The sequence below is a fragment of the Manis javanica genome, chromosome 6 (genome assembly GCF_040802235.1).
Source record: "Manis javanica isolate MJ-LG chromosome 6, MJ_LKY, whole genome shotgun sequence".
Taxonomy (NCBI): Eukaryota; Metazoa; Chordata; class Mammalia; order Pholidota; family Manidae; genus Manis; species Manis javanica.
The window spans coordinates 59311455-60464887 of NC_133161.1; the positions used below are offsets into that span (position 1 = coordinate 59311455).

The window sequence follows — 1153433 nt, forward strand, 5'->3', positions numbered from 1 at the left end:
GTTATTAGACTCCTGATGACCTCATTCTCCATGTCCAGTTTTGGTGTGGTAAATCTGTTGACCTGTCTGCACACTGTGTCATTAGTAAAGGAAGGATAATAATGCACAATACTTCTTCATTGGCTCAGGGCTCTGGAAAGTGATTTCCCATTTTGAGTGTTACTTGAAAATTTTTATAATACTCAGGTGCTAATGGCTGTCCCTGGCAAAGGAAACTAAGGCATACTTTCCTATAATGATTTGAAGAGGATTTTACATGATTAATTACATTAATATTTTACATAAATTGTGTATGATCTTTATGTCATAAAATTTAGGGTTGTTAGCATTAAGTAAAAATTAAAATGTATATATTAGGGATGTTAGTATTGGAGGGACATGATAACGTGGAATTTTAAAGAGAGGATCTGATTTTAGGTAACATGCCTGGTAAAAGACAATTTTGTAAATATTTTTGGATATAATCTAGCATCTAATTGGAAACAATAGTGTCTGGATATGGCAGGGTTTATTATAAGCCTTTGGGATAAATTTTATGGGATAAATGTGTATAACAGGGTGGGTGGGGAAAACTCTTTGTCAAGAAACTGTCAGTTTAATTTGGTTTATAAGCACTGCACTAGTAAGATATTAATTCACATTTGTTCATTAAAAAATCATATAATAGTGATTCTTGTAACGAATAAGACAACACAGAGTTTGAAAAAATATGGGTGAAAAGTCTTCCTGTTAAGATAAAGTTAGTTTCCTAATTGATATCTCTACCGCAGAGCAGTTGCCCATCCCTGTCAGTGTCAACCTGCATAGAGAGAAGAATTCAGACTAGGGCAGAAACTACTTTTCTTTTTAAGTTAGATAAGGTAGACCTGAAGGCTAATTCTCATTTTTTCTTGTTAGCAGGACCACAGTTTCTGCTCAGACATTGGATAACCATACACTGAAGAGAAGATCATATATATTTTTTATTTTATTTATTTTTATTAATGGATAGCGTAGTAAGATGCTGTAAAATCACTACTTGTGAGAAGATCATATATTTTAAAATGTACTTACCAGTGGATAATTTTGCTTAGCGAAACCTATAATCGCAATTCAGTTTTCATGCCAATGGCTAGTATACATATAAACATGTAAATCAATTCTGGTCCAGCAGACGTGAAGGAAAATCTGCAAGAGGGATTCTGAAAAATTCTCACTGATAAGAAGGAAAAGTACAGGCGAAATAAAAGTCTTTTATTTGTTGAATTCCTTTGTGACACCTGAGAATTTGGCAGTTATTTTGGGTTCATTAATAGAGCCAGCATACAAGAACAAGTCAACAAACATGTAGGCAGAGAAACAGTCATAGAAAGAATGAGTCAGTATGATATAATTTAGTCACTAACTTAACCATTCTGCTGATGAACTTCTTTTTATATGAAAAATTTAATTTATTGCTAAGTTATTTTTGTTTGGTACTTTTTAAATCATAGTTGATGCTTGGTATTCAATTCATTGAAGCATCTAATGTGTATAAGAGATTTTTTTTATATCTGAGTAGATTTGAGAGCATAGAAAGTCTATACCAATGGCATGTATATATAAATTGATATTGCATTTATATAAATTTGTTGGACCATGTTTAACTAATATTATTCAAATTCAGTGCCAAAGAGGGCCTTTGATAACTTTTCCAACATTTACTTTTCACCTCACCATTTTACAAATAACACAGTGAACTTCAGAAATATTCATTGGCTTACCAAAGGTAGCCTAACTACTTTCCATTATACTTTTCCTAGAAGCATAAAAAGTAAATCAAATATCTATTTTATTATTACCTCAATGCCTTGTTATGTAGTTGACCCTTCTTTATAAAATCTGTGGTATATATTAATTTTCCACGTTAACCAAAAGACTGGGCTTAATCATTGGTGTTGGTGAGCCACCCTCCATGGTGCTATAGCATTGGAAAGAAGAAAATATATTTCTAATTATCATTTGACCCTTACTTTTTGATAGTAGACAGGCATAGTATCATGGTATCATTTAACTAAATTTATATGCTAATTATTTCCCCCTTAAAACATAACTTATTTCACTGCATTTGACTCGAGATGAGGATTCTGAAATTTTCCTTATTTCATTATTATTCTGATAATTGTTTAAATGAGTATCTTCTTAATACATTAGACTCTGCGTGGACTGTAATAGAATAGTTTGAAAATGTAACAGGATAATGTAGTAATTACATAATTTGTTTTTAAGTTCCCAGAACTGGTTTAAAACTCATGGCTTAATGTTTTCTTTAGTATTTTTCATGTATATATTGGCACTTTATAGTGCCATAACTCATCATTATCCAGATTATGTTATAATGAAGAGAGACATTTTCCTTACCAACAGTGTCCTTACCAAGGCCTAAGAGGCACCACACGGTTTGGTGACCCCAACCTCTTTCATGTTCTTTTAAGCTCCTCCTCTTTTACTTGTTCTAGTAACAATTACCTTCTTGCCGTTTGTTGAATACTCCCAGCACACTCCAATTTACACTCTTAGTTCTGACTGTTACCCCAGATATGCAAGGACCCAGTCACCTCCGTATGCTATTGGTTAAAATATCACTTCTTCTGAATGAATGGCAGAAAAACCCAGACAAATGAAATTGGTTAAAAATGTTGACAACATGATAGTAAGTCATAGGATAAGAGACCCTATTAACCATATTTATAAACCTCCCCAAATGTTTTCATATCATGGATAAGAGATGCACCAAAAGCCTATTTGACCCTAATAGCACCAGTCAGTTTCTTTGTAGTTATTAATTTAGCTCATGCACTGTGCTAAGAACTTTATACAGTTTTTCATTTATACAACTTGATATAAATACTAATCTTTTCCCCACTCTAGAGACAAAGAAAAAGACGAGGTAATTTTCCCAAGGTAGTTGTGACTGATAAAACTGGAAGGATCTATGGTTTTAAATAACACTTTTATATATTTTTCAAATATCTAAAAAGCATAATCTTCATTTATAATACTTCTAACAAGTAATATTTGAACTTTCCCCTTCTCTTCAACATATTTTATACTTTTTTTCCCCAGTAAGAACTTCCTATAGCTTTTCAAAGACAGGTTAAAAGTTACATTATTTTACTTCAAAATATTTTCTTTTTTTCCCTTAAATTATTTTCAAGGCCGAGTAATCAATGTCTAGTCATATGCAAAATTTAATAAATCATAACTTTCCATAAAAATGTAGAATTTTATATAATCCAAATCTACAAAAAGCTGTAGAATGTCAACTAGAATTATTGAGTGCCACAGACATTACAGAGCATCTCTGTATATCATAAACAAAGTGGTATCAGCTCAGCCAACTTAGAAACTTCAAATATATGGAATTAACTGACTTCATTAAACTGTGACAGGTTTATACTGTGATAATTCAGCTTTTTAGTTAAAATAAATTACATTAATCCATGGCTAAGTACTCTATTTGCTCACAAAGACACAGTTATTTGAAGCATTGTTATTTACTAATCTTGAAATGAACATTTAAAAAATGAAAATAAGGAAGAGTACATGAAAAGCAACTATTAGACAATCTTAGAGACTATCTGTTATCATGATACTGAGGCAAGCAGGAGAATAAAAGGGGAGTTGGTGAGGATTTCAATAGGAAAGAATTACTAAGGAGCATAAGCATAGATCAAAACAAGTATCATTTTCCTAAATTCTATCATCATTTTCTCTGGGAGACAGTTAACAGCAGTTTTCCACATACCTACCTACTTTTTACATTGCCTATTGAATAAGTGGTTATGCAATAAATAAATAGTTTTCTGACTGTGAACCTAATGGCTTGGGTGTAGTTAGTTGCTCTGCCACAATTTGTTTTTACATGTCATTCTACACTTTCATTTTTCTGCTGCCTCTGAACCTTCCTGAGTTAATTTGCAACAGTGGTTGATATCTAAATATCTAAGATGTCCAGTCCTGAGGGCAGAATTCTGAAATGAACATTTTAAAACAGAAGACCTGAAATGAAATCAAGTGTAAGGAGCATGATGCTATGAAGTACAACAGACTTCTAATATGTGAACTGCCTCAGTCTAGATGTAATGAAGGTAGCAGCTCTTTTTTTTTTTTTTTTTAATTTAAAACCTGCATTAAACTGGCCAAAAAAGGAAAGCAGGTTAATTATTCTGGTAAGATACTGGACAGAAAATGTTGCCCAGGACATGGTCTGTTTGCACTGATGGCAAATGACCTTCTCTGATCTAAGAAAGCATGTGCCTCAACTTGATAATTCAGTTATTTCTTATCTACTAACACTGAATGGTGTTCCTAGAATCTCCAAGAGCAAGAAACTATAGATGTAGGCTAGATTCCATTTCAAGTTTTATTTAAAAAAAAAAAAAAGCTTCTGAGCAAGTTTTCAAGATCTTACTCATCCACTCCCACTCTCTCCCCTGCTTTCCATCAATATAATATGACCCATTATGTAATGGACACCTAGAATCTTTAAACTGGAAGATAGAAAAATGTTTTTTATGTTTACCTTTAAGGTCTTATTTTTTTTCTTCTTCTTCTTTGATCTTGTCTACACATTCTGCTCTCTCCGGTCAGCCCAGATTTCTGGACTCTCAAAAAATCTAAATACACATGTGACTGCCAACCATTCAGACCCCTTCTTTGACAACTCCTCTTCCTGTTGGCCAAGACATTGGAAATACTTGAGTGATGTGTTGTAGACAGGCAGTTATCTCTGGCAGGTTTCTATGTGTTCCACTCTGTTTCGAGTTTCACTCTCCCCTCATTTCCTCACACTGGGCTTCTGTGTTCTGTTCCCCAAAGTAGAGAAATGAGTACCACCTCTATGTTCTGTATTTCCCAAAATGAAGAAATGAGTACCCCTTCCTTCTGGGCATGACTCCCATAAAGCTTAGTGACTTTCTGCAACAGCTGACACACTTGAGCACTCCCTCTTTGTGGAACACTGACTTCTCCAATTTATAGGACATCACACTTTCCTGTTTTGATTCTTATTTCTCTGACTCTCCCTCTGAGTTTCTTTGCTGGTTCCAATTCCTCATTTTACCTTCTAATCTAAATATGAGATGTATTTGGCTATGTTTTGGATCTTTCTCTTCTCTGTATACATAATAATGTGTATATGATATTATATTTTCTCCCTCTATGTAATTGTCCTTTCTATATATATTTTCCATATGCATATTTTCTCTGTATGATAATGTATCAGTCATTAAAGTACTCTTAAAAATGAATATTTAATTGCATCTAAACACATTCATGATATTAATTTTTAAAAACTTGGAAAATAGTTGTGATCAATTAGCATATTATAAAATGGAGAAAATGGTCTGTAATATTAAGTTTTTTTATATTTGAGAGGTGGGATAAATATTTTTTAATATTTTGTACTATTTATTTCATTTCCTATATATGCATATAATACATAGTATATATGTATATACCATAATTCATATATATACAGTAGAATAACCAGCATTTTTCTTAAAAATGTAACAGATCAATGCATTAAATAATTAAAAATTTTACATATCATTTATTCCACTAACATTTATTTAACCTGTTTTTAGATACAGATTTTAGTAGACTCATTGGCTATAACTATAGTACTTGGGATAGTAAGAGATTAAAATTTTTACCATTATGTATCATGCATTAATCATATTTCATAGTTCCAATGTCCAAAATTACTAACTTTATAGTATTTTTTATCTCTCAGTAAATATGCTCATTTTTCTATCTAGCTGTATTTTTCATATAACTGTCCTTTACTACTTTGGACTTTTCTAAAGAATTGTAATTGGAACCATTTATTGGAATCAAACCTAAATCATTTATTGCTTAAAATAGTATATCAACTTTCTTTTGACATAGTAATGCTATGTAAAAAAAAAACACCTGAAAACTCAATGGCTTATGGCTTAAAACAATAAGCATTTATAAGCCCACAAGCCTGAAGTTTAGTGATTTAGGCTTGGCTTGGCTAGACAGTTCTGCTCATTTTGGCTGGGCTTTATCAAGGGCCTGGGAACTGACCAGCTGGTGTAGGTTGACTGAGGGACAATAGGGGAGATGTCTCTGCTCTATGTATCTTTAATTGTCTAGACAGACATATTCTCATAGTGATGGCAGAAATGCAAGAGCACAAATTAAAGCTTACAATAACTTTTCAAGCCTCTATAAAACACTCGCTAACATTCCATTGACCAAAGCAAGTCACATGCCAAACAGAGTAAGAGAGGGAGAGTACTATTTTGGGAGAGTACTGTTTGGATTTAGGTCATAGATCGTCTGCACTGGGTGGACAGTAGAAAAAGGATCCATGGTGAAATTGATCTGCCACATTGGTATGAACACATTAAATGCTACTCTGAGGGGCCATAATCATCTGTGAAGGATACTAACCTCCATATACATAGCCTCTCTCCCTTAAAAATTTCATTCAAGTTGTAAATGTGTTGAAATATCCATACAGGTGTTTGAAATATAACTTAATGAGAATCACTAGCCTAATAAAATTTATGCCAAAAGATAGGCATGACAATTCGATTGTCGTAAGTAGAACATGCTTATATTTTAGGAATTGCCAACATAGTTTACCAGGTTCAAGTCATCCATAAAAATTTTAGAAGCAAGCCATGAATGCAAAGGCAACTTTCTTCCTTAGATCTTGTGATTTATCCCCTTGCACTTACTTCTTACAATATAGAAGTTAAGAACAGTGATATAGCTAACTTCAAAAAATATTCCTCCTAGATTCCTTGTTTCATGTTTTCACTTGATTTTACTACCTACTTCATTATATAATTCATTATTTCCCCTTTATCCAGACTTCCCATAGGATCTATCTTCATTGGTGCTTGCTCTGACTTAGTGGGTCTTCTAATCATAATTTAATTGTGAATTGTGCCACAAAATTATTTTGCCTTTTCTTCTTTTAGTGTCATATGAATGAATAAAATGAGAATGATATTTTTCAGTTCCATCACAAAATGTAAATGTCTTGGTATGCCACAAATCAGGTTAAAATATAGAAATAAGAAAAATACATATGAAAATTGACCAACTCATGAAGTGACACAAATACATACCAAGATCCTACTAAGTTTTAATGTAGGCAAAAAAAAAAAAATCAACCTTTTTATTTCCTTTTATCCATTTTTTAAATGTACTTCATTCGCTAACTTTAAATAATTTCTCTTCAAGATAGTTTGAGTCTTGTGAAAAAGTAATGTTATTTTTGGTGACCAAGGATATTATTGGCATAGTCCTATTTGTCTGTTACTACTTTTCTTCACTGCTTTTGGTATTATATCTATGAAATCATTGCTAAGACCAATATCATGAATTATTTTCCCCTATGTTTTCACTCAGAAGCTTTACAGATTTGGAGATATAAGTTTTTAATCAATTTTGAGTTGATTTCTGTGTATGGTGTGAGATCAGGGTCCAATTTTATTTGTATGCATGGAGATATGCATTTCCCCTTCAGCATTTCTTGAAGAGACTGTCCTGTGTCCATTTAGTGTTCTTAGCACCCTTGTTGAGGATCACTGCATAATTTGTGGTTTTATTTCTGGTTTCTCGGTGTTCTATTCTATTGGTCTAAATGTCTGTATTTATGCCAGTATGACACTGTTTTAATTACATGGCTTTGAAACATATTTTGAAATCAGGAAGTATGATGCCTTGAGCTTTGTCCTTCTGTTTCAAGATGGTTTTGGCTACTTAGCAATTCTGAGAAGGAAGAATAAAGCAGGGGGAATTACACTCCCTGACTTCAAGCTCTACTACAAAGCCACAGTAATCGAGACAATTTTGGGTACAAGAACAGACCCATAGACCAATGGAACAGACTAGAGAGCCCAGATATAAACCCAAGCACATATGGTCAATTAATAAATGATAAAGGAGCCATGGATATACAATGGGCAACTGACAGCCTCTTCAACAGCTGGTGTTGGGATAACTGGGCAGCTACATGCAAGAGAATGAAACTGGGTAATTGTCTAACCCCATACACAAAAGTAAACTCAAAATGGATCAAAGACGTGAATGTAAGTCATGAAATCATAAAACTGTTAGAAGAAAACATAGGCAAAAATCTCTTGAACATAAACATGAGCAACTTTTTCCTGAATGCATCCCCTCAGGCAAGAGAAAAAAAAGCAAAAATGAACAAATGGGACTATATCATGCTAAAAAGCTTCTGTACAACAAAAGACACTATCATCAAAACAAAAATGCATCCTACAGTATGGGAGAATATATTTGTAAATGACATATCTGACAAGGGGTTAACATCCAAAATATATAAAGAATTCATATGTCTCAACACACAAAAATGGGTGGAGGATATGAACAGACACTTCTTCAAAGAAGAAATTCAGATGGCCACAACAGGCACATGAAAAGATGCTCCACATCCCTAATTATCAGACAAATGCAAATTAAAACCACAATGAGATATCACCTCACACCAGTTAGGATGGCCAACATAGAAAAGACTAGGAACAACAAATGCTGGTGAGGATGCAGAGAAAGGGGAACCCTCTTACACTGCTGGTAGGAATGTAAACTGGTTCAACCATTGTGGAAAGCACTATAGAGGTTCCTCAAAAAACTAAAAATAGAAATACCATTTGATCTGGGAGTTCCACTCCTAGGAATTTACCCTAAGAATGCAGTTTCAAAAAGACATCTGCACCCCTATGTTTATCGCAGCACTATTTACAATAGCCAAGAAATGGAAGCAACCTAAGTGTCCATCAGTAGATGAATGGATAAAGAAGATGTGGCACATATACACAATGGAATATTATTAGCCACAAGAAGAAAACAAATCCTACCATTTGCAACAACATGGATGGAGCTAGAGGGCATTATGCTCAGTGAAATAAGCCAGGCGGAGAAAGAGAAGTACCAAATGATTTATTTTACTTATTTATGGAGTCTAAGAACAAAGAAAAACTGAAGGAACAAAACAGCAGCAGACTCACAACAAATGTTAACCCAAGAATGGATTAACAGTTGCCAAAGGGAAGGGGACTGGGGAGGGTGAGTGGGAAGGGAGGGAGAACGGGAATAAGGGGCATTACGTTTAACACACATAGTGTAGTGGGGGGCGTGGGGAAGGCAATATAGCACAGAAAAGACAAATAGTGACTCTGTAGCATCTTATTATGCTGATGGACAGTGACTGTAATAGGGTATGTGGTGGGGACTTGATAATAGGGGGAATCTAATAACCACATAATTGCTCATGTGATTGTATATTAATGATACCAAAATAAAAAATAAAACAAAAAACAAAAAACAAAAAAAGATTGTTTTGGCTACTTGTGGTCCTTTGTGGTTTCATATAAATTTTAGAATTGTTTTTTCTACTTCTGTGAAAAAAATGCATTGAGACTTTGACGGGGATTATACTGAACCTGTAGATCACTTAGGGTATTTGGGCACAGACGTTTAAACAGTGTCAAGTATTCCAAACTAAAGAGCTTCTACACTGCAAAGGAAACATCAGGACAGTGACAAGGCAACCTACAGAATGGGAGAAAGCATTTGCAATCTGTATCATAAAATATTAATTAGCACAATGTACATCAGAAATACTAATTTCCAGATTACATAAGAAACTCCTGTACCTCAATAAAAAAAACCTAACAGCCTCATTAAAAAATGGGCTAAGGACTGGAATAGACATTTCTTCAAAGAAGATATGCATATGGCCAACACATTTATGAAAAGGCATGTAACATCACTAATAATCCAGGAAATAAAAACTAAAAGTACAATAAAGTGAAAATACAGATGGGTATTATTTTTTTTTCAAAAAGACTAGTGTTGTTGAGTATGTGGACAAATTGGAACCCTTTTGTATTGTTGGTGGGAATGCAAAAAATGGTGAAGCCACTATGGAAAACAGCATGATGGATCCTTAAAAATTAGAAATAAAACTACCATATGATCCAGCAATCCTACTACTGTATATTTATCCAAAATAATTGAAATTAGGATCTAAAGAGACATTACCACTCCTGTATATATTGCAGCACTATTTGCAATAGCCAGATGTGGAAACAATCTAAATATCCACCATTAGACAAATGGATAGAGAAAATGTGGCATATACATACAATGGAATATTAGCCTTAAAAAAGAAGGATATTCTGCAATATGTGAAAACATCGATGAACATTAAGGACAATATGCTGAGTGAAATAAGCCATTCACAGAAGGACAAATACTGCATGATTCCACTTGCGAGATATCTAAAGTAGTCAAACTCTGAGAAATGGATAATAGAAAGGTACTTGCCAAGGGCAGGAAGGAAGGGAAAATGGGGAGCTACCAATTCATGGGTTAAAAAGTTCCAGGAATGCAAGATGATTAAGTTCCAGAGATCTGCTATACAATATTGTGCCTGCTGTATTATACACTTAAAAAGATCTTGCATTAAATCTTACACAATAAAATAAAAATTGAAAAGAATATTATAGGAAAAATCAGAATTAAAAAAACACATTTGAGGAAGCTGTTTAAATGCATGATCTACCTGTGCAAGGCTTGGTTTCTGAAAGTTGGGCCAGATAACTCTCTGAAATGCTTGAGGCATGTTTCCTGGCACTGTCTTGCATCACCTTTTCTGACTCTGAATTCAGCCAAGACTCAGTTTAAAGAGTGGGATATTGATTCTCAATGTGTTACTAATAAAAAGGTAAGCCCTCAGATTTCTAAACCAGACATATTTGCAAAACCATTGCAGTCTCTTATATTTCTTCCTGTATCAGCCATTCATCTCACACTCCTGAAAAGCAATGCATGACTTCATTCATTATGATCTATGCTTCAGTTTGAACAATTCAGGAATATTTGTCAAAATCTGCCATTAATCAGTTAAAGATGTTCATAAACAAAGCTGATAAATAATTTATATGAAATTGAGTACATGTGCTCTAATGATGAATAATCATGAACTGATCTGGAATTGTTAATGACTTATGAATATGTATCTCTAGATGGAACTCCTGTGCCATTCACAATTCCATGAAAACTTTCCTTTTAGATTTTGTGCACCTTTGCTGAAGATGCCTTTGGGACTAGTAAGTATCTTTCCTGGAGTATAATAATATAATAAAAATTCTGAGTGCAACATCATCTGCAGACCTTACTAAACACAGAAAAAATCTAATTTATTTCCATAGTCTCAATCTAGCAGATTTTTCCCAGATATTATTGTCTTTCACTATAAGGTCTTATATATGACAGGAGGATTGTTATGTGAAGCTCACTTAATCAATCAGATGTGAAAACGTGAAACAATAAACCAAACTGAAAACCGAAGTCTGAGTAACATTTTCCTGAAGCAGGCTCAGATCTTACGCCAGGTGCAGAATGTGCTGCTCCTCAGTGAGTGTCTTAGTGTGCCCTCTGGCTGCTTGCAAACTGGAGATTTCACAATTTTGGATTGAGTATTTATATGATGTGAGACACTTCAGCCTAGAATTGTCATCAGTTAGCCCTTCTCAGGATGAGGAGAATTAGCAAGCAACATTTTTGGAACTCTTCAAGTGTCCCTAGTGCTTGGCAATCATTTACCAGTTAATCCTTCCTTGGGGGAGGTCAGCCCTCTGTGTGAATTTTAACATGAAGTATGTCACACAGATGTGAACTAATCTCTAAAAGGCCACAGTGCAGTAAATCCAAAATTTAAAAAAATTTTAAAAATAAGATACAGCACTGGGAAAAACTGAGGGGCAACTAACTTCTCTCTTTGGTTGCTCACCTGGATGCTATTTATAAATGCTCCTTCTAAGAAAAACAGCTGTTGCTCAAACATATCGTAACTATTCTAAACACATGTAGGTGTTCATTTAATCTTCATTGTAATCCTAAGCAGTGGGTACTGTCATTGTCTCTGGTGAAGACACACAGCGAGTAAATCAGTTGGCCAGCACGCAGCTGGCAAGTGACAGAGCTGGGGTTCCCTTGCGTTCGGCAGGACTCCAGCTGGACTTGTGACGAGTGATACTCTGCCTCTACCGACCTGTGGTACCTCAGCCACATTTTTGTTCTACTGAGTATGATCCTCTCACCTTAGTTTGTCCCCCATGGCAATTACCTACAATATACATTTTAACCAAGTGTCCCCTGAGTTTTTCATGCCCACCGAGTATCTTTTTTCCTCTGGTAAGGAACTACTAAATTATCCCTACAGTGTACCTCTGTTTGATCACTGAAGTGCTCTGTGAGAGAAACCTCTGGAAATAAAAATATTGTGTAACTAGAGACATACTGGGTCCCTTTTCAAGGACCGCCTGTGCAGAAAAATGTGTTGAAATTTTATATCACTGTTTTCCCCAGAATATTAAAAAGTGTATCACATCCCGTGGAAAAGTGGGAAACTTTCACAGTGAAGCCAGGGTTCATAACTAACGAGTGTGCACACAGGAATAAGGAGGGTGAGATTGAACCAAGAACACAGACCGCATGTTCTTCCAAGCTTTATTTCACTGTGCCAGGACATTTTCATAAGGGCAAATAGTTTTTGGTGGGCGGGGTTGTTCAGGCAAATTATTATGTGATGGTAAATTCCAATGATGTCACACACATTGGGTGGTTAAATTCCTCAATTTATAAGGAAAGTTAGTGGTTGCTATGAAGTCAATCTCTATTCATAATGATTATTCTATTTAGGGGATGAGGGAAATGTCTATGAACTATTTTGTTTTCCTTGGAGTGTAGGACTATTTCATACTCTTTTAAGTGTTCATCTCTGGACCAAACTTTCAGGTATATATATATATATTTAAATTTCATGTATATATATATTTAAATATATATATATATATATATATAATATATATATATATATATTTAAATCACTTCTCCATAGATCCCCTACCATTTTCCTCAAAAGGGTATTAGCATTCAAATAATCAATAATTATTCTAAGAATTAATAGTACCATGGGAATCATATCTGATAACTTCCTAAGGGCTATAAATAGACAATGGTAAGTATCATGATACAGCAGAGAAAGAAATTTTGAAGTTTTTTAAGAGGATAAATAAGAAAAAAATAGGTTCTTAGAAACATTTCTAAAATTACTCAAAATTCTGTTGGTCTCAGCAGTCTTTCTTTTATATATAAGTTTAACATTTTCTTCCTAAGGGAGAATCAAAGAGCCAGTGGCTTTCTAAATGTCAATAAAATTTAATGAAAATAATTTTATTTCTCTTTATAGATACTTTGTATGCATTTATTTCAAAATGAAATAGTTCTGATTCATCAGCATGAAAACATATCTTTCATTATTAGAATGAATAGCAATTTTAAATGCACTGATTTTGCATCCAGGACTTTTTCAAAATTTTTCAACTTGCCAACACTTTGTATAAGTCTTATACATTATTAAGACAGATAGTTCCTTTGTAAATTTATTGTTGTGAAGAGACCCTTTTGTCATTTGTATTTCATATTATTTTTAAAAATAATAATTACTATTTTTAAGTAATATATGTATTTAAAATAAATGCCTTACCTATATTATTAGTTTACTAGCCCTCTTTTATGCCTCTTTTAAGTAGTTCTATTGCACCTATTTTAAGAAGGAAAAAAATTGGAAACACATAGAGGTGTATTTAGTTACTTAGGGTTACAGATAGGAAGTGGCCAAGTTCAGGTTACACATTCAACTTTTAAATATAGAGCTTCCATTTTTAAGTAACATAATATTTTGCTCTTATTTTACTTTATTTTGCTTTTTTTACTCTAGCTTTATTGAGGTATAATTGACCAATTCCTTTTTGTTTTTAAATGTCTAATAGTACTACAAAGCTGATAATAAAAATACTGCTTTTTGTCGTCACTTCTCATATAACCTTCATCTTCCTCTTTTATAAAGAAATTTTCCCTGTATTTCTAACTGTATATACAGTGTATAGAGCTATGTTGTTATTTTTCACTGTTAGACATTACTTACTGACTTACATTAAAGAAGAGGAGGATTTAGCTCATAGAGTTCTTCTTCCCTTTGGCACTCCACTTCTATAGCCATTCTTCTAAAATACTAATATTCAACTTCCTAGGTAAGTCAAATGTTTACATATTTATGGTTTTTCAAATATTGCTCCCAGTTGAGCCATTGTCAGAAATCTCAGGCTTCATTTCCATACTAACAACACAAACACTTCATTTCTTGTATGAGTTTTTCTTTATCCTGAAGTTACCTCATTCTCTTTAATCGCTTTTTTTCTATGTATTTATCACCAACTCATCACAGAAATGTTCTAATGGAAATATAATTCTCAATATGGTAAATACTTTATATACACCTATAAATTTAATTATATTCCCTTGGCATATCCTTCCAGATCTTTCTGTCCCCCTGCTCCTATCGACCTGTTTATCCACAAAGCCTACTGTACAAATTGGCTTTGGAAGATTACCATTCTTTCATCATCTTGGGGATTTTCTTCTCCTCTCTTCTCTGTTGGATCCTCTTTATCTCGATCTCATTTCTTCCTTTTTGGTATTTATTCTCTAATTTTGATGGGCCATGTTCTCTAAGAGATAAAGAGTAAAACATTTAAAGATCTTTTATATCTAAAACATGATTTGATTTTACATTGAATATGTAAAATTGTAGTCTGGAATGATTTCTTCAGCTTTTAGAGAAATATGACTAAAATTCTGTGTGTAACTTTTTCCTTTTCTGGAAATTTTTAGGATCTGGATTAGATCTGAAGTCACTAATTATGTCTGGCTTGCTGCGGTGTTTTTCTTCTTGCATTATGCAAAGTGCTCAGTAAGCCCTTATAATCTGAAAACCTGTATTTTTCAGTTTGAGAAATTTTCCTCCCCATATTTTTCTTTGTTACCATTTTTCTGGAACTCTTAATTGTTGGCTAAAATTTTTGGATTATTAAATGCTTATCTTTATTAAGGGTCAGCAAACATTTGTGTAAAGGACCAGCTACTAAATATTTTAGGCTTTGGCAGGCCATAGAGCCCCTGGCATAACTTCTCAACTCTGTCCACAGCAGCTATCATAGGTAATACCTAAAGGATTTGGCATGCCTGTGTTCCAGTAAAACTTTATTTACAAATATAGTCAGTGGACTGATTTGGTCTGCAAGCAGTAGTTTGCCAACCCTAATCTTGATCCACATCCACTTTACCAACATCAGTCATTAATTTTTAAAATATTCCAAATCATTGCTTAGTATTCTCTAGGCAAAATAAATCAGATGTATCATTTGCAAAAACAAAATAAAAACCTAGATTATTCCTTTTCATTGGTGTAACACTTCCTAATTTATTGTTTGATCGATGTTCCAAATGAAGAACTTTATAAATAATACCATTGACAGTCACCTTCCAGTTTTAATGTGAATGATTCTAGTATCATATTAGTTCTTAAGGTAAATTTCCTTTTAATTTTCCAAGTAATTTTACTTATGAATAGGTCATCAAATTCCCTAGAGACATCTCTTAAGGTAATTATAAATGTTTTTTCCCAGTTGTTTTGGATGTAATGTAGTGGTTCTGTAATATTAAATCATTATTTAATTGATAGGCTAAATCTAGCTCATCAAGGTGTTTGATTTCAATTGCCTAGAATTTATTTAGGATTTTAACATCTATATCTTATTGTTCCTATACAATTATCTTAAAATTTTGATATGTATATAAATATATGTATGTAAAACTTTTGATGTATATATATATAGTTATATATATACATATATAACTTCATTTTTATTATTGATTGGTTGAATCTATGCTCTGTGCCTATGAGGCCTGTATGAAAAAGTATTACTTCTATTCAACTAGGTAACCAACAATGGATCTTAACCAAATTAATTATAGATATGTTTTTTGTTTTTTGTTACTTCTCCCTATGAGGCATTTGAATTAATGGTTACAAAGGACAAGAAGTCAATAGCACAAAAGTAGATTAAAAATCAGAAGTGGTTACATAAATAACAGGTGCAAGGTTAGGTAACAATGAACATTTTCCATGGATAGGATCAGGCATATTGGCCAATAGAGCTGAGTTTTTTGCTGAGTACTCTACCAATTCTTATTGTTTTGTGAGATTTGATTGTTCAACTATTTTGATTTTTTTTAGCTTACATATATGTAAATAAATTCCCATCACCTGAATTAGGTTTTAGATGTTCTAACTACCCCAAAAGTACTTTAAAATGCATGCACAGATTACATAATGTGCAATGAACTGTCTTCGAAAGCTTGAAAGGACTCACTCGTAAGTTAAATTATGCCAGAGCTTTCTTTGGATGTAATGTTTAAATTTTTTCAATATTTTCTGCAGTTACTGATTTATTCATGTTTTCTCTTAAATCAATTTTGTCTTTATGTACGTTTAGAAATATCAGTAACTTTTTGAGATTTCCCATTAATTAGCCAGTATTGGGCATAGTACTTCCTTGAAATATTCTGAATCTCCTTTACATAAGTTAGAAATATTTAACCTTGTAAACTCTTCAAAGGTAAAGAATTGTCATAGAGGTGAGATCAAGAATGACGAATGTTTATATTTTCTCTGAAAGTTAAAATGTTCAGTTACCTTGAAACACTGAAAAACCCTTTTGAAGGTTTCCTGCTCAGATTACCTCAGACTTGAAGGTGTTTGCTCATTTGTTTCTTTGAAGATGTAAACAGCACTTTTGACACAAACCTAGATAGATGTTATTTAATTGGCACAACTATAAAAGCAATTGTAACATAAATTCATCTAGAAGATTATTAGAGAGTTTTTATGTTCCTCCACACAGTTTAAATATGTTTGGCAACATCAAAGACAACCCTTGATTTTTTTTTTGTTGTTCCCACATATATTGGTGAGTGAATTTTCAATACATATGGCCTTACGAATAAAAATCAAACTGGTTAAATATAAACAATTACATGTACGTTGTCATTTAAGAAACTCTTCCACATTTACAAGAACTTATTTAAACTTCATTTTAGCATATTCATTTTGAAAATCACTTTTGAGCATAATTATAATTTATTTTGCTTTGCTGTATAGTTTGTATTTATTTCCCTTTTGACTGAAAAGGAAATAAATTTTTGATAAAAAAGGAAGTTTAGGAGAAATATTAACTTGAACTCTTTTTTTTATTTGTTTGTTTGTTTTAATTAAGGTGTCATTGATATACATGTTTATGAAAGTTTCACAAGAAAAATAATGTGGCTATTACATTCACCCTTATTATCGAGTCCTGCACCATACCCCATAGCAGGCACTGTCCATAAGAGTAGTAAGATGCCACAGAGTCCGTATTTGTCTTCTCTGAGCTACACTGTCTGCCCTGTGACCCCACACACACCATGTGGACCCCTCAATCCCCTTCTCCCTCCCTCCCCCCCCCCTCTCCCCCACCCCCCCCCCTCTGGTAACTACTAGTCCCTTCTTGGAGTCTGTGAGTCTGCTGCTATTTTGTTCCTTCAGTTGTGCTTCATTGTTATACTCCACAAATGAGGGAAATCATTTGGTATTTGTCTTTCTCTGCCTGACTTATTTCACTGAGCATAATAACCTCTAGCTCCATCCATGTTGTTGCAAATGGTAGGATTTGTTTCTTTCTTATGGCTGAATAGTATTCCATTGTGTATATGTACCACATCTTCTTTATCCATTCTTCCACTAATGGCCACTTAGCTTCCTTCCATATCTTGGCTATTGTAAATAGTGCTGCGATAAACATAGGGGTGCATATGTCTTTTTGAATCTGAAAAGTTGTTTTCTTTGGGTAAATTCCTAGAAGTAGAATTCCTGGGTCAAATGGTATTTCTATTTTTAGTTTTTTGAGGAATCTCCATACTACTTTCCACAATGGTTGAACTAGTTTACATTCCCAGCAGCAATGTAGGAGGGAACCCTTTTTTCTGCATCCTTACCAGCATTTGTTGTTCCTAGACTTTTGGATGTTGGCCATCCTAACTGGTGTGAGGTGATATCTCATTAAGGTTTTAATTTGCATTTCCCTGATAATTAGGGATGTGGAGCATCTTTTTATGTGCCTGTTGTGGCCATCTGAATTTCTTCTTTGAAGAAGTGTCTGTTCATATCCTCCACCCATTTTTTAATAGGGTTATTTGCTTTTTTTGGGTGTTGAGGTGTGTGAATTCTTTATACATCTTACATGACAACACTTGTCAGATATGTCATTTACAAATATATTCTCCCATAATGTTTAATGCCTTTTTCTTCTGCTGATGGTGTCCTTTGCTGTACAGTAGTGTTTTAGCATGATGTAATCCCATTTGTTCATTTTTAATTTTGTTTCCTTTCCCAAGAAGATGTGTTCAGGAAAAAAGTTCCTCATGTTTATATTGAAGAAATTTTTGCCTGTGCTTTCTTCTAAGAGTTTTATGGTTTCATGACTTACATTCAGGTCTTTGATCCATTTTGAGTTTACTTTTTTGTATGCAGTTAGACAATAATCCAGTTTCATTCTCTTGCATGTAGCTGCCCAGTTTTGCCAATACCAGTAGTTGAAGAGGCTGTCATTTCCCCCATTGTGTATCCACAGCTCCTTTATCGTATATTAATTGACCATATATGCTTGGATTTATATATGGGCTCTCTAGTCTGTTCCATTGATCTATGGGTTTGTTCTTGTGCCAGTACCAAATTCTCTTGAGTATTGTGGCTTTGTAGTAGAGGTTAAAGTCAGGTAGCATAATCCCCCCTGCTTTATTCTTCCTCCTTAGTATTGCTTTGGCTATTCGGGGTGTTTTGTGGTTCCATATAGATTTTAGAACTATTTTCTCTAGTTCATTGACGAATGCTGTTAGTATTTTTTGATAGGGATTTCATTGAGTCTGTAGATTGCTTTAGACAGGATGGCCATTTTGACAATATTAATTCTTTCTACCCAAGAGCATGGGATGTGTTTCCATTTATTGGTATCTTCTTAAATTTTTCTCATGACTGTCTTGTACTTTTCAGAGGATATGTCTTTCACTTTCTTGGTTAGGTTTAGTCCTAGGTATTTTATTCTTTTTGATGCAATTGTGAATAGAATTGTTTTCCTGATTTCTCTCTCTGCTAGCTCATCATTAGTGTTTAGGAATGCAACAGATTTATGTGTATTAATTATGTATCCTGCAACTTTGCTGAATTCAGATATTCTAGTAGTTTTGGAGTGCATTCTTTAGGGTTTTTTATGTACAATATCATGTCATCTGCAAACAGGGACAGCTTTACTTCTTCCTTGCCACATGTCATCTGCAAACAGGGACAGCTTTACTTCTTCCTTGCCAATCTGGATACCTTTAATTACTTTGGATACCTTTAATTTCTGATTGCCATGGCTAGGACCTCCAGTACTATGTTGAATAAAAGTGGGGAGAATGGGCATCCTTGTCTTGTTCCCAATCTTAAAGGAAAGCCTTCAGCTTCTCGCTGTTAAGTATGATGTTGGCTGTGGGTTTGTCATATATGGCCTTTATTATGTTGAGGTACTTGCCCTCTATACCCATTTTGGTGAGACTTTTTATTATGAATGGATGTTGAATTTTGTCAAATGCTTTTTCAGCATCTTTGGAGATGATCATGTGTTTTTTGTCTTTCTTTTTTGTTGATGTGGTGGATGATGTTGATGGATTTTCAAATGTTGTACCATCCTTGCATCCCTAGAATAAATCCCACTTGATTATGATGCATGATCTTTTGATTTATTTTTGAATTCAGTTTGATAATACTTTGTTGAGTATTTTTCCATCTATGTTCATCAAGGATATTGCTCTGTAACTTTCTTTTTTTGTGGTGTCTGCCTGATTTTGGTATTAGAGTGGTGCTGGCCTCATAGAATGAGTTTGGAAATATTCCCTCCTCTTCTACTTGTTGGAAAACTTTAAGGAGGATGGGTATTAGGTCTTCACTAAGTGTTTGATAAAATTCAGCAGTGTAACTATCTGGTCCAGGTATTTGCTCTTAGGTAGTTTTTGATTACCAATTCAATTTTGTTGCTGGTAATAAGTCTGTTTAGATTTTCTGCTCCTTCCTGGGTCAGCCTTGAAAGGTTGTATTTTTCTAGGAAGTTGTCCATTTCTTCTAGGTTCTCCAATTTGTTAGCCTATAATTTTTCACAGTATTCTCTCATAATTCTTTGTATTTTTGTGGTGTCTGTTGTGATTTTTCCTTTCTTATTTCTGATTAAGTATGTAGACTCTCTTTTTTTCTCGATAAGTCTGGCTACAGGTTTATCTATTTTGTTTATTTTCTCGAAGAACCAGCTTCTGCTTTTATTGATTCTTTCTATTGTTTTATTCTTCTCAATTTAACTTGTTTCTTCTCTAATCCGAATTATGCCCCTCCTGCTACTAACTTTGGGCCTCCTTTGTTCTTCTTTGTCTAGTTTTGTTAATTGTGAGTTTAGACTGTTCATATGGGATTTTTCTTCTTTCCTGAGGAAGGCCTGTATTGCAATATACTTCCCTCTTTGTACGGCCTTTGTTGCATCCCACAGATTTTTGCGGTGCTTAATCATTGTTGTCATTTTGTCTCCATATATTACTTGATCTCTGTTTTTATTTGCTCATTGATCCATTGATTATTTAGGAATATGTTATTAAGCATCCATGTGTTTGTGGGATTTTTCATTTTGTTTGCGTAATTTATTTCTAGTTTCATACCTTTGTGGTCTGAGAAACTGGTTGGTACAATTTCAATCTTTTTTAATTTACTGAGGCTCTTTTTTGTGGCCTAGTATATGATCTTCTTGAAAATGTTCCATGTGCACTTGAGAAGAATGTGTTTCCAGTTACTTTTGAATGGACTGTTTCTGTAGATGTCTGTTAGGTACATCTGTTCTAATATGTTGTTCAGTGCCCCTGTCTTCTTACTTATTTTCTGTCTGGTTGATCTGTCCTTTGGAGTGAGTTGTGTGTTGAAGTCTCCTAGAATGATTGCATTACATTCTATTTCCCCATTTAATTCTGTAAGTATTTGTTTCATATATGTAGGTGCTCCTGTGTTGGGTGCATAGATATTTATAATGGTTATATCTTCTTGTTGGATTAACCCCTTTATCATTATGGTGTCCTTTTTTGTCTCATTACTTTCTTTGTTTTGAAGTCTATTTTTTCTGATACAAGTACTGCAACTCCTGCTTTTCTCTACCTATTAGTTGCAGGAAATATCTTTTTCCATCCCTTTAGTTTCAGTCTGTGTATGTCTTTGGGTTTGAAGTTAGTTTCTTGTAGGCAGCATATAGACAGATCTTGTTTTTGTTTTTTATCCATTTAGTGAACTCTATGTCTTTTGACTGGTGCATTCAGACCATTTACATTTAGTGTTATTATTGATAGATACGTACTTATTGCCATTGCAGGCTTTAGATTCATGGTTCCCGAAGGTTCAACGGCAATTCCCTTACTATCTAACAGTCTAATTTAACTCACTTAACTCACCTAGTATGCTATTGCAAACTCAACCTAAAGGCTCTTTTTTTTCCCTCCTTTTTCTTCCTCCTCCATTCTTTATATATTTTGTATCATATTCTGTACTCTTTGTCTATACCTTGATTGACTTTTGGGGTAGTTGATTTGATTTTGCATCTGCTTAGTAATTAACTGTTCTACTTTCTTTGCTGTGGTTTTATTTCTCATGCAACAGCTATTTAGCCTTAGGAATAGCTGCTTAGCCCTCCAAAATGCACTGTGGAGGTCATTTCTGGGAGATAAATTCTCTCGGCTTTTGCTTATCTGAAACTGTTTAATCCATCCTTCAATTTTAAATGATATGTTGGCAAATAAAATATTCTTGGTTCAAGACCCTTCTGCTTCATTGCATTAAATATATCATGCCACTCCCTTCTGGCCTGTAAGGTTTCTGCTGAGAAGTCTGATGATGATAGCCTGATGGGCTTTCTTTTGTATGTGATCTTTTTTCTCTCTCTGGCTTCTTTTAATAATCTGTCCTTATCCTTGATCTTTGCCGTTTTAATTATTATGTGTCTTGTGTTTTCCTCCGTGAGTCCCTTGTGTTTGGAGATCTGTGCACCTCCATGGCATGAGAGACTATCTCCTTCCCCAGATCAGGGAATTTTTCAGCAATTACCTTCTCAATGACACTTTCTATTCCTTCTTCTCTCTCTTCTTCTTCTGGTACCTGTATAATATGAATATTGTTCTGTTTGGATTGGTCACACAGTTCTCTCAGTATTCTTTCATTCCTAGAGATCCTTTTTTCTCTCTGTGCCTCAGCTTCTTTGTATTCCTCTTCTCTAATTTCTATTCCATTTACCATCTCTTCTTCTACCTTGAATCTGCTTTTAAATCCCTCCATTGTGCATTTTATTTCAGATATGGAATTTCTTAATGATTGGATCTCCATCCTAAATTCATCACTGAGTTCTTGAATATTTTTCTGTACCTCCATGCACATGTTTATGATTTTTATTTTGAACTCTTTTGCAGGAAGATTGGTAAGTTCAGTTTCAGTTGGCCTTTTTTCTGGTGTTTGTGAGATTTTTGTTTGAACCAGTTGACTTTGACATTTCATATTTGTATGTAGTGCCCTCTATTGCCCAGGAGGTCTAGTCTCTGGAGCTACTTAGCCACTGGATTGATGTCAGGGGTTGCAGGGGAGTAGCACTGGTGCCTGGGGAAGGAAAGTGCTATTCCCTGCTTCTCGGCTGCAGTGCCTGTCTCCATTGTCAGAACCAGTGTGCCAAGCACACAGGTGTAAGCCTCTGTTCTTTGGGTCTGTAGCTGTTATAGTTGAACGCTCCCTCTGGCTGGCCTGATGCCAGAGCTGGGACTGCTGGTTTGCGAACCAGTGCTGGCAGGCCAAGAGGAAGGTGCAGCAGGGGCCTTGGAGCTTAGTAGCCAGCTGGTGGGATGCAGCACCCAAAGCTCCTGAAAGATCCCAAACTTCTGGGCAGAGCATGCCCAGACAACCCTGTCCACCTATCCCTTCCCCCATGCAGCAAGCTCTGTGCAAACCCCACCCCTTCAGCAGCCCTCTTGCTGCTAGGAAACCTCTCAGACCATTCACCTTTCCTTTGTCCCAGGGCATCCAGATGTGGATCCCTGTCCTCAACAGACAGCTAGAATCTTAGTCTCTCCAAGTATTCTTCCTGTCTTAGCTTTCCAACCCCACTAATCTCCAGAGCAACATGCAATGTAGGTTTACACTCCCAAAGCCAATCTCCAGGTCTGGGTGTTCAGCAGTCCTAGGCTTCCACCCCCTCCCCGATCCATTTCTCTTCCTCCCACCTGTGAGCTGGGGTGAGAGAAGGGCTTGGGTCCCACTAGATCAAGGCTTTGGTACATTACCCTGTTTCATGAGGTCTTCTCTGTTCTCCAGGTCTGTGCAGTCTGGTGCAGCCTTCTTTTCTGTTGCTCTTTTAGGATTAGTTGTATTAACTATATTTTTGTGTTATATGTGGTTTTGGAATAAGTTCTCTGTCTCACCTCTTGCACTGCCATCTTGAAACTCCTTTCTCTTTGTATTTTATACATAAACAATAACTCAATTTCTGGGGAATAAAATATATTGGAATGAAAAATTTTGTGACTTTGAGGATTATGTGGCCAGAGAAGAACACTAATTATTCCATTTCCAAAGGAGAGTGACACATCGAAAGCTTTAGAGTTACTGATATAACTCTGTGAGACTTTGATAATATCCACATTGCTTTAATATTTTAGCTCTTATTTTGTTTGCTAACATATATTAGCTAACACTGTCAGGTAAATAAAAATTCTACCAGTAGTCATTGCCTTGTTATTTCAATTACTAGAAGTGTGTCTGTTTTTCACCATTTAGCATGATTTTATCATCTAATTTAAACTATGTTTTGTAATATTCTAGTGATATTTTAATAAAAGTTTTGTTTTGTAATCAGGAATGGATGATGATTTCTGTTATAAAAGCTGACATTTCTTTAATTCATGATTTTTTTCTCCTTTGAACTATGTAAAGAGTGAATCACATTCATAGATTTCCCAGTAGATGTTCTTGAATTTGTAAGATGAGGAAATACAAATATAATCATAAGGCAACCACAAACATTTTTTCATTCTTAATAGATATATGGTATATGCAAAGGATTAGTTTTCATACCATTTTATAACATTCATAGTACAAATCAAATCAACCACTAGCTAAATTGATCAATAAAAAATAGGAGAAAGCATAAATGTTCAAAATAAGAAATAAAAAGGGGAAAAAACATTGAAACATAAGATATTTGAAGAGATTACTTTGTAGACCTCTATGCAAATAGATTTGGAAATGTAGATGAAGTGGATAATTTTCTAGGGAAATACAGATTGCCAAAATTAACCAAACAGAGTTATATAGCTTCAACAGACCAATTTCCCAATTAGATAATTAAGGAACTACCCTGGAAACACCAGGCTCAAATGGATTCATAGGCTCAAATGGATTCAAAGATGATTTCTACCAAACTCTCAAAAACCAGACAGTCTCACTGCTCTATAAATCATTCCAAAGAGATGAAAATGAGGAGACACTCAAATTCCTTTTAGAAAACAAATAGTACACCAATATCTTAGATTCTTTTTGTCTTCCCACAGTTTTTCATTTACCTTTGTTGCTATAAGCCTGTTGATGGGGTGGTAGTGACTTGATAGTATGAGAGATCACATGCTGTAATTTGGTGGATTATTTTTCTTCTTTACCCAAAGTTATTTTAACATCTCAGAATTCTCTGTCATCAAATTTTAATAAAGGTATAATTTATGTAGAATGTAATTTTCCATTCTCATTTTGTTGCTAGTTGATGATTGCCAGATATAATTGCATAGACTGAATTGGGCTCATTTTGATTAGATATGTCCATGCTTTTGCTCCATTGTTGACACATTTTTAGCCTTTATGTCTTTGTAATATGCATACATGCTTACATTCTAGTGAGTGTTCTTCTCCCATTTTCTGCTTTTTGCTTTGAATGCTATTTAGTCTGATATTTATAATTTATCTTCATTTTCATGATTTTCTTATACAGTTTTTCTCCTTTTTTTTAAATTTATCTTTTAAATTGAATGATAGTTGATGTATAATATTATATTGGTTCCAAGTATAAAGCACAGTAATTCAGTTACATATTATAGTCCCAGGGGAAGGGTATTCCTGGCCTAGGGTGAATTTCCCCCTATGAAAGTGGTGAAACCGAAATAAATCATGGGAATGTTAGGTTGTGAGAAAGGCTTTTATTCCTTACAGTCTCTACCCAGGCCTGGCTTGGTCAGACTCCTCCAGCCGTAGCTCATGCGCTGCGGGCTTGGTGCTGTTTCCCCTGCCTGCCCCTTCTGGGAGGAACCCGTGGCAGGTCCTTGGTGACTGGCAGGCTCCAGACCAATTATGTACCAGGAGCAGAGGGGAGGAGAGAATGGCCATTTTCTCTCTACCCCTTGCCCCAGGAGGCTGCAGCAGACTCACTTTCTTGTATGTAAATGGACTAAGGCTAGATGAAAGATTCTGGAAATTCTGCCATTTACCTCACACATATGTATTACTTAGATGTTCACCATGATAAATGTGAATATTCTCCTTTTACTTTAAAATTTTCTAGGTCATAGTACCTATCTCATAAAGTTGGGTGGGGGTGAAATGGTTTAATATGTGTTGATCACATTAAAAGTAACTGACATTTAATAAGTGCTTGATGTTACTCTTTTGTTTCCAGTTTACAAAATATAATGAGATTTAAAAAATCTGGTGTGAAACTGCTGATTTTTGCTATAAATATAACTGGACATAGCTCTTGCTTGATGAATGCCAGATTCCTTCAACCATACTTACCTCCTGGTCTTTTAGCTGCTTGCTTCACCAGGTGGTGTCATGGCAACTAATTCCATGTAGTCATTCTATTCTGCCCATCTGAGGCTGGTTTCAAGTCTCATGGTCCTCCCACCACTTCCAAATAAAATACACACTTCATGGCAAAAAATTGACTTCCCCAGTGACTCTCAAAGCATCAGATAATACAGTCTGAAAGTAAGGAACAGTTAACATCCCATGTTGTGAAATTTGACAAGTGGCAGGTGGGGGTATGGGGAGGATACAGAAATAAGCTACCCATCCCACACTTCCCAACTCACAGTATACTTTTCTGAAAGAGCATTTGCACAGCTTACTTAGAACTGTCCTTTTTGGCTGAATTAATAGAGAAATATCTCTATGCACAGTAGCTGTTCATGTAATTTACTTATGCTTTTTGAACCTTCTTGCATTCTGTCCTTATTGTATGATTTCCTTTGCAGGATGAATTTCTGAAACACCCATGACCTCATGATGTAGTAACTCAATAACATGCAGCTCTTAGATGGCAGTATAGACTCATTCTTACTAGTAGTCCCATAGTCTGATTGTTTGCTTCCAGAAAAGCCCAGTAACATACTGAGTAATGTATTTTCAGAGTAGAATCTTTTTTCTATCATAGCAGTTTTGCTTCAGATTCCTTAGAATCCACATTGCAGCTCACCTGCTGAAGCTTATCAGAGACTCCATTCAGCATCCCTGTTTACTAGGGGAAACTCCAGCCCTGTCAAAAGTGCTAGATAATACAGTGCAGTTGGCAGGGAAACATAACACAGTTTGGACTTTCTTCAGAGACCTGTTTTCCACTGTGATCTGCTCACAACTAGCAACCTTCCACAATTTGTGCTAAATGAGGCAAAACATGGTTCTCAAGCATATTATATGCTACTTCAAAAATCTCCAAACGATTCAAACTGATGTGCTTATTTTGTGTGTGTAGGTAGGTACTTTTTAAGAAATTTTTTAATTGAAGCAATCATTAATATACAATCTTATATTGGTTTCAAATATACAACATAGTGGTTCAACAGCTATTTATATTATTAAATCCTCATCCCCCACTAGTGTGGTTACTATCTGTCGACTTAGAAAGTTATTACGGAATCATAGACTATATTCTCCATGCTTTACTAACATTCCTGTGATCAACTTTTATTATAACTGAGAATTTTTGTGCCCTCTTATCTCCATCACCTCCGGCCTACCCAACCCAACCCCTCACATATGATAAGCAAGAGTAACTTTTCAGTGTCTACTGATATTTTGCTCATTTTTTTTGAAATTCCACAAATAAGTGAAATCATATGGTATTTTTCTTTCTCCACCTGGCTTATTCCACTGAACATAATACCCTCTAGATCCATCTAGGTTGTGGCAAATGACAGAATTTCTCTTGTTTTGTGTCTGAATAATATTACAGTGTGTATATGTACCACCAATTCTTTATCCATTCATCTATTGATGGACACTTAGTTTTCTTCCATATCTTGGCTATTGTAAATAATGTGGTGATAAACATAGGGGTGCATATCTCTCCTCAAATCAGGGATTTGGTTTTCTTCAGATGAATTTCTAAGGTGGAATTACTGGGTTGTATGATATTTCCATTTTTTAGTTTTTTGAGGAACCTTCATCCTGCTTTCCACAGTGACTGCACCAATTTACATTCCCACCAACAGTGTAGGAAGGTCCCCTTTTCTCCACATCCTTGCCAACACTTGTTATTTCTTGTCTTTCAGATGGTGGCCATTCTAACTGGTGTTAGGTGATAAATCATTGTGGTTTTGATATGCATTTATCTGATGATTAGCAATGCGAAGCATCTTTTCATGTGCCTATTGGCCATCTGTATTTCTTCTTTGGAGAAATGTCTTTTCAGGTTCTTGGCCCATTTTTTAATCAAATTATTTGTCTTTTTGGTGTTGAGGCATATGGGCTCTTTATATATTTTGGATGTTAATTGTTTCTGAATATATTCTCCCATATTTTAGGTTGCCTTTTTGTTCTTTTGATGTTGTCCTTTGGTGTTCAGAAGCTTTTTTCTTCAGTGTAATCCCACTTGTTCATTTTTATTTTGTTTCCCTTGTCTGCAGAGATGAGTCCAGAAAAAAAATACTCATGTTTATGTCCCAGAGATTTTTTTCCCTCTAGTTTTCCTCTAAGAGTTTTATGATCTCATATCTTACATTTAGGTCTTTAATCCATTTTCAGTATGCTTTTGTTTATGGAGTTAAACATTAATCCAGTTTCATTTTCTTGTATGTAACTGTCCAGTTTTACCAACATGGGTTATTGAAGAGACTGTCTTTCCCCATTGTATATTCATGACTCCTTTATCATAAATTAATTTGACCATATATGTTTAGGTTTATTTCTGGGCTCTCTACTATACCATTTTGATTATTTAAGCTTTGTATTATAGCTTGAAGTCAGGAATAATAATCTCCCCAGCGTTTTTCTTCTTTCTCAGGATTTCTTTGGCTATTTGGGATCTTTGTGATTCCATATGAATTTCAAGATTATTATGAAAAATACCATTGATATTTTAATAGGGATTGCATTGAATCTGTAAATTGCTTTGCGCAGGTTTTCCATTTTGACAATATTAATTCTTCCTGTCCATGACCACAGGTTAGATTTCCATTTATTGGTGTCTCTTTAATTTATTTCATGAGTGTTTTACAGTTTTCAAAGTACAGGTCTTTCATCTCCTTGATTAGGTTTATTCCTAGGTATTTTAATTTTTTGGATGCAGTTGTCAAGGGAGTTGTTTTCCTGATTCCTCTTTCTGCTAGTTCATTGTTAGTATAGATGAACACAACAAATTTCTGTGCATTATTTTTGTATACTGCAACTTGCTGAATCCATTTATTAGTTCTAATAGTTTTTTAGTGGCATCTTTAGGGTTTTCTGTGTATAATATCATGTCTTCTGCAAATAGTGACAATTTAACTTTCTCCTTACCAATCTGAATGCATTTTATCTCTTTTTCTTGTCTGATTGCTCTGGCTAGGACCTCCAGGACTATGTTAAATAAAAGTGGTAAGTGTGAACATCCTGTTCTTACAGGAAAAGCTTTCAGATTTTCACTCTTAAGTATGATGCTGGCTGTGAGTTTGTCATATATGGTCTTTATTATGTTGAGATATTTACCCTCTATACATTTTGTTAGGAGTTTTTATCATGAATAGATGTTGAATTTCAAAAATGCTTTTTCAACATCTATTGAGATGATCCTGTGGTTTTTATCCTTTTTTGTTAATATAGTATATGACATTGATTGATTAATGAATATTATACCATTTTTGCATCCCTGGAATAACTCCCAGTTGATTATGATAGATGATCATTTTGATATATTTTTTAATTAAATTTGCTAGTATTTTGTTGAGGATTTTTACACCTATGTTTATGAGGAATACTGGTCTATAATTTTCTTTTTTCCTGTTGTGCTTATTTTGGGTGGCGGGAAGTATGAGGTACAAAACTTGCTCTTTACCTTAGGATATTCCAGAACATCCCAAACTTTTGTCATTCAGACCCCCAAATTTTCCCAATGCAATAAACCCCCCAATATCTATAGAGTTTCTCAAGTGGTGTGCTGATAAATGTTAACAACTCTCGAGGGAAAAAGTACTGGTTTTATATTTGTCAGTTTCCTTCTTGGAAATATTACCCATCATGGCTGATGTCAAACTATCAAAGGGGCATCCCTAAATGTGTACTTGGGGAGAGATGTGCATAGTTGATTCTCAAAAGCTGTTGCAAGCCAACTCCACAAATACTGACCATAAGTTTCCAGGATATTCAGGATACTTGCAGCCTTCTGCTCATCATTATCAATATGGTGTTATTGATAGTAGATTGTCTGTGATAATCAGTAGAGCATGTATAGTACATCATGTAAGGAAAATCAAAGTCTGCATGGATATATTATGACAGGAGAAGAGAATTAACCTGAGTTCTACATTGAATTTGTACTGCTGGCCTTAATATATAAAGGCAAACTGCTTTTGGCCTTCCCATCATGGAGCTCAAAAGAACATTTTTGCCAATTCAACTCCTGCATGCTAAGTGTGAGAGACTGTATTTATTTGAGCTATTTTATGTCAGGCCAGCAGTTTCAACTGAGGTTGCCATTCTGATACATTTACAGTAGACATTCATCATCTATCATGATCTGTAAGGTTTTAAGCAGAGGCCAAATAAGTGAACTGAAGGGAATTTAATGGGGCCTGCCACCTCAAACTGTCAAAATTTTTGTGGGTATATTATAATTATCATATTATATATTGATATATTTTATAAGTAAAACAAAATCCAGGCACAGTAAAACTGATTTTTATTTTAATTAAGAGTGACAGTTATTTGGAAAGAACCCTATGGTTTGAAGATGTTTGTCATACAGATATCTCTGAAATAACTATAAACTATAAACAAATTATTTTATGTTTTTTCTATAAATATAATTCTTCCAGAAGTATTTCATCTTTCTTCATTCTCTTGGAAATATTCAGAAGAAAAGTTTTCATTTTTTAAACCTTTGCCAAGGATAATCTATTATTAGTAAAGAAGGTATCTTCAGTGTCAAACTCAATGAATATTCACAAAGTTTAACATAATAATGTGACTGAGAGCCAGGTCAAGAGACAGGGTATTATCAGAATATCAGAAACATCCCTTGGATACCCTATTATACCTGGAACTACCTCCATAAGGGTAACTTCTAACCTGACTTCTAAGATCACAGATTAGTTTTGCCCTCTTTTGTTATTAATATAAATTGAATCATACATTATGTACACTTTTATATCTGCCTCTTTGTCTCAACAAATTACTTCTGAAATTTACCCATGCTGCTGCATATAGTTGCAGATTATTCATTCCTATTACACTCTAGTATCCCATTGTGAGAATATGCCATTTTAGTCACTTCTGAGATTTATAAGTGACAATAATAGAATTGAATACCGTTTCAAATATTTATTGGCTTTTTAAATAGCTAGGACCTTTTGTGAAATGTCTGTTCAAGTTTTTAGCACATTCTGTTGGATTTTCTCTCTTCTTCTTACAATAAACTTATTTTGGATATCATTTCTTTGTTAGATGTGTATATTGCCAGTAGTATCTCCACTCTGCAGGTTGCATTTGTACTCTGTTATTAGTATAATCTTTTGGCAGTTATTACCATGGTAATAAACATTTGATTAAAAAGCCCTAAAAATGTGTATTTATATGTATTCCATCCTGCCCTATTTAATTTCTTAAAGATTTGATTTTATCCCTTGATGTATTCAAGAATGAACATATTCTTTTCCAGTTTCTTAAAAAAAAAAGCTTTTCAACATTGACTTTCCATTGTCTGATTATCAGACTGCTTTTCACAAAGACGGCCATTGGTATACTGTTTTTTACCAAATGGTTAAAAGTTCAGATGTATCCACTTTTGGTAAACTAGCTTACTGTTGATATTGTAATTAGTAATGGTATCAACAAATTTGTAAATGTCAACACTTTTAAGCAAATTATTTCCTATATTACATTTGGTTTCCCAAAGGGATAAGCAAGTTTATATAATTTTTCTCTCACCCATTTTTCAGTAGATAAGTTGACAATTCTCTGTTTATGGATAACTGCATGCATATGTGTGTGTATCATGAATATAACACATATGAATACTAATTTAAAATAGTGATTTGCTACAGAAATAGACAGTATTTCTGACCTCAAGAGTATTTAGTTGCAGGTATGAGTTTGACAGCATTTATTACTGTGATTACAGTGTTGTGATTTGTGAAAGTAATGTATGATTAATATATGAGGATGTTAAATTTCTACTAAGCAAAAGTATTCATCTTAAGATTATTAACTTCTACACATACACGTGTAACTATTTTCCCTTTGACAAGGCAGGTTGGAAAAATGTGGGAAGGACCAAGTGAAGTTATTTGTTAGTATTTTAAAGCCCTAAATTTTTAAAGTATGCCTTAAGAATAATTATTATTAAAATAAATCATTTTCCTATAAATAGGAGTGATAATAAAACAGAATAGGGAAATAAATAGTAATACCAATATTATGATTTTGCAATTTTAAAATTATTTCACAATAGCCTAAGATTTCCTGCAGATTAAGGTGAAGTAATTGTACATGATTTTTTCTTCCTTTTATGACTTAGTTATTTAAGAACAAAAATAAATGTTTCTTTGAACTAATTTTCAGTTTCAATCCAAAACACAAGAGATCCTCTTCTCCTCTATTGCTTGAATTGTTTTTAATCTAAACCAAATATGTTCTCTGATGCCTTAGAAACATAATTTTCCCTTGTGTTCTTGAATTTGCCTAGCTGGATGAGATAAAATCATAGAAGAATGGAGACAGGATATTTTCTAGCATTTTCTAACATGCAGTTCCTTCTCTAAATTGATGATATAGTCCTTCCAAATAAAACTTTTTACATATACACACATACACATAACCCTGAATAAAAATCAGCAAAATAAGTCATATGAGACACATATTTTTTCTTGGAGTTTTATTTCAGAAAATAGAAAATATGGCTGGAGGCAAGTGAATTGCAGAATATAAATTACTTATTGTGAAATTTATTTAAGTCAAATGGGTAAATGTGGCCAACTGTCATCAACAGGAAGGGAGAGCAGCGAAGGAACAGAAGTATCTAAAGCTTATTATGTAACCAATGGGAAATGTGACTGAGGAGAAGTGAAGGAGCCCTGAACAGGGCTCCCTCTGGAGGTGGGGTAGGGCACCTGTTATTCCTCTGTTTTATAGGAGAACGCAACTGGGCTCCCAATCAACTCATTTGTGCTTGATTATTTTGATGGTGGGACTTTACTGATTTCTGCAACATAAAAATGTCTGTAATAGTATCCTGCCAAGAGCAAAGGTATAAATGTACAAATGACTATGCCAATTTTGATATTTTCACACATAAAATATTTTTTGGATATTTTATTCTGGTATTCTTTTAGGATGAGTACAGGCAGTTTTAATTGTTCAGCTAATGGATCAGCATATTTAAAGAAATCTTTTAGTTTTATAGCTTCCTTCTCAAAAGTTCCAAACAAGAACTTTTACATCTAAGGATACATTTCAGAAACTTGTAGTGCTTTAGAAGCAGGCTAAGCATCTCAGTGACACCAACATCTTTGAAATACAGAACAAATTGACAGTTCAAAAACAGCATCAACATATTTTGATCTCATTTTTCAACACAGCCTACTTTTCCCTCCAAGGCTATCCTTTGAAGATAGAATGTACAATTATATTGCATTTTCCCTCAAACGTTTAAATGCCACAAAAAGACCCTTTCATAAAAGACTACCAGACCTAAAACAACTTTTTAAAAATAAATCCTTAACATTTTTCTGATGTTTGATTCAATTTGTACAAATTGCAAATATTAGCAAGAAGAAAAGAATCACTAGAAAGAGCTAGAAACCCCTCAAAAACAAATATGAGGGTACTGTTATGATATTTACTAGGACAAGAGTATGTAGTGTTTTCCTTCAAAGGAATTTTTCAGGTTGTGAGTAGAAAAAGGTGGAAAAATTGTGCTGAGTTTCCTTTTTCATATGGTTTAGGTATTTCTCTGTCTGTTTTTCTCCATCACTCACCTGCGGACTGCCACTATCTGCCAGACCAAGTCCACATATCTTAATCAGAGGATATGACCAATAGTGTTAGTGGGGGCAGCGGGCAAAAATACTTCTGATCAATGCAAGAGAGCTGTAGTACTCTTGAGCATGTATCTCACAGATCTCTGGATATTACTGTATCTTGGTTCTATATGGCATATATTTAAGATACATTTTAGGTGAAATTGGTACTTATTACCAAATGCTATGGTTATTTTTGGATATAAAAGAAAATTGAATTTCCTTGTCTTAAAATATTACAATAGATAATTTAATGTATTCCCCCAAAATATCTTTGCTCTATCAGACAGAAAATATCAATTTCAATTCTCTGTAACTTTTTTTTGATAACAAAGTAATATAAAATCAATGTATACATTTAAACAAAGTACAGAAATTGAAATGTCAAATTCATCTCAAAATTTTTTTCAAAAATACAAAACCTTGATTCGTGCATATATAGAATGAACATTTCAGACTTTTTTTATCATTAATGAAGGATCCTGAAGAATGGTTGCCAGTGCAACTGGGTAATAATACGCATTTTTTCAAAGGGAATGTTAGAGTAACATTTATAGTTCAGAATTAAAACTTGTTAATGTCTTACAGGGCAATAAAATCAAATTGAGCTTGTCTTTTCTCCCAGACAGGTAACTGCAAGTTACTTTGTTACTTCATAGTTTCTTGAACTTTAATCAAATAGTAAATCTCAATGCCAATCACAGGTATATTCTTCTAAAGAATTAAATAACTATTGATTGAACCTATGAAATCAGTGTTCACAGTATGACAACAAAAGGATATCATGTACTTTATTTTGCCCTTTTGCCAAATTTGGATACTTTCTCTTAACAGTCCCCCCATTTGATAAATTACCTCCAAAGAATATTCTTGATCACAAAGGTTGAGCACATTATTATTGGATTATTTATATAGTTACAGTAAGAAGTGTTGAATAACAATATGCGTTCTTGAACAACTACTGAGCATCTGACAGAGAATCAACTCTGTCTAGAAATTTTCATAAAGAACAGTCAGTTTGAATTTTTATAAGCTTTTGTTTTTCTTTTATAGCAAGGCTAGGAAACCAAGACCAAGTGTCTCCTATAAATTTAGGGGAATTCTGCTTTCTCTAAGGTGTGTAAAATCTGTTAAGGTCCTGGTCTTTCAGGAAGCACCTTCCTGACTTACGAGGCTAGAAATGTGATACAGGTAGGTGTGCCAGTTCATCTGAGAGGCCTCTGTTAGCACAGGTGCCACATGGAAATGTGTTCCTTAAGTGTGGGTTTGGCATATTCTGATTAGATGAGCTGCCTTCTCAATAAAGCACTCTTAGTATCTGATCTTGGATTCACCATTGATATCTCCAATTATATCTTAGTAAAAGGGAAACATTTTTATTTAACCTCTGGAGATATCTGTATCTTCATGAAAAGTGCAGAAGCAGTGAAATTATTTGTTTATGATGTATGTGGGGCAAAAGAGACTAGTAAATTGAGGTTAGGCATAGATTAAAAGGAAAAAGAGTTTACATATTTACCTATCAGAAAACAGAACAGTGAAATTAAGTCAACAGAACTGCAAACAACCGCAATTTAATTTCCCTCATTCATTCAGTCCAATAAGATTAATCCTTTTACCGAGTCTTAGGTCAGCTGTTTGTCCTTATGAAGTTTTCTACTTCTGGATTTAAAACAAACACCAACACCTAGATGTTCTGAGTCTCCTGGTAGTCTAACAGTTGTCAAAATGATATCAACTATAAGCTCCTAAGCGTCTCTCTATCCCTTGAAGTATCAATATTTAAAAGTACCTGTGTATTGCTTTCCATGAGACTGGGCCTACCTTTTCTTGCTGAAGAAAAAAATTTACTCTGTATTCTACTACAAAGACTTTAGGCAAGCATGAGATAAAAACAGAAAATGATCTGTTGATGAGACCTGAATGGCTGTGCTTAATTTACAGAACCAATGTTATCACTATGGAGAAGACTAAAGTTCTTTACTGGGGTACAGTGAGTAACTCTTTGACAGGAATTTTATCAGTATTGCCTTGAGAACATATTAAGGACAGTGAGGGCATTGACAAATCCTCAGGGCTTTTATATCCACTTTGCAAATTGTAGAATCTCTGAAATATTTATATTATTCACAATTTACTCATACAAAATCATCTTGTGGCTTGAAATCTCTTTCCATGAATCTTTTATAATACTGTTAAGCTAGTCAAGAAATGTGGAGCATAGCAAATGAATCTAATATTTTCTCATATTTCTCTTTTGAAAAGGTGAAAGAACAACCTTTGATTTACAAAAACCCTGAGATCTCCAAACTTCAGTTTTAGATGTAAAAGACATGCACTAAATTTTGGGTGTAACTTAGAGGAAGGAAAAATTAAACAGATTAGCAAGGAATATTTGATTGCTTGATTAAAGTAGGGTCCTGGGTGCCTAGGAAAAATTAGTCAATGTGGCAATATAATATTTTAAATAAATATGAGAAGTAAATAAACTCAGCTTCTTCAGATATGAGCAATATCCTTTCATTGTTTAAAAATGAAGGAAATGGTAAAATCAAAGCACAGAAAATCATTCAGTTATTCCGATGAGGCATGAAAACTCAGCTGTTTGGGCAATTTTAATAATACCTCTTGTTAAGAAATGACTAAATACTTCAGCTGACATCTTGATGGATAATGAAACTCAGTTTTGCATTAATATAATATGTCAATGAAAAATTCATAAGCTCATTTTTAACTATATTATTGATAAGACTGTCAATACTTACATTATGCCAAATTTTAACATGTTTATTTGCATCTTTTCAGATTTATTACTTGTAAGCAGATTATTTCCAAGGTAAATAAAGTTCATTTCTATTAAACCTTCTAAAACTTACTGTACACAGTCAAGTGTTTCCCTTTACTTGGCTTTTGTGTATTCTGAAATGACCTGACAAATACACTTTTAGGACAAAACTACTCTTTTTTCTCTTAAAATCAAGAACTTACACATGCAGAGTTGTTTTTCCATGTCATTATCATTTATAGTATAATCTCAAATATTAATATTAATTATATTTTTTAGCCAGTGTAAGTTCTATTGCAAAGAGAAACCTGGAAGGTAGTGTGATTGATAACTGTCAGTACCAAACATATTGACAGACAGCAAAGCCTCAAAGAACAATGACCACCACCTACTCATACCCACATCCCTTTTATTCATTTTCAAATTGACTAAATGGACATGTACATTAACTTGACCAAAGTATGGCCATTCTGTAACATACTTAAATAACAAGTAAAGGAATATATACATAAGTTTAGTATTCAACCTTACTTAATACTTACAATCTTAATACTTCAGGTATTTAAATATTATTTATTAATTATTTTGATCCCAGTCTTTAAGTAAGGATTTTGGAAATTATTGAAGCTCACATACCCAAATGGTACAGAAAACTTACTAATTTTTAGTAATTAATACTCCTTAAAATCATAGCATATTTAAAATTTTTGATGTTGTCTTTGTTCCCCTAGGTTCCCAAATTTTTGAGTTCTCCAATATTTGATTCGTTTCCCTCATTAGTCTCTATAAACTAATTAAACAGAGCTCCTTCAGGTTGAGATTTTATAATTCAATGTATTGGTATGGTATAGGAAGGATTTCAAATGCAGAAGGAGAGGCATTATAATTGGAAATGTTTTCCAATTATAAACACACAGATACATACCGAGCTTGCAGGTTGGGTTTTGCCTCCTCCGTCATGAGTTACAAATGAACACAGAACAACAGCACCAAAAAAATCACTGCTACAAATCACAAAAGGCTGTTCTCCTTTTCCATGGGTGGGACTTTTTTCCATTGAGTTAAGCTCACAAATAGAAAAGCACACACACAAAATGAAGAACCACTTAGCACATTTCTGTCATCTCTCACCTGACTGAAAAATTGATCCTTGTCATGAACAGAGATCATCAAATGTTCAGTTGCCACCCAGTGAGGTAAAGGCCATTGGCCATACACACACCAAAACCGGGACCAAACTTGACCAAGAACGTGAAACCAAACCAAAGCAGAATGGGGAGGGAAGGGTATGAGAGGGGGAGAGAGAGACAGGTAGGCAGAAAGGGTAAAGTACCATTGGCACTTGGAAGTAACCCTAAGTCTACTCTGCTCCCCAATAAAATCATTGGCCATTCATAAGGAAATCGCTAAAATGGTAAATCTGATTCCAAGAGCAACTGAGATACTGGGCATTTATTAAGTATAGAGGAAAGAGAAGGAGAGGCAGAAGGAACAGTAGGAAAAGAATGGTATAAGGGAAGATTATTAATTAGGTACAATCCTGGTTAATGTCCTACATGTCAATAAATCTTTGGGCTAGTCTTGTCTATGAGATGGTAATCTACAAGTTAATATGTAACAACACACGAGTTACAAATGATAGAACAACAGCACCAAAAAAAAATCACTGCTGCAAATCACAAAAGGCTGTTCTCCTTTTCAGTGGGTGGGACTGTTTGCTCCATTGAGTTAAGCTCACAAATAGTGAGGACTACAATTAAATAATTAATAGGAAAGTGAAAATAGATACATTCTCTTAGGATGCAGAAAAATGAAGTGATCCTTATGAGAAAAGGTACATGATGACATTAAAGGGCATGCTGTATTCTGTTTGACTTATTTTTTTCATTTGCAAGTTTATATACTATTCCTTAATATCTTATAGTTTCAATTGCCAGAGATAACTGTCTGATGTATAAATTTTTTTCCTATGTATGTTATACTTGGAACCTTACATGGGTCTTATAATATGCAGCTTACTAGCTTTACATTTTTTCATGGTGGGGTACACACTGCCTCTTTCACTTTAGGTGTAATTCATTAAAATGGCAAAAGGACTTTACATACTTTCTATTTTATCCTAATACATCTCTCCATTCATTATATTAAATTATAATATCAAACATACACAGTAAACATTTAAATTTTTAATACTTTTAATCTTAAAGAGAAACAATTTTAGAACATAAATATTTCTAAATTTTTATTAGTGAAGTGTATTTTGTGTAGCATGCTCAATGTATTTTGTGATATTTTTAGTTTAGACATCTACCTCAGTGGTCAATGAGTAAATAATTTGTTAACACATGAGCCTTTGAACCATGTTCATTCTGTTTACTATTTTGTTTGAAAATGAAAAACATTTATGTTGAACTTGTTTCTTGGTAGTTTTGTATATTGCCTTACTTTTTCTTTAGATTGCTTCCTCAACCAAGCAAGAGAAACTATGTCTAGTGAGTTTATGTTAGTCTCTACAAAGATTCTGAGCATTCTAGCTAGTTTTCCATAGAGAAATCCCGAAGGCTAGCAGTAACATTAAAATTTAGCTAGAAATTCTTGAGATAAAAAAGAATATTTTGAATGTTAGGAAAGGATGTGGGATAGAGGAGTGGAAGGAGAATGGAAAGGGGAAAAACAAACATACTTCATACTGTAAAACCTCAGGAAGAAGTATCTATATATTTTATAATTCTTACCCCAATAAATTCATTATAGGTTTATTACAGTATTGCTTTGTGATCTCTACAAGTAATTTTAATACATAGGAAAAATTTATACTGAAAATAATAATCTTCTGTTCTGTCCCTTTAATCTACAAAAGAAAATATTTTTTACAAGTAAAATCATATTTTCAAATATCGTTCAAAGTTTTAAATTGCCACTCTTACTTTAAATTTACACTTTAGTTTATCATGTAATGTTCTTAAAATTTGTGAGCTACTGAATCACTGATTTTTATAACCTCTCCTCCTAAAATATGCCCTTTTTTTCATGTTATGGAGTTTAATATGACAGTTCCTTCAACTCAAATGAATTATACTTTTTTCCAGACATTTTTATACCCACTTAGTCGCTGGATTGCACTGATGCTGGTTCTTAATGGCACCATTCCTGTCTAAAACTTATATCCTGATTCTAAGTTGGACTTTCTATGCCAGACATTTTCCATTTTCCCTCATACACCTCACTGGTTTCCTACAATGTAGTTTCCGTTTGTTCCTGCAAATCTATCAAATATATCTGTATATGTCCTAATGTCAATTGTGGATTTGATTAAAAATAATTTTCCTCAAGGTACTCCCCAGAGGTCTCCATATAGATCAGTATGCACTACTCAGTATTTATAAGTTCATCTCTAGTGTATTCCCTGTCCATTTTCACGTGAAATGGGCACATTGCTCTATGCAACTATAACACATAGTATATAATTCAAGATTTTTTTTTAAATTTTGTACTTTTAAATTTATGTGATATATTCTGGGATATTATTACTTAGTATTTTGTTATCAAAAGTAGAAAAGAATGAAAGCTTCCATATTTTTTTATTGAAATAAAAAACCAACTTCCTCACCAAGTATTGCATAGAGGGTAACATATTTACCACGTGACACATTTCATGATAAGAGACCCAAATCGTTGGTATCTGGGAGCTTAGAAGAAATTACTAAATATTTGATGAATGTCAATATGCTCATTAACTCCAGAAGCAAAGTAACTGAACAATTTAACACTGAAAAATACTCTAAAATAAAAAACTTTATTTATTAATTTGAGCAATACATTTTGAACTACAACTTCATATTACTTTTCCAAACTCTATTAACACTACTTCCTAATTCCCATGTTCACTATTAAGTCTATTTATATATAGTTATTTTGTTTTTATGTATTTAAGTTTTAAAGATAACCTTAAATATTTTATTAAAGTATTATTGATATATAATCTTATGTTTTTTCAAATATGCAACACAGTGATTCAACAGTTACCCATATTATTAAATCCTCACACCTTCTAGTGCAGTCACTATCTATCAACATAGTAAGATGTTACAGAATCATTAACTGTATTCTCTGTGCTATACTACTGTCCGTGTAACCAACTTATATTGTGATTGTGAATTAGAGTGTCCCTTTATCTCCTCCCCCCCTAAATCCCAACCCCTGTCTCTTGGTAACTACTAGTCACTTCTCAGTATCTATGAGTCTTCTGTTATTTTGTTCCTTCTGTTTTGCTTTCTTTTTATATTCCACAAATATGTGAAATCGTTTGGTATTTGTCTTTCTCCACCTGGCTTATTTCACTGAGCATAATACCCTCTAGATCCATCCATGTAAATGGAGGATTTATTTTCTTTTTATGGCTGAATAATATTCCATTGTATATATGTACTGAAGATAACCTTATTTTTAAAAGGCAAAAACATAACTGTTAAAATATGGATACTTTAGGTTTTGGATGGTATTATGATATGCACAGATAAATACAAAAGACAACTTTTAATATAAATGCACAACTAATAATCATGCATATAGTTATTTCTTTTGGGAGTCTAAAATGAGCTTTCCATATTTTACTTTCCTTCTTCATGCTACATGATTTGTTTCATTTTTTCACTAAAGGAGGATTCTATAAAACAAATCTAAAATAATGTTCAACTTTATCTATGAGTGTATTATTAGTATATGCTATACAATATAGCCAAAATATTTTTGTGAGCCTGCTATATCCAAGTTACTGTAAGAGGCTTTCAGGGAGATTAAGAAAGAAAATAAAACACTCTTCAAAATATGTTACATATTAAATGAATATAATCAATATAATCTAAATTTATACATATTTTAAACATTGGAGATTCAGGTAAATTTCTAGACCTGATTCCTAGGTCCACATCTGCCAAATCGGCGATATCCAACTTCAGGAATGCTTAATATCATTAACAATGATATAACTTTTTAGCATTCCATGTATTTAAAGGAGCTTTGAAATACAGTATCTTACTTTACTCTTAACTTATGAAGGGAAGTAGACAGAAATAAAACAGATTCAGGGTTGGAAAGTGACCTGTTTTGGGCAGGAAATAAAGTAATAAGTGCATGTGAAAGTACTTTTGACTTTTGGCTGCAAGTTCAGGTCTCTTCTCATAACTTTAGTTCTTTTTTCAGCAATATGTTATCAATGCTGAAAATGAAACTGTTGGTGGATGCCTGGGGCCAGTTATCTTTACCATCACTGGCGTCTTTGTTCCTCATTAGAAAGGAGGTTGGCCTACTTGAAGGACCCTTCATGGGGTACAGTGTACATGGGAGTCCAAACTTCAGATTTGATATTTTCTCACATTAATACTGAGAAATTAGACAAGTGTCAATTTTTTGGTCCCAGTGTGCTGTGGAACGAAGAATTGTTCAACTCAATCTTGTTTCAAGCCCATTTCAGCTAGATTATTGTGTTCTACAAACTGGTTATTACTCTATTACAAAAAAGTTGAACTTGACCGCAAAATGATGGGTCCCATTTGTCAACAAGGAGTTTCCTAGGTATGGTCCCTTACAGCTATTTCTGTTGTTTCACTATACACATAACTATCTATGGTGTACTTACTAAAATGATGAATCCTCAGTTTAGATGGGAGGCCTCAATGGGAGAGAATATATTTGTATAATCATAGCACTAAAATATGCTGGAAAATATCTTGAAACACATGTAACTAGTATAAAAATCAGTATTGACCCTCTCTAAAAATATTATCTTTAAACAATAAGTAGGGTAAAATATTCACTTATGAATAATATACCAAAATTACTGACTTTTATCATTTATGTTTCAAATTAGAGATAAAAACTCCCCTAAATCCTGCAAAGTTTATATTTTCAGTATCTTGAATTGCTAGACTTTTTTTTTATTAAGGTATCATTGATATATATTCCTATGAAGGTTTCACAAGAAAAACATTGTGGTTGCCACATTTACCCATATTATTGAGTTGTCCCCCTATACCCAATTGCAGTCACTGTCCATCAGTGTAGTAGGATTTGAATTGTCAGGCTTTTGAAATAGAATGTTTCTTTTCAAATTCTCAGGCTGACACACTGTTACTCTGATATGTCAAATTGAGTTACATCATATAATAAAACATACTTAGAAAGGTACACCATTTTAAGGTAGCACTCTGCCAAACCTTAGAAAAAAGCATGTCTTATAAAAGATGTAGACATATGTTAAATTTCTCCACCTTCATTTTTTTTCACTAAAGAGAGAAAAATCTCTATATCATAATTATATAAGAAAATTTCTCATGTATAAATTGAGGCATCATATTAGCATATTTTTATTAGACTTTTAAACATACTGAGAAATCTGTATAAAATATTTTTCTTGGAAAATACAAGATTTGGATGAGAAACATTTGGAAAATTGAGTGTTTAGAAGAAAACATCATCAGCTTCATTTACAACAAGTATAAGTTGTCAACAAGGATTAGTCCTCATTTCCATTTGGCAGCAAGTTAATCCTATCTGACTCTTCAGTGCAGAGCAGGGCCATATGAAGCCAATGAAGAAATGTACAGACTTGCATTCACAAAGGATTTAGACATGATAACAATTTATTTGCTCAGATTGCTAATTTCTGTCAGTAAAAAACTTTATCCCAGATTAGATTTCTATATTTTGTTTTGTTTTTTAAGTGAGTCCAGTATGTAGAAAAAAATATATCCCCATTCTTTGGGTTTAAAATTGCTGTTGTTTGGATGTGTATTTGCAATGGATTTGATATGGCCAGGTCTTAGGTCTGGAGATTCTTATTTGTACTTAACAGTTAAGAATGTTAAGTGTGGAAATTTTGACAACTATTTCTAGAAATTAAAATAAGAAAAATTAAAATATGCTTGGACACACAGTAATCAAGACAATTTGGTACTGGCACAAGAACAGACCCATAGACCAATGAAACAGACTAGAGAGCCCAGACATAAACCCAAGCATATGTGGTCAATTAATATATGATAAAGGAGCCATGGATACACAATGGGGAAATGACAGCCTCTTCAACAACTGGTGTTAGCAAAACCAGAGAGCAAAAATCTCTTGAATATAAACATAAGCAACTTTTTCCTGAATGCTTCTCCTCAGGCAAGGGAAACAAAAGCAAAAATGAACTCATAGGACTACATCAAATAAAAAGCTTCTGTACAGAAAAGGACACCATCAACAGAACAAACAGGCATCCTATAGTTTGGGAGAATATATTTATAAATGAGATATCTGGCAAGGGGTTAACATCCAAAATATATTAAGAATTCACACATTTCCACACACAAAGAGCAAATAACCCTATTGAAAAATGGGCAGAGGATACGAATAGACACTTCTCCAAAGAAGAAATTCAGATGGCCAACAGGCACATGAAAAGATGCTCCACATAGCTGATTATCAGGGAAATACAAATTAAAGCCACAATGAGATATCACCTTACACCAGTTAGGATGGCCAACATAGAAAATACTAGGAACAATAAATGCTGGCAAGGATGCAGAGAAAGGGGAACCCTCCTACACTTCTGGTGGGAATGTAAACTAGTTCAACCATTGTGGAAAGCAATATGGAGGTTCCTCAAAAAACTAAAAATAGAAATTTTTTTGACCTGGGAATTCCACTAGTAGGAATTTACCCAAAGAAAACAACTTCTCAGATTCAAAAAGACATATGCACCCCTATGTTTATTGCAGCACTATTTACAATAGCCAAGATATGGAAGCAATCTAATTGGCCATCAGTAGAATGGATATAGAAGGTGTGATATATATACATAATGGAATACTATTCAGCCATAAGAAAGAAACAAATCCTACCATTTGCAACAACATGGATGGAGCTAGAGGTTATTATGCTCAGTGAAATAAGTCAGGCAGAGAAAGACAAATACCAAATTATTTCCCTCATTTGTGGAGTATAACAATGAAGAAAAAGTGAAGGAACAAAATAGCAGCAGACTCACAGACTCCAAGAAGGGACTAGTGGTTACCAAAGGGAACCAAAGGGAAGGGGTGTGGGAGGGCGGGTCAGGAGCGAGGGAGAAGGGGATTGTTGGTTATCATGATTGGTGCACATGGTGTGTGTGGGGTCACGGGGAAGGCAGTGTAGCTCAGAGAAGACAAACAGGGACTCTGGCATCTTACTACACTGATGGACAGTGACTGCAATTGGTTATGGAGAAGGACTCAGTAATAAGTGTGAATGTAATAACCACATTGTTTTTCTTGTGAAACCTTCATAAGAGTGTATATCAATGATACCTTAATAAATAAAATAAAAATATATTTGGACTTTGGAAGATATGTTATAGAATAAAGCAAATAAGTAGTCTTGTTAATATATTTAATTTTTTAAAATTAATATAAGGGAGGAAGTTGAAAGTTCTTCTTACCACTTCACTATTTCCTCTACAGAATGTTGCCGCCTCAAGTTCTGTAACTTGGAGACTCTCTTCAAAGATAGGTTTTATTTCTCTTTTTTTCAGCTTTGCTAATTGTTCTTGACAATATAATTGGTCTGATATTAGCTTGCCCCCCCCATAGAGATGCACATGCCTCTCTTTTTGAAATTTAAAGATAAAACCTTAATTATGATTTGAAGATTCCAAATATGTCAATAAACATGTACAATTAAAGCTTCTGGAATAGTAATAGGAAAAATTGAGTACTTCATTTCAAATGACTCAATTATATTTCTAATGCACATATGAAAAAATACATATATTCTTGTTACTTAAAGTCACACTATATTTTCTGCTTAAAGCATTTTTATGAAGATCACAAGAGGAACACTTCATAAAAATAAAATGAAATTCAAAACAATTTTAGATATATATACACATAGAAAAAAAGCCTCAAAGTATATATTTTCAAATATTGAGTCAAACTTTAATACTTGGAATAAATCCCACTTGATCACTGTGTATAATTTCTTTTGTACGTTGTTGGATTTTATTTACTAATGCTTTCTTGAGGATTTTTGTACCTATGTTCATGAGATGTTTTGATCTGTAGTTTTTCTTTCTTATAATGTATTTTCCTTGTCTGGGTATTAGGATAATGTTGACTTCATAGAATAAGTTAAGAGTCTGGCTGCTTCTATTTTCTGGAACATATTATAGAGACATGGTATCATTTCTTATTTGAATATTTGATAGAAATCATCAGTAATCTCATCTTGCCATGAAACTTCATGTTTTCAAAAGCTATTAATTATTGATTAAATTAATTTAATCCATCCATATAAGCCTATTGAAATTATCTATTTCTTGTGTGAATTTTGGTAAATTATATCTTTCAACAAATGGGTTATGTTCTTCTAAGTTAACAAATTTGAGCACAGTGCTGTTCATAATATACCTTTATTATCTTTTTTTAATGTACATGGAATCAGTAATGATGGCTACTTTTTCATTTTTGTATTAGTAATTTGTGTCTTCTTTGTTTTCTTTTTTTTTTGTGCTTAGCTACTGTTTAACCAATTGTATTAATCTTTCCAAAGAACTAGATTTTGGTTCATTTTCTCCATAATTTTTCTGTTTTCAATGTCATTGACTTATCTTCTAATTTTTATTATGTCTTGTTTTCTGCTTATTTTGGGTTTAATTTGCTTTTCTTTTTCTTGTTTCTTAAGGTGGAAACTTAGATTATTGATTTTAGATCTTTCTTCTTGCCTAATATATATAAATATATAGTTGATACTATAAATTTCCATCTTGAACTGCTTTTGCTGCATAACTCATATTTTGATAAGTCAAATTTTTATTTAAGTTGAAATAATTTTTAAATTTCTCTTAACACTTCTAAAGATGAGTACACTCAAGATCCAGAAGAGGTAATGTTTCAGTGTGAGTCCAAAGGCAGGAAAAAAAACCTAACCTTTCAGCTCAAAGGCAGAGAGGAATTCACCCTTACTGGGGGAGGGTCAGCTTTTTTGTTTATTCAGGCCTTCAACTGATTAGATGAAGCCCACCCACATTAGGGAGGACAGTCTGCTTTACTCAGTCAATCAATATTTTTTCATTCCACCAATTTAAATGTTAAACTCATCCAAAACACCCTCAGAGAAACACCCAGAATAATATTTGACCAAATATCTGGGCATCCCATGACCCAGTCAAAATGATACACAAAGTTAACCATCACAAGGTGAATGGTACCCTTTTTGTAATTGTCCTGTAGTTCTTGGATAGACTCTTCTGTATTTCTCATTATCTTTCTCTTTGTATTTGACACATTTTTCTATTGACATATTTTTCAAGCTCAATCAATCTTTCCTCATGTGTGTCCAGTCTACTGATGAACCCATCAAATTCTTCGTTTCTCAATAGAAATGTTTTTTATATCTAGAATTTACTTTTAATTCTTTATTAGACTTCTCATCTCTTTTCCTGTACATTGTCTACTTTTTTCATTAAACCTCTTGGCATATTAATCATAGATATTTTAAATTCCTAGTCTGATAATTCAAACATCTCTGCCATAAGTAGGTCTGGCTCTGATGATAGCTTTGTCTCTTCAGACTGTGTTTTTTTTTTACTTTTGGCATGTTTTGTAATTTTTAATCAAAAGCCAGAAATGCTGTATCAGGTAAAACAAACTTTTCAGATAGGTAGTTGGTGTGTGGCTTTACGTTTAGCTAGTTAGGATTTAGGCTGTGTTTACCCTTTGCTGTAGCTGTGGTATGAGAGGCTGCAGTTTCCTCTAATGTCCTTTTTTTTTATCTCCCATATTGTCTCTGGATATTACTAAAACATCTATAAATAGGGTCTGAGGCTTATAGTTTTTTTAGTTTTAATCCGTTGTTAAACAGGAGCCCTGTGATATGGTAGTGATATATGGGAAAGGGGGAAGCATTCTATAATGCTATGATTAGGTCTCAGTGTTTTAGTGAGCCTAAGTTGGGTATTTCTCTTTCCCTATATCAAAGGCTAAAGAAGACAGAATTTACAATTTCCATTCTAGGTAGTTTGGGCTTTGATAAAAATCCTAGTCAGGCTCTAGTATAATAAATTCCCTTGAAGTCAGGCCCTGGTAGAATAAATTCCCTTGGTTGGGTATTTCTCTTTCCCTATATCAAAGGCTAAAGAAGACAGAATTTACAATTTCCATTCTAGGTAGTTTGGGCTTTGATAAAACCCCAGTCAGGCTCTAGTATAATAAATTCCCTTGAAGTCAGGCCCTGGTAGAATAGATTCCCTTGAAGTCAGGCCTTGTTAAAGAACACAAAAAGCTCTGGATAGATTTTAAAACATACATTTTCCATTTTTCAGCTTCTTTTCTAGTATGAGGATGAGCATGATGACTTCCAAGCTCCTACTGTGTTGAACTATAAGCTAGAAGTCCTTGCTAAATTTTCAATACATTCCCCTATTACAATGTGCTCAGATGATATCCCATCACTTCAGTTGTTGGTCTCAATGCTTCAGTTGTCAAACTACTTGTAGTTTTGAAAACCACAGTTTTGTGTGTGTGTGTCTGTCTGTCTCCTTACATGTGTTATTTCCTTTACCTTGAAATCTCTGTCCTCTGACCATAGCGCTGGAACAACTATCTTCAACTTTTCTTTCAAAATTCATTTCATTAGGCAGTATATACAGAGAAGACAAGTAATGATTCTATAGCATCTTACTATGCTGATGGACAATGACTGTAATGGGGTATGTGGGGGGGAGTTGATAATAGGGGGAGTCTAGTAACCATAATGTTCAAGTAATTGTACATTAATGATATCTATATCTATATATATATATTATGTATTAAAAAATTCACTTCATTCCAATTCTCCATGGTACTGAGCTTTGATCAATCTTTCTACTTGTACTGTGACGTGAGCTAAGTTAAAGGGTAGTAGTTTATAAAGTTGCCCACTCCTTCACCCCACAGCACCACTGATGGCCTCTCCTGATAGCAGAGACTTGTTTTGTTTTAAGGTAGAATTCTCACAGGGTTCTAGGCAGGAGGATGTAGCCCATGTAGCCCATGGTTCAGAAGCAGAGCTACAGTGACCACTGGAGCTGCAGAGGCCCTGCCTGGCTGCTGAGCACAAAAATGTCTTCCCATCTAGTCCTGTGGCAGAGGTCTAGTCCTCTAATGGCAATGTCTGCATTATAGTCACAAGGTTCAAATCTGCTTGACTTCTCCCTTAGAAAGTTTGGTATGTGCTGCTTTGATTTATTTTATTATAAAGAGACAGGGTACTTTGAGGGAAAATGATCTAACCGAGAGTCTTGCTGCCTAAATTGAAGAGTCATGTAAGGTCAGTGAGAAGACTGGATTTATTAAAGAAGCTTTTGAAGCCCTCCAGACAGCTGTAGTGAAGGCCAGTGTTCTGAAGTCACAAACTCTGTGTTTGGCAGCACTTAATAAGTATGCAAACAGGTCTACCTCTCCAATGAGGAATATAGTAGATTTTTTCAACCTAAAACAGAAAAATGAGTCCCTTAAAATATCGTTCTATGACATGATGATGGCTATTCTTGAAGGATAGACACAGTCACTAAAAAGAGGCAAAAACAGTCCTAAGTGACAGAGGGCCAAAAATATGTTTGAATTATTTCTGAATACGTGGAACAAAGGTGTAGGGAAAGAGTTAATAGCTTTGATGAAAATATTCAGCTTCAGCAAAGTGAATAGCCTTTTGTCCAAGCATATGCTGAAAGGGAACGGGTGCAGGAGTTGGAGGAATAGAAAGAAAAAATGACAGAAAATGTCGACACACAAAGGGAACAGGAGACCATTTATAAAGAGAACAAGTTAAAACCTCTGATTGAATCTTTGCTGAAAACGATACATTTACCTGCTCTATTCAGAGAAGATTACACAGAGGATGATGAGTTGGCATTAGATAAGAGGGATGTCAGAAAATGGAAACCAAGGTTATTATCCAGAGGTCAATTTGAAGAAGCTCATTGATGCTGTTAACTTAAATGTTTCCTAAAAAAGAAAAACAAAGAGTATTTAAAATGTCTCCAAACAGTGGGCATTTTTCTGTGCAGTGAGAAAATGCAGTTTAGAAGTGAGATTCAAAAGCTTTCCCTGAGTCTCCAGACACTGCCTGAGCTAAATCAAGAACATGAAATGCAATTCTGCAGAAAATCAGTGGAGGATGGAATTTACTGCTTCAAAATGAAGGAGAAACTTCACAAATCATATGAAAACATTAGCCTTATGCATCAAATCCTTGACTTCTACAGAAAGATGGCCAAAGTCCCAGAGAAACAATTGGATATTCTATTTCCTTCAGCTGAGGCTGATAGCAGCCAAATCCCAAATATCTACATGCTAAGCAGGGTATCTGATTGTTTTCTCACATTAAATTAGTTACAATGGATGCCTTTATGGTTTAACTTGTTACTGATGCTGCCTTTGCTCTTTTAAAGTTTTATGCAACTCTAAGGTATTGTTTCCAGAGTATAGATAGTTTTACTAAAAGGTTTAAGAATATATAATTTTATTTCATTGGAACCCTTGAGAATTACAGCATGTGATTATTGTATTTTAGTCCCCTGAGTTGGTGCAATAATAGTTAAACTATAACTGAAATTGGACTTGACCAGGTGGACGTTTGAAACATTAAAAATCTTTTTGATGTGTTATGATGACAACAAATCTGTAAAAATAACCTAATGTTTAACTCATTAAGTGTTGTTTGGTCTTAAAACAGTACAAGGAAACAAACAAACCACATGCCCAGCTAAATTATTAGAATTTTTGTTAGTTTAGGCCTAATTCCACAGATTAATTTGGGGAGGTTAACATTTGGCAGCCCTTTGTTTCTTATTTATTCTTTGTGACTTTGTTATGTTGCTTATATCGTTTACTGTGTAAACATTTCTAAATTTTATGCCGTCGCAATAAAGTGTGCCCCTTCTGGCTTCTGTGTTTTGTTTTCATCTAGAAAACAGTCTGCTCAATCAACAGGTTCCCAGGCAGCCTTCACTGCCTTACAGAACAAGTTAGTGAGCCAGGAGCACTTAGTTAAAGCTGACCAGGTGTCCTTGGTTGTGGTTGGGCCATGCTGTTTACTCTGCCAACTGTTTTCTTTGCCTCCTATTGCCCCCATTGGTGAGGGAGAGGTTCTACCCTAGGGTTAAGGGGATGGCCAGACACCTGACACTGGCGGATGAGATAGACAGCAGTTTATTAGTCACATATACTCACAGCCTGTGGGAGGAGGACCCTGCATGTCATGCAGGACCTCACAGGGTTTACACTTGGGAACTGAAGGAACAAGTAGGAGCCTGTGAGAGGCAGGCTTCATAGGATCATGACCTCTTGTTCTGATGGATCATGTGATTAATTGTTGGAATGACCTGGCGGGGAACTTCAGTTGCTAACAACTGAAGAATGGATTAATGAAATGTGGTCTATTCATACAATTTAATGTTCTCTCTCAGTACAAAGAAATGATGTACTGATGCATGGTACAGCATTCATGAACTTCAAAACGATTACACTAAGTGTAAGAAGCCAGTGATAAAAGACCACATATTTTATGATTTATTATTCAAAGATAGGCAGGAACTGTGCCTTGGCCTCCTTGGATAGGGACTTATATATGGGGCAGAGTCAGTAGGGGAACTTGTAATTGGGCCCTTTTAAACCCACTTGATTAAAATGCACATAATATTGGGCTTTATTTTTAGGCTTTATAACATATGTATGTTTTCAATAATGTTCGGTGTATTAACATTTAGTTCTATTGCCTCTTTTTGGGGCATGCATCCCTTTACCATAACATTTGTAAATCATGTGTTTGATAGGGGGTCTTGTACCCAGAATATATAAAGAACCCTTCCTTACAACTCAAGAAGAAAGACAGATAACCAAATTTAAAAATGAACAAAGGGTTTGAATAGACATTAGTCCAAAAAAGTGGCCAGTAAGCACACAAAACGATGTTTAACATCATTGTTCATTAGGCAAATACAAATCAAAACCACAATTAGATATCAATTCATACTCCAAGATGACTATAATCAAAAGACGTTAAAAGAAAAGTGTAGATGTGGAGAAGTTAGAAGCCTCACACATTGTGAGAATTTAAAATGGTGCAGCAGCTTAGGAAACAGTTTTTCAGTTATTCAAAAGATTAAGCATCACACCATATGACTCAGTAAGTCCACTCCTAGATATGTAGTCAAGATAATTAGAAACATATGTCCAAACAAAAACCTGTACATGATTGTTAGTAGCAGCATTATTTGTATTAAGCAAAAAATGGAGACAACTCAAATGTCTATGTACTGAAAAAAATTGGCTAAATAAAATGTGGTATATCTATATAATGTAATGTTATCTGTCAATGAAAAGAAATTACACACTGATGCATGCTACAATATTCATGAACCTTGAAAACATTACCCTAAGTATAAGAAGCCAGTCATAAAAAACCACATATTTTATGATTTCATTTATATGAAAAGTCTATAGAGTAGAAAATTTATACAGTTGTAAAGTAGATTAGTGGTTACTCAGGGTTAGAAATAAATGGGTAGTGACTGCTAATGGATATGGGGTTTCTTTTTAAGGTGATACCTATGTTGTAAAATTGATTATAGTGATGATTGTATCGCTGTGTGAATATATTTAAAATGTTGAATTGTATACTTTAAATGGGTTAATTGTGGCATATGAGTTATGCTCCAATAAAGCTGTTTTTTCCCCAAAATTTTTAATACAAGGACAACAGGAAACTGGAGGACTTCATTAGTGAATTCAAGAAATAATTACTGCCAAATTTACACAACATAGAAAAAAAAGTAGTGCTTCCCCATTTATTTTAATATGATCCTGATTTCAAAACCTGACAAAAACCTTAAGAGAAAGGAAATTTGCATAAATTGCTAAAATCCAAATAAACAAACAAATTCAATAATATATAAAAGGCATAATACATCAAAACCAAGTTGGATTTATTTCAGGAATATAAGGTATGTTTAACACTTGAAAATTATGTAGTTTACATTTTAACTGGATAAAAAAATTAATTGTGTTTCTATTAATAGAAGTGGTAAAAGTGCTTGAAAAAATTCAACAGTGAAACATGATTTAAAACAAAAGTCTCCTTAAGCAAAACAGGAAAAAAAAAACCTTTCTCAGTCTAATACAGCATATCCATACATTCCTACAACCTATATTATGCATACTAGTGAAATTTTGAAAACTTTTCCCTTTAGATCTAAAAGGATACAAAAATGCTCACTCTCATCCTTTCTGTCAAACATTTTTGTAGAGGTCTTAATTTGTTCAACAAAGCCAGAAAATAAAATATGTACAGATAGGAAATAAAAGGGGGAAAAATTATGTATTTTTGAAATGCATGTATTTAGAAAATCTAAAACTATGTACAGATGATATAATTAATTGTTAATTTACCAAAATTGCTAGACAAATGATTAGCATGTGAAATCTGATAGCATTTCCAAACAGCAGCAAGTAATAGAAAATATTTTTTAGAGAATAGTATTTAAAATTAAATAAAAAATGGGCAATAGTTGGTAATAAATTTTAAAAATTAAAAATATGTGCAACAGTTTTATAGTGCCACTCTACACACATAGCAGAGGAAAACCAAAGAAAACCTAAACAGATGGTAGAGCATACCATATTCATAGTTGGAAGGCTTATAATGTGATTCCTGCACTCACTTGTCCCTATATTTAATACAACGCATATAAAAATCCTAGCAGGTTATGTTTGTGGGAATCAACATAATCTTTTTTAATGGATGTGGAATTGTAATGGTAGACTATTAGGATCATGACCATGTGAGTTTTCTTTTCATAGTCTGTTCTCATGCTTGGTTACCCTTTTTCTCATGGCACTACCCTACTTCTACAACCCCACTGCCTTTTTTTAGAGTGTGCCACATCAGAACATCCACATTTCTTCTCGAGAGCTATACTCCACTCCAGAAGCCATGACAGACACCGGCACCATCCATGCCTAGAAATAGAAAATAAAAGTAATTGTTTTGTCACCCTTTGACATACCGCTAAGGTACTTGTCCTCAGTCCCTTTCTGATGTTGATTCCCGGATTGTTACAGACTCCCCTTTGAAGTGGCTTCCTATTTTTGAGTAGCTGCAATTACCAGATCTTCAGTTTGTCTTAAATTTCACACTTATACTAGAGCCATTTAGTTCATAGTCAGTTATATTAACACCTCAGTCCTCTTGTTTGTTAAGGCTTTACAGTCTTGTGAGTTCACTAGCCCAGTTATTATTTTATTAGTTATTTATTTTTGTCATTTCAACACGTTTTTCAAAAGGAGAGAAAAAGCTGAATGTTTTATTCACCCGTTTTGTTTGACCTAGATACTTTCATTACTGTGTAGGTGTTTTATTTTTAATAATTATTTTCTTTTTAATTGAAGTATTATTGGTATATACAATTTTAAATTGGTTTCAAGTTTATAACACAGTGGTTCAACAGTTATCTATATTATTAAATCCTCACCCCCACTAGTGCAGTTATCATCTGTCACCATAGGAAGATGTTACAGAATCACAGGCTATATTACTGTACTACCATTCCCATGACCAACTTATATTATGACTGAGAATTTTTGTGCTCCTTTATCCCCCTCATACTCCTCACCCACCCACCCCAACCCCTCCCCCATGGTAACCAACAGTCACTTCACAATATATCTGAGTCTGTGTGCAGGTGTTTTTTACCAGTGTTTGAACTACTGCTGAAATTTATGTTAGAATAATTCCTGACACCCAACTGTTGACCAAAAGTCAGTGAAGTACAAAAGACACAGAAAAGCAATGTATGTGTTTTGAAAACTTTCCTAATGTTTTCTGATTACTGAGGGCTTTTATGAGCTTCACACTGAAAACCTTTTTCATGTTTGATGAAATTAAGCATCTCACACTTACAAAAAAGATTATATAAAACAAAGCCCTCAATAAAGTACCTAAAATTTGTGTACCTACAGATTTAATGTCTGAAATTGATTTTTAATACAGCCAAATATGAAAGAGCATATCCTGAACATTATGAAATGCATTTTTGCATTTTTGTGAATTGGTTTCTTTCTTTGTGGTTTACAAAACCTCCATAAAATTGAATGCCTGAAGGATTTTCATAGCAAATCATTGACTTCCATTCATTTACTACTACTCATTTCTATTTTCTTGGGACTTTTGATTACCATTCCTTCTCAATTCTGTTTTCTTGGCACTAAATAATCTTAGCCATAACAGTGTATATTGGGTAGCTTTGACATAAATGAAAGACTGGCATATTGTTTGCAAAAAGGGAGCATTAGCCAGTTATAATAAAAATATTGGACTATCTTACCAAAGGTTAAATATAAATCATTATATGTCCTCATTTAAATGCATTTTAATATTCTTGGTCCTCTGTCTCTACTGGTGCTACCTTAGTTTAGCTCAATTATCTCCTTGCTAGATTCTCATAAGGCCTCCCATCTGTTCTACCTGTTTTACCTGGTTCTTATCTAATCATTTTCCACATAGGAGCTAGAGAGTGTCTAAAGTGCAAAACAAATAGTGTCATTTTCCTGTTTGAAATTCTTCAATATTTGCTCATTTCTTTAGAGAAAAGGCAAAGTTCAGTATTTGTTCATTTCTCTCATGAGATAAGTCAAAATGCCTTAATGTGGAAGATAAAAACTTGTGGAATCAGTTCTCTTCCATGTTTCTACCCTCTTCACTCTCCCTGCTCCACTCATTGTAGTTTTCTTTTAAATAGCTCTTTCATTGACAAGAGTCTAATATATTCAGAGTCTTTCCGTAAGTTGTTACATATGGTTAGAAAATACTTGGTCTTTTGTTTTATAGCCAGCTTAGGCTCATATTTATATTTTTATCCTTTTCTGCCTCAAGAAACTTCTATTTACTACCTACAATATACTATGATAATATTGCAGATATACTGATGTGCAACATCAGGCACAGACATTGACCCCAAGGATAGTAGGAATAGGCAAATAGACAAATACTTGCACAAATAACCTGGCAATTAAGAAAGTGCTCTGAAAGAAAATCATTCAGCATTATGAGAACATATAATATGAGTACAACAAAGAATTTTCATCTACTCTTGGAGGTCAGAGGAAGTTTCTGTGAAGAAATAATGATTAATGGAGCTGTGAATGAGTAACAGTTAACTGGGTGAAGTGGAGCAGCATAAAGACCCTAATGGGCAGAGATCAAGCAAGAGTGAAATTTTGCTTCCTGATTGTTATGGAATATATAGCTCCCTCAGTGCATAAGTGTTGAAGCTGTAGACCCCCAGTATGATTATATTTGGACATAGGGCCTCTTTTAGGAGGTAATTAAGGTAGAATGAGGCTGTAAGAGTGGGATTCTAATTTGATAGGATTGGTAGCTTCGTAAGAAGAGGAAGAGGAAGACCAGGAGAGGACACAGCAAGAAGGTGGCCGTCTGCAAGCCAGAAAGCAGGCTGTACTCAAAAGCCACATCTGCCCATACCTTGTTCTTGGCGCTTCCCACCTTCCAGAAGTGTGAGAAATAAATTTCTTTTTTTTAGGCCACCCTGTCTATAATATGTTATGGCAGCCCAGACTAATCAACTGATGAAAGGTCTCCTTGACACTTAGAGTAGATAATGTGCCCCTATAAACTAGTTTCATTGAGACCTGCCCTTCTCTTGAACTTCTTTATTTCTCAGTTCAGTTTTCCTTTTTGTGTTGCTTCTTTCCACTGACCAATGTTACCCTGTGACTTGGGGAAATGGCTGCTCCACATTTACTCTGTGCAAATGAATACCCAGAGCAAGAATAAACTCGCCCTTCCTCCCTCAACACTCATATTAAATTCCAGAGAAGGGTGTTGATCGGCCCTGTTGGGCATTATCTGGAGTATGCTGGGTACAGGGCTCCCACTGTCCCAGGGTCAGGGCCCCTTAGGAGAACAGCACAGGAGAAACCGTGCTGGGCAGTCAGACACAATCACCATGACAGTCCAGTGCCACGCTCCAGTGTTAACAACCCTCCACCACTTTTCGACTCTATTCTTCACTCCTATTTTTTTTCATGTTTTTGTTAATTTCATTCTCTCAGTTTATGACCACCCCACCCCACCCCACCACACACACTGTCCCTGTCTACAGCAACAGCAATATTTGACAGATTCTTCTTCTTTTTTTAATCATTGATATACAATTTTATATTGGTTTCTAATATACAACACAGTGGTTCAACAGTTACCCATGTTACTAAGTCCTCACCCCCTCCAGTGCTGTTACAATCCATCCACATAAAATGTTACAGATGCATTGGCTATATTCTCCCTGTGGCACTTCCATCCCTGTGACTAACTTACATCATGACCAAGAATTTTTGTGCCTCCTTATCGTCCTCCCCCTCCCCACTCTTAACACCTCCCTCATGGTATCCACTAGTCCCTTAGTGTCTATAAGTCTCCTACTGCTTTGTTCCTTCTGTTTTGCTTCTTTGTTATTCTCCACAAATAAGTGAAATCATATGGTACTTGTCTTTCTCTGTCTGGCTTATTTCACTGAGCATAATACCCTCTAGTTCCATCCATGTTGTTGCAAATGGCACAACTGCATTTTTTATGGCTGAATAATATTCTACTTGTCTTTACTCACTTCTCTGAGAGTACTTCACTTTGAAAGATGGCTCAGTGTTTAAATATCACACTTGAACATCACACTTAAAGGAAAACATCATACTTAAACTCTTTAAGAATACATTTACAGTGTGACTAGTGTAAACATTTTTTACTTAATTTCAAGTATAGTACAGTGAATACCTGAAATCATATTGCATGTTAGAATTTGAAAGCATTTTGTAACTGCAAGAAAAACAGAAAATTTTAAGCCAGCTTTTCATGCTTTTATAAGAGTCAAACCTTTTTCTGCACTCACTTGTAAGACAAGAATTGATTATACTAACTTTTTTCACTTATATTGAAAATTATAATTTCACCCATGAAGTCTCCCTACACCTGGTAAATTCCTCCCTAGAGAAAATACTATATCAAATATTGGAAATACTTCACCATTTGCAACAAAATCTAATATGGATGAAAGTACAAATGAAGAAAATGAACAGTTTATAGTAAACTAGTTAATTTTAGACAAGTTGTCATATTCACTGTGTTATTTTAAGAGCTGCCAATCTATGTTGCTTATCATAATAAATTCTAGAGTATAGAGAGTAGTGTTTTTGCTTTATGCTTCAGATCCCTAGGAAGAATTCAAGGGGGCAAAGAAAATCCATAATTCCAAGTTATCTATGGTAATATGTCTATCTAAAATTTATACTAAAAGTATATATAGCAACAACAATCATTAAATAAGAATGAGTTATTAATAACACTTTTATTGAGGGCTTAATCTATGCTTGGCACTGTTCTAGGGACTTCATCTCAGTGAATAAAACAAAGCTGCTTGTCCCCTCAGAGAGTCTAAGTTGTGTAAGATGCTAATATTTATGTTCATAGTTATGTGAAAATTTCAAAAAGATGTTTCAGAATGAATAAAGGACCTGGGATGGTGTTCCCATCAGACAGGCTCCTACAAACTGGCCCATATCTTGGAGAAATTATTTCATTACATTGGCTAGCCTTCAACCACATAGCAACAGAAACTTGACATTGACTCTCCAAGTGGTGATACATCTCTCACAGGTGGAGTTCACAGACACCAGTGTCTATAGCAAAAATACTGATTTACTCTTTTACATTAAAAACTACAGGGTCTGCTTCTCTACAGGGACTAAGCTCCTGGACGCATTCTTTCTCTGTGTACAAAATCTAGGAAAGCCAAACTAATCAGAAGATCACTTGTAGAGCTTAAAATTATAGTAGAGCTTAAAATTTCTTGATAACTGAAATATACTAAAATATTTGCAGTGTCAAATTTTAAAAATCTGCTAATATCAGCCTTCTATGAAGTGCCTAGCTCCATATTTTTGTGTAAATCATTTTGCCTTCTCTATTATCATCTTAAAACATATACACAAACCTCCTTACTTCTCCGTGTCTGATTCTAAAAAGAGCTTTCTCATTGTCTAATTAGGAACAGTGTATGTCAGTCTTCCCATCACCCCTCCCTCAGATCCACTTGCCTGGGAAAAGGAAAGGAGAAGGGTGTAGAAACTGTGCCTGTCTCCTCTTTAGGTAATTGTATGATCTTCATTACTTTCCAGTTGAACTGCCTTAGCAAATGTTTAACACAGGATTTCAATCTGGATCTCCCTCTTATTTCTCTAACTATCCAATTAATATCCTCTAATATCTAATTGATGTTTTGTTCTAAATGGTGAGCTCCCAATCTGTGACACTTTCTGTATCTCTGGGTTCACTTTCTGAAAGTGGATTTTGTACAGTATTAATGAGAGTCCTCACTCTTATCCATCTACCTCAAGTTTATTATTTCACAAAACTCTCAACAGTCTGCTCACTATCAACTCTAAAACTGTTCTTACATGTTTCTGATGCATCCTCTGTAGATGAGTTTATTATCTTCTTTACTAAGCTGCCAGTTACTCTGTCCTGTGCCTGTGAGGAGTTGAAGTGAATCTAGTTTATACACATTTATAATATAATAAATGTTCCCCACAAAAGACAATGGCATTTGTGGAAAACATGGTGCTTTCAATAAACTGCAACATTGGGAAAAGTATTTGTCCTGCTGAATTATATACGGATAGTTCATGTACAACAAAATCAATGGTATGTTTTTACTTGATGGGTAACTCTGAAAATAGCCTCTGATTCACATTACAAATTAAGCTTCTCAAATTAATGTTAGGAGATCCATTACTCATTACAGCCTAAACACTCTATCACATTACCTGGAAGACAAATGTGAATTGACCTTTGGTTATCGGTATGCCATGGACTTACCCAGGATAAGGTCCTTTATAGTGAAATCAGTGTTCCTATTAGAATTTATGTTTTATTTATTTATTTATTTATCATTTGTTTATTCAGCTAGTTGTTTATTTAGCTACTTATGGCAGACATAGAAATGCAAGAGTAAGATCTTCCTTCAAGCAAGGATTCACTTCTTAACTGCAAAGACTGTGGACAGTTTTACAGCTTTAACTCTGTCAAGTCCATCTAAGCTTCTGAGCTGAGGACAGGCTTTCTCCAGAATGGCCCCAGCCAGTAACTGAGCAAAACTGTAGTGCTACGGCGTAGTTATTTCTGCTCAGTGTGGGACTTCTCCAATAGACATTCTTTTCAGGTTTTGTGCAGGTCAGAGCTACTGTGGTTTGATGATGGTCCCTGCCCAGTCCTGTTTCCTCCCAGTTCCTTTCTGAAGTGTGTCTCCCCAATATAACTTCTGTATTCCTAACTCCATATCAATATCTGCTTCTCAGGGGACTCAGTGATACCAGAATGTAGTTTTAGAACTGAGTCACTTACTGCCCTGCTAGAAACAATAATTACACATCCAGTGGATATGAATACTCTCCCTAGCGCAGTCACTAAAACTTCACCATGTCACTGGTGCAAAAACTGAGAAAACAATGGCTACAAGATCAATAGAATCTTTTGATTGAAATTAAATTTCTTGATAACTGAAATATACTAAAAGCCCAAAAACTTTCAACATATAATTGAAAACTCAGGGCAAAAGTCAGAAGGCTTCATCTCCTATAAAAAGAGAGATAAAAAAGATAAACTCGGCATATAATAGAGTTGCCAAATTTCAATGATATTTTAATATTCTGCTGAAGCAGGTCTATTGTGGCAGGGTCATTACACTGGTTGGTTGGGAGAACTTGGGGCTCTGACACAGGGCATCTTGGTGAACAAACCCCAACATTTCAACTTCCCCGATTTCTCTGAACACTCAGAGCCTACAAAGGTGGTCCAGTCCTCCCTATTAAGTACTTGTGATCTCCCTGTGTAGGAAGACACTGCAGAAAATTTTCTATATGTTCTATGTATATTACTTCTTTTTGCAGCGTACATTTATTAGTGCTTTAATAACACTTAAGTTATTACATTTGCTAACATTTATCTTTCTCATAATGGAATTAACTTGTGATTTCCTTTACCATATGCTTAGCTCTCTATTCCCTCCTATGAATTGTAGTTGGTTTATTTTTCCAATCAATTTTAGATGGTACCTAGTGCTCTATTTCTAAAACTGCTTGCGGAAATACCAGAAGTATGTCTATCTTTTGAACAATGACTCATCAGTAAAGGCTGAGATAGGTTAAAAGAAAAACTTTTAAATTAATTTGAAATCAGTGATATTTTCTAAAAGGCAGTCAGAATCATTTACTGAGTTGCTAATTGTAGACAAACTTGTGAATGTTTTTAAAATTTCCTCTATTTAACTGTCTCCTAATGTACTGATATTTTTGCACTTATTTTTTGTTGATTTTTCCTTAGCTTGTTGAATTTTCTCTAAGGAATTTATATATAGTTTAGAATATAATAGCTAAATTTCAAATTCAATCATACATAGAAGAAAAATGATGGATCAGTCTTCTGAGTGGATAGCAAGTAAGACAACAGTGTTATTGTTTATTGGTTATATTGGTTGGAAGAAAGAGAAACCTCAGTACCTCAGCTGGTAGAGTTTCAGATACTGATGAAATTTAAAGATATAGAAATTTTGTTTAAATTTAGGTATAGAAGATATATAAATAGATATAGAAAATCTGTAAAATATGCAGATCAAAAAGGGATGATATAAAGGGGGGAAGTTTAAAAATGTACATTATTTGGTCTTAATTCTCTTACATAAAGTCAAAATTGAGAAGGGAAAATGAGGTCTGTAGTGATCCCTGCAGATATTTATCTATTGATTTTAGCTGCCAGTTTTAAAATACTCCAATATCCTTCCATTTTATATTTTCAAACTATCCCTACATCCTTGTATCAAGCTCAGTTTCTTTTTTAATTTTCTCTTGTTCTCTATTTGTCCTAACATTCCTCCCACATTTTGTGTTTTGGCTGTATATTTGACACTCCCATTTCCATTTATAAAAATTGCTACTGGTTTCCCACCAAAACTTCATTTCGTTCCCTCACTACCACCTGTAAAACAATCTACTAAATTAGCAAAGAATTACTGAAATATGTGGACATGTAAATCTTATCTCTCAACTGTGGATATACTACTTTTCTTTAGCGTATATTGTTGAATACCACATAATATTCTGTAAGATCTAAATTCTTTGGCCATAATGCATGTGTTTGTTGTCACATTTCCTTTCCTTTGTCAGTCTAGGTGAGAATATTCACAGGATTCACTCCTTCCTGTTACATAGAAAATAAGTTTCTGTTACCCACTACAATTTTTTATTGTGAGTATGTTTTCCTGGATGACATATACATATTATAACTGTGTCTTTCAATGATAATTATATTCCAACTTTATTTTAGAATGTTCAATAAATGAAATAAGAATGGACAGTAAACAAGACATTTCCAAACCCATTGTTCAATAATTCATTTCAAAATACATTGCTTTAGGAATATGATACCTATTGAAAAGACTTTTCATAGAAACTAAAAATGTAGACTATGTGTTTTAAAAAACAGGGTTAGAGAGATGTTTGAAAGTATCTCGAAATTCCATCTCTTTTTTTCTTTATTCTCCTAGAGCCATTTGACAATGGGAGATTTAATCTAGACCTCAAAACTGTGATAAATATTGCTATATTGGCTAATATATTCCAATGTGTAAATGCATCAAAGTGAGACACTGTACATCTTAAACTTACTGAATGTTACATGTCAAATTTAATCAGTGATTTTAAAAATATATTTATAAACATTCTAAGGCCATTATTCATGAAAGAAACAAAAGAAATATAATTATCTCCATGTAAACATTGAAAATAAAAGTGAGGAAATATTTTGCAAGTTAATAGTTAAGCTTTCAGGAAATTGTGACTATTCATATCATTTATGATTATTTTCTTAAGTAGATGGTTATATGGGTACTTCATTTAAAAGTTAAAAAAAAGAAAACAAAGATTTGACTTTGCATGTATGAAGAGACTGAATCAGTTTCCCAAGCATATAGTTTTGAGAATTACAATTATCTTTTTCAAGCTTTCATGTACTTTAATGCACAATATGTAGTTACTGCAGCATTATTCATTTCTTCCAAATATGTTGGTACTAAAAGCAAATTTAATAATAATGTTATGAGTATGACATTTTTCTCTTCCATGTTGTTCTGTATCATTTCACCCAGCCAGCCACTTTTGTTAACAGCTACCACAGTGTCTCCCCTGTGCTCTTCCATCTAAGTCCCTCTTTTTCTTCTCCCTTATTTCCTCTTGTTCTACACACACTACCATCCTCTACTGAAGCTTAGATTCCCTGCCCATTAGAAAAATGATCTAGAATTTTAGACTGACAATCACATTCTGCTAGTTAACCTATCACAGTGCCTTATTTTTACTTCGAGTCTTCTATAGCTATGAACGTTTTCCTGACATTTTAACCTTTGTACTCTTCAATGTGGGATCTCAAGCACACTAAAAGTTTTGGGTGGGATAGGGAAGGAAACTCATGATCCTATGCATATGAATAGCTCCACATTAGGAATGCCTCCCAGGGCCACTTGTTAACATTTTCCAGTTCACCACTGCGCCGGGCTCACATTACCCTGCAGATGTAGCCAAACATCTTCCAAATGGTGCCTCATGTGTGCCCTCAATGAATTGATCCATCAGCGAGAGAGCCTCACTGAGTCTGTCATGAAGAAATAGTTCTAGTAATTTCTGGTCTTCTGTCTGAGAGAAGCAGAGCCTAAGTGGGGCATACATCATTACCATGTTCATCTACCCTCCCTACCCAACAACCTGTACAAACTGGGTAGTAGAGCAATAGGCACACAGAGGGTTTCCTCTCAGTGCTAGCAGAAATTGAGCGACAGTTAAACTAGACATAGATTTCAGTTTAGTGCTTTTCCCACTGGACTTACAACTCTTACAAGAAAGCAAACTAGGGAACATGATGCCCCACAGTGAACAGAGGTCTGGCTCATGTTAGCCTTGCAAAATGGTTTTTGGTGTTAACAAAAAAATTAAATGAACAAGTACATAGACAACCTTTTATATTTTGGACTTTGAACAAGGACAAACATATCTTTTTGAAAAGTAAGCCCAAGTTTTCCATCTGGAAATTAGATTTTTTGTAAGTATAAACACTTCCAAAGAATAAGTCAAAGACATATAGTTAATTTTTAGGAAGCGCTTTCATTTGTATATAAGATATACAAATCTATATGTTGTTTTCATTCAACAAAGAGAAAAAATGAGCATGATTTATGTAAGAGATGAGAGAAGAAAAATACAGATGGTTTTGGTAAAAGTCGTAATTTTTCCTTTTTCAGATTAGCTAGCTAACAGCCCAGTCAGGGTGTTCTGCCCTTAACAGCCTGATGGGTCATTAAGGAAACAATTTTAATTGTTTATGGACTCTCATCACAATCTTTAGTGCACATCTAACAGGATGTCTCTATGTAATATCCTTCAGAGTCCTTTGTTAACACTGCCAGGTGTGCATATGCTTCTCTTACCACAATTTGCCAAGCTAAAGCTGAGAATCTGATGATGTGGCTCAAACTCCCTAACAAAAAACTATACCACCTTTAGAAATCATTTAAACCCTCATTTATTCATTCTTTGGCTCTATTTTAAAAGATCAGGATGAGCTTACCACTTCTTTCAGTACACAGGTGTGGTGTAACTGTGAAGAAAAAGGTATTTCAGACACCTAAGTACAAAACCAAACTCTAAATGAAATCACCTTGTCTGTTCTCTCAGTCTCTTCTATGTATAGTCTATTTTTTTTATTAAGTTATTCCTGAAAAGAAACTTCAAGGAATGTTAAATTTCTAGCCTGATGGGCAGGCAGAGTAACTTCCTTGCTGAGTTTATTGTCCAGCAAGGAGGAAAATGTGGCTGGGCCTTATCTTAGTAGAGCAGCATACATAGCTGCAGACGACAGCCTGTAGAGGCCCTGCTCATGTTGGATTTTTAGGTCATTATAAAGATTCTTGCTTTTATTTGGGTGGGTTTCATGTGGCTTGCCTTTTGACAGGCTCTTTCTGAATGGTATTGGGTTAGAATGCAGAGTAGAAAGGGTGGATTAAGTGCAATCTATTCGTAGGATTTGTTGTAATAATCCAGCCAAGGGTTGATTATTGGCTTTAAGTGTAGCTTTGGAGGTGGTGAGAAGAGTTTGGATGCTGGATAAAGGAAGGATCTGTTGGTGGAAAGGAATGTGAAGTATGACAGAAAGAGGGAAATCAAGATCGACACTAGTATTGTCATTCCACATGCCTTGAACACCCTTGAAGCAGCTTTAATAGGATTTGTGTGTCTGAAACTGTTGTGGAAATATCCTAAAGAATTAGATCAACTGCATTCAGCTAACTGAATATGGAGCAGCTAGTGGCCTAAAATAGTGAAAGGATGCCTAATCTCACTCATAGTTAAATGCAATTAAAGCAATAAATAAATTTTTTTGTCCTATTACTCTGGCAAAAGCATGAAGTACACAGTGATCTGGAGTCAGGTAGGCAGGAATTTTTGTACATTGTATGAATGTGAGAGAGAAACTCGGTAGGACCATGAAGGAGGTGATAGGGCGGTGTCCATGAACATTAGAAATTCATGTCTAGCTTTTAACTAGAAATTATACTTTCCACATTTTAGTTCACAAGTGGACTTTCAGATATGTCCCATGGATATATATATATTGCAACTTTTTTTTTTTCAATAACAGAACACTGATGGTTATTTAACTGCTTATCGGTCGTTAGTTTAATAAACCATTCATCCAGTCTATTTACACCCATTTAATACATTATTATGCAATGACTTTTAAAAAGCATATAATTTATTTCTAATATACATTCCTAAGAAAAAAGTGAAAGGTAAAAAGTGTTTATAATATAGTATTTCAGTGTAAAAGAGATTATATGTGTTTGTATGTACTAATATATGATATCTGTGTATGTATGCTTTTATATACATAGAAAATTTCCTGAAGAGTACACAGATGGTTAACAGAGTCTTTGTGGGAATCTGTCACCTCAGAAGAGATTTTATGTTTGACCAGTGCTGAAATCTTTTTTTATGTTCATGTATCACATATTTAGTTAATTTAGTTAAAATTTGACCATCACAGAGAAGTGAAATGACCTAGTATAGACCAGTTAATGACACGACCACAGTAATCCTATATATCTATCTGTTGACTTCTGAATTGTTTTAACTTTAATTAATTATTTTAATTTAATGTCTCATGTATGCACTCAAAATTACCTAAGTACTTATTGCATTAAATATATCAAGTTCTATTTCGTGCTCAAAATGAGCATTGTGTCTTCTCGTCTATTTCATGAAGGCTAGAGCCTTGAAACACCAGTGACCACCACCTCCCCTCCCCACCAATTACTGAACCTAATGTTTGCTTTCCAAACTTTATTCTATTTGATCTCCTTTAAGCATTGCATTGGCTACCACTTATATTAGGTACTGTATTCTCCCTTGACTTTAAGATGCCTACTTTTGAATCTTTCCTTCCTGACATTTTTTCTTAAGCTCTTCAGTTGGCAGCCTCTTCTCCTATGGATCAGTTCTCCTTAAAGAATAAATTTCCTTAATTATTAGTTCTCCCCTGGGTTTTTTTCACTTCAGATCAGTGCATCTTAACTTGAGGTTCCCAGACCTCAAAGTTGTTCTTAGGATTCAGGATGATCTATGAACTTGTATAAGATAAGGAATTATAATTATATTTTCATTTACCATTAACATAAGTTTTGAATGTAGGCAAGAAGCCACAATAGTAATGACAGTACCTCTGTGACCAAAAGAAATTGAATATTTTTATATGACATGACAATTATTGTAGATAACTCAATATATCATCTTTGAAATACAGGCTTGAAATTACAGTAGCTAGCAGTTATTTCATATTTGAAACTTGCTAAGAGAGTAGGTCTTTAAAGTCTTCATTACAGGAAAAAAAATGTAAACATATGTGGTGACAGATGTTAACTAGAATTGTTGTGATAATCATTTTGTGAGATGCACAAATATGAAATCATTGTGCTCTAAACCTGAAACTAATATGTTATGTTAATTATACTTCCATAAAAAAATTAACTCTAAAAAATAAATTACAGTAGCTACTAGATTTTCCACTATAGTGCTTATTACTGATTTGTTAGTAAATAAGCAAATGTGTGACCCTCATACACATATGTTTTTTAAATATTTTGATAATTAAATTTTAATAAATGGTTTTCTTTGTGACCACATATATTTAATTCTACACTTAAGTGATTTACCAAGAAGGCTTTCATAGACTTTACCAGCTTATCAAAGGGATGAATAACACAGAAAAGTTAAAAAAGTAAAGTCTTTCCTTGGATGAAGGCTTTCATAGACTTTACCAGTTTATCAAAGGGATGAATAACAGAAAAGTTAAAAAAGTAAAGTCTTTCCTTGGATGAATGCATCACATCTGAAATGTCAGTAATCATCAAGATGCAAATGATCCTTGAGTCTATATCTTCAGTAAAGACTGGTGCCCTGAAGTAGACCATCCAGATGTGTCACAGGCTTGTTTGATTTAACTAATTCCAGTCTGGACTCCCTCCTCTTCCTCATCTCTATCCTCAGACCTGAGTCTTCCTGCATCCCTTAGATTTAGTCATATTGTCCATATTCATCTAGTTTTGCAAACCAAATCATGTAGTCATTTTTATTCCTCTGCCTGTTAAAAAACAGAAAAAACATTCCATCTGGCAGTTTTTGTGCCAGGAGCTATTGGAATTTGTATGTCAATTTTATTTCATCTTTACAACAGTCTTACAAAGAAGAAAGTAACTGGATTCCTGGTACGCTGGAAAATACCAGCATAAAGAAACTAGATATTATCAAATGATAACTTTTATTTTTTTGCCATAACAGAATGCTGAAAAATCAAGATTCAAGTCTAGCTTTATCTGATTCACAATGCCATGTTCTATCACAAAGGAGGCCTTCAGATTTTCTCATCCTACCAGAATCTCAAGGAAGTGGGAGCCATGTTTCTCTTCATTCATTCATTTATTTATTCTTCCAACACTTATGGATCCCCTACTATGCTTTAGAGAGCCTCAGTTCTTTATCAGGAGAAAACATAAAGTTGAATGAGACATGATACCTACTCTCAAGTCCTTTATAGCTTAATATTTCTGCAATTTAAATATCTTCAGGCAGAGTGATTTGCAAAAATTGGAGAAACATTGCTTTAACAATTGAATGAGGTAATGACAATAATACTAGTTGTTCATGCCAACTGGAACATTTTTTTAAATGGTTAAAATGTAATAAAAAAATAAATATAGCTGGGAGGTGGAGCCAAGATGGCAGTGTGAGTAGGACAGTAGGAATCTCCTCCCAAAAACATATATATTTTTGAAAATACAACAAATACAACTAATCCTAAAAGAGAGACCAGAAGACACAGGACAACAGCCAGACTATATCCACACCTGCGAGAACCCAGTGACTGGTGAAAGGGGTAAGATACAAGCCCCGGCCCAGCGGGACCCGAGCGCCCCTCACACCAGCTCCCAGCAAGAGGAGAGGAGTCAGAGTGGGGAGGGGGAGGGAGCCCAGGACTGCTAAACACCCAGCCCTAGCCATACGCACCAGAGCGCAGACACAGTGCATGCGTGGAGGGCTAGAATCTAGGGAAACAGGGCAGCAAGACCTCTGACCAGGTCCCAAAGCTGATGTCCCTGTGACAAAGAAAAGCAAGTGCTTTTTGAAAGTCTTAAAGGGACAGGGATGCAACAGCTGGATGGAAACAACCCAGGTCACAGTCCAGCAGCTGGAAATTCCAAGGAACCCTGGGCACACTAACCCCCTGGGCAACAGCTCTGAGACCCCTCACAGAGGTAAACAGCCAAACAGCCCCCTGTCCATTACCCCTCCAGGGCATGGCCATAGCAGAGAAGCAGCCTAAGGCTGGTCACACCCTCAGCAAGGGAGCTTCCTCCATACCAGCTGGGCAAGACACAAAGACCCAGTCTACACACAATTGCCCACAAAAGCAGTCATCCCAGTAAAGAAAGGCCAGTAGCAAATGGAAAGTTTGGCTCTCCCAGCTGACAGTCAACAGCACATATCAACATGAAAAGGCAAAAAAATTTGATCCAGACAAGACTAACCCAGACAGCTTCGGCATCTGCCTCATCTTCCCCTGAGAAGGAACCTGGAGTGATAGATTTAACCAGTCTGTCTGAAAAACAATTCAAAACAAAAGTCATAACCATGCTGATGGACTTGCAGAGAAATATGCAAGAACTAAGGAAGGAGAATACAAAAATAGAACAAGCTCTGGACGGACTTCAAAACAGAATGGACGAGATGAAAAAGACCATTAATGGACTAGAAAACAGAGAACAGGAATGCAGAGAAGCTAATGCAGAGAGAGATAAAAGGATCTCCAGGAATGAAAGAATTCTAAGAGAGCTGAGTGACCAATCGAAACGGAACAATATCCGCATTATAGGGGTACCAGAAGAAGAAGAGAGAGAAAAAGGGATAGAAAGTGTCTTTGAAGAAATAATTGCTGAAAACTTCCCCAAACTAGGGGAGGAAATGGCCTCCCAGACCACAGAGGTATACAGAACTGCCATGACAAGGGATCCAAGGAGGGCAACACCGAGACACATAATAACTAAAATGGCAAAGATCAAAGACAAGGACAAAGTATTAAAGGCAGCCAGAGAGAAAAAAAAGGTCACCTACAAAGGAAAACCCATCAGGCTATCATCAGACTTCTCAACAGAAACCCTACAGGCCAGAAGAGAATGGCATGATATACTTAATGCAATGAAACAGAAGTGCCTCGAACCAAGACTACTGTATCCAGGACGATTATCATTTAAATATGAAGGAGGGATGAAACAATTCCCAGACAAGCAAAAGTTGAGGGAATTTGCCTCCCACAAACCACCTCTACAGGGCATCTTACAGGGACTGCTCTAGATGGGAGCACTCCTAAAAACAGCACAGAACAGAACACCCAACATATGAAGAATGGAGGAGGAATAAGAAGGGAGAGAAATAAAAAATCATCAGAATGTGTTTATAATAGCTCAACAAGTGAGTTAAGTTAGACAGTAAGATAGTAAAGAAGCTAACCCTGGATCTTTGGTAATCACAAACTTAAAGCCTGCAATGGCAATAAGTACATACCTTTCAATAATCACCCTAAATGTAAATGGACTGAATGCACCAATCAAAAGACAAAAAGTAATAGAATGGATGAAAAAGCAAGATCCATCCTTATGCTGCTTACAAGAGACTCACCTCAAACACAAAGACATGCACAGACTTAAAGTCAAGGGATGGAAAAGATATTTCATGCAAACAACAGAGAGAAAAAAGCAGGTGTCGCAATACTAGTATCAGAAAAAACAGATTTCAAAATAAAGAAAGTAACAAAAGATAAAGAAAGACATTACATAATGGTAAAGGGCTCAGTCCAACGAGAGGATATAACCATTATAAATATATATGCACCAATACAGGAGCACCAACATATGTGAAACAAATACTAACAGAAGTAAAGGAGGAAATAGAATGCAATGCATTCATTCTGGGAGACAATTCCATTCACCACTGCATCAAAAAGAATAAAATACCTCGGAATAAACCTAACCAAAGAAGTGAAAGACATATACCCTGAAAACTACAAGTCACTCTTAAGAGAAATTAAAGGGGACACTAACAAGTGGAAACTCATCCCATGCTCGTGGCTAGGAAGAATTAATGTCGTCAAAATGTCCATCCTACCCAAAGCAATATACAGATTTGATGCAATCCCTATCAAATTGCCAGCAACATTTTTCAATGAACTGGAACAAATAGTTCAAAAATTCATATGGAAACACCAAAGACCCCAAAAAGCCAAAGCAATCCTGAGAAAGAGGAATAAAGTAGGGGGGATCTCACTCCCCAACTTCAAGCTCTACTACAAAGCCATAGTAATCAAGACAATTTGGTACTGGCACAAGAACAGAGCCACAGACCAGTGGAACAGATTAGAGACTCCAGACATTAACCCAAACATATATGGTCAATTAATATTTGATAAAGGAGCCATGGGCATACAGTGGTGAAATGACAGTCTCTTCAACAGATGGTGCTGGCAAAACTGGACAGCTACATATAGGAGAATGAAACTGGACCATTGTCTAACCCCATATACAAAAGTAAACTCAAAATGGATCAAAGACCTGAATGTAAGTCATGAAACCATTAAACTCTTGGAAAAAAACATAGGCAAAAACCTCTTAGACATAAGCATGAGTGACCTCTTCTTGAACATATCTCCCCGGGCAAGGTAAACAACAGCAAAAATGAACAAGTGGGACTATATTAAGGTGAAAAGCTTCTGTACAGCAAAAGACACCATCAATAGAACAAAAAGGAACCCTACAGTATGGGAGAATATATTTGTAAATGACAGATCCGATAAAGGCTTGACATCCAAAATATATAAAGAGGTCACATGCCTCAACAAACAAAAAACAAATAATCCAATTAAAAAATGGGCAGAGGAACTGAAAAGACAGTTCTCCAAAAAAGAAATACAGATGGCCAACAGACACATGAAAAGATGCTCCACGTCGCTAATTATCAGAGAAATGCAAATTAAAACTACAATGAGGTATCACCTCACACCAGTAAGGATGGCTGCCATCCAAAAGACAAACAACAACAAATGTTGGCGAGGCTGTGGAGAAAGGGGAACCCTCCTACACTGCTGGTGGGAATGTAAATTAGTTCAACCATTGTGGAAAGCAGTATGGAGGTTCCTCAAAATGCTCAAAACAGACTTACCATGTGACCCAGGAATTCCACACCTAGGAATTTACCCTAAGAATGCAGCAATCAAGTTTGACAAAGACAGATGCACCCCTATGTTTATCGCAGCACTATTTACAATAGCCAAGAATTGGAAGCAACCTAAGTGTCCATCAGTAGGTGAATGGATAAAGAAGATGTGGTACATATACACAATGGAATATTACTCAGCCATAAGAAGAGGGCAAATCCTACCATTTGCAGCAACATGGATGGAGCTGGAGGGTATTATGCTCAGTGAAATAAGCCAAGCGGTGAAAGAGAAATACCAAATGATTTCACTCATCTGTGGAGTATAAGAGCAAAGGAAACACTGAAGGAACAAAACAGCAGTGGCATCATAGAACCCAAGAATGGACTAACAGGTACCAAAGGGAAAGGGACTGGGGAGGATGGGTGGGTAGGGGGGGATAAGGTGGGGGGAGAGGAAGGGGGGTATTAAGATTAGCATGCATAATGGGGGGAGGAGAAAGGGGAGGGCTGTACAGCACAGAGAGGTCAAGTGGTGTTTCTGCGGCATTTTGATATGCTGATGGATGGTGACTGTAGGGGGTTTGGGGGGGGGACCTGGTATAGGGGAGAGCCTAGTAGACATAGTGTTCTTCATGTAAGTATAGATTAATGATAACAAAAAAAAAAGAAAGAAAGAAAGAAAGAAAAGGGGGATTACTCCCTGATAGGATTAAACTAACTATAAATCACCGATTAATGCATGCTTTAAATATCCTTAATTTTGATCACTTAAAGGGTGTCAGATGATTGGTTATGGAGGTACATTTTTCTGATAATATTCCTTTCTCTTAAAAAAAAAAAAAAAGCAGTTCCTGTGTGATGACCTCGAATGAGTTCTGCACAATGGTATAAAGGGCATATCAAAGTGTGGACAAAGGGTCTGTTTGTGTTTATACAGAGGATCAAAACCTAATTTGTCTACCCAGAAAATGAACTAAGATACAATATGAAGAAGAACTTCCAACATCAGTACTCTCTGGAAGAGTCATACCAGAAGATGATCATCAAAAAACCTCAACAAAGATCCAGGCGCTGCTACAGTTTAGCTGCATTCATCCCACTGGTTCCTGGACTTGCCATGGGGATGAAGAAGGAGATGTCTAAACTGGCCTGTGCATACAGTAAAACAACGAATTTGACTGGATCTATACTGTTGGAACTCAACCAAGAATTAGGAGAAGTGCAAGTTTTAGTGCTCCAAAATCTTAAAACTACAGACTATCTACTGTTAAAAGAACATTTGGGATGTGAGCAGTTCCCAGGAATGGGTTGTTTTAATTTGTCTGATTCCTCTCAGACTGTTCAAGTTCAGTTGGACAATATCCATCATATCATAGAGAAATTTTCACAAATGCCTAGGGTGCCTAACTGGTTTTCTTGGTTTCACTGGAAATGGCTGGCAATTATAGGTCTGCTTTGGTTATGTAACTGTATTCCTATTATGTTAATGTGTGTGCGCAATTTAATTAGTAGTTTAAAACCTATACATGCTTAAGTTACTCTACAAGAAGATATGTCAAAGAAATAATCAATCTTCCCATGTTTTCTTCCATCTGCTACTTCTATAGCTTTTCCTCTTCCTTCTTAATTACAACCCTTAAATAGAATTCGTTCCTCATATCGAATTTACTGAGTATCATAGTTCTTCCAAGTGGTAAAGATACCTCAAGACAAATGCTGGGCATAGAAGCCACAGGGCATAAATCTGCAAAGAAGTAAAAAGCTAACCTTTTCAAACAATATTGCTTCTCTCTCACTTACCAACTTTACATTTCCCTGTATGGCCCCGGAAGATGACTGGTTAGCCAGAGATGGGTAAAATTCCTCAAGGGAGGAACAACCTAAGACAGGCACAGTCGCAGGGGGGCCATCAGGTGAGAAATTGGGGATCAACAGAGGTGAGGCTTAGAACCCCACCCCCCCTGTTTTGAGAGAAATCTTCTGCATCCGTGGATGTATTATTGCCCTTGTCTAGCTTGGATTAACACTTAGTCTACAGGCACACACCTGATCATCTACATTTGCTTTCTTACAGCACTAAACTATGTTTTCTACCTTTATCTTGCATCTACCTACCACTTCAGCATTTTATTTAAAAATAATATTAATAATAATAATAATAATAATAATAATAAAGGGAGAAATGTGGGATTCACATGTAAATCAAGTATAAAAATCAAACAAATATTCATATTTGACCTGATTGTTTATAGTTCGTAATGCGTGATCAAAACCGAAAGTTTCTGTGATGACTGCCCTTGTACTGTTCAACATGTAAGAACTTACTCACTATGTAAGAATTTGTTCACCATATAAGAACTTTTTCGCTATGCTTCAGAAGATTGGAGACTGACAAGAATTAGGCTTGGGGTGGATTAATGATTGTGCATTGAGTCCCCTATACAGAATTTTATTGTTGTTAACAACCATTTGATCAATAAATATGAGAGATGCCCTCTCAAAAAAAAATAAGTATAGCTTCAAAGCAGACGTTTCAGAATTTGTTACCCAAATATGCCATTTCTGAATGTATTCCAGTTTCTAGCATTGTCACAGGTAACAAACTTATTTACAAATATGTAGACTATCATGACTGAGACCATATATTTTTGTCAATGATGAAAATCTCAATTTCTCACTGTGATACAGCAAACAAAACTATCACCCAGTTGAAGGTCCTTAAGAATTTCCACTATCTATATTTAAATATTTGAAGTGCTTTCAAAATGAATGTATAATTTTTTAAAAACAATACATGTTTCTTTTTAAAAATACATCAAATCCCCCCAAAAAGTAAAAGATAACCCAATATTTAAACACAAGTAAATGCTGATAAAAAACAGATCAGCAGCATTCCAGGCATCCCTAACGTATGTATTAATTGAAAACTGCATGGATAGCTAGCTAGAGAGTATATAGATGGAAAAATTTTAATAAAAATTGGATTATACATGCCATTTAGTGCAAAGTATATAGAAATAGTTTTTAAAATAAGAAATGTACTTTTCCTCTCAGTGAAAAGCTTATTCAAAAGAGAAAATCTAGTTCAGAGTCTAAAAATATGTTTAATTTCCCTATTGAGTGAAGAAAACTTGTTGCAATTATTTGACAGTATTAGATGTTGTTTATAAGCCAGCCAGTAACACTAAACAAGAAAATGTTAGCAGAGGATTGACCTGCAATAGTTGGGAGAAAGAAAATCTTGTCCTTAGAAACAACTTTCCATTTCAGTAACTATCTTCATGTCCTCCACAGAACCACCCTTGCTGTTAGCCTGCCCATGGTGGTGGATCTTTCTCATTCTGTCTATTACTGTGTTTACCCCTGGATAAGAGAGGCCTTATCACCATTCTTCAATGTATTTTCTCTCTGTGAGGCCAGATGCTATCACTTGAGAAGTGTCTATCACCGCCCTTAACTTCCTCTTCCATTCACAGCCATAATTACCTTGTGGTTAAGACTGTGCATCTGTCCAGACACTAAGAATTCACACATGAAGGAATTAATGTATCTGTATGTCTGTATAAGTTAGTGTCACAAACTGTATGTCCACACTTTACCAAACAGAGGCAGTTGCTGAACATAATATAGTTTTGTAAATTTTTAAAGTGCTTTTTGTTCTTTATTTCACCAGAGTTTACTAGTCTTAAAGAAGTCTGAAACAGGAGATAAGGTGTATCGCTCCCTTTTAAAAGAGGGAGAAATGTAAAGGGTGGCGGTTTAAGGATTTACCAGCAGTCATACAGTGGATTGTCCCACAAGAACTAGGAGCTACGTGTTCTGGTTTCTAAGGCAGGACATTCTTCACGAAGTATCAAGACACACACTTTGATCACTAGTCCCAAGTGATAGGAGAATATTGCTTATTGCCTTTTAGTGTATGTGAACTATTCATTCTCTCTCAAATTTTTGTTAAACTCCAACAGATTATGGTTAATTTGATTCAGGAAAGATATTTTACTTGATCTTTTTTCATTAGTTACATTCATTTCCTTTGAGAAATCTCATTAACTAAACCAAAAATAGAAGACTAAGTTGTTCCATGCCATTTAGAACATTTGTAACTAGGTGCAAAAAATTTTTTACACAGTTAATTCTTAATGGAACCAAATATTATTATGCCTGCTGGAAAAAGAATATTAGATAGGTTAATTAAGTATCTTTAGTTTGACTGACTACTTTTTTATATAAGGTAATTTTTTTTCTGGAGCTAAGATACTAATTTTAGAGACTTATTAGGTCAAAAGCTGAACTCTTTTAGAATCCACAACCTGGCAAATCATAGATCCTTAGTCCTAACTCCCAGTCATTAATGATTTTGTCATTCCAGGACATAAAAATAGGCTTAGAAAAATTGTTAATGAAGGGAAATCATTTTAATGGAAACCCAGTCTTCCTTTTCTTGGTTCCCTTGCACAGCTCTTTATTTATGCCAAGACCTCTACATTTTTGGCCTGGCTATCCTTCAAAATCCATTAAGGCCAAGTTATTATCCTCCAATGCTATGATGATTTGTCTGAAAATAGGATCTATTGATTGACAGAATTCATTTTCCTCTTGAGTTCTATTCATTTTTGATGATTTGATAGTGATTGCTGTGTGGAACCAAAATATGAGGTCAGGGTTGTTTCTCGTGGCTGCTTAACTTTGACACCTCCCTACCTGGCTTGAAACAGACTGCCAGCTAAAATCTAGACTTAGGTTTTATGGCTTAATTGGCTTAAAAGGATTTTCTTTACACCACAGTTTTGTTTCAGCTTTATAATCCTTAGAAACCTACAGACCATGCAACTATAGCAGCTGAGGGACAAATCACTGGGTTTTACATACTGGATGTAGAGGGGCCTGGGATGTCGAAATGTGTGGCCTTGGCAACTATTGGACTTTTAACAATGGAAAAGGAATGCTTCAGGAGATCTATCCCTGGTCATCTAGGAAGCTTTTTCACTCTACTGAAGCTCAGCTCTCACCACAGAGTTTCTGGATTTAACTGTTTGAGGGTATTGGTAAATGTTAATTAATCTTTAGGTGGACTATTATTATTGCAGATGGACTCTCCTTTCCAGCCAAGGTTAATGCCCAGTGATAGAGTCTCAGTGATCATAGATGCTCATCAGCTGAGTAGGGGACAGGATACCAGGTGATGCTCTAAGTCAGAATCCACTTGCTTTCTCTTTCAAACAAGACCAGAATAAAGCTCACACAGGTTAAGATAAATCTTCAAACCATTATATCTACAAATGGTAGAGAAAATAATTGGCACTTATTTGACTTATAATTACTTCACTTCTGTTTTACTTAACCTCTGAAAGAATGTGTATTCACTCCATTTACAACCAGGATTTAGCTTGTTTTCCTATAGATAAAAAATTGATTTAATGGGCTTTGGTCTCTAGGACTCCACTATACCAAAGACAGGAACAGGAGTACAAATGCAATAATTTCAACTCTTCCTGTCCTCATTTGTTTTAAGGATAGCATTGCTACCAAGCACTCTGTGAGCTTGGGCACTTTGGCCATAAGAAACTTAGTTTTCCTACTCCCATATTATTTGAATTTCAAATGACTGGTAAGCAAATTTCTCAAGAAGTTTTAGAAGCCAACTGAATTCTGCCTTTAATATATATATATAGTGTGTTCGTGTGTGTGTGTGTGTGTGTGTGTATCTATGCATGAAAACAAAAAACATGCCTCCACATAGGTTGTTAAAAAAATAGCATATGTACTTTCAAGTTGGAGTTCTAGGGAATGAGTTCTAGGGAATGGGCTCACAAATTGAGCAAATAAATCTGGGGATTTGAGATTTAAAGAATATTAGCAACTGAGAGAATGGAAAAGAAGCCAGAGAGAGGATAGGAAACCAGTTGGAAAGCCATTGTGTGGCCAGGTATCTCAGTTCCCATTTGAAATATGCATGTGTGTGGGTTAGAAGGAAGGGAGGGGTAGATAAAGAAAGCTTTCCCAGAGAGGGAAATATTTTATAAAAAGGTAATATATTTTTTCAAGTATTGTGTGAAATATAATAATTTAGAGGGCAGCATATGAGTTGCATCAGTCCAATTTAATGCAGTGATGTTTAAAATACATAATTTTATATAGTTAAATACAATGATCAAGTTACTATAACTTGTGTATCCTTAGAACAAAGCATTACAGTCTTTTCAAACTGAGATTGTTTTTAGAGGGTATACTAATGGTACGCCTCTTCTCCCCCCATCTCCTTTTCCTAATCGCAGGTACTTCATGCCCTGCAAAGGTGAAGTTTCCTTTTGGTGCTCAAAAGGAATATCTACTGCTTTCAGTCACATAAACATGCTTTAAAAAAAGACAAAACACCTGGGATGATTTGTAGTATCTGTCCTTTCTTGAAATGTAATTTTAGGAAAGTTTGGCTACCAATGTACAGTTTTATGCATGAACTAGAAAGTTTCATATATATTTCATAAATTTGTATGTATATTTCTGCATGATTCTCTCTTACCAGACCTCCCCCCACCCCCACTCTACTACCCCCACCCCAGGAACAAGAGCAAGTTCACTGATAAAAAGTATGGTTTATACCAGTTTGATGCTGTCACGTTGCATCTGGGGGGAACAGAGTGAAACCAGAGGGGAGTTCTAAAGTGGTTTCCTTTATTCAGTAATGGCAGTATCACACCAGTCATGACTACAGTAAATCTAGCCAATGTCACTGATGAGTATAGATTTGAGTATTTTGGGGTGAAGGGCCTAGTGGGGGACTGCCTTTGCCTACTCCCATATTATTTGAATTTCAATGACTGGTAAACACATTTCTCAAGAAGTTTTAGAAGCCAACTGAATTCTGTCTTTAATAAATACACTGTGAGAAAAAGTATAATTTGTTCTTCTAAAACTTCAGTGAATAGGCTATGTGTATAATTTAGGCTTCATTAGTCCTAAGTGGAAACTTGACTTGGTTTAAATAATTTTTCTCATGCCACAAAGTGCTTTACTCCAAAGAAGAAATTGTCTTTGATTTGCCCTCTATTTATTATGGAAATAAATGCCAGTTCAGGAGCTTTACAGATTAATCACAGGGACATTCCTTAGAAATCTTTTCCTTACAATGTAAAATCAGATACTGTGCAAAAGGAAAGAGACATGATTAGCTGTTTTTCTCCTAGTGTGGAAAATCCCATGGCCTAATCAATGTCAGAGGAGAAAATTATTTTTTTTCTAGAGGACAGCTGTGGCTGGGCATCTGGTTTAGAATCAGAAGACCAGGTGTTATTTCTGACACCACTGTGTGGTATCTTGGGCCCATCATTTATCTTCTCTGACTCCTAAATACTCATTTATCAAGTAAAGGTGATAATTTTGCCTTATGGAGAAAATTTAAAGGTTATATTCTTAAATTCTTTGTGAGCTGTAATGGACTACACAATTAATCATTTGCTACTATTTTTATTACAATTTATCAAGGGTGTTTGAAGTATCAAATAGGTAGCCCTTCACATATCTTAACTTTGCTTTCTTTTCCAAACAGTCCTACTGGATAGCATCCTCTTTATCGATTACTACCTAGCAAACCATCCCAAATCAGTGGCTAAAATATTTACACAAAATGTTGTCGATCATAGATTTGGCAGGTTTTGGCTGGGGTGTGTGTATCTCTGATCCACTGTGGTATTGGCTGGAGCAGCTTGGACCAGAGATCTGAGCTGCTTCTACTCACAGGTCTGGGGTCTTGGTACCCGTTAGCTTCTCTCTGCCCACCTCGTGTTGTCGCGTGCCCTGTCCTCGCCGGCAAGAACAGCATGCAACAACAGCAGGATTCTTCTGCAGAAAGCTTTATTCTTCAGCTCTTTGTGAAACAAATGAGTTGGGCAGGACCCAGAGGGGAAGGAGAGGCTTGCTTATATAGTTCTCATGCTCTGACCTGGTTGGTGCGGCTCCATATGCCTTATTAGCATAACCATTTGGTGGGTCTCATTGGTCCTTATGCCAAGGCGCAATTAGCATGTAGTTTAGTGGTGTGGGATGATTTGTCATTAGGAAGTTCGGGGCCTTCCGGCTGCCCTGCATGGGGCGCTATTTTCTGAGCGCGGCTGCCAACATCTCCCCCTTTTTTGTCTAACAGAAGCTCAAGGCGGAACTTGCCAGCAGAGGCGGAGACAGAGGCCTGACCTCCATCATACTTCCTGATGCCCCCTTTTTGGAGAGGGGTTCTGGGCATCTACCCCTATGCAGTCAGGCATGCCTCTCAGAGGGGTCCAAGACCTCTTGCAGTGCTTTGCCTCGCATCCTCTGGCTGGCGTTGGGACCGCTTGGTACAAAGGGTTTGGACCCTTTTTCTCAACTCTCTTGCACCATGAGCTTCTTAAAGAAAGCTGTGATTAAGCATTGAGGTACTCGGGCCTGGTGCAGTGCCACATGGGCTCAGGGTGCAAGAGCTACCTCAAGCTAAAGCCGAGCTTCCTTCTTAAGCATGTTGAGCCACACTTGGGGAGAGGCGCCAACGTCTATCGCCATTAGGGCTTGAGCAAGGATCACCTTGTCCTGCTTATGTTGGTTGCGGAGTCTGCATAACAACCAGAGTAAGAGCATGAGACCTCCAAGCAGGAACACGCCCATCCCAGCCATGCCCGCCCACTCCTTGACGTGGGAGAGAGCTCTGAGGAACCAGGAAGAGAGTCCTTCCGCTACGGAGATATCTAGACGGGTGGAGTTGATGTGGATAATTTCTCGCCGCAGCTCTTCTAGTGTCCCATCGAAGTCTTGGGACCAGTTTCCTGAAAGATACTGGGACAGGTCTCGTGACAGATTAGCTGCCCGTGTAAAATTTTTATATTGAATGCTAGTGATGCAGAGGGCACGATATTTCCGCTCACATCCCAATTGGGCCATTTGCCAGAGCACCTCCATTTGTTCCTCCACGAGATCTATGCGTTGATTGAGGATCATTATTCCTCCTTTCAGTTTGCCATCAAGTGTGGACTGTTGGTCCAGGGCAGAAGCTACTGAGGCTGCAAGGTTATTGAGCTCTGTAGCCGATTTGATGGAGGTGTCTAAAGCTATACCAGCGGTGGTGGCTGCGACCGCGGTCGCGGAGATCAGGAGCACTATGGCGGCTGTAACACCGAAATCGCGCCTTTCTCGAAACAGAGTCATGGTGTTAGGGGCGTCTACGGGAACAGGGACCCAACGGGGGATGCGGACTACCAAAGCATTGGTAAAGTTACGCGCATCCCAACACTGAGACAGAAAGCAGGTTTCATTGGAGCAGGAGTCAAAGCTACTATTGGATAAGATAAACAGAAATGGGGGGTATACGCATACTGGAGAAGGTGGAAAAAGGGAATTAGGTGACTCTGGACCTGATTTTGCTGAACACGTGTAGTTCTCGTTGTTATGGGTCATGATCATGTTCCAGTGTGCGCGCATGTGGTTATTCTCGCACCAAAAGGTGATATTTTTTACACCGATTCCCCCACCCTGGAGGGCGGAAAAGGGGGAGAGGTCGGTACACGAGCCATTGACTCCACACAGCATCCATTTATGGAAGGGGTTCATGCTCAGCTGCTGACGAAACTCGCCTTCGAGCACTTTTACTGGCCACCAAGCCTCATTGGCTGGCCGTCCCTCCATATCTGGGGAGATGGTAAACTCCTGCCTCTCAGTTGCCCACGTTACTACAGTTGACTGACAGTCAGTCCAGGGCCACAGCTCTCCCTCATAGTCGCCCACACAATGGGAGGCATATTTGGGTTGACGAGGCCTGTCGGTGGAATTGTTCCTGGGAGAGTGTACAAATGTGCCATTGATCCAGAGAACCATCTGGTGGATAGTCATGTTCTTATAGGACGGGCTCCCTTCCTTATTAGGCCCTTCAAATTTAGCTGACATAACGGGGAGGCTACTGGCCTCTAGAATTATGTCACTGAACCATCTGTATTTCCTCCGTTTCAGGGAGATACAGCCAGCTAGATTCTGAGTGGTGAAGCATAATGACCCATTAGTTACGAAGGATCGGTTTTCTCCCAGGGGAGCTACTAGGGTGTCTTTAACTAAGTAGGGCAAGTTCATACTAGTATTGGTAGTGAAAAAGCGCGGAAAAACGGCTGCATTGAAACGGACAGGCATAGGCTTAGGAAAGGCAGACAGGATTCCCCATCTCAATACTCCCTGAGTCGGGGTCTCCAGTGTCAGGAGCAGGGTCAGGAGGTACAGCGAAGTCATCTCCTTTGTTTAGGACTTTCCTCGTTAGGCGCTCCGGGATCCAGAAGGGATTTTCTTCACCCTGGGGGAAAACACACACAGCTCCCCTGGATCTGATTATGATTGGATCCGGGCCCTTCCATTGGTTAGATAACACGTCCTTCCATTTTACTAGTTCTTGTGGGTCTTTTGGCCACTGATTATGGCGATCCGCTGCTGTATGGCTTTGAGCATCCAGATTCAAAAAATTTATAGTGAAAAGTGCTAGGGCTATGGCAGTTTTTGGTGTGGGGGGTATATCTTCAATTCCCCCTTTTTGTTTAAGTAAATAGGATTTGAGCGTGCGGTTCGCGCATTCCACAATCCCTTGACCCTGTGGGTTGTAGGGAAGGCCAGTGATATGTTTTATCCCCATGTGATGACAAAATTGAGCAAATTTTGTAGAGGTATAGGCTGGGCCATTGTCTGTTTTCAGAATCTGTGGTAACTCCCATGCGCTCCAAGCTTCAAGGCAGTGCTGGATGACATGGGAAGCTTTCTCTCCTGACAATGGGGAGGCAAAGATGACTCCTGAACAAGTATCCACGGATACATGTACATATTTCAGTTTCCCAAAAGACGAAATATGCGTCACATCCATTTGCCAAACTTGTAAAGGCCTAATACCTCTGGGGTTGATCCCAACATGAGGTGTGGGAAGGAAGCTGCAGCAATGTTGGCAGCTAAGGACAATGTTCCTAGCTTCGGCCCTGGTTATGCTAAACCGCTTGCGCAGTGTTTCGGCAGTGACATGAAATTGTGTATGGAATTTTGAAGCTGTGGTGATAGGGTCTAGCAGGGGAAAGGCTATGCTTCTGGTTGCGAGGTCTGCCAGGTGGTTGCCTTGGGTCATAGGCCCGGGAAGGCCTGAATGTGCTCTGATATGAGTTATATACAAAGGAGATTGCCTATGAAGTAGTGCTGATTGTATCTGTTTGAACAAAGTGGCTACTGGGCTGGACGCTTTGATTAGCCCGGCCACTTCTAGAGATTTGACTGCATTAACTACATAACAGGAGTCAGCCACAATATTTAAAGGTTCAGGAAAGATTTGTAGGACCTCTAAGACTATGCGACATTCCACTATTTGTGGAGTGTCAGGCGTGTAGCCTTTTGTCACAACTTTGCCATCATGGACATAGGCACCTGTGCCTGTCTTAGACCCGTCCGTGTAAACTGTTTTTCCATGAGGCAGCGGGGTTAGGCTAGTGACCCGAGGGAATACTAGGAGATGATTTTTGGCGAAGTTGATGAGGGGATGTTTAGGGAAATGATTATCAAAGGTTCCTGAGAAACTGTAAGCAAGTATGGCCCAATCATCATTCATAGCACATAATACTTGTATCTGTTCTACGCTGTAAGGGGTTATAATTTTAGCTGGAGCCTCTCCGAAATGTGTCATGGAGGTTTTTACTCCTCTCAAAGCAAGTTTGGCCACGGCTGCCGGATAGTACTCTATTGTCCTAGCCTGAGAGGCTTGGGGATGGATCCAGATCAGTGGGCCGTGCTGCCATAAAACTGCTGTTGGCAGCTCCGGGGTGGGAAGCACACACAACTCAAAGGGTTCATTCGATTGCACTCTATTTAATTGTGCTGTCATCAAAGCCTGTTCTACTTTGCGAATGGCTTGTAATGCCTCAGGTGTGAGGGAGCGCGGTGACGTTAGTTGTGGGTCTCCTTCTAGGGTTTTAAATAGTGGAGTCAATTCAGTGGTGGGTATCTTTAAGTATGGGCGCAACCAATTAATATCCCCTAGGAGTTTTTGGAAGTCATTCAAATTTCGCAATTGATTATGTCTTATCTCAAGCTTTTGGGGGCAAATTACATCTGTGTAAATGGTTGCTCCTAGGAATTTGCTAACACTAGATTTTTGGACCTTCTCGCTTGCTATATTCAGTCTCCAATTTTCTAGGGATCTAGTGAGATCTATATATGCTTCTTCTATTTCCGCTGGTTGTGGGGAGCAAAGAAGGATGTCATCCATGTAATGGATGATCTTTAGCGTGGGATAGGTCTTACGAATTGGGTCTAGCGCTCGCTGAACGTACAGTTGACATATGGTGGGGCTATTTGCCATTCCTTGAGGGAGGACCTTCCACTGAAATCTGGCATTGGGTTGTTCATGGTTAATAGCTGGCAAAGTAAAAGCAAATCTTTCCCTGTCCTTGGAGCTTAGAGGTATAGAAAAGAAACAATCTTTAATATCTATTATGAGCACTTTCTATTCTTTGGGTAAGGCAGAGAGGAGTGGCAGTCCCCGTTGTACGGGTCCAAGCATTCTCATTTGAGCATTTACTGCTCTCAGATCATGAAGCAACCTCTATGATCCTGACTTTTTCCTGATTACAAATATGGGTGTGTTCCATGGGGACACAGAGGGTTCTAGGTGTCCCACTTGGAGCTGCTCTTGCACTAAGCAATGAGCTGCTTCTAATTTTTCAGAGGATAGGGGCCACTGAGGAACCCATACGGCCTCCTCTGTGAACCAAGGTATGGGCATGGCATCTTCAATGGCCCCTATGAAAAACCCAGGCCGTGACGGTCATTCTTTACTTTGGGCAGGATGGGCTCTATGTGTCCCTGTTGGTGTTTCCCCAGCCCCTTGCCAGGGATGTATCCCATGTCCATCATCATGCCTTGGGCGGGGGTGGAGTATTCATTAATGAGTTTGAGGCCTAAGTCTCTCATGACATCCCTCCCCCATAAATTGACCGGTAGAGGGAGTACATAAGGGGTGACTGTACCCTCTTGTCCTTCAGGGGCTCGCCATTTCAATGGTTTGGCACTAATTGAAGGGCTTGACTCATATCCTAAACCTTGTAATGAATGTGAGGATTGGGTCACAGGCCACTTGGAGGGCCACCAGGTTGCAGAGATAATACTTTTATCTGCTCCAGTGTCTAGGATTCCCTCAAAGCTCTTTCCCTCTATTTGAAGAGTTAATTTTGGTCTGTCTGCTAAATCTAATACTATGAAGGCTGAATCCCAGTCAGAGGAGCCGAAGCCCCTTTCTCCCCTCTCCGTGTTGGTAGCAGGATAATTGGCGTGGAGACTAGGTAAAACTAAGAGCTGGGCTATGCGGTCTCCCGGGGATATAGGATAGATTCCTCTGGGAGCCGAACACATGATTTTTACCTGTCCTTCATAATCTTGATCTATGACTCCGGGATGAACTACCAGGCCTTTCAATGCAGCAGAAGAGCGCCCTAGGAGCAACCCAATGGTATTTGGTGGTAGGGGGCCTTTAAAGTCTGAAGGGATAGGCTGAACTCCCATCTGTGGAGTCAACACTATTCTGGTGGTGGCACGGATGTCCAATCCCGCGGAACCTGAAGTGGCTCTCCTTGGGGGGCCTGGTTGTTCCCGAATGACACTTGCGTGCTGGTTGCCCCATATATTTGCGGGCCCTGGTGACGGGGGCCCCTCTGGGCGTTTTTTGGCAACTCTAAGGGTTTCCCTTCTATATCTTTAATAGACCGGCACTCATTAGCCCAATGCCTGCCTTTCTTACACTTAGGGCACAACTCAGGGGTCTTTTGGGTTGTTTGTTCTGAAGCTGGGCTCCTACACTCTCTCTTTATATGTCCTAATTTCCCGCATTGAAAGCATTTGATACTTCTGTTAGTGATCCTGGCTTGTTTGTGGCTCTGTAATATGGCCGCGGCTAGGCCCGCATTGGTGAGTGGCCCTCCTATTTCTCTACAGGCTTTCAACCAGGCATGTATCCCTTTTTGTTTCCAGGGTGTTATCGCCTGTCTGCATTCCTTGGTACATTGTTCAAACACTAATTGCTCCACTAGGGGCATTGCTTGTTCCTGATCTCCAAATATTCTGCCTGCGGCCTCTATCATACGAGCGACAAAGTCAGAAAATGGCTCGCTCAGCCCCTGAATAATTTTTGTCAAATTGCCTGATACTTCTCCTTTGTTGGTGAGGGCTTTCCATGCCTTGGCGGCGCACGTGTTTATTTGTGCATATACCTGTAAGGGGAAGGCGGTCTGGTCGGCTACCCACTGTCCTTGGCCCGTCAGCATATCATATGACCATGCAGGCTGTCCTTCGGCCGCGTTTGCGCGTGCCTGGGTCATGCTGATATCATGCCACAATGCCTTCCATTCTATGTATTGCCCCATACTAGAAAGGCATGCCTTAGTTACATATTGCCAGTCTGCGGGTGTCATGGCTGTCTCTGTTAATCTCTCAACTTGTGCTATGGTATAGTTAGCACTGACTCCATAAGCCCGAACGGATTCTGCTAACTCCTTAACTTGTTTATGGCTCAGGGGCTGGTGAGAGCGTACACCGTTATCCTCAAATACAGGAAACATTTGTCTAATTGCCTGAAGAGTATCTGGGTGGCAAAAGGAGAGTGCGCCACTCACGTAAGGTGGCGGGGCAAAGGGCGTCGGGGGACACCCTGCTTTCATTTTTTCCTTGGTCCGCTTTTCAACTTTGCTGGTTCCCTTACTTCTACACTCTGCGGTTTTATTTTCTTCCCCTTCCTCTGCGGACGTTAATTCCTCCTCAGATTCCCTATTGGAGAGTTGGAGGTCCCTCAACTCTTTCCAGGGGTATTTACTATTTTCTCCGAGGCGATTGTCACTCGCTTCTCGGGGCTCTTTCGCTTTTGCCCTAGGCGGGCTTTCTCCCTCACTCTGAGGTTTCTTTACCTTCGTTTTTGTGGCCTTTTTTCGGCCGCGCGCGCTCTCTGTTTCCCGTTCCGTTTCTGACATGCTCTCTTGAATATCTGTCAATGCTCTCTGACCTTCTTTTATTACCTTTTCACATCTCTCATCTTGCAGACAAGCTCTAATCAGTTTCCAGAGGGGCTTGGTGCCTCCCCTCAGGCTACCCTCCTCCTCCTCTCTATCAAGATCTTTCCCCAGTTTGTCCCAGCTCGGGATTGAGAGGGACCCTGAACAAATGAACCAGGGGGCCACACGGTCTATCTCCTTCACAAAAGATCCTAAGACTTTGCTGGAGACCTTCAAGTTTCGCTCTTTGAGAGCTGTCTGCAGCGCCGTGACTAATGACAGTGCATTCCCCATGGTGCCTCCTTATTTACAGAGAACCATCAACCATCATCCTAAAAAGCAGGGGCCTCTTGGAACTTACCCCTCCGGGCTTTCTTCTGACCTGCAGTTCTGAATCCTCTCCAGATGTCTGAAGGGTCCTCCCTGTGCCGGTGATGTTCTGGTTCCCGGGTTTCGGCACCACTTGTCGCGTGCCCTGTCCTCGCCGGCAAGAACAGCATGCAACAACAGCAGGATTCTTCTGCAGAAAGCTTTATTCTTCAGCTCTTTGTGAAACAAATGAGTTGGGCAGGACCCAGAGGGGAAGGAGAGGCTTGCTTATATAGTTCTCATGCTCTGACCTGGTTGGTGCGGCTCCATATGCCTTATTAGCATAACCATTTGGTGGGTCTCATTGGTCCTTATGCCAAGGCGCAATTAGCATGTAGTTTAGTGGTGTGGGATGATTTGTCATTAGGAAGTTCGGGGCCTTCCGGCTGCCCTGCATGGGGCGCTATTTTCTGAGCGCGGCTGCCAACATCGTGTCACACCCTCTAAGGCCTCTCCATATGGCTGTGACTGCTCTCTGTTGGTGATCTCAGGGACGTCCCTCTTCTTGTGTGGTGGCTGGTTTCCAAAGAGAGGAACCGTGAAGCCTAGTTGAGGGCTGTGCCCAGAACTGGCAGAGCATCACTCCGCGGTATTCCACTGGTCAGAGCCATCATAAGGACAGCACACGTGTGCAGGGGAGAAAAAACAGAGCCTATCTGTTGATGAAATAATGGCCAAGTTAGCAGATTTTTGAATAATTTCTGACCCATTATTTTCTACTACTTGTGTTTATACTTAATAAATGAACTATTAGAGCTTCTTACATCATATGCCAATACATATATACACACAAAGCATTACATGAGGCAGCTATTACCTGCTATTTTAGTGTCTAGAAATACCCATTCACTTGACATTTGAAGTGGCTTTTGTTTCATTGACAACTGAGAGTTGTATATTGACCCTCATGTCTGAAAGTGTGTGGAATGCCAAAGTAGAACATCTACACTTTATTTTGGCTAGGTTAACTCTAAGTCTAAGGAATAACAGAAGTCTGATGCCCAAGGCAGCCTGGTGATGACAATATTTTAAGACATGGGTACTATGGAGGCAGCTAGCTACCTCCTCTGCGTAAGACTAGTCATTCTTTCCAAAAGTTTGAAGTATGATATATATGATATATCAATATGATATGGCCACTTTCCTCTTTAGAATAATTGACTAACCAGAACACCACATTCCTTCATTATGTCAGAAAAGAGAGGATTTCTTTTTCTAAAATAGTCATAATTTTTCTTAATGTTCACAGCCACAATGGCATGAGCTCCACAATGAGCTTAGCAACCATGACAAAATCACACTGTGGCCATCCTTCAGTTTTCTTAAGTAGACATTTATGAACTATTTGCTTTGTGTGTATGTTTTACCTCATCGTTTTCCAGCCGTTCTGGGGAAATGCCAATATCAATTTTCCTCTGCTGTCCTTTGTTTTGCTTTCTTGATGTCTGTTTCTCTAGCTTCCTATTCTCATCCTCTGTTTGCTCCCTTCCTGATAGGATCTGACCATTCAGCACAATTAATTATACTCCAGGAAGATTCACATCATGTGAAGGCATCAAGATCTTGAGCTCTGTTATGGGGTGGGATTTTTTTTTCCTCTTTCTACTTCCCAGTCTCTTCTGTGCTTGGAAATCTGATTTATGTGAGGGGGTCACAACTTCAAATCCTGGTGATTGCCTCACAGGAAACACAGATGAATAAAATGAGCAATGCTGCTGGATACACATAAAACAGGGCCTTCAGGATTATCTGTTCTCCCCCTGCCCCATTTAGTTGACACATGAGTAATTAGAAATATCTTTCTGCTGTAAGAAAAAATTTCATCAATGGCAACTGACACCCAGACTCATTTTGGAAGATACAATAGGGAGTGGTACAGAGTATGGCAAATGGGAGGACAAAAGCCCGATAGAAAAGGCACAGGCATTACTCAGCTCCAGGTCACTGGACTCAGGTGAGAATGTAGAGCTGCTGTTATCAGATCCCATTTTATAAAATTCTTCTGATTTATAAATGATGATGACTACTTAAAAACAAGATAAAATTCTATATAGATCAATGAAACATATCTATGGGCCAAATTTTGCCCATGGATCACTGATTTATAAATCTGTCCTTGATTCTTGACTCTTATCTTCCTCCTGAGCTCTAGATTCAAACCCAGCTGCTCCTATGACACCTGTATCACACATCTAAAATTATTCGTGCTTAACATGCCCAAATCAAAGCTCTTACTATTTTCCCTTAAATTTTCCTATTTCAGGAAATGGTGCCATTATCAGCTTAGCCATCTACCTTGATAATTTTTCTCTTCTTCCCCATAACCCAATTAAGTAACAGGTTATATCATTTCTAATCTCCAAAATATAACTAGAATACATTTACTTCTCCCCATGTTCACTACCACTCCTAATTTGGCTGTTTTGGCTGTTTCACTCTGCTGGACCAGTACAATGATCTTTAGATTGGTCTCTCTGCTTCTATTCTGTCCCCTTTTTAATCCATCCTCTGTCAGAACTGGGCAAATATTAGATGGCAACAAAAATGAAAACAGCATTTTTCTTCCACTAGAGTCTTCAAGGGCTTCCCATTGCAATTGGAATAAAAAACCACAACCTTTTCATTATTCTTCCACTAGAATCTTTCAAGGGCTTCTCAATGCAATTGGGATAAAAACCACAATCTTTTCCATGGCCTACCAGCCCCTCAGTGACTATTCAGGCCACATTAATCTTCCTTTCTCATTGAAGAGGACAATCTGTTGTTCAACTTAGGGTCATGCTGTTTACTTTTCTCCTTGTGCTTTGAATAGGTGGCTCCTTCTTGATTTCATGTCTCAACTCATATGTCTCAAGGGACGTTTCCTGACCATCCTATCTAAAGTAACCCCATCCACTCAATTTCTGTCACATCACCTGATTAATTTTCTTCATTAAAACACTACTGTTACTTTTAGTTTGATGTATACCTTTACTAGCTGTAAGTTTCCCAGTGGAATGTAAACTCTATGAAGGCAGAGATCTCATCTGTCTTGCTTGTTGTTATAGCCATAGTATCTAGTCCGGTACATGGAACTTTCCATTTATTTGAGGGAATAAATGGATTGAATACCTATAGATACATTAAGCATGAAAACATCATCATTTTACAGAAAGCCTCCCATTCTTAAGATGTCTTGTGTTATCTAGACCTGCCTACATTGATACTGCCATCAGGATCGACTTTCCTCACTCTCTGAGATGCAGTAGCATAATTCCCACACTTAGCACAGTCACAGATGTCATCTTCCCAGAACATTCTTTAAATTAGCACCTCCTTCAGCTAACTAACTCTGGTTCGTTCTTCTTTCAGATATTGAACGAATGTTGTCTCTCAGTGACAATTGCCCTCCCTGCCTCCTACCCCACCACCTGAGACTTACATGGGTTCCCCCCAAAAGGTGCTTTTGTACGCATTTTATTTATATCTCTTATCCCAATTGTAATTAACCAGTTTTCTTGTTATTTATTTACCATCTATAAGGACCAAGTTCATCTCATTTACTGCAATATCACCAGCTTCTTACAAACTTCCTGGAGCAGAGCTGAGACAAAATAAATATTCATTGACAAACATTTGTAGATTAGTGGAAATTCAAAATACAGAATTCACTTCCAGCCATCCTGTTCCCCCAGAGCGCAAATTAATTAACATTAGCAGAAATTAATTAACATATCACCCTCAATTACTAGTAAAGCGCTTTCATTCCCTAAAAAAGTCCTCCTCCATTATTTTCGGAATATCTTGAGGGATCCGCTTGTGTGTTTATGCGTCACTTCCATCAGCCATTATGAAGTCTGCTATTTCTTCTCTTTTCTGACCCACTACTCTGTTCATTACGGCCACCAGAGGAGCTGTGCAGAGACATGCTGCTGCCGTCCAGCAAGCTCTCAACAAGGTAGACTTCCATTTGTTTTGGAACCACTGCCAATCTCTGCACCATATGTGACAGTGCTGCTCCAGAGGTGTTGAGTGTTTTGAAAAACTCTGTGTGGATCCAATATGTTGAGTTACATATAGAAAGAGAAAAGGCTCCTTACTTTCTCCTGAATTGTACCTTGAAATGATGATGACATCTTGTATTCGAGTGCTTTGCAGATTTTGAAGGGTGTATTTGATTTATTTACTTCCTTATACTTTTTAAATGCATGACCACCTCTCTTAGGATTCAGGCACTGATCTGTGAAGCACTGATGAAATACAAATTCAGTGACTATTCTATGGTTTTGTTACCAGAGACAGGTTCTTGGTCTTGTTTTGATAAAAAAAATTCAAGAACAAACACAAAAAACACTGTTGAGCATTCAGAGTTTATTTGGCGATACAGAGTTCAGAAAAAGATAAGAGTATACACCCAAGAGTTGGGATGCAGGCAGGCCCAGAATGGGTTTCCCCAAGGGAGCAATAGGAAACCCTTTTTATGTGAAGGGAGATGAATATTCACAAAGTGGGGTTAGGTTTCAAAGGGAACAGGTGGAGATTTTTAGGAGTTCAGGTTTGCTCCACCCTCACATGGGGTGGACGAATTTTTGACTGTATTTGGTCCCCTTCAGAACTGTCTTGGTTGTTGAGAGGTGTAACTTTTACCATACTAAAGACAGAGAAGTGTGGTTTTTCTAAGGTAATGGATTTGGGGATGAAGTTTGGGTCTATTGATCCTCCACGTTGGACCTAGCCAGTTTCAGCCAGTCTGTTATCTATACTCTCACTCCACATAATGTGAGAAGCTTACACAGGATGTGTAGAATATAAGCAAGCATCTGGCCGAATGTAAAAACTGGCCAAAGTCCTGCTCTCCCTTCTCTGCTCATGTCGGACTCACTACCTACTGTAACACTTACATCAGAAACACTTCACCCTTATGATAATTGAGACTTTGATGTGGTTTCAACATCTCTTTCCCAGGAAGGTCTTTAACACACAAATCCCTGGAGAATATGTTTCATCTATTTTCTAGATGCAGTTCTGGGGGCTTTAGCAGGAGGGTGGAGGGGAAAGTGTTCTTGTCCCAGGGTGAAATAAACCTGTGTGACCAAAATCAGTCTAAGGAAAGGCTAGATTGGGAGAAGTCCTTTTATTGCTCACAGTGAGGCCTGGCTCCATTCGTGCTCACTGACTGCTCTCACTGTCCGTGTCTGCAGCCACTGCACCGCTCGCCTCTCTACCCTACCTGACCACCTCCTGGGAGAAACTCCACAGGTGAATCCCCAGCGCCTGACAGGTGCAAGACCAACCACAAAATGGAGGGGAAGAGAAAACAGCCTCTCCCCCACTCCACCCCCCACACCCCCTTGCTCCAGAGATTGCGAGAAGCTGTAGTGATGTATGTAAGTGGGCTAAGGCCAGGGGAGAGAGTCTATAAATGCTGCAATTTACCCCACACTAGACTTGGAATACAACTGAGGATCCTTACACACACCCCTCCAAATTTGTTCCAGTAAAACAAAAAAAATCTGGCAGCTAGGCACATTGGGACCTGTGTTAAGGGGAGGGAAATAATTTTCCCTCTACCCTTCTAGGTTATTGGCTGGACCCTCTTATAAAAAATGGATAGCAGGACAAAAGCAGATGTTTATAACATGTCTACTTCCTGTATTCATAGGAGAAACTCAGGAAAACTGAGTAACTCCCCAAAAAGGCATGAGCCACCACTTTAAATAATACCTCTAACTAAAGGCAAAAAATGAAGGGGGTTGGGGCAGTTGTGGGGGCTGACAGGAAAAGCACAGTTTAGAAGGAGTATTTGTCATGCAGAGTTTTAAGTCATTGCCTTCTCCATTGCTAAGAGTTTCTAGAGATTTAGAGTCATCCTCTCTTCCTGGTACAGAGAAGGAAACATCCTCACAAATGAAGATTTCCCTGATAAATGTAAATCTCTCTAATGAAAGGGTAACATGGATTTCCTGTCTGTTGAATCTTAAAAGTAATCAGCCTAAAGTAATCCTTTTATCTATCAAAGAGGAATATTTGGGGGTGACAAATTCACAATTCCAGACTGATGAACTGCCCTGTATTGTGATACTATACAAAGGCAAAATAATTAATATGGTTTCAGGATCACAAAGCCTAGACTGGGCCTAGATTTCATATATATTTATTGCAAATCCACCATAATAGTCAGGGATCCTTGCCAAAGCCTCCTTTTTCTTCTCGTTCCCTATACCATCACTGATGATTGCAAGGAATTTCACATGCTTATAAAAAAGAAAAACACTGGTGGGAGACCAAAAAGTAGGAATGGTGTGGAGTCTGCTCTTTTCCAGGAAATGTTTTTTCAATGTGTACAGTGACTAAACTTTTCCATAGAAAAAATTTTCCACTCAGATAAATCTGCCATGCTTTATGACCAAATGTAAAACAGGATGATAGACACTGAGCAGCCTAAAGATGTCTTGACCTGCCTTTTGCTGCCTTCCAGGAGCCAGTTTGAGCTCTAAGCAGTGAAATTTGTCAGTGCTTGAGAAATAGAGAAATTCCAGGTGAAAATTCAGAAGAGGTCTGTAGTTAAAATGCAAGAGCTGGAACAAAAGAGAAATCTTGCTCTTAGAAAATTAGTAGTGACACAACAACCTGAGAGAACAAATCTTTAAATCAAGGAGAATAAAAATAAATAAGGGAAACAAAAATAGACTGAGGAAATACTTTGTCATTTCTTAGGTCCTGCTTGTAAAGAGAAATCAAAGAGGTGAATATGACTAGACTTAAAAGCATGACTGTGAGCAGCTTTAGCATGGATCTCATTTATGTGACTTTTGAACTATTTAGTACCGCATGACTTATGAATGTGTCCACACAGCAATTGAAACTGCATGCTTTGTAATGTCTTTGTTGATTCCCACCGAATGGAAGACTGATGGAAGCTGATACCTCCTGTCAGTGATGAGGGACTAGAAGAGACCATCGCTCACAGTAGGTGTCCACGTACTCCTGGGAGCAGCCACTGATTCTTGTTGTAATTAAATCAGCCTCCCACCAGGGGGAGCAAGGGAACAACTCTCAAAGCCCTAAGCCCAGGCACCTTTCCAGCAGAAGGTACATTTAGATTCCACAGGGAGCCTCTCACTATTTTTTCCTCCTGGTGAATCATTCGCAGCCTTCATTTCACTGTGGCAAGTTCCTTTCAGATTTATTTTCTTGGGTTTTTCAGTTGCCTTTTTTAATTGTAAATCCATGCTATGGTTGAGCAGCAAAGCAATATTTAATTTTTATCCAGCAAACTCCAGCAAGGAAATATTTTCCTACAGGACATCTAAAACCTTGCATAGTCACTTACAACAGAGCCTTCCCCAGTGCCTTGCCAAAGGTAGCACTCTGGTAACTGAGCCGGGGTTGTGGGAGAGGGGATAAAATTCAATGGGAGAGGACGCACTGCTTAGAAAGACCCTGGGAACAGCTTAATGACTCAGAATGATGAACTGGGAAAGCAGGCAGGTCAGCACAATAGATGCAATTAGCAAATGCAATTATCATCAGCATATAAATCCCTCCCCTTGACTTTCTCCAGTGCATTGCCAAGGCAACCCAGCAGCCTCCTCCTTTACACCTCCTCCATTCTGACAACGCTTTGGCTCCCTCCCCTTCTCACTGTCTCTGCCCTTGGAGTTGATTTTAAACAAATTGCACCTGGATTAACATGTGTCTGGGGGTGGAGAAAGGGAAAAATGAGTGGGGAGAATGAGGACCGAGGCTCTGCAGTGGAGATTTTTTTGGTGTTGGCTCACCCCCTTTTCAGGTACAGCCTGTGCCAGTTCGGGGAATATTTTATTCCTGCTGTGACCTTTCGCTGGCAGGAAAAACTCCTTTCTTTTCACCTCCACACAGACGTCTGCAGGTGGAGAGATGTTCACCCAGGTGCTTTACCCTGCGCTCTAAGTGTGCCTTATATACATTTAAATCTGTCAGTGGAGCTAGTTTATTTCAAGATGAGCAATATTTCAAATTCATTTTCATGGTCCGTCCCCAAAATTATGAAGAGTGAAGTACCAGTTCAGGAAAAGAAACAGAGATGACCAAAAAAATCAGTTTAAATAAAAGGCAATAACATCTGAGAAATAGTATTGAAGGAGTAAGATGGACACTTTAATATCTTATTTAAACAGTTTTCCTTGTTTTTATATTAAGCAAATACGTAATATTTAAAGAAATGCAAAACTAACTAAATTTAAAATAAGATTCATTTTAAAATACAGGCATTCTGATAGGTTGAGAAAAGATTAAGATATTGAATCTAAATGAACCAAGTAACTCCAGTAATAGCATATCTTTATTGAACACTTACTGCATGCCAGGCATTATTCTAACTATTCACGACAACCCTACAATAGAAGCATTTTTATCTCTTTTTTTTCATATGGGGGAACTGAGGGACAGAGACAGTTTGTTCAAGATTACCTAACACTACAAGCTACCCATGCTGTACTGCTTTCATTTTCAGAATTATGTATTATTTGTTTGCGATGTATTTGTTGATTATTCCTTAAAGAGAGAAAGAGTGGAGACAGCTTGATGTTAAACATAATTAATCCTCTGACAATTTGACTTTGGCTTAGGAAATAATCTTATATATTTTTGGAGTCAGTTACAAGTGCCTGTCTACACTTCACCATTCAGCAGCCTGGCAGGCTGGCATCTCAGCCTCAGTATCCACATGTGGATCTAATACTAGCTACTTTTCTTAGAAATTGCCTACTTCCCTTTAGGTTCTCAGCCCACCCACCCAGCACCCTACCTCTAGATTTTGGATACTTTCTGCCTTCTTGATAGTAAAGAAAGGACTTGATAAATTCCTTAAGAAAACATTTTAGTTGCACAATGCCTATCCTAGGTGTGTTGACACTTCATAGAAGGACCCAATTAGAAATGCGAATGCATATACCAAGTTTAGTTATGAAATACTAGTTTAGTATTGAGATACTAAATTTTACTAAAATGTAGTTTTGCCTGAATACTTAGTATTTAGGTAATATTAATTTGTCGGGATTAATATTCCCCAGGATAGGTGGTGGTTTCTTGGAATAGGGAGGGAATTTCAGGGAAACAGGGCCATGTCCTCTTTTTGTCCTGATATGGTCATCCACAGAGCTGTCATGGCGCCAAGGAGTGTGATGTTTAGTATTTAGGCCTACCTAAATATTTAGGTAAATAATAGGCACGATTTAATCATGAAATACTGTGGGGATGGATCCTTACGGCAACGACAGCCTGATTTGTGCTGTTTTTGTCATTTGCATTTTCTACCTAAGCCTTACTTCTAGTTTTCTCTACATTATTCATAGATACAGTACATACTGGGTGGATAAATGGTGAGAGAGTTTGTAGCATACTTCACATACCTGCATGACCTCCCCATGAGTACGCTAACTATTGGCTAACATGGATTATACAGCCCCAAATCAGGCCTCTCAAAATTTTCAACTGGTTTTCCCTCCAGAGTCTGTTTTATGGGAAAAAATAGAGACTCCCCATTTAATTATTTATAAACTTTGTTGAGATATAATTGTTATAATTACATTGTATACATTTAAGGTATATGACCTGTTGATTTGATGCACTGATATATTGCAAAATGGTTACCGCAATAGTGTTAGCTAAAACTCGCATCACATACCTAATTACCATTTCATTTTCACGATGAGAAATTTTAAGATCTATTCTCTCAGCAACTTCCAAATATATAATACAGTATTATTAATTATAACCAACATGTAGTATATTAGCTTCCCAGAACTTATCCATCTTATAACTGGCAGTGTGTACCCTTTGACTAACATCTCCCCTTTTCCCCCCTTGCCTTCTACCACAGGTAAATACCATTTGAGTCTCTGTTTCTATGAGTTCAGCATTTATAGAGTGTACATATAACTGATATCATACAGTATTTTTCCTTCTGTAACTTATTTTACTTAGCATAATGTCCATTCATGTCAACACTAATGGCAGGATGTCATTTCTCAAGGCTGAATAGTATTCCATTGTGTCTGTATGTAAATATGACATCTTCTGTACCATCCATCTGTTTACAGGCACTTAGGTTGTTTCTGTATTTGAATATTGTGAGCATGCTGCAATGCATATGGAAGTGCAGATATTTCTTCAATATGTTTATATTTCCTTCACATATATACCCAGAAGGCAGCTGCTGGATCATATGATAATTTTGTCTTTAAGTTTTGAGGAACCTGCATAGGACTGCACCAATTTTCACTCCCACTCACAGTGCATGGGGGGTTCCTTTTCTCCACATCCTCTCCAACACTTGTTATTTCTTATCTTTTCAATATTAGCCATTCTAACAGGTGTGAGGTGATATCTCATTGTGGTTTTGATTTGTATTTCCCTGATAATTAGTGATATGAAGTATTTTTTCATGTAGTTGGCTATCTGTGTGTTTTCTTTAGAAAAATGTCTACTCAGTTCTTCTGCCCAGTTTTAAGCAAATTTAGTTTTTTTGTTTTTTGTTTGTTTGCTATTGAGTTGTATGAATTCTTTATATATCTTGGGTATTAACCCTTTGTCAGATATTTGATTTGCAAATATTTTCTCCCATTTCATAGGTTGCCTTTTATCCATTTAATTTTAGATAACATCCTTAAATGCAATGTTTAAATGGTTTATCTCACAGAAAACATGTAGCCCTCATTGCAGACTCTGAACTTGAGAGATAAACATATACTAGTTCAGGATAGACCCATATCTGTTCACTGGCTCACATCATGTCTGCTGCCAGCCTGGAAGGATCTGAAACTTTCCTTGATCTATATTCAGGCTATCACTTGTTAACCTCTAGAAAGAAAATATACTAGGTTGTGTTTCCTGTGTACAAAGTAAATTTGGTTATATGTGTCAGCTGCTCAGTTGGGGCCATAGGGCTTGACGACTCCCTGAGAACCGTAAGATCTGAAGATTATACAATTTGAACTTGGAAGAGAGCCTCCCAACACAATCACACACACACACACACACACACACACACGCACACATGCTTTGTTTCTCTTGGGCTTGAATTTTCAATGCCTAAGGGACGAATATCTCTGCTATTAGGAAACAGCAGCAAAAGGAGGAGGGATTAGAGCACCCTAAAGGCTTCCCTGTCAATGGGAATGATTTTGGCTTAGCCTAAAAGAAATGCTTGACTTAAAATATCTCAAATAATTAACAAAATTTTTTATTTCACCTTTGAGGATCCAATCCTGGGATAAACCAATCCCAGGGTGGGCTGAATCAAAGGATTAGCAATGTAATCAAAGACAATTTCTCACTGTCATCACTGTCAGTCCCTTCTGCCATCCTCAGAGTGTTGTCTTTTCCCTTTATGAATGCAATATGGTCCTCTACTTCCAAGAAACACATCTTCAAATGACAACACCCAGTGTCCCAAAGCAGGGGCAAGGAGTGGTGTGTTGGGAAGGGCATGCAACCTCTTTGTATGCTTTTTGTTCAGGGCAATCTTCCTGAAGCCTGCCTCAGTTAACTCGTGTCTCACCTTTTGTCAACCAGTATCATATTCCTGTTTCTGAATCAACCGCTGACAAGGAGAACATCAGTATCTTGATTAAAATAGGCCTCTCCCCCGCCTGTTTGTTGTGAGACAACAGTCATCAAAAGGATGCCATTTGCAGGGAAGAAGGGGAGTGACAGCTGATGTCTGGACAGGGCCCAGTGAGCAAATTCAAGGATAACCTAGGAAGCTAATTATAAATTATCTTCTTCCCTGTATCTCCCATCTGTTACCTCTGGACCTTGAATGATGTCTTGACAACCTGGTTTCATTTTGCTGTGAGCCTTATAGGCAAGGTCAGTGGTCACCTCTGAGCCAGGGTGGTTGGGGGAAGAAAAGCATTACCTGGAGCTAGCAGTGTCCTGGCAGCCATACTTATAAGATCCACAAGGGAAAGAAGAACCTGGAGTTGGGGCTGTGAGATACATCTGCCTTTCCCCAAGTGATGTGTCTGCTCTAATATTCTCCTAGGAGGGATCATTTGTTCCCTCACCAAGTTTTACAAGAGCCTCAAACGTGTGGTCAGGCAATGCTCTAGGTACTGAGGGTTCATCAGTGAACAAACTAGACAAAAAATTCATGCCCATGGTGTTTACACTGTAGTTGAGTTGGTGGGGAAAGAAACACTAAAAATTACAATAAAAAAGTAAATCATTTGACACATAAAAGGTCATAACTCCATGGAAAAATAAAGCAAGGGAGAAAGTTACAGGCAATGGAGTTGGGGGATAGCTAGGAAGTTAACAACCTCACCTTAACCAGGGTGGTCAGGAAAATCCTCACTGAGAAATAACATCTGAGAAAAGGTTTAAGAGATGAAAGAGTGATTCATGCAAATGTATTTGTGGGAAGACCATTCCAAGAGAAGGAGCCTGCGGTGTGATGAAGCTGCATTCCGGTGACAGGAAGGACATCGGCGAGGCCAGGGTGCAGTCAGCGAGCAGGCAAGGGAAAGAGTCAGAGAGAATGGGGTGGTGGTGGGTGGGGGCTTGGAATGCAGAGATTTAGAGTCAGAGAGAAAAGAGGAATTAATGCAAGTGTTCAGCATACTAGAAACCTTTTTTGACTTATGTTGTTTTAGAGAACAGATATAGGGAGGCAGGATTAGGAGCAGAGAGACCAGCCGGAGGAGGGCTACTGCAATGACCAGGTGGATGATGCAGTTTGAATCAAGGTGGTAGAAAAGAGGGTGATTGAGAATGGATTCGGGATTGGCATATGTATATAGCCCCAAAGGAGCCAGTGACACAGTGAAGTGGTACCTGAAGGAAAGGGGAGTGAGAGATCACTGCAGAATATAAAGTATTCCTTTAAGAGAGAAAACAAGGTTTCATGCTTTCTTGATTATGATCGAATGGCACTTAGCAGCATAGTGTCATACCTATAAAGTGTCAAAAATGGGTTACATATAGTGAAAAGGTATTCCATGATCTTTTTAAGGGTTGTATTTCTATAATAATTGAGTCTTCTTCTGCTAAACAGGGTGGGGTTATGCCTTCTAATCCTGGCTCTGTTAGTACCTAAATTTGTTACCTTGAGCAAGTCATATGATCTTTCTGGATCTTATGTCCATTCATTTGTAAATGTAAAGTGGCTTTACCAGATCATCTGACTGAGGTCCATTTCAGACTCAACATTCTACAATTCTCTGTGTCTACTCTCTGATGAGGGAAATAGCTAACTCTTTTTATGTAATTGAGAGTAATTGTAAAAATGTCATATAAAACATTGTCAAATGGCTTTCTGTCAAAATGACTTTGGAAACCATTCTAGTTCAGAAACAAAAGCAGTGTTAATTTAAAGCATTACAACTCCATTAATTGTAGACATTTCTAAAGATCTAAATATTGAGCCACAGAAATATGTTTACAAGTAAGATAATATCATAACATTTTTTTAAGATTGAATGAATTGCTATCTTTGCTTTCTGCAAGAAAAGATCTTTCTGTTGATCTTTTTACCCGAATTATAAACTATCAAGAAGAAATATCAGTTAAAATCAAAGGCATTAGTTTTTTCTCAGTATATCTCAGTAAGAGTTAAGTAAGACATCACACCAAATAAGTAGATCATTGGCAGAGTCCCCAGTTTGTATCATCTATTAACTCTGTTTTGTAATATTCATTTTTTTAAATCAATAAAATATTTAAATTTTTCTGAGCACAAAGAATGTATTCTGTGGTTAAAATCAGTTCTAAATGCGTAATTCTAAGACTTTTTTTTTTTTTATCTAATTACATATTTCCCAAGGAACTGTTTTTCATACATTTTTCTTACAAGTTGGCTGTTTAAATACTATTAATTCTTTCATTAACTCAATATGCATCTAATGGGCCTACTAGGTCCCAGGCATTATTTTACCTGCTGGAAATAGAACTACAAACAGGTAGACCCTTAGTCCTATGGCACTTCGTTTATTGTCTATTTCATGTCTCCATCTAGGTGTCAAATAGACTACCTTAGGAGAAACTAGGGTATGGTACTGTCTAAGGGTGTTTAGAAATCTAATACTGAAACAAATCTTGCTGCCTCATGTTTAAATACAATTACTAAGTATTACTTGTCATTTTTCATTAACGTGAGTAGCCTTGCCTAGCATTGCTAAGTAGGCAGGAATTTTAGTTTTTCACAGACAAAGGATTTTTCAGCTCATCTGAAGGACTTTATTTGTACATTTCAATAAACAGAGGTACCATGGTTCGGAGTAAATAAATTTAATTGGAAATCAAAAGCTTAAGTTGTGGCCTATCATGTACTGTGGACTCAAGCAAGTTGCTTTAACTTGTCCAAGCTGAGGCTTCATATGTAACATGGAGCCTGTGAACGGATACCTCTCAAGGGTTTCTCAAGCCTCTAGTAAAATGGTTGTATCCTTTTAGTTTGAACTCTAAGAGGGTATCTTATCATGCTACAACATCTCAAACTCTAATTCTTAATATTTAAAATAGCAACCAAATTTGTTTTAAACAATTTATACACATTTAAGAGAATAACAAGATAACAGCTTTAAAGTAACTTGAAAATTTTAATCATTATTTCATTTCATTCACCAAATATATTAGGCGAGAGAAATCCTAAAAATATATCAACTCATTTCTATTTTCTTTCACTTGGTACCAGCAAGTTCAAACAGACCGTGACAGAGAAGAAAATGTGTTTACCTCTGTTTATCTCAGAAAGGATAAGCAAGGATAATTCATTTCAAAGTGAGAGTTTTATGCATCCCAAATAGCACAAATGACTTATGAACTGTTTCTAGCATTATATCACTCCTCAGGGATTTAATAAAGGTGACAAAGGTGTTCTCCAGATATATTGATTAGCTCATTAATAGTTGTTAGGCTCAGTGAGATGATAAAATAAGTTACCTACAGAGAGATTTTAGACTCTCAGTAGAATATGGAAAATGAACAGCACTAAGCAAAAGTCTGTCTGCACAAATAAGTTAAAATGGTCTTTTAACCCTCCACAATCAATTTAAAGACTCCAGTGGGCAGGATGTTAATAATGACCATGCCCCAATGTGGGATGAAGCATAGGTTAGATGTTAAGTGCATATCACTCATTTCAAGTAGAACAAGCCATAATTTTTAACTGAATGGTAGCCTCATATTTTACTCTCCATGTCTCCAAGAATATCCTAGTTCTAGTGCCTTTTTAAGGACAAGCAGGCAAGGGAATATTTATTTGAAAATATACACTTTAAGTATTTTCAGGGAAGCACTTTATCTTTACCCATTTAGCATTCTTTATAAATGGTGCAAGACTTGAAGCTATCACAGAAACTGATGCCTGAAAGAAGAAAAAATATATATAAACATGATGGAGCACATTATTAACTCACATTTAGGTCATATTCAGATACTGAGTGAAGGAAAAACAAAAACAGATACATATATCATAAGTGGTTGCTTTACATTATATTATAGCATTATTTAAATACATTAATCAAGTGGTAGCAGTCTCACATATAAACCAGATGCATGTGGGGAAGTTTCAGCTTATCAATTGGTATGTGATACATGTTTCATATAAATACCTCCAAAGCTGATCCTTTCTTTCCTGCAATAGCAACTGAATATTCAATAGAAATAATTTAATAGCTATGCTGCATTTGTACACTTGTCTCATGCAGCTTCCCACCAATTTTGAGTAAGAAAAAGAACAAAACTAGAACTGAACTGTTATGCCATTGACAAAATAATAAGTAGGAACTCAAAAAATATATATGGAGAAAGAACAAAGTCATGAGCAACCCAGCACTGAAGACATTCATCTCTACCACACCTAACCCTAGTGTAATATTTCAAAGCATAAATACAGACAAGAGAAGTGAGGTGAAAATAGTTGTCAAACTGAAGCTCAGCCCTCTACATGCACAAAGGCAGGGAGGTAATGAGTTTAAGAGAGTCTTACTATTGAATTTCATAATAGTCATTAAAGCTTCTTTCCTAAATAATCTTAAAATAATATTTATTTTATTTATTTCCTCAAAGGTTAAGTAGAGGATAATAAGATCATATGTCCTAACAGAGAAGTAGGAGAACTGTAAATATATTGCAGTGTATGCTGAACCACACTGCAAAGATCCCCCTTCAAGAGCAAATCACTGGTCCCCTCGGAGGCCGGGAGTGTTGCCTGGCTCACAGCAGAGACCCTCCACCCTACCCCCACCCTCCAGGAACTGCTTTTCCGCCAAGGGAGCTGTCTCCCAATGGACTGGTCCAGGAGATGAAAGAGTTTGGGGAAGTCTGAAGGGGAATGCCAGCTGCAGAGCTCCCGAGGACCAGCTGCCCTGTGTAGACTCTGTTGCCCTTGCCTTCTCCCTCTGCCCAGCCCTGCTTCTGCAGCTCTCTCTCAGGTGTTCTGAAAAGCTCTAAGCAATAAATCAAATGTTTCTATGCATGCAGATGTTGGAGCCTTAGAGTCTGCCTTTCAGGGAACCTGTCCTTGACATGACATTGGCCTCCTCCCTAATTAATTATCTTTTGAAATGGCACACAATGTAACAGAAAATTAGAAACACTTTTCATTTTATCATTACTTTGACATCATTTAATTAAAATGATTTGCTTATTTGTCTCAAAAATTCTTCTAAAGCCTCTCTCTTATTCCCCTCCCACATTTTCGATCAAATTCTGATCACATTAAGAATACAGAATATTGACTTTTTCTTTTCTAGATGCATGATTTAATAAGGAAAGAAAAATTTGAAAGGTCACTGAATCCAGTTTTAGTTATAGTTACAGTTTCAAAAGCTAATAGACTATGAACATTCTATTCAGTCTTCCAAATTAACATTAGTCATCCCTATTTGACACATTCTTGTCTGACAGTTCATTCAGATTTATATTCCCAGAGATTGGCTTCTATGAAAATTAAGCTGAGATGGAATAAAACAGGAGTTGTATCAGGATCACAACCAAGTTTATATTGGGTGCAATGTACATTTTTGAAAAAAACAACTTAAGTATACTAATAAAATAATTACCCACTATTTACTGATGCTTACTGTCTTCTAAGTATCACACTAGGTACTTTTCATACATTGTTCCTAAACTTCACAATATATTGCAAGGCAAGTACTGTCAGTATTACACAAGGAAAGAAAATGAGGTTCATGACTATGAAGTAACTAAGCCAAGACTGTATTTTTAAGTAGTAGTGGTAGTTTTGAAGCCCATTTGTTGAAGACTGCCAGGAACATGCCTGTAGTCATAAAGTGCCAAGTTTATTTAGCTTGGTGTAGTAAGGGAAAATCCTCCACAGGCAAGCCTTAGGAGTTCCTCAATTTGAGGAAGTTATAACAGGCTTGTATAGGGTATTGGGGCTTAGTGTGAGTGGTTTTAAGGTGGGTCATGCAAAACAGAGCACTAGTTTAGATTGGTAGATTGAGAGAAGCAGGGAATATATACTGATTGGGTATGGGCTCTTAGTAGAGATATTTTAAGCAAGGGAAAATGTTTCTTGTCATTTTCCTTGGTCTGTAAGTCTATTATTGTGATTAATCAGTTAATATCCTTAAGAGGGCGCACCAGTTTCTCAGTTGATTAAACATCATTGTCATAATCTGAAAGCCTCCAAGTATAGGGAGGCTTTTTTACCTATTCAACCATTTTACCTTTTCAACTCCATCATGTTACTTTCAACCTAGGCAAAAATTATAGAACATGGATGGGTTGAAATGTTTTCTTTTACATTTAAAACTTCATTTAGAATAATTTATAATGTCTGCTGGTATGAGCCTCACTATCAGCTTTTTCTTTAACCGGATGAGAATGTACTTTTTCCCCCATTTCTTTTCCCCTTTCAGGATTGGAAATTATTGAACGCAATGAGTTGTACTGACTGGTATTTTTTTTTTTTAGTGTATTTAGGGGTAGACAACAAGAAATGCTACAGTATTACAGAAGGACTTAAAAACAAGGGTGAGGGGTTGATGTTTCATATCATATATGATTTGGAATCATTCAAATTTTTTAAGATGGAAAATAATATCATGAAAATATTAATGGAATGAATTTGGGTAACTACGCAAGAAGCAATGAAGGCCTCAAATCAGTAAATGGGAGTAAGGTAAAAATATTGCAATAGATTATTAAAAATTTTAGATGTTACAGAGATTTTAATAAAATATAATTTTATTTGAGCAATCGTTGAAAATTGTTCTAATGTCTTGAATCTAACTGACTGAGCAGTTAGTTCTTTCTTAAAGAGGAAAATCAAGTTGATCTGTTTCAGACCACCTGATTTTGAAGTGTGTGCACACTGACAGACCTGCCCCTCTCAGTTCTTTCTAGACCTTGTAAAGCAGAATGTGAATGGTTTTGTATGCTCATTATAACATTACATAGATTCTATTTACTGTGCAAGTACAGACATTAATCTCCATAATTCATAACTATGGCCGCTGCAGGAAGATGGCAAAGGTAATGTAAAGATACTCCATCCAGTTCTGGAGTTGAATCTGTTGACATGGCTTAACAAGTACTGTTTTCAAACAAAATAATTATGCCAAAGTCTCAGGGTGACTTATTTAGGAGTTTCCTGGTTGCCGATTGCTGCCTAACAAACTCCCCTCCCCTACAAATCAGTGGCTTAAAACAATAGCTACTTTAATATGTCTTGTGACTGGGAGGTCAGATATTCAGGTAGATCTTAGCTGAGCAATCATCTTCCTCTAGAAATGATTTGGATCATTAGGTCTTACTCAGCTGGGGGCGGAGCTGTGCTGGAGGGTCCAGGACTGCTTCCCTCACATATGCCGTGCCTTGGTGGGGATAGCTGGAAGGCTGGGCTTAGCTGGCTTTCTCTTCCGTTCTTTTTTTCATGTAGTTTCAGATCACCTTATGATCTCTCTTGCAAGGTAGTTGGACTAGTCATGTGGAAGGTCAGGACTCCTAGAGACCTCAATGGAAGCTGCCCATACTCTTAAAACCCCAGCCCAAAGCTAGAATAGTTTCCCTCGTGCTGAACTCTACTGGTCAATGTTGTCATAAGCTTGCACAAATTAAAGGGGAGAGCCAAGAGACCCCCAGCTCTTGATGGGAAAAGTGCCAAAGAACTTGTGGTCATATTTAATTTGTCCTGGAAGTGAGAACTTTGCTACTGCCTCCAACCACTGCTTCTCACATTCTAGCAGGACTTCACTCTATACAAGCAGAATCTGCTCACCACCTTCTGAGCACAGCAGCCCAAAAGGAACTAGTGATACTTGAAAAACTATACCCCTTGAGCATCACCCATCTTGATGCCCTCTAGCATCTTTAGCTGAATATATATATATATATTTTCACCTTATGGAAGAATGTAGCTTGTAACAATTTGGGGTGCTCATGTTCACAATTCTCAAAAAAATTGAGCTGTAATGTAGACAGTTGGAAGTAGTGGAAATGTCTGGGATAGGGTGACGTATTTAAATAGTAACTAAACTCTGCTTTTAATTTTTGTAGACAAGATAACCAATATATATTTAGGAAAACTATTTGAATTTTATTTAGGTAGCTTATACCAATTTCAATTTTGAAAGTGGATGAGGTTTTTTAAAAAGAAGCAGTATTTTTTATGCTGAATTTTATTTACATAAATATAATATTTGTTTAATATTTTTAAAAGATACTTACTCAAAGATATTTCTAAATCCAGAATCCCATTATTGACAGGTATGCAAATTTAAACAAAATAATATATATATATAATGTAACTGATTAAGCTAGCAGGTAAACACCATGCGTTCTTATTTTCAATCAATTTATTAACAAGGACATCAATTTAAATGAACATTTTGGAAACCATAAATTGAGTTACTGGCTTGTAAACATGTCACCAAGTTAAATTGTCAATTATAACCTGTGTAATTGAAGCTGAATTGCACCTAGAATACTTTTTTATTAAAAGGCTGTCATTAGCTTTCATTTTAATAAGCATATTTAAAAAAATAAATTATCTGTATTACCTGGACATAAAAATGCCACAGACTAAAATATTCAGACTAACTAGAAATACTTTCCGATTTTTATAATTGTTATATGTATGCTTCCTACCATATCTGTGGTAAAATACTCCATATGCACATTGTATAGTTACTCAATTTTCACAAAAATAATTAATTATGTATGCAGATTATTTCTCACATTTTATGGTTCAGAGTAATTTAATTTGTCCTCTGGCATAGATGTTATAAAAAAAGTATAAATGTTTGATAGTCATATAAGTTCACTTCTGAGTTTTACTGCAATCTTTGAGTAGAATGATAATGTCCTCAAATGCTTATCTGTATGTACCTCTAACCAGTTAGATATGATAATAGCTGTGTATCTACCACTGTTTCTTAAAAGAAATCTCTAGAATTTTATTAGTGCTTGATGAGATTTATGGAGCCCCTTAGTTCACTAGGTGAACATTAGTTGAGCTCCTACTCTTGTCAGACTTTCACAGTCCTAACAAGACAGACCCACCTTCCATTGTCCTGAAGCTAACATCATATTAGAGGGAGCAGACAATACAATAGCATATAAAACAAATAAATATAATAGATAGTAACTAGTGCCGTAAACATTTAAGTCAAGGAAAAGAGAGCATGATGGTTAGAGTTGGCAGGGACACTTTTAGATCATGTCGTCAAGCAAGTTCTTTCTCTATAGGTGACATCTAACAGGTGCCAAATTAACAGAGAGTGGACCATGCGTGATTTGCCCCCCTCCATGTGCATACAGAGGGAGAGTTATATCTAGTTTTACAGATGAGGCGGCAGTGTCCCACAGCTAGTGATCAGCTGTCTGAACCAAAATCATCCAACCTACTAAATAGGATATGGAGGTAGAAAGGAAAAATGACCATGTGCTGAGTGTTAATACGTGCCAGAGATTTTGGTAGGTTCTTTACATATATTACCTAATTTAATCCTTAACACAACTGTAGTGGCTGAATGTTAGCCCTCAAAATATCCACATCTTTATCCCTGGAACTTATAATGCAGGTGGCCTCTAGAAGCTAGAAAAGGCACAGAAATGGATAATCCCCTGGAGCCTCCAGAAGGAGCCAGCCTTGTCAGCACTTTGACTTTAGCCCAGTGAAACTGGTTTTACATTGAGGGCTGCCAGAACAGTAAGGATGAATTTTTGTTGTTTTAAGCCAACTTTGTGCTAATTTGTTGTAACATCTGTAAGAAATTAATACAGCTGCCCAGCTGGGGAATATAGGTAAAGGTTAGGTAACTTGTTCAAGATCATAGCACTTCTGTAACAGAAAGCTGAATGTTCTTTCCTTATACTCTCAGCCAGTGCTCCAAAGCTTATAATGATAGGCAGAAAATGCTCCCATATTTTAAATAGAGTGTCAGGTAGGTACAAGTAACTCTTGTGATACTTAATAAAAGATGGCATGGCAAGTTTTTGTATTGTTTTGTTTTTTGATGAAGAATATTTACTCATTACAGGTTTTTACAAAGTCATAATCGAATATAGTTCTTCCATGTCAGAGACTACCTGGTCCAGTGTCCCAGCACCCTTTACTAATAAGACATCCAACAGCATTCTTCAATTCTGAAATGTTGTGTTTCCCTCTGTGGCAGACAGATCTAACACTTCCAACAAGGTAATCCTGCCATGATTATGCAACAGTAACACTTATTGGGACAGATGATCGACCCAGAGCCTAGTGCTTTAGGTCTGGCATGACCAAGTGTCAACATTAATGGGGTGAAATATCTGAAAAGACCATGACAATAACCACTAGGGGGAGGCTTACTGTTCTCACAGTGAAGATGTCCCTTCCCACACAGGATGACCCACCAGAGTCATTAGCCTCCCAGGTCATAGGTCATGAGCCTCACCTGCTTAGCAATACCTTGATTTGGCTGCTATGCAAGGAGTAGCCACGCTGAGCCTCTCTAGGGCATGACAGGCTTACTGCCCAGAGCTGACTGGTTCTCCATCTCCATCCCAACACTCTGTTGCCCAGCAGTCTCTGTTGGGAGCCCAGTCTGCAAGAAGAAAAACCCTCCCAATATGAGGAAACAATCAAGAGGACACACACCCAGTCTTCCCTTCCACAGGTAAGTGAGGCCAGTGACCATGGTCCAGGCTGCTTATATTTGGTGTGTCATCCTCAAATCAAACCCCTTGTTTAAGGTGGACTTGCCTCTCCTCTCAGCCACCTTTGTTGCTTTGATACAATTGGAGGAGCTGTACCATATGTTTCCTTGTATTCACAAATCTTTTGACTCTCATACTCATACCCCCTTCGGCCTAGAAAGCATCTAGAGGAGTTTATGGAAATAAGGAATTCATCTGGGCTGTTGAGTGGTGAGCTCAGAAGAGAGTACTGGGACATGGAGGCTCTTCCTATCTCCTGGCAAGGTGAGCTGAGAAAAGCATACAGAGATTGGCAGTGCCTTTAAGAGAAGTAGACTGCATCTCACAACATTGGTTCAGTGCTTATGAGCCACAAAACCTCAGTCTCATCCTGTGGCTTCCCTTGGAGCAGAACACAGAACACTGCTCAACTGCATCCCTGCAGTGTAGAGGCGGTCATGCACATGAAGGCTTAGGTTTGTCTACTGCCGGGAGTCTTTTATGGATGGGAGGGCGTATGGCTAGAACAGTCCATTACTGCTGAGAGGACTAAGAGAGTGACCTAGTCGCATGCCCACCATTGCTAATGGCAAGGATTCATGGGCCAGTAGATACAGAATAGAGATGCCCAGCTTAAGTCTTCCTGAAGTGCCCATGAAAGGCGGAAGCCTGCCAAGAAGTTCCCAGAGCCTAACATCCACATTACAGTGCTATGCATTGTGGAAATCTCCTCCAGCCCTCTGAAAAATTTCACGTATATGCCCTAAGAGAGCAACCATCTATGAATGATATCATGCAAAGAAAACAGAGGGCAGATGACAAAAATAAGAGGGGATAAAAGCCTTGGCACCTCTTCCACAATTCCCCCTTTCTCTCCTCAGTCCAAAAGGAAATAGGAAAAGGAGGAGGAGAAGGATGAGGGAAAGTGACAGAAGAGTCAAAATGTCCTTTCGCACAGGAAGCCTCTGAGCCATGGGTCAGTCTTGAGTTGTGGAGAGGAAAGAAGCTTTGAATGGAAATAGAGATTGAAGCTCTGATTTAGACTAGATTGAACCTTTGAATAACTGAGAGTGAGTCATAATGATTGAAAAGGAAATAGAAGTCACATTGGAAGTTACGAGATTTGCATAATGTGCGGTTGGGGCAGAGAAGGTTGCTCTAAAAGGAGTGTTTAAGAGGAATAGCTGATGAAAAATAAGGGGCTTCCGGAACACAGTTCCATTAAATTTAGTTCACTCAATGAACCAGTTAACCTCATAATGTAGCATGGAGCAGCTGGGGCGAGAGACCAAACCTCCCACATTAGTGTCAGATTATCTACATATTACAGCATATTGGGTCCCTGATATCCTTAGAAACTACACTAGCATTAGAATTTAGTTTCTCGTAAATATGCTTTTATTATACATTTATAATTTATTTCCAGTAAATGTGCTTTTATAATACATTATACAATTCACTGATTTTAGTGGGCCATCTATCAGAGAATTGAGACAAATTCTCTACAAAATATGCCTTCCTTACAAAATCAAGTTAACTTTAGACTTTCTTGGTGGGTGTTTCTCAATTTATTCTTTTCATTTCAGATTTGCCTAACTTGTCACACTTTGTTCTTGCTTGGAAAATTTTCCATTTTTTCATGTCATGGCAAGTGGGAGAGAAACATGAGATGATAGGAAGTTATAAGGTACACTTTCAGGAGCAAATTTAGGGTATCTTTGAAAACCTAGGAACAATACTTGTGTGGACTTTAGGGTTTATGATTCAAATCATAGAAGAGGAGGAAAGCTGGAGACCATTCCTTTGCCTAAATGGTTTCTTGAAAAATCCAAGGTGTCATGACTGTTAAGCAATAAAGACTGTCAATTTAAATAACTCAAATCTGCTGATAGGAAATAGATGAAGAATAATAATGGGAAAGGTAAAAACTATGTTCAGTCATTAAACGGCCTAAGAACATTTAGAAGATAATTAAATAAAAGCATCTCCTTAACTCGAAATAAATTGAAACACTACATATTAGTAAAGCTGTTATACAAAATTGTCTTTGAAGAGTGAAAGCTCTCTTCTTGGTCCTGTACTACTTGGGAATTGCTAAGAAACAGTTTTCTCAATTTTCTATTTCTTGCCTTAAATCTTACCTACCACGCCACCACCTCCCCCTCTCTCCCTCCAAAAATTCAAGGTATTTAAACTGAAATATGTCAAGATTAAGGCTGGGATTATCTCTCTATTCTAGTTAAACATCATACAATGTATATATGTTCAGCAAAAATGTTGGGTCTACTATACTTGTGTCATTATAGGACAGTAAAGATCTGCTCTTTGCCTTGTAAAATGAGCAGCTCAGTAATGGTCACAAATAGTCACCTTTGGTTGGGCTCATGGTTGAACTCAGTTGTCCAAGGTTGGTCATCTAATCAGTTTCAGAATTTGAATCAGTGATCATTTCTGAGGCCCTTATCTAGTGCCCCCATTCTCTCTGAACAGCATTTTTATTGTGGCTCCAAATAGCGCACACATTCCTTCTTTCCTACCCACCCTGCCAAACAAAAAATTACAAGGTGAGTTTTGGAATGAATTTTATCTTTATATTTCTTGTTTTCAAAATCTAAAATCATGCTGATTTGTTGAAGTACCTTTTCCTCCATTTTTGGTTTCCTTATTTCTTCTGCTCTAAGCCTTAATTCCTTAATTTTTCATGCATTTGAGCATTTTTGGACAGAATACTGTGGCCTAGGAGCTGCTGGTCATTTTGGGGAGAAATAGGACAACATGTAGGAATAAGATCAGATAACTTAGACAGTTTGAACCATTTCCTAATCACTCAATGTGTTTACCAAATTTCGTGTATTCTGGGTCAAATTAGGTCCTCATATCAGAATGAAAATGAAATGATTCTAATCAAGTTTCCATAATTGTTTCTAAAGTGCTTTAACAATAGATTAAAAAGTGTATGGCTGAAAAAAAATTGTTTCTTTCTACACAATAGTTTAGTGTATCACTTCCCAAAGTATGAGAGCTGTTAGAAAAGAAGATTCTGGTGCCCCACTCTAGATCCACTGAATCAAAAACTCTAGTACGTAAGTCTAGAAATCTGTGTTCAAACAAACCTTGCATGTGTTTCAGATGCACACTAAAATTTGAAGTCTGTAGGGCACTGTTCCAACCCAGGGAGATGTACATGGATACTGGTGGGCAGCAGGTGCCTCTGCTCCACTTGGTCATTCAGGGTCCTAAGTTAATTATATCTCTGCCATCCTCAACATGCCTACATGAAAGGGGTAAGAGCACAGAGCAGGATTTGGCAAGTTTTATAGGGCAATTATAGTGCTTCTTATGAGTCTTCAAGGGAATTTCAGCACATGTTTGTGGCCAACTGAAAGGGAAGCTGAAAAATGTAATATTGCTGTATCATAGTATTCCCAGTTATTACAGAAGGAGGGGAAGGGATTTCGATAGATAGCAACAACTACATCATTATCTTTGGACAATGTGGTTTACTGGTGATGCTTTTTTATGTCCTTCATCTTACATTCCTATTGCTGTTGCTTTCAATCACCTACTTTCATTCCGGCATTTTACATGAGTCTTAAATCATAGAGCTAAAGTAAGAAGGTAATTCTAAACAGATATGTCAGATATTGCTGAGAAACCAGTGAGATGAGCACCAAAAATAACCCTGAGATTTGTCAATGTGGAGGCCATTAATGACCTTAGGAAGGATTTTTCCAGAAAATAATGCTACATAATCTCTCTTGGCATGGAGTATATTAGTAAATGCATATGAGGTGAGAAAATGATGACAACAAAATATAAATTATTTTTTACTAAGAAGTATCCAGATAAACAAGGCTGTAAGTTAAGGATGATATGAAATAGAGGCTTAGGAATGATTTCATATTCATGGAAAAGATCCAGTTGATAAAGTGTGGTTGAATATTCAGGAAAGGGAAACTTAATAATATTCCTGAGAAAGTACATTGGGGTTCAAACACACAGATGGGAGGAGTGACCTTAGGTAGGAAAAGAAACTGCACCTAATGTAACAGGAAAAGAGACTTAAAAGGAAAGGGGGAAATTGAAGTAGTCATTGGGGAAATCAAGAGAGGAAGTTTTTAGGGCAACATGGATGGCTGAACTGTATTAAAGTACTGAGTATTAGAGAACTATTTGATGTCACTTTGCACACATCTACATAGAATCATTGTAATAGCAAGTTAATGTTCATTTGGGTTGCTATATTACTTTGGGTGCTAATAAGCCCTAAATTACATTTATTAGAGGTTTGCTGTTATTATTTTTCTTTCTAAAAACTAACCAAGAGTAAGAAAAACAAGATACTTTATTTTTGCCTAACCTTGCTTAATTAGTCTGTTTTAGGAATTCCCTAGTCAGTAGATTTATTACAAATATAGCACTGTGTGAAATTCAGTAACTCTCTTAAGGCTTCAAAATGAACACGCATATGGGAGGTTTTAAAAAGTTGACATCATTCCTCTGTATTTTATTGGAATTTTGGAAAATTCTGAAAAGAAACGTGTCAAATGAACCAGTGCTGCATATTTATAAAAAATAATTAGAAAGTTGAGTGCCTAATTTAGCATTCAGTTTATGTGCCAAGGAATGAAAAAAAAAGAGGCATTTCACAATCATTAAATATACTTTTTAAATAAAATCTCTAGATGCCTATAAATTGTGAAGTGACCTGGATATTTATCCAAAGCAAGCTTTACCCTAGTAGTCTGGCTGCTTTAGGCTTCTGAGGGTAGCATGCACATTGCTAAGGTCCACCCTGCTGTTCTGAAGTTAATATCCCTTATCCAGGCTCTCGCTCTCTGGGCCATTTTGCATCACCCTAAGCCCCCAAGTACCAGACAACTAGGGATAACTCCTATGCTAATTATTAAAAATTAGCCAATCTTCAGGGAGCCTGCAAAACCCAATTAACTCTACCCTGCTTGCTGGAGCCACACTGCATAACATAACTGTTCCCTACAGCTCTAGTTTGCTATCATTCTTCCCTGTGTGCGATTCCCTGTTTGGCCCTGCCTAGCAGCCATCTCTCCCTAGTAGCTGCAAGTAACAAAAATTTCAACCTGTCATCTACATGAGCATCAGGGTGTGATATACGACCATCAGAACAATTCTTAAAATCTAAAACAATTGGCACTGTGGCCATAATCACTGTCTCTTGGATCGTTTCTCCAGAGACTGCTCTTGGCTTCCTAATTGGTTCCAGACCACAGAGAGAGCTGTTTGAGATGGAATTTGAGTTTGTGCTTTGGTCTTGTAGCCTTTTGCTGTGTCTGCCAGTGGTTGCCATGTCCCTCAGAATATTCAAAAGGAGCAGTGGTAATTGACTTACCTTTGGGGGCAAGCTACTAGCCCAGGTGGAGACCCCCCTTATGCAGATAGGAGTGGTAGGCCCCTTGAGCCGCTCTGCCCAGTGTCAGGAGTCTGGTGTGCTTCCAGCCACACTTTGTGTTTGGCAGAGATATAGTCCAGAGACCTGTCACTTCTTTGATGTTGGTGTTTTGTCATTACTATTTGGGGATAGAACTCTTCTTTGTCCAGGTGTTTCAGGCAACTACTGTGCAGGAAAATGTTGGCTGGGCTCCCCCATGGTGGAGAAATGGCACCTGGGTCTCATTGTCAGTGTTGTCTGGTTGGGGATATCAGCAGGCTATCTTCTTTGCATACCATGTTGCTGTCACCAGGGAACTCTCTGCTCCCTAGACCAGCAACCCCAAGTGTAATGCAAAGGTGGACTGTGAGGCAAGGAAACCAATATCTCATACCATAACCCTCTTTAGAACATCTTATAGTTTCAATTATTTGAATAATACAAGACCCCTACCCAGTGTGCTTGAGCCTTAGTAAGTTCCCAACAGAACATGCAAAGGGACTGATACTTCTAACAACAGGGTTTGCTGCACTGTCCCAAGAAGAGGCTGCTATAGCTTTCAGTGCAAACCCCAGTCCTTTAGAGGGGGACTGGGAAGGTTTGCAATGAACTGGCTGCCTATGAGGTAGGCCACTGGGCCCCTTCCCCTTCCTTTCCTATAACCACCTGGAAGATTCACACTATGACTTTTCAGATAGAAACAGAAACTAAAACCACAGCCTTAGGTGGCTGGAAGCCCAGGACAGGGGTAAAATATGAAAGACCCATAATTTCACCCAGTTGTAAATCCAACATTTACTAAAAGAATTTTTATAGCAAAAAGATAAAAAGGACACTGACTGCATTTTGTGCCTCTGCAGCACAGACTCTAACTGAACTTTAAACTGCAAAAATGTACCAACTGACAACCTTCAAGGACTCAATCATAGTGGGTCTAAATGTATAGTTTTACAAGAAGATCTCACTAAGTTTAAACATAGTACCCCCTATGCCCTTAGGAGAGTAACTAAAGACAAATAGAGTAAAAAAATAGGTATAACTTATTTTATTACCTTCCCTAAATTTTCCATAGTTATAATATCCAATGCCCTGAGATATTCCATATTGGAGGTAGACACTATGAAATGATGAATAACAGACTGAAATTAAATTAAGTCCTTGGCATTTACAAACTGGCTTGACAAAAGGGAACTCTGCTGACCTCCCAGTTAAAATAATTAAGATGGCACAATGTAAGTTAACACAGGGCCTTCAAGAGTCCAAATTTATTATATAAGACCTAGTTAATGAAAGGGTGATTTTCTCCACTTAGTAGTCAGATTTTGCCTGTTCTTAAACTTTCAAAATTTAAAGAAAAAACAAAAAACAATTGAGCCTCATAGTGGATTACTGCAACTTTAATGCTGTGGTTGATTCTGCCACTGAGGTACATATGGGAAGAGAGTCTTTGTGACAGTGAAGAATCTGGAAGAGCCTTCAGCAGGAACTACTATATGAGTCACCATATTCTGATCCACACTGGAGAAAAGCTGTTTGTACAGCTAGTGGCTGTGGTATAAATTCAACACCAAACTAAACTTGAAGAAACAGTTTGAATGCAAACATGAAAATCAGAGAAAACAACATGTATGCAATTTTGAAGGTTGTAAGAAGACCTTTAATAAACATCAGCAGTTGAAAATCCATCAGTGTCATCAGAAAAATGAAACACTCTTCAAGTGAAACCATGAAAGATGTGGATGTGGAAAACATGTTGCTTTGCTCCCCAACTGTAAGGACACAGGGAGATCCATGAAGGCTACGTTTGTCAAGGGGATGTTCCATTGCAGCAATAACATCATAGAAATTCATAGAAAAGGAAATAACACATGAAGTATACCAGAAAACACTGAAATGAAAGTTGAAGGTAAGTAACACACAGAAACTCATGCCCCAGAAAAGGATGTGTATCAGTCCAAGATTAAACTTTGGTAGAAGTTGTAACAAACATGCTTTGTCTTGATAGCTATACTTTCTCCTTTTGTGGGGGAAAGCACCTGTTTATGTATGAACGTGCTGGTTGTTGCAAAAAGGTTTGCAGTGAAACACAGTCTTACAAGGCATGCTCTTGGGTATGATCCTGATGGGGAGAAAATGAAGATCAGAGTAAAAACATCTCAAGAAAAATCAATTTTGCCCTCTTATCTCAGTGGTATATCCCTTTTAAGCAGAAAGTCACTGAATGGTATTGGTCTCAACAGTGGCAATACTTCCTCTCAGCTAAACATTAGATTGTACTGTGTAGCTCTGAGGGGAAGGGTGTTCCCAGCCCTGGGTGAGTCCCCACTGAAACTGGTGAAACCTAAATGAGTCAAGGGAAAGAGTAGGTTGGGAGAAAGGCTGTTACTCTTTACAATCACTGGCCAGGCTCGGCACCGTCTGTCTCCTTTGGCTGCAGCTCACACTCTGCAGCCTCAGAGTGCCCTCTCCTTCCCGCCTGCCCCTTCTGGGAGGAATTCAATGGGTGGTTCCTTGGTGACTGGCAGACACCAGGCCAATTGCATACCTGGACCAGAGGGAAGGAGAGAATGGCCATTTTCTCTCCGCCTGGGAGGCTGCAGCAGTAAATACCTATTGATAAGGAAATGGACTAAGGTCAGGTGGGGGATTCTGGAAATTCTGCCATTTTTCCCATATACTGTTTAAAGTACTACAGAATGACAAATTCAGTTATTTTCTCTCAGAAGCACATTTCTTTTTATTAAAATCACTGATTTAGGGCAGAAAAGTGACAGAAACTCCCATTAGTGCCCTCAGAGACTCTTTCATAACAGAGGCTTAAACAGCCTCTTCTCATTCCTCTAGGAGTTTCTGGACATCTATGATGAACATAAGTTGCCCTTGGACTTCTGATTTTAGAAACTGACCTTAGTTCTTCTATACACCATTAGAGTAAAAATTACTGGCCACATACTGGCCTTTCCTAGAAATAGCCACTCCACAGATTCTTGAGCCTGTGACCCTCCATACCCAGCTGCCTATTATACCTTGGGTCATAAATCAGCATTCTTCAAGGTTAGCACCTCCACTGAGCCCTTCTTGATATAGGATGGGGCCAAAGTGAGGCCTTTTGGCATATCCCACCTGGAGGAGGGGTTGTTTCTCCTGCCCTCAGGCCCTTGTCAGATGCCACGATGCTGGATAAAGTCCCCTTTCTCTCAGAGTTGCTAAAACCCACTTCCTTTAAATCCAAAGTCTTTGCTGGCTTGTCTATTACCAACCCAACTAACAACTGAGACAAAGGGCAAGTTGTAATTGGCTTAATTGGAGGACATACCTACAGGCTAATGCTGAGCTTCAAGCTTAGACACAGAAATTTTAATTGACAAACCTGACATTCTATTAACAGTATGTACCCAAATCTGGCCATGTTATTTAAAACCTATCTGTAGTAGAATCCTCCTCATCATGGATATAGACAGAACCTTGGACTGTTGGGAGCTTTTACATTTGACCATCCTTAATTAGGGATTAAATTGCACCAGTTGGGTTCTGGCATTTTGGACTAATTATGGCATTATCATTGATGCTAGTATCATGTTTGTTAGCTGTGACCCCAAAAAGCCTTGACTTAAAATACATTTGTATGTCAAGCTCTTAGGCCCAGCATAACCTACAGATTTTAAAAGAGGCTCAGCCTTGCTATAATACCATAGAGCTACAAAAACAAGACTCACATCAACTCAGGTGGTTATATTGGCTTAAAAAGAATACCCACCTCCCCATCCCCCACCACATATCACGTATACACCTCACATCTCAGACACAGGGTGGGAGATTATGGTAACAAGCTGGAGGGAAGGCAGAGGTAGGAAAAGGCTCTGGGGAATGCAAGGTCCAGTCAAAAGATGGACCAATATGAGGCAGTTACTTACTTGGCCTAGGAACTTGCCTTTGTAAGGTGAGAAGGTGAGAAGACATCACCTTGGACGACATTGCCTGGGCCCAAGACCTTGCCATCAGAAATGACTTTACAACTTCTCCCTGGACCCTGAGAATGCCACACCAGCACCATCCAAGGGCTGCCTCTCTTAAGACTTGACAGATTGAATAAGAAACATCTGTTACTCTTTTTCCTTTTGATCTTAGAGATTCTATTATGTTTCTCAAGCTTGTTTGTTTAGTCCATGTATGTTCCTTGTTTTCTCTATATACCATCATGCTGAAATCTTGTAGAGGTATTACTACTATATGTGAAGAATTATAAAATTTAATGAGGAATATTGCTTCCTCCAGTAAGTAACTGCCTCATATTGGTCCATCTTCGATTAGCTAACCCCACCCCTCCTATGCCCTGTAGCTACAGTTTGCTGTTAGCCCCTGGTGTGGGGGAGATGGCCTGACAGCCATCTCTCCTGGGGAGCTCTAAATAACACAGTTCTGCCTTTCATCTATCCAAGTGTCAGTGTGTTATGTCTCACCATCAAAAAATATCTTTAAGTTTTATAAAACATCTAGTTTATTTTCTTTAACTGTAAAGTAATTACAGGAATATTCCACCCAAGTCTGAAGTTTTCTAAATTCTTAGCCCCAAAGCAAAAAACAAAACAAAATCACATCAAGTTAAAAAGAAAGTTTTAGATAGTCAGTTTTCACCTTCAGTAAGGCTGTGGGGTAAATGGAAGTTTCCACCCAGAATTTCCACCTGGCTTCCATAGTGGTGTGCAGATAAGGGTCCAATTACATACCAATGGATTTTTACCACGGCAAAGTCTCCAGGTGATCTAGGGCAAGGGGTGTAAAGAAAACAGCGATTTTCTCTTCCCTGCCATTCCTGGTACCTAATTGGTCTGGTGCCCACCAGTCACCAGGGACTGCCTATGGAGTTCCTGCTAGAAGGGGCAGGCAGGAAGGGAGAGCATATGCGTGGCTGCAGGGGACATATTGGGGGCTGGCTAGCGAACCTGTGCAAGCTGTGAGCAATAAAATCCCTTTCTTCCAGCCTGCCCATCCCCTTGTCCTCCTTCATTTTTACTGGATTTATAGAATATTTGCCCTGGACAGGAAACCTCATTCCCCTTGAAATTACAAAGGCCTTGTAACCTAAATGTCAAAAGAAGATTAAATTCTTAAGGCATTGATTCATCATAAGCTTTTTTCTTTTTTCTTAGTATTTCTTATGACCTTCTGTTCAAGTCAGTTTTATCTGTTTAAATCTCAATTTCTTTGAATCATTGGCATTTTAAAGTAAACTTTTCAATTTAGTAGTGCTAGTCAAAGTCAAATAAGTGAGATATTTAACATTTAATTAACTTAAAAATAATTTTAAATTAAATAAAATTGGAAAATTCATTTCCTAAGTCACACTAGTCACATTTCAAGGTCTCAAGAGTCACATGTAATTAAATGTGACTGTGTTGGTCAATGCAGGAGAGCATTTCCTTCATGGCAGAGGTAGTAGTAGTTTTATGGAGTACATCAGATATTTTAGGTAAATATTTATAAACTCAAGAATAAGATAGGGCATTCTGGGAGAAAAAATGATGAGAAGTAAGAAACAAAACAAGCAGGAAATTTTTTTTAAAGTTAAAGAAGACAGTTATAATAAAATATTCCATGCAGTCTTAATACTTCCATTTCTTTTGAATTAGTCTTTTTTTTTTTTTTTTACCCAGAGATATTATGTTATCTTGAATTTGATCTCTACTCTTCTCGGTGGTAAATGTTTTCCTTAACACATGTTTAGTAATACAAAACAAAAACAATGCAAACATATGTTCTTCCGCAACATCAAGAAAACTTTCCTGGATGAGCCTGAAAATATATTTCTGACAATATAGTTAGCTCTCCAGAGAACAGTGCACAATGACAGACAGAAAACAGAGACCATGCACAATGTAAACAGGCTATTAGACATCTTTTAGGACTGTACTAGTAAGGTCTTGCTGAATGGGAGCATAGTGACTTTCCCTATATATGTGTATTGCAGTGAGACATACTCATTTCAATTCAGCAAACCACATGCTTATTTACAGCCTAAAAGAAACTGTTCAATACCATTACTGGTTTTGAGGTAGCCTAAGCATGTGTCTGAAAATTGGAGTAGTGTGCCACATACCATTCTTAAGATTGAGCCTTGATAAACTAATGTCTTTATAAGTTGTATATCATTTGATCTGCTCTTCTATTATTTGAGCAACAGAATGTGGCCATGATTATCAGTGGGTTTTCTATGTCCTGTGTTTGTGTGCGTGCGTGTGTGTGTGTGTGTGTGTAGCAGTGTTTCTAAACCTTGGCATTATTGACATATGAGGCATTCGAGACCACATGAGTCTTCATTATGAGGGGGCTCTCCTGTGCATGGCAGAATGTTCAGCAGCATCCATGGCCTCTACCCACTTGATGCCAGTAGCCCCCCACCAATATCCAGTTACAACAAACAAAAATGTCTCCAGATATTGGCAAATGTTCTCCTAGGGTCAGAATAGCCTACATTTGGGAAGTCCTGGTCTATGATAATTTCTCAATTGGGATTGCAAAGGGACTGATAATAAATAAATAAGCCTAAAAGATGCAAAAAAAACTGTATTTTATTAAGAGTATGAATATATCATGTATATGTTTCTGTAGATGTAAATATGTAAACATCTGACTAACAGCATACATTCAGTACTGCTTTTGGCCTCCAATCTCTCCACATCAAACCAGTTTGAGATACTATGGCATAAAATAAATATTCAAAACTTCAAATGTCAAATATGTGACTTGTAAAAATTACCTAAATGGAACTAAAATCCTTTTATCAACTCTGAAAGCTATTTTTGGAAAGGAAACAATTTTCTTTCTGCCCTTCTAGGTTCTTTGACTGGTCTAATCAATTAACATAAGACAAATTAACAGGAGAAAAACAGATTTGATTCTGTACATAGGGGTGCCCCATTAGAATATAAGACCTGAGGAGAAGCCTGACAGTTGAGACTTATGTGCCAACTCAAGCTAAGAAGTTTGAGAGGGGCCTTGGGCATCAAAGGGGAGGAAGGTGATTCACAGGATGATAAAAAAAGCAAATGTTTGGTAATTAGATCTTTGTCCTGCCATACAGATAGGCCATTTGGATGAAAAAGTTAACTCTTGGTAATAGCTCTCTTTCTGGGCCAGGCCCCCTATCTAAATTTTTTAAAGATAATTTAAAGGAGAGGGAAAGGGTATTTTTAATCTTGACTGTCTAGCTTGAAACAGTGGCACATTTTTGGGAGACTTGTTCTGAACCCCTTCAGTATCTTTATTAGTATAGCCCTGAGTAAACATATCCTTTTTAAATCAACTCAAAGATAATCCATTCAGTGCAGATAATTATGTTTGACCTGCAGTGCAGATAATTTGATTCTGTACATAGGGGTGCCCATTAGAATATAAGACCTGAGGAGAAGCCTGACAGTTGAGACTTAGTCACTGTTTTGAAGTATTATTACAAGGTGACAAACGGTTATTACTTTCCAGAATCAAACCAGAGAATGAAATGAAGAAATTAGCTAACTGAAATAATTCAGTTATTTCAGTTATTTAGTTGTTGTTTTCGTAGTTTAACCTTCACAGATAGATTTTACACACATCAGAAAATGTAATATAACAAAAGAACTTTTAGGAGTCTGGAATTTGTATGGTAAGTTCCACTTTGCCCAAAGAGCCTCTGATATTCCTGTACTTTAATTAGAACTAGTTACTCTTAGATAAGTAACTGATGACTGGGCAAATTCACACACTAATAAGAGCATTGAGGTCTTCTCAAAATGAGGCTACACAGTCAGTCACAGAGCCATGTTTCCTGAATTAGAGAAGAGTTTTTCTCCCAAATTTTAGCATGGGATCTCTAATTAGTCAACATCCATTGTTCATTATGAATTATTATTTTTAAAATGAATTCTGTAATTTTACATGAAAGCCTCAATTATGTCATAATTTAATGTTAAATAATTCATTTATTGAGATAAGACATTTTAAATATTTAAATATACAAATATACAAATATATATATATTCATTTTTTAATGTGCTGGTAACCCAAAAGGGGGTTCTTTCTCCATCTCTGAGAGGCTCTGCCAATGTTGTTCTCATTGCTTATTGCAATGTCAATCTGCAGAACATTGGAGTACGAGGTAATTGAACAAGTAGATATAACATCCGAAGTTTCAATAACAACACTTTGGCATGAAAGGTGATTACTGGAAGTGTTTTGCCAGGACTGTGAGGGATAGAATCCAGAATTCAGGACTGTCACCACCATATCACTCTTGGAGTCCAAAAAATTAAAAAGGATTTAACAAAATAATTAAACTGAGCTCAGGACTTGAGGAGCTTTTGTATTTGGCAAAAGCACTTGAGAGCAGAATCTTCCTTAGCAACCAGTTAATTGTGATCTCTTGGCGATGTTCACTGATATGCCCATCAGCCATTCAGAGGCTTGTGTTTTTATCTACATTTTCCAAATACATACATCCGTCAATTAGTCTACAATTAGTTTGAGTTACTTAACTTAAATAAAGTCCATTTAGTTGTAATACATTAAGTCGTATATTTTATAGTATTTTGAAATGTAAAATGCATGAGGAATTCAGCACTGATATTTTTCTCAGATAAATTGCTGTACTGATTACCATGAAGTACATTGATGTCACTGTCACTATGACAACATTATGACAAGAACTAGTCACTCTAAGCTACCTAGTAAAAGAACTGTCATCTATATTTCTGAAAAAGATGTAACACATATTAGGACCTGTGCTTTCTTACATACATTAGTACCCTCATAGTTAGGGAATGTTGAATCATAATGGATGAAGAAAGAATTCATGTTAATGTATCTCTAAAAGGTAAGATTTGAATATTTGAAGAATGTATACTTTAACTTTTCAGTCAATTAGAAAGGAGGCAACTATTTTATCATTATATAAGGAACTGTTTGATGCAACAGATGGCGTTCTCTTTACCTGCTTCTTTATATTTTTGCATTTTAGAGAGCACAAAGCAGTGATATAAACAAATTTTCTAACTCAATCGGTGAGCTTTGGGATCTATTTGAAGTCTTTTATGTGAAGCAATACTGAATCAGTCTTTATACTTTTAGGATATTGCATAATTGTTAATTTTCAGCTTCTTATGATAGAAGTGAGTCACCCTCTTGTACTATTCCATTTTTAATTAAGCAAGGATTCAAAATAATTTTTTCTTTGTTAACTTTAAGAAATAACTGACTCTGGTGTGTTCTCATGCCCTGTCCCCCAAGGATTGTCCTGTAGAAAATAAATGAAAGCATGCTAGAAACTTAGGAAGAAAATGTTAGTCATCACAAATGCCATTCATCTAGAAATGCACTGCTGCCAATATTTTTGGATCATTTATTCTCAATTTTGTGCTTGTTTTAGTTTGTACAGTAGAGTGTCAGCATTCTGACATTTGCTGTTTAGAGAACTGTATCACCACATGATGTGACATGGAACAGTTGACAAACGGCAGTTTTCCCAGGAATGTTTGCCTTTTTATTTGATCTGAGCCAAATCTGAAACTCTTTAAAGGAATTCTTTCCTTTCAAGACTTGGTAGATTTATAAAAAAGAATAAAAATGGTATAACCTGTCCTGATTTTAAAAGTCTGCTTTTCATTTCTGAATATGACTCTTAGACATCATATATATGAATATGGGCTGCAATCATTGAGATGGATACTGTGTTGTCTTATAACCTCTTAACTACAAGGCTCTTAATGAATATGATTGAAAGGCTATTTCTTTTTTTGTAATGCTTCATTTGGTGGTAGAGACACTGAAAGAAAAGCAAAATGATTCTTGGTGAATGGTATTCCAAGTATATTTTCTGATGCAAAAAGTCAGGTATTTATTTTTGTGTTAATCAAGTATGTATTTAGAAAAATTGAGAAAAATAAACAAGTCTAAAAAATTGAACATGGATAATATTTATCTGTAAGCAGCCTGAGGTTTTTCTGAGAAATGATATGATTAAGTTGCTATTTAATCCACATTTTGTTGTATCAGTTTCTGTACTAGAGCTCAGAGGTACATATTCTGATTATACTATTTCTAAATAACTTTTGTTTTCTAAATTATACTGACTACAGCTGTATTATGTACCATCTAAACATAGAAGAAAATAGATTTCATTTCAATAGAAAACATTTTGAAATTGCCTCAAAGAATTTTAAACAAAAATAAACATCCACATACATATAAAAGAATAAGTATCAAAAGTTTTTTTGAATATGTAGAAACTTCGAGGGGAGAGGCTTTCAGACTTGTATTTTTAATGAAAAGCTTCAAAATTGATTGTTTAAGATATTTGTTTTCATGAGGCTTAATTCCCTTGCAAATTGTAGTTTCTATGTTAAAATAAGCCTTTAGTAGAGCATATTGTATATTACTAAAAGAACCTGCTCAACACCATCCATATAGTGTATTTTTATTATACAATGCATTAGATTTCCAATATCCTATATAAAGTTAACCTACTTTCTAGAACCTACTCCCTTAAACACACACACAAACACAAACATGCACTCATATGCTTTCGTATTTATTCTTTGTAATCATCCAAATGATGTTTTACCATAATTTAATTTTTTAGGTCCCTCCTTTAAAATTCTTACAGATGTAAATTTAAAAGACATTTCCCATATTTTATTTGAAGATTTAGGCAACAGAAGGTTTTTTTGTCATATTTGAGAGAACTAGAACATCAAAATCATATTCTTACCAGTGGAGTTCAAATCATAAGAAATATAGTTCTGATCTAATAGAATATTAGTCATGTGTTAAATTAATCACTTTAATGTGATGATTACTCCCTCATCCAATGTTTTAAATTTATCTAAGTTCAGTGATTCTGTAGCAAGTGAGCAATAGAAGGCAGTGAGGCAATCTTTTCTTTTTCTTTCTTTTGGATTTAAAAAGCAAATGTTTTAGTGAATTGCTCTGGAAATAAGTAAAAATTGCTGCTTATAAATTTAGGACAAAAGAACAGCAAAATCTCTGTTATACAGGGGCGTAATTTATTCCAGTTTGCTAGCTTAAGTCACATCAAATAGCTTTGATGGTACATAAGGAATCCTAACATTTTGGAAGATATTAAATCTAAAATGGAAATTTTTTTCTAGTACATATGTTAAAATAAGAGCATATATCAAGCCTTAGTTTATTTTTAGTGCCTGGTAAAAGTGGTATTTGTGATTAGAATGAATAATAGGGATTTCCAGACACTGACTTTTGTCACACCCAGATCCTGAGGCAAAGTAGCCTGTCATTATTTGACTAAAGCAGTATCATCTTGATTTGCCTTAAAATTGCATCCAGCATATTTTTTAAGCAAGTTTAGGTATGGTTGTGACTTTAAGAAAAATAAAGGCTTTCATCAATCTAGGAATTTTTCCTCAAACAGTATTACATTTGATAAGGTTAATGCTAATGCACCTATTATTTTTCCTTTCTTTTTTCCAATAAACCTAATTGGTTTCTCAAATGTTTGTTTTAAATTCAGTTTGTTCTATCTTGCAGTGAGGATATGGAAAATAGGCTAGATATTTTTACTTACCTACAAATGTTAAACCAAATGACCATCTAAAAAGTATTATATTTAGTGTCCACAGATACCTTGCAGCCAGTTTTCTGCCAAGAATACACCACAAGCCTTTTGTTCTTATGCAGAAGTGAGAAAACAGATAGGGAGGTAGGTAATTATTTTCTGCAATATAAATGAGATTTTTTCCCCTCTATTACCTCAGAGCTCAGTACTACCATAGGGTCACCTTGAAATATATGTATTTTGATTTCTTTTCCATGAGCTCTGGCGTTCTCTGGCCTCTGAAGTACACAGGCCTTATTTGCTCACTCTCACCATCTATCAGAAAATGTTTTGAGTTGAACAGAAGCAGCAAAACAATAATCCCACCTGCAGATGCTATTCAACTGAGAAGTAATCCCAACAATTGAAATCATTTAGGGACAGCGGGTTTATTTTTCTTTTCAATGCGATACAGTCGATTACGTTATGTGACATCTTGGGATAAGGAAAGAAAGTGCTAATAATTTTTCATTCAGATGTACATTGAAACTTAACTTTAAGGCTTTATGCAAAAACGATTCAAGATCCCTGTGTCATCTCCACCCTCTGTCCTATATCCTGTGCCACCCTAATACATACCGTTGATCTGTACTCCAGGCTGAGATCTGTAAAGTTTTCCAAGGCAGGCAGAGTTCAGTGCTACCTTTTGAGAGAGAGAGTCTAAAGAGTACTACATGGTCTGTTGTCAACAAGATTTGTATCCCTGTTAAAACAAGATAAAATCTAAGGAGAGCCTTTCAGGGGTGGGGGAAATTTTAAATAGGTAATCGCACAGCTTTGGAGAGTGGGCAGAAAATTCTGAAAGGCAATTTTATCTGCTTTCTTTTGTGATTGATGAAATAGTGGGCATTTCTGAGGATGATTTCTATCCTACTTGTCTATTTCTCCCCCAAATCATTCATTCATTTATTTCCCTTTTACCTGTGTTGTTCATTTTTCTTTCATTCATTCAGCTAACATTTATTGAGCACTTTGCAATATGATATGAGCCACTTCATTTTTACTTTTTTGCCAAACTTGTTCCTATCTCAAGACTGTACGTTTTTCTGTCACCTTGTTTTATTTCTTCACAGCATTTGTCACTACTTGAAACCATAATATTTGTTTTCCTATTGTCAGTTTCCCTTTCAGTAAGTGTAAGCTTGGTGAGAAAAAGAAATTCTATGCATTGTTCAATGTTGAATTCCCCAGATCGAGGGTATTACCTGGTATTACTATTAGTAGTAATGCTGTTGAGAATAAATAATACTAATAATAATTAATAAAAGCTAAATTTTGCTAAAATTTTTAAATGTTCAAGAAATGGAAGATTGAAGTCATGCTATAGGATTCACTGAGATTAGTTCAGACTTTGTTATGTCACTGCCCTTGATGATCTATTGGCCTCATAAATTTTCACTTCCAAATCCCCAAAGTGGCCTAGAGTCAGAGGCTCTGCAATCACTCTTTATTATCCCTAGGCACATTTGTGTTGACGGGAGAGAATTACCTTTTTTGTGAGATAGTAAAGTATTAAATGGATATTTGCTTGAGACCTGGGCCTCTCATTGTTCTTACATTTGCTTATATTATAAGAATCCTTAAGGAGAACTAACGGTAACACTATGATTCTACTGGGTTTGTCTCTGACATCATTGCTGCTGGCCCAGTTGTTACTGGTGTTCTGTTAACTCTTTTGTACAAATGGCATAACACTGCACAGGATAGTGAAAAGTTTAGGTGAACAATGAATAATCAAAATAATTTTGACAGATGGAAAACAGCTGTAATTTTATAAATATTAATGAACCTCTTATGTTTAGGTTTAAAAAGTAGTTGATAAATCATAGTAAGAAAATGCCCAGGATAGGAGTTTCAGTGTAAAAATAAAAAACATCACATTTTTTGAATGATGTGTTGAATATACTGAAATAGCATATGTTTATGTGCTTTGATAAACATATGCTCAGGTAAAGGATACCATGTACTACATTTTAAGATGGATACTAAAATTTTACTTCCATTTTAGCAGGATCAATTTAACTTTTCCATGCTTTTCCGGCACAATGGGGACTGAACTTTGCCACAGGAAATGTGGGGGTAAAAAATGAGTAATTATCTCTTAGTCAGGTTGTAGGGAGAATCCATAAAATGGATGGTAGAAAAGGGTAGATAATACTCAAGCTCCTTCCAAATCTGAGATTTGACTGTTGGGTAAATTACATAAAGAAAAAAAAAAAAAGGAAAAAGAAAGAAACCCAGGACAGTAAATGGGAAAAGATGACACACAAAGACAAAGACACAGGTATTAAATTGCCAGCTATCAAAAGTAGAGCATACTAATTTTTTCTTTTTCCAAAAGAGCTCTCTTGGGAATGTATGACTTTAAATTCACACACTATATTAAAAAAGAGCTATAAAATGGCTGTTTTATTATCATATTTTACTTTTCACTATAAAAACAGCAATATTACATTTAGCTTGACTCAGTTAACCATACATGCGAATGCAATAAATCAAAGATCTTTAAAATTATTCTAAAGCCTCCAGTTAACTCATTTTTTTAATTGTTTACACTCTGGTGGTTATTTACCAACTAAGAGCAGGCTTGTTTACTGTGGTGTTTCTTGACTAGTATGAGAGTAAGTCAATGGAAAATCACTTTTGTTACCTGAATACTTTGATGTTTAGTAGGAAAAAAAGGTGGGGGAGAATAAAAGATCAAACTTGTATAAGATAAAAAATATATAAGGAGGATAATATAAATATTTATGGCTTCTCTGCTGCCAGTAGCATTAAGAAGAAAATTGCCAAAGGTATTTCAGGTGTGAGTTTCTCTAATACATGAAATTTGACTAAATGAGCTACCACACTCTTCACTCCTGCCTTTGTTAGAAAGGAATACTCTCACTGACCCCCCGCGATTACTAGGCTTGATTATTGCTTTGGGCTAAACTTAAATCTCTTTCTCTCCCTTTGTCTTAGTTTCCCTAATACTTTTTACTCTAATAATTTTCCTGGCTAAAATTCTCCAATAGAATTCATTAGTCTTATATACTGTACTGTCTTTTAACATTTTAAACAAGATTGTTCACTAACAAGGAAAATTCAAGACTTTTATTCTCTACAATTACATTTAGACCCAAAACCAAGTCTGAAATTATGTTAACACAAATTTTTAAAAATTTGCTAATTATGAAAGATATTCTCCTTAAGAGTCAACCACATGCATCTAAAGTTAGAAAACACTTGTTTAGGGTACATCCACTATAGATGAAACAGTTTTTTTTACATTATGTAGTTTTAACAATCCTCTTAGGTTTTCCCAAGCACATGTGGGTTGATTTTTTCATTGGAAATTGTTTCCATCTTTCATTAAAAAAATTCTTAGCTAACCAGCTGAAGCTTCAGTCTAAAAATTAGTATTATTTCAGTAGTTTAAGTGAACCAGTAACTGCCATCAGTCATATCACCAAGTTGGTTCATTTTAAATAACTGGCTCATTGCAAAGGGTTGAATTATACATAGAATGAACAAAACATGTCAGACTCTATTGTAAAATGTACAATTTATGCATATTATCCCCTTATGGTGAAATTTAAAAGGTTTTAGATATTAAGACATCTGTCATTTTATTTTTATCTAACTTTCTTTAATGTAGATTTCATATGGTATATTTTAACAGAAATTTTTAGTAATCAAGTGGAAGTACCCTCTTCTCTAATTCTCAGTTACTCATCTTTACACTACGTCTGTATCTGAGCTGACCAAAAAATGAAAGTTAACAATTAATTAGACTACAAGAGGTTACTGTGAAATGGAGCCAAGGGAAAAAAATCCAGCTAGATCTCTCATCTGGTCAGTCTGTTCAAACAGAAGCCACACAAGTTCAGGGAGTACACAACACTCATTGAATAGCCCCTTAAAAACCTCTGCCATTCCTATCTAATCAGGGTTTTCTTTGAATAAGGAAAATGATTTTCATCCATTTGGGTATTACCAGCATGAATCAATAAAACATTATTTAGCAAACTTTCACTATGTCTTTAGTGCTGTATTTGAGATATAAAAAAGCCTTTTAAAACTTAGTTCTTCCATCCAGACACTATTTGTCTAATGAGGGAGACAAATTTAAAAGCTAAGTTGAATCTTATTTATTCATAGGATAGAAGAGAAGAAAATGATCAACATGGGCTGCTACAGTAATTCAGCACACAGGAAAAATACTTCAGTCAGACCCTAATAATTTGGGAAGATGTAGTTTTTTTGAAAGGAATGAAATAAATATCATGATGGAAGAAAATATAATTCAGACTATGGAGTGAGGAAGAAAATAGATCATTAAAGAGAGAGAAGGGAATGGCCATTTGGAGCGTGCCTGTTACCTGTAAATGGGAATGGTTTTCAGTATGTAGGGGTGCTGCCCGATAATGGAGAGCACTGAAAAGTCAAATGTAAGTCAAATACCTGATTTTAGAACCGATAAGGATGTTTTCTCATAATGTTTTATACTCTTTTTATGGTAGATAAATGTAACTTTAACAGGACATGGATAGTAGTGTTAATACATTATTATCACTCAGTTCTATTTCATTGTTCTATGTGTTAAACCGAATTCTAAATTAATTAATGAATACCTATGTAAGTTTAGTAATCTTGAATTAGTAACTCGTATGTATTTATGATGAAAACAAACCACGACTAATTCCCAATTAAGATACAAGTGTTTTTGTTTTATTTGCTTTATTTAATGTCAGTTCTAAAATTTGGAACATTTTTTTCTTAGAAATCATGTTGCAAATAATGTTCAGTTTCCTATCATCAGTCTTCAATCTTGAGTGTCACTGATTTGGTTCAAAAAATTAAACCTCTTGCCTCTCATCTCATTCGGTATTCAACAGTCAGTTCCTCATCCATTCTTCCTCCACACCATGTAAGTGCCAGTGTAATGTGTCTAAAGTAAAAATTTGACCTTGTCACCTCTCACTAATTCACCCAAATTCTGTTCAAAAACTTTCAATTATCTTAGAATAAATTCCAATACCATTTGCCTAACCTGCAGTATCTTTCCTTTTCTGGCTTTGACTATATATCTAATTCTATGAAACTTATTAATATGCTTGTTCTCCACTTAGTTGAAACATTTGCAATTCTTCAAAGTACCATGTTACTCTGTCACTCTATGGTGTAAACTTTATATTTGTATTCACAATTCAGCTGTTAAACACATGAATTCTTTCAAAGGTTTATCAGGCATCATCTCCAATGTAAAATCTTTTCCTACTCCCAAATTTCTAGCCTTTTCTGCAAAGATAATTTTTATTAATGTAAAGTTTTATGTATAACTTTATTAATAGTAAAGTCATATATGTGTACATATTCATGAGATTTATTTTTATTTTTTTGTCTTCCTCTTTGGACTGTGTGCTACTACAAGGTAAGGTTTATACTATATTTATCCACCTATTACTATTGCTTATAATAGTGCTAGCAACATAGTAGATTTTTATCAATATTGGTCATATTAGAATAAATCTCCCATCTACTGGAAAGAAGACCAAAAAATAAAAAATAAGAAAGAAAAAACCCAGTAAATGTTAGTTGTAGAATGGGAATATACTGTATTTTTAAAACCAGGAACCCTAGAGCAAACATATCTGGCAACCAAGTTCTGCCCCATCACTCCTTAGTATATTAAACAGTTGTCAAACAATTATCTTTGAATTTTAGTAAGGTGATTGATTCTTAAGATGCAGACATATTACCACCAGCAGATTCACTGAAACGTGAATTCAGGAAACAAGCAAACAGGCCATGGAATGCTAATATGAGAGAGATTGAGGGCATGAGTGTGCACAAGTGGTTCACAAGTTCTTGATTCCGGTTGCTCTAAGACCTACAGTTTGATTAATGAGCCACATATTCGATAAGGTCCATATCTTGCCCAGGCTCATTTCACTTGCATTTCTATCACTTGCAACCAATAGAATCCTAATAATATAATAGCTTATAAAACTTATTAGCTATGAGATGTTATATGTTAAATGGAAATAATAAAATGGCAGATTAAAAATTAATATCACTTGAAGTAATTGTAGAAACATTTATTAGCCTTGCTAATGCTATCTTGTTTTGCATGTGTACACATGCACACATACACACACACATGCACACCCCATAAATTTACAGAGTTGCATAAACATTAATGTGTTCTGAGGAAGCGCAGGAAGATGTTTCATTATATTTTGAAGGAGTGAAAAAAAAAATCTTGAGTTGCCGGGATCATGATGAAAGGCTTGTGTTTTTAAAAGTAAATGTGTGCTCTGCACCCCAAAATAAGTCATCCTACTCAAAACGTGAAATGTTACTGTGATTTTGATCTTTGAAAAAGACAACACAGAGCTTTTGTTGTCGATGCTGTTATTTAAGAATACATTGATCAATCAGGGATTGCTTATAGTTTTAGTATCTAAATGTAAGAAGGGCTAAAAGTATGACATCCTCTAAAATTCTGGGTCTTAAAGAATATCAGTGAAGACAGCTATTATTAAATTGAAAAGTGCTTTTTTCAATTCTGAAATTGGAGAAATAAGAGAACTTAGAGTATGGATGTATAATTTCTTAAGTTTGGGGGTCTGGAAGTGCCTCATAAAAATATGTGTATTGTGATTATTGAAGATTATAGATTTGTAGTGTATACCATTCATACTGATAAATATATTTTCATAGTTCTAGACAAATGGTTATATAGTTGGTGAGACTGTGATTACAAAGGACTCATAAATATATCACCTCACATGATATCAAAGCTAAGAGGATAAGCGATTTTACCCAGTGGATAGATACCATAATTAGTCTGTAATAATTGGTCTAGTGTATTGTAATTTCTTGTATTATATGAAATTTGGATCCTTGGAGAAGCAGATGCTGAGATTGAGTTTCTAGGGGGCTACAAAGGTTTATTGTGGAGTAATATCTGTAAAAAAATAAAACCAAAAAAGGGAAGCAGAAGGGCAGAAGTGGGATTGTGCAGGAAGATCTTTCAGACCATGTTTTGGATTTGATAAAATGTGCCAGCCCAACAGTGAAGTCTGAAAGAAAGACTTCCTCTCAGAGGAGTCTCTGTGAAGCAGAAATGGCCCCACAGTTAGTCATTTAGCTTCTGAATTCATAGAGTGACCTTGCCTCAAACGCTGTGATGAACGAGAAAGAGCTAACACCTGGAAGCTGTCATCCCAGCTGTACTCTTCAAAGTTGGACAGGGCGCTGCATCTTGCAGCATCTCCATGCATGTCTATGACTGCCACATTGGCAATACAGAAAGCTAATAAAAATATGTACTTTGATCAACTTAGTAAATACAATTCTTTGAGAGACAGGACCATTGACTACATTCTGAACAGTGTGTTTTTAAATTAGAAAAGGTTTTCTTATTAAAGAATCCTGGGGTAACCACCACAGAGTGTTTGAATGGAAAATGGAGGGAGAGACAAGAAAATTTAGTTAATGTTCTGTTCAGTAAAACTTAAAAAAGAAAAAAATAGCTAACCAGCATGGAAACAAATCTCCAGAAGAAAGCAAACCGAACACAAGGTCATTTTTAAAATACAGTGAAACTTAGGAATAAAAGGAAAAAGAAAAGGAATGCAACTGGACACATGTCAAAGAGTGGAATAAAGAAAGGCCCCAGGAAAAAATAATTTCTAAGCTATGGCCCATTAAGAGGAGCTGTACAATCTTGGAGACCTCCATTCTGCATTGTTCCTGGAATGTGGCTATACCGAGTCAAGACTTTACAATAACTGTCCCCTCCAAGAATGAGATTGCCAGAAAGTGCAAGTGAGTTTGTGGAATTATAAGATGTAACAAATCCTTAAATTGAGATGCCATCTTCTCTGGTGTTTGTCCTCAGACCTTTTGCCTAAGATCCTGGGTAATGAAAAATTTGGTAATGGCTTAAATTGGACTTGATTTGACAGCAAAACAAGTAGTTGTTGATATAATTTGTAAAATCTGGGAGGGGAAAATAAACGGATTCACAGTACTAAGTATAGAGTATTCACATCAGTTTTAGGAGGGGTAACATGATCTGTTATGCGACATTGACAGTAATATCGTACTGGTCAGTATCAATTTAGGTTTTGGGGGAAGTCACAATTGTCATTATCATTGTCACCCTTTGCTTGGGTTTGCTCTGACCTCCATGTACAAATATTTGTAGAGTACATTTTCTCAAATTATAATATAAACAAGTTTATTTTCACATTCTTTCAACTTCTGTTTACCTGTACCACAATGTTTCTTTACTGATAATACTTTTGAAATACGTTTTAATTAAAAATAATACAGTTCTTAGGTCAGTCTTGTAGAACACAAGAATACATTGATCAATCAGGGATTGCTTATAGTTTTAGTATCTAGATGTAACAACTGCTAATATTTTTGTTTCATTTAAAATTTTTTGAAGACACTGGTAATCAAGGAATACATAAAAATTTGGGTCCTTTTTTTCTTTTACTGTTTTTTTCCCCCAATGTTTCAAGCTGTTATATATTCCTTTAAGCTCTATTTCGAGTGGTGGCAACATAATATTTCATCCAGGAAACCACTCACCAGACCTCAGTATGTGAGTCTAAATTTTCACAAATTGATCTTCAGAGTCTGTAACAGTAACAGATCAAAGTGAAGAGGCTAATCTTTTTTATGACATATTTAAAATTTGCACGGTAAATTAGTCTCTAAAGACACACTGTGGTTGATTTTTAACTTGCAATTTATGTCTGAAGTCACAAATCGCTGATGAAGTTTGTCTTCATTTTGAAAATACAGGAAAACACAACCACTTTGTGAAGAAGCCTGTAAGGAAAATGTTAGGCTTTCACTCAAGGTTAGATATCAAAATAATTTGCTTAAAGAAAAAGGATATTTCTTAGGCATATAGTAAGTATATATAAGTATATATATATATATATATATATATTTAAATATAACTGTAAATAAAGTTATTTTGACTGAAGTGAGATAAAATCTTTGGGTGAATTGATTTAAAGTAAAGGAAAACTACTAGAGAAAACTACTGTTTTTCTTTTTTGCTGTCAGTGATAAAATCTAATGTTACAGAGCTTTCCATTTTTCCTTACAGCAATGATTGCGGAGGAGTTATATTCACTCCAGACCTAAAATGTTTAAATTATGGAGATTTCCAGTGACCTCTTTCAGTTTGACACATTGAAACAATTACTTAGTCAGCTAACATGACAATATGCAATTTAGTGACAAATATGGTTACTAGGTTACAAATGAGTTCTGCTGTCCTTAGTGAACTGTAGAGCTGTGGATATCCAAATTACTTTCCTCCCCCAAATTTAAAAATACTAAATTCAAGAAACTGGATCATGATGGCAGATTGAATAAATAAAAGCATATAACTCCTCTCCCACCTAAAATACCCTAAAAGGCAGATGAGACAGTCCTGAGCCAGGTATGAAATTATTTTGTCAAAACCAGGAACTTTTGTATAAACCAGCTATAACCAATTAGAAAAATGTAACTGCAAAAAAAGCCATAAATACATAGAAATAAACCCATCAATAAATGTGATTCAGTGAAGACATTTATAATATATTACTGAAGAATATAAAATATCTGAGCAAGTAGAAACATACTCAATATTCCTAAATGTGAAGACACATGTGTAAAGATGTCAGGTTTCATCCAACTCCCCTTCCTATTGATCTGTATAACTTAATGCAATCCTAAATGAAATACCAAATCAGCATTGTGAATTTTTCAACCACATGACAGAGATGAACTCCAGAAACAGCATCTAGCATGAAACTTCAGAGAGATGCAGATGAATTTTTTTAGCTTCTGACAAAAGAATCTAGATTTATTTATTTACGGATAAACTGGGATATTTCCTTATGCTGGGATATTTCCTTATGCCTAGAATTTTAACTCACCTAAAAGATCCATCTCAAGAAAAGCTCCTGTGGAGGAAGGAAAGACCACAACATGGCTTGTGGCCACAACATCAAGCTGTGTGCCCAGCAGGTGGCAGGAATCTTATGAAAACTCTCCCTTGCACTGTGATTAACATCTTTTCTCATATCAAGAATAGGCAGGTGCAAGTAGTGGGCTCACAAATGTCACCTTGACTGGTTTTTCTAAATTATTTTGTACATTTTTCAGCAGCAAAACCATTAGGTGTCCAGCCTCATCCCATTTCTTGCAAGGGAGTAGCCTTTATACAATAAGACACATCTTGGGTTTTCCTCATTGATAATTTTAACTCTCTTTTGTGTTCTTCCTACAATAATTTGTAAACATTCATTTTTAGCTGCCTTTTTTTTTTTTTTTACTTTTCAGATTGATATTTTTATACTGCACTTATTTGTCAAAATAAAGATTTTCACATAAAAAAATAAAATAAAAATATGGCCAAGGATATGTATACTGCTCTTGGGGATGTTATAGAGAGAGGCTGGAGTTGAAAACCTTGGTAAGTAATAGAAATATAGGTTACTTTACGAAAAGGGAAATGATGACTTTGGGACATTTGGTCATAAAGGGATAGAGAGAGTGTGTGTGTTGTGTGTGTAGAAGTTTTGGTGGAGAGGGGTGTTAAACTAAGCAAGGAAGACCATTAGACTGAGGTGACTCTCATGCCTTGGTAGCCTAAGCAAACCAAAACCTAAGCCAGGGTCAGTGCATTTGAATCTGAGAAAATAAAAACACCCAAGCACAAACATCCAAGTAGGCTTTTCCAAGTAAGGCAATTACTTAAGCTACAACCAATCAAATGATTTCCTGGTTTTGCTTCTGTATCTTCTTTATAAAAACCTTTCCCCTAGTGCCTGGAGATGGAACATTCCTACCCATCTTTGGTTTGGCGCTGCCCAATTCAAATCAATGTATGCTCAAATAGATTCTTGAAAATTTTAATGTGCCTCATCTTATCTTTGCATGGGGAGAGGGTCCTTAAAATTTTATGAAACCACCTAATTCAGTTTTACTTGTTCACCATCTGCCATCTACTCAAGTTGTTTTAAACTATACTACCGTATCTCAAATATGCTTTTCTCAAGTGAAGAGCCCATTCTCATGAGACCACAAGCACCTTGAGGCCTTCTGAGAACTTTGCAGGTGGAAGGGAAACTAATGCCTTTCACCACATGTGGGGATGCTGATTTACATGGTAATGTAGGTGCTAGGGTGCACTGGATGATGAACTAACTCCCATGAACTGCCGCCAAAATTATTTGAATAATATAAGCAGAGTTTAGATTTTGTATAAGGTTGTCAAATTAATGCATTTAAATTATATACGGACATTGTAACAGATGTCACCATATATCAGATTCGACACAAACACAAATATTTATCAAATAATTATTTACTATCAAAGATATATTTCTGATAAAAATATTTAAAGGGATACTTATAAAGATTTTGCTTCTAGAGTTCTAGAGATATGAACTAAATTTTGATTTTACTATATGTTAGTATCCACTCATATCATTGATTTATAACTCTAAAAGTGAGAATATTTGCTTTACTGTTTAGTTATATATTTCAGGCATTTTATATATAATATTTTGGAACAGATATTAAAACCTATAATATATATAAATAGGCATGGTAACAAATTGTGACATTCTTATGTTTAAAGAAAAGCTTACAATGTACAATATATGTCAGTACACAATATAAGGAAAAAGTTTCAAGACCATTGGTAAATGGACAAAAGCTAGTCTTATAGTCTTATGAAATATTCATAATCCCTTCAGATCCTTTTAGATACTTTACTATAGAGTCTTTAGTCTTCTTTAGTTGGAATTAATCTCTCCATTTATTTCTGCTTATGCTGTTTTGCTTCCCAGTGATCACTTTGAAGCATATTCTATTTTCCATTATGGTGGTTGTAAAAGAAACTATTTCCTGAGCACCCAAATATGCACAACAAATACTAACAGAATTAAAGGGGGAAAAAGAATGCAATGCATTCATTCTAGGAGACTTCAACATATCACTCACTCCAAAGGACAGATCAATCAGACAGAAAATAAGTGAGGGCACAGAGGCACAGAATAACACATTAGAACAGACAGACCTAACAGACATCTACAGAACACTACCCCCAAAAGCAACAGGATACACATTCTTCTAAAGTACACATGGAACATTTTACAGAATAGATTACATACAAGGCCACAAAAAGAGCTTTAGCAAATTCAAAAAGATTGAAATTGTACCAACCAACTTCTCAGATCACAAAGGTATGAAACTAGATATAAATTGTAAAAACAAACCAAAAGGCTCACAAACACATGGAGGCTTAACTACATGCTCCAAATAATCAATGGATCAATGACCAAATTAAAACAGAGATCAAGCAATATATGGAGACAATTGAAAACAACAGCTCAATACCCCAACTTCTGTGGGATGCAGCAAAGGCAGTTCTAAGAGGAAAGTATATAGTAGTTCAGGCCTATTTAAAGAAAGATGAACAATTCCAAATGAACACTCTAAATTCACAATTAATAAACTGGAAAAAGAAAACCAAATGAGGCCCAAAGTCAGTAGAAGGAGGAACATAATAAAGATCATAGAAGAAATAAATAACATTGAGAAGAATAAAACAATAGAATAAATGAAAGCAGGAGCTGGTTCTTCAAGAAAATAAACAAAATAGATAAACCCCTAGCCAGACTTATCAAGAAAAAAAGAGAGTCTAGACACATAAACAGAATCAGAAATGAGAAAGGAAAAATCCGTATGGATGCCACCAAAATACAAAGAATTATTAGAGAATATTACTATGAAAATTATATACTAACAAATTGGATAACCTAGAAGAAATGGACAACTTTCTAGAAAAAGGCAATCTTCCAAGACTGACCCAGAAGAAACAGAAAATCTAAACAGACTGATTACCAGCAATGGAATTGAATTGATTATCAAAAACTACACAAGAACAAAATTCCCACACCAGATGGCTTCACTGCTGAATTTTATCAGACATTTAGAGAAGACCTAATCCCTATCCTCCTTAAAGTTTCCCAAAAATGTAGAAGAGGAGAGAACAATTCCAAACTCATTCTATGTGGCCAGCATCACTCTAATACCAAAACCAGGCAAAGACACCACAAAAAATAAAATTACAGACCAATATCCCTGATGAGCATAAATGCCAAAACATTCAACTAAATATTAGCAAACAAAATTCAAAAATACATCAAAAAGATCATACATCATGATCAAGTGGGATTCATTCTAGGAATGTGAAGATGGTACTACATTGGAAAATCCATTAACATCATCCACCACATCAATAAACAGACAAAAATCACATGATGATCTCCATAGATGCTGAAAAAGCATTTGACAAAATTCAACACCCATTCATGATAAAAACTCTCAACAAAATGAGTACAGAGGGCAAGTATCTCTACATAATAAAGGCCACATATGACAAACCCATGGCCAACATCATACTTAAAAGTGAAAAGCTGAAAGCTTCTCCTCTAAGATCAGGAACAAGACAAGGATGCCCACTCTCCCCACTTTTATTCAACATAGTATTGGAGGTCCTAGCCACAGCAATCAGACAACACAAAGAAATAAAAGGCATCCAGATTAGTTGAAGAAGAAGTTAAACTGTCACTGTTTGCAGGTGACATGATATTGTACATAAAAAACCCTAAAGAATCCACTCCAAAACTACTAGAACTAAAATCTGAATTCAACAAAGTTGCAGGATACAAATTCATACACATAAATCTGTTGCATTCCTATATACTAATGATGAACTAGCAGAAAGAGAAATTGGAAAACAATTCTAATCACAATTACATCAAAAAGAATAAAATACCTAGGAATAAATCTAACCATGGAAGTGAAAGACCTATACCCTGAAAACTACAAGACACTCGAGAGAAATTAAAGAAGACACTAATAAATAGAAATTCATCCCATGCTCTTGGGTTGGAAAAATTATTACTGTCATAATGGCCATCCTGCCTAAAGTAATCTACAGATTCAATGCAATCCCTATCAAAATACCAACAGCATTCTTCAATGAACTAAAACATATAGTTCTAAAATTCATATGGAAACACAAAAGACCCTGAATAGCCAAAGCAATCCTGAGAAGGAAGTATAAAGCAGGGGAGTTATGCTCCCTGACTTCAAGCTGTACTACAAAGCCACAGTGATCAAGACAATTTGGTACTGGCTCAAGAACACAGCCATAGATCAATGGAATAGACTAGAGAGCCTAGGTATAAACCCACATATATATTACCAATTAATATATGATAAAGAAGCCATGGACATACAATGGGGAAATGACAGCCTCTTCAAGGCAAAACTGAACAGCTACATGTAAGAGAATGAAACTGGATTATTGTATAACTCCATATACAGACTTGAAATGGATCAAAGACCTGAATATAAGTCATGAAACCAGAAAACTCAGAAGAAAAGATAGGCAAAACTTTCTTGAATAGAAACATAAGCAACTTTTTCATGAACATATCTCCTCAGGCAAGGGAAACAAAAGCAAAAGTGAACAAATGAGACTACATCAAACTAAAAAGCTTCTTCACAGCAAAGGACACCATCAGCAAAAGAAAAACACATCCTACAGTATGGGATAATATATTTATAAATGACATATGCAATAAGGGGTTGACATCCAAAATATATAAAGAGCTCACATGCTTCAACACCCAAAAAGCAAATAACACAATAAAAAAATGGGCATAGGATCTGAAGAGACACTTCTCCAAAGAAGAAATTCAGATAGCCAACAGGCACATGAAAAGATGCTCCACATTGCTAATTATCAGAGAAATGCAAATTAAAACCACAATGAAATATCATCTCCCACCAGTTAGGATGGCTGGCATTGAAAAGACTAGGAAAAACAAATGCTGGCACGGATGTGGAAAAAGGGGAACCCCCCTACACTGCTGGTAGGGCTGTAAATTAGTTCAAACAGTGTGTAAAGCAGTATAGAGGTTCCTCAAAAACTAAAAATAGAAATACCATTTGACCCAGGAATTCCACTTCTAGAAATTTACCCTCAGAAAACAGGATCACAGATTCAAAAAGACATGTGGACCCCTGTGTTTATCACTGCACTATTTACAATAGCCAAGACATGGAAGCAACCTAAGTGTCCATCAGTAGATGAGTGGGTAAAGAAGAGTTGGTACATACACACAGTGGAATATTATTCAGCCACAAGAAGAAAACAAATCTTACCATTTGCAACAACATGGATGGAGCTAGAAGGTATTATGCTATGTGAAATAAGCCAGGCAGAGAAAGACAAGTACTAAATGATTTCCCTCATCTGTGGAGTATAACAATAAAGCCAAAACTGAAGGAATAAAACTGCAGCAGACTCACAGAAACCTAGAATGGACTAACAGTTGCCAAATGGAAAGGGACTGAGGGTACATGGGAAGGGAAGGAGAAGGGGATTAAGGGGTATTATGATTAGAGCACATAATATAGGGAGGGGCACAGGGAAGGCAGTATAGCACAGAGAAGGCTAGTAGTGACTCTGTAGCATCTTACTATGCTGATGGACAGTGACTGAAATGAGGTATGTGTTGGGAACCTGATAATAGGAGTGAATGTAGTAACCACAATGTTGCTCATGTGAAACCTGAACATAATATTGTATATCAATAATATCTTAATAAAATAAAAAAGAAACCATTTCCCATACTAGAAAACATTATCTTATCCCATTCATTGTAGAACAAAATCAATAATTATCTAAGTGGCCCAAAACAATATTCCAAACTTTATGACTTGGAAAATTTCTCAAAAGCTCCAGAAATAATATACTAAGAAAGGAAAAAAAACAGGAGTGTTAGGAATTTTCAAATTCTGCCTGATGACTAATTTTTGAAGGCATTGAAGCAGACTAAGAATTTTTAAATATTTGTGCCTCTTTGTTTAAAATAAATGAGAAAAACTTTTTAATAAGATGGTAAAGTTAGAAATATAAAATTTCAGTGACAGAACTGGAAAACTAAAAAGGCTCACAATTCAGAATTTTTGCCTTTGATTTTTGCCACTGAAAAATATAGCATGTGACTAACAGGTTTTAGGTTAGAGATTTCCTTACTTTATAATAGAATTGTGATGGCTGGATTAGAGGCTGGTAGTCAGGACGAGGGAGACAAGAAGGAAAGCTATAAGAATATTTAGCTTTGTGGAGAATATAGTCAGTGATTCTGTAACGTCTTTCTACGTTAATAGATACTAAGTGCACTAGAGGAAGTGAGGATTTAATAACGTGGGTAACTGTTGAACCACTGTTGTGTCCATTTGAAACCAACATAAGATTGTATATAAATGATACTTCAATAAAATAAATGAATAAATAAAGAATTCAATTAAAAAGAATATTTAGCTTCAAATTAGCTGCTCATATACCTTTTTGTACATTTTTTCATGAAATATCTTTTCTTGCTTTTTTTTTTTACCTAAGAGGTCTCATATTTCAGACTGAACCCAAAAATTCTCCTTAATGCTGATACATCTTCAGTTTCTGTATCTGCTATATTGCACTCATGAGTAGATTTATCTTTTTTTCTCTTAGACCTTTATATTTTTATGCAACTACATTTGTCTGTCATGTTACAATACTATTTCTTGTATAGACACTGGAAGTTGCCAGAAGCTGAAAGCTTCTTAAAAAGATTGAGATGCTGTCTTATTCATGTAGCCTCTTTGGTATATATAGCATGTGTATTGAGTTTTGGTTTAATGGAATCAATAAGCAACTCACACATCCCCTAAAAATGTGGGCCCCTGCAATGTATTATTACTTTGAATCAGATTATGAATTTTAATAAAGGCTTCTGAAAATCTTTACCAAATATTGAACAAAACGTTAACTGACTATATCATTGTACATAGGTGTGCTGGTAATCAACTTTGCTGACTAAGAGTACTTAGTTTTTCAGTAAATTCAGGGAGTCCTTTACTATGTGGACATCATAGTTGTTGTGGGAGGCAGGGCTCATTCTGGTTTGGGGAAGATTTTGCTCCATAAAGTACTATATTTGAAATTTGAATTCTTTGTCAAGTGTCCTACACATGAATGTTACACAATCATTGGCTATATTCTCCATGCTGTACTACCATCCCTGTGACCAACCCACATAATGATTGAGAAACTTTGTGCCCCTTTACCCCCCTACCCTCCCCTTCCACGCACCCAAACCCATCCCCGTGGTAACCACTAGTCACTTCTCAGTGTCAATGAATCTACTGCTGCTTTTCATTCTGTTTTCCTTGTTTTTATTTTCTACAAATAAGTGAAATCATATCATATTTGTATTTTTCCATCTGGCTTATTTCACTTAGAATAATACCTTCTAGATTCATCCATGTTGTTACGAATGGCAGGATTTCCTTTCTTTTTATGGCTGAAAATACGTATGTACCACTGCTCCTTTATACACTCGTCTATTAATGGACATTTAGGTTGCTTCCATGTCTTGGCTATTGTAAATAATGTGGCTATAAACAAAGGGGTGCATATTACTTTTCTAATCAGAAATATTGCTTTATTTCGGTGAATTCCTAGGAGTGGAATTACCAGGTCAAGTGTTATTTCTATTTTTAATTTTTTGAGGAACCTCTGTATTGCTTCCCACAATGGTTGAACTAATTTACATTCCCTCCAACAGTGTAGGAGGGTACCAAATTATTTTGATTACTGTGGCTTTGTAGTAGAGCTAGATTTGGGGAGTGTAATCCTCCCATCTTTATTCTTCCTTCTCAGAATTGCTTTGGCTATTCAAGGTCTTTTGTGGTTCCATATGAATTTTAGAACTATTTGTTCTAGTCACTGGAAAATAAATACTGTTGGTATTTTGATAGGGATTGCATTGACACTCTAAATTGCTTTGGGCAGGATGCCCCTTTGAAAATATTAATTCTTCCTATCCATGAGCATGGGAAGTATTTCCACTTATTTGTGTCTTCTTTAATTTCTCTCAAGAGTGTCTTAATAGTTTTCAGAGTACAGATCTTTTGCCTCCTTGGTTAGGGTTATTCTTAGGTATTTTATTCTTTTTGATGCAATTGTAAATGTAATTGTTTTCCTGATTTCTCTTTCTACTAGTTCATCCTTAGTATATAGTAATGCAACAGATTTATTTGTAAATCTTTTCCTGGACTTTTGTTTGTTGGGAGTTTTTTGATTATCAGATCAATTTTGTTACTGATAAGTGGTCTGTTCAGATTTTGTGCTTCTTCCTGGGTCAGTCTTGGAAGGTTGTACATATCTAGAAAATTTTCCTTTGTAATAATTCTTTGTATTTCTGTGGTACCAGTTATAACTATTGCTTTTCATGTTTTTTTCCTCTTTTTTTCTTGGTAAATCTGGCTAAGACTTTATCTACTTTGTTTAACTTCTCAAAGAATCAGCTCTAGTTTTTCTTGATTTTTTTCTATTGTTTTATTCTTCTCTACTTTATTTATTTCTGCTCTGATCTTTAATATGTCCCTCATTCTACTAACTTAGGGTTTCACTTGTTCTTCTTTTTTCTAGGTTCTTTAATTTTCATGTGAGACTGTTTATTTGGAATTGTTCTTATTTCTTGAGGTAGACCTGTGTTGCTGTGTACTTTCCCATTAGAACCACTTTTGTGTTGTCCCACAAATTTTCAACTGTTGTGTGTTTGTTTTCATTTGTCTCCATTTTTGCTTGATTTCTGTTTCAATTTGTTCACTGATCCATTGGTGACTTAGAAGCATGTTGTTTAGCCTTCATGTGTTTGTGGGCATTTTGCCTTCTTTGTGTAGTTTATTTATTGTTTCATACCATTTTGATTTTAGAAGTTGCTTGATACAGTTTCAATCTTTTTGAATTTATTGAGGCTCTTTTTGTAGCCTAGTGTCTTCTGTTCTGGAGAATGTTCTATATACACTTGAGAAAATATGTGTCTTGCTGCTTTTGGGTGCAATGTTTGTAGTGATTCTTTAAAATGCAAACCTAATCATAACTCTATACTGCTTCAATCTATTAATGACTTCCTTTAACTTCGGATGAAATTAAAAACCTTGATATCTTTTACAAGTCTTTACATGTTTTTTAGCCTCATTTCATAACTGTCTACCTGACATTTAACATGTTTCTCCGAACGCTTTATCCTCTGTGCTCATCTGCCTGAAGGGCTCTCCACCCACTCTAACAGATTGTTGTCATGGTCAGCACCGTGGATATTGCTTGCCAGCTAGTTAGAAATGCAGAATATCAGCACATACGAACAATTCAGCTTGGAGGTGTAGGCGACAGAGATGACTCCCAGTTTCCTGACTTGAGCAAGCTGACCCTTAGCTGTCTACACCTATTTAAAATTTGGGTCCTAAAACAGATAAAGCTTCTTCAGAAAGCCTTCTGTGATCCCCTAACAAATTAGAACAGCATCAAAATCATCTGAACGGCTTAGTAATTCATAAGTTTCTGGGCCCCACCCATAGAGAGTCTGTTTAACTAGTGCTGGTGTGGAGGCCTGGAATTTATATTTCTAACAAGTTCCCAAGTTTTGTGATGCTGCAGGTCTAGGGACCACACCACATCCTTAACTAATTAAATCTAAATTTCTGTGACCTCTCTACCAGTTCTTTAATGTGTGAGTCCTCACTTCAGCTTCTTCAGATTCTTCAGGGACCTGTAGTTAGTATACTGATCTCTTACTGCTGATATCTTAAGATAAAACATTTTATTTTACAATTTCCTTATCTCTTATCTCTGTTAAAATTTAAACTCCATATTGGTGGTGTTATTTTACAATTTGGAAATTTCTTTTACATTCTAGTGAAACAAGTAGTGCATTAAACTTTTCCAAAATTGTAATTAATACAGAGACTTAGTATATTTTAGCAGGGGGAGGGCAACACTAGAGCTTTGTTCTTATAAACCGGGACTTTAAATGCCATACCGCCAAGTTTGAAATTTTACAAGAAAATTTCAGTAATAACATAAGAGGAAATAGTTCAGAATTTTCATAATAAATAAATTTAAAGTTAATAGTCCTTTAGTCCAGATTAAAAAAGGAAAGAGTGAAGGCAGAAGGGGTTAAGATTAGAGTTTTTGTAATATCAGTCCTGTTATTCTATTTCAGATGATCTGGTACTTTCTTGCTCCTGAATCTCATTTTCTTAGTCCCATAAAAATTTTCTTCTTTCTGTTCACAAGTTCCTCTTTAGGTAAGGAAAATACAGTTGCCAGTATATTGTACTCAGAGTTGTGAGTCTCCTGTTTAAAGAGTATTGCTTCAGGTATGTTAGTTAAGCAGATGGCTTTTCATCTTTATTCTCTTGACCTGAATTGGAAGGGTGTTTTATTTTTCCCTCTGAATTCTCATAATATATGGGTTTTGTTTGGAATCCAAAGAATGGAGAAGAGAAAGAATTAATATGAGAAGAAATCCTGCAAAGAAATCAGATTAATGACAATGGGCTGAGTGGGATTACTGAACCCATTTATATGGGGAAAAAAATAACAGATTCTTAGGCAAAAATGATGCTGGGGAACTGAATACAGACTGTCATATTCAGTATATCTTTTTCAACATTTACTTTTTCTCAATTTATCTTTGAACATGTATGACAATATATGTATGATATAAATTAGGATAACACACATTTCCAGTTTGTTTATTTTCAAAGCTCCTCACACATATAAACCTAGAAGAGTGTTTTTCTTCCTTGGGTATTATTCAGTGCACTGTTGCATGATCATATAGTCATATTAACTTGACACTGGTGTGCTTGGTATAATCTCATTACTTTAACAAGAATTTCAGCTAAATAATAATTTCTGTATATATTTCAAAGAGTTAATGAGGCAAGAATAAATCTTACTAAGTAAAAATTACATTTGAGCAATAATTCATCCAGAAAGAAGTGGAATGCCAGAAACATAAATTAAAAGATTCATAACAGAACAGTTTTGTTTTCCCATTTCTATATAAAGGAGTTTGTTTTAAAAGCAAAGTAACAAATGGCTTAAAACAATCTTCTTGTTGCTAGGCTCTTAGGTACCTAAACAGACCTTATACTTTTTAGGTTTAAACATAACAAACTGAAATATTATAAAGATGCTTAGTAAAATAAGAAGGTGACTCATTACAAAAATTAGAATTTGTGTTTCCTCCTAAAGTGCTTAACATTGTGTAATACAGATAATACTTTCTTTTTTAGATTGTCTCCCTTTCTTGTTAACTCATGTCTTAACAATAGCCTGGCTATTGAATTAATCTTTTTAAAAATACAGTACCCCTTAAATAATTTTTTAGATCATAACTTGTTATTTCTGACTGTTACAAACAAGGTATTTTATTTTGAAATATTTTCAATTATTTCTCTCTGATAATAAATATGAGATGGATGGTTTTGATGAATGTACAATCATGTATAATAAAAATAAACTCTAAGAGATTTGATTCAAATGTTAGAAGAAACTTGCCATGCAATATAGCTACAGTGGCAAACAATATTGAGAAAGGAGCTTGGCAGGGTACTTTCAGAAGACTGAATGATACTCTTTTTTTGATTACCCAATGGCTACGTATTGTGGGTGAGTCATGATTCCTTCTGAGAATGCTCAGTTTTCCAACTTACCTAATTATGAGGATTCCTTTGGGTGCAAGATGTTCAGAAACATGAAGGCTTGATTTTTGTGTGTATGTGTATAGTTCTGAAGTGGAGATAGGAATGCTGTTATTTGCTATATCATGTAAAAAATATTCAGGATTTAATACCAACCTATGGAATATAGATTTCATTTATATGCAGTATATATGTGTGTAGAAAGAGGAGTGAGAGATCAGTTTGAATCAAAGATTACCATGATCAGGATGGAGAGAAAATTGTTAAGACGTCAGTGTCAAAGCAAGTGGGAGTTTGGCCTAAATAAAGTGGTGGTTAAGGAAATGGAGGATTTGTCGATTTTGTCTACAAAAATTGGTCCATGAATTTTCTTTTCCTTAAAAGTCTGTCAAAAATCAAGCTTAACTCCTACCAGAGGTGTTGAGCACATCATGAAAACCCAAAAGCACAAATGCTGTAGAACCTTTGTGGAATTAAGCTACAAAATCAAAATTGGGTAAAAGCATGGAAGATTTAGCAAGAAAATTAGTAGTACTAAATAATGGATACATTCTCAACAAATCAAAATTAGAAGAATAAGAATATCATATAGTAATGATATTTTACCTATTAATACCACATAGCTGCTTAATACATCTTCATGCTGATAGAGATAAAAGAAAAATATCTAATTCCACAGTATCACAATAATACTAATATTATTTTCCTCTTGAAATTCAAGATTTTTCCTTTTAATAGTTACAGATGTGGAAAACTGCAAGAAAAAGTTATAATTAGGCTACTATAATTTGCTCATTTAGCTGATATAGCTATATGATGCATTATATTGATAAGTCATGAACTAAGAATTTTGTTAATTCTTAATGATGTTATTTTCATTTGAGGATTAGTGCAAAGTATTCAGAGTTAATTTCTTTAGGGATGTTGTCAGTTCACAATCTCTTTGGGAGCTTTCTAGGTGTAATCTGAAACTATCCCAGTATGCAAAAGGCAGGGGAAGACCCAGGAAAGAGGCAGGCCACTCCAGACTGGTAGATTGTAGGTTAAATAAGCAAGGGAACTACATATGTGGCCTTCTCAGGCAGCCCAAGACAAGTATATCATACCTACCTCCCAAATCTTAGAAGTTTATATTGAGGCCTTGAATGGGTTCTGCCACACATCTGGATCCTGCAGATTTCGGCACCACATCACTGACTTAAGGCTGTGTCCTTGGGGCGGCTTCTGGGAAGAGGGAAGCCAAGCAGAATGAACATTCCAAGGGTAAGGCAAGAGGTGAGGGGCCTCCAGTTGACTGCCGAATGCTGTAGTCTACCGTCGGTCAGCCAGCGGTCATGCCCTCTTGATGACCTCCCCTGCAGACGTACTTGCTAGTGTTTCTGTGAGTGCATAAGAGAGGGCAACCACTATAATTAGTAGCAATCATAGGTATGTTTATTTGTAACCAGATCATCTTTTTTACTTTTGTGACTGCTTAATTGATAACATGCAAGGAAAACAGGCAAATCATAAGTACATAGGTAAAAATATTGTTTCAAATTGAACATATATGTTATCAGAACTGAGTTCAAGAGCTAGGATTTTACCAATATTTCAGAAATTATTCATATGTTCCCATTCACTTATTATCCCTCTCCAAAGATAAGCACACTCCTGACTTCCAACACTACAGAAGAATTTCACCTGTTTTCAAATTTTATATAAATGGAATTATGTATACAGACATTATTGTATCATTTTCAACATTATATTTCTGGGATTTATCCCTGTTGTTTCATATACTTACACTTCATTTTTATATTAATATATATAGTATATGGGCAATAGCATATTTATATAGAGAGCTTTTTCCATTATGTATGTACCCCAATACTGAAGTGTTCTTACATTTTTTCTAAATAGTCGCCATATCACTCTTAAAAACAGATTATTCTTATTCTTCCTGAAGTTTATATTTCCAGAGTTACCTTCTAATAAATTCATTGTCTCTACAAAAAAAAGAGACAGAATTAATTCATATTTTTACAATTTTAGCTTTATTGACATTTATGGTTGGGAAGTTTGTAGGTTTTTGGGGTCTTTCCTATGCATTAGGATATTTAGCAGTATCCTTTGCCTCTACGTGTGAGATGCCAGTAGTAACCCTCAAAGTCCTGATGAAAACTGTCTCCAGATGTTGCTGAGTTTCCCAGGGAAGGGAAAGGGAAGAATCACTGGGATGGAATTTCTAGAAAAATTAATAATGTTGGTTATGTATGCTACAGAAAAGATACTCAGCAATTTGCTCCTCAATAAAAGAATTTCATAAACAAAACCTTTTAAAATTTCATTCTAATTATAAATTTGAATATGCATCTCCTACTTTCAAAAATAATCTGAAAAGAATGTTAGACTATGTATCCTAGAATTTAAAATCTTATCATCAGCAGTTATTGCCTATATCTTTTTTTTTTTTTTAGGAGAGCAAGGTACAGGCTTTTATTTAGAAATAAAGTGAGAGAATAGAGCTCCTGGCTCATGCCAGGAGGGGACAAGAGAGCCCCTATTGCCTGTATCTTTTTGCAGTTATCACAAATTCCATTTTTTATTAGCTAATTGCAGCACCCCAAAATTCCAATGCATCCTATTATAGTTACGTGGAACCAAATAAACCTGGGCTCCTGGATCTACCATTCACTAATTTTATGACAGTTGATGAACTAGTTAATTTCCATATTTCTCAGTCCTGCTATCTGCAGAATGTTGTTGCCATTAGCAGGTAGAATTATTATGAAGCATTATGTATTATAATACAAGGAGATATAATTAGTATACTATTGACAATGAGCTTGAATTTATTTATCAACCCTCAGTAAAACCTGTGGCAATAATAAGGTGGTTTTGACTGATACATTTGTTTGGGGGGAAAGAGGGACAGGCTTATAGGGTCATGGGTTAAGAGCCACCCACTGCTAAAGAGAAATCAGATGACACTGTCAAAGAAAAGAGAATTGTGAGGGCCAGAAGACAGCAAATTTTACTTAATAATAAGATGTAGTACAACAAGAGGTTACAAATTTCAAGTATTACCCTCTTCATTTTTAATGTAACTTAATTATAAATTAATTCAATTTTAATGGAAGCTGTGGTTAACAACTAGATCACACGATTCTTGAAAATTCAACAATTGGCTTTCCTAGGTTGGCACAAACTGCCTTCACCAAATCAGTAACAAAAACTGCATAATACTTATAAATGTGCTTTTTTATCTCAAAGTCAGGCATTACTAATCAAAGTTCTACTCAACAAATGTCTGACCAAACATGTCTCTATATCATCAGAATACCTACAAACCTGAGTCTGCGACTGATTTTCATCACTTCATAATAAAAACAACGTGGATCATTTCTTCTAGGTTATGTGCTCAAGCATTCCATGAACATAAAATGTCTGTATAAAATAAACATCTATAAGTAATTATTTTTATCTAGTGTAGGCTACACGATGTGATTTATTGTGTTTGTCTGAGTTTAATTGTTGGAGGGGTTTTTTTTTTTTTCCGTCTGACACAATTTTATAGTATTAGAATTCAGGAAAAAAACTGATTGATATACAGAAAACATGATTTTTTCTATTATAAAATTGAAGCTTCATTAACTTTAATAATATCTAACATTTTCTTGCTTCCAAGAACAATATTATGTTATAACAGAAGACCTTTCATCATATATCAAGTGAAGGGATGTGATCATAGTATTTGAAATATACTTTTCTTTATTAGACATAAAAATTTTTTTAAATGTGTACATTTACCTGTAGCCAATCAGTCATCAGGCAATATTTAGTGAACAATTAAAATGTGCTCCTTAAATTGTTTATTCCAGGTATGAGTAAAAAAGCCTATTTCCCTATACTCATAAAGTTTTCACTCTAGGAATTTTCTTTCATTTCTCTTCATTAACATTTGTTCAATGAAAAGACATTGAACAGATGACAACAAATCACATGTAATCCTAGATAAGGCTTTGAAACGAATTAATCAATTTCTGTAAAAATAAAATTTTCACGGTAAGAGAATCACAAATGAAATTGAGAAGGTATTTTAGATAAAGTGATTAGAGAAGGACTTTTGCAAAAGTGATATTTGAATTGAAGTCTAAAATAAGGAGCCAAGGCAAGCAAATATCTAGAGAAAGAGAATTCCAGGCAGAGAAAATGGCTGAGAGGCAGAATCAGGTTTGGACAATTCAAAGAACAGAAGGAGGTAAAGCTGGAGCAAGACCTTTAGAGTGGTATATGGAAGAGAGAGTCAAGGACAGATTCATAGACTGAAGCTGTACTTGTCTAAGTCCTGTTAGGATATATCCCAATATTAAATGAAAAATAGAAACTACCAGCCCTTCATAAAAAATGTAAACATGAAACAACTTTAAAATAAGAATACATTATTGTTAGTAATATAAATATGGTATAATGATACAAATGAACAGAAATGGAAATAATGTTATTTCTATTCAATTATATCTCAACATTCTATTCATTTTTATTACAGCAAACTTTCTTTGGGGAAGTTTACTCCATTAACTCATTTATTTACTTTATAATTATATGCACTACTTTTTGTGCCAGGCTCTTTTATAGCAGTAAGAAATAAAATGTATATAAATAAGAGTATTTTCTGTTTCAATGTTTTTGTAACATTATACTTTCAATTTTATATTTCAAATTAATATAGACATTTTAATATTCACTTGATATTTTGACCCTCTAACACATTTTAAAATTCATTATCTAACATGCAATTCTTTTTCAGTACTGTATCTTAATTTTTAGAACTTGTGTGCTTATAATAGATGCTTCAACATCTATGGTTGACATAATAATAATAGATGATTTAAATATTGCTTATTGGTGTTTGAAACATTATTATGGCTAATAAGACTTGGAGCTGGTTTTGTGTTTCCATATAAGACAGCCTGAAGATTATATGCCATGGAACTCATCTGAGATGCTTTTAGCTGTAAGAATGGGAACCTCTCCATAAAGCATTTTAAGTAATAGGATTATTATTTGTTTGTTTGTTTTCAGAACAGAAGCCTGGAATTAGGTGGTTATAGGATGAGTTTAAAAGTTCAGCATCAGTACAGCACTGTTATTACACATTTTTCAATTCTTCCTTCTAATGGCCCACGGATTGTTTTGCTACTGTAGCTGCTGTGGGTATCATGTCTTTGACCAGTCCTAAGAGAAGTAATTTTCAATGCATGCCTCACTTCCTAACCCTCTTCCTTTTTTGAATCAGGATAAAGACTTCTATTTAGGTCCCAAGAGAAATTAGTCACTGGCAAAGAAGGACAGAAATACCCATTCTAGGCTTCCCTGTTTCAAGATCTGGTTTGGGGAAAGAATCCCACCTAACCTAAACAAATTGTTCTGTGTAATCTAAAAAAATTAAATAAAATAAATCTGTGGTTCTGTTAACAAGGAAGTAGAGGCTGGACAAAATAACTGTGAAGTGGACAAACTGTAATAACTATCACTTTATCTTCCTCAATTCATCTGAACTGGTAAGTCTTTCATTCAGTTGCAAATATGTCTCTTGAACTAAATTTGCACAAATGAGTACAGCTCCAAAGAAACCATTACAAAATTAGATTCTAAAATCGACTATTTATAAACTTGAGTTAGAAGTAATAATTTAATAACTAGGAAACTTATATCTTATTATGTCTATACTGCTTCAAAGCATCTTTTATTAATCTGGACCTAAACTATATAGTATAATCTTTCAATATCTTTCCACTTTACCCAATCTGAAATATAATGTAATTAAAAAAATTTTGTTATCTTTTTGATAAATTATTAGAAAATGACCCTTTTGCTAGTCACTTACAGTAGGTTTCTCAGAACCTAAGTTTGTACTTTATGTTATTCACCATTATTAAGTCATTATTATTGTTTGAGTACAACTTCAAGAATCTTACAAAAATTGTGAACCATCTTCAAAGATAAATATACATATTTAAAAATTATGTGTAAAATTCCTAGAGTGAACACTTGCCATGAAATCCATTTAAGTAATCCATAAGTCTGTGGACCTTAGGTTAATATTTAAATTAAATGTTATCCATTTTTTTTTATTTGTTTCATAGAATAGCATTGTAATATTTTTTAACATGTTTCTTTTTCTTGGATTTTTTAATTGTAATAAAATTGGTATACAATATTATATTGGTTTCAGATGTATAAAATAGTGACTTGATAATTATATGCATTATTACATGTTTACCACAGTAAGCTTAGTTACCCCATCATCACACCAATATATTACAACATTATTGGTTATGTTCTATATGTGTGGTTCCATACCTATGTCTAACTTAGTTTACAATTTGCAGTTTGTACCTCTTTATCCCCTTTACCTATTTCAAGCATCCTCCATCCCTTTCCCAGTATGGTAATCAAGAGGCTGTTATCTGTATTTATAGGTCTGTTTCTTTTTGTTTGTTTCTTTGCTCTGTTGTTTAGAATCCACATATAAGTGAAATCATATGGTATTTGCCTTTCTCTGCCTGGCTTATTTCCCTTAGTATGACACTCTCTAGGTCCATCCATGTCATATTGGCAAGATTGCCTTCATTTTTATAGCACAGTAATATTCCACTCTTCAGTATCCATTCATCTATTGATGGGCACCTGAGTTGCCTCCGTATTTTGGCTATTGTAAATAATGCTGCAATAAGCATAGGTGTGTATATATGTTTTTGAATTAGTGATTTTGTTTTCTTTGGGTGAATTCCCAGAAATAAAAATTCTGGATTGTATGGCATTTCTATTTATAGTTTTTTGAGGAACCTCCATACTGCTTTCCACAGTGGCTACGCTAATTTAAATTTTCACCAATAGTGTAGGAGGATTCTTTTTTGCACATCCTTGTCAACACTTCTTATTTCTTGTCTTTTGGATAGTGACCATTCTGATTGGTGTGAGGTGATACCTCACTGTGGTTTTGATTTGCATTTCCCTGATGATTAGTGATGTGGAACATCTTTTCATGTGCCTGTTGACTACCTGTTTGTCTTCGGAAAAATGTCTGATCAGGTCCTCTGTCCATTTTTTAATTGGATTATTAGTGGGGTTCATTTTGGTGTTCAGTTGTATGAGTTCTTTATACATTTTGGGTATTAGCACATGATCAGATACATCATTTACAAATACATTCTCCCATACAGTAAGTTGCCATTTATTTATTTATTATTTTTTGTTTTGGTATCATTAATCTGCAATTACATGAAGAACATTATGTTTACTAGGCTCCCCTCTTCACCAAGTCCCCCCCGCATACCTCTTCACAGTCACTATCCATCAGCGTAGCAAGATGCTGTAAAATCACTACTTGTCTTCTCTGTGTTGCATAGCCCTCCCCATGCCTCCCCTACACTATACATGCTAATTGTAATGCCCCCTTTCTTTTTCCCCACCCTTGCCTTTTTGTTTTATTTATAGTTTCCTTTACTGGGGAGAAGCTTTTTCATTTGATGTAGTCTTATTGTTCATTTTTTAATTTTACTTCCCTTGCCTGGGGAGACATATCTAGAAAGAAATTTCTCATGCTAATGTTCATGAGATTCTTGCCTATGTTTTAGTCTAAGAGTTCTATGGTTTCATGTCTTACATTTAGGTCTTTAATCCATTTTGAGTTTATTTTTGTGTGTGGTGTAAGGCAGTGATATAGGTTCATTCTCTCACATGTAGGGGTCCAGTTTTCCCAACACCATTTATTGAAGAAACTGTCTTTCCCTCATTGTATATTCATTGCTCCTTTATTATAGATTAATTGACCATGTATGTGTGGGTTTATTTCTGGGCTCTCTTTTCTTTTCTATTGATCTATGGGTCTGTTCTTGTGCCAGTAACATACTGTTTTAGTCACTTTAACTTTGTGGTATAGCTTGAAACCAGGGACCATGATACTCCAAATGTTGTTCTTCTTTCTCAGGATTGCTTTAACTACTTGAGTCTTTTATGATTCCATACATATTTTAGGATTATTTGTTTAGCTCATTGAAAAATGCCATTTGTATTTTGATAGAGATTGTATAGAATCTCTAAATTGCTTTAGGCAGGATGACCATTTTGACAATATTAATTCTTCCTATCCATGACCTGGGATAGATTTCCATTTATTTGTATCTTCTTAATTAATTTCATCAGTGTCTTATAGTTTTCAGAGTCAAGAAATTTTACTGCCTTGGTTTATTCCTAGATATATTTTTCTTTTTGATGCAATTGTAAATGGAATTGTTTCCTTCATTTCTCTTTCTGATAGTTTATTGTTGGCATACAGGGATGCAACAGATTTCTGTATATTGGTTTTGTATCCTGCAACTTTGCTGAATCCAGTTATTAGTTCTAATACTTTTATGATGTTACCCTTAGAGTTTTCCATATATAATATCATGTCATCTGCAATTACGGACAGTTTGACTTCTTCCTTACCCATTTGGATGCCTTTTATCTCTTTTTCTTTTATCTGATTGCTGTGGCTAGGGCTTCCATTACTATACTGAATAAGAATGGTAAGAGTGGGCATCCTTGTCCTCTTCCTGATCTCAGAGGAAAGACCTTCAGCTTTTTGCCCTTGAGTATGACATTGGCTGTGGGTTTCTATTATATGTCCTTTATTATGTTGAGGTATATTTTTTTCTATACACACTTTGTTGAGAGTTTTTATCAGGAATGGATGTTGAATTTTATGAAATGCTTTTCAGCATCTGTTAATATAATTTCTATTCTTTTTGTTAATATAGTGTATCACATTGATTGATTTACAAATATTGTACCATCCTTGCATCCATGGAATAAATCCCACTTGGTCATGATGCATGATCCTTTTGAAGTATTTTAAAATTTGGTTTGCTAATATTTTGCTAAGGATTTTTGCATCCATGCTGCAACCATAAGGATATCTGGTGTGTAATTTTCTTTACCTGTTACTGTGTTTGTTTGTTTATGGTATTATGCTAATACCTTGTAGCATTTGGAAGTATTCCCTCCTCTTCTGTTTTTTGGAATACTTTATGATGGATAAATAGTAACTTATGTTTAAATGTTTGGTATAATTCACCTGTAAAACCATCTGGTCCTGGATTTTGTTTCTTGAGAGATTTTTGGTTACCAGTTCAAATTTTTTACTAGTAATTGGCCTGTTCAGAGTTTGTTTCTTTTTGGGTCAGTCTTGGGAGATTGTATGTTACGTTTCAAGGAATTTGTCCATTTCTTTGAGGTTGTCCAATTTATTGGTATATAATTTTTCATAGAATTCTCATAAATTTTTGAATTTCTATGGTGTCAGTTGTAACTTTTCCTTTTTCCTTTTTGATTTTTAAAAAAATATTTCTACCCTCTCTCTTTTTTTCTTGAAAAGTTTGGCTTGAGGTTTGTCTGTTTATCTTCTCAAAGAACCAACTCTTGGTTTTATTGATATTTTTTCTATTGTTTTCTTAGTCTTATTTTATTTCTACTCTGATATTTATTATGTCCCTCTTTTCACTAGCTTCAGGCTTTCTTTGTTCTACTTTACTAATTCCTTTAGTTGTAGAGTTAGGTTGTTTATTTGAGATTGTTCTTGTTTTTTGGAATAGGCCTCTATTACTGTTAACTTCCCTCTTAGAACTGCTTTTGGTCGATCCCACACATTTTGAACCATTACTTTCTATTTTCACTTGTCTCCATATATTGTTTGATTTCCTTTTTGATCTATTCCTTGATCTATTGATTATTAGAAGCATGTTATTTACCCTCCATGTTTGTGGGGGTTTTTTTCTAGATATTTTCTGTCATTGATTTCCAGTCTCATACCATTGTGGTCTGAAAAGATGCTTGATACAATTTCAGTCTCCTTAAATTTGTTGAGAATTGTTTTGTGTCCTAATATGTGATGTATTCTTGCCTTCCATGTGCACTTTAGAAAAATGTGTATTCTGTTACTTTTGGGTAAAATATTCTGTAAATATCTCTTAATTATATCTGGTGTAATGTGTCATTCAATGTTTCTGTTTCCTTTTTTGTTTTCTTTCTGGATGATCTATCCATTGATGTAACGAGTTGTAGTAAAGGTCCCCACTGTTACCATGTTGCTGGTAATGTCACCCTTTAGATCTCAGTGTTTGGCTTATATACGTAGGTGCTCCTCTGTTGGATTCATAAATATTTATGATTATTATATCTTCTTGTTGGACTGATTCCTTTATCATCCTGTAATGTCCTTCTTTGTCTCTTGTTATTTTCTTTGTTTTGACTTCTGTTTTGTCTGACATAAGTATTGCAATTCCAGCTTTTTTTCATCCCTATTTGCATGGTGTATCTTTTCCCATCCCTTCAGTTTCTGTCCATGTGTCTTTAAGTCTGAAGTGAGTCTTTTGTAGGCAGCAAATAGATGAGTCTTACTTTTTCATCCATTCAGTTACCCTATGTCTTGATTGGAACATTTAATCCATTTAGATTTTAGGTAATTATTGGTATTATGTACTTACTACCATTTTGTTTAGTGTTTCCTGGTTGTTTTTGTTGTTTTCTGATCCTTCTGTTTTTTATGGCTTTCTTTAATATTATGGTTAGGTTGCCATGTCTTTCTTTTTTGTGTATCTTATATTTTGGTTTGTGGTTCCCATGGGATTCTTATATGACTTCCTGTGATAATGGCAAACTATAATAAGACAATGGTCACTTAAGTTCAAATGCATTCTAACAGTACTACATTTCTTACTCCCTGTCCTCCCCATTTTATGTATATACTACCTTCACTGATATACAATCTTATGCTCAGGTTTTACATGAGCAACATTGTAGTTACTACATTTCCCCCTGTTTTCAAGTCCCCACCACAAACCCCATTACAGTCACTGTCCATCAGTATATAAAGATGCTATAGAGTCACTACTTGTCTTCTCTGTTCTATACTTCCTTCCTTGTACCCCCCCATATTATGTGCACTAATCATAATATCCCTTAGTCCCCTTATCCCTCCCTTCCCACCCATCCCCCCAAACCCCTGTCCCTTTGGTGACTGCTAGTCCACTTGGGTTCTGTAAGTCCACTGCTGTTTTGTTTCTTCAGTTTTTGCCTTGTTGTTATACTCAACAGATGAATGAAATCATTTTGTACTTGTCTTTCTCCGCCAGGCTTATTTCACTGAGCATAATACCCTCTAGCTTCATCCATGTAGTTGCAAATGGTAGGATTTGTTTTCTTCTTATGACTGCATAATATCCCACTGTGTACATGTACTAAATCTTTATCCATTCATTTATTGATGGACATTTAGGTTGATTCCATTTCTAAGCTATTGTAAATAGTGCCACAATAAACATAGGGGTGCATATGTCTTTTTGAATCTGTGGTCATGTTTTCTCTGGATAAATTCCTAGAAGTGGAATTCATGGGTCAAATGGTATTTCTATTTTCAGTTTTTTGAGGAACCTCCATATTGCTTTCCGCAATTGTGGAACTAATTAACATTCCCACCAGCAGTGTAGGAGGGTTCCCCTTTCTCCACATTCTCGTCAGCATTTGTTGTTCCTAGTCTTTTTGATGTTGGCCATCCTAACTGGTGTAAGGTGATATCTCATTGTAGTTTTAATTTGCATTTCACTGATAATTAGTGATGTGGAGCATCTTCTCATGTGCCCGTTGGCCATCTGAATTTCTTTTTTGTGAATTGTCTGTTCAGATCCTATGCCCATTTTTTAATAGGGTTACTTGTTTTAGGTGTTGGGCATGTGAGCTCTTTATATATTTTGGATGTTAATGCCTAAATACCTAGGAATAAACCTAACCAAGGATGTAGAAGATCTATACCCTGAAACTACAAGGGATTTGTGAATATATTTCATATATTTATGAATATATTTCCCCATCCTGTAGGATGCATTTTTGTTCTACTGATAATGTCCTTTGCTGTACAGAAACTTTTTAGCTTGATTTAGTCCCACTTGTTCATTTTTGCTTTTGTTTCCCTTACCCAAGGAGATATGTTCACAAAAAGTTGCTCATGTCTATATTCAAGAGAGTTTTGCCTATGTTGTCTTCTAAGAGTTTTATGGTTTCATGACTTATATTCAGGTCTTTGATCCATTTCAAGTTTACTTTATGTATGGAGTTAGAGAGTAATCCAGTTTCATTCTCTTACATGTAGCCATCCAGTTTTGCCAACACCAGTTGTTGAAGAGGCTGTCATTTCCCCATTGTATGTCCATGGCTCCTTTATCATGTATTAATTGGCCATCTATGTGTGGGTTTATATCTGGGATCTCTGTTCTATTCCATTGATCAATGGCTCTGTTCTTTTGCAAGTGCCAAATTATCTTGATTAGTGTTGTTTTGTAGTAGAGCTTGATGTTGGGGAGTATACTCCCCTGCCACCCCCTGCTTTTTTCTTCCTTCTAAAGAATGTTTTGGCTATTCAGGGGTCTTTTTAGTTCCATATGAATTTTAGAACTATTTCTTCTATGTTATTGAAAAATGCTCTTGGTATTTTGATAGGGATAGAATTGAATCTGTAGATTGTTTAGGCAGGTTGGCCAGTTTGCCAATATTAATGCTTCCTATCCATGAGCATGGGATGTATTTCTATTTATTAGTGTCTTGTTTGATTTCTCTTAAAAGTGCCTTGTAGTTTTCAGGGTATAGATCTTTTACTTCCTTGGTAAGGTTTATTCCTAGGTTTTTTTTTTTATTCAGTTGTGAATGGATTTGTTTTCCTGATTTCTCTTTATGCTAGCTCATCATTAGTACATAGGAATGCAACAGATTTCTGTGTATTAATTTTGTATCCTACAACTTTACTGAATTCAGATATTAGATCTAGTAGTTTTGGAGTGGATTCTTTAGGATTTTTTTATGTACAATATCATGTCATCTGCAAACAGTGACACTTTAACTTGTTCCTTACCAATCTGGATGCCTTTTATTTCTTTGTGTCATCTGATTGCCTTCTTTTACATTTTTTAATTAAGTGATTCCCTTAACTAATTTTTACATGTAATTGCTTTTGCTACATTTGTGTTTTTGACCTTTGCACTAGCTTTTAAGTAATTGATTCACTACCTCTGCTCTATGTTTGCTTTGCCAGTGGTAAATTTTCCTTTTCTTAAATTTCTTGCTTCTTCTTAGGGTCTTTTCTTTCCTTCTGAAAGAAGACCCTTTAACATTTCTTGTAAGGCTGATTTGATAGTGTTGAGCTTTTTTAACTTATTTTTATCTGTGAAGCTCTTTATTCTCCCCTTAATTCTGAATGATAACCTTGCTAGATAGACTATTCTTGGTTGGAGGGGTTTTTTTGTACCTCACTTTTCACATGTGCTATTTCCTTCTGGCCTGTAGAGTTTCAGCAGAAAAATCAGCTGATAACATTATGGGGTTTCCCTTGTACTTAATTCATTGCTTCTCTCTTGCCACTTTTAAGATTCTCTCTTTGTCTTTGATCTTTGACCTTTTAATTACAGTGTGTTTTGGTGTGGATATCCTTGGGTTCATGTTGTTTGGTGCTTTCTGTGTTTCCTCAAACTGGTAGACTGTTCCCTTCCCCAGGTTAGGAAAGTTTTCAGATATCTCTTCAAATAAACTTTCTACCTCTTTCTCTTTATCTTTTCCTTCTGGGACTACTAAAGTGTGGCTGTTAAGGATATTTGACATTGCCCAGATATTTCTTACCCTATTCTCATTTCTTTTAATTCTTTATTCCTTCTGATGTTCAGTTTGCGTGCTTTCCATTACTGGGTCTTCCAAGTCACTTACCCATTCTTCTGTATCCTCTAATCTGCTGTTAATTCTTGTAATCTGTTTTTTATTTAATCTATTGAATTCTTCATCTATAATTGGTTCTTATTTAGCTTTCTATCTCTGTTGAGGTCCACCTTGAGGTCTATCATTGTTTTCTGAATTCCAGTTCATATCTGTATACCATTGCTTTAAACTGTTTTTCAGGTAGATTGGTTAATTCTGTTTCATTTATTTGTTTTGTTTTGTGTTTTCTTTGGTGGGGGGTAGGGTTCTTTTTCTGTCATTTGGAGCATATTCCTCTGTCTCCTCATTTTGTATGACTTTCTGTTCTTGATTCCATGAATTAGTTAAAAGGCTTGCTTTCCTGGTTTTGGAGGATTGGCCTTCTATAGGAGAGCCCTTTTGTAGACTGTGTGTGCCTCATGGTTTTGGCAAGCTGGTAGCCAAGTAAGTATGAGATGGGGTTTTCCTGGTGCTGGGGCTCCCAGGATGTGTTTCTGGGGCACAGCCTTGCAGGCCCTTTGAAGGGTCTCCTGGGTGGACACCAATGGGTTCTGTGCTGTCAGGGGAAGGATGGTAGGCCAGCAGTAGATCAAGAGAGTGCTCTAGTTTAAACTCCTGAACTGACAATAGCTAAGTCCCCTGTGCTTTCTAACCTATTTGCCCGAGCATTCACTGGGCTGCTTGTGACCAGTCTGGTGAATTCCCATGTGATCTGCCTGCCGGGTCCCACTGGTGGCAAAGAGTCAGGCTCTATGCCTGTTCCTCCTTGGCCCCTGTACCTTATGAGGTCCACTGGTTAATTTCCTCATAAGTAGCTGCTGACTGGGATCAATCACCCTGTGTGCTAACATTCCCCTGTGGCCCCTGTATGCTCTGACCTGCTTTTGGGAATCCCTGTGTCATTATATACCAGGTCCCACTTCTGACCTGGGGGTCAGGCCTGGCAAAGGTGTTCCCCAACGTGTTCTAGGGAGTTGGCTTAGGGCACCAAGTCTACAGATTCATTCACCCTCCCTGTGAACTTTCCAGTCCTGCTAATGGGGGTTGGGCCAGTGGATAACAGCAGGCAGTAAGGTGGGACTGTGGAATCATGCCCAGATCCTGCTCTCAGCTGCACTAAGATGTGCAAAAAGAGGCAAAAAATTGTGCTGGGTATCTCCTGGAAATCTGGATTGCCTTTAATGGTTTCTTTGCCAAGCAGCAGATGTTTAGTTCTGAAACTTAGGTTCTTTCACTTCTGGTCTAGTTGGATTTTAAACCACAGAGCTTTTATTCTGCGACTTTGGGCAGGGAGTCCATACCTGGCTTTCTCTGTTCTCTGGTTACTGAAGAAAGTTCCCCTTCCCCTGTTCTCTGCCTGTGGCTGTGCAGGATGTGCGGTTCCTGCAGTTACCTTGTCTGTCTCTCCTACCGTTCCTTTCTTTTTTTCCCTTCTTTTTTTAAAAATATTTCCATCATTGTATAGAATGTTTCAGTTCAGGCTCCATCCTTCTTCAGGGTAAAATACTCTGTGTGTAGGTATAGATTCAATGTGTATGTGGGAGAAAGTGAATTCAGGCTCTTTGTACTCTGCCATCTTCCCAGAATCCCCTGAAGTTATCTATTTTTTATTGAATTCATTCAGCTAATTTTAAGTAGCTAGAGCTCTTAATGATATAATTGTATCTAAAATCACAAACTGAATAATTTTGTGGGTAAAGCAGTTTCTTCCTAGGACCTGTCCTATGCAGTCTCGTATTCTTTTCACATTGTATAGACTACTTGTATTTCAATAATAATGTCATTTTTTTGCAAAAGCTTGAAAAGATGTAATTTTTATGACATATCAGTTGTATTTGCTTTCATGCCTACTGTCCATGCCTTACAGAAGTCTGTTGACCTTTGCTTTGAGAATGAATAAGTAATTCATCTCATAAATTTTCATTAAAAAATATAACTGTCTTCCTCACATTTATATTTAAATCATAGTCCTTACAAGAACTATAATCTTTAGAATTTGAGAATTCAATAAGTTTATATTCTCCCCTATCAAAATCTTACTTCAAACATATTAGTGAAATAAAGTCTAAAGAATTATTCAAAATCAATTAGTATCATGCCACCAGAAAATAAAATAGGTTGAATCTCACCTTACTGTCCAAAGATAAGTACCTAAACTGAAATAATATTTATTAATGTCCTTTAGACATAAAATGTTTAAGAGTAATAACATAGGAAATGTTAGATTTTAAATAGTGATTTTTGTTCTTGGCAAAATGTGGTCCTTGACAAGTGTGCCTTGCATAGAAATATCTATTAATTTCAGAAAAATATTTATCTTTGTCTCTACAGATTTGTGTATATATTTTATTTTATAACAATAAAAACAATGTAACTTAAATTTTCATTTATTCCTTTTAGCTATGGGGAAAACTTCAGTCTAATTATGTGCTCACCTATTATAATCAACCCAAATCAAATGCATGATAATATCCTCTCTAGGGGGTCTTGTTACTTGCTCTATATTTTGTTTTATCTCTTAAATATCATCTTTAAAATTACATTTGAAATAGCCTTTTGGAAATGGGTGACATATGCATATTTTCTGAGCAATTTGCAATTTTGTATCTTCTGAACAATTAGAAACAAGAGCCAGAATGTCAATAGTTTTCTAGATTACTCTTTGCATATGTGTACACAAACATATATGCCTGCTTGAGTACTTCTGTATTTTAATGTGTGTGTTTATATATTAGAGCTGGGAAAAAAGGGCCACAAAAACCATAAAAGAAAGAAAAGATAAGAAATAAATATCTTCTGTATTACTCAGTAGGTGTCAGGTTCTATCCAGTCATCTTATATACATTATTTCACTTAAAATTTGCAACAGTACAACAAGGTGAGTGTCTTTCCATAGGAGAGCCTTACAAAGTTTATATTCATTTGGGATTTGGGTGTACTTATAAAAGTGAATTACATTTGCAAACATGAAGATTACTTTGATTTTTTCATCTTAATTCTGTTAGTAATATATAATTTTTTTTGCATTTCCTATATAGTAATAGTTTTATTTGACATTGAGAAACCTAGGAGTTTTTTAAGAACATATCCAGAGTGAATCCCCTTAACCATAAAATAGATTTGTGTGATTTGAGAAGACAAATCTCAAATATATATTTGATATATATGATAATTTTTCAATTATAAAAAAGATAGTTGAAATATTTTTAAAATGTAAAAACCAATCCAGACAACATAACTATATAATCTTGCTGTAAAAGTAAGTATATCAAATTCTGCCCCAAATATTTATACAATATACTAAACTTAGTTGTTTAGTTCATTTTTCATTGCCAACTAGCTTTTCCATTTTCTGTTCTCTTCATTCCATTTTCCTGTTTAAGATGTTGATATAACTCAGTTTTATTATAAACAGAGTTCAAACATCCAGTACTAATGATATGTACACTGTAAAAGCTGTGGAAATTTGCAGTATGATATTATAAATATGTTAAAACCTTTAGAATAATTATAAATCAGATCTATAGCTATAATCATGTTATTGCCATGACACTCAGTAATACAAGGAAAAAGTCAGGTCAAGGTGGTTTGGGAAGAAAAACAATGAATCAGATGAAAAGTTGTTCTTGTAACACATGCAGAAAGTCATTATAAAGGGATATTTGACCATCTCTAGGGTGAATTTATAGAAAAGTAAAATATCATTTTATCAAATAATCTCATAAAACTAACTGAAAGATAAAATTGAGCATAGGCTCATTCACTTTTGCAAACTAATCTATGCCCATTATTCTACTTGCTTTCACTAGTAAACATTGTCCCCAATTTAGAAAATAATAAACCATGTATATTATCTTTCTTCAGTAACAATATACTTCTTGCTAGTAGTATTTCTGAGATATCAGGAATATTAATTGTGTATATTTTCTTGAAAATTCTGAATGTAACAGCTTTGCCACTATTTCAGGGATCTCTGTTGTGTGAGATTTGTCCCACAATTTGAGCATTGCATGCAGAAGATTTTGAATAAAAAAAATTTCTTATTATCACATTAAGAATAAAACCCACTATGGTATCTTTGGATATTTCACAAACCATTAAATATTTAAATGTTATAAAAAATAAGTGAAAGTTATGGTTTTAATATTGAGACAGATTCTTTACAATGTACAGAAAAAAGGTCTGATCTATTACTATCTCTTTCACACTGTGGAAAAATATATGTTTATTGTGTTATAACTTGGTGATTAGTATAGCATTAAGTGTATAAAATAGACATATAATTAAGACATAGTCCAGCTTTGCAGAGTTTAAAATTTAGTTGGGGAAGTGAAGATATAAACTTAAGATGATATGAGATATGCACATAAAATGTTAGAAGAGCATGCAACGGGAACATTTAACTGTGTCTTCAGGCTTGAATTTATCTTCCCAGAAAGAATGAGTAAAAGTAAATATCTCTATATTAAAAGCCTCTTTTATTGTTGCTTGCAAAAAAACTGTCAAACGGTAAGTAGAATTGTTACCGCTGATATTTTATACTACATTAATTGAAGTTTGTTATTGGAAAACCAATTTTGTCCGAATAATGTTAAAAAATAGAAGAAAATTAGAATCAAGTCAAAGTTGAACATTTACACACCATGTGAGGGGAAAAAATGGCAGCATTCCATCCCTCCTATTTTAGCTTTTAGAAACCTCCAAAGACTGTCTTTGCCCTCATATTCCTTTACATTTTCCTTTTGAAATAACGGTTCCTCTTCATTCGAGTGCAATACTTCCACTTGTGATTTTAATTTAATTTAGCCACTTATCACAGGGACTGTTGTATATCAACTTTCTTCATTCTTGTTTGTGCAGTCTTTCCCTGTACAGTAACCTTACCTGCCTCTGATAATAACACATTCAAGCTTACCTTTGGAAATAAAGCAAATCTTTCCTTCAACCTCGTTACCCTCTAATCAGAGTTTCTTTTTCTTCTTGCTTTTATTTTTTTAAAAATTGCTCTATACCTGCTATGTTCATTTACTCTCCCGTATTTCTTACCTACACTTCAATGTCTCTTCCTGAAAATGTTATAAATTGCTTTAAAAAAAGATGTATTAACTAACAAATGAAGTCATTGTATGTATTTCTTTGTTCCTTGTACTCTTGAGTTCTTTGCATTTCCTTACACCACCTAACTTGAAATTTCCTTCACTCTCACTTTTCACGCACTTAATATCTGGTTATCCTCCAACATCTGATAGCTCCCTATCTGTATCTTCTATGATATCTTTCATTACCTACCTTCAAAATGTGTGTATTATCTAAGCTCTGTTCTTCAGCCATTTCCATTTCATGCCACTCTTTAGACACTATATGCATAGGTGTAAGTCTGATTTCTCTTTTCCACTGTAAACTTCAGTTCTAACTATTGGTTAGGGATCTTCAACTACTGTCATGCTAGTGTATCAATCATGCCAAAATGGAACTTGTTTTCTGGTCAAATCTGTTGAAAATACTGACACCTCTATTTATGCTAATAAATCACCTTTTCTTCTTATCAACCATGTTAAATACCTGGAAATGCTCTTTATCATTCAAACTAAGGGCTCTGAAAAGTCACCTTCTCATTCTTAGAGTCATCATTCCCGATTAGCTGCCCATTATCTTTTTCCTAGGTTAGAATTTCTCAAAATCAGTTCTGTAGTCTTGTCTCTCAATTGGTTGACAGACCAGCAGTGTAGGCATCACGAGGGAATGTTTTAGAATGGAAGAATCTTTGGACACTGTTGAGTTAGAATTTGCATCTTAACCAGATCTTTTGTTTTGAAGTGACTTGTTATGAGAAACACTTTTCTATTGAGTGTTAGTTCCATGAGATTTTTTGGGAGGAGAGAGAGACAGATAGAAATGGAGAAGGAGGTAAAGAGGAAGGAAGGTAGAGAGGAATAAAGAAAAAAAAAGACAGGAGGGCAAAGAGAGGGAACATTTTTTCTCTTCTTGGATAGTCACAGTACAATTAGCCTTTTTAAAGCCTTACATTAAAGAAATAGTATTCTATATGTAATATGCATTAGAAGTCTTATAAAGAGCATTATACAGAGCAGCTGTTCTATATTCACAGATTTCCTCATTTTCTATTTTTATATGGAATTACTGCTGTTATTCATAGTAAACATAACCTTAACAGACATTCTGGTGATTGAGGTTTTATGGAGTCTTGGTCAGACTTTTGTTATCCATTGAAAACATAGTGCTAATCCTGCTTTTGCTGTTAGAGGAATTTTCTTTTCCTCCTTGATAAAAAAAAAATCAGTGTGACACACCCACCTTTCAAACATTTTCACAACAAACACTGTCTTCCTTTTTGAAGATTTCCTATGAAAACATTGAGAATTCTCAGATCAATATGTTAGCCAATTGGGATCCCATTTGCAGGCTCATTAAACCCACAAAGAGACAGACCCTGGACACTGCTGATCTGTCAGCTGATATGCTCAGAATGAAGTAGGCACTTGAATCCTTTCTTGTCTACTAATACTCAAACTGGCTCTAAGGCTGGTCTCAGCATAATGGGCTTTTAGTACCACAAGACTCCAAATGTAACAGGCTGTAGGTAAAATTATGACTGCAAAGAAATTCAGTTATGTGGGTTTTGTTTGCTGCAGCCACTGACAAACGTCATTGAATTGAAAAAGTTGGGCAGATGTAAAGTACAGATCAATAAACCACATGGGGTTTTAAATTAAATTATGGGGACTGATTGAAACAGACATTCCTTATTGTAACTATTTGACTTTGTCTGTTTTTCGTCTGCTTAAGTGAGTATTCATTCTGAAATTACCCATTTTTGCATATTATTTTTACATGATAAAATATATTGTTAGGCAGAATATATTTTAGAGATATAAGCAGGAATAAATTATGTTGTACCATATATGAAAAGATTAATTTTTGATTATTCTTAAAATTAGCATTTAATGATTTCTTGTGTACTATTCTCTGCTTTGGGGTCCTCAATCACCACATTTAAAAAGCAGTGGCTTAAACTCATAACAGTTGCTGGAAAATGAATAAATGAAAATGAATTTTTTAATTCAACAAGATTATAGATTGATGATTTATAGCATGCCAAGTACTCCTACATTAAAATAATTGATAATCCAGCAGATTATCAGATATTTCCTTGATTTTATATATAGCATACTTTTTATTATTACAAATGCTTATTTACAATATTAGCATACATATAAATAAGGCTTGTCACTGAAATTAGCAAGTCATTTTTTGTCTCCTGTGAATGATCTATTAAAGTAGTAATTCTAGATGTTAGCGATGTCAAAACAGAAAAACAATTGAAATTATTTTTCTGCTGATCAAATGGTAGGCCTTGTTTATTGAATTTAGAGCTGACAGGTCATTCAAATGCTCACATTTTCCTGAGGACATTGATCATCTGTAGATATAAAATAATGAAAGGGTATTCAGAATGAGTATCATTTTTTGCTATTCCATGAAGAAAAATCACTACTGACAGTACTTCCTTTTTCTACAGAGTCAAGGGTTGGATTCCAGAGAGGAACATACTGAGATGTCACATAGGTAGACAGCCTTTTACAGTTCTTGACTTATGTGCCAAAATTAATAAAGGAAAAAAATAATAAAATAATGCCTTGTAATTTTCAAACATCAACCAACTTCTGGGGCTGCTAAAAATTAGTTGTTTTATCTCATATATTAAACATTATTAAAAAGCAGCAAAGCAGAAAGAAACAAACTAAAGAAATTTTTGTTCTGAGGAAGGTAGTTAAACTTTTGCCCTCTTAAAATTAAAGTTCATAAAATATTCATAAGATCTCAATTGCTTTTCTATCTTTGTATACATCAGTTTGGAAATTTTGTCAATTGATGAGCCCTTAACATCTGTTAACTGCAAATGTGAGTAAGACAACATTTCTGTACTAAAGGAACTTGTGAAGTAATATAATTATCACAACAATATTTAAAGAAAAAGATAGAATTTAGTAACCTTGAAGAGATACCAATGTAGATGGAAAATGCACTTTATGCATGCAATGCACAATGTTCCCATAGTGCCAAATACTATGCTAAGAATAAAAATTTAACTCTGGGGAATGAGGAAAGTCTTTATAAGGAAATCAAGTTTAAAAGAGGAACTGAAGGATTGGTAGGTATAATTTCCAGTGATGGACAAGGAAGAGAGAGAAAGTGTGCCCCAGGTATACAATATTGTCATGATACAATGTGCATACTAGCAAGTTTACGTGTGTTCAGGTGATAGAGAATCAGAGAAGAAGCAGTGATATATTTTTTAAATTTTTTATTAAGGTATGATTGATATACACTCTTATGAAGGTTTCACATGAAAAAACAATGTGGTTACTACATTTACCCATATTATCAAGTCCCCACCCATACCCCAATGCAGTCACTGTTCATCAGTGCAGCAAGATGTCACAGATTCACTGTGTGCCTTCTCTGTGCTACACTGTTCTCCCAGTGATCCCCCACACCATGTGTACTAAACATGATACCCCTCAATCCCCTTCTCCCTCCCTCCCCACCCACCCTCCCACACCCCTACACTTTGGTAACCTCTAGTTGCTCTTGGAGTCTGTGAGTCTGCTGCTATTTTGTTCCTTCACTTTTGCTTCATTGTTATACTCCACAAATGAGGGAAATCATTTGGCACCTGTCTTTCTCCGCCTGGCTTATTTCACTGAGCATAATGTCTTCCAGCTCCATCCAGGTTGTTGCAAATGGTAGGATTTGTTTGTTTCTTTCTTATGGCTGAATAGTATTCCATTGTGTATATGTAACATACACGTGAATTCATCTACTGATGAATTTATAGATTCATCTACTGATGGACACTTAGGTTGCTTCCATATCTTGGCTATTGTAAAAAGGGCAGCAATAAACATAGGGGTGCATATGTCTTTTTGAGTCTGAGAAGTTGTATTCTTTGGGTAAATTCCAAGGAGTGGGATTCTGAGGTCAAATGGTATTTCTATTTTTATTTTGTTTTATTTTTTATTTTGGTGTCATTAATCTACAATTACATGAAGAACATTATGTTTAATAGGCTCCCCCCTTCACCAAGTCTCCCCCACAAACCCCATTACAGTCACTGTCTGTCAGCGTAGTAAGATGTTGTAGAATCACTACTTGTCTTCTCTGTGTTGCACAGCCCTCCCCTTTCCCCCATCCCCCACATTATACATGCTAATCATAATATTCCCTTTCTTCTTCCCCACCCTTATCCCTCCCTTCCCACCCATTCTTCCTAGCTCCTTTCCCTTTGGTAACTGTTAGTCCATTCTTGGGTTCTGTGATTCTGCTCCTGTTTTGTTCCTTCAGTTTTTCTGATACTCCTCGCTTATTTCACTGAGCATAACACCCTCTAACCCCATCCATGTTGTTGCAAATGGTAGGATTTGTTTTCTTCTTATGGCTGAGTAATATTCCATTGTGTATTTGTTTTCTTCTTATGGCTGAGTAATATTCCATTGTGTATATGTACCACATCTCCTTTATGCATTCATCTACTGATGGACACTTAGGTTGCTTCCATTTCTTGGCTATTGTAAATAGTGCTGCAATAAACATAGGGGTGCATCTGTCTTTTTCAAAATGGAGTGCTGCATTCTTAGGGTAAATTCCTAGGAGTGGAATTCCTGGGTCAAATGGTATGTCTATTTTGAGCATTTTGAAGAACCTCCATACTGCTTTCCACAATGGTTGAACTAATTTACATTCCCACCAACAGTGTAGGAGGGTTCCCCTTTCTCTGCAACCTTGTCAACATTTGTTGTTTGTCTTTTGGATGGTGGCAATCCTTACTGGTGTGAGGTGATATCTCATTGTGGTTTGAATTTGCATTTCTCTGATGATTAGCGACGTGGAGCATCTTTTCATGTGTCCGTTGGCCATCTGAATTTCTTCTTTACTGAACTGTCTATTCAGTTCCTATGCCCATATTTTAATTGGATAATTTGCTTTTCGTTGAGGTGCATGAGCTCTTTATATATTTTGGATGTCAACCCTTTATGAGAACTGTCATTTATGAATATATTCTCCCATACTGTAGGATGCCTTTTTGTTCTATTGATGGTGCCCTTTGCTGTACAGAAGCTTTTCAGCTTGATATTGTCCCACTTGTTCGTTTTTGCTTTTGTTTCCCTTGCCCAGGGAGTTATGTTCATGAAGAAGTCACTCATGTTTATGTCCAAGAGATTTTTGCCTATGTTTTTTTCTAAGAGTTTTATGGTTTCATGACTTACATTCAGGTCTTTGATCCATTTAAAATTTACTTTTGTGTATGGGATTAGACAGTGATCCAGTTTCATTCTCTTACATGTAGCTGTCCAGTTTTGCCAGCACCATCTGTTGAAGAGACTGTCATTTCCCCATTGTATGTCCATGGCTCCTTTATCGTAGATTAATTGACCAAATATGTTTGGGTTAATGCCTGGAGTCTCTATTCTGTTCCACTGGTCTGTGGCTCTGTTCTTGTGCCAGTACCAAATTGTTTTGATTACTGTGGCTTTGTAGTAGAGCTTGAAGTTGGGGAGTGAGATTTCCCCACTTTCTTCTTCCTTCTTAGGATTGCTTTGGCTATTCGGGGTCTTTGGTGTTTCCATATGAATTTTTGAACTATTTGTTTCCGTTCATTGAAGAATGCTGTTGGTAATTTGATAGGGATTGCATCAAATCTGTATATTGCTTTGGGCAGGATGGCCATTTTGATGATATTAATTCTTCCTAGCCAATAGCATGGGATGAGTTTCCATTTGTTGGTGTCCTCTTTAATTTCTCTTAAGAGCATCTTATAGTTTTCAGGGTATAGTTCTTTTACTTCCTTGGTTAGGTTTATTCCTAGGTATTTTATTCTTTTTGATGCAATTGTGAATGGAATTGTTTTCCTGGTTTCTCTTTCTGCTAGTTCCTCTTTAGTGTATAAGAATGCCACAGATTTCTGTGTATTACTTTTGTATCCTGCAACTTTGCTGAATTCAGATATTAGATCTAGCAGTTTTGGAGTGGATTCTTTAGGGTTTTTTATGTACAAAATCATGTCATCTGCAAACAGGGACAGTTTGACTTCTTCCTTACCAATCTGGATGCCTTTTATTTCTTTGTGTTTTCTGACTGCCATAGCTAGGGCCTCCAGATCTATGTTGAATTGAAGTGGGGAGAATGGGTATCCTTGTCTTGTTCCCGATCTTAAAGGAAAAGCTTTCAGCTTCTTGCTGTTAAGTATGATATTGGCTGTGGGTTTGTCATATATGGCCTTTATTTTGTTGAGATACTTGCCCTCTATACCCATTTTGTTGAGAATTTTTATCATGAATGGATGTTGAATTTTGTCAAATGGTTTTTCAGCACCTATGCAGATGGTCATGTGGTTTTTGTCCTTCTTTTTGTTGATGTGGTGGATGATGTCGATGGACTTTTGAATGTTGCACCATCCTTGCATCCCTGGGATGAATCTCACTTGGTCATGGTGTATGATCCTCTTGATGTATTTTTGAATTTGGTTTGCTAATATTTTGTTGAGTATTTTTGCATCTAAGTTCATCAGGCATATTGGTCTTTAGTTTTCTTTTTTGGTGGGGTCTTTGCCTGGTTTTGATATTAGGGTGATTTTGGCTTCATAGAATGAGTTTGGGAGTATTCTCTCCTCTTCTATTTCTTGAAAACTTTAAGGAGAATGGGTATTATGTCTGATAAAATTCCGAGGTAAATCCATCTGGCCTGGGGGTTTTGTTCTTGGGTCGTTTTTTGATTACCGCTTCAATTTCGTTGCTGGTAATTGGTCTGTTTAGATTTTGTGTTTCTTCCTTGGTCAGTCTTGGAAGGTTGTATTTTTCTAGGAAGTTGTCCATTTCTTCTAGGTTTTCCAGCTTCTTAGCATATAGGTTTTCATAGTAGTCTCTAATAATTTTTTGTATTTCTGTGGGGTCTGTCGTGATTTTTCCTCTCTCGTTTCTGATTCTGTTGATGTGTGTTGACTCTCTTTTTCTCTTAATATGTCTGGCTAGAGGCTTATCTATTTTGTTTATTTTCTCGAAGAACCAGCTCATGGTTTCATTGATTTTTGCTATTGGTTTATTCTTCTCAATTTTATTTATTTCTTCTCTGATCTTTATTATGTCCCTCCTTCTACTGACTTTGGGCCCCATTTGTTCTTCTTTTTCCAGTTTCGATAATTGTGAATTTACACTATTCAATTCGGATTGTTCTTCTTTCTTTAAATAGGCCTGGATTGCTATATACTTTCCTCTTAAGACTGCTTTCGCTGTGTCCCATAGCAGTTGGGGCTTTGTGTTGTTGTTGTCATTTGTTTCCATATATTGCTTGATCTCTATTTTAATTTGGTCATTGATCCATTGATTATTTAGGAACATGTTGTTACACCTCCATGTGTTTGTGAGCCTTTTTGCTTTCTTTGTACAATTTATTTCTAGTTTTATACCTTCGTTATCTCAAAAGTTGGTTTGTAGGATTTCAGTCTTTTGTAATTTGCTGAGGCTCTTTTTATTGCCTCGTATGTGGTCTGTTCTGGAGAATGTTCCATGTGCACTTGAGAAGAACTTGTATCCTGTTGCTTTTGGATGTAAAGTTCTATAGATGTCTATTAGGTCCATCTGTTCTAGTGTGTTGTTCATACCTCTGTGTCCTTACTTATTTTCTGTCTGGTGGATCTAGCCATTGGAGTGAGTGGTGTGTTCAAGTCTCCAAAATGAATGCATTGCATTCTATTTCCTCCTTTAGTTCTGTTAGTGTTTGTTTCACATATGCTGGTGCTCCTGTATTGGGTGCATATAGATTTATAATGGTTATATCCTCTTGTTGGACTAACCCCTTTATTGTTATATGATGTCCTTCTTCATCTCTTGTTACTTTCTTTGTTTTGAAGTCTATTTTGTCTGATACTAGTACTGCAACACCTGCTTCTTTCTCCTTGTTGTTTGCATGAAATATCTTTTTCCATCCCTTGACTTTTAGTCTGTGCATGTCTTTGGGTTTGAGGTGAGTCTCTTGTAAGCAGCATATAGATGGGTCTTGCTTTTTTATCCACTCTATTACTCCATGTCTTTTGATTGGTGCATTCAGTCCATTTACATTTTGGGTGATTATTGAAAGATATGTACTTATTGCCATTGCAGGCTTTAGGTTTGTGGTTACCATAGGTTTAAGTTTAGCTTCTTTACTATCTTAGTGTCTAATTTAACTTGCTTGTTGAGCTATTATAAACAGTTTGACGATTCTTTATTTCTCTCCCTTCTTATTCCTCCTCCTCCTTTCTTCATATGTTGGGTGTTTTGTTCTGTGCTCTTTTGTGTTTCCTTTGACTGATTTTGTGGGTAGTTGATTTTATTTTTTGCCTTTGGTTAGTATTTGGTTGGTCTGCTTTCTTTGCTGTGATTTTATTTTCCCTGGTGACATCTATTTAGCCTTAGGAGTGCTCCCGTCTAGAGCAGTCCCTCTAAAATACCCTGTACAGGTGTTTTTTGGGAGGCATATTCCCTCAACTTTTGCTTGTCTGGGAACTTTTTAATCCCGCCATCATATTTAAATGATAATCATGCTGGATACAGTTTTCTTGGTTCAAGGCCCTTCTGTTTAATTGCACTAAATATATTATGCAATTCTCTTCTGGCCTATAAGATTTCTGTTGAGGAGTCTGATGATAGCCTGATGGGTTTTCCTTTGTAGGTGACCTTTATTCTTTCCCTGGCTGCCTTTGATACTCTGTCCTTGTCCTTGATCTTTGCCATTTTAATTATTATGTGTCTTGGTGTTGTCCACTTTGGGTCCCTTGTGTTGGGAGTTCTTTGTGCTTCTGTGGTCTGAGTGATTATTTCCACCCCCAGTTTGGGGAAGTTTTCAGCAATTATTTCTCAAAGACAATTTCTATCCCTTTTTCTCTCTCTTCTTCTTCTGGTACCCCTGTAATGCGGATATTGTTCCATTTGGATTGGTCACACAGTTCTCTTATTATTCTTTCATTCCTGGAGATCCTTTTATCTCTCTCTATGTCAGCTTCTCTGCATTCCTGTTCTTTGATTTCTATTCCATTAACGGCCTCTTGCACCTCATCCAGTCTCCTGTTAAGTCCTTCCAGAGATTGTTTTATATTTGTTTTCTCCCACTGTACTTGCTCCTTTAGCTCTTGCATATTTCTCTGCAGATCCATCAGCATGGTTACGACCCTTATTTTAAATTCTTTTTTGGGGATTTTGGTTAGGTCTATCTTCCCTGGCCCTCTCTCAGGGGTTGTCTGGACTATTTTGGACTGGACTAAATTCTTCTGCCTTTCCATGGTGATAGAGGTAGCAGTAGGCAGGCAGCGCATGTGTCAGCTGGGAGAACAAAGTCCTTTCCTGCTTGCTGGTCGCGTTGGCCTTCTCTGCTGCCTGTGTCTGTCACCTGCACTCCCGGAGCAGCTTTCGGGTTAATCCCCTAAGCTGCTGTGGTCAGGGTCTCTGTCAGAGTAGTGCATAGCCCTGTAGGGAATGGCAGGCATGCTGGGTGTGCTCTCCTGTGAAAGCAGCACCCCTGGTGGGCAGCTGTGTGCCAGCAGTGGCCTTTGGGTCTGGCCCAGGCAGCTGTGCACCAGGCTGAGATTCTGAGCAGCTGCTGGGGGCATGGCTGCTCCTAGGCTGCTCCTCCACTGCTGCCACTGACTCTCACAGGCTGCTCCTGGGCCCCTCTGCTGCCGCCACCACTGGCGCACATGGGCTGCACTCAGACCCTTCTGGTGGTGCCACCACAGGTGTGCGCAAGTTGCTCCAGGGATGCTTGGTCGCCTCTGCCGCCAGCTCATGCAGGCTGCTCCCGGTTCCCTGTGGCGCCACCACCACAGGCTCGTGTGGGGTGCTCTTTCACCACTGCCCCCCGGCACTCACTGCCTCTCTGCACTACTAGGCTGTTGTTTCGGGGTCCGCGCCAGTTGGGAGAATGACTGGTAGGCTGCTTATTACCGTGAGGGACTTCAGAGCTGTGCTGCCACCCAGGGGGTTAGGTCACCTAGAGTTTCCCTGGATTCCCAACCTGCTGGGCTCAATGTGGCAAGACAACTTCATCCAGTTGTGGGGTCCTTGTCCCTTTAACACTCACTTTTCTTTTGTTTCAGGGGTGCTGGTTGCGGGCATCTGCTTGCAGGTTTTGCTTTTCTGTTTCTCTAATATCCAGCACCCTGTGCACCTTGTGTCTGCATTCCGGGTGCGGATTTCTAGAGCTCGTTCTTTAGCAGTCCTGGGCTTTCACTCCCTCCCCCCTCTGACTCCTTTCTTCCCACCAGGGTCTGGGGTAGGGGAGCATTCGGGTCCTGCTGGGCCACGGCTTGTATCTTACCCCCTTCATGTGATGCTGAGTTCTCGCAGATGTAGATGTAGCTTGGCTGTTTTACTGTATCCACTGGTGTCTCTTTTAGGAATAGTTGTATTTGTTGTATTTTCAAATATATATATGTTTTTGGGAGGAGATTTCTACTGAACTACCCATGCCACCATCTTGGCTCCCCTTCTATTTTTACTTTTATGAGGAACCTCCATATTGCTTTCCACAATGGTTGAACTAGTTTTCATTCCCACCAGCAGTGTAGGAGGGTTCCTCTTTCTCCACATTCTTGCCAGTATTTGTTGTTTCTAGTCTTTTCAATGCTGGCCATCCTTACTGGTGTGAGGTGATATCTCATTGTGGTTTTAATTTGCATTTCCCTGATGATTAGTGATGTGGAGCATCTTTTCATGTGTCTGTTGGCAGAAGAAGTGATATTTTAGTCATAGATTAATCTAGAAGCAAAGGTTTATCACAACTGAAACACATTGTGGTGGTTTTGTCTGTCAGTAACAGGCTACCAATTTTACAATAGACTCTATAATATTGGGAATGAGAGAGTGTAAACTCCATTTCTGTGATTCCTTTCCTATCTGGGAAGCAATGGTGTGTGATTTAAAGGTCAGAGGACAGAAGAGCAGACTCTCTATTTGATTCCAGGTTCTGTAAGCATTCTTTTACCATCAGCAGACATAGAAGCTCCAGTGCCATTTGACCATTTCCAAGGTAGCCCAAGATTTACTGATGAAGTTCCTACAATATTCCTCCACCTCTTTCTCCTTCCCCTAAGCTTCCAGCCATATGCTGACATGCCATGTGGCAGCCCCTTGGTAGTCATCACAGTAGCTTTGTTGAACTTGTAGCTTCTGAAGACACTTCTGATCCTTTGTTTCTTTCTCAAGTGTCTCTGGCCATAACTGCTTCTTGTAGATTCCATTTTTGCTTTAGCCTATTACTATCTGAGTAAACAATTACCTGTGTTAATGATCTGTGTTTGCAGTGCTTAAGTTGGTTTCTATTTTTTTAATGTACCTTACTTAACTGATATGGAAAGCATTAAGAGATTATGCCCATGGTGGTAGCATTACCAGTCATATGTTTTGAAATGTGTAATTTTATAGTTTGCAAGATTAATAGAACATATGCTAATCTAGAAGCATTGTATTTGTTGGGGAAGACAGTAATTCAGGTAAAGAGAAAAAAGTATGACTTGGTTTTGACTAAAGACAGGTCACTGGAGATATTGTTAAGAGCAGTTTCAATGACATGCTAAATTATTATTGAAAGAGGTGTGTTTTTCTTTGTAAAAAGCAAGAAGTGATATATTTTTTCAAAATAAGTATGAATCTATTGCTATATGAACCTTTATATTAATATTTCTTGACCATGACTTCTGTGTTTAATACTTCAAGATTTCTATAAATAATTGCAGGAGTTTGCTTTGAATATTTTTATGCTCTTAAAACTTCACATTTACAGAGGTTGTATAGAAAAAAGCATCCTCCTAGGTCAACATAGATAATTTTAAAAAGGTTGGAACTGTGTATGGTGAAACAGATCTCCTGTCAAAATCACCTGAAAACAACAACAGAAATGTTAGAAAAATGTATAAAATTTTGTTTAAAGACATCTGTGACCTGGAAATAAAATTAATGGTTAGAGGTCCAAACTATGAAAAAATGGGAACCAAATAAACAAGCAGAAGAACACTGAAATCAGTTTTCTTTGTTTAAGCAGCATTTGCCAAAACAGATGAACATGATTTGCAGTTTCACAGGGATGCAGGGGAGAAAAGGAAAAGGCCCAGGGGACACTAAATTTGGAGAAAAACACTTTATTAGGAGACTACTGTCCTTCCAATCTCTGCAGAACTCACAAAAGTCTAAATCATTGAAACAGGTAAAAAAAATATTCACCTCCTGATCCAACAAGAGAGAACTCTAAGAAAAAATGCCTCTCTTGTAACTTGCTATTTGGTGTAGAAAGAAAAAAAGAATCATTCCAGTGACTACAATGATAAACAGGCTCTTTCACGAGTCTGCAGCCCAAATTTTCACTAACTGGGTGGTCTAAAGCCTGAAGTTTAGAATGTATATTCAAGTGGTCCTAGGTTGGAAGGATTGCCAGTATCAAACAGATGGAAACAAATGCAAGTATTCTGTGGAGAACCACATTCAGCAAGGTGTTAGAGAATTCCCGTGGCAGATTTTAAGGGACAAGGAGCAGGTTTCTAAAACATAAATGCAAAAAGCAGGCATGACCAGCAAGAACCAGAAGAAATCATAGATACCACATTCAGATGCAGAGACATTATATAGTGGCTATACCAACATAAAATACAATATACTTACACTAAATACGTTTAAAGAAATAAAATTAAGGATTCAAATCTAACATAGAAGAACAAAGCATCAAAATGATCAACTAAATTTGTCAGAGCAAAATAATTTATCCTACTAAAAAGAAAGAAAATCACAAATTCAATGAGAAAAGAAAGTCAAATATTCCAATAACAAATTAATCAGACTGTTTAGTTATCTGACAAAGATTTCAGAACAGCCATAATAAAAATGCTTCAGAAAACAATTAATAAATTATCCTGAAGAAACAGAGAACATTTAATCTCAGCAAAGAAACAAATTAAAACAAAAATCCAGTGTTAATTTTAGAACTGACAAAATGAACAAAAACAGAACAGCATTCTACATGGGCTTAGTAGTAGACTGGACATGACAGAAGATGGAATCCATGAACTTAATGCCGGATGGAATGGAATTTACCCAGTGTGAAAAAGAGAGAGAAATTAGTTCGAATAACAACAACAAAAACAAATTAGCACAGCCTCCAGAGTCTCTGAGCCAATAACAAAAGAGTTATACTTTGCACCCTTTCATGAGATGGTTAGACAGTTGTGGCCACATCAGGGAACACAAGAAACAAAGTTTATTAGTTCACAAGTCTTAGGGAGAGGTTCACTATTGCCATGAGGAGGTCAGCCAAGGCCACAGGCTCAACTAAGCAGTGGCACACTGAGAGAGAGCAGGGACATGTGGGGAAGGGCCTTTACTGGGACCAAGGTGGAGAACACAAGCAAAGGCTTGAGAAGAATTTACCAGACATTTGAATTTCACTAGATCATAGGGGAGAGAATGAAGGGATATTTAGCAGAGGCAAGCTTTATCCCACGGTGCTTGTTGTTTGGATGGCGTGTTCTCAGCCTGTTTATGGGGATATTGAGGCAGCCAGAAAATATGAAATTTTAAAATTTGTGAGATAGTAGTCCTATTAACTGACTCCCAGAAGTAGAGAAGAGAGAGGTGGGACTAGAAAAGTATTTAAAGAAATAATAGCTGAACTCTTCCCAAATTTGCTTAAAGACATAAACCAAAAGAGTAAAGAAGTTGAATGAACTCTATGGAGGATAAACCCAAAGGAATCCATGCCACAACATATTATAATTTAACTTAAGAAAATTAAAGACATAGAAAAATAACTCAAAAGTGATCATAGAGAAGCAACCCATATTTCTTACCTGAAATGTATAGGGACCAGAAGGAAGTACATGGCATTTTTCAAGTATTAAAAGAAGAATGTAACCACAAATTCTTTATTAGTGAGCATTTATCAGGAATGAAGAGAAAATAAATATATCCTCAGACAAAGGAAAACTAAGAAAATTTGTTGCCAGTAAACCTACACTTAAGTAAGATTCTACTTTAAAAGTGAGGAAGATAAAGTGTTCAAAAGAGAAATAAGATTTCTAACTTCACTTGAAGCGGTAAAATATCAATATCAGTAAACTGTAATAAGTTATATGTCTATATTATATCTAGAAAATCTACTAAGAAATATATATAAAGCAATATAGTCAAAATACTGTGAATAAATCAATGTAGAATCCTAAAAATAATTCAAGCCACGTACAATAAAATAAGGAAAAAGGAAGAAACAAATAAATTACACAAAATGCCATACTTAAGCTTTAATGTATCAGCAGTTACTAAAATGTAAATAGGAAAATACACCATTTAGAAGACAGAGATTGGCAGAGTGAATTAGAAAAAAAACCCCAGATTCTAGCAATTTGTATCTATAAGAAATTCACTTTAAAAACAATATACAAAGGGTGAAAATAAAAAGAATGGAAAAGAATAGACCATGTTAATGTTAGTAATAGATCAATAAGCAGGAAAGACTATTAATGTCAAATAAAGTAGACTTTGAAACAAAAAGCAATACTAGAGACAAAAAGGGCCATTATGTATTTAAAAAAGGATCCATATACCAAAAAAGCTTAGAGATCATAACTATATATAGAATTGTATAATATAACTATATATGCAGTTGTATAACCTTTATCCTCAAAATACATGAAGCAAAAACTGATAGATGTGAAAAGATTTTAGGTGTAGAGAATCTAACTGATTTGTATACAACACTCCATTCAACACCACATAATACACATTTTTTTCAAGCATAGACCACTATCTTATCCCATGAAAGAGAACTCATCACATCTAAAATAATTTAAATACAGAGTATATTCTCAGATCACAATTGAATCAGATTAAAAATCAGTAACAAAAAAGAGCAAATATGCCAAAGCAAACAGAAAGAGTGACAAAAGATAATATCAGATATCAATGAAATTAAAATAAGCAAACATGAATCGATGCCACCAAAAGCTGGTTTGGTTTGTAAAAACTAGCAGTGTATTAATTAAACCTCTAGCAGGACTGTCAAAAGAAAGAGACAAAAGAATAAACAGATCACTGATATCAGGAATAAAATGAGATATTATTTCAGTTATCACAACCATTAAAAAGTACTAGGAGAAACATATGAACAAATTTATGCATGCATATTTGACTACATAAAGAAAGACCATTTCCTTGAACACTACAAATTACTGCAACTCAAGATGAAATAAATAATCTAAATAGTCTGTTAATGATGTTGAATGTATAATTTAAAAAATAATTTAAATATGCCAAATAAGAAATCTCCAGGCCAAGATAATTTCCCCACAGAATCAAACTAAACAGTTAAAGAAGACTTAATATGAACTTTATATAATTTATTCCAGAAAATAGAAGAGGGAACATGTCCCATTCTTTTTCATGAAGTCAGCAATATTTCATTACCAAAGCTAGATAAAGACATTACAAGAAATGAAAACTACAGATTGATAGCTGTCATAAGCACAGATAAAAAAATACTTAACAAAATATTAGTAAACAAATCCAACAATGTATTAGAAAAATTATATACAACAACCAAGTGGTATACAAAATTCATTCAATGTTTGAATATCAGTAAATATATTCTACCTTTTTAACAAGCTAAAGAAAAAGTATGTAATAGCTGATGCAGAAAAGGAATTTGATGAAATTCATTACCAGTTCATAACATAAACTCTTGGAAAAGAAAATAATAGAGGGGAACTTTCTGAATGTGATCAAAAACATCTCCAAAAACCTACACTTAATATCATATTTATGGCCAAAGACCGAATGTTCAGGAATAGTCAATGATGTTTACTCTCTCCCCTCTAGTCAACAAAAATACCAGAACTTCTAGACACTGTGATAACACAAGAAAAAGAAATAAAAGAACATGTACTGTAAAAGAAAACTAAAATTTCCCTATTTACAGTTGACATGACTGTCTACTTAGAAAATTCCGAAGTATCTATAAGAAAAAAACAAAAACAAAAACAAAAACAACCAGTCTTCTAGAAAAATAACTGAGTTTTCCAGGGTTGTAGTTTACAAGATCAAAACACAAAATAAATTGCACTTCTATATATACTAACAAAGAACATATGAAACTAAAAACATATCATTTACAATTCAAAGAAAATTGAAATACATAGATATAAGTCTAACAAAACATGTGAGACAACAAATGCTGAAATTTAAAAAATGTTGATGAAATAAATCAAAGAAGCCCTAAATAAATATAGATCTGTACCATGTTTATGAATATGACAGTTCAATTTAGTAAATGTACTAAATACACAAATTCTCACAAATTAGTATATAAGTTGGCTGTGACCTCCAATCTTTGATGGATCCAAGAAAAGTCTTTGATTTGCAGTTTCTTCAGTTTTTTGTTGATGGGAGACTCGGAGTGGTGACTTCCAACTTCTTTATATGTCATAGCTAAGAGTGCAAGTCAAAATCCTTTGCCATTTTTTCAACTCTAAGTCAAGATACTTTACCATTTCTCCAACCAGCAAGTCATCCTTGAAAATTCTCCTCAAATGTCAGCTATATCATGAAGAACTTCATTTTTCTTCCCATTTTAATTTTATTTAGTTCACACTTTTTAAAAAAAGCTTCCTAGCCCTACTTTTGTTAATGCTGTCACCTTTACCTGTGGTCTTTGAATTGCTTAGAGGGCTCCACTTAGTTTAAAGTCCTAGATGTTGAGGAAATATGTGTCATTCATCTTTGTATTTTTACTGCCCAGCACCATATCCAACATGTAAGACATAGTTTTCTTGGGCAAGAATAATCGATGTTATGGTGAATGTAATGCCCATCCTGAACACATTACATATTTTAGTGAGAGGAACAGGAAAAGTAATAGGAATTTTAATTCAATCTCAAAAAAAAAAGCAGATGCAGAGTGCACTGGTGCTGTGAGAGTCAACAAGAAGAGAAACTGCATATTTTCCTGAGGAGAGGAGCCTGAACTGAATGTGAAAGAGTCATTTTAAGCCAAGCAAAGCAAGGAAAGGTATATAAGGGTTTCAGTCTTATAGGATACAGAAGACATCTTGAGTAAGAATGTGAAAGTGAATGATGGTGTGGTGGGATGATGACTCACTGATCCCTGTGTTGGAACACAGTATGTAAAGTTAGCTGAGGCTGAGCAGAATGCTTGACAACAACACATTTCTCAATGAAGTGGAAAATAAAGTCATTTGCTATGAGTAAGAATGTTGAACAGTCACAAACACATGGAGGCTTAAAAACATGCTCCTATATAATCAATGAATCAATGACCAAATTAAAATAGAGATCAGGCAATGTATGGAGACAAATGAAAACAACAGCACAATGACCCAACTACTGTGGGATGCAGCAAAGGCAGTTCTAAGAGGAAAGTATATAGCAATCCAGGCCTATTTAAAGAAAGAAGAACAATCCGAATTGAATAGTGTAAATTCACAATTATCGAAACTGGAAAAAGAAGAACAAATGGGGCCCAAAGTCAGTAGAAGGAGGGACATAATAAAGATCAGAGAAGAAATAAATAAAATTGAGAAGAATAAACCAATAGCAAAAATCAATGAAACCATGAGCTGGTTCTTCGAGAAAATAAACAAAATAGATAAGCCTCTAGCCAGACATATTAAGAGAAAAAGAGAGTCAACACACATCAACAGAATCAGAAACGAGAGAGGAAAAATCACGACAGACCCCACAGAAATACAAAAAATTATTAGAGACTACTATGAAAACCTATATGCTAAGAAGCTGGAAAACCTAGAAGAAATGGACAACTTCCTAGAAAAATACAACCTTCCAAGACTGACCAAGGAAGAAACACAAAATCTAAACAGACCAATTACCAGCAACGAAATTGAAGCGGTAATCAAAAAACGACCCAAGAACAAAACCCCCAGGCCAGATGGATTTACCTCGGAATTTTATCAGACATAATACCCATTCTCCTTAAAGTTTTCAAGAAATAGAAGAGGAGAGAATACTCCCAAACTCATTCTATGAAGCCAAAATCACCCTAATATCAAAACCAGGCAAAGACCCCACCAAAAAAGAAAACTAAAGACCAATATGCCTGATGAACTTAGATGCAAAAATACTCAACAAAATATTAGCAAACCAAATTCAAAAATACATCAAGAGGATCATACACCATGACCAAGTGAGATTCATCCCAGGGATGCAAGGATGGTGCAACATTCAAAAGTCCATCGACATCATCCACCACATCAACAAAAAGAAGGACAAAAACCACATGACCATCTGCATAGGTGCTGAAAAACCATTTGACAAAATTCAACATCCATTCATGATAAAAATTCTCAACAAAATGGGTATAGAGGGCAAGTATCTCAACAAAATAAAGGCCATATATGACAAACCCACAGCCAATATCATACTTAACAGCAAGAAGCTGAAAGCTTTTCCTTTAAGATCGGGAACAAGACAAGGATACCCATTCTCCCCACTTCAATTCAACATAGATCTGGAGGCCCTAGCTATGGCAGTCAGAAAACACAAAGAAATAAAAGGCATCCAGATTGGTAAGGAAGAAGTCAAACTGTCCCTGTTTGCAGATGACATGATTTTGTACATAAAAAACCCTAAAGAATCCACTCCAAAACTGCTAGATCTAATATCTGAATTCAGCAAAGTTGCAGGATACAAAAGTAATACACAGAAATCTGTGGCATTCTTATACACTAAAGAGGAACTAGCAGAAAGAGAAACCAGGAAAACAATTCCATTCACAATTGCATCAAAAAGAATAAAATACCTAGGAATAAACCTAACCAAGGAAGTAAAAGAACTATACCCTGAAAACTATAAGATGCTCTTAAGAGAAATTAAAGAGGACACCAACAAATGGAAACTCATCCCATGCTATTGGCTAGGAAGAATTAATATCATCAAAATGGCCATCCTGCCCAAAGCAATATACAGATTTGATGCAATCCCTATCAAATTACCAACAGCATTCTTCAATGAACGGAAACAAATAGTTCAAAAATTCATATGGAAACACCAAAGACCCCGAATAGCCAAAGCAATCCTAAGAAGGAAGAAGAAAGTGGGGAAATCTCACTCCCCAACTTCAAGCTCTACTACAAAGCCACAGTAATCAAAACAATTTGGTACTGGCACAAGAACAGAGCCACAGACCAGTGGAACAGAATAGAGACTCCAGGCATTAACCCAAACATATTTGGTCAATTAATCTACGATAAAGGAGCCATGGACATACAATGGGGAAATGACAGTCTCTTCAACAGATGGTGCTGGCAAAACTGGACAGCTACATGTAAGAGAATGAAACTGGATCACTGTCTAATCCCATACACAAAAGTAAATTTTAAATGGATCAAAGACCTGAATGTAAGTCATGAAACCATAAAACTCTTAGAAAAAACATAGGCAAAAATCTCTTGGACATAAACATGAGTGACTTCTTCATGAACATAACTCCCTGGGCAAGGGAAACAAAAGCAAAAACGAACAAGTGGGACAATATCAAGCTGAAAAGCTTCTGTACAGCAAAGGACACCATCAGTAAAACAAAAAGGCATCCTACAGTGTGGGAGAATATATTCATAAATGACATATCCAATAAGGGTATTTATGTATATTCTTAGGTCTTTATATATATATATATATATATATATATATCCAAAAGAGCTCATGCACCTCAACAAAGAAAAAACAAATAATCCAATTAAAAAATGAGCAGAGGATCTGAACAGATCCTTCTCCAAGGAAGAAATTCAGATGCCCAGCAGGCACATGAAAAGATGCTCCACATCTCTAATCATCAGAGAAATGCAAATTCAAACCACAATGAGATATCACCTCACACCAGTTAGGATGGCCAACATCCAAAAGCAAATAACAACAAATGTTGTCATGGGTGTGGAGAAAGGGGAACCCTCTTACACTGCTGGTGGGAATGTAAATTAGTTCAACCATTGTGGAAAGTAGTATGGAGGTTCCTCAAAAAATGAAAAATAGAAATACCATTTGACCCAGGAATTCCACTCCTAGGAATTTACCCTAAGAATGCAGCACTCCATTTTGAAAAAGACAGATGCACCCCTATGTTTATTGCAGCACTATTTACAATAGCCAAGAAATGGAAGCAACCTAAGTGTCCATCAGTAGATGATTGCATAAAGAAGATGTGGTACATATACACAATGGAATATTATTCAGCCATAAGAAGAAAACAAATCCTATCATTTGCAACAACATGGATGGAGCTAGAGGATATTATGCTCAGTGAAATAAACCAGGTGGAGAAAGACAAGTACCAAATGATTTCACTCATCTGTGGAGCATAAGAACAAAGCAAAAACTGAAGGAACAGAACAGCAAACTCACAGAACCCAAGAATGGACTAACAGTTACCAAAGGGAAAGGGACTGGGGAGAGTGAGTGGGAAGGGAGGGAGAAGGGGAATAAGGGGCCTTATGATTATCACACATAATGTACGGGGGGCACAGGGAAGGCAGTATTCCACAGAGAAGACAAGTAGTGACTCTATAGCCTCTTACTATGCTGATGAACTGTGACTGTAATGGGGTATGTGGTAGGGAGTTGATAATGGGGGGAATCTAGTAACCACAGTGTTGCTCATGTGATTGTATATTAAAGATAACAAAAAAGATAATGTTGAACAAAGTGGGACTCTGAAAGAGAACTATGAAGGCTGAAATAGTGTATTAGATAAATTAGGGGTTAAATAAGGGTTATTGGTTTAAAACAAGGGGGGGGGGTTTACATGAAGGGAATAGAGAAGAATTTCTTGTATATGGTGATATAGGAGATTATGTGTGGTAGGGAAAAGGTAGCTATGTGTGGGGCAATTATATATGTGGGATACTCAGCACCCTACAAGAGAAGTAGAGCCTGGAGCCACCATTGAAATCGTGAAAATGACTACAATGCTGTGATAGACATCTCATAAATTTACATTATAAACTTACCTGTGGCTTTGGCATCTTCTTATTCCAACCCAGTTGTAGCTAAGGAAAGAAACAATCATGAATTTTGTGGTTGATTCTATAAAACACTATATACTTTTATTTTAACACTATTAAAACCATTCTGGGTTCTCAGGTACACTTTTCAACAGCCTCCTGTATGATCCTCCTGATGTTTATATGTTTAATTCTAATACAGTTGACCCTTGAATAACATGGTTTTGAACTGCAAGGGTCCATTTAGATGTGGCTTTTTTTCAATAAATATATTGGAAAATATTGGGGATGTTTGTGGCAATTTAAAAAAATGTATTGTTGAATTGTGTTGCACAGAAATATCAGAAAATGAAGAAAAGTTAGGTATATCATAAATGCATAAAATATAGAGGCACTAGTATATTTTGTTATTTACCATCATAAAATGTGTGCATATATATTGTAAAAAGTTAGCATTTATCTCAACTTATACACTAACAGACCATATATTATGCCCTTTGCAGTTGAGAGAAATATAAACAAACAATATAACATACAGTTATGTTATCATTAAGGCTTCTGGTCAACAGTGGCTATTAGTAAAGCTTTTGGGGAATCAAAGGTTACACATGGATTCTCTACTGCCAGGGTACCTGTGCTTCAGGCAACCTTGTTACCTGTACATTGTAGTGATTACCACCAGATGAATCACTTAACTACTTCCCTAACAAATTCATCTCTCTGAAGCAATCTCTGAATGTTTCGTCATTGATGATCCAGCTGCTGAGGTTCTTGTGCAGGCAAATTTAGTAGATACTGGCTACTTGATACAAGTTACTATCATTCAACTAATATAAACTAATTCATAGTTCAAAGTAAACCATAAGAGGACCAAACTTTGAAAAGTTAGGTAACAGGCCAATTTCATGATCTAGATAGAAAAAATTGAGGGTGTTTCTACTGGAATCTGACAACTCCAAAACTTCACACTGCTTAGGAACCTCAAATTTCTAGGGAGAGAGTCTAGTTGGCCTGACTTAAGTCCCCTTGGCCTTTGGGAACAGGGTGACTGCATTACATTCCAATAAAATTGATCTCAAGAAAAAATCAGTTTGTTAACAGAAGATGGGGAACTGATGTTGAGGAGGAGTTAAACAGAAACTAACGTGTCCAAAGCAATCAAAATTTGGGTATGTTTTGAGCATAGTTCACAGCATCTTAGCCTCATTGTTAACCTATTTTTTCCTGCTTCTATCTGCTGTTTTTAGTATCATACAATATTCTAATATATTATTGTATAAACAAGTCAGAAAATGCATAATGGAGAATGCCCATTAATTCATTAATTGCCCTCATTTTTATTTTGACATTGTTGGTCTCCTTCCTCAGGTCAAGTGAAACACAGTTGTTGCAATTTGGCCTCTCATGGTACCCAGAGGCTTACCCTGTATCTTAAGGCACTCATGAGAGTCTCAAGTGAACACACTTAGCCTTCCCAGATGATTTAGACTTAGAAAAGCTGGTATATTTTTTGAAGGGAAACAAAGAAAAGGAAAAAAATTACCAAATCTTCCTAAATTTATTAATTTTACTTAGATATTGATTAACTAGGTGAGTGACTTGAGCGAGTGTGTATCAGACATTGAGCTAAGTGTTGGAGCTATAGTGATGAAAAACTTTTAGAATTGTGCCCCTTGTAGAGCTTCCAAGTTAAGCAAATAAACAGCAAATATGTTGTATAATTAATAATTACCCCAAACCCTATAAAAGGAAAATATGTTTATTCTTCAACACCAGACTATAAGTTTTTTGTAATGCAGGATCAACTTTAAGTATTTTCAGCATTTGGACAGATCCCATATATTCATATTTATTGATGCTGTTAATATTGTCAATGTTTCTTGTTCCAAACATTTTTCAAAGAACTAAAACTACAAAATAATATAAAGTATAGTTTTTCCCTCATTGAATTTATGATATAATAAGGGAGCATCACAGAAAAAAAACTAATAATATAATGTTTCATGATATGTATACATTGTAAAGTTAACATTGTGAAATAATTAAATGACTCTATTAATTATACTTTACGTTGGTACAAACTGTAAGTTGCAGTAAATATGCATATTCCTGAAAAGATTATAACATGAAAAATGTAGGGAATTTTTAATTTGTAGTTTAATGAGGATATTAATTATTCTACCTCCATGAGAGTTATTGATATTTCAAGTGTTAGTTACACCCTGTACTGATTAAACTTAGATTACACATGGATTCTGTGCCCCAGCTTATGTTGTTCAGGGGTGAACTGTACATTCTATGTTTTATCATCTTCTACATGTTGTATTACCATCAGCATTTCTAATTTCAGATATTCAGTGATATTTATCTGTTAGAAGTAGAGAGGCAATATAGCAGAACTGTTAAGAATATGAGGTCTGGTGCCAGATTATGATCCAGTGCTTTTGCCTCTCATCAGAGGTTTTTGTCCTCAGATAAATTATTTAAATTCTCTGTACTTTTGTTTCTTTATATGAAAACTGGAAGTAACATCTGTATCTGCCTCCTAAGTTACTTGTGATAGTTAAATGAGGTGCTATTTTATATCACATCTCTCCTGAGTGCCTAGTGTGAAAGTATTCATCTTACCAAAAATGAACATATTTTAGTGGACAAAAAAGGAAACAGAAGTTAACATCAAGTTGTATTCACTTCCAAGCTTAAAAAAAATTTCCTCTGAATGAATCTTTCTAAGAAAAATATTATTAATTATTGTGTTAGTTTTTCTGCTTTTAAAATAATAACATATATGTTGTTTGTAAGTTATCATGATATAACAGCTTCCAAGGATTCTCATAATGGATGATAATTTTTACCAAATAGTTTTGACATAAATTCCTATTGTTTTAAATATGCTTATGTGCCAGTGTTTCATGGAACTGTTCAACCTCGGAAGCCATTTTTAGATAAATCATCCAGGGCAAATATGGTCTCTGAATTCAGGTCATGCCAACTGAGGAAAAAGTGACTGATTTTTTAAAAAGATATTTAGCTATTTTCTGTTTTAATTATGTAATTTATTTTTAATTTGCAAGCTGGTGTATAATGAAACCCACTTGCAAATTTTATTTCTCATTCTGGCCAAGAAACCTTGATTTTTAACAATAAGCTCAATCTATTTATAATTATTTAGAAAATCTCCAATGAAAGGTATTTTTCTTTCTGTTTCTACAAATTGCTGAAGTTCCTCTCCATAAACACTCTGGGTTACAAACCTGAATTCCAATAATGTAATGTATACATGATATTGGTATAGAGAAGAAAAATGATGAGGCTATAAAAAGCAAATAAGAATGATTAAAAAAAGACACATTGCACAAAACAATCCTCTTTCAGGAGATCTTTCTTTATGCTGAACTCTTTGAGAATGTGACATTTAAAAATATAATTACAATATGAAGACAAGAAATTACGAACTGGCTTTAATAAACATAGCTGTTTGGGCTCTGTATAAATCATATACATGATCAAACTTTTCCTGTTTCAACCTCTTCAAGCTGTATGCAGGGAAATCATACAATAGAAAGCCTTCACAACAAACACAAGAGTTTAGTTTTTAAGAAACATTTGATTGAGACTTAGAATTAGCTTCTCTATTTTGAAAATGCGCTTTATTATTTTAATAGGTATATTTATTTCTCAGTGATGTAGAATGAGAAGTTTAATTGAAGAAATGCATCTTTAGTTCTCAAACTAACTTCAAGGACAAATACTACATAGATGGCTGATCTCACAATGGTGAAGATAAAGATAATGAATCTTGTTATATAATTGCCATAATCATATAGCATCTGTCTTTTCAACAAAATACTTGTTAAATTCATCCAGAGTCAATCTATATGTATATGCATTTTTGTTGCATAGTGCAGCTGGGTATAATTACTATTAAAAATTTTAATACAGAATTTTTTGCTTTCAGGTTACCTATGATTCTGAAGTTATAGAAAGTTTCAATTTATTAAAAATTTACTTAAAGTTTAAATTGCATATAGCATACAATAGAAAACTATCCAAGCCATCTATCCCCCATCCCCCACCCCCCAAAAACACCATGCATTTCATCTTAAGGTAGTCTTTTCTAAACTGTGGACAATATAAACTGTATTTAACCAGTTAAATAGCTTAAAGCTAAGTATCTGTTTGCTTGGATTTTATAGCACAGTGTTTTAAATATTTAGCTATTAAATGAAAGCTATCTGTTCCCTTTCAAAAAACAGCATTTAAAATGATTAGTTGTTGTACCTCCATATCAGAGAAATTGGAAATGTTTGAGTGACTTCTGTTTGTAGGGCTCTATGTATATATAAATATAATTTGACCTTTAAGTCCAGTGAAGAGACAAACAAATAAATGGTCTACTGAGTGTAAGGGAGAATGATGCTATGTCATTCTAGTATTAAAGAAAAGAGAAAAAACAAGGAGAAGTCAGTCACAACAGAATATGTATGGTTTATCTTTTTTTAGAAACCATTGGTCCAAATAATAAAGTGAGGTCATGCAAAAATAAAATATGGCCATTATCAGGAGTTTGCCCTATAATTCACTATGTAGATGACCACTGCTAAATCAATTACACTCTAATCCACATCCATCATGGAGACAGCCAAATAAATGGCTAGGCTGTATTAGAGTCTGCTAATTTCCCACATAAAACTTCATTTCAAAACTGTAAGTTTTCTGTCATATGCTTTCTGTTTTGTGCTTTAAACCATGTTTTCCTGCATTTTCTTTGGTTCCTGAAGTATGTGTGTTGCTTAGGACTTCACATATCATGAGTGCTGAAGATTTTGATTGAATGACTTCATAGGTAACTCATGTTATTTATCACTTCAGTCAAACCTCTTTAGAACACCAATTACCTTCTTTGTAGAAGAGGGGAAGGTCTCCCTGATTTTTAAATTGTCTTAGATCAGCAATATGCTTGCTGCCCCTAAGTGAATCATGCAGATTCTGCCATTGTCATTCAGATTAAAAAATTAAATAAATGGAAAGTCATGTACTTAAACATTAAGCTCAGAAATTATGACTCCAATGAAGAGGAGAGGCAACAGTCATAAAAACTGATAGTCCTTGTGTGTAAGTGTGAATATGCATATGCATAGGCATGCCACACGCATCTACACATGGAAGTCTGCCAGTCTGTGTGCTGTGCACTTCCCACGCACCAGATTCTTTGATCTCTAAACTGCCCTTTGGAGTAGGTGGTATTATAGTCCTCAATTTGAGAGGAACCAAGACAGCAGCATAAGAGTCTCTTGAGCTTCCCTACTCCCATGGATGCACTCAGTGTACAGCTGCATACAGAGGGGGAAGAAATCCAGAAACTAGCTGAGAGATGCTCATCAGCTGAATGGAAAAATACCATATGTACACAGGTAGGAAAGGCTGAAATATACTTTCCCCTTAGACCACACCCTGGGTACTGTTTTGTACAATTGGGAGGAAAGGCCTAACTCCCAACTTCTCCCTGTGGAGTGAAGGGTTTGAGACATACCCTTCACGCATCTAATGACCCAACCTTTAAGGCCCACTCAAGGTATGTGTTCCCCAAACATCTAGCTCTGAAAGCCTAGCTCTGATAGCCGAACGGACAGGCACCCACAGACCCACAGGACTATAGAACGTAAAGGAGCAGTTCTCACTGGGCATGGGAGCTCTAGCTAGGACTCTCTTACTAACCTCTCTCTACGTACTTCACCCATAGCCAAGAGAACCATTATTCTACTCTGTTTATATGAGTGAGGCCATGCAGTCATGGGCGTTCTCTGTCTGGCTTGTTTCACTTAGTGTAATGCCCTCCAGCTTCATCCATGTTGTTGCAAATGACAGAATTTCCTTCTCTCTCATGGCTGAATAGTCCATTCTATCTTTCTATTTCTGTATATGTAGACATAAATACAGATATTGCACCTCATACTGTCAGGTTATTTCCACATCTTGACTATTGTGCATAATGTTGCAAAGAACACAAGGGTGCAGATTATCGCTTCATGATCCTGATACCACTTCCTTTGGATATATATGTAGAAGTGGGAATGTTGGAACATGTGGTAGTTCTATTTTTAATTTATTGAGAAGCTTCCATATCATTTTCCATAATGGCTGTACCAGTTTACATTCAGACCAATAGTATATAAGGGTTACCTTTTCTCCACATCCTTACCAGCATTTGTCTCTTGTGTTTTTTTGGTAATGAACATTCTAACAGGTATGAGGCAATATCACTGATTTTCACTTGTATTTCCCCGATGATAAGTGATTTTTGAACACCTTTTACTGTACCTGTTGGCCATCTGTATGTCTTATTTGGAAAAATGTCTGTTCCCACCCTTTGCCCATATTTTAATTGGGTTATTTGTTTCTGTTTTTGTTTTGAATAGTATGAATTTCATGTGTATTGTGGGTATTTATCACTGTGTGTGTATATATATATACACACACACACATACATACACACACACACACATAGTGGAATATTATTCAGCCTAAGGAAGAAGGTAATTCTGCCATTTTCAATAATACAGATGAAACTGGAGGGCATTATGCTAAGTGAAATAAGCCAGACAGAGAAAAACAAGTACTGCATGGTTTTACTTATACATGGAATTGAACAACAACAACAAAAAGCTGAACTCTCCTAATGGAGAGTAGAATGTTTATTGCATGGCATGGAGGCGGAAGAAATAGGGAGAGGCTGGCAAAAGGATACAAACTTTCCCCTGTAAGATGAATAAGTCTTTAGGAACTAATGAGTAACATTGTGCTAGTTGATAATACTGTATTGTATAATTGATATTTGAATAGAGTAAAATTTAAGTATTCTAGCAAAAAAACAAATTAAGTCAAATATGTGAGGTGATAGATGTGCTAATTAACTTGATGTGGGAAACTTTCCACATGGTATACATAAATCGTGTTATACATTTTATATATATTCCAGTTTTGTCAGATATGCCTCAGTAAAGCTGGAAAAAAATATCCTCACTTTATGGATGAGAAAGCTGAGGTATAGAAAGACAGTTTTTCCAGTGTCATAGAGCTAGTCATTGACATATCCAGGAATCAAAGCACACCTTTTTTTTGTGCCAAAGCTTGCATGTTTAACATTGTGCTACACCTAGCCATAGAGTCTCCTACCAGCATAAGCCACGGTAACCTACTGTGTATCTCCAATCCTGTAAAACTGAGAATTTGACTACATGAGGTCTAACAGTATATCCAAATAAAATATTTTGTGATTATTATTGTTTTTAAGGTAAGACCTTTTCTGAATCTTTCCTAACTTTCCAGCCTGCCTCCCACTGGTTTGTGGGTTAGAAACAAGTGGAAAAGTTCCTCTGCGACACTCAGCTTCATTTAGAAGAAGCTCTCCTCTCACCTCTTAAATCAGAGTTGATGAAGATTTTAATCATGGCTGATATAAATGTGAGCTATTTGATTTTTCTAAAATAAAACATACTTAAAAAATTAAAATCATAAAGTAAGAATTTATTTATGGGACCACATCTCCTTTAAAAGCAGATGATATGACTGTTTCCCTTTCCAATGCCTTGCACATAATAGATGCTCAATGAAGTTTTGTTGAAAACAATTAGCATGACAAAGTATTTAATTAATTTTATTGAAGTATCATTGATATACAATCTTATATTGCTTTTAAGTGTACAACACAATGGTGCAACAGTTACCCATATTATCAAATCCTCATCCCCACTAGTGCCGTTACTGTCAGTCAACACAGGAAGATGTTACAGAACCATTGGCTGTATGCTCCATGCTGTACTACTATCCCTGTGGCCAACTTAAATTATAATCATGACAAGCTATTTTTAACCACCAGTTGACATAAAAGGCTGTGACTAAATGTAGACTTATGTTTAAGTAATCTATGATATTTCACTATTTGAGCTTTACTTCTCATAATTTTGTTGTTGTTAAAGAATTGCCTTACTTAGATACTGGAGATTTCTTGTTTGTAATCATTGATACAGGAACACCATTTTAGGAACACACACAAACGAATGTGTAGCAACCTATTTTCTTTAAGCATCTAGTATAGTACTCATTAAACTAGGTGCAGATTTGGAAGTCAAAAGTGGGGGAAACCATGCATTTCTTAGGGATTAATAATCTCTGTGATGTTACTAGATTGTAAGATGCTCAGGAAATGACATTCTAGGGAAGCATAATGATAGAATTCACATCAGTAGAAAAACCGTTTTGAAGGAGTATTGAGATCAGATATTTATTACACAGTTTTGTGGCACCTGTGAAGGAAAGACCTGAAAGGACACTTTGCAACCACAGAAGTGAGTCACTTTTCTAAAGTGCCACATTTATGTAGCAGCAGAGCAAAGACAGGAAGAATTTAAATGTTCTTATTCCCAGTTCATTTATATTCCTGATTCCCTGCATTCAGAGACTAATTTATTTATTAATTCACTCATTTATTAAAAATGCACATACCTCATTCTGAGTACTTTGATGGATGCTAGAGACACATGAGTGAACTAAACAAATACGGTTTCTGTCATTGCAGAGTTTACAATGTTTTGGCTTTTCTCCAGTGAACAAGTTTCAATTAAATAACAGAATTTAGTTTGGGGATATATGTTTTGATGATAAAAGAGATTTAGTTTGAAATTAAGATATTATTTCTATATCCCCATAAATTGTTGATTTTGTTGATTAATGGAAAGTTGTAGAGCAAGTTTCTTTTTTTCCTACCACTAGTTTCTTGGATTGATACATTATACAAAATTCCCCAATGAAGTCCAGTGATGTGGGCAGAGAGACTGTCTTAGAGAATTGCATACAGGGTTATAAAGCAGTGATTTGTAGGTTTTCTCACAAAGTGGAAAATCTTGAGTTTAAAGAATCAGGGATTAAGTGTCAGCCATCAACTCCCAACTGAAGATTTTCTATCTGCATTACTCGACTTTTGGGGATTGTGTGGTAGTTTTGTTAAGAAAGCTGTCTCTTCTTTAAATCTCAGTAATTCTGTGAGCAGTTTTTAGAAACCCAACCCAACTGGCATTAAATACTTATTACCAATTATTTCCACACTACCTTGTTCATCCATCACTACTGAGATATTGGATGTTTAGCCTCCTGCTTGTCTGTAATAAAGATAACAAGTATATTATCTCTCAAGAATATTTAAATTACAAATTCTTCCTAAATATATTCAAGTTTCAAAATAAGAGTAAAGGTAAATCCAAAAAACTCCCCCCAAGCCAAAAATGCTAAACTATGTGATTTCAAATTCTGGTAGTTTTAGTAAAGGGTGAGTTTTAGGGACAATATAAGCTTCACATCACATCATCTTTGGATAAAGTTGACTTCTGTATCAGATGTATTTCCAAGTGGTGTAGATTAATTTTGCCTACTTCTTTACATTGCATTGTATAAAGTATGAAATTATGAAGTTACTTTTCAGATTTTTAATATTAATAGTGTATTATACAGTAGTTATTTAACATAAAAAATGAAGAGGCAAAAATATGTGGCTATTTTATTTTTCATCATGCCTTATTAAGATTTTGACATTTAAAAAATTCTGGATATTCTTTGAATGTAATATATTGTGATATTTTAAGACAAAATATTAATCTGCTGTTAGAATCATAGTTGGGTTGGTTTTGGTAAATTGATATTTATTGGATAATTGACACATGCTTTTCATGTTAACTGGCCTTTGTTTAGCTAAAGGCAGTGATTTTCTAATATAAACAGGAGAAGATATTATTTAATCCTTCTGAGTTCCTTTCCTCCTTCTGGGTTTTCTGTTATAGTTCTACAGGCTTCGTTCTTCCTGCAGTAACATCTATCCAATTTATCACTGATTACACAAGCCCTAACAACTGGGAAAGTATATGGCAAATATGAAAATTGTTCAGAGTGGGCAGAAATAATTAAAGGTGTGTATTACAAATAATATCAAAAGGAATTAAGCTTATTTTAGCTCAGACAGCTGAATTCTGAGAGTGGATTAATAGTACTATTCATTTAAGTGGCATATGTGTGTGTGTGTGAGTGTGTATGTGTGTGTGTATTTAGGAGGTGTTGATCTATTACAGAACAAGACCATAAAGACAAACCTGGGTTAGGCAGGTGGTTAATGAACAGTGACCCATCATTAGTATTCTAATTTGGGGGGTTTTTGAGAACTTCTTTCTTCAACTTCTATGTTCAGCTGAGACTGTGCTGGAGATAAATCAGGACAGAATGAACAACCAATAAGGAGAGAAAGGGAGAGTCCATTGGCAGCAGTAACCAGTAGGTTTCACCAGAATTTGTAGCTGATAAAGATACTAATGCATTGAAATCACAGTGGATATTATGTGGGGAAGCTGAGAGCTACCAAGGGACATGTATATCAAAATACCCTGCACTTAAGCTGGCAAACACCCTTAATAACTATCTGGTTTTGCGCATTCTATAAAATACACATGACTGTTTACTGGCATACACTTCCAGTACCTCACTGCATTATTTTATGCACATGGCCCAAGATTATCATTTTTATTTGTGTGGTGATTGGTTACACATGCATACAATTTCTTTTTTAATATTCACCTGCTTTCCCCCTTCCCTTCCTACTTCTTCCTCATTCATCCTCCAGTCCCCTGCTCCCAGAGTACCAACTTCGATTGTAGAAATAGAGTGTGCGGCTGTTACAGTTTCTAGAAGAGGGTTAGGCAGGTGGTTAATGAACAGTGACCCATCAAGGACTCTAGTCACTAAAGGGGAGAGGAGACACAGTTGAAGGGGAACTGTCCTGAATGGTAGTAATTGCAGTGAATCAAGCTTACTGTCTTAACACAGTCACTCATACCTGCACAGTCTCCTCCCTTGTCTTACAACTGGTCCAGCAGTTAAATAGCTGTAAAATACTGTCTCCCGGTCTCATTTTTTCCTGAACTCCAACAGCAATAGTAGCAACTGCAGCTGTAGAAGCGGCAGCCAGAGACACAGGCAGGGCTGTCGCTCTCCGCCGCGCAGATTGTCTCCTCCTCCTCCACACACACACACACACACACACACACACACACACACACACACACACACACACACACACACACACACGGCACAGATTTCCAATATCAACGCATCTTGATGTAAAACAAGGACTCAAAGAGATGAGAGAAGAACATTAGTCATGGACAACAGGTATTTCATCTCTGACAAATTCAGTTTCTTTCTGATGCTTATTGGTGTGGATAATAAAATAATCATTTGTGATACCTAGCTTGAGTGGGAGCCTGGAGGTGGCCGTGTAGGGGACGGGAAGGAGGGGAGCAGTGAGAGGTGGGGAAGAGGGTTGCTAAAGATGACTTTCAGGCTCCGGAAACCTACATCTTTAAGGCTCCGCTGTTTTTGAGTTGCAAATTGTCAGGCACTGCTGGACTGCAGGCAGCCTGTGTTGTTGACTGGAAGTCAATTTTCATTCTTTAGGCACTAGTTAGAATGGGCCGTGCGTTCTGGAAGGGGGTGGAAGTAGAGAGGAGGAGATGCTGGGAGCGGAGTTCTTGAAGCTGCACTGCTCTGGGGAAGCCGAGCTGAGAGGGAGCCTTCTGGCTGGGCGGAGAGCGTGTGAATTGGAAAGGAGCCTGGTAGCTGGCTGGTCCCAGTTCCTCTCCGGAAAAGCAGTTGCTCTTGCTCAGAGATGCGCCCAGCCTTCTCCTGCATCACACTGCAGTAAGTTAAACTCGACACGGTTGGCAGTTTTACTGGCTTCTGGTTATGTGGTGCGGGGGAAGGGAAGCTGAGAAGAAATGGCGAGGAAAGTTAGAAAAGCATAGCTTTGAATTCTCTATGAGATGTTAATTTGGTTTGTCTCCCTGACTCCTGTCCTAGTTACGCGCGTTAGCCGGGTTACTCTCAGTTACATGCAGAGAGATACCGCTTGTTGGTTAGGTATGCAAAACCCCCTGTGCATTGTGATTTTAGGCAACAAAACTGGTAAATGCATTCTAGATTTAAATATAAGAGTGGTGTCCTGAAAGTTACTAATGGATGGTAGCTTACCTTTTCAAAAGAAAATTCATGGAGAGGCTCATTTAGACTTTCCAATAAATTGTTACAAGTCTCATTCCAGATTTATTCCTACTCTGTAAAACAAAGAAGCAAACAAACAAAATGAAACAAAAGTCTTTGGTTTACTTTATTAAATTAAAGTAAAACGTGAAGTAGGTCTCTTGGTAACTGCTAGGCAACAGCCTAGAAGACACTGATGATATGATAAACAGTCAAATGCTCTTTCGTGGGTGGAACATAGAGGATTCCCCCAGTTTCTTACTACTGCAACAATCTCCACTTGCTAATCCGTTCCTGCGTTGTGATATCAAAGTGATATTTTTTGCATAGGTGGCTTTATATTTAGAACCAACCAGCACTGTGCTCACTAGCAAAAAATGAAGGCTTAAAAAAGTTTTTAAAAACGACTTCAACTGTTTGCTCAAATTTCAGACAACCAAGTCTTTTTAAAGGAGGTAAAAGGAGGTCAGCAAGGCCAGCCCATTGTAAAGCAAATTACCAAGTGAATGTGATGCAGGCAGAATACCAAAGCTCTCTTTAGAAGGGAAACCAGATATAACCTAAAAATTTTGGTGTGTTTCTAACCAGGTCCTCTTTTACACTGACCAGACTTTTGTAATGAAGAAAAATGTGAATGAATCTCTCAAGCAGAAAGGGTATGTTGCACAAAAATATTGGACTTAGTTGCAAGATCAATGGAGAAATTACTGTAATATCATAGTTTTTCTCCAAGAAAGATTAATGAAGAAACAGTTTACCTAACACAGAATCCAGGATTTTAAGTTGGATGTCCTTCCATAAATTACTTATGAGCTAAGTAATATGAAATGCAAAGCAATTCTGAAATTCTCATCATTAGAAGAGGGAACTAAGGATCACTTTTATCCATTTATTTCAGTTTTCAATTGTATTGCTCTTCCTCTAATTTTCATTATTTTATTAAGAAAAATAATATATATCCTGTTTTTGATCCTAATTAGCTTGCCTACTCATCTCCATGATCTCCAGATACAGTGTTTTTGTCATTATTGAAATACCCAGTTTGTTAGAGGTAACCCATCCTGCAAACACGTAATTTATCAGTGCAAAAACTCTACATCTGACTTTAGAAGTCATTGAATAAAATATAATCCAGGGAATATATTTGTTATGATACTGTGTGCCTGAGAGTGGTTCAATTTTTTGTAGAGCAGTAAGAAAAGGAAACATCTATACAAAGACTAAAAGAATACGGTTGGAGCGAGTTTGCAAGTACTTTTCTGATACTCTAGAATAGATTATTACCTGAACCTCAAGCACTTCATATTTAGCTGAGAGCCTGAATGGAATTGATAGGCATTTGGATTGGATAGGCATTTGTCAGAATTTCTTTAAAAGGTAGAGACTTAAGCAAGTTGAGTTTGGGGAACACTTTTGCTTCATATTTTGGTTGTCCTAATGGTAAACAAATCTCATGTTATGCCTGAGAAGATTTTTAAAACCATTTTCAAAACCAATTCAAAACAATTAAGGTTTAAACCATTGGTGAGTTTTGCTAGGACAGGGTCTGGACTAGATAAGTATCTTATGGCTCATGTTTTTCCTTGCACACTATTGAAAGAAGTAAGAGTTGTATCTAGACAAGCCATCCAAAGATAGCTGCTGGTCATTCAGTCCAATTTCTGCCAACTAATCATGATTCTGATGCTGACATACAGGCTTAAAATGACTTTTTAAGAATATTCTTTCCTGGATGCTTCTCCTGGCTGGCCTCAGGAACAAAACTGTACTTATTGCATGCATGATACTGTTACAATATTCTCTTGAGAGTAATACCTCTAAGCATAGAACACCTGCCTGGAGGAAGCTCTAGGCAAAATTTTTAAGTGTCTTCCTATTGCTTCTCATCCATCTATGGCATTTTCTCTCTCTTGTAAAACACCAGCACATAATCTGATCTCAAGTAAGAATCATATGCACTTGCTCACCCTTAGGTATTGATTATGAAGTAGATTCAACTCTTTGGCAGCTCTTTGGGTTATATGCAAGTATGATCTACTCACCATATAATGCATGAGTTGTTCCTGGTTATAGCTAGTACACTAATGGCAAGTACTAGGTTAAGCACCTTGAATGTTTCTTCTCATTTATGGGATAACAACTATAGAAAGGAGATAGATGGTAGCATTCTCTCCCATTTATAAGAAACTCAATCCCAGAAGGAATAGAGGGAAAAAAAGTTACCTAGAGCAATATGTAGTAAACAGTAAGCTAGGATAAGTCCCCATGTACTACTACCTCTAACTCTTAATCACTTTGACACTTTGTTATATTAAAATGGTACTCTGTCATGGATCAGGTGGAGTGAGCTTATTGTTTTGTGCATAGAGTGGGTTGAGAATGCTTGAGAGATCATACCAGTCAGGAGAAAGCTCCCTGCTGTACTGAGACCCAATATCGAATCTGTCTAAATTGGAACCTGAATTGACCACAAATCCAAACTTGGCATATTCAGCCATTCTAATTTCCAACTGTTCAACTATTCTGCTCTGGCTTCATGAGCCATGGAAATGGAGCTGGGGACATCTTTGCCAGGAAGGAAGGTGATGGAGTTAATATGAGAGGAGACAAGTTGGAAGATTCAGTAGTCAAAAGGGATGAAAGGAAAATAAGGTAATCACATAGTGGGAGGCTGATAGTGTCCAGATTCTGTGTCCTTAGGGACTCTAAAAAGCAAACTCTTTGATTTGCTTGTGGGTGGAGATCCTTAGAGTCACAGATAGGGCACAGACTTAAAGCATCTCTTTAAGTTGTAAATTCTCATTATAAAAATTAGATTAGGCTTGTCTTCAGAATATATCTCTCTCTATATATTTTAAGAGTAAAAAAATGATGATTCAAAGGAAAGTGGGGGAGAAAGGCCAGATGATGACTGAAGAGCTAAAACAGTGCTGGAAATATCACTGGTTCTTGCATAATCTCTCCCTGAAAATTTGCCAGGGAATGAAAGGCCATCTTTAACTGGTAAGGATAAAAACAAAATGGTTCAGTTAGGTAAAATTCGAAGTGTTAGGAGAATAACATGATTCCTGTCACTTGTCTTCTTATCACAGAAGACAAACACTAACAAGGAATAAAATGAAAATGTTATAGGCATAAAGCCAAACAATATTTTAAGATTGGTCTTTCTCAGCATGCTAAATTTAAACAGCTGAAATTCTTTTTTAAGTATTTATCTGAGTCAACAATTTGAAATGAAGGATTTGCTTTTTAACAGAGATTCTGCATTGCACTGTAAGTTTGAAATACATTATCCTTCACATAGTTATTGTTTATTGACAATATGCCAATCGCTACAGATCAAGGAGCACAAAAACTGTCTCAAATTCAGAGAATAAATGTATGTGTTTCATAAGGAAAGTTGATGCTACTGAGATATGTCATGTACACAGTGATGAAACTTGGCGAACACATTCATGTTGTCAGCCCTGATTCTTTTGTCTCTTGTCATTTGAGACCATGTGGGTGGGGGTTAGGAATAGAGCGATTTTCAAGAGTATATTTTTTAATGTGGTTCTTTGGCTCTCTTCCCTTGTAGTTTAAAAATAATGACAGAAGCTCTTGTTGAGTGCTTACTACATGCCATTTGCTTGTATAAGCATCATGAACATTTAATCTTGACAATACCCTTATGGGATAATCCCATTATTTTCCTCATTCCTATTTTGTAAGAGCAAACTGAGGCACAAGAGGGTTAAATTTAGAAATTGGTAGGAATAGAGCTGGGTTACAAACCAGACAGTGTGGCTCTAGAGCCCATGCTTTTAACCAAAAGGCTCCCATTTGCTTTTAACAATCGCTGGTTTATTAGAACCCTCTACAGTTTATGCAATTTGTTCACCTCTTTTGTCTCTGCTTATAACTGTCTCTTCCTGTAATTTCTTTCTTCAGATTCCTCTCCCCTCACTCTGTTAGTATTTCATCTGATGCTGCATCTTTATTCCTTAAGCTAGTCTAAAGTCTAGACTTTCCAGGATTCCATTTGGATTCTACTATTAGTCCTTTTCCATGGTTCCACTGTAACTTGTGCTTGCCTTTATATTGAATATGCCACAGAGGGTTGAAATAATCTGTTTTCTACATTGAGGAAGGAAACTAAGCCTTATTTATCTTAGGAACTTTAGTGATGAGGGTAGTATCTAATACAATATTGGAGCTCAATACACACTTCTTTTATAAATGGAATTCAAAGCTCTAATTCAATTCTTAGAAGGAAAGATAGTTCTACTTCCACAGTCTTTATGCCAAAAAAAGACTAGAGAATGCTCTTTCAAATGCAAGTTACAAGATCTGAGCCAGAGAGTATATTTTAATAAGTTGAACCCATAATTAGTATAAAATTACTCAAAAGACATTTACCACCCTCTGTGGTATTGCATATTTAGAATATGAGGATGATATTTTAAAATAAGGCAAATGGCATATTTATTTCCAGATAACAATAATTAACATTTTTAATAATACCTGGTGCTAAAGTATTTTTAGAGGGGGGAAACAATGAAATCAAAGGTGTTTTGTTCTTGTGGAACAATAGAGTGAAGTTGTGAAATGGTGGTTTTAAAAATTTGTTTCTTGAACTCTTATTTCCTTTGAGGACAAATTTGAGGAGATTTTAATTCAGTCATAGCTTGCAAATATTGAGTTATATCTGCAGACATTAGAAACTTGACTGCTGCCAGAGAAAAATGAAGAAATGGGTAATGATGAGAAAACCACTCCCCTCTCCCCCTCACCCAAAGAAGCATTTTCAGTTTATGGGATAATTTGGATTTTACTTTCTAATGATTTTATAAATTTCTTTCATTAAGTATTTAAATGTCATAACAGGGTGAATTGGGTGGACATGACATATGGGTTTCCAAGTACAATATTTTTATTCAAAGTATTATCTTAGGTCAAATAATTCTATTTTATTCTCTCTCTAATCCACGTGAATCAGTTATCAAATATACTGTTATAACCAGGGGATGGACAGATGGGATAAGAAGTGTGGTTGCTATTTAAACAGTCTTTGGAGTTCTGTCAGCAGAGTAATCTCAGGGTGAGTTTACCACAGTGAAGGAGCTGGGCCTTCCTTTTATTTTCTTTTAAAGAATCTCAGCTTATCATGTTTTGATTATTAATGATGATGGAATTGTGAGTAAAGGTGTGGACGAATTAACTCCATGTATAATTTCTCAATTTACAAAGGTACTCATTTCATTTCATCATTCCCTTCTTAGGTATTGTGATATAGGGGTTAAAACTTGTTCTTTGCATTCAAGTTGCCTGGCCTCAAATTACTACTTGGATGACCATGAACAAGTAACTTAAATTCTCTACTTTAGATTTCTCTTTGTAACAAACACAGTCAATGAAAATGATATCCACTTTCTAGCATTGTGTGATTTAATCATGTGTGTAAGCTGAGAACAGAAGACACATAATAAATACTGAAATATTAGCAATTTATTATTTCCTATTGGGATTTTATCTCAGATAAAGAATAAAGTATTAATAGCAAAGAAAATTAAATCTAAAGGCATTTTTTGTTTTAGTTTTATATTAAAAATATTTTTTATTTAAATTTTTTTATATATAAAATTTTTTATATTAAAAATATTTATGAGACTCATAAATATATTAAATGTTATGATAAACATCCTTTTATAGGGACTTATTGAATTACCAAAACAAAAGGTAACTGAACAGAGTTATATTAGACAACACGTGTAAACACCCGTAGGATAGTGGTTGACACACAGTCAACACTCGGAAATGTTAATTCCCTTCCCCTTATCTAAAACAGTAATGAGACATCTTTAATTTTTCACTCCTAACATTTGTAAAACATGTCACAGCTATCATCCATTTAATATACAAAATAAGATTTTGTTTTCATCTATTGACTGCTCTGCTCTTTATACCTAAGCAGACTGAGGAACTGTGACCTCTTCTGTGAGGAAATCTATTACTATCTAGATCAACTACTTTGAATTATACGAACTGGAAAGGAGAAAAATAGAGGTGCTGTGGAAAAGCATTCCAGGATCCTTGACCTGAAAACAGAACTTCAAGCACAAAAGATGAGTTTGTAGTTTATTCAGCAACTTGTTTTGCTGAGACAGAGAATGAAGGGAATGTTTCTTCCTGGGCTTTTGACCAAGGAATCCTTTTGCTAGTTCTTTAATGAAAAGAAATAAAGGCTGGGAAATTCTCACTTGCCTGCTTTTCCTAGAGTATATTTTAGAGTTTGTAGGTAACACTCAGCTACCCGTGGGAAATTTAAAGCTCAAATAAATAGACATAGTTATTTAAACTATCACCTTAAGAAACAGAACTACTGACGCCATGATGTTGTCTTTTATTCCATCCTTCGGTCATTCAACATTGACACCCTGCTTTGTGTCAGGCACTGTGCCAGGCTCAGGAAGGGAAGAGTGAAATAAAAGACTAGTTCCCAAAGTACTGAAGATACCTTAGTGAGAGAAAGAAGCAAACACAGCTCAACAAGGAAGGAAACATGCGATATATTGGTGTAGTTGTTACAATAAGTTTATGAAAGAAACAGAGAGCTGAAATAGAGGACAGAGATCCTGTTTACAGGGGTGCAAACTGGTTTCAATCTCCTAAGACCCCTCTCCCTGCCATCGGCTTTTTTCATTCTAGAAGAGGTTTCTGGCATTGACAATGAGTAGCAAATAATTATATACCTGAAGGATTCCTTAAAACCAAGACGGATGAACTCATGGCAAATCAGAATTTTAGAATTATTGAACAGGAAAATTTCATTCAGTCAAAACCATGATTCCCATATTGCTTTTCCCTTTCCCTTCTTACTACGGATTATTCAGCTTGTAGCAGCTTTTTAAAGATTAGAAAAATGCAAGTACTTCATGTTGCTTAGTAACTTCTCTTGCCTGTCATTTTGGGCTGCACATAAACAACTTGTAACTTCCCCACACTTGTCCCAAATTACTAGAATTGAAAAAGAGCGCACAAGCTGATGAGTCACTTCGCTATCCTGTTGTTCTTAATAAGAGTGCTGGTTACCAGGATGGGTGCTTTATTGTTACATAATGCTATTTGCTACACCATATGTCAGAACTTTCTATTTGGCAAACAGAGGTTCTTTCCTTGTCACACACTGAACAAAACATAGCATAAAAGCCATTCGGGGAACACTTTTGTTTTGGGTCCCTGATTTTGAATATACTCTAAATTCTACTAGACAACATACTGTGAAGGTGGAGTGGTAAGGTTTTTGAGCTTCAAGTGGAAACTTTGTTTTGGAGCTATTAATGCTTCTGTTATTCAAGCAACCTGCAAAACTGCTTGGTGGCACATTTGGTGCGTAGGTAACTGTGTTATCTTTACAAGAGAACTTTCAAAAAAACAAAACAAAACAATGGTTTCAATGTGGCTATAATAATACTGCTGTGCTTTATGGTTAGGCAATATTCTTGAATTCTTGAAATTAATAAATTTGTAAAAAAAAATAAAACAATAAGAATGCCTTAGATTTGGTGTGTATATCAATAGGATGGCAGTACTACATTGATCAAAATGTTTTCTTCACTAAGAAGTGGTATGGCTATATTGAAGAAATTAGCACCTGTACCATTGGGAAGCATCCCGGTAAAGAGAACGTGCATACCCTCTGTTTCTTTAACATCTGTTTTGCTGCTGATCCTAATGGGTTACGATCCAAACTATGTTAAAATGTAAGGAAAAACTGAGGAATGCCAATATGCATATTAAAAGAAGGAAAAGGAAAGAAAGCTTTCCTTATCTAAACATTAAACAGTTACATAGTTTTCTATTTTAAGGACTCCTTACAGTTCTTAAGGTATGTGTTGGGAACTCTTGAGAGTGGGATTTAGTAAAAACTAATCTTATTTAATCATGAATCGCTCCTTCTGAGGGCATCTATTACTATTTCTTTGAAAACACCAGAGCACAATTTACTGGTCCATAGGCAATTACTCATTTGCAGTTTTGGGGACTGTACTATGCATCAGAATAGTAAGTACTGGGAGGAAAATTATGAAGAGAACTTGGCCTGACATTAAGTAGTTCCTGATTGAGAGCTGGAGGAAGACACATAGATATAGAAATTATTAGACGATGGTTTGTGTGCAGTGGTAATTTTAGGTACATAGTAGGTTGCTAATAGGAGATAGGAAGAGTGAGAGACTAAGAAATCAGTTACAGGTTTTAATTTAACTGACTTTAGAATTTGAGTTGAATCTTGAGGGAAAGTAGGAATTTACCAAAAAGGACAATAAAAACACAACAATGTAGCTAGAGATCATCATTCTTTAGTCTCATATGAAAACCAGTACTCCTTTCATTCATGCAGGCATAACTCTTGAATGAATAGTTGGTTGCATAAGCAAAAGGATAGGAGCAGCAAATTGGGAAAGAGATCTGTAAATTTGGTGGTACAGATAGAAATTGACTCCTCTGGAGAAGGGAAGGATCCCTGGAAAAAGTATGTAGAGTGAGAAGGGAGATAATTTTAGGAACAAATATTGATGCATTCTAATATTTTTTGACTATATTGGAGTAGATGGGACTGTAAAGATTGAAATGAATTGTCTCAGGGGAAGAAAACAAGAACAGAAATGTGTGGTTTTGCAAAGACCAGGGAAAAAACACTGTAAGAAAGACAAAATCATCACTGCCAGGTGTTGCTGAGAAGATAATCGAGATGAGAATGAAAAATATCCATTGGATTTGAATACAAGGAGATCATTGGTGATTTTAGCTGAAGATGCATTGCTGTACTGACTGGGGAGGAACCTTTATGAAAATGTGTTAAGGAGTGGGTAGGAGCTCAGAAAATGGAGGTAGAGTGACTCATTCAAAAAATTTGTCTGGAGGCTTGAAAGAAGATAGATCTATTTCTGGACAATAATAGAAGTTTGAAGGAGATTTTACTTTTCTAAGATGGGAGTTTTTTGAGCATGTTTAAATATCTATAAGAAGTTGAAGTGATTAAAAATATAGAAGAGAAAAGGGATGTTTGATGGATATCTCAGAATATGGAACTGAAATAGATTCAAAGACATATGGAGTGTGTGTTGACTTTGACCATGAGTAACATCCTCTATAAAGAAAGAGGGCAGGAAAGAGAGAAAGGAGCAATCTGAATCGGTCTATAGGTATTGTAATGCTAAATTGAGGATATTTCTGGTATTTAAATTTTCTTTGTAGAATTTGAGCAAAGTGGGGAAGGAAAATTTGAAGTTTTTGGACAAGGTTGGAGAATTTACTAGACCAGAAACATCTAGTAGGTGGGGTGTTGGTCATTTGAGTAGATGGTCATGAATTTACAGTGATAACAATTTATCTCAATGTATGACTCCTTTCCACTGTTCAGGATATGGCATAAAAAACAGAGTTCATCTAAGATGTATTGTTTTATTTTGCTTCACCTTTTATATTATCATCACTTAACCCCTTAGTATCATCTGTCATATTCTTTATTGCTCCTTCAGATTTAAAAATTTGGATAACAAGTTTCCTTTATCTATATCTCCTATGTCATCATTATGATTGATTCAGGTATAAATGTGGACAAGTTAATTAATACCCTACAGAAATTTCCTAAGCACCTTGCCTTCATTGACATTTCACTCATTCCATATTAACCATTGACCAATGACTCCATTCTGGATCTTGATATTATCTAGAACTTCTCATCTTTGAAATTATTAATTATAAAACAATAATCACCTTGTTTCCACTACCTCCCAGCAGTCTTCAGTACTGACATGCCTTGTTTTCTTCCAGTGACCCTTTTGTCATTCACGTCACTGTGTAGCAAGACCTCATATACAAAAAAAAGGACTCTTGCCAAAATCCTTAGTTTTTTGTACTTTCTTCTTTCTTTTTATACCTGGCGAAGTCCTTATTCTTTCTCAGCTGAGCAATCTGGCTTTAATTTTTCACTTGGGGTTGAATGCTATTGAAAACCATGAAAACTGGTGTCATAATAATTTTGTGATCTCTCCTCTCATTCTGACCCAGTAATACTTAGAAGTAAGTGTCCATGTTGTATTTTCTTTTCCATTCTCCGCAGCAGCTTCACATAAAGCTCTGCCATACATACTTCATATTTCCTTAAGAAAACAAAGACTGGAGTATTTTTAACCTCTTCCTCTTTGTGTTTTTTATTTTTATTTTTGGTGTTGGTATGCAAACCTAATTAAATTTGGAATTGGATTTAAAAATATTAATAGTGACAATGATATTAACCCTACTTCCCACCGCCCCCCACCTTGTCTGAATCATTGCTTCCAAAGTTTCATAACATGGCCCCTCTTTATCTCTTCAAGAATGTTGCCACTCTCTACTCTTCTAATTCAATGTTCCTTTGACATTAAGTTGCTTAAAATACCCTTTCTGTCACAACTCCTTCCTCACTTTACATGCTTTCCCATTGTGTCTCTGGTTCTGTATTTTCTCAGTTTTTAGAACAGTACCTGGTACAAAAAGAGTTCCTAAAAAAAAAACTTCTGAATAAAAACTGAACTTTGAAAAGGGTTCTTTTTTGATTGGGGGTAATGAATTGTCTCATAAAGCATCTCCCTGTGTCAATGTCTTAATCCTTCAGTCTATTAGAGTCTATAACAGTCTCTGAAATATCCTGAAATATTCTTACCTTTTTTCTGTCCACTTTTCAGTATGGTTTGGGCTGAATCCAATCAAGTACCTGTCTTTCAGCATTTATTTTCCCGGTGGCACCTAATAATAATAAATATATTTTCTCCTCTTGGAGAGAATATTAAATCATGTTATTCTCTTTTGAGAGAATGAGATTATTCTCATTTTGACCAAGTATAGTAATTGGTGCTTTGTTCTCTAATATTAGCAGCTTAAGTTTGATATAAGCATTTGTTTTATTTGTGACCCATTCTGTGCATTGATTGTTGGCATCAATTGTGGACCTGGATATAAAAAGTAGAAGCATCAGGGTTATTTTCAGTATTTGACAAGAACAAACATGGAAACTTTGAGGGATGTTGGGAAGTAAACAGAAGGCCAGGAGGTCACACATGTGGAGAAAATAGAAAATAACCTTGTCTATTTTCCCTGGTGCTATGTCAGTTTCTCAGAGACTTATTTAAATGATGTGCCAATGACAACAGCAAGAAATAGTTTTCTCAGCCACATCAAATGCTTTTTATAAGAAATGTGGAAAAAGGCACATAGAAGTTTATCATGATTTCCAGGTGTGATTCCTGAGTGAGTGGTCACAGGTTCTTGCTTTTCCCTAGCCCTATCCTTCATCCATTCTTTCCACAGAAGTGGATATCAGCTAATGAGATAAATGAAAATATGTTTAGGGAGAAAATATGAATTACCTCAAACTTTAGCTTCAAGTGGTACATCCATAGCAGTGTGCCACTCTACTTTGCAAGGGTGTATGTTTTGCTTATGTACAGCTTCAGAAATCACAGAATGAGGTTGTCCCTGGAATAACATTTGAATTTCTAACTTTTCTTTTCTATGTCATTTTACCTAAGCAATATAAGTAAGGTTAGCTGTGACCTAAAAATATGTTTTACTTAGAACACAATATAGAATGTGCTCTCATTAATTTTTGTTGTTGTTGTTATTTTTTTAAAGTATAACTTTTTTTTATAATGAGGAAATGAGAACTGTGGAAGGAGAAGAACTCTGGGCTGGAAAAGTCTTAAATATTATGATTGGGTAAATTTTGATAAGCTGATATATTTTTAATGCATTTAAGTGTCATTTTTCCTTTTTTTTTTGTTTCAGACATCCCTAAAATAGGTTAATGTATTTTTGTGTATTTATTCAAGACCAACCAGGAAGAAAAAATAGAAAAATTAATTTTCAGTTTCAAGAAATGACTTCCTTGATAGGTCTGAGTTAAAGGAGGTCAAGTTTCCCCTCTCACCTATACGTTGTCCAGATTCCACTCATTCCACAGTTTTTGTTTTGCAGGTTGGGTGTGGGATTTTATGTTCTTATTTTAGAACTCTCTTTCTTTCACTTTCTAGTTTAGATTGCCAAGACATAAATACAAACTATTAGTTGATTCTTAAGAAGACTTGCTTTTCTTACACAATGAGCAGGCTGACACTGGCTTAGGAATGATCACTCTCTGTTAGCTTATAGGAAATTCTGTTTCTTAGAGTGAGTACTGATTGGTAAGATGGGCTTCCTCTGCCATCTGTCTGGGGGTGGGAGCCATTTTCCAGGTGGGATTTGTGGTAGATCATATCCAGATGAGCTACACTGGCTGTTTGATTGTGCTGATGAAGCACAGAAGTATGTAAACATCTGGGATGCAGTAAGGATGTCACTAAAACAAAGAGGACTGGACCTTTAGTGCTGACGTGGCCCCCACACCGAGGTTATAGCAAAATACCATATCCTGCACTGGGCTAATTGGAGGATTCCTCCTTCTGCATGGTTTCTGGTAGAATTGAATTTTGGCTAAGCTTTGTGTGGAATACAGCAAAGCCTCAAGGAGCATCTGCTCACCTGCATTCTTAATCCTGTATTTATTCTTTATAAGGAGTATTTGCTAGTGTAATTGTATATCAAAGTGAAAGCCAAATGTAGCTGTGTCATGGTCCTAGTTCTTGCCAGTTCTAGACTCTGAACCAGCTTAGAGTCAATGATGATAAAAAAGATATTTACTGGACTGGTTCATAGATTTATTACCACTTCCTGAATAGCATCAACACTTCCTGGCTCCTGCAATTCCTCAATGTTCCTCTTTGGCCATATCATACCCACCAGGGTGCAAGCTATATAGACTTGTTAAATGTTTTAAAAATCATTAAGCTTAGAGAAATTCTGACAGGTCATAAGCATTACAGTTACCCGCCCTTATTTACTTATACTTACCAACTTCAATATTTAAGTAGGAGGGCTCAAACACTACCTTACGTGGCCAACTTTGACACCTAATTTCATAGCAATATTCTGTATTCCAAGAATGACCTATCCTCATAATCAGATGTACAGCTTTTTATTCACAAAAAGATGAAATTTAAGAGGGGAAAAGGATTCTTTAAGTGCAAGGCAGAGAGATTTTGGAGTCGTAGTTGTTATAATGGTGCAGGGAATTTCAACACTGGCGTATGGAGTGAAGGGAACCCAGGTATTAGGAGTAATATCTACCTGATCATGTTTACCATTGGACCCTCTGCCCATGTGCCTCCCACTAGATCCTTAAGCCAATTACAATTTGCCATCAATATGTACCTCTGTGTAAATTGGCCTTAAAATTTATTAGTAGTTTCCTAATTATCAAATGTATTTACCTTTTATTATTTCTTGCAGTTTTCAGCCTCTTTGCATCATTTGCATTTTTAGTCGCTTCATTTATTGTTGCAACTCTATCCTTCTTTGTCATTGGTAAGACTGCACTACTGTAACATTATTTCTATTTCTTCATGCAGTCAAAAAGCATTTAATGACTACCATTTGCCAAGTGTTCAGAAAATAATTATAATCAAACACATAAATAGTTTCTGTCCCCCCTGACTTTGCAATTCAGTGAGAATGATCAATATTAATGATATTATTTCATTTCATAAATATGTTTAGAGCACCTACTTGGTGCCAGGTTCTGTTCTAGGCATCAGAAATGCAGTGTGAAAATAGTCTACTCAAAAGCTTACATTTTTGTTTGAAGAGGTAGAAAGCAACAATTAAATATATATTACAATTTATATATGAGTGCCATGAAGAAAGTGAGGGCACAAGAAAAGAAAGTGATAGAGATTGGGTATTCGTCTAAATAATATACCATTTTAGATTTATTTTTTAAATATGTCCCATTCCTCTGTGGACATACTATATTTGAAATGTCTTTAAGATATCTATGAGGCTTAATATATAAGAGGAGTATCTAAATATTCATAGGCAGTCAGATACATGAGGCTGCAATTAAGGGAAGTTGTTGGAGACAAAACTGTGAGAGTTGTGTGTAGATCTGGAATGAGGAGAGAACACCTAAGGTATTGAGTGTAGACGGAAACCAAGGTCTAATGCTGAGTCTAGGGGTAAACCAATGTTTCATGGAGTAGGTGGAGGAGTCCGCAAGGAGCCCCAGGAGAAAGCCAGGAGAGTGTTGTTCTCTGAATGCCAAGGACAAACTGGTTCAGTTAAAAAGGGCTGTTGAAATAATTACTGCTGAGACCATGACCACGGTGACTTCAGACTGATAACATGATTGGGAAGGATAGGTCTTTGTTGACCTTGAAGAGGGCATTTTCAGTGAAGTGGTGGGACAAAGATCACACTGAAGCAGATTACAGTCTGAATGTTGGTATTGTAGTGGAAAGAAAACAAGTGACTATACAAATAAGTTGGAAATCAAACCTGAAATGAGTGGTCCAAATGTAACAGTATTATTTGACCTAGTAAAGAGGGTTTGAAAGGCTTTATGGAGAAGTTATAAACCGAGGTCTGAAGGATAAGTTGGTATTCACTCAGTAATAAAGCATAAGTAGAAAAGCATGTAGAAATACTTTACAAGGCAAACTTGAGGACTAAAAGAAGTCCATACGTGGTGGAGTATGTTGAGTTTAAAGAGGAGTCAGATGGTACAAGTCTGCTTTGTGTTTAACCTTAGAACATTGGACATGGTTGTTTTAATGGAGGCAGGAATATGTGGACAACATTGTCTATGTTTTGATGTACATACTGTAGTGAGTATAGGATGAATTGTAGGTCAGCCAGATGGTAGTTGCGTGGATTATCAAGCCACTAAAGTAATAGAAGTGAGTGATTATTTTAGCTTGGATTGCAGCAATAAAGATGTAAAAGGAGAGAAAGATAACTCTGAGTCACATGTATGAAGTGAAGTTGATAGCTCTTATGACAGTCTGGCTATGAGTATATGAGGAAATGAGGTAGAGAAGTCAAGCATGACCTCTAAGCTTTTGGCATTTGCAATAGGCAGTGCCTTGGCACCAACTGAGAGAATTAGAGCAGGATTCCATTGGCTTGCTGTTATTTCTGTGGGCCTTTATGAAGTCAGTTTAAACATTTTGAATTTGAGAGACTTTTGAGTCATTGTCATCTGCCTACTGTCTATATATCTCACTGATTCCTCAAGAATATTATTAAAACTGAGCTTATCTTCATCCTTCTGAACTTTCTCTTTCCCATAATTCCAGACCCAATCATCTTGAAATATCCCCTCTTCCCAGTACCCCCTCAGCTTCTATATTAGCTGACTCAAATTCTGTCTCTTGATCTTTGCTATCTTTCTTCTCTCTCACATTTGTCTTTTTTCCATTTTACCCATATCAGGCAATTTCAAATGCTGAAATTTCATTCACCTGTACTCTTAACTTGCTGTGTGTTTTCTTCATTTTCAATCTATTCCTTGCTTGATGCTTTTTTTTTAACCATCAGTGTCAATTTTCAAATATAAGATCCTGATTTTTTCATGTCCTTGATATAAATAATAAAAAATTAATGTCTCCCCTTTTCCTTCCACATAAGTTATAGATACACCTTGGTCTGGCATTCAGGCTAAAAAAAAAAAACTGTAGATTTTCTTTAACTTCTCATGCTGTACAACACAGTGATTAAGACCTGCCTGGTTTAAATACTGACTTTAGCATTTACTACTTGTGTGATTTGTATTATTTAATCACAATTTATTATTTTTCAAATAGGATTAATAATAGCAACTTATTTACGTGGTTGTTTGTTTTAAAATCTAAATCTGAGCAATTCTCTTAGTACAGCCCCTGGCACAATGCAGCTTCTATACTATTCTGTTCACCTTCCACTGTGCCCCCTCAGTGGACACAGGCACATTTAACCATTTCATTAGCACACCTTTTATTTCTCTTCTGTGCCATTTTTATGCTTCTTCAATTCTGCCTAAATAGCTCCTCCCTTTCTTGGCAAATTCTCCCCACAACACGATTTCTTCCTGGCTAAGCTCTCATCTCCTCAAGGACCAGCTCCATTTTCACTCTCTCTAGTGAACATTCCTTTCTTCCCAAGTCCATCCCCTCTGCCACTGCCTCCTCAATCTGTTACCCCATATTTTTATGTATTTTGACATACATTTTATCAGCAACTTTTATATACAATTTTGTAGGTAGCTGTTTTACGTCTACTAAATGTTTGTGCTTGCGTATAGGGAATTTGTGTAGCATACATAGTTCTTGGTGAACAAGTGTTTGCAAAGAGGGCAATTCCTTGAGCCACCCATAGATATTCTCTCTTTTCCTTTCCACACTGACTGGTTTGGCTCTACTCCCTGTCAAGAAACACCAAGTTACCTGTCCCAGATGTTTTTGCTTAAGGACAGGAGCTTTTAAGTCAGCAATCTGCTAAACCACTTAGGGCTAATGTTTTCCTGTGTTCTCAGGAACTCTAAGTGCATTTAACTAAGCCCTTCTGGCAACAATGAACCTGCCTGTATGTTCCAGCTCATTGGGTCTTTTTTTTCCTCCAGTTATACATAATTTGAAGGAAGCAGTGTCAGGAGAGGTAGCCAGACACCACCTTAATAATGTTCCACTCAGAGATCTCCAATAATTGGCTTCTTTTTTTTAAAGGAAAAACTGTGGCATAAAAAAGAATATTTAATATCTTTTATGTTTCCTGTCTAATTTCCTGTGATCTGAGTTCTGTTGAGTAGTGGCCTTTGGAGCATGAGCTGCTGTTTTGTAGGATGTTCCAAAGGCATGACTCAGGATTGATACTTATTTTATTCATGGCTATACTTGGTAGTAATTTACACAGCCTGGGATGAGGGCTTTTTTTTCCCCTCTGAAGGTTTTCAGGGATCTTTTTGTCTGGTTTAGGAAAATGTGCTCTAGGAGCAGTGATGGACTGAGTGCTCCCTCAGAAAGAGTCAGACTGTCAGGGAACATATTTATCTCCATGTTTGGGAAGCAGAGTAGAATCAGTACGGACCTTTCAAAAACCTGTGTGAAAACTTTCTAAGGTAAAAGAGAAGGTCAGTCTGACCTGGCTTTATATCCATTTTATTTATAATTCATGGGCTGCCTAGGCATGAAGACTAATCTGAAAGCCATTATCATTCAAAGATGAATATTTAGTTTTCTTTCTTTTCCTGTAGTGATGTAGTACTGAATAAAACTTGAATTGAATGGTTCTGTTTCATTCTGTTTTAAGAATAGGTGTCATGATGTTAAGATTAAAAAAGTGTACTTAAAACAGAATATTCTCCTAGGTTTGCCTAAAGTGGAGGTCGGCCTGTTTTTGTAAATGTTGGAACATGGTAGGATGCATTTGTTTACACATTGTTTGCTCCAGAGACTTTTGGCCCACAAAGCCTAAAATAATTACTATCTGATCCTTCAAGAAATTTGTTGTCCCCTGGCCTAGAGAGAAATTTTTTCTGAAAAGGAAGTTTATTCTCTTCTGTAATGACATTAATAAGAAATGTACTCTAATTGTGATAGATGACAGCAGTGGGATGGGAGCATCTACTTATAAACCAGGAGCCTTAATTCTACTAATCCATTTATTATTGAGATCTATCTTGGTTTAGGATAAGGCTAAAAGTGAAGACAATAAGCTTATATCTGCTTCATCCAACTGAAGCATTTATTAGGGGTGTAATTACACATCACAGAGTTAGGGAATGTTTGCAGAGCTAGTGAGTCTACTTACGTGAGCAGAAATGAAAAAGAGGTTTCCAAAAAGTGACTATCCAATTTGTTCAACACTGGTTAATTAAGACCACATGGCTTTGGAGTGTAGACTTCTAGCAAAAACCTTGCAGATTATCTCTGTTTCTGTCAACTCTGTCTCTGCATGTGTGTGTGTGTGTGTGTGTGTGTGTGTGTGTGTGCGCGTGTGTGGGTGTGTGTGTTTTCCATGTCAGTAATTATTTAAAGAAACTAGAAAATTTAAGTTTATTAACTGTTTTATGTATCTACTCATTTTGTGTTCTAGTTATGCCTTTGTTGTTCACTAGCACTCGTTAATATTCATCTAATCAAATATTAGCACTGTACTAGGTGCTAACAGGGAGAAAAAAGGCATGGTGCCTAATTTCATCAAGCCTTTATAGTTGGGGATGAGAGTGTAACTCCGGGGGGATAAAAGCCTGGGGCAAAATACCTTTGAAACTGAAATCAGTCAAAGGGAGAGATAAAGTGGGAAAAAAACGTTTATTTCTTTCAAGCAGACCACTTCGACTATCCCATGTCTCTTGCGACCTGGCTGCAGAAGAAACCCACCTCTCTGGTCCATATATGCCCTTGATCGCCCTTGTAATTACCTATTGATATGGAGATCGGACTACTCCTCCTTTCCACCCCTTGGAAACACCTATTGTTACGGAGATGCACTAAAGCCAGGGAGAGAGATTCTGGAAATTCTGCAATTTTACCCAAAATAGATATTTGATTCACTGCAGACAGTTTATATATGTATTTGTCTGTTTATCTTTTTAATCTGAGAAGACAAACATAAATCATAAGTGTATGGTTCGATGAAATGTTCACAAACTACATACACCTATATGTAACCAACCCACCCTGATCAGACACAGAATGTTCCCAGCAATCCCTCTTAGGTCCCCTCCTGGTCATCCCCACCCTCCAAGGAAAGCCATGGCCTGACTTCTAACTTCAGAGATTCCAACCTGAAGTTTCTAAAACATCGAGTTTCTAATATTTATAATTCAGGAAGTCTGCATTTCTGCTATCCTTTGAGTAATCAGGTCTGGCAATCCTGGATGTGTGCACTCCCTAGAGGCAGCATCCATTTAAAGCAGAAGCACCTGTCCCTTAGGAAGGCCATGGCCTCTCCAGGCTCAGCTAGCTCACCTGTTTTGTCACCTGCCTGGCCTGCTGGTATAAGAGCTTATAGCACTTGCCTTTTTCCATCTCTTGATCCCAATTTCAGTGTGTTTGTACTTTTGACCACCCAGAGCCTTTTGTACAACAAGGTAGTATTAGGCAAACAAATAAGTACATCAAAGAGAAAAAAAATATATATGTATAAACATATAAATAATTACAACTTTAATATGTGTCATATACTGCAGGTAATATACAAAGCTTATTAGCAGGGGCTATGATTTGGATAAGAAAAGTCACAGAAGCTTTCCCTAATAATTATTTACCTAAGAAAAAACTTAGAAGTTAACAAAGACAAGAGGAGAGGGGAAAATATATCCCAGGAAAGTATACTTCTACATTCATGATTGCACTAAGTACTTCGCTTTAACTATCTTATCAACTTTTTTTCTGAAAATCTTGTCTTTATACACTCAACAATGACACTTAACTTTTCCATTCTTCTTAAAACTTCAGCCTTTACATTTCATTCAATCTCAACTGCTATAGCCCATATTTCATTATAAACAGGAATTAAAACATAAAACTAAGAAACTCAACAATGCCTATGAATCTATAAAACTAACCTCCCCCTTCTTTCTGCTTTTTTGGGAGAGGAAGATTTCATCCTCACTGGAATTTAAGAGCTTAACGTATACTCTGACTGTCAAACACTCTATCCTTGAGGACTACCTCCATCAGTTATTCTTTCTCATTTTTCTCATCCTCTCTCATCTTTGATTCTTCTTTTTCCCCCATACTTCCAAATATATTCATATTTAGTTTATGTCTTTTACCCAAAAAATTCACTCCTCTCTATTTTCATCTCTCTCTGAGACCACCAAAATCTCTTGCATAGGAAATATGTTAAAGTTAAAAATATGACTTTCATAGAAATATAGAAGGAACACATTTCAAAGATTTTATTCAACTTGTTAATTAATGAAGGAGCTAGTAAAATGTCAAGGAAGATTCAAAAGAAAATTAAAGATGTGAGATTGGAGTTGGTCAGTTAAAAGAATGAAAAAATGAATCTACCAAAATATGTAAATGTGGTTCAAGTCAGACAAGGCAATAAATAATATTTGGGTTGTGGTGTGGAAGTCATTTAGATCACAATTGGACAGAAATCATTTAAAATTTGCTCAGAGGATCCTGGGTATTTCAATCAGTTCTACAAGTTCTCTTTACTCTTAGATAGGTGCACCATATCCTGATCAAGAAAAGCTGTGAAGTTGAGCAAAGGTGCACAACCCTAGATAATCAGAAAGCTCTAGTTAGGGTGTATTTGGTATTCCACACTCAGCCATTATACTGAAATTGATACCTCATAATCCTTTTGTCTATTCCCAAATGCTTATGACTTAACTCTTCTGCATACACTCTTTTAATTCCTAATATGGTCTCTAGAAAACTGAAAAAAATGTTCTTTTGGGTAGTTTCATTATATGGATATTTAAAACACCTTTATGGAAAAATATCTTAATTAAAATTAAAAGTGAGTGATTTGTTGGGAGAAAATACCTTTTATTCATGTAACAGGCAAAAGGTTAATTTCTATAATGTTCAAGGATGTACAAAAACCAATTTATAAAAGATGAGACAGCTATAGAAATAATTCAACAGGATAAGAACAGTCAATTTATAGAAGTGATTCTAATGACGAAGCCTGTGAGAAAATGACCAATCTCAATTGCTGTAATAGAAATGAACTAATGAGCCCAACACCACCACCACCAATAGCAATATTATCCCATGTTCACCTATCAGATTGGCAAAATTTAAAAACATTAAGTAGCATCCAGTACTAACAAGGGTGTAAAGAAATTGCTCTTACAAACTGTCAACAATTACGTAAATGTTGTGGAATATTTGGAAAGTGTTTTGTCATAACTTATTAAAATTCAAATTCCCCATCCTTTTTGACCTAACAGCATTATTATTAATTTTTTCAATTTTGATACTAGAATATAAAGGTAAATGGCAAAGATTTTTTATTGCATTATTCATTATAGCATAAGACAGAATATAAAAGAATAAACATCAGTAGAGACATGGTTGAGTAAATTGTATTTTCATACTGTGTAATGCTCTGTGGCTATCATAAAGAATGAGTTATAATTGCATGTATGTCCATTCTATTTTTTTTTGTTTGTATTGTATCTTCTTTTGTTGAAGTATCATTGATACACAGTCTACATTGGTTTCAAATGTACAACTCAGAGTCCATTCCATTTTTAAAGTAAAAATGGTTAAGTTACCTATTGTATAGCATACAATCTTACCTTTAAAAATAAATTAAACAACTATCGATGAAGCAATATTTATTATATATGATTTAAGTTTAAAAGGAAAAGTTACACACGAAGCTTTACCTGTGGTTAGATTAAGGTTATGAGGTTGGTGTGAGGCTCCTAAAGACATCCTTAATTTTGATATTTCAACATTTTGTTAAAAAGAACATTAGTGTTATTGTTGCTGGAGATGGGTCCTTGGTCTTATTGCTGTTCTTGGACTTTTCTGCATTTGAAAAGTCATTGGGCATTAAGAGTGTATTTGGAAAAAAGGAAAAGGCAAGAGTAGGAGAGTTGGGGCTCAGCAGACCCAGAGGGGGTCACACCAAACAAAACAACAGGGAGCCCTTTTTATATGGAGGGAGATGAATATTCACTAGTGAATGGAGAAGGGAGATGAATATCAAAGGGAACAGGTGGAGTCTCTTTGGAGTTCAGGCTGCTCCACCTTCTTGCCTAGTGGAGGGGTTTTTGACTATATTTGGTCCCCATCAGAACTATCATGGTATGGGGAGGTATGATTTTTACTATGTTAATGACAGAGGGGCAAGATTTTTACCATGTTGATTTTTGGGGGTAAGTTCGGTTCGATTTCTCCTCCATGTTGGAACTAGCCTGTTTTGGCCAGTCTGCTATCTATATTCTCTCCCCACATCTCTCGGGAACAGCTTGCACAGAATGTGGAGAATGTAAGCAGGCATCCGACCAAGCTCTCCCTCCCTGTCCCTGCTTATGTCTAGTTGTCTACCTGTTCTAACATTATTATTATTATTATACATATAACTTTAAATTATTATATCTAATTATTATCCTATCCCATGCTCAAAGTCTCTTAAGGAGTTTCTTATGGCATTAGAATACAGTACAAACCTCTTACTACCATCTGTAAGTCCTTGTGATTCAGGTCTGCTTTTTGCTCCAGCTTTGAGCAACTCTAGCACTCCTTAGTTTGATCTAGAAGCACCATATACCCTTTACTTTATTTTGAAAAAGGGCAGTTCTTTCTTACCTTAATGCCTTTCTGCTCACTACCATACCCTCTGGCTAGATCTACCTTTCCCATACTCAGGCTGATTAAGTTTAAACTTCACTTCCCTAAAATTTATACTTTTATCTTTCAATAGAGATTATGTCCCCTACTTATGAACTCTCATAAGGATTCTGAGGGATACAGTTTTTTAATAAAAAACAAATTGACATCTTATGAATCTCAGAATTGATAATATGAAGATTTTGAGTATGATGTGCAAGGTGAACTAGATAAACATTCATTAAATATAATTTTTTAAAACCAGAATCCTATTATGGGAAAACAAGGATCAGACATACAATGTCATTTATTACATGGACAGCTTCTGGATTATTTCACTTAATAAGCATTTCAAGTTGTCATGCAAAAGTCTTATGTGGCAGGATTGTTTCAACAGAGGGTTAGTTTACCATGGAGAAGAATGAATGCCTTGCTTGATTTTTCTTTCCAGTTATAGGGGTTGTTAACAAGCATTTTTTACTGCACAAAAGAAAAGAACTTTTATGTCTGTTTACTAACATAAATATTTAATATCATAGGCATATCCTTTGGACTTTATAGTCCTAGGTCACTCCAGGTAATAAAAGAATGTTCTGGCTCCTTGGCTTAGAACCTTCTGAAGACATAAATATTTAGATAGAATGCAAGTATTAATTTAAGAGGTTCTGACAAGATAAAGTATGCAATATCCAAATAACTTGGAAGAAGAGTTAAGTGTTTTATATTGAGGGAACAAACTCCCATCTGAATTGATAGCAACAGTCTATCTCTTTTCATTGACATATCAACCACCTTCATTTACTAAATGCAAAGAGTGGAAGTTGACCATATTACACATTTTCATAATTAGACTTGGCTTATTCTAATTAGCCAAGTCTAACAGACAACAGGATAATTAGCTAACACAAAAATCAGGCATCTGAATAGGATGTCCTTTATTCCAGGTCATGAATATTGTGAAATATAGCAATATAGATCATTTTTATTTGTCATTATTTGGGAAGAATAAAATTACCTTGAGCTGTGACTCCTGGTTGATACTCATTACTTCTTTAATAAAACAATATATCAGGAATCTGTATTACATTTTTTTCTGTCTGGTAGCATGAAGTTGTTGAGTATATAATCTATTAGTATCAAAAAGCATGGAATTTTGAGCACTAAGATATAATGGTTTATAGAGCTGTAGCTTTTATTTCAGTGGTGGTGTTTAAATAGATGTTGTTGACTCTTGTTACATAATTGAAAGGCCTGGGGGATATTAGGACCTATAACCCATAAGCTAAAACATATGAAAGATACATAATGAATTCAATAGGAGGAAAGCAAAATTAGTTGTAAGATATCTTAATAGGTCACAAGGTATATAAATAATAAATACCTATCTCTGAAATTGTTATACCCAATAAAACTGTAGTTTATAAAGACTTCTCTCCAACTTACAAATTATGTACTAAATTGTGTAGTCCTATAATTATTCTAGTTGCTGACAATCTTTTAAAGCTTTCATGTAGGAACATTAGGGCAGTTACAAAAGAGAAAGAAAAAGCAATTGGTAAAAGCTTTACTGTCCATTACCACTTATGAATGCAGATGAAAAGAGATAGGTGGCAATGTGAATTGACATAAATTTTTTTCTGGGTATCTTGACTGATATATTCATATGTGTATTACATCAGACATAAAGAATTCTGTTTTATTTGTAAGTGTGCATATATTGCTGATAAAATATTGTCTTTATTCCCTCTTATTGGGCAATCCCAAAGTTACCATGAATTAGATGGAATGAAAAATCTGTATTTGCCCTTTTGTAAGATTTGTCACAAATATGAATTCCCTTTTGAATACATACCTGTATGAAGTTGGTACTCGAGGTACAAAAAGTCATAAAACAATAACCAGTCTCTCAAAGCTAAGTAAGGGTTTGATTCAATTCTCCTGTATATAATTTTCCCCCATAACAAATCATATTATCAAAAGCTTTAAGGGCTTGTTTTTGTAGAACTCCCCACTATGAGAGAGAGATTTAATTATCACCTGGGAAATGTTTAAAATTTGAAATTACCATGGTAAATAAACATTCATTAAGCATCTATCACAAGCTTGACTTTATTGTGAATGTTCCAAAACAAAAAAAAGTTAAACATTAGTTATAAAGCAGTGACATACGCAAACCAGCACAAGCTGTACAATCTGTACCAGAGTGATTGCCCAAAACAGAGTTCCTTAAAGGAATATTTGAGTAGGAATGAGACCAAAAATTTGACCAAGTTCCAGCAATAATATTGTAGAAGGTAAATCACACATGTGAATTCTCAGAGACAGCAGTGACAATATGGGATATGTGATAATAAAACTTCCCTTAGCATCCTAGCTTTGTTACCTGTGGAAAAAAGTCTTAATTAACTGTGGTCATGTAAGTCCTTTTCTTTTTTTCCCATGCAAGTCTAAAAATATTAATGTCTTTATAATTATTTTCTGAGCCCTAAGCACAGTTCTTAGCACACAAAATGCAGGGGGATGGTGAAATCACAGACATTGACTAATTTTTCTTCTCTAATAGATTCAATGGATGTTATCAAGCTTAGTTTAACAACATATAGTATATAAGAAAAGTAGTTTGAAATGTAGGTCAAATTTTTATTTATGACCTCATTCAACTGATTACAAATATTTACACTGAATGTATTACAATAGTGCTAGGCACAGTGAACTTAAAGTACAAAATATGTAGTCTGAGTAGTTGAGGAGACATGTCTACATCATTGAATGCCAATACAGAACATCATATGATTCAGTTCATATATTAGTTGCACAGAAAAAACCAAGTCAAGAAAGGCACCTAAGTTACACTGAGTTGAATCTGTTACAATGTATGATAAAAAGAATGGTATATGGTAGCACCGATTCTAAATAAACATGGAAACCTAAGAAATATAAGAGAGACAAGTTAGGAAAGTTGGCTAAGTTCTAGCTTGACTCTTAGTAGTCAGACAAAGATATAGACTTAATAGCTATAAAGATTATTTCCTTGAATGATGCTTCGCATCTTAAGATAATTTATTTTGATCCTAATGCTGGTCATTCTGAGATAAGAATATTATGCACACACACACACGTACATGCACACCAACACATTTAAACAGCATGTATGCATGTATTCACATAAATTACAGAATGATATTTATTGACAGTTATTGATCAGGATTGACAGTGGTCTTGATAATTCTGCATTATTTATTTTTATGAATAAATAAGTGTGAGAATACAAGACATTGTATCAACTCATAGCAAAAACGTTTTATTTTACAGAGGGTGCAAATTTCAAACATATTTCAAATATATAGTGTTATTTGTGTGGCTTAATAAGAAAAAGCATGATGACTTCTAAAAAATGAATGGTCTTAGGAAATATTCCTTGATTTTAAGCAGCAAGTAGATACAGAAAGCAGAATTTCCCTTCCTAACTAAAATAAAGAACATATGACATTCAATGAGGATGTTTGAAAGGAATAAAAGGTTCTAGATGGCAGATAGCTTTAGACAAATGAGATTTATTTTGTCCATGGCTTGTAGAGACAGCTTCATTTCTTTATAATCACTTATCTAATATAATTGATCAAACTGTTAAACTATTTTATTATTTGTACACTGTCCATCACTTTCCTGGACATTCATCTTAACTCCATCCCATCTACTTAACTTCTTAATTACACCAAACTCCTGTCTAAAAATTGGACATTATTTTCTAACACAGAAGAAAAATCTGTTTTTCCTTAAGCTGGCAAGAGGAGAAAAGAGTTTGGGAAGAGAAGGCATTGCAAAGCTATTTTTTCCTCCTACTTATTTTGGAGAAACAACTTGAAAATTTGCATGCAGGGGACTGTGCAATCTAAGACTTTTTATTGTATCTAATAATAAATCTATGTGGGGGGATTGATTTTGAATAATGCCTTGGAACTTAGGGTATAATACATTTTCTTGCAATTACATTTTTCAGTAACAGCTGAAATAATGACTTCAGTCTTTTGTAGCAATATTCCTCCACTTTTTAATCATATATGTAATCATATATATATATGTATATAGTAGTATATATTGATGTTTATATTATATACTAACATATATACTCATACATATAATAGTGTATGATTTCATGTCCTGTAAAATAGTATATTTTTTCTCATGATCTCATGGTGAGATTTTGTATATTAAAATAGGGGTTTTTTTTAGACATTAAGGACATCTGATGATATAGATGAATGAAAACAATATGTTTATATTATTTACCTCAATGGATTTATTTTGAAATGTGGAAAATATGCTTCCAGTGCTAAGCTATATCAACTAACTTGCCTCCTCAAAAAATTGCGTTATAGTGAATACATGCCTACCGAAGTGATCCATGAATTCAACTGTGATTAATAAAGCATGATTAAAGAGAAGCCAGTGAGGCAACTGGAGAGTCTGAGATAAAGCAGAGAAACCCTGGTCCTGACTGAGCATTTTCCGAACAGGTTTCTTGATGATAGGTAACCTCTGATACATTGTTATACTAGTGGAATTTTATTCAAAGAAAGAATGCTGTTACTAAAAATGTTTGAAAATCACTGGTACATATTTTTGTTTCATTCTTAGCAACTCAGCATTCTATTTTTTCCATATTCTGATCAATTAATAAAATTATTCCGTATTTTTGTACTACCTACTTATGTAATATTTTACAAATAAGTTACTAACAATTCATAAATAGTACCATTCCTGAATTCTGCCAGTTATATTTCTTTAAAGAAACTGAATGACTTTTAAATAATTTTCACTCACTTCAGAGATCTTTGGTAATAATGAATCTGTAATTTTGGACTGTAAGGGTAACTTTGCCTCGAAAAAATAGAGCTCAAATAGTGGAGCTCAAAATTAGTTATGAGTTGTTTTGCATATTTACATGTCATTGAAAAGCATGTGCATGTATATGTATGTTTAGCGAATATAAGCAAGCTAACTGATGTACCCTAAATCAGAAGCTTTCCTAGGCATTTGGAGTATAATACATAATATACATTTTGTTGAGCTACCTTCTATAAATGATTTTAGGGCAGATGAGAAATAGGTTTCATTACATATGACTACATTAACCAACTGGTAGTATTTGTCTCTGGTGCTGTGTAGAGAGTGATTCTGACCCTGCCTCTGGGCTGAATAGTAAATTATTTAAATCATTGATTTATTACTTATGACTGTGGCTATTTGAATGTTGGGAGGGGAGTGCTTGGTGGTAGCAGGTATAAATTTGTCATATATATCATAAATTTGCTATCCTTATTCTACCCTTTTCTTATTGAGAATTTGCATTTCATTGGAAAAATAGGTACACTTTATAGGTAGTGTACTTATAAATGAACAATATCAGCAGATTAATATATGATAGGTTCTTGCATTAAACTGCAGAAATGACATGATTTTTCACCTTTTACAAACTCAAATTTATTTTTAGATTTAATGAATCTCCATTTTCTCCTTTGCTTCACAAAGGACTTAGAAAGGTTAATGTTCTTGAGAATCCCAGTCTTGCCTCCATCATAGTTTATTTGGACAAAGCTCCATATCGATGACACGTTTCAGCAGAAAGCCTTGTAGAATGCTTAGCATTTCAGACTTCTAAAGGTTGAAGATAAAAGAGCAAAAACTAAATGGGCAAACATTCAAATTCATTTTGATAATTATCAGCTAATGTCTACACCATGTCATCCATCTTTATATCTCTCCCTACATCGCCGTTAACATAAAAAATATGTAATATTTTTACAAAATCCAAACTGCTGAATGAGCACTTAGTAAAGGCTCTCTAAATGTTTGCTTATGATTTGGTAGATGAATGATCTGTGTTTTCCAAGAATTTTTTTTTCCAGCACTGTACTTATAAGAAGTACATGTGCATGTTTTATAAGCAAGAGGCCTAGTCCTTCTCAGTCCAAATTCTAGGTAATATTAGCATACCAAACATCTAGGCATTTTAACATTACCGAAAGCAGAGAACAATATGCATTTTACAAGTAAGTGGTAAACTATGTGAGACTTACCTTCAGGATAGTAAATCAGGGAAGGGTGAATCGTGGTAGCTAGAAATGAATTTTCTCAAGAAGGTCAGACTTAAGTTAGTCTTGTCAAGATTTCCATAATAAAGACAATGGGAAAAGATTTTTGTAAAGACAGTAGGGAAACTGTCCTGAGTAGAAGATCAACTTATTTCCTAAAGAAATAACTCATTAATTTATGTACTTATTCATTTCATTTTATCCATTTTTTCAATGCCAAATAATTGCTGTGCATCCTCAATGCAGGATAGAGGCAGCTGTAAGTTAGGCTGATCAGGAGAGTAAAGAGAGAGCTTTGTTTAAGGTATCTGTAGCATAGATGAAGATCCCTAGTTAGTATAGGACTTTCTGGGCCTGGATGTCAAGTGAGAATTATGGGCTGCGGTAAGGTTAGAGGCCTTTTCCTATGGGGAACAGTGGAATCCAAAGATGTTAGGGAGATCACTTGGGGAAAAGCATGTAGAGCCAAGACTTCCAAGATAAAATTCTGGGTCAAAGCATTGGATAAAGGAAATTAGAAAATGGAGAAGAAAGATAGTCAAGGGGGTATAATTAAAAAGAAAGTGTTGGATTACAAAATATTATTTAATATTATATAATAAAGCATAAACTAGATGTTTAGGTATAGCATGAACATTAGTGGGTAATCTTTTATTTGCTTATTGCTGTGTCATGATCCATTGATACTGACTAGGTATATGTAAATTAATAAGTGCAAAACAGAATTAATTTAAAAATATGAATACATATTGTATAGAAAATGTTTTAAAAGATAAGTTAGGTATAGAACAGAGAAATGTCCATACACAGTAAATGCTTGTAATACATTCTTCCCTAGTAATGAACTACTTTTATGTAACTCAATATAGATAATAAACATTCAGAAAATCTTTCATTGAGATAAGATTGATCACATTTCTTTTCAGAAGTGCTTAATTGTTATGAATGAATTAACGAATTAATCAAAGAATGGGCCTTAGTAACAATACTATGATACAGTATGGCAGCTTAAACATTTTCCTAAAAATGAAAAGACTATTCCATTTTTGGAGGAATGTGTGCTCAATTACAAAGTTGTATAAAATGTGTTAGTAAAAAAAACAAGAAAAACCAAATAAACCTTTAAACTTTAAAATGCACAGGCAATTGTGGACCCAATTAAACCTTAAGTGTTTAATCCTTTTCAAACATGATAGAGTCTCAAGGTGTCTGAGGTGGACCCCAATTTGAAGTAAAATCCAGTGCCAATCCTTAATTAAATTTCCTTTTCCAAGAATTGCATAGGTTGATTTTAGTTTTTCATTCCTCATTTTGATAAGGAATCTTTTTTTCTTTGTATATCATATTCCCTTCAGCACGCTGCCATTGCTCATGTCTGTGGGCTTGGCTATTTTAGTGATTGCCATCCCAAGGTAGAGTTTATAACATCGAGTTATGAAGAATCCTGACACTGTTTTGATTATAGTATCTAGAAGGACTGTCCTTGCAGTTTGAAACAAAGGTTCTGTCTTTACCTCTAAAACAAACAATGGTGAGGATTTCTTTTTTTCAGATGTCTTCTTGGAACTGTTTTATGTCTACATCTTCCCTGAGGAATTTGGGATTTGCATTTATACAAGGAAGCAAGGGACTAACAATTTGCTAACATTGATAGACTGCTTAAATATGCGACAGAGACAGCTGGATTCCTAGGCCTTTAATTTCACAATAGCCCTTTGAGGATAGGTGCTATTTGCTCATATTTCAGGGAGAAAATTCACCCCTTTTCCACTTCTTAGGGAGACTGGAAAATGGGAAGTTAAAGGAAAAATGGAGAAAAGAGTAATTTTCATTAATGGTAAAATAAGGGAGAGTTGAAGGGAAGAAGGAGAGAAGGCGTGAGATGGGGAGCAAAGCACGGAAGATCTCTGCAGTGAGAATCTGTGGAATAGGGAAAAGAGGCAGGCATGTGGGGCAGCTGCAGAAGAGAACAGGGACCAAAGGGATGTTTAGCTTTGGAAAATACGTGCAATAGCTCCTTCTTCTGAATGTTACCGCAAAACCTTTCAGATACTCCACATTTTTGTCTATAAACATATGACTCCAGTGGGGTTCTTCCATCAGATCAGAGCTGGAATGAGGTCCAGCTATGTGGAGATTACACATTGGTAATGAAATGGAGAGACAGAGATGTTAATTTGGACTAAGAATGGAATTCAATCCAGATCTGTCTGACTACAGATCTTATTCTGTTACTGTATCACTTTGCATACAATTAAAAATCAACTATAAGTCCAAGGGGGAACTCCTTAGAACACTGGAGTATCCCTTGCTGACCATACCTTAGTTAGTATTCTATAAACAATGTCTGACTGGACAGCTGGTTTGATTGTTTCCGCAGATACCTGTTAGTTAAGACATCAGTCAAAGAATCAATGCTAGTTGTTCTTGCATATCCTAAAGAACTGCTTTTTCTCTGCTTGGTTAGTATTATTTATAAAGATGATTCTCAAAGGAGTAAACAGCAGTCTAAATTAGTTTTACATTCTATTAAAATAAAGGAGAAAATATGATTCATTTGTGGTATTTATATAGGCTAATTACATTTGCTTTTAATAATTTATAAATATTTAGAGCTTTATTATTGTTTTTCACAAACACGGTTAAGGAAGTGAGTTGAAAAATTAGTGCTCCAATTTCAGAAAACACAGTCAGTTTTTAAATTTAAAGGGTAATTTAACAAGTGGCATCACTAAAAAGAAAACATTTCAAGAATTTAATATTATAAAAATGTGTAAACAAATAAAAATGTTGACGTTAATACAGTATAGCACAAGTAGTGACTCTATAGCATCTTACTGTGCTGATGGACAGTGACTGTAATGGAGTGTGGGGGGACTTGATAATACGGATGAATGTAGCAACCACAATGTTCCTCATGTGAAACCTTCACGTGAGGATTGTATATCAATGATAACTTAATAAAAGAAAATGTTGGCCTTAATATATTTTACATGTTTCATGAAGAAACAAGTTCTTAAATCATTTGAAACAAAAAAATGGATGACATTTCAGGAAAGCAGTTTAATTAGAAAATTAGCATTTTCTGAAACACTACTTACTAAGTATATGTGACTGTATTAAGAAACAGAACTACTATTTTCAGATAATTAAATGACCTATGAAGTAGTCACCAGCATCATAAAAGTATAATCCACCTAAGTTTATGCATATCAGCATCTGAGAAGTGCAGGTTACATTGCAATGCTCTGTAACAGGATTTCTCAATCTTGGACTAGCCAATCTACTTACTGTGTATACAGTTTAGAAGAATTAAATGCAGGGTGGAATCCTGTGCAGAGTTCTAGGTTGTGAGTCATTGAGGCTTGTCATATGTTAATGCTTTGGGGCTTGTCATAGGAATTGCTGGGTTTATAGCAACACCCCTGGCACCTAACCCCAGAGGCCAATATCTTCCCCCACCAGTTGTGACAGTTCAAACTCTAGACATCGCCAAATGTCTTCTGAGGGGCAAACTTGTCTCAAATTAAGAAGCACTGCTCTATACAAATCATCATTGAACTCCATTTGAGCTGCCTTTATACATTGTTTTGAGATTTGATGTTTACTTAATGTTATTCATAATTATTACAAATAATTTAGACATTCTATTTCTGCTTACTTTCTAGAAGCTTTGTATAACAACATAGCTTAAAAAAATTGTACTAGTACATGACACTCTCCATTTCTGTCATCCAAAAAGGATTATTTACTACTACTAAGTGAATGAATGAGTAAAAGTTGTTTTATTTAAGGAAATTCTTCAGAAGATTTAAAATGATGAGAAGTTGAGACATCTTTGGCTGAAAACACATAAATTGCCACTAATTACCATCCCTTTGGTAGATTCCATACAGGGACCACACTTTAAAGGGTAGTGGAAAGAGAATAAAGTCATCTTTGAGATTAATTAAAATCTGAGTATGTTCAGTGTGGAGCTTTGCTGGTTGTATTTGTAGAACATTCTGCCTGTGGATGGATTTATTTTGTTGATGACTGTCAAATTCACTGACAACTACTCTCATTTTACTTACTATATTATAATTGAAGTTATTATAGCCAAGAGAGAGCCCAGTAAAAAAACATGACTGGAAAATTAGGTGCCATCTGTATTCCAAACTTAGAAACTATTTCAAGAATATAAAACCAGATTAATTTATCTGACTCTTGTGGGGGCTAGTTTCTGTATGGAAATTAAGATCTTGATAACAGAATATAAAAAGCTAATATGCTAAATATTGATCCAAATAAAACACTATTTGTTTTTTTAAGTCAATGCCTCTCTGAATCAGGACTTCTCTGTCTGGAAAATCACCTTTCTCCATCACCACCTCCCAGTCCCATCCCTCATTGTCTGTATTTTTGTATTCATCTCTGTGCTTTTGCTTATACAATTTACGTCACTAGGAATGTCTTACTTTTCTACCTTATCTCATGAAAGCCATAGTTATTTCCAGTGTTGTCTTTAAATTTCACTTTCATTTCAAGGTATTCTGAGCTATACAGCGCCTTCTCCCCACCTTTCCCCACTCATTCCCGTTTAGCTCAGTCCTTGACCCTCTTTTCATCTAGCACACTCTCTTCAAGCAGTTATTAACCACACATACATGATGACTCCAAAATCTTTAAATTCAACCTAGAACTCTGTTCCAGATTTCATTGTATGTTTATTCCTTCAAACTGTACTCAGTATGTTGAATATTCCATGGAGTATTGACCAGAGTTCAGCCAAGAGACAGGAACTATTTCAGGCATTTGGTAACAAAGACATGGAAGAAAGAGAAGCTGAGCAGAGACTAGCAACCACAGGAAGCCACTGCTATCTTGGGGCAGAAGTAACTCAGTAAAGGGAATGTTTAACAAGGATGTCCCAAATCCAGGCTGTCCTGGAGACCTCTGGCCATAGCAAAATGGGCAGGAAGGTGAGAAGCTGAAATCAGTGGTGGCAGGCACAGCCAGAAAATGAGTCTTCCACATCCAGGCAGTCCAAAAGAAGAATACCTTGGGATTAAAGATGGCGGAGTGAAAGGAGAGACAGAGGCTTCTTCCTAAAACTGGATACAATTAGAAAAGTTAATTGGCACAGCTAATCCTGAGAAAGCAACGGGAAAGAGGATGGCTTCAGACTGCACGCACCTGGAGAAAAGAGCAGACCACAGCGAATGGGGTAATGTACCAGAGCTGTGGCTCTGCAGGACCTGAGCTCCTCCCCCACCCCAGTTCACCGGCGGGAGGAAGAGAAACGGAACATGGAGGGAGTGGAAGGCTTGGAACTGCTGAATACCTAGCTCCGGAGATCTGCTCTGGGAGTACAAACCTACATTTCATGGTGCTTTCATGAGACTCGCATGGCTACTGAGTTGGAAAGTTAATACAGGCAGAGTTCCTGGGGATACTGGGATTCTGGCTGCTTGTGGAAAGCAGGGATCCATATCCGGCTGCTCTGGGACAAAAAATACCTGTGTGACTGGCCCACTGGCTCAGGCAGTGGAGACAGGCACAGAAGCCAGGAGGTGGGGAACAGCTCTTTCCTCCCTGCAAGCACCAGTACCACTCCCCTGTGACCCCCAACACTGCTTCAGGGGCTGAGCAGCTCCAGAGTAGAGCTTCTGGACACTAGAGGGCACCATATACAAACATGAAACGCCAAAGGAACCTTTTCCAGAGTAAAATTGTTAATACAACTCCCGAGAAAGATTTAAGTGATATGGACCTAGTGACTCTTCCTGAAAGGGAGTTCAAAATAAAAATCATCAACATTCTAATGGAGGTATGGAAAGACATCCAAGAACTCAGGAATGAATTCAGGTCAGAGATCCAATTGTTGAAGAAGACAATGGAGGGTATTAAAAACAGGTTGGATATGGAAGAGGAGACAAATGAAATAGAAACTAGAGAAGAGGAATACAAAGAAGCTGAGGCACAGAGAGAAAAAAGGATCTCTAAAAATGAAAGAATATTGAGAGAACTGTGTGACCAATCCAAGCGGAACAATATTCGCATTATAGGGATACCAGAAGAAGAAGAGAGAGAGAAAGGAATAGAAAGTCTCTTTGAGGAGGTAGTTGCTGAAAACTTCCCCAATCTGGGGAAGGAGATAGTCTCTCAGGCCATGGAGATCCACAGATCTCCCAACACAAGGGACCCAAGGGAGACAACACCAAGATACATAGTAATTAAAATGGGAAAGATGAAGGATAAGGACAGACTGTTAAAAGCAGTCAGAGGCAGAAATAAGATCACATACAAAGGAAAGCCCATCAGGCTAACATCAGACTTCTCAGCAGAAACCTTACAGGCCAGAAGGGAGTGGCATGATGTATTTAATGCCATGAGGCAGAAGGGCCTGGAACCAAGATTACTTTATCCCGCAAGATTATCATTTAAATTTGAAGGAGGGATTAAACAATTTCCAGATAAGCAAAAGCTGAGAGAGTTTACCTCCCACAAACCATCTCTGCAGTCTATTTTGGAGGGACTGCTATAGATAGAAGTGTTCCTATGGTTGGATAGCTGTCAACAGAGGCAGTAAAACCACAGTAGGGAGGGCAGAGCAGCTGATTGTGAGGCGAATGCAAAATTAAATTGACTATCCCCAAACTCAATCAAAGGATAGACAGAAAGTAGAGAATTTGATACCTAATATATAAAGAATGAAGGAGGAAGAAAAAGGAGAAATAGAAAAGAACCTTTAGATTGTGTTTGTAACAGCATACAAAGTGAGTTAAGTTAGACTCTTAGATAGTAAGGAAAGTAACCTGGAACCTTTGGTAAACACAAATCTAAAGCCTGAAATGGCAATAAGTAGATACCTATCGATAATCATCCTAAATGTAAATGGACTGAATGCACCAAGCAAAAGACATAGAGTCACTGAATGGATAAAAAAACAAGACCCATCTATATGCTGCTTACAAGAGACTCACCTCAAACCCAAAGACATGCACAGACTAAAAGTTAAGGGATGGAAAAAGATATTTCATGCAAACAATAGGGAGAAAAAAGCAGGTGTTGCAGTACTAGTATCAGACAAAACAGACTTCAAAATAAAGAAAGTAACAAAAGATAAAGAAGGACATTACATAATGATAAAGTGCTCAGTCCAACAAGAGGATATAACCATTCTAAATATATATGCACCCAACACAGGGTCACCAGCATATGTGAAACAAATACTAACAGAACTAAAGAGGGAAATAGACTGCAATGCATTCATTTTAGGAGACTTCAACACACCACTCACCCCAAAGGATAGATCCACCGGGCAGAAAATAAGTAAGGACACAGAGGCACTGAACAACACACTAGAACAGAAGGACCTAATAAACATCTATAGAACTCTATACCCAAAAGAAACAGGATACACATTCTTCTCAAGTACACATGGAACATTCTCCAGAATAGACCACATACTAGCCCACAAAAAAAGCCTCAGTAAATTCCAAAACATTGAAATTCTACCAACCAATTTTTCAGACCACAAAGGTATAAAACTAGAAATAAATTCTACAAAGAAAACAAAAAGGCTCACAAACACATGGAGGCTTAACAACATGCTTCTAAATAATCAATGGATCAATGAACAAATCAAAATAGAGATCAAGGAATATATAGAAACAAATGACAACAACAACACAAAGCCCCAACTTCTGTGGGATTCAGCAAAAGCAGTCTTAAGAGAAAAGTATATAGCAATCCAGGCATATTTAAAGAAGGAAGAACAAACCCAAATGAATAGTCTAATGTCACAATTATCAAAATTGGAAAAAGAAGAACAAATGACGCTAAAGTCAGCAGAAGGAGGGACATAATAAAGATCAGAGATGAAATAAACAAAATTGAGAAGAATAAAACAATAGAAAAAATCAATGAAACCAAAAGCTGGTTCTTTGAGAAAATAAACAAAATAGATAAGCCTCTAGCCAGACTTATTAAGAGAAAAAGAGAATCAACACACATCAACAGAATCAGAAATGAGAAAGGAAACATCACGACGGACCCAAAAGAAATGCAAAGAATTATTAGAGACTACTATGAAGTTGTCCATTCCTAGAAAAATACAGTCTTCCAAGACTGACCAAGGAAGAAACACAAAATCTGAACAAACCAATTACCAGCAAAGAAATTGAAGCGGTAATCAAAAAACTACCCAAGGAAAAAAACCCTGGGCCAGATGGATTTACCTCGGAATTTTATCAGACATACAGAGAAGATATAATTCCCATTCTCCTTAAAGTTTTCCAAAAATAGAAGAGGAGGGAAATCTCCCAAACTCATTCTATGAGGCCAACATCACCCTAATAAGAAAACCAGGCAATGACCCCACCAAAAAAGAAAACTACAGACCAATATCCCTGATGAGTGTAGATGCAAAAATCCTCAAAAATATATTAGCAAACCAAATTCAAAAATATATCAAAAGGATCATACACCACGACCAAGTGGGATTCATCCCAGGGATGCAAGGATGGTACAACATTTGAAAATCCATCAACATCATCCACCACATCAACAAAAAGAAAGACAAAAACCACATGATCATCTCCATAGATGCTGAAAAAGCATTCAACAAAATTCAACATCCATTCATGATAAAAATTCTTAGCAAAATGGGTATAGAGGGCAAGAACCTCAACATAGTAAAGGCCATATATGGTAAACCCACAGCCAACATCATACTTAGCAGCCAGAAGCTGAAAGCTTTTCCTCTGAGATTGGGAACAAGACAGGGATGCCCACTCTCCCCACTGATATTCAACATAGTACTGGAGGTCCTAACCATGGCAATTAGACAAAAAAAAGAAATACAAGGAATCCAAGTTGGTAAAGAGGAAGTTAAACTGTCCCTGTATGTAGATGACATGATTTTGTACATAAAATACCCTTAAGACTCCACTCCAAAACTGCTAGAACTGATATCGGAATACAGCAAAGTTGCAGGATACAAAATTAAAACTCAGAAATCTGTCACTTTCCTGTACACTAACAATGAACCAATAGAAAGAGAAATCAGGAAAACAATTCCATTCACAATTGCATCAAAAAGAATAAAATACCTAGGAATAAACCTAACCAAATAAGTGAAAGACCCATACCCTGAAAACTATAAGACAAAGACACTCTTAAGGGAAATTGAAGAGGACACTAACAAATGGAAACTCATCCCATGCTCTTAGCTAGGAAGAATTAATATCATCAAAATGGCCATCCTGCCCAAAGCAATATACAGATTCAATGCAATCCCTATCAAATTACCAACAACATTCTTCAACCAACTGGAACAAATAGTTCAAAAATTCATATGGAAACACCAAAGACCACGAATAGCCAAAGCAATCCTGAGAAAGAAGAAAAAAGTCGGGCGTGGGGCGTGGGGAGAGTCTCACTTCCCAACTTAAAGCTCTACTATAAAGCCACAGTAATCAAGACAATTTGGTACTGGCACAAGAACAGAGCCACAGACCAAGGAACAGATTAGAGACTCCAGACATTAACCCAAACATACATGGTCAATTAATATTTGATAAAGGAGCCATGGACATACAATGGGGAAATGACAGTCTCTTCAACAGATGGTGCTGGCAAAACTGGATAGCTACATGTAAGAGAATGAAACTGGATTACTGTCTGACCCCATACACAAGAGTAAATTTCAAATGGATCAAAGACCTGAGTGTAAGTCATGAAACCATAAAACTCTTAGAAAAAAAACACAGGCAAAAATCTCTTGGACATAAACATGAGTGACTTCTTCATGAACATATCTCCCCAGGGAAGGAAAACAAAAGCAAAAATGAACAAGTGGGACTATATTAAGCTGAATAGCTTCTGTACAGCAAAGGACACCATCAATAGAACAAAAAGGAACCCTACAATATGCGAGAATATATTCATAAATGACAGATCCGATAAAGGCTTGACATCCAAAATATATAAAGAGCTCATGCACCTCAACAAACAAAAAGCGCATAATCCAATTAAAAAATGGTCAGAGGAGCTGAACAGACACTTCTCCAAGGAAGAAATTCAGATGGCCAACAGACACATGAAAAGATGCTCCACGTTGCTAGTTATCAGAGAAATACAAATTAAAACCACAATGGGATATCACCTCACACCAGTAAGGATGGCTACCATCCAAAAGATAAACGACAACAAATGTTGGTGAGGTTGTGGAGAAAGGGGAACCCTCCTACACTGCTGGTGGGAATGCAAATTAGTTCAACCATTGTGGAAAGCAGTATGGAGGTTCCTCAAAATGCTCAAAATAGACTTACCATTTGACCCAGGAATTCCACTTCTAGGAATTTACCCTAAGGATGCAGCACTCCAGTTTGAAAAAGACAGATGCACCCCTATGTTTATTGCAGCACTATTTACAATAGCCAAGAAATGGAAGCAACCTAAGTGTCCATCAGTAGATGAATGGCTAAAGAAGATGTGGTACATATACACAATGGAATATTATTCAGCCATAAGAAGAAAACAAATCCTACAATTTGCAACAACATGGATGGAGCTAGATGGTATTATTCTCAGTGAAATAAGCCAAGCAGAGAAAGACAAATACCAAATGATTTCACTCATCTGTGGAGTATAAGAACAAAAGAAAAACTGAAGGATAAAAACAGCAGCAGAATCACAGAACCCAAGAATGGACTAACAGTTACCAAAGGGAAAGAGACTGGGGAGAATGGGTGGGTAGGGAGGGATAAGGGTGGGGAATAATAAAGGGAGTATTATGATTGGCATGTATAATGTGGAGGGTGGGGAAAGGCGAGGGCTGTGCAACGCAGAGAAGACAAGTAATGATTCTCCAACATCTTACTATGCTGATGGACAGTGACTGTAATGGGGTTGTAATGGGGTTTGTCGGGGGGACTTGGAGTAGGGGAGAGCCTAGTAAACATAATGTTCTTCATGTAATTGTAGATTAGTGATAACAAAAAAAAAATACCTTGGCTTCTCCCCTCTTACACCCTCCTCCATTCTTATGTTACGGCTTGCTAAAGCCAGTTAGCAAGGGAGCCAAGGTAATAATGTATGAGGATAACAGGGAATGGATCTGAGTGTAAATAAGCAAGGACTGAAACTCATGGGTATCAGAAATGCAACATCATTTGATTAAGGTAATTTTCCTTAACCCTAACATAAATCTATTGCTCTTCCGGGATTCTGTAGGATTCTGCTTAAATATCCAATTTTCTGTGAAAACTTTTCTTTGAAACCTTTGACCCAGACTCAGTTATTTCCCATTATATAACTCTGTTTGATTTATCTCCTTGCAGTTTAGAATTTATGTATGTATATTATGTATGTATGTATGTATGTGTTTGTGTGTGTGTTTGTGTATCCTTGCAGTTTAAAAAGATAAACACAATTGTGTGTATATAGCCAATTTTCAACCAGTTTTTCTACTTCTTAAGGGCAAATATTGTGTTTTATTTACCTTTGTGTCACTGGAATATGGAAACATGCTAGGCCTGCTGCAGATGCTGTATTAAGTGCTTGTTGATTGGAGGATGGTACATTTCTAGTGCTCTTATGGTCCATTAAAACAGTTTTATTCTGTATTTGTACATTTGTGCATATGTGTGTGTGTTTGCTTTTTTCTTTTTGGTAATATCTGACATATAGACCTGCCATTCAAATGATTTAAGAACAAATGGGAAAGCTGCAGAAAGGTATCCACACAAAATTATTGTATAAAATAAAAACGATTATAATTATAAAATAACTGTAGAGGCAAATTAAATTGGGACAAAATCCTTAGATAACTTGAAATTTGCTGTGTCCCACTTTTAATTTAGTACCTATTTAATTTTTACATAAATGACCCAAATTTTAAAATTATATTTTAATTCATATTATAACATTCTTATTTGTTTATACAACTATAAATGTCTAGTAAATGCACATTCCTCTTGGGTTTGAAGTGACTTCCCAATTTCTTGTATAAAGTAACATGTTATGAAATTGTAGTTTTATATTTAATTGTAAAAGAAGTAATTTTAACATATATATTATTCATTTTTAAAATCATAATTATAAACTATGCCGTGTCTTTTGAAGTTTAAATGAGAGAAAATATTTATGATATGTAAGACCTGAATGATTAATAAATAGTACAAAATATTATCTTAAGAAAAAATGTTTAAAAACTGTCTCAAAATGTATAATGTTATTTGAACAAGCAATTCATGCACACATAAAAATTACATATATTTAATAAATGTTTCACTTCACTAAAATTGAAAGAATTGCAAGTTAAAATGTTTTGCCACTTTACACCATCAAATAAAAATACATTTAAAAATAACATTATGAAAAATAATTCAAACATTTCCTTAAGGCTCACTGCCATGACCAATTCTACATTTCCTGACTCTCTGACCTAGTGTTCTTATCATTACCTTTTTCAGTATCTAATGTAAAATGAGTTCTATTGAATTCTATTTTGAAAAATCTTTCCTGAGGGAAAGCTTAGAAAAAAACCAAAAGCAAATTTGATGATTGTTATCACTGTATAATGCACTTACTGCAACAGACCTAAAGTAGTTGAAATAAGTAAAATATATAACATACAAAATACACAAAACGTAGAATATACAAAAAAAGGTGAATAACGGAGTAGACTTGCATTGTATGGTAAGAGAAAATGAGAAAGATAAAGAATTTGTAAAGAGAAGTGAGAAGGCCCATCTGTCTATGCTTTTGCCCCTTTTCCCATTGAATCTCAGATTTTTTTACTATAAACATAAAATATTTTATCCACGTAAGGATAGCAACAGAATATAGTGGTTAAAATTGGTTAAGAGTAGAATTTCCTCCATTGAACCCATTAATTTGAATTCTGGCTCCATCATTTACTGTGTCATTTGAGGCAAATAATTCACATTGTTTACCTGTTTTCTTATCTGTTATATGGAAAGAATATTATAAGCTCACCCAGAAAGTTGTCAAAGCCACTTACTAAATATAAGGAGTTAAAAATGTACCTAAGTTATAGACAACATTTAATAACTGTTAGTAATCTTTATGTTTTTATATTTATTGATAACAATTCATTGTTTTATTTTTTAAACTGTATCACAAAGTTCTTAAATAGAGATTATGCTGAAAGTCAAACAATTTAAAACATTTTTATAAAATGTACTCAATATATGTATTTCCCTTTTGAAAGTATCACTGAACAGAAATAACTTTGTATATTTAATTGGCTGCTTCAGAATATGAGAAATGTAAAATATAAAAAGTATGCATAGTGAAAAACCCAATACACTTGTGTAATTCATATATTAAATATGGTTAGAGAATTTCAATGGTCTAGATTTACTGTACACATATGCTACCTTGAAAGAGCTGAATTTGTGTGAAAATCATCCTGAGTTTGACTCACCCCTATAGTGATGCCTTATATCATCACTAAAAATCATTATCTTACCAGGCGATAGGTAATTTAGGAATATAATGTGTAATTTGCTATTTGCAAATGAAGTACATGGCATCATTTTAAGTTCCCAGAAAAATATGTGCTCTCAATACTTAGAATCATAGAACCTTTAAAAAAAGTCACAAAAATCCATGAAATTTTTCTCCTATGTGTACACACATATTCACACAATTTTTCAATTAACAGGGTGTTCAAATATCTTCTGACAATGGTACATATTCTGTCATTGAAATCCTCATCACTTAGGATTTACCTATCATCCAATTTTACAATGTGATAAAAAGAGAATGGAATATCTATCTTTGGAAAATGACACCAAAATACTATTTTAAAATCATTTCCTCTTTCTTCCTTACTTATCTTAGTTTTTGTATGCCCTCCACAAAGTAATTTCCTGAGAACCACCTTACTACACATATAAAAGAAATAACGGAAGACAAATATAGATGTATGTGATTGTAATCATAGTTCAAATTTTGTCCAAGAAGGACTTAATGTTACAAGAAAGGCAATAATTTATCAAGAATGAATGACACTTGCCTTTTATCAGAAAATGTTTATTCCTTTATAGGTTGGAAGTGTAAAGCACTTTTAAATATGTGCTTTCTGTTATGAAATTTCACAATTAAAAAAATGACAGAAATGACAGATCATATTGGAAATATGTATTATGCTCTCCTTTTTAATCAAAGAAGGTATTTAACAAAGTGAATAATTGACACGTTGTCAGGATGTATCAGTTAAGTATGAAAATATCTAATTGTTTTTTCATCATTTATATAGTTAACAAAATTGTTTCTTGCTGTCATCTTGTTTGTGACAGTGAAAATAAGTAAGTGTCATCCAAGTGTTTCTTATTTTTTGGTATAATTTTTTGGTCATATGGCTGTTCATCACCTAAATTTTCGCTACTTGGAACATTTTACAGTTGTGGCAATCTGCTGTGTCTAATCTGCATATATTGTAAGTGACATTGTAACACACAGATGGGATCCGTGGATCTAACACAGCTATTGTGAAGTGTGCATTTATGCATTCCAGGTGTTTACAGTTAGGAATGGAAGTGAGGGGTGAAAGTAACATATTTGATAAATAACATAATTAAAGTTCCACAGCAAATATTGCTTCAAGAGAATACAGCAGTGGTTTGGTAGGAGGAGATGGAGAAGGAATTTGTAAGCTGTTAAAACAATTTAAATAAAATTTTCCTACAATTCTACCTTACTTGTTACTTCTTCCTCCACTCTGGCACATTCTGAAAATGAAAAGAAGTGGGCTCCTGTATGTCAACTCTCAGGTCAATTTTGAAGTCAAGTTCTTTCTTTTTCTTTCTTCCTTTCTTTCTTCCTTTCTTCCTTCCTTCCTTCCTTCCTTCCTTCCTTCCTTCCTTCCTTCCTTCCTTCCTTCCTTCCTTCCTTCCTTCCTTCCCTCCTTCCTTCCTTCCACATTCGCTCCTTCCCTCCTTCCTTCCTTCCTTCCTTCCTTCCTTCCTTCCTTCCTTCCTTCCTTCCTTCCTTCCTTCCTTCCTTCCTTCCTTCCTTCCTTCCTTCCTTCCTTCCTTCCTTCCTTCCTTCCTTCCTTTCTTTCTTTCTTTCTTTCTTTCTTTCTTTCTTTCTTCCTTTCTTTCTTTCTTTCTTCCTTCCTTCTTTCCTTCCTTCCTTCCTTCCTTCCTTCCTTCCTTCCTTCCTTCCTTTCTTCTTTTCCTTTCTTTCTTTCTTCCTTCCTTCTTTCTTTCCTTCCTTCTTTCTTTCTTTCTTTCTTTCTTTCTTTTCTTTCTTTCCTTTCTTTCTCTCTCTTTCTCTCTCTCTCTCCCTCTTCTCCCTCCCTCCCTCCCTCCCTCTCTCCCTCCCTCCCTCCCTCCCTCCCTCCCTTCCTCCCTTCCTTCCTTCCTTCCTTCCTTCCTTCCTTCCTTCCTTCCTTCCTTCCTTCCTTCTTCCATTAAGGTATCATTGATACACACTCTTATTAGGGTTTCACATGAAAAAACAATGTGGTTACTACATGTCCCCCCATACCCCATTGCAGTCACTGTCCATCAGTGTAGTAAGATGCCACAGAGTCACTGTTTGCCTTCTCTGTGCTACACTGTCTTCCCCATGATCCCCTCACTCTGCAACACCATGTGTACTAATCATAATACCCCTCTTCCCCTTCTCCCTCTCTCCCCACCCACCTACTCCCACCACTCCCATTTGGCGACCACTAGTCCCTTCTTGGAGTCAGTTGTATGTTGCTGTTTTGTTCCTTCAGTTTTGCTTCATTATTATACTCCACAAATGATGGATAACATTTGGTACTTGTCTTTCTCCACCTGGCTTATTTCACTGAGTATAATATCATCCAGCTCCATCCACGTTGTTGCACATGGTAGGATTTGTTTCTTTCTTTTGGCTGAATAGTATTCCATTGTGTATAGGTATCACATCTTCTTTATCCATTTATCTACTGATGGACACCTAGGTTGCTTCCGTATCTTGGCTATTGTAAATAGTGCTGCAATAAACATAGGGGTGCATATGTCTTTTTGAGTCTGAGAAGTTGTACTCTTTGGGTAAATGCCTAAGAGAGGAATTCACGTGTCAAATGGTAATTCTATTTTTAGTCTGTTGAGGAACTTCTATATTGCTTTCCACAATAGTTCAAATAGCTTACATTCCCACCAGCAGTGTAGGAGGGTTCCCCTTTCTCCACATCCTCGCTAGCATTTGTTGTTCTTAGTCTTTTCAATATTGGCCATCCTACTGGTGTGAGATGATGTCACTGTGGTTTTAATTTGCATTTCTCTGCTGATTAGTGATGTGGAGCCTCTTTTCATGTGCCTGTTGGCCATATGAGTTTCTTCTTTGGGAAGTGTCTGTTAATATCCTCCACCCATTTTTAATTGGGTTATTTGCATTTTGGGTGTTGAGGCATGTGAGTTCTTTATATATTTTGGATGTTAACCCCTTGTCGGATATGTCATTTACAAATATATTCTCTCATACTGTAGGATGCCTTTTTGTTCTGTTGATGGTGTCCTTTGCTGTACAGAAGCTTTTTAATTTGATGTAATCCCATGTGTTCATTTTTTATTTTGTTTCCCTTGCTCAAGGAGATGTGTTCAGGAAAAAGTTGCTCATGTTTATATTAAGGAGATTTTTTGCATATGTTGTCTTCTAAGAGTTTATGGTCTCATGACTTATATTCAGGTCTTTGATCCATTTCAAGTTTACTTTTGTGTATGGGGTTAGACAATAATCTAGTTTCATTCTCTTGCATGTAGCTGTCCAGTTTTGCCAACACCAGTTGTTGAAGAGGCTATTACTTCCCCATTGTATATCCATGGCTCCTTTATCATATATTAATTGACCATATATGTCTGGGTTAATGTCTGGAGTCTCTGTTATGTTCCACTGGTCTGTGGGTCTGTTCAGGTACCAGTACCACATCGTCTTGATTAATTTGGCTTTGTAGTAGATCTTGAAGTCAGGGAGCATAATCCCCCCAGCTTTATTCTTCCTTCCCAGGATTGTTTTTGCTATTTGGGGTCTTTTGTGGTTCCATAGGAATTTTAGAAATGTTTTCTCTAGTTCATTGGAGAATGTTGTTGGTATTTTGATAGGAATTGCATTGAATCTGTAGATTGCTTTAGGCAGGATGGCCATTTTGGCAATATTAATTCTTCCTATCCTTGGGCATGGGATGTATTCCCATTTATTGGTATCTTCTTTAATGTCTCTCATGAGTGTCTTGTAGTTTTCAGAGTATTGGTCTTTCACTTCCTTTGTTTGGTTTATTCCTAGGTATTTTCTTCTTTTTGATGCAATTGTGAATGAAATTGTTTTCCTGAAGTCAGGTTTTCTTATCTTTTTCCCAGTTCATTTATATAGTTTGTTTCTGACTCTGAACAAATATATATTTAATGAAGGAATAACAATATATTATATTTTCATATATGACCAAGAAAGCAAAACTCATTATGAAGACTAACAAACAGACTTGACTTTGACTCTACTTACCTTTCTCTTCCCTTGATATTCAGATCATTTGTTCAGGGACCAACCTCTTTTTGCCCAAACTTTGGTTTCTGTTCCTGACATCTATCCTCTACCCAAATTTGCTGCCTGGATTATTCCTTGATTGCTGATCTCAATGCTTCTGCTGCCTGGAATGCCCTGTCTCAAGTTCTCTCTCTCCTGGTGAACATATAGTTCAAAGTCAAACTTGGATTGTGTGCCTCCTCTTTGTAGCTTTCCCTGGTCTTCCCAGTCAGAATCACACTTGCACCTCTGTGCTTCCCAGGCACTTTTGTTATTCACCAGGCTGCCTCATATAAAGATGCAAATGTTTAAATCTCCCTTTCCAAATAGACTGTGATATCATTGAGATCTAGACAACTACTGAATCATGTTTATTTCTCCCGGAAACTATGATGGTGCATACACTTGTTATCTGATGACTGTTTGAATTACTGTATCTTAACTATTTGTCTAGTTTTTATCAACTGCCTTGCTGATCTACTTTGCCTCTTTCTTTTCTTCAATGACAAAGATTCCATTCCTATCTCTTGGCTTTCTGCTATTCTAGTGGTGCTTTCTCTTTCCCCTTACTCCTTGATCTGTTGCTATCTGACACCATGACAACTTAACATCCCACATGGTGCTCAGCTATCTAAAGATAATACACATTTTGCAGGCCAAGTAATTATCTTCCCTTTGAAGCTGCCTCCCTACTAAACAAATCTTGTTCATTTGTGTTCTACAGGACCATAAACTAATGTAGAGTTTATTATCCCCTTTTTTGTCTTCCATTGCTTTCACATATATTCATATCTTTTTACATATTTTCTATTTGTATTGTTCTCAGAAGAAATGTACTAATATCCTAAAATGAATATGAGAAGAGTATAGTCATGCTCATTCTTTAATGTACATTACTGTTCATTTTCAAAGTCCTTTTAACTGTAGTCATTTCTGAATATAGAGATCTGATGTGGATAATCTGGTGGTGGTACTTAGACCCGAGAACATATACATACTGAAATACTGGCTATTTCTAGTGAAGCAGCATCTTACTGAAGACAGCTGAAACAAAAGATAAAACCTACAGCTTGGTTCCTGGTATGATTTTGAAGTGTTGTAGGCCAGTATTAGAAAACAGTTTTACCTTTGTCTACTCATTCTTCACTGCAATCTTGAATATTTGTTTGCATTACATTGAAAAATGTTATAAGTGACTGGAGTATGAACCTTAATTACAGCTGAGAACTAGTATCCTTTGAGTATTAATTCAAAAAGGTCTTCACAGGTTCAAGTAAGAAATAATCCTTGAAGTTGTATAGCATGGAGAATATAGCCAATGATTCTGTAACATCTTCCTATGTTGATAGATAGTAGCTGCCCTAGTGGGGTTGAGGATTTAATAATATGGGTAACTGTTGAGCTACTGTGTTGTGTACTTGAAACTAATAAAAGACTGTATATAAATGATAATTCATTAAAAACAAAGAGAAATTATCCATATAGCAGAAGATTCATTCACTTTGGACATTTACATTTTCTAGACTTTCTCCTCCTAAGCTAGTTAGAATTTCATGTAGTATTGAAAAATGTGTAATAAATTATAAAATAAACATTGGTATTTTTAAATAAAGTTAAATTTAAAAGCCTGACAACAAAGTTATCATCAACAACTGAAAGATTCTTAAAGCAATAAATTTATATATGAAAACTCCTATATATGAAAAATAAAAAAGATTCACTAGAAACATGGGAAAAGGGTATATATAGGCAATGTATTGAAAGGATATTTGAGTAGCCAAGAGACTATTCAAATATGAAAAGGTGTTCAGTGTCCTAGAACCTGAAATATGCAATGTGCTTGGTCTTACAAGGCTGAAGTCAAGGTGTCTAGAGGGATGGGATGCATTCTCATCTGGAGGTTTGACTAGGGAAGGATCTACTATTGACCTTCCTCAGGTTCTTGACAGAATTTATTTAGTTGAGGCTGTAGAACTTATGGAAGTTTGCTTCTTCAAATCCAGGAACGGAGAGTGAGAGAGTGAGCGAGAGACAAGGAGAGAGAGAGAGAGTCTCTGATGCTTTAAGTGTCTGACTTCTAGATGCTCTTTTAAAGGGCTTGCTCACCTGACTAGATCCAGTCCAACCAGGAGGATCTTCCTTTGATGAACTTAAAGTCAACTGATTAGTGACTTTCATTATCTGCAAGATCCCTTTACCTTGCCCTATAATGTGATCTACAAGGAAGTGAGTATTGCCATATCCTATTGGTTAAAGGCAAGTCACAGGTCCCACCCACATTCAAGATAACTTAAAGGTGTGACTCATTGAGGTACACCCTAGAAGAATTTCTCCCACATTCATCTTATGGGAAAAAAACTAAGAAATTGACTAAAATAAGACCATTACGAAGAGGAATTTGGTAGCAAACAGTAAACAATACTCTAAAATCCAGCAATTTCAGGTATAGCTATGTGCCTAACAGATGTAGTCAGCAATGTCAATTGTATTATTATTTTTAATAATGAAAAATTAGACACAAAACCTAAATGCCATGAATGGAAGACAAGATGAGTAACTGTTGTATATTCATACAATGAATTCTTTTACTTCACAGCAGTGGCAATGAATGAATCAGAAACTATTAAGGTGAACATCTGAAGAAGTCTAATGAAAAATGCAAGTTGCAGAAAAAGATAAGCAGTGTATTACAAATTATGTAAAGTTTCAAAACACATAAATGCTGCTATACATTGTTCCTATTATATAAATATGTATATAAAGGAAGCATAGAATTTAAAAATAGCTGTGTTAACATCTGGACTTTGAAAGTGTGAGCGAGTTTATGTTAGTGAAAAGAAAAGGTATTCTTACCAATTGGAAAAAGATCAATTGTAACAGTATATATACCTTTATGTTTGCCTATCAATGAAAATATTTTTTAAAGGATAGCTTGGGATCTTTGTGTCATGTTCCACTGAGACAGTTTTCACATTTTAATCTGGAATATTTTAGCTCTTAAAAGTAAGCCTCAAGAGGTTAATAAGGATAAATTAATAAATTTAAAGTTGTTCACTTTTGAGTTTCCTTATAAAAAGTATCTTGAATGCTATTAGATTTTATATTTGATTAAGACATTATTTCTATTGTTAAAATTGAAAGAAATATGGTTCAGAGATTCAAATGCACTATAGGTTTAGGGAAATGTTAATAACTAGTATTCATATATATTGACACTATATATAATAAGTATTCTATAAAATATATTTTTATATATTATTTTCTTGTGTTTCACATTAAATTTATATTTTTATTATTTATGCCTTATTCTCAGTATTAAAAATATTTTTTAAGGTAGACATCAGTTTTAAAGTACATTCTTCAAAAGAATAGAAAGTTACATAAAAAGTTACATCTAATCAACATCAAATAGGGTATTATTTTTTAGAAATGAAAATGAGGACAACTTAAGTACGGCAAGAATCTGAGCTTTCCCAAAACATTGTACAAAAATAAAATAAAAATCTTTTGGTAAGTATCTGAGACTTAAATAGCTTAATCACTTATAACCTAGGAGGGCAAAATGCTCAATCTATGACAAAATTTGTACATGTATATTTTTGTGTGGACATGTGTGTGTATGTGTGTGTGCATGTGTTTATGTTTATTTGTGTTGGGAGTCAGCTATGTCTGTTGATCAACAGAAATATAGATTTACATGATCAGATTTTCATTTTACTATCCTTTTACAGTATGTCATAGACAACATATTTGAAACAAGTATCTTAAGATTAGAACTATATACCTAAGTGGAATGGATATATATTCTCTCTCTGAAAGACCCTTGAAGAAGGAATCTGTTACTTCAGAGCAGATGTCACAGGGTGATTTAGGCTCTCCCTGGATATCCAAGTGCTGCTAAATTTAGGCCATTTCTAGCCAGGAGAGGCTGAGGCGTACTGTTTTTCTGCTTATCTCCAAACAACTGCCACTGCTCACCAATCTCTTTTGGCATAAACCTGATTTAAAATATTACCTAATTTCATATCTTGAATTCTTCTCAAAAAAGTAATTTAATTTCAGTATCTTTTTTTAGAAAACCTACATTAAAACCTTTGTAATATGGTTCAGTTTGTCAGCATTTCTGGTTTGGTAAGGATGTCCTGCAGGCTCTCTTGAATGCACTACACCCCATCATGCTGCCACCCAGCAATTATTCCAGTTCAGAATTTCCAGATTCGTTTTTCAAATCCTTCTTTGGTTATAAAACATTTTAAATGGTTTTTTGTTTGTTTGTTTTCCCCCTGTAGATCAAGTACCATACACACTAAACTAATTACATTAGTCAATTTGTTCTTCTATAATTTTGAAGATAAACGTGTACCAGTTACATATAAAAACCTAACTGATAAAAACATACATCCTGCTTTCAGTTTGGCCATCCACTAAAATAAACGTGGTGCTTTACATAACAGATGTAGTCCTTCTGAGATCATTTGTACTGTCATTTTGCCCAAGATGTGAATAGGAAATAAGTTAAATATTGTTCAAAGTAACAATAGTATCTTAACTAAATGGTGTACTCTTAACTATTTAGCTTCAATGTTACCTTAACTAAATGGTGTACTCTTAACTATTTAGAGGGTAGGGTTGAATTTCGTATGTTTAACTCTGAAAATTGGTATTATCCCATAGGTAAAGAAGGTCATTAAAGGATTTCAGATGTAGGAGTCACATTTGCAGATGGACTTTTAGAAAGAGTGCTTTACTTGCAGTGCCAATAATGGAATAAAGAGTACTTTACAATAATGGAGTACAAAGTGCCTTACTCTTAGTGAGTTGAGAGCAGATGTGGTAAAGGTGTCTAGTAATACAATGACCTGGGGGATGGAGACAATGTATATTTTGCTTACAGACTGTCATGTGAAATTTAAACTAATCACCATTTTTAGATAAGTTTTGGAGGGAAATGATTATATCCCAAACATTTCTCAAGTTTACTTCTAAAAGTTCCTGGAGTTCAGGGTTAAAGCATCACTAATCCCAAAGCCTTGCTAATTAAAAAAATGTTTAATATTTTATCAAGCAGGAAAAGGCAACATTTTATATTTCAATACTAGCAACAAAAAATGAATCAAATAGGAAATCACACTGTTTTTCTGTGGTGTTTTTGGTGAGCTATGACATACATGGAAAATTTAAAGTAATCTGCTTAGAAGAAAACAAAACTATATATGGCCAAAATGTGTATTTCTCTATGGCTGATATCTATCTCTGAACCTGTAAATTGAATACAGTTCTCTGTTTTTATACTGTGGATTTACTAGAAGCATTACTTGTTTCTCAGAGCAGACATCTAATTTCAGTTGGTAAAGAGGTCCCCAGAGTTCTGCAGTGATTTTCCTTAGGCAGTTGTGTACTCTAACTTGAATAACACTATTAGTGTTGATTATTTTCTAGGGATTAAAGGTTTCAAAGATATTAGCTCCTTACCAATAGTCATAATTTCCAGGAAGTATCTGAGACTGAATTTATTATCTTTTAATTAATAGAAAAAATTATAAACACATGCACTCTTAATTCAGTACAAAGTCTAAATGTATTATATCAAAGGCTATTTGGGAGTTCATAGAAAAATTATTTTAATGACTTTCACTTTCTTAAACTGGGCATGGAAAACAGGAAAGATACATTTATTAACTTGAAATAATCAACATTCTAGGTTAACCTGTTTCTGTTGAAAAAGTCCCAGGTCAGTTGAACTGAAAAATCTCCATTCAATGGCATTTTCATCAGTATTCCGTCCTGAGGCTGAAAGGAAGGGGATCACCCTGTATGCGTTTCCATTTCCTCCTTTCTATTTAGTCTTATATTTGTATTTGAAAGATCTTTATAAAAGACACAGACAGGCCTTGTCCCCTGACAAAACATAACAACAAAAATGGCCTACAAAATGGGTCCTTTCTTGGTCCGGCTTAAGGATATTTGCCCTTTTATAATGTATTCTACTAGGTTCTTAGGTTTTATTCCATGACTCTCAACCTTTCAGCAATCCATGCATGTAAAGTCCAAAGTTAGAAGAAACCCTAGGTTAAATATGTATACTCAACTCCCAAAGACTTTATTCCTCACTTCAGAGGAAGACAGGAAATTCATAGCAATATAACCTTGACAATATAACATTAGAATAGTAAATTAAGAGTTAAATGCACACACACACACACATACACTATTCATTCAGTATATGTGGAAATATAGTAATAAAATAATGTTTTGGTACTTTTTATATGTGTCAAATATTGCCTAAATTACTTGTTTGTTTTTTGTGTTTTTTTACTATTTCTTAATGAACCACAAAATACTTAGTGGTGTGCAACAACCCTTGTGCTCATGGATTCAGTGAGTCAGGCTTTAGAGTGGGTGACTATTTGGTGCCTCATCTGGGAAGACTTCCAGCTTAGAGAACACAGTTACCTAACAGCTCAGGATGTAATCATCTGAAAGCATCTTCACTCACATATTTGGGGTTGATGCTGATTGTTGACTGGGCCTTAAGCTGGGCTGTTGACTGGTACACCTGTGCATGGTGTCTCCAAGTGGTCTTTTCACATGGGCTAATTTAGGTTTTCTTTAAAGATGTTGGTTAGCTTCCTAGAGCAATTATTCCAAGAAAGAAATATTGAAGTGTGTATTATTTTTGTGATCTAACCAGTGAAGTCATGCAGAATCACTTTTGCTATGTAACCTATTGGCTAACTGGTACTCACTAGTATAAGAAGAATAAACATAGACATCACCAGTTAAGGCAGGGCTCTAGAAGTGCATATGGGGTGAAAGATATTGTTGTGGTCGTCCTTGGAAAGTAGTATCTACCAGAGCTCTTCACATTCAGTATTTCCTGTTGAGAAAGGTTCTACCCCTGTATAGAATCACCATTTTCACCTAACCCTCCAATCTCTATTCTAAAAGTTATTCTCTTTAAGCCATGTGTGAGAAAGAGACTGAAAATTGGCTTAATTTTCTTAAAAATAATAAAATAATAATCCAAGTTCAAAACCATGACTACAAAATACAGACAATAAAAGCTTGATATATTTCCCTGTTTTGCATTACCAATTATTTCTCTTGAAATTTTTTTTTGTGTGTGTGTGTGTCAAGGACCGAAAATAACACAATTATGAATGTTATATTAAGCTACCCACATAATCCTCTGAAAGGTTTGTACACTTCTGGTCTATTTCCCCTGGATGCATACAGTATATATGTTCAATACTACAAATATATCTTAAATCCTGACTTACAAAAGAAAGGAGAAAATGACCTTTACTGAGAATCCTTTATTTGATATATATTATGCTCATGCTATTTCATTAAATGCTAATTCTTCTGGGAGGTGGGTGGTATCATCCACTTTTCATGAGACAGGAATTGAAACAAAGATAGGTTAAGTGATTCACATAGGGAAGACAGCTCAGAACTTAAATGAGAATACAGATCTGATTCAAACGCAGGAGGTTAAGAATATGATTCATTGTCCTTCAGATGTCTTAGTCTATAGATTAATGATTTAAAATCAGACTGTTACAGTACTAAATTACTGAATAGCAATGTCCCGTTGGTTTTTAACTCTGCCATTCTTACTACATGCTTTTAGTGAGCTCACTTTACCTCATTTGTGTATATAACTTGTTCATAATCTACCCACTGTCATTTCCTGCTTCTCCCATCATTGCCTGACTAAACTCTCAGTTAATAACTGAGATTTATATATAACTGAAAAAGCAGAAGTCATTAACCAGAGATTGTCCATTTTCTTAGCTCCAAATCTACAAAATTACTTGCATCTGTACTTGCTGTTAAGATTAATTTTGGCCCTCACATATTTTCTGGAACTTACCTCCTTCTGTTCTTAAGGACTTTTTAAAGTCCTTTTTTAAGGGCGTTGAAATACTGATCAGTTCCACTGTGTCCTGAAGCTTGAACTAGTCTCCCTGTAAACACTTCTCTTCAATTAAAAAATTTGTTCCAGTGATTCCTAAAAACAAAATTCCTTGATTCCACATTCTTCTCTTGATAGCTATTTTTGACTCTCCACTCCTCACAACCACACTTCTCAGAGTTGATGACATCCATAGTCTTCCCAAACTCTGTTCTGTTCTGCAATCCACTCCAACTGGACTTGCTCAGCCTCAGAGAAATGGTTTTGCTAAGGTCACCAGTATCCAGCATGTTGCCATTGCATGCAGTTCTCATCATATTTAACTGCTCAGCAACTTTTGAGAAAAGTACTTTTACCCTCTTCTTGAATGCTTCTTTTCTTCCTATTCTATTGCCTATCTGACATCATATTCTAGGTTTTGTGGTTTGTTTGTTTCCCAATGTTTTTCCACTTCTAATCTCTAATATGTCAAGTTCTTAGAGTTTTGTCCTGGGCCCTCTTCTCACATTACACACTTTACCAGATGTGCTCTGTGTGCTTGGTATTTCATATTTAACCTGTTGGGTTCCCCCTTTATCCTCTTCCCATTTTGCTCTGGGCCCCCTGAGGCTATTTTATATAGACTACAACCACTGCCTTATGATTGAGTTTATTTAATGTGATGCACTGGAGGAGATTGAAGAGTTAGAGGAGGACAAGGGCAGGGAGGTTATTCCCCCCTTCCTGCTGGCATAGTCCTTTGGAGAGAGATGGGTCCTGCTGCCCTGCTACCAAGGACTGTGGCTCCTTTCAGATGCACAGCTACCCTGAGCTTTCTTAGCTGCAGCATCCTTAGGCCCGTCAGGCTTCGAGGCAGTAAGTTCCCAAATTTTTGCTGGACTGGGACACTGCATCAGCCTTTGTTAGCTTCCCTAACCCCTGTCCACACTTCCTTTATGCTCCTTTTATTACATTCCTACCTACCCATTTAGTTGTACCACCTGTTTCCTATTGAAATCCTGACACATGGGGTCCTGCACCAGAAAACATACACTGAGATACACAGGCTTATCAGGAAATTATTCCAGTGAAAGATAAAAAAGGAGGAAAAGCAAGATTGGGCAGAGACCCTTCAAACCATCATGCAGATCTGACACCTGAGAACAGGAAGGAGGTAAGGGATGCAGGGTTGGTCATGAATAGCTTCAGATCACAATGCAGATATGTCAAAGTCTCAAGACAGTCCAGCAGAGAGATCCGGAACAAATATGGATCATTAAAGGAGTCCTTCATTGGACAAAAATGCCAGGGCCCTGGTACATTCATCATCTTTAGATTTTGACCCCAGCCTGCGAAGAGTGTGACCTTGGTTCAAAAACTGATTGGATTCTGAAGGCAGTAAGAGCTAGAAGCGGTCAACCAACTGTAACATTTGCAGCTGCATTTAAGTTCTTTCTTGCAGGCAGAGTTTAGCAGCACAGCTTCATGACTGCTACATCAGGCAAACTTTTACATTCCCATAACTTTAAGTATCATCTGTACCAGGTAACTCATGGTATCATAACTCTATTTTTCTTTTATTAGCCCTAGACTTCTCTCGCTTGCTACTCATCCTCTCAATTTAGATGTATCTTCTCTAATTTAACACAGTAAAATATTTATTTTTCTCTTCTCCCAATGCTTGTTACTATTCCAGTATTTAGGAGTGCTTTAAATTCCACCTTTCTGTACCCTGTGCTCAAGTCAAAACTACAGAAGTCATTCTTGATCCCCTCATCCTGCACACAACATATCCTAGTCATTATGAAATCCTGCTTCAGAAATTTATCTTTGAGTTTGGCCTTTTACCTTCATCTTTATTACACCTCCCTAGTTAAAGCTAGTTTTTCTGCCAGTTCCCATCCAGTACTGGAACAAGCTCCTAATTGTCCTTCTCACTTCTGTTTTTGTTACCTTCCAATCCATCAATCAGAACGGACTTCTTAAAATATAAGTGGATCATGATTATCTTCTGCCCAGAATATGTCAATGTCTTCATAATTTACTTAAGACGCATTCTCAATATGGCCTCTAAGAATCTCCGTGATGTTCCCCTTATCCATTTTCCAGTATAATTTGTGCCCCTTTCCCTCTGCTCACCAGGCTCCCATCATACTTGTCTTCTTTGGATATCTAATATTTCTAGTTTAATTTTTCTTCACATCCAGGTTTCTGCCCAGAATATCTTTCTTCTCACACAAGTTTACAGCTGTTACTCAAGTTGTATAATTTAATTTAAATAAAACTTCCTCTATGGATTGCTCTTTGAATCTTTTACTCTAAATCAGGGCTCCTGTTGTCTCTCTCATAGAATTTCATTGCCCCCACCTCCTTTTTTTTTCATATGACTTATCACAGTTTGTAATGGTTGATTTATGTAGTTGGCTTCTTTAATGTAGGCCTTTCCCCAAAAAAGTTGTATAATTTAATTTAAATAAAACTTCCTCTATGGATTGCTCTTTGAATCTTTTACTCTAAATCAGGGCTCCTGTTGTCTCTCTCATAGAATTTCATTGCCCCCACCTCCTTTTTTTTTCATATGACTTATCACAGTTTGTAATGGTTGATTTATGTAGTTGGCTTCTTTAATGTAGGCCTTTCCCCAAAACACGATCCAGGAACTCAGATACCATATCTGCTTTGCTTTTAACTGCCCAGCATCTGGCATAGGGCCTAAGCATGTTGTTGGATTGCAATTTAGAACTCTGTTCATGGACAAATGAATAATAATTATAAATCAAATGATAGCATTAATATTCCATATAATGTCATCCTACTTTTCTTTCAGAAACTCCATGGTGGATATTTTGGCTCTTATCCTTTTTTACTCCTGTGCTGTATCTATTGGTTACCGTATAATTTGAGATTTATAACCTTTGAGACCCAGTAAATATTTTCAGCCATAGTAATACCTTAAATACATATGTTCTTCAGTGTGCCTAAATGTGTATTAACTTTAATGATTAGAATCATGACATCCTTTTAATAATTATGTAGAAATATACACTTAAAGTGACTAACAAATAATGCACCCAACCCATTAGGCACATTTATCTAGACATTGCCTGTGGCTCCTTCATGAGGAGATTGATTTCCTTCGCTAGTTATGGAGAATGTGCTTTAGCCCAGGGAAAATAGGTCAAAGAGTCTTTTCCAAGTCCTCTAACATAATTATTCCTTTCACCAGCTAAGCAAAATGGCACATCCACTGATTAGACAAGAATGCCAGAATTAGGCTGCTTTCCAACAGCCAGCAAAGCCATCCTTCCCGGCTTTCATTTTATGTGCCTAACGAAACCCTTGCAGGGGAGCTGGTAGTCAGTGAAGGCACCATAGGGAATCACAACCAAAATTTTGTCCTTCATTTTCTTGCTACACATTTATAAAGAGGCAAAGACTCTAAGAAAGTCCTGTCATCATTGCCATCTCCTGAGGCATGAAGAATAGCTGTGCCCCTTGCTTTAATATTATACCTGCAACATTTCTCTTTATACAGATTTGTGACATTAGTTCAACTAGTTTAAAAGATTTGGTGAGGAAAAGAGTTTCCATTTGTACCTCACCCTTATTTTTGTGTTTGTTTGGCTATATTTTACTCATGATCAGAGTTGGAACTGCCAGAATTATGAGAAACTGAAGGCTTCCACTAGGCAGAGGATTAGTCCATGCAGAGTCAAGGCATAGTGCTGTTAGAATCAACCAAGTCCAAGAACCAAAGATCATTTACTTTGAGCCCTTCATGGGTACCATTTTCTCTAAATATCTCTTGTTCAAATACAGATTGGATTAGACCAATTCAGAGAAACTGTTCTTGATATAAAAAATGAAGACCGAGTTGACAAGATCCTGCTAAATAAAGGAAAGCTGAGTGATGTTTGTTAGATATCAAAAAAAGCAACCTTTATGATCCCCAAAACTGATTTGCATGATTGCTAACATATGTGCTACTACTGAGGACCATCCCAAACCATTATTGGAAACCCGGCACACTAGCTGATTGTATTTGTGGGGAACTATAGAGGTTATTTAGCTTCTCTTAATACTTTGGGTCTAGATTTTTCACATTGCCTTTGTTTAGATTTTAGAGAGTTGATAAATTCAGATTGATAAAAATGACACCCTTGCCTGTTGTTGGAATGTGCAGTTTATAAAACCAAACAACAACAGAAAAGAAATCTACTTGTATGAAACTAGACTTTATACAACTTCCTTCATAGTTTATATTTTCATCATATTTATTTCTATGATTTGGCATTAGAAAATCTATATAAAACTGACATTGAAGAGGAATGAACAATTAAAGATTACTATGCAAATAGAGTAACTGTGAAATACATTATTTAGGAATTAAAGTCTTTAACATTCCATAATTGTCCTTTTTGCACAATAATGCTAATCTTTTGATCTTTATGTTTTTTTTCTGCAGTGCTTTAACACATTGTTGAAAACTACAAACTCACATCCACAGTGGTTTCATGTTGACAGATTGAATATTTTGAAAGCTTGAGGTATTTTATAATGAAACATGCCATGTGGAAACACTGAAGCTTAAAATTCTGCCAAACAGCTGAATAAAGAATTCCTCATCGGGTATGTAAGAGAACTCCCCACCACCACCATGACAAATCAGGAAAAGTGGGCCCACCTGAGCCCCTCAGAATTTTCCCAACTTCAGAAATATGCGGAATGTAAGTATTCTAATCATTAATATGATTTTATTTGGCATTTGCGCTAAACAAGCTATCATTTATCTTAATGAACGGATTACAGATTCTGTTTAGCATTGAGACAGATGTAGGCGTGTCTTTGGTGTTTGCAAGTAGGTCAACTCAAGACTATCTTTTTGGCATGAGAGAAAGGAAAAGGTAAACTTAAATATCAAAATCTCAAAGAAAAGGATCTAGGATGTTAGATGCAAAACAACCTGGAAAGTAATAGGAGTAAAACAAAGGATGAGATAGTTCGGAAGAATGGAGACTGGAGATACTGTAGCCAAGAAGAAGGGCAAACTTGGGGGAAATTGAGGTTTTTTTTTTCCTGTTAGCATAACATTTCAAAAAGGATTGGAAGTGGGAGGCATAGATACATTATGGAGTTGCAATTAGAGGTTGTAAAAGAAAGAGAAGGTGTTAGGACCTTAAGCCAACTTCTCTAGTGTGTGTATTTATACAAAAGATAGGCCATGGTAATTTGCTTTATAGGAAGTTATTTTTGCAAAAAAAAAAATATGTTTTTACCATAGATTCTCAGGAACGTGTCTATTTCATGAGATGAATTTCTATTATAAATATAAATAGCAGCCAGGTCAAGGTATTGAAAAGATAAAAGGAAGCAACTAATAAACAGAAGGCACAAAAAGTTGGCAATATGATGAGTATAGGAAAAATAGCACACAGAGAATATAGTAAGAATGGTGAGTGAGGGGATAACATGGTAACTGGGAGCATGAATTGTGAGAAGGGGAAAGAGAAGAACCAGGACCACATAATAATGAAAGAGGTAAAAACTGAAACAGGTGGTGATGTTTCTACAGCAAGGAGGTGTGGTGGTAGAATATAAGCCTCAGAAATAAGTTGAATAATATTATGAAGGAAGCCAGAGAAAGGGATTAAATATGAAAGGGGATTTGAAATAAAAAGATACAAACAGTGAGTAACATTCACATTTACCGGGTACATATTATAAGTCAGGAACATTAGTAAGCACTTAATATGTATTATCTGAAATGGCCAATTTCGTAAGTTTTCTAGAGTCTTCCTAACTTGAGGGCTGAAGTGTTCTGGGTAAGATTGTGAGGGTGCTGCTGGAAATTTACAAGGAAGATGTGAATCCATAAGAGCACATGCATTTTCTCTGTCAATAATAATAATATAACAACTATCACATGGAGGGGTACCAACTTTTTTACATTGAAGCGTGGTCCTCAAACTCAAAAGTTATTTTGAGTTGCTTAAAGCACAATTAATCCACTTCCCATGTGAAGAAAATTTAGCCCAGGGTGGCTGAATTGTTTGTCTGGGTTTTTGTTCTTAATAATTTCTAAGTTGACTAAAAATAACTTATCTATATTTTCCAATTTCTGTATGCTCTTTGCTATTGTGTTATAGCCAATAAATAAGTACGTATTTCTGAGAATATTCTCTGGTGGAGACTATTCTGCTTGGCACTGGAGGAAATGCAAATATAGAGAGATATAGACCCTCCCTTCAAGAAATATGTAGTTTAATGAAGGCTAGAAAGTAATGGATAAATTGCTTATATCTAGGCAGAATATTTTTAAGTCCTACAAGCAAAGTTCAGGGACCTGTTGGACTTTAATATGCGGTTGCAGATGGGGAAAGGGAAGTCTTCGTGGAAGAAGTTGAATTTGAAGTGAATCTTTACAAAAGTTTAAGGTAAATGAAGAAGAACACGATACAGATAAAAAGAAAAATTCAGCATATGTCTGAGGAAGGGAGGTGAGCCATATTTAGCCAGACCGCAGATGAAGGGAGAAGTGGAGTTAAGGTGATAAAAATGAGATGGTATTAAAATATACAAGCTGAACCTGAATTAGGCAGAGAGGACTAACTGTAGGGCTTTAAGGGTAGAGTGCTGCCATGAACAGTGCTCCAGCTCAAGAAGTATAATTTGGCAAAAATGAAAATGGTATATAGTAGTGGAAAGAGACTAGCATCAGGCCAACAGGTTACTGGACTAGACTAAATACTGTGTGTGATGAAAGATGACCAGAAAAGCAGAGATTCAGATGTTGCAGCATTAAAACTAACAGAGGAGAGCTTGAGAAAATAATAAAATATGAGAATTGAGAGAAAGAGACGCAGAGATCGGAACCTTAGTGCCGAAGATTTGTCTTGGATGAGGGATAAATTTGCTAACATAATATCCTAAGTAAAGAAAATACTAAGTTTTGTTTAGGTTATGTCGAACTTAGCTAGATTATTAAAATATATTTTCCAGTGTTTGGGTATGCACAGGAAAAATCCCTTTGGAAGCATAAAAATAGGCAAATTATTTTCATGATAGCTAAATTATCATTTATAAAGACTTCTGCTCAGAAAGTCAAACTCCATTTGAATTGTTAAAGAGATTTTAATGCTAAAGTATTAAATACATTAAAGGCTGCTACATTTGTCTTATGGCTAAGGAATATGGGGGTATATTTAATTATATCATAAGAATGCTTGATTTAATGATCAGTTTGTGGAATACCTCAAACAGATGGTAGTAATTATTGTTGTAAATGTTAAAGCTGTAACATATTGAGACACAGATTAATAACCATTCAATATATTGGTAGTAAGAAGTGACATTGTTTATATAAGAACATTATTAAAATGGATTTTTGAGAGAATATAAATTAACCAATTAACTATGAATGAAAAAGATAGTGCTGATTCTATGATCATTAGACTTGCCACTCTTTTTTACATAACCAAAACAACATAAAAAGTGCTAGACTTAATTCTGTGAGAGGTTTCCTGTAACATCAGGAAAGGAAGAATATTATGATTAGAATGTATCTTTGTGTTGTAATTGATATGTTTACAATTATTATTATAATAGAGACGGAGGAAGTGTGTTATATTCATGGTTTGAACATACTGTTGATGATAAGCAGAAAAGTGCCACATTTTGGAGCATTAAGAGGCAGTGTCTTTTTCCTGCTACAAGATAGATTCTTCCCATAAGGTAGAAGCTTGTGCTATTGGCAGCCTCGGTTCTGTGTTGTCCCCACAAATGATGAAGGCAGCTCTGTGAAGCCGGCCGTGGCTGCCTGCAGCATGCTGAGGCTGTTCTCCTGTTTAGGGTTTGAAGCTGAGTCACTCCACGGGAAACATTTCCATTGATATGTGGAAGAGGGGTATAATTTTATTTTCCACTCTTTATATAAAGTCATCCGAGCTGTTGTTACAAGATAGAGAGCTCTCACTCCTGCCGTGTAGAGAATGGAGCTTGTCACACTGTTTGTCACTGCTTCCTGCTGTGGTTTCAGGGCACACCAAAGGGTTAAGAGACTCCAAGTGTTTTCATGGATAACATTATTTTCTGTGCAAAACCTGCATGATATTTCTAAGTGATTCATTATCTGCCCACATATTGTCACTTAGGATTAGCTTTTTATTTGCTATATATAAAATGTATTATATAGCACATAAATTATTTTTGAAAAACACTGTGTTATTATGGTGGGAATACTTCCATACTTTCATAAATCTCATAGTGTTTATAGAAGCTTGCGTTATAGAGAGTGGCAAAATTATGATGAATTATTCTTTTCAATAAGGACCAGTGTGCCTGACATTTGGATCTAGTGTACAATTTCTTCCATTGGAGAGAGGCATGCAGCATGACTTAGTGGGAAGAGTACAGGCTTTGCACACAAACTAATATTTGATGGTGTTGAACCCCAGCCCCATCTAGTTATGAGCAGGGTGACCTTTAGAATGTTAGCACAAACTACCTGTGCCTCACCTTCCTCACCTGGAAAATTAGAATTCCACTTCAAAGTGTTGTTGCAGGTTTTAATGAGACAAAAATCACCATCCTAATAAACTAGATTTTAGTGCCCTGCTTTAAACAGTGTGCAAGTGTTAAACTCATTTAATACAACAAGCCTCAGAGAGAGGCAAATTATCTCTTTCAGACAGGTTACCTAGCACACAGCCCTGGCACAGTAAGTGATAACAAAGATCAAAACAGTAATCATTCATTTATGTTTCTTATGAACATCGGTATGTTAATAAATGGTTGTTAGTCATGTTTCCAAAATGGGGAAATTTGGAATCTGGGATTGTAGTCTTTGTATCTTCAGCCATGCTTCCTCTCAAAGGGTTTTTGCAAACAGAACAAAGCAGAGAGGTAAAACTGCTAATAAGGTTTTGGCCATGAACATTATTTCTAGTCTTTTATCTTGGTAGATTGGACTGCGTTGTGTGTGAATCTCAGAGATGCTTTGCCTAAAAGTAGAGGCAGATTTCAGCACTCTACGCAACTCATTCTTTCTGTCCCTGGAAACTCCCTCTTTCTTGCTTTACAAAAAACTTGGGAGGGGAAGAGAAATTGAAGATAATCATGGAGTAATTGTAATAAAAATATGGTGAAGTCTGTTTCCATTTTAAGTAGCCTTACTCTCCTGAGAAACTCCATTCTCTAGCATGATGATCTACTTGTGTCTTTGAGGAATACTTTGTGCTCCATCCATGCAAGGTGTGGCACAAGGAGAGTGGAGGGGGAGATAGCTGACTTCCCATGTGTGTACTCAATTTATCGTTCAGCAAGTTTAGATCACCTGCTAGCTTGCTTTCTAATTTGTCATCCTGGGATTAGCTTTTACTTTTGGACTAACTATACCCTTTTTTAGATTGGCTCTATTTTTGGAGGCCAAGCCACTTATTGATAATTACTCTCTTTATATAAGACAGAAGACTAAATGACATAGGGTTATTTAGCTAGTGGCTGACAGCACATTATTTGATTTCATATAAAATGGGGTAAGTTGTAGTGCTGTGATATACATCTGAGTTTCCTTACCTATGTTTCAGAACTACAATGGTGATTGAATGTGAAAAATTCATGTAAAGTGCTCAGGACTCAATATATTATTATGATGAGGATCATGATGGTAGTGACTCGGGTAGGTAAATATCAAATGAGAACTTTTTCTTTGGTTCAGGCCTACTAACTTAGGCTATTTTTGTGAAATATCTTGACTTTGCCTTGACACTTGGTCTGAAATTGAAATCTGCAACTCTATTTTAAGATAATACATGTCTCTCATTTCCGACCATGTTTCTTCTGATTTGCATTGATTAACTCACAAACCCTGGCTCTGCCCCAGATTTTATTTCTGGAATGTATGTTGGCTGCATAATCTCTTTTGCCTCATCTCTGGCTCTGGTTCCTATTTGTTGTACTGATGTAGACCAGATTTCCTGTTGGTAACTTCTCTGGGTATATATGTCTTAGATCTTTCAATACCTAAATTTTGCAATAGTGAACAAAAGTAATGACTATGAATGTCTACATTTTCATTATTTTGGTATCCTAAAGATAAATAATATTTAGTGATTTTTAAATATCTAATTTTTTTAACTTCTCAAACTTGCCAAAACTATTAAGCTGTATGGTCAAACAAACTTTAATATTAAAGTTAGGATGTCCATAAAGTATTGGTCAGGGTGGGACAAATTATGTGAGAACTGAAAAATTCAGAGTATTAGCAGCTTAACAAACTAGAAGTTTATTTCTTGTTCATATTACGTTTACAAATCTGAGTCAGTAAGTGGTTTAATTTCACATTGTCTTCGATTAAGCCCTAGTCAGCTGGAGGAGTCATCAGTTTTAAGCATTGGAATGTGGTGTGCAGAGAGATAGTGAGCTTGAAAATTGGATGCTGGCTTTTAAGGCTTCTCCCTGGTAATGATCTGCTTGCATGTCCTTTGTCCTAAGCTATCCGTAGGTCCACATCTAACTTCAAGGGAGTAGAGAAATGTATTCCTTTCCTCTGCCCAGTGTCAGTGGAGACCTGAAATATTTGGTGACAACTAATACTGTGGCTAGTATCACACATATAAAATATGACCTACCATTTGCTTTAGAATGTTAGTCAAGTCATCACAATGTCTTTAAACTTTTGTTTCTTTGCCTATAAAATGAAGATAATGTTCCCTCCCTATAAGCAGCAACTCTTGTTTTAATCACTAATGTTAGTATGACAAATTTGTAACAAAAGCTATCACTGATATTCCTATATATTGGTCATACAGTTCATCCTTAAGTCGGCTATAGATTAAAGGTTATTATTCACTAGAAGTTCCTTTGCAGCCATCTTCATTATAGCAGGAAGTGACACACACATATCACATATTTGAGTATGTGGGCCAGATGAACTTAATTTTACTCACTGGTCATTATTCAGCCATCAAAATACATACTACCTTTTACTTGTAGGCATTATGCTTGGCTCTGGGTCATACAGAAATGAATTATCGTGGTGCTTTCAGTCGAAGAGCTTAGTTTGTTCATAGAGACAAAAATGTTGTTAGATGATAAAGTGATGAAATACATTCTCTGAATGTTACATATTGCAAGACTTTATTTTAAAAAGATAAATGACATGTAATATTGTATTACTTTTAGGTGTACAGTGTCATGATTTGATATGTACTGTGAAATGATCATTATAGGAAGTTTAGTTAAAATTCATCACCACACAGTTACAAATTATGTATTTTTTTGGTAGTGAGAATTTGTAAAATTTACTCTCTTTGCAACTTTCAAATATACAATATAGTATCTTTAACACTAGTCACCATTCTGTGCATTATATCCCCAGAACTTATTTACCTTGTAACTGGAACTCTGTACCTTTCGACCACTTTCATCCAGTTCACCTACTACCCCTTAGTGCCCACCCCCACCTGCTTCAGGTAACCACCAGTCAGTTCTATGTATCTTTAAGTATTTTTTTTTTTTTTAGATTTCACATATAAGGGAGATCATATAGTATTTGTTTTCACTGTTTTATTTCACTTAGTGTAATGCCCCCATGGTCCCTGTATATTATCACAAATGACAGAATGTCCTCTCTTAGCATTGCTTTCCATGTAATGTTTATCCAATTCATTCATCTAAGGACACTTGTAACCATGTCTTGGCTATTATAAGTAATGCTGCAGTGAACATGAAAGTGCATCTATCTTTTCCAGATAGTGATTTTGTTCCCTTCAGAAAAATACCTAAAAGTGGGATTCCTGGGTGAAACAGTATTTCTATTTTTTATTTTTTGAGGAACCTCCATGCTATTTTCCATACATGCTGAACCAACTTACAATCCCACCACCATACACAAGGTTCACCTTTTTGCACATCCATGCCAGCATTTGTTATCTCCTATCTTTTTGACTGTGCCATTCTAACATTCTAACAATTCTCCTTCTGGTTTTATTTTGCATTCCTCTAATGACTAGTGATGCTGAGAACTTTTTATGTATCTGCTGGCCTTTCAGATATTTTCTTTAGAGAAATGTCTATTCAGGACCTTTGCCAATTTTTAATGGGGTTATTTGGTTTTTTTTTTGCTTTTGAGTTATATGAATTCTCTCTCTATTTTGGATATTAGCCCCTTAGCAGATATATTGTTTGCAAATACTTTTTTCCCATTCTGTAGATTCTCTTTTCACTTTTTTGATGGTTGGTTTCTTTTGCTTTGTACAAGTTTTATAATTTGATACAGTCCCATTTATTTTTTATTTTGTTGCTTGTGTTTTAGTTGTTATATCTAGAAAATGATGAAGACCCATGTCAAGAGGCTTTATTCCTGTTTCTTCTAGAAGTTTCATTGTTTCAAGTCTTACATTTTAGTCTTTAATCCATTTTGAGTTAATTTTTGTGAATGGTGTAAGATACGGATCCAGTTTCATTTTTTTATATATGAATATTCAATTATCCCAGCATCATTTATTTTAAAAACTGTCTTTTCTACACTGAGTATTCTTGGCCTCCTTGTCAAATATCGTTGATTGTATATGCTCGGGTTTATGTTGAGGCTTTTGATTCTGTTCCATTGGTCTATTTTTATGCCAGTATCATACTGTTTTGATTACTTTAGCTTTATATTATAGCTTGAAAGCAGGAAGTAGGATGCCTCCTGCTTTGTTCTGCCTCAGGATTTCTTTGGCTATCTGTTGTCTTTTGTGGGCCACATAAATTATAGGAGTATTTTTTTTTAATTTCTATAAAATATACCACTGGAATCTCAATAGGAATTATATTGAATCTATAGATAGCTTTTGATAGTATTAACATTTTAACATTAATTCTTCCAATCCAGGAAGACAGAATACCTTTGCATTTATTTTCATCTTCTATTTCTTTCATCAATGTCTTGTAGTTTTCTGATAGAGTGCTTTCCTTAGTTAAAATTATTCCTAAGTATTTTATTGTTTTTGATGCTCTTGTAAATGAAATCAATTTCTTTTTCTTTTCAGAAAATTCATTGTTAGTAGGCCATAACTTGTAAGATAAGCAAAATGCCTTTTTCATGGAAAGACTTTTGTCTGCTACCTCTGTGCTGGACCTGAGGGCTTAGACAGAGTGTATCCCTGCAAGCCTGTTAAGAACAGTTTTTCAGTTCCCCAGCCTTGTGGCTCTTCTGGACACAAGCCCTGTTGGATTTCAAAGCTACATATTTTGGGGGGTCTATCTCTAATGTGGAACTCTTAAAAGTTGGGGCTCCAGATAAGGGGTCTAATCCCTTTGCTCCTCAGGGGAAACTGGGCATTGTGAGTTTACATTTGGTTGCGTGTCACTGTGGTGGGGGTGGTGATTGTGTCTCATTCTCTCCTACTTGCTTTGATATGGCTTTTTTCTCATCTGTCTGACATCTAAGACTAATTCTAGATTATGAATTTTTTTTTTTCCATGGGGAATTGTTTCATATGTAGGTATAGATTCAAACTGTCTATAGAGGGAGGTAAGTTCAGGAGCCTCTTAAAACGTCACCATCTTGAACCAGAACCAATGAAAGACTCTTGGAGAGCTCTTACCTCAGCTTCTTTGTGGATAGGAAGTGAGAGGGGAGTGGGGTTTTTATTTTTAATTAGAAGCATTGATTAGGATTAAGAGAAGCAGGGAAACTCCAGCAGTTATCAGAGCACATGAGGAGGCATGAAAGAATGTGGCACATTAGGGAAGAACTGTAAGTGTGTGTTGGTATATGTACATATTTGTGCACAAGCATGTATGTGTGCACATGGGCATGTGTATAATCATTGAGCACAAGACTGAAGAATTCAGCAACAGTCATAAATAATGGGTCCATGAATGCCATTAGTAAAATATTTACTATCAACACAAAGCCATGGTGAGCCATTAAAGGCATTAGTTGGAGGGATAGTGAAATTATAAGATTTGAATTCTAGAAAAAAGTAAATATCAAATAACTTTGATGAAAGAAGACTAAAAAATAATTAGAAGAATATTCTACTAGTACAGCTTGTTGAATATGCAGGGTTAAATGAAGGTTAAGGCATTGTTAGCAGAGAGGCAAACACACATTATAGAGAGAGTATCTATAGGCAGAATAAACCAGATACAATGACTAGTAGGTTATGAGGATTAAGTAAGGGATGGGTTTCTTCACCTTGGGAAACTAAGTCAGTATGTTTCACCCAACCCAGGAAATGAATACAAAAAAGAACAAGTTTAGAGAGAGACTGAAGTGGTTTGATTTTGGACATATTAAGCCATAGGTTCCTACAGGGTAGCAGATTGAGATATAAATCACATTCTTTGCATACAAGTTCAGAGCTCAAAAAAAGAAATCGAAACTGGAGATTTAGAAATCAGGACTGGAGATTTAGAATGGGTGTGCTTTTGCACGATGGGTAGTAATCAACTAATGGGCATAGAGTAGATAATCCACTGGAAGCAGATTGAGTAAGGAGAGAAGGATGGCTCCGGTAACACCAGAGAACATTGTATATGTAAGGTAGTTAGAAGACGAGATAGCTATGGAAACAACTGGAAAATATTACCCAGAAAGGAAGGAGGAAATAAGTGAATGACTAATATTCCACAGTGTTAAGAGAGTGTTCTCAGGAGGTGAGATCTAACTTAAGATAATAGCCAAAATGTACCCAGAGATTTCATTATTTGAAATTTTACTGGTGAATTTAGTAAGGTTTTTTTCTTACAATAGCATGTGCAGTGTGATGAGTGAAAAGAAGAGAGGCAGAGAGTACATATAAGCTATTATTATAGAATCTTACCATGAAAAGAAAGAGGAAAGATTATAGCTACAGTGAATAGGGTAGAAAGAGGGAATTTGTTCCCTCATGGGAAAGACAAGTTTACAGGGGGGCAAAAGGGACTTCATGTAAAGGTAATAACTTATGGTGAAAGATTTTAAGCCTATGGCCAAATCTCAGTGTTTGTTTTTGTTCTATTAAAATTTCTTAAGTCCATCTCTACTGTTTATTTTCTTAATGTATTAGTTTTGGCCTTTAGCAAGTTACATAATCTTCCTAAACCTTAATTTTCTCAACTGTATAATTAAGAAAATAATAAAGTCTATCTTCAAAGATTGTTGTTGAGACTCAAATAGAATGTGTGGAAATGCTTTGTAAACTGCAAACCACCATATGTAACTTAATTATCACTTCCATTGTTACTATCATTAGAGTGTTCTGAGTTATCATTTTACTATTCTATTCTTTTTCTTTAGTCCAATATCTCCTATTTCCCCAAATACACATTTATCATTTCATTGTTTATTGAATTTTATAGTTTGCTTGTATGAAACTCTGTGAGAAATACCCTTCTGCTCCTGGTGGACCAATTTTTCACTTTTACCTCCTAGGTCACAGTTTATCTTCAGCTCCTATGGCCTCTTTCAAGCCTTCTCTAGGCATCTTCAGGTGCAAGGATTATTTTCCTATACCCAAAAATGTATTTTATAAGGAAGAAGAACATTGACAAAGCTGTGGCAGATCTAAGATTTTATCCTATTTACAATGCAATAAGTTAGCTTGCTTACAGATTCATCATGATAGAAAGACACCAGAGTCCTGGTTCAGGAAAAAAGACCGTATTAAGCATGTAACAGCATACAGCATGTACCTCATGTTTTCATTGGCTCCCCTACTTCAGCTCCCATAGGGAAACATGGACAGAGCCAAGTGGCCTCTACAAAGCAGTGAGTTGAGTTTTAGGAAAGGAAACCCCAAGTTTAGGGAGCCTGAATCTTTAATAATGGAGAATAAACAAACCTGCCTTTTGCTCAAGAGGAGGTTAGCAATGTGTGTCTTCCAAGGTTTTTCACTAGAAAAGCATCCTTAAAACAATCATCTGAAAAAACAGTAGTGTGTGCCTCTGCTTGTAAGATTTGCAGAAACATGAATAAAACATTGAGAATTGTCTCTCAATATGCACAAGCTCATTATAGTTATTATCACTATAACCAATAGTTCAGAGGTTGAGGAGAACGTATTTTCCCAACAGGTTACCCTTCAATCCATATAAAGGTAACTTCAGATTTGTGCCCAAGTCTCTTTGTCTTGGTCTCTGGCCCCTTTAGTTTCTTTTTACTTTACCACTAGGTTTTCAGATCCATCCTATTGTGCCCTACATTTTTAAGGTACAAAGACTTTCACCCAAGGAAAAATGAAGGGGAACCTTTTAGTTGCTGGTATTTTAGAGCCTACCCATGAAAAATAGTCTTAATTCTTCCATTTTTTTTTCTAAGGCATTAAGTCTCTCACAACACTGACATTCACATATACACACACACACATGCCTTTTCCTTGCATGTATCAATCACCATTAACTTATTTTTCAGTGTTTTATTATAGAATGACCACAGAAAGGAAGAATTTGGAAGATGGGGATTAATGGCCCCAATTAGTTTCCTCTTTGGCAGAATGCTTTAAGAACTTCTTGCAACTGAACGAATTTTAAGGATGCTGTTGACTTCTTGCTCAATATCATAAGTGCCTTTGGAGCAGAATGTATTACTCTTTGAGCTGCTACAGCTGCCAAATGATAAGTGACTTTTAGAACATTCTTCAGTTTAGCTTCTTTCTAGATTATGGTAATCTGCTGTCTCTTGAAACCTACTCCCAAACTGAAATCAGTGGGAAGAAAAGGTCTCACATGAAAAAATCAAGAAAAGAGTAAATGCTGGTAGCTGTAGCTTTGACTTGGATAAGTGGGCACCCATATATTTAAAAAATTCTGCCAAATGTTTATGGTTTATAGGTTCTCTCTGCATATCAGTAATTAGTCATGGTACTTCTTTATTTCTGCCAAATGAAAGTGTTTCTCTAGAAATTGACTCTTAAAAGTTCTGCCTTGGTGAGAAGTTATTCAAGGGTATAGTTTGTAATGAAAGGTACCCATAGCATTCATGGAAGAACAGAGGATGTATTCTGATTATTGATGGAATGTCAGTGATGTGACTACTGAAGCAGTCTATTCCCATTATCAGGTTAGCTGGTTCTGGTGGGGAAAAAACAAGTCAATGCATACAATTTTTTAAAAACTTTTGAGCCAGAATCACTGCAAATAAACCTTTTTGGAAGGGTACATTTTCTCTTCCACCTCTCTCATACTCATTTCCCAGGTATCAGAACAACAACAAAGAAATAACATCTTAAACATTTTAAGCTCTTTTGGGTCAGAAAAGCTGCACCATAATCTCCAGTCTCTTTTCTTGTCTGAGTTGTCAAAATCATCAGGCATTGCTCTCAGCATTTCTGGGATGTATTTCTGAAGCAGGAATAACTGCTTCCACAGGCATTTAAAAGGCACTGAATGATAACTTCTGCCATTTCCAAAGTTGCATTCTGGTGAAGGCATTGTGCAGAACACTTCTTCTACTGTTGGCTGCCAAAATCATTATATTGAGTTCTGTGCCAATTTCTTTTTGTTGCCTTATCTCTCAGTATGATCAAAAGACCACACAGAAGTAAAAAAAAAGTACCATTAATTTGAGTTCCTTAATATAATCCATCAGAGAATCCATCTTGGAGGAACAGATGTTCTTAAGCTGATACTGGTAAAATTCCAGGGGGGTCCTCTCATTACATGTCTCTTACTGTTCCCAAGTCCACATTCCACGTACACTGAGAGAACTCTTTCTCCTCCCTAGTAGTTTCCCTTTCATGCACCCTTTCAGGTCCTTGGGTATCTGAAAACTTCCAGTGTGAAGGAAGTTTACACTTTGTGTGACTCCTTTTTGCTGTGGCCTACAGACCAAGACATATGAAATGTTCCCATGACACCTCTGACTCTGTCTGACCATACGTGTTGGCACAGTCCCTAAGGAGAGCATGACGAGATGCCAATCCATCTCTCCTCTAGAAGGTAAAGAATAGCTCAATACATAAAAGAAATTGGAATAGACTGCCATTCGTGACATTAGTTTTGTTGTAAGCACTGGATCCACACACACCGTTTCTCTGAAATCCTCATTATCCTCTGACAGTGAAGGTGAGGGGGCCCCTCAGTGTAGCCAGCAGCCAGCCTGGGTAACTTGGTACTTTCAGATCATGGGAGTTATGCCAATAATCTCTCTAGGGAAATGTACATGGTGATGCCCAGAGACAGACTCAATAATGATTCTTCCTGAGACTCTGTCCAAAATTCTGCTTTCTGTTACTTCAGACACATGGGTCTGTGTACACTTTTCTCAAGGTATTGCAAGACAGGAGCTCCAGTTGGAATTCATTGTAGGTAGCTTCCCCAATAGCATGATGTCTTCTCCAACTCTAGGAAATAGGCAGTTGGAAACATAATTTACCAACTTGGGCTGAACATTCTCCCAGACTGCACCAGCAGCAAATGGGGAGGGATCCCAGAGCTTACCCATGACAACACCTCTACTCACAAAAGTAAGATTGGAAGCTCTCATTCCAACCATCCAAAGTGTCTAATCCCTTAACTTTCAAGTAGACAAATCTCCTGAGTTGATATGTGTTCCCGGTCTCTTCAATGATTTCTGTTTTCTTCCTGCTTCTCCATACCCTCTGATTTCTCTAGATCCCCCTTGAGTCATTCAAAACCACAGTTATACTCAGACATCTTAGGGAGAATTATGGCTGGCAGAGCTTGGCACTGGGCCATATATTACTCCTACCAGGTTTTATATGAGTCACCACTGGCTGTCTTTTCCTAAGCCCTCTTCTCTAGCATCCCGTGTCAAATCTTTGCATTGTATCACAGATTGCATGTATTTAATCTTCAGATAGTTAAGAACTTAGTGTATATATATATCTTGCATTCCCTTACCTAATGAAGCTTTGCTTTCTAAACTACTACTAGCACAGAGCTTAGCACACAGAGATTTGGCCACTTTCTCCAGGTTTCTGAATATCCTCCTCCATAAATCACCACAAAGATGGCATTATAATCTCCTCACATTTCACTCATATATTAGGGTTTATGTTTCTGTTTTATAACTATGACTTCTTTAAGAAATAATTCAAATTCTCCTTCCCTGGAACTTTCTTAACAGTCTCTCAAATTTTTGAGGTTTAGTGTCTAGTGGCATCTAGTGATAACTAGAAGAAACTGTATAACTCATCTGTTACTGTCTACACAGGGCCCCATGTGAATGGCTCAGGTGTCACGTAGACTCTGCCGGCTACACCGTAGCTCTTGGAGCTCTATTTTCCATAGAGAACCCCCAATTTTCTTTGTAAATATTGTATAATAAATAGGGGACAGGTCATTCTGTGGCAGGCTCCCTCACTCAATATTTTCTACGGGAAATTTCTTTGAGGGATCATCTTGATAAACACATGTAATAAGCTTGGTCTTGATTTTGGAGTAGAAACAGCATCCTCAAAGTTTCTCATCCTTCAGCAGGTCCACTATGAAGTGCAAAATATCTCCATGTTGTCAATGTCTCTCTCAAAATGCTGTACACCTCTCTACTATCACTTTAAATGGCACAGTGGAAGCTTCTAGAACTTATTGTGATATGCTTGGATTTAGGTGTAGCCAATCCACAGGTCCAAAACCTGGGCAGGATGGTCTCCAATGGTTCCTGTGCTATTACTCCATACAGTGTTTTAAAGGGTGTCCAAGTACAAGTAAAAATGTAATACTGTGAGTAACTAATGTAATATATCCTACAGTACACAGGATGGGGCAAACCACTTTTTTTTTTTTGTCTTATCTCTTTGTTCTCCTGTTTCTCTTACTCTTTTTTTTGTAGCCCTTTTTGCTGTCTTGGCACTACCCTGACTGAGTCCCACAAGGTCAAGCTCACATGACCATTATTTTGGTGTCCTGTCTAGGAGAAAAATATTTAGTATTTAAAGCTTCAGACCTTGAGAACCAAAAATGGCTCATTGCAGACCTTGGGTCTATTTTAGAGTGTTTTCAGAGTATACTTACCTGTAAAGAATACCAAATGTTTGCATGCTTTTATTTATTATCACCCATAATACATCTTGGATGGAAAATATATCTAACACTTTTAAAGAGCTTATCATGAGTTAAGTATAGGTCACATTTTTCTAAGTGCCTATGTTTAACTGTGCTGACATACTTAATCCTCATAGCAACTGTGTGAGGCCAGCAATTATTATTATTTCCATTTTACAGATGAGAAAATTGAAGCTCAGAGAATTTAAATAACTTGCTTAAGGGTCATAGAGATATTAAATTATAGAGTTGTGGTTCACAACAGGTGGACTCTGTCTAGAATCCATACACTTAATCACTCTGCTATTGGGACTCTTTATGTGGTATCTCTTGGTGATCATGAGCTTAAAAACAAAGCACAAACAAGCAAGACTGCTCCCCAACAGGAATGAGAATTAGAAGGAAGAAAATGAATAATGAGACCAGAAAACTCAATTCTACCATAATTTCAAACTATTCATAAAGGATACAAATGTCTGTTATGACTAAGAAGACAAAACAAAAAGTCTGATATTTCCTTGAAGTTTCTGGGCTGAGAAATGGAAATATTCCGGGTGTTTTCAGTACACCCCTCAAGACAGCCTTGAGATAGCTCTGATGGGCAGGGAATTTGGAGTCACTTTGAAAGCAGTAAAAGACTCATGAAAAACTCAGGATTATGGGCAGAAGCTTCAATGTAAAGGTACATTTCTCCCAGGCAGAATCCATTTCCAGGCTTTAGTAGGAAGAAGTATGTGAGATCAGCCAAGAAGTTTGAGTAAGCATTTAAAGGCTTGTCTCATTTTTACTGTTGGTTTAACACTGCTGCTCTGTGCAAGCCCCTGAGCAATGTAGGCCAAAGCAAATAGGCTGCCTCAGGCAGCAGCAGCAGCAGCAGGAAAAAGAAATGCTGAAGGTGTTAAGCCCAGTAAATGGGCCAATGGAGGGTCACAACTGGAGAGTTAATGCAACTGACAAAAATGAAGTGAGTTAGTCAGAAAGCCCAGGGTACCTCTATATTTGTATTCCTCGGTCTCCCACCTCACAGTATACCCTTTGTCATTGTAATGTAGAGGTACAACTGCAGTTGTTTTATTTTCAATAGGTAAGAATTCAGTTGTACTTTGTTTTGAATAGAGAATTAATTTTAAGGAAATGGGAAAAATTGCCTGGATCATTTGTTTAAATTGTGAACCTTTTAAAATGTATTTTTGGAGTTTGGTGGCATTGCCTTGTCAGGCAGTAGCTGGATCAACAATCTGATTTCACCCACAACACGGTCCTGTTCCGGGGAGGCATCCCTGGGTTCAGGATTCTTGGTGCCATGCATTTCGCACGGCTCAGAAAGAACATGCAGAACAACAGCTAAATGAATGCCCTGTAATATCTTTGCTTATCTGGAATATATTTTCTTAGTTTGTCCAACTTATAGGTCTATTAAACAAGCTGTTTCTGTTCGGACTAGTCATTATGGAACAGATATTCTGAGAATCAAGTCTAAAATTACATGATTTTATAATCAATAAAAAGAGCACCCTAAACAGTGTTTTATGTAGCTTCATAATATGTTCTTGAATGACAAGAGTAGGTCAATTTAGTAATTTTTTTAAAGCGTAACTGTAAACTTGGTATCTTTCATAATCTCTGCTGCAATTCACCTGTGTGACATAGCAAACCACATAAAAATTTCTCAAAATCCAGGTTAATGAATAAAATTTTAAGGATCTTAATTTACTGGCTATGTAATATAATGAGGCTCTCTGAATTCTGATCAGTAATAAAGATATTTTGCTACTAATTTCCTTCTCCAAAATAAATAAATGTGATCTGTCTCCTACTTTTTTCTCAATTTGTGTTTTCTCTTCATTTTATTTCTCCTGTTTTCATACCTCAAACCCTTTATTTCATTTTTTTTATCATAATCCTAAGAGAAAAAAATCATTGTCCTAATTGGCAAAAACAAAATTATTATATTCTCCAACATGGAAATGTATCACTTGCTCTTTATGTGGGAGAAAAAAAAATGAGGAGAAAAAGATTCTGCATATAAAAGTCAATGGTGATACAGGTTATGCTAATATAGACTGATGAGTAAGGGCAATGCAAGAAATTAAATTTAATTTTAAAAGTCATATATATTCATTTAGATAATTTGTAAAATATGGAGAAGTAGGAAAAATGTAATAGCCTTAGTTTCACTTTCTTCTTCCTTCTTAATCATAGTTTTATTGTGTTACTTAAAAAAGTTCAACTGAGTAAATTTAAAGATCAAGAAGACTTTATTCAATATTCATTTGTTGGGCAACATCACGTCTAGTAAATAGGAAGTCCTTCTGCTGAACTGCAAGCAAGAAAGGTTTTTGAAGGTGGAAAGGAGGTTGAGAAAGGAAATTATTAGTAGAGGATGCATTGTTTTAGGAAAAGTCACCCTCTTAAGGAAAATGGAAGGGCCTATGGAGCAGATTACCTCACATTATCTCTCAGGTAACTCCATATTGACTGGTTAAAGGTTACATTCTTGGGGAGTTGAAACTGCAGTTACATGTTAGGCATTAAGTCTTGGTTTGCTAATATGGGGTTTAGCACAAGTGACTCCATTTGCAGCCTGTTTTCTCCTTTTTGACAATTTCCCCCTTTTGATCAGACTCTTAACTGAGAGATGTGATGACAATTTAAGGCATCAGCATCATCCTCAGCCACCACACTAGCTTTTACAGCCTTTGTCAGTTTTCTGCGTGATAGTCACAGGTGGTCGTGTTTTTTCTTAATCTCTGTAATATTCACAGGTCCCATCTTCAGGCTCACAATCCTTATGTCATCATCTTTATGTGGCCTGATTATTTACATAAGGGTAGTAAGACTAGTGATGGACCACAGAAGTACTTTATGAGATTCCTTTGCTGGAACTGTGTAAGCAAAGTACCAGGCTGGTTCTTCTAAGGGCATTACAAGGCCTGTAAAGGCAACCATAGTTCCTTAAAATGGTCTGGTCATATCTGAGTCTATGCATATCTTTCAAATATGACATTCTAGTCAAAGTCTTGGTGATCTCACCAATATTTCCAATTGTGTCCTGTTACAGAGAGAACAGATAATCATTGAATTCAGGCAAATAACTAACTATATTGCCATAAAAAGAACGGTCATAAATTTCCAAATTCTCTAGGAATCAGGTAGTGAGAAGAAGTAAATGTTTCATGTTTGTTTACAAAGGTATAGTTTACCAATTTGTTATAGGCTATAATAAGAGAAAAGAGAAAAATGTTTCCTTAAATCTGAAAAAAACATTAAAGAACCAGTAATGTCATAAAAACTTATAATTATCCTCCTCAGTTTATGAAGTCCCATGTAATTAATAATTGTTCTCCTTGAATCCAGTTTTTCCATTAGTTCTGGAAATTCTTATCCAGTTCAGTTTTATGATCTTAAAATTATCAGAAACCTGTACCCTAGAGCACTTCCCATGGATCATTTTGATAAAAAAATATACATTACTTTTTATTATACTTTGACACTTTTGCAAATTCATTAAACAATAACTATCTGTAAATGACAAAAAAAATAAAAAATGGCCATGATTGAAGATCTGATGGAATTCATTACAAGGCAGTGTACAAGGAAATTTGCTTATTTCTATGTCATATAACATTTTAAGATAATAACTAGAATTGTAACAGCTAACATTAGACCAGAACATACAAAATGTCTAGAAATTTCATGCAATTTGTAGAACACTTATATACTTACACAGTACAATATGAAGAATAGTTAGTATTACTTTTAATTTGACAAGCTTCCCATGTAATTTATGGTATCAAACAAACCTAATTCGTTCAACATCTCCCTTTTCAAAAGACTTTATTTAGAATTTTATTTTTAGGAAGTTTGTCAAAAATATCAGAGGTTTTAAAATATTTGGTCAAATAGAACTGTTGGTCACTGTGAAACAATGCTTATTCATTTAGTCATAATGAAAATTAAATGTGAAGACACATACAGAAAGTTAAATAGTCATAAAAAATAAAACCTTAACTCTTTTAATAGAGAAGACTGAGCTTAAAGTAATCAAAGACTAGACAAGAAAACAGGAAATTATTTTGATAAGACACAAAATCCTTCTTTTCTAAGTAAATTAATTTAAAAAGTATAGGAAACCTTTTATAATTTCTTATCAAGAACAGACCAATTGTCCAAGAAAATTTTGTCTTTTCAATAGTGAGAAAAACCAAATTCTAATTTTCTATCAGTGTATATAGCAAAATTTTGATATTTATATTCATTTAACTTAATTAAATTCATTCTAATCTTAAGCAGCTTGACCACACATTAGAATTCCTTTCTTAAGGTTCTATTTTCACAAACCTTCTACAACTTTCTTTTTTAAAATCTGATTTTGTGCTGTTTCTCCTCTTTTCAATTTTGAAATAATTAGCCTCTCTTTAGAACAAAACTATTTATTTTCCCTCAACAAAAATGAATTTCCATTCGTTATACTCAAAACACACTCCCTCTGTTACTGAAAACACACATTCTATTTTCCTTGCACTCAGAGATGTTTTCCTTATTATTTCTAATGAGTTTAATTACATATATTGGAATTTTTAACTCTTAAAAGCTTATTTTTAGTGAAAATGAAGAAGTAAACAATTATGAATTGTCTTTTATATTAGCATTCTGTGTCTTGACAGATTAATTTCTACAAACATATTTTATCATAATAATTTTTTTCAGTGTGGCACAATTCATATTTACTAATAGACCCACATATCTTTAGTTCCTCTATGAAAGGAAGCTCATGTTTAGTAATTGATATTTAATATTTTGTTTTGGAAGTTATCTAGATATTTAATAACAACCCATCATTTCATTAAACCTAGCAAAAATTTCAGGTTTTAAGTTATTGAAAGATTTGGGAAATTGTTTAAAAAGTTCACTTAAAAACTTTTATTTCATAATTATGTTTAGACCTTCCACAAACACATAGTAAAACAATAAAGTTAGCCATTATCCCAAGCTATTTTTCTTTCTGACAAATTTTGTGAATGATAATATGAACTTGTTGGAACTAGTAAACCCAGGTAGAATAGAAGTTATATGTCTGTACTATATTTAATTTGGTAACTCTGCAGACATGCCTATTTTCTTTAATCCAAACTTAAGCTAGCTTTTATTTGCCAAAAATTATCATAGATCATATAAACCTGAAAAACGCTTAGTTTCATTTCTGTTATATTTTTGAGAATTTTTATAAATACCTAATTCATAAGAATTTTATTATGTGCTTGATTTTAAGCCAATTAAATAGAGCTCTTCTACAAATTAATTTTGTCAATACCATCTGAAGGTAGAAAATATCACATTATCTTCAGCACATATATAGACACATAAACTTACAGATGCAGAGACCTTCTAGCTTCTATAAACAGGATTTCCCACTAGCCCAAGTTCCAGATGATCTTTCCTCCTCTTTTCATTCCCTGAGAATTACCTCCCTGAAGTTGGTACTTTAATATTTACATAGCAAAGGCACATGGAAGAATGCAAATTATAATCATTTTAGGATAAGTAGTTGGGGTTTGAGGATTGGTAAAAAGGAACAGGTGTACTTTGAATTGCCTCTAGAGGAACATCTCTATTTTTTCAAACATTTGTAAGATAAGGACAGTTGTTCTCAATTCCTTGAAGAACTGGGTTGCAATTTAAATGACATCAGAAGTTGATCTACCCACCTAACTATATTGTGTTGTTTAGTAAATACTTTCACAAAGGCTTCAGATGTTTTTTCTTTCCCTCTGGATACATAGCTTCATTTTAACTTGGGAACAAGGCTAAAATTTCTATTTGTATATTATTTCTATTTTTTTTCTATCAGGTTATGCAATTTGGCCAAGTTCTAATCACAAAATTACTTTGTAGAAATTACCAGAACAAACAATAAATACTTCTGGTGGCATTGAACAACCCCTTTAACTCAAGAGGTGTCCTAAGAGAGGATGCAAAAGATATTTTGTTTTTCTCTTTCTACTGGATATTACAGAGATTTGGGAGAGATGAATCTGGTAATTTTTGCCAGTTTTTCCAGGATCCCATCTGTAGTTCTGGTATTTGCCACAATTTGACCATTTTTCATTATTTTTAATTTTTGTTTTCCCTTGGCTATTTAGGAGAATAACAGCAGTTTACCAGAAAAATCCTCAGAGTCCTGTTAAATTTGGGAGGGGCCTATTTGAGGGTCCTCCTTTGAAAGTAGCTGTCGGGGTGCCTGTAAGGCCATTAAGTTGGTGGAGTTTTGTTTATGCACGTGTAGTATGTGCCGAGCAGAAAAACAATTCAGAGAATTAACAGAATAAGTACTCAAGTAAAGGAGGAAGGAGGGGAGCAGTAGAAGGTATGTCAGTCTGATAGTCTTTGATTTTAAGTACCTCTGTATCTTCGATATTTCACTAGCTTTTTGCAACAAATCCTTTAATGGAGGCCTTTAGGAATTTTGAAGCCTTCTGGAGGCCAGTTAAAATAAGTATCCCATTCTGTTTGTTTAATTTGATAACTCTTTTAAGTGTACTTCTTAAATGTTCTTATCTAATTGGATAAGATTTCCTCATAATAGCCACTGTCATTCCTCTCGAGGGAGCAACAGTTTGGTAGTACCCTAACCACAAATGGAATTCAACCCACATTTCAGGTCAGCCATATCTAGCTGCAAGTGGGGTACAATCACATTTCTGTCCAGCCATATTTTGAGGTCCCCAACCTGATGGCTAGCAAGCCAAATTCTCAGGACAAAAATAACCTTGGTAAGATTTTTGTCATTTTTGTAGATATTTATAGCTTCCAAGACCATAGTTCATAGACATAAAGTAAGACAGTATGCTGAAGAGTGGTATGATTGACTCTTAAGAGTTTAAGGGACACATTATAAGCCTTCGGGTTTCAAGGAGCTGGACCAAATACCAAAAGGGATGTGCCACTGATCTGGAGATTGCGTGGTGTGTTGCAGTGCACCTTGTTGCACAGACATATTCTTGAGGTTGGTTGGTGACTTAGTATCAGTCTAACTCATTCCGTGGCTTATTTATCCTATCACAGGAGTATTTTTGAGATGGTGAGTGCTCAACAGCCTTTAAATGGTCACCAATATTTGTGGCTTCTTTTTTTTTTTTTGGCTTCCAAGATTCTTGTTCACAACTAGCCTTGAAACAAAATTTTATTCACCCAAGTCCTCATGCTAGGCCCGGTCCAGCTTAAATTGGATCCAGTCTCATCCCAAAACCAGTGTGATTTTTCAGCTGGACTAATTCAACTCTAGGCCCAGTCCAGTAACCACCAGCAGTTACCAACATGAAATCTGGGGGAGTAGGGAGAGAATCGGGGAGGGATTCCAGTCAAATGAGGAACTGTGGAAAAGCAGTTAGATCAGGAGGTCAGTGAAAAGACAGTGGAGCTCAAAGCTATGAGAAACTTACCCATGGCCCTTGGAAAAGGTGAGAAAGACTGTGAACTCACAGAGGGCTAGTGGGTATCAAACCTGTGTTTCTCATTGTCTGCAAATACTCTCAGAATTTCTCTTAGCATCTGTCACTAACACTAAATCTATTAAATTACAGAAATTCAATTGAGTAAATTTTAAAGATCAAATTGGTTTTATTCAATAATTTATGAATTAGCTAACATCCCATTTAGCAACAAGAAAGGAGCTCTTCTGAGCTAAAGAAAATAAAGGTTTTTAAAGGCAGGAAGTGGGTGGATAAAGAAAATTATTAGCAAGGGATAAATTGTTTCAAGCAAAGTCACCCTTCTAAGGGGAATAGAAGGGCCTTTTGGACAGGTGTCACTAGTGTTACCAGGTAATTCCAGGTTGACTGGTTAAATGTTCCTTTCCTGCGGAGTTAGAACTGCAGTTAGGTTAGGTGTTAAGCCTTGGTTTGCTAATGTTGGGTTTAGCTCAAGGGACTCCATTTAGGCTTGCTGTCTCCTTTTTAACAATTGTCTTTGTTATTCTAGTTATTATGATAATAGAGTTGTTTGGGGATAATAGAATAAAAAAGTAATCTTCTATCAATTTACAAATGTACTATAGAATTGCCTACTTTGTAACAACTTGATTAAACATCTCTCTACATACTGTTCCATTTATCTGCCTGGCTTCTGCTCTCAATTCAGGAAACCTTAAAGCTAAGGTTTCTTAGTCAGTATTCATTGTTTATTTTACCTGAACTCTTCAAATTAACTGACTTGGATAACCAATCATTCCTTCCTAAAACACTCTTATTTCTTGTTCCAGATCCATAAATTTCTCTTTCTTAGCTCATCTCTGGACTATTCTTCTCAATCGCCTTTGTAGATTCTTTTTCTAAATCTGACTTCTAAATGTTGGCTGGTTCCTGGATTATGTTCCCTTGTAAAACTCAATTTTCATTTCCTTTGTGATCATCTGTTCTGAGGCTTTAAATACCATGTGTGTGACAATGACTTTCAAATGTATATTTCTAACTCAATCCTCTCCTCTCCAGTTCAGCTCTAAATATGAAGATGTCTGGCTGACATCTTCAATTGGGTGCCTCATTGACATTTCATGTTAAACAGATCCAAAAATTGAATTATTGCATCCCTCTGCTCTATCAAAATAAAACAGAAAATAAAACACAATTTTGTTCCTCCTTTAGGTTATTGCATATTGAATTTGTGCTATAACTTTGGAACAAAAGTTAATACTCAGATTGATGCTCATTCTTTCCTAACTCTCAACATATAAACTGTCAACAAGTTAACCTTCTAAAATGATTTCTCTATTTCTCTTAATTTATGCTGCTCCCACTGTAAACCTAGTCACTAATTTTTCTCTCCTTCTTTATCACAGTACCCTTCTTCCTGGTCTTCCTGCATACCACCATGCCCTTCTCTAAAATATACTCCATGGAGAAGTCAGGAAATCCTTGGAAATTATAAATCCAACTATAATTTATTCCTTACCATTCTCTCTAAGAGCTGTATGGGCAGCCTCTGATCCACTATATTAAATCATTGGACACCACTCTATTGTCCACACTAGTATTATCATATTCAGTTTCCTTTTTCTGGATATACCTGAATTTTCATTTTTCTCAGTCTGTTTCTTTCATCTTTAAGTTGTAAGTCTAAATGCCAACCCCTCTATGAGACATCATCTGGTCACTTGAAGTTCTTCCTCCCTGGTAGTACCTACCTCTATATGCTTTTCATCTCCTGTTAAGGAGATTTGGATTTATGTATTTGTTATTTTAATTATTTATTTTTATTATCTGTAGTCCCTGTAGGTAGTTTACTTTTCACAAATATATATGCAATTCATAAACATAGCATTTACACACAATGGACATTCAAAAATATGAATCTAATGAGTCAATGAAACTTAAGTTAACAGAGAAAATGGCTCTTGTGTGTGAATATAGAAGGGACATGGTGGGTGTTCAAAGAGACTTGGATACAAAAATAAACTTTTCTGACTTCAAGATTCTGCTTTTCCTAATCAGGAGTATGTTATTCATTTAGATGTAAATAGGCCTTTTTTCTTTTCTTTTCTTTTATATTTAATCTCTAAGTAATTAAGTGATACAAGGGCAGAGGCATAGAACTTTCTGGAATTTGGTTGAACATGTTCACAGAGAGGACAGACAGCTTAGCATATTATTGTAAATACCTGAGATGTTTCTAAAAAGCCTGGTCTGAGATTATAACTGTGGAATTTGGGTCAAGAAATATTCACTGGACCCACTGCATCTGAGATTATAACTGTGGAAATTGGGTCAAGAATTATTCACTGGACCCGCTACACTTTTCCAGGTCTAGCTTGATTTAATTACAGAACCACCCTTTGCTCCAGACTTTTCAAGTTCTAGCTGTGAGATAAATCTCTGTGATTGTTTTGAGTTAACTTGTTTAGAGTTTCTTGCCTTAAACCCAATAGAAAAGCCATGTCAAGAAAGGAAAAATGTCCTTCATAGCATTCATTCACAACCCACTCACATTAAACATTATCCCATTAAATTAAATAAACATTAAGTGCCTTAAAATTCCCAACCAAGGGAATTTTTCAAGTGTTATAGTATCAGGCATTGCAAAACATGGATGCCAATTTTTTTTTTTAGAATTTTAGCACTTACTGAACTAGATTATAGAGATAGTCAACTCTCTGTTGAAATAAAGTGTGGTATAAGCAACATAGAAAATAATGAAACACTACTTTCCCCCAGTGTTATATAATACAAGATTGCCTACATATTACTGTAACAAGGAATAGGGTTTTCTATATGGTGTTTAGGAAAAAAAACACACACACACAAATTTGAATTGGGCTTAGAAGGTATTTTGTTGATCTAGAATTTAAATTGTTGATATTAAAGGTACCAAGCATGCTTTAAAGCCTAGAGGATCAATAGCTGATTGACGATTGAATATTACTAGATGATTCCTACAGTGAGTTAGCATCAGGCAATCTATTGAAAGAGTGAAACATTTTTGGTGACTTCTACCTTTTTTCTTTCTCACTTCTCTTTCTTTTTCACAAGATCCAAAAACAATATATGGGGTGAGGGGGATGGTGAAATTCAAAGATTTCTCTGAATATTTCAACCTATCCTAATTTATTTCTTTTCAGGATTCATTATATTTATTGGTTATACCATTCATTTGACTTTTCATTTAGTTTTATGACTTAATCTGTTTGTTTCATAAACTTTTTAAACTCTTAAGACATATGGTATAGTGGTTAACAATAAGAGCTTAGAATTAAACTGCTTTGTATTTGAATTTTGACTCTACAAAATGCAACTCTGGGCAAATTCATCTCTGTGCCTCATTTCCTCTTCAGTAAAATTTGGATAATTATAGTAAATATGTCATAGTGCTAGAAGTTGTTATTATTACTGGTCAGTGAAAGAATTGACTTACCTAAATAGAATACATATGACTTGAAGGCAGAGTCACTGTGTCCATTTATCCCCCAGTATTACACACGTTAGGTACTCTGTATATTAGAAAAGTGGAATATACTGGGAAAAAGAAATCAACCTTGGAAAGAAAATGAATCCTTGGCACTGGAACAGATGGTGCTTAGACTAAGGGAAACCAAGAGAGAGAGAAAAGTGGGCAGAGGAGTAGCATAAAAGGAAAAAGCCAATAGCCTAAAGATTAGATGCAATCGGTTCTTTTAATGAATAAGTAATTATTACTTCGACTTTATATTCATGTTTGCATTGTATAAGAATGATGCCTATTTTTGTAGTAGACACTTTGTCTGACTTTTTATCTCTGTACTTCCTTAAAATAGCATCACCTCTAGTTGTTTTATCTTTCCCTCTAATATTATTGTCCCTAAGATATAGATTTTGAGCATACGGTAGTAGTCCAAATATAAAATGTTCAACATAAGTAACATCTTACTGTCTTTATCATCATTCTCTTCTCTTCACTTGCAAAGTGGAAACTCCCACATGACAGTTTAAAGTTGGATTAAGATTCCTGACTGATGAAATAGTTGGCTGAAGGCAATTGTACTCTTTAGTTATTTTTGCTTTAAACAGCCATTGCCTTAGCTTCTATTTTCCTTATGTTGCAGGTATTTTATAGGTCCTTTCTCCATGTTCTCTACTCAGAGTCTTCTGACACTGACAAGATGGCAGGTGGCAGAAGTAAAGGGGTACCTGTGGGTGTCTAATGGGCTAAGTTTCTCCATGCTGCTGGGGAGCATAGCAGACTTCCTTGCCTGGCTATTTATTGATTTCCTTTTATGTATGCAGTTTGGCATTCCCAGCTTAGCCTGCTGGTACAAGATTCAAGAAATGAATGCATTACAGGGGGCAGAGTTAAGAGATTGAATTAATAAAGAACAAAAATCAGACCATCCCTGATTGAGCCCTTTTACTTATATTTCTGAAAAATACCTTTAAACTATTTTCATTAGTCCCTTGTAGGAGGATTGTGGCAATGGCCCAATTTCCCTTGATATTTTTGAAACAAATGTGCTTAGTTGTTAAGGACTCCCTCCACCCCCTCTTCAATGAGCCTATGGTGATTTAAGGCTCTTAAGAATTCTTGTTCTAATCTTCTGGAACATTGGTATTATCACAGTTTCCAGCAGAAGTCACGATTTGTATACCCAAGAGAAAATCTGGAGTCTTTCCCAGTTGGTATCTGGGTTGCTCTCTCTTATATTAGCACAGAGTAGAGAAATTCAGAATTACACTTGGCAGATACATGAGACGCCTACTGATTTTTTTTGTTGTTGTTACCAGAATTGATTCTTGCTATCAGCATCATACCATAATTTGTATGCCTCTGTGTGCACATGTACATTTGTATTATTATATTTCACTGGGAAATGATTCAAATAGACTTGACTTTGTACTATGTCATTATTGTCAGTATCTGTAGCAGAGATATGAGAATAGATACTAAGTGACAGTTGGTTGACAGTACAACCTAAACATTGTGTAATTTGTGCTTATTTTAGAAGAAAACATGCACCTCCCTGGTAAGAAAAATTGATGTTAATTAAAATATTCAGCTCTGATTCAAATTCTAAAAATGAGTAAGTTGCTGCAGAAGCATAGTTATTAGAAACCTCAAAAAAGAGAAAACTTTCTTAAAACTTTGCAAATCAAAATCCAGTGTTTACTCAGTTTTATTTTACTTACTCTTCTTTAGTCTCTCATTTATCATTTTCATCATAGCTAAACCCTTGAAGCTTTTGTGTTTTATTTCTATTTGGTTGTTTGACTTTTAATAAACTTAATAATGTCTGACTAATTTCATCCTTTTCAAATGAAAGCCAAATTTTGTATTTGGGCTTTTTGTAATTTAATCCTCTTTCTGGTGTGCCTAGACGTGTATTATGGTTGACAAATTAAAATCTGCAGCATTTACTAGACAATGAGATTCACTCTCAGTGTGGAGCAAATGATTTAAAATATCCCAGTAACATTTAGTTACATGTGTTCATGTGGCAGGTACATGTAGCCATAAATCAATATTATCAGAAATGAAGGCCAAGGTCCTTGAGATAAATTATTATCAAATTAATATAAGTTGGATATTATTGATATCTTAGCCCTTAGTTATTTATTGATACAGTTATATTAATGATACTCTTAGCCCTTAGTTATTTCCTGAAATCTCAGAAACGAACTGGGTCTGAACTTTAGCAGGGATTTGAAATGAGGACAACAAAACAACAAGTATTGATGAATATTATGAAAAGGAGCATGTTATAGACAGAAAACTATGTCAGTAGTTTGTGAGCTTTTATAAGGTAAGTGTGTCCCATTCACAGCATGGAACATAAAGTCACACTTTTCACCAGGAGCTTATCCCTGAACGACATTTGCACAAATACGTTGCTTACCCAGAGGAAGTTACTGTAATTATCAGCATACTTTGGTTCAGAGGTTTTGGTTTGTTTTTGTTATTACAATAAGAGAATTGACTGAGAATGTAGGCATAATCCTATAATGATAATAGAGATATGTTATCTCTATGTAAAGCATTGTGCTATTTTCTTTGCTTTCATTATCTCACTTAAACTTTACAACAACCTTGATAGTATTATTCATACTATATTTTAGACCAAGAAAATTAAGGTTTGGCAAGGTGGCCCAGCTGTAACATGCAGTCAGAAATGGAACTTGGGCTTGTGTGACTCCATAGTCCATGCTTTTTATTCACTTGCTATTTTGACCAATGGCCGTAGTTCCTTTTTCCTAACAACTGGAGACTGAAACGATGATCGATGATTGGCTTAATAACTTCCACCTTCAACATGGAAAGAGCTCGGAAAAACTTGGGGTAAATTGCCAATCTGATGGCGAATGAAAAGCAACAGAAGGATAATTCCTAATAAGCAGAGGGACTTTGTAGCTATTTTCTACAGATATGTAAGTATATTTTAACACCCTGCAATGTGAGCCTTTTATATTTACAACCTGGATCTTCCTCTTTCAGTTTACCCTGAAATTATATTTTATCCATCCCCTGGGGCCCAACAAGTCTGGTCCAGGGAATTGTCCCTCACAACAGACTCCCAACAGCTTCCTCTCCTTTCATGATTGTACATAGTCTGTGACCTTGTGACCCCTCTTTGTGCTGTTGTTGATGTAAGGAAGTAACTAAGCAGGGGAAGAAGGAATGCCGAACCTTCCTGGTGAGTAGTTCTGTGATTTGAAGCCCTCCGCTTCCCAACACTAATGCCCGCAGATCGAGTCTCCTCTTACAGATCAGGATGGCTGCAAGGGGAGAACAAGACGTGTGCCTCTCTGTTAGGGTCTTGTCCGCGCAGTAGGCTTGGTAACGTGCCACATATCTACCTAAGCAAGAGAAAAACAATCATGTGAAATGAATGGCTGGAAAAAGAGGGGCAGTCATAGGGCAAACGACCGCTTATCTTTTGGCATGGCTGGATGAGTGATTTTTCCATGGGTTGAAACGGGTTCAGTGAAAGCCGGCCCAGCTTGAGCTTTTCTCCCAGAGGGATGCCTGAGGGGAAGGGGACCTTGGAGAAAGATCTCCATGAGCTTAGGGTGTGGAAGAGAGGAGGAGTGGGAGGCACAGTTCCCGTGTCAGAGGAATGTGCAGTGGGAGGCCGTGAATGCAGATTTCACAGCTGCACGTGAGACTGCTGGCGATGGAGGCCAGTCCCAGGTGACTAATGACAACCGGCTGTCGTAGTCACGCAGGCACCCGCCGTCCAGGGGGAAGCAGGATAATGGCGAAGAAGCAAACGGACAAAACAAGCCAAGCATTTTGATCCCCCTTTTTCCTAATCCCTCCACTTTCTGCTTATAACCTTCTGGATTCGTATGCAGTGCATAGTATTTCATTTTTAATTTATAATGTTTATAGTGCAGAACAACGGGAAACTAATTTTGAGAGAAAAGGTAGGAAATACAAAGATTAGAGAAAAATACTGTAATCAAATGCTAGAATAAGAGAAGGAATCAACCATAAACATTAATTAATTATATATTAGAATAAGCCTTTCTGAGCTAAAGAAAAGCTTAATTCTGCTGATCAAAAAGGGTTAATTATAAAAAAGACCTAGAATATTCTAATATTTCTAAATTAGAAAGGCAAAACATTTACAAACACTTAAGTAGGCAATCTCTAAAGAAAGAAAATTTGGTCTGCTTTCAGAATTTACCTCTTTAGCACCAATTTTCAGAGGAAATTGAAATTATGTTAGTTAAATGCTGTGTGAAAAAATGACACCAAAATTCCAAACCCAGTCACATTTCCATTTATAAATGAGTATATCAGAGGCAATACCCAATCATTAACATAAGATTTTATGATTTTGAAAATCAATTAGGCCTTTATTAATCAAAAAAGTATTACCTGAAGAAATTCTAGTATTTTCGGCCACACTAATAGAAATCCTGACTCAAAGTGGCTACAATGTATGTATGTCTCTTTTCTTTTTTTCCATTCCTCTCTCTCCCATTGCTATTCATTTATGTGGTAGTTGATGTTTCCGAGAGCAATTCTGGCTGGGGAGAGTTGGAAAAATATGCCTGATAAGTATATTAAGTATGAGAGTAGTTACTCTGCTGCAGTTGAAGCGAAAAGTTAAATGTTACATTATTTACAACTGCTCATCTACATTTCTCTTCCTTACCTACTAAGACTTGCTAAAGGAATTAGCTAGAAGTAAGGAACAGTGAATGTGTTAGAAATTCAGACAGTGATGTTCCTTGGAATAGTTCTGGTTATCATAAATTTATCATGTACTTCTCTCAAGTCTCTGAATGCTCTAAATGGGGCATTGAAGAAGTTAGAAAGTCTTCTTTTGCTGTAACCATCAGTTCTCAAGATTTCGTGAGCTTTGTTTTTTTATTTTTAGATCATACTGATGCATCAGTGTTTATTTGTCTCCTTGATTTGGATCATGTGACCTCAAAGCCATATTTACTAGAGAGCAAGAAATTACAATTGAATGTCAGTTGTGGATCAGGGATAAAAAAGGACCTGGAGATAGAAGAAATTACTGATGCTGCAGAATTGCTGAGATGCAGTTTCAGAAAGCTAAATTTAACCTAAGTAAGCACACATGGCATTTTACTTGTCGAAATTGTATTGCTTTAGAAATGACTTTTTGATATCAAGAATAGTTCACAAGTGGGAGCTGAGTGAAGAACTAATAGAGTGAAGAGAGTTGAAAGATCGAAGCCTGGAGTACGTGACAAGATGAATTCCAACAAAAATGTGAAACTTGAATAATTTACCTGGGGAGCTGTGGCTTAGAATATTCTACAGATAGTTTTAATTTTCAGAATTCAGCATGCTAATACCTCTACATGTAAGATGATTTAATGTGAAAGAATGATGACCTTAGAAGAACATGGTGGAATACAAACTAGGAAATACAGGGCAGAAAAAGTGTTTGGGGGAGTAAATGTATCTATCAGGAAGAAGGACTTAACAGCACAAAAGAAAGATTTTATTTTATTCTAAAGTGAAAGAAAAATCTTGGTCCATTTTAATGAAAGAATAATAAAAAATATGATGGTCCACAACTCAGGATAGATAATAAAAATGAAAGCCCATGACTCAAAGAGATATTTGTCCACCCATGTTCACAGCAGCATTATTCACAATAGTCAGAAGATGCAACAGTTACAAGGTACTGTGGGGAAGCATGGGAGGGACAGTATCTACTGTCAGAGGTGTACGTGTGAACAGAGGTGATGTGTGAACTAAGAACGTGAGTACAGTATCATGCTTGAAAGTCTTCAGTTTACAAGCTAGAGCAATGTAGATGCCATTCACATGTTTGTATATAAAGCAGAGAATAGTGATCAATTGCCCATTTATGCTTACTATTATCTTTATGTGAAATTAGAATTGTAAATAGCTGGTAATGAAGAACTATGTATTGGTTATGATCATAACTACATTTTGATTTAGACATGTACAAGACCCAGATTGTCTTCAGGGACTTTAGTGTAGGATCTATAGTCATACAATCAGTGTATATAGTGCAGTGCTAGGCAATAACCTTATATATACATATTGTATTATATATTTAATGTATGTAAGTATCTATTTTTAAGTTTAAATATATATGTATAATTGGATAATTTTAACTGATATTCTTTCATATAAATGATATATACATATGTATTCATATGTATCAGTTCTTTGCTATGTACATGAAAGAACATCAGTTATGATAAATTGAATATAAGTTGGATGAAGAATAGTTTTTAATATTTGGCTTTTTGAATCTAACAATATTATACTTTGAGTTAAAGTTAGTTCTTCCAGGAAGATTGGAAATTAAGCTAGAGTTATGAGAAGAATGGAACCTAGAAGTTGCTATGCAAACATAGGATGGGTCAGATAGACTACCATACCATTTTGTAATACAAATTTGTAAACAAACATCATTTCAACTATTTTGTGGGTAAGATATAAGGAAATATTAATCTTAATATCCTACTGTATATAAAAATAATATTGAAATTATTATACAAAAAATTTTGAAAGATGAATCTTGAATAGGCTGAAATGATTTGAATTGGTATATTTTCTGAAAAATTCAAATATAGAATCTATTTTAATTAAAAGTATATAAATATATTTTAGATTCAAATTCAATGAATTGTTAATACAATTACTTTAGAAGGAAAAGTTATAGGTTAAAAAATTTAAGAACCAAAAAGAGCCATAGATTGTTTCCTTGGAATTCTTACTGAGATGGAATTGTAAATTCAAATCTTGTTACAAACACCTATTGTTGATAAATTAGGTATTTTTAAAATTGAAAATTAAATCATAATTTATGCAATAAATATGATTTACATCTACATGAACTAAAAACTGGAGCAACACATAAAATAGAGGGGTTAACATCCAAAATATATAAAAAACTCATATGCCTCAACACCCAAAAGCAAATAACCCTATTAAAAAATGGGCAGAGGATATGAACAGACAGTTCTCCAAAGAAATTTGGATGGCCAACAGGCACATGAGAAGATGCTCCACATAGCTAATTATCAGGGAAATGCAAATTAAAACCACAATGACATATCACCTCACAACAGTTAGGACGGCCGACATAGAAAAGACTAGGAATGACAAATGCTGGCAAGGATGTGAAGAAAGGGGAACCCTCTTACACTGCTGGTGGGAATGTAAACTAGCTCAACCATTGTGGAAGGCAATACAGAGTTCCTATAGTTTTATAGTTCCTATAAAAACTAAAAATAGAAATACCATTTGACCCAGGAATTCCACTCCTAGGAATTTACCCTAAGAACGCAGGAGCACAGTTTGAAAAAGACATATGCACCCCTATGTTTATTGCAGCACTATTTACAATAGCCAAGAAATGGAAGCAAGCTAAGTGTCCATCAGTAGATGAATGGATAAAGAAGAGGTGGTACATATACACAATGGAATGTTATTCAGCCATGGGAAGAAGATAAATCCTACCATTTGCAACAACATGGATCGAGCTAGAAGGTATTTTGCTCAGTGAAATAAGCCAGGCAGAGAAAGACAAGTACCAAATGATTTCACTCATCTCTGGAGTATAAGACAAAGTAAAAACTGAAGAAACAAAACAGCAGCAGACTCACAGAACCCAAGAATGGACTAACATTGCCAATGGGACAGGGACTGGGAAGGGAGGGTGTGAAGGGAGGGAGAAAGGGAATAAAGGGCATTACAACTAGCACACATAATGTAGGTGGGGGCACGGGGAAGGCACTATAGCACAGAGAAGACAAGTAGTGACTCTATAGCCTCTTCCTACACTGATGGACAGTGACTGTAATGGGCTATGTGATGGGGACTTGATAATGGGGGGAATCTAGTAGTCACCATTTGCCCATGCCAAAATATAAATAAATGAATGAATGAATAAATAAATAAATAGTACATGTAACTAAACATGCAGGAATGCTGGACTTTACTTTTAGACCCAAATATAAGGGGCTGAGGCTTCAGTTCTTGTGTATCAATGGGAACTAAAATAACCCTACAAAAAATAAGCTTCAGAAAGTGTGTTCAAGGTTAGAAACCAAGTGCTATTGTGAATGTAACCAATTATTTTAAAGAAGCTTGAAAATGATGTATTTCTGGCCAGGATCAGCATACACAGGGAAGGAGAACAAAGTAGCTAGAATTTTACAATGATTCCCCCCACTAGCTTATGACTTATTCTCTGATATTCCCATTTTCATTTTGGATGGTGTTCCACAAGGCAGCAGCCTTGTGTGTAGATGGTGTAGTACACAATTCTCAGGGGTATCATTCACAATGTAGTCTAAATAAGTGGGTCTATTGAAACCGTGCAGTGATAGCTCTCTGCTGCAGTCCTGGGAATAACAATTCACCAACTTAAATATTGTTTTTAGGCAATAGGCTTTAGGACTGAATAGAGGCAACTATAAAGCTTATATAAAGGAAGAGGTGAGAATAAAGTAAGGGAGAAAGTGTTCCACTTAAAATCTGCCTAAAAAATCAATGATAACCAATTAGGAAAAACAATCAAGAGGAAATGAGCCAATAGAGATCATCTCTAAGAGAAAAATTATAATAATTTTATAATAACTGAATATTTTGTCAGTGAGTTAAAGAAGGAAAAAGAATTTATAAATACATACCAGCAATAAGACATAATAAATTTAAATAAATATAAATGAAACAATAATCCATGTACCTGAAAAGAGCCAAAGACATCTCTGAGAAAAAAGTACAGTCACTGAGGTAGTATGAACTCAGTAGATGGAAACACAGCTATATTGGAAGCAGTCAAAAAGATAAGCAAACTGAAAGATAATAGAGGATTATTTCTCACTTGTAGCACAAATGAAGTTGAAATAAAGGAACATTTCAGAGACACCAAAGTTAGATTGAGAATGTGTAACATATGACCATTAGGAGTACTAGAAAAGAGAATGGAGGCCGAGAGGTGATAATGTGAAAAATAATTTGCATACGTTATCTAGAATTGAAGGAAGACACAGGTCTCTTAATTGAAATAAAACAGCTAGTGCTAAAGAAAAATAGACATACAGAGAGATAAATGGATGGATGGATGGATGAATGAATGGAATAAGGGATGTATAGATAGAAATAGCGAGGTGAAATACCTACATGTACACATACATATATATGCATGAAAAGAGATAAAAAATATAAATATAGAAGATGTATGTTTGGACTCAAAAATTGAAATTGCAGAATATATAAGGAGAAAAATCATACACACAATTGGAGAAAAAAGTCAAATTACCTAAACTTATTTTTAAAAAGATTAGGGGCAGACATCTGATACAATAAGAGATCACAGAAGGCAAAGAAAATATTATCCAAAGTGCCCATTATACTATAAAAGTATAATTCTATAAGTTGATGATAATTGATCCAAGAGTAGAGGCAAAAATATTATGCAGTCTCAAAGTTTAGCACAAAAAGGCCCTGAATGAAAGAACTACCAATAAAAACACACAAAAGTTAAAAAGTGAACTCAATGGAAAGGAACAATACAAAAAACATGGTAAATGTAATGTATTAGGGAGTGGAATAAATAACTTTTTTTTTGTTTCAGAAGAAAGCACTACAATTCTGATAATTGTTATAAGGAAAATGGGGGAGATGTTCACTTATGACTAAAATAGTATTAAGATTCCTTTGGGAAAATGACAGACATGGAAATATTTTAAATATTATTAGAAAAAAAATTTATGTTAAACACCTAAGAGTACTCAATTAAAAAATGGAATATATCATTTTCAAAGCTCACAGTAAATGATACAAAAAAAACAAAAAACAAGAAACAAAGACAACTATACTTTTAGAAGCCAGAAAGAAAAACTAAGTGAGAAAAGAAAAATCATGGTGGACAAAACACACACACACACACACACACACACACACACACACACACACACACACACACATATATAGAACAGATGATAGAAATAAATTCAATTAAAAAACAACAATCATAATAAATTCAAACAGATTAACTCAGTCATGCAGGGATGGTGTCCAACAAATTTATAGAAGAAGAAAGACATTTGATACTTTAAAATTGACCAAAACAAAGAAATGAGAAACAAACAAGGTGAAAATAAAATAATGACAGCAGATATTTAAGTAAATTATAATTACTCCTTGCACATACATACCCACACTTACAGTTTGCTAGTATAGCAATGTTAGATATAAGGATTAAAAGTCAAAGCATTCATGAGGATAAATAGGGCTTTATCCTTATACTGAGAGATCCAAACCAATGTGATAATAGATGAAAATAAATCACTCTTTTTCTTAAAATACTTGCCTGAATGACACCTTCTCCAAGAGGCCTATGTTTGTCTTTGTATTTAAATTGCAAACTACCCTCAGCCTCACACATTCCAAGTCAGGCAGATAACGGGACACTATCGCTTCTAAGATCTTTTTTCATTATGTTGACAGTTTTTTTTTAATTTTATGAATGAAGAAAAATTGCTCAAAACTCTTATGAAAATGAAAACTTTTAAGCGGATATTAGAAAAATATCCTCTCTAATAGTTTCTGGGTAAATAAATATGTAATAAGAGTAGAAAAATCAGGATGGTGATCTGCTTCAGTTTTAAGATTGTGTTTACATCCAGGTTGGATTCAGAGGAATGTGTATGAAGATTTTAGTGGATAATTTTTGTGTATTTATAAATGAAAAGAAAAATGGGACCTTACAACATTGGTTAAATCTAGGTGGTGGGTACACAAATGTTTCATTATTTCATTTGAAACATTTCTGCTAGAAGGATAATTTCATCCATCTTAATCCTGTAAAAACTTCAACATTGTTTTATAATTGAATATATTAAGAATGTTAGCATGTAAAGAGTTTTTAAATATTCAGAGAAATTCTGAGGAATTAAAAATAATATTTTGGAAAATCTCACAAAATAGGCTAAGAGAAGCCAAATAATAATATTGACTTTATTAATACTAATCTGACTAGATTTTTAATGGGTCTACCAGCTTAAATGTTATAGCCCCTAGTTCCTACTAATTGCAATAGACATTTGCAGAAAAATAATTGCATTTGTAAAATTGATAACAAAGACAAAAATGAGAAAGGTGAAATAATTTTATAAATGATTGCTCCTTTAAAATTAGATTGTAGATATAGTGGCAGCAGTAATTTGTAATTTGGAAGTTAAATCAAGAATTGAAATGATTAAAATCATCATAATAGTCCTTAATTTGTAATAAAATAGCAAACTTGATGTAAAATGACCATAAATTAGGGGTAAAATCACAGACTTTGACAGTAACTGTAAATTAGATGTAATACAGGAATTTCTCATGGAGGTAGTTAATCTTATAATTTTTTCATTTAAAGTCAACTTACACACTTATTGTAAAAACTGAGTTTACTATACATCCCTCTTCCTTTGGCAAGCAATATTAATCACCTTCATAAAATTCTTAAGCACTAATTACACAAATATTTGAGTCATACTTTAAAAAGCATATAATCTTGCATGATTTCTGAAAGCTGAATATCCTGATGTTCAGAAACACAGGCCTTGAAGGCAAAACAGTTTTAATACATTGAGGAAATGGAAAGAGGAAGTGCCATTTGGGTATCATAAGTGAGAGGTGTAGGGAGGAAAGATGAGAAGAGGAATCCTATTCCAATAATTCTTTTCAGTATCTAAGAAATTTCATGCAACATTTCTTATAGAATGCATTTCTAATAGCTTTTGCCAGAATGACTGCCATTATTTTCCTTAAAATTCACAATAATATTATGGAGAATAGCCAGTGAACCTCTTTCCTCTAAGAACTCCAGAAGCTTCTAGAACTGTCATCTTCTATATTTTCACCTTCCTTTTTGCTATCAAATGTGTTTTATGGGCAAGAATGGTTGTTATGTACATTGTTTCTTCAAGAATATCAATTGCTGATTTTGTCTCATATGACATTTTTTTGGCTGTGTGTGTGTGTGTGTGTGTGTGTGTGTGTATCCCATTGCAGTCACTGTCCATCAGCATAGTAAAATGTTATAGAGTTACTACTTGTCTTCTCTGTGTTATACTGCTTTCCTAGTGCCCCCCATATTATGTGCACTAATCAAAATACCCCTTAATCCCCTTATCCCTCCCTTCCCCCCAACCCTACCCAACGCCTTTCCCTTTGGTAACCACTAATCCATTCTTGGGTTCTGTGAGTCTGCTGCTGTTTTGCTCCTTCAGTTTTTGCTTTGTTGTGATACTTCACAGCTGAGTGAAATCATTTGGTACTTGTCTTTCTCTGCCTGGCTTATTTAACTGAGCATTATACCCTCTAGCTCCATTCATGTTGCTGCAAATAGTAGGATTTGTTCTTATGGCTGAATAATTTTCCATTGTGTATCTGTACCACATCTTCTTTATCCTTTCATCTACTGATGGACACTTAGGTTTCTTCTGTATCTTGGCTATTGTAAATAATGCAACAATAGATACAGGGGTACATACATCTTTTCAAATCAGGGATTTTGTTTTCTTCAGGTAAATCCTTAAAAGTATTACTGGGTGATTTCAATTTTTAGATTTTTGAGGAACCTTCAAAGTGCTTTCCACAGTGGCTTCACCAATTTACATTCCCACCAACAGTGTAGGGGGACTCCCTTTTCTCTATATCCTCACCAACACTTATTATTTCTTGTGTTTTGGATAGTGGCCATTCTAACTACAGTGTGAGGTGATACCTAATTGTGATTTTGCTTTGCATTTCCCTAATGATTAGCAACATGGAGCATCTTTTTATGTGCCTTTTGGCCATCTATATTTCCTCTTTGCAAAAATGTCTCTTCAGGTCCTCTTCTTTCAATTGGTTTTATTTGTTTTTTTGGTGTTGAGGTATGTGAGTTCTTTATATACCTTAGATGTTAACCTTTTATTGAATTAATCATTTACAAATATATTCTACCATACTGTAGGATGGCTTTTTGTTCTCCTGATGGTGTTCTTTGCTGTGCAGAAGCTTTTTAGTTTGATATAGTCTCACTTGTTCATTTTTTATTTTGTTTCCCTTGCCCAAAGAGATGTGTCCAGGAAAAAAAGTTGGTCGTGCTTATGTTCAAGAGATTTTTGACTTTGTTTTCTTCTAAGAATTCTATGGTTTCATGTCTTACAGTTAGATCTTTAATCCATGTCAAGTTTAATTTTGTGTATGAAGTTAGATGAAAATCCAGTTTCATTCTCTTGCATGTAGCTGACCAGTTTTCCCAATACCAGTTACTGAAGAGACTGTCTTTTCCCCACTATATATTCATCCCCTTTATCATATATTAATTGACCCCTTTATCATATATTAATTGATAAAATATGTGTAAGTTTATATCTGGGCTGTCTATTTTGTTCCACTGATCTATGGGTCTTTTCTTATCCTAGTACCATACTGTTTTGATTACCATAGCTTGGTAGTATAGCTTGAAGTCAGGGAGTGCAATCCCTTCAGCTTTGTTCTTCTTCCTCAGGGTTGCTTTGGCCATTCAGTGTCTTTTGTGTTTCCATATGAATTTTAGAACTATTTGTTCCAGTTCATTGAAGAATGCTGTTGGTATTTTGATAGGAATTGTATTGAATCTGCAGATTGCTTTGGGCAGGATCAACTTTTGATAACATTCATTCTTCTTATTCATGAACATGGGATAGTTTCCATTTACTTGTGTCATCTTCAATTTCTCTCATGAATGTCCTATAGTTTTCTGAGTACAGGTCTTTCATTTCCTTGGTTAGATTTATTCCTAGCTATTTTATTCCTTTTGATACAATTATAAATTGGACTGTTTTCCTGATTTCTCTTTCTGGTAGTTTGTTGTTAGTGTATTTTTTAGTTTCTTATTCATTTTTCCAGTGTTTCTTTTCACTAATGTACATAAAGTATAATATATTTTATTCTCTTTCTTACACAAAGCTTCCCTAAGGTATATAGATTTTCTTGTACTCTTCTTTTTTACTTAAACCCTGGAACTATTTCCATGACTGTATTCGGAGACCTTTCTCATTATTCCTTTGTAGGCATATTGTATCCTTTATTACCTACTTTATTACCTACTGCAGAAAGCTCTATCAGAGCTTTCTGCTATTTGTGAGCAAATCTATTTCTAAACTTCTAACAAAGTTCTGTCCACAATCCTGAAAGCAATATATATTTGTTTTATTAATTGGGACAATATTTTTCTTTCAATCCTGGTTGTTAACCAATTTATTTCATATTTATACATAATTATAGAGATAAAGTCATTTAAAATACTTATGTAACAGGATGATTGAAAGTATAGGTATTTAGAAGCTAGGAATTTATTGCTAAATTAAAAAGTAGAATTATATAATGTAGGCTTGAGAGAGACACACATGCCAGAAAACCCAAAATATAGGTCAGCCATTAGAACCAGTGGGACATCTAGTCTGCTACTTACTGGATCCATGAACATAGATAAGTAGTTTAGCATCTCTGATCTTCATTTACCCCCTTTGTAAAATAGTGAAAATATTATATACCTCAAAATATCATTATGAGGATGAGTGAGATAACTAATATAAATCTGAAGAGTGTGTGACCTATAGTAGCCACAACAATTATGTATTCTTTCTTCTATGTAGTGTTGTGTTCAAGTTAATATTGTCAGCAGATGGTAAGGATGAAAATGTCTTTCTTGGCATATATCAACATGGTTTTCTATTGGACTATTATGTAGCCTCCTTCCTTCTTTTGGGTCTAATTCTCTTTTTCTGCTAGGCTTCTGATGATTTTATAAGATGCATATTAAGATCAAGGTGATCCACTGCTTTAATCAGAGTCACAGAGCTGCATGTAGCTGAACAGCATTAGATGAGTAGCTACAAGATAAGGCTGACTGCAAATTGGGTTTGGGGAGTAGAGTGGCATGAATAAATTGTGGCACTTCTTCATTCTCATATTTGGTCACTGTTATATCATTTTGCTTTAGGAAGGTAGATCATTTTGCTTTAGGAAGGTCTGAATCAAGGTAAATGGCTGTTGAACTATCAATGAGAATTCTATCAGAGCTTTCTGCTATTTGTGAGCAAATCTATTTCTAAAACCATAATAACAACCCCATCCATCTAGTTGGCTATTTTAAATAATATAATACTGAAAACTGTCAGTATATTCTTTGAACAGTTTTAACTGGCAAGATGCCCTTTGATCTATGATTTATCTTATTGCCCATTTTTTATCACTTTGGCGTATTTGGAAAGTAGTATCCAATAAGAAGGCAGATGTGCTCATATTTAATTTGTAATGGAAACTCTTAAATGCTTTATGTTAAAGCTGACAAAAATCTGTGTTAACCTTTTAGAAAGGCAGATTAAAGATAATTTTTAAACTACAACAAACAGTTTTTGGGTTTATTTTAAATATATCTATGGATATTAGCAAAACAAAGCTCATCATTCTGCCTTGACTGTGCTTCTTTTTTCTCTCTTTTAAGTGGTTTGTACCTTGGGCCCTCTTGGTGTTATTCTCATTTATTTGCTCCCATAACCAGCCCTGTGAAGGTCATCCTTAAAACACACTGTTAGCTTTTTTGACTTACATGTAATCACTACTCTACTTGAGAGATAAAGTTTTAAAAATTAATTACTAACATATTACAGCATACTCACATAAAGAGTATAGTTAATGATAAGTAGAAAACCTGTAGATTAGTCAGACCAATTGTTATTACTGACTCTTTCCCATACGACTTTGGAAATGTATGGGTTCTCACTGATCCTCAGTCTCCCTCCATCAATGTACCACAATTTATCTGTTCAATTCACCTGTTGAATTGTCAGCAATTATGAATGTTGCTAGTTTGAAAGTTTAAGTCTCTTTCCATAAATATTTTCCTTTTTCTCAGCACATAACTAAATATATGTAGAAAAAATATTTAAAACAATTATATTATTAATGGGATGGTAAAAGGACTGTAGAAGAAAGGAAGTTTGCTATATTTCATTTAGCTGTTAAAATGTTGACACCTGTAGATTATGGTAATTTGTATGTATGTTATCTAATAACTAGATACCCATTAAAGAGATATACTCAAAAAAGCACTCATGATAAATCAAAATGGAATTCTAAAAAATATTCAAGTAACCTATGAGAAGGCGATTAAGAGAGAAAAACAAAATCAGAAAGAAAGAAACAGAAATAAAACAAAATGGCACATTAAAGCCCTGTTTCCATTTACTTGTCATCTTCAATTTCTCTCATGAATGTCCTATAGTTTTCTATAAGTAGTTGCATTAAATATAAATAGCCTAAGTAACCCAATTAAAAGATGCATTGTGTCAGAGTAGATTAAAAGTCATAAATAAGTATATACTGTCTGCAAGAAACTCAGTTCCATAGAAGGGTATGTAGACTGAAAGTAATACAATGGAAAAATTTTATCATGCAAATATTAATCAAAATAAGATAGGAGTGGAAAAACTATTATCAGATTATATCAATTTCAGAGCAAAGACTATTTCTAAAAATAGAGGATATCCTATAACAATAAAAGCATTAGTCTACTAAAAAGACAGAGCAATCCTAATGTATTCACACCAAAGAATAGAGCTTCAAAATATGTAAAGCAAAAACTGAAAGGACTGAATGTAGAAATACTCAAAAACGTGATTAGAATTGGAAATTAAATACCCCTTTCTCAATGATTGATAGGACAACTATATATTTTAAAAAAACAAGGATATCAGACAACTTAACAATGGAATCTAACTAGAGATCTTTAATAAGAAGATAAGATGAAATCTCAAAACACTTGGAAATTAAACCACACACTTCTAAGTAAACAATGGGTCAATGAGGAACTCTCATGGGAAATAAAAAATTGGATTGAACTTAATGAAAATGCAAATATAACATGTCAATATTTGTGGGATACAACTAATGAAGATCAGGACGGAAATTTATAGCACCAAATACATATTTAGAAAGACAGAAAAATCTGAATCAGTTCTCTAATCTCCTACCCCAAGAACCTAGAAAAACAAGAGAAACCTAAATCCAAAGCAAGAAGTGATGGTGAAATAATAAAGATAGCAAAAAATCAATGAAATTGAAAACAGAAAATAATAGATAGAATAAATGAAACAAAGAGCTGGTTCTTTGAAAAAATATCAGTGAAAGTCATAAGCCTCTGGGAAGAGTGACAAAGAAAAAAAAGAACACAAATTACCAGTATCAGATGAAGCAGGTGATACCACTAAGGATCCTATACATATCAAAGTGATGCCATAAACATCTCTACACTCACAAGTTTTATAACAGACCAATTCTTCAAAAAACAGGAACTCTCATAACTTAAGCAATATGAAACTGATTACTTGGAATAGCCCTGTAAGAAAATTAAATTCATTATTTAAAAACTTCCCCATAGAAATCTCTAGTCATGGTTGCACTGTAGAATTCTATCAAACATTTAAAGACATAATGCCAATTCTACACATTCTTTTCCAGTAAATAGAAGGGAATACTCACCAGTATATTTTATAAAGTAAGTATTATACTGATAACCACATAAAGACAGTACAAAAAACAAAACTGCAGGCCAACACCACTCATAAATATGACATAAAAATTCTTAACAAAATATCAACAAATAGACTATATGAAATAATGATATATACCATAATCAAGTTTGGTTTATTCTAGATATATGATTGGTTCAGTGTTAGAAAATGAAACAATGCAATCTGCGATGTTAACAGGCTAAAGAATAAAGATTTCACAATTCTCTCAAGTAATACAGAAAAGCCATTTGACAGAATTAAATATGTGTCATAAAGAAAAAATTTCAGAAAAACAGCAATAGAGGGGAACATCCTTAACTTGATAAAGGGTATCTATAAAAAATCTTTATAACTAATATTCTACTTAGTGATGAAAACAGGTGGTTTTCTCCCAAGATTGGGAACAAGGACAGGCTGTCCACTCTCCCCATTCTAATTCAACATTATGTTTGAATTTCTAACCAGTGCATAAGGGAAGAAAAGGAACTAAAAAGCCTATCCATCTGAAAGGAAGAAATAAAGCTATCACTATTTGTAGATGACATGTTTATCTATGTTGAAAATCCCCAGACACCTACAAAAACAAAAACCTTGAATTTTTAAGGGAGTTTATAATTATGTATTTATTAATGAAGTTTTCTGTATATAACATAAACATCGAATGCCAATTGTATTTCTATAAATTTGCAGTGAACATATGGATACTGAAATTTGAACCAATATCATTTATAATTATTCAAAAACAAACTCAGATATAAATCTAACAAAATGTATAAAAGACCTGTGTACTGAAAACTAAAAAATTCTGATAAAAAAATGGACAAATATGTACATAGTTTGGAAGTCACAACATAACAAAGATGGAAATTCTCCTTAAAATCATATACAGATTTAATGCAATTACTGTCAAAACCCCAGCAAGATCTATTTATTAGATACAGACAATAATATAATAAAATAAATATAAAAAAAGCAAAAGAATTAGAATAGCCAAAACAATTTAGAAAAATAAGAGTAAAGGGAAGGAATTAATCTACTCAATTTCAAAATTTTATTCTGTAGACATAGTAACCAAAACTCTGGTACTTTTAGGAGACATATATCAATGGAGACATAGAGAAACCCAAAATAAACCCTCAAAAATATGTGCATCTACTTTTTGACAAAGGTACAAATGCTTGATGGAGGAAGGACAGCCATTCAAACAAAAATGGAGCTTGAGCAAGTGGATATCCATTATATAATCAACCAAAGAATGACCTAAATCTTAAACTTTATTAAAAAATTAACTCAAATTGCATCACAGTCTTATATTATAAATATAAAACTTTTAGGGAAAAAAGCTCCATAGAAGAAAATCTTTGGAATCTCATGCTAGGCAAAGATTTCTTAGACTTGATGCCAAGCATGGTACATAAAAAGAAAAGTAGATAAAATGGACATCATCAAAATAAAAAATTTGTTGTGTGCAATATACCCTGTTAAGGGTAAAAAAAGAACATTGGGAAAACATGTTTGCAAAACACATCCAACAAAGGACTAGTATCTAAAATATATAATGAACTCTCAGAACTCAACAAATATAAAACAAAACCAACATTCCAATTATAATATAGGCAAAAGACATGAACAGACAGTTCCCTGAAGAGAAAATACAGATAGTGAGTAAGTACAGAGTGTGAGCCTGTAGAAGGAGGTGGTTGGGACATATGGTTGGCTCGATTAGTGTGTATATGAAGGGCATAATCACAGGCAAAATTTTTGCTATTTCTAGAAATTAGCTAACCTGTGAATGAGGCAATCCCTCTAGGTTCAGCAAGGACTCAATACATCAAAGCATCAGATTACAGAAAATAAAGGCATGGTTAAGATACATGGCTTTTTTTGGGATGGAGATTGCAGTGTTTCATGTCACCTGCTGTGACCTAAGACTTAGAAAGTTCACTATATCTGAACCTTAGGGGTGAGTTTATTCTCAGTGTGCCTGAACTTCCTCCAGAGGCAACAGACTTCTGCTTTGCATCAGAGCAATGCTCTGGATAACAGAGCGTTTGGTCCTGCTTCTCCAAGAGCAGCAAGCTTTTGCCTGGAATCAGAGCACCAGAGGGCTCTCTGTCCTTTTCCCAGCAGTGTCCTGATGTGGCTTGTTACTCAGCATAATGCTCCTAAGGATCCAGGGCATGTTTCTGTTCTAGCTTCAGTCTTAGAAAGAAAAATGTTGTATTTTCCAACAATGTTCAGATAAATTTGAGTTATCCTAAATTTTGAAATGTGAAATGAATGTTTAACTTATTCTGATGTTTCAGAAATAATCTTGTTCATGATTTTTGGATGTACAGTAGCTTTATATTATGAGGTAATGATTCAAGACTTGATTTTCTGTTTCAGAATTTCAGTTTGGAAGAGCAGGGTTAAGTTTCTTTGTGTCACAGTCTTCCTGTCATGTGCTCTCCCCCAAAGGTTTTTGAGGCAAGTGGCCTTGGACTTCCAGATCAGTTCCAAGGAGACCTTTGTCCTCTTCATTCTGCTGATGAAAGTATAGCAGTGAATAGTCTTAATGTGATTTGTGAATCACAGTAGAGTTTATGCCATATATTCATAATCACGTGCACACATGCAGACACACACCACACGGTTTTAATGAACTAGATGAAAGGAGTCATTATTTAAAGCCAAAACATTTTATTGAACACTAAGTGGAATTGAGTATATGTACCACCTCTTTTTTTATCCATTCATCTCTTGATGGACACTTAGGTTGCTTCCATATCTTGGCTATGATAAAATAAGTGTTAAATGCCAAGGGAGAATGGACAATATAGGTAAAATAAGTAATAATATTTAGCTGACTCTTTCTTACTGTATTTCATGAAAAGTACATTTTTACCTCCACCTTACAGTTCATAGGGATCTGAAACATGTTAGTGTGATACAACTAGAACCTTAGTTAATGAAAACTCTGCTCTAGGAAAAGAATGAGGGACTTTCCTATCAGCAGTGTGGCAGACTAGCTGTGTAGAAAAGTTTCAACAACAAACATACATTAAAATATATTGTTGTTGAACTTACAAGAAATATGGAAAATTCCCAAAAGCTGAAAAAGAAAAGAAAAACTGATACAAGGACAAATAAGATAACAAATAAGCCAGAGGAAAAGGATAACACAGAAAATGAAACCAATCTGAGTGTATAAATAAGTGTAATAATCTCTTGCAATGACTAAAGAAAATTATTATCTAAACTCTGAATCAAGATAGCACATCATTGGGAAGGGAGGTAAATATGGTTAAAATTTTCAATGCCCCTTTTATTGTTCAGATTTCATTAGAATTAGACTCCTCTGTTGTAAGTTTGTATAGTCCCATCTCTAGTGTACTCACTCAAAAACCAGATTATAGGATACAACATATGAAACAGTAGAGTACAGAAAACAACATGGGCAGAGCGACAAATCAATAGATAGTGATAATTGGGAAAAAAACAGTATATTCCTATCTCATTACCTTTACTCCAGGAATGAAAGAGTTTTTAACACTTAAAACACAAGTGATATAATTCGTATTAACAGATTCATGTTGAAAAGGAAACATTAAAAGCATTCAGTGAAACAACCTATATTCATGATGAAAATCTACTTATCAGCTAGGAAAACAAGATAATGTGCTCAACTAGACTGAAAGTATTTATCAGAAGAGTATAGAAAATATCATTTTGGTGAGTTGAGGGGGCAGGAGAAATAGGTATAGGGGATTAAGAGGTACAAACTTCCAGTTATAAAATAAATAAGTCATAGAGATATAAAGTACAGAATATTTAATATAGTCAATAATATTGTAATTACTTTGTATGGTGACAGATGATAGCTAGGTTTATCATGGTGATCATTTCATAATGTATATAAATGTCAAATTACGTGTTTTATATACATGAAGCTATCATAATGTTTTTATGTTAGCTATACTTAAAATACAAATATATATCATCTCCGATGGCAAAACAATACAAGCATTTCCTCTAATATTAGCAACTCAACAAGGATGCCCATTGTCACTACTTTAATGAACATTGTAATAAAGATTCTTGTCATTAAAGTAATAAAAGAAGCAAAATATATAAGGATTTGAATAAAAAGAGCAAATTAACATAGTCCATGGATAGTATGGTTATGTATTTTAATTTCAAAGATTTTATGGACACATTTTAAGAGTTAATAATTGAAGTAACCAGTTGCTGGATGTAAGATCAATCCAGAAAAAAAGTTATATATTCCAAAAATAACAACCAGAAAATGTAATTAATAAGAAAATCTATGTTATTCAAAATAACACCAAAATATGTTATACCTAAAAATACTAAAAATAAATCTAACAAAATATTTATAACTTAATGGAGAGAGTTTATGCAAATTTGCTAATGCCAACATAAATAAACGGAACAATATTTGATGTGATGACTAGGGAGATCCAGTACTGAAAATGATTATCAATTCTCCACAAAGTAAGCCATAGGTTGAATTATATTATAATAAAAAAGTATTTTAAAGTCTTATTGTTAGTAAGATTTAAGAGAATGTTCATTCATAAAACAAGAAGTCTATGATGAAATAAGAAAGATTATCAAGATTGTCTCTGAAATTAAATTATGATGCTAACATAAAAAAAAGTTAAGTAATACCATAAGTATTTGAAGAAAACCTTAATGATCTATGAAAAATGGATCCATTCTGAAATTAGGGCAGAATAGCAGAGACATAAATGCCTAGTATTCTTTTAATAAACATCTGAGAAAGATTTAAGAAAGGTGCTTATATATTTTTAAGACAAAATCTACATAAGAATACCATATACTTAATTAAGTACTATGCAGAGTAAATTAGGGCATGGTTTGAACTGTTGGTTAAATATAAGAAAATTGAATCTCCTTGATGTGTGGAACACCCTTTTTCAAATGACACAGGATTTCAAATGGCATTAGCTTTACAGTTCCTTCCCAAAGGGACCAGTCATGCTATTTAATGAAATAAATTATACTATTATGTGCTTATTTTTATAAATGCTACTAAGTGGTTTTGAAAATTTAGACCAACAAATAGGCAAAACACTGAAGTGTGTTTGCTAAGGCAGGCTAAGATGGTAAAACAGACAGACCAAAATTTCTGAGATTTAATGAACAAGGAAATTTATATCCTTCCTACACAGAATAGTCAGCTGGGGAATATACCCCCTCTATGGGTGGCTATACATTACAGGGTCATTTATAGATTCAAGTAATGAATGTTTATCTTGTGACCCTGCTGTTTCCTACACACTCTAGGCTGAATGTACATCCTGTTCTTTTTCCAACTGACTAAAATGGGGAAGAGAAAGCAGAAGACATATCCCCATTTAATTAGCTAGCTTAGAATTAGCCCATATCATTTCTTGTATTCCATGCTCCATTTTTACATCTAAACTGACCATATGACTAGCCACAACATTAACTGTAGAAGATGAATCTCTATCACATAATAAAAATGAAAAAATAAAGATGTAATTAAGAGAATTTGGAAGAAAAGGGGAAGTGAAATAATGAGAGCTTAGCTCAAATTTCCCAGACTCCATAGAGAATAAACAATAGGTACCCTGAAGTTAAAGGATCAAGAAACAGAATTTTTAGTGAAATATTTACACTTCTAAATTGCCTATCAGGAGAAATAAAACTAGGAACATAACCATTAAAATTTTGAATATTTCTGAATGTATTGGGAGCAGCTGTGTATACAATACATTTCTTTTAAATCAGGTGGTAAATAGGTATTGTGACAAAAAACAAGTAACTAACCAGAACAGGAAAGGCTGAAATAGTTAATTCTGGAGTTTGTGGGAGATTTTACTTTTCATCTTATACCTTTTGGTACTGATTTGGCTTTAGCCATATTACATTTAAATGATGATTATGATCATAGTACTTTTATAATTAAAAATAGAACGTTAAAACAGGACATCTATGCCTCTTAAATATAACAAATCTCTCAAAAATCCCGTGTCAATTTAAGCAATTGGCATACAAAATAAGAATGAATGTTCTCTTCCCTCTACTAAGTATTTTATAATATAGTTAAAAGCTAAAAAAATGAAGTAATACAACATTTAAAATGCAGAGCTCTCTGTATCAGAGTGGAAGTTAAAAGTCAACTCCTCCAACTCTCTTTTAGCTGAAGATAAGAGATATAACACCAATGCTTTCTTAGTTGACTGAATATTTCATACTAGTAAACTTTGCATGAGACCTCATTTAACCTTTTTCTCTTTATAAAAAATAAAATCAAGCAACTAGAAGAACGGTTCCATCTACAAAGGTTAGAGAGTAATTGATACTGAAAAATAATTCTTATTTTCATGCAAACCTATAAAATGAGGCTTGATTAATAAGCAGCCTAGCAGACTCATCTAAAAATAGATTTTAATGTGTTTCTTTTAGTACATAAAAATATCTTTTACGCAAAGTACCTTATGTGCTAGGTGCTATGGAAAAAAATGAAGAAAATACATTATGGTCATTAGCTTAATGGAGCTTGCAATATAGCATATAGAGAGCATATTACAAATGGAAAAGGCCTAGAAATTGCTCATTCTATCCTCTCTATTTACAGATAAAAAGTATTAGGTCCAAGGAATACATTCACCCTAGTAGGACTGGTCTCCAAACTTTTAATCCTATCCTCTTTCCATTTTAAAGCATTTCTCCAGTTTCTTTATCCTGATGATCTTTAAAAGCATGATGCTTAGTAACCATTCTACCACAATGCAAGATAAATGAAGAATTTGCTACTAATGCCTGTGCCTATTTAATTTATTCACAGCCCTATGAAATCTGAAATAATGTGTATTTTTGAATATATGACATGCAAGTAGGTTTGAATCGTCTTGAATTATGTCCAGATTCTTTACATAATAACAAACACTTCCCTCTTATACACTGTTATGACAAATTAAATTGGTTCAAACTTGGTGAACAACAAATTGGCATGACGTAAAAAAACCTTAAAATGTATGAAACTTTTTTTTTCGGTATCATTGATGTACAATCACATAAGCAACACTGTGGTTACTAGATTCTCCCATTACCAAGTCCCCACCAAATACCCCATTACAATCACTGTCCATCAGTGTAGTAAGATGCTACAGAGTCACTGCTTGTCTTCTCTGTGCTAGACTGCCTTCCCCGTGCCCCCCAATCCCAACATTATGTGTGCTAATCCTAATGCCTCTTATTCCCCTTATCCCTCCCTTCCCACCCATCCAACCCAGTCTCTTTCCCTTTGGCAACTGTTAGTCCATTCTTGGGCTCTGTGAGTCTGCTGCTGTTTTGTTCCTCCAGTTTTTGCTTTGTTCTTATGCTCCACAGATGAATGAAATCATTGGTACTTGTCTTTCTCTGCCTGATTTATTTCACTGAGCATAATACCCTCTAGCTCCATCCATGTTGTTGCAAATGGTAGTATTTGTTTTCTTCTTATGGCTGAATAATATTCCATTGTGTATATGTACCACATCTTATTTACCCATTCATCTACTGATGGACACTTAGCTTGCTTCCAATTCTTGGCTATTGTACAAAGTGCTGCAATAAACATAGGGGTGCATATGTCTTTTTCAAACTGCACTCCTGCGTTCTTAGGGTAAATTCCTAGGAGTGGAATTCCTGGGTCAAATGGTATTTCTATATTTAGTTTTTTGAGGAACCTCCATACTGCTTTCCACAATGGTTGAACTAATTTACATTCCCACCAGCAGTGTAGTAGGGTTTCCCTTTCTCCACATCCTCACCAGCCTTTGTTGTTCCTAGTCTTTTCAATTTTGGCCATCCTAACTGGTGGGAGGTAATATGTCATTGTGGTTTTAATTTGCATTTCCCTGATAATTAGAGATGTGGAGCATCTTTTCATGTGCCTGGTGTGGCCATCTGAAATTCTTCTTTGGAGAAGTGTCTGTTCATATATTGTGCCCATTTTTTAGTAGGCCTATTTGCTATTTGGGTGTTGAGATATGTGAGTTCTTTATATATTTTGGATGTTAACCCCTTGTGGAATATGTCATTTTCAAATACATTCTCCCATACTGTTGGATGCCTTTTTGTTCTACTGATGGTGTCCTTTGCTGTACAGAAGCTTTTTACTTCGATGTAGTCCCATGTGTTCATTTTTGCTTTTGTTTCCCTTGCTTGAGGAGATGCATTCAGAAAAAAGTTGCTCATGTTTATATTCAGAAGATTTTGCCTGTATAGTCTTCTAAGAGTTTTATGGTTTCATGACTTACATTGAGGTCTTTAATCCATTTGAGTTTACTTTTGTGTATGGAGTTAGACAGTAATGCAGTTTCATTATCTTGCATGTAGCTGCCCAGTTTTGCCAACACCAATTGTTAAAGAGGCTGTCATTTCCCCATTGTTTATCCATAGCTCCTTTCTCCTTTATCATATATTAATTGACCATACATGCTTAGCTTTATATTTGGGCTCTGTAGTCTGTTCCATTGGTCTATCAGTCTGTTCTTGTGCCAGTACCAAATTGTCTTGATTACTGCGGCTTTGTAGTAGAGCTTGAAGTCAGAGAGCTAAATTCCCCCCCTCCCCACCGCTTTATTCTTCCTTCTCAGGATTGCTTTGGCTATTCGGGATCTTTTGTGTTTCCATATGAATTTTAGAACTATTTGCTCTAGTTCACTGAAGAAAGCTATTGGTATTTTTATAGAAATTTTACTGAATATGTAGATTGCTTTAGGCAGGATGGCCATTGTGACAATATTAATTCTTCCTATCCATGAGCACGGCATGTGTTTCCATTTACTGATATCTTCTTTACTTTCTCTCATGAATGTCTTATAGTTTTTATAGTATAGGTCTTTCACTTCTTTGGTTAGGTTTATTCCTGGTATTTTATTTTCTTTGATACAATTGTGAATGGAATTGTTTTTCAGATTTCTCTTTCTGCTAGTTCATTGTTAGTGTACAGGAATGCAACAGATTTCTGTGTATTAATGCTGTATCCTGCAACTTTGCTGAATTCAGATATTAGATCTAGTAGTTTTGGAGTGGACTCTATAGGGTTTTTTTAAATGTACAATATCATGTCATCTGCAAAAAGTGACAGTTTAATTTTTCCTTGCCAATCTGGATGCCTTTTGTTTCTTTGTTTTGTCTGATTGCCATGGCTAGGACCTCCAGAACTATGTTGAATAAAAGTGGGCAGAGTGGGCTTGTTTGTCTTGTTCCCGATCTTAAAGGAAAAGCTTTCATCTTCTCACTGTTCAGTGTCATGTTGGCTGTGGGTTAGCCATATATGGCCTTTATTATGTTGAGGTACTTGTCCTCCACACCCATTTTGTTGATAGTTTTTATAATGAATAGATGTTGAATTTTGTTGAATGCTTTTTCAGATCTATGGAGATAATCATGTGGGTTTTTTTCCTTCTTTTTGTTGATGTGGTGGATGATGTTGATGGATTTTTTAATGTACCATCCTTGCATCGCTGGGATAAATCCCATTTGATCATGATGGATGATCTTTTTGATGTATTTTTGAATTTGGTTTGCTAATATTTTGTTGAGTGTTTTTGCATCTGTGTTCATCAGGGATATTGGTGTATAAGTTTCTTTTTTTGTGGTGTCTTTGCTTGGTTTTGGTATTAGGGTGATGTTAGCTTCATAGAATGAGTTTGGGAGTATTCCCTCCTCTTCTACTTTTGGGAAACTTTAAGGAGGATGGGTATTATGTCTTCACTAAATGTTTGATAAAATTCAGCAGTGAACTCATCTTGTCCGTGGGTTTTGTTCTTGGGTAGTTTTTTGATTACCAATTCAATTTCATTGCTGGTAATGGTCTGTTCAGATTTTCTGTTTCTTCCTGGGAAGGTTGTGTTTTTCTAGAAAGTTGTCCATTTCTTCTAGGTTATTCAATTTGTTAGCATGTAATTTTTCATAATATTCTCTAATAATTCTTTGTATTTTTGTGGTGTCTGTAGTGATTTTTTCGTTCTCATTTCTGATTCTGTTTATGTGTGTAGACTCTTTTTTTCTTGATAAGTCTCACTAGGGGTTTATGTATTTTGTTTATTTTCTTGAAGAACCAGCTTCTGCTTTCATTGATTCCATTGTTTTATTTTTTTTGATATTATTTATTTCTGCCCTAATCTTTATTATGCCCCTCCTTCTACTGATGTTGGGCCTTATTTGTTCCTCTTTCTCTAATTTCATTAATTGTTAGTTTAGACTGTTCATTTGGGATTGTTCTTCTTTCCTGAGGTAGGCCTGTATTGCAATATACTTCCCTCTTAGCACAACCTTTGCTGCATCCCACAGATTTTGCAGTGTTGACTTATTGTTATCATTTTTCTCCATATATTGCTTGATCTCTGTTTTTATTTGGTGATTGAACCATTGATTATTTAGGAGCATGTTATTAAGACTTCATGTGTTTGTGGACTTTTTTCATTTCCTTTGTGTAATTTATTTCTAGTTTCATATCTTTGTGATCTGAGAAGCTGGTTGCTACAATTTCAATATTTTTGAATTTACTGAGGCTTTTTTTGTGACCTAGTATATGATGTATTCTTGAAAATGTTCCATGTGCATTTGCGAAGAATGTGTATACTGTTTCTTTTGGATGAAGTGTTCTGTAGATGTCTGTTAGGTCCATCTGTTCTACTACATTGTTCAGTGCCTCTGTCTCCTTACTTATTTTCTGCCTGGTTGATCTGTCCTTTGGAGTGAGTGGTTTGTTGAAGTCTCCTAAAATGAATTCATTGCATTCTATTTCCCCCTTTATTTCTTTCAGTATTTGTTTCACTTATGTAGGTGATCCTCTGTTGGATATGCAGTTATTTATAATAGTTATATCCTCTTGTTGGACTGACCCCTTTATCATTATGTAATGTCCTTCTTTGTCTCTTGTGACTTTCTTTGTTTTAAAGTTTGTTTTGTCTGATACAAGTACTTTAACTCATGCTTTTTTTCTCTATTAGTTGCATGAAATATCTTTTTCCATCCCTTTACTTTCATTCTGTATATGTCTTTGGGTTTGAAGTGAGTCTCTTGTAGGCAGTATATAGGTGGATCTTGTTTTTTTATCCATTCAGTGACTCTATGTCTTTTGATTGGTACATCCAGACCATTTACATTTAAGGTGATTATTAATAGGTATGTACTTTTTGCCGTTGCAGTCTTTAGATTTGTGGTTACCAAAGGTACAAGAGTAATTCCTATACTCTCTAACAGTCTAATTTTATGCAGTTAGTATGCTATTACAAATACAATGTTAAAGTTCTTTTTTCTTTTCTCCTTTTTCTTCCTCCTGCATTCTTTATATATTAGGCATCATATTCTGTACTCTTTGTCTATCCCTTGATTGACTTTGTGAGTAGTTGATTTGATTTTGTATCTGCTTAGCAATTAATTGTTTTACTTTGCTGTGGTTTTATTTCCCCTGGTGACAGCTATTTAGCCTTAGGAATACTTCCATCTATAGCAGTCCCTCCAAAATGCACTGTAGAAGTGGTTTGTGTTAGGTAAATTCTCTCAGCTTTTGCTTATCTGAAAATTGTTTATTCCCTCCTTCATTTTAAATAATAATCTTGCCAGCTAGAGTATTTTTGGTTCAAGGCCATTCTGCTTCTTCCCATTAAATATATCATGCCCCTCCCTTCTGGCATGTAAATTTTTATTGAGAAATCTGATGATAGCCTGATGGGTTTTCCTTTGTATGTGATCATTTAGCTCTCTCTCTAGCTGCTTTTAAAAGTCTGTCTTTATCCTTGATCTTCACCATTTTTTAAATTATATGTCTTGGTGTTGTCTTCTTTGGGTCCTTTGTGTTGGGTGACCTGTGCATGTCCATGTCCTGAGAGAATATCTCCTGACTCAGACTGGGGAAGTTCTCAGCAATTACCTCCTCAATGACACTTTCTATCCCTTTTCCTCTCTCTTCTTCTTGTGGTACCCCTATAATGCAAATACTCTTCTGTTTGGATTGGTCACACAGTTCTCTCAATATTCCGAGAGTTCCTTTTTTCTGTCTGTGCCTCAGCTTCTTTGTATTACTCTTCTCTAATTTCTACTCCATTTCCCATCTTTTCTACTACACCTAATCTGCTTTTAAATCCCTCCATTGTATGTTTCATTTCAGATATGAAATTTCTTAATGATTGAATCTCCATCCTAAATTCATCCCTAAGTTCTTGAATATTTTCCTGTACCTTCATCAGAATGTTTATGATTTTTATTTTGAACTCTCTTTCAAAATATTGGTGAGTTCAGTTTCATTTGGCCCCTTTTTGGTGTTTCTGTGGTTTTTGTTTGAACCAGGTTCTTTTGATGTTTCATATTTGTAGGTGGTGCCCTCTAGTGCTGATAAGCTCTAGTCTCTGGAGCTGCTCTTCCCCTGGACTGATGTCATGGGTTGCAGGGGAGTGGTGCTGGTGCCTGAGGGGAGGAAAGATCTCTTTCCTGCTTCCTGGCTGCAGTGACAGTCTCCACTTCCAGATCCAGTGTGCCAGCACACAGGGGTAAGCCTCTGTGCTTTGTGTCTGTAGCTGCCATAGGTGAGGTCTCCCTCTGACTAGGCTGATGCCAGGGCAGGGACTACTGGCTTGTGAGCTGGTGCCAGCAGGCCAGGAGGAAGGTGCAGCAGGCTGCATATCACAGTGGGGGGCCTGGAAGCTGAGTAGTCAGCCAGGGGGATGGAGCACCTGAAGCTCCTGAATGTTCCCAACCTGCTGGGAAGAGTGCACCCAGACAACCTTGTCCCCCTATCCCTTCTCCCATGCAGCAAGCTCTATGCAAACCCTACCCCTTCAGCATCCCTCTCCCTGCTAGGGAGCCTCTCACACTCCCCACCTTTCTATTGTCCCAGAGCAGATCCTTGTCCTCCACAAATGGCTTGAATCTCAGTCTCTTCAAGTATTCCACCTGTCTTAGCTTTCCAATGCCACTAATCTTCAGAGCCCCATGCAATGTAGGTTTGTGCTTGCAAAGCAAATTTCCAGGGCTTGGTGTTCAGCAGTCCTACGTCCACTCCCTCTCCTATCCATTTCTCTTCCTCCTGCTGGTGAGCTGAGGTGGGAGAAGGGTTTGGATCCCACCAGATTAAGGCTTTGTTACATTATCCTGTTTCTTGATGTCTCCTCTGTTCTCCAGATGTGTGCAGTCTGGTGCAGCCTTCTTTCCTGTTGCTCTTTTAGGATTAGTTGTATTAACTATATTTTCGTGTTATATGTGGTTTTGGGAGGAGTTCTCCATCTCACCTCTCATGCTGCCATCTTGAATCATGAAATGTATGAAACCTTTCACCCATACATGTTGCTTTTAGGAATTTATCCTATGAATAAAATAAAAAAATGATATTTATATATCACATTTATTAAACTTTTAATATTAATAAACATTTAATGATCATTAAAATGCTCAAATATAAAAGACTAATAAGTGAAATTGTGGTACAGCCACACAAGGACACACTGTTGAACCAATACTGATGATAGTATGGATATGTTTATTAACATGAAAAAATATTTAAAATACATGAAGTGTAAAGGCACTTTGAAAATACTATACAATCTCTATTCCTGTTTTTCACATTTTCTGATTCCAGTTTATAAATATGTGTTTATTTACACATATTGCCATATTTTAGAAGGATATCAGTACAGTGATCATTATCATTTTCTATTAGTTAAATTATAGATTTTTTTATATTTAAGTGACGTCTGTTTTTATAATTCTAATTCTAATTTAAGGCATTATTATATGACCACCAAAAATATAGTGATCTTGCCATTAAACATGAAAATCACTTCCATTTAAGAGCAAAGAGTCACATGCCACTTCATATGCTGTCATTCTGGACATGAGAGTCAGACATGTAAAGCAATCCATGATGGAAATAAGTAGGAAAGGGGAGAAAATTCAAAGACAGTAACAAATTATTTTTATATTTTTAAATCTCAAATTTAGATAAATTTGCTGCCAATTTCACTTGGTTGGCCATCTGTCTTTATTAATTCAGACTTTCTTAGAAAATTGAATAATTTAGATAAGACTGTTGTATGTGACTACACAGAGTCTTCGGTTGAAAAAAATATGATTGATATCCAGTAGGATTTAAATAAAATTTGCCAAGGGCATTGTTAAGAAGTCATTAGTCAGCCTAATTCAGAGCAACTTTCATTCAAAATCAGTATGCTAGGGGCTAGGGCACAATACCAATGATAATATTTGAATAAGAGGAAACCTAAGATCTTTGACAATTTCCATTCTACACTGCCTCTTTCTTTTTCTTTTTTTTTAATTTCAGATTTTAAGTGAAACAAATATCCAATCGATTTAGGATCTTTATAATTTTGTATGTGCTTGACAATGTGCCTTAGTTAAAGCTCTTACTATTTAATAATTAGAATGTGTTTTAATTTCTTGGAATTCTGCTTATTTAAATAATGTTTTTTCATCAGACCAACTTAAACTGTGGAGAATTTACTTTCCTAGTCTTTGTCTGGCTCTTCCTACCACAAAACAACCTCATGATGATTTCTCCTCAAGTTATAAATCTTTTCTGCTCACTCAGACAGGCTCTAAACATGTCCTTATCTTCCTTTCAAAATTGTGAGAGCAAATAACGCTAATGCAAGTAAGGGCCAAAGAACAAACTAGGCAGCTGGCTGTCACATGTTCAAGTAACTCAAACCAATTTGCAAAAGTCACATATGCAGGAGAATCACCTTATTGTCTAGTTTGTCCACCCTCCCCTTTGCAGTGGACACAATACACAGCTTGTGACACAATATGGGTTCATGAATATGGAAGCATCTAATATTAACATGCTTTTATCATGATGTTTGAGAGGTTGCAATATAAAAGAACCCCTCCCTCCCCAGCAACACACACAGACCAGTATATACATTTTTATTTATGGTCCATTTACATCTCCTGGTGATCTTATCTTTTGTCCACTGCAAATGCCTTCTTCTCCTTTCCAGAAATTTTTCTACAACAGATGTAGTTTGATCATGTGTTTCTCTGCTCCTTACTACAGGTTAGTTTACTGTTTCCATTATAAACCTGAGCATAGAACCCCGTATCAAGAGCAGCTGATATTGGTATTGCAGTGTTGGGTTTATTTGGATCCTTCTATATTCTTGGTTAAATCCAAATGCTGTTCTTGGCTTTTCTCACTCATATAGGCTTTTCATGACCTTCCTTATTATACTTCAGTTACTTTGAATTCACTGACCTATCTACATTCTGTTTCTACTTAATAAGCTTAAGGCATGCATCCCTCATTATATGACCCTAATCTATAATTGAAAATGTGTTGACTACTCATTTTTTTAAAATAGTAGGTGTCTGTATGCCATTATTTTTTAATAGGGAAAATAAAAATGCATTTGCAGACTATGAAAACACCAAACCCAATTTTCCCAACTAACAATGAATACTGAAACACCTGTACAAACTCAACAAAGATGTTTGCGTACTGTAAAGCACTAAAGCACCAATTATATAATCACTTACCACCTAATTATTTAGCACTTTAAGAGCTTATTCGTGCGTATGTATGCAGTATATAATGATGCTGCTGTGGAAAGTATTAGACACCGATTACCTTTTCCTCCTAAGCATAGGATAATATGTTAAAAACACATTGAAATAAAAGCGCTTAACAAAACAAAAACAACAAAGAGGCAAGGCAGTTTTCAAAATTAAACTTGCGCAAACTTCCTGATTGAAGTTTAGTGGTAAAAAGAGGAAAGGAAGATGGAGTCAAAGCTGCTGCTTGCCGTAGGGGAAGGATGAGCACAGGCAGCTGGTGAAGGTGTGAGAGAGGCAGCAGGTAACTGCCTGAGTTCACGTACCAGGAACCAGAGGACAGTTTTCTCCTATTGGTTCTTTTGGCTCAGAAAATGAGGGCTGTGACCTATCAGCCAAGGTCACAGATAGCAAGAGAAGGCTTAAAATTCACATTCCACATGTTTCCATTCACTTGGCTTGTGTCAGTATAACTGGTGATAATATGAAAATATGTGATATTAACATACCTGTCATTACATCCACTTGTCAAATTATTTTTATCTGCATGGTCTAAAATTATTTGAAGATTTGTATCAAGTGTCTATGCTTCCTTTTCCAGTTCACAATAATTAAATTGGAAAATTTCTTGCTATAATCCTTACTATTGCATACAAAGTATTCTTCAACATTTTCACTGTCCACAGTAGTGTATCTGGCTTCTAGATTCTAAGATGTCTCTCTGGTTAGGTCTCTTTATAAAAATTTTGGAAGTTTAGCAAAAAAAATATAGAAGAGTGTTTTTTTTTCCATACTTCATTTATTTTTAGTCATGAGATCTGTTTTGTAGCCCAATCAATCAATTTGAGTTAACTTTTGCTACCGGGAACATTTAATTAATCCTTTATCAGAGCCAAGTCATCTGTGTCAGCATGTCTTCCAGATAATTCATCACCAGTGTCATGTAATGTGCCTTCAAGGTTGTCAGTACCTTGGCTATAAAAATAACAGGAGTACTGGAAGATATAAAGATCATTTGCACATTATCTCATAATCAACAATCCTAGAAGGATGTCCTAGAACAGAACATGCCCTAGATCTGTCAAAAGAGCTATATTTGCAAAATTTTCCATTTTCTTGGATTCTTTTGGAACTTTGGTGAATGGTGACCAACTTTTCACCTGAGCTTTCCTGCCTCCTCATCATTTAGGCATTACACTTTGGACTTCTACAGTATTGATTCTTAGAACATGTTCTCCTTGGGGTTGCTTTCAGGCACTGACCAAGCACAATGGTGGTGGTAGATCCAGGATCCCGCACACCTTTCAATGGACACTGTTTTCTCAGGAGCTCTTTATTGGCTTGGAGGAGAATTTTTCAGAGTCCCACCACATCTAAGGCCTTGCTACCCAATCCTCTTCCCCTTTCCCAAGTGTTAGACTTGCTTCATGATCTGAAAGTTCTCCTTGCCTACTCTGCCCGCCTTCATCTTTCACAAATGTCTCTACAGGTTCTGTGCATGTACTTCTCAGAAGACATGAACTAACATGCCATTTAACAAAAAATAAACTTAACAAAATTCTATGCAATTTCCTGGGTTTTTCAGAATAATGCATCAATAAAAGTTTGGGCTGATTGCTACCTTTAAAGTTTCTATCCAAAACCAGTGTATAGAGGGTCTAATGATGCACCCCTGAAAGATGTCTCAGTCCTAACCCCTGAGACCCTTTGAGGTGAGCTTGTTTGGGTAAAGCCTTTTTGCAAATGTAATTAAGGATCTCAACATGAGCTTATCCTGGATTTAGGGTGGGCTCTAATCTAGCAACTAGTGTCCTTGAAAGACAGAAGGGCAGAACACAGAGAGAGATGGAAGAAGCCCATGTGACCACAGAGGCAGAGACTAGTATAATGGGCCAAGGTGTGGATTGCCTAGGACCTCCAACCACCCCCAGAAGCTAAGGAAGAGGTGGAAATGAATTATTCCTCATAGCCTCCAGAAGGAACTGACCCCAAAGATACTTTGATTTCAGATCTCTGACCTCCAGAACTATGGGAAAGTAAATTTCAATAGTTTTAAGTCACAGGTTTGTGGTAATTTTTTTACAGGAGCCCTAAGAAACTAATCAATAGTTTTAGATTAACTTTGGAGTAGAAGTACAGATCAGTGGATTCCTGCCATTCACTGGGGAGGCTGCTGCAGCCTCACTCACTTCAGTCTTCTCATTCATGATTTTTAATTCGTGCAATGTTGCCCTGTCCTTAAATCCATCACACTTTCTCAGATTTGCTTTGTAACCAAACTCTGTTGCAAAATCATCATCCTTAAACTATTTTCTTCTCACTGAGATATTCAGAAATATTTAAACAGTGTGGGACTAGCCTTTATCTTATCAGGTGAATGGCCGAAATACAGCTAAGATGCATCAGAAATCCTCTTACTCAGAAGAGCCAGCACTTTTAGCTAACAAATCAGCAGGTTTTTTTTGTTTGATAGCAAATTACAGCAAAGTCTGTTGGAAGTTGTTACAGCAAATATTCCAAAGTAAGAATGTAGATGTTCATGAATGGTAGGTAAGCAGCACTTATCAATCTAAAAATCTGGATATTAATTTGAACATGACTTCTTTAGTTTGGAGATTCCACATGACATTTGTGTAAAAACTGCTTGAACAATACTGCATGAAATGATCATTTCTTGTAACAATATATTTTTTGGAGTCTAGTCTATCTTTTGAGGAAATATAATGAATGCAGTTTGCAAAAGATACCCCCACCAAACCTAACAAATGACCAAAAATCACTTCTAAAAAAATAAAAGAAGGAATTATAGATAATAAATGAGCAGACATTAAGCCAGAGAAGCAGGAAAAACATGTAACTTCAACCATACAAGTTAGAAAGTGTCATCAAGGAGAAGAAAGTCTTTACTATCTTCTCACTGTTATTTTTCAGTCTTTCCAAAATGAAACAAGTAAGTGTATATTGGGCATGGTAGAGCAGCAGCAGCAGGAAGGTGGGATGAGGGCAGCAGAGCTGGGACCTGAGCTTAGGATGTCCCTCTATAGAAATAACCATTTTTCACTAGTAATAATGATGGGTTCACATAGAGCTGAACTACTGAGCTCCCTATTTTATCATTTTTTGGACAAGGAAGATGACTGAAAAGACAACCAGAACTAAATGTGTCCAAGCATAACTAGTCATTTTAAAAAATGGAGAGAAAAATGAAGAAAGAGGAGAAAAAAAAGAAAGACAAGAATGACTGTTGTGATGTGAAAACCCATGGGAATGAAGCATTGACAGCAAGTTGAATTAAAAATTTCTGTTTCCCATGTCCCCGTACAGCTGTATGTGCAGAGGAGCTGGCATCAGAGCAGATGGCAGAAAGCTCTGAAAAGCACAATAACTGCTCAGAGCTGTTCTCACTCAAATGAAAAGACCAGCAGAGTCACACAGTGGACTCTCTGTGAAATGAAATAATAATCCCAAACCCAAGTGCAGGCCTCCACGAAATATCACTAAAACCATCTCCTTGCTTTCTTCCTTAACTTCCCAGCCCCTCACTCCATGGCACTTGGTGGACGAGCCATGACTTTGGTTAATTTGATCTTTATACCTTCGGCTTTATAGCTGCCTGCCTGACAGTCACACCCCATTTCCCTGTCCACTACCTTTTGCTCTCTCCTGGACTACTTTGCAACACTGCGGTTCTCTCCTCACATCTCCATCACTTCCCTGCATCTCTTTTCCCAGCTGGACATCTACCTCCCCTGCATATGAACCCAGATATTCACTTAGGTGAATTGTCCTTGCCCCCATCATAAAGCAGACCTACTGCTGAGAACAAGATTGCATTATTTTTTTACCCACTTAAGGAAACTATTTTAGTGGTTTTTCCTTCATTTTCAATTTTTCCTTCTCTACTGGATCATTTCTATGTCCTATTTTCTTTTCTCTCCTCTTAAAAAAAGTCATCTTGAGTCCACTTCCTACAGTCCAGCTCCTGCTCAAATTCTTTGCTTCCATTGCAGCAAATGTTGAATGGGTTTCATATATCTGCTGCCTGCCATTCCTCCCATCTTTCTTTCTTTTACTTATTCTCATTGGACTTTGGTCCTAACCACTAAACTGGAACAGTTCTTGATAGGGATGTGAATGGCTTTGCTAATTCCAATGGTCAGCATCTGCTTCTGATCTTACTTGATATTATAGGACACTTTGCTTTTATGACACATTTCTCCTTCTGGCTTTCTTGCTATTTCACTTAGATACTCAGTGTTCTTGCATATTCCTCCTCTTTTCCTGTCATCTGAACTTGGGAGTACACCAGGTCTCAGTTCTTGATGTCTTCTGTATTCACTCTGTGTTGATTGGCCAGTTCTATGGCTTTACATATCATTTATACAACTGACACTCAATAAAGTTATCTAGCCCAAACCATCTCCTGAGTCCTACACTCATATATAACTGCTTTCTAAATGGCTACATTTGGATGTCCTATAGATGGGTCAAATATGAAATGCCTAAAACTTTTTATCATACTACATTTATTTATTATGTTTCTTTTCTATCTTCATGTATAGGACTACTAACTACGTAAGTAAGGATATTCTCTGTTTTGTGCAATGACTGAGTATTTAGAATAATACTTGTTCCAAACACAATGCATGTATGCTCTCAAATATTTGAAACAACATTTGAGCGGTCACAAGGGAGGGCTTGTGTTTCTAGTTTCACTCTTTATTTGTTTCAAAAGACCAGTTCATTTTCCCTAAAGTATATGAAATTCTACATCGACTAATTCTTTAACTACTGCTCATGTGTGTGGACTGTTAGCATTTCTTCCCAACTCCACATTCATGATGTCATTCTGGAGGCTTGAAATCCCATGGTAGGAATACTAACAACAGGTAAACCAGCAAACTCTACAAGTGAACATTCTGTACCCTCAACATTTGTTTAACATTTACCAGCACACCACTGAATCACCATCAATCAATTTATAAGTTGTAATTAAAATTAAACTTTTTGTATAAAATTTATTTATTATACAGATGAGTGGCTCAAATTCAAGTGTATGTTTTCTTAATGAATTTTCTACATACTGTAATCACTATAATTTTATTAACTAAGAAATGTGAATATTTTCATGAGCTCCCCAAACAGTATCTAAGTGGCATAGGCTTTAATAACAGAATTATCCAAAACTTTGTCTCTTCAAAGAATTGTTCTTACAAAAATTTTGTCCAATGCATCCGACTAGATGCACACCTATAAAAGTTAAATGTAGACAGATTACGAAGGAAAAAAAAAAAAAGCAAATGCAGGAAAGTGTTGTAAGGATTGGCTGTTTAAGAGGATTACCAGCAATGTCAAAAGGAGAAAGGAAATTTTCTTCATAGTGTCAAATCAACAGTTATTCTTGGTTTAATAGTTGTCCTTACATACAAATGGTTACTGCCGTGTGCATAGCAGTTTTCCAGAATATATTATGGCTATCATCTTTTCAAGTTAACAATGATCTCAAGAGCTTAGTAGGAAGAGCTAGAGAGGGGACTTACACTTAGAATAGCTTAAGAAGTTTTTTTTAAAGGTCTTCCTAGCATAGCTGTATTCTTAGAATATTCTTCTTAGGAGGATTTAAAAAATCCAGGTATACAGATTTTCAAGTAGCATATAAATGCTGCAACATGGCTCTTATTATTTTTAACAACAGGCCCATGTTTTTTTTCAGTCTCTTTGTCCTATGACCATAATTCTCACACAGGGAGATATGAACTTCTGTCTATGGGTGACTAGTTCTCTAAATACTTTATTCTGTATGTTGTAGGTGTTTATTTTCTGCTGCTGAATATAATTTAGGTAGAACATCTTTTGTATTACCTGGGGAATTTCATTAATGGCAATATCAATTTTTGGGTTTCTGCATTTCCAAAATACTGTTTTTTGCTATTGTGACCTAATGTGAAGGTAAATAAATGTTTAAGTAAGAGTTTAGTGAAGTATTTTCTTTTCTCCCTAATAGAAACCCCCTGGGCAACAGCCAGATTAAATATATATATATATATTCATATGAAAGAAAATACAGGAGAAAAATGCTAATTAATTCTCCAATTCTTTATGCATCTCTTTAAGGATCAGAGCAGTCATTAATTCAACCTGAGTTGCATGTAAGAATCATGTGAAACAAGAATCATTCAAAAGTTCTCCTATCTGGTGGGATCTACTCTAGTGCATTCAGTTGTGATCACTCTGTTTTGTTTGGGTTCAGACATCAGCGTACTTTAAAAGCTCCCTTAGTAATCCTAAAATTAATCCAGGCTTGGGTACCACTGGGTTAGACACAAAACGGTTCTCCTTAGACAATATAAAGGTCTTTTGCTCATTTTAAATACTATATAGCTAAGAGAAACTTTAATTATCAAATTTAATTTTGAACCAAATACAAATATGTTATATGCACATTAATCCTAGCTCAGGATTCAAATTAGAAAATTATCTTTAAACAAGTGAAGCTACGCAGCCCTAGTTACTACAGGATTAGAACAGCCACTGCAAAGGTGCCTTTGGTTTGGTGCAGGAAGAGGTTTCTAGGCCACTGATATCCTTTGTGGTAAGGGGGGAAAACGGCGTGGGGAAGCTTAGATTACAAAGGAAATTTTTGAAAGCACTGAGCTGAGACCCAAAAGCTGACTTTTCCACTGTTCCATGTAACATTAGGATAAAGGTGTTGGCTGTCAGACTTCCACATTTCCCTGGAAATCCAATGTCCTCCCTGAAACAGGGGCCGCATGGCCCTGTCTACTCTGGCCAATGAAGGACTAGATATCAACCTCAAGTCAGTTCCTTGAAAATGTGTTATACTTTGATGGTAAAACTATTGGCCTTAACTTTTAGAATGTGTTTACTTTAGAAGCAACAAAAAACAGATTTTTTTAAGAGACATAATGAGAGTGTGTGATTTGCAGATTTTTTTTCTTTTACTTCAGTTAAATAGTCCTGTGTCTGTTCTGTGTACTTTTCCCTTATAATGAAGAAAAATAATTTTATTGTTTATTCTTTAAGATGCATTCCTAATAAGTATGAAATATAAATATACAATTTACATGTATTTTAAAGTTTTCAAAAAGAACATATATATGATATGTATACACACATTCTAACTAAATTATATTTAAAAATATTTTTAAAATATCCATATGATTTTTTGTGTTCTTTTGTCATATTTTCTTTTCTTTTATTTCTTGTGTATATAAAAAGTGTATTTTCATTTGTTAATTTAGGTTGATAAAAGAGAAATAGAATATTTTCATGTATTAGAAAAACATTTAATAACATTACTTGAAGCAAATTAACAAAAGTCATGGACTCCAAAGTAGATGCCTTGTTGGTAATAAAAATTTCTATTGGTTCTTTTTCCAAAGTAAAGAGAACAGATTTGGGTCATATACAAGAGTACTTCAGTACTGTTTAGCTATGTGGTTTTGAGTAAGTAATACTCTCTTTAACCTTGATTTTCTTCATCTGCTAAATAGGGAAGAAGGTTTATAAAGTCATAAGGTAAGTGTGAGTTTTAAATGACATAATAGGATAAAGCACATATGAACTTTAATTACTAGTATTCGTAATACTCAATACATAAACCAGGTATAGATGCTAAGAGAGTTATTATGGGAGCTCCTTGGAGAGCAAGTTGCTATCACCTATGGTTGCAGGAGGCTCTGAGGGGTTTTTTTTTTTTTTTTTTTTTTTTTGAGAGGGCATCTCTCATATTTATTGATCAAATGGTTGTTAACAACAATAAAATTCAGTATAGGGGGGTCAATGCTCAATGTACAATCATTAATCCATCTCAAGCCTAATTCTCGTCAGTCTCCAATCTTCTGAAGCATAACGAACAAGTTCTTACATGGTGAACGAATTCTTACAGAGTGAATAAATTCTTACATGGTGAACAGTACAAGGGCAGTCATCACAGAAACTTTCGGTTTTGATCATGCAATATGACCTATAAACCATCAGGTCAAATATGAATATTCATTTGATTTTTGTACTTGATTTATATGTTGATCCCACATTTCTCCTATTATTATTATTATTTTTATTTTTAATAAAATGCTGAAGTGGTAGGTAGATGCAAGATAAAGGTAGAAAACATAGTTTAGTGCTGTAAGAAGGCAAATGTAGATGATCAGATGATCAGGTGTGTGCCTATGGACTAAGTATTAATCCAGGCTAGACAAGGGCAGCAAGACATCCACGGATGCAGAAGATTTCTCTCAAAGCAGGGGGGGTGAGGTTCTGAGCCTCACCTCTGTTGATCCCCAAATTCTCACCTGATGGCCCCCCTGCGACTGTGCCTGTCTTAGGTTGTTCCTCCCTTGAGGAATCTTACCCGTCTCTGGCTAACCAGTCATCTTCCGGGGCCATACAGGGAAATGTAAAGTTGGTAAGTGAGAGAGAAGCCATATTGTTTGCAAAGGTTAGCTTTTTACTTCTTTGCAGATTTATGCCCTGTGGCTTCTATGCCCAGCACTTGTCTCGAGGTATCTTTACCACCTGGAGGAATTATGATACTCGGTAAATTCGATATGAGGCACGAATTCTATTTAAAGTTTGTAATTAGGAAGGAAGAAGAAAAGCTATAGATGTAGCATATGAAGGAAACTTGGGAGGATTGATTATTTCTTTGACATATCTTCTTGTATAGTACCTTAAGTATGTATAGGTTTTAAACTACTAACTAATTTGCACACACATATTGACATAATAGGAATACGGTGACATAAACAAAGCAAATCTATAATCACCAGCCATCTCCAGTGAAGCCAAGAAAACCATTTAGGCACCCTAGGCATTTGTGAAAATTTATCTATGATATGATGGATATTTTCCAACTGTACTTGAACCATCAGACAAATTAAAGCAGCCCATTTCTGGGATCTGTTCACATCCCATATGTTCTTTTAACCATAGATAGTCTATAGTCATGAGATTTTGGGGTGCTACAACTTGCACCCCTCCCAACTCCTGGTTGAGTTCCAACAGTACAGATCCAGTCAAATTCGTTGTCTCACTGTATGCACATGCCAGCCTAGACATCTCCCTCCTCCTTCTCATGGCAAGTCCAGGAGATGGTGGGCTGGATGCAGCCACAACCGCAGCATCGTCCGGATCCCTGTGGAGGCTTTTTGATGATCATCCCCCGGCACGAGTCCTCCAGAGAGTGCTGATGCCGGAAGCTCCTCCTCATATCGTATCTTAGTTCATTTTCTGGGTATCCAAGCTAGGCCTTGATCTTCTGCGTAGAAACAAACAGACCCTTTGCCCACACTTTGACATGCCCTCTATACCACTGTGCAGAACTCATTGGAGGTCAGCACACAGTAACTGCTTTTTTTTTTTTTTTTTTTTTTAATTAAGAGAAAGGAATATTATCAGAAAAGAGTACCTCCATAGCTGATCATCTGACACCCTTTAAGTGATCAACATTAAGGATATTTAAAGCATGCGTTGATCTTTGATTTACCAATAGTTTTATCCTGTTAAGGAGTAATCCCCCTTTTCTTTCTTTCTTTCTTTTTTTTTTTTTTTAAATTTTTAATCTACACTTACCTGAAGAATACTATGTTTACTATGCTCTCCCCTATATCAGGTCCCCCCTAACAACCACATTACGGTTACTGTCCATCAGCTTAGCAAAATGTTGTAGAGTCACTACTTGTCCTCTCTGTGTTGTGCAGCCCACCCTCCCCTTTCTCCCTCCCCCCCATGCATGCTAATCTTAATACCCCCCTTCTTCTTCCCCCCCCTTATCCCTCCCTGCCCACCCATCCTCCCCAGTTCCTTTCCCTTTGGTACCTGTTAGTCCATTTTTGGGTTCTGTAATTCTGCTGCTGTTTTGTTCCTTCAGTTTTTCCTTTGTTCCTATACTCCTCAGATGAGTGAAATCATTTGGTATTTCTCTTTCTCCGCTTGGCTTATTTCACTGAGCATAATACTCTCCAGCTCCATCCATGTTGCTGCAAATGGTTGGATTTTTCCACTTCTTATGGCTGAGTAGTATTCCATTGTGTATATGTACCACATCTTCTTTATCCATTCATCTACAGATGGACATTTAGGTTGCTTCCAATTCTTGGCTATTGTAAATAGTGCTGCGATAAACATAGGAGTGCATCTGTCTTTCTCAAACTTGATTGCTGCGTTCTTAGGGTAAATTCCTAGGAGTGGAATTCCTGGGTCAAATGGTAGGTCTGTTTTGAGCATTTTGATGCACCTCCATACTGCTTTCCACAATGGTTGAACTAATTTACATTCCCACCAGCAGTGTAGGAGGGTTCCCCTTTCTCCACAGCCTCGCCAACATTTGTTGTTGTTTGTCTTTTGGATGGCAGCTATCCTTACTGGTGTGAGGTGATACCTCATTGTAGTTTTAATTTGCATTTCTCTGATAATTAGCGATGTGGAGCATCTTTTCATGTGTCTCTTGGCCATCTGTATTTCTTTTTTGGAGAACTGTCTGTTCAGTTCCTCTGCCCATTTTTTAATTGGGTTATTTGTTTTTTGTTTGTTGAGGCGTGTGAGCTCTTTATATATTCTGGACGTCAAGCCTTTATCAGATCTGTCATTTTCAAATATATTCTCCCATACTGTGGGGTTCCTTTTTGTTCTATTGATGGTGTCTTTCGCTGTACAGAAGCTTTTCAGCTTAATGTAGTCCCACTTGCTCATTTTTGCTGTTGTTTTCCTTGCCCGGGGAGATATGTTCAAGAAGAGATCACTCATGTTTATGTCTAAGAGGTTTTTGCCTATGTTTTTTTCCAAGAGTTTAATGGTTTCATGACTTACATTCAGGTCTTTGATCCATTTTGAGTTTACCTTTGTATATGGGGTTAGACAATGGTCCAGTTTCATTCTCCTACATGTAGCTGTCCAGTTTTGCCAGCACCATCTGTTGAAGAGACTGTCATTTTGCCATTGTATGTCCATGGCTCCTTTATCAAATATTAATTGACCATATATGTTTGGGTTAATTTCTGGGGTCTCTAATCTGTTCCACTGGTCTGTGGCTCTGTTCTTGTGCCAGTACCAAATTGTCTTGATTACTATGGCTTTGTAGTAGAGCTTGAAGTTGGGGAGTGAGATCCCCCCTACTTTATTCTTCTTTTTCAGGATTGCTTTGGCTATTCGGGGTCTTTGGTGTTTCCATATGAATTTTTGAATTATTTGTTCCAATTCATTGAAGAATGTTGCTGGTAATTTGAGAGGGATTGCATCAAATTTGTATATTGCTTTCGGCAGGATGGCCATTTTGACGATATTAATTCTTCCTAGCCATGAGCATGGGATGAGTTTCCATTTATTAGTGTCCCCTTTAATTTCTCTTAAGAGTGACTTGTAGTTTTCAGAGTATAAGTCTTTCACTTCCTTGGTTAGGTTTATTCCTAGGTATTTTATTCTTTTTGATGCAATGGTGAATGGAATTGTTTTCCTGATTTCTCTTTCTATTGATTCGTTGTTAGTGTATAGGAAAGCTACAGATTTCTGTGTGTTGATTTTGTATCCTGCAACTTTGCTGTATTCCGATATCAGTTCTAGTAGTTTTGGAGTGGAGTCTTTAGGGTTTTTTATGTACAGTATCATATCATCTGCAAATAGTGACAGTTTAACTTCTTCTTTACCAATCTGGATTCCTTGTATTTCTTTGTTTTGTCTGATTGCCGTGGCTAGGACCTCCAGTACTATGTTAAATAACAGTGGGGAGAGTGGGCATCCCTGTCTGGTTCCCGATCTCAGTGGAAATGCTTTCAGCTTCTCGCTGTTCAGTATAATGCTGGCTGTGGGTTTATCATATATGGCCTTTATTATGTTGAGGTACTTGCCCTCTATTCCCATTTTGCTGAGAGTTTTTATCATGAATGGATGTTGAATTTTGTCAAATGCTTTTTCAGCATCTATGGAGATGATCATGTGGTTTTTGTCTTTCTTTTTGTTGATGTGGTGGATGATGTTGATGGATTTTCGAATGTTGTACCATCCTTGCATCCCTGGGATGAACCCCACTTGGTCATGGTGTATGATCCTTTTGATATACTGTTGAATTCTGTTTGCTAATATTTTATTGAGTATTTTTGCATCTACGTTCATCAGGGATATTGGTCTGTAATTTTCTTTTTTGGTGGGGTCTTTGCCTGGTTTTGGTATTAGGGTGATGTTGGCTTCATAGAATGAGTTTGGGAGTATTCCCTCTTCTTCTATTTTGTGGAACACTTTAAGGAGAATGGGTATTATGTCTTCTCTGTGTGTCTGATAAAATTCCGAGGTAAATCCGTCCGGCCCCGGGGTTTTGTTCTTGGGTAGTTTTTTGATTACTGTTTCAATTTCTTTGCTTGTAATTGGTTTGTTTAACTTTTGTGTTTCTTCCTTGGTCAGTCTTGGGAGGTTGTATTTTTCTAGGAAGTTGTCCATTTCTTCTAGGTTTTCCAGCTTGTTGGCATATAGGTTTTCATAGTAGTCTTTAATAATTCTTTGTATTTCTGTGGAGTCTGTCGTGATTTTTCCATTCTCATTTCTGATTATGTTGATTTGTGTTGACTCTCTTTTTCTCTTAATAAGTTGGGCTAGAGGCTTATCTATTTTGTTTATTTTCTCAAAGAACCAGCTCTTGGTTTCGTTGATTTTTGCTATTGTTTTATTCTTCTCAATTTTGTTTATTTCTTCTCTGATCTTTATTATGTCCCTCCTTCTGCTGACTTTAGGCCTCATTTGTTCTTCTTTTTCCAGTTTTAATAATTGTGATGTTAGACTATTCATTTGGGATTGTTCTTCCTTCTTCAAGTGTGCCTGGATTGCTATATACTTTCCTCTTAAGACTGCTTTCGCTGCATCCCACAGAAGTTGGGGCTTAGTGTTGTTGTTGTCATTTGTTTCTATATATTCCTTGATCTCTATTTTGATTTGTTCATTGATCCATTGATTATTTAGTAGCATGTTGTTAAGCCTCCATGTGTTTGTGAGCCTTTTTGTTTTCTTTGTAGAATTTATTTCTACTTTCATACCTTTGTGGTCTGAAAAATTGGTTGGTAGAATTTCAATATTGTGGAATTTACTGAGGCTCTTTTTGTGAGCTAGTATGTGGTCTATTCTAGAGAATGTTCCATGTGCACTTGAGAAGAATGTATATCCTGTTGCTTTTGGATGTAAAGTTCTATAGATGTCTATTAGGTCCATCTGTTCTAGTGTGTTGTTCAGTGCCTGTGTGTCTTTACTTATTTTCTGCCCGGTGGATCTATCCTTTCTGAGGGGTTTTGTGGACAGGTGGCAAGTAAACTATGGCATACATTACGCTTGAACTTCATTTGACATTGAAGGGACTTCGGACAAAGTGAATATCATGAGCAAAGGAAGGGCTCTAAAATCAGGTGGTACCTTGGGAATTAGATGACTGGACACTCAGTTGTAAATAAAGAAGGCATAGAAAGTAATTATTGGTAGGTAGGTTTGAATCATGTTTTTACACACTTACGATGCCAAGAGAAAGAGTTTGTGCTTCAATCCCAGCAGGAAACTGTTGGGTAATCATTATATGTTTCAAGTCATGTTTAGGATGGAACAAAGGAACAGGAATTTACTGGGCACCAGACACTCTGCTACATACAGTATTACATAGTCCATATTGTTATTCCAATTTTAAGTATTAGAAAACTGAGGTACAGAGAGGTTAAAAATATGCCCAGGGACATTGAGCCAAGAGTTCTGGAACCAGAACTCAAATCCAAATTTCTCTGGCTTTAAATCTTCCCATTGCTTCTTGGGCCTTTGTAATTAATCTGACAACTGTGTGTGGAGTTTTTTGGGGATAAAGAGGCAATAAAATCACAAAGGAAGCTCATGCAAGATATAACAGACACCTAAAAAGATATGAGGCAAATTAGAAGTGTTTCATTTTTTTATGTAGCATTTTTTTGGACCCATTAGCTTGATTCTTCTATTTTCTAAACATTGCCAAATGTACTTACTGCTTCATTTTTATTTCAGAATTATGTGAAAGGAATTAGTTTTTCCATGAAAATCATGTAAAAATTCAGAGTACTCATAACTGTCCATTCCTAAAAATGTAGCTAGTTTTACTCTCATGGCATTATATCTGATGTGACTCAGCCAAAAATGAGAGGATTCACAGGGAATGGGCACTTTAGGGGACTTCTGGAATGAGGCATAAACTAGAGCAGGTGCTAGAAAGATAAGCCATGGAAAATCTACTTTGTCAGTCCCCATATACATATCCTTTGTCCCAGCATATAGAATAAAGGTGTTGAACCAAATGACTCCCACTTTTAGGCTCATACCACCTTAGTTCTTAGATGACTCTGGTGGTGATGAAAAAGATGACCTAAAATGACTCCATTCTCTTTGTGTGGTTATTAATATTAAATTACTTCCTTGTAAAATGGATCTGCCTTTCAAAGAATAGTAATGATATCCAGTGTTTTTCTCCAAGTCTCCTGCCCTATATGACAAGCCAAGTCATGCATCAGTGCCTCTGGAAGGAGCCCTGTATTTCAGAATTGCTTCAGTCACAACCCTCCTTTGCTTTCTAGGAGACTCAGTATTTTGTCTAATTATCTATTCTGATCCTTCATCCCAAGGATTAAACCAGCTGTTTGAACCTGGCTGCCCAGCACTTCTGTTACCAATATTCTTGGATTCTATAGGCATTTGTCACATTATAGATATGTACTAACTGTGAATTGATCACCCAGCTCACAGCTGGCTTCCTGCCTGGATTTCTCAGCATTGCTCAGCCCAGAATGTGTCACTGTCCTCTTGTATTTGAATCTCCAATATTAGCTGAAATATGACTGAGACTATGTCTTTTCACTCACCTACTATCTACTCACCCAGGCGTCACTTCCTTGGTGTCCTCCTTGTAGCACAGGGTAGGTCTGATACAGTCATGCATCCTTTCTTCTCTCCACTGCCCCAAGGTTGTTATGGACAAACATAATTCATAGTTCACATAAAAAAAGGTAAGACTAGTTATGGTGATAGATAACAGGAAAAAATCCAGAAAAACCGCATAGTTAAAAGTTAAGAAATGTGTGTTCTCCTCTGAATATAGGTGGAACACAGCACTAGGAATTTTACAATGAAGTATAATTTGGGAATCCAAGCAGGACAGGTAAGGGAATCCTTTTTAAAGGTTTTGGATCCCAGGCAGGATATCTGGGACCCTATGGTGTCCCAAACAAAATCTCCATCTATAGAAGATTGTCTGGGTAAGTCAAGGCCTCACTCTTAAGAGGGTCTGGGCCTAAGAAAGGTTATTGGGACAGGAGTACAAGAACAAGATAATGCTCCAGTTTCTAAACTAGGCTGTGAAATAGGGGTTGGGTTGTGCATTAACTTCAAATATCAAGATATTAAAAATGGAACTTGAGAATTGGAAAAGGATCAAGTTGATTTGATGCTGATTCATTTGAAATTGAATTAGAGCTTATTAATTGTTCCAGACCAAGGCCATCATTGAGCCTTATTTATGGAAATGCAGTGACAAATACAGAGATTTTTGGTTCTTAATTTATGAACTCATTCCTAGAGGTTTCCCCACCAAGAATATTCCAGTATGAAAACTATGATGAGTAAAATGCTAAAAACTGACATGAATAATTTTAAGGGCTGTTGCCTTCTCTGGAACATTTATAAAAATGCCAAATGTGGTTTTTACTTCTATGGAAACTGGAAATGAAGAGCCCATCTTCAGGCAGTATCTCTGAAGTTCTGAGAAGGGCCTATGCATAAGAAGCCATTTTTTGAAATTTTCCCTCTTCCATTTTACCACAGAACAAAATATGGTTAAAATACACATAGTCGTGGGATATGTTGTTCCATTTGTGTATCCACATATATCTCTGTAGGTATGCAGAGAAGGTTGACATCTACATCTGTAAAGGGGAGGTAAAAGCTGTTCTGCTATCTTAGAATAGTGCATTATCTTCCACAAGGAGGACTTGGGAATGAGGAATCCGCATCATGTTTCTTTTTAATCTGGAAAACCTGGTCTCTGAAGTGGTGTATATTTCTGCCAAGGTACATGTCAAAGCAGTTACTGTAATTTGTTATAATTTAGGAATAGCTTTGATCAATTTCAATCACAGTATTGCAATTCTCTCATTTTGGCTCTGTAAGGAGTTTGAATGGTATGTAAAAATTAAATGTATATTTTCTTCCCTAGGCAATCTAGCAAGGAACACAGCATAAGAAATTAACTTTGATCACAGTACAGAAAGTGCTAGCAAAATATATACTGCAAAAAAATAAATATATAAGAAGCTGTACAGGCTTCAAGTATGCTATAGTACACACACATGCACATGCACACTCACACACACCAGAGAATCTCAACAAAAAAAGACAAAACAATCCAAAATGGTTAAAAGGCTTGAATAGATATTTTTCCAAAGAAGATACACAAATAGCCAATAAGCACATGAAAAAATGTTCAACATCATTAGTAATTACCGAATACCTAATCAAGTATAAATCAAAACCATTTCATATCCACAAGGATGGCTATAATAAAAAAAAATATGAAAGTAATCAAGGGTTGACAAAGATGTAGAGAAATTGGAACCCTCCTACATTTTTGGTAGGAATTAAAATAGTATAGCCTTGTGAAAACCTTTGTGACAATTTCTCAAAATGTTGAATAGTTACCATATGACCCAGCAATTCCTCTCTTAGGTATATACCCAAGAGAATTGAAATACATATTTGCACAAAAATATGCATATTTGAACGTTCATAGCAGCATTATTCATAATACAAAACATGGAAACAACTCAAATGTGCATCAGCTGATAAACAGATAAATTGTGGTATATCCATAAAATACAATGTATTTATCTATAAAAAGAAATGAAGAAATGATACATGCTATAACACAACAACTTTGAAGATGCTATGCTAAGTGAAAGAAGCCAAACACAAAGGTATCATATTACATGATCCTATTTCTGTGAAATGTTCAGAACATTGTGTGTCTCTTTGGGGTAATGGAATGTTCAAGAATTAGATAGTGGTAATGGTTGCACATCATTGTGCATATACTAAAAAAAAAAGTACTGAAATGTATACTTAAAATGGTTAAAGTGATGAATTTATGTTATGTGAATTTTAATGCAGTTAAAAAAATACAGGTTGCATGCTTATAAAACCAGACAGAATTTACAACATAAGGAAACAAAATTGTACATTCCAAATGAAAGCATAATTCACAAAACACAGGCATCATACACTTGACAGGCATCTAACAGTGAATTTTCCAGCAGGGTGTTTCAAAGACTCATTAGTAAATTAGTTTTTTCAAACTGTGAAATATTTAATGGTGATTCAAATATCCCTGGGTAAAGACTTGGGTAAAGGCAGGAAGGATTATATTTAAATGATAGGAAATAATATCCATGTCCTGTTCCCTAGAGGAAAACAAAGAATCTTAAGCTTATTCTTTACATTGTAATTTCAAGCTTGTCTTACCACTATTATTCAAACTTCATTGTATATTTAGATGACTTATCAATATTTATTAGCTGTTGTTACCTCTAACTTAAATATACTGTAATTCTGAGATGGTTTGGTCAAAAACTGTATTTTGATAACTACAAGAGCATTACCTTTGTATGTGGAATACATATATTCATGACATTATTTCCCATGCTAACTCAGGATTCTCTTGTCACTATCTTAATAACGATGAAAGTTCTAAATATTATTAAAAATTTGAAAAAATTTTTTAAAATACTTTTGGTAATATATCTAAACTTTGTTTCTTAATTGAATTATAATAAACTTTTGTGTTGAGCTTTATTGTATATTTAGAAAATTCTCTCTGAAAAAAATACGTGCAAAACTAAAATCTATAGCTTGCTTCTGAATGGATTTACATTATCTTAGCTGTACATTTTTTTTCTTATTTGTCCAGCAGTGTTATTGTTAGTTAATGGAGTGATGTATGAAAAATTGCATAAGTTGTACAAGGAATGCCTATGCTTTCTTTTTAACTAAATTTATTTCATTCATTTAGATGTTATATTATCAAAGCAAATGAAAAAATACTACATATTCATCTATTTGCTCATTAACTCATACAATATGTTGACAGTTGTCCTAATCTTGGGCAATATGCATGGACAAAACATTTTTTTTCCTGTTCATTTCTTTTGTGATTGCATTTTCCAATTAAATGGCCTTTCAAAAATGTAAAGAACATTTTACATGTTCATTTTAAAATTTAATATCTGCTTGTGATTATTTATATTTTAAAAGGCCTTTGTTTCTGGACTGGATTATTACATAACTAGAGTAGGTATGTATAAACGATTTGTGTGTTCTCTATTTCTTATAGACTCTACAAAGAAACTGAAGGATGTCCTTGAAGAATTCCATGGCAATGGAGTGCTTGCAAAGTATAATCCTGAAGGGGTAAAACTTTTTTCTTTATATCAGTTTCATATATGCTTGGAGGAGGGATTTCTTAATGAAGAGTTCTGGGGGAAAAAAAAATATATATATATATGTATATATATATACACACACACACACACACACCATATACCATAACATAAACAATATGAAATTCATAAGGAAATGCTAATGCTCCTCTGGAAGATACATTCAAAGTCACATACTACATTTTTCATTCAAAATAATTTTGCTAATGAAAATAGCATTTCTGTATTGTGGGCTTGAAAGAGTATCTATCATCTACAATATAGTGTTAGGTCTTTTCCTGGAAGTCAAACAGGATTGGATAGAAAGGGAGAGAAAGTGTACCTGACGCTCTTTCTATGACCTACAAATTCTAACCCTGTCTGAAGATTGGTGTGGGGCAGAAGGATTACAACTTTTAGGGAATTATTCCCTTGACTGAAAAAAGATTCTGTGAACTGGTCTATTACTTTAAAGAGCCAGCTTGAACAAAAAGAGGAATTTCTTCCCCCTATCTTGTTTTAACCTACTACTGGTAAGCTTAGAGCCCTGAAATTATTTCCTTATAAAAACATCATGCATTCTCAATTGCTTGAACACATTCTTTAATGAATGCCTGTGCCTTCCCAGTTTACTTGTTAAGTAACCTTCTGTTAAATGTTAGCTGAGAAATGTTACATTTTAAATGGTTGACCATCTTGACTGTGAGTCCTTTTGCAGCTTCATGGAGTGGTAATGGGGTTGTATGGGAGTAAAAGCAAACTACCTTCGGCAAAAAGACCCTTTTGCCTGGCTGTGCTATCTAGCCATCTAGATTTATTTGCTGATTTAAATGTGATTTATTTTTGGTTATCATTGTCACTGTGGTTCTGAATATTTAGAAGAGCACAGATCTTGGTTATCCTTCAATTTTATACTTCTCTGGAATTTAAAGAATATTTACATTTTAGTAAAAACCTAACTAAGTTCCAATCTCAAAACTTTGTTTTATAATTTGCTTTCAGTAATTTTAAGTTAGCTATTTTCCATGCCATATTTTCTATTCTGTCTACATTCTGACACATTACCTTTTAAAACTCTTTAACTTAGGATTGCTTTTTGAAAAATAAGGTTTATTATTTAATGCCTAGAAAAATGGGAAAAATAAGGCAACTTAAAGCCATTCCCATTTTCCTGTGACAGGGAAAAAAGGAATGTATTTTGGCCTACATTTCCCTCACATTTTATTTTCCTAGATGCTATAGACTGAGAAAAAAATGTTGACAGATAAATTTATAGAACTGTAAATCTCAAAGATTAAGACAGCCAAGTGGGGGAAGGTAAAGATGACAACATTGCTGAATTGCTCTAAGACCCAAAAATGTCATTAGTGTTTACATTCCCAGCCATACTTGAAAACATGCAGGTTATTTAATCTATATACAGAGATAGAGCCAGTTTTTTCCTCCTTAAAGAATGCTGCTGGCTATAAGTTCAGTTAGAATGTGAGCTTGTCTGAAACATAGCCTTTTTGCTTCAATGATTTCTTATTTAAAAGACTCTCAAGACTTAGTCTTACTGATGTTATACATGTCATGAGGACTATCAGTCACTGTATACTGGATTTATTGAGGTAATTACTAGATTCATTATTAGACATATGATGTCAGCCTTTTAAATAATATAATACCTCTCCATAAATGCACAGATCTGCTCTTACAGTGCCTTATAAAATAATGAACAGTTGAAAAGCAAAAACCTTAGATCTCCTTATGGCCCCAAAGCCATTCTACTTTAAAAGCAAAACAGCTCTCATCTTAAGGCTGACAGGTATTTTCCCTTCAGGAGAAAAACTGTAAGTTTATATGACTCTTGTAAACATCAGTAAGTATTTTACAAAGCAACCAGGAAATTAAGAATATTCAATATTGAGAAAGAAATCTTTAAGGCCTTGAGGTTCTCTTCAGTCTACAACTTCATCCAATTTATAAAAGGTTACTCGAACAATATGACAGAATTCACACCATGAATCTACACATGAAGTTATTACTCTCTACTAACTAGTCACATTGAGCCCGAACTTGTTTGGCATAGATGACTACTTAACTGATGCTCTTATACAAGAAAAACTAGAAAAGTGATTCATCTAGTCAGCCTTCAGATAAATAACTAATCTTTTGTTTTCCAAAATGAACATGGCTTGTATCATCCACATAAAAAAATATATTGTCAGGGAGAACAACCTAAGTCTCTGAAATCACTTTTTCCCTTACAAAGTAAAATTGCTTAAATGATAGATGCATTATTTTTCTTATTCACTTGAAATACTGAATTTTAAAAAGTACTATGTATAAGCCTTAATCCAATGAAAATATGACCTGTTTCATAGAGAAGAAATGTTAAGTGCAGTGTATGGATGAATCATTTATTTTTCATTTATTTTATATATTTTTGATAATTATTATTTGAAGAAATAAATAATAGAATCAACAAATAAATAAATCCAAACAATGGCTTTAAAGATCCTCTAAGAAAAAAAATTTATAAAAGTCTTGAGATTCCCAAACAAATAAGATTATGAAGTTTTTAAATAAAGAAACTGATTTTAAGAAAAGTAAAATGACTTTCCCAAGATTAACCAGCTAGGTTCATGACAGGAACGGTAACTAAAGCCTAGTTGCCTGGAATCCCAGTTGAAGACTGATGCTGTCCTCTTCCTTGATTGACTAGAATGCAGAAGAGAGGGAAGGCCTTGGGCAATGAGAAGAATAAGGGGAAGAGCAAGGTATTTTCACATACATTGAATGATTTTGCTTAAGTAATGAGTACAGCATATGCCGGTGTCCATGATCATAATGACTCATGCCTAACAAAGTAAGGTATTCCTACTGGTCTCCACTTAATCTTTTGTGAATACTTTAATGTTAAGAGTATGATGACAGCTAGTTTGTAGTAGCCATCCAGTCTTAATGTGAAGGTTCACAGTAAAACACAGTCAGGATATCTCAGTTACAAATCATTCATGGGTATAGTGGAATTTGATAATATGAGGAAAACACAGTTTGGTATTGGGGGTGTACACAAACACACATACACACCCATACGGATTTCTAATTCAATTTTAATTGTTCCATTGATCTCAAAAGACGTGGGGAGAAATTAAGTAGCGGCATATGTATTGAAAAACATTTATATTTAAAGGCATGGAGAGAGAGCTAGACATGGTGTTAATAGAAGGAAACATTAGGAGTGGGGAATAAGTATTCATAATCTAACATATTTATACATGTTATAATCTTAACCAGAAGGTTTTAATCATACTGTGTGTGTTACTAATTGTATTTACCTCATATCAATTAGAACTGTTTGCTTTAAAAGATTGATCTAGTCAGTAATTCTCAAGTTTTAGCTTGCTTCAGAATCACCTAGGTGTCTTCTGAAAACACGGATTTCTGCCTGCTCCCCTGCCCTCTCTGTAATTTCTGTGTGTCCATGATTGGGCTCAAAAATTTGTATTTCTGTCCATTTCCTAGTTGATGCTTTTGCTGCTGTTTAGGAACCAAATTTTGAGACTCATGGATTTAGGGTGTGTTTTACAATCTATCTACGTAACTTGACCTTTCAGCTAAATTATCAGCAATATGAGATAATGAGTATAAATTATCTTACATTAACACATGTATTCTTTCTTTCCCTGCATGCACAGAAACAAGACATTCTTAACCAAGTAAGACTTTTTCTTTTCTATTAAAATCTGTCTTTTCTTTCTTTATTCTGATGTGAGCTATGCATTTCTCATCCATAACACTGAACTGTACTGTACCAGTAAGGTTCATGTAATCTGTAAAATTATCTGTAATACTTAAAGTTATAATTGACTGATACTGTTCAAGCCTAAGTCTCCAATGGAGGAGCTGGATCCAGAGTGTGGGCTTCAGTTTTGTAGAACTCTTGAATTTAATTTTCTGTTTTCACCAAAACATAACCAGGCTCTGATAAATAATTTATTAAATGAAAGTCTTAATTTATTAACTTACAGTGAGAGGTTTAAAAATTCCATTTAAATGTAAGTGATAAGGACTATTTATTGGTCTAAATGCTGTTAGAACTGGATGAGGGAAATGTAATTGAAAAGCTACTAACTTTTGCTCTCCTTGGAGAAAGAAGAATTCATCTGTTAGTTCAGCCATTTTCCCCTGGGAAAGTCCATTTCTAAAGCAAGTTTAAGGTCCATAGTTCAGTTGGGTGTTTAGAATTACAGCACATTTTTGGGTTCTTTAAGTGGATATTTCAGTCACAGTAAAACACATGACTGGTCTAAAACCATAATGTCATCTCCCTTGGACAATACTGGACATGTAATAGCAGCTTCTTACAAGTTTCCTTGTGGTTTCAGTGACAACTGTAATTTCATCTCCAACATGTTACAATGCAGTTGATCACATCAAAATTATTTTAACTGACTTAGATACAGAACTTAACATATTTCAGTCTCCTAGGATGGCACATAGCTGAAACGGCAACCCACAGACTCTGATAACTTTCACTAGCCTCTTTCAGGGAATGGCCTTTCCCTAATCTCATCCCCTACCTTTGTGGAAACCTACTAGCTCACCCAAAGACGCATGGCATGGGTTTCCCGGTGTGAGAAGACAGCTCCTCAGAGTAAAGAGCTGCTTTTATGAAGCTGGCCTTAGCCATTAAAGGGCATTTGTTGAGCGTGCTGGTCAACAAATACACCTTTGTGCACAATCTCCATCCCCATTAGAGGCAGTCTGAAAACTGGTGTCCAAGTTAGCCCTGCCTTTCCCTGAGGTCAGCAGAATGAGTTTCTTCCATCCTTTCCCTTGCTTAGTCTTTGTTCCAGATGCAGTTATTTAGTAGGTTTGCAATTTCTGTTGCAGGATAGAACAGGGAAAGCTGAGGGTAGCCGAAGGTAAAAAACAGAATGAGGGCATGCATATTTATTGCACTGTGCATGTTCTCTGCCTGTCAGTGTTCTGCGAATGTAGGATTTTTTCTTTACATTTCCTGTCATTAGATGATCCTTGACCCATGGCTAAGTTACTTTTGCCTAGCTCCCTGGACTTCCCTTATCTTTCACTTGGTACTTCCTACTGTAGTTTCTGTTAATTTGTGTACCCTTTCTGTTCAGACAAGTGAGTTGCTTCAATCCCTTAATAGGAAACCTGGGAATTTAGAACCTACATTTTGTAGTGCTGTTGCCTTATGTAGTATTATAAGTGTCTTTAACAAGGATATTGACATTGATATAATTATTAGCAATGATAGAAACACTCTTTTATTGTAAACTATGATTGTCCTTCTACAAACAAATTCAACCTTGCCCACTAAAGAAAGCATCTGGAAAGTATAACAGAGAAACCTGGTCTTAGGAGTCCAGCTGAACTGAGTTCAGATTCCTCATGTGCTCATATTAGAAGGTCTTTGACAAGTTAGTCCATCTCCCCTAGCCTCAGTTTGATCACCTATAAAAAGAAGAGAGTATTGGCTTTTTGAGTGGTTAAAAGGGTTTAATTATAAAGTAGATGTAAAATAATAATTTCTGTGTCAGACATATAGGTGTTCTATTGATGTTTAAAGGCAGTGGCTATTGGTTGCAGTTTAGTGACCAACATTATTTCATACCAAAGTTCTGAAATATATGTGAAAGGTGAAAGTGAGAATATCTGAGAAATACCCCTAGCCAATACTGTAACTTTAATTTTCTCAGAGCCTAACTTTTCTCATCTATAAAGTAAGCAAAGATAACTAATGTCTTTTCCAACTCTAATTTTCTTCTACCACAAGGTATGAGTAGAGGACATAATATGTGACTTGCTTCCCCTGCAAAGCCTGACTGCAATGAAGAAAGCTATCCTGGGAGTAGGGTTATTTGTTGTATTTGCTGCATCCTCTACAACTACATAAATGCCAGGATAATTAGTTAGCAAGGAATGGAAGTTACATGTTAACCAGTACTTCTGCTTCTCTTCCTTATTATTATCAGCACAGTTTCAGTCATCTTCCTCTTCTTATCAAACCCACAACCAGAACACAATTTTGAAAACACACCATCAAATGAAATAATACAGTGCCTATAATTCTGTTATTAACCTGATATTGACTATGCATTAATTATTGTTGTTGCAATATATAGTAACTTCCATTTCAATATGTAGCCTCAGTTTTTTTGCCTTGATACTCATAGAATTGTTGTAACAGAATAAAACTATGTCCAACAATTTGAGAAGATATACAGATGCTTATGAGATTAATTGAATCATATAATTAAATCAATTTGAATGGCTTCTTGCAGATTTCTAGTAATTGCACTGAGGATCGATTCTCAACATTTATAAAATATACACTATCTTATTCCTATGAAAGATTTAGAATTTGAGAAGGACCACCTGCTGTATCTTATCCTAAAAAGCTTAGATTAATGATTTTACTGCTTCAAGTGGCTAGGTGGTATCTGTCACAGTTGATCTACTTCTCCCCAGCTTTCTATAATAAATATACAGAAATTTAAAAACAGGTAAATATTTATCAATTATACTAATTGCTTCCAATTGCTTTTTCTACAAATGAGTTTTTAAAACAAGCTTAAATAATTTGGAAAATAAACTTTTAACTCTCCTTAGTTTAATAATAACAGCCAGCTTTGGACTGTGGTATTTAAATATGTAGATTATTCTTTCATTCCTTTCACCGTATTTATTAAACAATTTATGTAAGAGTTAAAAACCATGTGAGAGAAAAGTGAGGCTGGGATCTTCAGGTGATTTTTTCGCACTTTTCCAAGGACAACTAGAACAAACATTTTAGGCGTTTGCTGCAGCTAAAGCTTATTTTTACAGCTTGCCTGTCGTTTGTGTGTCTTATCAACAGGAGAACTTTTTTGAGCAGAAGAGCATTCAAGGACACTAGGGAAAAGTGACTGTACAAGTTTGCGTAGAGAAGCTTAGACCATCTAAGGATTTTAAGTTTTTTTAGTAGGTAAAGTAAATCATCAATAACATTTATAAGATCAACACACTAAATTTTCTATTTATCAAAATACTACCAAAAGCAATGTGGACAATAGACTTAGGTGAAAAGAAGACCAGGTTTGAGTTATTGAAGCAGTCCAATCAAGTGATGAAAAATGGCATGGCAATTGGGATTATAATGGAAGCTGGGCACAGAATTAGAACACATTTCAAAGACACAATCAAAAGTAATAGGTTGCACTTAGAATGTCTCAGGGTATGAAAAGAGTTACAGTCAACTCAAGAGTTGTCAAGATTCAGCAACTGAATAGATACACTAGTACTTTTCATTTATATACTTTATTTTATATCCTTTTTTTGGAATTGGCATGCTTACTGATAGACTAGTCAATTCATTCAAAGTGATAAATCAGCTTTCTAGTAATAGATATAGAAATAAATATTGGAATGGAAATAGAGAAAGAAAACTTTTAAGTTATTGTCTGCCTCTGGGCTCTTTTTCCCAGTAGCTAGCACAGTATCATACACAGAGCAGTCAATCATGTATCTTGCATCATGTGTGAATATTGGAAAATCTGTCTATATATTATGCTTTAATTATAACATTATGGGCTTAGAATATTTAGGTCCTTGGGACTAACTAGGAGCTATTGACTTTGGGCAATTTACTTTTTTGAGCCTCAGTTTTTTCATTTATGAAATAGGAGTAGTAATAGCTTCTCTTCACTGGGTTATTGTGAAGATTAAAGTATAGCATATACATAAAATCCTTAGTGCAATTTCTAGGACACAGTAACATTTAGATCATATTTTCATTTAATCAGGTTTCTAATATCATCTTTCCACTTATGGATAATATAACATATTGCTGACTATACAGATTAAATGGAGAAGTTTGGCATAAAAACACCCCCAATGAGAGATAAACATACAGAAAATGAGAAAAGCCTTTAGGAAAGGAAGAAGCTATTGGACTGCTTCCCAAATGCAATTATTGCACTTATAATGTAGACTAGATATTGTGTCTGGCCCTGTGGGAGAAACAAAAATGTCCAAGATGGTCTTTGCTATCAAAACTGTCAAACTGATAAATCTGTTTTACAGATTGCTTCACCTCAGGGAATTCTTACATCCTGAAGATAATTAGTGGATTCCCTGACCCAGTGGTAAAATTTCAGTCCATTCCTTTAATATGCTAACTATTTTCTGCTCTTCTATACCTTCTCAGCTTGATGATTCCTCTCAGTATTGACCATGATAGATTTGAGCTTTGATGGATTAAAAAGAATGATATTTATGGAATGCTATCTATTTGAATCCTTCCAAGTTCTTGGTTATTTTGTTATCACTAGTTTTGTTGATTTTCTTTTGCTTTAATGTGCTGTAATATTAAATATATAGCCATGTATTCTCATATTTATACTCATTTGAGATTTATCAAGTGAAAGAATATATTCCTGCCAAGAGCATTTTGTTTACTCTATTTTATAAATTCTTATCATCCCACCTGAATTGATTTTTATTTCTTGTCATATTGCTTACAAAAAAGTAATTCAGTGAAATTTTGCTCTTTAGCTATCCCAGTGTATATACCTAAAATATATAACAAGGATGTACAGGGTAGAAGACAATGATAAGCACTATGCAATGCCAAGTTGTGTTGGATCTTACAGTCTAGCAGGGAAGAAGATACACATATAATATGCCTGTACACATACCTGCATTAAGAGAACTCCCTTTGGATATTGCCTTTTAAAGTGAACACACAAGGAAGCAATAATTTAAAAACTGGCATTGTTAATGAAAATTGCATAGGCACAGTTTTTCAAGACATCTTTATTAGGTTTTATTTTTCGAGGAGAAAATAGCTTTAGTGCCTTTATGTATGTGTTTCAGTGACAGCTCACATCCGTCCTACTGACAACTCTGAAAAATAGACATAGTAGATTAAATGGATTCCAACTCAAGTAGAAAAGTTAGTTGGATACAGATTACTGATTAAAAGATATACTGAAAATCATGATACAAACATTCTTAGAATTCTTCCAATCCCTTGTTTGCATTTTGTAATTACTAAAGCAACTTGGAGTAGCATTATTTTATTCTTGCCATCGCCATCCTTCACTAAAAAACACATTTCTAATTTTCTCTCTGTTGAGTCTTAATAAATGTTAGTCTTAGTTAAGGCTACAATTTAATGGATTATGTGCCTCTGAGGTGGTATAAATTTTTCATTTGTCAAAGCTGATATTAAATACATGCCAGGTTTTCACTCTTTCTTTTTAAAAGAAGTTCCTACATGGAAGTTAATAAGTGACTGTCAAGGAGCTCTCCTCAATTTGAAGTAATGAGCAATCAGTTGCAGTACAAGAATAGCATAAGAAGTGAGACCTTTAAAAATGCAGATTTTTCTGAAACTATTTTAATATCAAAAATGTGTATTTGGAATTTCAGGAAGTTAGTGATGCTACCCATTAATTTATATGCTTTGGCTCATTGGACTTTATGTCAATTTCAAATTTAACACAATTAGCTAATGGTCTAAACTAGAAATAAATATTGGAATGGAAATAGAGAAAGAAAACTTTTAAGTTATTGTCTGCCTCTGGGCTCTTTTTTCCAGTAGCTAGCACAGTATCATACACAGAGCAGTCAATCAACACCTGATAAATGAGTTGAAGTCCTTTCCTTGTTCAATGTTTTAGTTAGTTACTTAATCTATAATAGTTCAGTGATTCACTTTTGTCTTCTAAAGGTCATTTATTAGCTATGTAAAGTTTGTTGAAAATGTGAAAGTTGAACTTGGAATATCTTTTGTCTGATAAAAAGTTTTATTATGGTCATATGATCTTGGTAAAATATGTCAGATCATGTAGTTTCCTGCTGCAAATCTTCAGTGACTGCTGATTCCACTCCACTGTAAAGCCCTAACCTCTTACTGATGGTCTAATATCCTCCATGATCTGCCCGTTCACACACCAGCCAAGATCATATCTTTAACTTTACTTCCTACTACTCTTGTCCTCCCTCACTCCTGCTTCAGTCTCCTGTTCATCTTTACTGGTTCCTATAGAAATCGCTCTAATATAGGAGTGTTTTTACATCTCAGGACATTTGAACTGCCTGTTTTATCTATCTGGAATGTTCTTTCTCCAAATAAGTGCAAAGCTCTTGACTTCATCTCCCTGAAATCTATATTCAAAGAACATATTCACATTTCTTAAGCATCAAAGTTAACTGCAAGCACCCAAAATATGTAAGCACCTTTTCCTTCTTTATTTTTTCTATAACACTTAATATCATCAGGTATTTAGCTTATTTATTCTGCTATTTTCTCATTCCCTTCCTTAGAAGACAAGCCACCTGATGGAAGGATTTTTTACATTTTCCAGTAACATTTTTACCTCAACACCTAGAACAGATCTCAGTACAAAGTGGGTGCACAATGAACATTTGGTGAATATGAGAAAATCTCCATCCTGGAACTGCCAAAATAAAGTAATGATAGAATGATGACATTTATTTTCATTCACTTTGAATCTACTTGGATGAATACTAGTGTTATTTCTTTAGTATTAACAGGGATTTAAAAACAAAGGATCCAGATGGTAGGATATAATAATGAAAGGCATAAGAAATGTGTTTTGAATTTGTGCCAATTTGGCAGCAACATCTGAGCAGCTTCCTCAAGTCAGTATTCTTTACAGATTCTCTCTTATCTCCATAAATAGTTTGTGACTGCTTCTTAAGGAAAAAGAAATGAAAAAGCAGTTTTCAAATTTTTAAACATTGTTTGGTATATGTGTCTCTGAGCTTACAGCCAATTTGATTTTTGAGCGTTCATTCAATTAAATCCAAGCCAATTTTTTTCATTAGTGTTTCCATTGATATGCATATAAATGATCTCATTCTATTTAAAGGTCACAATCTTTGAAAAAACAATTCTAATGCTCCTACATGACAGTAGGAGAAAATAAGATACCTAAGTTTGGAAATGTTTTGCTGAATCATGAGACAAAGGAAATGTATAGATTGAGGACAGTACCCACTTACAGAAATGCTTGATGTTTTGGGCAATACAGTATGTTAGAAGAGATTTGAAAATCTTTCACTAATAAGAAAGGGAGATGAGCTAACCAGGGAAGGCATTGAAGAGTAATTCCTCAATGAACTGGAGATAACTGAAGCAGCTAATTTTCGGCTTTAAATAAGTTTGGCTTTTGCAACATCGTAAGCTGTGTGTCATTACCGGAAATGCGACAGGAAATTTGCTTCCACCAAGGTGGCAAAGAAGTTGGAAAAAGAAGTTTATGTCATCAGTAAAACTTCAGTAACAAATAGGATGACATCTCAGAGAGCATTTATGAACTGAGGAAATTTTGATTCTATTTTTATGTTTATAAAAGGCTTTTGTTTTTTAAAGATATCTGTTCATAAATCCTTACTTTCTGAAAGCAATAATTTGTCATTGTTACCCATTACAGTACAATTATAGCAAAGTAGCTAAAGCACACACAAAGTGCAGGTTTGATTTGAGAAGATGCAGTGAACTTTCCAGTTTTCTGGACTAACAAAGAGAAGGGCAAATTAAGATAATAAAAAATTCATCTCACTTCAACCAGTACTTCCTTTCATTTATTCCTCTTGTTTTATTATTTCACTTATTTTATATACTGCATGCCCAAGGGTATGTTAAGTGCTTTACATTGATTTATTATTACATTTGGATGACATTCCTGAATGGTTGATCTTACACATTGCTTTTATGGAAGAAATTAAGCTTTAGAGCCATCAGAGTAAGCTGTTTTTCTGCTTGCTGAGCAAGGGAGAGCTGCAATATTTGAGTAGGTTCAGAGGTTTTCCTGTACACTGGAAAAAGAAGAACCAAGGAGTAATATATTCCTTGTTAGGAGGGATGCTATGCATTTAAATTTGTTTTTTCCTTTTGATTGGCTATTCCAGTTTTCATCACTAAATCAGAGGCACTGATCTCAAGAAGCTTCTCTGTGGATTACGTAAGGCTCCAAAAAGAGAACACTTGGAAGTGGCAGATTTTTTTCATTACAAGAGCAGATAAATCCCTTGTCCCAAATCACTCAGATGGCAAGTGCAAGTATTAGGATATGAAAGAAAATTGTTTTATTTTGAAGTCTTTGTCTCTGTTTGGTTGTTATTGTTTTACTATGTTTCCCTATTAAACACTTGGCTTGAAATAGTTGTTTTAAAATATAACTATTCCAAAAGAAGACCCAAGAAAAACTTTCAACAATTCCAGGCTTTTGTTCACATTTTATTACCAGTTTTCTAAAGCAAATAATAATAACCAAACCAAACAAAACAAAACAAAATGAACCATGTAATGGCTTGTTAAATATGTATGAAGATATTTATGGTAATGTGGTTTTGAGGTTTATTCTTCAAATACTATATTAAATTCATCCTAACCAACCAAGATAGGTACTGTTATTCTCACTTACAGATGAAGAAATTGAGGCACACAGAGGTTAATACATGTCCCACCTTTTCCCAGCTACACAGTGTTAGATCTTAGAATTGATTCAGGTAGTCTGACTTCAAAACCCTGCTCCCATCATCTGTTATGATACCACAAAAGGTGTGGGACACAGAATAAACAGCAACTAGCTGAATATGAATATGAATATGTTTGTCACATAAACTTCCTATAATCTCATAATAAAATTACCTCCGGATTCCCCAAGGAACTTCATACATGTTGAGGATTATCTATCAATGTTGGTCTCTCATCCAACTAAGATGAATTACTTCTCTTTTGAAAGGCTATCTCTAAGGAACCCTATTAATAAGAGTAGATGTCCCTGCTCAGGAAAACTTACTTGGATCCAGTGGTCTGGCTCCTGGCCTCATCTGTGTATTTTGAGACCGGGGCTTCATTCAATGGGGCAAATTACTTTTTGGAAGTACTTCTGCTACCTGAGGCTACTCTTTATATTTTTATGTTATTCATAGTTTTAATTATGTGTTTCACTCCACTAGTAGGACTTACAATATTCTGTCTTGTTGGTGATTTATTAAATATGAAAGAAAATGAAGTCTTTTTACTGGCAACAGTATAAACTTCTGAAGTGCTCTTCTGAGAATGAATAACCAAAGCAAGGCTAAATTAAACTAAAAATATCAGATTAAGATGTAGTCAGAGTCTTGGAACTACTATTAAACAAAGTGAAATGTTTGGTTTTGTTTTTTATTGATTTGAGATATGTTAGATGCAAAAGCATACAGAATACATATATTTATTGGCATATTATCTAATACACAGAAATTTACTTCCTCTACTGATATCCCTGTACATCATACTCCATTTTAGGTTTATTCAAAATAGTAAATAATAAAATTGGTCATTTTTTGCCACCTTACTCCAATATTATTGCATAGGAAAAGTGAAATTTTTCTATCCAAAATAGCTGTTTAAGGAATTAATTTTATTCTGCCAGGAGTTTGAACAAAATTAAGAGCATCACTCTGCCAAAATTCACTTTTGCCCTATTTTTATTTTCACCTCAGTTACATTAAACTGGACAAGAAAAAATATCCTTCAAGGGTCTTACGAGGACCATCGTCCTTGTACTTCCTTGATCTCAACAGATGTGGCTTTTTTCCAGCTTCTCTGTAGGTTTCCACCTAGTCCCTTCCAGTGGTCTGCCGGCTAGGATCTAACACAACTCCACTGACCTTCTTTTCCATGTGTTCTACATCTAGTTCCCAGGAAACATTCATGCATCCCCACCCCTGCAGCCATGGAGTGTGAGCCGAGTCCAGTACAGTATCATTCACTTGCCTTTGCTCCAAAGCTCCTGCACCCTTGTCCTCTGTTTCCCAAGTAGAACTCAGATTCTTGTCACTATCCTCCTTTGCTTGGAGAAAGCAAGCTGTCTAGGGGGCTCCTTTGAAGCCCTCTCATTAACTTGAGGAGAAAGGGTGGCCTCCACCACCACTTCCCCATGCACACATGTCCACTCTCTTATAGACGTGCAGTGAGTCAGGATAGGCAAGGATCTTGAAAAAGGTTTCTTTAAAAGTCTGCATAGGAAGTTTAGTCATAGAATTTCACTTTGGAATTTTATTTCAATTGATCTTAGGGTAAAATTTTAATGTTAAACACTCTTTCCAATCGTCAAAACCATTCACCATTAGAAACAAGGAAAGGAAATAAAGAAAACTCCTTTTTTTGGAGTCATCATGCTCTGTTCATTCATGACTCTGCATTGGCATGTTCAATTATCTGATTTAATCATTACAACTGTGGAAGCAGGGATATTATTCCCAATTTACAGGTGAGGAAACTAAGTTTCAAAGAGTACATTTTTTTTAAGGTGATACAGATACGGTGGAAATAGAACTGTCCTGAAAATCCCTGCTTTTCTTGCTGTACTGCCACAGGTAAGACAAATGTATCTAATCACCGGTGTCGGCCTAGGATCTATTTCTCAGAAAGTTACCTTCCTTTTTTATACAGCTTGCACCTAAAAATGTTTTTGAGGTCATTTCTACTACTAACAGTTTTGAGCAAAGCATGCAATGTTAACATAGCACAAAATTGTTGACAAAATGTTAATGTAACTGAGTCTTAAAGTGTATGTTTAAAATTTTTTTCAGACAATAGATTTTGAAGGTTTTAAGCTATTTATGAAGACGTTCCTGGAAACTGAGCTTCCCGATGATTTCACGGCACACCTTTTCATGTCGTTTAGCAACAAGTTTCCTCATTCTAGTCCAATGGTGAAAAGTAAGCCTGCTCTCCTTTCAGGTGGTAAGTGTAATTGTTTGCTTTAAAATTTTGTATAAAATAAAAACCTCAAGGGGAAAATCAATATCTAGTTGTCTGTAAGAAAAGAAATGTTTTGCTTAAAAAATACCTTTTGCAGATGTATACTTTACTAAGATTGTTTGAAGTACTTAAAATGTCTCCTACATAATAATAGTTAAATATTAGAGAAAATGTACTTTATCATTATCCACCATTTGTCATTCAGTGTCTTATAAGTCTATGTTTAGGTAATAATTTTATGAGATACTTCCATCAAATATGGAAAAGTGCTCTTTTAAATGACTAGATAAATATGGAAGTTTGATGTATGGAAATGTAATGACAGAACAGTTATATAAAGAAAACATAATATTTAATGTCAATTGTGCAAACTACCAATATATTTGCCCAGAAAGGAGTTTAGATTTTTCTCCTAGATACTTATTGTCACCATAGAGAATGATCAGTCCCAACATAATGGATAGCTTTTTAGAGATGTCCAATGTATTAATACCTGTTCCTAATTGTATTTATCTCCATCCAGTAAGGAAAACAGAAACCTCTCACTGTATTACCCTAGAGAATGTAAAATAAGAAATTGGTTAAACCATGTTGGGGGGTTGAAAAAGCAAAGAGGAAAAGTAAGGTAGTGCAGAGGTAGAACCACAGAGAGCAGCTGCTGTCCCTCCGCTGGAATAATCAGCACCCAGAAGCCTGGATAAAAGACGTCTTTGAGCCTAGGTGAGACGGTGTTCCCTGGAGGGTCCCACCCTGGACTTCTGGCAGGGGATCTTGCAGGATCCTGCTGCTGACTCTGATAGCTCAGGAGCTCACGAGGGGACCACAGTCCTGAGAGTAAGACTCCAGAGGAACGTCACCACGGTCTTTTCAGGATAATGTAGGGGGAACTCACTGTGCCTTTCTTGGTGTGGATTAAGCTGGAGACTAGAGCCTGTTTGCTCTGGAACCGTGTGCTATGAGGGTAAAATGCTGCAAAGAGCTAATAAAAAGTGCAGCCGATTGGCCGCAGCCAGCCCTCTCTGCTTCCTTCCTTCTCAGGCTCTGCTGTCCCCTGTGGAGTCAATGAGGACCCCGCTGGCCGTGGAGACCGGTAGTCTGCAGTAGGGTTTCTCAAACTCAGGACTCTTTTGGGATCATAAAAATTACTGAGTACATCAGAGAGCTTTGGTTGGCGAGGTTATATCTATTGCTATTTACCATATTAAAGATGAGACATTCCAAAAACACTAATCAGCCTATGACATGTTGACAAGAATACCATGTTTTTATGAAAAGTAACTTGAAAAACAAAACAAAATAGGAAAAGGAATAGCACTGCTTTACATTGTTGCAAATTTCTTTAATGTCTGACTTCATAGAAGACAGTTGGAGGATCATATCTGCTTCTGTGTTTCTGTTGCCATATGCCAGGTAGCCTCTTGAAAATTCTGTACACCCATGAGAGAATGAGAGTGAAGAAATGAATGATGTTTCAGAATCATCACTGAAACATTGTCACCTTACAAGCCCTGTGGTGGGGTCCCAGAAATCCCAGGGAGCCACTGGTCTAGAGACTTCCAGCCCTAACATCACAAAGCAGAAGATTGAAGTATGGGTCAAGAGATGAGGAAACATTTAATAATTGGCACTCTAAGAAAGAAAAATTTTAAAACATGCAATTAAGAAATAGGTGGTTGAGCCATAAGCAAGACATAGGCGATCTGAAGAATCCACGCTGTAAGGCCTTGGGCTGTGTTGTTTCCCTTTCTGTTAATGAAGCAAGGTATTTTTCTCAGAGTAGTCACATGTTGGTCTAAGCTTTTTAAAAAAAGTGTGTCTCCCACATGATATATATGGAACCTTCAAAATATATAACAATTAATATATGTATCATGATCTTTAATTACCCATAAAATACTTTTAGTTCCTTACATAATTCCCTACATATCAGGAGTTGAGAAAACTCACTACCCTTGCTGTTTTCTCTGAATGAATTCCATTTGGTCTGTCCTTAAATTGTGATACCAGAGTTCTGGGCTGAATATTTTAAAAAGGGACAATTCCTTACTTCGATCTAGAAATTAAAACTTCCCTGTTCTCTATTCATGCTAAATGGAAATGCACATACCATAGACTGAATCAAATTACAAAGCTATCCCTTATCTAACTTTATACTAGTGTCTTGGGTTTTGAGAAAGAAGAAAGGGAAGCATTTTTTGATATGCTATCTGTCCGAGTAATTGTGTCAGACTTAGAGGAAAGAGAATTCTAATTACTTAGATAGTTGTGCAAGAAATTCAGGTCTCAAACCCTCTTTTCTTCATTTAGCATATTGGAAATACTACACAGAAGAATGCCAAATTCTCAAGGACTAGAAATCAAATTAGTTTTCAAATTGAAAAAAAACATCAAGAAATAACAGCTTGTACTTCATTTGGGACAATCACAAACTCTGCACAGACATACTTGAAAGGAATTGCAAGATGGGCTGTGAAAGTTTTGTGCAGCAATAATAAATGAAACTGTGATTCCTTTTCAAGGTTTAGCCTCATTTTACAACAAGTGCATAGTGTTCTTTGTAGGACTGTTCCTAATTCTATGTACTTTTCAGCTGTACCTCTGATAGTTTTTGTTGTTTTTCTCTGGGAAATAAGGAACACTAGACAATAATAACATTTTCAAGGCCTGGGGTAAGCCTTGTCTGAGAATGAAAAATAAATGTATTTTTATTCTTGGAACCTTGCTTTGCAATAATCTAAGTTATCTACACAAGATGTATTCGTGGTTGAAAAAAAAAATCACATTTTTTTTTTTTTAAACAGAGAGGTGCTATACTTTTCTTAATTTATCCCCTCCCGGAGTTCACCAGATTGCATTACCACAATGCTGTCATCAGGAGTAAGATAGCTCTTCTTGACTCTGTGTATCACCTGAACAATAAGGGCTTCTCAGTAAAAAGCAAAACTAAAATGGAAAGAATGTTCTTGTTTATGAATGAAAATCATATAGGGGATATGGTAAAAGTAAAACATTTAGTTTTTATAGAATAAAAGCTTTAAAAATAATTATAAATAGGTATAAAGTTTGTATGTGTGTGTGTGTGTGGTTTGTTTGGACTTGGTTTTGTTGAACTTGGAGTACTTAATGATCCATCTGGCATTTTGTGTAGTGGGCAATTTATTTATTTATTTATTTATTTATTTATTTATTTGTGGAACATATTTTTGAGTATAAGTGCCTCTTATCACCTATTTAAATATAGGATGATTACTTCTACTGTTCCCATGTTCACTTTTAGTATTTGAGGATATCCTCAGTACACTTTTCAGCTTTTTCATAACCTCTTCTGTTTCATTGTAAATGCTAGGTCCCTAATTCCTCCCCTCTTTGCTAGTCTAATGACCAACTTCTGGTCTTATGTTTATCCCTAGAATCTACCATTTGAGCTACTCTCTTTACAGAGTCATTTAATCATCTGAAAACCTTTTTCTGAAAGTGGCTTATAAACTCTTAACCATGAATCAATGTTATGATCTCATATTTCAGTCTCTGTAACATGTATGCTGAGCATAAGCAGAGAAATTTTATAAATATGTGGATTGTTGCCACTACAAATTCCTAACACCCAGTATTAACATGGCCTTAACACTTCAGTTTTTAAAAAAAATCTATTGTAAAAAGTATTTATTCTTGATACTGTCACCTAGACCAATTAGATTAAATTTTCCAAACCTCCTTTAGTTTACCAAATCTTTCCCTCCTTCTAAATAGATGAGTTTTTTCACATCATTCAAAAAAGGAGGCATATGTAACATAAAATGCCTCTTCTATTCCCACACAACCCAGAACTGTTTCTTTGGCTCACAGAAAATGCATATTAATTGTATTCCAGATGTATCTTCATCTAGATGTCCCATAAGGAATCAAACTAAATGTGAGTGAAAGTCAAATAATTATATTCTGCCCAAATGTAATTCTGTTCCTAGCTTTCTTTTGGTGAATGGAACCCAAGTACCTATCAATTACCCAACCCTAAAATCTTAGACTCTTCCTACCCTCTAGTGCCTCATTCCTTCTGCTTAGTTCATCAACAAACACTATTGCTCATTTTGACTTCTCAAACATTCTGCCATCATCAGTTTTATTCATGTTTGTGTCACAGATAATCAACTAGCATGGTTCCCAGCTGGGCCCTGACATCCCATCTCCAAAATGTTCTTCCTAACACAGAAACCTGATTATATTTCTCCTGAGTTTCCAAGCTTCATACTTTCACAAATCACCTCATGGAAGGTTTTCTGAACTTTCATTTTCCAAGTAAACTTAAATTCTTGTTATGTAAAGCTGATTAAAGCAGAGTTGATTTGATGTGGGGAGGGAGTGCAGGAGAGATGTAAGTATAAGGAGTTCTGGGCACCCTGCCTTAACCCCACCTTTTTAGACACCCCCTCTTAAAGTGCTCTGCATGAGACTCCAGGGCCTGGACAATGCAGTCAAGAAGATGATACAATCTGAGTTCCATAGCATTAAGCACAAAGCCATGCAGTTTAGAGTCTGCCTGCAGGCCTAATTCTCTCTGTCTCCTTGCTTCCTGCACTCTGAATCATTTTCCGATTCAGCTCTTTGATGTGACTAAACCTCCTCTGCTTACTCAGAACTCTGTGCTTTCCTGAGTGATGTTCTCTCTGCCCTTATCTCACAGCAAAAACCAACAACTTCTATACTCAGCTAATGCTTCATTCTTATTCAATAGCACATGCCATGTCCCATGCTAGGAATGTAATGATCAATAAGATGGGATACCTAGGGTGTTCAAGTGGGAAGGAACCTGGGAACCCTTGTCAAAGTTGCACCATCTGACTCTTGTAGAATAGCTGGTGTATCCCTGCTCCTCCTGCCTATGCCAATTATGCACAGAAACTCCAGGAATTAACTGCCTTCAGCTAAATTACCTTTTTTTTTGCAGAGGATAGCAATGAACAGCACTACTTAGTCACTGTTACTTTCTCTAAAAAAGTAGTACCTGAAAGAGAATGTAATATTGTTGATTAGCTGGTTCAGGCACTCATATTGTATATTCTGTTGAGTTCCACAATGTCTAAGACAGAGACCCTGTAATAGTAAATGTCCATTATTAGCTATATGTCAATGTAAGCAATCTGCTATTACTTTTTAATTGCTTTATGGGAGAGAAAGAGACTTTCTTCATAAATAAGATCATGTAATGAATTGACCTGTTGTGTCCTTTAATTATTCACTTTATTAATTCAGGCATGCAACTATCTATTTTTAAACAAATGATGTGCTAGGAATTCTACAGGAAAGCTGAGGATCTGTTAGAGCCAAGAAAAGACAGACAATTAGGTGATAAATTATAATACAATAAAATAAATGCTCTGATCTATTTATCAGGATCATCTGGCTGAAGTTTTAACCATAAACTGAAATTATCCGGGTTGAGTAGAAGTAGGGGCATAGGTAGGAGAAGATGGGAAGGGAGTTCCAAGAAGAGTAACATGTACATTTCTATTAAAATGTAAAAAATATGTCTCATCAAAGGGCAGTACACAGACTGTAAGACATTCAGTATTTATTCATTAAAAATATTTATTGATCACTTACAATGTGCCTTATGCTATTCAAATTGCTGCAGAAATATCAGTGAGCAAAATAGAACTTCCTCATCCCCCATAGTCATTTACATTCTTGGGGGAGAGAAAAACTAATAAGTAAGTAAAACCATATAGCATGCCGGTTGGTAATGAGTGCTATTGGCAAAAATGAGTTAGATAAAAAGTATAAGTATGGGTCGAGGACAGCTCGGGTTCTTATGACTGAAACTGGGATGAGGCTTATAAGGAGATCATTTTCAGGGGTCCCAGAACAGAAGGCAGTCACTGGGTGCAGCCTGGAGGTTGGTAGCGGTCGTGGCAGGCTCAGAGTCCTGATGGCCTTAGGATGTTGGAGAAAGTTAGACTTCTGGGGTCTCTGCCTTGACTCACTGGGCTGGGACCGATGAGGTGACTGGAAGAAATGTCTGGAGAAGAGTCCGAGAGAGGCAGCCAAGGCCCCAGAGTGAAGAGTTTTGTCTGCCATGCTAAATTTTGAATTTTATCCAGAAGAAATGGGAAGCCATTATAAAGTTTTAACCCAGGAAATAATCACACAGCTGGTGTGTTGTGGAAGCTATCATGAAGTAGGATGAGGCTGAAGGTATAAAAGGGTCCAGAAGATATTTAAGATTGAGAATAATACCTGTCTCTGAAAAATTTAAGGTTTTTTATCTTTGATCCTTCTCATTGAGCATCTGATGTGGCAATGGTTAATTGATTTGTGCTGTTAAACTATAGTATCAGTAGTGGAATTTAGTTCTTTTTATGTTTTCTGTACAGCCAGGTCACACCGCATGTACTGTTTTTAAGCAGAGAAGTTAGAAACTAATTATTTTTGTCCATAAGGAAGTTAATCAAATTAAGAACAGAAAATTCTACAATGAAAATGAGATACTTGAACCTTTGGGAAAATGTTCTTTTGCCAAATGACATTTGTTCATTTGGCAAAAATGACTGATTGTTCTTGCCAAAAGACACACTTCATTAATTGTGCTGAGAAGAAACTATTACCCTTATCAGGACTGTCTCGAGGATATTAAAAATGTGTGTATGTGTGTTTACTGTAGGAAACTTTATAAGTCTTTTGTGTCTAATGAGCTACTTCTGTTTCCATAATGCAATAAGGGCAGACAAGGCCCTGATAAGAACACAAACCGAAAGAGTACAAGGCTTATGTGACTAGGAGATAATGGGGATTCTTGGCACATAGTGGACATTTAAAATATATTTGTACATTTATTTATGTTGATATGATTTTACTCTTTATAATAATGATTATAGTTTGTGTAGTTTATACACCTACATGCAAATGCTCTAGAAAAGAAGATAAAAAAATTTCTATCCATTGATCAATTAGCATTTATGTATACCAACATTAGATTTTTTATGCCTCTGTAATACCAAATCTGTACTTCGAATTAGTATTAGTGGTAGTAGTCCACAAATTATATCATTCCAATAAGTCTTTTATCCTGAAACCCTGATAAACCTTCACCGAAACCAGAGAAAAACCCACAACTTCAAGGATCCATTTACTATATAATTGCTGTTAGAAAAGGAAAAGTTTTCACTAAATTCCCCCTTTAATTAAAAAATGGGTTTGGGTATATTGGACTTGATTATATAGGTTTCTTTATTCTTCCATCTGAATGTTCTAAGTCAAATTTTGGTCTTCAAATTTTCCATCTTTACTATTAGATTTATTCACCCAGGTTAAAGATTTTATTGTACTTTCAGTTATATCTTAATAATTGCATGTTAAATGATAGTATTATCTTATGATTACTGTACTGTCATGATCACAAGTATTTATTTACAACTTTTGAGATTCTAATAAAGGCATATATGATAGGACTTTGCAGAGTCCCAAATCAATCAGAGTAACTTTGGTTTGTGAATATACACTAAAAATACCTAGTAATAGCTAGAAAATATATAATAGTATTGAGCATTTGCTTTGATCTGCTAGAATGAAAGCCCTTTGAAAAGGGGACTTTCATCTGCTTTGTTCAGTGCTTTATCCCCATTGCTTAGAACCTAGCTTTACATGACGAATAGGAAAAGTCCTTTATTTGGTTTATGTTTAGAAAGGGCATGCTAGTTTTATACTGGTTAGAAAATACAAATAAGCAAAAAAGAATCATTCACAATCTATTTGCCTTAAGAAAATGCTAGTGAAGATTTGGTAAATATGTATATATGTATGTGTGTGTTTGCACGTGCAAATACATACACACACTGCTCACAAACGTGTATGGTTTTGGATGGCTCAAGAAATGTTCTGAATTGAAGATAAGCAGTTAGAGCTCTCAGTCATGGCAAGGATTTATAATTTCCTTCCAAAGGTTTATGAAATAATCAATGTATGCACTCTTAAGAGTCTTGAAAACCAGACTCTTAAAACTTCATTTATTGAGAAGCTTGAGACAGATTCCTCTGATTTATGTTTCTCCCTCTAGCCCCACAGAATTATACTTAAATCATAAAAACCCTATTCAGAGTGCCTTTTGAGTTGTGGCTCCACTAACTGTCTTCATCTCTGTTTTGTCCTATGTAAAATGAAATGGTAAGTATGTTTATCTTGATGGGTATTATGGAACTCAAAAACTTAATGTATTAGGTATACCATAAGTGTTCAATAAATGCAAGCTAATGCTATTATTCATTAAACATTATTTCTCAACATTTTAGTTTGCATACATGGATAAAGGTCAAATATGATGTTTTTTTCCCCCTGAGATGTCATACATTCTGAAGAAGTACAATAAAATTTAAAGATTATTATTGAGATTTGTTTTAAAGTGACAAAGATAGAAAATTTAGAACCATGACCTATTTTAATATTTGCTGGTTTAACCCCGTACATAGGTATATTCAAGGAGCTGAAGTAATTCAACCAACTTTCAGTTCTCTACCTGCAGACAACTGTGTTGCCTGCACTGTCCAATATGGTAGCCACTAGTGCACCACAGCTATTTAACTTAAATATAAACTAGTTAACAATGAAATAAAACAAAAATTCAGTTCCTCATTCATACCAGCCACACCTCATGTGCTCAAAAGCCATATGTGGTTAATACTACTGTATTGGACAGTACATATGTAGAACATTTGTATTATTGCAAAATCTCCTATTGGACAGACTGATGTAGGCAGATCTTATTTTTACTGCTTTTGTGAAGAGCCTAAATTTGGGAATTAGATGACTGGTCTTCAAGTCCTGACTCCCAGATTGCTATGTGCAGTATTAGATATATTTAAAGTGTGTATTATAATTCACATTCATCCGCAGTTTACTTTATTCTCTGACTTTCCATTTTCTTTCCATCCATCAGTGTCCAAACAGTGTCTCTAAAATAGAATTGTAGGTCAAATAAGAGCACAGTGTGTAAGTGGTGTTGGCACACAGCCAGGGGTGTCGTTATCATTACTCCTTCAAGAGGTTGCTCTGCTCCTGGAACATCACCCAAAGGCCTGCACTTCAAGTGCTGTTCCTTGTAGTTGCTTGTTTGGGGGTTTTGCCAATGTCCAAACAGATGAAACCCAGAGTATGTTCTTAGAGGGACTTTTCCGACTCCAGCCTCTTGTCAGGGATTGTATACCACTACCTGTCCTCCTTTCATGAGAAATCACAGTCTATTTTATAGGCTTGATTGATTCATAACCTAGTGTATCTCATTCGGCTGCCAGTTTGCATAAGCATAAAAAATAATTATAATACTATTCTAAGATAAGCACAATTGGAAGGTTAACTCTAAAAATCATGAACTGTGTGATAATACTAAACAACTTTTTCCTCTTGACTGTCTTACTCCTCATCATGACTATTAGGATGGAAACTGGAAGTATGATTATGTGACCAATTGCTTCATAAGCCTGATAAATTCCTGCAAATTGAACCAGTACCAAAAAAAAAAAAAAAAAAAAATGGAAAAGCTGCATTGCCAGAGTGCTTTATTGCCTTATAAGTTTAGAAATGTAATTCATGTTATTAGTTTTGATTATTTCACTTTAATAGATGAAGGGAAACAATGGCGATAGCACTACTGTGTTCATTATCTGAAACGGGAGTGTTTGAAAGCAAACAAACTGGAGCAGAGGCAATAAATGAATGTATACCAAAAACCTATTTGCTAATAATTGAACCTTGAGACAGGAATTAAAAGTATCTATTAAAACAAAACTTTGTAGGTTATTGTTTCAAGAAATGGAGTGTTTAGGTGGGAGTACAATAAAAATCACGTGCTTGGAGAATATGGTATGAATAAGCAATTTTCAATTTGACTAATACTATTTTTGTAGTTAAACCTTTGAAGAGAAGAATGTGTGTGTGTATATATATATATAAATACACATATATTTCAGTGTGTATATATATATATATATACATTTATATAGATACTAAAATCATCATAGAAAGTACTCTAAAAGTTCAAGATAACTTTTCCTAATAAAGCAAATATACTGTAATTATAGTGCTTATTTTGTCTTTATTCTGTATGTTTTTTTGTACATTGTAATATGTATACATGTACCGGTATATGCGGGTGTGTAGATATAAATGGTTGCACCACGTTTGTAAGGAAATATTTAAAGAAACACAACCTTGGGCAAATCAGAGGACCTGAAGATTTGGTGTCAATCAATCGCATGGTCATCAAAACTAAATATTGATCCCTTGAAGCAAAAGAAAGACATTTTGTTTTGCCCAGCTTCATGTTTAGTTCCAGTTCTAATGAGAGACTTTCACTAATTGTCAGAAGGGTTAAAATGGTCTTTGTTAATGGGAAACAGATTTTTTCAGTCTCTTCATCACAGGCTTTCACTGTTAAAGAGGAATGTAGGATTCCATTCACTGTCTCACTGAGGAGCTATAGTCAAGCAACTAGGCTTATAATTTCTTGTTTTCCATTTGCATTGTTTCCTATGTGTTCTGCATAATTATTAACACAATATGCTTAAAAGGAAAAGTGCTTTTCTTCAGGACAGTGAACTGTCGTAGAGGTAGGAAAGTAATGGGAGAGACCTCCAGCCAGATTTCGGAAAAGAAAAACAATTACGAATGGTAGAGTAGGGTGGAAAAACAGTTTCTATGGAGACAGATGGAGGCCCCAGGGGCCTGCTTTCAAAAAATGAAATGAAAATATGAAAAAACATTTTTACCACAGAACAGAAAGTAGGCTGATCATGGGGAGGGGGATAAGAGGAAGAAAAACCCTGCAAGCCTTTTCATCAACTCAGCACCTCGAGATTTAGTCAAGTCCTGCTATATATATTTTTTGGTTATGAAGTAATTGTGAAAAAGGTCTTTCACATTTAATCATTTTTCCTTGATGTGCCATTACCATCATTGCAAAAAGTGAATAGTATACCACTCAAATTTGGCTGTAATTGGACTTGAGAAAGAGCTGATTAGTGCTTTATTGTGTGTTGTCATATACATCGATAAATCCTTCTTTAAATAAACTTTTAAGTTCTTGTGCTCACTTTGGCAGCACATATACTAAAATTGGAAAGATACAGAGAAGATTAGCATGGCCCCTGCACAAGGATGACATGCAAATTCATGAAGTGTTCCTTATTTAAGGAAAAAAGACATTCTTTAAATGAAAACCAATGACACAATTAAGTACATGATAGAGCTTTTAGTTTACTACATGTCATGAACAGAAAGTGGGAATTATTTACTCATTTTGTCAAACAAAAAGAATTTTAGACAATGTGTTTTTTCTACAAGGTACAGCTAAATATAAATTACACGCATATGCTGCTGCTCAGTATATACATTGCATACAGGAAAGGCAAACAACATTCCTGGTCCTTATATTATTCAATTGTTTATATTCAGAATTATGAAAGCTGATAATGAAATACCATGCGCCTTATGAACACAAGTGATCATAAAGTATTCTAAATAAGTGAAAATGTATAATGCGCTTGGCATTCTTTCAAACAAATGTCACAACATGTTCTTTTCATTCTTGTTTTGTTCTGTGTTTTCATGTAAAAGAGTTAAATCAAACTAATTAAATCATTCCAGGATCATAAGGACAAAGCACAGAAGAGAGGATTCGCTCATCAGGCAGGATGAGTTAGGCCATAGTTTACTCAACCATAATTCAAGTGCTGCATTCTCTGAGTCTAGAAGTTACGGTCACGTTAGGGTCAGTGCCAAGTGTCTTTTATCATAAGTTGGAATTGCTTATTGCAGCTGGCTAAGCTTTAGTTGTTTTTTTTTTTTAAAGCTCAGGATTGTCTTCCACTCTCTGCCTTCTTTCGTTTATAAAAATAGCTATATTAGTTTGTACTAGATACACAGTCACACTTCCCTTAAGAAAGAATATAAATTATATATATATATATATATGTATATATATATCTTTTAAAATAACTATAAAGAGTAGAATTTATGTGAAACATTGTATTTGAAATAAGACTTTGGTAAAGAAAATGAATGAAAGAGGTAAGGCAGTATTTTCAAACTGAGTTGTGACTCATTAATGAGTAGTGAATTCAATTTGGAGGGTCTTTGACAGAAAAGAATGAAATAAAATAGAAGGAGAGAGAATTGGTTACATAGAAAAGAAAATTTGGGGGCAGTTGTAAAACCTGCTAATGGCAAGAGAGTGTGTGTGTGTAAAAAGGTTTGTGCTGAATTAAGATATAAATTGTTTTTCTGTAATCCATTTGTGTAGAATAAAGAGAATAGATTTGCTAGTAATGAAACTGGGAGCTTACTCCCTCTAGCCTGTTTCTTATCTGTAAAATGGGAATAATACAGTCTACCTCCCAGGGTTAATGTTAGAAGTAAGTGAGATGATACATGTTAAAACTGCCAGCATGGTTCCTGCTCCTGTTAGACACTCAGTAAATGGTACATTTTATTAGTAGTAACATAGTGAATGATAAAACTAATTTATGACATTTCATAATTCATTATATTATATGCTGGCTATCTTGAGATGGCTGGAGGAGATCAGAGGTATTCAATCAGAGTTGCACATCAAAGGAAATAGACTAGACCAAGAGATGTGGTCAGGTAGTGGGATACTAAGGAATGATAGGCTTCTAGAACTGTATTTGGCTGGGATTATCCCTTCTAATCCAGTAAATCCTATCTGATAAGGAATCTAGTAGCCATACAGCACATTAGCCATCTCACCCAAATAGGTCTTATGTTGCCAAGTGTATCTCAAAGGATAATTGGGGTTTCAGGTCTTGTCAGATACTAATGATCTGGTTTCAGAGGTTTCTCTGTGAGATGGAACTGACCATTTATTGTGAATGGGTTTCATTTGATCACTGGCCAGATAACTGCCTTGTCAGCTGTTGTAAACAGGTATTCAAGTTCTCATTCCTATTTTGGGAATAGTCACAGTGAATGAGGTTCAGAAATAAAGTGTGGACCCTGTTAAAACCACACTCCCGTCATACGTTCCTACCTCTAAGTAGACAGCTGTCATGTTTATCCAGATTGTCTTGTTCCCTTCCTATCTTACTCATGGGCAAATTCCTTGATGAGAAAAGAATGTCTTATTCATGGTGCTGGCAAATATTTGACATAAAAACGTGTTTTTATGAATGAAAGACTCTTGATTTTCAGCATATAAATCTTATTGTAACAGACTCCATTTCTTCTTCAGTTTTTTGTGAAAGGCCCATTTTTAGTAACTTCCCAAGTGATTTATAGCTGTCACTGCCTAAAGCAGAGAAAGGTAGAAGAGAAAAGTGGTTCCTCATTTGTTCAAATCTCTACAATTCACCTTGGGCAAGAGGATTCTGACCCTAACACTCTCCAGTGGGCAGTCAGACTGTTTCCATGTCCCCGAATCCCAAAGAATGCTGCATTATTTAAAGCAGTCATAGAATATGTCTCACCTTGCTATGCTGGAGTTCCAGGGAATTTGGTTCTTCTATGCTTAAGAAATATATAGCACTCTACATGGGCTATGGGCTATGTGTTATTTATTTTCTTTGTGGTTTTTGTTTGTTTGTTTGTTTGTTTGAGAGAACTGTGAATTTTAAGAATATAAAGACAAATATTTTTTTTCCAGGTCTAAGAATGAATAAAGGCGCTATCACCCCTCCCCGTACTTCTCCTGCAAATACATGCTCCCCAGAAGTAATCCATCTGAAGGACATTGTCTGTTACCTGTCTCTCCTTGAAAGAGGAAGGCCTGAGGATAAACTTGAATGTACGTGTTTCTACATTTACTTTTCTTATCACAGTTTGGGTTTGGGGAAGAGACTTGATATTGATGAACTTTAAATTGTATCTGTTATGGTCGTCTAAATTTTAATTAAATAAAGTGACCTTGTGTAATAAGAAAAGAAGTCTTCTATGGAGAATCAGACAATTATAGAATTAAGAATCTAGTAATTTCAGGTTATTATCTATCAAGTTCCATTTGTTAGCAAGTATTTCTTGAGAATGTTTGTCAAAGACTTCTTTTTCTTGTATGTCCCTCAGTTTGGTAGCACAGTGATATTGGAAATATCCTTTAAGTTGGTTTAAGAAAATAAAAAGCATTTATTTCTGGTGTGTGAGATCTTCCCATTAGTCAGCAAGAGGGTTCATTTCTGAAACACACACAGACCTGAGTCTTTCTCTCTTGGATATTGTTCCTTGAAAATGTCCACATGAATACTTTCTTTGTCATGGTCAAATGATTTCTCAAATACAAAACATGAGAGTTTCATTTGTAGGAGTTGACTCTGGATATTATAAATACACAATAAATCAGTGTGTTTCTTCCACAATGTGGCAGGTATTTCAAATAGAAAATTTCTAGTTAGCTGAGAGGGAGTAATTACTCTTTAATAAAATATAGTGATTGAGCACTCTCTGGTGGCAAACTATACTCATTGCAATGCAAGAAAATATTTTTTAGATATTTAACTACAGCTAATCATTTAATAATCTCCTCTGTCTCTAATGCCCTTACTAAATATAGAGCTGGTGACTTGTTCATAATCTGATTAACTTTATCATATTGGATATCATTCAGATGAATAAAAAATTATTGCTGCTGAAATGACAGTGAAGATGATGAATCCTAAATGTAATATTTTTGAAGCAAAAATAGAACATTGTGACATCTCAGATTTGTGTTTAGGGAAGATGTTTAGTTAAGTTGAATAGTAACTTATTGACAATATTTCTCTTACTAATAAAAATTTACAGATAGGATTATTTGTCACACCTGCTTAAATTTTGAATAAACCATAGTAACATCATTCTTTAAATACATATTTCTTATTTCTAAATACTGAATATTTGCATTTCAAGATTTATTTGTATTCCTAAGAATCTACAGAAATCTTTCTTGTTCCAAAATAAATATTGAGATTCAGTGAATTTCTATTGAAGTAACAGCCGGAGAGAAAGTTTGCTCAGGTGTTATCAGGATCATGCTTGGGGTGATTTTAGAAATACAAAAATAAGTATGTTTTCCCTTGGTTTGAAACTGAATAAAGGGACCATCTTTCCTCCCCAACATGTTATTTGTGTTGCAGTTAAAGTGTTTTTAGGTCAACTGGAAGTATTTTGTTTTTAAGGTAGAATTCCTAAGAGGCATGCTTTGTAAGCTCTCAATTTGAGTCCGTGAATCAACAGGCTTTGTCCACAACTGCAGACAGAATGTTAACCTACACGTCGTTCAGAAACAGTTGATTAATCAAGTCAAACCCAAATTACCATTTACCTTTGTTCAGTGTTTTATCAACCCCCTTCCTTTCTTTGAATTGTAGAGCTTATGTCAGATTCAGTTGCTTCTTTACTCTTAACCAATTCTTAACCTCTTCAGACTCTTTATTCTTAACTTCATCAGGCTCTTCTCATAGGTAGAATTGTTAATGGTCTGGCATTATTACTGTAATTTTCACAAGATTCTTCAAAGAAAATGAATTTTAATTTCAGAAGACATTAAGGTACACCAATTTTCCAGGTATGCTCTAGTTTTCTTCTCTTCTTCGCTCTCATTTGGAGGATTCTAGCCTGGTCCGTAATAATCTGGAGCTTGTTTTTGTTTTTGTTTTCTTTTAGGTGCCAATGCCTGGCTCTTCCCTGAACCATTAAATCAGAATCTCTTCCTCTCATCTACTTTCCTTGCCATGTACTATATACATTTCCCCTATCTCTATGTGCACATTTACAAATTCCTAACATTCATATATTCTTTTACAATGAATAGGTCTTTAACATTTTTTCAGTAAGCCTTTAAAAATATATAGTGTTGGTGAATTTATATATTCTTTTTTCCAAAAGGGTCATGACTTATTAACAGTCAGATCTGAGGAATATAAAATTTGAATTTCAAAGAGAGCCTCCCAACACACACACACACACACACACACACACACACACACACACACACACACACACATCATCTGAAATGATGTTATTATTTCTTAACTGGATTATTAGATAAAATAATGACGTTGTAAATGCTTATGACAGGAATGCTTTTTTCACCAAAATAATATTTTATAAATCTATTCAGTGCTTACAACCACTTCCCCTCTTCCCACTTGTCTTTTTTTTCCAGGAATTTACACAATGTTTAAAATAATACTTTTTTAATGGAAAAGAAACTAATAAACAGAAGTTCCTGAACTTTCCACTGATTATTAGCTGCTTCTTCAATTTGATTTTCTTAACTCAATCCTAATTCCTCCTGTGGGGGAATTCTATTTGTCTCTCTTCTTGGCGTCAGTTACTAACCATTCCTGTGCACGGATGAGAACATGGTACCAGAGCTGAGTTGACATCTTAATCCATAACCCACTGCAATACTTTATGGAGAGCCACTTAATACATGTTTGCATTCCTCAAATTCTGCAACCTCACCTCCCTTTTATTTCAGCCCGCAACTTCTGCTTCAATACTCAAGCCTTGTAGTTTCCAAAGACTGCTCTTATTCTAAAATTTTAAACCCCTGTATTTTGCTTTGACCGCTTAATCTCTCACATTTCTACTTTTAATTTATATATAGCATAGCACAGTACTTAAGAACCTGGACTCATGATTTCACTAATTAAATGTGTCCTAGCTTTTACACCTTACTGTCTGAATGACCTGGGCACATATTAAAAACTTATTCAGGTCTCATTTTCCCCAACTGTAAAATTGGGATCATAATAATGTCTATCTCATGTTTGCTCTGAGGATTAAAATAATAAATATTTGCTTACATAAATTATTTCACATAAATGTTTGTTAAGTGAAATAACAGTAAGCTAAGAGTTCTTGTCTCTTAGCCACTTCACTTCTTTATTAGCTTACCTACTGCTTTTTGACCTCCCATCCATTCAAATATAGACTGATCCTATAATCCATCATGTCAATCATTTTTTCACACTTAGTTGCAGAAACCCAATTTATTTGCTCATATACTGAAGTGGCAGAGATTTAGTGAAATAATGACATAATTCTAAGGATTATAGATTTACCCAAAACCTTGGATGGCCTTTAGTATCTTTAATAGTTCTCTGTTCATCAATTTATAGGTAAAAATTAATCCAGACACTTCATTTCTTCAACCACCTACCTATTTCATCATCATCTTGCTTATTAGGTGTGAATTCTTGTAACTTCTTTTCACATTACTTAAAACTTGTCTTGACACCTTCTAGTCCTATCCTTTGTTCTTTCTCTTCTTACTCAGGATGAATGTGTCTCTTTGATAGTTCGCTATTGAATAAAACATGAAATTTAGCCCTTAACTTAGCATCCATAAATGATCTGGCTCCAAAATTTGATGCCAACCTACCCTTCTGATGTTCTGCTTGGTTTGACCTTCATGCCCATGCATAGATGATGTTCCATTCGTATGGATTTCCTTTTCAATCATCAGATAGTCTTCATGCCTTTGCTCATAATGTGCATTTGCTGGGGATGTTCTTTCTCAGTGTATATCAGATTAAGTCAGTCAGTCTACACTTGAGGCCTAGCTCATATCATGAATACTCTTGCCGTCTCCTAATCGGATTTATTTGCTCTCCTTTCTCTCTCCCTCTCTCTCTCTCTCTCTCTCTCTCTCTCTCTCTCTCTCTCTCTTTTGGCCTGTGTCACACTTTTGAAGTGGAATTTGTTCCTGGAGTGTGTGAACTCAAAGTGTGTGCTCTTAACCATTATATTACAGTGCTTTCATATTTTAGACACTCAGATTATATTAGGATCTTAATCACAGCAGATTTATGTGGCATAGGTCTTACGAGTATTTATTTCTAAAATTTTTGCAAGTTGCAAATCATAATACTCTTTAGTTTGGAAACCAGCAATCTAGGTTGACTCAGTAAGCATAGATTGAACTTCCTCTTAGTCTGGCAGCAGATAACTTCCCACCCTAACACCTACTGCTGTTTGTGTTTGTGTGTGTGTGTATGTTTGTGTGTGTCTAAACAGATACTGCTCAGTAAGTTATAGTTAAATGAAATTGTATTGAAGTAAGTGGGTGCTTGAGAAGAGAAAAATAGCATGAATTATTTAAGGCATGAAATGATAAATTCATTAATATATGACTGTAAAATGCATTTGGTTTAGGGTTTATAAATTATTAAGGACTTAAGTAGAGTAATCATTAAGTTAGTTTACATTTACTGAAAATGTATCACTGAAGAGGAATCAGTAGGAAAACAACCAGAAAACAAATAATTGGCATGCAGATAATAAAGACTCACTGTGTGTTAAAGTTATGGCTATGTATGTTATTAAACTTAAAGCTACTGAACTTAATATTGAAGTGACTATAGTCAACCTCCCTATAGTGACAATGAAAACACTAAAGCCCAGAGAGACTAGTTATTAATTATGCCACTAGTTTATTAGCTGTGACTAAAACGTGATTGTTAAGCAACTACGTAAATGTTCGTTTTATTTTGAAAAGCTTCCTTTCATTGTTTTTGTTTTTGTTTCTCTATTGGGAATAAAAAAGGAGCATAATATATATTACTCCATTATTATAAATCTCACAAACTCCACACAGCTAATTGGTTTTTGCCTCTGCCGTCAAGGCTAATTGAGTATGTATTAAAATACATAAAATAGTAAAAAATTATGAATTAAATTCCAGCTTAAATCTCTTTTGAAATATATACTTTCTAATGTTTACTAACAAATTCCATATTAATACTTAATATCAATAACATACAATACAAAGTATAAAAACACCAGATAGGGAGAAAATAGGTTGATAACACCTTGCAAATCTTTTGGAAGAGAGAAAAATTCTAGATATAAAGAATTGCCTTTATGTTGCATAATATGCCTCTGATCTGATCTTTTAACCAAAGTCATGTGTGGGCACGTAATTGTTTCTATATAAAGGGAAAATTGCATGAGCATAAAAATAGAAGAAGGTGGGCTAAACTACCTTGAAACTTTGGAACAGGTACCCACCTTTGGAAGCTATCAGGTTGAAAAAATAATTTATTACTGGACTTAAATTACTTTTGCACCTAATAATCGACATCCTTATTATGTTGGTTTTAAAAATAAGATCTATTTGTTCAATGTTTCAATTGATCTTGGGGTTTAACTTTACTTTTGAATTCTAATAAGAAATAGTGTTATTACAATTTTTAAAGATAGATATTTATTTTATTAATATTATTCAAATATGTTAAAAGAGATTACCAAGGCAAACCATTTTTATTTTCCAAGGTGGTAATAACTGCCTTTTGTCTTATTTGATTACTTTTTCTATTACTGTATAATTAATTCTCAACTCCTCTACTGAAAATTCTGGTTTGTTCTTCATTTGTTCTTTTATCTTTTCATTGTTACCATCTCCTTTATTTTATTTGTTTGGTCTGTCAGGTACCATTATTTCTGGTTGTTAAAATTCCAAGACAGAATTTGGAACTATTTTTTCTCTTATGTTTTGTTTTTAACATCTGGAACATGTTCTATGTCTATGATGACTTAGTTTTTTCACTTTTTCTAACATACTTTGAACTTCACAGAGTTCATTTTATTCTCAGCATGAACCTTGTATGCTCCTGTTCTTACTTCATGGTTTGAAACTTTCCTCTTACTTAAAAGGTCTCCCACCCCACTGCTTGTTTTTTTTTTTTCCAAGTTACTTTGTTTAGGAAGGACCCTTTGAATATCATGGGTAGGTGGGTAGAGAGGTGAGGTTTAAGTCTGACTCACTGGAGATAAGGAAGGAGACATATACTCTCAATAGTCAGTATACAGACTTTCACACAATTCCCCTCACTATGGTATCATACCCCTACCATTAGAATTCCTGAGTATCCTAGGCTCAGATTCCCTGTGGGTTGACTTTTACAAAGCTCTAAAGTTCAGCCTTCTGCTGGAGTGGGCATACCCTCAGGAGTTAAGTGTGAGGGGATAGCATTTGAGGATCTAACTTCTTTCCATGAAGATTATCAATTTTTCAACTCATCATCCTTTCTGTGTAAATTTTGCTGCCTCTTCACTACGAGCTCAAGTTCATGTTTCTCAGGTTTCTAAGTCAGTCACCTGGTGTTTTCCAGCTTCTAAAATTTGGTTAGTCTTTTCTCCACTCACATTTTCTTTGAGCTTGTGAATTCCTCTTTCTTTACTGTTGTTATCATGATACATCAGTAGAAAACCAAGGTAAATATATGTGTTCAGTGCTTCATAATTTGCCTGATACCACTACAATTTTAAATTAGGAAAGTAGACTTATTTCTGAAAATCATAATCCCTCTTATCTGAGAAAGAAATCTTATCTGAGAAATATCAAAATTTCTCTCTCTTATCCAGGACCAATGGAAACTTTATCCTTGATTTCTACATGGTGAAATTTAGAATTTATGATACTTAGTGCTCAATATATGTATACTATTTTTATTAGTGTTGTTATTTCTCACTAGAACTTAACAGTTCTCCAACTTCCTTGATGAATTAGACAGAATTCATAGACAGTCATTAACTTCCTATTCATGTGTATAGAAACCAGTATTTAAAGTAAGCTTCTACTTCAGACAATGGTAAAGTAAGTGTTTTCAGACCAGCTTTCCTACTGGAAACAACTCGAAAATTTGGACATAATGTTTATTTAAAACTGTGTTTGGAAGTTTCAGGGAATTGACATGGCAAGTTGGATTGGTGGGACAAATTTCTGAAAGAGAGGAGCCGAGCTAGCACTGGACAGTTTTTAAATTGTAAATTCTTGAACAACTGAGAGGCTGACAAGCTAAGTATTATTAGTAAACTGATCTTGCAGGGGGAATCTTGAATTCCAATCTTTCTTTTAAGTATATGGTGGTCTTTGATTGTGGTTTAAATTTTCATTTTCTTTATGATTGATGATATTGATCATTTTATTATAAATGATCGTGGTCATTCATAGATCATTTTTTTTAAGTCTCTGCTCAATTTTTTGCCCCTTTCTTAAGTGATTTTTCATTTTATTACTGAGCTACAGAGTTTGTTCCTATGTTCTGGAAAGAAATTATTTGTCAGATATATGTTTTCTGAAAATTGTTCTAGTCAATGGCTGGCTTGTTTATTTTCTTTTTTTGATTTTATTTTGATGAAGAGAAGGTGTAAATTTGATAAAGTTTAATTTATCTATTATTTTTTTTGAATCATTGATGGTTGATGTTGGCTTCTCTTACTGTGAAGATATTAAGGGAATAAAGGAGAAAACTTTCTGATCATCTCATTAAAATAATTTTACTATATTATCATATTCCACATCTATTAACAATTAAAAATATAACAACCGAAGCAGCAAAAACTCTTAGCTAAGTGTATCTACAACAAACTCCCAGCAAATTTCATATTTAAGAGTGAAATATTGAAAGTACTCCCACTGATATTAGGAACAAGACAAGAATGACCAGTATTTTAAGTTTAACTCAGCTGTGGGTTGATGATCATTACTCTTAGCAAAAAGGCATGAGAAATACATAGAAATTACGAAGATAGGAGGAGAAGAAATGAAAAGTCATCATTTTGGACTGCATGATAATTTACATATAAAAATCCAAAGTAATCTTTAAAGTATTTGAATTAATAAATAAGTTTTACAAAGACTCTAGATACAAGATAAAAGTAAAAGTCACTTATAATTCTGTATTATACCAACATATAACAAAGAATGAAAATCTAAAAAAACTAAACATTTATAATACATCAGAATTATTAAATACCTAGAAATAAATCTTGAACACATATTTACAAGACCTCTGCCAGAACACAATGAAACATTATTGAGAGAAACAACAAAAATCTAAATAAAGAGGAATATAGCATGGTTATATTTTCTTAAGAATCAATGTTGTAAAGATTCTTCCAAAATAGATCTATACATACAGTGCTATCTCAGTAGAAATCTACCATGTGTTTCATTTTGTTTTATCCCCAAGGGGGTAGTTGGAAAATATTTTTCTAAGTGTCATGTGTAAATGCAAAGGTCCAATATAGCCAAGACTGTCTTGAAGTTTAACAATGCTATATATGTGTTTGTTTGCATATCAATGTACTTTTAAAAGCTGCAAATATTAAGAGAATGTGGTATTAATGCTGTAACAGACAAACCAGTGAAACTAGAATAGGGAATCCAAAAACTGAACCTAAACCTATTGAATATCTAACTGTGACAAAGTTGGCACTACAGAGAAAGTAAGATCATCTTTCCAGTAATAGTGCTTGAATAATTGGATAATGGATAATTTCATACTGTTCTTTTTTGTTGTTACAAATCACCCCTAAAACTTAGTGTCTTAAGACAACAGCATTCATTTACTTATCTCTTATTTTTGCAGCTGGGTAAAAATTTTAGAATAAGCTTAATTGGGTATTCCCAACTGTAGGTCTCTCATGTAATTATAGTCAGGCTAGAAATGGAACAGTGGAGATCTGAAATATCCTGGGAATGTTCAATCCTGTCTGCACATTAAACATACTAAAATTATCTCAATCTCACTGGTAATCAGGGAAATGGACATTAAAATTTCAGCAGCATATCAATTGGCCTCCACCAGAATGGTTTAAATTAGAAAACCATTGTTGGTGAGGAGCAACTCACATTCTCACACAGTGCTGTTGAGAATCTAGTTTCATAAAACCACTTTTGAAATCCATTTGGCAATATTGATAAGGCTAATATTTATAAATCCTAAGGCCCAGACATTACTTTCACTAGTTTATTAACCAGCTAGCACATGTTCATCTAAACATGAAGACCGTTTTACAAGGAGGTTTATAGCGGAATTATTTGAGACAGCAGAAGCATTAGTTGAAATGGCAAATTGAAGACAACCTAAATATCTCTCAAGTTTAGGATGAATAAATTGTGATTTTGTATACACTGGAATAAAATGCAGACAAGAAGATGTAAGAGTTAATGCTACTCACTACAATACCATATAGCTGAAGATCAGAAACATAATATTCAGTAAAAATGCTAAATTCAAAAGAATGAATAAAGAAGTCAAAATACAGGATATCTTTGGGAAGGGGAGAGGAGTCATGATGTGGGAACAAGACAGAGGTTCTTTTCTATTAGCAGTTAATTAGCCTTTTGTAAATCCTTGCCTTATTCATGGTACTTAATTTATCCTCTGAGTGGTGTGTGAATTCTTATCACTTACAAAAATACTTTTACTATTTTCTGTTGTACTAGAAAATTTTGGAATGTTTACTATCTATGTCATGGCAGGTTTCTTTTTCCTTCTGAATTTTTTATTCTCATTTACTGAATATTTGAAAGAAAATAACCATCCTGGTTTACAAATGAAGGTATTTACTTCTTTAAGCCAGACGAACATTATTTCCCTTAACTAAATAGGTATACATTCTCCCCTTACATTTTAACATCTTTAATATCTGTTTGCATTTTGCAATTAATAGAACATGATAAATTGTCAGCTTTTTTTCATTTTAGTGATATGTAGCCTAGTTTTGCATCTTATAAATAATCATGTATTAGAATTGATGAAATATGATACTTATTTTTAAATAGAAAAATAAAAGTGACAGATATGTGGTCAAGGACATATAATTATGCCCCCTAGTTATGAATATCTCTATTTAATATTATAGACCCCAAAAGTCAAGATTCTCCAGGAAGTTGCACAAACCCAGATGAAACCCTCTTCCAGTCCTCTGTTTTTACAGCTGTGTCATTCTCCTCTGTTTATCTCACAACGGCACCTGCAGCCTTTTCTGTAGTCTGCTGGTGGTGTGTAAATAATACAAGGGAATCCTCAGGCCAGTGATGGACCTGCCTTCCTGAGCTCACTGGCACAAAGCCAACACTGTCCTTTTCCTTACTTGACTAAAGAGTGGTTACCCTATGAAAGTACATCCCAGATTTAAACAAACGTATCATTATAGTCATAGTACAAATGCATTTTATGTCTTGTCCTCCTCATCAGAAAAAGTCCCTTATTTCTCATAACCTTTTCTTTCTCACACTGCTTGGGGATCAGTCATAACAAAAGCTTACATTTGTGCAGTGACCTATGTCTTTTGTATTGCTTTTGTGTATATCACCTCACCTCACACAACTTGTCTTATGACAGGGTGGTTATTCCCATTTTATAGATAAGATAGTGTTTGACTAAGATTACATAATAGTGGATGGTGGATTCCAAATTATAAATGTTTTTCAGACTTTTGAACCAGTTGTTTCTTCCTGTCCACTCTGCCCTTTGATACCCACACTCTGAGTGTCCAAACTCTGTCTCTTCCGTTATTTTTGATTTAGCATTTAATGACCTTGTGATAAAAAATTTGAATGAACAATAGTACTGTTTCCCAGAAATGTGGCAAGTCAGACTTTGTATCTGACATCCAGTATTTTTGCTAACTGATAAAATCCTTTTCAGTTTAGCTTGAGAGATGATACAACAAATTAATTGCTTTAATTAATTTAGTATTTAAATTTATTTAATATTTAGTATTTGGAGGATTTAGTATTTGCTTTCAACAGAAAATAAATTTTAAAGAATATGTCTTATGCTGACATTGATCTTACTCACTTATCATCTTTATTCAACACTTTTTATTTCCAGTTATGTTTCGCCTCTATGACACAGATGGGAATGGCTTCCTGGACAGCTCGGTAATTTTTTTCTTCAAATTTTCTATGAAAATTTCAAACTGATGGTTTTTCTGAAAAAAAAAATCAATGAATAAATTTATAGTTATTACCACAGAAGACCTACTTAATGTAATTTCTATGCACTCTTCCAGCATTTTTATTGTCTTTTTGAAAGAGTGATCCAAAGAAACTGTTAGGATTACAATTGTTCTACTGAATATTTCTACTACAAAAGAAGTGACTTTGTATGAACTGAAAGGCAAAAAATGACTCCAATGATATCTGAATAGAAACATCAGAGAAAGTTGAGGCCATTGATCAAGAAAACAAAAAAATATGTCTCAGAGCCAGGCGTGGGGGCCATGCCTGTAGGCCCAGCTACTCTGGAGGCCGAGGCAGGTGGATGGCCAGATCCCAGGGGTTCTGGGCTGTAGTGCACTGTGCCATTTGAAAAAAAGTATATGTTTATCACATATATAAATGAGATTCGATACTAAGGAAAATACTGAGAATACAAGTATAATTTAAAGGAATTATAAGCAAATTTAATAATTTTATTATTTTCTCATTTTTTAAAAGTATGTTTAGTCATATATGCTTTCAGAATAGGTAAATATATTTGAATATTGCTTAACAAACTTCTCTTTTAAAAATATCTCATCCAATGTTAAAGGGAATTTGCACTTGATATTTATAGTTTTAGTCATAAAAAGCAACAGTAGAAAAGTAACATCTCTGTATAATTTAACTGAAAAGAATAATTAAGTGCTTATTTTATTTGTTATATATGCAAATCATTGACAGTTTGCAGAGAGGTAGTTAGATTCTTGCATTCTTACTTCCCAGATTAGTGCCTCATATGTAAATCTATCTCAGGTTCCCTCCAATAATGTAATTAATACTTGCTAGTAATATTTAGCATCTTACATTATTACCTGTTCTATAAAGAAAATGTAAGAATGTTAATAAAAGAATAAATGTCAGATTTTGGAAATTTTTAAGAACACAGAAACCTTTAAAAACAAATCCTTTGATAAAGTTAGTACTGATTAAAATAAACATTATTTGTGATCATGACTGAGTTTCTCTCATCATCTGGTGTACTTCCGCATGGCAGAACTCAGACAGAATTTTAAAAACAAAGCAAGAAGTTGAAGACATACTCATATAACCCTGAGCGGGATAAAGGTACATGTGCCGCTCTGGGGAAAGATCCAGATGTGTAATTCCACCCTCAGAAATGACCACCCATCTGAATCAATGCTGTGGTTCTGCAGTTTCTTATGTTTGTCTTTCTAAATTTTTCAAATGTATTATTTTCAAGTAGGTGGTATCATCCAGCTTTCCATTTAGGAAGAGTAAGCCACACAATACATTTACTCATTTTCTGGTGACATTTACCAGCTAGGAATTCAGGTTTCTTTAGGTATTTGATGTACTATTGGAGTGACCCTTCTGATTATACTAATGTAAGTTATGTTTTCAATGCAGATTTGTTTTACTTAATGTTTCTTTCTCATTAAATTAAAAAGATGTTTCTTTACTAGGCTTCTAGCCATGGGTTGGCAGCTGATTTGAAAACTCAGTCAAATGTGGGTTTTTTTGATCTTTGGTCAATTTTTTTTTTTTTTTGCTAACATATAGTAGATTCCTAGCAATATTTATAACTGTACTCTCAATATTAAATAATGAGTGTAGAATAAATAAATTTGTTTGTGATTAAAATAGGGGTTTTTTTTGTAATTAAAGTCTGGATTTAATTTCTATGGCTTTTTCCACACAGTTTTCTCCTCCAGTATATTTCTTTCAATATCAGGTTGAAATGGTTGAAATTGTACCTTCTGAGGTCATTTATCTTGGAAAGGTAAAGGTGAAGGAGTTCACATCTTGGAGATAAAAGAGGAAAATTGATACTTAGAAGACATACCATTATGTGTAATAATACTACTTAATGTTTATCAGTTACTTTCAATATACCAGGAAAGATAAATATGTTTCATGTAATAGCATGTTTAAGCTTTGCTATAATTCTATGCACTAGGTAAGATTAAAATATCAATTTTACTGATGAGGAAACTGAATCTAAGAGAAGTTAAATGACTTATCGAATGTCACATGCCTGCATCATAGTCCACCAAAAATAAGTTTTATTCTTAAAAACATATCCAGGGACTTCAACCATTCCAAACCATTAAGGCACATATAACCAAAGACAGAGTAGGTGAAAGAGTAGAGTAGACACACACACACACACACACACACACACACACACACACACACACTTCTAACCTATAATTTCAAGGGATTTGTATAAAAAATTATCTGTAATAAAAAATACATTTATATTTGTATTGTTTATGAGGCAACCTGTGTTACATAAGTCATTTTCATGATTACATATTTTCTGGAGACAGGGGAGTGTAGCATTTGTCAGTTTCTCAGAGGGATCCATGAACCCCAAAAGAAAACCTCTTTTACCATATTTCCTCTTCATGCCATGAATATTAACTACATATATTAGGTCAGATACCTGAGTAAAATAATCTCTGATTAATATACTTTCAAGACATATTTTTTATACTTCTTTTTTAAATTATCATACTATAAAACACCACTTTTAATTATGGCACTGACTACATTTTAAATTACAAGGTATGTTTCATCTTTTCTAGAGATAAGGAAACATTAAAATATTAAATAAATAGGCACAAAAATGCAATGTTTAAATTTATTTAGCCAAGGCATATGTATTAAATAACTGTTCTTTAAAGAGTTGACATTTGAGCAGAGTAATGTGAAAATTCAAACTATATTCTATCCCTTCACAAAATAAACTCTACATCTACATAGCCTCTAAAGCTTGACCCTGAATATTCCTCTAGCAGAGAAGACTATCCCAGTAAATGCTATAACAGTTAATGTACGTATCAGAATAAAAATAAACCCCAAACACTTCCTTTCATCCTCCCACACCTGTTTTCAAGCCAAGAGGTCAGTATACTCAGCGGCTGAAAAATCACATCTTTTGAAAATATTCATGTTCCTACTTTCATCAGATGCTCCTTTCCAAAGAAAGATGTTCTTCCTTAAAAATCTTCTGCAAGAAAATCTTTTTTTGTATACTTGTGCCCTCTCTTGGTGAAGATCTCTAAGTAAACTCCAAAATGAATATATGTTTAGACTTTTCTTATATGTATAATTAGACCTTTAAAAGGGCTATATATTTTCATTGTATTTATATTTGTGTATTATATTTATTGTGTGTATATATATATGTAAATTAATCATATAACTCTTTTAGTTTTTGAACATGTTGAACGAACAGTTTGTGTAAGTCAAAGCTGAAGAATTAAGACTTTGTATTAATTCTTTCTCTCCCTCTCCCTTTCCGTCTCCTCTAGGAGCTAGAAAATATCATCAGTCAGATGATGCATGTTGCAGAGTACCTTGAGTGGGATGTCACTGAACTCAATCCAGTAGGTATATGAATGAAATTAACTGCTCGTGGAATTCTAGAAGTCCCCTTTCTTTTTTGTCTTTTTTGGGACCTGAATATATATATATTACTCTCATTTGTTTTTTGTTTTTATAACTCTAAGTTACTATTTCTAATCAGTAGCCAAAGTGGATTCTGAACAACAAAAGGTATCTGTGGTGTTCTGAAACTCTTAGCAGCAACTTTTGCTTTTCTTCTTTATGGAAATTAACTGGAATTGTGGTCATATATACACATAAGGTACACAGGCACTGCTGATGGACACGTGACATCATGCCATGTCATTCAAAATATAATTAATATGTATATATTTTTCATGATCTCTATGAATTTTTATTATGTGGAGATAGCTAGAATAATCATTCTAAGAGAAGATGATGGTGATCAAGAGGATTATGATAGTTCACTGTGCACAGCACACTATGTTATCTCATGTGTATGTGTTAATGCTGGCAGCTCTCTGATGTAGGTACTGCTATTTTATTCACTTTACAAATGAGGGAATTGAGACCCCAAAACATTAAACTTAATTGCCCAAAGTTTTCTTTAGTTAGTTAAGACAGAGCTGGGAAATTTTAATCAAATTGCTTAAAGAAATAGTATCTAACGATGTCTTTGAAAACATAAAAATTTACTTTCCATAGATTTATATCGAATGTACAACATGATTCAAATGTATATTAAAACCTACTTGATTAAAAACTTTGACTTTGGCCACAGGTAATATTTTGAGGAGAGTTGGTAAGTGTTACTGATTTTAGTTTATTTTTTGAAAACAACTGCATTTAACAAATTGTACATTTAACAAATTGTAACATGAATTAAGCAAGTACAAATTAATTTTATTTAAATGGTTTACATCTTACATGAGTTCTAAAAAGCTGTTCTTTAAGCACTGTTCATGTTTATGCAGTTAACAGCATGATAATGGCATGATTTTGTGATAAGAGAGCTCTGATTGCATTTCTCCTGCTTTGCAAACTAATGCCAGTAAACTACAACAGAGTCACATGCAATGTCACATACAAAAGAAGGCACGGATTTGTACTGGGATTGGGGTTTTCCAAGTGTTAACTCAACTCGGTTTTCTTTTTTCTATTTCTATTTTTTTGGATTTGGAAATGCACATGCTATGCACATAACAAGTGGCAGATAGCATTAACAAAGTTGCAGTTTGGATATGGAATAATAAAGTAGATGGTAACATGTATTTAATTCTAAAAATACCGCTTGATTCATCTTAGCACTACTTTCACTAACATCAAGTGATTTCTTACAAATTCTGGGGCCCGTTTTTGTTACTTTAATCTAAAATGGCTTTCTTCATCCTATTCATCTTAAAAACCTGTGAATGCCAATCAAGTCTCTGTCCTCAGTGGAGTAATGGGAGGCAAGGGGATCTTTTTTTGAGCAGCTTTAAGAGCAGAAGAGGGCACCACCACTTCCCAACCAGTTCCCATGCGTGTGGAGCACAGACTTGAGAAAAGGAGGATCTGGATGCTCTGAGGGAGGGAACAATTGTTATCTCGACAGTCTAATTATGGCAAATACTCACTGGAAAATCCAAATAGTAACCTGTGTGGCATTATTTGTCTTTTGGCACACCGATAAGCTTGTCATTTCTATGTGTGGTAAAACAGTAGAAAGTCAAGGTATAAAGCACCTTGCACACTGTGTCCGCTGTCATAAACACTGCCTCATCCTACTTAATGACCCAACAGCTCTGCTCGTTTTCAACAGTATCAGGCCCCCGGTAAGTCTGTATGTATGAATAAGAGAACCGAACGTTCAAGGTTGACGGCAGTCAGTAGAGAAGACTGAGATGTCCTTGGGAAGAATTTTTAAAAACGAACCTGGGCTCTAGCATTAGATGTATTAGGTACGAAATGAAGGCACCAGACGTCAAAACAAATGCTCTGTGTTTTAGGTCTTTTCTCATTTATTCATTTCCACTAGTTCATTAGCATGCCTTTAAGGGGCAGGATATCTTAATGAGATCTTATGCCATTTTGCAAATTCTAAATAATTTCCCTTGTCTTTTTATTTTGAGAATAATTAAATAATTATTTGGCATCATTTTGTTCCAAAAAATCTCCAATATCTATAGATAAGCTAGTTTCTATGAAGGAAAATAACCTGATTTACAAATACTTCCTGAGGAAAAATACCAGTCAACTAAGTTCAAGAATTTTTAGGCAAACAACACTTCTATCAACATTTCATGTACAGCCGATCCTTGAACAACATGGGAGTTAGGGGTGCCAAACCCTCACACAATCAAAAATTAACACACAACTTTTGACTTGCCCCAAATTTAACTATTATTAACCTACTGTTAACCAGAAGCCTTACTGGTAACATCAATAGTTGATTAACACATATTTTGTATGTTATATATATTATATACTGTATTCATGCAATAAAGTCAGCTAAAGTAAAGAAAATGATTTTCCAGATTGTCTTAAATCTCTGAAAAAATTGCAATGTATTTATTGGAAAACATCTATGTATAAGTGGACCCATGGATTTCAAACCCATGTTGTTCAGGGGTCATGTATTGTATTTATTGAACATTTTGAAATTTTTGTTCTTATGCACTCTATATTTGACTGATTAAACTTTGATTAAAGTTCATTAAAATCTCCACTTAGATAAAGGTGATAAGTTGCTCTCTTCATTGGCGTCCTAACCATGTTCGCCACTTTTGTGCTGTAGATGGGAAGTACTTTGCCTTCCCAGAAGCCGAGGGTGATATGTTTGGAACTCCCATATAATTTCTGCTAATACAATACTAACAACACTATATGAAGGATGATATTTGAAGATTCTTATAATATATTAACACATTTAACCTTCACAACAACCCTTTGAATTAAATACTGATATTAGCACTATATACCTGAGAGAGAAATGCATTACAAGGAAACAGTGCAGAGAACATTTTGGGTCACTTTGTGCAAGCCATCAAAAATGACTTGATTGTTTAACTTCTTGGCTCTATTAATTACTGATAGGCAATGAAAAACAATTTAATTCCCCTGCCCCTTACCACTTAGCAAAGAATTATTTCAGTACTTTGCCATGAAGTTAATTTGTTCAGACATTATCTGGCATATATTTGAATTTAAAAAAATAATCTAGAGAAAGCAATTAAAAATCACCTTCACCCTTGAAGATACATTCTGCTTTTAGCTGGATCATTCAGTGATAAAATATTAAAAAGTTAAGCAATTTTTTTCTAAAAGTTGATCACGTAATCAGGTTCTAGAAATATAAGAAAGCCACTGTACCCTCAGTAATAGGATTAACATTAATTTAGATATTATCTCAACTCTCCACTTAGCTGTTCATTACAGTTGGTTATAACCAATTCAGTGCAAGGCCTTCTTGTATCATTATGAAATGTATCTTATTGATTCATTGTAAGTTTTCTTTTATCTCCTTTACTCCAGATCCTTCATGAAATGATGGAAGAGATTGACTACGATCACGATGGAACAGTCTCTCTGGAGGAATGGATCCAAGGAGGAATGACGACGATTCCACTTCTTGTGCTCTTGGGCTTGGAAAATGTAAGCATTTACACAAAGGGGATGGCCTGGTGGCAAGTCAGTGGGGTTCTCTATTACACATTTTAACAATGAGTTGATTTAGCTTTTTTTCTATCATTAAGCATGTAGTGAGTGCCTGGATTTTTTTTTAACAAGTATGCCACAGTGCAATTTGAGAGTAAATTCTTGTGTAGTAAGACTCATCACACACATATTGATTCATTTTAGGTTATTATCTTATTGTTGCTCCCTCTTTTTCTTCTATTTCAAGTGCAACCTAGTTTTTAAAAATATTGACCTTTTGTGGTTCTTGTCCCCACTTTGCTGTCAACCCCCAAATTTTTCATATTTCTTCTTACCACTGATAACAATTTTGCCGATTCAAAACTATTCAAGATACCACATTTTTAAGACAGGTCTCAAGAAATCTTACACTCTGTGTTTGTAAATCATGAGAATACCTAAGACATGAGAGTACATATGTACATGTGGTTTGGGGGATATACAGACAGGCTTCAGGATTATAACCTTTTGTCTTTTCACCTGGATCTTTAAATTCAGGTAAATTTTACCCTTTGTGAGGCCTGTGGGAATTTAGATATGGTGAGGGGAAAGAAAAGACAAATTTCTAATAGGTGATATGTAGGAAATTACCCTTGAAGTAAATAATTTCTTGAAATAAAAATAATAAATATAGAACTATATCTCTACATTTTGAGTGTTAATGAAACAATATTTCATTGTATCTGATGTTCTTATATATGTAACAGTATCTTTCTGTAATAATTTGTATATACCTCTGTCATAAATATTTGTTTAATTGCTTAATATATCTTCTGACAAAAGCATATATAAATCAGACTGTTGGGAGAAAATGAAAAGAATATTGACAAAATGTTAGCATTTTAAGGTTTAGTATATACTTAGTACTGAAAAATAGTTGTCAGTTCAGTGACTATAATGGGGTACGTGGTGGGGACTTGATAATTAGGGGGGATTGTAGTAACCATAATATTGCTCATGTGAAACCTTCATGAGATTGTAGATCAATGATACCTTAAAAAAAATAGTTGTCAGTTGTTAGTCAAGAGGCTCTAATGATATTGATTTCCTCAGAGGGAATTTTACACTTTTAAAGCTAAAACTTTGCTTCGTCTCAATATTGATGGAAATTCTAGTATATGAAAGAATGAGAAAAGATGCAGGAATGAGTAAGTAAACCATGTGGTGGTTGGGAGGTTGTATGGGAAAATGCAGAAATGGAGATTTAGTCAGATATATTTTAACTATCATAGAAGGATTTTGAAAATTATGTTTTTCTTTGAAAATTATTGCTTAGAAGTCTCTATGATTTAATTCATAAGTATAGATATTTATAAAATTATAAAAAGAGAATGGGTGAATATTGTCCACAAATATATGTGGATTTAACTAAAATATTTTAAGCAAATATACATCAGTTTCTAGTTTAGCAGTGACTTTATTTCAACTGAATGAAAATTCTTTGTAATTAATGTCCATAAGGTTAACAATACATAATTTACATTAGAATCATTCTTAGATTTTCATTTTGTGTATTTAGTTGTCAAAGATGATTTTGAAATTTAATATGAGAAATCAGCGTTTTAAAGTAGTAACGTTTCCAAAGCTGTGTTCCCAGTGATGGCCACTAGATGGCAGGGCTACATTGTATGACATTTATAGGTACTCAACTATGAGATGCGATCTTTTTCCCAGGCCAAGAATTCTGAGATCCTTCACTAAAAAAAAAAAAAAAAAAGCCTCTTAAATTGTCTTTTAATAAAATGTATAAGCCCTGTAATTATGATCACAAAACAGAGCATCTATTTGTTAGGAACAACTTTTTAATTCCAAGGCATGGTAAGTGTTTCATAAAGCAGGCATGACACAATGACAACTGAGTGATGAGGGTCTTTTTTTAGTAATTGAGATTTATGTCCTTTTCTGTGGGTAGTTAATGCGTGATGTTATTACCTGTAGAGAATTTGATTCATGGTGTTTTTTTCCCCCCTTTCTCCCCCCGCCCCACTTTTGCTAATCAAATTGGACATCTTGAAGCTCTAGGCTGAGTTGAGCCATTTATTGTGGGACCTCTCATGTAAAGTTGTCCCGTATATTCTTGTGTATTGTCAATTATGAGCAGAGGGAGTAGCTTCTAATTGACAGTGTATGTTAAATTCCACAGTGTATTTGAAAGTGACTGTGCTGTACTAGCCAAATTACATAGACAAGAATATTGTCCTGAAAGAGTAATCCTCACTTCTGATGTAAGGCAGAGCAGTTGTGATTTCATTGTAGTTTGTTTTTCTCCATCAACAGAACTTTAAAAGCTACTCTACTGTAAATAAGGTTTGTTTCAGTTCCAAACTCTAAAGTAGTTTATCAGAACCTGATTGTACATCAAAAATGCTAGAATAAAAGCCATTTCCTTTCTCTTAAAAGAAGTACTTCAAACTTCATGATACACAATACGAAATGGTAGTCTGTTACATCTGAAGGAAGACTGAGAATTTGGCAACATACATAGTTTTGATTACAATAAAAATGCATACCTGAGACTTACTCATTCTTCTTTCAGCATTCCTCTCATTGAAGAAATTATTTTAATCTCAATTTTGAATTTAAATGTCTTCCTTTCCAAAACAATTTTATTTAGCAATGAACTCTGCTCCAGGGATTGGCAGATTTGTCTGTAAAGGACAGGTAGTAAATAATTTAGGTTTTGTGGATCATGAGGTCTCTCGTAGCAACTGCTCAACTCTGTCGTCATAGCTAGCACAAAAACACTCACAGACACCACATAAATAAATGAAAGAGCAGGGCCGTGTTCCACTAAAACTTCATTTACAAAAACAGATTGCTGGCCAGATTTGACCAAAGACCATAGTTTTCTGACTCCTGATTTATTCTATCACCAATCTGTCACTTTACAAACAGAAAGAGTTTTAAGTTATTTTTGGTCACTTAGAATGAAGGACTCAAATGCCTCCTATTTAGCTCAATTAAACAAGCCCAGCAAGACACAAGGACTGATGGAGAGAGAGCGCAGTCGCATTGAACTTCATCAGAGTGGAATCCACTCTGGCTCTTTTATGAACTAATAAGGTTATTTCATGCCAGCCAGTCATCCTCTCCAGACATAAAAAATGTTAGTCATTAATATCCCTTTCCATTTCTAGTATTCTTTCAGTTTAAACATTCCTTTTCCTAGATGAACAAAATAATTAATAATATTCGATTCCTGAATTCTGTAATCTTGGATCACTTTTTCAAGGAAAATTCCTGAATTCATATTATCATTAAAAAAAGAACCCTCCCCCCCAAAAAATGAATATACATTTAAGGAGGAGCCTGGCTTGAAATAATAATAACTTAGATGCTTAGTCTTGCATTGTGCTCACATCTGCCTGTATGGTTTTATAATAGATATATAGTTCGATTTCACTTAATGTGCTCACGGAATCCTGGGCTTTATTCCTATTTGTAGTTTAAACTTTGCCCTTGATTGAAATGTTTTGGGACACATTTTTTTGCTTGATTCAGTGAAATAAAAGTAATTGTTTGGTTTGCCTCCTGATTTCTGAGGAAACGTTGTCCCCTGATGAAATTTCTTAGTATAATGGAAAGCAGAAGATGATGTATTCTTAATAGACTAAGCTATATCTGGTCAACTAATGTTTCACTCACTATTTTTTAAAATGTAATTTGGTTGAGTTCTGCTGTTTACACATTACTCAATCTAGAAAGGAGTTATGAAGCTGGATGAATGCAACAAATCCAGATTCCAGATTGGATCATTCAAAGAAAATAATTATGTTGCGTGTTACTGCTGTTGAATTTGCATTTAAACCTTAAAAATGGCAGTCTGGGCCTGACTTCAGAAAGTGCAATCTGTAGATAAACAGTTGATTGAAACTCTGCTCAGAATTTTAGGATTTCTCTGTATTCTCTTTGCCTCAGCCTGATATAACTCATCTTTTGGTCAAAAAGAGCAGTTTCTTTCATACTATGATTTTTGGGAGACCTTGAATAGAAAAGTAAGGTAATTTAATGGTGCTTATTATTTAATGAATTGGAAATAACTTGCAACATTATATCTTCTGTGTGTTATAATGAAGTCGATTGAAACAGGAATATACCTGGATGTGTGGATAGGAGTATTTCGACTGTGACATCAGTGAAATTTCTCCTTGAGGTCTTTGGAAAAAATGATATTATTTATAAATAGCACAAGTTCACTTGAATACTACGTGATACTAGAAGTGTTTAGGGGAAAGCTAAAACTTTAGAAACTGCTAGGATAATGAAATAGGTTTCAAAAAATTCCAAAGGGCATTCTTCCCTTTGAAACCTCCTTTTGACTTCTTGTGGATTAAAAGGAGAGGAAGAACCTGGAGCTCCTTCTCTGTGTGAACTTGCCCAGGTTTATTAAGCACCTCTCTGTTAGAATCAGTTTACAGAACTGAACTGCTTCGTTATAAAATATGGTGTTTTCTAAATATCAGGAAAAATGTCTATTAAGAATAATGTCTGATCATGAAAATATCAGAGAACAAAATTTTAATGAAATGAAGTATAGTCAACCTGCAAACATCCTTCTCAATCTTTTGGCTGAAACATTGGGATGGTACACAACTCAACTCATGAGAGTAATACTATTTGCTGTTTATATAACACCAGTCTTCTGAGAAGCTAAATGGACTTCACGGGTATTGCATAATGAAACCTCACACCACGGCCCGAGAGAGGAAAGTGGGTACTTTCATTTGATTACAGAGAAAAATAAGAAGAAAGGAGAAATGGTTTATCTACCTTTTCAGAGTAGGTCAGGAATCAAGCCTTCTAGATTCCCTCTTCATTTCTTTCGTATAAAGATGAGTTCCTTTCTATGGCAATAAATATCTATTTGCAATAGAAGTACTAATAAGAATATGGTCTATGGGCTGGTAGAATACAGTAAGGGACAGATTCTCTCCCTCCCTGACTAAGGTTATCATCTAAATAAGACAGACAAGATAAGACATGAAAATACAGAGTTGTAGTATAAATTGCACTACTGAGAAGTAGTTGGCTCCTGGTTTCAATTTCTTCTCTTGAAGTCACATACATATTTTATCCTTTACATATTTTGGCAATATGTCCAGATAAGAGCTATAAAGCTATTTAATTTGTTTTTTGGTAAGGTATTTTGTGTCTGGGTGATGGATTTGTACATCAGTTGCAGCCTGTAACATGGCTAAGTGTTCTGATTGACAGAACACCCACGTTCAGACTTGTTTATTTTTGATAAGGAAAATGCCAGCTAACTTAGTCCATATGTGCTCTTCAACAGGATGAGGCTTATTCACATGTAATGGACACTCATTTAAAAATAAAATGACAAGGATTATAAGAACAGTAATACATATGAAAATTAGATTTTTCCTTTTTCCTTACCTTATCACTGAAAGATGTTTTTTAAACATTAAACTGCTAACTTTATCAATATAATTTAAAAGAAATCAACAACCCCGTTACTTAAGCTTTTCACATCACTATGCTTTATTCTTACTTGAAAGAATAGACATTTTAAAATATAGGCAGTTTGGAAAATACAGCAAATTTAAACAAGCATATAGAGCATTCCATTCATATAATAAAGATACTAGAAACCTTATGACTCTGACAAACCAGAATGGGATTCAGAAATTACTACAGAACTTATTTCTTAAGTTAGGAAGAAAATTGAAACACTCATGTCTTCTGATATCATCTCCATGACACCTTCTGCATAACTGCTTTTGTTGAGAGCTTGTTTATCCTTTGTCAGAAAAATGAATCTGAGCTTTGTCAAGAACTGTGAAGAGTCTGAGAGTTACCCTACTTGCAAATTAGCAAGTTAGCTTGCGAGAGTTTCGTGGATGGGAAGGCATGAGACACCGGGGTTCAGAAACAAAGGACTTACTTATTCACAGCAAAATTAGCGATAGGATCTTCATGTTTCCTTGCCCGCAAAGTCTCATGGGGGCTTGGAACCCTTGGCTTGGGGAAACTAAATCTTTTATAATGTACACTAAACAAATCTGCTTTATCCTTTGCTTAGAAGGGAGGGATTATTTTTATTATACTGGACAGTAAGTAAATCTGCCCTCTGCTCTGGAGGGAGACACATCTGTATTGTCCAAGGCTGTTTGTTATTCAAATATCTTGAAAAGATAGCCTGGAAGAAAAGAGAGTTCTTCTCCTTACAAAATGTGCAGAAATTCAAGAGACCCATAGAGAATTATCTCCCAGGAAGCATTTTCATTAATGTTTCATGTTACGATGCAGATTTGACATTTCTGGTTCTAATATAAGAATTAGTTACTGTGGGTTTAATTGGGTGCTTCATACCTGGTGCTTTAACTCTTGTCTTGGAATAGAAAAAAAAATGGTGTGGAAACATTATTATTAATATTTTATTATCAAGAGAAACAAGATGATCAGGACATGTTTATGTCATCACACTGCTACAGAAACTGTATTAGATCCCCAGTACATAGTAAGTGCTCAAAAAATTATTCTGTACTCTAAAATGACAAGTTAGCTAACCTGAAAAATTATGCTGTATAATGGTTTCTATAGGATACCAATAAATGATGTCTAAAAAATTCTGAGTTTGATACAATTTGGTGAATGATATTCAAGGACTACATGTTAAGAAAATGATGGTAAGAAAAGTAATGATATATAATAATTTCATTTCATATTTCGATCTTTTTGTAAGGAATTTGAGAGGCTTATAAGCATAATATTTCATTGTATTTAATTCTAGAATAATGCAGATGTAGTTAAATACATATTAGAGGAGTAGCTATTATGATATATAGAGTTTTACTTAGAAGAGTAAATCATAATTACAGTTGTGCTAACACAAGAACTAAACTCAAGATTTTGTTGAAGCAAATAACAATAGTCTTTGTTAAAAATAAGAGTAATGCATTTTTAATATTTTTGCCACGTTTCTATGAGATTTAAAATCATTCATCTTTTAAAAGAGAAGTAAGCAAAATAATAATGTAATTAGGTCCTTAAAATGGTTACCTTTGAAATTTATCATTTGAAACATGCAAAAATATATTACTATAAATTGTAAAACATAAAGAATCCCCTACGGAAGCCATGGTCACTAGTAACTTACCTTTAAGTCCTGTTCTTTCCCATCCCATCCATCCCTCTGCCTCCTTACAGGACCTCACTACCACCATGGAACTGGAATATTCCTCCTACTAAGCAAGGGTTAACAACTTTTTTCCAAATTTTCATTTCTCAGGCTGTTCCACTCGTGAGTTTTTCTTTATTCATTTATTGTTTATGGAATTGTGCTGAGCATAAAGTATTCAAAGGCAAGGCAGATATGTCCTTGTCCTTAGGGAGTAATCACTTTGGCAGGTCATTATGAAGGTTTGGCGACATGCTGTTGAATTGTTGACATTAGACAAGAATTTGTGGGTTGCTATAGCATCCCAGATTTGTTAGCAGGATCTCATTCCACTAGAGCACATGTGTTTTTCTAGACTCTGTGGCGATCTTGGAGAAAGTGAGGGATGAAATAACAGATTGTCTTCCAGTGCCTCAGCGCAGCTCAGAATTGTATTGGCACTTACATATTCCACTGTTTATTTCATTAAGTGAAATCTGTTTCTCTTCCATCCCTTGCAGAATGTGAAGGATGATGGGCAGCATGTGTGGCGACTCAAGCACTTTAACAAACCTGCCTACTGCAATCTTTGCCTGAACATGCTAATCGGTGTGGGGAAGCAAGGCCTCTGCTGCTCCTGTGAGTATGTTTGCTTTGCCCAGGTGTCAGCTCCAGTGAGGAAAGCCTGACATCAAGGAGCAGTCCTGTCTGTGGATAAAGACTTAAGAAATAAATCTGACCCTTCCGGTACCTATGATTTGTGTTTCCTTGCAGTATAGTTTGAATGTTAAGTCACTCTAGATTTAAGTTCCTTCAATTTTGAGGAACCCTTCCCCTTGGAAAAGAGTGAAGGACATTTTCCAATTCATTAGCTCTTTTCTTTCCACTGTTTAATTCATTCATGATTCCCAACTTCTTCTGCTATTATTGTGAAAATATCCACTGATTTCTCATATCTTACTCATATTTGTCATTTTGTTTTTATAAATTAACCATTTTATTCGCATTTTCTTCCTATAATGTGCCAATTACTTTAGGTCTTTTTAAAAAAACCATTAAATTAATTGATTGTCAATTTGCATTCACGTTAAGAAATCACAAAGAATACAAACTCATCTTACACCTTAGGCATAAGATTTTTAATGCTATCATGAAGAAAATCTTCATAGATGGTTAATGGATATTGGAATCCAAAGCATTTCCAGTTATGAATCATGGTCATTTTCATTTCAGTACACTTATCTTTGCAATTTTCATTTCATTCTATTAAGTGAGTCTGGCCCATGAATTTTCTGATAATGTATGTAACAGTTAATTTAGAAAAGTCACCTAAGTATTTATAAATAAACATGTATGCCTGAGAAACTTACATTCTCTGATGCCCCTATTAACACAGAGGGAATACTGTGTCTCACTAAAGTGTCACTTTCCCTTGGTCAGGCAACATGTTCATCCGTGCCCTTTTCTGCAATGTATGGAGTTAATGAAACTGTCAAGTTTATTAGGCACATCCCTTTTTGTACATTTATATTAAATATAATTTCTTACCTGGCTTCCATACACATTGTTTTCAATATTATTTTCAGCTAGCTGCTTCTGTGGTAGTATATTTGGAAACTGACTTTCTCTCAGATGCATTGGTATTAAAAACCATGTTTTAGTGCCACATTTAAGCAATTTCTAAAGTGTTTAAGGATTTTAATGAAGTTACATGAAATTGCCATATGCACTTTAGAGGGCAGTTTCTAGTGGCCACATTTGAAAGGATAGTTACATTAGAATATTCTCCATGAATGAAGAAGTTTGTTTTTAAAGTTTTATTATTTTTGAGGGAAAGAATTTTCCATGGTAGATTCTGTTAAATATATGTAAAGAAATGATAACTCTCAGATAATGTGAGGGATGCCATATAGGGAGTGAGAATTTTGCTCTCAAACTTTAACTGATTAATATGGAAAATGCAATATTCTACATTATTACCAATATGGAAAAGAAGAAAAAGTTTTCTTCCTCAGGGTTGCCAAAGGAAATCACAGTGGTGGACATTTTGGAAGAGCTTTACTGTATAAGTATTATATGGGTCTAGAATTTTTCATTCTAATTTCATGTAGTACTTAGTTTTTATTTTATTGAGAGGGCTATGTGATTGTTTTTATCTAATATTTATTGTCTTTATTTATGCATTTAGAACTCTTACTTTGGAAGCAGTATTTTGTTAAAAGCTCATCTGTATATGACCCTCAGAGTCAAGCCATGAAATAATTTGAAGGTGCCAATAAAATATGTCTTGAATTGACATCACATATTATAACACACACTCAGACACATGTTTGTATATGTATATATGTATGTTTAGATATACATATACAATTTTGGATATTATATATATATGCTATATATCATAATGCTGCTAAGCAAAGGTTGTTCTTTAGGACAAAAAGTGCCACGATGGCAAATGAGCAATGAACTATTATTGAAGGCCTGGCATGTATGATGAAATCTATTCTCTGGAAATAGACTAATCAGCCATTTAAGGTTTAGATAAATCAATAGACAAAATAATATAAACTCATGGGCTTTTATTCCCATGCCCTCCAGCTGCTCTCATGCCTATACTTTGTAAAACATAGACCTTTTCCTTCTAGCAAATGACACCAAGCCATTTGGCAGTCCTCAATTTGTCTTTAAGATTTTTGTCATCTGGGAATTATTGTGTAAAGTTTGAGTGAGGCCTGATTTAATTAAGCATTTCCTGCTATGCCATGATAGAGGAGTCTTGGTCTTTCACATGCATAATATTTCCTGTACTAATTGGCCTTTTGTATTCGATGGTAAAAACAGTCGACTTAGACTTTTCCTTGCTGTGGCTGATTGGATTGATTAGGGAGCAGTGGATATGAAATGAGGTTCTGTTAATGTCATTCTTTCCCTATAAAATTGCAATCAGGACCAGGCTGAGCTCTGAATTTGTGTGCATGTTTCTTTTCAGTTTGCAAGTACACAGTTCATGAGCGCTGCGTGGCTAGAGCACCTCCTTCTTGCATCAAAACTTACGTGAAGTCCAAGAAGAACACGGATGTAAGTGTGGGGCCATGCTCACTCTCTGAGGGTGACATTGAGGAATGTCTCCTCTTACCACGCTGCTCTGGTTCTGTTCTAGGTCATGCACCATTACTGGGTTGAAGGCAACTGCCCAACCAAGTGTGATAAGTGCCACAAAACAGTTAAATGTTACCAGGGCCTGACAGGACTGCATTGTGTTTGGTGTCAGATCACAGTGAGTAACATCGGAAAACGAATCCCCGGCGTTCCCTCACAGTGAAGACTGTGCATCCCATGCTCTCTGAGAGTCCTGCCCTGAAAGATCATGCTGAATGTTAGGCTTAGTCAGCATAAAACCGTGGATATTTTTTATCTTACGTGGCTCCCAATGGGATAAGGGTCTGAGTCAGATTTGTCCTCACCGAATCCAGAATGTTAGGGTTCCTGACAACCTTAGTGATGGTGCCCTCGTACAGGCACTCTGGGAGTTGTTACCCATGTTGTAATCAGAACCCACAGCTAGAGGTGGGCAAGGGGCATGGAATACTGAGTGGGTGAAGCTCAGCCATCCCTCTACCTGACAACAATATTTTGATAATTTTCTGTTTTACAAGTAAACTTATTTTAATCACAGAATTTTGGGGCTTATAAAGGCATAAAAATGAACAATATGGTCCAAAGACTTAATTATATAGTGAAAACACTAAGACCATGAAAATCTAAGCAAATTGTTGTTGACCACATGGCAAGTGGGTCCATATTTTAGTTCTTATTGCCTCTAGAAACTCGATTTTACCCATCTTCACAACATATTGTTGCCATGCTTCAATATGAGTGATAAGAGATATAAATGTAAACACTAGTCATTGACAGTTGAGAAAGGAGAGGTAAATTGGTCTTTCCTGGGAAATGTTAGGACTCTACCTGGTTTGCATGACTGTCAAAGCATGCTTTAAATAAGTTCTGGAATAAATGCAGTTGTTACATGGTCTCCCTAGTGTTTCATGTTTAATTTCTGGAAATTAATTAGGATGCACATTTTCAAGAATAACCATTTTTGACAATATAGTACAAAAATATTCATAAGCCTGGGTTCCTCCCAACACCATTGATTTGGTTTGGTTTTCCAAATAGTGTATGATTCCTCCTGTTATAAGATGAATTATTTTTGCATTTGGGAATAAAACAGAAGGAAACACTGTTTCAGTTAAGGAAATAAATTTCTCTCTAGTGCTCCTCAGCCATGCGCTCCAACCACATCATTTAAATTTTGTTCTTAAACACATGTACATGCACACAGAATAATGGGAAAAACAAACTGTGACTTGCATTTAAAAAATACAATTAAGTACTTTTTTAAATGAACACATTTTCTTCAATCATTTTCAGCTATTACTCGGTTAAATTGTATTTACGTTTGAAATTTCCTCTATTACAAAAGATGGTTTTATTTTTTTTTGAAGGATTTAGTTATTATCATAAAATGTCTAACAATGATTTAAATTGCACTTATGAATCATTTAAACATATCAGATTCTCAGTTTTTAAAAGCCCACAACTATTTCGGTTTAAAAAAAATGTGTACATTTAAAAAATTACTTTTTTTGCTAAAAATCTATAAAAATGTGTAGTTTTCCTTTCAGATCTTGTAGGAACCTATTCCTCTTATTTTCTCCATGAAGTGCATCCTTCATATCTTCAAATAAGCTGAACTTAGAGAATATCAGAATTCATTTCTTCTTTGTATTTCAAATTATTTTCCCATTCTTTGTAAATAACAATTGTAATATGTGAAGTGTATGATTTTTGTTCATTTTACTTCTTGGAAAACAATATGTTTTAAGTCTGTACTTAGCTTGAACACCCTCAAAATATGCATTAGTACTTTATCTAACACAAAACTTTTAGAGAATTTTCTTTGACTCCTCTCCTCCTTTCCTTATTTAATCTACATGAAGTTTGCTGACCCTCTCCATTCTCCGAGAATCACTCTGCTCGGTTACCATTGCTCATGGTCTCTTATTGGTACTCAAGGTATCTTTATTTTCAAGCTGGGTATTCCATTTTGTTTTTCTTGTTTCCTTTCTTTTGTTTTAATGGTTCCAATCATCTGGGACTCCAAAATCTACATTTGTAGTCCAACTACTCACCATTATAAATTTATGTTTGGATTTGATCCTGGCCCCAGGCTTGTAAGAAATTAGCCCCTCCCTTTTACAGGAAAGAGGGTACTACTGCTGCATTAACTATACTTCTAAAAATAAGGATTTCATGTCCACAACATTTCAGACAGCATGACTCTAACATCTTATTCTTAACTAAAGATCAAATATACACATGAAGATGATTAAATTTTTCACTACTGTAGAACACAATATGAGCTGTAAAAGTCTTTAAATCTCATAGTCTCATTTAGGAAACCACGCTAAACAGGGAGGAATTTAAGGCAGTCAGAAAAAATGTGTGCCTTCCTATAAGTTCTCCTACGTCCTGAGGCTCCTGGCCACTTGAACTTTATTTACTGTGATCTGTGATCTCTCCAGGAGTTCTGTGAACATTTTGTTCATGAAAAGAGACTTACACACTTTTAAAAAAAGTTCTCATATATCCAGAAGAATCTATCGCCTTCTCCAAAGTAACTTTAGCCTCAGTGCATTTTTGGAGTTTTCATTTTAAGCAGTTATAATGGCATATTTATTAAAGTGTTGACTTGGTGCTAGGTTAAACAGGATATATTTACTTCAGAACATTACCTATTTAGTATAAACTACAGTTTCTTCTCAAACCATTGTATGAAAATGTCAATATAAAGGATATCTGCCCTCAACTGATGACTAAGTACTACTACTGATAGCCTGTAAATAAACAGAATCTATTTTATGTCCATGAGCTTCTCCAAAGGCACCATTAATACAGCCATGAGCTAGAAGTGTCGAGCTTTAGGAAGGCCTATCTGAATAGAATCCTTGAGTCATAGGTCACAGACAGAAACAAAGAGAATAAAACTTAGTTTCATTTCCAGAATTTTCCAAAATGTCATTGTTAGGGTCTGGGCTTCCGAGGCTTCTCCAGAGAACAAACTACACAGGCATAGAGATGTAAATTCAAGCAAAGTCTTTATTCAGCCAGCTAGCTGGGGTCCAAGCGTCAGCCCGACGCAGCGGGTCTCAACAAGGACCCCGAGCACTCAGAGCCAAGGGTTTATATAGCATTTTCAAAGCACTTAACTCATAGTAATTTTCCACAACTATACATTATTCTTGCAAGACATACATCCTGGGGTTAAGCAAGGGCAGGATAAGACTACTCCTTAATGGTTAGGGAGGTTCTGCATGATAAGCTTGGTATGTAAGGTTAACTGACCAAGGTCAGCTGACCAAGGGTCACAGCTGCCCACCACCCGGTGCTCATGATTAACTTGTTTTTCAAGGCCTTACCCAGGCCCAGGGTTTGTTTGTTTTTTTTTAAGTCACATACTCAGAAAATGGTTTCTAGGCCTTTAAGATGGCTATGCTTATGCTAACCTATTTCTATTCTTACATTCCCCTCTTCTTCTTGTATCTATTTCAATCATGAAATTAGGGGTCATCTGTTTGGTTAACACTCTGAAAGTTCTGTCTCAACACTATGATTTGCATGGTGCTAATGCGTTCTTTGATAAAGGTAACACATGGAGTGACTCCGGTTTGGCAGGCCTACTACTTGTTAGAATAAGCTGGGGTGGTGCTGATTACTTCTGTCCTGTTGCAGAGGGAGGTGTAAGTTTTAGGAACTCTCTCAATGCAGGTTCTTTGCCTACTTACAGAGGATAAAGTGAGTCTTGGTCTTTGTCTCATTCTCTCTTCTACAGATAGGGACTCTAGCTGCTGCTAGAGAAAAGGGGCGATGACCGCTCTGGCTGCTTCGTGCTGAGAAGGGGGCGCAGTAAAGGGTGCAGCTAGGTCTCCATCACTGGTCAGTTGAGAGGGCCTCAGAAGGCTGGCGCTTCTATTCTGGGTTTCATTTCTATTACTATTTGCAGTTTTGTGGCTTCTAGGCAAGATAAAACAAATTGTGTTATTAGGTTATGTAGCAACATCTGGAGTTGGATTTTCTATTCTGGAAGGAGGCTGCCGTTATTGAAACAATACTTTTCTCTAAAATCACCCTCATTTTTATTAGAAGTAACCAGGTTAAGAAAATAATTAACAGCTGGCTTGATCATTTGCACAAGTGCAGCAAGAAGAGCAATTGATTACACAGGCTCTTTTAAATATGCTTTGCTGGAACTTTTTGTAAGGAATTTCAGATTGAACTTTTAAAGGCCTCTTGAGGCCAGACAGCCAAGCTAGACTTGCCATCAGGCTTTGCCTGCAGTACCTGTAGATTTGGATGAATTCTTCTCTTCTCAAGGTCTCTGCACCTGCCAGGAAGTGACCTTCTTTACTCACCTGGTAAGGCTGCTGGGAACTCTGTAAGCAAGGTACCAGGCCAGTTCTTCCAAGAGGCTTTGTTGGCTTTATAAAGTCAATCTTAGTTCCTTAAAGTTGTTCACATCTGAGTCCATGCACATGTCTCTCAGGTATGACATTCCAGTCAAAGCCCTGGCAGTATAACCAGTGTTCTTAAGTAGTCTTATCACAAGGAAAGCAGATTCTTATTGAACTCGTGCAAATAAACATACTGCCATGGAATACAAAAACAGTCACTGAAAGTTTTTAAACTCTGGAGGGATCAGGTAGAGAGAAGGATGTTTCAATTCTGCTCATAAAGATAGTCATTTACTAAACTGTTGTCAGTTTAAGAGAACAAGGTTAAAACACTTTATCAGCAACATTTGAAACAAAAAGACAAAAAATCATTTTCTTTAGTTTATGTAATCTTATGTAACTAATACCTGTTCTGCTGAAATCCAGTTCTTTACCAGTTTAGGGATAATACTATAAATGACAAAAGACTTACAAATGACAATGGTTAAAGATCTGATGAGAGCTTACTGTAAGACAGTTGACATAAGGAAATTCTGATATTTCTGTAATACAAAACATTCAGTAACAAAGTTTAGCATCATTCTCTTTGACAGTGCTTTCCTGGTAAATATATATATATATATATATATATATATATATATATATATATATATATATATCAGATAAATAAGCCAAATTAGTCAAATACTTTCTCTAATGAGAAAAAATTCTTCTGACATGTTCCAGGGGCCCTCTGGAAAATATCAGAGTTAACTAGAGGTAAAAGCACTTTTTTTGAACTTAGCATAAGTGTCCAAGACCATATACAAAAAAAGCAGAGAAAGTGCTTAAGTCTACAGGTCTTCCCTGAAAGCTTCAAGAATGTTTTACTCTTTAATAGTAGATATAAGCTGCTATGCAAATTCTATTAAAAGCTCTAAGATCATTTGCATTAAAAAATTATGGAGAGTCCCCCATGTTTTTTTTAAAACATACAGCATATAAATTAAACAAGAAGACCTGGTGGTTGTCAAAAAAATCTATTACAACCTTTCTCAAAAGTGGTCACACGTTTGTCCATTTAAACTTTTACAGTGAAACCTGTTTTTCTGGGAGAAACATAATCTTGTCCAGATTATAGTTTAATTTTTAAGAATAAATTTTGGTTTGTTAACTAAGTGCATTTAATCAGCTGAAAAAAGCTTTGTTACCATTCTGCTTAGGAGGATAAATTAAGAAAACAAATAATCAGTAACAACTTTAATCATTTGTTGGTTAGAGATTTTTCCACTTATAAAAATATATGGAATAAATAATTCAATTTCTCAGGCCATGCAATCGTTTTCAATAACAAAATATTTCAAAGGCAAATAAAGGTTATACAGTTGTTAACAAACTTCAGCTTTTAGTCTTTTTAATATTACGATTTCCTTTTTTTTTTTTTTTTAAATTCTGGCAACTCACTGAGACTTTAAGCATGAGAAACTGCTTTGATCTTTCAACATTAAGAGCAGACTAACAGTTAAAGAAAACTGTTTAACTAGAAACGAGATTCTAATTTTGCTGTGCACTTGATATCAAGACTCACTTGCTTTAATTTCACTAGGCACGACTATATCTGTAAGAATATAGTAATTTATTCTTCATTTGCCCCATGGTCCCAAGCACATAAGCCGGTGAGAATTATGCCTGGGCTTGCCTGCGGCTTGACTGGGTTTATCTCACCTTATCTCTAAACATCCTGACCCTCCCCCCAAAGCAACAGGCTGAGCAGATCTTCCACAACAAAAGGCACCACGCTGTTTTCTCTCTTTAAATAAATAGCTGTACTTTAGAACAAAGTTACTTTCTTTTATCACAAAACACATTCTTTAGCATGCAGAAGAGTTTTCATTCTTTATACTTTTTCTTATTAAAACATACATCTTTTAGCATAGAGAAATGTTTTCTTTATTACTTTAAGTAGTTTTAATTAGAACTTAAAACCATTAGAAACTTTAATTTCCAGTGAACACTGAGAAGTAGGCTTTTGTAAATTGTTAAACTAACATTCTTTAGATTGACAAATTTATGAACACATTTTATAATTTCTGTAACCATGAGCTTTACAGCACAATCTCTCATAGAGTATATCTTCTTAACTTAGCAAAACTTTAAGGTTTTAGGTTACAGGTTACTACAAAGATTCTCAGGCAGTAGGTAGGTATACACACTGTAACACACAATTAAAAAGGTGTTCACTTGCCACAGTCATTTAGTTCACTCATTCGTAACAACTATTCTAGATTACTTACAAGACCTTTACTGAATATTAGACAAAGCCAAGCCTTTAAGCATTTTATTCTTAAAAGATTTAGCAGATAACATGACTTAAATGACCTCAGGTAAATTTAGGCAGCTGATAACCACAAGGACATGCCCGCCTCAGGCAAACTCAAATTAGCATTAATGCTTAACACTTTTTATCAGGTTTTCTGGAAGTTTTAGAATACCCAATTTTCACAAGCGCTTGTTACACACTTAGGGGGTCGTCTGAGTCTGTCCCATGGTGAGAAAGAAGGAAAAAGAATATGAGGGAGACAAAGGCGAAGGATGAAGATGCCACTTCAAACAAAATGACTGTTGTATGTGCTTGTGAACAAGTGCCTGTCGTTGCACAGTTTTCCTTCCACGGGGGACGCGAATTTATCTGGGATTCGCGGCTGTGACCCCCTTATCCTGTCACGGGAGTCTTCTAGTGGCGGGCGCCCTAATGGCTCTTAATTGCCTGACCCGTGCCCGCGGGGAATGATGTAGTGGCAGAAAGGAGGAATGGAGAGAGCAGGAGAATCTTAGAACAAGGAAACTTAAAATGAGAAGCGCAAAAAAAATATAAACCGAAACCAAAACACAGTAAAACAATCAATGATAACACCAAGCACACACACCACATCTGATCGCACTTGTTCAGACCGGTCCTTCTCTCACTCTGGTGCGCACCACACTCACCACTTTCAGGGTCCTCAAAAACTCTCGTAATTCTCCTGAAGGGCGTCCACTCGGACTGCCGCAGGGTGACGAGCTCGATCTTTTCCTCCTCGGGTGCCAGTTTTCTGCTAATCGGATTTGCCTTCCTAAGGCCGAGTCACTTGGACCCTAGGGCCAGGATTGGTTACGTGGGCTTTTACCCAGGGTCGCTAACCTGGGGGCCGGGACTACCAGCCCGGACTTCCTCACTTGGGACCACTAACCCGAGACCATACACGGGATGGCGACTCCCGCTTAATAATGGATTTATGCAGACACGAGGGGGCGACCCTCGAATTACATTGCCCCGTCCGGACAATTAGACCTTACCTCCAGCTGTCCTTTGTTCTCAGGGAAGCCGCACGTATCCCGGATGAGTCCCCAAATGTTAGGGTCCGGGCTTCCGAGGCTTCTCCAGAGAACAAACTACACAGGCATAGAGATGTAAATTCAAGCAAAGTCTTTATTCAGCCAGCTAGCTGGGGTCCAAGCGTCAGCCCGACGCAGCGGGTCTCAACAAGGACCCCGAGCACTCAGAGCCAAGGGTTTATATAGCATTTTCAAAGCACTTAACTCATAGTAATTTTCCACAACTATACATTATTATTGCAAGACTTACATCCTGGGATTAAGCAAGGGCAGGATAAGACTACTCCTTAATGGTTAGGGAGGTTCTGCACGATAAGCTTGGTATGTAAGGTTAACTGACCAAGGTTAGCTGACCAAAGGTCACAGCTGCTCACCACCCGGTGCTCATGATTAACTTGTTTTTCAAGGCCTTACCCAGGCCCAGGGTTTGTTTGTTTTTTTTTTAAGTCACATACTCAGAAAATGGCTTCTAGGCCTTTAAGATGGCTATGCTTATGCTAACCTATTTCTATTCTTACAGTCATTACTTCATTTGACATATTAATTTGAGAAATGGGTTGAGTCTTATGAGTCAGACTAACCAGATTCTTAAGATGGACTTTGTCCAATAACTGACACAGTAGTTGTGCCATCTTGGTCCAGGTATGTAAAAAATTTTGTCCAGTGACAAATGTAGTTTGTCACTACATTTGGAAAATGTAGTTCATGGTACCTATTTGTAGGATTGTTATGAGAATTAAATAGAAAAGAGAAATCTGGGTAGATGTGTATAGGGCAGAACCTTATGCACAGTAAGTGCTCAGTAATTGGCCATTATTATCATAGTGAAAACTAGGGAATATTCAAATGGGGGCACAAAGCCCAACTCTGGGCTTGCAGAGGGTTTGCCATGAACACTTCTCATGCCATTTCTCTTTCCTGTGGAAGGACCTGTAGGTGCCCAGTCCAGGTCAGAACAGTCCCTACCTGTTTTAAAAGCATCCAGAAACATGTTTTAAATCCCAGACTAAGCTGACTTACTTAGATTCACAAAGAACAACTGTTCCAACTCTCTCTTTTCTGTCAGACATGGTATCATTGTGCTTGCAGTCATTGGAAATAGAGTTAAAAGTCAGTTTCTTTTAGTCTTGTCTTTCACCTTTAGCTCATATATTCAACCTATCACTGAGCCTTGAAATTTACTCTTAAAATATCTCTCCCAGATTTGAGTTTTTGTCTTCACCATTCACAGCCTAAGTGCAAGCTCTTAGCACCTTTTAACTAGATTAGAGTCAGAATCTCTTGGCTTATCTCCCTAACAGAAGGTACTTTTCCTATAATGCAGGCTGTAAACCACCTCCACAATCATCTTCTGAAAATACTAGTTGTTATCACATGCCCCCTTCAGCAACTGATAATAGTTCTGTGATAATAAATGCAGCCATCACCTCCTACCCAACCTGGTTTTTAGTTCCCCAAATACCAAACCCGAAGGGCATATATAATATGCCTTTCTATGCACAGCCCTTCCAGTAGCTGTTCATATCTTTTGGAAAGGTTATGCTTCTCCCCTACCTGTTATTTCTCTCTCTTTGTTCCCTTGAATGCATCCCCGGTAAATTCCAACTATATATACCTCAAGACCCAAATTCTGTCCCATTACTTCCCTGAAATTTTCCTTCATACCAATATGTTCTTTCTCTGAATACTTTCTGTACTTTTATTCCACACCAGAAGGAAAGACTGCAACGGTTTCCAGTGGTTTCACATCTGTATGCTAACATTTTCTACACTGTTAGACTACCATCTGATCCAGCCTTGGGTCCAGTATATGCGTATTTTCCTAATTACCTTAAGTTCTTGAGTTTACAGGTGGTCCTCAATAAGTTCACATTAATGACTAATATACTACTCTCCTTACTGTTAAATATTGAATTTAAATGTATGATTTAAATTCTGTTTTAAAAAAAGTCATCCTGTAATATTCAAGTCTGCATCAGATATAAATCTTTAGATAAATACTTAAAGATAAAAACACATTTTAGGATCCGATTTTTAGTTAGTAGTTGTGGCTTTCTGATATTATACTAGTCTACCATCTTATAGATATAAAGCACATGTATCTTACACTTTCAGATATATTTAAGAGCTTAAGCTATAAACTCTTAGAAATAAGTTTTATCTCCTTTTGCAAGGCCAACCATTTAAAAATAAAAACAGAAAAATCCTAAGAACGGTGCAAACTTGCCTAAATATTAAGACAGCCATTTTCCTCTGCTTTGTAGTTCAATCAGCCAGGCTGAACACCCTCACTGGTACTCTGTGCCTTCCCTTGCTTACATTCTCTCATCCTAAAGATCCCACCATTTATACCAGTTCACTTCTGCTGTGAGTTAATTTCCTTGACATTCTATTTAAAACATCTTGTAATTTGCTCCTGGTTGTAGTAAAATGTCCCTGGTCAGGCAGGACTCACCAGAGTAGGAGGGTGATACATTTCATTTGAGCCTGACAAAAGAAAGCCTGTGTTATGGCTGTGAATTATTTACTTTTTGGTGTCACATAGGGCTACTACTTTTAACAAAATATTAAGCTCCTAATGGTTATGTTTAAGCATTTCCAATGCTTTTCCAAAAGGAAGGTTTATGCCATAGCAAATGCCAGCAGTAGGGCAATATTCTGAAATGGGAAAATGTTAGAGACAGAAGAATGTGTGAACCAACCAATGTTCCTCTAAGTCAAGGCACTTAGCTTTTCTTTGGAAGAATGACTTCTCTTTTTTCTTCCAAATTCTTATGAAAATTTATTTTCTATTTCCATCCCCCCCCCATGGCTTCCTAGATTTCACTGCTTTCTTCTCAAGTATAATACCTCCACTCTTTTCTCAACTCCATCCCATAAATACATGTACACATATACACAGTCACATGTTTTCTTTTTCTAACTCGAGACAGCTTTTCCCAATAAACATAGATGTGCCTCTAACTTAGATGCTATTGGAAATTGCCATAAACTTTGAAATTATTTCCAAGGGCTTAATTTACTTCCAGGAAAAGCTAGTTCATATTTTATGAATTTCCTAGATATGGAACTGATTCCCTTAACATGAGTGGAAAGTTTTGTACATGCACTAAAATAGTGAACTGAGGACTTTTATGCCTTAGTCTTAAAAAAATGCAAATATAACAAATGAACAAAATGAGCAAATGAACAAATGAGCAAATGAACAAAAATAAAAGCATTTTTAAAGAGGTAACAGTTTCTTTTCTCCAAGGCTCCACTGCCATTTTGTAGAAGAGGCAGAATTTGTCAACAGTCTAATTTACTTCCATTCTTGATGAGGATCTTTGTGTTTATGCTTTTACTAATTTGGCATCTAGGTTATCTTTAAGGCAATCGTCGGTCTTCAGCATCTTACTGATACTGGAAAGCCTCAGCTGTGTCTTTTTCTTGTATGCTTGTCTATAAAATGTCACAGTGACAAGTTTAAGCAACTTGTTTTCATTGCTGGTTATGTTCCCTTTTTAACCTTTTTAAAATTTTTATTGAAAAATTACAACACACATGAAGAAAAGTATAAATATCCTAAGGGTAGAGCTCAATGAATTTTGCACAAATGAACACCTTGCATAACCAGCACACGATGGAGAAACAAAACATTACTAGTAACCTAAGTTTTATATAGGGAAAGGAACTCTTAAATTCTATTGTATGGTTTCTTTTCTTGGGTGATATTTGCTCTTTTCAGTTTATTTTTTAGAGCAGTTCCAGGTTCACAATAAAAATGATGTTCAGATAGTCCTGAGAACTGCAAATCTTTTCTCATTGGCTTTCACATTTTTATATTTTATTCTCAAGTATGTCTCTGAGCAATATGGTCCATAACTAGACCAGCTATATAAATTTGACTCACAGCTTGTAGAATGTCATGATGTTGACCACCCAAGTACATTTAGTGAATACCAGATTGTAGTCTTAATAAAAATATAAGGTATCCTTGCACATCATTAGTTAATACAGATTCCAAGGGTAGGAGAATTTTCTTGCAGTGTGTGTCCCTGATAGTGCGGTTACCCACCTTCTTACTGACTGCACCACATGCTTACATTCCTACAGGACTCTGCCTCACTGCTGCCTAGATAAAACCCAGGGATATGGGTCACATAGAGCAATGAAACTGGAAAATTCCATGCTAGTTTTATTTAGTTCTGCAGAGGTCAGTATTCCATGGGACCAACTGCAAGTACCTATGCTCTGAAATCCTTAAACCACAATATGAAGAGCCACCCCTTCCTGCACACATGATCTGTTCTGCTCATCAATGGTGTGATTCCATGTGAGCCCTTGGTTCTCTCTTTTAGACTGAAAATTAGGCTAAATGCCAAAAATACAGTCACTAAGTTCTTTTTTTTTTTTTTGCCATCTTATTTTACACCTAGTAATGCTCAGTAGCTAGAGAGGTTAGTCATCCCTTATCATGTCAGTTACAAATTGTGAGAAACACATGGAGACAGAGAAAAGGCTGAGACCCGAGACCTGCGTCTGTGGTCAGTGCTGGCCCAGGGTACCCTGCCCTGCTGTCCTTCACAGTCACATGGGAGGCTGTACAAACTGCAGTCAAGAGTAAGACTTCTGTACTGCCTCACTCTGTAAACAAAATGATTTTTATTGTGTATCTTGCTATTTGTTGAGACTTCATAGAGTCTATGTTTTTGTTTTTAAAGAGGTTATACAGGATCAAAACATAAAATCCTTTTCTCCTTGGTTTTGGTTCAGTTTTCATAATGATTGGTGCACTTGTTTCCTAGCACTGCCATACCAAAATCACAAAATGAGCAGCTTAGAACAACAGAAATTTATTCTCTCATAGTTCTAGAGACTAAACATACAAAATTGAGGTGTCAGCAGGGCCATTCCCCCTCTGGAGTCCATAGGGGAAAATCCTCCCTTCCTCTTTGTTTCTGGGGGTTGATGACAATCCTTGGTGTTTCCTGGCTTGCCGCTGCATCACGAAATCTCTGCCTCTGTTGTCACATGGCCTTCTTCCCTCCATGGCTGTGTATGTCCAGATTTCTCTCTTCTTCTAAGTACCTAGTCATGAGATTAGGGTCCAAGATAATTCAGTGTAAATTTATCTGAACTTGAATATATCTACAAGGATCTTATTTCTAAGTAAGTTCGTATTCAAAGGTACAAGGAGTTTGGACTTCAACATATACCTTTGAGGAACCCAATTCAATCCACAACTATTGGAAATCTATTATCTCTAAATCTAAATTCCAGGTCCATGATTTATTCTAAGAAAATTAATTAAATCTAATAAATTAATAATAAATTTAAACTAGTATTTTTATTTTGAGGAGTCTATGCTTTTTCATTTGCCAAATAAGAGTGTTCATTTATTTAGTTATAATTTGCATGTGGCTTCAATTGCTTCTTTATCTTCAACACTCCTTGCATTTTGACAAAGATTAGCAGTGTCCTGTAACTTTCTTTCTTTCTTTTTTTAGAATCATTAATGTACAATTACATGAGCAACTTTACGGTTACTAGACTCCCCCTATTATCAAGTACCCACCATATACCCCATTACAGTCACTGTCCATCAACATAGTAAGATTTTATAGAATCACTACTTGTCTTCTCTGTGTTGTACTGCCTTCCCCGTGTCCCCCCAACATTATGTGTGTGAATCATAATGCCCCTTTTTCTCCCTATCCTTCCCTTCCCACCCACCCTCCCCAGTCCCTTTCCCTTTGGTAACTGTTAGTCCATTCTTGGGTTCTGTGAGTCTGCTGCTGTTTTGTTCCTTCAGTTTTTGCTTTGTTCTTACACTATACAGATGACTGATATCATTTGATACTTGTCCTCCTCATCCTGGCTTATGTCACTGAGTACAATACCCTCTAACTCCATCCATGTTGTTGCAAATGGTAGGATTTGTTTTCTTCTTATGGCTGAATAATATTCCATTGTGTATATGTACCACCTCTTCTTTATCCATTCATCTACTGATGGACATTTAGGTTGCTTCCATTTCTTGCCTATTGTAAATAGTGCTACGATAAACATAGGGGTGCATGTCATTTTGAAACTGGGATCCTGTATTCTTAGGGTAAATTCTTAGGAGTGGAATACCTGGGTAAAATGTTATTTCTATTTTGAGTTTTTTGAGGAAACTCCATATAGCTTTCCACAATGGTTGAACTAATTTACATTCCCACCAGCAGTATAGGAAGGTTCCCCTTTCTCCACATCCTCATCAACATTTCTTGTTTGTCTTTTAGATGTTGGCTCCTAACTGGTGTGAGGTGATATCTCATTGTGGTTTTAATTTGCATTTCTCTGATGATTAGTGATGTGGAGCATCTTTTCATGTGCCTGATGGCCATCTGAAATTCTTCTTTGGAGAAGTGTCTGTTCAGCTCCTCTGCCTATTTTTTAATTGGCTTATTTGTTTTTTGTTTGTTGAGGTGCATGAGCTCTTTATATATTTTGGATGTCAACCCTTTATCATAGTTGTTATTTATGAATATATTTTCCCATACTGTAGGGTACCTTTTTGTTCTATTCATGGTACCTTTGGTGTACAGAAGCTTTTCAGCTTGATATAGTCCCACTTGTTAATTTTTGCTTTTGTTTTCCTTGCTTGGGGAGATATGTTCATGAAGAAGTCGCTAATGTTTATGTCCAAGAGATTTTTGCCTGTGTTTTTTCCTAAGAGTTTTATGGTTTCATGACTTACACTCAGGTCTTTGATCCATTTCAAATTTACTCTTGTGTATGGGGTCAGACAGTAATCCAGTTTCATTCTCTTACATGTAGCTATCCAGTTTTGCCAGCACCATCTGTTGAAGAGACTGTCATTTCCCCACTGTATGTCCATGGCTCCTTTATCAAATATTAATTGACCATGTATGTTTGGGTTAATGTCTGGAGTCTCTAATCTGTTCCACTGGTCTGTGGCTCTGTTCTTGTGCCAGTACCAAATTGTCTTAATTACTGTGGCTTTGTAGTAGAGCTTGAACTTGGGTAATGAGATTCCCCTCTGCTTAATTCTTCCTTCTCAGGATTGCTTTGGCTATTCAGGGTCTTTTGTAGTTCCATATGAATTTTAGAACTATTTTTTCCAGTTCGTTGAAGAATGCTGTTGGTATTTTGATAGGGATTACATTGAATCTGTATATTGCTTTAGGCAAGATTGCCATTTTAACAATATTAATTTTTCCTAAGAGCCTGAGTTGAATTTCCATTTATTAGTGTACTCTTTAATTTCTCTGAAGAGTGTCTTGTAGTTTTCAGGGTATAGGTCTTTCACTTCCTTGGTTAGGTCTATTCCTAGGTATTTTATTCTTTTTGATGCAATTTTAAAAGGAATTGTTTTCTTGATTTCTCTTTCTGCTAGTTCATCAATAGTATATAGGAATGCAACAGATTTCTATGTATTAATTTTCTATCCCGCAACTTTGCTGAATTCAGATATTAGTTCTAGTAGTTTTGGAGTGGGGTCTTTAGGGTTTTCTATGTACAATATCATGTCATCTTTAATAGTGACAGTTTGAATTCTTCCTTACCAGTCCCTATTCCTTTTATTTCTTTGTTTTATTACAGTGGCTAGTACCTCCAGTACTATGTTGAATAAAAGTGGGTAGAGTGAGCATCCATGTCTTGTTCCCAATCTTAGGTGAAAAGCTTTCAGCTTCTTGCTGTAAAGTATGATGTTGGCTGTGGGTTTATCATATATGGCCTTTATTATGTTGAGGTACTTGCCCTGTATACCCATTTTGTTGAGAGTTTTTGCCATGAATGGATGTTGAATTTTGTTGAATGCTTTTTCAACATCTGTGGAGATGATCATGTGTTTTTTGTCCTTTTTATTAATGTGGTGGATGATATTGATGGATTTTCAAATGTTGTGCCATCCTTGCATCCCTGAGATGAATTCCACTTGATCATGGTGTATGATCCTCTTGATGTATTTTTAATTCCTTTTGCTAATATTTTGTTGTGGGTTTTTGCATCTATGTTCATCAGGGATATTGGTCTATAGTTTTTTTGTTGTGGTGGTAGTGTCTTTGCCTGGTTTTGGTATTAAAGTGATGCTGGCTTCATAGAATGGGTTTGGGAGTATTCCCTTCTCTTCTATTTTTTGGAAAACTTTAAGGAGAATGGGTATTATATCTTCTCTAAATGTCTGATAAAATTCAGTGGTGAATCCATCTGGTTTGGGGATCTTGCTCCTGGGTAGTTTTTTGATTGCTGATTCAGTTTTGTTGCTGGTAATTGGTCTGTTTAGATTTTCTGTTTCTTCCTGGGTCAGCGTTGGGAGGTTGTATTTTTCTAGAAAGTTGTCCATTTCTTCTAGGCTATCCAGTTTGTTAGCATATAGATTTTCATAGTATTCTCTAATAATTCTTTGCATTTCTGTGGTGTCCATCATGATTTTTCCTTTCTCATTTCTGATTCTGTTGATGTGTTTAGATTCTCTTTTTCTCTTAATAAGTCTGGATAGAGGTTTATCTATTTTGTTTATTTTCTCAAATAACCAGCTCTTGGTTTCACTGATTTTTTCTATTGTTTTATTTTTCTCAATTTTATTTATTTCTTCTCTCACCTTTATTATGTCCCTCCTTCTGCTGACTTTGGGCTTCATTTGTTCTTCTTTTTCCACTTTCAGTAATTGTGACTTTAGACTATTCATTTGGAATTGTTCTTCCTTCTTTAAATAGGCCTGGATTGCTATATACTTTCTTCTTAGAAGTGCCTTCCCTGCATCCCACATAAGTTGGGGTGTTGTGCTGTTGTTTTCATTTGTCTCCATATATTGCTAGATCTCTGTTTTAAGTTGGTCATTGATCCATTGATTATTTAGGAGCATGTTGTTTAAGCCTCTGTGTGTTTGTGAGCCTTTTTGTTTTCTTTGTATAATTTATTTCTAGTTTTATATATTTGTGATCTGAGAAGTTGGTTGGTAGAATTTCAATCATTTTGAGTTTACTGAGGGTCTTTTTGTGGCCTAGTATGTGGTCTACTCTGGAAAATGTTCCATGTGCACTTGAGAAGAATGTGTATCTTGCTACTATTGGGTATAGAGTTCTGTAGATGTATGTTAGGTCCATCTGTTCTAGTGTGGTGTTCAGTACCTCTGTCTCCTTAGTTATTTTCTGTCTGACTGATCTGTCCTTTGGAGTGAGTGGTGTGTTCAAGTCTCCTAAAATGATTGCATTGCATTCTATTTTCTCCTTTAATTCTGTTAGTATTCTTTCACATATGTTAGTGCTTCTGTGTTGGGTGCATATATATTTAGAATGGTTATATCCTCTTGTTGGACTGACCCCTTTATCATTATATAATGTCCTTCTCTATCTCTTATTACTTTCTTTGCTTTGAAGTCTATTTTGTCTGGTACAAGTACTGCAGCACCTGCTTTTTTCTCCCTTTTGTTTGCATGAAATATCATTTTCCATCCCTTCACTTTTAGTCTGTGTATGTCTTTGGGTTTGAGATGAGTCTCTTGTAAGCAGCATATAGATGAGTCTTGCTTTTTATCCATTCTATTACTCTGTTTTTTGATTGGTGCATTCAGTCCAATTACATTTAGGGTGATAATTAATAGATATGTACTTATTGCCATTGCAGGCTTTGGATTTGTGATTACCAAAGATTGAAGGGTAGCTTCTTTCTTATCTAACCATCTAAGTTTAATTTACTTATTATGCTATTATAAACACAGTCTGATGGTTCTTTATTTCTGTCCCTTCTTATTCTTCCCTCTCCACTCTTTATATGTTAGATGTTTAATTCTGTACTGTTTTATGTTTCTCTTGACTGCTTTTGTGGAGAGCTTATTTTATCTTTTGCCTTTAGTTAGTATTTGGTTGGTCTGCTTTCTTTGCTGTGATTTTGTTTTCTTTGGTGGCATCTGTTTAGCCTTAGGGGTACTTCCATGTACAGCAGTCCCTTTAAAATACACTTTAGAGGTGGTCTGTGGGGGGTGAATTCCCCCAACCTTTGCTTATCTGGGAATGGCTTAATCCCTCCTTCAAATTTAAATAATAATCTTGCTGGATACAGTATTCTTGATTCAACGCCCTTCTGTTTCATTGCATTAAATATATCATGCCATTCTCTTCTGGCCTGTAAGGTTTCTGGTGAGAAGTCTGATGATAGCCTGATGGGTTTTCCTTTGTAGGTGATCTTTTTTTCTCTCTCTGACTGCCTTTAATACTCTGTCCTTGTCTTTGATCTTTGCTGTTGTCATTATTATGTATCTTGGACCCTCCTTGGGTCCCTTGTGTTGTGAGATCTGTGGGCTTCCATGGTCTGAGAGACTATTTCCTTCCCCAGCTTGGGGATGTTTTCATCAGTTATTTCTTCAAAGACTTTCTATCCCTTCTTTCTTTCTTCTTCTTCTGGTACCCCTATAATGTGATTATTGTTCCATTTAGATTGGTCACACAGTTCTCTTAATATTCTTTCATTCCTAGAGATCCTTTTATCTCTCTCTGCCTCAGCTTCTCTGTATTCCTGTTCTATGATTTCTATTCCATTAACAGTCTCTTGCACCTCATCCAGTCTGCTCTTAAATCCTTACATTGTTTGTTTTATTTCTGTTATCTCCCTCCATAATTCATCCCTTAGCTCTTGCATATTTTTCTGCAGCTCTATCAGCATGGTTATGACTTTTATTTTGAATTCTTTTTCAGGAAGGTTGGTTATATCGGTCTCACCAGGCTCTCTCTCTGGCATTTGAGTGATTTTGGACTGGACCAGGTTCTTCTGCCTTTTCATGATGATAGGAGTAATCTCCAGCAATTGGTGTATGTGTCAGCTGGAAGAACAATGTCCCTTGCTGCCTGCTGGTCACCTTGCCCTTCTCCATTGCCTGTGCCAGTTAAGCATACACAGAAAGCAGTCTCTGGGTTAATCCCCTGAGTTTCCATGGGCAGGGCAGCCCTTGGGATAGCCTAGGGCACTGCCAGGGGTCACAGGCACGCAGTGTGTGTTCTCCTGCGAGAATAGTGCCCCTTCGTGCCTTCTGGACTTTGTGCCAGCTTCCTCTGCATTTGCTGGGCAGCTGAGCACAAGGGGCAGGCTCTGGGTCTGGCCCAGTTAGCTATGCACTGGAAGAAGACTGTGTGTGGTTGCTGTGGGAGGGGCTGCTCCTCAGCTGGTCTGCAGCAATGGTGGGTCAGCCAGTTTGCTTGCAGTGCCAGTGGGGGAGATTAAATGGCAGGCTGCTTATCACCATGAGGAGCTTCAGAGCTGCGTTGTCACCCAGGGTGTTAGGGCACCTGAAGTTCCTAGAGATCCTTTTATCTCTCTCTCTGCCTCAGCTTCTCTGTATTCCTGTTCTCTGATTTCTATTCCATTAACAGTCTCTCACACCTCATCCAGTCTGCTCTTAAATCCTTCCAATGTTAGGGCACCTGAAGTTCCTTAAAATTCCTCGCCTGCTGGGCTGAGTGTGCCAGGACGATTTTGTTCACCTGTTAAACCCTTGTCCCTTTAAGACTTTTAAAGCACCCACTTACATTTTGTCCCAGGGCAGCCGGCTGTTTGGGCCTGTTTGCAGTCTCAGTCTTGGATTTTACTTTTCATTTGCTCTTATATCCAGTACACCATGCAATGTGTGTCTGTGCTCCTGGTTCAGATTACTAGGACTGGTTATTTAGCAGTCCTGTGCTTCCACTCCCTCCCCACTCTGATTCTTTTCCTCTTGCTGGTGAGCTGAGGTCGGGGAGTGCTCAGGTCCCGCTGGATCACGGCTTTGTATCTTACCCTTTTGGTGAGATGCTGAGTTCTCGCAGATGTAGACGTAGCCTTGCTGTTGTACTGTATCCTCTGATCTCTCTTTTAGGAGTAGTTGTATTTGCTATATTTTCAAAATATATATGGTTTTTGGAGGAGATTTCTGCCACCCTACTCATGCCACCATCCTGAGAAAATCCCTAAACCACATCTTTAGAAGGAGTTTATAAGCCATTGAGAAGCAGAGTTGCTAATTATGGATGAATGTGAAAGGTACTTTTATTTCATGTAATATGGCCTCGTATGCATTAATTACAGTACAAGTAACCTTAACTCCAAGGCAGGGAGTTAACATGACAGATATTTTAAATTCAAGGATAATAAAAATACCCCTTCAATAGAGTTCTATCATCACCAGTAAATCAACACTCACTAGTCTCCTATTAACTAATTGGTAATTAACCATTTCCAAAAGTAAGTTTGTTGTGGAAATTAATGTAGCTATGACTTAAATGGGATGGCTTTTGGTTCAAAATGGGAAAAGGATGCAATTTTTTTTGTTGTTTTGAATAAGATATCATTAATATATAATTTTTCTAAAGTATGAATATTTTACATTAAGTTAATACAGAGTGAAGGAGGGAGAAATCTGTAGATGCCCTTAAACAACTATTACTTTAGCAAATCTGTGTGATTCCAATAAAAATTACCACCTCAATTTTAAAAATCACTGTTTAATGCTTTATGTTATACCTTAGTTTAAATTTGTGATAAAAATATTGGTTTAGGTTCATATGTGTTGAGAAGTAAATAACACATTATAGGATTATACACTAACTTAATGTAGGGCTGATAAATACAATATAAATTTCTATAATCATAATCATCTTCCTATATTTATATCCTGCTCCTACTGCGATGAATCTCTGGTTACATTTACATATTGAATTACAAAGTTAAAACTAATGATGGGATCAATTATGCCCCATACTGAGCTGTGCACTTTGGAATGACTTTGAGAAAACAGAGGGTCAAAAAAAAAAAAGAGCATCCACAGTGTACAGTGCTTGCAAGATTAGGTGAACAGATAAGCAAAGGAAGAACTGTAATGGACAATAATTTGTGTTTGTCAAAGAAATCAGGCTTTTATTGGTCTAAAATCTGAAATACATTTTTAATACTAACATTTATGAGAATTGGAAAATATATAGGCCAGGTTTCAGAAGTTGCTAAATGGTTTATTTCAGGTAGATACAAAACAATCACATGTAATTTGAATCCCTTTATGATCCTGTTTATTTGTTCTTGTAATTCTTTTGGCGTGCTATCTGCTGTATCTCAGTTGAAATATCTGCCCCATGTTTGCTATGTCATGTTTGCAAAGTTTGACAGGGTGTTTTTTCTCCTTTCCTAGTTGCATAATAAGTGTGCTTCTCATCTAAAACCTGAATGTGACTGTGGACCTTTGAAGGACCATATTTTACCACCGACAACAATCTGTCCAGTGGTCCTGGTGAGTTTTTCCTTCTCATCATTTTGCTGTAACTTGGGGTTTCTATGACTGACTAATACACTGTGCCACTAAAAGCTTCCTGAGCTAATTTTCCATTGATAAAGGCAGAACTCTTTAGATATAAAATCATTACTTCAGAGGGGACATCTTTGTCCACTATATTTCCTTTTTCCTTCATGGCAAAATAAATGTTCTACTAAGGTATGCTCTAACTGAAGCTGACTCAGGTTTTAACACTTAGTCATGCTGTACTTACCAGAAATTGTATGGCAGGGCACTTCTACATTTTACATGTTTTATAGATCTAGCTTCCCAGAATAATGAAGTTATTCTTATGGGCAGTTTTGCTGGGGATGCACATTATATATCTGCAAAGTTGAGGCCTCTCATTTAGGTCAGAGGCTACCTAGCAAGAGGATACATGCCTTGAAAAAAGCTATGTGCTGCCATTCGTGTATTTTATTTTTTATTAGTGAACAATAACTACCTAAGTGAAATAATGACTTAATTGATATGCAAGTGAAAAACATTTAAGGTAATCCTGAAAAGAATAAATCTTGATACATATAGAAGCAAATATTCAAAGGTACATTTCTAAGTCCAAGTTATTTCTAAGATGAAGCAGTTATTTTATAAAATGAACTATTTTATATCCATAACTCAGATCTCATTTTTAAAAACAGCATGGAAATTAAATGGCTGGAACTTCAGCTTGATATAATAAAAATACAACAACTAAGAAATGTTAGACAAATACTTTTCTAAAGGTCAACATAGAAATTAATCAAATTACTCAATTTGCACCCACTTATGATTCATTTTGTAATTATCTCTAAAATACTGGCTGTATTTTAAATGCCTTTATTTAAAAAATATTTAAAACTGTTCATTTTCTCAACTACTAATAAAGAGCAAAAGAAAATACCTCCACATTGCTGAGGATAGCAATAACAAATTTTAAATTTCCTTTCCTGATGTGAGATATGTTAGACATCCTGTGGTAAATAGGATAAATTAAAAATAACAAAAGCTATAAAATATACTCTACACTTTAGATGAATTTTGGTCTTATGTTTATTCTTTTATAGATATCTTAGAAAGAATTTGCAGAATTGTTACATATTTTCATTCTTTTTAAAAAGATAGTAGTTTCATTGTTTTTGATGCATCCACGATCTCAAATTTTAACTCTGAGAAGAAATCTGATTATGTCATTCTACTATCCAGCTGCCTATGTAACATGCTACTCAATTCAGTGAGCCCGGTGACTACTTCCTTGGTCAATAGCGTCAACCTCAGATCACAAAATCAGACATGACGTGGCTTGTTTTTTTTTTTTTTTATTTTATCTTTCCTTTCTTGGGAAGAATCAAAGATACAAAAAACAATTGTTACATGAGGAGTCTTGTCTTCTAACAATCTTATAAACTCTTTCATCTTTTGGGGGAGAGGATTTTTTTTATTTCAAAGAGTTATTTTCAGTTATTAAACTTCCTCCAGCTTTAGCCATGATTTTTGTCTTAGTATTTGCTATTTTATCATTTTCTTGGTACTATCTACTCTGAAGTATTTGGCACTGTTCACCACTGCATCCTTCACAAATGTCTGCCTTTTGTTGACTTGAATTATACCATACTTTCCTGGTTCCTCTGTTTCTCTGAATACTTCCTTTTAATATCTTTCTTGGTTTTTACAATTTTATCCTGCCCCATATTGGTGCTTCCTGTGCGCCACTCTCACATGTCACAGCTTCCCACTCTTAATATACTTCCCAGTGGGATCTTGTTTATTTAGTTGATTTCATTACCATGTTAATTTATATTCAGTTCATCCTCTTCTTCTGAATCTCAAGCCCATAAAGCTCTAACATGGAAGGCCTATGTTGTTTCACATGCCTGTTATATTATTATTATTGTTTAATGTAGTGACAGTTTGTATTTACTAAACATGTATACTATACCAGCTACTATGCTAGACAGATTAATTCATTCAATCAGCAAGTATTTATTGAATGTCTAGCTTATGCCAAATAGTATTATAGGTAGGGGAGAAAAAATAAAAGGTTAAATGAAATCCTTGCCTTTATGGAGTTTTTCCTTCCAGCAATAAACAATGTAATAAGTAAATTATTTAATACCTGATTATATTAAAATACTGGTTGTATTTTAAATGTAAAGGACAAAATTCAGGCAGAAAAAGAAGAGAAGAAATCTGGGACTTCAATTACAAAAGAGTTGGTCAGTTAAGAGTTCACCAAGGAGATGGTTGATTTAATAGCTGAGGAATGTGAGGGAGTCGCCTATGTGGCTATTAAGCCTGACATTTGTGAAGGGCATCAAGGAGATTAGTGTCTGGGCCAGAGTGAGCAGGGGGAAGAATAATTGAAGAGAAGATCAATGATGGCATAAAGTTTTCATATTGTGTAAGACAATTTTGGCCATTGCAAAGTCTTTGCTTTTACTCTGAGTGAAGTTGGAAGCCAGGAGAGAATTTTGACCAGAGGGAATGATCTAAATTTGATTTTTAAAAAGCGAATTCCTGTGTTAAGGGGGCAACAATGTAAAAAATACATGACAATTCTATTTTGACAGAGAAATAGGAAGTTGGGTCATTGATGAGAGCAAGAATGGTGTGAGATGTGTAAGAAGTCTGGGGATTGGGAAGAAGTTATGTAACAGTCACCAAGGAAAGCCGGAGCTTAATGCATCAAGGAAATACCATGTAATTGGCAGAGAGTAATGAGCAGTCACTTGCCATAAAATAGCTTAAAACCAACTACTCTGAAATAAAAATTGAAATGTAACTAATGATTTTATACAACAGATATAATCACTGTTTGGAGGGTTGTAATTGTATCTAGCATATTTTAAGAATATTATCAAAAAATGACATTGCTTAAAATTTATGTAATGCAGGATTTAATCAAGATGTTCTGTGACTGTGTTTAGGTATGTATACTTTCTTAGAAAATTTTTTTTTAGCAAAAATGATTACAATTACAGTCCATTTACTGACCCATTGAAGAGATTTAGAGCTGTTAACAAAGTAGATTTCTTGAAGGCTTGCCCTTGTCCCACCTCCAAACAAATGTAAAGTGAATCCAATCTGTTCAACAGGGGACTCTTGATAAGCAATTTAATATTCATGAAAGGCCATTAACCCTTCCCAACTGAATGTTAAAGTAGATGTTCTGCCTTTAATGGACTCTATTAAAAAGTACATTCCTGGCTCTTGTTATAGATCACACTCAGAAATCTCTGCTGCCTAATTCCAATCAAAGGGATACTGCAAAAAATTGTAATCATTTCATATGGTACATGGCTGATGAACATGCAATCCACCCACTCTTATGTTCTAAATTTTACCCCTAACCAATGATAGACATGGGCCATGTTATTTTAGTCCTTCACAGATTTGCTTTAATTAAGTTTGGAACCATGATTATGTCTTTAACCTTCACTGAAAGGCATTTAAAAAAATCATATGAAATCCCATTGTAACAGAAAAAAGTATGCTGTTGGAAAGGCTGTCATTATCTAACAGATCCCTCTCAGCTCTGTTTATCATGGTTTGTTACCTTTTAGACAATATTAGTCTTATTACTGTCATATTTTATCTTCTTAGGAAGCAGACTTTAATTTATGCCCACATTTGACTATGATACATGTATATACATTATTTACTTTCTATGTGCTAATCTGTAACTTGCTATCCTATTCATAAATTTCTCTTCAATATAGTGGCCTCATTTAGTACCTAAAACTATTTTTGATAGTACATAAATTTATTAGATCAGAGAAATAAATGGAATAGGCTAGATAGAGCCCCTTGGATTCTTGGAGTGATTTCAGAGAAGAAGCTATAAATTTGATCAACTTCTCTAGAACTATGGTATAATCTTACATTCTTCACAAGTTTTATATAATTTTTTTATGATCAGGTAAACTGAGTCTATAGGAGTGCACATATTTTTATGATTCTCCAGTTCAGGGGTGGGAGGCAGGCTTTTATTCAATTAATTCTACCACTGTCAGCAAAAAACATTTGACATGCCTCATGAAGAGCTAGATTTTCAACTTTATGTTTGAACAGTAAAAAAAGCAGATCATCATAAAAATCATTTTTATTATATTTGGCTCCAGGTTTAATTTAGTTTTCTCTATGCATAATGTGATCATGATACGTTATTATTTAAAAACAAGATTATTATTCCCTAAATAAGAGGTTAATTATTTAGTCATTTTCTTTTCAATATATATTATATATATATTAGTAAAGCTGCTAAAACATAGGGGTGATATAATGTTGATTACTTTAAATTTGAGTTTATAGTACAGATAACTACCCACTTTTTATATACTGTTATGAATATATTTGTGAAGTATTTTTAAGGTTACTGATAATCAATGTACATTATTTTTATATACAATATCTACAGTGCTAGATTCCTTCTTTTTTTCTATTCTCTTCTCTCTCTTGCCTTTCTTCTTTCCATTGGCTTTTATTAAAGTCATTGGAGTTAAAAATTCAGATGAAAACAATTCTGTTATTTCCTGGAAATTAGAGTCTATCGGTCAAGACAGGCAAGCAGATTACATATCGTGATATAATAAATATTAATTTATTGGGGCTCTAGACGAAAGATCTTTGAAGTCCATCCTGAGACTAATTTGAAGTGTAGATGAAAACTTTCTGGAAGAAATGATGCTTGAATGGAATCTTGGAGAATAAATAGGGATTTGGCTAAGTGAGCTCCATATGATAATTTCAGTAACAAGAGAGTACAAAGTGAGAACTTGAAACTGTAAAATGTTTATTACAGGTTATGAATAAAGATAAGGCTTGCGGAGATGGATAAGGCAAGGTCTGAGACAGTGAAGTCTGGCCAATCTTGTCAAGGAGCTGGGCTTAGGCAGTATAAATAGGAGACTACATGATCAGATTTGTGTTAGAGAAGGATAATTCTGCTAGCAATGTGATTTAAAGTAAATTTAGAACAGGGACAGAGGAGATAGAGTATAATTATGGGATTCTTATATGAATTATCAAAAAAGCAGAGTAGGAAAATGGGGATACTTGGGGAGAAGGTTACAGCAGAGAGGAGGATATGAGGTTTGATTTGATTTCAGAATAGATTGGTTCTAGAGGATGGTCAAGTTCAGTATGCAGCCACAGTCAAGATGTTCTCAGCTGGCATGTAGAGGAAGTTCACTACATGTTAGGAGGTCAAGGAACTCTGGGGATGCTTTATTGTATGTGGTCCTTAAAGCCACCCAGGATAATTGTGGGGTCTTGATGAAATGGTTGCTATGTGATAGTAATGAAAAAGGGTACAGCGGAGAATTCCTAGATTCCATGAGCTTCAAATGTTAAGAGATTCTACTCTGGGTCTACTTTGGGAATAATGATTTTATTGGAAAGCCAAGACCTACAGAACTATTTAATGGTTCAGAGAATGAGCACCCTCTTTTCAGGAGTGTTATAGAGAAAGTGGCAGACATATTGTTTTTTTAATGTGAAACCTTCATAAGAGTGTTTATCAATAATACCTTAATAAAAAATTTTAAAAAAGAAAAGTTGACCTTTCTGCTTTGACACTGTTACATACTCAATGAACATAAAGATGTGAAAACAAAAAAGAAAGTGGGAGAGACTTATAAAGGAAATGATAATTTGTTTATTTTAAGCAAAAGTTTCAGAGACCCCAGTGAAAAATTTTGGAAATGAGGTGAGGTATGGAAGATTAATTGAGGAGAAAGAAAGCAGAAATTAGCATGGAATAGTAATAACCAGAGAGGATAGAGGCCAGAAACCTAAATTTCCAAATGAACTCTGGATCTGTGGGCAAAGTTGTTTCCTTCAAATGGTTACAGAATGGTGACATATGACTCATGTCCAAAGGGACAAAATACCTAAAAAGGCAGTTTTTTGGGAAAATATGTATATTTTTTATACACACACACACACACACACACACACACACAGTGTTGGGCAATATACTCTCTGTATTAGAATGCTGGCTTTTTCACTAGTTTTGTGATGAAGCAAGTTATTAACATTTTGTTTCTGTTTTGTATTTATAAAATGGAATTAAAGTAATTAATTCATGAAAATCACTTACAAGTAAGCCATTGTATTTAGTAAGTGCTCAGTTACTATCTAATATTAATGTTATAAATATTGCAATGAAATTAAAAATGTTAAGTTTTATCCTTTTATGCTAAAACCACCATTCCTTTATTAAATGAAATCTATAAAAACATAAAAATGAGAAAAAGTTAAAAATTTATAATCCAGCTTTAAAAGAAACATTATTGATAAAGACCACAGAAATATTTTCCTCTTGATTTTTAGATAATTTTGACATTTTTCTAATTAATCTTAATATATCATGTGACATCCTATTTTCACACTTAAGCTAATGTCATTAAATATTAATATATTTCCATATACTATGGAATGTCACTAATGACTGAATACTATCTCCTTAAGTAAAGATATCATGCTTAGTCAAAACAGTTTCAAATTCATTATTTTGTTGTTATCAATAACTATTTAGTGAAAATATTTATGAAGAGTGGCTTTTCCTGGTTATTCTGTAATCAACATTGCAAAGTATTATTTTTTCTCATATCATATTATTTTCTACAGATAAATCAGATTCCACAGTTGTTTAGTTCTTTCTATAGTACAAACACATTTCCAGATTAGGAACATAATGATTAGAATATTTCCTAAAACCAAAAACTAGAATAAACTATTAAATATTCAAACATTTCAAAAATTAAATTTAGGTGATTATCTCATCTTTTTAAATATACATAATATTATCAGAATATACAGTTAAAAGTAGTGTTCATTGACAGAAAGTGATATGACATAAAACAAAGAAAATATCTTCAGCATTGTGCTCCTTTTGGACTAAATCTAGTATATTCTTTCTGGAATATTTTCTATTATTACAATATTCTATGATACCTTAAATTAACTTTTAAGAATGCCTATAGGATAAATAATGAAGCTCATTAGATGAGAGAAAGGAAAATGAAACAATTTGGAAATTATATATTCTAAACAAATTATTTAGACTTGATTCAAATGGTTCCAGTTTTACCTCTTTCTTCTTCATTGTGACCAAAATTTTGGCCAGGTTGTCATAATGCAGAGGCAGAGATCTACATATCTCTATGTATAACACCCTCAGAGAACCTTATGTCTATATTAACTTCTAATCTTCCGATCTTGTTTTCCACAATTACAAAAATTCTACTAAATTATGCATTGTAGATATGGTGATTAAATCTTAAATAACAGTAGAGTATGTTAAATCTCTGCTTCTAGCATGTGTTTAATCAAGTCATTACTCAGCAATGTCAGAATGGGTGTTAGGGTGTCGGAGGGAGGTGTGTGGTTTCTCCTCACAGTCCAAGTATTACTGGCTCTTTCTGGTCTGTCACTTAAGTCTAACCAGCAACAGTCAATAAACACAGCTTCAGTAATAAACTCAAGGAGGGAGATATTTTAATTCTCTGCGATTCTGAAATTTGGATTTTTGTATTCTCCGTAACCTTACTTCCTATGCTAGTTATAGAGCTTCCAGAAATGTAGAGTCTGGTGGAGAGGTGTGAACAGTTTGCTAAAGATATGACTTGCTGCACTGAGCAGCAGCTTTTAACACCATTTCGGCTGCTTCACCTTTCTTTTCTATATATCTCTTTAACCTTTAACCACAGTTACTAAAAGTCATTTATTTTCTTGAAATTCTTTAAGTAATATACCATGGTTTTGTGCCTGTGCAATTTTCCTTTTTTGTCTAAAGAGTTGGGGACAAAGCACAATGTCAGTGCTCAATAAATGTTTCATCAATGTCGTTACTTAATATTCATTTAATTAATATTCATTATAGATCAATTCATAATTGTCATCATAGTAATGATAGGCAAAAAGAATCTCATTTTTTTTCCATATTTTGAATATCTAACCCAGACTCAAGTTCATGGTATTATTTCTAAAGGATAGCTGCTTTTTATTTATTTATTTTTTAAATGTATAGAATTAAATTCTGAATGTTCCTATATATATTTTTTTGCCAGTGGTTTTCTGTTTCAAATACCAATGAGGAACAAACTAAGCACTGAAGACCTATATTTATAAGATATGTGTACGTCCACTTTGGTTGGGCATAGTCCTCTTGTACATATACTTCAGAGGGACATAGTAGGAGAATGGGAAAAGGAGCCAGCATCACTAAGTGATAATTCCACTAACTACTCTTGTGAGATGGACCACTTACGTGTTACACTGTCCTGGTTAGATTGGTTTTGTTGATTTCTGAAGAACCCATCATTATGCTAACTAACCTAGGCTATATTATGTAGAACATGTAAATTTATAAACATAAATCTAGGGTCTAATCTAGAAAAAAGTTTGCATATTATAGTTATACTTTTTTCTATCTAAATGCATTTGGTAGAGTTCTATTTTTAGGATCCTAAATAATATTGTTAGTTTATGTTAATAGGACTGCCAAAATATTCTTATAAGGATATTTTATGTCTAACACATAGCTCTACCCAGAGCAAGTTATGATAACTTTTTAATGAAACAAACTTGTACCTGTCAATTTTGTCATGATTTGTAGAAAAAAATGAAAGACTGATATAACATAAACTGGAAGTTTAGTGAACTAAAAATTTGATGGAAATCTGAAATATGTAACCAAAAATGAACATTATCTAGAGAATTAAAAATTATTCAAAATGTAAAATCTATGAAATGGACTCAAACAAAACAAAGAATATCAGACATGCATCTGATTCAAAAGTGAGGATGGGAGATTATGTATTAATTAAATTATTTTACAACTGGTTACCATTAATATTCAAAGCAGCTGACATATACACTAAGCAGCAATATAAAACATAATAAATTTGTGCCCAAATCAAGTTAAACTTAGACATTCATGTCACAATACCCTAAAAAGTTAACAGAGGTAGTTTGCAAATTTATTCCTGAGTTTCTTAGAAGCCTGGGTAAATATAGGCTTGACAGTATTCACAACATAAAAACAAACCATTGAGTGAGGGAGGATTTAAGATGGTGGGGTGAAAGGTAAGACAGAGAACTCCTCCCAAAACCACATGCAGGATGAGAACATAGTTAATACAACTAACCCTAAAACAGCAACAGGAAAGAAGGCTGCACCAGACTGCATACAGACCTCATGAACAGAGCAGACCTCATGAAACAGGGTAACGAACCAAACCCTTGATATGGTGAGACCCAAGCCCTTCCCTGACCCCAGCTCACTGGTGGGAGGAAGACAAATGGAGCAGGGAGTAGGTGGAAGTCTACAACAGCTGAACACCCAGCCCTGGAGGCCTGCTTTGGAACATAAACCTACACTGTGTGGTGCTCTGGAGGTTGTTGAGGGTTGGGGAGCTAGGACAGGTGGAGTGCTTGAGAGACTGAGATTCTGGCCATTTGTGGAGGATGGGATCCACATCCGGCTGCTCTGGGACAAAGGAAAGGCAGAGGGCTGCTGAAGGGGTGGGGTTTGCATTGAGCTTGCTGCACGGGAGAAAGGATAGGTGGACAAGGTTGTCTGGGCATGCCATGCTCAGCAGGTTGAGAACCTTCAGGAGATTCAGACACTCCATCCCCCTGGTTGGCCACTCAGCTCTGGCCACCCCCCTCCCACCCATGATACGCAGCCTGTTGTGCCTCCCTTATGGCCTGCTGGCACAGGATCGCAAACTGGCAGTCACTGAGCTGGCATCAGGCCAGCCAGAGGGAGGACCTGCCTACAGCAGCTAGAGAGGCAAAGCACAGAGGTTTACATCTGTGTGCTCAGCCCACTGGCTCTGATACTGGAGACAGGCACAAGAACTGCTCCCCCACCAACTCCAACCTCACTTTAGGGGCTGAGCAGGTACAGAGACTAGAGCTTCTGGGCACTAGAGAGTGCCACATAGAAATATATGAAACATCAAAGGAACCTGGTTCAGACCAAAACCTCACAAACTCAAGAAAAAGGGCCACAGGAAACTGAACTCATCAATCTTCCTGAAAGAGATTTCAAAATAAAAATCATAAACATGCCCATGGAGGTACAGAAAAATAATCAAGAACTCAGGAATGAATTTAAGATGGAGATTCAATCATTAAGAAATTCATCAAAAATGAGCCATACAATGGAGGGATTTAAAAGCAGATTAGATGTAGTAGAAGAGATGGTAAATAGAATAGAAATTAGAAAAGAGGAATACAAAGAAGCTGAGGCCCAGAGAGAAAAAAGGATCTCTAGGAATAAAAGAATATTGAGAGAACTGTGACCAATCCAATGGAACAATATTCACATTATAGGACTACAAGAAGAAGAAGAAGAGAGATAAAGGGATAGAAAACATCTTTGAGGAGGTAATTGCTTAAAACTTCCTCAATCTGGGGAAGGAGATAGTCTCTCAGGCCATGGAGATCCACAGATCTCCCAACACAAGGGACCCATGAAAGACTACACCAAGACATATAGCAATGAAAATGGCAAAGATCAAGGATAAAGACAGACTTTTAAAAGCAGCTAGAGAGAGAAAAAAGATCACCTACAAAGGAAAACCCATCAGGCTATCATCAGATTTCTCAACATACAGGCCAGAGTGGCATGATATATTTAATGCAATGAAGCAGAAGGGCCTTGAACCAAGAATACTCTACCAGCAAGATTATCATTTAAAATTGCAGAAGGGATTAAACAATTTTCAGATAAGCAAAAGCTGAGAGAATTTACCTCACAAAAACCACCTCTACAATGCATTTTGAAGGGACTGCTATAGATGGAAGTATTCCTAGGGCTAAACAGCTGTCATCAGGGGAGAAAAAACCAAAGCAAATTAAAACAATTATTTACTATGCAGATGCAAAATCAAACCAACTATGCCCAAAGTCAATCAAGGGATAGACAGAGTGCAGAATATGATACCAAATATAAAACAATGGAGAAGGAAGAAAAAGGAGGGAAAAAAAGAACCTTTAGGTTGTGTTTATAATAACATATTATAGTAGTGAGTTAAAATAGACTGTTAGACAGTAAGGGAATTACCCTTGAACCTTTGGTAACCACGAATCTAAAGCCTGCAATGGCAACAAGTACATACCTATTGATAATTACCCTAAATGTAAATGGTCTGAATGCACCAATCAAAAGTCATAGAGTCACTGAATGGATAAAAAAACAAGAACCATCTATATGCTGCCTATAAGAGATTCACTTCAAACCCTAAGACATACACAGACTGAAACTAAAGGGATGGAAAAAGATATTTCATGCAACTAATAGAGAGAAAAAAGGAGGAGTTGCAGTACTTATATCAGACAAAATAGGCTTTAAAACAAAGAAAGTAACAAGAGACAAAGAAGGACATTACATAATGTTAAAGGAGTCAGTCCAACAAGAGGATATAACTATTATAAATAACTACATACCCAACAGAGGATCACCTACATAAATGAAACAAATAATGAAAGAAATACAGGGGGAAATAGAATGCAATGCATTCATTTTAGGAGATTTCAACACACCACTTACTCCAAAGGACAGATCAACCAGACAGAAAATAAGTAAGGAGACAGAGGCACTGAACAATGTATTAGAACAGATGGACCTGCCAGACATCTACGGAATACTTCATTCAAAAGCAACAGGATACACATTCCTCTCAAGAGCACATAGAACATTTTCAAGAATCGATCATATACTAGGCCACAAAAGGAGCCTCAGTAAATTCAAAAAGATTGAAATTGTACCAACAAGCTTCTCAGATCACAAAGGTATGAAACTAGAAATAAATTACACAGAGAAAATGAAAGAGCCCACAAACACATGGAGGCTCAATAACATGCTCCTAAACAATCAATAGATCAATGACCAAACAAAAACAGAGATGATGCAATATATGAAGACAAATGACAAAAATAATTCAACACCACAAAATGTGTGGGATGCAGCAAAGGCCTTGCTACAAGGGAAGTATATTGCAATACAGGCCTACCTCAGGAAAGCAGAATGATCCCAAATGAACATTCCAAACTCAAAATTAATGAAACTAGAAAAGGAAGAACAAAGGAGGCCCAAAGTCAGTAGAAGGAGGGACATCGTAAAGATTAGTGCATAAATAAATAAAATTGAGAAGAATAAACCAATAGAAAAAATCAATGAAAGCAGGACCTGGTTCTTTGAGAAAATTAACAAAATAGAAAAACCCCTGGCTAGACTTATCAGGAAGAAAAGAGAGTCTACACACATAAACAGAATCAGAAATGAGAAAGGAAAAAATAGTACGGACACCACAAAAATAAAAAGAATTATGAGAGAATACTATGAAAAATCATATGGTAACAAAATGGATAACCTAGAAGAAATTGACAACTTTCTAGAAAAATACAACCTTCCAAGGCTGACCCAGGAAGAAACAGAAAATCTGAATAGACCAATTACCAGCAAAGAAATTGAAACAGTAATCAAAAATCTACTGGACCAGATGGTTTCACTGCTGAATTTTATCAAACAGTCAGTGAAGACCTAATAGCCATCCTCCTTAAAGTTTTCCCAAAAGTAGAAGAGGAGGGAATACTCCCAAACTCATTCCACAAGGCCAACATCACTTTAGTACCAAAACCAGGCAAAGACACCACAAAAAAAGAAAATTATAGACCAATATCCCTGATGAAATAGATGCAAAAATACTCAACAAAATATTAGCAAAATGAATTAAAAATACATCAAGAGGATCATACACCATGATCAAGTGGGAATCATCTCACACACCTCAACAAACAAAAAGCATTTGACAAAGTTCAGCATCCATTCATGATAAAAACTCTCAACAGAATAGGTATAGAGAGCAAGTACCTCAAAATAATAAAGGCCATATATGACAAACCCACAGACAACATTATACTTAACAGCAAGAAGCTGAAAGCTTTTCCTTTAAGATTGGGAACATGGCAAGGATGCCTGCTCTCCCCACTTTTCTTCAACATAGTTCTGGAAGTCCTTGCCAAGGCAATCAGACAACACAAAGAAATAAAATGCATACAGATTTTCAAGGAAGAAGTTAAATTGTCCCTGTTTGCAGATGACATAATGTTGTACATAAAAAACCCTAAAGAATCCACTCCAAAACTACTAGATCTAACATCTGAATTCAGCAAAGTTGCAGGATACAAAATCAATACACATAAATCTGTTGCATTCCTATCTACTAATGATGAAATATCAGAAAAAGAAATCTGGAAAACAATTCCATTCACAATTGCATCAAAAAGAAGAAAATACCTGGGAATAAACCTAACCAAGGAGGTGAAACACCTACACCCTGAAAATGACAGAATAGTCATGAGAGAAATTAAAGAAGATATCAATGAATGGAAACACCTCCTGTGCCCATGGATAGGAAGAATTATAGTGTCAAAATGGCCATCCTGCCTAAAGCAATCTACAGATTCAGTGCAATCCCTATCAAAATAACAACATTCTTCAATGAATTAGCGCAAATAGTTCTCAAATTCATAAGGAATCACAAAAGATGCCGAATAGCCAAAGCAATCCTGAGAAGGAAGAATAAAGCTGGGGAGATTAAGCTCTGTGACTTCAAGCTCTACTACAAAGCCACAGTAATCAAGACAATTTGGTACTGGCACAAGAACAGACACATAGACCAATGGAACAGACTAGAAAGCCCAGATACAAACCCAAGCATATTTGGTTACTTAATATATGATAAAGGAGCCATGGATATACAATGGGAAAATGACAGCCTCTTCAACAGCTGGTGTTGGCAAAACTGGACAGCTCCATGTAAGAGAATGAAACTGGATCATTGTCTAACCCCATACACAAAGGTAAATTTGAAATGGATCAAAGACCTGAATGTAAGTCATGAAACCATAAAACTCTTAGAAAAAACATAGGCAAAAATCTCTTGGACATAAACATGAGTGACTTCTTCATGAACATATCTCCCCAGCAAGGGAAACAAAAGCAAAAATGAACAAATGGGACTGTATCAAGCTGAAAAGGCTTCTGTACAGCAAAGGACTGATGGCTCATGGCCAAAGAGCATTTATGTATAAATAAGTCTACCTGTTATGAAAATAAAATAGTAATAATCCTGCCACAGGAAAGCAAAGAAATAAGAATAGCAGTTAAAAGATGGATGTCATGCATGAAGATTTATTGCATTTAGCAGAAGAAACTTTTAATAGCAGTTGTTTTAACATGATCAAAAATACTAAAGAAATCATATACCTTAAAACATTCTGATTTGAAAGGGAAAACTAGAGTCTTCAGAAAAGATGTAGAGAAAAAAATTACGCCTTAGCAGAAACTAAAATATAACTGTATGCATATAGGAAGAATCAATATTGAGGACAACTGAGTCAATAATTTGGAGTAGAGGATTAATAAAATCTATGGTACAAAGGAGGATAGCAGCAGGGTAGAAAAAATCACTCTATCTCCAAACAAAAAATGCATCTAAGTATACTAAAGAAAATTAAATTGAACTAAAAAAGAACCTGCATTTCTTCAAATTTACTTACCTACTTAATGTAATTTCCATGCAGTGTATTTTGCTTGACAAAATGATTCCAAAGTTTGCCTGGAAGAATAAGTGTGCACAAACAATTATAAATTCTGAGAAAGAGGAGGAATAAGGAAAGACCTGTTTTAACAAATCTTAAGAATTTTTCTATTACAGTTACAGTGATCAAAATAATGTAACAGTGACTCTAGAAGGTATAAAGAACAGGAAGAAAGTCTAAATCATGTTGAACTTTATGTAATAATGCAGTGTATGGTGAAGGTCACCTATCAGATCTGAAGGGGGATGGTGAGGATCAGTGGTATTGAGAATAGTGTATAATCATATAGGAAACTAAGGGTAAATTCTACTTTATATTTATTCCCAAATAAACTGGACATGGATTAAATATTTTATATTTTAAATATAGGAGGACTTCATACCTCTTTTTTCTAAAAAGGGAAAGATAAAAGAATATTGTTGACAGACTCCACTAATTAAAAATTTCCTTAAAAAACAAAGAGCAAAACTGCATCTCATGTTGTTATGCTATGTAAGTTGTCTCATTCAGTTTCATGACTACAACAACCACTTTCGAGTATGTCTGTGTAAGCTTGTTCTCCCTTACCCACAATATCCAGAACTCCACTTTATGTTCTAAATTTCCTCTTGGATGTCCCCCAGGAGCCTCAAACATACAAGAAACTGAACCTAAAATGTTTTTTTATGAAATTACTTCCTGTGCTCATTGAATAGCACCACAGTCATTCCTATCATTCAATAAAAGGGTTCATCTCTTTATTTCTAGCATCCAACTCAATATGAAAATTGGTAGATGCTCAATAAATATTTATTGAGTTAATGAACAAAATTCAGTCAGCTCTTTTAACTCCATCAGTTATCACTTTTTCCTGCATCAAGAAGAAAAGACATTAGACAGTGACATAAATATCAAAAAGACATTAAAATGAATATGTGACAGGGAAGCTTACCTTTTGGTCATTGATAACATGAGAGTTGAATTTTATTGTTACAAGCTAATAAAATTGAGTTTAAAGTATGTGATGATGAGATAATTTAAGTGGATGTCAAATCAGCATTGTGTTTCGTTTCTGAAATGGCACTTGAAATAGTTTTACTTATTTAAATTTTGAAAATCTTGTGATTGTTATGTTGTAGTTATATAAAATATCCAATAGATGGTACTGTGAAATGCCTAATATTCAAAATAAAGTTGCATTGCAGGTAGAGAACTTAAAGGGAACATATCAGAAATCTGAAGAGAATCAGTATATTTTCTTCTGGGTGTTAAATTATATTTAAAATCTGATTTTTTAAAATATACATTAAACAACATAGTAGTCTGTGCAAAAATGTCATGACTGTTCATTCAGTGTAGCTCAGAAAATGAAAATTAATATTTACTAAATGGAACTTAAAAATTATTCATATTCTATTAGTAGGTTTTTTTATTTTTGTTGGTGATTACCCTTGGTTAATGTGGTGTTTTAGCTAATGTTACTCAGATCACAGCATTTTCAGCAGGCAACTATAGCTGCATATTTTTGTTACTGAAATGTTGCAGACAAACTTATGTTAAAAATAAAGCAAATCTTTGAGAGACAATCTCCCTTCTTGCTTAGCAAGAATGGGTACACTATTTTGGACTCCACCAGAACCAGTCAAATACCTGAACATAACATTTTACCATTTGGTAAATATTATGTGCTTTCAGACATTTAAACAACTCATATTCTATTAATAGAGTTAAAATTGGTTTAAAAAATACAAGAACAGTTTAGAAATGGGTTGGTGTTTGCTCCTAAAAAATGAAAAGTGCTGATTTGTACATAGCCTTATTTATCTTCGTGTTCATTCAGAATTTCCCTTATAAAGTAGTGATTGTCTGTTCCCAAGAATGAATGCCAAATGTTGATTATCAGAACTAAGGTTTTTGTTTTTGTTTTTGTTTTTTTATTAAGGTATCATTGATAAACACTCTCATGAAGGTTTCACAAGGAAAACAATGTGGTTATTACATTCACCCTTATTATTGAGTCCCCCCGCCCCACATACCGCATTGCAGTTACTGTCCATCAGTGTAGTAAGATGCCAGAGTCCCTATTTGTCTTCTCTGAGCTACACTGTCTTCCCTGTGACCACCCACACACCGTATGCACCAATCATGATACCCCACAATGCCCTTCTACCTCCCTTCCGACCCACCCTCCCCCATCTCTCCCCTTTGGTAACCTCTAGTCCCCTCTTGGAGTCTGTGAGTCTGCTGCTATTTTGTTACTTCAGTTTTGCTTTGTTGTTATACTCCCCAAATGAGGGAAATCATTTGGTACTTGTCTTTCTCTGCCTGACTTACTTCACTGAGCATAATACCCTCTAGCTACATCCATGTTGTTACAAATAGGATTTGTTTCTTTCTTATGGCTGAATAGTATTCTGTTGTGTATATGTACCACATCTGCTTTATCCATTTTTCTACTAACCTATTTCTAAAGCTAAAAATGTCTGAATAATTACGTGATAACATAGAAAGCTTAAAAATCTCTGTATATCTTACTTTAAATATTGCAGATAATTAAAAAAATTTTTGTTACCATTTATGATATTGTTTTTGAATAATGCCAGGTATTGTTTTGCATTATGTTTATTTATATATTAATTGGTTCAATAAACTTTTATGGCATATGACAGTTTGCCAGGTACTAGAGAAACCAACATAAAGAGCTTATTATATTCTTATTAGAATGCTTTTGCGTGAGTCAGCAGCATCTTATGCAATGTGCATCATTTGTTTCCTGGCTTTTTTATGCATTTACTATCTTTCCATGTTTTATATAATCTGAGCTTGTGTTATAATGAATCTTTTACATGCCTCATAGAAAGAATCTTTTACATGCCTCATGGTTGCATAGGATTATTCTGCTTAAAGAAAATGTTATTGAAATAACTTGACCTAGCTCAAGTAATGGAGGCTATTCTTTTTATTTTAAAAATAATTAGTACTTTGGTAAATATAGGCTTTTCTGACCACTATCTCCTCACCATATGAAAATAAATTTATCAGATTTGTAATAGAAAGGTGTGGGGTGAACAACTAATTTCCAAGATATTTCAAGTTAAAAATGATTGCTGTCCACCACTGTATGAAGACAACATCTTTATAGATTCATCAGAAAATAATGGAGCCTCTAGAATCCTACCCAGAATCTGTAAGATTTTGTATGCATTGGGCACTATGCTCTTTTCAAAAACAATGACACACACTGTTTCATTTACTCAGATTTCCAAGTATACTGGATGTATATAACATTACATGGCAAAGCTCCTACTTGAGCTAAATGGATTTAAATATAAACTGTGCATGCAGATCTCAAGTGATAGTCTCTTAATATATGTCAGATACTCTTTACTGCTGCCCTCTTTTATTTCAGTAACATTTTAATTAATTCACACTGATTGAATAAATGTACATTGAGACTTGTTTCCTAATGAGGGCGCATTTAGAAAGGAAAGATTTTGCATCATTCTGATATCCTGTGGGTAATTATATTCTAATTATATGGTCGGGGGAAAAGAGTCTATAACTCAGTGCTGATATTGTTCATTGGACCCAATTAATTACATGCACATAATGAAAGTTCATGATAAGGTTGACTGGCAGTCAGTGTAAAAATTTTAACTCAATTGAATCTTAGCCTAAGATGAGTACAGAATTGGGCTTTAACCTGGTTAGGAAATGCTTTGGTGTGAGATGATATTAGAGGGGCAAAGGATGAGAACAAATTTCATTATTACTGACTTGTTTCTTAATTCAAGACCTTTTCCAAGATTGATGAAAAGGAAAACTTAGCAGCCTAATGCTTTAATTCGAAATATTATTATCAATATTCTTTCATTACCTACAGTGATTTTCTGTATTTTGGAAAGCAGCAGTACATTAGTGAAACTATGATCCATTTCTAGAATGCGGTCTTGTATTTGTTGAAGGAAAGAATAGGCATACCAGGAGGTATTATTGATTAATTTTATTAGCATAAAATTCAATAGGTATTAATCTGTTATAATAGGTTCTTTTCTGAAGGGGCCATTTTATCAAACCACCAGCTAAACTCAGAGCCTTGTCCCCAACATTCACAGGCCTAATCATACATACATACACATCCTCATAAATAAGTATGTACTAATTATCTATATGTAAAATCAGAGTTCTAAGGAATATTCTGAAACAAATTAATACTCAGTTTAAGACAGGAATGTTTCATTCTCATATGTGTTTTGGAGAGGGTTGAATCCGATGTTTAAGAACTTTACAGTACTTCAAACCAAAACCAAAGCTATTCTCTAAATACCAGTTCCCATACTTGCCTTTGTTCAATTTCATTCTTTTCTTCACTCAAATTTTAGAAAAGACAGTCTCTGGGATCCAGGAGAATAGCAGAGAGGATTTTATTCTTCTCTTCATCTAAGTCTATCCTTTCTCCCTCCCTCTTTTTCCCCAATGCTTTCTCTCTGGTCTCTTCTCTCCTCTTCTGCATCTTCCTCTCTTTCTCTCTTCTGAACCTCGATGTTTCATTAAAAAAAATAAATAAACCTATTGGTTCCTATCTTGTTATTAGCAACAAAAATAATTTCAGATGAAGAAAGTGCAGTCAGTTCCTTTTTGCTGAGCTCTAAGTTGGCACTGGAAACAAAGAGAATCATTTGGATTCTAAGGTTAATACAAGTTAGCATTTATTGAAAACTTAAACTTGCCAGACATCTTTTAATCCTAAAGGGCTCACTATTGTTATGATGCACATGTGAGGAAAGTAAACGTTAGGGGGATTAAGAAATTTACCTAAAGTCATACAATATCCAACTGAAAGAAATAATACCTGCTTCACCCCAAGCCTGATGTCCTAAACCTATTTTTCATTTTTATGTTGTGGTCCCCAACAATTGGTGAGGCATGAATTCATTTAGGGGATCTAGATTAGCATTTCAAAAATGGAATGGAAAGAAAATCAATGAAATAAAGTAGAGGAAAATAGAGGAGAATATATCAGGTAGTGAGGCCCACAAGGTAAGCGGTCTTTGTGAAATTATTTTACAAGTATAAATACACAAATCTTGCTATTGTGAATCAGAACTAAAAAAAAAATTGAAGAACTTCAACCATATTGACTTCTGATGATTTTATAAGACTTATAAGACCTAGTCAGTAAAATAACATTTCTAATGGCTTTATTTCACTAGCTCATCATGTGGGCAAGACAATAACAGTAACATAGAAAGTGTTTTATTTTTACTGATTGGTTTTATATGTAGAAATCTATGTAGGAAATGTTTTGGATAGTTCTATAAAGATACATTTTTGACAGTTTCATTGAAAACATTAGGTGCCCCTTAAGTTTTCAAATATACATTGTATAAGGTGTACTTCCCTGGAGGTTTCAGTATGTTTCCTTTTTAGACACAAACATAATGAGAGAGGAGTTAAAGAGGGAGCCTCATACTCCCTTCTCTTCAATATCCCCTGAACGAAATCTGCAAAAATGCATAAACAATCATTTTACAAGAGTAAGAATAGAATATTTTTGTGAGTGATTATAATGATAAAGGTAGTGAAATAATCTCAATTAAAAGTATTTTTGCCTTTACATTTTTGTTGGTAAAGTCTAAAAATTGGGCTCAAGTGGGCAGTGATTAGGGAAAGGACCCTGGATAAGATTATGATATGTGTATCTTTTAAAATATTTTATTTTTGGTAGTTAACATTTTAGTGAGATATGTTAAAGTGCCACTGGAAAAGAAAAAGGATTTATGATTCTCTTAATTGGCACACTTGCTGTATGTTGAAATAGTCTGATTAAAGGTGTTAATAAAGACAATGGTAGTATAAAAATTATTTCCATCTCATTTTTTAAACTATGTGTTGTGTTCATATGCATGAGTATATACACTTAAGGACCTGCAAAAATCATAAAAGGTTAATTATTAAGCTGGAATGTAAAAATAAAATTTATGGAAACCACACAGTATTTACTTTCCAGCCTAGAGATGACCTGATACATTTTACTGCCATGTGTGAGGGGAGAGCAGCTTCACTTCTTAGGTGGGCGCAGGGTACCATGTTAGCAAAAGGACTGGTCTTTGTCCAACCTTGCTCTCTGTCACTTCTTCTTTGGTACCAGGGATATCCAATTGTGTGGAAGGAAAACAGCTATTTGAAATAGTTTTATTTGGCCTATTTACTACTACTCACTGCCCTGGAGGTTATTATGTTAAATTAACCCATATTTACATTCAATTCTTAAAGGGCAGTTCTCTAGGGCAGGAAAGATATACATGTGGTTTCTAAATACTCTGCAGTATTCATCAACATTTTAAGATAATTTGATTTCCAAATCACTTAGAAAATAGAGGCCTAGCTAAAAAAAAAAACTTAAAAAAAATTCCCATTGAATTTGTTGTTGTTTGAATTACGGAGCCTGGGAACAGGAATCACTGTATTTATGTTTTGTCCCTATACTTTAGGCTAGTCTTCTCATCTTTCTAATGTTCAGTTCTGTAAGCTGAGAAACGGAGTATCTTGGTTTAGTGGGAGAATTAAATGAGACAATAAATATGAAAGCAATTTCTCAAAAATATGAACATTATTATATAGGTATAAAGTATAATTATTAATTTTACTTTAGTCTTGAAATAACTGATGGCCCTTTTAATGTGAGCACTATGTTCTTATTATATTTTTAACTAAGTCAAACCTCCAATAATCTCTCCACCAAAGATTTTTCTTTGTCCTATGACAATTTGGATTAAATTGTCAATTTAAAATGATTACATGTTAGAAAATATGAAGACAAGAGATATCTCAATACTTTAATAGGATTTTTAAAAATTCTTTAATATTAGGTTGAACTAATAAGTGCCCTGAAGGCAAATGCATCTTTTAAACTAATTATCTTCACTATGTACTCTATTTAATATTAAAATGATACTGATTAAATAAAATAAATCACATTCCTCTGTAGTCACCCCTCATATTTGATTAAATACAAATATACAGACCCTGTATTAATTCTGATTAAAAATACATTACATTTAGTAATATATAGTCATGATAATTTTAAAAAACTTAAACATTTACTCTGCTCATTCTTGATATTTAAAACTAATATATAAAGGAATAAAAATGAAGCAATGTAATATCTGAATTTGTTTTCTAACAAGCTGCTGCTTTTTCTTTTGCCTAGATACCATGGTTTTCTTATTGTTATCTCAGGGATAAGCTAGTGATGGGCATGTTGATTTAATCCACACTCTTTGCCTTCACATTTTGATTGTAAGTGAGCTCATATATATGTTGGTTCATCACCCTTGCTCTTGGAATATAATTCTAGTATTGCTCTCAAGCATCTGGGTGTTGCTGGAAAAATTCTCAGAGCTGGTGGCTTTATCTCGTACATGTTTATGATTCCAGCTCTGCTGAGCCCTCAGTTTTCCTTGATTCTGTTACTCATTCTTAGTCAACTCTTTTCCAATTTTTAGAGAAGTAGTGACAAAATCTCTACTATTTCCATACTTTCTTAATCTCACTACTTCTATGCCAACTTCTCTGCCAACAACTCTCTAGGTAGGTAACCCATATACCCAAATGACATGAGAAAGAAGCCTGCTAACATGAGTATCTTAAATTACCAGTTCTCTACACAAGTAACAGTAAAGTGCAAGTCAGTGTTCAATTGCAGTCCACAGTGTCTTTTTTGGGGGGTATGCCTTAGTGTTGGATTTTATTATCCAACTTGGCATAGTTTTTCCTTTTTGGGGCATTGGATCACATAAATCCAGTATGTCCCCTGCCTCCTACCTGTATTTAGTAATTGTTACTATTTTACCATCATACTCCATATAGATATAAAGCTGTATGTATGTATGCATGTATATATTTGTAACAATACACACACATAATGTGTTTTTTATTAAGTTGAACAACTTTGAAAGCAAAGTACAGGTAGTATGACACCAGCTCTAAATGCTTCAGCAGGCATCTTCTAAGATTAAGGACAATTTTCTATACAATTACTGTACAATTATCACACCTAAGAATATTAACAATAATTCCATAATGTCAGTCATTATCCTGTCTCTATTCAGACACCCACAGTTATATCAAAAATGTCTGAAAGCTTTTTAAAAAGTTTTTTTTGGTGATAGAGGTCGGGGCCATAGAATCTACTTGAGAGTCTTAATGCTACATTGGTTTTTATTCTGAACTACTTGACAACTAGTCTTACACTTGGCTTTCTGTCTATCACTTTGCTCTGTACAGTCAAAGGTACCATGAGCAGAGGTTCTGCTCAAGGTGTCCAGCATCTGTGACTTATGCCCTGGAGGCTGTTTAATGGGGATTTTCATTTGCTTGAGAGTCTCTGGGACTTCCCTGGGTTCCCTCACTAGGATAGGATAAGGCAGTGAATCTGGATGTGATGGAGAGCACACAATTATAATGGAAATAGAAGGACTACATTTATGCCTTAAAATGTCTATTCAGATCCAAGCTTCAACCAAGAGCTGAGAAGGAAAAATAAGGAGGCTGACAAACAGCTTTGGGTTGGCCTATAGTGAAGCGAGCACGAACATTTTCCCTGCCACCTATTACCCCAGGCCCTATGCAGACCGAGTTGGCCTCAGAAGTCAAGAAAATTACTAAAATCACGATGTTTTCAGGGGATTTTCTACCCAAACTTTTGTCCATTCATCTGGGAAACAACAGCAGTTATTTCCATAGGGCCCTCCTGTTAGGGGAATAGTTAACCTGAGTTCACCCTCCCAGACATCATAACTTCTTTTGACTAAAAATCTTCAGCTGCGGTATTTCTTTACCTAAATTATGGGGATATCTTCTAAACAGAGTTGCATTCACGGACGCTTTCATTTTATCCAGGGCTACTCTGGACTTCTCCATCTGTTCCACTTTTGGGTACACTGGTCCCCAAAATGCAGTCCACAGTGCATTCTGTCCATCTCTATATTGAGCAGCTCTGAAGCTCTTTGGGTCCTCATTTACCTGATACATAGTTATTCTTCTGGTTCTTGCTGCCTTCCCAGAGTCCTCCTGGGTAAGGGAGTAAACTGACATCTGTGGCCTCATATTTTTCAGACCCATGGTGGGGATCCATCCATCCATCCCCCTCATATAGCTTGGCCCTGGGAAGGAGACTAGAATATACTGACTATTCCCTCCTTCTTAGAGACACACAAATGTCATAAAAGAGAACTGCTAGCTTTCTGTCCAACTTTCCTACTCCCCTCATCCATCACCATGGAAACCTTTATCTAATATTATGTGTGTGACTTGTCAACAATTCTTTCAAATTTGTTTTAAGTCCCACAGGACACAGACTTTTGGAATTTTTTAACCTTTTCTCTGTTTCTTGCCATAAAAATAGACAAACAAACAAACAAACAAACCCTTCCCATTGTGACTCAGAAAAAGAAGGGTGTGGATGATCGAAGATACACTGTCATGAAGACTAGCTTTGTGCTACTTAAGCTCATCATTTAAAAATTATTCTCAAGTACAGTCTTGCTACTTATTTAATATTTTTATTTTTTATTGATATTAATGGAATTTTTTTTTATTTTCAGAGTATCACAAAATAAAATGAGCACCATAAGCTATGTCTACCTACATCAAAAAGACACTAAGTATTTTTAGTAAGGAATAAGAATTTGACTGGAAAATGGAAAAGTGGTCTGGGTAAATGGGCAACTTAAAAAAATTAGTAGGAATGGTTTATGAAGGATAATGGAACTTAGAAATGAGTTCTTATTCCCAAATATTAATATAATACATCAGCGTTGTTATAGAGAGATCTGTGAAGCTGGCCCAGGATGTTGATCAATCTGCTTTGGGTGGATAAATTGTATTTTGGATAAGAATTTCCACAACCTAACCCACACTGCATTAGCACATTCCTTGTTATGTGAAAAGATACTCATTTATGTAATGAAAGTAAGCCAAAAGATTATGACAAGGGAATGTTTTTTATGTTTACTCATTTACATCATAGGAAAATAGTGATGTAAGAAACTTCATTAATATTTGTTTTCAGTTTGACTTTTTTTCAGCTTTAATATGAACTTCTCTTTTTTCAGCAGACTCTGCCCACTTCAGGAATTTCAGTCCCTGAGGTGCGTAAGCAAAAAAGGTTTTCAGACTTGAAATTATAGACCATTATACATCCTATATTGTTATGAATAACATTTAGGACTGTCTCAGTGACCTAATAATATTAATTTGTACATTTCATTTTTTCTTGTATTCTGATATTTGGAATTGAGGAATCCTTGTATTTTCATAATGGGTTACTCTTGATACATTTCTAATCTACATTTGGGATGAGGATTAGGAAAACAAGAAGTTATTGAAAAAAGTATACAGAGAAAAATAAAGGGTACCTTGCAAAGAGTTTTCACCAGTGTGTAAGAATAGCATCATTCCTAAAATGTAAATATCTTGCAGAAAACCAAGAACTATTCAATTCTCTGAGCCATTAAACTGCAGCTTTCAGTGATAATAGGTTGAGAAACACCTACTCACTTTGAAGTGCCTATCTCTTTAATAAAAGTGAGTACATCTGCCTTAATCAATTAGCATGTTGTATGGAAAGTCATTGGAATAAAATAAAGTCACAGAATAAATGACTTTGTTTTGAAAATAAATGTACACAGTGCCACGTTTATTTTCAGTGAAATATTAGCTTTTTTACCTCTGCATTGCTGAAGCAAATCCTCCACATTGTTCTATGACAATATCCTATTCAGTTGTTATTATTTCTAAAGGATATGCTCAAATGGTATTTTCTTCCCTTAATATTATAACATGAATCTATTTGCCTATGAAAAATATTATTTATAATATATGAATACTATATGAGTATGAATTTATTTAGAGGATAACATAATTGTACACAAATGTAATAACCTCTCTCCTATCCCCCCTAAACATTTTCTAATTAGTATAGACTGTCTCACTGAAACATTTTAAATTTCAGTTTTTAACTAGTGATGTATTTGAAAATATACTTGGAGATATGCTTGACAAAGACTGTTTCTCATCTAGGAGAAATATTAAACTGCATATTCTATAAGACAGTTGATACCATTATTATCATAATTATTATAAAATAGAGATGTTAAATGGCACACTCAAGTGAAAAAAGTATTAAGGAAGTTTATCAGTTAGTCTAATTATTTAAGTGTAAGAGAATTAATTTTTATGTTTGGGTCCTTGAGTTTAGTTTTGCTCTATCATTGCTTACCAAATGAATTAGGCAGTTTTTGATATTGAAAGCATTTTTCCTTAGACTTCTCAGTCTCCAAAGGTCTTCCATATTCAACTATGTAATTTGTATAATATAAATTGAATAAATAGACCAATATTGATGTTTTCATAATATGCTCTTTTCATTTGTTAATTTTTTTTCTAGTGTAAAGTTTTTCAAATCTCCCTACACTACACTGCTTTTTTTCCCCCCTCCTGGTGTGATATACTGGTTTACATTAACAAACTTTCTACCATCCTCCAAAATCAACATATGATTTTTTCAGCAATTTTGTTCCAAAATTTTCCTAAGTCCATATATGTATATATAAATAATTGAGTGTGTAAATAAACATAAACACACACCCACACACACAATCATGAGCTTTATGTTGCACCATCAGTAAAAATTATTTGTTGGAGTTTGTTGGCTAATTGAAAATGTGATTAAAATGCATGTGGGGTAAATTATAGAAAGAACATACCTTAAACATGTAACTTAAGATATGTAATTATATATTCATTGGCTATACTTTTGACATAGTATCAAGAGCTTTCCTATGAGGATGTATCTACTATTTGGTAAGCATATAGCCTTTCTCCCTTTTATCATGGTCTTATCATCCATGATAAGTTTCAATTACTAATTGTTTTCAAGTGTAATAAAAGCATTCCTTATCTTGTAAAAAGATATTCATTTATTAATTGTTTTCAATTACTTTTGATTGTTCTAAAAATTAACAAATAACCTCAAGGGCATCTCTGCCGCAATTTGAGTATTTAAGAAACTAAACTTTTATTATTAATTTTCAAAGCTTTTATAATCATTGTGTCTGAACCCAACTTGATCACTCCTACATACACACACACACACACACACACACACACACACACACACACACACACACCTTGCTTTATTATGTCTTTCCAAAGCTTGCACATTATTCTTCATGAGAACAAATCATTTTACACTCAAATTCAGTGATTTAAGTAATAAATTACACAGTTACAATGACAAGATAAATACTACGTGAAACTGGCATAAACAGATCAGGTACTACACAGAAATCATTGGGTTGAGCATTTAACTTATCTGTTAGTAAGAGATGATGAGTATGAACATACAAGAGAGCTGCCTTCTCACTTCTAACCTTCCCTTACTGTGGCCTTCTATGCTTATTGTGTATATAGGCAATGGAGAGGGAGTGAAGTTGAGGTACATACACACAGGTGTGATTTTATTAATGGCATACCATCTGCTAGTAAGCAGCCCAAACAAAATGATTTTGGCATCGGCCTTCTCATTCCTAAATTTCATTTTTTCTAGTCAGAATTTCTTAAACAGAAATCTTGTAACTGGTTTATACCCAGTATGACTTTATCTTAGGAGAAGACAGGCACATCGTTTGTCATGTGTGAAAACCAGGACTTGTGGATCAAGTTGCAAATTGTACCTGCACGATAAGTTGGTTGAGTAGCACCTCCAAGCATTTTAAGACTAGGTTTCAGTCCGTCTAATTTTTTGCCTCACATCTCCCCAGAGTCTCTGTCCATAACACTGCAAAAATTATCCCCAGTTATGGTAATTTAGTGGAAAAATAAAAATAAAGCACTATAAAGTAAACAAAGTACTTCTTCATCATACCCATCTTGTACTACTATGATCTCAGCAGCATTATCTGTCTCAGTGAAAAAGTATAACAATATTTTTTTAGTATTTTAAAAATTACTGCCACTTAGTGTGTGCCTATTTTATGTCAACACCTTTATCTGTATTTTCTCAATTAATCATGACATTAATCTTCTCATTTTAGATAGAATTAATGGTGGCTTAGAGATAGTAAATAATTTGCCCATTTACATACCAAATAAGATAAAAAACTGGTATTCAGAGTCCAAACCCATACTTTTGCCTCTGCCAAGAGTAATCTTTGTTTTTTAGTAAATATTTATTTAACTAAATTTTTTTAAAATGGAACTCTTTGTATCAGTTATTATATTTATGTTTAAAATTATATATATATATATATATTTAAATCAAGAGGACTTTGCTACTCAGCAACAAATTTTGCTGCACCTCCCAAGGATTCCTAGTAGATGTTTATCCTTTGCCACTTTGAAACGAGTTAGTTTCTCTGGGCCAGAAAACATTCAAGCCCCACAATAAGGTCCTCGTAATGAAAGCGGCAGCTTTGTAGCTGTCGCTAAGTCGGTTTCTTGGACCTCGGAGCCTTTATAAGCCTTGATGGATACGGTGGCACTTCTGCTTCAGGGAGATGTTTTATATTGTGATATTCAAGTGTTACCTTGGTGTAAAATTACAGAGTTTATGGACAGTGCCTGTGGCCTAGCTCCAGGGGCAGGAAGGGTTGAGTCTCCACTCAGGCAAGGGGTGTAGAGCCAAGAAATCAAGTTTCAGGACTGCAGTGAAGATGCTGTTGGCAGCAATGCAGCCCCTTTGGAGGGTTTGCACCAGTTGAGGTGCTTTGCTGCTGCCTGTCTCATGCTGAGACTGAACAAAAGGAAGAAAACCCTGTGCTTGGGGTAATCATCACTTGCTGCTTGTAGTTTGTGAGTGATCGATAACGGCAGGCTTAAGTATTGTGGTAAACATCCCTTTTGTGAAAGCCGTTTTCATGTGATGTACAAATACTCCACCTCTGAGAGTCAGCATGATATAGAAAAAGAATTTCGCAGAGCACCTATTTAAAGTGGTGTCGTTTTATTTCATTTATTTCATCTTTCTGTTTTCTGTGAATGGTCTTCTCAGCTTTTCTTCTGTCTTTATTATGATGATCATTCTTTTGGAATTCTAATACAATATATTCTTCAGTTAAGATTTGGCGTGTTCCTTGTAGAGTCTAAGGATCACAAAACATTGAATTTTATGTGAATTCTGTCCTTAAGATGTCTGCACAGCAAACACAAATGGTTGATATTTGAAAATGTTAAAATATCAATAGCCATATTTTATATTTTGTAGTTAAGTGTTCTGTATTCTTTCATGTTTTGTTTTGTTGGTTAGGGTATCTATTTTCGGTGTTTGAATAATTTCTATTGATTAAAGCAATAATTTTTCAACTCTTTTTATAGCTAGAAGAATTTCTCTGGCAGAACAAAATTTTCCTTAATTATGACAAAGCGATTTATTTTGTGGTTTACAGCCCAAAAACTTAAAAAAAGAACTGAAGGTGAAGTGATGAACATTGTCTGCTATTATCTGAGAGCAGTTTTATCCTGAATAATGCAAAATAAGGCTGCTGAGCTCTTCTGCAACTTTTCAAAAACTTCAACATTGGGAGTAACTGCCTGAAATAACATAGAGCTCTATCACTCAGAGTTCATTAATCCCCAAACAGGCTAGTGAAATTTCCGTGGACAGCAGATTTTTCAAGGATGTAAGTGCTTGCTCCTTCCTGTTCGTCAGAGAAAATATGAAAGGAGTAAAGATTTTCACAGTGGAAATAGGAAAAAGTATCCAGTAAGCCCCCTGTTAGCTTACACTGCTTACATAAAATGTGTTGAATATCTCAGAGAGACCTCTATACAGTTTGGAAGTTAATGCAAAAAAAGATGTATAATAAAAAGAAAACCATGGAAAAAGCTAAATGGCTGTGAGTTTCTCCTGTTTTAAAATTTTCAGTCTTGATTTATTCCACAAATTCCACCCACTAGGTAGGCATATTTCCCTAAAGAAACCACTTGGTCTTTTTTTTTTTTTTTTTTTTTTGTGTGTGTGTGTGTGCATATGTTTAAACAAATGTTTATCATTTTAGTATTATCTATATTATATAGTAAGTTCACATACAGATGGACATATTGAGAATTTTTTGTTAACTTGTTATGTACACATTTATCATTCTAGATTTCAAAAATAAAACTCAATTCAGGGTTTTTAATTGTTTTAATATTTTCCAGTTGTTACTATAAAACATTTGTCTACTCCACAACTTACTCAGAGGGATGACTTCTGGGAGAGACCTGAGGCCACTTAATCAACTGTTATCTGGTAGTTGAAGATTTTACCACAAAGGCATTTTCCAAACTTATATGCACATCAAGAATAAAATAATCTTAACCAACTGTTGTGATAATTCTTTATAGACATGTATATACATGTCTTAAATTTCCAGTATTTCATATATAAATATAAATATAAATGTGTGTGTGTATAGTTGGAAGTTAATGCAAAAAAATGTGTATAATAAAAAGGTATATATATAACCCCATGCAGAGGGATACACACACACACACACACACACACACACACACACACACACACACAAGTAGTCTGATCAAGAATACCCAGTCCAGTCCCAGTCCAGTATGACTAATCAATTTGAATTTTTTAAAGGTTTTGTAAACTCAGCATTTTATGAATTAAATGCTAAACAGCAATTTCTGGGATATATGGCAGAATATAAGTTATGTAAGACAAGGCATATCTTTCATATTGTATATTTTTATAGAATATTTTAATGTGTTTTATATCCCTGCATGACAGAACCAAGAAAGAAATTATTCTCCTATTCACTACCATTATTATGCTTTTGAACTCTTAACACAGGCTCTGAGTTTTCTAATATAACATTGAGCTTTACTTATTTAAATATATGTAACTAGTGGGATTTTTTTCATATATATATATATATATATATATATATATATATATATATATATATATATAAACTTGGAAATATAACAAATATTTTGTATAATGGCAATATTGATGAGTATCCTAGTGGAAGAGCCATACCTGTTTTCCATTATTTGTAATGACTTTAATTTATTGAGAACATGTTCAAATATAGGCAAAAATGTTAAGACTATACATTTTCTATTAAACCTTATACAACTCTGAGAAATAGGTATTACTGTCTCCATTTTGAATAAGAGTTAAGTTCTTTAAGGTTATATTATTTTAGTAGAAGAGATGGGATTCAACAAAAGCTTTCTGCCTTAAAATCTCATTTTATAATCCACTCCTACTATGCATTATATAGCCATATTAACTATGGACAAAATTGTAATTTGCAAACTTAGAAAAACTGATATATTTTAAAAAATATCAATGTTTTTGCCAGAAATTAAGCTTATATGAAATTATATCATTTCCCAAATAATTTGAATTTTGGAAAATCTATTACACCACCCATTTTCAGCCATGCAAAAATAAATTCAGTGTTTTTGCACCATGAAATTGCAAGGTAAATGGAGTATACTGATTAGCATCTATTTTGGTCCAAGAAGCTTTTTGATCCGTCTGGCCCTATAGTATTTGAAAAGATCCACTTGTAAACATTTTTCTAAGTTGCAGAAATTGAAATGATATTCTAGGAAGCAAATATAGGGACTAGAAGATACATGTCTGAATAAATGATAGAAAATATGTGGCACTCAACACTTAAAATCCATATGGCAGATGTTGCTAACTGATCTGGACCATTTTCACACTCAGCTTAGATAGACATGACCCAAGAATCCTTCTCATCAAAATGCTTCAGGTACTTAAAAATTCTTTTTTTAATCTTAAAATTCATTTATTTCTCCATTATTTATCCTGACTTTTCTCAGGCACTGATCTAGGATTTGATGTAGAAGTGTGCAAACAAAGTACTTTCTCTTAATGGAGCTTTGTTTAAATGGGAGAAGAGCAGCATTAAATTAATGAAATAGAGAACAGTTCAAGTTGTAATAGAAGGTGGATGCAGGGAATACAGAAGAGATCTTTTCAGCAGAGTACAGAGGGATTGCAAAAAACTGTGAATTAAGAGCATGATTGTGTGATCAAGGAGCAATGAGGAGGTGGGTGTAGCTGGATTGGAGTGGAAAGGGATGTGAGTGTAACAGTTGTAGAGAGAATCAATTAAAGGAAGACAAAAATGGAAGCAGATTGATCCCCAGGTGATAGTTATAAGAATCCAGTTAAAGAAGATAATGGTGGTTGAAACCATAAATGATGAGGATGATGAGTGATCATCCAGTTAGGGATTTATTTCCAGGGAGGATAGGCAGGATTTTTTTTTGTGACTGGTTTTGGATATTTTAGGATTGATGTGCATTTCAGACACTCATGTAGATACAGATAAAGTTCAAGGGAGATCAAATTCAAGGGGAAAATCTAAACAGAAAATGCACATTTAGAAATCTACATTGTAAAATTGAAATTGAAAGCCTTGGTATTAAATGAAGCTACCTAGAGACTAAGTGCAGATAGTGAAGATGAGAGGTTCAAGGAAGAGGTTAGGTGTTATGGGTTGCAAAGCAGGAGGAGGAACCCACAAAAGAGGCAGTGAGGGCGCAGTTAGTGAAGAGGAGAGCTTAGAGAGGTGTCCTGGAAGCTCAGCGAGCAAGGAGCAAGTATTCAAGGGGAAGAAGTCATTTCTATCAAATCCTGCTTAAAAGTTGAGAAGATGTAGACTGATCAGTACGTGCAGCAATGGAAGGTCATTGTTGATTTTAATAAAAGCTAAAATGGTGGATTAGTGGTGATCAAATTTTATTGGTTTGAGTTGAAGAGAGAGTGAGAGGAGAGAAATTGGAAATAAGGAGCCTACAATTACAAGAACCATCCCCATTACGGTGAGAAGAGGAATTAGCTAGGAAGGAATGTGAGCTTTAAGTTTTATGCCATTCTTAATACAAGTGGTAGCTAAAAAGTTCACTGTGTATTCATTTTCAATATTGCATGTATTTATCAGCATTATTTTCAGTGCTCAGTACCAAATCCTTTCCATTATAATCCTATATTATGTATCTATACTGTTGTTTGTGAAACTAATTAGCTTTGGTGGTCCTAAATAACTTTAGATAAAGAGACGTAATTGGGCACATGGGGTAAAACAATGTGGTTTCCTTTCATATAGTTTCTTTAACTGGGATTTTAATCATGCATCCATAATATGTACTGAACCAGGTGAAAGCAATAGCTTTCATATTATTTAATTAAGAACTCCGAAATGAAACTTGGGCCCAAGTTTGTAGCCATGAAACTCTTCAATGTGTTGCCCCATTTAGTAGAACAACATTTTTATAAGATTTTTTCCATACAGGAAAGACAAGCAACAGTGAAAAAGGAAAAGAGTGGTTCCCAGCAGCCAAATAAAGTGACGGACAAGAACAAAATGCAAAGAGCCAACTCTGTTACGGTGGATGGGCAAGGCCTGCAGGTATGATTTTTTAAGTCCAGAATTCAGTAGCTTTCTTATGTGTCACCTCTATAGTGTTAGAAGCACATATGTGCAGGTATCAACATATTTTATTTGCCTATTAGCTCAGTAGATGAATTCAGAAGGATCTTTATTAATTTATCAAGATGTCATTTTTATCATTGATTGACACTCTAATTAGATTAATCATTTATGATATCATTTAAACTCAAATTGGTAAGAGCTCTTTTGTCAATCTGAAGTTTTTACAAATTATTAGTAAATATACACATTTGTTAGATAGGTGTTATTTATTTACATGTTTTTAGTACTTTAAAATGCCTAAAATATCCCTACAGTCTCTGACATCAAGAAAAAGATTTCTTCCCTTATGTATTTTAAAAGATCTGATAGAGTGAATGTGTTGTATTTGTTTCTCACTCCAACATGAAGACAAGCAATGAAGTTGGTTTAGTTTATGAAATTGATTTTTTTTCTACCTGTATGTTTCTCTCTTCCAATTTCTAATTATTTTCCTTAAAACAAAATATGTTTCAAGCTTGTGTTCTCCCAGAAAACTTACCAAATAAAGATATAGTATGTCACACACTTGCATTCAATATACATGGTTTTATATCTTTATTTTCATTTATTATTTTATCTGTGATACTATAGATTATGTGATTTATATTCCTTCATTTACAAGCACAATTCAGAGCATGCAGGGGTTGCCTAAAAGCTTGCTTCCTCATTGTTTTGAATATCTCATTGAAAACTTAATAATAATTACTTAAATATTGATAATGAGGTTACTGATTTGTTTTGATTTAATAAAATACATTGTGAATAGAAAATCTTTTGTAAGTTATTAAACTCATATAAGAATGGGAAATTCTAAATGATAAAATTATTACATTAATTAGAGAGTATAGAAGTTGATTATCAAAAGACTAAATCAGGATTTATACTTTCTGGAAGTTATACCTATGTGTTTGGCAAGCTCATTGAAAATCCCAAATATAAATCTATCCGCAATTTTAATAGCAAAATTCTTAATGAAGTGATCCTGTAAAGTTTCCAGTGAAAAAAAAAGAAATCAACATTTGTAAATTTAATACATAAATTGCAAATGTTGAGTTTAAATCTTTAGACACTCTGTTTCTGCAATGAAAATAATAAATTTGAAAATTTAAATTTAAATTTAAAATAAAACTTTTAAAAGTCAAGCATATTTCACACACATCTACGTGAAAGGGAAACATAAATCATTCGTTAAACAGTATATGATAGACATTTTTATGCATATTAGTTAAGTGAATTCTCTCAATAGATGAGATAAATATTACTTAATTCTCTCAATAAACATTTGTTAAATAATAATAGTCATTATTATTACCAGTACTTTGAAAATGATTATACTGATGTTCAGAAGTAAAGTTATTTCCGAGTCTCACAGTTAGTGGTAAAGCCAAGGTTTGAATGAGGACCTATGACTCAGCGTTTACATATTTTACTCCTGAGAAACCCTGTCTCATCAGTTATCATATTTCAATGGGTGTATGAATGCTAAATTTCCAACTACCTTGTTCTTTAATATGCTTTCGTATTGCTCCAGACTCTGTAATTAAAATAATTTATGTACTAGAATAATAACTTCTGTAGTCACACTTTCCTAAGATTGAGTAATCATGCCTGACTGTCCCCAAACCTCAAAACCAGAATTAAATGGTGCATGCAGAGTGTTTTAAAGTTATTAAACTCACATAGTAATATAAGTTGCATTTTCTTTTTTATTCAAAAAGTATCTGAAATATTCAACCTTATTGCAACTAAATTGGTCACGTCAAAAGCAATAGATGACTAACTTTCTCTGTGGACATGTTTCACCTCTCTTATCAGAAAATAGCTTCCCAAAACTTTCTTTGACATAGAAAACTGTCAAGTAAATTTGCCAGTAAGCAAAGAGTAGACATCACCCCTTAAAGAACAGGAGGAAATAAATACTGTAATCATCATCAGCATCATTATTTTTTAATTTAAAAAAAAAAGAAGGGTTATATAATCTTGTACAATAGTCTGTTTCACTTCAGTGGAATGGACTAACATATGATATACATAGGTATTCCCATAATTTTGTTGAAAATGTAAAGGTAGGGAAAAGAATAGATTCTTGAGTAACTATTTAATGCAAAAGGAAAAATAGTTTTTTTGTTGTAGTAATCAATTTTAAAGTAATAAAATGGTTGTTCTTTATCAGAAAAGGTAGAAAGGTCTACCAGACAATTACTTTTTTCTGTTTTAAAAAATATGTATCATGAAAAAGCATTGAGTTGCAGCCCGGTTTGCAGATAACTCAGTGACAGAAGAGATCTACACTGCTAAAGAAGACTATTAATCATAGTTAAGCACATTCATCTTACTTCTTTCCAGCTAACCAGCATAATGATCAGGATTATTATTTCTAATTAGAGGAAGTAATAGATCATGTATAACCTTAGGATGAGTCTCATTAATTAAACCAAGTCCTAGGGGACCTCAAATAGAAGTGGTTAGGCACTCTGTCTTTGTCATCGCTCACACCATAGGTTTACACTTAATACATATGATCAAATATAACTGAAACTACAATTTCTTAACATGCAAGAGGTATAAAAATACAGATGGTTATCCACATGTAAATGCATAAGTGTAACAGAACTATTTCAACTTTATTATGCTAAAGTTTCCTTGTCTCCAGTGATTCTTTGAGACAAATTTCAAAAAAACAGGGTCAGTTGAGAACTGAACGTCTGGCTTTCAATATTCTTAACAACAGAAAAAAGGGATATTTTTATACTTAAATACCTAAACCTGAACCAGTGTTGTCTCCACCACAACTGCTTCTCCCCATCATTGTCTTTCTTATTTGCATTATCTTTTCTGTATAATCACCACCACTGTAAACTGTGCATACACATACACACTCTACACAATTGTATAGTGTGTGTATAAAATTAATTATCTTGATTGGTGTTTAAGCACATGTATAAGAGAGAGAGAGAGAATGTGTGTGTGTGTGTGTGTGTCCCTTGCCCACTTTGGGATCCTCAAGCCTGTTGACTCTTTCATAATTAGTTCTTCATTGTCATTTTAACTCCCTAAGTTCAAAATTATTATTCTACACATTGAGACATTGAGTAATACAACAGCCTTTCAATGGAGCCCCTGTTTCTGTACGTATAATGTACTAAATTATAAATGATATGGAAAAATGGAACTGAATAAAAAGCATTAGGACTTAGAGTTGGAGTTGTCTATAATTTTAAGATGACCGTATTTGGCCTCATTGATATTTGCTATTTTAATAAAGGTGATATTTGAATAAAGATTTAGGTAAGGCCGTTGGTCTGGCTTTCTAGGGCAGGAGCTTCCCTGAGATGGGCGCATGCCCAGCAAGTTCTGAGGTCAGCCAGGGTGATCGTACTGCTGCAGAGCACTGAGCAAGATGAAAAATGTCGGAGTGCTTTACAGGGGTGACAGTAGCTGGTGCTGTAAAGCCTTCAAGGTCCTCATAAGGACTGACATTTTCTCTTAGATAAGGAGATATAATGTGATCTGAATTTTAAAAGGCTTGTTCACTCTTGCTGAGATTAGATTGTTAGGGAGCAAGGAGTCAAGTTTGGAGGCTCCTGCCAGTTATCCGGGATACATAGGATGGGGTCTTGTCTAGGGTAGAACAGTGGAGGTGAAGGGATGGGTTCTGCATTTATTTGGAGGACAGAGTCAGCAGGATATGCTGATAAATCAGATATAGGGTTTATTAGAAAGTGAGGAATAAGGGATATCTCTAAGTTGTTTGGCCCATGCAACTAAAATAATGGAGTTGCTATTGACTGAGATGGAGAAAGGTCTGGGTGAATATGGTTTAGAGAAAAATTTATGATGTTGTTAGACAGCTAAATGGAGATGCCAAATAAGCAGACAGATATTGGAATCTAGAAATCAAGGGAGAGGACAGATAAGAATTTGGAAGTGAAAGTCGTATTGATGGCACTTGACACCATCAGATAAAACAGTATCACTGAGGGAAATGGCATTTATAGAGAAGAATCATTGATCTGAGATCCAAAACCAGTCTGACTCTAAAGTCATGCCCATTAATATCTACTGTATAGAACTACCCCTTTGTGTAAATAAATAAGATTTCACAGGATTAGCTCTATTCTTTACAGAGGAGAATCCAGTATAAATTCATACAATTTATACAATTGTGCAATTTATACAATTTACTAGGTAATAAATACCTAAGTTATTACCGTTCTTCAAGGTTTCAAGTACCACAGGTGCTATAAACTCTTCCTTGAACATTTTCTATCTTCATTATCTTCCTTTTTATATTTTATTTCCCTGTCCCAATATATCTTAACAATTGGTCTGAGAAGACCTGGGTTCTGTGGAGATGTGTCAAGCAGAATGGTGAGGTGATTAAAGGCTCTTTCATGGTTCTTTCATGGTTCAAACAGAGCACCTTCCCTTTCATCTGTTTTATATATATTGTTCCTCTTAAGATGGTTTCAAATGCTTTATAAATGTTTGCTGACAAGAACAAATAGGTTTAAGATGACAGAAGTGTATATATTTATGTTTTAGGTTTTTTCCCCCATCACCTCATCAAAATTATAATAAAAACGGTACAATATGTTAGGATGGCAATAAATCAGTTTTCAAAATAACTGGGTTATGCATCTTACTCCAAATTTTGTATAAAATAAAAATTCAAAATTCGTATGTTAAAGACTATTTTAGATAGGGTTCAAAGAGAATCAGTGAACTTGAATATAACATTGATACATTAGTGCTATCTAACCCTGGAGACTATTTGAGTTTTACCAGTTCTCCCAATAATGTCTTTTATAACAGAAACAGCTAGTCTAGACTCATAAAAATATAAACTTCATCATTCTTTTAAATTTTCCCTTAATCTAAATTCTCTATTTTTCTAATCCATTTGGCCTATTTATCCATTCATCTGCTGCTAAAAAATGAGATCCAGATTTTTATATTTTGAGATCCACTGTAAACCACATATATTCTAGTGGGATATTTATTTATTCATAATAATGTACAGCTTAGAACACAAGTGTTCTAGCATGGTACTGACCTTCAATAGATGATTATGATGCCTTTAAATATTCTAATAAATATTTCTGAAAGGCATTCCAAAACACATTTTCAAATAAACACCAAATATTGAGTTTAACATAATCTCACATAATGGTAAATTGAATATTTAGTTTGTGGAAGCTCATTCCTATAAGTGTTTGGATTCAGATTTAATGAATGGTTTGCTAAAAAATCTTTACCTTGAGATTCTTACCTCCATTTAAAAGTAAGGAGTAACAATTCGAATTAAGTGCAGAAATCAACTAACACCCACATCTGGTAGCATTATGTTTCACGTAAAAACTTTAGGAGTTCTATCTGATTTTATAATAGAATGAGTAATAAAGGAAATTGAATAATAGTGTTCAGATAAACGTGTGCTTTGATGTGTTTTTCATTTTAACTTTAGTGCGGGGAGAAGGGCACACATTGCAAGCCTATGGTAACAAAGGCTTAACCTACATTTTCTATACATTAATTGAGTAAGCACCTTTGGTTCAGTAGATTACTGATCCTGATCATCTGTCTCATCTCCTAACTGAATTAGAAACAAATGAGGAACAAAAAATTTGTATCTCTTTACAAAGGAAAATAAGACAGAGACAGACACAATATATCATAATGAGAACAAGTTGGGTAAGAGTAGAAAAGTTAAGAATATTTCACTCAACCTTCTTATGTAACTAATGTGAAGATTTTAACATTTTCCCAGTAACTATACTCATTAGAAAATGTCATTTCACTTAATACTGGAGGAAAATATATTAATAGAATATTTAAATTTATGCTATTTAAACAAAAAGGAAGAAAGGAAGTCATATGGTGAAGGGTTGTTTTCAATTGTCTCATTAAATGTTCAAAGATACTTTCTAGGGGAAAAATAACACAATAAAGGATACTTTGAATCTACTTTCAAAAAGTAAATTGATCTAAAACATTTCAACTTAGTATTTAGGGGACTCCATTAATTGCATGTTTTTGTTACTAAGTATTTTTTGTCACAATGTATTTAGATGGAAGTTATGTTGTAGTATACGGAGTCAGGTAAAATGCCAAGGGTTCTCCTTCACCACCCTATCAAAAACTATTTCCCACCAGTGAGTGGTATATATCATTTTACCAGCTTTGTTTCTCTTTATCGCATATTTCACTCCTAACTGTATTTGTTTCTTGTCTGTTTCTCCACTGGAATATAAACTCCAATAGGACAGGCAGTTTTTCTTGTTCAACTGAGAAATGATAGCAGGGATGCAATTTCCTGGATCCCTGTTTAGCAAATGGACTTAATTAACTGGCACCCTACTCTCAGCAGGGAAAGAAAGCATTGAGGAAACACAGCGTAGAGGGGCACTCCCAGGCAAAAGGGAGCCTCAAACCATCTTTTTGAGATTCTAGTTCACAAGTGATTGGGAAGATGGATTCCACACATGCTACAAAGCTCTAAAGTAGGGGTTGCCCATTAAAACTAGGGCTCTCTATAGTTTGATCCCCTCCTTTCCCTGTAATATTTTTACCCCCTCTATATTCTGCTTTATTCTGATTGTTTTACATACTGTCCGAACAAATTGTGCCTTTTGTTTTCATCTCATAGCTATTCAAATGTTACTCATTCTTCATAGCTGCCTTCCACTCTGTCCTATAAATGGCTAGTCCCCACCACTCTTTGTGGAGTGGGTATTCCTCTTGATACACACACACACACACACACACACACACACACACATACAGCTACAGAGAGAGAGTCAAAGCACAGGGTTTAATTGAATTACTAAATAGATCTATCTATCTATCCTCTATCTAATTATAGTGTGGAACAGCCATATTCTTGAATTTGGTAATTGATATTTCATGACAAAAATAACAGTGGGTCCTCTTACTTCATATAAAGTATGAATGATTTATCCTTACATCCAACTTTTCTTCTAGATTACTCCTGTTCCTGGTACTCATCCACTGTTAGTTTTTGTGAACCCCAAAAGTGGTGGGAAACAAGGAGAACGGTATGTTTTTAAAAATCAAATTTATTTTCTATATCATATATAAACTAAAATTATGGTATAAAGACATTTAAAAACATTATTTGTCATGTTTTACTAACTTTAATATGAAATAAATGGTTAATATCTATATGTAATATATTGTTTATAGGGTTTAAATTTAAGAATGGCTTTTTATTAATATTTGTATTTATTTATCTCAGATATCTGAATTCTCTTTACCTTGCCTATCACCCCTAACCCTTAACAAAGAGCTTTGACTACAATATAGCTCCATAAATACTGTTGAGTGAAACTGGTTCTCTAGATGGTCAACAAGGTAACTTCAGATACATAATCTTTCAGCAGTGACAAACTGAATTTATATGCAGCTTGTAGAAAAAAATATGTAATAATTTTCTGCATGTGCATTTTGGAGAACATGATGCCATATATCCTGGAGAAGCACAGTCTATTTAATCTGTGTAATAATGAGCTGATCTGTGAAGTATCTTGGTATTCTAGCAGACACAAAATTCTCATTTTTGTAATGAGTTAATGATTAATAATATTTAATAAAAATCTGAAAGTCACCACACTGAAGAGTAAATCTACATACTCTGAAAAAGTAATGTCAAAAACAAAATGCAGGTGTACTTGCCTTAATAATTCCTAGAAGTCTTTACTAATCCCCCCAAAAAAATGAGCAATCAGATAAAAGCACTCACGTGAGACCATGATAATAAAACAGAAATTTCTGTTGTGGTTTACCAAATAATGCAGTTCAGGCATTTCCATAAATAGTGGAATTTTGTGGATTTCCTTTCCTACCATTTAGCTTTCCAGATTTATGTCAATGAAATGAAAAGTGCTTTTTGTTACACATGGTAGGAATTCTTTTAAATAGCCAGTAACAATAATTAAAAATATGTACAATGCTTTATTAAAGAGACTAGTTGCCTCAGTTTTAGAGATGTAAAATAGTACTGAAATAATAATGCTAAAATTATTTTCTCCTTTGCTACAAGTCTGTCAGTTGTATATAATATATATAATAGACATTGAGAAAAGTCAGCTCCTCACAAAGAATTAGGCAAGAATTCAATTCATGTTGGTAATTAGAGAAAAATGAAGGATCAAGAGAAGAAAAATGAAAAATACCTTTTTAAAGGGAAGAATATTCCCCTCAATTTAAGATAACATTAATCATGTAGAATGGCACCTAACTGGCTATCTGCCTTCCTCTTCTTCCAATACATATAAATATTTTAAATTAAACAGAAAACATGTATAGATACACTAAAATCATAAGCATGTTAAGCTAAGGTAGAGAGGAGGATGTGTGCTCCTATATGCATACCACTTACTTATGTTTTGTCCTTCATTCACTAACAGGGGCCATTCAAAGTCAAAGGAATGGAAATATGTTTTAAAGGGTAGCTATTATAAATTCAAATATAAATTTTCCCAAATGCATAAGAGGCATCTTTCACAAGCCATGGGATCCCATTCAGGGTTTTCCTTTCAAAATACATGTTTTACATGTTTTTTTTTTTTTTACTTTTATCTGTTGATAAGTAGTAGAATACTATCAGCAAACATGAATGTGTTTGTAAAATAAAAAGGAATATCTTCACATGTGTATAAAAACTAATTTAAAAAACTAAATATATTTTACTTTTAGTAATTTGTCTAAGAATTCTGTTAGGGCTATGTATGTACTTAGAAACATTTCAGTTGCATTAGTTTTATAAAAATTACTTCCAGAAGAAAAGGAATTATTTAATAGATGTCTGTTGAAACAGTTTAGCAATTTTATGAGCTGACTGATCAAGATGATTATATGAAATAATTAGGCAGCTGAAGTCCCATTCTTTGCTTACGTATATACATACAATGTGCACAATCCCATTTTATATGTGGGTTAGATAGTTTACCTCTCTATTAGGTTGGACAATTACCTGTACATTTCACAAGGATCAATTAGGATATATTTAAGTAATTTTATGCTGATATTTGAAAAAAACACCTTGAAATCTAATTAGCTAAATAATGTACAAAAGCAGGATAAAGAATGTTTTAAACACATATGCATACTTGGAATGATTTATAAGCTATATTGTCTTTATAATGGCTACTAAACCTCTTTTTTAAAGAGCCATTAAGTTTCTATTAAGCTGTTATGCTTCTAATATTATTAATGCAAAATTTATCAAAAACATTTAATTATAACCATATATATATATATGTACATATATATATATATGCAAAATTATAACATGGATGATATTTATTTAAAATTTTGGGGTATCACTAATTTTTTTCCTTCAATATTTTCATCTTTATAGAATTTACAGAAAATTCCAGTATCTACTAAATCCTCGTCAAGTTTACAGTCTTGCTGGAAATGGGCCGATGCCAGGGTAAGTCCAATGATAATATCATTACCATTAACTCATTTACTATTAGGTAATTAAATAAGCAGCCTGACATACAGAGAAATAATATTACTTGAATACAGCAGCCAGATTAGTATACAAAAAACAATGGCTATTCACTACATAAGAGAAACAAATGCAGGTGTTTTTCAAGATAGCCTGTTTCTATACACACACACACACACACACACACACACACACACACACGTTGATGCTTAACCATCTAACCATCTGATTAAAGAACTGCTCTCCTTGCTTGTCTTGTTATATGTAGAAGAATATAGATCTATAGAGTAAAGCAAAGCTGCTTAACAAAGAATAGAAATTATAATATGATTTTTTCATTTACTGCTTACAAAATCTAATGAATATCACTCTCTTATAAGGTACTTTATTAATAGGTAAAATGCAGTAAAATCAAATTATTTTTTCAACAGAAACTATATACTTTTGATGTCACCAGCATGCACTGAAATAAATTGTCATTAATTTGGCCTAGTTAAACAATTAATGTCATCTTCCACTGACCTGTTTTCTCTCTATCAACCTGAGAGTAAACATTAGACCAGATGAGGTAGAGAGAAGCTCTATAAACCTTATTATATAAGCTTCTTAAAAAAAAACAGTATGATTTAAAGTAAGTCTTCTAGGTCAGTCTCAGAAACTAGAAACCAAATATTGAAATTGTCTGTACTCTCTTAAATGCTCTGATTCAAATTTATATCATGTCTTATGTTAAATAACTGTAGGTAAATGTAACTAATTAGCATAGGTTCCCACAGTTATATTCATCTCTTTCTTCCCTTCCCTGCTGCCTCCTAACCAGGGCCAATTTTTAAATGCTTAGCAGTGATGTATGGAACCGCCTTGCTGTAGGAGTCAGGCTCACCACGGGAATCTAGTTCAGACACTGCCTTTGTCAAACTCCAGATTCCAGAATCTAAAAGAAAATAATTAGATTATTGGCTAGGTGAGCCACATGCAGGAATCTAGATAAAACCGAGCGAAAATGAAGTCTTGTTATTAACACAGAAGCTCAATGTGGTTGGCTCTTTTTCCTGTACTTTAATATTCTCTGAACTTCAAAGAAGTAACTCTTACTCTACTGGGTGAAGGAATTGTATGTTTAAAAGCTAAGCCATTCCAAGACCCCTTTAGTTCCACCCAAGTGAATCCAGGATTTGCCTGTATTTCATACTTACATACAATGCTTACTGACTCAGCTAATTATAAGCCTATGTGTCTTCATTGTCTGTTTTGTAAAATGGGAAAACCAGTACCTGCCACATAGGATAGCTGTGAAGTTAAATGGGATGATGCTTATGAAGCATATAAAAATGTGCTCACTCCATAATATGTCTTCAATTAATTTTTATGTGTATTATTTGTATGTATTTGTACAAATATTATTTGTAATATTAACAAATAATAACATGACCACTTTGTAGCTCTTTGTAAATACATTGAAATAATATTTATTTTGGCTTTGTTTTCTCGTTTTATTTTTTTCTACTCCACTTTAAATATATATTACATGTTTCCTTTCACTCTTTCAATTTTAGGCATTCTATTATCCTCTAATCTATTTTAATATATTGAAAAAATAAAAGTACTTGTAAAAATTCACACTACAATGAATGTTATTAGAAAAGCAAGTTAAAGTCACCAGTTCGAGCACTAATATTCCTGAGGGATTACCATCTCAAGTTGTTTGTATATATCCTCTCAGAACTTCTATAAACATGAAACCTAATGTTTGTATATATGCATTAGGTATATTAGGTATTCATATACAGAAACACACATGGTATAGATAGATTTCATATATAACTTGGAGTATAGTTATTTTATTACTCTGAAACTTCTCTTTTTTAATCAAAAGCATATGGTGAGTATTATTTGAGTTCAGTAGATATTGATCTGTTTGATTATTTTTAAAAGGTACCCAATGTTCCATAGTTTTATTAACTATTCCATTACTGATAAACATTTAGATGGTCTGTGCATTTGAATTATTACCACATTTAGTAAGTTAACATCAATTTATCTGTTTTTTGAAAGCATATTCTAATATTTTCATAGCATAGATTTATAGAAGTAAAATTGCTTGATTGGGGATATTTTATAATTTAATTATGGCAGGTTCTGCCAAAGTGCTATACAAAAATGTTGCATTGAATTGTAAACCCAGAAGTATATAATGCTTTTTTCCCACAACCTCCTTTATATTGGCTATCTTCAGTAATTTCTATTTTTTTCTAATGTGATAGGTATACTTATCCTTACCATTTTTATTTGCATGTCTGTCATGTTGTAAAGTTGAATATGGTCTTAATTAAATTTACATTTTTATAAGCAGCAGAAATATACCCTGGCTTGTTACCCAAAATAAAGTTTACTGGGAAACTATGAAGTTGCTCATAGAATTAATAGAAAAAAGAACTGTGTTTCAGTAAAGATAGGGATTAGAACAGTCAGAAGAAACAGAATAGCAGTAATAACAGGGTAAATGTACTGCTGGGAGGAATTGATTCTAGTTGCATTAGGTATTCTTATTTCTCTGCTCAAGATTCATATTCCAGGAGAAGCATTGATCTATCTGGTTTCTCATACCATAGCCTTGATTAGGTTGGGATGGGACATTTTGGTTGACAGTTCTGTTGACTATATCTAAATGGTTTGTTTCCTCAAAGACCAATCAGGATGCTGTCACCTGAGGCTGAAAGATGTGGGTGGACTAAAAAGTAGTCACTTATCACAGTCCAACCATCCGTCAATATCCATTCTTTTCTGAACACATAAACTGAAAAATTATGTCAGTTAGGATATGGCTACTGCTGAATACATAGCTGAAAACAGTCGCTTCCTCCTAAAATGTAGAAAACTCAGTCTCATATAGTTACTATATCCAGCTTCAAGTCCTGGTTCTCTGGAAATATATCTGGAAATGACTACTTTCTCTTCTCTATTCTACCATTTAGTCTCAACATGCAAAAATGTAATGAGAAAACTTAACTACAAATATAAATTGGTTAAATGATTTCAATGATATGAAGAATGAAACACTTGTAAAGTCTATAGTCCTGGTTTTGCAACTGGTTCAATGTGTAGCTGAAACCTAAAACATTTCTTCTGCCTTTGTGTCAGAGATTTTTACCCAGTACAATGACCTATTTTGTAGTGACTTTTGTAGTATTGTTTGTATAGGACTGTATTAGTTTTTTATTTATCTTTTCTGGTTAGGCACAGTACTACACAACAGTATTAGTGCTTCTTTCAAATATTTCCATGTCTCTTCCCAGGCACTTGATTTTATTTTACTTCCTTTAACTCTAGATATTAAGAGTGGTCATATGGCTTCTTCTTTCTTCCACAATAAACTGTGGGCAGAAAGTGGACTTTCCCCTTTCTTTTCCTTTGCCACAGTAACCAGCAATAATCTGAATATTGGCTGTTTTGTTAGCTTGGATCACAGAGTGAAGACAGGGAGAGAGAGAACTCCACTTACCCATGATCAAATAAGGCCAAACCAACAGGTGCTCCAAAGAAGCTCCAAAGAAGCTCCAAAGAAGAAAATACTAAACTTTTCTATTTCTTATGTAAAGCATATGCTCTTTTATTTGCTCATTTTCCTTTTGATTTATTTGTCCTGTTTATGTTCATTTTAAGACCCCATTGCCTAAACATTAACATCATCATTTTGTATATGTTGCAAATGATTTCTTCTAGTTTGTTCTGTGTGCTTTCAGTTCATATATTTTCTTTTTTTTTGTCCATATAAATATTTAAAAATTTTCATCTGCCACTTCTATGTGTGGAATGATTTCTCTATTTTATATGTTGTGGAAAAGCCTTTCTTCAAGCCAAGATTATTAGATGTTCCTGTATATCTTATTTTATTACTTTTGCATTTTATTTTAAATTTCTGATCTGTAATCTTTAAGGATGGCATTTCTCCCATCACACTGAAACTTAGTTGTCCCCAAAAAACTATTCATTCACTGATTTGACATATTTCATAAATGACAAAATGGTATAAAAGTTAGAGTATTGTTGCTCTTTGCTTTATTGATCTATTTGTTGATTCTTATAATAGAACAGTTTATATACTTTAACTCCTTAATTATTCTCTCAAAATTCAGTGACACTGACTCTCCCCAATATGCTAATCTCTCAAGTTTTTAAAAAATGAGTTTGCATATAATTCCTTTGAATTTCTAGTTTCATTTTGATTACTACGAGAATGCTCTCTTTCTATCCTATACCAATACCCACACTGTATCCCCAGTAGCAGACCTACACTTCTATTAGAAAGCTCTTGATCCTGTTATTATCCTGGAGGGAGCTGCCACAGGTAGCTACTCTGAATGGAGACTCTGACCAGGCTATGCTGTAATCCTTCACTTCATCCCATGGCTAACCTGCTCACCTGGCATGACTCTGCCATCTCTGGTTTTAGCTCTGCTTTCCCTAATCCTGGGTCTGTTGGGAGACTTATCTGAATCTGACTGTTCTGTTTAATGATGTCTGACACTAGAGTCTGTGTCATAGAAGTTGATCATTCCTGCTGATGCTTATTGTGATATAATTGAATAAATTATTTGGAGATATAAAATATTTGGAAAAGAGGAAATATATATATTGCTCTCTGGTCTTCATAGAACAATGGGGTTTTTATGGCTTCACACATTAAAATTAACATACACATCTCTAGCTGTGGACAGTGTAATCCACATTGTTGAATAACAGTGCAACAACTAAGTCAAGAGAGAAATGATAGCTTAACAATAACAACAGCAAAAGCAATAATAATGTAAATTGATCCAGCATACATTTATCCGGTGCCTCAGATAACAGAAACCAGTCATAGCATTGCCAATTGACTTTGAACAAAACAGATACTTCCTCCACATACACAGGCATGAATTATTCAGTTATTTGGATGATTCTAGAGTCAACAAGAAACTTCTGGAAAACAAATAAAGCTCAAATCTTATGTCACTAAAATAATGAAATTCCTTCAAGTGTCTCTGGGTAATAATACTACTCTAATAACCTTTTTCCAGGTTATTTCTCTGACATTTAAAACTCTACCATTCAAGAGCCAAACAAATTTAAGGTAATTTAATATAGAAATAATCAGCCTACAGAAATCTTCAATTTGATCTTGTTTTTTTCATCTCTTCATAAAAATATTATTCAAAATTTTCATATGAAAATCTAATAAAATATTTTAAAAAATTTAATGAATATCAGGTAGCTACTTAACGGAATTGTTCATATCCTCCTTGACTTCCTTTGCTATTCTCTCAGTTGATGTGTGCTCTCTCTCCTCCTAAACGTTCACCTTCTGCTCTGGGTCTCTGCTCCTCTTGTTTCTTTGACACTTCATGCGTTATATCTACCCTCTCATTATTACATCTTGAGCTATTCCTATTTCACTGACTATCTCAAGTGTGTGAGCTCTCTTAATATATAAGCACACTGCATTAGAATGATTTTATTAGTTTATGAAAGCAACTGCAATGACTAAAGTGATACAATAAGCACAAACTACAATAGGAATGGATAGAGGAGAGGTTTAAAACCAAAGGAAATGTAAACAAATAATTCCTAGATCATTGCAGAGTTGCAAAAAATGAGTAACATGTAAAATTGGTGAAGTTCTTTTTTTAATTTGAAAAATCTGTGAGCAGATATAAAACTACTTGCCTTCTGATCCCTTTGGTTCTCTTCATAACTAAATTCTTAATAAAATGAACTGTTTTTCCACTTCTGCATCTCCTCTTCAGTGTAGTTGGGGTTTTACTCTACTCTCCATTGAGACTACTATTGTTATTAATAAACTTACAGGTGTGAAATAAAGTCTTGGCTAATTTCACGTTTCTTAAAAGTCACTTCTCCCTTGGATATTTGGAAATCATTGTTTCCTATCTCTGGACTTACTTCTGGGTACATATATGCATATATCCTCCATAGCCCATCCCTTGAATATCATGTTTTCTTAGAATCAGAACTCCATTCATTTCATGTGCATATTCTTCCTTACTTTTATAATAATAAAATAACAGTGAATTGTCAGGTATGGGCCAGGGATCTGCAGAATACAACCTTTTGAGTGGGCCATTCTCTCTATATGCAGATGAGAAAACTTGTGATTTAAGTACTTAAAAAAATAACTTCGTCAAGGTTTTAATCTCTAAAAGAACAAATCCATTTCTGTTTTGCTCCAACACTATCCTTCTAGCCTGCCTTTTATGTTTCCTTTTCTTACTCCCTTTCTTGATTTTGATCAATTGTATATTTTGCTATCCAGTATGTTTTGTATCAAGGATTGCTTCTGAATATTGCCATCTGTCTCAGATCCCACAGAGACTTATTTAACTACCTAGGCACCATTTCCATGCTAGTGTTTCATAGGTATCTCAAATTTTGCAGATCTAATACTAATTTTTTCACCCTTTTCAAACTTGCTCACTGATGAATCCCTAATCTGATGAATGGAAAGGCCATTCACTTTCCCTTCCTCTCTGACAATGCATTATTTCACTCTGTCCAGAATTTCTCATCTAAGCACTTTCCAAGTGCCCTATATCCACCCTCCTTATATATATCAACGCTTCAGTCAGTTCCTCTTCTTGCCTGTCTCCCAGTTCATCAGAGAATTAACTTTACCACAGCTTCAAAATTTAAGTGTCTTCACTTTCATTAAGCCAACCCTGCTATCTCTCTACTTAATTTTCATTAACTGCTCCCAAAGAATATCCTGTAAGTGACCTAGACTATGTATTTTTTTGTCTGCCTTCTCAATTAAGCCAGTGAGATACTTGAAGGTAAGGACTTACTTTTACTTTGAATATCTGGATTCCAACCCAGTGCCTGTACAGAGTGGTAGTTAATAAATGCATGTTAAGTAAGTGAACTGCCATGTCATCTATAAAGTTATGTTTCTAGATATATGTATTTTTCATTAAACATACCTCTCTTTCTTAGGCACTTAGCATTTATAGCATTTGATCCTAGTCAAAGTATTTTTTTTTCCCTCTGTAGAGGTCTAGCTTTATTTCCTAATCTAAAACACCTTATTACTTCACATTTAAAGTTAACTTGGTGGAATTATCTGATGCATATACAATAAAAACTCACCCTAATTACTAATAATACAAGCATTATGATGACAGAATGGATGAGTAGATTTATCAGGCAGACCCAAGCAACCTAATTGCTTCTGCTGCTGAATTTCAGGGGTTCATTTTAGACTGTATCCTTTGGGCCACAGACTATTTTCCAATTTGAAATATTAAGAAAAAGCATGAGTTGTTTGTTCCAAGTTAACTTCTTTGAAAGATAAAGAAATATGTGTAATTTCTGGTTAAATTAAAACTATTTTTCACTTGATTCTTTAGTTAAAATGCTTCAGCCCTTTCTACTTATAGGTAGTCACATAACTTACAAACTTAACAGAAATACTCCTACTAGCATTTCCAGCTATGTACATACATTAGTACACATAACAGATATATATATATATACACACACACACATTAGGACTTTGAGGGATGGAGACATATGTACATGACCATAAACTTGACTGCATATTTGTAGCACTAAAAGTAATAGGTAAATACTGAGTTGCAGAAAACTCTTAGATATACAGTTGAAAGAAAAATGACTGTAAAAAGGTTGTTGTAAGTTTTTCATTTACTTGGCTTTTAACCACTAATTTATGTTTATATATATTTAAAACAATCTAAAATGTTGCTATTTTCCACATACCAGAAGAAATTTATATTTTAAAATAAAATCTTTATAAAAGTATTTTACTATAGTAATGAAGTAAATATGACTTGAAATAATTTGATATTCCTTTTAACACATACATTTTCTAGGAATGATGTGCACTGGTCAAAAAGGGACAACTATTTAGACCACATTACAGAGCCTATTGCTTACTTCTCCTTTTTAAGACATTTCATTCTTCAGGGGCTATTAAAGTTATTTAATGATATAACATCAGAGGTTTTCCAGGAGTAAATATTCTCTCATTTCCTGCCTCTTTCTCTCTTTGACATCTCTCTCTGCTTTTCTACCTTTCTCTGTCCCTCCTTCTCTTCTCTGAGATTTCCAGAGTGAAATTAAAGTTTCAATTATTAATGGCTCTCTGGGATATATGTTTTCTTACATACTCTAAAGTTACTTCTGGCTATGATGTAACAACAGTATAATAGAATGGATTTATAATAATGAGTCCAAATTACTTTTTTTTATAACTATTGCACTTATGTAAATGAAATGTCATCTCACACAAAACAGTATAAATTAATCTCCCATACAATGTTTTCAAAAGACTTCCTCTATTTGTTGAAACAGGTACATTTTCTAGATTACCCAATCTTAATAATTTATTGGTAAAATAGAGTACATATATGAGAAAGAAGGATATGGTTAGAATTAGTTTTACTTTAAGTTGAAATGATGGGAGATACACATTACAATTGATGAGTCATCACTTTGAAGCTGATATTTATGAAGATTCACAGAAAAAGATGAAGCATAACCCCACCTACTTTCTAATAAATAATATAGAGGAAACAGGAGGACATAGTTGCTTCATGTGTAGATTTTTCAAAGTGGCTGCAACATCAATAATAATATCAGTAATACTAAAGTATGTAGAGATGCAGTCCAGGTATTAGGAAACAAGGTGGAAAGTATTAGGAATTGGTTTTCTAGATAGAAATATAATTTCAAAAAAATAGCAACATCACACTCCATTCAGCCTGATTTTAGTGCAGCAATTGTGAAGCCATCTACTTTTGTAACTAATAATATGCAACTGTGTACATGCAGGTATGACTATTAATTGAGCTGAATAATAATAGATAAGTATACTTGTTTCTGACTCAAAATGCTTTAATCAGAATACAGACCTTTCTTTTGGCAAGTTATGGAACTAAATTATTTTTTCTAAAAGAAGAGAAAATAAAGGAGAGGAGTTGATGACATGATAAAGTCATACTTAATCCTTTAACCTTGTGTTTAATGCAAAGGAATATATATATGAATATTACTCTGCATTATGCTAACAGTATGAATCTCACACTGGTTTCCTCTAATTATCAATTAATATAATTTTATAATGTAATGTGTAATATGTACACTGTTTAATAACTATATATTTATTTTTGTATGTCCAATCTGATTTCTGATACATGAAAATTATATATAAAAGGCAGTATCATTTATTTTTGCTGAGTAATAAAATGTGACATTGGAATAAAGAAATTCCTGCATATTGTCATTTAAAAAATCTGATTATAAAATACTCTCCAAGATTATAGAATCACTACTGCAGTTTTTCTTTTTTCCTTCTTAAAAAGTTTTCCAGGTGTGCTTTTTAAATATTACTGTCAGGTACAAATCAAAACTTCCTGAATTTTCTATATCAGTTTTATCTTAACCCTTATTAAAAATGCAAAGTAGATTTCTGATTCTAGATGAAATATCTAGATTTTCTTTTTATAATCTCATCACCCACTTTTCTTTTAGGGCATTCTATGGTGGTGGCTCTTGAGCAAATGTCATAAAAAAGCATTTGACCTGTACATTAACATAGGATCCCTTTCAAATTTAGGTATTGTAGATAAATAGCAAATGTTTTAGGAGATAATTAATGAGCTACATTGAAGATTCAAAATTTATTTATCTGCTTTATAAATCATTTTAAGTTTTAATTTCAATAATTTTTCATTAAAATAGCATAGATTGGAGCCATGCATGATTACCTCATTGGAAAAATGTCTATATTTACTAATTCTGCAAGTGAACTTCTGAAATCAGTAGGTGAAAAGTATAGTACACAGTACTGAAGTTTCTACAAACAGGCCTCTTTACCTGGTGCTCTCATTCTCCCTATTGTTAGGATGACCTCTGAAGTAGGAGCCTCACTTCTGCTGACCTTTATAGCATAATGGGTGAAAAGTCAATTCTTACGAGAGCCCTGCATTTTGGCTCTTGCCAAGTGTCTTGGATTTGCTTGTTCTCAAGAGGTAAACTTGCTGTTTACCTCTGCGCTTTCTGTCCACAGTGCCCCAAGCAGGCCCCGCTGTAGTTCACGGTCTACAGTTTCAGACTGGAGACGGGAGAACTCTCCAACTGTCCCTATGGCTTTGCTGGTTAGAACATCTTTGTGACTATTTTGCCACTACACTGGGGTGGAAGAGAATGAGAAAATAGAGGAATGACATGCTAAACTATAAATATATAATACTTTTAGTGAAGGAGAAAATAATTAGCAATAACCTGTGGCTAGCGCAATGTAATTTGCATAAAAATATTTCTTAAAGAAAGCTCAACCAAATAGGTGGTTTTAATTCCATTTTAAAGATAAGGAAACTGGGGCTAAGAATGATGAAATAATTTTCCAAGGCTACTATTAAGTGAATGAATGAAGTAAGGAATGAATGAATCTTTAGGGAAGAGTGGATTGAGTGGTTTAAGAGGTTCAGATAGGTCAATTTTCAATCCATTTAGCAATTAATTTACAGAGAGTAAGCTGGTCTGACAGTCACATGGGGTTTATGTTTGGGGGTAGGACGCTGCTGAAGAAGCAATGATGACAATTTTAAAAGAAAACAAGAATGAATAACAGATGAAACATCATCATGGAGTAGAAGAACAATGGTGAGTGAAATGGATGGTTAGGCTTTCACCAAAACAACCAGCCCTATGGTAAACGTGTCAGCTACTGGTGTAGTTTGAAAAGCTTTTGAAGGCTTCAGTGACACAATGTTTGAAAACTTAGAAGACAGCCAAGTTAATATTGAAACGTAACTAGTAAAATCCGATTCAAGAAGAATTTTTTTCCAATAATTCTAAAAGAATTGAAACTATTTCCTTTAAAACTATTTAAAAAATAAAGACTCACCAGAAATTGGATAGTTTATATGCAAGGGCCACCAATTTTAAGGAACTTCCAAAATTATATAAGTGCTTCCAAAAAAGTAGAAAAGGAGGGCACATTCTGCAACTTATTTCATGAGACAGAATGATTTTGATAAAAATTTGAGGTGGTATCAGGAAGAAAAATAGTAAATCTATTGTATTCATGAATATAAATGCAAAATGTCAAAGTATTAGCAAGCCAAATAGAATTCTCTATAAAAATATTACTAAACAATGTCCAATTTGGGTATATGAAAGGATCATAAGAATGTTTTAATAGTACAGAAATATATAAATATGTATTTCTACATTACTAATTAAGATCAACCATATCAATTTCTCAAAATCTGTAGAAAAAAATTTAACATTGATTCATAGTAAAAATGTTTGCTATAGTAGAAATGTAAGGAAACTTTATTAACCTTATAACTGGTGTCACTCAAGAAAAGAAAATCCATGTAGCAAACATCATCCTAATAAGGGAAGTTTTGGAAATATTCCATTAAGATTCAGGAAGGAGATATGGATCTTCTCTGTGAATACTCCCATTTAGTAATATAGTTTTGCTCTGGTCAGCATAATAAGACAGGGAAATAAATAAAAAGTTATGAGGACTGGTAATCACTAACAACAGCATTGTTATTAGAATATGATATAATTGTTTACGGAGAAACCGAATGAATCTACAAACAAAATATAGGCAACAGGAAAAAAAAGAGTAATGTGGCTACTTATAAAGTCAATATATAAAAATCCAATATATTTTATATACACCAGCAACAAAACATTAATACTAAAAACAATTTAAAAATATTAGAAATACCAACACAAACTGTAAAACAGCGAAGAGTAAATCTATAAAATAGATTCAGGATCTGTAACCAGAAAATTTAAACTTTTGTTGAAGAACAGTAAAGAATATCTAAAGAAATTGAATAATCCTATATTCATGGATGAAGAAACTTAATATTTTACAGATGTTTTTTCCCTAAAATTGATCTAAAGGCTTAATGGAACTCCAATCAAAATCATGATTGGTTTTTATTTGCTTTATTTTTCATTTTTATGGAATATGACAGTTTAACTTTAAAATGAATATGGAAAAGCAAGAAGGAGTAATAGCCTAGATTCATCATGCTCTGTGAGATACAGACTTGCTACTATAAAGCCATAGCAACTATAAGAGTGTGGTACTGGTGTAGAGATGGACAAATTCATGAATCAAATAGAACAGTCCAAAAAGAAGTGTACTTGTATGTGGAAGTCTGATTTATGATGGAGTTTGCACTGTAGAAAGTTGAATTATCCAATATATAAAATGATAGATTAAAAAATAAAGTGAAAAATCGTTGCATAACAGCCAAAAGGAAAGAAGGAGGGAAGGCTAAAGTGCTAGACACTTACAAAAAGATTGATAAATTTGAGTACATTGAAACTAGATCTTGTTCATTAAAATACACATTGATTAAATAAAAGAAAAATCAACTTGTAGAAGATATTTGGAAAAACAAAACAAAATGATGAAAATTAAGAACACATAAGGAAGTTTTACAAATCGATAAGAAAATAAAATGAGTAAAGAGGCAAATGGCATGAACAGGCGTTACATGGAAGAGGAAACACTTGAAATCAAGAAGTGTTAAGAAATTAAGAAGTGTTAGAGGATGAGCTCAACCACATTTTACCTGCGTTGCTAATGAGCGTATGCAGTGGTACAATTTCCTTGGGAAACAAAAGTTCCATATTAAGTATACTCTGCTCTGAAAGTAGCCACTGCTCATGAGTACTAGGAAATGTATCTGATAATGCAGTTTTGTAAATACTTAAACTAACCTTTCCAAATGTCAGTGTGAATTGAAAAATGGCTTATTCACATATATGGTTTTTAACAGTAGAAATAAAATAACTTCAAATAGTCGTGGAGAGAACTGCACCTGCCATGTGTATGAATCTTAGTATCAGTGCTAAGTGGAAAAAGCTAAAAACAAACAACACCTTGCTGGCATGCACACGATAATTCAGTATTCAGAATAGTGTTCACCTTTGTGCATGAGGAGGAGGGGTGCTGTAGGAAAAGAGCACAGGGGTTTATGTAATTGGAAAGGCTCCACCCTTGGGGTGGGCAATTGGTACATAGGCATTTATATTATACATATTTAAGCAAACCAATAAGTACTAGACTTGAAAATACTGCAACATCTAACAAAATGTAACTAACCACAGTATAATATGTAAGGAAATTCATGAACGTTCATTTTATAAATATTCATTGTTCTTTTCATCAGATGGTGAGGTTTTAGTCAGTTTTTATATATTTCTATTATACAGTTTGTATTACTTTAACAAACATTTTTTAAATAATGCTAAGTGAAATGAACAATATTATTCATATGTAGAGTTTATAAGATAATAATAAAAGAAAACTCAGTGGGAAAAGGGCCAAAGCTTTGAAGATGCAGTTCACAGAAGAGGTCACACATCTCTTGTAAGCCTACAGGAAGATACAATTAGCAGCATGACTGTTTTTCACTATTGTTGAAGAATATCATAAAGTTGTTTTTATACAGTGTTTTGGAGTCACTAAGAAATGGACATTGATGTCTTCTACAGTGGGAGACATTCAACCAATAATATAATGATGTAGTGGGACATTTCCCTTTCAGAAGATTAACCTTCAGAGCATATGCACACATTTACATAAATGTACTTCAAGTAATAGCTATAATACTTACCTTTTTCTGTAATAGAGAAACACTACAATTAGTTAAAAAGTACATGAAAAGAAATTATTTATTTAATCATGGAATGTGCTTCTTATATAATACATTCACTTATTCTAAATCATGATGCAACACTATCTGCTGACACAAAGATCTCTGACATTTTTAAATTTAAAAAATGCCTACAAATATATTAACAGAATATTTCATAATCCTATTCATGTTAAAAATATGTGTGCAATAATTGTTTTATGTGTACATTCATATATGTAAATAAACAGAAACTTTTCTTGGATGATTGCCTAATATATTATTACCAGTGATTATCTCTGGGGCAAGGGAGGTGGAGACATATTAAAAGTATTTTTGTCCTGTTTCAATTCTTTTACTGCAAGGAAATAAACAGAAATGATTGTGTTACTGACTGCATTACCTGCCTTTGTAATTTTCCTCAGATAGTTGCATTAATCAGCAAGCTTCATGCAGTAACATAGCAGTAGAGACTGCAGGCATTTATTGCAGCCCACCCAGCAATTAGACTTGAGTGATCTGGGCAGCAAACACTGCAGGCCCTGTCAAAAGACTAGGGGAAGCCTGGCACCTATTTGAGGATTGGAAGTCAGAAGGAAACATTGAAAGGATTCCTAGAACCCCAAATGCAGCCTGATCAATTCCTCCCGGTAATGGAGAACAGCAGAAAACTCTCAGAGACATACTTAGCTACCTAACAGTCACATTTAAATAATTATTCAAAGGATAATTTTTGGTTAATCAAAACATTAAATGAACCGATGTAGTATATGTCACTCTGGATTATGCACATTATATCTGGGGAATATCATAATGAAAATTATTATAATTTATTTTTTTAACTATAGATTGATAAAATGTATTTATTATAGAATCTCTAATATTTCATTAAAACATCTTTAAATTAAAACAATTATTTTATTTTAGAACAGTATCCTAGGTAAGAATTTAATATTTTTCAATGAAAATCATTGGAATTACTTGACACCTTTCATAAAATTAAAATGTATTTCATTAAATGAAATCCTGAGAATGAAAAACTAAACAAAGCCCTAACTTTATAATAATCAGTCATATGCCATAACATGCTTATTTTTCAGGTTAAACTTTTTCCGTGATGTTCCTGATTTCAGAGTGTTAGCCTGTGGTGGAGATGGAACCGTGGGGTGGATTTTGGACTGCATAGGTAATGAAGACATATATTTAACGTGGCTGGGGTTAACAGTGGTAACCTTAAATTCTGTAAATTTTGTTTATTTATATACTTAATGCATTGATATCTTTGGATGCTACCATGACTTAATTGGTTATTTGGCATGTTGTGCACTATTTACTGGTTTAATTTATTCTTCTATATTTCAAAATTTTAATTGACAAAATAGTTTACAAGTATCTAGAAATCCTTCTTTTCTAATCCATTTCTCATGGAATTTACTAAACTCTCAGAGTTATTTTCAAATTGTGCTCTAAAAAATCCATTTGGTTCCTTGCCCTGGAGAGGGAGCCGAAGAAGTTTTTAGCATTTGTGATGAAGTCTGTGTCTCATAGTTCTTAACTTTGTTTAAGCATGGAGCCTCAAAACCTTACCTTCTTTGCACATGTATGTCATCATCTATCATTATCATCATCATAGCAATTTTTATTTTTCATGGACTATCTAATAGGCCTTGTGTAAAGGTTTTTACTCCACTCCTCTTAATTATCACAACTCTGTGACATAGTATTGATCATCCCATTTCAGAGATAGAGAACCTAAGGCATGAAGAAGTTAAATAATTAGAACAAAATCTTATAGCTGTTAATTGACTGCTGGGAATAGAGTACACACACCTATTCTATATTGACTTTCTATTTGAAATTTAAAAATTTAATTTTTAAAAGCAAACCAAACAAGTACATGATTGAGGATAAAAGGTAGATATGTATCACAAGAAAAGCTTGATAAATTTAGAAAAATAATCCAGTGTTTTAGAGGCAGTAAACTGTCAGAACTTATTACTAATTCACAAAATATATCATAAATTGCTCTTTGTAAAACAAATATTCATGTATTTAGTTCTCATTTCATTTTATTGTACTGACCAATTATTTGTTAAAAACAGACCCTTTCACAAAAAGAAAGAATTGATTAAAAGAAGTTTTACTACCTTTATAAATTGAAGTAAACTTTTATTTAGTCAGAACGCAGGTGAGAATATTCTCATCATAAATGCAAAAATATTTAAATTAAAAATGAATACATGTCAGTATACTTTTCATAAGCATCTAACAACTTTAATCTACAAACATTTTTAGAAAAAGGAATAGTGAAGATATTGTGCTCTTCGGTCTTCCAGTAGAAGATGTAAATAGTATTAATATGCTTTGTTAAGGAGAAAATCAGAATTCAGGAATTGTAAAATTTGATGAGTTTCTTGAACAGTGTCTGAGAATTTGTGAGAGTTTTAGGGAAAACAGTGGACTATTGTTGGTTTGTTTTACCTCCTGAATCTAAGTGTTAGCTATTGCACTGTGGCCCATCCTTAAATAATCTATTCCCTCCCCATTCTTACACACAAGACACCTACTGACTTTGAACTATTGAGAGGGGAGAAAAAAATTTAAAAAAGTAATATATGTTTGTGAGAGTCATTCAGGCCATATGATGGTTCAAACAAAAGCATATGGAATTTCAGGGCCAGAGATCTCTACTGCTCTGAACCTAAAGTACTATGTTATGTAAAGTTGAATATCAAAAAAACCTGCTGATATATGAATTACCCAGCTTTTACATTGTTTCGTCTGATACAAAGTAGCACCATGGGTGGGAAAAACAAAATGACATTGTTAGCATTGTCCTAGCTTTTAGAATTCCACTGTTTTCAAAATATTTTATTCCTTAAAGTAAAATGTACCTAGAGTTGATGTTGAAAAAGGACTTATAAAGAATCTCAACCCTTCCACTCTGGTGACATCCCTGTATGGATATTCCTATGCTGCATATACCCACATCTTTGAGAATTTCAATGGAGTTAAATCAAATTCACCAAAATTTCCAACCAGGTCAAGATTTTTAAGATGCTTTTCTCAAGCATAAGTCTTGAAAATTCCTGTCACTTTGTGAATTGTGGTATTTATTAGTGTTTTTAAATTGCAACAAATGCATACAAATTAGTTATAATTTATAATCATATTTATCTATAAAATGCAACCTTTTCTGTTTATAAGTACCTAGTGGAATGCCTTCATTCCACACCAAGCTGTGTTTTTTACTGTTGTCCTATCTGTGGTCAAAATTTTATTTTATTTTAATCTTTCCATTCCACAGAAAAGGCTAACGTAGTCAAGCATCCTCCAGTTGCTATTCTGCCTCTTGGGACCGGCAATGATCTAGCAAGATGCCTGCGATGGGGAGGAGGTAAAACATTTAAAACAACAATGAAAATCTTTAAAAACCAGATATACAGTGAGATCATCCCCAACCCCAAAGAAACCTAGCTTTTCTTAATTGATGGCAATTGCCATTTGATTTTAACAAATGGTTGCTGTCAGATATAGAGTATATAATTTTGAACAATAATCTGGAATACAGAAACAAATAGTGAATCCATTTATACTGAGTGCTGGGCTTTAATCTCATTCTAATTACAGAGTTGATGGGGCAGGGAAGCTCTGGTCTTAGGGTTTCTAACAAGAAGTAAGTTAAGCATGTGTTAACTCTAATGTTCAGAGTTTTAATACCCTAAGTTGTGTGGTAATATAAGAAAGAATTGAAAGGTTGCTGAAAGATTTGTCCAGCAATGAATCCACTAAGTAATCATATCTTTTTTTTTAAAATTAAGGTATCGATACACACTCTTATGAAGGTTTCACTTGAAAATCCTTGTTTTTACTACATTCACCCATATTATCAAGCCCTTTCATCCCCATTTTAGTCACTGTCCGTCAACATAGTAAGATGCCACAGAGTCACTACTTGTCTTCTCTGTGCTACATTGTCTTCCCCGTGCCCCCCCACCACACCATGTGTGCCAATCATAATACCTCTCAATTCCCTTCTCCCTCCGTCCCTCCCCACCCTCCCCCACTCCTCCTCTTTGGTAACCCCTAGTACCTTCTTGGAGTTTGTGGATCTGCTGCTGTTTTGTACCTTCAGTTTTGCTTTGTCGTTACATTCCACAAATGAGTGAAATAATTCGATGCTTTTAATTCTCTGCCTGGCTTATTTAATTGAGCATAGCATAATATCCTCTAGCTCCATCCATGCTGTTGCAAATGGTGGGATCTGTATTCTTCTTATGGCTGAATAATATTCCATTGTGTATAGGTTCCATATCTTCTTTATCCATTCATCTACTGATGAAAACTTAGGTTGCTTCCATATCTTGGCTATTGAAAATGGTACTGTGATAAACATAAAAGAGTGCACATGTCTTTCTGAAACTGGGCTCCTACATTCTTAGAGTAAATTTCTAGGAGTGGAATTACTGAGTCAAATGGCATTTCTATTTTGAGGTTTTTTAGGAACCTCCATACTGCTTTCCATAATGGTTGAACTAATTTAAATTACCACCAGCAATGTCCCCTTTCTCCACATCCTCCACAGCATTTGTTGTTCCTATTCTTTTCTATGTTGGCCATCCTAACTGGTGTGAGGTGATATCTCATTGTGGTTTTAATTTGCATTTCCCTGATGATTAATGATGTGGAGCATCTTTTCATATGCCTGTTGACCATCTGCATTTCTTCTTTGGAGAAGTATCTGTTCACCTCCTCTGCCCATTTCTCAATCAGGTTATTTGCTTTTTTTGTTGAGGTGCGTGAGCTCTTTATATAGTTTGGATGTCAACCCCTTATAAGATATGTCATTTATGAATATTCTCCCATACTGTAGGATGCCTTTTTGTTCTGCTGATTGTGCCCTTTGCTGTACAGAAGCTATTTACTTTGATATAGTCCCACTTGTTCCTTTTTGCTTTCTTTTTTGTTTGCCCAAGAAGATGTGTTCAGAAAAAGTTGCCATGTTATTCAAGAGAATTTTGCCCTATGTTTTCTTCTAAGAGTTTTATGGTTTCATGACTTACATTCAGGTATTTGATCCATTTTGAGTTTACTTTTGTGTACAGAGTTAGACAATAATTCAGTTTCATTCTCTTACATGTAGCTGTCCAATTATGCCAACACCTCTTTATTCAACAGGCTGTCATATCCCCATTGTATGTCCATGGCTCCTTTATTGTGTATTAATTGGCAATATATGTGTGAGTTTGTATCAGGGTTCTCTATTCTGTTCCATTGATGTATGGCTCTGTTCTTGTGCCAGTAGCAAATTGTGTTGATTTCTGTAGCTTTGTAGTAGGGCTTGAAGTCAGGGAGCATAATCCCCCTGGCTTTATTCTTCCTTCTCAGGACTGCTTTGGCTTTTCGGAGTCTTTTATGCTTCCATATGAATGTTAGAGTATAGCTCTAGTTCCTTGACAAATGTCATTGGTACTTTGATAGAGATTGCATTGAATTTGTAGATTGCTCTAGTCAGGATGGCCATTTTGACAATATTAATTCTTCCTATCCATAAGCATGGGATGTATTTCTATTTATTGATGTCTTCTTTAATTTCTTTCATGAGTGTCTTGTAACTTCCAGGGTAAAGGCCTTTCACCTCCTTGGTTAGGTTTATTCCTAGGTATTTTATTCTTTTTGATGCAGTTGTGAATGGAATTGTTTTCCTGAGTTCTCTTTCTGCTAATTCAACAGATTTCTGTGTATTGATTTTGTATCCTGTAACTTTGCTGAATTCAGCTGTTAGTTCTAGTAGTTTGGGAGTGAATTCTTTACGTTTTTATGTAGAATATTATGTCATCTGCAAGCAGTGACCATTTAAATTCTTCCTTATGAATATAGATGCCTTTTATTTTTTTGTGTTGTCTGATTGCTGTGGTGAGGACCTCCAGTACTATGCTGAATAAAAGTGGGGAGAGTGGGCATTCTTGTCTTCTTTCCAATCTTAAAGGAAAAGCTTTCAGCTTTTCACTGTTAAGTATGATGTTGGCTGTGGGTTTGTCATATATGGCCTTTATTATGTTGAGGTACTTGCCCTCTTTACCCATTTTGTTGAGAGTTTTTATCATGAATGGATGTTGAATTTTGTCGAATGCTTTTTCATCTATGGAGATGATCATGTGGTTTTTGTTCTACTTTTTGTTTATGTAGTGGATGATGTTGGTGGATTTTCAAATGTTGTACCATCCTTACATTCCTGAGATGAATCCCATTTGATCATGATGGATGATCTTTTTGATGTATTTTTGAATTCAGTTTGCTAATAGTTTGTTGAGTTTTTTTGTGTCTTTGTTCATCAGGAATATTGGTCTGTAATTTTCTTTTTTTGTGATGTCTTTGCCTGTTTTTGATATTAGAGTGATGCTGGCCTCAGAGAATGAGTTTGGAAGTATCCCCTCCTCTTCTACTTTTTGAGAAACTTTAAGGAGGATGGGTGTTAGGTCTTCACTAAATGTTTGGTAAAATTCAGTGGTGAAACCGTCTGGTCCCGAGATTTTATTCTTAGGTATTTTTTTGATTTCCAATTAAATTTCATTCTGGTAATTAGTTCAGATTTTCTGTTTCTTCATGGCTCAGCCTTGGAAGGTTGTATTTTTTGAGAGTGTTGTCCATTTCTTCTAGGTTATCCAGTTTGTTAGCATATAATTTTTCATAGTATTCTCTAATAATTCTTTGTATGTCTGTGGTGTCCATAGTGATTTTTCCTTTCTCATTTTTGATTTTGTTTGTTTTGCATAGATTCTATTTTTCTGGGTAGAGGTTTATCTATTTTGTTTATTTTCTTAAAGAACCAGCTCCTGCTTTCATTGATTATTTCTATTGTTTCATTCTTCTTTATTTTATTTATTCCTTCTCTGTTCTTTATTATGTCCCTTTTACTGACTTTGGGCCTCATTTGCTCTTTTTTTCATAGTTTCATTAATTGTGAGTTTTGACTGTTCATATGGGATTGTTCTTCTTTCCTGGTAAGCCTGTATTGCAATATACTTCCCTCTAAGCATGGCCTTTGCCACCTCCCACAGATTTTGCAGTATTGAGTTATTGTTGTCATTTGTCTCCATATATTGCTTGATCTCTGTTTTTGTTTGGTCACTGATTCTTTGATTATTTAGGAGGATGTTGTTAAGCCTCCATGTGTTTATGGGATTTTTTGATTTTTTTTTGCATAATTTATTTCTAGTTTTATAACTTTGTAGTCTGAGAAGCTGGTTGGTATGATTTCAATCCTTCTGAATTCACTGAGGCTCTTTTTGTGGCCTAGTATGTGATCTATTCTTGAAAATGTTTCATGTGCACTTAAGAAGAATGTGTGTAAGTAATCATATCTTTTGACATCTACTATACACCAGGCAGTATGTTCGACACTTGGGATATGGGGTTAAGAACGGAAAACAAGGTCTGCCTTCAGAAGGGACTTAAATTATAGAGGGATGTCAAATCATATATAAATGTTAATCTTCCTACTAGCAAATAAACTGATAACCATCATAATGTAAAGGTCTCAGGAAGGAAAAGAGTAAAGGGAAAATGCTAATGGATGGACAGTGGCCAAGCCATATGGAACTGGGGGTGTATGTTATTGGCAGAGGGGACCTCAAGTTCAATGGTCCAGAGGCAGAAAGGGACTTGACATACTCAAGGAACTCAAAATGGAGTAGTGTGGATGGGACAGAATAAGTAAAGGAAGACTATTTCAACAGGTGGTTTTAAAATAATTTGAAATGTCATTAATAGGCTATAATTACCTGTAGATACCAAAGAAAATAAAACAAGATTTTGCCAAAGAAGCAGGCATTGAATCCTAAACATTTTTTAGCATATGACCTCACTTAGAGAAGTTTGCAAAGTATCTACTCAGACAATGTGAATCTGAAGCCATTGGGGTGTTTGTTAAAATTTAGTGGCCTGACCTTTCCCTAAATATGCTCAGTGGAAGTCTCTTGGGGTGAGACCTGGACTGATGATATTTTTAAATCAACTCTGTAAGTAATTCTGATTTACAATAAAATTTGAGAACAATTGTTCCATGAATTTCTGGTCAACTGTTGAACTCTTAAGTTGTATGTAAATATACTATGTGTACATGGCAGACAGAATTGTGCACTAAGTTTAAACCTTGGTATATGATATATTTTCAGTTTTCATTATGGATATAATTTAGTAAATATTAGAAAACATTTAGTTAAATCTCATAGTCTAAAGATAGACAATTAGATAGCACCATTGCTTATATTTACCAGTGCTTATATTTGTGTATTGATTAAAAGGAATGAACTCATACATGTGGCTTTTTGTGTATTCCTCAGGAAAGTATTTTTGATATTTGAAAATTGTTTATTTTGTTTCCAAATTTCCAAATGGTTTAAATCTGAAAATTGATATAGAAGTTCTATTTTAGACATCCTCAATTTTCTTATTAAACAGTTTAAGTATATTATCATCAATGGGCAAAGACACATGCACACATATTTTTAAGTATGTATTAATGAACTCTCTGTGAGTGTCTAGCATGTGTTGGTACTGTTCTTGGTGCTATAGAATGAGAAAATAAGTAAAGTGCGCCTCCCCTTTTGGAGATTACATTTTAATGGAGTAAAGAGCGTCAATCAATGCATAATGAATATGTAAATACAAAATAAGATCTCAGTAATGAAAGAATCAAACAGTGTATTTTTAGAGAAGAACACAGGGAAGCTAATTAGCTAGATGACCAAGAAGGTCTCTTTGAGGAAACTTTACATTCAAACTTGATTTAAAATATGAGGAGGGAGGACTAGCTTCCTGTATTGAAAGTGTTGTCAGCCAGCTGTGTCTGGGGAGGTTTCTCCCTGCACACAGGTGAAACCCCAACTCACACCTGGGTTGGTTCTTGACTCTGAATGTGAAAAAATTCTTGAGCAGATCTCATAAGTGTGAGTAAGGAAGGAATTCATTAAAGTGAGAATAGCAGCAAATGGCAGCGGCATTGCAGACAGCATAGTGGAAGGAAGAACAGAGGAAGGAAAGGGAAGCTCATTGAACTCCTGCTTGGTGGCATAGGGCAGATCCCCTGCCAACTCCTGAAGAGAGACTCACCATATGTCCAGTGTCTATTTGAATCTACACAGCATGGCAACTATGCCCCTACTACTCCAGGATTTGGGAGAGCCACAGAGCACTGGATGGAGTGAGATTATGTTCTGACAACTTCTGAAAAGAAAGAAAAGAGATTTTCAGGCAGGCTACTAAGCTGCAGTCCTGTCCAGGTCGCCAAGGGGATGAGAACTTGTAAGCCCAAATCAGAAATCTCAGAGTTCTTGTCTGAAGTAGGACAGAGAGAGTGAAGACTTGTGGTTAAGTCCAGAAAATAGAATGAAATAGCAAAGTAACAAAGATGCTTACCACTGGAAGGGTGCAGAAACAAAACACAGTAGGTTGAGCAGTGAGAAGTCTTATTTAAGGCCAAAAGTACACACCTGAAGAAAGTGGGGTGTGGGCAACCTCAGAGGTGAGGTGCCATTAAAGGCTTAGTATTCTTCCTTTTAAAGCTTTCAAGAATGGAGCAAATGGTGGTGACAGGGGTGGGTGATGTAGGCTTGACATGTGGTCTCATGATGTCTTTCTCCTATGAGACATTATGTCATCATCCACAGTCACAGTCAGTCCTCTAGATATTCTGTCACTTAACACAAGGAAATTATTGATCCTGTTCTTCCCTAAGACAGTGGTTACCCTCAAGCAGTGGGGACATATCATTTAGGACTACTTGCCCTACCCTAACATAGGGTTGGATGTTGGATGATTACCAAAGAATATGTTAGGAAGCTTACTTCCCAACTCCCTGGGTTTTAAAATGGAATTTTAGCCTTCAGATGGAGTCCCTCCTTGGTAGTACAGCACAGAGAATACAATGAATAACTCTCTAACATCTTACTACTCTGATAGATAGTGACCGCAATGGAGAGGGTGTGGTCTTGATTATATGGGTGAAAGTTGAACCATTGTTTTGTGTATGTGCAACCATCATAAGATTGTATATGAATGATACTTTAATTAAAAAGGAAAAAAAAGATGGAGTCCCTCCTGTTATTATACTGTTTATATCTTGGCATTTTTCATCAAGTCAGGAAAAGCTGATTATGATCCTCATCCCTTGTCCCTGCCCTACCTCAAAAAGAATGAAGGAAGGCTTATGTGAATTTCACAGCTGTGCTGGGGTGGTGGGTAGGTATGGGGTGATGGACAGATGGTGAATAGTGTGAGTTTGAAGATTTATAAATACATGTACACATGCACACATATATGTATGTATAATTTACTTGTGCTGTTTATTACTTTTAAAGAAATTAAAAATTAAAAAATAAAAGATTGAAAATGAGGGTAGAACTATTAAGAAATAGTTTAACTATAGTTTTGCAGTTTAAACAATTCAATGTCACTGAGAACAATAATATGCATATTATTATATATGTACATAGGTTTTGAATTAAGTTATAAAAATATATGACTTCTATTGAAATAATATTTGATATTTTGAATTTTAATATTATGTAATCATTGTTGTACTCTTTGTTGTATGTATTAAACAGTGCCTAATTATTTTTTAAACCACTGTAAGGTAGGAAGTGATGTTGGGCTTCAAAATAAGTTTCTGGTTGCCTTGACCTTCTAATAGGTAATTCAAAAATATACCATAAGTGCAACTTACTCATTTTTAGAGAATATTAGTATAGTATAGTGATTCTCATCCAATTAGTTTTCCAGGGTTGTGTGTGCTAACACCTAATGAGGAGTCAGCCTCTGGCATTTACTTGTGCAATGAATAAATTATTAAATACAGACCAAAGTTGGACACAGAAAAAAACTCTATGAAAATACTGTTATAACTCAAAATATCATTTCAAGAGCATGTGTGTGTCTGTGTGTATAAAGTTAGAGAAAGGTATACTATTTAACTAAGTACAATATTTCAAATTCTGTTATCAGAATTATTCTTGAGAACTTTCTATTCTTATATTTCATGTACTAAGAACCTTGATGCATTTTTACATTTTGTTCAATCATTTAATGCTCACAAAAAACCTGAGTGTTACAAAGGGGGAAACTACTTAGGAAGGTTAAAATCAAACTCTGAAGTAACATGGCCAAGATTAAACTACAGTCTTAATTATAATGTTATATAGATTATACATTACATATATATATATATATATGAGAAAATATAATATTAAGTAGTAACTTTCATTTCAGGCCATGTTTTTAATATATTTAAAATTTAAAATCTGTCTTAATAGATGCATTAAAAAAACAAAATGGATTTGTTGGGCATTTGCTCTAGGGCAGGCCTGATAAAAGGAACTTACAGTGAGAAACATGAAAGTAACTAAGATGCAGTGTACTAATTCTAAGATAGGGCTAATTTTGAGAACTATGTGCTTTGAGGCCATACAGAATACATTATTTGGGAGGATGGGTCCAGAAAGCAGTGCTATCAAATACAAAATCTGTAGAGGGAGTAGAAGCAAGCCAGCCAAAAGCAAAGGGGTACTCTGAGTATATAGAGAAAGAGATGATGTGGCAGAAAGTTAACAAGAGAAGGACCTACTTAAATCAAAAGATTTTCTGATCACTAGAGGGGAAAGCATGACAATAAGGGAGGAATAGAAACAGACAAGTCTAATGGCATCCAGGTTTTTTACTTTAGCAACTAGGTGGAGGGTGTTGCCTTAGAGTTCACAGGAGAAGATGCGGAAGCACATCATGAATTTGATTTTTAGTACATAGATAGAAGGTTTGGTGGGGGATGTGCAGTGGAGATGTTCAGTTATCATTTGGCTCTACTAATTTCACCATAAGAGGTTGCAAATTAAAGCTTAAAATTAAAAAATACTGGTATTGTCAAGGGGTTGAGTTTTTTTCCCTCCGTTCTTGTCTCCACCATAACAAAGAATTGAAAGGCAGAGACACAGTAGCATAGCACAGTGGTAAGTTTTATTTGAAAACACTCCAAGGGAGGAGCAGCCCAGAGTCAAGGTAGACAAAGGCCTCCATCAATTAGGTGTAAGGCCTATATATTGCATTCTGGCTGGGAGGTGCCTCTTTGATTGACAGGGTGGGGTTATTTGATTGACAGGGCCACCTGTATAGCCATCCCTCTCAGTGCACATGTCCTTTCCTATGATGAGGTGTGTTTTGGGCAGTCCTTAGTTTTGTTCAGTTGCACCCACCTTGGGATCATGTTGGAACTAGTTTGGCCTGGTCCCAATAGGCAAAGAAGTCATCTCACTGCGAAGCAGTTGTTGTCTTCACAGGGGACCCCCTACCTGGGTGGTCTGGGCAGTTTTTCCCTTGAACTTTATCTTCCCCTTTCTTAGTTGCTCATGTCTCTCTCTTTTATGAACAGTATGAATATATGATTGTAGTTAATTAGTTAATTTTTCATCTTGTATTATAGTATTTGCTTTAAAATTTCACCACTTAGCTTTAGAATAATATAGACACATAAATAAAATCAAACATGTATAAGTACAGCTTTTGTTATTTGGCTACATTTTTTCTCAAGATAATTTTTCCCCATTAGGTTATGAAGGTGAGAATCTGATGAAAATCCTAAAAGACATCGAAAACAGCACAGAAATCATGTTGGACAGGTGGAAGTTTGAAGTCATACCTAATGACAAAGATGAGAAAGGAGACCCAGTGCCTTACAGCATCATCAATAATTACTTTTCCATTGGTGTGGTAAGATTTTACACTAAATTTTCTTTAAAAAAAAAAACTGGTCTTGGCTAATCACTCTATGTAAACTCTTCCACTACGAGGTTTTACTGGTTGCAAATAATTTATTTTATCTTTATGTCAGCAAAACACCTTCTCTTATGGGTGCTAATAAAGCTTGTGAATTGATTTAAAGCCAGAGAATAAGCAATAGATAAATTTTTTGTGTATTAAATGAAGGAAAGAAAGTATTTTTTTTGTAATTGGTTTGACCATTTGTGTTACTAATATGAAGCTTAGAATGGTTTATAAGATACTTATAATTTTCGGGGTATAAGCTAAAACTCCACATGAGTGAAATGTGAAAATAATGCATTAACTTTTATCTTATTTTGAAATCTCTATTATAATAACATACCCTATTATGTTTTTACATATAGACATAATTTTAAAATTTATGGTTAGGTCTGAAGTCTAAGAGAAAACACTGTTGCTGTTCTTAAGTGGTTACTAAGTCAAAAGGCTGTCACTTAATTTCTTGAAAAAACTTTGAAAGTAAAATATTATTTGGCCATTAAGGAGTTATTGTAATTTTAACCCCTAAGGAATTAATAATTTTAACAGTGATTTGATATATATGCATATATATATATATTACCCTGTAATTAAGTCTTAAAATATATTATTCTATAGTACTATATTGCATTTAACATATGTCACTCTATTTTATGTGATATCACATTTCTTTCTCATGCACACACACAAACAGAATCATACTAACAGGCTCTAAAAAGCATTGGTTGAGTCCATGAACTTATGATGTCAAACTACCTGGGTGAGAATCTTCTAGCAATTTTTTTGTCTTCTGAGTACCATTCATTTATCTGTATCATTATGGCTATTACTTTCTCTCAACATAGTTATAAACAATATACTTATATATTTAAAGACCCTTGAATTATGGTTCATAATGCTAAGTATACAATATACAATTTAGACTAAATATTCAGTTGTTACTAATACTATGACATTATTATTATTTGCAACAAAATGCAATGCATTTGATCTATACAAGTCATTTATATTTTATATGAGTATGAATAAAAATATTTAAGCAACTTTATTAGCACATAACTTATGCACAACCTAATTAATTTCAAGTGAACCTTTTAATGAATTTAATAAATCTTTCCAATTTTAGAGTATTTTCATTACCAAAACAAGAATCCTATGCCCATTTGTAGTCAGTTCTGGCTTCTTCCCTAGCTCTAAGCAACAACTAATCTGTCTCTAAGATTTGCCTTTTATGGATATTTCATATAAAAGAAATCATACCATATATAGCATTTTGCCTCTGGCTTCTTTCACTTCACGCAGTGGTACACCCATATGAACTGAATGAATACTGTGTTCCTTTTTATTGCTGAATAGTATCCCTTTGTATGGATATGTCACATTTTGTCTATCCATTCACCAGTTGCTGAACATTTAGATTGTTCCCAGCCTGTGGATATTATGAATAATGCCACTTTCTTGAATCCATTTAGTGGATGGTTTGTTTTGGGAACTATATTTTTTAATTTGGCTCTCTTTTTATAACTTCTATATTTTTAAATGGTATTTTCTATTTGAAAAGTCATTATTGTCATGCTTTCCTTTATTCTTTAAACATGATTTACTTATTTGTTTTGGCATGTTATAGTAGCTGTTTTGACAGTTTGTTTGCAAAGCCCAACATCTGATCCCCTTTGGAGAGTTTGATAACATCTGGATTCCATTAGAGACATGATTTATTTTTTCCAAAGTAGTGAGTCACACTTACCTATTCCTCTGCATGTCTGCTAATTTTTTGTTGTGAAGTGGAGATTTTATATAATGTATTAGAACAACTCAGGATTTGGAGCCTCCCATGGGGCCAATGGTCATTCCTGTGTTTGGTTAGTGACTTGCTTGCACTAATTATGTGGAGCCTTTCTCCCCTGTGGTGTACAGATGCTGATGCCTCAGGTTTCTTCTTCTTTTTCTTCTTATTTTTATTTTAATCTTGGCTTCCTGGGGATTACCCCTGTGTCAGTGTGATGGAGCAGAGTTCATCTTCAAATACCTTTAGCCAGTAAGTCTTCATCCCATTGCTAATGGGTCTGTGTGTTCACTGGGAACATGTACAAACTTCAGGCAATTATTAATCTTGCTTTAGCTTTTAATATGAACTGCCTCTTCTCTTGTCTCTTCTGCTCTTGTACAAGGCCTCTCATGTAGCCAAGGATGTGTAGATAACTAGGGTCCTCTTTGGTCTCTTTTGAACATGTGTACAACCTCACTTAGGAATATAGCCTTTCAGCTAGGGAGATGTGGTAGTTTATCAAGGCCCATTGTGCTTTTCTCATTCCTAAAGACCTGTTGAATTTCTGACTAGTTGGCTGGTTGGTTGCATTAATCCGTTTTACAAACTCAGATGAGCTGTGAAACTGCCTTTCCTTATTTGTTGCTGAAATTACACTGTTTTGGACAATGCTGAGCCATGGAATTTTTCTAGCTTCCACTCCAAATCAAGTCATCTCCTCTGACAGTAAAGTTGCTTGCTTTCATAGCTCATCACACCCTGATAGAATGATAGCTAATGGAGCTGGAGGGTAAGGGAACAGTCCAAGGCTGAAACATCACAGATTACCACTCTTCTACCTGACATTCAGTAGTTTTTCTTGAATAAACACTTTTCATTTTGTTATATGTCTTTGGCCAATTCCAGTGCTCCTCAATAGAAGATAATTCCTCCCCAGCACAGGAAACTTTTGGCAGTATTTGGACACATGCTTAGTTGTCATGACTGAGAGGGGATTGCTACTGGGCAGCTAGTGAACAGAGGAGAGGCTGGGATATTACTAAATATTCCCAGTGCTTGGAACAACCCCCCAAACATATAAGAAATAATTACACAGCTCAAAATGTCAATAATGCTGAGGTTGGAAAACCCTAATATCAAAAAGCAGAAATATTAAGCACAAAACTCAGATGTTAAAAAAGGAGAAAAAGCTAAAACCCTAAGAAATGGGAAGGAAAACTACAGTAAAAATAAAACAGGAAATATAGCAAAAAATAACAAGAAAGTAGGGAATATTAGTGAAACAAAAGCTGGATTACTAAAAACAATTAAGTTTGTTGCCAAATTCACTTGACAAAAATATTTCATTTTGATTTTGCACTTTAAGATAACCATAATCTAAAAAAAATCCCAGAAAGAAAGCTGTCCACCCAGGACATTGCCACCAAATTCACACAGTTCACACATATGCCATTAATTCTATCCTCATAGTTGATTGTTCATTCATTTCCTTCATAAAAAAGCGAAGTGCCTTTTGTTTGTTTATTTGTTTTTTTGTTCAGGCCCTAAAGTTTTGAATTAAAGAGGCAGAACAGCTGTTTATTAGAACTTGGAGTCTAATGCACAAAGTTTTTGAAAATTAGGATAAATACTGTAAAAAAAAAACACAAAAATTGCCACGAGCTACAGTAAGGGACAACAACTTAAGATCTCATAGTCAGGGAAAGCTTATATAAAGATGTGTTTAAGAAAAGATCTGATGAATGCACGTAAAGGAGCTGGACACCAAAGAGATGGAAAGAGCGTATCGGCAGGGATGACTGAATGGGAAGAGAATGAGGTGAAAAAAAAATCTGAGGTGTTCAGAGACCTTCAAGTTCAGTGTGCCTGGAGCATAGAGAGAAGGTGGGAGTGAAGGACAAAACAGACAGCTGCATAGGTGGCTGTTGCCATGTCTTGAAGACTTTGGAAGCCAAGGTGTGGTGCTTGTCTTTTCAGAGAAGCTGTTGAATGACCTGATGATTATAATCAGGAAATGATGTAGTCCCATTTATGCAGAACAGGAACTCTTCTTCCAGAGGTGATAGTTGGACATAAATTGAAAAATAAAACCAGTGACATACTCTTCTTCCAGAGGTGATAGTTGGACATAAATTGAAAAATAAAACAAGTGACATAAAAATGATACATACCACTTCGAATATTTCTTTTAAACCAAACACCTACAAATAAAATTGAATCAGCCAATCTCCCCTTACAAGGCCCAGCTAATGTGGCAACTTTGAATGAGAGTCATTGACTGGGTTTCTGCAAAGACTGTCTTGTGCAAATTACACTTCATAATAAACCATCTGATTTCCATTTTTAGCTTCTTTTAAGAGGAGTAAGAAAAATTCAAAAGGCACTTGTGAAGCAATCTTGAGTATAAAATGCTTCTGGATTTTTACAATACATAAAAAAATCTTTTATGATGCTAACATATAATTCTGTAGCAAAGAATATATGTCTATAGCAGTTCCAGCAATGCTTTTATATCAAATATTTCCAAATCTTCTGTTTCCATATAAAACAAAGACTTTCTTTTTGTAATCATTTTTTCCATTTATGTAATTATATAAAATTGGCATAAACAATGTTGGAAACAGCACAAGTGACTCTTGGTAAGTGTAAACTTCAAAATGTGTAAGTACAAATATGCAGGTTTACTAGTCAATAGTAACTGAGAGGGGCTGCAGCTGAGCAGCACCGCTTCAGCGTTCGTAGACAGGGAAGATGTCCTGCATGCCTGCAGGCCTATAGAAGCACGGATGGGCATGTCTCCCTCTGGGTTTCTGAGCAGGTGGAACTGCTCTGAAGTCATTGCTTATGAGGGACTGAAGCCAGGTTGCAGGGCTGCTTCAAGATCCACAGTCAGACTTTACTGGAAGAAGCAGTCACGTCCTCCAGACCTTGCTGACAGGTTTCTGAGAACAACACCGCACTGGTCAGCCCAGCTACAGGTTCTGAGGCTCTCAAAACTTTTCTGTAGGTGCACCCGCTCTCTACCTCTTGTTCCCTCTTTGAGGGAGTGGGGGTGTAATTGTTAAGATCTTACACCCTTTCTGGATCCTGTAAAGCCTAGGTGTGCCTTGAGAGCCTCTAGTGTGTTTTCCTTGGGCAGTGCCCTGAAATGCTCAAATTTGTGTGCCTTAATTCAACACGAGCTGACTCTGCACATGCTCAGGAGAGGTCAGCAAAGGGTTGCCGTTTCATCCCCAGCACACCAGAGAAAGCAGAGGGCACATGGGACGCACCAGCAGCCGGCCCCAGGGAGGCGGAAGGGTGAGGCACGCGAAGTGCTGTGGTGCCCTGGGGCCTGTTCGTGGGGTCCTCAGTCAGGCTGTTCCAGGACGCTTGAGGGCGGGCCTCCGGATGGAATCTGCTTAGTGGTTACTTGGGTCCACTGCCCTTTGGTGAGTTCCAAGTTTGTGGTTGTGAGTGGTTGCGTCGCCTACCTGCTTCCGGCCTTTCCTAACCACTCGGCTGTGCTGATGCCCTCAGTGTCTGGGGGAGGCAATACACCTACGGGGCAGCGTCCTGCAAGGCTGGAGAAACAGCGCTTTTGACCCTCACTTTCCCCAGGGGGAGAAATCTCACACTGACGGGTCCTTCTGGCACTGAGCTGTGACGTTGCAGTTAAAGTGAAAGCGTGCTTACACTCCTAAGTGTATATGTTCCTGAGTGTTTTTGCCTCCTTAGTGTGTTGGAACTTCTCTGCTGGACTCCTGGGCTCCCACAAAGGTACTCTCATTTGTGAAGGGTTGTCACAATTGATTTCTATAGGGGAATGATAGCCGAAAACTTTTCTGGTAACTTGCTGAAGTCATTCTCTAAGAATATTTTTTTTAATAGAAATAATTACATAGAGTAATGAATTTGAAGATACAACCACAGCTATGGCAAATACTTAAATAATTACATCACTTGCATCTTTATGGTAAAAACTTTATCGTATGGAAAAAGCTGATTATTTTCCTTCCAAATATAAACAGCTGAAATTCGCTGAAGAGGAAGTAGGGAATCTATGCCAATAGTTCTCCAACTTAATGTGTTAAGAATCACCTGAAGGGGTTTTTAAACTGCAGGTAGTTGACCGTCAAACCCAGGCGTTTAATTTCAGTAAGTCTGACAAAGGTTCAAGAATTTATAGTTCTAACAAGTGATCCCAGTATTGCTTTCTAGGATCATACTTTGAAAAGCACCACTCAAAACATATACCCAAAGAGGAAAAAGTAAAAATGTACTGAAAGAACTTCTAAAACCAATGTCATTTCAAATGATCTTTCACAGCACAAATAATTGTTATATTTTGAAAACTTTTCAAGAAAATATTAAAGTGGAATGTTTTCCACTGAGTTTACGTAGCTAGCAAGCCTCAACATGAATATCTTTTAAACATAACCCAAAAGATAAAATACACCTGTGAATATAAATTCAACAATTGCAAACACCAAAATTGACAAACAAATTCAAGTAGTGTATTTAAAGACTAAAACCTTTTGACCAAATAAGATTTATCTCAAGAAAGCCAAAAATGGGTCAATATTATCATAATGACCTAATTTAAATAAAAACTAGGTTTGCTGTTTTTTATAAAATATTGAAAAAATATGTTAACCTTTTTCTACAAATCAGTAGGTAAGAATATAATAGAGGCATTTGAAATAAAATAGGGAAGAATACAGATTTTTTTATCACTTCAGTTAACACTTTTAGAAAAGTGAGTTAACTTAATAATAATAAATTTAAATGCATCATATGAATATTAAAAATAAGAGACAATATTATTATTAATTGAAGGTGCCAAATACTAAAGCAAAAAAAGACCTGTAGTTTTCCTTTAAAAAAATTACCAGTTAACATGTTAACATAAATATAATTTAATTAACAATATCAGAAAATTAAAAAATATCAAGGTTTACATTTAATCAGAAAAACACCCAGCTATATGGAGAAAAGTAAATAATTTTATGCAAAAGATGTAAGGGCTGAATGAGTCATCTCATGTTTCCCATATGGAAATATTTAATATTTTAGGAAGTCAAGTTTTTTCACATTAATTTATATAGTTAGTCCATTGCTACTGAGAATTCTAATAGGAATACTGGTAATTGTTTTGGTAAATGATAATTTATAATTAGACAAAAATGTCTTTGTAATTTTTTGAAATAATGTCCTATAATGGTCAATTTCCTTGCCATGTACAAAATACTACCAAGTTATCTAATGAAAATATGGTGGCACAAGAATAGATAAATAGAACAGAATAAAAAATTAGGCCAAAAATATACAGAAATGCAGGGAATTTAATATTTGCTTGATATTGAAATTTTGCATCATTGAGTAAGAATGAAGTACATAATAAATTAGGTGACAGAATTGGTTACTCATTTGAGTGAAAAATATGTCACCTTGAGGGAGGGTGAAAATACATTTCCATTCATATCCATATGAAATACACATTCAACAGATTAAAAATACAACTTTAAGTAGTACAATTATAAAATATTGGAAGAAAATATAGACATATATTGCTTAGGGAAGGAAAAACCTGAGGCAAGCAGGAAACCTAGAACAGGAAAAAGAAAAAGGAAATTACAATTACTTTCATAATCCTTAATTTTTAAGAAGTATGGTAAAACTCATTAACAGTTAAAAGTCAAAGAATATTTCCAATGCAAATAATAAGCATGGGGTTAATAAACTAAAATATGGAATTGTTAATAAAAATAAGCTTCTAGTAGAAAGATAAGACTATGGGAAAGAACTATAATGAGCCAGATGAGTGATTCCTAATACTGTTAATTTATTTGAGAATGCACAGTTATGCAACTGGGTATCATATTTTGCTTTTAAGATTATTAAAAAATCTAAAGATTAATAATAACATCAAATGTCAGTATGTGTACAGAAATAGGCACTTTAATAATTGTGTGATGGTTCTCTAAGTGTTTTCTTTTGGAGACTAATTTGATTTAATCTTAAAATCTAAAATGTGAATGCTCTTTGAGCCATCAATACCGTTTGTAACAATCCCTTCAAAGAAATAAAAAATAGGAATGCCTGTTGATATTTTATAACATATGCTTGGGAATAACCTGTAAATTTATCAATTTAAAAGTGATACAGAGCAGGAAAAGAGGTTCCCAAATTATGTTAAATCACAAAAGCAAATGGTCCATAAGTAAGTATTGTTTTTTCTAGTCTCCTTTTGTTGATGAGATAATATTGAAGCTGTCTTAAGGAGGTTGTGGGGTTGAGTCAGGACTCCTGAAGGTCTTACAACAAAACCTACCACCGTTGCTTAATAAGTACTAGGGATGATGATTGTGATGATAAAATGTGAATGATTTTAGATAGCTCTGTGTCTAAGAAAACATATAAAAGAGTCAGAAAATATATATACCAAGATGTTCATGATACTAACCTCTGGCATGTGGGGATATGGAAAGGGAAATGAAACTTTCTCTTCTGAGTGTAATTAAAAAATGTCATGGCACCATGGGTAATCTCTAAAGTTTCATGGGATTATTCAAATGTATTTAAATGTTTTTAAACCTACTGCCATGATGCTTAAATTCTCAATCAAATATTCACTTTTAACCTGCACTATATCCCTGCCTCTTATGGAATTGTTTTAATAATGATTTGATGATTTGAGATTTCATGTGGTTTTATTTGCTTAGATCACATTTTAAGTGGATGGACTTTACTATACTTGCTGTTCTTTAGATTCTTTTTTTGTTTCATGTATTCTTGTGTCTTTTCATTATAAAACACTTGAGTAGTCACTATATGCTGAACACTTCTAAACGTTGGATAGTACAACAGAAATCAGTATTGGAGAATAGAGAGGGGCAAAACTTTAGTTCTTAGTCGACATTTTCGTAGCACATGATGAGACAAAATAAACAAGTTAATTTCAAATAGTAATAAGTGTTATGAAGGAAAAGACAGAAGAATATGGATATTACATAGGTCTTTATTTCATTGCTAGATAGGAAATATAGTTTTTTTTGATACTACATTATTTGAAGCACTTTGCACAATTAATACTACAATTATGCCTGAGTTGCCTGTACCAGACCATGGCAAATTGTATTTCATGTGTTGTTCTTTTTTAAATTTTTTAATTCAGTTGCACTTGAGATGCAACATAATATTAGTTTCAGATGTACAAACTAATGGTTCATTGTGAAATGATCACCAAGATAAGTCTAGTTAATATCAGTCCCTATATATAGTTACAAAAATGTTTTCTTTTTGTTCTTATGATGAAGACTTTAAAGATATACTCTCTAGCAACTTTTGAATATGCAATACAGTGTTAATAACTGTAGTTACCATGCCATATTCTGCATCCCCATGAATTAAGTATTTTATAGCAATAAGTTTATACCTTTTGACTGTCTTCATCTATTTTGTCATCCCTCCATCTGCTCTAGGAAACCACCAATCTATTCTCTGTATCTATGAGCTAGATTTTTGTTTTTGTTTTTGTTTTTAGATTCTATATTTAAGTGAGATCGTATGGTAGCTGTCTTTGACTAATTTTACTTAGAATTATACCCTCAAGGTATGCTCATGTTGTCAGAAATGGCAAGGCATCATTCTTTTTTATGACTGAACAGTGTTTCATTGTGTGTGGGGGTGTATACACAACATCTTTATTGATTCATCCATTGATGGACACTTAGGTCGTTTCTATATATAGGCTATTGTAAATAATGCTGCAATGAATATAGGGTGCATATGTGCTTTTGAATTAGTGTTTTCTTCATTTGCTTCTTAAGGCTCCACTTTCCCTTTGGTTGTCTCCCCTTTGGGGATTAGACTTTATACATCCCAAGAGTCTCAAATCCCTATTAGCCTTAAGACCAGTGGCTCATTAGTTTTATTTTCCAGTTTTCTGGTTTTTGTTGATAGCTGTGACTTCTGTTAGTTCATAACAATACTGATCCTACCTTCTCATATTTTTGTCTTGTTGCTTTGAGATGGAGGGTTAATTTATGGATAAAATGCTGATGGGAAGTCCACACATCTGGGAACCATATAGAATCCTTACTTTCTGATAGTTTTCCCAACAGCACAGAAAACAGGGGAGATTACATATTTAATATGCAAAGGATGTAATTCAAATTAATGCAAATTCTCACACACAAAATCATCTGAAGTCCTTTTAAACATTAATTTTTTCCTGCCCTGTCATGTAGCATTCACCCAAGCAACATAATGCCATATTTCAGTAAGAGTATTCCGTGTGTTGTCAGGGAGGAAGGAGCATTGGTATGAAAAGGTGTACCTACTGAAGGGTCTAGTTAAACAGATCAGCAAAATATTCCCCTTATGGGTTAATTACTAGGACTTTTAAACAGCATGGTTGAATAAACACTTCTTCTGATGTTGTATGCATATTTATATTAGTGTAAAAAACTCTGAAATATTATGGTCATTTAGTACCATAGTGTTGAGTAGTATTTGTTCCAAAGAAATTCATTTATTAGTTCATTCCACAAATACTGAGTGCCTGCTCAAATTCCTAGGATAAGCATTATAATGGATGCAAAGATGAACATTGTGTCAAAAAGTATGAATTACAGTATATTGGAGGTAAAACATTACATGCATGCATCTTCCCTTGAATGTAGCTAGAAGAGATACAAATAATGGTTCAGGAAATTAATTTTTTCTCTTTAAACTGAGCATCTTTATCTTGTAGTAAAGTTATAATAACTTATTATAAAGAATATTTAGCCCCACAAAAATAGATATAAAGGATTTCTGTCGCATTTGTCAGCAACACCTGTTTTGTAGCTGTTGTGTTAATGTGTAATGAACCAAAATACAAACATCGGTATTACCCTTCAGTTTGATTTGTGGGGAAAATTTTTTTAAGACTCAGTTTGAGGCAGATTGCTATAGCAATAATAGTATGATTTAGTATTTCAGCCATACTAAATGTTAAAATAATAAAAGATTTAAGCCCTAAGTGTAACAGTGATCATTTTTTGCAACTGAGAATATGCATAATTACACATAATTAAAACCTATGAATTATCTTTCCCACCCCCTAAGTCTCTGAGGTCGAGTCTGAAAAGCCCATGGATTATATCCATGGAAATGCTTCTACCATAATGAATTATATTTGGCTTGCTGACATTGATAGATATTCAGCCACAGAATAGTGCTCATGTAAGACCATCTTAGCCCAATTCTGTTTTCTCTACATAGAGTATTGATTTTGTAGCAGCTGTTAATCATCCCAGTAAGTTCCAATTTGGACACTCTTCAACACAGAAGTCAGCACTGTGAGCAGAAACAAGCAAGGCAATAAGAATTTCAAAGCCTTCTGGAAAGGTCCTCCAGTTTTTGTAGAACATATCCAGAAACAAATTAGTATCACACACTGTGTGTAAAGTGAAAGCCAACATGAAAATGAAAACCTTATCCACATCAGTACTTCTGAAACTGGAAATAGGTCTGTACTCACTGTGAAATTATTCTGAGTCTGAAAGAAATCTGACAAAGACAAGTAGACTTTTAGTGCACCATATATATTACCACCCCAATGTCCTATCAAATAGATATTTGCATGGATATGATTTAATATCCTTCAGCCATAGTCAGTCACTAAGAGCCTCTTATTCTGCTAGTGTAGGAAAAATATGACTACTTAATTCTCATAACCATAAATTTTAAGTTAGTGCAATAGTTACCAATCAGAATTCCTTCAGTCATCAGCCCTTTCTTACATTACATGTTTTCCTATATCTTTACTGAAAATACACAGTAAATATCTTAACTGTGGGAATTTACTATGGTGACAGACTGGTTAAAAAACATAAAAGGTTCTTTTGGTCCTAAAGTCAATAAAATTGGACTCTGAATGTGATCAAAATCTGTTTTTTTAAATCTCATTATCTTTGTCCACTTCATCTACCTTTTTATTACAAACATTATATAATTTTTAAGCTACCACCTTCTTAGTACTGAACTTTAAATTTGTTTTGGCCGCATAACAAATATTGTTGTGCTGACAACAATAATTGTTATGTCAAATTAGACTCTTATTCTCATTATAGAAAGACATTGTTTTGAAATGTATTTTTTTTCACATGTATGAGAAGAGATTTTTAATAACATTAATGCTACACTTGTATAAAATGTTCTCCCTGGAAATTTAACTTTATATGTTTGTTGGAAGGTGTTTGTCTCATAGGACATTTGCTTCTGAAAAAGGTTATTTATTTCAAGAATGATTTACATTGCTCAAAAACTTGGTAATTTTACTTCACAGCAGTTTTACTTACAGAATTTTAATGCAAATTTAATTCCAAGCATTTTCTTATAATTACATGGTGCATATCTTTTTTATTGGCTAGGCTACATTAAACTCTTCAGTAAATTATTTTTAGAGAAATGAGTAAATAATTTATTTTTAACTGAATGACAGTTTATTCATTAAGCATCAAATAGAAAATATTGGGTTTTTTTTTCAAAGTAGCTCGGTCATGTAAAAATCAGTAATGGATACTATAATTTGGTTTTACCCCTCAAACTAGAATATTGAATCAGAGGCTGAAACAAAATTGTTGTTCATATTGTATTAATACATTTTCAAAAATTGCTCATTCTTTAAGCAACTGGTTGTGGTATTTTTTATTTTTGTCTTTTTCTCCCACCTGATAAATATTCTATTTTTAAAATGTTTAGTCTTAAATATTTTTTAGTTATTTTTCCAGCATTTTCTTTATCACCAAGAAAGTTTACAGTGAATTCTGATTAATTAAAAAAAAATCTTGATCTCTGAAGACAATACAAAATAGTGTTTAATTGAAAATATTTAAATAAAATACAAAATTTAAACAATATTTTTAAATGTATAAACTCTTTGGGAAAGAAGGATATAGAAAATGTATATCAATTTAAGAAAAGGAAGTCTTTATTCCGAGATAATTTCTGAGTCTAAGAGTTATTTTTAGTCTTTGCCACTTCTTCACCCATTTGCTAAACCAGTGCATCTGGCTCTGCTATCTCTCTTTTGTAATACTCTCAAACCACTTACCTAAAATTTCTCTGGCTATTATCCTTGACTTTCAAATTTACCAATCCAGTAACATTATTTTCTTAATATTCTACTACACCTAATCTTGAGTCATTTTCTATTTCTTGAATTTCTTTTCTTACTTCCTCAGGCTTCCTCAACCCCATAACCTCTTGAGGTCTTAGAATTCTTGTCTGACCACCTAGCTAGATATGTGTCACGTTCCTGTGCTTTACTGACTTCGTCTGCCCTTTTATTGTTGATGACCACCAGATTATTTTCTGTCTTCTGCTTTTTCCCCTCCATGTCTCCTGGGTTATTTTGTTGGTCATGTTTTCAACCATGATCTGTACAGATGACAGCATTCTCTATTGTCACCCATCTAGGTCTCTTCTTGGAGTTTCTATATTCAGAGTCTTTATCTGAATATTCTCTAAGTATTTTTTTAAGTATTTTCTTTTCTTTTTTTTCCTAGCTCTTAAGTAGTTCAGACGCTGATCACCTCTTATTTTTTATTGCAGTGCCTCCTCATTGCTCTTCTCTGCTTCCAGTCTTGATTCCTCCAATCCATACTCCACCTAGACAGCCATACCTCCAGTGGCCCACTATTTCATACAGATGAATTCCAACGTCCTTATCATGTTCTGGCCCAGCCTCATCTCTATTTTGGAGACCCTCCTGTAGTTGCTTCTTGATTCTATTGCTTTGCTCATGTCATCAACTTTTTATGGATGAAACTGACCACCCTCATCCCCTCAGTTTCCCCCAAATAAGCTTCGTCTTTACTCATTCACAAGTTATAAGGTAGTATAGCTGCTGTACATTTTTGAATAATCAACTTGGGCTACTGTTCCCTCAAAAATTCTTTACTGAGCTACTGGACTGGATTTTCCATTCCTTTTGGTACCTCATATTACTCCTTACATATTTTTATTTAACATTAATCATGTTTCCACATTGCTTTTATAGTCATCTGTTTATCTCCTAGAATCTGAACTCCTTGAGGTCAGGAATGTAGGTTATTCAAGCATGCCTACTCTGCACATATATTAACATATAATTCTCAGTAGATATTAAATGATCATTTACTATGAATGAATAAATGTTCTACTCTATACTAAGCAACAAGCAGATCTCCTTGGTTCTTTCTCTTGCTCATGTTTAAGTACATTCTCATTGTTTTTAATTAAATCAAAGAAAATCAAATGTATAAAATTCCCATAATTTAAACAGAACTTTTTATACATATAATGACAAGCAAGTTATTCTCTTGAATATTTCTGACAATTTTAGAAAATGACAATATTAAAAAGCTGCCTGATGTGCATAAAGGAATTCAATAATGTTCCATACATTTTCTATACATATATTTCAAAGTATGAGATCTTCTAAAAAATGCTATAAAGTATAGAGGAGAGGTCTTTAAATGGTTGAGTTTAACAGAATGATGTAATAGAATTTTGATTTTTCTTACAGTCATTTAATTTCTGGTACATGAACATTCCTAATGTTCCATAGCTAATTTAATCTTACCTGGTTTAGCTGTCATGTGCTTTTAATGACTAAACTTGCAAAATGTATCACAGCTAAGGAATTTTTTAATAGAAAAAGCTCTACACTCTTGCTAAGAGCTATAATGCTGCAAGTGACAATGATAAATGAGAATGTATTCCTGAAGATGTAATTAATCTGCAACAGGGTCAGAACAGCTCCTTAGGTAAATGAAACTAAATCAGCTGTGTAGTCTATAATTAACTTACAACCATATTAGTCCAAGTGTAATATTATTCATTATATATGTAAGGTATTATTTTCTCCATATAAAAGTTGTAATTTGCTAAGTAATGATTAACAATTCATCTTAATACTTTAGCGATATTATTATAATATAATTGTCATATATTTTCATTTTATTCCATTTACCATTTCTACTTGAAAGGCGGAAGTAAATGTGTATTCTTTATATTGTATGTACAGAAATGAATAGTTGGAAAATAAAGCCTGATTTCGTATGATTAGTCCTCACTGGAGTAGTTCTCAGCGTGTCAGGTTTTATTTTGGATTATTTCAGAATGTAAAGGTGTGTATAATAAATATCAATTAAAAGCAGAGGTATAACATTCAGCCTGCATTGAGTACCTGTTAGTAATAAAAATTCAGTGAAATAGAGTAAGGAATTTTTGACCTTTCAAACCCATAAACAGATTTTTATTCCATTTTGATCATTCTCTGTTGAGCTCTAGTCTATAACAAGTTCAGCCATTCAATGATTGCTATGGATATTAGTTAACTAGGAAAGAGCTTATTTTATGCAAAGTTGGTGCTTCTCTAGGCGTATGCAAGAACATTTTAGGGAAATAGGAAAACAAATGAGACTTAGTTCAGGAATAAAACACATTATGGTAAGAACTGCTTGGAATTCACATGGTCAAACCCCCATTCATGCTAGTTCAACTAAAATGGAAGTATATTGACTCACATAACTGATTCAGGAGTGTTTCAGGCAGCAGGCTGGCTTTAGAAGCTTGACAACATCATCAATGCCATATTACTTACTCTATTTCCTAGTACAGTTGATCTTTGACTTGTTTTCTAGCTGGGGCCAAACTGTTGTCTGGATTTGATTTCTTTCTTCATTTTTAGGTCTGTTTACCTCAGCACACCCAATCCAGTGGACAAAACTTGCTGCCTGAAATTCTAGGTCCATAGTGTAAAGATGCAGCCTTACCTCATAGTTCTTGCTTGCAAAACCTAGGTAGATAGTTGGTTGAAAAAGTTTTGGGCGTGCATGCACTCAGGATGGGCTGCATAATTTTCAGGGCCTAGTGCAAAGTACAAATGTTTGTTTGTCTAAAAGTTATTAAGAATTTCAAGAATGTAGCAGGAGAACATTAACCCGATGAAAGGCCCTCCTGGAGGGTGGGGCTTTTTTGACTATTTTAGTCCTAGGTCCCTGAGGCCAGCACTGCAAGGATTCATGTCCTGAGCTACTGTCACACCAAAGAAGGGTGGTGCTGGTGGTGATGAGCTTATTTCTAGTTGAGTCACAAGGAATATGATCCCCATTACAAGGAGAATTTTTACTATGAGAAGGGGAGAAGCAAAGCCAAAAGATGACCAATGAAAGTGATTTAAGAATTTGGGAGGTCACTGAAGAAACTGAAAGATTAATTCAAAGGGTTGGGTTCTGTATACATGCAAGTAACTGCCTTCTTGGTGTGAATATTACTTAAATACTACTAATAAAGGATTTCCTCTAAAAAAGCTTACAATCTAGCAGAGAAGATTTGAGAAACTATGTAAAACAGTTTTTGACTTGTCAATAATTTTGTAGATGCAGTTGCTAGATAAAAAGCAGGGTACAGGAAAACAATTCCATTCACAACTGCATCAAAAAGAATAAAATACCTAGGAATAAGCCTAGCCAAGGAAGTGAAAGACTTACACTTTGAAAACTACAAGACACTCATGAGAGAAATTAAAGAAGAAACCAATAAATGGCAACACATCCTGTGCTCACAGATGGGAAGAATTAATATTGTCAAAATGGCCATTCTGCCTAAAATGATCTACAGATTCAATGCAATCCCTATTGAAATACCAACAGCATTCTTCAATGAACTACAGCAAATTGTTCTAAAATTCATATGGAACCACAAAAGATCCTGAAAATCCTAAGCAATCCTGAGAAGGAAGAATAAAGCTGGGGGAATTACAACTTCAAGCTCTACTACAAAACTACAGTAATCAAGACAATTTAGTACTCGCACAAGGACAGACCCACAGACCAATGGAACAGACTAGAGAGCCCAAGCATATGTGGTCAATTAGTATACAACAAAGGAACCATGGACATACAATGGGGAAATGGCAGCCTCTTCAACAGCTGGTGTTGGCAAAATTGGACAGCTACATGTAAGAGAATGAAACTGGATCACTGTCTAACCCCATACACAAAAGTAAATTTGAAATGGATCAAAGACCTGAATGTAAGTCATGAAACCATAAAACTCTAAGGAAAAAGCAGGCAAAATTTCTTGCACATAAACATGACCAACTTCTTCATGAACGTATTTCCCCAGGTAAGGTAAACAAAAGCAAAAATGAACAAGTGGGACTATATCAAACTAAAAAAAGCTTCTGTATAGCAAAGGACACCATCAATAGAACAAAAAGGTATCCTACAGTATGGGAGAATATATTCATAAATGACATATCCGATAAGCGGTTGACATCCAAAATATATAAAGAGCTCACACACCTCAACAAACAAAAAGCAACTAAGCCAATTAAAAAATGGGCAGAGGAGCTGAACAGACACTTCTCCAAAGAAGAAATTCAGGTGGCCAACAGACACATGAAAAGATGCTCTACATCGCTAGTTATCAGAGAAATGCAAATTAAAACCACAATGAGATATCACCTCACACCAGTTAGGGTGGCCAACATCCAAAAGATGAACAACAATAAATGCTGGCGAGGATGTGGAGAAAGGGGAATCCTCCTACACTGCTGGTGCATATGTAAATTAGTTCAACCATTGTGGAAAGCAGTATGGAGGTTCCTCAAAAAACTCAAAATAGACATGCCATTTACCCAGGAATTCCACTCCTAGGAATTTATCCTAAGAATGCAGGATCCCAGTTTCAAAAAAACATATGCACCCCTATGTTTATCGCAGCACTATTTACAATAGCCAAGAAATGGAAGCAGCCTAAGTGTCCATTAGTAGATGTATGGATAAAGAAGATGTGGTACATATACACAATGGAATATTATTCAGCCATAAGAAGAAAACAAATGCAACCATTTGCAACAACATAGATGGAGCTAGAGGGTATTATGCTCAGTGAAATAAGCCAGGCGGAGAAAGACAAGTACCGAATGATTTCACTCATCTGTGGAGTATAAGGATAACAAAAAAACTGAAGGAACAAAGCAGCAGCAGACTCACAGAACCCAAGAATGGACTAACAGTTACCAAAGGGAACAGGACTGGGGAAGATGAGTGGGAAAGGAGGGATAAGGGAGAAATCGGGGTATTACGATTAGTACACATAATGTAGTGGGAGGGGGGATACAGGGAAGGTAGTATAGCACAGAGAAGACAAGTAGTGATTCTATAACATCTTACTACACTGATGGACAGTGACTGTAATGGTGTATGTGGTGGGGAGACTTGATAAAGGGGGGAGTCTAGTAACCATAATGTTGCTCATATTATTGTGCATTAATAATACCAAAAAAAAAAAAGCAGGGTAACAAGTTAAACATAAGTAATGTATGTCTTTGCCAGGATAGGTGAGGTTATGCTGAGAAAGCAAACCTTCAAAAGTTTAGAAAAAATCCAAGGTTTCTTTATTGCTCATGTTGTATATCCATCACAGTCCTGGAGGAACTGTATTGCAGGTATGCTAATTTAGGAACTCAGGCTGATAGAGCCTTCTCCATCTGGGACTTCCTTCACTGTGGAAGGGACATGGGGGGGTGGTGACTTCAACACTGGATATTAACGGTTTTTACCCAAAGTTGAAACAAATCACTCTGCTTACATTTTATTAGTATCAAGTGTTCAGGCACAGATAACTTCAAGGGCCCAAGAAGGTTTATTTCAACTGTCTACCCATTAGAAGCACCAGGATATTGAGGAACATGTCCAGTGATTATCAGAATGAGCTCTTTTGGTTAGAAAATGTTCAGTGTAATCTCTGGTCAGAGCAGACTCTGCCTTAATCATACCTGTCTCTTTTTCAGAAGGTGATAAAAAGCAGTCTACTTCAGTTCTTTCTGTGGCCTTTCTTGAATGAGAGACCAGGAATTAAAAATCACAACTTTCTCCCCTCGTTCTTGCCTGATGTTGGATGATGGATCAGGAACAGGATAAGCTTAATATATGCTCCCAGAAAGGGAGAAAATGGGACTCACCCAGCTGACCCTGACTTGTAGCAGTTATTAAAGGCTGCTGTGTGCATATTGAAGGGTTTCAGTTTGGCAATGTGTGATAGAAGTTAAGTTTTTTTCCTGCTTTCCAGAGGCCCCATCATCCATTCTTCATAGTTCTGTTGTCTTTTTCATTATCTTCTTTGTCCCCATCTGATGTAGGCATTTGGGAGTATGTCTTTTTTGAGAGAGAGTCTTTGCAGCATACTTTCTGCACACAGGTTGTTTTGTCTTCAACGGTCCAATACCTACACCCACAATTCCTTTTAATTCAGGATACTTTAATCACATAAACTTCATTTGTAGACACTCAGCTTTAATCTATTTTTTTTCCTGTGAGCCATTTTTTGCAATGAAAACAATTTACTTTATGATACAAGTATTAGCCTAACTTTTGTGCAATGCATCTTATAATCTTTCAGAGGTTCTAACAATGATAATGAAGGGCATACCTTCAACCATGTCCTTATCCTAAGAGAATTTAATAAATTGGAAGTTTTCAGTCATAGGCATGAATCCATTTTTTTTCTTTACAAAAGTTGTTTTAATCCACTTCTGGTTTTCTAAAGCTGTTTCAGTTTTATCTGTTTTGTATGGGGCTGTGGAGAAGTTTCCTCTTTCTGTGTTATTCCTGACCGTAAACTCTCCAGTCCTTTTCTGGGCTCATCTCTTGGAATCCTTTGCCAAATACCTCCAATGGCAACAAATACACAGTACTTCCATTTTTGTTTAACTTTTTCTCCTCGTGCTCAAGATAGTGAAGCACATGATCCTTTTTGGTTTTACTAAGGCATCACGTGAATCATTGCCTTCTTTCATACTGTCTCTAAGAATAGTTTCCTCATTCCACACCATCGTAGGCCTAACTAGTAAGCCAATGTCATGTGTTTTCTTCTTTTTCTTGATAATAATGGCAATATCTTCCATAAATTAATGACTTCTGCTGTGATATGGTAACAAAAAGCACCCCAAAACTCAGCAGATTAAAAACAGTTTATTTTTCATTCAAGCTATGTGCCCAGTGTGTGTTGTCAGAATTCTCGGATCCATATCATCCTCATGTATGGACCCACAATTGATGGCTGATCATTGCTTTGGCAGTAGAAGGGAGATACAGTGAAAGAGCTACACACACTAGCTCTTCAAGGCATCTGCTGACAGTGACATGTATCAGTTTGGTTCAATTTTTGTTTTTCTAAAGCAAGTCACATGGCCACTCCTAATTTCTGACAGTATCCAAAAACAGGAGAACTGAAATATGAAATGAAATAAGGGCAAACAGCCCTAATGATTATCCTCGCATGAATGCATAGAGAGGAGTAGAACAAGTAAAGAAGTTTTAGAAAAATCTAACAAAAATATAAAACATTTAGCAGTAAAGGGAAGTTAGAAGGGATGGTGATAGAAAGATGAAATAGTAGCAGGTATAAAGGAAATGGGAGACTTTCAAAAGTTGAATTTAAAAAAATTACATATTTTGGCATTAACATGAAACATCTGACAGTAGAAATACAAGTGGGAGTGAATGAGAGGGAAAATTGACATTTGGGAGCAAGCCTAGAAAGCAGAGAGAAAGAATTGATGTATGGGGAAAAACAGTGTGATGGGCTTGAAAATCAAAAATGAATTTTTATAAAAAAGAAAACCCTACTAAGGAATTTAACACACTACCCTAGAAGAATTTTCCTGTCAAAAACAGCATATGAAGTTTTTAGCATTATTATTATTCATGCTCCAGTATTTTTGACTACCCATGTATACATAGAATAAATGTGCCAGGTTTAACTTATTCTTTCTTTGAAAAATAACCTGGATTTTTTTCAGTAGAAACAAAAATTTGACTTGCACATCAGCAGTGTTAGAGATCCATGAGAATAAAAAATGTTACTGACATTTTTATACAGAAAATGAGTGAATCTCCAAATATGTGTTAGTGATTTTTAAATTCCTACAACAAAATTTTTCTGTTATTTAAATGATCCTGTATTTTAAGTTTATACACTTTGTTCTATATATGCTTATATCTGTTGATAAATATCTTCAAAGCTGATGAAAACCACTTCTGTTCTAAAAATTTACAAATACAAATTCATAGAAACTTTTTCCAGCTTTATTGAAACAATTAACATACAGTATTCTGTAAGTTTTAAGATTTGTAGCATGTTGATTTGATACATTTATATATTGCAAAATGATTACCGTCAAAGTGTTTGTTAATACCTGCACCATGTCATGTAATTTATTTTTTGTGGTGATAACATTTAAGATCTATGCTTAGCAACTTGCAAGTGTGTAATATAGTATTATTAACTATAATCACTATGCTATGCATTAGGTCCCCAGAACTTACTCATCTTTTAGTTGGAAGTGTGTTCTCTTTGATATATGTCTCCCCATTCTTCCTTCCCAGCCCCTGCTTTTCTAATCTCTGTTTCTATGAGTTTGACTGTTTTAGATTCCACTATAAGTGGTATCATGTAGTATTTGTCTTTCTCTGACTCATTTCACTTAGTATAAGGCCCTCAGATTCCATCCATGTTGTCACAAATGGTAGGAAGTCCTTCTTTCTCATGAGAAATCATGTTCTGTATACACACACACACACACACACATACCATATCTTCCATACCCATTCATCCATAGATGGGCATTTTGAATGTTTCCATTTCTTGGTTATTGTAAAGAATGCTACAATGAACATGGGAGTATAGATAATCTCTTTGAAAGCCTGTTTTCATTTCCTTGGGTCTCTACCTACAAATGGGATTGCTGGATCTTATGGTAGTTCTATTTTTAATTTTCTCAGAACCTGCATATTGCTTCCCATAGTGACTGCATCAATTTACATTCCCAGTAACTAAACATTTACAAACACAAAACCATAAAAATATATATTGTATAATTTTCATTAGATGAATTTAGTCAATCTCAGTGACTGCACATAGTTCCATCATAAGGGACTTAGATAGAGATAATTTTTTCTTTCATTGTTATAACCTGAACCATCTAAAAGGCTTTCTTCTGATGTTCTGCTGAAATTTCCTAAAGAAATGTGCTTTTTATATATATGATGATTGTCCTATTACTGGAACTCAATGCTTTAAATCATTTCAAGATCATTTGAAATTTCAGAATGGATGACTGCTTTATAAAGAAGTAAAAATTATACCCTAAAAAGTAAAATAATGTGCTTAAGGATACATGAAAAAAGAAATTTAGTTAGCATTTTATTTTTATGCAAATTAAATTGTTTTTAAAATGCAAATGAGGAGAATATATTTGTAAATGACATATCCAACAAGACACATTGAATATATATAAAGAACTCACACACATAAACACCCAAGAAATGGAAGCAACCCAAGTGTCCATTAGTAGATGAATGGATAAAGAAGATGTGGTACATATACACAATGGAATATTATTCAGCCATAAGAAGAAAACAAATCCTACCATTTGCAACAACATGATGGAGCCACAGTGTATTATACTCAGTGAAATAAGCCAGGTGGAGAAAGACAAGTATCAAATGATTTCACTCATTTGTGGAGTATAACAACAAAGCAAAAACTGAAGGAACAAAACAGCAGCAGAATCACAGTACCCAAGAATGGACTAACAGTTACCAAAGGGAACAGGATTGGGGAATATGGGTGGGAAAGGTGGGATAAGGGGGAAAAAGGGGTATTACTATTAGCACACATAATGTAGGGGGAGGGGAGATACACGGAAGCCAGTATAGCACAGAGAAGACAACTAGTGATTCTATAGCATCTTACTACACTGATGGACAGTGACTGTAATGGGATATGGTGTAGGGACTTGATAATGGGGGGAATCTAGTACCCACAATGTTGTTCATGTAATTATATATTAATGATACCAAAAAAAATGCACATGATATTCTACACTTTAAAATTTTATTTTCTGTTCTTTTGAAATCTTTGAGGTGTATGCAGATGTCCAGAAAGGATTCACAGAGTTTCTTCTCTAGGATTTGTTATCAGTCAGTACCTTCTGGACTAGAAACATCTTGACTCCTAAATTCATGGACATAACAATTTATATTTGTTGAGCTATTATATGGGAGAGTTACTTTGTACTGGATGCTTTACAAATGTTATTTCGTTTAATTATCTTCACATTACTGTGAACTTGTCACTACTATTCTTGCCTCATTCCATTAACAAGAAAACTGAAATTCGGGGAGGTTAGTTTTCCCAAGTTCATGCATCTGGCAAAGGCGAACGTGATATAAAAACTCAAAACTTTTTTTTCATTCTATCATGTAGGTCTTCTCACTGTGTTATAATTAGTTCTTTATAAACATATCCATTTTACATTATGCAGTATTGATAAGATGGAAATTTGCTCATTATTGTGCATTTAGGAATTATTTTAATATCTGAGATTTTTAAAACAGAATAAAACATGACATAGACCAGTAATAGGTTACAGCTTGAAGTGTGAAACTGAGCATAGAGTATTTATCTCAGAATCTTTAAATGGTTCCAATGGACCTATCCGCTCTTTTTTAAAGCCATAACCACAGTCAGCTAAAATAGAACTCTGTAGGGTCTCTGTAAACATAGATTTGGGAGCAATATGGCTATAGTGGAGGGCGTTTTCACTGTGCAACAAAATCCCCTGAAGTCCTCTGATAGTTTGAGTTGCCAGTGTTCACAGGAAGCATGGTTGAAGTCTCAGGAAAAAATTCCCAGGAAGAAAGAACCCTTGCAGTGTGTGTTTGGACCACTGGCAAACAGAAGCATTATATTCATATTTGAGTTTTGAATATTTTGCCTCTGCAAGGGAGAGACAGCTACAGTAACCAGGTAACCAGGAAAAGTAGTGAAATGCAAAACTGCTAAAATTACACAGAAAATCTTCTCCAGGATCATATAAAGGAGTATAGGAATTAATAGGAAAACAAAATACATGAAAGTTTTCTGGACAAGAAGAGTAGTGTGAGCAAAGTTATGAAATGGAGAATCCAGGTAGCATAAGCCATGTTTAGTGAAGAGTGACTACTGTGGCTTGACAGGGGTTCTTGGAGGGGAGAAGTAGGTGATCATAGATAGCTGGAAATTATTAGTATGGGACACCTTGAAAAATCAAAAAGGAGTTTGGGGGTTAAGATGTAGTCTATAAAGAACAGCTGGAAGATTTTGGAAAAATAATTGATCATTTGAAAGGAATGATATTTTAGGAAGAATAGTCTGACTGCAGCCAACAAAATGTGTATGAAAGTAGAGGTAGGGAGGCCAATAATGAATTCAGAGGGTAGTACAGTTTCCAGGGTATGAAATGATGATGTAATAAAATAGAAGGTATTATTAGGATAGGAATATTAGAAGTCAAAATATGCTAATGACAAATGAAACAACAGAGAATTTCTTAATAGATTTAAATTTAAGTTGACATGTTATGACTTCAGAAACATTCTCTGACATACTGATGTTGAGCTGGAAATTCAGGTCTGTAACAGAAAAGAAGATGTGGTATTAAAAACTTGAGAACTGATTGATGTGGATATGATTTCTGGGGAAATTTGATAGAATGTAGAAGAAGGTGGTCCATGACTAAGAGAGTAAGTCATTTGTGTGCTTTGGGAAATTTAAAAAATCTTAAGATTAGGTTGCTTCTGTGTAGTTCTCTATAAATATCTATCAGTGTATCATTTCTTAATGAGACCTCTAAAACACAAATAAGTACTTTAAAAAGTGTTATTCTAGGCCTGTATTTGTGGGGGCATGCAATGATATTTTATCTTTTATTATTTGTTTATCCTCAGTGGGCTTAGTTCACTCCTGTTCCATTTGTGTGTTTAACAAGCAGGATGTATTGTCTATAAATTCGCTTTTCCATTTGGGCTCTAAGGCATTGTCAAATATTTTTTTCCAGTTTAGAAGCACTTCAGTGTGCGTCACAAGTGAAATACTATAGTTGACCTGTGTTTGTGAATGATTTTCATTTTAATATTTATTAGCAGAGAGTCATAGTTATCATAATACTACAGCTGCATCACTTGGACAGGGCAGCATTTGTCATAGGAGTGTGTCTGGGAGGGAAAAAAAAAGACATTTTTAATAGAGTGTTTCACAAATGGTAGACCATGAGACCCTAGTGTATCTTTATAGTCTATCAAATATCAACAATTTGTCCAGTGGCTTCAAATAAACCACAGTGAAGTAGTTTTGTTCACATATATTGCACAGATTAGAAAAGGTTAATTGTTATTTTCATACTCTGCTTATTATTAATAATCATTGTATTTGAAACATTATATCTATGCTAAAAAGACAGTGTTGATCATTATTTTTCTGAGAACATGTTCAGATGAGATAACAGGCTATATTAACTCTCACCTTATATTTTTCTATTATTTGATTCATTGCTTATGTATTTTAAATGTGTATTTGCCATTACTATTGTAATGTTGAGATTTATCCACAATTCTTTGAAAATGAGCCAAAGCCTCAAAATAAACTATTGAAATATAAATGTAATGATAAAGACTAGTTATGAAGTTGTAATTCAAATAGTGAACCAGAACATATTACAAGTCTAAAACATATGACTCTGTATTCTCAGAGAAGAGAATTAGCAAGTGTGATGACTTTGTAGAAGCAGCCTAAACAGAAAATGATATGATAGGAATTATGAACATAAAAATCTTTTAAAATTTGATTTTATTGGATTGATGATTTATTTTACCTTCCCCTAGAGCTTTTTAGTTCGGATATCTCTGCCAATGTGGGGCATGAACTTTTGCTTAATTTTCAAACAAAGCACAATAACCTGTCTGGTAAACCAATTGAGTTATTTCAGAACAATCATAATATAATGTTTACAAAACTGATCAGTATTATTTTTGCCAAAGGCAAGGAAGAGACTAGCACTTCAAAGGCATCATTAAAGTCACATTTTCATAAATATGTCATATTGTTGCTGAGGTTATTATAAAAGCAATTTCAAGATTAGTAATAAATATATCCCAGAAATGATGTATATAAAAATTCCTTTATCAAATGATATTATTGATCCTGGCATATTATTTGCCTACAGCTTAGAAGATCAAATACAGGGTCTGTGCATGCTATCAAATATTTCACTTAAGTAAAATCACTGATGTGGTAAGTTCACGAATGAGTAGTACATAAATAAGGGAAATAAGCATAATGATATTTTGTCTTCTTATCGCATGAAAATTCTTGCTACAGATTAGTCAAAATGATTTTGCAAATCACTATGTAGAATTAAAACGGTATGAGATCACTAAGGAAAACCCTGAGTATTACACCCTGAAGTATTCACTCCTGAAAGACAGTCCACATACTGTGCCTATTTAGTTAGTGGTCACATATACACCTCTAAATCTTGATTAACTATTGCAGCAAATCAATTGTGTGAAAGTGAAGAAAGGGCATGCACTAGGAATAAACCTGTTTAGTGTGACTATTTGAGCAATTGGTTAGCAACTGTAAAATTGCGCTTTTTGTTACTGAATTACCATGAATTCCAAGAAGAATGTGCATTACATGAATTTTTGAAATAAAAAATGAAAATTTTAAAAATTATTGCTGGAAAACCAAGGAGGTTCCTTTTTAATGCTAGATGGTAAATAATTTTTTATTATAATGAGTTTTATTGGATTTTTATCAAAGGATTTTTTGGAGCCTCCTGAAATGATAGTGTTGCAAAGATACAAGTTTCCCTCTATGCACTGCTTTGTATGCAGTCCATGCATCTGTTACATTATGTTTTGATATGCATTCAGGTCAGAAATTTTCTAGTTTCCTTTGTGATTTTCTGGGGGTATTTAGACTTGTGGTATTTAACAAATATTTGGGGATTTCTCAGTTTCTTTCTTCCTAGGGTTGATTTCCAATTTTGTTGCAGTTGAAGTGCATTCTTTGGATAATTATAGGAAAGTAAAATTATTGATATTTTTAATGGTCTAATACAAGATCTATCCTGGGTAATACTCCATGTGTACTTGAAAAGGATGTTTAGCTTCTGTTGTTGGATGGAGTGTTCAAGAAATGTCAGGTTAATTCATTTTGGTTGATAGTGTTTTCGTCGTCTATGTCTTTAGTGATTTTCTATTTGTGTTTTCAAATATTAAGAGTGGATTATTTAACTCTCCAAATATAATTATTAAATTGTATGTTCTTTCAACTTTGTGACTTTATTTCATGTATCTTGAGGTCTACTGTTATATGGTATATACACTTATGATTATTATGTATCTTCTTTATGTTTGACCATTTGTCAGTATGAAACCTCATTCTTTGTCTCTAACAATATTTAATGTTTTAAGGTTATTTTCTCATATGTTAGTCTGTCTACTCCAGTTCTCTTACAGTTACTATTTACTATTATGGCTTTCTGTCCCATTGCTGTCAAACTATTTTTGTGCTTGAATCTAAACCATATTTCTTATGGACAGAATATAGTTGCATTTTGTTTTGTATTAGGCTAATAATCTCTGCTATTTGATGTGATAGTACTTTACTATAATTAGTGATATGGATGTTTTCCCATCTACCAGTGTCTTTGTTTTCTATAGGTCCCATGAAATTTAGTTCCTTTACTCATCATTTACTGCTTTTTATTGTGCTTGACAAATTTTTGTTGTGTCATTTTTTCCTCTGATTTTCTGATAGCAATTGAGGTATAATTTACATCATCTAAAATTCAGTCATTTTAAGTATACAATTCAATAATTTCTTAGTGTTCATTTGCAGTTAATACCAACTTCCATCTTCAGTCACAATCACTGATAAGTTTTCTGTCTCTATAAATGTGTCTTTTCTAGACAGTTTTTATAAATGGAATCATACAATATGCAGTCCTTTGCATCTGGTTTCTTTCGCTTAGCATAGCATAATGTTTTAAGTTCATTAATATTATAGCATACATCAGTAATTCACTTTTAAAAATATGTTGAACAGTCTTCCACTGTATGGCTATATCAACTATTATATATACTTTCATTAATTAATGAGTTTTTGAATTATTTCTAGTTTGGGGTATTATAGATAATGCATTCACATACATTTTTTTTCTGTGTGGACATGTATCTTTATTTCTCCTGGATAGATTCCTAAGAATAGACTAGAAAGTGTCTGTTTAACAATTTAAGAAGTTGGAAAACAGTTTTTCAAAGGGGCTGTAACATTTTATGTTCCCACCAGCATTATATAAATGAACACTACAGTTTCTCCATATTATCCCCAACTCTTGATATTGTCTGTTTTTACTATAGCCATTATATTAGGTAGGCAGTGGTAATTCATTATGATTTTAATTTGTATTTTTGTAATGAGTAATGATAGTGATCATTTATTCACATGCATGGTAGGTAACATGTGAATTTATATATCTTTTTTGATGAAATGTCTATTCAAACCTTTGGCCCATTTTTAAAAAATTAGGTTTATTGTCTTCTTGTTGATTATAGTATATCTATATTGTATTCTACAAACATGTTGATTCATATAAAGATTATATTGTATTCTACAAACATGTTGATTCATATAAAGATTATTGATAAATATATATATATAATTATTTATATATTTATATTCTCTTCTATAAATATATTTATATTCTTTTTATATTCTGGTTACAATTCTATTATCAGAAATATATTTACAAATACTTCTCTCTAGTCAGTGACTTGTCTTTTCAATTTCCTAATGGTGTCTTGTGTTGTTCAATAGTTTTAATTTTAATGAAGTCCATTGTGGATCATTCTTTTGGTATCATATTTTAGAACTCTTTGCCAAACCCGAAGGTCATGAAGATATTCTCCTGTATTTTCTTCTAGAAATTCTATAGTTTTAACCCATTTATTTAGATGTGGGATCCATTTTGAATTTTTGCAGAATGTTTGAAGGAAGGGTCTAACTTGTTTTTTGCATATTGATATTCAGTTACCCCAACTCCATTTGCTAAGAATTCTATCTTCCTTCCCACTGAAATAATTTGATGTCTTTGTCAAAAATTAGTTGACGATAATGTAAGGATTTATTTTGGGACTCTTGAATTTGTTCTATTGTTCTACATGCCTGTTCTTATTGCCATAGCTTCCTAATAAGTTTTGAAATAAGATAGTGTAAGTCGTCCAATTTTGTTCTTTTCAAAACTGTTTTGACTACCTTGAGTCTTTTCTATTTCCATGTATATTATAGAATCATCTTGTCAATTTATCCAAAATATCCTACTGGTACTTTATAAGTATTTTATTAAATCTTAGGGCATTTCTGAAGAATTGTTATCTTGATAATACTCATTTTTCCAATCTATGATCATAAAATATCTTTGCTTTACTTAAGCCTTCATTACACTCAGCAGTGTTTCATAGTTTTCATTGTACAAGTCTTCTGCTATTTTTGATAGATGTATTACTAAATATCTTAGTTTTAGGAGCTATTATAAATGAAATAGTTTTCTTGATTTTACTTCAAGATTGTCCATTGCTAGTATATTGAAATATAATTGATTTTCCTAGATTTTTTAAAATATCTTGTGACATGCTAAACTCATATACTCCAGTGACTTTTTGGTCAGGCTTGTTGGTTTGGGATTTTCTACACAGAGGATCAAATTGTCTACAAATGAAAGCATAGCTTTCTTTTCTCTTTTCCAATTTGGATGTTTTAATTCCTTTTTTCCCCCTTTTATTGCTTTGGATATAACCACCAGCAAGATCTTGAATGTTAAATGGTCAAAGTGAATATTCCCTTTTGTGCAGGGATAGATGAGGTATATTTGGGGACACAAGCTTCCTTTTATATATGTTTACCAATATAGAAATGTAAAATAGTTACAAAATATTTAGTAATGTTATTAAACAGATTAAAATTGTTCTTTTTACTCCACATTATATAATAGGCTTTTATGTGTTTTAGTATAGATTTAGGTTATTTAGTATACTATATATTTTCCTAAGTTACCATATAAAGGAAATGGCCTGCATAAAAATAACTGGGAAATTTAGTTTGTATTCATGCATGACATTTTCTGCTAGCTTCTCTGTTTTATGAGAAATGTCATTCCATTCAAGAGCAATGAATTAGGGGGAAAGAAAGACTAAGGAGAGGTTTAGTCTAATGGTAAATTATATAAATGATTCATGGTGAGATTATTAAGAGGTCAGTTTGAACCACCTTCTATATCTTGTATGGTAGCACATTTTTCCTCAGGAACTTAATATAATGGGTAGCTTGATATCATGTATATTTTCATGGGACATCCAATATTATATGGTAAATTACTTAAAGTATCTCTTCATGTTTTATGTAAGTCATTTTACTTTTTAACTCTCAGACAAGAATTTTAAGATGTAGGCTCTATCTGTTGATAAGTGATCAAACGAGGAAGGAACTTGAAATGAGCTATTGTGTATACAGAATGGCAAGCCATGTTAATTTCTAAGTCCTTTCCTCGGGCTGACCAAAGGCATTATTCAACCTATGATCCTTACTTATTACCTATCTTCATTTGTTTATGTTTCATAAAGTAGTGTATAGTAACCTATTTTAAAAATTAAGAGTGTAAAGATTTACTTTTGGGAAAGTAATTACAAATAATTTTTTAGTTATTAGATTAGAAAATACAGCCTTAATAAAATGGCATTCCCGTCTTAGAAGGATTAGTGACACTTTGATATAAGGCAGAGACCTTTAATGAGATCTCAATCAAAGGAAATACTTCAGTAATGATACATGAATTAATCGATGTTGATCAAATAAATCTACTCCAGTCCATTTTGGATTTCACTTTATGAGTAGCTGCTGGGGTCAAAAGATTAACAAGTTCATAAGTGACTACTAATAGCATTTCACTTGACTATGCATTTGTGTCTAGCTAATTGTACAAGACAATATTTGAAAGTGCTTCAGATTGCAATTTATTGTAGTGTAGAATTCCATGGAGAAGGAACAGCAGGCAAAACAATATAAATCATGGCTTAAACTAAAATAAAACATACAAAAATACTTAAAGGCATATTATATTACAAGGAACTGTAAGAGAAGATAGACAAACACTGAAAATAACTAGACTAAGGCTATGTTGAAAAATATAGTAAAAAGTTAAGAAGTAACCAGGTTCCGTTTTGATAGTATTATCATTTTTGGATGCTGTCACGATCACCCTTGTCCCTTAGATAAGAAGTTTTTACCCATTGCTCAAAGACATTTTTCATAGACAGTGATATATTAACACATTTCAGATCTCCATGCCATTATTAGATACAAAGTATCATTATTTTGTGATGGAATCAGCATGATCTTTATTTCAAAATTCATGTTATCAGTGTTTTTGATCATGTTACCAAAGAAGAAATTTTTACTTACTTTAAAAAACATTACAGATTATTAATGTTTAGCACCATTGCTCAACAAAATAGTTCTTTTTCAACTTTTATAACAAACACATGTGTAAACCATAGTTCCCCAAATCCTTCTCCTGGTATGCATCCATGCTACTCTACAATTGCTGTATTTGGGGGGTTTCTACATCCTAATCAGATAAAATCTCAAGGGAGGATCCTTTATTATTATTTTTTCAAACTATAAGTAGAAGTTTTGAGAATAATTTTAAGTAAATATCTGTAGTTGTGTTTAAGCATCATTTTAAATAGTTTTACAGACATTTCTCATGTCACTTAGTAATTTCAGAAAAGCTAATGAGGGTGTGTAAATGACTCCAGCTTGGGCCCCATCAGTCACCTGGTTTCGGTTCAGCCACTGAACTCCAGTGCAGCTGACCAGTTGCGGAACTCCATCTCTTTTGACCGTGGCAATATTAATTCGGCTCGCCATCCTTTTCTCAGATATTTGCCCTATCACAATTTTTTAAGAGGAATGTGCAAGGAAGTTATATACTATTAAAAGATACAATAGCACTTCTGTATTTTATAGGTAAATAATAACAATGCTTACTTTAGATCCCAATTACCTGTCTTGTAAAATATGTATCACCATTCACATGTTTCTTTAATAACTTATGTGATGGTTTTGGTTAATGTGTTTATGCTCTATTAGTATCATGTATGGATGATTTTTTTTCTTATTATCACTTTATAGAATGTGTATTACAGTATAGCTACTCTGCAATTACTGTTCAGGGAAACCACAATACAAATACAATTTCTACAGATTACTTCATAATTATACTTCAAGTTAGCATGTAGTTCAATGACTAATCACCATGTTACTTGCAATTTTATATCTTGTAAGCCTGCAGTTTAAAAGACAGAAATAATCAGATAATTAGTCTTTGATTACATAGTACTCACCCTGTTCTTAAATGTACTTAAATGGTCAATAATTACCATGTAATTACAGAGCAATTATTATAGTGCATTCTCACCACCATACGTAAGACACTGTCAGTGATTTCATCCTCTATGTTTAGGGATTTATGACTCAGTCATAGAAAGGTCACTGGAAGCTGTGTTGGGGAAAAATTGCCTGTGAGAGTGGGCCATTTTGTAAAGGTAAGGTGACAGTGCAGTAGAAAGGCCGAATAAAGAAAAGTGGTTGTGACTCGTTTTTAAGATTTCTTCACATGGGCAGTAAGATATACATGAAGAAGAACAAAAGATATACAGGAAAAGAAAATCCAGTTTACACTAATTGTTGGAATTTTTATGAAGCCCATTTAACCTGTTCTTTTCAGCAAGTCATTTTTCTCTAAGATATCCCTTTCACATCATCCAAATATTTATATTTTTATTTTTTGGCTACTAACAGACTACTTAAAATTACAGAGTACAAGGTTCACACACTAAAACTTTCCATCTCACTTCCACAAGGCAAGAAGTTTTAGGTGCCAGCACCGGGAGGCTCAGCAAAAAGATGGTACACATTTTCTTTTTACTGAGTTGTTGCATGGCAAAATTGAATATTTTCCACTATGAGAGTTTAATATAAGTTGCTGCTTTAGAAGTAGTTTTAAATGGTTCTATTGTCCTACTGAACTGTGTAATTCATTTGATTCTGTAATGTTTTGTTTTCTACATGTTTATCTTTGTTACAATGATATTTCATCAAAATCTAGAATTACTTATGTTAACATGGAAGAAACCCAACCAAACTTACAACAACACTTTAAGGTAAATGTTGTCCTGTACTTTATTTGAAACTTCCAGAAGTGATTCAGAGTCAAGCATATATAAGAACCCCAGGAAAATTTGAGTTAAAATCTATTCTAACCTTAATTCCCTTAGTATATTTTCTAATACTAAACCTTGCAAAGTTGCCAGTTCACCAGAAATTTGGATGCTTGCTTTTTACTATTTTTTAAAATATTGGCTTGTCTGATGGAGATGGTAAAAGTAGGATGACCACAAAACAAAACAAAACAAAAATATCCCTCAATTTAAGTCTTCAAATATTTATTCAGATTTTTTTCAATTCTCAATGTTTTTCTGTATACAGTAGGCAGTGCTAACCAAATGAGCTTTCTACATCCTTGTGGGGATAAAATAAATCAATCAGAAATCAATGCTGATATGCAAGTAAATTCAAGGTAGCATTACACAATCTTTGAATATAAATGCCAAGGTCTTTTAGAAAAGGTAAGGCCCTTGAACACTAAATCAGCGAATATATTATTGGTTATAGGCTTCATAAATACATAAGAGTAAGGTCAACTAGCTCTTCCAGTAACCATGTTTAACATCATTTGAATTTTAAAAAGTGGGGGAAATAGGTGAACCGCTAAGAAAAAGTGTTGTTATGTCAATGTGTGTGTGTGTGTGTGTGTGTGTGTGTGTGTGTGTGCACGCACACACACACATTTACCAATCGTGTGTATTTTTCTCTAACCAGTTTTGGTTTGTATGTGTAACGGTTAAAAATTTTCCTTTCTTTTTATAAGATGAATTGCTCTAGATGAAGTAAGAACAAAGCAGTTTGATGAAATAGGCGTTGCTAAACATCCTGCCATTTCCCCAGGCTTAACAAGCAGCTTGAGATTTTAAACAGCATCTCGTCATGGCACTCTCTCTTGCAGATCCTCACATTCAGTACAGATGACTTGAAATTAATTGGTTTAAAAATGCTTTTAATTGAAAAGCCATCCCTTATCACAATGCCTTTCTCAAAATCCATCATTTCTTTTTCCTGTTTGACTCTTCTTATTATTTGAGTTGAAATCCTTTGGGAGTAATTAGAATTTAGGCAGATGCAAAAGAAAAATCACTTTAAAGAATTGGTTCTCAATGGAGGGTGATTTTACCTCCCCAGGGATATTAGGTAATGTCTGGAGACAGTTTTGGTTGTTACTGCTTGGTAGGAGGGATATTACTGTCTTCTGTTAAGTAGAGATCAGGGATGTTGATAAATAGTCTATATACAGTACAGCCCTCTACAGCAAAGAATTACCCATCCCAAATTCCATAGTGCTGAGGTTGGAAAGCACTGCTTTAATGAGCATACATTGACCTTGAACATTTATAATTAATCATATAGAATTGTAGCAGAATGTTTGTTTTTCCTGAAAGTTATTTAAACATCAACAAATGAAGAAAATATTTCCATGCAAGTGAGTTTGAAAAAATATTATATAAAACCCAAAAGTCTGTCTAGATGTTTGAAAGTGGGCATATACTTTTAAGCATATATAAACTATATTAAATCATTATTATTAATGACAGATATTCTAAAAATTATCCTTTTAATGCTATTTTCCATCAAATACTGTTCTTTATAGCTTTATATAAACCTAATTGTTAAGATGCTATTAATACAGATCAATAAGTCATGGAAAGTGTATTGAGATAGGTAGTTAGATTAATAAATAATAAAAAATGCTAAAACATTTTTCCTATTGTGCAAATAAAACTGTTCTACTCCTCCTGCTGATTATTTCTTTTGCTGATTATTGCCAACATCTCTATATCCATTGCAGCAATTGGATCATCATGTCTTGCCCCCGCTATCAACAATGTTATCACTCTAATTTAAAGGTCATTAGACCAAGTCACTTAAGTGACGTGTCGTGGACATGTACCCAATCATTATCCAAATAAGAGAGAATTCCTTGTTGGGCAGAATGATTTTTCCTCTGCTGCTTAATGGAGACAACTTGATAACACTCTTTTCAAGACATGGTAAAATGTAGCAAAAGAGTATAATTTCCAGAACAATCATTCTTGTTTGCAGAAAAGTCTAATTCGAACCACTCCGTATGTCTTATTTTTAATCTGGGACACATAAGCACCTTAATGCTGACCTGGAAAAAGTGAAGATGAAGTTTGGGATCATGTACAAGGAAGTTTTGAACTGGAGTGAGACTGTGTTACCCAAATCAGGGCTGCACAATGGGCCGATGTGTCATACCCCAAAATTCAAGCTTCTTCTACATTATATGTTTCAAATGAAACATTCACCAATAGTTTGATATCTTATGACTCAGACTATTTGTATATAATAATTATATCCAAATGGTGTATGACTATATTATTGATTTATTCATGTTACAGTATATTGTAATATGTAAACATTTATGTTAGTATGTAGTCTTGATATGGAATGTATTTTTTTAATTGAAGTATCATTGATATATAATCACATATTAGTTTTAAATATACAAGGTAGTGGCTCAACAGTTACTCATATTACTAAATCTTCACTCCTACTAGTGCAGTTACTACTTGTCAACATAAGAAGATGTTACATAATCATGGACTATATTCCCGATGCGGTACTACCCTCCCCAGGACCAACTTACATTACGATTGAGGATTTTTGTCCACCTTTATCCCCCTCAACCTCTCCACATAGCCACCCCAACCCCTCCCCAATAGTAGCCTCTAGTCACTTATTAGTGTTTAGGAGTCTACTGCTGTTTTGTTCATTTTGATTTGGTTTGATTTTATATTCAAATAAGTGAAATCATATGGTATTTGTCTTTTTCCACCTGGCTTATTTCACTTAGCATAATGCCCTCTAGATCCATCCATGTTGTTGCAAATGGCAGGATTTCTTTTTCTTGTTATGGCTGAATAATATTCCATTGTGTGTGTGTACTACATCTTCTTTATCCATTTATCTGTTGATGGACACTTAGGTTGTTTCCATAACTTGGCTATTGTAAATAATGTGGCAGTAAACATAGGGGTGCATATATCTTTTCAAATCAGAGATTATGCTTTCTTCGGGTAAATTCCTAGAAGTGGAATTACTGGGTAGAATAGTATTTCTATTTTAGTTTTTTGAGGAACCTCCATGCTGTTTTCCACAGTGCTTGTACCAATTGACATTCCCACCAGTAGTGTGGGAGAGTTCCATTTCTCCACATCCTCACCCACCCTTATTATTTCTTGTCTTCTGGGTACTGGACATTCTGACTTGTATGAGTTGATATCTCACTGTGGTTTTGATTTGCATCTCCCTAATGATTAGCAAACTGGACCATCTTTTCATGTGCCTGTTGGCCATCTGTATTTCTTCTTTGAAGAAGTGTCCATGCAGGTCCTCTGCCCATTTTTCAATCAGGTTATTTGTTTTTTGGTGTTGAAGCATATCAGCTCTTTATATATTTTGGGTGTTAACCCCTTACTGGATAAATCATTTACAAATATATTCTCCCATACTATAGGTTGCCTTTTTGTTCTGCAGACAGTGTCATTTGCTGTACAGAAGCTTTTTAATTTTATGTAGTCCCACTTGTTCATTTTTTATATTGTTTCCTTGCCTGAGTGTCAGGCGTGTAGTTTTGTCACAACTTTGCCATCATGGACATAGGCACCTGTGCCTGTCTTAGACCCGTCCGTGTTGTTTTTCCATGAGGCAGCGGGGTTAGGCTAGTGACCCGAGGAAATACTAGGAGATGATTTTTGGCGAAGTTGATGAGGGGATGTTTAGGGAAATGATTATCAAAGGTTCCTGAGAAACTGTAAGCAAGTTGGCTGCTGGATAGTACTCTATTGTCCTAGCCTGAGAGGCTTGGGGATGAATCCAGATCAGTGGGCCGTGCTGCCATAAGACTGCTGTTGGCAGCTCTGGGGTGGGAAGGACAAGTGGAGTCAATTCAGTGGTGGGTATCTTTAAGTATGGGCGCAACCAATTAATATCCCCTAGGAGTTTTTGGAAGTCATTCAAATTTCGCAATTGATTATGTCTTAAGCTTTTGGGGGCAAATTACATCTGTGTAAATGGTTGCTCCTAGGAATTTGCTAACATATCATATATGCTTCTTCTATTTCCGCTGGTTGTGGGGAGCAAAGAAGGATGTCATCCATGTAATGGATGATCTTTAGCGTGGGATAGGTCTTACGAATTGGGTCTAGCGCTCGCTGAACGTACAGCTTCCTTGAGGGAGGACCTTCCACTGAAATCTGGCTTTCTTTCCCTGTCCTTGGATTAGAGGTATAGAAAAGAAACAATCTTTAATATCTATTATGAGCACTTTCCATAAGCATTTTGGGTTACAAATATGGGTGTGTTCCATGGGGACACAGAGGGTTCTAGTTAACCCCTTACTGGATAAATCATTTACAAATATATTCTCCCATACTATAGGTTGCCTTTTTGTTCTGCAGACAGTGTCATTTGCTGTACAGAAGCTTTTTAATTTTATGTAGTCCCACTTGTTCATTTTTTATATTGTTTCCTTGCCTGAGCGGTCTCCCGGGGATATAGGATAGATTCCTCTGGGAGCCGAACACATGATTTTTACCTGTCCTTCATAATCTTGATCTATGACTCCGGGATGAACACCAGGCCTTTCAATGCAGCAGAAGAGCGCCCTAGGAGTAACCCAATGGTATTTGGTGGTAGGGGGCCTTTAAAGTCTGAAGGGATAGGCTGAACTCCCATCTGTGGAGTCAACACTATTCTGGTGGTGGCACGGATGTCCAATCCCGCGGAACCTGAAGTGGCTCTCCTTGGGGGGCCTGGTTGTTCTGACACTTGCGTGCTGGTTGCCCCATATATTTGCGGGCCCTGGTGACGGGGGCCCCTCTGGGCGTTTTTTGGCAAGAGATGTGTCCATGGAGTACAATTTTAACATAAATATTCTTAGGTATACTGAGCTTGCTGTAAGGAAAATTATCTCCTGATTGTTGACTGAACTGTATGAGGGAATCAGTTGTTAATATAGAACACTGACCTATTATTTTTAGCCAATTAAGGCTAGAGAGCATGCTTGTGGAATGATTTGTTTTAGTTGTTTGAAAGAATGTATTGTCTTCAGTTTGAACATCTTTCATGAACAAAGGAAATGGAATTCTTTCTTCTCAGATAGTTTCCATGATATCATCTGTAAAATGAGATGTTGTCAAAATTGATTTTTAGAAAAGTTATGACTGGTAAGAAAAGTTTTTCCCTTCAAATATCTTTTCACTACATGAATTCATTATTTAAGAAAGAATGCAATATTATCCTTTTGATTGGGATTCAAAGGCTTCCAATTATTAAAATTTATCTTATTTTAGAGTTAACAGCTAATCGCTATTAAGTATTCTGAATTCTTTGGCTTCGAAAATTGTAAAGTCATAGATGGAATACGGATGTTAATCAAAGTTGGGTTTCAGTTCAAATTGGTCATTAATTTTTGGTTCATATCTGGTTATTTTCATACACTTTTTTGCCTCATTATCTTCATCTGCACAAAGAGAATCAAATTTCTTGATCTTCTGTTATGTTTAAGTAATCTTGTATAAATTGATTAAAGGTCAGTGGATGGCATGACCAAGTGAAAAGTCAACTAGTCCTTTGCCCACCAAAAACAGTATAAATCTAGACAAACTGGTCACAGTGAACAATTTTTTACTCTAGAATTCAACAAAAAGCAAAAAAACATGAAGCGAGTAGTATTGATTTGGGTAAGATTTTGAACTTCATGTAAGAATAGTGCTGTTCTGTGGTTTTTGCCTGGAGATTCCTCCTTGACTCCCTTCCTTTGCTGTGTCAGTTTGGTAGCTCAACCATGGAGGCGCCTACCTTGCTGCCCTTGCCGAAGGGGAACTCGCTTGTTTTGGGGTGTTGTTGGTTAAAGCGGTTACCTTAGTGGCAAGGAAATGGTTGATTAGTGTTTCCCTTAGACTTAGTGTGTAGGCCTATGTGGCACATGCAGTGGGTCACTGGACTAGCCAAGAATTTGACAGGTAATTGTGGAGGGCATGGACACAAACAGCTTGATAAAGTTTCCATATATCCCACACTGATAAGAACTGTGTGCATGCAAAACAGAGAACAGAGCAGGCACACATCCCTAAACTATAGAGCCGGTGTCTGTGTGGCAGAAATGTCCAAGAGCCTTACGGAAAATACAGGCATAGCTTGTTTTATTGCACTTCACTAATACTGTGTTCTTTATAGATTGAAGGTTTGTTGCAATGCTGTGGTGAGCAAGTCTGTGTGCACCAGTTTTCCTGCTGTATTTGTTTACTTCTTGTCCTTATGTTACATTTTGGTAACCTCACAATATTTCAAATATTTTTCATTATTATTATTATATTTGTTATGTGATCTGTGATCAATAATCTTTGATGTTAGTATTGTGATCATTTGGGGACATGTTAATTGCTATTTAAGGAAGAAAAGAGCAAAAGTCATTCAGTAATAGGAGACAATAACAAAATAGCAGGCATAAATCCAATCATATTAATAATTAAATTAAACTGAAATTGACTAAGTGCCCAACTAAAAAAGAAGTAGGACTGGATTAAAAAAATATCCATCTGTATGTTGTATATAAGAGACTCATTAAGTTCAAATGCATAGGCTAATGCTGAAAGAAATATTTGCAAATGGGTACTGTAAGAGCACTAGAAGGCTTAAAAAACATGAGAAATATTGCCAAGAAGAATATTTCATAATGACATAAGTCAATACATCAGGAAGATACAACAGTTATAGACGTATATGCACCTATGGAGTATAGGTTATAAGTATACATGCACTTATAATTGTATGGAGTACCTGCATATATGAAGCAAGAACTGACAGATTAAAAGGCAAAATGAAACATTTAATATTGCTCACAGTCTTCAGTACCCCACTCTTAGCAATTTATAGGAAAACAACCAAAAATAGCAAGTGTAGAGGATTCTTAAATACACTATCAAGCAACTTGTTTTAATTGGCATATATAGAACACTCCACCAAAGTAGTGAAATCATGACCCATAAATAAAAAATCGATAAATTAGTCTCTAATAAAATTTAAAATGTTTCCTTTCAAAATCCATAGGAATGAAAAGACAAGCTACAGTGGGAAATGTATTTGCAAATCATGTATTTGATAAACTACTTGCATCCAAATTATATAAATAACTTATCTAAGAATTACAAGACAAATCAATTAAAAATGGACAAATGATTTGAATAGACATTGTGCCAGAGAAGATTTTTTTTAAATGCTAGTAAGCATGTGAGGAACACAATATTATTAATTATTGGAGCCATGCAAACTAAAATTGTGAGATACTACTACATACCTAACAGGAAGTCTATAATCCAAACCCAAATGATAAATACTAAGTGATGGAGAGGAGGTGCAAAATCTGGAATATTCATTAATGTCTTGTAGGTAAAGTGCAAAAGTCACTTTGTTTAACAGTTCAGCAATTTCTTAAAAAGTTAATTCCACACCTAGAAATATACTTAGGAGGAAAGAAAATTTATGACCATGCAAATACTTGCAAACATACTGTACTTAAGAAATGCTTAAAAAGTTCATGAAGGCTACTGATTTGTCCTTGTTAAGAGAATACGCAGCATGTAAGTTAGTGGGGCAGCAGCCCCATCGCCTGGAACCTTGCTGGTGACCACATACTCTATCTGACCCCCGACCTTTTGAAACTCTGGGCAAGGGGTCCCCAAATTCATATTTTAAAGAGCCTTCTGGGTGAGTCTGGTACATGCTAAAATTGAGAGCCACATACCTTCGAATTCCTGAGATAGTATACAATACAATCTCTTCTTGCAAAAAAAATATATATTTCTTAAGTTCTCACAAGCCAGATGCTTTTTTTTTGTTTTTTTAAAGTTGAATAGGTAGATATTTTTAAATAAAAGTATTAAGTATAAAATTCATAATTTCATGTTCCTCTTGAAATATCACAAGATGATGAAGTACTTCTCTCATCTTCCCTGCATGATACTATTGAGATGAAATAGTTTCTGGATATTCCTTGAGAGAGCTCAGCTCTTCAGTGCGCCTCTGTCCCACACAGCTTTCTTCATTCATTCACTATCTGTGTGGCTCTTCTGAATCTGATGTGTTTATTCCTGATATTCAGTCCAGACTACTAAAGTGCAAATTACAGATTTTGGGCAGCACATTGAACTTTGCAAGTATGCAAGAAAGTACTTTAATATAGTATTGATATAATCGTACTGGGAGAGAATGTATAGCATTTAATTTTTTATAGCCATATTTTAAATTTGCTCAAAGACTTCATTCAAATTATGTACTATTTTTTGGTTTACTTTTCTGTTTTATGTATAGGGAATTCCAACAATAGTAACTTCTAGAATAATAGGTTGTTTTGTTTACATGTATTGTGAAACAATTATTTTCTTCTTAAAAAAAAATCTAACTTCTGTGCTAGTAATTTGGACTTACATTCTCTGATAATCATGTCATTTTCTTGTAATCCAAGTGGCTTTAAGAAAAATAGCCAAGGTGATTATTCAAATAATTTAGTGAGAAAGTTCTTATTTCTAGATGAAAAGGTGAAAGGTTAGGTATGTTGGCCAGAATATAGCAATGCTATGTGAAGATTTTGGTACTGGATGCTTGAAATGTGAAATTTATTGATTTTTCTCTCTTCCTGATACATGTATTTTTGGAATAGGGTGCCTAAATCCTTTTGAAATCAATTATAATAGATGAATGAAAAGGTAGTTTAATAAATTTTAATTATTAAACATGTTAGATTGTTTGAATTAGTTTCTGATTTACTCGTAATAACAGGGGGACAAAAGTGTTTGGTCTGCCTGTCAGGAACACCTAAGAGATGATCCTTCTCAGAGCAAACAACTTCTTCCCTTTTCAGGAACCTTGAACACCACCATCACTGATTTCATTATTTTCTTGACAAATCATCACAGAATTATAATCAGTTTCCTCAAAGAGGTTGAGTAATTTTCCTGCATTTGCTAATGGAATAGAAACAATGAAACAATGTATTTATGACATGATAACTGTTAGCCTTTTTATTTTTGTTATTTGATTTTGATGTTTGTTAACTGACTTTCTAGACTTCTAAATATGAGAATTGTTACTTAAGAAATTTCTGTTGTTGAGAGAATCTCCCAGCTCTGACAGGAATCTTGAGGCTACCAACCCTTAGTCTACTTACCTTTTAAATGGGAAATTAATAGTTCCTTTCTTGAAAAGTTATGGCAAAAAAAGATCTCAATATATGTTAAGTAATATCTTTGTGATTCTGATAAGCATCTGTTTTACTAAAACAGAAATATTTAGTCTCTTGTTTTATAATTAACAATCCATCCACCCTAAATTTTATGTTCAATTATTCAAATAAAAAATTATTTGCAAAGGTGAGGGAATTTGCTTCCCACAAACCACCTATACAGGGCACCTTACAGGGACTGCTATAGATGGCAGCACTCCAGGAAAGAGCACAGAACAAAACACCCAACATATGAAGAATGGAGGAGGAGGAATAAGAAGGGAGAGAAGAAAAGAATCTAAAGACAGTATATATAACAGCTCAATAAGCAAGATAAGTTAGGCGGTAAGATACTAAAGAGGCTAACCTTGAACCTTTGGTAACCACGAATTTAAAGCCTGCAATGGCAATAAGTACATATCTTTCAATAGTCACCCTAAATGTAAATGGACTGAATGCACCAATCAAAAGACACAGAGTAATGGAATGGATAAAAAAACAAGATCCATCTATAAGCTGCTTAAAAGAAACTCACCTCAAACCCAAAGACATGTACAGACTAAAAGTCAAGGGATGGAAAAACATATTTCAGGCAAACAACAGCGAGAAGAAAGCAGGGGTTGCAGTACTAATATCAGACAAAATAGACTTCAAAACAAAGAAAGTAACAAGAGATAAAGAAGGACACTACATAATGATAAAGGGATCAGTCCAACAAGAGGACATAACCATTCTAAATATATATGCACCCAACACAGGAGCACCAGCATATGTGAAACAAATACTAACAGAACTAAAGGGGGAAATAGACTGCAATGCATTCATTTTAGGAGACTTCAACATACCACTCACCCCAAAGGATAGATCCACCTGGCAGAAAATAAGTAAGGACATGGAAGCACTGAACAACACAGTAGAGCAGATGGACCTAATAGACATCTATAGAACTCTACATCCAAAAGCAACAGGATATACATTCTTCTCAAGTGCACATGGAATATTCTCCAGAATAGACCACATACTAGCTCACAAAAAGAGCCTCAGCAAAATCCAAAATACTGAAATTCTACCAACCAATTTTTCAGAACACAAAGGTATAAAAGTAGAAATAAATTCTACAAAGAAAACAAAAAGGCTCACAAACACATGGAGGCTTAACAACATGCTTTTAAATAATCAATGAATCAACGAACAAATCAAAATAGAGATCAAGGAATATATAGAAAAAAAAGACAACAACAACACAAAGCCCCAACTTCTGTGGGATGCAGCGAAAGCAGTCCAAAGAGGAAAGTATACAGCGATCCAGGCACACTTGAAGAAGGAAGAACAATCCCAAATGAAGAGTCTAACATCACAATTATCGAAATTGGAAAAAGTAGAACAAATGAGGCCTAAAGTCAGCAGAAGGAGGGACATAATAAAGATCAGAGAAGAAATAAACAAAACTGAGAAGAATAAAACAATAGCAAAAATCAACAAAACCAAGAGCTGGTTCTTTGAGAAAATAAACAAAATAGATAAGCCTCTAGCCAAACTTCTTAAGAGAAAAAGAGAATCAACACAAATCAACAAAATCAGAAACGAGAATGGAAAAATCATGACAGACTCCACAGAAATACAAAGAATTATTAAAGACTACTATGAAAACCTATATGTCAACAAGCTGGAAAACCTAGAAGAAATGGACAACTTCCTAGAAAAATACAACCTTCCAAGACAGAACAAGGAAGAAACACAAAAGTTAAACAAACCAATTACGAGCAAATAAATTGAAACGGTAATCAAAAAACTACCCAAGAACAAAGGCTGGACGGATTTACCTCGGAATTTTATCAGACACACAGAGAAGACATAATACCCATTCTCATTAAAGTTTTCCAAAAAATAGAAGAGGAGGGAATAATCCCAAACTCATTCTATGAAGCCAACATCACCCTATTACCAAAACCAGGCAAAGACCCCAACAAAAAAGAAAATTACAGACCAATATCCCTGATGAATGTAGATGCAAAAATACTCAATTCAATATTAGCAAACAGAATTCAACAGTATATCAAAAGGATCATACACCATGACCAAGTGGGATTCATCCCAGGGATGCAAGAATGGTACAACATTCGAAAATCCATCAAAATCATCCACCACATCAACAAAAAGAAAGACAAAAAACACATGATCATCTCCATAGATGCGGAAAAAGCATTTGACAAAATTCAACATCCATTCATGATAAAAACTCTCAGCAAAATGGGAATAGAGGGCAAGTACCTCAACAAAATAAAGGCCATATATCATAAACCCACAGCCAACATCATACTGAACAGCAAGAAGTTGAAAGCTTTTCCTCTGAGATCCGGAAATAGACAGGGATGCCCACTCTCCCCACTGTTATTTAACATAGTACTGGAGGTCCTAGCCACGGCAATCAGACAAAACAAAGAAATACAAGGAATCCAGATTGGTAAAGAAGAAGTTAAACTGTCACTATTTGCAGATGACATGATATTGTACATAAAAATCTCTAAAGAATCCACCCCAAAACTACTAGAACGGATATCAGAATACAGCAAAGTTGCAGGATACAAAATTAACACACAGAAATCTGTAGCTTTCCTATACACTAACAATGAACCAATAGAAAGAGAAATCAGGAAAACAATTCCATTCACAATTGCATCAAAAAGAATAAAATACCTAGGAATAAACCTAACCAAAGAAGTGAATGACCTATACTCTGAAAACTACAAGTCACTCTTAAGAGAAATTAAAGGGGACACTAACAAATGGAAACTCATCCCATGCTCGTGGCTAGGAAGAATCAATATTGTCAAAATGGCCATCCTGCACAAAGCAATATACAGATTCGAAGCAATCCCTATGAAATTACCAGCAACATTCTTCAATGAACTGGAACAAATAATTCAAAAATTCATATGGAAACACCAAAGACCCCGAATAGCCAAAGCAATTCTGAGAAAGAAGAATAAAGTAGGGGAGATCTCACTCCCCAACTTCAAGCTCTACTATAAAGCCATAGTAATCAAGACAATTTAGTACTGGCACAAGAACAGAGCCACAGCCCAGTGGAACAGACTAGAGACTCCAGACATTAACCAAAACATATATGGTCAATTGATATTTGATAAAGGAGCCATGGACATACAATGGCGAAATGACACTCTCTTCAATAGATGGTGCTGGCAAAACTGGACAGCTACATGTAGGAGAATGAAACTGGACCATTGTCTAACCCCATATGCAAAAGTAAACTCAAAATGGATCAAAGACCTGAATGTAAGTCATGAAACCATTAAATTCTTGGAAAAAAACATAGGCAAAAACCACTTAGACATAAACATGAGTGACCTGTTCTTGAGCATATCTCCCCGGGCAAGGAAAACAACAGCAAAAATGAACAAGTGGGACTATATTAAGCTGAAAAGCTTCTGTACGGCAAAAGACACCATCAATAGAACAAAAAGGAACCCTACTGTATGGGAGAATATATTTGAAAATGACAGATCCGATAAAGGCTTGACGTCCAAAATATATAAAGAGTTCACCCACCTCAACAAACAAAAAACAAACAATCCACTTAAAAAATGGGCAGAGGCCTCTTACAGCACTAAACTATGTTTTCTACCTTTATCTTGCATCTACCTACCACTTCAGCATTTTATTAAAAATAAAAATAATAATAATAATAGGAGAAATATGGGATCAACATATAAATCAAGTACAAAAATCAAACGAATATTCATATTTGACCTGATTGTTTATAGGTCATAATGCATGATCAAAACCGAAAGTTTCTGTGATGAATGCCCTTGTACTGTTCACCATGTAAGAATTTATTCACTATGTAAGAATTCGTTCACCATGTAAGAACTTGTTCGTTATGCTTCAGAAGATTGGAGACTGACGAGAATTAGGCTTGAGATGGATTAATGATTGTACATTGAGCATTGACCCCCCTATACTGAATTTTATTGTTGTTAACAACCATTTGATCAATAAATATGAGAGATGCCCTCTCAAAAAAAAAAAAAAAAATGGGCAGAGGAACTGAACAGACAGTCCTCCAAAAAAGAAATAGAGATGGCCAACAGACACATGAAAAGAAGCTCCACATCACTAATTATCAGAGAAATGCAAATTAAAACTACAATGAGGTATCACCTCACACCAGTAAGGATGGCTGCCATCCAAAACACAAACAACAACAAATGTTGGCGAGGCTGTGGAGAAAGGGGAACCCTCCTACACTGCTGGTGGGAATGTAAATTAGTTCAACCATTGTGGTAAGCAGTGTGGAGGTTCATCAAAATGCTCAAAACAGACTTACCATTTGACTCAGGAATTCCACTCCTAGGAATTTACCCTAAGAATGCAGCAATCAAGTTTGAGAAAGACAGATGCACCCCTATGTTTATCGCAGCACTATTTACAATAGCCAAGAATTGGAAGCAACCTAAATGTCCATCAGTAGATGAATGGATAAAGAAGATATGGTACATATACACAATGGAATACTACTCAGCCATAAGAAGAGGGCAAATCCTACCATTTGCAGCAACATGGATGGACCTGGAGGGTATTATGCCCAGTGAAATAAGCCAAATGGAGAAAGAGAAATACCAAATGATTTCACTCATCTGTGAAGTATAAGAACAAAGGAAAAACTGAAGGAACAAAACAGCAGCAGAATCACAGAACCCAAGAATGGACTAACAGGTACCAAAGGGAAAGGGACTGGGGAGGATGGGTGGGTAGGGAGGGATAAGGGGAGGGAAGAAGAAGAGGGGTATTAAGATTAGCATGCATGGGGGGGTGGGAGAAAGGGGAGGGCTGTACAAGACTGAGAAGACAAGTAGTGATTCTACAACATTTTGCTATGCTGATGGACAGTGACTGTAAAGGGGCTTATAGGGGGGACCTGGTATAGGGGAGAGCCTAGTAAACATAATATTCTTCATGCAAGTGTAGATTAAAGATAACAAAAGAAAGAAAGAAAGGGGGATTACTCCCTGATAGGATAAAACTAACTGTAAATCAATGATTAATGGATGCTTTAAATATCCTTAATTTTGATCACTTAAAGTGTGTCAGATGATCGGCTATGGATGTACACTTTTCTGATAATATTCCTTTCTCTTAAAAAAAAGAAAAGCAGTTCCTGTGTGGTGACCTCCAATGAGTTCTACACAATGGTATAAAGGGCATATCAAAGTGTGGGCATAGGGTCTGTTCGTGTTTATACGGAGGACCAAAGCCTAATTTGGCTACCCAGAAAATGAACTAAGATATGATATGAAGAAGAACTTCCAACATCAGCACTCTCTGGAAGACTCATACCAGAAGATGACCATCAAAAAACCTCAACAAAGATCCAGGCACTGCTACAGCTGTACCTGCATTCATGCCACCAGTTCCTGGACTTGCCATTGGAATGAAGGAGATATCTAAGCTGGCCTGTGCATACAGTAAAACAACAAATTTGACTGGATCTATACTGTTGGAACTCAACCAAGAATTAGGAGAAGTGCAAGTTGCAGCGCTCCAAAATCTGGCGACTACAGACTATCTACTGTTAAAAGAACATATGGGATGTGAACAGTTCCCAGGAATGGGTTGTTTTAATTTGATTTCTCTCAGACTGTTCAAGTACAGTTGGACAATATCCATTATATCATAGACAAATTTTCACAAATGCCTAGGGTGCCTAACTGGTTTTCTTGGCTTCACTGGAGATGGCTGGTAATTATAGATCTGCTTTGGTTATGTAACTGTATTCCTATTATGTTAATGTGTGTGTGCAATTTAATTAGTAGTTTAAAACCTATACATGTTTAAGTTACTCTACAAGAAGATATGTCAAAGAAATAATCAATCTTCCCATGTATTCTTCCGTCTGCTACCTCTATAGCTTTTCTTCTTCCTTCCTAATTCCAACCTTAAATAGAATTCGTGCCTCATATCGAATTCACCGAGTATCATAACTCCTCCAAGTGGTAAAGATATCTCAAGACAAATGCTGGGCATAGAAGCCACAGGGCATAAATCTGCAAAGAAGTAAAAAGCTAACCTTTTCAAACAATATTGCTTCTCTCTCACTTACCAACTTTACATCTCCCTGTCTGGCCCGGAAAGATGACTGGCTAGCCAGAGATGGGTAAGATTCCTCAAGGGAGGAACAACCTAAGACAGGCACAGTCACAGGGGGGGGCATCAGGTGAGAAATTGGGGATCAACAGAGGTGAGGCTTAGAACCTCACCCCCCCTGTTTTGAGAGAAATCTTCTGCATCCGTGGATGTATTATTGCCCTTGCCTAGCTTGGATTAACACATAGTCTACAGGCACACACCTGATCATCTACATTTGCTCTCTTACAACACTAAACTGTTTTCTATCTTTATGTTGCATCTACCTGCCATTTCAGCATTTTATTTAAAAAAATAATAATAATATTAATAAAGGGAGAAATGTGGGATTCACATATAAATCAAGTATAAAAATCAAACGAATATTCATATTTGACCTGATTGTTTATAGTTCATAATGAGTGATCAAAACTGAAAGTTTTTGTGATGACTGCCCTTGTACTGTTCACCATGTAAGAACTTATTCACTATGCAAGAATTTGGTCACCATGTAAGAACTTGTTTGTTATGCTTCAGAAGATTGGAGACTGACGAGAATTAGGCTGGGTGTGGATTAATGATTGTGCATTGAGCATTGACTACCCTATGCAGAATTTTATTGTTGTTAACAACCATTTGATCAATAAATATGAAATGCCCTCTCAAAAAAAAAAGATTATTTGCAGTTATAATCAAATTCTATGGAATGTAAGTAATAGTTGAAAATATCCATACAGTGTCCAAATAATGCAGTTGATAATTCTAGAGTTCTACTTGTGTGTATCTTTTAAGAAAGTCAAGTTAATATCCTACTTTTTATAAGTTTTTTTGTGTGGGAATATGATCCTCATATACATATGTTCACTTGTCATTTCCGATCTAAGTTTTTAAATTTTAGAAAAAAATCTTCCATTATATTTTCTTGTATATAGAGGGGGAAGTACCTGCGTGATTTAATATGAAGATCAAAGTTGGTTTTATTACTTACATCATAATTTACAAAGATAGTATAGAAAGAATTTCATTGGCTAGGACTATAAAACCTTGTGATTTCATATTACTGAAAAGGTAATCAGTTCTCAGTTAATTAGTATTTTCATTGAAATTTTATATAAGTGAAACTTTTATCACTTATGTCGTGGATTTAAAGATATTAGTTTGCACTGAAAATAAATGAAACTCAAAAGAGAATCATACTACTTTTTTTTATAAGTAGCTGCCTATAAATATCTGTAGATCAAAAGCAATACCAGCAAATTAGGTAAAAAATATTAGATAGAACATTTTAACCATTAGTAACCAGTAGAACATAGTGACGACATAGAACATTTTTATATTTAGAAAACCATCCATATGTTCATCATTTAATTTCATTTTAAAACTCTTGTTAAATGAAACATGATGCTAGGTCCTGGGAGTGTACAAAAATGAATGACATATAGTTCTACCTGTAAAAATATATACAATCTAGTAATACATTGTATTTCCTTATAAAATGTTGATAGCATTTATTATTTTAAAATGACCTTCAGCTGTAGTACTTAAAATCTAGTAGAGTATTGAAAACATCTTGTTTTGATAAAATCATTGTATTGGTATAATAGAATATATAGGTAATAATTACCTGAGTTTTAATTGCACCCAGAATTAGACTAAGTTTGACTCTGTCTTAAAGTCAGGTGAATAAACCTTCAAAGATTTTCCCCTCATCGTGCTCACATAGCTAATTCCTTTTATTATTGTTTTTCTGACAAAGTGGGAATTATATGGCAAATTTCCATTCAATGAAAGCAGAATAAGCAGTTGACATAAACGTGATTACTTTAAATGGACACAACCATCTACTGTGTCCCATATGGATTTAAAAAAAAAACTGTTTAGTTTTACTCTTAATTATGTGTAATACCCCCAAATGTGGTCAAAGCTATTTAATACATGTAGAAGATAGAATAATAAAGTATGGATTCTGTCTTAATCACTCTGCTCTATTAAATATTAAAAGTCTGTTATTAATAGCACTTTTATAATGGATGTCATTTCTGCCTTGAATGAAAACTCATCTCCTTTCATGTATTTATTGCAGAAGTTATATAATCTTTTCAATTCCAAATCTTATACTATAGGAATTTCCTTTTGACTACATAGCACATCTTTGTATCTGCCCCAGTTTTTGACGTGTAGTAAATGCTCAACTTGGTGAATGAATAAATGACCACATGATTGAATGAACAAAAGAACAAAGAAGAGAAGAAGTGAATTGTTGTAAAGCAAAATCTCTTTGTTTCCTTCAGATAAGCTGTTTCTGGTTTAGATTTGTAGACTTTTGAGTTTTTCAGGGAGATTTGTGGTGTTTCAAGACCTGTATAATAATGAGCTGTGTTATACTTGAGTTCTGTAGTATATTCATAGACAGGGAATCTCTTAATTACATTTAGCAGGGAAAAATTTAGTACATACAAGCAGTAAGTTTTTACAACTTGTGTATCTTAATTAGAATACTGTATGATTCCTTCATATAGTACTATATTGGCTCTTTGTTTTGGGAATAGCTGTAAGCCCCTTTCTAAAGCCTGAGCTATCAATAGTAATATTTTAAGGCAAAAGTAAAAGACTAAATTTTCAGGATGAGATTTTAGAAAGAAGTTTCAAGCAAGCTAAGGGCTTCCTAATCCCATTTCTTAACCTTTTAGTATATTTTAAGTAAAACAGTTATGATGGAGAAAACTTTACTCACTTATTAAAATCCTCCTACATAATCAAATGAAGCCAAATAATTCTAGCTCTAAGAAAATAAGGATAAAGTGAACTTCTCAAACACCAGTTTCAGTGACTACTATGTTTGATGTTTTGCAAACATGAATATGTTGCTTTGGGAGCATGTATTCAGCATTTGGCAAAGAAGATACACCTATAAGCATAGGACATAAATTGACCAGGAATCAAATCTAAAGTGGTGTGTGCTGTCTGTTCATGGAAGAGAGTAATGTCTGTGTGTACTAAATTCAAAGGAATTTAAGTAGATTACAGATATGTAACAGGATTTAACCACCCACTTAGAAAGGGCAAATTATTTTCCCCATGTTAGAATGAAATCCCGAATTTATATGCCAGTGGACATACAATAGATGCTCACTTGAAAATTGAATATAATATTTCTACTCACATCTTAAACTGTAACAGTTATATAATGGCCTAGATCAACTCTATAAAAAAGCAGAATGATAGGATAGCCCTAGTGCAGTGGTGGCTTTCAGGATGTTGGGGAATGGGACCTTTTTCCTCCTGCCCACTTCCCTTATACACAGCTGGATAAGGAAGGCCACAGCTCTGTCTTCTTCCCTGGATACTACCCTCTGGGGACCTATTAGGCTGGGAAGATGCTGTAAATTCTTCCTTTTGTCGAGATACTAGTTATTAAGTAAATTGTCTGCTGGTCTTATAATAATGTTAAAAATAGCAGATGGCATCTACTGAATGCTTAGTATTTGCCGGTCACTGTGTAAGCCCTTAAAAAACAAAACAAAACAAAAAAAACACTGGATTTGGGGTGAAGAGACCTGGGTTAAATATATGACTCACTGTCACTTTGAATATATTAAATAGGTTGTCTGCGTTCCAAATTAATTTTATAAGTATTTTCAACCTTGAGAAAGTTAGTATCAACTTTTATAATACATACTGTCTTTAAAACCAATTTTAATAGGAATTGTCCTTCATGATGCTTATGAGTAAGGTGAAGATATTCTGAGGGTCTTTCACAATAGGTCCAAGGGCTTTTGCTGCAGTAATTCCACTTCATTCTTCCCAAGAATCCAAAATCTACTTGTTCTTCTTTTCCTTTTGAAATATTTTTCTTCTATTAGATACCTTCAGGGGATAAACAATTGTTTAACCTAACTAAGTAGAAATAATTTAAGAAATTTCAGACAAACTACCAAAATAGTAGGGGAGGGATTCTTTAAATGGATGATGCATTTCAATAACCTCAGAACATACTCTGTTCATGTTATGTGCTCACATGTCTAATCCTAATAATAAAGTTTACTTGCTTATACAACAATATATTTATTGATCATACAGGCAAAGGATCAAGATGAATATTTAATAGAACCATAATATGAAGCATACTGTTCAGTCTTTGGTCCTACCATATAGTTTATTGAAATTTATCTTCTGTCTTTATTGTACAGATTATATGAATCAAACCAACATACTTTCTTCCCTTTATTTATAACTGACTTAGTTAGAAACATTTGTTTAAGATGCACGGTTTAATTGTCTTTTGAAGAGTCATCGGGGTAAAAACAAAAGACTAAACACTAAACCTTTGTAATGTTACTGTCTTCTAACTTCTTTAGCAGCCAAAGGTAGCTTTAAAAATATTTTAAAAAATTAATCTGCAGTGGTAGATTTGTGTTGACAAATTTGTGTATATCTAAGTATGTACTATAAGCTTAGGATGGACAAGTGTTTGGACCTCTATGTCTGGGAATTATGCCATCAATACCCACAGTTGATTCACATGTTTTTTTTGGCTCTTTCCCCTCATGCCATCTGCGTGTTTGGCATTGTGCCTACTTGCAAGTTGGTCAGACCTGTGCCAACATAATGGACTGTCGATAGATGGTATGTGGAATGCTGCAAAATGTAGCAGTTTAAAGAGGAAAACTTGCTTCAGGGGCACCACCTTGGTTCAACATACGGCCTTCCGTGGATACCTGAGGAGAAAGGGTGAACAAAGACATGGAATCTAGAGAAACACCCAAATGGCAACAAAAATAAGAATACTATGAAAATCTCTATGTAAAGTACAAAATAAACATCCTCACACACCTTACTTATGGCTTGACATATTTAACATTAAGTATATGTGTTCCATGAAAATGTTGATTAGGTAGACACCGTTAAAATTTTTACACGACACATTTAATAAATTAAGATCATCCTTGACAGGTTGCTCAGGGGACATAAGTATTTTGTTGAAATCGGTAATATTACTTGGAGAAATAATTGGAACTTAAATGCTTCCCTTATGTTTTGAGGGCCAAAGAATGAGATGCTTGGTGTTGGAATTGTCATGAAAGGCATTGAAAAACATATTATTTTTTTATGTCAGTGTGTGAGGCTTAATATACAGTTTTTTGAATGAAGCATACTGTGCTCAGTTAGGCTGCAGGAACAAACAAGGCTCTATATCTCTAGGGTTTAACATAACAGAAGTTGTATCTTGCCCATGGGTCAGGCAGCCATCCTTCCAGTAACCTAACCACCACACCCTGGCAGCTAGTGCCTCTGCCATAGTGGGTAAGTTGTGTCACCCTGCATCTTCCAACCTGCAGCTGGAATGACAAAGAGGTCAGAAAAGAGGAATTCTGGACATGTAACTACTCCTGGCTAGAAATGATACCTATTCCTTCTGTTACGTTGCTTAAAAATCTGTTGGCCAGTTAACTGCCAACCTGCTGGGAAATACGGCAGAACACAGAGTATCAAGGGATATCTTTGGCCTCTGATCTAGTAGAGTATGTCAGCAGTCAATCCTCTTTCTTTAATGTGGAAAATACTGTGGAGTAATGATATCCCTACCCATTCACCTACTGAGAGTTTGGATTGTCAGAAACCCTAGAAATAACCTCCTTAGAGGTCTCTGTATGGCTTTCTGATTCTCTGTTCCCAGTGCCTTACAGTATGTAGCACAACTCCATTTTGTAAATGAATGAATGAAAGAAAGAAATCTAAACTCCTGTTTTACTTATCAGATCAAAAGAAATTAAATGACTCCATAAATTCCCAGTTAGCTAAATCTTCTGGTGCCTGGTTAGCTAAATCTTCCGTGCCAGTCTAGGGAAACTTTATTTGCAAATTGTCTGCCTTTTTTTGCACAAATGCTCTGAAGCTAGACAACCTAATTGTTCCCTTTAAGAAGTTTAAAAAATGATTAAGAAACAGTTTTCGAATGTGGGAGTTTGCCATTTTACCTCCCCCAAAATGGACTTGATATGAAGGTCTGGTCTTGCTCTGAGCATGCTCTGTGGAGTCATAACAACATCCTTCATGTGGGTGAGTTTACATTTATTGGTTTGTGGGAGGTCTGGAATGTTGTTCTTCTCCAACAAGAAGATTCTGCCAAAATCTTTATTCTGAGTTACCAGGAAGTGAGTTTAGTCATGGTGCAGTGCACACTCTGAGCTACAGAGTATACATTTAGTAACTGCTTAAGTCCTGCTTCATAGCACTTATGCTTGGAAATATTAGGCAGACCTACAGAAATATCTGGGCATATCTAAAAGTGAAAGTTTTAAAAATCACACTATTGGAAGGGAAGAATGTTGCTCTATTTTTAGAATCAGCACTATCCTGTGGGTGAAGAGTGGGACTAGAGAATATCTACAAGGACATTGCAAAGAAGCAAATAAACTGAGTGTTTGAGTGGCATTCACGTTGCTACAGCCCTGGCCCATTTCCTTTACATATTTTCCCGAGGAAGGTCTGCTAAAATTTGTTTTCTGTCTCAAGAAATGGAGAGTCTAAAGGATATTTAACCAAAGTCCAAGGCAAAAAATTATACACATAGATGGTTAGGGGGAAATTTTAAATAGATTTCTGGAGGCAAAAGTTAGATAACACGGACTAAGCATTTTCAAAATCTTCAAGGGGCAGTAAACTTGTAATGAGTAGATGAGAGGAGAATGAGGATTATTGTTAGGCAATCTTGAAACAAAATGATGCAAAAATAATGTTTAAATACATGAAATGAATATAATATGAATGCAAGGAATGGAACATCATGTATGAGCTCTGTCCCTTTGCTGCAGTGTGAGGAAAGGAAGGACACTGAAGAGCTTTCCCGTAATGTGAATTGTGAAGTCTTGCTCTTCCCTTCTGACCTTTGGAGACAAACAGGTTTTGAATTCTAGTTCTTGTTACTTGTGTGTTTGGAAAAGTTTTAGCTTGTTTTCAAGGGGTGATTATAGTTACCACTGACCATACTTCACCTAATTTTTTAAATTGAAAGAAATCACTTAGTTTTTCACAACATATTTGCTAGTGTAGATGGAGTCAAATCTTGGAAATTATCCACTAAAATATCTACAAATAAGAGTCACTAAAATAAAAATCAATTTCAAGGCAACTCTAAAGTATTTGTGGGAATCTTTTTTTTCTATTTGTTTTAAAGAAAAACAGTACTTTTTGGTAATTCTTAATTTCATACACTGACAACTTCTTGTTGATGCATGTGACTTCTTGCTTCAGAACACTTGTTTATTTTAAAAACTGTAAATGGAAGCGTGCTTAAAATTTTACAGTACATTAGTAATTACACATCTCAAATAGATGAATGATACTCTGTGACTCACAAAAAGAAAGCTATAGTAAAAAAAACTCAACAAGTTCATTTCTAGATGCTCTTAGCTGTAAACCTCTAACCACTCTTCATTTGTCAATACTGAACTTTAATGAGTCCGGATAAGAAGCTAGTCAATGGATCTCCATTTAGCTAGTGATAATCTGAACTCCAGCTGATTGTCCTAGCAGCTGTGTGACTTCATTACCATTAGAAAGGCATACAGCCAAGCCAGCTGGTACCCAAACCGGCTACTCAATACACAGAGCATATCTGTTTGTTGGTTTACACATCAGAATTACCCAAGGCTCCATGAAAAGTTTAGAGTATAAAATAGAATCTGCATAAAGATTTAATTTAAAGGGCTTATCATTACTATGCCAAGTACAGCTAGTTTGTTTTGTTTCTACTATGATATAGTATGTTGTGGTTGTTTTCAGTTCTTCCATAAATGCAGCCTACATGCAAAATTTGCATTTAGACACCAAACATAACTGCACATCATAATTTCCAAGTTAAGAAAACATCTTTTTGGTTGTGTTTGTTTTAGTGCTTACCACAGTGTATTTTTATTTTCTAAGGCGGCTTTAACAGTTTCAGGAACTTGTTAATAGCTACTTTAGCTTGCATCTGTCCCCTACTTTCTATCCCCAATGCCACACGTAGATCGGCCTCTGCTAGCTCTCCTTTACAATGGTTTTCTACCTGTACTTGTACCTTTAGTCTCTCACCATCCTCTATCACTATCAGAAAATCATCTTGAATCACATCCCCATTGTATATAATGGTTTTGTAGTATAGTCTCTGGTTGTCTGTACCGGGATCAGCTGGCATCCAAAAGTAACTGGAATGCAGATTTGTAGTTCCATTCCAAACCCACTGAATAAGTTTGTGAGTTAATCTTATTTATACTAATGCCTGAAAACCTCTTCTATAATTAGTATACCACAGATAATAACCTAATTTTTGCCTTGAGGATACTCCCAATTTAATACAGTGATTAATACTTTTACTTACATAAAATGAGTCAAAATATAGATCATGATATAAATTCAAAATATGTGGAAAAACCAGGTTACATAAGTAATCCATGCAGTGTTATGGGATAGAGAAAGCAGTTTGTTAAAACCACAGACCCTTCTAGAGGACAACACAATAGACAATGATTGATTAATTAATGGAAAGATAGTTATACAGATATGGAGTTAGTTCTTGGAAAGGATTTTAAGAAGTATGTCTTAACCAAACATGTTTCTTTATAAGAACAGTTAATATTAAGTAGGTTCAAGAGTAGATCTTACACAGATGCTGACGTACATAAGTTACCTTTTTTATTTTTTTAAGAAATTGAGCAGCAAAAAATGGCAGAAGCACAAGCATGCAGATGTTTCTGAAGCAAGGACTCACAACAACATATAGTTACTTACATAATTTAGATCCAGGACAAGCTCAAATTAACTGGTCCTTGAAGGGATGATCAGAAAGACTTCAACCTGAAGGTAGTAGAAAGCACTTAGATGAAGGAGTAAGGAAGTCTGACAGTCAGAGAACTGGGTAAGATTTTTCAAAGATGGTAGGAATTGTAAGCTAAGAGTTAATTTTATTTATACTAATCTTGAAAACCTCCTTTGTAATAAGGATACCACAGATGATAATCTGATTCTTGCCATGAAGGTTTTGAATGATTAGTGGAGAGGCAAGAGGGGTTTTGCAGTAGGGACACACTGTGATGGCAACAGTGGTATAGATTATATTGTATTTTCAAGGCTGTAAGTTGGCAATTTAACTGTAAAATTATAAAATCCAAGACAATCTAAGTCAAACTTCAAATTAAGTTGTTACTCTAATGTCAGAATCTGCGATCTTTGTATTTTGTTAACTATATTTAAGGCTTCTATAAATTATATTTTAGTACCAGAAAAATAACTATTACAAAAAAAAAAGCATTTCAGAATCATAAATGAATCCTGAGATGACAGCATAGGTGTCTGTGACTTAAGAGTTATCTGTTGCTATGTAACAAACTACTTCAAAATGTAATGGCTTAAAACAACCATTTTATTTTCCTCCCAATATTATAGGGCAGGAATTTGGAAAGGGACCAATGGGTGATTTATCTCTGATTAATGGACTTCAGCTCTGGCAGCTAAGGATGAAAGATCCGATTTTACAGTAGTTTCTTCACCCCCAGGTGTGGCACCTTGTCTCTGCCTGGCTTTCCTCTTTCCCCTCACAGCATGGAGGCCTCAGGCTATGTGAGCTTCTGGCTTGGAGTGTGGCTCCCCCCAAAGCAGCATTTCAAAGGCAAGCTTCCCAAGAGACACAGCTGGAAGGTGCAAAGCCTAGACTGTCACTTCCAGTTCATTCTGTCAAGTCCAGCTTTCAGAGGGCACCTTTCCCTGGGATGTGAGAAACATGAACAGATAGGGAAGAATTAATGACACATTAATGGAGACAAGCTAGAACATCCACCCTCCTGTCCCCCAGTTTATGGCCATCCCATATGCAAAATATATTCACCATGTCCCAAGACCCCCAAAAGTGTTACTGCATTATGGCATCAGCTCAAAGGTCAGAACCTCCTTTTTAAAATCAGGTCCAGTTACAGATGAGGTTCCTGAGTGCCCTTCCCAGGTACAGCTTCTTGAATATGAGTCCTCTTGAAATAAGATCTGTTAAGTAAAGAGACAAATTATCTATACTGTGTATACACACCCAACATAAAATGAAATAGGATAACAGCAATAGATACTCTTAATGCAAAATACATAGCATTCACTGGCTCATATCAATTCTAATCTAGCAGAGCACCTATTGCCAGTGTCTTGTTTATTATCTAGTTTAGCCTTCTGGAGATGATTCTCTGAGCTTCTGGTTCTGTTGTCTGAATCACTTTTTTTTTTCTCCCGGAAAAGATATCCCTTGTTTTCTGTTAAACAATTTTCTCAGCATGCTACTTTCCCATAAGAAAGTTGGGACATCAGCAACCTCTTTTCATTTCGTTCAATCCCTCTCCCTTTTAGCCCAACTGGGAGAGTTCCTGTATAAACTTTGTGTGCTTCCTAGGTATCAAATTGTAAAATCAATCCATTGAACAACTGCAATACCCATAATAATACCTTTTCCTGATAGAGTTTTCTCTAACTTGGGTTGCATAAAAGGTTGCTGTGGAACAATGCTGTTAAGATTCTTAACAACTCTAATAATTGAAAGAGTTTATAAAGCATGCTCTTAAGAACCTAAGATGTCCTGCTAGGCAGGATCCTAAACATTTTTGAGGTCTCAAAAGGGAACTTAGTCACAACCTTGTGATCTTAATTCTGAATCCATGTGGTATTGGTAATGCCTGGATTTGATCTTCTCCGGACAGCCAGTTCTTGGTAATCTTTTGGTGGGAGGGACTGAGGATGAGAAACTGTTTTATTTTTCAAACCCACTAATCCTAGTTCATAATTTTTTTCTCTAAATTTTGCTTTAAAACTTGTTAAGTTCTTTTATTTAATTTCCCTTTTGTATTTTATTACAGGTAGTCAGAAAATGTGAGGGGGTACATTTCTACATTTTGCCTAGAAATTTTTATAGCCATATTCATTATTTTATTATGTATCATTCCTATCTTCATATAACAAGAACAAAGAATGTTGCTAGACCTTTCGCAAGCATACAGAGGGTTCACTTTCCTCCATTTTAACATTTTCCTTACTGAAATTCAAATCCTCCCCAATAGCCTCCCTGAAATCCTTTAAGCTTCTGCCCATCTGCCAGTCCCCATACTGACACCCTGCTCCCAGACACCATGCTTACAATACCACTAGATCATATATATTTAGGAGTAGTATATATCATTATTTTTTATTTTTATTATATCAATAATATTTTTATGGCACATAAAACTGGATCAGAAAAGACATAAAAGTGTTCAAAAAAACCACAACAGACTTATGAATATTAACTCCACAGGGTAAATAAGCTGTTGAATTTTGATCCTTTTTTTTTTTACCTAATTCTTGAGTTTGACCTATGGTAGAAGAAATGTGCCCTCTTCTCATTACCATTAACCAGAAAGTACTGAGATTGGCCATGTCCCTGATCCACTATGACAGTTCTTATGCTTTGTGTTTCAGTGTGTGGAAAAACATGCAGTTATTCTATCCTTTACCTCACTTCTACCATTCACTTTCCAGAGATATTTGATTTCTTTATTATTGGCATTCTGTTTAGATAATGTAATATATGTACAGTAGGAATCCTGAGAGACAGCTTTGCCATCAGCTCATTAACTATTTGTGAACATTCCACACATACTGTTTGTCTCAATTTCCTTGCTTATAAAGGAATTTTCAAGCAAGATGACCTGTGAGATTCCACATTTACGGTTTTATGATTATGTTAGTCTATCCCTAATCTGGGATATCTTCATTTTTGTTTTTAGTATTCAAGAAGTCTTGGACAGAAGAGAGGGGGTCAAACCAAAGCAAATCTTTTAGGAATGATATTGATAGCCATTATCATTCAAAATGATACCCCTATTTTGGTAGTAAAAAACTCACCCATCTTTCTTTTGAAGAATTCTAACTAAGCAAAATATACTGAAAAAAAATGGCAACTTTTAAAAAATAAATTAAGTGTTGCCTCCTACCAAAGCTGGTAATTTTGTCTCAAATAACTCTCAGATTCAACCCAGAACAAACTGAATTATATTTCTGGGCAAAAACCAGAAAAAAGAATGGAAAATAGGTTTGAACATAAAATTGTTTGGGGTTCTTTTTTACCCCTTCAGAAACCTATGTTAAAAACCTTTCATTTATATAGTAACAATGTAAGCTCTTCAAAATCCCAGCTCTCTTTTTAGAACATGGCCCACCTTTAAGAAGTACCTTTTCCCTTCCCCTGTTCAAGAACTTATCATAAGGAGTCAGTTGTCAATCAAATCAAATTAAAACTCATTACCTTCACATTCTCAAAAGCCTTCATGTTTACATACAATGTCGTTTTTTCATCTTAAAAATCCAGTTTTCTCTTAGCTCCAAGTCATTCCTCCCCTTTCCTACCAATTATAATCTATTTTCCACATGCAGGCAATTAGTAAATTTAAGGCAAGAAAGCAAATTATATCACTGTATAAAGTAATTAGTTTTGACATCTTCAGTCCATTAGAATGAATATTTTCTCATTGTAAAATCCAGATGACTTCGGTCCTATTTTTCCTTGCTAGTAAAAAGCTGAAAATGGTAAAATCTAGTACTCATTGACAGAGTAGTATACATTTTGAAGCAAAAAATCTCCCAGAATTGATTCCTAAAATTACTTTCAATAGACCTTAATTCCAATGATTTATCATAAAATGAAAAGGATGCCTGCATTTTAATTTGGAAGATTTTTGTTCCACTCCTGGTTCAGCACTAACGTTTTAGACAGATTATTTTATTCTCTGAATCTCTCTGAGTTTGAATCTCTAAAAACCACTTAAATTTAAAAAATTCCATGGCTTGTTACTTGTGCTATTTGTCTTTTAAATTTGTATCGCTATGATTTTATACTGTGTGTTAATTAAGTTGGCCATATTAATGTATACTTAGAGCAATTTTTAAAAATGGAGCACTTAAGTTTGTGAATATATTTTAATGAGATTTCAGTCATTTAAGCAAGTGTTAAAGAAGGATGTATAAGGTGGCAAATTTGCTTCACTAAGACAGTGTTGTTTGCTTTAACAGATATTTGTCACATATTTATATGGAATAGATATAAATTACATATCTTTTGAAGTGGAAAATATTCTCATCCTAGACTTAAGCCTTTAGATAGCATAAGGCATGGTTATTCCCCAATGTATCTTAAAAGAATAAGAATTTAAATCTAAAATAAGAAAATACAAAGTAAATGTGTGTTCTTATTAATAAAGTTAAATATACAACAATACTTTTGCCCTGAATTTTAGTAGTGCTGGAACATAAGTTGTTCTTCCTTGAGTGGCACTTGGGTGTGTCCAGTAACTCTTTCAGCATTCAGTGACATAAGATAACCATCTCATAGAACAGAAAGAGGCAACTGAACTGGGTTCGAGTATCAATTGAAACCAGGTACTGGTTTTTCAGTAATGCATGATTTATCTAATATGTTGAACCTCAGTTTGTTCAACTATATGTATAGTAATCAACTTTCAATAACTTCAGTAAGTTGTTATGATTCCAGATGATCCAGGCAAGTTCCGATTCTTGCCTACTAGCTCCAGTCATTTGGTGTTCCTACGTTATGTAGCAGAGGTTCAGTTCATTCACTTGAGCTTAACTGGATGTGTACTGAGCATATAGTGACATTCTCTTAAATGCCCTGTTTGAAGAACCTAGGAGTATAGAATTAACCAAGGAAGATGTTTTCTGTGGTGTGAGGAATGGAGTTCAGAGTTTGGTGTAGTTTTCCCAGAAGTATAATGTAGTGTCAAAATGGAGGTGTGTGTTGAGAACTAAAGATACTTCCTTTTCTTACCACTGTCCCACTGTATACAATCTACAACTTGAAGCACAGTCACATGTTTTTAGAAATGCATTTCCATTATGTATATTGATTTTTGATACCCTACCTGAAAATGGGACTACATAAACACCAACATTTTAGTAATAATTAAATTACTATAAATATCTGAAGCAACTTTACTCTTACCTTCTATTTTCAGCTTTATTGCAAAAACATTGTTTCTGCTGTTTTCAAGAACTTCACAATACTGTTCCTGCCTCTTTATCACTAATGCATCCCCCAGTAACATTAAAAGAGAAGACAGGGAAGAAGAGATTTATAGATTTGATTTTCCTAAGTGCAGAGCTATGTTTTACTTAATTTTGTCGACTTAGAAACTAACAGTGTTTGACACATAATGGGTGATCAGTAAACATTTAGGAAATAACTTTGGAAGTTAGTTGGACGAAAATGGTCATTTTGAACAAAGTTCTATTATAAAATACCACTGCACCACTCTTGTGTTGCTTGAATCACTCTGATCTGAGTAAAGAATCTGAAAGGTACTATAAGTGTAAGGAAATTAACAGCTAATTCTTTTGTAACCAAGAAACAAATACTCATCCTTCTTACTATCATCAACTTTCATATTTTTAATATGCCACTGAGGTTTAACTTTAAAAATTAAAGAAAAATTGCTTCACGCAATTACTCTAAGTTTGACCATATGGGCATTACTTCTGCTATCTACCTTTGAAATTGAAAAACAAATCTTATGCACAGGTTTGATAAAACATGGACTCTATTTATTAAAGGTAAGGCAAGAAACTCTTACTTCAGTAAATTTAAAAAATGCAAGTCAATAGGTTAAATATAAATTTGAATGTCTACAATAATGGGTACCTCTGCTATTTAAAGAAGTCGTTATTCCACTGTGTAGTCAACAAGCACATTGATAAGAATTAATTCACTACAAAAAGTCTACAATCATTTTTAATGTAAGTTTTTCCTCTTTAACAGTAGCCTGAAGCTTGTCTTGTTTTGTTTTTTTCTTACCTTTTTTTTTTTTTTTTGTGGTCAATTTAGCCCCAAATTTGCAATTAATCATTTGCTGATTGCAATGAATGGTCTGTCAATAACAAGCAACTAACATTGCTAAAAGGGTTCTACTGAGCTTTATTGTTTGCTTTCTGTTTGGAAATGCTTTGTCTAGCTGTATTTCCTAGAATGGATTTTGAATAGTTGTTTTGAGGTAATGCATGCCAGTTTTAAAGAGATAATACAGGCTGCTCTGAGGGTATTAATCAAGATATGCCCTAACTTCCTTTTGGCATTACAATATTTGGACATCTGTTCTGACTCCTTATATGTGAAAGAAAACTCATACCCGATACTAGAATAAATGAAGGGTTTCATTATCTTAAATGTCATAACATTTGTTTGAATTATCATGTGTAGATTTTAAATGCAAAATTGTCATTTTGGTTTTATTTCATCTATTTCACTGTCCTTTCAAAAGGCTATAAGCCTGAAAAATTCTTTTTTCCATTGCATTAATAATTTAAAAGAAATAATTTACAATTTTATGCAATAACAGTGAAATTGTTGTGGATGAGCTATATAGTCTGGTAATTTCTAAAAGCATAAATATTTTACTGAGAGAAACATACCCTTTTGAAACACAAAAGGGTTCTTGTTATAATGGCAGTGTATTTAGTGACAAATAGTGCATTTTTAAAAAGCCATTTGTTGGCCATTATTATAGTTCTCTTTGTGTGATGGTATTATACACGGTTAGGTGTTAACTTATTAAAGTTTTTTCCATTGTGTGTATCAGAAAGGTTTGTCTCTGGATTTCATGTTTCCACTAATTGGTAGAGACTACATTTAGAAGCTTACAGGTCAACTTGAAATAGAACAGAAATATATTTGGGCTTTTCATTTAAACAACAAAAATAAACAATTTGTGATAAATATCAGTAACACTGTCAAATGTGACTTATATTACCTCTTAATACCTTTGTGTTTCTCAAGAACCTTTTTTTTCCCAGTTTTGCTAATCTTGCTAGTCACGGGACGATAGCTTTTTCACGAAGCCGTATCAAATATATCCACTAGGCCTGCAAAGTCTAATAGTGCTAGTTACTGATTTAGTGTTGGCTTTCTTTTTCTTTTTCATTTCACATTAGAGCAAAAGAGTGGCATATAATTTGACATATATAAAATGATTTAACTAAATCAAGAAAGCAAAGTAGTGTTTACAAATGTATGTTTTTGAATATCTTTAAAAAGCCATGAGAGATTTCATCCTTCTAGTCACTTTGCATATTTGATGTCAAAGATGTTTTGCCTAGCAAAACATTTCAGTCCAAGGTGCCCCATAACATTTTGTTTCTTAGACTAATTTAAAGTGGTTGTTATTTTTAGCAAATGAAAACCTTTGTATAAATGTTGCTTATTGGAAAAGAGATGAACCAAAGCTTAAATTTATATTCTTATATTTGCAGAAACTGAGTAATTTTGTACCTCCTTTGGGTAGTGGGGTCCTGAATTAAGATCAACACAAAACAGAAATAAATGATCACATTTCAAATATTAAGTATAGATTGTCTTAAGCCATTCATACATTTTGAGGTAAGCATCTGAAATCTGGTCAATTAATAAAACATTAAGTAAAGTAAAATACTATATTAACAAGATAAAATGATAAATACTAACTTAGGTAAATATTACATTAATGTAATGTAATAGAAAATGTACTTTTTAAAGGAAAACTTCCATAAGACAATACCTCTTAGTTACGCATCTGCAGGGGGACTTTATAATTTTTGTTGAAGAGCTTTTTCATACCTTTTAAAACCTTCAAAGCTCTTAAAAGATTGAAACTAAACTGTTGGTGTCAAAATATTGAGTTTTTTGTCCATGTATTTATACATCTCATATTGGATTATGGCATTTGATTAAGATCATGTATCTGTTTAATTGCTCTGATGTGTACATAGTCGTGATGTGTAATTCTGTGATGATTTTTTTCTTCATTGAGTTAAAACTAATAGTTCTATATGTAAGAAGTTTTCATGATGACCAAGTCCAGTGTCATAGAAGACTTTATAGTATTAGCAGCCATTGATATATCGAGCATTACTTTCTTTCTTTTTAGTCTTCAAATAGCAGTGTGAAATGTGAAACCCCATTTTAAGCCATAATTTATTCAGGTAAACATAATTGAACACTTATTCTATGCCTAATATTAGAACTATTCTGCAAAAAACATTGATATAAATGTATTTTATCAGAAATAGCAGCACTAGACAAATAGGCCTCTTTTGCATAGGTTACTTTAAGCATTCAAAGTAGATGTACTGAAAAATGGTTATGTCTGTATAAGTATACGTGGGTAGTTTTTATCTTCTGCAAAATTTGACTGCAGCTATTATGCATTACAACATACAAATAATTTTAAAAGTTTAAACTTTTTTCAACTCCTTTTAAGTTTAACTATATTATTTCCATGAACTATAGATATGTAATTTAGTTATGATTTTTATAACTATTGAATGTGAAATTTCAAAATTATTTAAATTTTGGCATCTATTACTTTTTGAGGTGACCTATGTATCTTAATTTTACAGGTTCAGTAATGACATGGAGTACACAAAACAATTTTGTGTTGTGAAATTACTTTATAATGGCATAATTTAAGTATTTGTTAATTGGAAACAGAGGAATTGTAGAAGTAGAAATATACAGATTATTTGTTAATAGTTGAACAGAGTCCTAGAGGCAGATGAGTTTTGAATGGTAGAGTGGCCAGTGGGTGGGAAGGCCTTGAAAGTTAAGCCTCCAACTTGGAACTTTGATGGCACAGAGTAATTATCATGTGTAAATGAGTAGTTAGGATGGATTGTATTTGTGTGCTGATTATTAGCAGGAAAAAGCATTTGGAGCACCCTTGTAGTTTAGGTGAAGTGTAGTGAAACCTGGACTAAGGCAAGGACAATGGAAATGAAAAGCTACAAGTAGATTGACAGGACTGGTTATTGACTCAATGTGGGAGTAAACGGAGGCATCAGAAATAACTCCATGAACCTGAGTGGCCAGGTGTAGGATGATGGCATCACTGATGGAAAGAATAATTTTAAAGAACCACTTTTGGGGAAAAGATAATGTTGAATTTGAATTTTCAATATGATGCCTCCATGGCAAGGTAAAGAAAGCGTGGATTTGGAAACAAGTGAGTGAGTATGAAGAGAACAGTCAAGGCTGCAGATACTGAAGTAGGCTTTATCAGAATAACTGAAAGCTCAAATTGAAGAGCGTATAACTGAAGGGGGGAGATCTTAAGACTATGAGTTTGGAAGAAAAGGAAAGCAGTGCTGCATGTTGCAAGGATCCAGAGAACAATCCTGGAAAAGGCTTTAGAATTCAGTGATTATGGGTCATTTTCTCATGCTGTGAACTTTCTAATTACTTTGATCTCTTATCAAAACTGTCAGTGAAATATGTTTCAGTATAACTCAGCTAAAGTCTGGAAACAAATACACAGCATATTTTTAAATGCTTACATTTTAAGAAATGCTGTAAAGATAAGGAAAATCCAGGGACATAACCAATAATTATGTCAAATCTTCATGTATCTTACTAAAGAAATCTTACTAAAGAAAATATTTTATTTCCTTTTTCCCCTTAAATTGGGTCAATTTATTGTGTACAAGTGACAAGCAAAGACAGTGGTTTTAGTTGATATTTTAAAAGATAATAATACGTGTAGTTATTTAAAAATGTCATAACTTATGAAGTCAGAAATATGATACTTTTCTTATAAATTTCCAGTGACAGGTTTCACAGTAGCAAATCCAAAAGCAATGGAAAAAGGGAACAGTTATCATTATTGAAGGTTTTCTATATTGCAGGTATTAGTTTGACTCTTTCACTCGACTGTTTTCTTGCTTATTCCTTACCAAAACCTTAAAGAGAGGAAGTAGTTTGCCCAGGATCCCACTGCTAGTGAGTGACCGAGAAAGAATTCAAAGTAAGGACTATTTGATTCCAAATTACTAGCTTGATTTTTTTTTCCCACTGAAAAACTGAAATGGTTGTTTATTTAACCTATGTCAAATAAAATAAGAATCAACATTGTTGGAATAATGAAGTAGCAAAATCGGATGGTTATCATCATATGTAAACATTCCATAAATTTGTTTACATATTTTATTTTAAATTTTTATCTGAATATTGGTAATTATTGGCATATTCAAAGGGAAGATAAATTCTAGAAAGAAATAACTTAAATTACAGCAATATATCTTGTTTTAATTTGAGATTAGGATATTTCCCAATATTTTCTAGTAAATAGTGTCTTAATATTCTCATTAGCCATCACCCTTTTCCACTATTTAATTATTTGATAGTTATTAACACACACTGTCACATAATTCTAGGTACAAAGAAGTTCATGATTGCCAGAAATAACTTTAAATAGGCTTTTAGCCATTCAGTTTTTAAAAACATAGGCAGTGACTATAGTCAAATGATATGATTTTACTATAGTATCTAGGTGAAGGCTATTATCCTCTGTGGGTGTGTATAATTTTTATATATAGTCTGCACTTGAGTCAAGTCAAGGCTCACTAGGGAATATTAAAGAACTGAAACTCAATTTCTTCTAATGGGGACTAGACTGTTGGAGACCATACAAGTGTGCTATTTTTTTTTTAATCTTGATGTGGGTAAACACAATTGTGTCCACTTATTCACTGTTGCATTTTTTAAATTAGATGTTGAATTTCAGTGAAAAGTTAAACAAGCAAAAAACTTCAATGGGACCAAGTTAAGACCCTGTCATCTCTGCTGAACTTCCTTTTCTTTTTCAGTCTCAGTTAGAGGCTCATATCAATCCAATTAGCCAAGCCACGAACCAGCTAGTCATTTCAGATCCTTTTCTGCCTCTTAGCACTCAATCAATCAATGCCCAATCAATCAAGACCAATATTTACCTTTTAAATATTTTATAAACAAGTACCTTCCTTTACATTCTCACTGTTACTACTGTTCTAATTCAGCTGTTATCTCCCTTCCAATATTGAGCCCATCAAATAAATCATCCTTATAGTATCCAAGTGATTGCTTTAAAATACAGATATGATATCCTGTTTGAACGTTTCTGCAGTTTCTGGTTTTTAGAATCAAGTTTCATCTTTCTAACATGATTATAGGCCTTTCCTTTTTAGACCCATTTGTATATAGTTAAAAAAGAGTAGGAGAACAGAATCCCAAGGAAAGTCAGTATTTGAAGAGACAGGAAGAGGAAAGGTAGTCTGCCAAGTTAATTGAGATAGAGTGGCTTGGAAGATAGGAAAACCAGGGATTAGTTTGATTCACATCAAGGCAAGAGGATTTTGAAAGAATGTTAGGAAAGAAGGAAAAGAAGTAGAGCAAAATTGCTAAGAGGTCAAGGATGTAATTTAGAATGGAGTGATAGATTACACCTCAGACTTCAATAGGCTAGGAAGTCTTGGTTAATAGAGGAAGCAAAGAGAGACATCATAGCTAATAATTTGAAATAGTGAAGGAGGAAGCTAGACTTAAGTGGGTTAGAGAGTCAGAGGGAATTAGGAAGTGAAGTTAAAAATTCTAGTCAGTATTTTCAAGAAGTTTGGGTAAAAGGTGGAAAGGAAAGAGCCAGTATTTTGCTGACACAGGAGGTTAAGGGATTTTTGTGTGCATTATTGATACCTAAGAAATTTTAATGTTAAGGAAAAAGAGCCCACTGAGAGGGAGAGGATGAAGTACAGGAGAGGAACGATATAAATTCCTGATGTATTGTGAGAGGGGTTAGGATCCAATATAGGTCCAGAGGACTAGCACTAGAATGAAGAAGAGAACCTCTGTTGTAACAAGAAGGGAGAAAAGGGTTAGGAAGCAGTTAAGTGTTAAGCTTTTGATAAGATTTTGGTTATGTTCCTTTGGTTATCTTTGTGTGTGTGTTTGTGTGTGTAGATGAGGCCACATTAACAGGTGTGAGAAGAGTGAAAATGTCTAATATGTCCAAAAAGTCAAAGTCTATGTGTGGAACACAGTTGGTCAACTGGGGTTCCAGCAGATTCCATACCCAAACCAGAATCCAGTAAGATGCCATCAATCAAAGATGAGACCTGGAAAGACATCAGGTCTAGAACTGTGCAAAACTGTACTTTCAGCTCTGTTGGTCCACACATTTGTTTGTTTAGCACTTCCAAAGTCATAAAGTTATAAATATCCAATTCTATTTTAAGGAGAAATTTCTTACATTCTTTTTCTTCTAGGAACTTTCACCATGATAAATAAATGTTCACAGAAAGAAGATTTCACATAACTATAATTCTAAATATTTCGAGGCTATCAAAAAAATAAACATAAAATGCCTGAACTGCTTGTAAGAAACGGTCTCTGAAGTCCTATTTTAGAACAAAGTGGAATTTAAAGGATAACCCAAGTAGAATATTTCATTTGTATTCATATTTTCCTTAAACACAGCAGCTCATTTAACATTGTGAGTCCATTCCCAATCTGTAGACCTTCAGCTCTCCAACTTCAACAGAATTCACTGGTTTCCCTTTCATTATGTTACAATCTTGATATTTTCTCTGTTTTTTTATGACAGTTCCACTAGTGTGCCCTAGATAAATTATATTTCCTTTTAGTAAGTAGTCCTCTGGGGAGTGTAATTCTTTTTATTTTATTATATTATTTTTTTTACAGTGGAGAGAATGCTTACTATGAGATTTACCCTCTTTAACAAAATTTTAAGTATACCGTGTATTATTGGCTATACCCTGTACAGTGTTTTTCTTATGGTTCTTTTCTCCAGAAAATCAGTCCAAAGGGCATCTGAACTTTCTTTTAATAGCATACAAAGGAAGAGAAAGAAATTAAATGGAAAAACAGAAGAAGAAGGAGGTTGCGTAGTCCTATACACAACGTTAGGGTTATATGTCTAATTTGCCACTATGCTAAATCTTTTTTTAGAACATACACAACTGAATCATGTGCAATAACTACCCAAGAAAAGCATAGTTTAGAAGTTTAAGATGTTATTTCCTGTATGGACTTCCCAGGAATACTTTATAGGGGTTCATGATTTATGTGAGGCAAAGATTAAAGTAGTTTCTAATATTCATTACTTCTGCGCATCTGTGTGATCTGTATTACACTAATGTGAAAACTGGATTTACTTATCTTCAAACAAGCCAAAATGTAAGATACTTTACTCTGTGTAAGGATTAGGCCTTTACTTTTAGTTTGCGGAAACAAGACCAAATATTTTAAATGTTCCAGAAGCAATGTTTGATATATGTTCTTTCCCTGCTAGTTATGGACTTTCCCCTCTGGGCTTTCAAGGAGAGCACTCACCTCTGCCCTGGACTGTCGCTTCCTCCTCACTCCCCAGCAGAACAGCTCCTTCCTCCAGTAAATTAAACCTGTTGAAATGATTGTTGCTTTCTCTGCAGCCCATAGGAAAACCCTTAATAAACTAGTTACAGCCCTGTTTTGTGGTAGTAAATGAAGGCTAATACGAGCATCTTTCCCTTATAAGCTTACTTTTTTTCTATTGAATAGATTTTAACTTTTATATTATATTTGAAGCAGAGTAACTTTATCTCTGGAGTATTTTGCAAATTTACTTAACCAATATTATTCATTCTAAGATGATATCATAACCCTTTATCCTCTGTAAAGCACTAGTATACTGGTGTGTGAGTTCTGTGGTCACTTCATATGATATTCTTTGTAGCATAAAGGCAGGAGGTATTTTTCTTGAGGGATTTGAACTCAACTTTTAACTTGTTAGAATCATTTATTTGGAGTCTCTGATTATGGTCTCAAGCTACTGACTTACTGATTTTATTCTCTTTAAGGACTATGATTACAGAAAAGGCCATGGAAAGTTATATTTATGCTGGAGTCAAAGAATATGCCCAAATGCCATTTATTACTTAACAAGAACCAGTCAACATCATTTTGTTTTCTAACATCACCTAGGAAACACATCATTAATTAAATGAAATCTACCCTTAGATTAATTATGAATAGAATCATGGACATAAGCAACTTGTTGTGATTTTCTGAATAATATTAGTTGTTTTAGGAAATATGGGATGCTAATTGCATTAACAGCAGTTAATGTTGGAATACTTTAGAGGCAAGAACATCATTAAAATGTACATCAAGAGAACTACCCTCATTGCTGGGATTAGTGCTGAAAATCACTAATAGATTGGGAAACAAAAGAATAAACTGTTCTGCCCTCCTGGTTAGCTGCAGAACCTTTTTAAACCCAGAGAGAGATTTTCTTTCTACAATGAAGATATTAATATCTGTCCTGTTTCTGTCAAAAAAAAGCTCAAATTTCTAATTTAGCAAAAGTAATGAGGTAAATATATAATTTGCAAAAAAACCCTTTAGAAATCACACAGCTCTGCACAAATATAAAATTTTGTAATTTTAACCATAAAGAAAATTGAGTGAAATATTTTTTCAGAAATCACAATTGTAGAATTTGCAGTCTCCCTCTCTGTATGTTTTTAGAGAAATGAGGTGCTGGGGAAGTGATCACCTATGTGTTAATTAAGATTGTTTGGCTGTATGAAACAATAACAAAGTTAGGAATCAGCGGCTTCTTTCTTCAGTTAATAGGACCCCTGGAATTCAGAGGTAATCCTGCCAATAAGATGTGTTAAAGGACCAGTCTCCTTTTGCCCCTGCAGGTCTCATCCACAGTTTTTATCCTATGTTTTAAAGTTACCTGCTCTATCTCTGAGGATTTACATCTGCATGCTTATGAGTAAGGTAGTGGTGGTGGAAGGTGGAAAGTAACTTATTTAGATCACCATTTCTAGCTACGGAGGAACCCAGGGGATTTAGCATTTGTTTGTTTTATTAGCTGGGTACATGGCTGCCCAGATGAAATTAGAGCTCTTTTGGTTGTAAAGAGGAGGGAAACAGATATTGCGAAAAGGCAACAAGCAGCTTCTGCCAGTCCAGTTTTACCCTTGTAGAACCAAAATGCCTTTGGCCGGTATACAATTCTAGGAGAGGAAAATTTTATAAAAAAAAAAAAAGATGAACTCTTACAAAGAGTCTTTCCTATGTGTACATTGAGGACAGAGACTGAAGACAGATCAATAGGAAGGAGAAGGTGGAGGAGTGGGAATGGGAGGATGAGGAGAATGAAGTGCACTGCAACACTCTGGAGGGAACTTCTCCCCTAAGATGGAGCAAATAAATAGAGCATATGCTCTCATTTTGAGATAGCTTATTGAAATCAACCAAGCTGTCAGTATCCATTGTTTTTCATATATAAAGAATATAATCAAATTTGAAAATCATTTATTTAATAAAACTAGAATCACTTTTGAAGCAATTCTTGTGCAATGGCCTTTAAGAAACAGTGACCTACATGACCATAAACTATTTACATATAGACATGTATATTCTGGTTTATGTTTTGGCTACTCCAACCTGGTCACTTATGATCTGTGATAGTACTCAGCTTACAGATTTTAATGGGATAAAGACTATATGTTTTTATTTCCTACATAGTGCTTGATGCATCATCACTATTGGCATTCATTGACTTTATGAATATTTTATACAGTGCCTTACTTTCATACTTCTCTATGAAAATTATCTTAGTTCTATTAAACTATCCATCTCCCTGCCCTACTGTTGTCCTCCAAGGGGATACCCCAGTCTCACAAGCAGGCTTATTTCCATCCTCACCTTTGACATTTATTCCCATTCCTGCTTAGAGACAGTAAGTAGAAATTCTTTTGTTTTCTTCAATCTTAATTCCCTTCCTCCTTTTCATTCCTTCTTGTTTCACTACCTCTGCCTCCCCCCATCTTAGTGCCGTTTGCTGATTGCCCTTATACCACCCTGTCATTCCCAACCCCTAACTCTAGTCACTCCTATAATCATACATCTGGTGTCAACTTAGATTGATTTTGCTAATACAAGAATTATGTCTAGGTTGAGATTTTATAGAAAATGCTATCACATTTCTTTTTTCTTAATAAACTATCATTGATATAGCATCTTATGATGCTTTCACATACACAGAACAGTGGTTCAGCATTCACCCATATTATAAAGACCTCCACTGCACTGTCTGTCAACATAATAACATGTTATAGAGTCACTAATTCTATTCTCCACGCTGTTCTACCATGCCAGTGACCTACCTGTGTTGTGATTGTGAATTATAAGAAAATGCTATCACATTTCAACTCCCTGGATATTCTAAGATGACAAGACTTTCTTTGCATATTTGCTATTGCTAAACTTACATCAAAGCTCTGAATACATTTGTAGCTTTTATCAGATTAAATCAATGCTATAATGAGCAAATCAACATCAGACATTAAATATAATTGTTGGATCCAACCTTTCTTTTTATTTTCCTCACACATACACAAAGATTTTTATTTTCTTAATTCATTTCTCTTTTTTTTTCTGAGAGGTCATCTCAGATTTATTGATCAAATGGTTGTTAACAGTTAACAACAATCAAATTCTGTACAGGGGACTCAATGCACAATCATTAATCCACCCCAAGTCTAGTTCTTGTCAGTCTCGGATGTTCTGAAGCACAACGAACAAGTTCTTACATGGTGTACAAATTCTTACATAGTGAATAAGTTCTTACCTGGTGAACAGTACAAGGGTAGTCATCACAGAAACTTTCGGTTTTGATCATGCATTATGAACTGTAAACAATCAGGTCAAATATGAATATTCATTTGATTTTTATACTTGATTTATATGTGAATCCCACATTTCTCCATTATTATTATTATTATTATTATTATTATTTTAAATAAAATGCTGAAGTGGTAGGTAGATGCAAGATAAAGGTAGAAAACATAGTGTAGTGCTGTAAGAAAGCAAATGTAGATGATCAGGTGTGTGCCTGTAAGCTAAGTATTAATCCAAGCAAGACAAGGGCAACAAAACATCCACAGATGCAGAAGATTTCTCTCAAAACAGGGGGCGTGAGGTTCTAAGCCTCACCTCTGTTGATCCCCAATTTCTCACCTGATGGCTCCCCTGCGACTGTGCCTGTCTTAGGTTGTTCCTCCCTTGAGGAATCTTACCCATCTCTGGCTAGCCAGTCATCTTCCGGGGCCAGACAGGGAGATGTAAAGTTGGTAAGTGAGAGAGAAGCAATATTGTTTGCAGAGGTTAGCTTTTTACTTCTTTGCATATTTATTCCCTGTGGGTTTTATGCCCAGCATTTGTTTTGAGGTATCTTTACCACTTGTAGGAATTATGATACTCAGTAAATTCGACATGAGGCATGAATTCTATTTAAGGGTTGTAATTAGGAAGGAAGAAGAAAAACTATAGAAGTAGCAGACAGAAGAAAACATGGGAAGATTGGTTATTTCTTTGACATATCTTCTTGTAGAGTAACTTAAGCATGTATAGGTTTTAAACTACTAATTAAATTGCACACACACATTAACATAATAGGAATACAGTTACATAACCAAAGCAGACCTACAATTACCAGCCATCTCCAGTGAAACCAAGAAAACCAGTTAGGCACCCTAAGCATTTGTGAAAACTTATCTATGATATGATGGATATTGTCTAACTGAATTTGAATAGTTTGAGAAAAATCAGACAATTTAAAACAACACATTCCTGGGAACTGTTCTTCTCCCATATGTTCTTTTAACAGTAGATAGTCTGTAGTCTCAAGATTTTTGGAGTGCTGCAACTTGCACTTCTCCTAATTCTTGGTTGAGTTCCAACAATATAGATCTAGTCAAATTTGTTATTTTACTGTATGCACAGGCCAGCTTAGATAACTCCTTCTTCATTTCAATGTCAATTCCAGGAACCAGTGGGGTGAATGCAGCTATGACTGCAACAGTGCCAGTATATTTGTTGACGTTTTTTGATGATCATCTTCTGGAATGACTCTTCCAGAGTATGTTGATGTTGGAACTTCTTCATATCGTATGTTAGTTCGTTTTCTGGGTAGCCAAATTAGGCTTTGATCCTCTGTATAAACACAAACAAACCCTTTGCCCACACTTTGATATGCCCTTTATCATTGTGAAGAACTTATTAGAGATCACCACACAGGAACTGCTTTTTTTTTTTTAAGAGAAAGGTATATTATCAGAAAAATGTACTTCCATAGCTGATCATCTGACACCCTTTAAATGATCAAAATTAAGGATATTTAAAGCATGCATTAATCGTTGATTTACAGTTAGTTTTATCCTATCAGGTAATAATCCCCCTTTCTTTCTTTTTTTTTTTTTTTTGGTTATCATTAATCTACAATTACATGAAGAATATTATGTTTACTAGGCTCTCCCCTATACCAGATCCCCCCTATAAACCCCTTTATCGTCACTGTCCATCAGCGTAGCAAAATGCTGTAGAATCACTACTTGTCTTCTCTGTGTTGTACAGCCCTCCCCTTTCTCCCACCCCCCCTTATGCATGCTAATCTTAATGCCCCCCTTCTTCTTCCCCCCCTTATCCCTCCCTACCCACCCATCCTCCCCAGTCCCTTTCCCTTTGGTACTTGTTAGTCCATTCTTGGGTTTTGTGATTCTGCTGCTGTTTTGTTCCTTCAGTTTTTCCTTTGTTCTTATACTCCACAGATGAGTGAAATCATTTGGTATTTCTCTTTCTCCACTTGGCTTATTTCACTGAGCATAATACCCTCTAGCTCCATCCATTTTGTTGCAAATTGTAGGATTTATTTCCTTCTTATGGCTGAGTAATATTCCATTGTATATATGTACCACATCTTCTTTATCCAATCATCTACTGATGGACACTTAAGTTGCTTCCAATTCTTGGCTATTGTAAATAGTGCTGCGGTAAACATAGGGGTGCATTTGTCTTTTTCAAACTTGAGTGCTGCATTTTTAGGGTAAATTCCTAGGAGTGGAATTCCTGGGTCAAATGGTAAGTCTATTTTGAGCATTTTGAGGAACTTCCATACTGCTTTTCACAATGGTTGAACTAATTTACACTCCCATCAGCAGTGTAGGAGGGTTCCCCTTTCTCCACAGCCTCGCCAACATTTGTTGTTGTTTGTGTTTTGGATGGCAGCCATCCTTACTGGTGTGAGGTGAAATCTCATTGTAGTTTAAATTTGCATTTCTCTGATAATTAGCGATGTGGAATATCTTTTCATGTGTCTGTTGGCCATCTGTATTTCTTTTTTGGAGAACTGTTCAGTTCCTCTGCCCATTTTTTAAGTGGATTGTTTGTTTTTTGTTTGTTGAGGTGGGTGAGCTCTTTATATATTTTGGACATCAAGCCTTTATCGGATCTGTCATTTTCAAATATATTCTCCCATACAGTAGGGTTCCTTTTTGTTCTATTGATGGTGTCTTTTGCCGTACAGAAGCTTTTCAGCTTAATATAGTCCCACTTGTTCATTTTTGCTGTTGTTTTCCTTGCCCAGGGAGATATGTTCAAGAAGAGGTCACTCATGTTTATGTCTAAAAGGTTTTTGCCTATATTTTTTTCTAAGAGTTTTATGGTTTCATGACTTACATCCAAGTCTTTGATCCATTTTTTTTTTTTGAGAGGGCATCTCTCATATTTATTGATCAAATGGTTGTTAACAACAATAAAATTCTGTATATGGGAGTCAATGCTCAATGCCCAATCATTAATTGACCCCAAGCCTAATTCTCATCAGTCTCCAATCTTCTGAAGCATAACAAACAAGTTCTTACATGGTGACCAAATTCTTACATAGTGAGTAAGTTCTTACATGGTGAACAGTACAAGGGCAGTTATCACAGAAACTTTCGGTTTTGATCCGCTTTATGAATTATAAACAATCAGGTCAAATATGAATATTAATTTGATTTTTATACTTGATTTATATGTAGATCCCACATTTTTCCCTTTATTATTATTATTATTTTTATTTTTAATAAAATGCTGAAGTGGTAGGTAGATGCGAGATAAAGGTAGAAAACATAGTTTAGTGTTGTAAGAGAGCAGATGTAGATGATCAGGTGTGTGCCTGTAGACTATGTGTTAATCCAAGCTAGACAAGGGCATTAAAACATCCACAGATGCAGAAGATTTCTCTCAAAACAGAGGGGGTGAGGTTCTAAGCCTCACCACTGTTGATCCCCAATTTCTCACCTGATGGCCCCCTGAGACTGTGCCTGTCTTAGGTTGTTCCTCCCTTGAGGAATCTTACCTGTCTCTGGCTATCCAGTCATCTTCCGGGGCCTTACAGGGAGATGTAAAGTTGGTAAGTGAGAGAGAAGCCGTATTGTTTGAAAAGGTTAGCTCTTTATTTCTTTGCAGATTTATTCCCTGTGGTTTCTATGCCCAGCATTTGTCTTGAGGTATCTTTACCACTTGGAGGAATTTTGTATTTACTTTTGTGTATGTGGTTAGACAATGGTCCAGTTTCATTCTCCTACATGTGGCTGTCCAGTTTTACCAGCACCATCTGTTGAAGAGACTGTCATTTCGCCATTGTATGTCCATAGCTCCTTTATCAAATATTAATTGACCATATATGTTTGGGTTAATGTATGGAGTCTCTAATCTATTCCTTTGGTCTGTGGCTCTGTTCTTGTGCCAGTACCAAATTGTCTTGATTACTATAGCTTTATAGTAGAGCTTGAAGTTGGGGAGTGAGATCCCCCCTACTTTATTCTTCTTTCTCAGGATTGCTTTGGCTATTTTGGCTCTTATGTGTTTCCATATGAATTTTTGAATTAATTGTTCCAGTTCATTGAAGAATGTTGCTGGTAATTTGATAGGGATTGCATCAAATCTGTATATTGCTTTGGGCAGAATGGCCATTTTGACGATATTAATTCTTCCTAACCACGAGCATAGGAAGAGTTTCCATTTGTTAGTGACCTCTTTAATTTCTCTTAAGAGTGTCTTATAGTTTTCAGGGTATAGGTGTTTCACTTCCTTGGTTAGGTTTATTCCTAGGTATTTTATTCTTTTTGATGCAATTGTGAATGTAATTGCTTTCCTGATTTCTCTTTCTTTTGGTTTCTTTGTTAGTATATAGGAAAGCTACAGATTTCTGTGTGTTAATTTTGTATCCTGCAACTTTGCTGTATTCCGATATCAGTTCTAGTAGTTTTGGGGTGGAGTCTTTGGGGTTCTTTATGTACAATATCATGTGATCTGCAAATAGTGACAGTTTAACTTCTTCTTTACCAATCTGGATTCCTTGTATTTCTTTGTTTTGTCTGATTGCCGTGGCTAGAACCTTCAGTACTATGTTAAATAGCAGTGGGGAGAGTGGGCATCCCTGTCTAGTTCCCGATCTCAGAGGAAAAGCTTTCAGCTTCTTGCTGTTCAGTATGATGTTGGCTGTGGGTTTATGATATATGGCCTTTATTATGTTGAGGTACTTGCCCTATATTCCCATTTTACTGAGAGTTTATATCATGAATGCATGTTGAATTTTGTCAAATGCTTTTTCAGCATCTATGGAGATGATCATGTGGTTTTTGTCTTTATTTTTGTTGATTTGGTGGATGATGTTGATGAATTTTCAAATATTGTACCATCCTTGCATCCCTGGGATGAATCCCACTTGTTCATGGTGTATGATCCTTCTGATATATTTTTGAATTCAACTTGCTAATATTTTATTGAGTATTTTTGCATCTACATTCATCAGGGATATTGGTCTGTAATTTTCTTTTTTTGGTGGGGTCTTTGCCTGGTTTTGGTATTAGGGTGATGTTGTCTTCATAGAATGAGTTTGGGATTATTCCCTCCTCTTCTATTTTTTGGAAAACTTTAAGGAGAATGGTGTCTTCTCTATGTGTCTGATAAAATTCCGAGGTAAATCCGTTCAGCCCGGGTGCTTTGTTCTTGGGTAGTTTTTTGATTACTGTTTCAATTTCTTTGCTCGTAATTGGTTTATTTAGCTTTTGTGTTTCTTCCTTGTTCTGTCTTGGAAGGTTGTATTTTTCTAGGAAGTTGTCCATTTCTTCTAGGTTTTCCAGCTTGTTGGCATATAGGTTTTCATAGTAGTCTTTAATAATTCTTTGTATTTCTGTGGAGTCTGTCATGATTTTTCCATTCTCATTTCTGATTCTCTTGATGCGTGTTGATTCTCTTTTTCTCTTAAGAAGTCTGGCTAGAGGCTTACCTATTTTGTTTATTTTCTCAAAGAACCAGCTCTTGGTTTTGTTGATTTTTGCTATTGTTTTATTCTTCTCAATTTTGTTTATTTCTTCTCTGATCTTTATTATGTCCCTCCTTCTGCTAACTTTAGGCCTCATTTGTTCTACTTTTTCCAATTTCGATAATTGTGATGTTAGACTCTTCATTTGGGATTGTTCTTCCTTCTTCAAGTGTGCCTGGATCGCTATATACTTTCCTCTTAAGACTGCTTTCGCTGCGTCCCACAGAAGCTGGGGCTTTGTGTTGTTGTTGTCATTTGTTTCTATATATTCCTTGATCTCTATTTTGATTTGTTCGTTGATCCATTGATTATTTAGGAGCATGTTGTTAAGCCTCCATGTGTTTGTGAGCCTTTTTGTTTTCTTTGTAGAATTTATTTCTACTTTTATACCTTTGTGGTCTGAAAAATTAGTTGGTAGAATTTCAATATTTTGGAATTTACTGAGGCTCTTTTTGTGGGCTAGTATGTGGTCTATTCTGGAGAATGTTCCATGTGCACTTGAGAAGAATGTATATCCTGTTGCTTTTGGATGTAGAGTTCTATAGATGTCTATTAGGTCCATCTGCTCTACTGTGTTGTTCAGTGCCTCCATGTCCTTACTTATTTTCTGCCCGGTGGATCTATCCTTTGGGGTGAGTGGTGTGTTGAAGTCTCCTAAAATGAAAACATTACAGTCTATTTCCCCCTTTAGTTTTGTTAGTATTTGTTTCTCATACGCTGATGCTCCTGTGTTGGGTGCATATATATTTAGAATGGTTATGTCCTCTTTTTGGACTGATCCCTTTATCATAATGTAGTGTCCTTCTTTATCTTTTGTTACTTTCTTTGTTTTGAAGTCTATTTTGTCTGATATTTGTACTGCAACCCCTGCTTTCTTCTCGCTGTTGTTTGCCTGAAATATGTTTTTCCATCCCTTGACTTTTAGTCTGTGCATGTCTTTGGGTTTGAGGTGACTTTCTTGTAAGCCACAAAAAGATGGGTCTTGCTTTTCTACCCATTCTGTTACTCTGTGTCTTTTGATTGGTGTGTTAAGTCCATTTACATTTTGGGTGACTATTGACAGATATGTACTTAGTGGCATTGCAGGCTTTAAATTCGTGGTTACCAAAGGTTCAAGGTTAGCCTCTTTAGTATCTTCCTGTCTAACTTATCTTGCTTATTGAGCTGTTATATACACTGTCTGGAGATTCTTTTCTTCTCTCCCTTCTTATTCCTCCTCCTCAATTCTTCATATGTTGGGTGTTTGTTCTGTGCTCTTTTTAGGAGTGCTCCCATCTAGGGCAGTCCCTGTAATATGCCCTGTACAGTTGGTTTGTGGAAAGCAAATTCCCTCAGCTTTTGCTTGTCTGGGAATTGTTTAATCCCACCATCATATTTAAATGAAAGTCATGCTGGATTCAGTATCCTTGGTTCAAGGCCCTTCTGTTTCATTGTATTAAATATATCATGCCATTCTCTTCTGGCCTGTAGGGTTTCTGTCGAGAAATCTGATGATAGCCTGATGGGTTTTCCTTTATAGGTGACCTTTTTCTCTCTAGCTGCCTTTAAAACTCTTTCCTTGTCTTTGATCTTTGCCAATTTAATTATTATGTGTCTTGGTGTTGTCCTCCTTGGATCCTTTCTGTTGGGGGTTCTGTGTATTTCCGTGGTCTGTTCGATTATTTCCTCTCCCAGTTTGGGGAAGTTTTCAGCAATTATTTCTTCAAAGACACTTTCTGTCCCTTTTACTCTCTCTTCTTCTTCTGGTACACCTATAATACGGATATTGTTCCTTTTGGATTGGTCACACAGTTCTCTTAATACTGTTTCATTCCTGGAGATCCTTTTATCTCTCTCTATGTCAGCTTCTATGCATTCCTGTTCTCTGGTTTCTATTCCTTCAATGGCCTCTTGCATCTTATCCATTCTGCCTATAAATCCTTCCAGAGTTTGTTTCACTTCTGTAATCTCCTTCCTGGCATCTGTGATCTCCCTCCGGACTTCATCTCATTGCTCTTGCATTTTTCTCTCCATCTCTATCAGCATGTTTATGATTTTTATTTTGAATTCTTTTTCAGGGAGACTGGTTAGGTCTGTCTCCTTCTCTGGTGTTGCCTCTGTGATCTTGGTTTGCCTGTAATTTTGCCTTTTCTTGGTGATAGAAATAGTTTGCAGAGCTGGAACGAATGACGGCTGGAAGAAGTTCCCTTCTTGTTGGTTTGTGGCCTTCCTCTCCCCCTTCACAAGGTGCTGGGTTCTTGCAGGTGTGGATGTGGTCTGGATGTTGTCCTGTGTCCTCTGTTCTCTGTTCTAGGAAGAGTTGTCTTTGTTATATTTTCATAGATGTATGTGGTTTTGGGAGGAGATTTCCACTGCTCTACTCACGCCCCCATCTTGGCTCCGTCCAACCTTTCTTTTTACCTGAAAATGATATCTTGATTATTGAAGATAATAGATATCAGCAAAACACTTAGTGTTTCCAGAAACTGAAACTGAGTTAAATATCTAGTTTGCTGTGAAAAGAATAGTTAAATATGTTAATAATATGGATTAAAAATGTGATAGTGACTTCCTTTTTCTGAATTCATAATCTCAGGCAAGCCTAGTAATTATAATAAAATATTAATATCTGTTCATATACTAGTAATTTTTTTCAAATTAGGAGAGAAGAATAAACTATGAGACAAGAATTCTACAGAGGTCAAAAATTTAGAAAAACGCATTGGAATCCTACAATATTCAATGGATAGTGGCAGAATTTAGGAAATATTCTAGGCCTTTGATCATTTTAGCAAATTTTTTTTGTAAGTGTTTTCTAGTCAGGTGATAAGGAAGTAGACTAGTTCTGTGTGAAGATACCATCAATTTGTTTCTTCTGTGATATTTTCAGACTAGCAGTTTTCATTTGCCTAGTACAGGAGCAATGCAATGATAGCTTTCATGTTTTGTTTATAGTTAGGCTTTATGCTAAGGAATAAAGATCCTTACAAGAATAATTTTACTTAGTATTAACCTGATGAGTCAGATATGGACTGTTTCCATGTTTCAGGTGAGAAAGCAGCTCACAGAGATGGTATGAGCATAGCAGGATAAGAGCTGTTTGTCAGACCGCAACAAAGATGCTCTTAATTACTACCCTGCCCAGCTATGAGCAAGCCTCTGCCTTCCTTGTTTCAGTAAATTGGACATCGTCCTGTGTCCTTATACTTTAACATCATGTGTTTTATTCCAGCATGTATAACTCCTTGCGCTCTGGAGTCCTGGCACACTCTCATTGACTGTGGTCCTATCCATGCTTAATGTGAGAATGGGGTTGACTTGTCTTTTGTCAGTCATGGGGAGAATGTCTTCACATATGTACCAATGTCCCCTTCTATAGACCTAAAGCAGGACATTCTGATAGGGGTCTGAGTTATTTGTACTCACTGAAGAGAAATGTCCAGCATTTCCCTTTTCACGGCTGCTTTGTAATTGTACAGTGTTTACATCAAGGTTTGGGTATGATGAGCTTCACTACCAGACTAATTGGTGCAACACCAAAACTGAAGTGTCAAAAAATATTAATTTTATTCTGAAGTGTATTTTTCTTTTTTTTAGTAACAGTTTTGATTTAAATATTTTTTCCTACTTGGGCACCAGCTGCTGTGTCTCTAGTATAGAAATGGCACATTTCTTTATCTAGTTCTGACCTCAGCCTCTTTAGAAAGGGAGCTCCTGAGCTAATGAATGATGATCATGTTATGAATTGGGCTTTCATAGATTTTTATGTAACTTAGATCTCTTTTGATTATTTCTCATTAGGAATCAAGGCAAAATTAAAAAATAAATAATGTGGATTACACTGCAGTCACCAATTGTGTAGTCTATACTATTTGCATCATTTGAGAATGCTACACCTCCAGTCTGGTAATTTTTAATCAGAAGAAACACTTAGAGAAAAATTTAGTTTTTTCATTCAATACAAGTAATGAATTTGCTTAGAACAAAATTGGTATTTAAGGGAACATTTTGATCATAGAAATCATATAGTTGCAATAATAGTAAGTGTGCAGTAAGTTGATTATTCTTTCCATAAATTTGTTGAGAAGGTTAAGGTTAATGTGAAGAAACTGTTCAAGACATTTTTTAGCAGTGCTAATCCCGTATGTTGTATGTGACAAAAATATTAAGAGAAGGACTTATGCTTTAGATTCTCTTCTTGGCATATATCTCTCTAGGTTCTTTTAGTCAAATATTTTTTTCCAAAAAGCTTACCTAGTGTGCCTGGTCTCATGGGCTCTTCTTTATGAAAGATATATAAACAACTGAAATTTTCAATAAAACCATTGAAATATAAGTAAAATCACCTAATTTTATTATATAATATTAGGTATGGTTTTTCTCTTTTATACTTGAAGCTCAAATTAATCCTTTCTACATTTCCTTTAACTCATGCCATACTCTCTTACAATTTTAACATATTTTTATTTATAGGAGTTGAAAAACAAAATATTTAAATCCCAGTAATGTTCATCAAAGATAATTTTCCTAATTGCTGGCTTTTCAAGAAGAAATGGTGATCTAAGGATAAGTATGGAAAAAAAATCTAAGAACAGTTATAATGATTAACTCAAAGTTCATGCACAAATTCCTAGAATTCACTTGTAAGACAACCCCATACACTAGTCTAGCTCCTTTTATACTTAATGGCCATATGCCAGACATGCCTTGGCTTTGTTAAATCCAGTGTGCTAGTCTAAGCCATGAGCAGTATTTAAGGTCAATTCTAGATTTAAAATTCTAAGATTCTATTTCTTTTCAAAATACAAAAATTGAAAAAGTGAAACAGAGGGGAACTGATAGGAACAGACGTATTTTGCTCTAGCAAGAAGTCAAATTTAAGAGTTTGATGTGATGGAGGAGGAAAGGAATACAAATCCTAAGAAAACTAGAAAACATCACAACATTGTCTGGAATGATTCATTGTAGAGCAAAAAGCTCTACACACATTGAAGGCCACAGCATGTTGCTGAACAAGATACTTAACAGGATGACCGTAGCCATTAAGAGTAGCTTAGAGGTGATGCTGATTATTAGTTTTAATGAGGCAATGGATTAATCTATTCACTGTTTTTTTAAGTTAAAATTTATTGATTCAAAAAAATACTTCTTATCCCATGTTTTGTGAATACACATAAAATGAGACAGCTCAGTTTTTCCGGACCATGTAATAACTTTAATTAATTCAAAATTATATATGTACATTTTATACATACATATATGTATGTATGTTATACCTTTGATTCATACTTATATTGATATCCCAGTGGTCACCTTGTTCATTCTTTCCCAAATATTCGGTGGTTATGGTTCTTTGATTTTTATGTTCTTACACAGTTTCCATTCTTCTATAAGTATTGAACCTTTATTTCTTTATTCTGGGTAACTTCTGTTTGCGTCTCTAGATCTCTCTACCATTCTCTGTATTGCTGTCTGCCTGGCAGTGTCCTGTAAAGATACCAGATTCCTCTTGCCCTTGTGCTTCTGATTGAATTGAGAGAATGTATGCCCAAGCAGGGAGGGAGGAAAGTAGGGTTAGGGTACTTATATCCCTGGCTACCTCAGGAAAAATCACTTGTAATTAGTTATCCTTTTCTCTCAAGGCTATCTTCCCCATGTAACGCTGTCCTCTGGGTCTGATAACTGCTCCCTCACATTTTCCCAAAGAACTTAGGTGTAGTGATAGCTTTCATTTACTTATCCTGGTATCCTGCATGATCCTATAGGTTTCTCAAAGACTTTTTGTTCGTCATTTAACAAGAATAAAGGTTCCTCCATTTAGGATCATGCACCTCATAAAATTAGAGTACATCATCTATTTTTTTGGTGGTGCACTAATGATTCACCTCACAATGTAAAGCTACACTTTCTGGAAGGGTCTCTTCATGAATGGGAAGAAGAGAGGAAAGATGCTGAGGTGAGGACAGGCCTCATCTCACTTACCTCTGCCATGTGTTCCCATAGTGGCATGGTTCTTTCCAACTCTACTAATTGGAAAAAAATTTTTTTAAACTAAAGAGAATTATAAAATTTGGCAGCAATAATTTAAAGTGAAAGCTAATTATAACTTTTGTCATCATCCAAAGGAAAGCAATTGCAAGAAATTTCTTAATTTCTTAATTCATAAAAAAATTAATTCATGAGAAGCCTGTTCACAGTGAAGCCACCTATTTGCAAAAGTCTTCCTAAAGAAAACTCTTGGAAGTTTTTGAATCTGTATCTACCGTTCAGCAAATCCCATATCCTATCCCAGAGACAGGCTTTATTCTGAGACCTGTCATCTTGTTCTCAATCATGTATTTCTCTTAAGTCTGAATTCCTAAACCTAGAAAAATGCCCTGGTTGTCCTGGGAGTGTAAGTGTTATCCATAGCTTACTAAGGCCCACAGTGGGTTCCATGTAAAGTATTCACAGCAGGATAAGTTGCAGATATGCACCTTTATGCTTCTGAGTTCCTGTGGAGTCACACACACACACACACTCACATACAAACCCACACACCCACCCATACACACACACCAAAAACCAATTCAAAGAGTAAATTTAATGTAACTCAGAAAAGTCCAGGTATTTCCATTAATGCTCAAGTTGAGAAGAAACTGTCCCACTCCTCACATCTAACACCATCTACTCAAGTTACTGCAAATCAGGATAGTGTGCCTCTCCATTGATTCATTATTCTGTGTCCTTCAGTAATTATCTTTTTTTCCATAGCACTCAGATTGGCAATCCTCCCCACAACAGATACTTGTAATTGTAATAGTTGTTTTCACTGTGAATGGGGTAATTTTGTATTACTTTGTTTTAATGTGATCAATTCAATTAATTTTATATGCTATCATATATCTAGATAGCTCATTAAACTGTTTTCTTAAATCATGTGGATTTCAGTTGATTCCTCTGGATTTCCTATACAGAACATGATGTTATCTATAAATAATGATAGTTTTTCTTTTGCTTTATAATACATATACCTCTTATTTTTTCTTGATCTGTTGTATTTCTTAAGACCTCTAATACAATGTTAAATAGATACTCAGTGAGGGCATCTAGAGTACAATTAATTCTTTATTGTCAAAGTAAGAAATTGTACCTTCTAAGATTTTGATTATTTCATGCCTACTTTGTATAGTTGACATACAGAATTTGTGATACCTGGTCTTATTTTCTCTCATATGCCTTTTAGATAAGTTAGATTCTGAACATCATGTTATATACAACAAGTACTGTGATTAGAAATGAAAAAATAAAAATAACTGTGGATTCAGGCAAAATTAAAATATTATAAGGTAATGCTTTTCTCAAAAAAACCTACAGGAATAGATAATGTATAAATTTTCTATGCCTTCGGTAGCAAATTATCACACACTAGGTGGCTTAAAACGACAGAAATTTGTTCTCTACTCTTCAAGAGGCCAGAAATACAAATTTACTATTCCTGGGCAGAAATCAAGGTATCAGCAGATTCCTGCTCCCAATGAAGCTTGAAAGTGTAAATTCATTCCTTTCCACTTCAGTTTCTGGTGGCTGTCCTCATTCCTTGACTTGTAGTTGCATCATTCCAGTCTCGGATTGTGTGATCACATTACCTCCTCCTCTCCTGTCTGTCAAATCTCTCTTTTAATGACTTCTTGTGAGGGCATTTAGGTCACTCCTGAATAATTCAGAATAATCTCATTTCAAGATCCTTAATGACATTTCTGAAAACTTTACTACATAAGATAACATTTCCAAGGATTAGCTTCAGATATTTTTAGGGGTCACTATCCATCCCACTACTGTTTGCCTTCTGGCCCCCTAAGACATAAATCTGTCCCACATGCGAGATACTTTGACTTCGTCTCACTATCTCCAAATGTCTCAATCTGTTACATCATCAGCTCAGGTCACAATTCTTATCTAAATATCATCAGCTCAGTCCCCAATATTATCACTAAATCATTGAAAGCTATGGGTGAGACTCAATATGATCCATCCTGGGTCAAAATTCTCCATTGTGGACATGTGAAACTAGAAAACAAGTTACCTGCTATCAAAATACAGTGATGGAACAACCGTAGTCTGACAGACATTTTTATTATAGAAGAAAGGGAGTGCAAAGCAGAAAGGAGTCTCAGGTCCCAAGCAATAATAATCCTTAATTTGCAGATCACATCTGCAAAAATGTAATCAGGTTCTAGTGATTAGTTTCTGATGTCTTTGGGGGCCACCATTCATCCTACTCAGTACAGATGACGACTCCATGAAAAATATTAACATATAAAAAGAGAAAACCTAAATAGATCACAGGAGTTAAGAAAATTGCCGTAATGCTGCTTCCTCCAAAGAAAACAAGTCAACAACAACTGGTCGTTTAAAATCTTCAAAAAATAAATAATTCCTGTACATCATTAACTATTTTGGAACGTAAAATGGAAACCTTCCAATTCTATTGTTAAGCCAGAACAACAGATAACAATATCTAATAAATCTACCTATGTAACAATCTCACTTTTAGCTATTAGTGTGATTTTCTTATAAGGTATTAACAGTTAGTACATTATATAATTAGTACATGCTGGCAGAGATTGTCAGGAGAGCAAAAACTATTTATTATAGATGAGAAATACATTATAAGACTATAATCTCTTACCTACAGTTCAAAATCTTACAAAGCTCTGAAAACCACTTCTTTTCATTGTTTATGTGGTGAGATAGATGGCTTGACCTGAATGCTCTTTGTAGTGTTAATTTACCTATCTTTGAGCCAATATTCATATGTACTAGTGCAGAAATATTTTATGTTAATTTTAACTACAGTGTGCTGTTCCTGACCCTTTGGAATTGTTACTTAATTTATTATATATGCACTGTTTAACCTTTCTAATATCCACAGTTTTCAATACCATAGCGACTGTCCCTAAGTCAATGATCTTAATGTTTTCTGTGTAAAATACAACCAGTTAAGAAGAAAATCTAAGAAAGGGCTCTACTACAGGAAATACAAAAGTGAGATAAATATCTATGAAATTAGTGAAAAATATATTGGACTTAATGTGAAGGAAACTTTGGGCCCTTTAAGAATCATATGAGAAAGCATAAGTAGAAAAACAGGTTTTTTTAAAAGATAGGATACGTTATTATACAGTATTTCAGTCTTCCCAAAACGTATCTATCAAGTTACGTCCCATCGTAATAACAAAAAATTTTGGCTGGGTACTCAAAGCAAGGGTAATTTGAACAAAAACAATATCAAATTTTATCTGAAAATATAAAGCTTCTAAATAACCATCAATTTTATTTTTTTAAAAAGTGAAATAAATGGGGAAGGTGACTGTAGCCCAACCAGACATGAAAACATGTTCCAAAGCTAGATTAAATTAAAATAGTTTTATACTGCACAGAAACAACTATATCTATGGAAATTTATCATATAATAAATTATGTCTTAGAAAAGTTAAATTATAGAACAAGTTCTATTAATGTAGATAGTATTTTGGAAAAAAATAGGCAAGATTTGTACTTCTTTACCAAAATAAATATGAAATAATTTGAATATTAATGTAAAATATGAAGTCAAAAGGCCAAAAACATTCAAAAAATAGTTTTATATAAACTTAATTCTGGAGAAAAAAAACCTTTCTAAGTGTAATTCAAAACTCAGGAACAAAAGGTTGATATATTTGAAATGCAAGAATTTAATACTGTGCAAGGTAAAAAAGAATGAAAAAAGAAAACTTGGAAAATAATTGCAATGTGTGATTTTATGCTAGTAAAGAGCATGAAACACCTGGGTTCTAGAGGCAATTACATGTGTTCAGCTGTTAATTTCACAGCTTCTTCTATGGTCTGGAATGAGTCTAGGTGCCATAATTCTCAGTTTTCTCATTCCTAAAGTGTAGATAATGATACTACCTCAAAATTTTTGTGAGGGTTAAAGGAAATTTTTAATGTAAACCTCTTAAATAGTGCATTAGCAGAAGTAAATGTTTAATCACTATTAATTATCATCTTTATCATTATTAATATAAATACATATTCATGAACATAGATAAAATGGATAAAAGACTTGAATAAGTAGTCTACACAGGAATAAATATAGATAAGAATGTGTAACTTCAACAAACAATAAGGAAAATTTATTTCAACGATTATGGTATACCTTTTTGTCCCATTGGAAACTAATAAAGTTAATGAAAACCAGTCATATTAGACAGCTATTAGTGGGAATGTGCTCACTTTTTAAAGAATTTTTGAAGAATATTTTACTATATAGCAAAATGTAGTGTTCACATATACTTTTAGCCACTTAGAAGTATTTTCTGTACAGCTATATTTACAGAAGTACTTAAAGGATGTAGAGAAATGCTTACTATAACATTTATTTAGGTAGCAAAATATTAAAATCAACCCAGACCCCTACCAGCAGGGGAATTAGTTATATAACCATGGAAAGGAATAGATTGCTGACATTAAAAACTTCAGGAAAACTCCTATTTACTGATATAACAAGATGTCTAAGCTACATTGATAAGTGAAAAAATGCTAGTTTCAACACATTTTGTATAATACAAACCTATTATGGTAAATAATGAAAATGTGCACATATACATTCATACATATATACCTTATAAATAAAGACGATCTTCAAAGTGATATATAAGGAAAAGATCTTCGTTCTTATCTCTAGAAATTAGAATTGTGGAAATACAGAACATTTCCATTTTATGTACTTCTGTTTACACTGAAGTTTTAAGCTTATTACTCTTAAAGTATGGTTTAGTCAAGGAAGAGATCATAATTAGTTTCAGAGTTCAAAGTGCTTCAGGAAAGACTTTTAAGTATGTGTTGTCTGAATATCTGTTGGAGGAACTTAATAGAAAAAAAAGAATGCTTTGAAACCAGTAAGGCTGTGCATGGGGTGAGTATGGGCTAGAAAACAAAAATGGAATTATAGTGAGTGGGCATTGATATTTTGGAACTGTTGAGTGGCAGAAGTAAGAAAAGGATGAATCAATTATGATAGAGCTGGGAGCATCCAGTAAGTCTGTAACAGAACTTTCATGTCCTCTAGTTTCATCAGAATTGGCAGACCTCTCTAATGAAGTAGGTGGTGCTGGCTCATAAGGGACAAGGCTCCAAGGATACCATTGTGTATTTATTAGAATGGTGAAAATAAAAAGACTGCCAAGAGTTGGTGTGGATGTGAAGTGTTGTTAAAGATGTAGAGTAATTGGAACTCTCATACATTACTGATAGAAATACAAAATGGTACAAATTACTTTGAAAAGTCATGAAGTAATGTGACAGTTTCTCATACAAAGTTAAGCGTACACTTACAACTCAGCAATCTCACTCCTAGGTATTTACCCAAAGATAAAATCACACATGTCTACAAGAGGAATTGCGATCAAAAGTTCATAGCAGCTTTATTTATAAAAAGCCAAATGTCAGCAACTGGTACATAAACACATGATGGTATATCTATTCAATGGAGTACTACTTAGCAATAAAAAGGGATGAACCAGGGATACTGGAACAAATGGCTGAGTTGCAAAAGCAAAAGAAGCCACACATAAAATAATACTTTTAAATTCCATTACAGGAAATTTAAGAAATGGCTAACTGCAGTGACAGAAAGCATATTAATGGTTTTTAAGAGTAAAGAGGGGGGTATATATGAGTATATAAATGAGTATATAAAAGGACATTAGGAAACTTTTGGGGGTGATCATGAAAATGGTTATTTTTATACTGTTGTTGAAACTCATTGAATTGGTGAATTTTATTGTATGTAAATAATAATTCCAAAAGGAAAAGGTATCATGTGGAAATCTTCAGTAAGATTCAACAAAGAAAGCACCAAAAACTTTTGAAGATTTTTAGCAAGTTGCAGTTATTAAAACAAAGTCACACCCAGAGAATTATTGTGATTTGTCCACCCAAAACTAAGGAGGATCTAAACTATTTCAAAATGAAAACTCCTCTAGTATGCAAAGTTTAATTTTAAATTACAAAATTGCATTTTGGAATAACTATTTTGATAATACTCATTTCTAACTGGCTGAATTTTTATTCTATTCTGAAATGGAATGAAATTGAGAAATTATTTGATTTGGTGTCATAATAACATAATAATGAAAAATAAAAACAATTTACTTGATGAGTTTTGTAAAAATATTTGTCAGAGAAAGTTTCTTTAAATGGAATTCAAAAAAATAGTAACTATAACAGTATTGGGGCAAATACATTTTACATTTCAGTAAAAAAGATGAGTATTGATGTCTTTCTTTTCATAGACTTTGTATAGGCTATGTATCTCAGCATTCACCAAGTATTTTTTCAATATAAAATGTTATGATCAACAGAAAATCATCAGGTTAATAACCTAAAATGCAATTTTGGAGGTTTAAGCTAAGTTTATTTTAAAAATTGAATAATAAACCCCTCCAGGAAAATAAAACTCACTCTTCAGAAAAATATCAGTAACATAGTGTTAAAGACAGATATGGCTAAGAAGCTGATTCTCTGATACATATTTTTTTCTCAAGAAAAATTATTTCTTACTGCTTAGAAAATCAAAGTAATGAAATTTAAATTTGTTTTGCTTTCATGAAGATGAATGTTTTTTATTTTTATTTCTTATATCTAATTTTATTTTTAAAATTAATTTAAAGTGAAAGTATTTCATATGTTCAGGAAATAATAAAACCAATTTGGTAGTCAGTACATACATATTTCACAATATGAAATTGAACTATGTTTTAACACACCTTTTTACTCTAAATAAAATTCTGATGTGGGCATAAAATACATGAACACTCAGCAGTACTATTCCAATTTCTATATAAAATAATCTAAAAAAATCTCTACCACAACATTATATAAAGGGATATCAATATAAAGGGGTATCAATGTCCTTTTTTAAAGATAAGGAAGCTAGTAAATAAGTGATTTGCTCAAAGTCTCAAGTCTTGGAAGTGAGAGTGTCTGAATTCAGTTTGTTCAGTGTGTCCATTCTACAGCGCAGAAGTTATACTGATTTAATTTGTTTCCTGAAAACCGCAATACATAGAGAAAGAAAGGACAAAATTTATATAAAACAAACACTATTTTAATGTTGGTCTCTTTTAGAGAGTCCTAAGTGTTCCTGAAATATGGCTACTGGATAAGTTTGGCAGATCTCTTTCAAGCCTCTTGGGGTTATGCCAGAGGGACAGGGTCCCATGGGAATTTGGTGTGAATTATCATCCAAATGAACACCTGCTGTCATTGTTCCTTATCAATCCTGTAGTCAGCAATGCCTCTCTTTGTGGTGAAACCCATTCAATACAAGGAAAAGGCATGCCAGTGTTTCTCAGTAGTTTTTATTCCCCCCCCTCTCTTACTACATGATTCTCTGACCAAGTATCTTGGAGATAGAGCTAACATTAAATTTATCTTTGGCTGTCTGTTCTGTATTTCTAAGACTTTACTCAGTTATTGTCTGGTCTACTTAAAAGTCTTCTTTTGATACTCTTCTTTCCTCTCCCCTTTTCTCCTTTCCTTTCCTCTCTCCTCCTCTCTGTCCTGTTTATGTTGCTTTGAAAAGGAAGAGATTTGTCATTACAAAATATACATATACATATATATATATATATGTATACTTAAAAAAGCAAATTAGGTACCCAGTCTACTTTTAAAAGTCTCAGTTTTTCAAATTAGCAAAGACAGATAATTCAAGCAGAAGTATGTTCAATGATAGTCTCCCTATGGATAACCAGTATTGATTATTCATTTTTAGGACTTGATTCATATTCCTTTGCTTTTGTTTAACTGTTCTGCTGTATGTATGCATTTAATTATAAGGTGTTCCAAATTGATTTTTAACCAGATTAGGGATAAAGCAAAGTAAATCATTTTTAAAAATTAATTAATGATCATGCTGCATAATATATCCTAAATAGCCATGCTCAGATTTTTTTCCTTAATTTCCTGTGTAAGACAACATCACATTCTAAAATAGAATATATTTATGACTTATCAGTGAGAATTTTCTTAAAAAGAGGAAACTGTGACTGGATTTGAGAGGTATTGCACCATTAAAAGTGAAATCTTGATACTCCTACTTCTTAGCAAAACAGGGAGCTGACTGTGTATGTATAACGAAGTTATATCTTAGAAGAGCAAACCACAGAGTTTTTTATAACTCTTTTATAAGCATTGTTTCTCTGCACACCTATCTATACCTCTGTGTCCCTTTTACTTGTGGATTAACATAATTACTCAGTTTAGAGGATAAAATGTACAGAAAAATTTACAGGTCTATTAGAGTTCTGTCTTGCAGGAAAAGCAACTCTCTGCCATCTGCAGTGGGCATTGGTCCCTCTCTTGTGCCTCTTGCTTTGTTATGCATGAGTAAGCATATTAGTCTTTTCATTTAATTCATTAGACTTTTAATTCTTGATTAGTGTTTTGAGATTCTCCTTTGTGTTTGGTTTTTCGTTTTCTTTAATCTCCACTATGAAACAAAATTAACAGTTAATCGCAACAATAGCCCTGTTTCTGTTGAGATGACTGGTAAATATATTAGTTTCTCATTGGGGTGATTAATCATGTCCCATAGATGAAGACTGGGAAAATATCTCCTTGCTTAGAATACAAGGTAACTGTTTAAAGTTATTAAGAACAGTCTGTGCTTGAAAAACTCAAATCACACTATTTCCCAATTTCACACATTCAGTGTGATTCTCTCTCATAGAAACTCAATGAATTTCCTAAAGGGAAATTTCCTAAAGGAAGGAACATTCACTAGGGTTCAGTGCATTTGGGTGTCTTAGAACGTAGTTACACTTGCTCCAGTCCTCAAAAAACAGTTTTTTCTTCTTTGCTTTTCTCCATTAATCGAGATATGATATGTCAGAAAGTTGCTTATTGAACAGTTAATAATTGCACATACAAGACACTCTTAGCAAACTTTGAAGTCATTTATTATATTTAACCTTTACTAGAAAGGCACCCTCACACTGTCTTTTTACCCACAATTAATCTCAAAGGACTAGAAGCTTCTCCACCATTTTTTTTTCTCCACTTAGGCCAATCTTCTAGCTCTTGTCTAACAGTATTTTCAACTACTTTTTGACATTTATGTTCATATATACTATCTTATACATGCTTTGAGCAAGAGGCCAAAACCAGTTATTAAAGGAGCTCTGTAAATTAAATAGAAATCATTTTTTAGAAGTAGATATGACAAGTAGCCAATGGTGAAATGGTTATTTAAATTGCTCTTGCACAGAATTTATCTGGATTACACATTTTTGCCTAATTTCAGAACATTTTCTTGGCAATGATATTGTTAAGAAAAAGTTCACTTAAAAATACTATTCATTAATATTTTTTTCTTTTAACCTTTATTTCCACAAGATAATAGGATCATAAGCTGTTTTTCTTTTCTATTTTTCTAATTAGGATGCCTCCATTGCTCACAGATTCCACATCATGAGAGAAAAACACCCAGAGAAATTCAACAGTAGGTAAGATAACACATTTTGAAATTATAATTATGGTTGCTTTTGATGAATTATTTCATAAAATGGATTGCTGTGGTATAAAACACTACATATAATGAAATGGCTGATTAAGGCTTGGTGTGTGTGCATTATGACAAAAGTGTAAATGTCCAAAATTTAGACACTGATTTTTTTCTGATATTCAGGGAAATAGGGAAAGCTTTTGCTTTGAATCTTCCCCATTTCTAGAAGGAAATATAACTCTCTAACTCATTCTCCCAGAAACATGGTGCAGAAGTCAATCATACTTTGCTTCAGTTATAACCAATTCTACTCTGTTCATTTCACAAAGTTACTAAAGCAAAATCAGTATTTTAATATAGATATTTAAGCGGTTTATATATTAATGTTGAAAGCCAAAGGCTCTATGGTGTCTGTTCTTTGCTAGGTTGACGTCACACCATGAATGTTACAGACCACTTATTAAGACAACTGCACCTGGAAGTTCTTATGTTTATTTTAATTTTGTCACATGCTAATACATTGACATAATTTTCTCCCATGTAGGTTCATATTAAATAAATGCTGTTAAAATGTATATTCAAAATTGTCTTAGATTTTTCTGAACTAGACTTTAGTGTACTACTTACACAAGACTCATTATAGTAAGGTTTCATGATTAGTGACTTCCTAACTGATTTTTTCTTAAATTTACCTATTTAAATGTTTTAACAGAATATTTGAAAACTTATTTCTAATACCTATCTTAAATGTTGCCTTGAGTTCTTCCTTTTGCTTTCATAGTTCAGTCACCTATAATTTTTGTTTTAAAGAAAGTGGAAAAAGTGTATATATGAATATGTCACATATCTTTAGAAGTATTCACAAAAATCTTCTGGCTGGCTCCTCTGGAAAAGAGAACCAAGTGGTTGGGGTCGAGACTGAACTTTCATTATATTCATTTTGTACTGTTTGAATTTTGTGCCACATGTATTACAAAATTAAGCTGCAGGTAATTTCATTAAAATATGCACCTACAAATTTTCTTTACTATCTAAAATAAAGAGACATTTTAATTGCTAAAGATTTAATTTAACTTCATGAAATATGTCAAGATAAATTGATGTAACAATTAAATTATATTCACTTTATCATAGAATTCAGCATTCGATAATATACCTTGAATATCCTGGAAATGATCATATTTATTAATGTACATCAAACCATATTATAGAATTGACTAGCCTTGCTTACCCAAATACCATTCCATGGAGCATTCATGTGTTGATATGTATACATTAAAATAGTCTCAAGCAAAAGAAATAAATAAATGCTGTTTGGAAAATCAGCATGCATTGTACCCCTTCAGGAGTTTTACAGTTTAAAAGCCCATTAAAGGCTTTAAGAAACACACAAAAGAAAAATAAATAGTTTATTGGTGTTTATGGAATTTTTGTCCTAAACTTATTCAGCAAAGAGAGAGAGAGAGAGAAACAGAAAAACAGAAAAACAGAGATAGACAAGGGAGGGGGAAGAGAGAAAGAATAATTAAAAAATACAGACATGTGTGACACTCAAATCTGACAGCCTATGTATAAAAATGATAACACAACCCACCCTCAGTGTCAGATGCTAAAGAATTCAGTTCTCCAGAATAATTTTAGTTCTTTTTTATAATAAACACTTCTATTATTCACATCTGTATACTTAATTTTTTATTGTCAACTGTAGTACTAATTTATGACATTCCTCACTGCCTAGTAGATGGTTAGATACCATTTTATAACAATGTATTTGTAAATAAATTTTAAAAATATATTTGAGCTTGTTTATAAGTTGTAAAAACTATATCTTACCAAAACTTAGTAGTAATTTTGAGGCCCAAGTAAACCTTGCTTATACAGATAGTTTTAAGGGAATATTTCATTTGGAGCAGTAATAATATAAGAAATGCCTTCTAGATTGACACAGGTCACACATTTCTCTTATGAGTTCAAAGAATGCCAGGTATATAGTAGATGCTCAATGTGTTATCAGCCAACTACTTTTTAAGATAACAATGGACCCTAAAATTACATTTATTACCAAATCAACTGGCATATACATTTCAGTCCATACTTTTTTGAATTAAGTCTTTACTCAGAATGACAAGCATTTAGGTAATACCCTAATCTGTAATGCAACATATTCAGAATATGAAAATTTCCTAATGAATTTCTATGAGGAAGACATGCCAGATACTGTGTACAAGCGTTTACAAGTATAGATTTTCAGATTTCAACATTGAGACGGGTTCAGCATAGCATTCTTTCATATTTTCAGGAAGTTGCAAATGGATTTTTTTTAAGTACTCTTAATGTGTTTCAGATCAGATCTCGTGTCACAATAAATTATATGCCATTAATATTATCCCCTAGCATGCTCACCTTGAAATTCATTTATATTTTAAAGAACATGATGTTTCTAACATTATCTTAAGGAAATTAATTACCAAAATATATAGTTCTCTCTATGCTTCTTATGACAGAAATTGAAGAACCTGAGAAAGGTAATGATTTTTCCGGTGCTTAAGAAAGTGCTAGTTGAAAAGTTTATATCGTGTTCTTTTCCAAATTTCTATGTAATCAAAGTTAACTGTTAAAGTATGGTGAATGCTGTTAAACTTTCTAAACTTTAAGATACTCTCCAACTGAACTTAAATAAATATTTTCATCATTTAGACTCAAAATAATCCTTAAAATATTTATGCTCTTATTTAAAGCCATTTATTATATAATATTGGTATTTTTAAATGTTTATGTAAGTTGACTACTATGGCTTTCAATTATATTTATGCCCTTGTACTTTACATATATTACTTCTCTGCTGGTTCTATTTAGGTAGGGGATTTTAAGTTCTTTTAAAAATAATTACATATCAACACACCAAAATATAAATCCATTAAAGTGATAAATATGAAGGCTTATAATAATTTTTAGAAAAAAGGCAAAACTGTTTATTTGTAAGTGTTTGTCATTGTTGGACAAAATTTTATACTCATGAGAATCCTTTATTCTAAAGCATTTTAATGTCTTCATTTTCTGTTTACCTAACCAACTTTGCTGTCTTTTTAAAAGAGAGATATACTCATTTTTCATTCTCACTTAGAATGACCACTCAGTTACATTCTTTAACAACATTTCTTGAAATTTTTTGGATAATCATTGTTAAGTCAGTTTTTCCAGATAACTAAACAATTATCTGTGTATAAACCATACAGCATATACATGAAGAGATAGATAGATAATATATAGATTTATGTGTGTATATGGAAGTATGTATGCGTACTTGATAGAAATATGAGTGGTTAAATGAGCCAGAGCTATGTGTACACTGATAAGGGATTTGGGTCATCTGAATCTTCCGGTATAGATTCCTAGTATTACACCAGAGTACTCACGCTTGTATTCTGGATGTTTAAAATGACATTTATTAAGATAGCTCTTTGGAATAATGTCAGTGAGAATTGGAAGATAAATAAGAAAGATTCAATAACTTTTATTCCTCTTTCTTTGCCTTTCACTCCCTCTTTGTTCTCTCCATAATTCCTGTTCCTTCTCGTTTTTCTCTTTTCTTTCGCAACTTCAGTGAAGTAACAGAAGCATCAGTGAAGGTCCTAAAGTTTGGATAAAATATTACTTATCTGCTGTTGATTTTGTTGATTATTCTGCAGACATTTAATAAGAAGTCCCTTTTATAAGATGGGTGTACAACTAGACACTTAATCTTTTGAATTTATAAGGCAGATGAGAGAATTGAGTTTGGGGTTACATAGAAACTTTGGATAGTGATAGATTCTGTAGAAAAATATACTGAAGAAAAGACTACAATGTAACAGTACAGAGGGAAGGATATTTTCTGGGCTTCCACGTTAAGGTGACCACTGAAATCTAAAGATGTATGTTGAGATAGGGGTTGCTTATACATTATTTGATTTAGCTGCAGAAGAAACATTCATTTCTAGTTTTTGTTTGTAAGATAGTTAGATTTTATTAATATCATTTCCATGCAAATAGTCTAAATATTTTCCTCTTTGATTTTCTTTTCTATTTGTATTTTTGCTTTACATGAATTTGCATGTGTTTTATGCAAAAATTTTATACCCACACAACACACAAATGCACACACAACCACACACTCATTTCCTAGGATACCAAATTAAGAAACACAATTTGAGAAATAATAGTAGTTAATTCAGAGATGTCCACAAAATCACAACTGAATAATGTAAGATAGGAGTATTTTTGTATAGAGAGGAACACTAAGCAGAAAGAAAGCAGTTTAAGAAAAAAATTTCTACTAATTATTACAGATTCTGTGCCTACATGGAAACTGTCAGGAAATATTTGTCAAATTAAAACACTAAAGTAAGTTATTTCCTGTTCTTTATAAACTGTAAGAGAAAATAATTTACATACAAAATTTCAGGTAGTCCATAATAAGTTACCAGCTTTAAAGGAAAAACCAAAGGTAAGCTTAGCCAGCTGTTAAAGCTGCTATTTCTAAGAACTCTATTGCCAATTTGCCAAGTGTTTTTGTCTTAAAAACATTGAAGCTTACATTTCCTTTGTGTTCAGGCTTACTCCCTTGTTCAGCATTCATCTTCCTAACTGTAACAAGAACCATTTGTGCTCTGAGGACTGATGGGATCCACTAAACTAATTAGACAATGGACAGCTGACTTTGGGGAATGAGCTTGTGACTTTGACCAATGTCAGTGACAGACGTTTTTTTTCCCTGATATTCATAGACAATCCTATAGGTTAGTCTTTGGAATTGATTAGAATTCAGTTGTTATATTCTTTAGAATAAATACAGTGAGTTCAATTGTTATAGTCTGTCATATTGCCATATAAGCTGGCTAATTTGATATGAAGTTTAAATACGCAATTTATAATATTTATATTATTTAGGATTAACTCTATCAATAATATAAGTTTTTTTGTTTTGTTTTGTTTTTTTTACTTCTTCTAGAATAAAATCGAATGATTCTTGGTAGAAATTATCCCTGGGAACAATTTCGAGAACCTTGTTATACAACTTCTTTATAGAATATATTAAGTGTAAAGTAAGTCTATCTTGCACTCTTTCCTAAGAGGTTAATCACCTCATTATAAGGTAATTCCACCTAGAAAGTAATCCTCTGGCATGGCTAATTTGAACTAATTAGATGCTCTCCACTGCTTCTTGATCCACCTAAACATTAGTTATTAGTGCCTTTTCTTTTGGAATACATGTTCTTATATGATATATTCAGCATCATTTTGTGGCTGAACATAATTCTAAAATATTAACCTGAATGGTTGATTTATATTTTTTAAAGCACAGTTGTCTGACATAAATTTTTCTTTGAAGAGAAATTAATATTCTCACATATGCCACATTTTAAAGTTTGTATTTTCTGCTTTGCATTCCTATATGACCAATGTTTTTGCAAAGCAGAGAATCTTACATAAGCATCCCTCATAATCCTATAGTAGATATGCACTAGCTCTAAAACATGAAGAAAATATGTCCTTAATGGGTAACATTTCTGAGAATAGTTCAAAAGTAGAAGTACAAAATTCTGGCCTTATTTTTTTTTATTTTTTATTTTTCAGAAGTCTTTCCCTTCCCACTTCAGGTTATAGCAAGGAAAATGCCAGAAATGCTACAACTTTATTATATTTGTAAAGATTTCGTTTGTCAAAGACTTATTAATGGGCCAAAAGTATGCAAAAACTTGCCAAGGTGTTCCTGTCACTATTGCTTTGTAATAAACTTTCTGCCACGTTATAAAGGTTCAGTTTCCTCCCCTTTCCAATAACATTGTTCCTATACAGTTCAAGCCTTCATAAGAGTTTCTTAAAGCTTGTCAGTGTCCTCCTGTCCCTTCTAGGTTCTGTTATCCTACAGTTTCAATGTCAAATATTTTCTGTTTTATTATGGCAACACTCTACTTCCACATATCACTATCTGTTTTATTTACACCTGCTACATAACAAACTGCTTGAAAGTTTAGCAGTATAAGACAACCATTTTCTTACGTGCATAATTTCTGTGGGTTGGCAATTCAAATAAGGCAAAACAAGGATGGCTTATCCCTGCTTCATCACGTCTGGACATTCAGCTGAGGATTCAGTGGTTGGAAGTGATTTGATGGATGAGGGATCAGCTGGAGGCATGATTACTATATGTCTGGTGGCCGATGCCAGTTGTTGGTTGAGACCTTACCTTGAGCACTGTACTACAGGATTCTCTACTTCCCCAGTCTTTTGTTTATTCAAGCCCTTAACAGTTTGGATAATGCTTATCCATATTAAGGAGGGTAATCCACTTCACTGAGTCTACCAGTTCAAATGCAGATCTCATCCAGATACACTCTTGCAGACACACCCAGAAATAATGTTCAATCTGGGTATCTTGAGGCCAGTTGAATTGTCACATAAAATCAACCATCATAAGCACCTACACCCAGTAGCTTCTCCATGTGACACTGGCTTTCTTACAGTGTGATAGCCAAGGGTATCCAGACTTCTGACAAGGCCTCTAAAAGTCAGTGGCTAAGAGAACAGGAAGAAGCTATATGATCTTTTCTTCACTAAGCTTTGAAGTAGCACAGTCATATGCATTATATTTTTATTGATTGAAGTGGTGAAAAGCTCCCTGAAATTCAAAGGCAGGGGACATAGATATCACCTTTCAATCACAGGAGTATCAAAATATGTTCTAAAACCTCCTTACAGGGGTTTTAATGATGAATAATACTAGGACCTTAGAGTTTAATGGGAATAGTGTCACAACATAAAATTACAATAAAGGCAACACCACAGAGATAAAAGTCATCCAAATTGGAAAGGAAGAAGTTAAACTGTCACTCTTTGTAGATGACATGATATTATACTTAGAAAGCCCTAAAGATTCCACCAAAAAACTAATAACTGGATTCAGCAAAGATGCAGGATACAAACAAAATTAATAAACAGAAATTATTGCATTCCTGTATACCATGAACTAGCAGAAAGAGAAATCAGGAAAACAACTCCATTTACAATTACATCAAAAAGAATAAAATACCTAGGAATAAACCTAACCAAGGAAGTGAAAGACCTATACTGTGAAAACTATAGGACACTCATGTGAGAAATTAAAGAAACCACAAATAAGGAAATCTATCCCACGCTTTTTGCTAGGAAGAATTAATATTGTCAAAATGACCAGCCTGCCCAAAGCAATCTACAGATTCAATGCAATCCCTATCAAAATTCCAACAGCATTTTCAATGAACTAGAACAAATAGTTCTAAACTTCATATGGAACTACAAAAGACTCTGAATAGCCAATGTAATCCTGAGAAAGAAGAACAAAGCTGAGTAGATTATGATCCCTGACTTCAAGCTGTGCTACAAAGCTACAGTAATCAAAACAGTATGATACTGGCATAAGAACAGACCCATAAATCAATGAAACAGAACAGAGAGCCCAGACATAAACCCATACATATATGGTCAATTAATATATGATAAAGGAGCCATGAATATACAATGGGGAAAAGGCAGCCTCTTCAATAACTGGTGTTGGGAAACCTGGACAGCTACATGCAAGAGAATGAAACTGGACTGCTGCCTAAACTTCATATACAAAAGTAAACTTGAAATGGATCAAAGATCTGAATATGTCATGAAGCCATAAAACTCTTAGAAGAAAGCATAGGCAAAAATCTCTTGAAACATAAGTATGAAGAATTTTTTACTGGACACATCTCCTCAGGCAAGAGAAACAAAATTAAAGATGAACAAGTGGGGCTAAATAAAACTAAAAGCTTCTATACAGCACAGGATACCATCAGCACACACAAAAAAGGCATCCTACAGTGTGGGACAATATATTTGTAAACAATTTACCCAATAAGGGGTTAATATTCAAAATACATAAAGAGCTCATATACCTCAACAACAACAACAACCACAAAAACAAAAACATTAAAAATAAGTGGAGGAACTGAACAGTTTTCCAAAGAAGAAATACAAATGGCAAACAGGCACATGAGAAGATTCTCCACATTACTAATCATCAGGGAAATGCAAATCAAAACCACAATGATATATCACCTCACACCGGTCAGAATGGTCACCATACAAAAGATAAGAAATAACAAGTGTTGGTGATGATGTGGAGAAGTGAGAACCTTCTCCTCCTACACTGTTGGAGGGAATGTCAATTGGAGCAGCAACTGTGGAAAGCACTATGGAGGATCCTCAAAAAACTAAAAATAGAAATACTATTTGACCCAGTAATTCCACTTCTAGAAATTTACCCAAAGAAAGCATAATCCCTGATTTGAAAAGATATACTCACCCCTGTGTTTATCATCACATTATTTACAATAGCCAAGATATTGATACACCCTAAGTGTCCATTAACAGATAAATGGATAGAACAATGTGGTACATATACACAATGGAATATTATTCAGCCATGAAAAGATAAAGAGGTTCTTCCATGTGCAACAACATGGATGGACCTAGAGAGTATTATGCTAAGTGAAATAAGTGAGGTGGAGAATGACAAGTACCTTATGATTTCGCTTATTCGTGGAATCTGAAAACAACAGAATGAACAAAATAGTAGTAGACTCATAGACACTGAGAAGGGATTGGTCGTTACCATGGGAGAATGGTTGGTGTTGGTGGGTAAAGAGGTTGAGAGGGATAATGTGGCAAAAAAATTCTCAATCATAATGTAGGTTGGTCATAGAGAATATAGTTAGTGAATCTATAACATCTTCCTTTGCTGATTGATAGTAGCTGTACTAGTGGGGGTGAGGATTTAATAATATTGGTAACTGTTGAGCCACTGTGTGGCATACTTGAAACTAATATAAGATTATATATCAATGATACTTCAATTAAAATAAATAAATAATATGATAATCTAGGCTACTATTTATTTAGGAATAACTCAAGTCATTCCGTTTTTTTCATCATTAGATGTTTTGTTTAATCCTCAAAATAAGTCTATTCTGTAACTATTGCTATTTTCATTTTATAGAGATGGATGCTGTCCACATGGCAGTTCATAGTAGTAGAATCAAGGTTCATGCTTTTAAGATATATACATACCCAGGAGCAAAGTATTCCTCTAAAATATCTTCTTCATCCCATGGCAATTACTCTCTTTTAGTTCTTGAATCATAACTTCTGTTGGAATTTTCAATTGCTAGTAGGGATTAGTATCAGCTACTGCTAATCCCTGGCACTGACATTGAGACCTATACTAGACTCCCATATATTCACCATGCTAGATCTGGGGGTAAGGGTGCCAATAACTTGCTAAGAATTGGTGAAGGTGATAAATAAGATGCTGTATTTTATATATAGCCATCTTCAGATAGATTACAAAAATAACATGGAATACAGCTTCATCTCTATAGATGGGACTGAAATGACCTGTTGGAAAACAGGCTATTGGAATTTTAAGGCCTACTTAAATTTTAAGCATAATTTATATCTTGGAAATTACTGGTACTTTATTGTAAACTCTATTGGGTTAATGATCTCCATCTCAGATCTTCTGAAGAAGGAATAACTACTTCAATAGTCCTAGGTATTGAGAGTCTTTCCAGAATCTGAACAGCTGTCCTCCACATTAATGCTGATCCTATTGTGTCTAATGTTCCACCAGCATGATTCTTTCATGATTTTGTAAATTTTGGTCATTGGTGATATTTTGTCTTAAGAGACCTTCAAAAGCTAGGTACCTTTCATGCTTTTTCTAAAAATGTGAAATGGTTGAGTTGATATGTATAACGAATGACAAAGACATGCTCAGAGCCTGATATACATGACAAGTATCCTGGAGAACAGTGTGTAGCCTGACTGACCCTGACTGACCTCTCCAGAGATTGAGAAGCTCTTTCCTACTTGATATCTTAATTTTCAGAAGCTGCTTGGGGCATTTAAAGTCAGAGTCCCCAAACTTCGGTCAAAATAATAATTATATCATTAGGGTAAAAACATGTATTCTATTTTATATAAATATAAATATATCATATGTTTGTATATTTTATATAAGTAATATAATTAATTATATAAATACTTATATAATTTGATATATAATTTAAAAATAAATAATAAAAATATAATATATATCTAAAATATATAATAATTATTTTATGTAGATTCATATATAATGATAGTATACTTATATACAAGTTTCCATCCTTATATATTTTGATTCAGTAGGTATATACAGTAGTGTCTCATATCTAACATTTTTGTCAGACACCTCCAGAATTCCTGGTGGGTAGATATGGTCTAAGAATGAGTCTTTATGAAACATTTTAGGTCACTCTCCAGACAGTAACTTCTGTAGCTTGAGAGGTCAAAATAAGCCACAGTGACCACAACAGTAAGGCACCAAGCAAAATTCACCCAGCTTCTGTATATAAACACATTTTATGTAACATTTGCTATTTGAAAGTATGTAGTCAAGCTATGTTGATAACTGCTGAATCCAGGGTAGGCACTGAATCAAGAGTTTGGTAATATTTTTTGACTTACTTACCAGCAGATAAGACTGGTTTGATTTTCTCATTTCTATTTTGTTTCTACCTTAACGTTCTTTGGGTTCATGCTCCCTGGAGTAGCCATGGAGCAGAAATAATTGGGATTCAAATAACAATACCTTATTTATTCATTCAAACAATACCTTATTTCTTTTGCTTGGTACTTAATTGTATTTAAGCTCTTTAAACCCTTAAATTCTAAAGAAGAGATATATGGAAAAGATCTACCTCAGAGTTCTTGGTTCTACTGTACATTTATTCACAGTCTTCTCCCAGTTGATGGCCAGCTTGGGTGAACATCCAAATGTCTACCTCAGCTCATGCAAATGCCATGGGTATTGCATTGCTTCAGGGAAAGTCTTAATATTTGTAGTGTATGTCAACAGCTAGGAGGGACACTAGCTATATATTGTATATGACAATGGGCTATATTTTACCATGAATATTTTGTTAAAGATGACTCTAATAAATAGGGAATCTTAGTAGAAGGTCATTCCTGAATCCCCTTAGTTCACCTTTTCTCTCCTTGAGACATGTATAGTATACTAGTTAGGACTGAAGCCTGATATCCTGACTTCAAATCATGCACAGTGATCTTTGAAAAATTGCTCATTTGCCTCAGGTTTCTAATCAGTGTAATGACTATTGTTACTAATAATACCAATCTTGAGAGTTTGTGGCATTTTTATTTTTTTAAATCTGATTGTTTTTTTCAGACTTCCAAATATTTGAAATTCTCAACTTCAGTTTTTTAAATATAGGCTCCATTCTAATACCAAACCTTATAAATTTATAGAATTCTTTATGCAGAAAAAAGTTTATTTTTGTTTATATAGACAACATTTATGTGGCTTTTAAGTCATAGGAATGAAGCCAGATGTTTCCTTTGTTTTGGAGATCTTTTTCAAAATTTGATTGATGTTTTGTATTTTTAAACTATTTTTTTCTGTTTTATTATGGGAAAATATATATATCAAAATATGCTACTTTGTTTTTATAAGCACAATTCACTGGCAGTAGGTACATTCACACTGTTGAACAACCATCACCATCTCCATTTGCAGAACTTTTTTTATCCTCCCAAATTAAAGCTGTGTACCCATTATACAATAATTTCTCATCCTCCCACTCCTCTCAGGCCCTGGCAACTACCATTCTACTTTTTGTATTTAAGAATTTTATTACTCTAGCTACCCCATGTAAGTGTAAACATACAATATTTGTTCTTTTGTGACTGACTTCTTTCACTTAGCATAGTCTTTCAAGTTTAGTCCATATTATAGCGTGTGTCAGAATTTTGTTCTTTTTAAGGCTGAAAAATGTTCCATTGTGTGGTGTATGTATTGCATTTTTGCTTATCCATTCATTTTGTTGATGGATATTTTAGTTTCTTCCTTTTGGCTATTGTGAATAAAGATGCTGTGAATATTGGTGTACAAATATCAATATGGCCAAGTCCTAAGCTAATTTTTAAAGGCACTAAACTTTATGAAAATCATCTTTAAAAGAAGTTCAAATCTACATTAGACATTATTTTATTCTATTAAGAGGGAATACATGGATTATCAAATAATTAGATAAGTGGATGTTTTCTGGGTTTCATTTCTTTCTGCTGATAAATTAATATTCTCTCTCTCTCTTTTCTTTCTCCCCCTTCCCCTCTCCTCTCCTCTATCTTTGGAGTGGAGCAGAGAGAGAAATATTTGTTCAACACTGATTTTTCTTTATAGATTCCTTACTTTATTTTAGTGTTTTTTTTACTTGCTGTGTAACATATTTTAAAACTAGGTCAATGCTTTTCTCTGAAAATCTTTATAAATGCTGAGAGAAAACTGAGTATAATATTTAGGAAACTGTTTAATTATTCACCAAATAGATTTAGCCTGTAACTGAAATATAAATGTGTTATGTCTGTACATGAAAGATACATAATATTCTTAGGCAAATATTGACTCACAGGAAATTAATTACTTCTTATTTTATGGTCTAATATTCTAAGAAAACTCATTTTCATATCATTCAGTAAATAATTAAAGATTTACACATATTCTTTCCATTAGAAAACAATGATTACTACTAAATTTTGAAAAACCAAACCAAAACCCACAACTTTAACATAAACACCCTTGATGCAATTTCATATTTTCTTTACATTATTTTTAATGTATAACCCAAGAAATATTTATTGTAGGTTTACAATATGAAAGTGCTTGGAAAATAAGTAAGGTTAATACTTAAATATCCTCCCTGCCCTTCAAAATCCTGTGGGCCAGTGGGGAAGACAAATGAACTGTGTAATCATAACAAAATGTGGTAAAGACTGTCACCAAGGTTAAGTGCAAAATTGAGTGCAATGTACTGTTAAGAGGAAGTCGTCTATTTCTGTCTGAGGTAAGAAGAAGAGAAGACCTACCACCAAAAGTAACTCTTCGTAAACTGACATCCATTGTTCACAGCATCACATCGTTACCAAGTTCCTCCACCAAAATTGATACATGTCACTTCTGTTCACATAACGATTTAGGAGTTCAAGAAAAATTAGTCTCCTGTAGAGGGGTCGTGTGCCTCACTAAAGCCTTTGAGGCTCTAGTAGGTGCAGAAAAAATGGACAAAATGCAATTTTTACTGTGAGATGAATACAGTAATCAAAGTACCAAACCAAAGGACACAAAGGAGAAAATAACTCGTGTAGTAGTGGAGTGGTGGTGCTAGGAAAGCTTTATGGAGCACGTAATACCCAAACATGGTTTTAAGATATGAGTAGGTGATTGACAGGTGACTGTGCAGTCAATAGAAGGAATATCATGCATTGAGGTAAAGTGGCATAAAACATATCAATGTGTGATGAAACTATAAGTAGTTTCAATAAACAAACAGTGCTTGAAATGTGAGAAGTGGAAGTCTGTAGGGGACTTGTTGAACATACTCAAATCACAAAGAACTTGGGTGGTCCTACTAGAAACCTAGACTTTATCCTTGAGCTAATATGAAGCAATTGTAGAGCTTTAAATAAGGATGTAAGACTAATGAAGAGTATTTTTAGAAGAGATAAGTGATTACTATTCTCAAGCTTAGTAACTGATTATGGGTATGAATGTGGATGTGAAGGCAATGAGAGTGAAGACAGAATGGTCATAAACACTATTTCACCTCTTGTTGGCAATACCAACAAGAGGTGAATGTAGAAAGAAGACGTGATGTGTGGGAAGAAGAGTTTGAATTTTATTCTGTGCCTATTGAATGACAGGTATCTGTGGGATATCCAGGTCAGTTTCAGACACAATAGATCATTTCACTGGCCTGGAATTAAATGAGATATCTGGGTGGAAATGAGGAGCTATTCCAGTAAAGGAGCCATTCTTGTTCCATCATCTGTAAATTGGAATATTGATAAAATCCAGAGTAGTGATAACTGGGTTATTTGACAGGGTTTGGCTGTTTTGAACTATACCTGTTATTTATAAATAGTGTTTATGATTTTTGAAGGTGCTGACTTAAAATCATTGGTGAATTATATTTTGACATGTTATGCAATATAATGCATATTATGCATATTATTCTTATAACATTAATTTTTCCTCTAAATTTTAGGTTAAGCAATTTAAGAATCTAGCTTTATTGTGACCTTCACAGAAAATTTCATGTTGTTAGAATACCTGGATATCAGCTTAAAATAAAAAAGTTTCCATAGATTCTTAATTCCAGAAAGAAAGAAACTTTAGGGTATCCTTTTTACAAGCAAGATGGAATGATTCTCTAGGTATTTTAAATAAGTTGAAGAATCCAGCCAGCAGAGGGCGCTGGCTCACATGCACACAGTCACTGCAGCAATCTGTGATCAATAAAACACAGGAAGAGTCCTTTCTTAATAAGCACACTGGGCAAAGTAATTGTTTTTGCTGAGTGTTGTGTTAATGCCAGAATTTAGACATTTATACCGGTAGTACTTTTCTTATGAAAGTATGCATCCTTTTAGCAAAAGATACAATTCGAGTTGTATTTGAATACTAGCCAGCACATTTGAGAGTCCATTATAAAGTACCAAAATCTGAGCAGTCCGTGGTGGGAGGTCAAAGGCCACCTGTATACCTTAATCCTGCTGACAAATTAAGGAGCTTTTGATCACTTGATGAACAAGACCAGTTTTAATCTGGTGTCAAAGGGATTTTACCTCAAACTAAAAGTCAAAAGTGTTGATGCTCCTTCTTAATTGTAGCAATACTCATTTAAAAAATGCCAAAATTTCTAAAACATTTCCTAATTGGAAATCAGAGCTTTCTAAGAAAAATTTCTTATTTTAAAATGTTCATAGATAAATTTAGAAATAGTAGAATTACTATGGTATAATACATAGATTACTTTATTTATAAGATTTTTTTCCATATACCTATTTGGTTTAGAAGTAATCCATGATCTTGACAAATACTACTTTATAAATACTCAGAAATGCAAGTAATACCATATTTCTTTTAAAAGCATTTTAACTATTCTCTTATTTTGCATCTATTTATCATTATATTTTTTCTTATATTTTCCATTAGTTAAGTAAGGAAAACATTAATCTTTTAAGCACATAGAATGATTTTAATGTATAGAAATTATTGGCAAACTGGATTTAGGTAATTTTTTACTATCAATTATTTTTAAATGATGCAGGCCCTTTTACATACCATTTTTACTCGTACTCCATGATTTCTTGTTATTGTAACATGTAACATACTTTTAAAGTTGTGTACAATTATATATATAATATATATGTCACATATGTATTATAAATATATCTGCAGTGTCTGAAGTCTTTTTACTTTTAAAAGTTGATATGAATGTATTTGCTTTTTATGTTTTAAGGAAAAGTTAATGCTGTTATTTTTACTTTATGATCCAAAACAGTAGAGGTATAATAAACCATATAAAAATCTGTGGGAAGTTAATTTTAATGTGTAATAGTGTGAGGAGTTCCATCTCTTTTCTTCACTTGATGAAGCTTATAACAATTTTATTTGTCAAGATGACTATTTAATAAAGTGACAAACTGTCCCACTGATAGGATACATTAATTTACCTCTAAAGCTGTTCCTTGTCTCCATAAGAAGGTGATAATTAGGTTTTCAGATTAGAAGAAAATACTCATGTCACTTATGTAGATGCTTGTTAAAATATATTTAATCCTTTATATAAATTGGAAACAATTAAAAGCTGTAAAATATTTTTCTATATGAACTTTCAGGTTCATAGCTAATATACCAAGTTAATTTAAGCCAGTATGACTCATCAGAAGGTTAACAATCAGAAAAATATAAGAACTTACTAACTTTTCAGGTAAAGCAGTGGTTTAGGCTTTGCTGGAACTTCTACCTAATAAAATAGAACTCATTCATATCCTGATTTAATTTCTTCCTTTGCCCATACAGAGTGTACAATTTAATCTTAAAAATTCACATAGAATCATTTTGTGCATGTATATTCACATCCTCAATCCTCAATTCTAATATTGATAAGAGCTTAAATAATTATTAGATATTTTAAATTATTATAAATTTTAGCCTACATTACACAAAATCAACCAGATCCCACATCTACATGCCTAAAAAAGTAATATATGGGGTATATGGTGTTTGAATTTCCAAGAGTGAAAATATAAAAACAAAACACAAAGTGACTTTTTAAAAAGAAAAATCTCTCCCACTGCCTTGGGGTTGATGATGATGGCACATTGTTTTAAAGTTCTAAAGCCCAATCTTTTCTAGCTTTAAATAACCAAAGGTAATTTCCTCTTCTTAAAATTTGCAGAGTATTAAAAACTCCTCTAAATCTATTTCCTGAACCAAGCTGGAGAATACTCACTGCACATTCATTTAAAATACCTTTAAACATTCTGACTCAATTACTTTTAATATAGTGGAGAATGTTTGCTGTAGCTTTGAGTGCACGGCATCAAAGTTTGGGTTTTAGTTAGAAAACATACAAAATTCATTCCCATGCAAAGGTAATCTCTAGAGAAATGTAAGTAACTAGAAAACCTTATTTAAGATCATTATATGTACTGCAGATGTCAGGTACTTTCTTTGCACATCTTATATACAGAATTATGACATAAATGATGTTGCAGTGATACACTGGCAAGATAAAATAAAAAGATTTTTGTTGATAATATGCAAAAATGCCACATCTGTTTTTATTCATTCTGCACTTATTCGAGGGAGCTTTTATACAGCTGTGAAAACCTAGGGAGTTTTATACAAAACAGTTTTGACAAATGTTCATGATTCCACACCAGTAAAATGCATTTTAATTTCATTCAGAATGTTCCAAACTCTCCAGCACATAAACAGTAATAAAAGTCATATTGAAGTTATTTCTGTGATTTTTAACTTCACTGTTCAAATGATACAAGCAAGTTGTCATGATCTGCATTAAAAAATACAGAGAATTCTAAGCAGAATTTGTATAAGAAAAACTATGTTTGTTAATGACTTGGAAGTTTGGACCTGACATTGGGTTCCTTAGGTATTGTTCAACCACGAAACATGACATGATGTCATACAAAGTGTATGAACCCTCGGTTCTATGTCTGAATTCTGATTCTGCTGCTTTAACAGCTCTGAAACTGTGGGATTCCTAGTTCTCAGGGTTGTTAAAAGATTAAATTGACTAATGCACATAATGCAGCCAGTATGATACCATTTCCTTTCCCTACATCCCCATCAGAATTTACTATCAAAACTATCATCTGCCTCAAGTGCATGTGGAATATTGATGTTGTAATACACAGGTTAAGTAATTCTCTAGAATTTAGGAATTCTCTGGAGTTTAGGAAGATGGGTTAGAACTAGTAAGTGATTTGTGGAAAGTGGAAAATGGAGCTGAAAGTTTTTGAAAAATTTACTATTTAATAACCCAGGAGGAGAAAAACAAATACCATATGATTTCATTTATTTGTGGCATATAAAAACAAAGCAAAACAGAAGGAACAAAATAGCAGTAGACTCATAGACACCAAGAAGAGACTAGTGGTCACCACGGAGGAGGGGTTGAGGAGTGTAGGGAGGAGGAGGAAGGGGGTTAAGGGGCACAATAATTTGCAATTGCAATATAGATAGGCCACAGGGTAGGCAGTTCAACATGAAAATACAATTAATACGTAGAATACAGTTAATGATCTGTAACATCTTACTATATTGATAGATAGTAACTGTACTAGAGGGGGTGAAGATTTAATAATATAGATAACTGTTGAACCATTGTGTTGTATATTTGAAACAACATAAGATTGTATATCAATGACACTCTTAATTTAAAAAATTACTATTTAAGAGTTAACATGCATCTCATAATCATACATGATTTGTCTACATAATGCATAAAGTATATTATATAGTAAAAAGAGCACAGATTTTGGATTAAGAAACCATATTATAATTTCTGATTATGAAGTTACTCCTCTGTAAATTGGAATGGTTTTGGTAAACTCATAGGGTTTTTTCTGACTATCAAATGTGATAATGTTTGTGAAGTCACAAGCTATGCAGAAATTGGCTCACGATCGTTTTCTAGTCAAAGCATGGTCAACAAGAGAGTGCAAGTTTGATAGAGACACCCCTCTGAGATTGCCATAGAATTAAGTGGCTTTTCTAAATGGGAGAGCATTTTCAAATTACCCTTCCCTCCCAAAGGCAGAGCAAGGTATCAGAGTTTCCTAGCATTGCATAACAAGATAGATCGGGATTGGAAAACTATGGCATAGACACCAATTCCAGCCCCCTGGTTGCTTTGTAAAAATCTGCCGGTACACGGCCCAGCTCATTGGTTTTCCTGGTCTATGGCTGTGTTCGAACCACAGCGGTGTAGCTGAGCTGTGACAGAGACCATATGATCCACACAGCCTAAAATATTTACTGTCTAATCTTTTACAGAAAAAGATTCCTACAATAGATCAAAAACCTCTAACTGAGAGAAAGTGTCCAGATTTCACAGCATATGAAAGGAGTGAAAACATCAAGTTCTATAACATAGGGTCCTATACAATAGATACAATTGAGAAGTGCCGTGGATGAGGCATTGAAGTAGAATCCTAATCTTAAGTGGTGTGTGAATTTTGAGCATTTGCGGAGAAAGTGAGAGTCTCTGCAAAATCTAATACATTCTAATTCAGATCTATATGGGCTATGCTAAATAGTGAGCTAGGACAGTGTGTGAAATACAGACTCTTGTGTAGACAGTCCTGTACGTGTGTCAGCTTTGCTTGTTGTTTGTCAGGAAAGGCAGTACATGCCAGAACCATATAACTTGATCTTTGAAATGGCTGTAGTGATATGTATACACATACTGTGGAACCTGACAGCCTAAATCCAAATCTAGGCTCATTTGCTTACCAGCTGGGTAGCCCTGGCGGCTTGAGCCTGTCTATGCCTCAGTTTCCTCCTCTGTGAAAAGACATGGCAGTATTTCTACTCTGCTGAGGAGAAAGAAGCATTAGTTAATACATGAAAAACTCAAAAGGACAGTGCCTAAGCATGTGGTAATCACTATATATGTAAACTATGGCTACTTCCGTTTGCATGCACGTGCATATGTTAGCTTATGTTAGCTGTTATATTTATATATACTATCTGATTTTTATTGCATACTGTGAATTCAGCCAGTCTCATATGATCCATTTTTTTGTCATTATACGGTTCTGGTTTAAATTTATTTTTTATTAGATATATCTGTGCAGAATATTATCTGAAAATTTCAGTCAAGAAGTTTCATTATAGAATGATTCATAAACAATAGCTATAAAATGCTCGTTGCTATATAAATATTTCTTTGGGACCTTAATAGATTAAATGAAGCTTAAATACTTTTGCATTAAAGGATACAATTTATAAGTTTTTTCCTTAATTTCAAAATAAATATTATTTTAAAATAGATAATCTGATAGTTTGTAATTCTTACGAGAATAAAAATGTTAACAGATCCTAAGTAATTACCTGGTTGCTTTTGTATTCTAAGATTTTTGACCCTAATTGTTGTTGTTTAAATAATAAAAAACAGAAGTATATTGACTTAGGTTTAAATTTGTTTCTATATGCATTATTTTATGTGATCTTGAGATGTTTAAGCACAGAGATATATGCCATGCATGCTCTTTTCTATTTGGCAGGAAATATTCCAAGCATATTGATGGTGATAATTAATATTTTCTTAACAGTCTAAAAACAGGTGTACCTTTCCAAATAAATCTAAATAAATTTCAAAACAGCAGACTTGTTGAATGACTTTAAAAAGGGCTCAAAAAATAAAATAGAAATTGTCTCAAAAAGCTTCAGATTAGAAATATTGTTAGAAGTAACTATTACTGAATTTTTAAAGATAATCATCCTTTATTCTTTTTGTATCTTCACTGTTTTTCAAGTGTCTAACACAGTACACATTCAGTCTGCATTAGATGGTAATTTTAAACTTACTACCTTTTCATGGAAATTTTAATGATCTATGTATCTAAATGGGAAATGGAGTTAATAGTAAGAGTAATTAAATTAATTTAAAAATTTTATATAAAAATTACTAGCCTTGGCAATGACCACATTAATACAAGCAGTAAAATATAAAACAATAAGTTAAATTGTGCAAAACAGATTGCCTTTCTTTAATTTCTATAATTGATCTCATCTTGTTCTTGAGTCACATCACTGTCACTGATGTCATAAACAATTGGTTTGTCAGTTAAAATGCTTCAATCTTTTTTGATTTAAAACTCTTTCACTTAGCTACTTTTTCTAGATGTCTGTCTCTACTCACTGGCCTTGTCCTTCCTTCCCTTCTTTCCAGAACCATGCATGGGTACCAAGGGTGTATTACATTTCCTCCTAACATAGGCGAAGACTCTCTCTCTGCTGAAATGTAGTAGGAGTCAGGTGGTCCACTGGGAACCCACCTGATGGTTCAGGCATCTAGCTCCTACCTGGTGCTGTTGACTGTGGACTGTGTAAAACTGCCTTCATTCCAGCTGCCCTATACTCACTACTTATTTTTCCTGAGTCTATGCTTTTATTTCACTCTCTTAGCCCTTTTGAAAACATGTTGTGCACTTATAATTCTAAGGCAATTTTTTCACCATAGTAAGGTTTTTGTGACCCCATCAGGGCTTTCTTTAGATCCGCTTGACTGGAACACCTTCAGCCATTGCTGCTTCACTGCCTCCATGCCATATAAGGCAAAAGATTATCGAAATAGCATTGTTCTTCTCAATCACAGATAGGGTCTCCTAAGGCTACTCCTAGGATTTTTGATCACCTTGTCCTATGAGGATATTTTTCTTTTCCATTCTGAAGGATTGACCTGAACAATGAGAGGGAGCCAACACTTACATCTAATTCCATTTATCTTTGCCAACAATTGACTCCTATCTTGCCACCTACCACCTCCACCCAGCAACATCAGTTTGCCCTTCTAGCTTGCCAGAAATCCCCCAATGTGCCTCCTTATTCTCTAGCTTTAGTGTATTAATTCTTCTGTCCTCAGTTTTCTGGCACCTGTTTCTTCATCTCTAAACCTCTTCCATGGAAATACAAAGAAAGACCCTTTACCTTTCAGCAGGGCCTGACTTTTGCAAAAGTCAAAAATGCCTGTCTTCAGATTATTACCTGGATAATGCCATCCTGACAAAGATATGCATATTGTTGACATAGTTAGTAAGGGATTCACAGGCTTTCAAGATTTTGGTATTAACTAGATGACAATTCATGGATTTAATATATCAAAAATAAAAAGAATTTTTCTGTTATAATTGTTTTACACACTGACAAAATATGTTCTTATCACATTTTATTTATTTTTTATCCCATGGAATCTTTTATCAAAAATACCACAAGATCATAATTAATTGTTTTTGCCTAGAGAGTAATCTATAATTAACTTTGAAGATCAAAGTTCAGTAATTTAAAAATAATTCACTACATTGTTTACTTTCTACTATAGTATATTCATAAAATATCCAATTAGATAGTTTCGCTGAATATTCTCCCTGAGAGTTTTGGCACAAAACTCAAATCAGAATAACTAACTGGTTTTGCTAAACATTTTGATCTAAGTCACACAAAAATTAAATGTTAATTCTCTTTTTCCTTTGAAACCAATATTTCCTTACTCTGTTATGAAAGATAAGCTTACATGAATATGCTATTACATTATGGGAATATAGATTTTGAGGAGAGGTTAAATACCACTGTAAGGTATTTAGAAAATATCTTGTCTTACAGATTTTATAATGGTAATATAGGTCAGCAATGTTCATGAAAGTGGATGTAGATATTATAGGCAATTGAAAGTAGTAGGTGGTTATTGTAGTTGGAATGCCTCCCACAGCAGATGGTTTCTTAGGAGTTTTTGGAGGAGAAGAGCAAGGTGGCCTGCCTGGCGTATATTAACTAAGTGCCTGTTCCAAGTGTAGGGGGTGGTTGGAAGAATGTGTGATGTCTTGAGTGGGCGAATGATATAAACAGGCATAACTTCAAAATAACCTGGAATTTATATCTCAGAAAGCTTATAGACAATTCACAAAGACATAATTTTGTCTGTAACAAATCAATAAAATGCAAAGTTTTAAACAGAAGGTAAACACCATGTAGAACAGTACTTAACCAACCACACTCAGTATTTTCACATTTAACACTTGGTTATTGCTCATCAACAAAAAGTAATAATTTCCTAATTAGGAAAAACCATACTAAAACTACTTATGACTTTGTGTTTTAAAAGAACACATTTTATCAAGCATTTAAGATACGATTGTTAACCTCTAATCTTTTGTATGTGTATTTGTTAGGCATAAATTTTTTGAGAAATAGCATGCTTTAACTTACTGTGTAGTCATTTTTTTCATTTTGAGTTTATAATAGGCTCTTGACTATATTCTAGGCAATCCATGTTTTACAGCCACCATTCTAGTTTAAACAACATTACCTCATTCTTATACTGCTGAAAATTCTTCTAATTGAATTTCACTCTCTGTCTTTTCCAGTTCTTAAACACATCTATATGTTGTTATTAAATTAATTCTTGAAAATTGATTTTGCTCATTCACATGATAGTGTCATGGGTAAGAACACAGAATCTGGAAACAGATTCCCTATGGTTGAATACCAGCCCTGAGACTTCTTAGTCGTGACCTTGGGCAACCTACTTAATATCTCAGTTTCTTAGCTCTCCGAGTTTAAAATACTTCAATAATTGAATTACATACCTTGGAACATTTTGTAAAGAATAAATCAGTTATTATTTGTAAAACATTTTTTCAAATGCCAGGTACATTGCAAATGCACTGTAAGTGTTTAAAGGTCATGATCATGTTCAGAAAACTTCAGGACTTCATGTTGCATTCAGAAAGCTAAGAATTCTTAGGCATTCAAGGTCTTTTCTGTCATCTGCCTTCCATTATTCCAGTTTTAGCCAATGTTGTTTCTGGAAACAAGCAATCTACTCAGTCAGTAATCCATTTGTTTTGTGCTTTCTTGCTTGTATCTTTTAGTTACCAGCTTTCCTCAAACTAAGATGCTGATCATCATTCTAATGCCAAACCCTTCTCCTCCCTTAAGCAATATATCTATCTAGTATCTATCTATCTAATATATATATATAATGTGTATATATATATTATAATATATATATATATTTAGTATCTAATGATCATGTTCAACTTTCAGTGTCCTCCTCTCATCCTGCCTCCTGTATAATGTTTTCCTTTTTCACTCTTTTCCAAATTCCTCCAGAACTAGTATATAGTAACATTGTGTTGTTATTATTTCTGTAATTCATAATATCTCTCCAACTGAGTTGCTAAATTCTTAGCATAACACCTGGCACTCAGCATATGGCCTTGTACACAAAAGGTGCTTAATAAGTATATGGTGAATGAGAAAAATGAGTGAGCTGATAAGTAAATGTATGTATGCTGGAGTATGCCATGAAGGGGTTTATTGTGGTTTAAAATGAGTGAAAGGTCTAAGTTTCTTGGAATTTCAATGTTACTTTGTCAAATTTTAGGTAATATCTCTTTAGTCAAGAACCCTCTAAAAACCAAATAGTGTAAAATTACCAGTAAAAATATAGAATTCATACTTTCTGAGATCAGCAAAGTCAGAGAAATGTTGTAATACACTTAGAAGCTAAGAAACAGATGATGGGTCATAACTGTAGGGTAGCCAGTGGGTAAACTGTGACAAAGGTAAGGTGGAAGCCACAGTGTGAGACTTGGCACAGGTCTGTTGAGATCTAGAAGAAGGATTTCCATTGTTCAAGTCTGAAATCTGGCCGTGTTGGTAGTTGTACTTTTAGTACCCAATGAATAAGAAAATATAAAATGATACAAAAATATAAATATACCAATGCTTTAAAATGCATTTTATAATCTAATCAAAAAAATCTTTGAAAGTTATCAGTGTATATAAATGCAAAATTGTATTCTACAGTTGTCTTTCTACATATATGAACTTGTAGATCCATTGTAATATATTGAGGTACTCTACCAATGACCCACATTCTAGAAGTTGTCAGAATTGCACATGGCATTAACAAAGCCAAATTTATGGGCTTGTTTTTATACAAGCCCTTTTTTGTCCTTAGACAAAACTCTTACCCAGTATCCTGGACCAGCTATTTTAAACACGTCTTTAGATACAAATTGAGCAAATGTTGAACTGGGTAAGAGACAAATTCAGAGAGCTTTCAGAATACATGGTATACAAGTTGGTAATGAATCATATTTTGTTGGAAATATTACTGTTCAAAGATTTGGTCATTTATCAAGTGTTTAATTGAACTGTTTTTTTAATTATTTGCCTTTTATGATAACCCTCAGTTTCTGGCTGCATGCCATTGTGTTAGAATAATGTGTTGAGTATGTAAAAGCTAACAAAGCAAGTTTCTATTAAAGAAAACTATACCTCTCTACTCTATTATAACACTCTTAAGGAGTTAATAGGGTAATCATTTGATAAGAAATTAGGTAAACCAATTAATTTGCCTAAGTTCTTAGGAAGGTTTGATAAGGATCTTAGAAGAGATTTTTAAGGATGTACAAATAATGATCCTAGAAAACACATTTTGTTTGAATGAAACATAAGTTAAATAGCTGCTTTTTAAAGCAAAAATGTTTATATAGCTCTTAAGTTCACTAGTGGTAGGATTTTCTCCATGCCTTCTAGATAACAAACTGACTTGAAAGAGAATTCCTTCCATCAAGTGCAGGAGACCCTATACATACATTGACTAAACAGGTGATTGCAAGAAGTGTTTAGAGAAAAATTTGTTTGTAATGTACATAAATGAGACTAAATGGACAAGGAAGTAAATGAAACATGCCTTTTCCTCATGTTACAAATTACAGTGATTAAAATTTAACTTTTAAGCAAAAATATGCTCCTGAACAATTCAGTATAGACATCCTCTTCTGGTAGGACTTTGAATTCTGGGGCACTTCTGCAGCAAAAAATAGTGGAGCTTCACAAAAGATTATACTTTAGGACTTGCTTTTGGAAAATCATGATTTTAGAAAAAAATATAACATTTTGATAGATTCCCTGGTTTATATGAAATATGAAATTTGTATCTGTGTTTGAAGTATGTATGTCCTAAGGGACACTTTACCTTTTAAGACGAAGGGTTCTCTTTATGGTCCTTGGGAACAGTTTCTACCTGTTGAGATAAAAAATGGTTTAACTAATCTTACAATGATGCTTAGTTAAAACCAAATTTCCCATTATGAATTTAGCTTCATTTTGGGCTCCATGGTTACACCCTCTCCATTATCTTCTTTTTTGCTGGTTTTTCTCATTTAAGAACATTTTTGAATTTTACATGTCCTATTAGAATATTTTTAAATAATTAGGGAAAATGAAAGGAAATTTAGTTGACAAATTAAGAATAAAGCCTATTGGATATTTCTGTTGGAATTATTTTCTCAGTGCTGATCAACTTTGTCCTGGTACTGATCACTGTTCCACCCTGCACACAATAACTCAGTGGAATGTGGGCAGTGTTTGAGATGATGTGTCTGAAATACATACTGGGAATACAGGAAATCAGCAAATCAGGCTTTACTCTTTCGGTTCCTTTAGTGTTGTCACCATAGAAGACATACATATTTTAAAGTGTACATCATTACAAGAAGTCACAAAGAAAAGAAACAGCAAGAATAAAGTTACAAGCTAAGGAAAATAACAGTTCAAATTTTGTACAACTGGTTTCTCTAAAATATTTAAAAAATATTTAATGAGTTGATATGACCTTAAATAGTTTTGTGTACAACTGAGACATTAGCTCTTTTCCCCAAGTTTTTTTTTTCCATTAAATGTCTTTACAGAATAATCATTAACCAAAAGATGTTGCTGAAATTTGTCCTTACAAATTTTCATATGAATATTTAATCAGTTTTTGTTGTTAACTCGGCCATAATAACCTTTAAATGCTCATTTATCTTTGAACAATTCCTTGAATATAATCTTCTTGAAGAAGATCTAGTGTAGTTTATATGATTGTATGAACTTAAGTAAGGAATCAGTGAGGAATTGATATTATGAATAATTGATTGTAGTTGCTATTTTTTGTTTTCTATGATATTAAGTTTTTAATATTTAAATTCTTCAGATCTGTGATCCTATATATTAGTCAGTCTTTCAAATTAAAATTATATTTTACTTGTCTTCATGTTTTATAATTTTTGTGCCTCCATTTTGCAACCAATTTGTATATGTATTTTGATATATTTTATAATATTTTAAAGTCATTCAGTGGAGGAAAAAAGATATATACAATCCTTTTCCATTTGTAACAGAAAATATGGGACAAGATCTTTTATAAAAATCATCATAATTTATAGAACCTATAATTTAGAAAAAGGGAACTAACTTCTCTCCTTGATTTTCATTTTGACCTTAAAAAAGTCATTTTTATTAATAGAGTAGTAAAAGTTAGGATTTAGCATAAAAGGGCTATAATGAACACGAAAAAATTAAGTCTTAGATGTTATAGGCAAAATTAGTTTACCTTCATGATGGCTACTAAAAGAAGAGTTAAAAACATGCTAGCAGTACTGACAGACAATCTGAAACATGTTTACAATTAATGCCAATCCTCCTATTGCTCAAAAATTGTAAAAAATACATTTTGAGTTTAGTAACCAAATACTTATGATATTTCTCAAATGAATTTGCTACAGGAAATAAACAGATGTGTACTTTAGTAGTCTAGAGCATTTCAGACATGATATTATTTTTTATCTTATGCCTTTTTTATACCATGCTTAAGAAAATAGTACTCTTGAGTTCATCTTGAAATTGTAAGGTTTTGAACATTTTACTACTAGCTGTTGAACATAAACATGAGTTAATTTTTTTCTGGACATGTTTCCCTGGGCAAAAGAAACAAAAACAAAAATAAACAAGTGGGACTACATAAAACTGAAAAACTTTTGCACAGAAAAGGAAATCTTCAACAAAACAAAAAGGCAACCTATAGAATGGGAGACTGTTTTTGGAAATAACATCTCTGATAAGGGGTTAACATCTAAAATATATAAAAAACTCATATGACTCAATACCATAAAAGCAAATAACAATTAAAAACTGGGCTCAGGACCTAAATAGACATTTTTACAAAGAAGACATACAGTTGAACAGACCCATGAAAAGATATTCCCAATCTCTAATCATCAGGGAAATGCAAATCAAAACTACAATGAGATATCAGCTCACACCAGTCAAACAGCCACTATCCAAAATAGAAGAAATAAGAACTATTGGAAAGGATGTGAAGAAGAGGGAACCCTCCTCCAATTGTAAACTGGTACAGCCACCACTATGAAAAGCAGTATAGTGGTTCCTCAAAAAACTAAAAATAAATACCATACAACCCAGTAATTCCACTTCTAGGAATTTACCTGAAGAAAACAAAATTTGATTGGAAAAGATATATGCACCCCTATGTTTACTGCTGTATTTTTTACAATAGCCAAGATACAGAAGCAACATAAGTGTCTGTCAATAGATCAATGGTTAAAGAAGAGGTGGTACATATACCCATTGGAATGTTATTTAGCCATACAAAAGAAATCCCACCATTTGTGACAACATGGATGGAATTGGAAGGTGTAATGCTCAGTGAAATAAGCCAACCAGAGAAAGACAAATACCAAATGATTTCACTTACTCGTGGAATCTAAAAATAAACCCAAACAAAATAAACAAAATAGCAATAGATTCATTGCCACTGAGAAGTGACTGGTGGTTACTGTGGGGGAGGGGCTGAAGTGGATGGGGGAAATAAGTGAAGGGGGAATAAAGAGGTGCAAAATCTCAATCATAGTATAAATTAGTCATGGAGATGAAAGTACAGCATTGAGAATATAATCAGTAGTTCTTTAACATCTTTATGTGTTGACAAATAGTAACCACTCTAGTTGGTATGAGGGGTTTAATAACGTATATAATTATTAAATCACTATGTTGTGTGCTTGAAACCAATATAATATTGTATATCAACTGTATTTCAATAAAAAATATAAAAAACACCAGCTCTTATTGGGGCATTTACAATGTAATGGGTACTATGCTAGGAGCTTTGTATGTACCCCATGTATTTGTAAAGTGGGGATAATAATAGGACTTCCTTCAAAATCCGTGAAGAAAAAAATATCTGATTAGTATCAAGTGCTTAGTACAATGTTCAATAAATGTCTGATGTTATCTATTTTGTTGTTATTTTTTGTTTTACCACTTGGTGCTACAGTATTTAGTAACCAAATTTTGCAGATTAGGAAACTGAAGATAAGAGAGGCCAAATAACTTGTAAAATTTGTAATTGTTGGGCAGTACATTTGAAATCTTATCCATTTACCTGCGAAGTCATGCATTAGGCAACCATGGTGTACTCTTGTTAAAGCCACATAGCTTTTTGTCACACATATATTGCTGTAACATTTAATTAAAATTTTACTAAGAAAAATAATATACAGTTATCAGTAAGTTAAAATAGTGCTAATATATGCCAAATAAATACTAAAAGTAATAACTCTTGTACAATATCATTTGAGAGAAAATTTTACAATTTTGGGGGAAAAGATAGAAAATCCTCATGAATTTATTGCATTTTACAAGTAACTAATAATATCACTTTTGTTGAGAACATTATCAAATGGCTACATTTGTCAACATTAAGAGATTTGTAAAATTCAGGCAATATAATATCAAAACTGTTGACAATATCCAACATGTATTAGTGTATGCACAGGATTATTTGCAATGAAAGTGACAATTTTTAAGAGTAGTATAAAATATAATTATTTTCATACGATATCAATATTTATAAATTTCCTTCTCAAAGTCAAAAATGGAAATAATTAAATGTGGTTTTTTATTTTTTGCCATCATACTATATAGATATACTGAAAACCCTCAAACCAAACACTTAAGAATGCTAGATAAAATATAAATGTATAGCTATGATTAAAATTAGAATATAAATGTACACCTATGTAGCAAATTAAAAGGAATTTTCCAGTGTCCAGAAAACTAGAAGAGGAAAAACTGAAGATCTAAGTTTAACTGAAAGCAAAGCTGCCTTGGGCATATCTACAGGATTTACTAAGCTCATTATATCTGTTCCACTGTGTTCATAAGACAAGATTTTCAACCCTTTTAGCTTGGTGTTAGAAGTTTGCCATCACACAAAGCTAGATGTTTGAAATGCTTTTTACTAAATGGAAAAGCAGAGTGGGGAAAAAAAAATATCTGTTCTTAACAAGAAGAAATGACAAAGATATCTGTTTCAGCCTTGTTACAAAGTTGGTATTATAAACCTCATGCAAATATGAGACTGGAATTTCTACTGTATTGGAGGTATGAAAAAACCCAAGGTGTGAATTTAAAGTAATTCCAAGTTGATATCACCACTGAATACCTGGCAGAACCAACAGCAAATTCTACCTGGGGACAGTCACTCTCAACCCAGGACTTGTGTAACTCCCATCCATATAATCAAGAAAAGGCTTGGGGCATAAGAAGTCACAGCGGAAAATTTAAAAATTAATGAGCATCTAAGTTACCATGAACCAGAGGCAGCAAAAACAGAGTAAAGCAGATTTATATCAAAAAAGCCTATAACATTAAAATTAGCAGAGATATAAAATGAGCATTTTTAAAAGCATAACAAAAGAGTTTAAAACTTGAGAAAGGAACATAATTAGCTTAAAAAATACTACTCAATATGGAAAACAAACCAAATCCAGTGTCTGAAAATGCAAAATATTATTAAAATTTGAAAAAAATCTTCAGTGGTGGATTAATAAGTGTATTAGAACACAGCTAAAGAGAGTATTAGTAAGATGGAAGATAAAGCAACACATGAAGAAAAGAGATTTAAAAAGTGAGAGGAAAAGTAATGCTGAGAAATGAGTGATTGGATTCCAAAATGGATGATAAAGAGAAGGTGAGAGAGCTAATATTGCAAATGATAATGGCATAAAAGTTTTGGAGAATAAAGGAAGAACATAAATTCTGAATTGTAAGGATCATAATAAATCCTATGCAGAATAACAGTGCAGAAACAAAGAAACAAACAAAACTTTCAGATTCATCTTAGTAAATCTACAGAATACTGGGGAGGAAGAGCCAGAGACAGAAAGAAGGGAGAAGAGAGGGAGAGAGAACAAAGAACCTTGAGTATGTCAGAGAGGAAGGATGTACTATCTTCAAAAGAATACAGCAAAAGGTAGAACCAATCATTCGATATGAAAAGAGAAGCCAGAGTACTACAATATTTTGAAAGTTCTGAGAAAATAATTGTCAATCATAATTTGAAATTCTGCTAACTTACCATTTTGGGAACAAAAGACAAAAGAAAACACATTCCTACAAAACATAAGAGAGAGTTTAGCTGCAATAAAATTTAACTTCAGGGAATTGTAAAATTTATTTTTTCCCAGAAGGAAAGATTTAGCATAGGAGAAGAAACAAATTTGTAAAGAAGTAGACACATCTAAATAAACATTGGTGAAAAAGAAGCAGAGGGATAAGATTAAAGGTGGTGATGTGAGAGGTGAGACAGAGACTTTCTCCTAAAACCACATATAATATGAAAATATAATTAATACAACTAATCCTCACAGAAAGCAACAGTAAAGAGGACTGCACCAGACTGCATACACCTGGAGAAAAGAGCAAACCTCATGGAACAGGGAAACATACCAAAGCTGTGGTCTGGCAGGACCCATACCTTTTCCCCACCCCAGCTCATTGATGGGAGGAAGAGAAACTGAGCAGGGAGGGAGTAGAAGCCTGGTACTGCTGAATACCTAATGTCAGAGATCTGCTCTGGGAACACAAACTACATTTCATGGTGCTTTCATGATACTCTCATGATTACGGGGTTGGAAAGCTAAGACAAGTAGAATTCCTGGAGAGACTGAGATTCCAGCCACTTATGGAAAGCAGGGATCCATATCCGGCTGCTCTAGAACAAAAGCTTATACCTGTGTGCTCAGTTCACTGATTCAGGCAGTGGAGACAGGCATAGCAGCTAGGAAGCAGGAAACAGCTTTTTCCTCCCCACAGGCACCAATCCCATTCCCCTGCAACCCCTAACATTGCTTCAGGGACTGAGCAGCTCTAGACAGTAGAGCTTCTTTCTGTACACTAGAGGGTGCTATACACAAATATGAAATGCCAAAGGAACCTGGTACAGAGTAAAATTAATAATAACCCCTGAGAAAGATGACATGTACCTCATGAATCTTCCTGAGAGGGAGTTCAAAATAAATACCATTAACATGCTAATGGAGGTACGGAAAGATATTCAAGAACTCAGGAATGCTGGTCGGAGATCCAATCATTGAAGAGTACAATGGAGGGTATTAAAAGGTGATTGAATATGGTGGAGGAGATGATAAATGAAATAGAAACTAGAGAAGAGGAATACAAAGAAGCTGAGGCACAGAGAGAAAAAAGTATTTCTAAGAATGAAAGAATATTGAGAGAACTGTGTGACCAATACAAATGGAACAATATTTGCACTATAGGGGTAACAGAAGAAGAAGAGAAAGAAAAAGGGATAGAAAGTGTCATTGAGGAGGTAATTGATTAAAACTTCCCCAATTTGGGGAAGGAGATAGTCTCTCAGGCCATGGAGATCCACAGATCTCCCAACACAAGGGACCCAAGGAAGACAACACCAAGACATATGGTAATTAAAATGGCAAAGATCAAGGATAAGGACAGAGTATTAAAAGCAGCCAGAGAGAGAAAAAAGATCACATACAAAGGAAAACCCATCAGGCTATCATCAGACTTCTCAACAGAAACTTTACAGGCCAGAAGGGAGTGGCATGATGTATTTAATGCAATGAAGCAGAAAGGCCTGGAACCAAGGTTACTTTATCCAGCAAGATTATCATTTCAATTTGAAGGAGGGATTAAATAATTTCCAGATAAGCAAAAGCTGAGAGAATTTACCTCCCACAAACAATCTCTACAGTCTATTTTGGAGGGACTGCTATAGATGGAAGTGTTTCAAAGGTTTAATAGCTGTCGCCAGAAGTAATAAAACTGCAGTAAAGAAAGTAGAACAGCTAATTACTAAGCAAATGCAAAATTAAATTAACTGTCCCCAAGGTCAATCAAGGGATAGACAAAGAGTACAGAATATGATACATATTAGATAAAGAATGGAGGAAGAAGAAAAAGGTGGAGAAAAAGAAAAGAACCCTTAGATTGTGTTTGCAATAGCACAGTAAGTGAGTTAAGTCAGACTCTTAGATAGTAAGGAAGTTACCCTTGAACCTTTGGCAACCACGAATGTAAAGCCTGCAATGGCAGTAAGTACATACCTATTGATAATCACACTAAATGTAAATGGACTGAATACACCAATCAAAAGACATAGAGTAAGTGAATGGATACAAAAAACAATACCCATCTATATGCTGCCTACAAGAGACTCACTTTAAACCCAAAGATACACAGACTAAAAGTAAAGGGATGGAAAAAGATATTTCATGCAACTAATAGGGAGAAAAAAGGACCTGCAGTACTTGTATCAGACAAAATAGACTTCAAAACAAAGAAAGTCGCAAGAAACAAAGAAGGACATTACATAATGATAAAGGGGTCAATCCAAGAAGAATATATAACCAAATATCTATGCTCCCAACACAGAAGCACCCACATATGTGAAACAAATACTGACTTAATTGAAAGGAGAAATAGAATGCAGTGCATTCATTCTAGGAGACTTCAACACTCCAGTCACTCTGAAGGACAGATCAACAAGACAGAAAATAAGTAATGACACAGAGTCACTGAACAATTTAGAACAGATGGACCTAACAGACATGTGCAGAACCCTACACCCAAAAGTAGCAGAATACACATTCTTCTCAAGTGCACATGGAACATTTTCAAGAATAGATGATATACTAGGCCACAAAAGGAGCTTCAGTAAATTCAGAATGATTGAAATTGTACCAACCAGTTTCTCAGACCACAAAGGTATGTAACTAGAAATAAATTAAGCAGAGAAAATGAAAAATCCTACAAGCACATGGAGGCTTCACAACATGTTCCTAAATAACCAATGGATCAAAAACAAATAAAAACAGAGATCAAGCAATATATGGAGACAAATGACAACAATAATTCAACATTGCAAAATCTGCTGCAATGCAGCCAAGGCCATGCTAAGAGGAAAGTATATTGCAAGACACGCCTACTTCAGGAAAGAAGAACAATCCCATATAGGCAGTCAAAACTCACAATTAATGAAACTAGAAAAAGAAAAACAAATGAGGCCCAAAGTCAGTAGAAGGAGGGACATAATTAACAGAGCAGAAATAAATAAAATCAAGAAGAATAAAACAATAGAAAGAATCAATGAAAGCAAGAGCTGGATCTTCAAGAAAATAAACAAAATAGATAAACACCTAGCCAGCCTTATCAAGAAAAAAAGAGAGTCTACACACATAAAGAGAATCAGAAATGAGAAAGGAAAAATCACTACAGACACTACAGAAATACAGAGAATTATTAGAGAATATTATGAAAAATTATATGCTAACAAACTGGTTAGCCTAGTAAAAATGGGCAGCTTTCTAGAAAAATACAACCTTCCAGGGTTGACCAAGGAAGAAACAGAAAATCTAAACAGACCAATTGCCGCAACGAAATCGGACTGGTAATCAAAAACCTACCTAAGGATGAAATGCCTGGACCAGATGGCTTTACTGCTGAATTTTGTCAAACATTTAGGGAAGACCTAATACCCATCCTCCTTAAAGTTTTCCAAAGAGTAGAAAAAGAGGGAATACTTCCAAATTCATTCTATGAGGCCAGCATCACTCTAATACCAAAACCAGGAAAAGCCATCACAAAAAAGAAAATTACAGATCAATATCCCTGATGAACATAGATGCAAAAATACTCAACAGAATATTAGAAAACCAAATTCAAAAATACATCAGAATGATCATCCATCATGATCAGGTAGGATTTATTCCAGGGATTCAAGGATGGTACAACATTCAAAAATCCATCAGCATCATCCACCACATCAACAAAAAGAAGGACAAAAACCACATGATCATCTCCATAGATGCTGAAAAAGCATTTGACAAAATTCAACATCCATTCATGATAAAAACTCTCAACAAAATGGGTATAGAGGGTAAGTACCTCAACATAATAAAGGCCATATATGAGAAACCCACAGCCAACATCATACTTAACAGTGAGAAGTTGAAAGCTTTTCCTTTAAGATCGGAAACAAGACAAGGATGCCCACTTTCCCCACTTCTATTCAACATAGTACTGGAGGTCCTAGCCACAGCAATCAGACAACACAAAGAAATAAAGGGCATCCAGATTGGCAAGGAAGAAGTTAAACTGTCACTGTTTGCACATGACATGATATTGTACATAAAAAAAACCCTAAACAATCTACTCCAAAACTACTAGATATAATATCTGAATTCAGCAAAGTTGTGGAATACAAAATTAATACACAGAAATCTGAGACATTCCTATACACTAAAATGAACTAGCAGAGACAGAAAGCAGGAAAACAATTCCATTCACAGTTGCATCAAAAATAATAAAATACCTAGGAATAAACTTATCCAAGGAAGTGAAAGACCTATAACCTGAAACTACAAGACACTCTTAAGAGAAATTAAAGAAGATTCCAATAAATGGAAACTCATCCCATGCTCCTGGCTAGGAAGAATTTATATTGGCAAAATGCCCATCCCACCTAAAGCAATCTAGAGATTCAATGCAATTCCTATCAAAATACCAACAGCATTCTTCAACGAACTAGAGAAAATTGTTCTAAAATTCATTTGGAACCACAAAAGATCTCGAATAGTCAAAGCAATTCTGAGAAGGAAGAATAAAGCTTGGGGCTTTATGCTTCCCAACCTCAAGCTCTACTACAAAGCCACAGTAATCAAGACAATTTGGTACTGGCACAAGAACAGATCCATAGACCAATGTAACAGATTAGAGAGCCCTGATATAAAGCCACACATATATGGTCAATTAATATATGATAAAGGAGCCATGGATATACGATGGGGAAATGACAGCCTCTTCAACAGCTGGTGTTGGTAAAACTGGACAGCTACATGCAAGAGAATGAAACTGGATTATTGCTTAACCCCATCCACAAAAGTAAACTTGAAATGGATTAAAGACTTGAATGTAAGTCATGAAACCATAAAACTCTTAGAAGACAACATAGGCAAACATGTCCTGAATATAAGCATGAGCAACTTCTTCCTTAACGCGTCTCCTCAAGCAAGGGAAACCAAAGTAAAAATGAACTCATGGGACTACATCAAACTAAAAAGTTTCTGTATGGCAAAGGGCACCATCAACAGAACAAAAAGACATCCTACAGTATGGGAGAATATATTTGTAAATGACATATCCGACAAGGGGTTAACATCCCAAATATATAAAGAACTTACACGCCTCAACACCCAAAAAGCAAATAACCTGATTAACAAATGGGCAGAGGATATGAAGAAACAGTTCTCCAAAGAAGAAATTCAGATGGCCAACAGACACATGAGAAGATGCTCCACATCACTAATCATCAGGGAAATGCAAATTAAAACCACAGTGAGATATCACCTCACACCAGTAAGGATGACCAACATCAAAAAGACTAAGAATAACAAATGCTGGCAAGGATGCGGAGAAAGGGGAACCCTCCTACACTGCTGGTGGGAATGTAAGCTAGTTCACACATTGTGGAAAGCAATATGGAGGTTCCTCAAGAAAGTAAAAATAGAAATACCATTTGACCCAAGGAATCCCACTCCTTGGAATTTACCCAAAGAATATAACTGCTCAGATTCAAAAAGACATATGCACCCCTATGTTTATTGCAGCACTATTTACAATAGCCAAGACATAGAAGCAACCCAAGTGTCCATCAGTATATGAATGGATAAAGAAGATGTGGTACATATACACAATGGAATACTATTCAGCCATAAGAAAGAAACAAATCCTACCATTTGCAACAACATAGATGAAGCTGGAGGACATTATGCTCAGTGAAATAAGTCAGGTGGGGAAAGACAAATGCCAAATGATTTCCCTCATTTGTGGAGTATAACAATGAAGCAAAACTGAAGGAACAAAATAGCAGCAGACTCAGAGACTCCAAGAATGAACTACTGGTTACCAAAAGGGAGGGGTGTGGGAGGGCAGTTGGGAAAGGAAGGAGAAGGGGAGTGAGGTGTATTCATTTGGAATGACAAAAGACCTCGAATAGCCAAAGCAATTCTGAGAAGGAAGATGTGAGGGATCACATGATGTGAGGGATCACGGGGAGAACAGTGTAGCACAGAGAAGGCACATAGTGGATCTGTGGCACCTTGCTGCACTAATGGACAGTGACTGCTTTGGGGTATGGGTGAGGAATTGATAATATGGGTAAATGTAGTAACCACATTGTTTTTTCATTTGAACCATTCATAAGTGTGTATCAATTATACCTTACTAATAAAAAAATCATTGCTGAATAAATCAACAGCAAAGTGGAATTCAAGCATGTTAGTTGATTGAGAAATGATAGGACTTAAAGGTTCTAAGTCTTTTATATGATTTGATAGTAGGACTCTATTTCCATACCAGTAAAAGAAAAAATAAACAAATCTCAAGTAAAACAAAGAAAGGAAAGAAAGGATTTGTGAATATCTATAGAAAAGATAGTAAACATAGAAAACACAAAATAAAAGCATGTCCTACATAGCATTTTGAATTAAATTTGACAGATACAAAATAGATGGCAGCTTAGCTTTATATGTGATCAGTATGTAAGTCAAGCCATGTTTTCAAGAATTATACCATATAGATGATACTTTCATACAAGCATAATAATCAGTGGCAATATCAATTATGACTATCAACAATAGAAAGAAAACATGTAAAATCCATATTAAATTCAAACAAAAATTATCAAAGAAAAAAGCCATCGATTGTAGAAAATACTTAGAAATGAAGTATAATGAAAGCATTATATATTAAAACTTTTATTATAGAGTTTATAATGAACCGAAACTTGTGGCTGTAAACATTTATTTTAGGGGAAAAAGGCCAAAAAATTAATGAGCCAATCATTTAACTAAAGAATAAAATAAAAGAAATGTAAAGAGATTTAAAAATACTTGATAGAGATGATAATAAAGAAATACAATGAAGAGCTAAATTTGAGAAGGCAAGCAAAGCTAAATATGTGGTTATTGAAAAGACAAAATGCCAGCAAGATAGTTCAATAAAACAAATTATTAAAAAATAGAAATATTATAAGGGAATTAAATGTAGAAATAAAAATAATAAGTATTATAAAGAACTCTACCTCATACATTTGAAAACTAGAACACTTTTCAAGAAGAATTTAAATAAAACTGGTAACAAAAGAAAGAAGTTGGACCTAAAACTATTAAAGAAATTGACTCCGTAGTTCAAAATTATTGCACTCCTTCATTCACTGATATTTTTAAAGACAACTTTGAACAAATGCTTAAGCAGAAGTTAATTTAAATACCATACTTCCCAACTAGAGGGTATAAAAGAGAAATCTTTCCCCACACATTTCATGAAGTTTGAACATATTTATGAAGTTAGTACAAGACAGAATGACAAAGGAAAACCAAAATCTTATTTCAAATATTAACATAGATGCAAAATTATAAGCAAGTACTAAGAAACAAAACCCTGAGACTCTTATTTAAAAATACCTACTACAGCATGACCAAGTTGGATTATCCTAAGAATACAAGGATAGCTGAAAATTAAGATACTTATTATAAAAGAAATATTTCAAAAGAGAACAAGTTTAAATTAATTTATTAAATGTCTCATTAAAATCAAAATAGGTAATAAATAAAATTAAATATCAACTCCTAATTAAATTTTTTAAGTACTGGAAATAAAAGATGAAGAATGAGTAATAAAAATTTTAACAAGCCTGGTACATATGATGCCATATGTATCAAAAAATTGGAAGTATTCCCTTTTGATTCAGGAATGATACAAAGATGCTAATAATAATTATTTCTGCAGAACACTGTGCTTAAATGAGTTATCACCAGATCACTAAGTCAGACATGATAAGAAATAAAGAAATAAATAGAGGTTGGGAAAGAAGAAACTAGATTGTCCTTATTTGTCATATACATGATTATACAGAAAACACTAAGTAATCTCTTATGAATGAATCTGATATTTAATGGTGGTTATAAAATGCAAGTGAAAAGAAAGAGAGAATAGATATTACTTACAAATATGCCAGAAAATAGAAATTACATTGGATTAAATCTAACAAAGTTGTACAAGACCTGCAAGGACCAAAAATAATACATTTATGGAAAGGCAGTAAAATAGAATTAAATAAATGAAGAGCAAAACCTTTTACATTAGTAAGAATCCTAAGTATCATAAACATGTCAGTTCCCCTCAATTCATCATTCCATTCATAACCTTCAAAGAGTATTTTTGAAGGAATTAGACAAGCTTATCTTAAAATGTGTATGGAAGGCAAATGTTTAATAACAAGACAAAGTAGAAGAGTTTGCCTTGCCAAATGGCAGTATTTACTATGAAGCTATGGTAATTAAGACAATGTGATACCGATGCAAATACAGAAAAATACCAGTAGAAAGGAATGCCTACCTTTAAACATGCCCACAAAAGCAGGAACCATGATATATAACAGGATATAAAGAATGATGCTTCTGTGGTATCAACAGAGGCAGCATGGCAGATCAAAGAGGAGATTATTTAAATTGTACTGAGAGATTAATTATCCACTTAGAAAAGAATTAGGAATTGGATCTTGATTTCATATCACACATACACACACACACACACACACACACATGCACACACAGAAACACCGTAATTCTTACTGTGCTGAAGATGTAAATGTACTATACAAAAACTTTAAAAATGTTTTTACGTTAAAAAATTTGACTTCTAAAAATTTGGAAACTTCTGTATATCAAACAACAGCAAAACAAATAAAATAAATTGCATCTAGGAAGAAGGTAAATGTAATGTCTAACTGACAAAGGATTATTATTTAGATTATGAAAGGACTGTGGTGATTATAAAGAGGAAAGTAAGCCATTTTGTATTAAAATTGACAAAACGTGAAAAAAGGAATTCTAAAAGAGGAAAAATGAAACTTCAACAAACACAGGAAAAGCTATTGAATTGGTTTCAATTAGGGGAAAGCAAATGAAAAGCTGCCATTTCACTGCTATCAGAATAAATCTGACAATACCAAGTGTTGACATACATGAAGAGCAAAGGCAAATTGTAAACAAAGTGTCTGCTGTGTGTGTGTGTGTGTGTGTGTGTGTGTTTAGCAGCACTTTGAAAAAAAACATAGCAGTAGATATATTAAAGGTGTGCATATGCTAAGACCCCACAGTTCTATTCCTAGGCTTGTATTATAGAGAAGTTCTCACATATGTATACCATAAGACTTGTTTAAGAATGTTAAATACTTCACATTATTTATACTTGCAAAATAAATTCGAGTCAACCTACTGTGCCATCAACAGTGGATCAATAAGTAAACTGGTGGCAAATTCAAACGAATATCATTCAGCACTGATAATGAAGGCATTTGAATTACATCTGTCACAAACCTAAATGTTGGATTTTAAAAGAGCAAAATTCATAAAAATATATATTACCAAGAGCGTTTTCAAAAAGCTTTAAAACTTGGGAAATTTTTTATATGCTTTAGAGAGACATACATACATAGGGAAAATATAAATTCATGGAAATGATAAGTGCCAAACTGAAGAAAATGATTATCTATGTGGAGAGAGTAGAGGAGAATAAGTGAAGAGGTGGTCATGGAAAGGTTCACTTATATTTGCTACCTTTTTTTTCTTCAATATGTGAAGGGAAAACAGATACTTTTGTACTATTTTTATTCACTAGTGTATATCTAAAATCTTTTGTAATAATATTTTAATAGGAATAAAAGATTTATTGCCTTTATGTTGAATTTCTGCTTAAGCAAACATTTACAAATGACATAAGAAGCCTCATTTTCTTTTCCAGTAAAATAAAATATTGACAATACATCAGTTTGTATGAGGAATGAGTGTGAAGAATTAAAATGTAAAGATGCCGTTTGTATGTAAGTACATAGCAAAGCAAACCCTCCTTAAGAAACCCACACCCCTTACATATTTGTTGTTTTCCTTACATGCATTTCAGTGGGACATGTCTCCTGTTTCCAATGAAATACAAAGCAAATGCAGTGCACTCTTGTCTTGGAAAGAACCTGGACTAAAATAAATACATAAATAATAAGGCTTTCCCCATTACTTTTTAGAAATTGTTAAAGGTAAGAGTATAGTCAGGTCACTATATATATATATATTTATTAGATTTTAAAACATGGAAGTGTTACTCTTTCAAAAGGTACAAAGGAGATAATTAGGTAGAAACTTAATTGTCTATTTCTTTAAGGATTATATTGCTGGATGAAAATCTATTCTTCATGCCAACCCTTACTAAGATTGCCAGAAGGACAATCTTGCTTCATAATGTCTGCTTTAATCTGAGATAAAATAATACATCTAACTATGCTGCCATCTATAATTCATGGCCACTCCTAAGTGTAGTTCATTGAAAACTCACCCATGCTCCAACCTCTGTCATTTCAGGAAGCAAGATTCATTGCATTGTTCTTTATGTTTTTATGTAAATTACTGTGCTAACTGTATACAGGGCTTGACAGTAAATTGTTCTCAAACACATAATAAAATTTTAGCTTGACAATATCCCTTTAATAAGAGAGCCTGAATTTACTTCTTTTTTTTTTTCCTTTATAGAACATGAGTACAAAAATACCAAAATGCCTGTGATGGTATCTTTACTAAGTCCTCCAAATGTTGCTTTTGGTTGGGTTGTTTTAAGAAAATGACTAGCTTTGCACTCTTGACCTACTAATGCAACTCAGTCAGCCTCACCAAGAAGGAGAGACAACATGCAGCCTGCTAACGAGGCAGGGAACTTGAGCCCTTTTTTTGTAATCCTGGCTATTCTAGCATTAGACTGACAAGTTGGATCAGCACTCTGTCAAGATCGAATTAATTTGTTCTAATATTCCTGAGTTTTTGTTTGATTATAAATATTTACCTATGGGGAAAAAAATCCTGTTTGGAAACTTTGAAACTTCCCAAACTTTAGGCTTGATAATAAGTCTGTCCTCTAGGTCTCATGACATACTAATGGTTTTTGTCATTATGTAATCTTGCAGTAAAATAGTTAAGTTTCTGTAATTTCATCTTTCCTATGCTAAAGGGGGAAATATTAAACTCTAAGCTCTGTGTTCGTCTTATTTTTCAGCTACTTAATGACCAGTAAATCTGTCTTTGAAATGCTTTCCCTAGAATTCTCTAAGGCACAATATTACAGTTACATCCTAAGTAGGACTTAAAAGAAAACCCTACGGGAAAATTTGGGGGTTATGGTATAAGTGGGGAATTAACTTCTAAAAAATCATGATAAATTATTGAAAATACCTTTGTTTTTTTAAATTCTTCAGAGGTAACGTTAAAGAAAATCCTCTGTCTTGAAAGGTTCCCCTTAAAGATGCAAATTAACACAATTATCTTAGTTGAAAACATATTTAGGAGGTATGCAATCAAAATAATGTATCACTTAAATAAAGCTGGCATGTGCAAGCACATTTGGCAAGTAAGTAATTTCTAATGAGAAACTTTAAGGAATATGGTTAGTGTCCCTTTAAGAGTAGAGGATATATTCTGTAGAGTCGGGACTGTTTCTCAGTTTAGACAAAGTTTACTTTTCTAATCCAGAAATAAAGTAATAAGTAAATGTGTAGGAAGTACAAATATAAAAGTATGAATAGTTTTAGAGTTATCAAAGTCATTTTATGTTAATTCCGCATTAATAGGAAATTTAAGAAATGAATCTCTACTCTCGTGAATTTGGTTACTGAATTAATGAAGTCCAACTTAATTTTTAATTATAATCACCTTTTTCTGAGTCTTATTTTTTTTCTATTGTTGTCATCATTGTTCCAGTTCCTTGATATATTTAAAGATGAAATGCATCTCCATAAATAATTAAGTCTTGGTTCCCAGAAAAATATTTTATATATAAAAAAACAAAATTTGTTGCTTGCTGAGGTTGCAGTTCTTTACTGCAAAACACACAATTAACCAAAAAAAAAGCCAAATGCCAACTGAATTAAGTTCATTAAGAAAGGTGAAAATAGTTGTGTTAGTAAATACTATGAAAGCATGATAAAGTTTATAATAGTTCACGCAAGTAATTTTATTCTGAGGCTCATTAAAATACTTTCAAGGACAATGACTGTTTTGGGGAGTTCCAGTGCTTTTAATAGTGTAATACTTTAAACTCTCTAATTAAAACAAAGGTCAGGCTCTTAGAATTTGAGCTAAGGCTAGACTATCGACTGAATTTTATGAAAACAATAGGTGTGCAACTTGCAAATTAATTATTGGAAAGTCACTGAAAATGAAATGAAAAATCAAAAGAATATTAGCATTCAAGTATCTAATTACTAAATTTAGTTAAAAACAAAGCACTGCATTTTAGAAGGAGAATGATCCCTTAGGGAGGAGCCCAGTAAATGGCCAGGACTATAGCAACCTGTCCCCAAGTGGGCAGCATGCCAAGACAACTGTCCAGGGAGTCAGAGACGCTCTTGACGAGAGAAAGCAAGAATTCTGTCCTCAGTCATGCACCACAGGAGGAGCAATCCATAGTGTTGGCAAATGAATCCAACTCTTGTAGTATCAGTTTGTTAAATTAATTAGAATTTAATATTTAGCTTTCCATTTGTTTTATAATGCTCTTTGTTCAGGGAGCTAAATACTCACTATTCAAAATAAGTAGGAAATAGTCATTGGCATTGGGAATTAATTTTTAAAATCCTACAATTTCTAAATTAATATGCTAAATAATGAGAAGCAATAGGCAATAAATTCCATTTGAAATGCTTTGTCCCTATAGAACAGTGAAGATTTCTGTTGATCTACCCTTTGATATTTTTCTTAATTATAATCTATTAGAGTACCCATTTGTCCTATATTTCTAGAAAATAAATATTAGTATATTATATGCCATAATTCAACAACTATGCATGGTCATTGGGAACGTGTTTCTAGAGATAGAATTCATTCTTAAAATCACAAAACTGCTTTTATCATGGTTTGCAATCAAAAATTAAATATTTGTAAAGAATTAAAATTTCAAATTGGTATAGGCAACTAATTTCACTTTTTTCTTGCATGATGGAAGGAACATAAATTAGAAGAGTATGTTGACATGAGCAAATAGACCATTGAAGATAATATGACACTGAATGATGCTGAGAGCTTTGTCAGGGCATTATTTATTTATGTCATTGATTCTTGTAATAAAAATAATAAATAAAGTTTACTGAAAGTTTATTTTTATTTTACTTGCCATAGTACTTCATGTGCACTTATTATACTCACAGCCAACCCATTTGGGGATGTGCATCCCATTTTTCAGTGGAGAAAACAGTGATTTAGACATTTAAATACTGTTCCTGAAATCACACACCGACAAAATAGGAGAGAAGAAACTTAACTGAGATCCGTCTGACTTCATTTAACCCTATACATATTGCATCCTTATCTCAAACCTTGTCTGAGGTTCAAATCACATAAAAACTCAAAGAGATTTCCTTTACTCTATTTGATGAGTCAACAGTCATGATTATAGTTTTTCTTTGTAATACAAATACACAACAAAAAGCAAGTTGAAAATAATGTTTATTTCTAGAAAAGTAGGAAGAGGAAAGTTAGGTAAAGATCAAAAGAGTTAAAAAAAATTCTGAAGAGCTAATTTGAATTAACTGGGTGTTAATATTAGGCAAAAAGAAGAGAGCAATAAACATACAAAATTAGGGAAATAAACTTTTCTGATGTTTCTCCATGTGATAATTTGAGAAGTATGGCATAGATGTCATACAGCCAACCATTGACATATGGAAAATCCCTAGTATACAATGGTTCAACTTTCATTTTTTTTTTAACTTTTCAATGGTGGGAAAGTGATATGTATTCAGTAGATACTCTATTTTTGGGTTTTGATCTTTTCCCTGGCTAATGAATCAGTTTCCACGTCTTTTCCAGCATAGCCTCTTTTCTCCATCTTCAAAGCCAGAAATGGCAGATGCTGAGGTCCTCTCACATCGCATCACCCTAACCTTTTTTGTAGTTATATTTCCCTCTGATCCTATTCTGCCTCCCACTTAAAAAAACTGCTCATGACAACACTGGACTCACCTAGATATCCAGAATAATCTCCCCATCTCAAAATCTAAATTTAATAACATCTGCAAAGCCCCTTTTGCTGTGAAGAGTAGCATATTCACAGGTTCTGTGGGATAGGACAAAAAAGATGACGTCTTTGGGGATGGTAGGGATTGTTCCACTTAACACATAGAGTTTAATATTTCTAGGTCATAGTAATGATAATTAGTCAGTGTCAAATGGTTTGCTTGTCCAGCGTTAATTTTTTGGTCCAATTAAAGTAACTGAAGATCTCATTCTGAGATTACTATCTTATATTCCAAATATGGTAATTATATGGGATTTTTTTATTATCTGTTCTTGATTACCTTCTTATTTTCCTCAATCTCTCCAAAGTTAAAAAAGGGAAAATAAAAAAAATTATTGAGCATCTATGTTTCAAAATTATGTCTTTTTAAAAAATTTTAATATCAATAATATACAATTACATGAGCAACATTGTGGTTACTAGATTCCCCCCATTAACAAGTCCTCACCACGACCCATTACAGTCACTGTCCATCAATGTAATAAGATGCTGTACAGTCCCTACTTGTCTTCTCTGTGCTATACTGCCTATAATACATGTGCTAATTGTAATGCCCTTATTCCCCTTATCCCTCCCTTCCCACCCATTCTCCCCAGTTCCTTTCCCTTTGATAACTGTTAGTCCATTCTTGAGTTCTGTGAGTCTGCTGCTGGTTTGTTCCTTCAGTTATTGCTTTGTTCTTATACTCCACAGATGAGTGAAATCATTTGATACTTGTCTTTCTCCACCTGGCTTATTTCACTGAGCATAATACCCTCTAGCTACATCCATGTTGTTGCAAATGATACGATTTGTTTTCTTCTTATGGCTGAATAATATTCCATTGTGTATATGTACCACCTCTTATTTACCCATTCATCTACTAATGGACACTTAGGTTGCTTCCATCTCTTCGCTATTGTAAATAGTGCTGCAATAAACATAGGAGTGCATATGTCTTTTTCAAACTGGAGTGCTGCATTCTTAGGGTAAATTCCTAGAAGTGAAATTCCTGGGTCAAATGGTATTTCTATTTTGAGCAACTTGAGGAACCTCCATACTGCTTTCCAAAACGGTTGAACTAATTTACATTCCCACCAGCAGTGTAGGAGGGTTAACCTTTCTCCACATCCTCACCAACATTTGTTGTTTGTCTTTTGGATGTAGGGCATTCTAACTGGTGTGAGGTGATAATCTCATTGTGGTTTTGATTTGCATTTCTCTGATGATTAGAGATGTGGAGCATCTTTTCATGTGCCTGTTGGCCATCTGAATTTCTTCCTTGGAGAAGTGCCTGTTCAGCTCCTCTGACCATTTTTTAATCAGGTTATTTGCTTTTTTTGTTGAGGCATGTGAGGTCTTCATATACTTTGGATGTCAACCCCTTAATGGATATGTCATTTATGAATATATTCTCCCACACTGTAGGATGTCTTTTTGTTCTACTGATGGTGTCCTTTGCTGTACAGAGGCTTTTTAGTTTGATATAGTCCCACTTGTTCATTTTTGCTTTTGTTTCCCTTGCCCAGTGAGATATGTTCATGAAGAAGTTGCTCATATTTATATTCAAGAGAGTTTTGCCTGTGTTTTCTTCTAAGAGTTTTATGATTTCATGACTTACATTTAGGTGTTTGATCCATTTTGAGTTTATTTTTGTGTATGCAGTTAGACAATAATCCAATTTCATTCTCTGTAGCTGTCCAGTTATGCCAACACCAGCTGTTGAAGAGGCTGTCATTTCCCCATTGTATGTCTATGTCTCCTTTATCATATATTAATTGACCATCTTTGCTTGTGTTTATATCTGGGCTCTCTAGTTGTTCCACCTGTCTATAGATCTGTTCTTGTGCCAGTACCAAATTGCTTTGATTACTGTGGCTTTGCAGTCTCAAAACCAAATTGTTTTGATTTACTGTAGAGCTTGAAGTTGGGAAGTGAGAGCCCCCCCTGCTTTATCCTTCCTTTTCAGGATTGCTTTGATTATTAGGGGTCTTTCGTGGTTCCAGTGAATTTTAGAACTATTTGTTCCAGTTCATTGAAGAAAGCTGTTGATATTATTTTTATTAATTTTATTTGGTATCATTAATCTACAATTACATGAAGGACATTATGTTTACTAGGCTCCCCCCATCACCAAGTCCTCCCCACGTACCCATTCACAGTCACTGTCCATCAACATCATATGGTGCTGTAAAATCACTACTTGTCTTCTCTGTGTTGCACAGCCCTCCCTGTGCCCCCCCCACACACACTATACATGTTAATCATAATGCCCCCTTTCTTTTTTCCCACCCTTCCCATCCGTCCTCCCCAGTCCCTTTCCCTTTGGTAACTGTTAGTCCATTCTTGGGTTCTGTGCTTCTGCTGCTGTTTTGTTCCTTCAGTTTTCTGTTGTTCTTATACTCCACGTATGAGTGAAATCATTTGGTACTTGTCTTTCTCCGCTTGCCTTATTTCACTGAGCATAATACCCTCTAGCTCCATCCATGTTGTTGCAAATGATCGGATCTGTTTCTTTCTCATAGCTGAGTAATATTCCATTGTGTATATGTACCACATCTTCTTTGTCCATTCATTTAGGTTGCTTCCATATCTTGGCTATTGTAAATAGTATAGCGATAAACATAGGGGTGCATCTGTCTTTTTCAAACTGGAGTGCTGCATTCTTAGGGTAAATTCCTAGAAGTGGAATTCCTGGGTCAAATGGTATTTCTATTTTGAGCAACTTGAGGAACCTCCATACTGCTTTACACAATGGTTGAACTAATTTACATTCCCACCAGCATTGTAGGAGGGTTCCCCTTTCTCCACAACCTCCCCAACATTTGTTGTTGTTTGTCTTTTGGATGGTAGCCATCCTTACTGGTGTGAGATGATATCTCATTGTGGTTTTAATTTGCATTTCTCTGATGACAAGCGATGTGGAGCATCTTTTCATGTGTCTGTTGGCCATCTGAATTTCTTCTTCAGAGAACTGTCTATTGAGCTCCTCTGCCCATTTTTTAATTGGATTATTTGTTTTTTGTTTGTTGAGGTGTGTGAGCTCTTTATATATTTTGGCTGTCAACCCTTATCAGATCTGTCATTTATGAATATATTCTCCCATACTATAGGATACCTTTTTGTTCTATTGATGGTGTCCTTTGCTGTACAGAAGCTTTTCAGCTTGATATAGATCCATTTGTTCATTTTTGCTTTTGTTTCCCTTGCCCGGGGAGATATGTTCAAGAAGAGGTCACTCATGTTTATGTCTAAGAGATTTTTGCTTACTTTTTTTCTAAGAATTTTATGGTTTCATGACTTACATTCAAGTCTTTGATCCATTTCGAATTTACTTTTGTGTATGGGGTTAGACAGTGATCCAGTTTCCTTCTCTTACATGTAGCTGTCCAGTTTTGCCAGCATCATCTGTTGAAGAGAGTGTCATTTCCCCATTGTATGTCCATGGCCCCTTTATCTAATATTAGTTGACCATATATGTTTGGGTTAATGTTTGGAGTCTCTATTCTGTTCCATTGGTCTGTGGCTCTGTTCTTGTGCCAGTACCAAATTTTCCTGATTACTGTGGCTTTGTAGTAGAGCTTGAAGTTGGGGAGTGAGATCCCCCCACCACTTAATTCTTCCTTCTCAGGATTGCTTTAGCTATTCGGGGTCTTTGGTGTTTCCATATGAATTTTTGAACTATTTGTTCCAGCTCACTGAAGAATGCTGTTGGTAGTTTGATAGGGATTGCATCGAATCTGTATATTGCTTTGGGCAGGATGGCCATTTTGACGATATAAATTCTTCCTAGCCAGGAGCATGGGATGAGTTTCCATTTGTTAGTGACCTCTTTAATTTCTCTTAAGAGTGTCTTACAGTTTTCAGGGTATAGGTCTTTCACTTCCTTGGTTATGTTTATTCCTAGGTATTTTATTCTTTTTGATGCTATTGTGAATGGAATTATCTTCCTGATTTCTCTTTATATTAGTTTATTGTTAGTGTGTTAATTTTGTATCCTGCAACTTTGCTGAATTCCAATATTAGCTCTAGTAATTTCGGAGTGGAGTCTTTAGGGTTTTTTATGTACAATATCATGTCAGCTGCAAATAGTGACAGTTTAACTTCTTCTTTAACAATCTGGATTCCTTGTATTTCTTTGTTTTGTCTAATTGCCATGGCTAGGACCTCCAGTACTATGATGAATAACAGTGGGGAGAGTGGGCATCCCTATCTTGTTTTTGTTCGCAGAGGAAAAGCTTTCAGTTTCTCGCTGTTCAGTATGATGTTGGCTGTGGGTTTATCATATATGGCCTTTATTATATTGAGGTACTTGCCCTCTATGCCCATTTTGCTGAGAGTTTTTATCATGAATGGATGTTGAATTTTGTCAAATGCTTTTTCAGCATCTGTGGAGATGATCGTGTGGTTTTTGTCTTTCTTTTTGTTGATGTGGTAGATGATGTTGATGGATTTTCGAATGTTGTACCATCCTTGCATCCCTGGGATGAATCCCACTTGGTCATGGGTCCTTTAATTCTGTTAGTATTTGTTTCATATATGCTGGTGCTCCTGTATTGGGTGCATATATATTTATAATGGTTATATCCTCTTGTTGGACTGAGCCCTTTATCATTATGTAATGTCCTTCTTTATCTTTTGTTTCTTTCTTTATTTTGAAGTCTATTTTTTTCTGATACTAGTATTGCAACACCTGCTTTTTTCTCTCTGTTGTTTGCATGAAATATCTTTTTCCATCCATTGACTTTAAGTCTGTGCATGTCTTTGGGTTTGAGGTGAGTCTCTTGTAAGCAGCATATGGATGGGTGTTGCTTTTTTATCCATTCTATTACTCTGTGTCTTTTGATGGGTGCATTCAGTTCATTTACATTTAGGGTGATTTTTGAAAAGTATGTACTTATTGCCATTGCAGGCTTTAAGTTTGTGGTTACCAACGTTCAGGGTTAGCTTCTTTACTATCTTACTGTGTAACTTAACTCACTTGTTAAGCTATTATAAACACGGTCTGATGATTCCTTATTTTTCTCCCTTCTTATTCCTGCTCCTCCATTCTTCATATCTTGGGTGTTTTGTTCTGTTCTCTTTTTAGGAGTGATCCCATCTTGAGCAGTCCCTTTAAGATGCCCTGTAGAGGTGGTTTGTGGGAGGCAAATTCCCTCAACTTTTGCTTGTCTGGGATTTGTTTAGTCCCTCCTTCATATTTAAATGATAATCGTGCTGGATACAGTATTCTTGGTTCGAGGCCATTCTTTTTCATTGCATTAAGTATATCGTGCCATTCTCTTCTGGCTTATAAGGTTTCTTTTGAGAAGTCTGATGATAGCCTGATTGGTTTTCCTTTGTAGGTGACCTTTTTTTTCTCTCTTTGTCCTTGTCTTTAATCTTTGCCATTTTAATTATTATATGTCTTGGTGTTGCCCTCCTTGGATCCCTTGTTATGGGATTTCTGTGTACCTCTGCGGTCTGAGAGGCCATTTCCTCCCCTAGTTTGGGGAAGTTTTCAGCAATTATTTCTTCAAAGACACTTTCTATCCCTTTTTCTCTCTCTTCTTCTTCTGGTACCCCTATGATGCGGATATTGTTCGATTGGTCATACAGTTCTCTTAAAGTTCTTTCATTCCTAGAGATCCTTTTATCTCTCTCTGCATCAGATTCTCTGCATTCCTGTTCTCTGTTTTCTAGTCCATTAATGGTCTCTTGCATCTCATCCATTCTGCTTTGAAGTCCTTCCAGATATTGTTTTATTTCTGTATTCTCCTTCTTTAGTTCTTGCATATTTCTCTGCCAGTCATTCAGCATGATTATGACTTTTGTTTTGAATTCTTTTTCAGGAAGATTGGTTAAATCTATCTCCCCAGGTTCCTTCTCAGGGGAAGATGTAGAAGATGTCGAAGCTGTCTGGGTTAGTCTTGTCTGGATCAAATTTTTTTTGCCTTTTCATGTTGATAGGTGCAGTGGTATGCTATTGACTCATCTGTCAGCTGGGAGAGTCAAGACTCTTTCCACTTGCTCCTGGCCTTTCGTTACTGTGACAACTGAGACCCCTCGTGGCTTGTTTTGGGCAATTGCGTGTAGATTGGTTCTCTGTATCTTACTCGGCCGGTATCGAGGAAGCTCCCTTGCTGTGGGCGTGTCCAGCCTCAGGCTGCTGCTCTGCTATGGCGGGGCCCCAGAGGCGTAATGGACGGGGGTGCTGTTTGGCTGTTTACCTCTGTGAGGGGTCTCAGAGCTGTTGCCCAGGGGGTTAGTGTGCCTGGAGTTCCCTGGAATTTCCAGCTGCTGGACTGTGACCCGGGATGCTTCCGTCCAGCCGTGGGGTCCCTGTCCCTTTAAGACTTTCAAAAAGCACTCGCTTTTCTTTGTCCCTGGGGCACTGGCTGCGGGACCTGCTCACAGGTCTTACTGTCCTGCTTCCCTAGTTTCCAGCACCCCACACATGCACTGTGTGTCTGTGCTCTGGTACGGGTGGCTGGGGCTGGGTGTTTAGCAGTCCTGGGCTCCCTCTCCCTCCCAGCTCCAACTCCTCTCCTCCTGCCGGGAGCTGGGGTGAGGGGGCTCGGGTCCCCCTGGGTTGTGGCTTGTATCTTACCCCTTTCACCAGGCTCTGGGTTCTCGCAGGTGTGGATGTAGTCTGTCTGTTGTCCTGTGTCTTCTGGTCTCTCTTTTAGGATTAGTTGTACTTGTTGTACTTTCAAAAATATATATGTTTTTGGGAGGAGATTCCCACTATCCTACTCACGCCGCCATCTTGGCTCCACCCATGCTGTTGACATTTTGATAGGGATTGCATTGAATCTGTAGATTGCTTTAGGCAGATTGCCATTTTGACAATATTAATTCTTCCTACCCAAAAGCATGGTATGAATTTCCATTTATTAATGTCCTCTTTAATTTCTCTTAAGAGTGTCTTGTAGATTTCAGGGTATAGGTCTTTCACTTCCTTGGTTTGGTTTATTCCTAGGTATTTTATTCTTTTTGATGCAATTTTGAATGGAATTGTTCTCCTGATTTCTCTTCCTGCTATTTCATCTTTAGTGTATAGGAATGTAACAGATTTCTGTGTATTAATTTTGTATCCTGCAACATTGCTGAATTCAGATATTAGATGTAATAGTTTTGGAGTGGAGTCTTTAGGGTTTTTTATGTACAATATCATGTCATCTGCAAATAGTGACAGTTTAACTTCTTCTTTACCAATCTGGATTCCTTGTATTTCTTTGTTTTGTCTAATTGCCATGGCTAGGACCTCCAGTACTATGTTAAATAACAGTGGGGAGAGTGGGCATCCCTGTCTTGTTCCTGATCTCAGAGGAAAAGCTTTCAGCTTCTCACTGTTCAGTATGATGTTGGCTGTGGGTTTATGATATATGGCCTTTATTATGTTGAGGTACTTGCCCTCTATACCCATTTTGCTGAGAGTTTTTATCATGAATGGATGCTGAATTTTGTCGAATTCTTTTTCAGTATCTATGGAGATGATCATGTGGTTTTTGTCCTTCTTTTTTTTATGTGGTGGGTTACTTTGATGGGTTTTTGAATGTTGTACCATCCTTGTATCCCTGGGATGAATCCCACTTTATCATAGTGTATGATCCTCTTGATGTATTTTTGAATTCAGTTTGCTAATATTTTGTTGTGCATTTTTTCATCTGTGTTCAGCAGAGATATTGGTCTGTAGTTTTCTTTTTTTGTGGTATCTTTGGCTTATTTTGGTATTGGAGTGATGCTGGCTTCATAGAATGAGTTTGAAAGTATTCTATACTTTGGAAAATTTTAAGGAGAATGGGTTTTATATCTTCTCTAAATGTCTGCTAGAATTCCATGGTGAGTCTATCTGTTCTGGGGGTTTTGTTCTTGGGTAGTTTTTTGATTACCGATTCAATTTCATTGCTGATAATTGGTCTGTACAGATTTTCTGTTTCTTCCTGGGTCAGTCTTATAAGGTTGTTTTTTTCTAGAAAGTTGACCTTTTCTTCTTGGTTATCCACTTTGTTAACATATTTTTTCATAGTATTTTTTCATAATTCTTTGTATTTCTGTGGTGTGCATAGTGATTTTTCCTTACTCATTTCTGATTCTTTTTATGTGTGTAGACTCTCTTTTTGTCTTAATAAGTCTGGCTAGGGGATTATTTATTTTGTATATTTTCTCAAAGAACCAGTTCTTGGTTTCATTATTTTTTCTATTGTTTTATTCTTCTCAATTTTATTTATTTCTTCTCTGATCTTCATTATGTTCCTTCTTCTACTGACTTTGGGCCTCATTTGTTGTTCTTTTTCCAGTCTCCATGATTTCTAATTTAGACTATTCATTTGGGATTGTTCTTCCTTCTTTAAATACACCTTTATTGCTATATACTTTCCTCTTAGAACTGCCTTTGCTCATCCCACTGAAGTTGGGGTATTGTGCTGTTGTTTTCATTTGTCTCCATATATTGCTTGATCTCTGTTTTAATTTGGTCATTGATCTTTGGATTATTCAGGAGCATGTTGTTAAGCCTTTGTATGTTTGTCAGTCTTTTTGTTTTCTTTGTACAATTTATTTCCAGTTTTATACTTTTGTGATCTGAGAAGTTGGTTGGTAGAATTTCAATCATTTTGAATTTACTGAGGCTCTTTTTGTGGCCTAGTATGCGTTCTGTTCTGGAAAATGCTCCATGGGCATTTGAGAATAATGTATATCTGGCTGCTTTTTGACGGAATGTTCTAGATGTCTGTTAGGTCCATCTGTTCTAGTGTGTTGGTCGGTGCCTCTGTGTCCTTCCTTATTTTCTGTCTGTTTGATCTATCCTTTGGAGTAAGTGGTATGCTGAATTCTCCTAAAATAAATGCATTGCATTTCTATTTCCTCCTTTAATTCTGTTAGTATTTGTTTCACGTATGTAAGTGCTCCTTTCTTGGGTACATAAATATTTATAATGATTATATCCTCTTGTTGGACTGACTCCTTTAACATTATGTAATGTCCTTCTTTGTCTCATGTGACTTTCTTTGTTTTGAAATCTATTTTGTCTAATACAAATACTGCAACTCTTGCTTTTTTCTCCCTTTGGTTTGCATGAAATATATTTTTACATTTCTTCACTTTTAGTCTGTGTATGTCTTTGGTTTTGAGTGAGTCTCTTGTAGGCAGCATTTAGATGGGTCTTGTTTTTTATCCATTCTGTAACTCTGTGTCTTTGGATTGGTGCATTCAGTCCATTTACATTTAGGGTGATTATGAATAGATATGTACTTATTGCCATTGCAGGTTTTGGATTCGTGGTTACCAAAGGTTCAAGAGCCATTTCTTTACTATCTAAGCATCTAACTTAATTCACCTATTATGCTGTTATAAACACATTCTGGTGATTATTTATCTCTCTTCTTTTTCTTCCTCCTCCACTCTTTATATGCTAGGTGTTTTATTCTGTACTCTCTGTGTTTCCCTTCACTGACTTTGTGGATAGCTGATTTTATTTTGCATTTAGTTAGTGTTTAGTTAGTCCACTTCCTTTGCTGTAGTTTTATTTTCTCTGGTGACAGCTATTTAACCTTACTTCCATCTAGAGCAGTCCCTTTAAAATACAATATAGAGATGGTTTGTGTCAACTTTTGCTTATCTGGGAATTGTTTAATCTCTCCTTCAAATTTAAATGATAATCTTGCCAGGTAGAGTATTCTTGGTTTGAGGTCCTCTGTTACATTGCATTGAATGTATCATGCCTGTAAGGTTTCTGTTGATAAGTCTCATGATAGCCTGATGGTTTTTCCTTTGTCAGTTATCTTTTTTCTCTCTCTGGCTTCTTTAATACTCTGTCCTTGTCTTTGATCTTTACCATTTTAATTATTATATGTCTTGGTGCTCTCTTCCTTGGGCCTCTTGTGTTGGGAGTTTTGTCAACTTCCATGGCCTGAAAGAATATTTCCATCCTCAGATTGGAGAAGTTTTCTGCAATTATTTCTTCAAAGACACTTTGTACCCCTTTTCTCTCTCTTTTTCTGGTATCCCTATAATGTAAATATTTTTATATTTGGATTGTTCACACAATTCTCTTAATATTCTTGCATTCCTAGAGATCCTTTTCTCTCTCCCCCTCAGCTTCTCTGTATTCCTGTTCTCTGATTTCTATTCCATTTTCAATCTCTTCTACCTCATCCAGTTTGCTCTTATATCCTTCCATTGTTTGTTTCATTTCTGTTATCTCCTTCCTGAATTCAGTCCTTGTCTCTTGAATATTTCTCTGTAGCTCCATCAGCATGCTTATGACTTTTGTTTTGAATTCTTTTTCAGGAAGATTAGTGATTTCAGTTTCACCAAGCCCTCTTTCTGGTGTTTGAGGGATTTTAGATTGAACAAGGTTCTTCTGATGGAATGGGAATGGTTGCTGGCAAGTAGCATGTGTGTCCACTGGAGAACAAAGTCTGTTCCTACTTTCCAGCTGCCTTGCCTGTCTAGGCTGTCTTTGCCAGGTAACGGCATGCAGGGAGCAGCCTCTGGATTAATCCCCTAAGATGTCATAGGTGAGACAGTCCTTGGGATGGCCTAGGGCACTGGCAGGGATCACAGGCCAGCGGCAGTTGTTCTGCCACAAGGACAAGGCACCTTTGTGCCTCCCGGTCTCCTCACCTGTCTTCTCTGTCTGTGCTGGTCAACCACTCACAGGGAGCAGCCTCTGGGATAATCCTCTAAGCTGCCATGGTTGATGAGGCCTTCAGGATGACCTAGGACACTGGCAGGGGTCACACACAAGCAGCACGTGTTCTGCCACAAGAGCAAAGCCCCTTTGTGCCTCCTGGTGTTTGCGCCCATCTCCTCTGTGTGGGTTTACTGCATGCAGGGAGCAACCTCTGGGATAATCCGCTAAGCTGCTGTGGGCAGAACAACCCTTGGGATGGCCTAGGGCACTGGCAGGAGTCAGGTACCCTAGTAAAACATTTGAGGTGAGTGGTGTGTGTTCTGGCATGAGAACAAATCCCCTTCAGGCCTCCTCATCTCTGTGATCATCTCCTCTGTCTGTGTCAGTCAGTCATGCACAGGGAGCAGCCTCTGCATCTGTACCAGTTAGCCATGTGCAGGGAGAAGCCTCTGTGCTAAGCTGTGTGGTTGCTGTAGGTGGGGCTGCTCTCCAGCTGGTCTGCAGCAATGGTGGGGACAGTCAGTTTGCTTGCAGGTGCCAGCAGGGAGGAAGGAATAGAAGGCTGCTTATCTCCATGAGGGGCCTTGGAGTTGCATTGCCAACAAGAGGGATAGGGCACCTGAAGTTCCTTAACATTCCCAGCCTGCTGGGCTGAGTGAGCCAGGACAATTTTGTCCACCTGTTAAACCCTTGTGCCTTTAAGTCTTTTAAAGTGCCTGCTTTTCTTTTGTCCCAAGGCAGCCGGCTGTGGGAACCTTTTCGCAGTCTTAGTCCCAGATTTTGCTTTCCTTCTCGTATAAAATCCAGACTACCATGCAATGTGTGTCTGTGCTCCTGGAGCAGATTACTAGGGCTGGTTATTTAGCAGTTCTGTGCCTCCACTCCCTTCCCACTCTGATTCCTTTCTTCCTTCCTGTTAACTCGGGTGGAGGGAATGCTTGGGTTCTGCCGGGTCACGGCTTTGTATCTTACCCTTTTTCATGAGATGTTGGGTTCTTGCAGATGTAGCCTAGCTAGTGTACTGTATCTTCTGCTCACTCTTTTAGGAATAGCTGCATTTGCTGTATTTTCAAAACATATGGTTTGGGAGATTTCTGCCACTACTCATGCTGCCATCTTTTCCTCATATCAAAATTATGTGTTTTAAATGCATTATCTTAATCTTTCACCTAAGTAATTTTTTTCATGGAATCATGTTGCACAACTTCAGTGATGTCATTTTCATAAAATACAAAACTGTTTCCTTTTATTACCATTTTTTGCTGACAGATGCTGAGGATAAAGAACCTAAATCACACAGCAAGTTAAAGTGCTTGGATTTAAACCCAGATCTGTCTGACCCCAAAGCCTATTGTTTAAGTTCAAGTTCCCTGGAATAAAGATTCTGAGAGGAGATTTGCCTGTAGGAAGTTTATTGATATCAGCATCAGTGAAATACAAATGGAGATTGGATTGATAATTGAATTTTCATTAAAATCTCAAATCTCAGGCTTCAGTTAATCCCATTACCAGCTCTAGAATTCAAATAGCCCTTAAAGGGCCAACCCTTTTACCTTTAATTGACTAGTTAGTAGTTATGAGCTGCTCCCTGGGAGAAGCTGTGATCTCGGGCACAGAGGCTGCCCCGTGTCCAGCTGTTGTCAGCTATTTTCCAGCAACTGAAGGAATGAGTACTTTTGTCTATAAAGGGAGATCTGGAAAGATCACCAAAGCATCCACTACACCTAAACTCTTTCCACGTGTGGTTATTAGAGTTGCTTCTATTCACTGAACTTAATTTTCTTCCCCAGGATGTGATCTCTGGGTTTCTTGGTTCTTTATTCTTCCCAGGTGACACAATCTGGAATGTGTCACTTGAGAAAGAGAAATGGCTCTATAGTAGTTTGAGTAAAGGAATAAAGAGGAGGGATAGAGAGCAGGAAGCAGGAAGTGAGGGAGATGGAGAAATGAAATCAACATTTGGGTGAGGCTAAAGAAATCCAAATCCTGGCAGAGGGTGTGGACACTCATGGGGACCGATCCTCAAATATCTTTCTTGTGATTATGATTAATGGATTAACTCTTAGGGGTCAATTTCTGTGTATACATTTTAAAAATTAGTGTTGAGTCCAGAAGTCTAGTGGGAAGAATTCAAGCCAGAGGCCATGAAGGGAAAAATAGTTTATCTATGTAGAGTTTATCTATTTTAATTTACCTATTTTATCTTACTGTTCAGAGAGGTAAGAGCCAGGGACTGTGAATCTGTAGAATCTGTACTAGAATCATGAAAAAGAAACAGAAGAGCTGGAAAAACAGTATGGGGCCAGGTCAGTTTAAGACTCTATCCTGGAAGAGCAAGGATGTTTGGAAAATGCTTCCAGGCAGCTGCAACTGGGGAGGTCTCTCCCTGTGCTCCAGGTGAAACCTTAACCTGGACAGGGGAGGGTTCTTGACTCTGAATGAGAAAGAATTTTCGAGTGGGTCAGACGAGTGTACGTGAAGAAGGAATCCATTAAAGCAAGAGCAGCAGGGAATGGCAGCTGCCTTGTAGACAGCAGAGAACAGGAAAGTGCAGAGGGAAAGAGGGAAAGTTTTTGGCCTAGGGCAGATTCCCTTGCCAACTCTTAAAGCCAGGGTCATCTGGCATCCTGTGTCCACTTGGATCTGCATGGCATGGAGGCTAGCCCCTACAGCCCCAGGATTTGAGGGAGCTGCAGATCATGGGATGGAGTGAGATTATGTTCTGAGAACTTTCCAATAAAAGGAGATTTTCAGGCAGGCTGCTAAGAGGAGTAGGCAGAGAGTTCCCAGGCATGCCAACATTTGGAGTTAGAGCCTAGCAAAAAAAAGAGAGCCAGCAAAGGATGCCTCAAAGGAGAAGCTAGTGAGGTAGGAGTAACATGTGCAGCTTGAGCAGTCACAGAGGCTAAGAGAATGAAGTGTGGAGAGGAGGGTGTGATCCCAACTGTGGATTCCTGCTGAGAAACTTGGTCAGATGACCATGGACAAGTGACCCCTCAATTTGGCAGCATTGAGCCTATCAGTGACCTTGACAAGAGTGGTGTCCATGGAGGAGGGTCTGAAGCCTTACTGCAGTAAAGTGAAGAGTGAAAGAGAGCAGGGAAATGGGATGGAACCTGGGGCATTTCCTCAAGGAAGGAGTTTCTTTAAGACGGGAGGAACCAGAGCATCCAAAACTGTTACCAAGAGCTGAGCTTATGGGCCTTTGCTGGAGGACTCCACAAGTTCACAAGGGTATGAGGAGGGAGATGATGGGCACCTTTCTGAGCTGCTAATTATAGGGGCATAGGCCACCCTACCCCAGATACATCTCTTCTTACTATGATTTTGAAATGTAAATTGACTCATCTTATTGCCAGGCAGCTGTGTCTGGGAAGGTCTCTCCCTGCACACCAGATGAAACCTCAGTGTGGACAGTGGAAGTTTCTTGACTCTGAATGAGAAAGAATTCTCACGCAGGTCAGAAGAGTGTAGGTAAGGAAGGGATTCATTAATGTGAGAGCAGCAGAAAATGGCAGCTGCCTTGCAGGCAGCTGAGAGCAAGAATGAGCAGAGGCGGGGAGGGGAAGCTCGCTGAACTCCTTCTTGGCATAGGGCAGATCTCCTTGCTCACTCTTAATGTCACTTGGCTTCCTGTGTCCACTTGGATCTGCAGGAGGTGGGGGCTAACTGATACCACCCGGGACTTAGGGGGGCCATGGAACATGGGATGGAGTGAGATTATGTTCTGAGAACTTCCCAAAGAAAGGAGATTTTCAGGAAGGCTACTAAAGAGCAGACTGCACTGCTGCAGGTCTGTCTGGGTCACTCAGGTGAGGGGAACTTGCAGGCCCAAATCTGCGCTCTCAGCAGCCCCTCCCTACTTATCAGGAGTAAAAGCAGAGACAGAGTGAAGACTTGTAAATAAAGTGAAATTGAAACAGAAAAACACAATAATTTGAGTAGTGAGAAATCTTTATTTAAAAGTGTATGCACTTAAGGAAGGGAAAGTGTGGGCATCCTCAGAGAGGAGGTGCATTGAAAGACTGGGAATTCTGTCTTTTTTAAGGCTTTCAAGGAGGGGCTAAGGGTGGAGGGGGCTTGTTGGGTGTAGGCTTGACTTGCGGTCTCATGATGTCTCTCTAGTGAAGGACACTGTCCTCATCCACAGTCAGTCTGTATAATTCTGGAAGAAACTTAACACAAGGGATTTATTGATCCTGTTCTCTAAGATAGTGGTTACCCTCAAGTAGTGGGGACATACTGGTTAAGACTACTTGCCCTGCCTTAAGACTGGGTGGGTTATTGTCTGATTACCATAGAGTATGTTAGGAATTGGAATCTTAACCTTAAGTTGGGGTCCCTCCTGTTCTTACTCTACTGTTTATATCTCAGCATTTTTCATCATAGGCGAGAAAAGTTAAGCATGATGCTTGTTCCATGTCCCTGCCCTACCTCAAAATGACTGCTATAGACATTGGTAATGTTTGCAGCCCATTTTTTCCACTGAAAGAGGTGGTGGTGGTACATGAGTGCACAGCTCTGGCAGAGTTATGATGTCTATTCCTTTTCATTACTTTCTGCTTCACAGATTGGATCAGTTCTTAGAGTGACACAAAGGAGCATTTATAAGATGACAGGGCCACACCCTGAACAAGAAGACACAAAGGGAAATATTTCTGATTTGATGGTACCAATTTCTGTACTCACCAATGGGAAACCAGTAATTGTAAGAGATTCTGCAAGTCAGGAATTTTGCATGTATAGATGAAAACACACTGAGATCTTTTTAAATTTATTTTTATTTTTTATTTTCCATGAAATCTATTTTTATCAACAGAAACAAAAATATGTAAATATTAAAGAAGAGATGTCATTTTTATATTTCTGGGCATGCACTTTCATTTTCCACTAAAGCATATTGGCATAGCCATTCACAGCTAGCAAATGTCAAGACATTGCAAAATGTAAATTTATAAATAATCATTAAATGTGCAAGTGAATATCATAATAAGGACATGATCTTTTATACCTTAGTTACACTATGTATTCATGAAGCTTTCTGTGATTACATAAGAACATTTTTTTCCCTTAGTATAATTTTATGAGAAATCTCATGTAAGTCTATATGTACATCTTTTTCTCAAGGATTTATCAATCCTTTAATAATATAGATATGATTTAATGAATTTAATTATTGAATTAAGTGCAAAACTATTTAAAATCTGTCAAACAATTTTTGTTTAATACTTAATTATAGATAAAGCTTAGTGTTAAAGCCTCTAGAACATTGCCTTACAGAAAGTAAGTACTTAATGTTGTTTGATGATTATTTAAAAGTCTATTATATGAGAACTACCAAATTTTCCTTTGGTTCATGAAATGGTGTCAATATCTTTGAAGTAGAGAGTTTGCATTTTCCAAACATTTTCAGTAGCACAATTTATGCCTATCCTCAGATTAAATTGATCCAATTAAATTACTGTTATTCAGCTACTTTTTTACCTACAAAAGCAGAAAATTTCTGTTTCAAATGAATATTACAGGCCATAATAATAATGTTTAAAGTACATTACACTTGAGGTAGATAAAATTTGTGTGGTTTAATGAAAAGGTGATAAAGATGATGTTATAGAACAGATAATGGGGGCCGGTGCCAGGTAAGTGGCTAGGAAGTTCATTTCTGAAGTCAAGTCTTGTTCAGCTGCCTTATCCTTAATCTGGGCTCCACTACTTGAGCTTGTTTTATAATAATTTTTTGCCACCCGTTCTGAATTCAGATCAGTTTTATCCATCCTTATACCCTGTCAACACTGGACTCACAATAAATCCTTAGAACATGTAACTTCTTTCAATAAATATTTATTGAGCATTTGCAAAATTATAATAATTCTATTAAAAAATTCAGTGTGAGTTTCCTTTAAGCTGAACCAGTAACTGTCAATGTTAAAGGAGAAAGGGGTTTGCAGTGTAATACACAGACACATACATGCACACACTCACACAAACATTTATTTCTATCCTAACATTCTCTAAATCAAGAAAAATCTAAGCTGGCATTCCCAGCTCATTCCCATGGTCCAAGAAGTGCCTACCTTACTTAGGAGCAATAATGAACAAAATGAGCCAGCACAAACTCTTTATAATGATATGGAGAAACAAAGGGGGGAAAAGAAACAGGGAGAAAAATGGCAGGCAGAGAAAACTCACCAGGAAAATATTGCCATGGGAAGAAGGTAATCATAACTCTCTTATCTTGAACCAACCACTTCTCTAGGCCCCCTAAAGGCCTCAGTGCAACAGATCAAGGCAGATTTTAATACCTGAGGATGTATGGTGAGACAAAATTAAAACCTGAACTGGAGAAACAAATTCAGAAGGAAGTGGAAGGTTAATATAAACAGTTGCATAAATGGAAGCTAGAATGGGAGCAGCACAGAAAGACACTGAGGAAGGAGCAAAGGATGCAGAGAACAGAATTCATAAAGGAAAGCAAATTGAAAGAAAAGTGGAACTGAATAAGGATATAGAGAAAAGCGATTTTATATAACATAGAGCTTAGAACAGTGCCAGGTCCTTCATAGTTTTCAGTAATGACCTGTCATTGCTTATTGCCAGCTGAACAAATGAGTACACCTATACAAAGCTGATGTTTTTGAAGAAAACAACTACACAAATGGAAAAAATATACAAAGATTTAGTTTAAAAAAAGCTTCCAGAAATAAATATACGTATGGACTGACAGTTTTATAGAGCTAAATGTTTTGAAAGACAGATTAAAATAAAATGACCAACACTAAATATATCATATTGCATTAAATGTATTTGAGTTATACTAAAAATTGTCTCTAGTGTGTCTGTCCAAATAATTTCACCTTGACTCTAAAGGAGAACATTTCTGCTTATTCTCAGACTTCTTACAAACAGCATTCAATTCTGGAAGATACTAGGAAAAATTACCTAAGAAATTCTTAAATATGAAAAAAGGTGAACTCCCAAGTTTATGACCAGCCAAGATGTCATTTGGACACAGATACAGCAGTATTAAACAAATATTTTTAAACATGTCAAAAACATTACTGGAGATGGTACAATAATAGAGCCATATGCTGCTTACAAATAATTATAAACTAAGTATAAAAAATAATAATGAAATTCTGTAAATATTGTTTACAGAACAAAATGAAAACATAAAAAAATAGAAAGTGAAAGGTTAATAGATTTCATATAAAATAATAAAGGTATAAATATATTTAATATATAAAACGTGTTATTAATTTCAGTATATAAAATGCATCTATCATAAGTTTACTATTGTAGTTTATCTCAGTTAAAATTTTAGTTGGAATCATAACCAAGTCAGAAAAGTCTTTATACAGTGGCTTCAATAAGGTTGTTTCAAATAAATGTTTCTGAGAAACCACTAATAAAGAAGTTAAGGGGGAACTAAGCCCCCTTGTGTATCTTATCCAGTTTCATTTAACCAATCTTTTTTCAAGAAGCAGTTCAAGGGTCATAATAATATGCACAAAAATTACTTACAAGGACAGCTTTATCATTAGAAACAGCAAAGTTGTCACCCACCTGTATTACTATCCTTGAGGCAGGGCAGAGAGGTAGTAGGGTAAGGTTAAAGATCTTTTAGTACATTCACTTTGCAAAGGCTTGTTACTTCCTTAGCTATTGTAATGTCTGCCTTTCTTGTGCAATGCAGACATCCTATCCATTCATGCATTCATTCAACAAACATTTATTGATCTCCCACTATATCCTTGGCACATATGAATGTTACTTCCTCACCAATTTTACATTACAGCAAAACATCAGGTTTTGATTTTTTATGTCTCACATGCAGTGTGCATGGCTTGGAGTCACTTAGTTTTGAAAAATGGCATTTTTCACCTTTGATAATTATTAAGTATGTAAAGACTGATTTATATATTGCTCAAAGCAAATGTATGGTGCAATTGATCTTTATTTTAACAAAATATACAAACAATAAAAGGGAATTTTTATTATGGCCTTAGTGCAGTGGTACATTACAAAGACTCTAAAAATACATTCTTTAGTATGTGGTTAAAAGTATATTTAAGGGATGTCCCAGTTATTATTTTAGACAGATTTTAAGTCTGTGGCCCAATATGAACATTGAAAAACAGGAAATTTAGCAGTTATGTTGTTAAGGAATAGAATATTAGCAAATAAAAAATGTGTGGGAATCATAAATCTCAACCTTTAGTAAGTTTTAAAGATTATGAAATTGAGTATGTAATATATTTAGCAGAGTGCCTGAATATTAATAAAATAAAGTTCCAGCTAAAGAGGGTAGAGCTAACTCTTACAGAAGGGAGGTCAGAGAAGGCTTTTTGCCAAGTGACCTTTGAAGTGCAACACAGAAAAAGGAAGGGGATGTGACATGTAGAAATCTGGAGGAAGAGAATATTAACAGGGAGCAAAACTAGCATGAAGGCCCAGGAATAAATCCATGCTTGGTGTACTCAAGGAGAGGGGACAATGTGAGAAGAGCAGAGAGCAAAAGGAAAAATGTGGCACGGAGAATGAGGACAGAAGAGGGGGTCCAGACTGCACATGACCTCATAGACAATTAGGTTTTACTGAAAGTGGGTTGTCAGGTTATACAGGGCATCTCTGATTTTTGCATGGAAGACTGATTGAATGGTAGTAAGGAGGTAGGTGGCAAGACTTACCTTGGGATACTGTTGCCCAAGTCCAGACAGGAGTGGGTATTCGGGGGACGAAGGTGATGGTGATGAGTGCAGGGCATAAGATGTAGCTGGATTCTGGATACATGTTGAAGGTAATGTTAGTGGGATCCACTGATTGATTTTATATGGAATATAAAAGAGAAGTAAATGGTAAATTAAAAAATTGGGACCTGCAGCTAGAAGAGTAGAGGTACCACTTGTTAAGAGGAGAATATTGTAAGAGATTGATGCTGAGGAGATCAAGAGTTTTATTTTCAATATATTTCCATGTACTAAATTTAAGGAATGGAGCAGTTATAAATGTAAGATATATGTCAGTGGTTTTAATATAAATATTGTGTGAAAAGTCAATGTTAACTTTTTTCAGAAATTCTCCATTCTGACTTTTAGTCCCATTTTATGTGGTATCAGTTTTATGAGTTAAAAGATGCAAAGCTATTGCTAAGCCTGTCAAAATATTCCCAAACCAATTTCAGAAACTACTAAGGAGGTATTACACAGTTAAATAAAAATGTGTGCATAACTAGATTCATTGGCTTTTATATACTAATTATGAACCAGATGATATTTGAGCACCTATTTGGTAAAGACTGAAACTGTAAGAGTTACAAAGCCATTTAAACTTCTTAAATGTCAGATAATTTTATTACTTTTCATGTAATTAATATTCCACTGCTACTTTCAAAAGGTAAATATCATTATTCTTTTTCAAAGTAATTTTAAATATAGGGCATTCTTTTTTTCATCTTATGTTTCAGACTTGAATACCAAGTTGTGTAGTAAACTTTGAGAGTGGTTCTCACACAGTCAATCTGAGTTTGAAAAATAATCATAGAGATATTCTACTTTATTTACTGTATAGCCTTCTGGCTATCTTGTCGTTTGTTATCTGTCTATTACTTGGGTCAATTATACTGTCCCTGTTTTAGCAAAACTTAATTTACCAAATCTTAATGGTGTCATTCTAGAGTAAAGAAATAGGTAGAACATGATCATTAAACATAGGCTTTATCCTCAGAATAAAATTGGAGTCCCAGCATTGCCAATTGATTATATAATACTGTATCAGTCAGTTTGATCCCTTAGAACATAATTTTTCCATCAAAACATACATTGACCTCATAGTATTTGGTAATTTAGTGAGATGAGATAATGCATAAAAAGAACTTAACACCATACCAGAGATATAGAAAGTACTCAGTAAAGAGTGGTTGCTGTTAGTATTCTTTGTATTGTTATTAATTAGTCATCCTGTTGTTAGGTTTTGAAGATCTATTCTATCTGTAGCATTGTAATAACTCAAGCTCATGTAGGAATATCACAAGATTAAACACTAAAGATGTCTTAATAGGGAGGACTTTTCAGCAGTTAAGATTAAAAATATCCTGTGAAAGTAATAGAGTGTTAATATGACATGACCAAATAAAATGAAGACTTTTTTTTTCCAAGAGGGTCTTTGATATTTAAAAAAATAATGCCTAGAAGATCATTGTGTTCCCATTGTGCTGTATGTGAATAACTGGAAAAATTGGATGGGCTTTTACCTGAATAAATTGTTCATGGATTTCAGCTTTCTTGAGTCCAAAGAAATGATCCAAAGACAACATATGTATTTCTTATTAAATCTCTTCATTTCTTTAATATAATAGCTGAGATTTGGGTTCCACACAATTTTTGAAACAGTCATTTTTAACCATAATAACATAAAAATAAGCTACAGTAAATGAATGTACTCCCATTGAAGGGGATTAGCCCTTCTCTTGAATTTTTTAGAGCCAGCAAGCAAATTCTGAAGTACAGTGATACTTTGTTGACACTAGGTTAATCATATTTAGAAACAATTGAAAGGACATTGAATATAATTGTAATTTTCCATTTAGGTTAATGGAACTGAAGAAGGTAATATGATTCAGCAAATTGATAAAGGAGATTAGTTGTCACAAGTGCATTGTTAAAAATAGGTAAACACAATATATCAATATTTTTATATATACATTCTATAAATATGCTTATTATTTTCCCAGGAGGCTATAATAGCTTTTTTGGATGCTAAGGAGTGCCTGAAGTGAATTTTTATGGCCTAGTTATAAACTCCTAAAAGAGGGGTTTATAATGGAAACATGGTGAGACATTTAATATCAGCACTGAAATAGGTACTTTTGAGTCCCATATTTATTTGAAAATAGTAACAGCAGTTGGAGTTTCCCCCAGAGGTATACTTTCTTTAGCTACATGTCTAAGTATGCCTAATTACAGGAGTCCTCTTTTTGCCTTTTCAGTGTTGATATTAAACATCGTTTTCCATTACCACCATATGCTTATTTTAGAGCTTTTAAAATGTATTCTATCAAATAAAATATCTGTGGAAATTATATTTTGAGATTGAGTGAAATGTTTTCCACTGATAAAGGTTGAAAGGAAAAATGTTTTCTTCTTTTTTAAATCAAAAATGTTAGAGGCAATTGACCCAGACCATTTGAAAAATGCTTTGGAACAAATACCAACTTTCCATTTTATCATGGAAAAATAATATTAATAGTAACAATTGATATATTACCTAATAGTTTACAGTTTACTAAATAGTTTTAAAATAAATTATATTAGTAATCCTGAGCAAAATCCTGTGAGATAAGTGTTATTTTTATTATTATCACTATTTATCTACCCATTGATTGATCATTTGATGAAAGTTACTTGTTGATGGTCAAATAGCTAGTAAATGGCAGATAAAAGGTTTGACTATTTTTTAAATAAAATAACTAGACTATAAGAAGCATTCAAAATATACTCTTCTTTAATTGCAATTTTAAAGTTTGTCATTAACATTGGCTAACATGCAAATAAACTACACTTCTACAATTCAATTTTAGAACAAATGTATCATATTTGTTTTTTGATATATATGTAATTTTTCAAAAAATATTTTTATTAAAGTATAGTTAATATGAAACTATTACAGTAGTTTCACATGAACAACAGTAATTTGACATGTATATACATTACAAAATGCTCACCATGATAAATGTAGTTACCATTTGTTTTTTAGTGTTGAATTTTCCATGCTGTATCTTTCATCCCAGTGACTAATTTATTTTATAACTGGAAGTTAATACCTCTTAATTCCCTTTATGTATTTTGGTTATCCTACACCCCCTTCCATTAATGGCATCATCAACTTGTTCTCTATATTTATGTGTCTGAGTGATTTGTTTATTTGTTTCATTTTCTCCAGAGATACATGAAATCATATAGTATTGTCTTTCTCTGACTTATTTATCATAGCATAATACACTCTATATCCATCTATGTAGTCATGAATATATAGTGGCAAGATGTCCTTCCTTTTTTTATGGCTGAGGAGTATTCATATACACATACATCCCACGTATTTATCCATTCATCTATTGATAGACCCTTAGATTGCTTCCATATTTTGGCTATTGTAAATAATGCTGCAATAAACATAGGGGTATATATGTATTTTCAAATTAGTGTTTTTGTTTTCAAATTAGTGTTTTTGTTTTCTTTGGGTAATACCCAGAAGTGGAGTTACTAAATTGCATGATGCTTCTATTTTTAATTTTTTGAGGAACCTCCATCCTCTTTTCCATGGTGACTGCCTCAGTTAACATTCCCAACAACTACACAAGTGTTCTGTTTTCTCCACATCCTTGCCAAGATTTATTTCCTATCATTTTAATACTAGACATTCTGATTCATGTGAGTTGATACCTCATTGTGGTTTTGATGTGCATTTCCCTGATGATTAGTGATGGTGAACGTTTTTCATGTGTCTGTTGGCCATCTGTATGTCTTCTTTGGAAAAATAGTATTCAGGTCCTCTGCCCAGTTTTTAATTGGATTATTTGTTTTTAGTGTTGAATTTTATGAGTTTTTTGGAAATATCATTTGCAAATATATTTCCTACTCAGTAGTTTGTTTTTTCATTTTGTTGATTGCTTTGCTGTGCAGAATATTTTTAGTTTAATGTAGTCCCTTTTGTTTATTTTTGCTTTTGTTTCCCGTAGCCAGAAAAAAATTGCTGAAAGTCAATATCCCAGAGTTCGTTAGTATGTTTTCTTTTGTAGTTTTCTGATTTCATGTCTTAAATTTAGGTCTTTGGTCCATTTTGAGGTTATTTTCATGTATGGTGTAAGACAGTGGTCCAGTTTCATTCTTGTGTATGGAGCTGTCCAGTCTTTCCACCACCATTTGTTAAAGAGACTCTTTCCCTATTATATATTCTGGACTTGTTTGTCATAGATTAATTGATAATATATGTGTGTGTTTATTTCTAGTCTCTATTCTGTTACATTGATCTATGTGTCTATTTTTGTGCCAGTACCATACTATTTCAATTATTGTAGTTTTTAGTATATGGTTTGAAATCAGGGGCATGATACCTCCAACTTTGTTCTTTCTCAAGATTGCTTTGGCTATTCCGGGTTTTTTCTTGGTTCCACACAAATTTTAGAATATTTGTTCTAGTTTTGTAAAGTATGTCTTGATGTTTTGGCAGCAAATGCATTGAATCTTTAGATTGCTTTGGGTCATATGGACATTTTAACAATACTAATGTTTTCAATCCATGAGCACAACGTATCTTCCCATTTATTTGTGTTATATTCAGTTTCTTTTATTAGTGTCTCATGCTTTTCAGTATACAGGTCTTTTACCTCCTTAGTTAAGTTCATTCCTAGGTATTTTTTCTTCTTAGTGTAATTGTTAATGGGATTGTTTTCTTGTTTCTCTTTCTGCTAGTTTATTTTTATGGTATAGAAGAGCAACAGAGTTCTGTATATTGATTTTGTATCCTGCAACTTTACTGAATTCATTTATTAGCTATAATAGTTTTTTGATGGAAACTTTGGGGGCTTCTCCATAGTGGTATGCCATCTACAAATAGTGACAGTTTGGGTTCTTCTTCCCCAGTTTGGGTGCCCTTTATTTGTGTATTTATTTATCTGATTGCTTTGGGCAGGACTAAATTGAGTAAGAGTGGTGACAGTGGGCATCCTGTATATCCTGCTCTTAGAGAAAAAGTTTTTAGCTTTTCTCCAGTGAGTATGATGTTAGCTGTGGGTTTGTCATATATCACTTCTATTATGTTGAGATATGTTCAAACTGTTGGAGCATCATAGTCCCTGTACTTTAAGGTAACATTAAATTTTCAAAACACTGTGAGACTTTTCAATGACTGAACAAGTGAATTCCAAGAAATTATTTTAAAAGTAAAATTGAGCACATGCATTTGTGATGTTTGAGCAGTTTGTTTCTTCTCATCAGCTAGATAAGTATTTAGTTACCTAATACTTGAATTGCAGTAAATCAATAATTCAGCCATATGTAGTTGAAACTAAAAATTCCAAGTTTAAGGTAAATATAACTGAGTGCAGTAGTTGATGTTTTTAAGAACTTCCATGTGAAATAAGGCTTCTGAGTTTATATATCATAGATAGGGTAGAAGTTACAGGACAGTGCTGTAGCTTGCACATTCAAATCTACTGTGATGATTCATTTTACACTTCAGAAGTACAGAGAATAAAACAGATTCTGAAAGCTATATTGATATAAATGGGACAGAGAAAGTCCCAAAAAGTGTGTCCCCACTGACTTTACAGTAAGTGGAGAGATATTTTATGTAGATTTTCCCTACAGTGATTTTTTAGACATTATATTGGCAAATGAATTGATACTGAAATCTGAAAATCCTCCTGCAGATTATCTCTAAAAGATCAAACATCAGTGAACCAAAGATCTCTCAGATTCAAAATGTGTTTTTCCGCAATATCATAGTGAAATATCCCTAGCTGAAATCTTCTTTAATGTAAGTTAGGTAATATTTAATATTTTTTTCTCCCATGTTTTTAGGGACTTTATTCTCATTCAGCAAGTCTAGAATATGAACCTTTTTTTTACTAATAAGTGTCATTTTATTTCATCCCAATTATTGTCCTATTGTATATGATTTTGTATATTTTTTGTGTCATTAATATAATCACATGAGCAACATCATGGTTACTAGATTCCCCCCATTACCAAGTCCCCACCACATATCCCATTATAGTCACTGTCCATCAGCATAGTAAGATGTTATAGAGTCACTACTTGTCTTCTCTGTGCTATACTGCCTTCCCCATGTGCCCCCACTATGCGTGCTAATCGTAATGCCACTTATCCCCTTCTCCCTCCCTTCCCACCTACCCTTCCCAGTCCCTTTACCTTTGGCAACTATTAGTCCATTCTTGGATTCTGTGAGTCTGCTGCTGCTTTGTTCCTTCAGTTTTTGCTTTGTTCTTATGCTCCACAGATGAGTGAAATCACTTCATACTTGTCTTTCTCTGCCTGGCTTATTTCACTAAGCATAATACCCTCGACCTACATACATGTTTTTACAAATGGTAGAATTTGTTTTCTTCTTATGGCTGAATAATATTCTGTTTTGTATATGTACCATATCTTCTTTATCCATCCATCTACTGATGGACACTTAGGTTGCTTGCTCAGTGAAATAAGCCAAGCGGAGAAAGACAAATACCAAGTGATTTCACTCATCTGTGGAGTTTAAGAACAAAGAAAAACTGAAGGAACAAAACAGCAGCAGAATCACAGAACCTGAGAATGGACTAACAGTTACCAAATGAACCTTTTTTAAATGCCAGTTTTCTATGTATCAGGCTGCATTTTAGTTTGAATATTTAAAATATATAAAATAAGCAAAAATATTGATGCAGTTTCAGGTGGAATATATTTAAAGTGTCAAATACACCTGCCAAACAAAAGTACCAGTTGACATGATTTGAGAATTTGGATGGTTTCCTCACTACCTTCCTCTCCCTCTCTGCGCATCCCAAATATAAGATACATGCCTGCTTTGCTCTCTGATCTGGTCAGACATATTTCTTTTCAGCAACACATGGGCTACAGTATGGAATACAGGGCCTTTGGGATTGTTATTGGGTATTAATCACTCATTTATCACATACTTTATATCTTGACAGGGAGGGGGCCTCTTTTAGAGATAATTAGAAGTCCCTAAATCTAATGACTGTTTGTGAACAAGTTTTCTGCTTCGAGTTTCATTAAACTTCACTGGAGCACCATCAGTGTTACTGTAGTATATTTCTTTTCAAATTAAGTTCCTTTACTTTGAATAATTTCAACACAGTTTCAAAGAGACATCAAGTTTAGTGGTGATCACCAAGACTTGATGAAGTAACCTTTTTCATACTGTTTTTAGCCATATAGAAGGTATAAAAAACACATGATTACAGTGTCCTCCATTGTAACTAAAAGTTAAAAAGGAAAGATTATTCCTTTTTAGCAAAAACAAAGTTTGTATCTCCAAAAAGTTTATAGTTGATGAGAGAATTGAATAAAAAAAAATACTTTGGAGTGTCTTTTTATGTGTATTCCTAATAAAGTTTTGATTGCAATGTAACATTTATATTTTCAGTAGATTCTGAACTAAGATATGTTTATATCATATTAACTGTAATTTTTACTCAGACTACTTTCTCACTGTTTCCTTTTCCCATAAGAGAGATAGTTTTGCAGTTTATTTTATGTTTACTTTATTAAATATAGTAAATATAATTTTTAAATAAAACAATTTATTATAGTTATGTAAAGGATTTTCTTCACTATCACAGACACTCCGCTGCCCCAAAGGAAAGATTCTAATATACTCGCTCCTCTGCTCTCTCAATTACAATAGTCATATTCAAAGATGGGCTTCTTAATGGAAGTGGCTCCTATCTCTGATGAGCTGTACACAACAAAATAGCCTGGAATATCATGAATGTTTACAAATGCTTATATTTAAAGAAGCAACATTATTTTCTGATTTCATGTTCAACTAGCTCTTAAATGAATGCCAGTTCACGTATCTTTAACACATTGATTTTTAATTTATTTTTCGTAACATGTCTGTTACGTAAGTGCTACAGTTCCTACTTGAAAGTTAAGACAAGCTCAGAAGGATAATAACAGCTATTGGAAAACCAACACAGCAAATAAGTAACATATCCAGGATTGAAAACCAGAATTTTTGTTTTACTCTAAACCTAATCATTTTTAACGTACTTCAAAATTATTAATTTGTTTTTACAGTGGAACAATAGATAGAAACTGTTAGGCTTTATATAGTTATTTAATAGAAGTGATGCCAACGAACATTTACAGAGTAGTTGCTATGTACCAGCTACTTTTTAAAAAAAATTTTTTTATTAAGGTATCATTGATATACACTCTTATGAAGGTTTCATAAGAAAAACAATGTGGTTATTACATTCACCCTTATTATTGAGTCACCCCCCATGCCTCATTGCAGTCACTGTCCATCAGTGTAGTAAGATGCCACACAGTCCCTATTTGTCTTCTCTGAGACTGCCTTCCTTGTGACCCCACACACACCATCTGCACCAATCATGATACCCCCCAATCCCCTTCTCCCTTCCTCCCCACCCGCCTTCCCCACCCCTCCCCTTTGGTAACCACTAGTCCTTTCTTGGAGTCTGTGAGCCTGCTGCAATTTTGTTCCTTCAGTTTTGCTTTATTGTTATACTCCACAAATGAGGGGAATCATTTGGTATTTGTCTTTCTCTGCTTCACTTATTTCACAAAGCATAATACTCTCTAGCTCCATCCATGTCATTGCAAATGGTAGAATTTGTTTCTTATGGCTGAATAGTATTCCATTGCATATATGTACCACATCTTCTTTATCCATTCATCTACTGATGGACACTTAGGTTGTTTCCATATCTTGGCTATTATAAATAGTGCTATGATAAATATAGGGGTGCATATGTCTTTTTGAACCTGAGTAGTTGTTTTCTTTGGGTAAGTTGCTATGAGTGGAGTTCCTGGGTCAAATGGTATTGCTATATTTAGTTTTTTGAGGAACCTCCATATTGCTTTCCACAATGGTTGAACTAGCTTACATTCCCACCTGCAGTGTGGGAGGGTTCCCCTTTCTCCACATCCTCATCAGCATTTGTTGTTTCTAGTCTTTTCTATGGTGTGAGGTGATATCTCTCTGTGGTTTTAATTTGCATTTCCCTGATAATTAGTGATGTGGAGCATCTTTTCATGGCCTGTTGGCCATCTGAATTTCTTCTTTGGAGAAGTGTCTGTTTATGTCATCCACCCACTTTTTAATAGGGTTATTTGCTTTTTTGGGTGTTGAGGCATGTGATTCTTTATATATTTTGGATGTTAACCCCTTGTTGGATATGTCATTTACAAATATATTCTCCCATACTGTAGGATGCCTTTTTGTTTTGCCTATGGTATCCTTTGCTGTGCAGAAGCTTTTTAGCATGATTTAATCCCATTTGTTCATTTTAAATTTTTTTCCCTTGCCTGAGGAGATGCGTTCAGGAAAAAGTTGCTCATGTTTATATTCAGGAGATTTTTGCCTATGTTTTCTTCTAAGAGTTTAATGATTTCACGACTTACATTCAGGCCTTTGACCCATTTTGAGTTTATGTGTATGTGGTTGGACAGTAATCCAGTTTCATTCTCCTGCATGTAGCTGTCCAGTTTTGCAAACACCAGCTGTTGAAGAGGCTGTCATTTCCCCATTGTATATCCATGGCTCCTTTATCATACATTAATTGACCATATATGCTAGGTTTTATATCTGGGGTCTCTAGTCTGTTCCGTTGGTCTATGGGTCTGTTCTTGTGCCAGTACCAAATTGTTTTGATTACTGTGGCTTTGTAGTAGAGCTTGAAGTTGGGAAGTGTAATCCCCCCTGACTTTATTCTTCCTTCTCAGGATTGCTTTGGCTATTCAGGGTCTTTTGTGATTCCATATGAATTTTAGAACTATTTGCTCTAGTTCATTGAAGAGTGCTGTTGTTATTTTGATAGGGATTGAATCTGTAGATTGCTTGAGGCAGTATGGCCATTTTGACAATATTAATTCTTCCTGTCCATGAGCATGGGATGTGTTTCCATTTATTGGTATTTCCCTGATTTCTCTTTCTGCTAGTTCATTATTAGTGTATAGGAATTCAACAGATTTCTGTGTATTAATTTTATATCCTGTAACTTTGCTGAATTCAGATATTAGATGTAGTTGTTTTGGAGTGGATTTTTTAGGGTGTACCAGCTTTTGTTTTATTTGCATTGTATGCTTTTTATTTTAATTAGTTAGAACTGATATTATACAACATGCCATAAAGGAAAGCTATATATGTATACAGATCTATTTTTGTAATATAAATATATTATACAGATATAGATCTATTTCAGGGAATCATTGTAATCTGAGGCTACTTAGTGGAGAGACATAGAGATGTGCACTGAGTTCTACAAACACCACTGTGCTGCAGAAGCAGCATTCATTCAGCAGCGAATGATGCCTTGGCATAAACAAGGCTAAGTTTACTAATGTTTCTAACTCACTGATTTTTCTAAAAATACCAAATGAGTACACAATTTATTCAAGAAGATTTCCATCCAAACTAGGTAAAAAGTTTTTAAATTTTCTTCTCCTTTGTTGTTGAATATTATGAACCTTCAAATACCCAGAAGACATAGATATTCAAGCCATCTTATTCATTCAAAATTCCCAAGACAGTAGCTTTACTTTTTATTTTCAGTTTGTCCCTGTAATTCTTAACAGGATAAATACATATTTTTTAAATAACAAAATAAAGTAATTGCCAGAAAGTTTATTATACTTCCCAGTTTTCACATGTCAGTAGAAAAACTTAACTAAAACTGAACTATATGTCATTATTTATAAGTTCTTTAAATTGAAGGAACAATTTTTAATCACTTTAAATGTTATTTACAAATCTCTCTGTTGATGCTCAAGAATAATGTTTCCAAGGAAAGTAAAAAAAAATGCTCTGAGTATATTGCAAGTTTTATATTCTGAATTAGTGGAAGCCTCATATTTTCAACAGATCTTGCCATTCAAAAGTTTTATAGCATAACTCATGAACCAAGATAACTACCTTTTGTTATGTTTCTTGCAGTTTTATGTGAATGTTGAGGTTGCTGCTAAGTTCACAGGTTTTGTTTTATTCTAAAATAGTATCTGCATATAGCAATATTAAAATAAGTATAAGCACTGAAATTTTTTATATCATGGAACTAATCATCATAATTATAATAAAAGTAAAAAATGTACAACCCTAGAACTTTAGAATGAAAGGAATTTCCGAAAACACTTTATCTTTATTAACACCAACAGGGGAGTAGAGAACTTATATATCTTCCCCAAGATCATAGAGTGATGTCTTGGAAAAACTGAAATATAATACCTATTTCTGTGATCCTAGTTCTTTCCATTAGATACGTGAATCCTTAAAATCAGTGATGCCCATTGTAACTCTTAGAATGTAATAGTGTCAGAATACTTAACACAAAGGAAGACAATGATCCAGTGAGCGATGTCCAATGAGCAGAGTGCACTGTGCTCCATTAAAGGCATGGATTGCAGCTTCAACAAGTTTTGCATGGGTCACCAGACAAAGGAAATGCTGAATAAATTTGCTTGGAGCTAAAGAAATGAACTAATTTATACTCTTCGAGAAGGGTTTTGAGGTCAAGAGTGAGATTTTTGTTCTCATCCAAAATGTAAAGAAATTTTAAGGTATATATTTTTACATAGTATATATTTATGAAATTCAGTGGCAGTGGTTAAGAACAGAAGTGGGTGCCTCTTATATTCCAAAATTTCAAGAGTTATTCAGATTCTATAAAACAACTGATAAGAAACACCATAGAATTTTTTTAAAAAATCAATCAAATTAGGTATTATTTTGTTAATTTTTTTATCCTTTTTTATTGAGGCCCATACTATAAAGTGTGCAGATTTTACTGTACAGCTTGATGAATTTTGTCATGTATATACACTCAAGTAATTATCATCCAGATCAAGATAGCAAACATTCTAATTTTTTTTTCCTCTTCACCTATTTCACCCATTCCGCCACCCCTCTCCCGTATGGCAGCCACCAGTCTGTTCTCTGTGCACATGAATCTATTTCTGATTTGAAGCACCATAAAATTGTATTCACTTCCATATAATGCAACCAAAACAAAGCCCTAATTACAAATATGTATATCATTTATCTCACAGTTATTCATTGATTTGATGCATAAAGCCAAACCAATTTTAATATTCACTAGAAGTTCAAATTCTAGAAAGGAATAGCTATCTTACATGTAATCACTTTATATATTATACATTCCTTATTCTATATGCTTATTTTAACATGTTTACTTCTAGACATACATTGTTGACTTTTGAATTTATTCCCTACGGATACTCTACTATAGTGCTTTTGTTGCTGTTTAAACATAGATCACATAAAAAGTCTCAAAATGAGTAGCGGCCTTATTCAGAGTATTTACATTTTATGTAGTTGAAAATCATGTGCACAAGAAATGCGATTTTAATGGATCAGTTAGACAGGGAATAATGTCAAATGACTTAGCTTGTTAGAAATGTGAAATGCCTTTCCCTACATCCCTAAGGCTGGAGAATGCCATCTCACGGCCTCCCAGCCTAGTTAGAATTAAGTCAAGGAATGTGTGGAGCTTTTATCCCCATTTACACAAGGACCTATGATAAAGAGTTCTGATAATATCATGCTATACCTGTACTTAAGGTTATATCAATATATTATTTTCTCCCGCATACCTTACCACTTCTTGTAACGAAAGTAAAGAATTTCAATGTTATAAGAAACACAGATAATACAGGGAAATTCTTTAATCGCACATGTTAAGAAACTGAAGCGTGGATTAATTAAATGACTTATCCAAGAAATACCTCTTTATTATCGGGAGAGACAAGAGCAAAACCCTTGTACCTGACTTCTAGGGAAGGGCTTTTTCAACTATTCCATCTCCAGAACATTTTGTATGTCACGTAATTGTGAAATGGCTTTCTTAATATCATGGGATTATTTTCATCTCTCTTTTATTTTGAATTGCTCATCTAAGTTTTAAAATCTTCCCAAAGCCTTCTCTGTTCTGCTTTCAGAGAGTAAACTTCCTTATAATTAAAATTCACTTATCTCTGACCTGTCCCACCCAAGTCTGTTGTAATGATTTTTCACTTTCCAAGTCTTAGGCTTTTGCACCTGTTGCATCTTCTTGTTTTTATTGCAGTATACTGAAACTTCGCATCTTTTACTAGACTCTATTTATTTCTTTTTCTTGAATGACCTGTTACAGAGTGTAACCCTGTACACTTAAAGTATAAAAAATTTATGAATATGGTTGAACATATACAGCAGAGGGTTTTTCTGAATATTGAATAAAAAGGCTTAACGTATATTTAACCTTCAACTTCTAAGAAAAACTCACTGCTCTTAATGTGTTTGTCTCTCCCATTAAAAAAACAGATTCTATTTTCATTTTCCTAGCTCATGCCCTTCTGGTTAATACCTTCATTGGCACCCCTCTTTGTAGCCAACATATTGAAGGTGTTTTCTATATTTTCTATATTTTCACTACTTAGGTCTCATCCAATCTGATCTACACATCAGTCATGCTTGGTGTGAGCACCAATGACCTCAACATCACTTTCCTCAGTGAGACTTCCCTTAACTACATCTTACCTAAGCTCTGCAGGATTCACTACAGAAACTTCTTGGGACACTTTTCTCACTTGGATTCTATAACACTGTATCTCTGGCCACTCTGCTGTTTCTCCCCTTTATTCTCCTTTATCTGGAATAGCTCAAAACTCAATACTAGGCCCTTTTACCTTTAGCTTTATGGATCCCATATGTAACTCTTAAATTTGATATGCAATTCAGAGTTCTCCTCAGATCCAGGCTAATTTATCCAGGTACCTCACTGGCATCTCCTCTTGCATAGTTTAAAGGTAATTGAAGGTCAGGACATATAAAACTGAATTTACGATTTTCCTCCTCAAACTTGATGCTGTTCCAAGAATTTCCATCTCATGAATGGCAACACTATCCATCTAGTTATGCAAGTTAGAGTCCATCAGCTCCTTCTCAGTCAGTATCAGTCCCTTCAGTGCCTGGCCCTGTACTGAGTGCTTAAATGACTTCTAGTGTTTTTAGTTCTCATAACTACATGAGGTAGATATTATTTTTGTCTCCATATCCAATCTATTACTGTATGAATTTAGTTTTGCCTCATAAGTAGCTCCCAGATCTATCAGTTAATTCCATTTGTACAAACTCCTTCCAGGATCCTGCAATCTGTTACTTGGTTTATTCAAATAACTTCACAGTTCTCTTCACTATCTTTTTCTCACCTTCGATCGGTAGCCAGAGTGATGTTTTTTAAACAAATCTCTGATCATTTCACCTATATGACCATCTCCTTAAATCTCCTTAATAATGCCCTATGAACCCTGTTACCCGCCTGATTTAGCAGCCCTCACTGGGTACCATGATCATCTCTTAAAACCACACTGAATTCCTTTGCTCCTCTCTACCTCAGGGCATTCCCTGAGATACTTTCCTCCAATTTTTACTATGTATCTCTTGCTCTTTCTTCAAATTTTAGTTCAATTATATCTTTAGTAGGGAAGCCATATCTGTCTTCCTTTTGAAGTCAGTGCCGTATCACATGCTGTTCCTATACATCCTGCCTTTGTAGCATTATTCCCTTTGGAATTTGATATCTATTTTAAGATTATTCTAGTAATATCTGTCTCCCCGCATTATTGTTTACTCCACAAATTTGTGTTGTGTTATTTGTCTTTTTTGAGAATTTTATCACTAGAAATTAATATGGTATCTGTTTATAGTGGGAATTCATTACATATTTTTGAATAAATGAATGTTTATAGACTTCTGGCCTTTGTCTACATTTACGCGTACAAACACATACATACACATCATGTAATGCTCACCCATGGCCTATACACTTAAATGCCTGCCCTTACACATGCCCCCCACACACATACATAAACAAAGTTGTGATAATAACATGTGTTTTTTATACAATCTGGTTATTTTGTTATATAAATATAGACTGATATTTTTTCCTAAATAATTTCATTATTTTTTTCTATAATAGTGCTTAAGTGGCCATAATATTCCATTATATGGATGTGAGAAGATGTATTAAAACTGCCCTTTTAATTTACTTTTAGAGATGATACCTTGGTTAACATCTTTGTATTTTAAGTTTTGTTTATATCTATAATTAGTTCCAGAGGAAAATAAGGAAGTAGAGGAGGATGATGAGGTACTAGCGATTTCCATCTGAAGAGCAATTATCATTTGCCAGAAAATGTGCTGAGAGCTTCATGTACATTACATCATTTATTTTACAAGCACTCTGTAAGATAGTTGTTATGATCCCCATTATACGGAAAGCTAAGCCGAGGCTCATAGCACAAAGTTACTGTGATTATATGACACATAAGTAGCAGACCAACAGGTAAACCCTGGGCTATCTGATTACAATAAGATCTGTTGATAGATTATACCCACATAGATGGGTTAATAATAAACTACTCATTTTAAATTTCTTGATGTTTATTGTCAAATGTCCTCTAGAGATTTTTTATTAATCTATACTTCCATATCTTTGATTATTATTATTACTCTTATTGTTACTAAGGAAAAATATTTTTGCCATTTAAAGACAGACTTCATAGAACTTATTTTTAATACATTATAATATGTTTGAATGCAAATGTTTCAATACTTTTGTTTTTACCTGTGAGTTGTCTTTTATCATTTTTGGTTGGTATACTTTTTAAATTGATTCATTAGAGCTCTTTCTCTATAAAGGACATTAACTGTGTTACTCATATATTGCAAATATTTTCCCATCTTGTCAATTTCTTTCTAATTTTGTTCATGGTTTATGTATGTGCAGTTGTGTGTGGTTTTTTTTAATGTTGCAGTCATTTAAGCTCTTTTGTATAGCCAAATGTTTCAAAGCCATAAGCTTTTACCATATTCAAGATTTGACTTTTGAAAACATTTTAGTGATGGATAAAGGTTAAATAATTCTTAAAGAAATGTGCTTGAAAATATGGATTATAAATATGGTTGGTTATGTAAGTGAATGTAGATGAAATCTATTTTAGATATGTCTTTCTGAAGAAAAATGTCTTAGAGATAGGAATAGCAAAAGGTTTTGGAAATAGAATGAATGTACACATGAGATTAATTTGGAGCAAAATGAAGAGGAAGTTCTCCAGAACCACACTTTATACAAATATACAGCTATATTATAAATTATAAACTATATTAAAAGCTTATGCTGAAGAATATTATTTTAAAAAATAATATTATATTGTTAGTATAAATAGATTTGGTGTGGTTATAAGGTCAGAAAAAGTAATGGAAAAATATCTAAAAGATTTGAATATGGATAGGGATTTTGTGAATTGTGGTATCAAAGTGTTGAAATCCAGTGACTGTTGCAATAATGAACAATAAAAATATGCAATCACTAAGAATTAAAAAAATAGTGAACTAGAAAAATAGGATTATAAAATAAGTAAGGAATGGCAATTGTTCCATGAATTTGGAAAGTTACTAGATATACCTCCCAAAGGTATTTTGCCCTCACCTCAATATAATAAATTATTCAGACATTTCCTGTCTACCCAGAAGCTTGGTAACATGAATCATGTGGTGGGTTTCACTCTGATAGACCCTGTGAATATGAATGCATTGTCTTATAGTCCTTCCAAATTCCCCATACTACCCTGTACTGGTCACATAGTAATAAATAATAAATAAATTGTTGTTTGCTTATTGATTTGAAAAGTTTTTTACTTCTTTATCTACTCTGCCCAAGATAAAAATCCTGAGTACTTCTTTGGTAATTGTCCTATTCCTGGATGCTCATTAAGGCCAAACCCTATGAAGTCTCAATCACAACTACTCTGTTACACTTTCAGAGATCAAAACCTCAACTAAGTGACTGATCACTCAACTTAGTTTGGGAAAGGGATATGCTTCACTTTTTCAAGGACCACCATATTTTTTCTTTACAATTGTGTTTGTTAAAATACATTCTGTCTCCTTAAATAGAGTATGTGTTATGAAGTGTTAGCTCCTGATAACTAATAATTACCATTATGGACTCCCAAGAATTGAAAAATAATATATTCCAGAGTTGCTGAATTTTGTGTTCAATACAAAAGTAGTTTAGAGTTGTTGATTATTTTGCCTCTAATGTGGGTCTGTGTCAATACCACACTTTTCAATAAGTATATGTTACTGATCTTCTATTGTTTATATACCACTCGGGAAAATACAGAGGACAAAGTTAACTATGCTTCCCCAAACCCCTAAAGAGATGGGAGCTTCTGTTCTTAAACTGTTTTACCATCCTATCCAAATTCTTAGTCTGTTCTCTGGGGTAGGGGGTAGGAGGATCTTGTGGAGGGCAGAAATCTGTGAATTTAATACCTAATAACATTTATTCTATCTTTCCTTGTTACCAATGTCTGTTGACCTCCTGTTAATTTCCTCATAGTCTCAAAGGACCATCAAGGCATTTGATTTATAGCATTTGTCTTCATTGTTACTGCATCATCATTCCAATTCTTCATTCTCAGTCTTTAGTAACAGATTTGTGTGATCCAACACGTTAGAAAAGGTGGATTGCTTTTCTCTTTCTCATTAATCTCAGTTTGAATCATGCCATTTATTTTGGCCCATGGAATGTTAGCATATATAAATTGAGTTGAGGCTGTCAGTTGTATGGTTAGGATTGCCTCTTGTGCTTCTGTCATGCAGAATGAGAAAAGCAGGCCCAGGTAGTTTCTTTTTCTTCAGCTTGGCCTCTAGAATGAACAAACATAGAAGAGACCTAAATATTGGAGCAAAGCCTCCAAGAGTAGCAAACTTGGAGCAGAATGGCCCAAATGAACCAGCCTAGATCAACTGAATACAGTCAAACTCAAAACCCATGGGCATAAGACAAAATATTTGTTATTGCAAACCAGTGAGGTTTTTGAGATCATTTGTTAATCTGTAAAGCTGATTATTAGATATTATAAGTACTTAATACATTTGATGAGTAAATTCAGGATATATTCTAATTCCTTTGGGTAACTGTTGAGCTCCCTAAGATTATACTTTCTGGCACTTATGAACTAGAAGTTATCATTTTCATCCTTTTAATCAACTCCCTGTTATATTCATACACTAGAATTTATCATTGCCCTAATTCTCTGACTTCTGTTTTATATCCTTTAAGTTCTCTCACTCCTTGAGTTCTTCTAAACTATTCTTTAACTTCATAGAGACCTCATGTACTTGATTCCTGAATTTCCTCCCATAACTATCAGCATCTTCTTGAAATTTTCTGTTCAATACAGAAACAGGAGTTTCTCACTTGATTATATTTGCAACCAATCTGTTCCTCCATCATTCTCTATATCTTCCTTGAAAATTCCACACATTGATGAAGCCCACAATTTATCTTCACTTCTTCATCCAGACTAGTAATAGAATTTGGAAAAATTGTATGTAACTTAAATAACTCCACAAAATGAGATGAAAATATGATCATATACACAGTAGTTATTCAAGATGCCACTTAGGTCAAATCCAGGAAGTTTGGGATATTCTAGAGGTTTCTCTCATTCTGCACTTTCCAAGACCCCTAGGTTTAGACAGTACCAAAGTTGGCTAGTCCTCTTCACCCAAAGAGCTTGTTTTTCTAAAGAAATATGAATCACCATCAAAATTTGCTGGTTTACATACACAGCCATCTTTCTGGAAGTCACCTCAATAGGGCTTGTTAGGTGAGGTCTTGATCAGGAGCATACCAACTCATAGACCCAAATCTTATGTCTGAATTACCATTTCTTTGTTTCAGGGCCAGGCAATAATTTTCTTTATATTCCTAAAAGTGTAACATTTTCAAATACATTCCCTTCAGTATGGTTCCTTGTCCAAAGTATTAAAGGAGGTAACCCTTAATAAGATGAAGGATTTTATAGTTCTGAGCCAACTTGCTCTCAGATCAATTTTTGTCCTTTCCTTTTTCTAATGGTAGAGTTCTTAGGCTGTATTTGTCAGGCTGTTGTGTCATCTGGCATCTGATATGGTTAAGCCAATGAAAGTCATTGATAATGGAGATTTTTATTGATAATGGGATAGTGGAGGAAAGGATAAAGGGGGATTTTAAAGCTGTCTCTCTTCTGGGCCAGCATCTCTAGCTGTGTGAGATGTATTTCTTCACTGTAAGAGACTGTAATGGCTGTATTTATTCACTGTAAGAGGTTTGTTTTTATTTTAAAATTTTCCTCCAACTTCCCTTGGGCAGATCACCTAAGACTCTATCTTAGGTGGCATGACCCTTTCCCTGCACTCTGGTCATACCACCTCCCCTTTTTGTCCCTGCAGGTTGGAGGTAGTTGTGGCTTCCCACTCTCACAAATCTTGTGTTGCCTTGTCAGCTCCAGTTTGGAGTCACATCTATTCCTGAGTTCTTTCCTGGAAGAGTTCCTTTGTCCTTCTAATATCTCTGATGTAGAATAGCTTTTTCTCACTTTTTGTTTCTTCTCCTTTAGGTCTCATCCCAAGTATCATCTCCTTGCAAAGCTGTACCTGACTTCTGTTATTTTCTGTCACATAGAATCCTTGCATTCTGTGTGTCACAATCTGTATAGCTTACATGATTACTGTTTTACATGCATGTTGACTTTCTTCTCCATATCTCAGTGATAGATGAAATCTTGTCTGTCTTGATTATCTCTCTACCCTCAACACGTAGAAGGGGGCATATTTACTTAAGCATACATATTTCTTGAATGAGTCAAAGAACAAATTAATGAATAAAATCTGGTTATGGTCTTTAAAATGCCTATGTTATTTAATTCTTATTAAAAGCCAATGTCCTCATTACCATTATTATCCAGATTTAACAGGTGAGGTCCCTGACACTTATAGAGATCAAATAGTTTATCATGAGTTATTTCAGAAGTCTTAAGATTAAGTAAATTATTAAGAAGCTAATAAATGCTGTATAGCACAGAGAAGACAAGTAGTGACTCTACAGCATCTTACTATGGTGATAGACAGAGAGTGACACCCTAGCAATGGGGTATGTAGTGGGGACTTAATAATGGGGGGAATCTAGTAACCACAATGTTGCTCATGTGATTGTATATTAATGATATAATTAATAACAAAACCCCTGAACCAGATGGCTTCACTGCTGAATTTAATGAAACATTTAAAGAAGAGCTAATACCCATCCTCCTTCAAGTTTTCTGAAAGTAGAAGAAGAAGAAATACTTCCAAATTCATTCTATGAGGCCAGCATCACTCTAATACCAAAACCAAACAAACCACACACAAAAAAAGATAGACCAATATCCTTGATGAACATAGATGCAAAAATACTCAACAAAGTGTTAACAAACAGAATTCAAAAATATATCAAAAATATTATCTATCGTGACAAAGTCAGATTTATTCCAGGGATGCAAGGATGGTACAATATTCGAAAATCCATCAACATTATACACCACGTCAACAAAAAGAAGGACAAAAACCACATGATCATCTCCATAGATGCTGAAAAAGCATTTGACAAAATTCAACATCTATTAATGATAAAGACTCTCAACAAAATGGATATAGAGGGCAAGTACCTCTCCATAATAAAGGCCATATATAACAAACCCATGGACAACATCAGACATACTAGTGAAAACCTGAAAGCTTTTCCTCTAAGATTGGGAATAAGATAAGAATGCCCACTCTTTCCACTTTTATTCAACATAGTTCTGGAGGTCCTAGCCATAGCAATCAGACAACACAAAGAAATAGAAGGCATCCAGATAGATAAGGGAGAAGTTAAACTGTCACTGTTTACAGATGACATGATATTATACACAGAAAACCCTAAACACTCCAACAAAAAAACTATTAGAACTAATAACTGAATTCATCAAAGTTGCAGGATATAAAATCAATACACAGAAATCTGTTGCATTCCTATGTACTAACAACAAATTAACAGAAAGTGAAATCAGGAAACCAAGTCCATTTACAATTAACATCAAAAAAGAATAAAATATCTAGGAATAAACTTAACCAAGGAAGTAGAAGACCTATATTCTGAAAACTACAAGACACTCATGAGAGAAATTTAAAAAAGACACCAATTAATGGAAATACATACTGTGCTCATGGATAGGAAGAATTAAGATGGTCAAAATGGCCATCCTGCTTAAAGCAATCTACAGATTCAATGCAATCCCTATCAAAATACCAGTAGCATTCTTCAGTGAACTAGAAAATAGTTCTAAAATTCATATGGAATTACAAAAGACCCCAAATAACCAAGTAACCCTGACAAAGAAAAACAAAATGAGGAGGGATTACACTTCCTAACTTCAAGCTCTACTACAAAGCCACAATAATCAAAACAATTTGGTACTGGCACGAGAACAGACACATAGATCAATGGAACAGAATAGAGAGCCCAGATATAAACCCTCCCATATATGGTCAATTAATATATGATAAAGGAGCCATGGATATACAATGGGGAAATGACAGCCTCTTCAACAGCTGGTGTTGGCAAAACTGGACAGCTACATGCAAGAGAATGAAACTGGATTATTGCCTAACTCAATACACAAAAGTAAATTCAAAATGGATCAAACACCTGAATATAAGTCATGAGACAATAAAACTCATAGAAGAAAACATGGCCAAAAATCTCTTGAATATAAACATGAATGACTTTTCCTGAACACATCTCCTTTGGGCAAGGGAAAAAAATAAGAAATGAACAACTAGGACTGTATCAAACTATAAAGCTTCTGTACAGCAAAGGCCACCATCATAAGAACAAAAAGGCATCCTACAGTATGGAAGAATACATTTGGAAACAACATATTTGATAAGGGGTTAACATTCAAAATATACAAAGAACTCACATGCCTTAACACCCAAAAATAAATAACCTAACTAAAAAATGGGCAGAAGATCTAAACAGACACTTCTCCAACAAAGAAATTCAGATGGCCAACAGACACATGAAATGATGCTCCACATCCTTAATCATTAGGGAAATGCAAATTGAAACCACAATGAGACATCATCCCCCACCAGTTAGGAAAGCCGAAAAACAGGAAACAACAAATGCTGGCGAGGATGTAGAGAAAGAGGAACCCTCCAACACTGCTGATGGGAATGTAAACAAGTTCAACCATTGGGTAAAGCAATATGGAGGTTCCTCAAAAAACTAAAATTTGAAATACCGTTTGACCCAGGAATTCCACTTCTATGAATTTACCCAAAATAAACCAGTTCTCATATTCAAAAAGACATATGCACCCCTATGTTTATTGCAGCACTATTTACAATAGCCAAGATATGGAAGCAAGCAAGCTAAGTGTTTATCAGTAGATGAATGGATAAAGAAGAGGTGGTACATATACACAATGAAATATTATTCAGCCATAAAAAGAAAAGAAATCCTACCATTTGCAACAACATGGATGGAGCTAAGGGTGTTATACTCTGTGAAATAAGCCAGATGGAGAAAGTCAAGTACCAAATGACTTCACTCATTTGTGGAGTACAAAAACAAAACAAAGCTGAAGGAACAAAACAGCAGCAGACCCACAGACTCCAAAAAGGGACTAGTGGTTATCAAAGGGGAGGGGCTGGGAAGGGTGGATGGGAAGGGAGAAGGGAATTAAGGGGCACTATAATTCACAATCACAATATAGCTAGATCACAGGGAAGGCAGTACAGCACAGAGAAGACAAGTAATGACTCCACAGCATCTTACTATGCTGATAGACAGTGATCTCAATGGGGCAGGGTGGGGAGCGAGGCTGGGGGTAGGTGAGGACTTGATGATATGGGTGAATGTTGGAACCACAATCTTGTTCATGTGAAACCTTCATAAGCTTGTATATCAATTATACTTTAATTAAAAAATAAAATAATTTATGTTTACACAAAAAAAAAATAAAAATTTAAAGAAATTAATAAAAAAATAAAAAGCTAATAAATGGAATAAAATTTGTGATTCTGCAATTCATACTCTTTACCGGAATTTTTAAAAAATATCACCTAAAATAAAATACAAGGCCATGTAGGAGAATTTTTCTCCCTTATTTTCTTGTGTATATAATGCCTTAGTTATCCAGATGTGCAGTAATGAATAAGACCACCAGTTTTAGAAACTGGAGGTGGAGTTGATTTAGAATGTGGAAGTCAGTAATTTGGGCTTAGATTACATATGAGATCTATGGTGATCTAACAAGTATCCTAACAAGCAACCTGTCAGAGTTTGGGGCTTTAGCTTCCAGTCTGGACACAAGAAGTCCTGGCTAGTGCTTTCAGCCTCAGGGCTATATGAGATTGTCCAGTAGTTCTCCAGGCAGAGAATGCAGGCACAGAGCACTCAACTGAAGCTTCAGTCACATCAAAATTTAATGGCTGAGATGGGAAGGGAAGAGTGGACAAAGAAGACCGGGAAGGAATAACCAGCAAAGGAAAAGGAAAAATAGGGAAGTACAGACTCAGAAATGAACAGGATAGAGTGACTCAAGAAAAATAATTTCAGGTGAAAGCAGAGTAAGATAAGAGGATAGGAGAGAGCACATTTGGTAAATTGGAAAAGACTGAAGGGATGGAGTTGAATAAGAATGTGGGATCAGATAGTAGAAAAAGTGAATAAAGATCACTGCATTGGAATGTTTTGTTACAAAATGAAGACTACAGCTCTATTTCAGTCACTGTGCTTACTTTCTGGTACAAAGTAAATGTTAATTTCACATACCAGAATTGATTGAATATTGAGTTATAATTTGACTTGAAGAATAATTTGTAGCAGAGTAAACAGTTGAGTGTACATCCTACTTTGTTCTCAAGGAGAATGAACAGTGGTAAAAAGTCCATTTGTGGATTTGTCCTTTTAAACATTTGGTTTCAACAGATTGGAAAGGTATGGATGACATAGTATAATATTCAGTAAACAGTAGGTAATGATGACATTTTTGTTTTCAGAAGTTTGAGAAGGAAGGAAGGATTTGCATGTAAAAAACAATAGGTTAAATGGAGATGTCTGAGAGTATGTGTGATGCATTTCATAATATTAGCATCCAACAGTTCCTAACTTAATCCACGATCTATCTGTGTCTGGCTAGAAGAGGCAAGTAGATATTCAACCTTTCTAAATCAAATTTGCATATTACACTAAGCATGCCTTTGGCAGAAAAGCCAGCTACTTCTCTCTGTATGCACTTCCTACAAAACTATGGACTTTGTGAAAACTGCATGGATTTCTGAAAAATGTATAGACTTTGTGAAAACTACCTTCCTCAAAGGAATCTTTTACTTCTGTTTTAGAAAGATTCTTTCTGGTCCTAAGAAATTGTAAGAATTTTAGTAATAATTAGATAAGTAGGATGCTATTATAATGTAGTCTTTTACATAAGAGAAAAGCAAATTAACCAAGTTTTTATGATTATCATAGGTTCTGATTTTAGGTGTCTTTATCCTATGAAATTCCGAGATTCACTTAGGGCTGAGTGGTTTCGATAACAATCCTTATCAAAGGATATTTAAAAAGAGTAAGTCAGTATGGTGGTTAGATAGATGCAAAGCAGTCATATGTAAATAGTTTGAGGTCTTTACATGAGAAGTTTACTTCCTTACTGAAAACTAATGGACACTGTGGGATGATAATTAGTGTTTCCTAGGAGTTCTCCAAGGAGTCACATTGGAGTTGATGTGAACTGGCAGAAAGCAGCATAAATTGATTTGATCACTAAAAGGCCTTGCATTTGGGGCTTTCTTTTAAGTGGAAAATGGTTCCCCAATGAAAACATATATCATAGGAGAATGAGAGGAAGAGAAGATAAAGAAAATTGAATGTTCATCGCTGATCAATTATTCAGAATCAATTATGGTTTGCTAGGGAAAGCATGTTGTGCCAAAGCCAAACCAAACTCAAGTAAGCATGAGAATTAATTACTTTCATGCTTGCATAAGGCTAGAGGAAGGAGGACGTGGTATCTACTGGCAGAGATATATTGCTGTCTAGGAGCAGAAAATGGTTATGACACAATGAGTATCCTTACACCAAATGTCAGGCATTTGGTTATTAAGGGAGACAGTCTGAATTTAGTTTATGAGTGGGGTTCGGTGAATGTATATAATTTCTTCCAGAAAGCACAGTATTAGGGTTCTTCAGAGAAACAGAACCAATAGGATGAATATATATATAATATATATAATATATTTTATTAAAGTATGTATGTGTGAATATATATATGTGTATATATATATTCACATACCCATACACACACACACAAATACATATAAAGAGAGAGATTTATTTTAAGGAATTATGCTGATATGATTAGATTGTGGGGTTGGCCTATCTGAAATCCACAGGACAAGTAGTAGACTGGAAAATTTGGCTAAAGTTGGTGTTGTAGTCATGAATCAAAAGGCTGGAAACTAGGCATAATTTCTTTGTTGCAATCTGGAGAACAGAATCCTTCTACAGGGACTTATTTCTCTTTTTTAAAAGTCTTTAACTGATTAGATGAAGCCCACCCACATCTTGGCATGTTATCTGCTTTATTCAGAGTCTATTGATCAAAATTTTAAGACATCTAAAAAATACCCTCACAGCAGCATGTAGACTGGTGTTTAATCAAGCAACTGGACATCATAGACTAGCCATACTGACCCATAAAATGTACCACCATACTTTTCCTTCTTATGGCCCAAATTTGTGTTATGGATAATAATCTCTAACATTTTGATAGTACTTTTTTAGACACTGTCATAGTTATGAATAAATTTCATATTCTCACAGTACTGTGGGTTAAGCAGGGCAGCAAATTTGGCTCCAATGACATAAATGAGGAAACAAAATCATTAAAACATATGATTCTTGAATTGCAGATTGAAGTCCGTATCCAGCATCATAAAGAATTTTATTAGCAGCCAATGAGAAAATAAAACAATGTAAGAAAGTGTATTTTTGGAGTTAAAATTAGGCATTATTCTCTGTGGGTAGGAGTGTCCTTTTTATCATTAAATTATGATCTGTGAATTTGAAATAGCAAGTTTTATTTTACCTTGAAATATTTTCATTTATAGAAATAAATAAGCTGATGAACAATTTTGATGGTAAGAATGATGCTGTCTTCTTTATCCCTTTTAAAAATAAATAGCAAAATCATACAAGAAATAAAATAGATCTACTCTCAGATAATATGTATCTAGAGAGAGAGAGAATTAAAGAGAAAGCAGTAATTAGTCCCTGCCAAATAAGTTGAAGTACTTTTTCCATTGAGGAAGATTTAAAAGTCTTTTCCTACACCCCAGAAGAAAAAGGGCATTGATCGATATTAGTTGAATAGTGTGTGTGTGTGTGTGTGTGTGTGTGTGTGTGTGTGTGTGTGTATACAAATTGTTTTTTCTTGACATATATTTTTCTTCTGTGGAATCACTTTCATTCACACATGTGATACATAAGGGAATTAAAAATCCTATCGGTATTTAAGCCATTCTTCCCACGTGAGGCAGTATTTCCCTTTCACTGTCATTGAATGGAATTCTTTTGATCTGAGAAAGATTGAAAAGTCTCGTTCTAGAGAATGAATTGGTTAACTATAATGCTAGAAAAAGACTATCACATCAGTTATTTGGAACGTTTAAAAACTGGCTTGATGCAAGCAGTGATGTTTGGAGTTAATGAAGCACCGATTCTCCTAATGTAGTTGAGTAAAGGAAAGAAAGATCTTTGCCAATAAAAATCTCATCAGGTGATGGCCTTGACAGAACATCCCACTATTCCTGTCAGCTAGAGCTGTCATAAACAAACCGCTGATGAGACAATGACAATAATTAACGCTGTGTTAATGGGGTATGGAGGCTCACAGTTATTTTTTCAGCTACAGTGAACTGAATGAATGCCAAGCAGTGCACATGGCTTAACATCATAACATGTTTCTCTTCTATTTACTGGGGTTATGTTGGCTCTCTCATGTCACAAATCACAGATATGCTTTCTTGGGCTCATGGGTTGCTAGATAAGGAAACTAGATGCCGAAAATCCCGCAACTATGTTCACATCATCATTAAAAGTTGAGGGGGAAAAATTGGCTTAATCTGAAGTTTGCTTAGATAAGACTGTGTCAGATTGGTCCTGCACAATGGAAGACATTTTGGATTAAGATTACAACTTTAGAAGAAAACATTAAAGATCACAATTTGAACCAGAAGTTAAAACAATCAGAGGCAATAGATTTTATTGCAGATGTTGTAACTGGTAGCATCAGGTTATGAAGGACATGAGCGCTACTGGCTGCTGCTATTACCAGGCATATTTGGTGGTAATTTTTGTAAGTGAGAAGACATCACATCTAGTACAGGGCAGCAAATTGGCCTGAGAAGCAGTCAAGGCTTGGCACACAAGATCCGCGAAACTCTCTTCGCAGTAAATCTTTAGACCTATCTTGTAGTCCAACTTTCTTATACTCTACTGTAATTTTAAGTGTATATCTAAGAGGTGTTTCCCTCTTGGCACTGCTACTTTTCAATAAGATTTTTATGGGGCACGTGAATAGTTCCTTAAGTCCCATTTCAGGCTTAATAAATTTCATCTTTCACAAGGAACAAACATGGTACGTCTAGACAGAATTTTTTTTTTCATTTTAGCTTCCCTCCTTGAACTCAAATCAAAGGAAATAGCTGTATTACATAAAATGCATTCAGTTGTAGAAGTGGAAGTGTTTTGATCTCTATTAAATACTGGAAATAAAAAAGTTTGAATGTACTCTGAAAAGTAGGATTATTTTTACCATTCTGAATGACAAATCTTTCTCAACAGGCTTTCCAGCAATTAGTCTTGCTCTAATGCTATTTCTACACTGGCAAGATGAAGTCTATTACTTGCCAGATCTCTGGAGAATATGGTGCTTTCTGTACAGGCACAAGTATTTGTCCAAATGCCAGAGTATATACTTGTACTTTGCCAGTGTAGAAACAGCAGAAGAGGCCTGAAACACTTGAATTCTCATTGGATTAGTTGGGTGATTTCTCTAAGGCATTGCTGCTTAACTTCTCTGAAAGTCACAAATTATTAAGCACAATGCAAGAAAACCTGTGGGTTATTCTATTTACTGAATATGAATTATGTTTAGCAATACTGAGAATAGGAAGGAAGTAAAATGGTCCTGAGTCTAAGGAAGATCATAAAGGGTGTTTTCATCTTAAACTCACAATTTACGTGAAGAGATTTACATAGTACTTCAAAATAGATTTTTAAAACCTATTTTTGTACACACTTCAGTGTGCAAATGCATTTTTAAATAGTCTATTAAATCTTCAGAACATTCCTTAAAATACCTTAAAAACTTTGAAAAGAAATTATCGTTTTTGCTAAAATTAATGGTGTTTTTCATAATAATCTAAAATGTTAATATTGTCTTCATGTATCTGTGTCAAAAGGAAAAAGGTCTGGCAGTCTGAGGATTGTTTAAAAAGAAGTTCATTTTATTAGATTCAAAGGCTTTAGAATAGTCTGTTCCCTGTTCTGTTTCTTTTCAGAACTTCAAGAGAAATGGCTTTTTCAAAGAACACCCTGTTGAAGTAGATTTTCTCTTTGCCATTCTAGAAGCACATAATTTGGATGTCATCCATAGTCTCTATTAATTCTAAGTTTTCTTTTTTCTTGGCCCAAAATCAAAGCTCACTTTTTCATAGAAGTAAATATATTGAGTACTCACTGTACATGGTAATAAATTCACTTTTTATTTTGAAACTCTAGTGTTTGGCTGAAAACTTAATTAAAGGTTAAAATGTGATTCAGTATGGACTCTAAATATTCATCTTTGTTTTTATTATAAAAGTTTTTTTTCAGAATTGATAATACTAAGAGTAATCTTACTGATGATAAAATAGTTATTTCTGAATTTAACTACAATTATTTAAATAAATACAGTTCTGAATTTTTTTGTATTTGAATCAATATGAATTTTTCTTAACACACATTTCAAAGTCTTTGCAAACCAAACCATTCCTCTGTTTTAAAATGTCCATTATTACGAACTACAAATACATAAAAGGTGTTACCAAAAGTTAGCTGCTCAATTTCATGGAAAAACAGTGTCATGATTTTTAAAAACCCAAATCTCAATACTGAGGTTTCTTCCTTTCCATTTTGGAACTTGTGGAAAGTTAGAAAATGTGTGTATTTGCTCTGTATTAAAAGGAATTAATATCAGATAAATACTTTTGTCTAATTGGTGTTTGGTTTTTGACAATAAGTATAGCTATGGATGATTACTGAAGAACTAAACATTCAGGTAGAGTGGTAAATTCTTTATTTCTGCCTTAAGTGGATCCATATCCCAAAATACTGTAGATGTATAATTATTCTTCTTTCTTTATAACAATAGATGCTAATATATTTTATGTATTAAAGTGCTTTCAAGTTCTCTGTATATTCTTAAGAGCTTGAAACCACTTATTTTAGGAGTAGTAATGGTGGTGATGATAATATGGTACTCCCATTTGCCAGTGAGAAATGAGGCCTATGGAAGTTAAAAGATAAATTCATATTCATGTGTTTTATAAGTTACACAGTAGACTCATAAACTCATATCTGTTGATTCCAAATTTCTTAATAATTCATCCTACCTTTCCTCTATGTCTACCAGGTGAAAACGTGAAGAGGTTTCTGCGGGATTTGCAGGTATATCACATCTTAAGATGACCTGCTGAAATTGCACTCAAGTAGTCCCTAAATCTTCTTCCGTAACCTCACACTGGGCCAATCCCTGACAATCAATGTGAAAATCTTAATGACTGTCAAAATCATGGCCTTCCTTAGACCAATACCTTGCTTTACTTTGCTCCTGCATTTTTCAGTCAGACTGTGGGGTAAATCTGAGCACGCATTACTTCATCGATGACTACAGATAATAAACACCAACCACTGTTTACTCTAATTCCATTCCTATGATGTGTTTCTAACCACTATCCTGGCAACACCCTTATTCTAGCTCATCAGAGATAAATAACTGCTAAGTCCTTTACTATTGTAGATGATTTGCTTTTTAAAAAGAACAAAAATGATAATAAAAATAGAGTTCAAGATTTTGCCTTCACACATGCCACCTAGTTTTCCTTTTGATAAAGTAACTGTAGATTTGTCTTACTATTCATCTTCAAAATGATATTGTAAATTTGTCCAAATCATAATGTGAATTTGTGCTCAAATAACCAATTTTGAGTTGCTCAGTCCTTTGAGTGAATTATGTGCCTTTAGTACCATATACCGATCATACTGATATCCATTGTAAGATGCCTTCCTATTTTCCTAATTACTCACTCTCTGTTCACAAGGACATTTTTAAGGCCTCAGCTTGTAGGAAACATAGGAGACTATTTATTTATTGGTAAATGCGATTTAGCAAAATGTTTCACAATGGGTATTAGAAGATTTGGCATTTCTTCATTTTTACCATCTTTAATCTTTTCAAATGGTTATTATCATTGATCAAATCATTCAAGAGGATGAGATCAAAAGTAGATATTTAGGTAGTTGCAGTGGTGAGCAATTATGATGCCTATGTCACATTTTCTCCAATGTGTAAAGAATTCTTTGAAGTGACTCCAATGTTTGTATCAATGCTAAATGTTCAGAGATTGCACTAAAATGGTGGCTATCTGAAATCATACTTCTTTTCCCACATTCATCTTGAAAGAACATAACAGAAAAGAAGGCTCCCAATTCCTTGAAAATAAAGTGTAATTGTTGGGCACCCAGGAACAATTAATTTATTTAAAAGAAGTAGAAGACCCAAAAACTACACCCAATATAAGAAGGTAGCCAAATAATAAATACTCTGATTAGCTGAAAGAACAAGTCACTTCTTTCACATGAAACTAAAGAACATAATAGAAGCAACATTAAACAAAACATAACCAAACAAATGTGAAAATGTATAATGTGTAGAGAGAACACAGAGCCAGAAAGGGTCCTTTGTGCCTTGGTGGTAATGATGCAGGGCAACAGCAGTGATGAAAGTGGTGAAGGTGACAGTCATGCTGAAGAAATGGACAAGAAGCACAATAAGAAAAGCAGCTTTATTGGTAGAGGAACACAGTGGCTCTGGACCTGAAAACTTATGGAAAGCATAAATTAGGGATGATCATTATTGCCTTAAAAGGACAGAAAAAGCAAATAGCTAACTAACCACAATAGGGCCTGAAGATTGCACTCATAGAATACTTCTAATGATTGGCTAGTGAAAGGGGGAAAACTATAAATATGCACTACTTCCATACCCCCCAAACAGTCTGCATGTTATAAGAAGGCCAACTGCTACAGTTAAACAGTCTGAGGGTAACAGACATCCACAGTTCAGAGCACTGGCTGTTCTTATTTCTATTTAGTCCTGTACCAATAAACTGACATTTGTAATGTCTGCTCTTTATGTAGTACAACACAAGTGTTAATGCTGATAATATGATCTTCTGTCCTTAAGAAAGTTTAAATCATATCCTGACCATGTAAAATTGCAGGAAAACATAACCCTTTTGGAGATTTCCATGCCCCAATTTGTGCAGGTAAATTAAAAAAAAAAAAAACTCTCTCAGAAAACTTTCTTATCCAGAATATTTTACCCCTACAATATTTCTATATAGTATAATTTATATAATAAAAAAAATGAGAATTAATGAGTGGACTTCTCAACCCAGCTCAGAATTGGGAATTCTTCCTTTTCTGAATCAGTCAGATGTAGAGAATAGAGCAACATGTTCTGCCTCTTTGATTCGATGAAATCATGTCCATTTTCATTCTGGCCCTGGTCTTCAGTGTTTTCTTACTCTATCAACTCAGTAGATGTTTGCACAGCATTGCCGCTTCAGCAATGGGAGAACTGGCTGTGGGTCGAACTGTATGTCACCCTAGTATAAAATACAACCAAAGCACTATAAAACAGTGCTTATAGCATTTTTAAAATAAATTACTGAATCTGTTTAAATATGCTATCTTTTCTGACCTGCATGTCATCAGTGTTGTTAACTATGCTATTTGAAGAAGCTCCATCAACCAAGAAAGCCTTTTGTTCCATGGCCACATTGAATTCCTCTTGTTCTGGGGTGACTTGAGTATTGTCTTTGCATTAAATCTCAATATGTAAGGGTTAGTAATGCCTATGAATCCATAATTCACGTGATTCTTAATGGTAAGCCACCATACTTTCTTCTTCTAGAAAATATAATATTTTAATAATTCAGATAAATGGCTTAAAATATTTGTTCTATACAAAGTTTTGATTATTTAATGCAAAGCTAGACCTCTGTGCCCCTTGTTTCCTACAAGATATACTATGGCATTTTCAACTTCACAGTAATTTTTTTTCAGATAAATAAATCTTCAGTAAAATTTAGAATAACATTTGGTATTTGTCAGGTAAGAAATTTGCAAGCAAAGTAGCCTCTTGTAATTTGCATTTACTTATATTTAGTCATCGTATTTAAAATGTGTTATTTCCTAACCAATAAACTTACTCTTTCATAAAAAAAATGGCATTTTTAAAGATAATAAGGTTGAACTGCTCTACCATTCTCTGGTGATGAAGTCACATAATTACAGCTTAGGAGAGCAAACTTCAATTCACATATTGATGACTCACAATGGGAAAACTTATATTGAGGGCAGTTTTTCAAATACATATTTTATAACCCAGAAATTCCATGTTATTGAAATAATATATAGAGGCACTTTCATTGCTTATAGTGTAGTCATTTTTAGGGGAAAAATATTTACCCTTTGTTGGAGATTATTTTCTCTTTTTGCAATAATTCAGTAGGTTAGGCCTTTATGTTCAAGATGCTTACTTATATCAAATGCACTGAGTTTATTTTGTTACTGGTTAAATTGTATTTTGGTTACTTTCACATAAAGTAATGTGAATAATATATTATTGAAATTAAAATGATCTTAATAAATCCAAGAATCCAAAATATCACATATTTGGAAATAGTCCATATGCATATGGTAAGGTACATATTTGTACATGTAGTAGGATGTTATCTAGGTATGTTGGTTCTCTAAAATGTTTGTACTTATCTGAATTTTACAATGCTAGAATTCTTGTTTAAACCTCATCAATATAAAGTTTGAACATCAACATTGTATAATAAGCTACCTTAGAAATTTTACCTAGATCTTTTAACTATAAGACCAGATTTTTTATTTTTCTTACATTTATTCCAGCAATAATTGCAATATTTAATAGATTTATCTATTGAAAATAAAAAGCATAGTAACAAAATTATGAAGAAATATTTTTAACCAAAACTTGCTTTGAATTACAAAGATTATTTTAAGGATTTTTCTAATGTGTGAGCAAGAAAAAGAGCAAAAGGTGGGATGGGAGTAAGAGATGAGGGAAAATATTTCATCATTGTTTCATTATCATAAATCAAAGGCACTGTAAGGTTTGCCTTTATGTTTGGAAGAACAAGCTTTTTATTGACTGTCTTTCATAATTAATAGCATTTACTCTTTAAATCAAATTAGTCCACTATTCCTATTAAAGCCTTACTGTAGGATCATTTTTTAAAGCCCAAAATGACCTTGACAAAAAAGAAAGATCGATAATATGTTGATTAGGAGTCTATTTGCTGTAATAGCAAATGTTTCCTTGTTGTTAGTTCCTGTTGCAACACTCCCAGAGGTCATAGTTCATTACTATCTCCTGGCAGTGGGATTTTCTACATACAGAAAAAGTTGACCTCGCTGAGCAAAACACTGATGGATTGACTTAGTCATATATATAGATTTTCTTAATACTTCTTTAATCAGCTCATATTTGGACTCAAGATTATGTTACAGGAAATCTGTCAATTGGTCAGGAAGAAGAGAAAACATGCAATTGAACCTAGCATCCTCAGAATTTCTTGAGTTAGACTTAATCAATGAGGGGCAGGTGAGCCATGCTCTACTGCAGAAAACTAAAACCTTAATGTGATTGAGGTTACAGAAAATCAAAACATGAGTACTGATGGGGAATTGAATAACAGTAAGGAAGTACATGTATAATAGCAAGTTCCACAGTATTTATTTTGAAAAGTGAAGTTAAAAAGTCTGTACGTACCAATGATCTCACTCATACGTGGAGTATAAAAACAAAGAAAAACTGAAGGAACAAAACAGCAGCAGAATCACAGAACCCAAGAATAGACTAACAATTACCAAAGGGAAAAGGAATGGGGTGGATGGGTGGGAAGGGAAGGATATGGGCAGGGAAAAAGAAAGGGGGCATTATGATTAGCATGTGTAATGTGGTGGGGGGTGCATGGGGAGGGCTGTGCAACACAGAGAAGACAAGTAGTGATTCTACAGCATCTTTCTACGCTGATGGACAGTGACTGTAATGGGGTTTGTGGGGGGACTTGGTGAAGGGGGGAAGCCTAGTAAACATAATGTTCTTCATGTAATTGTAGATTAATGATACCCCAAAAAAAGTGTACATAGCCACTGGAATCCTTGCTGAATTTAATAGACTTTCTTATGGAATGTAGTAATTTTTAATACAAAGTGATCTCCCTTCCACAGTAGCTTGAGCAAAGGAACTCAAAGATTAAAGCAACAACACATCCAATAAAGAGAAACCATTAGTGATATATTCTTTATCAATAATATATGTGGACTAGCTGATCTAAAATAAATCGAGTCAAAGAAAAAAAAGTTTGCTTTGGGTAGCCAAGGGGAATAAAGGACAAATGAGATACAATTAAGCAGAGAACAATTTAGTATAATTCTAATAGCAAAATCTTTAATGATGCTTTGGTACAGATGAATTTGATTTAGAAATATCTCCCAAGTTAAGTTGTGGAAACTCATCTCTTCAGTCACTTAAATTTGGACAGGCCAAAGTTATTATGCTGAATGAGAAAATTGGAACCTTGGAAGGGAACTAAATGACCTAATTGATCTTCTTTTCCATCCCTGATTTTGGATGCTACTATGAATTAAAGGGAAAAAAAGGTTAATTTTTTTGCTACTTAAGGTAAAAAAGACATGAACTGAACTTGCAAGTGCTTACATTAAAAAAAAAATTATCATAAGGCGGTGTCTATATCCTGTCTCCTCTTTCTGCCTGTGTCCCTGGCCTCAGGGGACAACTGGCTGTGAGGCAGTGTGCAAAATCTTCATGTTATATAAATCAATTCAGAAAGCTTGCTTACAGTTTTTCTGAAACAGAATAATAGACACAGAGTTTCTTTTCCTGATTTAGAAATAAATCTCTGGAAACTGTAAAAACATTATACTTGGCTGCTCCATAAGCAACTGGTAGACTAGTTATGGTGAGGGGAAGGGAGAAATGATAAAAGGCCCAAAGATATTATATCAGATAATTTAATAATATAAATATTTTATGATTTTTAGAGAGCAGTGCAATACCTTGGAATAGGGGTTGGCAAACATTTTCTGTAAGGCAAATAGTAAATACCTAGGATTTGTAGTCCAAGATGCAAAATAAAAGATATATGGATTATTACATAATAAGAAAACAAATTTTTATTGTTAACATTAAATTATATTATTAATCAAGTGTGGGTTTTTTGTAATATATACCCGTTAACAAGAAGAATGGGTTTCTGTTTTGGGGGAATAACATTTTGCTTAATAACACTTTGCTTAATGTTGTTGTTTCTTGTCATCAAATCAATTGCATATATAAAGGTCGTGGAGAAACAGACCTGCTTTGGCCTGCAGGCCATAGTTGCTGCAACCTTTCTTAAAATGCTTTTGACCTAGGATAGAGCTATGTCCATAGAAGATTCATCTCCTGTATGGGAGAATAAACAAGTGAGACTACATCAAACTAAAAATAGTAGGCATATTCTCACCCCAAGTTACCTAGAATATCTAGATCTATACCTCCAAAGTATAGAATATTCTAGGCAATTAAATGTAACTGCTCAAATATCCTTGAATTATTATTTTTTTAGTTACAGTTGTGATTGAGAACCACTTTTGCCAGTGGAAGTTAGAATTTTCTACAGGATTTGACCAAATCATTTATTTCCAACCACCCTCCACTCCCTGAGTGCAGGCAACAGCACCAGTTCTGCTTCACTCAGTGAAATTACTGACAGTGCTTCTTGATGCCCTTATGAGAGCTGAGGGACCTACTGACACGTGGTCTTAAACTTCTGTTGCAGAAACAAAATAATAGTGTTAATTCATATTCATATACATTCATTTACTTACTAATTTATTTATAGCTTCTTTCAACAATCATATTGCATACCCATTCACTATACTTATAAGGGTACAGAATTATTGTTATGAATATTTTTCTTAGGTGATTGTATCATGGTATTAACTGGATAACAAATTAAACTAGACTCCAGCTACTTTTTTTTGAGTGATGTCATTTAGTAATGACAATTCTTACTCAGGTAAAGGCTCTAATCTTATAAAATTTTAACTGGCAAATTCAACCCTATTGCTCTTATAGTGTTTTATATATAAATTACTCTCTTGCAAACATCAGAATAAAATTAAACAAATAAAGTAGAAATTTATATGTATTAAAATGTCCAAATCAGTCAATATCAGAAGTATAGATTAAACTTTCTTGACAACCAAAATGTGGTCAGGTATTTGGTGGTACTATTAGGCTATTCATACCATATTCTTTCAGGAAACACATAAATTTATACTACAAATGTACCAGGCATTATTGCTGTTAGGTAAATTTTCATATCTCAGTAAAATCCTAACAGGGATGTTCACATATAATAAAAAATAAATTAACTAAATTTTTAAAATAAATCCATTAGTCTTATTCTCATTATATGACTAATAAGTCTCTCAGTGTTATTTATTTCCAATCTATGTTACAATAAGAATATAATAAGCATTTTGTAATTATTTTATCTTTAGCATATGTACATTACTAAAGAACTAGAAATACACATTTCAAGTGATTGTGTATCAAATCTGAAAGACACAAACTAGTCCTTTTCATTATCTTTCAAAGTATCCTGTCTGTCCTCCTTAGAACCTACCTCTCATATAGGATGGAGAATATGAAAGGTCTGCTTGGCCTGCAATTGGCAAGATCTGACGCAGTCAGACTCTGACCAGGGACTTACTCAAAATGCGTTAAAAAACAAAATAGATAAAAGTGTATGTTTCCATACAAAAATTAATATTTAACTGAATTCTAAAAAGTGAATTAATGTGATATTGTTATTAAGTTAATTATTTTCATCACACATTACCTCTAACTAGCAGTTAGAGATAATAAATATGTCAACCTGAATATATCCTGGTTTTATGTTGACTATTCTTAAATTTAATTAATTTCTCCCAAAAAAGATTTCCAGAGAATGAAATACATTCTCTAATTTAAGATCTAATTTATTTGAAATTGAAACAAACATTCCCTAAATTGAAGAGGGGAGTCCTTAAAGAAGGAAAAGCAAAAATCTCTCCATGGAACAAGTCATTTTATCTACTCTACATCATTATTAGTTCATTAACACACCTTCTTTTCTAAATGAGTATATTTTGCATACATATTCCAACTTCTAAATGCTGTTATGGTGTTTTACTCTATATTTCCTCCCCACTTAAATTTTATTTAAGTTTTACTTAATAAATAAATAGACCAATATCTAATAAGAGATACCTATAGTTCTCAGAAGCATGAAAAATGACCCCAAATTTCTTTGTTTTGTTGTGGTTGTCACTTTGTTGAAGAAATGTCTTGTGCACTATGAATACCAATATTTGACAGGTTAAAATGATAGTAATTTATCTTTTTATTTGTGGTATTCTTATCAAGAAATCAATAAAATGACATAAGGATTAAGTATATCAAATAGTTTAAGGATAAATTATTCCTTCATTATAACTTGCTCACATTAAGCCAGGAAACATGAACAGCACTTAAAGGAAAATTTCAGTTTATCATGTTTAGAAGCAAACAAAAACTAGTTCCTTCAAGGAATTATCTTTTCTCTAAGATTCTCTCCCCCAAATCCTCGAGAACTTTATTTTCAAGGTATTATAACGTGAAAATAATAAGAATATGAGAGGTTTTAATTTTCTGACATGGAACAGGGTTTACAGCATCAGAAGAGAAGGAAGTCTTGACTAGCTTTCACTGTTTGGAACCACATCAATATTTAAATAGAAATATTAGAGAAAGATTAGTGGGCATATGGAAAGATTCTGTAGCATGTGGCTTTATAAATGTATCACGGTTTACTCTGATATGGGTAAGGAGTATTCCCTATCTTGAAACAGCAATGATATATGCCTCCTCACATTCAGATTACTGTCTGCACCCCCACTTAGGGCTTTTAGGTCATTTGCCAACCAGTCCAACTCTGAGGTACAAAGTCCCCCTCACTGTGTTGGAAGTGTTTCACTCCAAAGGGGGCTGAATGGGATGCCTTCATCTTTTAACTTTAACAAGGGCCGCTGATGGATGCGGTCCATTTAAATGTACAACAGAGAGCTGAACTAGATAACGAACTTATTATTCCTCTCAGAGGATTATAGGTTAGTCCCAAAGGAGTGCAGTAAGCCAGAGCAAATCCATATCTACTGGCTAAACAATAGCCAGAAGGCTGACTAGAAATATTGATTTACTTTCTAGGCCATTTAGACCTTAATGGTGGAGAAAAGCTGAAGTGCTGTTTACTTTTCTGCCAGAATCGACCAAACAACCAGTCCATTTTTTACAGGTTTTTGATTGATTTCGCTTAGAGGAATTAGAGGTGATTTATTTTTAAGCTGAAAGCAACTCGTAAATATCTTCAACTGTACAGGTTCCCTGAGAGGAAACGTTAAGTGGAAATACTTATTGAGAAAGACTTTGTTGCAAATCAATGGGAACAGGTATCTCGTGCCTCACTATGAGCAGTCAGATGTCAGACACCTTTCCAGAGCCCTGTCAGGACTATAATCTCATCCCTTCAGCTACTCTCCTTTTGAAAGCTCTCAAGTTCACCAAGCTTGAATAAATTTAATCGCCTGACTGAATTTCAGCCAGATGCACCCTGCTGACTTTCAAAGGGTCCTAGATGGGACAACATAATGGTGTGCAAGGCTCGTATGGAGCATTTTCGATGTTTGATGGGTGAAAACAGTAATTTATCACACAAGTGGCAATTTTCCATGATTCCTCAATCCCACACACAGAAAATGTGGAACTCCAACAAAGGAATGAAGCAGACACACAAAGGAAGGCTCATCCCAAATGCTACGGTGTTAGTGCGACTTTTAAAAAGACATCAAGTCTTAAATCAGTGATAATATTGGAAGATACGCTTCAACAGTAACAAAAAAAAATGATTGTGATTTACTCTTCATGCTGGCAAGGTGTGACGAGGTATAACGAAAGGACACTTACTTCTTTCAATGATCTTTCCAAGGGCGCCTGCCTTCGTGTTCAGAATGAGTTAACAAAGGGGCCGAAGGACAGCATTTGAAATTCTGTGTAAAAGCTCTCTATTCTGTATTGGCAGAAGAAAGAGAAGGGAGTTCAACAAGCTTCTGATTTCGTCTCTGTGTTCTTTACTCAGTTGTCATCACCACATCCACAATCTTGGAAATTTTTTGAAATGGGAAATTTGTCAATGTTCTTCTTTTCCTGCACCTTAAGAAAGAATTTTAAAAATCCTATTACTGATAAAAATTAATTTGGAACTTTGTATCTTTAGTCTACTTCTTACAGTTTTCTTCTTAAAGATATACAATCATCTTTTATTTTATATTTTCTTTTCCTGACAAGAAACCATAGTTGCCTATCATAGAAAATTTAGATAATACATTAAGATTTAAATATTAAAAAGATTACCCATAGTCCTTCAGCCTGCAACAGCGCTATTGTCATCTTAGTATTTTTCCTTTGAGTCTTCTTGTATTTTTGCTTAGGTATTTACATATATTTGTTTAATATTTTTACAAATAGAAAAATTGCATATTGTTATATTTAATATTAATTACTTCAGGAGCATTTTATGTAATCAGCAAGAGTTAATCTTCAAATCATGGTGCCACCATTTCCTAGAAGTGAGAGCTTTATGAGGACATTTCTCCAGTTGACAATACTATCCTGTAAATTTTTGGGAGGATGAAAATGTAAAAAAAAAAAAAAAGAATGGTGATCAGTCATTTAATTTTGTAGGTCAAAAACTGTTTTACATGAGTCTCTCATGTTTTGTTTTCACAATATAAATTTAGCTCCCTGCCTGTTTTCTGTCACATCTATTAATTGTCATTGAAATGGCAACCACCACTTAGGGAATCTATAAAATAAATAGAAGGCACCTATTAGACAGACGTTTAAATATCATAAATGCAAAAATTAATGTAATGTTAATCTTTTTGTTTCTCCCCCACCCTTTTGTCCTTTATTTCCTCCATCAAAATATTTCCTCATTTAGAAGAGGCCAAGCCTCCTGGGAGAGGAGCTGTATATGTATCTGCTGATAAACTTGAATAACCATGTTTGTTAGAGTTCACCAGAGGGACAGTTAGCTACAGCTTTCCTGTAATTACTGTAGACCGAGGGCAGCAGTAATTTATGGGCTGACAATTTACACTTTCTCACTTACCTCTTGCTTTTCACTAAAATCTGTGCAACTATTTCAGAAACTGGCACATAGTTGTTCCATGATTCCTGTGGCAAAAAAATACCTTATCACCACAGATTTTCCTTGGTGAATGAGGTTAGTTGATTAGGAGAGAATCATACTTAATACAGAGTCGCGTGTTAGGGCAAAAGGTCACAGTAAGCCTAAACTCCCTAAGTGTAGAGTTGTGAGACAGCCCATTTTTCCTTTCATCCTGGGACTATAAATGTAGATACTTGTGAGGAACAAATATGAAATGCAAATAAATTAAAAAAAAATAATTTCTGAAAGTAAAATACATCAGTAAACAGCTGTTATCATGAAGCTGAACTGTATTTGAAATCTCGAGCAATTATAAATGCTAGAAAACTCAGTGATTATACATGCAGCACTGAATCATGACATTAAAGCTTTCAGGCCTGAAGAACTAGTTCAGCACAGAATTTCCCCAATGTCATGTGGAACTGTAGTTTTGAAATAAATTAATTGTTCCCATATTCAGATAAGTTCAAGTAAGTCCCATAACCCTCACTGTTGGAAATTCACAATCAATAAAACATTTTGAGGGTTCTGTGATGTTTTATATCTTAGTTTTAACTAACCTCTCACTAAAATAAATATTTCCTTCCATGTGAATGGAGGCAAGCTCCAGTAGTAACAGCAGTACCTGAGACTTTGTCTATACTAAAAATCACAGATATTTTCCTATCATATTGCAGTTGTTGCAACTTATGTGAAACATTATTTATATTCATCACAATTTTAAAATTATGGTCGTTATTAGATCTACTACTAGATCTTACTATTTAAGTCTGTTAATACATACATTAATATGCCACAAATTTATATTTTTGATTGTACTTCAATGCAGTTAATTTCCTTTGAAACCCTAAGCATTTTGTTTTATGTATTTAAATAACATTATTCTGAGAGGAGATCCGTGACTGTCAAAATGGTCTGTTATAAAAAAATGATTAAAACCCCTTACTGTAAATAAACAAATTAAACTCTACTAATCTCCAAACCTATTTATTTAGGAGTTCTCCTATTTTTCCCACTGATGATCATGTTTGAAGGACATCTAGGCAACACTGTATTAGAAGATTCTGACATTGCTCCACTGAGCCACTGCTTTTACCCTAGAGCTCTGTCAATAACTGGCTTCTTCATCAAGATCAACAAACATGCCCCAAGTTTCACGGTTTTTTCACCACCAGAGCCTTTACTATCCTTGTATACAGTAACATCGGGGAGTTGACTTGCTGTGTCCTTGCCCTAGTTCTTTGGCCCTTGAATCCTTTTCTCTTTCAGAACAGAACTCAGAGCTAACACTCAGTATGACATCTGTATGTGAAACATTGTATCAGTGTAATTTAAGTGACTGATGGAAAACTTTGAGTTGCTAAGTGCAGTTAAAATGGTGGTATTGTTTGGAGAAAAGAAGAGAAGATGAGGGAATATGGTAAAACTTACACCACTGATGTAGAATGCCACAAGATGCTTTCCTTTCAAGAAAAGTGGAAGTTATTGGCAACCACCTCTTCAGTCCTGGTGAGTTCTCACCTTGCCACGGGGTTTTTCAGCAGTAGTGTCACTGAGATTTGGGGCCAGGTGGTACTTTGTGGTGGGCCTGTGGGGGTGTCCTGTACATTGTAGGATGTTCAGCAGCGCCCCTGGCCTCTATCCACCTCTGCCCACCAGATGCCAGGGGCAGCTGCTTACCCCCTCCCTGCCCCAGTTACGACAAGCGAAAATGTCTCCAGATGTTGACACATGTCCCCTGGCAGGAAAACTTGCCTGCATTTGAGAAACACTGGAGTTATGTGTTTATAAGAAGAAAGAACTTGCTATTCTCTAGGAACAAATGAGAGTGAAGGTAAAAACTGATTAATCTATATAATTAAAGAATATAGCTATATAAACAATTTTTCAAGCGTTCTATGGGCTGTTACTTCTAAGTGTGAGGGAAATTTAATGTCCTGTAATTATTGTTTATGCCTTACATCAAGGATCAGCAAACTCTTCATATGAATCCAGCTGGTAAATATTTTAGGCTTTGTAGGCTAGACTGTCTAACACAGCTACTCAAATCTGCTGTTACAGGGAGAAAGCAGCTGCTGGCAACGTGTAAACATTTGTGAGTGGCTGTGTTTCAATAAAACTTTCTTTATACAAAAATATGGCAATCCAAATTTGGCCAGCAACCTGTATTTGCCAACTGTTGACTTAAATACTGTTTATTAATTGTATGTCTGGAATAAGGAAAGATGCTTTCTAAGAAAATGTTATTTTATGTAGGTGATATACATTTAACTAATTATTAAACCATACTAATTTTCAAAATTGGCATTGCCTCTTATCTAAGAGTTTGCTTACATAAAGTAATGAATCAGCTTGGCCTGGTTCTCACAGATTTGTTAACATTTTGGTATCTTGTGCATGAAATTAAGGTAGAAATGACTAAGTGGGTTGTTACAGAAATGCTAGTGTATGCATACCTCATCTTTAAAAGCCTCTCAGTCCATGATTGATGATGACCAAAGACAGACACAAAGTGTAGTCAATTTTGGTGCTTATAAACAAACTATATTCTTCATTAAGACATTAGTAGGAATGCTAATTAATGTATCCTGTGTAGACAGGCTGTACAATGACACCACTCCACAGCCATGCTCCCCTTTTTCCTTAGAGTTAGAAACTTGGGTTTAATTCAGGGTGATAATGCATTCAGCTAAGAGACTACAGTTCCCAGCCTCTTCTGCAATTTCATGTGGCTGTGTGACTACGGCCTATGACACATAATGCAAATACATTATATGACACCCAGAAAGGATGCTTGAAAAAAATTATCTCAGGAAGGTGCCTTCTTTTGTTCTTGGCTTCTTCATTCCTATGCCTGGTACATTGATATGAGGACTGGAGCAAGAGAAGCCTTTTTGGACCATGAATGCAGAAACTACTCATTGAGGATTGCAGAGCAGAAAGATAGGAATCTCTGTCCCTGATGACACTAAGAAGCCAACACAGATGATTGCATACCTCCTGACATATTTTAAATGAAAAATTAATAAACTCCTCTCTTCTTTAAGCTAATATGGCTTTGGGTTTTAAGTTCTGTGCTGTAAAAGATGTCCATAACTGATTGAATTAGTTTCAAGTTTGAAAATAATTCTCAGTTGATGATATATAAAACCCTGACTTCCTAAATATTGCTTCAGGAACTGGTAGACCTCAAACTACCAAGGATCAGTCCCAAGAGAAAAGAGATGAGGAGACAGGAAATTATATTTAGGAACCCTGTGTTTTCCTCAGATGTTTTTCCTTGAAAGCAAGACAAGCCATTATAAATAGGAACTGTTACTGGAAAAAAAAATGTTCCTGCTGCATATTGTTTTTACCACAGATCTTTCTCATCAGTCTACTTAAAAGAAAAGGAGAAGGAAGTTCTTGCTCAAAAATATCAAAATATACAGATTGGCCATCAGAACAGGAAGAAATTATTCAGTTTCTTGCCTGCCCACAGCACATTGTTACCCTACTTTGCATATTTCCAGTTCCCTGAAGGACACTCCTTTGGCTCCTGCTCATCCTGCATTCCTCTGTCAGTACCCACTGGGCCTTGTGGCTGCCTCACAGCCCACTTGGCTAAGCCTCACCACCACTGGACATTCAAAGACTCAGATACTGTTCCAGCCAGGTCTTCATTTTAACCCCCAGGTACCTTCTGTTATTTCTTCTCAGTCTATAGGTACAGGGGAAAGCCCATGGTAGTAAACTTATGGTCTTTCATACTGTACATGCTTTGTTGGGTCCTCTGAAATGCTATTCTGGCCTTTAATAATCCCTTAAGTTTTCCTCACTGACCTAGGTCATGCCCATCAGTAAGATGTATAGAAATTACTCTTATAAGCAGGATCAAGCCTTTTCCTTCTATGTGGCTACCTATACTTTGTATTTTACAAATATAAAGGGATGTGTGTATATGTGTGTGCATATGTGCATGAGTATATATTTGCACATGAATGCAAGTACTAAATCATTGGGAATAGACAATGAGAAATGCAAAAGCAAGGTATATGTGTGTGAGTAAAGAGACATCTTCTGTATTGCATGCACCCTGTTGAATAATACTTTGGTGAACAAAAATACTAGCTTTTAAACTAAGAAATGAAGAATCAAAATTAGGAAACATCATTATATTTTTGACTCTGTTCATATGGGCAAATGGATTATAATGTCATATTTTCTTTCACTATAAATGACTTAATCTCCAAAGAGAATCAGTGTTCACCAAAAGGACAGCTTCAAAATTAGTAGGGAAAAAAAGGGGCCTCCTGAGCCTAGAATTAAACTCATTTGACTTCCATTATTTTGTGCTTTCAGTAGAAGCCCTTTCTCCTGTGCCACCAGACAATTTGCAAATTTTTGTCTGGGCCATCTTGTAAAAAGTCTAAACTATCTCAAGTCTAAAGTTACTACTCTGAGTAACTCAGATACTTCAGCTGTACTGCAGAATCACAGGCGACACATAGTAGGCTGACAGATCTAAGACATTCCCATTCTAGGAAAACCCTTTATGGATTAGAAAGACAGAAATTTTAGGTTGTCATCAATGGAGCACCCTGAGCAAGGGACAGTATTGTACTGTCTGCAGAGACACCTCGGAGGAAATATCCCAGGCCCAGGCTATGGACAACTTGTCACATAGCCAAGTAGAGCCAATGCACACTGGGAGCTGAGAACTGACTTTGGCAAGAATCCCCAGATCTCAGAGATCCAGGAGAGGGGTGTAGCCAATATAAGGTACATGATTATTGGTGGGGGGGCAGGGTGCCTCATTGTTACACAGACGACTTGGGGTCCACCTAGGTATATTGTTTTGTAGTATCCTGTTACAGTACACATCTCTTTTGGGCTGTGTTTGTTACCAAGTTTTAAGTACACATTACCAGTTTTTATTAAAATCACTTAAATGTTTTCATACCTGTCCTAGAAAGATAAGAATGTTGACTGAGAAGTTTTAAAAGAAATGACAAAAGCATGGGCCTTAAGAAAAGAAAGTCCATACTTTAAGTCACAAAGCAAATCAAAAAAGTTTAATGAGACTACTATCAAAACAATTTTTCATTTTAAATTAAATCATGGAGATAAAACAATTTTCTTTTTACTTTCTCTCTTAAGGACTTAGTACATTATAATAGATATGACATTGAGTGATTGCTAAATTAATGAAACCATTGTTAGAGTTCTCTACAAGTTTAGAGATAGATTTATAAAAGGTACATTTAGCTGGCTGGCTGCTCAGTCCTAGTTTTTCCCTTTTAGCTTTAAAGCAGCCTAATCAGGAAACAATTCTGCAGAATGGGTCAAAGAATAAAATCCTTTGAGACAGAGCTCAGATATCATGACACAAAATTGTTTCAAATTTAGGGGTTCTCATGATTCAGAACCCCCTGTTCCATAACCTGGCTACTGTAACAACATCACTTGAAACTGCAAAATGCAGAGACAATCATACTTAAGCTTCCTAAATTTTAGCCTAAGTTACAAAAGTCACATGCAGCCTTCTGTCATGGGTATCCTGGAAAAATTCTCCAGGCTTTGGGGGCCAGGAAAGGGTCTCAAACTCATACCATAAGCAAAACTTCTCTTCCAGATGTGGTCAGCTATAGAAAGCCCACTTCGGCTTCAAGGACTAAGATTACCAATTGAATGTGTGATCAACCTCTCACCAGTCTTTCTGCATGAAAATACCTCAGTCGTCCTGAATCACCTTAGAAATTATTTAGCACAAATGTGTTCATAAAGTACCTTTCCATAGGCTTACTTCTTAAATAAGTGACACATGTGCTGCTGAATGGGTGGGCGGTGGGAGTAGTCATGGTTTTATAAGGCTTTTATAATTCTATTCCCTAAAGTTTAGAGCCCTGTAACAATGGTTTCATTAATTTGAGAATCATTCAATGTCATCTCTGCTATAAAGTCCTGGACTTTTAATGGGTTTAGGGAGTGAGGAAAATTATTCCTATGCTTTAATTTAAAATGAAAAATTACATGGTGAGTAACTTCGTTCATTTTTTTTTTGTAGGGGTGGGGATAGTAAAATCCTCATCTGATGTAAGGTTATTTTTGTGATGAGAGTATGCATTGGTTTCATAATCTTTGTGACAAGAAGGGTAAAAAAATATTTAAAATATTTTATGATGGATTAGGTTACTTATGAAATTAAAGAGAGTTTTGAGAAATATAAAAAGTTACTATGGTGGATTATCATGCCAGGTGACTCTGGTGCTCATGTCATGTAGAATCTGCTCAGTCCACCTCTGGTTGCAGCCACAGCTGTATTGGACATCCCATGCCAGCCTGGACCCGCTGCAACTGTCCGCAAGTGCAAGATAGATGTCTCCTTGCTTTGAGTCATTGTATAACATGTGTATAGCTGGTAACCTTATTTGTAGAAAACTAATATGAGATCATTCTTGAAACAAGTTTGAGCCAGATCTCTATGTTGTCTGGTCTGGTTCAAATACTAAGGCCTGGAAATGTATCCATTCATTCATTTATTCAACAGATATTTATGGAGAGCTTACCAATTCTTGCACATGTTGTAGGCACTGAGAATTTAGCTCTGAAACAAAATCATTGTCCTTGCGGAATATCCTCTAGTCTTTTGGGGAGAGAGACAATAGACAAGTAAAATATCAGCATTTCAGAAGGTCGGAAATTCTGTGGAAGAAGGTATGGTAGGGAATGCCAGGATGGGGCAGGGATGGTAAGTAAATAAATTAATTAATTTAGTTGATTAATCTTTTTCAGAAAGAAACAAATCAGTCTTTGTTGCGTAATGTCAGGAATATTGTCAACATATCTAAATAGAGCTTGTTCCTTATAGTATATAGTAAATGAACTCCAGATAGGTCAAAGAGATATGCCTAAAATTGGAGTTTATAGTTTCAGGTATAACTAGACTTACGGGAATCATTTCATAGTGTATAAGAATATTGAATCACTACAATGTACACCTGAACTAGGGTTGTAATTTTAGGCAGAGCAGTCAAGAAGGCCTCTCTGAAAAAGTGGTATTTATAAAATAGAGGCCTGAAAAGTATGTGGTTATTCAGGGAAAGAAAATTCTAGGCAAGAGGGAACAGCAAGTATAAGGTTTGAAGGCAGGGCTGTGCCTGGTTCAGCAATGAAGCTAATACCTGACCTTGAACCAATAATTTATTGTCTCTTTATCAGTTTTGACTTCTGTACTTTGAGAGTGATAGCAGTAGCAAATTCATTGTGAGCGCTGAATGTGTCATTTTATGTAACGTGTGGAATATCTGTTGTTGTTATTACTCATTCAGTTTCATCTCTCCCACTCCAAAGGAAGTATTGTTGAAGGCTTTGGATGCAGCAAATTGCATATCTCAAAGAAAATGAAAACTTTCGCACTGCCTGGAAGGCTCTCCTAACAGTGTCTTGGCTCAGCCAGGTCTTTTCTTTAGCCTTCAGTTGCATCATCAGTGGGCTCATTTTGTTGTTCTGGCCTTGGTATCTGGCATGTGCCACATACCAGCGCTTGAAAAATCTCTTTGGAGAGGACGGGGAGGAGGGTATAAAGACCTGTCAGTTCCCAAAGCAAAAGTGAAATATGGATGCTTTAAAACAAAAAGAGCTGATTTAGTTTTGGTCACTCTGGGCTAAAGATTAGTAAGAATTTTCTAGGTGAAGAATGAGAAACTTCTAGGCATGGGGAGTGCCATGTCAAGTTTCTAAGGCATTAGGTGGACAGTTTGTCCTCTCCTCAGGGGACATTTGACAATACCTGGAGACATTTTTGATTGTCAACAGTGGGAAGTGCTCCTGGCTTATAGGGGGTAGAGGCCAGAAATGCTGCCAAACATCCTGCAGTTCACAGGACAGTCCCTCCAAGCCAGGGCTATCGGACTCTGAAATAGCACTGAGCCCCAGTGCTGGGACTGAGTCTCAAGCAAGAGAGTACTTCCTTGTAAGGTCTAGACCCCTGTGATTAGCTCTTACCACAGGACTGTTCAGACAGGCAGGATCTAGATCACATAGAACTTTATAGGCTTAATTAGACTGTATACTAAATTTACATGAAGTCAGTGAAGGATTTTAATCAGGGTGTGTGTTAGTGTTTTTAGGGACACCACTAGAAACCACTAGTGGAAGTTTTCCACTGGAATACAAATCATTGAGAACTCTCTTACCCTGTTTACCTCTTCTCCCACTTTGCTACAAATCAGAAGGTCCAGAGAACATGATAATAAGATGCAGCAGGAGGGAAAAAGTCCTAGAAGAGAAATGATTGAAGAATTTGCCCCCTTTCCTTATAGACTTTGTTCATAACTAAAGCAGGGAAGAAACTTCAACTTTAAATTGGGTTAGGAGTTTTGATGAAACTAGCATTTTAATTAACGAACTGAAAGTTTATTTTGAGTAAAGAACTCATTAGCTTTATGGAATAAATTTAAAGACAAATTTAAAAAATTAGTTTGTGATAACATTACATTCAGTAAATTCAATTCAATATAACAGTTACTATGCCACATATTAAAACAAATGAATAAAAATACAAGTTCCCTTTTGGAGAATGGTGTAGAGTGGAACAACAATGTTCAAAAACATATGTTAGAGCATGTTTTAAACATGATAGGAAATATTTTTCCATGGTAATAATCCTAAAATAAGGGTGACTGAAGACTTCAGAAGATTCTCTCCATCATATTCCAGGTACTTTGTGGTGGCCCAGGAGCTTTGTTTACTCTATTCAGTCAAGGATCCAGGTTGATAGCCCAGCCATGTACTTAAACCTAACCATTCAGTGTGCAAAATGGGTGAGAATTCCAGAGAAGCTCTTTAACAGTTAAATGTTCCAGTCCTGAAATGACTCACATCGTGTTCCATTAACATCTCATTCATCAGAAGCTACACGTCCTCATTGCGCTATTAGGGGCCCAAGAGAGATAATCCCACCTTGTTCCCAAAAGGGAGAAAGTTAAAGTATTTGTTAAATTGTGTTAATGCAATAATCAAGGCAAGTGATGATAATGACTCAGACTGAAGTAGTAGAAATAGATATGGACAAACTAAATGGGCAGATTCAAAGAATATATTTGAATAAATTATTCTAGAGCCATAATTTAAAAAAACACCAGTTATGTGTTTTCTAAGAAAGTAATAAGTAAATATAAACATAACATATTTTGTACCTGCTGGTTATATTAGATTGTCTTTATCATAAATCTTCCTATTATCCACATCTCTCATAATGGCAAAGATACCACAAAACAAGCAGCAGCCACATCACAAGGATTCAGATACTCATCAGGGGTGCCGTGCCCTGGGGTGTTTCTCCCACTCTTCTGCTCCTTGTTACCCAGTTAGATGCCCTGGCAGCAAAGGCTGTCACCAGTTGTATGCTCCTTCAGAGTTTACTTTTAAAGAATTTGTATTATCTTTAACACAATAAGGGATATAATTATGAAAGAATATTCCTTCTCAAAGGATATCTTTGAAGGAAACTTTAAGGTCAAATCAAGTATTTAGCTTTTACTAACATCTATCTTAATAATTCATTTTTTAAAATTTGCCTAATTACAATATTAGATGCAATAAAAATCCCCTTGCAGTTCATATTACTTGTGGAATTGAGAATAGACTATGATTTGGCTTCAGGTGCAATAATTGGTATTATGAAACAAAGATTAGTCAATTCTCTGCCATATAGGAAGATGAATGAGAAAAAAGCAGTTAATGTAAGAATAATACACTGTACAATATATGTACAAATGCTTTGCTCCCTAACAGTAAATGAGATTCTAACACATTGAATGCCAGTGTTTTTAGGCTATAACAGTGTCATTTTGCCAGAGGCAAGAGTACGGTCTGAGGGTTATAGCCCACTCATAAAATGTAATCAACTCTAATATTATGAATTCTTGTTAGAATAGCAGAAAAGTATATGACCATAGCTCTATATATCATGTCCTCAAATATCTATTAAATGGTAAGATGTGCCTGTCTTCTCAATTTTAAATGGAAATAATTATCATTATATATCACATGGGTTTCATGTAGATATATGAAAACACAGTTTGAAAATTGTATTTGTGATCTAGCATGACAAATGTTGATACTAAAAAAACAATAAGAAATCAAAAGTAATTTTCATTCAAGGTCTGTCATTATGATACTGCCTAAGATTTTTGTTAATCCTCAAGTTTGCAAGTATGTCCGGAGTCAGAACTTTTAACCTTGATTTACATAGTTCTGGGTACTAGTTGGATAAATGAAAGCAACTATGAATAAATTTCAAGGAGGTTGTAAAACTCTTAAAAATTTTAGGCATAATCCTGCATGTATGTGTCATGTGTCTGTGTCAGGAAGGAAGATTCATAGCTCTCATCAAATCGAGGTACCCATGACCAACAGAGAATTAAGAACCACCACTCTAAGTACCCACCTCATGTAATTCATAGTTATTTACCAACTAATTAGTTCTAGCTTCTAGATTTGTTTTTAGTGTTTTCTAATTTTATTTTTACAAAAGTGAGAGAAAAGACTTTTTAGCACTCCATGGGATTTCTGCATACAGGGTAACAAGGGGAGAACAATAAAACTACATTGAACTGGGGATGCTGGAGATTTCAGGTTAACTCTAGCATTAACAGAAATCCTACATCTCATATCTACCTGTAATTCCAGGTCCTTGCTTTTGTATTATTTGCAAATGGTTAAGTACACTATCACTAATAATCATGGGGGATGGATATGGTCCATGTTTTATTAACATACAGGAAAAGGTCAATATTTTGTCAAGTCCTCAGACTTGCATCCTTTATTTGTGACACATAATTTATAATGTAGGTTCTGGGCTGTCCCTTGTCCCTCTTTTGTATCCTGATTCATAGTGTGAATACCACCCCAGCAGTGATGGCTTAAGGTGTGAAGTTGAGGATTAAGATGACAGAGACAAAAAGTCTTAAAAGACATAGTCATATAGACTGATTCTCAGAAGACTTGAGTCTAATCTCATGTCTGGCACAAATTCTGGCCAATTTAGACTTGGATTCCTTACCCACTGGAAAAAAAAAATCTTTAGTATTTTTCTGCTCTTAAAGTGGGATTTCACAGTCAATAATCTTATTCCCATCACTTATTCTACACATTTTGAGTACTTACAATACTAAGGCAGTGGGAAGGAGATCAAAATCAAACTGGCATAGAGAGCCTCTACCCTCAGGATGCCTGCTGTCTAGAGGTAACCGCAAATGATCATATTTTAAAGTGGCAAGTTTCAAAAGAAAGATACATATGTGGTGTTTGTAGCCAGTGTCATAAAGTGATATTAGGACTACCAAACATATTCATTTATGTGACACATTTGCAGATGGTGACCTTCTATATGATAATCTTGGTGCATTTCTTTATAAAATTCTGTTTTTCTGAAGTCTGTTGCTCCATGACTTTTGGTTCTTGAGATTTATGCTTCTGTGCAGTCTGGGCCTGAGCTTCATTAGCACCTGATTTACCATGAGTGCAGATGGTTATTGGAAATAAAAAGTCAGCCATTTCCTATGATTAAATCTCTCATGGGCTGCATCTCCCTTTTAGCTATTTCCTTACTATTGCGTATGATTCATTCGCAAGCAGAACAGTGATTATTCTATGATTGTTAAATCTAAAGTGGAAAGGAAAGTAGATTATTAGAAAAAGTCTAGTAGCTTATTAATATATATTATGTGCTACAATGAAATGATTTTACCTGAGTATTAGCAAGATGATAGATTTATGGATGATGAGAGAAAATTACTCTATTGTGATGATTAAATGTAACAAAAAGAATTCAGAAGTTTTCTTTTCTTTGTCTTTCTGCTTTCCTTGCTTTAAAGGGTTATTGTTTAAGCCAATACTCCCCCAAAAGCCTCCTCATCCTGGTAACTTTCCAGTAGTCTGGCAATAACAATATTGTAAGGCTATAGCAAAGGAAGGGAACTCCAGAATTGTTAATTGCTCTGTCTATATTTTTTTTAAGCTTAGAGGAAAGCAAGACTTTGTTTCCAACAGAAATACTTTACTAGCTTTGTCTGGTTGGAAACAATTGACTGTGCTCTTTCATTTGACACTTTTATGTGAACGTTGAAAGAGTTTGGGAAGTTTCATCATCTTTTCAGAATTGTGCACACATGCTCTTTGTTACACTGAATTAACAGAGTTGGTGACCACATAGTACAGAGCCAACCATTACAACAGAAGCTGGTTGAAGTGCCTGGTTATTACTAAACTTAATTGCCCTATCATATTCCTTTTCTTCTATGCGAAAGTCTAATTGTCCAATTGAAAGATAAATACAACCACAATTACCAGAGCTCTTTTCTCTCTAATTCATTTCCATTATTAAATTTATTTAGGTTACTTAGTTTCAACTGTAGAGGGTTTGGATGTGCAAGAAGTTTTAACAATGAAATTCAAGCACCGCTTTGCCTATCTTTTTGGAACATGTTTTGCTGCCATTTCCTGAGTGCACATACAGCCAGTAATTGCATGTAGCCAATAATTGCAACAATAAAATGCATACACAAATATAAATTCCATATAAGTACTGCTACCAACAGTATTCATCATGAGACAAATATGCTATACAGCTAAATATCTGGCCTGAACCTACCAGCACAGTGTTATTGTGAGCTAATCCTCTCTCTGTTCTAGGCTCTTTGGTCTTTCAATTGTTGAGGGGAATCTGCTTTCTGCCATGGAGGCTTTGTGCACAGTCACCTGTGCCAGAAATGTGCTTCCCTCCCATTTATTTTAACCCCTCATGAAATATTTCTATTTTTCCTTCTTTCATACATTACCACAGCAACTTCGCAATATTTGTGTGAGTATTTGAGGTATTAGTATCTTTCCCACCAAACTGGACGGCAGAGATTATAGGCAGAATTTATGGAAGCTTTTGCTCACTTTTGTATATGGTGTACTTAGCACAATATAAGGTATGTGATACACAATTGTATCTTTTATCCAACAGCAGTTTATTATTTCTCATATTTCTGTGGGTTGGCTGTGAAGCTCTTCAGCTGCAGTAAGCTGGTGGATGAGCTGGGCCTGACTGACCTCAGTCATGATATTGGATCTTTCTCTTCATGTCATTTTCCATTCTGGGCTTCTTCACAGCATGAAGTTCTTAAGACAGTGCTGCAAAAGGGGGGAAAGTGGCATTTAGCAGCCCCTTGACGTCTAGGAACTTTTATTAGTATCACTCTGCTACATTCTATCGGTCAAGGTAAGTCACTAGGGCTAGCCCAGACTCAAGGGAGTGGCGAAAGATTTACCTCTGGAAGGGAGAAGTGGCACAGTTCCACTGAACCGGGCATGCAGACAGGATAGGGCAACATTTGACGCCATTAAGCAACCTACCATTGTATTCACTAATGCTTGACTTAATTAAGAATACAATTTAATTTTCAAGTATAGTCCAGGAATTGGCTAATTTAAATATTTTGTGTTTGGGGTTTTTATTTTATATGCACTGTGCTCTAAGAATAAGAAGAGGTGGAGAAGGTGGCTCTTGAATTCTAAGTGACAATGGTTAGTCTAATAATCACATTTCAACAAATAATGACTGAACAATTTGAGAGCAGGAACTTTATCATGTTTTAGTTGTTGATGTATTTCTAACCATATACAACAGTGCCTGGTACAAAAGAGGTTTTCAATAAAAATTTGTTGAATGAATGAGTGAGCAAAAATAATTTTTCCTTGGGTCTTCCCTTTCATGTTCCTGACGGAGCTGCCTTTTGTTCAATAATCTGTCTCAAATTATTAGGTTCTAAATTTTTAGGTAAAGTTAGCTAGATGGGAAATAGAGGTCCTGCTCACGTATTTGATTCCATGAATCTATAATAAATGAACTCCAGAATGCAGCAACACTGAAACCTTCTGTATAGCTATGAATAATCTCATGATGATTTTGTGAGTATCTGATCGCTCAGGAAAAAGAATCTGAAAGAGATTTTCTTTTCATTTTGGTGGATACAGAATGACAATGAAGTATTCTGTCCAATCTCTACAATCTTCAGAATAGGAAACATCTCTCAATGAGTCATTAAACTAAATGAGTGACCACAAATACACAATAATATTCTAGCTGTGATGACTTCAGTACTGCATCCCTGTTCAGATCCTAGTATTACTTCTGTGGACAAGGGTATCATTTTGTTCAGCCTCAACTGAAAATACAGATCACTTTTTATTTAAATTGTGGAAACCAATACAACATGTTGTTAAATATTTGAATACAGCAAAAAGTAGTGGTTTGTTGATTTATTGGTGGTAATGTGCATTGAAAATAGCTTTATCTTAAAAAATATTTACAACTAGAATTCATCTCCACTTATTATCTATATGGGCATAATTTCAAACAGAAAAAAGTCATGTATGGGCTAAGCATATTTTTAAAATAAAACAGTAGATAATGCTAGAGAGAAACAGAGAAGAAATATTTCTCTTACATCCACCTTAGAATTATCCAACATGTACTCAAACGTACCAGCACAATGATTAATCCCCAAATGATAATGCATACATCTGTCAATTAGTTTATATACAAGTCAGCCTGAATATTTTATATAAATTATAGCATCTTGACTATAAACAAAAACAGATCATGATATTTCAGGGAGTCATCTGGGTCCCTTAAGATATAATTCAGTGACAAAACTGCAATCTAAATAATAATAGATTTACTGATTTATGTGTTAGACTATGTAATTCTTCAATTTGATTAAAAATATCAATATTTTCAATGTAACTCATATACTCTGATTCCTATATGTATCATTTTTATACAAGATAATCAATGTGTTTGTAAAACCACTCCTGTAGCATTGGAAAAAAGGAGAATTATCCTATTTTTTAGCTCCAGTGTGAAAGTAGTTTAAAGGTAAACAGCATTTTCAAAATGCAAAGTTGTGCTTCTTGTTACAGAATTGGGAAAGGACTGCTGATGTGTGAGGAAAAACAAAAGGTAAAACACTTAACTAATTTTTCAGATAAGAGAAAAGTTTTATTAGAAGTATCTTTTTTAAAGTTGTGAAGCTGTGGTAGTCTTCACAGAATATAGGTAAGGGGAATAATGTGTGAAGGAGCTAGAGAAGTGTAATTTTTTCTTTTCTTTTTGCCAGTTTTACAGAATGCAACATTTAAATATTAAAAGGTAGCAAGGTTTATGTTCTAATGAGCATAATTATTGACTTAAAATTGCTCTATGACTCTGAGGATGGTAATACGAAAGTATTAATTGGCCTTTCAATGATGGAAAGTAACTGTTTTTCAAGAATGTATACTCTTTTTTCACATATTGAATTCCTTATGTTTTATTTTGAAACTATTTTGTCTAGTAATTTCAGATGGCATTCATGTTTTAATACATAAAGCTAATGTCATTGAACAGAATTACTTAATTGAATAATATTAGCTCCTTCTCATAGTTGTTAGATGTACAAAGTTACCAATCAATTTATGTTCTAGTTGTATAATTGTCCGTGAGTCTGGACAGAAAACCAGAGCTGTCTTTAGTGTAAGCCTACTGAAGCTATTACATATAATTAACTTCCCTGAAACTAAGTAGGTACTCCTTAAATATCTGTTGAACTGTATTAACACTAAAGAATCTTTATATTCTTATAATTTGTGTTTACATAAATGAATGGATTAGTACATTCAGTAAAAGCAAATAAATAGGATAGAGTACCCACAAGGCAGAGAAAGAGAGGAGAAGAGAGGGAGACAGGGAGGGAAAAATGTCAGTTGGTGAATGGTAGAAAGTGGGGAGTGGCATGCAGCAAGTAATGCTTTCACTATCTAGCTCAACATATTCAATCCATATTTTGCAGCTAGTCATCCCTCTGCCTGTGAAAGCTATTTGGGCTTCCCAGCAGTCTTCCCAGTAGACAGTATCTTGAGTGTGTGATCATAGTCCAGCCTCGTCCTCATTTCGATAAGTGCAAAAACATAATTGTATCATGGCACCCTGAAGTGATTAGACACTTACTCATTTGCTCAAGTTTACCAAGTAAATAAAATTTACATACCATTTAAAATAGAGGGGATGTAGTGATAATTCCTTTACTGGGATTGGAATACCCAATTCCATAATTTAAGATATCTGTGGTATCAAAATCCATGGAAAGCCAAATTAACTCCCAGATTGCTTGGTAAGTCTGATTAGAGCAAAGGAAAGGGGATGGGTTGCAGAGCTCTTGTAACCTAGAGTGTTTGGAAAGCCTGGCCAATTTCTTTCCTTAAGGTAGGCAGTCTTGCTTGTCCCTTTTATTGTATACACTCTTACAGCACACTGTAAGCCTCATTTTTAGCACTACCACAGTTAATATTAAATACTGTAGTATATTTTTTCCGAATAGAAATTGTTGTGCAAGCAGAGACAACTTCTATCCTAAGTACAGATATAACTGCTGCGCCTGTCACAGTCCCATGCCTAGAGTAGGTGCTCAGAATGCTGAATAGATGAATTCTTATCCACCAAAGAGGAGTGCAGTCTAGCTTCCCCTGATGCCCAGAGGTAGGCATGGAGGCATGCTGATGCTTATATTTGTAGTGACATCCTCTTTCTGTTTTTAAACATACTGATGACAGTTTTTATGTGTTGGGCATTTTCTATTTATGAATACAACAATCCATTTAAGTAAATTTGGGCTTTCTTTTATATTGAGGCATATGTACATTAACTATCTTTTCCTTATCAATTTTGGCTAGGTTCTACATGTTCTTTTTTGTATTAGTAAGAAATACTATACCTTAGATACTTCTGCACATACGCTCAGATATCATGGTATATTTTATTAATTCAGATATCACCAGTTGACTTTTTCATTGACATTAGATGTGGGACAGGGAAGGTGAGAAGTATGAACTTACTAGCTGTTTAGAAAATTCAGGGGGATGATCAGTCATATGAGGAAAGCATATTCAGTGATATTTGCATGTCTAGTCATAAGCACAGGTAATTACACTGAACCAAAACTCTCCACTTAACTCCTGTATTTCAGTTACCACTGAATTTCACATCTAGAAAAATAGTTTTGTGTGACAAGTATATACTTCATTTATATTTTCCAAATATCTTATTGATAATAAAATATGAATACTGTCTTACAAATTATAAAGGGGTGTGTTGTTGGTGTGCTTTTGGCTGCAAGTAAGAGAACACAAAATAAATCCTGAGTCTCTTTACAAATTTCGCATGAGTAGAAAGCCAGAGACGGTGTTCCAGAGCTGGCTGGTCAGGCAGTTCAGCTCCGTCAGGACTCCAGGTCAGCATCCTTGGCTGTCCCTGCCTTTCCCTTCATGGTGTTCTCTCTCCAGTTATAATATTGCCCCTTGACAACAGGTGAAAACAGGAAAGGAGGGGCAGAGTTTCCACCTTGTCTGCATCTCTTTCCCAGAGTATGCCACCCTCCGCTCCCATCAGCTCTCATCTTCAGTTGGTTTATTTCAGGGAAGGGGAATGAAAGCACTTTTAAAGTAGAAATAGGAACCAAAGAGCCATCTAATGATGACCTATCTGATCTATAATATTTTCCTTATGGCTTAGGAAAAAAGTTGCAGGTGCTGCTGCATTCATTATTCTGTTTAATGAGAAACAATATAGAGGAAAATTAGGATTTCTTGAATTAGGTTTTGCTCCATCCCATGGGATGCTGTGCAGTGACTTCTCAGCCTCATTGCTTTCACCTGTGGTAGTGCCATGGTCAATAACAATAGCAATTATTGCTCTCACAGATTTCGTTTATTCTTTCTAACAGTTTTCTTAGGGAAATTTTTATGATTATGAAAGTTTTAATAACAAATGTCAAATTATTGAAATATATTCAATTTTAAATATACTTGGACATTGTTGAAATAAAAGTTTTGTTTTACATTTCATGTAGTTATTAATTTATCATTGCTCCTTTGGAGCTTACTATGCAAATATACATGTACTTCTTGAATATGTAAATTACATGGATGCTGTAAAGTGTCACCACTACTGCTTTTATACTTTTTCATTCTAACTCATCTATTTCTAATGTGCAATAAAAAGAAGAGAAAAAGAACATTTAGGAAAGAATTAATTAATTAGTGTTTTGATAAAAGGTTCTTATACACAAAAAGCACACTGTTATATAACCACATACTCTTTTTAAAGAGAATTTTTTAAATATTGAAAAAACATAGTAAAAATATTTGGTCTTTGGGTGCATCCTTTTCATACACTTATGTGTAATAAACTTTCTTTTTTCTCTGTAAAAAGTAATTCAGGTTAAAAATTGTATTTTTAGAATATCCATCTTTCTTTTACAACTAGGATAGACTATTGAAGTTTCTATAGCTTGTTTCATTGTCTCCTGGGGACTTAACAAGCATATCTTATGAATGAGTATTAGATACAATCATTTTTATATGTCATTTAAAAGTAATTATATATCTACCTGTTGTTTGGAGACATGAAAAATGTTTGCTCTCTTTGGTGTGAATATAAAACGTCCCCTCTGTAGTCATTAAAGCTGTGCTTTTTCCTGGTGAAATATTATAAGCATTATTCTCTTGCTATGAAGGAATTATAAATTGCTATTTAAAAGAATGGATTTGAGGGGTTCAATAAAATGCTCTTTTGATAAAATGCAATGACATAAGATACAGGGTCACTTCTCCACTAGTATATTTATATTGATAGCAATTGTCATAAAATTATAGTTTAAAATTTCTATGAGCCAAATATATAACTCTATGCGTAAATGTTTGATAGTATGAATTTTTTTTATTTTGGTATCGTTAATCTACAATTACATGAAAGACATTATGTTTACAGGACTCCAACCTTCAACAAGTCCCCCCACATACCCCTTCACAGTCACTGTCCATCAGCGTAGTAAGATGCTGTAAAGTCACTACGTGTCTACTCTGTGTTGCACAGCGCTCCCCGTGCCCCACACACACTATACATGCTAATCATAATGTCCCCCTTTCTTGTTCTCTGCCCTTCTCCCTCCCTTCCCACCCATCCTCCCCAGGCCCTTTCCCTGTGGTACCTGTTAGTCCATTCTTGGGTTCTGTGATTCTGTTGCTGTTTTGTTCCTTCAGTTTTCCTTTGTTCTTATACTCCACATATGAGGGAAATCATTTGGTACTTGTCTTTCTCCACCTGGCATATTTCACTGAGCATAATACCCTCTAGCTTCATCCATGTTGTTGCAAATGGTAGGATCTGTTTTCTTCTTATGGCTGAGTAATATTCCATTGTGTATATGTACCACATCTTCTTTATCCATTCATCTACTGATGGACATTTAGGTTGCTTCCATATCTTGGCTATTGTAAATAGTGCAGCAATAAACATAGGGGTGCATCTGTCTTTTTCAAACTGGAGTGCTGCATTCTTAGGGTAAATTCCTAGAAGTGGAATTCCTGGGTCAAATGGCATTTCTATTTTGAGCATTTTGATGAACCTCCATGCTGCTTTCCACAAAGGTTGAACTAATTTACATTCCCACCAGCAGTGTAGGAGGGTTCCTCTTTCTCCACAACCTCCCCAACATTTGTTGTTGTTTGTCTTTTGGATGGTAGCCATCCTTACTGGTGTGAAGTGATATCTCACTGTGGTTTTAATTTGCATTTCTCTGATGACAAGGATGTGGAGCATCTTTTCATGTCTGTTGGCCATCTGAATTTCTTCTTTAGAGAACTGTCTATTCAGCTCCTCTGCCCATTTTTTAATTGGATTATTTGCTTTTTGTTTGTTGAGGTGCATGAGCTCTTTATATATTTTGGATGTGAACCCTATTCGAATCTGTCATTTATGAATATATTCTCCCATGCTGTAGGGTACCTTTTTGTTCTATTGATGGTGTCCTTTGCTGTACAGAAGCTTTTCAGCTTGATATAGTCCTATTTGTTCATTTTTGCTTTTGTTTCTCTTGCCCGGGGAGATATGATCAAGAAGAGTCACTCATGTTTATGTCTAAGAGATTTTTGCCTATGTTTTTTTCTAAGAGTTTTATGGTTTCATGACTTACGTTCAAGTCTTTGATCCATTTCGAATTTACTTTTGTGTATGGGGTTAGACAGTGATCCAGTTTCCTTCTCTTACATGTAGCTGTCCAGTTTTGCCAGCACCATCTGTTGAAGAGACTGTCATTTCCCCATTGTACGTCCATGGCTCCTTTGTCAAATATTAATTGACCGTATACGTTTGGGTTAATGTCTGGAGTCTCTAATCTGTTCCACTGGTCTGTGGCTCTGTTCTTGTGCCAGTGCCAAGTTGTCTTGATTACTGTGGCTTTGTAGTAGAGCTTGAAGTTGGGGAGTGAGATCCCCCAACTTTATTCTTCCTTCTCAGGATTGCTTTAGCTATTTGGGGTCTTTGGTGTTTCCATATGAATTTTTGAACTATTTGTTCCAGTTCATTTAAGAATGCTGTTGGTAATTTGATAGGGAGTGCATTGAATCTGTATATTGTTTTGGGCAGGATGGCCATTTTGACAATATTAAGTCTTCCTAGCCAGGAGCATGGGATGAGTTTCCATTTGTTAGTGACCTCTTTAATTTCTCTTAAGAGTGTCTTATAGTTTTCAGGGTATAGGTCTTTCACTTTCTTGGTTAGGTTTATTCCTAGATATTTTATTCTTTTTGATGCTATTGTGAATGGAATTGTTTTCCTGATTTCTCTTTCTATTAGTTCATTGTTAGTGTATAGGAAAGCCACAGATTTCTGTGTGTTAATTTTGTATCCTGCAACATTGCTGAATTCTGATATTAGTTCTAGTAGTTTAGGAGTGGGTTATTTGGGGATTTTTATGGACAATATCATGTCATCTGCAAATAGGGATAGTTTAACTTCTTCTTTACCAATCTGTATTCCTTGTATGTCTTTGTTTTGTCTAATTGCCGTGCCCCCCCCCCCCTGTTTATTGCCGTGTGGGGTCTGAGAGCTGCTGCCCAGGGGGTTAGGGTGCCCGGAGTTCCCCGGGATTCCCAGCAGCTCGGCTAAGTGTCCCGGGATGCTTCCATCCAGCTGTGGGGGTCCCTGTCCCTTTAGGACTTTCAAAAAGCACTCGCTTTTCTTTGTCCCAGGGGCTCTGCCTGCAGGGACACACTCGCAGGTTTTTACTGTCCCGTCTTGCTAGTTTCCCACGCTCCTTGCACTGTGTGTCTGCACTCCGGTGTGGATGGCTAGGGCTGGGTGTTTAGCAGTCCTGGGCTCCCTCTCCCTCCCCACTCTGACTCCTCTCCTACCGCCGGGAGCTGGGGTGTGGGACCTCGGGTTCTGCCGTGCCATAGCTTGTATCTTACCCCCTTTGCCAGGTGCTGGGTTCTCACAGGTGTGGATGTAGTCTGGCTGTTGTCCTGTATCTTCTAGTCTCTCTTTTAGGGACAGTTGTATTTGTTGTGTTTTCAAAAATATATGTGTTTTTGGGAGGAGATTTCCACTGTCCTACTCACGCTGCCATCCTGGCTCCTCCTCATAGTATGAGTTTTATAAATTGGAGTAAAACTTCCTGTTCATTCCAATCCATTCATTCATTCTTAAACTTTGAACTACCTTTTCATAACCATTTTGTGGTGAATTTATAGTTGCCAATCAAAAGAAAAAATCAAATTGGCAATTTGATTCAGTTGAGTATGGACTTAGTTCTTATCAAATGCCTATCTATTTCTGTTGTCCATACAGATGGCGTTTAGTTGACAGGAAATTTCAGAGCAAACAATATAAAGTATAAATGTCCCCTGTCTTTACCTCTTTGTTAACCTAGGATTGCTGCCCTGTCAAGTCTGTTTGCTGCAGCTTCCCTGTGGATGCTTTTCCTTTCTTGAGCTGCAGCTTCCACATCCTGCTAGTCCACTGGTGGAATCAGGTCCCACCAGGGCATTGCCATTTGACTTGTGGTATATTTTTAAAAGTAATACATAACTTTGTTTTGGAATAAATGAGTAACTCCATAGCCAATGTTCAGTGTGATGTCTCGGCAATGAAAAACAAAGAAAATTGAATTGATTCTATGACATAAATGTACCACGTAAATACTTACTTTGTAGATGTAAGTCAGCAGTGCTTCATCTCTCATCACCAATGCTGTTAGCCACGTTCACAATCCCTGCTGGTTCCCAGGGTGTTCCATAGACTTGTGAACCAAGTCTTATCATTAAGTTACTTAATTGTTAGAAACACTGTTTTCCATTAGAAAATAATTTTAATGCCAGATTTGAAGTAACTGTTGAAATACCTTAATAACAGGACCAAAGTAAAAGAAAGCTAATGAAAAAGGTGAGTTTTTGAAACATTCTTAGTAAAAAGAATACTACTTTTATATTCATTTTAACTTAACTACTTTGGGACCTTATGTTTTACTTTCATTTGAAAGGCAAAGATCGAAAGGGTTTTATTTTCTTATCTGATGACCATATTATCCATATAGTATAGATAGAATCTCTTAGTTAAGTATGTTTGGGGAGGAATTCAAGTGTTTAAAAGAAGACTTTTCAGTTTTACACATATTAACTGGTCTTCCTGCATCTTCTATATCACCACTAAATACATGAAAATAATAAAGGAAACACATCTATGAGAGAAAAAGTTGACCTTTAAGGGTAATTTCACTGAATTAAAATTTTCTGTGTTTATGACTTTTGAACTTTCTCCAGTAAGATAAGTAAGGCAATTTCACCTTCTCTCTTTATGTTGCATCTTTGTTTGAAATGAGTTTATGTCCAATTAGTCTCTTTGGTATCTTTTTTGAAAGGCAGTAGCAAATTCATGTTTTGTTTGTTTGGTTTTTATGTTTGCTTCATTAACATAACTTAGCAGACAAAAGCCAAAACAAAAGTTATATATTCCAGGAAGAAAAATTCCAAGAAAAACACACTTTAGAAATTAAATTGCCTATTTGAAAATTCAGAACTTGGAGAACTAAATATTAACTAAATTTTATAATGACAAGAATGATTTTTTTGCTTGAATAAAATCTCTAATAGCCCACATTTCCCTGAAGATATGTAGAAGCAAAATTACTGTTAGTGAAAAAAATACCTGGTAAACAGACACTAATTTGTTCATTTTTACCTGAACATCTGGTAACTAAGAACTTTAAATATTAAACTAAAACCTGTAGACTTGCAATTAAATTCATTGAAATAGGGTTTACTATATTAATGACTTAAAATTATAATAGTATGAATAACTTTTTTGTAGACATTGTCATCATATCTAGAATCACAGAATCTGTCTCAAAATACAATAAATTTGACTTTGGTGTAGATATTTTACAATGGGTTAAATGTTCAGTTACCATATTCTTAAAAGTCCAAAGCTACATGTTTTCTCTGACAAATTTGAGTTTGAATTATTTGGATCATATTGTAATGTGAGCCATAAAAATAAATAGCATACGTGTTTAAATGTATTTTTTTGCATTTCTACAACCTAAAGACCAGTTTGGTTGAAAAAATAAAATTTAACAGCTTTTAATTTGTCATGTAGAATCTGATTCTATGTGCTTTTTATTACCTCTATATATTTATCTAAGTGAAACATAAAATGGTTGTAATAATGGAGAATTTAAAGCAGCTTTTGCACATGAGCAGTAATGCTAACTAATATGGTGAATAAAGGCTGAATGTAAATTCTCAGAACTTCCTTTTTGTGTGTGATATGTTTGCTAAAGTGAGTATATCTTGGTTAGCTGATTCAAGCTCTTCAACATCCTGATTAAACTATCTGAAGAGATTTGATGGACAAAATGGAAAAAATAGGGAATAATCATTTATATGAAATCAGAAGTCATATATATATACATATATATATATATATACACACACACACACACACACATACATATATACACACATAATACTATAATATAATTTTTATTAGATTATAGAATGTCAAAATATAAACCCACAGCCTTTCTTTTGCTGGAGTAAATGCTCTGATACTCTCACATATGCATTCAGAGATAATTTGGCATGGCTAAAATGAGTATAATCTAATATCACCTACCTCATTTGTGTCTTTTGAATTGATCCACTCTGCTCCATTTTGCTTGCCACTTGGTTTACGCCTTGAATTACATTGCATTTGTCCTATATCGGTAGCCACATTTCTGTCCACAATACCAGTATTTCAACATTCCAGCCCTCTTATTTATTCCTGCTAGATTTATTTGTCCATACAACAAACCTGGCCACATTGTTTCACTGCTAATAAACTTCTGTCATCATCCTATTAATCTATAATATTAAGTCCAAACCCCTTAATTTAAATACACCTTCTGAAACAGACCCTTATTAGCCCACATTCAGCATTCTTTTTAGTCATCCTGCTCTCCAAAAAATGCCCAAAACTTGTCTCTTCTCCCTTTGCCTTCTTCTACTTCTCTATTTAAAATATCATCTTGTCTTCTAAAACTCTCTGGACTCCCTGAGGTAAAAGTAGTTAATTTACTGAAGTGGTTTCCCACAATACTTTGCTCATATTTCATTTGGAGAATTAACTTTTTAATTACTGTATATGCCCATAATCTTACAATATTCTGAGCTTTTTGGAGACAAAAATAATTGTGTTTTTATTTGTATCTTTAGAACTTAATACAGTAACATATAGAAGTAAATATTATTTGGAAATATCTATTGAATGAATGACTAGATAGAATTAATGAATCCAGGAATGTCTGGATAAAAGGACAGAAAACTTGCTGAATGTAGAAAAAAAGTCCAAACAGTCATCAAATATCTACTAACTATCATTCTGAGGCTGTCTTGAGACCACCTCATACAGACCAATATTTTCCTCCCAATTTATTAACATATTTTTCATTAGTATGATGAATCAATAGGAAGATATTTTTAATTTTATTTAACTTCAGCTGATGTATAAATGTGTAAAAGTACATCTATTCTGTAAGATTAATAAATATAAACTTGCATATAGGCTCAGGCCAACAGATCTTGGTGTTAAGTGTTGCGCCCTTGTTCTATCCAACTAGCTATTATCTATTTTTATCTACTTAGATACATAAAATCAGACCATAACCCAAGGAAAATATTCTCTGGAATAGAATAAGGATTCATGGTTCTAGAATCATTTGTAACCTATATTGTTCTTCAAATATCTGACCTAATTATGGACATTGATACAAGAAGGGCTAGAGAAAATTTTGTAAAAATCATGAGTGAGCCTAATATTGAATATGTCTAGGCAGATGAGATTACTTTTAAAATTTGTAATTTCATATCAGAACTAATCAGCACAGCATAGTAATAAGCACTGTAATAAGTAATAAGAATTCCATGTAATTTTCCATAACTTATAGGGTAGAATCAAATAGTAAGGTCCTTTCTAAATGTCCTTTTAATTGTAGAAGTGTTTGACACTTTAATGTGAAAAGCACATGTGAATTTTTGTACTTCAGAACAAATAACTTGATGTCAGAAATAATATTTGAATATCATAACACAAATTTTCCTGTTTTGCCTTTATGCCTGTATGTGAAAACATGTATCTCATTTGACCCGTATTTTCTTCTAATTGAGGGCATGATACCTAATTAGAATATATATAATTAAACACTATTTTTTCATGAGAAAGAATTTCTAAATTAAATACTGGATAATATAAAAATCTAGTCAACCTTTGTAAAAATACATTAAATGATCATAAATTTAATTAACTGGCACAAGAAACAAAGATATGATTAATTGGGTTATGGGTGAAAAATTTTTTTGACCATCTTACTTCCAAATTAAATACTGAAATATTTTAAACTATATTTTTCTTTAACTTTTGGTAAATTGAAAAAATTTTGTTATTACTTATTTAGTTCTTCCATACTATATCATAATTTCTACCACTGTGCATATAAAAGAGGACACTATCTTTATAAAATAATAGTTATTCCAAAGTTACTAATTTTTATCTCTATGTATAACCACTACTTTTTTTCTTTTTAATGTGTTATTCAATGTTACCAAGTTTCTGAAGAGTACATAGCTTTCTAGAAAAATATAGCATATTTAGTTTAGTCTCTTGTTTTCTCATGAAAAGCCCAGATTTTTTTCTCTGTATATATAATTACAGAGTGGCTGGTCTAAATCAAACTGTCTAAAGAATGAGCTAATAATCATAAGCACTAAAATCATATTTTAAAATTTGAGCAACTAATATATAGAAACATATAATTGAATCTGTCAGATCAACACATTCCTGTAATTCCCTCAGGGGCATTCATACAATTTGACACCAACATTTATCTTTGAAAATTATGTGACCCTCTATTACATTATAGATGGTGCATGTCCTCAAACCTTTTCTGTCACAGAATATAAGACAGGGCTACTCCGTTTAAAAAATTCCCTTCTGTTACTGATAATCACTTAAGTTGCTTCTTCCTTTCCTTTTTCAGAATGAAGAACAAATTTTGGTATTTTGAATTTGGCACATCTGAAACTTTCTCAGCCACCTGCAAGAAGCTACATGAATCTATAGAAATAGAAGTAAGAAAACATGAATTCTCTTTTTAATACAATGACATGGCTTGAGTTTGGTTATTAAAATGTTTGTGGTAGTCCATGGAAGGAATTATACTTTGAGCAGTCCACATGACTTTATCCATGATTCTAAATAACATTTCTGTCACTCACTGGGATTCTAGCACTGTCTAAAAATCATACTATAAAGTTAACTCTAGTTATGAGTTGTTTTAATACAGTATAAAAGAATGAGAGGGGGAACTTAACTTTAGAAATCAATGGAGAAGTACTGGACATAGTGTGGATAGAAAATTGTAAGATAAAGTACTTGAAGAGAAAGAAAAAAGTTGCAAGGTACCTAAAAAGAACCTTATTATTTTCAGGTCTTAGTATCTTATAACCTTTAAAACACAGTTCACTAAAATTGTATTATCATGAATAAAGTTTAAAAAATACACTTTTCCATTCCATTCCCATTCATTAACTAGATTTTCTCAGTTCCTGAGGTAGCCATTTCTTACATTTATAGGAAGTGGAAAAGCCAAGAAAGAGGGTAAAGATAGAAAAAAAAAAAAGATACACTTTGAAAAGATTTGGAGCAAATAGGTCTGCCAAACAATATAGACACTGTAGAACTAAAAATTTTAGGAACAGGTTATAATAGAAAATGACTTAGTTTTATTCAGAGATTTTAGGGTATAAGGAAAAAGGTAAACTTACATTTTAATGAATGATAAAGACAAACCAAAGGAACATAATTATGAAAAAAGAACACCTACTCACTATCTAATATGAATTGAGAAATACTGGCTAGCTTCAATATGTTTAATTTAAGAAATAAATGCATAACTTGTAGTTATGGACCAAATAGGATCATAATGGCCTGGCTGGGTTCTTCATTATCCTAGCTTTCTAATTCACTATTAATGATAATAACAACATTAAGTGGTACTATTTCAGAATGTAACCTTTTTGGATTTTTTTTTTCATCATGATTTGTGGATAAATTGAAGTATTAGAAGTAGAATTGATAATCATGGAATAGGAAAAGCCCTTCATGACTGAATCAGATCATAACTCTGAAAAGAAATATAATCACAAAAGGTAAAGGATTTGGCTTAACAAAGACTTTCTGTTATTACCATTCCTGGAGACATACATGTTTATATGTTTTATATACCTAGATAGTGTTAAATATGTACATATGTATTTGTAAAAAACATTTAAAACTCCCCTTTACCTTCAAAAATTATTTTTAAAAATTGATGCATATTTTGAACATTTTTTACCTTCGGACACCTATACTCAAAAAAAATCTGTAGAACAAGGCAAATAAAAAAAAAAAGCATAGCTTCAGGTTGAACTTAGGGTAGATATTCTGGATCCTCTTGCACCTCTCCTTACCTTTCCCTACCACTGAACACAAAGTGAAAAAAAAGGTCATCTAGAAGAGATATTCCATAGAGAGGAAAACACAGTACTGTCAAGATGTCAGTTCTTCCCAACCTGATCTACAGATTAAACACAACTTCAGTCAGAATCCCAGCAAATTATTTTGTGAATATCAACACCCTGATTCTAAAGTTCATATAGAGAGTCAACAGACCCAGAGTAGAAAACACAATATTGAAGGAGAAGAACGATGTTGGAGGAATGACACTGCCTGATTTCAAGATTTACTATAAAGGTACAAGACTCAAAACAGTATAATATTGGTGAAAGAATAGACAGACAAATCAATGGGACAGAATAGAGATCCCAGAAATGGACCCATGTAAGCATAGTGAACTGATCTTTGACAAAGGGTAAAGGCAATAACGTGGAGCTAAGAAGGTCTGTTTTAAGAAATGGTGCTGCAACAACTGGACATTCACAGCAAAATAATGAATCTTGACACAGACCTTCACCGTTAACAAAATGGACCATACACCTAAATGTAAAATGGAAAACTACAAAATTCTAGAAGGTAACACATGAGAAAACCTAGGTGGTCTTGGGGATGCCAATGCCTGTTTAGATACAATATAAAAGGCAGGATCCATGAAAGAAGTAATTGTTAAGCTGGATTTCATTGAAATTAAAAAAATGCTCTGTGAAATAAAATGTCAAGAGAGTGAGAAAATAAGCCACAGATTGTCAGAAAATATTTGCAAAAGACGTATCTGATAATGGATTATTATCCAAAATATACCAAGAATTCTTAAAACTTAATTAAGAAAATAAACAACCCCATTGAAAAATGGCCCTAAGGCTTCAACGGGTATCTCACCAAAAAAAAGATACACAGATGGCAAGTAAGCATGTGAATGATGTTTCACATGACACATCACCAGCCAAATGCAAATTAAAATAACAATGATATACCACTGTACACCTATTAGATTAGTGAAAACACCAAATGCTGGTGAGGCTGTGGAATAACAGCAATTCTTGTTCATTGTTGGTGGTGATGCAAAATGGTATGACCACTTTGGAAGACAGCTGGATGGTTTCTAACAAAACTAGACATACTCTTACTATATAATCCAGCAGTCATACTCCTTGGTATTTTCCCAAAGAAGTTGAAAACTTACGTCAACTGAAAAAGCTGCACATGATGTTTATAACTTGAAAGCAAATAAGAGGCCCTGCAGTAGGTGAATGAATAAACTGTGGCACATCCAGACTATGAATTATTATTTGTGCTAAAAAGGAGTGAGCTATCAAGCCATGAAAACACATGGAGACCCCTTAAATATATGTTACTAAATGAAAGGAGCCATCCTGAAAAATCAACATACTGTATGTTTCTAACATATTACCTTCTGGAAAAGGCAAAATTACAAAGACAGAAAAAGATCAGTGGTCGCTAAGGGTTGTGAGGAGAGAGAGGGACAGGTGCACAGAGGATTTCTTTAGGGCAGTGAAAATACTCTGTGTGACACAATGATGATGAATAAATGTCATTTGACATTTGGTCAAAACCATGGAATATACACCAAGAATGAACAGTAATTAAAAACTATGAACTTTAGATGATTATGATGTGTTCAATGTAGGTTCACCAGTTGTAACAAATGTACTACTTTGGTGGGAAATATGAATGATGGGGGAGGCTGTGCATGTGTGAGGATGGGGGTATATGGGAAATCTCTGTACTTTACCTTTAATTTTACCATAAACCTTTAACTTCCCTAAATAAAATAAACTCTTAATTTTAAAAAACCCACATTGCTCTATAATATGTTGTCATATTTGTCACAAAGTAAAAAATGTTCAAAGAAATACAGTGAAAATATTTGAATGCAAATATATGTGGAAAACATTTATTGTAATCAAATGATAAAATTGAGTAAAAAAGTTGATCCACAGAATTTTACATGTTATAGAAAAACTGTTTGTAGTGTTCCCCCAAGAAATATGGGTAACTTTAAGTTATTCTTCTTAGAGTCGTGTTTCTACGTACCCTCCAAGTCTGCCTTCCCAGCTCTGCATTTACTGGCTTATTGGAACCACTGTAGGAGCATTAATAAGTCAGAACCAGTGCTGTATACTCCCCATTCTGTTGTTCATATCTTGGAAATACTGCCATAATTTAATATATTTATCTCAATTCTAAAACTTGATATGTTTGTGCATGTGTATGTGTATGAATGGTAATGCAAAATCTGCTTCTCTACCTACTTTTTAATGAATCCAGTCTATCATATTAGCAGAATATGCCTTTCTACCCTCAAGGTTACTTCAGAATTAAATTTAACAAAACATCAATTTGGAAATTCGATTCTGTTTGCTATTGCCTCCTATTTGGCTTAAAACTATACCAACTATGGTTTGAAAATGTATAACAGAATAAAATCAGTTCAGTACAACAGGACCTCATGTAATGGACATATATTTTATCAGCAGCTTCTTTAAAACAAAGAATTTGCTGTGTGACCCTGTATTTCACATTTCTTTTTCATATAGGACACTTTTTCCAAAAGGGGTTAATATTTGGAATAATATGAATATTATGGGGTGAAGTTGATAATAAAAATAGCTAAGATTTATCTTATTAATTGTACTTTATAATTGGTTCTAAGCAGTGTACATGTTATCTGATGTCTTCATAAAAATCCTATGAATTAGAGAGATTCTATTATATCTCCACTGCAGAGATGAACAGATGAGCATTTATTTTCTTTAGTAATTTAAGAGAAACAAGAATCGTATTGCTGCCAAAACGTTTAAATCTAAGGAAACAAATCAATTGGAGACTATATATACATACATGCATATATTATATATATGTACATATAACACATACATGATATATAATATACATATATATGGTTAGAGATTAACAAAGTTGAAGATTTTAATTTAAAAATTTCAGTTTTCCTATATCTTTCTTACAAAAGATAAATAAAATGAAAAGCTTTAAAATTGCTAGATAATATATTGGAAGCAAAGTTTATATTAAACTCTTTGAGGCATGGATGTGCACCTAAGAATCTAAGGTCAACATGTGGGATTGAAGCTACAAAGGTTCATTGGTTTTTAATTTGCTCCATGTATCAGGCAAAGTTCATGAGGGAATAAAGTAGCCCATTCTCCAGAGTATTTTCATCTTCTGGGTGTCAGTGAGAATGGGAAGGATGGTCTAAGTTTCAGGGCAAAGAATTTCCATTCCAAGGTACTAAGCTTTGTCTTAATGATTAAGTAATTCTAGAAAACCAAAGTGATCTCAAGGATTAAAAAAAAGCAAGAAGAATTTTGGGGACACAAAATAAATTAGCAGGAATCAAAAGATAAATTCTTATTGTCCAGTAACCTGGAACAGGAATCAAAAGATAAATTCTTATTGTCCAGTAACCTGGAAAGCGCAGAGCTCTTAAAAGCAATTGGACAGTGTTTCATAGGTTAGTCTTTGTCCTTCTTTTCTGATATCAAAATCATCTTAGATATTCCTTCAACATGCATTTACAGGACCTTACCGTTGCCTTAGCCCTACCAACACACTATCTTGGGTTGGAGGAAATCCAACTTGACAACTGACATTTTTTTTTTAACCATTTTGGTTGACATGCAAAAAGCTGTACATATTTCATGCATGTATACAACTCAGTGTGGAGATGAAAATATACCTATGAAACCATCACCATATTCAGTGTCATCAACATGCCCATCACCTCCAAGTTCCTTCCTGCTCTCTTCTGTGCATGTGCACATTTGTATGTGTGTGTGTAAGAACACTTAAACAATCTGCCCTCTCTTCTAAAGCTCCCCAAGAGATTTTTGTGTGTGTGCATTGAAATTCCAGAAGCAACTGTGAAGGGAGACAGGGTGGACCTCAACAAAGATGGTCATAGAAAACAAAAATTCGACTCATTAAGTTCAAAACAAAAAATAACTCCTTATTTCAGAAAAGAACAACAAATGTGATAAGGATGTGATATAATGTTATCACTTGATTAAGGTAAATACATCACCATATTTCTTAGTGAGGAGGATGAAGGGGAAATGAGATAGGCAAAAGAGGACTGAACCACCAAAAGGTGAAAATTCTTTTCTGTGTTTACCAGAAGCTATTTTGAATAAGATAACTTCTGTTAAGAATTCTAATTAGTATTCCAGCAATAATTTCTAGCTTTCACAGAATCTGCTAAAAAAAGAAAAGCATGTAAAACTAAAATGGTTTTTTCTAATGCTTATGGCTAATGCTTAGTATCTTGAACCAGCAATATTATTATGATTGTGCTCAGCATCTGTGTGTGTGTGTGCACATGCACATTGTAGCAGTCTCAAATTTTCCCGTTTTTCCGAGTACACTTCCATCCTCCTCTTGCTTATCCACTATCTCCCATTCCACTCTAAAAGGTGTTCTGTAATTATCTGCCATCCACACTTGCATCACCATCACTGCACTGCCAGCCACTACTGAGATAACCTAAAAGTCATGTTCTATATCACATGGTGTTTTGTAGCTAAAACTTGTAAAATGCATTTCAGAAAATATGGAGGTTAATCACTGGTAAAATAGAGTCCTGCAGCCTTTAAATATCAGAAGAGATACTGATAAGCCCTTAATGTGTCTCTATTTTAATTTGTAGCTTTCTGCAAAAGCATAAATTTGTCTGATGAATTACACATGAATTTACAAAAACTCTTCTCAAAGCAGGCTTAGATGAGTCATTTTACTCCATGCTGTTTTCTTTAATGAACAAAACAATGTTTTTGTGTTTTACAGAATAAAATTATGAATAATTTTTACCTGATCCATATATAAAATTAGGCTGTCTATAGAAAAAAATATTTACAGTTTATCATTAATTGTATCCCATCAAATTTATTATCCATACTGACATCTGTCCAAAGTTCTTCATGTTTTGAATTTTTATATCAAATGATACATTAACTGAATCTGAAACACTAAATTCACATAGAAAAGTTTGTTTGTCTTTAACACCTCTGTATAGTGTGATGTAGTGTATATTCGTATGTGAAGATTAAAATACTTTCTCAGAAATTTTTAAACCATCCTCTCTTCTGGTAGATACATTTGTCTCTGGAATAAGATCCTCTGTTTTAAAACTGAACAGAGTAGACAGTGGTGTCACTGAGTTGCACTTTACATACAGCTCCCATATACGTTAACAGTCTTCCTCCCACATAATAAAAATATTCAGGATTTATTGACTAACCTAGGCTGTTAGCTTTTAAGCTTTTATATTCTTTTGCTCTGCAACTGCCTTTTAAAAATCATAAATCTCCAAAGCGGATGAAAATATTATCTGACACAGTATTAAAACTTGTTTATATTTCATAGCCTTCATCAGCTTTTATTTGCCTGCACTCAGCTGGTGTGCTACATATCCTGTTCTCCATCAGAACTAGCACTGAAGGTTTTCAAACTCATGGACATAATATTAAAGAAAACAGAGGAAGGTAACCTGGGGTCGAGAACTGGTGGAGACAGATCATTAATAAATAGCAATTTGTGTAAGCACATTGTCCAGCTCTCATAGGATCCTCACTGTTCTTTATGAGTCCTTCTTTAGGACTCCTTGAGGATTTTTTTTTTCTTTTCACTTTTCAGAGCGCTACGTACTCTGTTTCCTTAGAACTGCACGTGACAAGACTCTGAAGAGTGAAACATGAATAACAGTAACACTGATGTTTTTCAATTGTCACATGTAACTCCCCTAGTTCAATTAAAAAGAAAACCTATTTGCCACAGATTTCCTTTTCTGCAGATGAACAAAGGAATACTCCTTCACTAATTCTGAAAGTAACTTGACACAGTGGGGTTCTAAGGCCTAGTCAAATAATTGTCTTAGTGTACTACCTGCTGTGTTCAATATTGAGTGAAAATGGAAGCCAGCCCCCAACTCCAGTTTATTGCACCATTCTTCTGTTATTTAAATTATTTTAGTCAGTTTGGGGAAAGCCAGACCTTTATAAATTAACAGCAGGGAAATACCAAAGGTGTCAGATTGCATATTTATCATCTTTTTCGTGTAATACTTAAATATGTATTAAGAAGTGACTGACATAAATTAGGCAGATTTCAGAAGCCACAGGCCGTGGCTTGTAGAGGACCCCCTTCTGCTTGACATTTCATCCTTGTCAAAGATCAAATTATTTTAATTTAGGCTGCAAATTATAAGGAATGAAGACTTCTTTGTGGGAATTCCCTGTGGTAATCTGACTTTTGTTGTTACTGCTGCTTGTCAGTGTGCAAAAGATATAATATGCATGCAAATAAGGTTAAAAAATATGTACTATCTAATTATCCAGCCAGTACATTCCACTTGAAGACAGTGGGAGGCCTGACACACAGTATGTGTTTGATTCATTGAGGCCTGCAGGGTATTTACACAAGATTACTTTTAATTATGAAATTAATATCTGTTTATCTAGACTATATAGCGATAAGTGAGTATACACATGAACAGAATTCTTTAGTAAAAAGAAATCATCTTAATTTAATACATGAAAAGGAGGGGAAAAATCATTTGTTTCTAGGGGGAGGAATAAGGCATCCTCCAGACCTCAGTTTCACCCTCCTTGAAACAAACTGAATGAAAACTTGGCACCTTCTCTAGAATCTGATTCCAGCCCTGCCAAGTAGGCTCAAGATGTGTTGCTTTATTTCACAGTTTTTATATTTTGGTGAGCAAGATGAGGTATTAGATTCAGCATGATGGCGTGATGAGGCAAATGTGGAAAAAGAAAGGGCTCTTTCTTGTTTGTTTTGTTCTTATCATTTTGGTGGAGCATTGTCTCATTGAGATTCAAAAATCATGATTGCCAAGAGAATGAGAATGATGAAGTCAGTCTCAGTGCTTTTTCTGTAAAAAGATACGACAACTAAACAATCCCACTGCATATATACTCCAGTTTATGAAATGCATATACCCCCAACAAAGTTCTTTGTAAAAACAAAGTACTACATATTTACATCTCTTCTCGCATTAACTTATAGCTGGAAATGGCAGAATATCTGGGGTATATGTGTAAATAACTACCATTCTAGAAAATGCAAAGCAAATGAAAAAATAATTAATAATTCCAAAAATACAGTATGGCCATGTCACTATTCTCCACATGTATCTGTCAATGGAAACGGCCAGAAAATTTTAAAAATCCAAAAGTTGACCACTCTGAATATTGCAAAGCATTGTCTGTTAGCAAGTTCCATATTATTTTTAAAAATCAAAAGGGTGTTTTCTCCTCAGGCAAACAAAAAGATCCGGCTGACCATTTTTATTTTTCAATCATTGTTACAGCAGCTATAAAGTAATGGTGGGTTGGAGATGGCTTCTACTCTTGGTCTTTCTCTTGCTCAGCCTGCCTGCTCCTCCCTATTCCTTTAGACAACTGTGCCTCTTACTGCATTTGATGCTGTGCTTAGAACTTTATCTAGTTCGAGAAACCATGCTTGGTCACTCTAATGCAATTCAGATCTATTTGAATTGATGTTTTATACGTTATTTTTCTTTTTTCAAAGGTCTCTTAAGCCACTTCTTTCATTGCCCAGAAAAGTGAGACAATGAATTATTAATTCTGTTTATTTGCCCCCAGTAGTGCCTTGCAGTGTGTTCTGAATAGAAGGTAATCATAAAATTTCTGTCTAATATTTGACCAATCAAACTCTTGTGACATATTAGAAATTTGCAACTGGCGACATGGTTATAGACAGATGCTACCATGTGTCCCACCTGAAGGTTTTCTGTAAACAAAGATACACTGATGATTTAATGAGGTCATTCTTAGAGACTTTTAATGATAACTGCTTTATCTTTTATATTGACTTTTAGGATAATCATTTGGTTTTTAAGTGTTCTTGAAAAGTTTATTTAGGAATGACAAGATTATGGGTTTAAAAGCTTTTATTAAAATAATAAGGAAATGCAAAGAAAGAAATCAAGGAAAGAAAGATAAAATATCTTACTGTTTTTGTTCTTTTTACATCAGTGTGATGGAGTACAGATAGATTTAATCAATATCTCTCTGGAAGGAATTGCTATTTTGAATATACCAAGTATGCATGGAGGATCCAATCTTTGGGGCGAGTCTAAGAAAAGACGAAGCCATCGCAGAATAGAGAAAAAAGTGTCTGACAAAAGGACTACGCTTACAGATGCCAAAGAGTTGAAGTTTGCAAGTCAAGGTAAGTTTTCTAGTATTTAATTGTTAAGCTGTACTTTAATCTGTTTTTGAAGGCTTCTGTAACTTAAAAGAGTTTTCCATTGTGCTATAGTTTTATGTAATATATATGCAGTAGTATTTTTCATAATATCAAATATGCATGTTTGATTGTATCACAGATTCTAAAAGCATGTATAAACTTGCTATATATTTAATGGATTTTTTGTCTCCTTTATTCTTTTTTTTTAGAGATAGCTCTTCCCACAGAAAATGAAATACACATGGGCATTTAGTGGATAATAATATAGAATATATTATACATTAAGTTCTGGAATATGATCAGCTTGGTCAGGATGTTTGACTTGCTGTAACAAGGGCCTAGTTAAGGTTTTTCTAATATTGTGTCATAAGATTGTTTTATTCTTCGGTTTCTTTAGTCAGGCTATGATATGAAAACTATCTCACATTAAGCTATTGTTCTAAGTACCACATAGAATGGCAAATTTAAATATCCCACAGGAAATGTTGGTTATCTGCTAATATTTTTCCAGAAATTTAAAACAAGTAGGATACATGGGGAACAGAGGGCAAAATACTAACAAAATAGGATAGAATAGCTGTGGATCAGAATTTTCAACTTCATTGTACTATAGTTCACACTGGGACATGACAACTATCTATTGTTAACAGATTTTAAAAACAAAGGTATCAAGCTGTTTGTGTCCTAATAATTGGTTGTGCACAAATAATTTTTGTATATCAGCCATAGTGTTTATTTTACTTTACAGAATCTACTTAATACTGTTGGGAGTATTTAGACAGCCAGGAAACATATTGGCTCAGCTCAGTGTAGCAAAGAGAAAATAAAAAGAGGTTAAAACCATATGGGCCCAATAAAAATATATAAATATAACTTCTAAATGAATAAAATAAAATGTGAGGATGGTTGGTAGGCTTGATGGCAATAGGACATAGCTTTATGCTTCAGTATCTTCAGCCACCTGATTCAGGTTTCAGTATTGGACAGTGACATCTGTTATGTGGATTTTGGTGACCCATAAGAGTGACAAAGATTGATGGAGAAAGTGGTAGGTATCCTCTTGAAGAAAGTGCTCATTACAACCTGCCAATGGCAGAAAGTTTTATGCCTTTTAAATGTGTAGTTAATCCTAAAGAGGAGTGTAATTTAGTATAAGCATGTTTACACCAAAATAATTAAATGGTTTCTACTCAGAATGAGTATAACTCTATGGAAATGGAGGAAAATGTATTTTTGAAGGAGAAATACAGAGAAATACATAGGATTTAAAGATAGTAGAAACTAAATATCAATATTAATTTCTTGGAATTACTGACATTAAAGTGTTTATATTTAAATGTGAATGAGTAGATTTCTAAGAGCATTAGTGAAAAAGTTCTAAGTACTGAAATTAGTTCAAGGACCATACTAAGACCAGACTTGAAAATATCTGCTTCTCTCCCTAGGGAAGAAATGAGTGCATATACTACATAGTAATATAGTCCATAACATTAAAAAAGAGTTTTATATATATTATATCTACAATAATTTCCAGGTTTATGTTTTATTTGGTGTCTACATTTCAATACTTGGCACGTCCTTTGCGAGTAGGTATTCCAGATACATACCTGAACTGATTCTCAGTACTCAGCTGCCAACTTCTCATGGTGCGCTCTGCCACGCCAGGCATGTGTACACCCCACACGAAGCAACTGTAGTCACGCCTTTTGCTGTCCTCATTCATCCCTCTTTGCATGCATTCTTCAGGAATACACAGACAAGTCAGCTGGAAGTATGATCATAGATTCTAAGTGCCCTTGACTGTAGGAAATGTTCTCTTTTCCCATTCTGTCTCTTGCTTTGTACTGTGGAACTATTGGAACCAAGTGTCTGTGAACCTGAGCAAGAAGAAAGTGGAAACCTATAGGATGTGTGACTTAGGAACACATTTTCTTAGTAAAAACATGGGGAAGAGAGTAGAAGTCAGTTTTTGAAGGTCATTATATGAGCAATAATGGCTCAACTTTTTCTTCCCTCTCTTAACTGACTATGGTTATTTGTGTTTAGTTTTATTTCAAATTAAGTATAATTTCACTGCTAAAAATGACATTATCAGATGAATATAAAAAGATAAACTACTGTATATAAATCAGTCTTTAATTTTTAATCAAGAAAGAATTTTCATTTTGATATATTTCACAACAGAATAGTCAGAAGTATCTCAGGATGCTTTTAAATTTTTATTTCAAATTTGTCTGTTCATTTTAAGTATTGCACTTAATAGTCAGCAGTGAAATTGACTACTTAAAATATCTGCATGTACCCCTTTCCTAAATGGTAAATATTTCTATCATTTGATTTTGTTTTCAGTTTCCTGACACAAAAACAATAGTATTAAGCATGAAGGTCAATCAGTATTTTAAAACTCAATGTACTTTCAAATTTACACAAGATAGTTACAAGAAAAAATGAAATATGAGAAATACAATTCTACTCCAACATGTTTCCTTCACCCAGATTCAAATTAATATCTCTCACTTTTAGAAAATACATCTAAGTAAAGAAATGAAAAATTTAATGATGTAAATTTCTTCTTTTTCAGAAAACACTTTCTTGAAATATTAATTAATAACTTTTATGGTATGCCTCTGCAAAACATCTGAAGTTTAAACTAGGCTTATTTCCATAAACTTTGAGAAAGATTTCAGTGTGTGTGGGGTCAGGCAATGTGGAAAGAATACACAACTAGATTCTTGTAATAAAGGTAAATTACTTTATTTAGTAGAAGGATTTAAATTAAGAAAAAATTTTACAAGATTTCTTTTTTAATTTAAAAATATGTGATAGACCAAAAGTACAGGATCAAGTGTGGAGCACTAAATCCTTTGTATTGTGCCATACATGTTCTGGGACTCTTGCACAATTAGTTTGTGGTCTTTGAGGACACTTACAGTGTAAGATCAGAGTATCTTCAATTAATAAATTCACTGTTTGGAAATTTTGTGGTTGATTTAAGTTGTTCAAAATTATAAGTAATTCATTATTTACATTATTGTTCCAGCAAAATATTCTAAAGCAGTTGGATGCAATTCTGAAACACACTCACTCTCACATTCATTTAATTCATTAGAGATTTTCTTTGTGGGTTTGTCTTTTGTTTTTATTTTTGTTTTTTGGCTTTTTGAACACAAATGAGTGGATTATATGTAGACATCATGGTCTTTAAGCAAACTAGGCCAAGTGGTCTTTAGTGCCCTTAACCTTAATATTCATTCTTTCCCATTTCTTTCAGTTGCTGAGTTTATCTTTGCTTTCCCTTCTTCTGAATTAAATCCAAGCCTCCAAAAGATGTCTGATAAAGTCATTCACATTAATGTGTAAATGACTGATTGCAGATGAAAGTTAGAGGTATTTGCATTTTAAAAGAAAGAAAGGCCTTCAGCTAAAACATTATTTTTCAAACTGTGTTCCATTGAGTTATAACTGTGATTCTTCAGAGTTTCTGAAAAACTTGATTCAAATTCATTATTGCCATATTTTAGGACAGTGAAAAATGTATAATAAAAACACACTAAAGTGTGTTCTGTAAGAACTTTCATCATATTAATGATTCTGAATTCATTAAGTTATATCACCAGACAAAAACAACTTTCTCTTCTTTGGCTCCCCTTCCTCCTTTTCTTCCTTCTACACAGGTAGGGATGATGATAGGTAGATAAAATGATAGGTACGCATACTCACACATACACATTTATATACATATGCATATATAAACAAACAAATTACTATGGCAATAATTGGCATTAATTGGAAAATGTGGGGTGGCGAGGGTGGCTGGGGCAAGAGGGAGAAGGGAATTAAGGGGCTTTATTCCTTATAATGTATATAAGCACATATAATATAGGGGGAGCATGGGGAAGGCAGTATAGCCCGGAGAAGATAAGTAGTGACTCTATAGTATCTTACTATGCTGATGGACAGTGACTGCAATGAGGTGTGGGGGCCTTGATAATATGGGTGAATGTAGTAACCACAATGTTGCTCATGGGAAACCTTCATAAGATTATGTATCAATGATACCTTAATTCAAAAAAAAAGGTAAATGTAACCTCAGGTACTTTTGTTTGGCACAAGCAACAGACAGTGTATAACAGTCAATGGAAGTAAAAACAAAATAACAGTGCTAATATTTTAAGTGAAATGGAAATCACTTTTTAGAAAAAAATTTACTCATAAATAAATTGCATTAGTTACCTAGCTTCCCAAAATAATAGGCTTATGCTACCTTATTTATCTACTGTACTTTTATACATGATTTGTGATATAAACATGCTTATGGCTGCTGCTAAGAAAACCTACAGTTTTAGCTAAGATAAACCAATAAGATAAATTTAACTAATTAAAACTTCTAGTGAACATTTGAACCAGATAAGCAAGTAAATTCATACATTTGTATTGACACAGTCGAAAAGCTCTATTAAAAAGACACCTTTGAAAAGTCACTTTTGACCAGTTGGTACATTGCAAGTAATGTGAGCAGTTTTTAGTTATTCTAATGATTTGAGCTTTCAAGATACAAGTCTGACTATTCCAATTTCCAATAATGAAATCAAAATGGTGCAAAACAGCCATGTGAAATGTAAAACTTCATAACATTTACAATTGCATATATATCTAGGTCAGGACATCCCTGATACCACATAACCAAACAAAATGCAGAAATCAATGAAAATAAGATACCTCTGATACTGTAACTGTCTTCATCAAAATAGCTCCTTTATTCTCACAGATAAACTGTACACAAAGTAGCAGTTTGAACCTTATATTGGACAAATACAATTCCAATTTTCTTTTATTAACTGGTTTTTAAAATATTGCTTCATTTGCCAAAAAAAAAAGTTGACTACTTTTGAAACTGAATACTACTGAGCAAAAGTAATGACATTTAAATCATAGTTTCATACATTTGCCAGAATCTAAAGGAGATACTGTTGGGAACTGCTGAACTTCCCACTTGGAACTTGATAAACTAGATGACTGTCTACCCTACACAGGGATACAGCTGGCTTGGTACCTGTCATACGAAAGTTTATTTTAAAAACCAATTAATTTGCATGTCTGTGAAGTGTTCAATGATTTCATTCCTGTTTGGCAATGGTACTTTTTCATTTGGGTAGAATTTCCCAAAGTGAAACATGCACTCCTCTTGATGGAAAATTGAGATGGTTTAAGCACTACACAGATGAATACTTTAGCGTTTAATAGTTTTAACTAGTACTATTGTCTCTTTATGTTAAGGGAAGTTATATATATATATATATATATTTTTTTTAATTTGTGATGTAATCTAAATGTTATTTTTGAAATAAACCTATTTAAGAATAAAAACCAAAACCAAATAATCATACAGGAAGTACATGGATATGGCAAAAATTGTCAAGGTGAGGCAGAAAAGTGCTCGAGGCTAATATTGCAGCTTCTGCCACTTCCTGTCATTTATATAGCCCGTTTTGAATACTTGGTATAAACATTATTTTTGTTTATCATCTTGCAAAGAATTTCTGTGCATCAGCTGCTGTAGAAAAAGCTTTTGCATGTACTTTACACAGCACATGCCCCTCCCTGCCACACCCTATCTGATGTCTGTGCACTGTGCCAGGGAAGACTAAAACCATGATACTTATTAGGAGCCAGAGGGAAAGACTGTGTATCTCACTGGCTGTTAAGGACTCTCTCTACATCAAATGACTTTATTATTTCTATTTAAATTTTTTAAAAACTCTCAGTAAGTAGGAAGAAAAAAAGTCAATCCAAACCAAATTGATCAAAGAGAATAAATGAGTTGATGTCTTTAAAGGCTTGGCAAAACTTGAATTTCTTCTGCCTCTGAAAATTACTTTGTTGTCTCTCTTTCAAATGGTGGTGGTGAGTTCTGGAAGAGCTGAAATAGCCTATGTGTGCTGTGCATTGTATTGCCTGGCTAATTGCACAAAGAGCATTTAAATAGTAAGATTCTAAACATTTTCTATATCTTGTAAAAGTTTACTTATCTGAAAATTTATGGTAATGGACATTTGTCATTCATTATCAATTTTTTCTCAACATTTCTTTGGATAACTTAGGGTAATTTAGAAGGCAGTGTTTAAGTTGTCTAAATATAACAGCAACATTCATTTTAGAGCTGTAGATGATGTATTTGGCATTCAAACACTGGCAAGCAGAACAATTTCCAAGCATTTAAATTCAGTGATTAAATCAATTAAATTTAGAAACAAGGAAAAGATTTCATGCTGCATTATTATACCTGGATGTTAAAAAATGTTGAAAAAGATCATGCCATTTCAGATGTTCTATTTCACAAAAATATGTGCATATACTAATACCATGATAATTTCATTGATTGAAAATAGATAACTCCAAACATTTGCTGTCTAGTAACCTTTAAGGAGATGTCTCAAAATGAGTTCTTAATTATGTGTTTTTAAACTTCCTCCTTTGAAATCTTTCAGCAATGTGTCATGCAAATAATGGCACATACTTAATATAAGTTTTTATCTAAGTATCAACATTTTTTGTTTGCAAGTTAAGATTGCATCATATACCTGGCTAGCTTAATGTGATGGTTCTCTATTTTTTTTTATATATAAAAGCCGTGCTTATAAAGTTTACAGAACAGTATTAAAAATAAAGAATATAAGACATATTTCCTCTGTGTAAAAATAGAAATATATTTTGAAAATATACAACCATATATATGCTCTTACCTTTGGCCTAACTGTACTGTAAAAACAAATATATTATGAAGAAGCATTTCTGAAATTTCTATTTGTCATGGCACTTTATAAAAATTCCTGGAAACTGCTAACCTCCTAGAAATTTAGAAAACAGAAACCACAAATACGAATACACTTAAGAACAATTGAAACATTAGAAGGCACTCTTTAGAATATTATTATATCCTTTCTGGAGCTCTATAAAATATTTCTTTTGGGTAGCATTATTGCCCTTTTCCCCATGTCCAACAAAATTTTTAAACCTGACAAGCAGTATTCCAGAAACAAAATCTGATATGCAGTATACTTCGCAAAACAAATTCAGACATGTGTTATAATTCTGGATCTTCTTGTAGTAAATTTGGTAGTTATGCAATATCCTTTTGCATGTAATATAACAGTTAAGTACTCATTAGGCCAGGAAGGTGGTGTTTTCTAATGCATAAATAAGAGTATTACTATTAAGGGTTTATTCTTGAAAACAAATTGATATTAGGAAAATGAAGCAAATCCAAAGAAAAGGTAGGTATGTAGAACAAGTAACAACTTGCTTTCACTCAGTGAATCTGAGAAAACTTGAGAAAAATTAGTTTTCGGTAGCAGTTGCATTTTAAAAAATTAATGAGTTTGGCAATAAATGAGATACAAGGCAAGAATGGAAGGATTTTGTTTACTTGAGGTCTTAAATTAAGGCTCAGCTATTACCTTCTCTGACTTCTGAGGTAGAATATCTTCATTTTCAAAATGCTTATGGTATTCTGAGATCCATGTACATTTCTATTGATTTTAATTCTAACTTCAGAGAAAGATGGAAAATATAAATGCTTTAAAGTATCATTTTCTCTATGATGTTGATGTCCGATATTAGTGACAAAATGGCCATCTTACTTGTTTCTGTGACATAGTATCCAATCATGAGTCTGTTGAAAATAATGGCAGGTCATGTACCCAAGCTAAGTCTTCGCTATAATTTTAAGTAAATTTAACTTATGCAGTGGTGGAAATAAAGAACATGTTTCCAGGTCAGATGAGTATTGGCTGATTATATAAGCCTCAACTAGTTAAATAACACTTTATGTAAACCTTAACTAATTAAATAACACTTATAGAGATGCTTTCAAATAATCACATGAAATTTCCAAATAGGAGGCCATTCATATATGTTTCCTAAATATAAAGCCATATAGTAATCTTGCCATGTGAATGTGATGACTTAAATCTCATGTAGTAGATATATCCTGGAAACTTAAAATGATTTTTCCTATAATCATGAAATATGACAATAACTTAGGGATGATTTTTTTTAAGTAGTAAACATGAAAGAACTATCAAAAAGACATAAAATCAACTGCATAAATTACTAAACATGAGTCATGGTTCTTTTTTTCCCCTTTATTGGTATTAAAAACTATGTTTTCTTTTCCACCAAGATAAAAAATAATAAACAAGAGAAGTTATTATCTCATTGAGAATGAAACTTCAATTGCACAATCTTGTGGAGTGACATCTTTATTTAGAGATTTCAAGTCATACCAGGAGAGATATTGAACTTTTATTTTACCTCTATTTATTTATAAGTATTTTTTGTTCTGGTTTCTTTAAACCACCCCAATCCCAGTATGTGGTTCTGCCTGCACACATTGGTCTGTCTACCAAAGGGCGCCACAGGGAGTCCAGTAGAGAGCAAAGGGACCTGTCTCTCCTAAGAGTCAGATCCCACATCTACTTAATTATCTTTAAACTCTAAGGATTTGAGTTAACAGAAGCTACTAACCACTGGTATTCCATTGCCATGAATTTAGTTTTTATGAGTATAGTCTTTTATTTTATAAAACTAGTTAACATATACATGGTAGCTCCTTGGACAGTATCCAGCCAACTTATTTTTGTGGAAATAGATAGAGATTCATATAGGTCATTGTTCCTCCCACTCTGATAACTATTCTCCAGTTTTAATAAAAATAGTTCTATTGCTCTTCCTACAATAAACTGTGGATTTGTAAACTGGGGGGTTTTCAGGTGTCTCTGTTAGGCATACACTGCACCTATTAATCAGAGTAAGTTAAAGATCGAGGCCTGAATGACAGTTATTTGAAATAAGACTAAAAACCTCCAGGGATTAACATGACTAATTTAAGTGAACCCTAAGGAGTTTTTTTAAGGAAGTTCAATTGCCTGGTGAACGTTGCACTGTTACTCTAATTATCCCATAATATGGCATAAAATAACAATCTCATTTCATTCTTTTATTTACAAAGCACTCTCATTATATTTTACCTGTTCAAGCTTTGAAAGATTGCTCCTCATGGAGAGATTCATTAAAAGAGAATAATTATATTGTATTTCAAAGATTGGCTGAAAGAAATGTATCTTTGAATAATTCCATTTCCCTGAACAGTTGTTCATTTCAGGGTTGAAGACAAGTCTATTAAGTATATTCTACCCTTTTTAAACATGTCAAAGCTAACCATTAATACTGAAATTAGTAATTTGTTTCTTATTTAATGAAAGAATCAGCTGCTAGTTGAGAACTCAAATTCTGTGAATGAAACAAACAATATTTTATAAAATACTGAACAAAAATCATTTTAAAATCTTTTTTCTACACAGTGATTTAAATTCATGTCTCTTCTTTTCATTAAAGCCCTTAACATACTGACTCTTTCCCTACTGATGCTTCAGAATATGTGCTTCTCCATCCAAAAAACTATATAAGACATTTTCTTACCAAGTATATGGCATTGAAATTTTCAGACTATATTGTAAGAAGAAGAGGGTAAGAGAAAATCAACCAATATCAAAGAACATTCTGTTTTTAAATTTACTGCAAGAAAAGCTCATGGGATTTATGAATAAATGTCCAAAATTAAAAGGCTAGTCACATGCATAAAAATGTTACTTGAACATAAAATAAGTCTGAGACATAGCTTCACATTTGAACAGGTGCTATGAAATGACGTATGCACCCTCACATGCAAGTGAGTACCTTAACTCTTACCTTAAATCTCTCTCTTTGGAGGTAAGTGAGCAATAATTAAATAATATATTAATCAATGATGGTTTTGCCAAGCTTTCTATGCTTGAGGAAAGCACTTTCTTTCATAGGAGTTCGTATATTCAGTCTTTGAATATCACTCTAGCCCACTCACTAAGACTGAAGTACCAGGATATTTGGTGAGCCTTGTGGGAAGCAAGGAGTCAGTGCATCTTTCACTCAGTGTAAAAGCATGAAACGTACAATCTGATTTTTTAAAAGACAGTAGTATCATATTTAAATAGCAATTGTAAATATGTCTAGAATTTGAAGAACTCTCAGAGATCTGAAATGGGATGATCTGTATATCCCATTTTTAAGCTATGTAACTAAAATACACTGACATATTAGCAATGCTGTTTTAAGGCAGAGGCTGAGTATAACGTTTTTGTACTTTTTTGTAGTTAAATATTACTTACAATTTTTTCATTGATTTATTTCCTGTCCTGTTTATTTATTTTATTGAAGTATTGTTGATATCCAATCTTATATTGATTTCAAGTTACAAACAGTTACACATATTATTAAATCCTCACCCCCACTAGTATAGTTTCTATTTGTCAACATAGGAAGACATTACAGAATCAATGGCTATATTCTCCATGCTTTACTACTATCCCTGTGACCAACAGGTTATGATTGAGAACTTTTATGCCCTTGAATCCCCCTCATACTTCATCGCCACCCACTCCTTCCCCTTCCCCAAGGTAACCACCATTCTCTTCTCAGTGTCTATGACAGTCTCCTGTTTTGTTGTTTTTTGTTGTTGTCATGTTTTTATATTCACAAATAAGTGGAACCATATGGTACTTGTCTTTCTCTGCCTGGCTTATTTCACTTGGCATAATACCCTCTAGGTCCATCTATGTTGTTGCAAATGGCAGGATTTCTTTCTTTTTTATGGCTGAATAATATTCCATTTTGTGTGTGTGTGTGTGTGTGTGTGTGTGTGTGTGCACGCGCGTGTGCACGTATGTGTGTAACACATCTTTATCTACTCATCTGTTGATGGGCACTATATAGTTGCTTCCATATATTGGCTATTGTAAATAATGCAGTGATAAACATAGGGGTACATATATCTTTTTGGATTTCTGTCCTTTGTGTTAATGTAACCTATTTCTTCTAGGGAATTCTATAAGGTCTCTATCACATTTGTTTTGTCAAGGTAAACTACTTTAGTTTTCCGTTTGTTTTGTTTTTCATTTCTTCTGGTTTCTGAATATTTTACACATGTTACCTTTATAAATTTTCATCCAAATGTTCATAGAAAAGTAGGCAATTAACAAGGAACTGTAACCAGTATTTGCATTCTTGAGAAAGGATGAATATTTTGTTCATGGTAAGTACTGAAATTTAACTTCTTTTGTAAGTCAAGAAATTAATCAGTCAAGAGTATATATAAATGATATCTGAATACAAAAATAAAATTAAAAACACAATGATAATGAAATTAAATTTAATTTAAAATAAGAAATTAATCAGTCATTCAAACCATTGCAAACAAAAATGAAATAAGTGGATTGTTTAGGCAAGAAAGTTGAATTAAAGTAAAAAAATCTGACATTTTGAATCACTTACTAGACTTCAATTAAAGTCACACTATTTACTAGTGAGTACTCAGATAAAATGCCTTGATCATATATATGTTGTAACAGAATTTGTGTATGTGAGTGCAAGTACATATGTGTGTGTACATACACTCAACTTCATTTATGGGAAAGACTAATGGCCATGCAGATTACAAAATGATGCATAGGAGAAAAACATCTTTTAAACACAAATTATTTTGGAAGTCTCAGTCAGAAAACCATGGAACCTGAAGTATTGCTTTAGGAGGAAGGAAGGAGAATTTTATTTTTGTTGTAATAACAGAAGAAGAAAGTGTGGTAGAACACAGTGCTCTCTAAACTGCAAATCATTATCCATTATACCAGGGAGAAAAAAGAAAAAAATAGGTCTAAGGGAATTCCTTCTTTTTTGTCTTCTTTTCCTTTTCCTCCAATACACATCATCCTTTGACAATAACACATTCTTCAGATTCAACACTCTTGCCTCTCCAGATGAGATGGCCCATCCTAGAGTGACTCTGTCATAGTAGCTGAAGGACTCTCTCCCTTGATGGACCCATGTAGGACATTTACACCTACTTATGGAACAGAAAACAGCAGCTTCTGAAAGTTCTTAGGTCAATTTTGGATCAATATAATGGATAGACTTTGTGTGTGATAGTTTTTTTCCTAAAGTTGAGATATAATTGACAAATAACATTGTTCATGTTTAAGTGATGCAATGTATTCATTTGATACATTTATTACATATTGCAATTCAGTTACTACCATAGAGTTAGCTAACACCTCTATCACATCAAATAATTATCATTACTTAACTGTGAGAACAATGAAGAGCTAGTCTCAGCAACTCTGAGTTTATAATATGGTATTATAATACTGTATATAATAATATTGACTTTTGTTTCTTGTTTGGTTTTTGTTTTCCTATTAGGTATATTGCAAAAAGAAATTATCATATTCAGTGACAAGAACAAAATTGAGCAAATTAATATCACACAGTATCCTACATAGAATTCTCATCTCCAACCAGGCTATTGCCTTCCTACTTCTTTTTCAAGTTAGCAGCCCCTGAGAGGAAAGGACTTTTGACATGGACATTGAAGGCCAGTGAATTTCTTACAGACAGTCTTCAGTTTTTAGTTTTTTAGACTATAAGAGCATGGGATATACATTTTGTGGTAAAAAGAGAAGGAAATATGTGACCTCAAACCAATTATTAACTTGGCCAAATCTCTTTCCTAATCTATATAAATGGAGATAATATCTCTTGTTTTTTTTCTGCTGAGGGTGATTTGTACATCTCCTGAGGGTGATTTGTATATCTCAGTACATTCCAAAAATGTGGTATATAAATGTGAGATAGTCTTATTATTATTCTGTCAATTTAATAGTATGCATAAGATTATCATTCTAGAATATATGAATCACTTCTAACATTTAGTCCACATTTGTGAGTGAGGAGGCAAAGATTAAGGGATAATCCTCCAGCTGTAGAACCAATAGCCCTTCTAGGAATTAACCCTGACACCACAGAGTTATAAAAATAGAGAAGATTCTTATTTCAGAGTATGACAAATTTTTCCTTTTCTGAAACACTGTATTATGATTAAGTGGTGAATTTCTCAAGACTCGAAATCCTTATATTCTGAAGAGAAATAAGGTACTGACTACATTCTGATCCATCCTTAAATTAAGTTTTTTTTTTGTCATCCTTTCCCAACAAAGAGATAATTCATATTAGATATTTGTACCAATAAAATATATAGTCAATATAGTTGACTCTTTCTAGGTGTCAGAATGATTGAAATATTTTGCTTATGCCATTCAGTTTCTTGGTGTCTCATCTACTCGGTGCTTTCTTCCTCATAGTGAATCCTGGACTACGTTGTTACTCTCTGTGGTCCCTTTGGTTGCACACCTTACATCTCACTTTCAGATAAAGATTGTGTAAGATTGCGGCGGCCACAGTACCGATTCACTGGGTGTCACATAAGTAAATTGCCCATGACCATTCCGCACTGATTTTGCAGCGGAGACCAAGTCACCTCAGCAACCAGCTCAGTTTGTACCCGCTGCTTTTAAATGTCTGCTTCCCTCTTGTTTGCACTTGTGATTCAGACATGTCTGTGAGAGCCCTCCCTAAAGCAGGCTGCGCTGCGAAGTACAAGTTGCCTGCAAATAAATGGCCTTGTGAGGTGCTGGCTGCTGAGGTGAAGACACATTGTGAGGACAGGGGATGGGTAATGGGCCCTGCCAGAACTCAGGACCCTTCACACTGGCAACAACTCTGGGCCAGTAGATGTGGCAGTAACTGCACACAGAATCCATGGCCCTCTAACATAGATTTAGGAAGACTGGGAAAGTTGAAGGAGTTCTGTGATCAATTCAAAGTTCAGTGCCTCCTGTTTTGGAAAAACTCCTTCTAGGCAGCGGGATGCCGCCTCATTGCAGACCCTGCAGAATTCTCAGGCAAGCTCTCTTCACATGGTCTCCAGACTTTGAATCTTTATTGTTCTTGCATGTGTTGTTTTTATTGTTAATTGTGATATTATGCTACTATTTTTAAATTGAAAATGAAAAATTCTACAGAATCAGAGTGTGGGAGGTCTAGGTTCTCATAAAATGTAGGAAGTGTAATTATCATTCATATTCTTTTGCCATCTGAAAATAAATTTAAGTTGCCTCGGATGTCATTGCCCACTCGTCATGGGCAACCCTAAGGTAGATGCTGTCACTGAGAGTAATATGTCCCTTTCAAGAATGACTTTCCATTGTTCTGTTTCTGTTGTTGCTGGTGTCACGTCCTAAATTCAGCATTATTTCTACATAAACTTTTCATATGTATATTTAGAATGTTCATAAAACTCTTTTTCTATAACTGTTCAGTGAATGAACAGATTATGCTTTTACTAACACTTTTTTTTCTCAACCTAACAATATTCTTGATTAGCTGATGGTTTCTGTCTTCATTAGGAATGTGTAGGATGGTCAAACTTTAAAGATTGAATGAAACAAGACTCGGCTATTAAATTGAGCAAGGTATCCTAGTTTTAAATCTGTTTTTTTTTTCTAAGGCTAGTAGATAGGGTTTTTTAAACAATTTTACAATGTGCTATGTAACAAAGAAAACTCATGTTAAGACCAGAAATGTCGTGCACATAAGTCATTCATTCAGTAGTTTAAGATGTGCCCAGCCAATCTGATCTGTGACTTCTCTCCTTCTCACTCACTCCACTCAAGCCCAATTTTCATTTTTGATGTTCATCATATACACAAAGCATGGTATCATCTCTGAGCCTTCTTACTGATATTTCCTCTTCTTGGAATATTCTTACCTCAAATATCCACATAGTTTCACATCACTTCTCCCTCACTTCTTTCAGGTTACTTTTAAAATATGCTCTTCTAGGAAAGGCTTTCCCTTACCATGCATCTAAAATATCATTCATCTCCTCCCATCTTCTAGTCTCTGTCCCACAAAAGACCTAAACACTTTAATAAATCCAACATTTGTACAGTAAAGTGTGCATTATCATATATGTACAGTTGATGAATTTTGACAGAATGAGTATGTGTAACCACTCTCCAAGATCACAAAATAGAATATTACCAACACCACAGAACATGCCCTACTCAATATCCTGACTTCTATTACTATGAATACATTTTAATGGTTTTTAAATTTTATAAAAACAGAATCAGATAGCACATATTCATTTAAGTGTGACTTCTTTAATATTATATTATTATTACCCAGTAGTATTCATTATATGAGTATACAATATTTTTTATTCTACTGCTATGAACATTATAGATCTCTTGATATATATGTGTATTTTTTCTTGGTATAGACTGAGGAATGAAAATTTCCAGGTCATAGGGCATGTGTATGTTTGGCCTTTGTAGATATTGCTGAAAGTGGTTGTACCATTATATACTCCAACCAGTGGTATATGAGGCTTCCAGTTGCTCCATATCCTCACCAGCACTTTGTATAATGAGTCTTTAATTTAGCCATTCTAGCTTATTGTTTTATATATACATGTAACTGATGACAAATGAGTGGAGTACTATTTTATGTGAACAGGTTACTTAAACATCTTCTGAAATGCCTGAAAGTCTCTTGCCTATTTTTAGTTGGTTTTATTTATTTTCTTACCTCTCTCTGTGTTTACTTATTTGTATTTGAAAAAACTGCTCTCCTTTTTTTGGCTCTATGGATTGCAAATATATTTTCTCACTGTGTGGCTATTTACTTTATTCAAGATGTCTTGAAAATCAGAACATTAATTTTATTCATGTCTAGTGTATCAATTTATTCCTTTTTGATTACTGCTTTATAATCCGTACTTTTAAAAAAATCTTTTTGGCATCCTATATGTTATTTTTGAAAAGCTTTTATTTGTTTAACATTTAGATGAAATTATTTTTGTACATGGTTTAAGATGAGGCCACGAGTAGTTTCTTTTTTTCTTATTATTCAATTTACACAGCACTATTTATTGAAAGTTTCCTATCCCACTACTCAGTGGTAACATAACCTTAGTTCAAGTATTTGTTTATTTTTTATTTATTTCTGGATTCTATACTCCACACTAAAGATAGGCAAACTATAGTGTCAGATAATAAATTTTTTAAGCTTTGTAGATGATATGCTCTCTATTGCACCTACTCAGTTCTGTCACAGTAACACAAAAGCAGTCAGAGACAATACCTAAATGAATAAGCATGGCTGTGTGCCAATAAAAGTCTACTTACCAAAAGAGGCAGCAGGACAGTTCTGGCCCAAGGCCACAGTTTGCCAACCCTTATTCTTTATCATTGGTCCATTTGTCAATACTTACACTGATCTATACCGTGCTAATTAATTGTTTATTCTTCAAGAAGAACATATCCTTTACATCTTTCTCACACATTTTTGAATCATCTTGTTAATCCCACACCCCCAAAATAAATAATAAATAACTGCAGGGATTTTTATTGGAATTACATCGATGAATTCAGGGAAAATTGACATGTTTACCATCTGCATTTCCAATTCATGAGCATGGTGTATCTTTGCATTTGTTTAGCACTTCCTTAAATTCTTATAGTAATAGTGTATAATTTTTTAGGTAGTAGTCATATGCCTAGATTTTTTATATTTTCATATGCTATTCGAAGTGGCATCTTTTTTAGCATTTACTTTCTACTTGTTGCTGTTATTCAGATAAAACTTTCTAAAGGCTCTAAGTTCTAATAGTGTTTCTGTAGATTCTGTTGGATTTTATATATATGTAATCATTATCATGTATGAGTGATGGTGGTTTTATTTCTTCTTTTTCTACCTTTACACCTTTTCATCATTTCCTTTTTTATTTCCCTGGTTAAGTTTTCCAGTACAATGGTGAATGCAAGTGGTAATAGTGAGCATTAATATTGGAGTGTGGAGAGATAGATATCAGTATTTCACCATTTGTCTGATGTTTGCTATATACTTTATAGGTATACTTATCAGACTAATGATTTCCCCCTTATTTGAAGTTTACTAAGTTTCTTTTATAAAGGGGCGTTTGTTTGTTTGTTTGTTTGTTTATTAAGGTATCATTGATATACAATCCTATGAAGGTTTTACATGAGCAACATTGTGGTTACAACATTCCCCCATATTATCAAGTCACCCCAAACACCCCTTTGCTGTCACTGTCCAGCATAGTAAGATGCTAAAGAGTCACTGCTTGTCTTCTCCATGCTATACTGCCTTCCCCATGAACCACCTACATTATGTGTTCTAATCATAATGCCCCTTAATCCCCTTCTCCCTCCCTCCCATCTGTCTTTCCCAACCCCTTCCTTTTGGTAACCGCTAGTCCCTTCTTGGAGTCTGTGAGTCTGCTGCTGTTTTGTTCCTTCAGTTTTGCTTTGTTGTTATAATCTACAAAAGAATGAAATAATTTGGTACTTGTCTTTATCTTCCTGGCTTATTCCATAATACCCTCTAGCTCCATCCATGTTGCAAATGGTAGGATTTGTTTTCTTCTTATGGCTGAATAATATTCCCTTAAGTATATGTACCACATCTTCTTTATCCATTTATCTACTATTAGACACTTAGGTTGCTTCTATTTCTTGGCTACTGTAAATAGTGCTGTGATAAACATAGGGGTGCATATGTATTTTTGAATCTGGGATCTTGTTTTCTTCAGGCAAATTCCTAGTGATGGAGTTCCTGGGTCCAATGGTATTTCTATTTTTAGTTTTTGAGGAACCTCCATATTGCTTTCCACAATGGTTGAATTACTTTACATTCCCACCAACAGTGTAGGAGGGTTCTTTAAAGGAGCATTTAACTTCATCAAATTCATGTTCTGTGTCTGTTGAAAGAAACGTACAAATATTCTTTCTGATTCTGTGAATGTGGTAAATTATCATGCTTAATTTTCATATTTTAAGGCAACCATGTATTTAAATAAATCTAACTTGGCATGATGTATTACTTTCTTTATACATGACTGAATTGAATTAACAAATAACAGATTCAGAATATTTGCATATATGTTCATGAGAATCATCAGTAATTATTTTTCTTAATGGTATCATCATTAGGATTAGCTAAGATGGTTAAATTAACTAAGTTTAAGTAAGGTTATTGTGACGACCTGAAATTACAAATTAGGGAGGGTACTATCCTACTCTATTCTCTGAAGCCATTTGAACCCACATTTTTCTTTATGGAAGGTTTAAAAAGTCAATTATCTTAAAAATATATTTAACACTATGTAACTCTTCTATGTTTCCTCTTATATCACTTTAAGGAAGTTTTGTTTTTCCAGGAATTTGTCTATGCCATCCTCATTTTCAAATCTACTGCCATGAAATTGTTTCAGTTTTCCTCTGATTTTCTTACTAATATCTGTATTATCTTTATGGATACAACTTTTCATTACTCATATTTGTAATATATATTTCTGTAATATGTATTTCTTCCTACTACTTTCTTTGGTTTTAATTTGTTCTTTTTCTAACTCTTGAGTTGGATACTTAGCTCCCTAATTTTAGCTTTTCTCCTTTTCAAATATAAGCATTGATGGACACTGCATTGCCTTCAAAGCAAGGCTTTAGTGAGATCCTACAGATTTTGACATAATGTCTTATTATCATTGCATTATGTAATTCTAATTTGATTTCCTTTTTGGATCCATGGATTACCAAGTACGACATTGCTTTATTTCCAGTAGTTTATAGAGTTTTTTGCTATTTGTTTCTGATTTCTAACTTAATATCACTGTGGTCAGAATGTACTGTGAATGCTTTCAGTCTTTCAAAATATGATAAGGCTTGTTTTATCACCCAACACATGATTGACTTTGGCACATATTTCATGTAAATGTGTTTATCAAAGCTTTTTTAGCTATATTAATTTTTGATCTGCTATTCTTATAAGTTATGGATTGAAGTGTTTTTCACTATGATGATGTCTTGATATATTTTCCTTATAGTTCTGTTAATTTTTGTTTGTTTTACTCATGACAATGCCATATTTTAGGTGCATATATGTTTTGGACATGCATATCTAGAATATATATTTTTGTTTTTGGTTTCATCCTTTCATTACTGTGGTATATCCCTCTTTATCTATAGTAATGTTTCTTACCTTAGGACTAGTCCTATATTGGTATCACTAGACCAGCTTTGTTTGCTTTGTTTGGTTATCCTTGAATAGCAAATCCTTTTCTGTCATTTATTCTCAAATGTTTTTAAATCATTTTAAGTTATGTCTTTTATAAGCAGCATACAGTTTTTTGTTTTTCCAACAAGATTGAGTTTTTTTTACTATTATTATTTAGTCCATTCATAGTTAAGGCATTCATGATATATCTGCTATATTTTAGTATTTATTTTCTATTTTCCTTATTTGTTTTATATTACTTTCCCTCTTCTATTTTGTATTTTTGGATTAAGAAAGTATTATTAAGTATTCCATTTCCTGCTTTTGTATTTTTAATTACATATTCTTTGGCAACATGTATCCTTGACTTATAAAAGTCTAAAATATATTAGCATATTTTTTACCACCCAACTGACTTGTGTGGTATTTTTGTCATATGTAATTTATACATATTTTTCAATCCATAAAACATTATTATTAATATCTCTATATACTTATCAATGTATGTCCTTTAATTCAGGTGTACTAATATCTTAGATTGGATTCCTTGGAAACTGTGGCTGTGAGACAGATAGTTTCATGCAGAACGTTTACTGGAGAAGAGTTTCAGGAGTGACATCTTTAAGGGGTGGGAGTGAGTTATATTCCTATCCAGAACATCGTAATATCGAATGGTAGCCAACATTTATTTATTTTTTGTTGAATAGATAAGTGAGTAAAGATAGATAGTTGGTGTTTCTGAAGATAATAACAGAATAAGAGAAAATTTAGAAATAAGAAAATGAAATGATGGAAGCCAGAAATCTATACATTGAAGAGTCTACATTGTTGTTTTAAAATGATTAAATATTGACCAGTGCTGCTCTATACTCTTTGTGAAGTTGTTATCCTAAAGTTTATAGTCTACAAGTGCCCTAGAGGAAGAATCAGCTTACTTTAAAAGAAGTAATAAAATAATCAGGATGATCTCAAATCTTCCTTCAGCCAAAATACCAAAAAAACAAAAATGTGAAGCATTCCTAGAGACATAGGGAGAAAGGGCTTGACTCAAGAATTTTTAAAAACAATCAAGTGCCATTCAAATATGAAAAACTCTAGAAATACATCACTCATATATTCCTTCTGGAAGGAAAAGATATCATCAGGGTCACTGGGCATGATTAGAATAAAGTATTTGTTGAAGGAGGGATATTGAGGCATTTAAGGATTATTGGTGAATATTGAAATATATTAAACATAAAGTGAATTTTTAAATAGAGTTGTAAAACATAAGTGTTAGAATTCTTGAAAGAAAAGCTACACAATGTAAAATAACAATAGAATATTAATTTGGCAGCGTTAATAGATACCAAATTAACAGTGGGTGAAACAGGATAAAAGTTTATTTCTCTCTTTCTCAACAGTCTGATGACAAAAGTCCAAGGCTGATCCAGGGCTCCATAGTGTTAGGAACCCAGGTTTCCTCTCTCTCATTATGCCTCCTCCCCTTCAATGTGGCCCTCTTCGGCTTGGTTGAATATAGCTCCCCACCACATCCACTGGGCCCATAGTCTACCAGTGAGAAAGATTGAAGAGCAAAAAGGAGCAGAGGTTGCATTTCTGTCTTCTACTCCCATTCAGTTTGATGACTGCCTAGCAGCAAAGAAGGCTGGGAAATGTAGTTTCTAGCTGGATGGCAAGGTTGGGCTTTCGAATATGTTCATCAGCCTGTTATTTTATTGGATATGTGCCTGCTGGATGAAGATCTGGATGAAGCAGTTCCCTGGTATAAATGACAAATCCTAATTTGGCAGGGCTGGGGGCAGGCGAGCAGCTATTAATTGACCAGAAGCCAGTATTACTAGAAGTTGAGCTGGGTGCTTTAGCTATGAAATGTGGATTTGGATGAAGCAACAGAGTATCTAATCCACCCGTTGAATGACTCATTCCAATCACATCCTATAGTTTGACCCAGCAAAGGACAACTACTCCAGGACTCAGGTTAGACTTTAGTTTAGGAAGTTATAACAGAATGGGCAGGGGAAAAGATGAAGGGAGGGAAACTTGCTTTCAGTTTCCTGATCACCCATTGTTGATTTATTTTTATTGTATAAATTAACACATGTTGGTTGCACATCTGTCTTGCCTGTAGAAACTACATACTCTACTTAATTACTCTATCTTTTTTCTAAGCGTTAAATCCCATGCTTGCTGCTCCTATCTTATCATTGCAATAACTTCACTTATCTTTCTGCTGGCTATTAGGTGATATCTCTCGGTACTTATTATTCAGAGATTCTGTCATTCCCATTTTTATCAGGAATCCCAGTTTTGTAGTATCTCCTGCAATGCCTGCAGAAGACAGCTGCTACTGCGCTTCTCACTGATACTGCTATGTGTCTTCATAGCACATTCCTTACTGCTGGTAAATAGTCCGATGGGCTAGCCTATATAGTTACAGAGGGGTTTCTAGCCTTACATATATATTTTTTCTCAGGCATGCCCAGTGCACTGAGTCTTTCAATCCCTTTCTCCTTCATCTTCCATAGCCATTCTGGAATTTCTACCTCACTTAGCATGGGCATAAATTTTTACAAGCTTCCATGAACCATCCGAGCATCTGTAACCACCATCTCCCAGGGTATGTGCCAGCATTTAAATTCTGCATCACAGGAGAGTGCTCCCATATCAATTAACTAGTTTATCCAAATATGTATTCTGTTACCTGTTGTCAAGGACCCAGAGGATCCATGCTGTGCATAATCTCCCAGCTCCTGCAGGTCCTTCAGCAAATTCAGTGATAACCCCTCTCCTCTCTTAGCAGTCCCATACCATCCCTGCTCTGGTTGTATTGGTATTTGACCTTAATGTCTGTCTGTAAATGGGAGTGATGGCCCTAAATCCTGAGGGTAGGCAAGGATTAGCTATAAGAAAACTGCCTCTTTTTAGGTTTCTTCATGATCTTCAGGTGAGGGTGTGGAGGGTTCTATCTTGTAGAAGGAGGAAATGGATTCCCTTTATAGGCCCAGAGAGACTCTAGATCAAATGTCTGAATTGCATCTATCCAGATATCCATATACCACTACTACATCTCCCAGGTTCTAGTCATGGAATAGAGTAGATCGCCTTAAATTTTTTAAAAAGCCCTCTAGCTTTCATTTTTTGGCTGGAATTGATGATTAAATGAGGTGGTATTTACTTTCACAGAGAGCTATTAAAACAAACAAATAAATCTCAAATTGTGTTGAAGACCTACCATGTGCTAGCACCTGAAAATAGGTGGTGAACAAGAGGGAGAATGCTCTGTCTCTAGCAGATTATCACATTTAATCCTAACAACAGTCCTGCTAAAGAAACAATATTTTACCAGTTTTTAGCTGAAGAAACTCAGACCATTTATCTCAAATAGTAGAACAAAGAGCATTGCAGCTATCAACAGGCCTGCTTGTGGACCTGAGAAAAATGTGATCCACATTTTGAACTTATTCTGAATACCTCATTCTCCCTTACCCTTTAGTTTCCCATCAGGTTTCATAGTCCCCTTCCCTCTCTCATGTCCCTAGGGTAGCCCATACATTTTACCATTATCTGCCTGAATACTTGCAATTTCACATTTGTTTCTAGGTTTACCTAATGCCTTTTAAACTATAGTTTAATGTTAGTGGTCTTATAATTAATTCTATGTACATAATTATACAGCATTGTTAAAGAAGATGCTTTTGCCTCAGTACTGCTTTTTCTGGTGGTAAGATTTGGCAAAGGTAATTGTAGTTAAGATAAAAATTACATTTGTAATTTGACTATCTTTTTGAACATATATTTTTAAACATTAAAAAGTACATTAATATGAGTAGTACCCTATGAGAAAGAAATTTATGTACTTTAATTTAGTAATCATTATTTAAAAAATACAGGTCAGTAAGTACAGAAATGATTCATGTCTAAACAGATTCAGTGCCTAAAGAGAAATTTTGTAAATGTCCAAATGTAGGGAAATTATTCAATTAATCGTGGCATAGCCATTAAAAAATCATAATTTGAAACATTGTTTTTTATTTTTACATTTATGGTTTCACTTTATTTACTGAGATATAATTAACATACAATATTGTGTGAGTTTAAGGTATACAATGTGCTGATTTGATACATTTACCTATTGCAATATATTGAAGAATTTTATTATGTTTGAGAATGTTCATGATGTATAATTGCATCAAGAAAGCCTGGTGTAAAACTACATAATTATTACTATTATTATTATTATTATTATTATTTTAGTATATACATGTACATGAGTTGTATAAAAAGCGATTCTCAAAAAATGAGATTAAAGATTATTTTTACATTATTTTTTTCCAAAATTTGTTTGTAATACTTTTTAAATCACAAAACTGTGTTATTTCAAAACTTTTTATTAAAAAATATTTATTAAGAAAATATCTTACTGATATTTTCCCCTAAAGCCCTAAGCTAGTAGGGTCATAGAAATTTCTTGATATATTTGAGCTGAAGTGAAGGAAACTTTGACATAACTTAAAGATGTCACCATGGGAATATTTGAATGGCTTAGAATAGTGCTAAAGATCTTTTATATAGTTTTGAGTAAGATAAGATTTTAAAAGACAAAGAATAACTAAGTCCATGATGCAATATGATCTTGAGGGAAAAGCAGTGGATATAATTAGCAATGTGTAAGTGAAATAAATCCCTCGCTTTAAATCTGCTAACTTAACTGCTATTCATACTGACTACTGATACTGAGTTTTTCTCCAGATATTAGTTCAATTTATAAGTTACCATTCAGTGCTGTAAATGGTAAAGATATCCATTTTTTTTGTATACATGGTCACATTTCTTTAATCCTGAGAAAGTTCCAGCAGTTCTCTGTATGCATATATAGCAGCCAAGTGCTCATCTTTCATTTCAAACATCCTCTAGTCTTTAACCTTTACTGTTATTTGACTATTCAATTAATATGCCCAGTCATACATTAGAAATATGTTAAAACTAGAATTAAATGTCTTGGATGAAAGCTTGTAATATCACATCATTTTCCATAGAAGCCTTTAATTAATTGAAGTCAGAAAATATTAAATGACTACAAGCATTTTTTATATTATTAAAATTCTCCTGTTTTAGAAGTTAGGGAGAGTTATAGTTTGAGATAGTGATAATAATTTTTAGGTACTGGATTCCTACTAGAAAAACAGAATTAAACATATTACTCAATTGTTTATCTATTCATTCCTCCTAATATTATTGTACTAATATTATGTGCCAAGCAATGTGGTAGATTCAAATAGAAAGAAGGTGGAAAACAAAATTAAACCAATAATTATAATAAAGCACAGTCAGTGCTAAAATGGGAAAGTACTGATGATACAGAAATAATAAGATGGACACCAAATCTTGTTGAAGAGATTAGGAAAGTTAGAAAATAGATGGTATTGAGCTGAGACTTGAAGAATGAGAATGAACTGGGTACACCAAAAGGGAGAACAATGTTCATATTATTCCAAGTTTTTGGTAATATAAGAGGACACATTTGAAGAACCAAAGATATCTCAGTGTGAAATCACAATGGAATCAGCTAATCATTGGCCTGATTGCTTGGACTGTATTACTTTCTCCCCTACTGAACTGTAAACACCATAATGGCAGGGAACATATCTGTTTTGGATTTCCTCTTCTATTCCCAGTACTGAGCTCTGTTTCTGGCACACAGTAGTAACTAATGATTATCTGTAAAAAAATAAAATTAAAAAAAAAAAAGGAGGCTGACTGGAAAGCCAACCATTGGCTGAGAACAAACTTTGTGTACATCAGTAATACATTAATGTTCATCTTTATAAAAACCAACCTTTTACAGGTGAAGAAACAGACTCATCTTTTACCACAGAGCCCAAACTCATCAAGTGGATATATAAGGTGAGGATAAAAACTCACTTCTATCCAGAGTCCATGTGGTTTCCAATATACATGACGACTCTGGAAGGAGAAGCCATAGGCCTAGTACTGAAGCACAGAGCCAGAGGATCCAGGGAACATGGCACTTCAGTTGTCTAATCAATCAACTGAGCTATCCAAAAATTATGAGGGAAGACTGGTATCACTTCATTTGCCAATGACCTTATAGTAATAGTAGTTATGACATAGAAAAACCATTTAATGGCTCATATTCTACCAATGTCTATTTTACTGTTACTAATGTTGGCCCCCAAAAAATTATCAGTGTTCAAAACCGATCCACATTATTGCAGCACTAACAGATCCTTCATAGAAATAAAATATAGAATCATTAATCCCTCCACTAACTCCTCTGCTCTTTCTTAATATCTTTTATTTTATTCCTTTCTTGCTCACTTTATTTTAGTTCTCCACATTATTAAGCCTTTTGTTGATTCTAGTCTATTTAACTTATTTAATTTGCTTTACTGACATCATTTGTATAGGTATACTTAGAGAGAAATTGAGACACTGACACTGGATAAAACTGAACGACTGCAAGTAACAATTTAACTGTTTGCAATGAATTTAAAAATCCTACTTGGGACTATCAGCTCTAAGGGGAAAAATTTTAAAAAAAAGAAATACCACTTAGATTCCAGGCCAGCTAGATGGGTAAATGTCATCTTCAAAATTCAGTCCTAAGTTAGGTCTGATCCATCCTTTTTAACCCTTTGAAAGTTTATCTGTTTTTGCTCTCTGCCATTCTCTGCAAATTGACATTAATCATTTGGGTAAAAATTTAAATATAAACCTCTGGAAAAACAAAGTCAAACCAGTTAACAGTCTGGTTATCTTGTCTGTTAAGAACTGGTCAAGCTATGGCAATTACTATAGAAACTTCTTCTAATGTCTGTTTTATAAAATGAAGAACCTTCAAAGACTATAGTGATTACTACTATTACTATAAGGTCATTGGCAAATCAGGACCTTGAAATCATATGGATGCAATATGTTGGATTATTGTCAAGAAGACCTTGCAGTCCCCGGAGCTGCTGCCAGTTGTACCATCTAATATATCACAACCCACTAAGCCTGTGAATAAACGCTGGTGCTAATCATGTTCAAAAAGCTTTGAATTTATACCTTTGAACAGTAATTCCAAACATATATCCAAGTACATGAGCGAGGTCACTGTCTTTAAAATCAGTTCATTCTAATCGTGACTGATACATTCACCAGTATCTACTCAAAACTGACTACCAGAGATTAGACATCTATTTTAAATTATCAGAAATGAAGTAAGAAGAAAACAAAACAAAAATACTAGTTAAGTAGATTAACTAATAAATAAAAATGGCTAACCAAAAAAATGAGGTTAACAATTCCCAAATGGTATTTTACGAGACATGTATATAGTTTGAATGAGTGAAAAGTCACAGATAATACAGTAATAAGCTGTGTAAACATCAAAACTGGAGACTACCTCTGTCATTGAAATAGTTCTGTATTATTGCCAAAACTAATCAACATAAATAGCATAAATCCCTTAATAGTGTTCATTAAGCTTAAAATAGACCTACTTTGTCATAAATGGGCAAATTTTCACTTAAAAAAGTTGAAAATGTCCACAAAATTCCCATTAAATTAGAATAGTGAAATAGACATTTTATTAGTTCAAAAATTGAAAATCAAATGACATTTATGAACTGTAAGCTCACTACTGGACATAACTGACAGTGATTACTTACCAGGGAGATACCTGTGACCTGAGCTTTGGCTGGCACTTGAAGAGAAAACAGTCTGCTTGGGCTCTAATGTGAAAAACCCAACCAGCAATTTTTTCTTCTAAAGCTCATCTCATTATCTGGCCTTCTGAGGTGGAAAACTGGAAAGAAGTGAATTCTATGAAGCTTCGCACAGAGTAAGACTGTGGAATGTTGTGTATTATGACAAGATCTGGGAATATTGCAGAAATCAAAATGCTCTTAGTGGAGTGACAAAAAAAATCTATGAAATACTGCACTATAAAAATAAGCTGTCATACATTAAGTAGGTATAATGATGCCCAATGTAGAACCCTGACAGCCTAGGCAGGTCTCAAAAAAAGTAGAAGCTAAAAATGAAAAAATAATTCATCTGAAAACTAGTCATTTTAACTTGAAGTAAATACATAAACTATATCTTTAACATGATGAATTACAGGTTGATTTATTTTGGAAAAAAATTCACAGTCCCGTTCTTTGCTTGAGGAGGTGTATGTGTATATGAGGGTGTGCAGGTGTGTGTGTGTGTGTGTGTGTGAGTGAGTGACAGAGAGTGAGATGTTAGTTCTTGAAGAGAAACTTGTGTAGACTAGTAGCCAAATAACATAAAAATAAAACAAAGTAAGTGAGGAAGCCCGTTTTCCAATCCAGGGTTTCATTGAACATTAAATTATCTGTGTTCATTATCGCTTCCCCTTCTAACACTTGATAGATATTTTGGTCCTCAGGAAGCTTTCATGGTGGCAAAATAAGTATTTGCAGGAAAAGTGCATGGAAACTGCAACAAGCACGAGGCCACCTGCACTATGAAAGCTCTTGGGCAGCATCATTCTTCACAACTAAAGAAATGACTAAGTGTTTACCTGGAACCAATGTTCCAGTTGTAAGTGGCAGTTGACCTTTGGAATTTCTATCCCTGTTCTGCTGACTTTCTTTGATGCTTGTAAGTTAGTAGAAAGTGCCACTGCGACTCAGTGGATATACTTGAACTTGAACACAAACATAGTGCAGCTGAATCAAGGCCAGGTTTGGTCTGAACAAAGAAACATCAAACAATAAAGAGAAATATTAAATGGGAACGTAAACCAATGTTCAAATGGTAAATATGGCAAGTAAGTGAATTTATCTAATGAAGAGGAGAGAGGCACAGTGTCAAAAGGATCAATAAAAAAAACTTAGTTTCTCAATTCAAGGCTAAATATCTGTTTGTTATTGTGGAAAGGTGAATATGCTTTTATTTGAAATAATTCTTCCTAAAATAAAAAAAAACTAAACATGGAGATAAAAATGGTCATAACTACCAAGGCAAATTTCCTTAAAGGACATATACAATTCCTCTAATAAAAAGGAAATGCAATTATGTTTTTCATTATATTATATTAGAAATTAACTGTGTCATTAAAAAAACCTGTCATTACTACCTGAAGTACGGCATTTCCTTTCATTGTTTCATAATGTCTCTGAAAGAAATACTCCATTCATATTTAAATGGAAAAAAGTCATTTTGAAAATTGTCACTGGCTAAATATGAAAACTTATCTAAGGTAATTCTAGATAGCTGAGGTAAATAAATGTCCTTATTGCCCAGCAGCATAGCTATCTTAACCAAATAATATAATTAGAATCTTAGGTTTCTCCTACTATCCATTGTATAATGCACTAATCTTTAGAATTAGTCTTTTAGTTCCTTCTGAAAATAATTCTTCTTGGCCAAGGATTCATTAAGTGCAAAAGTGTACCTGTTTACATTCATAGAGTTTACATTCTAGCAAAGATTTTAAATTAAATAAATGACAAAGGACATACAAAAGCTAACAAATTCTCTTTCATCCATTGGAACATTCCAGTATGACAGAAATAAACAAGGGGATATGGAGTAATTGGTGAATGGCTCTCAATTTAGAACAAGTGTTCAAGGAATGCATCTCTGATAAAGCTACAATTAATTTGAGGCTGAAGAATGAGGAAACAGTTTTGTGACAAGCCAGTAAAAGTCTCTTGCAGGAAGGGAAGGTAGTTCAAGTGCAAAAATGAAGTGGGCAAGAATTTTTTGTCTTTCTGAGCAAGAGCACGGAACAGTGTACCTCATTGAAATGAGCAGGCGCAAAGCAGGCTATTTCCAGATAAGGACAGGGGACAGACAATGGCAGGTTATTGAAGGTTTTCAGTAGGGAGCAACATGATCAAATAAGTACTTTAATAGTTTTAGAATAAAATATAGCACACATGTACACAAATATCCGAACCGAAAAAAAAAAGTGATTTATCATTCCTTATGTCCTCTCTTCAGTTGCAGCCTTGTATCCATTGTGGTAGGAACCATTATCCTGACTTTGATTATAAATGCTCTCTTGATTTTACATCTGATTTTAGCACCTAAAATACATCCCTAAACAGTATAATTAGTGTTAAAATTAATACAATCAGTTAGTATTCATTTTTTGTATCTGCATTCCTTTACTCACTATTATGTTTGTGAAATTTGCTCATTTTTTTGTCTTTGTCTTTAGTTTGTTCATATTTTTTGTGATGTAGTATTACAGAGATGGAGAGGATCAAAACAGAATTGCAGCCCCTGTGGGAGTCTGCCTGGTTCTGGTTGGTTATTATTGCTAGGCCACTGGCATTTGTGGTCCAAACCCAGGAGTGTTTCCCAAGCCACCTACTTTGTCGGCCCCAAACTCAGTACCATTAAGTCTTACAAAAGCACTCCTCACTCTGTCAGCCACCCTTCCCAAAATGAATGAAAACCCACAGGGAAAAAAGTAGTCCATCTCCCTGTGGGTATCTATTCTTTGTTAGTCAGATGGTGGCCCAGTTTCTTTACTCTCTTCTAGTTTTCTAAACCTTCAAATGGATGTGTGCATGCACATGCATAGAATAGACATAGACATATCTGTGTATGTGTATGTAATAAATATATGAATATGCTTATGTATATGCATGTGTATGTATAGAATAACACCAGTTGTTCTGTTTGTAGGATTAGCCCAAATTACCTAGTTCTTATTAGAGTAGAGAAAGTCTCCCTAATTTATATTTTTAAAAGATTACTAACTGCCTTGAGGAGAATGGATTTAAGTGGTTAAGAGTTGAAGACTAGATATAAACTAGATCAATATTGTTGTCTCCACAGTAGATGAAGTTGTCTTTGGGAATGATAGCTGTAAAGAGAGAATTTATTTTCTTTCAGTAGAAGTCTCAAAACTGGCCAACTGTTAGGATATGTAGAATATTGGAAATAGAGTAGTGAAAGAGACTGATATCCTAGGGAAAAATACCTCTAGGATCAAGTTTACTATCCCATTGTTAATAAGTATCCTAGTCAAATAAGATTTTTGTTCTTTGGTGTTATTGTTTAATATTTGATTTTAAAATATACTCTCAGAATTTTATATTTAGGAAGTATATTTTTAAGATGATGCATATGTAAAAACAAATAAAATAACAAATTCCACAAATAGATAAACTAAAGGAAAAGCACAGTCTTTTATTTTTAAATCTTGGCTATTAAAATCATGTCAAATATATACAAATATATTGCAGGCTATGTGTGTCATATGAAACTGATGCCTAATAGTGTAGGAAAGCTAAAACCCAGTCAAATCTGCATCCAGGTAAAGAATTTCCTTAAGAAAACACATCTAGCTCAAAGCAAATGTCATCTTTGACTGATAAACCAATGTCTAATGAATTTCTGTGCTGTGTGAGACATTGAATTCAACAACTGTTTTCTCTAGTTGAAATGAGGTACCTTAGAGTTCATTGTTAATAATAGAAATAACACTGTTCAAAACCAGGAAACTGAAAAAGAGAGCCATAGATGAGATATTTTTATGAATGATACATTTGTTAAAACTAGAAGCTGAATGTTTTTAAGAAAGCTGATATGCTTAAGATTAAAATCAAGCATTAAAAAACAGAGGGATCTAAAGTAGGAAGGAAATAGAAAGTTAAGAGAATATCGTACATTTGACTGGAAGTATTCAGAGATTTATAAAATAGTTAACTTTATCAAGCAAGTTTGTAATTATCAATTGGTAAAAAAATAGTAATTAATTAGTAAAAAATTATTAATTAGTAAAAAAAAATCATTTTCACACAGGGCTTTTAAATGTAAAGTAAGTGATATACTGGGTGATTATAACAGTGTCATTATATGTCTTAATCCACAAATCATATCATTGACCATTTAAGAAATGCCATAATGATGATTAGTGGAGAAAGAAGTGAAATAGGAAGAATGAGGTTCACTTTACTTTTTAATGGCACCATTTAAAAGAATAAGGACATCTAAAATAAGAACAAACACTTGTTGAGTTACTTTTTTTAGGAAATAAGTATATCACATAGGATTTTAAAATAGTGGTGGACTTTGGAAATTTTACTAGATCTACAATTCTTGGTATATTTATTTCAGTAATTGTAAAAGTGCAATTACCCATTCTTTGTATGTTGAGAAGTAGTTGGTATAGGATTATAGTGACCACATGCCCTGTGTTATAAAACACCACAGTATTTCTCAGTGACAAGGAATGGAAAGCATGCCCCACTGAAATCTGTATCAAAATTTAAGGGAAGTGGCAGGTATTAAAAGCATCCCCAACTTGGTGCCCCATGACCTCAGGCCCTCCTTTCCAAAAACCCTCCCTCTCATACATTTTCCTATCCAATTTGACTCAATTTTGATTCATAAAATGTTACCATGGTGGGTATATATATGGTGTGTATTTGTATGGGGAGAGAGAGAACGATGAGGCTAAAATGTAGGTAACATTGTAGTTGTGCTCTAAATGAAGCACCTTAGTAGTACTGTTAATTTTATTTAGCTTTCTGTACTGTAATAAATCTAGCTTTTCCCCAAAAAATCTTAATATATTCTATAATTTATTCATTCACCCATTTAATACCAAGTTCTTAAAATGTATCAAAAGCTATTGTTATACATTGGTGGAAATGACTTGTTATAAAAATCTAATTCTACGTATTATACAAGCTTTGCTACACAGGCAATTTTTCATTTACTTTTCTCTCTGGAAATTATACACTGTCATCAGCCTGAAACTACTATGAAGTATACCTTTCCTTTTTCTGTCTACTACTACATGCCTTTCCTCCAACACTCCCACCTTCATAGCATCCCTCCTCTATTGTTGGGTAGCTATGAAGTAGTTATAAGGATTGGTTAGTATTATAGAAAATAACATAAAGATCTTGAAACAAGGTAGAGGAAGGTTTGAAGACTGAAAAACTTATTTACTGAGAATGTAGAGTAGCCTCTAAGTTTTAAGAGAATGTATTAAAAATAAACTATCCTAGAAAACCTTGTCTAGAGAAAAATGAAGTTCCATAAATGGGGATAGAAATGGCAGAAAATAGAGATAAATAAAGATCTAAAGTATAAAGACCTATTAACTAACTTATGTTAGAGAAATGCAGATTTTAGGCTTTGAAAAATTATAATCCAATCATACTTGTGATCCCTGAAGCATCTTTCAGAAGTAAAAGAAAACCACATCTTTTATTCCATAATTAAAATAAAGAAACCAAATATAGAGAGACCTGATTGAAGAGACATTTATTTGGGATTGAATTTCAGTTAAAATGGCATTGCAAATGATGGTAACATGCTAACTGAAAGCAAAACATGTTACCAAATACTTCATTCTCAGTATGATGCCTTTTTATAAAGAAAAACTGTATATTTTGTATGCATGTGAATATTCTTATATTCAATAATATCTATGCAGAACGTACTGTCTGCTAGGAACTAGTCTGCACACTGAGGAAACAGTGATGATCAAGAGAAAGAAGACTGATGAAGCTATGGGGAGGAATAAGACAAGGAAGAAAGGAATTTGATAACCCATTGACAGATTCCCTTCCTTATCAGTTGGTCATCTCCACTGGGAAATATTTTGGGTCTACAGTTAGGTGACTCTCCTGATCAGGCTCTTGTGAACTCCCTCCCATAAAATCCTCTGGAACCCATGCTAAGGTTATTCTTACTCTGTGATCACCAGCTGATTCTCTCATGAATCTGGTGAGTCACTTGAAAGCCATTCCTGGGTCCTATTCGATATTATGTCCTCAGGGCCATCCCATAACAGATTTTCAATAATCTTTTGCTGATTGAATAACAGCTACCAGAACAATTCACAAGTTGCAATAAAAGGTATTTGCCTGTTTCCAAAGAGATTATGTTTTTAAAAAAAGCAGCCTCTCTTTGGTAAATCACAATAAATGGATGTCAGTACAATGAAAAAGTATTTTTATTATCCCTTATAAACTTTGGCTGAATAAACTCACACTCCATCCTTGTGTCCTTTACCTTGTGTATACATCTTACACTTCCCCACTTGCAATATTCCAACATTTCCAACTTTTCGATTGATTCACTAGGTGCAGGATGACTTCGCATCACAGTGACTATAAATGAGCTGCTTACAGGGTCTGCATGCTTGGTGTTTTTGGAGGTATTGGATAGCTATCTTCAGCTCTCCAAGGAGTGCTTGGGAGTGTGATAAACAGAATTATTCCCCTTATACTGAAGATGTTCACATCCTTGTCTTTGGAATCTCTGAGGATGTTGTTATATAGCATCTCTTAAGTCTCTTAAGGGAGACTTAAGGTTGCAGATGGAATGAAGACTGCATTTAGAGATACTACCCTGGGTTATCTAGATGGACCCAGTGTAATGCCAAGGGTCTGTATGAGTAGATGCGGGAGGAAGAAGAGGGTCAATCAGAGAGATGGCAGCATGAGAAAGACTCAGCCCAGTGTTGCTGGCTTTGAAGGGGACCATGAGCCAAGCAATGCAGATGGTGTCTAGAAACTGGAAAAGGCAAGGGAATGGATTCTCCCCTAGAGCCTCCAGAAAGAAACAGCCTGCCAACAATTTGAGTTTAGCTCAATGAGATCTGTTTTGGACTTTTGCCCCCTAGAACTGAAGGATAAAAAGTTTGTGTTGTTTTAAGTCACTGAGTTTGTGCTAATTTGTTTCAGCAATAGAAAACTAATGAAGAGGAAAGAAGAAAAGCCAGACTATTCAAAGTTATAGAAGCAAGTTGTGAAGATTCAGCAAAAACAGCATAAGGACTTTGAAATTTAGTAAGAGTGCAGTAGGAAGCTATGGAGTGTTTTAAACTGAAGAGTTTGGAAATGTAAATCAGTTTGCTCTGTGGAGGATAGATTAGAAGCATACCTAGAGATACCACCTAGAAAAATTATGAAGCTAGGAAAGAGAAGGGAACCCAGGAAGAGTTGAGGAATAGACATAGAAAAATACCAGAAGACCAAGCTTTATGTTACCATTAGCTATTTTGGGTAATAACCTGACAGATGATTTATGTGTTTACTTTCATTTTTTTCCCTTAGTTTTACAAGTTTATTTATTGAGCACATTTTACATGGTATTTTTTAAAATAACAATAAATGGCTTACCACATAGAAAAATAAACAAGACACAGGTAAAGGATATTAGTTCCTGTCCTATAAAAAAAGAAGACTTTGGTGACCCAAAGTGAAATGAAACATAGAAACCATGGGAAGATTTCTATTTTACCTGTTTGCCTTCATCTTGGCAGGTACAAATAGCAGCTGGGCACTGAGATATTTTTATCATGCACCTGCAAGCTCAGGTAAACTGTCTTCTTGACATGATTTCTATGGAGTTTCCCTATTTTTATGTGAGCAAATTAATAAAAGAATCTATTTCCAAACTATTCAATAATTGCTATTTTGCTAAGCATAATGTATATATTAAACTATAATATGTTTATCCAACAAATAGAAATATCTCTAATCAAAATATAAAGAAAATTATTTTTTTAACATATACTCAAGGGACATATTAATAGGTGTCTAGAAAGTTTTTCCTTTTCCATTCCTTTTTTCTTCTTTCCCTCCCATCCCCTCCCCTTCTTTTCTTTTCCTCTCTCTTATCCTAGGAATGATTTGCATACATCCATGTGAGTTTTCTCAGCTCTGACTTGGCCATCCAGAAAGCTCAGATGCTGGATGATTAATTTTTGATCTGGCATTTTGCATTATGTAGAGATGGCCTCACTTGAAACCAGTAGTGGTCAAAGCTCTGCATATGTATCTTGTTCTTTCTTTAATGAGGTAGTAGCCTCTGTCAAAGTCAGCACCTCTGAGAAACCTGATTTTAAAACCAGAAGTCTCTCATTTCACAGTTTGCAATCAGCAGGTACACAGAGGCACTAAGTGTAGATAGGTCAAATGGTTTTCTTGGGATGTCAGCACAATTCATTCATAGGTAAGAACACCTAGGATCTGAATTAGAAATAAGTCATTTAATAAAATATACTTTTACCTGTGGTTTAAGGATTGACATTCTCAAAGAGAGAATAGTACAAATCTGTCTAAAAAATTGGATTATCTAGATGGGTCTGTTCTAATGTGAAGAGTCCTTATAATTAGAAGAGGGAAGAAGAGGGACAGCCAGAGAGGTGGTAGAATGAGAGACTACTTAGGGGTTCCAAAACACTGCTGAAATATGCCTTTTATTTTGTGACAATTCATAAAAAAAATAAAATGGGTTTTAACTGTAGTCAATCCAGAATGTGACTATGAGCAAATAGAGTTCAGCTGACATAGAATGGGAGTATTGCTGCAACACTTTTCACAGCGTAAATACACTTACAGTACTGTGAGAAAGGCAGCCTTCCTACACCGTACTCTGAGTCTGTGCTGACTGTGCAGTGCCATTTTGCAAAGGAAGACCCAGCAGGAGGGAGAAGAGACAGCATAAATTTCCACTGTAGATGAAAATGCAGTAAATGAGAGAACTTATGGAGAGGGACTCTTGAATTTAAACATTATAGTTTATGTCTTTTCAAAGGTACTCACAATTATTTCTTAAAGACCAAAAATATTAGACCAAAGTGACTTTTCACAAGCCAAATAAGTTATCATAGCATACACTACTTCCCATAGGATTGATAAATGTAACATACCTACTTCAAAAGCAAGCATTTGTCCCTCATAAATTGTGCCTCCTTTGTGAATAAATGGAAAGGGAGGGAAATAGTAGTAGATGCTAACAATTTCCAGAAGTAACTCTCTCTGAAACTCCTGAGATTAGTTCTTGGTTCTCTATGCCAGTGTTTTCTTTGCTTTCTAAAATGACATTATGGTCTGCTGATTAGAGAAGCAAAATATTTACAGCAATAAGATCTTTGTTGCCTACTTAGAGGATTTGTGTTTTCACTAGTAATTGGAGAATTTTCTGCTTACATTGAACAATTCACCTGGATGTACCCCTGGTATTTATTATTTAAAAATCTAAAAAATTTCTGAGAATAAATTTTAAAATTGGGACTTTTATCCAGATCCCAGGGAAGTGGCTACACTGAAATATTTCCTTTTCAAAAAAAAAAATGGCAGAGAGGGAAAGTTTCAAGCTTCCATAGGCCTAGGTCTTCAGGTCCCCCAAACTATAAATTCCTTAAAAGACTGATTGGAGAATTCATATTGATGAGGATTTAAGATTCTTGAACCAAAAAAAATTTGGGATTACCAAGGAAAGGAACAAAATACAACACATTTTAGGACCCATTTTACTTCAAGCTACTTGAGACATAAATAATATTCTTTCCTCTATCTGGGCCAGTAATACAGAAATTCCATGAATTTACAAGTTAGGAAATTGCTAACTGTTTCATCTCCCTCCACTTAACAGTGAAAAGCATTTGTCCACTTTTACATAACATGGTATTTTGACACTTTCCCCTAATATTTTAGGGGTAGCACGGTGAATCTGTCTTTTGTGTTAATTTTGCTTGACTGTAAATCACTGTCCACCCAAGTGCCTTTTAGTCTAACATTTCCCACTCTAATTCACAGTAGTAGGCAATTTCACTACCTTACTCCTGAAATCATGCTGCCTTCTGCTATCTGTGGTGAACTGTACTATTGTTCACAAAGGAGAAAAGTTAACATTTGTTCTTTTAACATGGTGACCTCCACTGTGGCATGAGACTCTCTTTACCTAATAGTATGTGAGCAGAAGTTGCTGGCATCTTCTCTGGGTGGAACCTCTAAAAGCCAGTGTGTAGTTGGTGTTTCCCTTTTCTTTCCCATCACAAACAACTAGCAGATATCCAGTTAGACTGAAGGAAGTACGCATTCAACTTGCAACTCATCTTAGATATGTAGCATGAATGCAAAAAAGTCCACCAAGACATTGGGTTCCTTGTGCAACAGGATCACCTAGCCTTTTTTGACAAATATACTACACATCTCTCATTGTTTATGGATTTTCTGAGGTCCAAAGCAAAATCTAAGAACTCATCCTCTGAATTCAGTCAATCTCTGGAATTCAGTTTTGCATCTTCATCAAAGAAGAAAAAGTAATCTGACTTCCACTTTTCTATTTTCTAGAACTCTTTCTCAAAATGCAGTGCATTGAAAATCTGGGGCCGGTAGAAATAAGGGACATGACTTTCCACTCAGAGCCTGTGTGGGGCCAGGAGCTCCCTTCCCTGCAGCATGAGCGAGGAGGTTGCTTTAAACTTTCTGCAGTGGTGACACCATGTTGGCTGTGATGTGTGCCAAATTTATAAAAATGTTGCATACAGTTTGGATTGGAATATACATTTGATTTTTTGCATCTCTTGAGTGTCAATTAATGAGTTTATAGTTCAAACCAACCACCTTAGAGTAACAAACAGAAAGGACAGCAAAATACAGCTGTGTTTTCCTTGATGGTAATCATAACAGATTTGCCAAATCCCATTTGCCTTTCATCAATGCATTTGCTTAGAAGAGACTAAAGATATGTTTCTCTAACCACATTACCCTTATAAAATTGTTTTCATTACTTGGGGAGGCGGTTGGCCATCTTCTTATTTATTTTTGCTTTATTTTATTTTTAAAGCATACTGATAGAAGAAGGGAAGGGATTTTTTTTAATGACCGGAAGTTGGACAGTGATTCCTTAATGATATTATCCTTCTTTATTACAGCATATTACTGCAACTTAGAAAATTTGTGAATAATTAGCCTTTCAAATCACTTCTAACAAAAATATTCACTGATTTAATGTTATTAGCCAATATCTATCATCTTCAAAATAGAATGTATAAATGACATAAAGTGTTTAATTTTTAAATAGAATTTTAGTATTGTGTGTATTATAAATGTGTTCTTATGTGAATATATTACTTTTTTTTCAGAAACTGCCTATGTTGTGAAATATACTCAAATGTATTTGCTTCAGTTTTTGAGCACTTAATTTTATTTATTAATACCCACTGCATTTCTCTAATTAGAGTCAAGGATCATTGCATTTGTGCCATTATTAATCTTCATCTTCCCCAACTCAGAAAAAATACTAACATTTAGGTTATTTTCTCAAGCATGGGTCTCTGGTGCAACATTTCAAAGCAGTTTACAAAACACCTATAATACATACTGAGTTTAATATTAAATTGATCAAATGCCTTCAAATCTATAGACATTTTAAAAGCCTGATACTATTACAAACACTGTGTTTTGTGAATATTAAGAGAAATCTGTTCTTAGATTCTGAAGAACTATGCCAAAGAACAGCATGCTACAAACAGTATTCCAAAACTCTGTCATGGTCACATCTTTCTGTATCACTGTATGTGCTAGGGGCTAGGTTTTGGCTGAGGCCCAGCTCATGTGGATGCTATCGCAAGGCTTGCATTCAAGAGCAACAGTGCATATGGGTGTGGGCTGTTCTTTCTGGTAGCAGAACCAGACTGACCTACCACAACACATCCAGGAACCTCCTGTTTGGATTCGTCTGTTGGTAGGGAGGTTTCCAGCTGGTCTATTTGCTATACGTTTTGATACTCTCATGTAAACAATGAAAACATTGAGGAAATTGCCCATGGAGTCTGACTAACAACCAAAGACTGACTACTCTGCAATGACAAAATGATGAAGGTAAAGAGAGTAGAAACAAGGTTTTTTTTTTTTTACCATTTGGATGTCTAAAAGGGAAACAGAAAGGCAGGGGGAAAAGTTACAAGGAAGAAAAAGGATAGTGGTTAAAATACAAGGAATACTTTATTCCTGGGAATATGTAGTCAGAAGTAAGTGACAACAATTACCACTTAAGCCTGCCTACTAAAATATAGCCATGCAACCAGTACATAGGTGAGTTCTTTTCAAATTAGGAATTTGAATTTAGTATATGAACTCAGTGTATGAACATACCATCGGTATGGCAGTAAAATTTACTACAAAATAAATACAATCTTTCTTTCCTAGGCCATAGCAGTCTAGAGCTTTTATAGTAAAAAGTCAGAGTTAGGCCTTACTTATAGAATATCAAGGATTCTAACACACTGAAATTCTTCCCAACCAGTTCAGGAAGTTCAAGGTAATGATTTCTTATATGACTGCAAACATGATTTTCTTGGCTCCAGCATAGTACTTGCCATGTCCTCTATTTCTGATCATAATAACATAAGAATCTTAAGAAAACATGGAAAGAAACCTTCTATTTTTCCTCAAGTGTCATACTGTTACTGGACCTCTAGAGGGTTTCCCACTTGATGTGTGCCAGTCAGTAATACACACTGAGTTTTGAAAAAATGGTAAGGTTATTTCAGTAGATTGATCACTGGAAACCAGGAGGCTGATGCTCTCAAACTGGCTCTCTGACTACAGGAAGTTGTATTACAGAAAGGTATAATGAGAAAGCTATGAATATTTAACAAGGATATAATTATGCATTAGATTACATAGCTCTTGCTGAATAGGGCATGCTCAAAGTGTTACATATAAGTCACCTGTGTCTTCATATGACCCATGTACAGAAAGTGGAGGCTAAATCTCCTATGAGAGAGAAATTCAGTGAGTTAATGAGCAAGTTCATCTTAAGGACATAGTTCCCTGATACAGTACATGCTGGAGAACCGATTTGGTCCAGATGTCTTACAGGGGTTTTCTTGTCTCCAGTTTTATCTTCTCAGCACCTCCTTGCTGTCATCCTGCACTTCTTTTCTTTATTAACTAAAAAAGAACAAATAATGGTGAAGACATTGGAAACCAATCTTAAAAGCCAGCTTGGCACAGTTAGGGTCCTGGAAGCAGAGTGCCAGCATCAATAGTTTTGTCTACCTCTGACATTTCCTTTCTGTTATATGCTTTGGAGTATCCCAATTGGACGAATGAGAAAATAACCATGGATATTTCAAACACTGCTGTGGGATAAAATTATGTCTAAAATTCTCACCTTTCAGGTATACTTTACAGTAGCTTCTATGAGGTCTGGATTTCCTTCAATTAAAATTATTAAGATGACTCAGGCTTAAACATGTTAATGAGTTTTTAAATAGAAATTTGATACCAAGTTCTAGAAGGTCCTACTGCCATGTGTTCAAAGATCTCTATGCTGAATTTTTCCTGTTCTACTCTCACTACTTCACCTCCTAATTTAAAAGGTGATTCACTTAAAAGCTTTGAAGCCTAGCAGTTGCTAACATATTCCCATGGAATATCTAATACCTCATTAACCATGGACAGTAAACATTGTTTACAGTGACCCAATTTCTTTTATTTTTTTATTTTGGTATAATTAATGTACAATTACATGAGCAACATTATGGTTACTAGACTCCGCCTATTATCAAGTACCCACCACATACCCCATTACTGTCACTGTCCATCAGTGTAGTAAGATGCTATAGAGTCACTACTTGTCTTCTCTGTATATACTGCCTTCCCCATGTCATCCCCCCACTACATTGTTTTTGTTAATTGTAATGTCCCTTTTTCCCCCTTATCCCTCCCTTTCCACCCATCCTCCCCAGGCCCTTGCCCTTTGGTAACTGTTAGTCCATTCTTGGGTTCTGTGACTCTGCTGCTGTTTTGTTTCTTCAGTTTTTGCTTTGTTCTTATACTCCACAGATGAGTGAAATCATTTGGCACTTGTCTGTCTCCGCTTGGCTTATTTCACTGAGCATAATACCCTCTAGCTTCATCCATGTTGTTGCAAATGGTAGGATTTGTTTTCTTCTTACAGCTGAATAATATTCCATTGTGTATATGTACCACATCTTCTTTATCCATTCATCTACTGATGGACACTTAGGTTGATTCCATTTCTTGGCTATTGCAAATAGTGCTGCGATAAACATAGGGGGGCATATGTCTTTTTCAAACTGGACTCCTGCATACTTAGGGTAAATTCCTAAGGAACTCCTGGGTCAAATGGTATTTCTATTTTTAGTTTTTTGAGGAACCTCTATACTGCTTTCCACATGGTTGAACTAGTTTACATTCCCACCAACAGTGTAGGAGGGTTCCCCTTTCTCCACATACTTGCCAACATTTGTTGTTTTTGTCTTTTGGATGTTGGCCATCCTAACTGGTGTGAGGTGATATCTCATTGTGGTTTTAATTGGCATTTCTCTGATGATTAGAGATGTGGAGCATCTTTTCGTGTGCCAGTTGGCCATCTGAATTTCTTCTTTGGAGAAGTGTCTGTTCAGCTCCTCAGCCCATTTTTTAATTGGATTATTTCCTTTTTATTTGTTGAGGTGCATGAGCTCTTCATATATTTTGGATATCAACCCCTTATCAGATATGTCATTTATTAATATATTCTCCCATACTGTAGGATGTCTTTTGTTCTACTGATGGAGTCCTTTGCTGTACAGAAGCTTTTTAGTTTGATATAGTCCCACTTGTTCATTTTTGCTTTTGTTTCCCTTGTCTGGGGAGATATGTTCATAAAGAAGTTGCTCATATTTATGTCCAAGAGATTTTTGCCTATGTTTTTTTCTAAGAGTTTTATGGTTTCATGACTTACATTAAGGTGTTTGATCCATTTGAGTTTACTTTTTTGTACGGGGTTAGACAATAATCCAGTTTCATTCTCTTACATGTAGCTATCCAGTTTTGCCAACAATAACTGTCATTTCCCCATTGTATATCCATGGCTCCTTTATCAAGTATTAATTGACCATATATATTTGGGTTAGTATCTGGACCCTCTATTCTTTTCCACTGGTCAGTGGCTCTGTTCGTGTGCCAGTACCAAATTTTCTTGATTACTGTGGCTTTGTCGTAGAGCTTAAAGGTGGGAAGCAAGATCCACCCTGCTTTATTCTTCCTTCTCAGGACTGCTTTGGGTATTCAGGGACTTCCTGTGGTTCCATATGAATTTTTGAAGTATTTGTTCCAGTTCATTGAAGAATGCTGTTGGTGTTTTGGTAGGGATTGCATTGAATCTGTAGACTTCTTTAGGCAGGGTGGCCATTTTGACAATACTAGTTCTTCCTACCCAAGAGCATGGGATGAATTTCCATTTGTTAGTGTCCTCTTTAATTTCTCTTAAGAGTGTCCTGTAGTTTTCAGGGTGTAGGTCTTTCACTTCCTTGGTTAGGTTTATTCCTAGGTATTTTCTTCTTTTTGATGCAATTGTGAATGGAATTGTTTTCCTGATTTCCCTTTCTGCTAGTTCATCATTAATGTATAGGAATGCAACAGATTTCTGTGTATTAATTTTGTATCCTGCAATTTTGCTGAATTCAGATATTAGTTCTAATAGTTTTGGAGTGAATTCTTTAGGGATTGTTCTGTACATATCATGTCATCTGCAAACAGTGACAGTTTGACTTCCTCCTTACCAATCTGGATGCCTTTTATTTCTTTGTGTTGTCTGATTGCCATGGCTAGGACCTCCAGTACTATGTTGAATAAAAGCGGGGAGAGTCGTCATCCTCGTCTTGTTCCCAGTCTTAGGGGAAAAGCTTTCAGCTTCTCACTGTTAAGTATAATGTTGGCTGTGGGTTTGTCATATATGGCCTTTATTATGTTGTTATTTTCCCTCTCTACCCATTTTGCTGAGAGTTTTTTTCATGAATGGATGTTGAATTTTGTCAAATACTTTTTTCAGCATCTATGGAGATGATAATGTGGTTTTTGTCCTCCTTTTTATTGATGTGGTGGATAATGTTGATGGATTTTCAAATGTTGTGCCATCCTTGCATCCCTGAAATGAATCTCACTTGATCATGGTGTATGATCCTCTTGATGTATTTTTAAATTCGGTTTGCTAATATTTTGTTCAGTACTTTTGCATGTATGTCCATTGGGGATATTGGTCTATAGTGTTTATTTGTGTGGTGTCTTTGCCTGGTTTTGGTCTAGAATGATGCTGGCTTCATAGAATGAGTTTGGGAGTATTCCCTCCTATTATGTTTTTTGGAAAACTTTAAGGAGAATGGGTATTACATCTTCTTTCAATGTCTGTTAAAATTCAGCAGTTAATCCAACTGGTCCAGGGTTTTGTTCTTGGGTAGTTTTTTGATTACTGATTCAATTTCATTACTTATAATTGGTCTGTTCAGATTTTCTGTTTCTTCCTTTGTCAGTCTTGGATAGTTGTATTTTTCTAGAAAGTTGTCCATTTCTTCTAGGTTATCCAATTTGTTAGCATATAGATTTTCATGGTATTCTCTAATAATTCCTTGTATTTCTGTGGTGTCCATTGTGATTTTTCCTTTCTGATTTCTGATTCTGTTTATGGTATAGATTCTCTTTATCCATTAATAAGTCTGGCTTGAGGTTTATCTATTTTGTTTATTTTCTCAAAGAACCAGCTCTTGGTTTCATTAATTTTTTTCTATTGTTTTATTCTTCTCAATTTTATTTATTTCTTCTCTGATCTTTATTACGACCCTTCTTCTGCTGACTTTCAGCCTCATTTATTCTTCTTTTTCCAGTTTCAATAATTGTGAATTTAGACTATTCATTTGGGGTTATTCTTCCTTCTTTAAATAGGCCTGGATTGCTATATACTTTCCTCTTAGAACTGCCTTTGCAGCATCCCACAGAAGTTGGGGCATTGCACTGTTGTTGTCATTTGTCTCCATATATTACTTGATCTGTGTTTTAATTTGGTCATTGATCCATTGATTATTTAGGAGCATGTTGTTAAGCCTCCATATGTTTGTGAGCCTTTCTGTTTTCCTTGTACAATTTATTTCTAGTTTTATACCTTTGTGATCTGAGAAGTTGGTTGGTAGAATTTCAATATTTTTAATTTACTGAGGCCTTTTTTGTGGCCTTGTATGTGGTCTATTCTGGAAAATGTTCCATGTGCACTTAAGAAGAATGTGTATCCTGCCCGCTTTTGGGTGTAGAGTTCTGTAGATGTCTGTTAGATCCATCTGTTCTAGTGTGTTGTTCAGCTCCTCCATTTCTTTACTTATTTTCTGTTTGGTTGATCTGTCCTTTGGAGTGAGTGCTGTGTTGAAGTCTCCTAACATGAGTGCATTGCATTCTATTTCCTCCTTTAATTCTGTTAGTATTTGTTTCACATATGTTGGTGCTCCTGTGTTGGGTACATAGATATTTATAATGGTTATATCCCCTTGTTGGACTGACCCCTTTATCATTATGTAATGTCCTTCTTTCTTCTTTATCTCTTGTTACTTTCTTTGTTTGAAGTCTATTTTGTCTGATACAAGTACTGCAACACCTGCTTTTTTTCTCCCTGTTGTGTGCACAAAATATCTTTTTCCATACCTTTTAGTCTGTGTATATCTTTGGGTTTGAGGTGAGTTTCTTTTAAGCAGCAAATAGATGGGTCTTTCTTTTTTATCCATTCTATTACTCTGTGTCTTTTGATTGGTGCATTCATTCCATTTACATTTAGGGTGATTATCAATAGAAAATGTACTTATTGCCATTGCAGGCTTTGGATTCGTGGTCACAAAAGTTTCAAGGGTAGCTTCTTTACTATCTAACCATCTAACCTTAACTCACTTACTATGCTATTATAAACACAGTCCAATGATTCTTTATTTCTCTCCCTTCTTTTTCTTCTTCCTCCACTCTTTATGTTAGGTGTTTTACTTTGTACTCTTTTCTGTTTCTTTTGACTAATTTTGTGGATAGCTTATTTTATTTTGCATTTAGTCAGTATTTGGTTGGTCTACTTTCTTTGCTGTGATTTTATTTTCTCTGGTGACATTTGTTTAGCCTTAGAAGCACTGCCATCTAGAGTAGTCCCTTTAAAATACACCGTAGAGATGGTTTGTGGGAGGTAAATTCCCTCAACTTTTGCTGATCTAGGAATTGTTTAATCCCTCCTTCAAATTTAAATGATAATCTCACTGAATACAGTGTTCTTGTTCTAGGCCCTTCTGTTTCATTGCATGGAATACATCATGCCATTCTTTCTGGCCTGTAAAGTTTCTTCTGAGAAGTCTGATGATAGCCTAATGGGTTTTCCTTTATAGGTCATCTTTTTTTCTCTCTCTTACTGCTTTTAATACTCTGTCCTTGTCTTTGATCTTTGCCATTTTAATTATTATATGTTTTGGTGTTGTCCTCCTTGGGTCCCTTTTGTAGGGAGATATGTGGGCTTCCATGGTTTCAGAGAATATTTCCTTCCCCAGCTTGGAGTTTTCAGCAATTATTTCTTCAAAGACAGTTTCTATCCCTTTTTCTCTCTTCTTCTTCTTCTGGTACTACTATAATGTGAATATTGTTCCATTTGGATTGGTTACACAGTTCTCTTAATATTCTTTCATTCCTAGAGATCCTTTTCTCTCTCTCTGCCTCAGCTTCTCTGTATTCCTGTTCTCCAATTTCTATCCCATTAACAGTCTCTTCCACCTAATCCAGTCTGCTCTTAAATCCTTCCATTGTTTGTTTCATTTCTGTTATCCCCCTCCAAAATTCATCCCTTAGCTCTTGCATATTTCTCTATAAATCCATCAGCATACTTATGACTTTTATTTTGAATTATTTTTCAGGAAGATTGGTTATTTTGGTCTCCCCAGGCCCTCTCTCAGGGGTTTGAGGTATTTTGGACTGAAGAAGGTTCTTTTGCCATTTCATGGTGATGGAAGTGATCACTAATGAGTGGCGCATGTGTCAGCTGGGATAACAAAGTCCCTTCCTAATTGCTGGTTGCCTTGGCCTTCTCTTCTGCTTATGCCATTCAACCCGACAGAGGGAGCAGCCTCTGGGTTAATCCCCTGAGCTGCCATGGGCAGGGCGGCCCTCGGGATGGCCTAGGGCACTGGCAGTCTTTGCAGGCGATCAGTGCGTGTTCGGCACAAGAACAGAACTCCTACGTGCTTTCTGGACTCCATGCTGGCTTCTTCTGCCTGTGCCAGTCAGCTGTGCACAGGGGCAGCATCTGGGTTGACTCCCTGAGCTGCTGTGGGAAGGGCGGCCCTTGGGATTGCCCAGGGCACTGGCGGTGGTTGCAGGCGATCCGCTTGTGTTCGCCACAAAAACAGAGCTCCTATGTGCTTTCCAGACTCCACGCTGGCTTCCTTTGCCTGTGCCAGTTGGCGGCACGCAGGGGGAAGCCTCTGGGTTAATCCCCTGAGCTGCCATGGGCAGGGTGGCCCTCAGGATGGCCTAGGGCATTGGCGGGGGTTGCAGGCGAGCAGCCTGTGTTCGCCACAAGAATAAAGCCCCTTTGTGCTTTCCAGAATCTGCACCAGTCTCTACTGTCTGTTTCAGTCGACTGCGGGCACGGGGCAGCCTCTGGTTTGGGTCTGGTTAGCTGCACACTGGGTGAAACCTCTATGTGGTTCCTGTGGTCAGGGCTGCTCCCCCATTGCTCCACAGCAATGGCAAATCAGTCAGTTTGCTTGCAGTACTGGTTGGGGGGAATGAATGGCAGGCTGCTTATCACCGTGAGGGGCTTCAGTGCTGCCTTGCCACCCAGGGGGTTAGGGTACCTAAAGTTCTGGTTATTTACCACTCTGATTCTTTTTCTCCTGCTGGTGATCTGGGGTGGTGGGAGTGCTCAGGTCCTGCCATGTCATGGCTTTTTATCTTACCCTTTTTGTGAGATGCTGAGTTCTCACAGATGTAGATGTAGCCTGGCTGGTGTACTGTATCTTCTAGTCACTCTTTTAGGAATAGTTGTATTCGCTGTATTTTCAAAATTATATGGTTTTGCGAGGATAGTTCTGCCACCCTACTCATGCCACCATCTTGAGAATCTCTACAGTCACCAAATTTCTTTATCAGTCATTAAGCCATGCTACAGAGGTAGGTTAACAAATAAATAAAGTCAGTAAATGAATGAGTATCAATTCAACAAATCTTTATTGTGCATCTTTTGGATGCCAATCATGATGACAGGCATTTAGAACAATTTACAGGCTCCATAATTTTTCCATTAAAAATTAAAGATGAGTAAAAGTGTTGTCACAAGTCCTACTTTGTGGAGTTAAACCTAACCTTAACAGAAGAGAAATACTGAAATGTGGACTCAAGAAACAAAACATCTTACAAGGACAGGTAGGGAACCAATATAGCCTTAAAACCTATATCTACATCTTTTATTTTGTCAGATATATTCAACATACTCAAAACCTAACATTTATTCAACCCCATATTTAAGTTTTAGAGTCTATAGGTTCTGAATAATAATAATAATAATAATAATAATGTTATAAATCTCTTTTTCTAATGAACAAAAAATATATTTTTTAAATCATGATTACAGAAATTGAATGCTAAAAGAGGTAGTAGAGATCACATGGTTTTGTTACAGATTGAGTTCATCTCCTTGGTTCTTATCCCACCACAACAAAGAATTGAAAGGCAGAGACACAATAGCAAAGCAGAGTGAAAGTTTTATTTGAATATATTCCAAGTGAATTGCTGGCCAGAGTCAATGTAGACAAAGGCCTTGATATGTTAGGCAGGAGGCCTATATGTGGTATTCTGGCTAGGAGGTGTCTCTTTGATTGACAAGGTGGGGTTATTTGATTGATGGCTCCATCCATATCGCCAAACCTCTCAGTGCACATGGCCTTTCCTATGATGAAGTGTGTTGTGGGCATATCTTAGTTTTTTTCATTTATGCCCACATTGGGATCAGGTTGGGACCAGTTTGGTCTGGTTGTGACAGACAGAAGTTATTTCACTGCAAGGCCTTTGTTGTCTTCACATAGAACTCCCTACCTGGGCAATTTTTTCCTTGAACTTTATCTTCCCCTTCCCCCACCTGCTCATGTCTTATCTTTCTGCCAAACAGTTTTAAATGTACATATGTGTATATCCTTGAGTACATGGAAACTATAGGAAAAGTAATTCATGTCCATCAGTGACTAATATGTTGGTTGCCGGTGAAGTAAATTTTATGTCATTGGTGCTTTTGTCCACTGAAAGATTTTTCTAACATTGTTATAGATTTTTGGCACATATTTTATAATTCTAATAATAACTAAAATATGTTAAGCTATAATATGCTTATGTATTTATAACTGCAGTTACTGAAACACAGTATGGAATCTCAGAAATTATTCAGACATTTAATGTTCAATGAAGTTATGAACATTTCTTATCCAGAAAGATCTGGCAAAAAAAGATTTAAAACATACTCAAAGGACTGAAAAAAATGACGAGAATTTAGGGCAATGAAATGCATAGGTGATTAAATCAGTTTAATCAAACTTTTTCATTACATGAACATTTACCCAATTGCCAGTTCAGATGTCTTCCCCCTTTTTGAAGATCAATAGTTACCAAAAGAGATTCTGAAATCCAATTCTAAATTTTATTTATTCCTGTGTCCTTTAGTGTAAAGCATTAGTGCTCAAGTAATACTTTGCTGTTATTCTTTCACTTTTCAAATACTAGATGACATAAAGTTCATGTTGACACCATGCTAGCATGTGAAGCTATATTGTAACTTAAGTTTGCCCATTTGCATGTACTCTGCCCTTCTGAAGTATTCCACTTAGACAATCAGTGAAGCACACTTTTTGTGTAGATAGGAGGTGATACTGCACAAATCTGGGCAAAGCTGGCTCACAGGTGTTGTGTGTTATATAAGATCGATTTCACAAAGGGCTTCCCACCATGGGTTTAGAGAATGCTCATCTGTGCATTGGCACTAATTACAAATAATCATTTCTGATGTTGTAACTTTTGTGGATCAGTAGGCAGGGAGGTTTCCAGCATATAATTGCTGTCACCTCCAAAAAATAATTTAACAATAACAATAATAAAAGCCTGTACTAGACTATTGATGCATAGAATTTCTAGTAATACAGAAAAAGCAGTTCCCAAAATAGGTCTCCTTACAAAGAAGATGCGGTATTTAACTACTCAAAGGTAGTCCAGAAATGCTGGTTGCCATGGGACTGTTTAGATTAAGGATTTCTCAAACATGCTAAATGTGAATTTGTCACATAAATGTATTTTTTGTTTTTCTAAATTTTTTATACAGCATCATCCCATACATATAAATGTGCCTTCCAGAATACTTGTTATTATTGATTTCAAAAATAAAATGTATTTAATAGCTGACCTTTGGCACATATTGGTATCTAATTAATATACAATGTGAATTATCAAGTGCAGTTTAGTACAACCATCAGTGATCACAGCACCGCTGATGCATCATCCACTAAGTGATCTGAGACTTTCCTCTGAAAATAACATTTCCTTGGCCTCTACTAAACCACTGTATATTTAGTTTTAGTTCTTTGTCCTTATTGAGTCTTCATGGGATGCCTTCAAGAAAGAAATAATAGATGAATAGTAAGCAGCTTAAACACCCAGTAGAAAGGGCATCTTCTCTATGAGCCATTTACTTACTATATCCCTCCCACCACTTTGCTCCATTAGCTCTTTGCAGCCCTCTGTTATGTAATTGTGGTACTGTCAATCAATGACTTTCCTTTAGACAAGCTCTAGTAAGTTTCATGTTTTGTTCAACTTTGTAGCACCCATACAATAGCAATACATTTTAGGAACTCAGTTAAGGTGGGTGTCCATACATATGGTCAAATCAATAAAACAAATATGTTAGGAGCTAGGATTTAAACAAGTTATTTTTGATTCAGTGTAAAGCAATAATGGTCTCTACAGGTTCAGAGTGAGAAAGTGTGGCCTAAGTAATGTTTATGAGTAGACCTCTCCAATTATTTTTTTTCAAAAAAACTTAAGAAATGTTAAATATTCTCTTCCTTCAAGTGTAAAGTGGAGTTTATAATTGTGCCTATATCTTTTGATTGTTGTATTAACTGAGATAATCCATAGGAAAGCTCTTAACAAATTAGCTAGCATATTATATTCTCTAAATGCTAATGATTATTATCTTTATTATGCCAAAAAGCACCAAAAAAAAATATAAATAATTGATAGTAGATGATTTTGGCATAATACATCTAATAAGTTAGTGTGTATTTTCCAGTAGTGTTTCCAATATGTATATGATATGTATACAGCACAAATTTGGAATAGTACTGTATATGTAATATTACAAAACTAAAATTATCACTTAAATTGTGCCCTGGGTATTTATTTTATACCACAAATGTATGTGTAAAAATAGTATCTGAATGGTGTTTAATATTCTATCATGCAGATCTACTGTAATTGATATAACTCATATTTTATCACATCTTTATTAATTTAAAATCTTTTTATAAAGAAGTAGAATGTCAAGAAATGTTTATCTACTAAAAGATGTTCATTTGAGGGGAATGGAGAGGATGTAATAAAATATGTGGTTCTACAATTCAGCAGGAATGTTGAATAGGATTATTTGCCTTTGTTATAGGGAATAGGGAGCTGCCTGGTATTGCTGAATGAAAAATGTCCTGTCAGTAAATAGTGAGGTTGGAGTCCTTAGTAGGGGTAAATTACATATAACTGTGCTATGCTGAGAAACAATAAAGCTTCAACTATTAACATCACAGTAATATAAACTTTATACCATATAATTTCTGAATATTAAAAAAATTTCTGTATATTGAAAGTTCTACACTGTAGCATATAAGGCTAGCAACTAAAATTGTAAATGATATTTCAGAATTTCTTGCATTTATATTCATAAAAAATAAATTCCTTTTTATGAATTAAGATACATATTCTCATACTGTAAAAGACATGACTAAATGACAATTATTTGTTATTTACAGTTTGCATTATCCTAATATTTGATTAGCCTCATCAACATTATGAACTAACTTTGGAGATGTGTTTTCAAACTTCTGAAATTCTTCTAATCTCTTACTGGCAGGACATAATTGACATTGTGGATTTGTTAAGGGCTATGAAGAACTGCTAGTTGATTTTGTTAAGACCCTGTTTGTTTTAGCTGTTTCTTGTCTCCTGTCAAATGTCTGAGGCCAAGGAAACATGGCTGTTCCATCAGGCAGAGACTTCTGTGAATTGGAACTATTCAAATTTCCACACATGAACACCATTTGACTCATTCTACACATGTTGCAATTATTAAGTGCTTGCTAAATGTTGCTTGTCTTTCTCTGAATGAAAAGTGATTAGAGGGGAAAAAAGGTAGAAAGATTTAAGTATAAGTCTGGTTTAGATGAAGAAATGGGCTCATGTTGAATTATAACCAAGGATCTTGTGTTCTAGCTGGGAGGAAGATGCTCATAATTAAATATTAGTTCAACAGGTTTTCATACAAAGACCTTTTATTGAGTGGCAATCCTGTATGGGGGCCAGATGTAGGAATTGAGACTATAAAGATGTGTGAGATACAGCCCCTGCCTCAAGATTTAAAATACACACATTTAAAAACAGAATAAACCAAGCAAAATTACAGTACAATGTAGATGAACATAGATGTTAAGTATATTCAAAGTAATGGTAAGAAAAAAAGATTGATTACTTCTGCCTCAAGATGATGGAGGGATGCTTCAGAGGTAGTGATGTTTAATCTGAATTTCAAACAATGAAGAGAAATTTGTCTGGGCAAATGGAGGCCATTTAAAGTAGAAGAAACTGCATTTGTGTAACACACATACACCATACACACACATAAATAGAAACAGTATAGAGGGAGAAAGTGTAAGTCTGATGTTAATGAACGAAGGTACCAGTGGTGAAAACAATATAATGGCAGATAAAGAGGAGTCAGTTCATAAAGGGTGTTTTATGCCATGCAACAAATGTGAAATTTAGATAAGTAGGCATCTTTGAAGAATTTTGGTAGGAAGTGAATTGTAAAGGTTTGTATTTTAGTAGGAAAACTCTGGCTAGGTATATGAAGGTAGTATTAGTTGTCAAAAGGAAAAATAAGATAAACATTGGAGGCTATTGCCAACACAGAACTAATCATTGTGTATCACCTGCAGGGAACCTCCTGGATATAGTGCCAAAGTCCAAAGGAAGAATGTGAAACATGGGATTGTTACATTGTTTTGAGGAGCTATCCTGTAGCAAGTAGGCAATCAGTGGCCATACAGGCAGACACATTGTACCTCAAAACAAATCGTAGATTGTTCTTGCAACTGAGCATGCAAGCCGCTATACTCTTATTATCCAAAGCCCTTCCAAGTATATTGCTCAAGTCCATCAAAAAAGTATGTAGCTGCTCAAATCTAGGACAATCTTTCACAAAGCAATAAAATATAAATATGCTTTCAATAATTGAAATTCCTCTGAAATTCATTCTGAAAGTAAAATTTTTAAATAATTCCATATATTATCATATTATCTATAGGTACAATAGTAAATTACTAATATTCAGATATATAGTACACACACACACACTCACCTCAATATGAATGAATGGATGAGAAAGAGATAACAGGAAAAGGATTAAGTTAGAGCCACTTATTAAATGATATCACATCTGTATGGTTTTAAAACATGCCTTTTTAAAAGAGAAGTGACCTTAGCCAGTAGAGATATCCATAGTATTTGAATATAGAGTTACCGTTCCATTAAATCTATTCTCTAAACTACATTACATGAAAACCCACCATTAAACTCTTCTAACCAAAACAGTAAGATTTTAAACCATCCCTATACCCATCACTCCAACCTTGCTATTGTTATAACAATGTGATAAGCAGAGAGCCCACGGTGCTTGAGATAAATATATTTCTATGGTATAAAGCAGTCAACCTGAATCTATAAACTACACATGCACATCACTTCCTTGTCTTTGTTGTTATATCTGAAATGAGATAGCTGAAAATCTTTCTTATGAATTTAGAACTAATAATGGGACAAACATATTGGGTTACATTATCTTCATTTCCTTGTTCTGCTATACCAGATATCCTGAGTATTATCAGAAACATCTTTCATTCAGCTATTCCATTTACCTCCCCAAAGTAGGTTTCCTGTACTCAGTATTATAATGTACAAACTTTACATTCTTCTTTCCCTTTTAAAATCTTTGTTTATCCAGAAGGGATATGCAATTAGAATCTATGTTTCATTTAAGGATGGTACAGCAACAGCTATTTCAATAAGATAAGGAAAATTGTTAAGTAGTTAAAAATCAGCAGTGTACACTATGAACATCTCCTGGATCTTACACAATTTATTTTGTTACGTGGAGACATTAATGAGTCAGAAAGAATATGTTTTCAGTTATGGATGGCATCTGGTTCAAACAACAAAAGTAGAGTGATAATGGATGTAGTCAAGGATATTCTAATGATATGGCAGTTAAAGGTAACTTTCTCACAATGCGATCATCAAGTAATTGTGAGCATAGCTTCTCCAAAGACATAAGTCTCAACAGAAATGATTGAAAAATATGTTTCTCTGATCCAAATATTTATTTCCTTATAATTTATGATCACCTGTACAGATTTAGAAAACATTTCTTTTTTATCATATGAGATTTTTCTTCCAACTTATAATTTTATGTACATGTATCTGGTAATAACAGTACCTGGCATTTGTATGGAATTTTTCATAATTAGAGAACTTACATACTGAGTATCTGTGAACAAATGCTTTGACAATCTAATTGGGATATGAAAAGTTTACTTTCATGTATCCATTTTATATTTATTTAAATTGGTAGACTATTAATTCATCTAATATTCCAAATAGACATTCTGTCATATATCATTTATGAGAGAGAATATATAAATGACATAATTAACTAGCAAGAGTTAGATGGTTTTTGGTCTCATTGCTGCCCTGTAAATCAGATGAAATTAAATCACATATACACATACAGGACTGTATGCCTATTTACTTGTTTTAAATCAAAGTTTCAGGGAGAGCAGAAGAACAAGATATGTCATTGTTTAACTAACACACTAAATAAGACTGGTGTATGCGTGATCTTTCCATAACCGAAATAGACACAGCACAAGACTATCTCTTTTGCTTTCTTTATCCTCATTAGCAAAATGTTGGAATTTTTTTCTAATTAAGAAACATGATACTGTTAAATTTTGGAGAATCGTAGTTTGGTTTTACCCTGGCTCCTCAATACCAGCACACCCACCAAAGGGTACTGGTGACACCAATTTATTGGGAGCTATTTTCTTTTTCTCTTAGAAGTCCTAACTGAAAGCTTTTGTGTTTGGGGCATTTAAACTGATAATACCTTTTTTGTAGTGCTCTCTTTCAAAGCACTCAGGCCATGCGCAGTGCCATTATTCTAGAATGGTAATGCTTTCCCTTTAAATGGTTCTTCCCTTGCCTCTCAAAGGCACCACTGTCTGCTTGGTTTCCTCAGTTCAGTTGCTTTTAGCCCCTGATAAATTAGTAATGGAACAGAATAGGAGGCTTTGTGGCTCCTGTGCCCTGTTATTAAATTGTGGTTTGGTGCTAAAATATACACACCACAGCCTTCATAATGACAGGTAACTGTTTGCCTAATTGGACCAGACTTAGTAGAATCGCAGAGCTACAAGGAACTTCAAATTCTTTGTTCCTCATCCTTGGAGATTAAAAGACTAACACAAAAACACAAAAACAGCAAGCAGCATAGCTTGGACCATGGCATACTGTTTCTTATGTTATATCTCTTTGAATAGAATTTCTGATATCTATTAAAATACTAAAGAAAATTATTTGGCCACCAACTTTTTTGAAAAAAAGCATGAGAGTTCTATGAAAATACTTTAAATACTTTGAGGCAGTTTTTTTTTAAATTTTGGTCCGTCATCAATTTCTAAATTACCGCTTACTCATAAGAGAGTCTAGGTTCCTATAGGACTCTATTCTTTTCAAAACTTGTCCCTACAAGTTTTCCCTTCAAATCTCTTACCCATATTGTATCAGTTAACGTATTACCAGTTCTGTAAGTGTAGCTAAGGAAGACATTATCTCTGAGTTACCTAGTTCTAATCTGCACCCCAATAGCTATATGTTTAAACTCAATTTATTAAAATCTACCTTTCTACCTCATATTTTCCACATTTGCTGACATGCCTCACTAAAAGCTTTTGAAGGTAAGGAAACTTCTTAAGCTTCTTCCAGGAACCCACAGCACATGGCTTCACAGAATAGGCCTTCAATATGTCTATTTAGTGAATAACAAATAAATTTCTCTTTAACAGATAAGAAAACGTACATATAAAAATATTTTTTCAAAGTCATATAGGACGTTAGTATAAGAGACAGGACTAAAATACTATATTAATTTAACTACCTATTTATTTAACATTGTCCTACTTGGACAAGGACTCAGAATCCCTGTAATACCAACTCCTCCCTTTCAAGAGGAATACATTTACCACATCCCTTCCTGAGGGGGTAATGTTTTGCAGACGGATGTGAACTAGTTGATAGAATGGGCAGGGCCTGTACTCCAATTATGTGGGAAAGAACATAGACTGACTAGTTACTTAGAAGCTAAAAGTCATGGTATACAGAGGGTTGGGAGAAGCTACAGTAGGCTGAATGTTAGCTCAAGTTGTGAGGGAGTAGAATCTATGAGTAAACAGAGGAGTGGTTAGGAGTGAAAAAGAAAGGAGACTGCAGCATGCACATGCAGTGAGAAGTGGAATGCTGTGATAGAGTGTGCAGCAGGTGAGAGAGAAACAGAGGGAGTATCCTGAAACTTGAGCTGCATCATTATTTTTTCTGTTTCTATTACTATCCACATTCATGTTGAAAATGAATCCCTTTCCCATGAAGCATATTGAGGAATACCCTCCTCTTGTAACATCAGTAAAAGTCTTAGCATAAATTTACTGAAAAAAGCGTAAGAATCCATGATCTCCAATTCAGAAAGGTCAGTCTATTCCCACCTTTCCATAATGCCTATCTACTGATTATTCTCTATTTTATGGAGTGTGGTAGGATTTTAGTGCAGATAATTAAATATTTTCCACTTAAAAAAGTGTTATAAAATCTTATTTATGATTTAATTTGGATTCAAATCATGTTATAATATTTCTCAGGAGAGAAAATAAAGTTTCCCTAGCTAATAAAATAAAGAAGACAAACTGATTGCATCTGAATAGGAAGTTTCTAAATCTGTGGACTACAGTTCAATGTTGGTTGTTTTTAGCCTTACACTCTTGACTCTGATCTAGCTAACACCTTGACCTAGATTGCTTCCGCACTGCCAGAATATGAAGTTACATTTTGAGAGGATATATTTGATTTTTCTGTGACTCAGAGGTGGAGTTGGAGAGATGGTAAATTCAGAGAAAGTCCCTAAAATAATATAGTCTTCAGAAATATACACTAATGATGGCCCACAGCTCTGAAATGTACACAGGTTAGACTGTCATCTTTAATTCAGGACCAAACTAAACAATGAGGTTGATTCTTAGTCTTCAAGGCTGCTGGTGTTGGTCTTAAAATACATCCAGCAATTATTTGATACTGCTCCCATTAAGACCGGGACCCTAATTCGTCTCCCCTCAAGCACGGGGTGGATTCAGTGGCTCACTTCTAAGGAATTGAATAAAGTGCAAGTGGTTGTTTATGATTGCAGAAAATAGGTCCTAAATAAAGGATTGCAGCTGCCTCTTTTATCACTGCTCCCTCTCTCTGCCATGTCGTGAGGGTACTCAAGTAGCCCTATGGAGAGAGCCACAGACAAGGAACTAAGGCCTCTGCCAAAGGTCTGTGAGTGACTGAGGCCTCCAGCCAATGGCCATATGAGTGAGCCATCTTAAAAGCAAAAGCAGACCAGCCCCGGGCAAACTTTCAGGTGATTGTGAAGGCTAGCCACAACCTCATGAGAGACTCTGAACCAGAATCATCCTGTTACCCCACTCCCAAATTCCTATCCTACAAAAACCATGACGTGATACATGTGTGCTATTTTAAGCTGCTAAATTTGAAGGTAATTTGTTTCCCATAGTACAAAACTAATCCACTACCCATACATTCTACTGTCAACAAAGTGAAAATTACTTAATGTTCTAATATTCAAATTCTTTTTCAAAAGTGACACATAAAATAAATTATTCTCAAAATTTTCAGTGTTTGTTCTAAGTATTTTTTGATCTGTACGGCTTAAACATTAAATGGTTCAACAGAAGATTTACATGCTTTTCTTAAAGGAAAAGGAAAAGTAACTTTCTCCAAAACTGATTAGCAATGTTAGGAATCCCCAAAGATTGTACATCCTCTAATAAATTTCTTTTTTTTACTTCTTAAATTGTACTAGTTTCTTTCTTAAGTTTTAAAAGAAACCAAATGGAAGAAAAATCTCTTACATGTTTTACATTGTTATTCTGAGAAGTCTTTGGGCATCTCTTCATGCTGAATTCTAAATCAATAACCTTGCATATGTCTGAAGTATCTCTGTGTATTTATGTCTATATATATGAATACTAAAATGCATATGTTGTTTTTCATTCCATTTTTGTTTTATTTATTTATTTATTGCTGTTGTAGATTAATTCCTCCCCAAAAGCAGCTGCCTGTGGGTGGTGGGTGAATTCACTGTTTATCTTACAGAATCTCTATAAAATGACTTATAAAGCACTTTATAATCTAGTGATGTGAAGAAAGTATTTGGACTGTGTATGTGTTATTTTAATGTTCAAGACACATGTTTAAAATCTAAAAGTCAGATAGTTCTACTCAGGTATTAGATCAGTTGGCTAGAAGCTAAGAGCCCTGACATCTCCAGAACAAATATAAAAATTGGGTAATACATGACAGGCAATCATGATTTTTCCTTTAGCTCTGGAATTGCAGACTTAATAGTTTCAATATTTCTATATACCCGTGTGAGTCATTTTCTGATACTTATGTTTGTCCTATTGTGCCTTATTTAGTAAAATGTTTCTGAAATAGTTTGATGAAAGTGAATCACAAAATAGAGTGTCAGCTCAGAGAATCACACCATTTACCCTATGTTCTTGTTATCTGTTATTGTATAACAAACCAATAAAAACTTAGTGGTTTAAAACAACAGCAGTTTATTACAACTCATGGTTCTGTGAGTCTGTAATTTGGTGGATAGTTCTGCTCCATGGCATCTGGGGCATTCTGATTGTCACCGTAGCACGGAGGGCTGACAGACTGGGAAACCTGAACCCATCTATTTATCCATGTAGTTTAATGAGACAGGAGGTAGAAGCTGCCAGGCTCTCCTAAGGGCTGGCCCAGAAATTGACACAGTATCACTTTTGCCATTGTCTTTCAGTTAAAACATTCACAGAACTTTCTAAAACTAGATAGGAAACTATCAAAAAATTTGTGGCATTTTTAAACTGATACATTCTGCAAGATACACACTTATTTACAAATATGCCTCATATATCACAGACAACTCCAGAGGGCAACTAACTTGTTCATCATCTATATTTCAAATGAAAATGGCTTTAAAATATAAGATAATGTTCATATGACAAGGAAATTAAAGCTGCAAACTTAAGTTACACTGAAGAATATCAGTTTGCTTAAGTATTAATATATTTTAATGCCAGTGGTGATCATTAATATCAAGGATATTGATAAGACCTGATCATTTTAAATTATGAGGCTCTACTCAAATGAAGAGTATTATCCATTTAGTTAAGTCCATTTGGTTTATTTATTTTATTATATATTTATTTATTTATTTATTTATTTATTATTATAAAAGACAGCTGAACCATTATCACAGGATAAAATATATATAAGGATATAAATTGATATATAGTGGAATGTTGTCATTTTATTTTGAGCTTTGTTCGATAAATAATGGTGGATATATTTTGTTGTATTGTATTTAGCATCTCAATAGAAATACTTAAAAGTTCAAACACACGGAGCCTCTTTACCTGTTAACAACAAAATGACATCAGCTCTAACCTTTATAGCTATAAACGTTTTTCAAAGACAGCAATTTATGGATGCTCTTCTAAGAATTAGTCAATATATTAGCTTTCTTTAAAATATACAGCTGCTGCAGCAAGCCACATGTATTTTATTTGGTCTTGCTAATTTTCTCTGAGTTCTAGGAGCTATGGATTTTTGAGATATTTGGCTGAAACTCAACATGAAAACATCAGTTTAAAAAATAGACAAGCATTTCATTCTTTAAAAATGCTAAAAATATATGATGCAAAATGTCATAGTTTGGCTGTAATAGCAAAATTCTTAGAATCAATCAGTCAAAAATAACTGTTATTTAGGCACAATTTGAAGGCATACAAACTAAAAACAGTATTTTAAAACCATCTATAAGAGCTTGATGGCTTCTCTATACACTGATAGCTATTTGCCTTGTAAAAATAACAATTGAGTGAGGACAGAGCCTAGCACACCATAGAAAAGGTTGTCTTTTATGTAGCACTAACATACACTCAATAGCATTTACCTACTTAGTCTGTGCCAAGGACAAGAGGGCACTTTATTTACTAGCGACCCAAGCTCCCCTATTTTACCACCATTCCCCCCCTGTATAATACCCTCTCAATAAAAGCAAAAGGCAAACTAAAACTCACAGAAATGTTCCAAATTGGAAGACATTTACATATGTTTGCTTTGCCAGAATGAAAATGATATTTGGGAAGAAAATACAAAAGTACTTGGTCCAGTCATTTATTCATTTTTTATTCATTTATTCATAATGTATTTAATAAAGAGCATACTGTGTGCCAGATTCTATTCTCAACCCTGGGGATAGAGAGAAAGAGACATATCTCTTGCCATCAATATCCTGAGTGTTTAAGGGGACAGACAGACATAAGCAGAAAGTTATACTAGTTTGAAAAATGCAATTCCTGAAGCAAGGGTGGGATCGATACAACAGGATCCTTGGGTGGGATATCTATTAATCTTGGAAAAATGGAGATAGTTTTCCCAAAAGAAGTACCAGAAGGATATTTGGAAATTAGTTTGCCCAAGAAGAGAGATGGAAGGCACAATACAAAGAAAGGAATATGAAAATGTCAGGACATTAGAAAAAAATGTTATTAGCTGGAGCCATTAGCACAGTATCGGGAGGGTAGCAGAGGCATATGGAGATTTCAGTAGTAAGAAGAATAACATTTAAACTGACAACTAAGCAAGAAATTATTAGAGAGTGAAAGAGAAAGGGAAGCATTCCAAATGTAGAGAAACATTCGTGAAGTCAAAAAGCATATGCTAACCTTTAGGACCAGAGAGGTGAGCACTAACCAGATCGTGAAGCATCCGGCATGAAAATGACGTGCTTATCCAGTGCTTAGTAGTGTACCTTTGAAGGTTTTAAAATCTGACATCATCAGATATGGTTTCAGAATGAACTCTGACTTGGAAAAAAAAATGGATTGGAAACTTGAAGATCAAGAGGCTTTTGCATAAATTCAAGGGGGGATGTAGAAATCTGAAAGGAGGAGTCTTTCCAGCTTTCACTGTCTCCTCAAAGTCTTTGCAGATTCTGCCAGGCATCGCAAAGCCAATGCCATATATTTTGGTGTGTTACAGAAAAACCCACCTCCTGGGTTTCAGGTTTACTTACTTATTGATGTATGATCTACCATCTCAAATTTCAATGGCTTAAAACAGCAATGGCCATTTTTTCCTCACTATTCTATGTATTTACTGAGCTCGGCTTGGCAGTTTTTCTGCTCTTAGTGTTGTTCATTGGGGCTAAATTGTCTTGGTGTACGAATGAGCTGATATCCACTGTGGCTCACGCACACGGCTCCACCTGTGCTTGGGCACTTGGGCTGTCTGGCCTTTCTTCCCGTGCAGTCTCAGAGATTCTCACTCTCCAGGTGACCTGTCTAGAGATCACTCCAGAAGAATAGCCAGTTTCCTTTTATGCTGATTCAGTGTTCCAAAAAGTGTAAAAACAGTAGCTGCTTGGCTTTTGTAAGATTCAGCCCCTGCTCATTGGTGATCTCTACCACTCACAAGAGTTGAGACTGTTATGGTGAATGATACCCTTATTTAAGGTCAGGACTTAAAAACATCCTTTTAGGAGCTCTGCTTAGAAAATGAAGCGGAGTGTTCCTACATGTCTGATCATGAGGTCCCTAGGGGAAGGTATTTTTATTCATCTTTGGGCTTATCCATTAAGTAGAAACAACACCAACCTGAGAGCCTATGGTATGGCTACTGCAGAGAGATTTCCGATAAAGTGCATGAATACTAAAAAATTGGTCTTTTCATGGTTTCCTCCTTCACCTGGATATGGAAAATGTCATTGTACAATAAAGAATATAATCATAACAATACTAACTGCTTTCATAAGGTTGCAACTCACAGTTTACTCATGAATGTAGAAAACATTTAGTTTATTTTATCAGTAATAAACTTGAGTCTAATTTATCACTATGTTGAATCACAGAAAAGGAAAAAAGTATAGTCCTATCTATTTTAAATGCACTTGTTCTGACACTTAATGAATCTCTGTATGTAGTTGGTCAGTTATTCTAAGTTAAAACATGCAGTCCCTTTGAGTTTTCAGCCACCTGTCCTCCTCAGATTTCTTCCAGGATGTTACCTTCATGTCTGGTGGGAGGGTATGACCTAAGTCACCTCATGATAGGAAGGGGAAATTTGACTTGATGGATAAGGTGTCATCTGACTCCCGTGGTTCCCAGGGTCATAACCCTCGTCTAGTTCATTGCTGCTTGCCCAGTTTGTGTTCTAAGCTGTAGTCTGTTCAATTTAATGTGATCTAAAAGGAGTTGGTTTGGCCAGAATTCTGATCTTGGCATCTCACATCCACTCTCTATCTGGCTTTCACCTCCATCCCATCTAACTGTCCTTGGTAACAGCCCTGAATCAGATCTCTGACTCTGAACCCAGAAGTCTTCCAAGCCATTCCTCAGAGTATATCTGGGTTGTATCCATCCTACAAGGTAAAAGATAGGGCTCAAAAATGCAAACTCTTGTTACTCAATACCATTGGATTGTTAGATTTCCCTTGCCAGGCTGAATATCCAACTGTTGTGCGACCATCTGGGGAGCTCTTACTCTCTAGAGGGCCCCCTTTGCCCTCACTACATTGTCTCCCAACCTAAGGACAGAGAGCAGAAATCCATGCTATGAATTAACAACTCACGATTTATTCACAGTCTTGGGTAATGTATAAAATACATTTCAATTAGCATACCTTGTTCTCACAGTTTTTTCTTAAGTTGTTTAATTAGGAAACTTTGCATGGAAGAATGTATTTCTGTTTTGTGTTTTAAAGGACATTTAACGACCATTGCCTTCCAAAAGAGAGTATAGAATGTCAGCCTTTGGAATACTACGTGTCTAGTGGAAAAATAATCATAATGACAGATAAGAATATTAAATTCCAATACATATAATTTTAAAATGCCACCAGATCACTGTATCCCTATTAAAACATCAAAATTTATTTTAAGAAAAAAATATAGCTGTATAAAATATTTTTTGTTTCTTTCATGAACTTGCTTTAAGGAAAAAGATCTTGCTCAATATTATTTTATATTTGGTCATTTGTGTACCACATGTTAAATTGATATTGGGTTACTTCCATCTAAATATAATGTTTATCTTTATCGCTAATTAAATACACCAAGTCAATCACTAAAAAGGTAAAAATATCAACTCAACTCTGGGTGTTTTGGAGTAGATGCATTCAAAACATCTGTCATTCATCCTTCACTGTAGGGCACGTGATATCAAAAGTTGACAAAGGGAGCATATTACATTTGCTTGGAATGAGCCATGTCAGCACTTAGGTATGTCTCCATAAAAATATGAAGGCACTATCTATACATTATTATAAGTATTGCTTGAAAAGCAACAAATCCAGCCTAAACAATAGTTGTTTCATTACTGTGATACCAAAACATTTATATTTGGCTGTACTGAAGTGACAGATTTTTGCCACTGTACTATTTGTTTGGATTGTCTTGTCATTGGGCATCCCAACATGTTGAAAAGAATGAAAACAATTGCCTGCATAATTTAAAGCAGTTAAACCATGGTTAAGAATATCCAGCAATTTCCCAGAATATTGACTTAATTTTCTTATATTCTGCATGTGTAAATACAGCCACTCCGAAGAGACTTTATCATTTATTTAGTTAATTTGATCAAGTTAGTCACTAGCTACATTTACTAAAGTCCCAGGCTTATTTTTTAAATGGTTTTCTTGACTTTGGGTTGCATTAAATGTATAATTTACAATATTCCCCTTTCTACTGTGTAGACAAAATCTTAATGAGAAAAAAGTCATCTCTTCTGGTGGGCTTAACGCGAGTTTTAATCACAGCCTTACCCGACTGACATGTTAACATTTTGGTTATTATCAAGGTTCACTAAAAATGAAATGTTACTATAATTCCATAGTATTAAGTGGCCACACTTAGGCCAAAGTGTTGCTAAAATTAACTTAAAGTACCTAATTACCTGACCTTTAATAAACTGAAATCTCACTCTTAATTATATTGGTTGAAAGTTCCTAACCTAACTTATGTAGTAAGAAATGAAAGCTCGAGAAGCTGCCTTATTTTATTAGTTGTAATAATGCCTATTGCTTTAATGATGAGAAATGTCTAAGAGCTCTTATAAGATCTTGACTATCATGAAAACAACAGCCTCACCTAGCTGGGAGCCCATTGGCTTGTATTGCTGGATGATGACCAGCAAGGTTTAATTTTAAACTTGCTAACACAAAATAGTAACTGGAAAGCAATTTGTTTCAATTTTTTCATAGTAAAATTATGATGGAAAACTGTTCACCTGGGAAAATCCAAATTCATATCATAAACATAATGCTGCTTATAAGGAGTACTAATGATATACTTTATGAATTTTAATTTCTGTTTGGAAGTCAGCAAGTGTGCATTCTATAAATGTAAACCATCTGTTGGCACCTCCTAAAAGACTAGATTTCAGTCCATCCCAACATGAATTATTTATTTTGATGGATTTCTTTCCTAAGCAAATTCAAGGTTGTGTGTGTATGTGTGAATGTGTATGAGTGTGTGTGTGAATCTGTTTTTAATCTGCAATAAAGTTTCAAAGTCAGGACATGCATAATTGCAAACCTTGAAGATAAAACTGGTCAACAATTTGAATCATGTTTATTTTACATAATAAGATGCTCCCAAATTTAAGAAAATCATTTAACAGTGGATCAAAGGTGAAAAGAGTAGTGGGAGGAAACATAATGATAAATTTCTTTAATTTAATGTCTCAGTGGCAATAACAATTCCTATTACTTACCAAAAAAAGGAAATCCACTCCTATCCGTTGATGATCTCACATGCTCCATTGTTATAAGGTAACTGCAATGACAATGAACATTTCAAATATATTCATATTTTGAACAAATGCAAAAAATCTTATCAGGGTTAACTTAATAGATGTTGTTATGTTGCTAGTATTACATTCTAAAAAATAATTCTTGTTAATAAATACATAAGATGGTCCTTATATGCCAGTGATTACTGCAAATAGTTGCTCTTTCCTCTTTTGAGCTGGTGTTTGACTTTTGTCATTCAACGAAAATTTCATTAGGTAGAACAGACAGTCAATGCACAGTGGTAAATCTGTCCTCCACTCCAGGTAAGAAGGAAGTGGGTGTCCAAGGGATTGTTTGAACTATGCCCAACAGGGAATGATGTAGAGTTTTACAAAAAAGTTGTGCTATAGGACAGTTCTTTCAAACCTGTTGAACAAACTTCATAGACAAATAATAACATCAGAGATCTACACTACAGATTAGAGCAGGGTTAAACAAGGCTTTATGATTCAAAATTTTCTTGGTTTAAAATAAATGCCTCCAATAATAATTTTAAAGCAGCAGTTTTACCAAGGATAATCACATACTTTCTACAATAATGGGCCCTAGTTGAAGTAGTACCACTTACCCTAGTGCTACAGAGTCTTTTCTTATTCCTTTATATGGTCATTATTCCATTTTGTAACGTTGGCAAATTAAATCAGCTGTGAAAAGTCTGTTCCCCTTTGCACCAAAGCCCAAGTTCCTGCTGTACAGACCTGATTGTGCTTACGTGTATTTCCATAACACTTGTTACCATTGGAGAACTACAGCTGCAGTTGCCATCTCTGGGTTGTTCCCTCCCATTCCTTTCAACCTCTAGCAACGTTTGTTCTCTCCCATTCAGGCAAATTTGAACTGATTAAATGTTCTTGAATTAGGCAAGGAAGCTATAGGACAAAGTGGCAGAGAATGTCTTATTGCATTTCATCCTAATTTCAGCTGTGTGTAAATTTTATTTGTGCTCTTTAAAAATGTAGCTTTAATCAATCCTCTAGGCAACAAATGCAAAATATATTTAACTCAGACTATTTATTGATTCTTGACTGTGAAAAAAAAAACTTAATGCACCATCAAAAAGAATCTGTTCCTCTTCTTCTCCAAAGTACCTTTCCCAACCACAATTCTCCCTAACACAAAGTCTACTTATTCTGGGTGTTTATTAAAAATTAAGTGCAACTAAATATATCAAGTAAATGGTATCACAAAATTCTATTGGTTTACAAAAAAGCTGAATGTTAACAGGATTTACATTAAGCCTTTTCACAGTTAAAAGAAACTTTTCTTATTAATATGTTTGTCAACTTCTAGTTATCATAGTCCTTTTAATTGAGTTTGCATTTCCCACTCAGAGACTCTTCCAAATAAAAAATGCCATTATTTTATATTAATGTCACTTAAAGTCTGTTCACAAAGTTGTTAAAGGTGGAAATCATGAATGCAGTTAGAGCTCAGAGAGCTTTAAGCCTGGACCCAATACGAGTTCATTATTTAATTAGAAGGGACACATATAGAGAAAACAGGGAAAAGGTACTTTCTTCTAGCTCTTGCTCACCTTTCACTCACTTTTTCTCAGTGTTTTTCTTGATGCTGTTACCTGCTTACCCTCGTGTTCACTCTAACTTCAGTGTACATTTTGTATCTGTCCACTCCTCCCATTTCACTATTAACAACCTAATAAAACCAGAGTTCTCTCTCAGACAAACTACTGCAATCACCCCAGTTTTCCTCCCAACTTCTTCCCTGGCCTTATTCCATCTACGGTCACCACAAAGCCATGGTAATCTTTTAAAACACATAAAGCAGATAATTCCATTCTTCCACTTAGCATATTTTTATGAAATACAGTTGTTGTATTCCAGATATCCACATATTTGAAAAATTTATACCATCAAAATGAAATTAAGAAAATAGTAGAATGGACTTTAACGTAAGATGCTACAGATAAAGAGAGTGAGCTCACGTGGTACTTAGAGGGAAAATAATGTAGCTGTAAATACCAGGAAAAAAAGAAAAATGGAAAATTAATGAACTGAGGAATCAACTCAGAAAGTTAGAGAAATAGTACAACAAATGAAAAAAATATGAAGGGGGAAATGATGTAAAAGATAAGAGTAAAAAGATTGATAGAAAACAAAGATTCAATAGATTAGTGAATAAAACAAATAAACCAGTTCTTTGAAAGTCTCACAAAATGGACAAACTAATAAGATTTAAAAGGAATGACCAATAAAGAATGAGGAAATCATAAGAGAACATTATGAAAAAGATGAGTAAAAGAATTTCTGGAATATAGAGTTGTTCCACAAGCCTCTGGAAGGTCAAAAGAAGAGAGAGGGGACTATGTATGTCTTATATCTCAGGCTTAGAACCTCAGTGATCTTTGATGACAGAGGTTCAATGGGATTGGAGCATCGGGTCAAAGTTCAAATGCAGTTTACAGAAGAGTAACTAGTAGGTGAATCAGTGTAATAAGTAAAGTGCAAGTAGCTGCACTAAAAGCTTAACTGAAGGGAAGAGGAGAAAAAATAGCTGGAAGGATAGTATACTAAAGATGAAGAGTTTTTTCATGAACTGCAGTAAAGGAATCAGTAGAGAGAGAGAAGGTAGGGAGCTAGGAGTAAGTACCTGTAGTGTTATTTTTGTGTGTATGAAAGTCTTTGACAAGAGCATTATTATTTTTTTATTAAATTATCATTGATACACACACAGTCTATGATGGTTTCACATACACAACACAGTGGTTCAACATTCATCCATATTATCAAGTCCTCACCCCCTCCATTGTGGTGACTGTCAACGTAGTAAGATATTACAAAGTCATGAATTGTATTCTCCATGCTATACTACTATCCCTGTCACCTACTTATCTTGTGATTGCAAATCAACCAAGAGCATTATTTTAGCCTTGTTTTTCACTCTTATTCTTGCAACGGCATAGTCTCCAGATAACCTCTGGATATGCTTCCTGTTCTAGATTTCTTTGAAAATATTTCAAGAAGTCTTTATAGTTTTTTCTTTATTTGTGCATAATTAGGGACCATGGGAGATGCTTCGAGTTCAGTGAAATATCTTTTATTAAATTGTGTGTCTTGGTCTTTGTCATCATAAGAATATACCTGTACTGATGCTGCTGATTGCATTATGTGTAGTAGCAATAGGAGGGTGATTAATATTAAAATATTTTAATCATTGAAACACCTCTAATTAAATTATTTTTCCAAGGCTTAATATGGGGATGTTTTCATTTTCATTGCAACGTTTACATTGGTCTTTCAATAATACTTTTCAAGTTTGTTGATAGCAAATAATTCTTGGCCAAGAAATGGTGTATAGTTTTAAGAGAAAGCTAATTTAATTGGTTGACCCCACACTTAGACTTCATCATATTGTCCTCCACATCTGTCTTTTCCTTTGTGATCACTTTACTGCCATAACTCATTCTTTACCTGAATAATTTGTGAATTTCTTGTGTTAATATAATGAATCCATTGTGAATCTTCCTTCAGCTTCTGCTGGCTGCCCTGCTAAGGAGAAAAGTTCTGTTGTTTACACTTGTCAGTGCTAAGGAACATTGCTCACTCTATGGAAATCATCAGTATTTCCAAATACCCACTATAGAAAGAATTCTTTATGAGGTATTAAGAAAAGATTTGAGATGGGGTAAAAAGGGGGGAAAGCTCTGTTGCGTTCTAATTTTGATTTCTTATCTTACTTTTAGCATAAACTTTGTAACGCACTTGTGTTTGCCCCGGAGGAAAAGCAGGGAAACAAGCACAATTTTGGATATTTACAAAAGGTTTTTAAATATCTAGAAGTAGCTTAAAAATAATGATAACTGAAATATATAGAGTACTGTGAGTGTGTGTGTGTGAAATTGAGAGAGGAAAGGGGAAAGGTAGGGATGTTGATAAAACATACAAAAGCACAAGAGTGTAGAGAAGACCTCTTATAAAGAATCTGAAATCCACTCTAGGATTCAGCAGGATAGCATAGGGCAGGCATCATGTTTTCAATTCAAATGTTGGTTCTTCCTATATCCTAAGAAAATTTGCTTATTCCCTCTGTATTTTGGAATTTGCATCTATAAAATATAGTGCTGTTCTCTTTATCCTTTTCTTCCTCTTCTTCATAAATGAAAGTAAAACCTACATATTGTTGAGTCTAAATAGCTTGTTGTTAGGGAAATGTTTAATAGTTATATTGGAAAACCATAAATAACTCAAGAACTTTTTATCCTCACTCTCATGAATTTTTCAGATATACTTTATTGTCTGAGCATAAGATAATTTTCTTTCATCTGACCCCGTTAAATTGGTCATAGCTGTATACTGAACAAGCATTAATACTTAAGCCAAAGTCACATGTCTGTACACAGTGTATTTGGGAGAATAATGAGCTATGGAAGCAGCCTAACATAAGAATATGCATAACAGAGGTTTCTGCTCCTTAGGAGATTAATTGACCCAAGTGGATCTTTTCTCTTGGGGGGTTTGAAAGAGAGAAGGAGAAAAGGTCATCAGGAGAAGGTCAGAGAAATTGAATCATGAGTGTGCTAAGGTGAGATTGCATCCAAAAAATGGGTGCATACTTATGAGCAGAAAACAGAGGAAGAAGTCATTTTAATTTCCAACTCCATGCAGGAAAAAGATCTCATTGAAAGTGTTTAAAAGCTGCATCCTCATTGCAGTATTCAAATCTATAATCCCACAGGGAGAGGGGAAAAAAGGTTGCCAGAGTGACATCAGACATAAGAGCATGAAGGATAGAGAAATAGGGAGCTGTAGCTATTGCAATGGTTAATTTAATAATCAGTTATTAAAACTAAGTAATATGAACCCTCACAGCAATACTAGACAGTCCAGCGCTGATCCCCAGGGGCAGATGCTGCAGAAGCATGGGAGGACACAGACCCCGGCCTCTGTGCCACCCTTCCTGAAGTTGCTCCCAGTTTCTTAGCCAAAAAAAGATAAAGATAGGGCTTGATTTTGAAAGTTACTCGATGTATTCTTTAGAATTATAGTTTATTGCATGTTTTATAGTAAAGTATATGCTACTCTTAGCACACAAGATGGATTTAGGTATTTTCAGTACAGTCTGACAGGAAGTTTGATGGTTAAGATTGTGACTATATAAGCTTGAATATCTGCTTTTGAATTCTGGCTCTTCCATCAACCATGATGTTGGACAAGGTCCTTAATGCTTCTGTCCCTCAGTCCCCTCTTCTGTAAAATGGGATTGATTTTTAAATGCTTTACATAAAGTCATTGTCAAGATTAGATGTGAAGCACTTAAAGCAGCATCTGACAAATCATCACTACCCAATAAACATTAGCCATTACACTTAGATTTAATTTTTTATAATATACTGATATTAAAAGTATCCATTAATGCAGTGTTGCATTTAGATCTCTGAGCTGATTGAAGCCTTTGAGAACATTGCAGACCAACTAGGTAAGAAGTGTCCCTTAAGAAATCTTCATTCTTTTTGTATGAAATCCACTTTATAAACAGAATGCTGGTTCATTCTTACAGTGAGATACCATTGTCAAATAAATATGTGTTCACTTTGATCTAACCAGCACTTTTTCTTCATGAGGACATGTTAAATGAAGGGTGAAATTATTGTAATTTTTGTTGGTTAACTTGTCCCTTAGTTAAAATAGCTTGAGGTACTCTTACTCATTATACTATTAATCTTGTCAAGGGAACCACAGTGTTTGGAAGTTCAAGGTCCTTACACAAACTCCTCACCTCTTGGGCAGCACCTTCTTCTAGGATTCCCCTTTCCTATGCTTATCTGGCTTATTCAATTCTCTCCATTAGTTTCTAGGGTCTTCTTCCCAACATGGTATCATAAAATTAAACATGTCATGTTTTTTGTTTCTGCTTAATCAATTCCAGTCAAATTCTAATCTTCTTTATCTGACATTACTCTTTTTTTTTTTTTCCCACGCAAGAGACTTTATTATCTGAAGGAGGGAGTGGCTGCTCCAGAGGGAGTGGAGGAAGACGGAAGACGGAGGGAGAGAGAGGGAGAGAGAGAGAGGTGGGGGGGGAGCAGCGGGACAGAGAGACAGAGACAGAGAGGGCAGCAGAGAGAGAGCGAGAGAGAGAGAGAGACAAAGACAAAGAGAGCAGCGAGACAGACAGACACACAGAGACAGAGATAGAGAGGGCAGCAGCGTGGTGCCTTTTATTGTGGTGGATCCGCTGGGCCTGTTGCTTTGGGGGAGGGTCAGGATGTTTAGAGATCCGACATTACTCTTAAGCAAACTTTTCAGTAAGATATTTAATGTAGCAGGTAGCCTTTTCTTTTATTGTTCCCAAAGGTTATCAAGGCATGTGGGAGAGAGAGAGAGAGAGAGAGACAGAGAGAGAGACAGAGAGAGAGACAGAGAGAGAGAGAGAGTGTATTTCCCTAAAACAAGTAAATCTGAAGCTTAAGTTAGTTTCAAATTTTGGGAAGATTCTTCTATGACATGTCCATGAACCTCATTCTTTCTTCCATTCAAAAATTGTGCCATACATATCTCTTTCTCCATAGATGATATATGAAAAATAAAGGTAATAAGAGTGGCTAGTAACTAGTGACACTGTGCTAGAAGATTTTATGAAAAATGAATCTTGGGAAAACCATTAACAAGAACAATGGTGGTGGGAAAATTCATTCTTACTCTCTCTCTAGCTTTTTCACATTCTTCACATTTTGCAAGGCATGGGCCAGGTTCTGTTTCTTCTTTATGTCTTCCCCCCAGATTTTCTCATTTTGCCTGAAGTCACCTTGTTCTCTTTATATGATAATAAGCACCTGGAAAATAAATTGACATCCCCCCCACATTACATACACACACACATACACAGAGGATTTCTCATAATAACTTCTGCATATAGAAGGAAAATACTAACAATAGAAATTTGGAGTTAGCAGGCTTTAACTCCATCATTCAATAAATAAAAAATAAAGTTAGAAGATAGAAGCAATAGCAAATAGCAAAGACTGGATTAGAAATCAGTTGTTATGAATCCCAGTTTATTTTCAAATTATGGCAATGGCTATAGAAATAAAAAGGATAAAATGAGGGTCATTTTGAAGGAAGAACTGACAATATTGTGGATTAATTTGAGAAAGAAGCTACAAAGTGACTATAGTTCAGCTTTATTGGGAGAACAGTGGTAATATGAAGAGAGGAACTTTTTATTTATCAAATGAAGTCTGCTAAAGATATCCAATTTGAATATCTTATCTCTGAATGAAGTATTTGAATAGTGGTACACCTTAATATACTAATGTTTCAAAAAGACATTCCTGAAATTCCACACCAGAACGTGCAAATCCCCTATTTTGAATAGTGTCTTAGGCAGACATTTGTTGGTGATTTTAGCATATGGCCTTGATTTTTAAAGATACAGATCGGGGTATTTGGGTTAGTTATTTGATACTGAAAGTTAATATATTGGCATTCACATGGGTCTAGAAATTTTTAAATGTCTCTCTATTGTTGTTTCTCACCACCAATTTCTATAACTTACTAATTTCTTTGATTTTCCTGCCCCTTAAGGGAAATAGATGTTCAGTTCCACCTACACTGGCAATAGGTTTCCAGAATTTGGAGTCACTTTTCACAACAGTTTGTTGAGTGCCAGTTCTGTTTCCCACACCTCACTGGGTATTGGGCATACTGTTGGCAACATTTATACAACTTTAGAGCAATAAGCAAATTTCCCCTAAAGTCTCTCCTTTTCCTTTTTATTTTTTTTTTCCTTTTCCATCTCTCATTTTGTCTAGGAAAAGATCAATCACCAATAAATAGCTTAATTCATTTGCTTATAGGCTTTCTTGTTTATTAACATTATTTTCATGTCTGAAACTGCTTTTTTGCAAAAAACAAAGGTTGTTCTATTATTGTAATTCTCTCCTTCTATCATATCCTCTTCCCATCTCCATTCTTCATACTATCATCTCTATCAAGAAATACACATATGCTTCCTATTTGCATGAGGTCTAAATTCTAAAAATTTGCTGTATTCAGGGACACCCAGAAAGCTTAAAATACTTTTTTTTTAAAGAAAGCTTTCATATATTTGGAGGCGATTCTTTTCTGTTTACCACTGCTGACACTTCTATTGAATTTAGAATCACTAACATCATCTTCAGTTATTATTATTGACTTGGAAGTTATGAAGGGTATAGTTGAATTTAAGAACTCTGACCTTTTTCTGTGGTCACCAATTAAATTTTATGACTTACCTTATGAAAAGCTGGAGTCAAAAAAGGGACAGAGTAAGTTTTTCTCCCTTCAGGTTGTAATTTATGAACAACCTTTAGGATTTGCTCAAAGTATTTCCACAATGTAAGATACTGCCTTGAAGGGCCTGGGTGGCATTACTGAATGAATTCTGACCTAGATTCCTAAGAGAAGCCAGCCTCACAGCTCTCCGCTTCTTCCCAGACAGTCATCTGATTCTCAAGCACAGAAAGTTGTCACAATTTGTGACCTTTACTGTGTGTGATTGAAACTAAGCCACAGCAGAGACAGAATTACCTCTGACCTCAAGGAAAGTCACTCATGAGGTACTTTCAGGACAGTGCAAGGACAGTTATCCTACTGCTTCTTTGCCTTTGTGACCTGTTTGATGGATTTATCCGTTCTAGCATCCACCCTGCTCCAGTAATTCAAAGAGAACTCATCCCATGCTGGATGAGATCAAGATTGGTAACCACTGGAGACAGGTGTCTGTGAAGGAAAATTATGTCAGCCTGCAGGCAAGTAAGGACCGACAGAATCAGATGAAATCGGTTTAGATTTTCTCATTCACTGGCATCATATGGACCAAAGTCTGTCAGTTTGCTTCATATTCGCCTTTATTTAGGTGTGTCAAAATATATAAATTATTTCAGGTCAGTAACCTAATGAAATTGGTCCTATTATCCCAACCAATTATATTTTTTGCTTCTAAAAATATTATCTTGTCAGGGATTTTTAAATACTTTATTACTTAATCAATAATTTGCAGTCATTTTATAATATTTGTAAAATTGTTCCTAGTTGTAATTTTTCCCTGGACTTGTATCTCTAATGCTCTCCTCCTTTCTGTTCTTATACCTACATGAATGTTCTCATGATGTATTTGTAAGTTCCAGAGTTCAGACAAATCAATTTTACTCATTCATTTTACTGAAAAGCCAACCAGTTAAAACAAAACATTGTCAAATTCAATGAAATTTTAAAAAGCCTTTAATTTGCACTATTTCTTGGCAGTGTGTATAAGCTGCTTAAAAGACAGCTTATTTCTTAAGAACAATCTTAGTACATGCTTAAGTGATATAAGAAAATACTTATATGTCACTTATCATAAGCTGAGTTGGATGAGTTGGACTTAGAAACATAAATGAGTTAGATTTGAAAACATAATGCTCACGTATTTAATTTTAATATGTTAGAATTTATTTAGAACCCTCTTCACATGGTTAAAGTACTGAGAATTGTGGTAACCTTTTTAGAATTATGAGTCTCCACAGAAGAAAATGTTAAGGTAAAAATCTTGGGAGAAATTGCATGTTTGAACTTTGCAAGTGAAAATCAGGCTACTGACTATTTTTATATTGTGATCTTTTATCTAATATACAGTATGCACAGGAATTATTAATATCATAATTTATAACTATAATAATGAGTATTTACTTTAACTAGATGCCCATGAAGTTTATGAAGAAAACTCCATAAATTGAATTAATGCTTGGAAAGACTAAGTCTAAGTTAGAACAAAACAAAGGCACTTCCAGACCATTTCTTGATGGCACTAGAGTTTCTAACTGCTAGTAGGTATTAATTAGTGACAGTCAAAAAAAAGGACAAGGGTCACAGACATTAAGCCTATGTCTATGACCTTGAAAAAGACTTGGAAAGACTCTCCCAAAAAGGTTTTTGAAATAATGAACTCAGAGATTCTGCACATTCAATAAGGGGCACATATAAAATTTTTCAGAGAACTCTGTGGCTTATTAATTTTTGTTCTTTTTAATAGCATCTTTTGTTAATCTTTCTGAACTGTTACCATTTGCTAAAGATGTCACTTAGCTTATTAAGGGTTAATTACTCAATGACTAAAAGACAACAATGAAGAGCAGGATGGCAGAGCAGAGTGGCAGCTTCTCCTAGCTACTTGCTTTTCCTCCCTTTATTGCTATAAGTAAAAAACCGACCCAAATGGCAGAAGCTAAGCCCTTTCGCCAAGAGCTTTCTTTTGGAGAGGGAACAAAAGATAAGGGGGCACCTCCTGACATTTCTGATGGAAGGAATTAAAATAGGGAGGTAGTTTATTTTTCCTTATGAATCATCTTATGCCACAGTGAGAGCTCTGATAATGATAAGGAAGCAGGACTGTAGATTCCTAGGAGAATCCTGGGTGTCATGGGCCAAAATAAAATGATTTTGCCATTTATCACTTAATGAAAGATTAGTTACTCCAAAGATAATAACTTTTAAAATAATAAAACAAACTTTTGAACATTGACACTTCTTAGTTATTTTGGATGCAATACAAATGGCTTGTTAAAATTTTATGATTTTGCACAGTAACTACACAGACACCAAAGAAAATGTATTTTAAATAGAACCTAGGCTTTGGAAAATTGTTTTGTTAGTCTTTTACAGCTGTGAGATGGATGTAGGGTGTTGAAATAATTTAACAAGGAGAGTTAATCATGAAACCTTCAGCAGAAAAATGTTTTCCAGTTAATGGCAATATGTAGGTAATATATTTGGTGAGGGAAGATGCAGGACATAGGTATTCCTCTACCATGCTGTCATCTTCAATTCCTCACTATTTCCTTTCCATTAGTGTTTTAAACAATACTTAATATACAGTGGCTGGAAAGGTAACTGGATCAAATTATTTTTTAATCATACCTAAAAATCAATATTGGAACTAACATGTGTTCCTGTACAGTCTATAAATAGTAATATGGTAAAATACATACATATCTCTACAGTTACATCTTTAAATTCCAATACCATTTTAATCCCCTATACCAATTGAACTGCAATCCCATAATAATCAGGCTATCTAGAGAGATGAGCTCATCAACAATAACCCTAAGTCAGCACTGTTTTGGAAATCAACCAATATTAAGGCATCAGTGGAAGTGTTTAGCACCTGTGAGAATATTGGTGCTGCTTTAAATCTGAGAAGTCCTTTAGGCTTCCCAAACCATGGAATATTTTGCATCATTCAGATAAAATACCTGTCCTTGTCAAAACCAATGCTAGATGTCATTTTCAACACTTTGAACTCAAACGAACCTAAATAATACACAAGAACTTTACCATTATTTTATTGTTTCTTTTACTTATCAAAATTTAAAGAATTTCATATTTTCATGATTAATGAGCAATGCATTTGAAGGAATGATATTTTGGTTGCCTTTCAATGGTTCTTCATGGTTTTTATAGTTATGAAAACTTATTGAACAAATTAATAAGGGTCTGAATAAGGAAAATACTAATTATCCCTAGTAATCTACAAATCCTTTCCTGTGTAAGATTTCACAAAGAAACAGGTATAAGTATATCACAAATATGTGAAATTACACATATGTCTTGCTTTTAATTCTTTGAATTAGCTCTATGTACATAAAATGTTTTTGCTAAAAATAATCTAAGAATTATACTTTGAGCCTAACCTAGCGTGTTGAATCAGAAACTTAAGAAATGACACAGTTTGAGGAGACCAAATTAATCATACAGACAGGAAGTTTTTATTTTAGGGTGAATAGAAGAGCTTCAGAGAATCCATGAGCCCTATGATATAAAAGACAAAATTTTGTGTTCTGGGGTAATGGTGCTTAAGTTCCAAAAGAATCTTACTGGTTTTGGAAACAAAATAATAGTTTAAAATCACACATAGAGCTATGCTTACATAATCTAAGATTCCCAAATTACATTTCAGCCCCGTACATTTCAGCCTGCAGGAAGTCTGGTAGGACTCTATGTTGTGGAGTTTCTTTGGGCCCACGTCAGGCTGAATGCATGTCAGGTAATGTAGATTCCAGTCTAGGCTCAGAGATTCATTGACCTTTTGACCTTAGCACATCATTTAACATAGTAACTCTCCTTTGTTTTATTCTTAAAATGAAGATGCATCTTATCTACCTAGGAAGATCATAGGACATAATGAATGAATAAACACACAATAAAATTATGAAGTGCTGTATAAATGTAAGAAATTACTGTGACTGCAATGCATGAGATTTTAGTGTTAAAGTGTACAGTCTATGGAAAATTGCACAAGGCAGTCTGCCATGTAAAGCTCAAGCAGTAGTGAGCTGTTTTAGATAATCCTTTTTAAATTCCATTCTCTCAAATTTTCAAATTTATCATACCTATGAGCTTTAAACTTTGCTGCATACATTTTAACATTTTTTTAAACTTTTTGAAATCAGCAATAATGTTCCTAGAGCTGTAAAAACAAGATGTTCCCACTGTACATTTTTATAAGCTTTGTACCCTTTTCTTGGTTTTATTGCCAAAACAACCCATGGAAACAAAAGATGCAGAAAAGATATGAAAGGAAGTAACGACTGCTGAGCAGTTATCCTGTAGATGAATAATAGACAAGTACATAAACAGATGCAAGCCTAACACGGATGCAAAATAAATGAGAGGAAACAAACAGCAAAAGCAGTTACAAAGTTAAGGATTGGGAGTGGGCATTCATCTATCTCCCTTGGAAAATGCTCTATTGCTGACAAAACAAAATCCCTCTTCACTGTAATATAATCATTGCTTTATAGATCTCTATCTTCTTTTGACAAGTTAAAAAAAAAGATAAAAACAAATTTAAGACCCAAGACAAAGCATTTCTTAGGCTGTATTTCTGTAATACTTCAACAAGCATCTGAAAATTAATTACTGTGTATATTTATATATAGTATATCAACTAGTATTTTCTTTGAATAGAACCTAACTGCTGCTTTGACGTATATTCTTACTAGGAATTACTTGTATTGGTTAACTGAATTCACCTGTTCTATGTTTAATGTTCCACAAATCTGTATAACTCTGATTTTATTCAGGGTGGTAACAGCTATAATAATTATCATTTGCTGAATGTCCACTATGTGCACTTCACACAAATTTTCTCCTAATTATTTCCTACAAGGTCTGTGACTAATATAATAGTTCAAGGGTTCTTAAGCTTATTTTCATACATCAATTTAGACTATACCTATTTCCGTAAGCTTTTCAAGCTCTATAGTAAAAAAATACAGATGTAGTACAATTTAAAATCTTAAATGTAGGAATCAAAGTGAAAGGTTAGATGTGTAGAGAATTGAGAAGTAGGAAAAATTCTGTGAACTCCCACCGCAATGTGATGAATCCAATTCCATGTAGTGTAGCATTGCACCACTGTGAAGTTGGGTTCTTCTGTTCTACTCATCTGGGAGAACCTCAGGGGTGGGGACACCATCTTCATTTTCTTGTGTCTTCTTGGGTTTGGCATTAGGAGACAGCTGGCTCCTCCTGATAAATATCAGCAGGATGATACTGGTCTTATGTTTCACTGGGATGCTGGGCCAGTAGCAGGGATGCCTAGGATGTTCCTGCCCACCAGCCTAATTTGGGGAGATTGGACCAGGAGGCTCTGGAAGAGAAGAGGACTAATCCACCATGCTCAGATGCCCAAAGTAGAGAATATTGCCTGTGACTTCCCTGCCTGGGTTCAGGTTCACCTCCACTTCTCTGCTACCCCCAGAGATAAAACTTTATTCCTTTGACTTGTACTATTTTGAGAATATTTACTTGCTATAAAAATTGCTGTTTCATTCTTTTTCAGTCAGAAAATACACTCTAAGAAAGGTTATTGTAGTTGAGCCTAAAATTTATCCCTGGGATGCCTGTAAACTAAGGCAAAATCACATAGTTTTCATTAATTCTAATTTCTTATAAAAGGAAGTTCATGAATTTAAGAGAAACATTTTTCTTTTACCAGCCTCTGAGAGAAGTTTATCATACAGCTGCATGTACAGAGGATAACAACCAATTTAATAAATATAGTCAAAATATCTTAATTCAAAAATTCTGTTAGCATTCAGTGACATATATAGTAATAAAAAAGAGACTTTAATAATTAAAATCTCGACTAGGGATCATAGAATTGTTGCTTATATTTTGTGTTTAATATTGAATGAGTAATTAACACTGAACACTAAAAATATTATCAAGAAAAATATGTACATGTAAAACAGTGTGTTCTTTATATCATCTTAAGAAGATGAGCATAATATGATGATAACTGCTAATCTTTATTGCCTAGTGATTACACTGTTGATTTCTCCATATACATTATTTGGTTCCTAACAAAACTGTTTCTAGTAGTGTGAAAAAAGACATCAAATACAAAAAATGTGGAGAAGGGAAAGCAAAAGGGTAGTGCCTTTAGAATGCATTCAAACTTAAGAAATCCATTAACAGATTGCTACATATGTAGGATGTCATATATGAAAACTGTGATAATTGCAAACCAAAAACCTATAATAGATGCACAATAAAGAGAAAAGGATTCAGCCATAACACTAAAGAGAGTTATCATGCACAAAGGAAGAGAGCAGATCAAGTGCACATGGAACATCCTCCAGGATAAATCACATGTTAGGCCACAAAAAAAATCTCAGTGCATTTAGAAGATTGGAATTATACTAAGCATCTTTTCCAGCCACAACAGTATGAAACTGGAAATCAATTAAAGAAAATGGCTGGAAAAACACACACACACATGAAGTCTAAACAACACGCTACTAAACAACCAATTAGCTAATAAAGAAATGAAAGAGGAAATAAAAAAATACTTGGAGAATAATGAAAATGGAAACAAAATAGTTCAAAATCTTTGAAAGAGCACAGCACAAGCAGTTCTAAGAGGAAGGTTAGAGCAATGCAGGCCTACATCAGTAAACAAAAAATACCTCAAGTAAACAACAAACCCTACACCTAAAGTAACTAGAAAAAAAGATGAACAAAGTCCAAAATTAGTAGAAGGAAGAAAATAATGAAGATCAGATCAGAAATAAATAGAGAGTAAAAAAAATGAAAACAAAAACAGTAAAACCATCTATGAAACTAGGAGCTGGTTCTTTGAAAAGATAAACAAAATTGATAAACCTTTAGCTAGACTCATCAATAAATGGGACTCAATAAATAAATCAGAAATGAAAGAGAAGCTACCAATGACACCACAGAAATACAAATCATTATAAAAGATTAATATGAAAAACTGTATGCCAACAAATTGGACAACTTAGCATAAAGGAAAGAAACATGCAACTTTCCAAGCCTGAACCAGGAAGAAAGATAAAATCTGAACAGACTGATTACAAGTAACAAAATTGAACTGGTAATCCAAAAACTCCCAACAAACAAAATTCTAGCACCAGATGGCTTCACAGGAACATTCTATCAAACATTTAAAGAAGAGTTCTCAAATTCTTCTAGAATATTTAAGAGAAAGGAAATCTTCTGAATGCACTCCACGAGACCAACATCAAACTGATACCAAAACCAAAGACACCACAAAAAAAAAATTTACAGAGAAATATCCCTGATGAACATGGATGCAAAATTCTCAAGAAGTTATTAGAAAAACAAGTTAAAAAATACATTAGAAGGATCATTAACCATGACCAAGTGGGATTTATTCCATGGATGCAAAGATGGCCCCATATCCACAATCAATCAATATTACATACCACATTAATAAAAGGAAAGATAAAAATCAAATGAACATCTCAATAGATGCTGAAAAAGCATTTCACACAGTTCAGCATCCATTCGTGATAAAAATTTTCAACAAAGTAGGTATAGTGAGAATATATCTCAACATAAAAAGGAGCATATATGACAGACCCACAGATAATATCATTTCAATGGTAAAAAGCTGAAAGCTTTTCCCCCAAGATCAGGAGCAAGTTAAGGATGCCCATTCTCAGTCCTTTTTTTCAACATTGTAGTTGAAGTCCTAGCCGTACCAGTCAGACATGAAAAATAAATAAAAGGTATCCAAACTAGTAAGGAAATAGAAAAATTCTTCCTATTTTCAGAAAACATGATATTATATATGAAACACTAAAGACACCACTAAAAACTGTTAAGTTAATGAATAAATTCAGTAAAGTCATGGGACACAAAACAATACAGAGAAATCTGTTGCATTTCTATATACAAATAATGAAATACCAGAGAAATTAAGAAAATAATCCCACTTACAACTGCATCAGAAAGAATAAAATATAAGGGGATGAAAGACCTATACTCTGAAAACTCTAAGATACTGATAAAAAAATTGAAGATACAAATAAATGGAAACATTCCATGGATAGGAAAAAATAATTTTATTAAAATGTGCACACTACCCAAAGCAATCCACAGATTCAGTGCAATCCCTATCAAATCCCAATGTAATTTTTCACTGAACTAGAACATATAATCCTAAAACTTGTATGGAACCACAGAAGACCCCAAATAACCAAAACAATCTTGAGAAAGAAGAACAATGCTGGAGGTATAATGCTCTCTAGTCTCAAATTATGTTACAAAGCTACAGTAATCAAAACAGGATGTTACTGGCACAAAAATAGACATAGACCAATGGAACAGAATAGAGTTCCCAGAAATAAAGCCATGTCTATATGGTCAACTAATAAACGACAAAGGAGGCAAGAATATACAATGGGGAAAAGACAGTCTGTTCAATAGATGGTGGTGGGCAGCTACATGCAAAAGAATGGAACTGGATCATTTGCTCATACCATACCTAAAAATAAACTCAAAATGGCTTTAAGGCCTAAAGCCATAAAATTCCTAGGAGAAAACATAGGCAGTAAAATCTGGGATATCAGCATTAGTATTTTTTTTTTCTGGATATGTCTCCCCAGTCAGGGGAAACAAAAGCAAAAATAAACAATTGGGACTACATCAAACTAATCTGCGCATCAAAGGAAACTACCAACAAAATGAAAAGGCAGCCTACTGAATGGGAGAAGGTATTTGCAAATGATGTATCCAATAAGGGGTTAATATTCAAAATTAATGAAGAACTATACAACTCAACACAAAAAAAAACAAATAATCTGATTTAAAAAAACTGCTGGAGGACCTGAGTAGACATTTTTCCAAAGGCGTACAGATGGCCAACAGACTCATGAAAAGATGCTCAGCATCACTAATCATCAAGGAAATGTAAATCAAAACTTCAATGAAACATCACATGAGTCACAATGGCTAGCATGAAGAAAGAAAAAAAAAGAAAACAAGTGTTGGAGAAAAGGGAACCCTTGTACACAGTTGGTTGGAATGTAACTTTGTACAGTCACTATGGAAACAGTATGGAAGTTTCTCAAAAACCAAAAATAGAAACACCATAAGATCCATTAATTTCACTTCAAGGAATTTACCAGAAAAAAAGTGAAAATTACTAATTTCCAAAGTTGTATGCACTCCTATGTTTATCACATTATTTACAATAGCTAAGATAGGAAGTAACCTGTGTCTATTGATAGATAACTTGATAAAAAAGATGTGGTACGTGTATACAATAGAATATTACAACCACAAAAAAAATGAAATCTTGCCATTTGTGATGACATGGATGGACTTAGCAGGTATTAAGTTAATTAAAATGGTATACAGAGAAAGACAAATGCCATTATGATTTGATTTGTATGAGGAATCTAAAAACAGTAACACAATGAATAGACTCACAAATAGAAGGAACAAGCAGGTGGTTGCCATAGGTGGGGTCAGGCGACAGGAGAAAGAGATGAAGGGAATAAAGAGGAAAAACCTTCCAATTATAAAATAAATTAGTCATGAGAATGAAAGTATAGCATAAGGAATATACTCAATAAAATTGATGGCAGATGGTAACTATACTTAATCATGGTGAACATTTAGTAATGTATATAATTGTTGAATCACTATGTTGTACCCCTGAAACCAATAAAATATTGTATATAAGATATATTTCAATAAAAAGTTAGGAAACAAAACAGTACACAAACTAGAAAGTAATTAAAGAGAAGGAAGGTAGGAAGCAAAAGAGAAGGAAGGAAAGATGGAGAGACACATGAGCAGATAGAGCATACCATTTATGTACACATTCCTTTTTCCAGTGGATTCGATTTCAACTTCATTTGTATTTATACATAAGTAATATGTATGTATATTTATGTATGCATACCTAAATAAATATATATGTCTGTATATATTTTTAAACAGAGTAACAGGTTATTATGAGTGATTAATGTAACAATATAATGCTGGATTGCAGGATGTTACCTGTGGCTTTAAAAATGAACTTTATTTATGAGAGAATAAATGTAAGAAATCTCAGAAAGATGTTTCTCTATACTCCAAACTGACTATTAGGATTAGTACACCAAATTGATTTATTGGTCTTCTACCATGGTGCCAGAAGTTAAGACAGTGGAAGATAAATATTAAGTTAAAACTTAGGGGAAAAAAAAGTGGAAAAGTCCAGGAGGTAAAAAAAAAAAAAAACCTTAATATTAAAATCTGAAAGTTTAGTGTTAACATGCCTATTTTTCTTTAAAGTCTTTTCCATTTGATTTCAATGTTTTTGAGATTTGATCAAGGTATTACTACTACTGGTATAAGGATTGAATTGCTTATGTATGTGCGGCTGTTGTTGGTTTATATTTTTGATAACTATGTCAGAAAAGAGAAATCTGGAATTAAATTACTTTTTCTTATATACGATTCAGAGTTGAGAAAAGTTTAATTGCTTTGATTTTTGGAAAATTATATGAACTTCATTCTGTTTCTTTCGTATGAATATTCTCTACCATTTCTAAAATTATTTGACTGAAAGTACAGGTCTATGTTATGTCCATTGGCTATATAAAATTTGGTTCTCAGTCTGATTTTTATTGTAACACCCAAACCTGTCTATTTATCAAAATACATGTTTCAATTTTTTTTTACCTTTTTCATCTGTAGCGTTATTACAGTAAATTATATATTCTGGAAAATATTATTATTCAAAGGGCCTCTGGTTCCTGTTAGCTTTGCTAATATTTTTCTAATTTTTTTGCAGAAAATAATTTATTACTTATTTTTTTCATTAACTGAATTGAATATTCACTTCATTCTCCTAAGAAAATTGCAATGCCCTCCCTGCTTATTTAGAAATTGATAGCTGCCCTTTCTGTTGATAGTTACTTATTCTGACGATTGAGTAAACTTAACAAATTTAACTCACTTTAAGTGATAAATATGAAGTATTATTGGTTCTCTCAAGTAATATCTGTAATTTGAAAAGCCTATAACTGCAGAGTAGGTACATCACTCTTTAAATTCTATTTTAAAATCAGTATTAAAATGTGTATTTTGCAGTAACTTTTGACAAAAAGTATCAAGTAAATGGGCTCATTTTTTATTTATTTCATTCAAAAACTTAGTCTGAATTAGTAGTATCATAAATTGTGTGTGTGTTGTATGTTGAGTGCAGTGTGTGTCCACATTTGTGATCACATGCATGAGATAAATGCTCCAGAGATGTGGTTTGCTATTTATGCATGTCACTTACATTGCCACAAAATTTTATGGCTGCACATAACAGCCAAATTAGCTTCAGGAAGCTAAACATTAATACAATGTCTTTTAAGTATGTAAGGATAGATTAGATTAGCTTTATAAAGGAGAAGTAGAGGCAGAGTTAAAGAAAATTAGTTGGCATTTTCAAATATGCTTAACTGTTTAGTGGTTCTTTACTTCACGTTTCCTGAATACACTTTTAGCAACTATCCTATATGATATGCAGTAATGATATTTAATTATACAATCATTTTACTTATAAAATTATGAGCCACAAGTTTTCCAGGGAGTAATGATCAGCTATTGGCATTTTATTTCACTGAAGCTGACAAAACCTCCAACAAAATTGATATTCACTCATGCATCCTGAAATAGGGTCCCGTTACTGAAGCCCTTCTCTGTTGTGCAGAATGACAGTAGCTTGTTAATATCAAATTCTTTTGCCTGTTCCAAGCAAAACAGATGGTTAAGATAATTATAATGGAAATGGCATGCTGAGAAAACTGTGGAGAGACCATTCCATTCTATAATCTTTCTTTTTTTCCTCTTCCTAAATGTAGTGAATAATGGTGTGTGACAGTAAACAAGATATCCAAGTCAAAAAAAAAGTGAGTTATAACCTTGACTCTGCTGTAACTCTTAATCAAATTATAACTTCGATCTGTGTGACGTAGATGAGGTCAGCTGACCTCTGTGGGTGTTAGTTTACTCTTCTGTAAAGTCAAGAGGAGGGGCTTGTTTACCCTAGCGGCCCTTGAGTTCTCAGGTAGCAGGACCTAGGCGTCTATCTGGCAAAGACTTTCTGGAGGATGAGGAGGAGTTGGCGTGAGTGGGAAAAGAGATGTTTCCTTCCAAATCAAACCCAAGTTACTTTTTTGTTGACCAAAAGAATTTTATGCAAAAGGCATTTCAAATGACTTTAAAACAGAGAAGAGAAATAAATCTGAAATGCCTAACGTATGCTTTTTCAGCACTTTCTAGCAATTATGACAATTTAGGTGGTTATGTAAATTACACAATTCTTGTAAAATGACATAATTATGAAATGTTGGGGCAGAACCAAAAAAGGATTACATTGCTTTAAAGTGAATACTGCAATGATATAAAAGTCAGAATACATCCCCTCCATCACCTTTACTAAGTCCCTTGGGATTTTACTGTTGCCAGAAGAAAAGTATTAATAAGAATTAACTTTGCTAAGGCAAAAGTGTTGTTAAAAACATGGTAAGGTGCATCCATGGATGTTTTGTTGCTCTTGTCTAGCTTGGATTAATAGTTAGTCTATAGGCACAGACGTGATCATCTACATTTGCCCTCTTACAGCACTAAATTATGTTTTCTACCTTTATCTTGCATCTACCTAACACTTCAGCATTTAATTAAAATAATAATAATAATAATAATAAGGGAGAAATGTGGGATTCACATATAAATCAAGTATGAAAATCAAACTAATAATCATATCTGACTTGATTGTTTATAGTTCATGATGCGAGATCAAAACTGAAAGTTTCTGTGATATGACTGTCCTTGCACTGTTCACCATGTAAGAACTTATTCACTGTGTAAGACCTTGTACACCATGTAAGAACTTGTTTGTTATGCTTCAGAAGATTGGAGACTGTTGAGATATAGGCTTGGGGTTGATTAATGACTGTGCATTGAGTCCCCTATACAGAATTTTATTGTTGTTAACAACCATTTGATCAATAAATATGAGAGATGCCCTCTCAAAAAAAAACATGGTAAGGTGGCATAATGTGATGAAGATACCTTGGACTCATTTTTATTGTTTGGATTCAGATTATTAAATCTCTGTTTGCATAAACAATTCATCCACATAAAACTATTTTTAAAAATATTATCATTATTCTTAGCAATTTATTTGGCACTTGGGGCATTTAAACCACAAAATTGTAGTTAAGTATTCCACTTAACATTATGTGATTCATGTTTTCAAAAAGAGAAATACTGGGTAGCTACTACTAGGATAGGGCCAAATAGTTTAAGAACCATAAAAATATATGTGCATATTTGCAAGTTTCAGAAATCACACTTACTTTAGGAGAATACTGTGTGAAATTTCTTTCCCATTTAAACCTTATTAACTTACCCTTCAATCTTAAGTCAATTAGCCATGATAGAGTGTACGTAACTGTGTTTGTGAGGTGCATGCAGTAGAGGACTTTTTATTCTTTACTATTGAGGTTCTGTGTTACATGTCTCCCTTACAAAGTCTGTTCCAAGGTTTCCTACCCTTTCTCCACATGGGACAGTTTTATCCCAAGGAGAGGTAGAAGGTAAAGTAAATAAGCAAAGGTTTGTGGTTCACAAGGGCTGTTACAGGGGTATCATGAAGATGCCATACATTCTACACATTTTGGGTTTCTTTTTTTCAACCCGAAAAGGTATACTTTTCACCCTGAGGTTCACAATTAAGACTGCCCTTGCCAAGTCTTTGCTTCATTCGGCATACTTATGATGTGCGAAGTGACAAACAGAAGCTTTATTTACAGCTTTCTTTCCATTTCTGAGTGCAGAAATGGGATGGCAGGGAGAGGAATGGAGGCACTCTTCTCTCCATCTGCTTGTGGAGGCACCTCACTCACTCTCCCTATACTTTGGTTCCTGTTTCTCAACACACGGTTCTTAATTACATAGATAATTTCCCTCTGGGACTACTTGCACCTCCTCCTACCTCCCTATAGCTTGCACATTGTATTCTTAGATACAGGTCATCATCTTTGGTTGATTTATTGAGAGGCATAGATTTCATTTCAATGGATACAAATGCCTTCCTACTTTATTACCTTCCCCCAGGGATTCAGTCACAGGACCTTGACTAAGAGAATGGTTATTACTGAGCAGCATTACATTGATGGGGAAAGGGGTTCCCTAATTACACCTCTTGCACTTACTAAGAAAACAAAACGAGCAAGTGACAGCATTTACCTCACTAAATTTGCAACTCAGAGCAGTGAAAAAAGATGCCTGCGGGTCAGAGGGAAGTCAAAAAGGAAATTCTGGGACTCAATTTATGGGAAAGAAGTGAAGACATTGGCATGAATTCTTGCCTTACAAAATGGCAAATATGAATATCCTCCCTTGGCTAAGATATAAAGTAGAAAGAAAAAGAAAGACAGACTTTTACATTACTCTTCACTCAGAATCACTTCAGATAGTCTCACTTGTCATTGGCTAGCCAGATTAGGGTGGAGACTTGTCTGAAAAAATAATTTCCCCACTACTTCCTTTCTGCGTCCTGTTTCTTCTTTCTTTGCCTGCACATAGCTTAAGGCGAGCCTTTTTTTATACATAGGCTTGCACTGTCTCGAGTCCCCTCGTTGTATTTCCCTGTCATCCAACTCTAGCCAAGACACCTCAAGAAACCACTCTTCTTTTTGCAACTGTTAAGGCAAAATATCAAGCATAGATAATAAGCCTGAGTTGTTTTTATGTAGTAAAGACAAAATGCTATTTTAAAGTGGCCAGTAGATTCTTCCTGTTGCCCTGGGTTTAGTCTTGACCTCAAAATTGTTATAAATTTGACATTAGGCTTGTAAAGATTTTTTGCTTGGTCTTTAAAGTGGTCATACCCCTCATTCTGAGAGTTGGCACTTTAATAAGCACTTTTTAATCTTACCTCTTCACAGCTTTGGGATAAACCTTAAACTAGTAAAATAATCAGACAATTGACAATTTACAGTAAATATTAAATTTTTTAATGCATTTTAGGTGACTCCTTAGCAGGACTATGGCCTTAAAGCAATTAGTTTTTTATTTCCAAATTAGGAATTTAACTGGTCCTGTCTTACTTCATGCTATATGCTGTGTAGGGTAAGACTGAATTTCAGAGATTTTGAGAAGCATTTGGTCTACATTAAAGGTACCTTGACTCTGTCTCCAGGGTCTGGATCACCCTATATGGTGGGATGGGTATTTTTCTTCTATGGCAAATGCCTGGGTCTTCCTGTCAATCATCTCAAATTCACAAACAAGAAGTTAACCCTGGACTCCTGAGGGGCAGAATTCCCTTTTGGTCTTCTAGACTTGCTCTTGACTTTGGAAGGAAGGGATTTTGAGCAGTCATTTGTCTAGTGAAGACCATGGTTTCTGAAATTCCAAAGCATCAAAAGATTGAGGATAAAGAGGACCAGTAGGTAGGGGTCTCGGAAGGCAAGACTGATGCATTCTAGAGAAGGGGATACCTAATATCCATGAACAACCTTTGACTTTTCTTCATTTAATTCTTTTCTCTTAATCCTTTATTTTAATTTATTGTATATGGGAGGGCAGTCAAAGGAAAGGCAAAAGGATGCAGAAGGAGTAACAGTGATCTGAAAAAGTGTCCATAGCTAACTGGCATGATCCAACAGAGGAATCTGGATGGTGATCCGCAGGAGACAGGCACCTGGCAGATTTGTGTGGCCTGAAAGCATTCCTAGGAATTCTTAGAAGTGTTCATGGAAAATTCAGTAAAACTCATCAACCTTTTTCAAACTCATAGGAGGGAGCCTAGACTAAACTGAACATTATAAAACATACTTGAAAACTTGGATTATTTGAATAATATTGAATAATGTTGTTCAGATACTTCCAACACTGTGTGTTCTTTGCCTTAGAAATGTCACATTTTTCATATCAACTATACTTTTTCCTCTTTAAACCAGTAAGCATTATTGTCTCTAATCAGAAGCCCAATATAGTGAAATTTAAGGCATTGTCAAAAAATACAACATAGTAATTAGTTTTAAGCAATGTCTTTCCTAGATACCTTCCATTCCATACCAAGAATACATATATATCTGTATTTATGTACATATATGTATATACACATAACACATACATGCACACATATGCACATATATGTGTAAAAACATGTAGACATAATATTATACATACATAAACACACAGAACAAAATTTAATTATTTGTACAAATATGCCAAACCATCTTCAGGCCTTTCATGAATTTCTGATACAGTAAGTTCTCCAATATGCTAATAAATTACCTTTTTATTGAGCAGTCATTTGTCTATTGAAGACCATGGCTCACAAAAGAAAAAATAAATTTATTTTATAGAAAACCGTCATAAAATATAACATGACCTGAATAGTCATTAAAACTAATCCAATTTTTCAGGCAAAAATGAAAAACAATGACTTGGCAGTTGTCTTTCAGGAGGATGACAAAATCATAGTGAAGTTACAAATAAATACACAGTAATTATTTAATTGCAGCAGAGATATTTATAGAAGACCTGCATGTTAGAGATATAGCTTATCTGGTAGGAGAGGAAGAAAGACTTCTCCTGAGGCATTTGGACTTAGCAGGAAATACTAAGAGAGTCATTTTGCAGATAGATATAATAGCATGTGTGAGAGCTGCACTGCATAGAGGAGGTTGGTTCTTTATAGGAACTAAAATAAGTAAACATCAAAGAGACTGAAGATATAAAACTAGTGAAGGTGATCTACTGATATAACAAGTTTGTTCTGAAGTTAAAGAACATTTTAAAATACATGTGAATCTGTGTCACTATAATAAAATGTGGCAAAGTTGTTAATGTTACAATAATTCGCTGGTTATACTAATTTTTCACTTGAAATAGTTTAGTTATTGCTCTGTCTTATTCTGATGTCATTAATTTCTACTCCTCTTTCTTTGCGGAGGAATTTTTGCTTTACAGATTACCTCACATAATCATTCTTCAGTTGATGACTTTTTACCATAAAAGCTTTTGAAAATATATACCAATTTCCAGACAAGATTTCCTTTCGTTTCTGTGTAATTTTCCCCAGAAATACATTAAATAAGTAGACCATAGGAAGTATTATATTGACATTAATGTTTAAGGCAAAAATGTACTCAGTTTTTGGGAAGTCACAATTTCTAATATAATAAATCATATGGAATAAATTTGAATTGTTTGAATTTGCAAAGTGAAGGATTGAAGACAAAGCACCTTTTACAACACTTCAGTCTGATCCTCCTGTTTGAAGCAATCTGGTAGTTAAGCATTTATGTCCTAATAACATTTTCTGCTTCCTGGTCTCTAATTTTTTAAACACATTTTAAGTGCAGTTTTAAGTTTACAACAAAATCGAGAGGAAGATACAGAGATATCACACACACACACACACAAGCCTCTCCTAGTACAAATATCCTGCACCAGAGTGGTACATTTGATAAACTGATTATACTCCATTGACACACCATGACTGCCCAGAGTCCATAATTTACATTAGGGTTCATCTTGGTATTATACATTCTGTGGGTTTGAACAAATGCATAAGGGCACTAATCCACCATTATATTATCATGCAGGGTATTTTATGGCCCTAAAAATCTTTTGTGTTCTAATATTCTTACATCCCTTCCCCTCTAGCCTCTAGCAAACACTATTCTTTTTATTGCCTTCATAGTTTTGCCGTTTCCATGAAGTCATATAGTTGGAAACATCTAGTATGTAGCCTTTTCAGATTGGCTTCTTTCACTAAGTAATATGCATTTAAGGTTTCCCCATATCATTTTCTGTCTTGATAGCTCATTTTCTTTTAGTGCTGAATAGTATTCCATTGTCTGAATGTAGGACAGTTTATCCCATCACCTACTGAAGGACATCTTGGTTGCTTCCAAGTCTTGGCAATTATGAATAAAGCAGCTATAAACATCCATGTGCAAGTGTTTGTACAGACATAAGTTTTCAACTTTTTTGGATAGATACCAAGAAACATGATTGCTAGATCATATGGCAGGAGTATGTTTAGTTTGTAAGCAACTGCCAAACTGTCTTTTCCAAAGTGGCTGTACAACTTTGCCTTCCTACCAGCACTGTCTGAGAGTTCCTGTTGCTCCACATCCTTCCCAGCATTTTGTGTTGCCAGTGTTCAGGATTTGAGCTCTTAGAATAGTTGGGTAGTGGTATCTCATTGCTGTTTTAATTTGCATTTGCCTGATAACATATGAAGTGAAGCATCTTTTCATATGCTTATAAGTCATTTGTATGTCTTTTTTGCCAGGGGTTCTGTTAAGGTCTTCGGCCCATTTTTTAATGGGGTTCTTTTTTCCTTGATGAGTTCTTTGTACATTTTGGGTATCAGTCCTTTATCAGGTGTGTCTTTTGCAAGTATTTTCTCCCAGTCTGTGGTTGTCTCCTCATTCTCTTGACATTGTCTTTTGCAGAGAAAAATTTTGAATTTTAACAAAGTCTTCCATATCAGTTATTTCTTCCATGTGTCATGCTGTTGGTGTTGTCTAAAAAGACATCACCATTCCCAAGGTCATCTAGGATTTCTTCTGTATTATCTCCAAAGCATTTTACAGTTTTGTGTTTTACATTTAGGCCTAAGATCCATTTTGAATTAATTTTTGCAAAGAGTATAAGACCTCTGTCTAGATTCATCTTTTTTTTCTTTTGCATGTAGGTGTTCTCTTATTCCAGCACCATTTGTTAAAAAGTCCTTCTTTCCTCTGTTGTATTGCCTTTGCTCCTTGGTCAAACATCAGTTGACTATATTTATGATGGTCTCTTTCTGGGTTCTCTCTTCTGTTCCACTGATTATTTGTTCTTTCACTAATATCGTACTGTCTTGGTTACTGTGGATTTATACTAAGTCCTGAACTCAGGTAACATCAGTCTTCTAACTTTGATTTTCTCTTTCAGTGTTGTGTTGGAGTATCCTGAGTCTTTTGCCTTTCCATATAAATGGTGAGAGTCAGTATGTTAATGTAGAAGACAAATGACCACATTTCTTCAACAAATAAATGGCAATGGAAAAAAGAGACAGGGATTTTACAAGCTAAAAAATGTCTTGAGACCTATCAATAAAAAAATAATGTGTGGATCTTGTTTGGATCCTCATTTGAAATAAACCAACAGTGCAAAGACATCTATGGGACAACTAAGAATATTTAAATACTGCCTAGTTACTGTATTATATTCAGAAATTGTTCATTTTTTAGGTATAATAATATTATAATTGTCTTAAAAAAAAGGTCCTTATTTGTTAGACACTCCATTTATGGAGGAAATGATATAATGTCTGGAATTTGCTTTAAAATAATCCAGTGGGGAAAGACTAGTAGAGGAGAGTAGGTAATAGCTAAGTCAAAACTGGCCATATGTTGATAGTTGGCCAAGATAATCATGATGGAAACCAGCGATAAGTACATGGGGGGGCTATTAGAACATTTACTCTTACTCTTTACTTTTAAATATATTTGAAATTTTCCATAAAAAAAAGAGTCAGTATGTTGATATCCATAAAATAACTTGTTAAGATTTTGATTGGAATTACACAGAATCTATAGATCAAGTTGGAAAGTACTGACAACTTGACAATACTGAGTGTTCCTATCCATGAACATGGAATATATAGCCATTTATTTACTGCTTTTTGATTTTGTATATCAGAAGTTTGTAGCTTTTCTTATGTAGATCAGGGACATATGTTGTTATATTTATACCTAAATGTTTCACTTTGGGGTGCTAGTGTAAATGGTACTGGGTTTTTTAAATTACAAATTCAACTGGTTCATTGTTTGAATCTAGAAAAACAACTGACTTTTGAATATTAACATTGTGTCTTGCAACTCTGATGTAATTATTTATTAGCTCTAGGAGTTTTTCTTTTTGTCAGTTCTTTCAGATTTTCCCTACAGATGATCATGTCATCAAGAAACAAAGACAGTGTTATGTCTCCTTACCTGTGTACTGTTTGTTTTTCCTTTCCTGCTTTATTGGATTAGTAAGAATTTCTAGTATAATGTTAACAAGGAGTAATGAAAGGGGACATTCTTGCCTTGTACCTGTTTTAAGTGTCTTATTATTAAGTATGATGTTAGCCTTATGTTTTTGTAGATGGTCTTACTCAAACTGAGAACATTTTCCCTCTATTCCTAGTATACTGAGAATTTTTGTCAAGAATAGGGGTTGGAGTTTGTCAAGTGCTTTTTCTGTATTTATGTGACTATGTGATTTTCCTTTCTTTGTCTGTTGATGTGATAGAATACATTAATTAATTGATTTTCAGATATTAAGCCAGCCTTGCATATCTGAGATAAATTCCAGTTGGTCATGGTGAATAATTCTTTTCATACATCCTTGGATTCAATTTGCCAATTTTTTGTTGAGGATTTTTTTTCATCTAAGTTTATGAGAAATAGTGGTCTGTAGTTTTCTTTTCTTATACTGTCCTTGTCTAGGTTTGATTTTACAATAATGCTTGCTACATGGAGTGAGTAAGGAAGTATTCCCTCTGCTTCTGTTCTCTGGAAGAGATTGTACAGAACTGGTATAATTTCTCTCTTAAATGTTTGGTAGAATTCACTGTTTGGTTCAACTGGGATGGTACTTTTCTGTTTTGAAAACAGTATTAAATTGTTGATTTAAATATATTTAAAAGATATGTTGTCAGATTATTTATTTATTCTTGTGTGACTTTTGGCAAATTGTGTCTCAAGGAATTGGTCCATTTCATCTCTTATCAAATTTGTGATGACAGAGTTGTTCATAGTATTCCTTTATTATCCTTTAATTTTTGTGGCTTTGTACTAATGTCCACTCTTTCATTTTTGCTATTAGTACATTGTGTCCTCTTTTTTTTCTTACTCGGCCTGGCTAGAAGCTTTTCTATTTTATTGATCTTTTTCAATGAATCAGCTCTCAGTTTCACTGATTTTTCTTTATTGATTTCCTGTATTCAATTTCACTGATTTCTGCTCTAATTCTTACTTCTTTTCTTCTGCTTACTTTGCTTTTCTTTTTCTAGACTCCTAACATGGAAAGCTATATTACTAATTTTAGGTCATTTTTCTATTGTAATATATGCATTTGATGCTGTAAGTTTCCCTTTAAGCACTACTTTCACTGAATCTCACTAATTATAAGTTGTGTTTTAATTTTCAGTTAGTTCTCTGATCCATGTGTTATTTAAAAGTATATTGTTTAATATCTGCATATTTTGGAATTTTTCCAGTTATCTTTCTGTTATTTATTTCTAGTTTAATTCCATTGTGATCTGAGAGTAGATATTGTGTGATTAAGATTTCTCACAAATTTTTAAATATATCTTATTGCACAGAATGTGGTCTATCCTGGTGAATATTCCGTGCAAACTTAAGAAGAATGTATATTCTGCTGTTGTTCAATGAAGTAGTCTATAGATATCAATATATCAAGTGATTGATGATATTGTTGAGTTCAACTATGTTCCTACTGATTTTTTGCCTGCTGGACTTGTCCACTTCAGAGAGAAAGTTGTTGAAGTCTCCAATTATTATACTAGATTCATCTGTTTCTCCTTGCAATTCTATGAGTTTTTGCCTCATGCATTGTTAGATGTATTCACATTAACAATTTTTGTCTTCATGGAGAACCGATCCTTTTATCATTGTGTAATGCACTTCTTTATCTCTGAAAATGTTCCTTGCTTTGACATCTACTGTGTGTGATATTAATGTCTATTCTTTGTTTCTTTTGATTTAGTGTTAGCATGGTATGTTTCTCCATCCACTTACTGTTAATAGGTGGGTTTCTTGTACAACATACAGTTGGGCTGTGATTTTTGTCCTCTCTGACAATCTCTGTGTTTTAATTAGTGTGTTTAAACCCTTGACATTCAAAGTGATTATTGATATAGTTGGATTAACATCTACCATATTTATTAGTGTTTTCAATTTGTTGCCCTTATTCTTTCTTCCTGTTTTTGTCTTCTACTTTTTTTTCTTCCTTTTGTGGATTTAATTGAAGATTTCATATGATTCCATAAATTCCTGGTTTGCTAATTCCAACATCCCAGCCTATCTGGTTCTGTCACTTGTTCTGTCATTTTCAATTTTTTTTTTGCCTCTTTCGATGCCTTGTAAATTTTTCTCTATAATGGAGACATGATGTAAAAGAAACTCGTGGAAATAGGCCATCAGCAATATGAGGGTGAAGTGTCAGGGGAAGGAGCATTCTATAGTCCTATGATTAGTTCTCAGTCTTTTAGTGAGCCTATGCCTCTTTACTGTGAGCTTCACAAGTATTTCTCAGTTAGGCTCTGATAACATTGCAGCAGGATAGGCTGTGGTTAATTAATTTCCACTAAGGCAGGCCTTGTTAAAAAGAGCAGATTACTAAGGTACATTTAAAAATGGTTCACTTCCTCCTTCCCATGCAGGAAACCTAAGGGGATTTTTCTCTGATACTTCTTGTAGGAATGTGGCCAAGCTTCTGGAGGTAAATCACACAATATTTCAGGGATCCCCTATTACTGGATCCCTCTGAAGTTTTTAACTCTCGAGAGTTATCCACACTGAGAAACCAGCAGTTCATCAATTACAGTTCAGATTTTCCTTCCCTGTGCACAGTTTTTGGTTGTGAGTTGAGTATCTGCCCTGGTAAGCCTGGGTTCGTGTATTTGCTTGTCTGTCTCTATTCTGTTTGCCCTATGTTGTCTTTTCTCTTATGGGTCCAAGAAGAATTGTTGATTTTCTGTCTTCTCTGTTTTTCGCATGTTGTTAAGATAGAGTGGCAACTGCCAAGATCTTTACATATGGAGCCCCAAATCCCTAACCTCTATGACTTTAAGTTCAGTTTTAGTACAGGAGGAGCATGAGTCCATAGGAGTTAAAAATATAGATAGTGGAAAAGAAATAGTGCAGCAAGACTCAACTTTCCAAGAACCAGGTATCTTTCACACTTCCTCTACCAGTTTTCTGTCCCTATAAAGTTGTTATGTTTACTTGGCAAAAAATAAAATAAAATTTTATTTTATTGCATTTTATGTGCAAACTATTTTGAATTATCACATATATAAACTTATTTTTCTATTATTCATATGTATTATTTTCTAATGGTGAAAATTATTTGGTTATCTTGGGCTGGGGATAGAATACATAATTTATCCCACTACAATTAATTGTTTAAAAGTATTTAACAGCTTCTCATTTAGAGACAAGCATTTTAGGAATGAGTGACAGTCATTGAACAAAAGATAGATGTGCTTTGTAGTTATTGATAAAACAGTAGTCCCTAAAAATTAACCCAAAGAATCTTCTTCTTAGATGGTTTAATTTTCTTGCATTTATATTAAAGTGTAAATTTCATAAGATAAAAGAAAAGAATGTGATATACATAAATATGTGTATACATATGCATATATCCTTGTATATATATATCCTTAATGATGAAAAAATTTATAAACAAGTAGAATAATGTAGAAAGTTGATAATTGGAGAATGGTTTTAATAAGTACATAATCAAATCATATTTTTATAAAGAAGATAATTGAATGTATTTAGGATAATGTAAAATGTGTTCTGCCCCTGTTTTTTATAATACACACTATAAAGTTATACTTTTATACATACATATCTTGATTTTCTCCTTTATAAAATCTAAGGATCAGACTAGATGATGTCTAAGTTTTCATTAAAATCTTCATTATCTTACAAAAGAAAATATCTGTGTGTGTATATGTATGTGTGTATGTGTGTTATTTGAATATCACCTGATCATTTTCTCAATGAAATTTGTATTGTCAAATTTACTACAAATAATCCCACATGCTTTTCTCTTAATTCATTGTCATCATTCACAGGAAAGTATTTTAAAACACACATGCACACTCACACACACACACACACACACCCCAACAAACAAAAAAAAACTGATGCCTGTAAGTTTTAGGCTTTACCCTCTTTGTGACAGAAGTAATGAATGTTGCTGCTGAAGAGAGTTTTTTTTTTTAATGTTTAATGTGTTCCATGCAATGGCAGAGGTTGAGTGTCTCTGAAAATCTTTCTACTTGTTTTTCTCTTATGATTTCTCTGATTGCCACCAAGAGCAAAATCACCTGTTTCACTCTTGATCCCATCCACTGCTACGGGTGCTGTTAAGGGCAGTAACTTTCCCATGTGGTTAGCACTGTCTGGATGGCCATCATCATAGTGTATCCAGTGTAGTAGTGCACTGTGTGTGTATGCTGTGCATGTAGGTTTGTGCTATCAACATTGCTCTAAAGATGTTTTTGGATGTATACTAAATTTAGTGTTTTTTTTCAAATTAGTCTTTGATTTTACAAAAACAGTAATTAGGTGAAACTCCCAGTCACAACAGACAGGCAACTTCAGAAGGTGATCTGTTAAAATAATAGAGAGTACATTTTCTGCATTAATTCAGAGCGTGCTGCAATGGCACGTGGCCTGTGTCCCAGAGTATGTCCAGCAACAGCTTAGTCTTCATCCTTCAGTATCATCAGCCTCTATCTTTATTCCCTTCAAATTGAGGAAATGATCAATAGTCTGCACTGCAGCTGTTTCTATCTTGTGGTTTACAAGGCAAGCAGGCATCAGTTATAAAATAAGATAAAAATAAGTTATAAAGAACCCTGTCGTCACTGGAATTAGTGAGCCACAGAAGCTGATGGCATCATCACCTTTGTCTTCAAAGCCAGAAATTCTTTATCATGCCGAAATTGAATTCTCCGAGCCTGAAGAATAAGAATGCTTAAACCACTCTGTCAAGTAGCTAGCTCAGCATAGACAGTGGCTTAATAGATGCTATCTTAACTGATCATTTTCTTGGCAGACACAACTTAAGAACAACAAATGAACTTTGATAAACAATTTTATTTCATATTTTCCAGTGGCACACGTAAGTCCAGCATTTTGAAGACAGATATGATCTTGTATGCAAGGGATAAAAAAGTAGATCAAACTGTAATAGAACTTCAAATTTTAAGTGCCCCTTGGTTTTTCCTTCTGTTTTCTGTTGTAATGAAATGATGAATAGATATTACATAGATATATGTGAAGTGTGTATATAATTATATACCCTTGCTCCATGCATATTTGTTTCATATATTTCAGCATAAAGGATTAGGCCAATAAACAAGGCATCTCTCTCTCTTTCTCCTCTTTGCCTCCTTCCTTCTCTTCCTTCCTTTGTGTGTAATTTTATCTAGGTACAACACACTGAACCTTAGTTATTCCATATTTGAAATGAAAATTTAGTTGACTCTTACTTCCTTGTGAACTGACCTTAGGAAATTCTTTTTGATTACTTTTATTAGGGTCTATTCTTTTTATTTGCATAAGCTAGTTTTGTTTGGTTATTTGCTCATAGATTTATCTAGTTCCTTGCACATTTGGGAAATATTTTGAAACTCAAACACTTAGCCACTATAATTGTTTGAATCAAAATTTAAGAAAAGGGAATGTTCCAAGTACAAATCTAGTTTTAATTACCAGTGTGGTGTGCATGAGGGCAGGGTACCTATTTATATATCTCAGACCCTCCAAAGTGAGACTTAGTGAACAGAGGTTCATCAGAATTTGAAAGAAGCACCGGTAGGTCCCAAAGTAAAATGGACAAAGACTGGCAATTTGTACTCTTACTCTGGACTTCTCACTAAAGAGTTGTAGGCCCTATGAAGGGGTATATAAGATTTTTAAACATCAGCTTTTTTATATGTAAAATTAAAGTTTTTAACCACATGATCTATTTGCTCATAGGTTCAAAAATTTATGATTCTAAGAAAGTATGAAAAATAGCAGAAATTCCTCATCTTTTCTAAAAAACAAATCATAGACACTGATTCCAATGCCATATTAAATGTTCACCTGTGATTCATTTCATTTATTGTAAGTAAAACATTGGATATTAATATATATTTGCTAATTATCTAAAAAAATGGCCAACAGAGTTTTTGTAAACTGTGTGGTTCAGTTTGACATGTGTATACGTCATAAGAAAATGACAAAAAATATTTATCATTTGCTCTATGGAATCTCTATTTAAAATCTTTCTTCAAGGACAGGCTAAATTTAAAATAAATCACAGAATGCTATTTAAAATAGTTAAATATATAATTGCTTTAATGTAAAAAATAGGTACTAAGAGCCATCTTTTCTCTTTATCAATTTCATTTTAATTCATATTTCAAACCTAAATAATTGACATGCCTTTAAAAAGTCTTAGAGTCAGAAAGTGAAAAAATATCTATTTTGCTTACATATAATCCTCTTAACATGCACATGCCAAATGGTATTTCATATCAGGTCAGAAATAATGAAAGAATCTGGCTTTAAATCTAAGAATCTGGGGAAAAATGAGTAATGAGGGATAACATATTTGTAGTAGCATTTTTCCCTGAAATTCAACCATTTGTAAAAATTTTTGATATGCTTCTGTCTGTGAATGTGGAATTTATTTTTACTTATTTCACTTCTATTATACCTTGTTGGAATTCTGAAAGGTTATTTATGATATGATTAGACATTTTTTCAATCCTTGAATCTGTGTAGCCAGGTAATAATTTGATCTTCAGATTTTTCAGACTGAAACTTAGTAACTAGTCTAGAAACTAGAAAATCAATGACTTATGGGGATTGAAAGTCTATTAAGTATAGAGGAGAGTAACATTTTTCTAATTAATTTTAGAGAAATTATAAGATTAAATGGCCTAAATTCTTATCTTAAAAATAAGTATATTCTGTTTGTAAAACATACTTTTCATAAGTAAAACATGGCTGACTTTAGAGAATATATTTTGACCTTTGTGTTTCAAGGAAAGCAGAAATTTATACTCTTAATTAATCTATTTATTTTTATTATTGTCTTGATTTCTATTGCTTTCTCTTAATAGAGCATGTGATGGTCTATGTTGTTAGCTCACCTGGTCAAATAATTCATCACAATATTCTACGGATCACTCTTTTTAATGCCTATAATATGATTATTTGCTCATGTGGCCTTGACTGCACCCAAACTATTAAAAAAGGGGACAGACATTCAAGCAATACATGTGACTGGATTATGTAAATCCAGCAACCCCCAACTCCCAGCCAAACACAAAGTCAAAGTTTCATTTTCAGCATGATAGACAAGGAGCTCTGTGGACCCATTACCTAAGAAAGCTGATAAAAATTGCTTAAAAATTTTTTAAGTATCTGGAAATAGCCCTAGGGGAACATTCAAAGTCTTTGAAATCATCTTAAGGTAGTCATATAGTGAATATATTAACATTCAATAAAATCTGCTAAAACTACTGTGCCATCTTCCATCAATTGAATATTCAGCAGCTAAAGTTGAGATGTTACTCAGAGAGAATTGTGCTGTTGTCCCCACTCTTAGCTCCAGAGCTGTACTACAGAAAAAATTTTGCAATGGGGAAAAGTAGGCTATAAAATAGCTCTATATCTCTTCCCACAGCAACTGACTTCATTACCAATAGAATGTGAAGTTCAAAGTGAAGGATGCTCTCAAAAACAGTGGTGATTATGATGAAAGGCATGTAGGAGGAGATTAGTAGATTCATTGGAGATATAAGCTAAACTGTAAGTCAGCTGTCTTGCTGGAGAGAACCAGGCATAGATACAACGGGGAAGTACCCTCCTGGGGTCAAAACAGATCTCAAACACAGTTCTTAGGAATTATCCCTTCAAACCCTTAAATCATCCCAGATTTGATTAGGGAAGTCTGTCAAGCACTTTATACCCTAGGACATTGTTGAACATAAGAACAATAGGCCTACAGGTAGTGGGCCTATGTGTGGTAAGAAAAGGAGACAGGCAGACAGTCCTGCAACAATTATTGTCATCTAAGGAGTGTCTATGGGCATATCCAAGGCTGTTTTCTGGGGAGCAACATCAGAGGCTTCATGTTGCATGGAGTGGGAGTGGAGGGTTAGTAATAGCAGTGAAATAGATTTCACTGAAATAACCATCAAACAAATAAATAAGCAAATAACAATAACCATCCACATGGGTGGGGAGAATGCCCAGAGTTGCTAAAACATACTATCTAAAGTGTCAAATTTCCAATGGAAAAATATGAGAACTGTAAAGAAACAGAAAAGTGTGGTCCATACACAAGAGGAAAACATAGACAACAGTAAGTGCCTGTAATTGCAAACAGATGTTGGATTCAACAGTCCTCAAAGAAGTATACAGTTTGAAAAATAAACATAAAGTAAAATTAAGAAAACTGCAAAACAGAGAAATTTGAGACACTATCAAGAGCACCAATGTATGGATAGAGTACCAGAAGAAAGGAGAACAACATGAACAGAAAACCTATTAAAAATGAGAGCTAAAAGCTTGCCAAATTTATTGAAAACATTAATTTACACATCAAAGAAGCTCAATAAATTCCAGGTAGGATAAACACAAAGACATACACAGTCAGGCACAGCACAGTGAGAATGTTGAAAGCCAAAGACAGGGAGAAAATCTTGCAAGCAGCAAAAAGGAAAACCACTCTAATTTACAAGGGAAGGCCAATAAGATTAACAGATGACTTCCCACAAGAGAAAATGGAGGCCAGAAAAAAGTGGGATGACATGTTAAAAAGGCTCAAAGAACAAAAATGTCAACAAAGAAATCTATATTGATCAAAACTTGTTTCATAAATGAAGGCAAAATGAACATACAAATAAGTAAAACCATGAGAATTTTTTTACCAACATATCCATTTTACATGAAATACTAAAGGAGAGTCTTCAGGCTGAAAGCAGTTGAACCCAGACAGTAGCTTGAATTAACACAAAAATATGGAAAGCAATTGGTAAAGATAATAATATACAATATAAAATAAATGCACATTCCTTTCTTAACTGATTTAAAAAGCTGTTATATAAAAAATTATGCACATAATGTTTTGTTTGGACTACAACATATAGCTATCTAATACATTTGACAATAATAGCACAAAGAAGGTGAGTGAAATCTAAGCTGTTCGGGCTAAGAAATAGATTCCAAATAGTAACTTGATGAATAGAAACAAATGAAAAGATACAGAAATACTAAAGAAAGTTAATTAACAAAACTATACTTGTATGCTCTGCTTTCTTCTCTCAGCTTCTTTTAAAGACATATAATTATATAACATAATAATTATAAATGTAATGCCAAAGTTTTTTAACATTTATAGATACAAACATATATATAACATCATAAAAGGGTAAAAAAGAAAATTATAGAAGTATACATTTTTCATCTTATTAAAATTAAGTTAGTATAAATCTGAAGCTGGTTCTGATAAATTAAGATGTATATGGTATGCCTTACAGCAAAAATCATTAAAGTAATTAAAATCCTACTTAAGGAAACATTTTACTTGCAAACAAAGCAGCAAAGAGGTATAAAAAGATAGACATATATTGTTTTAGAAGTAAAAATGGTAGACATAAATCCAACTGTATAGAAAATAACATTAAATTTGAATAGATTAAACAACCCACTGAGAAGTAAATGGTTGTTACCATGGGATGGGTGTATTGTGGGTGGAGGTGGAGAGAGGAGGGAGTAAATGGGCACGAAAGTTCTCAAATCATAATACAAGTTGGTCACAGGGATAGTAGTATAGTACAGCATGGAGAATATAGTCAATCTGAATTGGTAAGAAATTGAATTAGTAATCAAAATCTACCCACAAAAAGAGTGTAGGCCTAGATGACTCTAATGGTAAATTCTATCCAAAAGTTAATGAAAAATTAATATCAGTTATTCATAAACTCTTCCAAAATATAAAAGAAAAGGGAATACTTTCTAACTTACTCTGTGAGGGCAATATTATTGTGACACAGAAATCACACAAAGACACAAAAAATCAACAAGAAAAGAAAACTACAGACCAATATCTTTTATGAACAGAGATGCAAAAATTCTCAACAAAATACTAGCAAACCAAATCCAGCAACATAAAAAATAAATTATACACCATGACTAAGTAGTATTTGTCACAAGAATGTGAGTTGGTTTAACATCTGAAAATCAAAGTAATACAATCATATTAATATAATTTTAAAAAATCACATAATCTCAGTAGACATAGAAAAAGCACTCAACAAAATACAATATCTTTCAACAAACTAGGATCAATTTTCAAATTGATAAGAACAGACATCTATGAAAACCCATAGTTAATATCATATGTAATGGTGAAAAACTGGGTGTCTTCCCATTAAGGTCAAAAGTATGATAAGGATATCCTTCCTCATCATTTCTGTTCAACATTGTACTGGAGGTTCCACCTACAGCAATTAGGAAAAATAAATAAATAAAAGGCATCCAGAATGGAAAGGAAGAAGTAAAACTATCTCTATTCTCATACAACATGATCTTGTATAAAGGCATCTAAAGAACTCTACTCATTTAATAATCTTAAGGAATGATAATATATTATTAAAGCTAACAAATGAATTTAGCATGCTTATAAGACACAAGATCAATATATAGAAATCAATTTTATTTCTACATATTTGCAATTAATTCAAAAAATGAAATTAAGAAAATAATGCATAAATAGCATCAAAAATAATAAAATGCTGGGAATAAATAAGACAAAATTCAAAACTCATATTATGAAAACTAAAAAACATTGTTGAAATTAAATAACTTCTAAATAAATAAACATCTCATGTTTATTGATTGGAAAGCTTAAATTGTTAAGATAGTACTATTCTCCAAATTGATCTACTGACTCAAAGTAATCACTGTCAGAATCCCAGCTGGCCTCCTTGTAGAAATTGACAAGCTGATTCTAAAATTCATATGAAATTATATGGGATCCAGGATTGCAAAAACTATCATGAAAAAGATGAACATAGCAGGAGTACTCACACTTCCCAATTTCAAAACAGTATAAAGCACTAGTAATCAAAACAATGTGACACTCAAATAAGGATAGACCTAAAGATAAATGGAATAGAATTGAGAGTCAAGAAATAAACCCATGTATCTGTGGTCAACTGATTTTGACAAGGGTATGATGACCATTTAATGTGAAAATAATAGATTTTTCAAGAAGCAGTGCTGGGACAACTGTACGTCTGTGTACAAAGAATGAAGTTTGACCCTTACCTCATACTATATATCAAAATTAACCTGAGCCAAAGACCTAAACATATGATTAAAAACTATAAAATTTTAGAAGAAAACATAGGGGTAAATCTTGACTCCTTGACTCATCGATGGGTTCTTATATATGGCACCAATAGCATGAGCAACAAAAGAAAATGTGTAAATTGAACTTTATCAAAAATAAATACTTTTGCTCCAAAGGACACTATCAAGAAAGTGAAAAGAGAATGTGGATGAGAGAAAATAATTGTGAATCCTCTATCTGATAAGGGACTTGGATCTACAATATATAAAGAACTCTAACATTTCAATAACAAAAAGATAAATGACCCAAATCAAAAATGGGCCAAGATTCTGAATAGATATTTCTCCAAAGAAAATATACACATGGCCAATAAACACATGTGGAGGTGTTCAACATCATTACTCATTAGGAAAATGCAAATCGAAACCACAGTAAAATACCACTTCACACCCACTAGGTTAGCTAGAATCAAAAAGTTAGATAAGTGTTTGTCTAGATGTAGAAAAATCATAACCCTTAACTCTTATACCTTGTTGGTTGGGTTGTAAAATGTTGCTGCCACTTTGGAAAACAATGGCAGTCCCTAAAATGGTTACACACAGACTTAGCATAAGACTCAGCAGTCCTACTCCTAGGTAAATACACAAGAGAGATAAAAGCATATTTCTACACAAAGACTTGTACATTAATGTTTATAGCAACATTATTTATAAATGCCAAAGGTGGAAACAACCAAATGTCCATCAATAGATGAATAAACAAAATATAGTATATTCATGCAATAAAGTTTTATTTAGCCTTAAAAAGAAATGAAGTATTGATATATACTACAACATAGATGAATTTCAAACCATTATGCTAAGTGAAAGGATCAGTTCACAAAAGACTGTATATTACATAATTTCATTTATATGAAATATCCAGAATAGGCTATCTATAGACATGGAAAGAAGTATTTGCTGAAGATATAGTGGGATTGGAGAATTAGACTGAAATAAGGGACAATATATAAAGTGTATGGGGTATCTTTTTCAGGGAATGAAAATGTCCTAAAATCTGTGATGATGGTGCATATAGTGAAAAACATTAAATTATACACATTAAAATGGGTGAGTTGTATGGTATGTGAATTATATTTCAGAAAAGCTCTTAAACTCTGTCCCAGGAAAGGTGTTTAGATTCTTCTTCAAAGGATATAATGTAACATTTTGGTCTAGAAAGTCCATAAATGGACAGAAGTATGATCAGCTTCCCCTTATCTTCCTTCAAGCTATTTCTTATTCATTGCAGGCAAGAGCCACTTCCAAAGTAGATCAGGTCTTCATTCCCATTAGCACTTGGCCTTTGGTCAATTCACAGCACAAAAAGAGCTTTTGTTGGCAGACATCTTAGACCACCAACAAATTCACCTATGAAGTTGAACAAGTAACATTGTGGTTTTTACAATTTTTTTATTGAGTGATATTTTTATTTAACTATTGAGTGCTTTTGCAAGATGGTTTTAGCTTTGAGCCACACAAAGTAATCTTGATCAAGATTTATAACTTTTTAAAAACTATGACCTTGTAAATGTAACTTCAAGTGTCATGACTAAGCTAGACTAGAGCTCAAATTTATTATCTACTTGGAAAAGATTTCAAATTCTTCCTCCATTTACTCTGAATAAACCAGTACATGTCTCTTCCTGTTCTCTATTTTAAATACATTAATATTAGAATACCTTGTGTTGAAAATGATTATTCTTTTTGCTCAAATTCCTTTTGAAGACTGCAGTCTTAGGTGAGCGTAAAGCTGTGTCTGGTACGTATATTTGTGTTTATATGAATCTACTCTAACAAATAAAACCTAGTTTATTTCAAAGCAAAGTGAAATCTAACATTTACTTATTAGTAAGCCTAATAGGAAACAAATTAAACACTCAAATTAGGGTAACTTGAGGAAGGTTTATTTACAAAGGGTCTTATTACAAAGGTATGAACAGGACCGTGGGATAATATGCAGTGGAGGTGTCACCACCTAGACCTCAATGGATGAAGAAAGGAAAAGGGAGCAAGAAAAGAGTGGTGGAGAAACAGCTTCCTTGAGAGGAGCATAACTTTCTGTCAAGGGTCAGTTCCCTGCAAGACTGTGGGGACTTCACAGGGTGTAAAAGGTAAGAGAGAACTTGAGCTCTGTGTGGAGCAGTTGCATACAAGTCTGTACTTGGAGGAATGATGCCACTTTTTTTCCTACTTGCATCTCTCCTGCTTTTAGCTTGTTTTGAGATTTGTTCTGCTATTTTCCATTTATGTTCTAAATAGGTCTTTCAGAATTTCTAACGTGACTGTTCACCATAGACTTTTATACAAAACCTGGTATGATTAATCATTCCAGAAGTTGATAATGTTCACAAAGTCTTTGTAATAATTTAGAATGCTGGTCCAGATTAACAACAAAGAATACTGGTGATGATAGATTCTCTTAAAGGTTACTGAAAATGGAGGAAGTGAAATTATGAAGATTGCATCTGGAGTATTAGCTTCAGAGATGTGGCATCTAGCAAATATCCATGTGTCAGGGAAGCAAACAAAAATCTAAGCATTAATTCAGTTAAAGGTAAAGAAAAGTGGTTGATGGTTGCTCACATTTCTTAAAATTATTACTGGAAAACATTATTTATAAATAAAACTTTTATTTATTCTCACCTTTTAAAATTTAATGTCCAAATAGCACTTTGGATCTGTAAAGGACCAGAGAGAACACCCAGCCCTCTCTTGCCATTTGATGTAGAGATTGGAATGTAAAGAGAAAAGTGACTTTCTCAATCCAGTCAAGTTTTCATTCAATGGACAAGATGAAATAAGGAGTTAGTTTGGAGGTTCAGAAGAATTTTTTGAAAGCAATACATTTATATGATTTTCCTAAATATAATACATAAAAACTGATGAAATATATAGAAAATAAACATTGTCAAAAAGGAAGAAATATTCATTTGTAATTCCATCTTTCAAAGATAACAATGACCAGCACAATGTCACAAATACTTCAAGTTATTATCACACTGCCCTACCTGATGCCCTCCTCCACATTCTTATTAACACAGCTGGTAACTTATTATATATTTTTTCAAAACTGCCTCTTTCATTCTGTAACTTGAGTTTATAATTATATTTAAAACCAAATTTATTACTCATGACATAACAATAGACTTGTGTGGTCTTGAGGAGTACAAAAAGATTTGGGCATTGCTGAGATTTGAATAATATTCACCTGTATGTTAATGGTGTCATTTTATTTCTTCCTAAACACCTTTCTTACCTCCAGCTTCTGACCAGTTTAAAAAGTTAAATGAAAAAAAGTCAAAATAATCTCCTTTTATTATTCTTCCTCATCATGGCATATTTTTCATTTCCTTCATAGTATTCATTATATTTGCAATTATCCATCTTAGTTTTTGTTCTGAAATCTTTCATCCTCATTAGACAGTTAAATCCAGGAAGACAAGAATGCTATCTGTTTACTTTCAACCTTTTAAAGTCCTAGCACAAGGCTTGACACACAGTAAGAGCTGAGTAACTATCTGTGAGTGAATATACAAATCAATCTGTTTAAAGAAATAATATCCAGGCCATATGTATACAGTAGCACACATATAGAGGGAAGTAAGCTTAACAGTATGTAAACAAATATGTTTGAAAATGTTTGACTTTTGTGAATAAATGGATGCTTTTCAAACCTTTTCTTTTCCATACACATACGATTTCAGTGTACAGAGAAGTAACAGTAGTAGTAATCTTTTCAGATAAGAGCTCAGATCTAAAATCAGAGTGCCAACTTGAAAATCCTTGCCCCACCATTAATTAGTTAGGCGAGTTAGTTAACTTTGTGTTTCACTTTCCTCATCTGTAAAATGGAGATAATACTAGTACACAATTTACAGCATTATTTGAAGATTAAATGAGATTAAACATGTGACACAGTTGTGCAGTAACTATATTATTAAATGCTTAAAATATTAGCAATTACTATTATTGTTATAATTACTATCATTAAAAATTTGAGAAAAAGAGAATGTTCATAGAAAAGATGGAGGAGAAAGAATGACTAATATTTCTGTTTACTATGGGGCCCTGCATTTTGTGAGGTGTTCCAATGTATTATCACTATGTTGTCCTTAAGAAAAATTTAATTTTTTGAACTTTAATTTTCAAAACCTTTAAGCTTCAAAAACTTCAGTTTTCTCCTGCATTTTTCACATGTGCATATCTATATAACAAGTTCCTATCTAATGGAATAGTTTATGTTTGCCCCAGCTTGCAATATTCTTCTTGTTTTACCTGTATGAAAAATCTCACTGCGTCCACCAGCCATCATGCTAGTGTCCACATTTACCTCCAGACTCCATTCAAATGCTACCTCCAATCATAATCACTGCCTTCATGTTTTTGTCTTATCATTTGCCATCATAATGAGGTCCACCTTTATACACTAACTCCACCATTTCACCATGCTTAGCAGCATTCTGGCACACAGATAACGCTCATTAAACACTGAGTGGGAGAAGCAGCAAAGGAGTGCGAGAGGGAAGGAGACATCCGCGGGAGCCAGGACAGATCATGTGACTCTGAAACACGTGAAGCCGTTCACAGAATTTCTTCCCAAGTCAGTGCCATGTTTCCTTAGGTCTCAATAGTACTTCATACACTTAATGTTCTCTTGGTATTTTCAAAATTATGCTACCTTCTTGCAGCATTCTTATTATATCATTATATCATTATAACCTACAGGTAGAATCAGTCACTGCGTTTGACACTTCATTATTTGTTTTGTAATTATGGGATAGAAGAGAGCAGAATAGAGACAAATAAACTCTTTTAGAAAAAAATTTTCTACATAGTAAAACACGTTAGTTGCAGAAAAGGGAAGAATATGGAAAGTTAAAACAACTGAAATGAGAAATATGTGTTTATCCTACTACCCAGAAATAACTGCCATGTAACATGTCCATATATTTTCTTCCTATGCTTTTATTTATGTTGCAGTGTGAAACCAAAATACATGGGTTTTTAAAAATTTATTTCCAAAGTATGAAACCATGGTAAATTTATTTGAAAACATGAATTTGACATAGTGTATGGAATTCAGTTTCATTAAGGGGTGAACATCTCCAAAACAAGAGTATGACATACTCAAAAAAGTAGAAAGCTGCATTTACTATTGTATTGAAAGCAAGAATGGCAACAGATAGAGCTAGAGAGGCTTGCAAGGAAAAGAGAATAAAGGGCCACACAGACCCTGCCAAGGGTTTGGAGTTTTATCCTGAGTATAATTAGAAAGACTACATGTTTTCAAGCTGGGTAGTGATTGATCAGATCTGCATTTGAGACTTCATAGATGTGGGGCAACCAGTTAGGAAGCTATTACAGGTATGTTGGACTAGGACGGTGTATCAGAGATGAACAAAAGGGAAAAAGGATAATGAAAATGAGTTCTTGGGAAAGAGCAAATGGAGAGAGAGGGAGAGGAACACACACAACCTACTATACTAATAGCCAGGAAAATGCAAGTGAAAGCAATGAGATACCCTTTTATTGACTATTTCATTGGAAACAAAATGAAAAGCTTTTTCCTACCAATTTCCTGGCTATAACATGGGTAAGATTATATTCTCTATTCTCTTATGGTGACACTACAAACCTAATTTCCAAATGCCACACACTTCATGAATGCTGGCAAAAGACACAAGAATGCTGAGTTAGGGATGAAGTATAGTTTATTACTCATAACAGTAGCAGTAAGCAGACTATCAGCCTTTTTTGCACCGGTTCCTCAAGCTCTAATTCTCACAGGACAGCACAGAGAGGACAAGATAGCATCTGCCCATGCAGTTGTTAGGAAGGAGTTTGCTTCAGTGATGCGGGGAAGTCAGAGTGAAATCAAAGTCAAGAAAGCAGACAGCAGTTTATTATTCTCTGTAATAGAGAAGGCCTCAATCTAGTCTCAGAAGGCCCTGAATATTTGGGAAAAGTTCCTTTTTATGAGGTTTGCAAGGGCTATTTGGAGGTGTATTATTTTGCAAACAAGTGTTGATTGACAGACTGGCAATTATGTAAGTTAATTAATACTATGTATGCTCTTTCCCAGAATTCTCTCTGCCCACCAAAGGGGGCAAAACTGCAATGCAGATTTATTTTAATGACTTTATAATGAGAAAAGGTCACCTCAGGACAACCCAGGAGCAAGCCCAGTTGGCTCTAGCTTGTGGAATGTCTCTGTGGTTTGACTCCTCTTGCTAGGGTGGTTTTACTTCTCTTCTCATTGTTGAAAGCTATCTGTAGTCTCAACTCTCTAGTCTCAACTTCTCTGTGGTCACCTCTACCTCTTCTCCTGCTTATCTGTGGCTTCCTGCCTAATACAATGGGCTGTATTATAGGAAAAGAAGTCTGAGCTTAGGGGAAGCTTTTACACTTTGGAGGTAGCATGCTTTCCTTTTTCTCTGGAAGGAGACTTGTTACCTTCCAGGATGCTTCACTGGTCATTCTTGAAAAGATAGTGCATAACAAAGACAGAAAAAGCCTTACTTGCCAGACATATAAAAATGTGACAAATCTGTGGAGAATTGTTCCCTGATACTACTTGGGAGAATAATCTGGTGGTATCTTTTAAAACTATATTCTTCAACCTTGAGAAACACTCATGTAAGGGGCCATGTATAAAGATACTCATTGAAGCATTGTAACAGAAAAAAAAAGAGAATGTGTGTCTTTAAGTAGAAGTGTAGTAGTGGGATATTTGTACTCTGGTATTTTGTGCATTAATTAAAATGAGACAAATCTATATATACAAAAATAGCTCTGCAAGACATGTTTTAGTCTCAAGAAACAAAATTAGTATGTTACCATTTTTTGTAAACATGCAAAATAATCCATGTATTTTATATTGGGTTGGTACATATATGAGTACATGTAAGAATAGACAAAAGGTTTAGATGAACATACACCAAATTCATAAGTTTACCTCTGGAGAGAGAAATATGAACAAGGATTGGCAATAATGGTAAAAGGACATTTTTGTCATTTTTTTTACAGTATGTGTACTTGGCTCCTCCCACTTTAATCTTTTTTTTCTTAATTTCTAAAAGCTAACTGGCAAATCTTGGCAACTGATAGATTTTGAAAAGGAGAAAGATAGATGTCAAAGACTTACATTATCTGGCTTTATCAATTGGGTGGACAGTAGTGAAATTTGGAAGGATTTAGAACTTTAGTTAAGGAATACATATTTCAGGGAGAATGGGAATGATGTAACTTCAGAAGTTTTGGGTTGAAGTACTTACGAGTCATTTAAATTCAGATGTTGGATGAACACTTGTTCAGGCCTGAGTTTTAGAAGACTAGAGATCTAAATGTGTGAGTCACCAGCGGCGTGGGGGCGCACGAAGCCAGGCTGGTGAGTGGGAGTTTCCAACAAAAGATGAGCGTGAAAGGGGGGACCCTAGACACAGCCCTGCAGAGTTCTGTCCTTTAATGGTTAGACTGACAAAAGGAGAGAAAAGGAAAGTAGGACCAAGTGGCAAGAGATACAGGAAAGCAGATCAAAATGTGTGAGTGGGTGTCACAAGGCAGAAGCTAAGGGGAGACTGCACGGAGTCATGGTCACATGCCAGATGCTGCAGAAGTATCTTGTGGGATGATGAACTCATTTAATTGTAGCAGCACAAAGGGACATGACTTATGAAATGAATATGAATAATTTTAATGAGATATTCAGGAAAGAAACCAGAGTTTAATGGTTTCAGAGAGTAGGAGGAGAATAGGTAAGAAACATGTAAAGATGTTTGGTGAGAAAGGGGAGAGAAGTGGTGATCATTGTAGGGGAACAAACCATCTGTAGAGGTTTTCTTTTAAGGAGAGAATCCTGAGCAGGTTAAACATTCAAATGGCAAGGATCCAGTGGGAAGGAGAGTGCATGGAAAAACCAAGAAAGGTGAGTACATAAAGCAGGAGGAGATGGGCTTGTTTATAAGGAAAAAGAGCCCACAAATCTATTGTAACAGAAAGCAGGGGCAAAGGGCAAAGGGCGAGTGCTGGTTTGTATAGGCTCTAAGAGGGTAGAATGTTGAAGCCATGCCCACCTGGTGACTTGTAGTTTCTCTGAAGAAGGTGACCTGGTGAATAATCGAGGGTAAGGGAGATTTTAAGATTGGAAGAGATGGACATAATCTTTTTGTAGAACAGGTTGTTGATTATGTGAAGCTTTTCACTAGTGGATGGAGATTCCCACCCTCCTCACCTTACCACCTGGCTTAGTCCTGATAGTCAGGTGAACGTTGAGACTTTGGATCAAGCCACGTCACATTTAAACTCTGTTATGATTCTTGCAACACATGAAGTGTTTTTTTTCCTGGCAACTGTATTTATAGATAGAATTTTAAACTGAAGAGTTAATCTTCTCCAGATTTGCACAGGGGTGTGTATCTCACCAAGCTGAAAGGACAAAGCAACAATCTTTCTGGAGTGCTAGCTGCTAATCAGCCTCGTAGAACTAGCTGGCTGCCTGTGTGCTTAACAGAATTCCTGTTTGCCTTTGTGTTGAGTCAGAGTCAGGCATTTGCCCCCAGTAATGGAGGCATCATTACTTCTTGCTTGGCCATTGCATCACCAGATGTATCATATAAATACTCTAATGGATAGTGGTAGACTAGGAACATAGGAGATAATCGGATGCAGGCAGATGCTAGCAGTCAAGATTACTCAAGCTGTATTGAAATTTCCTTTGCACCTGGCACTGGAGGTGTTAGCCATGCCAGTTCAATCCTCCCAACACAGATGTTCTTGTTGTGCCACTTTGTGTGTATAACATTTAGGTTTCTGTTCAGCTTTGCCATGGTACACATAAACACTGTAACCCAAAGACCTCCCGTTTATTAGTGCACCTGCATCTTTAGCCAGATTTCTTTCATTCTTTTCCATGAATGCTCAACTTTGTTTAAAAAACAACACAGCCATAGGGTGAATAACCTTTTGTATCTGCCAGATAGCCTAACAAAATGATGATGACAATGATGTAAGTAATACCAGATCCAAAAAAGAAAACTAAAACAATGTTACTAAAACACGGAAATAGGCTGAACTATGCTTAAGCAAAAGATAATTTACTCTGTTTTAAGCTTTGTGTCATTTCTTATTATTGAGGAAGATATGTTATATAAATAGATTATTTTTCTCAAAACTACATTCTCCTTTTTTTCTTCAAATGGAATTCTGGTAGAGCTTACCTCTTAAGAGCAGATTTTCCTGTACATGAACCTCTGAAGCCCCCATTTTAAATTAATAGGAGTAGAGCTCTGTGCAGCTGAAGACTGGATCTTACCTCCTGACTATGAGATAAAAAAAAAAACATTGGAAGAAGAAGATCATTACTCCCGAGAATAGACTTGTGTAGTTGCTGCCCTACTGAAGTGGGGAAAGGGCATCAAAATATTTTGATCTTGTTTTTATAGTTGCAAGCAGTGTCTGTATCTTTCCAAATACCTGATTTTGAAATATAACTCTCTATGAAAAGGGATTTCACTGCTACTTAATTTTGGTTTTGGGGAGATGGAACTATCTTTCATTATTCATCGCAAACAAATAAATGTTTAAACATGAGCTACGTTTTAAAAATTGATGAGTGGTGATGATTTTTAACTTTTTTTTTCATAGTAGTAATAGTTTCCCAGGTTTATACTCATGTCCTGCTTATTTCCTAGTCTGCATATAGCCACAATTGTATTCTGTTGGAGAATTATGCATGTGACCCACAGAGAAAAGAGAACCAATATATGTCATTACATCACTATTACTCCAGTAATTCAGGAATTCATTGTGTAGAATTTATAAACTATTAAGAAGTCAACTAATTAAAGAGATGGAGTGGGAAGAAAAGGAGAGTCCAAAAAGAAGAATGAAGCAGCGAAAAGGATAAATGAAAAAAATTAAAACTAGCCTTATCCAGGAGGCTGTGAATGTCCTTGCATCTGTTTCTGACAACTCCTAGAGCACGAAGATGTTACTGAACAAACAGGAGCATTTCATTTAATGAATAGTCAGAGAATGGAGCTAACTGCAGAGGCCACCTAGTATTCTCATATTCTCAAGTTAAATACATAAAGCTAGAGTGCAGGAAAATGAAGAAAGGAGCCAGTAATCTCCAGTTTCCTTAAATAGTCTAAGATTGATGCAACTGTTTTCATTTTAATTTTTTTCAATATACAAATACTAATAAATGGGTAAACACAGAAACAAAGAAACATCAGTCTGTAACTTAGAAGAAAAAGAAGAGATGTATAAAGAAGAAATTGGAGCTGTCTGGCAAGCACTGGCATCCAGTGAAGTGGCTGGGAGCTGTGTGAAGTAGAACTTGAGTCCCCATTAATCCTCTCTGCCTCCTACTCTAAATGTGAGGACTAAATAGAATATACTTCTTATTCCAGACTAGTCTTTGTTCTCTTTGAGTTTTTAATGACTTCTACTAACTTCCACCACAGTTCAAGAATCCAGAGTACTATTTGCTCTTCACTCTTTCTGTTCCATCCTTAATACTTTTCTAATTCAAAGAAGTACTTTTATTGTTTTTGATGTTAATAGCAACTCGTGAATGCCTGTCCTGTGCTAAGCACGGTGCTGTGTTGAATATATTCTCTTACTAGGTATTTTTATTTCATTTTACAGGTGAAGAGACAGGTGCTTGCAGAATTAAATATTTTTCCAAGATCACACAATAATTTAAGAAGCAACAATCTGGACCCAGATTCCTATTATAAAGCTTACATGTTTAGTAATTATAAAACTTTACTGAAAAGATCATGGAGTAGAGCTTTACACAGTTTACAAAATTCTGTAGAAGTATTCAAGGATCAAATGAGAAATTATGTTAAGTCATATTTAAGTTTTTAGGTTAATTTTAAAAAATTGTGCTTTTCCTTTGAGGATGTAGCATGGAGACCCATTGCTTTCTCCTCTTCTTTTCCACATTGAGCTCTTGCCCTCACTTTTTCATGCCCTAGTTCCTGAGTACGATAAAGGTGTAAAACTGGAAAGCTGCCACCTCAGGATAAAAAAAGTCATAGTTACACTTTGACACATATTATCAGTAAGGATTTTTAGTTGCAAACAACAGCATCCATTCTCACCTGTGCAAAAGAAAAGGAACTTGTTTCGTGGTATTAGTAGCCCCCAAATCTCTCCAAAGGACAGAGAATCAGGCTTAAAAGCCACTCAGTCAGGAACTACAAGCAAAGTACACCACCCTGTCTTTTCTACAGAAACTTTACTCTCATTGCTTCTGGACACAAATACAATACCTTACCACAGAAATGCTGCAAACAGGATGCTGCCACTTGGACCTCTGATCCTACTCCTTCAGAGAACAATGTCTCCATGCCAGCCTAGCCAGGATCACTTCTGCCTGACTCCTCCTTCTTCAGATCACAGCCTTCCAAACTAAAGTCTCACCCTGGTGCACCTGATTGGCAAGGCATAGGTCACATGCTGGTGGGTCACACACTCATGGATCACATATTAATGGGTCACATTCTGATGGATCATATGCTGAGCGCAAAGGAGGCAGGGCAATGAGCTGCTGCCTTCTTGCTCCAGGCAGAATTAATATTCCTGAAACATAGGAAGGTTGCTTAAAAAGTTATTGGCAGCCAGAAAACATGACAAATGTCTTCAAAACCCAATGAGAGAAACAATATAATAAGAGAAAAGATTTACAAGTTATTTTTAACAACTATAGCCTCCATCTAGTATGTTTTACCCTAATACTTATGTTTTCTGTATATGTCTTTCTCTTAAATAATTGCTAGTAATTAATACGTCCTTTAGTACTATTGTCTTACATAATAAAATTTATTTACCTATCAGCGATCCTGCTCACTCACCTCCTACAAAATTAGTTGAAACATTCAGTGAATTTCATCCAATGTAAGGATTACTTGTGACTTAGAGTTTGCTGAAGTATCTTAGAATTTGCTGAACTTTAGCATCCATTATTTGATCTTTGCAATAATCCAGGGAAGCAAGCAGAATATGTGACATTATTTCCACTTATATGGAAATGAAGAAGAAGCTGGATTTCAGAGGGGTCATGCAATTTTTCAACACTAAAAATATGATTATGTTTTCTACTGCATAAAATGTTTCAATGGGGGAACCAGTAGCCCCTCACAAAAGTCCAAACCTTTGAACATGGTTTGTAAAGTCATGTACCCATGCGCTTGCTTACTTTTGAGCCTGACTGCCTTTTCCCTCTTACCCTCTGAAATTCTGTGCTACAGACATATTGAATGGTTTCTAAATCATTTTAAGCATCAGGATTTATCTCACCTGTTGTACTTTGCATGTATGTTTCCTCTACCTAAAACCACCATCGCCTACCTTTTCACCAGTCTGAGGCTCAGATTCCTCAAGCTGTTGCTGACACATGACTTTCTCTGAAAAATTTTCCCATAAGGTTGGTTAATTTCTCTTCCTACAAATGACCTAGCACCTTGAATTTAGCCCTATGATAACCCCTCTCACTTTTTAAATTGGTGCTTTAATGAGCTGTTTGGGTAGATTTCACAGCCTTGATTAGACTGGAATCCCTATGAGGATTAATTTCTAATTAATTTCATGTCTTTCTAATTAATTTCAGTAATGCCAACTCTTTAAGGTATTGACAGCTTGTAGTTGGCACACAAAAATTTTTCTCTTGAATATGTGCATTATTAAATTATCACCTGGTTAGTGTTATATATCAGAATGATCTTATTTGCATCTGTAGTTTGTCTTGTATATGTTTATCTGTCTATCTATCTCTTTGCATGTATCTAATGTGTAGACATTCATTATATTATTATTTGGCTTGTCTGCTTGTATTCTGCCATTCCAGTTTAATGGGTATAATAGGCTTTTCCACATTCTGGCCCTGGGACATTTTGCAGTTAGTATTCTAAGCTCAGAAAACAAAACCATAAATTGCTGGTGGGGCCAGAGGTGAAGCATTCTGGGCAGGGATGTGGTCGAGTTGGAATGGACATGCCCTGTCTAAAGATGAGGAGATTTTCAAAGAGGGCAGGTTGGCTCAATGGAACGTTCTTGGAGTGGAAGGGTTATACCCAACTTTATTCCCACGGTGGCAGTTGAATCACTAGAATCCTGTTCCCTCAGAACGAGTCTGCATACAGCAAGCCAGTCTCTGCCTCTGGGATTCTCTGCCCACACAGCTGTCCTCTGGGCCTCTCTGCCTGCACAGCCGTCCCAGTCTCTGTCCACGGCTCTGCCACCACTCCATCCTCTGCTCTCCTGCAGCCGTGCATCTGTGCCATTGTGTCTCCCAAAGCACAGTGGGGCTCTTTATATAGAGTCAATAACAACATATTGCCCACACACGTGTAGTGAGCTAGCCAACCAGGGCCAGGTGAGAATCCTGGCCACAGGAATCTTCACTTTATTCACATATATAAAGAATCATATATACAACTCATTAGCAAAAACAATTAACTTGATTTTAAAATGGGCCAGAAACTTGATTTTTCTACAAAGAAAACATACAATAACCAATAGGTATGTGAAAAGGTGCTCAAAATCACTAATCATCAGAAAAATGCAAGTCAAAACCACAATGAGATATCACCTCACACCTGTTAGGATGTCCATTATCAAAAAGACAAAGATAACAAATGCTCACAAGGAATGTGGAGAAAAGGGAACCTTTGGGAACTATTGGTTGGACTGTACATTGGTTCAGCCATTATGGAAAACAGTATGGAGATTCCTCAGAAAATCAAAAATAAAACTCCTTACTATGTGATCCAGCAATTCAACTTCCTCATATACCCAAATGAAGTGAAATTAGAATTTTGAAGAGATACCTTTATTTCCATGTTCAGTTCAGCATTATTCACAATACCCAAGATATGTAAGTAACTTAAATGTCCAACACATGAATGAATAAAGAACATGTGGTATAAATATATAATGGAATATCATTCAGCCTTTAAAAGAAAGAAAGCCCTGCCATTTGTGACAACATGGAGGACATTGTGCTAGGTTAAATAAGCCAGACAAGACACAGAAGGATAAATACTACATGATCCCCCTTATATGAGGAATCTAAAATAGTCAAACTCCTAGAAACAGAGAACAGAATGATGGTTACCAGGAAATGGTGGGAAAGGGTAAACAGGGAAGTATTACTCAAAAGGTACAAAGTTTCAGTTATCTAAGAAGAGTAATTCCTAGAGATCTAGTGTATAGCAAACAGCCTATAGTTAACAACACTGTATTTAAACTTAAAAATTTGCTAGGAGAATAAAGTTTATGCTAAATGTTTTTATGACCAAAAAAGAAGGGAGGAAACTTTTGGAGATGATGGATATGTTTACAGCATAAATTGTGGTGGTAGTTTCAAGGGTGTATATTTATCTTCAAACTCATCAATTTCTGTACATTAAATATATACAACGTTTTGTGTGTCAATCATACCTCAGTAAAGTGGTTTCTAAAGGAAAAGTTTGACAGAGTGAAAAAATGTTAATGACAATTTAAAATTTTATGATATAGCATGTATTAGTCAAACAATAATTCTGAGGGCCAGATTCAGCAGCATGGCCAAAAATTTGTGACTTTTGCTCCCTTAAGAGATGTTATGAGATGCTCCAAAGAAAGAGATGCTTTCAGGGGTAAAGAAAGGGAAAGGCAGGGAAAAGGGTTACTGTGGGTGAGTCCCAAAGCCGGTGTGGAACAACCAGCGGTTCTCTAGGAGAGCCCTGAGGAGAACGTAAAATGTCATCTAATGAAAGAGCTGTGGAGACATCTTCCATCTGAGGTGGAGGAACTGTGAGGTAGCCCCAGGCCAAATCATAGCAAGTTTTCTCAGTTCCACATGTGCATGGCATAAGAATGCAAATTTATATAACATAAATAACAGTGGTCATATGACACATTAAAAATGAGAGGCTTTTCTCAAATTTTCCTGGCTACTATACAATCTTTAGAGAGGAAATTGGCCTTTAAAAATAGCTGAAATGGAATTCACTTATAAGACAGAGTAATGGGAACATGGAGGCAGAATTAAGTTAATTAACTGGAAATAAAAATTACAATATTTTTCTTGAACAACTAATGTGGGATGATACACACACATGCACCCACATGCACACACTGAAAGCTGATTCCAGTGCTTGGAAGTTTTTCTGAATAAAGACACATTCCCTAACTTCAAAGAACTGCATGAGTGTAACTACTAGAGATAAAGAACAGAAACAACTCATAGTAATACCTTTCTTTTTCTCCTTGAATTGATCCACCTGAGTATAAGTTCCCCTCCCACATCCATGACTCTGCTTTTAACATTCTTTTTTGTGTGGAAAATAGTTGCTGTCCTATTGTTACAACATGGGTCTTGGCTATTTCATAATGTTCCAAAAACACTCTAGACTTCCTCTTAGCCAGTTGACTAAGAACTTGAACCTTTTAGTTTTCATGGGCAAAAAGCCAATGAAGATTTTTATGAGACAATTTAAGTCATGTTAACTCTTCACTAAATCATAAATTCTGTGTTTTCTGAGCAGTTTTATATTTTCCAATTTAAAATGTGGGTGGAGAGGCAGTCTCATGTAATGGATTGAACTTAATCAGGGACCTCAGGCTAATCATTTCCTCACTTATAGTTATCTAATAGACACATATGGACACATTTAGATGGTTCACTTCACCAAGACTACTTGTTGAACTGTGTAGAAGAGCTACAATAAATCAGAACAGTTGAAGCTTTTTCAACATCAGAGTTGACATGGATGCACATACTAGGCCTCACTGTACAAGCTGCCATGTGTTAAACTTTTATCTACTGTAGCAGAGCATTATGTTGAAATTTCTGAATAAAAGTACTGTCCTCATTTTAAAGTATGTAATGGTAGCAGTGATTTCTATAAATCTTAGCTGAAGAAACATTAATGGACAGTATTTTTAAGTACAATAACATCAACTCATTTTCCTCCCACTTAGGAATATGTTCATCAGTGAATGCCATTTCCCATTTTATATTTTCTCAAGTGGATGGTACTGGGAAACTCAGTTAAAATAGCAAGAGGGGTAAATATCCTGCGTGTCCCTGGAGTAGGAGAGAATAAGGATGGCACTTAAGTAGCTCTGATGGTTGCTCTCTGATGAGATGCTTCAGATTCCCTAAATATTTCAGATTGCCAACAACCTATCTAGTTTTTCCTCATTCCACACCTGCTGAAGTATACGAAGATTGGGCATTCTTCCAGTGGTGACCACAATATACCTGATGGAAACAGCAGTGAAGCTTTATGATGCACTTTGGTCTCATTTATCCCATCTAACCAAACCTTCACATTTCCTACAGCTCCATGATCTTTACCAGGGCCCCAGTGTGTATGATTGTACAGGATGAGCTTTGTAAAATTGGAGGATATGCCACTCACCTGACTAGGATGGTAAAGGAGATGAGACCCAATGTGGTGTTCAGGCTGGACCACAGCATGCCCTGGCCTGCAGGTGCTTTTCTTTTTGTTCTTGTGTCATAGCTGGCTAATTCCTTTTTAAATGCTTTAATGCCAAATATTCTAGTTTATACATATGAACTTTTGCTGGACATGCTGATACATTGCTGCCCTTGGAGAGTATTCATTATCAGAATAGAAGAGTATGAGAATGAGGTGAAATCAAAGTATAGATCAATTTGTAAGTGCTATTGTTGATTCTGAGGTTTATAATGTGCTAATGCTCCAATTTATTATTGGCTATTCCACTTGTCATCATAAGAGAAAAATCTTGTGATTCTGTTTATGTCCTTTAACATGGTTTAGAAAAACTTTAAAATGTACAACAGTAAAAGTTGGAACTTTTTCGTCGGGGGAGGGAGGGCTACTGTTCTTTTTGATACCGGCCCCCAAGCAGAGATTATTCGCACATCTGTTGATTTTTTTTCACATTGCACACATTTGCACCTTTTTTTTTTAATGTTGACTGAATCACTTAATTGTAGAGGAGCATTCATTTTAATGTAAATCTTACAGTATTACATGAGTGAATGTATGAAAATAGCTTGGAACAGTTTAAATTGGGCAGAATTCTGCTTTGATCATAATGTGCCTCTTCAGCATTAAAATAAACTTGCAACATATGCTGAAAAACATGTGTAATAAGTAAGTGCCTCTTGAATAGTGACTTATCTGGAAAAAATAAATCATCATTTAACAGAGTTCAAAACTCAAAATGCTCTAGCAACTAAAATGTAATGGAATGATGGACATGTTATAATGGCAAATAAGTACCTGGCCATTTCTGATGGAAGAAAGAATTTAAAATCTATTTCTCATTTTAATCATTAGAAATACTATCAAATTGTAATCCTATTTGGAAATATTTGAAAACAAAACATTTAGTAGGCAGTTATAACACTTTATTACATTGTTACAGATCTAATCCTAACTTACTTATGCTATTTAAAAGATATCAAAGAATGTGGCAAATTCATTGTCATCTTTAGAGCAGTTAGTAAAAATAATGAAATTATCAATATTGTTCAATCATAATGAGGATTGAGATTTAATAATGACAACAGAGTTTCCAACACTACGGACATATTTTTCTCTAGGCAGTCTCTCTTGAGCTTCAGAGAGCTCTGTGATGTCAGCATTCCCTAAACCACACTCACCATGTTTTCGGCTTCCCCACTTGCTTTTCCCCCAGTTTTCCCATCTTGGTTGATGGCATTGCCATTGGTGTGTCTCACGAGCCTGGACCACGTCACTGTGCCTTCTATCCCTCCCCCCTCCCAGGTCACAGTCCTGCCCTTTCTGCCTCCTAAACAGCTTCCCTGCTCATGCACATGGTCACAGCCTTACTTTAGCTCCTTGTCATCTCACCAGCATTATTTCAGTGCTTCTTTCTAAATGGTCACCCTGTTTCCCAGCTCATTTCCTTACAAATCCCTCTTCCTCTTGACTCCCTGAATGTTGTTTTTAAAATACAATCTAATCGCCTATTTACTTAGCTTACAAATCTTAGCTGGCCCCAGTCAACTACAAGGAAATCCAAGGCCCCAAGCAGGTTTCAGAAAGTCCTTCCTGTCTAAATCCTCATCACCTCTTCCTCACTCTTCCCATTGCTATTTATAATCCAAGAAAATGAACGTCTTTACAATCCACTGAATATATCATGTGCTTTTTAAATGGCATTTTATTTCCAGGCACTCTTCTCAGAGCATCACCCAAACTAACATGAAGAAACTTAAATTTACCTTCAATATCATCAGTTCCAGAATGACTTTCCCCAAACCCCTCCCACTCCAGCTCTCCCCACTCCCCAGCCACCATCCACAGCGTTAAATACTCTCCATTTTTGGCAATGTATACAGTGGATATGTGCCTGCTGTAGCACTAGTGCTATATTCCATGTTTTTTTCCATGTCAGTTCTCTTAAGGATTTAAGTGCCCTCAGTAAATTGCAAATGTCTTGTTTTATGATATTTCTATCTAGAGATCTAAGCCACCATGTACTTTGTCATGACTACAACTTTTACTTCAGAAATCATAAAGCAAAAACCTAGTAAATTAACTGTATCAATCTAATAGCCTTATAAAGAACTCCATTGCAGTGGGCTGCCCCCAGCCCAGTTACAGTGCAGTTTTATTCCACTTACCAGCTTGATCCCTCTGAGCTTTGGGTTCCACTATGCCTTGTACCTACAACACCTGGACATCATGTCTTCACCCCCATTTCATGTGGAAATAAGACCAGTCTGGGCCTTGTTTCTGCCCCTGGGTTCACACTGAGCCCTGTCCTGTCCCAAGAAGCCTGCAGAGTGCTAACCAAGTTTCTCTATCCCCTTTGATTCCATGGTGGAAATGCTGTCTGCTTCACCCTACAGAAATGGAGGTTCAGGGGACTGACAAATATTGTGAGTAATAAAGCCTTGGGTCTCTGATTCCAGAAATTCATGTCTTCTACCAGTGTCTTTTACCAGCTTTCCCAAAACTGTGGAGAGCTAATATATTAGCTTTTAAAAAAGGTAAAAATCTCAGATGCTTCACTTTTTGACAATGATGTACATCGTCCTAATGCAAGCTGCTCTTCTCACCCATGTTCTCCTTAGACCCCAGTTTTCTAAGTCTTCTTACTATTCTTATTCCTTGGCTTTAGAAATTCCTTCTTTTTATTGGTGACCCATGCAGAACAAATTCTTTGTACCTGCAACTCAAATCAACATTCTTTTATCATTCTGTTTAGTTGCAAATGCTAGTTTCTTTCCTTTGTTGAGGAAAAAGGAAATATCTGAAAAGATAGAGAATACAGCTCTCAGACTCTACTGAATAATTCCGTTATTTGACCCTATCCCCACATACTTCTAGGCCAGAGGTATAAATTTATCAGTCCAAAATAAGTCCATAGACTCATTTTTTCCCAGGCATATTGGTCTATTTCACACCTGGTGACCTTAGTTAGATGACCTACATCAGAGAGAAGTTGCAATTCCCTTTCTAGCCTTTGCTCAATATTACCTATCTTTCCTCTAGTTGGATGCATCCTGTGAATTTGTCAAATAGAAAACACTAATAGGTATTCTTTGAAATATGTGTCTCAACCATATAACCACTATTGGAGAAACAGATCTTTCTAATAATACTTTTCCAATAAAATTCATACTCATTCTGTATTTTTACCTATGAGAAAAAAATGAATACAGGAAGATTCTGCATACAAGCTTTAAACTATCTGGTAAAAGTGGCGACCAGTCCAAACACATTAAAATTCTATTTTCCTTTACAAGTGTTTGCTGCAGATGACCCCCACTGATCTTAAATATATTTCTGTATCTGTAACTGAATAGAGGTTTTCCGTACAGCATGTTCTAATGGCACTCTGGCCTTTAGCCAACAAGGCACTGAATAAGGCTATTTTTAAAATACAGAAACTGGGAACAGCTGCAGCAATCAAATTTGATAAAAACAGAGAGGAACTTTGCTTTTTTTTTTTACGGTTTGTCCAAGTTTAGACTTCTTTCATAGAACTGCTTTTGTTCTCTTGTACGAAGGGCTACAAGACCAATACAGTGAAGCCCTTTTAAACAAATAACTTTATAAAGAATAAGACTAAACAGAATTATTTTTCTTTTCACCAAGAATATGAATTCAGAAGTATTTTAAACTGTTGAAAAAAGAAGGATATGTCTCTTAAAAGAAGAGGTAGAAGAAGAATGAGTTATTATATTAATAGTGAAGTTTGTACTATAAAAGAGGTTTTGGCTTCCCCCACCCGCAAAGCAACTCCTTGAAAAGGGAGATCAAGTCCTTAGTTTTCAGTGTTGGAAACCTGAAAGTTTGCATTTGAACTTCTCTTATGTCCTCAAGTGTTGTTAGGGACGAAAGTACTTACAATGTTCCATTTCTACTTTTCACATTACTATTAGTCATGAATGTTGCTGTATTTTCTACAGCAAGTTTTTAAAAGCTGGATTAATATCAGTACAGTTCTTTTAAAGAGATAAAATGACATCCTTTTTAAAATGTAAAGGAAAACTTTTTCACAGAGACCTTTTGTACTTATCTGAATCCCTCAACATGTCTATATACAAGGGCTTATTCTTTTTTTTTTTTAAGTGCAAGCTCTTTGGAAGCTTGGCAGTGCATGATTAATAAACTTCATAAGGTGAATAGATACTGAAAATCTCCTATACAGTAGTAGGTTGAAAGTGCTCTCTTCTAAGTGATTTCATGTGTTGAAAGGATTTTCTGCTAGTAACTTCATAACTGCCATGACAGAGGATATTATTGTATTTCTTATAAGTATTTACAAATGGGATGAATTTAAAAATCCCTTCCAAATACAAGTACTTATGTCAACATTAATTCAATTTAGTAATCCAAGTCATAATAGAATTATTTTCCTGTAGTCAGAAAATCATAACATAAAATTATCTTACTACAGAAGAAAGAAAAAAGGAAGGATATATACAAAATAGAGGAATTCAGGTGTACAACAAGCTGTACTAACCTGTTATCCGGTAGTCTATTAAATGTGATGGCCCATCTGTCTACAATCTCTTGCAAGCTTAAAAAAATGAAAAACCAAATTAAGCAGTCTTCTTTGACTTGAATGATTCTTTACTGACGAGTGAAGAACTGTTCATCTTTAAATGGTGAGGCAATGATGCTATCAAGTGTGTTATTAGTGCTTAAGACAATACAGTTCCTATCTCAGTTTCTGTTCTCCTGTCCTGTTCTCACTTGCAGGGTGGGACAGGAATCTTCTCTGTCCTGCATAACAGCAAAGCCCCTTAAAAGCACATAGTATTCTAAGTAGAAACTAGCATTCTTATTGTGCAGAGCCTTGAACTCAGGAGGTTTTCAAGGATTCTCTGGCAGAACACCAGATTTCAGGGTTTAATCCTATATTTTACCAATATACAAAAGTTCTAAATGAAGGTTATTAGGATTTAGTTCTGTTTAGTCATGTAACCTGTTTTCTGAAGACACACTGCCAGGACAGTAAGACTGGCTTCTGACCAGCCGTGCTTCTGTTACGTGTTGTAAGAAGGCACAGTAACCCCAATACAACAGGATCTCTCAATTTTCCTGTGGGAGTATGACATTTATATGTAATCAGGATAAATTGGATATAAAAGCCATCTCTGTTAAATGGAGCAATTTTAGTGTCAATTACTATTCTTCATCATTATGGTTTTTTATTTTAATTTTCAGCATTAGGTTGATAAGTGAGTTCAAATGCATTACCATGTTTTAAAATTTTTATTGTTTTTCGCAGGTGTTTTTCCATATTTCATTGGAACTACAATAAGGGGACAGTAAAACATGCCATTATAGTCTATTATATAATTGAAGAAAACAACCGGTTTTCATAGTGCTTCTGGAAACTGAATGTAATAGTGGCACTGATAAGCTGGATTTTCATCTGGGAGGCTTCTTTTTTAGTTGTTGGGACTTTTCGGTTGTGAGAAGAATAAGGGTTGATGATCTGCCTTGGTGACTTCACCGCCTCCGCAGGCATCAGTGGTAGAGTGCAGGATGCCCCCCCAGAAGCTGTTCACAATTTGCTGACATCAGCCGTCATTCAGGAGCATTTGCTTTGTTTAGTGACAGTGCTAATATGAGGAGACACATGCGGTAGCCTGGTTTGTGGGAGAAGACAGGGGAGGCCTGGTGCTGTGAAAACATGCCCACATACATTAATGGCTCATTCACACAGAAAAAAAGCGACAGCCTTCAGTCCCTCCACAAAGCTTAACAAGAACACACTGACTCAAGAACCCAGGAGCAGCAGCATTTAGATTCTCTGCTGGCTTGTGCTCATAAATGCTCCACTTACATTTACTAATAATACACGTTGCCAGTTGTACCAGTAGACTGCTGTGGGAAGTCTTTAAGCTGGTTCTCTATGGGCCTTGTGAATGAAGCGCTTCTGATTCCTTCATTGTGCTTCCAGGGGTGAAGATCACTTTTCAAGCACTCCATAAAGAAGTGATTTGTAGGCCCTGAACCACTTTGGTCCCAGTAAGGGAGGTTGTTGACTATACGCCACTTTTTGATTCTGGTCTTTACATTTCTTGGATCCATTTAGGGAGATTCAGAATTTTAGAATGAAAATATATAGTTATAGTGAGCTCTGGCTAGTTGTTTTTAAAACCAGATGGCTTTAAAAGAGATGATCAAATCCATTCTTTAAAAGTGATTTTTAAAAGCAGGCATGTGATTCTAATGTATAAATAATATCTGTATATGTGCCTTAACCCGTTACTTTTCAGATTTCAACAGTAAATAGGATATTTCATGCAGCTTGATTTTCCAAATAACTCCAGTTAATCCATTTATATACCAGACTCTAATCTTTTTAGTGTCTACATTTTAATCATTTTGGATGGAAATCATTCCAAAAAGTATTTTGCATTTTTAGCCTTCTTGTAGATTTCTTTAGAGTGTAATTCACATATGACCTGGAATAGTCATTGTCAATGGGAGTTATGTACTATATTTTAATTTGGCAACAACATCTGAACTGATTTAATAATAGTATTATTAGAGGTACCATTTTAAGGTGTTACATAATTTATTTGCAGTGCTTATTTCTCTTCCACCACTGATAACATTTAATTGGTTGGTTCTTACTGTCCTCAGTATGTACAATAATGTGGTATTTGAAGTCAGGCATACATAGTTGGAAAACCAAATTTTCAGCTGTATGTGAAGACAGACAAGTATAGCATAGTTTTCTCATCAATAAAATGAGAAGAATACCAGCTTCAAAGGATTGTTGGGAGTTTTAAAATTGTAATCCCTGTAAATCCCTGAGCAGAGAGCCTGCCCACAGTAGGCATATATGTACTATCCCTCCCCATTTCTCTGATAGACTTATAACTGCTTACTATGTTCCTGAAGGCACTAGAAGTCTGCTTTAACAGTGACATACTTGCACTGTGAAACAAAGTCCATATTAAAAAATTTTTGCTTTAGCTCTGTCCACTCATCCCCTTTTCTAATTTATTAAGGTCAGAGAAAACTACTTTTTATGCTTGTGAGAAGTCATCTAAATTAAGAATCAGTGGGCAGTAGATGGACATGTTAGGGAAGAATCCCTGAAGCATCCACTTTGGTAGGTGAATTTCATACATACCTTGGCTTTTTAAATGTTATTCTGGATTGTATGTTTTGAATAGTTTGTTAGACAAATGACACATCACTGGAAAGCTTATAATCTACCCATACATAGAAGGTTCAACTCCACAGCTGGTCTGGTCTCACCATGGCCAAATAAGCACTTAATAGATGGTGATATAATTAGCAATTTATGGTGATTACAAAATGTGGCACATGAGTCCATGAGTGTGCCCCAGGACTGGGCCTCCCCCCGTGCTGTGGCAAGGGGCTGGACACTGTGCATAAAGGAGGACACACTGCCCTGCCCCCTTCCTCTCACTTCAGTACACAAGATATTCCACGAAATGCTAAAATGCTACAACCCACATTCAGTCTGTGTTGGTAACGCATCCTCTTCTGTTCCCTCACATACGGCAGTCTGAAACAATTATATAATGAGACATATTATCAGTGCATAACTGTCAAACATGAAGAGAATAAGCTATGAATAAATATTACCCACTTATTAGCTGTGCTGCTCCTGTGTTCTCAAATTTATACTTTACCCCTGACTTTCTGATTTTACCTCCATACCCTGATTACCTGTGTAAGAAAATAATGCAGCACTAACAATGTTCAGGAAAAGATTTACCTGTCAATGCAAAGCAAATGAAACTCGAAACTTTCTTACCATTGTAATGCTGTAAACCTCTCTGCTAGTCTGGTGAAATCTACTGGCTCTTCTCAGAGCAATGTGTCAAAAATTCATAAAAATAAGATACTTCTCTTTGGCTAACAAAAGAAACCAATTATATTAAAATACTACAGAAAATTTTGATTTAGTATTGTATGTGCTTCTTTATTATTAAATTAACTTCTAAAATCTGGCACAGAGTCAGTAATTAGGATTTCAAAGTATTAGTGTAAATAGCATTTTGAAATATTGTGACAATCATGTGATAGAGAAATCTGTGATATCTATCAGTGACAGAGTCCTAAGTACTTCTACAAATGTGCCTTCTTGCCTAAATTGAAAATTGAAAAAAATGCTTAACTTCACTTGCATGTTAGTGAAAATAAAGTTGTGTTTTTCTGCACTTAGAGTCACAGACCCTGTGTTGAGAATCTTGCTCTATATGACCCAATCTTGGTTATTTCATTAACTTTCTGCCCTCTGATACACCTCTCCTGAACTTTCTATTTTAAATCTGAAAATACCAAATTTAGCAGATTCTCTTGCCTCTATTACCCCCACAGAGCCATTTGGGAAGACATGTTAATTCTTTTAGAAATAGACCATTCTTCCCCTCAACAAAAGCAGGCTCTCGCCCAGGATAAACACACAGTTCCAAAGTCATGTCAGCATTTCTCATTCCTCGTTGGTGACTCTCACAGGTGGAGCTGATTCTCATATAAATCTCCAGGTCTGGCTGCAACTTCTGCATTTCTATCTATGACTCCTGCTTTCTTCGCACACTCAGGAAAGCCAGCCAGGCAACAAAGACTGAGCATAATGTGGCACATTAAGCTGCTCTAGTTTCTTTCATAATAAAGTTATTTGGAAACTGGGATTTCATGATTAATAACAAACTTATTATGAGAAACCTCACATACTGAGTGTTGTAAGATTCCATGGTTGAGAACAGCTGTTTTAAGCAGGGCACCATACACTCAGGTGCTCAGACATTATGTCATTCAAGCCACTGTGACGCCATTTAGCATTTACAGTGGTCGTACTAACATGAAAACCTCAACGGCCTGAAAGTGTTCATGTTTCTCTCAAGCCTCAGGTTGGCACTTTTTCTGTAAAGGTCCAGATAGTAAATGTTTTAGGCTTTGTGGGCCGTATGGTTTCTACCATACTTGCAACTACTCTACCACTGTAGTGCCAACAGCCATAGACAAAACCCGAATGAATGAGTATGGCTGTGATCCAATAAAACTAATATATGGACTGAAATTCGAATTATAAAATCTTCAGATGTCACAATATATTACTCTTTAAAAAAGTTTTTTTCTATTTTGTAAACGTGTAAAAACCTTTCTTAATTTGCAAGCCATACAGAAAGAGGCAGCGGGGCAGGTCCGTGGACTGCAGTGTGCTACTCCTACTTTTTAAGTATGAAATCAATAGCCAGGTAGCAAGTCCATTGGTTAATCTGGTTGGTTATGACATCCCAAGGGGCTCTGCACTTAAAATAAATTTCAGCTAGAATGTGAAGACAGGAGATCTTTGAAGTTTTTAGGGGACACCACATATAGAAACACCACTCAAAATTGTGTATATAGAATCTCTTGGAAATCAATCAGGACCCTCATCTCAAAGACAATATGCAAGACCCATCAGTTGTACACAGACATTGCAGACTATTGTATCAAAAATAATGGGAACCAATTTGTATGGCACAAATTTAGAGTTTCTTTGTGTTTTTTTTTTCCTGAACACCTAATTAAAAGGAATATGGTATTTACTTACCTTTATCAGAGTTAGTAAATATTCTACTATTACTCTACAATTCTTTTTTTAACAAGAACATGAAAGTTTAAAAGCCTAGGTCTTCTAAATCCAAAATAAATATCTTCATTACTGATTTTTAATGGCAGAACTGATTTTCAGGGCATTTTTGCAGGGAGAAAAACAAAGAGAAAAAAATGAAAGAAAAAAATCAGAAGGAGGGTGGTAGACAGTAGCAATATGGTGTGGGTGTAGACAATCCCTGTGATTCATGGAAAAGTTCGGGCTCACAGATTAACTCTGTCATGAGAAAGTGTTTCATTTCTTGTAGAATAGTTCCCATCAACCAGAACATTACAAAATTAGCAAAAAATTTCACCTTTTTCCAAATCAGGCAGTATGAAATATATAATACTAAATACGAACTTCAGTCCTGTTGTTGTTGTTTTATAAATATCACCAGACACACATCTGGAGTTTTAGTGCTTGCCACAATGTAGTTTTCTGGTTGACATATATCTAAGAAATGCGTATATTAACACCCAGGCTATAGAGCCAAGCACATTTTAGTGCAGGCTACAGCTGAAAGAATATGTTTCCATTCCTTGTCCATCTGTTCTTTGCAACATAAATTTAAACTAGAAACACAGAATAAGTTTCATGAGAAGTAAGTATAAATAGGGTTTAGAACAGCAAGGTGAATGTTCTAAGTTATTATGACTTGTTAACATTTGATTTTGTAGCTAGAAAGTTGTGTTCACTTGGAGAAATCTCATGCTACAGATATAGCTTAAAGTTTAAAAACTACTTTTTTTATCAGTTCACTTATAAAAGTACAGTGGCTTGGTCAGACTTTCTGTCTTAAGGGGCTTATACTAAATTTGCCAATCATCACGAGTGTAACAAAGTTTGAGTTTTCAAAGGGCTGTTTGCCACACACAGTAGAACTACACTGAACGTGTATCATCTACATCTGTGAACTCCATGCTAAAATGGATACATTAATGGGGAATGAGGGTTTTCTGTACAAAATGGAGTCCAATCAAATACATTTGCTTTTCTTCAAATCCAGTCCCAGCTATGATCAGCTGTTATGTGACCATCTTTTTAAGCCTTCATGCCCTCTCACTTTAAGCCTGCTTTTTCTGCTATAAAAACAATATTAAACTCTTTATTTACATTTGAAACACATGAGAATATTAAAATAGAAAAGGACCATATATGTGCACCTAAAATTTTGCCTCTAAGGGTCATGCTGTCTGAGCTCAGTTGGTAGATGGGCTGTGTGTGCTGGGGCTCGGCCCCACAAGGGTCTCTTGGTGTCAGTGCCTCCTCTGCTTTCTGGCAGAATGAAAATCTTCAGGTGGGAAAGGGACCTTGCAACTCCTACTATCCAAACTCCCTACCTACAGAATATTTCTGTATTCGTTTTAAGTCTCTCTTTTTGATATGGTTGATTTATCAAATATAGCATATTGGTTGTGTATCAAAGTGGCTGGGTTCAAATTTCGGCTCTGTTACTTTCTGGGTATGTGAATTTAATGAGTTAACTTCTCTCATTTTCAGCTTCCCTGTCTGTATATGGGAATAACTCTGTCTTGAGGGGGGGGCAAAGGAGATGATATACAAAAACTGATTAGCCCAGTGACAGGCACCTAGTAAATACTCAACAATTAGCCACTATTACTAGCAGCCTCTTTCTACTATGTTCTGTTAAAAGAAATGATCGCACTACATTCATTGTTAGTCTGCTTCTAAATAGTATTTTGGTAGCATATTCCTTATCATTAGAGAAACATTTCAAGAAACTAATATTGTGTCTTAAACTCCTATACAATTACCTATGACTGTGGACCAGTTACTCAATGATTTAGAGACTCAGTCTTTTTACCTGTAAAATGAGAAATTTGAATTCCATGATCTCTGTCTTTTGTTCAAGTAATTTAACAAAATCATGTTTGACAGCATATCCTCATACTTTATTTATAGTGCTGAAATGTGTATTTGCTGCCAAATGTCTAATGTGGGATGTATAAGTGTTCCATATATACATGTGGAATAACATTAAGTTTGTTGATGTTAAAAACTACTGGTATATTTTTTGGCATTATTTGGCCCAGAATCCATTCTTCCCATTTTGTTTTAGAATAAGCTGTCAGAAAATCGTTTCCCACAGCACCTCAAGGTTTAGTTAAACTGAGAGTTTCAGAAGTAGGCCATCTTTTCATTACTTTCAGTATCCAGACAAAGAAACTTTCTTTGTGAACAAGTCATCATTTTTCATCTCCACAGTAATACCTACTGACATTAAATTGTGCACATATGTATAAGTACTGCAGCTTACAAGGCTGCTGTTTTCTTTCAGATCTAAGTGACCAGCTGCTAGAGGTGGTTGGCTTGGAAGGAGCCATGGAGATGGGGCAAATATACACAGGACTGAAGAGTGCTGGGCGGCGGCTGGCTCAGTGTGCCTCTGTGGTCATCAGGTACTTCTATCCCTGTAATTGAGAAAGAGGGGTGATGTGGCATAACTAATTGAAAGTAGGCAAGTCTCTGATAATGACATCTGTCTTATTTGTGCCACAAATTATCAATGATTAGTAGTGATGTATTTCAGAAGAATAGATACTGGCAGATTTTACAGAGTTTTGGTTAAGCATTACTTACTGGGTTCATTTGAAATTTTTTCTGTCTTGTTAAAACTATGGATACACTTACAACATACAAACTTCACCCTTCTAATCTGATTCACACTCAGATTAGTTTAATGAGGTACCAGAGTATTCACTGAAAGCACTGTGGAAGCACCATTAACTTGAATACTTTCATGGTCTAAAGTGTGCCATTGTTTCTATGAATTTAAATAATGAATCATCATAAAGAAAGATTTTATACGTGTATTAAATTGAAACCTTTTCAAGAAACCTTCTCCAAAATTCTATCTGTAGAGAAAAAGGTCTATTTTGACCCTAAGGTGAAACCATGGGCTGTAACACAGATATAATTGGTGTTATTTATATGAAAGTGTTCATACTGGAAAATCTGAGACATCAAACACCTTTTCCCCAGATTTGCAATGTGGTTTTGCATGAAAAACAGGAGGCTGTCAGAATTCTGACTGTGTCATTAAACATAAACCTAGATTTTTCTTTTGGCATCCAGAATTTTTTTTTATATGTCACCACATTTACCAAAAGGCTCTTGACATTCCTGTGACTTAGGTACATGTAAGGCTATTTGTTAATAGTCAAGAGTTGAGGTATCTTTCAGAAGAGGAAAATTTAGAGCCCAGGTATTGCCATATTTGCATTCTCTGGTCTCATCATCTTTTATCTTACATATAGTCGGTTATATAAAGTATTACAGTATTATACTAACAATGAAATATTTCCTGCCAGGACTAGCAAGTCTCTGCCAATGCAGATCGATGGGGAACCATGGATGCAGACCCCATGCACAGTGAGTCCAGAGTAATTGAAATGTTCAGTCACTTTCATATCATAGACTCTTGTAACTAACTAATTATATATCCCTTTAACTAAATAATCACAACACCTAAGCTTTGGACCTGTCTCCAAGAACTTTTTTTTTTTTTTGACAGAGATGTTGCATTCAAGTTTTAGGCATTATATGCCCTTGGCAATGATTTAGCTTTTGAATGTTTGTTGTAGCCTAAGTATATAACCTTTGGATACAATAGGCCAATTGGAGCCAAACAAGATTGATACAGTTCTTTTACTTGAGAGCACCTTATGGTGAAGTTATTTATGGGACCTACAGATATAAGTCACCCAAATTTATTACCCATCTGTTCTTTTGCCTCCATTTAGGGATTTGTGGGGATTTCTTCTCTATAGAAAACTTTCCCCATAGTTGTTTTCTCCATAATGAGATGTCATCTAAGTCCGACATTTAAACCCAAAAAATTTCAGTTTCCATTTGTACAGTGAATATTTTATTACATTTCAGGACTGTGCTAGGCACTGCTCTTGGCACAAAGAATAGACCATGGTAAGTAAAAGAACAGGGAATAGAACATGATCAATAGTATAATTGTCATCAAGGAACTTACATTCTGTCAATAGGAGATTAAATGACTCAGTAAATATAAACAAACCGATACCTTACAAATATAACTCCAGATTACAAGAGTTAAAAAAATAAAGCGAAATGATGAGGAGGAACTGGGTGAAGTGTAAAGGATACTACTTTTGATAAGAGTATCTTGGGGTCTCTCTTCAAGGAGTCAAAAGCTCAATGTGTTAGAGAAATAAGGAGGATGGTATGACCAAAGCTTCTGGGGGTCGGGGGGAGATCAGTAATAGATAAAGTAGAAAAGATAGGCAGAAGATGGATCATGTAGGAAAAATTATGATAAAGAGTTAACATCTGATTCTAAGTACAATAGAAAGCTATTGAACGATTTAGGCATCATTTGATTTACCTGTTTAAAGGTCACCTTGGCTGCCATGGAGGGAGTGGATTGCACTGAGTAGTAGCTGGGAGACAGGGTCTGTCAGGGTAGTCTGGGCTTGGGCAGGGAGCTGGATGGATTTGAACTACATTCTGGAAGCCGAACAGGGAGAACTTGCTAATGAGGTACCTTTGCAGGGACGATAGGGGAAGAGGGAAAAAGATGAATCAGGTTAGTTCTTACCTGTGAATGATGGTGCCATTTCCTGAGTCATTAAGATAGAGGAAAACTGACTAGGGAGTGACAGGGGAGGTCTTAATCTTAGATTAGTACAAGCATTGTGCAAAGTACTGGAGTTATATGGGAGTTTTTTTTAATTGAGGTATAATTGCCCTAAAACATTGTATTAGCATTTATTAAATAGTCACACAAACTCTAAATAATGGATATCACCATTTTCAGATGGAGAAAACTGAGGCTTTGGAAGGTTAAATAACTTACTCAACATCATATTTGTAAAAGATACAAAATCAAACCTTGGACTCTTTCACTCAAACCCATTCTCTTAACCATTAGTTTAAGCAAATTTAGCTACAGATTTCAAATACAACTTAGCATACTGGAGCATTTAATTTTATCTTTCTAATAGTTTTACTCAAACTATTGGCTCAATGTTTGTATCTAACACATAAATATGACCTTCTGTTTATTCCTGATATATTCCTTTTAGCTACTCAAACCCCAGGTTTGTGAAATCTATTAATTCTCTAATAATAACACAAAACAGTTTTTTCTAAAAATCCCTCTAGACTGTCTACTTCCCATGCCTTCTGCTACCTCTTTATCTGTTTCTGAATATTCTTTAAGAAATTTCTCTTTACCAGCATGTATGTACTTACAGCTTGGCCATTATTCTTCACTTTCCAGATGACACTTTAAGTTCACATTTATACTCACATGAATGTTAAAGGTGTGGCTGAGAGAGGTGGTGGTGGTGGGATGTACTGACGCTGATGGTAGTGGATGGCGATTGCTAACAGGATTATGTTGGCGCAAGTGATAGTCGTCCTGCTGATGACGTGGTGGTGGTTCTGGTGAACTGGGAGGAGGGGCCTTCAGTGGTGGTGGTGTTTGTAGCAGTATTCCTGTTTTTAATCAAAGGTCACTTTTCCTCAGCCTGGCTCACAAGAAAATACATGAAACACAATGAAACCAAACATATTACATGAGCATTCTGTATTCTCTGAGCGTATCTCTTCTCATAGAAAAGGGGAGTTTAGTCCCTCTGCCATGTTTTAAATCAAGAAGAATTAATGGCATCAATAATAGCTAACATGTATTGAGCTTTGAGTTTGTGCCATGTACAGTTTGAGATATTTAACCTGTCTCATTTGACACATTTAATTCTCCCAAAAAAACCTTTGATTAGCTTCATTTTATGTTTAAAGCCCTGATGCAAGCAAAGTTTAAATAGTTTGATTTCACAAAGATAATAGTGGCAGAGTAGAAGCTGAGATACAGGTAGTCTGGCTCCACTCTGCACTCTGCACGGCTCCTCGCCACTGTGGATCTCAGCCCAAAAAGGTCCCAGGCCATCCTCGGGACACTCCACCTCTGGTGTGTGACCTTTGGTATATCACTTACTGCCTTTCTCCAGCTTTCAAAAGCCTCTGCCTATGAAAACCTAGTTAGTGTTTTAGAATAATTTTACCTTACTTTACACAAGCACTCCTAACCATACATTTGTTAACTTCTCTTTCGATTCATCATTGGTCATTCATTTTACCTATTAACTATCATGATCTATACGTAATTGTTAAGTTAATAATACTTTTATACAACTGACTAAAAAGTATCTAATTTGCTTTCCTTGTAAACTCTCTTATTCACTTAAAACATTCATTGCAGTGTACAGCGAGCCAAGAACTGTACTAGACTTATAATTGTTATTTTCACTCTGGCATATTCTACTTTTTCCTAAAACCACATGGAGTTCTGAACTTTAAATTCCACTTTAACTGAAGAGAATATTTAGTATTCATAGCATTGATATGTTTTAAATGAAGATCTTTGCTTCAATTGAATAACAGCATTTTTCTTACAGAACATGAGAATCGGTAGAATGTTAAAATTCCTTGCTGAATTTAAATATCCATAAGCTGATATTCAGTTTATGAAGAAATTGCTCTAGATGTAATTTTAGAGCACAGCAGAAGTTCTGTTTTTCTTTAAGTAGAATATATAAAATGGAAAGGCAGTGATAAGTGGGGCTTAAGTCTTACATCAATTAATGCTTTTTTAAGAGATCAAAGTAATACAACTTCTGTAGATGGATGGCAGTGGTGGTCGGACAACACTACGAATATACTCAAGGCCACTGAACTGTATACTTAAAAATGTTAAAATGATCAATTTCATTTTTTTTTTTACGTATGTTTTACCACAGTAAGAAAAGTAATTGAAAAAAAGTTGAGGTAATTACTGACAGATTTCACCAATCCTGAGTTCAAATATCAGGAAAGGAAAAACCAAAGATCTTAAAATTTATCCTTCAAATATGTACTTTGTGATTATTTTTATGTCATTTTTAATTATATCACCATATGGTAATCAACAGAAATTTGTTAAGTGTTACTGTATTCACAGTTTTATAATAGTCACTGAATTAACATAGAATGAATTTTAGCCATATAACTATTAACCATATTAATAAACATATTGAACTAAAGAGACAATTAATTTTAAGACGACTTCTTATTGAAATAGTTCAAGAAGAATCTGTCTTTAGGTTAGACTCTAGAGCCTAGCTGTTTTTCCTTTTCTTCTTTCTTCCCAGTCTTCCCTCCTGAGTGTGTCGAATGTACCGACTCTCAATCTGCTCCTATTATGGGGAGAAATAAAAAAGAACAGCTTGGGGAGGAAAGAAGGGAAGTGAACAGTAAGAAATGGGAGGTCATTTACTAGGTCAGATTTCATTTGGCATCTGCATACCCAGCTCCCCCTCACAATGTCTTACAAATCCCCCCCACACACAATTTATTACAAGTCCATTAAAATTTTATTAAAGTGAGGAGTGACTATACTAAACCTCAAATTCAGTATAACCAAATTCGACTCATCATCCGTCTCCCTCCATCTCTTCCTTGCCATCAAATAGCGACTTCTTAAATTCCCAAACTCCTGGCTCTTCCCTCTACCATATTAAATCAGAGGAACCATGTGTACCCAGTTCTTCCTAAACTAAAAATCTGAGAGTCATCTTAGACTTCTCTCCATATTCTCAAATTCAGTTACCATGCCTATCTAATGAGATTTTTTTTGTGGAATTTTTTCCTTTCTTTCCATCCCTGTTACCTCTGTCCTAGAGTTGACCCCCATCATTTCTCTCACTCCCAGCAACAGCTACATCAGTCTTTCCCACCTCTGTTTTTTTTCCATTTTAATCTATCCTTCTCTTTTCTACCAGCATAATTACTATAAAAGACTAATCTCACCATGACACTCTTAGATAAAATAATTTAATCATTTTCTGTATGATAAAGTATAATTTGAATCAGGTTTCCTGTTTTTTATCATCTTTTATTTATTTTTCATCTTTTCATGCACTTGCCTCTTCTCCAAAGTGAGACTCATTTCATGCTGCTTCTCCATGAGACCTTCCCTGAACATCACCTTTTCTTCCACTCCTCTGCCCTACCACTGACTCCAATTAATCTAAAAGCCAATGATCCTCAGTGCTTTATAGCTCCATCGAAGCACTGGCTACAATACGTTGAAATTATGAGCTGCTCTGTCTAGCTTCTTTTGATAGACACCAGGTTATTGAGGTCATGGACCATGATTTTGGTCATTTTGTACCCCCAGAGCATAGTGCTGTGACTCATACCTAATTAGGCTGCCAGTAACAAGTACATATTTGAATTTAAATACTTCTTGGGGTAGTATGACAATTTTAAAAATGCTTTCTACCAAATCTCCTTCCACTGAACATAATGTAGGTTGGCTAGCAATTCATTCACATATTTTTTTATATATAAATACATGTAAAAGTTATTTTGAGTTGTCTTTATTCATTACATCCTCAAAGCAAAGAACTGGAATGTTCAAAGAGGAAATACTTTCTCAATCTTAAAAGATTTAATCTTTCTGTTTCCTGATACAGTACAATTAAACTGCCTTGGGCTACTTCACTCAGCATTATCAATTATGTATTCATTTTACACATCATGTAGGTTGCATTCTGTTACTACTTTGAAATATTAATAGTTGTCTATTAGTTATTACTTGTGATACTTTTATGAAAAGTAATGCCAAAGAGCTTGTAATAGAGTATCACTCTGGGTACTTCAGCTATGATTGAAACAGAAAGAATTCCTAAACTTTCTTTTATGTGGTAGCAAAAGGAAGCCATGAATAGACCATAAGATAAATGTTAAAATGACGACAGGTCAAATACAAAGACTTGTCAAAGTGATAACTGAAGTCAAGGCAACTTTTGGAAAGCATTTGTATGTGTTTAAGTCTCCCTTTGCCTTTTTTATATACTTTTCTTGGTATAATACATCTCAAGACCCTAAGTCCACTTGTCCAGTGTCAAATTCCTTCAACATGCAATTCAGCCCTGACCTGGTACTCAACCAATCCCTGCCAAGCCTGGTGGTCTTGCTGCCTTAGGCTTGTTCCCTAGTATGTCTGGGCAGATGCTTGGTCATTTGGTGTCCTAAGACAACTGCCTCCTCTTGCCCCATTTCTACTGTGTGGGCCATTCTATGAGATGCTATTTTCTGGCTTCAGTGCCAGTTTTCTTCCCTTGCACTAGCATCTACTTGACTTAGACATTGGCTACTTGCCTAACCTTCCCTTGCACCCTCTCTTAGGAAGACTGTATCTTTTTCGATTTGCCCTAGATGTTGGAGTTTCCTGGAGTTTATCTTCATTTTGACATTTGTTTTTGCAAAGGGAATATACCCATCACAACTTTAAAATGCAAACTTTTTAAAAAGAAAGAGGAATGCTGTTCTGGGACCTATGAAATTTTTACTTAAGTGTTTGTCTTGTAATTATTAGACATAGTCATAACTTTAAAGTGTTTTAAAATCTTGAATCATTTGCTAAATACAAATTAATCTCAGGCCATTAAGAAAGAAAATGCAAAATTATATAAATGTAGAATTTTCCAGCCCCAAAATTAGTATCATCTAGATGAAAGCTGACTGAATTTTCAAGACATTGGATGCCCTAAAGATGTTTGGAGGAAACCATGGTAACAATGCCTAACATTTATTAAGTGCTTACTGTGTAACAGTTTCTGTTCTGTATGTTCATATTTATTATTTATTCAAAACGACCCTAAGAAATCAGTAAAGTTACTATGACCCCCATAAGTCAAAAAACAAAATACTGAAGTGAAATAAATCAAGAAACTTGCCCAAAGCCACACAGTAAGAGGCAGAGAAGGCCAGTGGGGTCCAGTGCCTTTTCTCCAGTTATGACACCTTGCTGCCTCACCCCGTCACTCCTCAGGGCCTTAATGTATCTCTAATATTACTAATTAGTTACAACTTTCTCACTTCTAACAATATTCAGTTCTTTTCAGCTTCTTTACATTGTTTTTTCTTTGCTACCTTATGTTTTTCTTCCTGGTATAGTCGAAGCTGCCAGATTTACTACTGGACAACACAACTGGGATCATCTTCCTGCCTGATCCCAAAGTGAAATGCCTCCTAATCTCACAAAGAATAAAGTTCAGAATCCTTGTCATGGCATTAAATTATCCTCCCAAGGCTTCCATCAGCCTGCTGTGCTTCATAGGGACCACTTGCAAGAGGCTTTCTACTCACACTATTTAATTTTGTGCCTAAAACTCCCATTCTCTACTTCGTGGTTTAGAAATAGACTTGTTCTTCTGGCCTGCAAGGAGGCTCCCAGCAAATCCATGGCTTCCCCCAGTAGAACTCTAGGGTCCATGGTTTGCATTTCTTTCATCTAATCTTACTTCTGGTTTATTATTTTGATAGATATACTTTTCTCCCCTTTTACTTAAATTGCCTGAATTAACTATCCTATCTTGTTGGGATATAGGTATTTTTATGTCAATACAAAATCTTCCTGGACAGCAATGAGATGTAAATGCATATATACTAAAAATAAAATAAAATTCCTCCCTTCAGTGCCAAGCTTAGCAATAATTTCCTTATGAAGCCTGTTTAACTACCCATTTGTCTGAAATGATTGCCTGATCCTTTGTACTCCTGTGGCTCTCTGCTGATATCTTCTTAGTGTCATCCCAATGCATAGCCTTGTATTTTGGCTATACATTTATGTACCTGGCTTTTCTGATTTAATTATAACTGTTTTAAAATTCACTGTTAATTCCCTTTCATACCTTGCATACTGTTTTTTACATAATATGGTTTCTGGTAGGGAATCTACAATCTTTTGAATCATTGCTCCACAATATGTAATACATTATTTTTCTCAGGCTGCTTTCAATATTTTTTTCTTGGTCTTACAGCAATTTGACTTTGACAAGTGTCTGGACATGGATTTCTTTGAGCTTGCTCTGTTTTGGTTTTTCTGAGCTTCTTGAATCTGTGGGTTCTATGTCTTTTGCCATATGGGGACATTTTTAGCCATTATTTCTTCAAGTATTGATTTAAGCACCATGAACTTTCTTCTTTCCTACTAAAGTTTTGATGGCATGTTTTAGATACTTAATTATATCATAGATCTCTGGGTCCTGTTACTTCTTTTTTCCTTTCTTCTTTGTTCATTCTTTTTTTTTTTTCTTGAGAAGGCATCTCTCATATTTATTGATCAAATGGTTGTTAACAACAATAAAATTCTGTATAGGGGAGTCAATGCTCAATGCACAATCATTAATCCACCCCCAGCCTAATTCTTGTCAGTCTCCTATCTTCTGAAACATAATGAACAAGTTCTTATATGCTGAACAAATTCTTACATAGTGAATAAGTTCTTACATGGTGAACAGTACAAGGGCAGTCATCACAAAAACTTTCGGTTTTGATCACTCATTATGAACTATAAACAATCAGGTCTAATATGAATATTCGTTTGATTTTTATACTTGATTTATATGTGAATCCCACATTTCTCCCTTTATTATTATTATTTTTTTTAAATGAAATTCTGAAGTGGTAGGTAGATGCAAGATAAAGGTAGAAAACATAGTTTAGTGTTGTAAGAGAGCAAATGTAGATGATCAGGTGTGTGCCTGTAGACTATGTGTTAATCCAGGCTAGACAAGGGCAATAAAACATCCACAGATGCAGAAGCTTTCTCTCAAAACAGGGGGGGTGGGGTTCTAAGCCTCACCTCTGTTGATCCCCAATTTCTCACCTGATGGTCCCCCTGCGACTGTGCCTGTCTTAGGTTGTTCCTCCCTTGAGGAATCTTACCCATCTCTGGCTAACCAGTCATCTTCCGGGGCCATACCGGGAAATGTAGAGTTGGTAAGTGAGAGAGAAGCCATATTGTTTGAAAAGCTTAGCTTTTTATTTCTTTGCAGATTTATGCCCTGTGGCTTCTATGCCCAGCATTTGTCTTGAGGTATCTTTTCCAATTTGAGGAGTTATGATACTCGATGAATTCGATATGAGGCACGAATTCTATTTAAGGGTTGTAATTAGGAAGGAAGAAGAAAAGCTATAGAGGTAGCAGATGGAAGAATACATGGGAAGATTGATTATTTCTTTGACATATCTTCTTGTAGAGTAACTTAAGTATGTATAGGTTTTAAACTACTAATTAAATTGCACACACACATTAACATAATAGGAATACAGTTACATAACCAAAGCAGATCTATAATTACCAGCCATCTCCAGTGAAGCCAAGAAAACCAGTTAGGGACCCTAGGCATTTGTGAAAATTTGTCTATGATATAATGGATATTGTCCAACTGTACTTGAACAGTCTGAGAGAAATCAGACAAATTAAAACAACCCATTCCTGGGAACTGTTCACATCCCATATGTTCTTTTAACAGTAGATAGTCTGTAGTTGCCAGATTTTGGAGCGCTGCAATTTGCACTTCTCCTAATTCTTGGTTGAGTTCCAACAGTATAGATCCAGTCAAATTTGTTGTTTTACTGTATGCACAGGCCAGCTTAGATATCTCCTTCATTCCAATGGCAACTCCAGGAACCAGTGGGATGAATGCAGCTGCAACTGCAGTATAGCCTGGATCTTTGTTGAGGTTTTTTGATGATCATCTTCTGGTATGTCTCTTCCATAGAGTGCTGAAGTTTTAAGTTCTTCTTCATATCATATCTTAGTTCATTTTCTGGGTAGCCAAATTAGACTTTGATCCTCTGCAAAAACACAAACAGACCCTTTACCCACACTTTGATATGCCCTCCTTTATACCATTGTGTAGAGAAAGGAATATTATCAGAAAAGTGTACATCCATAGCTGATCATCTGACACCCTTTAAGTGATCAAAATTAAGGATATTTGAAGCATGCATTAATTGTTGATTTAGTTAGTTTTATTCTATCAGGGAGTAATCCCCCTTCTCTTTCTTTCTTTCTTTTTTTTTTGTTATCTTTACTATACACTTATATGAAGAATATTATGTTTACTAGGCTCTCCCCTATACCAGGTCTCCCCTATAAACCCCTTTACAGTCACTGTGCATCAGCATAGCAAAATGTTGTAGAATCACTACTTGTCTTCTCTGTGTTGTACAGCCCTCCCCTTTCTCCCACCCCCCATGCATGTTAATCTTAATACCCCTCTTCTTCTCCCCCCCTTATCCCTCCCTACCCACCTATCCTCCCCAGTCCCTTTCCCTTTGGTACCTGTTAGTCCATTCTTGGGTTCTGTGATTCCGCTGCTGTTTTGTTCCTTCAGTTTTTCCTTTGTTCTTATACTCCACAGATGAGTGAAATCATTTGGTATTTCTCTTTCTCCGCTTGGCTTATTTTGCTGAGCATAATACCCTCCAGATCCACCCATGTTGCTACAAATGGTTGGATTTTTCCACTTCTTATGGCTGAGTAGTATTCCATTGTGTATATGTACCACATTCTTCTTTACCCATTCATCTACCGATGGACATTTAGGTTGCTTCCAATTCTTGGCTATTGTAAATAGTGCTGCGATAAACATAGGGGTGCATCTGTCTTTCTCAAACTTGATTGCAATGTTCTTAGGGTAAATTCCTAGGAGTGGAATTCCTGGGTCAAATGGTAAGTCTGTTTTGAGCATTTTGATGAACCTCCATACTGCTTTCCACAATGGTTGAACTAATTTACATTCTCACCAGCAGTGTAGGAGGGTTCCCCTTTCTCCACAGCCTCGCCAACATTTGTTGTTGTTTGTCTTTTGGATGGTAGCCATCCTTACTGGTGTGAGGTGATACCACATTGTAGTTTTAATTTTCATTTCTCCGATCATTAGCGATGTGGAACATCTTTTCATGTGTCTGTTGGCCATCTGTATTTCTTTTTTGGAGGACAGTCTGTTCAGTTCCTCTGCAATTTTTAATTGGATTATTTGATTTTTGTTTGTTGAGGTGTGTGAGCTCTTTATACATTTTGGACATCAAGCCTTTATTGGATCTGTCATTTACAAATATATTCTCCCACACTGTAGGGTTCCTTTTTGTTCTATTGATGGTGTCTTTTGCTGTACAGAAGCTTTTCAGCTTAATATAGTCCCACTTGTTCCTTTTTGCTGTTGTTTTCCTTGCCTGGGGAGATATGTTCAAGAAGAAGTCAGTCATGTTTATGTCTAAGAGGGTTTTACCTATGTTTTTTTCTACGAGTTTAATGGTTTCATGACTTACATTCAAGTCTTTGATCAATTTTGAATTTACTTTTGTATATGGGGTTAGACAATGGTCCAGTTTCATTCTCCTACATGTAGCTGTCCAGTTTTGCCAGCACCATCTGTTGAAGAGACTGTCATTTCGCCATTGTATGTCCATGGCTCCTTTATCAAATATTAATTGACCATATATGTTTGGGTTAATGTCTGGAGTCTCTAGTCTGTTCCACTGTTCTGTGGCTCTGTTCTTGTGCCAGTACCAAATTGTCTTGATTACTATGGCTTTATAGTAGAGCTTGAAGTTGGGGAGTGAGATCCCCCCTACTTTATTCTTCTTTCTCAGGATTGCTTTGGTTATTCGGGGTCTTTGGTGTTTCCATATGAATTTTTGAATTATTTGTTCCAGTTCATTGAAGAATGTTGCTGGTTATTTGATAGGGATTGCATCAAATCTGTATATTTCTTTGGGCAGGATGGCCATTTTGACAATATTGATTCTTCCTATCCACGAGCATGGGATGAGTTTGCATTTGTTAGTATCCCCTTTAATTTCTCTTAAGAGTGACTCGTAGTTTTCAGAGTATAGGTCATTCACTTCCTTGGTTAGGTTTATTCCTAGGTATTTTATTCTTTTTGATGCAATTGTGAATGGAATTGTTTTCCTGATTCCCTGCTAGTTCATCATTAGTGTATAGGAAAGCAATAGATTTCTGTGTATTTTTTATCCTACAACTTTGCTGAATTCAGATATTAGTTCTAGTAGTTTTGGGGTGGATTCTTTAGGGTTTTTTATGTACAATATCCTGTCATCTGCAAATAGTGAAAGTTTAACTTCTTCTTTACCAATCTGGATTCCTTGTATTTCCTTGTTTTGTCTGATTGCCATGGCTAGGACCTCCAGTACTATGTTAAATAACAGTGGGGAGAGTGGGCATCCCTGTCTAGTTCTCAGAGTAAAAGCTTTCAGATTCTTACTCTTCAGTATAATGTCTGTGGGTTTATGGTATATGGCCTTTATTATGTTGAGGTACTTGCCCTCTATACCCATTTTGCTGAGAGTTTTTATCATGAATGGATGTTGAATTTTGTCAAATGCTTTTTCAGCATCTATGGAGATGATCATGTGTTTTTTGTCTTTCTTTTTGTTGATGTGGTGGATGATGTTGATGGATTTTCAAATATTGTACCATCCTTGCATCCCTGGGATGAATCCCACTTGGTCATGGTGTATGATCCTTCTGATATATTTTTGAATTCAGTTTGCTAATATTTTATTGAGTATTTTTGCATCTACATTCATCAGGGATATTGGTCTGTAATTTTCTTTTTTTGGTCGGGTCTTTGCCTGGTTTTGGTATTAGGGTGATGTTGGCTTCATAGAATGAGTTTGGGAGTATTCCCTCCTCTTCTATTTTTTGGAAAACTTTAAGGAGAATGGGTATTATGTCTTCTCTATGTGTCTGATAAAATTCCGAGGTAAATCCATCCGGCCCGGGGGTTTTGTTCTTGGGTAGTTTTTGATTACCGTTTCAATTTCTTTGCTTGTAATTGGTTTGTTTAACTTTTGTGTTTCTTCCTTGGTCAGTCTTGGGAGGTTGTATTTTTCTAGGAAGTTGTCCATTTCCTCTAGGTTTTCCAGCTTGTTTTCATAGTAGTCTTTAATAATTCTTTGTATTTCTGTGGAGTCTGTCGTGATTTTTCCATTCTCATTTCTGATTCTCTTGATTCGTGTTGATTCTCTTTTTCTCTTAATAAGTCTGGCTAGAGGCTTATCTATTTTGTTTATTTTCTCAAAGAACCAGCTCTTGGTTTTGTTGATTTTTACTATTGTTTTATTCTTCTCAATTTTGTTTATTTCTTCTCTGATCTTTATTATGTCTCTCCTTCTGCTGACATTAGGCCTCATTTTTTCTTCTTTTTCCAATTTTGATAATTGTGATGTTAGACTATTCATTTGGGATTGTTATTCCTTCTTCAAGTGTGCCTGCATCGCTGTATACTTTCCTACTAAGACTACTTTCACTGCGTCCCACAGAAGTTGGGGCTTTGTGTTGTTGTTGTCATTTGTTTCTATATATTCCTTGATCTCTATTTTGATTTGTTCATTAATCCATTGATTATTTAGGAGCATGTTGTTAAGCCTCCATGTGTTTGTGAGCCTTTTTGTTTTTTTTGTAGAATTTATTTCTACTTTTATATCTTTGTGGTCTGAAAAATTAGTTGGTAGAATTTCAATATTTTGGAATTTACTAAGGCTCTTTTTGTGGGCTAGTATGTGGTCTATTCTGGAGAATGTTCCATGTGCACTTGAGAAGAATGTATATCCTATTGCTTTTGGATGTAGAGTTCTATAGATGTCTATTAGGTCCATCTGTTCTACTGTGTTGTTCAGTGCTTGCATGTCCTTACTTATTTTCTGCACAGTGGATCTATCTTTTGTGGTGAGTGGTGTGTTGAAGTCTCCTAAAATGAATGCATTGCAGTCTATTTCCCCCTTTAGTTCTGTTAGTATTTGTTTCACATATGCTGGTGCTCCTGTGTTGGGTGCATATATATTTAGAATGGTTATATCCTCTTGTTGGACTGAGCCCTTTATCATTATGTAGTGTCCTTCTTTATCTCTTGTTAATTTCTTTGTTTTGAAGTTTATTTTGTCTGATACTAGTACTGCAACCCCTGCTTTCTTCTCACTGTTGTTTGCCTGAAATATGTTTTTCCATCCCTTGACTTTTAGTCTGTACATGTCTTTGGGTTTGAGGTGAGTTTCTTAAAAGCAGCATATAAATGGATCTTGCTTTTTTATCCATTCTATTACTCTGTGCCTTTTGATTGGTGCATTCAGTCCATTTACATTTAGGGTGATTATTGAAAGATATGTACTTACTGCCATTGCAGGCTTTAAATTCGTGGTTACCAAAGGTTCAAGGTTAGCCTCTTTAGTATCTTACTGCCTAACTTAGCTCGCTTATTGAGCTGTTATATACACTGTCTGGAGATTCTTTTCTTCTCTCCCTTCTTATTCCTCCTCCTCCATTCTTCATATGTTCGGTGTTTTGTTCTGTGCTCTTTCTGGGAGTGCTTCCATCTAGAGCAGTCCCTGTAAGATGCCCTGTAGAGTTGGTTTGTGGGAAGCAAATTCCCTCAGCTTTTGCTTGCTGGGAATTGTTTAATCCCACCATCATATTTAAATCATAGTTGTGCTGGTTGCAGTATCCTTGGTTCAAGGCCCTTCTGTTTCATTGCATTAAATATATCATGCCATTCTCTCCTGGCCTGTAGGGTTTCTGTCAAGATGTCTGATGATAGCCTGATGGGGTTTCCTTTATAGGTGACCTTTTTCTCTCTAGCTGCCTTTAAAACTCTTTCCTTGTCCTTGATATTTGCCATTTTAATTATTATGTGTATTGGTGTTGTCCTCCTTGGATCCTTTCTGTTGCGGGTTCTGTGTATTTCCGTGGTTTATTCGATTATTTCCTCCCCCAGTTTGGGGAAGTTTTCAGCAATTATTTCTTCCAACATACTTTCTGTCCCTTTTCCTCTCTCTTCTTCTTCTGGTACCCCTATAATATGGATATTGTTCCTTTTGTATTGGTCACACAGTTCCCTTAACATTGTTTCATTCCTGGAGATCCTTTTATCTCTCTCTATGTCAGCTTCTATGCGTTCCTGTTCCCTGGTTTCAATTCCATCAATGGCCTCTTGCATCTTATCCATTCTGCTTATAAATCCTTCCAGAGTTTGTTTCATTTCTGTGATCTCCTTTCTGGCATCTGTGATCTCCCTCTGGACTTCATCCCATTTCTCTTGTGTATTTCTCTGCATCTCTGTCAGCATGTTTATGATTTTTATTTTGAATTCCTTGTCAGGAAGGCTGGTTAGGTCTGTCTCCTTCTGTGGTGTCTCTGTGATCTTGGTTTGACTGTAATTTTGTCTTTTCATGGTGATAGGAATAGTTTGCAGAACTGGTTCTAGTGATGGCTGGAAAAACTTCCCTTCTTGTTGGTTTGTGGCCTTCCTCTCCTGGGAGAATAGCGACCTCTAGTGGCTTGTGCTGGGTAGCTGCATGCAGACAGGGCTTCTGCTTCCTGCCTGGCCACTATGGAGTTTATCTCCGCTGTCGCTGTGGGCATGGCCTGGCTCAGGCAGCTGCTCCAAAGTGGTGGAGTTGCGTTGTGGGGGAGCAACCGGGAGGCTATTTATCTCCATAAGGGGCCTCCGTGCTCCCTGCAGCCCAGGAGATTAGAGTGCCCAGAGATCCCGGGATTCCATACCACTGGTGTAAGTGTCCCACCCTGCCCCTTTAAAACTTCCAAAAAGCACCCGCCAAAACAAAATGACCACAAAAGAAAATTTAAAAAAGTAATAATAAAACAGCCGCTCGTTTTTCGTTATTCTCCAGCGCCAGCCTCAAGCACCCGCTCACCGGACTTGCTGCCCTCTTTCCCTAGCATTGGGGTCCCTTTCCCTTTAAGACTTCCAAAAAGCGCTCGCCAAAACAAAACAACAACAAAAAAGAAAAAAAGAAAAAAAGGTGGCCACTCACGTTTCTTTTGTTCTCTGGTGCCTGTCTCCGATACCCACTCGCTGGTCTGCCCTGTTTCCCTAGTATTTGGGTCCCTGTCCCTTTAAGACTTCCAAAAAGCCCTCACCGCAACAAAACAACAACAACAACAAAAAAAAAAAAGATGGCCACCCGCTTTTCTTTTGTCCTGCGGCACCAGCCTCTGGTACCCGCTCACAGTTCTTGCTGCCCTGTTTCCCTAGTATCCTGGGCCCCGCACATGCACTGTGTCTGCACTCTGGTCTGTATGGCTGGGGCTGGGTGCTCAGCAGTCCTGGGCTCCTTCTCCCTCCCACTCAGACCTCTCTCCTACCACCCAGAGCTGGGGGAGGGGCGCTCAGTTCCCACCAGGCTGGGGCTTGTATCTTACCCCCTTCACGAGGCGCTGGGTTCTCGCAGGTGTGGATGTGGTCTGGATGTTCTCCTGTGTCCTCTGGTCTCTATTTTAGGAAGTGTTGTCTTTGTTATATTTTCATAGATATATGTGGTTTTGGGAGGAGATTTCCACTGCTCTACTCATGCGCCATCCTGGCTCCACCCCCTTTGTTCATTCTTATATTCATATTGGATAATACTTATTCATCTATTGCAAGTTGACTGACTTTTTCTTCTCTTATGTCTGTTCTGTTCTTGAGTCAGCCACTTAAGTTTTTATTTTGGTCATTGTATTTCTCAGTTGTAAAATTTCCAGTTGGTTCTTCTTTTTAATATCCTCTATTTCTCAGCCTATGATCTCATCTTTCTTTTTACTTCAAGAGTGTCTGCCATTACTTCATGGTGCATGGTTATAGTAGCTGCTGAAAAGTCCTTGGCTGATGATTCCAGCACTTATATCATGTCAGGGTTGGCTATGTTTCCCCTTAGGAGTTTTTGAGATATTCCTGGATTGTCATATATTGAAAGACTTTTTTGTTGTGTCCTGAACATTCACAAGTCGCACTCTGCTTCCTATGAACTCTGGTTCCAATGTCACTTCTGTTCTTAGAGTCTTTGTGATGTTATTGAGATTTGCTCTACATGCATATGATCCTTAAGTCTTTCTAGAACCTGGGTGGTGGTCTACTCCGTAATTCAGTTCTCTAAGCTGTCAGTATGTTTCTTAAGGACAAATCTGTGCACACACAGCTCAGGAGTAAACTCATGAGATCATCTATAACTTTTAGGGGTACCTTTTTTGTGGCCCTTTCCACTCCAGGATCTCCCTGAAGTTTTTTGACTCCCAGAGCTCTCATATTGCTCCTCTGGCTAGAAATCCAAGGCTTTAATTTCCCTCTCTGCCATGAACTTCATAATGTAGCATCTGTCTCCGAGGCCCTGTGGTAAGGGGATAGAAAGAGAAAAAAAATCAGCCAAGTATTTCTCCATTTATTGGGAACCACAGTTTCAGAGAGAAGGGCTTTCCTGCATTTGAGTCGTAAGCACCTGATACTGCTATGGAATTTCCACAGGGCTGGGATGAGAAAAGGTAAAGAAGGCAAAACAAGATCTTTCTCCAACTCCCTCTGACTTGTAAGGCCCTGATTTCCTACCCCCTGAGTCAGAAATACAGGGCTGTTCTTGGAGCTCTCCATCTGTATGTGGGGTACAGTGCCAGGCTTGGGGCTGCCTTCAAGTCCAGGTTAGGAAATGCCAGAGGGGAAAAAAGGCAGGAAGCTCATCACCAGTTCAGTAGCACTCTGTGCGCTGGCTTCCTTCCCCAGTCCACCTGCTATCATTGCTTCCCAGCATCCTCAGATAGCTGCTCTGAGTCTTCTCAGGGGCCTTCAGTGGGAGAGACAGGACAGAGTGTGCTTAATCCTTCTTGACTAGAACTGAAAACATAACCATTCTCCTTAGATTTTATTGTGTGTGACTACTTTGAGATTTGCCTGAATTGTCCCCATCAGGTTGGCATATTATTAGCCAGAAGTGCTTATATACCAACTTGGAGATTTCACCGTATAATCTCCATTCTGTATCCCTTATTAAAAATTGTAAATAAGTCTAAGAAATGCCTTAAACCCTGAATCTTAAATCTGACCCATTTTGAGAAACCTCATTATTTTTTTCCCCATTCTTGTGTCCTGCACTTAAGCAGTTGAGACATTTACACTTTGTTCTGTGAGTGAAAATAATTGACCAAAAAAGCATAGCTTTGTCTACTTACTTATAAGGACAAAGTTAAGTTTTAGGTATTTCTTCAGCCAGTAATGATGTGGATGATCACATGAGATATGTTTTTAGATTACTTTGTCTGTAGGCAAACATATTTTAAGACTATTGCAAATAAGTTATGTGACTATATTGGAGGCTCTTAAGGTGTGGACGTGAGATTAGGTGAATGTCCAGGGAAAGGAAAAGCTTTGCTGAACTTGTTCTACTACTCCTGAACCTGTCATCAATTCTTTAAGCTTATTTGCCTAAGGATAAAGTGTTCAAAGAGGAGGAAATACAATGTCTGTGAAGCTTTCTGTTTTACACTGAGACTCCCTGCCCTTTGACTTTCTCAAGCATATCTAACCACAGCAAACCCAGCATAGGACACTTACAGTTGAGAAGCAAAGCAGTTCTAAGGAGAGATTGCTCTAATGGCCCTTTCAACCCAACTGTAAAGTAGAATACCATAAAAACCCCTTCTGTTATGGAATACCATTTAAATGAGTGTTTCACATAATATTATATTAGAAAATATAATGGTTTCAGATGGATTGTTGTCTTTTTCCATAGTTTATGTGCTTGTATTTCTCTTGATTACTAAAGATACAATTAATATTTTTAAAGACAAATTTCAGGTAGAGCTATGTTCCCTTGCAAGCAGCTTCTAAAGCCTAAATATAAACAGTACATGGGAAGATTTATAGGGAGAATGGAATGAATTTGAGAAGGAGGAAAATAGCTGGAATTTGCTTATCTTCATGGTAGGTGAATCTCCTTATACTGTCACCTAATTTAACTGATCGCAGCCCTGGGAACTGAAAACAGATTGGAATATATACAGCCTTACCACTCTTATTATAGAAGCTCAACCATTTTATTAAAATTTCTGTAAATCAGCTTTTTATTGAAACCTATTCTAGGTTTTAATATTTTAAAAGTTATTTGGAGCAAGTTGGCATCTACAACTGAGGTAGTCAACTTTTCTAGCACTTCAGCAGAAATCCAATATAGTCTGAGGTTAAAAATTGTTTTTATTTCTTGAAAGCAGTGTTTTATGGAATTTCCACAAGGAGGGAGGGGAAAAAGTGCTTAAGAGGATTACTATACAAAAAAAAAAATCCCCAAATATGTAGAAAACAAGAATAGAGTCCAGGGTCTCATATTTGTTATATCTGTGACCTCTGGACTTCAGAGAACTAGTCAATCTTCTTGAAACTATTTCCTTATTCCTAAAACCTGCTACCTACAAATCATAAGGGAGTATTGAAAGGTTGTTAAAAATTATTATGCATCATATTTAGCAACCTTAAGAAAGTATTAGTTATTTTATGGCCTACATTAAGTATTATTATATTTAATAATGCATTTTCTTCCTTTTCATTGTTTAAACTAACTTTTCTGTGATCCTGAATCATACAGAAAAAAAAGTTAAACCCATGTTATTTTATGGTATGTCAAAACATGAACTTTTTGTGATTTGTTACAGAAAATGTAATAGTGACTTTTATTTTCCCATGCTCCATTACAGATAAACTCACTGGAAAAGGACAGCATTTCACCATAATATGTGAAATCTTTAATACTTATCTAAAAGAAATATTTTATTAAAACTCACCTAGAATATAATAGTACTGTGAAACTTATTTGCCAATTTACCTAACTCTTGAATTTCCCAAGACCCTTGCATTAAATGGATTAATTTTAAATAGTATTAAATAACATTTAATGTACCAGGTTGATTTCCTGGAAATTAGTCTTGTTTTATTTTCTCATTAAAAGTTACACAGCTATTGTAACTTGACACTTTCTGACTTTGTAAACACTATTTTTAAGGAATCTTAAGCTTCTCTAATGGCTTACTTTAGAAGGAGGGAAAAAGCAGACAAGGGAACATATGTATTTTTAGTGGTGAAACAGAGTATTGCATAATTTTTCAGTAGGAAAATGCTTAACAGGTAGGTTCACATAATGAATATTTTCTTGATGTGTCTGGAAATTGCATTTTGCCTAAAATAAAAATATTTTAAAGAATAGGGATAAACCTTAAAGAAGTAAATAACACCATTTGTTATTTAGTGACTCTAAATCTTGATAATTTGAGGACTAGAAAATTAACAAACAGTCTTCTGCCATCTTGAAACAATTTGAATAAGCAGACTACTGTTTTGGTGGGTCTATTTTTTAAGGTATGAGTGGTAACGAGACTCCAGAGGAGAAAAATAAAACATAAACTAAAAGCATCCTTTTACTTAAGACTTCATTGATAAATTCTTTTGCATAAATTTGCATTTATAACCTTTTCATTTTTTTCAAAGACTGGCACGTTAGTGTTCAGTTGGGCGTTATTTTGTGTTCCCCTGTTACTTATGTATTAATTAGTTTTGTTTACCTGTGCATAATTTTTCCTAATTCCACAACAGTTGTTGTTTTTGTAATTGACAATGCAATTTACTGCATGTGTGCTTTCTGGCTCCCAAACAAGAATGTTAAGGTGTAAAGCACCAATCTCTTCATTGCAGATTGTTAAAAAAAGGATTGGTTGTGACTAATTTCCAATTAATTTGCAGAGGTTACAAGGAACAAAACAATTGCACCTACTAATTAAAATTTAAAATATTCCAAAGTATCATCTTTAGGTGTCTGTAGAATATATAATTTCCATTTTGGTTCATTGCTGGTTCTGTAACACTCATGAGCTTGACAGCTCTATTAATTTAAAGGTTCAGTAATACCTATTAGTACAAAACATGAAAAAAAATACCATTAATCATTTATTTTAATTTTGCAGCTCTGTCATTTTCTCAGTATGTTTTAAAATTATGATGACACCATAATGTGCACAAATCGACCTAGATGAAGGGGAAACGGATCACACTACTTAGGAAAGATACTGAAGTACATTATTAGAGCTTAATTAATGCCAAACTGATTAGATTTGATTGCATTTTGCACAAAAATATTTTAAAGAATTTTTTCTTACGATAACATATTTTTAAAAGTTATCTCAAACATGTTATATTTATAGTTAGACTTACCCTTGTATAGTTCTCTTTAATGTACTCTATTTAAATATTGTGAAATAAACCTAAATTGTTCTTTTATTCTTCATTTTGAAACCTTATTTTGAATTAATCTAGTTATTAGTTTTCATTTAGAAAAGTTCATTTCATTTCACCTAAAAGCTGATGGTGTCTCTCATAGTCATATTCTTTGATAGGAACTCCCAACCCAAATAAGACACAATGTCCAAAACACAAAAGGGCAAAATTGAAATGAGAAATACACTAAGTATTTAATACTTTACACATTTATATTGATGTGATCCAGGGCTGTTAAACATGCCAAAAGTGATAAAATTGTATGCACTCAGCAGAATTTTCTCATTAGTTCTTAAGAGGACAAATAGTCATTTTATTTATGTTCACATCTAGTTCAAAACTAAATAGAGTCTTCTAGAGTGGGTAAAGTTAGTAGTCTTCTAGTTGATGGGTATCTCCAGACTAATATGTAGATTTGATTTCTTTCCTCCCAAAGCAGTTAGAAGTCTCTCTTTTGGTGGATACAAACTTTAGTATCACAAAGCCTGAGCCTGCCTTTTCTCCCACATTTGCCTTATCGAGTTCTTGATTTCTTTTGATTTTGTGTATTAAAATTAGAAAATATGGCTAACATATTCTAAGCTTTTTTCTCAAAAGGCAACCTACTGTATTGTTGAAAGCTTTTAAGAGTAAGCCTCCCTATTCACTACTGAAGAACAGGGTCCAGTGTTTAATAGAGATATTCCTGGGATGGGTTACCAATTTCAAATGAAAAATTGAATTAAAAATACTCATAATAAAAATACACTACATAGAATTTAAAATGTTACTGTTTTTATTTCCTTGAATATTCAGAACATAGTTACATGTTTCATTTGAAAAGACAAAAAATTTAAAGAATTCTAACAAATTACATTGTTTGATCTGCATGACACCTCCATAGGATGAACAAAACAGATATTGTTAAACATGATTTTCAAATCAATCAATAAAAATTAAGAAAATAATACAGTAATTTCATCCAAGCCAAGAATATCAGTGATTCATTTCTTCATTCCTTCAACAAAGACTTATTGAATTCCTTCCCTGTAAAGGTGCTGATAGTTTTTCCTTGAGTATGTAGTGGAAAGCAAATGAAACAAAACAAAGAGGACACGATCTCTTAACTCAGCACAGATACATATTACTCAAAGAATCACACAAATGTAAAATTTCAGTGAATGATATAAGGTCTGTGAATGAAAGGTTCATGGTACTATGAACTGTGATGCTGTGGTAATAGGAGAGGCCATAGTAGAGGGCTTTGATCTTGTCCTAGGAAGTCTAAGAAGACTTCCAAAGATAGTCACAGTAGGCCTGGCAACTAAAGGATGAGGAGCATGTAACTAGGCATAAAAAGTAGGGAAGTGTGTCCTATGCAGAGCATGGGGTGGAGGGAGCATGGTGTGCACAAGTTTCTGAAAAACAGCAAGATAGATGTGGAAGAGAGGAAAGAGAGGTGTGGGCTAAGGCAGGTGTATCAGAGCTGTAGGACCTGGAAGCCCACAGGAAGGATTTTTAGCTTTAGTCTAGGAGTCATGTGGAGCTAAAGAGAGTTTAAGCTGGAAAGTGAGGTGATCAGATTTGCACGGCGGTAAGGTCATTCTGGGTGAGGAAAGGATTGGAAGGGAGGGCAATAATCGGTTAGGAGACTTCTCCAGTTGTTCAGGCCTTGGAGTGGTGGTTGTAAAAATAGAAAGAAAAAAAAATCCCAAAGTTACAGAAAATATTTGAGGGGTAAGAATGATCAGGCTTAGTAATAGATTGGTTATGAGAGGTAAGGAGAAGGTGCCAAGGATAATCTAAATTTCTGGCTTGAACAACTGACTACATGGTAGAATAATTCCTTGAAATAGGAGAATCTGGAAAATAACCAGGTTATTCACTCTCCATATCCTCAATTTTTTATGTGTACCATGTCTAAACCTTTACTGGGTTACTATAAAGTAGTTTAACATTGATGAGAAAGTCTTTCAGATCAATGCTATGATGCTCCAAATAGCCAAGGATAGAGCTAAGTCTAGGAATTGGTTCATTAAAGAAGTTTCTTTTCATAAAATGTCAGTATAAGTTTATTGGTCTCCCTTGATTTAAAATACCTGTACTTTCTATGAGTTAGTAAAGGTCCCACATAGATTTCTTTTTTCTAGTCTTGTCTTGATTAGAAGTAGAGCCTGGCATGTGGCTGGGGTCCTACCAAGTGCTTCTGGCCTCAGAGAGAAGGCAGATGGCCATAATAGGCCATCTCCCAATGTCACCCAAGAAATCCTGAAAGCCTTGTTGTCTGAGATAGGAGAGGGGTTAGCAAAATCTGTTTTCCACTGGACTGCACATAATTATACTAAAAATACTAGGTAACATTTATTAAGCACATATATGATATGCATAGCCTCATGACATGGTACCTGCAATAGTCCCATAAAGTAGATGTATTATTATCCTCCTTTAGTAAATAGAGACTGAGATTCAAAAACGTGGTGTCCTTTGGCCAGTGGCCAAGCTAGTACTCAAACCTGTGCCTCATGCCCTGGTCCATGGTGCTAACCCCATGCTCTGTGCAGGGAACACATAGAAAAGGGTGTATGATGTATTATTCATTAAGAAAAGTAGGGTCAAAAGCGAATATTGTGACTTTTCTCCGGTTATAGTCAAGGAGGGGAATTTTTTTGTATTGGTTATTCTTTTTTTATTATTCATTTATTTTTTCCATAATACTAAAGATTTAGAGAGGCCCTTGGAAAAGAAAGGCAATTACTGTTTTAAATTTGTGGGTATAATTTATCTGCAGAGACAATGGAAATTATTGAAAGTTTTTTTTAAATGTCATTGATCTACTCTGGCAACCAACTTATAAGCATAAAATATTTTGGAAGGGAGAACCAAATTTATATCTTAAAAGATATTTCAAATCCAGGTATGAGTATTTCCCCTGCAGTGTGGCCAAAGAGCCCTTCTCCTTCAGGAAAATGTATCTCTTTCCTCATTATGATATGTATCTAAAATTCCTATGGATTTTTACAGCAAGTAATCCTCTCAAACCCATTTTTTAAAGATTTTACTGTAAACCTTCACAGTAATTTCTCTGAATTTGATGTTAGATCAAAGACTTTAACACTAAACTTAGAAATTACTATCATTCCAGAAAATAATGGCTCGAATCATAAAGAAGCTGGCACAGAGATTTTAGAAAATTGTTATGTTTCATTGCTTTGCTTCTTTGGCAGTTATGGACCTGAAAAATTTAGCATGCTCTTTATTGCTGCTGTCATGTGGCTCAGCTACATGCATGAATTCAAAATGGTTTCCATTATTGGAAGGAGACAATCTTACTCCAGAATCAAGCTACGTAACTTTTAATGTTCCAGATAATTGCCAAATTAAGCTTTCCCACAGATATTTTATGGCATTTATTTTTCTCTACAAACTCCATTCATTTTTAAGGTCGCTGAGTGAATCCAGTGATAATAATCTGTAAAAGAAGCAGGGAAAGAAAAATTTTGACTGGATAAAGACAGAATATTGAAAAAGACAAAGGCTACCTGCTGAGGTACTTTCTAAGAACCACAATGCTATTAAGCCCACTCAGGTGCAAAGCAATAAAGAGATTGTTCATTTAAGACAAATTCAGTTAATTAATATATTACCAAAGATGGGAAAGTCAGTATATATTCTAATTCAGAATTATCAGAGAATGAATTCTGAACAGTGGCACTTAGTATAGCAAAGATAGGCCATATGAAATTACTTCCACATTTATTTGTCTTTTAGCTATTGACCCATTAAATCATAACTTTAAATTAAAATTCCTTTCTTCCACTTTATACCTCATTATTCTAGACACAATTTTCGGTATTTGACTGTAATTACATCAGGGGTCAGCAACTTATGGGAATTGGGCCAGATCTGGACAGGTGCCTGTTTTTGTATAGCCGAAGAGTTAAGAATGATTTTTTACATTTTAAAATGGTTGAAAAAAATCAAAAGAAGAATAGTATTTCATAATGTCAAAATTATATGAAATTCAAACTTTAGTTTCCATACATAAAGTTTTTACACCCATTTATTGGCACATAATCTATGGATACTTTTCGTGTTACAGTGGCCGAGTTTAGTAGTTATACAGATCCCATAGCTGACAAAGCCTAAAATATTTGCTACGTAGCCCCTCATAGAAACTGCTTGCCAACCCCTAAATTAACTGACAGCTACTTAAACATCCTACAATATGTAACTTTCAAATATAATGATTTCCATATTTAGGATTGGGATAAGCAATTTTGTAGCTTTCATCTCTTACATGCAAACCGTGGTGACCGACTGAGTCAGCCTAGCCTAGACACATGCAGTTTGAGGGGTCACCCTCATAATAGAGGAACAGAACCCACTGAAGACTGACTGGAAATGTTTATAGAATGGTGCTTCTTTCTAGTTTTTCTCCTACAGTCTCTGGCTACCTGTACTAATATCCCTACATACGATATCATTTTCCTGTTCCACTCTTAAATTTCCCCAGTTGTACAGTCCAATATCTGATAATCACATTTGCCACATGGTCCTTCAGTAATCTCTCAGTGGATGATATTTTAGGTTCATCACACCCAAGTCTGTCTCAAGACCTGTTCTTTCTTTGGAACACCAGAACTACATAACCAAAAGATGCTGAGCCCCTCCTTCAGAATGTCACACTCAATGCTGAGTTCACCAACTTCCTGATTCCCACCCATGACAAAAATATATCTCTTTCTTTTTTATTTTTATTGAAGTACAGTTGATACACAATCGTATGTGAACCACCAGTTGCCCACATTATTAAATCCTACCCCCAACTAGTGCAGTTACTATCTGTCAACATAGAAAGATGTTACAGAACCAATGGCTGTATTCTCCGTGCTGCCCTTCCATCCCCTTAACCAACTTATATTATGATTGAGATTTTTGAATGCATCTCTTTCTTTAAAAATAATCACTACACACATAGAAAACAAAACTAAAAGCATGGGAGCCATACTAGAATCTTTCCCTTTCCCAACATTCCATACATTCAGTCACGTCCTGCAGACTGTGCCTCCTTGATACGCTCAGATCTGCCTTGTACGCCATTTCCATTGCCACTGCTGTAATTAAAACCTATTTTACTTCTTGTCTATATTATTTTATTAATCTCCCACCTGATATCCCTGCCTCTGGTATAGCACCCAGTCCCTAATCCAGGCTTCCAGAGTGGTATTGCTAAGACTTGGGTTAAATTATGTCCTGTCTTTCCACCCTGATTTCCATGGCATTGTTTTGTGCTCTCATTGCACCCTGAGAATATCTCTGTTGAACAACAGGTATCACTTTGTCTTCTGCATATGCTGTAAATCATATGACTGTAAGTACCTTAATTATATTTTTTAAAAATGTCTATTCAGCTTGGCATCCCCAACACAAAACTGAAGTAAGCTGATTAGCACAAAGTTAATTGAAGTTGAGTAAATTAGGTAATCAGGTTCCATTAATATTAGCTCTGAGCCATATGTTTTGGGGATGAGTATAAGAAGGTGCTGGACATTTATTCAGTCAACAGATTCCTATTGGCCTTACTCCTTGGGAAGTGTAGTGAAATGACAAATAGACCAGGGCTTCTCAAATTTAAATTTGCATATGAATCACCTAAGGATCTTGTTACAGAGCCAATCTGATACAGGAGTGGAAACTGAGAGTCTGTATTTCTAGCAATAATATCAATGCTCCATATTTGTGGACCTCATTTGGAGAACCAAAACACTAGAGTGCAAGACAATCACCTTCTGAGGGACTTTTTTTTTAATTCTTGATTTTTTAAATATTTGTAACAAAATAATACATGCACATTGAAAAATCATAATGTATAGACTTAGAAGAAATATAGCCAGGCTCTGCTCTCTCCCATCATTTCTGCATCACCAGGTCTGCATTCTAAATCTTCTGGCTCGCTCTTCTGACTGTTTACTCCACATTTGTATGCAATGTGCTTTGCTATAATTTTTTTGACCTATTCATTTTGGAAATATTCTATTTACTTCATGCTATAGAAAAATGGATTTTGACACATAATACTGTATCTAACTTATCTTACTGTATCTCACATATAGTGAATATGTTCTGAGTGATTTTTATGTGCCAGGTTACATTCTAAGCATTTTGTGTACATGGATTCATTAACTCCTAACAAGAAACTAATGAAATAGACACCATACTAAAATCTCCATAGTATTGATGAGGGAAATTAATCATAGGGATGAGGGAAATGCCTAAAGCTTCCAGATAGGAAGTGGTAAACCCAGGCAGTCTGACTTTTAACCATTATGCTGTTCTGCTTCTGAAAAAATTACATAATAATTTTATTTAAATCAATATAAAATGTATCATCCTTGAGATTATGAAAATGTTGGCAACTGCAGAGCTGAGTACTGATGCACAACTACATTTTCTTTCCTAGAAAGCTTTCGAATCTTTTTCTCTCTGTAAAATTATCTTTATAATAATTCTCTCTTTTAAAGCTACATCATTGTCTACTATCTATTATCCCCTCTCCCCTCCTTTATATGGCCAACTGTCTTCCCTGCAGATTTCTTTCTAGTTCCTAGCAAATCTATCATCGTGGGTCTCAGTTGAATTCTCAGTTTGTTGTTCTTTTTAATAGACTTAATTTTTAGGGCAGTTTTAAGTTCACAGTATAATTGAAGGGAAGGTACAGAGATTTCCCATACACCCCTGCCCCAACACAGGCACAGCCTCCCCCCATCAATATCCTCCAGCAGAATGGTACATTTGTTGCAATCAATGAATCTACATTGACACAACATAATCACCCAAAGTCCAGTTTACTTTAGGGTTCACTCTGGGTGTTGTACATTCTATTGGTTTGGACAAATGTACAGTGACACATGTGCATTATGATAGTATCACACAGAATAATATTTTCACTGCTCTAAAAATCCTCTCTGTGCTCTGCCTGTCCATTCCTCCCTCCTCTTATAACTCCTGGTAACCACTGATCTGTTTTTTCACTGTCTCCATAGTTTGGCCTTTTCCAGAATGTAACATATTAGAATCATAGTCTGCTGCCTGTCCAGATTGACTTCTTTCATTTACTAATATGTATTTAAGGGCTCTCCATGTCTTTTCATGGCTTGATATCTCATTTCTTTTTAGCACTGAATAATGTTCCACTATCTGGAACTATCTACCATATTGATTTATCCATTCAGGTACTGAAGAATATCTTGATTGCCTCCAAGTTTTAGAAATTGTGAATAAACATCTATGTACAGGGCTTTATGCAGACATAAGATTTCAGCTCCTTTGGATGAATACTAAGGAGTGTGATCACTGGGTCATATGATAAGAGTAGGTTTAGTTTTGGAAGAACTGCCTTCCAAAGTGGCTGTACTATTTTGTATTCCCACCAGCAATGTATGAGAGTTCCTGTTGCTCCACATCCTCGCTGCAGTTTGGTGTTGTCGGTGTGAGCCTCTTTTCTGAATCTCATTCTGTGCTGACTCAATTGTTTTGCTGGGGAATACACTCAAATATGTTTTAAATATCATATAGAAGTTAAACTCTCTAGATCTTTTTATAGATGAGAATATTTCACTGTACCCTTGCATATAATCAATAAATTATACATAGTCTAAGTATAAAATTTATGATAAAATTAACTCTTCCCCTGGGGTTTGAAGGTGTCTTTCCATTCCCGTCTAACACTAATGTTTTTGAGAAGCCTGATGCAATGCTGATTTTTATTCTTTTTGTAAATAACCTGTTTTTTTCCTCTCAGAGGGGATTCAGAATCTTCTTTAAATCCCTGTGCTTTGAAATTTCACAATAATGAATAATTTAGCTTGAGCAGGACAGGAATCACAGTTTGATTGGCAGAAGAGAGAGGGAAAGTTCTCCAGGGCAATAACTGACACAAAGGTGCAGAAGTGGGAACTAACAAGGACCACTTCGGAAAACCTGAGTCAGCTCTCAATCCCAGCTCTTGCACTTAACAACTTGAGTTCTGTAATACAGGTCATGAAACCTAAGTTTGTGTCACATATTGTAAATTAAGGATGTTGTCACATATTGTGAATTTCAGAGTTGTTGGGGGGATAAAAGTAGATAATATAAAAATAAAATTATGGAAGAAATATTCCTCTGGTGGCAGGTATAAGAACTCCTTGAAGAGAGAATAGATCCACTTTTGTTTTAATTGCATCAGAATGCTTTTTTTTTTAAAAAATGAGGCATAATTGACCTACAATATTATGTTAACTTCAGGTATACAACATAGTGATTCAAGCTTGTGAAATGGTCACCTCAATAAGTCTAGTTATCATCTATTGCCTTACAAAGTTAATACAATTTCATTGACTATAGTCCTCAGGCTGTACATTACATCCCTATGACTTATTTATTTTACAACTATAAGTTTGTATTTCTTAATCCACTTCACCTATTTTGCCCCACAACCATCTTTCCTTCTGGCAAACCCAGTGTGTTCTCTGTGTAAGTCTGGGTTTTGTTTCCTCTTGTTTATTTGTTTTGTTTTTTAGATTCCAATATAGAGTGAAATCATATGGTATTTATCTGACTCCCTCTGAGTTATTTTACTTAGTATAATACTTCCAGGTTTCACACATGTTGTTATAAATGGTAGAATTTCCTTCTTGTGTCTGAGGAATATTCCATTGTATATATGTATATACCAAATCTTCTTTGTCCATTTATCCATAGAGAGGCACTTCGGTTATTTCCATACCTTGGCTATTGTAAATAATGCTGCAATGAACATAGGGGTGCATATATCTCTACAAATTACTGTTTTCCTTGTCTTTAGATGGATATCCAGAGGTAAAATTGCTGGATCATATAGTAGCTCTATTTTTAATTTTCTGAACAACCTCCATGCTGTTTTCCACAGTGGCTATACCAGTTAACATTCCCACCACAGTGCACTAAGGTTCCCTTTTCTCCACATTATTGCCAACACTTGTTATTTATTCTCTTTTTGATACTAGCCATTCTGACAGGTGTGAGAAGATACCTCATTGTAGTTTTTATTTGCATTTTCCTTTTGATGTTGAGCATCTTTTCATTTGCCAGATGGCCATCTGTATGTCTTTTCTGGAAAAATGTTCAGGTCCTCTGCTCATTTTTTTAGTCTGATTGTTTGTTTTTCTGGTGTTAAGTTGTATTAGTTCTTTATACATTTTATACATTAACCCCTTGTTAGATATGTCATTTGCAATAACTTCTCTCATTCAGTAGGTTGCCTTTTCATTTTATTGATGGTTTCCTTTGATGTGCAGAAGCTTTATAGTTTGATGTAGTCCCACTTGTTTATTTTTGCTTCTGTTGTTTTTGCTTTTGGTGTCAGATTAAAAAAATCATCACTAAGACTGATGTCAAGGTTACCACTTATGTTTTCTTCTAGGTCTTACAATTCAAGTCTTTAAACCATTTTAAGTTGATTTTTGTGTATGGTGTAAGATAGTGATACAGTTTCATTCTTTTGTATGTAGATGTCCAGTTTTCCAAACACCATTCATTAAAGAAACTGTCCTTTCTCCATTATGTATGCTTGCCACCTTTTTAATATGTTAATTGACCATATATATATGAATTTATATCTGGGCTCTCTATTCTGTTCCACTGATACATGTGTCTATTTTTGTGCCAATACCATACTGTTTTGATTACTATAGCTTTGTAGTGTAGTATAGGTTAGTTCTTTCACAGGATTGTTTTGGCAATTCTGGATCTTCTGTGGTTCCATAAAAATTTCAGAATTATTTATTCTAGTTCTGTGAAAAATGCCATTGGAATTTTGATTGGGATTGCATTGAAACTGTAGTTTTTTGGGGTAGTATGAACATTTTAACAATATTGATTCTTTTAATCCATGAACACATATTATCTTTCCATTTATGTGTATCTTCTTCAGTTTCTTTCATCAGTGTCTTACAGTTTTCAATGTACAGGTCTTTTACCTCCTGAGTAAATCTGCTACTAGGCATTTTATTTTTTTTTATTCTTTTTGAAGTGATTTATAAATGGGATTGTTTTCTTGATATTTTTCTCTGATAATTCATTATCAGTGTATAGAAACACAACAGATTTCTGTGTATTCATTTCATATCCTGCAACTTAATTGAATTTGTTTTTCAGCTCTAACAGTTTTTTAGTGGGGTCTTTGGGTTTTCTATATATATTATCAGGTCATCTGCAAATAATGACTTTTACTTTCTTCCTTTCCAATTTGGATGCCTTGCTTTTGTTTTCTTGATTAATTGCTTTGACTAGGATTTCCACTGCTATGTTTAATGAAAGTGGTAAGAGTGGATATCCTTGTCTTGTTCCAAATCTTAAAGAAAAAACTCTCAGCTCTTTATCGTAGAGTGTGGGCTTGTCATATATGGCCTTTATTATGTTGAAGTACATTCCCTTAATGCACATTTTGATGAAAGTTTTTATCATAAATGGATATTGAATTTTGTCAGATAATTTTTATGCATCTATTGAGATGGTCATGTAATTTTTATCTTTCATTTTGTAATATACTGTATCACATTAATTGATTTGCATTGAAAGTAATTATTCATAGGCATATACTTATTGCCATTTTGTTAATTATTTTCCAGATGTTTTTATAGTTCTTTATTCCCTTCTTCTTTTTCTCTTTCCTGTGATTTGATAACTTTCTTTAGTGTTATGTTTAGATTACTTTCTCATTTTCTTTTGTGTACTTACTATGACTTTTTGACTTATAGTTGCCATGAGGTTCACATATATCATCACATATATGTGTATAACAGTCTATTTTGATAGCAACTTAAATTTTAACACATTCCAAATCTCTACATTTTTACTCCCCACCTCCATGTTTTATGTTTTTGATGTCACTTTTTACATCTTTTCATTTTATGTATCCCTTAACTAATTATTATAGTTTTTTAGTTTATTTTACTACTTTTGTCCTTTAATCTTCTTAGTAACTTTATAAGTGATTAATATGCTGTATTTACTGTATATTTACCTTTCCAGTGAGATTTTTACTTTTGTATTTTTCCTGTTATTAACTATTATCATTTCCTTTCAGCTTAAAGAAATTCCTTTAATATTTCTTGCAAGGCTGATTTAGTAGTAATGAACTCATTTAGTGCTTGCTTGTCTGGAAAACATTTTATCTCTCCTTCAAATCTGAAGTATTTTTAGTCAGAAGACTTTTTCCTTTCAGCACCTAGAGTAGTCATGCCACTCCCTTCAGGCTTGCAGTGTTTCTGCTGAGGAATCTGCTGATAGCCTAATGTGGTTTCCCTTGTATCAATTCGTTTTTCTCTTGCTTTTAGATCTCCCTTTATGTTTCACTATTAATATTTTCATTGTAATATGTCTTGGTCTGGCTTTCTTTGAGTTCACCTTGTTTGGAGCTCTCTGGGCTTCTTGACTCTTGGATGTCTGTTTCCTTCCCTAGGTTTGTGAACTTTCAGCCATTATTTCTTCAAATATGTTTTCTTCCCCTTTCTCTCTCTCTTCAGCTTCCAGGACCTCTAAATATAAATGTTATTCCACTTGATGTTGTCCTAGAGGTCCCTTAAGTTACCTTCATTTTCAATTTTTTTTTCTTTTGGCTGCTCTTTCTGGATAAATTTCTTTGCTTTTTCTTCTAGCTTGCTGATCCATTTTTCTGCCTCATCCAGTCAGGTATTGAACCCCTCTAGTATATTTTTCAGTTCAATTATTGTATTTTTCAGCTTAGTGACTTCTATTTTATACTTTCTTTTATTTTCTGTATCTTTGTAGAAGTTCATATTTTGTTCATTCATTCTTCTCTTAAGTTCAGTGATCATCTTTATGACCATTACTTTGAATTCTTTATCAGGTAGGTTACTTATCTTCATATCCTTAAGGTCTTTCATTGAAATTTTGTCTCTTCTTTCATTTGGAACATATTTTTTTCTGATCCTTCATGTTGTTTGGCTCCCTGTGTGTTTCTTTGTATTAGACAAAAGAGATACCTCTCTCCATCTTGAAGCAGTGGCCTTGTGTAGGCCATGATACCTTCTTATTCAACCTTGCTCTAGCTCTTGATTGTGTTTCAAAACTTTATATTTGTGTAAACCATCTGATTTATTATTGATATGCCCCCATTGTTGAGAGTATGGCAAGATCTCTCAGTGATACAAGGGGAGAAATCTCCTTTAGCATCTATTTTCAGCCTGATTGCAAGGCAGACCCTCAGGCAGCAGCTTTTAAAGTAAGCACATAAATACAGTACTGTGTGGCCACAATCATAATCCCTGCTGGCTTTCAGGCCAGGAGATCTTGAGGTATCTCCTGGGTGGCAGTTGTCATAATTGGGGTTCCAGACAAGTGTTGAAACTCCTATTTGGCAAGTCTTTTCCAACTGTAGTGAGACTAATGGGGTACACAGGATTGTGTCTCCTTGTTTAGGTTCCCTGGGAGTGCCTCCTTACTCTCTAGATGTGTGGGAAACCTAAAGCTTGTCCCTTAATCTGAAGCTCCAGTCTAAGTACAGGGGCTTTTTTTCACAAGAAGACTAGGGTTGTGTTTCAGTCTGCTGTATGTGCAGTGCCCTGGGGGTGGTGCCCTGCCAAGTACTGTCTTTACAATTGTTACAGTCACTTGGAGCTTTGGAACAGCAGCCATCTTAGCTACAAGGGCCAGACAATCAAAGGGTATCCCCTGTGTGGATTGTGTGCACTTGCTGGCTTCAGCAATGCAGTGGGAGAGGGCCTTGTCTGTGCAAGTACACCAGCTTTAGGCTGGGAGTGAGAGAATGCTACAACTACTCATGCGTGGCAGCCCAAGTGAGGGAGTGAGGGGACTTGGGGGCGTGTCCCAACCACTGGTGCTCACTGACTTTAATTAGGGCATAGGAGAATTCTGCAACTGTTCACACTCACCTGCCTCAGCCAGGGAGCACTTATATCCCTTTTATGAAATCATACTTCAAAACTGCATTCTTCAATAATACTTCCATGGGAGTAGACTTTTGTGGAGAGCAACTCAAAGGACATGGGTGAAACAGGAAGTATCTGAATAACATGTATGAGACACTTAGCATAATACTCAGCACACGATAAGGTCCAACTCTTGTTATTTTTCTTATTATTACTCTTAATATTACAGTTATAATGTGGAGCACACTATGCACCCCTAACAATGTGATAGAAATGAGAAAACTATTCCTGTAATCCTTGATCTGGTTTCTATGTATGCATCTTTATTTCACTGTAATGCTGAATATTATAAAACTGAAACTGAAGTCTCTTTTTTCATGTTTCTATTTTTAGATATGCCCAATCTTAATTTGAAATAGAAAGATAGAAGTAGAAAGAGTGATAGGGCAGTATAAGTGCCTGTCTTTCTACTGCTGTTACTTTCCAAAGGAGTAGGTGATATGTAGAAATGAAGAGTTTTTATAGGAAGACACCATTATATAGCTGACAACCATTACATATACCTTACATTTTAAAGCAATGCCCTTTTAGTGCTTAAAATTCGTGCAGCCATTCCAGCCTCTAGGCACCCCATTACCATTGCTTATGATTGCCCTCAATTCTCTCTCAATTACAAGCTCAGATTCTCTTCCAAACTAAACAATCAAAATCAAGTTGCAGAATGCCCTGCTCATAGCTGGTGCTCAATAAATATTTGATGTATTGAGGAACAGCTAAAAAGTAACTACCTAGCTCTTGAAAAATGGAAGTGCTCTAACAGAGCCTAATATATGATCTGTGTCTTCAGATTGCTAATATTTAATACATTAAGTCTTAAGAGGGAAAAATTTGTTCCTTGATCATTATTGTTTTTCTAGTAGATCACAGGTTCTCAAAAAATACAAAATAAAAATACACAAGTGTGGGACAAAATCGTCATCTGAGTCATAATTCCAGTCCTGGTGAGGCCCCTTAACAGGCAATCAGAACCTGAAATTAAGTCTCTACAGCTTTCTGAAGCCTACACCTGGGCTCTCTCTGACTACCATACTAACAATTCATGTGCACTGGAATTATTTTCATCCTTAATGGAGTATTTTTTTGCTTCCTCACAAGTATACAAAGACATGTAATTATCCAATGAGATAACATATGCAGAGCCTGGATCCATAATAGACATTCCATGAGTGCTAGTTTCCTCCATGCTGTCTCCCCTGAATAAGAGGAAAACACAGCCAGTTGTTTCTCATTTCTACAAACAACAGATTTTAAAAAGATGTAGATATTATTTTTTATGGAAAAGGTGTTAAAGAGTTTTGTACTTAGACCATAGTAGTGATTAAACAACCAAAAGGCCAGGTTATAGATCATTTTTTAAATAAGATCGGCCCTTATCCTTCTTTGAAACTGAAAACTAGAATTCCCTGTTAGTCCGTAGCATGGAGTCAGATCCCCTTGTTTCAAGAGCACTGAATGAAAAACTGTGCTATTTTTTGAAGAAGTAATGACACATTTCTTTCAAAAAAGGATTGCCAATAGAAAGATAGCCATGAAAAAACAAATTCAAAACCTAAAAGGCACATAGAACACACAAAATCTCATACACAATAATTTGTAGTATTCGGGCTATGCTTTGTCATAAATTGATGCTAACCTGATTTAAGCGACTAGAATGATACTTCTCTTCCAAAGTCTTACCAACAAAAATTTGATGGTAATGATCTTATTTTCCAAAATGTTCTAATACTGTTGTACCCTCTAAAGGATATAGTTTAGTGGCTATGAGTCAGAAATGTGTACTTTCTTACTTTAGCTCCTGCTAATGTTTTTTGAATCTAAGGTTCTCGTTTAAGTAAAGTGTGATAACTGCTACCCCAGGTACATATTTTAAAATTATTTTGTGTATAAAAACATTCACTCTCATTTTCAGCATTAAAATAATAATGCCTTCCTGCTTAATCTCCTATTTCAGCCTCTATAACGATCAAATAGGCTTATTAAATTACTCTTACTTGACTACAATTTCTTAGGAGCAGAGATCATGCATTGCCTATTAAAAGTTCCTGGTATAGTATCTGAAGCACAGTAGGGACTCAGTAAATTTTGTGAAACGAAAACATGAATGAATGATGCTGTATTAGATACTGTACAAAGGTAGGACTCTGAGGAGTTTAAAAATCCATGGCATAAAGCACAGTAATCTAAGATGAATTATTTAGAGAGAATATGTAATAGAGATCTTTTTCAGCCTGTATAGATAGGTGCATCATGGCATCTTACTATCTGGCTATCAATTTTTCAGTTCATAAGATAGCTAAAATAAAATTAAATCGTATATCGAGAGTTTTGGGCTGGTTTAGCCGAGTGGCCTTTACAGGTGCAATTTATCTTTGCAACAGAGAAGACACTGAATCTTCCCAGAATAGCCTGATTCCTACAGAGTTAAATAAAAACCTTTTCCAGGTTTTTGACATACTTCTATATTTCTAGACTCTGAAGTAAATCTCCATTTCCCAAAAGCCCTGGTACCAGTTTTAATGATCCTGTCCATGTGATACACATTTTTTTTGTTTTGTTTTATTGCTATTAGTGAATGACAAGTGAAGGATATTCATTGTAACTTGAAAATGTCAGGTATGCACTTTAAGAGATATATTTTTGCAGCTTTTAATGAGGTAGTGTTTCTTTTTGAAAGAAATACTCATCTCCGATGTGGGTGCTGTGCAGCTGACAACTGATATTTAAGAGGCGATGGCTCTTGTCTTAGTTGCAGTTCTCTAAAGAAAATGTCTCAGATTGCTTTCGAAAAACTCTTAGTATCACTAGCCCAAAGGCAAGATGTGACCTTTTTATTACATAATGAGAATCATTTATTATCTTACAATGTATCTTAAAGTCACAGACAAAATGCCACTTTGATAATTGCTTTCAATTAGCTTTGAGCATAGCATATATTCATAAAATGTCTTCTCTAATTTAGACTTGAATTAGAGAAAATTGCAGATATAATCTACTTTAAGGTTGTCTCATTTAAGGTGATTCGTAGTTTTATATCAAAGAAATCAAAACGAGTAGCTTTAGAACAGTCTCTCAAAGTGTTTTAAGCAGGCTTTTCAATATTTGATCCTATTCGATTACCAATTAATTAACAAATTAGAAAGCTAGTTCATCATTTCTGACCTTTAGTGCACGTTGACTTTCATTCCTTATGATTGTTTTGAAATTGAAACTTGCAGTTCTGTGTGTTGAATGAGAGAAACAATCTGATTAGTAAAATAAATAAGGCTTGCCTTGACAACAAGTACATCTTGACGTTGGGCTATAAATGGAATTCTGAATACTGTAATGGTACATCCTCTCCTGTCTCAAGTGGTCAGTTAGTTATACTAGAAAGTCATGTAGCCTAACAAGGCACCTTGGAGTGTTATTACAAGTGACCTTAGAGGTAACATATTTAAAATATGATTTATTTTTTATATTTTATTAATACTCTGGTCATTGAAATATGGTTTAAAAGCAATTCTTTATCTCATTTTAAAACATCTTTGAAATAATAGAGACCCTGAAACCACATTTTATACTTAGGGTTTCATTAACTCATGGAATATTAACCTTAACAGAGATTCTCAGAAGTCGGTATTATATCTAGAGATTATTCTACTCGCTTTCTCTTTTTTTTTCCCCCCAGATAAAAATAACACACACGAACCAAGCCCCAATGCTGATGGGCCCTCCTCCAAAAACCGGGTTGTTCTGCTCCCTCGTCAAAAGAACAAGAAACCGAAGCAAGGAATAATCCTTTACCATTTCATCCTTAGAGATCAATTAGCATAATTGGGCCATGGAACACTTATGGTGGACGTCTTTGAACCATGTCAAGTCTGCTGCTCATGAGAAATGGAATTGGTTTAACAATTTTTGTTACTCAGCTAATGTAAAATTCAGCTATTAGAATATTTATTGTCTCAGTTTTTATAGGCATCTTTGCATGAAGAAGGCAGTGTACATCAAGTGATACTGCATATTTTTGTTGCATGCATTCCCATAGATTTTTATGTCTCCCACACATACCTCCCCAGTTTTCATTTACTAACCTGTGAGAAAAACCTGTGAAACATGAAGAAGGAAATGCCATGAGAATTGTGAGTCTCAGGGTGGTTCCAGTTGTGAATAAGCACTAATGCTACAGTGATCACATTCACAGAACACTATACTTTCCCTTTTAGAATTCAACAGTGTGTCAATGATCTTTGACCTATGACCTGAAGAGAAACTTTTAATTGAAGATTTCATTAAATAGTTCTCTATGATATCTTGTTGTATCTACATAGTTTTTCTTTGGTATCTTAATGCTTCTGAGTGGAATTTAAAATACCAGGTATAAAGTTTTCTAGTGCTGAAAAATAGAAAGTGGTTTTGTTTTGAGTCTTTTTTAATTACAGAAATTAGTGAAAACTTGTTACTTGGCAGTGAAGTGGCTTATTCCTTTGTGCATGTGAATCTAAGAGAAAATTTATAACCACACCAGTAACCAAATAGCTATTTTAAACTATGTGCCTAATAGACACGTTTCCCACCAAAGATTCACAAAAAGATGCTTGAGGGAAATAGGTTGATATATAACTAGTATTGTAGAGAAAATTTATCATTCTTATGAATAATTTTTGATGACTAAAACTCTGGAAGAGAGTGAATTGCCCATTAATTACAATTAAAATTCTCACCTTTCACAGATGAACCGTACAACACAATCAAAGCTCAATAGCCTGATGTCTTGCTTTTTTTGGTCATTTATAAATATAGGTGTCTATAATTTTTTAATGAATCAGTTAAGTACTCTTGAGAAAGTAAATTATTTTGTCAGTTTCAATCTAGTATAAATTGATACTATAATAATGTTGAGCTCATCGAAACAAATCATGCATGTGGTCACCGCCCACCCCCACGTGCTCCTCTCCCATCTATATGACACTTTAAGTATTTATTTGGAAATAATGGCCAAGATCATTATTTAAGGTGCTCATGGCATGGTTAGATTCTCTGATTGTTTAAAGAAATTATGGAATAGTACTTTTCTTAGTGTTTCATTAAGCTTATGATACAAAATGAAATGCTATTCTGAGCAGTTTTGGTATTGTTCATTCATATTGACCTGCATTTCATCCTTGCATGTTTTATGTTTTCAAACATGCCATAAGGAGAACAAGTGCTTGAAGTGCATGATTTATTAGTTTCTCTCTCCATTCTGCATTAAAGTACTAATGATTTATCAGTCCTATTTTTCTGTTGATTCATTCATCTTTGAATAACAAATAGCATTTAGTGATTCTGTTGAATACAATCCTGTGCATGGATTTATGGATTTCAAGTGAAATTGCTGTAATTTTTGTTCTTTGGTTTGAAAACTCAACTGAATGCTGTTATATCAAATAGCTACTCTCAAGCAATGTGCTATAATGGAAGATTATGTATAAAGCATATTCTTGTAGTGTTCTAGGAACATTGGATGGTAAATATCAATCAACAATAAGTTTAATTGCTTTGAAAATAAAAGCTTTTGAATAAAATTAAGGCATAATTTAGTATTCCCAGGAAAATTATCATTACAATTGCAAATGCAGCATAGCAATCACTTGCCCTAGTATAATTTTAAAAAGTTATTTGGCAGAGAGTAATCTAGACCGAAAGAATTCTCAAAACAGTAACAAATGCATTACTGACATAATGTTACATAACACACACATTGATTTTGTGTATCTATGGTTACAGGTAATAAATATTTTCACATAAATTGACAAAATTTTCTACAATGGGCAGGCAGACTCTATGTCAAAAACATATTCTGAAGCCACACATTTTTAATGTTCGGTACAACATATAATTATTTCTCATCTACCTTTTATAGTATATAGTCTGAAGGCAGCAACAGTTTGTGAATCTTTCTTAACAACTGGTACAGTGGAAAGCTGTTGAATAGACAGTGGGATGAGATAAATCAAGCAACCTGCCTATAAGACTTTAATAATTGACATGATAGAATGCAGCTTTACTTCAGTGTGCTATATAACTACATGAGTGCTAATATCGTCACTCACATTTTTTCAGTCAGAGGGATATATTGGTATATTCAGATTGGAAACAAAAATTATTTTCCCCAACTCATTCGCTAAACCCCTGGGGTTTAGAGAGGTACTTTTAAAAACCTCCTTTGATGGTTTTGGAATCAGAGAAGATATTGTCCTCATTTTTATGATAGCTTTAAGTAGAAAATACATATTATAAGTAAAATTCTAAACTGAAAGTTCTATGGTATATTAAAATACTTAATAATGAATGTTAGCTTTACAAAATGGAAAGTTTTTTTATATGTGTGTGGTTGAGTGAGTTGAGTCAACATCTTTTAAATATAGTAGACAGTATTATAAAGTTATAAGTGGATGAAGCTCATAAGTAAAAATCAGTACTGGGTTTGCAGGGGTCCAAGGAAAAGGGGAAAAGAGATAAGCAATTTGCTAAACATTGCAATGCACTGCTTGATGAACAGAGAGAGATTCCAGAATAAATCTGGATATCCATGTTTCTAATAGGACTCGAAGTGTCTGTGTAGGACCAGAAACTTTAAAGGACATAAATGTATCTTATCACTTACATCTGCATACTATATGTACTTGATGCAAAATTTATACTGGTCTATAAATTGTGGACAAAGGAGATATCTTGTGAAGATAAGAAAATTTCTAAAAACTTTTCATTTTTAAACAGGTTATATGATTATAGTCAGAATAAAGCAAAGGCTCTGATGTTTAGTCCACGGCAAGCAAAAATTTTAATTCAGTGGGAATTAATGAATAACATATATGTTTCTGCATTTTGTTCTTTTTTTCCTCTATTTTTAGGCGGATGGGAAGCTATTTCAATTTTCAAGAAAGAATCTGTTTTGAATATCAAACTTTATTCTACTTGAATAAGACAGAACTTTTAAATGGCTCCACCACTTTTTGTGTCAAAGTTTTTGTGTTTATTGGTTATAAAAAGGAAGCTGTACCTTTCATGGCACACGCAGTCCTCAAAGAATTATTTAAATACAATACATGTTTTCTAAATTAAAAAACTAAACCCATGTAATAGATGTTGAGGATATAAAATTTAAATAAACAAAAACCTGCAAAAGAGCTTTTATTTTATGAAAGGCAGAAATCACCCCTTAAATCACCCAATTAAATTTCATTCTATGAAGTTCAAATAAACTAACATTTCAAGGATTCTGTACTTCCCTTATTGTGTTGAAAAACATAGAAATCATTTAATTACAGTATCTTAATTATTTTCTCAGAAAGTGTTATATACAATATCCTGCTTTTTGAAATAAAAATGTTAACCACTCATTGTGTGATTCCTTACTGCCATTTTAGCCATGTTATGTCTATAAATAAACTCTTGAAGCAGTTGATGGTCAGTCTACCCTGATGAGTATTCACTGGGGCTACCAAGCTAGCCAGTCTGTCTTTCCAGGGAGGAAAGCATCTGGGTATTTGGGGACTGAATTCTGTGTCATTAAGAACTGAACCATTCTACTGTGTGGGGCTTTGGCCCCAGGTTGCTGCTATGAACATTTTTCCAGTATGTTGCGATGTTTAAATGGAAGGACTCTTTTCAGAGACCCTCAGGGCCTCTAAAGGTTGATTGGTGCTCATGCCTGTCAAATCCTAAAAGTCTCCTGTAGGAAGCACTGGCTTTAACATACCTCCCCTTCCCCCAGCCACCCAGTCACAGGGATGCCAGTGAACTCCCCTTGTTTCTCCTATACCATCCACCCAGGCCTGGCCAGCCCTAGGGGGGATGCACTGCAAGTAGAGCTAGCATCCACCTGCCTGTCTGTCCTCTACCTCTGTGGCTCTCATACTGCACCTACCCTCCTTGCATCTGGCCAGATACCAGCAGAGGGATCAGTAGACCTCACCTGCCAACTAGCACTCCCTCAGAGTCCAAAGGTTATGGTGGAAACTGAAGAATCCATGGACATGGAGCTTTGGCTGTGAGAAAGAAGGAGAGAGGCTAGAAAATATAGGTGTGTGGTCATTAACGGGAGGCATTCATAGCTTCTTGCCTGTATTTATACCACATAGACAACAAGCAATGGGAAGGTGGCTGCAGAGGATAGAATGGATCATGGGCAGTATGAAAATAATGATGTCCTATACTCCCTACCTTTCACTCTCCCTATGAATTACCACTCCATTTAAGTGGACAAGTTTAAAACTCTCAAAAACCTTAGCCATCACAGGCACTAACAGTGTTAATTTTATTAATAAAAGCAGGAATTAATGCTTATATAGTATTTGCTATGTTCTGTGCATGATTCTACACAAATGAACTCATTTGAGTTCTATAATTATCAACATCCCTTTTTACCCATTACAAAATTGCAGCACAGAGATGTTACTTAAAACATTAGTGATAGTCAAGAATGGAATTCAGGTACACAACAGATCTCTATCTCATAATCACCATGCTATACTGCTTTTCACCTGGCTTGAAGGACTAGGTTCACTCTTGTTAAATATGACATGATGATAAACTATTCATGACTTAATTAATAACAGAGACATTAAATAAATGAAAATATCATAGTATAAATAGAAAAAAAACTAATGCAGTTGTTGTTATTACAGCAGAAGCCCCAAGATGATTCAAGCCCGTGAACAGTGCCACTGATACCAAGAGCAGATGAGTGAAATTCAAGGTCACCTCATGACTACAGATTTGTGGGGAGGTTTTGGAGTTTAGTGTTCCTATGTCAACACACAGCTCAGAGACAAGTGTCATTCAGCCAGCAATAACTACATCAAATGAAAGGTCACACCAGCAACTTTTAAAACTCCACAAGGGATCTGAAAATCACCAGAATAATTTGGTAGATTATTTGCAGTAAATCATATATCATTTGAAGAATAGACAGATGATAGATGATGATAGATGGATAGATAGACACAGATAGATGATAGATATATGGATATTTTCTTTGGGAAATAGATACTAGATACTTTCTTTGGAAACTTAAAAAGTGTTTCAAAATACTTTTGATTAATGGATCCATTTATACTTTTATATAGGCTATTGAATATTTTGAATTTTAGCCCTGACTCATTAGCTTTTCTTTCTCTACCTTTCAGTTAAATAGTGCTTTTTCCATGTTTTCCCCATGCCTATTTGATTCTTTGAACACCTTTCCTACATTTGCTGAATAAACATCACCCATATCAATGGTTTGAAATATACCTGTACACCTCACACTTCCGAGTCTATATCCCTAAATCAAGCCTTTTTGAACTCAGCCTGTGTTTTTGCTGTCTGTTTCTACATCCTTACTTGAATGCCACACATTCTCCAAAATAAAAATCTGAAAAACAAAACTCACCTTGCCTCTCAATACCAATCTGCTCCATCTCCTATAAAATGTTTTCAGTGAATTGCACCAGTACCCATCTGGTCTCTCAAGTCAGAATCCTAGGAAAAGGCTCAACCATTCCTTCTCAATTACCACCCCTATCAGTCCCATCCACACCACCATTTTAATATTTATCAATCCATTCTCTACTCATCATCCCTATTATCTTTGTTCACATCTTCATCAATTCCTACCTAAATTATAGTTGTAGTTGGGTGTGGATCCAGGTTTTCTGGGTTCTGCAGCTCATACAGTTCAGTGACATCGCATCAGAAAAATAAGATGACGTTATAAAACAAACTATTTAGAAAGAATTTCTTGTCCCACTTCCATATTTTTTCCATACATTTGTTGGCTACAACCTCTTTGGTTCTTTCTTTGGAGGCAATAGTTTTGGAACATTTTTCTACAGAATGAATAGGTAGGTAACTTAGTCTTTTCTCTAGGATGGTTTAATAAGTTTTTTTAGCAATTTATTTTGGCTTCCCAACTCCTGTTGGTAATGTGCCAACAGTAATTCCTCCAAATTCCCTTTTCCAGGTGGTGTTTCTGAGTATTCTAGCCCTTTATCCTCACGTGTCATGGTCTAGCTCATTCGGGAGGATGCTACAAGGCCAGGAGGCCCCAGTAAAAATGGTCACCAAGCATGGAATGGAGCTGCATCTCCTTGGGTTACTTCTACTTGAGGTCAAGATGGGTGCAGGTGCTCTGGCAGGCTCCCCAGGGTGTTGTCTGGAGTCCTGGTGGTGTGGCCCCGAGAGGGGCAGTGCTCTGAGACTGGGCAGGTGGCTGCCACCTCCTTGTATTCATTCAGTGCCGGAATGGGCCCATGCAGGTAAGATATGTGGACGATTCAGCTTGAAAATGTCCAGTAAGTCTGCCTTCAAGAAGCTGTAAGAAGATTCTGGGAACAAAGGTGTAAACTTTAAACCTAACTGTGCTTGTTACAGAGTATGTTTTGGGGATAAGCTACATACTCTCTCTTAACCTCAGGTTTTCATCTGTGAAATAGAAACATAAGACCTATTTCAGGGTTGTTATGAAGATTAAGTAGAGATAGTTTTCAGAATTATTTTCCATTAGCAAACATTGAAACCATAATTGTTCGCCATGATGGAAATGTAGTGGTGACAGTGACAGCAACAGGAAAGCCCTGGTGTTCCCACTCGTCTCCCTACAGTCCCACTCTGTTTTCGCAGGAACAACAGATACCCTTCTGGGATCAACATTTTTTCCATAATAGAAGTCTGGAATCCTCAGGCGGACAAAGTCTTTCATGGATTGGACTTTGCCAGCCTTTCCGGTATTACCGTGACAATAGCAAGATAGTGTTGAGCTGATTCGGTAGGCAGTGTCTGCAGAGCCGCTGCAGGGGTCTGCGTGCCTCACAGAGCTGGCAATAGTGCACAGCTGTCTTCTGTTCCCCAAGAAATGCTGAGGAGATGGTAGGCAGAATAATAGCCCTGAAAAGATGCCCACACCCTGGTCTTTGGAATTTGTGAATATGTTACATGGCAACAGGGAATTAAAGTTACAGATAGAACTAAGACTGTTAATCAGCTAAAATAAAGGGAGTGTCCTGGCTTACCAGGTGGTGCCAATGTAATCTCAAGGGTCTTTTAAAGTGGAGAGGGAAGCATTAGAGGAGGCCAGAGTCAGAGAGATGTAAAGGTGCTACCCTACTGCCCTTCAAGTTGGCAGAAGGGAGATCACAAGCCAAGGAATGCACAGACCTCTAAGCTACAAAAGGTAAGGAAATGGGTTTTCCTCTCGAGCTCCTAGAAGGAACAAAACCCTGTGATTTTAACCGAGGGAGACCCATTCTGACCTGCATCACTGTAAGATAAATTTGTGTTGTTTTAAGCCATGAAATTAATAGTAATTTGTTATAGCAGTAGGAGGAAACTAATCAAAGGAAGTAGGAAAGTAGATTAATCCATGTTCAGACCTGTTGCTACACATTGATGCTTTTTAAAATAGAATAAAAGTTCTCTTGCTTAATCCTTAATAAATTTGAATTGCTTAATCCTCACTTAAAAGCATTTGGTTTGTTAAAATATATTATACATGTTTCATCTTGGACCCTATATAGATAAATTGATGTGGGTGGGAAAAGAGAGAGATTTTATTTCCTATTTCATTCATTTTTGATTGGTATCACTCTAACATGAAAAAAGGGAGAAAACCAAAATCATCTGTTGTGATGAGCTTAATTCACTGAAGACAATGATCTCAATTTCTTAAATGATATACTTAATCCTAGTTTTAGTTATTTGGAAGTTTGCAGTATAATGATGCTTGTTTTCCCTTTTTGGGGCACATAAGACACTTTCTACTTTTGTCTATAGGAATAAGAAAATAATGACTGTAAATGAAAGGTTAGAGTACTCCTCTCAAGTTAAATTATTTATGTTCTGTCTGTCCCACATATTCCTGCACATCCATTTCATAGGTTCAGCGTCAGCTGGAGCAGTAGTCTGCTAGTGAACCTTCCCTATGTGGTGGGTCAGAGACCTACCTTTGCATTTGGGTTGTTATCCCAGTTTGAAGCTTTTGAAGAGGAGTGTGCTTGGCAAATGCTAATGAATTTAAACTGGCTTAGGTGTAAATTACTAGGTGTTTGGAGGGGAAAATGAGACTACTTTGCAAATGTTTTACAATGTAAAAGACTTTCTGGGTCTCTTGTTCATAGATCAGAATTTTCCGAGTCAAAGGAAGGTTGCCAACCAGATGAAAATTTAGCATGTCTTTAGCTGAATCTTTTTCCTATTCCAGAGCTTTCAGTATTGTGAGTTTTTTGTAACTGCTAGAAACACTACTGTGGGAGAAAATCAGTCAATTAATTGGTCTTTTTGGTCCTGGTTTATTGACAAATACTCTCTTTGGACTTTACTAGGGCTCCCCTGAACTCTTTTTCAATTAGCAGTCCAACTTTTGGACTTCTTTGTCGGCATCGTTTTAACAAGAATCCTGCTAAATCAATTTAGTCAGAACCTCCTATCCTCTGTATCTGATTACCCTCAGTATCTAATAAGGCTTCTCATCCTCCACCATCTCCCAGGTGATATCTATTTACCTTGGCCTGCCTGTAGCAAGAATCTTCCCTCACCTGGGATAGTTCCTCTTACTAATTTTCCGTCCACTAACCCCTATCCCACTTCTTAGCTATAAATTTCCACTTGCCCATCCTGTGTTTGGTGTTGAGCCCAATCTCTCTCCCCTAGTGCAGAATTTCATTTTAGTGGGCTATATCCCTATCCTGATAGTTCCCCTTGAATGAGGCCTTCCTTACCTTTGTGGAATTGTATAAAATTTCTGGACGTGAGAGACTCCATTTGGAAACTCCATTTTCCTTTTGAACTAATGAACTCTTGAACACGGCCAGAATCAGTAATTGTTTTTACAAGCAGTTGCTCATAAAATCCAACAGAACAACTGGGATTTTTCCCATAAAACTGTTGATATAAACTTTATGATGACAGAATAGTTCATGAGTACATACCAAGAATATTTTTTTAATAGCAACCAATATAACTCATCAGAGGGTAATCAGAAGTGGCTCAACTGGTTGGCACCAAATTAAGTTATTTTCTCTCTTTATGTAAATCATGTAACCCTTTTTCTTTCTCATAAAAACCTCTTGCATTCCTCACATGAGCAGGACACTCATGAGCAGTCCAAAACTCTCAGTCCTTGGCAACAGGGATGGGCCTCCAGGTGAGAGTCAGGGGGGCTCTGGCAGGTAACAGTTGCAAACAGCAACTCTTGTGCCCTTCTGAGTCCTGCCTTTCTCAGAACATCTCTTCTGTCAAACAACTCAGCAGAGAATGGTAATGTGTCCCTCAAGGTTTCCCATTAGCCCTTTTCCTGCCTAGCTATCTGGTCACCTAACCACCACATCAGTAGAGAAATATGTTGAATAGCTGACCTAGAAGACTTCCAGCACAATTCACAGCTCTCCAAGGAACTCAATGGCCTCTGCTCTCATGTTTTTTTATTGTCTAATATCCTTGCAATTTTAGGAAATACATGGCCTTTAATGTCTGTTTGTATAATAAAGAACTTGTTGATGGATTCAAAGTTTATTTCTCTGCATTTAATCACTAAACATGACTTCGTAATGGGATTGGTATAAGAAAGAATAGATAACATAGGAGTTTCAAGCACTTTGTATCTATAAAGATTCGCACATGAGCTAAATAATATTTCCACAATATTTATACATATTTCTAACTTTGCTCTCTAGTAACCACATGTTGTGAGCTCTATTTTCACATACATGAAGAATTAGTTGGATTTTGGCTTGTAATATTTTAGATTACCTTAACATATGTAGTTCTAAATATCTGGCATTTCTTTTAAAGTTGTTATATCATAGATATGTTTTTTCTTGTTCTCAATATGTGCATTCTACCCTTCAGACACTTTTTTAAAGAAAAAACAGGTTTTTTCTAACTCACGTTTATTCTCACACACATACGCCAACTCATACAATTAAGCAAAGTAAATGTAATTGAAGAATAGAAGAATCATGTATAGGCTATACTAATTTCAAGGTATTAATATTGACATTATGAAAAGGAATTTAAAATATTGTTGTTGGAAAATGCTCAGTTACTTGTTACTTTATATTTTTTACTTTCATGAAGAAAACGTATAGGCAAAATAGAGGTTCCCTTCTGTTCAAGCAACAGTGGTGACCTACGTGTTTTGTTGCTTAATAAATGCGTATGTTAAGGTTTCTAAATGATCCTTTGGTTTCAGACAGCTTTTATGTTTGCTGCCAAACACATAGCATTTACACTTAAGAGCAATGAAATTTGTAAATTTAAGAATAACTTTTAAGCCTTGATCTTTTTTTGATTTTAGTTATTCTCCTAGTTTAAGTGGCTCTAAACTGAAAATCCCTGTCAACTTTAGAGAAGGAAGAAAAGGCTTCTGAAAATATAAAACAATGGCATCAAATCAATACTCTTTTGTAGGACTCAATTTTCCATTGGTTTCTAGTCCATTTATTTTTTTAGAAAGCATAGTAGCCTCAATATTGCAATTATTTTTAAATTATCAGAATTTCAGTGTAACTTTAGAGTTACTTTGAAATCTGACAGTTCCAAATTTGGGAAAAAAATCACCATTATTCTAATCCTTAAATTATGCATTCCTTTTTTTATGTCTGGTGGATATATATTTCATATATCTGAGTATGATCCCTATCATTATCTGGACAATAGATATTAATTTATTTTCTATCATTTTTAAATTTCTCTAAATTAGTCCCAGCAACAGTTTGTAGATTTTAGAATATAATATTATTTAGGGCTAATATATATATGAAATTTAAAAATTTTTTTAAAAATTGTGTTTGAGTAGCTGAAGCTCTTTGACTACATTCTCAGTGTTAACCATGAAGAGGACACCAATGTACTCCAGAACTACTCCTGTCTCTGCAAATAGTTCGAATTCTTTTACAATAAAAGAATTATAGTCAAATCAGAATTATCCAAAAAAATAAGTGCTTAAAAGATAGAACAGTAATTTCCAAAATATTTGGCTTTAGAGAATATTGTTTGATTACTTTTAGAGGTAATTTGCTTAATTATGGTTTATTAGGTAAATATTAACATCAGTTTGCTTCTCCTGAATAAAAAATGCCTGATAAGAGAGGTAATTGAGGATTGGGGTCGACAGGAATTGGCAAGATTTTTCAGAATTTTAATACATGTCTTGGCTAAAATACAAAACTCCAAATCATGTAGGTAATTGAAAATTATAACTGAATAACTAAAAGGTAACAATAAGAAAACCTAATCATGCATATACTTACATTAACTATTGAAATACTGTTATTTTGAAAGTGTAGGCTCCCAGATCCTTCAGGTTTTTCTTGTTCAGAACCCTTGGCTAATATACCTATAGCCAGCATAATGTCATCTAGCCTCAGTGGTCTGAAAAGGTGAGACTAAAGTTTTAACACCATTCGATTTTAGATAGAGAAGAGCATACTTCTCTTCTTTTAATTTTAAGAGCCAAGTTTATTTAAACATTGCTTTGAAGAAATTTTAACTAAAAAAATAGTTTCTCAGTTCAGTAGTTAACAGAGTAAATAAGTCACATATATTTTGTAATATACTCACTTATAGTTTTTCTCTACCAACTTAACATGGATTTTAAATTAAGGTCAGACATCATCTACAAGGATTGTTTTCAGTCTTCGTTTTGTTTGGGAATGACAGGAAGTATGTTCTTGCTGACATCATTGCCTGTGCTCTCACAGTCCATCCTTCTCTTCTGCCGATGGGGTCTGGGCTGCTTGCTATCAGGGGGTTATCAGTATCCTGTTCTGGCAGATGGGGGAAAATGGATATGTGTTTAATCTTTGACCTCCATCAATTATGGATTCAAATGCAGTCACAAACCATTTACTTTTACAATTGATTGCTCATAATTTCACATTTCCTGTTAGTACAGAAACCAATTCATATCTCCTGGTGCAGGAATCACCAGGCCTCTGTAGTATGAGAATGGGGGGTGGGGATGCTACAGAGAGAAGCCAGATGAGTCTTGACACATACGATTGTTCCATTGTTTGTTGTGGCCTCTAAGTAACCCCACCGAAGGGTGTCAGCAAACTACTTCTGGCGATGATGTCTATGCTAACGCAGATTCATGAGTGTGCTGTAGGAATGCTTACACCCCAAGCAGAGGTTCTAAAGTTACATTTCTTTTTCTTTACTTATGATGTTTGGCCGTCTTTCCCCCAAAATATAACGCTATGCTGTGCTTGCTCTGCTGAGATAGGCTTCCTCCTTCAGGTAACAGGCTCACACCAATTCTTCCTCATTATTGCGTCCTTGTCTTAAGCCTAAAGACTAGCTTAGATTCTACCTTTCCTCACAGTTTCTTTTATTTTAGGAGTCAGGTTTCCTTTTCCTGCCATTAAATCTCTCTGAAAACATTGTGTTCTATTCTGGTCTCTTTGCCTTTAAATCTCAGGGAGCAAGGAATCAAGATTTCTATTGGATCTCCCACAATTACGCTAGTTGCTTCCTTCTAGTTTCCTGTGACCAGTGAGGATGAGCAAGAACCCCAGGGAATCAGCCATGATGTCACAAGAGGTCCCATCACAACCCTTCTGCAGGTTTCTTGCCCTCTTCAGCTCCTTCCCTTCACATTCCATGATTTATGTGTGTACTCACCTGCAGCTTCTCTTGGAGGCTACATACATCCACATGTACATGCATACACACTGATCCAGCCACCTTTCAGGGTCCCCTTGCCAATTCCAACTGTAAATGGTTGCATTCTATCAAAAATGCTTAATGTTTCCCACTGAAACAGATCTTAGGGATCACGCAATTTGAAATGTAATCCATGATTGCAGGGAATCGTTATAACCAGATCTCTTACATTTAGGGGTTTAGTTTGTATTTACAGAGTGCTTCTTTTGAGAAACAGGCTTGTGTAGCAGAACACTGAGTTACAGTCTGACTCAGTTCCAAAATCCTGAGGAAAAGAAAAGAATGAGATAAGGAAAAGAAGGAAGAGAATAAGTGTGTAGTGATGAATGAAATAAAGAAGAAAAGCTGCCCTTGGGTTCATAGTTATCACTGTATTTGGACTCCACCACTTGGAAACCAAAATGAATGATGTGGTTTTATATTTAAAGGGTGTATGCCATGAACTTGAGTAGTATAAATAATGAATACCGAATTTTTAAAAAGGGATGCATAGTGAAACTTCAAGGGAAAATCCAGGAAAAAGGCATCACAACCCGAACCTTTTTAAAAAGGAAAATCTGTTACATAACAAATAAACCAGATGTCATTAGGGGCAGATGCCAGTGAGATTTCACTACTGAGCTCAGCAGAAGGAAACATTATATATGATCATTTCCTTCTGTGAAAAAGGAGGCCAACCAGATCCTTGGGCTTCAACCCCATGGGGTCTGAATAAGAAAGGAAACTCTTGAGAAGTATGAAAAATGTTAAAAAATAAGGATGATTATTTGCATATCATGAAGGAGATTGAAGTGCATTAAATGAAAGATAATTTCAGAGTTCCATTTTTCTGTAACTCTAATTTGGTCTGGAATAGGTAGACTCCAATTCACGGTAGTTCATACAACAGTGTTGGGGTTTTTTTTGTTTTGTTTTTTTGGGTAAATCAGTAGCTTTCTCAAAGTTTGAACATATCCACACACAAACATATAGGTACATTTGCACATATACACACACATATGTATGCACACACACCTAGATTTCCAACTTTTCTGTGAGTATTTGTTTATTTAGTGCCCTGGTGATGATATATTGTATTTCATAGACACATGTCATCATTAATTTATACTGAAATAAGATTGGCTATTTATCAAGCATTCCTCAGTTCTAAGAACAAAACATGTTTTCAGATTCCTGGCAGTGTTATACAATTTGTAAGAGAAAGACTGTTTTTCCTTGTAAAGTTTTTTTTTTTCTTTAGCTATTTGTTAATAGTCTCATTTATCCCTCCTCCCCTACCCCTTCACTTAATGTACCTATTCTTTGGGAAGTAAATCAGATAAATAATCACGTCTCAGGTTTTGGTAACCCAAGTGTTAAAGTTAGCAAAGACCACACTTGATTTCTGTGCTTTTCCTATTATTTACCAAGTGTTTCCTGTGCCACAAATAATTGAGAGTTCACAGTGAACTATGCCACAAAGTGCTAGAAAGCGCCAAATCACATTTATTTAATTTGTTAGTGTTTCCCTTATATAATCAAATTCCAAAAACATTCCACTGTCCTCTACTGAACATGAGTCTTCTTAATATGCTACTGTAAGCTTTCTGCTCACAGGGAGGTAAAAACTATATATCCAATATGACTTGATTATAGAACACTTTACATGTATTATTATTGGTGACAATATAATTTGCCTTCTGAATGCAATTCATATAGGAAAATCTCCACTTAACATGACAAAAACCAATCAGAATATGCAAACAATATGAATTGATTTGGAAAGTATTTTATTGATATGTTATTCAACCATGGCATCTAAAATGCAAGAGAATTTAAACTTACATCAACATAAGCATAACCAGCCTACAACCCTTGAAAGAGTAAGTTACAATATGAATTGAATATCTCTTATAATGATGTCTAGGAAATAATTCTGAATATTCACTTCACCAACTTCCGAAAATGTCACAGCAGATACTTCACAGTAATGGGAAACCCTTTGCTACTTTATTGGAGGGATTTCCTAATGCCAAAAAAGTCATTTCAAATTATTTTTTGTTACACTTACTTATATGAACTTGAAACAATTTTTAGAATGAAAAGAAATCTAACAGAAATTCTAAACCAAATTTTCATTTTAATTATTGAGAAAAGACTGTTTTAATAAATGTGCACTTTCCCAAAGTTACAAAGGTAGATTGCAGGAGGTTCAGATTAAAACCCCAGGTTTCTCATGGTGCATTCTGGCCAATTAATTTTTCTGCCTCTTATGCAAAAAGGTTTGTGAAATTCTAAAACTCTTTGAAAAATGTGTATCACAGACAAGTTTAAGATGTCATTAGTAAGGTGTCAAAATAACAGTATTTAAAATGAGTATCTAACTTCCTTTCAGTAATTTAAGTTCTTAAGTATTTGAAACCAGACTACCAGGAAGCCTTACATTTTCTTTTGTCTTTGTTCAAAGTAGAAAATAATCAAGTATTTTTTTAAATGAGCTAATACTTGTTTACTTATTTCTGTACATGGGGTTGTATCTGCTTTTTCTAATTCCTCTATGTAAAATGGGAGAAATACAAGTACAAAATCTCTCTGTGCTTGTTTGCCCATTTATAAAGTGTGAGTTAACGACTAAGGTTGTAGGGATTTTTTGTGGGATCGCTGTAGTGATACATGTAAGAAGTTACCGCAGTGCCTGGCACATAGTAAGAGCTCGATGTACCCATTTTTAATTAGTGTTATTAGTGATTGGTTTTACTGAATCATCATCTTCTTCTAACATTACCTGATTCACTTACTCTCTTTTCAAGAAACACCTCTCCCCATTCAATTCCATAAACTTTTTAGCTGCCACTTCTCCCTAGTTTAACAATAGTAACTCCATTACAAAAGGGAAAGAGACTAACATAACATCTCTCAAATACCTACAATAAGCCAAGCACTGCCATAGGTGTTTCATATATTATTCACTTCGATTCTGCCAAGAAGCCCATAAAGTAGGTATTCAAACCTACATTGTCTAAGACCCCCCATTGTCTAAGGATGAATACTCAGTTCAAAGAAACTGACTTGACTAAAACTCAGTCAAAACTCTCAGTATCAGTATGAGAGAAGCTGAGTTCAAACTTAGCTGTGTCTGCTTTTGAAGTCCATCAATTTTCTAGTCTCAGGTAACCCCAAACCCAACAGGTCATGCAACTTAAAAAAATTTTTAAAGGGACTACTTATTCTTTGGTTGAAAACAAATTTTGTTTAAATCACATACTGTTCTATTCCTATCTGTCATCCAACATCAGTGAACAGAGTGGGGAGCAATTTCTAAATGTTGTTCTCAATTCCACTGGATTTAAATTATGAGGTAGGATTAGGACTTCAGGGTTTTATCTGCTATTACTTCACATGCTTTTGTATCCCCTTTCCACCAATCAGATGCCAAATGCACACACACACACAGCCATCTTCCTCATTCCCTTTTTGAGAGACTAGACCCTTTCTTCTATGATACAAATCATGCCTCACTATGCACATGGCCTGACCCCGTACTAAGCCCCTTTTAAGGATGACTGCAGAATGCATATAGCCTTCAGGACACTTTCTCAGGCATTTCATAAACCCTGCTCAAATAAGTCCTAATTTCCAAATGTTCAGAATCAATTCATGGAGAAATTTCTTTAGTATTCACATGAGTGAGATGATTAATTGCCTTCCTCTAGCAATATGTGCCAGGTAATATGCTAAACACTTTGCACACATTTTATTATCTAGCAGTAATAACCATATGTAGTAGATGCTATTCATTATCCCTATTTTTCAAATGAGAAGCTTGGAGTAAGTAAAGCAACAGTAAGCAGGACAGGATCCAGGGTAACAACCAGAACTAGTTAGGATGCTTCCACATTCTACCTGACAGTGCTTACACTGCATATGAAAACTGCTGAGCAGGTAAGACATGATACTAGGATCAGCCCCTTGGAGAATCTCTACAAGAAATATAGGGAATTTTTTCTCGCTTCCAGGTTCTCCACATTTTCCCATTAAGAAAACAGGTGCTCACAATATTGTAGATCGAAAACAGGAATCTTTATGGCATGATTATTCCTGAAAATTGTTAGATCAAGGCAATCTTACTATCCAAAATCTCTTTGAACAGTAACAGATACTTCATTTCATGAAAGAAACTATTGCCATTTTCATTCTCATTTATTTAATGTGCTATCTTTTGAAGCCATAGGGTTTATGTAAAACAAAAGGCTTGAAAATCTCCTCAGACTTTACACTCTAAAATTTACTGTACTTGCAGTCAGAAGCTTTGCAACTGATGATATAAAAACCTTTCTAAGGTCTAGTTATGATGCATGTTGTTTGGAAAATTTTGGAATTGTTCTATTAGCACTCAGATGGCTGTAATGAAGACAAGCTGCTGGAGAGATTTGGCAGGTGTACAAATGAAGATAGGAACGTAATGTTTATCACTTAGAAGCTGCATACACCTACTGTTCTTCTTCTCCAAAAGATAACAATTCCACATTTTATAGGCAATTGTCTTTCTTTTTTTGTCCCAGAGGCTCACCAAAATTCAATACGTTTATTTTAGTGAAAACCACCTTACTGCACTCAGCATCTTCCTAAGCAAAATTCCTTAAAATAAAATGAGCAGGAGCCATTACTGCCGAGTGTACAAAGCCAAAATGATCATGAGCCCCTTTCTTTCCAAATGAGCTCATTACTATTAATTTCTCCTGTCCTTAGAGAAAATTTGGAAGAGCAAGTTCACCAGGAGAGTGAAGTAAATGTAACAACAAAATTGGTAAAAATATCTTTCCCCTCTGAAAATCACATCCTAAGTAAGGCAGTCCCATAGGAAACTAATTCCCAGTGGCATGGGCTCTGAACAGATACTTCAGATGATTAGCTGTGCACAAATGTGGAAACACACAGGGGTGTTGTGACACTGGTATCAAACAGAAGCTGAATGTTTGTGGCGCCACCTCAGTAAATACACATAAATGAATGCAACAGATTCCATTCTCTAGAAATCTATGACTTTCCCTCCCTGGAAATCTAGAGGGACTCTGTAATTGGAAAGACTATAATAACAATAGAAGCCAAAAAGTTAAAAATAAATAATGACATTTAAAGACTTGTCCTCTGGGAGCCAAACTCTGACTGTCCTACCATGCCCTAAGGAGGAAGACTTCCTAGTCTGTGTGACGGGACTTGTGGCTGAAGCGAAAGGCTCTTGGGAGGAAGAGAGACGTGACAGAGAGAGTTAATTTCTTCAGTACCTCTCACACTTCCGAACCCCAGCTCCTCCACTTACTAGTAGTTTGACATCTGACTTCTACTAAACTCTTAATACCTTTGGATTTTTTAAATCTGTAAAATAAGGATCGTAATAGTTCTCACATTATGAAGAATAAAATAAGACAATAAATGTAATTAGTGTAGGACTGTACTTGGCACATAGAGCCAAAAGCTGTTGGTTACTATGTTGGTTTTATTGATTTGGACACCATTTCCTTCTTTATGTTCTCCCTCCCAAATTCAGAGTGTAGTAAGGGAAGCACAGATCTGCTTCTCTGATTTGAAGAAACCCAACAGGACCAGGTGGGTTTTAGAGACACACAGTGGGTGAGGGGACAGGCCCTGCGTACAAGTTTTTGAAGATCGGTATACTTTTTGTATGAGCTAAGTCTTCTGTGTTTTCTCAGCATAAGGGGATAGTAAATTCCTAGACTTCAGATCCAGAAAAAGAACAAGGTATACTGTTTGGCTTGACTTAGATTAAGACTTCAATTAAAGAAGCAAAAGGGATTTTCTTGGCTTGTACAAGGTCCAGTCTGTTGCGCTAAGATGAAAGACAAAATAGAATTTGGGGTTCTTGGCACCATTTTTTATTATGTGCTTCTCCTGCAAGCCTGCAACAACACCAGAAAGCCACTGAAAATTGGGGGTCCAGGATCCTTCTTATCGACTTAGGAACATCACTTCAATTCCCATTTTCTTTCTCTTACTCTCTCACCTATTTGTCTGTGTTTCTATCTATATTCAAATTCTTATACGTTTCCAGGAAGAGAGTGTTGTGTCATCATCATCACTTCTCCTAGCTCTTTTTTCCGGTGAGTTGGCTTAATCATAGGCCAGATAAAGAAGCCATACACTCAAAGCTGGAGTGTGACTTGTTAGCTGTTTCTGAGTAATGCTAGCAATGATTTAAAAACAGAAACGCACCTTTCAAAGAAGTGGCTGCTACTCTTTAACAGCGTTCAAGCTGTTAAAGCTAATAGAAAATGGAAAGTGAGAAAGTATTCTTTCATTTAGAAGCTAGCAGTGCTAAGTATTAAGTAAGAAAATGCCACACTGGTAGCACACGAATATTGAAATCCAAAACGGAAAATTCAATTTAACATTTGACTTCTAGTGCTTGAAATATATACCTGGACATTACTAATAAGATTTCAAAGCAAAGCAAATGCTCTAAACCAAAGATGAGGGGATATGTGATATACATATACATTTACATGAGATGGAAGAATTTTAAATCACAAATAACCTTTCCTTAGCATACCTGACAATGACCGCATTACCAATAGTACCAAATTCATTAAGTATGAGATAGAAACATGCATCCTGTGCTACACTGTTCCCTGACGAAGACTATGAAGAACACCTTGCTGAAGAAGAAAGGCTTTGCTCAGGATTAACCAAAGAATAGAGGGCGTTCTGAATACTTTATCCCAAATTTCCCATTCAGCCGTCCTAGTGCACTCTTCCAACACGAGTTCTGTAAGAGGTGAAAGAACAGGTTGCTTTTCCTTCAGGCCAAAACATTTTACCTTTCACGAACATCCCAACAGAGCCAAAAACCCTTGCACAAAGGATGAAATCAGAGAATCTGATGGAATGATCAAAACTCGTAAGTGGCTTTTTATTTTTCTCTAAAGATTACATCTTATATGTAGGCATCTAAGCATTATTTTGCTTATTTTTATCCTCGGGCATCAAGCAAATACATAACATGGGATTTATTTTAAGGAAATAGTTTTAAGACACCAGAGGATTAATTCTTTTTAATTCAATGTGTTTCCCACACTTAATTTGGTTGGTTTTCTCATAAGGATGTTCCAAGGCACAGCCATTGTTCCTCAGCCATAAAGTACAGTATATAGTTTTTGCTGAAGTTCCTGAATAAGCCACACTCTAGTCCAAATGCTGTTTGTGCCTGATTCAAGATATTATAAATGATAGAAGATGAACAATGTTAAGGAACTCTAATATATAGTTCTGTTTATTAGAAGTTACGATGGTTCAGTAAAAAATGATCACAGAGGAAGTGAGGGGAAAGGAAACCGGTGCGGGTTCTGGAGAGGAAAGTCCAAGGAGAGCAGGAGCGCAGGAGCATAAGACGAGTGGCTTTCGACCTCTGACCATAGAACAGAGCCAGGAAACACATTTTACTTCATCACATGACATAAATGCACATGTAGACACAAGACACACACACACAGAGGAAGAACTGAAATCTAATTTTCATGAAATGACACTTGCCATTATTACATGTGACATACTTTGATTTTCTTTAACCTATCCTATCCCCAATCACCTCATCTCACCCTACTTGATTCTGTTTCACTTGTGTTGAGTCAACTTTCATGTGCTGAATAGAACTGTAGCCTTTGCTGTGCCTCTAGATGACAGTGTTTGCCTCAGCTGCATCTGGGATTTCTCGCTTTCTGCTCTGGGGCTTCTCAATCAATTCTGCTTGGGACTAGACGAGAAGACCATCAACAGTTCTGAGAGGAGTAAAACTAAAAGTGTGAGGTCACTGACACATTTTGGGGGTCATCCTTGACTATTAGGGACCAGGGGACGGTGGGGAATACTCTTTTTTTTCTGGAAACATGACTTGTAACTTTTCAATCATACCAGTGGGATAGCCTGTATTGCCCACAGTAATGACCAAAAATAACACACCTGTGGGTTGATTTTTTTCCTGCTTTCCTGTTTCACTACTCTCCTTTCCCTATTACTATTTCTTGGAATCACATCCAAATAAGCCATTTGCGTATATATTGTAGACTCAACTTCTATTTTTTGGGGGAAAGACACAGGCTAAGAACTCTAGTGTCAATCAGAGAATCTTGTAAAATGCCCATTGATGAAGGGTACTCAAGAAGCCAAGTGTCACATGGCTGATAGGAAAGTGTTGTGTGTGTGTGTGTGTGTGTGTGTGTGTGTGTGTGTGTGTGTCTGTACATTCAACCCAGCTCATGGCTGCCTCCTTGTGATTTCATGTGATCATAAATTGTACGTAGTGCATTTCAATAGAATTTGACAAATATTTATTGAGTTTCTATAAGGCTGAATTCTGGCATGTTTCTAGAAGAGTGCTGAAACATCTTACATCTTTTAGTAATAAGAAAATTAGAAGTTGTGGTTTGAAATATTTTGTTAGGGGAGATTTGGCATTTAGAAGGATATAAAACAGAAATGAGAAATTGTTTATATATATATATATATATATATATATATATATATATATATATATATATATATATATATAGAGAGAGAGAGAGAGAGAGAGAGAGAGGGAGAAGAGATTTATAAAATTTCATGGCTGGAATAAAAATTCACAGAAAAAGAAATAAAGAGAAAAATAAAAAACAGACTAGGTAGTACAGAAAGAACTGAAAAGATCATCAGATTCTTATACCCAAATACTTGGGGAATGAGAGATATGATAAATGTGAAATATTATCATAAGTAACCATGTATGTCCACATGGGTATCCTCTGATTACTAAGGCAGTTTACTGGCCATGCATTTTATAGTCTTATTGTGATAGTCTTATAGTTAGTTCTTTTCCATGGATCTGGAGAATTTATTTTTACATATTCTAAAAAGTAATCTTCTGTCAGTTATATGTGTCACAGATGAAGGAATCTTACTTCATTAGTATTCCAAAAGAGTCCCAGTACATCTGACAAACTCTTCATTTGCCAGGCAGAATTTAAGTCAAAAATAGATAAGGACCCTAAAAGTGGGCACTGACTGCTTTAAGAAGTTTTATCTCTTGTTGGCCAAAGGGAAAAAGTTCAAGTTAGAAGATGAATAAGTTCAAGATATCTAATATACAGCATGGTGATTATGGTTAACAATGTATTGTATCATATACTTGAAAGATGCTAAGCAAGTAAATCTTAAATGTCCTCACCACAAAAAAGATATGGTAATTATGTGACATGACAGAGGTGTTAGCTAGCAATATGGGGGTATCATATTGAAATATGCAAATGTATAAAGTCAACATGTTGTACACTGTAAATTTACACTATGTTATATGTCAGTTATAGCTCAGCGAAGCTGGAAAAAAATGTTTTATCTCTAGTCCAGAAATGTAATATCCAAGGTTCTAAAATAAGTTTCCTAGAATTCCTATCATTGTATTTAAGGCACTATGAAGATCAATGGAGAGGCCAAAAGGTGAGAATTATGCAGAAAAACAAAGGAGCCTAACATCCATCCATCCCTACCTAAATTTCAGAATACTTAATAATCTATGTATCCTTATAAAGGAAAGAAGAAAACAAAAGTACTTGTACCTGGTTAAGCACAGGACTTCCTAGGTGCCTTGTCTGGTACAATGCTCTGCAGTAAGCACTTAATAAAGATGTACTAAACAATATGGTGGCTACATGGGAGTTGCTTCCTAAAGGGATGCCAATAACAGGGAGCACAACCAGTGAGGGATGAGGAAGGTAGTGAAGAATCTAAAGGCTGTGCCATGTGGGAATTACTGGAAGAACTGAATTTATTAAGCCTGAGAGAAAAGAGGAAGACAGTGGCATAATAATATACCATAGCTATGTGACACTGATATAGAAGTGATATTAGGGTCAGTCTCCCAATGGCAGGAGAGGCCCATGAAAGGAAGTTAAAAAGGGACAGATAAGGAAAGTTCAAATTTAATTCAACAACAACCAAAGAAATTTTTTTTTCTTAAGCATTATTATGTGCTGCACAGTGTGTTAGATGCTGGGCTACAAAATTACAATAGATATAATATCAGTCCTCAAAGAGTTTCAGTAAGGTAGAACTAATATATGTCTGTAACAATAAAGTTAGTAAAGTGTGATAAAGTAATACAATATAATAAGGTATACAGAGGATGTGATGATTAATTCATTGAAATACATTCAATCAGTTACTGAGTTATTTTGAGAGGTATACCAAGATCCCAATCACTGAAGGCAGTTGAGCCAAACAGGAGTTGGACTCAATGCATCTGGATATGTGCAATAAACACAATTTAAAGGCTGACTGTGAAACAACAGAGTCCAAAATGGTTGTATTTCTGAGAATGTTTGCTTAATTAATTTCATTCTAAAAAATCATGGGCTCAATAGTAATCAAATAAAACTACTGTCTTGTTTATATTAGGCCTAGGTTGTCAGAATATGATTCATAGTCTAAATCAAGGGTTGGAAGATGATGGCCCATGGGTCAAATCTAGCTAGCCATCTGTTTTTATAAATAAAGTTGTATTGGAACACAGCCATACTTGGTAATTTACATATTGCCTGTTGTTTTTACACTACAAGAGCAAATTTCGGTAGTGGAAAACTGGCCTACGGATCTCAAATATTTGCTATTAGTCTCTTTACAGGAAAAAATGGCTGAGTAATGGTCTAGAGGACCACCTGTGACTCATGCGAAAGGGAGGATTCTTGAGTGAAATGTTGGACTAGATTAGTTTAAACATTACAAGATACTATAAAATGCTTATTGTGCATTTCTATTTGATCTTGAGCAAATTGCTTTACTAATGTAGATAATAATATTCTCATATTACCAATTCCTGGGAGTGATGAAATTCTCACTGTAATCAATTCAATTCAATAGAATCTTAGATGCTTTTTTTCTTCAACCTAAAAATTACAATGTAAATTTATGTATTACCTGACTTCCACCACTACTTCCACTCAAAAATACATTTAAGTAGATGAGAAAACAACTGAACTGATGGTACGATAGCAACAAGATCTATGTAGTGATGTAATGCTTGCTGGATATTTAATGATAAATTAATGAGGATTGTGCAACCATTACTCTTAGAGTGCCAGGAATAGATGTTTTATTATTATGTGACTAGAGAGAGTCCATTTTCTCACTATTTTGCTCTTATACTGATTGATCTGGCCAAGATCCCTGAAGAGTTGAATGCAGAGAGGAAAGTATGAATTGGAAACTATTTTTTTAATATAACAGCTGAGTTAAAATATCTATTTTTATAACATTAGAAAAGTCCATTTATGGACTTTATTAATGCCTCAGCATTCATACATATCTTCTCAAAAGTATAATGTTGTTTATTGATTCTTTTTAGATTCCAAATATAAGTGAAATCATATGGTATTTGTCTTTCTCTGTACAAAATAGAAATAGACACATAAACACAGAAAATACTGGTGTTTGCCATAAGGGAGGAGGATGAGGGGATGACAGGGATAAAGAGGTTATAAAATAAATAAGTTACAAATTCCACTTAAAATTGCATCAAAAAGAGTAAAATACCTAGTAAGAAATCTAACCAAGGAGGTGAAAAAACTATACCCTGAAAATTGCAAGACACTCATGAGAGAAATTAAAGAAGACACAAGTGAATGGAAATATACCCTGTGCTCATGGACAGGAAGCATTAATATTGTCAAAATGGCCATCCTGCCTAAATCAGTCTACAGTGTCAATGCAATCCCTATCAAAATACCAACAGCACTCTTCAATGAACTAGAACAAATAGTTCCAAGATTCATATGGAACCACAAAAGACCCTGAATAGCCAAAGCAATCATAAGAAGGAAGAATACAGCTGGGGGGATTATGCTCCCCAACTTAAAGCTCTACTATAAAGCTACAACAATCAAAACAGTTTGGTACCAGCACAAGAACAGACCCATAGACCAATGGAACAGAATAGAGAGCCCAGATATAAACCCACATATACATGGTCAATTAACATAAAATAAAGAGCCATGGACATACAATACGGAAATGGCAGCCTCTTCAACAAATGGTGTTGGCAAAAGTGAACTGCTACATGTAAGAGAATGAAACTGGATCACTGTCTAACCCCATATACAAAAGTAAACTCAAAATGGATCAAAAACCTGAATGTAAGTCATGAAACCATAAAACTCTAAGAAGAAAACATAGGCAAAAATCTCATCAGTATGAACATGAGCAACTTTTTCCTGAACACATCTCCTTGGGTAAGGGAAACAAAAGCAAAAATGAACAAGTAGGACTGCATCAAGCTAAAAAGCTTTTGTACAGCAAAGGATACCATCAATAGAACAAAAAGGCATTCTACAGTATGGGAGAATATATTCATAAATGACATATCTAATAAGGGGTTAACACCCAAAATATATAAAGAACTCACATGCCTCAACACCCAAAAAGAAAATAACCCAATTAAAAAATGGGCAGAGTAAGGAGGGTGGGTGGGGAGGGAGGGAAAAGGGGATTGTGGGGTATCATGATTGACGGGGAAGGCAGCGTAGCTCAGAGAAGTCAAATAGGGACTCTGTGGCATCTTACTACACTGATGGACAGTGACTGCAATGGGGTATGAGGGGGACTTGATAGTAACTGTGAATATGATTACCACATTGTTTTTCTTGTGAAACCTTCATAAGAGTATATATCAATGATATCTTAAAAAAAAAGGAGGCAGAGGATATGAACAGACACTTCTCCATAGAAGAAATTCAGATGGCCAACGGGCACATGAAAAGATGCTCCACATCACTAATTATCAGGGAAATGCAAATTAAAACCAAACCTCACACCAGTTAGGATGGCCAACATCCAAAAGACAAGGAACAGCAAATGCTGGTGAGGATGTGGAGAAAGGGGAACCCTCCTACACTGCTGGTGGGAATGTAAATTAGTTCAACCATTGCAGAAAACAATATGGAAGTTCCACAAAAAAGTGAAAATAGAAATACCTTTTGACCCTGGAATTCCACTCCTAAGAATTTACCCAAAGAAAACAAGATCTCTGATTCAAAAAGACATGTGCACCCCTATGTTTATCACAGCACTATTATTCACAATAGTCAAGATATGGAAGCAACCTAAGTGTCCATCAGGAGATGATTGGATAAAAAAGATAGAGTACACATACACAATGGAATATTATTCAGCCCTAAGAAGAAAATAAATCCTACCATTTGCAACAACATGAATGGAGCTAGAGGGTATTATGCTCAGTGAAATAAGGCAGGCAGAGAAAGACAAGTACCAAATGATTTCACTCATTTGTGGGGTATAACAACAAAGCAAAACTGAAGGAACAAAACAGCAGCAGACTCACAGACTCCAGGAAAAGACTAGCAGATATCAAAAGGAAACAAGTGGGGAGGGTGTGCGGGAAGGGAGGGAGAAGAGGATTAAGGGACATAATGATTAGCATGCATAATGTAGGGAGGTCATGGGGAAGGCAGTGTAGCAAAGAGAAGACAAGTAGTGACTCTATACCATCTTACTACACTGATGGACAGTGAATGAAATGGTGTTGGGGGGACTTGATAATATGGGTGAATGTTGTAACTACAATGTTGCTCATGTAAAACCTTCAAAAGATTGTATATCAATGATATTTTAATAAAAAAAGGCAAATAAATAAGTTACAGGGATGAAAAGTACAGCATAGGGAATATAATCAATAATATTGTAATAACTTTGGTGACAATGGCAATTACGCTTGTCCTGGTGAGCATTTCATAATATGTGTAATAGTCAAATCACTGTGCTGTACACCTGAAAATGAATATAACACTGTATATCAACTATTCTTCAATAAAAGATGAGAACCTGAAAAATAGTGATGTTCTTGCTGGAAATGTGTGACCTGTGTCTTCTGTGGGCAGCTGCAGGAGCGGGCCTCCAAACTGTCCCCTGAAGATCTATATCTCCAGGTGTGCACACCCTTGTGTTACACACTCTGCATTAAGTAGGGTTGACTTGTGTAATTAACAGGATACTGCCAAAATGATGGAATGTGGTGTCTAAGGGTAGGCGATAAAGGACATTGCTCTCTTGGAGGATGCCACTTGGGAATAAGCCAGCTGCCATTGTGGAAAGATATTCTGACAGCTCTATGAGAAGTAATGTGGCAAGGAAATTCTGTGGCTTGCCGAGAGCCAGCAGAAACTTGCCGGCTACATCTACACAGAGAGCAACCTTAGGAGGACGCACTGCAGCCCCAATCAAGCCTTCAGATGATTGCAGGTGTCTTGACTATAATGTCTTGAAGAGACTCCAAGTCAGAACCACCCAGTTATGTTGCTCCTAAAACCATGAAAAACAGAAACAAAAAGATGATAAATGATTATTATTGTTTTAAGTCACTAAGTTTGGGGATAAATTGTTACAAACAGTAGCTGACTAGTATAGCAGCAATACCCATTTTGAACAGTTGTGGAGTCCTGCCTTACTGAACGTATCTATCCTTGCTAGTTAACACCTTGGAAAAAAAGGTCCTATACCAGAGGCCTTACAGTAACATTACGCAACATAGATGGAGGTGGATTCAGCCTGATCAGGGTGCCTGGCTTAATGCCTAGAATGATGCAAAGGGAAATGTTTTAAACAGAGAGGCTGGCAAAGGCACTAGCTCTACTATTGTGAAACCATGAGACCCTGGGCATGGCACATAACTTCCAAACATTTCTATAAAATTGAAATGAATCATTGTCTTTTTCCAAATGTTGTGAGGGTCAAATAAGGGAACACGTGTGACAATATGTTTGAAAATCATGAAGGGCTACGCTGATGTTAATGGTTGCTAGCCTGGGTACCTATTTTAGAAGGTGAAAACTTCTGCTTCTTTGTTTATAAATATTGATGACTGTGTTCATTTTCTTTTTTTTTTTGGTCTAAATTACTGGACATACATGTAGCTCATAAAATTATCTTCCATACCTTGATGCTTCCCATTATGTGGGTACCTGAATTTATTCAATCTGTTTTAACTCTGAGGCTGCAGAAAGGACATGCCTTCTTTCCTGTAATAAGTATCCTCATGTGTCCTCTCTTAACTGCTTTTTTGCTGGCCTGCCATACCTACCTGGCCTGGGAAGATCCTGTATCTCCCCTTCTTATTCATCTCCATGCCCTGTGCTATGTGTCACGCTATTTTAAACACCCCTAAAGAAATAAAAGGTATAGACTTTTTTGCATATATTGCTCATTTAATCATAAATGTAAAAGAAATATAACACTTTGCAACATCAATTCAATGAATTTGTTACTTTGTGTAATATAATCAATAGTATAAATACCACTAATAATTATACTCTGCTTCAGGCTCTGTTCAAGGTGCTGGGATGCGAACTGCAAACAAAGCAAATTCCCTACTGTCCCAGGGCTTTTAGTCTATTAGTAATTAAATGTAGATCACAAATAAACTGTTTAAACTACATAGTATATTAGATGGAGCTATTTAAAAAAAAAGGAGGGAAGGTTTATAGGGAGCACAAAGAAAGTGCAGTTTTAAAAAGAGTTGCCAAGTCTTCATGGAGAAGGTGACATTTGAGTAAAGATCTGGTGTAGATAAAAAGTGGCATATGTGTCTTCAGAGGAAGAGCATTGTGCTCAGAGGAAACTGCCAATACAAAGGCCCTCTGTGGGACATGCCTGATCTGTTTAGGGAAGAGAAAGGAGGTTAATGTGGTGGAAACAAAGTGAGAAAGGAGGGATTGTAAGAGAAGAGGCCAGAGGTTTTACCAGAAGTCCAGATCTTTTCCAGTAACTTGGTCTGTACATGGAATGAGATGGGAAGGCACTGAGGAACCAGAATCATGAGCAGAGAGTTGATATGATCTGATTTGTGTTTTCTAGGAAGCTTCACTCTGATAAAACCAGAGTGAAGGGGCCCATGGCATATGCTGGGTGATGGGTAGAGAGGTTTGAACATCATTTGAATAAACAACGATGGAAGCTTATGCCAGGGTGGTAAAATTAGGAGGTAGTGAGAAATGGGCAGGTTCTGGAGACATTTTAAAGACAGAGCCAAAAGGATTTACTGATAGACCGAATCAGAGTGGAAGAGAAAGAGGATGATTCAAAGATTTTTGACACAAGCTGCTGGAAGGGTGGGCTTGCCTTTGAGTGATAAGTAGATGGCAGGGAAATCTGCTTTGGGAAGGAATCGGAATCATGAGCAGAGAGTTGATCTGATCTGATTTGTTTTCTAGAGCATAAGGAGTTCTTTTCATAGTATGTCAGCTTTAAGATGCCCATTAGATCCAGTGAAAACATCAAGTAGGCAGTTAAGTTACTCACATTGGGAGTTCAGGGATAAGATCTGGGTTGAGGATGTTCATTTACAATTTGTAAAGATTTCGATGCTCTTTAAAGTTGCCATTTTATGAAAAAAGGGTAGATTAAAGAGAGAAGAGCTCCAAAGATTGAGCCTTGGAACACTCCAATTTCAGAGACAGGTGAGCAGAGGAGACATGAGCAAAAAACCTTGAGAATGAGCAACCTGTTACTTTGGGGGAAAACGAGGTCAGTGAGGCAAACTGGAAGCCAGGTGAAGACAAGTGTTTTAAGGATGACAGAGCCATTAACTGTCAAATGCTGTTGATAGTTCTGTAGGTGGGCGCTCAGAAGAGGACTGCAGAGGTCCTCGGTGACACGGACGAGTAACTGCAGTGGAGGTGGAAGCGTCAAAACCTGACTGTGGTGAGTCTGAGGTGGAGCAAAGAAAGATAAATTAGAGAATGCTAGTATGGGCATCTGTTAGGGGAAGTTTTTTTAAAGGAACAAAAACTCTAATGTAATAACTGGGGAGAGGAGAGAGACCCAAGGAGAATTGTGTTATACACTACAATGTATTTTACGTTTATGCAAAAATATCAATAGTGAGGGGGGAAATGATAGAGCCCTGGGGGAAGTTTGGCAGGAGGAATGGGTTTGAGTGGTTAAACAGAAACACATACAAGCGGAGGAGTTGGCCATTGCTCAGAATGCAAACAGTTTATCTATAGCAACAGTCACAGTTCACAGGCATCAGGACAAATAGGTGGATCAATATATTTGTCAGGGCTTTTTGAACTTATCTTCTAATTTGTGCAATCATCTTATGAAAATAGCATGCTAGGTCCTGGACTGAGTGTGGGTATAAAGGAATAGGTGTCGGAGCTTTTGGGGAAGAGAAGGCAATCGGAAATAGTTCTCAAGAAAAACAGGAAGAGCCTGGATTGGGCAAATGCAATGTGAATTCCAGGCATCGTTAAAAGCTCACTTGATGTTTGTGGTCATATTTAAAGTGATGTGGTACATTTTTCTCCAGCAGCGTCCAGGTAGGAGTGAAAAAGGAGACAAATTGGATCTAAAAAGGACTCGCACAAGCTTTGCTAAGATTGAAGAGCAGAGGGAGTGAAAGGCAGGGGGATGGGAGTGGAGAAAAGGGAGTGGTTGTAATGACTGAACATCCAATCAAGCAGCATGAGGAGGGAAGCAGAAATATGAGGATGGTGGGGTCGATGAATTATAGACCCCAGAAGTTAAAGAGGTTTTTGTAGTTGGGATTTTAGACCAAGTGAACTGGAAAGATATGATGTTGTTGGGGGAAAAAGAGTTGCTTGTGAATGAAATTTGGAGGGACTGCAGTTATTGGTAATGACAGATTCTAGGGTGTGACTTTGAGAGTGAGTAGGTGGGAACATGAGCACTAGAGGGAATGAGGTCTGAGAACTTTAGGGAAAGATTTTTGAAAGAATCATGTAAGTAAAAATTGAAATTGTTTAGAATGATGGCAAAGCAGTGGAGTGTGACTGTGAACCAGAGAAAGTGTAGGGAACAGGAACTGTGTGCCAAACGTTACGAAGAGCAAGAAGGAAGCCTATTGCTCCCCTCGGAGGGGAATATGTAATGTGTGATGAATCTAACCTGTGCCACTTGAAATGACTGTAGGGGAAGCAGAACCCCCAGGCAGAGGCAAATTTCAACTTACAGCAAGAGAGTGAAGAATGTGAGTCTTTTTATGTTTTGATAATCAACTCTGAATAGAACAATCAAATATTTTTTTGTATTCCATTCTTTAGTAACTTCATTATATATCCCAGATAATTGGTGTAGAGCAGAAGTAACCTGTTCATATGCAGCAGGTAATACTGAACCAGAGCACAATTCAGTGGTATTGACTCACCTGTTGTATCCTAGCTACCTAGGTGATGGATACAAGGGCACAGAGTCAGAAGAGTCTCTATTCTTTATAATGTGCTTTTACTTCTAGAGCTCCAGGGTGTTCTAATGCCAGAGAAAACTTGTTCTCCATTAGCCTAGTCATATAGGAAGTAAAACAATGGCATAAGATTTTGACAATAAGATAGTAACTCTGGTTTCAAATGTAAATATGACAAGTTATTAAAAATACATCCAAAACCAGCAGAAAGATAATAAAGTGAAAAGAAAGTTCTACTAGACTTGGGGTCAAATGTTATTTCCTTTACTACTTGCCCAACCATGTTGGGCTTTGATTTTTCCTGTATATAAACTTAGAGGGCCAGACCAGATAAATCTTAAAGTCCATGCTCTCAAATTTTAATATCTTAATCTACTGACAAAGCAAATAATCAAACTACTTTTTATATAAAAAGTTTCCTTTATACTTTCTCTGCATTAAGGTGTTTGAAAATTATGTTTCTTTATATAGTTGAAAACTAGAATGATCAATAAATAATACTAAATATATATTGTTTTTATTTTAGACAGCAAATGAATGAATAAAATAAAATAAAATAAATGCTATGCCAAACAAAAATGACAAAACATTTATTATGTTTCTCTAACCTCAACATATTCCTGGATATTTTGCTCCCCCAGCCATTCTCAAGATATTTAATAATCAGCATTGTAACTCATTTCCTAATATGTGAACAATATAAATCAAGTATAAAATAAACAAGCACTATTCTTGAGATTACTCATATCCCAAAACCATCTTTAAATCTTAATTTATGTTTGTTTCCATTGCATTTTTCTTTTGTGATTTAAGTGATGACATAAAAGAAGGACCAAGTTTATAGTAGGATATATATATAATGTGGGATATATATATTATATATATATATAATAACAGACATTAATCTCCATATTTATCTCAGAGTAGATGCTAAGAAATTAAAATATTAATATCATGACTAAGTATTAATTATCTGTTGCTCTTGCTTCTAGTACTGTCTTAAATAATGTAAGGAAAGTGGGCATCCTTGTTTTGTTCCTGATCTTTGAGGAAAAGCTAGAAGCTTTTCACCTTTGAGTATGATATTAGGTGTGGATTTGTCATATGGTCTTTATTAGGTTGAAGTACATTCCCTCTATATCCAGTTTGTTAAGAGTTTTTATCAGGATGTGAATTTTTTTCCAAACTTTTTTTTTCTTATATATTTTGCAGTGATCAGATGGTTTGTATCCTTCCTTTCCTTAATGTGATGTATCATATTAATTGATTTGGACTGTCGAGCCATCCTTGCATCCTTGGAATAAATCCCACCTGATCTTGATGTATGATGCTTTCAGTGTGCTATTGAATTCCATTCATTAATATTTTGTTGAGCATCTTTGCATTCTGTGTTCATCAGGGATACTGGCCTACAGTTTCTTTCTCATAGTGTTCTTATCTGGTTCCCCAAAACTTTATCCTCTCAAAAGAGCAATACATACTTTTTTCCTCTCTTACAGTTTCTGTCGATTGTGAATTCAGCAGCAGCTTAGTTGGGCAGTTCTGGCCCGAGATTTCTCACAGTGTTGTAGTCAGATGTTGGTCAAGCCAATTCATCTGAGTTCTTAACTGGGGCAAAATTATCCAAGTCCTTGGTAGCTGATAACTGGCAAGTTCATGCTGACTGTTGTTGAGAGGCCTCAGATCTCTTCAACATCCTTTCTCAGGGTTGCTTGAGTGTCCCCACGGTACAATGATTAGCTTCCCCTAAGACTGAAATAAAAGGGCGAGGGCCAGGCTAAAGCTACTTTTTTTATTGCCGAACCTTGACTTTCACTACATTCTGTTCATTAAAAATGGATCTCTAGTCCAGCCCACATTCAAGGCTAGGGAAAGCAAGTTCCTCCTTCGAAAGAGAGGAATATCAGTGAATTTGGAGAAATATTTTAAAATCACCAAAGACTACATGGGAGGTTAACATTTGCCCATTTTTCTTACTTAAACTAAAATACAATTGACTTTTCCAGTAAACCGAATTTTTTTTCCTTCTTTTCTCTCTTTATTTCTCTTCCCTCTCCTCCTCAAGTCTTCTGTTTTGCTCAACTGACCATCTCCATTCTCTGCTTTGGAATCTAGTAGATAGAGCCTAAGTGTCTCTTCCAAGGTCACCCGGCACAATGTGGAACTCAGTCTAAGCTTTCCAAGTGACAGATTCACTCAAATTATTTTTAGTTACCTTGAAATAACCCATCAATGACAGCAGCTTTACTTTTATTCCACGGCTTTGTGATTGTGAATATAAGATTCAGGAAAGTGATTTTCTAGTGCACATGAGACAGATACTGGGGTGGGGGAATTTATGAAAACTTGAAGTGACAAGGTCATAGAGAGAATTTTGTTAACCACATAGTGTAAGTCGGGATGCATGATGTGGTAAAAGAAATTGAATTGATGACTAGATAATGCACTACAGACCTTTCAAATAGCAGAAGCAAAAGTCATTTTTTTCTTTTATTTCTTATTTATTTTAATTAATAATGCATGATGGTGATCTCAGCAGTTTAGCACAGCAAGTTCCAATTCTTTCATTTTCTGTCTACAGTACAGAGGTGACTCTGCTGTCAATACAGGTTGTAGCATCTGTTATATAATGAAAACCAAATCATATTTATTATATGTGGCTAATTTTTGAACCTCTCTACAACAAAGGGTACATTGTTGTCTTATGCAAAGAGATGGTGTCATGTCATGTCTTGTTTGAGATAAGGGGGTAAAGTTATACAATGGGTAGAGGCAGAGATTGAGAGAGTCATTCTCTGAATGTCAGAAAACAAAGCGAAGAAATATGCCACTTCAAAGTTTCATACAATATCATACCTTGTTATATTAAAGAAGTATAAAATATAGTCATCCTTTTATAATTATTATTATATGTACTCTTGGCATATTTCATATTTAATTTCTAATAAATTAGATTTTGAAAGCTATAACCAAGACCAACAAAACTCTTTAGACTTACAAAATCTTTGCTACTTTGAAGCTACTTTTATGCTGCACTTACTGAATTTCAGTGTGCATGGATCAAACACTGGCATCAAGAGAAATTTCTCTGACATTGAAGGTCAGAAACTTCAAAAATAGTGCTAATAAAATAAGGAATAACAGAAAGTTGCTATCCAAGAATGTCTGTGTGCAGTGTACATCTAGACAACTGAGTTATTTTCTCAAAAGTTAACTATAAATTATATATTCTTATTCCAACTGGCATTGAAAGAATTTCTAAGTGGTTTCTTACAAAAAATAAATTCAATCCCAATTGCTGAAGAGCAGCATGAGCCTCAGTATTTGTTCTATGCAATTTACAAAAATAGGAATGGCCTGTAATCATGAAAGCACGGCTAACTTTGTATTATAGGGCAGTACATTCCAATATAAGGTAGTTAATATAATAGACAGTTTTGTGATCTATGGAAATTATCCACTGATAATTGATTTTTAGACTCATCCTCCCTTTTGGGCTCTAGATTTTAAAGGATTGTGGAGAAATTGAAAAGGTTCATTTAAAAGTTTCTAAAGAATAAAATAATAATAACCTTTTGGAGCAGAGGGCGGCAGCAGACTATTGATAGGAATGCATCACTGAGCCTAAATTTAAGCATTTGCCAGAAGACAGATTTTAGATAGTGTAAAATTCTGTGGAAGTGAATACTACCTGAATTAAATTAAATGATAATTCAGTCATCCAGAAAATTATTATGGCACAGAAACAACAATTTCAAAGTTTCAGAGAATTCGTAAAACCCCAGGAGCCAAAGCGCCTTGCTTTTTTTTCCTTCTCAATCTTTTTTCTAAATGGATTAATGAAAAAATGAAAAAAAAATCTAAGGCTAGATGATACAAGCCAAACAATAGAAGCCCTACCTGAGCTTCATCAGACTTGCTAAGAGCTGAGTCTGTTGGTCAGAAATACACTGCCATGATTTGTTGGGGTTTTTTTTTTTCTGTAAAGAGAAATGTAATTTTTTTCAACAGGTAATAAAATGAAAGCTTTCCTTGATGAATATAAGCTTCTAATTAACATCTTTCTATGATTTGGCTGACTAGCATCCACACTAGTAGCCCCAAGGGAAGTGGGCAAAAAGTAGTTAGGCTGTGAAGTTTTGTGCATTTTAGGTGGGAGTGGAGAATGAATATGCTGTTTGATATTGCAAATCTAGTATCCAAGAAGGCTTGGGGTCAAAGTCAGCCTGAAAACTTTCTTTTATCTAAAATACATTTCAGACCATACCATCTTTCTTACAAGGTGAAAACTATGAAAAAAGCAAAGAAAATATTCAAAGTAAAGATACAAGTAGGCAAAGAGAGAGGAACTTCCACATTCCAAGAGCAAAAGACAGAAGAATTTCAAGCAGAATACATGATGAAGGAGCAGATGGGGTCACTCATTCAAATGGTGTCCTGAGCAGAAAGAACCATAGAAATGTTGGCACTGAGAGCCACAGAAGTGGATTAACCAATAGTCTAAAACCAGGGGACAAATGCAAGAAGGATTTAAATTAAGTCAACTGGTTGTGTTTACACAGAAGTTCTTCCTTATGCTGTTGGGTTTCACTGCAGTAAGAGACTGAAAGTATAAGAGGTGTGGTGGTGGTTTTTTAAATCTTCTTTCCTTAGGAGTCAATATTTTGTGTTTCAGGGATCCACAGGAATCTTTAACCTATGGGACAGCAATTCTCCAACATACAGATTTAAATACGTATTTATGTGTGTGTGTGTGTGTGTGTGTGTGTGTGAGAAGGGGATAGAAATGTATACATACTGAAATAAGCCAAGTTGAGAAAGGTAAATACCATATGATTTCACTTATTTGTGGAGTATAAAAACAAAGCAGAATAGAAGGAACAAAATAGCAGTAGATTCACAGACACCTAGAAGTGACTAGCAGTTACCAAGGGATAGGGGTTGGGAAGGGGGTGGGAGGTAAAGGTGATAAAGGGGTACAGTAATTTGCAATCACAATATAAGTTGGTCATGGAGATGGTAATACAGCATGGAGAATACAGTTCATAATTCTGTAACATCTTTCTACGTTGATAACCGCAGTAGAGGTGTAACCGCACTAAAGGGAGTGAGGATTTAATAATATGGGTAACTGTTGAACCACTGTGTTGTATATTTGAAACCAGCATAATATTGTATATCAATGATACTTTAATTTTTAAAAAGTGTATAGATACTATTAAGCATAGGTGGTGGACTGAATGGCAGTACTTCCAATCTTCCCTGTGACTAGGAAGGGAAGAGGTTTGGCAAGATTACTATAGTTCCTTCAGTGATAATATAAGGCCCCTGTTTGTTTTCAGTGAAGCAGAGTGGGGTAGAGGCAGGATGCTCGTGAAGCCTGGCTAAACAGGAGTCTTTGAGAGCAGCAGCAAGTTTTTTGTGGCTAAGTCTACTATGAGTGAGATTTATCTCTGAGCCTCTCAAAAGCATCCTTGCTTGACAGAAATAGGAAGAGGTGTTCACTGGTTGTGCATTGGAAGAAGAAACAGCAATGATGGGCTTTACCATGGCCAAAGAATCAAACTCTCCTCAGTCCCAGGTACCTTGTAAACCTCAAAGATTCTGCTGTAGAGCAACAGGGATCCAGAGCTCTTATAACTGGGCATCTGAGCCAACCTTCATTTGGTATAAATAATAATGATGTGCTACTTCTTGCTCCTGAGAGTTGAGCAAATATTTACCCTTTAAATGCATAAATTAAGCTTAGTACACTGTAAATAATTTCCTGCTGTAGTACGGCATAGGTTTTATTCATACATAAACACAACCTTTAATCATTGGAGACTTGAAGTGGACAAACTAAAGAAATTTCTCTTCTAAGGAAACAAACAAGTGTAAAATGGCAATGTAAGAATGAGGAAAGGCCAGAAATGAAGAAGATTTCTGTGATCTACTATGGAATAAAATATAAAGTCAACCAAAGGAATGTCAATGATTCTGTGTTCCTCAGATCTCTGAAAACACTGTGGAGACAATAAAATATAGAAGAATACAATATGCCTGTGGGAGCTGAATAGCCCTCAAAAATCTTTCCATCACACACATTCCTGTTTCCTTGAAATGCTTTTTATTAACTTTTTTCCTTACTCTTCTTTTTACTCCAACCCTCATTCTTCAAAATGTTAAACTTGTGTCTTTGGGTATCATATTTATCTCAACCTTTCCACATTAAAAACAAAAATCTCCCTTCCATTTACTATATTTTTTTACCTTACGTATTGTTTTATTCTTCTTAAATTCTTAATCTTTGAACTTTCTAAAATTTAGTGTAGATGAGCAAATATATGAATTATTCATATTTACAAAAGTACAAAATTATGGTATAATGCAAAAGTAGAGATTTGAGAAGGGAAAAGAAAAGTTCTGTTCTGTTCACTTAAGTTGCAGATAGTTGTGAAATATTTAAGTGCAGATAGATATTCATTGCCAGAGCTCAAAGGAGAAGTCCATCTTGTAGATGTTAAGTTTGGAAATCTTCAGCATATAATTGGTATTTAAATCAGGGAATGAATGAGTGTTGAGAAATGAAAAAGATGGCTCAAAACTACTCTGAGGAAAACTTTCCTTCAAAAGCAGACAAATCCAGCCAAGAGACAGTGAAACTGCTGCCAATGAATTAGGAGATTGTTTCAGGGAAGCCCAGAGGAATCATCTTTCAAGAAAAAGCCAATGGAAAATCTGAGTAGATAATTTTGAGAGATCAAGGAAGACAAGTTCAGAGAAGTATTTTGTTTTTTCCGCAAGGAGGTCACTGTACCCTTGATAGGAGCAGAGAAGTGATGGGAGCAGTTTGGAAGGTCTGAGGAGTGAGTGGAGAATTTTACCCTAAGAAATTTCTCACAAAGCCTATCTCTGGTCTCCCTGAGTATAGTAAAGCCCAAGATAAAATTTAGGAATAGTAGCCAACCCAGCAATAATCACAGTAATCAGACCAGGAAAAGGAGACAGTATAGATCTCTAAACAGATAAAAATGGAGTATGACACGGTTCCTTGCTTTCCCTGTGGTGATTAATTTTACCTGTCACCTTGACTGGGCTAAAGGATAAGGGATGCTCAGGAAACTGGTAAAACATGGTTTCAAAGTGTGTCTGTGAGGCTGTTTCTGGAAGAGATTAGCATTTGACTCAGATTGTGTAAAGAAGATGCCCTCATCAATGTGGGCAGATGTGGTGCAATCCTTTGAAGGCAGGAATAGAACAAAAGGACAGAGGAGGGGTGAATTCTCACTGTCTGTCTCCCTGAGCTGGGGCATCTATCTTCTCCTGCCCTGTAGACACTGGAGATCCTGGTTCTAAGTTTTCAGACTCTGGGTCTTACACCAGCAACCTCCCCAGTTCTCAGGCCTTCGTACTCAGACTAAATCATACTACTGGGTTTCCTCATTCTCCAGTTTACAGATGGCAGACCTTACACCCTTTCGTCCTTCAGAATGTCATGGCCCAATTCCTATAATAAATTTCTTTCATATATGTCAATATATATTTTATTGTTTGTTTCTCTGAAGATCCTGGACAAATACACCTTGGTATTTGCACAAACAATCCTGAGCAATATTGTAAAACCTTGAGTTAAAGAACAGAAGGTGGCATGTTCTCTTTTTCTTCTTTTGACCATAAAGCAAAGGAAACATCTGGAAAAAGTGCTGGAAAGTAGGGAAAGAAACAAAAATGATGATTCTGATAGAAAGGAAGGCATCAGGACTATACATTGCATGAGACAAATTGTCTTGAGCCACATGGGTACGAAACCTTAAGCCTAAGGCTTCCCTCACTTACCTGAGTCCTCTCTAAGGCACTGACCCTAACTTTGTATTCTTTCCCTTAATAAGGGCCCTAAAATTTATATAAACTCACTAACTCTTAATTTACCCTTGCCTGTAACTGGGAAGAGTAAACCTTGGTGGCATTCATAAAACATTCATAAAGGAAAAAGCAGAGATCCTGATGGAAATACATCACCCCTCCACTCTCATGACTGATCCCTATACCACAAAAATTGAATAGACACAATTTATCCAGCCTCCACACCGTATCTCAGGGAGAAAATACAGCAAGGCTGGCTTTGATACTGCACGGAGATGGCTGAGTGCACTTGCCCTCACGATTATCCAAGCAAATGGGGTGCCTAGAGGATGACAACCAGGAATAAGAAAGAAAACAAGGACTTCTCCATTCATTCATTCCCTGGCTTTAATAACAACTACATACTGAAGATCTCCAAACGTATATAGTAGGGCAATTTAGCAAACAAATTATGGCAACACAATTTAAGGTAAGAATGTAAGCATGAAAAGGAAAGGAAAGGAACTCATCCATTAGGAAATCATAACTTGAGGAACAAAAGGAAATACTTTACAATTGTTTCACATTGTAGGACAAATTATGAAATGTTATTTCTGTAAAACAAGAACTCCAATATAAAATGGTAAAATAACAAATTGTTTAAAAATAATTGCAAATGTAAGGGGAAATGAGGATTAGATCGCCATAATCAAATTAATAAATAAGTTAGAAGCAAGAAAAAAATAGCCCAATTAAAAATAAAACGGATGACACAGAGGAAAAGTTTGAAAAAAAATCAAAGTAGATAAAAAAGAGCTTAAAGAAACAGAATAAAACAAATGGACATAGATTGTACAGCAAGATAAGCCAACATAAATATAGTTTTTGTTCTCAAAGTAGAAAAACCAAACAATAGAATAGATTAGTTTAAAATTTAATCCAAGTTATCTGAAATAAATAATTAAAGCTGCAAACTAAAAGAAAACCATATTCCAGGATAATTTGATATAGAAATCTCAAGACCAAACTATTTTAAATTAGATATTTAAATATTATTTTAAAGAAATCTTTTTCTTGGCATCTAGAATTAAAAATCAAATCACGTATGCGTGATCAAAACCGAAAATTTCTGTGATATGACTGTCCTTGCACTGTTCACCATGTAAGAACTTATTCACCATGTAAGAACTTGTTCTTTATGCTTCAGAAGATTGGAGACTGTTGAGAAATAGGCTTGGGGTTCATTAATGACTGTGCATTGAGTCCCCTATACAGAATTTTATTGTTGTTAACAACCATTTGATAAATAAATATGAGAGATGCCCTCTCAAAAAAAAAAAATCAAGTCACGTACAACAGGGGACAATCAGACTCACATCAAAGTTCTCAAAACTTTCAAAGCCAGAATACAATGAAGTAGCTTCTACAATGTTCTGGAAAAGTCTGCCCCAATAACATTATGCCCAGCCAAAGGATCAGTCAAGTGTAAAGGTACCAGAGATATATTCTCAAAAGTGAAAAATATCAAGGAATACACAACCTACACACCCTTCTTGGGAGAAAGAAAATTTGACAAAGAAATTCAGTGAATTAAAAGAAAGATAAAGAGCACAAAAGAAGCACAAAATGATTAGTGTAAACATTAAACAAATGAAACAAAACCAATTGTAAACAATATTAAGTTATTTTTATAGAAGTCATAAGTTTATAATTAAAAAGTTAATAGTAAAATTCAAATAACAAAACATTTTATTTCAAATATATACAATATTTGAAATTTTTATAAGGTATTTTTATCATTTGTTTATATGTATAAAATGATATGTGCATGTGCTTTGTGTAAATGAAGATAAATTCATGGAAGTGGTATTTGGTGATGTTTTCAAAACTTTCATCTTTATAGTTCCTCTGAAAAATTAGAAAAGCTCATAATTCATATTTATTCCTTTGCAAAAACTAAAGTGAGTTTTAAAAGGAAAAATAATACAAAATAGTAAAATACAAAAGCAAAAATTTCATAATAGCAACCAGCATTAATTAAGGGTGCTGGACATGTGAAAGATTATTTTTCTCTTTATATTTTATTTTTCTGCTGTGTTCTGATTCCCTCACCCCACTCTACTGTCAGAAAATCATAAAATGTACATTGAAATAAAAGGAGTAAAGGTAGAAAACTATTTGAAAATATTTGGTTACCAGTGAGACAGACACAAGGCTAAAACTGGAAGGAAATGTGGACTTATAGCAGAGTTTATATTAAAATAGAGGAAACTAGAGCATGTCTCTATGCAGTATGAAAGATCCTATGTATCTAGAAAACTGATGCTATGGGTGAGACTGGAGATGACTAAGTGAAGGACCACAGTTTCTTGAAGAGGTTATAATGGCTGGAACCCAGAGCACTCACAGAGTGACTGACCTCAGACACAAAGAGGGCTAGCCATTGTATTGTTAACAGAAGAAAACGGGAAATAATGCATGGAAATGTAAGCAGGTTATCCCATTTAGGGATGGAAAATGGAGGAACCTTGATCCTAGCAGTTTCAGTTTTTTTAGTGAATTATGTCACAAAGTCATTACCTAAGACTACCATAGGAGGCAAAGATATTGTATTAGTTAAGTAATACAAGTCATAACAAAATAAAACCATAATTCTCAGCAGCTGGAAACAATAAACATATATCTATTTGTTTACACAAAACCACTGTATGGTTTCTTATAAGGCAAGTTATCTTCCTCACAGTCACTTGTGATGCAGGTTCCTTCCAGCTTGTGACTTCACCATCTTGGAGGTCCTCAGAGTGCTCTTTCATTCAGTCAGCAGATCAGGAAAGAGAAGAACTGTGTGTAGGATATTTTTCATAGGCCAGATCTGAAAGTGATAGAGGACGTATCTTCTGTGTACATTCTTGGCCATATTTTTTCTAAAGCTCAAACACAGCACTCAAAGTAATGAAAATGTAATTCATTCACTCTATCGATCCTGTCAGGTCTTCACATACTAGTTTACCATAATCAGAGTTTACCAAAGAGAAGCTGAAGTTGAAACAACAGGGAATCCTTTGACAATTTAGGAAATGCCTCTCTCAAATCTGACAGATTTATTAACAGTACCTTTTTGTTCTGACAAAATTACACCACAGATGCATATTCATTATTTGCTCAGTACTGTCATGATTCTTGGACCCAGAAAATTCAAAATTTGTTTTACAATAAAGTGCCTGATGCCAAGCATGTGCCTACTTTTAGTCTTTTTTTCCCTTCTTATCCATTTCTTCAGGCAGCCTTAGATTCATCGTATAATTATCCTACTTCGGAAATGCAATGCAGTAATCTGCCTGTGTGGATTACGGGAAGTCCCAGATACTAGCTCTTCAAGATTGTCCAGATTATTTTCAATTTTTGGACCACAGAAATGTACATTATCTTACTTTTACTATTCTTGTTCGATAAGGAAGACCATGCAGCCAGTACAGTATTGGGAGATCAGGGAAGCAATGCAAAAAGTAAAAATCACAAGTGGTCAGCCAGGGGGAATTCGTAAAGCTTCCTTGAATTTACTCACTGGTTCAACAAACTTAGCTACAATAGAACTATGTGGGAGAGCTAAATAGTACACGTTCTCAAATATACACAGGAGTCAGCAGCAAAATACTTTTTTGGGAAATCAGTCATCTTTCTAAATAGGGTAATCCTTAACATTTATGCTATAGAGCTAATTATTTTTTTATTTTTCCCCAATATCATTTTTATTGAAGTGTTGATATAAACATAATATTAGTTTCATGTGTATGACATAGTAATTTGTCAGTTTTATTTATTACAAAATGCTTAACACAGTAACCCTAGTTACCATCTCTCACCATACAAAGCTATTAGTTTACTGACTATATTTCCTTTTATGCCGTTCTTTCCATCCCTTTGAGTTATTTATTTTATGAATGGAAGTTTGTACCCTTTTATCCCTTTCACCTATTTCACCCAATTCCCCACCCCTAGAGCAATCAGCAGTTTTTCCTCTCTATTTAGTACTCTGCTTTTATTTTGTTTGTTCATTTGTTTCATTTTCTTAGACTACCCATATAAGTGAAATCATATGGTAGTTGTCATCTCTGGCTGACTTATTCACTTAACATAATACCCTCTAGACAAGATTTCAATTCATTTTCATGGCTGAGCAATATTCCATTGTGTTATTTGTGCCACATCTTCTTGAGCCACTCATCTATTGACAAAAACTTAAGTGGCTTCCTTATCTTAGCTATTGTAGATGATACTGCAATAAGCACAGGGATGGATATATCTTTTTTATAATTGAAGTATCATTGATATACAATCTTCTATTAGTTTCAAGTATGCAACATAGAGGTTCAACAGTTACCCACACTAGTAAATCCTCACTCCCACTAGTGCATTTGCTATCTGTTCACATAGGAAGCTGTTATAGAGTCATTGGCTATATTCTCCATGCTGTGCTACCATTCCCGTGACCAACTTATATTATGATTGAAAATTGTTGTGCCCTTTTATACCCCTCACCCACCACACCCACACCAACCCCTCCTCCGTGGTGACCACCAATCACTTCTCACTGTGTATTAGTCTACTGCCATTTTGTTTATTTAGTCTTTTTGTTTTTATATTCCATAAATAAGTGAAATCATATAGGGTATTTGTCTCTCCCTGCCTGGCTTATTCCACTTAGTGTAGTAAGTGATACCTATATCTTTTTGAACTAGTGTTTTTGTCTGCCTTGGTTAAATATCCAGAAGTGGAATTACATATGGATTGTACAGTATTTCTAGGTTTAATTTTTTGAGAAATCTCCATACTGCATTCCACAGTAGTTGTACCAATTTACATTCCCACCAACAGTCTGCAAATGTTCCCTTTTTTTCCCACATCCTCACCAACACTTGTTATTTCTTGTCTTTTTGATACAAGCCACTCTGACGGATGTGAAAGGGCATCTCATTTTGATGAAAGGAAATGTTTTTAACCCACATAGCCAATTAAGGATTTCTCTGACTGAGATATTCCAAGTCTATTTAACTAAATCAGCTTTATTAATTCTAAAAATATGATTCCATCTGACTGGGATATAGTTCCAGGAAACCGTAACACAATTATTAAGAACATGGACATTTCAACAAGACTGCATGGCTTTGAATCCTGGTTCTGCCAATGTCTTCTGACATTGATGCAATTGCTTAGCCTCTCTGTGCCTCAGTTTCTTCATCTGTAAAATGAGAATAATTAATCTTTCACATATGGTTGAGTGAGGACTAAATTAGTTAATATATGTAAAGAATTTAAGACAGAGCTTGGCATGAATATTAGTTATAGTAAGTATTAGAATAAAATTTTTCTTATTTTCAAAACAGCAAACTTACTTCCTCCTAAATTTTGTCAATTAGGTGGTTGGGCAAAGCTCTGCCATTGTTATTGCAAAACAAAATTCTAGAGGATTAAGCAGAACCTAGGGAACAGGACTCACATATTTATTTAACAAACATTAAGTGCCCACTATACCCCAAGTGGTTCCTAGTCTCTAAAGCTGACAAAATGAGCAAGTCTGTCCTCAAAGACTGTTCCATCATATTTGCAAACAGACACATATGATAGGTAGATAGCATTAACACGTGATGGGTGCCAGGATGTGTGTGGCACATGAACTGCAGACTAGAGAGCAGAGGGCAGAGAACAATGGAGTTCAGTAGGCAGGCCAAATTCACATATGGGATGAGATCTGAATCAAACCTGAAGCCTGATGGAAAAATTCAGTCTATTTCAATGATTACACATCTTAACTATCAAGGAACACTATGAAAATCTCTGCCCTTTAAAATAAGATTTACAATGGAGCTTCAACTTGCCCTCTTTCTTGCAATTTTATGTGGAGGCATGGGGTGCACACCAGCTATAGTCACCTTGCTCCTCTTTAATTGTAAAAAAAAAAGTCACTGATGAATGCAGGGCATAATTGGTTTGTATGATCAAACCCATTAATTCCTCCTTCCTTCATTTCTTCACAGATAACATGGCATAAGCATTATTCTTGAGGGCAAAAAATGAGGGGAAAAACTACAGAAATATCTCAATACCAAAATGTATTTAAATGACAGAATCCTATCAATGAATAAATACGTAGTTAAAGAATGGATGGAACCACAGACAGTTGTAATAGCATTTCACTTTTCCTGCGTTTTGGGCTAGTGTTCAAATCCACAGTTCCATCATGTTTGGCTTGGCAGTCCCATCCCATGCATTCTGTGGGCGTGTGGCAGAGAGAAGAGAAGCCAGTCTGCTCGCAGAGTAGGTGGGTCCCAAGCTCTTACTCATCTCGTGGCAGGAAGGCTCTTTTTAGTTGTAGCGCTGCCAACGTGTGAAGTGAGGAGCTGCTGCAGTACTTACAATTATCTGCAGATACTTTGGGATGCTAATATTGCTTTTGTGGACAAAGGACATCAGAGGAAGCATGACAGTTTAGAACTAGAAGGAACACACATGGATTTACGATCCCGCCCCTCATTGCCTCGGTTAACAGAGGAAGGATCCAAACCCTGAAAAGGTCAAAAGCCCTGAGCAAATGCACACATCTGTCTGGTACCAAAATCAAGGCTATGATCCAGATTTCTTGTGCTTCCAATCATGTTTTATTTCCACTATGTTATAAATTCTTTCTGTTAACTGTAAGTGTAATATAGTAGCCCTTGATATCCTGGTAAAGTACTTTCTGAGACCTTCTCAGTTCAAGAGTACAGCTCTAAGCACATATTTTGGTCTTTCAAGCGCAATAGCAGATAACAGAAATGCCAATGATAACTTCAGACTTTTAATGCATCTATCATATGAGACTATAGTTTGTTTATACATCTATTAAAATAAGTGTCTCTAAAAGCATATTTCCTTCTTATGTTACATATTTCGTACTAAAAGTTAATTGCTTTTTCAGATTTCACTGAAGTTTTATCTTTCCCAATAAGAACAAATGTTGGACTGTTTAGAACATTTACTGAATCAGATTCACAAGTCAGTTTTTCTTGTCTTTAACTAGAACTTAGGGTGGCTTGGCAACTTCAGATTTCCAACTGCCATATACTTTGACAATGCATTTTTAATTTGTCCAAAATGTTAATTTCTGGATAAAAACATTAATACATTTAATGAGTCTCTACCACTAGCAGCTGGATTTCTTTCCAGTCATTTTTCATAAAGAAACAGTTTTGTAGCACAGCACTAGAGTTTCATATACTATAAATGTGAGATGAGAACACAAGTTACAATGCAATGTGAGTGCTCAGTGGTCATCTGCCTCACTAGCTAAAGCTTATTCATACCCACTAGCCTTGTGCTGTGAGGTGCTTATGCTCACAGTTAGCAGAATTGCATATTACTATGTAATATAGATGTACAAACCCTCTCAACAATAATCTAAAGCAATGTGTTAAATCTATCATGACAACAGTATACTAATCCTTACCATCACATATCTTCTAGCCAGCACCTCAGAGAGTACAGTGTTTGCCCCATTTCACAGGTGTAAAGTGAATTAGGCATTAAGTCTAATTACATAGAGCGTGTCCCTGCATACCTTTCTTAACCTGTATGTATACACAACGGGCATTTCAAGACCTGCAAAGGTTTCCAAATCAAGCATAGCACATTACATAGCAAAACCCTTTCTTCTCCCTCTTTCAACTAAAGAATTTTTAGCTGTTAGAGAGACTGAGTCTCTGAAGCAACTCTTCAATGATGTATTCAAAGTATTTTTTGAATGATGCAACGAAATTTCAGCAAGTTCATTCTAAGAGGAGAGAGCTTATTTCTGTGATCACCTGCAACAATTTTCCTTTGGCAGTTTTTCTCTCTGTTGTTAGGGCTTTGATCCTTTTCTAAAAATGCTTTTTTATCTCTAGGTTACTGGTCTTCAATGCAATTGTCCCAGGTTCATGCTGATCTTCACAGTTCTTTATTCTACTTTTCACTGGTTGGTACTGATCTCTTTGTACTGAAAATATTCCTCTTTCCAATAAGCCAGACCTACTATCCTGTATCAATAGTATTTAATCTATAACTGTACTGGTGTTTTGAACTTTAGATAGTTTATAGATTTGGTAGTACATGGATTAGATCATGAAGAATAGCCTTTCTTTGAGGCCATAAGTTACATACATTCCTTTTAAATATACAGGATTCAAAGAAAAACCCTATAGTAAATTTGAGCTTATAAACGAATCATATCAAAAAATAATTGCTTCTTACAGTTTGCATTCTATATTTGCTCTAATATTCCATATACATTCAGAAGTGAACTTCCAAATTTAGAAGATGTAAGTAAACAGCAACATTTTGTATTTTCACAAGGTCTCACCCTTTTATTTGTGTTCTACCAAGACAGCTGTCTAGTCTCTTGGTACTTATTCTAATAGAATGAAAAACTTCCTTATGATTCCATATATATCAAAAGGCAGAATTTTAAAGCTTTTTGTTACATGGGAAAGAATGACAGAAATTTGAGAAAGAATTTTCTTTTTGAATCTCACTGAAAAATATAATTGACTTCATATAACCCAAAACTTTGGGGAAAAAAAAATCTTATAGTTGGAAATAAAAGTGAGAGGTCTATTTTTAAAAAGAACATTATGTTTAAAATAGAAATGTGTTGTAGTTAACATGTATTTCCTTGGTAATTTTTCAAAAAGGTATTTATGGTATATGATCCAAATTAGGCTAAACAGGTCATTTTCTGGAGCATTTGTTAAAGTTTTCAAAAGCAAATCTAGTGTTTGGGGTTGCAGTTGGTCATATATTAGCCTAGAATTGTTATGACCATCTCTCTACTTAAACATCATTACCTGAATATAAAAAGAATTTATTAAGAAATTCAGATTAGAAATGGAAGAGAAAGATCTTTTTTCAGCACTCCTTGACATTACATTTATGAAAATCAAGATATTCCATTAATTGCTTAAGCAAAAATAGATGATTAAGACTTATCTGTCATGATTAAGATTTATCTGTCAGTATGAATGATCAACAGCAGAAAAGAGAAGGGCTAAGATGAATAAATAGAACAATTGAGCCCAAAGAAAGGGATATAATACAAGAAATAAAAAATCATTTAAAAATTATAATATTTTCAGAGTGATTTGAGAAGTTACTGTAACTATAAAAATAGAGAAGATGGTATTATAGGAATTAATGTACAGTTAAATATCATTACTAAAGGAAGGATTTACTAGAGTGAAAGCATAGAATAAATTGATGAAGAATAAATCAGTACTATGGAAGGTAAAAAAATCTAAGAAATTTCCAAAATGGAAAGCAAAAACACACAAAGAGCTGTCAAGTTGAAAGACAAAAAATGTTTTCAGAGATTTCAGAATCTTATCCCCAGAGTATTAAAAGGAACAGAATAAAAAGAAAGAAATTTAAAAAGAAGAGAAAAAGAAAGACAAGAACATTTTCACAAGCTAAAGTCTTAAAATGGAAAGGAAATATCAAAGACAAAATTGTAAAAGGAAAAAATTATGTATAGATACCTAATATTGAAGTTCAGGAAAATAATGCATAAGGACAAGAAGGGAACTCTAAATCTTATTTTGGTTTCAAATATACAACACAGTGTTTCAACAGTTATCCACATTATTAAATCCTCGCCTTCCACTGGTGTAGTTACTATCTGTCAACATAGGAAGACGTTACAGAATCATTGACTATATTCTCCATGTTGACTACCATCCCATGACCAACTTATGATTGAGAATTTTTGTGCCCCTTTATCCCCCTCACCCTTCTTACTCCACCCAAAAAACCCCTCCCCTATGGTAACCACCAGTCACTTCTAAGTGTCTGTGAGTCTACTGCTACTAAAATCTTCTTAAAAACAAAAAGCATACTATCCCTTCAAATAAGAAGACAAAGAAAATTCACATCAAACTTCTCATCACAACCAAGAAATCAGATGAAAATGAAAAAATAAATCTTCACATTTTGGAATAGAAAATACTTTGAATTTATAAGTCTATACATAAAAAATAGTTGAATGGATAGGTGAAAGAAATAAATTTTCAGATATACATAAAATCCATATCATTACCATTTTTTTTCAGTATGTGTTTGGAGGTCCTAGCCAATATAATATGGTAAATAAATGTTTTAATAAAATGAAAAAATGATATGTTAACCTAGGTTCCCTAAGCAGATCTTGATGCAAAAGTTCTTGTGCTATAACATTTATTTTTATGAGTACAATCATAGAGAAGCAGGAATGAGGCAGGGAAGAAAAACCAACCAATAGAAGGCTGAATTACTGAGCTGTCCACCACTTGGCGTCAAGCACACCTGGTTGTTCTGTCTCAAAGAACTATCTTCAAAAAGACAGGTCTGAGAGGAAAATGCAGTAAGGATTTATCCAGTGTTTCCTAAGTTCCATTAGTCTCTCATTTTGAGTTAACACACTCAAACTTTGTATCTTCACATGCTTGGGTGTTTCATATCTTACTATTAAGAAGGAAGCACTGAAGTCTGAGACCAGAGGTGAGCAGTGAGTGCATTAGATAACACTGGAGATGGGTGAACAAAAGATGCTCAAAAATGGCATGTAAGATATGTGTAATATAAGGGATACTAAATATTAGGAAGGAACAGGTAAAACTAACACTGTCTGCAGAATGTTTGATTGCATACGAAGAAATCTAAAGCACATCAGACAGTGATATGCGGTTACCTCTAAGAATATGGCAATTGGTAGAGACTGAAAGAAGATTTTCATACTTTATTCCAGATCTGTGGGTTTATTTTCTACAATGAATGATTTCACTATGAAATCAGCACTAAATATGAAAAAATTTAATAAATTTTTAAAAGGACACAGGGGGTTGCCCTCATTTTCATGAGTTTCAGGAGCCCTACGAGATTCTCCTGGTAATGAACACCTAAGAAAAGTGACCTTGTGTACCAGAAAGGGAGAATAATGATTTTAAAATATAGCTGGGGGAAGGTAACCATTTCAAAGCATGCCCAGAGCATTCAGGTCTCCATATCAAAGGCCTACCCTTAAAGAAGACTACTTAACCAGAACCTTTTCTAACCTAGTTGAAGAACTATTAAACAGCTTCAGTCATGCTAGTCTTCCTATCTCACACAAGGGGAGAAAAAACTGCTAAAAAACTCTTCTAAAAGTCAGAGCCCAGAGGCGGAGCCAAGATGGCGGCATGAGTAGAGCAGTGGAAATCTCCTCCCAAAACCACATATATTTTTGAAAACGCAACAAAGACAACTCTTCCTAAAAGAGAGACCAGAAGACATAGGACAACATCCAGACCACATCCACACCTGCAAGAACACAGCGCCTCCTGAAGGGGCAGCCCGAGGCAGGCCACACCCACTGCAACAGCAGAGATAAACTCCATTGCAGCCGGGCAAGAATCAGAAGCTCTGTCTGCATGCAGCTGCCTAGCATGAGCCACTAGAGATTGCTGTTCTACCAGGAGAGGAAGGCCACAAACCAACAAGAAGGAAAGCTCTTCCAGCCATCACTCGTGCCAGCTCTGCAAACTATCTCTATCGCCATGAAAAGGCAAAATTTCAGGCAGAGCAAGATAATGGAGACAACACCTGAGAAGGAAACAGACCTAACCAGTCTTCCTGAAAAAGAATTCAAAATAAAAATCATAAACATCCTGATGGAGATGCAGAGAAATATACAAGAGTTAAGGGATGAAGTCCGGATGGAGAGCACAGACGTCCAGAGGGAGATTACAGATGTCTGGAAGGATATTACAGAAACTCTGGAAGGATTTATAAGCAGAATGGATAAGATGCAAGAGACCATTGATGGAATAGAAACCTGAGAACAGGATGCATAGAAGCTGACATAGAAAGATAAAAGGATCTCCAGGAATGAAACAATATTAAGAGAACTGTGTGACCAATCCAAAAGGAAAAATATCCATATTATAGGGGTACCAGAAAAAGAAGAGAGAGAAAAAGGGATAGAAAGTGTCTTTGAAGAAATAATTGTGGAAAACTTCCCCAAACTGGGGGAGGAAATAATTAAACAGACCACGGAAACACACAGAACTCCCAACAGAAAGGACCCAAGGAGGACAACACCAAGACACATAATAATTAAAATGGTAAAGATCAACGACAAGGGCAAAGATCAAGGACAAGGAAAGAGTTTTAAAGGCAGCTAGAGAGAAAAAGGTCACCTATAAAGGAAAACCCATCAGACTATCATCAGACTTCTCAACAGAGACCTTACAGGCCAGAAAAGAATGGCATGATATATTTAATGCAATGAAACAGAAGGGCCTTGAACCAAGAATACTGTATCCAGCACGATTACCATTTAAATATGAAGAGGGATTAAACAATTACTAGACAAGCAAAAGTTGAGGGAATTTGCCTCCCACAAACCACCTCTAAAGGGTATTGTAGAGGGACTGTTCTAGGCGGGAGCACTCCTAAAACTAAACAGATGTCACCAGAGAAAATAAAATCACAGCAAAGAAAGCAGACCAACAGAATACTAACTAAAGGCAAAAAATATAATCAACTACCCACTAAAAGCAGTTAAAGGAAACACAAAAGAGCACAGAATAAAACAACCAACATAGAAAGAATGGAGGAGGAGGAATAAGAAGGGAGAGAAGAAAGGAATCTCCAGACAGTGTATATAACAGCTCAATAAGTGAGCTAAGTTAGGCAGTAAGATACTAAAGAAGCTAACCTTGAACCTTTGGTAACCACGAATCTAAAGCCTGCAATGGCAATAAGTACATATCTTTTAATAGTCACCCTAAAAGTAAATAGACTGAATGCACCAATCAAAAGACACAGAGTAATAGAATGGATAAAAAAAGCAAGACCCATCTATATGCTGCTTACAAGAAACTCACCTCAAACTCAAAGACATGCACAGACTAAAAGTCAAGGGATGGAAAAACATATTTCAGGAAAACAACAGAGAGAAGAAAGCAGGGGTTGCAGTTCTAGTATCAGACAAAATAGACTTCAAAACAAAGAAAGTAATAAGAAATGAAGAAGGATATTACATAATGATAAAGGGCTCAGTCCAATAAGAGGATATAACCATTCTAAATATATATGCACCCAACACAGGAGCACCAACATATGTGAAACAAATACTAGCAGAACTAAAGGGGGAAATGGAATGCAATGCATTCATTTTAGGAGACTTCAACACACCACTCACCCCAAAGGATAGATCCACTAGGCAGAAAATAAGTAAGGACACGGAGGCAATGAACAACACACTTGAACAGATGAACCTAATAGACATCTATAGAACTCTACATCGAAAAGCAACAGGATATACATTCTTCTCAAGTGCACATGGAACATTCTCCAGAATAGACCACATACTAGCTCACAAAAAGAGCCTCAGTAAATTCCAAAAGATTGAAATTCTACCAACCAACTTTTCAGACCACAAAGGTATAAAACTAGAAATAAATTCTACAAAGAAAACAAAAAGGCTCACAAACACATGGAGGCTTAACAACATGCTCCTAAATAATCAATGGATCAAAGAACAAATTAAAATAGAGATCAAGGAATATGTGAGAACAAATGACAACAACAAAACAAAGCCCAAATTTCTGTGGGACGCAGCGAAAGCAGTCTTAAGAAGAAAGTATATAGCAATCCAGGTACACTTAAAGAAGGAAGTACAATCCCAAATGAATAGTCTAACATCACTATTATTGAAATTGGAAAAAGAAGAACAAATGAGGCCTAAAGTCAGCAGAAGGAGGGACATTATTGAGATCAGAGAAGAAATAAACAAAATTGAGAAGAATAAAACAACAGAAAAAAATCAATGAAACCAAGAGCTGGTTCTTTGAGAAAATAAGAAAATAAACAAAATAGATAAGCCTCCAGCCAAACTTATTAAGAGAAAAAGAGAACCAACACATCAACAGAATCAGAAATGAGAATGGAAAAATCACGACAGACTCCACAGAAATACAGAGAATTATTAAAGACTACTATGAAAACCTATATGCTAACAAGCTGGAAAACCTAGAAGAAATGGACAACTTCCTAGAGAAATACAACCTCCCAAGACTGACCAAGAAACACAAAAGTTAAACAAACCAATTACAAGCAAAGAAATTGAAACGGTAATCAAAAAACTAGCCAAGAACAAAACCCGTGGGCTAGACGGATTAACCTCGGAATTTTATCAGACATACAGAGAAGACATATAATACCTATTCTCCTTAAAGTTTTCCAAAAAATAGAAGAGGAGGGAATACTCCCAAACTCATTCTATGAAGCCAATATCACCCTAATACCAAAACCAGGCAAAGACCACACCAAAAAAGAAAATTACAGACCAATATCCCTGATGAACATAGATGCAAAAATACTCAACAAAATATTAGCAAACCAAATTCAAAAATACATCAAAAAGATCATACACCATGACCAAGTGGGATTCATCCCAGGGATGCAAGGATGGTACAACATTTGAAAATCCATCAACATCATCCACCACGTCAACAAAAAGAAGGACAAAAACCACATGATCATCTCCATAGATGCTGAAAAAGCATTTGACAAACTTCAATTTCCATTCCTGATAAAAACTCTGAGCAAAATGGGTATAGAGGGCAAGTACCTCAACATAATAAAGGCCATATATGATAAACCCACAGCCAACATCATACTGAACAGCAAGAACCTGAAAGGTATTCTTCTGAGATTGGGAACAAGACAGGGATGCCCACTCTCCCCACTGTTATTTAACATAGTACTGGAGGTCCTAGCCACGGCAATTAGACAAAACAAAGAAATACAAGGAATCCAGATTGGTAAAGACAAAGTTAAACTGTCACTATTTGCAGATGACATGATATTGTACATAAAAAAGCCTAAAGACTCCACTCCAGAACTACTAGAACTGATATCAGAATACAGCAAAGTTGCAGTATACAAAATTAACACACAGAAATCTGTGGCTTTCCTATATACTAACAATGAACCAATAGAAAAAGAAATCAGGAAAACAAATCCATTCACAATTGCATCAAAAAGAATAAAATACCTAGGAATAAACCTAACCAAAGAAGTGAAAGACCTTCACCCTGAAAACTACAAGACACTCTTAAGGGAAATTTAAGGGGACACTAACAAATGGAAACTCATCCCATGCTCTTGGCTAAGAATAATTGATATCATCAAAATAGCCCTCCTGCCCAAAGCAACATACAGATTTCATGCAATCCCTATCAAATTACCAGCAACATTCTTCAATGAACTATAACAAATAGTTCAAAAATTCATATGGAAACTCCAAAGACCCCAAATAGCCAAAGCAATCCTGAGAAGGAAGAATGAAGTGGCGGGGATCTCACTCCCTAACTTTAAGCTCTACTACAAAGCCATAGTAATCAAGACAATTTGGTACTGGCACAAGAACAGAACCACAGACCAGTGGAACAGATTAGAGACTCCATACATTAACCCAAACATATATGGTCAACTAATATTAGATAAAGGGGCCGTGTACATACAATGGGGAAATGACAATCTCTTCAACAGATGGTGGTGGCAAAACTGGACAGCTACATGTAAGAGAATGAAACTGGACCATTGTCTAACCCCATACACAAAAATAAATTCGAAATGGATCAAAGACCTGAATGTAAGTCATGGAACCATAAAACTCTTAGTAAAAAACATAGGAAAAAATCTCTTAGACATAAACATGAGTGACCTCTTCTTGAACATATCTCCCCGGGCATGGAAAACAAAAGCAAAAATGAACAAGTGGGACTACATTAAGCTGAAAAGCTTCTGTACAGCAAAAGACACCATCAATAGAACAAAAAGGTACCCTACAGTATAGGAGAATATATTTGTAAATGATGGATCCTATAAAGGCTTGACATCCAAAATATATAAAGAGCTCACCCACCTCAACAAACAAAAAACAAATAATCCAATTAAAAAATGGGCAGAGGAACTGAACAGACAGTTCTCCAAAAAAGAAATTCTGATGGCCAAAAGACACATGAAAAGATGCTCCACATCGCTAATTATCTGAGAAATGCAAATTAAAACCACAATGAGGTATCACCTCACACTAGTAAGGATGGCTACCATCCGAAAGACAAATAACAACAAATGTTGGTGAGGATGTGGAGAAAGGGGAACCCTCCTACACTGCTGGTGGGAATGTAAATTGTTTCAACCATTGTGGAAAGCAGTATAGAGGTTCCTCAAATTGCTCAAAATAGAAAAACCATTTGACCCAGGAATTCCACTCCTAGGAATTTACCCTAAGAACGCAGCACTCAAGTTTAAAAAAGACAGATGCACTCCTATGTTTATCGCAGCACTATTTACAATAGCCAAGAAATGGAAGCAACCTAAGTGTCCGTCAGTAGATGAATGGATAAAGAAGATGTGGTACATATACACAATGGAATATTACTCAGCCATAAGAAGAAAACAAATCCTACCATTTGCAACAACGTGGATAGAGCTAGAGGGTATTATGCTCAGTGAAATAAGCCAAGCGGAGAAAGAGAAATACCAAATGATTTCACTCATCTGTGGAGTATAAGAGCAAAGGAAAAACTGAAGGAACAAAACAGCAGCAGAATCACAGAACCCAAGAATGGACTAATGGGTACCAAAGGGAAAGGGACTGGGAGGATGGGTGGGTAGGGAGGGATAAGGTGGGGAGAAGAAAGGGAGTATTATGATTAGCATGTATAGTGGGGGGGAGAAAGGGGAGGGCTGTACAATGCAGAGAAGACAAGTAGTGATTCTACAGCATTTTGCTATGCTAATGGACAGTGACTGTAAAGGGGTTTGTGGGGGGGACCTGATATAGGGGAGAGCCTAGTAAACATAATATTCTTCATGTAATTATAGATTAATGATAACAACAACAACAAAAAAGCAGTCCCTGTGTGGTGATCTCCAATAAGTTCTTCACAATGGTATAAAGGGCATATCAAAGCATAGGCAAAGGGTTTGCTTGTGTTTATACAGAGGATCAAAGCCTAATTTGGCTACCCAGAAAACGAATTAAGATACAATATGAAGAAGAACTTCCAACATCAACATTCTCTGGAAGAGTCATTCCAGAAGATGATCATCAAAAAACTTCAACAAAGATCCGGCCACTGTTGCAGTTGTAGCTGCATTCATCCCACCGGTTCCTGGAGTTGCCATTGCAATGTAGAAGGAGGTATCTAAGCTGGCCTGTGCATACAGTAAAACAACAAATTTGACTGAATCTATACTGTCGGAACTCAACCAAGAATTAGGAGAAGTGCAAGTTGCAGCACTCCAAAATCTTGTGACTATGGACTATCTACTGTTAAGAGAACATATGGGATGTGAACAGTTACCAGGAATATGTTGTTTTAATTTGTCTGATTTTTCTCAAACTATTCAAATTCAGTTAGACAATATCCATCATATAATTAATAAGTTTTCACAAATGCCTAGAGTACCTAACTGGTTTTCTTGGTTTCACTGGAGATGGCTGGTAATTGTAGGTCTGCTTTTGTTATGTAGCTGTATTCCTATTATGTTAATGTGTGTATGCAATTTAATTAGTAGTTTGTTAAAACCTATACATGCTTATGTTACTCTACAAGAAGATATGTCAAAGAAATAATCAATCTTCCCATGTTTTCTTCCGTCTTCTACTTCTATAGCTTTTCTTCTTCCTTCCTAATTACAACCCTTTAGTAGAATTCGTGCCTCATATCGAAAATTACCAAGTATCATAATTCTTCCAAGTGCTAAAGATACCTCAAGACAAATGCTGGGCATAAAAGCCACAGGGCATAAATCTGCAAAGAAGTAAAAAGCTAACCTTTTCAAACAGTATGGCTTCTCTCTCACTTACCAACTTTACATTTCCCTGTATGGCCCTGGAAGATGACTGGTTAGCCAGAGACGGGTAAGATTCCTCAAGGGAGGAACAACCTAAGACAGGCACAGTCGCAGGGGGGCCATCAGGTGAGAAATTGGGGATCAACAGAGGTGAGGCTTAGAACCTCACCCCCCCTGTTTTGAGAGAAATCTTCTGCATCAGTGGATGTTTTGTTGCCCTTATCTAGCTTGGATTAATACTTAGTCTATAGGCACAGACCTGATCATCTACATTTGCCCTCTTACAGCACTAAATTATGTTTTCTACCTTTATCTTGCATCTACCTACAATTTCAGCATTTTATTTAAAAAATGGTAATAATAATAATAAGGGAGAAATGTGGGATTCACATATAAATCAAGTATAAAAATCAAATGAATAATCATATCTGACTTGATTGTTCATAGTTCATGATGCGTGATCAAAACTGAAAGTTTCTGTGATGACTGCCCTTGTACTGTTCACCATGTAAGAACTTATTCACTATGTAAGAACTTGTTCGTTATGCTTCAGAAGATTGGAGACTGTTGAGAATTAGGCTTGGGGTTGCTTAATGATCATGCATTGAGTCCCCTATACAGAATTTTATTGTTGTTAACAACCATTTGATCAATAAATATGAGAGATGCCCTCTCAAAAAAAAAAAAAAAAGAAAGAAAAAGTCAGAGCCCAAGAATTAAAGCCCTACCAAAAAAATCCTGATATTTAAACAAAATACTATAGAATTTTTTACCACCCTAATACCTACCAGAACATCAGCAGAACCTCATATAACAATAGTGTGTTATAACTAAGAGAAATAAAAGGCGCAGATTCTATTTAAGAAGGAGTTTCTATGGAAACCCACAGACAAATACAAGAACACGAGAAGAAACTTCTGACTGCTACAGCAAGCATTAAATACAACCTAACTCCTAGCCAGATAAACATAAATAGACCTTTCCTATGAGATTTTCTCTTATTTCCTATTATCTGCTGTATCATGTATGGCTTTAAACAATACCAAAAAATTATAAGGAATGCTGAAAAGCTAGAGAAAACACAGTCTGAAGAGACAGAGAAAGCATTAGAACCAGATGCAGATATGACAGAGATTTTGGAATTATCAGACTAGGAATTTAAAAGTTAATGATAAATATACTAAAAGCTCTAACGGAAAAAAAAGGACAGTATGCAAGAACAGATGGGTAATGAATAATCAAAATGCAATGCTAGAAATCAAAATTACCATAATAGAAAGAAAGAAGGCCTTTGATAGTGTGATTAGCAGATTGAACACAACAGAAGAATGAATCATTGAGCTTGAAGATGTCAATAGAAATTTCCCAAATTAAAGAGCAAGGAGAAAAAAGAACAAAACAAAAAAAAATAGTAGATCTAAAAGCTGTGGGACAATTACAAATGGTGTAACATACACATAATGGGAATACCAGAAGGAAAAGAAAAAAAAGAAGAAGCTGCAGAAGTATTTAAAGTATTAATGGCTGAAAAAATTCCAAACTTAACCACAGACACCAAACCACAGAACCAGGATACTTAAAGAATATGAAGCAAGATAAAAAAAAACAAAAACTCTACAGCCAGGCATATCATATTCATACTTCAGAAATTGAAGGCAAACAGAAAATCTTAAAAGAAGCCTGAGGTGAAAAATATGGCTTACCTCTTTAGGTACACGATAAGAATTCCTTCAGAAACCATACAAACAAGAAGAGAGTGTATTGAATTATTTAAAGTGTTGAAAGAAAAGGAAAGGGTGGGTCTGGGTGAGTTTGAGTTTTAACCAGATCTTCATCTGGGTTTTGATTGAGAGCCTGGCAGATCTCTGCTTCCTTGTTCCTGAAACACTGGGCGGGGGGTGGGGTGGGGGTCTGATATCCACCATAATTAGGTTTTGAGCTTAGCTTTCAACTTTTCACTCCTGGAGGTTCTAAGATTATGAGATAGAGATGAACATGAGTTTGAAACAGTCCCTCTAGAGCTTTCTTAAGTGCCACAAAGGTACAGAATATTTCACTCTGCCTTTAAAATGTTTCCAACTAAGTTCCAAGATTCCCACACCATCCCAGAAGTCAGCACATATCTCAGGATGAAAACTGGTCATGAATTTGGGTCTCCTCAAAAATCAGTAAGACTATACAATTGTTAAAACTCTGCTCCTTTCCCTTTCCCTCAGCAAGCATCCTCTACATAGCCTCAGCTTATAACCTTTTGTGCAAATACTCCCAGGAAAGAGAACAGCTAGAAGTCCGAAACTCTCCAGGAGGACCCTTTAGTTTCTGGAATTTTATTTCACCTAGCCTTCACTAGTCCAGAGTATTTTTATATTACTTGTATTTTTTTTTATTTTTAGTTATTATGACAGAAATTTTGGGCTACCATTACATCCAGGGTAGAAGCCATGCTTCCCTTTTAAAATATTTCAAAATACTTTATAATGTAGTTTATATGTTAGAATAGAAGTACAGGTTTATTCTCTATTACTAGAATTATTATGTACTGGGTTTATGTACTTGAAAATGTTTCACAGATATTGTTATATGACCAACAGTGTTTGGAAATCATAGTTAATGAAAATTATCTTCTTCACTGCTCCAAAAGCCACCCGTATTTAATTTCTTAGCGTGTTCACAAATCTCAACATGAAATCAAACTGTTCAATAGCCCTTGCTGAGAAATATTTACACATAGATAAAATACTATTTGTATATATATCTACAGAAATTTGCAATAGTCCTTAAATAAAGACATAGCAATATTCTGCTTTAGAGAAAACTTTTTTGAAAGAATGATAAATTATAGGAGCACTTAAAAATGTAAGATTTGTTTTCCTTTTCCTAAGAATCATTTTACTGAATTAAAGAAGTACCAATCTTTTTTCTTCTTGTTGAATTCTTGATGTTCACAACTAACAGCTTACCTAGTAAGTGAAGGGTATATTTTACTATTCAAGTTAAATAAATTATCATGAGTTTTATCTTCCATAAAATGAGCCTCAAGTTGTGGTTATATTGCCTAGTACACTTTCTACATATCTTCCAGATGTTCACATCACCAAGATTTTTTGAATATCCACTCCTTTATGGTGGCTTCATATTTCTCAGACTTTAGCGGATTTTGGTCTCTTATCTTACTTTACTTTGTTAGATCTATTCTGTCAAACTTTTTTTTTCTTTTTGTGCTCTCTGTAAAGCACTCTGCTATGTGAACATCTGGAAATAAAACTTTGCAATTCACAGCCACATTTTCCTCATGGAAGTCTGTGAACATCTTGTTCTTGCCTTTCTACTAGGTATGTTTCTATGAGAAACTGTACCATCTGGGTCTAATGAAACAGAAATGCAAATGGAGCAGCAGAATACTCATGGCATGGTTGCCCAAAGCATCCTTGTACTTTATGTCACCTATGCATTTGTTTTGCCTTCCTCGGACTGAGTGTTTTTTTTACTCCATATTCCCCAATTGCCACTGACACATGAGTACCAATGTCCTTCCAACAGTTAGTTAAAATGTAAATGCTTTGATGGAGCCAAGGTTCTTAACATGAGTTCTGAAGTTTAATAAAACACATTTATTTTGTATATATAGTCTTATTTTGACTTGAACTAAGTACAATAATTTAGGAATCTTGCATTTCTCTTGAATGTCATACAAAAAAAAGTATCTAGTTTAGTATGTGAGACTCAAGGCTATGGTATCTCAAACTCTGATTCCCTTAGTGCAGGAATATAAAACAACACATTGCCATATTTTTATGTTAATTTGTATTGAAACCTGCAGGGACAGAATATAAATGACATTTTATTTAATTCCTTTAAATGATTAGAAATCTGTTAAATTATAAGACTGATCTTTAGGTGAATCATTTAAACATAAACTGGGTTTTTATACTTGAATTTTAGGCCAACAAATGAAATTGGATAGAGTTGAATCCACAGGTTTTTAAACTGAGCTAAGTAGATCACTGGTAATTTCAACAGTCCCTTTGGGTGGGAATATGACAGAAACAAGGGTGTGGGGAATGTGCATATTAAGTCAGTAGGCTTCTTGTAGTAGGCCTTCCCATCATGATCAGAAAAACTTAACTTTCATTTCTTTTACATGTTAATCTCCTTTTTAAGACTTGATTTGAATAAACCTTTTCATGACATTTAAAAAATTAGGTCATTAACTCTGGAGATTAAAAATAAATAAATGGAGACCTAGAGATGATGGGTCTTTCCCGGAGGCTAATTCATAGCTAACTTAGGAGAGAATTAGGACATTTTCTCCTAGCTTTAAGTTTTATAATCCTTCAAATGGTTAACTAAAGAACTGAAAAAAGCATAAAAATATATAAATAAATAAAGGAGAGCACTAAATTTATAATATCATTTAAATTAATAAAAAATTTTCATAGGCATTTATAAAATGTGTCACTTTTGAAGAAAATATTGGTTGACTATAGACAACTATAGCTTTAGTTCTAGAAATGTGTGTGTTTTTCTTAGAACTGGTTAGATAATTATTATGTGGCAGGATAGCTGGTAGAAATGTTTACAGAAGTTATTGTAATTCATTTTTTCTTAAAACTATTCTGAAAATTCTCAATGTGCTCAGTAAGTATCTCACCAAAATAAAATTTAAAAAAAGTATATGTCAATGTTCATTATCCATTATAGTTCTAGCTATTCTAACTTGGGATAAAAGTCTCAAAATCATATGAACAGACAAATCCTTCAGTGAAACTGCAGAAAAGACAATAATAATTGATTACTGTAATTTTATCTCTGATGTCATAAGAATTATATAATAAATGGAAAGAAGTATGAGATTTTTAAATAACTCTCATGCCAGTTTTAATCATTTAGTGTGAATAAAGGAATGGACCTTTACCACGTATTCCTTACAATCTGATCTATCTTTAGGAAATAGATGAGCAATCACTGTTCTTGAAAAAAAGAATAGAACTACAAAATAGAAAATTCTTTGGCATAGGAAGATGGGCCACAAATGACTTATTTCTGTGTATATGTCATCTCATAAAACTTACCAGTATTAAGAAAGAAGGTATGCAATTTGGGCTCAAATGTGCATTTATCATGGTAAAATGATAAATTCAGAAGTGATAATGATTACATTAGTCATTAACCATTCACTTGTCTTATAACACTGCATAATCAAATAGACAATTAAGATGACCACTAGATTACATTTTGTACTTCATAATAGCCCCTTGAGGTTGGCATGATTTTAAGCAGACAGCTGGATCGTCCAATAACATCAGCACAAACTTTCTTGTATTTTTGTACTAACTTTATAATTCTTTTACTCTCTAATCTTCAGCTACCTGTACTTTATGGTATAGATCTATTGATGATTAAGAGCTGTAATAAGCAAAACGAATCAATCAGTAATCATGTTTGAATCTTCAGGCCAGTTTTCCTCCATAGGTACAATTAAGTGAGGAGGTTTTAATTTACCAGTGCATTTGACATCAATATCAATTTTTTCTTTTCTTTTTAATTGTAGAAAAAAGACACATAATATAAAATTCACCCTCAACCATTTTTAAATGTGCTGTTCAGTAATGTTAACTATATTCAATTGTTATTTAACAAGTCTCTGGAACTTTTTCATCTTGTAAAACTGAAACTCTACACCTATTAAACAAGTCCCCATTTCCCTCTCCCTGCCCAGTCATTGGAAACCATTCACCTTCTGTTTTCATTAATTTCCATTCAAATATTATATCCATACCAATTATATGTTCAAGTAACAGAGATGTCACCAGGACATACATTTTTTAATCAGACATTCCAAAATTTAACCAGATAGTAATTTTTACTAAAGTATTATCTCCATATCCCTGTAAATTAATTTTATCGCCTCTTTGAGGCTTATTATCAGGTCTAAGCATTACTATGTGCTGTGGCCCTTTACCCAATATATCTAAAAGAATTTTTATTCAATTCCCAAGCCATTTCACCCAATTTTGGGGTATCTTACCAAAAACTTAGGTCAAAAGACCTTGACCTTCATGTCAATATTCCTCTTATATTAGAAACAATACTAAAACAGAGCATTTTAGCATCTAAAACTGAAGGGTTATTAGAACTTTTCTTTGTAATTGGTCTAAGCCCAGATAAATTGAGGCTATTTGCATTGAGACTTTTTTTTTGGTATCATTAATCTACAATTACAAGAGGAACATTATGTTTACTAGACCCCTCTCATCACCAAGGCCACCCCCACCAACCCCATTGCAGTCATTGTCCATCAGCGTAGTAAGATGCTGTAGAATCACTACTTGTCTTCTCTGTGTTGCACAACCCTCCCATGCCACCCACACATTATACATGCTAATCGTAATGCCCCATTTCTTTTTTTTCCCCCCCTTATCCCTTCCTTCCCACCCATCCTCCCCAGTCCTTTTCCCTTTGGTAACCGTTAGTCCATTCTTGGGTTCTGTGATTCGGCTGCTGTTTTGTTCCTTCCTTTTTTCCTTTGTTCTTATACTCCACATATGAGTGAAATTATTTGGTACTTGTCATTCTCTGCCTGGCTTATTTCACTGAGCATAATACTCTCAAACTCAATCCATGTTGTTGCAAATGGTAGGATTTTGTTTTCTTCTAATGGCTGAATAATATTCCATTGTGTATATGTACCACATCTTCTTTATCCATTCATCTACTGATGGACACTTAGGTTGCTTCCATTTCTTGGCTATTGTAAATAGTACTGCAATAAACATAGGGGTGCATCTGTCTTTTTCAAACTGGGCTGCTATATTCTTAGGGTAAATTCCTAGAAGTGGAATTCCTGGGTCAAATGGTATTTCTATTTTGAGCTTTTTGAGGAACCTCCATACTACTTTCCACATGTTTGAACTAATTTACATTCCCACCAGCAGCATAGGAGGATTCCCCTTTCTCCACAAACTTGCCAACATTTGTTGTTGTTTGTCTTTTGGATGGTGGCAATCCTTACTGGTATGAGGTGATATCTCATTGTGGCTTTAATTTGCATTTCTATGATGACTAGTGATGTGGAGCATCTTTCCATGTGTCTGTTGGCCATGTGAATTTCTTCTTTGGAGAGTTGTCTGTTCAGCTCCTCTGCACATTTTTTAATTGGATTATTTGCTTTTTGTTTGTTGAGGTGCACGAGCTCTTTATATATTTTGGATGTCAACCCTTTATAAGATCTGTCATTTATGAACATATTCTCCCATACTATAGGATGACTTTTGTTCTATTGGTGGTGTCCTTTGCTGTACAGAAGCTTTTCAGCTTGATATAGTCCCACTTGTTCATTTTTGCTTTTGTTTCCCTTGCCCGGGGAGATATATTCATGAAGAGGTCTCTCATGTTTATGTCCAAGAGATTTTTATCAATATTTTTTTCTAAGAGTTTTATGGTTTCATGACTTACATTCAGGTCTTTGATCCATTTCGAATTTACTTTTGTGTATGGGGTTAGACAATGATCCAGTTTCATTCTCTTATATGTATCTGTCCAGTTTTGCCAACACCAGCTGTTGTAGAGGTTGTCATTTCCCCATTGCATGTCCATGCCTCCTTTATCATATATTAATTGACCATATATGTTTGAGTTAATATCAGGACTCTCTATTCTATTCCATTGGTCTGTGGCTCTGTTCTTGTGCCAGTACCAAATTGTCTTGATTACTGTGGCTTTGCAGTAGAGCTTGAAGTTGGGGAACGAGATCCCTCCCACTTTATTCTTCCTTCTCAGGATAGCTTTGGCTAGTTGGGGTCTTTGGTGGTTCCATATGAATTTTAGAACTATTTGTTCCAGTTTGTTAAATAATGCTGTTGGTATTTTGATAGGGATTGCGTTGAATCTGTAGATTTCTTTAGGCAGGATGGCCATTTTGACAATATTCATTCTTCCTAGCCAAGAGCATGGGATGAGTTTCCATTTGTTAGTGTCCTCTTTAATTTCTCTTAAGAGTGTCTTGTAGTTTTCAGGGTATAGGTCTTTCACTTCCTTGGTTAGGTTTATTCCTAGGTATTTTATTCTTTTTGATGCAATTGTGAATGGAATTGTTTTCCTGATTTCCTGCTAGTTCATCATTAGTGTATAGGAAAGCAATAGATTTCTGTGTATTTTTTATCCTGCAACTTTGCTGAATTCAGATATTAGTTCTAGTAGTTTTGGAGTGGATTCTTTAGGGATTTTTATGTACAATATTATGTCATCTGCAAATAGTGACAGTTTGACTTCTTCTTTACCAATCTGAATGCCTTGTATTTCTTTGTTTTGTTTGATTGCCATGGCTAGGACCTCCAGTACTATGATGAATAACAGTGGGGAGAGTGGGCATCCCTATCTTGTTCCCAATCTTAGAGGAAAAGCTTTCAGCTTCTTGCTGTTTAGTATGATGTTGGCTGTGGGTTTGTCATATATGGCCTTTATTAAATTGAGGTACTTTCTCTCTATACCCATTTTGTTGACAGTTTTTATCATGAATGGATGTTGAATTTTGCTTTGTGACTTTTATATCCTAGAAAGTTTGAAGAGAGAGTTGTAAGTTCCTTTATTTTCTATAAAATTCCAGAAAGCTTTTGGTAAGCACACTGTCAATTTTCTCCTTTTGCATACCACTTATAATTAACCATCTCAAACTTCCATGTGATTAGGTTCTGAATAGTTGCCCTCTTTTATTATCTTTAAGTAAGCTGGGATGGAAGAGCTATTACTGCTTTTAAATCCTCCTGAGATCCAAAATCACTTGCAATAGGACTTACTAATAGGACTTTTTATTACAGTATAATCATAAGTTGGGTGGGGGCAGGCATCCTTTTAGGAAACTTATTTCTGTTCGAGCAGAGCGTCACAATCATGAACCTCTAGGCCTAAAACTTTCCTTCCCTGCTTAACTACACCAGGCACCCTGGCCTGGTTATATCCCTACACCTCCCATCTCCCCAGACAGTAACAACAAGGAGCAAGGAGAGCCCCAGTAGCACAAAATAAAACAAGCAGACCAAAATAAAACCTCAAAAATCTACAAAATCAAACTGTCATTGTAACAATAGCCCATAAAACTAGGCTAGGACCTGTGTGCTAAAGCTAAACAGGGTGACTGCTAAAAAAAAGAGATTTAAGTTGAAATCAGAGTTTCTTAACATAGTAGATTAAATTTCCAGAGTACAGTAAAAAAAAAATCTTCCATCATATTATGAACTAGGAAAACAAAAACCTGAATTGAAAAAAAGACAATCAACTGATACCAACATTGAGATAAATCATATGGAATTATTGGACATCCAATTTTAAAGCAGTTGTCATAAAAACACTTCAACATCAATTTTCTTGAATCAAAAATAGAAAACTCAGGAAACTGACATTACATCAAAGAACCAATACAAGCAAATAGGAAAGATATAACTGAAAGATTCAATAACAGAAATAAAACACAACTTGCTGGATTGGTTCAGTGCTAGACTGGAAACAACAGAGGACAGAATCAGTGAGTTTATGGGCAGTCAACAGAATATGCCCAATATGAGTAACAGACCAAAAACAGACTGAAAAAAAAAAAATGAACAGAGCCTCAGGGACCTGTGGGACAGTAACAAATATCCAACATTAATATTATTGTAGACCCACCAGACAGGAAAGAGAGACTGAGAGAGTATTCAAAGCAGTAATGGCTGAAAAATTTTCAAACTTGGCAAAAGACACAAACCTTCGGATTTAAGAGATCAAATGAATCTCAACAGGAAAAACCCAAACAAATTCACACCAAGGCATATCATAACCAATTTCTGTAAACAACCAGAGAGAGAAGCAACATGATGCCTCAGGGGAACAAAAAGTCAAATGATTCCTCATCTGTAACTCTGAAGGCCAGAATTAAGTGGAACAATATTTTTCAAGTACTGAAAGAAAAGAACTGTCAACTAAGATGGCTATATCCAGCAAAAGTATCTTTCAGGAATAAATAAATAAAGGTAAAAAAGGATATTCTCAGATGAAATTTGTTAAAGGAACTTTTTACTAGCAGACCTATCCTTAAAGATTGTCTAAATTGCTCTCTTACAACACCAAACTATGTTTTCTAACTTTATCTTGCATCTACCTACCACTTCAGCATTTTATTAAAAATAAAAATAATAATAATAACAAAGGGAGAAATGTGGGATCCACATATAAATCAAGTATAAAAATCAAACGAATATTCATATTTGAGCTGATTGTTTATAGTTCATAATGCGTGATCAAAACCGAAAGTTTATGTGATGACTGCCCTTGTACTGTTCACCATGTAAGAACTTATTCACTATGTAAGAATTCGTTCACCATGTAAGAACTTGTTCATTATGCTTCAGAAGATTGGAGACTGATGAGAATTAGGCTTGAGATGGATTAATGATTGTGCATTGAGCATTGATCCCCCTATACATAATTTTATTGTTAACAACCATTTGATCAATAAATATGAGAGATGCCCTCTCAAAAAAAAAAAAAAAGATTGTCTAAAAAAAATCCTTCAAACAGAAATGAAATGATAAGAGAAAATCTTAAGGCACTAAGACTGAAGAAAAAACAATAGAACAGAAATGTGGGTATATATAATAGACAATCCTTTCCTCATTAATTTTTAAATTGTATGTAATTATTAAAACAAAATTTGTAATACTGTCTGATAGTATATATAGTGATATTTAAATTAAGGAAAGCAAAGGGACATAAAAAGTGTAGATTCCACACTTCACTATATGTGGTAAAATTTTTATAACAGTAGACTGTGATAAGTACCATTTGTGTATTGTAATACTCAGAACAACTACCATGTAAGCTATACAAAGGTAACACTCAAAATATTATATATACACACATTCACACGTGCATACATATAACTGAAGCAAGATGCAATACTAAAAATGTTCAAGTAATCCATAGGAAGGAAGGAAAAGAGAAACAGAGGAATTAGAACCAGGAAACAAATAATAGAACTGTACTTGTAAGCCCTAACATATGCATAGTTGCCTTAAATGTGAATAATTACCTTAAATGTCAATCAAAGAGTTTAGCCACAGAAGATTTTTTAAAAAGGCCTGACTGTATGTTATTTACAAGAAACTTATTTCAAATTCAGTAACATAGGTAGGTTGAAACTAAAAGCATGAAAGAAGATATACTGTACAAATATTTATAAAAAATGTAGGAATTGATATATTAGTGTTCAATAATATAGAGGTCAGAACGAAGAAAATTACTGAAGACAAAGAGGGACAAGATATTGTTGATTTTTTTTAAATCAATTAACCAGGAAGACATATGACCCTAATTGTATATGCACCAAGCAACCAAGCCTTAAAAATGCATGAAGCAAAAACTAACAAAGCCAACAGGAGAAATACACATCAACATCTCCTCTTACCAACTGATAAAACTACTAGACAGAAAATCAGCAGGAATATAGAAGAATTGAATGACCCAATCAACCAAGAGGTTGAAATTTACCTATGTAAAACATCCCACTCAGTAACAGCATAATACACATTTTTTTTCAATCACCCATGGAAAATTCATCAAGATAGGCCATATCCTGGGCCATAAAACAAACCTTAACAAATTTAAAATAATTGTAATCACAGAGTGTGTTCTCTGACTGTAATGGAGGTTAGCTGTAAATCAATAACAGATGACCCAAAAATCTCTAGCCATGTGGTAATTAAACAACTAATGCCTAAAAAAAATCCATGAATGAAAGAGGAAGACTCAAAGGAATTTTTTAAAAATTACATATAACTAAGTGAAAATTAAAATATAGCAAAATATGTGAGATGCAACTACAACCATGTGAGAAAAATATATACAGCATTAAATGTTATTTAAATTAGGATTGAGGGAAGTCCTCAAATCAATCATCTAGGTTCCTCCATAAAGAACCTAGAAAAAAGAAGAGAGCAAAATAAACCCAAAAGACAGAAGGAAGGAAAAACTAAAGATAAGAGCAGAGATCAATGAAATTAAAAATAGAACAGAAAGAATCAATTAAACAAAATTTGGTTCTTCAGAAGAAATCAATAAAACTGACAAGTCTCTAGCAATACTGGGAACAATAAAAAAAGAGAGGATACAAACCACTGGTATCACAGATTCTGTAGTCAAAAAATAATAAGGGAATATGACAAATAAATTTATGTTCATAAATTTGACAAGTTAGAAGAAAAGGACCAATTCCTTGAAAACTACAAACCACTTAAACTAAACCAACATAAAATAGATTATCTAAATAGTCTTATGAGTATTTAATAATCTTTATGACTGTTAAAGAAATTGAATCCATAGTCTAAAAGCTCTCAAAATGGAAATATTCAGCTCCAGCTGGTTTCATTGGAGAATTGTACCAAACATTAAAGAAAAATTAACACCGATTTTTACAAATTTTACACTATCTATTTCAGAAATAGAAGTGGAAAGGACACTTCCCAACTCATTTTATGATGCCAGAATTGGTCTGATCCCAAAGTCAGACAGTACAAAACAAAATTACAAACCAGTATCTCTTAAGAATTTACACATAAAAACTCCTCAACAAAATATTAGTAAACCCAATCCAACAATGTATTGAAAGAACTATCTGCCATGAACAAGTGGTATTTATTCCAGGTATGTAAGGATAGTTAAATATTTAAATATCAATCAATGTAATCCATCATAACAATAGGTTAAAAAAGAAATCATATAATCCTATCAATTAGCCCAGAAGAAGAATTTAACAAAAAGCCAACACCATTTAAGAATAAAGCCTTTCAGCAAATTTGGAATAAAGGGTAATTACCTCAGTTTGCCCAAAAGGATCTATAAAATCACCTATAGCTATCATCATACTTAATGGTGGAGAATTGGACCCTTTCCTCTTAAAATCAGGAAGAAGGCAAGAATATCTACTATCATCACTTGTATTCAACATTACTGGGAGTTTTATTTCCTGCAATAGGACCAGAAGAGGAAATAGAAAGCCTACAGTTTGGAAAGAAAGAAAGAAAACTATCCCATTTGCAGCAAAATGGCTGCAGCAATTCCAGACTTCATGTGTAAGCTGTACTCCACAGAAGAAAAGAATCTTTCCTGCCCTTCCACCATTTGACTTGAGTTGTACAGTCGTGGCCAGGAGGATGTCTTGCACTGAATGGCTTAGGCCTGGGTTACTGCCCTTCCCTGAACCGTTTACTTTGGCAAGAGTTCAGAAATGATTCTGATGATTTGTGCTGATCAGGGCCACATAGCCATATTGCTGTTGTCACTGGATAATGAAAGGGAAGGAAGGACAATGAAATTCTTCTCTTTACAAGTAAATCTATCTGTGGAAATGATACATTCAGATAATAGTAAATGCTATAAACAATGTTCAACAGGTAACATAATAAATACTGACTGTAGGTAGTTCAGGTACTGCCTTAGAGAAGATGATCAAAAAAGGTGTCTTGGAGAAGGTAATATTGGAGCTGAGGCCTTAATGATGAGAAGGGGCTGGTCTTGTAAGAGTTTGGGGAAGAACAATCTTCAGACTAGTTATGGTCTGGTTGCTTATTTCAATGTCCATCTCCTATACAAATCTGCAAAGTCTACAAGATTAGGGACTGTGCTGGCCAACTCCCTGCTGTACCTGGCAAGGCCTTGCAAACTTTACTCAAGTATTTTCGATTGAAGAATGAAAGGAAAGGGAATTCTGAGCACAAAAACTCCTCAGTGACATACTTTTAAAATGTCTGAATAAATGGAAGAGAGGAAAGTTGTTTGCACCCATAGGGCAGGTGTACAAAGGCACTGAGCATGTAGGGAAACATGACCAATCTCAAGGGAAAGAGAGGGGCAAAAAGGAAAGGAGCTTAAGTAAAATTGGTTTCAATTACGAAGTTTTAAAATCCAGATAGAATTTACCTCTAATGGCCAAGGCAGTAGGGAAGCATTATTAGTTCTTCAATAATGAATTAAAATGATGAAAAGGAATTTAAGACTATTCTAGAAGAAGCAGGCTGATTAAATTAATAAAATCTTTAATCATCACTGTGTCATATTTGTAAATAAATCAGTTTGGAAAGAAAGAAATTTGTCATTGTCAAATAAATCAGATTGTGTACTAGTATTAGTGGTCTGATTATTATAAGTTAAACACTCTTCTAAGCACTGCATGTGTACTTATGTAATGCACATGTAACCTTATGAGAAAGCTATTATTTTCCCATTTTACAGGCAGTAACAAAGATACAGAGAGCTAAGAGATTGTCCCAGTTTACCCAAATAATAAGATGTGGAGTTGAGTGGAACTGTGCTCTTAACCAAAATTCGATGCAACCCTTCCAAAGTCCTGTGGAAATAAAAAAGGTTTTAGAGTTTACAAAAGAGTGGGTATGGATAGCATTTGGACTTGTATTTCAAATCTTGGCTCAGCATCTCTAAGGAATAATTGAGCTCTTTTTCCCAAGTGTCATCTCTTACTTCTTGAACTATATTCTCCAGGAATTCAGTTATAAAAAACTAGGTATAAGAACTTCACTTTTCTGTGTATATTTTCATTGTGTTTTTTTCTACAAATTCCTTTTCATCTAGAACCTGAATCAGATATTTAATATCTTCCCTGAATAATTCTTTCTTTCTGCTTCCAGGTATTTTTCACTAACAACAGTAATGTGCCTCTTTCTTTGGGGAGTTTTCTTACAATCTTTCCTGTTTATTTCATCTTGATTGAGCTCTTTCTTAAAATTTCCAGACATACTTGATTTAAACATATAATTCTACTTATAAATAATGTTTTTAAGTTAAGGAAATTGCCCAGAAAATACTGCTTAAAAGCACGTTCTAGAGTAAGAATATTTGCTTTAGAAATTCATTATTCCATGCATTCATAAAGTACATAGGTAAGTAATATTTGCATACTTAATTCTGAAGAAATCATTTCTGTGGGAGTCCGAACTGGTTTTCCTCTTCTCCTCATCAAAATCTTATGCCTTTATTCTTTTCATCTCGAGATGTAATTACTGACTGCTGTTATAAGTATATATCTTAAAGTATTTTAAAAGCTTTTTCTTTAAGTTATATATTTTTATTTACAATCTGATCTTATAATTTTCAACTATTTAAAGGTAAATTATTCAGGAAGACATTTTTTAAATGTCTCCTTTCAATGTCACTCTTTAATGTGGCATGACCTAGCCATAATTTTCTTCAGAGAGGTTAATGTTGAGGTACTAATTTTTGATATTCTGCAAATACCATATTGATTGCACACTAGAATGTTTAATCAGCTTTTCTAACCAGAAAAGCTCTTTATCTCTTCATATTCTGTCAGATGTTTTATCTGTAATTAAAGAGTCAGCTATACTGAAAATCACTGTACTTTGCTCTTTCCAGTATTATTGCATATTTATTGATTGTCTGACTACTTTTAATTCTCTCTTATTAGTATAGACTACATCATTGAAACATACTTCTATTACTAAAAATCCCAAGAAGTATTGCTTTATATCCATTGTCTTTTTTCTTAATACCCTTTAATGTTGTTATATCGGTACTTATCAAAACAAGTAAATTTATAGAAAATTTGTATCCTGTTAGTGACATAATTAATGATAAAACACATTCAAATGTAGAATGGGTTGAGATATTTTAGGACCTTCCTTCCATTTTTTAAAGTTTTCTATGCCAAAGTGGACCAACATCTATGAATCTAATTCGTAAAAATTTGCTAGGCACACATCTTAATGAAATCAATCATTAAATAACTACTGAAGATACTTTGTGAATTTTTTTCTTAAATGAAATAATTGACTTGCAGCCCCAGAAAATATGGGTATATCAGAAAAATTACGTGCTTTCTCAAAGGATAAATTAACCTGCATGACTAACAATCCATCTGGGGAAATTCAAGCAAATCCTATTTGGATACTCTTTTTACATGTCTTTGCTCTGGCTCATTGATTTGGGAAACTGAACAGAGTTAAAATAGAAATAAGGACACATTAAGCTTCTCTGAGTCAGTTACTCCACATATCCTTAGCTTTAATTATATTGGTTTGCCCTTCTCCTTTGGCTATTAAATATGATAGTATGCAAAACTATTCCTGGTACTATTGACAAATACATCAAACTTTGTATTCATCCAAATTGATCTGATTGTTCTGCACTTTGGCGTGTGCAGCCAGACCTAGGCCTTGAGGTCAGTTTCATGAAATTCTGTGAAAGTCAAAGGACAAAGACCACAGGATCTGAACCTCAAATGAAGAGAAAGTTCAGCTCTTTTGTCCTGGCTATTTGAGTCCAGCCATTGTGATCACAGAAACAGAAATTCATCCATGTTAGTCCAAGAGAAATAGAATTTATTTTAAAAAGGTTGTAGCCATCCAATTCCATTAAGGAGGAAGAAGTCACAGCAACTCCAACAGCGGTATAAAGAATTAATAAGTTATGGTGGGGCCTATAAGGATATAAAGAGCACTATACAGCTTATCCTAGCGCCGAGGGAGAGTATGCAGTGAAGGACAAAGGAGGAAGACAGGACTCCAAGGTGAGCTTCAGATTTTGTTAGACAAGGTGTGGTTGTAAACTCCTGCAAAATTTGCTAGTTTGTGTGGCTGGGCAAGCAGAAATTAAGGTGGTAGCTAGCCAAGGATGGCAAGCCAGTGTATGCAGAGGCATAGGGACAGAGCTTCCACTGGAGAACTGGAGCCATGGTGTCTGCTGGAAAGAACCCTGGGATGCAATCCGTCCATGTGCACAGATGAGCTGAAGCTGTGGCAAGGGCACAGAGCCTGGGGCATGGTTTTCCTGGAGGAAGGGCCATGTGAAATGGTCACCAAGAAGCCAAAGCCACAAGGTGGCTGAGGGACTGAATGCTCTGTGGGGCACAACTGGGACAGAGTATCAGGGATGTCCCTACACACTCACCACTGACAGAACACACAGCAGGAGTAAAAATAAAATACAAAATAGAATGTAGCATCCTGAATGCAAAGCCTTCTTCCTCCCTTAATGCCTTTCCTGCATCCTCTACTGATAAATTTAGCATGCAGCGGAATGGGGAGACATTTAAAGTCCAATCCACTATTGCAGAACAGGTACGGAAGGGTGAATTTGAAGCTGAGAGGTAGTAGAGTAACAGCTGTAACAAATTAAGATATAATAAACTTGAAAGTGACACTAAAAAATTATAAGTAATCTGGTCTACACTTAAGGACCAGTTTTTCTTTTCCTGTTTCTCTCTTGACTGTAAGTTATCTCATAATAAGTCTACCCTTCTCTCCTCATTCTTGGGTTCCTTCTTCATTTTAACTTACATATGGCCATCATAGTCTAACTGCACTCTGTGTGAGATATTTCAGCTTCAACTTCCATTCTAATAAGTGCATTCTTTTAGGACTTAATATTCCAAGTTCTTGAAAGAGGGAATCCATTTATTTTTAGTCATTATTTTGCACCAAACATCATTAAATGTATAGACTAACTGTCCGTGAGACCACTTCTAGTCTAATTGGTTCTGTCCCTTAGGGTAGGGTCAGGTGATTAAAAGACCTGGCTTCCAGAAAGGCTCTTCAGCAGAAGCCACAGACACACAGTCCTCCATTGCCAGGGCTGGGACCACAGACTGAGAGGCACAGAGATTGAAGATGTCTCTGTTGAATTTGGGAGAGATGTATGTGGCAAAATTTTTCATAGAAAGTAATTAACTGTGTCTAAAATGTTATATGTTGTGTCCCTTCTAATATGTTTTAAACTATATTCATAAGACCCATTTGTCTACCTTCTAAAATAGTTTCAATTTTCACTGAATTACCTTCAGCTTTTTCATAAATTCTCTTTTCAGTATGTCAACACCAAAATGGATCTAAGAGATACAATTTATAATGGGAGGATTATATCCTGATTCTTTTTTGTTATACCTTTCTGCATTGCTCAAGATAGTTACATTTTATACCAGAAGGAAGCCCAACTCAGATCAGTTTAGATAAGAAAAGGAAATTCATCACCTCATGTATCTGAAATATACTGACTTCAATTACTGCTGGATTCCCACACTCAAACGGCATTAATCCATTTCTTATCTGTTTTCCTCTGTGATGTCTTCATTCTCTGTAGTTTCTCTCTACGTGATGGCCCTCACTGCTCCAGACTGAGACCACAGTGTCAGAGCAATTGCAGGCAACAGTTGCTGCCTACAGGAGTGTCAGTGAGCAGCGGAAGCCTAGGGTGACAAGTGTCAAGTTGCCTGTGTTAAAGTGACAGAAGCATAAAAACATTTTTTGCTCACGTTCTCGGGTGGTTCTCTTCAGCTTATATGTAGATAAGTGACCATCTTTTTTACTAAAAGGGCAGCAAATTTACAAATAAATAAATATCCATTATGTATAACCTTTCAATAAGTTGAATGCACAATTTATATGACCTAAATTGGATTGAAAAATGTCTGGTTATGTACTTCCACTTTTCCATCCATTGCAGATATCTCTGTACCAGTGGTTCTCAGCCAAAGGTAATTTTGCCCCCCAGTGGATATTTAACAATGGCTGGAGACATTTTCAGTTGTCATAACTGAGTGGGGAGTGATAAAGATATCTAGTAATACAAGCTAAAACTTCTTCTAAATACCCCACAATGCCCAGAACGGAAGCCCACAGCACAGAATTTCCAGCTCAAAATTTCAAGTGAGCTGAGGCTGAGTCGCATTTTTCTACATAATCATGCCCCCTTTCCCTCTCTCTCTGGACTATGTGCTCCTTAGATTGTCAACCCAACGTCTCAGACAGCCAGTACCAGTGAGGACTAGAGTTGGCTTTTTAAATGAAACATATTGGCTATCTAGAGCTGGTTGAGGAAAGAGTACTTACTTGTATTAGACTGGACTCCTTTAGTTACAAATGACATACATGTATTTTCATCTCTCATAACTATAATATCATCAGTCATTAACATAAGATACTGTGTTTCATGGAAGTCAAGAACAGGAATATCTTGGGTAAGAGGAACTACTAGATACAGAGATGTAGATCCGCACAGGACATCCTCTACACCTCTCAGCTCTGCTTCTGTCTCCATGTTAGCCTTATTCTTCACCTTCACTTCAGATCAGCCAAAAACAGGTCACAATTTACATCTCAGAGTTGTCATTAGAAAGGGAGAACTTGGTGTTCTGGGGGCCATTTCTGAAATCCTGAACCAGGAATCTGAATAAACTTACATCAGATGCCCATCTTTGAACTGATAAACTATAAGAGAGGTAGAAAGATGGTACCCAAAACTTCTCAGCTCCACCCCTATAACCATAAGTATGAGAGGACAAGGTAATTTTCAAAAGAATGGATTATTGGCCATCAGTCTCATAGATGCCATTAGAGTCATGCAGAGGGAAGTCAAACATCTGGATAAATGACACACATGTTTCCTCATCCCATATATCACTTGATGAAAAAAACTACCTGATGGTTATGGGTAAAAATACTTCCTACAGAGCTCTGGTAATTACTCTCCTCAGTGTATTACCTTTTATCTACCATTTCCTCCCACACCCAAAAGAATTAAGCAGTGTAAAAAAGTTCTATAAATTCACATTAATTGAAGAAAGCCTCTTTGAACTACTATTAAACCTGAATATTTGACCTTTTTAAAAATACATTTAATCATTCTTAACAGACAACAAGCTTAACCAAATAACTTAGATATTTTGCTCTAGTGGGCATAAAATAATTTGAAATGAATATAGCAAAACACCTTCCTAAACTGAACAATACCCATCTATGACTATATTTATATGGCTTATAATGAAGGTATAATTCAGATTACTGGGAAATATATGAAGAGTTTAAAGCAGCTAGTTCTCTTAAGTATTTTCCTCTGTAACATAATGCACAATGCTCACTTGTTTGGCAAATCAGGCCTTTTTCCCTTTGGAGAATAAAAATAAAGTTCTGTTTAGCTATATTTGTCCAACTTATCACAAATTCTGAAACAGAACTTCATTAGCAACTATAGAAGAACCTTCTTCCCAATATAAAATACAAGGTGATATAAGCTTGGCTGATACATAAGAAAATCAAAAATGATATGCAAAAATTGCCCTAACTGTATGAATTTCACATGTAAAGAACTCATAACATCTAAGATAAGTATTGTGTTTTATATACATTAATTGACATAAGCATCTATTAAACCTGATGGAACTATTGAAGGTGAAATATTTCAAGTTCAATCATTATCTTGATAATTATCTTAATGGTAATCATGATCATTTCATTAGAAAGGAAAAAGCCTCAAACCTAAATCTTAATTTAATATAAAGTAACTGTTTAATATAAAGTAACAAGTCAGTTCAGGAGAGGGCCTATGGTATAAAGTAGACTTGGGTGAATGAACAAGTTGGCAGGGGACGGTGAGCAATCATCTACATAAGTTCTTGGCAACTTGTCAAAATTGATTTAGAAACTAGAAATGAGATACTTGTTGTCTAAAGGATCCTTATTTCTAGGCAGGTCTAAAGGATCAAATCTTTCAAAATTGATAAAGCTTTGTCCAACCAAATTTCTTGATAGAATAATGCTGCCAGAGAGGGCCTTCATTTATATTTGAAGACATGTTTATTAGATTTGTTTTTAAATATGTTCAAATAAACAGAAATTGAGTCATAGTTTAAAATGGAAAATGAACTAAATGATAAACTATCACAGGAAAATACATATGTAACTGAATTATTTTGGAGCAGGTATGAACATTAATTCCCCAGTTTGAAACAGGTACAACAATATATTATTTTGAGCATGTGCTACAATTTTAAAACACTTCAAGGGAGTAATAATATTCTTTTATTTTTACAGAAAAGATGTTTATTACACAAAATAAATTAAGTTTTTACAAATTGAGTTAACATGTAGGTACATAAATATTTATATATGTGTCTTCCTACCATCAATTTAAGGAACCATCTCTTCCCCATGATAAAAGAATTCTGTTCAGTGTGTAGAGGATAGAGTGAGATAGAAACAGGGGTGTTCAATCCATGTGGTTGGGAGGAGATGGATACCATGCTGTTTAGTGCATATATTTGAAATACAAGGGGGGCACAGTACTCTTCTATGTAATTGCAGTGAGGTGGATATCTGCTCTCTGGGCTCCCTGGAGAAACACATGAGTCAGGCCTAGTCAGAATTTTCCATTCAGCCAATTACAGGGAATGATGAAAAGCTTGATACGTGATGTAAGCAAAATCACTTCAAATCTTCCTTAGCCCTTCTTTAATGTTATCAGGGAGAGAAATTCTTATGCATTTGCTGTAATAGTAGGGTCCTAATATGAGCTGCTGATAACCATGGCTTTTTGCTATGGGAGGAGAGCCTAAATAATAAAGAAGCCAATACAAAGGAGAGAACCAAAAGATAAAGAGAGTAATTTTGATCTCACTGAGCCCTTAAAACTAACCATACCTGAAATGTCTGCTGACTTTTATTTTAATTATTATATATAGAAATAAATTCCGCTCTGTTGCTTGAGCTAATTCCAGTTGAACTTCAATTGTGTGCAACCAGAATCCTACTGAATACAATCACCAACTAAGATGATCAAAATTAGACTTTGACAGTCTATTCAGTGTAATGCATTTGGCTACCTAATACAAGCTAAAAGCAACTTAAGGGAAATAAAATTATTTTTTCATTGTGGCTACTTCATGTGGTATTCATTCTCTCAAAAATATGTATTGGATGCCTACTATGTTTCTAACACCATGTTGTTACAGGAGATACAGTAGTGAACATAATATTCTAACCTTCCTTTGTAAATTCATTATAGTTGGTGATCATTCCCTAAACTGCCAGGGCTTTTAGGCACTGGAGGCCTAGGCATAAGTGGCTCTAAGACTGCCTTTGGTTTAAGGAGGCAGTTCAAATTATAGCCCCTCAAGCAATTGCAGTAGTGACTCACTACAGGAGTCTAGCCCACAGTACTCCATTTATAATTATTATAAGTTTTATAGAAAATACTTTTAATTAAAACAAATTTGTACTTACCTAAACAAAAGTTGGACGAAATTAAAATGTAAACATGACAGGTAAAACTATATAATTTTTATTAGGAAATATAAGATGATTTTTATGGACTTGAAGTAAGAATGATTTCTTACAAGATTCCAAAATCACCAGCACTAAATTGATTTGTTCTTTTGTTCACCTTAAAGTAAGGATGTTTGTTCATTAAGCAATGCCACTAAAAAAGTAAAAATAGAAGTTACAGCCTAGAAGAAAGTATTTTGAATTATGCTAAAATTATTAAGTTTATTTTTGTATAGTATAAGATAGCGGTCCAGTTTCACTGCTTTGCATGTAGCTGTCTAGTTTTTCCAACACCATATGTAGAAAATACTTTCTTCTCCCCATGGTATATTCTTGCCTCCTTTGTCATAGAATAATTAACTATATTAGTGTGGGTTTGTTTCTAGGCTTTCTATTCTGTTCCACTGATCTATTTGTCTATTTTTGTGGCAGTACAAACTCTTTATTAATATAGTTTTGTAGTATACTTTGAAATCAGGGAACATAATACCTCCAGCTTTGTTCTTCTTTCTCAAGATTGCTCTGCCCATGCAGAGTCTTTTGTGGTTTCAAATCACATTTTACAATGATTTGGAACTTTAGAATGACACAGAACTTTAGTTTTGTGAAAAATGAAATTGGTGTTTTGATAAGAACGGTATTGAATCTGTGGATTGCTTGGGTAGAATGACCATTTTAAAAATATTAATTCTTCCAACCTATAAGCATAGAATATCTTTCCATTTATTTGTGTCATCTTCAATTTCTTTCATCAGTTTCTTATAATTTTGAGACTAGAGTACTTTTACCTCCTTGATTAAATTTATTTCTAGATATTTTATTACTTTTGATGAAATTATAAATGGGATTATTGATTTCTCCTTCTGCTAGTTCATTATCAGTATATAGAAAAGCAACAGACTTCTATACATTGATGTCATCCTGCAACTTTACTGAATTCATTCATTAGTTCTAATAGTTTTTTGGTGGAGTCTTTAGGATTTTCTATATAGAGAACCATGTCACATGTGAATAGTGACAATTTTACTCTTCCTTACCAATTTGAGTATCTTTATTTTTTTCCTCTCTGATCACTGTAGTTAGAACATCCAGCACTATACTGAATAGAAGTGGTGAAAGTGGGTAGTCTTGTTTTGTTCCTAATCTTAGAGGAAAAGCTTTTAGCTTTTCAACACTGAGTATAATGTTAGCTATGGGTTTGTCATATATGACCTTTATTATGTTAAGGTATATTCCCTCTATACCCACACTGTTGAGTGTTTTTTGTTTCATCATGACTAGATATTGAATTTTGTCAAATACTTTGTCTATATCTATATAAAATGAAATGAAATGAAATCATACAGTTTTTATCTTTCTTTTTGTTAAGTGGTATATCACATTGATTGGTTTGCAGATATTGTATTATCCTTGCAACCCTGGAATAAGTCCCACTTGATTATGGTGAGTGATCTTTTAATGTATTTGTGAATTCAGTTTGCTAGTATTTTGCTGAGAGTTTTTACATTTACATTCACTAGGGTTATTGGTCTATAATTTTTTTGTAGTGTCTTTGTCTGGTTTTGGTTGCAAGGTGATGCTGGCCTCATAGAAAGAATTTGGTAGCTTTTTTCCCCCAATTTTTTGGAATACGTTGAAGAGGATAGGTATTAACTCTTCTTCAAATGTTCAGTAGAATTCACCTATGAAGCCATCTGGTCCTGAATTTATATATGTTGAGAATTTTTTTGATTATCAGTTCAATTTTTTTACTCATAATCAGTGATTTTCTATTTTGTTCTGGTTCAACCTTAGCAGATTGCATGTTCCTAGGAAATTATCTATCTCTTCTAGGTTGCCCAATTTGTTGGTGTATAATTTTTCATAGCAATCTCTTATAACCTTTTATATTTCTGTGGTGTCCTCTCTCATATCTAATTTTATTTATTTGAGTCCTCTTATTATTAATGAATTTGTCAAAATGTTTATCAATTTTGTTTTTATTTTTAAAGAAATAGCTCTTAGTTTCATTGATCCTTTTTAGTTCCTATTTATTTAGTCTCTATTTAATTTATTTCCACTCTGACCTTTATTATTTCAGGCCAAAGTTAGTAAGAAAGGAAACAAAGTATGTAATGTTTTTTAAAAGAATATTGCCCACATAATTTGCATATTAATTTCACAAACCAAGAAAGAAATATTGTGAGATGATTGGGGAAATTTGATTCTAACTTAATAGTGAATGATGTTAAGGGATTATTATTAATTTTTTAGATATACATTGTATTATGGTTATGTTAATTTTTTAGAGTTCCCTTTTAGAGATACATACTAAAATACAGATTAAATGACTGGGATTTGGTTCAACATAATCTAGGTGGTACTATGGTGAAACAAGGCTGGGCTCATATGGTCATTGTTGAAGTGAATATTAGAAACACAGATTTATCCTATTATTTTCTCTAATTTGATATATGCTTGGCAATTTTACATAATAAAAAGATACCAAGAGAAAGAAAAATGTCTTTCCAAGTAAAATTTTTATTAAATGACTCTTTACTGTTTGATTCTGTTCAGTGACCATTATTTTGTGGTTTAAAAAAAAAGGTCCCTCTACAGAAAATGCAGAATAGTTCCCTCTTCTAACTTCCCTTTTTATCAATAATGTTATCCTCCTAATCAGTTCAGTTTAAAGCTTCTAAAAATAGTCTAATTTTTGTCAATATTCAATGTCATCAAGCCTAGCAAATGTTTTCCCTTGAAAAGTCTCTGTGTTTATATCACCTAATTTTTTCAATGTCCTGACCCATTTAAAATTTTCACAAATCCAAAATCCCTAATGGCTCTCATGTCTCTTTTACACCCTGTTCTCTCCAAAAGACCTGCATGTGGATGAGCATTTCTGTTCCTGTGCTCAAATTCTTCCTGCTACATTCAGAACGTCACTAACCATTCATTCCTTTCTAATCTAAAATATATCCACCTTTCCAGGCTCCTCATTGCCAGTTAACTTCCCTGACCATTCTAGACTTCAATAACCACCCTCTTTGTTGAAACACTTTCTTCCTTTGGCCATACCCACATGGAGTTCCTTCTAATTCATTGACCTTTCCTGCTTAGTATTCTTCTCTGCCTTCACTTTTATTTAACTCAAAAGGTTTTAACGCACAGGATTTTTCCTGCCTCATTTCTTTTATCGACAAAAAACCTCATCCTGTTCCATGTTTATTATCTAAACACCAGTGACTCCAAAATTTAAATCTCTAGAAATGACCTCTCCCTCTTGAAATACAGAAAGCAGAACTATTAATTATTCTCCCTATAATAGTCAGTTTGTTTAGAAAAACATTAACTAAGCATTTCACATAGGAAATTACTTAATTTGGGGAACCAAAGAATTGTACCCATAAGCAGGTCTGGGGAACCCCCATCTAGGAACAAATCAGGATATGCAGAAACTATGAAGTGCAACACTGAAGGAGGATATCTAGAAGCCACTGGGGAAAATCCTCTATCTGCCATTTCTGATACCCATGTAGCTGCCTGCAGCTCTCACTAAGAATAAAACCTTTTCTTTATTCACCTTTCAAATCTCACACAAGATTCCTTCACTGGCAAAAGTGAAACAAGTAACTGTTGACAAGTTAGTTGGATAAATGTAAATGTTCTTAGTCAGTGCAATACAGAGGATAGTTTAAAAGGGTGGATAGTTTTGACACAATAAACCATATTTGGATGCAACCAAAGTTCTTATTCCCATCTTTCTAATTTGGTAAATCATATTATAATATATCCACTTGAACAAACTAAATTCTAGGGTTTAGCATTGAATTTCTTTCTTTCATATATAACTCAACACTCAATTCATCAATAAGTCTATCAACTCAATCTCTAAAACTATCCTGTCTTGCTATTTTTGCCATCTCCACTGATATCTTCCTTGTCTAGACCATCATCATTCTCACCAAGATGATTCTTGATTGCAGTAGTCTACTAATTTGTAATCCTCACTCTTGTGTACCGACAACAACTGAGCCAAAGTGATCTTTAAGAATGGAAGTGGGATCATACTCCTGCCTTTCTTAAGATTTTTCTGAGGATTTTTTATCCCTAGAGTAAAAGGTTTCTCTCTGGTCTTTACACCTCGACCATTATGCTCCAATCACATTATCATTAATTTTCCAAGTTTATTACAGTGAACTGAACTGTTATCCTCCAATATTCACATAGCTGGTATCATTTTGTCAGTCACATCTCAGGTTAATACTTATCTCAGATTACCCTTCCCAGTCTAAAATAGCAACTGGTACTTATTTTAATTCTCTACCTAGCACTTACTGAAATCAGATATTATTGCTTTTTATTATTTATTGTCCTCCTGTCCTACAGCATTAAGTACCATACAAGCCAGGTCCTTACCTATTTGTTTACCACCATGGCATGGTGCCTAGACATTGTATGGAGATAAGCACTGCTCAGTACTATGAATGACTATGCACGAACAAACAGGACAACCTAGAAGATAGAGAAAATTTTTTAGAAACGTAACTTACCAATACAGAATCAGGAACTAATATATAATATGAATATACCAATTACTAGTAAGATTGAATCAATAATCAAAACTCTCCCAACAAAGAAAAGCACAGAACTAGATGGTTTAACTGGTGTATTTTACCAAACATTTAAAGAATTAATACCAAACTTTCTCAAATTCTTTCAAATAATTTAAGAAGAGGGAACACTCCCAAACTCATTGTACAAGGCTAGCAATTATCCTGATAGCAAAGCTGGAAAATGATACTACTAACAAAAAAACTATAGGCCAATATCCCAGATGAATATAGATATAAAAATTCTCAATAAAATATTAGCAAAACAAATTAAAATATTAACAAAGCATGTTAAAGGGATCAATCACCGTGATCAAGTGGGATTTATCCCTGAGATGGAAGGATGGTTGAACATATGTAAATCAATCAGTGTGATACATCACATCAATAGAATTGAAGAAAAGAATCGTATGATAATCTCAATAGATGCAGAAAAGCATTCGACAATGTTTAAAATCCATTCATGACTAAAAAAGATTCTTAGCAAATCAGGCACTTAAGGAGCATATCTCCACATAATAAAGGCCACATATGACAAATCCACAGCTAACATCATACTCAGTGGTGAAAGGATGAAAGCGTATCCTCTAAGATCAAAACCAAGACAAAGATGCCCACTCTCACCCCTCCTACTTAATGCAGTACTGAAAGTCCTAGTTAGAGCAATCAGACAAGAAAAAATTAATAATATCAAGATTGGAAAGGAAGAAGCAAAACTGTCCGTATTTGCAAGATGCCATGATTTTATATATTAAAAATCCTGAAGACTCAACCAAAAACCTGACAGATCTAATCAATGAATCCAGTAAAGTTGCAGGATACCAAATTCACATGCCAAAATCAACAGCATTCCTATACACTAACGATGAGTTTTTTAAAAAAGAAACAAATTAATCTACTTATACTAGCATCAAAAATAATGTTATTTAGAAATGAACTCAAATAAAGAGGTGAGGGATCCTATGCTGAAAACTATAAGATATTGATGAAAGATATTGAAAAAGACACAAATAAATAGAAAGGTGTCCCATATATTTAAATTAGAAGAATTAATATTAAAATGTCAATACTACCAAAAGTCATCTATAGATTCAGTATAATCCCTATCAAGATTACAATGGCATTTTTTATAGAAGTAGAAAAAGCACTTCTAAAGTTTACATGGAACCACAAAAGACCCCAAATGGCCAAAGCAATACTGAGAACAAAGAACAAAGTATAAGGTATCATACTTCCTAATTTCAAGCTATAGTCACCAAAACAGTATGACACTGGCATAAAAACTGACAAATAGACCAATGAAACAATATTAAGTGAGCCTAGAAATAAACCCACACATCAACTAATAGTGACAAAGGAGTCAAGAATAGTCAGTGGAATAATTAAGGGTGCTAGCATAATTGGATATTCACATATAGAAAAATGAAACTGAACCCCTATCTTAAATCACTCAAAATTAACTCAAAATGGATTAAAGACTTAAAGGTAAGCCTGGAAACCATAAAAGTTCTAGAAGAAAACATAAGAATAAAACTCTTTGACATTGGTCTAGGTAAAGATTTTTTGGCTATGATGCCTAAAGTACAAGCAACAAAATAAAAAATATGTAAGTGGCACTACATCAAACTATAAAGCTTCTACACAACAATGAAACCATCAACAAAGCGGTAAGATAACCTATGGAATGGTAAAAAATATTTGCAAGCCATATATTTGATAAGGGCTTAATATCTAAAATATATATAAAGAACTCATACAACTCAATAGCAAAAAAATAACCCTATTAACAAATGGACAAAAGACAAGAATAGACATTTTTTGAAAGAAGATGTATGAAAGCCCTAACAAGATACATGAAAAGATGTGCAACAACCCTAATCATTAAGGAAATGCAAATTAAAACCACAATGAAATATTCAATGCATGTTAGCATGGCCACCATCAAAAATGTAAGAGATAGCAATGCTGGTATGGATATAGAGAAAGGGGAAACCTTGTAACTGTGGGTGGAATTATAAATTTGTGTACTACTATGGAAAACAGTAAGGAGAATCCTAAAAAAGTAAAAATGGAATTGTCATATGATCCAGTAATTCCACTTCTGAGAATATATCCAAAGGTAATGAAAACACTAACTCAAAAAGTCATGTGCATCCCTATGTTCATAGCAGCATTATTTACAGTAGCTAAGACATGGAAACAAACTAAGTTTCTATCAACTTAAGAATGGATAAAAAAGTTGAAGAAATATATATACCTATATATGTACATACAATGGTAATTTCTCATTGTAGAGTTTTTTAATACAATGGTAACAAAATGCATTTTAGCTCTACTTAAAAAAAACAAAACTCAAGGAAAGAAACCTCAATAATTCCTCAGAAATTAAAAAAGAACACAAAAAATTTGGGGTTATCTCTTTCTAGAAGAAGAGATGCCCTTAAAAGTAAAGATTGGTGGAAATCATATTTGCAGTGCTTCAAATACAATGTTATGTTTAAAGCTTTGTTTAGGCTTATAAAAGAAAACCTTTTTTTTTTTCATTATGTTTCCACCACAAGGGCAATATCAACTAGGAAATTTCATAACAAAAATGTGCAAATAATACAGGAGTTGATGTTAAACATAAAATACTTAATCATCCATGAGAGAAGTTTTACACCTTTAACTTAAAGGCAATGTCAAATCATTGGGAAGTTTTCCGATCTATTCTCCTGCAGGCATATCCATACTACAGAAACTGTATTGTGAGAAGTCAAAAAGTTTCCTTTGGTGGCATAGAGTCAGTGTTAAAGATTATATTGGTGTATCTTGCTGGAAGGTACTTACCCTCCCACATTTTATAATATATAAATTTATGAGTAAATTTATATTCTTTTCAATATGCTTTTTTGTATGGACCTCATTTAGACCATTTTTATGATTTTTTTAAGGAAAATTTTCACCCAATCCTTATTTTTAATTTGCCTTCTAAATTGGTATAAAAACAAATCTTAGCAGATTATACAAATTTAATACAAACTATCAACCTATTGGAGAATCTTAACCTTTTTTGTGTGTGTGCTATGGACCTTTTTGTAAGTTGATTAAAGCCTAAATGCTCAGAATGATGTCTTGAAATACATAGTAAAAAGCACATAGGATTATAAGAAAAGCAATTATATTGAAATGTGGTTATTTAAATATTATCTAAAATTGTGTCTCCATTAAGATATTAAATAAGACCTAGCAATATATAAAATAATTATGAAAGCTGTGATGATAATTTATGAATATCACCAACTGAAATGTGATTTAAAAATACTTCTGATTTCTATTGATGATTAAATTATTTGTAGTCCTATTAGTAGTGTTGCCTACATGCATAATTGAAAGAAATACTAAATTTCAGCTAGAAGCTAATGAAAATAAAGATGTAATTTTTTCCCCATCCAAGTTCACACAGATCTTGAAAAACCTATTTTTGAGCCCTGGGGTTGGTGCATGGGAGCTTATAAGCCCCTCATGCAGGATTTTATTAAAAAGTTCCTTCCATGTAATAGCTGCAGTTTAGAGTATCTTACACTACATCATTAAGTTCCTCTTATAGTGGATGCAGCTTTGATTATTTCCTTTTCTCTCTTCTCATCCCTTTAGCTAGTAATTAATGGGTTTGACTCAAACAGAAAGCTCTCTGAATGCTGGTTGACTGGCCAGTTGGAATGGAAGCAAAACTGTCCCATTTTTTCAATTTACATAGCATGACCATAATACCTTGCTTAGGTAAGGAAACCGTAGCTTGGATTTCCTACCACATGCCAGTTACATTTTTAGTGAACTATTTATTTTAGAAAATACTACAACTTCCCTGTACTACTTCCACCATGAATTTTGGCTTAAGAAAAGGCTGCTGAACCTCACATACAGGTGTGAAAAGATGTTATTAAAAGGAGAGAAAATTAGAAAAGCTTTATAAAAGAATGACCACATTATCAAGGCTGTAACTTAGGAGACATGAGAATGTGTTTAATTCTCCTCTGTGGCCAACCATGGGAACTTTGGGACTGTACTTATCTCTTTCATCAGCAGCTTCACCTTCTTTAAATAGGTTAGTGTCTCTTTGGCACAGGTCTTATGAAGAGTAAATGAGATAATGTATGGAATACACCTTGCTTAGTTCCTGACAATATAGTAGATGAGCAATAAATGGTAGCTGACTTAATGATGTTGATTGACGGTGATGATAGTGATGATAAGGACAGTGACAACAAGTTGTAGATGACTTCAGCCACTGTGCTGGGCTGTGAGGAGCTAAAAAACACGTCCTGACCCCAGAAGGCTTATCATCTAGGTGATACAGGATACGTGTTAAAACAGCAAAAACACTGCATCATGTTTTTAAAAAATAAACAGTGCAAATGAGGACAAAAGGAGATGAGAGAAGGGCCTTTTTGCTCTAAACATGGAATATTTAGGAGAGATTCAGAGTATCATCATCTGCTTTCTCATAGGCTATATTAGTTTCCTAGGATTTCTGTAACCAGTGATCACATACTAGGTGGCTCACAGTTCTGGAGGCCAGAAGTCTGAAACCCAGTGAGTGATCAATGAGGCTGTGCCTCTGAAACATGTACAGGACGCCTTTCTTGCCTCGCCCTGATAGTCAGGGATCTTTAGCATTCCTTCAGTTATAAATGCATTACTCCAGTCTCTTTCTGCCTCCATCTTCACAGGCATTCTCCTTGTATGTTTCTGTATCTTCATTTGGCTATTTGCTTGTAAGAACGCAAGTCATATTGGATTAGATGCTACCCTACTACAGTGTGACCTTATGTCATATATACAAATGATCTTAACTGTAAAATCCCTATTTGCAACTATGGTCACATTCTGAGGTACTGGGAATTAGTATCTCAACATATCTTTTTGGGTTGGGCAGTGGGATGCATGTCAACCCAGGATGTATCAACTCTGTTGATTTAAGTCTTTTTCCTCCTTGGAACCGAATGTTCAACGTTAAAACAAAAATTAAAAGTATAACCAGGATTCTTTTAGCTCAAAATAACTTAAACCTAACTTACAAAGAAACATTTTTGGAGGGAAGTTCATAAAATTAAAGAGAGTTGCCGAATCACAGGGCAGCCCTGGACCCCTCCCTCTCTGCTTCTCTCTGGGTGCCTGTGTCCTCTCAGGTTTATCCTTACATCACCCGGTATGGTTACCAGCAGCTCGAGGAGTACAATCTTAAGTGAAGAATTAAGAGAACCAGCCCATCTCCTTCAGCAGAAAGAGCCTAGGAGGACTCTGAGTGACCCTGGTTGGGACCTGGATGGATGATGATTGCTATTATAAAGTGCTCTGATCATGACTTAGCCTGGTCATAAGCATAACCCTTTTGTCCATAGCAGTAGGTCTGTTTCCAAAACAAGAGGAGCCGTTTGTCCTGCGTAGATATATTAGTTTTCTCTTTTTTAAAAATTCTTTTTTATTAAGGTATTATTGATACACACTCATATGAAGGTTTCACATGAAAAAACAACATGGTTACTACATTTACCCATATTATCAAGTCTCCCCCCATACCCCAATGCAGTCACTGTCCATCAGTGTAGTAAGAACAAAGATTCACTATTTGCCTTTTCTGTGCTACACTCCTTTCCCCGTGATCCCCCACACCATGTATACTAAACATAATACCCCTCAATCCCCTTCTCCCTCCCTCCCCACCCGCCCTCCTGCACCCCTCCCCTTTGGTAACCACTAGTTCATTCTTGGAGTCTCTGAGTCTGCTGCAGTTTTGTTCCTTCAGTTTTGCTTCATTGTTATACTCCACAAATGAGGGAAATCATTTGGCACTTGTCTTTCTCCACCTGGCTTATTTCACTGAGCATAATGTCCTCCAGCTCCACCCATGTTGTTGCAAATGGCAGGATTTGTTTCTTTCTTATGGCTGAATAGTATTCCATTGTGCATATGTACCACATCGTCTTTATCCATTCATCTACTGATGGACACTTAGGTTGCTTCCATATCTTGGCTGTTGTAAAAAGTGCTATGATAAACATAGGGGTGCATATGTCTTTTTGAATCTGATAAGTTGTGTTCTTTGGGTAAATTCCAAGGATTGGGATTTCTGGGTCAAATGGTATTTCTATTTTTAGTGTTTTGAGGAACCTCCATATTGCTTTCCACAATGGTTGAACTACCTTACATTCCCACCAGCAGTGTAAGAGGGTTCCCCTTTTTCCTCATCCTTGCCAGCATTTGTTGTTCTTAATCTTTTCGATATTGGCCATCCTTACTGGTGTGAGGTGATATCTCATTATGGTTTTAATTTTCATTTCCCTGATGATTAGTGAAGTGTAGCATCTTTTCATGTGTCTGTTGGCCATCTGAATTTCTTCTTTGGAGAACTGTCTCTTCATTTCCTCTGCCCATTTGTTAATCGGGTTATTTGCTCTTTGGGTGTTGAGGTGTGAAGTTCTTTATATATTTTGAATGTTAACCCCTTGTTGGATATGTCATTTACAAATATATTCTCCCATACTGTAGGATGCCTTTTTGTTCTGATGATGGTATCCTTTGCCGTGGAGAAAGTTTTTAGTTTAATGTAGTCCCATGAGTTCATTTTTGCTTTTGTTTCCCTTGCTCGAGGAGATGTGTTCAGGAAGAAGTTGCTCATGCTTAAATCCAGGAGATTTTTGCCTATGTTGTCTTCTATGAAGTTTATGATTTCATGACTTACATTCAGGTCTTTGATCGATTTTAAGTTTACTTTTGTGTATGGCGTTAAACAATAATCCAGTATCATTCTCTTGCATGTAACTGTCCAGTTTTGCCAACACCAGCTGTTGAAGAGGCTGTCATTTTCCCATTGGATGTCCATGGCTCCTTTATCATATATTAATTGACCATATTTGCTTAGGTTTATATCTGGGATCTCTACTCTGTTCCATTGGTCTATGGGTCTGTTCTTGTGCCAGTACCAAATTGTCTTGATTACTGTGGCTTTGTAGTAGAGCTTGAAGTTGGGAAGCATATGCCCCCCCCCCCGACTTTATTCTTCCTTCTCATAATTACTTCAGCTATTCAGGGTCTTTTGTGGTTCCAAATGAATTTTAGAACAATTTTCTCTAGTTCGTTGAAGAATGCTTTCGGTATTCTGACAGGAATTGCTTTGAATCTGTAGATTGCTTTAGGCAGGATGGCCATTTTGACAATTTTAATTCTTCCTATCCATGAGCACTGGATGTGTTTCCATTTATTGGTATTGTCTTTAATTTCTCTCATCAGTGTCTTGTAGTTTTCAGAGTATAGGTCTTTCACTTCCTTGGTTAGGTTTATTCCTAGGTATTTTATTATTTTTGATGCAACTGTGAATGGAATTGTTTTCCTGATTTTTCTCTCTCCTCTAGTTCATTGTTAGTGTATAGGAATGCCACAGATTTCTGCATATTAATTTTGTATCCTGCAACTTTGCTAAATTCAGATATTAGATCTAGTAGTTTTGGAGTGGATTCTTTAGTATTTTTTATGTACAGTATCATGTCATCTGCAAACAGGGACTGTTTAACTTCATCGTTCCCAGTCTAGATGCCTTTTATTTCTTTGTGTTGTCTAATTGCCGTGGCTAGGACCTACAGTACTATGTTGAATAGAAGTGGGCAGAGTGGGCATCCTTGTCTTGTTCCTGATCTTAAAGGAAAAGCTTTCAGCTTCTCACTGTTAAGTATGATATTGGCTATGGGTTTGTCATATATGGTCTTTATTATGTGCTTGCCCTCTATACCCATTTGGTTGAGAGTTTTTATCATGAATGGGTGTTGAATTTTGTCAAATGTTTTTTCAGCATTTATGGAGATGATCATGTGGTTTTTGTACTCTTTGTTGATGTGGTGGATGGTGTTGATGGATTTTCGAATGTTGTAACATCCTTGCATCCGTGTAATAAACCCTACTTGATCATGATGGATGATCTTTTTGATGTATATTTGAATTCGGTTTGCAAGTATTTTGTTGAGTATTTTTGCATCTATGTTCATCAGGGATATTGGTCTATAATTTTCTTTTTTGTGGTGTCTTCACCTGGTTTTGATATTAGAGTGATGCAGGCCTCATAGAATGAGTTTGGAAGTATTCCCTCTTCTTCTACTCTTTGGAAAACTTTAAGGAGGATGGGTATTAGGTCTTCACTAAATGTTTGATAAAATTCAGCAGTGAAGCCATCCAATATAGGCATTTTGTCCTTAGGTTGGTTTTTGATTACCAGTTCAATTTTGTTGCTGGTAATTGATCTGTTCAGATTTCTGTTTCTTTCTGGGTCAGTCTTAGAAGGTTGGATTTTTCTAGAAAGTTGTCCATTTCTTCTAGGTCATCCAGTTTGTTAGCATACAATTTTTCATAGTGTTCTCTAATAATTATTTGTATTTATGTGGTGTCTGTAGTGATTTTTCCTTTCTCATTTCTGATTCTGTTTATGTGAGTAGACACTCTTTTTTTCTTGATAAGTCTGGCTAGGGGTTTATCTGTTTTGTTTATTTTCTCAAAGAACCAGCTCTTGCTTTCATTGATTCTTTTCATTGTTTTGTTCTTCTCTATTTTTTTATTTATGCTCAAATCTTTATTATGCCCTTCTTCTACTGACTTTGGGCCTCATTTGTTCTTCTTTTTCTAGTTTCGTTAATTGTGAGTTTAGAGTGTTCATATGGTATTGTTCTTCTTTCCTGAAGTAGGCCTGTATTGCAATATACTTTTCTCTTAGCACAGCCTTCGCTGCATCTCACAGATTTTTTACGGTGTTGAATTATTGTTGTCATTTGTCTCCATATATTGCTTGATCTCTGTTTTTATTTGGTCATTTATCTGTTGGTTATTTAGGAGCATGTTGTGATGCCTCCATGTGTTTGTGAGATTTTTCATTTTCTTTGCATAATTTATTTCTAGTTTCATATCTTTGTGGTCTAAGTAACTGGTTGATAAAATTTCAATCTTTTTGAATTTACTGAGGCTCTTTTTGTGGACTAGTATATGATCTATTCTTGAAAATGTTCCATGTGCACTTGAGAAGAATGTGTATTCTGCAGCTTTTGGGTGTAGAGTTCTGTAGATTTTTGTTAGGTCCATGTGTTCTAATGTGTTTTTCAGTGCCTCTGTGTCCTTACTTATTTTCTGTTTTGTTGATCTGTCCTTCAGAGTGAGTGGAGTGTTGATGTCTCCTAGAATGAATGCATTGCATTCTATTTCCCTTTTTAGTTCTGTTAGTATTTGTTTCACATATGTAGGTACTCCTGTGTTGGGTGCATAGGTATTTATAATGGTTATATCTTCTTCTTGGATTGACCCTTTTATCATAATGGAATGTCCTTCTTTGTCTCTTGTGACTTTCTTTGTTTTAAAGTCTATTTTCTCTGATACAAGTACTGCAACTCCTGCTTTTTTCTCCCTATTAGTTGCATGAAGTATCTCTTTCCATCCCTTCATTTTTAGTCTGTGTATGTCTTTGGGTTTGAAGTGAGTCTCTTGTAGGCGGCATATAGGTGGGTCTTGTTTTTTTATCCATTCAGTGACTCTATGTCTTTTGATTGGTACATTCAGTCCATTTATATTTAGGGTGATTATCAATAGATATGTACTTATTGCCATTGCAGGCTTTAGATTCATGGTTACCAAAGGTTCAAGGTTAACTTTTAACTTCCTTACTATCTAAGAGTCTAACTTAACTTACTTAATATGCTATTACAAACACAATCTAAAGGTTCTTTTTTTTTTCTCCTCCCTTTTCTTCTGCCTCCATTCTTTATATATTAGGTATCATATTCTATACTCTGTCTATCCTTTGATTGACTTTGGGGACAGTTAATATAATTTTGCATTTGCTTAGTAATTAGCTGTTCTACTTTCTTTATTGTGATTTTATTACCTCTTGTGACAGCTATTAAACCTTAGGAATACTATCATCTATAGCAGTCCCTCCAAAATACTCTGTAGAGATGGTTTGTGGGAAGTAAATTCTCTCAGCTTTTGCTTATCTGGAAATTGTTTAATCCCTCCTTTAAATTTAAATGATAATCTTGCTGGATAAAGTAATCTTGGTTCAAGGCCCTTCTGCTTCATGGCATTAAATACATCATGCCACTCCCTTCTTGCCTGTAAGGTTTCTGCTGAGAAGTCTGATGTTAGCCTGATGGGCTTTCCTTTATATGTGATCTTATTTCTGTCTCTGGCTGCTTTTAATAGTCTGTCCTTATCCTTGATTTTTGCCATTTCAACTACCATATGTCTTGGTGTTTTCTTCCTTGAGTCCCTTGTATTGGGAGATCTGTGAATCTCCGTGGCCTGAGAGACTATCTCCTTCCCCAGACTGAGGACGTTTTCAGCAATTATGTCCTCAAAGACACTTTCCCTTTTCCTCTCTTTTCTTCTTATGTTACCCCTATAATGCAAATATTGTTCTATTTGAATTGGTCACACAGTTCTCTCAATATTTTTTTATTCTAAGAGATCCTTTTTTCTCTCTGTGCCTCAGCTTCTTTGTATTCCTCTTCTCTAGTTCTATTTCATTTATCATCTCCTCCACTGTAGCTAATCTCCTTTAATTACTGTCTATTGTGCTCTTCAATGATTGGGTCTCTGACCAGAATTCATTCCTGAGTTATTGAATATCTTTCCATACCTCCATGAGCATGTTAATGATTTTTATTTTGCACTTCCTTTCAGGGAGAGTCATGAGGTCCATGTCATCTTTCTCAGGAGTTATATTAATTTTGCTCTGGACCAGGTTTCTATGGCATTTCATATTTGTATATGGCACCCTCTAGCATCCAGATGCTCTATTCTCTGGAGCTGTTCAACCCCTAAAGCAATATCAGGGGTCACAGGGGGGTGGTATTGGTGTCTGGGGGTAGGAAAGAGCTGTTTCCCACTTCCCAGCCACTATTCCTGTCTCCACTGCCTGAACCAGTGGTCCAAGCACACAGGTATAAGCCTCTATGCTTTGCATTTGGAGTTGCTGTAAACAGATCTTCCCTCTGGCTGGTCTAATGCCAAGGTAGGGTTTGCCAGTTTGTGAGCCTCGTGGGGCTGGCCAGGAGAAAGGTGCAGTAGGCTGCGTATCACGGAGGGGGTCCTTGGAGCTGTGTTGCCAGCCAGGGAGCTAGAGCACCTGAAGATCATGAAAGCTCCCATCCTGCTGGGCAGAGTGCACCCAGACAATTTTGTCTACCTGTCCTTTCTCCTGGGCAGTAAGCTCTGTGTAATCCTTGCCCCTTTAGCAGCCCTATTGCTAAGGGCTTCCTTGTTAGGAAGTCTTTCAGACTTCCCCCCTTTCTCTTATTCCAGAGCAGCCAGATATGGATCCCTGCTTTCCACAAGTGGCTGGAATCTCTGTCTCTCCAGGAATTCTGCCTGTCTTAGCTTTCCAACCCCCTAATCATGAGAGTACCATGCATGCACTAGGAAATGTAGGTTTGTGCTCCTAGAGCAGATCTCCGGAGTTAGGTATTCAGCAGTCCCAGTCCTCCACTCCCTCCCCACTCCATTTCTCTTCTTCCGACTGGTGACTGGGTGGGGAAGGGCTTGGGTTGCACTGGGCCAAAGATTTGGTACATTACCCTGTTCTGTGAGGTCTGCTTTTTTCTCCAGGTTTATGAAGTCTGGCACAGTACTCTTTCTTGTTGCTCTCTCAGGATTAGTTGTATTAATTATATTTTCGTATTATATGCAGTTTTAGGAGGAAGCCTCTGTCTCACCTCTCATGCCGCCATCTTTAATCCACTCTTGATATATTAGTTTTCTAAGACTGCCATGACAAAATACCATAGGTTTAAACAACAGACACTTACTTTCCCAGAGATCTGCAAGCTAAAATTTCAAGATTAGATGCTATCAGGTTGATTTCTTCTGAGGCCTCTCTCTTTGCTTGGGGATGGCTCCATTCTTGTTCTTTCCTTTGTGTGTCCTCATATCTGTCCAAATCTTCTCTTATGAGGACATCAGTCATATTAGATTAGGGTCTACCCATGTGACCTCATTTTTATTCACTTCTTTAAAGGTCCTATCTCCAAATACAGTCACATTCTGAGGTACAGGTGGTTAGGACTCCAACAGATGACTAGTGGGGGAACATAATTCAGCCCATAACAGTAGATTAAGTCTTCTAAGAGTCAACAAACTTTTGTCTGATAACCATTGTCTCTTGTGTGGCAGGTGCTCTGCTAAGAGGACTTTATCATGTAATCTTCTCAAGATTCTCATGAAGTTGACATAATTATTGCCTGAAATGTTACATGTGCAATTAAAATTTATAAAAGCTAATATTTTGTCCAAGATGATACAGGAAAGCTGCAATTCAAACCCAAGTTTATCTAGGTACAAATTCTGCATGCTTGACAATAAATAGTAATTACAGGATTTGTTTGGAAATGTGGGGAGTGATGCTATAACAAAGAACAAATTAAACTCTGTAGTCTTTGCATTACAGATTTTTGAAGGCCATAGAGAAACTGTTAATAATTTTCAAATTGTCACTTAATGAGCTTAGCTCATAGCTGCAAATGAGACAACTCATTTCATAAAATTGATAGTTATTTCTTAAGAAAACATCAAAAGTTTAAAGACAATATTCAGTTGATGATGTTGGGAAATTTTTTTAAAACATAAGCTTGTCTTAGCCTATCCAATTTTACTTGTAGAGCTGAATTAGTTGGTGTTGATAAAATGCAAATCTATTTTGGCTAGTGAGTAACTAAAAATCATTTCAAGTCAGTGGTATCTGTAAAATGTCTTGATACACCAAAGGTCAAAATTTAGAACTTCATATTTCAATTGACATATTTCTTGATGTTGACACTTGCATTTCCCAAACAGAACTAGAGGAACCCCTTTAAAAAAAAAGTTATTTTAGACTCTCATCATAAAAATAAACTACACATTAATAATATACAGTAATAAAAAGAACATTGTTGCTTTTTTTCATGCACCTACACTAATCTGTTCAGGGACAGAGAGAAGTTGGTGGCTGGTTGCAATATCAGGCTTATTCTTTATGGAGACTGCAGGGGAGAAAGAGGGACTGATTCGCTTATCTGCTTCTTGATGATGTATGCTCCAGATCGATAACTGAAACCTCACATAACACAAGAATACTAAGCAATTTTATTTCATAATAGGTTGTGGAAAGTGACCACATTTTACATTTCCTGACTTTGTGGTGGTTTGGGGCTTTCAGTGGCTCCATCAACATAAAGAAAATTAGAGTCTAGTGGTCTTCACCTTCATACACTGCAAAAATACGTGGAAAAACTGACAATCAGGAGGAAGTGGATAGATCTATATGGCAATTCAAGTTTCGGTCCAAACTGCATCTCCACGTATGCTTTCACATTATTTCTAAGTGCTTAAAGGTTCTAAATGTTGCCTTAGCCAAACTATTAGCCCTTAGAACCTGTTAGTTCTCTAAAACTGAATGATGCTGTATTGTCTTTGAGCAGAGGAATGTTCTTTTGAATTCAAACTGTTAAATTAAGGTCACTGAGTTCATTATTTAAGTGATAATTATTTAATATTATTAAACAAGATTTATTTATTGAAGAAAATTATATTCAGAATTAAGAACTTTATCACATTCTCAGCTCAACCTTTTGAAAGAATGGGATTGACAGTCATATACGTCTGGTCATTCTAGTTTTTCAGCTTTAAGGTATAATTCACAAAATGGTTCTGTACTTAAAGTGTACAGTGTGATGATTTGTAGGCATGCACATTGTGATGGGATCCCCATCATTGAGTTAATTAACACATCCATTACTTCACATTTTTACCTCTTTTTCTCCTTGGAAGAACCCTTAAGTTTTACTTTCTTAGCAAATTTCAATTACACAATATAGTGTTATCAACTATAGTCACTGTGCTGTACATTAGATACTCAGACCTTATTCATCTTATACCTGAAAGTTTTTACCCATTTCCTAACATCTCCCTATTCCCCCCACCTCACTCACTGACAACCATCATTCTACTCTCTGTTTCTGTGAGTTTGACTTCTTTTTGTTTGTTTGTTTTTCATTCCACATATAAGTCATACCATGCATTATTATTTATCTGCCTGGTTAATTTCACTTAGCATAATGCCCTCCAATTTCATCCATGTTGTGCCAAATGGCAAGATTTCCTTCTTTTCTTGAGACTGAGTAATATTCCTGTGTGTGTGTGTGTGTGTGTGTGTGTGACATTATCCTCATCCATTCATTGTTGGATGGTTAGATTGTTTCCATATCTTGGCTATTGTGAATAATATTGCAATGAACACGAGATCACAGATGTCTCTTCAAGATAGTGATTTTGTTTCTTTGGATATATACCCAGAAGTGGGATTGCTGGATTAGATGGTGGTTCTTTTTTAATTTCTTGAGAAACCTCCATATGGAGTATGTCAAATACTCCATAATAGCTGTACCAGTTTATATTCCCATCAACATATGCCAGGGTTCCCTTCTCTCTATATTCTTACCAGCATTTGTTATTTCTTGTCTTTTGGATAGTAGCCATTCTGACTGGTGTGAGATGATATTTCATTGTGATTTTGATTTGCATTTTCCTGATAATTAGTGATATTGAGATTTGTACCTATTAGCCATTTGTATATCTTCTTTGGAAAATAATCTATTCAGGTCCTTTGCCCATTTTTAAATTGTATTAATTGGGTTTTTTGCTACTGAACTGTATGAGTTCCTTGTATTTTTTAGAGATTAACCATGTCTAACCCATCAGGTATATGGTTTGCAAATATTTTCCTGCTTTCCATAGGTTGTATTTCCATTTTTCTGATGGTTTTCCTTGCTGGGTGGAAGCTTTTTAATTTGAGGTAGTTTTTACTTCTTTATTTTTGCTTCAGTTTTGGTATCAAATCCAAAAAATCATTGCTAAGTCCAATGTCAAAGAGCTTACCCACAGTTTTCCTCTAGGAGTTTTATGGTTTTAGGACTTATGTTCAAATATTTAACTATTTTAATGACTTTTTGTGTATAGTGTAGCTAGGAGTCCAATTTCATTCTTTTGAATATGGCTATCCCATTTTCACAGTGCCATATAATGAAGAAACTGTCCTTTCCCCTATGTTCTTGGCTCATTTGCTGAAAACTAATTGATCATGTATGCATGGATTTACTTTCAGGCTCTCTGTTCTCTCCCACTGTGTGTCTCTTTATATGATAAGACCATTCTATTTTGATCACTGTATCTTTGAATATATTTTGAAATTAGGAAGTGTGATGCCTCCAGCTTTGTTCCTTTTTTCTTAAGATCAATTTGGCAATTTTGGATCTTTGGTGATTCCATACAATGTCTGACATGCTCATTATCCTAATGATCTAAGTTTCTGATTAAATCAAAAGAACTATCAGGGCAGCATGACAGGAGATATAGACAGATATAAATATATATCAGGACTTAATTTTAGAAAACTAGTAAGGTATTAGTAAAGAGTAAGACACATGATATTTAATAGTAGGACTAAAATGTTGGTAAGTTGATTTTTATTACAAACCAACATAAGATAACTAGTGTTTGATTTCTGTTTTACTGATATAATGGCTAATCCTTGTCTGAGAGCTTATAATGGCGTAACCTTCTGGGCACAAAAAAAGACAAGAAAAAGAACTCTTCTTTTTGTTTCTTTTATTTGGTCTCTGTTTAATACAGAGAGTGTCTAGTTTTAAGTTGACAAGAAAGTTCCAGTAACATTGTTATCCCGACTTAAGAGCAGCATATTAGCATTGCTACAGCAAGAAAAGTGGAAGAGATTTTAGATCATTATCAGTCAAATTTGACCAATGGCAAAATGTTTGAGGTCTATATAATCAACGTAATATATGCTTCTTTTATTTTCTGGGGTTCCATGCAAATATCGTTTCATAAACATTTAGATATATATTACCCCAGGTAAAACTTAGAATCTACTGAAATTTAATATGACCCTAGCTGAACTTTACATATGACCTTTGGTCTACACCAAGCATAGGCAATAAAGGTCCTTGTTTCAATCTCTTTTAATTTTATTTCACGATTCCATCTTAGAAAAGTTGAAAACATATTTAAATGCCTGACATGCATAACCCTATATTATTTTGATTAATATGTTGGCAGTTTTACAAATGTTTGTTTTTAATTACCAAAGGAACCAATCCATATTAAAAAATTAAATGGTTGCATTTTTTTAAAAACTCTGACTGCTTATTAAGCTAGAGTTAGCCATAAAAACATTTTTGGCTCCCATACAATAGAAGAAAGATTTATCTAAGATCCACTATTAAAAAATCCATTTAGGCTGTCAACAAGTATGTCAAATATCAACTGAATATGATTTAAGAATTCAAATCCATTAAAAGGAAATATTCCTTGGACTGTTGTAGAATCTACACGAGTTCAAAGGATCAGAGGAGAGTGACAGGCTGGCAAAAGTACAAGAGGAAGCTAGTCAGTTGCCTAGAGTGGCAGAGTTTGAGGGTTGGTCAAGACCCTCTGTGTGTGCCTATTTCCTGGCCCAGCCCGGTTATGACCCCTACTTTTTCCAACTCTGTTTCCTAACAATCTGTACATACTTGCTCCAGTTCTATGCTAGTTCATCTTTACAATTATGGTTTTATTATTCTCCTTTTAAGTATATTTTGTATTGCAAGTCCATTTCTCTTTTCCCCCAAGATGAATTTCCTTCTGTTAAATACCCTTGCATTGATCAGTTGTCATAATTTCTAGGGATAATAAGTGGTAAGAATTTGATTTTTGTCTTAGAGAACTCACAACCTTGTAATCATCTGGTAAAACTATTAAGGAAAAACTAGACCATGAATAAATCTTCACAAAATTGCATTTTCAACTTTTTTATTTCTAAATTCCTCTGAATACATTACTTAATCCTCATAGTCTCTTTTCATAGCTCAAAATTATTAGTCCCCATTCACAGATATGTAAAGTAACATGCCTTGATTGTCAATCTACTGCCATATCCATTAAACAAATAACTATATAATGACAAAGATGAATGCATTATCTTAAAAATTATATTTTTGACTTCCTACTGAAATCAATACTGCTTATTTTATTTTATGTTAGATTGCAATATCTTTTTAAGGAATCAAACTTATATTTGGCAGTAATCCCACACCAAAACAAGAAGGACATAAACTCAAAAAAAATTAAGAATCCAGTGTATGTAGAAATAAGTGCTGCAAATTTAGTGTTTACAATTGAATTGCCTTTGTGAAGTTGAAATGTTTACTTAGTAATGGTGTCCAGTACTTTCTCCCCTACTGTAAAAACTAGAGTATGTCTAATATAAACATTATACTCAGAGTACCCTTCCTATTGGATGAATCAATATCTCTTAGTTTAGCCGCTGTGCTCAGAGTAATAGTATCTTCTTTCCAGACAAGGTTCAATTCACAGTGCAAGTGCTCCAGCAATGAGATCTATTCTATACATGTTGCTACTTATGCCTCTTGTTTGAGAAGTGGCTGGAGATTCAAGTCAAGCCAATCCAGATACTCTACCCTAAAAACATGCAATTTTGAACCCAGAGACTTGAAAAGAGAAGTAGAGAGGATTGAATCATATCAATGGTAACACTGTTAAGCAGCCCATGCTGGCTGCTTCTGAGACCACTGAAGCTGCCATGATCACAAAGCTTTTTAAATATCAATCGTTTATTTCTTCTAGAAGTCAAAGATATATTATATTATTCTTCCAATATATTGTCTTCGGTGTTTGAGCTAACAAGAAGTAATTGCTTTGAGAATCTAGTAAAAAAAAATAGTGGACTTTTAGAGATGAAAGTAATCTCAGTTATTTCATTCAAATTTGCCTTTAAAACAAGGAAACAGAGAGAGAATAAGTACTTTCCACAAGTTTATGAAATATATATTTTAAGTAAGCATTCCCTCAGTGAGGACATAAAAGCTGGTATACTTCATCTTTTAAAGATTATTAGCCACAATTGACTTAATTTGTTTGCTTGAATTGAAAAGTTGACCTCATATAACATGATGAAACATTACTTCCTTGATTTGATTACTAGAAATAGCATTTGAAAATGACATTTGGTATCATATGTTTGAGTTTTCAATGGTTTAGACTTTGTTGAAAATTTGCTGTGTTGTTCTGAAGTTCATCACACATAGCCTCTTATGTCTGATATTGACAAAATGGACAAGTTAATGGATGGAAAAAGGCAAAGGACATCATAAATGCTATTATTTAATGAGAATAAAAGGAAATATATATTCAAAAAATACACACAAAAAATATAAACAAAAAATAACATGTTTTGTTATTGCACAGACTATCAATAAGTGGAGTTGTATGCAGTGAGAGATTTGAGGAGCTGGGAGAGAGGTGTAAAAAGAGACTTTTTAAAAAAATTCCGGAGAGGGAGCCAAGATGGCGGCGTGAGTAGAGCAGTGGAAATCTCCTCCCAAAAACACATAGAGCTATGAAAATATAACAAAGAAAAATCTTCCTAAAATAGAGACCACAGGACACAGGACAACATCCAGACCACATCCACACCTGCAAGAACCCAGCGCCTTGTGAAGGGGGTAAGATACAAGCCCCAGCCCGGCGGGACCCGAGCGCCCCTCCCCCCGGCTCCCGGCGGGTGGAGAGAAACCGGAGCGGTTTTTTTTTTTTTTTTTTTTTGGCGAGCGCTTTTTGGAAGCCTTAGAGGGACGGGCCCCCGTTGCTGGGGAGGCAGGGTGGCGGGACCGGTGAGGAGGTGCCTGGGAACGGCGCCGGAGGACAAAGAATATCCTGCGTTTCTCCCTGCGAGACCTGGGGGCGGGTGCCTGAGACCGGTGCCTGAGGACGGAGGAGGTCGCGCGTTTTTCCCCTTTTTTTTTTTTTCTCTTTTTGGCGAGCGCTTTTTGGAAGCCTTGAAGGGACGGGGACCCCAGTGCTAGGGAGGCACGGTGGCGGGACTGGTGAGCGGGTGGCTGGGACCGGCGCCTGAGGACAAAGAATATCCCCCGTTTTTCCCTGCGGGACCGGTGGGCGGGTGCCTGAGACCGGCACTTGAGAACAGAGGAAATCGCGCGTTTTCCCCCTTTTTTTTTTCTCTTTTCTGTGAGTGCTTTTTGGAAGCCTAAAAGGGACAGGGACCCCGGTGCTAGGGAGGCAGGGCGGCGGGACTGGTGAGCGGGTGTCTGGGACCGGCACCTGAGGACAAAGAATATCCCGCATTTTTCCCTGTGGGACCGGTGGGTGGGTGCCTGAGACCAGCACCTGAGGACGGAAGAAATTGCGCGTTTTTCCCCTTTTTTTTCTCTCTTTTTGCCGAGTGCTTTTTGGAAGCCTTGAAGGGACAGGGACCCCGGTGCTAGGGAGGCAGGGCGGCGGGACTGGTGAGCGGGTGCGTGGGACCAGTGCCTGAGGACAAAGAATATTGAGCGTTCCTTCCCTGCGGGACCGGTGGGTGGGTGCTTTTTGGAAGCCTTGAAAGGACAGGGACCCTGGTGCTAGGGAGACAGGGCAGCAGGACCAGTGAGCGGGTGCCTGGGACCAGCACCTGAGGACAAAAAAAAAAAAAAAAAAAATTACTTGTTTTTCCCATTTTTTTTCCTTTTTTTTTTCTCTTTCTTTCTGTTCCCTCTCTCATTGTTGCTGCTGTTGTTTTGGTTTGGAGAGTGCTTTTTGGAAATCTTAAAGGGGCAGGACAGGTCACTTAGACCAGAAGCAGGGAATCTGGGGATCTCTGGGCACTCTAACCCCCTGGGCAGCAGGGAGCACAGAGGCCCCTTACGGAGATAAATAGTCTCCTGGCTGCTCCCCCTCCAACGGGGCTCCACCATTTTGGAGGAACAGCCCCAGCCAGGCCAAGCCCACAGCAACAGCGGAGATAAACCCCAAAGCAACTGGGCAGGAAGCAGAAGCCCTGTCTGCGCGCAGCTGCCCAGCACAAGCCACTAGAGGTCGCTATTCTCCCAGGAAAAGGCTACAAACCAACAAGAAGGGAAGCTCTTCCAGCGGTCACTTGTACCAGCTCTGCAAACTATCTCTATCACCATGAAAAGGCAAAACTACAGGCAGACAAAGATCACAGAGACAACACCTGAGAAGGAGACAGACCTAACTAGTCTTCCTGAAAAAGAATTCAAAATAAAAATCACGAACATGCTGACAGAGATGCAGAGAAAAATGCAAGAGCAATGGGATGAGATGCAGAGAAAAATGCAAGAGCAGTGGGATGAGATGCAGAGAAAAATGCAAGAGCAGTGGGATGAAGTCCGGAAGGAGATCACAGATGTCAGGAAAGAGATCACAGAAGTGAAACAATCCCTGGAAGGATTTATAAGCAGAATGGATAAGATGCAAGAGGCCATTGAAGGAATAGAAGCCAGAGAACAGGAACGTATAGAAGCTGACATAGAGAGAGATAAAAGGATCTCCAGGAATGAAACAACACTAAGAGAAATATGTGACCAATACAAAAGGAAAAACATTCGTATTATAGGGATACCAGAAGAGGAAGAAAGAGGAAAAGGGATAGAAAGTGTCTTTGAAGAAATAATTGCTGAAAACTTCCCCAAACTGGGGGAGGAAATAATCGAACAGACCATGGAATTATACAGAACCCCCAACAGAAAGGATCCAAGGAGGACAACACCAAGACACATAATAATTAAAATGGCAAGGATCAAGGACAAGGAAAGAGTTTTAAAGGCAGCTAGAGAGAAAAAGGTCACCTATAAAGGAAAACCAATCAGGCTAACATCAGACTTCTCAACAGAAACCCTACAGGCCAGAAGAGAATGGCATGATATACTTAATGCAATGAAACAGAAGGGCCTTGAACCAAGGATACTGTATCCAGCACGACTATCATTTAAATATGATGGTGGGATCAAACAATTCCCAGACAAGCAAAAGCTGAGGGAATTTGCTTCCCACAAACCACCTCTACAGGGCATCCTACAGGGACTGCTCTAGATGGGAGCACCCCTAAAAAGAGCACAGAACAAAACACACAACATATGAAGAATGGAGGAGGAGGAATAAGAAGGGAGAGAAGAAAAGACTCTCCAGACAGTGTATATAACAGCTCAATAAGCGAGCTAAGTTAGGCAGTAAGATACTAAAGAAGCTAACCTTGAACCTTTGGTAACCACGAATCTAAAGCCTGCAATGGCAATAAGTACATATCTTTCAATAGTCACCCTAAATGTAAACGGACTTAATGCACCAATCAAAAGACATAGAGTAATAGAATGGATAAAAAAGCAAGACCCATCTATATGCTGCTTACAAGAAACTCACCTTAAACCCAAAGATAAGCATAGACTAAAAGTCAAGGGATGGAAAAACATATTTCAGGCAAACAACAGTGAGAAGAAAGCAGGGGTTGCAGTACTAATATCAGACAAAATAGACTTCAAAACAAAGAAAGTAACAAGAGATAAAGAAGGCCACTACATAATGATAAAGGGCTTAGTCCAACAAGAGGATATAACCATTCTAAATATATATGCACCCAATACAGGAGCACCAGCATATGTGAAGCAAATACTAACAGAACTAAAGAGGGAAATAGACTGCAATGCATTCATTGTAGGAGACTGCAACACACCACTCACCCCAAAGGATAGATCCACCGGGCAGAAAATAAGTAAAGACACACAGGCACTGAACAACACACTAGAACAGATGGACCTAATAGACATCTATAGAACTTTACATCCAAAAGCAACAGGATATACATTCTTCTCAAGTGCACATGGAACATTCTCCAGAATAGACCACATACTAGCTCACAAAAAGAGCCTCAGTAAATTCCACAATATTGAAATTCTACCAACCAATTTTTCAGACCACAAAGGTATGAAAGTAGAAATAAATTCTACAAAGAAAACAAAAAGGCTCACAAACACATGGAGGCTTAACAACATGCTACTAAATAATCAATGGATCAATGAACAAATCAAAATAGAGATCAAGGAATATATAGAAACAAATGACAACAACAACACTAAGCCCCAACTTCTGTGGGATGCAGCGAAAGCAGTCTTAAGAGGAAAGTATATAGCAATCCAGGCACACTTGAAGAAGGAAGAACAATCCCAAATGAATAGTCTAACATCACAATTATTAAAACTGGAAAAAGAAGAACAAATGAGGCCTAAAGTCAGCAGAAGGAGGGACATAATAAAGATCAGAGAAGAAATAAACAAAATTGAGAAGAATAAAACAATAGCAAAAATCAACGAAACCAAGAGCTGGTTCTTTGAGAAAATAAACAAAATAGATAAGCCTCTAGCCCAACTTATTAAGAGAAAAAGAGAGTCAACACAAATCAACATAATCAGAAATGAGAATGGAAAAATCACGACAGACTCCACAGAAATACAAAGAATTATTAAAGACTACTATGAAAACCTATATGCCAACAAGCTGGAAAACCTAGAAGAAATGGACAACTTCCTAGAAAAATACAACCTTCCAAGACTGACCAAGGAAGAAACACAAAAGTTAAACAAACCAATTACAAGCAAAGAAATTGAAACAGTAATCAAAAAACTACCCAAGAACAAAACCCCGGGGCCGGACGGATTTACCTCGGAATTTTATCAGACACACAGAGAAGACATAATACCCATTCTCCTTAAAGTGTTCCACAAAATAGAAGAAGAGGGAATACTCCCAAACTCATTCTATGAAGCCAACATCACCCTAATACCAAAACCAGGAAAAGACCCCACCAAAAAAGAAAATTACAGACCAATATCCCTGATGAATGTAGATGCAAAAATACTCAATAAAATATTAGCAAACAGAATTCAACAGTATATCAAAAGGATCATACACCATGACCAAGTGGGGTTCATCCCAGGGATGCAAGGATGGTACAACATTCGAAAATCCATCAACATCATCCACCACATCAACAAAAAGAAAGACAAAAACCACATGATCATCTCCATAGATGCTGAAAAAGCATTTGACAAAATTCAACATCCATTCATGATAAAAACTCTCAGCAAAATGGGAATAGAGGGCAAGTACCTCAACATAATAAAGGCCATATATGATAAACCCACAGCCAGCATTATACTGAACAGCGAGAAGCTGAAAGCATTTCCACTGAGATCGGGAACCAGACAGGGATGCCCACTCTCCCCACTGTTATTTAACATAGTACTGGAGGTCCTAGCCACGGCAATCAGACAAAACAAAGAAATACAAGGAATCCAGATTGGTAAAGAAGAAGTTAAACTGTCACTATTTGCAGATGATATGATACTGTACATAAAAAACCCTAAAGACTCCACTCCAAAACTACTAGAACTGATATCGGAATACAGCAAAGTTGCAGGATACAAAATCAACACACAGAAATCTGTAGCTTTCCTATACACTAACAACGAATCAATAGAAAGAGAAATCAGGAAAACAATTCCATTCACCATTGCATCAAAAAGAATAAAATACCTAGGAATAAACCTAACCAAGGAAGTGAAAGACTTATACTCTGAAAACTACAAGTCACTCTTAAGAGAAATTAAAGGGGACACTAATAAATGGAAACTCATCCCATGCTCATGGCTAGGAAGAATTAATATCGTCAAAATGGCCATCCTGCCGAAAGCAATATACAAATTTGATGCAATCCCTCTCAAATTACCAGCAACATTCTTCAATGAATTGGAACAAATAATTCAAAAATTCATATGGAAACACCAAAGACCCCGAATAGCCAAAGCAATCCTGAAAAAGAAGAATAAAGTAGGGGGGATCTCACTCCCCAACTTCAAGCTCTACTACAAAGCCATAGTAATCAAGACAATTTGGTACTGGCACAAGAACAGAGCCACAGACCAGTGGAACAGATTAGAGACCCCAGAAATTAACCCAAACATATATGGTCAATTAATATTTGATAAAGGAGCCATGGACATACAATGGCAAAATGACAGTCTCTTCAACAGATGGTGCTGGCAAAACTGGACAGCTACATGTAGGAGAATGAAACTGGACCATTGTCTAACCCCATATACAAAGGTAAACTCAAAATGGATCAAAGACCTGAATGTAAGTCACGAAACCATTAAACTCTTGGAAAAAAACATAGGCAAAAACCTCTTAGACATAAACATGAGTGATCTCTTCTTGAACATATCTCCCCGGGCAAGGAAAACAACAGCAAAAATGAGCAAGTGGGACTACATTAAGCTGAAAAGCTTCTGTACAGCGAAAGACACCATCAATAAAACAAAAAGGAACCCTACAGTATGGGAGAATATATTTGAAAATGACAGATCTGATAAAGGCTTGACGTCCAGAATATATAAAGAGCTCACACGCCTCAACAAACAAAAAACAAATAACCCAATTAAAAAATGGGCAGAGGAACTGAACAGACAGTTCTCCAAAAAAGAAATACAGATGGCCAAGAGACACATGAAAAGATGCTCCACATCGCTAATTATCAGAGAAATGCAAATTAAAACTACAATGAGGTATCACCTCACACCAGTAAGGATAGCTGCCATCCAAAAGACAAACAACAACAAATGTTGGCGAGGCTGTGGAGAAAGGGGAACCCTCCTACACTGCTGGTGGGAATGTAAATTAGTTCAACCATTGTGGAAAGCAGTATGGAGGTGCATCAAAATGCTCAAAACAGACCTACCATTTGACCCAGGAATTCCACTCCTAGGAATTTACCCTAAGAACGCAGCAATCAAGTTTGAGAAAGACAGATGCACTCCTATGTTTATCGCAGCACTATTTACAATAGCCAAGAATTGGAAGCAACCTAAATGTCCATCTGTAGATGAATGGATAAAGAAGATGTGGTACATATACACAATGGAATACTACTCAGCCATAAGAAGTGGAAAAATCCAACCATTTGCAGCAACATGGATGGAGCTGGAGAGTATTATGCTCAGTGAAATAAGCCAAGCGGAGAAAGAGAAATACCAAATGATTTCACTCATCTGAGGAGTATAGGAACAAAGGAAAAACTGAAGGAACAAAACAGCAGCAGAATTACAGAACCCAAAAATGGACTAACAGGTACCAAAGGGAAAGGAACTGGGGAGAATGGGTGGGCAGGGAGGGATAAGGGGGGGGAAGAAGAAGGGGGGTATTAAGATTAGCATGCATGGGGGGGAGGGAGAAAGGGGAGGGTGGGCTGCACAACACAGAGAGGACAAGTAGTGACTCTACCACATTTTGCTAAGCTGATGGACAGTAACCGTAATGTGGTTGTTAGGGGGGACCTGATATAGGGGAGAGCATAGTAAACATAGTATTCTTCAGGTAAGTGTAGATTAAAAATTTAAAAAAAAAAAAAGAAAGAAAGAAAGAAAAGGGGGATTACTCCTTAACAGGATAAAACTATTGGTAAATCAAAGATCAACGCATGCTTTAAATATCCTTAATGTTGATCACTTAAAGGGTGTCAGATGATCAGCTATGGAGGTACTCTTTTCTGATAATATTCCTTTCTCTTAATTAAAAAAAAAAAAAAAAAAGCAGTTACTGTGTGCTGACCTCCAATGAGTTCTGCACAGTGGTATAGAGGGCATGTCAAAGTGTGGGCAAAGGGTCTGTTTGTTTCTACGCAGAAGATCAAGGCCTAGCTTGGATACCCAGAAAATGAACTAAGATACGATATGAGGAGGAGCTTCCGGCATCAGCACTCTCTGGAGGACTCGTGCCGGGGGATGATCATCAAAAAGCCTCCACAGGGATCCGGACGATGCTGCGGTTGTGGCTGCATCCAGCCCACCGTCTCCTGGACTTGCCATAAGAAGGAGGAGGGAGATGTCTAGGCTGGCATGTGCATACAGTGAGACAACGAATTTGACTGGATCTGTACTGTTGGAACTCAACCAGGAGTTGGGAGGGGTGCAAGTTGTAGCACCCCAAAATCTCATGACTATAGACTATCTATGGTTAAAAGAACATATGGGATGTGAACAGATCCCAGAAATGGGCTGCTTTAATTTGTCTGATGGTTCAAGTACAGTTCGAAAATATCCATCATATCATAGATAAATTTTCACAAATGCCTAGGGTGCCTAAATGGTTTTCTTGGCTTCACTGGAGATGGCTGGTAATTATAGATTTGCTTTGTTTATGTCACCGTATTCCTATTATGTTAATATGTGTGTGCAAATTAGTTAGTAGTTTAAAACCTATACATACTTAAGGTACTATACAAGAAGATATGTCAAAGAAATAATCAATCCTCCCAAGTTTCCTTCATATGCTACATCTATAGCTTTTCTTCTTCCTTCCTAATTACAAACCTTAAATAGAATTCGTGCCTCATATCGAATTTACCGAGTATCATAATTCCTCCAGGTGGTAAAGATACCTCGAGACAAGTGCTGGGCATAGAAGCCACAGGGCATAAATCTGCAAAGAAGTTAAAAGCTAACCTTTGCAAACAATATGGCTTCTCTCTCACTTACCAACTTTACATTTCCCTGTATGGCCCCGGAAGATGACTGGTTAGCCAGAGACGGGTAAGATTCCTCAAGGGAGGAACAACCTAAGACAGGCACAGTCGCAGGGGGGCCATCAGGTGAGAATTTGGGGATCAACAGAGGTGAGGCTCAGAACCTCACCCCCCCCTGCTTTGAGAGAAATCTTCTGCATCCGTGGATGTCTTGCTGCCCTTGTCTAGCCTGGATTAATACTTAGTCCATAGGCACACACCTGATCATCTGATCATCTACATTTGCCTTCTTACAGCACTAAACTATGTTTTCTACCTTTATCTTGCATCTACCTACCACTTCAGCATTTTATTAAAAATAAAAATAATAATAATAATAGGAGAAATGTGGGATCAACATATAAATCAAGTACAAAAATCAAATGAATATTCATATTTGACCTGATGGTTTATAGGTCATATTGCATGATCAAAACCGAAAGTTTCTGTGATGAATGCCCTTGTACTGTTCACCATGTAAGAATTTATTCACTATGTAAGAATTAGTTCACCATGTAAGTACTTGTTCGTTATGCTTCAGAAGATTGGAGACTGACGAGAATTAGGCTTGAGATGGATTAATGATTGTACATTGAGCATTGACCCCCCTATACTGAATTTTATTGTTGTTAACAACCATTTGATCAATAAATATGAGAGATGCCCTCTCAAAAAAAAAAAAAAAAAATTCCTCTTGTAAATTTTATTATACATGTTCCAAATACATACTAACAAATTTTAAAGGAAATAAAGAACTCCAAGAAAACTGTAAAATGCCTAACAAAATTGTAGAAAAATGACAAGAACAATGAGAGGGGAATTATATTACTAACTGCTAATCTGTAAAGCTACTCTGATTAAAACAGCATATTATTATAAAATAAGTATACAGCTAGCAAGGTAGAATGAGATGAAGGATTCAGAAATAAATCTAGATAGAGATAGGAATTTAATATATGATTTTCAAAATAGGGCATCAAATTTTGAAAGCATTAACTAAACTTTGTTGGGGAAATTTAACTATCGGTTTGAAAGGAAATAACAGATACCACAACTAAAGTAAATTCCAAGTGGATTGAACCCAATAGTATCAATAACAATAAAAGTACTAAAGGAACTATGTTACCACTCTAATTATGGTGTTTATTTGGTGTATGAAACAATTTCCTGTGAATGATCTAAATCTCAGAAATCCTAAAGTGAAAGACTGACAGAAATAATAATAAAAATTAAACAATCTGTATGATAAAATATACCAAAGATAAATTTATTAAAAACACAGATGAAAACTAAAGAATGTGGAAGAAATAATAAAGATACTAGTAGAACTTAACAAACTAAAAACAGGTATAAAAGAGGCTCAACCTAGAATAACAAAAATTTGCTCTTTGAAAAAACTGATGAAATATACAATCTTCCATAAAACTGATGAAGAAAAAAAGAAAAAACAATTTCAGAACAGAACATAATTATGGCTATAATAAAAGATAATAGTAAACAAATACAAGGAAATAATAAATATACAAAATATGGAAATTCCTAGTAAAAGATATCTTAACAAAACTGATTCAAAAAGCATGAATAAACACTGAATTTTCCTTTATCTGTTAATTAAAATCTTCTCAAAGAGGATACTAGGCTCGACCAGTTTTTAGGCAAATTTTACCAAATATGCCTGAAATAGATCATTGAGAACATATATACAGACTCACCCAGAATTTTTAAAAACTACCTAAATTATGTTAAGACTGACTATGCATATTACATTGCTTAATGACAAATGTAGAAAGAAAAACTGCTACGCAGGTACAGGTAAAATATCCCAAACAAAATATTAGCAAACTGAGTCTCACATCATGTTAAGAAGATAATAGATAATTACCAAGTTAGGTTACCCCTAGGATAAAAGAGTATCAGCACTAGAAAACTTCTGTATTTCATTTACACGTTAACAGATGAAGGAGTAAGGAGAAGGAAAAAAATAACGACCTCATTAAGTGCAGAAAAGCTGCTGGAACATTCAAACACCATGGTGAGAACTTGTAGCAAACTTGAAATAGAAGAGCACTCTCTAATCTATCAAAGATGCCTCTGAAAAAAACTTACAGCAGTCATCTGATTCATTAAGAAGTTAGGAACTGGACAGGAATGCCTAAACCTGATGGGGCCTGCTCCTGCAGGCTCGGAGTCCACCATCACACCCTCCCAACTCCCGGATACTATTGCTAACTTGAAATTGACCATGGTAGTATTATTTACCTTATGGATGATGTCAAATACTACAAATCAACGATTTGGGGATGGGGCATAAAAGAGGGGCTGACTAGGAGGGAGCTGGTTAGTCAGAGTAGAGGGCCAAATTAGAACGATTAAGGAAGAAAGAAAAAAGACAGCAGTTGGGATATAAGAAATAAAGAATCATTACTTATTAATGTTGCTATTGCCAACATAGAAAACACAATAAAATACATAGACCATCTATTATAATTTAAAATAAGGTTTATCATGTTTTTGAACATGAGTAATTACTGAAAAAAATGAACTGCAGTTACAAATTTCAACATGAGTTTTAGAAATATGTATCTGAGTGAAAAAAACAAAATACAGAAGAATACAAACAGTATACTTCCATCCTTCTCGAGTTCAAAAACAAGCAGAATTCAGCACTCTATTGTCTGGGAATATATACATATATGGTGAAACTATAATTTACAAAAAACAACAAGTAGCAAGAAAGGAAATTTCAATATAATGATTATCTCTGTAGAGTGGGAGTGGGATATGGTTGGGCAATACCACACAGAGCCCCTTCATAAGAAAAATAATAGTTAGGTAGAAACTATTTGCCAGAAATATAACAGATGTACTGTTGAGACATAAATATTAATATAGATATAAAATCTGACAAATCAATAGATACAAAATCAACACACACAAAAAACAAAGAACCCAATTCAAAAATAGGCAAAGTTCCTTTAGCAATGGTTACTCCCACTAAAAATTAAATAAAGACCAATTAAACATTTTTGCCCATCAGAGTTATAAAATTTAAAAATATTTTTATTTGATGAATTTTTGGGGAAAAGATACTGTGAAGAACTGTCGGGGAGAGTACAAATTAATACAGTCATTTTGGCAGGCACATTTTTATCTTATCATGCAACAATTCCACTTAGAGAATTATGTTCCATAGCAAAAATAGTATAAATTTTTGTCTCTGTGTATGTATGAATGTTCATTACACTATTGATTGTAACAGAAAAAATGGAAAGCATCCTATATGTCTGTCAATAAAGAAATCATTAAATAAAATAGAGGCATATCCTGCAAGCTATTAAAAATAATGAGATACAACTGTTTATGTTGATCTGGAACAAGGTCATGACATAGTGTTATCAATATCAAAATATATGGCATGATGCCAGTTAATGTGATGAATAAAAGAACATAGTAGTGGGAGTTGGAGATTCTGGTAGACATGAAATAGTTAATAGTGATTGTCTGTAAGGCTTGAGGTTAAAAGAAGAGTGTAGGGAATTTTCACTTTTTACTTGATATATTCCCCCCAGATTTGCTGTGAATATGGGCAGCTGTTCACCAGTAATAATATGTAAAAACATGGACCAACAGAAGAACTAATTAGTGATGTCTCAAATAAGTACTCACTGATTCTGAGGAATATGCAATAACTATTTGAAGCATGGATTGCTTAAGTGTTTGAAAAATATAAACATATTAAGGACTGGAGTTACTGAAATGTAATCTTTATTTCCAGTATTTTTTTCTGGGCTGTGAATATAAATAAAATGCTAGGCATTTTGATTATTAGTAACTGGGAACAAATACCATAGCTAATAGCTAACAGTAGCCAGGAAGGAAGCTCCATTTAAAGAATCCCAAAAAACCCTGTTTTGATTTTTCAAAACCTCATAAAATGCAGGAAAATAAATGTGTATGTGTATATATATATTTGGAAATATATAGGCAAATATTTTTCTCTGTATTAATTTTTATGCATAGAATATATTCATATATAAGTGCATTATATATAATGTTATATAATACATACAGATAACATTTATTTTACAGACCACACACACACACACACACACACATATATATATATTCCCCCTCCCCCCACAAAATTAGAGATTCATTTAGAAAGCTAGAGGAAAAGAGCACTACACGGGTTACCTTGGGTCAAAAGATTGCCATAATAAAAATCCAGAAGAATTTGAAAATAAGAATGTGAATTCCTTTGACAGACTGTCCAATTTGGAGAATATAGAAAAATATTACTTATGGGTGTATAAGGACATGCATCTTCATTACTAGAAATCCTCAAGGAAATAAGCACTAACTGTACAGCCAGGGGATTTCCAGGTAGGAAACCCAGGTTGGCAGGCACACATGCACATTCCTAGGTCATGATCTAGTCTTCAGCAAAGCTGGAAGAATGCATGGGACGAAGCCAAGGATTCTTCTCAAGTCCCAGGAATTCCCTTCTCAAATGTTACACACCCATATCAAATTACATCCAGTGCCAAATCTGACTGTGGAAGGAACCCCGGTTCAGACCTTGCTTGCTCACAGTGCTTCCCGCTTGTACCAAGTTCATCTTTTTAGATTGACCTGATTTACTTTCAGTCTTCATGATTCCATTTAAAAATACTTTCTTATAATTCATCTTTTATTGACAGTTTTAGTTTTATTCTTTCTGTGGTCTTCCATCTACTAAATTTATAATACAAAGGTCTTATTACAGTATGAGTAGGGAGGGATTCATAGAAATGTGGATCTCTCTCTACCAATAACATTCACCATTATCATACTAGGGTCAGTCCCAAGGAAAATCTAAAAAGAGAAGTAGGAGACCTAAGAGTCTCCAGTAAATTGCCTACCTTGCTTATTGGGCCCGGAATGTGTCTTTATCCTGCCACTAATGTACAATTGGTTTAGGTAATGCAAACTTCTCCTGGTTATTCAGTCATATTTCTCTCTGAAGAGACTGAATATAAACTCAGTTAAAAATGCAGGAGGCTGGAAGGTAACCATAGATTTTGAACCCACAGCTGTGGTAATTTATCCTCTTAGGAGAGATATACTAGTTAGGATGCTATTATAAATGGAAAACTCTGAGGGCAGGGAGCCATTTATGTCTGAGTAACTCTGGAACCAAGTAATAACTTCAGAAATAGGAATTTCAGATGGAAAAGATTTATGTACCAGAGAGAAATAAGGTGAAATGGATATTCTGGATCTACAGTACGGAACTTAACATGCGGAAATAAATGCCGAGGTGACATACTGTGTACATCAGGGATCCGGGTGTTTATTTTTTGCTTTCCTCTTCTACTCCTTTGGCACTGCTGCCTTCTCTTCCCTGAGGGTTTCAGTAGCACCCAAGGTTCTGTTCCGGCTCTTTAGCTTTTCTATCTGCTTGTAAACGTATGTTACTGAGGTGAAGCATTTATTCATAGGCACCTCTTAAATCATCTGGTTCTAACTGCTCTGGTATACTCCCCACAGATTGCAAAGACTGGTAAGGGTCCAATATTGGAAGAAAGACCTCAAGAGCCATGTGGCCTGTGTCATTCTGTACAAATCCCTGCTGCCACATCCTAAATAGACAGTGGTTCGACCTACACCTAACACCCTCCTATGACAGCACCTTTCACAATATTTTAAAAAATTCTTGGACAGAAATGGACTCTCTGATACTCTGTACACAAATTTTATTTGACCCAGAGGGCCCATATAAGAGGAATATAACATCCCCCCAACATTACAGCACTTCAAATGTCCAAAAATAATCACCACAGCATCTTACTATACTGCGGGCTAATCATGTCAGATTTTCTTAACTATTCATCACTGTGGCATGGTTTAGGGTTAATACAGTAGACTGTAAAATAATGGTTACAGATTCTTCCCATCCCTCTCTGCACATGCTTTGGCAGCTTGTCAAGAGAGACGGGTATAGTTTCTTCAGTACTTTGGATCTGGGTTGGTCTTGCAGCCTGCTTTGACCAACAGAACATGACAGCAATGGTGTTAGGAAAGTTTTGAGTATGACCCTCAAGAGGCCCTGTTGCTTCCAATGTCACTTCCTCAGAATCTGAGACGTCCATGTGACGAAGCCTGGGCTAGTCTCCCTGAGGATGAGAGTGGCTCACCTGCCAGCCACCACCAATCTTCAGAATGTAATGCAGGTATTCAGTTTCAGTTTAGCTACACGATCACTGTAGGCACATCAATGACCCCAGGTAAGACCAGCAGAAAAACTGCCCAGCTGAGCCCAGCTCAAATTGCTGGCCTCTAGAATCGAGAGCAAGTAAAACAACTGTCTTTGAAACCATAAAGTTTTGATACAGTTTATTACCCAGCAAAAAATAACTGATGTAGGAAATTGTCCATTACTCATGTCATTACTCTATCCCTTGGAGTATCTACCCTTCACAAGTATGACACCCACTACAGAATACAGTATTCCCATTTACAATCTGACTTAAGCAGCATAGATCAAAATCTGCCTCTCTCACATTATGGAAAATTCACTTCTATTTTCAAAGTTTTAGAGTTGCTCTAAATTTTATAATATCACACATCTGGTCTCTATTATAACCATTCTTTATATCTATGCTATAGACTAGAAGATGCTAAAATATCCTTAGACACTTGATGGAAGTATCTTTAAAAATATCAACAATTTCTCCAAAAGTGTTATTTTATTGCTTCTTTGATAATTTACTCCCTTCTCTTTTCTTGGGTCTCTTTTTGGAAACTCTGTTGCTTGGACCTTGGTCATAGATACCTCTAAGTTTATTTTTTCTTTACTTTTTACTTCTTTGTTTCTTCTAGTTTATGAGATTTTTCTCTGTCTGTCTCCCTACTCTCTATTTATTCTCACTGTCAGATTTTAGTATTTTAAGATTCCTCACCATTGTTCTTTAATAATGGCATCCCGTTCCCATTTTAGAGATATAATAAATATTCTTATCTCTGATAATATTAAATATAAGTTTCCTTCTATTTCTTCCATGGGGTCTGTTTCCTCAAGGATCCTGTTTTGGGGATTTTGTTTTTAATTTTTTTTTATATCTTTTTCTTTTCTGTCAGAGACTTACAATAATTGGTGATCCTAAGCTGACAAATCACATCCAATAATGAGATGCTGAAAGCTGATAGGAGCTGTGGGATATGAGACCACAGGTTGGAGAGGAGAGATGGGGAATCAGGTTTGAGTACGCAAATTGGGTAATAGGGACTCTCATAAGTCAATATATATCATTTTTATTTTTTCTCCAAGAGTATTAGTTTCTCAGAAGACACCTCCTTGGGCTTTATGGCTGGTCTTATGGGAGGAGCAAGGTAAGAATAGAAGCCTAGAGGATCTTGAGTTCATTGTGCTGAATCACTTGATCTCTTTGCTTTCTGTTCCATTCCTCTCTCCAGCTCCCCATTGGACTTGGTGTCCTGGAGTCCTGAGCTTCTGTGGCTCAGTTCCTTTAGAGTAAACTTCCAGTCCCTACTGATTATAGAAGCATTGCAAGGATGTGGGGCTGTGAGGGAGCTGGGGACCCAGAGGTAAGAAAGTCGCAACTATACAGATGCGCAAACTTCAAACCAATATTCCTACCTTCACTCCCATGCCTCACTTCTCAGCTTCCTTGATAACTGGCACCTTCAAGTGCAAAGTTTGCAATCTGAAGTTTGGATTGACCCATTTTGCATCCATGCCCTCCTCTGTAGGCACTTTATGCTTAGCCTTTTTCACTAATTGAAGTGAGTCACCCGCACTCTTTCTGCTTCCCACATTCCAAAATCTGGTCCATAATTTTCTTTTCTTCAGTTCTCTGCACCCTAGTGATTTTATACCTGTCTATATTCTTTTCTTTGCATTTCACTGGGGTTCTCAAGAAGCAGAGATGAGCAATGAGACAATTGGGTGGAAGGGTCAAAGTTTTGGAAGTATTTATGTTTAAATTAAGAAAGTATATAATGTACTGTATAAATTCTCTAGGTTGTCTAAATCTTCAGTTTTCTTTCCTAAAAACATATAACACAAAGATAACTTTAAAAAAGAGAAATCTGAGAAAGGTTAAAATAAGTTTTATTTTTTTTTAAATATGCAACTCAGCTGGTCTATAGATATCACTTAGAAAAACTAGAACTCTCAGACTTTGATGGTGATCTTATGACAGAACTGAAATAACCCTGAACTACAGGGCTGCAGTATATCGTCTTGGTCCTTCCTTCTGGAATAACCATGCTTTAGATTGGAGTGGACAAACTGTAGCCCATGGGCCAATTGACTGTGTTTGTAAATAAGGTTGTATTGGAACACAGCCACTATTTAGGCACATGTTGTCTGTGGCTGCTGTGATGCCAGGAACACTAGTAGTTAACACCAGAATAGCATAGTTACAAAAATATTCACTACCTGGCCCTTTATAGAAAAAGTATGCTGATACCTGCTTTAGATGGCTAAGCAGCAGGACTACAAAGAGCTAGTGGCTATTTTGTTAAAAAATAAATGAGCAAGTGGAGACCCAGAGGTGAAAAGTAACAAACAATTTATCTTTATTCCCGAATAAGTAAAAAAAAGGAGTATTAAATAATATTGCTTTTAAGTGTAAAAGGCACATGAACACAATGTCATCTACAGATTATATTTGAATCACATTAACATCAAATATATTGTAATGAAAGTTTTCATATCATTCATTCATTCATTCCATAAAGGATCAAAGTATCTGGGAATCTGATCAAATCATTTCACTTTAATCATGGTGGACACAACACTAAACAGGGAATGAATGACACTGGAGTTAAGTTCTCTGTGCTATTCACATACTCCATGGTTTGGGGCAAGTCACGGTCCCTCTGGATTTCCATTTCCTTGTCCGTAAAGACCAGGAATTAAGTTGCATAGTTTTGCATTGACTGTGATTCTGTTAAGTTTGTGAAAATGGTACAGTTAACAGCTTTGTCCTTTGCACATGATGTTATTGGGCTGTTCCACCAGTTTTCATATTCAAAAGAAAAGTATCAAGCAATAAAATGAGAAATACTGAAGCTGAGGCTATCTTATGATTCCTCTACTCCTATACTTTATTTGGGCCGCCTTAGAAAAATCAGTTATGCAATTCCATGCTCCAGTTTCCCTTTTACTAAAGCAGCAATAATAGTGTTTGTATCTTCAGTATATCAAGATACACTGTTCTTTTGGAAAAGCTATCTGAAAAGACTTGGAAGCAAAAAGGTGCATAAATATTAAATTCTTGTTTTTAAATTAATTTTAGGTTATTATAATATTTCAAAAAATACTTAACCTTACCCTTTAAAATACTGCATATAGAATGCAAATTAAATGCTAAATTTTACATAGTCCTTATTCATGTGTGAAAAAATTAGATATTCTGCATCATAGACAACTCTTCTGATATAATGTCACCATGTAATATCACTGTTAGCTTTCCCATCTGAGAAATGCTGTTTTCATGAATAGTGATAAGAAAGGAATTTGAATGGAATTTTACATTCTCAGTCCTTGTTACATAAAATTGTCACTCAGGACTATAAATTTTATCCCTTTTATACCAAATACAAGCTATCAATTTCAAATGTGTTGCATAGATTTAGATGCATTTCTTCCTATTTAATTTTGAAATGTCAGGTAAACAATGTCAGGTAAAGAGAACTCCAAATATGATTAGTTACTATTAGATACATTTAACTAAAACCATGACCCCTTACTATAAATATAATATATTAAAAGCCTAACTGTTTATTCACTACACAGCAACTGGGAATATTTGCCTTAGTAATCTGACTTATAATAAACTTTTTACAGAGTAAGAATTTTAAAGGTTTAGACCTTTTAGTGATATTATAAACTTACTTCTCTTCAAATATTCTTTCTTGTGTTTGATACTTACACTACTAATTATAATACTCAAACATTATTTTGATATTTACATGGAAAATATGATTTAATATTAAATGAGCTATAAATGTTCTGTGAGAGATAGTAAACTAATGAAAAAGAAATACTCTAAATAAACATACTATCCAGACATTTAAAAAAATCTGTCTATCTGTGGATAATGAAATGGTCAGGAAAATGTAGCTTTGCTGTTAAAGATCCTGTCATTGTCTACTGACTTGAAATTATTTAATATTTATGCAGTATCTACAAACCTCACTGGAAACCCTCAAAGCCTGGTCTTTGTCTGAAGGAGTGTATACTAACATAGCCAATCTTTATAACAAGTTACTAATGAAAGATCTTGTGGAATTAAGGCAAATCTTTTATCAAAATGGAGTTCTCCTGATAACAGTTTTATCCTTTCAGTTTTCTCACTTTTATCACTGTCCCATCAAAACAGATTAATGATATACATTGCTTTGCAGTTGCACTTTTACATCCTCCTCTCTGGCCTGGTTCTACAATAATGGTGTATTTTCCTTTACACTTCATTTATAACTAAGTTTTCACTTCATTTATAAAGACTTCCCAGGTCAGCTATAGTCTTCACTTCAAGTTCCTATGAAGCTCAATCTGGTTAACTTTTATAGTAGTTTTGTTCTCTTCTTGTTTTTGGTTTAATTGTTTTATTTTTTAATGTCCAGCCTATGTTTTTCATTTTCCATCCAAATTTGTACTTCGATTTATATATATTTCCCTTCTGATCATTCCAGCCACCATAACATTCTTATCTTAGCTAATGAAAACCTCTGGGATAATTTGAGACTCACTTCCTATCTGCTGATAAAACTGTAACTGGCTATGAGAACCCTGTAGTTCACAAAGCCAGTGCCCTGTGACTCTTGAGATACTTTCTATCATGAATATTGTATCTCAAGTATCTTGAGATACTTACCATACAAATGCACAGCAATACTAGTTCACTCACTCTCAGCAGCAAGACTCTGAATATGCTAATGATTACAGGACAACAATGGATTCCTGTGATGTTGACATGAGTTTATGACCATCCTTGTTGTTCCAGAAACTTCTTAGAACTTGGATGCACCCTTTAAAAATAAAAAATCTTGTCACATATCTAGCCCAAATGGCCTAAGAGGGTATAGTTTATATAAGGACTAGCAAAAGAGCTAATGTAATTGAAGTGAGTGACCAAAGGGAAAATGGCAAGACAGAAAGTAAACTGTGTAATGGAAGAGTTGTGGCTTGCTTGTGGTAGACAACTGCCAAGTTGGCTCCAGTGTTGCTCATCTCCTGGTGTTAATGCTCTCATTGAACACCAACACTTTAACATGAGCTGGATATAGGCATTTGCACCTGTTAAAACACAATACAGCAAAAATCATGGTATATCACTTCCAAGATTAGATTACAAAAGACTCTGGTTCCAAATTTCCTTACTTTCTCACTAGTTCCATCTGATGGAAGCCAGCTGCCATGTTGTGAACTGACCTAGGAGGAGCCTGTGGCAGGAACAGAGGGAGGCCTCCATCCAACAGTTAGCAAGAAACTGAAACCTGCCAACACCCAGTGAGATTATGAATGGATCTTCCACAGTGGGCCCTTCCTATGAGACAGCAGGTGTAGCCGACACCTTGATTACTGCTTCCTAAGGGACCCTGAGACAGAGTAACCAACTAAGTTACACCCAGATTCCTGACCTACAAAAACTGTGATATATGTAAATGATTGTTGTGTTAAACTGCTAAATCTGGGGGTAAATTATTATAGCCGTGGGTGACTAATATATCATTAAGATCTTAATAGGCCATTAGGATGACTTTTCATCTGTCTGGGTAAGATGGAAAGCTCTAGAAAAAGTTTGAGCAAAGGAGTGATGACTTGTATTTTTAAAAAATTACTCTTTCTGCTGCATTGGGAATGGTTTTAGCAGAATAAGCTCATAAGGAAGAAGAAGAGTGTCTTAGTACTTTCAGGCTGCTAAAGCAAAATATCATAGACTGAGTAGCTTATAAACAGCAGAAATGTATTGCTCACAGTGCTGGAGGCTGGAAATCTAAGATCAGGGTACCAGCATAGTCAGGTAATGGTGAGAATCCTCTTTTGGGGTGCAGACTCCACCTTATCAAATTGCTCACGTGGTGGAAGGAGCTAGGGAGCTTTGCAGGGTCTCTTTAATAAGATCTCTTTTATATGATCCCATTCATGAGGGCCCCACTCTCATGACCTAAGTACCTCCCAAAGACCCCACTTTCTAATACCATTGTGCTGAGCACTAGGCTTCAACATATAATTTTAGGGGAACACAAGCATTCAGTCCATAGCAAAGAATTAAGAGGCTCTTGCTGTACTTCAAGTGAGGGTATGGAGGCCTGAACTAGGGAAGAAACAGTGGAAGTGATAAACGGTCAGAATCTGACACATTTGATGAAAGAACCAAGAGGATTTTCTGATGGAAAAGAAAGAAAGTGTGAGAAAGAAGAAAAAAAAAATCAAGAATGTCTCCAAACTGTCTGTCAAGGTGGATCTGCTACCTATAGAGATGGGGAAAAGCTATAAAAGAAGTAGGTTTGGAGGTGACTGTTCATTGAATATGCCTAATAGATATCCAATCTTCAATGAATGCATGAGTTAGTTGATCAAGAGAAAGGGATCAGTTGCAAATATGAATTTGGGAGTATTCAGTATACCTACACATGGTATTTAAAGCCTTGAGATTGGTTAAGACCATCTAGAGTATGAGCAGAAAGGAAAAAAGATCTAAGGACCAAACTGGGAATCACCCCAAAATAGAGATTAGGGAACTGAGGAGGATCCATACAAAGGAAGTTGAGTGTGGGGAGACTGTAAGGGAATGGGAGGACCAGGAGAGTGTGCTATCCTGGAAGTCAAGAGAAAAAAGTGTTTCAGCACATTGTGTTTTATTCTGTCTATCAAATGGTGCTGACAATAAGGACTGGGAATGGACCATTCATTTTAGCAGCTTGAGGGAGTTATGTTGCTTGGCAACCCTGATAAGAACATTCTGGTGGGAAGTTAGGGTGAACTGAAGAAAGAATAGGTAGAGGGATTTCTTTTAAATATGAACAAATCTTTGACAGAGTATTGCTATAAGGAGGATGGCAACCAGTGGTAGCTTGAAGAATAAATGAGGTCAAGAGAGACTTTTAAACCAGTCAAAATTTATTCATGCTGATAATTCATTTAAAGAAAATAACTAGTGGCCAGAAAATGAAGCAAAAATTGGAGACAAAGTCATTCCATAAAAAAAAAAAAAGCATGTAATTTCAAGGAAGTAACTAGTTTGTCATAATTATTGTTTAAGCTAAAAGAACAGATTTTTAAAATTGGGTGAAAATGAAATATAAAAGAATCACAATCTGGTGAAACAATAAAGCTCTTTATTAAAAAACTTTCTGTGTATATTTTTTAATCTTTTAATGAAATATTTGTGATTATTTTTGCTGTTGAGGAACAAATAATATTATAGCTTATGGATCAGTTTGTGCAACTCAAGTTATGTTTTATTTTCTATCATCTTTGCAACAGTTATGTAGCTCTGCACAGAATTTTTCTTTCCTCATCTCTGGCAGTCATTCTCAGACTCTCCTATAAGTGAGAATCCCCTGGGTAGCTGGTATAAATGTGAACATTCTCCACTCATTAGGTCCAGAATATCTGTTGGTAGGTTTGGAATAGTGCAATACAATCTGCATTTTTTTTTCACATTTCTTTTGTATTTTGTTATCATTAATCAGCAATTACATGCAGAACATTATGTTTACTAGGCTACCCCCTTCACCAAGTCCCCCCACATTCCCATTACAGTCACTGTCCATCAGCGTAGTAAGATGCTGTAGAATCACTACTCATCTTCTCTGTATTGTACAGCCTTCTCCATGCCCTACCCCACACATTGTACATGCTAATCATAATGCCCCCTTTCTTTTGCCCTGCCCTTACCCCTCCCTTCCCACCCATCCTCCCCAGTCCCTTTCCCTTTGGTAACTGTTAGTCCATTCTGGGTTCTGTGATTCTGCTGCCATTTTGTTTCTTCAGTTTTTCTTTGTTCTTATACTCCACATATGAGTGAAATCATTTGATACTTGTCTTTCTCCAACTGGCATATTTCACTGAGCATAATACCCTCTGGCTCCATCCATGTTGTTGCAAATGGTAGGATTTGTTTTCTTCTTATGGCTGAATAATATTCCATTGTTTATATATACCACATCTTTATCCATTCATCTACTAGTGGACATTCAGGTTGCTTCCATTTCTTGGCTGTTGTAAATAGGGCTGCGATAAACATAGGGGTGCATCTGTCTTTTTCAAACTGGAGTGCTGCATTCTTAGGGTAAATTCCTAGAAGTGGAATTCCTGGGTCAAATGGTATTTCTATTTTGAGCTTTTAGAGGAACTCCCACACTGCTTTCCACAAAGGTTGAACTAATTTACATTCCCACCAACAGTGTAGGAGGGTTACCCTTACTCCGCAACCTCACCAACATTTGTCGTTGTTTCTCTTTTGGATGCTGGCAATCCTTACTGGTGTGAGGTGATATCTCATTGTGGCTTTAATTTGCATTTCTCTGATGACTAGCGATGTGGAGCATCTTTACACTTGTCTGTTGGCCATCTGAATTTCTTCTTTGGAGAACTGTCTGTTCAGCTCCTCTGCCCATTTTTTAATTGGATTATTTGCTTTTTGTTTGTTGAGGTGTGATCTCTTCATATATTTTAGATGTCAACCCTTTATAAGATCTGTCATTTATGAACATATTCTCCCATACTGTAGGGTATGTATTTGTTCTATTGATGGTATCCTTTGCTGTACAGAAGCTTTTCAGCTTGTTATAGTCCCACTTGTTCATTTTTGCCTTTGTTTCCCTTACCCGGGGATATATGTTCATGAAGAAGTCACTCATGTTTATGTTCAAGAGATTTTTGCCTATGTTATTTCCAAGAGTTTTATGGTTTCATGACTTACATTCAAGTCTTTGATCCATTTTGAATTTACTTTTGTGTATGGGGTTAGACAGTGATCCAGTTTCATTCTCTTACATGTAGCTGTCCAGTTTTGCCAGCACCATCTGTTGAAGAGACTGTCATTTCCCCATTGTATGTCCATAGCTCCTATATTGTATATTAATTGACCATATATGTTTGGGTTACTGTCTGGATTCTCTATTCTGTTCCACTGGTCTGTGGCTCTGTTCTTGTGCCAGTACCAAATTGTCTTGATTACGGTGGCTTTGTAGTAGAGCTTGAAATTGGGGAGCGAGATCCCCCCTACTTTACTCTTCCTTCTCAGGATTGCTTTCGCTACTTGGGGTCTTTGGTAGTTACATATAAATTTTAGAACTATTTGTTCCAGTTCGTTGAAGAATGCTGTTGGTAATTTGATAGGGATTGCATCAAATCTGTATATTGCTTTGGGCAGGAGGGCCATTTTGATGATATTAATTCTTCCTAGCCAAGAGCATGGGATGAGTTTCTTCTTGTTAGTGTCCTCTTTAATTTCTCTTAAGAGTGTCTTGTAGTTTTCAGGGTGTAGGTCTTTCACTTCCTTGGTTAGGTTTATTCCTAGGTATTTTTTTCTTTTTGATGCAATTGTGAATGGAATTGTTTTCCTGATTTCTCTTTCTATTAGTTCATTGTTAGTGTATAGGAAAGCCACAGATTTCTGTGTGTTAATTTTGTATCCTGCAACTTTGCTTGAATTCTGATATTAGTTCTAGTAGTTCTGGAGTGGAGTCTTTAGGGTTTTTTATGTACAATATCATGTCATCTGCAAATAGTGACAGTTTAACTTCTTCTTTACCAGTCTGGATTCCTTGTATTTGTTTTGTCTGATTGCTGTGGCTAGGACCTCCAGTACTATGTTAAATAACAGTGGGGAGAGTGGGCATCCCTGTCTTATACCCAATTTCAGAGGAAAAGCTTTCAGCTTCTCACTGTTCAGTATGATGTTGACTGTGGGTTTATAATATATGACCTTTATTATGTTAAGGTACTTGCCCTCTATACCTATTTTTTTGAGAGTTTTTATCATGAATGGATGTTGAATTTTGTCAAATGCTTTTTCAGCATCTATGGAGATAATCGTGTGGTTTTTGTCTTTCTTTTTGTTGATGTGGTGGATGATGTTGATGGATTTTCAAGTGTTGTACCATCCTTGCATCTCTGGAATAAATCCCACTTTTGTCATGGTGTATGATCCTTTTGATGTATTTTTTAATTAGGTTTGCTAATATTTTGTTGAGTATTTTTGCATCTATGTTCATCAGGGATATTGGTCTGTAATTTTCTTTTTTGGTGGGGTCTTTGCGTGGTTTTGGTATTAGGATGATGTTGGCTTCATAGAATGAGTTTGGGAGTATTCCCTCCTCTTCAGTGTTTTGGAAAACTTTAAGGAGAATGGGTATTATATCCTCTCTGTATGTCAGATAAAATTCTGAGGTAAATCCATCTGGCCTGGGGTTTTCTTTCATGGGTAGTTTTTTGATTACCGATTCAATTTCTTTGTTGGTAATTGGTTTGTTTAGGTTTTGTATTACTTCCTTGGTCAGTCTTGGAAGGTTGTATTTTTCTAAGAAGTTGTCCATTTCTTTTAGGTTTTCCGCTTTGTTAGCATATAGGTTTTTATTGTATTCTTTAATAATTCTTTGTATTTCTGTGGGGTTCATCATGATTTTTCCTTTCTCATTTCTGATTCTGTTGATATGTGTTGATTCTCTTTTTCTCTCAATAATTCTGGCTAGAGGCCTATCTACTTTGTTTATTTTCTCAAAGAACCAGCTCTTGGTTTCATTGATTTTTTCTACTGTTTTATTCTTCTCAGTTTTGTTTATTTCTTCTCTGATCTTTATTATGTCCCTCCTTCTGCTGACTTTAGGCCTCATTTGTTCTTCTTTTTCCAATTTCAATAATTGTGATATTAGACTATTCATTTGGGATTGTTCTTCCTTCTTTAAATATGCCTGAATTGCTATATACTTTCCTCTTAAGACTCCTTTCACTGCATCCCACATAAGTTGGGGTTTTATGTTGTTGTCGTTTGTTTCCATATATTGCTTGACCTCTGTTTTGATTTGTCGTTGATCCATTGATAATTTAGTAGCATGTTGTTAAGCCTCTATGTGTATGTGGGCCTTTTTACTTTCTTTTTACAATTTATTTCTAGTTTTATACCTTTGTGGTCTGAAAAGTTGGTTGGTAGAATTTCAATCTTTTTTAATTTCCTGGGCCTCTTTTTGTGGCCAAGTATGTGTTCTATTATGGAGAATGTTCCATGTGCACTTGAGAAGGATGTGTATCCTGTTGCTTTTTTATGTAGAGTTCTATAGATGTCTATTAGGTCCATCTTTTCCATTGTGTTGTTCAGTGTCTCTGTGTCCTTACTTATCTTCTGTCTGGTTGATCTGTCCTTCAGAGGTGAGTGGAGTGTTGAAGTCTCCTAGAATGAATTCATTGCATGATATTTCCCCTTTTAATTCTGTTTGTATTTGTTTCCCATATGTGGGTGCTCCTGTGTTGGGAGCATAGATGTTTATAGTGCTTATATCTTCTTGTTCGACTGACCCCTTTATCGTTATGTAATGTCCTTCTTTATCACTTGTTATTTTCTTTGTTTTGAAGTCTATTTTGTCTTACGCTAGTACTGCAACACCTGCTTTTTTCACCTTGTTGTTTGCATGAAATATCTTTTTCCATCCCTTGACTTTTAGTCTGTGCAGGTCTTTGGGTTTAAAGTGAGTCTCTTGTAAGGAGCATTTATATGGGTCTTGCTTTTTTATCCATTCTATTACTCTGTGTCTTTTGATTGGTGCATTCAATCCATTTACATTTAGGGTGATTATTGAAAGATATGTACTTATTGCCATCGCGGGCTTTAGATTCATGTTTACCAAAGGTTCAAGGTCAGCTTCTTTAGTATCTTTCTGTCTGACTTAACTCGCTTATTGAGCTATTATAAACACTGTCTGATGATTCTTTATTTCTCTCCCTTCTTATTCCTCCTCCTCCATTCTTTATATGTTGGGTGTTTTATTCTGTGCTCTTTTGTGTTTCCTTTGCCTGCTTTTGTGGGTAGTTGATTTTATTTTTTTGCCTTTAGTTAGTATTTGGTTGGTCTGCTTTCTTTCCTGTGATTTTATTTTCTCTAGTGACATCTATTTAGCCTTAGGAGTGCTCCCATCTAGAGCAGTTCCTCTAAAATACCCTGTAGAGGTGGTTTTTTAGGAGGCAAATTCCCTCAACTTTTGCTTGTCTGGGAATTCTTTAATCCCTCCTTCATATTTAAATGATAATTGTGCTGGATACAGTTCTGTTTCATTGCTTTAAATATATCATGCCAATCTCTTCTGGCCTGTAAGGTTTCTGTTGAGAAGTCTGATGATAGCCTGATGGGTTTTCCTTTGTAGGTGACCTTTTTCATCTCTCTAGCTGCCTTTAAAATTCTGTCCTTGTCCTTGATCTTTGCCATTTTAATTATTATGTGTCTTGGTGTTGTCCTCTTTGGGTCTCTTCTGTTGGGGGTTCTGTGTACTTCTGTGGTCAGAACGACTATTTCCTCCCCCAGTATGAGGAAGTTTTTGGCAATTATTTCTTCAAATACACTTTGTATCCCTTTTTCTCTCTCTTCTTCTTCTGGTACCCCTATAATGTGGATATTGTTCCTTTTGGATTGGTCACACAGTTCTTTTTTTTTTTTCTTTGAGAAGGCATCTCTCATATTTATTGATCAAATGGTTGTTAACAACAATAAAATTCTGTATAGAGGAGTCAATGCTCAATGCACAATCATTAATCCACCCCAAGCCTAATTCTCATCAGTCTCCAATCTTCTGAAGCATAACGAACAAGTTCTTACATGGTGAACAAATTCTTACATAGTGAATAAGTTCTTACATGGTGAACAGTACAAGGGCATTCATCACAGAAACTTTCGGTTCTGATCACGCATTATGAACTATAAACAATCAGGTCAAATATGAATATTCGTTTGATTTTTATACTTGATTTATATGTGGATCCCACATTTCTCCCTTTATTATTATTATTAGTTTTATTTTTAATAAACTGCTGAAGTGGTAGGTAGATACAAGATAAAGGTAGAAAACATAGTTTAGTGTTGTAAGAGAGCAATTGTAGATGATCAGGTGTGTGCCTTTAGACTATGTGCTAATCCGAGCTAGACAAGGGCAATAAAACATCCATGGATGCAGAAGCTTTCTCTCAACACAGAAGCTGAGGTCCTAAGCTTCACCACTGTTGTTCCCCAATTTCTCACTTGATGGCCCCCCTGCAACTGTGCCTGTCTTAGGTTGTTCCTCCCTTGAGGAATCTTACCCGTCTCTGGCTAACCAGTCATCTTCCGGGGCCATACAGGGAAATGTAAAGTTGGTAAGTGAGAGAGAAGCCATATTGTTTGAAAAGGTTAGCTTTTTACTTCTTTGCAGATTTATGCCCTGTGGCTTCTATGCCCAGCACTTGTCTCGAGGTATCTTTACCACCTGGAGGAATTATGATACTCGGTAAATTCGATATGAGGCACGAATTCTATTTAAGGTTTGTAATTAGGAAGGAAGAAGAAAAGCTATAGAGGTAGCATATGGAAGAAAACATGGGACGATTGATTATTTCTTTGACATATCTTCTTGTAGAGTACCTTAAGTATGTATAGGCTTTAAACTACTAACTAACTTGCGCACACATATTAACATAATAGGAATACGGTGACATAAACAAAGCAAATCTATAATTACCAGCTATCTTCAGTGAAGACATAGAAAACCATTTAGGCACCCTAGGCATTTGTGAAAATTAGTCTATGATATGATGGATATTGTCCAACTGTACTTGAACAGTCTGAGAGAAATCAAACAAATTAAAGCAACCCATTTCTGGGATCTGTTCACATCCCATATGTTCTTTTAACCGTAGATAGTCTATAGTCGTAAGATTTTGGAGTGCTACAACTTGCACCCCTCCCAACTCCTGATTGAGTTCCAACAGTACAGATCCGGTCAAATTCATTGTCTCACTGTATGCACATGCCAGCCTAGACATCTCCCTCCTCATTCCAATGGCAAGTCCAGGAAACAGTGGGGTGGATTCAGCCACAACCGCAGCATTGCCCGGTTCCCTGTGGAGGCTTTTTTGATGATCATCCCTCAGCACGAGTCCTCAGAGAGTGCTGATGCCGGAGACACATGCCCTCTATACCACTGTAACACACAGTTCTTTTAATATTGTTTCAATCCTGGAGGTCCTTTTATCTCTCTCTGCATCAGCTTCTATGTGTTCCTGTTGATGGGTTTCTAATCCATTAATGGGATCTTGCATCTCATCCTTTCTACTTTTAAATCCTTCCAGAGATTGTTTTATTTCTGTACTCTCCCTCCTTAGCTCTTGCATATTTCTCTGCAAGTCCATCAGCATGGTTATGACCTTAGTTTTAAATTCTTTTTCATGAAGATTGGTTAGGTCTATCTCCCCAGATTCCTTTTCAGGGGAGACTGGGTTTATCTGGTCTGTATCAAATTCTTCTGCCTTTTCATGGTGATTGAGATAGCCATGGGTAGTTGGCACCTGTCAGCTGGGAGAACATCCCTTCTTGCTACTTTGTGGCCTTCCTCTCCTGGGAGAAGGGCAACCTCTAGCGGCTTGTGCTGGGCAGTTGCTCACAGACAGGGTCTCTGATTCTTGTCCAGCTTCTGTGAAGGAAGCTCCACGCGCAGTTGTTATGCCGGAGCCCTGCCGGAGCGGGAATGGGGAGGAGACTGTTTATCGCCATCAGGGGCCTTGGAGCTGCCCTGCTGCCCTGGGGGTTAGGGCACCCATAGTTCCCTGGGTTCCCAGCTGCTGAGCTGATTGTGCCAGGATGCCTCCGTACAGCTGTGGGGTCCCTGTCCCTTTAAGACTTTCAAAAAGCACTCGCTTTTCTTTGTCCCAAGGGTGCCACCTGCAGGGACCTGCTCACATGTTTTACTGTCCCATTCCCCTAGTACCCAGCACACCATGCACTTTGTGTCTGTGCTCCCAGTGCGGATGGCTGGGGCTGGCTGGGTATTTGGCAGTCCTGGGCTCCCTCTCCCTCCCCCGCTCCAACTCCTCTCCTCCTGCTGGGAACTGGGGTGTGGGGCACTCGGGTCCCGCTGGGCTGTGGCTTGTATCTTACCCCTTCGTGAGGCGCTGGGTTCTCACAGGTGTAGAAGTAGTCTGGCTGTTGTCCTGTATCTTCTGGTCTCTCTTTTTGGAATAGTTGTATTTGTTGTATTTTGAAAAACATGTATGTTTTTGGGAGGAGATTTCTGCTGCTCTATTCACACCGCCATCTTGGCTCCTCCCCTACAATCTGTATTTTTAATATACAAATGTAGGTGGTTCTGATTATATAGTCTGGACCATATAATCTACTCACATGTCTTTGCGATGATGATGAGATGATGGGACAGGCTTGCTGCTGCTGCAGACATCGAGGAAGCAGAATACAGTGAAACAGAAGGTGTCCAGGCTCTCCAGACTCAGGTCGCTCCTGTATTCAAGTATTAGCCTATTTTACATTTTAGTTATTTGTTCATTTGATCCAGTATGTATCTCCTGTGAACAACAGCAAAAGAACAATTAGTTTAGTCTTAACTGAGATTACAGAATTGTTTATAGGTCTTCCTTTTGGAGTTTATGCCTAAATGGCTGGGCATTGTCTTTAACAATAGAAGCTTACATCAGTTCTTAACACACAAGTACTTGCTCTTAATTTAGTAGTGTTAAGTAGTCAATTCTCAAATAGTCAAAGCAATTTATACAATTTATAAATTACCCATATTTTTACAAGTGGTTCCCCTTCTATCCTTTTCACTTAGATTTTGTACTTTTTCTTAGATTAAAACATTCAATATTTATTATTTTATGTTTTTTAAATTGAAGCATAGTTGATATACAGTATTATATTGGTTTCAAGTATACAGCACAGAGGTTCAACAGTTACATTATTAAATCCTCACCCCCAATAGTGCAGTTACTTAAGTTCCATACATTTTAACAGCCTAGCAGAGAGCAGAAAGAGGAAAAAGGCAAACATGAAAACAAAATGCCTTTTGTGTGTCTTTAAGGTAATAAAATACATAGAGTAGGGAATAGTTGGCCTTGAAGAAATAATGCAACAAAATGACAGGAATTTGGCCCCTAGTGATAAAAAACAGGGTACCTACAACAAACAGAAATACCAGAAAATGAGCAACACTTAAGAATCATGAGAAATTAACACTTGTGTGAATTTGTTCATTGTTGCATGTGTGAAGGGACAGAAAGACAAGGAATTCCCTGACATTTGGGGCAAAGACCTGTGCTAGAAACGTTAAATATTAGACACAGTGCCTATCTTCAAAGAGTTTGCAGTTTAGTGTAGAAAGGCAAATTTGCAACTACTACATAATTTGGTAAGTGTTATGATTGAGTAATACACATGGTTCTCTGGGAAAATCCAGGAACATCTAACTTACAACGTAAGGGTTGGAAATGTTTCCTGGTTTCTGTATGAGTTGTTCAGGAAGGAAGCAGAGTTAGAATGGAATTATATATGGAAGAACATAACATGCACAGGCATTGAGGTATGTACTGTGTACAAAGAACTAAAAACAGCCTAGGAAGTTGAAGCAGACGAAGAAAGACAGAGTCAGATCAAAGATGGGACTCTTTTGCCAAATAAAGGAGTTTAAAATTTATTCTGAAGATCCCAGTAGGTAAATAAAGTGAAACCTATGGACTGGACCCACTAGCATATATACTAGGTTTAAACAATGCAGTATTTACAAAAGAAACTTCAGTTGGTATTAAAAATCAGAAAAATTCATGTTGAGTCCAGTTCCTCATACTGACAATGAAAAAATTGCTGCACTTGGGTATCCAAGCTTGTACAACTGGTCAAAAGGCAAAGCCAGAATTTCAGTCCAGGTATACTGGCTATGGAGATTTTGTGTATGACTATTTCATCTTATGATCAAGATATTTAGGATTTTTAAAGCAAGGCATAAGAGGTCCAAGTGACTGGCCATGGCATATCAAAGGGAAGTTAGTGCCTGTAGTGTAAAAACATCAGAAAAATTTCTACTTGCCCTTTTGCTCTATGGGCTTTGCTTATAGAAAGTTATATTTAGAAGATCCTTGAGAGGATATTGTACCCTGAGTCTTTAAAGATCTTTTTGAAAGTTCCTTTTAAATTTATCTTGTACAGAGGTATTGCCCAATTTCCATGGCCAATGGATATAATACAGTTAATACATTTCCCTAAGATTCTTCAAGCCAAATGGCCTCCACTTTCTCTGTGTTACCCTGAGATACCAAATGGCTTTTACAACTCAAGACTATTCTTGGTACCAGTAATTTGGGAACTCATTCCTGTAAGATTGGTATGGGTGACAAGGCTGTCAGAGAGGCAATGAAATTTTAGCTTCTATGAAAGTTTACTTATTTTTTTTTAAATTTCATCCATTTAATTTTCTAAGACAGAGGAAATAATGAATATGTTTGTTCCCTTTTAATTTAAAAAATAGAGTATATTTATGCTGAAAAATAAGAAAATTCAGAGAAGCAGAATAAAAAAAGTAAGATGATTAGTGCTCTTAAAACCAAGAGGTAACCACTGTTGAATTTTCAATGTATTTCTTCAAGATATGTGCATTTGTAGATATTTTAAAATTTATATTTACACTCACATGAAAATGTTGGTACATTGAATAAACAGAACTGAATAAACACTGCAATCATCACTCTAAGTCATTGCATAATATTCCATGACATGGTTGTGTCATCATTAATCAAGTCCTCAACTATTGATTGTTTAGTCTGAATTTTCTCCTATTAAAAAGATAATAATTCCTAGACATAAATATTTTTATACTTATTTTTTTTCTTAAAATAAGTTCTTAAAAATTTCAATTGTTTATATGTATATTTTAAACCTTTTGGTACATGTTGCCTACTTCCTTGTTCAAATTTCTCAACCAATTCATATTTGCCGCCATCATTTTTACTTTTTGTCAAATCTGGTTAATAGAAAAATGGTATCACATTGATTTTTTAAAATCTATTTTAAATTTCTTTTGATGTTAGTTTTTAGATTGGGAACTATTGATGTGTGTTTTTCTAAATGATTATCTCAGACCAAGTATTTAATTCTGTTTTCTCCTAATTCAAGTACTAATTGCATTATATTCTGAGTTATTGTGTATGTTAAATTGTATTTCTAGTTTTTCTCTTCTACATTCTAGGTATCTTTTTGTTAATTCTTGTGCTCATACCACATTGTCTTAAGGAATAATAACATAAAATGCATTTTAAATTTTACCTCAAATACTCTTCTTAAATAAGCATATGTCTAAACACTGTTTTATTATCATAAGAAAAATACCACTGGATGTTGAGTAGAACTGCGCTCAACTTACTGATTTACTTGAAATGGATCTACACCTTTGCAATATTGAGTATTCACATCTGTCATCTCTCCATTTATGCAAACTTATATAAAAAGATAGTAATTTTCTATACATTTTCATCTAAGTTTTCTCCATTTTTTAGGCTTATTCCTGGGTATTTTGTTTTGTTTTAATTAGGATATTCTTTTCTTAAAGTATTTTTTGATGAAATATAAGAATATTATTGTTTTAAATGTATTTATTTAACAGCCATATTTTAGGTTTATACTTTCATTTTAAACAGTTTCAGGTGATTCTCTTTTGTTTTACAATGAACAATCATATCCTAAATAAATAACATTGGCACCCTGGTCTCAGTTTCTCACTTCTATAAGCAGCTGCCAGACTCTCTCCACACTATCAAACAATCAAAAAGTTTATACTGAAGTGCAGATTGGAGGAAATACGTAGGTGGGACCTGGAAGGGTTATCCAGTGCACCTTTCAGGGCCAAGCACCCAGCTCCTGTGACAAATGATTCTTTTAAAAGAATGAAAGAAATTCTGTGACTCTCATTTGACATATTTTTCAAATCAAACTTTCTGCTCATGGCATTGAGAAAGCTTTTTATTTTTTCCCTTATTTTTTAAGCGTGAATAAATTCCTTGAGGATGTAAGAATCACAGCAAGCTGGATACCCACCAGCACCCTGCATATAGGTTAGCATAATGTCTGGGACATAGTTGGTTCTGAATACACTTCAGATAAAAGCCATCACTGAAAGGCCTAGAAAAAATAATAAAAACTTCATAAGTTGACTTTGATTACTAAATCTGAAATTAAAAGAAACTCTTTCAACACCATCATCTTCACTTCCTGGAACAAGAGAGAAAAGTACTGCCTGAAAGAATATCACTAATAAGAAAAGCAAAAAACTCCATTAGCAGTTTAAAGTGATAACATGCTATCACCACCTTTTCCTCAGTCACCATCTTCAAGGATAAATAATGTAACAATGAACAGTTGTTGGATTTAAAACTAGAAAAGTTCAACCGATGACAGATATCAGTTGTTGCTCCAACACTGAACAATTGTTGTGTTCATTTTTCCTTAAGTTTTAGGAGGAAAAAAAATCTATTAACAGTTTCCTCTTTAGACTTATTTCTCAAAGTGGGAAGTATTAACATCTGTACTGGACTCATTGGACTTTGAATATGGTCCATAACATATTTAATTCATTTTCTTTTCTTGAAGCAACATAAGCTACTACTGCTTTCATTATCATAGGAAATGTATCTAAATGGCCCTTCAGCCTAAAAAGAAAAAGTAGTTTGAGCCAAGAGATAATTAAGAATAAAGTTAAATCTGACTTTTAGCATGTTTTATGTGGACCATTCAGTTAGATCACTAATGCTTAGGCTTTGCAATCATGAATTTATTTTGAGATGTCAATTTAAGACAGTGAGGGGAAACTGTTCAAGGCAATGATAATGTCCCACTTTAAAATCCTTGTGTTTCTGCTTAAATGGTTATAATAGCACATGCTGCAGAAATTTTCTATATTTATTTTAGAATTACTGCTATGTGCATATGTATTATTCTTGGTAGGATGGGCATCTTCATATCTAGGGCATCCCACTATGATGACTGATTATGTTCCAGCTGGTCTTTCTCTACTTAGGAATAAAATTTTTTTACTGGAGTAAATTTAATCAGACAATCTTGTTAAATGTGGCACTGGTCCCAATCAGTTGAAAGTGTTGAAAAGAAAAAGTACAAGAAGAAAGACAAAAGCTACAGTCTTGAATATCATGAACATCTCCAGTGTGAGTTCTGAAGTTGGATTCATATCCTGAATTCATCACTTACTGGCTCTATGAGTTTCAAAATGCTGTCAAACTCCTCTAACTCTCAGTTTTCTACAAACTGGGGATTCACATTAAAAGGTGCATTTTAGGCTTACCATGAGGGTAAAATTAGATACTGCATCCATGCATGTAGCCAAGTGTCAACACAAGGGAAGTGGGCAATAAATGTTTGCTCTTATTGTTATTATTGTATTTTCCAACCAGTGTCAAAGAATGACTGCAGAGCACCTGCATCATTATCGCTTGAAGTACTTAGTCCGAGTCTCTCTCAACACCAACTGTATGGAGAGTTGAGGCCCGGAAATCTGTATTTTTCACAAGAAACTCAGGAGATTCTTATGCCCATTAAAATTTGAAAAGCATTACTTAAATACTTGAATTGCCTTTTTAAAACGCTGTATCTTATCATCTAGCAGTAGTTCAAAGTCCTCTTTGGTAAGTCCATCATTGTATCTTCTCAATATGCTATCTTCTTAGAAGAAAATAACTGCATATTGCTGGTGTTTGCATTTAAAATGGCCACTCCTGCTCCCACCCAGCCAAGCACTGACCCATTCAAAATTTCTTCCAACTTCCCTTGAGTCTTTCTCATCTCTTTTCTCCCTGTACATTACCAGCTGGATCTTTCTAAAGTGCTCACAAGGCACTCTTTCTTTCAAAATCTTTTAGTCGTTCATCATTCTCTACATGATAAATTCTAAGGTCCTGAACATAGAAATAAAAATCCTCAAAAATACGTTCCCTACCTCTCTTTTTAGCCATATCTCCATCCTTTCCTGGGCACAGCATACTACACTAGAAGAGAAAAACTCACATTTCAAATAAGTAGTTCTTCCCTGCTTCAATGCCCTTTCTTCAGTCAACAAATGACTTTAAATTTCTTTCTGCTGAAATCATGTCCACCAAGATCCAGTTTGAACGCCACTTCCTCCCAAGAGTTTTACCAAATCTCTCCAGCTGGAAGAAATTACTTTCTTAAAGCCCTTAGCTTATAACACTCTTAAAACACTTAGATTTTTCTTTTTTGTATTATGTTCCCTGTTAGGCTTTTCATTTCTTACAGACAAAAACACATCATCTCTTCCTCTTCATTTCTCACAGTGCTTAGCATAAATTCTGGACTCAAGATGGTTATCTAAAGTAACCACTGAATGACTAAATTATAGGAATATGTAATTAAAAATAATAGTTTTCTAGCTAACCTCAATTTATAAAATATTTGTCTTTTGGCACTTTTTAATTACTCTTGGAATGCCAAGACATCCTTGCTTTATTGCATATATATGGGCCTTAGGAATCATCCTATCCAACATGAGCACTACAGCTGTGAAATCCCAGAACCACAATGACTTGCCCAAATCACACTGTTAAGAATGCACTGAACACAATGGAATATCATTCAGCCATAAAAAGGAAACAAATCCTACCATTTGCAACAACATGGATGGAGCTAGAGGGTATTATGCTCAGTAAAATAAGCCAGGTGGAGAAAGACAAGTAGCAAATGATTTCACTCATTTGTGGAGTATAAGAACACAGCAAAAACTGAAGGAACAAAACAGCAGATTCCAAGACTCACAGATTCCAAGAAGTGACTAGCAATTACCAAAGGGGAGGGTTGGGTGGGGAGGGAGGGAGAAGGTGATTAAGGGGCATTATGATTAGCTCACATAATGAGGGGGCATGGGGATGGCAGTATAGCACAGAGGAGAAAAGTACTGACTCTATAGCATTTTATACATTCATAGACAGTGACTGTAATGTCATTTGTGGGGGGACTTGATAAGGGTGAATGTAGTAACCACAATGTTGCTCATGTGAAACCTTCATAAAATTATATATCAATGATACCTTAATTTAAAAAAATGACACGGAGTCCAAAGTATGCTGGATTAATTCTCTGTCTCAATGACTTACACATTTATTTTATAATGAATTAGTATATTTTTCACTTTTGTATAAGCATATTTGTAAGCTGATTCCATTGCTTCAACAATGCTGTATAATCAATAATCACAGAGCTCCACTGGCATACAACATGAGGCATTGATTGTCATACCTGAGAGACTGTCATCAGCTGGGCACTGAATTCTACTTTAGACTGTGGCCCCGCTGGGCTCAGCCTCACTGAGAGCTGGGCTCAGGTTTTCATCATGTGTCTTCTTTCTGTTGGCCAGGTAACAGCCAGCAGCTACCTGGGGTTTGCTTTTTGTAATGGTATGTCACTGGACCTCAAGAAATAGATTGAACAGCTACACTATTTCTACTCACATTTTGTTAGCCAAACTAACTTGGCCAAGCCCAATAGCAATGCATCTATTGACAGCATCTCCAGAATCATGGGTGGCAAAATGCATAGATAGGAGGATGTACTTGTGTGTATGTGAAAAATCTAAAATAATGATCTACTTATTACATGTCTCTTTATAATGTCTACATGTATATGATACCCAAAATATGAATAGGTCCAAATAGTCCATTTCTAAAGACAAAATTATTTTTTGTAACAAATGCACCTTGTAAAAACTAAGTGAAAATTAACCAATATAGAAATTTAGTTTCTGTATCTCCATTATGAAACTGAAAATATATATTCAAAAATAAAGATTCAATTTTGTCTTCATACTTGACGAAAGTTTATATGACTAGCCTATACTGATTGTTCTTCATTACTCATAGTTCTACTAGTATGATAAATTACAATGACTTCTACTCAAGCTAGCAATTTAAATGAGTAAAACTGTTTAAAAATATTAAGAGATCTGGATTTTATTTTCTGTTTGTAGCCCCAAATGGAAGAATGGAAAGGTACAATTCTTAACCTACAGCAATAAAATTCATGAGAAATTTGCTTAAGATCTGAATTTTTTAAAATTACCCTTGTTGACTCTGATGTATGTTGCTCAAAGTCAGTTTCAGTAAACCCTTTTTTAAAGGAAACTTTATGGACAAGGTTTATATAAATACACTGTAGAATATTTCACACATTTAGATTGACTTCCATATAAAAATAAAAATGATATCATTAAACAAAATATTCAATATATATTAATTTTACCAAATCTTTGCCTTCCTGAGGGATTGCCAGTGATTATCTATAAGCTAAGCAAAATATTATACAAGAACACTTTGTTGGGCTGTATTATGCAATCTTATTTCAAAAAGTTTACTACTTTACCATGATACTTAATAAGATCTATAACTACACATTTAGTAACACTTTTTGTTCAAAACACTGAGATGGCCAAAATCTTGAATTCCTTTCAAGCCCCCTATGTGCAGTTTAAGAAAGCTCAAAATAGTAAGGAAGATTAAAGACTTGTTTCATTTTTTTCTTCTTAGAAATTAATATGCAACTAGTAATTGCTATATAGTGTTTATACTTTAGATCTTGATCTGAAAATACAAGATAAAGATTTGTTTAAAGTGTATTATTGAAGCATATTTGCAGATTGAATACTGAATTATTTCTGTTATTTATATCTGTTTGGATTCCCTATAACAAATCCTTAGACTAGTTATAAATTTCATGTCAGAATGGACCTAACAATTTTGACTTTGTCTTTCTTTTGCCACATACCACTTAATAATTGCTGGTTCTTGCTTTCTCTTTATTTATTTATTTATTTTTTTGCAGGAGTTCTGAAGAGATTGACACATCAGATGTGTTTTTTGCCCCCAGTTGCCAGGGGTAGAGAATAGGTAAGGGATATCTTACAGGAAAATGAGTCCCCAACTTATCATTGCATCATTAAAGAGGAAAACATAAATATTCATATCTTATTATCTAAACATTTTTACTTTCTGCTATCTTTATACAGTGGGGTGGAGAAGCAGGAAGAATGTTTTAATTTGAGGTAATCTGTGATGAAAAGTTGTTTATTTCTATATAACTACTCAATATTTTATTGATTTTTTACTTGGATTCAGGTCTACATCAGGCAAGAGCTATGTGCAAATTACTCTGAAACTATTGTCAACTTTGGCAATGTTGGTGCTTTAAAAAGCTCTTTGGTTTTGTTAGAATCATTTGTTCCTATTCATAATGAAAAGTGCTTGGATTTTTTGAATACAAAGAATGCTGGACTGGTACTCAATACTAATTTTGCCAAAGTATGTGATGGCAAGAATGAAGTTGTCCTACTCTGGTTCTTAATTTCATTTCCTGTGAAATGAGGAACTGGCATTGCATCATTCCAGGGTCCCCTCTGATAATCAGATGCCGTAGCAATGAAGAATTGTGTTTAGCCATTATTTTTATATACCAATATTCATAGCGATTGAAATGCAGAGTGTAACCATGATGATCCTAAGGATAGAGGATGAGGCAGGGTAATTTGCTGAGATATTAGTTTGTGTTTTGTTTACATTGCTATGAAAGGATCAGAAAGAATAAGAGCTGTTTTTACTTTGATATCTCCTTTCCACCCCCTTGCTCCAAAAAGTAGCCAGAATTGATATTCCTTTTGTTACCTGAAGTTCAATTTCCTTCCCAGCTTTTGTTTTCAAAAGCTTGAGTTTATGGAGGGGTGATGCTGGAGGCTGGACATAGAGGCCGAGGAATGGGGCAAATGCAGGAAGCAGAAGTGCCAAAGGAGAGAGAGAATATTGTCCTGACTAGGAAGTGGCTAGGAGTCTACCAGACCCATGATCAGCAGGGATCCAAGCCTCAGTCCTTGCTGAGACCCCAGGAGCGTGGATGCCTGGGGGAGGGTGACTGAGTGCATGGACCTTTGAGGGAGGCTGATCTTGAAGGACTTGACAAAGACTCCTTTGCCTGGTATTACCTACTTTCAAGAAGCAGCAGGCTAGGTATTGAACATGTCATGCTTAACTGAAGAACTGAGGCCTTTGCCCATTTTCCAGTTATCCTGTAAAACTGGGTTCCTGTGTGGTCCTAGAAGCAGATGGATATTCCTAAAATGACTCAAGTTGTATTTCTTACCAGCCAAGCAAAAAAGACGCTTGGAGTCAGAGTCAATCTGATTTAATGAAAAGAAAGATAATGTGACATTTCTTACTCATGAGTTTAGGAACTGAAACTTATAGTGGCAGCAAGTATTAAGCAATAAAAATTCCTTTGAAGCTGAACCATAAACTTAACTCTGAATAATTAAATTAGAATTATTTTCCTCTGCTATAAACATCAAAAGGCCAAGTTCAAACAACACATATCAAATATACATATATGTTCCAGTAGAGTGAAAATAGTGTGACAGTGTGTTAGAGTGGATTATTGTAGGTTAAAATTCTCTACAATTTTTCAATGCACAGAAAAATTTAAAGTTCTCTAATTTGTTTCTACAAACCCAAATGATGAATCCTAAAATAAAAAACATAAATAATAAAAAATTAAAATAGCATTCTTTAGCACTTGCCCTTGTACATCTCTACATAGTCAAGTGATTTGCTTCTACAGAGCCCAGTTATTTTGAGAGATGGCCTGGTGAACTTGTTGCCATTCATGATGCAGTACTGGGGACAGTTCTACTGTGTGTCGAGGGTCCTGACTCTCCTCTCAGTTTCTTACCTTAACTCTGTCTGTGGACTTGGTTAAACTGCTTAACTTCTCTGATTCTCAGTGGCGGCATTTATAAATTAGTAAGGTTATAATAAGAGACTCCAAAGAGTCAGCCAACTTGAATTTTCTCTGACAATGATAGTTTTTTCAAATGCTTTGTTTCCCTGGGCTTTAGCCAAATGTCCTAAGAACTGCGATCTTCATTGCAAGTCACGTGTCCTTTAACTTGCAGTTAAAGGAGACGCTCTAGAGATTCTCTCATCAGCAACAATTTCAGAATCCCTTTTCTTATTATTTTGAGTTATGCAGCATGGTAAATCTCAATACTGTGACATTAAACTCACACCAATATTTGAAAAAAGGCAGCATTACCTACCTCATTTTATTCATAATATGCCCTCCCATTGGTTTAAGTCCTCAAAGATTCTCTTATATTAAAACACTTGAAGATACCTTATATTAAAATTCTTCAGTAGGAATATGCTTCCAGCATCAATGCTAGCTACAAAAGATGAGGTCTGTAAGTATTTAGGCAATGTTAGTATCTTTGAAATAAGCATTATCCTTTAGTCTATATATTGAATTTAATTCACTAAATATAAGGAATATATGTTTGCCTTTTTTATGATTTTCTTAAAGAAATGCCCTTTTCTAGAAGCATCTGTTAGACACGTTCTAAAACCAAAGGCACAGAATATCAAAGTGTCAGAATTCATTTGAATTTATGGATGGATCTGGAATGTTTGCTGGAAATCAGTTCAATAATTGTACAATTACAATATGCATGCATATATTTGGCCTTTATCAACTGAAATTGTTTGTAATACGTTAATGAGACTAAACTGAACTCTGAATACTCAGATTTGTCCACAGAATTTGAGAGCAGGGAAGAAAGCAGAGAAAGGTAATAATTGCTTTTGCTGTTAGGAAAATGAAAACAGAGACTTCATTAAGGGAGCTTCACAAAGTAGGCAATGTTAAGTGTAGAACATAAAGAATTTTATACCATTTATCTTTCATTCAGTGAAAATAGATAAAGTCAGATGGATTAATTCTCTCAGTAAAACTTCCTGGCTATATTTTGTACTTACTGAAGTGCAAGAACAGTGGCAAAAAACATTACTCCCAATAAAGCAAATTTTGCCCAATCCCTAAAAAAAAATAATACAGATAACTAAATACAAATAACACGAAATAGATAATACCAAGGGCAGTAGTAGCCTCTTATGAAGTGTCTGTGAAATTTCTATTTCCAAATACCAAAGAAATCATATCTTTGATTTCCTTAACCCACAGAAAATAAGCTAAGCAGTCAGATTGTAGGAAAGAAACCTTATATGAATGGACAAATAGGTCAAAAATATTTTTCTATCCTCCATATTAAAAAAAAAATGTTTTTTATATTTATACATACACACAGAGACTTCCCCTAAAGTGCCCATGTTTTCAATCCCTGATACAAAGTCTGAACTCCTTCCTTTATAACCCTAAAAATTATGCCATCTATATGACTTCTGTTGGAAAGTAAATCTCTTGTAATGTATATAAACCATATCCTGACAGTATTAGCAGCCACTTCCTAAATTCTATATATTGTATTCACTTTCCCAAACAGGAAATGCAAATTTCCCTTCTTTCTTATTCTTCCATTAAAGATGTCACTTTATTGAATTAGAAACTTTTGTTGAACCCAAGCCAACCATTAGAATGAGATTATGAATTCCAAGTGTGTGTATATATGTATGTATCCTATGTCCTTTCATTAAAGTGTGGGAGAATGGAAGGGAATATGGGAGAATTATGAAGCCTCTTAGCAGTCCTGGCCTGAGACTCACACAAGAGGGGACTCATCAATTTACAGGGACGCACACTTAAATGGGCCTTCACTTGCATTTTTGTCCCAACAAAATATTATTTTGCCTTGAAAATATTAAAGATTGACTTGCATGTAAGTGTCATTTCAGCCATGCTTGGTAACGGTCATTTATCTGAGATTCTTCTTTAGAAACAATAATCTATTCAACAAATGCCATTGGAAGTTATCTTAACATTTCTCTCCCACATCCTCATTTTTCTCCCTACTTTTTTTTCCTCTTTTTTTAGTAATGGATAATTCATCAATACAATTTAAGAAAGGATTTGTGTTTGTGAAGATTAATGAGAAAAACGGAAAGATAGTTTTTTAATGATGTAACTCCAGCGGGGGAAATATTTTCCCAGCCGGCGGCAAAATACCTTTGAAACCTGAAATCAGTCAAAGGGAGAAATAAAGTGGGTGAAACCCACTTATTGCATACAAGCAGTCATCCACTTCTGTTGACCTGTGTCTCTTGCAACCAGGCTGCACAGAAAGGGCCCCACCCACCTTTCTGATCCAGATGTGCCCTCCTTCCCCTTTGTAATCACCTACAGATGTGGAAATGGCTACTTCTCTCCACCCCCTTGGAAACAACTATTGATATGGAGATGTACTAAGGCCAGGCAAGAGATTCTGTAAATACTGCAATTTTACCCACAAATGATAAAAAGCTTGTGTTTATATTGTAGGATATCCTTTGTGTTCTGGTTTCATATTGTCTTATACAATTTGGAGACAGGCAACAGGAGACCACTGCCATCTCAGCTACAGCTGTCAATTCTTAGAGCTGGAACTGTGAGTTGGATTCCAGAAAAAGGTGGTAGAAATAAGGGAGAAAATGTGCAAAACAGCTATTAGGAAGTTAAGAAGAAATAAAAATATTAATTGATAATATGTGGCCTCTAATATTGTTTATTATTAAGTGACCATTAAATCAACAGTAACCTTGTAAACTATATACTATTATTATCTACATTTCAAAAATGTGGAAACAGAGCTTAGAGAGCTTAAACAACCTACACAAGCTATGAAGTGGCAGAAGAAGCAGTCTACCTTTGGAATTCATCCTACTCAATGTCCACCCCACCTCTCACCTTCTCTTAGCTGAAGGTAACCTATTTTATTTATTATTATTTGTCTTCCTAGGAGGAGAAGCTTATTTCTGTTGTAAAAACTTCAGCTGCAATTCCAAATACATATTTTTCAAATGATGATATTAATTTGTACAATCTGGGAGAAAGTGAATGTGCCAGGTTTTGATCTAAATGCTTGACAAAAAATAATCCCTTTTACCTTTTTATCAACACTATGATGTAGGTATTTTATTATCCCCATTATCTAGAACAACAAATGATATGCACAGAAACGTGGAATGACTTACCCAAGGTCACACAGCCATTCAGTAGAGAAGCTAGGATTTTCAACAAGCCAGTCTGGCTCCTGAGTCTGTGTTCTTTCTTAACCAGGGCTGACTTCACAGACACAGTGCCAAAGGTACCATATTTTAGGGGAACACAAAAATGTGTCAGTTAGAGTTTCTTTTTAAATCAGAAGCAAAAAATGAATATAATAGTATTGAATATATAACAGTATAATAGTGAATAAATAATCAATGTGATTACTGTAATTATAGTGAATATAGAACAATGATTAATCATGTTGCCACATTCTTAAAATATAAGTATATTTCTTTATTATTTTTAATCTGTCATTGAAAGAAGGAGTCCCTGAAAGCGATGTAATCAGGGCCCAGAGAGGTCAAACTACAGCCCTGTTCTTAACCATTGTTCTATGCTTCTTCTCATTAATAAATGAAGTTCACAGTTAAACATTCTTTAGTTGTGGAAATAATTTTCCCCAATAGCTACTTGCCTATTATTTGGTAAACTTCCTATTCTCTGAGTGATAGCATTCCATTATCTCTTCCCAGTCTAAAGGAATTAAGAAATAGGAATCATGTCTAAGTATCAGTCATTACTGCTAAACCCCATATTCAGAAGCAAAAGGGAAAGTATTTACAGACATAATACCATGTAGTTGAGGTCAATTTTCACAAGGCAAAGGGCTGAAGTCACACCAATTACTTTACCTCAGTAATTTTAGTGAAGAGCCAGATTTTGTGGGGTGTGGGGGTGAAATGGAAGACATAGGTCTGAAATGTTCTGAAAACTAAAAGGTAGTTTTGATATTGCATCTTGATCTACCATGACATCAGGCCTTGTTATAGTCTACATTTACTTGATTTTCCTGTGTGCAAATATCCATGTTTACTGCAAAAATATTACTATATTAGATTCCAGAGTTCCATACCCTTTGAATATTACACAATATGCCATGTATTGAGGTATGTATTTCTTTTGTATACTCTGAAACATAACAAGGGTTCCAAATAAGGGATTGTGAGCCCATACTTTAATTTGGGAATTCAGGTTAGAATCTCAGTTTCTCATTCCTGGACCATAGTCAAGTGCTTATAGAGAAAAATCTTTTCACAAGTTGTTATGGACCAAATATTTATGTCCCACCCCCACCCCACCTCCACCCCCATATCCCAAATTCATACGTTGCAACCCTACCTACCAATGTGATGATACTAGAATGTAGAGCCTTTGGGAGGTGATCAGTATTAGATGAGGTCCTGAGGGTGAGGCCCTACAAATAGGATTAATGCCTTTATATTAAGTCACAAGAATGCTTGCTTCCATTCTCTCCTCTGAGCTGCATGAGGATACAAAAAAGCATAGGAAACCTGTCATTTGGAAGAGGGCTCTCACCAGAACATGATCTTGTTGGTGCCTTGATCTGGGCTTCTAGCCACCACAACTGTGAGAAATAATTTTCTGTTGTTTATCAACTACCTAGACTTTGGTAGTTTGTTATAGTAGCCCGAGCAAACTAAGGCACAAGTGAGTGAAGGACAAAATGAAATGCCTTATATACACCCATCTATACATACATAACACATAGGTGTGTGAGGTTATAATGTTTACTTTATGGGGCTTACTCTAAATACATGATCTTTGCACCTTTTTTATTTTTTTGTTAAAATATATTCTTTTTTTAGACAAAGATTAGTTCCCCACCCCTTTAATATACACCTCTCCCACCCTTGCTTTTGTTGTTTTTGTGTTTTTATCTTGTAGAAATAAAGAGCTGTAGCTTTAGTTGAACCTTAAATAGGTTTTTTGGGAAATTTTTTCAGTCCAGAATCTGAGCAAATTGATGTGCTAACTCAAGAACACTCAAATTTCTACAAAGGACACTCTCTGGTATTCTAAGTAAGAAGCGATTAGACTGGTAGATTTAGGACACCCCAGAAAACAAAACAAAAATGGAGGGAACAAAGGCAGAGAGAGAGAGGGACCTCTAAATATCATTTTCATCACTATTAATTGATACCAATTTTCTACTATCCTTATTATTAACTTTTCTTAGAAAAGAACATCTTCTTTGTCCACATGTTGATATTGAATCAGTATAATTAGCAGCCCTTGTGGCAAACTCTTTCAAAATTGCTGCTTTGTTTTTGTTCTCATAATTTACACAAATATGAAATAAGCTTTCATAAGGAATAACCTATCAATCTTCCTTCCTACAAATTGTATTAGGGGAAAATGTAAGATGATCACATACTTGGAAGTTTAGTGTACTCTGTCTTAACTCCGTTCCCCCACCATCCCCATCTCTAGGAGGAACTAAATCACTGCAATGGAGATTTAATTCCTGGGAATATTTGCATATTAAAGACTCTGATAAGTGTCAAAGGGTTATTTGTTTCCTTTTAAACTGATGTAATTGTGTGCACTCAGTTTTTCTCAAACTTTTACAACTACCCTGGAGGACTTTTCTTTTCCAGATAACATCTATTACTATTCTAAGATAATGTCCTTCCCGCAAAACAAACTTTGGGAAACTCTATTCTTTTTATTGTGTAACCACAGTTGTCCAGGCTACCCCTAGAAAGTGCTTAAAATCAGACTTGAGCAATTAATCTGTAACCAATTATTCATAGTCTTGAAATACAAGGAAGTAAAATGAGCTGAGTTCTGCAGCTCAATTCCTCCGCTTACTAGCTCTATGACTTGTGTGAATCCTTTCATTTTTTTGAATGTTGGTTTCCTCTACTATAAAATGGGGCACTAAAACTGCTGTTGCAGTATTGATATAAAGATCCAGTGAGAGAATTCATGCAATGTGCAAAGGGAGGGCCCAGGGCACAGCTTAGCAAAGAGCAGAACTCACTGTCTTCCCCCAGTTACCCTTCACCTCCTACATTTCATAAATGAATAGTTAAAAAAATTTCTAAGAATCTAATTAAAACAAAACTTTTACCATCCAAAATTTTATAAATTCTAAGGATATGGTGTACTTTACTCATCTTGGGTTAGCGGGCTACCTGCGATTTCCATGACTACTGAAAAGTAATTTTACATGAGACTAATTGCAAAGCAGATCAATTTTTAGAGCAAATGTCCTTGAAAATGTCTCCTTAATTTCCATTTAATTTGAACAGATTCATTTGCAGTCTTTATTCATGCAAAACTCCCATTGACATCACTTAGTTCCAAACTAAGTTTGGTAATGTAAATGATTAAAGCAGAATCCCTGAAGAGACACAAGAACATTGTGTTTGTGTTGTGGCTCCACAACTTAAAAAGCTGGGAGAAGAGGACTCAGTGGAGGACACAAGACAATGATCAAAATATTGAAAGGCAAGAAAAAATAAATGAAAAAAGTAATATTTTAGTCCTTAGCATGGGTAGTCTGAGACAGGATTTAAAGAAAAGAGTAATATATTCCATTTTGCCTTGCACATACCTCTAGTTACATTTTCTTTCAAAGTTTATTTGGTGAATGCTTAGGCTGGGCCAAGTCCCCTTCTAGGCAGGCTTACAAATAAAATAATAACTAAGACCACTAGGATCCACCCTACTTTGCGGAGTTTACATTTTGTAGTGGGGAAGGAGGAGTGAGGACGGGTCAGAAAACAAAAACTGGGGACATATAGCTAAACAAACAGAAAAATTTTAAGCAAGCTAAATCCTACGATGAAAATAAAATAGATTAATACGCTAGTGAGTAAGCAAGTTGGGGGAAATAGGCGAGGTCACAGAAGCCCCTCTAGAGCAGTGTTCTGCAGTCAGTATATTTCTTCTTCTAGTTTATGCTTTTCATGTGGTGGAGGTGCTGTATTATCTGTGTATTCCTAATAAAACACAATGCCTGGGACACTAAGATGAATGCTGAATAGAGAATTTGATATGAGAAAATAAGTTTGAACTTCAGCATAAGGGATTTAGTTTAGTTATAACTAGACATACCCCAATCCTGAAGTGTTCAATCTGCAAATGGTACTGTAAATTGAAATACTGGATTTCCTCTGTGTCTTAATCAGCTCAGGCTGCCATAACAATACAGACTGGATAGTTTGAACAACCAAAATTTATTTTCTCACTGTTCCAAAGAATGGAAATCTAAGACCAAGGTGCCAACATGGTCCTGTTCTGATGAGATCTCTCTCTTTCTAGTTTGGCCCAAAAGGCACACCCGTGAAGAGAGAGAGAGAGGAGGAGCTAGAGAGAGAAAGCCAGAGACGCCCCTTTCTTCATTTTCTTGTAAGGTCGCTGAGCCCATCACAGACGCCCCACCCTGACGAAAACCTATCTGACCTTAATTACCCCCCAAAGGCCTTGTCCTCCCAGTGTGACCACACTGGGGTTAGGCTTCAACATATGGATTTTTGGGGAGACGCATTCAGTTCATAATACTTTGTTTCAGCAGTTTTAAAAATAGGGTGGGTTTCCTAGTTCTTTCAAATCACTCAGCTAGGTGACAGAAATAAAAACATGAATAAGATAAAAGTCCATGTTCTCCCGAAGATTTAAGTCTAGTTGTGGAAGCCACCTTGCATTTATTAGAATGGCAAATAAATCCATTCCATCTGTGATAGACTGGACATTTTAAAAAGAAAAAGTTCTTATCATCAGCTCCTAAGATGGACCCCAGTGATCGCAGCCTCCTGCTAAGCACACCTTTGTGCCATCGCTCTCTCACATTTTATTGGTCTCTGTGACGAAATAGCTTATGGCAGAAATGATAGTTACCCTTTTTCAAGATTAGGTTGTAAAAGACTGTGCCTCCATCTTGAGCTTTCTTTCTTTTGAATTATTTGCATGGGAAACAATGTCATTAGCAGCTCTACAGAAACCCACATAGTGGAAAAATATGCCATCTGGCCAATAGTCACAAGGAAATGAGATTGTCAACAACCACGTGAGTGAGTTTCGAAGCAGATTTCCCTCCAGACGACTAGCTCTAGCCTGCAGTTTGATGACGACCTCAAGAGAGACCTTGAGCCAGAGACATGCATTCCTAGATTCTTGATTCACAGAAACTGTAAGATAATAAATGTAAGCTCCTAAATTTGTGGGTAATTTGTTACTCAGTGATAGATAACTAATGTGCATCTTTCAGTGCAGATAGTTTGAGAAACAATGACCTAGAACTTTCTTGATGTCTATTATCTATATCCATATCTATTCAATATTGAAGGCTTAAGTAAGATTTGACAAGCTCTTATTAACTATGACTCTGTGGTGGAAAGTAAGAGTATTTTTGGCATTAAAAACAAAGTTTGTGAGCTCTTGATGCCTCCTCCTGCTGTAAAATTGAATTATCCAGAATCCAAGCACTGATATTACTTGTTACATCACAAGTGAGTCAAATAACAAGAGCTATTTATAATGAATGTCATGGCCTTTTCCTGTTTTAACTGATAACACTTATTATTTTAAGAATTCTGAGTAGATTTCAGTAGGAGTGTGTGAGAATGTGTGTATGTATAGGAAAGAATATCTTTGTTTTAACTCTAAATTCAAGGATTATTTTTAGTTCTTACCCATACACATAGCCGATGCAGTGGGTTCTGCTTCCTAAATGCCTTTCTGATAATGCCTTCTTTATTGATTCAAATGATGTCAGGAGTGTCAGATACAAATCTTTGCTAATAAAGGTTATACTATCATTCATAAATAACTTATTTTCTGGGTAAACTATGTTGCCCCAAATATATTTGATAAGCCAATAAGCATTGATATGATTTGATACAATAGAAACAAGGAGTCATTTCAATTTAGAATGTAAAAGTGAACCAAGAATAAAAACCTGAGTTTTATTTAGAGAGTGTTATACAGATACAAAGATTTGTAGCCTTCTTTGATGTGCTCACATGAAATGCTGTAGTCAAATGGTTATTTTTAAACTTGAGAGAAGTTCAGGACAAAAGGAACATTTTAAATATAAAAGGGAATTCGGGAAGATCACAGAGAAGTGAAATCACTATTACAAAGTTCAAAGACACATTGTTCTTCAAATACCAAGAAGCTGACTTAAGTTTTATTGGTAACCCCTATTCAAGGAAGACTGTTCTGGATTTTAAAGAAGTGATGGATAGGAGGCCATTCTTTTGCCCCCACCTTTTAGAAACTGCTCTGTTTTGGACCACTAATTCTGTTTTAGTTTCTTGACACTAATCCTCTGTTGTGCATTCTTGTCAGGCAACATTTTCTCTCTTCCTCAACTACTATGCTAGACAACTTTTTTTTTTTTTTAACTCAGTAAGGAGATCTTAACTGTAGAGAAAACTGGTATGTTGTGGCAGGCATCAAGTCAGCTGACCACTGGAAGCCAGGGACAGGATTCTGATGTGTCAGTCCCCTGCCTGAGCAGGATAAGAATTGGAAACCAGCAATTGTCCCCTCCTGCCCACTCCCCCTCGGCCTGGCCCCAAAAGATGGGAAACTAGAAAATTGTTTTACATATGGGCTGGAAGTCAGGCTGACTATTCCCAGGTGTCAAGGACAGTTCTAAAAGTCATCTAGAAGGTTTTGGGATAGATGTACAGTATCAAGCCAATGAGACCCAGAGAGGAGAGATCACTTGTTGTTATGGTAGAGAAAAGTGCTAGCAGAAAAGAAAGGTGACTTTTATGGGGAACTATCACTGCTAGGAAGTTTAAATATATTAGCTTGTTTCTTCTTCAAGCAAGTTTAAAAAATAGGTTTTATATCCATTATATGTGGATACTGAGACTCAAGAGAAAAGAAATAATTTGGCCTTTGTTGGAGTCAGCACTCAAATCCATGACTGTCTGATGTCAAATCTTCTTTCCATACACTGTTTTCTTTTCTACAAATTATTTCAAATACTGATTAAGCCACTGATTAAAAATAAGAAAATTCGGGGATTTCTTTCAAAAGAGATATCGAGGGCATCTAATACAAAACTTTCACTTAATAAATTTTTTTACAAAGATCACATTAGTACTAGCTATGATTCTGAATTATATACTTCAGTTACTTTGCTGTTCGTCACATAAATATGACATCCTTATAAATCACACAGAAAGTTTTTCTGTGTCAAAAAAAGGAAATAAACCTATATATGTGAGAAACATATTTTGATCAGTGCAGATGTTAGTTTTCTTTTCCACAATGATTTTAAAAGCAAACTTCTATTTAAAAGTCCTTTGTACTCAGGTAGTTAGCCAGCCCTTTTCATTTGTCCAGTGAATTTTTGTTTTCAGAACAGTCATGGCTACAGCATTGCTTAGTTAATATTTAAAATTTGTTTATATTTGTCAGGCAAGGTAGTTCAGGAGTATGCTATCCATTCACTGGTTTGTTCATCCTATAATAAGCATTAAACACCTATATGCCAGTAGCTAAGAATACAACTGTAATCAAGTTCCTAAGGAATTACTGAATAAAGGACAGTAACAAACATTTATGCAGAATTAAGAGCTATGAAAAAATGTCAGCTTTGAAAGCCCACGAGGAATCCCCCTAATTGTACTTTGGCATTTGAAACTGGGGAAAACAAGCTATAGCTGACCCTTGAACAACATGGGGGTTAGGGCCACCAAGCACCACACAGTTGAAAATTTGTGTAAATTTTTGACTCCCCCAAAAACTTAAGTAATCATAGCCTACCTTAACCAGAAGCCTTACTGATAATATAAATGTTTGAATAACACATATTTTGTATATTACACATAGTATATAATGTATTCTTAAAGTAAGCTAGAGAAAAGGAGATGTTTTTTCAATTTTCAATATACTTACTGAACAACACCCATGTATAAGGGGACCTGTGCAGTTCAAACCCCTGTTCAGTTTAAGGGTCCACTGTATCTCCAGGAAGACCTCCTAGAGTAAGTGCTTTGGGAAACTGGCCTGGAAATTTACTCGTTCCAATGTCTAATACACATAAAAGGTTAACTTTACTGCTAGTGATTTACATTGTTATAAATCAAGTTGTGTTCCAGGAGAATAAAATTCCATTCCTAAAACAGACTTTTTGAATCCCTTTTGCCTTTTTTATTAGCCTGACTTTCACAACTGAGGAAAATGCAGTGACCATACCTGCATCCCTCATTATGGTCTAGAAGACAACTACAAGAGTAGAGAGTGGTGAACTCTGCTGAGGTTCTGCAGTCTATTTCAAAGTTCAAGGCCATGCCTCCACTTCTGAAAGAAATGCAAGTGGCTCTCTTTCTAAAGGAAGGTAAAGATATATATTTTATGTCTTACTTATTATTTCAAACTTCATGTATCACTCAAGAATTAAGATGCATGACTACAAGATATATTCTTGTATTTTTTTTTGTGGTTCTTACAAAACTAACTCTAATTTAAACTACTAATTTGTTCACCCCTTTAATGGATTAACAAATATTACTATGGTGCATGCATGTGGTAACAAACTATTCTAAGTACTAGAAGAGTAATGTGTCTTGTATTTCACATCTGTAATGGAGAGTTACATGTAACTAATAATAAAAGATGGATGTTTATCCTTTTTGATGATAAATCAATATTTATAGGTAAATATGGTATCTATAAAAAGAAGAAAAGTGTAGGTATACATTATACATTTGCAGTGAGGGTGATATTGCCCCCAAGTGCTGAAAATTGTTTCTTGGTGGGATAGATGATGGGCATTATAGTGGTTTGTGACCCTCCAAAGAATTACAGGATATAAACAGATATATGGTATATCTATGGCATTAAAATTTAATGGGAAGAGGATAATTAGAAATAAAAAAATCTCCAAAAGGGCTCCTTAGGGAGCAATAATGAAAAAATTTGAGAAGCATTGGTGCATATGTATGTATATATACTTATATCTGTATACGTGTATATATACATGCTTTCATTTATACTACTTTTTCTTTTGAACAAAAACAAGATATATACAATAATCTGTATTATGTCTCTTGCTTTCTTCACTTAACATGCTATGTCACATGTACATCAGGGTTGACACATGCAAATGCTTACAGGGGCCAGGTGGATAACACATACAAGAAAACAGGGATTGGGGAAGAGTGTGCACCATTGAAAAATTGTGAGGCTGTGTAACTTTACAAGCAATAGTAGTATTCAGATCTAAATGATGGTTGCCATGTGGGAATTTGGCTCAGTGTTATCATGTTCTCTAATTTCTCAAGCAGTATTGGACATCTAAATTTTAAATGTTGACAGTGAGTTCCCCAAGAGGGTAAACATTGTGTGAGTCAAGCAAAACCTGTTCCCAGTAGTAAGCACAGCATACCTTCCTTTGAATTTATGATAGAAGTCCAACCCAGGGTTTCTCAAGGAATATTAAGAAACTAACTACAACAATATCTTTTGCAACAGAATTTCCATGTGATGTGCTTTCTGGGCCCCAGTCAGGCCTATTGCATCAGGGATTCTATGGATCCACACAGGAAGCTGAATTTTTAACAAGGAGTTTTTTTTTTGTCATCTACAGTTTGAGAACCTAAGACAGAGTATTTTTTAACAACTATATCGCCATAATTGAATTCCAAAGTATGAAACTATCACACTTTGTTAAAACCATTGCCTTAGAAGTTGCTTCTAAGTTTTTCCTTCCACAAACAATACTTAAATTAATGTCCTTATGAACATTGCTTTTGTATTAATAGGATTAATTTCCCAAATCAGGATGATTGAGTCTAATTGCAGGATCTAATAGATTGTACATTTTAGTGTCTAGTAGGTGATACCAACATACTTTAGAAAGGTTGCAGAAAGTCACATTACAACCAGCAATATATGTGCATGCCTTTATCACAACATTGACATCCCTGGATATTAGAAAAAAATTTTACATCTTGATGGGGTAAAAATATTCTTTACTTTAAAAATGTATAATGTATAATGTACTGACTTGTAGTGCAGCTAAGAATTTATTTATTTATTTATTTTATCATGTTTGCATCTCCTATACTTCAGGAGTTTGCAGATATTCCCCCAGCTGACAAAGGCAGGGTGGAGAGTGGGACTCTCTCTCCACTACAGTGTCAGTTTCCCTGAGACCCTTCTCCCTAGGCTCCATCCTCCTCTCAAATCCCTACTTCCCTCACCACAGAGCCCACTGAAGTCACTAATTATCTCTCACCATTCTGGCAAGCTTCTAAGGCTACCTTTGGAATTATATTCACCTGTTCATTTCCTTTGCTCATTTGACTATTTAGTAGTCTGTCTTTTCCTTATCTGTTTGATACAGTTCTATGTAAACTAGACCTGCAACAATTTGCTTTAAATAGTATTTTTAAAAAGCAAATTACAAGTTACTATTTTACTTAATAATCAGCCCAACTTGAACAAATTTCACTTAATTGTAATCATATGAATTACTTAAAACAAGCAGGATCATTTTACTTAGTTCCCATTTTTTTGCTGCTTTTAGAAATTTGCATTTAGAAACATAATGCATTTTCAGTATAACGTTATACCTTAATTGCTGAAAAGCCACTAATGACTATTATTTTACTTTATTAAATAACCGCAAAGTAACTATAAAGATTTAAATAGCTTTATTATAAGTTAAAAACTTTCCAAACTCAGAAATGGATTTTGGGGGGAGGAGGGGCTAACTTTCCCTCAAGAGCTCTTATTTCAAAACCCAAATGGGATTTCAAAATACAAGTAAACAAATGTCCAAGCCTCTTGGCCTCTGCTCTGCCAGTCTATGCCTGAAATCCTGCCAAAATGAAATTTTCCATTAAAGAAGGACTGGCATTTACTAAGTTGATTTTTTTTAAAGACTTAACTTTCAAAAGTAGTGGAAACTTTGTGCAACTTTTGATGTTCCTTTCTGTGGATAGAACAGCTGCCTCTGCGGACATTTTCCACAGTGGTAACATTTCTTAAAAAAGGATTTTTAGCCTTTCTATTGTCCAGCCACTAGTCTACTGGTTTTACCCAGTACCAAGCATAGAAGAAAAACAGCAGATAAACTTAGTAATTCACTAAGTATCATGGCACAAAAGCACAGAAAGAGAAAGAAAAGAAAATGGGAGGGAGAAAAGGAGCATGGCCCAGTAGTTCCCTTGCTAGGTGGCACATTTATCTCAACAAAACTGAGCTGTAGTGAGACTGTCTGCTTATTCACGTAACATCATTTTCAATTACTGTTAGGATCAAATTGTTAGAAACTGAGTTCTTTTAAGGAATCGCAAAGGGAAATATGGAGTCCCTGCCCTATGCAGGAAAATCAGACGATAAGCGGGTTGCTTGTTTGCCAGTTCAAACTTGGTGGGGTGAAAGGGGATGCTTTTGGGAGCTTGTGAGAGTGAGGACTTGAGAAATGGAAAGTAAAACTGTCAGCTAGCGAAAACCTGCAATATCCCTCAAAGAAGCTTTAAAAAGTTAACGAAAAACTGTGGGATAAATTAAAGGGAGAAATGAAAATTACAGAATGTAAGTGAGAAAACTGAATTTATCTACAAGCGAGCAGTTTTCTTTCAGAAGTGCAAGCAACAGCTGCTAGTCTGTCTTTGAGGCTTTCCCCTCACTCTCTTTGGCAGCTTTTCTCCTATGCAGTGCAACCTGGAATTATCCCCCTGTAAGCTTCCTTTAATTTCGAACTCCCCGTCCCTTTACTGCTCCCAGACCCTTAAAGGCTCCTTTTCCGCATCTAGTATGTATTCAGGATGGGACATACAAGAGGTAGCGAGGCACAAGAAAGTTTTGTGGTTTGGGAACTTGAGTCTTTGTGGTGTCATTTCCCTTGCCCTTCCACGCCCCCAAACACGTGACCCAGAAAGGCCGGAATTTTGTGAATGGAGCCTAAAAGGGGCTGCGGGGGCGGAAGACGCTCCGCCCTTTCCTAAAGCGACCAATCTCCTAGCGGAGCGCTGCAGGGTCAGCAGTAAACAACAAAGGGCTGGGAGCAAACGGTTCGTTATTGGCTGTGGGGAGAACCTCGCGGGTGCCCAACCCGAAGCTCCGCCCCCTCCCGGTTACCCTGGATACCCGCCGGGCTCTGGTCTTTGGAAACTGTTGCTCACGTTACTGGGTCTGGGTTGTCCTGGGAGTGCTGGGCGGCGGACACACTTGCTATTGCCTCGCCTCTTGATTGCACCCTTATAGTACCCAAGAGCCTCTCTGTTCCAGCCTCGAAGCCCAGGCTGCGCCCCGAAACTCTCCCTGGCCGGGGTTACAGTGCAGTACCAGCTCAAAAAGCTTTCGGTGCGCGCATTTGCACCGACTGCTCTGATTTACTAGTTTCAAGGAATACACGGTGTTAGTCCTTGCTGTCCATAGTTATTGGTTATCGCCCCAGTAATAAGGTTTTTTTTTTAAAATTTATTAAATTATTCTTTAAAAAGATTTTTCTCCCTCCTGGTCCCTCCGTGGGTACGCGCTCACTCTACCTTTTAATGTGTCTCCATAACATTCCATTTAAGGAACGAAACTTTCAAATAGAAATTGAGAACTGCAGCACGTTCCCCAAGGGGCGGAACAGCTGCCGGAAACGTCCTTTGGTCTGCAGATCTGATGGCCACCAGGATCTCAAGTGAATTTCAATACCGTGCCTAGTCCCATCCCGCGGCTTCCCAGCCCGTTGGGCAGAGACTTCTTAGTGACTGACTTTTTAGCTCCAAGCCCCACAGGAGGATCAGGGCAAGTGGTTTCAGAGTCGCAGCCCCCACTTTTTAATGTCCTGGTCATTGTCCTTGAAACCCGAGCCGCCTCACCGCTCACCCCCAATTCCAGTCTCTGGCTGTTTAAAAGCTGGAGAGGAAGTGAAAGTGAAAAGTACAGTAAGTGACACCCTCCGCCTCCGTATATACATAACAAAAGCTCAGGAAACGTGCGGGTCCCTAGGATATCCGAGCCACCCCATGCCCTCCCTGCTTCTCCTCATCTTCACAATGGATTGGAAGCACCTTTTCTCAGCGCACACGTGGGACAAATTTGTTTTTTATACTTTTCCTCACCTAGATTGCTCCGTAGTCCTCCTGTTCTTTCTCCCAACGCACCCCCTCCTAACTAGCAATTCCTCTGCCTCTCCCAGGTGCTTTCCACATAGACTATTTTACAGTCCCATGAACGATAGGATCTTGCTTTGAGGATGACCGTTAAAATACATGTTTTTTATAAACCATAATGATGACGGTGGGTGTTGAAAAAAGGGAAAATAACTCGGGCCAAAAGATTAGTGGGCTCCTCATCAGGATTTAAGTAGCAGAGCTGGAAGTCTGGAGCACGGGAGGAGGGGTAAGGAGGCACGGCCTTAGTGGACCGCGCGACCGCGCTTCAGAGTATATACATGAACCCAACAAAAGTGCTTTAGGAAATCAGCCCTAAATAGAAATAGTGGACCAAATACACCAGTAAGAACTGGCTACTCCATACACATGGCTTCAGCGTCCCCGGGAGCTTTAACAATAAGCGGGGGGTTAGGAGGGCAGTCGGTTTCCTCGTTGGCGTTTCCAGGCTGCGGGCCGCGCGCCAGCCGGCGGAGCACATGCTTGGGCAGAGGGGCGCGAGAGATCCAAGAGAAGGGTCAGCAAGCCGCCTGATTGACAGCCCGAAATCTGATCTTGTGAAAGAGACGCGGAGCCAATGGGAGGCAGCGATCCATCAGTTTGGATTGGAGGCCCCTGGAGGAGAAGTAGAGGAAAAACCACCGAATTGAGCTCTGTCAGAGACGCTTTCGGCTTCCACAGGGGAAGTGCTGGGCAATAATTAATGTTTTTATTAAATTTAAAGGGATTTTTTTGCAGCTCTTCGCCTAGCGTGGCCTTCAGGTGGGTCTTTCCAACAACTTTTTATGTCTCTACAGATAACTGCATGGTCGTGGGTTGCAAAAACTATCCTTATGAAAGAGGTGTCTCCGTCTCTTTAGTCCCGTTAGGTGCAAAGCAAGTCTCGTTGATCGCCATTGCTAGTTTTGCACACGTTTGCGAATCAGAGCTGTTCGGGGTCCACCGACCGCGCAGGGAAACATCGAGAGTGTAAATAAATATATCGCCTCTTGTTCGGATTTTTGCTACTGCCGAAAATATGTAAATTGTGAACTCTCTCGGCTCTCTTTGGATCCAGGTGAAGGAGGCGGTGTAGGGAGGGTTATTTTTGTGAATGGGACTGTCGGAGGGTAATTAGCTATGCAAATGCAAGAGCTTCATTCATGATTTTTTTTTAGCCTAAAAAGCCATCTTGTTCCCCTCTAGGTTGATAGAAGTCCAGATCCCGAAGAAATCTCCAGCTAAATGCTCAAAATATAAAATCCTGAGCTGAGATTTGCGAAGTGCAGCAGAATGGATGGATTTTATGACCAGCAAGTGCCTTACATGGTCACCAATGTGAGTGATCAGTTCGAAAGTTGCTGTTTATAAACTTGACTCCGTCGCGTGGGGGTTGGGGGTGGTGGTGAGGGAGAGAATGAGAAGGGAGGGGGCAAGGGGGTTGGGACTGCAGATATTTTATCTGCTTTGTTGCCACTGTAGGGCGACTCTGATTCTAGAAGCCCAGTCTTCAAAATGAGCTTACCTTTCAGTGATTTGGATAAGGCATAGTTTTGTTTTTAAGACCCCTTTTTCTGATTAAGTGCCCAAGATGAGTGGAAGAGGAGATGGAGGGCGGCAGCAGCTGCTGCACTCAAAGTTTTTGGCTGGGTTTGTCTGCCACATTGACAAGAATGAAGTTGAGACAAATGCTGACACTTTTTGTTTACATGGGGTGTTTTTTTTTTCTTATTTTCTCATATTTTTCATTTCACCACTATTTGTTTTTTTGTGGGGCTATCAGAGAGAATAAAATTCATTGTATTTTAATTTAGCTTTGATCCAGCTTAAAAACGACTTTAAGTATAATTGCTTAATGTTGTTTTGATGCTGAGATACCAGGAATATGACTGATAAATAGTAGTGTTGTGATCGGCCCTGGGAAGCAACTCTTCCTGGCCGTTGAATTCTCAGCATAAGCTTTCACTGTCAAATGAATGCAGAAAATGAATATTAGAATTAATACTATGGACTTTTATTTTCCTATTTAGAGTAGACTTATGTATGCATGTGTTTTGTGTGTGTGACATTTAAGGTTTACATTCTTTTAAAAGATTTTATCTTTCCTTTTGTAGAATCAGCGTGGGAGAAATTGTAACGAGAAACCAACAAATGTCAGGAAAAGAAAATTCATTAACAGAGATCTGGCTCATGATTCAGAAGGTGAGGTTTAATTTTGGGCTAAATCCCCCTCTCTACTTATACACCCCACCCTCATGAGGAAGAGGAGTGCTTCAGTCTTAGCTTAAAAATAATCAGCTTTCAAATTACTGCATTTAACTAAGACTTTTACATGGAGCAATTAACATAATGTGACATTTGGCATTGGAGGATATTTTATGGCCCTGTCACGAACTAATGAAAGAAGGAAATAAGAATTTAACAGTGACATCCTTCTTTTAATCATTCTTTTGGGTTTAAATATCCTTGTGCATATGTAACTAATCCCTTACACTAAGGTAACAGTTTAAACCTACACAATGAGACAAATTAAGCAGTTATGTACACTGCTTACATTGTCCTTTCCACTTTATTAGAAGTAAATAGCTCAAATAATAGTTTGATTTCCCATCCCCTTTACAGTATATATGCTGTTACCAAACTTTCCATGGATGATTCTGATGGCTACATAGTGAGGTCATAATATCTTGTTTATAGGCCTTAAAGTATTCACTGAATCATAATTAGGGCCTAATTAGTAATTATAATACCTATTTGGGTAATTAGGTTACAGATTCTCTTTATGAACTGGTGTTAGGAGGTCAATATAAATTATTCCAGCCATATGGGAACATTCATAGTAAACTTAATACACTTAGATTTAATTATCAAAGTTCAGTTTGCCATTTACATTAGGTATTTTGAATTCTGAAACTTCTTCAAATCTTCATACTTACTGGACACCCCTCTCCCTCCCCATTATGAGAGAATACACAGTTTTGATCTTCCTAATAAACAGGTGCCAGAGAATTAACTCTCTTTGACTTTAATAAATCTATTAATGTAGATATTTTTCTCTAAAATCTTGTATTTAAAAGTTGTCTCTTTTAGTTTTGAGGCATTGAACCTTAAAACATATAGTACTTGGAGAACTATACCACATACTGTTAACATCTTTCATATGAGATTCAGAATATATTAGTAAAATGTTTTTCAGCCTTTCTAATCTTCCCCTGCTACTATTTTAGCAAGAGTTGTATATTTAAGAAAGGTTTCTGAGGATAGGCACACCTGCTCCTCAGCCTTTTTCTGAATCCTTGTGTATGTGTGTTGTTTGGTGTTGCTGAGCTTATTTATTAAGCTATTTATTAAAAAGGGGGGAAAAGATTGACTTTATTATTTAGCCGAGTAAAATAACTTCTCGAAGTATTGTTTATTAACAGCCTTCAAAATGGCTAGGATTATTGAGATATTTAAGTTATGAATCCTCTTTTTCTCTTATGTTGACTCCCCTTCCCAATTTCTTAAATTCATATTTAACGCTGATTTCATGACAAGCATTTCCATTTAATGAAGCTTAAAGGTTTGCAAACCTTTTGTTTATGTCTTTGACTTGTTTTTTAGAACTCTTTCAAGATCTAAGTCAGTTACAGGAAACATGGCTTGCAGAAGGTAAGGCAAAAAATTGCTTTAAAAGGAGGGGAAAAGCAACTCTAGACTGGGGGGAGGAAGTCCTGAACTTGCTGTCTTAATGTTCAGCCCAATTAATTGAGCTCTAAAAGAGCCACCTCATGTGTCATGCATACATTAGAGTCTCTGATGAGTTTGTCTTTGGGGAATCTGGGGCTGTACTACCCAGTGTCATCACAAATTACCAGGAGAAATTGCTTCCAGCTCACAATCACATCTGCTTTTGGCAAGAACTAATGCACCAAGACTTCAAGTTCTAAGCCTCTGTTCAGATTTTAATTGCAATTGATCAGGTTTATATTATTGTACCTCGAGAGACCTCCTAGAGCCAGAACCCGGCTTGCTGTTTCCTTTAGAGCAGCGCATATCATTATTTGGTGTTGCTTGGTGGAGGACTTTTCTGATGGCAGAAATTAGTTTCTCTGGGTTCATCAGGACGGGATGCTTCAAGATTTAAGTGCAAGTGTCTTCTTTCCACCTTGTTCACAACACAGAACGTTAGGTGTGTATCCAATACTTAGGAAATCTATGGCTTTAAAATAAATCTTTGGGAGATTTGAGGATTTAAAAAATGTTTTGTTTGTTACTATTATATGATGTTTGTTGAAATTGACCTCTGCTATTATGTCACTTCTGTTAGGATTTATTTAATATAGCAAGGAGCTCTTTAAAGGCATTACTTTCCTTTTTGGTGACTTTTTGATATAATTTTGTGTTGCAAACTATTTTATCTTTCACTGTGTGAAACTTTATTGTATAGGAACAGTGAGATACTACAGTACAGCTTTATACAACTTGAGAAATGCCTAATGTTGGGGGACTTGGACATTTTCTTTTAGGTTTTTCATAATAAATGTGAAATATTAATCTTACCCTGTGATGTGTTTTGTGGGAAATACAAAGAGAAAATTATAGATATTTAAGCACTGAGTGTAACTGTGTTATTTCTCTCTTTACATTATATTGGAAACATGCAGTTTTTGGAACAGATTTCTAAGATGGTTAAAAGAAGAGCAAGGGTCTCTTTAAATGGAATCCAAGGGTCGCTGTTGCTACTTTGAGGCGGACTCAGTATTTCCTTGGTGGTCTTGCTTGCAGTTGATCAAGTTGCTACTAGCATGTAAAATAAGTTTCTTTGTTTTGCTGATATTCTAGTTCTCCAAAGAGCTTTAGCAATCTTTATGAATCTTTTAAGTTAAATAGCTTTCCTAGTAACCTTTTGAAAGGATGATTGTATTTATATGTTAATGAAGGTAAGTATTAATGAAAGTTTTAGTTAGGTTTAAAGGTCATTTTGCTTGTCTCTAAATGGAATGTACTGCAGTAGATGACTTATTGCAACGTAAATCATATATTCAAGAGTAACTTTTTCGCAACAAATTTTCACAGAGGTTCTTAACTTTTATCTGGTAGTTTAGCAAAGTTGAAGGTTGTGAACATTACGTTTATGAGAGAATTTATTGGCTCATCCAAAATAACTTAAAATATCTGTTTTAATTGTTCTGGAAGGTTTGTTGGTTCCTAAGATACTTAAGTCTCATTCATTCTAAGTCAGAGCACTTGCTGGCAGATTTTGAATGTGCATAGCAACTCTGTTTCTGGAATTTTAAAATGTGATAATCAATGACAGAGTCTTACCATTTTATAATCAGTTTCAGTACAGCTTTTTTTTTTTTTACTTTCGACTTGTTTTATGTATTTGTCGTTGTGGTAAATTATTTGAATAATTTATCGGAGTTAATCTTTTAAAATTCTGCAGTGAACATTCTAACTCATGACTATTAACATACCTGTAAATCAGATCCGAAGCTCTAGCTTTATAAAAATAAACCTAGAAAATGACTGTATTTAAAAGAACGTGGGCTTTCACTTAGACAAGTATTCATAAGCTTAATTCAGCTCAGGGATTAATTCTCCGAGTGTTCTATTGAGTATTCAGGTGGGCAATACAAACTGTGGATGAAATTGCATTTTAGAACAATTTAAACATTTTTCAAAATAGTTTACATTAACTTATCGTATTATGATATAAGCAAAAAGTTGTTAATATGATTTTTGAAATCTTATAATGAGAATAGAGGGGCTTTTTTGTTAATGGACTGCACATTTATTTCTATTTTTAGCAAATATATATAATTATATTATTTCAATTAGCACTTTAACTTGACTTACCACACATCTTGAATTAAGAAGAAATATCAAAATTACACTGGTTTATTCATAGCAACATTTGTCCATTTATATCCTTCTGGACATCCAGATATTAAAATTTTGCCAAATTGGCAGACTATGAACTGAACCGTTTACATATTTTTTTTCATAGTACTTTGTAGCCAAGAAAGTGACCATGGAATTTTAAGGCATCTTGACCCTTTTGAAAAAAGATCATTGGCATTTAACCAAGTTTCTCTTGTGAGTTAGAATCCCACTAGGAAGTTAATCAGGTCTAAAAATCTTAATTGACATGAGAGTCATGTTAGTTGTAATGTGTCGTATGAAAATCATGTTTTAAAAAAGTATCAAAGTCCCTAACTACTTGGGAAATTATATGTCCTAGCATGTTTCATTTGTTTTTTCCTGTAATAATTTTGTAAATTAGACTCAAAGTACAACATATGGATTAGTCATAGAGGTAGATTAATGTAGGTTATGAAATGTTTTATTGCAAGAGAAATGGGGATAGGTAAGGCAGGACTATTTGAGAGAGGGGTTGGAACCAGTATTTTCAATTCACTAAAGTCCTCTATAAAAATACACATACATTATCCCCCAAAAGTAACTTCCAAACAGGGATCAAAAATAAGTTAGTGAAGAATGTAGCTTGACCTTAACATTACTTTGTAAATACTACCCCTGCAATTTGAGGGTTTTTAACATATAAACCACAATTTTAAATAGTCACATCTCATTCTGAAGAAAATTGAAAATATATTTTCAGGGGCCACAGTAGCAGTTAAAAAAAAAAGAGAGAGAATAGCCTATTTTAAATTTTGCCGTAGCTACTTTGTATTGTAATTTTACTATGTACAATTCTTTATTGATTCTTTGTCTTTTGAATTAGATTGCTACTGACAGAAAGGCAATTTCGATTATTTGATCCCATGAAGGAATGAGTTCAAATATCAATCTTACCTGATCATCATGGTAAAGTCTTACTCTTAACAACCTGTTTTAAGTGGTGCTTCAGTGAATGGCCTCCTAGCAATTCATAGTTACAATGGACCCTTTTGTGTGGGAGGGGCAGAAATAGGAAGATGTAAAACTGAGTTTAAAATGGATGGTATTAAAGGGAAATAATGAATTTCATACGTATCTAGTGTAAATACATAGGCATTTTTGAATATGATTTGTGCTATGGTTCTAGATGTACTTGAGGTTCTTTTCATCAGTACAATTAAGTAAGAAAGTCAACAGTGATTCGCGGCCATCAGGTTTGTCAGGGGTGTTGTACTAAGCCAGGCTTCATGCTGCCATCACACTTGATTCAAAGTTTCATCTCCAAGAACAACCTTTCTACACCAAAGTTAAGGCTTTTTTTTTCTTTTGTTTTATATAACCTTCAGTAGGTTGACTTTAGAGATGTCATTCTATCTCCTTAATTCACTTCAGCGACTGATACTAAATTTATATTCTAAATCATGTATTATGAAGATTCCTGAATAATATGTATTATATGTATACATGCTACACATAATGTCATCCAAAATGCGCAGTGGTCATAATGCCCTCATTTTTAATTTTCAAAAATTACACTCTTTAAAATGGAACATGAGTTGTGTATGTGCTCATGAATGTTTTATGGTTTGGTTTTCTTTATTTTTTCGTGTGATGAAATAAGGAATAAATGCTTTAAAAACTACATTATTTTATGTGGCATACATAAAAAAGGAATTGAGAATTAAGCATTAGATTACAGAAGTCCATACTGTTACTTAGAATTTATTAAGAGTCAGTTGGGGTGTGTGGAAGATAAAGGGTGAGGCTACTACCCCTCTTTTTGTTGTATCAGGGAATACTCCAAAATTTGAAAGGAAGACTTCATTTGGGCTTCATTAAAATACAGCAGGTAGAGTAAATGTATTAAATTTTAAATATTGTAGTTATATAAATGCCTTTTCACTAGAGTCTATTTGTAAAATAGAAAAGTTTGTTTTAAAACAGTATTTGGATTTAGTATATAGCATAGAGACAGTTTTTCCAGAGGGTCTTAATAAATGTTAATAAAATATTGCCGAGTTTTTCTAGTTAAGTTAGAGGAAAAGAGTAATTTCTTGAATTTCATAATAGGACTTTATTCACTTTGACCTGTAATTAAAATAACAATAGTAACAATGAAGTCAGACTTCTGTACATGAGAGAAAATACTTGGCTAGAAACAACAACTTTGAGTTATCCTTAAGTTTTTTAAGTCACTATAGGTCAGTTTAGAATTGGGAAGTGAAGCTGACTTGAGACAGAAGACAACTGAAATGTAACTTTGTTTTTAAGTGTATAGAAGGCATGTCTTAAGCATTAAAGATGTTTCTATCACTGGGAAATAAGGCCCCCTTTTTCTTTAAATATATTTATACTTCTGTATTAGTCAGTGCTTATACATTGGTACAATCATTTTAATATCAAAAGCAGATATGGTATAAAACCAGGCTTAGTGGCCTCAGGATTATTTTATTCCATGGCCTGAAGCTTCACTTTAGGATTAAATGCCATTATGCAAAGGTTGATTTTCCTGTTTCATTTTATTTAAAATAAAATTTAAATTTCTTCAGAAAAACTTCTTTCGAACCCTTTGATTCAAAAGCAATGCTACAATGTTCAGCAATAATCTTATCATTAGGATAAAGAAAATTTGAGTATTAGGCAAGAAGAATAAGGCATTTCTTTAATAGCTTTTCTTCCTTCCATCTTTTCATTCTTCTTTCCTTCATCCTTCATTCTTTAGTTTTGCATATTCAAGTTTCTGTGATAAATATATACATATACATATGATTTAATTTCATAAACTTGTTATTTATTTAACAAGGAAAATGGATCTGAGCTGTATTTGAGATAGAGCAATACAACTGGTGTGTTTATATTGCAAGTTCAAGTTGACTTACTTGAGCTTTCTGGAAGGGTGTAACATGAAAAGATTGCGGTTGGGCCACATGGCTCATGCTGGACTGTGTTTTTGTGAATGGAGGCAGAACTCCAGTTCTGCCTGCTTGTCTGGAGGAATTGCTGAGGAGATCAGCTGTCTCATTCAGGGGCAGAAAGAATGACTCATACATCTTCCGCCTTGTTTGGCTCCAGGTCATTGTTACAGTGGATAGAACTGGTTTTAATTAAATATTAACCCCTTTTATTCTTGACAGTTGTTTCATCTGTAATTTTCCCACTTTTTTCTTAGCTTTAAAAGAAAACCCAACAGGCACCTAGTTTGTAAGAGAAAAGGGATTTTTTGCTTGCCTGCAGCCGAACTTGTAAAATACTTACACACTCACCTTTTCTTAAGGAATGACTACTAATTTTTTTTTAAGTTTAAAATAAGGTAAGATAAGACAATCTATTTAAAAATTGTCCACCCCCCCCACCCAGGAAGTGTTTAGATAAGAAAGTTCATTAAAATAAAAAATAAGGATTAGTGATTCTGTGACATCTAGATCGGGATTAATATTTTCATGACTTTCTTTCTCACATTATGAATTTCTTTGTAGTAAAGAGAGAGGAAAAAAAAAGAAAAACAACTTTGGATAATAATCTAGGTAAAGCAAAAAGCTGAGAGTGCAGATACTAGCATTTTAAAGCTGAAGTCCTGAGACTTGATGGCAACTTGTCTATTAATGTGCAATGAACTGATAGAGCTGCTCTAGCTATTACCAATAAAAATCCACATGCTTAATCTTCTTGAAAGCCTTTTATTGGTCTTTTGGTATATACTATCCCCCCTTGTCCTTTCTTTTCTTCCCCTTCCTCTTTAATTACATAGTGTGAGGAAACATTTTCATTCCCTAAAGGTGATTATTCCTAGCATAGTTTATAATAGATGGTAATGAAAAAAATCATTTTTGTTTTTAGGCTGGTCTTTATTGTTAATTTTCCACTTTGGAATTGGTATGGCTTGCCACAAATTTTCAGGCAGCTGAAGTTTGCTACTTCACAGAATTCCCATGAACTGAGGGGAAAAAAGGCAACGTGTGATAACGAGTGTGGCAGTGCTTTGTCATATTTTCCTTGCCCAGATCCAACTTGTGTTTTGTGTTAACTGCTTTCCTTTTCCTCTAACTTGAAATTAGAAGCGTACCTAAGCCTTTGTCTGTGTAAGTAGCACGCTGCTTCATTTGGTCTATTCAGTTTCTTAAGATTAGCTTCTGTGAAAATGTGAGTCATATGTTTTTTGTTAAAATTCTGTAATATGTTCAGGCATAAGTGTGAAGTATTCAATATGTTAAGGGCGTTAGAACAGAAATAGCAATTCTTACTCTTTTTTGTAAATTGTTAGTATGTATGTATTTTCTGTATATTTGTGAGGCATAACTCCTTAGTTTCTTTATTCCTAAAGCTTTGTTTTCCCTACACATATCCCAAAACACACTGCATAGCCTCAGTGATTTTTATGCGTTTCTTGCAGTGACATATCTATCTCATGAAGTTGCAACTTTGTCTTATGGAAGTAAGAAAAAAAAAAGGTCTGGTCTTGAGGACATTCATACCAGCGTATTCAGTTACAAATATATTTTTGTTACTCACCAGCTATTTTTAACTATTCCTGTAAAGGGATATTACATTTTTATTAGATTCTTGTAAATGTTGGCTTTTTAAAAGTATAGTAGTTGCTGTGGTTGATAATTTTGCATCTTAATAGTTTTATCTGTTTAGCTGTTAATTTAGGAGGAAAACCAAAACATGTGAATATGATGGAAAAATGTGTAGAATTTGATTCTGTCTACCTGCTGTTATTTTTATTTTAAGTAGATTTAAAATGTTTTTGTAATTTCTTTTGGTGTGAAGCCTTTTTAAAGTTTTATTTTAAAAGGTGCTCCTCCACTTAGATGGATCTATAAGAAAAATAAGCTTACCACAATGTCAAAAAAAATATCTATTGTTAAGAGAATGCTAATGTACAAATTTTAGTTCCTTTTTTTTTATCCCTCCCAAATATAATTCACTACAAGTAAAAGTACTAAACTTGTATTGTAATGAAGTAGTTTTCTATGTGTGAATTGAAAGAAATGGGTGGGAGGTGGAAGTTTGTAAAGAAGAAAATAAGGAAAATTTATTATTTCATTCAATCTTCACAAAAAAAAACCCCAGTGTTGTCACTATTAAATGGATTAGTAAAATGGAATTCGAATAGGTTAAATAATGTTACACCGTTTACACAGCTAGGAAATGAAAGAACTGTGATGGGACCTCAGTTACCCATGGTGTCATGGGTATTAGGAATACGAAGAGGAAAACATCACTTCTTCCAGTATAGGCTTATTAAATACGCCTTTGTGAGAACTTGGAAAAAGTTCCTTATTTTTTTGGTTTCATTTAGTGACAGAGCATCGAATGGCTTTAATAGCATAGGTATTGATCCACAGAAGAGAATTGTTAGAAAATAGTTGAATGTCAGACTGCATATATTTTAGTAATAGGCAAGATTATCATTGGTTCCATTCTTAATAATATGACATGAATTATATTCAGCCAAATATTTCTGTTTTTCAAAATACTATTAAAATGATAAAAATGAACATTTAATTCTTGATGTTATATTCCTTTTTTATATAGAATTTTTTAACAATTTCTTTTCACAAATTTTTTTAACTCAATTACCTACCTAAAACTTTTCAATCATTATTTTAATATGCATTCCCCATACAGAGTAGGCCCTCTTAAAAAAATTGACATCTTTTTTAATATGACTTGATTGGATAAAAAGTTTCAATATTAGATAATAATAGCTAATCAGATCATAGCTAAAGTTTATTAGGATGATAACTCAGTATATTTTTACCAAGTTAAAAGTATCCCAACTTCTCTTATATGTGGTTTATGTGTGTGAATGTGTATATTTGGGTGTGCATGTGAATACTGATTTTAGTAGTAATAGCTGTCAATTTGGGATAGGTTATTTTGATGTCTAAGTCAATCATGATGAAAATATTTTGGAAGTGAAAAAGTGTTGTGTTTTGATTGCTGCCGAGTGCATTAAGTCCTTGCTGTTTAGTATTTTTTTTTCCTTTTCTAAAAATAGGGAAATTTTTTGACATAGAGATTGAAGAAATGGTGATATTTTTTTTCATTAGTGCTCCATAGTTGCCAGGAAAATATTTTGCATGAAAAGATGGAGTATTTTTTTTGTCATTTACTATTTTTATTATTATGACCATAATCATTAAAATATAATATTTTATTATATGTGACTGAAATCAGTGACAATGCTTTCATTTAAAAAACTTTGCAACAAATTTTGGCCATTTTTAGGGCAAATATTTTTAATTATGGTGGTCTAATATGCAAAAGATCAAACATACCAAAAACAGAGGTTTAAAAAAAGAAAATAGAGGGATGTGTGTATATATGATGGCCGTGGATCATTTGAAAGAATTGTGTGGTTTATTTAGACAGGCTGCTTGAGCACGGGCAGTGGGTGAATTGAAATACCATTTACTCCCTTCTTGCACAGAGAAACACTGCAGCTAATAGAAATCCTCTAGCTTCTTTTATTTTGTATGTCTTTTTAATTTCCATCTGGCAGGTAAATTCAGAGGGACTACAACTGCCACCATTATATTTCTGACATACATGTTTCCTAGTTGATATCAATGATTGCTTCTATTTTTCCCTCCCAAGCATTGCTGTCAATACCATTTTAAGTAGGACCTCATTGGCAAATAATCATAGGTTTGATCTTAGCCTAGAAAGATCTTGAAAGATCTTACGTGACATTCCTTATGCCTTGGCAGTTTCTCTCTTAATTTTTTTTAAATTTTTTTTTCTTCAGCTCAGGTACCTGACAATGATGAGCAGTTTGTGCCAGACTATCAGGCTGAAAGTTGTAAGTATAGTATGACTCATCTCTTGAATTTTTCCTTGTCTTTCTTGTTTCCTTCTTTGTTCCTTTCTCTTGGGACGGTTTCCACTTCTAGTGTCTGTTCTTGCATTATGTCGGTACCTGTTTAGCTTACAATCATGAGGGGATTTTATTTGTCAGGTTGTGATATAAGCAGAAACCCTGTAGGAGGTGATTAGAGCTCTATGTAGTAGCTAAAAAAACTGATTTGATTAAAAGATGGCTCTGTTCTCTGTATTTGGTTAATATCCCTGGAGAAGAAACAGGTGTGAACCATGGATATGCAAGTGTTTACTCCCAATTTTCCAGTATGCTCACAAAGAAAAGGCTGGATGCTGGTGGGAGATAGTCAGCAGTTAAAACCCATATGAGATTATTTATTGTGTAAAGTTTCTGGACCAAACATTCATTGGCTTATTGTATTATTTTACTTTCATGAACTTTCACCTGCGTTGATTTACTCTTTAGCCTCATTTTTTGATTCCTGGTTACAGTAACTCAAATGGACACGGCCATTGGCTTCTCTTAGCATCCCTTCAGTGCTTTTCCTGAGCCTTGCTCCAGAGCCTGTCAGAGAATGCCTGAGGAGTGATTCATGGGAGTTTGCCCTCCTGTAATTGCGGAGTGAGCATTTTGCCTGTACAAACATGGTTGCCTGAGGGTTTACTTCTAATATTTATATGTTGCCATTCCACCAGCTAACTGCAGCTATTGACCTGAGGTGCAAAAAATTGTAAAGAAAAGAGTATAAATGCCATCTTAATTATGAAACTGACCTAATACACTTTTGTTCTGTGAGCACCATTTAAAAAGCTCTAACTTGTTTCATTTTTCCAGACCTTTGATAGTTTCATGGGAGGCAGTATTAATAGCAACAAGAAATGCTTAATACCTTACAACTTATCAAACCCATATTTTTATGCCTAGTATCATAAATCTAATACAAATGCCTACATTACCACAGTAACAGATGTTTATGAGCAGTGTTTACAACTTGCGTTTTTGGTATCTTAAATTTCCCAGGTGTCAAGGGTTATAAGAGGTTTCTTCCCGATTCTCCCCCATGTTACATCTTTTAGTTCATATTAATTGCAAATTTTTAAAAAATTGTAAAATATACATAAAAGAAAATTTACCATTTTAACTATTTTTAAGTGTGTAGTCTGGTGGCATTCACACTGTTGTGCAAACATCAGCACTGTGCCTCTCCAGAACTTCCTCATCATCCCATGCTAAAACTTGGCATTTGCTCAAAAATAACTAACTATGCCCACTGCCCCTATCCCCTGGTAACTGCTATTTTATCAGCTTGATTTTTGATCAAAGAAGAGAATTTGGTGTGATGTTTGGTGTCTGAACATAGTTATTACACATGTGATTTCAAGAAACCTATTCAGCAATAGTAAAGACTTTAGAGACTTACAAACTCCCAGAAGGATGGTAGCTAAGGATGAGAGCTAAGCAAGGCCTCCTCTTCATCACTGAAGTGTGGGAAGAGAATGGTCACATTTCCAACATTCCCCTTCCTGTGGGGCACTTGAGTTCTTTATGAAAGCTAAACCTGTCATCTGAATGGGAGAATTTGTCTCATTGAGTCATTTTACATCTGAAGAAATTGGTAGTGATAGTGATTGTCACACAAAATCAGATACTAGCAGGACAAAATAACTATCTTAAGGTAATTTTTTAATCCTTATCTTACTTGACTTTGTTTCAGTTTTTTGTATTCTTGATGATCACACTTCCTTGAACATTCTTGGCCCACAGGGACATAATTTTTCCTTTCTCTTTTTACCCCTTTGATTATTTCTTCTAACTCCATCCATCTTCCGCCCCTCCTTTTTCCCCATGGTTCTGTTCCCCAGCCTTGCTTCTTGCTTTACATGTGCCAGACCAACACAGTCCCAATAGAACATTCTATAAGGAGAAAATAATTTATATCTGTACCTTTTAATATAGTAGTCACTAGCCACATTGGCCATTGAGCACATGAAAAGTAGCTGTTGGGACTGAAGAAATGAATTTTTAATTTTACTTAGTTCTCATGACTTTAAATACATACGTGGATATTGGCTATTGTACTGGTCAGCACAGTTCTGTATTGCTTTTTTTCCTACATTATTATGTGTAGCCTGGGTGTCCCCTCTGCCCCATCTGCTGGATACCTTCACCTGATCCACTGCTAGATTCCTGTGAATCCAGTCTGGACTTGGTGCCTCAGCCCTTTGTTGAGCATCAGCATAAAACACCACATGCACAGCAACCGCATCTTCACCATGGTGCCACACAGACGGCTCATGAGGCCAGTGTGGACATTATTATTTGTCCTGACCAACATCTCCCTTCCACTTCTGTTGCCTTTCCAAGCACAGACATCACCATCCAAGCTGAAAACCTTTGATTTAGCTTCAGTACCCTCCAGTTCTTTAACTCTTTAACCATAAACCTCCAATTGCCTACCATGCAGTTGATTCTACTTTTCAAAAATTATCTTAATTTCATGGTCTCTACTCTGTCTCTGTTTCACTGCCTCTGTTCATACACACATTCTGCCTTGACTGATCTCATAAATAAGCCTTTTGATTGTTTCCTGCCTTCCATTTTCCCTGCAGTCCATTCCCTGCAGTCCATTCTCTGCAGTGGCATTAACACACAGCTGTCTGACCTTGTTAATTTTCTTCTTAGGTTTCTTTCAGAACAAAGTCCTAATTCTTCAATGGTACAGAACTTTAGAACATTATTCTATAACCTGGGCCCTGACTACCATTTCAGTTTTAACTCTTGCTGTCCCAGCACTCTGTGAGCTCGAGACCTTCTGATTTTTCAGCTCTCAGAGCAGGCTGAACTGTTTTAAGTGTCTTCTTTGTGCGTGGCCGTTGTGCTTTATAAGTTTTTCTGTTGCTTTGTAGTCAAATTAGGTGAACCGTCTACTCTAGGCTCAGCTTAAACTTTACCCTACTGAAGTCTTTCTTGACCTTTTCTTGCCATCCTTACCCTGCAGTTAGACTCTACAGCATCTTGCATCTTGCATTTATTCTAATACTGTAAATACATGACTCTCTTCAATAAGCCTGTGAACTTGTTGAGAATTAGGAGCGTGTCATACTCAGTATGCTTTGTATGGTTAGAAGTACAGTAAGTAAAATTGTTGTCATAATCATGGTTAGCTTTGTAGTGCTTATTTCCTCTTCAATGTTTGGAAAGTCCTAACTCCTTTCTTCGGGTAGAAATGTATAAGCATGCCTAAAAACAACATAAACGCATAGTCTTATTTTTGAAAAATATGCCCCAAACCATGAATGTTTAACCAAACATTTTCAGAATGCTTAAGTTATTTTACTTAAATTAGTGAATATTTACAGTTTAACAAATATGGCTCTGGGACTTGTGAATAAAACATCTAATTATAAGGGAAACCTTCAAAAGAAGGTAAAAAATATATCTGAAGTAGTCTAATAAAAGAAGGTGGAGGTGTGCTTTATTTCAACTTTTCATTGACATAAAGGACTGTTCAGATGATGGTGACCAGCTAATTTGAGTCTTCACTGAGGATAGAGCAAGAGGGAAATGATTTAAAAAAAAGAATAAGGTATATGGACTAGATTCTGAGGAGGATTTCTCAGTGGTGAGGGTTATCAAGTAATGGAACTGAATGATTATTTTGTCCCCTAAATTCCCCTTACAAATGTTTGATTCTTCTCTGTCTGGGAATGCTTTTGGGCAGAAAGAACCTATCTCTAGGAATAGAAAGAAACGCCATCCCCCCTCTGTGGGCCATCTATAAATTCTGTGGGGCGATTTTTTCAAATGTGAATAATCAGATTTCCTTATGTACCTCAATCAAATAAAATGACTATTTTTGATTTATTGCTTTAGCCCTTTGGTAAATATAGGTTAGGGAAATAAACAACAAAAGTCTGCTCAACACTGGGTTATAGAACATACATTTGACTGTAACATATACATATATGTAGAAGAATAGCAGAGATCGCATTTAAAAATGTTAAAAGGAAAATTAAACCATAACACTTGGGTAAGCTCTACAAGTATTCCTGAGCATTCTTTACTTTTATTTACAAAATATATTAATTGGAAATCTGGAATCTAATGAGTTAACACTGTAGCTCGCTAACCTTTGAAAGATGCTGACTTTTGAAGCAAGTAGAGACATTAAAAACAAATGAAAACAAACAACTCAAGCCCATCCTAGGAGATGAACAGGGGCTAAGAGAAACAATTCTATGGCTCTAACAAATTGTTTTTTAGAAACAAATCTTCAGAACTCAGACGCTGCTGAAAAAAGGTTGAATTACTTTAGGGTATGCTTAGTCCAGAGGAAGTAGTAGTGTATCTCCATAGAAAATAAGGAGTATTTAGAATAGATGAGCCTTATCTTTCCAAAGTGTAACCAAAGGATGCAAAGTTGTATATAAACTGAATTTTTGTAAATCATGTGTCTTATATTTAACACACCAGTAATCTTGTATTTTAAATCACATACTTTAAATTTTGTCATGTCGCTAATCTTTTGGACTCTACCACCTTTCATTTTCTGTTTTGTTAGAGTTATGTGTTAATTTTCTAACTAGTTTGTTTCCATCTGATTATATTAGTTCCTTTCATACAGGGGTTCACATGCTAGATGATGTTCACATTAACATTTTACACCCTCCCCAAACATTCCCAGGGGTATGGCCAGGGTTATGCAAAATTCCCAGCAGGATAGATCCTTGTAACTCTACTCCTTTCTTCTGCACTCAAATAGAAACCCTGGAATGCAAGACAATTAGAAAGATGTCATTGAAGGAATAATAACCTTGACTCTTCTCTGATATATTTACTAATTGAATATAAAAAGTTTGCAGATTCCTGAACTTTAACTGAAATTTGTAATACAATGCTAATGGCCCAGCTGAAAATAACCAAGACAAACCAGTGTGTGGAGACGCCACTATTACACGGGTGACACTTTGTTCCAGTAAATGAAAGTCATAGCTATGCTTCATTTTCTTAGGAGTTTTTTTTTTTAGGAATAGTACTTGGCTCTTTTTATTTTGCAGTGAAGTGGGGTAAAAACACAAACAGACCTTCACAGATTTAATGATACAAACTTGCTTCTTAAAAAAAAAAAAGTCAGACAGGTCTATGCAGACCCTGCGTGAATAATTTCTTTTGTACTATCATGTACTTGCCCAGTTTAAAAGTGCTATTTGTGGCTTGTCTTCCTTGATTTCCTTTTTACTAAGCTGCTTTCCTGGATTCTATTTCTTTTTACACATATAGTTAACTTTATCCAAGTTTACTTTTGTATTGCTAATTTTGAAACTTTTCTTGCGTGATTAAATTTATGGATATGACTGGCTGGGAAGACTTTGTCTTTCTTTCCTCTGGTTGCTTTTACTGGAAGGTGAAACACTTCAAAGGGAAATTCAAGTCCAGGGATTTGTGAACATAGTTTGTTACTGGGTTTTGTTTTCTTCCGAAAAAAAAAAAATTGAGGCATATTTAAACATGTCACTCTGGTCTGACTCAAAGTATCCATTTTAAGGATGAACAGTCTGTTTTTCTTTAATTAGTTTTTTTGAAAGTGATCAGTTATGTAATTCCACATGAGTCTAGTAATCTTATTCACACTTGAGTATGAATAAGAATCATTTGGGAAGCTTGTTCAAACATAGCTTCATGTTCCCCATTCTGTGAGAGTTTGACTTTCTGGTCTGGAATAGGCCTTCAAATTGCTAATGAGACATTAAATGGTTTTGATGCTGGTCTTCCAGGGAACATAAAGCTAGATCTTTTGCATATCCAGTCATTCACTTACAGAATAAAAACAGTAGTCTTTTGCAGTTAAGTTATAAGATGGATTCTGCTATTCATACACACACAATTCCTTCTGTAGTAGTTTCTCAAAATTTTAATATCTGTAAAATCTTGTCATTCTATCATTCACTAGAGAAAAGTGAAGTCTACTTAAAAACATACTAAAATGGCTTTTTAATTTTTGTCATGTTTGCTATAATTATTTGTATCTTCCAATTCTGAAGACCTTTCTCTACCTACTTTCTCTTCTGTTTAGCTATGAGAAAGTCATTCTGATTGCAAATCTCTGTCATGCTAGAATCAATTCTAGTTTAGAACTGACTCTTCACAGTGTAGGTTAGAGAGCACCAGCCATCGGTGGTCTCCCCAGTTCCAGGTGCATCCAGTAAGGGTTCCTGTCATCAGATTGTTGTCGGGCAGCAGCATCTGGGAGGTCTCTCCCTGTACGCTAGGTGATTCCTCAACCTGGATGGAGGAGGATTCTTGACTCTGATCTAGAAAGAATTCATAAACAGGTCTGATGAGTGTACATAAGGAAGGAATTCATTAAAGAAAGAGTAGTGGTGAATGACAGCCCCTGTGAGGTAGTAGAGAACAGAGGGAGGAAAGGGAAGCTTATTGAGCTTCTGCTCGGCAAGGGCACATCCCCTGCCAACTCCTGAAGCCAGGGTCTGCTGGCGCTCAGTGTCCACTGAATCTGCGGTGTGGGAAATAACCTGTACCAACCCAGGATTTGGGAGAGCTGCACAGCACTGGATGGGGTGAGATTATGTTCAGAGAATTTCCCAAAGCTTTAAAGAAAGGAGATTTTCAGTAGTACAACTGCAGTCTCCTCTGGGTCACACAGGTAACAGGAACTTGGATGTCCAAAATTGGATATCTTTGTAGCCCTTCCCTACTTGCAAGGAGTAGAAAGGAGAAAGAAGATTTGTGCTTGAGTCTAGAAAATTGAATGAAGTTGCAAAGTAGCAAATACTCTTGGCCACTGGAAAAAGGGTTTCTTATTAATCTCCCAAGAGGCTTGGAAGAGTGCAGAGACAAAATGCAGTAAGTTGAGTAGCAAGAAGGCTTTATTTAAGGCAAAGGACACCATCAAAGAAAGGGTAGTGCAGGCAACCTCAGAGAGGAGGTGTGCTTAAAGTTTTAGGATTCTGTCTTTTAAAGATTTGAAGAATGGGGCACAGGGCCTGAGAGACATAGGATTGACATGTGGTTGCATGATATGTATCTCCAGTGAGAGACATATGTCACCATCCACAGTCAGTTCTCTAGATATTCTGTTGGACAAAGTTAACACAAGAAATTTCTTGATTCTGTTCTTCTCTGCGCAAGATAGTGTTTACCCTCAAGCAGTGGAAACATACCTCTTAGGACTGTTTGCCCTGCTTAAAGATGGGGTCAGTTGTTGGATAATCGCCAAAGAGTATGTTAGGAATCTTGCATCCTAACTCTGTTGTTTTTAAAATGGAATCTTAGCCTTAAGATGGAGTCCCTCCTGTTCTTGTTATACTGTCTGTATCTCGACATTTTTCATCATAGGCAGGAAAATTAATCATGGTGCTTGTCCCATGCCCTGTGTCCTGCTGTCCCTCAGGATGGTCTGCCATTGGCTGGACACACCTGCCCTGTGCCTGTCACCGTTTTGGGTTCAGCAGCCCCCTTAGCAGTGTAAACATTTTAGTTTGGTGCTTGATTATTTCACAAGGAACATATTTCTCAAATCAAAATAGAAACCCACTGGAAAGAAACCTATACATTTTGCAAGAAATTTTGTTTTAGATAACGTCCCAGAGATCCATCAAGTTCTATAGGAGAAAGAAAATATAAGTCATATACTTCTGGCATGTTGGTTAACAGTTACTTACTTACCTGTAAAATGGCAAGGAAATAAATAATCTCTCAGGCCCAGGCCACATTGTGATGTGCAACACTTTTTACATAGTCAAGGAAAAAAAGGGAAGAAAAACATCTAAATATGGTGAATCCTTGGATGAACTTAAAAGTGGACTGTAGAAAAAATGTAATGGAGAAATAATGTATAAATAGAAATGACTATAAATGACTGTATATTTATAGATAGAAAATTGCATCCATTTTAATGAACTTGGCTCAAGTAGATCCTTTTCAAAATTTTTGGTTTACCAGTTCATTCTTCCCAAGTAAGGTAGGTAGATCAGATTTTGCCAAAGTGAAAATATAGCAACACAAAACCCCCACAAAACTGGGATTTGTTGTTCCATTATTTCAAAAGCTAAAATATTATGTATCTCAAGTTTTTAGCCTTTCCTATTTTATTTATCCTTTTAAATTTTGACTTTAGTGTAACAAATTATCCTAGAAGTTGACTTCAGAAACATGCTCAAAGGAAGTATGTCAACAAATACTTTATACTCACTCTGCCTATAATTAGTAACAAATTATTTTGGAAAAAGTGATCTGTGCTGTCTTTGGTTGAACTCTGCTCATATCTAGTAAGTACATTGTTATGTACTAGCTGGACTTACTAGGCTAAGAGCCAAGCAGTGTTTGTTGGAAAATTTACTTAAAGGACGAGGGTGGGTAATTATTTGCAGAAACACACGTTACATTCTTTGTTCCAATATTTTTAATATTTACACAAACACTTATGTATAGTGATGAATAAAAAAGCAAATACAGCATTTGTTAGTATTTGCACATAAGGCCAAAGCAGTCATCAAAATAAGTACATTTTTGAGCCACTATTTCACAGAAATGTAAATTTCATGAAATTAGATATAAAGGCAAAATCTGAACTAAACTAGCACACATGAACCTTTATGTCATAGTTGTATGTTTAGTGTTTTATGGGTTTTTCTTATTTTTTCCTTTTTTCCTTTTATAACATTGAACTCTACTTAAGATGCACAGTGCACATTTGCTTCTGTCTGTTATTGAATTTTCTCCTAATGAGAGTTTGTGCTATGTCTCACTAAGTAAAAATGGTTGGTTTGATGTGGTTGCTTTTTTAAACCTAATGAGCTGTGCCCCAACAAGCACTACTTATATTTGGCAGCAGCTGAGGGTGATGTTAACTCAAGATCTCAGTTATTGACAATATATCAGAAATGGCTAGATTTAGAATCCTGTTTATACAGTGTCTGATTAAACTTTAAGATAAGGAAAAGTACTTTTTGTGTCATGATTTTGTGTGCAATCTTTGAATCTTATTTAAATCTAAGCCTTAGCAGAGAAGTTCATTTTGCTGTGGGTATCACTATTCAGAGGTTTGTTTCATAGTGACTCTTTGAGGCTTTACAATTCTTTTAAGATTGATTTTAGATACCACAGAAGAGGCTTGAATTGTGATTGTTCCTTTATTTATGTCTCATTATAGGGAAATCTTCTGTTCATTTTTCTGTTTCCAAAGTTGGAATGCTTGTATTCTTACAAATGTAAGCCATACCCATTATCTTCATTTTTATGATTTAAAATCTGAATAATAAACCTTAATAATGTACCAATTCTTATTTTACTCCTGACATTTCTGCTTAACATATTTATTGATGCATATGTCTACAATTGTATATTTTTATTGAAGATACAAACAGGTTTATAAAACTTCAGAGTTCATTCATTCAACAAATATGTTTGAGCCTATTATTTGTCATGCTCTTTCTGGGCACTGGTGATACAGTGGTGGAGAAACAAGAAAAATACCTCTGCTCTCATGGAACTTACATTCTTAACTTCATATAACTGATAAAGTTTATTCATCCTATGTCAGGGGATGTGAAATTGCATGGGGTCAGTGTATGTGCATGACCACTGAGTATGCAGATGCTAGTAATACATTCTGAAGAAAATGTGTTTAAATGTTTTTTTTTAATTTTAAATTTTATGTTTGTTTGTTCTTTGAAAAACACTCTGCTCCAAGTTGTGGCTACTGGATTTCCCAGCGGATGAATATCCATGATTGCATTCACATCCCTCCAGCCTATGCCTAATTTCCTATAATGAGACACTAAGAAGGCTATTTTATGGCTTTTTGAAAATTATGTACTCTAATGGTAATGATTTTATATATACAGAATATTGACCTATACTATTTTTTGAGATCATACTTGTACTTTAAGATTCAGGTCAGATGTTATTTATTCCTTGATTATTTTGGTCAACATTAATGACTTCTATGTGCCCATAAATGCTTTAAATACATCTCAATACTATTTCAACTGGCTTATAGAAGACGGATCATGTCCTACTCATCTGTGTAGAATTCACACCTTGTAGTTACTCAAGAGAATATTGAATTGAATGAGTAGTATCTCAGGTACTTAGAATCCTTTACAATTTTTAAAACATGTTCATGCACAGGTGGCTTAGTGTGTTTGAGATCTAATATAAATATCTGCTTTTATTTACCTGTATTTAATTTTTCTTTGAGGGATAATGGAAAGCTGTTGGCATTTATGTAACATGAGATCAGTCTAAGTGATCACATTAGGGCTCTATGATAAATATTTGATACTCATATCTCAGAATATATTTTTCAGTAATCTCTGTGTTGCACAAATACCCTGAAACAACATGTTATTATTGGTCCCATTTTTATTGAGCGAAACCCAGGGTTGTATGAAATAATCGTTAACAAAGATATGTGATTATTGCAATTATGTCTCTTGGATCCCCAGCTTTGTGAAGATCTTCTCCTTTCCCTGAGAGCCAGTACTCAGCCCACTTGTAAAGGTTTCAAAGCTGAACTACTCTTGATAAAAGAAAACATCATTAACAAGAATGTTCTTGATACAGTACATTGATATTATTTGCAGTTCTTCTTATTAAGATGTGATAGATTGAGAGAGACCAAGAGAACCTTCTTATAAGGGCTTGTCCTAAGAAAGATGTTCTATGACCCTTATTTGAGCTAACAGCTGTGGGACAGTGAGAGGACTTGAGAGGATTTGGTGCTGGGAAACTATTCTGGTTCTCATCTGGCCTGAAGGGCTTGCATTTCCCTGCCTCGAAGATTGTCTCTGACTTATCCAGGAGTTCAGAGAGACTTATGATGATACCAACTGTTTGTATGTTGCTCACGTGCAGTTTTTGACTTCAGAATGTTTCCGACGTGGAACCATTTGGGTGGTTGAGATAATAATAGTATAAGCAGCTGCAGAAGCATTAGGACTAGTATTAGTCAAGGTGGTAGTAGTCACAGAATTCCCAAGTAGTAGTAAATATTCATGAAAATTCCAAAACTGAAGTTGGAAGAGATACTGTAGATTAATGTTGTCAATGCTCTTGTTTTAAAGATAAAAAACTGAAATCCAGACAACTTATTGACTCTCTCTGATTTTAAAAGATTGTATGCTGCTACTTTTGTGCTGGGAAAATAGCACATAAGAATTACATGAACCTAGATACTTTCACTTACTAGTTACCTTTTCTTTATCAAATTCTCTTTTTGTAACACAGGAGTAGGAAATACTTTTCTTAACCATTTTCTTATAAAAGAGGTTAATTTTAAACTCTTGCCTACCTCAGTAGTACAAATACATATTTGTTAGATAAAGGAATGAATTCATTTTGATATATTTTTATGCCAGACTTTTATCTACCTTACTAATTTTAATGTATTTATACATAATTCCTGGTTTACTGTTATTTAGTTGTTTTACATTAATTATGATCAAGATCTATAAGCCAGTACCAGATTCTGGATAAATTTTGATCAGGAAGAATATATATCTCCCTTTGCCCACTTTTCCCCCTAAACTTTTTCAACATCGACATTTAGTCCTAAATCATAAGATGCTCTTCTTAGATGTCCTTCTAGCTGCAAAGCTGCTAGCAAAAGTTCTGTCAAATACTGTCAAGGCTACTGGACTTAAAAAATGGTTCATTCCCATCAAGATGTATGGATAACATTGAAGTGTTATCTTCAATAGCGTTAGCTTTTCCTTTGAAATGGCAGTCATGCTGTGAAGTGAACTTTCACTGCTGTTTGAGGCTACTTTTCTCTATCCTCATGGACACAGCAGCCTTATTATGTTGATTTGGTTCAACTCTAGTCCTTGGCATTGGGGCTAGAATGTCAGGTGACACAGTTGTCTCAATTCCTGGGTTTGCCAGGAAAGTCAAGTAACTGGATGTCATTGCTCTGTTTTTCTGGTTGTTTTTACCATCCTGAACCTCTCCATGTTGTTTTCTTCTAGGATAATCAAACCCTGATTTCCTTTCTGAAAGCTTTACTTTCATTTCATTCACTGTTTACTGCGGTTTAAAGCCTGGTGTGTTAGAAGGTTATCAGCTAGTCAATAAACTTCAGTCATCCCATCTTGTGATAAAACTGTCCCATTGATCAGAGTGGAAATTTAGACTCCTGGCTTTTAAATGGCAATTTCTGAAGGTTTGGATAAGGTGTTATGGACAATATGGACCTATCCTCTTCTATATATTTAGAGGTAGTCACATGAGTTATATCTGTGTGATGTACCCATTAGGAGACGCAGGTATACAAATGGCTCCATCTGTATTTTATTTAAAATACTGCATTCTAACTTAAAATTTTTGTCAAATTCTTATCATCAGCAAACCCTGTCTATCTAAATATATAAAAACATTTTTTAGTTGTTAAGACTGTATTAAAATGCCTCCTAAATCCCTGATGTGAAATTGTAATAATTGTAAACATAGTAGACTAGGCACAAATGCTGCGATTATGAAATAAGAAAAAGTTTACTCCTCATATTAATTAAATAGGTGGATAACAGTTTTAGAATCTTAAGACTTGACATCTTTATTTTGTTAAAATGCAGCTTGTGCTTTGGTTAAGTTCTTGCCATGTTTTTTTTTTCCATAATAGGCTTAGTGAACAAAACTTCATAGTGCCATGCACTGTGATAAATGCTATGGAATGAAAGATAAAATAGTGCTAGCAGTAATACTAATGTCTTTGTTTGTTTAGCAATTTAGGATTCATAGGTAATTTTTTGCATCCCACATCTTGTTTGTTTCTCACAGTGGCTGTGGATTGTAGGCAGAGTAGACAAGGCTTACAACAGGTTTAGTGCAGTTCAGAAAGGCTCTTAGGTAGTGAATGGCAGAACCAAGATTCATCCTGTAACATGTTCTCTTGTAATCCAAAATGTGCTAACCACTCATTTTTTGAATTGCTATGATTATACAAGTGTACAAGAAACACTCAAGTATTTTTGCCACATGTATGTGTACGTACATACATTTGTATGTTTGTATAATGTAAGTTAAGGAAAAATTGCTTACCAAAAAATGTTTCTTACTACTTATAGATTTCTTCTGATTAGTAATCTAATGTAAAAAATAACACATATATGGAAAGCAAGGGTGAGATAGACAGCCCTCTGAGTTCCCTATTACTCTTTGAAAATTTTCTTCCTCATGCTTAGAATTGTAGAATTGAGGTTAAGACCTATGTATATGTAAGCCTGAAGCTTAAGGAATCCTGAATGTTTGCTTAACAAAATAATGGTGCTCTCAAAAGACAATTTTTAAATTTTGGTTGGGACACTATCTGCATAGCATAACTAAGCCAGAAATATTTGCTAATAAATGCTGAAGTTAACTGAACATCACATTTGGTATTCTGTCTGATAGTACTTTTTTTATACCCATTCATACCACTTTACAGTATTAAATCTGTAGACATTAAATTCATATAATATAAAATGACAGAATTCTTTTGGGATCCTGTTTAGCATACTGCATAAGAGCAAGGTATTGGACCTACAACATTGGGTTTCAAATCTCTACTATTTACTAGGTGTATGACCTTCTATAAGCAACTTAAGATGATTGTTAAGATCAGTTTTCTCTTGGGTAAAACAGGGATAATTTACCTTCCCATAGAGCAACCCTAGGGATGGTGAGAGAGAGAGAGAGAGAGAGAGAGGAGAGAGAGAGAGAGAGAGAGAGAAAAAGAGAAGATATATAATATATGTATGTATATATAATATATGTATATATAGAACATTGTGTATATTTATATAAAATCTAAAAGAAATATGTAGTCTGGCCCATAGAAAGTATATGAGCTTTTATTCTAATTATACTCAAACATATATGAATTATACAAAACACATAATTCATATTCTATATCACAAATGCATTCATTTTAATCATTTTTATCTTGTTTTGCTTTGTTTGTTTTTAGAAACTTAGAAACTTAGAAATTATCTACACCTACCAACTCAGGCTATATCTGTACATACTATAATATAAAATAGTTGTAAGAACAACTAGACCTTTTAATGTTGGTCACACCAGGCAGTTCATTGCATATCCACAGTAATACTGTAAGAAGACACTCAGAAGTGTTTGTTTAAATCTACTGTCACTTTGAGCATTGGGGGTTCATAAATGGAAAGCTGAGCTGGAAACACTTAGTACTTGTAATGAAGTCCTGGTCATGGGATCAGTTAACATCTTATGCTTAAGATTATGGGTTATGAATTCTGGTGGATCAAGGACATTCTAATTTGTGGGTCTAGCAAAATTGCCTCCATCTTCAATGTTTTTGTTGATTTTAAAGTTGATGTATTCATTGAAAGGGAAAAAAGTGTTGATTTTTCAATTAAGATGCAACCTTTACAATGCAAAGCAATAATAATTACAGTGTTCACTCAGCCTGAAGAAAAAATTTCACTAGTTAAATAGTAATAATCAAGATGAGAACTATATTATAAGGGTGCTAATTTTATGATCATCTCTTATTTAAATAATAAAAATTAATCCATGGGACCCTTGCTGTAACACTACTTGTGATGAACTGGTATCAGCTTTAAAGATGGCCTTCAGGAAGGCATCAAAAAAGAACTGGCTGCTTAAATTGTGAAAGAGGTAAGTTCATCCTTATAAAATAGCTACCCCAGTGAATCAATTATTAGGTAGTGATTGGGCTTCTACTAGACCAGATGTGAATAACTCAAAGCATTTCACAAGTATTAGTGTACTCGTTCTTGGAAGGTAACAAATTCTTGTATTATTAGCTTCTGGAAAAAATCAACAACCGTGAGAAAACAAATTAGAATTTAAAGTTTCCACCACTGAACTCTACATGTTAAATTTAAGAAACATAAGTTCTAATTGTACCTAAAAAATATTGGACTTACTGCCTTCAGAGGAGATTGTTCAGCACTGGAGTAGAAGTCTTAAAGTAGCTGTAACCTCACAAGGCAACATGTTGGCTTGGCTTTGGAGGCCAACACATCTAGGTTCAAGTTGTTCAAGTCTTAGTTCTCCAGTTTGCCATTTTTGTGATCTTGGTCTAATAACTCAACTTCTTTGAGCCTCTTAAGTGAAAGGGGAAAGTAAAAAGGTTTATGTAATTAATAAATGAGGTGTTTAATGTCAAAGTTTTGGCACACAGATAATGTTTGGTAACTCAGTTTCTCTACAGAATAAGCCATTACCAATATTTAATATATGTACTGTTGTGAGACCAGAGGATTTCTTAAGCTACAGAAACAGAGTAGTAAGGTGAATAGTACAATTAAAAGGAATTAAAAATGATTATATTTGATTGACCTAGCAATGAGGAAGTTTGGTTTTGTGATGTCCTTCCTATTATCTACCGCACACTGGTGGGATATCTTCCCTAGATAGCTATAATGAATAGATTGTTTTCCAAAAAGTAAACATCAGCCTTCTTTTTCCCTTATGCTCCATTACCAACCCTAAAGCAGGAAACTACAGATACAACAGCATTACATTACATATAGTATACATTACAAATTTGTGGAAGACTCTAGTCATTTCCTAGTTTGTGTGGTAGGTTGTCTATGAACAGTTCTCTAAATATGTCCTTTCAGAAACACTGTGTTTATGAATCACAGATGGGGAAAAAAAGTGGTTTGACAGACCAAACCACTTTTAAGCCCTGGTTTTTAGGGTCATTCCATTTTAGAAATTGTTTAAATTACTTGCATAGCTATAATGCCAAGATAAAGATAGACAAACATTTAAGTGTTTATTTACATATGATACACTTTGTATGCACAAAAATATGTAATAAAACAAAATCCATAATCTCTGACTTTGTAAGTCATACTGGGAAGTTTGGAAGAAGAGGAGAACACATGCTGGGAATAGTTAGGGTACAGTAGCGTGAGATGTTAACTGAGCCAAAAGTGCAGAGTTTGGAGTCCTTATAAGGTTGAATGCCCCAATCCACTGCTTTCTAGTTGGGTGACTTTGGCATGTCACTTAATCTCCCATTTCCTCTTCTTACAGAGGGGCCCACAGTAGTAAGGATGCTTTGTATGTGGAACAAGGATAAAACAAGTCAGGGCATTTATAATTATCAACACAATTACTGTTATGATATTAGCAGTAAAAAATACTACATGACTAAGAAGTAAATGAATGTCACACCATAAAGTATATATATATATATATTTTTTTAAGTATGAGTTCAATATAGAATAGTTGGGAATGGCTTCACGAAGAACACGAGACATGATCTGGAACTAGAAACCCCGACTTATGAAATATTAGGAATTAACCTAGAGATTATCTACCCAATAACTCTATTGGATGGATAACAATAGCTAGTATTTGGGTAGTGTTCACTGTATATTAGATACTTAACTAAGCTCTTTATACCTTAACACATCCAGTCTTCACAACCTTATTTAGCAGGAGCTATTATCACCTTTTTTTCAGGTGAGAAAATTGAGTAGTTAAAGGTATTGTTTTTGGTCACACAACAACCTAATTGTAGATTTGGTTTTTAAGCACTACCCTACATGGTTTCTTGTAGAGCTGTGTCCCATCAGAAATAAGGTAGTCAGGGAAAAATAGTTTACCCCAGGTGACAGGTCAGTGCCCAAGTAGTTGGTGACAGAAGTGAAATTTAATCTTCCTTGGTACCTCATTTTCCATGTGTCAGTGCTTACCACACCTCAGTTGTCTCTTCAAAATACATATGATATACAAGGTGATGGAGATTTTGTTAGGTGGGATGGAGAACAGGTGTTAATTGCTTGGAACTAGGTAAGCACATTTTCTGTCTCTCGGAGAGAATGGCAGCAGTGGAGGTAAAGGTGTGCATTGCATATGGTGAACATGAAGTTTGGGAGGTCCAAGTAAATCAGATTTTATGGGTCAGCCTGGAAATTTCTAAGCCTAAAATAGAAGTCATGTTGTTGACGATGAGCAAGTGGACAGAAAAATATGGAAATGTATAATACATTTTTTGTAAATGTGTTTTAGCCTAGAAGCATACTATAGTTAACCATATTTAAAACAATACATATATATGAGATATTTTATAATTATTGTCTGTGGAATCAAATGTGGTCATTCAAAGAAATTTGCCCTGGCCAAGAATTTATGCATGCATTGTAAGAGAAGACACCTCTTAGTGACGTTTTATCTGACTTAGTTTTTATCCCCATGCACACCCTCAATTTACAAAACTCCTATTAACTTCAAAGGGGTAAAGAAGAGAATGTGAACCAGGCCTATTATGTTTGTGATCCTAGAGTTGTTTTGCAGATGGTATCCATGTGTTTCTCCAAAGTTCATTTCTGTTTGCACACATGGGAGGAGAGCAGAGTACTCTTTCATCTTCCTATTTGTCTAGTTTCTTGGAACTACCAGTGACAAGGAGGGCTGTGTAAATCTTTGTGCATTAAGTGCTAATATAAGCTCTGAATATATCAGTTGGCTGCAGTATTTGACATACCTCCTAGTCACCTTACATGTGGGGTTACAACAGATACAGTGGCAGAGCTCTGTATTCTGAACAATTAAATTGTATTTCAGAACATAAAAATAAAAGGAAACAGAAAAGAAATCCATTCCACACGTGAGTTTCCTACATTGTGTTGTACTGGTAAAACTGTAAGGAGGTAAAAAGAATGCTATGTATTGTCATTGTCTGTGATCCTCTTTGATCGCTAAATTTGTAGGAAATTGATTATTCCTGGATAATCTCTGATCTCTAGCAAGCATTATAATATCTGGACATTCACATGGCCATGCTGTTAATATCTAAGAATCTCAAAAGGTTAAATTTAAAGAGGTGCCTTAGGCTGACATAGCAGTAAATACAGCGTTGACAGTTTTTAAAAAAGCAGTTAAACATGAAAATACATAGAGTGTTTGCATATACCACGTCATTTAAGAATAAAGTTCCATTTATGTATCCCTTACATCCCGAATTTTTAAAATCCCCAAGGATTAGTAACTCTAATATTTATTTAAGCAAAATGTGTGTGAAAATAAAATAAAATGCAGAATTTATTTCCCAGTTAGTGCCTCTGAAATTTTGAGAAACATAAAAACATGCATTGTGCAAGGATTAATAGGTTTGATGCATTTTTTGATGTCACCACAAAATGCTCTGCCCAAGATAGAATTAAAAAGATTTGTAATCTTCAAATATTGCTTCTGTGCTGCAGTTTTCTATTTTCAATAACACTTGTACAATATTGCTACCTACTTGTGCTTTACATTTTATGTTTAATGTAGTGATCTAATTTCTCATTTGCAGTTAGCAAGTCGAAATAAAAAAAAACAAATATACTTTGGAATGTTGCCATGACACTATTGCTCTGGAATCAAATTTAGTCACTGGTAAAATGGCTTAGTTGCCATCAAACAGGGCTTGGTTCCAGAAGGATCAGAATGATCCTTATTATAGAAGTTTTCTCCAGTAGGGTAGCCTCAAGAATATGCTCAGGGATAGTGTAGTGGGGAGGCTTAGAGTAGAAAAAATGAAACAGACATCCCTTGAACTAGCATCCAGGAATTTACATCAACTCTCTAATGTGTAATAAAAATTTAAGAATAGTTTTCTACACATTTAAGCCTTTTTGGAATACTGTAAATAGGTTGAAAATTAAGAACGTTTCTTACGTTACAAGTGAGTATAATTAATGAATAGTTTCATTAAACTTGATTTTTTATTTTCAGCTATGCTAACAATTATGGATCCTTAAGTCATATCAACTAAGTTGAATATAATTATAACTTTTTGTAAATATGTCAGAATAAACTGGGCTGCAGGGTATATGGAAATCAGATTTAACAAGTTGTATATCCTCCATTAAAGTACTTGTCAATAATTGCTCATTGCAAAGATTGTGAAGGTGGACAAGAGTAATCTCTTAAACTCCATGTGACTTGCTGTAATCTGACTTGGTTTATTTGTGATTGATAACCCCCAACTGTTAGGCCAATTAAATATTAGAGATGTATTCCTATAGAAAAAAAGATAATTTTTAATATATCATATGTATTTTTAAAAAGTTTATGTTCAGAGGAAACAGTCTTTTGAAAGGTGAATGTATTTAATAAATCAACAAAAATTACTTACATAATGTCAATATAATTTTATCAAACTCTTCATTCCAATAACAGTTTCTTTGGCTTTGGAAATGTGATCTGTGTATTTACTGATCATTTACATTTGTTTCCTACAGCATTCACACAGTAAAGTCAGTTCCTTATGCAGTGTATCTTATATAGTACCTCTTTTGACTATTTCATGGCCACAGATAAGCTTATGCAAGACTCTCTTGGTTTATTTTTTTATTGGTGTTGGGTTCATTTGCTTCTTGTTTTATTGGTAAAGGCTGGGCTTGTGTCAGTAGAGATTTTACAGTTCCTTATTCTGATATCCCTCTTGTGCTGTAGATGTTTTAAGTTAGTATTTATTGTTAAGAAATGAAAAAAGTGCTTGATTGGCATCTGGAGGTGCTGATGGTACTGTTGCAGATTAGGGAACAAACATTGCTCCTTAGCTCTGAGTCTTACTCTTTAAGAAAGTCTCATGGATTTTCATAAGAAAGTTAGACCAACATTAATATTATCTGCCATATGAAAAAAAGTGCAATTTTCTAAATGTTTCTGTATAATGTTGATTCTTTTTTTCCTGAACAAAGACTATTTTGGAGTTAAAAAATGTGGTTCCCAGATCATCATCTTTACTCTTATATTTCATGGACATCCCTTTTCCTTTTGGGGGATTCTTAATGTAGTACAATTAAATGAACATTTTTCAAGATGGGCAAAGTACTTGGGGTAAACAATTTTCTCAGATAGTGGTGATTCCTCATGGAAACTGCTGTAATATGAATTGAATTAAATATTACAAGGCATTTTTAAGGAAAATCCCCAAATTTATTTTGTAGAAAAATTATAAAAATTTTGTGCTCAGTTAGTAGCTGGTTTAAATGAAATGTGTTTGCAGTTTTTACCCTACATAGTATAAACAGCTGTAACAAGTGAGGCCAGGTGACAGATAATTTCTTTTTAAGAAGGTGTTTATTGTCAGGAAAATTACAAAGTTTCCTTCGTAATTACTCTATCTTTGTTATTTTGGCAGCTTGTAAAGTTTTATTGGCATTTACTAAAAGGTACTTTTTTTTTGGGCCTAGCCAGCTGGCTTTCCTTTTTTGGGCAAATTCTTCTAGCTTTTGCATTCAGAACATATTTTCAACTTTGTCTACTGATGGGGTCTTTTTGAACAAAGCCCACGTGGCTAATAATGTCTGAATTGATCTCAGTCATGTCTTCAGTAGAGTAACATCAGAATGCTGCAGGTGTACTTGAGCCATTTGAGTGTGGCCTCCTACTGATCCAGTGTATCATGGTGGTACTAAAGTGGTCAGTTTAAGACCATGCAAATTACAGTCTCTTTTCATACACAGACTGGAAGAAAAGCATGTTGAAATATGAACCAAAAGTGAGTATTCACTAACTTGAAAAGACAGTAGAATTGGTCAAGCAGCAAGGGTTCACCAGATCAAAATTGAAAGACCCTTTGCAGGGGATAAATATTAAAACAAGTAGAGCACAAACATTTGATGGAATGGAACAACAGAATTTCATTAGACTTGTGAGTGTGGTATGAGGTTTGGAGTTTCCCTTGTGTTGGTCATGGTATTCACTTTGAAGGCCGTGTGCCCTTCCTCTTAACTCCAGGCTTAAAGACTTCTCCAGATCATGCTGATGCCTGTGAGATGAATTCTAAATTTAGAATTATATTGTTCTAGTTCTGAAGACCACAGTAATAAGTTCATTTAAGCAGTATTTGCACCACTAATTACTTATTTCATTGCTTTTAAAATAGTATTGGAGAAAATGGTTGTACTTTATTTCATAAAAACTTATTTGACTACTTCTTCTTACGAAACTTACAAATCTTGAAAAACCTCTAGTCTTTTTAGTAATTATCTTTACAAAATGATGATAAGCATATTAGTAATTGGCAGTCTTCTCTGGCAATGAAATATTATCTTAATTTTATTTTTTATTTTACTATGGTCTATAAAGTAATGAATGTAAAATCTTGTGTGAGTTTCTGTGTGTGATTTAATAAAAGAAGAAAATTAAAGATCACATTTATCATTTATTCTAAGTAAATTATCTGTAGATGCTGCCACCTGCATCGATTCTTCTCGGTGGTCTATTAATCTGCTTTCTTTTTTGTATCAGTGGACTTCAAGTAACATATTTACTACTTGTTACCTGAACCATTTGTTAGAGATCTATACAGTAGTTTGCAGAGAGTGGCATTCTGTGGTTTGTTTTGGAGAGTTGGAGAAAGCAGCACATGCAGGATAGAAGAAGCCCACTCCTAACGCGTTCTTCTTATGGGAAGGACTTGTTCTTATGGTCACACAGTCGTGAGGACGGAGCACTGTCGGGGTCTTGGTATTCTGCAGAGCCCATCTGTCATAGCATTCCTCAGAACTTCTTTGTGCTAGACTGGGAAACACAAGGTAGCTCTGGGATCTCCTAGCCCCTACTTGGCTAGGAATAATAGTAAATACTGCCTAGTCATTTCCAATAACATCCATTACTTGAGAGAAATTACAGAATTACTAGCAGAGAAGTAATAACTTTTGTAACTTTTTAGGGCTCTAAAAAGAGTATCCATATTAAAGTGAAGTAGAGTAATTTCTGCAGAAGAAGGTGTTTTTCATAATCCTAGAGGTCATTATTAGGTAATCAATTAAGTAGAGCAGGTTTTGGGAGGTGTGGGTTTGGGGTAGGCATCTTGATTCAGAACTTCATGTCAGTTTATTAGATCTGTTTCTCACATAGCTGCAGTTTGTTCAGGTTTTATGCCTGCCAGTTGGATATGAAGTACTGTTATGTTTGGGCTCACTGTACAGCATTTGTTTCCAGAAAAATAGTGTCGTGCTGCTTTCCATCTACTGGACCAGTAGGGGTAGGAAGATCTGATTTGAAGCCAATGCAAAATGCAAAACTGATTAGATTTGGAGTGTTCATGCATTAGGCCTTCCTTTCCCTGTTTTTACCCTTTTCCAGAAAGAAGAACCAGTTTCCTCTCAGGTCACTTTCACCCAGCAGTTGGACTGTGAAGATGACGATCATTTAGTGCCACTGCTGCTGAAGTACTATGATAGCAGGATGGGGCTTTAAAATTTCTAGAAATTTGGAGTGTGTGTGTAGTTCATCTTTTTATTTTTCAATTAATGGCACTTACAAAGCTTTTAAAATTAGGAATATAAATTTCTGTCTTTTGATTCTGCTTTTTCTATTAATATAATAACATATTCCTTACTGACATAAACTGCAAAGTAGATGGTCCGTGAAACACCTTTTAAAGCATCAAGTATTTTAAAATGCTAACCATATTGCATGTACACCTTTCTAATGCACATTATATACACTCCCTTCTTGTAGTAGATTACACCTTTTTTGATGAGCCAAAATCATTGCTTTTTCATGATGGTTAAGGCTCATTGATGTGAATTTCAGTGACTACAGTTTGCTAAAATGCAGTAATGCCCTCAGTTATTATTGAGGTATGTAGAGCTGTGGTCTCTGAATGTCCTGCCCTCTGAATTTTTGTATCAAATCTTTATATTTTTCTCTTCTTTCTGATATCAGTAAGCAGATGCCCACACCCAGACATTACATTTTAAAGCTATAAAGAAAGATTGCTTACTCTAATGCCTTCATTTTGTAGATCAAGAACAGAAGCCCAGAGAGGTTGTATAGTTTGCCCAAGCTCACACAGCTAGTGGGTGGGGTAGGAGCTGGGTGCATACAACTTGATTTTTCTTCCAGTATTTGTTTTACCAGCTATGCTGTTTGCTTTTTCCTTCTGTCAGGGCACCTTTCCCATATAGTTTCTTCTCCATGTGTAAATTTTCTGCTCTTAGTGTGTAGTCAGTGGAAGTGAAATTGGGAAAAAGATGAACTATAAAAGTAGTGAAGTAATAGTCTGATGGTGGGATGGCATGCTCCTTTTCTAAGTCACTTCACTTCCTTGAGTCTCTTTATCTTCTGTGAAAGATACTGGTTGAATTAGTAATGGTAATAACTAACACTTATTGAGTACCACGTGTCAGATATTATTCTAAATTCTCATGTGCAATGCCTCATTTAATTCTTACACAAACCCCATGAGAAAGGTCTCAGATACCTAGTTTACCAGAAGTCTTTAGCTGGTAAGTTGCAAAGATTCAGTCTCCATGCTCTTATCCATTCTGCTGGTCAGTTTCTGGGTGATTCGCATGCTCTCTTCTAGCTGATTCTGGGTCTGCAGAATAACACCACTGAAAGCTAACATGTTTAAGTGCTCACTACACATGTTACAAGTAGTGTCTCATGTAATTGTATCAGCAACTTTGTGGGGTAAGTGCTATTGTCACCCCCGTTTTATAGATGAGGAAATTGGAGCACAGAAAGGTTAACTGTCTTGGCCAGGCTTACAGCTGGTAAGTGGAAGCAGCAAGATTTGAAACCAGGCAGATTTGATCTTTGCCATATGCCTTATTGCCTGAGAATGAGTGCTTGAGTTTCCAAGGCATAGTGTAATGTGAGTTTCGTGATACTTATTTTTGCTGCTGAGGGGGGATGTGAGTGTGTATATGTATGTGCACAGGCATGTCCACATGTGAAAGTGTGGAATCACTCATGATTTTAGCTATGTGTTAGAAAAAGGGTGGAAAACTGCCATGCCAAGCATATAAATGAATAAAATGAAATTAGTGCAAGAGATAGTGGAGTGCAGAGTAGTGGGCATGGTATGGATTGTGGCAAATATGAACACACAGGTCATGGCCAAAGGGGCAGCTGATAACGGGCTCAGCCAACTGCTGCCCTGCTTTGTTGACTGCAGAGTGGACTCAGTGTTACTGCTAGATATTGTGTTTTTTTCTAGAGAAGACAGAAGTTCAGATTTTGAAACCAGAAAAGGATTTGAAGCTGATTTTTAAGTGATCATAGCCAATTGAGATTATTTGAAACCACTCCATGAACCAAACAAATGTTGGCAACCTCTGGTTCAGGTCATCTGGACTGGTAGATAAGTGAACTTCATATGAGTCAGAGTTGGCTGCATTTTGGTATCACCAGTGTTTTTTGAAGAGAGGAAATATAGGCCCCAACCCAGAATACTTGTCCATTCTATTCAGTGGTGGTACTTTGCAATATAAAGTTGGATTATTAATTGTGCTTTTAAGAAAGAACTCTCTTACGAGGATGTAGCATCATCCAAAGGCTTATTTTACTCTGTAGACTGTGAGGAGTCCTGCCTTCTGATTTCAGCTCTGTCCTTAGCACTAGTTTCCAAGTCTGTAGATTCCCCATTCTGGATGGGGATGTGAGGTGCACGATCACCCCGGACTTTTTCCTACTCCATTCCCTCCTTTATTCAGGTATGCCCCTGGAAGGACCATTCAGGAATCCCCACAATAGAGTGTGTAGTTGCTGTTACTGAGAGAGTTTGGTATTAACTCCTATCAGACAAAAACAGTTTGATCTCCTCTTTGAGAAATGCGTGGTTTCTCTGAGACTCAGTTCTGGTTTCCAAAATGCCTGGGAAATTTTGCAGGTGCTAGAATATTTACTTGTAGAAACAAGGGAGGGGGCAAATGATGGCTCCTTGCCTTCCTATAATAAAAGCAGCTCCTCTTTTTTTATCTTTTTACCCTTGGGCATCCATTTAGGATTTTTTAATAGGAAGGTTTCTGAGCACAAAACCACTAGCTCAGTCCTTAAAACTTGATCATATTGAATGTTCTCTTCAATTCAAAAATTCTGAGATTGATAACAAGGGGTGAGAGTCCCTTACTTTGCCTTGTGATTACTACTAAACAGCATCTTACGTGTTACCAAAATAACATCAGAGGACAGGCAGGGTATGAGATCTATTCCAACTGGTAATATTCCTTTAAAAACATTTTATCATCTTCTCTGTAACTGCTCTACTTAAAAGAATTTTATTTAAGAAAAGGTAATATCAGCTTGTGGTGCTATGGTTTAAATTCCTGTCTTGGAAATATTATAGGTGAGTGTATTTTCAGATCCTGCAAATAATGGAAAATCATGAAAACTCGAATCAAGGTCCCTGTCCTTAAATGTGTTTCAGTTTGCATTTTGATAGCAGTTTAGAAATGTTATCGCTTGTTTTGTCACAGACATAATTCACATCTTTCTTCAGGCACTGTAAACAAGAGAAATGGTTTAATGGCCCCATAAAGGCACTCTGCTGATATCTGAGATAAGACCCTTTGGTAATGGATGTTGGTGTGTGTATGTGTGAGTGCTGTGTGTACACAGTGGGGGTGGGGAGCCCTTGGAAGAGGTAAATGTACTGGAAAAGAATCTTTGAGAGGCTCAGATACAGTAAAAGTGGCTTCTGCTTTTCTGTGTGTCTTGGAAGATGGATTTACAGAGCATGTAACACTTTTGTCTTTATTTGTACATGAGCCTTTCCCCTTTGCTTCTGGAATTTAACTGAGTACTAATTGAGGTCATTGTCTTCCATTTATCACCTGAAATTGAAGTGATACTAACTTAAAGTGAATGCTTTTCATCTAGTGAGTATACTCGTAACTACATATATTTGTATAAAAGGCTGCATGCATTTTTCATGCCATGCTTGTATCTGGTCTTAAATAATCTAATTTATGTATACCATTTACTTTTTTTCCCCTTTTTCCAGAGTTTTTTTTTTTTAATTCACTCCTACAGCCAAATGGAAAATTTTCTACAAGCACTTTAGGGTCCACAAAATGATTTGTTTTGACTTTCTCAGTTATGTTTTGTAGACAAGTGTAAAAAATTCTCCACATTATACATAACCATGGTCTAAGTAAATGTCTTGAAATTTCTCAAAGTACATAAATCTGCAGTGTTTTTAGAGCCTCAATATCATGTCAGTTTTCATCATCTTGTTTGTGTATATCCCTAAATTGGCCACACAAGGCTGCGTGCTTGATTTTGAGAGTAAGACAAGAGATGATGTAGCAAAATTACATGTCCTTTATTAACTAATTAGGCTGGACCCCATCACTAGCAGGTATCACTTTTCCATCTGTCCACTTTCATGTTTTCTTTCTCCTTTTTCATTGTAGACCATAACCTACAACAGTGATTAGCAAACTTTTCCTGTGGAAGGCCAGATAGTAAATAGTTTAGGCTTTGCAGGTCACAGGGTTTCTGTCACAAATAGTTCATTATAACTCAAAGTTAGCCCTAGACTGTACCTAAATAAGTGGTTGGTATAGTGTCCCCATAACATTAGGTAAATAACATCATTTACCTAAACAGGTGGGGAGCCAGATTTGGCCCATGGGCTGTAATTTGCTAACTGCTGTCCTAGAACATTGTACAGTAGACTACTCTAAATATTCCAAAACAGAATTTTTGAGCAGAGGTCTCTACATCAAAGTCAGGGGACTCACTAAAGCTCTATATTCCTAGCTAGTTTTGCTTCAAAAAGTACAGAGTTGATTCAAAGACATGGCTCTGTTTAGAGAAGTAATTAAAAATGTGATGTGTTTCTCTTCCCAGTGTAATTCTTTTGTATTCACAGAAATTGCTACTCTGTTTTACTCTTATGCTAAGGGTTGGGATGAAAGCAGAGTGAAAGGTCAGAGGCAAGACAACCCTGCACTATATTTACATTAACTATCTATGTATAGAAGGGGACCTGTCAGTTGTGACATTTTAGTTATCAAAGTCTAGGGGAAGCTTTAGATGCTGGATAGCAACATTTTTTCCTTTGGTGGAATATGAGTGGAGTGAATTTTTTAAATGCCTTTGATAATAATGTATCAATACCAACAAATTGAAAGAAGGCAACGCAGCCTAAATGCAAGCACGAATGCATGAGAGGTGTTTCACAGTGCCGGGAATATATTATTAAGGCCATGTATGCTGAAATATGAATTGCATACACATGAATTAATCAAACTTAGAGAAGACTAGCTAATATCATTATTAGAGAAAACTTTTTAAAGAGACCTTAAAGAAAGCATTAAATCACTATGACTTCTTGATGGGGAGACCGTCTTACTTTTCATCTTCATTCTATAGCTTCATATTCTCTCCCTCTCAGCACCTGGCATAGTATCTGGGCCATAATAAATGAAGGAATGAATGAAGGAATGAATGGGTAAAGAAACATCTGATATAATGTTATAGTGGTGCTCATGCATGAAGGAAATCATAAGTGTGTTTATTCAAAATAAATTTGAATTATATGCTCAAGGGTTCAAGAGTTTTAGCCAAAGCCCAGGGCTATAATTCTTAACCTGTTTTAAGTTAGTTTTATGTTGTTAGTTAGGCGTGAAGCTTAGCTTTTTCATGCCTTTTAAAAAGCTTTCACAAAATGGGAATGATACTAAATGTCCTTGTCTTGAATGATGAGAATCAGAGTAAGTGGATTCTTTGAAAACTCTACGCTATGTAAATCAGAGTTTTTTAAAAGCGATGAAACTAGTCTTTTCTATCACAGTTCCACTCAACCACAGTTCAGTAAGTCAACACCTCCAGCTAAACATTGTCTTTCTTAAATTTCCAAGACAGCCTGATTTTCACTGTAGAACTGTCAACAGAAACTCAATTCGTAGATTTCATTGTTTATTCTCTGTACTAACATGAACCCCGTCAATTACAACAAACATGGTCTGTTATCAATTTAATGGTACAAAAAAATGTCCCAGTGTCATGATTGCTTTGGAAATTGTTCTCCTATGAGCAAATTTTTAAATTCATTAGCTCCATCTCTATTTCAGGTATTCAAATAAGATTTATTATATGTTTATCCTCAACCAAACACATGGTTCTATGCCAGCATTGTTGCTCCTGCTTTTGCTCTTGCTCTTGGAAAACCGAGGGCATTTCTGTGCTTCAGTGGAATGACGACAAGATTGTACCTCCGTTCTAAAATGTAGGCAGAAGAAAATGGAAACAAGATGATGCCTAAGAGGTCATAGTCCTAAAATAAAAAGAATCACTCATTTAACAAATAATTTATGATGAATACCATAACCCCAAGTTAACTTTTTAATTAAGTGGTTAAGTTTATTTTGGAAGTGCTTTTAAAAAGTCCTGGTATTTTGGAGCTCTTAAATTTAACCATTAGAAGAACTCAGTCATCATTAGTCAGGCTTAAGATGTGGTTTTAAAGGTCAAGCCTCTATCAAAGAAAAAAAAAAAACTGCAAGATCCCTCTCTGGAGTGTTTTTTTTTTTTTTTCCGCTTCTCCTTCCAAAGATCTGATTGTCCTGAGGAGTTGTGGATTATAAAAGTTTGCATGGAAACGTGTTTGAGGAATGCCCAAGGAAGGCTGCTGATTTCATAGATAAATTATCTGAACTCTCTGAAGTCAGGGATAAAGATATAATATCATTTTGAACCATCACTTCTTTGTAAATGAAATGAAGGAGTTAACTCATTTGATTTGATACACTAGAAGAAGGAAGGATTCACTTTAATTAAAACTACAAAGAATACAGAAGCCTGTAGCTCTGTGTTCCAGACCCAGCAAGGACAGTACAGTCAGCGAAATGAAATGTACCTAGCAGCCTCTGCAGCAGGCTGGAGCCGTGTTCAGCGAAAGTAATTTAATTAGTGTTGATCATGACTCCAGATGATGGTGATTTGATAAGGAATAATTTAGTACTTAACAGCCTTTTACATGCACCAACTCCATGTGGGAAGGTAAAGCAAATTGCACAAAATGAATGTACTGCTTTCACTGGTGCCTGTGCCAGTGAACTGGAAAACTGCCTGTTAGCAGACGCTCAGTCTCTCAGCCCTGGGATGAAATACCCAACACGTGTCCAGCTCAGCCCTCTTTCTACTACCTTTACTTGAGAAATAAGTAAGAGAAGCCACTTTATGATACAGAGTATCCTCCAGGAAGCAGGAAAGTGAGTATGAGGAAAAGAAAGTAGTGTGTAGTTCTTAGACAAAATATTGAAGTCCTTCAGGTTAGCTTCGTTATTTCCTCGTACACAGCAATTAAAAAATAAAACCCTAGCCAACTCAAATTCATTGGATTACTTATTTGGCTTATGATCAAAAAAAAAATCACAGTTCCATGGGCCTGTAATGATTAAGAGAGAGGCCTGTACACATTGAATGTGTCATTAAGAGAGTAGGGGAGCCCTAAACTTATGGGGTTGGAGAACCTGTGAGAATCCCTGAGTGTGGGCATCTAATGAAAAGGAAGACAGCGTTAGTTTTTTCTAAGTTTTTTCAAGTGCTGGACCTGTTGCCTTGTAGCACACACCAGGTGCAGATGTTGCCAAGCATCAACGTGGATTTGAAGTTAGTCCAGCTATGAGAATCACCTAGAAATTTTTTTAAGATACAGAATCCTGATAGATATCCCAGCCTTAGTGAAGCAGAATTTCTGGGCGTGGTGTGTGACTTTTCTGGGGCTGCCAGAACAAAGTACCACAACCTCAGTGGCTTAGAAACAGACACGATTGTCCCACAGTTCTGCAGGCTGGAAGCCGGAGACAAGGTGTTGGCAGGGTCCTGAGGTGGTGAGGGAATCTATTAGATTCTCTCCCTGGCTTCTGGCGGTTTGCTGCTGATCTTTGGCATTCCTTGGCTTGCAGAAGTGTAGCACTCAGATCTCTGCCTTCATCTTTACATGGTGTTCACTTGTGTGTCTCTGAATCTAATTCCCCCCTTTTACAAGGACACCTGTCATTTGGGGTTAGATTCCACCCAAATTACCTCATCTTAGAAAGTCACATACTGAAGTATGTTCATATGTCAGTAATGTGTTCCCGTTTATTCCTGCGTAGTGTTCCGTTGTATCAATATGCTACAATTTACTCATTTTCCTGTTAATGAACATTTGAATTTTTCCAGTTTTTGCTATTATGAATAAAGCTGTTATGAACATTCTTATACATGGCCTTTGGTGAACATATGAAGTTAGGATTTCAACATGAACCTGAGGGGGCACAGTTCAACCTATAACATAGGGGTTCTGGAAATTCTGTTTTTTCAAACTTGTCTGGGTAATTTCATAATTAGCCAGATTTGGGGCTCCTGAGTTTCCAGATCAATTTGCCTCTGATAGCACCTTAGGCACCCTTGTATCCTCTCTTCCTAAGTCAATTCAGGAAATTCATGGAGCCATCTGAATGCACTAGAGCTCCAGACAGTGTGTCCACTAGGATGATTCATGCTTTTGCCTTGAGGTCAATAGCAGTGACAGTTTGATAGGAGGCCACCATTTCTGATGAAACCCCAAACTTGACATTCCTCTCCTGACTCACCTGGGATTATTTATCCTATGAAGTTCAGGTGCATTCTCAGATGCCTGTACTGAAACAGGAGGCCAGACATGTTCAAATACCTTAATTAGTGTAGCATTGTTTGATGTTCCTTTTATTTTTAAACCTTTTTATTGAGATGTGCATTTGTTACAATGCAGAAATCTTAAGCATACTGCTTGATGATTTTACATATGAATGTATTCATAGAACCACCACCCAGAGCACTGTTAGCAGGTTACTAGAGCCCTTTCACAGTCATTAATACTCCCAGCCAAGAAACAAATAGAATTGTATGACTATCAGTTAGTTTGTGTGTTCTTGAAATTCATATACTATATATTCTTTTAAGTTTGGCTTCTTATACTCAACTGCTGTCAAAGCCATCTATGTTTGTCCATATGTCAGTAATGTGTTCCCTGTTATTCCTGCAGTGTTCCATTGTATCAATCTGCTACAATCTACCCATTTTTCTTCTAATGAACACTTGAATTTTTCCAGTTTTTGCTATTGTGAATAAAGCTGTTAGGAACATTTTTATACATGTCTTTTGGTGAACATATGCAGTCCTTTCTCTTGCATATATATACCTAAGAGTGAAATGACTGGATCATAGGGTATATTTATGTCGAGCCTTAGTAGATAACTGCTAAAGACCTTAAGTGTTCACATCAATTAATACTCTCAGGGCACACATGAAAGTTCCTGTTGTTCTAGGTCTTTAAAACTTGGCAATGCAGATTTTTTCAAGTGAAGCCATTTTAGAGGGAGGACAGTGATAATCTCCTGTGATTTCATTGCATTTTTCCTGATGAGTAAAAATGTTGAATACTTTTATATAGGCATTTTTTGTTGTTCATTTGTTTTGCTATTTGGATGTCTTCTTTTGTGAACTGCATGCTCAAGTTTTTTGCCAGCTTTTAATTGTTCTCTTATTAATTTGTGGCAATTTTTATTATGTTGAATATGAGTTATTTGTCAGCTCTTCCTAATGCAAACATCTTGGAGTGTGGACCCTACTTTGCAGGCTCTTAATAGAGTTTTTCAGTGAAGAGAAGTTCTTAAATTTCAGTGAAGCCTAATTTGTGGATATTTTCTTTTATGGTTAGTCCTTTCTGTGTCCTGTTCACGAATCTTATCCTACCTCATGATCCAATGGCTTTTAAAATACAGTAATATTGTAGTAATATAGTAATAAATCAACATATAGTCTTCTCTGATATACCTGATATTTTTATAACTGTGATAAACTTTGCATCATACGGCACATTTATTAACTGTTGAGGTCTTACCAGTTTTTATTCATATAAATTAGATCTGCTCTCTCATGTACAATGATTTGTTACTTCTTTGAATGACAAATTGAGTTCCTTAAATGTTGCTACTGCTTTTCCTTAGGAAACTATAAAATCCAATACTTAATCCTAAGTGTGAAGCTTGGGTATATACACTTTGCTGTATATGTTCAAAGAAATAATGAATAGTTGAAAACTATTAAGACAGCAACACGTGTATGGGTTAATGATTGTATAATACAATACTTGTCATTCTAAGAAGTAGTGCACACACCAACATACACACACAGGGAGAGCATTTTCTTACACAATTTTACTTTAAATACTTTAAATATTTATCTTTTTTTTACAACTAAAAACTTTCCATCATGAAAATTTAGGATTTAGCTAAAAGTAAAGAAAATAGTGAACTCCCTTATACCCATCATCAGCTATTAACATGTATCGACACTTTTCTAATTTGATTCATCTCCCAATCATCATTTTTTTTCTAGACTATTTTAAAGACAACCCCAGACATTTTACTATTTTCTGTAAATACTTTATGAATATCTAACCTTAAACTTTTTATATTTGTACAACTGCCACTCCTTTTTCACAATCCCCCAAAATGAACAAGAATTTAAATATCTAATACCTAATCCATATTCAAATGTCTTCTTTGGCACAAAGTTTTCCTCTTATAGTTTGTTCAAATCAGAATCCTAATAAGCCCTTATATTATAATTGATTCTTGGGGGTTTTTAAATATCTTCTGTCTAAATGGTTAGTAAATTGTTACTTTTTTACTTGGTAAAGTTAATGAACATGAGTACCCCAGGCATATGAATACACATGTAATTTTTCTTTTGTTTCTATTCCTCTACCCTTTACTTCTAATAGATATATTAAACACATAATACCACAAGAAAATACTTTGAAACAGACTACCCAATGAAGTTGTTATTATTTATCATTTTCCTTAGACAAGTAATTTAGCTGAAATTTATTTGTTTGTTTGGCAAGTAGGTTTTTTATGATGTTTCAAATGGCTCTTGAGTACCATTGAACATTTCTGTCAAAATTATGAGCTTATAAAAATGAAAAAAATAAAAAAAAGAAAAGAAAATTATGAGCTTATACAAACAAATAGCATTTATTAATCTCCTGTAGCTTGGTAGTTCTCGATATCAAATTGTTTGAAAATTATATTTGATATTCAAACTAGTACAAGTTTATAATGCTCTAATGTCATGATCAAGATTGAATGTTATCATAAACAACGAAGTTTCTTTTTCATACTGTCTTTTATAGAAAACGGTCTTAATATCTTGTGTTTTAATTCCATTTTTTATATTAGCTAGAATAAATCTCCAAAATGACCTTTTTGTGTTTATCCCTTGATTAGTCATACTTATGCAGATTGCACATGAAAATAAAATCTATTATCATGTCTACTTAATCCCTTTTACAAAATTTTCTATTTATCCTAAGATTTCAATTATTGTAATAGTATCTCTAATAGGTACTTTTTAAAATTTCATATGGAGGAATAAAAAGTAAATAGCATTAGTTATTTAGTGATTTTAAACCTATGATTCCCCCCAAAATATACATATTCCTCTTAGCCTTCATATTTTATATGATTCTTATATTATATTACATATTAATGAATATATGTATAACCATACATTAGTCATGAAAGAAAAGAAAACATTATTTTATATAAAATGTTTTGTGGTAGACTACATGTGACAAATAATGTTCAATTATTTTTTATATTTCATCTTCACAAGTAGTAGGTAAGTAGATAGGTACTTTTATCTCTCTTTTATAAATGAGTGTTGGCCTCAAAGAGATTGTTTTTGCCCAAATTATCATCAGTTACCACTGGATCTGCACATGGATTTTTCTTTCTCTTAGTCCAGTTGTCATTCCATTAGACCATTAACATAGGTGAATTTGAGATATTTTGCTTTCAAGAATACTTAAAATTATGTTCTATTATTCAGTTAATTCTTGGATAATCTGTTGTACTTTTTCTGCTTTATCATTGGAAATCTTTCTGAAATGTTTTCAAAATTTAATTTCTGAAAAATTGAGCATCTATTATTAATATCAATGAAGCAAAGGACAAATGATTCACTTTAAGTAATGAGAGAGCTCCAGCATGCATTTTGTTGCACAATAAAAGCAGAAAAGGTATAGTAAACAGAGATTCTCCAGAATCTCCCATGAAACTTGTCAAATGTGATTTTTTTATATACATGTAAGTTAAAGTTAATATGAAATGCTAATGACATTTTAACCAAGAGATATAGAAAAGGTTAAATTACTTAATTCCTAAGTGCATTTCATTTTTGTGGGTATTTTTGTTTTGTTTTCTAGTGGCTTTTCATGGCCTACCACTGAAAATCAAGAAAGAACCCCACAGTCCGTGTTCAGAACTCAGCTCTGCCTGCAGTCAGGAACAGCCCTTTAAATTCAGCTATGGAGAAAAGTGCCTCTACAATGTCAGGTAAAACAATCAAGTGTATATGTGGAGGATGGTGGTTCTTACTGAAACAAAAAATCCGGAATAAATAAAATCTCAAGTCATATTTTGTGAGAGTTACATCTTCAGCATATAACAAGCTAATTAGGTAATGTGTTTAGCAGAACTTTGAAGAACCATTTACCATCTAATCCCACACTTTTAGAATCATTGTAAAGCAATAATTTTCATCCAGATCATTAGTTGCTTTTCTATGTAGTATCAAAATTACTTTTCAATGTAGTGATGCATCCTAGGTTTGAAAAGAGGGTCTTAGTTGGCTTGAGCAGCTATTGAAGTTTCTCATTAGAATGAATGCATTATGCACTCTAGATGGTGTGTGGGAAAAAAATGAAACATTTGGCAGGTCTAAGCAGTACATTAGTTATCTGACAGGCTTTGCAGATGATCTATAAGATGCATTCACAGACAGTTGCAATAAAGTTAGAATTTTATAAGGCTTAGCAGAGGCTATTATCTATTAAAAAGCCAGTTGTTCCTTCTGGTGATAATAAAGGGTGGAGCAGTGAAAGCACCTTACTCATTGCTTAGAAAATTTGATAACATATATGTTCATTAAAAACCCTTCACAGTAAATTGCATTCTCTTACTTTTCATATTGGCCTGTAATTGCATAAGGAAAAAGTTGGCTCTGTATACTGAATACTGTTATTTTCAATTATAATAGAAACTTAGTTCTTAAAGGTTCATTTGGAAACATAAAAATGATTATACATATTTGCAGTTTTATAAATTACATCAACTCAGGTTAATAATACATTATGATCCAAAGAGGTCTTCTATATTCTCATGTGTTTGCTACATATATGCTCTAATATCCAAGATATATAAAGTTCAAGAAACTTAGATAGTACAGTCTCCATGGCAGCTGATTATCTTAGAGAAATTAAGAGCCAACTCAACTGAAACTGCAAAGCTTTTATGGAAAAGATTTCTTGTAGAAGCTATTCAAGCAATACTGAGATCAGATAAAACAATATTGGTCAATTGTCCACTCTGAGTGTAATTTTTGCATTTTCTCTTCAAGAGTACTTTGCATTCACAAATAATTGTTTAACATATTGAGGAATTTTTAATTAATGAACTAATAGAATTGTCATTGAATTTCAGCATTGATCAGTAGTGTGACTGTGAAATAACTACTGCTTTATATGACATATCTGACATTCATAAACTAATAGTAGAGGAATTGTCTCAATATTTCAAGATTCTTAGAGAAAAGTAATTCCCACAGTGAGATATAGATTAAATTCCGGTACTTCCATTTCTACACTAATAATATAACTCCATCCAGCATTCCATGGGGGGAAAAAGTAATATCCTAGGGCAGCAAATGTGTCATTTTTTTCTTTTTACATGAAAGTGAAACAGGTGAACCATTTAAAAAAAAAAGTGGGCACTCATTCAGGAATATTAGTAAAGGAAATAGATAAAACCAAACATAAAATGACTACTACTGGCTTCGCTTTAAAGCAAGAGTAGACTGCACAACCCCTACTTGTTCACTTCTGTAAAAGTACTTTTGCAGTTGGACATATATATAGTATAGATGGAGCAACAGAATAAATCATTATGTAGCTCAATTCAAAAAGAACATTCCTTTTTTAAAGAAAAAATGTATTGGTGATTTTTTTTAATTATGAAAGAAAATAGAGTATTTTAACCAATAACCAGTAAAATTTGTTTTCAATACATTTTAGGTTAAAAAGTTAGTTAACTCACACTCCTGAGAGCTATACAAAGGAAAACAACTTAAAATCATAATGTAGATAACATCATTTTGTACCTCTTAAACTCCAAGTAAGCTCAAATATATCAGAAACATTTTCATTTGTCTCATTAATCCTTAATGTACCATGTGAGGTGGCTAGTTCCAGGCATCATTTCTTTTAGATAAGAAAATGAAAAAAAGGCAAAATCGTTGTCTCCTTAAAATTCTACAACAAAAAATGTTAAGCCAGGTATGGTCTCCATTTTATTAATAACTGATGTGGGGCCTTGTTCTAAAATCTTACACAATATGGAAGAATTATAATAATCAGTAATTTTTAATGATTTAGAAGATATCTATAAAACTTGCTCAAGGAGTCATATCAAGAATAGATGGAAATAATGCCTCTGTTCTCATAGACAGTGATTTTCCTTATGCTAAGTTATTTGTATATGCATTAGAAATATTTTATGCTGTTACCAAGTTATGTATTAATTTTCCTATTTTCTGTTTAAGTGTGTGATTATTTTTGACGATTTCATGTTCTAGAATTACAAAAACCAAGAAACATAAAATTCTAACCTAGTTATAGTGAAAGCCTAAACTGTGTTTTCTTCTCTTGGGTTGCAAAAAAAAAAAAATTTAATGGCTCCAGAATATTCTCTTTACTTTGTCCCTTGGGTAGTGCCTATGATCAGAAGCCACAAGTGGGAATGAGGCCCTCCAACCCCCCAACACCATCCAGCACTCCAGTGTCCCCACTACATCATGCATCTCCAAACTCAACTCACACTCCGAAACCTGATCGCGCCTTCCCAGCTCACCTCCCTCCATCGCAGTCCATACAAGACAGCAGCTACCCCATGGACCACAGGTAAGCTGCAAATACCACTTCTTAAAACACTTTTTAGAATTCTTGGAAGAAATTACCACTATCTAATACTTATAGTGGATTTAAGGTGAGCATATTAATTTTGCACATCTGTGCAAAATATTTATCTAAAGCTTGCTCTAATAATTTGTGAAGGTCATTTATAAACTTTCCTTTTCTAAACATTTAAATTGGTTGCTAAAATGGAAAATTAACCTATATACTGACATTTGAACACTTCCCTTTTGCTTTGCTTGAATTAAATTGCTTCACTTTAACTTTAAATCAGACCATCCCATTTTTATGAGCATATGTGTGTACTTGTTCTATGAAGTTAGGAGACCAATTTTAGTAGGTGGCTTATGGAATTAGGTTCTTTACCTTAAATTGAATGGTTTGGCTGTACAGTTCTGCAGAATAAAACTTACTTGATTAAAACTATTTTCCATCCTTTCCCAGTGATGAATATTTAATGTCAATAAATGCATGACCCTGAACACTGAGAATATAAAGTTCAGGAGGTAGAGACTGAATTAGTATTATTTACAAAGGAGCAAGGCAAGAACTGGAGTGTGGAGCTAGGGAGAATGCTGTGGTGGCTAATTCTTGACTTCTAGAGATGGATATGTTCACATTCAAATAAAATATTGGAGGGCCTTTAGAGGTCTTACTTAAAACATGGGTTGATTATGTACAGCATCCTTTCTTGATTTCTACCTTGTGCTCACATAGAACCAGTAGTATGCTAGGAAATGTTTAACAGCAGGCTCTATGGTCAGATAAACCAAAAGACCTGATTCGCACCAGATGAGATCAGTTTGTGATGTAACTATTCCCCCAAGCTATCAGTGTGACAGCCCTGAATGTGGAATTGGAAAGAAATGTCCAGTAGCACACTTTTATGTCATATTTCTACCATGTAGATACACTGGACAAAACCTCAAGAGCATAATTAGTAGTAGGAAGTGATGAGTTTTGAGTATTTATTAATTACCTTTGCTTTTAAAATAAAAATTTTTTTAATTATAGACTTAGATAATTTTAATTCTTAATAATGGCTGTGTTTAATAACTGGCTCACAAAATTCCTGAAAATCTAACAGTGAGCTAGTGCAAACTGGCAGTTTTCTGAAAATAAGGGACTACTCGATTCTGGTTTTTATAGGTTATTTAGTGGGGCTCAAATTCACCAAATCTCTATTGCTATGAAGGGACAAGACAAAAGTATTCTTTATAATGTGAAACTAAGCCGTGTCTTTCCTCCCTTTGTTTCTATTCCTAAGCCCTCTTGTGCTTTAGTCATGAAATGCTTCTGTTTCCTTCCCCTTCTCACCCCGTAGACTGGAGACCTTGTCAAAGTGTAATGGTATGTGCATCTGTGTAAACAGTTTTGTAAATACACATGAAAGAAATCTTTTTGCAGGGTGGGCCATTAAACAGATGCACATTATGCTGGACTAAAAGGGAAAAAGGGTTCGAATGAGAAAAGCGAGTTTTTTGTCCACTTCTGTGACTTCCCAGAATTCCTGAGACCGGAGTCTTTCACACTTTAAATAGGGTCAGAATTACAGAGTATGTAGCTTGGTCTTCATGTGAAATAGTTATTTCTTATGGAAGGTGCCTGCTGGACAAGCAGTACACCTATGTTTAGGTGACCTAACTTGAAAGGCTTTAGCCAAATCCATTTTGATTTCTCTACTTGAAGTCAGGCATTTGAGACTGAGAACAGCCGGCCCGGAACTAGAGCAGGGAAGCTCAGGGTCTTTTCCCACTGCCCCCCACTGAGTTTGGAGGACAGTACCAGCTGGCCAATCCCAGGAAAATCTCTGAAGCCGTATGTTTCCGAGGAGGATTTCTTGGAGAGCTCTAGCTAACAAACGACAGTCCATCAGTTATAAAAGGCAAATTTGCTCTGGGAACAGATCCTTTCCCCAAATAGCCCCCTCCAGCCCGGGCACCCCACCTCACTCTGGGAATGCTTCAGTGCCAACCAGGCTGCACCCTGCTTGCTTTCCTCAGGCTCACTCTGCTCCTCGGGCCAGCCCCTTGGCACCACTCCTGAACTCACTGTGCAGGAGCCATCCCTCCTCTCCTCTCCTCAGTGTTTCCCACCACTTGTACGCTGCTGCTCTTTATCCAAGAGTTCATCAGCCTCCTCTCCTTACCCATGAACTCTTCCCGAAGCTACTTGAGTCACTTTCCCTTTACCATTGGTCAGGGGTTCATACGAACAGCACCATACACTTGTAGCTGCGTATGAAGTATGTGAGTTTGATATATATGTGGTTCTCAGCAAGTACCAACTAGAATCAGCTTGAGTTGTAAAAACAAATGGCTTGACTCCTTACGAAGCTTTTAGTATAAGTATTATCAACTTCCTTTAAGGCTTCACAAGTGGGCTGGTTTCTTATTTTAACTTCAAGTTACAATTTTCTGATTCACTCCTTGACAGGTCTTAATGATAATTTGTGTTTCTTTTTTTGGCTAATGAAATAAGCAAGAGAAGGGAAATGAATGCAGTCCCAGTCAGCCTAACTGTTTCGCAATATCCAAGTTTCTAAGTTTATTTTCTGCAGGTGTAGGTGGAATTTCAGTGCTTTCCATGGCAGCCGGTGAGCCTAGAGTTAAATCACAGGGTGGGGTGTTCATGGAAATAGTAAAGCAATTGCTTTGCTGTTCTTTAGCTTTCAGCTTATTTTTGTGTGGCATTACCAAAATTAAATCTTAACTTTCCAAATTAAAGTCTCAGGAATGATTTTAGCATTGGGGGCATTAATAGGCTTATATTTGCTCATAGAAATGTTGGATAGGTTATTTTTAAGCACTCTTGGAGTATTTTAAAAATAATTTTAAAACACTATTAATCCACATCTTTGTGGTGGGTCAATGATATGGATGAGAAACACAACTGAACAATTATATCATTAGCCATATCTGCATAGTATAGCCAAAAAGAAGGAGTTTAGAGGCCTACTTTCAGCCTCCTGCTAAGGCTTTGGAACTTCCCCATGCTCCGACAGCCTGGCCTCTCCTGAATCTGTGTGGCGTACATGTTATTTCTGTCTTTGGACGTCTGCTGTATGTTTTATGCTTATTATTACCAACCTTATATTTTCTTTGAAGCCATTGGAAGCCAGTATGTTCTGTGTCATTGTTGACAGTAAAGAGGTGGTCTTTTTAAAAAAACAGCTTGCATTTCAGTCTTTATCATATTTCCCAGTTCTATTTCTTACTAGAATGTAATGTTATTCAGGACGTTGTTGAAGATTTGTGTTCTGAGAAGAGAGTCATTCCTCTCTTGCTTCCTCAGTAACTGATGGTAAGAGAAAGAAAAGCAACAAGTAGGTTTTTATTTGGTTGATTTTTTTTTTATTGTTTGTTGATTAGTTTAGCACAGAATTAAAAAAACGATGTATGTAGTTTGAAATCAAATTATTTTTCTTTCTCCTGTTTTTCTTTATAATTACTTGAGACTCTGTTAATGTGGAAACTTTGTAAATAATCCAGTTGATTTAGAATTGGACATTTTAACTGTTATGGCCTGTATTTATTTCCTCACAATAGTAGACTTTTCTATCCCTACACAAAGCACACATTTAACTTACTGTAACATACCGAAATGTGCTGCATCGGACTAATCAGAAGGGGAATACAAGTCATATTATGGTTAAAAAGCACAGTGCTGACCCAGGAAGGAGAAATCTAGTCAAAGATTCACACTTCGGGTCAGTTGGTATCATGTTCATTAACTAAGCAGTTAAAAATCATACAAGTATTTTAAGTAGTATTCCTTGTTACCATTTTATGTGAAACATGCTCTCTTATTTCCCAGATTTCGCCGCCAGCTTTCTGAACCCTGTAATTCATTTCCTCCTCTGCCAACAATGCCAAGGGAAGGACGTCCTATGTACCAACGGCAGATGTCTGAGCCAAACATCCCTTTCCCACCTCAAGGCTTTAAGCAGGAGTACCACGACCCAGTGTATGAACACAGCACCATGGTTGGTGGTACGGCCAGCCAAAGCTTCCCTCCTCCTCTGATGATTAAACAGGAACCCAGAGATTTTGCATATGATTCAGGTAGGCCCATGCTTTAAGTTACATTTAAAACATTGTTTCACTTGCTTCTCACTTCAATTAGAGTTGATGTCATAGTGGGGTTGTTGTGGGGGGTGTGGGGGAGTGCCTGACCATTTTTTTTGTGGAATCTTTACAATTTTATTCTGTCTCTGAATTTTGTCTGTATGTGAAGGGTTGGATCATCAGACCATTTTGGCATGAGCTGGTGGCTAAAAGTGTCTGGGATTGAAATCAGTCCAAAGAAAAGTGTAATTTGTAAAATTAGGCACATTCTTAGCCCAAGGGAGTAACATTGTAATTATTTTCTTGATTCTGGGCTCTCTTTCCATTTTGCTACTGTAGCACTATTTAATAACAATGTTTATAGAAAGTAATATTCTTCTGTACCGAGTCACTTACCACTTATAACTGTTTGTTTGTTTCCTTTATTGGTGGCAATGTTCCAAGGGTCCAGAAGTAAGGATTCTTACGTATTAGGAGAGGAATAGCAAAAATACAGATTTATGGTTTATTCATAGAGCTTAGCATTAGTCTCACTGAGCCATAAAGGCTTTACAAAATATTGTATCAAGATGGAGAAGGGAGTTCCCTGAAAGTAAGGAGCACTTAAATCTATTCCAAATGTCACCACCACCTTTGCCATATTTGAGCTTAAGACTTAGAAAAGTTACCTCATCAGTGCTCAGTGACTCCTGTTATAATCTCAAAGTCGGGACAACTGCTTTTCAGACATCTCAGGAATTTCAAAAAAAAACTGTGAAAGCTAATGCTTACAAGAAGAATGCTATATACCTGTAAAATATCATTATTGTCACTGTGGTCAGTAGATGGTTGTAGGCTTGGCAGTATTTGAAAACAATGTAATTTCCTTTTGTTTGCCTGCAAAATTATACTTTATGAACAAACTATTGCTTCTCTATGTTTTTCTGTCAGTTCTACTTAAGAAATAAAATTGTCTCTAGGTCTTAGTTTCCAACTTGCCTAAAATTACCAGCTTTATTATGAGCTTCCCTTAAAGCTCTGCAAAAGGGAGCCCTGCAACAGATAAGGTCCCTCTGTCCACCTTTCGTCGTTGGGGAAGAAGGTCAAAAGACTAAGGAATTGCCCATTCAGAGCCCATACCTCCACTTCCAGAAAGTACACCAGCTACCCAGGAACCATGAATCCCCAGCATGTCCCGAGTTCGTTTCTAGGGCCTGAGCAGGTTCATCCCAGGCCCAGTTTTCTTAAGACAGAGCAGACTGCTCCTGTGTGTACCCCTAAGCCCAAGGACGTGGCCATAGGGCAGCTGTTTGCGGGAATGAGAACGGAGCTTGGACGTGCCCACATGCTTGCAGACAAGACCCTGTGGTGTGGCACAGTGTGGGGTTGTGTGCTCAACGACAGGAAGAGAGGTAGGAAGAGGAGTGGGTTGGGGTCTGAAGACTGGAAGCTATCTCCACACCCTCCTGTTCCTGTGTTAATCTTAGAGATTTTCTCAAATTCTAGATTTTTGACCTGGTCTTCCAGGTTATGATAGTATATTTCCAAGGAATGGGAGGAGAGAACATATTTATCAGTTTGTTGACTGGCTTATAATTTCAAAAATTTAAACATACGGTATGATGGCCTTTATTTGAGTTCCTGCCTCAGGCTCTGTAATTTGGAAACTATCCTAAACTCTACTGTAGTAGTTTCAGTTTAGAATCTTCTATACTTGTCCATAATATACATCCATAATTAAGAATCCTATAGTACAGTGGGCATTTTTATAGATAGTGTTTGTTTTTCTCTGTAAATCTCAAATTCTGTTAACTGATGTTATTCTTATTCACAAAACCACATTTTGCTTTTAAAATTCACCATGCTTTCAAGAAACTTTACAGGGAATCGTAGAAAATAGCCCAAATAATTGGTTTAAAATGACTTAAAGGACATCACGTTTAAAAAGTTCACATATTCTAGAAATGTTTTTTTAATATTTTAACTACAAGATTAGCTGAAATTGTTTTGTGATTTGTTCTGTGCATGTATATATTTGTTACATATGTTTTATATATATTAGTTATTAAAAATTCTCATATTTATATTATATATAAAAGTGTATGTTAACATTGGTTTGAGGATGTATAACTTTTCTTGAGAAGATGTGACCCAAACAAGAAAGATTTAAATAATCTAAGGAAGGCAAAAATATAGGAGCTCATGCTGTAAGATTTAATTACATTGTTTGTGGGCCATGTATAATATGAACTTCAGAGTCAGTCACTGTCTGACCCTCAACAGCACAGATTCAGTCACTTAAAACCTAAAAAGCATAGTCCAAGTCTTATCTCAGGTTGCTGTAATAAAATACCACTGATTGGAAGCTTAAACAGCAGATATTTATTTCTCACAGTTCTGCAGGCTGGGAAGTAAGTCCAAGATAAGATGCCAGCAGACTCAGTTCCTAGTGAGGGCCTTCTTCCTGGCTTGAAGAGGGCCACTTTCTTACTCACTGTGTCCTCGTGTCTGAGAGAGAGTGAGCTACCTCTGGCCTCTCTTCTACTTACGAGGACACTAATCCCACCATTGGGGCCCCATCCTCATGACCTCATCTAACCCTAATGATCTCTCTCATGTCCCACCTCCAAATACCATCACATTGGCATTAGAGTTTCAACAGTGCATTTTGTGGGACACAATCAATTCAGTCCATAACAGTCCAGTGTCCTGTTGTAAAGACATGGCACCTCTTTTGTAAGTGTACCATATACCCCGCAAATAACTTTAGAATACCTGTTTAGCATTTGAGAGCTTTTAATTTATGTGACTTTCTCTTCTCCAAATTATATTTCAGATTGCGAAAGATGCATAACACCTTTGAATTCTAATTTCAATAGTGCCAATAGGACACAGTTCTGTTCTGGTTGAGGAGTTAAATAGTAAAGTTGTATCTTTTGGATGTGGTCTAAAAGGACTGTAGTAATAGTGTATGTAACCAGGGCCTATGAAAAATTAATCTGTGAGTATCAAAATGTATTTTACTAGCCACCAAATTGCTGCAGTTAAGCTGACATGTCTGTGTCATACACTGCCGTCAACAAGTATAATCTCCAGATATTTTGTTATTAATTCATTTATCCTTGTTGAGAGCACTTTAAATAACATTTTAAAGAAATCTAAGGTATTTATTACTGAATCATTGATTTCTTGGTTCATTTACTGACATTGAACAAATAACACATTAGAAAATATTTTATGTGATTTAAAAACAATGCAAAATATGTTTTATAGTCAGTTTACTGAGCATCTTTGATCCAAAGGTTGTCCTTTCAGAAGGGTTCTAGAAATCTTTATTGCTTAATTCAGTATAACATAAATGTTGTGAAAATAAAAGCAGCTTTGTAAGTGAAAAGGCAGCATGATTATGCTCTAATAAAGCCTGACATTAATTATGACATGGGAAATGGAAGGTCTGTTAGTTATAATTATAATTACAGGAATGCAATTTCAACTGCTGAGTATTTAAGCTAAAAAAAAAGGAAAATATTATGTTAGTAGAGTAGAGATTTTTATTCGGGAGAAGAGAAAAAAAATTGGATCAGAAGACACAGAGGAGATTATGAAAATCATATTTAGGGTTAATTTGGTGAACCAGTATAGTGTGATCATGATTATGTTATGACAAAGTTCCAAACAGTCCAATCATTCCTGTTGTTTTCCTTCTCAAGCCTAAACTACTGCACAAAGCCAAACACAGTTTTTTGTTGGTGGTGCTGGTGGTTGGTTTTCCCTGAATCTAAGATGATTTTCTCTGTCTTGCCCCTATGGCCAAGTGGCTACATAAAAAAGATGGAAAATGCAGTCATTTTGGACTGCGTTATGCAATGGCCCATGGCCATGGGGTCATGGTTATTTCCCCATTTTCTTGCTCACATATGAGGTTTTGCAGGTTCAGAATGCCCAATGAGGCAAATATTTTAGATATTCATTGCAGTATTTTGTTAGAGTTGTATATGTTAGTTGATTGGTCTTTTTCTTATAGCTTATGTAGTATTTTTAGGGGGTGGTGAATTCATGAAAGTACAGTTTGACTCAAGAAAATATCAGCACACAATGATCATACATTTTGATTAACTAACTTCACTCTCAGGGAAATTATCTTAACGAATGAGAGATGCCTGATGAATGAGAGAGAGAGGGAAGTATAAATATATAATAATTGAATAGTAAACTAAGCTATGAAGTATTATACACCATTAGAATTCAGGGTTTTAAAAAATATTTAATGAAATGTGTCTATTGAGTAAAAAAATATATATATATATATACATATACACATATATATGTATGTATGTATGTAAAACATGACTCATGCAAAATAAGATCCAGTTACAGAAATACTGCAGTTATATGTGGGTGGTGATGTTATAGGCAATTTCAATTTTGTCATAAAATGCTTTGTAGTTTAACAATGCTTATGTACCACTTTCCTAATCAGAGTAAATATTATATTTTAAAATATCAACTCATTTGGAGTTGAAGAATAAGTGTCCAGATTAATCACATCAGTCCTGTAGGTAAAAAGAATGCTGAGGAAAGGATGATACTATAGCCTCACATGGGGCAAACCCAACCGCCTTTCTGTTGCATCCAGGACTGCCTGGGAGGTTGGAGGAAATTCATATGCTACTTGGTGAGCTTCAGGCTATTCCCCACTCAGGGTCTGCAGTCCTACAATTGGTGATGTGTTCCTTTGCTCTTTAGGGTATATTAAAAACCTTAGCCTAGGAGTGACTGAAGGGATAATACATTAAGAAGGTGCTTCTGGCCCTCAGGGCCTATCCTGTTACTCTAATAAGTTGTAAAGGTACCTGGGTACCTGTGGAGGAGCAGTTTAATTGAAGAGCTGGGCTTGCAGAGGGGAAAAGAACTTTCAGGACCTTGAAGAAGGTTACTGAAATAAGTAAAATGGGGAAGGTGAGTACCTTGAGCTTTGGGAGAGGAGGAAGTAGAAGTAGTAGGCCTGCAGAACATGTGTTTGCATTCTTTAAGGATGTTTTTGGGGCCACTCCCGCTGGTACTGATGAGGCCTTCTTTTATTGTGGAGGCATGTCACAATTACATGGTGGCAGTGCTGTTAGCACTATTTTAAATTGGGAAATTGGCACAAAAAGTTGTTTCATAGAACCTTTAAGCTCATGAAAGCTCTTGGAGAGCACCTGGTTCATATTTCTTCTCCATGTCCCAGTTGTGTGGACAAAATGTCCAAGGTCTTCCAAGTTAACGTACTATCAGTTTCGCAGAGATTTTGTGAAGCAGCCAAATCTAGAAATAGGTTTTCTTAGTTTAGTGCACAGTTCACAGTCTCTCTATACGATTGTCCAAAATAAAGTACTTTAATCGACAATTTATTATATATATTATTGACACTTTTCTCTGATTTGTGGACTAAGTATTTTTCTGAGGTTTAAAAAACTCTGCATGATGCAGGGCAATAAAAACATTTACATTAAGAGCTAAGGTGTGCTTTACATTTCACATTAGATGGTCCCAAATTCTATTCTAATTATTTTAAAAATAAATGCATTTTATTTCCTTTTAAAATATATAATACCATAAGCATTGTCAAGAGTAGAAAATGTCAACAAAGTGACTTTTTCTAATAGTTCTTCTGGGAAACACTAAATAATAATTAGAAGGAAAAGTAGCAAATTAACAGCCCATCCAGCTCTAAAATTCTTTGATTATATGAACTTTGAGTTTAAACCTTCTTACTGGACTTCACTCTTTCTTCATTAAAATCTTGATAGCTTGATGGCTTAAAATATAACTAGAACAGTCATTTTCAAACTTCTGTCAGCTGAGCCCAGTTTTCAACAGGAAGCTTATGAAGGACTGCAGTATATAAAAACATATAAGGAGAGCTGACATTTGGAAGAATAAGATGGACTTTCTCCATCCACTATTTTTAAGTCCATTCATTCTTCACCCTTGACTTCTCTTAAGTTCCCCATATACTTCTTAATCACCTTAGGATATTGATGGCCAATAGACAAACCTTTAAATTTACAGAATGATTCTCCTTATTAACATGTAGAAAAATTACAGGTAGTCAGAGAAATGATGAGATAAATACTGAAAAAAAAATTTACCTCATGTTAAAAGTTTTAAAACTTGGAATCTGTTTAACTTCTTTTTGTCAGAGCCGACAAATATATCTGGACTCACTTAGACCCATGCTGGACTTCATTCAAGGGTAGTTAAATGCTCTTGGCTCTCTGAAATGGCAAGAGAGGAAGATTTTTATGTTATAACTGTATTCCTGTTTTATTTTTTCGGTGTTGGTGGGTACTGATCTTAACAAAATCATAGGAAAGTAGTGAAGTAATTCCCATGCTGCTCCTTGCAAGCATTGCGTGGGCTTCCTCTTGTCCAGTTTATAATATGGTTTGAAGTTGAGTTATAGGATGAAATGGGTGGATAACGGAAAACATAGTTAGTTTCTGCGGCCACATAGAAATAGAAATAAAAATAATGTTTTATGTGTTTGGAGATGATTTATTTGTTAGGGCCTCAACCAACTGGCTTAACTTGCACTGAAATTAAAAAAAAAAAATTTCAGAAGGCTAAAATCACCTAGTAGTTTATCTCTAAACTATTATAATGACTTTTACTGCGATTACTATAGTAATAATCTCAGTAATTCTGTCACCGGTGTATATTATTTTTAAAAATGATTTATTATTTATTTACAAAAGGAGACACACATTTTGGGGAAATTGACCTCATATATATATTCTAGTACATTTCTTTACATCTCTTATTAACAATTGAGTGACACATGAGTAAACAACCAAAAATAATGTTCAAGAAATGCAAGGAATGCAGTGATTATAAAAGGAAACTGTTGAAAATGCTAATTAAGGTAGGATAGAACACAGGGAGTGGAAGTAAAGGCTACTGATACTTTGAACATCCAGGCCTGCCATAAAATAGCAGGCTTCTTCATTTCCAAAGTGGAAGGAAAGCGCTGTACTCAATAATTATATTTCTAATTTTTAAAATTAGGAAAATACTATATTTGAAAACATTCATTTCAGCATTTTTATTTGCATATCTTTGAACCACTTTAAAAAGTAACTCCAAAAGAATAACTCAATTTTTTTAAAGGCTTGAAAAAAGAATGTTAATTTAAAAATTAGTAATCCGGTATATATTCACTTTTTGGTGATCTTGCTGTTCTATATTTTCTTTGGATTGTAGATTGTAGGATTCCTTATCTTCTCACCTGGCTGGGTTGTGTTTCAATTTGAATTCCAAAATATGGTGGTAACTTTATTGATCTTTACATTATTTGTCAGATATTAGAAATTTATAAAGATTAATATTAAATTGTCATAACACTTTGGTAGGCAGTCCTTCACAGGTTAAAAACATGAGACCAGATTCTCCTGTTTCTCCTCATGCCTTCTACAGGTATGGTAAAGTTCCCACAAGAAACTATTTAGAGATATATATACAGGGACTGTTGACTGCAACTGTGTTGCCAGATGGCCTCAGGTCGCTGGAAGAGAGAGGTGTTCTGTCCTCTGTGGAGTCAAGGACCAAGTTACGGATGGCTGATAAAACCTGTTGTCTGTGTAGTGGTGTTTGGTATAAAACTGACTTTTCACAAATCATTCCCATAATTACTCATCAATAGTTTTCCTCCTAAAAACGTCAGATATTTTCAAGCATTACCATCTTTAGTAATTTCCATCCAGTGCAGTGACAATTATGGTTCTATCAACTTTGGTTTTTTGTACCTGATATTAACAGTCCCAAAGGTTAAGTCTTGGGCCCAGTTCCATCACTGAGCATCATTTGCTTGTGATCACATTTTCTCCTGAACTATTTTTTTTTTAGATTATTTTTTTTTGCAGATCATTTTTTTCCCTCTTAACTTTGAAAACTATTGCTTTAAGAAATTCAAGTGGAGAATCACTTAGGAATTTAAAGAAATGAGCTATTGATCTTCAGAAAATGTTAACATCTTATCTATTTCTCTTTAACATCCAAAGGTAATTTTCTCTGACTCAGCCAGTGATCTGTGGACTAGTAGATCACTTTATCTCTGGTTTTTAGGTGCTTCAATTGCGAAAAGTGATGGTGATATCTTCCTAATTGATTTTGTTATTATAATAGAGGTCATAGAGTAGCCTCACAATGTTACTTTGCTTTTTATTGCTTAGCATATCTCTTATGGGTTTTCCTCATTCATATTTGAGTTAAAATAACAAATCTCCCAAAACAGTACTCTGGTCTACTATATCCGTTTTTAAAGAAATACTTAAATATGCTTTAAATCTACAGTTACAGTAAGTGGCATTGGCTAGTGATTTGATTTGAGAATTGAGACTACTGTCTGGATTTACTCTTTATGCATTAACACAGGTCAAATGGACAGGGACTGCATTTTAAGTCAGTAATGGAAGGCTGAAGGCTGTCTTAAACCAATCATATCAGTGTTACCCATGACTGATTGATCCCTAGGGGCAGAGCCGTCCAAGCATTTTTCTTACATGAATGGACTCTACAGAGCCTGGAGTTTCATTCATAAAATGGAGACTGAAAGGAAACACACACACGCATACACAGACACGCACATACACGCTCTTAACTCTCTGGAATGTCCATTTATACAGAGCTGAAGGATGTAGTGTTCCATCAGCTGCTGCTTTTGCCAGTTGACTGAAAGTAATGATTAATGCTCATTGGTCCTGCCTGCATGTAACCCAACACTATTTATGGCCTTGCAGTGCTCCTGATGTATAGTGAATGAGAAGACAACATTCTCAAATCAGAAACATAAACAGGAACTGGTGGATCTGAATTCCATTCAAATATGTCATTTCAGCCACACAGTGTTTGTCTAACTCGGATTTTACAAGCAGGAAAGGGGGAAGGGAGGGATAATCTGCTTGTGAGTTGTACTAGCAGGAAAAAAGGGAATTAGAGTAGAGCATGCTTTTATAGTGTGGGACTTTTAGTTTCTTTTTAAAGAAAACAACCTGGATGCCGAGGCCCAGAACTGCTTATTTAGCGAGTAGATGCACTGAATGAACATACAACTATTCTTATACGTGCGACTAAGATTTGAAATTAAATGGGACAGTTTAAGGATTCATATTTGGATCTCTACGTATGTGTGTGTATCATGAATGTGAGCAAGAGAGAGAAGGTAAACATTGTAAAAGTATATATTTGAGGATATGTTTTTAGGTTGAAACTATTGCTACAGAATTTTTTTTCAAACTTAAAGGAGTTTTAGATGGAATTGAGTTACCTGTTTAATAGTTTAGATGAATAGGAAGACTTTTTACCTCATAAAATATTTTTACCTAGTATGTGAGTAACTTAATTGAAACCTTTTCAAGAAATTTTTGTCAGATTAGATAGATGAGTATTATATTTTTATCGTGTGTATATTGTATTTTCTAGTAATTAACTGTTGCTAATACAGTCTGGAACATTTTATAAGGATAGAATTTCAAAGATAGATGAGGAAAACAAACAGAACAGAACAAAAAGAATGGCAAGCATGTGTCATTGTAATTTATTTACTATTCTCTTAAATTTAGAAAATTTGGAAAACTCCATCCTGGTGACCCCTATTTCAGTGTGTGGGCCTGACAGTTCACTGCTTCCTCCACATGTTTTTGTTATTCTTAGCATTAAAAAACAAAACCACCCACTTTGTATGACACTGGAAATATGCTGAATCCAAGCCTGATATTTATTATTTATGCCATATTAAGCATGCTCTCTTACCTTTTTTGTCCTCGGTTTCCTCATTTATAAAAAGGGGCAAATAATTCCCATACCTTTGTGTTTCTGCAGGGATTAAATATGATTAGTTTGTGAAGTTCCTAATATAGGTTTAGGGGTCCAGGCAATAATAAAGGATATTTGTTGATTTGATTTGATTTTGACTTCTAGAGATGTCTTCAAAGACTGCTAGTCTTTGAGTAAGATGCCATACTTCTAATATTACAAATACGTACCCTTTGGGGGCTGGAGGATTAGAAAAAATAAATTTTTATGTTAAAACAGTCAATAATGTGCAAGGGCAATAATGTACTATTACACTGCTTTTTACTGGTGTTATTCATGTTAAAAGCAACTAGAATAAATCATCTGAATATTGTGGGGATCCAAGGAGAGATGAAAATGAGAGGACAAAGCAAGTCCATGATGTATTTATTTCAAATCATGTGAATTGCAGAAGAGAAACAATCCAGTGTTGAAGCTCAATGTTAAAACTTGTAACTTTTCAGATTATTTTTGGTGGACTATTTTGGCAGCTGATGGCATCTTTTCTCATACTTTCTTTTAAACTTCCACTGATTATCATCATACAATAATATCTAACAAATAGAGTTACAGTTGTGCTTATGTTTCCTATCACTTCAACTTGATTTTTAACTGTAACATAATAAAAACTTCACAGACTTGTAAAACTGTGAGCCTACTAGGTCACAGAAGGTAATCCTGTTTGAGTCTGGTCATTATTTACGTGGGATACTGTTCCCTCAAACCCAGACGCTTACAGCAGAAGTTTGTTTCCTAGGTAATATTCGACACTGTTATTTTACGTTACATAGTCTTTGCAACTGAATGTAACAAACTGCATTACTTTTTTTAAGGGTTTGCAAGCACCGTGCAAGGCATATAGTCACTTAGCATAGTTCTCTTTCTGTTCTCAAAGTCTATCTTCAGTAGATTCAGCACAGCTGAGCTGATACTTGTGCAGATTTTACGTTATTTATATTCACAGTTTACTAAAAGTTCTAATGAGAAAGATCCCATCTAAGTGTGAATGAGGTAACACTAAATTCATCACTTCCTTCTTAAGGTTTCAGCCAACTTCAACGTTTTTGCTTTCTTTACATGAGATTCAGCAGCGAGAAATGTTATAGTCACATAGGGCTTTTGTGACTGACAACAAATAGGTCTCATAAAACTTGATTTTTAGGCCATCACACTTGTGTATTTTTCAAGTGAATTCAGGCATACTAATACTGGGCCTTAATTTTAAAGTTAATTACTTTTAGGTTGGCTCATATGGGTGTAAAAAAATTTCTTCTCATTAGCATCCTTTTCAGAAAACGTTATAAAGTCCAGTTTTCTAGATTAGCTACACGAAATCTATTTATGTGGCCAGTGGAAAGGCAGTGTGAAAGTACGTTACCCTAGGATATGTGTGAATGCATTTGCATTTAAATACATTCTTAAAGCTCATGTTATTTATGCATTTTAGAGAATCTTTGGAGCCTAAACATTGAACTTTGAGTTTGCTAGGAAATGAGAAGAAACAAAATAATAAAGTACAAAGTTGAGGATAGATAACAACTTGGGCAAGATTTGTCACAATGCTCATCTTTTTATTGGATGAGATGGCCGTCATTAGCTCTTGGTACATACAATTCAGTGTTCCTTTAAATAATAGATAACTTTTTGAAAAACTTGCTTTATAATTCCTATGTATACACTGAAATAACACACATACACACAAGTTTTTCACCAAGTACCTGATAACTTCAGATGTATGTCCACACACACATTTTTGCTCTAGATATTCAATGAGCCAAGTTTCCCACCATCTTCAGTATATAATACCTAGTTTAGGTGGACTAGATTTTGTCACGTTGCCTCCTCAAGGAGTAAGTCAAGTGCACAGTCAGTCCACCTTTGCATTGCACACTCATATGAGAGCAAAATCACCTTAAAATACAACATCAAACTTACTCCTATTTTACTGGGATTTCTCATTTACTCTCAGAAGCTCAGAGTTTTAATTTACTTATCATACTAATTACTGTTACAGGAACTTAACTGGCAGCATCAAGTGAAAGAGAGGTGCTTTCCACCCTTGTTCTGAGTTTACAATCTGAAGTATTTCCTGGTTTGCACACTAGTCGATAACAATTTCAGCAAATTGTAGGCATGTCTCAGACAGCTGTGGCACATATTTTCTGTCTGATTTGTCAGGCAAACCATGCCCTGAGGGGTACCTTCATTTTGTACTGCTGGCCTGCAAATATGCAAATCTGTGCAGTGCCTGGCAGTCTGTATGTGCAAATTCAAAACTGTACTTTGTGGTCAAATCTTTTATAAAGCTTCCCAAATCAATATTATGTTTCTAAATAGCTTTAAAATGCCAGTCAAGAGACAGAAACCAACTTTTGAGTTGGTTTAATTTAAAGGGAATTTTAACAGTATTACTGAAGGTAAAGACTCATCAGATTGGGAGTTTGGGGTATAGGTTCACTATTCCTAACTTCCCTATGTTGACTAGTGCATTAAAATGACAACGGTGGTTTTCTTCTTTGATTTTTATTGCAGCATATTCATTCAGCTTTCATCACCTGAACTCATCTCTGACAAATTATATAGACAGTTTAGTTTATGCAGGCTGATTTGGCCCAGTACTAATGTCACGTGTTAGAGCAATTTGATCTGTAAGTTTCCAAAAAAAAAAAATCCTTCATCATAAATTTACATAATTCAGTTTACAGATTGAATTTAAACTTTTTAAACCAAGGTCATTTAGCACCACATGTCGGGGTAACACTATATATAAAAAGAAGCTCAAAAGTGGTACCTCCAAATATTTTGAAAATGTAATGGAGATTCTCACTTAAACCTTATGTCATAAATTTATAATTAACTTTAAATCAATATATACTAAATATTATATATTAATAGATGTGTAAAGAATATTACTGAATAAACATACTAAACAGGGAACAAAGCAACTCTTCTCAAAAGATATGTGATTTAAGAACAGCAAAATAAGATACAAAAATAATTTAATATATCATTATTTGTAGTTTTTTAAGTACTGTGGTTCACTCAGTTTAAATACTTGTGAGGTTCACTTAAAAAAGGTTCTGTTATTAATAATAAGTGCCGTACATGAATCAATGTTCCCACATACTGGGTAAAATATTGCCTGTAATTTACCCCATCTGGTCCTCCAAAAAACTACACCATTATTATTATTGCCATTTTACAGATGTGGAAGTTGAGAGTGTGAGATGCTAAGTAACTAACAAAGTATCACATTCCCACAAAGTATCAGAAGTGAGATTCAAAACCAGGTCTGTTAGACGACCAGGTACATGTTGTAATCACGATGCTGTAGTTACAAACCTAAAATTACAACCTGTGGATGCATAACAAGACAGTGTAAATATGCTGTCATTTTACATTTGTGCCCAGGTTGAACCGCAGCTTTTTACTGAGGCTGAATTTTGTAGATTTGTTTCCATGAAAAAAATACAGATGGACACATACTCAGTGCTTCCCTTCCCTCCCATAAAACACTTTCCTTTGAAGTCACCACTGAGCTAGTTTGGATCTTAGTTAAGCATTTAGCAAAAGTTAAAATGTAATGCCAAACTTCATTGGTTAGATTTTTTATTAGATAAGGTAGAAATGAAAGCAGCAGGCAATTTAATTAGCAGCAATTTTTCTGGGCAAGTCATTACTTTGATGAACTTCAGAGCAATGTTTATGGCTCCTAATTAACCATGTTAGTCATTTGATTGAATAATCACTTTGGAAATGTTTCTACAATTTGATTAGAGTCTGACCCACTCTGATAGTCATAAATTAACTGATATCACTTTAGGATAGCATGACTTTAGTTACTTTAGGGGAATAAACTCCTCAGCCATATTTTTTCAGGCTTTTCTGGATTGTGTAAAGGACCCTGATCTTAAAGATAAACTGAATTTAAACAGTGCTAGCCAAGTGTCTTAATTTCAAGAGTTAGATGTTAATTTTATTTACTCTAGGATGTAATAAATAGTATTAAGAAATGGGGGAAATAGAAATCATATTCTCACCTATGTATTTTTTTTTTCTAAATTGCTCTTCAGTGCTTTTTTGGAAATGTAATGGAGGTTCTGCTGTTAGTCGTCCCATAAGTCATTCATTTGTTATGAATTCTAAATCAGTGTACTTTACCATAGGTTAATGTAGAATTTATGAAGAAAATCACAGAGTTAGTATAAGAACAACAAATCAACCAATTCAATAGCTACAAGAGTGTTGGTGAAATTATCCATTAAATTCTAGCTTTGATGTCAAAAATCTAGTTTACCAGAATTATACTTACTTTGTAGCACCTTTATAAGATGTTCCTTCAACTTTGAATAGTGGCTTTCTCATAAATGCTTGCATTTCCTCTCTTACTGTTTTTCTCTCCCTCTGGGAAGGAAAGCCTACATTGTCACACTTAGGTATAATAGAGTTTAGCCTGTATGTTTTCCTCTAGCTGCCTCCAGAGCCAGCCAGCTGTTTTTACAGCCAGGCTCCAGCTGGGCAGCAGTCAGTAGAAGTATTTTGTGGCAGGGCGTCAACATTGGTACAACGAAATGCTTACCTCTAAGCAGCTGCTGAGCTGACTGCAGTCATTAACACTGTCCCTTCCAGGCCCAGCTGCTTTGGGGGAACTTATTATGCCTAGCAATAAATCAAAATAACATTAAAAACTGATTTGAAACACTATCGGCTAACAAGTTTGGATAAAATGGATTGTAACTATTTAGTGACCCAGAAGATCAACTACATTGCAACTCTAAAAGAGCTGATATCAAGCGACTAAGTTAACTCTGCTTTTTGTAGGGTTAGAATTATATACTGTATGATACTTTATACAAAGTAGATATGGTACAATGTTTGATAATAAGTTTGATACTGTTCTCAACTGTAAGCTAACAATTCTTACATGTCTTCAAATGCTATTGCTATTGTGGATTGCTATTAAGATGCTTTGGACTTAAACCATGTAAGATCAATTTTTTTTTCCGTAAGGAAAAAAATTATCTTATTTTGGTTTATATTTATCACCAAGCAGCTTTTGAAAAAATTAGGTGGATTTGAAAAATGGAACATTCCAGATGAAGAAAGAATGACATCTGGGCCAAATAAAGTGCTAATTATCTGTTATAGCACAAAAAGTCTACAGATGGATAGTTAAGAAGAAATTAGGGTCTTCAGATTCCAGTTCATTTAAGTATTCTTTATTACTTGTCCAAAAGACATGCAAGTGGTAGAAAGGAGGACATATTCTTATATTAAATGGCACACTTGTTTTATGTATTTTATAAATTGATTTTTGTATATGTTGTTTAAAAAACTTTAGTATTATATAGGGCATGTAGAAATTTAGTCACATATATTTATAAATTTCTCTAAAACCTACATGTGTGCTACGTGCAGTGTTGGGCCTAGGTTTGGGACCTAAAACTTACACAATTTGGGGAATTTTGAATGAAAAAGAAAATGAAACTGCGTATACAAAATTAAGTGAAACACTCTTCCAAATGGTGGAGGGTCCTGAAGTTGAAACTTCATTGGCTTCGTACTGACTCAACCTCTGGTTATGTGAGTGAGCATCTATATTCAGACTCAAAGAACTTCTATAATAATAATGTTTGATCCAATCTTTTATTTTATATAAGCTGAGACACAAAATAGCTTATGTAAAGTCATGTAGCTTTGTTAGTAGTAAATGAAAGACTTGAATTTTAATCTTTTGTCTCCTAATCCATATTTCTTTCCTTTTCCCCCTGTTTAAGATACTAACCATATTAAATACACCGTCATCACCATGACTCAAGTTTAACCATTAGCCAAGTTCATTTTCTCAGTGATGAGTTACCTTGGTCACATAAATAAGGCCTCATTCTTACAATAATAACAGTATTTATTATGAAATTGTTGGATTTCTCTTTTATAGCCTCATTGGTTTTGAGTATGACCTATGTGTTTAACACAATGAAAAGCCAGTCATGCTTTTTATCTTGATGAGAAATTGTAATAACTTGAAAGGCTGGAGAAATTTTAAGAGTTGTAGCAATTTTGTGTTTTCATAATCATTTCTATCCAGTGTTCATGAAATAAACTACGACTCTTCTGTTGATCTGTGCTCAGAATGCCAAGGGATTTGCAAATTTGTGCCAGAGATGTCCTGCAACATATTTTAATTCATGGCACTCTTTCAAGGACACCATCACATTCATGCGGGGTTGTGCTTAGAGCAAATGTTTAGCAAGGTTGATGCAGGTCAAACTTTGAATTCACATACATGTTGCAGAGAATCAGTGTTTGCCGTGGTATGCTTCTCATTCTGCCATTTCTTGTGTGGGCTTTGCCTAAAATGTTAACTGTGTATTGACAAGGTCCCCTCACAGAGACTCCTGTCAGTTCCTGTTACTTTTCAGTCTGCACTCTGTCCATTGATAATGGCGCATTTTCAGCTGCAGATTGTTTGACCAGTGTCGTTTCCTCTTGCAGAAGTGCCTAGCTGCCACTCCATTTATATGAGGCAAGAAGGCTTCCTGGCTCATCCCAGCAGAACAGAAGTTAAGTTTTCCATTGTTGAAATGCCTTGTAAAATACCTGTCAAAATCATCAGACATCCCACTTAATGAATCATTATGTTTTATAGGAAAAATCACTCATATTCTCTAAACCGTTATTTTAGAACTTTGTATCTTTCAAAAGTAAAAGAAAGATGTTCAGGTCATGCTATATTGTTGTTAACAAGAGTCATGTGCATATAAACAGCTGAAAAGTGGATTTCTGTGTTCTTTTCTAAAACAATCATGTACTTTTGAAATGGAACATGTGCTTTATAGATTACCCCCCCTTACTGCCCTCTACTGAACTGTATCTTTGAGGAATATTCAGTTTTGTTTTATAGACCTAAGTTATTGTCTTGAAACGAAGCACAGTAGATTAAATATATTCACCTTTAAATACCGTGGATTTTAAATTTTTGGACAAGCAGTTGTTAAGGATAGAATTTCACATACAAGGCCTAGAGAAAGAGTTTTTATTGTGGGTGAGTTTATGGTGGCCAGGGTGGGAAAGCTTTGATCTAATGGACTTTGATACCTGATATAAGTAATGAATAAAACTGATTATACCTGGATATAATCCCCATGAGAGTATTTCTGGAAATAGGTGCAAGGTTCTTGATATAAACACTCTGTGTGACTTCAGTAAACTGAGTTAACATACATTTTTCTAGGTTAGATCTAATAATGGTTGTTTTGTATAAATGATATTAAAGAAGTAAATCCCCATGTTTAAAGGATTCTATAATGAGGAGGTAAATCCAAAATATTTGAAAAAAAATTTTCACAAATGCAATGTAATTGTTGTTGCTGCTGTTGTTAATGTTATGTTCCCACCATAGAGACCAGTGTGTTTGAGAACTAAACTGTGAATAAACTATGTGAAGTTTCTTCCTGGTGATTAAAGACAACAACTATTAAATGAAGGTCCACAGTTAAGGATATTTGGGGGAGAAAATGATTGTGAAAAGCTGTCAATTTATTTTGCATTTTTTTCCCCTGTGGACTTAGAGCAAAAAAGGAAAGTTAAAAAAATTTTTTAACTACTTTCACTGTTTAAGATAAAAACATGAGAAGGTTGGCCTAGTTAAGTATTTCTCCAAAGAAGTAATGGGGTAAATAAGATTTGTTTCAGTTTGTTAGGGTAATAATGCAAGGTAAATATGAGTAATTCACTTTGATTTTCCTCTTACCACATTGAGTAATGAAACTTGGAATAAAATGGAAAAGGAGATGATATGTTACAAATCCTAGGTTTGCCAGTGTTTACATGAGCTCTATGCTTAGGTTAGTAATAATATAAATAGCTAGCTCTCATATCACTGTGCTATGTGCTAAGCACTATCCTAAACTTGCATGTATTAAGTAATTTAATCCTCATAACAGCTTTATATGGTAAATGGTTTATTATCACTCCCATTTTATAGATGAGGAAACTGAGGCAGAGAGATTAAGTAATGTGTCTAAGGTCACAGAGTTGGAAAGTAGCAGAGTCCTTTTCTACTCCAAATTTTGTGCCAATCACTATATTCTAAACTGTTTGTGAGGCTTCATTTCTATCATGAATAAATATATCCTATTTCCCCCCCACAGGCTGTATGTTTGAAAAGGGGCCCAGGCAGTTTTATGATGACACCTGTGTTGTCCCAGAGAAATTCGATGGTAGGTTTGCACTGTGCTTCAAGCTTCCATTATTGTAAGAGGGAATGGAGAGATCACCCTCTCCTCTCCTGCCTTTCCTGAAAACAGTCAACATCCCTACTTAAAGATGCACATCATTTATGATGCACTCAACTCGAGCTAAACTTTACCTCTTACAAATTCTCTCTTTCCTTCAGGGCCTTTCCCTTGCTCTCTAAGCACATGCAACTTGTTGTTTGAGACTTGAAAGCTGATCTCATAATTAACGGAGCAGAACAGAAAGCTTGCTACTGTGGATGTACAGATGACTAATGTAGCCTCTTTCCTTTTATTGTTCATGAAAAGCTGCATTATGGAACTCAGGAATGGCATAGCTGCCCCATTCAGTTGGTGACTGTTAGTCCTTTTTTTTTTTCCTAAAATGTTCATTACTAATGTGACATTACTTTGTAATTGCCTAAAATAAAGGTAGGAAAGCATTACCTTTTACAGTGTTACAGTGAAAAGGTCCCAAGTATTAGAAATAGGTGTCAAATTAGAATCTTCTTTTCTTGACAAAGGTGGCGGAAGCTGGCATCTCTGAGGAAGCTTGGGTAAGAAGTGAACAGTGAATTGATATAGTGGTTCTTCAGCGTGGTCTCCGTATTTCCTGAATTGATTGTTTAACAGGAAATGAGCAGGGGCCCTCTGATTAGTTGATTGCTCAAACTTTGGGGTTCATGGCTGTAACAACTTGGTAGCTCTCAGAAGTTTTTAATTGTCATTATTTAAACAGCAGAGTGCATGCTCAGATTGCTTCTCAATCTCTAATTAGTGGCCTGCTCTGTTCCTGAGGCTTTTGCTGCTCTTACACCTCTCTGGAAGGATAAGTCTTAGGAAGATCTGTTTCTTTATAACCTCCCTTTAAATTGCTAAATTCACTGAAGGTCACAGGTTAAACTCCAATAGGGGTCACTTCTCTGGCCTTATTCAAGACTAGGTGTTAGTCTAAGGTTTGAGTTTGTGTGGTGTGGTCCATGTTATTTAGCACTGTAAGCAGAGTATGACAATTCTGAAAATACAGCTTTTTCTCTTGAGACAAAGCATGAAGCCTTTCCTTCTTGGAATCACCATTATCACTTCCTTTCATTCTTAGTGAGCTTAATATTTTAAGAAATCTTGGTCATCAGTGTGTGCTTATAAGGAAGAAAAATAGGTCAAAAATATAGATGGGATTATGATGTCACTTAACAAGCCAAAGTCACACTAATGTTTAGGTAAGCTAACTGTCTTGATTATTCCCTTTGACTTTTAAATACTCAATTTTATACTAAGAAAACCATTTTTGGAAGATAATATTAGTCTTTCATTTTGTGAGACATAGAGAACAAGAAGGAAGAAAAACAAAGGATTAATATTTCATTGCACTAGACCAGTAATCAGTCATATTTATAGGTGAAATCAATCTAGAGATTATTAAATGTGACAGTGTTTCACTCTTTATGCATAATTGTTTAGTTACCCACATGAAAAAATTTGTAAATCTCAGAAAGAAAAACTGAGATAAATAAAACTGTTGCTGAAATCAATATCGAGACACTTTTATATTAGCTAACTTAGACCAAAACACCATAATGATTTTTCGCAGCTACTGAATGGGTAATTTTATTTCTGTTTAATTTTTAAAGTGTTGTTCTTTCTGCAATTAGTTTAAGAGTTGCATTTCTGTCTTCTGACCAAAGGAAAATTTTTAAAAGCATGTGATTTGGTCTGTTTTATTCACACTTAGTATGAATAGATCAGGTTGAATATATTTGCTCTGAATTATTTCTTTAGTGGTGAAGAGAAATTAATGCATTAAAATGATACGCCTATAGGGCCCTACACAATCAATCCTAATGTGACCAATTCCACATATTTTTGAAATGGTTGGATGGAGACAAATGTAAACAATCAGTAGTAACAAAACTGAGTTTGGGGTTTTGTTTTGTTTCATTTTTGGGGAAAATCAAGATAACTGATCAAATTTATGCCACAATATCTTCATTGTGGTAATTTATTAAGTAGTTTTTTATACCATATATGAATAACAAATACATGTCATACAAATAAACCTTTCTTGCTTAAAATCATGCATTTACAGAAAGCACAGGTGCACACACATTTTTAAATTTGACTTTTAGAAAAAGAATAGCAAGCTAAATTTAAATGAGTGAAAGAAAGAAAGAAAAATTGGAGAATTTTCATTTGCTATCGATTGGGAAACTGGTAATGCCATTATGTAGGTGTGGAGGGAAGATGGGATAATGATAATTCAGTATGCCTTGAGTTATCCATGAGCTTTTCCTAATTTACATGAAGTACAGATTATTTAGAGTTTAAAATGCTATTTATCTTGAAATTTTCACATTAAAATTTGCAATAGTTTTTCATGTGTAGTCAATGACGTATGTACAGATGGTTATTTGCAAGATTTAATGTGTACAAATAAAATGCCCAGAGCTTAAAATTGATTATTCCATCTTCGGTGTTGTTCAGAGCCATAAGTAATGGCATTAACAATAAAAAGTAAAGAAGTCTGATTAGACGTTATAGTTTTTAAAGAAATGAATGGAAAAAAGATAGCTATATAAAATTTTTATAAATAAGTGATATATGTGGATTTATTCTGCTCCTGTGTGCATATATTTTGGTTCTTATAGGTTGTTTTCTCTGTACTAATTCTTGGTTCATTCAAACCTTTAGCTACTTTAAACCCTATCTAATGATAACATATAGAAATCCATAATGTGGTTGTGGTTTTACCATTTTAGCAGTTGGTTTAATGTAAATTTTAGGTAAATAACATAATGTTGCTAACAATAGAAACTTAATTTTTTTTTAATTTAGGGGACATCAAACAAGAGCCAGGAATGTATCGGGAAGGACCCACATACCAGCGGCGGGGGTCCCTTCAGCTCTGGCAGTTTCTGGTGGCTCTTCTGGATGACCCTTCAAACTCGCATTTCATTGCCTGGACTGGGCGGGGCATGGAATTTAAACTGATTGAGCCTGAAGAGGTGGGTTTCGTAGGGTCTTTTTTTTTGTTGAGAAAATCAGATATGTTATAATATTAGGAAACATAAATTTGATTAATATGCCAAAAACATATTTTTTTTCGATTTTAAAGCTTTAGGAAAACCTGAACCAGAAGGTAGGCAAAAAAAAGTGTACACTTATAATAAGGAAGGAATGTGTTGCATACTTGTTCCAGATGAACATCATCCTACAGAATTGATGTTGAAGGAAATCAACCAGAGCATCATTTCGCATAAGCCTTTATTCAAGAATGCAGGGGGTTGGGGATGTTTGATGGTCTTTGAGGAAGAGAGGATATGTCTGCCAAAGTTCAGCTAGTTTTAGGTATGGAGGAATTGTCCTTGTGAATTAGCAGTTATTATTTGGACACTCTTGATCCTGTCAAGGGGTTTGAGAGGAACATTGAAAGCCCAAAGTCATATGCAGGAGGTTGCGGGGTGGAGAAACAGCTGTGGCATATAAAGGTATGCAGGAGCCACGCTGGAAAATGCTCAGTCCTCAAGTACTTAGGAGTCATAGGCTTGGCAGAAACACTGTTCATTTTGATTGTTGATAACATCTATTCTAGTCTGCTGGGCTGTGTACACTCCATTGGAAGGTAGAGATAAAGTTTAAAATGTCACCATAATACCTAAGAAATTACCAAAATGAGAGGACTCTGAGTAGAGATAACATGAATAAATGGGACACATTTCCACCTAACTGTTCAACTCTTTTGCCCCCATCCCTAACCCCACATACATACAAATGGAACACTTCCTTGAAGAACTTTTCAGTTCAGTTGGATAGCTTTAGGCTTAAGGCTACTATTATTATTACAACATAACTCACCAGTACCATTTTGGACCTCTATGGAGAGGTGACATTCATATAAAATGTTTGTGTCTTCTTAAAGATGTTTTCTCTGGTACTGTTAGAATTGACTTCTGTTGTCATTAGTTGAGAAAGCAGTGGAAGATAGTTAGCTAACATACCCACATCTGATCATAGTGGCTGTAGGATCCTGACATCTCAGAAAGATTGAAAACTTCAGTAAGAGATCCAGCTATTTTGAATCCAAAGTGATTAGTTTCACATAGACTGAACATTTACCAGCTAGGCTAGTGGCCCTATACATCTTAAATTTCTTGCCTTATGAAACCATATATCCAATCATTCAACCATAATCAGATAACATGCCGTAATTTGATATCCAGAAGATAAGGTCATATTACTTATTAAGATTTAAGAGATTATCTGATTCAAATATGTATTAGAAGAAGTGTGACATAAGAGGAGCAGGTTAGCACAATTAAACCTACGCCAGGTTCTATCAGTATGCTAGTAGCACTAAAGGGTTAGCTTACATCCCCCTTGGCTAAAACTGAACAGACATACACACATACACAGGGCTCAATATCAGAATTTGGAAGTGTCCATTATCTACCATGGGCTAAATGTTTGGGTGTTAGAATATTGCAGTGTGTCTAAAGCTTAATTTGATAGTCAAAGGAAATTCGTTTTTATGTAGATGTACTTAAAATGATATAAGTGAAAGATCTGCAAAAATGTGAAGCACTAAGAAACTGAGCTGAGAAATACTTAAGTAATTTGAAAGCCCTTTAGCTTGATGGAATGTGTGCTCTTCACCTATGGAAGATGTTAATCACTACGAGAGCTGGTTCATGCAAGAAGTGAGTATGTTCAACAGAAATTCCTATCAAACAGTTATTTCCCTCCACCTGTGATTAAAATAAAGTAAGCAGAAGCAGAATTTAAAGATTTGTCATAGAGCTATTAAAATAGGGAAGATTACTACATTTTGTCATGACTTGATTGATCCACTCAGAGGAGTAAAGATTCTTATGCAAGTGATCATGTCCTTTACAAAGCAACAGTAGTTTCACTGAGGTAAGTTTGAATAAAAAGAAGACCACAGGAGCAAGATAACCATTAATTCCCAGCAGATTCTAAGTTTCTGTGATTTCTTAAATGTAAGGAAGAAATACAATTGCATCTGTTTTGTATGACACACCATCATTTAACACCTCTTCTATAGTAGACTCTTAAAGTAAATAATGGGTAATTCAAAGTTAGTAGACCATTTCCAAATAGTAGCTAACTCAATGGCGATTGTTTGTAAGCCCTAAATATCTCCTGAAGGCTTTGTTTCAATATGAAACACCCTGTATCTGATGGCTTCATTGCTCACTGTTGCATTTGCTTCTATCAGGCAATCAATATGCTGTTGGTTTTTAAATTTCTTCTTTGGAGTATTTGTGAAACTTATTTAGCCTCTAGCTCACATTCACCTTCTTCTTTCCACGATACAGTAGCTCTTTGAGGATCTATGTGTCATATAGACTGGACATCTACCAGCACAGCTCATGAAAGGTGGCCCTGAAACCACCATTGGAATTACCTGTGTGTGTTCTTTCTTTCTATTTTATCTTGCTGTTTGAAATGATAGTGAGTGAGACTACTGTCTTGTGCTGATCATCTGCTCTGTATGTTTGTATAGCTTTAGCAAGCACATAATGTCTTTTTTGAAATATTTGAGATAATGAAATGTTAGTCAAAAATTATTCATGGATCCTAGGGAATTGTTCCAGTGAATAATTATTAACATAGGAAAACATCTGTAGGACTCAGAAGTCTTTTAATAATATTCAGACGTGTTGTGCTGGAAGAGTTACCAAGGAGTCCAGTAGCCAGGCCCCCCCACGGTGGGTTTCCAGATTTACTGTTGCATATTCAAGCATGATTTTTAAAAAATAAACTGAGTTCTTGAACTGTTACGTTTTCTTATTCAATTCATTTGATGAAGTGAGGATACATGCATCATCATTTCAGTCCCCTTGCCAAGAGCCCAAGTTTTCATTCAGAGGATCAAGAGGAGGTCACTGGAAGCTTCGCCACCACCCCCTGCACTCACGTGTTTACCATGCTGCCTCTGCCTCGATGGCGCTGGGGGCAGTGGTGATTGGTGTTCATGTATGAGAGCTGAATGGACTTTCTTAGTTAGTGGGTGGTCCAACATATCCTGGAAATTGTTTCTACATATCTGTTAATCTTAGGTTTCAATCTTCTGTTTTAGTTGTGGTAAGAACACAACATGGAATCTACCCTCTTAAATTTTGAAGTGTACAATACAGTATGGTTAACTATAGGCATAATACTGTACAGCAGATTTCTAGGACTTTTTTGTCTTGCATAGCTTGTCTGCACCTTATAGGCATACTGGTATGCCCCGTTTCCTTCAGCTTTATGATGAATTTGAGATTGGAACAGCTCTAAGAGTAAATTTTATTGTTTTAAAATGTCTGCTAATACAGTGCTAAGAGTTAGCCAGTATCATAAAAGTCAGACTCTGCTTATGGTATTAAAAAAAATCATCTTTCTCTCTCCAGAGACTTAGACTGTATTGTCTTAAAGTTTGTTGCAAGCATTTTGCTTTCTAGGTGCTTCCTGGTGAGGTTCTAGAAAAGAATCACTTGTAAATGAATAAGTATTCAGAAATTATTGTTTAATTGAAGGAGATACTGATAATTTATTTTCATGTCCCTTCCAGGTTTACATGTCTGTTAAAGATTGACTGGTGTCCATTGTTAGGTTTTAAAGATACTTTATTTAGAAATTATTGCTTTTATTTCTTATTGCCACCCTCCTATTTTACTATAGCTGAGAATATTTACATTAAAAGGAAGTTTATTTTTGAAAAATTAAGCTGTACTCACTGCTCTAACTGCTTGAAGTCATGCCCTTGCTGTATCACAGTCTCTGCTCTCAAAAGTGTATACTGATGCACATGACTAAATTACCTAGTATCTTCATTCAGGGGATACAAATTAACAGAGAGGAAATAGCAAGGATCAGTATTTTTAAAAGAAAAAAATAAACCCTGGAGAAAGGTTACTGCTAATAAAGTAGGAGAGACAGAATGATCTCTGCAAAGCATTCTATTTTAGTATATGTAACATAGCAACAACTTGGAATTTCACAGACATGGAGAAAAACTCTAACCCTATTAGATAATGAATGCTCTCTTGGGATTGCCTAGGTATGCATGGCAGCTGCGATTTCTGCTCAGATGAATAAAAAGTGGAAATTAATGAGCACATGACTATAGCTGGGGTGGCAAAGGCAGGCTATGCTGTTCTGTACAGTGCTTCACTAGCCCAGGATGGTGGTGAGGGGGAGGCACATCTGTTTTGAGGAAGGAGGTTTTCTTAAAGCTTTGTTGAAGAACTGCCTCTTAGCCAGATGATTTGCTCCTCCAAAGCCATATTATAATATCTCTGAGATGTTTCACAAAACAGTGAGGTGGACATTCTGCTTTAGAGATTTTTGTTCATGGAATCATATACAGGGTGACCTTTTCTATTTCCTTTTTTATTTTTAGCATCCAATTACTGTCTTTAAATGAATGCTTAATTGCGGAGTGAAGTATTGGCTACAGTACTAGATTTTATTCTGATGCTACTTCAGGCAATAAAAATTATTTGCTATTCAGTTTATGAATTTGTATACTGTTTCATCTACTGTACACACTGTGCTACTTGTTCACTCATTTATTTAATATCAAGCAGGACATCTTTTTTCTTTGGATTACCATAACTTCAAAAAACACCTGTACAAAGAGATCACTAAGCTGCTCTTTCTTGAGCTATAGTTTTTATCTGAAAAACTAAGAAGGAAAAAACAGTGTATCTCACGATGGGAAATTTGCCTCATGTTGGTGAAATGTAGCCTGTTTGTTCTCATTGTAAACAGGCCCTTATTTCCATTTAATTTTGTATCCAAAACAATAGTGACAAAGCATTCTCTTATGATATTTTAGAATGATCATTGCATGCCTGACTTAAAAAGCAAACCAGGACACAGGAAATTTAGATTATGTTAGCTTTTGCTTATTTACTTATGTCTTTGATTTGGATGTGTTTTGGAGGGTTTGGAAGTTATTAATTAATTAATTGACTTTTGTGAAATATGTTGATAAGTTAATACTTAACACTACAATGTAATTCTGTTTCTGTGGCAGGTGGCCCGGCGTTGGGGCATTCAGAAGAACAGGCCAGCTATGAACTATGATAAACTTAGCCGTTCCCTTCGCTATTATTATGAGAAAGGAATCATGCAAAAGGTGAGCAGCTAATACAGCATTAAAATTCATTGAAATGTTGCACAGTAATCTGTATGCTGTACTCTAAAAGCCACATATCATTGCATTGCTGAAGCTAGGTTTTCACTCACTCTAACATATGTTTATGTCTTGGTTTTGGTATCAAAAACCCTTCTGTTTATAAATTTCTGGGCATTATAGACAAATGTGTAATACTGTCATATGGGAAGTAGACATTCTGGAAGTTTGCACTTCACTACGTTTGGTAAAACAGGTTGTTGTAGTACTAGTATTGCATGTTTATATTCCCAGAAATTGTGGATATTCTGCTACATTCTCCACAATTACATACTTCTCAAATGCTTTTGTTGATAGATTCCAGTACTAACTGAATTCTTACTTTTTTCCCCCTTGTTCTGATTCTGAAAACATTTAGAGTATATCTTGTTCTCATTCTGTAAAATATATTTTTTCTCGCCTGATACCTTGCCTGGTTTCATTACCTGACAGCTTAGCATCCTAAACCATTTACTAAAAATAAGCATTTGATCTTATTTTGTTGGTAGAATGAAGTTACATATTTTTTATTCAAATGAGTTTCCCTTAATAATTTGAAAGTAGCTTCTTAAAAAAGAATGTGATAAAACAAATGAATTACACTTAGAACAACATGGAAAATTTTTGAAGATGGTAACGAATAAGTGAGTAAATAAAAAGAAAACATTTGGGTATGTGTCAGTGCGTTCTTCAGCTTTGCCTGCCTGTTCAGTTTAATTGTCTTGACAGTGAACTATGTTTTCGATTTATCCATTGTGACTGTTATGGTCTTATTATGCATCCTTTGTTCATTTGTGGGGGCACGAACATAGCCAGATACGATGACCATGGCGTATTTTTATGTCTCCACAGTTATGCCAAGAAAAACTAAACCAACTGTGTGAAACTTAACTAGAACAGAGGGGAACAGCATTGTTTAGTTTTCTAGGCCAAAGGGAATCAGTGCTCTGGGGTTTGCCAGCTCAGAAGTTAGTACTTCCAAAATCCTAAATAGATAAGAGTGAATTAGATTCTCAGTGTTTACCTCATTGCCTCAATCTCACTTTCAAAATGTACAGGTATTTTCCTCCCTCCTTCTCCTGTCTTCTTCATATCAACCCTCAAGTCATTTTTAATTCTACTCTTTCTCTCATCCACCACCCCCATTGGCAGCTAAGTCCTTTCAAAGGCATTATTTTCCTCACCACCTTCCTAATTCTGGCTCATCTAGTGGGCTGGCACAGTAGGTGCCCAACAGTCCTCTGGGCAGCATTGCACAGCCGAAAAAGGAGATGCAGTCATGATTGGGGTTTGCATGACAGCTTTCACGGGATAGTCTTTTTGAGCAAATTCTTCTAAATGGTGCTCTTCTTACCTCATAAAATTGTTGTGATTGCTAAATGAAAATGTACTTGAGATACTTAACTTTCACTGTACCTGCACAGTAGAAGTCATCAACAGGTGGTAGCTCTGAGTGTATCCCGTTCCCTGAAGCCAGTATAAGCCTACACGTTTGGCTTGTGTGTCTTGACCATTAAGTCCCTCATTAAAAGAAGCATTCAAGGACAGGTAAAAGGTATTATGTCTAATTACACCTCAGCTTTTAGACACAGCGTTTGACTGAGTAAGTCAAGGATGTCATGCCTGGTCTTAACTATTTTCAAAGGTGTTCAAACTTATATTACTAGTACTCCCACTTCCCTATTTCTGTTTATATATCCAATTACCACAAAGCCCATTAGTTTACCTTTTATACAAGGCAAGAGGCTATCAAATAATCAAATAATGGCATAGGTATTGAAATTCAGATAAAAATATTACTCCTCACAGTTTTTCCCTATAAGGCTGAAATTGCCAACTATTTGCAGCTATTTGTTTGTCAGCTACTATGTATAAGGTAGCAAAATACTGTATATGACAGACTTTTTGGGTGTATCTGTATAATGTAAGTAAAAGTAGGTCATTTAATGGTGAAACATGCAAAAGTTGAAGTCTCCTTGTAATCTGCACAACAATCAAGGTTTTTTACAAGTTTGGTGGACATACGTATTTACTCTTCTTCCTCACAGGTGTGGAGCCGTTCTACCTGCTACTCTCTGACACAACTGTCACTCCCTCATTGCTTCACTCACACTGTTCTCTCTTTACAGAATGTCTCACTTTCTCATCTTTTCCTTTTAACATGTGTATCATTCTAATGGCTAAGTAAATTCTTGTAATCATTCAGAGGGAAATTACGCAGTTGTCTAAAAAAAAACAACAAACTGTGCTGTAGAATTACATAGTTCAATGTATGAGGGAAAATGTCTATAGGACTATACCTATTTATAAACTTAAACTTATGTGGGTATGTGGGATATGTAAAAGGAAATTAAATGGAAAGATTAGAAAAGAATAATAATCAAGTGGATCTGAACATTTTTTAAAAATCTGATTATTTCAGTAGTTATGAACAAGAAACAGTGAAGTAATGCTTATTATACCTTAGAAATAGTACATGTGTGTACTTCTATTTCAAAATCTAGAAATACCTAGAAAAGTATATACAAATATTTTAACAGTGGTTATGTCTGTATAATATAATGAAAGATGATCATTTCTTTTGGTTTAATCTGTAATTATAAATTGTCTTCCCGTATCCCTGTAATACCTCTGAAATTTTAAGCTAGCACATAACTTAAATATCTAGTCTTTCAAAGCACAGTTCGCACAGTTCAAAAGATAACCTCCTTATTTAATTCTGATTCATCTCTCTTGCAAAATTCATGTTTTGTGTACCTCAGCATTGCAATTTGGGTATAGTTAATGTGTATCACTTTGCATATTGTAAGTGTAATTGTGTTGCTTATAATGGAAGACTTTATTTCCTTTGGTTGGTTATCAGCCCTTGTTCTAAACTCTGTGCCATTTAACATAGTCTAATATGTACTAGTAGCCCTAAAAATGTTTATTCAGAAGAAAAATGGAAGCAGAGAAGAAAAACAGAAGAAGCAGAGTTAAGACAGAGTTTTTAAATAAGAGACTTAAGAATCTTGTTTGTATGTTATACATCTTAATTTCCTACAAGGATTTATCAAATTATTTAAGATTACAACCAATAGCAACAGGTTAGACAAAAAAGCGCCAGTAGCCTAAAGCAAATGTTTCTTTCTCTGCATCCCCAAAGAAAACAAAGCAGAATATTAAACACTCTGAGATACGCAGGCCATGTATTTTCTCTTTCTCAAACTGCTTTGAACAAAGGCAAAAGGAAAACTAGGATTTAATGTCAGGAAAACTAGGATTTAATGTCTTAGCTTTGTTTCTGGTATCGCCTACTTTTATAATTATGGTCATTTCACCATGTCACCTTAATGAATTTGATTTCCTTATTATAAAGGACTGGAGTGAGAATATGTTTATCCCGGGTCCCTCTGTTTCTCATGTACCAGACTAGAGACTGCGATCTCAGGCTAACAGCAGGCTTTCCAAGGAGCAGGCCTGTCTCCATTTCACAAAAAGTGAGAACTGAGGGTGGTTAAAGAAACATGTCCAAATTCATAAAAACTAAGTATGGACTGTTTTCAAATAAGCATATTCAGATTATTTACATTCTCTAAATTGGTTCCTCTTACATGGTAAAAAAAATCCTTTGCAAAAGAAGGTTCTAAATCGGAGTCCAGAACAGCAGCACTCTTTAGCAGTGGTTTTGTTTTGTTTTTTCCTAAACATGTACGGATAGTTCCTATACCTTGAACTCAACCATTCTCCCACATCACAACGCAACTAGCAGTGCCTTTGTGTTACACAGGAACCCAGAGGTGTTTCTAAAATTACTGACCTCTACGTACACACTAAAAGTTACTCCAAAGAACTATGTTCATCCCCACCTTCCCACCCTGGGCCTTTTGAGAACCTCAGTGTTCTGTGTTCATGGTGGTGGGGGAAAAGAGGTGCATATTTGTTTCACTCGGTTGTTTAGAATTGCCTAGAGAAACATTACTCTTCAAAATTTAAGTTTGAGACTTGTCATTCCCTACAAATTAGGCTGCTTCTCCTTTATTTCAAGGCAGCTGTCACATTTCCTTTTCTCATTTCCTCCCTCTGCATTGTGTATTTTAAATTCCTATCACTTCTTTACACCTCTTACTTCAATTTGACACTTTACACACATCCTTAACTTACACACATCCTTAACTTCTGTCTAATGCATCTTGCCTTCATTTTTAAAAGTGATGTACACAGGATAATGCTGTCCTTCTCTTGATCCATCTTTCATTTAAATAAGGCTATGTATCTTTCCTTTTTTTTTTAGATGAGACAACACAGCATTTAAACAAAAAAAATAAAGAAAGAACCAGTTCACCCTGTGAATCATGGAATAACTAGTCTAGTCTTATTAGGAACACAATACATTTTTCTTTTAAGTTTAGTTTTTTACAGTTTCAGAAATACAATAGTAAGATGGAAATGCTGCACCTTAAACTTTCAGTTATTTTACAAGGATATTCCCTTTTAAAAAAGAAAAAATTTTGAGGTGAGATGCCTACATGAAATCATTGATTTTTTGCCTAATAACAATGCAAGTTTACCTTTATATTAAAACAAGCAAACTACTAAGCTTTCTAGCTATATCTGGAGTGAATGTAATCATGACTCAAGGTGAACACTTTGCATTTCCCTCAGTTGAGCTGTAGCTTATTCCACAAAGTAAGGACTTTTTTTTTTTTGCTTTTATATATATCTGCTAATACTTGGTTGCTTTTTCTTTCGTTATCCATCTTTTCTGATATATTGAACCATATTTTTGTTCTTTTCTCTCCCTGTTATTCTCCACATGGGGAAGGTAAAGACGTTTTGTTTTGTTTTAATGGAGGTAAAATTGATGTATAACATATTTGTTTCAAGTATACAACATAATGATTCAATATTCGTATTTATTGTGAAATGATCAACACAAATTTAAGTCTAGTCAACGTCCAGCATACTACATAAAGATGGGTTTTCTCTTCTTTTTTTTATTGAAGTATAGTTGATATACAATATTATATTGGTTTCAAGTATACAACAGAGTGATTTGAAGGATGGGTTTTCTCCTTCATGTTTTCACCAGGTGGCTGGAGAGAGATATGTCTACAAATTTGTTTGTGATCCAGAAGCCCTCTTCTCCATGGCCTTTCCAGATAATCAGCGCCCACTGCTGAAGACAGACATGGAGCGTCACATCAATGAAGAGGACACGGTGCCTCTGTCTCACTTTGACGAGAGCATGGCCTACATGCCAGAAGGGGGCTGCTGCAACCCCCACCCCTACAATGAAGGTTATGTGTATTAACACAAGTGACAGCCAAGCAGGACCTTCTCGCTTTTTCCTTTTTGCAAGATGCAGAGAATCTCTGAATTCTCTGCAGTCTTTGATTTTTGTTGTTTGTATTTTATTTTTAAATAATAATACACAGAAAGGGGCTTTTCCTGTTGCATTATTCTATGGTCTGTATGGACTGTGCACTTTATTTGAGGGTGGGTGGGAGTAATCTAAATATTAATCTGTGTAACAGGCAGATAATGGATGAATGGGTGGGGGGATTTGGGGATTACTTTTTACTTAGGCTTGGGGTAGGGTCCTACAGGTTTTAAGTATGATGAAACTATATCATGTTTATTTGATTTCATAACTACATAAGGAAATGTTCATTTTCTCTGGGTATCTATGGTACAGTTAATTCACATCGTGTAAATATCCACTTAGAGACTATATGCCCTGGGCATTTTCCCCTGTCATTTCTGAGTCTCTGCAAGGTGTAAAAAAAAAACTACTGTAAATGGCAGTTTAATTGTTAGAAATGACTGTTTTTGCACCTCCTGTAAAAAGGTATTTAGAGATTGCATTTGCTGTTTTTTGTTTTGTTTTGCTTTATATGACTCACAGAGGATAACCATAAAATGGGCAGTTCTCTCTGAATTTGAGTAATCACTATTACTGTAAATGAGGGGCACAGTTTTGGATTCTGGCTCCAAATTGAGTCACAGGCCAGTAGCGTTATGTGTATCTGGTGCCACCTTGCTGTTTAGATACAATTCATACTGTTGTTTAAATATTTTGAGGCCCATTTCAGTTAAATAATGATATGTCATGGTCCTTTGAGATCTTCGTTTAAATGTTAAATCTGAGATCACAATGAAGCAAAAAATATCTGTCTCCTTTCACTTCCTTCAGTACTAAAAAACATTATTTAATCAGTAAGAATTAACTGTACTAAATCACATATTATGCTGTTCTAGATACAGCAAGCACTCCATAAGGAAAATATCCAATACACTAAATAGGTACTATAGTAATTTTTAGACATGGTACCCATTGATATGCATTTAAACCTTTTACTGCTGTGTTATGTTGATAACATATATAAATATTAGATAATGCTAATGCTTCTGCCGCTGTCTTTTCTGTAATATTCTCTTTCATGCTGAATTTACTATCACCATTTATAAGCAATGCAGTTAACTACAGATAGCATTTCAAGACAACATAGATGACTTGAACCATTTATTGCTTAAAAAATAGCTTAAGCTCTGCTATGCTATAAGCAGCTTTTATGCACACTGACAAATGAAGAGTAAGCTTCAGCTTGCTAAGGGAAACTGTGGAAACTTTTGTAACTTTTGGTGAGATGGAAAATTACAAACTGTCAAAGAATAAGAGGAAGTTGCTGTGTGACATAGTGCTGGCACTGATTTTATCCATCACTTGCTTTGGACACTCATGTAAATGTGATTGGACTGTTGGAAAGATGATTTAAAATTTCATTTCAAAGGTTTTTGTTTTGTTTTTGTTTGCATTTGGAGAACATATAGAAAGCAGGATATGTTGTTCCATTCACCTTGAAAAGAGTAAATGGTGTTATCTCTGGGTAGCTTGCAAATGATGGAAGCACGGAACGTGAATTTTGTTCAATCCATCAGTATCCCAGAGGAACAACATTCTGTAAAGAGTCTGTAGCAAATGTTAAAAAAAAAAATCTTAAACACAAGGCCAAAATCAACCTATAAAAGCATTTCATAGTGATTACAGGAAATATTATTGAAAGATGATCTCCTGGCCACCCATTTTCCAACATGACACTTAACAGCTAATGTCTCTAAATTGAACAGTTATTGGGAAACCCACATAAGATAATCAATACTATTCACATTTAATCCTATGAAACCAACATAAATATTCTAATTTCAGCATATGTATGTAACCTGTGATTTCAATGATTGTTCCACATATACATTATATCATTAGGCCCATTATGGGCTAATAAGTATGCCTTAAAAGTCAGAACTTTTTTCCACACTATGCTCATATGGTCATTTACAGCACTTAGAATAAAAACAGATTTTAAATTATTCAGCTAAAATTTTATGGGAAAGAGAATGGGAATATTTGGAAAAATTGAAGGGGAATTTGAAAGTGGGTCTTTAAAATATGATCTAAATGAAAATAATTGAGGATTTTTTTTTCTCGTTTTCCTTTTTAAAATTCTAGTTCTAGTTTGCCAGTGGGGGAAAAAATGGGCTTTGGGTTATCTTAAGGGATGAAAGGAAGACCAGATTAATTATGTAATATTTAAGGACAAACTGTATAGTTTGCAGTTGAAGGTAGTACCCACTGAATGAAATGAATGACCAATATTAAGGATATTCCCAATAAGAAGCATTCAAAACATTGCATTCAAAACATTGCATTAAAAAAAAAAAAACAAAAAACTCCTGGGAAATGTATCTAAAGTGTTTTTTATTTAAAATTCTGTTTTTATTCTACTTTTGTTTGGCTGTGTTTTTATTTTCAGATAGATTAATAAATCTGGCAGCTGATTTCTGCAAGATTCTTGTGTTTTGAATTTCTAATTGAATTGGCTACTCAAACATATAAGTAAATTAATTATAAAACATTTTCTTTCAACTGGATTAAAGAGATTAAAAGAAACACCACCCCTAACGTTTGCTGCCTCTTGATGATGACATGTGATTACAACGTACTAATTACCTAACATACTAATTAAAACACAGAACGTTGCATCCCAAATAACTAAAGAAAAATAATTTTTCTTAAGTTATGCTTGTAAAAATGCTTAAAAATAAAAATCCATGAAGCTGACAATGCAAAAAAGTTTTTTCAAATCTGCATCCTTCCCAAGTAGAAGGATCTTGGAGACATTTAACTGAACCTCCTTTTTACAGATTGTATTAGTTTCCTGTAGATGCTGTAACAAATTATACATGTAAGAGCTTAAAGTAGCACAGATTTATTCTTCTATTGTTCTAGAGATTAGAAGTCTAAAATGCGTCTAAAGGGCCTAAAATCCAGGTGTCTGTAGGGCTTGTTCCTGCTGAAGCCTCCAAGGGAGAACCCCGTTCTAGTTTCTTCCACATTAGAGGCTGCTGGGGTTCCTGGCTCATGACTCTGCTTTCTCACTCCAGTCTCTGCTTCTGTGGTCATGTACCTTTCTCCTCTACTGCAGTCAGATCTTCCCCTACCTACCTCTCATAAAGACACTTGTGATTACATGTAGGGTCTGCCTACATAACCCAGGTTAATCTCATTTTAAGGTCTTTATACATCTTTGAAGACCCTTTTGTGAGATAAAATATCATAGTATCATTTACAAGTTCCTGGGATCAGGATATGGGTCTGGGAGCAGTGGGGGGTGTGGGGTGGTTATATAGCCTACCACACAAGTGAGGACATTGTGTGGTAAAAATACCTGATTATCTTACCTATGGGCAGAAAAGTTAATTGATGCAGCTACAATTAGAAATGGCTGAAGAACATTTTTGTTTACCATTGAGATAGACTCATTTTACTCTGCTTTAATGGTACTTGAAAGCATTCTATATTAAAGTTCATCTATTTCACTAAAGCATTTGGTAATTGGATCAAGTTTTTAGATTATTCGGTTTCCCCTCATGTAACATAATGTAAACATGTAATGAGAGAAAAAAATAGAATGTGATAATTACAGAGTAGTAGCACAGTTAACTGTTGTCTAAAATAGATTGTATTTTTAAAAATTTCTTTTGGTGCTAGTATGAGTTGTTACATGAGATCTTAGCATCTGCAAGTGATTCTTAACTTATTAGCTAAGAATAATATATAGACTATGTTACCAAAAAAACAAAAGACCTCTAAAAATAAGAGTCAAATTTATATGAAAAGGAAAATTATTGCCCAATCTTGTAACATTTGGCCAGATGATAGGAGTTTCCTAAATGAGGACTTTGTCTATCAGGCAGCTTTTGCAGAGCTTATAATGAAAAAATATTACAGAGAAGGCCATCTGAATGTTTCATACTTGGTATCTAAAAAGAGAAAAACTAAGATTTAAAAATAAATGAGTGAACTATTTTCCAGTTGCATTTTGATATGAGGAAGGGGGAAAATGAGAGTTATTAAAAGAAAAACCTAGAAACTGGTAAAAATAATAGAAGGAAGTTAAGGCAAATGGACATATTGCACAATTCTGATAAAAATTGTGTAAAAGCCAAGTTTCCATAATTACTGTTGGAATTATACTGAAGAATTTGGCCCAATTTATTCAATTCAATGAGTATGTTCAGGGCTTGACTTTTTTTTTTAAGCATGAGACATTTAGAAATATTTACTTATAAAAAAACAGTTTATGGAAAAATATATTTTAAGAAGAGAGAATTTGATTAAAGTAGTGGATGGCTTTCAAATACTGATGGTTTCAGAATGTTCAATGAAAAGTCGCTTATGAACTCATGTAAGGTAGGGTTTTTTTTTTTTTGCTTTTTGTTTGTTTTTTCCTATAGACTCCAATATTCTTAATTACTTCCATTCTAAAATTATGTTTCTGTAGGGAAGAAATTTTAATGCACTTGGATGTATTAAAATTATAGTTTGAGAAAACATGCTACAAAATTTATGTGATTATAGCAAATCTGAAATATCAAAATTTAAACCTAAAATAAAAGCTGAAAAACAGAATATTGGACTATCATGATAACTGGAAGGTGGCACATCTGAAATTGATAGATGTACAAATTTTTGACTTGTTTCTAATCATCTGAATCCTTTTCACTAGTTTATGATCAAAGCACTTAAATAATGTCTTTGCACTCCTATATTTCCCACATATTATTCCCTTTCTGATAACAGGACACCAGATAAATCTTTTTCTAGTTCTGTGCTCTAATCTCTTTAAATACATTGTTTCATTTAATCCCTTCAGCAACTTCTATGAGGAAGAAACTTTGGAGAAGGAACTACCTAATCTATTTCAGTGATTCCCCGTGGGCCAGCCAGCATGGTTCTATGACCTATGTTAATGCCTCTCTCTCTGATTGGCTTTCTGGAGAGCTGAGGCTAATGGCAAAAGCAAAATGTCAGTGTGTCAAGATGGCATGTGATCACCTAGCTACTTACTTGATATAAATTTCTAATGACTTAAAAATGTATGAAACAGTGATTTATATTTTGCTGAAACAGTCTTATTTAAAACTGATTTTTTAACTTTTTTAAAAGTCTTTATAGAAAACTGAAAAAATCAAGTATTATTTAAACAACAGCAACATCAAATCATGATTTTTTTTTTTCTGAGGCTTTAAGCATTTAGAAATCAAAATGACTGAAGTACAACTGTTTTTTTTCACTGAAGAATGACATAGCTTAATGATTCTCAAAGAGACAGATACACTGGTCAAAGTAGAAAGTTCTAAACATTGCCCCAGTGATTTATTCTATTACACATGACTTCAGGTAGTAGATTTCCCAGAAAACTTTCAAAGCATAGATTTGAAGTCATATAACTCAGAAGAAGTAACAAATGAATCTTTAAAGTAGAGAGTAGAACTGAAAGCATAGAGACTGTTGTAGAAAGCAGTCTTGAATTTTTAGAAAATGTCACATTGCTGCAGAGGGGACCATGATATTCTGTGTATGTTTAAATTTTCTCAGTAGCTAGTAAAACTATCCAATAGAAAGTTTAATGTGAATTTGATTGGCAGAAGAAAAATGTAGAAAAAAATTAGAAAAAGAAGGGTAAAGCAGGTGGCACTTACTATTCTTTTCAAATTAGTGATTTTGTTTGGTAATCACCATAATTTGTTATGGTAAATTCCCCTAAGTGGAATTACTGGGCTATATGGTATTTCTGTTTTTCATTTTTTGAGAAACTTCCATACTACTTTCCATAGTGACTGCATCAAGTTTGCAATTCCACTAGCAGAATGAAGGTTGCCTTTTCTCCACATCCTCATCAACACTTGTTATTTTTGTCTTGTTAATATTAGCCACTGTGGTATGAAGTGGTATCTCAATGTGATTTTGATTTGCATTTCCCTGTTGATGAGTGATGTTGAGCATCTTTTCATGTGTCTTGTGGCCATCTGTGGGTCTTCTTTGGAATAATATCTATCAGTTCCTCTGTCCATTTTTTAATTAGATTATGTGTTTATTTGATGTTGAGTTGTAAGAGTCTTTAAAAATATATTTTCCATGTTAGCCCCTTATCATATATATCATTTGTAAATATATTCTCCCAAGAAAAAGGCAACAATAAGTTGCCTTTTTGTTTTACTGAGGTTTCCTTTGCTGGGAAGAATCTTCTTAATTTGATTTAGTTCCATTTGTTTATTTTTGCTTTTACTTGGGAAGACGTATCCAGAAAAAAACTATTAATGCCAATGTTCACGAGTGTACTGCCTATGTTTTTTTCCAGTAGTTTTATGATTTTAGGTCTAATATTTAGATCTTTGATCCCTTATAAGTTCTTTTGTGTGTATGGTATAAAATAATGATACAGTTTCATTCTTTTGAATGTAGCTGTCCAGTTTATCCAGCACCATTTATTGAAGAAATGGTATTTTCCCCATAATATATTCTTGCCTCCTTTGTCATATATTAATTGACCCTACAGGCATTTCTAGGCTTTCTGTTCCACTGACCTATGTGTCTGTTCTAGTGCCAGTCCCATACTGTTTTGGTTACTGTAGCTTTGTAATATAGTTTGAGTTCAGGGAGTGTGATATCCCTAGCTTTGTACTTCTTTCTCAAGATTGCTTTGGATATTTGGGTTCTTTTATGGTTCCATTCAAATTTTAGGGTTATTTGTTCTAGTTCTGTGAAAAATGTTATTGTTATTTTGATAGGGATCACATTGACTCTATAAATTAATTTGGGCAGTATGCCCATTTTAACTATATTAGTTCTTCCAAAAATGAGCATGGACTATCCATTTGTTTGCATCTTCTTCTATATATATATATATATATATATAATAAAACTTGCCATCTTAACCATTTTAAAGTGTACAATTCAGTTACATTAATTACATTCACAATGTTCTGCAACAATCACCACTATTTCCAAAGTATTTCAATTCTTTTAAAGTATTACTAAAAATACTACAGGAGATACTCTGTTGTATATCAGAATTATAAATGTAAAATGCAACTTTATGCTTTCTAGTAACTTACACTACTTTCAATTCCTTTATTAATAGGTTGACATTGATTTTATACAGTAGTTTAATGGCTTTATTAAAGAACAAAATGAACATTATATAGAAACACTAATCTACAAAACTTCAATAATTGTTGCAGGGAAAAAAGTTCCTTTAGAGAACCAGCTTACTGGCTGTTTTGAAAATAACTCAGTTATTTAAAGGCATGTTAGCAAATAAAAACAGTCCCTTAAAATAAGCCATGTTAAAAACTGAACCAAACTTTTGCGCTCATGTGTCTTCAGTATGAACTGACAGATTTGATGAACACATCATGAAGACACAACATACTGCAACTATGCTTAACCTCTTTTTAAGACTGAAAAGTTCAGATAAAATTTTTAGAAAAATACTCCCAAATAGAAACATGGTAGATTTAATAACAGTAATTAATTAATATGAAGATAAATTGGCATCTCTGCCACCCCCTCATCATATTTTTAGTCTAAATTCTAAGAACTTCCTAAATTAATACAGAAATTGAATATTTCTGTGCCTTTTCAAATCTCTTAGAGATACCTTTCAAAATCTGTTTTTGAAATATAACACTTAATCACATATAGATTAAGGTGACTTGTTTGAAATCATCCACTTATGGAAAAACTTTTGGTTTATTATTGAGAGGACAACATCTGAAGAGGTAAGATTTTATTATTATATTTAATTTTAATCAGACATGTAATACCAGGCCCAAATGTGATACTCCTTTTGAGCAAATCACACTGAACTGATATCAACTTCTTTGGGTTCCCGGACCTCAGGCTAATGTGTCTGTGGGAGGGGGTCTTCCCACTAAGCATTTCTCATGCACCAGCAGGGTGTCTGAGAACTCAGCTCAATTCTGACACTATCTGCCCAGAGACAGTACTAGATTCCCCAGGTTAACAGCGCCGTCCTACAAGACTGCTCTCCAACCCTGTCTCCAGACGCTAAGCCCAGGCTGGCACCTTTGCTACTAACCAATGGGCTACAGATCGGAGATTCCAACGTCCTCCCCCTTGGGTTCCTTTAATTTGCTAGAGCGACTCACAGAACTCGGGAAACACGTTTACCAGTTTAATGAAGAATAAAGTAGAAAGTAGCCAGATGAAGAGGTACATAGGGCAAGGTACCAAATAAAGGAGCTTCTATCCTCATGGCTCTTGGGCCTGCCTCCATGGCACTTTTAAGTTTCTGGTTCCCCAAACGTGGAAAATCTCTGACAGAGAAGCAAGATGTAAATGCTCTTAGGTGTTTTTGTGAGGACTTCACTGCATAGTAATGATTGGTTAAATCATTGGCCATTGGCTGATTCCAGTCTTAGGCTGGGTGGGGTCCAAAACTTCCTCATTAACAAACTGAGACCCTTTTCACCTTTATGGCTCTGAAGTGTTTTTCAGGAACTATGGATGAAGACTAAATATACTCGAGAGGTATATTTCAGTCATCTGAATGACAATATGCATATCTCTTATAACTCATTATATCACAGACACATTCCAATTCTGTTTGTTGAGTTTTACTTGTTTTATGAAGAGCTTGTGTTTTTGTTTGTTTGTTTTGTTTTACTGAGGTACAGTTGATATTCAGTGAAAAGCTTGTTTTGTAGATGTAAATAGTAAATGTTACAAAAAAATTCTTAAAATTGCCATTCTCATTATTTTACATGCTTACCTCTGAAATTCAGTATCAAGAAAATTAGGAAGTAGAATGAACTGAAAAAAAGACTTCTTCCCCAGAATTTACTGTTTAGTTATTTTCACAAAAATTTGTGATTATGTAGAAACCCTGAGGCAGTGTTTCTAAAACCAAAACAATAAGGAATATGAAAATAAATATTTGGGTAATTGAGATCCCAAAAGGGAAATACACTAATTTATTCATTGAGTGAATATTAATTCATTCATATTAGAACAGACTTTGGATTATTCATTTGAATTTGTTCTATGTTGGAAAATTGCTGATATAATCTCTCAGGAACTCCAAACAGGAATCTTCTACAAATCCATATTAAGGATTGCTATAAAATAAGTTGGTTGTGTATTTTCTGCATTCAAATTAAGTGTCCCACCTCAAAGGTAGACTCTATGGAAGTTACAATGGGTTTAAAAAAGCAGCCTCTGCCTTCTAAATAAGATCAACCCATTAGAGTCTAACACACAGACAACTATATGATATATATCAATTAGGCTGGAACTATCTGTCATTTAATGCATAGATTGCAAAAAGAGTATGGTAAAGTAAGGAAATGGTCTTGTGAACGCTGGTGACAGTGTGAAGCAGGGATACTTTTATTCAAATATAAGGAGTGTTTAAGTTCAGTCATGCCTCTTACTATACAACAAATAAATAATTAAGTGTAAGTCTATGTGACTGTAATGCAGGAGGATGTTGAAACTTTAAAAATCAAGGCAGGGTAGACTGCCATTTCATTAACTTCTGGACTGCCTTGGTCCTGAGCATTTAGATTAAAGCATTTATCAAATCCCCACTTGTGTGTGTGTACATACTGGGATTCTTCACTGTGGTGTGAAGGGGTTACTGTACTAATTAGTATTTGATGATTCCAAGCAACAATAACCAACTGGTTAGGATATTTTCAAACCCAAGAGGCTCCATTTTTTAGATGCTGTACCTATACTTGGTACACATGCTAACAGCTGGTCCCTTGCCCCCAATTTACCACTGATTCCCAAAAAGGGCAATAGAGATGAATTACAGCATCCTTCTAACACGGAGCTATTCCAGCCCTTGGTCCATTCCATCCAAAAGTCTTTTGCAATGACTATTTTATAGCAGGAAGCCCATAATTTGATACCTACCTAAATACCGCAGTGTGGGAGATTCCCCATTTGCCTGGGACACTGAAACTATTGTACCTGCATGTTATAAATGGTGCCTGCTTTGACCCTCAAATTTTGGAAAAGAAATTAATTTTCTACCTGCACCCTTGATGAAAAAGTTTGATTACAATGCTGTCCTAGGGTAGCCTAGAATAGTGACTTTTTGGTGTTAATCATCCCATTATCCCTCCAGGACAGATGTCCCTGACCAGGAATCTTTCCTGGACCTGTTAAAATAAACCTTTTTCCCCTCCCTCTATATCTCTGGTGGCCCAGAATAGTTATTGTAAGTTTTATTTCTTATATTCCTTTCTCTTAATATTTTATCAGTTAAAGGATGGTGAAGTATATAGGAATTAGGAACACAGGCATCTATCTGGGTGTTTGTGAGACTGAACTGGGTAGATTTAAAGATTCATGAACTTTAGATACATCCTCATGAAAATGAATGCCCCATGACTCTACCTGTTTTAAATGGAAAAGGAGCTCAGTGGAAGGATGGTGAGTAGACTGAGTAACTGATAAAAATGCTTGCATAACTGACAGAACTTATTTTCAAAAAAATCCTCATGGCAAGAAAGTTATCAATCTGTTCAGGTCACCATTACTGAGATCAATGATTACCGACTATCTCTCCGTTCTTGCATCACTTTGCTCAAGGTATGGAGCCCAGGAGAGAACCCGAGGGTTTGCCCTTGGTTTGTGTCTTCACTCCTTGCCTGCAAAAGGTCAGGAAGTCGTCCCTCTTATAATCCCATCAAACCCTTGCACGATGAATGGAAAGTGTTTCCCTCAAGTAATCAGCAACTTAAAAAGAAGTAGAATTGCCTGCTGGGTGTCCAGTTTTCCTCAAAATCCCCAAAAATAATATTACCACCCACCTTCAGAATGGGACAACTATTGAATATAGAATGTCTATTTGATTCTTCCATTTCTTTTAAGAGTGTGTTGATTCTTATAGCACCTCAAAGCCTGCTGATGTGGCATATGTGAATGAAAGCAGTGATTAGCAAGAGAAATCACCAAATATTCACCAAACTCTAAGAGAGTATAATCTTAGAGTAATGAAGAGAACAAAACAGTATACAGGTAGGATATCACTATCCTGATACACTATACATATTACATACAATACATACAATATACCAACAGGGTTGCACTAGTTTGCTAGGGCTACCATGACAAGGTAACCCAAACAGGGTGGTTTAAACAGCAGCCGTTTTTTGTCTCAGGTTCTGGAGACTAGAAGTCCAAAATCAAGATGATGACAGGGTTGGTATCTTCTGAGAGCTGGACCTGTTCTATCCATTCTCCTTGGCTTGTAGCTGGACTTCTTTTCCCTTTGTTGCTTTATGTCATCCTCCCTCTGCATCTGCGTCTGTGTCCAGTTTCTCCTTTTCAGGGACACTAGTCATCTGGGACGAGGGCTCATCCTAAAGACCTCATTTTAACTTACCTCTGTAAAGACCCAGTCTCCTAGAAAGATCACATTTTGAAGTGCTGCAGTTAAGACTCCACATATCTTTTTGTGGAGGACATAACCCATAACAAAGCATTAAAATGAAATGATTCTCATCCATTACATGTGAGATTCAAGGTTAAGAGAAATTACAGTAGTATCCTTTTTACATTACGTGACTAATATGGATGAAAACATTGCATAAATATAACCAAGGCATTACCTTTTATTCTCAGAGATGTTTGAAATAAATTTGTTATAAAATTATAAATAATAAATAAATGTTTAATTGATCAGATCATGTAATTCAAATTAATTATGATTTAATTAATAAATTACAGTCTTCTTGTCCTTCCACCAATTAACATTTTTCCTAAAAATATGTTATAGACAAATAAGAATGAAGGGATTACTCACCTACCTACAAATTTAACAAATATCTAATGAGAAGATATAGGAATAATAAATGGGAAAAAGAATAATATAAAAGCAGAAAAGGAAAGTGGTACCATACTAAAACTAATATGTTCTTTCTGTTCTCTTGTTCTTAGGACCTAGAAACTAGCTATGTACCAGGAAAAAAAATCTATGAACAAAAACACTGTAGACTTTTCTGAGCTAAAATGAGAAGTTAGATGAGGAAATTTGCGTTGAGCACTACTTATCATTTAAGCACCATTGAGCAATAAGCAGCATGGCTTTACACAGAACAAATCATGCCAAACAAATCTGATTGCTTTTTTTATTGAATTACAAGATTAGTGGATGAATGCAATGTGGGAGATGTAATACATTTGGATTTTAGCAAAACATTTGATACAGCATCTCATGAACTCTAAAATGAATTAAAATAATCAGGAATACTAACACTGGGGTAAGGCATGAAAATTAAATGAAGGATTGCAAAGAAAAAGAAGTAATCAACTGGTATGGTACCTTGGGAAAGCACCATTATAAGGTGCTACAGTCAGTACATATTAACAATCACAACTTTTTCAGGCTTGATAAGAAGAAATAGAATAAAGGATTTAAGATAATAGACACAATCCAGATCTAGGCGAAGGAAGAAATAGATTTGGCCTCAAACATTTTCAATGCTTTTAAAAGCAGTTGAATCACTGGGTCATTTACTTCACTTAATGCTCCAAGATTCTGTCATGATGCTGTTATTTGATCTTTTTCTGTCTCAGGACAAGCCAAGTCTTTAAGTCATCCAGTCTTCCTGGCCTTATACTAAAGATACACGAAGAAGGTAGCACAAGTTCTCTTGGTTGCCTGACTTTTTAGTGTTCAGGGGATTTGAATTCCAATATGGTGCATGAACTTCATGCTTGGTACTGCTCACAAAGCACAAGTTAAATATGATACCTAATTAAATAAATAGTAAGCAGTAGAAGCATTCCAATGAAATTCACAGTTGCTACTAAATTGGGAGGTGCCGCTAAAAGCCGCGAGGCCAGTAAAATTATGGCAGCACCGTGGCACAACTGGGAAATGCAAATATCAAATGCAAAGCACAAGAGTAACTTGGGAAAGAGAAAATATTCAGCAATGATACCAGAGGATGCAAGGAGGTGACAGGGAAAAGCAACTTGCATATGAGTTTACAATGTCAGGTATCACCCAAAAGATTTAATATAATGTTTGATCTATCAGATGAGATTGGAAAAGATTCACCAGTTCCCGTTAATGCTAAAGTCCCTTCTGGAAGACTAAATTCATTCCATTGAATTCATTCCATTTGGAAATAATCCTTTTTTAGAATAACCAAAGGTACAGAGGGTAATCAGAGCACAGGAACAAAGAATGATTATGAAGTGGCAGGATAGGTTCCTGATGAAACATAAAAATATACATAGTATTTTTAAAAGGGAAAGGAATTGTAAAGTTAAGTCTGTAGCTATATAACATATGTTAAGATAAGTAGCAAAAGAGAATCAATATTTTCTAAAGGGCAGGGAAACTCCCAACTGGAAAAACTGAGAATGAATAAACATATACCTGCATTAGTAAAAATTAAAACCCTAGGAGGGGGGAGACACTGTAAGTCTGAGAAAGAGTCTTTAAATTTTACCCTTTGAGTAAAGAATTGACTCAGAATATGCTATAAAATTAGAAATGCAGTGGCTTTTGGAACAAGGGCCTGTCAAGAACATAAAACTATTCTTGACAAACTGAGAGACTGAACAATCTATTTGAATACAAATTCAAATTCCAGCACAATTTTCCTAATTCCATTATGAAATAACTATTGAATATGCATATTTCTCCCACTTTTTGAAAAAAGTGAAAAAAAAATTCTCATATGTTTTTAACTGATTTGTGTGGTCTAGTGTCTCTTCACCACAGCAGTAGTGGGCATTTGGGCCAGACAATTCCTGAGGAAACTCTACCATACATTGTAGGATGTGTAGCATCTGCAGCCCGCAGGCCCTACACATCAGTAGGCCCTCCAGTAACTTTAACAGTCAAGACTACTCTCCATGCATACATATATTTCTAAGTGCCACTAAGGTCAATCCGAACCACCCAAAAAGCTCCAAAACACAGTGAGCCCAATAGTTCAGGTTTCCTTAGTCACGTTTACTTCCATGCCTGTTTGGGGAATTCTAAGATGGTTTTGGTTATTCACAATGTCACAAGCACCTTGTATCAGCCAGGATATATCAGATAATGCTAAGTGGCTCACAAAAACAAAGTTGTTTCTCTCTTTCCATATCCACCATGGGTGGGTGGCAGTCCTGTTTTTAGAATTCCTGCTGATGGTGCTGTCTCAGGCCAGAACACTGATGTGGTTACAGCAGAGGGAAAAAAGATCGTGGTAACACTTGCTGGCTCTTGGAGCTTCTGCTCTAAAGTCATACTCGCACTTCTGTTCCTAGTCACTGCACAAAGAATGTCTTGTGGCCATGGCTGAGTCCCAGAGAGGAAGGATATAGAACTTTTCTGCAGGGAGGGGCATTCAATATGAGGAAACAAACTTCCTTTGGCCCTTACTATTTTTGAATTTCAAGGAAAATAATACTGGAATTCATCATAAATATTCCCATAGTGGAAACAACATCTTTAAAGGAGGTGATGGTCACTATACTGATATTTATAATAAAAACATTAGGAAAACATGGGACAGAACTGTTTTGTATCTATCTGTATGTTTTCTGGAGATAAGAGGATGAAAACTGAAACCCTAGAGATTGTCTCACTGACTACTTCATTACTGTCACTGAGGCATTTGTTTTATTGTTTGTAAAACATGTGATTCTTAATTACCTCAACATACATTTATTGAACAATCTGTGGAGATGACAAAGATAGAGAGGACAACTCCTTCTCTTGAGAAACTCACAGTCTAGTGGCAAGAAAAATATAGAGATCAATGACTATAATTCAGTGTGAAATTTTATAAGTATCTAAAAAGTATTTGAGTTCAGTTATGAGAGGAATCTTGCTAAAGTGTGGATTTAGAGACACTTTTATAGATGAAATGATATATGACCCAAGTATATAAATTTGGTGGACAATTTCACATAGATAATAGGGATTACCAAGTGAGAGAAAGAAAATCTAGGATTGTCAGAATCTTCTGGAAAACATTCTTAAGCTATGCACACTGTGGATAAAGTGAAGGTTCTTATAGCCAGGATTCTCACCTGGCCCTGGTTGGCTAGCTCATTACACACGTGAGGACAATATATTGTTATTGACTCTATATAAAGAGCTCTGCTCAGTGCTCTGGGCAACACAGTGGCATAGCTGCAAGGCTGCAGGAGAGCAGAGCAGAGGCTGGAGTGGTGGCAGCACCGAGGACAGAGGCCCAGAGGACAGCTGTGCAGAGAGGCCTGGAGGATGGCTGTGCAGGACGGCTGTGCAGAGAGGCCCAGAGGACAGCTGTGTGGACAGAGGGACCCAGAGGATGGCTCTGCAGACAGAGGGGCCCAGAGGCAGAGACCAGATTGCTGCATGCAGACTTGCTCTGAGTGTATGGGATTTTAGTGACTGACCTGCCACCTGTGAAAATAAAGTTGGGTATAACCCTTTCACCCTAAGAACATTTTGCTGTCATTTTCTTTGGTCACACTGAATCAATAGCAAACTTGCCCAGGGCTGAAACCCATTGGCAAGACAAACCCTTTCACCCCAAGAATGTTCTACTATCATTTATTTTACCACATTGAATCCATAGTACCTGCCCGGGGCTGAAACCCATTGGCAAGACACACCCCAACTCCCCAACTCCCAATAACACAACAGAGAAAACTAGAGGCATGCTTATTCTGATAAAGCTTTCAGATGATTCCAATGTAAACAGATGAATCCAATTCAACTTATATAAACACCTCCACCATTCCATGTTTTGATCTGCTGGACCTTGGTTCTTTAACAGTAGAATTATGTGGGATTTTGTGTAAAAATAGATATTCCTCATTTTCAGATTCAGTAGACCTGGGCTAGGGCTCAGGAATCCTAATCTGATTGTGCTCTTTACTGACCATATGTGGGATGGAAGATATGAGGAAGTTTGCCTGGGTTTGAGTTTATTGAGAGAAGCTGAAAATAGAGCTTGAAATTTTTCTGTGGCAAGATAAGGGGTTCAGGGTGGCCTGTAAATTTATTGTGGCCACTACCCTGCCTACCACAATGTATGTTAAAATTCATAGAACTGTAAACCAAAAAAAAAAAAGGTGAGTTTTACTGTGTGGGGAAAACGGAAGTCCCTATGCCAAGGATCCTCACCTGACCCTAAACTACTTGATGATGTAACTGGCCTATTGCTCAGCTACTGCTTCCACACCCATAGGCAATAAGCTATTACTGACTGAGTCACTGTATAAAGAGCTCTGCCCAGTGCTCTGAGTGGAGGCAGAGACAGAGGAGGATTACAGACCTGCAGACTGTTGGATGCAGATGTAATTCTAGTACTCCACCTACTGCTGGGAGAATAAAGCCAGGTATAAACCCTTTTACCCCCAAGAACATTCCATTGTCATTTCTCGGTCTCACTGAATCCATAGTGAATTTGCCCAGGCCTGAAACCCTCAGGAAAGACATACTGTATGCTAATTTAATTCATAAAATAAAAGACTCAAGTGATTCTTAATGTAAAACAAGTTTTAGAAACTCAGCATTTGGCCTTCAATGGAGGGTTCTAGGTTAAATCCTTGGTGTGACAGGCACAGCAGCTGCATATGGGGAAGCTCTGAATCTGATAGCCAAGTAGTCATGAGGGAGCTGTTTGTATAAATGTGTAGTGTTATTGAAGGGTGTTAATACAGAAGATACTGTATCAAGACTGATTTGGGCCGAGAAAACAGAAAAGTCTTTTGGATTTTTTATATTTTGTCTATAGTTTATCCCAAGAATTTTTCTAGTCTTTGTTTTAGGCTCTGTGTTCCTTTGGTAAACAGAGTAAGAAAAGCTAATCCCAACTTTTGCTATCTAATCTAGGAGTAATTCTAGAACAATCAGTTTATAACCTGATTTACTGACCTGAACAAACAACTTTCTGTGCTCTTAAGTACTATTGTACATTATGATATTTAAGTTATGAGATGCTTAATCATGTAGATGTTCCATAGTTTATTTTTATGTTTACTTTACAGTTAAATTTACAACAGTTTATTCGATTATTTACTAATTTGATAGTTTTATTTTTGTATTTTTTATCTTACAGGTTTTTTGTTGTTTTGTGTTTTGGTTTTTGCTTTTTTTTTTCCCTAAACTTTTAGGATTGAGAATGATGGGTTACAGGATATGCTATTGTGCCATTATTCTGGCTTTTGCTGAAACTTAATCAGCTAGGAGGAAAATCATGTCAAGGTCATTTTAGAGGAAATAACAGCCATATTCCTGAATAAAAGGAAGCCATGCAAAAGAAATCAATGAAATAGTTTTCTATTAAGGTAAGTGACTGAAAGTTCAGGGTGGTTTATTGAATACTAGTGTAATTGAGTTATTTCTAGCTATAGGGAGATGTAAATATATACTAGGGTTAGCAGGAACATTGGTAAAGACCTGGGAACATTGTTTCCTTTATATTTCCAAGGAAAAAAAATTTATTCTTAGAGTGATTAATATCTCATATCCATAGAATCATAGAATTCTATAGTACATGCAGACCTAGGCATAACTGTTCACATCATAAGGGGATAACACAGTGGTGGAGCTATATACAGTAGGAGAAAGGAGTGGGCAACAATTGTATGTTTGGATTTCATGGAGGCAATGCACAGAAAGAATGAGAGAGAAAATAGGAGAGGGCAACCAGAGCTAGGAGACAGAAGAAGTCTGTTATGGTGCACATGGGTATAGTAAGTATAGGAACAAAATAAATATGGAAAGAAAAGAGGGACCAAAATATCCAATACTGGAAACTGGTTTAACACACTGAGGCACTTAGGGAATTTGAATTTTGAGGTACATTATATAATAGTATTGTATTGACAATGAATTTCCTGGTTTTGATAACTGCCATCATACTATGTAGAATAACGTTCTTCTTAGGAAATGAGGGCTGAGAAGGGTAAAGATACAATGTTGCAAAATACTATGAGATGGTTTAGAAACAACACACACACACACACACACTATCATAAATTTAAAAATGTGACTGAATAGTAATAGTGAATTCAGGTGAAGGAAATAAGGCAGTTCTTTATAATGTTACTGCAAACTTTATGAAAATTCAAAATGAAGCTTGAAATAGAAAAAAAATAAGAATACTCAATTCCTTTGGCTAAGGTTATTAAAGGATGAATTTTTGACCCCAGCTGGACCAATCACAACCCTTCTTGTAACTTTTCTATTACAAACAAGCATCAGAGTACTGGAAGATGGAAATTGAGAACTTTGTATGCACTTGCATGAAACATTTTTTTTTGTCAATCTCCTCTTTGGTTCAATGGGATTTTAATGGGGCTGCTATATGATTAGATACTTAGCCCATCTTCCTGTCAATGTTTAATTCAGGAATTAGCATAAGACTAAAGCCAGGTCAATGAGAGTGCTCCTCAAATCATTTTAGATAGTGTTACTGTGGATGACTGTCTCTTGCTTTTGAAGTTTCAAAGCTACAATAATACAAATATTGAATTGTTTGGGTTCATATTCCTACATCTCAAAAAGGCAGCTTATTTGAAGCAGGAGATAGTGAGATCAAACGTGAAATTGAGCAGAACTGAGCTAGGGAAAAAATGCAAAAGATCTATAAGGTATTTTTAACTCCTTGGGTCTAACATCTGAAACCTGAAGGTCCAAGTATGAGCTTCCTTGTTATAATAAATTACAAGAAGTTAATAAATTCCCTTTACTTTAGCTTGAATTACTTTATATTCTATAGTTAGGTTGGATATTCAATTAGGTCAAATTTTTTAATTATGTTGTTCAACTCTTTTCTATCCTTACTGATTTATCTGCTTGTCCTACCAGTTGCTGAGAGAGTTGTTTTAAAGTCCTTCAATATAATTGCGAAATTATTTCTCCTGGTAGTTCTGTGAAATTTTTCAGTATTCATTTTGAAGCCATGTTATATGGTGTGCATAAATGTAGAATTATTATATTTTCCTAGTGATTTTACACTTTTGCCATTTTAAATGTCTCTTTGATCTTCAGTAATGTGCTTGCTTTGAAGACTGCTTTTCCTGATATTAGTATAGTTTCAAAAACTTTCATTTAGTGTTGCTCAATAATTTTTATCATTCTTGTAATTTTAGCTTTTCTGAAATTTAATATTGAACATATGTCTCTTATAAGGAGCATTTATTTGAGTTTAGTTCCATTAAACTCTTTTAATCTGCATCTTTTAATTGTAGTTTTAGTTCACTTAACATTTAAAGAATTTACTTATGTATCAGTGTTTAAATCTACCATCTTGCAATTTGTTTTCTATTTCTTCAATTTGTTCTAAATATTTTGTTTTCTCCTTCTAATTATTCTCTTGTTTGTGTTTAATTATTAGATTTCATACCCATTGGATGGTTAGTTATACTTTCTCATACTATTTTTACTATTGCAACATTCCTTGACATACTAACATCTGCCTTAGAGATTACGACATTCTTGTTTGACTGATTAAAGTAAAATATAAATTAATAAATTCAGTTTTCCAAACAATACAATGAACTTAAAACACTATGTATGTCTATAACCTAAAACATCATATTTTATATTGCCACTATCCATCTAGCTTTGCCTATAGCTTTCTAAGCATATTGATTTTCCAAATATCTTTCCTTCATCTCTATGCTTTCCTCCTGTATCAATTCCATCTACCTGAAGAACTCCCTTTAGAATGAATTGAGTAAAACATATGGACAGTAAGGATGCCTGGTCAGAGATGAATACAGCGCTTTTCTGGATATGCGGATCAGGGATACTTTATAGCTGCGTCTAATTCATTCCAGTTGAAAAGTTGACAGCAGTGGCTAGGGGACTATTAGAGCAAATGTCCTCATAGAATTCCCCCACTTTGTGACTCTGCAGCACTCTGCTACCTTCTAATTTTAGCTTCAGTTTCCAATACAACCTGTCAAACTTCCAGATCTTTATTTTAGATGCATAGACTAAGAACCATGTTGCTTTCTGTCTGGCACCTACTTGATTTCTCTATGGCTAAAGCAACCTCACAGAAACAAGATTAACCAGAGATTAATCTGGTTAAACTCAAAGTCTTGAGGTTGGAAATTTTAGTAAATGATACTTATTAATCGATCTATGTGAACAAAATTTACCTGCTAAATAATGTGTACTTCCCAACACCATGTAAAGTACAAATATCTTTATTTGGCTTTTATGCTCAATGATTCAAGAATTAATTCTCCATGAAAATTCTGAATTATGTTACTAATTTTATAAAATCAAGACAATTTAACATTTTTGACATTGAATTTTAAATCTCTTGATGTATACACATTTTAAGTAGTTGTGATTGTTCAGTGGATTGGTCTATTCAGCTATAACATTCCTTTGAGTGTGAAGCATGTCTTGTTCTCAGTATGAATGTCTTTGTTACTGAGTGTGCTTCCCTCTCACCTGAACAGCCTGAACTGAGTTTTAAGGTTTTTTTTTCCCCTGCTTCAAAGATGGTTGGCACACAGGTGAAGCCTATAAAAATACATGGAGGTTATAAATGCTACAAAAATGATATTTTCTACTCTTGCAATATGCCTGTAAATGACAGATGATCATTGATTTATTGGTAGAAAAATGCACTAGGATCAAGACCTAACCACCATTTCAACTCATATATGTCTTACATTTAGCAGAAAAAATCCCAAATATTACGTACTTTCCAACTAGAGCCCTTAAGAGTGGAATTGATAGCGTCAGTGTCCCAAGGTGTCTCTCCATTTTCATTCTTGGACTAGTGTCGTAAGTATGACCCTTAACAAATCTGACTTTCTCCCACATACTTTGAACTGAAAATAGTTAAATGGTCCTTTATAAAGGATTCCACTCCAAAGGAAAAAAAAACCCCATCCTTTTACAAGTTGATATACTAAAGGAAAACCAAGTGCAGCTTCCACAAAACACATCTTTATCTCCCTTAGCCCATCCGAGAGATGAAAAACAGCTACCCTTTTACCTTCTACCTAATCAAAAGCTTAAATCTGTTCACAGGCTTTACAGTGCAGCATTGTGCTATTGTATATTGATTGTGCCAGAGGGCACCTCCTTGTGGAGAACGATTGATTTTCCTTTGTTAGCAAAGCGATTTTAATAGTCTTTCTACAGGCTGTCATGTTTCAAGGCCCCAGAAGCAAGATGCACCTGTTACTAGAACTTAGTGATCAATCGCTCAACCCACAGAAAATGTGCGTGTCTGCTGTGCTAACCCACCTCCACAGCAATGACTCAGAAGGTGACTTTAACTCGTTTTGATAAATATGCTGCCTGGGAGTCTCAGGTGGGTTACCTTAAGCATTTTTACTTCTGAGTCTGAAGTTAGGTGTTTTGTTAAATTACCATGAAGAGAGCATAGTTACAAGGACAGATTTTTATGGTTCATGTTACTTCAGCAGCCTCATGCCAAATTTCCTTGCCAAGGAAACTATCCCAAAGTAAAGGTCACTTCTTTGAAGAGTGAGTGATGATAATGAGTCTATTTGTATTGCCCTTGATATTTGAAAATGGCTCTTCTGGCTACTTGTGTGGCGTGACTAAACAGTCAAAGGTAGGATCTGTAGCTTAACTCGGCACAATTGCTGTCTGTTCTCCTTGACCACCACTGACCACTGTTTCCTTAATGTGACACAAAGTATTCCTTATGTATATATTTTTTTCCTCTTCATGAATCTGGCTCAGAAGTTTTTCTGTGCATGTTTGGACGCCTGTGATCTATAGTCATGCTAAACTCTTTAAATCTTCTTGTAAGTCTGTTAAAATTGTGTCAGCCCTTTAGGCTTATTAGCTGTTGTACACAAAAGCATTATTAGCTACTATTCTTTAGGAGATAGTACGTGTCATTTTAATAAACTTTCAGCCAAATCCTTCAAGGCAGAGATTATAGGACATGTTTTATAAATGATATTTGAGAGAAGTTTGTGAGGTTAACGACATCATAAGGTTACATTCATACGTAAGTGACAAAAATCAGTATTTGAACCTCTTAACTCCAGTATTTTGCTGTATCTGAGCACGATGGTATAAATGTGTGCCAGAAGATGAAGGGCTCTTGCCTGGATCCCAACCATACACAAATCCCTGTCACCCCTAGGGGACAGAAACCTCTTTAATTTAGCAAACACTTTTTGGGGGTTAGTATGTGTCAAACAGCATGATAAACTTTGGGCATAAAGTGA

At 35.2% G+C, this 1153433-nt stretch overlaps 2 protein-coding genes and 1 non-coding gene across 15 annotated transcripts; all 3 read left to right on the forward strand.

Annotated features, from left to right (window-relative positions):
* Window positions 1–198322: 198322 nt before the first annotated feature.
* DGKB (diacylglycerol kinase beta) lies at window positions 198323–891770 on the forward strand. 8 transcript variants are annotated; one of them, XM_073238753.1, is made up of 26 exons: window positions 198323–198437; window positions 257451–257712; window positions 335429–335505; window positions 339197–339217; window positions 350121–350274; window positions 363938–364078; window positions 374901–374950; window positions 378331–378405; window positions 381878–381997; window positions 389678–389795; window positions 392146–392234; window positions 392317–392433; window positions 413166–413264; window positions 438002–438037; window positions 446222–446338; window positions 453386–453459; window positions 455784–455858; window positions 470668–470753; window positions 472875–472964; window positions 482166–482326; window positions 577131–577195; window positions 708065–708155; window positions 717573–717768; window positions 849798–849918; window positions 850831–850891; window positions 888076–891770. In XM_073238753.1, the coding sequence occupies exons 2-26, from the start codon at window positions 257643–257645 to the stop codon at window positions 888181–888183; spliced, it is 2412 nt and encodes an 803-aa protein (XP_073094854.1). In that variant the 5' UTR covers window positions 198323–198437; window positions 257451–257642; the 3' UTR covers window positions 888184–891770. The 8 variants fall into 8 exon arrangements, with proteins under 8 accessions (XP_073094854.1, XP_073094856.1, XP_073094860.1 ...); XM_073238755.1 differs by having other exon boundaries at window positions 438005–438037; XM_073238754.1 differs by lacking the exon at window positions 198323–198437 and adding an exon at window positions 198600–198965.
* Window positions 361363–361469, forward strand: LOC118972676 (U6 spliceosomal RNA). The gene has a single exon (XR_005061748.1). It is a non-coding gene; the product is annotated as a U6 spliceosomal RNA (small nuclear RNA).
* Window positions 891771–1046591: 154821 nt separating the features above from the next.
* Window positions 1046592–1133819, forward strand: ETV1 (ETS variant transcription factor 1). 6 transcript variants are annotated; one of them, XM_073238764.1, is made up of 14 exons: window positions 1046592–1046910; window positions 1047009–1047205; window positions 1047334–1047465; window positions 1048242–1048329; window positions 1049731–1049778; window positions 1058768–1058821; window positions 1092831–1092960; window positions 1095393–1095581; window positions 1099410–1099657; window positions 1115969–1116035; window positions 1117625–1117695; window positions 1120543–1120712; window positions 1125752–1125853; window positions 1130961–1133819. In XM_073238764.1, exons 3-14 carry the CDS (start codon window positions 1047421–1047423, stop codon window positions 1131180–1131182), a joined length of 1434 nt encoding a protein of 477 aa, XP_073094865.1. In that variant the 5' UTR covers window positions 1046592–1046910; window positions 1047009–1047205; window positions 1047334–1047420; the 3' UTR covers window positions 1131183–1133819. The 6 variants fall into 6 exon arrangements, with proteins under 6 accessions (XP_073094865.1, XP_073094866.1, XP_017509973.1 ...); XM_073238765.1 differs by lacking the exon at window positions 1047009–1047205; XM_073238762.1 differs by lacking the exons at window positions 1046592–1046910; window positions 1047009–1047205; window positions 1047334–1047465 and adding an exon at window positions 1047611–1047841.
* The last annotated feature ends 19614 nt before the right edge of the window (window positions 1133820–1153433 follow it).

What these genes read in the sequence shown, in the direction of transcription:
- ETV1 (XM_073238762.1), top strand. Translation starts at nt 1,047,719, where the DNA reads ATGAGTGGAAGAGGAGATGGAGGGCGGCAGCAGCTGCTGCACTCAAAG. An exon ending in AGCTACCCCATGGACCACAG is followed by an intron (nt 1,095,582 to 1,099,409) that starts GTAAGCTGCAAA and finishes CTTATTTCCCAG; the next exon opens with ATTTCGCCGCCAGCTTTCTG. An exon ending in TGTCCCAGAGAAATTCGATG is followed by an intron (nt 1,117,696 to 1,120,542) that starts GTAGGTTTGCAC and finishes TTTTTAATTTAG; the next exon opens with GGGACATCAAACAAGAGCCA.
- DGKB (XM_073238753.1), top strand. Translation starts at nt 257,643, where the DNA reads ATGACAAATCAGGAAAAGTGGGCCCACCTGAGCCCCTCAGAATTTTCC. An exon ending in AACAAGACATTCTTAACCAA is followed by an intron (nt 339,218 to 350,120) that starts GTAAGACTTTTT and finishes AATTTTTTTCAG; the next exon opens with ACAATAGATTTTGAAGGTTT. An exon ending in GCAAGGCCTCTGCTGCTCCT is followed by an intron (nt 389,796 to 392,145) that starts GTGAGTATGTTT and finishes GTTTCTTTTCAG; the next exon opens with TTTGCAAGTACACAGTTCAT.